The sequence below is a fragment of the Pan troglodytes genome, chromosome 7 (assembly GCF_028858775.2).
Source record: "Pan troglodytes isolate AG18354 chromosome 7, NHGRI_mPanTro3-v2.0_pri, whole genome shotgun sequence".
NCBI lineage: Eukaryota > Metazoa > Chordata > Mammalia > Primates > Hominidae > Pan > Pan troglodytes.
In genome coordinates, this window is record NC_072405.2 from 96,998,418 (window position 1) to 98,151,850 (window position 1,153,433).

At 35.8% G+C, this 1,153,433-nt stretch overlaps 2 protein-coding genes and 1 pseudogene across 5 annotated transcripts; 1 reads left to right on the forward strand and 2 right to left on the reverse strand.

Moving 5' to 3' along the window:
* The first annotated feature begins 133,235 nt into the window (after positions 1-133,235).
* Positions 133,236-756,092, forward strand: CNBD1 (cyclic nucleotide binding domain containing 1). 4 transcript variants are annotated; one of them, XM_054656870.1, is made up of 13 exons: positions 133,236-133,414; positions 154,004-154,073; positions 171,293-171,406; positions 205,819-205,977; positions 475,771-475,916; positions 508,703-508,896; positions 558,940-559,077; positions 560,801-560,933; positions 622,086-622,195; positions 624,045-624,195; positions 699,314-699,381; positions 741,868-741,927; positions 755,937-756,092. In XM_054656870.1, the coding sequence occupies exons 1-13, from the start codon at positions 133,327-133,329 to the stop codon at positions 756,051-756,053; spliced, it is 1,548 nt and encodes a 515-aa protein (XP_054512845.1). In that variant the 5' UTR covers positions 133,236-133,326; the 3' UTR covers positions 756,054-756,092. The 4 variants fall into 4 exon arrangements, with proteins under 4 accessions (XP_054512845.1, XP_016815136.2, XP_063673325.1 ...); XM_016959647.3 differs by lacking the exon at positions 755,937-756,092 and adding an exon at positions 749,759-750,104 and having other exon boundaries at positions 133,250-133,414; XM_054656871.2 differs by lacking the exon at positions 154,004-154,073 and having other exon boundaries at positions 133,255-133,414.
* A 302,382-nt stretch (positions 756,093-1,058,474) lies between these two features.
* On the reverse strand, positions 1,058,475-1,059,742 carry LOC472810 (transcription factor SOX-5-like; annotated as a pseudogene).
* Positions 1,059,743-1,141,272: 81,530 nt separating this feature from the next.
* Positions 1,141,273-1,144,836, reverse strand: DCAF4L2 (DDB1 and CUL4 associated factor 4 like 2). The gene has a single exon (XM_528183.9). It carries the CDS (start codon positions 1,144,517-1,144,519, stop codon positions 1,143,332-1,143,334), a length of 1,188 nt encoding a protein of 395 aa, XP_528183.4. The 5' UTR covers positions 1,144,520-1,144,836; the 3' UTR covers positions 1,141,273-1,143,331.
* Positions 1,144,837-1,153,433: the final 8,597 nt, after the last annotated feature.

The window sequence follows — 1,153,433 nt, forward strand, 5'->3', positions numbered from 1 at the left end:
GCAATTGTATCTGTGCCATACAGAGATCTCTACTTTGTCACTTCTCATTTTACAGCCATGTCCAGGTCTATTTTCTGTATTAGAGCATAAGCTCCTGTAGGCAGAGACTATGCTTTGGCCACCTTCAGATTCCTGTGCCCAGCTCAGTGCTTGACATATTCTAGGTACTCCATGAATGTTTGCTGAATAAATAACAGGAAGAAGATGGTATAGACCATCTCTTAGTTCTAGATTAACAGTGAAGAGATTCTCTGTGGTAGATGCAGTATGTAAGAGAAGTGGAAAAAATCTCCCTGGAAGAATGCAAATGTTGTAGCCTCATTGTTTTTTATTAGTAGCCATTGCAGGCTGAAGTTGGGATAGGCTGAGAGAAGCATGCATAAAATAATGGTATGTTTTAAAACAAATGGTGTCTTAGATACCGTAGATGGTATACAGATGGCACATAGGAATATAACACGTAAAATACAAATCGGATGGTAATAAAGCTATGCTAAAACAAAAAGATTATCATCATTAGCAAACAGTTCTATATTCTTGTTGTGACTAGTAATTTTATTTTCAGCAGAGCATTAGCCATCTTACAGACAGCATTGTTTTAATCTTATTGATTTTTAAGTTTTATGTTAAATTTTCAAACAAGTTTTAGCTTTATGGTTCTATAAAAATTATAAGCAAATGAAGATTATATCTAGTTTCAGGTTTGAACATATTTAAGTGTTATTCTTATGAATTATTCAAATAGGATCTGTAATAAAGTTTTCACTTAATAGGAGTCAGGTTTGGGAAATGCTATCTTTCTTTGAGGGAATCTTTAATGATGGAATTTCAGACATTCCCACTGGGGGTAATTTTGAACAAGGAGGACTTTCTTCTGGTAATTCTCAAATCACAGTCTCCTCTGCTTCTGGACGGGGTCATGGGTTGAAGACTTGTTTTTTTTTGGCAAATTATTGGAAACAAATTAAGGTTATAAAACCAACTAAGTTTATATTTTCCCCTATGTCTACTAGAAAGAAACATTTAGGCAATTTTCCAAGATCTTTCTGAATTAAGTTCAAGTAGTCTGAATATTATTTCAATAAGAGAAGAGCAACCACTGAGTATAAAGGGAATAGCTGGTTTACAGTAGATAACCTAAAACAGTAATTGAAGGGAAACTCCCAGAAGTTTTCCCCCATCTCAGGTTCAGGGCTGTGTATTTTTAGGAGAAGATAATAACCTGGTAACAAACCTGAACACTGACCAAGTTCTGAAAAATTAACTACGCTGAATATACTTAATAAGGCAGGAAAACAGGTGAGTAAATTATGAGCTTTTTTTAAAAAAATTATAAGACTTTAGAGAAAAAAGTTACTAGCAATGTCTGGTTACCTGCGAACAAGGTTTAGGCGCTCATCTGCAAAATGGAAGCTGGAATAACAGGCTAGATTACACAAGCCAATGAATAAGATGACAGACAAAAATTCCCTGCTGTAAGTTAAATTCTCAACAAATATTTGCCAATCAATTGAATAAAACAAATTGTGTTTTCTGAAGCACTCAAATTTAAAATACTCTGTATATTAAAGCATATAATTCTATTGAGCAGTGAAGATTTGGCTTCTTAGTGTGTGTCAGGTGCTCGGCTAGCTGCTGTGGGGTATACAGAGATGACCAAAATATGGCATCTGCCTGTGCACACTCACCTTTTGGGACGGAAAGATGGAAGGTTTATAGACAATCTCAAGACAGCTTCCATAATGGCAGTGTGCGAGCCATGCCACCTAAGCAGAGAAGAGCAGGTGACCAAGTCTGCCTTTGTGTGAATGGACTGTAAAATGGGGAGTAAAGCTCTGCGGAGGAGCTAATGCTCATGACAGGTTTTGAAAGATGAGAGATATTCCAGGCAGATGTTGAAAGGTCCAGACATCAGAAACAACATCCAGTGAATTAAGGTATTACAATAGTTAGCAGTTTATGTGGCCAGCACGGTGCCCTTAATATAGTAGATACACAACAAAGACTTGTTAAACTACTGTTGAATATTAACAATAAACATGAAACATATACAATTTTCTTTATATATACTATGTAGACCATATCAGTCTCAAAAGAAACTGATGGCATTGATTTTATGTTCTTTTAATTATTGTAGGATTAGCAAAACATTAACTTTGCATTCAAAAAATAAATATTCAAAGAACATTTCTGAGTATATTTATTTTTCTTGAGTTGATGATATTGACTAATGATCTTATGAAGTGGAATTATAGCAACTGATACTTACAGGAAGTTTTCCCTCATAAAATATGTATAGAATTATTTAGAAATATTTGCCAGTGTGATTTTATGTGATGACAAATTTAGAGTATTTAGATTTTTTTCAGTCATCTGCAGGTATAATATGACTAGATAATGCAACTTAAGAATTTCTGAAACCAAAGTGATTTTAAATATAGTATTTCAATAGGTAGAAATGCTGTTTCTTTGATTATAATATTTGCATTGCTTTAACTTATAATTAAGATTCATGAGCAGTGAATGTAACAGATATTAACAGTAAAAATGTCTTCAGGAAATTGTTAATAACTAGCGGCATCTGTGACTAATGAATACTATATTGGTTTAGTCTGTGACTAATAGAATAAATGTTTTGAAAAAAATCCTTATGTTAGTATTTTATAAACAGTAATCAGGTCGTGATGAATTTGTTCCGTGAATATGGATGGGGTAACTATGAAGTTTCCTCATTCTTTTACATTTTTTTTTAACAAAGTTGATTAGCCAGTTTCAGTACTTGGTTCCAATTATGGACTATCATTGCTTATTTATTTATTTTTTATCATTTAGTGAACTAACTGAAAGCACTTCAGCTAATTGAACATCATGATCTACTGTTATGTAAGGAGATTAATTGTGCCATTTGCAAAGAAGATTGTCTATATACAATTAGCTTTCTAGCTAAGCTGCTTTTAACTGCATTTTTTTCTGTATTCTAAATTTATCAATGATCTGAATCTAATGTTGTGGGAATTTCTGAGCTATACCAGAATATTCTTAGTTCTAACAAAAAAATACATCCATCTGTTATTGAAAGTGGTTGTTGGTTTATGAATAATAGCTGTTGGTTACCTTAGTAATAAAAGCCAATATATGTTAATATATGTTAATCCTTGACCCAACACAAAGATATTATTCCTTTTTGACAATTTGAAATTTCAAATTTAACAATGGTAAAACTTTATTGGTGCCTTAAATTTGAGAGATGAATATAATATTTAACAATTTAAAGATTTTGAGAGCGATTATTAGTTCTTTATTTAGAAGTCAGAATCTATTTTATCCTTGGGTTTCAGCCTTATGGTTCCTACTGGAAATTTAATTCAGAATGTCTTGTAATCACTTTACAATCAACTTATTTAAAAATAAATTCATCTTCCTTACTACCAATCTAGCAGCTTCTTCTGACTTTCCCTTTGTTCATGACATGATCATTCCTTTAATTCTCTCCCTTATCTTTATTATATGAATTTGGTATTTGTTTCTTTGATTCTTCCTTTGCAAAACTTCAGCTCCTTATCCCTTCTTCTTTATACCCATTTTCACCACCATATTTAAACACCTAGAGAATGCTGCACTATTGTAATAACTTCTGGGTTGGCCAGAGGAAGCCTGAGAAATGCATGTGGAATCCAGATGGCTAGCCCATATGTGTGGGCAGAGGTAGAAGCCCATCCCTGAGAGGCAATGAGGAATCCAGCAGAGCACTTGTTTGAGCAATGTTGTTCATATTTTTCTGTAACGGCGAGGAAGCCACTGGTTTCATTGAGTACAAGTTCTGAAACTGATGTATAAATGTCTCTCAGGTTGAATCTACTGATGCACTTGTTAGAAATAAAAAAAAAATTGCAAGCATGCCTCAGAGATACTTCAGGTTCAGTTCCAGACCACCACAATAAGGAAAACATGGCAAAAAAGTGAGTCACATGAATTTTTTAGTCCCAGTGCATATCAAAGTTATGTTTACACTATACTATGGTCTAGTTAGTGTGCAATGGCATTACGTCTAAAAAAACCAGTGTACATATTTTAGTTAAAAAAATACTTCGTTGACCCCGTCTCTACTAAAAATACAAAAAATTAGCCGGGCATGGTGGCATGCACCTGTAGTCCCAGCTACTCCGGAGGGTGAGGCAGGAGAATCGCTTGAACCTGGGAGGCGGAGGTTGCAGTGAGCAGAGATCGCCCCACCGCACTCCGAGGTCGCCCCACTGCACTCCAAGATCGCTCCACCGCACTCCAGCCTGGGCGACAGAACGAGACTCCGTCTCAAAACAAAACAAAACAACAACAACAATAACTGTTGATTTAAAAAAGTTAGCATTCTTTTGAGCCTTCTGCAAGTCATAATCTTTTTGCTGTTAAAGAGTCTTGCTGGTAGAGAGCAGCCTTAATGTTGATGGCTGCTGACTGACCAGGGCAGCTGTTGCTGAAGGTTGGGGGGATGTGGCAATTTCTTAAAACAAGATAGCAATGGAGTTTTCCTCATCGACTGACTCTTCCTTCCACAAAATATTTTTCTGTAGCATGCAATGCCGTTTGATAGCATTTTACTTCATATTAGAACTTCTTTCAAAATTGGAGTCAATCATTTCACACCTTGCTGCTGCTTTATCAAATAAATTTGTATCATATTCTTAACCCTTTGTTGTCATTTCAACAATATCCACAGCATCTTCACCAGGAGTGGTTTCCATCTCAAGTAACCATTATTATTATTATTATTATTTTCTCATCTATAAGAAGCAACTCCTTATCTGTTCAAATGTTATCATGAGATTGCAGCAATTCAGTCACATCTTCAGGCTCCACTTCTAATTCTAGTTCTCTTGCTAATTCCACCCCATCTGCTGTTATTTCCTCCACTGAGTCTTGAATTTCTTAGTCATCCGTGAGGGTTGCGATCAACTTCTTTCAAATTCCTATTATGTTGATATTTTGACCTCTCTTGTTCTTATTGGCATTCAGAATGGTGAATCCTTTCCAGAAGATTTCCAATTTGCTTTGCTTAGATCCATCAGAGGAGTCACTATCTATGGCAGCTATAGCCTTATAAATGTATTTCTTAAATAATAAGACTTGAATGTTGAAATTACTCCTTGATCTACGCATGGACTACAGAATGGCTGCTGTGTTAGGAGGCATGAAAACAACATTCATGTCCTTGTACAGCTCTATTAGAGCTCTTAAGTGACCAGGTGCATTGTCAATAAGCAGTAATATTTTGAAAGGGATCTCTTTTTTTTTTTTTTCTGGTCAGTAGGTCTCAAGGTAGGCTTCAAATATTTAGGAAACCATGCTGTAAACAGATGTGCTGTCATCCAGGCTTTGTTGTTCCATTTGTAGATCACAGGCAGAGTAGATTTAACATAATTCTTAAGGGCCCTAGGATTTTTGGAGTGGTGAATGGGCACTGGCCTCAACATAAAGTTACCAGCAGCATTAGCCCTTAACAAGAGAGTCAGCCAGTTCTTTGAAACTTTGAGGCCAGGCATTGGTTTCTCCTCTTTATCTATGAAAGTCCTAGATGGCATCTTCTTCCAATAGAAGGCTGTTTTGTCACCACTGAAAATCTATTGTTTAGTGTGGCCAATTTCATCAGTGATCTCGGCTAGATCTTCTGGATAACAAGATGCAGATTCTACATCAGCAGTTATGGCTACACCTTGCATTTTTATGGTATGGAGATGGCTTTTTTTCCTTAAACCACATGAGCCAAGTTCTGCTAGCTTCAAACTTTTCTTCTGCAGCTTCCTCACCTCTCTCAGCCTTCATTGCATTGAGGACAGTTAGGGCTTTAATCTGTATTAGACATTGGTTTAAGGGAATGCTGGGACTGGTCTGACGTATTCAGACCACTGAAACTTTTTTCATATCAGGAGTAAGGCTGTTTTGCTTTCTTATCATTTGTGTGTTCATTAGAGTGGCACTTTTAATTTCCTTCCATAATTTTTCTTTTGCATTCAGAACTTGGCAAACTGATGCAAGAGGCCTAGATTTCCTCCTTTCTTGGCTTTTTATATGCCTTCCTTACAGAGCTTAATCATGTCTAGCTTTTGATTTTAAGTGAGAGACATGTGACTTTGCATTCACTTGAATACTTAGAGGCCATCACAGGGTTATTAATTCACCAATATTGTTGCGTCTCAGGGAATAGGGAGGCATGAGGAAAGGGAGAGAGACGGGAAATGGCAGGTTGGTGGAGCAGTCAGAATACATACATTTATCAATTAAGTTCACCGTCTTATACAGGCATAGTTTGTGGCAGCCCAAAATAATTACATTAGTTACATCAAAGATCACTTATCATGATTACCATCACAAATATAATGGTAATGAAAGTTTGAAATATTGAATTACCAAAATGTGACACAGAGACACAAAGTTAGCACATGCTGTTGGAAAAACAGTGCCCACAGACTTGCTCAACACATCTTCAATTTATACACGATATCTGTGAAGCACAATAAAATGAAGTATGCCTATCCTTTGAAATTTACAAGAAAGTTGCAAGAACACTACAAAGAAATCAGTATCTGCTTCATCAGGATTTTCTAGTTTGATAACATTTTACATTTTACTGTGTTTGTGTACTCCCTCTCACTCTCTTTTTGTATAGCAATTATCATCAATCTTTTCCTGAACCATCTGAGAGCAGGTTGCAAACATGATGTCCCATCACTCTCAAGTATTCCAGTGTGATATAATCATCATTCAACCCCCAAGTCAGGAAATCAACATTGATATAACACTACCATGCAATCCACAGACTTTGTTTAGATTTTGCCAACTGTCTCAAAAATGTTCCCTTTTCCTTTCTGATCTAGGATCCAATATAAGATAGGTTCTTCTGTTCCTTGGTATCCACAGGGGACTGGTTCCAGGACCCCTGCAGATACTAAAATCATGAATGCTCAAGCTTCTTATATAAAATGCTGTATTATTTGCATATAACCTATGTACATTCTTCCATATACTTTAAATCATCTTTAGAATACTTACAATACCCAATACAATGTAAATGCTATGTAAGTAGTTGTTATACTGCATTTTTAAATGTATTATTTTTATTTTTGTATTGTTACTTTTTATCTTTTAGAATATTTTCGCTCCGTGGTTGGTTGAATCTGCAGATACGGAACTCATGGATATAGAAGTATTGTATCTCAAATGAAATACAGTACTGACTATTTTATTTGCCTGCCATGCCTCTTCAGTGTCTTTCAATCTGGAATGGATCCTCTGTCTTTTCCTGTCTTTCATGACAGTTTAAAAAAGCACCAGCCTTTCTTTCTATAGGACGACATCATCTATTTTATATATTGTGTCAAATTAATATTTCTAAAAAGGTGAATTATGTTTTTGAAACAGTCTCAGGTAGGTCCCATACTGGCTCTCTAATACCTGCAGTTTAGTTTGGAGGTCAGTAAGTTTCCAAACATTGCTTCTGTTACTCCTATGACATTTATTATGTATTGCCCCATATTAGTCTTGTGTTTTTTGATTTGTGGATGCATTAATTCAGTATTAAATGATTCAGGAAACATAATCATCAATTATATTGAAGGCCAGACACATTACATATGTTATTTCACTTAATACCTTCTCAGATTTTATTATTACCGTCAATATTCAGATATAAAAATTAAAACTTAAAGGAATTAAGTAATTTGCCCAGTTACACAGCGAATAAACAGCAAAGCTGGAACTCTAATGTCAAAGCTCTATTGCTTTTGAAAACCTATTTATTGAGCATCAGAGATATAAAGATTGAGACACCCTGTTTTTCTTTTTTTTAACTTTTAAAATATAATGGAATTTATAATAACTTTTCTCCTGGGCTTTCTGTAAATACAGGGAGAAATCGGAATTCTATACAGAAATTTACAAATTCACTTTTTCTTTACTTCTCCAAATTGATTATGTTGGGTAATACCTTTCTTTTTTAAAAAATTTTACTTTAAGTTCCAGGATGCATGTGCAGAACGTGCAGGGTTTTTTTTTTTTATTATTATACTTTAAGTTTTAGGGTACATGTGCACATTGTGCAGTTTAGTTACATAAGTATACATGTGCCACGCTGGTGCGCTGCACCCACTAACACGTCATCTAGCATTAGGTATATCTCCCAATGCTATCCCTCCCCCGTCCCCCCACCCCACAACAGTCCCCAGAGTGTGATGTTCCCCTTCCTGTGTCCATGTGATCTCATTGTTCAATTCCCACCTATGAGTGAGAACATGCGGTGTTTGGTTTTTTGTTCTTGCGATAGTTTGCTGAGAATGATGATTTCCAATTTCATCCATGTCCCTAAAAAGGACATGAACTCATCTTTTTATGGCTGCATAGTATTCCATGGTGTATATGTGCCACATTTTCTTAATCCAGTCTATCATTGTTGGACATTTGGGTTGGTTCCAAGTCTTTGCTATTGTGAATAGTGCCGCAATAAACATACGTGTGCATGTGTCTTTATAGCAGCATGATTTAAAGTCCTTTGGGTATATACCCAGTAATGGGATGGCTGGGTCAAATGGTATTTCTAGTTCTAGGTCCCTGAGGAATCGCCACACTGACTTCCACAATGGTTGAACTAGTTTACAGTCCCTCCAACAGTGTAAAATTGTTCCTATTTCTCCACATCCTCTCTAGCACCTGTTGTTTCCTGACTTTTTAATGATTGCCATTCTAACTGGTGTGAGATGGTATCTCATTGTGGTTTTGATTTGCATTTCTCTGATGGCCAGGGATGATGAGCATTTTTTCATGTGTTTTTTGGCTGCATAAATGTCTTCTTTTGAGAAGTGTGTGTTCATGTCCTTTGCCCACTTTTTGATGGGGTTGTTTGTTTTTTTCTTGTAAATTTGTTTGAGTTCATTGTAGATTCTGGATATTAGCCCTTTGTCAGATGAGTAGGTTGCAAAAATTTTCTCCTATTTTGTAGGTTGCCTGTTCACTCTGATGGTAGTTTCTTTTGCTGTACAGAAGCTCTTTAGTTTAATTAGATCCCATTTGTCAATTTTCTCTTTTGTTGCCATTGCTTTTGGTGTTTTAGACATGAAGTCCTTGCCCGTGGCTATGTCCTGAATGGTATTGCCTAGGTTTTCTTCTAGGGTTTTTATGGTTTTAGGTCTAACGTTGAAGTCTTTAATCCATCTTGAATTGATTTTTGTATAAGGTGAAAGGAAGGGATCCAGTTTCAGCTTTCTACCTATGGTTAGCCAGTTTTCCCAGCACCATTTATTAAATAGGGAATCCTTTCCCCGTTGCTTGTTTTTCTCAGGTTTGTCAAAGATCAGATAGTTGTAGATATGCGGCGTTATTTCTGAGGGCTCTGTTCTGTTCCATTGATCTATATCTCTGTTTTGGTACCAGTACCATACTGTTTTGGTTACTGTAGCCTTGTAGTATAGTTTGAATTCAGGTCGTGTGATGCCTCCAGCTTTGTTCTTTTGGCTTAGGATTGACTTGGTGATGCGGGCTCTTTTTTGGTTCCATATAAACTTTAGAGTAGATTTTTCCAATTCTGTGAAGAAAGGCATTGGTAGCTTGATGGGGATGGCATTGAATCTGTAAATTACCTTGGGCAGTATAGCCATTTTCACGATATTGATTCATCATACCCATGAGCATGGAATGTTCTTCCATTTGTTTGTATCCTCTTTTATTTCATTGAGCAGTGGTTTGTAGTTCTCCTTGAAGAGGTCCTTCACATCCCTTGTAAGTTGGATTCCTAGGTATTTTATTCTCTTTGAAGCAATTGTGAATGGGAGTTCACTCATGATTTGGCTCTCTGTTTGTCTGTTGTTGGTGTATAAGAATGCTAGTGATTTTTGTACATTGATTTTGTATCCTGAGACTTTGCTGAAGTTGCTTATCAGCTTAAGGAGATTTTGGGCTGAGATGATGGGGTTTTCTAGATATACAATCATGTCATCTGCAAACAGGGACAATTTGACTTCCTCTTTTCCTAATTGAATACCCTTTATTTCCTTCTCCTGCCTAATTGCCCTGGCCAGAACTTCCAACACTATGTTGAATAGGAGTGGTGAGAGAGGGCATCCCTGTCTTGTGCCAGTTTTCAAAGGGAATGCTTCCAGTTTTTGCCCATTCAGTATGATATTGGCTGTGGGTTTGTCATAGATAGCTCTTAATATTTTGAAATACGTCCTATCAATACTTAATTTATTGAGAGTTTTTAGCATGAAGGGTTGTTGAATTTTGTCAAAGGCCTTTTCTGCATCTATTGAGATAATCATGTGGTTTTTGTCTTTGGTTCTGTTTATACGCTGGATTACATTTATTGATTTGCGTATATTGAACCAGCCTTGCATCCCAGGGATGAAGCCCACTTGATCATGGTGGATAAGCTTTTTAATGTGCTGCTGGATTCGTTTTGCCAGTATTTTATTGAGGATTTTTGCATCAATGTTCATCAAGGATATTGGCCTAAAATTCTCTTTTTTGGTTGTGTCTCTGTCAGGCTTTGGTATCAGAATGATGCTGCCCTCATAAAATGAGTTAGGGAGGATTCCCTCTTTTTCTGTTGATTGGAATAGTTTCAGAAGGAATGGTACCAGTTCCTCCTTGTACCTCTGGTAGAATTCGGCTGTGAATCCATCTGGTCCTGGACTCTTTTTGGTGGGTAAGCTATTGATTATTGCCACAATTTCAGATCCTGTTATTGGTCTATTCAGAGATTCAACTTCTTCCTGGTTTAGTCTTGGGAGAGTGTATGTGTCGACGAATTTATCCATTTCTTCTAGATTTTCTAGTTTATTTGCGTAGAGGTGTTTGTAGTATTCTCTGATGGTAGTTTGTATTTCTGTGGGATCGGTGGTGATATCCCCTTTATCATTTTTATTGCATCTATTTGATTCTTCTCTCTTTTTTTCTTTCTTAGTCTTGCTAGTGGTCTATCTATTTTGTTGATCCTTTCAAAAAACCAGCTCCTGGATTCATTAATGTTTTGAAGGGTTTTTTGTGTCTCTATTTCCTTCAGTTCTGCTCTGATTTTAGTTATTTCTTACCTCCTGCTAGCTTTTAAATGTGTTTGCTCTTGCTTTTCTAGTTCTTTTAATTGTGATGATAGGTTGTCAATTTTGGATCTTTCTCCTGTCGGCATTTAGTGCATAAATTTCCCTCTACACACTGCTTTGAATGTGTCCCAGAGATTCTGGTATGTTGTGTCTTTGTTCTCGTTGGTTTCAAAGAACATCTTTATTTCTGCCTTCATTTCTTTATGTACCCAGTAGTCATTCAGGAGCAGGTTGTTCAGTTTCCATGTAGCTGAGCGGTTTTGAGTGAGATTCTTAATCCTGAGTTCTAGTTTGATTGCACTGTGGTCTGAGAGATAGTTTGTTATAATTTCTGTTCTTTTACCTTTGCTGAGGAGAGCTTTACTTCCAAGTATGTGGTCAATTTTGGAATAGGTTTGGTGTGGTGCTGAAAAAAATGTATATTCTGTTGATTTGGGGTGGAGAGTTCTGTAGATGTCTATTAGGTCTGCTTGGTGCAGAGCTGAGTTCAATTCCTGGGTATCCTTGTTGACTTTCTGTCTCGTTGATCTGTCTAATGTTGACAGTGGGGTGTTAAAGTCTCCCATTATTATTGTGTGGGAGTCTAAGTCTCTTTGTAGGTCACTCAGGACTTGCTTTATGAATCTGGGTGCTCCTGTATTGGGTGCATATATATTTAGGATAGTTAGCTCTTCTTGTTGAATTGATCCCTTTACCATTATGTAATGGCCTTCTTTGTCTCTTTTGATCTTTGTTGGTTTAAAGTCTGTTTTATCAGAAACTAGGATTGCAACCCCTGCCTTTTTTTGTTTTCCCTTGGCTTGGTAGATCTTCCTCCATCCTTTTATTTTGAGCCTATTTGTGTCTCTGCACGTGAGATGGGTTTCCTGAATACAGCACACTGATGGGTCTTGACTCTTTATCCAGTTTGCCAGTCTGTGTCTTTTAATTGGAGCATTTAGTCCATTTACATTTAAAGTTAATAGTGTTATGTGTGAATTTGATCCTGTCATTATGATGTTAGCTGGTTCTTTTGCTCGTTAGTTGATGCAGTTTCTTCCTAGTCTCGATGGTTGTTACATTTTGGCATGATTTTGCAGCGGCTGGTACTGGTTGTTCCTTTCCATGTTTAGCGCTTCCTTCAGGAGCTCTTGTAAAGCAGACCTGGTGGTGACAAAATCTCTCGGCCTTTGCTTGTCTGTAAAGTATTTTATTTCTCCTTCACTTATGAAGCTTAGTTTGGCTGGATATGAAATTCTGGGTTGAAAATTCTTTTCTTTAAGAATGTTGAATATTGGCCCCCACTCTCTTCTGGCTTGTAGGGTTTCTGCTGAGAGATCTGCTGTTAGTCTGGTGGGCTTCCCTGTGAAGGTAACCCGACCTTTCTTTCCGGCTGCCCTTAACATTTTTTCCTTCATTTCAACTTTGGTGAATCTGACAACTATATGTCTTGGAGTTGCTCTTCTCGAGGAGTATCTTTGTGGTGTTCTCTGTATTTCCTGCATCTGAACGTTGGCCTGCCTTGCTAGATTGGAGAAGTTCTCCTGGATAATATCCTGCAGAGTGTTTTCCAACTTGGTTCCTTTCTCCCCGTCACTTTCAGGTACACCAATCAGACGTAGATTTGGTCTTTTCACATAGTCCCATATTTCTTGGAGGCTTTGCTCATTTCTTTTTATTCTTTTTTCTCTAAACTTTCCTTCTCGCTTCATTTCATTCATTTCATCTTCCATTGCTGATACCCTTTCTTCCAGTTGATCGCATCGGCTCCTGAGGCTTCTGCTTTCTTCACGTAGTTCTCAAGCCTTGGTTTTCAGCTCCATCAGCTCCTTTAAGCACTTCTCTGTATTGATTATTCTAGTTATACATTCTTCTAAATTTTTTTCGAAGTTTTCAACTTCTTTGCCTTTGGTTTGAATGTCCTCCCGTAGCTCAGAGTAATTTGATCGTCTGAAGCCTTCTTCTCTCAGCTCGTCAAAGTCGTTCTCCATCCAGCTTTGTTCCATTGCTGGTGAGGAACTGTGTTCCTTTGTGGGAGGAGAGGCACTCTGATTTTTAGAGTTTCCAGTTTTTCTGTTCTGTTTTCTCCCCATCTTTGTGGTTTTATCTACTTTTGGTCTTTGATGATGGTGATGTACAGATGGGTTTTTGGTGTGGATGTCCTTTCTGTTTGTTAGTTTTCCTTCTAACAGACAGGACCCTTAGCTGCAGGTCTGTTGGAGTACCCTGCAGTGTGAGGTGTCAGTGTGCCCCTGCTGGGGGGTGCCTCCCAGTTAGGCTGCTGGGGGTCAGGGGTCAGTGACCCACTTGAGGAGGCAGTCTGCCCGTTCTCAGATCTCCAGCTGTGTACTGGGAGAACGACTGCTCTCTTCAAAGCTGTCAGACAGGGACATTTAAGTCTGCAGAGGTTACTGCTGTCTTTTTGTTTGTCTGTGCCCTGCCCCCAGAGGTGGAGCCTACAGAGGCAGGCAGGCCTCCTTGAGCTGTGGTGGGCTCCACCCAGTTCGAGCTTCCTGGCTGCTTTGTTTACCTAATCAAGCCTGGGCAATGGCGGGCGCCCCTCCCCCAGCCTCGCTGCTGCCTTGCAGTTTGATCTCAGACTGCTGTGCTAGCAATCAGCGAGACTCCGTGGGGTAGGACCCTCCGAGCCGGGTGCGGGATATAATCTCGTGGTGCGCCGTTTTTCAAGCCTGTCGGAAAAGCACAGTATTCGGGTGGGAGTGACCCGATTTTCCAGGTGCCATCCGTCACCCCTTTCTTTGACTAGGAAAGGGAACTCCCTGACCCCTTGCCCTTCCCGAGTGAGGCAATGCCTCACCCTGCTTCAGCTCGCACACGGTGCGTGCACCCACTGACCTCTGCCCACTGTCTGGTACTCCCTAGTGAGATGAACCCGGTACCTCAGATGGAAATGGAGAAATCACCCGTCTTCTGCGTCGCTCACGCTGGGAGCTGTAGACCGGAGCTGTTCCTATTTGGCCATCTTGGCTCATCCACGGCAGGTTTGTTACATAGGTATACATGTGCCATGGTGGTTTGCTGCACCTATCAACACTTCATCTAGATTTTAAGCCCCGAGTGCATTAGGTATTTGTCATAATGCTCTCCCTCCCCTTTCCTCCCATCCCGACAACAGACCCCAGTGTGTGATGTTCCCCTCCCTGTGTCCATGTGTTCTCATTGTTCAACTCCCACTTATGAGTGAGAACATGTGGTGTTTGGTTTTCTGTTCCTGTGTTAGTTTGCTGAGGATGATGATTTCCAGCTTCATCCATGTCCCTACAAAGGAAATGAATTCATTCTTTCTTATGGCTGCATAGTATTCCATGGAGACACCCTGTTTTTCAAGAGCTCACAGTTTAGTGGAGGGTATAGGCATGCTGATGAACAATATAAGCATCGAGGTGGAGGGAATATCATCCATCCATTTTCAGTCCTTGCAGTCAGTGCCTTTTAATATGTAGACAAATGATATGTCCTGTTAAATAAATAAGTATATTAATGAAAAGGAGTTTAAAAGCATCCAAATTAGTTACCTAATTATACCTAATATTTGCAAATGTGTTTTAACCTGAAGCATACTTTAATCTGAATATTCAGTGAAAATAGCCTGCATTTGAAACTATGTATAATTCTAAAACAATTGACACTTTTCCTATTGGTTGTAGATTAAACCTACATAAGGACATAAATGCAGAGAATTTTCATGGTTATGGTAAACCTTTATAACAAATTTTTAAGTGACTCTTCTTGTGGGGCCTATAATACCTGAGCTCAATTACTGCAATTAATTTATAAGATATTTTCTAATTTATTCACCTCATACTTTTTGTAGGGTATAACCAATTATGTAATTCAATTGATGCAAAGTTTCTGTTATGTCTATTTGTGATTTTATAGGATACTTGTAACTAAAGGGTTTATGACTATCAACTCATTCATCCCTTGGTCTCTAGGCAGTGTCCCAGAAGGAAACTTGTTTATATTATTATGGAAATCTCTAACAATGAGCTCACTTTCTCTTCTTAGCATTTTAATACTTACTATATTTTTTATTTGGATTAAAGTTGGAACATAATTTCAACTTTGTGGAACTTTATGAGTCACTAGAAGGAGAAACTTGACCTAGCAGGGAAAATAGAGGACTTGATATTGGAGAATGTTTCCTAAAGAGCCAGTTTAAGCATTGATTAACTGCAAATTTTGGCAACTCACAACTTATATAAACTGTAGTCTTTTCCCCTACATAAAGGAGAGAGGCATGTCTCCTTTATAGTATACCCCTTCTGTAATTAAATCTCTTGATACTTAATCAAATGCTATGTTTGTGATACTGAGCTACAACTTTGAAAATGCTTCATAATAGAATTTTAATCATAATTATGAATAATAGGTTAAAAAGAAAAATTAGCACATATTGAACACCTTATAGCAGGAACACTAAAAATAGGTTATTCTGGTCCATTTGCATATATATAACTAACTGATTAACAAGGTTTTCTTGTTAAACTTCGTTGTTATGATACATCAGGATATTATTTTAAAATCATTTTCATCAAGCATTTGCTTAGTATTTATTATAGAGGAGCTCAAGCTTATTCTACAAACACATATTGAAACCATGAGATATCACTAACTACCCACCAGAATTGCTATACAAATGGGAATGTAAGTCTTACGGCCACTTTCGGAGACTGGCAGTTTCTAATACAGTAAAACACGTGTCTGTTCCGTTGCTTAGCAATTCTACTCCTAGAAACACACCCAAGAGAAATGAATGCTTAGGTCCACATAAAGACTTGTATGGTAATGTTCAGAGCAGATTTTGTAAATAATTAGTTCCAAAATGGAAATAATACAAATGTTCATCATCATGAAAATAGTTAAAATTGTGGTCTGTTTATACAAAGAAATATCTTGAAACGATCAAAAGGAACAGACAACTGATACATGCAACAACAGGAAAACATCTTTAAGACATTTTGTTGTGAGAAAGAAGCCAGACACAAAATAATATATTCTTAATGATTTCATTTATATGAAGTAAAAGAATAGATAAAGCTCATCTTTGCTGATAAAAATGAGAATACAGGTTGCCTTTACATGATGGGGTGGAGTTGAGGCTATGGGGGGAACATTGAGATGAAAGAAGCAAGAATGAACTTTCTGTGGTGGTGGAAATATTCTATATCTTGATCTGAGTGATGATAAAATGGATGTATTATTTATGTCAAAATAGTGAAGTCTACATTTAAGATTTGTGCATTTTATTGCATATTAATTATGATTCAATAAAGTACTGTGAGCACTAAAGTATTTATTTTAATTGCTTTCTACTGCTAGACATTAATCTGTGTCTGGATTAATCAGATAGAGTCCTGGACTTGAGAAGTTCACATCCCATTGGAGGTGGGGAGTGAAAGGGTAGGTATAGATACATAATTATATTAAAACTATAAGGGAGGTATGTATACTGCACATGGCTAGCACAAAATATGGCACAAGTTATTTATTTGTTGCATGGTGTTTTCAGAAGGCTTCCAGAAGCTGACTCTTGAGCACTGAGTAGAAACTTGGGTGGAAGTTTCATATTGGCAAGGGAAGTAGAGAGAAACTCAGTTGCATGGGGCTACTGAGGGGAGCATTGCAGGCAAAAGAAAGATGACTATAAATTGTAAGAGACTGAGCTGAATTTGTATAAATCTTAGTTTATCCTCCAGAATTTGTTTTTTTGTGGAGTAAATTTCCTTTGTTTTCTGTTTGGTCAAATTAAGGGAAACAGCTTAAATCTCTGAGTTGGTTATTTATTGCTTTATTTTTAAAAATCACCTTAACAGTTAGTACCTCAAAAGCACAATCATTTAATTTATCTAACAATTCTGTGGACCAGCTTGGCTAATCTCTGGGTTCCTTGTGCATTCGTGGCCATCAGGCAGGTCAGCTGGGACTGGCAGCTGGTCAATTTAGGGCAGCACTACTCACAGACGAGTGGTTGTCAGGCTTTTGACCTGGCTTCCTGATTCTCTTTCATGTGGCCTGGCACTCTCCAGCTGGCTTGGGTTCTTTTACATGGTGGGCTCAGGGTATCATGTGCAGCAAGAAATCAGGCCTCTATATCCGAGTTCTTTTCATGTATTTTACAGCACTTTTGTTAATATTCCATTTTGTCAAAGCAAGTCATATGCTCAAACCATGTTCAAAATTAGAAAGGTAGACTCTGTCTTTTGGAGGGAAGGGAAACATTTAATAGAATTTTTTTGGTAACCTATATAAAAATTTCCATTCAAGGATTTACTTTATATATTTACTTTCCTAAAGGTGTTTTTTGTTTTTTTGTTTTTTGTTTTCTGAAAATACTTTTTAATAGGAACTTCTAGGCAAGGTAGTTTGTAAAGAGGTAGCTAAGTAATAGCATCAAGCTGTACTGTAGAATTTGTAACGGTTTCAGCTTAAAAAAGAGAAGACTAGCTGGATTGAGTAAGTGTTCAGAAAATTTTTGCAAACTGGAGATAAACCTATTTTGGGCATATTAGAAACTTTTTCCATTCTTATGTTAATTAAGGTTCTTTTTATTTCAGATAAGATAATCCCAGTTCAAATTAGATTAACCAAAAAGGGGAATTTATTAAAGGGATATTGGGGTGACTCATGGATCCCAGTGAGAGTGTTATCTTGCTGTTGGGTGACTTACAGGCTTCTGTCTTCTCTAATTCTCATCTGGTAAATTTTTTTTTATTTTGCTTCTCAATCTACATGACAGAAATGGCTGCCAACAATACCTAGCAGATAACATGTGTATAATTCAGATTCCTAGAGGGAGAAAATGTAACATGAAAACTATAAAACGATGTTACAAGACTATACCTGTATCCCAGTCAATTGGAGCTTTATTTTATTATGGTTGAATCAATATTTGACAAATTCTTTATACATAGTAAATAATACTGCACTTAATTTTAGCTATAAACCAACAGCCACAAATTTCAAACAATATGGAAATATATTGTAGATACTGAAAGGTCTCCAGGTTCTACTCTCTTTCCACCTTCATCCTCACCCCATCAATAGTTTGGCACATATTTTCTCAATTCATATATATATATGTATGTATCTATATATATGTAGGAGAAAGAGAGGGAATAATAATAATAAGCAATATTAAAAGAAACATAAGAGATATCATTGGCTAAGGTTTGACAAATGTCTAGGCAATTTTTCTATATTAGCACTGATTCTTACAAAACAGCCCGTGAAGGCAGTTATTATTGTCTTTATTTTGCCTATAATAAAACAGACTAGGAATGAGCGAATAACTTATTTAAAATCACAGCAAAGGAAGAGAGCCAGGACTTTAACTTAGGTCTGTCTGATTCAAAACTTGTGCTCTTTCCACAATAATAAGAGTAATAGTCATCATTAATGAACCCTTACTATGTACCCAAACTTTAAAAGATTTTTTTTTTTTTTTTTTTTTTTACAAAACTCAATGAGATAACAATAATCATTCCTCTTTTAAACGGGAGGTGAGGTTTGCTAATGACAGAGCCATGATTCATACCCAGGACTTTAAGTCTCCAAAGCTTCTGCTTTTTTCTCTACATTCTTACACTGTAGTATTTTAGTAAAGTAGCATTCTGTATCTCAACACATTATTATGCATTGCATATTCTTTAAGAAATTGTTTGAATAGTCATTCAGTGGGTGTCCACTCCTGTGCTCACTCTAATAGATGGATGGTGCTTAAGAAGGATCTTGGGACTCTGGCTCAGAGCATTGAGATGTGATAGACCAGTGACATCTGTCCTGTGTATGGAAGGAGAGGAATTGTGGCCTCAGTCTCCAGATTTGCCATCCCTGCATGATTACCTCAAGATGACATAAGATTACTAGTTATTAATTAATTATACTTCTACAATGATTGTTTTTTATTCAAATGACCTAATAAAAGAAAACTTAAAACTCTAGTTATAATAAAAGAAGGAACCATCTACAAAGACAAAGGAAGAGAGCTAGGATTTGAATTTAACCATATAATAATTCTCAGATAGAATTCCATATATAGCCATTTTTAATATTATATATACTAAAGACAAAAATAATTCAGTATAATCAGACCAACAGCTTTATTCATGCAGCCTGCTTCATTTCATTGTAGTGTTATGCTTTATAGAAAGATAGAAAATTATCACCTTCTTCTCTAATAATTTTCTGCTCCTCAGTCTGATTTGTGTGCTGCCAGATTATCTTAACTGTTTGTACGTCTTTAAGTTAGGAATTAATTTATAGTTAAAAGACTAACTTTAATCAGTATTTCAATTGGGTAGAATATTTGATCTTGTTTTAATTTGGTTTGATCTTGTTTTAATTTGGTACTTTGGCTTTGTGAGTGTAGATAGGTCTGGAAAATAGAAGGAAGTTGGCATGAATACATGAGAGGAATGACAGTCCAGTATTAAAGGCCAGGTAATTGCCTTCACACAGTCCTCTCCTTGGTGCCTAGAGTGAATTGCTTTAGTTGTAGTATGAATTTCAATAATTGTTTCAAGCAAAACAAGGGGAAGGTAAGCATGTTTTCCACTTGGCTACTTTGTGCAAAATAACTGGCAGAGATTGCTAGAAAAAGTTTGATTTTAGGGGGAAGAATTTAACGATTTCACTTTAGGAAAAAGCACAGGAGAGAGTTTGGGAATTAAAATGCGTAGGTTATGGTCCTAGTTCAATAAGTTAATGCCATTGATCTTCGTAAGTCATTTATAATTTCTTAGCCTCAATCTTTCTTTGTCTTCTTTAATGTAAGCTGTAATATGTATGTGTGTAATATATTTAAATGCAGAAAACAAATTTTCAATCTGACAAATAAGTATAAAGATCTATGAAACCACTAACAAGGTCAACAAATAAATGTCAAAACACCCCAGAAGAACTTGCTCTCATTTGTCCCTTCCAGACAATCATCTACTCCCCCACCATTCCACCAGGAGTGACCACTGTCCTGACTTTTATCATCATCCCTTTTTGACTTTTCTTTGTAGTTTTACCACTCATACTTGCATTTATAAATAAGAATTTTGCTGTGTTTGAACATTATATAAATGGATGTTTATTTGTTGAATATAATTACATATATGAGACAAATTTTGTTAATCATGTTGCTCAAGTCTCCCATATCCTTAGATTTGGTTATCCTGAAATCTGTTGGGCTTCGTAAATCTGTGACTTCGTGTCTGTGACAGACAACCTCCAAATGGTTCCCAGTGATCCCTGCCTCTTGGAGTTCACACCTTTAGGCACTTCCCTCTGACATTTGCAAGGGTTGGTTTGGGTAATCAATAGAATATGGCAGAGTGCCTTCTGAGATTAGGTCTTGGCTCCTCTGTTTATCTTACTCCTGCTCTCTCTTGGATCATTTTCTCTGGGCAAGTTGGTTGCCATGTTGTGAGCAGCCCCCTTGAAAGGCCCATGTGATGATGAATTGAAACCTCCTGTCAACAGCCATGTGAGTGACCTAGGAAGCAGATCCTGCAGCCCAGTCATGCTTCAGGTGACTGCAGCCCCAGCCACTATCTTGCCTGTAACCTCATGACAGGCTCTGAGCTAGAACAACACAGCTAAGTCACCTCTGGCTTCCTGATCTTATCTTTGTAAAATAGTGAATGTTCACTGTTTAAGTCACTATGTTTTGTTATGCAACAATAGATAACTCATACAGTGTTTTTCATAATTTCTGGAAAACTTCCAACCATATCTATACTAGTATTTCTCCTGCTGTGTTCTATTTTCTTTTTTGGTTCTTCTCATTAAAAAAAAAAAAAAATCTAGGCTGGGCGCAGTGGCTCATGCCTGTAATCACAGCACATTGGGAGGCTGAGGCGGGGGAATCGCGAGGTCAGGAGATCGAGACCATCCTGGCTAACAAGGTGAAACCCAGTCTCTACTAAAAATACAAAAAAATTAGCCCAGCATGGTGGCATGTGCCTGTAGTCCCAGCTACTTGAGAGGCTGAGGCAGGAGAATCGCTTGAACCCAGGAGGCAGAGGTTGCTGTGAGTCGTGATCATGCCACTGCACTCCAGCCTGGGTGACACAGCAAGACTCCGTCTCAAAAAAAAAAAAAAAAAAAGAAACTCTAGGTTAGTTACTTTCCTTCTTTATTTTTCATTTTGTTTTGTCTCTTTGTGCTCCATTCTATTAGTTTGGCGCAAAAGTAATCGCAATTTTTGCCATTACGTTTAATAGATAATTTCTTCTTACTTACTGAACTTCATCAAATCTAAGACACCATTGAGTTTAAGAGAAACAAACTAAGACAAAATGTTTTCTTATCACATTGATGTAAAATAAAACGTATACAATTTCAAGGATATTGAGATAAAAATAGTTTTAAAATCAATTAAATTGTGTATCATTCAGTTCATAAATTTCATCTCAGCTGTGTCTTCTCTATTTCTAAACCAAGTGCAATTTTAGTTTTTAATTTTGTTTATTAAATTTAAATTTTAAAATATTAAATTTTAAAATTTAATATTATTAAAAGTTAATATTATTCTTTTTTTCAAATATCGTTGGTCACTTTTTACATTTCCCTTTTTCCATTTCTTCAGATTTGTATTTTTTAAATGTTATAATTATAAGTGTAGTTTTTTTATAGTCTGTGTTGGAGTGTCCCCAAGACCACCTCCAGGTTCAGTGATTTGCTAGAAGGAGTCACGGCATTCATTATACAGTCATACTCATAACTAAGACTTATTACAGTAAAAGAATACACCACAAAATCAGCAAAGGGGAACAGGTACATGAGTAGTCTGGAGGAAAACAAGAACAAGGTTCCAAGGGTTTTCTCCCAGTGGAGAAACATGGGACACACTTCTCATAGCAATGAGTCATGACCACACATATGAATGTTGAATGTTACTAACAATGGAAGTTCTTTAGAAACTCAGTGCTCAGGGTTTTTAATTGGGGGTGATCATATGGGCAACCTCTGCCTGGCACATACACAGACTCTCAGAAGGAGGACCGGAGTTCAGCATAAACCATACTGTTTGCACAAACAGTTTAGGCACAATGAGCTACTCTTACCAATGAGAGATGGTGGGAATCCTCCCAAGGTACAAGTTCCCATACACCAGCCAAGAGCTAGCCTTGTAAGTAGGCCTTTCAGAGAATAGCTGTAACTGTAATAGGTTTATCACTCCATGCACACAGCAAGTCAATATGCTGAGATGCCAGGTTGGAGCAGAGAAACGGGTTTAATTGTAGGGTCACCAAATGAGGAGATTGGAGGAAACCATAAATTCATCTCCCCAAGGAACTTGGGGTTAGAATTTTTAAGGACTTTGGAGTGGGTGGAAGTACAGAAACCATTGATTGGTCAAAGAATGCAGGATGAAGACATGGGACAGGCAGATGAAGAAGCTGTAGTCTCATGCTGATCCTTCTGTGTAAGTTTTCTATCCATCTGTGTAAGTTTTCAAACTGGACGCTGACATTCAGGGTCTGAAAAACATCTTAAGCAATCCTTAAACAAAGACTTATGATTCTAATGTCAGAGATCCTGTCTATAGGAACAATGGGAATGCAAACCAATTTTTAAACAGTCTTATGACCCTAATGTCAGAAATTCTATCTATAGGCACACACTGGGGATGCAGTTGGTCAGAATCTAGTGTTAAGTGACTTTTAGCAGCAAAGAAGTCAGCCAAAGTGCAGCCTGATTAATGCTTAATCATATCTATATTTCTGTCCAGAACCTGGCATACAATTCTTGTCAGTCTTGTGGGGATGGCTTCATAGCAGTCAGCCCTGTTATGTTAATTCTTTTTTTGCATGTAGTCCATGTCTGAAGTCTGTGTAAGTCTGATTTTGTATGTTGTTTCTTAAATTTTCTGCTAATCTTTCCCATGCAATCTAGTTTTCTGGTTATTTTTGTGCTGCTTCTGGTTATCTGTATGCTGTTAATCGTATTTGAACAATACTTTGAAGGAATAATTTGAAGCACAGAATAAAGTTATTTTTCCTTAGAAGGAATTTGTTTTTTACATTACTTCTGTTTTGGGTCATCTTAAACTAAGTTGAGAGCTTGAAGGTCTTTGGATAACTCTGGTGATTAGAACCTAAGCTGAAATTCTGGACAAGAGCAGCTTCACTTTTGGTTCATGCTTACACCCAGGGCAAATTCTTATTGTATCCCAGTTTATTGTGGCTCCTGGTTAACTAATGATCCTCTGTCATCCCTGGGGTTCATACCTTGATTCCCTGCAGAAGTCATCCAAATGGAATTGCAAGTTTTTGTGGCTAGATAAATGCCTCCAAGGCAAAAGGATCTTCTGAGCTTGTTTACTTCTCTGGACTCCAATTTTCTCTTCAACTTTGGCCCGGTAATTTTAATTTCCCACAGTTTGTCAGTTATTTTTCAACACTTCTAAGAAAGTACTTTTAATACTTTAATCAGCAGGATTGGTAGGGTTTGCTTGCTTACCCTCATTTTTCTCTCCTATGAAATGGAAACGATAATATTAATGGCACTTTTGCAATGATGTAATGATCATGAGTTATCATGATAATGAAAATATTTTACAGGATTTTAAGCTAACTCTTACTACTGTAGACAGTCTGTCAACTTCTCCTCCCCTAACTGTACCACAGGGTATTTGTTAACTTGGCTTCTGTTCAGATGCATAGGAAGTTTTCTTTTTTCAAATGCCTAAGGAGAGAATAGATTTTTGTTTAAGAGAAAGCTCTTCTGACTCCTCTCCTCCATGATACTAGAAGGAAAAGAAAAAAGTGGGAAAATGGGGGAAGATGTAGGAAAGTCTCCTGGTCTAGCCCTGTGGAATGAAGGTGATCATCTGTGGGTGACCAGGAGAAACAGAATCTGCTCTGTGCAAGATGCTCTGTCTGACACTAGCACAAAAGCTATGCTGAAGCCCAGGGAACAGCGTGCCTAACTCTATATGTGAATTTTCTTTCTTGAGAACCCAGAGTCCATTTATACTGGAGGCATGGGCAGTGTAGTGGTTATCAACTGTAATGGTGGAAATGAGGCTTCTGTAAGCACTTTTTTAGGCAATATTTTTTTTATGGACAAGGGAGAGTCAGAGCAGGGAGGAACTTACAAGAAGGAAGAAGGCAAATTACTTCTGCAGATAGTCTTGTTTATGATGTACTGCTTTGGGGACAATCAGAGATCAATGGAAGACACTTCAAGAGGGGCCGAGATTCTACTATAATGCTAGAGGGGCCTCTTAAATATTCCACAGTTGAGATGATAATAATAATACCAAGGGTTTACTTGGCATTGGCCAGATGCTGCTGACTGTTTCACCCTATTGTATGAGACAGGTGCTATTACTATTTTCGTTTTACAGATGAGGCTTATCTGAGGCACAGAGAGGTTAAGTTGGGAACTGAAGTGTGGCTCCAGAATCTAAGTTTCTAACTGCCATGCTATGGTAAGTGAGATTGGTAAGTGCACATGAGGAACTCGTGAGCCTCAAAGTCATTCATCAATGCAGCATTCAATGATGGCTTACATGAAGGTGTTGAGGTAGGCTCATCACTTTTACCCAAACTCAAAAAACTGAATTTTTATTAAGAAAGAAGAAAGCATGGAAGATGGGCACCACCCTTCATAAATGGTCATTTAATTGGTTTTGGGTGCATCCCAGGAAATCAAATTTCAAAAGCTCCCTAGGTGATTCCAATGTGCAGTTAGTGTTAACAAATACTGTCGTAAGACTTTTTCTTTTTATATTAATTTAAATATCCATTAAAAGATAAGAACAGTTGAAACCACCTTTTCAAAATTATGACAGTAAGAGAAATCTGATATAGCTGGCTCCATCTTGCTTCTGACCTCCTTTGGTCATTCCTGGATGTAGGCCAAGGTAACTGTGGGAGGAATTTAGTTTATAGTTTAACTTTGAAGCAAGGATGATAATAGTCTCTCCCTAAAACTACTCCCCTCCTTATTCAGGGGCTGAAAATGCCTTTATCAAACTAATAAAAGGCCACAAGATTAGGATTATGGGAGGGGCCTGAGTTCTGCTAAAATGTGGGCATAGTTTTCATAATCCCTTTCTGCTCAGGAGTCATGTGGCCAGAGGTCACAATGTTTGTGACTTCCCCAATTGCTCCTATAGATAACATCACATTGTGGAACCTAAGATTGTTCTTTTGAGATGTTTTTCAGACTGACCCCACTGGACTCATGACTCATGACTCAGCTGGTCCTGTGGCCCTACCCAGAAGTGGACTCAGCACACAAGGACCATTTCCCACACTCCTGTGATTTCATCCCCAATTATTCAGCAGTACCCTTTCCATAGCCCCTTGCCCCCCAAGTTGTCCATAAAAACCCTAGCCTCTGAGCTTTTGGGGAGATGGAGTTGAGTAATAACTCCATCTACTGCATGGCTGGCCTTGTGTCAATTAAACTTTTTTCTTTACTGCAATAACATGGTCTCAGTGAACTGATTTTGTTCGTGCAGGAGGCAGGAAAAGCCCCTTGGGTGATTACACAGTGGTTCTCAAAGTATGGACCTCCGACCAGCAGCATCAGCAGCATCTGGATACTTGCTAGAAATGGAAATTCTCTGGCCCTATTCCAGGCCTTCCAAGTTGGAAACTTTGTGATGGGGCCCAGCACTCTGTGTTTTAACAAGCCCTCTAGGTAATTCTGATTCATGTTAAAGTTTGAGAATCACTGATTTTAGACAATTACCACAACTCACTTGCATGTAAGAAAGTTTTATTTTGAAGTCATTTTGTTTAATATTGGATTGCTAGCACAATTTACAATTGCAAAGACACGGACCTACCTAAGTGCCCATCAACTGGTGAGTGGATAAAGAAAATGTGGTATATATACACCATGGAATACTACTCAGCTGTAAAAAAGAATTAAGTAATGTCTTTTGCAGCAACTTGGATGGAGCTGGAGGCTATTATTCTAAGTGAGATAACTCAGGAATGAAAAACCAAATATCATATGTTCTCACTTATAAGTGGGAGCTAAGCTATGAGTGCACAAAGGCATACAGAATGATATAATGAACTTTGGAGACTCAGAAGCAGGGATGGTGGGAGACAGGTGAGGGATAAAAAACTACATATTGGGTACAACGTACACTACTTGGGTGATGGGTGCACTAAAATCTCAGAATTCACCACTGTATAATTCACTCATGTAATCAAAACCACTTGTACTCCAAAAACAATTGATGTAAAAAATATCAGGGAACAACACATTCTGGGGCCTATCGGAGGGTGGAGGGTGGAGGGTGGGAGGAGGGAGAGGATCAGGAAAAATAACTAATGGATACTAGGCTTAATATCTGGTTGATGAAATAATCTGTACAACAAACCCCCATGATACAAGTTTATCTACGTAACAAACCTTCACATGTACCTCTGAACTTAAATAAAAGTTAAAATATTAAAAGAAAAGGAAATTTTAAAATATATACATTAAAAAGTGAAAACCAAACCAAACCAAAACAATATTAGATTGTCTAAATGGTTATTTTCCATCTTTGACAGCCAGTATTGGTGTGTTTATCTTTTGTATTTATTTCTTTATTTTACCCATCTAATTTACCTCATTTTTAGTTAATTTCTCACTATATCCCTGGTAAGTCCATACTGATGGATTTAGTCTAGATGAGATTGTGTAGTAAACTTTATGCTGCATTTTTCCTCTATGAGACTCAAATAGAAATTATGAATAATTTATCATCTACCAATGGACTGATAATATTTTGGTTAATAAGCCAGAAATGCAGGAAAACAGAGTAGCTTTTAATTAAGAAACTACATATGCCTCTGAGGAATAAATCAAGAGTTGGAAAATGGTATATAAAACCTAGTCTGTAACTTTTCTGAATTTTTTTTGTTATGTGAATTGTAGTAATTATTGCAGTTAGGGAAGTACACACTTGGGAAGCCAGCTGGTGACTTAGACAAGGTCAGAATTATTATTTGATAAGGTCATCGCATTCCTGGATCTGGTTCTCAGCTCTGTAGGCCCAGAAATTAATTTTTCAAGCTTGCCCTGGGGTGACATCCTCTGGGCATTCTTACCAAACCAAATCCCTAAGAGGCTGATGTGTTGTCCAGAATTCTAATTTATTAACTCATCATTTTAAATATTTAACTTTCAGGGACAGTAGAATGTTTGTATTGTTATACGTGAATTCTCTTTCTTCTCAGTAAAATTACATAAAAGGACAAATTATAATCAGATGTTTGCTTGGTGAGCATACAGTCAATCCAGGGAGAATGAATTGGATGATCAAATGTCTATTACATCCATCTTCGCTTGGGGCACGTTTGTAAGAGGGATTGGATACTTATTTCTGGGGTCGGGACATGTCCTTTCCTGGGTTGTCCTGGCTTCTTTCTTCTTAGAGACCCTTTACTGTCTTTCCTCTGGATCATTCCCTTTTCGTTAATATATTCTTTCTTTATAATGAAGACAATGCAATTTATTTGATTATATGTTTTAATAGTCCTTGTCTGTTGAGGCTGTGTCGTAATGAATACAATCCAAACATTACCGAACTCCCCAGTCAACAATTTATAGGATTTTTTAAGAGTAGATGATTTCTTTATTTTTTATAGAAAAACATTCTAAGTTGCTTCCCGTTGATTTCCTATACTTTTATTTACTTTCAAAGTATAATTTGAATGCTGTGCGTGTGTGTTGCCTGTAGGAGTGGAGGTAAGATGTTTGGCTGTCATTCTGATGTATTTTTTCAAATCTAGGACACCATTATTCATGAGAAAAAGTGTATTTTAGAACTAAGAAAAAAAACCTCTTCTGGTTATGATACAATGTTTTAGCACTTGGACTCTTTATTTTACACTTATAGGAAGAGCACTTTTAGACTCTCTTGCACATAGATTTTTAAAAAATCATATATCACTCCTCTTCATACTTAAAAAGGAAATAATAAGAAACATAAATTTATTGAAGTATTACTTAAATGTCATTACATAAGGAATCCTATTCTTCTGAATCATTTCTCAACTTAACAGTTATCGACAGGCATGTTTTCAATACAATGTCACTATTAGTGCCATTAAAAGCATTTATGAAGCTGTATTTATTTAAAAGTGCTCTATCACTGATAACCATTTTACAAATTTTAATGACAGTCCATTTCTATTTGACTACTCATTTTTTTTTCCTCCATTGAAGCAAACGTAGCTGAGCAGTAAGAACTTATCTTTAAAGTCATCAGGAAGTTTCTGACTAATGGTAGTCCTATGTAAAATCTGAATTGATCACACCAGAATCTTAGAGCTTTGAAATTTTTTCCCCATTTATTTGGAAAAAATTGGCAATTTATCTCATCCTTAGCTGCATTGCTTGGTGTAGAGGGGTAATTCTTCAGTACCTTACAACATTGGCATGACCTGGGAGCTCATTAGAAATGCAGAATCTTTGGTTCTTCCTCAAATTTACTGAATCAGAATCTGCACATTTAGCATGATCCCCAGATGATTCAAGTTAGAAAAGCATTACTATGCATCATAGTTTTATCCACTTGTGGGATTTTTCCTTTATTAATTGCTATAATGTTCTTCGTTGCTCCTTTGCAGGTAAATTTGGATTTGTTGTTATTTCTCCAATAATGACTATTTAATCATTTCCAACACCCCTCTATTTCGGTGTCTTTATGCATACATAATTATTTGATTTTGATGAATCACCATCTATGTTTTAAGACATTGTAAAAGATCATTACATTCCTTATGCCAACAAGTGCACATAATTCAATTGAAGTGATATAAACAATATGAAAAATAGCAGTCATGATCCCTGTTAATAGTGACTGTAAAATGACGTGACTCAATTTTAAAGCTATTAAAATATGAGCAAAATATGTATGCTTTAGAATTGATGAAATATATATGCTTTAGAATTGATTAACATTTTGTTAAGTACTAGGCTCTTTCCTACTCTTTGCTTCAGGCCTTTTGTCCTGCAAGGAAGGAAATGCCAGTGGGGTTGGGATTGTATTTCCAGCCCTATATTTAAGGGATGAGAGCTTTCAGGCTGCAGAGATGGAAATAGTGAACAGAGCTGGGAGAGTCCTGCAGGAGGGCAGACCAAGGCTGTGTCTGCAGAGTCAGTCATCCCATTTTGTGAAAATATTTATGTCTTTGAGTGTTCATCCTCAACACAGCAATAACAGCTTTCCCGACTATGTACAACAAAATTCTCCAGAATCTACATGGCTCTCTGAGTGGCCTTCTTAAACTGGATATTTGCATTACCACAGATTTAATCAGGTATAGTCAGTTGCTAGTCCCACAGAGTGGCCCAGGTGTAAGGACAGGGGTAAAAATCTGGTCAAATTAACTTGGTTGGTGTAAAATAGGGATATATATTCACTTTACTCCAGAATTGCTGGATTGCTCACTCCATAATTTTTTCTTGGTGTATTCTCAAATGGTTCAGGACTGTTGTGTAGTCAAAGCATTAAAAAGTTGGAATATTGGAAGGGGAGGAGCCAACATGGCCGAATAGGAACAGCTCCGGACTACAGCTCCTAGTGTGAGCGACACAAAAGATGGGTGATTTCTGCATTTCCATCTGAGGTACCGGGTTCATCTCACTAGGGAGTGCCAGACTGTGGGCGCAGGTCAGTGGGTGCGCGCACCGTGCGCGAGCCAAAGCAGGGCGAGGCATTGCCTCACTCCGGAAGCGCAAGGGGTCAGGGAGTTCCCTTTCTGCGTCAAAGAAAGGGGTGATGGACGGCACCTGGAAAATCGGGTCACTCCCAACCGAATACTGCGCTTTTCTGACGGGCTTAAAAAACGGCGCACCACGAGATTATATCCCTCACCTGGCTCGGAGGGTCCTATGCCCACAGAGTCTCACTGATTGCTAGCACAGCAGTCTGAGATCAAACTGCAAGGCGGCAGAGAGGCTGGGGGAGGGGCGCCTGCCATTGCCCAGGCTTGATTAGGTAAACAAAGCAGCCGGGAAGCTCGAACTGGGTGGAGCCCACCACAGCTCAAGGAGGCCTGTCTGCCTCTGTAGGCTCCACCTCTGGGGCAGGGCACAGACAAACAAAAAGACAGCAGTAACCTCTGCAGACTTAAATGTCCCTGTCTGACAGCTTTGAAGAGAGCAGTGGTTCTCCCAGCACGCAGCTGGAGATCTGAGAATGGGCAGACTGCCTCCTCAAGTGGGTCACTGACCCCTGACCCCCAAGCAGCCTAACTGGGAAGCACCCCCCAGCAGGGGCACACTGACATCTCACACAGCAGAGTACTCCAACAGACCTGCAGCTGCCGGTCCTCTCTGTTAGAAGGAAAACTAACAAACAGAAAGGACATCCACACCAAAAACCCATCTGTACATCACCATCATCAAAGACCAAAAGTAGATAAAACCACAAAGATGGGGAAAAAACAGAACAGAAAAACTGGAAACTCTAAAAATCAGAGCGCCTCTCCTCCTCCAAAGGAACGCAGTTCGTCACCAGCAACGGAACAAAGCTGGATGGAGAATGACTTTGACGAACTGAGAGAAGAAGGCTTCAGACGATCAAATTACTCTGAGCTACGGGAGGACATTCAAACCAAAGGCAAAGAAGTTGAAAACTTTGAAAAAAATTTAGAAGAATGTATAAGTAGAATAACCAATACAGAGAAGTGCTTAAAGGAGCTGATGGAGCTGAAAACCAAGGCTCGAGAACTATGTGAAGAATGCAGAAGCCTCAGGAGCTGATGCGATCAACTGGAAGAAAGGGTATCAGCAATGGAAGATGAAATGAATGAAATGAAGCAAGAAGGGAAGTTTAGAGAAAAAAGAATAAAAAGAAATGAGCAAAGCCTCCAAGAAATATGGGACTATGTGAAAAGACCAAATCTACCTCTGATTTGTGTACCTGAAAGTGATGGGGAGAATGGAACCAAGTTGGAAAACACTCTGCAGGATATTATCCAGGAGAATTTCCCCAATCTAGCAAGGCAGGCCAACGTTCAGATTCAGGAAATACAGAGAACACCACAAAGATACTCCGCGAGACGAGCAACTCCAAGACACATAATTGTCAGATTCACCAAAGTTGAAATGAAGGAAAAAATGTTAAGGGCAGCCAGAGAGAAAGGTCGGGTTACCCTCAAAGGGAAGCCCATCAGACTAACAGCCGATCTCTCGGCAGAAACCCTACAAGCCAGGAGAGAGTGGGGGCCAATATTCAACATTCTTAAAGAAAAGAATTTTCAACCCAGAATTTCATATCCAGACAAACTAAGCTTCATAAGTGAAGGAGAAATAAAATCCTTTATAGACAAGCAAATGCTGAGAGATTTTGTCACCAACAGGCCTGCCTTACAAGAGCTCCTGAAGGAAGCACTAAACATGGAAAGGAACAACCAGTACCAGCCGCTGCAAAATCATGCCAAAATGTAAAGACCATCGAGACTAGGAAGAAACTGCATCAACTAACGAGCAAAATAACCAGCTAACATCATAATGACAGGATCAAATTCACACATAACACTATTAACTTTAAATGTAAATGGACTAAATGCTCCAATTAAAAGACACAGACTGGCAAATTGGATAAAGAGTCAAGACCCATCAGTGTGCTGTATTCAGGAAACCCATCTCACATGCAGAGACACACATAGGCTCAAAATAAAAGGATGGAGGAAGATCTACCAAGCAAATGGAAAACAAAAAAAGGCAGGGGTTGCAATCCTAGTCTCTGATAAAACAGACTTTAAACCAACAAAGATCAAAAGAGACAAAGAAGGCCATTACATAATGGTAAAGGGATGAATTCAACAAGAAGAGCTAACTATCCTAAATATATATGCACCCAATACAGGAGCACCCAGATTCATAAAGCAAGTCCTGAGTGACCTACAGAGAGACTTAGACTCCCATACATTAATAATGGGAGACTTTAACACCCCACTGTGAACATTAGACAGATCAACGAGACAGAAAGTCAACAAACATACCCAGGAATTGAACTCAGCTCTGCACCAAGCGGACCTAATAGACATCTACAGAACTCTCCACCCCAAATCAACAGAATATACATTTTTTTCAGCACCACACCACACCTATTCCAAAATTGACCACATACTTGGAAGTAAAGCTCTCCTCAGCAAATGTAAAAGAACAGAAATTATAAGAAACTATCTCTCAGACCACAGTGCAATCAAACTAGAACTCAGGATTAAGAATCTCACTCAAAACCACTCAACTACATGGAAACTGAGCAACCTGCTCCTGAATGACTACTGGGTACATAACGAAATGAAGGCAGAAATAAAGATGTTCTTTGAAACCACCGAGAACAAAGACACAATATACCAGAATCTCTGGGACGCATTCAAAGCAGTGTGTAGAGGGAAATTTATAGCACTAAATGCCCACAAGAGAAAGCAGGAAAGATCCAAAATTGACATCCTAACATCACAATTAAAAGAACTAGAAAAGCAAGAGCAAACACATTCAAAAGCTAGCAGAAGGCAAGAAATAACTAAAATCAGAGCAGAACTGAAGGAAATAGAGACACAAAAAACCCTTCAAAAAATTAATGAATCCAGGAGCTGGTTTTTTGAAAGGATCAACAAAATTGATAGACCACTAGCAAGACTAATAAAAAAAGAGAGAAGAATCAAATAGACGCAATAAAAAATGATAAAGAGGATATCACCACCGATCCCAGAGAAATACAAACTACCATCAGAGAATACTACAAACACTTCTACGCAAATAAACTAGAAAATCTAGAAGAAATGGATAAATTCCTGGACACATACACTCTCCCAAGACTAAACCAGGAAGAAGTTGAATCTCTGAATAGACCAATAACAGGATGTGAAATTGTGGCAATAATCAATAGCTTACCCACCAAAAAGAGTCCAGGACCAGATGGATTCACAGCCGAATTCTACCAGAGGTACAAGGAGGAATTGGTACCATTCCTTCTGAAACTATTCCTATCAATAGAAAAAGAGGGAATCCTCCCTAACTCATTTTATGAGGCCAGCATCATCCTGATACCAAAGCCAGGCAGAGACACAACCAAAAAAGAGAATTTTAGACCAATATCCTTGATGAACATTGATGCAAAAATCCTCAATAAAATACTGGCAAAACGAATCCAGCAGCACATCAAAAAGCTTATCCACCATGATCAAGTGGGCTTCATCCCTGGGATGCAAGGCTGGTTCAATATACGCAAATCAATAAATGTAATCCACCATATAAACAGAGCCAAAGACAAAAACCACATGATTATCTCAATAGATGCAGAAAAGGCCTTTGACAAAATTCAACAACCTTTCATGGTAAAAACTCTCAATAAATTAGGTATTGATGGGATGTATTTCAAAATAATAAGAGCTATCTATGACAAACCCACAGCCAATATCATACTAAATGGGCAAAAACTGGAAGCATTCCCTTTGAAAACTGGCACAAGACAGGGATGCCCTCTCTCACCACTCCTATTCAACACAGTGTTGGAAGTTCTGGCCAGGGCAATTAGACAGGAGAAGGAAATAAAGGGTATTCAATTAGGAAAAGAGGAAGTCAAATTGTCCCTGTTTGCAGATGACATGATTGTATATCTAGAAAACCCCATTGTCTCAGCCCAAAATCTCCTTAAGCTGATAAGCAACTTCAGCAAAGTCTCAGGATACAAAATCAATGTACGAAAATCACAAGCATTCTTATACACCAATAACAGACAAACAGAGAGCCAAATCATGAGTGAACTCCCATTCACAATTGCTTCACAGAGAATAAAATACCTAGGAATCCAACTTACAAGGGATGTGAAGGACCTCTTCAAGGAGAACTACAAACCACTGCTCAATGAAATAAAAGAGGATACAAACAAATGGAAGAACATTCCATGCTCATGGGTAGGAAGAATCAATATTGTGAAAATGGCCATACTGCCCAAGGTAATTTACAGATTCAATGCCATTCCCATCAAGCTACCAATGACTTTCTTCACAGAATTGGAAAAAACTACTTTCAAGTTCATATGGAACCAAAAAAGAGCCCGCATCACCAAGTCAATCCTAAGCCAAAAGAACAAAGCTGGAGGCATCACACTACCTGACTTCAAACTATAGTACAAGGCTACAGTAACCAAAACAGCATGGTACTGGTACCAAAACAGAGATATAGATCAATGGAACAGAACAGAGCCCTCAGAAATAGCTCCACATATCTACAACTATCTGATCTTTGACAAACCTGAGAAAAACAAACAATGGGGAAAGGATTCCCTATTTAATAAATGGTGCTCAGAAAACTGGCTAGCCATATGTAGAAAGCTGAAACTGGATCCCTTCCTTACACCTTATACAAAAATCAATTCAAGATGGATTAAAGACTTAAACGTTAGATCTAAAACCATCAAAACCCTAGAAGAAAACCTAGGCATTACCATTCAGGACATAGGCATGGGCAAGGACTTCATGTCTAAAACACCAAAAGCAATGGCAACAAAAGACAAAATTGACAAATGGGATCTAATTAAACTAAAGAGCTTCTGCACAGCAAAAGAAACTACCATCAGAGTGAACAGGCAACCTGCAAAATGGGAGAAAATTTTCGCAACCTACTCATCTGACAAAGGGCTAATATCCAGAATCTACAATGAACTCAAACAAATTTACAAGAAAAAAACAAACAACCCCATCAAAAAGTGGGTGAAGGATATGAACAGACACTTCTCAAAAGAAGACATTTATGCAGCCAAAAAACACATGAAAAAGTGCTCATCATCACTGGCCATCAGAGAAATGCAAATCAAAACCACTATGAGATACCATCTCACACCAGTTAGAATGCCAATCATTAAAAAGTCAGGAAACAACAGGTGCTGGAGAGGATGTGGAGAAATAGGAACAATTTTACACTGTTGGTGGGACTGTAAACTAGTTCAACCATTGTGGAAGTCAGTGTGGCGATTCCTCAGGGATCTAGAACTGGAAATACCATTTGACCCAGCCATCCCATTACTGGGTATATACCCAAAGGACTATAAATCATGCTGCTATAAAGACACATGCACACGTATGTTTATTGCAGCATTATTCACAATAGCAAAGACTTGGAACCAACCCAAATGTCCAACAATGATAGACTGGATTAAGAAAATGTGGCACATATACACCATGGAATACTATGCAGCCATAAAAAAGGATGAGTTCATGTCCTTTGTAAGGACATGGATGAAATTGGAAATCATCATTCTCAGTAAACTATCACAAGAACAAAAAACCAAGCACCGCATGTTCTCACTCATAGGTGGGAATTGAACAATGAGATCACATGGACACAGGAAGGGGAATATCACACTCTAGGACTGTTGTGGGGTGGGGGATGGGGGAGGGATAGCATCGGGAGATATACCTAATGCTAGATGACGAGTTAGTGGGTGCAGCGCACCAGCATGGCACATGTATACATATGTAACTAACCTGCACAATGTGCACACGTACCCTAAAACTTAAAGTATAATTAAAAAAAATAAAAAATAAAAAAAATTAAAAAAAAGTTGGAAAATTGAGCATAGAACAATCCAAGTTTATCCCCATGAAAGCTTTCAGATCTTAAATGACTCCATATTTGATTTTCATACAGTCATTTTTTTCTCTCTGTTTTACCAAACATCCTCTTCAGAGACTTATGTATCATGCATTGATGGGAAATGTATTCTTCTGAACTTTAGTATGTCTTTCAAGATCTTTAGCATAATATTCACACTGAAAGACAATGCAGGTAATATTTACTAAATTTACTTATTTTTATTTCTAATTAAAAAATAGAATCAGAGCTTATGCTATTTACTAGATTTAATTTTCCTAAATAGAATGTATGATCTTTATCTGTCTCTTTAGATATTTTTGTATTTGGAGTAAGTGGTTACCTGTGAATAGGTGGGAGGAGGCACATCTATTTTGTGGAAAAGGTCCTGTAAGACTCAGAGCTCTTATGCATCAAAGAAAGAGAAAGTTTTGTTTTATTTTCTTTTTTCCAATAGAGAACAAAAATAAGAGACTAATTACTTGGATCTGCCTTTAGTAACCTGTAGCTTCTTGGAAAGCTAAAATGTGCCATGATATCTGTATTAGTCAGGGTTCTCTAGAGGGACAGAACTAATAGGCTAGATGTATATATGAAGGGGAGTTTACTAAGGAGAATTGACTCACACCATCACAAGGTGAAGTCCCATAATAGACCATTTGCAAGCTGAGAAGCAAGGAAGCCAGTCCAAATCCCAAAACCTCAAAAGTAGGGAAGCTGACAGTGCATGCTTCAATCTGTGGCTGAAAGCCAGAGAGCCCCTGACAAACCACTGGTGTAGGTCTAAGAGTCCAAAAGCTGAAGTACTTGGGGTCTGATGTTTGAGGGCAGGAAGCATCCAGCATGGGAGAAAGATAAAGGCTGGAAGATTCAGCAAGTCTGTTCTTTCCAACTTCTTCTGCTTGCTTTATTCTAGCTGTCCTGGCAGCTGATTAGATGGTGCCCACCCAGATTGAGGGTGGGTCTGCCTCTCCCAGTCCACTGACTCAAATGTTAACCTCCTTTGGCAACACCCTCACAGACACATCCTGGAACAATACTTTGCATTCTTCAATCCAATCAAGTTGACACTCAGTATTAATCATCACAATATCAAAGAGATGTATTCCTTAAAGCCCTCCTACTTTCTGCACCCCTCCAATACTTCTTTATTCTGCATTGACACTGAGACTCCTGTTCTTTTTCCATAATATTTAAAGCTTGCTATCATAAAAATCACATTAACTAGTTCCAATTGGAACTTGAATATCAAATAGTTAGAGGGCAGACCTCTAGAATAGTTAAAAATTAAAAACAAAAGAAAACAAAACAACTTTAATCAAGTGGTCATTATATATAAAATTTAAAATTTGAGAAGGGTGAATTTATTGTTATTAAATTCATTAGGAGTTATGCAGCTTTATTTTCCAAATCATTATTCTTTCACTGGAATGAAATCGTATTTACTTATTATGAGGACTCTATTCTGATATTATTTGCTTACTTTAATGAGTGTCTTCTTCACTGTATTCACCTGGTTCTATTGAAAGATATCTGTAAACTCTTTCTATTGTACAATTACAAGGTTACAGGACACCAGACCTTTCTAAGATGCTGGCATAAAACCAAGAATATACTTGTACTTCTGTTTCATCACTGTACTTTGAAACTAACTTTTAAATTAACATGTAAAAAAATTGATAGCTGTTTACAAAATATAAAGTGGGTAGCTTTGCAATATGGCTTTTTAAATAAAGATTTAAAGTGCATTCAAAAGCATGTTTAGTGCAGAAATATGTGAGAAGTATTAGAAATACAGGCAAGTGGAAAGGACTATAACTAACCCAAACGTCTACTGTTCAGAGAGAAGCATTGTGAAAACCAGTTTTCTCATCTTTTCTCTCTTTTCAAATGGGTAGATATGAACATAGGTATCTACTGATAAACACATATAATATTTAGAATTAACTGCACGTGCCATACTGCTTTTTTATTTAATAATAACATATCATAAACCTAGTTTCATGTCAGTAAATATTATAATGTTACTTCCAAGGTGGTATTCGTGGTGTGGATTTAACATCGTTAATTAAGCCAACTCCTTAATGTTGGACAATGTAACATGAAGTGGACATTTACTAAAAGAGATCCTGGTCACCTTGAACTTTGAGTATGAGGCTGTGCTTACATACACAAGGGTTTGGAAAGTGCAAAGAAAAATAGGGTTCAGTGGCGAATTATATGTTGCATATCTGCAAGATATGCAAGAAAATAAATTGTACTCAACTTTAAAGTTAAGGAGTGGGGACAATATGCATGTAAAATATAATAGGATAGAATTTTCTTTGTCATTCATACAGACTTAAGGAAAACAACTCTGAGGACTTTTGTCACGGACTTGAAATTCTCATCTGTGCTTGGACAAGACTCTGAAACATACCAACTGTGTATTTTCCTGCCTTTGGTAAATCTGGAGCTATTAACTGATTCTAAAGAACATTTGACTTGAAAAGACTATGGAAAGCCCAAAGAATAAAGGTAAAATTTTCAAAGTTGTTCAGCTTTGAAACAGTATAATCATAGGTGACTGTCAACAAATACTTAGTTCATACCATAGCAATTATGATGTGGCATAAGTAGATACTAAAATGCTTTTTTCTTCCTGGCGTCATAATGAACTTTCATATCTATTGAAGGATAATATTTTCCTCTGAATAATTTCAATTTTTAATCAATATCCTACATCTGCTATTTTAATAACACATTTTAAAATGATTGGATTTAAATATACTCACCTAAATTTCCTCACCTAAAGATGTACAGATGCTTCTCGAAAGCTCTTCATGATGATTTCATACACACACATACACATACACATGTATACATGCATGCTGTCTTATTTAATGGCATATAAGATTACAGCTTTTAGAAAGCTGTACTACTCCATTCAATTATTTCTTCCCCCCTACTTATGTACACATTCCTCAACTTGTTGCACTAATATAATTATAAAAAAGGCATAATCATTTTCCTTCAGGGCCTTATAATTTATGTCCTAGGGTTATACTCATGTAGACATAGAAAATACTAATAAAAAGGCAGTTTATATAAGGAAACATTATTAAAAAGTACTCTGGGAATATTGGGGTGATAAGATAAATTTAGTTCTGATTAGCCAAAGTTTCTTGAAGAAATCAAGATTCAAACTATATCTTAAAGGAAGAGCAAAACTTCAATAGGAAGAGAAGTATCAGGAGGAGAGGTCTTATAAGTGCCCATGGCCCTGCTCCTGTGACACTATCTTCTGTCTCCCTGATGCACCTATGGCCTCACTGGCAGTTCCATATAATCAGTTGACAAGGAAGAGGAGACGACTTGTTTACAGATGATTCTCTGTATGATATGCAGGCACCACCTGAAAGTGGACAGCTGCAGTACTACAGCCCTTCTCGGGGACAGCCCTGAAGGACAATGGTGAAGGGAAATCCTGTTACCTAGAGATTTTAGTTCCAGAAGAAGGAATACTTTCACCCAGGAGTCACAATGATTCCATTGAACTGGAAGTTATGACTGGCACCCTGCACTTGGGGCTTCTCATGCCTCTGAATCAATAGACAAGGAAGGGAATTATGGTGTTTGCTGGGGTGTTAGATCCTGACCACCAAGTGGAAGTAAGGAAGAGTATGCCTGGCATACAGGATATCCTTTAGTGCATCTCTTAGTATTACCTTAGTAATTAAAATCAAAGGAAAATTACAGCAATCCAATCCAGGAAGGAGTGTGAATGGCCTTGAGGAATAAAGGTTTGTGTCATGCCACCAGGTAAAAAACCACGATCATCTGAGGTGCTTGCTAAAGGCCAAGGGAAATCAGAATAAGTAGTAGAACAAGGTAGTTATAAATGCAAAATATGACCAGTTACTGTAATTGTTATGTGTATTTCCACTTTATTAAGTTATGAATTCATTTTTGAGTATATATACCTAGATTAAGCGTATATCTTTGTATTCTTTCCTCTCTTATCCCCTTATCATGTATAAGATGTGTTGACCTTAATAACAGTATTTAAATATTACTAATTTTACATCATAGTGTCAAATTATGGGCTATCAGGAGGAGAGTAAATACCACTCAAAGCTTTTATCTCCTCTTCTGGGGAAGGGGTTAGTGTGTTTTTGGCTATATGCAGGATATTTGTATTATGGTAGGTAGATTGTTACTGTCTTCATTTGAAGATCAAGTGTGGCTTAAGGAGCTGTGTATGGGTGCTGAGTTGACAAGCATGGATTTGTAATGGTTAATTTTATGTGTCAATTTGACTGGATTTAGGTATGTGCAGATGGCTGGTAAAACATTATTCCTGGGTGTGTTTGTGAGTATGTTTCTGGAGGAGATTGGCATTTGAATTAATAGACTGAGTAAAGAAGTTACACTTTCACAATTTGATTGGGCATTATTTAATCGGTTGAGGGCCTGAATAGAACAAAAAGACAGAGGAACAGCAAATTTGCTCTCTCTGCATGAGCTGGGACATCCATCTACCCCTTTTCTCAGACCTTACCATTACTAGTTCTCAAGCCTTTGAGCTGAGACCAAGACACTACCTGCCCTCTTGAGTCTCAGGACTATGAGTTTGGACTAGAATGACATAACTGGCTTTCCTGGGCCTCCAGTTTGCAGACAGCAGATTGTGGGACTTCTCAGACTGTATGGTTGCATGAACCAATTCCTCATAATAAATCTCTTCTATGTCTGTATCTATGTATATACCTATATCCCATTGGTTCTGCTTCTCTGAAAAACTCTAATACAATAGGATTAAGTGTGAGGATTTTGGATTCAGACAGAAAAAGCTCAAATTTACCTTTTCTCTGTTCTGAATTCATAAGCTCTTTAAATCTGTTTCTTCACATAAAGAAGAGAAAAATACAATGGATACTATCTAACTCATAGCCCTTTTGGGAAGATTAATGGGACAACATTTGTGCCAAAATAAACATTCAATAAATTTCAATGGTGACTTGTCGAATCCAAGCTCTAGCACCTGAGACACAGGGCTGACACATAATAGTGGCTCAACAAGTATTTCTTAGTGAATGAGTTATGCTAGAAAGATCAGCTGGAGCAAAAAAATAGAGGTATACATCGGGTAAGCTAGGAGAATGGTGACAAAATTTGTATGATTGACCATAGGGAGAGCAGTGATGATGTGGATCAGGTGAGTTTTGCTTGTATGAATAGGTGGCATTGAGGGAGGTAATGAAGGAATGAGCCAGGTCAATGTCAGTGGAGTCAGAAGGAGACAGATATCAGACTATGAACTATTTAAAGAAATTTATGATTGTTTTGATGTAGTGTGAGGGAGGGAAAGGTATAAAATGACTCTGATATTCGTATGAGAAAATTTCCAAAGAGTAGAGTTAATCCATTCTGTTTAGATATCACACATTTGATGTCTTTTGGGGCAGCTTATTTACCGTAGAATAAAGGCACAAATGCTGAGATTGGAGGCAGAAACCTTAATGCTTCTTACTTGGGTCTTCACCTAATATGTGTGCTACTTTAGGGAAGTTAATACACCTCTTTAAGCCTCATTTTCTCAATTTCTAAAATAGGAATGATTATTGTTATGAACTGAATATTTTCCTGTATTAAAGTTTATATGTTGGAATCTAGTTCCCAATGTGATGGTATTTGAGGTGGGGCCTTTGGGAGGTAACTAGGTAATGACGATGGAGCCATATCATGAAAGGCATTAGTGCCCCTATAAGAAGGAGCCAAAGAGATGGTAGCTCACTCTTTTTCTGACATGTGAGGTCATAACAAAAAGTCATTAGTCTGCAACTCAGAAGATGACCTTCACCATAACTTGACCATGCTGGCACCCTGATGTCAGACTTCTGGCCTCCAGAATTGTGAGAAATATATTTCTGTTGTTTAAAAGCCACCCAGTCTATGGTACTTTGTTGTAGAAGCCCAAACTGATGGAGACAATAATATTCATAGTTTTTGTTTATAGAGAATGAAATGTTATACAGAATTAATTGCTCTTGCTTGATTTAGGTCCAGAGATTTTGAAACAAGGTAAAATAAGAGGTAGGCTTTAGAATATTAGAGATAATTGATTTGGCAATAGGAATTGTTAGGAAAAAAATTTAGGCAGTTACAACTATATTTAAGTGAAGTTGCAAACCAGACGATTAGGAGGATGTAAGCTCTGCGAGGGCAGGGACTTTATTTTCTTTGCTGCTGTATTTTTAGTACCCAGAAGAATGTTAAACACATACAGGTTGAGTATACCTATTTAAAATCCAAAACATTTTTACAACCAAATTTTTTGAATTTAGTATAATCTTGCTTCTCTACAACTAGTGATTCTCATGTTTGAAACCATGTCTGCCTTTATTTACCTACACAAACACAGAATAGCATTTCCAATAGGAGAGGCTCACACAGAAAACGAAGTATAGAGTGTGTGACCTCAATAAGGCATTCAGGAAAGGTTTAAGCCATCTTTCCCTCTGACCAGATTCCCTTAGGTGCTCTGATGTTGGTGTTTCATTCTTCTAAAAGTAGAATCAAATCTCCAATCAGGCTGTGTTCTCTGCCATGTGTCACTCTTATAATATCAGAAGTGAATCTTCAATTCTTTATTGCTTGGGGAAACATGTCTTTGAGGTAACTGCAGTTTGCCAACTTGCACATCCAGAAGTGTTTTGGATTTTTTCAGATTTTGGAATACATGCATTACATTTACCATTTCAGTATGCCTACTTCAAAAATCTCTAATGAGTGTTTTCTTTGAGTGTCATGTCAGTATTCAAAAGGCTTAAGATTTTGGAGCATTTCAGATTCTAGACATTCAGATTGGGATGCTCAACCTGTAGGAGGCTCTCAATAAAGATTCATTGTAAAAATAAACAAACAATAGCCATGGAGTTGTAGTTCTGAGGAAGCCAGGAAAGAATACTTAGTTTGGATACTAAAAAGAAACTGGAGAGTGTAGTCAATAGAATTGGAGATAAAGAACATTGGTGATGCTTAGATATATAAATTTTTTTCAGACTAAGGTGGAGGAGAGCACAGGAAAGAAAAGCAGAATAAATAAGAACTGACTACTTATGAATCAGGTTTGTAGGAAAATAAAGGTTAGCACTAGAACTATTAGCTTAGGGGGGGTGCAGTTAATGTTGGCCCTGTGCTCTTCTCATCTGTACACATTGGATAATATCATCTATTCCATGCCTTTAAAGCATGTCTATTGGAGTATGACTCTTGAATCTCATTCTAAAACTGAAATCTCTTTTAAGGTCTTAACCTATATAACCAATAACCTGTTACTAAATATCGCCATTTGGATTCCACAAAAAAGCCCAAGCTCAAGTGTAAAAACCTGTACTTGTTTTCCTTCCTCAAATTACTCCTTATATATTTTCTATCCTTGTGACTGGCACCTTCATCTATCTACTGCCCAAGTCAGAAAATTAGCATTTCCCACCACATTAAAAAATCCAACCATTCACTCAAGTTATAAAGGACAGAATCCCACTCAATGAATTAGCTCTAAAATATATAGGGCTTAGGGATATAAAGAGAGTTTTTCACCCAAGCACAGAAAAATTAATGATAATTCAAATGTTTTCTTACAAATAAGATGCTTAGGAAAGGCCAGCTGGTACTCTAGATGAGATATTACAGATTTAACACTTCGAGATAAAACTTTGCTTTGCTTATATTTTACACTATTATTTTCCCAATGCTTAGCACAGTGCCTGGAATATAGGAAGGGCACAATGAACTTAACTGGGACTCAGAAGATGCTTAGTGATCACAGAATGGGAGGAAAAGAAAATATATGAACTAATGAAACATGTACTAACAAGAAGAATTATCTTTAAAGAGCTAGGGGGTCCTATTGACCAAAATCTTAATTTTGGTCTCTGTCCTGAAGACAGAGTTGGTATCTGTGTTAGTCGGTTCTCACACTGCTATAAAGAAGTACCTGAGACTGGGTAATCTATAAAGAAAAGAGCTTTAATTGGCTCATAATTATACAGGTTGTACAGGAAGCATGGCTTGGGAAGCCTCAGGAAACTTACAATCATGGCAGAAGGTAAAGGGGAAGCAGGCACGTCTTATATGGCTGGAGCAGGAAGAAGAGAGGGAGGGGTCCAGTGCCACACACTTTTAAACAACCAGATCTCAGGGGAACTCTCTGTCACAAGAACAGCAAGGGGGAAATCTGCCACCATGATTCAATCACCTTCCATCAGGACCTTCCTCCAACAATGGGGATTATAATTTGACATGAGATTTGGGGGGAGACACAGATCCAAACTATATCAGTATCTTACTTCTAGTGTGCCTCTCTTCTTTACATGCCAACATGGATGTGTGAATCTAATTATTTCTTACTTTTCCATTGTTCACTTCATGTTCCTCTTTACCTTACATTAATATTTGATTGTTCATAATAAGGTATGGGACATATCTTGCATATTTTCAGACTCTGACTGGCGTATTCTCTGCCCAGAGGCAAGATCCACAGGAAGATACATTATACCATTTTCTTTTTGCCTTGCCTTGTAAGAGGTAGTCACAGCAGTAGTACAAAGGGAGGTAGGTGATGGTGATTTATAGCTTTAAAAAATCTTATTAGAAAATGAGAAAGATTAAAAACAAGCCGGCTACACATTCAATTCACAAAATTAGGAATAGAGAATTGAACAAACCCAAATAAGCAGGCAAGAAATAAATAATTAAGGGCATAGATCTGTGAAATATAATACAAAATAATAGGTACATGTAACTAAACTCCAGACATATTCTTGAGATGATTGATCATATAATGAGATCTCTGACAAGACTGACAAACAGAAAAAAAGAAAAACAACATGTAAATAGGCAAAACAGAATGAAAAAAGAAAAAATATCATTCACAACAGATTAATAAATAATAGACTATTAAGATAATTATACTTTAATTAATTTAAAATTTAATATGAAACATATGCCTACTTGAAAAAACATAAACGACCACAAAATTAAAAGAAATAAAAAATTAAATAAACTAATAAATGTGTAAATAATTTGAAATCATATTCAAAGGCTCCCTTTCTGAAACTTCTGGGCCAAAATTCTAGCAAAGCTTGAAGAAACTGTTATTCCAAACATAAAAATTCTTCTAGAAAATGAAAAATTAGCAAAATCTGCCAACGTATTTTATGTCGTTAGATTAAGCCTGATTTCAAACTCGATGGAGAGAGCACAAGAGAAAATGTCTGCTTACAAACACAGATGTGAAACTCCTTAATAAAATGTTAATCAACAGAATTCAAAAGTGTATCAAAAATAATACATCGTGAAAAATAGTTTATCGAGGAATACAGTAAAGTTTCAATATTAAAAACACTCTAAGAATTAAATTTGCCCATTAATTGACTAAATGTAAAAAAAAATCTTAACAGTTGCAAAAAAAAACCACATTTGATAAATTCTATTTATTATAATACCCTTATGAGACGAGAGATATTTAAAAGTCTTCATTTTGAGAGATTATGTAACACGTTTTATTAATTCCACCTGCTCTGTGTCTTCACCCAAATCTTATCTTGTAGCTCCCATAATTCTCACGTGTTGTGGAGGAGACCTGGTGGGAGATGATTGAATTACGGGGGTGGGTCTTTCCTGTGCTCTTCTCATGATAGTGAATTGCCTTGCACAAGCTCTCTCTGTGCTTGCTTCCATCCACATAAGATGTGATTTGCTTCTCCTTGCCTTCTGCCATGATTATGAGGCCTCCCCAGACATGTGGAACTGTAAGTCCAATAAACCTCCTCCTTTTGTAAATTGCCCAGTCTCGGGTAAGTCTTTCTCAGCAGCGTGAAAATGAACTAATACAGTAAATTGATACCAGTAGAGTGGGGCGCTGCTGAAAAGATACCCAAAACTGTGGAAGCGACTTTGGAACTGGGTAACAGGCAGAGGTTGGAACAGTTTGGAGGGCTCAGTAAAAGAGAGGAAAATGTGGAAAAGTTTGGAATTCGCTAGAGACTTGCTGAATGGCTTTGACCAAAATGCTGATAATGATATGGACAATGAAATCAAGGCTGAGGCGATCTCAGATGGAGATGAGGAACTTGTTGGGAACTGGAGCAAAGGTGACTCTCATTATGTTTTAGCAAAGGGACTGGTGGCATTTTGCCCCTGCCCTAGAAATCTGTGGAACTTTGAACTTGAAAGAGATGATTTAGGATATTGGGTGGATAAAATTTCTAAGCAGCAAAGCATTCAAGAGGTGACTTGTGTGCTATTAAAGGCATTCAGTTTCAAAAGGGAAAGAGCACAAAAGCTTGGAAAATTTGCAGCCTGACAATGTAATAGTAAAGAAAACCCCATTTTCTGAGGAGAAATTCAAGATGGCTGCAGAAATTTGCATAAGTAATGAGGAGCTGAATGTTAATCACAAAGACAATGAGGAAAATGTCACCAGGGCATGTCAGAGACCTTTGCTGCAGCCTCTCCCATCACAGTCCCAGAGGCCTAGGAGGAAAAAGTGGTTTTGTGGGCTGGGCCCAGGATCCCTGTGCTGTGTGCAGCGTAAGGACTTGGTGCCCTGAGTCCTAGCTGCTCCAGCCATGGCTGAAAAGGGCCAATGTAGAACTTAGGCCATGGCTTAAGAGGGTGCAACTCCCAAGCCTTGGCACCTTCCACATGGTATTGAGCCTGCGAGTGCACAGATGTCAAGAATTGAGGTTTGGAAATCTCTGCCTAGATCTCAAAGGATGGATGGAAATGCCTGGACGACCAGGCAGAAGTTTGCTGCAGGGGCAGGGCCCTCATGGAGAACCTCTGCTAGGACAGTGCTAAAGAGAAATGTGGGGTCAGAGCCCCCAAACTGGGGCACTGCCTAGTGGAGCTATGAGAAGAGGGCTACCATCCTCCAGACCCCAGAATGGTAGATCCACTGAAAGCTTGTACTGTGCACCTGGAAAAGCCACAGACACTCTATGTCAGCTGTGAAAGTAGCCAGGAGAGGGGCTATACCCTGCAAAGCCACAGGGGTGGAGCTTCCTGAGACTATGGGAACCTACCTCTTGAATCAGCATGACCTGGATGTGAGACATGGACTCAAAGGAGATCATTTTGGAGCTTTAAGATTTGACTGACCCACTGGATTTCAGACTTGCATGGGGCCTGTAGCCCCTTTGTTTTGGCCAATTTCTCCCACTTGGAAGGGCTGTATTTATCCAATGCCTGTACCCCCATTGTATCTAGGAAGTAACTAATTTGCTTTTGATTTTATAGGCTTATATGTGGAAGGGACTTGCCTTGTCTCAGATGAAACTTTGGACTGTGGACTTATGAGTTAATGCTGAAATGAGTTGAGACTTTGGGGGACTGTTGGGAAGGCATGATTCATTTTGAAATGTGAAGATATGAGATTTGGGAGGGGCCAGGGGTGGAATGATATGGTTTGGCTCTGTGTCCCCACCAAAATCTCATCTTGTAGCTCCCATAATTCCCACATGTTGTGGGAGAGACTTGGTGGGAGATGATTGAATTATGGGGGTGGGTCTTTCCCATGCTGATCTCCTGATAGTGAATGGGTCTCATGAGATCTGATGGTTTTAAAAATGGGAGTTGCCTTGCACAACCTCTCTCTTTGCCTGCTGCCATCCACCTAAAACATGACTTGCTCCTTCTTGCCTTCCACCATGATTGTGAGGCCTCCCCATCCATGAGGAACTGTAAATCCGATACACCTCTTTCTTTTGTAAATTGCCCAGTTTCAGGTGTGTCTATCAGCAGTGTGGAAATGGACTAATACAACAGGTATACTTAATGTAAAAATGACATATTTTCTTCAAGATCAGAAATAAGACAAGAATTTCCACTGTCAGTGTCAATGTTTTACATAATACTGGCTGTTATGGCAAATACCATAAGTAAAGCAAAGAATAAAAGAGGTATAAGGATTAGTAGGAGAGAGATGTATCTGTTATTTGCAGATATTGTGATTATCTTCTACGAGCTGAGTACCTCTCATCCAAAATGACTGAGACTACAAGTGTTTCAGATTTTAATTTTTTTGGAATATTTGCATATACCTAATAAGGTATCTTGGAGATGGGGCCCAAGTCCAGACAAGAAATTTATTTATGTTTCATACACACTTTATACACATCATCTGAAGTGTATTTTATATAATATTTTAAATAACTTTGTGCATAAAACAAAGTTTTAACTGTGACCTGTCACGTGAGGTCAGGTGTGGAATTTTCCACTTGTTATGTCATGTTTGTGCTCAAAAGGTTTTGGATTTGGGAGCATTTCAGATTTTGGATTTTTGGATTGGGGTGCTCAACTTGTATGTCAGTTTCCTAGGGATGACATAACAAATTACCACAAACTGGGTGACTTGAAACAGTAGAAATTTATTCTCTCACATTTCATGAGACCAGAAGTCCAATGTCAAGGTGTCAGCAGGGTTCCTTCAGGAGGCTCTGAGGGGCAATCTGTTCTGTGCCTCTTTCCTAGTGTTGGTGGTTGCTGGGAATCCTTGACATTCTTGGCTTGTTGACACAGCACTCCAATCACTGTCTTCATTATCGCATGGCCGAATTATTCATCTGTGTGTCTTTACATGGCCTTCTTATAAGGACATTAGTCATTGGATTTAAGGCCCACTTAATCCACTATGACCTCATTTTCACTAATTACATTGGCAAAGACCCTGTTTCAAAAAGAGTGACAGTCTTAGGGAGAGGGTGGATATAAATTTTGGGGGGCACTGTTCAACCCAGTACATCTACACAGGAAAAAAATCCAACAGAATCAAGAGACAAATTCAGAATGCATATGCAAAATTGCCAGACAGAACCTCAACATTTAACAATCAATAACATTTCTCTATACTATGACCATCTAGAAAATATAACCAGAAATAAAGTATTTACAATAGCCACAAAACTCATAGACCTTATAGGAATAAACATATTAAAAAATATATAAAACATTTATGAAGAAAATTCAAAAGCTCTATTAAAGTATATTTTAAAATTTGAATAAAAAGAGAATAATAAATTAATAAAAAATCATAAATAAATTTGAATAAAAAGAATAATCTTCAATGGGATGGCTTAATATGATAAAGATGTGTATGTGCATTCTCTTATTAATTATAAATTCAATGAAATTTCAATCAAAACCTATCTTTTATAAGGAGCATGATAAACTTATTCTAAAATTGATATGGAAGAATAGAGAGCAAGAAATAGGAAAGACAATTTTGAAAGAGAGTAGTAAGTGAGGAAAAGCTGAATATTTTAAAAGAACACATGCAAATAAAAAGATAAGCATCAAACATGTTAGAATAGATGCCTATAGGAGGTGAAGGAAATGGGAATAGAGACCAAAGGTCATAAATACACACAAAAAGGAAGGCCTTCGCTCTGGCCAATGGTAGAGAGTATGAATGAACTGAAGCTTAAAATAAGTTGCTCAGCGAGCACAGTATCAGAACAATGCCATTTCTTCAATGATTTCTGTCTCAATAGAAGGAATAGAACATTTAACGGCATTTCCATGTATTAGAGATCTGTGTGCCAGCTCTCTATATCTCTACAATGTTATCTTACTATTGTCTATCTAGGTCAGTTTTCTAGTGCTGCCATTAACAAATTACCACAAACTTGATGGTTTAAAACAACAGAATTTTTTTTTCTCCCAGTCTGGAGGCCAGAAGCCCGAAATGAAGGTGAGTTCAGGGTTGGTTCCTTCTTAAAGCTCTGAGGGCAAAACCATTTTATGCCTCTCCTAGCTTCTGGTGGGTGCCAGTAATCCTTTGTGTTTCTTGACTAGTAGACACATCACTCCAATCTCTGTCTCCATCTTCAAATTGCCTCCTTACCCATGTTTCCTCTATTCTAGGGACACTTGTCACTGGATTGAAGGCATATTCTAATTTAGGACAATGTCTTGAGATCTTTAACTTAACTACATTTGCAAAGACCCAATTTCCAAGTAACTGGAACATTCGTAAGTTCAAGTTAAACATGTCTTTTGTGGGGAGCAACCATTCAATTCATGGAACTATCTTTATACCTAATTAAGCACTGTATCATATAATCCTTACATGTGGAGTATTGTCTGCATTTAAGAGATAGTTAATTGATGCTCAAGGAAATCTGTATCAGCTTGTTTGCATTTCTTCCTCACTCCTCACTTAAACCTGATATGATTTCTGCTTCCTTTTTTTTTTTTTGCTGTAACTGTTAGCTGCCTTGTCCAAGTAGACAAGATTAAAAGATTTTTTTAAGAATCTTAAAAAAATTTAAATCTTAAAGAAAAATATTTAAATCTTAAGAAAAAATCTTAAAAGATTCTTAAAGTATCTTTAATGTTAAAATCAAACAAGCATTAATAAATGCGAAAAGGAAAACATACATCACTGTCACAGATTATAATTTAATGAAGTTAGAAATTAATTTTAAGAAATTTAAACAAAAAATGCCAAACCATTTTGAAATTTGTGAAAGGTATACTCCTAAGGAAATCTTACGTGGAAGAGATATATAACAGCTATTGAACACAGCTCCAAAAAATTTTTACTCTAATAATATATGATCAAAGCTATATTCTTAGTAACATTCCTAGTAGAAAATAATTATAATTTTGAATGGAACAACAAGGAATGGAAGCAAATGGAAAATTCAACATCAGAAGCTAGACAAATAAGACAAAGTTCAATAAAGAAGAAACAAAATGTAACAGATAAAATAATGAATTATGTTCCTAAGTATTTTATTATTATCATGCTACTGATTTGTGTACATTGATTTTGTATCCTGAAACTTTACTGAATTTATTTATCAGATTTGGAGGCTTTTTAGGGTCTTTATGGTTTTCTAGGTATATCATCAGCAAACAGCAACAGTTTGACTTCCTCTTTTCCAATATGGATGCCCTTTATTTTTTTATCTTGTCTGATTGCTCTGGAAGGAGGAAAAAGATCTCTATAAGAAAAACTACAAAACACTGCTGATCATAGATGACACAAACAAATAGAAACAGCTTCCATGCTCTGGATGGGTAGAATCAATATTGTGTAAATGACCATACTGCCAAAAGCAATCTACAGATTCAATGCAATTCCAATCAAAATACTATCATCATTCTTCACAGAACTTAAAAAAAAAAATCCTAAAATTCATATGGAACCAAAAAAGAGCCTGCATAGCCAAAGCAAGACCAAGCAAAAAGAACAAATCTGGAGGCATCACATTACCTGGCTTCGAACTATATACTACAAGGCTATAGTTACCAAAATAGCATGGTACTGGTATAAAAATAAGCACGTGTAATTTCCCTATTAGAGAAGTTTTCTCATTTCTTTTTCCGGGGCATGTGGTCTCTTGCTTCCTCTGTTGTCTGTCTGTGGTACTGCAACAAGCTGATGAGCTCTCTTTTGTTTTCTGAGGTTCTAGGCATCTAAAGTATGCCAGTTCTGTAAGCAATCCGAATCAGACAAGACAGAAACCAGTTGGTTGAACAGCCCTTCAGAAAGTTGGAACATTGAATACTTGTTCCACTCTTCTCTTTTGTTCCCAAGGGAGAAGCTACTAGCTGGGTAATTTCTCCTGATCTCAGTGAGCTGTGGCAGCTTCTGTCTGTGGCATTACAATTTTTCCGGTAGTGCCATAAGCTGCTGAGCTCTGTGTTGTTTTCAGCAGCTCCAGGCATCCCAAGTAATAGCAATTCCTTATCATTGCTGAGTCAGGCGAGACAGAAACCAGCACCTCAGGCACCCCCTTGAAAATTAATTTCTACTCTTCCTTTCTCTCTCAAGGAGACGTTTCAAATTGGGATTTTACTCCCATTGCCCTGTGCTAGCTTGGGGAAGGGGCTGGCATGGCTGAAATAAAATGACACTTCTTACCCATTTTAATGCAGCTGTTCTTGGTTTTGGGCTTGTATGGGGTACTGTGACTTCCTAACTCGTTTCTGCAGTTCTCATAGAGGTTTTTTGGAGCACATATTGTTGTTGATTTGGTGTCTGTATGAAGGAATGAGGGCTTGGGTTTCTTATTCTTCCATGTTACTCACTTTGTCCTTATTTTTTTTTTTCAGCTCAAATCTTAGTAGATATATTTGGCTCTCTTTATCTTTCTTTTCTGAGATTCTCAATTCCTTTCTTGCTGGACACTACAAACTCCTAGGTGTCATACTTCTCTAAGCACTACTTGTTTCCCTTGTAGAATTCCCTTGATCTTTTAAAATCTTACCTGTTGGCATTGTCTCTTTATACTCTTCTTCTTTTGGATTTGGACATTTATGCTTGAAATCTTAGTTCAGCTAGATACATAGATTGGGGGGTTGTGATTCTTCTCATAGGCTTTCTTCTTTCTCACCATCATGACACAGTGTATTCTATCTCAGCCTGAAATGCCATTTCCCTTTAAGTCCCTGCTTAGTGTTCCCTCTCTTCCCCACCATATGCACTTTCCTTTTTGCCACCAGCCAAATTCTAGGCTCAAAGTAGCATTTTATAAATATGAGTCAAACAAAGAAGGGAAAGAAAAATAAAGAAAAGAAAAGAAAAAAGAGAAGAAAGAGAAGGTGAGAGCACAGGTAGCAAATGGCAGAGTTCAAGTTTAAATCTAGATCTTCCAAATACAAATATTGCTCTTTCCAATATGCTATTCATTTCCTAGCCCAAATATGCCTCCTTGGGGAGTGGGTTTTACTTTTTATATTTCTAATATCATTCAATGTATATAATTCATTATTGACTTTAGTTTTTCAGGGAGACATTTTCTAACCTCATCCTGGAAGTCTGAGATTACATCTTACCTGAATTTTTTAAATCTTCTATCAACTAAATAAATTGACTGCCTCAACAAATTTTGTTGACTATGCCCCTTAATTATATCAAACATTTCTCAGTGATTCTAGCCAGATCAGCTACCATATTGTGCCTCAATATAGTCAGCTAGCTCTTCTTTCTTTCTTTCATTCATTAATTAATTCAACTGATATTGTATACTTTCTAAGTGATAAGGAGATAATGAACACTGAGTGTCACAGGAAATGAAACAGAGCCAATGTCACCATTTAAGGAGTTAAGATTGAGTTTGGTGGAAAGTCAGGCAAACCATTTTTAAAAGTACTACCAGATGGTGGTATCTGCTATGGAGAAAAAAGACTAGAACTTGGAAATAGAATGTGAGGTTGGAAACAGAAGGCTGCTCACTGAGATGGGAAGGGCCAAAGAAGACCTATCTGAAGGTAACATTTGAATTGGGGCTTGAGTGAAGTAAGGGAGGAAACTGTGGATTTCTTCATGCAGGAGGAATAGCAAATGCAGTTAATTAGTATGCTTGGTATGTCTGAAGATATGGAAGAGATCAGGGTGTCTTAAATGAAGTAAGTGAAGGACAGTGGAAGTTGAGGGGTAACCAAGGGCCAGAGCAAGCAGTAAATGGTAAGCCTCATAAGGGCTTTGGATATTTCCAACATATCAATTTTCCCTCCCTAATGGATGATTTTTATTGGCATACAGATATCTTCCTTATTAACAAAGAAGCAAAACAAACAAATGACTTTCCATTGACCTCACAGTTTTCTTTGTTTTTTTTTTTTTTCTCATTTTTAAGTTACCATTCAGTACAACATTTGTTTAATACACTTGCTCCTATCTCCATTAATACACCAGAGGTCAAGCCACCATATGTCTTACCTAGCTGGACTACTACAATAGTTTCCATTTGGTCTTCCTGACTCCATTCTTCCCAATACATTGGCCTGAACCATCACCTTCTTCTATTCTCTACAAAGCAGCCAGATTAATTGTATGCATTTTCTAGTCCTGCTGTAACAAATCAACACAAACTTAGTAGCTTGAGACAATACAACCTTATTATCTTATAGTTCAATGTTTTAGAAGTCTAAGATAGGTCTCACCAAGATGGTGAAAAGACTTTGTTCAGTTTCTCTGCATTTTCCATCTTCTAGAGCCCACCTGCATTCCTTGGCTCCTGGCCCCCTTTCTCTGTCTTCAAGGCTAGCAATGGTGAGTGAAATCCTTCTAGTGTCAAATTACTTTGACCTCCTTTTCTGCCTCCTTCTTCCAGTTTCAGGGATCCTGTAATAACACTGGATACCCCTGGATAATCCAAGTAATCTCCCTATTTTAAAGTCATCTGATTAGCAGCTTTAATTCCTTTATACCATTTAAGATAACATATTCACAGGTTGTAGGGATTAATGTGTGGTCATCTTTGGAGGCCATATTCAGCCTACCACATTAATCTTTTTTTTTTTTTTTTTTTTTGAGAAATCATCTTGCTCTGTTGCCCAGGCTGGCATGCAATGGCATGATCTCAGTTTACTGCAGCCTCTACCTCCTGGGCTTAGGTTATCCTCCCACCTTAGCCTCCCAAATGCCTGGGACTACAGGTGCTACACCAGCATGCCCAGATAACTTTTGGTATTTTTTGTTGAGACAGGGTTTCACTATGTTGCTCAGTCTGGTGTCCAACTCCTGGACTCAAGTGATCCACCCGCCTTGTCCTCCCAAAGTGTTAGGATTACAGGCGTGAGCCACTGCACCTGGCCTACATTAATTCTTTGAAATGTAAGATAGATCATATCACTTCCCTGCTCAAACCCCTCAGGACTTCGTAGAAACTCACAAGTCTTACAATGGTTTAGAAAGTTCAACATGACCTGGCCTCCCTGGCTGCAGGGTGGGGACCAGGGTGAGGTGAAGGAGGTATGTAGGGCACAAATTTGCAGCCAATGCAGCTGATGCTTCTCTCAAGTTATATTAGACTTGGATTTCTCACCTCATCTGCTGTCTTCCCTCGAGCTAACTCTACTCTATCCATAGTGGCCAGTATGTTGCTCCTTGAGCAACCAAGCACATTCTTGCTTCAGTGCCTTTATATTGCTATTTCTTCAGAGCTCTGGGACATTCTTCTAGGCATTGGGCATAGCTTAATTTCTCACTTCATTTAAATCTCTTGTCAAATGTCACCTTCCCTGAAAAGCCTTTTTTGACAATTTCATTTGAAGTACAGCCTCATCACTTTCTAACCCCTTTACTCTGTTTCATTTTTTTTCCCTCTTAGGGCTTATCACCCTGGGTATCATATTATTCTTTATTTGTTTTTCATTTTTTCTACTAGAACAGAAGTGCCATGAAGGCAGAGTCTTTGCCTTACTTACTGTTTTAAAATTACCAGGGTCTAGGACAGTGTCTGGCATATAGAAGATGCTCACTAAATATTTGTTAAATGAAAACAAAGATATGGAAAATGTATTTCTATGAATGACAATGGAAACATTCAAGTGCTTTCTGTGAGCCAGGCACTGTTCTAAAAACTCTAAGTGTATTAACTGATTTTATCTTCTCAATGTTTTCAGATGAGAAAATGGGCATGGAAAGACCAAGTAACTTGACAAACTCACACAACTAGTAGTTAGGACTGCATCTGAATCAAGATATTGTGGCTCTAGAAGCCAACGCTTTTACATGTGTATGTTCTGATTGTATTTTTACTCTTTATGATTACTATAAGATGTTAAAAATGAATATATACTGCAGTATACTATTAAATTTTACAATTTGATGACTGCTTTAAACATGTTAACAACTTATTTACTTGAATAATCTTTAATATTATCGAAAGTTTTATTAGGAGTTTCTGGGTAAAAGTATGGGAGAGGGAAAATTTACTAAGCATTTATTAATTTGTCTAGCTCAGGTTGTTAAAGCAGATTAAATATTGCTTTCATTCGGGTGCATTCATTGGAAATGTACTTTTAAACTGACTATTCTTTTTTCCAGTAAGTTTAGAATTAGGGAATAGTAGGAGCAACTCATGTAGATAAGCTGTGCAAGGTGGCACAGGATGGCAAACCAGACAAGGGCTAATTTTATAAATCCTTAAAAATATGAAATAAAATTATTCTCAATAAGTAAGGGTGTTGAATTTAAAGAGATGTGTGCCAGATGGCCTGATGGAAATTCAGCACCATTTTCCCTCTCCTGTGTTTTCCCCTGAATTCTTGGTAATAACATTTTCCCGAATCTGTGCCAGTAGGGTTCTGGATTAGATTCCACCTAGGAGAGGCTCTTGAGCAAGATTTGGAAGGCAGAAGAGGACCAGAAGCCATGAATGTTCCTGCAGGCAGGTTCATGGGTCTCAGCAGATGGGATATGTGACGTTCTGCCAGCAGCTTCCCAGCATCCTCTGGTGCATCACAGACTTTGAGGCTTCAGGCAGCTGAGCTCACTGGTGGTGGTGGCCTGTGAGCCTGCACGTCCTCATTTCTGGAAAATCAGTGGAGGCTTTTTCTGACTTTTGCTGTCCCAACCCTGTAACGGGTTTTATAAACCTCTAACTTACTTTATTAAATTTATTTCTGCAGGAACTACCTGCAGTGGCTTCCGTTTTCCTGACCTGAATGCTAATTGCTACACATACATTTTCTTAGGAAAAATATTTTTTTATAAAAAAATGTGTTTTATAATTTTTCTTCCATCATCAGATATTAATTTTTTTTTTTTTTTTTTTTTTTTTTTTTTTTTTTTTTTTTTTGAGACGGAGTCTCGCTCTGTCGCCCAGGCCGGAGTGCAGTGGCGCGATCTCCGCTCACTGCAAGCTCCGCCTCCCGGGTTCACGCCATTCTCCTGCCTCAGCCTCCCGAGTATCTGGGACTACAGGCGCCCGCCACTACGCCCGGCTAATTTTTTTGTATTTTTAGTAGAGACGGGGTTTCACCGTGTTATCCAGGATGGTCTCGATCTCCTGACCTCGTGATCCGCCCACCTCGGCCTCCCAAAGTGCTGGGATTACAGGCGTGAGCCACCGCGCCCGGCCCAGATATTAAATTTTTTTTCAGAAAATGGGTGGAACCATTAGTGTCAATTATTGCCTTAAAATATTCCACTGGGGTTGTTAAAATAGGTAAAGCAAATCAGTTATTCAATAATTAATATTTACTATTAATATTTAAACTTGTTTGGTACTCTTAGCTTGTGAAATAAAATTGAGGGAGATTTCCTTGGCAGGTAAGCATTGGCAGATTTGCAACCCAAAGAAGTGGAAGTACTCTTCAGAATTATTTGGATACAAATAATCTCTTCTCAAACACAGATATCTGCTCTGTCTCCCAATTCTTCTGGCCACTCCTACTTTCTACCATGTTCTATGCTAATAAACAAAGGATAGAATCATACAGACTCATCTTTGTATAGCGCTTTCAGTTTACGAGGCATGCCCCTACATTGCATCATTGGATCCCCACAAATTTAAGCTCAGTTCCTGTGGGTTTCCACAATTTCCTATACTTTCCCTTATTATAGCACTTGTGCATTACATTTAAAAATTTCATGTCTCTTCTACCACCCCTAGATTTCAAACCCTTTGAGAACATGAATTCTGTCCTTTAAATTAATATTTAGTTTTTTGTTGTTGGTATAAATCATGTCCTAATGATCATTGTTAGCCCTATCCTAGGGCCAAGCTCCTAGCAGATGGTCAGAAAGGATATATTTAATAGCTGAATGTAAGTGGCTGAGACTGAGTTGATGTGAAACATTTTGGATTCTGAAACCCATGACTTTTTAATGATGCCACTTTACTTCTCATTCAAAATATATTTATAATACCCCAAAGAATGGGTAAAATAATCGAAGAAAAAATAAGCTCCTAACATATTTTATGTAAACTACTTGGCATAACCAAAAAAAGCAGAGGGAGGAATCTGGTTTTATTATTGTTTTTAACAGGTATTAACCCCAGTATACCTTTTCAGCCACATGTTCCTTACTTCTCCAAGTATTCCATGCTATCCAATCACTGAATTATAGGGAAACGAGTAACAAAAATAATTCATGTTCTGTGTCTGGAAGACTTGACACAAGCTTTGTTTTAAATGGTTTGTCTGAAAAATTCAAGGAAGCATAGAAAAAGTGGTGGCAGATGGAGTGGTTTATTTTGAGCCGAATTTTAGACAATCTTTGTGTTGATGAATAAAAGTTATTTATTCTGGAACACTACTATGTGAAAAGAGTTATACTAGTTTCGAGGAGACGAATATGCATTAGATGTGGTTTTTATCCTCAAGGAGTGCACCCCCTTGTGGAATAGTCGGTTATTTGACAGGTACAGGAAGGTGTGAAGTGTTGAAGAGCGAACAAAGTAAATGATGGATTTTGATATTTAAAAATGCTCTTTATACTAAGATTGTGCTGGAAGAAATATCCCCTGGATGTCAGGCCAACAGAGACAGAATCAAGGAATAGAAGAGAATGATGGTCCTTCTACCAATCACCTGCTTCTAGGTATAAAGTACAGCTTACTGCAGAGGTCATTGCCTTCAGAGTTAGGCATCAGTTCTGAAAATTGAAGACTCAGAGGTGAAACGGTGAAGTGATAAGCGAAAACTCAGATATAAGTAGCAGAAATAAGATTAAAATCCCAGTTTCCAGAGTACCAGTTTAATGTCATTTCTAATACTTTGCACTCTTTGGAGTTTTTTAGACTTCAGGTGTAAGAATTTCAATTCCCACACCTATGTTTTCCCCAAGCAAGATTAGCAAGATTATTCCACGTACAGAGAAATTCATTACTAAGTCAGCTGCCCAAATTCTTTTTAAGGTAAAGATAAATTAATGTAAATCTTCCTGTCCTTCTTATTGCAGATAAGAATGAATGCATATGAAAAGTATGTTTATTCATTTAAATGTTTAGTTTGCAGGCATAGTGTCCAAGAATAGGCATTGGAGTGGGTGGGAAATGTGTTAAAGTAAAGGTGACTTGGATTCAGGAATAAGATTCCTTCATGAATGCAAGGCAATTTGACATTTTTCTCTTATACTGAACTGAATTCATGCAGGTGTGTATGCTAATATTACATATTTTGGTTTATATATCTAAAGTATAGAAATTTTAAAAATTAGACATCATCTTAATTATACCAGTCAAAAAAATTTGCCTAATTTAAACCAGTATATTTTTTTCCAAAGCAGAGTGACTTTTTATTTTGGTAGATGTTTCTTACCAGATAAATCACACATTCATCAAGAATTGCTGTGATTGCCTCACAGAGATGAAAAAAAAAAAACTTGCCCTAAATTAAAAATAAAATCTATCTACTTTAATTGTAAAATGGGAATGATTACTACTATTTACTGATTACTTAAATATTCATGAGAAAGAGTCTCCAAATTTAGATGGCTGTATATTTAAAGATAAGGGTGTGCTCATATTTCTTATAAGGAGATAGAGTTAATTCTTATCCCCATGGTGGAGCTCCCAGACAGCGTGGCAGATGCCTTTGTTGATTTCTGTACATTTAAAAGGTAATGAGTAGCAGTGAGGGAGTTTCTCTCTGAGTCAAATGGAGTGGATCGGGATGATTTGCCTTGGATGCACAGAAATAATTTATTTTGTTACTCCTTTTCATCGGACATGACACCTCAAATATTGAATGTATGAATTCTGAAAATTGATATATCTATTTAGGCTTTAAAAAATCTCCACATAGAGAAGAACTGAACACTGCCAGGTGCCTGGGGGAAATTCTGGTATTACTTCGAAAGTATTGGAAGGAAGGGCAGAAAGATCTCCTTCTACCCGACACACCATGGATGGCTTGTTGTTTCGATGCCTGAGTGTCAGAGCTGGAGTGAACTCTGGGCATAATCAAATCCAAGCTATAATTTTACTGATAACGAATTGAAGACTCAGAGAGGTGAAGTGGTGAAGTGATAAGCAAAAAGTCAGGCATAATTAGCAGAAATAAGATCAAAATCCAGGTGTCCAGAGTCCCAGTTTAATGTCATTTCTGATACTTTGCAGTCTTTGGACCTTTTTTGACTTTAGGCATAATAGTTTCAAATCCCACATCTAGCTTTCCCCCAAGCAAGATGAAAAGATGTGTCTCTGCTCACAGAATCCCTTCCTATGACCTTTATCCCAGTCTACTTTCTGACCCTGTTGGCTTACTCCTCTTTCCCTTGGAAAAAATTAAAAAACCTGCCACCTCACTATAAATTTGCCTTAGAGATTGCCACTTAGTTCATTTACAAATAAGATGGAATGGGATGAGACGGATGGAAAGGTGAAAAGAAGAGAAGGCCACTCATCCTCTTACTGACATGGATGTTTTGTCATTTTTTGGTCAGTATTTTTTTTTTCTGCATATTACTCTCACTTCTCCTACTAGGTTTTGTGCATTTGGAGGGCAATTGTGATGACATTTTGTCTGTTTTCTGTTTTTTTTGGCAGAACACCATGAATATAGTAAGTTTCGGTACATTTTGGGGTAGTTCCTTCAATCGAGGCAGCAGGCAGAAGACATAACACTGCTGAGACAAGCTCAGTATGATTCTGTGGTCTAACCAAGTCATAAAGCAAAGGACACATTTTCATTAATCTACCTTCCAGCTGATAAAATCTTCTAATGAGCCATGTGCCATCTCAGAAAATTATAGCATGTATTGTCCAAAATTTGATCAGGAACACAAACAGACCACTCAACATATATTAAACAGAAAAGGACTCAATACAGGTAACTAGATGCTTTCAAAACCATTGGCAGGGTTAGAGGCATGAAACAGAATGTGACCACTTACTCTCAAGTGTTCTAGTTTCCAGAAAGTCTCTGGAATCATAAGAAACTATTGGTTATGTTCCGAGCTGCCTCCACAACTGAGCTAGGTGATTCTTGAAAAACCACCCAGAAACCGATGCAAAATATCCCATTTGCTGAAGCCCACAAGTTTGTGGCTGTCTTTTCTAATGGAGAAACAACAATACAGTTTCTGTTTCTTTTGCCTCTCAAACATCATGCAAGCGCCTCTGGCTGGCACATTCTAACCTGGAACCCTGATGATAAGAATTATGAAAAAAATGCTGCTTCCAGGCTTCTAGTGTCTAGAAATAGAGAGAGCATTGGGAAAGGTGGGTAGAAATGGTGTCATTTCTAAAGACAGTCCAATACATACACATTTCTTCAGCTTTTAATTCTTTTGTTTTCACCATTTTTTTAATCTACTAATTTTTTTAAAAAAAATCCTTCGGTGTGTGTTATTTATTCATCTGATGAGTTCAGTATGTAACTGACATACACATGACATAGTTGTTTTTTTTCAGGAAGAGTAGTTTGAGGAACTGTTTATCAGTATATTGTATAAGGGTGAACATGGTATTTGGGTAATAGAACAAATTCTTCAAATAAAAAAATGTTATGACTATACTCTGACAAAAACTTACCTCAGGGATATATTTTGGCTTGACAGAATTTTATTTTTAAATGGAAAGTGTGAAGAATGCAAATCACTTTTTAAGCTATTCAATTTGCTTTTGGGAGAGACTGACTTTGGGGTCAGAGTTTTGGAATAACTTAGTAGTATGCTTATAAATGTATGATCTTTCTTTACTTATACCAATGACAATTATCTAAACATGATCCATACGTCAAACACTTACACAGTAATAAATAAAAAACTGCTGATACTTGATGAAAAGAAAAAGCTTTTTTTTGTAGAAATGATACTGTTTTCCACCCACTAATAATTACCTCCCTTTGCAAATATTTAGAAATCTACATATTTCAATATTATCAACATATGAAAGTTAAACATGTTTTATTTCCTAGAGATTTTATCATTTTGGCCAGGGATAGTGGCTCATGTTTGTAATCCCAGAACTTTGGGAGGCTAAGGATTGCTTGAGCCCAGGAGTTCAAGACTAGCCTGGGCAAGATAGTGAGATCTTGTCTCTACAAAAAATAAAAAATTATCCAGGTGTGGTGTCGTATGCTGTGGTTTCAGCTACTCAGGAGGCTGAGGTGGGTGGATTACTTGAGCCTACAAGGTCGAAGCTGCAGTGAGCCGTGATCGCACCACGGCACGCCAGCCTGGGTAATAGAGCGAGACTATGTCTCGAAAAAAAGACAGAATGTGTCATTTCATCATGGATTTAGGAAGAGAGCCACCAAGAAAGGTGAGACTACCTTTATGAATAACAATTATCTGTAAATAGGGAGGGAAATAAAAAAATGATATCCATCTTTCATTGTTATTCTTGGAAACATTTTACATTTATAGGCATGATAGGATAAAATGTATTGATATTTTACTGATCACAGCACGTCACATTGGCTGGCCTCTAATTGTCAGTAACAGGTTAGGGAGATTACGTCTGTAAATACTGCATAGGAGGTCTAGATACAAGTTCAGTAAATGGTGCTGGGATAACTGGCTAGCCATATGTAGAAGACTGGAGCTGGACCCCTTCGTAATACCATATACAAAAATAAACTCAAGATGGATTAAAGACTTAAATGTAAAGCCCAAAACTATGAAAACCCTGGAAGACAACCTAGGCAATACCATCCTGGACATAGGAACAGGCAAAGATTTCATGACAAGGCCACCAAAAGCAATCACAACAAATGCAAAAATTGACAAGTAGGATCTAATTAAACTTAAAAGCTTCTGCACAGCAAAGGAAACTATCAACAGAGTAAACAGACAACCTACAGAATAGGAAAGAAAATGTTTGCAAACTATGCTTCTGATAAGGAACTTAATCATATTTACAAGAGAAAAACAAGGAACCTCATTAAAAAGTGGGAAAAGGACATGAACAGACGCTTCTCAAAAGAAGACATACATGGCTGGGTGCGATGGCTCACGCCTGTAATCCCAATACTTTGGGAGGCCGAGGTGGGTGGATCATGAGGTCAAGAGATAGAGACAATCCTGCCCAACCAACATGGTGAAACCCCGACTCTACTAAAAATACAAACATTAGCTGGGTATGGTGGTGCATGCCTGTAGTCCCAGCTACTCAGGAGGCTGAGGCAGAAGAAACGCTTGGATCCGGGAGGTGATGGTTGCAGTGAGCTGAGATTGCGCCACTGCACTCCAGCCTGGCAACAGTGGGAGACTCCATCTTAATAATAAAAGACATACATGCAACCAACAAGCATATGATAAAAAGCTCAATATCACTGTTCATCATCAGAAAGAAGCAAATCAAATTGACAATGAGATGTCATCTCATATCAGCCAGGTTTGTAATTATTAAAAAGTAAAAAAATAAGAGATGCTAGCAAGGTTGCAGAGAAAAGGGAACACTTATACACTGTTGGTGGGAATGTAAATGAGTTCAAACTTTGTGGAAAGCAGTATGGCGATTCCTCAAAGAGCTAAAAGCAGAAGTACCATTGGATTCAGCAATCCTGTTAGTGGGTATATACCCAGAGGAATACAAATCATTCTACCATAAAGACACATGCACACGAATGTTCATTGCAGCACTGTTCACAATAGCAAAGACATGGATTAACCTAAATGCTCATCAATGACAGATTGGATAAAGAAATATACACCATTAATACTATGCAGCCACAGAAAAGAACAAGATTATATCTTTTGTGGGAGCATGGATGGAGCAAGAGGCTATCATCCTTAGCAAACTAACACAGGAACAGAAAACTAAGTACTATAAGTATTTAGTTTTCTATATAACTGGGAGATAAATGATATAAGTGGGAGATAAATGATAAGAACTTATGAACACAAAGAAGGAAACAACAGACAGTGGGGTCTACTTGAGGTGGGAGGGTGGGAGGAGGGAGAGGAGCAGAAAAGATAACTACTTGGTACTGGGATTAATACCTGAGTGATGAAATAATCTGTACAGGAAACCTCGTGATACAACTTTGCCTATATAACAAACCTGCACATGTACACCTAAACCTAAAATAAAAGTTAAAAATAAATAAGTAAAAACAAAGTAAAAAGATAGCCTGTGATTATTTTAAAGATAGCAATAGTAAGTGGTACTATGCAGAGGAAATATATTTAAAAGATAATTTTCCTGGAAAGAGGCAAGAATTACCAAATGGCTATTGGAATCAGTAGTTGCAATTAGCATCGATTTCTTCATCAGATCAAAGTTTCAGTCCATTTTCTTTTGCAAAAGGCAAAGTCCCCAGTTTCATGATCTATACATTTGTAATAATAATAGCTCCACCTAACCTGTGGAGCTATTGTGAGGATTAAATGCATGTGAAGTAATGGTACATAGCGAATAAAAACCATCATGACAGACACAGAGAGAAACTAGAAGAAAGGAAAAAGTCTTATGCTTTAGCACTTTTGCTGACACTTCTTTTCTGCTTTTTGAACAAGTAGCCCCACATTTCCATTTTGCACTGAGACCCACCAGTCCCGCTCATATCCACTCTTCTCTTTCATTGCCATTGCCACTCTCCCTGCACCCGCGTCTTTGTAGCAGGTTTCTACCTGGCCTCCCTGTCACCACATTCTTCCTTATCTCCATGGTGTACATCATTTGTCATTTGCCATTAATATAAGTGGATATTATTATTATAACTACTAGTAGGACTTTCAATAATATGATAAAATAAGTAGCATTAATAATGTGAGTTGCCAAGAATAACTATGACTTATGTGAATGACTACTGTAGCGAAAATAAGTTAAATGTTATGGTGCTAATGTGCTAATGAAGGGTTTAGAATGAATTTCTGTGCAAATTTGTAAGTATATGTAAAAATGTACAAGTGAAGAGTATTCTGAATAAAAGCACCAATATTAAATTCATGACATGTGCCCTCAAAGTGCTTTGGATGTTGCTTGGGTGTTAGGCCTCTTAAATCAAGATATAAACCAAGAAGATAACTTGAGATCCAAGGAGAGCCAGTGCAATATGGTAAGAAACAGACTTCAGGATAGGAAAGGTTAGTGCTTAAATCCCCTGCTCCACCAGTACCACATGATAACCTTGGAGGAATTGCTTAACCTCTGAATGTCAATTCTTTCTTAAATTTTTTTTTCCAAAAAAAAACTTCCTAAAAATTCCTACCATCTCCTTCATAGAGCTATTTTAAGTGATGTGTTAGATAACACATGCAAATTTACAAATATGTTGCCTGGGAAAGAGAAAATGCAATAAACTGTAGTTATTACCACAGCAACAATGATGTAAAAATAACTGGTAAAATTTTGACATTTTCCTGGATGTTGGGATATTAGACCATCCGTATAAAATCATATTTTTAAAACAGCTTAGCAAAGAAAAGGTTTTTGCAAGATGATAGATCATCTTTACATGCAAGAAGGAATGTATGTCACATCTCTGGATTATGAACAAAGATCCTGGAAATGGAATTTGATGAGAGCATGCTATTGAAACTATAAGTGGAATTTTCTTTCCTTTCCCTTTCTAAAATACCTAGTCATTTCAGTGAATCCACCAATCTGGACAACTTATGAATTGAATGTAGCAATGGGTATATATAAATGAGGAAGGGGTATATATAAGTTTACATGTGTTTTTGTGAGCAATAGTATTTCTCCATTTTGCCCTTCCCCCTTCCCCTGATGATTCTCCACTCTTCTCTGTCTCATCAGGGATGCCTGAATTCAGCTCCAAGTACCATATGCCTGAGCTTCTTTCCCTCTAGTTTTCATTTGGTTCAGCCAATGATCTCCCGTGGCAGGAGGTGGAAGAGTGGGAGAAGAGTGAGGTTGAAGTATTTATTTTCTCCCACCCTTCTCTTCCTACAGACATTCTCTTTGGTCTGTTTAGCTGTGGCTACTTTCCTTTACTTATGGACACAACTCCCATTAGTCTCATTCCTGCTGTAACAGATATCACCAAGTTCAAATAGCACAGATTTTCATTTTGCCCCTTCAGGACTAAGGTGGTTAATGACTTTCTTCTGTTGCTGGTCCCTGGGTTCCCTATACTCTGCACTGGTAATTTGTCCCTTTGAAGACTATTTATACCCTGTCATCTGTTTTCTACTAGGTCCCTAACTGTTAAAGTGTTTGTGTGTGTTTATTTGTGTGTATTTCACAAAGAAAGAGAGGGGAAAAGGATGATAATTAACTTATCTGTAACCAGTCGAAGTCTGTGGCCTTTTGAGACTTGCATTAATCACTTCTTACCAATATGTCACATTGCAAAGACTATCAGAAATAACAGGGAAGAAAGAAACAGAAATATAAAAAAAGAGGAAAAAAACAGAAAAAGGAAGAGAAAATGTCTTAAATTTTAATTAAATAAAAAAAACCGCTCACTATTTGACTTTTTTTTGAGTTGCAGAAATTCTTTATATATGTTTTAGATATATGGTGGATACAAACTCTTGGTAAGATATATATTTTGTAAATACTTTCTCCAAGTGTATAGTTTGTCTAATCATTTACTATTTTATTTTACTTTATTCAAGGGGTACTTGTGCAGGTTTGTGACATGGGTATATTGGGTGATGCTGAGGTTTGGGCTTCTAATGATACTGTTGTCCATGTGGTGAACATAGTACCTGATAGGTAGTTTTTCAACCCTTGCTTCCTCCCTTCTTCCCCACTTTTGGAATCCCCAGTGTTTATTATTCCCATCTTGGTGACCATGTGTACCCAAAGTTTAGCTCCTACTTATAAATGAGAACATCTGATATTTAGTTTTCTGTTCCTGTGTTCACTTAGGATAATGGCCTCCAGCTGTATCCATGCTGCTGCAAAGGACACGATTTCATATTTTTATGGCTGCATAGTATTCCATGGCATATATGTACTACATTTCTTTTATCCATTCCATTGTTGATAGTCACCTAGGTCCATGTCTTTGCTGTTGTGAATAGTGCTGCAATGACCATGGGAGTACCTGTGTCTTTTTGAGAGAACAAATTATTTTCCTTTGGGTATATACCCAGTAATCGCACTGCTAAATCAAATGGTAATTCTATTTTTAGTTTTATGAGAACTCTCTGACGAACTGCTTTTCACAGGAGCTGAACTAATTTTTATTCCCATCAGCAGTGTACAAGTGTTCCTTCTTCTTCATAACCTTGCTAACATCTCTTATTTTTTGACAGATGCTGAAAAATAGTAGCCATTCTGACTGATGTGAGATGATATCTCACTGTGGTTTTGATTTGCATCTCTCTGATGATTAGTGATGCTGAGCATTTTTTCATGTTTGTTGACTGCTTGTGTGCCTTCTTTTGAGAAGTGTAATTTCATATTCTTTCCACAATTTTGATGGGGTTATTTGAAAAAAACACTTACAATTCTAATAGTGGGATCATTAATAGTTAAAGCAACAATATAAAGATGTTAGATTGGAAAAATACTAGGTCTGTTCATTGTCAGAGAGGTCTCCAGAAGAAATGGTGAATTGCTATCTTTTTCAAGAGATTTTTCAGTAGCAAACAGCATCTTAAAAAAAAAAAACAAACCAAACAGTTAATCTTTTCCATGATTGAAGAATTGTGAATGAGAACAGTAGTAATCTTTAGTCATTTAACTTCTGGAAACAGTAGGAAAAATCTGGATATAACTCTTCAGGTCAAGGTGGTCTCTATTTGTTTTGAAATACGTTAACTCACACAACTGAGCTCAGATTAATAAGTGATTTCTAAATAGTAGAGGCTCCATTTGTTAAGAGGATCATGGAAACAAAAAGTATCTTTAATACATTTCACCTATACCCTGCTGCCAGAAGCTGATTAGAAAAACCTAAATGATAATATAAATACAAATGAAGAAGTAAGCATACCTTGCCTATCCACATCACATCTCATGGAAAATGTATATTCTGTGTAAGAATACTTTCTTGGAAGAACAGACTAAGAAAATTTATATAAACAGAATCAGATTTTCCTTTCAAGACACTATAAAAGAAGGTTGATTTACATAAAATATTTTTAGTCCAAGATAAAAAAGATATTTTAGAATACAGACTTAGAATATAGCAATAAATGCTATGCAGAGATTATTTTTCCTTAAGTCTAGATGTTTTGTATGGGTAAATGGGACTGTGGGTTTGTAAGATTTTTCATGACCAAATTTCAAGTCTTTCTCTGTGCCAAGTAAATGATCCCTAGCCTTGGAATATTTCTGCATGAAAAGTTCATTTTAAGCGATATTTTCTAAGATGTGAACCCTATTTAGTCCTGGATAAGGCTATACAGTGACTACTGATTTGTTTTTGTTTCATCTTTGATAAAGACTGATTTAGAAAAGTGGAAAAGATATCATTAAAAGGAGAGATAAATTTGTTACAAAAGATGCTTTGTTGCATAGAATCAATCTCTCTCTCTCTCTCTCTCAAAATGAGTAGGAAGGTAAAATTTGGTTTCAAACACCTCTTTCTCTCTTAATAGTCCACAAGGATTTAGCCTCTAAATTTCTGTTGATGAAATTTTAGCTGTACCAAATTTTAATGGAAATGGAGTCTTCAATATGACACTTGATTAACTATTTTTCCCAAAGCTTTGTCTTTCAGTCTTGGTAGAGTTTGGAGGAGAAGAGTTTACCAGTGTTGGAGTACATTAGAATTTGGAAAGTCAACAGTCACCATACCTATCTCCTTTATGATTTTATAGATTTCTATTACATTCCTTTTGGCTTTCACTTGTCTAATTAGAAATTATTCATTTTTTAAAAATATAAATTTTGCAGAATAATTTTTATCATTCACTTGAAGATCTTTTTTGATCTTCTCTTTATTCAATTTATTAACACCCTACTTATACAGCATTATAGGGTGTTTTATGTTTCTTTCTGATTATTACAATTTTTGAAGAGTTAGATTTCTGCTTGGTTGTCTTTTTCTGATTAGAAGAATATTTACTTATGAGATATTTTTTACCATGTATTAATTGAACATTATGTGCTATGTATATTTTTAATATATTGAAAATTTCCATAATATAATAATATATATTTTATATTATAATCCATTAAAAGTCAGAAAGTATTCTTATTTAGCTCTAAATATACAATTTTTGCAAGTATATATTTTTATCTACATGTTTAATAGATTTTTTTGCATGGTAATACTGTATTGTAATGTGGATATGAAAGTATATTTCTACAACTGAAAGGAACAAATTTGAAGACATTTCCTACAATGATTCAGTTAAAATTTACCTCTAGTTAGATTGTTTTAAAAAGTCTCTTGCGCACACCAACATGGCACATGTATGTATATGTAACAAACCTGCACGTTGTGCACATGTACCCTAAAACTTAAAGTATAATAAAAAAAGTCTCTTGCATATTTCTTCAGTTTTGTCTGTGTAAACATAGCCTCAGTTTAAGAATTTTGGTCCTACTTTTCCTTCACTTTTCATAATGTATATACAAGCAGCACTACAAAGAAGTTACAAAAATATTTTCTTCTTATGTGCCTAATAAAAAGTAGAAATAATCCCAAGAGTCTGATTTTCAGAGCCAGTGTTACAAGGTGCTTTTTCTTATTTGAACATAAATTAGATTGTGTGTGTAAAATTTTTCTAAACTTCTATTTCATTCCTTTTTGTTACCTTGAAAATGTTTGTTTGTTTTTACAATTTCAGGTACTTTAAGCCTAGTTACCAAATGATATGAGATTTTCCTAAAATTTATTATATTTACGAACTCCATATCTTGAAGATATAGAAAACTGACCTTATAGGCACTTTAAAAAGGAGTTGTTTTATCACAGCCTTTAAAGAAGAAACTTTTCATTTTTAGAAGATTGAGAACATAGCAACCACTTGAAATATTTCAGTTTACTCTCATTATATTATTTTTCATTTAATTCACATAAAATTATAATTCTAAAATTATTTTAATTTGATGCTCAGTTATATTTAACAATCTGTAGTATGTTTTAATTCATATTGGATAAATCATGTAATCTTAATTTTATTTATCTTATAACATTTTCATTAAAAATAATACTCATTAATTGTAGAAAATTTGGAAATAAAGGTTACTGGGAAAAATATATAAAAGGTGGATAACATTTTAATTCCTGGGTATACTTGTTAACTTTCTGTCTCGTTGATCTGTCTAACGTTGACAGTGGGGTGTTAAAGTCTCCCATTATTATTGTGTGGGAGTCTAAGTCTCTTTGTAGGTCACTCAGGACTTGCTTTATGAATCTGGGTGCTCCTGTATTGGGTGCATATATATTTAGGATAGTTAGCTCTTCTTGTTGAATTCATCCCTTTACCATTATGTAATGGCCTTCTTTGTCTCTTTTGATCTTTTCTGGTTTAAAGTCTGTTTTATCAGAGACTAGGATTGCAACCCCTGCCTTTTTTTGTTTTCCATTTGCTTGGTAGATCTTCCTCCATCCTTTTATTTTGAGCCTATGTGTGTCTCTGCACGTGAGATGGGTTTCCTGAATACAACACACTGATGGGTCTTGACTCTTTATCCAATTTGCCAGTCTGTGTCTTTTAATTGGAGCATTTAGTCCATTTACATTTAAAGTTAATATTGTTATGTGTGAATTTGATCCTGTCATTATGATGTTAGCTGGTTATTTTGCTCGTTAGTTGGTGCAGTTTGTTCCTAGTCTGGATGGTCTTTACATTTTGGCATGATTTTGCAGTGGCTGGTACCGGTTGTTCCTTTCCATGTTTAGTGCTTCCTTCAGGAGCTCTTGTAGGGCAGGCCTGGTGGTGACAAAATCTCTCAACATTTGCTTGTCTGTAAAGTATTTTATTTCTCCTTCACTTATGAACCTTAGTTTGTCTGGATATGAAATTCTGGGTTGAAAATTCTTTTCTTTAAGAATGTTGAATATTGGCCCCCACTCTCTTCTGGCTTGTAGGGTTTCTGCCGAGAGATCGGCTGTTAGTCTGATGGGCTTCCCTTTGAGGGTAACCCGACCTTTCTCTCTGGCTGCCCTTAACATTTTTTCCTTCATTTCAACTTTGGTGAATCTGACAATTATGTGTCTTGGAGTTGCTCTTCTCGAGGAGAATCTTTGTGGTGTTCTCTATGTTTTCTGAATCAGAATGTTGGCCTGCCTTGCTAGATTGGGGAAGTTCTCCTGGATAATATCCCGCAGAGTGTTTTCCAACTTGGTTCCATTCTCCCCATCACTTGCGGGTACACCAGTCAGATGTAGATTTGGTCTTTTCACATAGTCCCATATTTCTTGGAGGCTTTGTTCGTTTCTTTTTATTCTTTTTTCTCTAAACTTCCCTTCTTGCTTCATTTCATTCATTTCATCTTCCATCACTGATACCCTTTCTTCCAGTTGATCGCATCGGCTCCTGAGGCTTCTGCATTCTTCACGTAGTTCTCGAGCCTTGGCTTTCAGCTCCATTAGCTCCTTTAAGCACTTCTCTGTATTGGTTATTCCAGTTATACATTTGTCTAAATTTTTTTCAAAGTTTTTAACTTCTTTATCCTTGATGAACATTGATGCAAAAATCCTCAATAAAATACTGGCAAAACGAATCCAGCAGCACATCAAAAAGCTTATCCACCATGATCAAGTGGGCTTCATCCCTGGGATGCAAGGCTGGTTCAATATACGCAAATCAATAAATGTAATCCAGCATATAAACAGAATCAAAGACAAAAACCATATGATTATCTCAATAGATGCAGAAAAGGCCTTTGACAAAATTCAACAACCTTCATGCTAAAAACTCTCAATAAATTAGGTATTGATGGGACGTATTTCAAAATAATAAGAGCTATCTATGACAAACCCACAGCCAATATCATACTGAATGGGCAAAAACTGGAAGCATTCCCTTTGAAAACTGGCACAAGACAGGCATGCCCTCTCTCACCATTCCTATTCAACATAGTGTTGGAAGTTCTGGCCAGGGCAATTAGGCAGGAGAAGGGAATAAAGGGTATTCAATTAGGAAAAGAGGAAGTCAAATTGTCCCTATTTGCAGATGACATGATTGTATATCTAGAAAACCCCATTGTCTCAGCCCAAAATCTCCTTAAGCTGATAAGCAACTTCAGCAAAGTCTCAGGATACAAAATCAATGTACAAAAATCACAAGCATTCTTATACACCAATAACAGACAAACAGAGAGCCAAATCATGAGTGAACTCCCATTCACAATTGCTTCAAAGAGAATAAAATACCTAAGAATCCAACTTACAAGGGATGTGAAGGACCTCTTCAAGGAGAACTACAAACCACTGCTCAATGAAATAAAAGAGGATACAAACAAATGGAAGAACATTCCATGCTCATGGGTAGGAAGAATGAATATCGTGAAAATGGCCATACTGCCCAAGGTAATTTATAGATTCAACGCCATCCCCATCAAGCTACCGATGACTTTCTTCACAGAATTGGAAAAAACTAAAGTTCATATGGAACCAAAAAAGAGCCCGCATCACCAAGTCAATCCTAAGCCAAAAGAACAAAGCTGGAGGCATCACACTACCTGACTTCAAACTATTCTACAAGGCTACAGTAACCAAAACAGCATGGTACTGGTACCAAAACAGAGATATAGATCAATGGAACAGAACAGAGCCCTCAGAAATAACTCTGCATATCTACAACTATCTGATCTTTGACAAACCTGAGAAAAACAAGCAATGGGGAAAGGATTCCCTATTTAATAAATGGTGCTGGGAAAACTGGCTAGCCATACATAGAAAGCTGAAACTGGATCCCTTCCTTACACCTTATACAAAAATTAATTCAAGATGGATTAAAGACTTAAATGTTAGACCTAAAACCATAAAAACCCTAGAAGAAAACCTAGGCATTACCATTCAGGACATAGGCATGGGCAAGGACTTCATGTCTAAAACACCAAAAGCAATGGCAACAAAAGACAAAATTGACAAATGGGATCTAAGTAAACTAAAGAGCTTCTGCACAGCAAAAGAAACTACCATCAGAGTGAACAGGCAACCTACAAAATGGGAGAAAATGTTTGCAACCTACTCATCTGACAAAGGGCTAATATCCAGAATCTACAATGAACTCAAACAAATTTACAAGAGAAAAACAAACAACCCCATCAAAAAGTGGGCAAAGGACATGAAGAGACACTTCTCAAAAGAAGACATTTATGCAGCCAAAAAACACATGAAAAAATGCTCACCATCACTGGCCATCAGAGAAATGCAAATCAACACCACAATGAGATACCATCTCACACCAGTTAGAATGGCAATCATTAAAAAGTCAGGAAACAACAGGTGCTGGAGAGGATGTGGAGAAATAGGAACACTTTTACACTGTTGGTGGGACTGTAAACTAGTTCAACCATTGTGGAAGTCAGTGTGGCGATTCCTCAGGGATCTAGAACTAGAAATACCATTTGACCCAGCCATCCCATTACTGGGTATATACCCAAAGGACTATAAATCATGCTGCTATAAAGACACATGCACACGTATGTTTATTGCAGCACTATTCACAATAGCAAAGACTTGGAACCAACCCAAATGTCCAACAATGATACACTGGATTAAGAAAATGTGGCACATATACACCATGGAATACTATGCAGCCATAAAAATTGATGAGTTCATGTCCTTTGTAGGGACATGGATGAAATTGGAAATCATCCTTCTCAGTAAACTATCGCAAGGACAAAAAACCAAACACCGCATGTTCTCACTCATAGGTGGGAATTGAACAATGAGATCACATGGACACAGGAAGGGGAACATCACACTCTGGGGACTGTTGTGGGGTTGGGGGAGCGGGGAGGGATAGCATTAGGAGATACACCTAATGCTAAATGATGAGTTAATGGGTATAGCACACCAGCATGGTACATGTATACATATGCAACTAACCTGCACATTGTGCACCTGTACCCTAAAACTTAAAGCATAATAAAAATAAAAATTGAAAAAAAAGTTGATAACATTTCAAAGTGATTAATAAAGTGAACATTTATTTTAAAGAAAAATGTTTATGTAATGGATAATAGATGGATGCAGATCCAGGCTTTTTAAGATAAATGGACATGACCAGGTTAAGAACACAGGTGGCCTTTTTGATTTTCCATTTTTCTAATGTGTCTTATAATGGCAATGAAACAAACTAAAATGTTTTAGTGTTGGTTTGATGCAACCATAATTAAGTAAACTCCATTTAAGAAGGCTTATATAATTAAAGAAAAGATCTTTTAAAAACCTTTATTATGTTGGCAAAGAAATCATGGGCTTTACTGGTTCAACACCTTTGATATTCTAACTCATGGAAAATTCTACATTATATCATTTGTAGACCATTATGCAAATGAAAGTAAATCTTTTGTAGTAGGTTCTTAGAAAGCAGATGAGGACAAGTATTGAACAGGAAAATTAAAAAGACAAATCCATTCACTTATCTAATAAAAGAAATAATAGAGCATCTCTTATGTTGTAGATTTTGGTGGATTTGTGCTCAAGTTTAAAGCTTCATTCAAACAACAAAAAATTAAAAGTCAATTCTAATATGATACATAAAAAGAAGAAAGTAATTCACAGCTAAACTTAATATGAAACAATGGAAGACTGCTATGAAGACTCCCATCTATTAATATTATAAGGATAAATTCTAATTTCTGTATATAAAAATGTGTATATAGCTAACAAGATGACTAATAACTAATTATTTTTAATTTGCTTATGAGGATTTGCTAGAAAAAAATTAAAGTTAAACTCAAACATAAGTTCAACAAATTTTCTCCACAATAAAGGCAATGAGCCAAAGAATAAAGCTGTGGTCAGTAACGTATTAATTAATAGGATGATTGTTCAGTATTGAACAATTGTAAATGTTCATTGTAAATGTTCAATATGATACTAAAGACAAAATATGAAGATGCGATATTCTCTTAAAAACTCAATAAAAGCTATGTAGACAGAAAGTTGTTACGTAGTTACCAGTGTTAATTTCCTCTTTAATTCTCTTCACTAGAGAGGAAAGAAATACCTTCTTGAGGGACAAAAAATAACAAGTTAAAAGAATAGCTTTGGTCATCCATAATTATGGCTGTCTATAAGGGATGAATGTTAAATTCTTTAAAAAATGTAAAAATGAATTTTTAATAATTTCCAAATATATTTTGTTGGAACATTGGATGCAGTTCGATACATCATGAATTTTCTCTACCAGTCTCATGACTGTTCTACGAAATGTCAAGCCAAAGAATTACACTGTAAATGTGAACATGTTCAATAGTAGCCCATCTGAGGTTTGAAATCCTTATGATTTTCTTCTTTTACCCTCTTTGATTAGTTTGGAATTGGGGGAGAAAGTTGCTGTTTCTCATTGCCGATTTTAAAAAGTAAAATTCCCTATTTTGCCAATGGAGAACGTTAAGAATAATTGTGTATTTTCTTATTTTTTCTTTCACATCGTGGTTGTGATTTTTTTGTTTTGTTTTATTTTGTTTTGACCTGTTGCTGTCCATTCAGAAGATTGGTTTTGGTCATTTGTTCTCCAGAGATTCAGGAGAAGCAAAATAATTCTTTAAAAATCTTCATAGGAAGTCATATATGCATAAACTTTTAGAGTTGGATGCAGACATGCTACAAAGCTAGTCACCAAATATATAAGTCCTCTCCAAAAGTTTCCATTAATTCATATGGTTGCTCAAAAACACTGATTAAATATTTCAGATGACGTAGATGCTAGTGAATCAGTCAAGATATAACCCCTGTTCTAAATGAGGAGTTTCCAGTCCAATGGAAAGACAGATAATTACTGCAAATATAATAATGTGTAAAAAATGATTAGCATTAGTTCCAGGGTATTATGATGGCATTAAGAAAATTACCTAATCCTCTATGTGTCTGGTGATGGGAGGGCTTCTGCATTCAGTTTTCAATAGAAATATTTAAGACTATGAATCTTCCTCTCAGCACTACTTCAGCTTTATTACATAATTTCTAAAGCAAGTTATTTTCATTGTTATTTTCCAGATGGCTTGCAGTTTATTTTTTATGTATATTTTGACCCAACAGTTCTCAAGTGGTATGTTTTTCTTTTCTAGTTTTGTTATTAATTTCTAGTTTTATTTTTTGTGATAAAGTGTATATTGCTTTTACTATTTCTACTTTTCAGAATTTGAGTTTTTGCCTAATAAATGAACAAATTTTATTAATATTTCATAGCTATGTAATAAGTAGGTATGGTCTCTTTTCATGATATAAAGGTTGAACACACAGGGATTCTATGCTACATTATTAACAATGTTTTTTAGGATTCCTATATTTTTACTTATTTTTGTCCACTTGATATATCAAGGATGAGAGAGGTGAATTCATACTCCTTACTACTGAGACATTTGGCTATTTCTCTTTATATATCCTATACTTATTGTGTATATATTGTTGCTATGTTATTTAATCATAACTGTAATTCTGAGTTGTGGATTGCACACATTTTGTTATTGAGCATACTTCTTTGTATAGTTTATGCTTTTTATATTTGTGTTTCAAATAAAAATGATCATGATAACTTTTCTTTTTGTTTTCATTTGCCTTGTATGTATTTGTCCATCTTTTAAATTTTTACCTCTCTGATTCATTGTAGGAGTCTTTGTGAACCAAACTAATAAGTGGTCTTAGCCATTGATGTAAAAGATATATTTGGTGCTATGTATTTCATCATATTATTGTAATTAAAAATTTTTTTGTTTTTATTTATTTTTATAACAATTTTTATAACTCTTGCAATATGGCTTGAATTTGTTCTTTGCTGCTTTCTTTTTTTGTGTAATTTATAATTAATTTGTAATAATTTATTTGTAATTATTATAATTTTTCCCCTAATAGTTACAGTTCTAACTGTACATTTATACAATGCAATTAGTTTGCTATTTCTTAGTAATGTCTATTGACTCCTTACTTGTGATTAATAATAGCATTATAATAAAATAATCAAATTATATTTCTACATTTTCCCACCTTAGCTCTTTCCTTTCCACATTGATTTTCATTAAGAATATTACTTTTCTTTGTTTTTATATTGTATTTTTAATTATTTTCAAACTTCAGGTATAAGTACTGGGTTTATCTATTTTAAATGACTCTTTCTTGCCCCTCCCCAGCTACAAAAGATATGAAGATCATCTTGATATTAGCTTGATTAGCTTAAGAGATGCCTTGGTGTTGAATGTGTTATCTTTATTTTTTTTCCCCTGGGATATCTTGTGTGACTTCATAGATTTAAGCCTTTTTAAATTTTGGGGTAATTTTCTCAAATACATTTATTTTTCTTTGTTGTTATGTTGAATTTCTTCTTCAATATAAATTTCTTTTCCACATCGATTTTGTATATATTGGGATCGCATTTCTCTTTCATGTGTTATGATTTTCTGTCTAATCACTTAACTGTACTTACTTTCTCATTTCGCTTCCTTTTCCTAATCCTGTTTTCCGTGTCCTTTACTGTGTTTGTGGCAGCATTTACTGCTTTTGTCTGCTTCCCCTGTGGACCTCATTTCTATGATGGAATTGCCTTTTTCCCCTTCTAAGTTCTGCCATATTGTGTTTTACCTTTTACTGTTTTTTCACAATTTCTCCCCTGAGTTCATTTCTCGTTTTGAGTTTTTATATTTATTTATTTATTTATTTATTTATTTTTGGGACAAAATCTCACTGTGTCGCCAGGCAGGAGTGCAGTGGTGCGATCTCGGCTCACTGCAGCCTCCACCTCCTGGGTTCCAAAGATTCTCCTGCCTCAGCCTCCCAAGTAGCTGGGATTACAGGCATGTACCACCACACCCAACTAATTTTTATATTTTTAGTAAAGATGGAGTTTCACCATGTTTGCCAGGATAATCTCGATCTCTTGACCTCGTGATCCGCCCGCCTTGGCCTCCCAAAGTGCTGGGATTAAAAGGTATGGGCTACCGCACCCGGCCATGTTTTGATTTTTTGGAGCTATTTATTCATTACATTAAGAAATTCATAGTGATACTTATAATTTTCATTTTGTTCTCATCAATACTTTCTGGTACATTACTCATTTTTCTTGTTCTTTCAGTTTTTAAATTTTCTTTTGGTAGGTTAGTAAAGATCTTGTACAAAGTCCTTGCATATGACTACTCATTTTATTTATAGAGGTAGATTGTACTTGGACTACATATTTTCCAGGGGTTCATACGAGAGAGACCAAGGTAATTTTTTTAAATTTTATTATTATTATACTTTAAGTTTTAGGGTACATGTGCATAATGTGCAGGTTGGTTACATATGTATACATGTGCCATGTTGGTGTGCTGCACCCAGGAACTCGTCATTTAGCATTAGGTATATCTCCAAGGTAATTTTGTACGCTGGTAGAGCTTCTCATTACATCACATGTGTGTGAGCAAGGTATTTTATGGCCGACTTCTTCCCAGTCATCTAAGATTGGCAGCTTCAAGGTGACTCATGATTCAGTCTCTTTATTTCAACCTTTCTCAGCAACAGACTCTGCCTCCTGAAGATACAGTCTGCCTGTGCCATTCCTCACTCTTCTGTGCTTCCAGCCTCTCTTTAATGACAAGCCATTTTGGAGATGCTCCGACAGTGTTCTATGTGCTCTGTTTTTGTAGCCCCCAGATTTCTCTTACTTTCAGACAGAAGGAGTTGTCTTTCAAGATTATTTTTCCTCCTTGTTTTTGAGTAATTTCTGAGAAGAGAGGGGGTAAGCACCATTTTAAAGTCAGAAGTCTCGTGTTCACTGTGGACCTTCCTTATCTAAACCTCCTGCTTCACTTTTTGCAAATCTGATGCCATGATTACTTGTCTACACTTATTGATCCATCAATGTATGCACAGTGTTGTATTGTGAAGCAGTTATTAGGTTGATGCAAAAGTAATCGCTGTTTTTGCCATTACTTTTGATGGCAAAATGTAAACCTTTAGAGTGTTTACAGCTGTGCCTGGAACAGTAGATATTTGACAAATGTAGCTATCACCATCATCAACAACAACATCATCATTTCACTCTTGTTGTGTGTGTTTGCTTCATTAATAATGAGTATAAATACTAATAGGAACCTCTGTTCACTGGGAAAGCTTTTGAAGACAGCTAAAAAGGGGGTGATCAAATTATAAATTCATCAAATTCTAAAAGGTTAACGTTTATGAATCTTTTTAACACTATTTAAAGGCCTTCACAAGTCCTGAAATAACAAGATCTATGCAGAGGTCTTTGTGCTTCAGTCTTAGTCTAGTTCTACCTGGGGCTTATATCTAGCAGTCAATGCTTCCTTATTGTTTTCTGTTTTTCATTTTCATTTTGAGAAAGCATAGGTACATGTGGAAATCTGAGGCCAATTGTGAGAGGTTACTGATTACTTTGATTACTTAATCAAAAGAGGAAAACAAATATGAAAGCGTGTTGCTTGGGAGAACTATTTTATAATTGCTACGGAAGTGAAGTCTAAAGTTGTCATATTGCATTTTAAAATCTAATTCTTCCTCCTAACAACTTTAGTTCCTTTAAAATAGCTAACTCACAGGAATGGTGCAAGATATAATTGAGAGGTAATTAAAATCAAGTTTTAATGTAAGGTTTTGAAGAAATGATGTTGAATACTAATTTGCTATAGAATATTCTGAGCATTTAAAAGATGCTTAAGAAAGCCAAATGTTTCAAATTTACCCTTGATTTGATAATGTCGAAATGGAATACATCAACAAGGAAGATTTTTAAGTAAGGAGTGACAGGGAAACTTCAAAATTAAAATGATTAATAGAAAGACAATCATATTAGATGAATATCCAAGCATTTTAGAGTAGAAGTTACATTATTTATTCTTTTTGAAATGATTTTATTACACATCTCCTGGTACAGGGATCATCAATGTTTATTGTGAGTTCAGTAATCACATTACCTATTGAAGAAAGTCATGAATTAACTGACTCTTAAAGTTATAAAGGTCCCTAAAATCATCCAGTACAATAATTATCCTTACAATACTCCTAGCAGGCAGTAATTTAGCCTTTGTTTAATTTTCCATGTGCAAAGCAGACCAGTCTAATTTAAGGCATTTGTAATTGTTACAGAAATTCATTGGATTAAAATTTGTGTCCCTATTACTTAAACCCTTGCAATCAATCTTTTCCTCTTCTGCCACGTTAAGTACAGTCACTTTCCCACTGACACAAGAGACATTACTATGTAATAAACATGAGCTTTGGGTCACTCAGTCCTGAATTAATACGTTCTATGTTCTGTTTGCTAGTGGCATAACGGTTCATTAATTATTCTGTCTCATATGACTCTGTGGCTATCTTTGATTGAAGTATGTTGTTCTTATTATGCCACAGTGGAATCATGGCTGTTTTTGCTCAGAGTGGTGAGCACAGTACTTGGCAAAATGTAGGGTACTTATGTAATGTCTGTCCACAGTAGATGATCAATTGATTCATTATTAGTTCATGAGAATCATTTGAAGTTATTTGATGTACAACTTGACTTCAACCTGAAGTCTCTATCTAGAGATATTTGCCATGATATGCAATCCATATTCATTATGAGACAACCTTATTCTTGCCACTTTCCTAACATGTAATAACCATCTCCTTCTCTCTACCTTCTCAGATACTGTTTTTCTTCAAGGCCCAATTCAAATTCCATTATTTTCTCAGGCCTGTCTTTAGTGCTGACATTCTTAGAACTCTCCAAATTTGATAGCACTTTTCTGGATTGGTTCTCTGATTCTTAATAAGCTAGCTTTTAAAATTTAATATTCTAAGCGCATTTGTTTTCTTTCATCTTTCAAGTGAGAGATTTTGTGTGATATAGCATCTTAATCTTTAACACTGGAAGGTCCTGAAATATCATCTTATTTATTAAAGAACATTTCAAGAATATTCAATTTAGTTTTCATTTAATTATAAGTAAAGATAGCAACACTAACCACATCTCACGTTAGTGGGCTCAAGCTTGTGCAGCTGAGCCCCTTCTGATGCCTTTGTAGACTTGTCTAGGTTTATAGAACAGTTGCACCTTTGGGTTTAACAGTTTTTTAGGTCATTGTGGAGGCTGATCATATGGCATGATTAGACCAGAACCAAATGAAATCTTGTCATATACAGTGCCATATTGATGGGCAGCCAGTAATTGAGGTGCTGCCTGGAGATAGAGTGAAGTCCTCTCCAACACTGGTGGTTGGATCACCTGGTTTTGATCCTGAGGGTGCAGGTGGTAGGAGGTTTTGGGTGAGTGAATTCCAAGCAGGCAACATGTAAGAACTGAGCAACTGAAATAGGGACTGTTTCTTGGCCCACAAACTAGACTCTTTCCTAGTAGTAGGCACTTTTCCTTTTTAGGCATCTTCTCTGGAGTGAATTCTGTGGTTTACATGGCTCCTTGTGGTGAACCCCAATACTTGCTCTCTGCCTCCATTCCCATTCCCTGTCACTTCAATTTTTATATTCTTTTATTATTTTCCCCAGTAGATAATGAAGACCCCAGTGGATTATTATTAGCAAATGAAAACTGGATATCAAGAAGGGCAAAATCTTCTACCTTATCAGCAGGTGAGGGGAAATAATTACACTCTATTATTCTAATGCAGTAGACAGAAGAACAACTAAAGCAATTAAGTTTCCATCTTAGAGAAAACTGAATAAGATACCGCCACATTTTTTGATATGTTTATAAATTTAAAAAATTAAATTCATGAGTGTTATGTATCTGTTATCTAACTCTATGTATCTATGTATCTCTCTATCATCTACCTATGTATCTAAACTATTGTCTTTTAGTATCTACCCTCTGATCATACAACATAAGAGTGTACTATATGTATTTTTGGAATATAATTTTTAGATTATTTTCATTAGCATTAGTAGCTTCTGCCTGTCAAGGAAACTGGGAATTTTGGCATAGAAAAATATCTTAGAAAGCACTTTATAACTGTTTTACATACATAATCCATATTAGTAGCAACTGTTCCCAATGGCCATCCAGAATAATTTGGGTCGTTTATTTATAATTTCAATGAAACAGACATTATTTTTTAAGAATACAGTCTGTTTAGATCTCCTTGAATCATCCTGATTTCCTAAGATTGTATATATGGGATTCAAACAATTTTTTGTTTGAGTTACTTATCTTGAGCATGTCTTCAACGTCGAAATATCAGTTACTGAAGACAACACAGACCGTGGTGTTTTGACCTGGTTAATGGTGGTGGCCCCAGACTCACATCTTAAGAAACTGAGAAGACAAACTTTCTGTGATCAGGCCACAGCTTTCAAACTTTCTCTAGCTTCCATAAAATATTTCTCTATGAACTTCTGGACATAAAGGAAGATACTATATATATTATATATATTACTTATATATAATATTATATATTACTTATATAATAATACTATTTATATAGTACTATTGGCTATATAATAGTACTAATATAATATATAGTATACTAACTATATGCTAATGTTATTTATTATATAATTACATATTATATGTTATGTATAATATTTTATATATTATGTATTCACTTTGGAATTCAGTCATGGTTTATTAAAATTGTGTTATTTTATTTGGGATTTAGTTTTCTATTTCTTTTTATATTTTCTTAAGGCTTTCATCAGTGAACATTTTAAAATAAAATTTATATTCAAGCTTAAGCAAAGATTGATACATACTTAAAAAATTTAAATATTGGATTTGAATGATCTAACCTAATTTTTCTTTTTCCGGAAAGAGTTTATGTAAAAATATACCACATAGAATAACTAAAAAAATAAGCAAGTGTTACCTTATCTGAGCTCAAAATATCTGCTTCTTTGCAAATGGATAAAGGATTTATTATGTAAGTTTGATGGGTTTGGGGGCACAGAACTCAAAAAGGTTTTTTTTTTTTTTTTAATATCAGAAGGCAATACTGTTTCTGAAAACTGTAGGAAAAGGATTTATAATGCCTTGCCAGAAAGCCTTTTTCCCTGAATGTGCACTTATGTGCTTTGTTGTACAGCAAATCTCCAAGAGTGTCTCTTAATGCTCATTGACATACTAGTTCTCAACAGCACAGGCATACTTATCATGTTTTCTGAGTAAAACCTTGGTTTTATAATATATCTGAAACTAAATATATGTCCTCATGATGACTTGCAGTGGCTTATCTGTAATGATTGCAATTTTTTTCTTGTAAAAAATATCATTTTGGGTTGTGTGTGGTGGCTCACGCCTGTAATCCCAGCACTTTGGGAGGCCAAGGTGGGCTGATCGCCTGAGGTCAGGAGTTTGAGACCAGCCTGGCCAACATAGCAAGACCCTGTCTCTACTAAAAATACAACAATTAGCCGGGCATGGTGGTGGGTACCTGTAATTTCAGCTACTTAGGAGGCTGAGGTAGGAGAATCGCTTGAAACCCAGGCAGCAGAGGTTGCAGTGAGCTGAGATCACGCCAGTGCACTCCAGCCTGGGTGACAAAGTGAGACTCCATTTCAAAAACAAAACAAAATAAACCTTATGAATCTTTAATATATTTGTGCTACATGTTAGTTCTTGTTTTTGAAGTATAATGCACATTTGTGAGCAAATGTATTTTAAAATGCCCTTAGAGTGAGTGGTAAGCTCATTCCCAAAATGCCTATTTGTAAGGCTTGATATAGTCTTTAAAATTTGTATCTATAGAAATGTGAGGATAAAAATATATTTTAATACTTTTTTCTTTATTTTTGACCTTTAAAAATTCTCAATGAATAAGCTGATGAGACATAAATTAAAGGTTTTGTTGGCATATAGCAATGAATGAACAGATGTGTAACCTAAAATAGGGAGTGACATTGTTGGGTCCATTTAGTCACCATGGAAAAACAGATTTACATGTTTAACTTCCCCAAATGGAACAAATTCCTTCTTCTCTCACTGTAACTTTTAATTATCAGATTCCAGCTCCATTTTCACTAACGTTGGGCTCCGCTTAGGGCATTGTCCCTACAAATGCCTGAGGGGATTGGAAGCTTGGGTGTTATTATAGTCATTGATCAATGTAGTCAAGAGTTTTTCCATAAAAGAGCAGCTTTTGACTGGTTTCATTACTAAACTTTGTTTCTATGTAGGGAGCAATGCCTTAATCCTTTTCTTTGACTGTCACTTTGAAACACATCAATTGAAAAATATTTTTTGGAGTCCCTCCATGTTATAGAATTTATCTATGTGGATAAGGAGCAGGGAAGGGAATGATGGTATGAGGAAACCCCAAGTTGAAGAGGGTGATTTTCCTCCTTTTTATGGATCTCACAGGATAGAGGGGAGACAAGGCTAAATGAATAGTTGCCATCCACTGCAATTGATAAGTGCTATAATAGCAACATGCTACAAGTGACCTCTGCCTGGGGGAGAGAAGAGAGGATCCACAGGGGGAGTTTTTCCTGGAAAAGTTCTGTATTAATAGTAATTTAAAAGTGAGTCAGAAGCAAATTGAGTCCGCGAAAGAAGATACAGAATCTTCTACATAATTTAACAAGAAATGTATTGGCAATAGTTACTAATAATAGGTGTAAAATAATAGATTGGGATGTGATCTATTTCTCTTTTTGTAAACTTTACAATATTTCACATATTTAATATGGTGCTTGCCTATCCCTGTGTCTTATGATTTCTGTTTGTTTTCTTTCTTTTATAGATTATAGCACCTTCAGGACAGAGACTTTATGTTTCTAATTACCCATCCCAGCATCATCTACTTCATTCCTATGCTGAACAGCCCCTAACACATTGCCTAAATAAATACTAACATTATATGTGTGCAATGAAGTATTCTTTTGCTAAAAGCAAAACTTTAATATGGTCTTACAATAAGCCACTTGTAAGACCAGTTTTAAATAATTACTGATACAAATGCTGCCACTGCCCCCAAAGAAACCTGAATAAAATTATGTTAGGTTGCACTAATTTCAGTGTCAAGCCATTTAACTCTGCTGATAATAATTTTTTAAAGATCTTTTGATCTTTAAATTGAGAGAGTTGAACTAAATAATCTTTTAGATATCTTCTAGTTTAATATTCTAAGATTCTAGTAAATATATTGTATTTGGTCGGGTGCGATGGCTCATGCCTGTAATCCCAAAATTTTCGGAGGCTGAGGTGGGCGGATCACTTGAGGTCAGGAGTTCAAGACCAGCCTGGCCAACATGGTGAAACCCCATCTCTACTAAAAGTACAAAATTAGCTGGGCATGGTGGTGCACGCCTGTAATCACAGCCACTCAGGAGGCTAAGGCAGGAGAATCACTTGAACCTGGGAGGCAGAGGTTACAGTGAGCTGAGATTGCGCCATTGCACTCCAGCCTGGGCGACAGAGCGAAACTCCATCTCAAAAAAACAAAAACTAAGGAACATACATATATATATAATATATATATAAAATATACATGTTTATATATAATATATATAATATATTATATATTATATATAATATATTATATATAATATATTATATATTATATAACATATAATATGTTATATATTATGTAATATATATGTTATATATTATATAACATATATATTATATAATATATAACATATTATATATTATATAACATATTATATATTATATATTATATAACATATTGTATAATATATAATATGTTATATAACATGTTATATAACATATTATATATTGTATATTATACATTATATATAATTATATATTATATATGATATATATCATATATAATATATAATATATATTATATATAACATATAATTATATATCATATATTATATATAATATATATTATATATAACATATAATTATATATCATATATTATATATAATATATATTATATATAACATATAATTATATATCATATATTATATATACTTATATATTATATATTATATAAAATTAGACATTATATATTATATATAATTATACATTATATATTATATATTATATAATTATATCTATTATATATCATATATATTATGTTATATATTATATATTATATATAATCATATATTATATATTATATATTACATATAATTATATATTATATATTAAATATATATTGTATATAATTATATATTATATATTATATATTACATATGATATATAATTATATATTATATATTATATATTATATATATTATATAATTATATTATATAATATATAATAATCATATATAATAATTGTATATAATACATTATATATATTATATATAATTATATATAATATATGAATATATAATATATATAATTATATAGAATACATAAACATATACTATATATAATATATGATATATAAATATATATTATATATAATCAATATTTATATATTATATAATATATATTATAAATATATATTATACATAATTATATATAATATATAAATATATTATATATAATATATTATATAAATATATATGATACATATTTTGTAATATATATCATATATATTTATATAATATAGATTATATAGATTATATAAATATATATGATATATATTATATAAATATATATTATATATAGTATATAAATATATATTATATAAATATATATTATATATAGTATATAAATATATATTATATAATTATATAAATATATAATAATATATAATATATAAATATATAATATATAATAATATATAATATATAAATATATAATATATAATAATATATAATATATAATTATATATAATTATATAAATATATTATATATAATTATATAAATATATAAATATATAATTATATATAATTATATATAATATATAAATATAATTATATATAATATATAATATCTAATATATAAAATATATAGTTATATAATATATATTATATATAACTATATATTATATATTATATATAATTATATATTCTATATATTATACAGTTATATATAATGTATATATACATAATTTACATATGTATTATTTGCTTTGTGAAATTTAAATTATAGCTTAAAAAGTAATGTGAAAATAACATACAGATTTGTATTCTCTGGTGTTCATAAGAAAGAGAAGTGTGAATCATCTTAAAAACGAATGTCTATAGTGCTTTATGAATTACTTTCACAAAAGTGACTTCATTTCTCATTGATGTAGATATTGTTATTAAGTGTGGCTTTATATGTTAAGTAACTCATACAAACTTCCTCTGTAGAAAGCAGACAGGTTTTTTCCTGTCAAACCAATGCTGGTGCCTCAGATGACTAAACCCTAAAGATACTGTAAGTCTGCCCTTACTGTCATTGAAAGCTCTTGTTTTCCCTTTGACTTCTTTTTTCTCTTTTCCAAAGTGAATATTCTGTTGTGAAGAATGTTTAGCTCCCATGGTGATTTCTAAATGCAGTGTCTGCTGCACTGATGTGGCTGGATGCACACAGGATAGAGGATGCTATCAAGAGCTGATAAAACCCTTTCTAGAAATAGAGAAGAAATATTTATAAGCTTCTGGGGATATCATCAAGAAATTCTTCCAGGGCAGGGAATTAGGTCATTGGTGAAGAATAGATTTTGCCAAGACACAGTTTACTGCGGGGTGGGGCACTGATAACAATATTCTGAAACATTATAAACTCTTTTCCCTAGAAAAGAATTGTATATTTTAACAGATTGCTGGAGCAGATGGAGATATGACATTCACTACTATAATTTACATTAACATGCTACAGGACAGATTTGCCTTAATCAAAAAAAGCCTAAACCACTTCAAAGATTCAGAAACAGCTTTTCATCAGTTCATTTCATCTCATTGAAACTTGATTTAATTTAGTCAATTTTGAAAAAAAAAAAGACACACTATAAATTTACACCAGGTACAATGATATACTGTAGCAAAATCCTTTGAAATGTTTCATCTTCTAAAAATTTAATTCATAAAAATGATGATGTCTTGTTGCCAAATGTGTCTGTTTATTTCATGATGATGTTGCCTGCTTACTGAAATAGAACAGTAAATGATGTATTGCATCTGCTTCAGGAAACAGTAACATTTAAACATCTGTCTAGTATTGTCACATATGTTTACACCTGTACTAATTTTTTTCTTTAGTCCTGTGTCCTCATTTTAATGAAGTTAAAATGTTTGTTTTGTATATGCTCCATCAATTAAACACAGAACTTTCTATACTTGACTTTGATTATGTATGCCTCACCTCCGAAAACCCAATCTAATTCAAGCAAATTATTTGGCCAGCATTAGTAGCCTGTTTAGACCAAAATTAGTTGTTCTATATAATTGTGTTTCTTATAATACATTATCAATACATATTAGTTGATTTTGGTTTACTTCTTATTGATTGGGCATATCACCTAAAGTTTAGCTAAATGAAGTTTCTTGGACTTTAGAGTTAACGATGGGCTAGGAATACATTTCTCAGTTTAAACTTAGAATATAGTACACACAATGTTTGGGGGGTGTCTCAGAAATATGTAGCTGTTTCATAGTGTAGTTTTAATTGTTGTTTCACAATGACCTTAAATTAATTTGCACAAAAATGAACTCTGGAATTTATTATGTTGAAATATGAAAATCCATTTGTAGTAGTTGATTACTATCAAAAGAAAATGTATATCCAAAAGTCACATGCACTTTTATTCTCTATTGCATACAAACTCATTTTTATTCAATCGGTTGAATCTTGTATTTGCATTATCTTTTTTAAAACAAAGCAAGATTTGTGAACTTTGATGCAAACAATGACAGGTGGTGAGTCAGAATAAGACTAAGTAAATTAGTGTGTCCAAGTCAATTTCACATATGGTCTGAGCTTTTATGAAGCTGTGCATAGCTCCACGATAATATGTAAAAACTTCTAGCACTTTATGTAAGGAAGCTATTAATTATCACCAACCACAGGAAAATGTTTTCATGAAACAAAAAATTAACAAGATGACAAAACTCACAACTCTTTCAAGGACTTGGATAGAAAATGAGGTATGTTCTGAATAATCGTTAGGCGATAAAGAAACATGGTTTTCCTGCCTAGAGTCACAGAATATTTCTGTTTAAGAAGTCATATTTTAAATGAGTGAAAGAGAAAAATCCCTGAAGTATCAATTAGAGTAGCAACATTACTTTTTATGGCATATGCTAATAAACTATCTTTAAGTGCATTTTTTAAGTATAACCAGGACATCAAGGATTGGAGTCAAACAAAAATCTGTTTTTCTAAGCAGTGGAACCTAGAACATGATCAAAGAAAATATGGAAGGGAAATGATTTGGGGCTTTATAAGGAAATATGGACCAGTGTAAGGATGATTAAAGAAAGCTGCAAGGCAGAATCCCCAATTAAATCCTTTAATTTAAAGGAGAAATGTCTGAGTTAATGTTATAATGATTGTGGTGAGACCCCGCCCCACAGACAGTGAATTAAGAAAGGCTAGAGAAAGGAGCAAAAACAATTTAGTGGTACAACCTGGTGTTTCCATTGGCTAATCCTCTCCCATCACATTTATTAAGCACAACACAAATTGTAGCCATTATTATTGTTAAATAAAAAGAAGACTTCATATAGGGATTGTATGGATGATTACAGATAAATGGGTAAAATTTTTGCACCATATATAATGTGTGTCCGTGTGGGTGCATGGGGTGTATATTGGAAACAGGTGGGTTGGAAAGAAAAATGGGTGGAGGTTTGATATGGTTTGGCTGTGTCCCTACCCACATCTCATTAAAAATTGTAATCGGACCCGTAATCCCTACGTGTGGAGGGAGGCAGATGATTGGATTATGGGGCAGTTTCCTGCATGCCGTTCTCGTAATAGTAAGTTCTCACGAGATTTGATGGTTTTATAAGACGCCCTTTTTCCTTCGCTTCTTCCTCTCTCTCTTGCAACCTTGTGAAGAAGGCGCTTGTTTCCTTTTCACCTCCCACCATGATTGTAAGTTTCCTCAGGTCTCCCTAGCCATGTGAAACTGTGAGTCAATTAAACCTCTTAAACCTAATTTTATAAACTACCCAGTCTCTGGTATTTCTTTGTAGCAGCGTGAGAAAGGACTAATACAAGTTAAAGGGTGAGTACCCTGGGGCTCTATCTGCTATAATATTTGGGGTAAATGAGAGCTATGGTGGATGTTATATGATAATCATTCTCTTCCCAATGCACAATTCCTCTTTCTGTAAAGAGCCAGAGACTGAAGATGCATTTAAGCTGTTGCCTCCTTATTGGCATCTCTGCAATTTCTCCGTTTTTTCATTGACTCTGATGTTGGACATGATAAAAATTTCTTGTGAAATGCTTACCATTTCTTCTTCTATAGCTGCTTTAATGTTTGGCTAAAGGTAGTTATTTTGTTATCCCCGGAAGAGTAATACATAATTCTAAACTGGGCGTATGTCACTTAACCAAGAATTGTTTCCAACTCTCAACTAAATACAAACTGATTTAGGTATACTGCTTCTTTAAAGTGTTTGTCACAGCACATACAATATCTCAATTGTTATTTTATTGCATAAGTATTCTGAATTTTTAGTTTTTGGTCTGAAATATTTGGTTTAGTCCTTCATTGTCGATTTCTCCTCCAAAGTTGCTAATGCTAACATTACAATAGTAGGCTATCCAAATGGTGATGGTGATCTATCTATCTACCTATCACCTACCTATCTAATATTCAATGTGAAGACATCCACACAAATATCACTATAAATTAATGCATGAGCTGTCCATGATAAAGAATATTAATATTGATTAATAAGAAAGCAACAGTCAAACATCCTGCATTTAACTAGTTTGTAGGTTTGTGTTCTTGGGAAAATTGCTAACCCTTTGTGGGCTTTGGTTTTAAGAGTGTAAGAAGGTACAAGATAGTAGAATCATGATGGTGTGGAAATGGGAAAAAGATGACTTAAGGAAGGTTTGGTAAACTTGATTGGGTAGGATTTAAAGATGTTAGATAAGGAATAGTTCACGGGAGGTGTGTGTTTATGTGTGTGTCTGTGTATTTCCATGTGAACATGGATAGGGTTGGGATGGAGAGAAAGCTCATGGGAATGGACATAACTATCTTCAAATGTTTGAAAAACTGGTACCTTCATGAGGGATTAGATTGTTTTTGTAGTAGGAAAAAAAAACCCCAGCTTTTCCCAGTAGGTAGAATTAACAGAGATAACTCGTTGTTGTTGTTGTTGTTGTTCAGTATAAACACTGACAGACTTATTCTTATCCTAAGATAGAATGTTCAAATATAAGCTGGGCAAGCACTTGAATCATTGGTAGTGGGGCACTTGTGAGTATGGACTTTGGTTTAGACAGACATCAATTTGAAAACTAGCTCTAATACTCAATAGTTTTATGACTTTTGGCAAATTCCTTAGTAGCTCTCAGGTTTATTTTCCAATTTTATAACATGAGGGATAACATATATATTAACCACTCGACTTTTTGTGAGATTTAAAAGAGGTAATTACTCAGCAAAGCAAGTACTCAATAAGTTTTTATATTTAGGAATGAGTGACTTAAGGATTGCATGGGAGGGTGTTTGGATGTCATGTAGATAAATAAGAATAAAACCCAAATATGGCCGATCTCACCACCCTAAAGACTCACATCAATATGAAAAAAAGTAATTTAATGCACATTTTTAGATAACTCAAACAATACAAAAAGACATAATATAAAAAATAAGTTTCCCGTCTCTTCAATTCTTTACCCATGGTACCCACTAACATGAATCCTCCCAGAAAACTTTTAGGTTTTGCATAGAAAGTTTAGGATGCTTTTGGATGCCTTTGGTTGCAAGCAACAGAAAGCTCAGCTTAAACTGGCTTAAATAAAATTTACAAATGTATAAAACTAAAATGTTTAGAAGAAGGAGAAGTTTAAGGCAAGGGTTTAAAATGAGGGCCCTGGGTCTCAGCTTTTGGGGTTCTCAACTTTCTTCTTCATATGTTGGGCCTGTTTTGGGTTTGGCTTCCCTTATGGTTAAAAAAATCAAACAACTGTAGCAGCTCCGAATTGTTCAGACAGAGAAAACACCTTTTACAGAGAACGCTAAGCAAAAGTTGTAATATTCACCCTGATTGCTAGAGTCTGTTTTAGTTCAGATGCCCCTACATGAACTAGTCTCTGTGGCCAGGGGATTGGCATTGCTCATTGGATGATACTAAACTATCTATTGTACCCATGAAGTTGGGGGACAACTTAGCTTTTCCAGAACAACATGAGCCCCACATGAACTGGGGACATTTGGAAGGTGGAAAGTAGGATATGGAAGATGGTAAGGTGTTCTAGTTATATATTACTACATGCAAAACCACCCCAAAGTTATGTGGTTTAAAACAATTGCCACTTAATCAGGCTCACTGATTCTATGTGTCAGGAATCTGGAAAAGTCAAAGTGAGAATAACTTTTCTTTCTAATGTCTGCAGTGTCATCTGGGAGTATTTAAAAGGCTGGGGGATGAAATCTTTAGAAGTTTTCTTCATTTATGTTTCTGGAACCTGGGCTGGAGAGAAAGAATTCCAGGGAACGAAGTAGAAGTTTTATGACCTTTTCTGACAGAGTCACAGAAGTCACAGTCCACTTCTATTGCATCATTGCAGTGACTTCTGTTGGTCACTAGCAAATCACTAAGGAGCTCAGATTTAAGGGACAGGGGATTAGACTCCACTTCTTGATGAGAGATGGCAAGGTCACTTATCAGAAGAATAAATAGGATGGAAGATAATCATGAAAAGTTTAGGTAATAAATCTGCCACCAGAAACAACCAACTAATGAACATTACATGCATTTGCTATTCTTTAAAAAGCTTACCAATGCAACAATGCTGCACATTGTGCTTTTTCCCCCTTAATATTTAATCTTAGAAATTTCTCCTATATTTACTCTAGATCAACCTTATTCATTCTAATGGCTTCAGGGAATTATATATATATATACACACACATATATATACACACGCATATATATATACGTATATATACACATATATATGTATATATACATATATACACATATATATACATATATACACATATATATATACACATATATATACATATATATACACACATATATATACATATATATATACTTTTCTTTTTTTTTGAGATGAAGTTTTGTTCTGTCACCCAGGCTGGAGTGCAATAGTGCGATCTTGGCTTACTTCAACCTCCGCCTCCCTGGTTCAAGCAATTCTTTGGCCTCAACCTCCCTAGTAGCTGGGATTACAGGCACATGTCACCCCTCCTGGCTAATTTTTGTATTTTTAGTAGAGACAGGGTTTTGCCATGTTGGCCAGGCTTGTTTCGAACTCCTGACCTCAGGTCATCCACCTGTCTCGACCTCCCAAAATGCTGGGATTACAGGCGTGAGCCACCATGCCTGGCCAAATCTATCTTTTTTTAAAAAACTACTTTCACACTGATGAACATTTAGATTATTGTAATTTTTTGCTACTAGAAACAGTGCTGCAATGAAGATCCTTTCAGATATTTTTACATACTTCTGCAAAATTAACCTTAGGATAAATTCTTAGAAATGTAATTGTTGAGTCAAAGCATATGTGCTTTTAAATTTGTGATAGATATTGCCAAGTTGCCTTTCCAAAGGCTGTGTTAATTTACATTTTCATCAACAGTGAATGAAAGTACCTTGTCCACTTTGATCTATGTTTAGTATCATCCAACTTTAACATTTTTACCAGTCTTATAGATGGAAAATAGTATCTTATTGTTGTTTTGATTTAAATTTCTTTATAGTTGAGCGAGGCTGAGAATTGTTCCCTGAGTTTATTGGCCTTTAAAGTTTTCTTTTTGTTGGGCAGTGGGGAGGTGATTATCTGTTCATATTATCTTTTCTTATTCATGTGAACCTTTTTCAAAATAAAAAGAAATTAACCTTTGGTCTGTTGTATATTTCACACTTTCACCCATTCTGTAATCTGCTTAAGGTATTTATTTGCCATAAAATGCTTTTAATTTCCTATAATTTAAGTTATTAATCTTATACATTTTAATGTATGGGTTATGTCTAAGTTTTTCTTGTTAAAATTATAAATATATATACTCCCATTTCTTCTCTAGAACATTAATGACTTCATTTCTATGTTTAAATTTTGATACATCTACAATTTGTTTCTACTACTGCTTCATTGATGAGGAAAACATAGCCCAATGAAAATAATTGACTACCTTTAGTTACACAGCTAGTGAGTGGCAGAGCCAGAAAAAGAACCACACATATCTAGAGTCTACTATTTTCACTAACAGAAAAGACAGAATCCATTTTGGAAAGTTTAAGTGGCAAAGGAATTTATTAATGAAGCTTGCACAGCTCACAGAATCTCTAGGAGAGCCACAGAGGTGCCATGGAAATTTGGCGGTCATGATTGCCCAATCATACCTTGGGGCTTCTGTAATGATGACACCATTGCTATTGCTGCTCTTTGCAGGTGACAACTGGGGCTGGACACCAGAGGCTCTTTTACTAATGCTCCCAGGAACCAAATGCTTTTGCTATGTCACCATCCAGAAGATCAGTTCCCTAAAGTGCAGCCTCTGTCTTACCTTGCTTAATTGCAAATCTAACTGCATATGGTGCATTTGATTGGCAAAACCTAGGCCACACGGTAATACATTAGGTGCAAGGGAGCCTGAAAATGCAGAAAGTTGGACTTAAAATATGGGAAAATACCAAAATGCAACAAGGGTGTTAAAAGATTTTTGGCTGTTGCCTTTAGGATGCAGATGAGACAAATAGTCCTCATGATAGACTTTTTGAGCTGAATAACTTGTCTGAGGTTATGCTTTTAGAATTTAGCATGAGGAGAGTTAATTCACATATGATTTAGTTATTTTTACCCAAAGCTAAATATTTGAAACTTAGATCCAATTTAATACACCCTTGGTAAGCATCTATCATGAAGCAAGCCCTGTGATGCTGTCCACATTCACTGGAGTTGAAAGAATTCTTTTATATCCTGTAATAAAATTTTCAAGTTATATAGTTTAGTATTCAGGGAGAGGATGAGAAAACACAATTGTTCATATTAAAAGCGTCTAATTTTGGCAATTTCCTACTGGTCTTTTGAACCAAAGTATATTTACTTGCTGCCATAAAATGATTGAAAACAGCCATAAAGAGAGAAATTACACATATAAAATGAAATAAAAATGATGAATCTCTTAAAGCACGCTACCTGTATATTGAATTATTGAATGAAAAAAAGTACTGATAGTATACATAACACCTTTAAACAATACTTTGTAGAGCTTTGTAGAACTACTGAACATGAAATATTTTTGAGAATTTTTAGCCTCACAGGTCATGCTTCAGACATTCAGTTGGCATATGAGGTTTTTTAACCTTATATTTATTACTTTGATTACTTTCATTTGTTACTTCGAGTACTTTTCTGTAAACATGAACAGTTCTTAAAGGGCATCACATCCAGGTACATGGAAATAGAAATAGTCTGAATGCGATAAGAAGCTCTAATCACCTTTGGCTATCCTTAATCTTCATGAAAAGCTATTTCAGAATTGAATATATTTTGATTAAAAATGATTCTAATCAACTCTATTACCAACTCTAACATAGAAGTATTTCAAAGTAGGTGAAATAAAACAAAATAATTCCACATATCTCTTTAATTTCCAGTTGTATATATTTTTATTGGGAAAGTGTACAGATGTGGGTCTGTAATGATCAGGTATACAGCTGGATGTAGAGGAAGGGGAGGAGGAGAGGAAACAGAATTAAGTCACAACATGTGACTTATAAAAATCACATTCTACTTTTAATATAAAATCATTATCTTAATAAGGATTCTGGCAGGGTGCAGTGACTCATGCCTACAATCCCAGCTCTTTGGGAGGCCAAAATGGAAAGATTGCTTGAGGTCAGGAGCTTGAGATCCGCCTGGGCAACAAAGTAAGACCTTGTCTCTAAAAAATAATTTTAAAAATATTTTAAATCTGTCAGAGTGTCACAGGTAGGAAGTGGATGCCGCATAAGCTAAGCAGGGCTGTGTATTCATCCAGCCTTGTGACTTACATTCCAGAGAGATGTGTCAGGCAAAATGGTGACAAAGGGTCCAGAATTACTACTGTTTGAGTAAGACTGCTGAAATGGTTTTGGATCTTGTCCATAGTACAACCATTTTGGTGGTATTTCCACATAGTAGCCTGTGATGAAAGTATTCCAGACACTGAGAGCACCTATTTGAAATGACTAAGGTTGGAGAAAAGGGAGGAGTGAGTCTACATGCTCAAAATACATTAATCATTCAGAAGGATAGGCTAGAACTGGATAGTTCCAATTGCATTCCACTGCATAGCTCTCAGAAGAGTGATAATACATAGTCGTAGATAAAACGGACTGGTGCTTTTTGCGTTCTAGATTCTGTGGCCCATCTTTAGGTCCATCTACTCATTCAGTCCTCATAGTGACCTTATAAGAATGGTGCTTTTATTATTCTTGTTAAAGAGATGGAGAAACACATTATTCAAGAGTTTAAAAACACATGATCTTAGTTCATTCCTTCTGCTGTGACAAAACACCACAGACTGGGTAATTTAGAAATACTAAATTTATTTCTCACAGTTCTGGATGTTGGGAAGTCCAAAATCAAGGCGCTGGCAGGTCGGGTGTCTGTTAAGGGGCTAAGATGCTTATTATCTCTGCTTCCAAGATGGCACCTTGAATGCTGTGTCCTCATATGGCAGGAGGGCACAAATAGCTTAGGGTGGCCGGCTGTGGTGGCTCACGCCTGTAATCCCAGCACTTTGGGAGGCCGAGGTGGGCGGATCACGAGGTCAAGAGATGGAGACCATCCTGGCCAACATGGTGAAACCCTGTCTCTACTAAAAATACAAAAATTAGCTGGGTGTAGTGGCATGCACCTATAGTCCCAGCTACTTGGGAGGCTGAGGCAGGAGAATCGCTTGAACCTGGGAGTTGGAGGTTGCAGTGAGCTGAGATCGCGACACTGCACTCCAGCCTGGCAACAGAGGAGTGAGACACTGTCTCAAAAAAAAAAAAAAAAAAAAAAAAGGAAAAAAAAAAAGGTTGCTATCCAATTCATGAGGGCTCTACTGGGATTTAAATCCAGCTTTATAAAACTGCATTACTCTAGCTCCAAACTACTAACTTCACTGCTCTTTCAAAAGCATACTTTTATGTAATAAATGTATCATTACTCTAAATCCCAAAAAGTAGGACAGAAAAAAAAAAAAAGAAATAAACTGCTTCCACTTGGAAAGCTAAAACATTAGTCCCTGGAAAGAATAGATTACTCTAAATAAGCTGTCTTCTGTACTGAGTATTTATTCGTTCATTCATTTGATTAATATTTACTAAATATACACTATATGCCAGATCCTCTGCATAAATTTGATCATTTTTTTGAAGTCTTAAAAATCACTAGTGGCTCTTTTTATCATAAAGATTAAGATCTAAAGTGCTTGGTTTTCATTGCAGGTTTATCTTTCTCTAACTCTTTTCTGTTTTTTACCTTTTAAAACAACCAGTTCCCGGATATTACGGTTCCCATAACATTTAGTGCTCTTCCATTCCTCCACACATTTGCAGATGCAGCTTCCTCTGCCCAGTTCCTTTTCTCAAAGAGATTATAGTCTAATAGACATAAAAACAAATAAGTATGATTGAATGTCATAGATAACATAATGCAGGTCTAATCAGAGAAAAATGAGACCAAAAGTAAAAAGTAGTCGTAAGTATCAGAATACAAGTAATAAGGGCTGGGGATGAGGTTGGCATTTCCTGAAAAGAAAATCTTCATGAGATAGAAGCTTGAATTGAGTCTTCAAAGGCAAATAGATCCTTCTCAGGAAGACTGAAGGTAGTGAATGCGCGGAGATACTAAGCAGTGCTTGTGTGGGATATGGACAGGGCTAGGGACAAGGTCCTGGGCAGAGGCAGCTGGATCTGAAAATGTGCAGAGGCATAGGCATGGAAGATCACTCAATGTTATGGGAACTGTGAAATCAAGGAACTGGATGTTTTAAAAGGTAAAAAAAAAATAAAATAAAAGGAAAGACTGAAAGATAAACTTAAAAGGAAATCAAGAGTTTGGAGCTTAATCTGTATGATGAAAAGAGCCACTGCTGAGTTTTAAGCCATGAAAAAATATGATTAAATTTATCTTCCAGGAATATCGCTGATATATGAAGGATGAATTTGAATTGTGGGAGAAGTAGTATGGAAATTTAGCCTAGAAAGGAGAGGACAGATGGGAGAAATATTCACTAAGCATAAAAATAAATGGATAAATTCATTCTCGCCATGCTCTTCCCTGCCAAACCAAACCAAACCAAACGTTGTGATTGTTCCTCACCTAACTATAATTAATTAATGCAGCACAATGTCTGGCAAATAATAGATGCTCAGTTTGGCTCAGAATTATGACCTTGGGGGTAATTTGAAGGAAAAAATAATTGTTTAGTGGAATGAATTTTAAAATAATCTTGAGGCATAGTGAAAACCTTACACATTATTCTGTACAATCTTTATTACTTATTCCTGAGAAGTACACTATCAAGATGAAAGAGAACAAAATAACAAACAAATATATTACATTGGTTTTCCAAATGTCACTATAGGTGTCCAATAGTAAGAAATAGAAAGGAACTTAAAATAATCAATTTGTTACTTTGTTTGCAAAAGAATCCCTTTGAAAATAGCTTTTGAGTAAATAACCTTTTATAGCTAACCACTTTGGGAAATATTGTTTTCTATTACAAAATCACTTTTGGACCTGAGAGAAATAAAAGATTTAACCTATCTTAGAATCATAATTGTAAGTCTTCATATGGTACTAGTTGTGTTCTCGAAATGTATCCCCCAGCTATGTCAAAAATTGTATTTGTTTTAAAAGTGAAAAATGCCTCTGAATTACAATGGAAAATCTAATTCCAATTCTCACTTATAAATGCCTGCGTATCTGTTATTGTACTGTTATCAGTGAGAATGATATTGTATTGTGGGAAAATAGGTCAGGGTTTTTAGTGAGTACATAACAGCTAAAAAAGAATAAAGTTTACTAATTGTTATCTACATTCAAGTTATGCTAGCAAATAATCATTGCTTGGAGCAAATACATGACTCCCTCTGGACTCAAAGGGTATAGCCATTCAACAAGTGGGAAATTGAGCTTTTAGGTCTGCTTTCATATAATGCATAATGGAACCAAGAAGCAGCAGTATTCCTGCCTCAGTCCTTTCTGAAATCACCTCAAAATTCTAATAATTCATGATTTGAAAATAATGGTCTGTTCAGGGTGTGACCTTTTTCCTATGTTGCAAGCAGATAAAAAAAGTTCATTGTAAGAAACCAGACATATTTCCATAACAAAAGAATAAACATATTTATATAGTCACCTGACCAGGCTAAAGACATTTTCTCAGTGCTTATCAAGGTCGGGATTTTATCTTGCTTTTCCTTTAGGACTTTATGTTAACAGGTTGCATTTTGAATTTTCATCTTTAATCATTCTTTCTTACCTGACCTACAGATATACTCATGTTTTGCCTATCTCAAATTTCCTTCCCCAAAGATTTTTCTTCTATTACCTACAGTTAATATTGCCCCCTCTCTTGTTTTTCCTTTACTGCCACAATTTTTCCCTCTGACTCCTTATTTCTGGGAGAAACAAGAGTTATCTGTCTTTGAAACATCAAAACTGAGTCATTTCAACTTCTTCACCTTCAAGATTTACTTCCAATCAGTCACGTAGTTTATACATGTTTACGTATCAATTTTTTCATGCCTGTCCTCTTATTTTTAACCTTGCTGTCCAATAGACAACATTCCTAATGTCGGATCTGGATTGTTGTAATTGCCTCCTAACCGGTTTCTTTTCAGAAATCTTTCCCTTTAATCCTTTCTAAACAGAGCTGCAGTAATAATCCTCCTAAAGGTCAGCTTTGAGGATGTAATCTCTATGTTAATAATAATACTACTCAACAACAAAATCCAATCGATTCTTATTTACTAAGCATTCACAATCCTTCAAATTCTGACCCAAATTACATCCACTGCTGTTTCCCCGACTTTTCTCCTTTCTACTCCTATGTGTCAGTTTTCTCATGTTATTCTCTCTGTCCCACACCACAGGCTTTTCCATCTCTATGCTTTTCTGTATGTTCTTTTCTTTATCAGAAATCCCATCAACTCCAGTCTTTGCTAGTAGAAATCTTATCTATTATTTAAGGCTCAACCTAAATCCCATCTTCTCTATAATTCTTTATTTAATTCCCTGATAAGTCACCTCTCTCCTATGAACTGAGTTTTGAAAAGTGTTTTTTGTTTGTTAGTTTTTTGTAAAGGCAAGGTGTCTGGACAAAAAATTTCTTCTGGTTCAGTTATTTTCTTCTGTATAAGTTCATTAATTCTTAATGTTAATGCCCATTAAATTTCATTAATATTTATTTGTAGAGACAGGCTGATTGCATTTGGTTGGACTAAAAAAATTTAGTTGTAAATGGAATTTTTTGGATACATTATAGTCATTGATCTACATAAGCTCCTGACTTGTTTTCTTTATTACTCTTCATCCCCATTTCCTTTTGCCATTTTCCTCTTCTCCTGTAATGAGTGCAAAGTATGTCTTCACTAATGTCTTCTTAGAAGGTATGTACTGCTGCTCATGTGCAAATATATTTAATTTTAATAGATTCTGCTCTACTTCTTGTTTTCTTATGTTTTCATCTATATTGCTCTGTGAAAATATAGTTCATTTATTCTAACTAATGCCTAGTACTCCATGCAGGGTTGTTTTTCAGTGGTTATGCATGTGCATGGTCATACAAGTTGCTCAACTATAGAACTGACTTCATATGGATTAGCAAATATCTCTGCTTAGGGTCTCCTAAAGCCTCCTCCACTGGATCTCTGGATCTCTCCACAATCCAGCATCTACAGGGTTAACACTAAACCCTCCCCTACTTTTCTTTTTGGAAGGGGAAGTGAAAGGTGTCCAGGACCCTGCTTCAGTGCCAAGGCTGGTATTCATTTTGATTGCTTTGAGCATCATTCCTGACTGCTGTGAATCCACCGTATTCTGATGATTTTTTGTTCTAGTGACAGACAGCTAGATTGTCTCCAACTGTCTGCCACCTCAACTTTCTGCCACCACCAACTTTCTGCCTGATGAACATCTTTCTGCATATCCCTCTGGACATGTGTGAGAATTTGGGATATATCATTAGATACAGAATTTCTGGGTCATATGTTACACTTATCCTTAATTTGATCAAATAATGTCAAGTACTATGGAGGTGTAAGGATGTAGGAACCCTATGTGCTACTGGTGGGGATGGAGATTAAAAGTTTATTTCTCTCTCCTCTAGCAATCTTGTAGCTCTGCTCCCCAAGGCTATTCAGGAATACATTTTTATTTCATTTCAGTGCTCAGTCACCAACTAGGGACAGTGTAGTTGAAACTGGGTTGCTGAGCCATCTGCATTCTCATGAAAACAAGGAAATGAAGACAGCCCAGGAAAAGCTACTTTCTTTTGAGCAGTGCGGTGGAGTTTTTACATACAGTCATGCATTGCTTAATGACAGGAATACGTTCTGAGAAATGTGTTGTTAGGCAATTTTGTCATTGTGCAAACATCAGAGAGAGGACTTACCTAAACCTATATGGTATAGCCTACCACACACTAACCTGTATGGTATAGCCCATGGCTCCTAGGCTACAAACCTGCACTGCATGCTACTGTACTGAATAATTTGGGCAATTGTAACACAATGGTAAATATTTGTGTATCTAAGAACATCTAAACATAGAAAAGGTATGGTTACAATAAAAATATAGGATAAATAATAAGAAAAAGGTACACCTGTAGAGGGCACTTACCATGAATGGAGCTTGTAGGACTGAAAGTTGCTCTGGTGAGTCAGTGAGTGAGTGGTGAGTGAATGTGAAGCCCTACAACATTACAGTATGCTACTGTAGACGATATAAACTTAAGCTACACTCACTTATTAAATTTTTGTCAATAATAAATTAACCTCTTCCTGTAACTTTTTACTTTACAAACTTTTGAATGTTTTTAACTTTTTCACTCTTTTGTAATAACACCTAGCTTAAAACACAAACACATCGTGCAGGTGTACAAAAGCATTTTTTCTTTCTATCCTTATTCTGTAAGCTTTTTTTTCCTACTTAAACACTTTTAAATTTACCATTTGCTTTTTAAACTGTTCATTAGAAACTAAGATGCAAACACAGACATTAGCCTAGGCCTATGCAGGGCCAGGATCATCAGTGTCACTGTCTTCTAGCTCCACATCTTGTCCCACTGGAAGGGCTTCAGGTGCAATACCCATGGAGCTGTCATCTCCTATGATAACAACGCCTCCTTCTAGAATGCCTCCTGAAGGAACTGCTTGAGGCTGTTTTACAGTTAACTCTTCTTTTAATAAGTAGAAAGAGTACACTCTGAAATAATAATGTAGTATAGTAAATATATATTTACTTGAGTAAACCAGTAACATATTCACTTATTATCATTACTCCACTTATTATATACCATACATGATTGTATGTGGTATATTTTTATATGACTGGCAGCACGGTAGGTTTGTTAACACAAGCACTACCACAAACATGAGAGTAATGCATTGCACTACAGTATTATGATGGCTACAACACAACCAGGTGGTAAAAATTCTTCACCTCCATTATAATCTTATGGGACTACTGTCATATATGTGGTCCCTCATTGCTCCAATTGTTTTGCAGCTCATGACTGTATATTCTAATGGAAAGAACTTAGTCACATTGTCACAATTAACTGTAAGAGAGGATAAGAAATGTAATCTCTAATTGTCTTGCCATGTGCCCAGCTAAAACTATACTATATTTAAAAAGGAAGTAGATTTCATATATTAATTAGAAATCTGCATGCCAATTTAAAAATTGAGGTTTCTCTTTGCTGATTTTCAGAAGTTATTTATATATTAAATGGGTGGGTACTTTATAAGATAATGCTGAATGAGCTTTAGTTGTAGAAAGTTGGTAAGTCTCTTATGAAGAAATACAGACCCTGTGCAGGAAAGAGCTAACTCAGCAGGCCAGGATGGCTCACACTTTGCACATTCCCAAGAAAAGCTGGTTTCTAGGAAAAACCTTTGGTCAACTCTTAGGAGATGAGTTCAGAGCCCTTGGAATAAACTGCTGGATATGGTGTTTTTGTATGCCTGAGGCCATGGGCCATGAGATACTAGTTTGATCAGACAATTTATGCAAAAATATGATTTATGGTGAACATTTGTGGTCACTCTGTTGAGTGCTACAGTCTGAGTAGCTGAGGTCAGTTATACAAGTATTGTGTGCCTGTGTTACTGACTGCCTCTAAAAATCCTGTACACTGGCTGGGTGCGGTGGCTCACGCCTGTAATCCCAGCACTTTAGGAGGCTGAGGCGGGTGGATCACCTGAGGTCGGGCATTCAAGACCAGCCTGACCAACGTGGAGAAACCCCGTCTCTACTAAAAATACAAAATTAGCCGGGAGTGTTGGCGCATGCCTGTAATCCCAGCTACTCGGGAGGCTGAGGCAGTAGAATTGCTTGAACCCGGGAGGTAGAGGTTGTGGAGCCAAGATTGCACCATTGCACTCCAGCCTGGGTAACAAGAGCGAAACTCTGTCTCAAAAAAAAAAAAAAAAAATCCTATACACCAAGGCTTGAGTGAGTTTCCCTGATTGGAAACACTGAATACATGTTGTCACACATTGCTGCCAGGAGAATTAAATGCATCTGTCAACTTCACTGAGAGAAGACACTTATAAGCTTGTGTTTTGTTTCTCTTAGAGTTTGCTTCATAAGCCTTTTTCTTTTGTTGATTTCAACTGATGTCCTTTTGCTGTAATAAAGAGTAACTGAGTATAATATCCTTTCTGAATCTAGTGATCTTCCTACTGAATCATCAAGCCTGAGGGCCATCTTGGGAACACCTGACACAGACCCAAATTTCATCTCTGAAATAAAAGAAGTTCAGTACTTTAAAATACTTACAACCAAATGCATAAATGTATACGTTTTCAGAAAAATGTCCTCCCCCATCCTTTTAAAAAAGTTTCTGAGAATAAATTGGGTATCTGAGAAAGTTGCATTAAGTCTTTCAAGACACAAGAATACTCTGTAACTCAGTGAATCTGTCATTGAGTCACATTTAAAATGTTTACAGCGTTAAATATATCAATTGATCTTGTTTAGAATCAAATTGATCAAGATTCAGCAACTGAAGTTGTAGGGGTTGGGGGGGTACACTGTCAAGCACCACTTTGCCATACTTGATAAGACCCATTGTTCACTGCTTGAGAGAGCTACCTCAAGGAAAGAATTGGAAAAATAACACCCTTTTACTATGACAAGTAGAGTTGGCATGGAAACATTGTTATAATATGTTGGCATGGTAACCACCCTCTCCATGGTCCTGAAGGACCAGAGGAGTAGGGCTTGACATTTTGGCACATTATTTAGGAGGTTGCTGATCCCTGCTTCAACTCAATACTTTTATTTTGGGTTCTTATTTATTTTTCTATTTATATTATCCTGAAAAAATTCTGCTTATGGATATTACTCTTAACTTGATCATCTAGCACAATCATTTTTCCATGAAAATTGCCTTAGAAGTCATTGAATTTATTTATATAGTGGTCATAAAAAGTTTTTCTCTTGAAATAATTCCCATTGGCCAAATAGTCTACTTCCTATTATCCATGTTTATTTTCACTTCATTAAAATGTACTCATTTTAATGATATCAGATATAAAACACACTGCACAATTATTGTTTTTAACTTCCAGGTACCATTGAAATTTTATTATTTAGGTAGCAGAAATAAAACTGAATGCTTGGGTAAATAGAACCCAATACTGACAAACACTCATTGCACACTCAGTTTATCATAACAATTATAAATTTGGGAGGAATGGAGGGAAATAAAAACAGAATATAAGCTGCCTATTAACCTTCAAGATGATAATTTAGTGATTTATTAGCTGTTTAGTCTGTTTTAGATTGAACCACATAAAATTACCATTTTTATAAGTAAAAAATGAGTGATTATTAGCAATTACAAACAGTTCAACCCAATATTTTTCTGATCCTTTTTAGGGTGTAGTGATACAGTGTGATTCTTAAGCAATCAATTCATCTGATTGACAGAATTTATATCTGAGTCATCTTTAATACCTACACTATGTCTTGAAGATGGTGTTTCATATAATACATATTTGTAGAAATATTTGTGATTTATCTGGCTGTCAAACATCAGTTTCCCTTTCTAATGGCACTCTGTCTTTGTTTTGTGAAATTACCTCTCTCTCATTATGGGCAATCTTGGTGGGAGGTAATACTGGTGATGACTGCACACCATGAAGCTGAAGTATTGAGAATCTCCTTCTCCTTGCCAGTTAATGGGCCCATGACATAAGCCAGGTCAAATGAATGCCTGGAAAACTAAAAATCTAGATAATAATGTAGGAGTTGGAAGAGTGGTCAGGTTAGCAACAAAGTAATCACCAGACTTTTTATGCTCTGACTGAACCTTTGGTTTCTGCCTCTTGTTCCTCTGTAGCTCCTTGGCACCTGCCCACTTTTCAGCATGACCTTCTAGCAATTCTGTGAGCTTTCCAATATACTTCCTATGAGTTACTTTTATTTTAAATTTGAATTTGTTTCAGTTGCATATAATAAAGAACCATACTGATGGAATATTTATTGTTTTGCTCATTGACTCATATGCATAAGTCAGAAATAAAAAATGCATAAATAAATAAATCACTATGAAATGTAAAGAAAATGCTGATTATCCAATAGCCCTCCCCAAATGCCAACTTTCCCTCTAAAGCAATCCTTACAGAAAAATCTCAGAGGAATAAGCTACTACTCAGCTATTTTGAAGAATAATTCTTCTTGAGATTTTTTGCAGTGACCTCTTTTTGCTATTTACTTCTGTCAGCTAAAAATCGACAAGAGATAGATTACAAATAATTCAAAACAACTGAATGATTAATTTTATTCCTACTTCTTAACATTCAATTAATCATTTATTAGATATTTATTGAGTACTTAATATGTACCCAGCATTATACTTTGCCCTGTAGAAACAAGGTTAAATAAATAATAAATGATTATTACAATGTATCTGCACTAAGGAGAAATCAGTCTAGTTGTGGAGAGAGAAATACACAGAATGAAATAGAGTAAGTTCTGTGTTTGAGTTTTGGCCAATGCAATGAGAGCCTAATGGAGGAAAACCTACATGTCTGTGAAAGAGGAAACTACATATGTCAAAGCAGAGAAAATGATACTTGGGTTCACTATTGAAAGAGAGGAAATTTTTACAAATGGGAGGAACAAGAGGTAAGAGGATAAAGTTGATTAGTCATAGGAGTATGATAAAGTTGCTCAGTCATTGCTTGTAATAGGTATATCATCAATACAAAATTTAGTGACAATACAGAAATTTTTAAATGGATAAGAAGGTTGATAAGTTGTGCAGGTTACACTGACATTTTAAATTAACTATGATTTTTAAGGATTCTTACTCTCCCTTTTATTAATCCAATAACCAAATTGTGAATTTAAGTCAAGAAATTCTTTTGGCTATGTTTTACAAGAACAATGCAAACATTCCTGCAATGAAAAGAAACCCTGCAATGTAAATAAAACTCAGAAGCTTACTTAATCTGAAAATGGAATTATCTGTTATGAACAATACTGAATTTGAATGTGACACATGACGTTCCTTTTCTGTTTTTATCTCAGAAGACACACTTCTTCCCATACTTCTATCCTTTAGGCTAGCTAAATTATCAATTTTACATGGTTTGTATATCTATCCCCAGCAAACTTGAGCCAAAGAGGAGTCATTTAAAAATAAGTGTGGTTCATTTCCCTGAACTCAGCCTTGAGTATATGTAATTCTAGAGCAAGAAGGAGGGAACTAGGAAGCATTGATTCACAGATGTTGCTATGCTGTCATCATGATGCTTCTAATGTTCCAATGCAGTATTTACTGAGCAATCAGAAAATGCCTATCTTTCCCCTTATTTAATTCATCTGGATCAAACATATGTAAGGACTGTAATGTTCTTCATTATTAACAGATACAGTCTACACTCATTTTTTTTACCCTGTTCCTTTCTGCCTTCTGTGATGTAAGAGTTTTGTCTAGCGAAAATCACTTTTAACTTCAGCCTTATTTAAACCTTTGCATAAAACACAAATCATATGAAGAGACTGTAAGACTTTTGTCAGTAAGAATGGAAAGCTTTAGTTACAATAACTATATTAAGTACAGCTGTTCACCTTGGGAAAGAGGAAAATAGATGAGGCAGTGGTGAGAAGGACAGCTCATGCGAAAATGTCTCAGATAATTTTTATTTATACTCTAGTAATATGGGACAGCTCTCCTCTTAATTATGGGCTACATTGGAATAAATCCTCAGACTGGAGCATTATGGTTATTGTTGGGATGCCAATTGTCACCCTTACTTTTAAGAGTGTTGCGGATCCTGTGTAGAACATAGTTATTGAGCTACAAACATCCAGCCATGAGGGAAGAGTGGGATGATTTACTTCAAGGGTCACGAGTTAAGGGAGAGAAAACCACATCAATGAATGGCCACCCTGTAATTTGTTTATTGTCCAAGAAAGAACTAAGCTTTTTATTACACCAGTTTTATTCAGTTGAGTTTAACACTATTGTATTAGGTCGTCCCTCTGTTCAAATGATAGAAAAGGACTAGTGACCCTAGGAAAAGAGAATTATTAGTTTCCTACTGGGGACAGAGGAGGATAAAAAGAACTGTGAGAAAAAAGTAGTCACAGTAGGGTCTTTTTGGAACAAACCATCTAAAGGTATCTTTCTTAGCTTCCACATTTGCCTTCATGGGGGAGCTTCATGTGTGCAATATTTACCCAATGTTGGTGTTTGGTGAGCATGCCCTAGTGAAAGGCAGTTAGAGTTTCAGTTACCCAGAGAACCAACTCTTGGGCAGAGACAATATGGATCTAAGTTTAGATAGATGTTGATAACTCAGCCAATAACAAAGACAGAGGGGATTTCTAGAGAGAGTGATATAGTCTAGACTTGATCACATATTTGGGGAATAGGAGAGATATTGCAACCTTGCCATCTTCTAATAGAGATATCTCTTCCATTTCTTTTTCTTCTGGAGCAATGGAATATATTTTCACTGATCATCTTACAAGGTTAGTTAGAAAAAACTCTAAAATAGATTTTTCAAACACTTCTCTATGAAAACTTTCAATTTGTTCTGAAACTTAGACAACCTGTCTCAATTTGTTCTAAAATTGCTAGTATCTTCCTTTTGAATGCAAAATTAAGAAAAAACAAATCTAACATTTAGTTTCTTTAAAATTTCTGGTCAAAATTGTCTTTAAAATTTTACTTACAATTCATTTATTTTAGGTTTTATGATTCTACTTTTGTCATGTTGTAATAAAGAATATAATAGCAGGAAATTAAAGAGTTTTTGACAAATAGAATTTCTGTACTTTGAGTTAACAAATAAATGGTCTCTTGTTTTCTTCTCTGTCACTTATTTTTTGGAAAACATGCTGTATTAGTCTGCTTGAGCTACTATAACAAAATACCATAGACCTAGTAGTTAAACAACAAAATTTTACTTCTTTACAGTTTAGGAGGCTAGAAGTCCCAGATCAAGGTCCAGCAGAATTATTTTATAATGAGGACTTTCTTCCTGTCTTCTCTTTGTTTCATCAAATATCAGTGGGAGAGAGACAGAGAGATAAAGAGAGAAAAAGAGAGAAAGAGAGAGCAACAGAGAGCAAGGAAGAAAGCTCTCTCTAGTGTCGTCTTATAAAGGCACACTGGGAATTAGGGCTTCAACATATAAATTCATGTAGGACACATTGAGTCGATGACACGTAGTATACCTTCATATCTTTATCTTAGATGAAATTCAGGCCTATTCTGATCCTCTTTAAAACACCTTTTCTCTTTGATTCTTTTAGCAAATGCTTATATTCATTTAACTTTCTGCATTCTTTTGCTAGGCCGTTCTTGTTTGTGCTTTGCATTATACTCGATGTTGGTTGGAAGACATGGTCTCTGTTTGAGAAGAAGTTGCATCAGTTGAATGATTATAATTAACATTTACTTCAGAATGACTATGAAGATAGAATAAGTTAATGTTGGTGGAAGCACTTTGTAAATTGTCAGGTGTTATATGCAGATGGTTCCCAGTTTATGATGGCTTGACTTTACATGGGTTTGTTTGATTATAACCCCATATAAGTAAAGGAGCATCTGTGCATGTAAAGCAGTACTGCTATATTATTTAATAAAGGCCTGTTGATATGAACAATGATTTTTTGGATATAATTTCAAAAGTATAGGCAACAAAAGTAAAAATAGACAAGTGGTATTACATTAAACTAAAAAGCTTCTGAGTAACATAGGAAACAATCAACAGGGCAAAAAGACAACCTATGAAGTGGGAGAATATATTTACAAACCATACATCTGATAAGGAGTTTATAGTCAAAATAAATAAGGAGCTCAGACATTTCAATAGTAAGAAATAAACAAAAAACAATTAAAATATGGGCAGGACGGGCAGAGCAAGATAGCCAAATGGAAGACTCCACTGATCATCCCCCTTGAAAAAACACCAAATTTAACAACTATCTACACACAAAAAATTACCATCATAAGAACCAAAAATCAGGTGAGCTCTCACAGTATCTGGTTTTAACTTCATATTGTTGAAAGAGGCACTGAAGAAGGTAGGAAAGACAGTCTTGAATCATAGATGTCATCTCGCTCCCATTCTGTGGCAGTGGTTGTGTGGCATGGAGAGAGAATATGTGTTTCGGAGAAGGAGAGTGCAGCAATTGTGAGACGTTGCATTGAACTCAGTGCTGCCTGGTCACAACAGAAAGTGAAACTGAGCTGAACTCAGCTGATGCATGTCCACAGAGGGCATGTTTAAAACAGCCCTACCCAGAGAAGAATCATCCATCCCAGTGGTCAGAATGTGAGTTCCAGCAAGCCTTGCCACTTCAAGCTAAAGTACTCTGGGACCATAAATAAACTTGAAAGGTAGTCTAGGACACAAGGACTGCAACTTCTGGGTTAGTCCTAGTATCGAACTGGGCTTAGAGCCAGTGGACCTAGTGGGGGTTGGCGGGGGGTCACATGACCTACCGAGACATCACCAGGCTGGCTAAGGGAGTGCTTGCAACCCCCGCTTCCAACCTCAGGCTGCGCTTGTGGCTCCAAAGGAGACCCCTTCTTTTGCTGAGCAGAGGAGAGGGAGACAAAAGAGGACTTTGTCTTGCATCTTGGATCCTGGCTCCACTACAGTAGGATACAGTACCAGTCAGAGTTGTGAGGTCCCCTTCCCAGGCTCTAGCTCCAAGATGGCATTTCTAGACACGCCCTGAGCCAGAAAAGGAAAGGACCTACTCCTGGCAGGACCCAACATCTGCTGACTAAAGAGCCCTTGGGCCCTCAATAACCAGCAGTGATACTGAAGTAGTACTCAGTGGACATTGTATGAGTCTCTGAGACTCGCTGGCTTCAGGTGAGACTCAGCTGTTGTGGCTAAGAGGAGAGACTTCTTCTGCTTGAGTAAAGTAGAAGGAAAAGTAAAAGGGGATTTTGTCTTGTACCTTTTGTACCAGCTCGGCCACAGAGGTGTACAGCATCAAGCAGGCTCTTGGGGTCCCTAATTCTAGGCCTTGGCTTGTGGATGGCACTTCTGGACCTGCCCTGGGTGAGAGGGGAGCCTACTTCCCTGAAGGGTGAGTCCCAGTCAAGGCACCATTCACTATAATCTGACTGAAAAGCCATTTGGCCTTGAGTAAACCTTGATAGTAGCCTGGCAGTATGCCCCATGGACTTGTGGTGGTGGTAGCCATAGATGAGGCTCCTCTGCCTGTGGAAAGGGGAGGGAAAAGTGGGAAAGACTGAATGTATCTTGTGGTTTGAATGCCAGCTCAGCTGCATTTCAGTATGGAACACAAGGTAGACTTTTAAGATTTTTGGCTCCAGTCTCTGACTCCTTGAGGGCACATCTGGACCTACCCAGGGTGTGGGGCAACTTGGTTCCCTGAAAGGAAGGACACAAGCATGGGCTGGCTTCACCATCTACTGATTGTAGCAACATAGGTCCCTCAGCAAACATAGGCAGTAGCCCAAGTGGTGTTCACGGCAGGCCTTGGGTGAGATTTAGTGCTATGCTGGCTCAGGTCTGACACAGTAAAGTCCCAGTGTTGGTGGCCACAAAGATGCTTCTGTATCTCTCCCCAAGCTCCAGGCAGCTCAGCACAGAAAGAGAGACTCCATACGTTTTGGAGAAAGTAAAATAAGAGAACAAGAGTCTCTGACTGGTAATCTAGAGAATACTTTCAGATGTTATCCAAGGTACCACTACGAATCTGCAAGAACCACAGCATTACTGGGCTTGAGGTGCCCCATAAGGCATTCATGGCTTAGATCACAATACTGAAGTCCTTTTTGAATACCTGGAAATCCTTCTCAAGAAGGACAGGTATAAAGAAGCCTAGACTATGAAGACTACAATAAATACCTAATTTTTCAATGCCCAGAAACAGCTGAACATCCACAAGCATCAGGACCATCCAGGACTACATATCCTCACCCAATGAAGTAAATAAGCCACCAGAGGCCAATTCTAGAGAAAGAGATATGTGACACTTCCGATAAAGAATTCAAAATAGCTTTGTTGAGGAAACTCAAAGAAATTGAAGATAACCCAGAGAAGGAATTCAGAATTCTATCAAATAAATGTGTGAAAGAGATTGAAATAATTAAAAAGAATTAAGTAGAAATTCTGTAGTTGAAAAATGCAATTGACATAGTAAAGAATGCATCAGAGTCTTTTAATAGCAGAATGAATATGCAAAAGAAAGAATTAGTGACTCTGATGACAGACTATTTTAAAACACACAGAGGAGACAAAATAAAAAAAAAAGCATGCCTAGAATCTAGAAAATATTCTCAAAGGGTAAATCTGTTTTTTATTATTATACTTCTAGGGTACATGTGCACAACGTGCAGGTTTGAAACATAGGTATACATGTGCCATGTTGGTTTGCTGCACCCATCAACACATCATTTACATTAGGTATTTCTCCTAATGCTATCCCTCCCCCAGTCCCCACCCCCTAACAGGCCCTGGTATGTGATGTTCCCCGCCCTGTGTCCAAGTGTTCTCATTGTTCAATTCCTACCTATGAGTGAGAACATGCAGTGTTTGGTTATCTGTCCTTATGATAGTTTGCTGAGAATGATGGTTTCCAGCTTCATCCATGTCCCTGCAAAGGACGTGACCTCATCTTCTCAAAGGGTAAATCTAAGAACTATTGGCCTCAAAGAGGAAATAGAGAAAGAGATAGGGGTAGGAAGTTTATTCAAAGGTATAATAACAGATAACTTCCCAAACTTAGGGAGATATATCAATATCCAAGTACAAGAGGTTATAGAGCACCAGCAGATTTAACCCCCCAAAAAACTACCTCAAGGCGTTAAATAATCAAACTCCCAAAGGTCAAGGTTAAAGAAAGGATCTAAAAGCAGCAAGAGAAAAACAGATAATGCACAATGGCACTCCAATATGTCTGGCAGCAGAATTTTCAGTGGAAACCTTACAGGCTGGGAGAGTGTGGCATGACATATTTAAAGTGCTGAAGGAAAAAAAACCTTCACCCTAGAAAGGTATATCCAGTGAAAATGTCCTTCAAATGTGAGGGAGAAATACAGACTTTCCCAGACAAAGAAAAGTTGAGGGATTTCATCAATACCAGACCTATCCTACAAGAAATGCTAAAGGGAGCCATTCAGTCTGAAAGAAAAGGACGCTAATGAGTGATAAGAAATCATCTGAAGGCACAAAACTCACTGGTAATAGTGAGCACACAGAAAAACACAGGATATTATATAAGTGTGTAACTGTAGTGTGTCAACTACTCAAGTAGAAAGACAAAAAGATGAAGCAATCAAAAATAACTACAGCAACTCTTCAATATATGTACAGTACAATAAGATATAAATAGAAACAACAAAATGTTAAAAAGCTGGGGGACAAAGTTCAGATGTAGACTTTTAATTCGTTTTCTTTTTGCTTGTTTATGCAAACGGTATTAAGTTGTTATCAGCCTAAAATAATGGGTTACAAGATAATAGCAAGCCTCATGGAAACCTCAAATCAAAAAGCATATAATGGATACACAAAAAATAAAAAGCAAGAAATTAAATTATACCACCAGAAAAAAATCACCTTCACTAAAAGGAAGACAGGAAGAAACAAAGGAAGAAAGAGAAGACCAGAAAACAAATAAGAAAATGGCAGGAGTAAGCTCTTACTTATCAATAATAACAATGTAAATTGACAAACTTTCCAATAAAAAGACATTGAGTAGCTGAATGAATTAGAAAACAAAGCCTGACAATCTGTTGCTTACAAGAAACACACTTCACCTATAAAGTCACACATAGACTGAAAATAAAGGAATGGAAAAAGATATTCTACGCAAATGAAAACCAAAAGAGAACAGGAGTAGCTGTACTTAGACAGAATAGATTTCAAAACAAAGAATTTTAGAAGAGATAAAGGTCATTATATAATGATAAGCAGGTCAATTCAGCAAGAGAATATAATTGCAAATATATACGTACCCAACACTGGATCACTCAGATTTATAAAGTAAATATTATTAGAGCTGAAGAGAAAGATAGGCTGTAATACAATAACAACTGGAGACTTCAACATCCCACTTTCAGCATTGGAAAGATCTTCCAGACAGAAAATCAGCAAAGAAACATTGGATTTAATTTGCACTGTAGATCAAATGGACTTAATAGATATTTACAGGACATTTCATCCAATGGCTGCAGAATACACAATCTTATCCTCAACACATGGATTATTCTCAAGGACAGACTATATGTTAGGTTACAAACAAGCCCTAAAACATTCAAAACATTGAAATAATATCAAGTACCTTCTCTGTCCATGGTGGACTACAACTAGAAATCAACAAGAGGAATTTAAATGAGAGGAATTTGGAAAGTACAAACACATGGAAATTAAACAATATGCTCCAAGAATAACCAGTCAATGAAGAAATTAAGAAGGAAATTGATCAATTTCTTGAAACAAAAGATAATAGAAGCACAACATACCAAATCCTATGGGATACAGTGAAGGCAGTACTAAGAGGGAAGCTTATAGGTATAAGTGTCTACATCAAAAATAGGAAAAACTTGAAATAACCTAATGATGCATCTTAAAGAACTAGAAAAGCAAGAGCAAATCAAACTCAAAATTAGAATAAAGATCAGAACAAAAATAAATGAATTTGAAATGAAGAAAACTATACCAAAGATCAATGAAACAAAAAGCTGATTTTTAGAAAGATAAAATTGATAAACCTTTAGCCAGACTAAGAAAGATAGAAGACCCAAATAAATAAAATCAGGGATGAAAAAGGAGACATTACAACTGATACTGCAGACATTCAAAGATCATTAGTAGCTACTATGAGCAACTATATGCCAATAAATTGAAAAATCTAAACGAAATGGACAAATTCCTAGTCACATGCAACCTACCAAAATTGATTCATGAAGAAACCAAAAACCTGAATAGAACAATAACAAGTAAAGGGATTGAAGCTGTAATAAAAAGTCTCCTAGCAAAGAAAAGCCTGGGAACCAATGGCCTCACTGCTGAATTTTACCAAACATTTAAAGAAGAACTAATACAAATCCTACTCAAAGTATTCTGAAAAATAGAGGAGGAGGAAATACCTTCAAACTCATTCTATGAGGCCAGTATTCTCCTGATACCAAAATCAGGCAAAGATGCATAAGAAAGAAAGAAAGAAGAAAAAGAAAGGAAGGAAGGAAGGAAGAAAGAGAAAGAAGGAAAGGAAGGAAGGAAGGAAAGAAAGGAAAGAGAAAGAGAAAGAAGGAAAGGAAGGAAGGAAAGAAAGGAAAGAGAGAGAGAAAGAATGAAGGAAGGAAGGAGAAAAGAAAGAAAGCTAAGGCTAATATCTGAGAGAGAGAGAGAGAGAGAGAAGGAAGGAGGGAGGGAGGGAGGAAGGAAGGAAGGAAAAAGGAAGGAAAAAGAAAGGAAGAAAAAAGAAAGGAAGAAAAAGGAAGAGGAAAGGGAGTGAGGGAGGGCTAATATATCTGATGAATATTTATTCAAAGATCTGGCTGGGTGCTTTAGCTCATGCCTGTAATCCCAGCACGTTGGGAGGCTGAGGTGGGAGGATCGTCTGAGGTCAGGAGTTCGAGATTAGCCTGGCCGACATAGTGAAACCCCATCTCTACTAAAAATACAAAAATTAGCTGGGCGTGGTGGCAGGCGCCTGTAATTCTAGCTACTCAGGAGGCTGAGGCGGGAGAATTGCTTGACCCTGGGAGGTGGAGATTGCAGTGAGCTGAGATCGCTGCCACTGCACTCCAGCCTTGGTGACAAGAGTGAAACTCCATCTCAATTAAAAAAAAAAATTGATGCAAAGATCCCCAACAAAATACTATCAAATCACATCCAGCTACACAATAAAAGGATCATATTTCATGACCAAGTGGGATTTATCCCAAGGATACAAGAATGATTCCACATATGCAAATCAATCAATGTGATACATTGTATCAAGAGAATAAAGGATAAAAACCACATGATCATTTCAATTGATGCTGAAAAAGCATTTGATAAAATTCAACATCCCTTCATAATAAAAACCCTGAAAAAACTGGGTATACAAGGGATACACCTCAACATGATAAAAGCCATAAATGACAGATCTGCAGCTAATATACTGAATGGGGAAAAAACTGAAAGCCTTTCCTCTAAGATCTGGAACATGACAAGGATGCCCACTGTCAACAATGCTGTTATTCAACATAGTACTGGAGGTCCTAGCTACAGCAATCAGACTAGAGAAAAATATAAAGGGCATCCAAATTGGAAAGAAAGAAGTCAAATTATCCTTGTTTGCAGATTATATGATCTTGTATTTGGAAAAACCTAAAGACTCCACCAAAAAAACTTAGAACTGATAAACAAATTCAGTAAAGTTGTAGGATAGAAAATCAAGATACAAAAATCAGTTGCATTTCTATTTGCCGACAGGGAACGCTCTGGGTGGGAGGATTGGGGAGATGTTGATAAAAGGACACCAAATTTTAGTTAGAAGAAATACATTCAAGAGATCTATTGTATAACGTAACTAGAGTTAATAATTATCTATATATTTGAAAATTCCTAAGAGTAGATTTTGTCTTCTCACCGCAAATAAATGTAAGGTAGTACATAGCTTAACTAGTTTGATTCAGCCATTCTACAGTGTATGCATATTTCAGAACATCATTTTGTATACCATAAATATAGATAATTTTTATTTTTCAATTAAAAGTGAATACATAATAACAAAAAGCCAATTCTGAATAAAATTATACAATTTTGAACCCTTGGGAGCAAAGTTATCTTTGGTCTGTAGATGCGTTCTTGATGGGTTAAGAATTTTTTTTTTTTTTCATTTTAGAGACAGGGTCTCGCTCTGTTACCCAGACTGCAGCAAAGTGGTGCAATCATGTCTTACTGAAGCCTCAAAATCCTGGGTTCAAGTGATACTCCTGCCTCAGCCTCCCAAAGTGCTGGGATTAAAGGCATGAGCAACCATGCCTGGCCGAGGGAAAATATTTTTAAAGTGTCCATTATGTGCTATGCTTTGTTTTACGGACTAGAGACATAATAAGAAATAAGAAATGCCTTCAAAGAGTTTTAGGCAAGATGATGTGGGCCTAATTGCCTATGAGGTATTGGAAGTGATTCTTTTGTCCCATAGGGGTCCTCCACAGAAAGGGATCAGTTCAATTAGGCCTTTGAAGATAGTGGTCATAATCTGTTCTCTTCATTTCAGAACAGATAGTCTCCCAGAGACAAGCTAACATTCTACATTTTCCTGTGGGCTTGTTTTGTACCTAACTTGGCTCTTTGGGTGCAGTGAAGTTGTTCTCCTGACTGCAATACTAGCTCTTTCTCTATGCCTTATCTGCTTTTGATTCTCTCTCATGTCAGTTGTGTGCTTTTGTCTGCTAATTATTTGGCTGTAATTAACAACTAAGTCATTTTTTCTGATTTATGCCACAACTGACTTTTACCACATGACCCACCCCCATCATCCCAGGGACCTAATCTTGTTCCTGATCTTACAATAATGAGTGGATTGCAAATTTGCTATCACTTTTTCCTTGGTGGTGCTTATTTCAGCAGTTCAGTTCTTGACCCAAAGCATCAGATCACCCCAAAGAATAATTGTAACTGTGGAGATAACACATACTCATGTATTTAGGTAGTGATGGTTCCTTGAATACTTAAGCACAGTTTTATTTTCTTCACTTTACTGTGTCATAAGATTATAATTTAAATAGGTACAAATATTAACAGGAAGCCAGATTATGTACAGAAAAGAGTATATTACATCTTTTATTTAATTACATTATTCTGAAAGTTCAGATGCTTATTTGTGTTTTATTATGTTTATATTCACTTATGAAAATAATCATATAGTAATTGGCATAAGAAGTATATTTTTTAAAGAAATACATTCTTTATCAAATTCTTTGAGGACATGCCTAACCATCCCTGAATAATAGCTTTTTTATCTTAAATTTATTCCAGCCTTCTACTCCTACATGAAGAATGTTGCTTAGAATTGGAGGAAGGCTGATCTGTCTTCTAGGATCAGAATCATACATTGAAAACATAAGAGAGGGGCCACATATTAAAGTGATGGACATTGTTGATACATATAGTTAATTAGAGCTATCATTCTCTTGGATACTTTCAGTCACTCCAACAGTAGTCATAGATGGCATCATAAAATCAAATATTTTCAATAGTCCATTACACAAATGATAGGGAGTATGTCAGTGTGTGAGTCGGCCTCAGTTGGACTGGCGTGTAACTACTACACAGAGAGCAGTGTAAACTTGGTTATAGTAAGTTCCTTCAGAAGTCTTGGGTTCCATTGGTGGAACCTTGTGCTAGTAAATAAATCTATTTGACTTGTTTTGAGTCTTTGTGGTGCAAACTCTTGTCTGGATACCCATTCCCTTCTAGCCTGCTCATCCTGCAAGTTTCCATATCTTTCTACCTCAACCCATGGAAAGAACTTGTGATGACTATTCTCCTCATTTAACAACTTTCCTGCTATAATGCTCCCTGGATTGTACTGAGAAAAGAAGACTTACTTATCGTATTTAATGTTTTTTCCATCTATATAATTTCAATTCAGAAATTAAGTACTTCCTAGGTACATCTTTGTTATGAAGATACTCCAGTGCTGAAGAGTGCTGCAATGCCTGTTAAATCAGTTTGTCCATAAGTAGTAATTCTAAAACCATTAAGTCTTATAATCTCTTTTAATCTAAAATTATATATTGTTTGGATTCTCATTTGCCTTAGATATTTGTTCTGATGCTTTCAACCCATTCTGAAACTTGCTATTATTGTAGTGAGTGTAATACTGACAATTCACTAAAACTGTAAATGCTCTTGGGAAAGAAAAAATGTACAATGGCTTCTTTTTGATAAGAACTCAAATTCAATGGCCTAAGTTTATCGGTATTTTTTGTTTGTTTGTTTTTTAACTTTTCATGAATAGACAGATGTGGCTGGAACCTAACAGCAATTCCAGACAGTTTTGACAATTTACCAGGAGACTGTAGAATGACTTTGATGCTTTTGAAAATATAGCTAAGAACAGATATCTCAACTGGGGTCATCATCAGTCAACTGTTCAGCTTGACAGTCTTTTTCAATGTTTAGTCAAGACAGTATTGAACTAGCTTTTTTCTTTGAAAAATTTTTATGATATTTTCCCCAGAGCACCTGCTTTTAAAACTTAAAAATGTATGTGGTATTCTAAATTTGGGGCTCAAAACATGTCTTAGATTTGATTTCAGTTCAATAAGTATAATTTAATATGAAGTAAGTGAGTATAAAATTGAGAATCTGTTTAAGATTTTAAATGATTCATGTAGTAATACATTCTTAGCAATGACTGGTGCTAATACAGGCTCACTTATTTTTTCTTTGCTATGTAGCTCTCTCAAAACATTTATAGCCATCATCATCATGATCATCATCATCATCATACCCAAGAAACTTTAAGATCTAATTACATGCAGCTGTATGTAAAACTTTTAAAAATCAAGTGAGGTCAGGCATGGTGGCTCATGCATGTAGTCCCAGCACTTTGGGAGGCCGGGGCAGACAGATCACTTGAGGCAATTTCAAGACCAGCCTGGGCAACATGGTAAAACCCTATCTCTGCTAAAAACACAAAAATTAGCTGGGCATGGTGGTGTGTCCCTGTAGTCCCAGATAGGAGGCTGAGGTACGAGAATCATTTGAACTCAGGAGGTCGAGATTGCTGTGAGCCAAGATCACACCACTGCACTCCAGCCTGGGTGACAGAGTGAGACTCTGTATCCAAAAAAAAGAAAGAAAGTAAAAAAAAAAAAAAGCAAGTGATTTCTCATTTTTTGAGCAGTTAACAATCTAAGAAAAACATTGCTGTAGGTTATTTTAATGCATCTGCATTGCAATAGGACAATAGTGATGGGTGCCAAGTGTCTCCCTCCATTTCACTGTGAAGCCACACCATGGCTAAGTGGAAGACAGCAAGTGTCAGTACACAATTCATTTTCATTGTTCAAGAAAGAAGTGCATTCAAGTTTAAAGATAAATCTCATAATCTTAGTTACTCCTTAAAAAGGCATAATAGAATATTACTTACATCCTTTGAATTTGCTAAGAAGCACCTGACACAAAAGCAAATTGTGATGAAAATACATACAAAAATAGTAGTTACTATCTTTGAAAAGATAGATTTCATCAAGTATGATAAAATACAGCAAGGGTTCTGGTGAGATTTGGAGATCTTAGGGAAGCTTTCTTCTTAAACAACTAACCAACCATTTGGAATGATGATATGTCATATCTCACACATACATATATATGATATACATACATACATATATCCATATACAGTAGTCCCCCCTAATTCATGGAGCTGGAGGGAACTACTGTGTATGGATTCCAAGACCCCCAGTGGATCAAACCACTGGTAGTAACCTGTATATAGTAAGTTTTTTTCCTATACATACTTACCTATGATAAAGTTAAATTTATAAACTAGGTATAGTAAGAGACTAACAACAATAAGTAATACTTAAAACAATTATACTATAATCCAAAGTTATGTGAATGTGGTCTCTCTCTCAAAGTGTCTTATTATATCTTACTTACCCTTCTTCTTGTGACGGTCTATCTGATAACCAAGATGGCTACTAAATGACCATTGGGTAGGTAGTTTATACAGCAGAGATATGTTGGGCAAAGGGATGATTCATGTCCCAGATGGAATGGAGTGGGACGATGTGAGATTTCACTACTCTATGCAGAAAGACCTGCAATTTAAAATATATAAATCGTTTATTTTAGAATTCTGGAATTTTCCATTTAATATTTTCGTACCACAGTTGCCCATGGGTAAATGAAACCATGAAAAGCAAAAGTACAGCTAAGGATGGACCACTGTGTGTGTGTGTGTGCGTGTGTGTGTGTGTGTCATTGGACATAAGCTCCGGGAGAACAGTGTGCCCTTGGGAAAGGCAGCATTTTCTGTCACTAGACTAAACCTGTTGCTGGAGCAACAGGTCTTCCCTTGAAGGAGGATTGTGGTTGTGGATCTTCATGTTCACAAATGTAATGCTAGTGAGACAATTTAGCTGATTATCTTTGGACAGTGCTGATTAGGAGAAACAAATGAGAAGGGAAGAGTTGCCACATTAATGATGCCATATAATCAGTGACCAAAATTTTTTAAAAAATACTAAAATCAGAAAGAATTATGTCAAATTAAAGAATGAGTCCATTTGATAAATTCTGACAGCTGTATACACCTTAAGAGCTTCCTAAGGCACTATTGTAGCCCTGTAGTATAATGTTCTTGATGATAATCCTGAATCAAGAAGTCAAAAACATCTATTCAGCAGCAACTCCCTCAACAAATCAATTAGTTAATATTAATTAATTAACTAATATTTTAGAAAGACTTCCATTTAAAACTGTGAAACATTTAAAAATGTTTTGGTGCTTTAAAATGTAAGTTAAATTACCTAGATAAGTTTCATATTGGGGTCTTTCTATCTCCTTATGATGCTGTTATCTGAACTAGGTGTCCCAGCTTTGTGGTACACAGAATCAGTGGACAAACACAAAGTAGCCTGTCCTTAGGAGTGGAGCAAGAACCCAGGGCTGGGGTAAGATTCCAGAGCTGAGCTACTTGTGAAAGTGCCAAATTCAGATTGAGAATCTAGTAAGGGGGAAAAAATAGAGAAAAGAGAGAGAGAGCGATCACGCAGAACTGATGAAGAAAGGGATGGGCGCTCATAGGGGCCTGTGGTGCAGTTTGCATACCAGGCTTGCATAGGATGCAGAATACATTAACAAGAGCTGGATTAAGAACATATTATAAATTATGCTATGAAATGAAGCAAAAGTAGTATATTAATGTTTTAGGGCTGCTATAACCAAGTACCAAAACCCAGAGGGCTTAAAACAACAGATGTTGGCTGTTTTATAATTCTGGAGATTAGAAGTCTGAAATCAAGATGTAGGCAGTGCCATGCTCTCTCTGTTGGCTCTAAGAGAGAGTCTCTTTTTGCTTCTTCTGGCTTCTGATGTTTGCTAGCAATCCGTGATATATCTTGGTGTATAGTTACATCACTGTAGCCACATGGTTAATTTTCTCCCTGTGTATCTTTTTTTTTTTTTTTTTTTTTTTTTTTTTTTTTTTTTTTTTTTTTGAGACAGGGTCTCACTCTGTCCTTCAGGCTGGAGTGCAGTGGTGTGATCATAACTTACTGCAGCCTCACACTCCTGGGCTGAAGTGAGGACTGCCGGTGTGCATCACCTTGCCTGGCTAATTTTTTAAAAATTGTAGAGATGGGGTTTTGCCCCGACTGATCTCAAACTCCTTGTCTCAGGTGATCTTCCCACCTTGGCCTCCCAAAGTGCTGGGATTATAGGCATGAGCCACCACACCTGGCCATCCCTGTGTGTCTTCACGTCATCTTCCCTCTGTGACTGTCTCTATGTCTAAATTTCCCCTTTTTATAATGACACCAGTCATATTATATTAGAGACCACATGACAGACCTCATTTTAACTTGAGTATCTCCTTAAATACCTTATTTCCAAACAAGAAGGTCATATTCTGAAGTACCAGGAGTTAGGACTCAATAGGATTCTCATCAGTCCTATTCCACATGCTTTAAATTTTGCACAGAATTCTCTCAGATTTTGCCATTATGTTGTCTATCACTATTAATTTTTGATACTAAACATTTTGTCTTTTAAAGTATTTTTATGACTATTTTACTGAGAATTTGGAAGAAATATACAGGAGTTTGTATTCAGATACTATTTTGAATGGTGTTATTGTTCTGTTTTCCTGAATGTGTTTTGGATGGTGATTTGGTAGTTTCCCTTAATATGTTTAGGGAGTCTATTTAGAAAAAAAGTGGAAATTGGATAAGTTAAAGGATCAGCAATGAGATGATGAGATGGATTTGTACTGTGTTACTGTGTAAGTTCAAATCCCTATAATAAATCCCTTATTCCATGTATCTCCTACTGGTTTTGCTTCTCTGATCAAACCCTGACTAATGTGGAGGATAGAGGAAGCAGCAGTTCAAGCTCTGAAAAACAGATAGATATTTTTTTCTAGAATCATGCACAATTTTGAAGGCCAATTTGATATATCACAGAAAACAGATAAAGCATCAGAGTTGATGTGTTCCTAAGCTATGTTTCCGCCAGATTTCTCTGGGTAGCTCTTCCTTTATTTGACCTAATAAAGTCAGATATTTGCTTCAACTAAGCCATTTGCCATTGCCTATAAATCTGTCCTATGTTTGTTGCAGATACCATGTAACAAAATGATTAATAAAAATATTCAGGCCAGGCGTGGTGGCTCACGCCTGTAATCCCAGCACTTTGGGAGGCCAAGGCGGGCGGATCACGGGGTCAGGAGATTGAGACCATACTGGCTAACACGGTGAAACCTCATCTCTACTAAAAGATACCAAAAATTAGCCGGGCATGGTGGCAGGTGCCTGTAGTCCCAGCTACTTGGGAGGCTGAGGCAGGAGAATGGCATGAACCCAGGAGGCAGAGGTTGCAGTGAGCCGAGATCATGCCACTGCACTCCAGCCTGGGTGACAGAGTGAGACTCTGTCTCAAAAAAAAAAAAAAAAAAAAAATTAAATGATCATTAGTGACCTTTTACCACTGGTATGTGACCTATAGTTTACTAACACATAAACACATAGGCATGTTTTTTTGTTCAAAGATATTGTGTCTAACAAGTACTAAAATAGAGTTTCAAACAATAGCAGCAAACAACAAAAAACCTGGAAAAGTATAATGGTAACAGGCTTTTCTTCTGAACCATAAAAATGTAACTGATAGTTCTCTGGTGAAAAAATGCACTACAATGGATATTTACCTAAGTAACATTTTATGCCAAAACAGCACAATGATTTATAACATTATAGGCCATCTCTGAAGTTGTCACAGGACACCTCGTGAAGATAGTGTACTGTGTAGTACAAATTATAGTGATTTGTGGAAGTGTAGAGAAGAAGACTAGAGCAATAAAGAAAGAAGAATAATGTTCTTCCTTGAATCATGGGGGAAAAGCCCAGCTCAGCACTTGTCCCCAGGCAACTTTGAGTAATAGTACAGTGCATTGAAGTTCAAGTCTCTGAAATGTCGAGAGTCTAAATGACAATGGGATTACATTAGAAAAAAAATCAAGATGACAAATGCCTCATTTGACGTTGTGAATGGTGTCTTCATTAAAGTCACTTATGGTGTAAACTGGGAAGCACTGCAAGTGGTTGGGTGAAGAGGGAAATAATATTCACTCATGAAATAAGTGAGGAAAAGGATACTAATCAAGAGGCAGAAAAATGATTTGTGATCAGGGCTTCAATCATGACTCCTACACTAACTTATTATTTGACTTTCAGAAAATTGAACCTTGGTTGGATGAAGTAGTGAGTCCAATTCTGTTTGTTGCACAGGAGAAAATGAGAATTATATTCAGAAAATAGAAGGCACACATCAGTTTCACCCGAAGAAGGAGAAAATGCCTTAGGCCATTTCCAGGCTCTGCGAATGCTGCCATGTCTGTATCTTACTTCTCTGGCCACATGCTCCCACAAACTATAAAGTGAGGATATGTAAGGAATGGGTAGGATTGTACAAAACAATTACATGTCATGCACACCTCTGTGATACTTCTAAAATGCATCTTTAGGCAGTTGTGAATATAGTTAAGTGCATCTTTGAGAATGTCTGTGTCATACTAAAGAAAATGCAAGAAAGGGAGAAATGAAAGAGAAAGGGACGTTAATTTTTGTCCTTGTATGGTTCACATCCTCCCAGGTATAAAGCAGATATTGTGCTTTTAAGTTTAAATGAATTTTAAGCACTTGCAGAGCAAACTGTTGTGAATTCAAAGTAACGTATCTGCAGAAATGTTGAGGGAGAAAATAGATTGTGAATCTAAAGAACGCATGCCAGTCAGTATTCACAGCATACAAGGGCAATCAGCTAATGTACTTCTTTGTAAGAACACGTACTCTCTTAAATAGGGGCTTCCTTCTAACAAGAGACAGTGACATTTAAAATAGGTCTGAGAAAATAATTGTTGAACACGTTTTCCTTTGCTTGAACTATGCTGAACCAACAGGCTATGGAGTCAGCCCAAGTTTGAATGCTGAAACTGCATTTCAATGCAGCTGGAAGATCTGAGAAATTATTTTAACATCACCAAAACTTTATTTCCAAATTTATAAAATGGGAATAGTATCAATTTCTGCCTCATAGACTTTCACAAAAATTAAATTAGAAGATAATGCATGGAAATCACTTGGCTTGGCAATTAGGTTATAGTCTACAGATGTGATTGATCATTTGATTATTACTCTTATGAGAAGGAAAATTTGAAGAGAAATGCTATGAATTAGCTTTCTCTCGGCATGTTCTTAAGGTTAATTTTGATCAAATATACTCAAGAAGCTTGTTTATAAGTAGAGCACAAATGCTTTCGTGACTTTCTGAGTGAATTTTGAACACACATTAAAATACTAGGACATTTCAGAATCTAGTAAAATGCATGGCTTAATGTACTGTCGTGGTTAAAATTCTTGGTAATGTAAACATTTTGTACTCTTTATTTTGTTTAGGAAAAAGCCAACTTCAATAAGGAGACTCCATCTGTTTTTGAGTGTCTATAGAGGGAAAGAATTTTAAAAGTCAGGAAGAGAAGATATTTTAAAAGTTTTGTGATATATTGAATGTGTTTCAAGTAATTTTATCTAAAAATCAGCATGGGAACTGCTAATGCCATCAAATTTGACAAGAGTTTTTAATCTCAGTAGTTACCCCAACTACATAGTTGTTATAATGTTTAATTATTCCCTTGGACAGTAGATTTCATTTGGATGTTGTTTTCGTTTACAGACATCTACAGTTGATAACATCCTGAACATTTTAAACAACCATCCTCTGGTATTAATATACTCTTTCTTTCCTGCTGAATACATTTCTCATAAAAAGGGTTTATCAAAAGTATTATTTTGATTCAGTTGGTTAAGACTACTAAGAGTCACTGAGAAAGATAGTTTATTTGCATGCTGTAAGAAAGCACTTGGTATTATCACATCTTTTGGAAAATACCCTCAGTTTTAAAAAATCACATTGCGTCTGGTTACATCTTCATGGCACTTTTTATATTAAAATGACACTCTTACTTATAAATGAGATACCAAAATTCTGGGTACTTCCTAAAGGATATACACAGGGAAAACAATTGATTCATGGGTAAAACACAGCTTAATTATTTTGTGGAAGGAGAGATGAGCAGATATCCTATTTCTTGTCCTTTCCTAATCTACTTTCATGAACTCCCAAGAGTCCCTTTTCACATCCTCTTTTGGTCCATTTGTTATAGGTTAAAAGTAAGACCTTCTCTGCCCTTTATGATATTTTCAAGTTAATCACCTCATTGTACCTCAATTTTCTTATCTATAAAATAGGAGTAATAAATTGTACCTGCTTTATAGGGTTGTGAGGGCTAAATATGTGTGGAGTATCTAAATCACTGCCTTGCAAAAATCTACCCAATAAATATTGGCTGAATTCTTATCTTCATTATCATCATCATCATTAGGGTCTCTGTTTTGGTTGGTGTACCTGCAGCTATTCCAACACGGAAGGCAGCACCCAAGGAATCTTGTAACTCATTCTTCTCCCAGCCTCCACTGTTCATCAACCATTCCCTCTTGTTCTTCCCTATTACCCAGCCCTAGTTGAGACCATCATCATAACACCCTTGAACTATTCTAACAGCCTCTGGAAGGGTCCACTTTCTTTCTTCAATTTATGCTTCACTTTGTCCCAGAGTTCCAGCTCTGACACAGACTAGATGATCCCGTCATAAGATCCAGGCAGGCACCACCTCACTGGCCACCTTCCTTTACATATATAAATCTTTCCATACTTTAGATAATTATTTCCCAATGGCTTAACCTGGAGTCTTTAAAATACAGACAAATGAATTAATGCAGCTCTGATCCTCCACATGTATTCGTTACTGGGAAGACCAGATCTCACCATCTTCTGAATGTTATTTTCATTCAGAGAATTTCTGTACTACAATGCAGGGCACGCAGTGTCATTTTCAGCAACATCAGTGGAACATGAGGCCATTATCTCAGTGAAACAACTCAGAAAGACAAATACTGTATATTTTCACTTATAAACGGTAGCTAAATAAGGTGTACGTGGATATAGAGTTTAAACTAATAGACACTGGATACTTGGAAGGGTGGAAGGGAAGTGGATGATGAGAAATTACTTAATGAGTACAATGTTTATAATTTAGGTGATGGAATATACATAATTAAGGTGATGGACATGCTAAAAGACCCGACTTCATACTATGCAAAATATCCATGTAACAATATTACACTAGTACTCCTTAAATTTGTACAAATAAAAATGAAGATGATTGCACATCTTTAAGTCAAGGAATCAGTGTGACCAGGACAAACTTAGGTTCAAATTCTAGTTTTATTGCATTCCAACTCTATAGTTTTCATTTTCAGAGCCTCATTTTCCTCATCTGTAAAGTGGGATCATAATAGCTATCTTCAAAATTATTGTGAAAAATATCTGAAAATTTGAAATTGCGTAAGCCATTAGCAAACGCAAAAATGGATTGTTAAGCAGTGTCTCAGAAAATAAAGACGAAAATACTAAACAAATTAGGAGAATTTATAATGAGGATTTCTGTAATTTTGTAATAATAACAAGGGGATTTTTTCTAAGTATGTAATAGAAGTCAGAAGGTATGAAAGAAAAAAGTTGATAAATTTAACTACAAAATAATTTTTTAAATAACCACAAATAAAAAAGCATAAATCCAGAGGTCAAATGCAGAATATGGAAAAACTGTTAGCAACCTACAAAGCGTTCATTTCTTTACTGTGTAAAGGCTTGACAATCAGTAAGAAAAAACTAACAATTCAAGAAAAAAATGGGCAAAAGATATGCGTGATAGTAAACCGACAAAATAGAAATGGCTCTTAAACATTTAAGATGCTCATTCTTACTCCTAACAAGACAAAATACAAATTAAAGTCACAAGTTGGCTGGGCGTGGTGGCTCATGCCTATGATCCCAACACTTTGGGAGGCTGAGGCTAGAGGATCACTTGAGCCTAGTTTGAGACAAGCCTGACCAACATGGCAAAACCCTATTTTTATAAAAAACACAAAAATTAGCCAGGTGTGGTGGCATGCACCTGTAGTCCCAACTACTCGGGAGGCTGAGGTAGGAGGATTGCTTAAGTCCAGGAGGTCAAGGCAGCAGTTATTTGAGATCATGCCACTGCACTCCAGCCTGGGCAACAGTTGGATCCTGCCTCAAAAAAAAAAAAAAAAACAAAAAACAAACAAACAAAACAAACAAACAACAAAAAAAGTAAGTCACAAGTTGGATACCAAGGATTAATAAGGTGGCTATTGGTCTAGTGTTGAAGATGTAGACAAAGAGGCCCTCTCACACAGCGCCACCTTTGGGATAAATTGGTACACCTTATAGAGAGAAATGTGGTAATATTGATCAAAATTTACAATGCACATTTACTTTGACCCAGCAATCTCACTGCTAGAAATATGACCTATAGATATATCCATACACATACAAAGTAAAATAAATACACAGATAAATATTAACTGTCACACTACTAACAATTTGGAAACAACTTGAGTATCCATCATAATGGGATTGATACCTCATGATACAGATAAATATAAGTATTTTATAATAGCACTTAACTAAGAAGAGCACAAAGATGGGCATAATAGCACTTAACTAAGATGAGCACAAATAAGTATTTTATAATAGCACTTAACTAAGATGAGGCAGGCCTATATATACTGCTGTGAAAAAACTGTTCAAGATATATTAACTATGAATATATATATATATATGTATCAATGTATGGAATTTGTAAAAAGAGAAGTATGCAGGTTTATGGTTCTGTATGCATAGATTATATCTGAGGAATGAATTTATATAGCTGGATAATAAGAATAGAAAGATTTTTTACTATGTATAAATATCATTTTTAAACTCGGATTTCTATTATATGCATGTATTGCCTAGTCAAAACATAAATAAAAATAAAAGCAACTTAAATGTTACAAAAACTTTTATCAGCAGCCCATCTGAGGAAATGTGTATCCTGCTAGTACTTTTTGGTAACATTTGCTGATATAATATGTCTGCTTGTGTCTTCTGGATACTTCATAGGATAATAACATACATGTAAAAATACTGTGGAGTCTGCTATACTCAATTAATTGTATCACATCAGTTGTTGCTGGAACCCTTAGTCAAGAATGTCTAATGTATTTTCTATGTCCTGGTTATTATTTTTTTGTTGTTGTTCTTATTTTCTAGTTTCTGAGTCACATGCTGAGCTACTTCAGTGTTCCAAGTGAGTCCTCATCTCATTTTGGTATATGACAGTCCTTGTTGCACTGGCTGCTTTCTTGTACCTTAGCTTGATATGCCAATTGCAGAGAGAAAGGAAAGGAACTGGAATTCTTTTCGGAATGTATATTATATGTCAAGCACTGCAGTAAATGTTTTGCATGTTTAATATGATGTAACATTTATAATCATCATCATAATTAAGTAGTCACTTTACTTATTTACAGTCCTCTCAATAACCCTATGAAGTTATTCTCACTCCTATAATTTTAAAAATGAGAAAACAGGGCTTAGTTAAATTAAATGACTTAACCAAGGGGTCACACCAAAGAGGTCTGGCTCAATATGGCTTCAAAGCCTGTCAGCTCTATCCTGTACTGTGCTGTCTTCCGCCTCACACTCTAAGTACTGACATACTTGAAATTCTATTTTAAAAATGCAATGACTTTCTAGTATAATATTTCAGGCTTTTATCAAATATATTTTATATAGCTAATTCTATGTAAAATTTCATTGCTTTATAAAAAGCAAGGATATCAAAAAATGTAATTTTCCTTGGATGTGAATATACTCTGAAATTACTCTTTCAAAATGCCTTCTGTGTGTGAATATCTTCTCCATTAACCTCAAAGTGACCAAAACCCTCTTGCTTTTGCTAGGACTTTTTGAAGCCAGTCTTAAAATGTTCTTGTACTCCCCCCAAAACTTAAATTTAACTAACATATAATTTTTACTGAAAAAAATCTATATTTTTGGAGTGATGGAGTGATTTTTTATATTGCAAAAATCGCTAGAAATCCTCTCCAAATAATTTCTGTTTCTTCCCCTAAAAGCCTGTCTATGATTACTGCCCACTTTTTCTCTCACTCTCTTCTCCTACTCCTTATTCTCTAGGCTGACCTGTCTTTTATATTATTTCTAAAAAGTATCTCAACTTGTCTACCCGACTTCACAAACTAAAACTGCAGTGTGTACAACTTCAACAAACTAAAAGCCTCCATTTTATACCCTTTTTTTCTCCTGCAGACCCCAGAATGATCTAAATTTACCTTACTCCATATGTATTGATTATATTGTGAGATTGTTTCCTATTAATAGATTTCCACAGTTTTAGGATTCTGAAATATCTTCTGGGATATGTCTCCTGAGAGCCTATCTGCCAGTGCTCAGGAGAAGTTTTGGACTTTTGCTTGTTGCCTCTTTGGGCTTTGCCATTTAATCATTACATGCATCAGCTACGGGGTTATAAAAGCATTGGAACTATGCTTAGTTAACATTTATCCAATGAAATGACTTGGGTATAACATATGTTATACTTGTGTATCTTCAGACCAACAGGGACATTGTTTTGGAAAATCTTTTGAGATCTCTTAATAAAATTATGCCAGTTATCTTAATTTGACATATCTTTTCTAATAAATAGAGTTAAAAATATAATACCAGAATTAAACACTCAAAATCAAAATAGGGCATGTTTGATATATTAAATATGTTAATAGTGTCTAGAAATGTTAATAGACACTAGAATAGTATCTAGAAATAGTGTCATGGTAAATTTAGTTATTATTATTATTGGTTTTTGCAATACAGAATGAATACTTAAGGTACATCCTGAAAAATGAACCTGTAATATACTACTGGTGACTGTGTAGCAGGAATAAATGGAACTCATATTAAATGTACTTTTAAAAAAGTATTTAAAGTATTAAAAATATTTATGCTCTGGTTTCTCTTCAGAATGACTTTATCTTTTTGCCTTTTACTAAAGTATTAAAAATATTTAATCCATATGAGTTTTTCAAAGTTTACTTCGGCAATAGTAATATTATTACTAATAAAAATGGAGTTATTACTATATCTAGGTACTGTGCTAGTACCTTTCTTCATTATTTTATTTAATATTCATAATATTTGTATGAGGTATTATCATTACCCCTGCATAGATCAGGATATTGAGGCCAAGGCAGATTAAGTGACTTCTCCAAGATAATTTTGTAAGTAAGTGGTTGGGAAGCAATTACACTTTACTGTCCAGGCATTGGTAAACAATGTAATACAGCTATCTCTCAAAGACAAATTGTGTGATTATGTTATTATTCTTTGAATGAATTTCAAAAGAATTCAGAATACATTGAAAAGACTAGCAAAAAACATTTAGGAGAGCTGAATTTGTGATTTGATGGATTTTCTCTGGACATATATCAGCAGGTACTAGCAGATGCTCACACACAATTATGAATATTACAGAGACTTAGATAAAATTCAGTAAGCTATTTTAATTGTTTATTTTGCTATTTACTCCTTAATGTTCTTGTTTACTTGCATTGTCACTTCTCATTTTTTCTTTAAAATTGTTTTCAAGCAAGGTCCAGGTTGATATGAACTATGATATTATATGGCATTCAGTGTGTAAGGTTTATTACATATGAAATACAGAAAAGAGAAAGGTGAAAATATGGAAAAGCAGGAAAATAACTAGAAAATAAATAAAAATAAGAACTGCTAACTTGGAATCAGAGAGGAAATCGGTCATCACAATTTTAGGGCCTTAGAAAACTTCCTCTCTTACATTTGTTTGATTAGAACTGTTTGTCAGAGAAAAAAAGCATTTTATATAGTCCCTTCTGCTTAACATCCATGAAAAATTCACGTCTTCATTTCTTTGGGTTTTAAATGTGTGACTAGGAAGAGAATGGATCTAGAAAACCTGTGGAATGATAGCAGTAGGGATTGCCAACAAGGGGACAGTTGGAATGGCAAGGAACCATTCTGAAGTGGGAGCTAGGCAGGTGGCTAGTGTGGAAGGAATGCAAGATGAAGAATAGTGATGTGGCCAGGTGTGGTGGCTCATGCCTGTAATCCTAGCACTTTGGGAGACCAAGGCAGGCAGATCACCAGAGGTCGGGAGTTCAAGATCAGCCTGGCTAACATGGTGAAACCGTGTCTCTATTAAATATACAAAATCAGCTGGGCGTGGTGGCACCTGCCTGTAATCCCAGCTACCTGGGAGGCTGAGGCAGGAGAATCACTTGAACCCGGGAGGTGGAGGTTGGAATGAGTCAGAATTGAGCCACTGCACTCCAGCCTGGGTGACAGAGTGAGACTTGGTCTCCAGAAAAAAAAAAAAACAATAGTGATGAGACTTAACGACAAAATTGAGTCTATGGTGAGTTTGGAGTTTGTAAAACTGGAAATAGGAAAATACATTCAATTGAAAAGTTATACCGGAGTAAATTTATTGTGCAGATATAATTTAATAGAAACTGTTGCAAAATAAATTTGTTACTTTTGTAACATAATTAATGTTTTCTATTCTAGTTATTAATGTTATCTAGATGAAGTTGCTCCAGAAATGGTTGGTTTACACTCTACTAGTCCAGTTCAGGTATCAGACAGCCACAGTCCTTTTGTATATTACCTGATGAAATGGGAGAGTTCCCTGATTCCCCTCACAGAATGTGTGACAGGGCTGTGGTTTGCCTGCTTGGTTGGTCATCGCTGCTGCTCAAACCCTGTAGGGAGGGGGAGCACACAGACGGACAGGTGCAGGAGCCCAAGTGGGCGTGTGTTGCAGTGTGCCCTTGTAGCCCTACCCTCCGTGGATGGCTTGATGTTAACAAGCTCAATAAGAGGGCCAGTGTGATAGCTTTCTGTATCCTGAATTCTTGCCCAGCATCCCAGAAGTATTGGGTCACACATGGGCTTGAAGGAAGAACTCAGGGTTTTATCGAGTGGTGGAGGTGGCTCTCAGCAGGATGGATGGGGAGCTGGAAGGGGGACAGAGTGGGAAAATGATCTTCCCCTGGAGTTTGGCCGTACAGTGGCTGAACTCCTCTCAGTGTTCAGATGTTCCTCCTCTTCTCACTTTCTCTGCCATGTCATTCTGCCATTCATCTATTGTCTCATCTCTTCGTCTGCTTCTGGAGCCTGGGATTCAGGGTTTATATGGGTACAGGATAGGGTGTGTTGCAGGCCAAAAGGCAACTTTTTAGGTGCAAAAACAGGAATGCCTGTCCCAATCTAGGGCCGCAGGTCTCCAGGCTTGAAGGTGGGGCCTTTACCGGGGAACTGCCCTCTTCTACCCAGTGTTTCCCTGTCTCCTGTCCGTATCACTCTAACAGTTATGATACAAGGACCCTATTTCTAAAGGCCTTGGAAGATAATACACAGCATCAAAAGATACATTAGTTAGGATTGTAAACCCTAGCCATTGTAACTATCCTTAATTATTGTGAAGCAGCAGAAAATAACAAAAAAACATGTTCCACACTCTGGCAGAATATAGTTAAATGTAAGCTGGGGTGGGTTTATTGGTGTATGATAATTAGAAGGGATGGTTTACCCTATAAATGTGGCCATGAAGAACAGTATAAATATGCTATCTCTGTTACTGCTGGTACAGAAAGGGCCTGTGATACCCAGTGTAAACATTTGGTAGGCAGGAAAAGGGCTCTGGACTATGGAAGACCAAGGAAGTGAATACTTTCATTTCACCTAGACTCATAAGTGCTGTTGATTCTGCTGTATCAGCCTTGTGGGCTACAGTTTCCTTCTTCATTACTGCTACTCTCTATAGCTCATAAAGTCCTCCTCATGATTTCCACTGGACTGAAATATAGCATAGTTCTTCCTGGTCTGGATGACACTCTTGGAAATGCACAAACAATGGATAAGAACTATGAACAAGAAGATTCCGTAGGATTCAACCTATCAGAGAGGACCTTGAAGTTCTGCTTTATGAGCCTGCAGGCAAAGAGTGATCATTTACCTCTCAAGCAGCCTCTGGTCATCTGCCTTTGAGCCATCAAGATGCCGATGTCTTCTCTTCCAGCAGCTATTTTGTCTCACATGACAGCTATTAACAATGTGCCTCCTCCTCCACTTCACAGTATACCAAGTGAGTGGGAAATACTTTGATGCTCTCATTCACCTACCATTGTTTTCAGCGGTTCTTAACCCAGCTATGAAAATTGGGGGTATTTCAGGGTTGATAGGGACATTGGGAATCTTATTGACAGTGCCGAAGAATGGAAAGAACATAGATGTGTAAATCCTGCTTGGTCTACTTGAAGTCATTTCAGTACTCTAGGTCTTAAGTATTTTTTCTCTGTAAAATAAGGATCTTTATGAACTCTTAGAGCTTCAGATACATTGAAATATTTCTAAAGATGAAAGAAAACAAAGGTTTAGAGAGGCCACATGTTCCACCAGCTATCAGGTTCCTTTTTCTAGCAGATCTTCTACTCCCTACTAAGAGTTGGTCCTACTACGCTTAATGGGATAATTAATACTTAATATTCTCTAGGAGAATTCTCATTTCAATTTGACAAGGAAAAAAAGATAATTCCTACTATTCTGATGGTGAAATTTATTCCTATTTAATTTAACTTTTTTATTTTCTAGTCTTATAAGAATTAAGTATAGAACTAGATATTTCAAAGTTTATATAATTGACAGTATTTTCTCATTTTATGTAATTAGTCTAAACCTATAACATTTTCTTAAGATTGTAAACACTTCTCATGGCCATCGAATTTATAGATCTATTATTTGAATACCATCATTCTGACTAGCAATATGTATGAGTTCCAGTGTTAGTTAAGATTTTTTTAAAATATCTGGATAACAAAGGTAATACTTGTGATCCTTTTCAACTTCAATAAAGCATTAACTCTTATTTTATTATTCATTGGGCAGATTTATAGTATTGATTTGAAGAAGCTAAGCCATCCATCCTTTTCCCTTCCTGTGAAAGTTAATTTCTCCAAATACATTTTAAAAAATTAATGCTCATAGTCTCCAGGTTAAAAGGTATAACAGGTGGCAGTTGATACTCCTTGAAGGGGTACACTGATGTCTTGAATAGTGTTAGACAAAATCCTTATGTTAAACAAAATTAATTCCATTTGTATTTTAGTGAAAATAATCTTGCATCTGGTCAAAGTTTTCTATTTCTACTTGAGTGGAAATAAGAATTAAGTGCAATTTTGCTGAAGAAATACAGCTTCTACTATTCATGTTTTATTTGTGAAAAAGAAAATAAAAGTCACCATAAAATAATATTTTTAAAAAGCCCAGGAAACTTGGTAGCTGGGAGTTAAAAGATCAAATTAATTTAGAATCAATGAGATGAGATTTGTGCTACCCTCTGTAGTGCCTCCCAAGGACACTTAACTTCTGTGAAGTGATTAAAAGATGAAAAATCAGCAGCAATTTAGATCTCAGAACTGAATAGAGCATAATGGAAAGCGGTGGAGCTCCCAGTGTTCTCTTTAGAGGTTCGCACTTGATGTTTCTATGTCTGCAACTTCTCTTTGAGGACGTGCCCTGCTTGCCTTAATAACTGTGTCTTTTTGCTAACTGTAGCAAGACAACAATTTTCCTTAGCAAGCACTGATTGTCTCACTGCTGAGACAATGATCTCATGGAAGCCAATGTGTGGTGAATGCTTTCAATTTATGAAATGACTGAACCTGCATTACAAAGGATATATAAATGAGTTTTAAATGCAATGGGCATAAATAGGAATGCACATTTACATACCTAAAAAGAAAATCCAGCCATTATATACATCCTTGATACTTTGTATTTGTTGAGTTAGGTTGGATTTAGTGACTCATATTCACCTTCTAAGTATTTATTTATTTATTTATTTATTCATTCATTTTTATTTATTTTTGAGATGAAGTCTTGCTCTGTTGCCCAGGCTGGAGTGCAGTGGCACGATCTCAGCTCACCACAACCTCCGCCTCCCGGGTTCAAGCGATTATCCTGCCTCAGCCTCCTGAGTAGCTGGGACTACAAGTGTGCCTGGCTAATTTTTGTATTTTTAGTAGAGATGGGGTTTCACTGTGTTGGCCAGGCTGGTCTCTATCTCCTGACCTCGTGATCTGCCCGCCTCAGCCTCCCAAAGTGCTAGGATTTACAGCTGTGAGCTACCACGCCCTGGCTGTCTGTATTTATATGTGAATATTGTTAATTGAGTGCTTTCTATAGTTAGTATGTAAACATTTAGCATGTTATGTTATTTCATGTATTTCTTACAAGAACTCTATGTCTTCAGTGGACAGAATTAACGGTCCCAGTGATATCCATGCCTTAATTCACAAAACTTATGAATAGGTTATACTACATGTTAGGGGGAATTGAGGCTGCACATGCAATTAAAGCAGCTAATTGGCTCCTCTTGAGATGGAAGAATATTCCGGATTGTCTGGGTACCCGCCACAATTGTGAGAGCCCTTATAAGCAAAAGAGGAAGGCGAGAGAGTCAGTCAGAATGATGTGTGAGAAAGACTCGACTGGCCCTTGCTGGCTTTGAAGATAGAGGGGGGACAAAAGCCAAGGAATTCAGGCAGCCTCTAGAAGCAGGGAAAGGCAAAGAAATGGATTCTCCCCTAGCGTCTCCAGAAGAATTGTAGTCCTGCTGATGTGATTTTAGCCCGGTGAAATCAGTTTCAGAGTTCTCATTTCCAGAACTGTTAGATAATACGTTTTTATTGTTTTAAGCCACTAAGGCAGTGGCAATCTTTTACAGCAGCAATAGAAAATTAATACGTGTTCCAGTTTACACTTAAGGATAATAAGGCTTAGGTTTCATACTAAGGTTCACACAGATGTTAAGTAGCAGAGGCTCCTCGTAGCGTCATCTGTGTAAACAAACTCTACTCACAATAACAACAAAGCTAGCAGCATTCCGGGTTGCCCCTTACCTCCTGCCCTGAATTTCTTGCCCATTTGGCTACTTAAATGCTATTAATATATGGGAGGCAACATGTCACACATCTTCAAACCCTCCTCCACTGCTATCTTGTTGACTCTGAAATTCAGACTCAGACACTTCAAGTAGTTAAGCTTCTTGAGCTAGTTTGCTGCTTGTGGTTCTTTCTTCTTTGAAACTTTCAAGTCTTTTCCTTCTCTGGTCTCTTTGACTTCTGTCTCAGGATTCTTCACAGTTTGCTAACCTTAGGGGAGGAATGAATGTTCTCAAAAGCAGAAGAGCTGTTCCACTTTTCATTCTGGATGAGAATTATTTTAAAAACATCATAGCTAACAAACTGTACAGTTTTACCACCTAAGTGAAATGGCATCTGGTTTAAGTACACACGTGACCCATTATTTTTATAAGTTGATTTCCTGAAGAGGCAGAAAAAAAGAAAAAAAAAATTCTTATTTTAAAAAATTTTTAATGGAAGGCAAGAAGCTGTCCTTCACCGTTTGGTTTATGGTCCAGTTAACTTCCTTTGTTGGGATAAATTTGCTGCTACTCTATTTTCTTCACACTAATTAGGCTTATTCTTCTGAGGAAGAATGGGTTTAAAAATATGCTTTACATTTTGACTACTGGTTGACTTGAAAAAAAAAAATTCTGTGCTTTTCCAGTTCCAAAAATGTTTTAATTCACCAGACATTTCTAGGTATCTTTCATTTATTCCAACATATGAGTTGGAAAAAAAAAAGCATTCAAGATAAGACCAGAGACACATCAAGAAATTTAGAAACAAGATAGTACTCTTTTTTTTTTTTTTTTTTTTCTGAGACGGAATCTCGCTCTGTCGCCCAGGCTGGAGTGCAGTGGCATGATTTCATTTCACTGCAAACTCTGCCTCCTGGGTTCACGCCATTCTCCTGCCTCAGTCTCCTGAATATCTGGGACTACAGTATATGTTAGTCACAGCCACGCCTGGCTAATTTTTTTGTATTTTTTTAGTAGAGACGGGCTTTCACCGTGTTGGCCAGAATGGTCTCGATCTCCTGACCTCGTGATCCACCCGCCTCGGCCTCTCAAAGTGCTGGGATTACAGATGTGAGCCACCGCGCCTGGCCAACAAGATAGTACTCTTAAGCGAATGTTTTTCTTCGCTCTTTTTCATTTTATGGCTTTACATTTACTGCAAATCTGAAAACACTGTGTCATCATTCCTAAGCGTTCAAAGGCATTTTCTATAATTTGAGAGTTTTTCAGTTCTTTGGTAGCCAAGGATTAAAGGTATATATTTGAAAAAGTGAATATTGTACCATTTAAAAGTTTTAAACCATTCAAATCCTAGGAATGCAGGTAAGAAAAAAAGGAGGCTTGTCAGTGACGAAGAAAAACAGGGAAGTGGGTTGTATAATGTATAAAGAAACCAAGTTTAAGAAAAAGAAAGAACTAAAATAAATAAGAATGAAAATTCCAAGAAGGAATAAAAGGTTGGAAAAAGGTTGAATGTTTGTGTCCATTTCTGTGTCTATATAATCAATGGTAGTCCCAATGGAATGTGCCATCATAAAATTCAGAAGTATTGAAAAATTTTTTTCCTCACCTTAATTTTTTAGGATAAAAGTCAAATTTTTAATCCCAAGGAGAAAAGATGGATGTTTTATTGTAAAGCAAACATTTAGTATTTTTTTCCTACTACTGTTATAACTATTTTGATGTACTTTTTGTCAAACCATTTTGAGTGGCGTTTAGAAATTAAGCTATGGGAACTTAAATGTGAGCTTGATGGTACCTGGGACTTCAGGCAGGAAACAGGAAATGGTGAAGTAAATTGCAATGCCTTGCAAATCACATCTCCACTAGATGTCAGGCTAGGTCTCCTCTGAGTCTCAGGCTACTGCTCTATCTGCCTATATCAGAGATTAGTCCTGTTATTAGTTCCATGTTACCAATCCTTCAGACAACTGAAGATGCTGGTCCTCCAGCATCTTTCACAGAACTGATCTCTGGTCTTCCTTCCAACATATACTGTGAACTAGATTTACTTGTCTGATAGGACGATTAAACTTTTTGATAACTTTAACTCTACACTCAAAAGCTGTCAGGGTCCTACTCTCCTTTAAAACTTAAATTACAATCTATTTTCCACAATCTGGCATTTAAATCTTTCATGATTAAGTTAAAATCTGTCTCTTGTGTTCTAGATCTCATTCTTCCATCTATGTAACTCTCCACTACAGCTAAAACACTTTGTTATTCCTTAAGCCTATCTGCCAATACTGATTAGAGGTACAGGAAGATTTCAAAGGTTAAACATTCAGATAGACACACTTGGCAAATATGTAAAGTTACAGCTTTCCATAAGGACACTGTTAGGGGTTCCCCTTCTGTGGAAGAAGTCCCCAGATGCCTAGGCTGCAGCCCACACAGCCAGCCCTCTTTGGCCACCTATATAGTAGCTCAGGTTCAAGGTAGTGAGAGTCACATAGGGCAGATGCTGAATTGCCCTGGCTTAAAACCCTCATAAACCATCGTTTTTAATAAAAATTCCAAAGGCACTGCTTCCAAGTTTCCTGTAAGAAATCTCTCAATTACTAGAGTTAAAGTACTCAGCGTAGCTCATTTCAGTGACTGCTCGTCAGGTATTCGTACATCATCTGTAGTGCTTTCTAGTCCAAATGCAAGTCATCAATCCAAGATCATTGTTATCATAAGCAATGTTGCCTAGCAACGCTGTTAACTGTATCTTAATCTGGCCTATAAGGAGCAGAGCTGGAGAGTTATCATGCTGACAGGAAAAATATTCCCTTAATTACACCATCATAATCTTCACCATATTGTCATGCCTTAGCTCATGTTTCCTGTGTTTGGGGTTCCCTTTGCTCTTCCTTTATTTGTTCTTATCATTTCAGTTCTTCAGAGTTTTCCTAAATTACTTTAATCGCCACAAAGACTCTCCTGGCTTTTCCAGTATGAAGAAATTATATATACTATTTTAATGTATTTGTATTTATTAATTATAATCACATTTTATATAATCACATTTATAAAATTTTTATGTAGTCACTATAGGGGCAGAAGTAGGATTATTGGATCATATGGTAATTCTATTGTTAATATTTTGAGGAACTTTCATATTGCTTTCCAAAATGACTATATTAATTTACATTCTCACCAACAGTATATCAGGGTTCCCTTTCCTCCACTTTCTCTCTAACACTTATCTTTCGTTTTTTTGATAGTAGCCATGTTAACAGGTGCGGAGTGGTATCTCACTGTGGATTTAATTTGTATTTCCCTGATGATTAGAGATATTGACCATTTTTTTTGTTGGCCATTCATAGGTCTTATTCTGAAAAATGTCTGTTCAGGCCCTTTGCCCATTTTTCAAGTTGGACTATGTGTTTGCTTGTTACTGAATTGTTTGAGTTCCCTATATATTTTGGATATTACCCCCTTATCATAGGTATAATTTGCAAATATATTCTCCATTCTATGGGTTGTCTCTTCACTCTGTTGTTTCCTTTTCTGTACAGAAGCTTTGTAGAGTGATGTAATCTCATTTATCTACATTGACTTTTGTTCCCTGTGTATTTGAGAAAGCTGAGGCAGGAGGATCGCTTGAGCCCAGGAATTTGAGGTGAATTTCAGTGAGCTATGATCATGCTACTGCACTCCAGCCTGAGCAACAGCGCAAGGCCCTGTTTTTGTTGTTGTTGTTGTTGTTTTAGTTTTAGTTTTTTTTTTTTTTTGAGATGGAGTTTCGCTCTTGTTGCCCAGACTGGAGTGCAGTGGCGCGATCTTGGTTCACCGTAACCTCTGCCTCCCGGGTTCAAGAGATTCACCTGCCTCAGCCTCCCAGGTAGCTGGGATTACAGGCATGCGCCACCACACCCAGCTAATTTTGTATTTTTAGTAGAGATGGGGTTTCTCCATGTTGATCAGGCTGGTCTCAAACTCCCAACCTCAGGTGATCTGCCCGCCTCGGCCTCCCAAAGTGCTAGGATTACAGATGTGAGCCACCACACCTGGCCAAGACCCTGTTTTTTTAAAAAAAGGATTAATTTGTGGAGAATTGACATATTTATAATATTGAGTCTTCCTACTCAATAACTGGTATCTTTACAATGCTCAGTCTTCCTACTTCTCAGGCTGAATGGCTCACACCTGTAATCCCAGCACTTTGGGAGGCTGAGATGGGAGGATCCCTGGAGGCCAGGAGTTTGAGACTAGCCTTGGCAACATAGTGAGACCCTGTTTCTACCAAAAAACAAATCCATAAGTAAATAAATCTTCCCCTTGAATTTATGTAAGTGTTATTGTATGCCACTAAATAAAATTTATTCCTGGGTATTTTATCTTTTTTCTATTATGAGTGATATATTTTTCTAACTGTAAAGTCAGTATGTGAGAAATATTAAATTTAAATTTTTAAAAAACTTTTGAAATAATCATAATCTTACAGATGTTGTAAGTTCAGATTAAAGGAACTTATTTTTCTAGAGCAATTTGACATTCCATCATCCCCATATTTCAGTGTGTATTTTTAAAACAACATTGTTACATAATTACAATACAACTATCAAGATCAGGAAAGTTAACATTGATACATTACTGTAATCTAATCCTTGGACCCCATTCAAATTTGGTCAGTTGTTCTGATAATGTCCTTTCTAGTAAAACAATCCAATTCAAAATCTCATGTTTTTCTGGTCAATGTGTCTGTTTTATGCCAGCACCATACTGTTATGATAGCTTTGTATTTTGAAATCAGACAGTGTGATACTTTTAGCTTTGTTCTTTTTTCTTGAGATTGCTTTGACTCTTCAGGATCTTGCTGTCTTATCTCTTCAATTCTTTCAGTCTGGAATAGTTTCTCAGTTTTCCTTGACTTTCATGACCTTGATACTGGGAGACTACAAAGCAGTTATTTTGTAGAATATCTTTCAATTTGGTTTGTTTGATATTTCCTCATGATTAGATTTGAGGTAGACATCTTTGTCAGCAATATCACAGGAGTGATTTCATGTTCTCCTTCCATCTTATCAGGGGCCATATGATCTCAGTTTGTCCCACTCTTGATGATATTCACTTTAATAATGATTAAGGTGTTACATAGAGAGCTTTCCAGTTGTAAATGTGCTCTTTTCTCTTTTTAAATTAATATGTTTTGTGAAGATGTATTTTAAGGTGTATAAATATTCCATTTCTCATGAAATATTAAATTAAATAAATACATTCACAGTTCTTTATTTGGGTTAAAAAATAAAAATTAAATATAGGAACTCTGGAGTTTCTATTTTATTCAAAGAGTTTTAAGGAGTTATTTTTATTATATATTTTGATCACATTGTTCATAGTTTGGACAGTGGGAGCCACTTCAAGTTGGTTTGAGCATTTCTTTGCTTCTGACACAATGGGATTTTTCAAGCTTTTTCATACTTTCTTTGTCTGATCCCTGGAATCAGACATTTTCCCTAAGAGCCCTGTTTTGTTTTAATGAAAATTTAAGATCTGGGTGCTCTGTGCGTCATTGATCTTAGGATACCATTACTCTCAGGCCCTCTCAGTGGACAGATCTAGGGAATACAAATTCACATTTATATTTGTTTGTAAATCAATTTATATATATATATATATTAAAAATTGTGAGTTTACACTGATTTCTTTAATCCTAATGCAGCACCACAGGCTCATTCTTATCTTCTCCCTTTCTGTATTTCTAACTCCCATCTCTGAAGTGATAAAGCTTTCTCCTATTAGCTTTAACATAACACTTTTGAGTAGTTTCCTTGTTTGTAATCTATCTTCCATATTCACTGCCATCCATTCTGACATTTAGCTCTGGGACACTCCCTCTGTCTCACACCTCACAACTGTCCTCCTTACTTGGTTGTTCTGAGACTCTGCACAGTCCCACCTTAACGTGGATGCCCTCCACACCCTGGTCTTGGATGCTGTGATACCTTACCTTTCACCCTACCTACACCTGGCGTAGATGTCTACCATCTGCTGCTGTCACATTGGTTTTAGGACTCACTGTTCGAGGAAAAGGGCAAGCTATTGAATTAGTTACTTCTGGAATAAGCCACTTTGGCAAGTACTCTAATGGGTTTCTGGTCTATGTACTTTTTTTAAATCTATATAATTACAATAATAGCAAAAACTGATTCGTATCTTTCTTTCTAATTTCTAAATCTTGTGCATTTCTTTTATTAAATTGTGTCCTTTGGTACTTTCAGAAATTTGTAGCACTAGTATATATCTTTATCTCGTTCCTGAATTTATTGCTATTGCCTCTGGTGTTTCAACATTAAATATGATTCTGTCTTTTGGTTTGATCTACTTACCAGCTTAAAAAAAATAAACTTTTTTCAATTTAAGCTGCTAAGAACTATGTTGAATTTTACTGAATACTTTTTCTGTATTTAGGGAGATTATAATTTTAAAAATTTCAGCTTATTGTGGAAAATTATATTGCTATATTCTCTAATTGAATTTTCTTTGGTTACTTGGATAAATCTTATTTTGTTGTATGATCTTTGTTAATATGTTGCCGGGCACTATACCCTCATATATATTTTTGGAAAATATTCATGTGTATTTGTGAGATTAATCTCTGGTTTCCTTTTTCATGTTTTGTCATATTTGCATCTAATTGTTTTGCTCGCTTCATCAAATAAATTTGAAAGCTTTTCTATGTTTCAATATTTAACAAGCATATGTATTGTGTCTTCCATGAAGATTTGATGGAATCCACTGTGATAATGCCTTGTTTGATACCTGTGTGTGTGTGTTTGTGTGTGTGTGTGTGTGTGTTTGTGGTGGAGGAAAACTGCTTTGAGATTATTCCCCATTTTTTTCAAGGCAATTAATTTACTTAGGCTTTTCTCTTTTTTCTAATGTCAAATATAAGTAATATACATTTTCCTTAAAAAATCATTTTTGTTTAGTTTCAGTTTTTTTGACCTTACATCTTTGTGTAAAACCTTCTTTTCCGATTTCTTTTTAATGATATATACTGTTAGTTAGTTCCCAATTTTCTTATGTTGAGTACTTATGCTATTCTTTTTGTTTAGATATGCCTGTGGTTTACTTTTTCCTTTCCAAAGAACCAGCTCTTGATTTTTACTTTTCTATATTTTTTCTGTTTTATAAATTTATTCATTGCTTTTCTTTGTTTTCTCCTTTCCATTTTTCTTATGTATTTTAATTTTCTTATACTACTTGAGTTAAAAGCTAATTTTTTATTTTATTCTATCTTCTTGTAATATCAGTCATTTTTTTCTTCAGAGAAATACATATTTTAACTATATTCCATAGGTTCATGAAAGGCTTCACTATTTTTACTTTAATATTTTATAGTTTTAGTTTTAATATCCTCTTTTGATTTAAGAATAAAATTTGGTACATGATTAATATATGTAAAATCTACATCCTTAGTGATTCATTTCCTACTTGATTTTTGTTTGACAACAAAGGGAAGTTATTGGGGTTTATTTTGCCTCCATTTATACCTGCAATTTTTGCTTTATGAATTTTGATGGTGTATAATCTGGGAACAAAAATGTTTAATAGTTTGATTCTATACCTAAACCAAATGTATATTTCTTGATTTATCAACTTTAGACAATGCATATTTATAACCTAGTATGAAATGAGAAAAATTTCCCTCTTCACATGTTGATTTTGTTGCAACAAGTATTTAAATCTTTGGTCAGTTATATTCATATCTTTATTATTAAATATTATTTTTAATATTTCTTAAACTGTAACTATTAATTATCCACTTTGTAAGGGAATATGTACAGATATATATTACATTTTCCCCTCTGCTGAAACTTCACATTTGTTACTCATTATTTATACTATCTCCATTATAACCTATGAATAAGTTATTTATGTTAATGTTTACAAAATTTGCCTATACTTTATTAGTACCTTTTGCATCCTATTTAAGTCTTAGTTGTATGGGTATGTGATTTCTTCACCCAGTGCTTACTAGGCTAAATTTGATATCTAAATAATATCTCTGAGGTTTCATATTTATTAGTTGGGGAATAAAATTCACGAGTCACATTTTTTTCTTCCCTGAGGTTGCCCTACTCTTTGCCAGGACATTGCTGTGGAGAAGTCTGTGACCAAAGTTTTTCACACTTGTAGAAGGCTTCCTCTTTTGGCTTGCTGCTAAAATAATTCTTTCTTTATCTTTGAAATATGGTAACAATTAGCTGCTAATCGAGTAACACCTAGAACATCTAATCTTTTTGTAAATCATGTATCATGTTTTCTCTTTGCGTTTCTGGGTCATCGTATTATATTTAATTCTCCAGATTCAAGTGTTTATGTAAGAAAAGTATTACTGCATTATATCTTTGAGGATTTTTTGTCTACTCTTATTTCTGTTTGCTTACTCAGAAATCATTTTTACATATAGTATCTGCTCCCTATTTTCATTTGTTATTTTCTCCTTTCTTTATATATTTCCTATTTATTTGAATGTGTTAGCCTCTGTGTCTATGGCTATATTTTCTTAAATCTTTGTCATTTTTGCAGTTTCCCATGTGGATTTTATTTCTGTCATTATTTTATCTTCCTCTTATTTCCTGAATATTGCCTGCTTGTAATTTCTTTCTGTTTTCCTATTTATGGTTAATGCCGTGTAATTTTGTTTTTCTTTCATCAAAGCTGTGTGTGTGTGTGTGTGTGTGTGTGAGAGAGAGAGAGAGAGAGAGAGAGACGGAGAAGCACAGATTTTTGCTTATTTCCTGGCATAATTATTATTCTAGTGCATACTGCATACTATTTGATTTTTATTTGCTATTATAAATTAATCATTTTTACCTTTTCCCTTAGAGCATATTGTGCTTAGGTTCCAGGATTATTAAATAGTGGTTATTTTTTGAAGATAGATTACTTGTTAGAAAATAAATGGTGGTGGAGAGTGCACTAGTTCAGCAGACAGATTGAATTTTCTTGTATGTTAATGTTGAACACTTTTCATCAACTTTGTTCTGTTCTCTTCCCTAAACAATATGCTCCTAATTTGTGCTGTCATCATTTAAATTCCAAAGGTTCTGTGTAGTTATTTGGCCATGATCTATTTCTTTTCAGTGACTGAGATCAGCTGCTTCTATGTTGATTGCCACTTAACATTGTCCTCTGTATTATCACAACTTTATTCTGAAAAAAAAAATGAGTGTTATGTGGAACCGTTGTTTAACCCCGCCTTTCATGAATGTCACTGGTTCAAGGATATCCCCTTAGTCTGTCCATGTCTGAACATCTTCCCATTTCAAGTAAGGTTTAGTGGCTGCATCCTTCAGAGCTGTATCAGCTTCCCCTGGAGAACTCTTCCTATTTCCTCAAACAAGACCAGTATGCATTTTCTCTTGTACCTCTTTTACAGTTTATTGATGTTTCACTATTTGGTTGATATTATTCAGAATTCATAGTTAGAAAATATGGTTAATCCTCAGTTTTACTGAAGATCAGGCTCCTTCCTCCAAATTTTATTTTTTACTCTTTATGTTATTTAGTGGGCTGTTTGTCATGATGAATAGATTTTTAATGCCAAAAAAATGACATTGACTTGATGTTCAATCTCATGTAGATGGGAGATAAAATAATTAAAATATGATCTTCTGCAAGAAGCAGGGTGTTTTTAGATTTTTGAAAGTATTCCTTTAATAACATTTTTATTTCCACCTATCTGTCTTTGTTATTTTTTCTTGATTTGATTTTCATTGCATACAACTGATTCTCACCTGACAAATTAGTCACATTATTATTATTTATTGATTATAATTTACTAAATATTATTTAAATCCAATCATTATGATAAGTTCTAGTGTTTTGGTTCAAGATGAATAGAAAATGGACCCTGTTCTAAGGGGAGCATCATAAATCTGAAGAAACATAGATATAAATTAAAAAGTCATAAAGAAAGATATTATTTGCTTTAGTGCAACTATTCTTGTGGTGCTATAAGAGCACAATGGAAAAGACATTTACCTTTTTCTATGGAAGACGAGTTTCAAAAAGTGTCACTGGTTAATTTCTGAGGTGGATCTAAAAGTATGGATGAGTTTTTTAAGTTGAGTAATGATCCAAAGAGAATATAATATCAAAAAGACAAGATATGTTCATGGAGCACCCAGAACATGCGTTGTTGAAAGATGGCGAGAATGAGGGCAGGTGCTGTGGCTCATGCCTGTAATTCCAGCACTTTGGGAGGCCAAGGCGGGTGGATCATGAGGTCAGAAGATCGAGACTATCCTGGCTAACATGGTGAAACCCTCTCTTTATTAAAAATACAAAAAAATTAGCTGGACATGGTGGCGGGCGCCTGTAGTCCCAGCTGCTCGGGAGGCTGAGGCAGGAGAATGACGTTAACCCAGAGGCGGAGGTTGCAGTGAGCCGAGATTGTGCCACTGCACTCCAGCCTGGGCGACAGAGCGAGAGTCCGTCAAAGAAAAAAAGAAAGACGGAGAAAATGGGGGAGGAACTTAGAGGGTAGTGTTCAATGAGGTCACAGAAGTTAATTTAGGTACAATTATAAAAAGCATGTATTACATACAAAGGGATTTAAAGCAAGAAAGTTTAACAATCACATTAGAATTTTAGAAAGTACTGTGAGAGTAGACTGGAGGATGTGTTGGGGAGGAAGAAGCTGAAGTCAGGGACATTAGTTAGACGATTATTGTAGTATTACAGATAAGATTCAAAGAGAACCTGAAATAAGATATTGAGCTGTGGCAAGCATATGAATAATACTTCACAATGTACATGTCACACAGCCCTACTTAGTGACTTCTGATTAACGACAATCCTTATTGTCATTGGGATTACAGGAGACACACAGTCAGTCTTTTGTATCTGAGGTTTCCCTGTGCAGACTCAACCAACTTGGGATCGAACATATTAGAAAAAATAAAAAAAAAGTAATACTACAATAAAAATAACATAAAATACAAAACAATACAGTATAACACTATTTAAATAGGATTTATATTGTATTAGGTATTAAAAGTGATCTAGAGAAGATTAATACTATATGGGAAGATGTGCATAGGTTATCTGAAAATTTTATGCCATTTTATATGAAAGACTTGAGCATCTATGGATTTTTGTACTGGAGGGGTGAAAGAGGTGTCCTAGAACCAACACCCCATGGATATTGATGGACAACTGTATTTTGAAAATATTTAGGATATATTTCAAAAGAGATGGAATTGACAGTCTTTATAACACTTTGGTCCTGAAGAGGAAAGGGTAGAATAAGATCTCAAGATTGGTTATAGATACAACAACAAAAAGAGAAAACTTCAGGCCAATAACCTTTATGAACAGCAATGAAAAAATCCTCAACAAAATACCGGCAAACCCAATCCAGCAGCACATCAAAAGCTTATCCACCATGATCAAGGAGGCTTCATCTCTGGGATGCAAGGTTGGTTCAACATATGCAAATCAAGAAATATGATTCATCACATAAACAGAACTAAAGACAAAAACCACATGATTATCTCAATAGATGCAGAAAAAGGCTTTTGATAAAATTCAACATCCCTTCATGTTAAAAACTCTCAATAAACTAGATGTTGAAGGAACATACCTCAAGATGATAAGAACCCTATATGAAAAACCCACAGCCAACATCATACTGAATGGGCAAGAGCTGGCAGCATTCCTCTTGAATACCAGCACAAGACAAGGATGCCATCTCTCACCACTCCTATTCAACACAGTATTGGAAGTTCTGGTCAGGACAATCAGGCAAGAGAAGGAAATAAAGGGTATTCAAATAGTAAGAGAGGAAGTAAAACTATCCCTGTTTGCAGATGACATGATTCTATATCTAGAAAACCCTGTTGTCTCAATCCCAAAGCTTCTCAAGCTTATAAGCAAAGTCTCAGGATACAGAATCAATGTGCAAAAATTGCTAGCATTCCTATACACCAACAACAGGCAAGCAGAGAGCCAAATCATGAGCGAATTCCCATTCACAATTGCCACAGAAAGAATAAAATACCTAGGAATACAGCTAACAAGGGAGGTAAAAGATCTCTACAAGGAGAACTATAAACAACTGCTCAAATAAATCAGAAATGACACAAACAAATGGAAAACCATTCCATGCTCATAGATAGGACAGATAAATATCATTAAAATGGCCATCTGCCCAAAGCAATTTATAGATTCAATGCTATTGCCATTAAACTGCCATTCGCATTCTTCACAAAATTAGAAAAAACTATTTTAAAATTCATATAGAATCAAAAAAGAGCCTCAATAGCCAGGCAATCTTAAGCAAAAAGAAAAAAGCTGGAGCCATCACTCTACATGACTTCAAACTATAATGCAGGGCTACAGTAACCAAAACAGCATGGTACCAGTACAAGAACAGACACATAGACCAATGGAACAGAGTAGTGAACCCCAAAATAAGTCCACACATCTATAACTATCTGATCTTCAACAAGCCTGACAAAAATAGGTAATGGGAAAAAGATTCCCTATTCAATAAATGGTACTGGGAAAACTGGCTAGCTATAAGCAGAAAATTGAAAGTGGACCCCTTTTTTACACTATATTCAGTAATTAACTTAATATGGATTAAAGATTTAAATGTAAAACTCCAAACTATAAAAACCCTGTAAGACAACCTAGGCAATACCATTCAGAGGCATGGGCAAAGATTTCATGATGAAGATGCCAAAAGCAATTGCAACAAAAGCAAAATTGACAAATGAGATCTAATTAAACTAGAGTTTCTTCACAGCAAAAGAAACTGTCAGCAGAGTAAACACACAGCCTACAGAATGGGAGAAAAATTTTGCAAACTATGCATCTGACAAAGGTCTAATATCTAGCATCTATAAAGAACTTAAACAAATTTACAAGAAAAAAACAACCATATTAAAAAGTGGGCAAAGGACATGAATAGACATTTCTCAAAAGAAGACATAAATGTGGCCAACAATCATATGGAAAAAAGCTCAACATCACTGGTCATTAGAGAAATGCAAATCAAACCACTGAGACACCATCTCACACCAGTCAGAATAGCTGTTATTAAAAAGTAAAAAAATAACAGATGCTGGTGAGGTTGTAGAGAAAAAAGAACACTTACACCCTGTTGGTGGGACTGTAAATCAGTTCAACCATTGTGGAATACAGTGTGGCAATTCCTCAAAGACCTAAAGACAGAAATACCACTGAACCCAGCAATCCCATTATTTGGGTATATACCCAGATGAATATAAATCATTGTATTATAAAGACACATGCACATATATGTTCACTGCAGCACCATTCACAATAGCAAAGACGTGGACTCAACCTAAATGCCCATCAGTGATAGACTGGGTAAAGAAAATGTGGTACATAAATACCATGGAATACTATGCAGCCATAAAAAAGAATAAGATTATGTCCTTCACAGGGACATGGATAGAGTTCGAGGCCATCATCCTTAGCAAACAAACTCAGGAACCGAATACCAAATACCACGTGTTCTCACTTGTAAGTGGGAGCTAAGAGATGAGAACACATGGACACATAGAGGGGAACAACATACACTGAGACTTACTGGAGGGTGGAAGGTGGGAGGAAGGATAGGATCAGAAAAAATAACTAATGGATACTAGGCTTAATATCTGGGTGATGAAATAATGCATATAACAAACCACCATGATACCCGTTTACCTATATAACAAACCTGCACACCCTGCATGTTCCCTGGAACTTAAAAGTTAAAAAAAAATAGATTGGTGACAAAGTTATTATAAGTGGTAGGGATTTTCTTAATCCAGACAAAATTCAGGAGAGGATCATGTTTTATATGGCAAAATAAACATGGGAGAAATTTTGAGTGAAGTTTTGGTTATCTTGAGTTTGCTTTTCCTGGGCAACATTCACGTGAATATTAGTGGAGCACTGGTTAGAGATCTGGGCTGGAGAGTTTGATTTGAGAATCTTAAGATCAACGTGATCATTGAAGACATGAATGCAGATAAGATTATGCAAAAAGAGGATCTAAGCTGAGAAGAGAAGACAAGGGTAATGAGAATGGATTCTTGGCCAACATCAATGCTTAATGGAAGAAGATAGCATTCAATGGAGCAGTCTAATAATGGGAAAGTAAGAAAGGAGAGAATGGTGTCACAAAAACCTAGTAAGAAGAAACTTCAGTGTCAAACATCACACAGGGCATAGTAAGATGAAGACTGAAAGGAGGTTATTTGACTAGAATCTAAAAGGTCTCTGATGATCTTAATGAAAAAAATTTCAAAAAATATGAAGAAGATTAATTATAGTAGATGGAAGAGTAAATTTGGGTTGGGGAAATAGAAAAGATAAACGTAGATTATTTTTTCCAAAAATGCTGGGTATAAAGAGAAGTTATTTTGATAATTTGTTGTAAAACATTGCCCCTTTCCCTTTCGTGTGTCCCCACCACTCCCCCACTGCCCCCATTTTCTCTTCTCAGGTAATACAGTTCTATTTTAACATCTTAACCCACCCAGTCAATGAACAGGGACAATCTAGGCCCACTTGGGAATTGTCTCTGTCAGTGTGCCAGCATTTATTAATAGAAGACTTTGGGCATTATTCTTTTGCCTCTGAAGGTTTATTTAGTCACCCTTTTTGGGTGCCTTATGTCTATCTACTATTATATTATTTAAAGAAAAATTACCTTTGAGATTTTAGAAAACAAAAACTAGTTGAAAAATGGGTAGATACACTATGAACCATTAACATAGGTATGTTTAGTGACCTCACTAGATAGGTTTAGACTTATTTTAAAACATACTCCTCCCTGTAATTAAATCACTGATCCAAGTATATAGGAAGACTTAGTCATGCTTATTGTCTCTGAAGGATCCTTTTCTTTATTTTCTCCCATCCATCTTCTTGTTCAGTACTTCAGTCCTATGCTAGAATTCACCTTCTGCTTATTATTGTATACGGGTTGCTATTCTTACTACAAAAGTTTGTTGCCAGTATTTCTGTTGCTATGGCTGCTGAACTGCTTCTTTGTGCTCCAAAAATCATATTAAGCAAGGTTCCATTTATCATTGGATTAATTATTAGAGTATGTACTTCAACTACTTTGAAGCCATTTTATGCTGTGTTTTCCAGCTAACTCTGCTCTGACATTTCCGCAGGATCATTGTGATATTTTTTTCTAGGGCTATGCTGTCCATCTCTTTCTTGCCTCCTAGCCACTCAGATAAGCCTGGTCTCTGAGTAAATTGTGGCTATGTATTTACAGAATTTCTAAGCCTTCACTTATTCTATTGCTTCCTCTTAGCTTTTTGCAAAGGGTATTTATATACCTCTTAAAGGAAAGCTTGTTGGGGAAAAATAGTTTAGTTACATTTAACACAAAAAACATTTCTAACTTCCATCACATGCATACTTAATTTACTATATGCACACGTATGAAGATATATCTACCTTAAATAATCATTAACACATATAAATGATCATCAATATAACATTCAAACAAAACATTGGAATTTAGTTCTTCTATTCCAATAATATACAGTGGGCCTTATATCAATAAAGATAATCGGTTTTTTCATTTCTCAATGGGTTCCTAGTTAAAGATTAATTTTCTAACCCCTTTCCAGCCCACTTTCAAATATACTCTAGTCTAAACCCTTGATTTTAACCGTGTTATAGGGTTAAGTCTTTTCTGCTTCTGTCAAAAGCCAGGCTAAGGCAAATTCATCAGGAAAAACAAGACTGGAAAACAAATGTAAACTTTATACTCTTTGAACCTCTCTAAACTTTATCCCTGTATTAAATTTGATCACAAGAAAAGCTCAACATCTGGTCTTTACAAAGTTACAATTTCATGTTGAAACCTTTGGCTTTTTTTCTTTTTAATGAAACTGCTTTCAAAGGCAAGATCCATTATGTTGCTCAACACCCTCCACAGAAAGAGCCTTGCAACAAATACCTCTCAGAACTGAGGATCAGCAAAGAGATGTTTTGATGAATTAAAGTGTTCTTCTGCTAGGCTGTGAGTGCTATCCAGCCCATTCTATTTTTGAGTTTACTTGGCTGTTCCAAGCCTACTATGAAGCCTTGACCTCTACTGCTATAGCTTTTCTCAGGCAATGTTAATGTTAGATAAAAAGCAAAGTAGTAGTTTAATCCTTCTATTCTTTGCTAGCAATTCTTACTTATTTTCTCTGTTCTATAAGTCTTATTTTTTTGTCAGCTGCTTTAAATGAAGAATAAAGAATATTTACTTTTTTAAAGCCTCCCTTTTTTGGTCAGAATTCCTTAAACCTTGACCTTTTTCCAAATCTCTGTGGCACCATCTCCCTTTCCTGTCCATATCATTCATCAGAGCTATTACTGACACTCTTCTTGAACACCATTAGAAAAACAGGCTAAATGAATACTTCATAGAAGTTCCTTCCTAATCTATGTATATAAAAATCTATGATTAAGATTTTATGTCTCAGAAATATTAGTAGACTAAAAGGTAGTTTAGATATATGTAAGCTGACAGCTTGGTTCATTTAAAATAAATTATTCCATATGATGCTAACACACAATTTGGTAACTTTTTTGTTTCTTAAGGCTTACCTGAGCAATGTGGGTAAGAAAATGCCTAAATAATGTAATCAGTATTTCCAAGTTTATTATGATATGATTTATATGATATGATATGGATATATATGATATGATATGGATAACAATCAGTTGTCTGCTTAAATTTCCCTTATTTCAATTTCTTATTTAGAAAAGCAGTATTTGTTATTGGTGATTAATAACCAATTTGTTATTGGTGATTAATCTAAAGGATCACACAATTTTTATACCAAGTCAAATTTAATGATTCAGAAAACTAGAAGTAAAAACAGATAAATTTGGATGTCAAATTCCAATTCTTCATAATTAGAATGTGGTCAATGAATGCACTTTTTAACGTTTGAGAAATACATTAAACCACTGATTTTCTCAATAACTTTTCACTAAAGAAAGGAGTAATATGCCTAAGTGAGTATTTATTATTTTTTTTTACAACAGTTCTAATAGCACTCATTCTTCTGCAGTAAGCAGAAGCCCATCACTGTAAAGATGCTATAATATGCAATGCTCTATCTTCCTTTCCATCTAATTTGAAGGATGTCTGCCCATTCTGGCACTGAAGAAGAATGACAATTAGTTTGCTTTTTGGCTATGATTACTATCTTTCTGCTCTTAAAGACTCCTTTATGATTTGCTTACATTTGATCTTTAGAAGGAATTGCAAACTGAATCCAGACACTAGAAGGTGCTCTGAAGAGGGGGAACAAAAGATGGGGACCTGCATAGGATTGAATAGGCCGACATAAGTAGGATTGAATCGAAGGGCAAGAGTGAAAGTGAGAGACCAAATTAAGAAAACTCTTACTCGAATTGTCATGTCTGAAGTTCTGGAACCAGTTCATCTTGTAACAGTGTTGGATAGGGATTCTGCATGGCTTGCTTTAAGAGAAGTGACATTATATGAACATAGACAAACTTCAGCATTTACTGGAAATAAAAAAAAAATGCCAGACCAGATTTGACATCAATAAAAAACATTAAATTCTTTCCTCACTTTAATCACCCTATGCAGTTCTACTTGTATATTAAACAAAGACTGTTAATACCTCACTTCCATAGTCACTGAATTCTTTCACTATGATGAATGTTTGCAGTTAAATTCTATTTACACACTTGCTTAATAAGATTATGGAAAATTACTCAAATTTTTAATTGATTTTTTTTCAGACTTGAAAAAGTCTAAGCACATTAATTATGGCCAGTTGAATGCATTATGCCACATTAGAGGACAACACAGGTAAGCTATTCATGCATTTCTTTTTCTGTCATTCAAATGAATATGAGTATTTTTGTTTTAGGGATAAAGTATAGTAATAAACCATTGCTGGCTCTCAGAGGTACCTGATTTATCACACAGATAAAAACAGTTGAAAACCTGGGGGTTATTTCTTCAGATTGAAGGGGCAGAATATATATGTCACATCTTAAGGAAACAATTTAGTGTGAAACAAACGTAACTCATTCCTAGCTGGCCCTTTGTAGTACTTAAAAAGCAGTCATAAGGGGAAAAAGCCTTAAGTGGTTGAAAACACACATACTGAGTGAAATAAGTACCTGAGCAGTGAATAGGGAATGCCTCGTTGAAATATACTGGAACCAGAGAACTAGGAAATATCACTGTTCAAAGCTCAGGATTCCTAAGATGTGTAATACTTGAAGATTTAATTTTAAGAGATCTATTTCCTTGACAACTCCTTTCTCCAAGTTGGGTTTTTTGAATTATAAAACTGGTTATTTCCTTCCATATGCATCAGTGTCCATCCACCCTCTTCTTCCTTCACTCATCCTTCATGGGACTTTTGAGGAAGGCCTTAGGTTTACAGAGTTTTCTCTCTCTGCTTTAAAACATCTCCAAGTCACATCCTTGTACTTTGCAATCCATTTCAAATTATTTTTATATTGTTGTCTATTTTCTCATTTCTTCTGTCTCAGAGAGAGAGAAGAAGGCATGCAACTTTGATATTGCTTGGATTTCTGTCAAGAGGGATCATTTTCCCCTGTGCATTGCTGCCTCCTCCTTGCTCCCAGTGCCTTTCGACATGGAGTAAAGAATGAAGTCCACACACTCCCGAGACCTATTGCCTGATGTGAATCCTGTCTCAGCCACTTACCCTCTGTGTGACTTTAGACTGCTTACTACATTTCTCTGCCTTGGTTTTTTCATTGGTAAAATGGAGATAACAGTACTCACTTCAAAGGGTTACTAGGATGATTAAATGAGCCTAATATATGTGAATAGTGTCTTGGCACATAGTAAGGGTTCCAGAAGTGTTAGTTATTTTTATTATTGTTGTTATGCAGAAAAGCTCATCCAATATTTTAAGTGTCTTGAAAAATTTTAACATCCAAGCTTTGAATCTATCTTATATGTTGGTCCCTTTTCTAATGCATGAGATGCTAATCAGGGCTTTGAATGTCCTTTTTGCTTTCATTTTCCTTTTGCTTTCTGGCCCAGACTCATTTCATTTTTCAAAATACTTCTAGATTTTTTTCTCTTTGGGGGGTCATAATAAGAGAGCTTGAATCATCTAGAGCTAGTTCTCTCAAAGTATCCCCTCTAAATAAATGTGATCAGCCTTCCTCTTCCTGGATTGAATCATTCCTCTTGGGCAGTGTCTTCTTGTTAGACAATTATCTCATTCAGGTCCAATCTGGCTGTACTGCCTGACTCCCTCTAGTAAGTCTTATGTTTACTATGTCTTTTGTTAGAAACCCAAATCCTGAAATTGTTGGATGTGTTCTTTCGGAGCACTGGTACACACCAGGGGCCTGGGGGAACAGGTTTTAAGGTATGTGTATATAGGTTTTGCATCATTCTGTTAGAAATAGAATATATAGTTACAAATACAAAATCAGATATGAAGATAAATATTTATTTGGAATGAGGATAAAATTACAACAAATTAATAAAAGCTTGGAAGTTCAGGTCCTTTTTCTCCCTTGACATTTCTTTAGACAATTTACCAGAAATACATTCACAGGAATTATTTTAAAACTTCAGAATTCAAATGATGTCAACAAATTGAGAGGCAATTTAGGAAAAATGTATTTCTCCATATTATTAGTTCTTTACGTATTATAGATGAAAAGTGACCAATAAATTACACTTTTCCCCATAATAAAAATAGAAAGGCTGAGAATTGAATGATTCAAGGTTTTAAATTTTTGTACATAGAACTCACAAAGGGCATTAGTTTTGATTCTAAAAAAGTTTCTTCTGTTAGAATAAAGGCAGTAGGTTGGTATATTATCCTGGGATTTTTTATTGAAGATAAAATAAAAAATTAATAACAAAGGGGGGATGATATCACTTTGGATTTCTAAATTTTCGAGTGCAAATTTTTCATCCTAGTAGACTACAAGCTCCATGAAGGCAGATTTATTTTATTTATTTTACTGCTTCCTACTCCTTGACATTTGGCATAGAGTTCAATGTTTTGCACTGGATTTTATTTTGATGTTCAGTAGAAATAAATATCTTCTGATGATTCAAAAAAATGTACAAGAGTTTTCTGTGTTGATTATAAATAAGTTAGGATAGATATGGATTTATAGTGTTTTTTTTAGTATTGTCTGGAGAGCGGATTATTTTTAAATATTTTAATCGGGAAGTCTTGATTATATACATTTTTGTGATAAAATATGTTTTTGTATATGTATACAATGTGGAATAATTAAATCAATATGATTAACATATCCATCACTTCTCTTACTTTTTTGTGATGAGACATTTGAAATTTGCTCTTCTGGCTATTATATAAACAATACATTATTATTAACTTTAGTCACCCTGTTGTGCAATAGATCTTAAAATCTTTTTACTCCTGTTTAATTGAATCTTTATAAAGGAGATGTTCGTCAACATCTCCACATTCCTCCCCAGCAACCTGGCTCCTAGTAACCACCATTCTACTCTCTGCTTCCACGACTTTCATGTTTTCAGATTCCACCTCTATGTGAGATCATATGGTATATGTCTTTCGGTGCCTGCTCTATCTTACTTAGCATAATGTCCTTGATGTTATTCATGTTGTTGCAGAAGAATTTTCTTCTTTTTAAGACTGAACAGTATTCCACTGTGCGTAAGTACCACATTTTTTTTAGCCGTTTATTCACTGATGGACATTTAGGTTGATTTCACATTTTGGCTATTGTGAACAGTGCTGCCATAAACATGGGAATGCAGATATCTCTTCGACATATTGATTTCAGTTTCTTTGGATACATACCCAGAAGTGAGATTCCTGCATCATATGTTAATTCTATTTTTAGTCTTTCTGAGGAAATTCCATACTGTTTTCCATAATGGCTGTACTATTTTACATTCCCACTAACAGTGTACCTGTACGAGGGTTCCTTTCAGTTCAGGTCCTCATCAGCACTTACTTTTCTTTTTGATAACAGCCATTCTAACAGATATGAGGTAATATCTCACTGTGGCCTTAGTTTTCATTTCCCCATTGATTAGTGCTATCAAGCATTGCTATTTTTTTTTTCATGAACACATTGGCTATACATATGTCTTCTTTGGTAAAGTAGGTGTTCAAAAACTCTGTCCATTTTTAATTGTTTTTTTTCCCTTGCTACTGAGTTGTTTGAGTTCCTTGTATATTTGGATATTAATTCCTTATTTGATATATAGTTTGCAAATATTTTCTCCCATTCTGTAGGTTGTTTCTTCACTTCGTTGATTGTTTCCTTGGTTGTGCAGAAGCTTTTAGTTTGATGTAATCTCATTTGATTGTTTTTGCTTTTGTTGCCTGTGCTTTCAGGTCATACTCAAAAAAATCTTTGCTTAGACCAATGTCATGGAGCTTTTCCCCTATGTTTTATCCTAGCAGTTCTATGTTTAAGTTTTAGATCTTTTGTATTTAATCATTTTGAGTTTATTTTTGTATATGGTGAGAGATAAGGGTCTAATTTCATTCTTCTGCTGTGGATATCCAGTTTTTTAAAGCACCACTTATTAGAGAGAGTGTCCTTTTTCCATTGTGTGTTCTTGGCAATTTTGTCAAAAATCAATTTATTATAACTGTGTGGGTTTATTTCTGGGTTTTCTATCCTGTTCCATTGATCAATATGTCTGTTTTTATACCAGCATCATACTCTTTGATTATACTAGTTGTATAATATATTTTGAATTCAGGGAGTGAGATGCCTTTGGCTTTGCTCTTTTTGCTCGAGACTCTTTTGGCTGTTTGGGGTCTTCAGTAGTTCCATGCAAATTTCCAAATTGTTTTTTCTATTTTTGTGAAGATGACATTGGAATTGTGATACAGTTTGCCTTGAATCTGTAGATCACTTTTGGTAGTATGGACATTTTAACAATATTAATTCTTCTAATCAGTGAACATGGATATCCTTCTATTTGTGTTTTCAATTTCTTTCATTAGTGTTTCAGTATACAGATCTTTAAACTTTTTTGGTTAAGTTCACACCTAAGTAGTCTATTTTTGTTGTTGCTATAGTAAATAGAATTATTTTTCTAGGATTTTTTGGGGTGGTTTGTATATAGAAGCATGACTAATTTTTGTACGTTGATTTTGTATATCCTGCAACTTTACTGAATTTATTTATTCTAATAGCTTTTGGTGGAGTCTCTAGGCTTTTATACTTATAAGATCCATATTGTCTGCAAATAGAGAGTTTCCCTGCTTCCTTCCCTATTGGGCTGTATTTTTTTTTCTTTGTTTTGCCTAATTGCTCTGGCTAAAACTTTCAATACTGTGTTGAAAAGAAGTAGTGAAAGTGGGCATACTTGTCTTGTTCTTGATCTTAGATGAAAAATTTTCAACTTTTCACCTTTGAGTATAGTGTTAACTGTAGGCTTATCATATATGGCCTTTATTGTGTTTAGGTATATTCCTTCTGTTGAGGGTTTTTATTATTAACAAAGGTCAAATACTTATAAAAACTATAACCCATGAACAGTTGAATACTTATAAAAACTATCACCTGTGAACAGCTTTTAGCCCAAAGTCCATTTATAAATTAATTGTCAAGCATTCAGAATTTTCCAAAGACACAATATGATAGAATCATAGAATTGTAGAACAGGAAGTCAGCTCAATCATCTAGTGGAAACTCTTTAACCTAAATATGATTGTTAATCATCGTTATTTAAAACAAAAGAACTAACTGACAAAGTCATAGAGTACCCAATTTTCCCTCATTTGCTCAAAATATATCTGAAATGTTATGCTTTTATAATAAAGAAGAAAATAACATTTTAAGGTTTATAGTAATTAATGAAAAAATTAAAACTTGAGTAGTTTCTCATTGTTTCAGTACATTTAATTAGAAAAGTATTAAGAGTTCGATAGACAATTATGATGATTTTAAGGAGGTTCCTGGAAAACCCTTTACAGTATATTTGTCATTAATTTTTGTTTCAAAATATCTTACTTTCCTTTTTCTTCCCTTTTTTCACTCACAGGATGTCGGTGAGAACCTTTTTCTTAATGAGAATGTTTTGATAATTCTGTTGGCTTTCTGGACATAATTAGACATGTATTTTTGTCTTAAATAAAGAAATGAAGAGATAGGGGACTTTTATTTTTATGGATATAAAGTTTGGAAGAGAAAGGAAAGGGAGGAGAGCTTTAAAAAGATGGTTTATGTACACGTAAAAGAAATGATCTGAGCTTCGAGCCATTAAACATTGCTTTGTCTGGAATGAAGCCATGTTTTATTTTGAAGTTTCCTCTGATGACCACTAGCTGGCACTCTCAATCCAGAACAGCCGTCTTTTGGGATGGCAGAAAATGTGGGCAGAGATAGGTGGGATCTTACATTTATTCAATAGGTTGTTAACAAGTTGGAGGCTTATAATTCAAGGCATGCCTATTCATAATGTTTTACCTAACGTGTACACTCTTATAGCCAATTGTTTAGGCGGGGTTTTCTACCTAGGGCAGTACCTTCACTAGGGAGCATTTGAAATGTATACACATTTATAGTTATTACCATGACTAGAAGGAAGTGGGGATTTTAAACCTTTAGTAATGTGCAGTAAAATCTTGCACACTGTCCCAACCAAAATGTCAATAGTCCTCCTTCTCCCATCCTCCCTTCCCCTTAAGGAACACTGGTCTAGATGATATTATCTTAAACTTACTCAAATTAGAGGAGTTGCTATAGATAATCGCTAGGATTTCATTAACCTTCAGATTTCCCTAGATGTTGATTTCAGAAACAAACTCATTCTTTCCTGAAAACTTGCTTTCTTTCTCTATTTCTATCCGTATCACTACAGTTAGCCTGTAAACTCCTGGAAAAAAAAGCAACCCTATTAGTTTGGTGCTCTTGAGAGTTTTTATTGCTTATTTCAGTGCATGATACATAGCTGACATTCAAAAAATACTTGTGGAATGCCTGCATTTACCCAGTAATTAAAGTATGAAAATCTTGCAGGCATGTTTTGTTACCTTTTCTCTTTATTTCTCCATGTGTTATAATTAGATTCTACTGTTCCATTGTATCTCTATTGTTTATCACTCATTTTTTAATCTACTACTCCACTCTAGCTTTTATTACCTGAATCCAGGACTACCAAACTTATAAGTGGAATTACATTCTCAAATCTCTTCTCATCTTAATTCCACATTATGTACTACAAGTTAAATCTATTTTATTCATATATTTTAATAGATTAATTTTTGAATAATTTTGGCTTTACAAAAAAATTGAGTAGAAAGTATAATTTCCATATATACCTTGACCCCTCCTTCCTAGTTTCCCATATGATCAATATCTTGCAGAAGCATGGTATATATGTTGCAATTTTTAGCCGATGTTGTTATTTACTATTAACTAAAGCCCATTTACATTAGGAATTACTGTTTGTGTTGAACATTGCAGGGCTTTTGACAAGTATATAATGGCGTGGAACAACCATTCCATGTAATGACGTGTGTTCAATGTTACAGAATAATTTTACTACTCTAAAAATCTTCTGCTCCATCTCTTCTCCCTATCCTCAACCCCTGACAACCACTGATTTTTTTCCTCTGTTTCCATAATTTTGCCTTTTTTAGAATGTCATATAGTTGGAATAATACTGTATATATTATTATATATATTATTATATATACTGTATATATTATTATATAAGCCTTCTGTCTTAGTCTGTTTTCTATTGCTATAAAAGAATATCAGAGATTAGATAATTTATAAAGAAAATAAATTTATTTCTCACGCTTCTGGAGGCTGGGAAGTCAAAGGGCATGAGACTCGCATCTGGCAAGGGTTATCTTATGGTATAAGAGTGGAAGGCGAAAGCAAGCTTTTGAAAGATAGAGAAGATAGAGAAAGACACCAAGGACTAGACTTGCTTTATATCAATCTCATGATAATTAACCTGCTAATGTGATAATGGCATTAATTCATAAGTCATACCCTCATGACTCAATCACCTTTATTAAGCCCCACCTTACAACACTGTGGCACTGGGGATTAAGTTTCAAAAGCATGAATTTTGGGGGGCACATTTAAACCACAGCAGCTTCCTTCACTAAACGATATGTATTTAAATTTTTTTCTCTGTGTGTGTGTGCATGGTGTGTGTGTGTGTGTGTGTGTGTGTTTGGCTTGATAGCTCATTCCTTTTATTGCTGAATAATATTTATTGTATGGATATACCACAGTGTTTTTATCCATTCACTTATTGAAGCACATCTTGATTGCTTTCAAGTTTTAGTAATTACAAATAAAGCTGCTATGAACATTTATGTGCAGGTTTTTGTGTGAACGTGGGTTTTTGGGAAAATACCAAGGAGCATGCTTGCTGAATCATATGATAAGCTTATGCTTAGCTTTATAAGAAACTAGCAAACCATTCCAACGTGGCTGTACCATTTTGTATTCCCACCCAAAATGAGTGAGTTTCTTTTGCTCCATAACCTCGTAATCATTTGTGTTGTTGGTGTTTTGAATATTAGGCATTCTAGTAAATGTGTAGTGGTATCTTGTTGCTTTAGTTTGTAATTCCCTAATGACATATGATATTTATCATCTTTTCATAAGCTAATTTCCACCTGTATGTCTTCTTGGATGAGGATCTGTTCAGATTCTGTCTGTTTTAAAATTGGTTTCTTTGTTTTCTTATTGTTGAGTTTTAAGAGTTCTTTGTAGATTTTGGATGCCAGCTATTTATCAAATATGTGTTTTGCAAATAGTTTCTACTATTTCTATGTCATTTCTATGTCTTCTTTGGAGAAATGTTTATTCATGTGTTTTGCACATTTTTTAATTGTGTTGTATGGTTTTCTATTGAGTTGTATGAGTTCTTTACACATTTTAAATATTAATCCCTTATCAGATATATTTTGGTTTACAAATATTTTTCCCAAGTATAGGCTAGTATTGAGTTTATTTTTGTGTATGGCATAAGATAGGGGTACAATTTCATTCTTTTCCCATTTTAAAATTCATAAGGAAACATAAAGGACCCCAAATAGTAAAAACAATTCTGAGAAAGGAAAACAACGTTGGAGGCATTCTATTTCTAATTTTAATTATTTTTTAAAAATTATTTTTATGTATTGTTTTTAAATTGGTATATAATAACTGTATATGTTTGGGGGTACATGTGATACCCCCAATCTTTAACGAAGTACCAATGGCATTCTTCACAGAGTACCAATAGTACTTCGTTAAAGATTGCATTGAATCTGTATATTGGTTTGGATAATATGAACATTCTAACAATATTCGTTTTTCTGATCCAGGGATATCTTTGGGGCAGTGGATATTTTTCTATTTATTTGTGTCATCTGAAATTTCATCACTGTTTTATAATTTTCAGTGTACAGATCTTTCACCTTCTTGGTTTAATTTATTACTAAATTGGGTTTTTTTGATACTATCATAAAGGGGATTGCTTTCTTGATTCCTTTTTCATTTGTGTTGTTATTTGTGTATAAAAATACTACTAATTTTTTATTTACTTTGTATCCTGTAAATTTACTGAATTCCTTCATTAGTTAAAAAATCATAATTATTAAAATTAAAAACTCAAGACCACCCTTTGCAGCTTCCTGTCAGCTAGATTTGGCCATAAGACAGTGAATGTTCTTGCCAACAGAATGGGAGAAGTAGTTGTAGAAATTCTGCAACATATGTTAGTCACAAAAGAAGATTGATACCTAAAATATGTAAATAATTGCTACAAATAACCCAATAGAAAAATGGGAAATTGCTATGAATAGAAAATCATCAAAAAGAAAATTAAAATGGCCAATAAATTCATGGAATACAAATTAAACAAGACACAAATTTCATCCATAAAATATCAACTACTGTAAAAGTTTGATAACTTCAAGTCTTGGTGAGAATGTGGGAAAAGATCTGCTCTCATATGCTGCTGGAAAAGTGACAGATGTATAGGGAGAATCACCAGAACCAATTTCGTGGGCATGTGACTTATGCTCCAAAGGGCCTCACGCTCTACTGTCATCATCTTGAAATGCTTAGTAATTTTTGAACAAGGTGCTCACATTTTCATTTTGCACTGGGCCCCACAAATTATATAGCTGGTCTTGAAACTCACCAAATCAGCCATGATGCAATGAAAAAACAAAAAGTACCTCAATATTTGAAACATATGGGTGTTTAATACAGAAATCTAGTTACCAAAGAGTTAAAAGGTCCAAAAGAGGAGGGTGAGTTAACACAAATAAGTAACTGTGCAAAGTGGCTACTACCCTAAGACGGGGGTCTTGAAAGAGCAGACATGGTATGGAGTATGAAAAGAGGCTCTGGGATTGTCTAGGCGGAGCCACCCAGATAGGCTAGAACTGCTAAGAAGGGACCAGAAAGCAGATAGTGAGTCTACCCAAGAATGGCTAAAGATAGTGGGTCTACCCAAGAATGCAGATAGTGAGTCTACCCAAGAATGGCTGAAGGTAGAGGAACACAGCCAATTCCAGAAATGTCACCAGAAACAGGATAAAGAGAAAGCAAAAATATAATGTTTTTTTCCTCTTCTGATTTCTAATCTACTACCTGTGCCTTCTATTGGCAAAATCTAATAGGATAAGACAGTTGGCAAGGAAGCCTATGAAGTGCAGTTTGCTAATTCCCAGACTCAACATTCCAGAACGGACAGAGAGTGCATTATGTGTTTATAATTAACTATTACATGCCCAGTACCCTAAAAGTACCTCTTAGTATTCCAGAACGGATAGAGAGTGCATTATGTGTTTATAATTAACTATTACATGCCCAGTACCCTAAAAGTACCTCTTAGTATTTTACCCCAGAGAAGCACCCACACATAAATAGGAAGGCATTTACAAGGGTGTTCACTGCAGCATTTTTTTTGAGATAGAAAAAAATGAAACAACTTTAGTGTTCATCATTAGGGGAATAGTTAAATAAAGTATGGCATATTAATACCATGAAATATTATGAAGAAGTTAAAAAGAATGACATATCTATTTGTTCAAATATGGGCAGGTCTCTAAGTCATGTTGTGGATGGGAAAAAAGTAAGTTGCAGGTAGATTTTACAATATGGTATATCTTTTATATACAAAGACCACACACGTAAACATAAATCTGTAAATATCTACTGGTTCACTGAAATGTATATAAAGACACAAAAAAGATTAAAAGAATATTCACTGATTTAACATGGGTTTTCTCTGAGGGTGGTGAAAAAGTTCAATGCTAAGTGATGGTCAGAATAGTGGTCAAAATAAAATTCAAAGTAACTTACATTGTTTTCAATTTTACAAGAGATTTTTCTCTTGCATGTATACTCTTTGAATTACTAATTTAAAAAGAAATGAATATTCAGATTCAAGACTTACTATAAAGCTACAGCAATCAAGACAATGTGGTATTAGCAAAATAGACAAGTGGATCAATTAAACAGAATACAGAGCTCATGAATAGACCCACACAAATATGTCAACGGATCTTTAACAAAGGAGCAAGCCAATTCAATGGAGAAAGTTTGGATTTTCAATAAATGATACTGAAACAACTGGATATCCATATCCAAAAAATATATGTGTCTAGGCAGAGACCTTACATTATTCACAAAATTAACTCAAAATGGATCATAGACCTACATTTAAAATGCGAAAGTATAAAACCATATAAGATAACAAAGAAAAAAATCTAGGTAACTTTGGGTTTGGTGATGACTTCTTAGGTAATACACCAAAAGCATGACTGATGAAAGATAAAATGATTAAGCTGAACTTCCTTAAAATTTAAATCTTCTGCTCTGTCAAAGACACTGTTAGAAGAATAAAAAGGCAATGCAATTTACCTGTGTAACAAACCTGCACTCGTACCCCTGAACCTGAAATAAAAGTAAAAAAATAGAAATAAAAAATGTGGTTTGTATACCCAATGGAATACTATTCAGCCCTAAAGAAGAATGAGATCTTGCCATTTGCTACAACATAGATGAACCCAGAGGCCCTTATGTTAAGTTAAATAAGCCAGACACAGAAAGTAAAATACTACATCATCCCACTTATATGTGAAATTTAAAAAAACGCAAATACAGAGATAGAGAACAGTGGTTACTAGGGGCAAGGGTGAAGGGAGGAAATGGGGAGATGTAGGTCAGAGGATACAAAGTAGAATATATGTAGGATGAACAAGTGAAGAGATCTAATATACGATATGAGGATTATAGGTAATAACATTGCACTGTATTTGGAATTCATGCTAAATGAGTAGATTAATAGCTGTTCTTGCCACAAAAAAAAAAAATGGGTAACTATATGAAATGATAGATATGTTAATTTGCTTCCCTATAGAAATCTTTTTATCTGTGTGTATTCTAGAACATCATGTTGTACACTTAAATATATACAGTAAAAATAAAATTTAAAGATACTAAAAATATATGTAATTTTCAATTTGAGAATTTTCACTTAGTTCTTCAAGTTTGACTGGCTATTCCTGATATTCTCTTGTTATTAATCATCATTGTGATTCCCTCCTTTATTTTCATAAAGATTTTATATATAACTTTTATATTTTATATCTAACATAGAGTAATTTATAGGCTTAGGGATATAAATCTGATATTGTTGCTGCTGGCTTGCGCTTATGGCAGCTTGTCTTCCAGGTGATCTTTCTGTGAAAGATTTGCTTATTAACATGTAGTAGTAACATGTGGCCTAAATTATGAAAAATTCTTCAACAGAGAATTTATATGTATCTCTTCCTAGAGTCAGTGTGCACCATCAAGCTAAGCTACTCCATTCTCCTTCAAGAGTCCTTCCACAAAGATGGCTGGGCTCCCCTCCTTGTTCCTTGGTCATGGCTCAATTCCTCCCACCCATGCTCCTTCGTATCAGTGACTGCCTTCAGCACACCCTCCTCTCTGCCCATTGCTCACATCTCAAGTATCCACTCACTTTCCCCCCTCTTTTCTTGCAATGTGGTGGGCCTTTGAGACCTAGGTCACCTTTCATAAGACCAATAATGCACCAGAAATTTGTTATGCAGGATATGTGCAACAACAGGGCTCTTTAGAGAATCAAGACTGCCATGCTGCAAAAACCTTGAAGATTTTTTTTCTTTTTTTGCATTTTGGCATGTGTGCGTATAAGGTATGTTCTAAGGTATAAGGTATGTTCTTCTAAGGTATAAGATACGTTCTACACTACAGGAATATGAGTGCCAGATATTTCCTTTTTAATAGTTCTGTTCTCATGATAAAAGTTTTTCCTGAGTCTGTGTCTAGGTAGTTTTTAATAAAGAAATCTTTCTCATAACTAGATTTTTTTAGTCTTAATAGCATTTAACATGACAGGCACTGCATTTGTATGTATTGCTACAGGAAGATTTGATCGTGACTCACATTCTTGTCCTTTTTTCCATTAAAAGTGAGGCTTCTAGCCCTGTGATTTTAATAAAATTTTTAAACTGTCTGATATCTAAATGCTGTACATTCTGTACCTGGATTTACATTAACAATTAACATTTTTACTTGCCTAATATACTATAAACAGTGGGCCTGAAGTTTTACTTTTATTATTTCTAGCTACTATAACAATCCTAAAGATAGGAAGTCCTTTTCTAAAGATAAAAAAAAAAGAAAGGTTTAAATACTTCATATAAGGTTACAGGACTTCAGTTTTATATGCAAATCAGATATTGATTCTCAAAGTAGGGAGAACTTAAGTTAGTTATTTCAGGGGAAGTAAAACTTTTATGATTGATCAATATCTCTCTAAGAGGTTTACATTCAATCTTGCAGTTAACTTTGTCAAACAGATCTTTAAATTTTCCTTCAGAACTTTATGAAAATGAAAAGTTTGAGATTAATCTTAATATTTAATTGCAATGGCATGTGGAACTTCTTTGAAAAAATATAATTTTGAAGGCATAAAATCATTGGCTAATGAGCTTTGTCCATGAATAAGGCTAGAAACTCACATTTCCAAAAAATTTTTAAATAAGAACAGAAGAGACTGAATAGCATGAAACTTTGTAGTGGCCTAATGTTAAATACACTGACATTTTTATGGAATGTTTATTTTTCAACTCATTGTAATAAGAGGATGACATACATTATGAAAATGTGTTTATATATGCAATATGCATATTGTATATATAAAATATAGAGTCAGCTTAATTCATACCAAATTGTACCTGCCTCCTTTATCAGGATATCACTTATATTTCTTTTAATTTTCATCAAATACATATGTAGATGCTATGATATTTGTAAGACAAATTCAGGAGGAAACAATCTATAAGCGAATGAATATATTCAACTTTTATGACTTGCCTTAGTTAACTTAAAATAAAAAATGTGAATTGCCTCGGGCAAACACATAAATATAATTAATCAATAAGTATCTTATTAAAAGCTTATTATGTTTTCAGACCTGTGAGCAAAACTGAATGAGATGCAGAAGAAATATTGTATTAGGGTATTTCGGGCTGCTATAGATAAACACTAAATCTCAGCAGCTTTGCGCAATATAATTTTATTTCTTTCCCACATAATGCTATAAAGGGGTGCTTTTCATTGACAGTTTGTTCTTTTAGTTTAGGAACTCAGGCCTCTACCAAACATTTGCTCTTCAGTCTTTATTGTGTGGCTTCCAGGGCCACCTTGGTCCTCTGCATCAAGCTGGATGGGAAAAGGACATTGAGAATCTTATGTGGAAGGATCTTTTTTGGCGCATCCTTCTGCCTTCTCTTTCATATTCCACTGGGTAGAACTCAGCCGTGAGAACATCGAGTAGACTAGCCTAGACCAGGGGAAGGGTGATCACTTAAAGCCTTTGGTAGTATTCCCTGACTGTATGACATGTTACTTCCTGCCTTCTCTAATAGATTTTGCCTATGATGAGAAATGGAAGACCCTTAATCTTAGAGCAAGACAATTGGAATGTGTTCACTCATTTTTCTATTTTATATAAGCGTAGGCAGGTAATTTAAACTTTATATGCATCATTTCCTTATCCATAAAATGACAAATACATTTCTAAATAATAATACATCCAAATCTAATATAGTCAGTGATTTTATATCTACCTTAAAGTCTTCTGTATGCTCCTCCAAACTTTATCTACTTTTTGGGTACAGAGCTAGACTATATTTACCAACCTCCCTTGTAGTTAGAGAGACTGCATTTATCTTCAAATATAGTCACATTGGGTGTTAGAGCTTTAATATATACCTTTTTGGGAGTTGGGGGGGAGCCATACAATCCATAGCAGTTATTAACATTTAAAAATAAGTCATTTTTACATGAGAGTACAGATCTCTGACTTCTGTAGAAAACTACAGGATCTGAATACATTGAACTTCTTTTAATACATGAGAAAAATGGTCTTAAGGGTGAGGTCACAGGTCCCTCCATGAGGGCATGCTCTTTTCAGCTTACCACAGTTCCCACCTTATGACACTTGCTTGGATACAATAAGCATTTAATTTTATAATCCCTGTATATAGAGAATCCTGAAAGTGTTCTAGAGTTCTGCTGTGTAAACCTATATATTTTGAATGTATTTCCCTTTCATCTGCTTGAGGAAGTTGGAGTTATTTTCTTATAGATGAGTTTATTGCAGGTAAGCTTCAATGAAGTGGCAACTTCTTTGTCCATGGGTAGTATTTACTCATAGCCTGGTAAATCACGAAAAAACATCTTCAGGACAGAATTGAAGGGTCAGATAGGTATTTAGGTCCATGATCTACTCTCCAACTCTACCATAATGCTAAACATTTCTTTGTCCCTAGCATGCTAATTATTTTATGTTTCCCCTCAGCTACTTCTATATTCCATATTTAGATACATTTATTTACAGATTTCACATGGTTTTAGACAATAATACTTTTCTACTGAACACACAGACATATGTTGTTGTTTCAACGAGACACTCAGAAGTAGGAATATGTTCCACATTACATTTTTGGGACATAGAATATAAATTATAGCATTACAGGCCATTTAGGGGCTCAATCTGAAAAATCATGTCATCTCTAGCTCTAGCATTTGACTCTTCCGTTTCAACCTTCCACGTATTTCACTACTTGGACACACTACTTTTGGAGACCCAGATCATAGACACTGAATCCATGTACATTACCCACCACATCTTGGAAATTCTTGAGAATTAGGTGAAGGAGGCAGCTAACTAAGGTTATACACATAAAGTGTATAAGTGTAACTAAGGTTATACACAAAAAAAATGACTTGGGTAAAAGTCTTAGTATTTGGAAATAAATTTTTTATCCACTCCAAAGATGATCTGTCCAGAGCACAAATTGGAATAGGATTCCAAATTTTGTAGTATAGGCTGCATATGTCTACACTTTTGTACTTCTTTGGACCTCAGTATCTTTTCAGGAACAAAATGGATAGGAGTATCTAGTTAATACAGTTATGTAAGATGCATATACATTACTTAGAAGAGTGCCTGGCACATAGCAGGAACTAATGTGTTTTATTAAATGGGGGACAGAATATCCCAGGGGTTAAAATAATGGGTTTTGGAGTCAATTTAGTTTTCATTTGTACCGTATATCCTCCACTTCTTAGTTATATGAATTAGGCAAATTATTAAGGTTGCAGTTTCTTTTTGTGCAGAAGGGTCAATAAAGTATCTCAAATAAAGTATATTGTCAGGTTATATAAATGTGCAATAATACAAAACAATGTAAAAGATCTTAGTACAATGATTCGAATATAACAAGTATCCAGTGAAAAACAGGTAGATGTGTAAAACAGATGATTGTAGAATGTGAGTTCCAAACAGAATTTTTTTTTTCCTGGGAAGCCTCTAATAAATCAGTGGTCAGATTTTAAAAAGATTCGATGCTTGGTGAATGTATCTATACACTGTGAGAAAGTGAATAAAAATGCCTAATATAGAAAATTACATCATATTGTGTTGTTTGAATCAATTATGTTACATTAAATAAGATTTTTAAAGTCTATAGACTTTGTCTTGTGTAAAGCATCAATATGGTGTTTTAGGAACATTATCCAAGAGAAGAAAAAGCTGTTATAAATATTTTAGAATGTGTTGTTATTATTTACAATGAAAATGAAAAAGACTTTTTAAAAAAGCCTTCTCTTGAGGATTTTGATGTTCATTGTCATGCGGCAACTATTGGCTAAGATGTTTGTCAGTGTTCAATTTGAAGTATGATAATTTTTTATAATTATTGAAATAAGCTCTCAAGATGAATGTTTAGCATTTTTTAAAAAATTGACCAACTTTTCATGGTGTTGTCAATTGAAAATTGAATGAGGTGGATTTTCCAGAAACAAATATCATTACCTAACATTTAATGACAATGCTATTCTCTGAATCTTGCTTATTGGCATTTTTGGTATTTGCCGTGAATCAAGGTGTAGCTACACATAAGAGTCATCCTGAGGAATATATTTAAAAAAGAGAAGCCCACCCAGGGCTCTACTGTTGGAGTTTATGATTATCAAGAAATGGATCAGAAATTTTTACTTACAAAAAGCATCCTAGGTAATTTCAGTGATCTGAATTTGGAAAATGCTCATCTTTTGTTGTTGTAACACATCTTTATTCTAGACCTAAAAAATACTGCCTGCGATTTTAATACATGATGGCAAAGATTCAGATAAATACTCTCTCTAGTAATGTAGATGTAAACTATTTTAAATAATTTCAGGAGGATTTTAATTCTGTAGTATATTATATAAAACTTTAATCAATTATAGAAATATGAGTTTTAAAAAGACTGAACTTCAAAAATTAAATTTTTGACATTGACATTATCATACATTATCATACATTTTGTATTTCTTAAAATGTTTCTCACTGAGATTTGTATATTTTTAAAGCACAAAATATTTATATTTTATATTTTTGTTAGTTGCTTCTTAGACTAAATAGTATAGAATTGAAACGTATATATTGAGTTAAAAATCTTTCTCTTGGAAGCTGTTATCCTATGACACTTACAATTTAATTTCTCTCTTCTTTTTAAGCCGGAGTATGAGCAATATCTTATCAGCTCACGATACATTTATGAAGCAATATCCTAAAGTATTCCTGCACCAAAAACCCAGACTTCCTAAACTTTTCAAACAGGAGGAACAAAGGTAATGATACCTTCTTTTGAAAACAAGGTTGATGGGTGTGTATGAGTGTGCTTGTGCTCACACAAGTTGAACTCAAAACTGAAAATATTTGACCAGTTTCAGTCAAATATTTAGTGTGGAGGGCTAGGGAGCAGCCAAGGAAACAGAAATTAGTTGGTAAGGGTAAATTCAATTTTTGTTCAGCAAAAATACATGTCCACTGCTAAAGATCATATTTATTTACACTTTTTATCAAAGAATTGTTGCCTTTTACTAATGAAAGGCAGTGTTTATGAAAGGGATTAAAATATTCTACAGGGTTTCATGAGAAACTTCCCAATGGAAATGATTAGAGTGTTTGTGGGTGGAGGATATTTGGAGGTGTGTCGTGTATCAAGGTATAAATGACAAAGTCATGGGGCACTGAAAGGCATTTGTGAAACCTTTTTTACTGGGCTCCTGCTTCTAGGTGGACCTGCATTTAGATGTGCTTTATGTATTTTTAAAGTCAAAGAATGAGATTACTTAAGGTGTTGCGGAAGATGTAACTGCCCTCTCAGTAAAGGATGAAGGTGGATTGCCAGATCACATTGTGATGCAGCTCCTCTCAAATTGTCCCTGGCTCCAGTGGAACTGTAAGTGTCTTATATCAGTGCAGTACCAGATCTAGAAAGGCATTTTCACTTCCTGGATATAGTTGTCTTTGTTGTTCCTTAAGTATCTTACAGTGGATATGGAAACCTCCTACCCCATACTATTCAAGTAGAGTTGATCTGTTCACATCCTTGGCTACCCCACTGCCATACTCCCTAATAACTTCTATTGCCATATCTGTAAGACTGTATTTTGCTTGTGTGTTTGCTAGTCAGTATTTTTATTTCTGACATTTAGCAGAGGGACTGACCCGTAATTGTGAATAATAGATGTGTGTTGCCCCATGGGCAAACTGCTTACTGGCTGTGTAAGGGAGCTGATCAAGAATATGTTTTCATTTATTTATATCAATGATACAAATGTAAAAATTCAAACAAAATTATTGTAACAAATATGTCTCCAGGGGTTGGAAGATATCAGCATGAGAGACATAGATCTATTTCATTATCCCATACCTTTCTTTTCTTTATAGCCATAGGGCGGTGTTATGTAAAACATACCATATTAGTTGACTGGGAAAAATCTCTGGGAGATGGAGTTGCTCTGCCTTTTCAAGAACAATTCTGTTAAATTAATAAAATCTTTTGAAAATAGAGATTCAAATATAACTTTTTCCAAGACTGTATCTATCATGTAGATCAAACTACATCCCTAGATAGTAAGCCTGCCTGGAATGATCATACAATGCTTATACTGTGATTTATCAAGTTAACATCACTCTAAAAATATCTGATAAAAATATTTTATACTTTTTGATTCCAAGTATACTCAATTTCTACTCTAATCTTGTTGATTAGAAAGAGACCTGTAAATGTAGCTCTGTCTATAGAATAAGGGACCAAGAGCTTTTATGGATAGCTGATATGATCATCTTGCCCTCATATTTATTCATTAATCTACCAGCAGTGGTCTGCTTCTTTAGTTAAGACATTAAACTTTGAGAGGACTTCAGGGAGGCACCCAGTGGCTGTCAACATACTTGGTAATGAAATACCATCTTCATATTTTTAAGAAAAGAGACAGATCCCAAATGTGTTTTAACAGTAAAACTGTGGTTTAAATGTGAAAATAAAGAGTGGACTGCCAAATACACAAGAACTAAGACGATACACTATACTAATTAAGATTTGTTTAAGTGTCTGAAAAGCCAATAAAATTAGCTTAAGAATCAAGGGGAATTTTAAGAATCACAGTTTAGAAATGTTTTGCTGTAGAGCTAACTTCACCATTAAATGATGACATTGGGACTCAGTTTCCTCTATATCTCTGCCTCCTCTTTGCTGGGTTGGTTTCATCGTCACACATCATGTAATAGGTCTGGGAAGACCACATTCATTTATTTTACTGTTCAGGTGAGAATGGAGGTGTTCTGAAACAGGCCAAGCAGGAGATTCATTGAAATCTCTAAATTATATCATATCCCTGTATTGTCACTGTTCTGAATTTGCCAATGTTGAACCACATGCCCACCTGAAGAGTGGGGAATATTGTTGACACTATATGAAGCACATGGGATAAGATTAGAAGAGAGAAAGTGGAAGCTCAGAAGAAAATTAGGGGCTGGGCGTGGTGGCTCACACCTGTAATCCCAGCACTTTGGTAGGCCAAGGCGGGCAGATCACCTGAAGTTGGGAGTTTGAGACCATCCTGGCCAACATGGTGAAACCCCGCCTCTACTAAAATACAAAAAATTAGCCGGGCATGGTGGTGGGCGCCTGTAATCCCAGCTACTTGGGAGGCTGAGGCAGGGGAATCACTTGAACCCAGGAGGCGGAGGTTGCAGTGAGCCAAGATTGTGCCACTGCACTCCAGCCTGGAGACAGAGCATGACTCTATCTAAAAAAAAACAAAAACAAAAAACAAAAAAAACCCCTTAAACTGAATTAAATAGAATTTCCTAAAATATATTAAGAAAATTTGAATTTTCCTCTAAGCTTAGTATACATAGTTCCCACATTCAATGTGATATATCTATAGATACCCTGATGATTGAAACTCAGCTTATGTAAATCCAAGAAACTTTTAAAGGAATAAAACTGATGAGGAAACTTTCATGTTAGCAGACATGAAATACCTACACTGTTAACATTTACACTATTACAGTTATTGATCAACAATATTTACCTGTTATCATTGTCATATATTTAACACTGTAATTCATTTAACACAAATGTTATGTGACAGCTACAACAGCAAGTAAGGCACCTGCCTGGTTGTGGGCAGCTGGTGATGCCAGGTCATTTGATAAATATTGAAGGAAGACAGTCATGTTCAAGGAGAGTAGGAGAAATGCTACATAGAAATGTTAAGTCCATGTGGAGCAAGGCACACAGATGAAAATAAGCAGAAGACCTGGCTGAGACATTGAGAAACAATTCTATATGAGCAAAAATTGAAGAATAGGATAAGAAGATGAAGTATTGCTTGGGACTTTGATCATTATTTAAAATTTATTTTATTCATGGATTGATAAGAAGGTAAAATTTTGGTATATTCATATATGTAGGAAATCAAATAGAAAAGAATCTGTGTTGTTTTAAAAAGAACACTCGTGTTGACCCAGAAGACTTGGTTTTGTGTTTTTGTTTCACTCAATAGCAGAAACACGACTTTGAAGAAAGAAGTCTGTTAACTCACACTCAGGTTTTACTCAGAAAAGGGCAGACAATATTAATCCCCTACTTCAGAGTTATGCATTGAAAAAACTTCTAAATTGTACTAGTTTTCATTATTATCATGCACTATAAATGGCAATGATGTTTTATGTACATTATACCATCTGTCAAGAAATTGACCTTTTTTCAAATAGATTAAACAACCGCAACAAAAAGAGGCAAACTTCACCTTATATAAAGTACCAGTATGTTTAAAGGGGGCTGTGAAATGAAATGATTTCCATATTCCAATGGCCAGATGAAATTAACAATGTTGTGATTATCATCATAAGAAGTCTTTTTTTTTGTTTGTTTGGAGACGGAGTCTTGTGCTGTTGCTCAGGCAGGAGTGCAGTGGCCTGATCTCGGCTCACTGCAACCTCCGCCTCCCAGGTTCAAGTGATTCTCCAGCCTCAGCCTCCTGGGACTACAGGCGCCCGCCACTACGCCCAGCTAATTTTTTGTACTTTTAGTAGAGACGAGGTTTCACCATGTTGGCCAGGATGGTCTGGATCTCTTGACTTCGTGATCTGCCCGCCTTGGCCTCTCAAAGTGCTGGGATTACAGGCGTGAGCCACTGCGCGGGGCCAAGAATTCTTTTTGATGATACTGTACAATAATTGACTTACCTGTTCCCAATAAACATAATGGTCATTTTTTTTTAAACAACAACAACAACAAAATGTGATTGCCATTTTGAGCCATCTTAACTCATTACAGAAAGATGGGCCATAATCCAGATTTACATCTATATCTTATATTTAGAATACATAATTATAAAGGTACTAATTTAAACAAAATGCTAGTTTTTATGTAAATAGGGAGCCCTTTTGCTTTCCACGTATTCTATGCTTATTTTAGAACTTTCTTTTTCACAAAAATTATAACTTCACTAACTTTTGATATTTCATTTACTTTTTAATGACAGTCTTGGAAGTATCATAAAGCTAGATGGTTTCCTGAGAATAGTGCAGTTAAAGGGAATTTGGTAAATAGTTTACATTTTTTAAATGTAATTGTAACTTTCTACACTTGAAAAATTCCTAAATAAACATTGCAGTGTTTTTTTTTTTATTATACTTTCAGTTCTAGGGTACATGGGCACAACGTGCAGGTTTGTTACATATGTATACATGTGCCATGTTGGTGTGCAACATTGCAGTGATTTTTACTCAGAATATGTAAACTGCAGCTCAATCTGTTTGCCTTTGAACATTTACTCAAATTTATACTCTCCAAACTTTATTCTCAGTACTATGATGAGAAATATTTTTAGAATCTGAGAACCCTGGCTTAAGATAGAAAGTTATGATGCTTGTAGTTTAAATACATAGAAGAGAAACATTCTGCCGTCAAGAAATCTTCCGATTTTGTGTTAAATTGGACAGTATAACCACCCTTTTCTATATTGACATTCAACTATTTCTTTTATTAATTAATCCAATTACTTACCAAGTAGCTATTATATAGCAGGCACTGTGCTAGTGTAGAGTAAGATGAATGTGGTCCTTGCTCCTCTAGAGTTTATGAGTCAGATCTTCTCAAGGGAGACAGCCTTAAGCAATAATCCTGCTAATAATAATTTAAGCATGATTTGTCTTCATGAATTCATCTTTCAGTTTTTAGATCGGATCATGAATTAGTCCAGGCTTTTAGTTGTAATCGAAATTGGACTCAAAGGAACATAAGTTGCTTTGAGGAACATTAAAAAAAAGTTGCCTATTGATTCGCCTAACCTACTGGAGGATGGGAAAAGCCAGCCTTAGAGAAAAGGGATACAAGATCTGGAGTGCTTGTCGGACTCTCTACTTCTCATCCCTGCTCATATTTGTAGATTATCCCAATTCCCTCTTGGTGATTGTGACCTTTCTCCGTGTGGCAGGGAACATGGTTACCAGGAACTTTGAACTTGTAACACCTGTAACACTGGAGAGAAAAAGGAATTTTTTTCAACCAGAATAATCCTGAAAAAGGATTGAGGTTGGCTGCCCAGTGGCATAGAACCTGTTAGCAAAAGAAATGGGGGAGGGGGAGCATCCTGCACAAAGAAGATAGCCACTGCAAACAATGAGTGCTTTCCTAGGTGTAAGATAAATTAGTACATATAGTCACAGTAAAATTGCTACATTGTTTATTTCAATACATTTAATATCTACCCTTTAAGCAATAAGAAAAGACATAGATTTTTAATCAACGTGTGTTTAGGTCAGTTTTTGTCAGGAGTGAAAAAGAAATGAAGTGGAGTCATTGTCTGGGGTAATACCCAAGGTTTGTTCCATGACCACGGAAAACTAGGACGTGGACACAACAGAGTGAGGTTAAGAGCAGAGGTTTAATAGACAAAAGAAAGGGAAAAGTTCTCTCCTGCAGAGAGACGGGGTCCCAAGTGGGTCTTCTGGTCCCCAGTGAAGTGCAGGAGGTTTTATAGATGAGCTTGAGGAGGTAGTGTTTGATTTACACAGGGCACAAAAAATTGGTCGGATCAGGTATGCTATTTACATAACACGAAGAACTGGTTAGGATTAGTAGTGCTGTTTGCATATCCCACGAAGAAGCTGGCTACCTCACCCTAATCTTTTATTATGCAAAAGGGTTCTCTACCTCACCATGTTGCCTGCTTTTCTACTGTACATGTGGTGACAAAGAAAAGGGAAGATGGAGCCTCCATGTTGAACATACCTGGTTTCCAGGTAGCCCTTTTCTATTGGCACAGCTGTTGGCATTCATCCATGCAAGCTTTTAGCTTGCTTATCTATGTTTGCAGCTGGATTTTTCAGGCTGCTCTTTGTTAGAAAAGAAATTATTTGGGGGCTGCTTTTTGTTAAAAGGCAAGCCTTGCTTAGGACTCCTTCACCCTCACTATCTGCCTAAATAATTTCTTTTTAGCTCCCATATCAAAAGTTTAAGGAAATGTTAGTAATTGAGGAAACAAATAGTAAGCATCCAAAGAATTATGGAAACCTTTGTTAAAGATGTATTTATTCAAAATGTGACTTTTTATTGATACATAGTAGATGTATGTATTTTTGGACATGTGATATTTTGATAAATTTATATTGTGTATAACAATCAAATCATGGTAGTTGAAATATTTATTACCTTAAACATTTATCTATGCTGGAAACATTTGAATTATTCTCTACTAGCTATTTTGAAATATACAGTAGATTATTGCTTACTGTAGTCACAAAGAAAGAAGTGATATTATCCTTGTTCATAAATGACATGAGCTTATATTTAGAAAACCTTAAAGATTCCATCAAAAACTGTTAGAAATGATAAAATAATTCAATAAAATTGCAGGATACAAGAGCAACGTAAAAAATCAGTAGCATTTATATATGCCAACAGCAAACAATCTGAAAAAGAAATCAAGAAAGCAATCCCATTTACAATAGACACAAAAATTGTAAAATGCCTAGGAAAATATTTAACCAAAGAAGTTAAAGATCTCTACTAGGAAAACTATAAATTTTAACGCTGATGAAAAAAATTAAAGAGGACACAAAAAAGTAAGAAGATATTCCATGCCCCGGACTGCAAGAATAATATTATTAAAATGTCAATATTATGCAAAATGTGACATTTTTATGGGGGTGGAAATTGAAGTATTTACAAAGAAGGCTGCTTACTTGTTATAATTTTATTTGACTTTTATAAAAATGTTACCAGATTTTGACCATTTTAGTTCCAGAAGGGGTTAGTCAGCATTAAAATATCAAAAAATTTTTTAAAAATTCAGATTAACTTTAACAATGTATAGTGTTTGTACTAGATTGGTAGATATTAGGCAAAATGTTTATCAATGAGGGGTACATTTTTCTAGAGGGTGCAGACCAAAAATAATGTGGCAGAAGCTAAGGGGAAACCAATGATGTATTTGAATTATTAGCTATAATACTTCTTCCAATATGCAGTCATGCACTGCATAACAACATTTCAGCCAACAGTGGATCACATATACCATGGTGGTCCCATAAAATTAAAATGGGGCTGAAAAATTGCCTATCACTCAGGGACTTCATAGCTGCCTGTAATGTCATACTTTAACATATTACTTATGTTTTTATGATGATGTCAATGTAAACAAATCTATTGTGCTGCCAGTTATATAAAAATATAGCACACACAATTATGTATAGTACATAATACTTGATAATGATGACTAAAGACTATATTATTTATGTATTTACTATAACTTTTATTGTTATTTTAGAGTGTATTTATTCTATTTATATTTTTAAAAAAAGGTTAATTGTAAAACAACCTCAGATAGTCCCTTCAGGAGGGATTCCAGAAGAAGGCATTGTTATCATAGGAAATGACAGCTCTGTGTGTGTTATTGTCCCTGAAGACCTTCCAGGGGGACAAGACATGGGTGTGGAAGACAGTGATATCAATGATCCTGACCCTGTATAGGCCTAGGCTAATGTTTGTAATTGTGTATGTGTAACAACAACAAAAAGAGCTTAAAAAGTAAAAATAAAAATAAAAAATTTTAAAAATAGAAAAATGCTTATAGGATAAAGATAGAAAAAAAGAGCATATTTTTGTACAGCTGTACAATGTTTGTGTTTTAAGTTAAGTGTTTTTGCAAGAGTAAAGACATTAAAAACAATGAAAAATCTTATAAAGTCAAAATGTTACAATAAGCAAAGGGTAATTTGTTATTGAAGAAAGAAAAATATTTTACAAATATATCTAGTGTAGCCTAAGTGTACAGTGTTTTTTAATTCTATATTCACGTACAGTAAAGTCCTACTCACTCACTGACTCACCCAGAGCAACTTCCAGTACTGCAGGCTCCATTTAAGGGAAGTGCCCTTTACAGGTATACCATTTTACATTGTTAATCCTGTATTTTAATTTAGCTCTACCTTTTTTGTGTTTAGATATGCTTAGATATGTAAATACTTACCAATGTTATTGGGGGAACCTGCCCCCGATAATTCTTCGTTATTTCACATAGGTTATTTTCTATTTTCCCTAAGTGTTGGCTGGTCTGAGAAATAAAGGGAAAAAGCACAAAGGAGAGAAATTTTAAAGCTGGGTGTCTGGGGGAGACATCACATGTCGGCAGGTTCTGTGATGCCCCCTGAGCCATAAAACAAGCAAGTTTTTATTAGCAATTTTCAAAGGGGAGGAAGTGCACAAATAGGGTGTTGTTCACAGAGATCACATGCTTCAAGGGCAACAAAAGATCACAAGGCAGAAGGTCAGAGCGAAACTAGAATCACTAATGAAGTAGACTTGTCCCGCTGTGCACGCATTGTCAGGGTTCAAGAGCAGAGAACCTGTCTGACTAGAATTCGCCAGGCTGGAATTTCCTAATCCTAGCAAGCCTGGGGGTGCTGCAGGAGACTAGGGTGTGTTTCATCCCTATCTACATCTGCATAAGGCAGAACCTCCCAGGGCAGCCATTTTAGAGGTCCTGCCCTGGGAATGCATTCTTTTCCCAGGGTTGTTAATTATTAATATTCCTTACTAGGGAAAGAATTCAGTGATACTTCTCTTACTCATTTTCAGTCATAAGAGAAATATGGCTCTGTCCCACCCAGCCCACAGGCAGCCAGACTTTAAGATTATTTCCCTTGTTCCCTGAAAATCGCTGTTATCCTGTTCTTAAGGTGCCCAGATTTGATATTGTTCAAACACACATGCTTTACAATTTGTTCAGTTAACGTAATCATCACAGGGTCCTGAGGCGACATACATCCTCCTCAGTTTATGCAGATGACAGGATTAAGAGATTAAAGTAAAGACAGACATAGGAAATCACAAGAGTATTGACTGGGGAAGTGATAAATGTCCATGAAATCTTCACAATTTATGTTCTGCCATGGCTTCAGCCAGTCCCTCCGTTCAGGGTCCCTGACTTCCCGCAACACATTGTATTGCAATTGCTTATAATACTTGGTACAGTAACATGCTGTACAGGTTTGTCGCCTAGAAGCCATAGGCTATATCATATTAGCTTAGGTGTATAGCAGGCTATACCATTTATGTTTGTGTAAGCACACGCTATGATGTTTACCCAATGACAGAATTTCCAAATGATGCATTTCTCAGAAAATATCCCTATCATTAGTCAACATATGACTGTATTCAGATTACTCAATTAATCAAAATGAAAGTTGGTTAATTTTGAAGAAAATGTTAAATTAAAAGTCAGATATATAATATTAAGTGAAGAAGTTTCTTTTTCTAAAGAGTTAAAAGCAAAAATGAAAAAATCTTGAATGATATCTACCTAATCTACACTTTTCTTAAGCTATATACTTAACAAAATCAATATTATTTTATCTAAAGTGCACTCTTAGAAAGAAAAAAGAGCAGAATAGTTGATTAATATGAATTGAATGCTTGAGCAAATGTATCAAATGGAATAGTAAAGAAGAAACATGCTTAACTCAAAATGGCACATGTCTAGCATAGAAAAAAGATTGTAATTATAACCGCCCAATGGGTTCTTCTTGCCTGTTGCCCAGATAGAGCCAATTTATCAAGGAAGGGAAATTGCAGTAGAGAGTTTAATTCATGCAGAGCCACCTGAACAGGGAACCAGAGTTTTATTATTACTCAAATCAGTTTCTCAGAGAATTTGGGGGCTAGGGTTTCTCAAAGGTAGTTTGGGGGAAGGGTTGTGGGTGGTTAGGAAATGAGTGCTTGCTACTGATTGATTGTGGGTGCAACCATAGGAATGTGGGAAATGGTCCTTCTGTGTGCTGAGTAGCTTCTGGGTGGGGCCACAGGAGCAGTTGGTGGGTCCTGGTAGAGCCATAGGTCACTGGACATGCAAAAAGCCTGAAAAGACATATCAAAAGGCCAATTTTAGATTCTACAATAGTGATGTTACCTTCAGGTATAATTGGAGAAGTTGCACGTCTTGTGACCTCCAGCATAATGGCCGGGAATTGCTTATGTCTACACCTTAGCTGAATTCAGTCTCCTCTATCCTCCTAGGTTTGTGGTCTCCCATTAGCTTTACAAATGCAGTTGAGTTTTGGGGAAGGGCTATTATCATTTAAACTATAAACTAAATATCTCCCAAAGTTAGCTTGGCCCATGCCCAGGAACAATTAAGGGCAGCTTGAGGGCCAAAGGCAAGATGAGTGTTGGCCAGATCAAACTTCCTTCAGTGCCATAATTTTCTGTTATAATTTTTGCAGTGGTGGTTTCATAATGATATATTCATATACAATTAACTTTCCAGACAAGATGTGTAAGAACTCTTTGGAAATTCAGATAAGTACTGGAATCCAGCTAATAATTAAGGCTGCATTAGAGTGAATGGGCATTGCCTTGACATATAGTGTCTATTTTGCCACTCAGTAACTATATGACTTTGGAGAAGTCAATCTATCTGGGCATTAGTTACCTTATATCAAAAATAAAATGCTCGGGTAGATGACAGTCAATTCTCCTTTTAGCTCTATTAATCTAAGCTTCCATTTTCTAGTTGATGTTACAGATACTGTAGGGAGAGAAATATATGTAATGAAGATAATATTTTTGTATTAACTTTTGATGTATCTTCCCTTATGAGTATTTCCTTCCCTGTATCCCATGTGCCATCATGGTCTCAGAGAAAAGAGCAGGAAAAATATTACTTTAAGTGGGAGGAAGATATAAAATGGAGGTGTTACTGGTGGCAAATCTGTTCGGGTCTGCAGCAACCTCAATGCTTGTCTCCTCAGGAGAGAGAATTTGACTAAGGGGCATAAGGCAGAAGGAGAGACTGAGGCAAGTTTTAGAGCAGGAGTGAAAGTGTATTAAAAAGTTTCAGAGCAGGAATGAAAAGATGTAAAGTACACCTGGAAGAGGGCCAAGTGGGCAACAGGAGAGATCAAGTGCACTGTTTGACCTTTGACTTGGGGTTTTATACGCTGGCATACTTCTGGGGTCTTGCATTCCTTCTCCCCTGGTTCTTCCCTTGGGGTGGGCTGTCTGCATCCACACTGGCCTGCTAGCACTTGGGAGGTGAGCATGCACAGTGTGTTTACTAGAGTTGTATGCATGCTCTCTTGAGGTGTTCTTCCCTTACCACTTGAATGTCCCTAGAAAGTCATATACCTGTTAAACTCTGCCATTTTACCTCATTATGTGTACGTGTAAGTCTACTTCACCCAGTTCCTGGGATCTTATTGGAAAACTGCTGATTACTAGTTTCAGGTTTTTTTCTATCTTTTGGGAGCCTGCCTTTCTCTGGTGCTGGCTGCAACATTATTATTTTATTTTTTATTTTATTTTTGAAATAGAATCTCACTCTGTCACCCAAGCTGGAGTGCAGTGGTGCAAACTTGGCTCACTGCAACCTCTGTCTTCTGGGTTCAAGCCATTCTCCTGCCTCATCCTCCTGAGTAGCTGGGATTACAGATACCCACCACCATGCCCAGCTAACTTTTTTTTTTTTGAGACAAGATCTCACTCTGTCACCCAGACTGGAGTGCAGTGGCACAATCTTGGCTCACTGCACCCTCCACCTCCTGGGTTCTAGTGATTCTCATGCCCCAGCCTGTCAAGTAGCTGGGACTACAGGCAAGCACCACCGAGCCCAGCTAATTTGTGTATTTTTTAGTAGAGATGGGGTTTCACCATGTTGGCCAGGCTGGTCTTGGTCTCTTGACATTGTGATCCAGCCTGGTGACAGAGCGAGACTCTGTCTCAAAAAAGAAAAAAAAAGAATATCTAGATAGTTATTGAGGAAGCTGCACCTTCTAGGACAATGATAATCAACTTGAACTACATATTAGAATCACCTTAGGAGTTTTGAAAAATACTAATGCCAGATCTGTGTCCACTGACATTATGTAAATTGGAGTCCTTGGCTTCAGGCTAGGACCTTAGTAATTAAAAAATAACTTGTAGGTGATTATTGAAAATTACTGCTGTACAGGAAGACCTAAATTGGGCTCAACAGAACATTCAACATGAAGAGAGAATAGTACAGAACTGGTGGAGACAGATGTCTTGTGATCTACCTCGAGTTAGTGCCATTAGATCCACTTGGTCTGTGTCTAGCTTGCACTGAGGGGGTCTAGAATTTCCCACGAACACTGGTAAGGGTAGAGTGAGTTGCCAGTAGGACTGATGGGTGGTAGGACTCTGGGGAGGGGAAGACCAAGCTGCTGAGTCAGGAATCTGATGACGTGAGGAGAAGATAGTTAAGAGTGGATGCAGAAGCAGAAAAATCCATTCATTCCTAAGTAGATACCAATCCAGAGCCAACCTGCTGGCCACTCTGCAACAGGAACATGATGATGATCAGCTGATAGCTTCCTCTCTCCAACTACAATCATGTAAGCAATCCAACCCTCCCCCAACACACACTCAAACCAAGTCCAGAAAAAAATATGAAATTTACAGAAAATTGTTAAAACAGCCTTTATTTACCTGACAGAAACAAAGTTCTTCTAAATTATACTTTTTCAAATTAGTGAGACTGAGATACCATAAAATGGTATTGGAGGAAGAGGATCTGTGAGCTCATGAGAAAGTTTTAGTTTCTTTATAGAAAGTAAACTATTTTTTTGTACATCTTAGCATTTAAGTAAATTTTCAATACCACTAATCTATTTAGCTATTAAAATACTTATTTAAACTATATCCTTATAAAGGGGAATAGAGTAAAATGCCTTTTAACTATGAGAAGCTGCAGAGGATACTGTCTCTTTAAAACATGCAATCCTAATTGCCCACCTCTCAGGACGCATGATGGTTGTAGCATAGTTAGCATGGACTCTGTCATGACTTAAAAAAAAAATTTGTAAACATGCTTTCTTAAAGATGCATCATACACTCTTCTTTTAGTGAATAGAAGTGTTTGACAGAAAAACACCTGTGTAAGCAAACTTTGAGAATATGTTATTAGAACATGTTTCTTTCCTCACTGGTTCATATTACACAGGTTTACATCTGCTGCTACAAAAGGTAAGTGTAAGCATGCTGATATGATTTGGTTCTGTCCCCACCCAAGTCTCATCTTGAATTGTAGCTCCCACAATTCCCATGTGTTGTGGGAAGGACCTGGTGGGAGATTATTGAATCATGGGAGCCGTTTCCCCCATACTGTTCTCATGGTAATGAATAAGTCTCATGAGATCTGATGGTTTTATAAGGGGTTTCCCCTTTTGCTTGGCTCTAATTCTGTCTTCTGTGCTGCCACATAAGACATGCCTTTTGCCTTCTGCCATGATTGTGAGGCCTCCCCAGCCAGATGGAACTGTGAGTCCATCAAATCTCTTTTTATTTATAAATTACCTAGTCTTGGGTATGTCTTTATCTGCAGTGTGAAAACAAACTAATACACATGCTATCTTTCTTTAAAAAAAAAAAAAAAGATTTAGGGAGTAAAAGTGCAATTTTGTGTAGGCATCACCCAAATAGTGTACACTGTACCCATTACATAGTTTCTTTTTCCTAGCCCCGCCTTTCTGAGTCTCCAATGACTATTATTTCACTCTATGTTCATGTGAACACATTATTTAGCTTCCACTTGTAAGAACATGTGGTATTTGATTTTCTGTTTCTGAAAATATCATGCTTTTTTTTAAAAAAAAAAAAAGAGAAAGGCAATTGGAACTTTAATTTTGCCCCTATAAAAATGAAATGTCATGTATCAACAAGACTGAAAAATAAACAATCCTCTCATGCCCTCAGCAGTTAACCCTAACTATAGAAGACAAAATGATGTAAACAAAGAAATACACATAGGATTCATTCATATTGGGATCCAGAAATACATATTGTGGATGACAGTGGCATACACACTCCTTTTGGTGTTAAGAGGAAACCTTTAGACAAATTAAATATGTAACAGTTTATTTGAGCAAAGAATGATTCATCAATCAGGCAGTACTCAAAACTAGAAGAGGTTTGGAGAGCTCCAACCAGCCATGTGAGCAGTGAGTTCTTATAGGCCAAACAAGGGAGCAAAGTGTAGAAATTACCTGATTGACCAGTAAGGTATCTGCCTTATTTGCAAATGGTGTGATAAAACATCTGCCTTATTTGAGCACGATTCAATCAGTTGACTCCCTGTGATTGGCTGAAGCTTAGCTGTTTGTGATTGGCTAAAATCCAGCTGTTTGTTACAAAAAGTATACTCCTGAGTTAGGTTTCTGTTTGTTTACACACAAAGTTAAGTTGTGGTTTGTTGATTAGGAACTCAAAGTACTGAGACAGCCTCAGGCTAGTGGCCTCCTGCTTGTTTAATTTAACAATGGGAATTTATTATAAAAGGTAATTATTAACTATTTAGAGGTAGAATTACTAAGCAGTCAATGACAGAAAGCTGACTTTGCTGTCAAAGTGACTTTCAATAAACTTCAGATTAGTGTTTTTCAAACTTTAATATGTGCACAGATCTCCTGGGGAGCTTATTAAAATGCAGATTCCAATTCAGAGGGTCTTGAGTGTGGCCTGAGATTCTGTGTTTCTAACAAGCTACCAGCTGATGCTAATGATGCTGGTTCATGGACCACAATTTGAACAGCAAGTTTACTATTTGATATGTTTCTTTTTCTTTCAGAATGTGAAAAAAAAAGTCACCAAACTGTAACTTTTCTATTGGGAAAAGTTTCTACTGGGAGAATTTAGCCCACATTTTAAAGCATTAATTCATTCATCTAAGGGCTTATTTCAATGAGATAAACTACAAAGCTGTGTATGATCTTTGGTCATAATATACTTGATTTATTAAATTTAGCAACCAATCACATGTTGCACTTAATGTGCATAGCATGCCTGTTTGAAATTTTTTTGGTACATTTTAATTTAGGATCTTTTAATGAAGTCCAACCAGTAGTTATTATCTAAAAAAGTTCCATTTTAATTAGGTACTAAATCAGATAAGAAAAAGAGAGAAAGAGGTAGCTTGCTAAGTTTAGGAGTTTCCAGGCTTATAACTTAATCAGGTAATGGTAGTATTTTGTAAAATCATTTTCTCTTAGTTTGTGTTATATAACTTACAATAATTTGGAAGGCAGCTATGGCCACCACTATACCACCAACACAGAACTTAATAATTTGAACAGAGGAGAACAAAAGAATTTTGGCAATGTGCATATTGTATGCTCCCTCTCCCACTAGCCCCAGAACTCCACTGGCTACTCTCTAATGTGCCAAAGGCAGCCTGACCCAAGGAAGTCTGTTGGGAATGTTTCTCATGGGCTCAGAAGTCTGTATGCTCAGTCACCCAAATTGCCAGTCATACCAAAAGCTGTCAAAGTACGTTTTAGGCAAAAAATTGATACATAAGTTTGGATTTTAGATTCTAAAGAGGCTAGGACATCCCAATTGCTCGAATTAAAGAATTTTACTGAGAATTTTACTTCTAGATCTAAAAGCAGTAAACATGTAGCTTTGATCTGGGTTAAAATGATGAAGGGCTTCTCTGTAATACTCATTTTTTTTCCCCAAACACATTTTAAGACAATCATTGGTATAGTGTATGCATAGTCTAGATGGCCTCTAAATTCTCTCTAAATGTGTGAGAGCAGAAAATGTTCAAAAGTAAAGATGAATATTTGGAGATGAAGCAACTGAAAACCTAGAGCAAATGGATTCTGATAGACTTAAAAAAATCTCTGCAAAATTGCATTTTGAACTTGTGAGTCCCTTTTGAGTTTTTGCACTTAATTTCTTTCTCTAGCATAGCTGAAATTACCCATATGATACAGCTACATCTAAGTGTACTTATTTCATGCTAGTGTGGATCTGGCCTCAGGATAAATAATAAATGTTTGAACCATAGGCTCTTTGAAAATATGTATTTAACATTAGAATAAATGAAATTATTCTTGTTATGACTATAAAACCCATATTTTCTCTGAGCTCCAAGGTCTGTTGAATGAGATGCTCCTTGTGTTTTTTTTTTAAGTCAGCCCTATAGTTATTGTTTTACCAATTTATTCTAAAAAATAAAAATAAAACTTACACTATCTGAAAAGAAACCTCACAATAATACTGTATTAGTCTGTTCTCACACTGCTAATAAAGACACAACTGAGACTTGGTAATTTTTAAAGCAAAGAGTTTTCATTGACTCACAGTTCCACATGGCTGAGGAGGCCTCATGATCATGGTGGAAGATCAAGGGACATCTTACATTGTGGGAGGCAAGAGAGAATGAGAGCAAAGTAAAAGGGGAAATGCTTTATAAAACCATCAGATCTCCTGACACTTATTCACTACCACAAGAACAGTATGGGGGAAACTACCTCCATGATTCAATTATCTCCCACCAGGTATCTCCTACAACACATGGGAATTATGGGAACTACAATTCAAGATGAGAGTTGGGTGGGGATTCAGCCAAACTATGTCAAATAACCTGTCATTTGTTTATTCAGTAAGACAATATATACTGAGCACCAACTGTGTGCTAAGTGCAAGTCAGAGAGGGCCTCTGTGCTCAGAGCTTGGTGGTGCTGACAGGGTCTGAGTAAGAGGTGGTAAGTGCAGTGTAGGGGGTGTCAGAGGAAGACTTCAGGGCAGGGGTAGTTGCATTGAGAGTGCTTACATTGAGGGCAGATGGTGTACTGGAAGATCAGAGAAGCAGAGGAGGCTTTCTTGAGGAAGGAATGTTTAAGTTGAAGGATAAGAGTTGTCCAGAAGAAGAGAAAGATTATCTGAGGCAAAAAGAACCATATCTGATAATTCTTCATGTTGTTGATTATCTAAATGCTGTCAAAGCCACCTTAGCTGATACTCTAATTGCCCAAGTTGGTAGTTGTCACCAGAAACTTGTTGAAAAAATTTTTTTCAAAACCTTTAAATGATCTCCCCCATGGGTGTCAAGATGGGAGTGATGGCTTGAGGTGGGAGAGGAGACAAAAAGGAAGAAAGGAAGAGAAAGAGAAGAAAGAGAAATAAAAAAGGCAAGGCGAGGGAGAAGTGGACATGCCAGGTCATAGGAGCGATATTTGGACCTTTTGGAAGTTTTATGAAGGAAGGAAGAAGAAAGTTTGTATTAATAGAAATCTAACATTGTCTCTGCCATGCTTTGGTCTTGTCCTTTGTACCCCAAATTAACCCCTCTACCATGACATAAAAAGGAAAGCCTGGATGGCTTGGTGTATTATTGTAGCCAAGTGATGATAATTTGTACAAATTGGCTACAGGCATAAGATTTGCTTGCAGTAAAGTGGAAAGTTACAAGAAAGTTTCAAGTCTGAGTTTAAAAAAATCCACTTATGATGATAACTGCCACTGAGTAATGGTAGATTATGCTAAAAGGAAGGTACTTTCGTTTTATGCTTCCTTCCTGATTGCTTTGGTTTGAAGCATCTGGGTATAGGTGCTGAGAAGGGGTGAATTGCTCCGCCTGGTAGAGATGTTCTAATTTAGAGTCACGGAGCAACCAGGAGTGAAGAAATTCAGAGAAAAAGAGGACAGGAAAGAAGCAAGAGGAGCCAGGAAATGATTGAAGAAAGGTATGCACTAAGTAAGGAGAAACTACAATGTTGGGGATGGGGGTGAGAACATTTTTAAAAAGAACTGTTAATGGATTTCAAGGATGTTGTAATATGTGATACTGTTACCGGAAGGAGGGCCTTGAGAGTGAGTTCTCCAGGTCCTTGGCGTTTTTAACAAAGAATTGGACAAAACACACAAATAAGGTAACAAAGGAACAAAACAGCGAAGGCAGTGATTTAATAAAGCGAGAAAGCACTCCACAGGGTGGGAGTGGACCCGAGCAGGCGGCTCAAGGGCCCAGTTACAAAGTTTTCTAAGTTTGAGGTACTCCTTTTGAAGTCCCTATCAGTTATCCTTGTCTCGATGAAGGTCTTGTCTGTGGCTAATTAAAGGCTGAGGTGAATTGGAGTCCTATGCAGATGAAGGGATGGTCCCCGCTTGGCCCACAGCCATTCCAGGGCACCTTCCCTTTCTATCTGAGACGTGGTGGAAGGGAGGGTTGTAGGGAGAGTAGCCTTTGATCCTTGCTACTTGGGCATGGGGAGATACGGTTTTTCCTTTTAGTTTAACTTTTGGAAGCTGGTGTTAATTGGTCTTAGGGTCCCTGCCCCTAGACCCAGGTGTTTTCCTTTTGACCCAGCTTTGGGAAATCAGCACAGATTGGACTCAGATTCCCCGCCCCCAGCCTTTGGTGTTTTCTCTTTTAAGAAGTCAGCACAAATTGGCCTTAGATTCCTTGCCTCCAGACCCCATTCTCCTGCCTCAATGCAACATCTCTTCAGGATATCCTCAGTATTTGGTAAATTCTAATTTCAAGTGCTCTGCATGGTTGCTTTCATTTAGTTCAGTTTTGTTGAGAAAATATTAGGAAAAGTTGGATTCATTTCTGGGTAAACAAGCCATAGAATAAAGAGAGCATTTAAAGAAGACTCATAGAAGGACAGGTGACATCAGAACAGAATCTTCTGGGGAACTGCTGAAAGGGAGAGCTTTACACTTTCATGGATTTCCATGGGACTGTATCAAGACCCTAAGGGACCAATGAGTCCCAGCTGGCATGACCATATGCAATGAAGGGAGAAAAGCCCATCTTTGATTTAAAAGTAGTAAGTTCCATTCAATTCAATTCAAAATGATATAGTTCAAAGTTTGTAAGTTTCAGGTTTTGTTACTATTGGTGGCAGGAAATGTACCTCCCTATGTCCTTAAATTGGAGCTTCTATTGTCCCAATTAGATGCCCCATTCATTACTTAGCACTATGGGACTAAAATCTACTTGAGAAGTTTGCAATGAAAGGAAAAAGAAATTCTGAAAATTCACAGGCCATATTTTCTGTAAGTCTTGCTTGAGTGACCATATACCTGAATGGCTAGAACGATGTTTTTTCATTATTTCTCAACAATTAGTAATAATTGTAGGTAGAGAGCATTTGAACCAAGGCAAGTTGTCTACAGAATGTGGAAATGGGGTTGAAAAAGGAGCTAGATGAGAGTCATCAAGATGAGGGTGTAGGAACTCCACGAATAGCTAATTTAGGAATGCTAAACAAAATCAAAGATCCGTTAAAATTAGATAATGTAGATTTGTAATTATCCAGGTGTGTGACTAATTCAGCAATGTTCTGTGGGTGGAAAAAGTAGAGTGGTTAAAGTGGAAAATGGAAATTATTCATTCCTGGGAGCTGAGACAGTGAAGACAATGAATATTTTTTTGCCTGACAGGAGTTCAACAAATGTTTCTGAATTGAATTATAAATAGAAGGAATTTAGGCTATAAGTGAAAATGGAACATGATATTTGATGATTATTTTGTAAATACTTATTAATATATTGCTATATATTAAAGCTTGTCTTAAGATATCCCAACTCTTTAATTTGCTTCTTTAATTTGAATTTGTACTTAGGAAGTAAATCTGTATCATAATAATCATCTCTGAACAAGTTGACTTTCTTACATGTTTCTATAGCTTGTCATATATTCTGGAAAGTGTATTTCTACTTTAGCCTAAAGAATACATGTAAGTCCAACTGTTGGTTTTTAGCTGTATATTTTTCTATTGCATTTTTGGAAATGTAAAGAGAAGACCTTGAGTTTGGCACAGACATTAATTTAGTAGAAACCAGGGAAATATTGCTTACCTCTCTCTAACCTTAAAATATTCTTTCTTATATTATAAGAGATGACAGGATTCCAATATTGACTGTCAAGAGTTTATGATGGAACTTGCCTTGGACTCCTCAATTTTAACCTTGGATGTGTTTGGGAATGTGTGGGACAAAGTCAGCACTCTTAGTTAGCAAAAGACAAAGCCTGGAATTTGCCAACTTATATCCTGGAGCGAGAATTTACCCATAGTTATTTCCCTCGTTTGGTACTAGTGATAATTAAGCTAAGCTTAACAGATGGACTTAACTTAGTGTACTTAGTGTGACTGAATTTAATTAGTATTTTTATGAGTGAGGCTGACTTCAGTTTTTATTTTTAAAAATGATGGAAGAATCTTATAGCAAACATCTTTAGAAAGAGTCTGTATATTACTCTGGCTCTAATTACTACCTAGTAAAATATATATGGGCTTACCAAAAAGTGTGTGTGTGTGTGTGTGTGTGTGTGTGTGTGTGTGTGCGCCTGTGTGCCTGTCTGTATGTGATGGTGGGATTGGGGGTAAAGGCAGTAAAGAAAGATTTTGGGAACTGATAAAGGAAAAAAGTTTGTAAGAGCTATAATACAGGAATATATGCACTTTGGGAGGCCAAGGTGGGTGGATCACTCGAGGTCATGAGTTTGTGATCAGCCTTGCTAACATGGTGAAACACCCTCTCTACTGAAAAAAATACCAAAAAAAAAAAAAAAAAGAATTAGCCAGGTGTGGTAGAGGGCACCTGTAATCCTGTGTCTGGAGTTGGTTCCTGCTGGTGGGTTCGTAGTCTTGCTGACTTCAAGAGTGGAGCCACGGAACTTGGCAGTGAGTGTTACAGCTCTTAAAGATGGCAGGGACCCAAAGAGGGAGTGGTAGCAAGGTTTATTGCGAAGAGTGAAAGGACAAAGCTTCCACAGAGTGAAAGGAACCCAAGTTGTTTGCTGCTGCTGGCTGGGGTGACCAGCTTTTATTCCCTTATTGTCCCCTCCCATGTTCCATTTCTGTCCTATCAGAGTGCGCTTTTTTCAATCCTCCCCATGATTGGCTACTTTTAGAATCCTGCTGATTGGTGAGTTTTACAGAGCGCTGATTGGTGCATTTTACAATCCTCTCATAAGACAGGAAAGTTCTCCAAGTCCCCACTTGACCCAGGAAGTCCAGCTGGCCTCACCTCTCAATCTCCCCTCTCAACTGCTGTTGAGAACTGGGCAATGACTGCTCTAGCTACTTCCTGCTGGATAGGGGTGAAGAAGGGGCCCTGCAGTTGTAGTGTCCTCCAGAGGGGAACTCTTTAGACCAGTCAAAGGGCCAGTGGGTCGGTCCAGGTGTCCTCAGTAGAAGTTTTCAGTTGAGCTCATTTGGGGTTCCAGTTGTAAGACCATCTGTAGCTTGATGGCCTTGATCCTGGGGGAAACAAATTTGACAAGGAGGTTAAAAATACAGGGCCTAAAGGCAAGTTATACCAAGATGGCTGTCATGGGACCTAGAAAGGGGAGACGCCATGTCACCCAACTCCAGAGGTTGGTATCAGAGTCTGAAAGGCATTGTCTGATTTCAGAAGCCTTTTCCTGTAAACACCAGGTGGGTCTCATACTATCCCTGACTGGTTGGTGTAAAAACAACACTCTTTCCCCTAAGAAGGTGCAGAGTACTCCCCTCTCAGCAGTGAGGAGGTCCAGGCCCCAGCAGTCTTGGAGAGTCACCGCTGCCAAAGACTCCACCTGGGATTGCAGAGTAATGACAGACCCTGTCATTTCCCACAAACTGTCTGAGAAATCCTTTGAGAGTGTGTGGTAGTAGGATAATGAAGTAGATAAACTGGCTATTCTGGCTTCTGTAGCAGTGGCCATTCCTAACTGTGTAAGTAGGGGTATTAGTTTTATGGCCCTCTACTGATAGACTTGAGCTTTGAGGGGCACTGATAGAGTCTGATTTCCTGGGGCAATGTCAATGTTGGGACTTAGGAAGACTAAGGTTCAGGTGCCTGTCCAGTTGGTGGGGAGGAAGATATAGGCTGAAGTTCCACATAAGAATATGCCTTGGCTGGGTAGACAGAACTGGTTGTGTATGTTAAAGAGGTGTGTGAGTTTGTTGTTTTCATTTTCCCATACTCCTAGAGTACTTGCCAAGGTAGCTCTGGTGAGCAGCTGGAAAGGGGTGTTGGGAGAAAACTGAGTGGCTCTGTGTTCTATTTTCCCATTGGAGAAAAAACCATTTTGTATTTACTAGGAACCATTCAAGAGAGTAACTGAAAGAGGGGATAAGAAGGCATTCATTAGTGGGGGAGGCGCTGCTGCAGGGGGTCCAGGGGTGAATAGTCATGCAGGGAGTATGCTTGCTGTTACAAAACCCAGACTGTTTGTTAAACAGGGAGAAGGTGATGATTTTTGGGGGCCCTGAGAAGCAGACAAGCTGTTTGAGTGGACCTGTTTAGGTGACTCCGAAGTTACTATGATCAGTTGGGACTTGAAGTTGTAGGGTGTAATTACATTGATGGGATAGTAGGTGCCCCAGGGGCAGGCCTGGTAACAGGTTGTGTTGGATGCATAAAGGGGCTTGGAAAGGTAAGAGAGTAAACATGGTTGATGTGATTAGGATTTTCGTCCTGGCAGGAGCTACAGTATATAGACCTACTGCAAAGAGTATGGTTAGTATACTGCTTAATAATGTAATGAAACAATAAAAGGATTCCATCAAAGGGACAAGGAGAGGTGTTAAAGATTACATAGGTTTTCACTTATATTTTTTAAGTAGGAAGGGGTTTTTCCTCAGGATAAACTGTAGGAGCCTTTTGAGTCTGGGATATTTCCTTCTGAAATAGGAGATGTAAGTCCTCCAATAATTCACAGGTGTATCGAGGCTGGTCTGGCTGATTTTGGGATTCCTGAGCTGATGGTCTTGCAGGTTCCTCAGGGGGTGTCCAAAGTTTAACTCGGGTGTGGTTAATCCAAGATTCCACTCTTGCCACCTTAACTGCAGTGGAAGTAGAGAGGATTACTGAGTATGGTCCTTCCCACAAGTAATCCATAGATGGGGAGGTAGAGGGAAGGGACTTGACCAATACTAGATCTCCTGGTTGGAACAGCTCTGTTTCCTTGTCTCTGTGACATCCTTCATTTAGGGTTTTAAGGTTTTGTTGATATCTTGCCAAAGAAGTTATATCCTTGACCAAGTTGGCTGTTTCCTGATCAAGTAGGAAGTCATTTGTGAGAAAATGTCATCCATACAGCATTTCATATGGACTTACCCCCATTTTGTGAAGAGAATTTCGGATTCTCAACAAGGCCATGGGCAAGAGAATAGGACATGGGAGATGAGTTTCTTGTGTTAGTTTCCTTAAGTGCCTCTTGAGTATTTCATTTACCTTCTCGACCTTCCCTGAGGATTGTGGCCTCCAGGCACAGTGAAGGTTGTATTGTATCCCTAGCGCCCTGGAAATTCCCTGAGTTACCATGACTTTAAAAGCCAGACCATTGTCACTTTGTAAGCTTTGGGGGAGCCCAAATCTAGGAATTATTTCATGAATTAGGACTTCAACCACTTCCTGAGCCTTCTCTGTTTGCAGGCTTCTATCCAATTTGTGAAGGTATCAACACAGAACAACAAGTATTGAAATCCCCTTGACTTAGGCATATGGGTGAAGTCTCACTGCCAGTTGTCTCTGGGATAGTGCCCTATTTTTTGTTCCCCTAGAGGGGCCTTATGATGGACCAAGGGATTATTCTTTTGGCACATGTCACAGGCTTTGACTACTTGTCAGATGGTCTGTAGGAGATTTGGCCCTGTAAATAGGGATTTGGCCATTTGATGAGTGTTCTCAATACCCATATGAAAAGTTTGGTGGAGAGTCTTAAGTATTTTCCACTGGCTGGCTTTGGGTATGAGTACCTTACCCTCTTCTGTCATTAACCACCCTGAGGGGAGAAAACTATCCCCCTGTGAAAGTCCCCATTCTGTTTCAGTCGGGAAATACTGGGGCTTAATCTCTTGGAGAGGGTTGTTCCATACCAAGGGTCCTTCCATAGGTATTTCTAATGGGAAGTTCTGCCTGGCAGCAATTTTGGCGTCAGCGTCTGCCCAATGGTTTTCTTCTGCCTTTTCTCCTTCACCTTTTTGATGGCTTTGGCAGTGTAAGACTGCCACCTCTTTGGGTGTTTGCACTGCATGCAATAACTCCATGATTTCTTTGTAGTATTTAATGGGGGTTCCCTCAGAGGTAAGGAACTCCCTGTCTTTCCATATTGTACCATGGGCATGTAGGATTAGAGAAGCATACTTGCTATCTGTAGACACATTTATTCTTTTTTCCCTTCTCAGTTCTAAGGTTCAGGTAAGCACCAGTAGTTCTGCTAACTGGGCGCTGGTCCCTGGGGGAAGAGGCTTACTTTCAAGTACTGTTACATCACTAACTATGGCATAACCTGCCCTTCATATCCCACTCTCCACAAATGAACTTCCATTGGTATATAGGTTAAGGTCAGGATTAGCTAAAGGGACTTCTAAGAGATTCTCTCGGGCAGCACAAGTCTGGGCAACAGTTTGTTGGTAGTCATGCTCGATTGGTTCCCCATCCTCTGGGAGAAAAATAGCAGGGTTGAAGGCTGCACACATGTGAATTTGAAGCATCAGTCCCTCAAGGAGTAGTGCTTGGTATCTAAGCAGGCAGTTGTCTGATAGTCATAAATTTCCTTTGGCAACTAGTATGCCATTTACATCATGAGTAGTCTAGATGGTGAGATCCTTTCCTTGTATTATTTTGATAGCCTTTGTTACTAAGATGGCCATTCCTGCAACTATCCGTAAACAGTGAGGCCAGCCATTTGCTACTACATCAATTTCCTTACTTAGGTATGCAACTGGTTGTGAGGTTGTCACACAAGTCTGAGTAAGGACTCCAAGAGCTATTCCCACTCTCTCTGTGACATATAAAGAGAAGTTTTGTCCTGTGGGAAGGCTTAAGGCTGGAGCTTGTACTACGGCCTGCTTTAAGGTTTTGAAGGCTGTTTCTACCTCTGGTTCCCATTCTCCTAGATGAGTATTTGCCCTCTGGGTCTCCTTGATTAGAGTATAGAGTGGCCTGGCCATCTCGCTGTATCCAGGGATCCATAGTTGGCAAAAGCCAGTGATCCCAGAGAACCCCCGCAACTGTTTTAATGTCTTACAGCAAGGACAAGCCAGTATAGGCTGTATTTGTTCTTTGCTGAGGTCTCTGCTTCCTCTGGCTAAGATTAGGCCTAGATATTTGACTTGTTGTAGGCAGAGCTGGGCGTTTGATTTAGATGCCTTGTACCCTTGATTAGCTAGAAAGGTCAAGAGATCTAGTGTAGCCTGCTGGCAGGAGGCTTCCGAACTGGGAGCCAAAAGTAATTCATCCACATACTGAAGGACCAGAGTGCCTGGACTTGAGAAATGGCCTAGATCTTGGGCCAGTACATGACCAAACAGATGAGGGCTATCCCTAAATCCTTGGGACAAGACCGTCCATGTAAGTTGGGACATGTGGTCTGTGAGATCCTCAAAGGCAAAGAGAAACTGGGAGTCAGAGTGCAGAGGAATGCAGAAGAAGGCATCCTTGAGGTCCAGAACAGTGAACCATTCTGCTTCCTCTGGTATTTGAGAGAGCAGGGTATAGAGGTTGGTTACAGCTGGATATAGCGGAATTACTCCCTCATTGATGAGTCTAAGATTTTGCACTAGTCTCCATTGACTGTTCAGTTTTTGTTCTCCTAGAATTGGGGTGCTGCAGGGACTCTGCATTTTCTTACTAAGCCTTGAACTTTTAAATGTTTAACAGTATCCTGTAATCCTTTACGAACTTCAGGGCTTAAGGGATATTGCCTTTGATAAGGAAAAGCGGTGGGGTCTTTTAGTCTGATTTGGATTGTGTGGGCATTTTTTGCCCTTCTGAATTGTCCTTCCAAGTCCTAGACTTCAGGGTTGTTTCCCTCCTCAAGTAGGGGACAACAAATGGGTAACTTATTCCCCATATTCATGTAGATAATAGCTCCAGCTTTGGCTAATATGTCCCTCCCTAATAAGGGTGTGGGACTTTCAGGCATAACAAGAAAGGCATATGAAAAGAGCAAAGTCTCCTTACAGCTGAGGAGGTGGGAGAAATACCTGGTTACAGGCTGTCCCGGGATTCCTCAGATGGTAATGGACCTTGAGGACAACGTCCAGGGCAGGAGATTAACACTGATAAGGCCACGCCAGTGTCCAGGAAGAAGTCAATTTCCTGGCCCTCAGTGATTAAACTTACCTGGGGCTCAGTGAGGGTGATGACATGAGCTGGCGCTTGCCCTGAGGACCCTCAGTCCTGTTGTTGGATCATCTGGTTGGGGGCTTCTGGCACAGAGAACCTTTGTCCTCTTGGGCTGTGCACCTTCCAGTGATTGCCTCGGCATAGTGGACATGGGCAAGGGGGTGGCTTATTTCTCATTGCACATTTTTTTTTAAGTGTCCTTGCAAACCACACTGATAACAAGCCCTACTAGGTGATCGGCCTACTCCATTTTCTGTCTTTTCTGAACCACAAAAGTTTGTTTGTCTGAGGGCCATGACTAAGGCTGTGGCCTTTCTCTTATCTTGCTTTTCCTTTTCAGCCTGTTCCTTCCTCTTTGTCCCTATTATAGAAAACCAAGGTTGCCAGGTTTAATAATGCCTCCAAATTTTGTTCAGGGCCCAGGACTAGCTTTCGGAGGTTTCTCCTGGTACCTGTGGCTGATTCGGTAATAAGCTTATCTTTTAGGATCAATTGACCCTCAAGGGAGTCAGGTTACAGGGGAGTATATTTTCTTAAGGCCTCCCCTAGCTGCTTGAGGAAAGCGGTAAGATTTTCTTCCTTTCCCTGAGTTATGGTGGACATCATTGAATAATTCATGGGCTTTTTACTAATTCTACTTAGTCCTTCTAGAACACAGGTCAACAGATGTTTGAGACTCCAGTCTCAATGATCTGAGTCTAGGTCCCAATGGGGATCAATACTGGGGACAGCTTGCTGACCAGTAGGGAATTTGTCCGTTTCTTTGGCTGTCATTCTGTCATTTACTTAAGATACCAGGTATCTCCAAAGTCTCAGGCTGCAGCTAAAGCCGCATTCTTTTCATTAAAGGCCAGGGTTTGATCTAATAATAGCATGACACCTCTCCAAGTGAGGTCGAAGGTTTGCCCTAGACCCTGTAGGACATCTATATCCCTATCAGGATTATCTGAAAACTTCTCCAGGTCTACCTTGATCTGCTTTAAGTCAGAGAGGGAGAAAGGGACATGTACCCATGTTGGGCCAAATTCCCCTCCCCCTACAGCTTGAAGGAGACATAACCGATAGCCCAGGGGGTTTTTTGGTCCCTTGGAGATTTCTTTGCTTGTTTCCTTCTGGGTGGGGGAGATTAGAGGAGGCTTATCACTAACAGGAAGGGGAGCTGTAGGGAGGCTAGGATATGAAGGTAAACTGAGAGGTCCTCCTGTGGGATGTAGATTGCAAACTTTGTATAGTTGTGGATTATCCTTCAATGAAAGGAAAGCTTGGACATAAGGTATTTCACTCCATTTGCCTTCCCTCTTACAGAAAAGGTCAAGCTGCAGGAAAGCTGTAATTTATACTTCCCTTAGGTGGCCATTTTTTTTCCATCAGAGAGAGAATATTGGGGCCAGGCCATAGTGCAGAAAAAAAATAAGCAGCTTCTTTTTCAGGGTTTGAGGGTCAAATTGTTCCCAATGGATTCATTTCAAGGGTGAGCTTCTTGATGCCTGAGTGTTTCCCATCTGAAAGAAAAAACTGCCTGTGGTTTTGTTCTGTTTTTTTTTTTCTTCCCTGCCCAATAACCTGCAATGGTCCCTGGACCCTGCTGTTTGGAATAGTTGCGCTCACCGAAGCCGCAGCGGAAACACTTGTTTTCCTCCTAGACCACAAAGAGGACCGAGGAAGGTCGTATTTAGTGGCCCTTACCGACACATTCTCCAAAACCTGCACCCTTGCCTTTCCTCTTAGACCACAAAGAGGACGGAGAAAGGTCGGAGTGGAGGGCCATACCCTGAGGGAGGGAAGGGATCTCCAGTGCTGGAAGAGTGATGCCTTTTGTCCTCACTTCTTATCATATGGATAGGAAGGATATACCCCCCAATTTTGGAGTCTATAATTTCTGAGGCTCCCCATATCCTAGCTTTGGGAATAGCCTTTTACTCTTAAGCATCTCTTGGAGAAGTCTTACTTATATAAGACTGGTCATAGTAGCCAAGTTTGTATACAAAACAAAAAACCAAACAAACTTAACAAAAATCCAATTCCCTACAGACTAGAAAAATGAAAAAACAAAACACACAAACTCCCCCCAAAGTCTTTGTGGTACATACATATAATGAAATCTCATAAAGCAGTAAAATGAATGAATTAGTCATTAAATCTCATGTACACAATGTTGAATACAACAAGAAAAGCAAGTTACAGAATCCATAAGAATCACTTCATTTCTATAAAGTTTAAAATATAAAAAACTAAAATGATCTTTGTAAATGAATACATATATCTTTGATAAATCTGTAATGAAAACCAAGAGAATACTAGAAACAAAATTCAGGATAGTGGTTACTTATCTTGGAATGAGGGACATGTCACCTAGAGAAATAGTTGTACAGTAGCTGGTAAGGTTCCATTTTTAAAAACCTGGGTGGGTACATTAAGATTCATTTTTGTTACTCTTTAACTTGCAATATATTGTGAATATTCTTTTTTATTTGTTTAATAATTAATATAAACAATACCAAAAACCTTAAAATGTCAACATCAGAGAAAGGAAGAATTGCCTTTTTAATTACTAGTTCTATAGTGTAACAATCCAATTGTGTACATTATTTTATGTATCTCTATTATTTATCTGGAATAAAAATTAATCCATAAATAATTGGATGTTATGCCAAAATGCATGAACAGATTCATAGTCTATTCATATATTGTACAGTGGCTACTTGATAGGATAAAAACATTTTTAAACAAAAATTTAGTATCTATAGAAGTTTATTTTACAGGAGAATGCCTGATACCTTCTCCCTGGAATATTCTTTGTCTAGCTCCTTTTCATTTTTTTATGTCTCAGCTTAAATCCTTCTGTCCCTGACATATAACATCTTTTCGTGGCAAGCAAAGTAGGTCCCCCATTTTTATATTGTAATGGTACCTATGATTATTTTTCACAACACATATAAATTTTCATATTATTTTTAACAGCTTTAAATTACATATTTATGGAACTGATTATTCTATCAGTGCCTTCGTGCATTCATATGTAAGGAACATAACGACAGAAGTATGGCTGATTTTTGTATATTGAACTTTTATACCAATTTTATTGTCAGTTATAATATCTGTGGATTCTTTTGGATATTCCATGTATAAGATCATGTCATCTGCAAAAAATAACAGCTTTACTTGTCCTTTCCAATTCTTACATTTTGTAGTTATTTTAATTTTAATGCTTAGGACCTTCACTAGAATGTTGAATCAGTTAAAGCCATATCCATGACGTTTCTGATTCCAGGGGCAAAGTTTTCAAAATTTCACCTTCAGTATAATATTTGCTGTATTTTGTGTAAATAATTTTGTCATATTAAGTTTCATTTCTATTTCTAGTTTGCTAACAGTTTGTATTACAAATAGATATTGAACCATATGAGGTGTTTTATTAGACACCCATTATTTTTTCCTCCTGTATTTTGTTAATGGGTTAAATAACAATCCTGGAATAGTATTCCTGATGTATTCCCAAATAGCGTAGGCTTTGTTATCTTCTAAAATTATCCCTGGATTTAGTGTTAATATTTTGTTTAGAAATTTTGCATCTATAATCAGTGACACTGGCTTGTAATCTTCCTTTCTGGTAATTTCCTTACCTGCTATTGATATCAAGGCTAGGCTGACCTCATAAAACTTGCTGGAAACTACATATGACTTTTGTATTTTTCTGGAAGCATTTGGGTTTATTTATTTATTTATTTATTTATTTATTTATTTATTTATTTTGAGACGGAGTCTTGCTTTGTTGCCCAGGCTGGAGTGCAGTGGCGTGATCTCAGCTCACTGCAAGCTCCACCTCCTGGGTTCACACCACTCAGCTGCCTCAGTCTCCCGAGTAGCTGGGACTACAGGCACCCGCCACCATGCCTGGCTAATTTTTTTGTATTTTTAGTAGAGACAGGGTTTCACTGTGTTAGCTAGGATGGTCTCGATCTCCTGACCTCGTAATCCACCCGCCTCGGCCTCCCAAAGTGCTGGGATTACAGGCATGAGCCGACACGCCTGGCTGGGTTTATTTATTAAGAGTTTGTTAGAATTCACCAATAGGACCATTTTGACAAGGAGTTTTCTTGGTAGGAAGGTTCTTAGTTGTATTCTTTAAAATATTTGAACAATTAAAATTTTATATTTCTACTTGTGTCAGTTTGCTAATTTGTAGTTTTGTAAGTATTTGTTCATCTAAATTTTCAAATTTATTGGCATGAAGTTTTCATAATATAATCTTTCTATCTTTTTCTATCTGTGGGATCTGTGATGAAGTCTTCTTTTCCATTTCTGACGTAATTTATGTCTGCCTTTTCTGTTTTTGTTCTCAAAAATTTTTTGCCAAATTTATTATACATTATCTTTGCAAGATTATTAGATTTCTAAATAACTAAATTTTGGTTTTATTACTCTAACAATTTTTCTCCTTTATTATATATTTCCTTATACTTATTTTGAGTATAACTTACTCTTTCTGTTTCTCATTTTTTGAGATCTGATCTTAGCTCATGAATTATCAGTTTTTCTTTTTTAAAAAACATGCATTTGGGGCTGAGCATAGTGACTCATGCCTGTAATCCTAGCACTTTGGGAGGTCGAGGCAGGAGTGGATCACTTTGAGCTCAGGAGTTTGAGACCAGCCTGGCCAACATGGCAAAAACCATCTCTTAAAAAAAATTAGCTGGGCATTGGTGGTTTGCACCTGTAGTACCAGCTACTTGGGAGGGTGAGGTGGGAGGATTGCATGAGCTGGGAGGCAGAGGTTGCAGTGAGCTGAGATCATGCCATTGTACTCCATCCTGGGTGACAAAGATCCCTTCTCAAAAAAAAAAATGCATTTAAAGCAATATATTTCTTTCTAATTTGTTTTATCTGTGCCTCTTTATTACTACCTGAAAAATCCTTAAGATAGCCAACTGAAAAGGGAGAGCTACATAATATAGCTTATTACTAAAGAAAAAGGGAAAAAATTTTTCTATGCAACCACAGTGATCATTCAAATTATAAAATTAAAAACTCCTAATTACATTAGATACAGAAATATTATCACACATATACAAGTAACATGACAATACAAATGTTATGTATTTTGGAAAAATCTTATCATGGAACATGTAGAATTTGTTTGGAAAAAAATCTATATGGATTGAGGCCAGGCGTGGTGGCTCACACCTGTAATCCCAGCACTTTGAGAGGCAGAGGTGGGTGGATCACGAGGTCAGGAGAACAAGACCATCCTGGCTAACACTGTGAAACCCCATCTCTACTAAAAATGCAAAAAACAATTAGCCGGGTGTGGTGGTAGGCGCCTGTAGTCCCAGCTACTCAGGAGGCTGAGGCAGGAGAATGGTGTGAACCCAGGAGGCAGAGCTTGCAGTGAGCTGAGATCGTACCACTGCACTCCAGCCTAGGTGACAGAGCAAGACTCCATCTCAAAAAAAAAAAAAAAAATCTATAGGGATTAAGAATAATCTAAAGAATTAGGTTACCAAATTAGACTTACAGGAATCAGATTTTACCCAGTATCAAGTTTTATTAAAAATTCAAAGGTACAGGTAATTGTGAAAAGCAGAAGGATGCAAAAAGTCTTTCCAGCTCTACTAGCTGTGAGAGTTTAGAAAATTTATATAAACTCTTTTAGTTACAATTTCCTTATTTTATAAACTGAGGATAATATTGCCTACTCACATGGTGTATTGTGTATTCATCTGTTCTCACACTGCTAATAAAGATATACCTGAGACTGAGTAATTTATAAAGGAAAGAGGTTTAGTTGACTAACAGTTCCACATGGCTGGAGTAGGACTCACAATCATGGTAGAAGGTGGAGGAGGGGCAAAGTCACATCTTACATGGCAGCAGGTAAAGACAGAGCTTGTGTAGGAGAACTGTCCTTTATAAAACCATCAGATCTCATGAGACTTACTATCATGAGAACAGCATGGGAAAGACCTGCCCCCATGATTCAGATACCTCCCACTGGGTCCCTCCCACAACACGTGGGAATTAAGGAGCTACAATTCAAGATGGGATTTGGGTGGGGACACAGCTAAACCATATCATTCTGACTCTGGCCCCTCCAAAATCTCATGTCCTCCCATTTCAAAACCAATTGTACCTTCCCAACAGTCCCCCAAAGTCTTAACTCATTTCAGCATTAACTCAAAAGTCCAGAGTCCAAAGTCTCATCTGAGACAAGGCAGGTCCCTTCTGCCTATGAGACTCTGAAATCTAGGCAGAGGTTCCCAAACCTCAATTTTTGACTTCTATGCACCTGCAGGCTCAACACCATGTGTAAACTTGCACCCTCTGAAGCAATGGTTTGACCTCTACGTTGGCCCCTTTTGGCCACGCTGGGACACAGGGCACCAAGTCCTGAGACTGCACAAAGCAGCAAGGCTCTGGGCGAGACCCATGAAACCATTTTTTCCTCCTAGGCCCTGTGGCTTGTGATGGTGGGGGCTGCCATGAAGATCTCTGACATGGCCTGGAGATATTTTCCCCATTGTCTTGGAGAGTAACATTTGGCACCTTGTTACTTATGCAAATTTCTGCAGCCACCTTGAATTTCTCCTCAGAAAATAGGTTTTTCTTTTCTACTGCATTTTCAGGCTGCAAATTTTCTGAACTTTAATGCTCTGCTTCCCTTTTAAACATAAGTTCCAATTCCAAACCATATCTTTGTGAATACATAAAGCTGAATGCATTTAATAGCACCCAAATCACCTCTTGAACACTTTGCAGCATAGAAATTTCTTCTGCTAGATACTCTAAATCATCTCCCTCAAGTTCAAAGTGCTATAGATCTCTAGGGGAGATGCAAAATGCTGCCAGTCTCTGCTAAAACATAGCAAGAGTCACCTTTATTTAAGTTTCTGACAAGTTCCTCATCTCCATCTGAGACCAACTCAGCCTAGACTTTTTTGCCCATATCACTATCAGCATTTTGCTCAAAGCCATTTGACAAGTCTCTAGGAAGTTACAAAATTTCCCACATCCTCTTGTCTTCTTCTGAGCCTTCCAAACTGTTGCAAACTCTGCCTGTTACCCAGTTCCGAAGTCACTTCCACACTTTACTGGTATCAATTTACTGTATTCATCTGTTCTTACACTGCTAATAAAGACATACCCAAAACTGGGAAATTTATAAAGGAAAGAGGTTTCATAGACTCACAGTTCCACATGGCTGGGGAGGCCTCACAATCATGTTCAAAGGCAAATGAGCAAAGTCATGTCTTACATGGGAGCAGGCAAATAGAGACCTTGTGTAGGAGAACTCTCCTTTATAAAACCATCAGATCTTGTGAGACTTACTCACTATCATGAGAACGGTCCAGGAAAGATCTGCCCCCATGATTCCATTATCTCCCACTGGGTCCCTCTTGTGATACATGGGAATTATGGGAGCTACAATTCAAGATGAGATTTGGGTGGGGACACAGCCAAACCATATCACATGGTTAATGTTAACAGGATGATGTGCATATAAGGTTACCAGAGTAGCCAGCACATTTAAGAATGCAACAAGTTATATATTAATGTGATAATTCAGTATTGCTGTTATGATTCCACATAATATCTTATATTTAATTTTAATCTTCCTATGTATATAATTAAAGGTCTATTATCAAGATGTGATCCAGATTCATTTCTGCAACCTGCCTTACTATTTTTTTCTTAAACACAGACAACACTTGTTGGATTTCTCGCCTATAAGTTTTCAATGACCTTTTAATAGAAATGCTTAATTCTAGAAATATGAATGGAAAATGGTCATTTATTTGTACATCTCTTAGGGATTTAGGTGTATAACATACCATAGCACAAGAATAAGATATGGTGGCTGTCTTCCAAGATGTTTATAGATTACCAGTGGTAAATAGAAGTTAAATAATATAATTTTATCCTTGGTGCTAAAAAAAAAAAAAACACTGAAAAACAAATGTGTGAGTATAAAGGATGTTAGCCATTGACTTGAAATATTTTCCTAAATTACATAAGCCTAATATATTATGAAAGGTGTTTCAATTGCTCAGGACAGTTATAATACATATAATCAAATTCTATACATTGAAAATGTTTCATATATTCTAAGTTCTACATGTAACAGAATGACATATATAACTGTACTATGGAGATTGAAACATTCTAATGCATTGAAAAAGAATATGTTCTGAAAATGCCAAATTTTCTCAAAACAGTGCATTTATACTCCTGCAGTATAGTAAAAGTCCCTGTAAATAATTTTTATGCAGTATACAACAGCATAAAATACTATATTTTCTTGTTCAGGGAACTCAATGAAGGCAAAGAGGAAAGTCAACATCAACAACCTGATGATTCTAACAATATAGCTGTCCATGTTCAGAGAGCACATGGTGGCCATATTTTATATAGACCAAAAAGAGCCACAGAGAAATTTGAAGAATTCCTGGCTATCTTAAAGAAATTGTAAGTATTTAAAATATATTCCTTCTTCTAATTGAGTAATTCTTTTGAATGGCTTTATTTTTTAAAGTTTATTGTTTGTGGGTAAGTGTACTTAAGTTATGATACAGCACTCATGGTTGATTCAGGAGAGATGGACACACTGGAGACTTTGTTTCTATATAAATACAATCTTCATGAATTCAGTCTTCAATGGTGTATCACGGATATAATGCTAAACTTGTGACCCATTATTTTAAAATTAAACTGCAAGCAAAATATGTATTATTTACTGATATTTCAAAATTCTGTTAAAGATGTCCTTAGCTTGGGTTATCGGAAGGCTCTTCACAAACTGTCTTCCTCATCCAGGAGTCTTTAAATAAACTTACCACACGTTACTTTTTTTTTTTTTTTTTTTTTTTTGAGACTAAGTCTTGCTCTTGTGCCCCAGGCTGGAGTGCAATGGCACAATTTCAGCTCACTGCAACCTCTGCTTCAATGGCGCAATCTCGACTCACTGCAACCTCCACCCCCTGGGTTCAAGTGATTCTCCTGCCTCAGCCTCCCAAGTAGCTGGGATTACAGGCACCTGCCACCACGCCTGGCTAATTTTTGTATTTTTAGTAGGGACAGGGTTTCACCATGTTGGCCAGGGTGGTCTCAAACTCCTGACCTCAGGTGATCTGCCTGCCTCGGCCTCCCTCGGCCTGGGATTACAGGTGTGAGCCACTGCGCCCGGCCCCATTCCTTTTAATTTTCTAGAATACTTTGTGCTCTAATAGGGACACAACTGCCTGAAGAAGGAGGGGTGTGGAGGAGAAGATTAAATCTGAGTGCAGGCTGATTACCAAAGATGGTATTGGATTTGTGAATAAAATTAAACGAGTACCATGAAAATTATAGAAGAAAATCTTAACCACCTGTCATAGGGGAGTAAAATTAAACTTGTAAGCTGAAAAAATAGGAAATTCAACTAGAATATGTGATATTAGAATTGAGATTGATAACAGGAACAAAACCAAAAGTGTCAAGACTAGGAATGTTTTCAGAAAAAAATCAATAGCAGGGAATGAGTAATTAAAAATTTGACATTTATGTTCTGAAGAATGAACTTTTCCTTTGTTTAGATACAAAAATACCATTGTGGTATAACTGCCTACAGTATACAGTACAGTAACATGTTGTACAGGTTTGTAGCCTAGGAGCAACAGGCTATACCAGCTGGCCTAGGTGTGTAGTAGACTACACGATCTAGGTTTAAGTGTACTCTATGATGTTTACAGAATGACAAAATCGCATGATGACAGATTTCTCAGAATGTATCCCCGTTGTTAAGTGACACATGACTATGATTGCAAATTTGAGGAAATATGATCAGAGCTTCCAGAAAATTTGAGAATGGTCAGATTTTTATACTCTTAACTTATAATAACAAAAAGGAAACAACGAATACTAATCACTTTTTAGTAAAGCAGGTACGAGAGAATTATAGAAGGAAATCTTAACCACCTGTCATAGAAGAGTAAAATTAAACTTGTAAGCTGAAAAAATTAGGAAATTCAACTAGAATATGCTCACTAAATTCGTTAAAAATATTCTTTAACTGGTAGAAAATCGCTAAAACACTGAAAGTGATCTAAGGTATACTATGCTACAATCACTTTAATTCCATTAAACTCTAATGTTGATTAATATTGCATTAGATTCCAAAATTTTAGTTTCCAGAAACCCATGAATCACTCTGCTGATTTCAGATTGTGCTGGGCTGTAAGAGTTTTAATGGCAGTGGTAATTCCTGTCTTTTTTACTATAATGAGATAGCAGTTTCCAGATAACAAAGTTTCTGATCTGAGATGCGGGAGGTCAGTAACAGGGACTTCCAAGCAGCTATGATTCTGCACTGCAATGTCAAAATACCAGGAGGTAAATCTAGGTCAATGTCAGGATGGAAACTACAAATGGGTAAGAAGCCTAGTACCTTCTTAACAGTGGACTACCACGAAAAGCAGGAGCCATGGTAGAAGGCTGTCCAAGCACAGTGAATAATAGACAAGTTACTTTGCTACATTCTTCTGTGGATCTCCATGGATGCTATTTAATGGCCTGTTTCCAAACACCCAGGACAATAGATGTTGGGTCAGTATCAGTTTCCAGAACCCACTTCCTCACTCATGTGTGAGAAAATGGATGAGTAGAGAAGATCCTGATGTACTATACGTCCCCCCTTTCAGTGGCTCAGAATTGGGCAGCCAGGACTTTGACATGGCAAAACTCACTGCTGTCAATGGGTGGGCTGTGACAGCCACCAAATTACAGTAGGAGAGTAAATGAGAAGGAAATTCATTTTTATGAGATGTTTAATATTAACAGAAAGCCTTAAGCTCTCTATAAAAAATTTGTGATTTAATCCTCACATCAATGCTTTGAGGTAGCTATGACAAGCTATTAATAGTAAGTAAAAGATCAATGTATGCACTAAATCCACAATCTATGTTTGTTCTATAGCACATGACTTTTCTCTCCTCTTCTCCTTGGGACACTAACGTATTAGCTTCTTATTGTTCTGTAATTAATTAACATAAACTTAGTGGCTTACAACAACATAATTTAGTATCTCTCAGGGTGAGGTTTATCTGGTCCTCTGCTCAGTGTCTCACAGATCATCAGAGTGTCCACTGGGCTGTGACCATTTCTGGAGCATAGGATCCTCTTCCAAGCTCAAATGGTTGTTGGCAGGATTCAGTTCCTTGTGGTTGTAGGACTGACATCCCCACTTTCATGATGGCTTTCAGCAGGGGGCCCCTCTTTCTACTAGAGACTCCCTAGATCCTTGCCATGTGGTGCTTTCTTAAGCTCTGTTAGCAACACAAAAGCTTAAATTTTCAAAGCTAGCAAGGGAGAGTCTGTTTCTCTCTCTGTTATTCTGCCTAGGTGAAGTGTGATATAACCTAATCAGGGGCCTATATATCCCATCGCTTTTGCAGTATTCCCAAATCATAGATTCTGCCCCCACTCCCAACATTTAAGGAAAGGGGATTGGGTGTTCCCTTAGTCACATTTAGTAACATCATCAATCTATTTGTGACTCTGTTAACTGCATTAGCAATGGGGTTGTATGCTTTATAAACACAACACTAAAGTAATTCAATTAAAATCTATTTATTGATGGATAAGTTGTCAGGTGTGTGGCCTTTTGTTTATCTCTGACTAAACCATGATCAGATTGATGGGCTGTTTAAGTGATGTTATCTAATGAACTTTTGAAAATGTTACCTTCTATACTTTAAAACTTTTCACTTTGTCACCCTGACTAAAATTAAAAAAAAAAACAAAAACATTTTGAGTCACAGTAGCTTTTTAAATAAATGCAGGCTGGGCGCGGTGGCTCACACCTGTAATCCCAGCACTTTGGGAAGCCAAGGAGGGTGGATCATGAGGTCAAGAGATGGAAACCATCCTGGCCAACCTGGTGAAACTCCATCTCTATTAAAAATACAAAAATTAGCTGGGTGTGGTGGCATGTGCCTATAGTCCCAGCTACTCGGGAGGCTGAGGCAGGAATTGCTTGAACGTGGGAGGCGAGCCGAGATTGGGCCACTGCACTCCAGCCTGGTGACAGAGCAAGACTCCATCTCAAAAAAAAAAAAAAAAAAAAAAAAGAAATGCAAAGATATCTGATAAGATTAAGATACTATTACTTATTGATAACTTGGTGTGCTATAGCTTAATCATGTTAATTACATCTTAACTTCACTTCATGTCAGCAGCTCTGAGTAAATACTGATAGATGGGAAAAATAATAAATAATTTTGAAACATTAAAATCATTGGGAGAGGCATTAAAATCATGGAGGTGGTGCCACCATAAAGGAGAGATTTGAGCAACCAGAGGATTACTGAACAGACAGTGGGAGGGAGCGAGGAGACAGAGTGAGAAAAAGAGAGTTGGGAGGCCCCTTTTTAAAATTTTGTTTTTTAAGGCATATCAGATTGAATATAAGCTTATCATGTGTATTAGTTAGGATTTTGGATCATAAGCAACAGAAACTGACTCTGGTTCATTAAAACAATCACAATAAACAAAAAGGGAAGGGGGGACAGATGGAAGAATATCAGGTAGCTCTCAGAATGGAAGAACAACAGCTAGATGCTGGAGATACAAACTCTAAGGCAACTCTGGAAGTCTCTTCAAGGTACAACACTGGAATCAATTAGTTACAACTACTTGCATTTGGGAGTTACTAGGCTCACAGCTTAATTTCAGGGATAGGGAGTCAGATTGTTGTAGTTTATTTTTATACCCACCCTTGAATAAATGCTGAGGGAGAAGTGCCCTTTGACAGGCAGTTTTACTGAGTTTACATGCAATTGGCAAAGGGGCAGCATTTCGAAAGAGAAAATATTTCAGAAGAAGGGGGAAATGATGATAAGTAAAGAATATTAAAATCTAGGAGCTGAAACATGACTTAGAATTTTAGTTTCTAAATAATTTTGACTCATTTTATTTTTCATCCATTAATTAATGAATCCAACATACACTTTTGAACTCCTCTATGTTTCTGTCAGTATTCCTGGTATTGGGACTGTGGGAACACACAATATCTTTGCCCTCATGGAGCTTACATTCTAATGTAAGAGATACTAAACACATATGTATTCTGTCAGTTAGTGATAAGTGCTAGGAAGAAAAGCTAATGCAGAATAAGGGGATAGAGAATGATGGAAATGATCAGAGAAGTCAGATTTTATGAAACAGGAGAAAGAGAAGAGAGAGAGACATTAAATACCTTGAAGAAGTGCATTCTAGGGAAAGAAAACACAAGTGCAAGAGCCCAGGTATTGCAACATGGTCTGCAAATAGAAAAACAAATTACAAAAAATAAAAACCATAATAATTGGGAAGAAAGTCATTGTTGTGAAAGTGCATGAGTCAAATGGGAGACCTGGTGGAAATAGTGCTTCAGAGGTAGCCAGGGACCAGATTATCATTTAGGGTCTCATAGCCCATGAAGGGATTTTAACCTTGGTGTGACTGGCATGTTATGATTTACATGGCAAAAGGTCACGTGTGGATGCCAAAAGGAGTTTCAGAGTGACCTGTTAGAATGCTGTGAAATTTGTCTAGGTGCAAGATGACAGTGGCCCATATTCTATGTTAGGGATTTAGATTTGACATGAAGAATTTGATTTTCTCTCTCTTTTTAAGACATGAGCAGGGCTGAACAGACAGTCCTTGAAGCAAATCAGGTTCATTGCTCAATTTGACCACTAACATGATGGAGAATCCTGGGCAAATCATCTGATGCTCTCACATGTTGGTATTTGATTGCAGTGCTTATAACAACACTGGCTTTTAAAATGCAATTATAAAATACTATGGTAAAAATAATTGGTTTCTTTATAAATGACTAATTTCTGGGGAAAAATAGTTATGTTTGTATGTATTTGTGGGAGCTGTGGAAAGGGTAGGAGAAGAGAGGGACTTATAAATGAGCTGTGAAATGCAGATTAAGATCCTCTGAGAAAACTTGGCCCGATTGTTTTTTCTTCTACTTTCTCCAATTAACGATGTTTCCTTTGAGCGAATGAGGCATCTGAAGATCATTATGTTTCAGTAGAGCAGTGATGCAAAGCCACTTCTCAGGAATGACTCAGAGGAATTGCTCCCTGGAAGAACATCAGGGTTTTTGCCTTTTAGATTCAGGCTGTTTAAAATCCAAATGCAATATGGTTCTTATGCTGTCGTCCTCTGGTGAAATGGCACATAAGATGAGGAACTGCAGTCTCAAACTATATTTAAGGGCTGCATGCTGATCAAAGAAAAATACTTTGTGGGGCTATTAATTTGTGAAAAATACAGTATTTTGGAAGAAAACTGCACTGCAATGGAGTGGAAGGGGGGTTCATATCTAGAAAAGAAAGGTTCCGTTTGAACTTAAAAGGGAACATAGGTTAATAAAGAACGGTGTGGATACTGCAAGTAATTTATATTTCTGACACAAATGGTGATCATTTATGACAGAAGAATGGGAAATAAAGGAAGAGAATTATTTGTGTTAAAATGAGTTAGCAAAGGACAGAAATTAAAAACTCATTGACAGTAGATTGGTATTCTAAAAGCGTGTCACGCTGAATCTTCTTGTTCTGTCTGTGGCAGCTAGATTAAAAGTTACATTTGGGATGTACATGTTGCAAAATGCCTGGCCTGCAGAGTCAGAAAGAACTGTGTTCTCAGCTGGACTCCTCTAATCATTAGTTGTATGATCTTGGGCAAATTTCTACCTCCAAAAATTTTATTCACAAAGTTAGAATGTAAAGCCCCAAACATATTACTTGGTCCATTTTAGGCCCTATGTGAATGTCAATCTCCCCTCTCCCAAAGAATGTTACATACTGTGATTGCTTTTTAACAAAAGACTTTGCTATGTTCTTGCTATAGTTGAATTATAAAGGGGTTCCTTGTGTCTCTGAATAATAATGTGTTTCATTTTTAATATATTCAAGAAAGAATATTCAAATTTCTCCTACAAATTATGAATAAGTAACAGCTATTACTTATCATATGTTTGCATTAGTTTACAAAGTTGCCCGGAAAATTTTCATACAGCAATTTAAGAAACTACTATTTGATCATATATTAAGTAGTATTCAAAAACAATTGTATCTTGATACCTTTGTTCTATTGTTTAGACATAAGCAAACATCTATTATAATATTTCTTATAAAAATTATTTTTTCACTGTATAGATGTATTATTTCAGCATAGATGTGACTATTAAAGCTGAGGCTTCTTGTTTTCAGTGACATAGTTTTGCCTTTTATTTTATTTTTCCATAGAAATGTCTTAGTAAGTATTTAGTGTAAGTTCTTTCTTATTAATATTAGGTTTATAAGTGAAACAGAACGTACTTGTCATGCAGTGAGACTTGAGAATCTTATGACTATTGGGAATTTTTATCATGTGTTTACAGATTTAATAACAATGGAACACAAAGTCTTTTAAGAATATTTCTTGTAACAATTATCTGTTGAATTATCACAAAAATCCATGATTTCATTAAAAGATTTAATGTCTGACTGTACAAAAATATTACTTGCCTTCCTCATGCAGTTATTCTTATAGAGTATTAAAGTCATCTTGAATGGTAGTGCTACATTTATCAAAATGACTTAGTTTCACATACATGCAATTGTTTTTTATATGTATGAGCAGAATGCTTTTGTACTCGAGGATTTACCTCATGATATGAAGAACCATTTTAGAGAAACATAGATAATTAAGTCCAGGCTCAAGTCATACAATATCTAGAAAATTTTGGCAAGATTTGGTTGTTTCTAGTAGAGTGTGGGTCTGCATGGTCACTGTTCTCAGTCAAACCCTGGGTCTATCTGCAGAGAAGTAATAAACAACTTGGCAGTCTTTAAAAACCTGGAACATAATTCCTTATTTGTCTCTCCTCTTTCATCCACTGAACATTTAGTCTAAGAAAATGGTGGTTTAGTTGGTTTAATATTCAAAGGTGATATTATAATAGGCTTGGTTTGGCTAAAGAGATGAAAATGTGGTCAGATGTCCTTAGTACGTTTGCAGTATCCATTTGTGGTTCTGAGGAAATGTGTGTGTGACTCTACCTATTTGATGGCTTACATAAAATTTGGTTTCCAAATGAGCCACTAAATTGGGCTCATTGTACAGCAAGGTCCATCAGTGTATGGTTAAATGTTCTTTCTTCTTCATTAGATATTTGTCAACTAGACTGATGTGAAATCTATGTTGGACAAAAATTCTTCCCTGGAGCATTCATGCTCAATTTCATTTTTTTGTAAACTGATAATTATTACCATATTCTTGTTAAAAGTTTCCAAACACTACTTTTCACTTTTTATTTTTTTTATTTTTGTGGGTACATAGTAGATGTATATATTTATGGGGCACATGAGATGTTTTGATACAGGCATACAATGAATAATAATGACATCATGGAGAATGGGGTGTTCGTGCCCTCAGGCATTTATCCTTTGTGTTACAAACATTCCAATTATACTCTTTTAGTTATTTTAAAATTACAATTAAATTATTGACTATAGTCATCCTGTTATGCTATCAAATAGTGGGTCTTATTTATTCTATTTTTTTGGTATCTTTTAGCCATCCCTACCTCCTCCCAACCACCCTGCTACCCTTCCCAGACTCTGCTAACTATACTTCTACACTCTATGTTCATGAGTTCAATTGTTTTGATTTTTATATCCCACAAATAAGTGAGACCATGTGATGTTTGTCTTTCTGTGCCTGGCTTATTTCATTTAATATAATGACCTCCAGTTCCATCCATGTTGTTGCAAATAACAGGATCTCATTATTATGTATGGATGAATGGTACTCCATTGTGTATATGTACCACATTTTCTTTATCCATTCTTCTGTTGATGGACACTTAGGCTGCTTCCAAATCTTGGCTACTGTGAACAGTGCTACAATAAATGTGGGAATAGAGATATCTCTTCAATATACTGATTTCCTTTCTTTGGGGTATATACACAGCAGTGGGATTGCTGGATCATATACCTCTAATTTTAGTTTTTTGAGGAACCTCAATACTGTTATTCACAGTTCTTGTACTAATTTAGATTCCCACCAACAGTATACAAGGGTTCCCTTTTCTCCACATCCTCACCAGCATTTGTTATTGCCTGTCTTTTGGATATAAACCATTTAAACTAGAGTGAGATGACACCTCATTGTAGTTTTGATTTGCATTTATCTTATGATCAATGATTTTGAACATCTTTTCATATGCCTATTTGCCATTTGCATGTCATTTTTTTGAGAAACACCTATTCATATCTTTTGCCCAATTTTAAATCAGATTATTAAATTCTTTCTTATAGAGTTTTTTGAGCTTCTTATCTATTCTGGTTATTAATCCTTTGTCAGAGGGGTAGTTTGCAAATATTTTCCCCCATTCTGTTGATTGTCTCTTCACTTTGTTGATTGTTTCCCTCACTGTGCGTAAACTTTACAACTTGATGTGATCTCATTTGTCCATTTTTGCTTTGGTTGCCTGTGCTTGCGGGTTATTACTGAAGAAAATTTTTGCCCAAACCAACGTCCTGGAGAAGTTTTCCAATGTTTCATAGTAGTTTCATAGTTTGTGTTCTTAGATTTAAGACTCTAATCCATTTTGATTTGATTTTTGTATATGGGGAGAAATAGGGGTCTAGTTGTTCTGCAGGTGAATATCTAGTTTTCCCAGCACATTTTGTTAGAGATTGTCCTTTCCTCAGTGTATTTCTTGGTACCATTGTCAAAAATGAGCTCACTGTATATATACGGATTTATTTGTGGGTTCTCTGTTCTGTTTCTTTGGTCTATGTTTCTGTTTTTATGCCAGTAACATGCCATTTTGTTTACTATAGCTCTGTAGTATAATTTAAAGTCAAGTAATGTGATTCTTCTGGTTTTGTTCTTTTTGCTTAGGATAACTTCAGCTATGCAGGATCTTTTGTGGTTCCATATAAATTTTAGGATTATTTTTTCTCTTTCTGTGAAGAATGCCATTGGTATTTTGATAGAGATTGCATTGAATCTGTAGATTGCTTTGGGTAGTAAGGACATCTTAACAATATTGATTCTGCTAATACATGAACATGGAATATCTTTCCATTTTTGGTGTCCTCTTCAATTTCTTTCATCAGTGTTATATAGTTTTCTTTATAGATCTATTTCACATATTAGTTAATTCCTAGATATTTAATTGTATTCGTGGCTATTGTAAAAGGGATTACTTTTTTGATTTGTTTTTCAAATTGTTGATTTTTGTAGTTTGATTTTGTATCTTGAAGTTTTACTGAATTTGTTCATCAGTTCTAATCATTTTAGGGGGGAGTCTTTAGGTTTTTCCAAATATAAGATCATATTGTCTACAAATAAAAATAATTTGACTTTTTCTTTTGCAAGTTAGATGCCCTTTATTTTTTTTCTTTTGTGTGATTGCTCTTGCTAGGACTTCCAGTACTGTGTTAACAGTGGTGAAAGTGGAGATCTTTGTCATGTTCCAGATCTTAGAGAAAAAGCTTCACTTTTTATCCCATTCAGTATGATACCAGCATGGGTCTGTCATATATAGCTTATATTATGTTGAGATGTATTCCTTTTATACCCAGTTTTTTGAGGGTTTTTTATTATGAAGAGATGTTATACTTCATCAAATGCTTTTTTTTTTTTTTTTTTTTTTTGAGATGGAGTCTTGCTCTGTCCCCCAGGCTGGAGTGCAGTGGTGTGATCTCAGCTCACTGCAACCTCTGCCTCCCGGGTTTAAGCAAGTCTCTGCCTCAGCTTCCAGAGTAGCTGGGATTACAGGTGCGTGCCACCACGCCTGGCAAATTTTTGTATTTTTAGTAGAGACAGTTTCACCATTGGTTTCACCATTTGGCCAGGCTGGTCTTGAACTCCTCACCTCATGATCCACCTGTCTCAGCCTCCCAAAGTGCTGGAATTACAGGCATGAACCACTGTGCCCAGCCTATCAACTGCTTTTTAGGTATCAATTAAAACAATTATATGATTTTTGCCCTTCATTCTGTTGGTATGATGTATCACATTGATTGATTTGCATATGTTGAACTATCCTTGCATCCCTGGGATAAGTCTCACTTGGTCATGATGAATGATATTTTAATGCATTGTTGTGTTTAGTTTGCTAGTATTTTGTTGAGGATTTTCACAGCAGTGTTCATCAGAGATGTTGGCCTGTAGTTTTCTTTTTTTAATGTGTCTTTGTCTGGTTTTGGTATCAGAGTAATACTGGCTTTGAGAATGAGTTTGGAAGTATGCCATTGTCCCCTGTTTTTCAGAATAGTTTGAGTAGGATTGGTACTAGTGCTTCTTTAAATGTTTGATATAATTCAGCAGTGAAGTCGGGTCCTGGGCTTTTCTTTACTGGGAGACTTTTTATTACAGATTTGATCTTTTTACTTATTATTGATCTGTTCAGTTTTTGGATTTCTTCCTGTTTCAATCTTAGTAAGTTTTATGTGTCTAGGAGTGTGTTCATTTCTCCTAGATTTTCCAATGTATTTTATGTGTTCATTTATTCTGTGTTCATTTATTCTATATATTCCAAAGGATCATAGTGACTACTAATGATCCTTTGAATTTCTGCAGTATCAGATGCAATGTTCCCTTTTTCATCCCTGATTAAACATTACTTTTCTACTGTTTGCTTTTTGATATCACAAATTTAATAACTTTACAGTAAATTCTTGTTTTTAAGTTTTCAGCACTTAGGATTCTTATTTGAAAGCAACAGAAGCTGATTCTTAAGCTAAAAGAAAAATTATTAAATTCCTAGTTATTTACAACGATTTTCTTAAAACAGATTTAATATCAGGTAAAAGTACAGATAATGTAACTATTCTTGATCTTTTTAGCTACATTCAGTTTTGGCAAGAATATAATAGATAGGCTGGGCACGGTGGCTCATGCTTGTAATCCCAGCACTTTGGGAGGCCGAGGCAGGCAGATCACCTGAGGTTAGGAGCTTAAGACCAGCCTGGCCCACGTGGTGAAACTCCATCTCTACTAAAAGTAGCTGGGTGTGGTGGTGGGCACCTGTAATCCCAGCTATTCGGGAGACTGAGGCAGGAGAATCACTTGAACCTGGGAGGCAGAGGTTTCAATGAGCCGAGATCATGCCACTGCACTCCAGCCTGGGTGACAGAGCGAGGCTCCGTCTCAAAAAAAAAAAAAAAAAAAAAAAAAAAAAAAGATATTGCCCCTACCAGTAAATATTAGCTTTTAAATTATTTTATTTTTAATTTTATAGAACAACAAAAGATATCTTGTTTAATTTACAGTTATTTTAATTTGCCTTTCTTTGTTTCCTTGTTAAGCTAAATTTTCTTTAATCATTTATTAGCTATTTGTATTTATTCACGTTGCTGTTGTGAAAAGAAAAAAAAATCTTGGGATTCCCAAATCACTAAGCCAAAGGGAAAAATCAAGCTGGGAAGTGCTTAGGGCAAACCTGCTCCACTGTATTCCTAAAAAAGATAGCTACTAAGATTAAAAAGCTGCATACCTCCCTCACAATTGGTCCACAAGGAAATTCCTTGCAGACAAAGGACAAACAGAACTCAGGAGAAACCCTTTGCTCACTGAGATAAATGCATATCTAATTGCTTCCTTTGGAAAGGAATCAGAAATTCAAAATAATATAACCATTTGTCTTCCATCTACCTATGACCTGGAAGCCCCCTCCCCACTTTGAGTTTTCCTACTTTTCTGCACCAAACCAATGTCCATTTTAACACATATTGATTGATGTCTCATATCTCCCTATAACATATAAAACCAAGCTGTTCCCTGACCACTTTGGGCACATGTTGTCAAGACTTCCTGAGGCTGTGCCACAGGTGCATCCTTAACCTTGGCAAAATAAACTTTCTAAATTGACTGAGACCTGTCTCAGTTATTTTGGGTTCACAGTGTGAATTATCTGATAGTGGATTTTGCCTATATTTTCTACTGTGCTTTAATTATGTACTGCTGATATACGGAGCTATCTATATTTTATATAGATATATTACAGTATAGACATAGTACCATTTATGGAATGGAGAATAAAATTTTTCAGAAAAATATTTTACCTAATATATTTATCCAATATATATTTGCTGGTCATGTGAAAATTTAACAAATATCAAATGAAAAAGAAAGAATATATATGTGTGTGTACCTATATATCATATATAACATGTTATTAAATGTATAAGCATTTTTATTAAAGTATAATTTATATATAATAAAAATGTATATTTTAAACTGTGCAATTTGATAACTTTTGATACATGTATAAAGGTGTGATATAAACCAATTTGTGATATAAACTGTGCGATGTGATAACTTTTGACACTTGTATAAATCTGTGATATAAACCATCACCACAATTTAGATAATGAACATATTCAAATTGCTCCCAAGAGTTGCCTTGCAACTTTTGTCATTCTTTCCTCTTGTGTGTCCTTGTGTCCACCCTCTGTTCCAAGCAACCACTTATCTGCTTTCTGTCAGTAAACTTTATTTTACATTTTGGGAGGGAATTAAATAGCATCAATTAATACATGGAATTAAATAGTATTATTATTTTTTAGTCTAGCGTTTTTCACTCGGCATAATTATTTGGACCTTGATCCATGTTGTGTTGCATAACAATAGTTATTCCTTTTTCTTTCTGAATAGCAATCCACTGTATGAATATACCATAGTTTATCTAAGTATATGTTGATGAACATTTGTGGCTATTATGAATGAAGCTGCCATGAACATTTATTTATAAGTCTTAGTGTGAGCATGTGCCTTCATCTCTCTTGAGTAAATACTTAGAAAAGAAACAACTTAATAATTGGGTAGGAAAAACTTAATCATATGTTAAACTTCTTAAGCAACTGCCAAACTGTTTTTCAAAATGGTTGTATCATTTGGTATAGATAATAATTGTCTATGAATGTCAAAATGTCCTATGGTAGTCACAGTGAAAAACACAATAAACAAAGAATTTTGGTCACCTCTGTGATTTACAATAACCTAACACAATAACCCTAATTATGATTGATAACACAACCTCAGACATCAGAACTCTAGAAATCCCGTACAATTTTGGAAAACGTTTTAACATTTTTCACTAAAATATGGCCTGAAGATCAAACACCACCTTACTCCAACAATCCTATGCAGGCCAAGCACGGTGGCTCATGCCTGTAATCCCAGCACTTTGGGAGGCCGAGGTGGGTGGATCACCTGAGATCAGGAGTTCAAGACTAGCCTGGCCAAAATAGTGTGACCCCTGTCTCTACAACAATACAAAAATTAGCCAGGCATGATGGTGGGTGCCTGTAATCCCAGCTACTCAGGAGGCTGAGGTGGAAAAATCACTTGAACCCAGGAGGTGGAGGTTGCAGTGAGCCAAGATCGTGCTACTGCACTCCAGCCTAGGTGACAGAGCGAGACTCTGTCTCAAAAAAAAAAAAAAAAAAAAAAATCCTATGTAACTAAACATGTTAAATAATCCTGTTTATCACTCCTTTGGACACTCCAGGGGCTCTCTTTAGCATTGAAATGCTAGGGATTAGGAAAGACAATTTCAAAGCTTTATAGGCTTAACACACTTAATAGAATTTCAGGTTATTATAAGTCATCCATTTAAATCATGACTCAAAGTGAAAAACTTTATTCACTAAGAGGGAAGACTTAGTCTTCCAAACAATTTGTCTCTTGTCCTTCCCTTCTTTTGTCAGTATTTTATTCACAAAGCAAACAAAAATCTTTCATTGCATGAAAATCTTGACAAAGAGAAAGCAACATTTCACCCTTGCATTAGTCTATTAATGTCAACCCCAATTCGTTAAAAAATAAAACCTTACAGACAAATCCATTTAATCTTAATCAGTTTGACCATGAGCTGAGATTCTTATAAATCTTTTATAACACTTCATAAGTTTTTGTTAAAGAGCATATTAGTTCCTAAGGAAAACCTTGTTGTGTTTTTATTTTAATGTTCAATTTACAGAAAAACCAAATAATACTCTTTTGAATTTAGTCAATATGTTCACACACAGATTTTCTCTTTAAAAGATCAATTTTTACAAACCTTGCGTAACTTGTTTTAGCCATTAGCTTTATCTTATCTAATTTAAAATAATCCTTTAATCCTCTGAACGGGATGAAAATTTATATTCCCACATGTTCTTATATTCTTTTACTAAAGACACATTTTACTCTCCTTACACACTTTGTATGTAAATCTATTTTCAGTAGACTCCACTACATGTTATAATGGTAGCTCTTAGCAATTTTTAATTTTGAAATACCTGGTAAGTTATTTTAGTTACATACTTAGATGCGGATAAGGCCTGACTATTTTCAGCATAGCTAGGAGCATGGCATATGTCCCCAGGCCTTACCAAACTGTAAAGCAGGAAAGTTGAACAATTTTCTTTTTTTTCTTTAATTATACTTTAAGTTATAGGGTACATGTGCACAACGTGCAGGTTTGTTACATATGTATATATGTGCCATGTTGGTGTGCTACACCCATTAACTTGTCATTTACATTAGGTATATCTCCTAATGCAATCCCTCCCCCCTCCCCCCACTCCATGACAGGCCCCAGTGTGTGATGTTCCCCACCCTGTGTCCAAGTGTTCTCATTGTTCAATTCCCACCAATGAGTGAGAACATGCGGTGTTTGGCGTTCTGTCTTTGCAATAGTTTGCTGAGAATGATGGTTTCCAGCTTCATCCATGTCCCTACAAAGGACATGAACTCATCCTTTTTTATGGCTGCATAGTATTCATGGTGTATATGTGCTACATTTTCTTAATCCAGTATATCATTGATGGACATTTGGGATGGTTCCAGGTCTTTGCTATTGTGAATAGTGCCGCAAAAAACATACGTGTGCATGTGTCTTTATAGCAGCATGATTGATAATCCTTTGGGTATATACCCAGTAATGGGATGCCTGGGTCAAATGGTATTTCTAGTTCTAGATCCCTGAGGAATAGCCACACTGTCTTCCACAATGGTTGAACTAGTTTACAGTCCCACCAACAGTGTAAAAGTGTTCCTATTTCTCCACATCCTCGCCAGCACCTGTTGTTTCCTGACTTTTTAATGATTGCCATTCTAACTGGTATGAGGTGGTATCTCATTGTGGTTTTGATTTGCATTTCTCTGATGGCCAGTGATGATGAGCAGTTTTTCATATGTCTGTTGGCTGCATAAATGTCTTCTTTTGAGAAATGTCTCTTCATATCCTTTGCCCACTTTTTGATGGGGTTGTTTGATTTTTCCTTGTAAATTCAAAGTTCTATGTAGATTCTGCATGTTAACCCTTTGTCAGATGGGTGGTTTGTAAACATTTTCTCCTATTCTGTAGGTTGCCTGTTCGCCCTGATAGTAGTTTCTTTTGCTGTAGTTTCTTTTGCTCTTTAGTTTAATTGGATCCCATTTGTCAGTTTTGGCTTTTGTTGCCATTGCTTTTGGTGTTTTAGTCATGAAGTCCTTGCCCATGCCTATGTCCTGAATGGTATTGCCTAGGTTTTCTTCTAGGGCTTTTATGGTTTCAAGTCTAACATTTAAGTCTTTAATCCATCTTGAATTAATTTTTATATAAGGTATAATGAAGGGATCCAGTTTCAGCTTTCTACATATGGCTAGCCAGTTTTCCCAGCACCATTTATTAAATAGGGAATCCTTTCCTCATTGCTTGTTTTTGTCAGGTTTGTCAAAGATCAGATGGTTGTAGACGCGTGGTATTTCTGAGGGCTCTGTTCTGTTCCATTGTCTATATCTCTGTTTTGGTCCCAGTACCATGCTGTTTTGGTTACTGTAGCCTTGTAGTATAGTTTGAAGTCAGGTAGCATGATGCCTCCAGCTTTGTTCTTTTGGCTTAGGATTGTCTTGGCAATGTGTGCTCTTTTCGGGTTCCATATCAACTTTAAAGTAGTTTTTTCCAATTCTGTGAAGAAAGTCATTGGTAGCTTGATGGTGATGGCATTGAATCTATAAATTACCTTGGGCAGTATGGCCATTTTCATGACATTGATTCTTTCTATCCATGAGCATGGAATGTTCTTCTATTTGTTTGTATCCTCTTTTATTTCACTGAGCAGTGGTTTGTAGTTCTCCTTGAAGAGGTCCTTCACATCCCTTGTAAGTTGGATTCCTAGGTATTTTATTCCCTTTGAAGCAATTGTGAATGGGAGTTCATTCATGATATGGCTCTGTTTTTCTGTTATTGGTGTAAAGGAATGCTTGCAATTTTTGCACATTCATTTGGTATCCTGAGACTTTGCTGAAGTGGCTTATCGGCTTAAGGAGATTTTGGGCTGAGATGATGGGGTTTTATAAATATACAATCATGTCATCTGCAAACGGAGACAATTTGACTTCCTCTTTTCCTAATTGAATACCCTCTATTTCTTTCTCCTGCCTGATTGCCCTGGCCAGAACTTCCAACACTCTGTTGAACAGGAGTGGTGAAAGAGGGCATCCCTGTCTTGTGCCAGTTTTCAAAGGCAATGCTTCCAGTTTTTGCCCATTCAGTATGATATTGGCTGTGGGTCTGTCATAAATAGCTCTTATTATTTTGAGATATGTCCCATCAATACCTAGTTTATTGAGAGTTTTTAGCATGAAGGGCTGTTGAATTTTGCCAAAGGGTTTTTCTGCATCTGTTGAAATAATCGTGTATTTTGTCTTTGGTTCTGTTTATATGATGGATTACGTTTATTGATTGCCGTATGTTGAACTAGCCTTGCATCCCAGGGATGAAGCCAACTTGATTGTGGTGGATAAGCTTTTTGATGAGCTGCTGGATTCAGTTTGCCAGTATTTTACTGAAGATTTTTGCATCGATGTTCATCAGGGATATTGATCTAAAATTATCTTTTTTTTGTTGTGTCTCTGCCAGGCTTTGGTATCAGGATGATGCTGGCCTCATAAAATGAGTTAGGGAGAATTCCCTCTTTTTCTATTGATTGGAAGCATTTCAGAAGGAATGGTAGCAGCTCCTCTTTGTACCTCTGGTAGAATTCGGCTGTGAATCCAGCTGGTCCTGGACTTTTTTTGGTTGGTAGGCTATTAATTATTGACTCAATTTCAGAACCTGTTATTGGTCTATTCAGGGATTCAAATTCTTCCTAGTTTAGTCTTGGGAGGGTGTATGTGTCCAGAAATTTATCCATTTCTTCTAGATTTTCTAGTTTATTTGCATAGAGGTGTTTATAGTATTCTCTGATGGTAGTTTGTATTTCTGTGGGATTGGTGGTGATATCCCCTTTATCATTTTTTATTGCAGCTATTTGATTCTTCTCTCTTTTCTTCTTTATTAGTCTTTCTAGCAGTCTATCAATTTTGTTGATCTTTTCAAAAAACCAGCTCTGGGTTCATTGATTTTTTGAAGGATTTTTTGTGTCTCTATCTCCTTCAGTTTTGCTCTGATCTTAGTTATTTCTTACCTTCTGCTAGCTTTTGAATGTGTTTGCCCTTGCTTCTCTAGTTCTTTTAATTGTGATGTTAGGGTGTCAATTTTAGATCTTTCCTGCTTTCTCTTGTGAGCATTTAGTGCTATAAATTTCCCTCTACACACTGCTTTAAATGTGTCCTAGAGATTCTGGTATGTTGTGTCTTTGTTCACATTAGTTTCAAAGAATATCTTTATTTCTGCCTTCATTTCATTATGTACCCAGTAGTCATTCAGGAGCAGGTTGTTCAGTTTACAGGTAGTTACGTGGTTTTGAGTGAGTTTCTTAATCCTGAGTTCTAGTTTGATTGCATTGTGGTCTGAGAGACAGTTTGTTATAATTTCTGTTCTTTTACATTTGCTGAGGAGTGCTTTACTTCCTACTATGTGGTCAATTTTGGAATAAGTGAGATGTGCTGCTGAGAAAAGAGTGTATATTCTGTTGATTTGGCATGGAGAGTTCTGTAGATATCTATTAGGACCTCATTGCAGAGCTGAGTTCAATTCCTGGATATCCTCATTAACTTTCTGTCTTATTGTCTGTTTAATGTTGACAGTGGGGTGTTAAAGTCTCCCATTATTATTGTGTGGGAGTCTAAGTGTCTTTGTAGGTCTCTAGGGACTTGCTTTATGAATCTGGGTGCTCCTGTATTGGGTGCATATATATTTTAGGGTAGTTAGCTCTTCTTGTTGAATTGATCTCTTTACCATTAGGTAACGGCCTTCTTTGTCTCTTTTGGTCTTTATTGGTTTAAAGTCTGTTTTATCAGAAACTAGGATTGCAACTCCTGCTTTTTTTTTGTTTTTCATTTCCTTGGTAAATCTTCCTCCATCCCTTTATTTTCAGCCTATGTGTGTCTCTGCACATGAGATGGGTCTCCTGAATACAGCACACTGATAGGTCTTGACTCTTTATCCAATTTGCCAGTCTGTGTCTTTTATTTGGAGCATTTAGCCCATTTACATTTAAGATTAATATTGTTATGTATGAATTTGATCCTGTCATTATGATGTTAGCTGGTTATTTTACTCATTAGTTGATGCAGTTTGTTCCTAGTGTCAATGGTCTTTACAATTTGGCATGTTTTTGCAGTGGCTGGTACCAGTTGTTCTTTTCCATGTTTAGTTCTTCCTCCAGGAGTTCTTGTAAAGCAGGCCTGGTGGTGACAGAATCTCTCCGCATTTGTTTGTCTCTAAAGGATTTTATTTCTCCTTCACTTATGAAGCTTATTTTGACTGGATATGAAATTCTGGGTTGAAAATTCTTTTCTTTAAGAATGTTGAATATTGGCCTCCACTCTCTTCTGGCTTGTACAGTTTCTGCCAAGAGATCCACTGTTAGTCTGATGGGCTTCCCTTTGTGGGTAACCCGACCTTTCTCTCTGGCTGCCCTTAACATTTTTTTCCTTCATTTCAATTTTGGTGAATCTGACAATTATATGTCTTGGAGTTGTTCTTCTTAATGAATATCTTCATGGCATTCTCTGTATTTCCTGAATTTGATTGTTGGCCTGCCTTGCTAGGTTGGGGAAGTTCTCCTCAATAATATCCTGAAGAGTGTTTTCCAGCTTGGTTCCATTCTCCCCATCACTTTCAGGTACACCAATGAGATGTAGATTTGGTCTTTTCACATAGTCCCATATTTCTTGGAGGCTTTGTTCATTTCCTTTTATTCTTTTTTCTCTAAAGTTCCCTTCTCACTTCATTTCATTGATTTGATCTTCAATCACTGATATCCTTTCTTCCACTTGATTGAATCGGCTACTAAAGCTTGTGCATGCATCACATAGTTCTCGTGCCATGGTTTTCAGCTCCATCAGGTCATTTAAGGTCTTCTCTATGCTGTTTATTCTAGTTAGCCATTCATCTAATCTCTTTTCAAGGTTTTTAGCTTCCTTGTGATGGGCTCGAACATCCTCCTTTAGCTTAGAGAAGTTTGTTATTACTGATCATCTGAAGCCTTCTTCTCTCCACTCGTCAAAGTCATTCTCCATCTAGCTGTGTTCCGTTGTTGGCGAGGAGCTTTGTTCCTTTGGAGAGAAGAGGTGCTCTGATTTTCAGAATTATCAGCTTTTCTTCTCTGGTTTCTCCCCATCTTTGTCGTTTTATCTACCTTTGGTCTTTGTTGATGGTGACCTACAGATGTGGGCAAATGGGAACAGCTCCAGTCTACAGCTCCCAGTATAAGCAATGCACAAGATGGGTGATTTATGCATTTCCAACTGAGGTACCAGGTTCATCTCGCTGGACCTTGTCGGATAGTGGGTGCAGCCCACAGAGTGTGAGCCAAAGCAGGGTGGGGCATCACCTCACCCAGGAAGCACCAGGGGTCAGGGAATTCCCTTTCCTAGCCAAGGGAAGCCATGACAGATAGTACCTGGAAAATCGGGACACTCCCACCCTAATACTGCACTTTTCCAAGAGTCTTAGCAATCAGCACACCAGGAGATTATATCCTGCTCCTGGCTCAGAGGGTCCCACACCCACAGAGCGTCACTCACTGCTAGCACAGCAGTCTGAGATCGAACTGCAAGGTGGCAGTGAGGCTGGGGGAGGGGCGTCCACTGTTGCTGAGGCTTGAGTAGGTAAACAAAGTGGCTGGGAAGCTCGAACTGGGTGGAGCCCACCTCAGCTCAAGGAAGCCTGCCTGCCTCTGTAGACTCCACCTCTCGGGGCAGTGCATAGCTGAACAAAAGACAGCAGAAACTTCTGCAGACTTAAACGTCCCTGTCTGACAGCTTTGAACAGAGTAGTGGTTCTCCCAGCACGGAGTTGGAGATCTGAGAACGGACGGACTGCCTCCTCAAGTGGGTCCCTTATCCCTGAGTAGCCTAACTGGGAGACATCTCCCAGTGGGGACCAACTGACACCTCATACAGCTGGGTGCCCCTCTGAGACGAAGCTTCCAGAGGAAGGATCAGGCAGCAACATTTTCCATTCTGCAATATTTACTGTTCTGCAGCCTCTGCTGGTGATACCCAGGCAAACAGGTTGTGGAGTGGACCTCCAGCAAACTCCAACAGACCTGCAGCTCAGGGTCCTGACTGTTAGAAGGAAAACTAACAAACAGAACAATTTTCAAAAGCCAAAGCAGTTTATGACCTTAAAGCCTTTCACCAACCTAGTTTCTGACTTGCATAATTTAGACCATGTCTACATTTTGAAGACATTTCTACTTTTATTTTACCAATAATTTTAAAGCTAGCCTGTTTCTATATAGCAATATATATTGTTATAACATATGACAGTAAGTGTACAAATAAACACATCTAGACATGTATACATACACAAATGAAGATCCAATAGCTTGGAACCCTAGCCATAAGATAGCACTACAAGCTTACCAGTTTTACTTTGTTTGCCCCAATAGACAATCCAATGAAGGCTGTGAACCAAAATTTCAGGTAAAGTGGTTTCTATGACAGTTTGATTTTTAAAAGCCAGACTTCCCCAGACTCCAAAGAACACTGGGGCCAAACAGCACCAAAGGAGAACATCACAAGTTAAAACAGGCCCCCTGCTTAGAACAGCAGCACAAAACCCTGGATACATGCAATGCAATCTTACTTTCCTATTCAACAGTAAACTCCAGATTCCATACAATATTGGGGCCAAACAGTATTGTAACTGTGAGAGAAAATTCTAAGGAGGGTTTAGTACTAGACCTCAGAACCTCTGCCAAGGGCATCCCGTTTGGAGAGGTGGAGGTCCAGAGGATCCCCTGGGATGTTCCCCTGTGGGATCCAACCTTAGAATGTCAGATGTCTCTGACCTTAGGTAGGCACTAGTGCTGCTTTGTCTTTTCCCTCCAGAGGCAATGGCCTACCACGATCTTTGTAAGGCCATGCTTCTCAGGCTTCCTGTTCCACCAGAGTGACAGCCATGAAGTAAAAGGCATTGCAGCTTTATTTTTCTTTCAAAATAGTTGATCTAAGCACTTGATTTTCTTTAAGCCAATCAGAGCTCTTTTATATAAACATCACACACATAACACATGTATAACTACACAGACTGAAGGAGATTCAGTAGTTGTAAGATTTTTCATGTGCCAACCTCCTGTTTGCATTGCTCACCCTGGGGTGGAGCACTTCAAGAACCAGGGCTAGGAAAACATGCAGTTTCTATGGCTTAATAAGTAGGAATAGCTGGAAGACAAGAACAGATTTTGAGAGGGATACATCCACTTCTAATCCCTGGCACTCCATGAGGAAAACAGGTTTTTTCAAAAATGAATCAATGGTGCCTCCTTTGTTTTCCCAAGAAGTCCCAGGACTTCAGAGGTTGTCTTGGGGCCCTTCATGTGTGCCATAAGAGTGGTAAGACAAAAATGGAGACTAATTCAGTTGACTGATAAAACCTTTTTCCAGAAAAACAAGATCCATGAGAAAAGACATACAGGCCTTTTAAATATACCTATAGCTTCGATAACCATGGACATCTACTTTTAAATAAGCTAACTTTTAACTATAGCACCCCTTTTTAAAGTCATTTTAAATCTCTTATTTCCTGACTTTAGCCATGCCAAATGGCCAACTGAATTCTTGGAGGGGCAGAGAATACAGTGATTTTTATCCTTCCTGCTACCAGTTTGCACAGAGAAAGAGAAGCCAAAGGCCGGGCACAGTGGCTCACGCCTGTAATCCCAGCACTTTGGGAGGCTGAGGCGGGCGCATCACAAGGTCAGGAGATCGAGAGCATCCTGGCTAACACGGTGAATCCCTGTCTCTACTAAAAATACAAAAAAATTAGCTGGGTGTGATGGCAGGTGCCTGTAGTCCCAGCTACTCAGGAGGCTGAGGCAGGAGAATGGCATGAACCTGGGAGGCAGAGCTTGCAGTGAGCTGAGATGGTGCCACGACACTCCAGCCTGGGCGACAGAGCAATACTCCATCTCAAAAAAAAAAAAAAAAGTAGCTAGAAATCTGACTGGCAAGAACCTTTACTCTTTTGCTGGCATGTCAGGCTTCTGGGTTCCCTTCCCCTGAGACATGGAGTGCTTTGACCCTGGAGTCCTGTGAAGGGGAAAAAGCTATTTTCTTTCTCCAGCCTGAGGGTCAAAGGAGTCCAGTGATTTAGGATACACTTGAGGAGTGCAGGCTGAAAATGATTCATTGGTTACCCATCTGGAAAGAGGAGTAAAAGGCTTCCCTTTGTTCCTCTCTCTTCCTAGTGAATACCCAGGGTATGTGACAGGGAGAAAAGGCATCCTTCTTAATTATTTCGACCTTATATCCCCGAGTTCCGGCAACCTGTGCAGGTGCTGACCATGGGTGCAAGTGCAACCTTCACCCATGAAGTTGGAGGCATAGCTGACAGGCATGCACCTGAGCAGAGCCTAAGCCTCCCACTCTCAGTCACATTTGAGTTCCCTAGACCCTATCTATGCCATGGATGTAAGCATGATATTCCCATCCATGAAGCAGGAGGCCTAATTGTCAGGAATTAGTCATGCTCACCTGCATTGTGCCCTTCGACTCCCGCTGTCACCTGCCTCAGGTCTATTGTTCCATTCCAGGGCTTCAAACTGAAGCTTCGGAGAAAAAGGTGTCTCAGGGGGGTGTATGAACCCATTAAATTGGTCCCAGATAGCCCTTGCCAAATTGCAGCTAGCAACTGGCAGGGGCTGCTCCACCATTGCCTCCCTATCACAAGTAGGTGAAGCTGTGGGGCCAAGTCCTCCTCAAACAAGGGAGAGAGAAAGGGAGTCCTAGTAACTGAGGACCTGGCCTACGAAGGTGACAAATAAGAGATTGGGTTTTTCCTGAGATGCCCTTCACGGTCAGGCTAAGAGAGGAGGCGGACCTAGGTTGGAGAGGAGAACTGAAAGGCCCGCTCAAGTACAGGAGGAGGTCCAACCTCCTTTCCTTGATCCCTAGAATCACCCTAGCTCCTGGATGGCAATGACAGTCTGAACCACCAGAGTCAGCGAAAGGAACCCTGGGACCAGTCAGTCTTGCTGCACCATTTGGGAGATGGCAATCTGGACCTTGCAACCCATGTCTCAGGGACAGTCTGCCCTCCAATGATCCACATTTGCAGCAGTTGACAGGTGCATCATGAGGACTCTGAGGTTTGTGAGCCTGCAAGTTGGTTATTAGAGCCTCTGTCTTTTTCTTGTGTCTCCTTCCCTCTCTTGGGCCTCCCAATCCTATTTTAAAAGGCCAAGGTGGCCACTTCAGGAGGTCCTCTATAGTACTATCTGGTCGTGTGGCCTGTTTCTGTAGCTTCCTCCTGATATCAGGGGCTGCCTGAGTAATAAACTCATCCCTTAGAACCAGCTGTTCCTCCATTGAATCTGGAGATAGAGTGGTATGTTTCACCAAGTCCCCATTTAGATTTCTGAGGAAGGCAGTGGGACTCTCATCCAATCCCTGGTCTACCATGGATAGCCCAGTGCAATCAAGAGGTCTAGTCCCAATCCCTTGCAAGCCATCCAATATGCACACCTGTAAGGGCTTCCTTTTCCATTCTCCCGTTTCATCATTGGGGTCCCATTTAGTGTTCTCCAATGGTACTGCTATTCTTCCAACTAGATAAGGCCCCTCTGCTTCCCTGGTCCTATATAAGATGTAAAGCTTATCCTAAAAATTCTCTGCCACTTGCAGGGTGGCCTGCTTTTCAGCAGTGGTCAGGGTTTGATGCAAAAGTAACATGACATCCTTCCATGAGAGTTCAAATAGTTAGGTTAAGTTCTGGAAGGCCAATATATGCCTGTCAGGGCCATCTGAAAACCTGCTTGGATCCCCCTTAATTTGCTGTAAGCCCTGAAGAGAAAAGGGGACCTGAATCTAAACGGGACCGTGTTTACCACACATCTGTTGTAGGAGCAGGAGTGAGACTGGGACCTGCCTAAAATGACTTCTAAGATGAGGCAAGCTTGGAAGAGAACCTGGATAGGGAGGAGTGGAGGGAGCTGATTCCCCTGCTGAAGGTACCACTGGGGTTTGTTTCCCCAGTTCCCTGGGATTGACCCTTGCAGCCTCTCCTGAGATGGTCACTAGGAAGGCTGAATCAATCCCACAACGTTGGCAAAGATCTGGGTTACAGTACAAGGCAAAGAAAAATAGTCCAAGGTCCCTTCACATAAGGGACCTTGGACTATTTGCCCTCGTGTTTATGGAAAAGCTTTCTTCTTGAGGCAGTGCTTCTTTTCTGTGCCTCAAGGTGCTTAGACCTAAGTTGTCAACCAAGTAAATTACAAGAACATTTTTACCACAAGTTTACATACAGATACCAAGACATACTTTTCTTTGTCTGTGCTACTCTTAACCTTATATTATATACTTTCAATGACTAAGCCAAATGCTCATTCTACACAGTAGTATCTTTGTTTGGCAACATTCTTAACATTTTAATATTGTATATAAAAGAAGAACCATGACAGCATGAGAAAAAAGAAAGAAACAATGATAGGAAAGACTAAGGTCCTAGCGCGGACACCCTAATGGGCAGTCAGGGACTGGAATTAGTCCAGGGGCCTTTGGATAACACCAAGGTGTAGCCTCGGCCAGATACTCTCAGTTGCTCCAGGACCTCCATCCAGTCCCAAGTGACTGCTAGACCTCCATGAAGTGAAACTGGGTTGGAACAAAACCAACATTCCCAACACCAGAGAGTGATGGGGGATTGACAGTGTCCTCCCCAGCAAGCCTGTCCTCCTTAAGTCTGGCAACCATGCTAGTCATTTTTAACTGGCTAAGAGTCCAGTGTTTTTTCTTCATTTTGGCTATTATGGAGTTTAGAGACTCCAAAAAAAAAAGGATAGAAAGCAAATTCAGTTTTACTCACCCTTCCTGCAGATGAGCCCTCAAAATGTTACGGGATCTTTGGGGGGTGGATTTTCTGGCCGGAAACCTCTGTGGCTGCGGGTGGCTTTGCCTGACTTCTTGTCCTGTATGCAGGAAGAGGTATGCAGACAAGCGAAGGGTGAACAAGATGAAGATGAGCTTTATTGAGTGTTCCAGCAGCTCAGAGGAGACCTGCAGCAGGTAGCTCCTCTCGTAGGCAGATCATCCATGGAGCCTTCAGTTCTCAACAGAGAGGAGGCCCTGGAGAGGGTGGCTCCTCTCCGCTTGTGGTCATCCCATTGTCTCCAGCTATCAGCAGAGAGGGTACCTCCTCTCTGCAGCTGGTCCTCCTGTCCTGTCTCTGCCTTCTTCATCCTCTGGTTGTCCTCTGCCCTGCTCTGGCTGAGCCCAGGGCTTTTATGGACCTCAGAGGGGAGGAAGTGCCTGCTGATTGGTCCATGGTTGGCCATGGGTGGGCCCAGAAGAGCCATAATGAGTCCCCACTCTGGTCTGCAGGACCGGCAGTCTGGCCCCCAGCCTTCGGGACCTCCTTGGCCTGAAGGTGGGGGTTCACTGGGAACCTGCCCCCTTCTACCCAGGAATCAATCTGCCTCCAGGGGCCAGGCCAGGAATTAATCAGCCTCCTGGTGCCAATCATGGCCCAGGGGCTCTTCCCCAACTCCCACTCCAAGATGGGAGCATGTGCCGGTGTGTCCGGAATTGGTTGCTTCTGGTCGGTTCTTGGTCTCACTGACTTCAAGAATGAAGCCGTGGACCCTTGTGGTGAGTGTTACAGTTCTTAAAGATGGTGTGTCCGGAGTTTATTCCTTCAGATGTTCAGATGTGTCTGGACTTTCTTCCTTCTGGTGGGTTCTTGCTGACTTCAGAGGTGAAGCCGCAGACCTTTGCAGTGAGTGTTACGGCTCTTAAAGGTGGCGCGTCCAGAGTTGTTCATTCCTCCCGGTGGGTTCATGGTCTCGCTGGCTTCAGGACTGAAGCTGCAGACCTTTGCAGTGAGTGTTACAGCTCTTAAAGGTGGCGTGTCCGGAGTTGTTAGTTCCTCCGGATGGGTTTGTGGTCTCGCTAGCTTCAGGAGTGAAGCTGCAGACGTTTGCGGTGAGTGTTACAGCTCATAAAGTTAGTGCAGACCGAAAGAGTGAGCAGCAGCAAGAGTTTCTGAGAAGAGCAAAAGAACAAAGCTTCCACAGCAAGGAAGAGGACCCTAGGGGGTTGCTGTTGCTGGCTTGTGTGGTCTGCTTTTATTCCCTTATTTGGCCCCATGCACATCTTGCTGATTGGTCCATCTTACAGAGAGCTGATCAGTCCGTTTTACAGAGTGCTGATTGGTGTATTTACAAACCTTTAGCTAGACACAGAGCACTGATTGGTGCATTTACAGTCCTTAGCTAGACAGAAAAGTTCTCCAAGTCCCCACCTGACCCAGAAGCCCAGCCGGCTTCACCTCTCACCAGGAGTGGAGAGAGGCCAGGCAGCCAGAGCAGACACCCTTGAGCCTGCAGAAAAAGTGTGTGTGGGGGGTCCTTCCTGGGGCTTCCAAGGGTATAAGCTGCAGAGACACCCTGGTCCTGTGCCTAGGAGGGTGGCTGAAGCCACACCCAGGAAGGCAGATCTTGCTTGCTGCGGGCCCTACCCGAAGAGTACAAGAAGGCTCGGATACACAGCTGCAGTTTGGATGGCTATAGCCCTGCCCAGGAGGGCCAGGCTCCTGTCTGCTCCGTAAAGCAGGAGACTTGGGTTTGCAGCTGTGGTTTGGGTGCAACCGGGGAGCTCTGGTCCCAACTCAGAAGGGGCGGGGCTCCCACTGGCTCCATGGAGTGTGCAGCCCCAACTGAGCCTCCCTTCTGCAGCGAGTGTCATGTCTTCTGCCATCAATGTCTTCTACCTCAGAGATTCTTTCCTCAGCTGTCTGCTAATGAGCCCATCAAAAGCATTCTTTATTTCTGTTACAGTGTTTATTTCTAACATTTTTTAAATTCTTTCTCAGAATTTTTATCACTTCTTATATTTTCCATCTGTTCTTGCATGTTGCCTACTCTTTTTAATAAGGCCATTAGCATAGTAATCATAGTTTAAAAAGATTCCTGGTCTGGTAATTCCAACATTCCTGTCATATCTCACTCTGAATCCGTTGCTTGTTCAGTTTTTTTTTTTTTAACCTGCAGTTTTGTTGTTGTTGTTTTTGCCTGCTAGTAGCTCTGTAATTTTTTATTGAAAGGTAGATATTGATATACTGGGTAAAAGAAACTGCAGTAAATAGGCCTTTGGTAATAGCGGTAAGGTGTAGGGAGAAAGAAAGTGTTTTATAGCCCTGTGATTAAGTCTCAGTTTTTGGTGAGCTTGTGGGCCTGGACTGGGAATGTTACATGTGCTTCTGAGTAATTTTCCCCCTCCCCTTAGGTGGGACAGAATGGCTAGAGTGGGTTGAAGTTGAGCATTTGCCTTCCTCCTGGTGGATTTGGCTCATCTGACAAAACCCTATTCTGTTAGGCTTTTGTAAAATAGTTTATTTTGAGGACACACCTTGTTAAGAAAACCATATTGCTCTGGCTTATTTCAAATCATTTTTTTGTTTTGTTTTGTTTTTTACCACTCACCCTGTTGGAAGCTTGAAAGGATTTTTCTCCTATACTCATCATGAGGGCCTGATAAGGTTCTGGGGGTAAAATTCACAAAAATGTGAATTGCCCCCACCCTTGCTCAAGCATGAGTGGGTCCTCTGGAGTTTCTAATACCTAAAGAAAGAGTAAACACTGAATAAAAATGTATTTTCTCTTTTAGAGACAAGACAATCAAAATCTGAATTTTACTTTGTAAATCAAAGAGAACGACTAAGGCAAGTCTCAATCATTTTAGGAGGTTTATCTGCCAAAGTTAAGGACGTGCACCAGGGAGGCAGTTCTATGCCTTTCTCCAAAGATGATTTTGAAGGCCTCAGTATTTAAAGGAGAAGGGCAGATATTTGGGGAAGAGAAATATTTTTTAAAAGATTCAGTAGATAAAAGGACAGAATGGTTGCATCCTTTTGAGTCTTTGATCAGCCTTTCACTTAATATACAGTTTTCCTGTGAGAGGGTGGTAGAGGAAATGGTTACTCATAACTTAGTGTGGCTTAGTGAATCTGCATTTTTTGTAAGACAACATAGACAATAGGGCAGAGGAAGCAATCAGATACGCATTTATCTCAGGTGAGTGGAGGAATGACTTTGAGTTCTATCTTTTGTCCTGCACCTGTGAAGATAAGCTATCAATTTACATTGCCAAGGTGAAATTCAGCAGAACTGTTTGAGGGTAGAGATCTTGGAGCCCACAAGGAATTTTCTTGTGGGCAAATTGTAAGGGAAGTATGTAGCTTTTTATTTTTGTAGCCATCTTATTTAGGAACAAAATGGGAGACAGGTTTGTGTGATCCAGTTCCCAGCTCGAATTTTCCCTTTGGTTTAAGTGAGTTTGGGGTCCCAAGATTTATTTTCCTTTCACAACTTATTTACTGTTTTTTTTTCCTCTGCATTTTCTCATTTTCTTTTAAATGTTATGTTTGCTTTATGTTAACTGAATTTATTGAGTCTTATTGTGTTTTTTAAAATCTAATTATAAAGCTCATTTAAAAACAACTTTTCCACAGATAAATAATACGTTAAACAAATAAGAACACAGATATTTTGATTGAAGAGATGGAATTTGTAAACTTTTCTATTCTGTTATTTCCCCATTTTTTGCAGTGTCTTTATAAACACTCCTTCAGAACCTTCTTCGAAAACCACTGCCACTGGCAAATCCATCAATCCTTTTCTTTGTGATTTTGTCCCATGTTTTAATGTTTAGGAAATTTTACTTAACAGTGAACTAATTGGTACTACTGGTAAGCTTTTCCTTATACCTCTGAATGTTTGATACTTTGAATCTCTGAAATAGACTGAGAATGGACAGATTACCAGTAGAAAAGGCATACAAATTTATTATGTGCATACACATGGAGTCTCACAAACTATAAGGCTCAATATTATAATGTTACCTATTACAATATGTATTTTTGAGTTATTGTCTAATACAAATTAATAATGTGGAATACAGTCATCTAAATTTTTTTCTCCTATTCAACTAAGGACTAGTGTTATATATATATATATACACACACACACACACACACATATATAGTGTGTGTGTGTGCATGTGTATAAATCCTAAAATCAATATCACTAGTACTTTAAACAATCATTTTTAACTAGATTTACTCCTATTTTTAAACTTGCATTTCTTTTCATTTTTTTCTGCCTGAAATATATTAATATTTTCATTATTGTGGTCTGCTGATGGAAAATTCTTTCAGATTTTATTTGTTCAGAAAATGCCTTTATTTTCTTTTCATTCTTGAAGAATGTTTTTGCTGAATATAGAATTCTAGTTTGGCAGTCATTTTTGTTTACAACTATATGGCTTTGTTTCAACTACAAACTCAGTTATCAGTCTTTCTGTTATTCCATTGAAAATAATAAGACTCTTTAACCTAGCTCATTTTTAACCCAGTTGTTTTGAAAAATTCTTAAGCATTTACTTACTAAATATCCCTCTAATAAGCTATCTTTCCCTCCTCCTTCTGGAATTTCACTTAGTAATATGTTAGCACTTCTAATTATGTCCTATGTGTCTTATTTTTTTCTGTTCTTATGATTTTGTCTCATCATGCTTCAGTTTATGTTTTCTTTTGCTCTGATTTCTTGTTCACCAATTCCCCTTTTAGCTAGGACTTATCTGGTGTGTTAATCTCATTCACGGAGTTCTTTTTTTCAATTTTTATTTTAGATTTAGGGGTAAATATGCAGGTTTGTTACATGGGTATATTGTATAGTGCTGAAGTTTGAGGTATGAATGATCTGTCACCCAGTTTTACTAAGCATAGTAATCAATAGGTTTTCAACCCTTCCCCTCTTCTCTCCCTCCCACCTGTAGTAGTCCACAGTGTCCATTGTTGCCATCTTTAAGTTCCTACATATGCAGTGTTTAGCTTCCTCTTATAATTGAGAACATGCAGCATTTCATTTTCTATTCCTGCCTTAATTCACTTAGAATTTATGACCTCCAGCTGCATCCATGTTGTTGCAAAGGACATGGTGTCATTCTTTTTTATGGCTGTGTGGCATTTCATTGTTTACACATACCACCTTTTCTTTATCCAATCCACCACTGAAGGGCACCTAGGTTGATTCCATGTCTTGGCTATTGTTGTTCACAGAATTATTAATTTCAGTTATATGTTTATCATTTCTCAAGGCTTTCAATGGATTCTTTTTTACAGATTACAGTTCTTTGCCAAAAATCTTCATTATCTTTAATGTCCTTGGACATTTCAATTATAATTATTAATTTGTGATGCAATTTTATCACATTTTAAATATATACTTTATTCTGTGTATTAGTTTGTTTTCATACTGCTATAAAGAACTATCTGAGACTGGGCAATTTATAAAGAAAATAGGTTTAATTGTCTCATACTTCCACATGGCTGGGGAGGCCTCAGGAAACTTATACTCATGGCAGAAGGCAAAGGGTAAGGAAGGCACATATTACATGGCGGTGGGTAAGGGGCCAGGGAGTGGACTGCCAAACATTTTTATACCATCAGATCTTGTGAGAACTCACTCACTATTATGAGAAGAGCATGGGGAAACCATGCTCATGATTCAATTGCCTCCCACCAGGTACCTCAACACATGGGGATTGCAATTTGAGATGAGATTTGGGTGGAGATGCAAAGCCAAATCATATCATTCTGTTTCACTGAAATTTGTTTAGTCTTATGCTGATTTCATATTGATTTAAAAATAGCTTTAGTTTTATGGTATCTTTGGATAACTGATGAGACAATTTATTACTATTCTGAAAATTTATTATATATTTAAAATAGAAACTTCCTCACTCAAGAACGTGGTGTATATTTTGCATTTATTTTAGTCTTTTTTACTCAATACAGTTCCATAGAGTTTCTGTACTTTTTTTGAGGTAATTCCTAGTTTTTACATCGTTTTGTGAATATTTTGTGAATAGGATTATTTTCTTATTATATTTTCTAACTAAGCGTTGTTAGGATATGTAAAAGCTATTTCACTAGCTCTCTCTATATTTGTAACCAACTGCCTCAATGAACACATATTAATTCTAAACATTTCAATTGTTTTTCTTTTATTTATTTTTAAGTAAACATAATGCAATCTGGGAATAATTATCATTTTATCTCTCACATAGATATATTTTATTTTCATTTATTATCTTAATGCATTAAATAGAACTTTTTTTTTTTTTTTTTTTTTTTTTTTTTTTGAGACAGGGTCTCATTCTGTTGCCCAGGCTGAAGTGCAGTGGCATGATCTCGGCTCACTGCAACCTCTGCCTCCCAGGTTCAAGCAGTTCTCTGCCTCAGCCTCCCAAGTAGCTGGGATTACAGGTGCCCGCCACCATGCCTGGCTAATTTTTGAATTTTTAGTAGAGACGGGGTTTCACCATCTTGGCCAGGCTGATCTTGAACTCCTGACCTCGTGATCCACCCACCTCGGCCTCCCAAAGTGCTGGGATTACAGGCTTGAGCCGCCGTGCCTGGCCTAAATAGAACATTTTTAAACATAGTATTAAATAATTATGACAATAGTGAGCAGTTTTTTAATGTATTTTGTTTTAATAGTATGCTTCTAGTGATTTACCATATTGTGTGATGTAGGCTCTTGGTTTAAGGGAAGAAAAATGTAAGAGTAGAAGCATACTTGTCAAAAAGTCTTGAGTTGAAAATCTAAAATCTAACTTGCAACTTTGTAGATATAACATCATGAATAATTTATCTAACCTGAGTCTCTTCATTTTTAAGAAGGTGAAGCATTTAGCTAGTTCTTAGGATGCTTATGAAATTTAAGGAGATAGTGCATATGAAGTACTTAAATGTACAAATTATGCACATAATAGGTAAGATACACAGACACACACACACACATCTTCACCATTTTTCACTCTGCTTTATGCCTCAACCATGTGACTTTTACAAACTGCATCAGCTGTACTTTCTGACCATCTAGTTTCTGGTTGGATTTAATACAATGGAAGACATCAGAACATATTACGGGTGAAAAGAGGGTGAGGTCTGAGTTATTATTCCCTGGTTCCTTTCTTGCCTGTTAGACAAGGTTGGCTGTTATCCTATTGCCAAATGCCATAGTAGTCCCTCTTCTACAACTGTAGCCCTCTCAGGACATCAAGGACCCATCTTTTCCCTTGTACTTTCAGGCTTACAGACAACTTCTTGCTGTCCCCTCATCCCCTCGTTGACTTCCCTCACCACTTCCTATTTACTTTTGTAAATAATTTCTTCATTAAAAATCCACTTAAGTTTCCCTTCTGAGGGTGTAGTCATCTTGTTTGATGAATCTGTGTAAGCATATATAACATTTCCAAACAACCCTAGAGTGCTAAACCAGATCCATACTGTTTGGCTCCTACCTACTCTAGAATTGTATTCTGACCACTGGCCTTGACAAGTCATCTGTAGTTTTCTGATTGGGCTGCTGTTTCATGTGCCTGTGCTAATGCTCTTTCCTCTGCTTTGAATGTCTCTTCTATCCACTTTTCGATTTCTTCTCTGAAGTCTTTTCTGATACACTAGGTAAAAATCTACAGTTATCTTTCAAACATCTATCTATACAGGGAATTTTATATAGAATTTTCTCATAGTAATGCAGTAATAATTTATTTTATTTGCATGATCAAAAGTTGTACTTTTGTTATTAAACTGGAATATCTGTAAAGGATGTGGCCTTGTCTTTTCATCATTGTTTTTGCCATGGCTTACATATAATTCATGGCACAGTAGATACTGAAGAAATGTTTACATAATAAATGACTCTATTGTTATTAGGAGTTAGCTCATACAATTTATGTTAGAATTGAAATATTGTGAGAAAGGTTGTAAGCTTCATCATGCAGAAGTTGTGTTTAGTGTGCAAGTAGGGCTTATGTATTTTTAATGCCCTGACATGTTTTTGTAGCAAGTTGACACATTGCTTTTGTACTACCAGGTGGAATTCCACAGAGCTTAAACCAGACAGGGATTAACAACAGTTTGAGCTGTCTGAGAGCACTATTGACTCTTTTTCCAGTAGCATTGAAACAGGAAAAGGAGGGGATAAAAGAAAATTTAATTATTGCACTATTTTAAAAGCAGTAATCTGCTGATTTCTGAGAGTGACTTGATACTATGGAATTTTGATTTTCTCCAGTGCTCACATAGAAAATAGTAAGGCATTAATAAATATTTATTGACTATTGTACAAATAAAAATTTTATCTTCTAATAAAAATTTAATCTTCTAGGAGGATTTTTTTTACAATGGAAAATATACCCCAAACGGTTACTAAGAGGATGGGGAATGTTTTGTCCTGTAATTATAATGATAAATGTTCAAAAATATAATTAGTTTTATTTTATAATTATGACAAATGTACATATGAAGAAATATTCAGCTTCATAAGTAGTCAAGGAAATACAAATTAAAACTATCGGGAAATATGATTATATGCCCAACAAGTTGAAAAAAAATTGAGAAGTGGGAAAATAAAAATTTTTGTTAAGGATATGATGCTATAGGTGTTACATGCTAATTTTGGGAGTATAAATCCATACAATTACTTTGAGAAACAACATTACCTAATGTAGATAAACATTCCCGTAGTTATAATTCACCCTTATGCATGTAGTACTACAGAGCAACTATGTATGTAGTTGCATATGTGTGCTATACAATACTTGTGCATATATGTACCAAGAGACACAAGATTATTCACAATAGCATTGTTTATGATAAATTGCTATTCACAATAGAATGGTTGTAAATTGTAGCCTATCCACACAATAGAATGCTATATTATGGTGAATGGACTAAGACAATAATACATGCCTATCATCATATTTGAACCTCAGAATGTTACATGTTAAATTTAAAGGTGAGAAGCAAATTATGGTTAATAATGTGCAACATGATTCCATTTGTATCAAATTTGAAAATCAGTAATACCAAATATAATATTATTTAGGAATATAAATACACATGATGAATTATAAAGAAAATCAAATTTCTTGGAAATGTTCTATTCTTAAGCTGGATAATGTATGTTTATGTTCAGTTTCTTTTTAGTTTATTATTTAAAATTTACATGTGCATTATGTTTCATCAGTATCTTTTACATATCATATAGGATTTTTAAAAATTATGTAAATAACCTAAAAGAAGTCTATTCCCATTTACAAATGCAAACACTAAAAATCCATTAAAGGCAGGGCTAATGTGTTTGGAAAAAATCTATTGGGAAACTCCTTTAGGCACAGATAAAATGAAAATATTCTCTGTGTTCAACAAAATTACTTTAGTGTATACAGCAGATTTTCTTGTTTACATTTTAAAAAATATTTTATTTTTAATTGACAAATAATAGTTGTATTTTGTATGGCTTACAGTGTGATGTTTTGAAGCATGTATACATTGTGGAATGATTGAATTAGGTAAATTAATATATCTGTCATCTCACATAGTTATCATTTCTTTGTGGTAGAACATTTAAAACCACTCTTTTTAGCAATTTAAAATGTACAATACATTATTATTAACTGTGCAATAGACAACCAGAACCTTCCTGTCTAATGAAATTTTGTACCCTTTGATCAACATCTCTTCCTGTCTACCACTGTCCCCACCCCCACCTTCAGCTTCCAGTGACCACCATTCTACTGTCTACTTATATGTTTGACTTTTTTAGATTTTGCATATAGGTGAGATCATTGGGTATTTAACTTTTTGTGCCTGGTTTATTTCACTTAGCACAATGCACTCTACATTCACCTATGTTGTTATAAGTGACAGAATTTTCTTCTTTTTTTAAGGCATAATAGTGTTCCATTTCGTGTATATACCACTTAAAAAATTCATGTATCCATTGATGAGCACTTCAGTTGTTTCTATATCTTGACTATTGTGAATAATGCTGCAATGAACGTGGGAGTGCAGTTATCTCTTTGACGTGCTGATTTCCATTCCGTTGGAGATATACTCAAAAGTGGGATTGCTGGGTCAAATAATAATTCTATTTTTAGTTTTTTGGAGAACCCTCATCTGTTTTCCAAAATGTCTGTCATAATTTATATTACCACCAGCATCGTACAAGGAGTTCTCTTTTCTCCCCATTCTTACCAACACTTGGTTATCTTTTTTCTTTTTGATAATAACCATTTTAACAGGTGTGAGGTGATATTTCATTTTGGTTTTAATTTATATTTTTCTGATGGTTAGTAATGCTGAATATTTTTTTCATACCTGTTGACCACGCATATTTTTTTTGAAAAATGTCTATCCCAGTCCTTTGTCTATGTTTTTTAAATAGGGATACTTGTCTTCTCATTGAGTAGTTTGAGTTTCTTATATATTTGAATATTAGCTCCTTATCTGATTTATGATTTGCAAATATTTTCTCTCAGTTTGTGGGTTGTGCATTGACCTTTTTTTTTTTTTTTGCTGTGGAGAAGCTTTTTAGTTTGATGCAAGCTCATTTGTCTATTTTTGCTTTTGTCGTCTAGACTTTTTGGGTAACATTAAGGAAATCACTATCCAGACCAATGTCACGGAGCTTTCCCCTATATTTTCTTCTTGTGGTTTTATAGTCTTAGTTCTTACGTTTAAGTCTTTAATCCATTTTGAGTTGATTTTCGTATAAGGGATGAGATAAGGGTTCAACTTTATTATTCTGCATGTGGATATCCAGTTTTCTAAACACCATTTATTAAAGAGACCTTCCTTTCTCCAAGATTGCTTTGGCTGTTGGAGATCTTTTGTAATTCCACATAAATATTAGAATAGTTTTTTTCTATTTCTGTGAAGAATGGCTTTGTAATTTTGATAGGGATTGAGTTTAATCCCTAGATTGTTTTGGGTAGTATGGATACTCTCACAATATTAATTCTTCCCATTCATGAACATAGAATATCTTTCCATTTATTTGTGTTTTCTTCATTTTCTTTCACCAGTGTCCTGTAGTTTTCAGTATATAGATCTTTCATGTCCTTAGTTAAATTTACTTCTAAATATTTCATTTTATTTTCTGATGCTTTTATAAATGCTATTGCTTTCTTAAGTTCTTTTATAAATAGTTTTTAGAAAATAGAAATGATACTGATTGCTTTATGTTGGTTTTGTGACCTACTAATTTACTAAGTTTGCTTATGAGTTTTAACAACTTTTTTTTGGAATCCTTAGGATTATCGATAAGATCATTCTATCGGCAAACAGAAACAATTTTACTTTTTCCTTTCCTATTTCAATGTCTTTTATTTCTTTCTCTTGCAAAATTGCTCTGGCTAGAATTTCCATTACTATGCTGAACAGAAGTGGTGAGAGTGGATATTCTTGTTTTATTCCTGATCTCAGGGGAAAAGTCTTCAATTTTTCACCCTTGAGAATAATATTAGCTGTTGCCTTGTCACCTGTGGCCTTTATAGTGTTGGGGAACATTTCTTTAAAAATTCCAACAAATTCTTTGGGTTTCCTGGATCTGGATTTCTATTTCCTTTCTCAGGCTAGTGAAGTTTTCTGCCATTATTTCTTTCAATATAATTTTTGTGTCATCCAATCTTTCTTCTCATTCTGATACACTAATTACGCATATGTCATCCACTTGATGGTGTCCCATAAGTCTCTTTCCTGTTTTCACTCTTCTTTTTATTCTTTTTCTCTTCTTTGCTCCTCAGATTGGAAGATTTCCAGTGATCTTTGAGTTGACTGATTATTTCTTCTGCAACTGACAAACTTTTAACTAGGTTAGCTAAGAAGCAATGAGAGAAGACTCAAATAAGTAAAATCAGAAATCAAAGAGGAGACATTACAACTGATAACACAGAAGTAAAGAGAATTAATTTAATTATGAGACTAGTATAAAAATTATACAACAAAAAATTGGATAACCTAGAACAAAATTCATAAGATAAATTCCTGGAAAAATAAAACCTTTAAAGACTGAATCATGAATAAATCAGAAAACTGAACAGACCAATAATGAGTAAGTAGATTGAAACAGGAATAAAAGGTCTGCTATCAAAGAAAAACTTAGGACCAGGTGGCTTCATGGCTGAATTTTACCAAACATTTGAAGAACTAATACCAATCATTCTCACACTCTTTCAAAAACTAAAGAGAAGTGAATACTTCCAAACCATTTTAAGAGATGAGTATTATCATGATACCAAATCCAGACAAAAACACAACAATAAAAGGAAGCTACAGGCAAATATCCCTGATGAACATAGATGCAAAAATACTCAACAATATACTAGTAAACTAAACTCAACAGTACATTAAAGAGATAATTTACTATGTCCTCTTTATATTAAAGTAATCTGTACGGCTTATGAATTACATTTTAATGTCTACTTTCAAAAGATTGCAATGTACTGTATCATTCTCCTTATTTTCTTGCCATTTGACCTATGCTTATCACTTATGTGCTTTTTCTTATATTTTAGTAAATAATTTATAGGAAAAAAATCCACTTTTTACTAAAATCAAATTCAAACCATTAATCTCGTTTACAGAAAGCCAATTTCTATGTTGACTTTTATGTGTCAGTGTGGGTGAGCTTTCCATTGAGAAAACAACAACAATATTATTCAGAATAAGGAACACTCTTTAATCTTACCCTCTAAAAACAAAGATAAATGAGATAGCAGATAATTTAGTCTGAAAAAATTTTTGTCTCTAATTTAAAGTTAAGATTGACCACAGCTTTTATGTGAAATTTGATTTATAAAATATTGTGGATTTGATACTCCTAATAATGTTTTTTTACATTTGTAAAGGACATGCTTGTATCTTTTTTTTTTTTTTTTTTTTTTTTTTAAGGCGAAGTTTCGCTCTTGTTGCCCAGGCTGGAGTGCAGTGGCGCGATCTTGGCTCACTGCAACCTCCGCATCCCGGGTTCAAGCAATTCTCCTGCCTCAGCCTTCAGAGTAGCTGGGATAACAGGCATGCTCCAACACGCCTGGCTAATTTTTGTATTTTTAGTAGAGATGGGGTTTCTCCATGTTGGTCTCGAACTCCCGACCTCAGGCGATCCACCTGCCTCAGCCTCCCAAAGTGCTGGGATTATGGGCGTGACCCACCATCTCCAGCTGGACATGCTTTATATTTTAATAACTGATTATAACACTCAATGTAGAAAATTAATGATTTTTTTCTGGAAAAAAGTATAATCTATGCCACAGTCTAGGCATATTTTAAAGTTGACTGTATATAGCTGAACATTCCAAGTAATGAGTTATACAATGTAACTTTTCATTGTAGTAATGTTAAGATTATGTTGTAATGTTAAGATTATGACTTGTAATGTTAAGACTAGTAATGTTAAGATTATGACTTAAAAAATTTACATTTTGAGTCAATCAGGGAGTTATTCACAAAATCAAAATTTTCAAAAAGTTTATATTTTCCCTTGTAGTCTCCATTTTTCTTATTAGTCACTGAAGAACAAGGGTATTTGTCTTCTTGTGTAGTTTTATTATGGGCAATATATTTTCCTTTTTTAAAATTAAAAGAGTAAAGACTATAATAAATAACAATGAGGGCTGGATGTGGTGGCTCATGCTTGTAATCCTGGCTCTTTGGGAGGCCAAAATTGGCAGATCACTTGAGCCCAAGAGTTTGAGACCAGTCTGGGCAACATGGAGAAAAATCATCTCTACAAAAAAAAAAAAAAAAAAAAAAAAGCAAAAACAATTTAGCCTGCCATGGTGGCACTCACCAGTAATACCAGCTACTTCACAGGCTGAGGTGGGACTTTGCTTAGCCTAGCAAAGTCGAGACTGTAGTGAGCCGTGATCTACTTCAGCCTGGGTGGCAGAATAAGACCCCATTTCCAAAAAATAAAAAAAATTAAAATTCACACTGAGTATGTAATTCCAAATGATTACTGTCAAAGAAATATTTCTGGATAAATAAATATTACAGACAAATTAGCTGTTCAGTATAAAAAACAGATTTTTATTTAGAAATAATATGTCCCCATATAAGAAGTCCCATAAGGTATGTTCTTCTGCAAACATTATGTCAAAGGCTACCTGTGATCTCAAAGCATCAGCTTGACCACCTGTCATTTGTTTCTCAGGTTAAATGCTGTTTTATGAAGAAATGATGATATAAGAGCAATATGATAACATCGTAGATCCTTTCAATGTTGTTGAAAAATGTGACAGAAAAAATATTTTAGATTGAATTACTTTACTTATTATAAAGAATTGAGCTTCTACAAATGCATATTAATCAGTTTTTGCTAATTTAAGTGATTTTGTTACTTTTAAGTTTTAAAAGGCAGATTTATCAACAGCTCTCAAATACTTGCTTTTTTCTGTTATGACTACTTTCTTTTGGTCATCTTCATGCATACTTGAAGTTTTAGGATTCATAACATTTGGAAATGTATCACTTTAAAGAATGAGGGAAGTCACACAGTGTACCATAATTCTTTTTGGTGCTTCAGTGACTAATATGGTGAGTGTTTCCCAGACCTCCAAGGTGCTTATTTCCTTGACTGGGAGAAGTATTGCTTGCTGCTGGCTTTCAGCCACCAGCTCTGAGCAAGAGTACTATCCAGCCAAGCTTATGCCCTCTCTGACATCTAATGACTGGGTCACAGGGTGAGTGGTATTTTATGCCATATTTACTGTACACATTTATCCACTTCCTTAGTGCATATCTGGCTCACTGCTCTGTATTTACACCTCAATGTGGCTTTATTTCCAGATTTAAAACATATTTCGAGAAAGCATACAAAATTCACCAACTCAGATGAATACACAGTTTGATAGAGTTTATTTTAGAGATAAAGTTTATTCTAATAGCTTTGAAAATGACTTCACTCATGTATTGTAGAATCATTAAGAGTCAAAGGGATTGCTTACTTTTTTTGGTTACACTTTGCCGTGTTTTAGGAAGCAAATTATTTGCTGTACTGGTATTAAGGGATTTGCAAAAATCTCAGGATGTAGAATAATAATAAAAGCTGACATTTATTGAGCTTTACATTTATTGCATTTAATATTCATAATCATGTAATTAGGTAGACATTATTATTTTTACCATTTTAACAGATGAGTAAACCCGAGTTTGCTAATATTTACTTGGGACTTAGATCTGGAACACAAACTTAGGATATTCTGGTAGCAAAGACTCTTCTCTCAACCACTGCTTCTTAAATAATAGTGATCTGCAGAACTTAATACACATATGCCCATAACCTCCCACATACCCACACATGGAGACAGACTTTCAGAGTGTGTGTACAAAAGGGGTGTGGTTATAGCAATTTGGTTGGAAAATTGGGCAAGCTTTGGAAGCTTTTTACAGAAAGTTAAGAAACATCAACATTCTATTTAAAAGTAGAGAATATAATTTGGATATGACAGACTATGGAAAGACTCTGGCATTATTCTGTGTGTGTGTGTGTGTGTGTGCGCGCGTGCGCGCATTGTGTACTCACACACATTCAAGAATGCCCAAGTATTATGGCAGAGATTCCAAGTTACATGGGTTTTAGATACCACTGAACTGTGACATCACTATATTTTTCTTATGAAGTCCTCTATGGCCTTCATTTGCTATATTTTCCCCAAATTTCTGGTTTTTCCCTCTCTCTAATTTCTAGAGTTTTTAGTTTCCTTTTTACCATGTTCTCTTGGTAACATCACAATTCTCTTATTACCCAGATTCTGGTCTTTAACCTAAGAATTACTGAGCTGTAATTTATATAAAGTGAAATCCCCCTTTAAAGTGTCCAGTTTGATGGATTTTGGCAATGTATACAATTATATAACCATCACTGCAATCAAGAGACAGAGTTTTATGCCCCTTTGCAGTACATCTTCCTGAAACCTTGGCCCTTTTTGTCATCAGAGTTTGACCTTCACTAGAATTTCATTTAAACAGAATCATATAGTGTGAAGTTGTATGTGCTAGACTTCATTTTAATCATAATATTTAAATTTATTCCTGTTGTTGCATGCCTCAATATTTCATTCCTTTTTATTGCTTAGTAGCATTCCATAGTATGGATATACTGTAATTTGTTCATCCATTAGACAAGTTATGGTCATTTGAACTGTTTCTAGTATCTGACTATTGTGAATAATGATTTTATGAACATTCTCGGACAATTTTATGTGGACATCTGTTGTCTGTTCATAGTTGTACTCTGGGTTAACACACAGAAGTGGGATTCCTGGGTCATACTATGTTATGTTTTACCTAATAAGAAACTGACTTACCATTTTCTAACGGAGGTGTACCAAGTTTCACTACTGTTGGCAATGTGTGAGAATTCCAGTTGCTCCACATCCTCACCAAAACAGAATTGCCAGTCCATTAAATTTTACCCATTCCTGTGAATGGATATGTTATTTTACTATGGATTTAATTTTCATTTCTTTAATAATTAATGATGTTGAACATGTTTTATGGGCTTATTTGCCACTTATATGTCTTTTGTGCCCATTAAAACTTCTTTGTATATCTTCTTCTTATTGACTTTTATGAATTTTTTTATGTACTCTGGAAACAAGCAATTAGTCATGCATTTTCTGCACATATTTTCTATCAGTTTGTGGCTTGTCTTTTTACTTTCTTGTGTCTTTCAAAGAGCAAAAGGTTTTAATATGTCACAAAATTTTCTCTTATATTTTATTCTAGAGATTTTAGGGTTTTAGCTCTTCATGTAAGCCTGTGATCCATTTTAATTGGCTATTTAACTTTTGTGTATGGTGTGGATAAGTGTTGAGGTTCCTTTATTTCCATGCAAATAGGCAGTACGATTTGTTGCAAAGTCTATTTTTCCCCATTGAATTATCTTTGTAAGTTTGTCAAAAATCGATTCATAAAAGAACTATGAGTCTATTTCTGAATTATATTTTATGTTATGTAAATCCAAATGTTGATTCCTATGCCAGCATAACATTTTGTCATGATTACAATGGCTTTTATTAAGCTTTAAAATCAGGGAGTGTGAGTTATCCCATCTTACCTTCTTTTCAAAATTGTTTTGCCTTTTCTAAGGCCCCTTCTGTCTATGTAAGTATTAGAATCCTCTTGATGATTAGTACACAACAAGCCTGCTGAGGTTTTGATTGGGATTATGTAAAATTGGGATTAATCTTTGGAGAATTGACATTCTAACAAAGCTAATCCATTAGCATATTATCTTTCTCCACTTATTTAGATATTATTTAATTTTGTGTTTTATAACTTGAAAAGTATGAGTTTATTAAAAAAAGATTTTGACATTTATTTTAGATTCAGGGAGCACATGTTCAGGTTTGTTACATGGGCATATTGTATGATGCTGAGTGATACAGTTTGGGTGTGTCCTCACCCAAATCTCATCTTGAATTCTCACATGTTATGAGAGGGACCCCATGGGGAGGTAATTGTATCATGGGGGCAGGCTTTTCCTGTGCTGTTCTCATGATAGTGAATAAGTCTCACAAGATCTGATGGTTTTAAAAAGGGGAGTTTCCCTGCACAATCTCTCTTCTCTTGTCTGCTGCCATGTCAGACGTGCCTTTCACCTTCTGCCATGATTGAGGCCGTGTGGAACTTTAAGTCCATTAAACCTCTTTCTTTTGTAAATTGCCCATTCTCAGATATGTCTTTATCAGCAGCATGATGCAGTAAATTGGTACCAGTAGAGTGGGGCACTGCTGAAAATATACCCAAAAAAGTGAAAGCAACTTTGGAACTGGGTAACAGGCAGAGGTTGAAACAGTTTGGAGGGCTCAGAAGAAGACAGAAAAATGTGAGAAAGTTTGGAACTTCCTAAAGACTTGTAGAATGGCTTTTCCCAAAATGCTGATAGTGATATGGACAATGAAGTCCAGACTAAGGTGGTCTTAGACAGAAAGGAGGAACTTTTTGGGAACTAGAGCAAAGACAACTCTTGTTATGTTTTAGCAAAGAGACTGGTGACATTTTGTACCTGCTCTAGAGATCTGTGGAACTTTAAACTCAAGAGAGATGATTTTGGGTATCTGGCAGAAGAAATTTCTAAGCAGCAAAGCATTCAAGAGGTGAATTGGGTGCTGTTAAAAGCATTCAGTTTTATAAGGGCAGAAGAGTATAAAAGTTTGAAAAATATCCAGCCTGACAATTTGATAGAAAAGAAAATCCCATTTTCTGAGGAGAAATTCAAGCCAATTTCAGAAATGTGCCTAGTAATGAGAGGTTTAACATTTGTTCATCACCAAAACAAAGGAGAGAATGTCTCCAGGGCATGTCAGAGACTTTTGTGTCAGCCCCTCCCATCACAGGCCCAGAGGACTAGGAGAAAAAAACGGTTTCATGGGCTGGGCCCAGGGTCCCTCTGCTGTGTTCAGTTTAGGGACTTGGCACCCTGCATCCCAGCCTCTCCAGCCATGACTAAAAGTGGCAAACATAGAGCTTGGGCTGTGGCTTCAGAGGGTAAAAGCCCCAAGCCTTGGCAGCTTCCACATGATGTTGAGCCTGTGAGTGCACAGAAGTCAAGACCCAAGGTTTGGAAACCTCCACCTAGATTTCACAGGATGTGTAGAAACACCTAGATACCCAGGCAGAAGTTTGCCACAGGGGTGGGGCCCTTATGGAGAATCTCTCTTAGGGCAGTGGAAGGGAAATGTGGGGTCAGAGCCCCAACACAGAGTCCCTACTGGGGCACAATCTAGTGGAGCTGTGAGAAGAGGGCCACCATCCTGCAGACCCCAGAAAGGTAGATCCACCAACATCTTGCACTGTGTGTCTGGAAAAGCTGCAGACACTCAATGCCACCCTGTGAAAGCAGCCAAGAGGGTGCTTATACGCTGCAAAGCCACAGGGACAGAGCTGCTCAAGGCTGTGGGAACCCACCTCTTGCATCAGTGTGACCTGTATGTGAGACACGGAGTCAAAAGAGATCATTTTAAAGCTTTAGGATTTGACTGCCCCACTGGACTTTGGACTTGCATGGGGCCTGCAGCACCTTTGTTTTGGCCAATTTCTCCCACTTGGAATGGGTATATTTACCCAAGGCCCATACCCCCATTGTATCTAAGAAGTAACTAACTAGATTTTGATTTTACAGGCTCATAGGCAGAAGGGACTTTCCTTGTCTCAAGTGAGACTTTAGACTGTGAACTTTTGAGTTAATGGTGAAATGAGTTAAGACTTTGGGGGACTGTTGGGAAGGCATGATAGGCTTTGAAATTGGTGAGGACATGAGATTTGGGAGGGGTCGGGGTGGAATGACATGGTTTGGCTGTGTCCCCATCCAAATCTCATCTTGAATTCCCATATGTTGTGGGAGGGATCCAGTGGGAGGTAATTGAATCATGGGGGCAGGTCTTTCGTGTGCTTTTCTTGTGATAGTGAATAAGTCGCATAAGATCTGATAGTTTTAAAAAGGAGATTTTCCCTTCCCAAGCTGTCTTCTCTTGTCTGCTGCCAAGTGAGACATGCCTTTCACCTTCTGCCATGATTATGAGGCCTCCCCAGCCATGTGGAACTTTAAGTCCATTAAACCTTTCTTTTGTAAACTTGGGTAAGTCTTTGTCAGCGGTGTGAAAGCAGGCTAATACATTAAGGTTTGGGTTACTGATCTCATTACCCAGGTAGTGAGCATATTACCCAATAGCCAGTTTTTCAACCCATGGTGCCTTCCCTTCCTCCTGCCTAGTAGCTGATAGTTGTTTCCATCTTTACATCCATGTATACTCAATGTGTAGTTTCCATTTATAAGTGAGAAACATGCAGTATTTTATTTTATGTTCTTGCATCGATTCACTTAGGATTATGGGCTCAAGCTGCATCCATGTTGCTACAAATGACATGGTTTTATTATTTCTTTATGGATGCATAGTATTCCATGGTGTGGGTGTGTACTACATTTCCTTTATCCAGTACACCATTGAATAACACTGCAATGAACATGTAAGTGCATGTGTCTTTTTGGTAGAATAATTTGTTTTCTTTTGGGTATATACTCAGAAATGGGTTTGCTAGATTGAATGGTAGCTCTCCTTTAAGTTCTTTGAGATATCTCCAAACTACATTCAACAGTGAGTGAACTAACTTGCATTCCCACCAACAATGGTTAAGCCTTCCCCTTTTTCCACAGCCTCACCAGTACCTGTTATTTTGGTACTTTTATAATAGCCATTATGACTGGTGTAAGATATCATCTCATTGTTTTTTTTGTTATTGTTGCTTGTTTTTTCCTGAGATGGGAGTCTTGCTATGTTGCCCAGGCTGGAGTGCTGTGGTGCAATATCAGCTCACCGCAACCTCTACCTCCTGAGTTCAAGCAATTCTCCTGCCTCAGCCTCCCAAGTACCTGGGATTACAGTGCACACCATCACGCCCATCTAATTTTCCTATTTTTAGTAGAGATAGGGTTTCACCATGTTGGCTAGCCTGGTCTCGAACTCCTGACTTCGTGATCTGCCTGCCTCAGCCTCCCAAAGTGCTGGGATTACAGGCATGATCCACCATGCCCAGCCCTCACTGTGGTTTTGATTTGTATTTCTCTGACAATTAGTGATGATGAGCAGTTTTATATGTTTATTGGCCATTTGTATGTCTTCTTTTAAGAAGTATCTGTTCATGTTCTCTGCCCATTTTTCTAATGGGTATTTTTTTTTTTTTTTTTTTTTTTTGCTTGTTGAATTGTTTAAATTCCTTATAGATTCTGGATATTAGAACTTCGATGGATGCATAGTTTGCAAATATTTTTTTCCCATTCTGTAGGTTCTGTTTACTCTTTTAGTAGTTTCTTATGCTGTGCAGAAGCTCTTTAATTTAATTAGGTTCCAGTTGACAATTTTTGTTTTTGTTGTAATTGCTTTTGGGGACTTATTCAAAAACTCTTTGCCAAAGCTAGTATTGAAAAGGATATTTCCTAAATTTTCTGCTAGGATTTTTATAGTTTGAGGTATTATATTTAAATCTTTAATCCATCTTGAGTTTATTTTTGTATATGATGATTGGTAGGGGTCCAACTTTATTCTTCTGCTTATGGATAGCGAGTTATTCCAGCACCATATGTTGAACAGGATGTTCTTACCTATTGCTTATTTTTGTCCACTCTGTTGAAGATCGCATGGTTGTAGATGTACAGCTATTTCTGAGTTCTCTATTCTGTTCCATTGGTTGATGTGTCTGTTTTTGTGTAGTACCATGCTGTTTTGGTTACTTTAGCCTTATAGCATAGTTTGAAGTTGGGTAGTAGGATACCTCCAGCTTTGTTCTTCTTGCTTAGGATTGCTTTGGCTATTCCACTTCATTTTTGGTTGCATATAAATTCTAGAATAGTGTTTTTCTATTTCTATGAAAAAATGACATAGGTAGTTTGACAGGAATAGCATTGAATCTGTAAATTATTTTGGGTAGTGTGGCCATTTTAATAACATTTATTTTTCTAATCCATGAACATGGAATGTTTTTCCATTTATTTGTCTCATCTCTGATTTCTTTCATCAGTGTTTAATTCTCCTTGTAGAGATCTTTTACATGTTTGGTTAGCTGCATTCCTAGGTATTTCGTTTTCTTTGTGGTAACTGTAAATGAGGTTGTGTTTCTTATTTTGACTCTCAGCTTGAACCTTATTGGACATAGAAATGCTACTAATTTTTGTAGACTGATTTTGTATCCTGAGACTACTGAAGTTGTTTATCAGTTCTAGGGGCCTTTTGGCAGTCTTTAGCATTTTCTAGGTATAGAATAATAATGTCAATAAAGAGAGACAGTTGGGCTTCCTTTCCTGTTTAGGTGCATATTATTTCTTTCTCTCGTCCAATTGCTTTGGCTAGGACTTCCAGTACTATGTTGAATAGGAGTGGTGAGAGTGGGCTTCCTTGTCTTGTTCCAGTTCTCAAGAGAAATGGTTTCAGTTTTTGCCAATTCTGTATGATGTTGGCTGTGGGTTTGTCATAGATGGCTCTTATTATTTTGAAGTATGTGCCTTCAATTCCTCGTCTGTTGGGAGTTTGTATCATAATGGAGAATTGGATTTTATCCAAAGCTTTTCTGTGTCTATTGAGAATAATTTTTGCTTTTAATTCTGTTTATGTTGTGAATCACATTTATTGATTTGTGTATGTTAAACCAGCATTGTATCCCAGAAATAAAGCCTACTTACTTGATCATGGTGTATTAACTTTCTCATTTACTGCTGGATTTGGTTTGCTAGTATTTTGTTCAGAACTTTTGTGTCTATGTTCATCAGAGATACTGACCTGAAGTTCCCATTTGTGTTGTCAGTCTTCCTGATTTTGGTATCAGGCTGACGCTGGCTTCATATAATGAGCTAGGAAGGAAACTCTCCTTCATTTTTTGTAACAGTCTCAGGAGGATTGGTACCATTTCTTCTTTGTACATATGGTAGAATTTGGCTGTGAATCAATCTGGTCCAGGGCATTTTTGGTTGATAGGGTTTTTTTTTATTATTACTGATTCAATTTTGAAATTCACGATTTGTATATTTAGGTTTTCACTTTCTTCCTGATTCAATCTCCAGAGGTTGTATGTTTCCAGGAACTTATCTATTTCCACTAGGTTTTCTAATTTGTGTGTATTCAGTTGATCATAATAATCTCTGAGGATCTTTTGTGTTTTTTGGGATCAGTTATAATGTCACTTTTGTCATTTCTATTAAAAATTATTTTTATTTTTTGTGGGTACATGGTGTATATATTTATGGGGTACATGAGATATTTTAATATAGGAACAAAATACATAATAATCGTATCAGAGGTATCCATCATGTGGGGTATGCATCACCTCAAGTATTTATTCTTTCTCTGTGTTACAAACCATCCAATCCAATTACACTGTTTTAATTATTTTAAAATGTACAATAAATTATTGTTGACTGTGGCCACCCTGTTGTGCTATGAAATACTAGATTTTATTCATTCTATCTAACTATATTTTTGTATCCTTTAACCATCCCACATCCCCCCCTTTCCCAGCCTCTGATATTCATCATTCTGTTCTCTACCTCCATGGATGCAATTGTCTTAATTTTTAGCTTCCACAAATAAGTGAGAACATGTGAAGTTTGTTTTTCTGTGCCTGGCTTATTTCACTTAATATAATGACTTCCAGTTCCATCCAAGTTGAAAATGACAGGATCTCATCCTTTTTTATGGCTGAATAGTACTCCATTGTGTCCAGGTATCACATTTTCTTTATCCATTTTTTTGTTGATGGATAATTAGGTTGCTTCAAAATCTTGACTATTGTGAATAGTGCTGCAAAAAACATGAGATCACAGGGAATGATGGCTCATACCTGTAACCCCAGCACTTTGGGAGGCTGAGGTGGTTAGGATTGTTTGAACTTTGGAGTTTGAGACAAGCAAAGGCAACATAGTGAGATTGTGACTCTACTAAACATTAGAAAAATCAGCCAGGCATGGTGATGTGTGCCTGTAGTGCCAACTACTCAGGAAGCTGAGGTGAGAGGATCATTTGAGCCTGGGAGATCAAAGCTGCAGTGATCTCAGATCAAGGCTGCAGTGAGCTGCCATCATGCCACTGCACCCCAGCCTGGGAGACAAAGCAAGACAGCATCTCAAAATACATACATACATACATACATAGGTATGCAGATATCTCTTTGATATGCTGACTTCCTTTCTTTTGGGTATATATCTAGGTGTGGGACTGCTAGAAATAGAATGGTAGTTTCTAGTTTTAGTTTTTATTTTATTTTATTTTTTAATTTTTTTCAGATGGAGTCTCGCTCTCTTGCCCAGGCTAGAGTGCAGTGGCACGATCTTGGCTCACTGCAACCTCTGCCTCCCAGGTTCAAGTGATTCTTCTGTCTCAGCCTCCCAAGTAGCTGGGATTACAGGCACATGCCACCATGCCCAGCTAATTTTTTGTATTTTAGTAGAGATGGGGTTTCACCATGTTGCCCAGGCTGGTCTCTAACTCCTGAGTTCAGGCAATCTACCCACCTCGGCCTCCCAAAGTGTTAGGATTACAGGCATGAGCCACCATGCCTGGCTAGTTTTAGTTTTTATACTGTTCTTTATAGTACTTGTACTAATTTACAATTCCCATCAACAGTGTAGGAGGGTTCCCTTTTCTCCACATCCTTGCCAGCATTCAGCATTTATTATTGCCTCTCCTCTGGATAAAAGCCATTTTAACTGGGAAGATAGGATAGCTCATTATAGTTTTGATTTGCATTTTTCTGATGACCAATCATGTTGAGCATTTTTTCATACACCTATTTGCCATGTGTGTATCTTCTTATGATAAATGTCTAATCCGATCTTTTGCCAGTTTTAAAATCAGATTATTAGATTCTTTGCTATAGAATTGTTTGAGTTTCTTATATATTTTGGTTATTAATCCCATGTCAGATGGGTAGTTTGCAAATATTTTATTCCATTCTGTGGGTTGTCTTTTCACTTTGCTGATTGTTTCCTTTGCTCTGCAGAAGCTTTATAACTTGACATTATTTCATTTGTCCATTTTGCTTCAGTTGTCTGTGTTTGTGGAATATTACTTGAGATCTTTGCCTAGACCAGCGTCCTAGATAGTTTCTCCAGTGCTTTCCTGTAGTAGTTCCATGGTTTATGTTCTTAGATTTAAATCTTTAATTAATTTTGATTGGTTTTTGTTTATAGTGAGAAGAGTTCAGTTTCATTTTTCTGCATATGGACATACAGTTTTCCCAATACCTTTTATTGAAGAGGTTGTCCTTTCCCAATGTATGTTTTTGGCATCTTTATCAAAAATGAGTTCAGTGTAAGTGTGTGAATTTGTTTCTGGGTTGTCTATTCTGTTTCATTGGTCTATGTGTCTGCTTTTATGCCAGTACCAGGCTGTTTTGGTTACTATAGCTCTGTAGTATAATTTGAAGTCAGGTAATGTGATTCCTTCAATTTTGTTCTTTTCACTCAGGATATCTTTCACTATTCTGGGTCTTTTGTTGTTTCATATAAATTTTCTGATTGCTTTTTCTGTTTTTGTGAAGAATTTAATGTGTGTTTTGATAGAAATCACATTGAATCTATAGATTGCTTTAGGTAGTGTGACATTTTAACAATAATGATTCTTCCCATCCATGAACATGGAGTATCTTTTTCATTTTTGGTGTCCTCTTCAATTTCTTTCAACAATGTTTTATAGTTTTCATTTTAGAGATATTTCACTCTTTGGTAAATTTCTATGTATTTAGTTTTATGTGTGGCTATTGTACATGGGATTACTTTTTTGATTTCTGTTTCAGATTGTTTACTGTCATTATATAGAAATGCTACAAAATTTTTTTCATTTTGCATCCTGAAACTTTACTGAATTTATCAGTTCTAATAACTTGGGTGGTGGTAGTCTTTAGGTGTTTCCAAATATAAGATTATATCATCTGCAAACAATGATAATTTGACTTCTTCCTTTGGAAATTGGATGCCCTTTATTTCTTTATCTTATGTGATTGCTCTATCTAGGATTCCTAGTATTATGTTGAATGACATTGGTGAAAGTGGGCATCCTTTCATATTCCAGATCTTAAAGGAAAGGATTTCAGTTTTTCTTCATTTAATGTGATACCAGCTGTGTGTCTGTCATATATGGTTTTTATTTTTGTCATTTATGATTGTACTTATTCAGATATTCTCTCTCTGACACACTCTCTCTCTCTCTCTCTCTCTTTTGTTAATCTAGTTAGTGCTCTGCCAATCTTATTCATTCTGTTGAAGAACCACCCTTGGTTTCATTGATATTTGTGTGGAATTTTGTGTCTCAATATTGTTCAGTTCTTTTCCAATTTTATTTATTTCTTTTCTTCTGCTAGCTTTGGAATTGGTCTACTATTTTCCCCCTCCAGTTCTTCTAGGTGCATTAAATTAGATTGTTACTTTGAAATCTTTCTAACTTCTTGATGAAGGTGTTTAGTTCTGTAAACTTCTCTTAACATTACTTGAGCTGCGTCCCAAAGATTTGGTAAGTTGTGTCCCTACTTTCATTAATTTCAATGAATTTTTTGATTTCTGCCTTAATTTTGTTGTTCAGCCAGAAGTTATTCAGGAGCAATTGTTCAAGTTCCATGCATTTGTGTAGTTTTGAGAGATCTTCTTGATATTGATTCTATTTTTATTGCACTGTTGTCAAGAGTGTGCTTAGTATGAGTTCAATTTTCTTGAATTTATTGAGACTTGCTTTATGACTGAGCATGTAGTTGATCTTAGAATGTGTTCTGTGTGCAGATGAGAAGAATGTATATTATGTGATTGTTGCTGAATTATTCTGTAGATATCCATTTTGTCCAATTGACTGAGTGTAAATTTTGAGTCTAGATGTTCTTTGTTAGTTTTCTGCCTCAGTGTTCTGTGTAACAATCAGGGGAGTGTTGAAATCTCCCACTATTATTGTGTAGCTGTCTAAGTCTTTTCATAGGTCAAGGATAACTTGTTTTATTACTCTGGGTGTTCCAATGTTGGGTGCATATATGTTTAGTATAGTTAAGTCTTTTTTTTTTAATTATACGCCTTATCGTTAGGTAATGCACTTTTTTGTCCTTTTTAATTTTTGTTGGTTTTAAATCTCTTTTATCTGATATAATAATACCAACTCCTGCTATTTTTGTTTTAGCCTGTGGGTATCATTAAATATAACATGGGCCTTTTGAAGATAGCAGACAGTTGGGTCTTGTCTTTTTATCCAGGTTGCCACTCTATGTCTTAAATGAAGCATTTAGACCATTTTCATTCAGAGTTAGTATTGATATACGAAATTTTGATCCTATCATCATGTTGTTAGTTGGTTGTTTTGTAAATTTGATTGTGTAGTTTTTTTAAAGCGTCTGTGGCCTGCGCTTAAGTGTGTCCTTGTGGTAGCAAGTGTCATTCTTCTGAATCCATGCTTAACATTCCCTTAAGAGCCTCTCATAAGGCTGATCTAGTTGTTAGGAATTCTCTTAGACTTTACTTGTCTGAGAAGGATTATCTCTCCTTCACTTATGAAACTTACTTTGGCAGGATATGAAATTCCTATTTGGAATTTCTTTTCTTTAAGGATGCTGAAAATAGGGTCACAATTTCTGGCTTGTAAGGTCTGCTGCTAGTCTGATTGGGTCCCCTTTGTATGTGCCTTGACCCTTCTCTCTAGATGCCTTTAAGATTTTTATTTTCACATTTACTTTGGCGAAATCTGAAAGGCACTATATGCCTTGGTGATAGTCATCTTATATAGTACCTACCAGAGGTTCTCTGTATTTCTTGAATTTGCATGTCAACCTCTTTATTGAAATTATGGAAATTTTCATGGACCATGTCTTCAAATATATTTTCCAAGTTGCTTACTCTCTCTCCTTCTCTCTTAGGAATGCCAATGAGTTGTAGGTTTGGTCTCTTTATATAATCCAATATTTCTTGGAGATTTTATTCATTTTTTAAAATTCTTTTTTCTTTATTTTTGTCTGAGTGCACTGACTTGAAGAACCAGTCTTCAAGCTCTCAGATTTTTTTTTTTTCAGCTTGGTCTATTTTTCTGTTAATACTGCTGAATACATTATGAACATTTTTATTGAATTTTTTTCAGTTCCAGAAGAGCAATGTTGTTCTTCCTTAAAATGGCTTTCTTTCGTCTCTTTTATCTCATGGATTTTTTTACTAGAGTCCTTGGATTGGGTTTCAACTTTCTCTTGAATCTCAATGGGCTTCCTTTTCTTCCTGATTCTGAATTCTATTTTTGTCATTTCAGTCATTTCAGTCTGGTTAAAAACAATCGCTGGGCAGCTAGTGGGCTCATTTGGAGGTAAGGGGACATTGTAGCTTTTTAAATTGCTAGAGTTTTTGTGCTGCTTATAGCTCATCTGAGAAGGCTGGTGTTCTTTACTGTGGTGTAATTTGAGTAGACTCAATTGCTTCATTTCTGGATGCTTTCAGAGGGACAAGGCTCTGTATGGGATCTTTATTTGTGGCTGGATTCTAGCCTTTGGTATCACAGGGGTGTGTATTAAAAGAATATTTTTGGTGTAGCAGCTTGGGCTGTGATCCAGTAGATGCTGTTTTAGAGTAGTGACCAGCAGATAGGCTGTTATTCAGCCACATGTCTCTTTTATATTTCCTTGCATTAACAGCCATGCTCTTTGGTGGAGGAAGAGAGAGATGACCTCATCACTATGTCTGCTCCTGGGCCTTGAGGGATCCCTCTCTGATCACTGGTGCTGTACCTGTGCACTTCCTTTGTTAGATGTTCTGGACTACAGGGCTCTATTGGGTAGAGGTCGTGGCAGGGAGGTAGGCCACACCTTTTCCAGCCCAGCCCAGTAGAGGGAGGCCCATCCTGCTCCTGCACCAGTCAATGATCCTGCATGTTTCATCCCTCTCAGTACTCTGACAGTGGAGGCTCCTCCCCAACTCTGGTGCCATCCACAAATCTTTGCTCAGCATTCCCAAGATGCCTGTCACAGCCCTGGGGCAATGGGATCAGGCCATAGCTCCATCCTTCAGACCCTTGGAGTTGAGCTGCAACTGTGCTGAGGAATCTGAAGTGATACTAGGTCACTGGGAAACTACTCAGGGAGCAAATCACCCAGGCTGGACAGCAAAGTCTGTGATGTGCACAAAAGGCCCTGGTAGGGACTGGTGGGCAGGAGGGCCTATAGAACAGATGTGCCACAGTCCTTGGGTAAGCCAGCCCCACTGTCTCCTGGCCAGGTGGACAGCTGGGGCTAGAGCTAATTGGAGAGAGATGTGGAATCCTGGGGGATAGGGTGCCTATGGGCACAAAGGCCTCTGGCTCCATCTGTCTCTGCCTACTCTCTGGGAAGATTAGCCTGCTATTTCAAATGTCCGTGAGGGACATTGGTTCCCTTGTAGCTAGCATCCCTGTGGTCCACAGCAAGAGTGGGTTCTTTCTCTGTCCCTTGACCCACTCTTTTCCCAGAATCCATTCAGGGCTGGAAACTAGCTCTAACATTTGAGTACCCCAGCAGGGTCCCCAGCTTCCTTTCTCTTCAGCCTCAATGTGTGTGTCGCTTCTCCGTCAACTCTCGGTGTTTTCTGTCTGAAGATCTGCTCAAAGTAGGTTGGTTTTGTTGATATTTTGGTCACTCTCAGTGGGAGTGGCACTTCCTGCCTTTTGTTAAGTGCCATGAATAAAATAAGCCACATGCTTTGATAGAGAATAATAATAGGAGTGGAGGATATAGGTTGTGTGCTACGTATGGGTCAAGGAAGAGGCCTTTTTGGGGCTGTGATAATTAAGCTGGAATCTGAAGGGGGACAAAGAGCCCTCTTCATGAATAGCAAAATGAAGGAAAAACTTGTATGAGGATCTTTAGATGAGAATGCTTTTAGAGGCATCAAATAACTGAGAGGATGCTTATAAAGCTTGGTGGGGAGGCAGGTGGAACAAAATAAGTTTGAAGAACTAGGCAGGATTTAGGTCAAGTAGGGATTTGTGGACAATTGTAGGAAACACAATTTCTGGCTTAATGGATGAGGAGATAAGAATACATAAATATTTATGAAACAGAATGGGAAGTTCTACAGTGGAGGCAGAAACCATGAACCAGGGGCAGGCATGCTTTTAATTTAAACGTTCAGATAGTAAATGTCTGTTGCAACTACTCAATTCTGCATTATACTGCAGAAACAGACATAGTAAATCAACAAGTGAGAGTGGCTGTGTTCCCAACAAACTAGTTACAAAAACAGTGAGTGGCTGGATATGGCCCATAGGCCATAGATTCCTGACCCCTGACATAAACTAAGAGTTCTTGCCTCTAATTCTGACTCAGGATAAAAATCACAGAGTTGGAAATTCAGGTAGAGTTTTGAAGGGTAAGAAGTGTTTTAGTAAAAAGAAAAATAAGGGGATTATATACCAGATAGAGCAAAGCACAAGGACATTAAAGGGAATATACTATTACTGCTGGGGTAGCAAAACTGGAGCATATTTGGACAGCAGTGTGTGTATGGGTGGTGTGTGTGTGTGTGTGTGAGAGAGAGAGAGACAGAGAGTCAAAAACACAATGGAATGATAAAAATGAAACTGGTCAGGCTGGCGTTCTGAAAAACATACAAAGACATTGGACTTAACTGAAAGGCAGATTCCTAAAATATTTCATTACCATGCTTACATTTAAATGTTGAGTGACATTCATGTGAAAGATGAATTGGAATTGGACAACAGTAGAAGTATTTTTCTTGTCAAAAATCCCCAATGGCTTTCTATTTCTTGCCAAATAAGTCTAAATCCCTATCGATATTAAGACCTGCCATGATTTCCACTTATACCCCCAGTCTAATTTTATTTGCTCTCATTTTCCCAAGAGAGAAAGCCCCTCCCTAAGACTGATTTCCACCTGGTAATTTGGCTTCTGTTATCTAAAGGATCAGCTTCTCCTGTTTATTATTTTATTTTTTTAAATAAATTCAGAAAGCATTTCTAGATGTTTCCTAAGGCTATTTTCTCCCACTCTGGATCTCTTTCGTTGACTGTGATTCATGTTTTGGGCACCTAGCTATGCAAGGCCTTATTTGTGCTTCTGTTGTATGTTTCATATGTCTCACCAGGATTGTAAACTTCTTGAGCAGGGAAATCATTGCTTCCTATAAAAAGGGCTTGTTTTAATGCTGAGAATGCTGAGAATTCTCAATAAACATTAATTGATGTAAACATCAATAACATTGAAAATTCTATCTGAGCACAAACTAATGCAAAACTAGTTTATAAACCTGATCAATGTTTTCATTAGGATTTCTAAAACATTCCTCACATTGCTGTTTAATATTTATACATCAATTATTTGTACCTTACAATATTATAGTAGCAGGCTGAATATTAAGTTTTACACTTTCTGTTTTCAGTTTTTAAAATTGACATATTTTTTACCTTTGGGCAGAAAGAAGTGTTCTGTCTTAAATACTGATGAAGTTATAGTGGGAGAGGATATTAAGCAGAATAGCAAGTGTCACAAAGTTGGTACAATGAAAGCACAATGAGTTCAGAGTTTAAACAACTATGTATTTACTACTTTAGCCCATTTGGGCTGCTATAACAAAGTACTGTAGACTGGGTTGCAGATAAACAATGACAATGTATTTATTACTACAGTTCTGGAAGCTGGGAAGTCCAAGACTAAAGCACTGGCAGATTTGGTGTCTGGTGAGGACCAGCTTTATAATTCATAGATGGTACCTTTTTGGTTGTGTCCTTACATGACAGAAAAGGCAAGACATTTCTTCTGTAAGGACATTAATCCCATTTATAAAGATTTTGCCCTCTGACCTAATCATCTCTAGAAAGCCCTACCTTCTAATCCCATCACCTTGAAGATTAGGTTTTAGAATATTTATTTGGAGGGGATCACAAACATTCAGACCATAGCAAAATTTACAGCTGAAATATTTGTTCTAGGACCCTAAGTTACTTGCTACCTTTAGAATGGAGTACATACTGTGTAATTAACAGACATGAACAGTGTTGTTTCTTTTTACCTTTGTGGGGATTGCAGTGCCATATTTAGAGAAGACAGATTTAAGCAGAAAATTATGAAGACTCCTTTTGGAACACTTAAAAAATTTCCAAAAATACAAGTTGAACCTCTTGAGCATCATTGCTATTTTCATCTTGCTCTTCAGTCCTCTAGGGTGTACACTAGGAGGAAGTTGTCTTCTATCATTGCCTTGGAAAGGTAATTAGACATGATCAATTTGTCAGTATTCACAATCCTTTGATTTGGTATTTCAGACTTTTAGTCCTCCTTGAAAAAGATTAAGCCATTAATCGCCAATGGTTCCTCATTTATCTGAGAAATAGTGTTCAGAGAAATATCACCTCTGAGGCTGTTTACCTACTGGACATGAAATAGGGCCTGTAAAAGTGGGGGACATTCACTGACTTGATTACCTTTCCCATGGCCCAATGTAGCAGGGCTTGTAAAAACCACAGGAGACAGCAGATGTCTTCTGATATGACCTTTATTGCAGTAGCCTTCAGGTTCCTAAGGAGTTACCACTGGGAGGATTAACAGTATTTTCCCTGCTTATTTGACTTCCTGAGTCACAAATTTCCTTCAGACCCAGGGGGTGGCTGTTCTTTTAGTAGGGCCTAATTTTTCTTGGTGGAAAGGTTATGCTTTCCTTATAGTATGAATTCTCCACTATAAGAAGCTCCCACTATGTGCAGCTCAGAGTAAACTGGGACAATTTAGTTTAACGTTCCTTGTTAAACACAGTTCTGTCCTTTAAGTGCTGAGAGTGAGCCCATAATGTACTTGGGATTCCTTTCTTACATGCCCTTGTTATAGCACAAAGGCAAATACATTTCATAAAATACTGGTTTGTTGCAGTTGATTCTTGTTACTTGCAACCATTCTGGTCTACAAAGTCATTGGTGATACTAACCATTGCCCTTAAGGAAAATTCAGGGTTAGGTCCCTTGCAGTCACAATGTTCTCATAACTACATAACCTAGTTTTGTGTGTGTTTCTGTTTTATTTTTTTTAATATATATTGCTGATTTATTAACATTGAACTCACAGCTGGCAACACCATAATTCATGCCTGAATTAAGTTTATGTAATGCATGTACTTTCTCCATAAGGCACATCACGGTCTTCTTGTGCTGAGGAACACTAGGTAGGACTTCAGCACTATGCTAGGGCCATTTTTACACGGTGAAATCACCAGCAAAAAGCACAAAAATGCAAAAAAAATGGCAGCAAATAGATCTTGAAAAGGAAACTTGTTTATGAGAGCTGAAGAAGAAGGCACAATGTTGTTTTTTTCAGCCTCAGCTGGGGTCCTGTGCATTGGGCAATTCAAGATCTTTCCCTTCTACCTATATCCACAAATCACTGTGAAAACACCTCGTGTATTGATTATGGGGCTACAAATAAATTTTAGAAAGTAGATGAATTCATGAATACAGAATCTGAAAATAATGAGGACAACTGTATATCACTGGCCCCATGTTTGATTTTAAATTCATAGCACTCTACATCTTTTGAATGATTTGGAAATACATGTTTTTCGAATTGCTCAACCCTGAAACAGATCAACCAGATCAACCAGTGGGTCTGTCCCATCTAGTTTTTATGCCCTTCCATCCACATTTTACAGGTAGATTTATATCTACAAATGAGTCTTGCCTTATGCTGGACACTCAAAGCATCCCACAATCCACCTCTGTGTAACTGTGTTTTATTGGAATGTGATTCAATGAACTCATTATAAAATGGAAAACGAATTCCTCATCCCATTTTTGAACTTTTTGCCCACTATCTATGTGGACTTTGGTCAATTTTAATCACAAGAGCTATCTGCTATCAATATTTAAATGTCCATGCCATTGATATCATCAACTTTCTGAACATTCTGAGTTAAAGTCAGCTTTCGGAAGAGTGACCGAAGGGCAGGGAAGGTTGACATTCACGGCTTCTTTTTGCTTTGATTTTCTAGCTCTTTTGCCTCTTCTCTCTCACCCAATAGCTAAGGTTCTTCCCCTCTTGGGGTCCAGAAGGAGAGTGGATTAAGAGAAAAGGCAGCCTTGGGCTGGTAGGATCTAGTGACCTGGACTTGTCCTCTGGTTATGGTGACTTCCTATGTTACTTGTTTTCTTCTAGGGCTTCTGTGGGTTTCTCAGATATTTCCCTACTGGGAACCTCCATGCACAGTTACAATAATGTGAGCAATGCATCTACTAGCTGCAGTTGTTGCTTTTAAACTTCAGTCAGATTTTCCTACCTTGCCCATCCATTCCAGATAGTTCTCTTGGCTCCTGGCTGATTTTTTCCTGAAAGAACACCCACTCTGTGGTATTTAAAAAAAAAAAAAAAAAAGTCTTTTATTTCAAAGGGCAGTACTTCCCAAAGCAGTTTAATCTCTTTCCTTCTGCCCTTCCCCCGGTTGAGATCCCACCATTTTGCCTTTAGATTTCTTAAGCACATAGCAGACACTAATCCCTTATTTCCTCAAACTTCAGAGGATACATATAAAACTCTAAAGTTTATCTTTTGAATTCCTTTTCACTTGGCTTGAGATAAAATTGGATATTTCTTTCCTTTTTCTGCAGTGGGGAGAAAGCTGAAAATAGTTCAGTGATGCTCTTCAAAGCATCAGTGTTATTCCTTTATTAATTATAGATGGACATTGGCCCATGGGGCAGAACCAGGGGCACAGTTGCTTAGCGTGTTGCGCCCACATATTCTGCAACATTGCAAAGCATTATTTTGCTGGCCTTAGACTGAATTTTATCAATATTATTTTTTATTTTTTTTCCTAGGAAAAGGTCATGGGTTCTGTATTTATCAGATATTCTTTGAGTTCTTAATTTTTGATTTTCCATAAGTAAAGTAGTAAGGCATTGATATGGTTCGGCTCTGGGTCCCCATCCAAATCTTGTCTTGAATTGTAATCCTAATAATCACCATATGCTGAGAGAGGGACCCAGGTGGGAGGTGATTGGATCATGGGGGCATTTTTCCCCATGATGTTCTCATGATAGTGAGTTCTTAGGAGATCTGATGGTTTTTTAAGGCAATTTTCCCTGTTCTTGTACACTCTCTGTAGGCTGTCACCATGTAAGATGTGCCTCTTCCCCTTCTGCCATGATTATGTTACTTGAGGCCTCCCCAGCCATGTGGGACTGTGAATTAATTAAACCTATTTTCTTTATAAATTACCTAGTCTTGGATGTTACTTTATAGCAGTGTGAGAACAGACTCTAATACAAGTATGGTCTCTGGAACCAGATAGCCTACATGCAAATGAGACTTAGAGCAAATTATATAATCTCATTTTACCTTAGTTTTCTCATATGTAGTTAAGTGAATAACAGAACCTTGCTTATATTATTGTTGTGAAGATAACACTAAAAAAAGCACTTAGAACAGGTTTGGCCCATGATAACATTAAATGTTAGATATTATGCCTGGGAATATATTCTGGTTGTTTGCATAATTGAATAGCATCTTAGCTAGATCTAAGTTAATTATTGGATCTCACTTTCATTCTTTTAGAACTTTTTAATGTTGTTCCATCATCTTATGGCATTTATTGTTACATTACAGATTTGATGTCACCCTAGCTATTTCTGTCCTTTGTAGGTAATTTGCTTTTGCTACCTATATATTTGAAGAATTTTTTTCTTTGAAGTTTATCCATATAAGTAGACTAGGTCTCAATATTGAGCATTTTAAAATCAAATTTTCCTGCTACCTGCTGTTTTTTATCTATTGTTTTCAATCTTCATAATTAACCCTTCACTTTAGAAACATTTTTCTACATTTTATCTTTGAATATTTTTCCTCTTCCATTTATTGAATTCTCCCATTGTGAACAAACAATTATCATTATATTGGACAGTCCTTGCCTTCTATTATTCTCTATCTTATGTCTTCATTCTTTTTTTCTTAAGCCTTTCATGTGTCATTATTCATTTTTTACTTATGTCTGTTCTGTTATTGCTTTTATTTTATTTACATAGAGATGCTGATTAGGTGACTAATTTGTTTTCTTAGGTCTGCAGTGTCTCCATCTCATTCTCTTTTTTATGGAATCTGGTGTCTTAGGTTTTATTATAGTGTAAGTTAATAAGTAGGACTCTTCTCCAGTTTTTTGTGTTATATTTTCTTCCTGGTTGAATTATTCATATTTATTTAAGTTTTGCTTTATTTTTTGGAAGAGGATATGTGCCTCTACACTCTCTAGATAAGTTACTGTTTCTTTTCCTTTTGACCATGTATGTGCATATCAGATAAAGTAGTGTATTTGTGCTCTAATGGAGCCTATGTGACTTTTTGGTCTTTTTACGCTGTATTTGAGGCCAGCTGTTCTTTCTAATGAGCTAAAGTTGAATGAGCTAAACTTCAGCTAATGAGCTAAAGTTGAATATGTGTTTATTTAATTAATTCAGTCATTCATTTCTGTAATCACTCATTTTTTCACTTTTTCAATAGCCTGGGATCATGCATAATTAAGGATGAACTCAGCAGAGGGAATGCTCAGTTTTTTTCTTTGAATATTTCAAAGTGTTTTACCTTCTGAGATTCTTTTTTTTTTTTTTTTTTTTTTTTTTTGAGACGGAGTCTCGCTCTGTCGCGCAGGCTGGAGTGCAGTGGCGCGATCTCGGCTCACTGCAAGCTCCGCCTCCCGGGTTCACGCCATTCTCCTGCCTCAGCCTCCCGAGTAGCTGGGACTACAGGCGCCCGCTACCACGCCCGGCTAATTTTTTGTATTTTTAGTAGAGACGGGGTTTCACCATGTTAGCCAGGATGGTCTCGATCTCCTGACCTCGTGATCCGCCCGCCTCGGCCTCCCAAAGTGCTGGGATTACAGGCGTGAGCCACCGCGCCCGGCCTGAGATTCTTTATTAATGTCTTTAACTGGGGTTCATTTCAATTCAGTTGGGAAGATAATTCCCATTGTGACATATCACAGAGTTTTTCCCTCTCTGTGTGTTTCAATCTAATGAGTATCAATGAAGTGTTCACTACTTTAGGAAGTCAGCTTTGTCTTTCACTTCTCTGTTTAAACTTATTGTTCTCAGTAGTGATTTCAAAATGTTCTTTCTTTCATTTTTTCATTTGTTGATACCACTCTTGGAGGCTGAAGTCAGAGGTAGGAACCTCCTAAATGTGCCATTGTACTTTTCTATAGAAACGTTATTTACTTTAATGGAAATTCACATACAAATGGTTTAGGCTCCAAGTCCTTGCCTCTTTTCTCTCATACCTTATATCTAACCTAATAGGAATCCCAGCTGGGAAGACCTTCAAAACAGTGTGTCCAGAATCTAATCCAATCACTTCTATTTACCTCCACTGACAAAAATTTGGGCAGGGTCACCAGCATCTCTCTCATACTTCATTTTCATAGGCTTCTAACTGGTCCTGGCTTTTATCCTTTATCCCCTATAGATTGTTCTTAGCATAGTGGCCAGGGTGGTTTTTTACAACAATTAATCAGATTATATCTGTCTTCTGTTCCAAAGCCTAGGAGAGTAAAAGCCAGAGTCCTTTCGATATCCCACAATGTGGTACGTGTTTTTCCCTCCCACATGACTTCACACGTAATACTCTGGCAATAACCCAGCCCTTCATTCTATTCCAGGCATGTGGTCTTCTTGCTGTTTCTCAAAAATGCAAAATGTACCATCTCCTTTGCACTTACTCTTACTCATGCTGAAACCTTTTTTTTTTTTTGTTTTCAGATATCGTATGCTAAGTTCTCATTCAAGGTTTTAATCAAACATCATCTTTTCAGTAAGGCCTATTCTTGTCAGTTGATTTAAACTTTCAACCTGTTCTCCCAACTCTGCCTTCTTCATCCCTCTTACCCTTATTTTTTTCTTTTTCCTTATCACTTATTACTAACATACTTATGTAATTTATTTGATTATGTTTCTTGTTTATCTGTCTCCTCTTTCTAAAATGTAAATTCTGTGAGCTCAAGTCTCTATGTCTTTCTTGTTGACTGTGGTATTCCAGGTGACTAGAAAAGTTTCTGGCATGTATTATGTTTGTAAAAAAATATTTATTGACTATTTTAGGTAATTAGTCATTTCTTCCCTAGAAAAGATGATAAGAAAATTATACTCAAACACCTTTTCCCTTGAAGCAGTGACCACCAGTTCATGTCCATGAAACTTGGCAGAGGGCACAGTTCTCTTTCTCTTATTTTCGTTTTGGAAGAAGTCCAAATCTGTTGGAATGCTTGAAAATAAAAGGAATACTTTTACAGCAGAGATCTGAAAAACAATATTAAAAATCTCATTGGTTAATATTATCTTTTGTAGATATGAAGGGATATATTGAAAACATTTTGTGATTGTTCCATGTTTTATGGTTCTTGGTATTTTAAAATATTTGTCTCACAGGTTTTAAAAATGAATGACAATAAATTGATTAAAAGGACAGAATGATTCCTGATTTTGCAATATCCTAAAATACCTAGATTATTAGAATATGTGATTACTTATTATTTCATCATGATGATAATAAAAGGGAGGCAGGGGAGCATGGAAGGAACAGTTTAAGACTTGGGTAGGTCTTAGCAAAAAATGTCATCTGCTACTTAATCACTATATGTGTTACCCTTGGCATGTTACTTAAATATTGTGAATTTTGTCAGTCCTTCTTTGTCAAGTAGGAGATAACAAAACTTTATTAGTCAAACAGAAAAGCAGAAACCACTTTATCAAGAAAAGATAAATCCCTTTATTTTATTTTATTTTTTTTAAAGAGGGCGTTTAACCTAGGGCATTGAGAACACAGGTACTAGAGGATATGAGAAGCCAAATAACAAAAAGTTAGCCAACCCAAAAATTACAACAAGGAGGACAAAGGGAGAAGGAGGAAATAGCAGAGTCTGTGAACTAGGGTCACCTGCTGGCTGTGGTAACAGTGGGCTGGATCACATGGGACAAATGTCAACTGGGAGACTAACCACTGCAGGAGATTGTATCTAAGGAAAAGTGTGGGCAGAAATACTCTGGATTCTCCTTTCTCTTGTACTCTAGTCTCCTACCAGGACCTTTGAAAGTCCAATCCTCACCAGAAGTCTGCTGACAGCGAGAACCATAGGGAAAGAACAAGGAACGAATCTAGTAACACACAGGTCAAGAATCAGCAAAAAAAACTTCAGAATTAAACGTGACACACCGTATATATATATGAAGTGTATTACTGTGCTTTTCACATAGTGAATATCAATGAACTATTGGTGCAATGATTTATAAATTACTGGAGACCGCATAATTTATAAACAAAAGAGGTTTAATTGGCTCATAGTTCTGCACAGAAAACAGAGTGCCAGCATCTGCTCAGCTTCTGGGGAGGCCTCAGGAAGCTTTCATTCATGGGAAAAGGTGAAGTGGGAGCAGGCACTTCTCATGGTGAAGGCAGGAGTAAGATGCACTCAAAGTTATAGTTTGTTGATCCCCTACTATATGAAAACCACAGTAATGTGCATTGTCTTTTCCTTTGTGTTTGCATGGATCAATTTTAAACACAATTTTAACCTTTAAAAAAGTGTAACTTATTTGTAAAATTTCTCATATGTGTAAATATAAACATTTTATATTACTCATTATTGCACTCACACCCTTACTTTGTCCTAGTCAATTCTATTTTTGCAAATTAGTATTTATCTAAAAAAAAAAACCCCTGTAATTTTACTCTAAAATCACAGAGCACAAAAATCTAAGTGCTTATTTTACCAAATATAATTAAAGACAATACTGAGAATCAATCCATATACTCTACCAACACAAGCACAGGATAGATATGCTGTCTAGGAGTTGTTTCTGGCAGAAAAATATCATATGCTACAGGAAGGGGTAAGAAGGAACCTAAAACTAAGTTTTAGGTTTTAATTCGAACAATATAATGAATTGTCTTACATGTTATTTAAGCAAGGGTGCTCTTTGTAATTCATACCACTCTCAAGACTGAGCCTTTTGAAATTCAAACCATTCATTGTTGAACTTTGATACTTTAAAATACCACTGAAGTTAAAAAAATGGGTGGTGATAAAATAAAAATCTGTTTCATTTGGGCAGGCATCACAAAAATTGTCTTGGATAATTCAAACCCAAGACACATTCCAAAATGCAATAGTTTGCTGCATGATTTAATTCATGTAATATAAGATACTTGAAGATTTTTTTTTTTTTAAATCGTTAAGTCTTAAATATTGAAAAAGAAAGTCTCAGCAGGGCACGGTGGCTCACACCTGTAATCCCAGCACTTTGGGAGGCCGAGGCAGGTGGATCATGAGGTCAGGAGATCAAGACCATGGTGAAACCCGGTCTCTACTAAAAATATAAAAATTAGCCGGGCACGGTGGCGGGCGCCTGTAGTCCCAGCTACTCTGGAGGCCGAGGCAGGAGAATGGCGTGAACCCAGGAGGCAGAGCTTGCAGTGAGCTGAGATCACGCCACTGCACTCCAGCCTGGGCAACAGAGCAAGACTCCGTCTCAAAAAAAAAAAGTCTCAGGTCACCAAATCTATATTTTGTGATAAGGAGAAGCCAAATTTGAAATAATTTAACTTAATATTTCTCCTAGTTAAAACACAGTAGAAGTCATGGTTGATAGTGTATTGACTGCTGTCACTCACATCAGAAATGAAACATTAATTCCATAATTCGTATCCATGTTTTTGCACTTCTGCTTGCCTATTTATTAAGAAATATATATATTTCTTTTGACCTAGGAATTCAGTAGGATTATCATGTGAAAAATTGTGCCAGACATGTTAAACAGGCAAGGAAGACTTTATTAAAGATTATTGCAACAAAGGAAAGAAATTGAACTCAAGTCTATTGAAACAAAAAGTAGGAGAGTTTTTAAGTTCTGGGGTGAGCTACTGGAAAAGGACTAAAAGTCATTAGGGATGAGGGCCTGTGTGATTACGCTATCTGTGTTTGCTAATTGGTGCTTATGGAAGAGCCTGGGAGATGGGGTGCTCTATCTTTCCTGATGAATGTAATTCAAAGGGATCACTCCCAGGTGTTTGAAAAATACATTTCTGGGTTGTAAAACTGAAAGAGGCTGGGAGAAGATTTGTATCTCAGGGGGCAGAGAAAGGATTTATGGTTGCAAGTTTTCTAGAGTAAATGCTCTAAGAAAAGGGAGGAAACATGTCTAAAATTCAGTCATGCTGAGAACATTGAGGCCATCTTGGTCAACAGATTCTACAGGCACCATTTTGGAGTTGAGATGTACATTAAAGGAAAGATGGAGCAAGCATCTCTTTTCCCTAAATTCTGCTGGTTTCTGATTGACCATTTTTACTTTTTCACTCTAAATCGGGGGAAAAAAGTGTCCTCCTCTCCTAAGGTCTCTCTCTTCTCTGTCCCTTCAGCCCTTACTTCAGTTCTAGGTGACCTTTATGGATGGTGATAATATTTCCAAAACAGAAGGCATCACTTGCCCCAATTTCCTATAATTATAACAAGTATAAAATAAATTAACCAAGAAAAGGATGTATTAGGCCATTTTTGCATTACAATAAAGAAGTACCTGAGACTGGGTAATTTATAAAGAAAAGAGGTTTAATTGGCTTATAGTTCTGCAGGCTATACAGGAAACATAGTGCCAGCATCTGCTCAGCTTTTGGGGAGGCCTCATGAAGCTTTTATTTATGAAGGAAGGTGAAGTGGGAGTAGGCACTCCTCATGGTTAAAGCAGGAGTGAGAGAGTAGGGGGTAAGAGAGGTAGGTGCCACACATTTTAAAGACCAGATCTCACAAGAACTCACCAGTTATCATGAAGCAGCACCATACCAGGCCTCACTTCCGGCATTAGAGATTACAATTCAACATGAGATCTGGGCAGGGACAGATACTCAAACCATATCAGATGACAACTCCTCCTCTTTAATCTCCTCCTCTTCCTGCCTTGAATGTTTCTCTCCATAATGTAAGTTAATGTTTATCTAAGGTAAGATAAAGCTATTTAAACATTACAACTTTCTTATGTTAGTACGTAATTGAACATTGTACAATAAAACTTCTTATTGGCCGGGTGCCGCGGCTCACGCCTGTAATCCCAGGACTTTGGGAGGCCAAGATAGGTGGATCACCTGAGGTCAGGATTTCAACACCAGCCTGGCCAACATGGCAAAACTCTGTCTCTACTAAAAATACAAAAATTAGCCAGGCGTGGTGGTGGGCGCCTGTAATCCTAGCTACTTGGGAGGCTGAGGCAGGAGAATCTCTTGAACCCAGGAGGCGGAGGTTGCAGTGAACCAAGATCACGCCATTGCATTCCAGCCTGGGTGACGAGTGAAACTCCATCTCAGAAAAAAAAAAAAAATTTTAAACTTATTACTGATTTTCCTAAATGTATTTTCCCAATTTATTTTCACCTTTTCATACTGTAGAGAATGCCAAAATATTAATCTCATTGGAGATTTGATCCTCAACAAACTATAAGATATTTACAGTACTTAAAAAATCCATAAGCTCTTATTTTTATTTTTTTTAACTTGTGCATACCTTTGTATTATGTGATCCATTTTCCATTGGTTTATATTTTATCTTTCAGATGTAAAAAGTATATTTTGAGCCCTCAGTGCTATGTTTTAGCAGCTGAAGTATGAACTTTGCCCTTTTTGAACTGGTAATTCTATTTTTTTTCCCACTAAGATAAGTTTTCTTTGTTTCTTTCCTATGTTACTGATGGTATTTCATCACATGAATAAATGCTTCCCATCTTGATTTTAATTTTCTTTCAGCAGATGAAATTAAGTCACTTACTATACTTCAGTGGAATTAGAACATTTTTATTACAGACAAATGTATTTTAGATAACATTCTTAAAGTTTTCCTTAAAAATTTACTAAAGAATGTTTAGATTTCTGTTGAGATGTTTGTCATACATTAATATTTGTTTTTACTAAATTTACTATGTATTTATTAAATTTTCAAACATCTAGATAAGAAGTTGAGCAGATTGATTTACTGTTTTTGGTCCTTTATAGGACATTGCTCACAAGATCATTAAATGACTCCAAAAACGTAATTCATGTATGGGTAATTATAAGTGATACTTGAGGTGAGGGATAAAAAAAGAACTAGTCCTAACAAATTAATATTTTTGTCTGCATGCTCATATTGTTTTCATACGGATTTTAAAATTACTCTGGTTTGACATTTTACATTGAAGTTTTGGAATTTTATCTATACTGACTACTTCTATGAAATTGAGATATTTCTCTTACCAAATACTGGTTTGCAATGTATATCATTAATTTATTGTTTTTTCCAATGCCAATTCAGGGCTAATATAATGGGTGGCTATTAAGTCCTATATGTGTTCTGAGGTTCTCTCAGTTGTTTTTAACGTAATCTTTATCTGAATCTATTTACATTAGTTTCTAAGCATATGCTTTAGTGCTCTGTAAGTTTTATGGGTTCTTTGTTACATGCTTAATTTAGTTTTAGAAACACTAAATATGGGAATCTGGAAGTGAATATCCCAGTACTGATTTTCTCAGATGTTTTACACAGTAATTACTCTTCTTAACTATAACCTTTGCATTTTTTGGCCGGGGTGGGTCTTAGAAGTTCTTTCTGCAGAATTTATCCAGTAAAAGTTAGTTTTTGGATAGGCTGGGGTTTACTTTTAATGCATGTCTGAATGCTCAGTTTTGATAAGTCAAATATATCCTTGCATCTAAGTCCCTGCTGAGTGAAAGGTTTTGCTACAGCTAAAAGTCTGAGAAGAAAAGCAGAAATCATCAGGGAGTTAGCTTGATGCATGAAAGACCCACAGGAAACAAAACTGAGTTGATGTTACCAATAGGAGCAATTAAGAAAGAATGGTTTTGTGCCAGAATGTTCCTGTAAGCTTATTTGAGGAATCAGTATTTCTTTCTTTTACCAAACAACCTTTGTTCATCTTCCTTATAAATAAAACATTCTATTCATATTGCTAAAAAAAAGTAGTTTGCTTGGGTACAAAAAAGGAGTTTTTTGCTCACATTTTGAATAAACTTAGATACTTTCTTATTCAGTCTGATAATCTTTGTCTTTTCATTGTGACATTTATTCAGTTTATTATTTAATATAATTATAATTTGGGTTGAAATTTTTCATATAACTATTGGTTTTTTATTTGAACTACCATTATTGTTCTTTTTTACTTTACCATTTTCTTGGTTTCTTTCCTGATCATTTTCTGGCGAGCTACATATTTTTTTATTTCCCCAGAAATTACTAAATATCTCTTTAATTTACTAGAGTCTATGATAAATTAGTGCCTTTATACTTCTAGAAAATTATAATAAGCTTAAAATAGTTTAATGCCTTTCAATTCTCTTTGCCTTCTGCTCTTTTTCTGCCATTTAATTTAATTCTACATATATTTTCACACTCCCAAACCATTATTTTTTATTTTATTTTATTTTTATTTTTTTGAGACAGAATCTCACTCTGTCGCCCAGGCTGGAGTGCAGTGGAGTGATCTCAGCTCACTGCAACCTCTGCCTTCCGGGTTCAAGGGATTCTTCTGCCTCAGCCTCCCGAGTAACTGAGACTACAGGCACGTGCCACAACACCCGGCTAATTTTTTTTATTTTTAGTAGAGATGGGGTTTCACCATGTTAGCCAGGATGGTCTCAATTTCCTGACCTCATGATCTGCCCTCCTCAGCCTCTCAAAGTGTGCTGGGTTTACAGGCATGAGCCAACACACCTGGCCCCCCAAAACATTATTACTATTGTTTTATACAGTTACTATTCATTTAAATTCACCCATACATTTACCCTTTCTTGTACTCTTCATTTCCTCCTGCATTTCTATGACTTAATATGAGGTCAGTTTTCTTCTGCCGGAAGAACTTTTAGTATTTCTTTATAGCTCACATCTTCTGGTGACAAATTCTCTTGGCTTTTGTTTATCTTAAGCATCTTCATTTTATCTTTATTTCTAGAGGATTTAAGAGAATTCTAAGATGCAATAATTTTGTTAAGTTCTTTAAAGATGTCAGCCTACCATCTTCAGGTGGCCTTTGCTGCTGCTTCTCTTTCTTCTCTTCCTCCTGTTCCTCATCCTTCTTTTGTCTTCTTTTTTTAAAATGTCACCTAATAGTTTTATTTGGCTGTTTGAAGGGAATATCGTCTCCTACCTCTGTGGCTACTTTTAGGTTTTTCTCCTTATCTTTAATTTTTGGAATTATTTTTTACCCAAAATTTGTTGTTTCTTGATCCTTCAAGTTAATAAAATTCAATGAAGTTACAGCTTGTGGTCTTTCATTAGTTTTGGGGAAGAAAATCAGACATAGGCTTCTCAAATAGTCTACCTACCTTTTTCCCCCCACTTCCCTTGGTACTTCAAATGCATGTGTTAGATGTATAGACAATGGTTCATGTGTTCCTGACACGATTTTTTTTTTCTTATTCTTTCATCTCTCCAAGCTTCAGTCTGACATTGATCTGTCTTCCAATTTTCTAATGCTTTGTTTTATATCTAATGTGTGGTTAAATCCATCTACTAGGTTCTTTTTTTCTGTGCTTGTATTTTTATTTCTAGAATTTATATTTTACTCTTTAAAAAAATGAACTCCACGCCAGGCATGGTGGCTCATGCCTGTAATGCCAGCACTTTGGGATTCCAGGCGGGTGGATCACCTGAGGTCAGGAGTTCAAGACTAGACTTGCCAACATGGTGAAACCCTATCTCTACTAAAAATACAAAAATCCAGGCATGATGGTACATGCCTGTAATCCCAGCTAGTTGGGAGGCTGAGGCAGGAGAATTGCTTGAACCTGGGAGGCAGAGGTTACAGTGAGCCGTGATCACGCCACTACACTGCAGCCTGGGCAACAGAGCGAGACTCTGTCTCAAAAATGGAAAACAAAAAACTCCCATTCTGTGATAAAATTCTCCATGTTTTCACTTGTTTTCTTGAACACTGAAAACATTTTTTTTTAAATTGATATCTGAAACTTCCAATATCTGATTTCCTTGTAGGTGTGTTTCTAGTCCAGATTTTTTTCTTTATATTTGATGACTTGTTTTCTTCTCCTACTAGTATTTATTAGTAAATTGGACATTGAGTGTGAAATGTTATAGAGATTCTAGATGATGGTATCTTCCTTTGCAGAGGATTTAATTCTTTTCTGGCAGAGAGAATGGAAACATGTTATCTTGTTGCAATCATAGTTGGAGAATCTATGGCTCATTGAGCCTTTCTAGGGGCTTGCTCTGTTTATTTTGTCCCTAAAGTGTACTTCTGTAGGGTTTTCAGTTTAAAAAAATGGATGTTTATTAGAGTTTGGTTTTTTTTTTTTTCAGTCCCTAAATCCCAATATTTACTCTTACAGCACTGTGCGACTAAAGAATTCTCTGCTTAGATTGTATCCTCTTAGGTTTATTTTCTGCTTGACTCTTTGGCCTCCACCCTTGTGTAGCTTATTAATCATCAAATGCCTTGAAGGGAAAAGTGGCAAAGACCATTGGGGTTGCCTCTGTTAGTTTCCACTTGGCAGCATTTTGACCCATTGTCTATCTTGGTTGTGTTTGATACATTCAAAATATTGTGTTTTGTTTATTTGTTCTTGTTGAAAAATCATAAAAGTTGGATAATTTTATTTTTTCTTGTTTTGGAGGTAGGGGTGTGGGGCTGTTACCTGAGACAAGCCACTTTATCATAAGCAGGAACATAAGTACTTATTAAAATCTTCATCTAAAAATGTTGTAAAAAAAATCTTTATAAATGAATTAAATCTTTATTTTATTCTCATTTGAATAATAAAAAGCATTTTAATTTAAGAAAAACATTATATAGAAAGAACACATTTTCTTCTTTTCTACTTTAGGAGTTTTAAGATTAGATATTGTCAGTTTGTTACAGTACACTAATTTAAAAAACAAACATGAGGCTCATATTGTTTTTATGGAAGACTAATTGAAACTCTGGAGAAGATAAACAAAAATATTAGAAGAATAGCTCCAATAATTGATACTAAGAATAATTTTACATGGAATAATTTGTGCTTGAAGGGGGAAAACAGATTAATTGGAGTTTAAGAGCTAAAGAACATCTGGGAACTTTGTTTGGTATAAATACAAAACAATTTACATTTTTATACAAAACACAGAAAATCCTACTATAAATAAAATGATGAAGGTGAAATTCTCTAGGGGACATGTAGCTCTGTTGTAGGACAAGTTCATTGTGGTTTGAATTTATAAGTTAGAAAGAACTAGAATGTCACTAAGGGAACACTGAAAAATGGCTTCTTTAAGAGCAGATAAATGAGTAGGAAATTTTTGTCCATTTGATAGTAGAGGTCATTAGGTCATTGGTTGCAGAAATGTTGGCAATTTTGTTGGTTGTTCTTGTGGTTGTTGATTATTGTGGGAGCAGGGTTGAAGACTAAGCTCTGATTTTTTATCTTACCCAAATTCCTGCCTAAGAGGTCTAGGGAGTCATGCCCCACAAACCACAAATTCTCATCAGATGGGTTTTATTTAACCCTATATATTTTGACTTACTTTTGAACCTAACTCTAGCATAATATTATGAGACAAGGAAAAAAATATTTAACCCAAAATATATTTCCTTACCATACCTTAACATTGCCCTGCAAAGTCTCTGGTGGGAAGAATCCATATTCTATAGAGAAACCCCTACCCCTTTTGTTTTCCGGCCTTCCTTCCCAGATCCAGGAAATAATCAACTAAGAGCCAGTCACCCTTTTAAGTCCTATAGAAAACAATTTACAACCTGCTGTCTCTAAAGTCTGCTATCTAAGAGCTTCCTCTGAACAATAAAACTTGGTCTCCACAGTCCTTTACCTTTAACCTGAACATTCCTTTCTATCAATACCAGGTCTTCAGACAACTTCAACCAACTGTCAACCAGAAAATGTTCAAATTTACCTATAGCCTGGAAGCCCCCACTTTGAGTTGTCCTGCCTTTCCAAACCAAACCAGTGTATTTCTTAAATGTATTTGATTGATAACTCATGCATCCTAAAATACATAAAACCAAGCTGTACCCCAATCACCTTGGGCACATGTTCTCAGGACCTCCTGAAGGCTATGTCATAGGCCATGGTCACTCATATTTGGCTCAGAATAAATTCCTTCAAATATTTTACAGAGTTTGACTCTTTTTGTCAACAATATAAAGAGAGGCTGGCACCTAATGTGCAGACTCAGAGAAGACTCAAGACCCCAAAGGAGTTGACTGAAAGTGGAGCTAAGGTACAAGCAGGGGCCCATTGAAGCCCCACTGAATTCAAGCTCCTCCTCCAGTAGAACTGGTAAGTCCTTCTGAGCCCAGGACCTCCCTTAGGTTAAACGTCCTTGATTTATTCTAAGCTGGTTTTCCCTAGGAAGTTGTTGTTAAAGGATCCTAATGCAAGTTTGGAGGTGCATTTCTAAAGGGTCTTCTCAATTGCTTTTCTCTCAAAATTAACTAAGAATAAGGAGAAAACAAGTAGAATGACCCCCTTTTGAGCACTTCTCAAAAGGGGTTCTCAAAAGAGGTTTATGGCACCTCTACTTGAAGTAATATGGTCTTTGTGCACAGTTTACTTTCAGAAAAAAAGTCCTAGGGTTGACCTGCAAACTGTAGAGTTTCTATTCTAAGTTATCTTTCTCTATTTTCTTTTCTGCTTGCTTTAAATCTGCTGTTACTTTTCTACTGAGATTAAAAAAAAAATAACCGCTGTTTGGATCTAACAGTTTTTTTGTCTTTGTTTTGTTTTGTTTTGTTTTTTTGCAAGCCAGAAAATTTATATTCATCTCATGGCTAAAGTACTAAAGTAAAGCTATAGGATCTTTGTGTTTGTATGTGTATGTATGTATATATGCATGTGTATATTTAAAGGCCTTTATAAATTCTATAATGTTATGTTTAATAGGCAGTTAAATGTTTTAATTTCCCTCTGGCACACCGAACTTTTTCTCCTTATACCTTATAATGTAAATTTTGCTATCTAATCTTCACCTGAGTTATTTCCTTTAATATGCAAATTTGGGGCTATTTAGCTAACTACTGCCTAGGGTGATGCAACATATTATCAAAAATATAAAAGTCTAAAATAAAAAAAAAAAGGAAAACAAAAGTCTTTTCTAAATCTAAAAAATACTTGTATCAGAATGCCTAATTACATCTACATGTTTATGTGTGTGTATACAATATTTTCACTACTAAAAATATATAAAGAGCTCTAATCAACTGGCTTTAAAAAAGCACTCAAATCAAATACTAAAAAAAAAAAAACCAGAAGAGTAGTCAAATGTTTTTTCAAGTTCATGTGACTTAAGTAAAATCTTTACTAAATAAACCAGCATTAAAATTATCAGTAAATAGTATCAGCAATGTCTTTAGAATTGTTAGCAGTTTTTTTTTTGCATCTGTTGATCAAGTAGTTTAATGTTTATTCCTGTAGAATACTATAAGATTTGCCATAAGAGTTATAAACGATAAAACCCAGCCCAAGAAAGAATGATCTTTGCTTGTATATGCTTATAAAATATTGTTGGCTTAAATGAAAACAACTGCATACTGAGTTATTGGTATAAATACCCTTAAAACTAACCATAAGCTTTATTACTAAAGTAAATATCTGAAATTCACAGCTATAAAAATGGTTTATAGAAAAATATCTTAAATATTTGCTATCACAGTTTTTTGTAAATAATCTAGGTAAACTACAAGATTAATTGGGTAAGTGTAATGAAATAAAATCTTGTAAACAAACTTGTCATAATTTAGGATCTAAGGTTATTATTTGATATAAGTATCTGGGTAATTTGTAATTTAAAAATTATAGGAATACTTTTTTAACATTCTTATTAGAGGTAAAATATCTTTGTCTAATCCAAACCTTATTTAAGTGTTAGGTTTAAAACAAGGTAAAAAAAAATCAGGAAATAATAGATGTAAAGAAAGTTAAAGATGTAGAAAGATATTTTTGGTAAAGAATGTAAAAAGAAAAATTATTTTATACAAAAAAGAATCTTGTATGGTGAATTTTTGCCCTAAAATAAAATAACTGCATTGTTCAAGGAAGAAAGATATTTGGGGTAAAACAAAAAGTCTAACCATTGTGAATGATCTATGTAAGTCATAATAAGGTTAGTAAAATGAATTTATAAGGGGCTTGTGTAATTCAGTTGGCTATAATTAAAAAGAAATCATAATCTTTCTAGAAATTGATATTTAATACTAAAAAACATACATGAATACAAAACTAAATAATTGGTTAAAACAAGATTTTATTACAAATATTGACTTTTTGGGGGTGAGGGGGCAGACGGAGTCTTGCTGTGTTGCCCAGGCTGGAGGCTGGAGTGCAGTGGCAAGATCTTGGCTCACTGCAAGCTCCACCTCCCAGGTTCATGCCATTCTCTTGCATCAGCCTCCCGAGTAGCTGGTACTACAGGCATCTGCCACCATGCCCAGCTAACTTCTTTTTGTATTTTTAGTAGACACAGGGTTTCATCGTGTTAGTCAGGATGGTCTCCGTCTCCTGACCTCGTGATCTGCCTGCCTCAGTCTCCCAAAGTGCTGGAATTACAGGCGTGATCCATCGTGCCCAGCGAAATACTGACTTATTTTTAATGCAAAAAGTTTTTAAGTTTTTAAATTCTATAATCTGTTTAACATTTTTCAGATGGAGATCTGTAAAGTACCACTCTCTTTTAAAAAAGTCTTAAATGATGACTTTCTCCTTCAACTTTTGTTGGCTCCTGTAACTTTTACTAATCTAAGTAAGGGAAAAAAATTGTTTTTGAAAACAGGCAAATATAGCATCTTTTAGACATGCCTTTTGGCTCACGCCTGTAATCCCAGCACTTTGGGAGGCCGAGGCGAGTGGATCACTTGAGGTCAGGAGTTTGAGACACAGACTAACCAACATGGTGAAACCCCATCTCTACTAACAGTACAAAAATTAGACTGGTGTGGTGGTGGGTACCTGTAATCTCAGCTACTTGGAAGGCTGAGGTAGGAGAATCGCTTGAACCCAGGAGGCAGAGGTTGCAGCAAGCTGAGATTGTGCCACTGCACTTAGCCTGGGAAATAGAGTGAGAATCCGTCTCAAAAAAAAAAGACAAAAAAAAGCCTTTTATTCTGCATAGCTGTTATACCTCTATCTTTATATGTATCACGTGGAAGTAACATTTCACTTTCAAACTAAATAAAATAGCTCTAATCAAATAACTTAAAAATGTAAGTGCTTATCAGATTGGCAAAAGCTAGCTCAGATGCCTCTTAATTTACATAACCTTAGTAATCTTTATTAAAAATTAATTTGGTACATTTAATCTCAAAACTCTCCAGTAATTTAAAATTCTTAAAGTCATGTTTAAACCTTCAGGATTTTTCACACCACTGGAAATTTGGGTTACTAAAAAGTTAAAATAATAAAAGCATAAAATAAGTTTTCGTTAAAATTTTATAAAATTTTATAAAATACAAGGATGTCAATTTTCAATAAATGTAAGGTTTGTGGTTAAGAAACTACTTAAAACTTGCTTTAAAATAAAGGAAATTATACAGATAAAATTAAATGAAAAAAAAAAAACTATCTAGGGCAACAAAACCCTAAGCCCTATGGTTATCAAGAAAATAGTTGATATAGGGAAAGGGCAAAACCGTGTAACTATTTAAAAACCAAAGGGTGTAATGTTAAGGAATTGTTTCATTTTGTAGATTATATCATTCAGCTTCTTTAAAAAAAACTTTAGTGGATTGTAGAAATAACTACTTTAAAAACAAAATTCTTAATTTCAAATGCTTCAAAATGTAAGCCCTTGTTTGAATTAATGCAGGACCCACAGCTCATTAGTGAGCAATCACTGATGCACAGGAAGCTATTCCTAAAATAGCAATCAGCCTAGTAGGCCAGATAATGCCCATTATAAGGTCTGTTTGCCCGGAGAAGGGGATTGCCCAACCCTCCCTATAAAATACCAAGTAAAGTACCCCAGATGAAGCAGTTGACATGTTTCACATGCAAGACATGTTGGACTAGCTTTATGATAACTGGGATATCCTCCCACCTAATACGTCTATTACCCACGTCATGGTAAATGTGGGGGTTAAAGGGGCCCCTTTTACATGGGTACCCCTCCCACAGAATCATAGGTTTATTTAAGAAGCCTTATCAAATCTGCTATCCCTCATAGGTCATACAGATGCAACCCCCTGCTGGGAACCCCGACCCTTTTCACCAGAAAAGGTAAAATTGGTCTGGGGGTAAAACGGCTTTCTGGAACCAGAGCACAAAAACATACAGGTTAATAGAATTATAAAATGTAAGATGTTTAAACAAGATTTATGTAAGTTAGTCATAACCACTTTTACTTAAATGCCTTATAAAAATAGGTACTATATCTAACTGGGAATGTTTTCCCCTTTCTAATACTATAAAACCGAAGACATGTAAATCTGCTCATGTAAATTCTCCGCTGCATAGCCTTTTGTGTGGAGCATTTATTGGGGCTAATGGCAAAAACCGTGAGTATTTTTCGGTAACAATGACTGAGCTAGAGAATTTCTACTTGATGGGGCATTTACTGCTTTGCTATGGAATATTAACTAAAGCTATCCCTATATTAATGGAAGTAATGTTTCCCAAAAAGTTCCATAATAAAATAAAAATGGTTTACATGAAATCTTGCTACCTAATAAGCAAAAAGCCTCTTTTCTAAAGCTAATTGTAAGGAGTTGCTAAACTCCAGTGCCTAATAGCTCTCGTGAGCTGTTTGGTCTGTAAATGGCATTTCCAAGGTAAACAAACATCTCGTTTCAAAAGCTGCTGCTCTGGTTAAAGAAGGATTAAAATATATGTATATATATTTTCTTTTATTTGGGGAAAGTATGTTTTTATAGGCAAATTTCCCTTTCTAAGTCCTCCAGAATTCAGATTGTAGTTTTATGGCAATATAGTTGTCTGCATAAGTTCAGTAATAATTTTTAAAAAAACAAAGGCACTCGTTATTTTATAAAGACTGAAACTAAAATAACCTATTTTTAGGTAAAGTTTCAGTAAAACCAACTTTAAAAAAATTCTGGCCGGGCACAGTGGCTCACGCCTATAATCCCAGCACTTTGGGAGGCCGAGGCAGGCAGATCACCTGAGGTCAGGAGTTCAAGACCAGCCTGACTAACATGGAGAAACCCCATCTCTACTGAAAATACAAAATTAGCCAGGCATGGTGGCGCATGCCTGTAATCCCAGCTACTCGGGAAGCCGAGGCAGAAGAATCGCTTGAACCTGGGAAGCAGAGGTTGCGGTGAGCCAAGATTGTGCCATTGCACTCCAGCCTGGGCAACGAGAGCAAAACTCTGTCTCAAAAACAAAACAAAAAACAAAACAAAAAAATTGTTGCAAATCAATTTGTTACTGCATTTTATACAAATAATCAGGCAAACATAATAAGCCTAAAACTTACCTTGCACACAAGTTGACCTTGCTATAATATTCTCTTTAATAAAAAAGGTGGCTAAAAAAAATTGTTTCAAAGGCAAAGCATAACACTTAATACTGGATTTCAGCCTTAACTTTTTTTAAGTACAAATTAAATCATTATTTCTTGGCATAATAATCCTCTAAAAAGTAATACATTATAATTTTTCTTCATATTTTTAGTTGGTACCCTAAAGGAGTAGGTTCCTTTTTCTGGTCTAACATACAAATTACTATTATAGCTGTCAAACTATAAATGTTATTTATCTCTTTTTGTTTTACTTCCAAAAAAACCAAGATCATGGTATTCTAAAGACCAGAGATACAAATCTCCCTCATTTGGCATCCTACTGGGCCCAGATCTGTTCCACTGCTAATGCTCTGTTGCTAAAACTATACAAGCCGCCTCCCTCTAGGCCCAGGGACTATTGCGGAAGAGGTAGGCACGTAAGATTGTAAGGGCCAGTTTTAAGGGATAAAATTAAAACAAAATCAAACCCTCCAAATCAAAAAGGGGGTATAAAAATGCCTAAACCGCTGGTAAAACAATTTGGTTGCCTTTTAAACTGTTATGTGTCACTTTTGCATCCACCCCAACCATAAAAATTTTCTGCTTACTATAAAATTAAAGGAAAATATTTACTAACAGGATAAAATACCTTGTAACAAAGTCTCCTGGGTATAATACTCCCAATTATCAGTTGTAAAAATAAATCTATCTATATATATTTAATGTTTCAGAACAATGCTTATGTTTGTATGGCTAATTGCTGTAAGTCTGTAACAAAAACCAAGCTCACAACAGCTCAACACATAAAAGTTAAAACAAGTCAGTCTTACAGCTTTTCCTTTTGGTTTTTCTATCTGCCTTTTTACTTAAAACAATAGTTTAAAAAAGTCACAAATGCCTGTCCACATCCATTTTTATCTGGCCTAAAACAATTAATTGGCTATAAGTCTTTTAACTCTTAAGGCCCTCAGCTATAGGAAGTCCTGCCAAGAAAAAAATGACACTGTAGATTTATATAACTTTCCCTGTAACAAAACCTTTTCTCTCCCAAATACCAGTATATGGTGCAATACCAAAGTGGGGAGAAAAATAGATTTGTCTATTGTTAACAAGTCTGTAACAATTTAAACACCAAGAACCAGGCATTTCTTGCATTTAATTTATACCCTCCTCAGGATGCTATATCTATAAAGATAAATTAGCCAGAAGAAAAGATTAAATTTGGCTGGGTGCGGTGGCTCACACTTGTAATCCCAGCACTTTGGGAGGCCGAGGTGGGCGGATCACCTAACATCGGGAGTTCGAGACCAGCCTGGCCAGCATAGTGAAACCCTGTCTCTACTAAAAATACAAAAATTAGCCAGACGTGGTGGCAGGCACCTGTAATCCCAGCTGCTCGGGAAGCTGAGGCAGGAGAATCGCTTGAACCCAGGAGGCAGAGGTTGCAGTGAGCTGAGATTACGCCACTGTCACTTCAGTCTGGGCAACAGAGTGAGACTCCATCTCAAAAAAAGAGAAAAGATTACATTTATTAAATTTTAATTTAATGTTGGTCCTACAATTCTCAAGTAAGATTTATCAAAAGATCCAAATAACCCTTAATAAGGAAGGGAAACACATTGTAAGTCTAATCAAAAATATAATAATGCATATGGGTTTTTTCTGGCTCATTAGTTTGTTTATTGCCCTCTATTTCTACCTGTAACCTTGGATGCCTAAACCTTCACTATCTTTATCATATTTATTACTATATTAACATTAAACATTTTCTTGTAAATGTTATGCCAAATACAGCAGAAGAAAAGGCACAATTAAAGACTCGAATCATAATAGCTCAAAAAATCTGATCTAGGATTTTTTTTTTTAAACAAACCCTAGGCCTGACTCCATCTCACCCCTTAAACAATTGGCTATTACATCACATCAGACCATGTCCTCCTCCATTATTCAAATCACTAATATTTAAAACTATTACCACCAATCAGACTACATGGGAATAAGCATTCCTAGTGCCATGAAACCTCACCAAATGACCAAATCAAACACCCCTAGGAATAAGCCTCCTAGTGCTGTGGGAACCGATGCTGTTTTGTTGGCCTGCAGGTGCATTCTGTGGAAAGCTTTTTGGCCAAGAGTGGGGACTAAGAACTAAGCTCTTATTTTTTTTATCTTACCCAACTTCCTACCTAAGGGGTCTATGGAGTCATGTCCTACAAGCCATAAATTCTCATCAGATGGGTTTTATTTAACCCTATATATTGTGACTTACTTTTCAATCTAACTCTGGCATAACATTATGAGACAAGGAAAAAAATGTTTAACCCCAAAATATATTTCCTTGCCATACCTTAACATTGCCCTGCAAAGTCACTTGTGGAAAGAATCCACATTCTACAGAGAATCCCCTTGCCCCTTTGTTTTATTTCCTTCCTTCTCAGATCCAGGAGATAATCAACTAAGAGCTAGACATGCTTTTAAGTCCAATGAAAAACCATTTACAACCTGCTCTCTCTGAAGTCTGCTATCCAAAAAGCTTCCTCTGCACAATAAAACTTGGCCTCCACAATCCTTTATCTTTAACCTGAACATTCCTCTCTATCCATCCCAGGTCTTCAGACAACCTCAACCGATTGTCAACCAGAAAATGTTCAAATTTCCCTATAGCCTGGAAGCCCCTGCTTTTGAGTTGTCCCGCCTTTCTAAACCAAACCAGTGTATTTCTTAAATGTATTTGGTTAATGTCTCATGCATCCTAAAATACATAAACCAAGCTGTAACCCAATCACCTTGGGCACATGTTCTCAAGACCTCCTGAGGGCTATGTCATGGGCCATGGTCACTCATATTTGGTTCAGAATAAATCTCTTCAAATATTTTAGAGTTTCACTCTTTTCATCAATAATGTTAAATATTTTTTTTTATTCTGTCCAAGTACTTGTATAAATGTTTGTTCAGTAAATTTTCTCATTGTCTGGGAATACTTTTGTAGCAATTCTATTATTATCCTATTATATTTCAGTGCATTGTTCATACCATATAGATACAAGAAATGTGTATGAATAATAAGATGCTATTTGGGAGCAATCTTTCTTCCAAATTTGAACTAATTTGAACTACTGACATACATTTTAGTTTTTTTAGTATTCTGTTGGCTACATTTGCTTATCAAAGGTTAAAATTTAGATTCATTGATTTATACCAGTAGTTCTCAGCTATGGACTAAGTGCCTCCAAGGCACATTTCACAATACCTGGAGACACTTTTTCTTGTTTGCACAAAGGACAAGTTCCCATTGACACTTGTAGGGTAGAGGCCAGATGCTGTTTTGTACTTCAAAGTGCACAGGGGAGCCCATTACAACAAAGCTTTATCCTGCCCAAAATGTCAGTTATGTCAGGGTTGAGGAACTCTGATCTAAAGATAAAAATAATATGAATAAAAATGTAAAGAAAATACACATAAATGCAGTTACTCAAATTAGTAAGCATTATGAGTGTCTAGTATTTACCAGATTTGTGCTTATTCAAAGGTGAATGTAGATCTATGTGAGAGATAAAACACACAAATATACATTTTTAATAGATAAGTATTTTTATGAAAAATAATTTATTTATATCAGAAATGACAGTAACAGATAGGCGAGGAATTTGTGCATGTAAATAGCATACCCATGTTTGAACTTACAGATTAAGCATAAAATGCATCTCATGGAATGTCTTGGGTGGAGATGAATAGAGGCCTGCATCACGGGTAGTAAAAGAATTTACTGAAACAGCAGTGAGTTAAATAAAGCAAGTTTATTAGAGAGAAAGTACTTTGCAAGGAAGCAACCGGCAACACAGCGGAGAAGGGAATGTCTGCAAAGAGGCAGGGGCTGGAGGAAAGTTTTACAGGGTCATGGTGCTAGGACTACTTGCATGGAGTGAGGCATTTGGGAACAGGATATTGTGCCACTGGGTTTTTTGTGGTTAGCTGTCTCCAAACAATTGTTCTACCCTCCCTGGGGCCCCTCTTTGTTGTTAAGTTATCAGGACTCCACATGAAATATTTAGCAGTCATCTGTAATACAATTTACTGTGGAGAACTGTGAAATGGGAAGGTTATATTTTTCTGTTGGTGAAAAGAGAAATAGGAGATTGCTTCAAAATGGGGTAGCCTACCATAAAGAAATGAAAATACTGGAAGCTTTATGCTTTCAAGTGTGTGCTTGACACTTCAGATGACCTTGATTACATTTTGTTTACTCTGCCCTTAAATTTATTAAATCTACAAATTTCCAGTTGAGTACACATTTATACTTTAGCTTTTCTGTAACCACTATTACTGAAACCATGGTAATGAAATCATCTTTGTTAGAATTCTGTAGATTGTCAAATAAACTTCAGAAAAAGTGAGTCTAATTGCAAGTTGATTCTCAAATATCAACTGATAATGGTTGCTGGAAGCATTTTAATATTTTATTAGATGGAGACAGTTTGAAATTTAAAGACAACTTGAACTTGCTTGCTTGAAGTCACAAAATTTGCATTCCAAATTTGAAAGAATGGAGGTAAGAAAGGAGGCAGTTTAGGAAGAGAACACTATCATGAACCCAGGTGCTTTCAACTATCATAGTATTTAAACCTTACTGTAACTATTTTAAGTGGATATTATTATCATCATTATATAAAAGGAAATGAGACTAATTGTTCTCAGTGTCCTTCAGCTCCTAACTAGGGAGGTAGCTTGAATTCAGTTCCTTTGAAATAAAAGTTACTGGTCTTTCCTTATATGCTCCTTCTTTTTGACAGAATTTATACTAATGTTCATGACTTCATTGAATCTATTTTGCATGAGTGATTTTGCTGAAGGTAACAGATGAAAAATACACACACATTGCTGATGAGGGGCTCCTAAAGCAGACTTGATGAATCCATAAGATGGAACACAGTAACAAGTTAAGAATAAACATAGAATATTCCATTAAAATATACCTTTAAATTTGAAATATGTAAAATAATAATCTAGTGTAATTAGATAATTTAAAACCTCTATTTTTATTTTATTTACCTTGGTGAGGCTTTTGGAATCTGAAAAATGTATCACATCCAAATAGTATTTTACATTTTGACTTTTTGCATTATTTCCTTATCTGTAGAGACCACATCCAAATAGTATTTTACATTTTGACTTTTTGCATTATTTCCTTATCTGTAGAGACCCTTAATACTACTAATTTTTCCAAATGTATAATTATGTCATATATTTCTTTAAGTCAAATTTTAATTCAAGTATCAAATTATCATTTTAACCAACTCTTCCTTGTGTTCCTGGATACCCATCAGGCTTAATCACACTGAGTTAGAATCCCTAGCCACTATCTTAATGAGTGAACCTGCTTTGTTAGTGTGGCTGGATGTCTTGGCTTGCCAGAAAACCTTGGCTTTCTCATTTTAAAAGTTTGTTCTGACTTCTTAGAAAGTGTTATTTGAGTTATGTGGTTTGATTGTTTATTAAAACAGTATTATAAATGCAGTTTAGCTTCAAATTATACATTTTATTTGTGTTAAAGACTAGAATACCTCTGACTCATTTCGTATTGAAAGAGACCTAGCCGGCCAGGTGTGGTGGCTCATGCCTGTAATCCCAGAACTTTGGGAGGCCGAGGCGGGTGGATCACGAGGTCTGGAGATCAAGACCATCCTGGCTAACACAGTGAAACCCCGTCTCTACTAAAAATTAAAAAAAAATTAGCCTGGCCTGGTGGCAGGCACCTGTAATCTCAGATACTTGGGAGGCTGAGGCAGGAGAATGGTGTGAACCCAGGAGGCAGTGCTTGCAGTGAGCCGAGATCACACCACTGCACTCCAGCCTGGGTGACAGAGCGAGACTCCATCTCAAAAAAAAAAAGAAAAAAAAAAAAGCTATCCAGGAATCATTAGAGTTTACAAAATATAGGGATTTTTAAAATTTATTTTATTTTATTTATTTTTATAATTTATTTTATTTATCTTTTGAGAGGGAGTCTCACTGTGTCTCCCAGGCTGGAGTGCAGTGGCATGATCTTGGCTCACTGCAACCTTTGCCTCCCAGGTTGAAGCCAATTCTCATGCCTCAGCCTCCCAAGTAGCTGGGATTACAGATGTGTGCCACCATGCCTGGCTAATTTTTTATATTTTTGGTAGAGACTGGGTTTCACCATATTGGCCAGGCTGGTCTCAAACTCCTGACCTCAAATGATCCACCCACCTCGGCCTCCCAAACTGCTGGGATTATAGGCATGAGCCACCACACCCAGCCAGGAATAACTTTTTAGAGTAAAAAAAAGTAATTGATTATTTTTGGTTTTTGTAGAAGTAATAAGACATTTTGATACTTTCAACTTCATTTATTTTCTGTGTTGTTTTAAAGACTTCTTCTCCTAGATAATGAGATAATTTTGTAACTTTGCTGATTCTGCATCAATTGCCATGGTTTTTGAATGGTGCTTTACTACCTAAGACTGTACAAATAACAATAATCCCAAGAAACTGTTTTTTGAGAATAAAATTTTATTAATTAAATGCTCAAGTTAAAGCATTTAAAAATAACTTTCCTGAGTACATAGAAACTAAGAATCAAAGAGGCTAACATCTTTCTGTGTATATTAGGCCAAATTGTTGGGTGAGATGAATGAAATTCAGAATAAGGAGGATTGAGAGGTGAAGCCAGCTGGGCGTCTGGGTAGGGTGGGGACTTGGAGAACTTTTGTGTCTAGCTAAAGGATTGTAAATGCACCAATCAGCGCTCTGTGTCTAAAGGATTGTAAATGCACCAATCAGCACTCTGTAAAATGGACCAATCAGCACTCTGTAAAATGGACCAATCAGCGCTCTGTAAAATGGACCAATCCCCAGGATGTGGGTGGGGCCAAATAAGGGAATAAAAGCTGGCCACCCCAGCCAGCTGGGGCAACCTGGGTCCCCTTCCACTCTGTGGAAGGGTTGTTCTTTTGCTTTTCACAATAAATCTTGCTGCTGCTCACTCTTTGGATCCACACAACCTTTGTGAGCTATAACACTCACTGCGAAGGTCTGTGGCTTTACTCCTGAAGTCAGCAAGACAACAAACCCAGTGGGTGGAACAAACAACTCCGGACAGGTAACCTTTAAGAGCTGTAACACTCACTGTGAAGATCTGCAGCTTTACTCTTGAAATCAGCGAGACCGCGAACCCACCAGGAGGAACAAACAAGTCTGGATATGCCACCTGTAAGAGCTGTAACACTCACTGTGAAGGTCTGTGGCTTTACTCCTGAAGTCAGCAAGACAACGAACCCAGTGGGTGGAACAGACAACTCCAGACAGGCAACCTTTAAGAGCTGTAACACTCACTGTGAAGATCTGCAGCTTCACTCCTGAGGTCGGTGAGACCACGAACCCACCGGGAGGAACAAACTCTGGACATACCATCTTTAAGAACTGTAATACTCACCACGACTGTCTGCAGCTTCATTCTTGAAGTCAGCGAGACCAAGAACCCACCGGAAGGAACCAATTCAGGACACAGGATGAATTGATGAGGATGGAAGAAAGGGAAATAGTTCGACTCTGTGAGCTCATGTTATAACTGATATGTTTTCTTCTATAGGAAACATTTTCTAAATTCTCTAAGAGGAATGCCATTATGGTTTAAAATAGGTTTATGGGATGTTAACTTTTTTCTTCCAAATCACCTTCTATTTAAGGTCAAATGTTTTGCTTATTTTTTGAATTAGAAGAAATAAATGCCACAAAAGCATTCTTTTTAAAAGGTTCTTTTCAATAGCATACAAATCAAAGAGATCTACATATACTGTATTAATGGGAGGACCAAATTCTGTCTTTATACTGATAGCTACCTTATAATCAGTAGAGCTAAAATGGTTGTGACTGAAGAGTTTTTCTTTTCTTTTCTCTCCGTTTCTCCCCTTTTCCTCCCTGCTCCTTTCCTCCTTCCCTTCTTGCTTCCTTCCCTTCTCCCTCCCTCCCTCTCTCCCTCCCTCCCTTCTTCCCTTTCTTTCCTATTGCTAAGAATACAAAGAACCCCTGCTTGTTAAAAGTTACTTTAATTTGAGGGAAAAATGTGATATTTCTATTCTTAAAAAAAGTAGGTAAGCAAAATCTATTCTAAATTCTGCCTAATCTTCAGATTATTGGTTTATATTTCAAAATAAAATATGGGAATATTTTATGATTTTCTCTTCTCTTTTTAAAAAATAACTAGTCATTTTATTTTAGAACAAAAATTCACCAAACAAGATCCTTTCTCTAAAAAAATTTTCTTTTCTTTATAACCTTCCTTATCAAAAATACATCTTTGTTTTCATAACTTCCTTCAAATCTCTTTCCCGTACTTACTAGTTCCTTACTACCTTGTTTCATAAATAACCTTTTCAAGCTGATAATTTGAATTATACATAGGTATTTTTCCCAATAACTCAGGGAGTTCAGCAAACAACATTAAATTAGTCTCATTTGTCAGAGAAGACACACAAACCAAGATCATTTCATTTTGGCTGGGTTTCTATGCCAAACCTTGACACCTCAAAATATCCAGCAAAGACAAACATAAAACCTGGACAAAAATGTATGCTGACAGTTCTGAAGAAGTTTCTATGTTTATTGTATCAATAATTTTAAAGCCACCTTGTTTGTTAAAAATTTCCTTAAGTCATGTGAACTTGAAAAATACTTTGGCTTAACCTATGAGTGCTTTTTTTTAATAAGCCAATTTGGTAAACGCAATATATAACATAAATGTACATACATAAATACTTCTGATAGTAATACAAACTCACCAGTTTAGAGGCTACTTTTGTTTGCTCAAATAGGTAATGCAATGAAGACTGTGAACCAACATTTTGGGTAAAACAGCTCCCATGGCAGTTTGATTTTTATTTTTATTTATTTATTTATTTTGAGATGGAATCTTGCTCTGTTGCCAGGCTGGAGTGCAGTGGCGTGATCTAGGCTCACTGCAACCACCGTCTCCTGGGTTCAAGCGATTTTCCTGCCTCAGCCTACTGAGTAGCTGGAACTACAGGCATGCACCACCATGCCCAGCTAATTTTTATATTTTTAGTAGAGATGGGGTTTCACCATGTTGACCAGGATGGTCTTGATCTATTGACCTCGTGAGCTGTCCACCTCGGCCTCCCCAAGTGCTGGGATTATAGGCATGAGCCACCGTGCCTGGCCTGGCAGTTTGATTTTTAAAGGCCAAACCTCTTCAGACTCCGAAGACCACTGGATCCAAAAAGTACCACAGAAGAACATCACCTGGAATCTATTAAACAAGAGGCCCAACCCTTTTTAGTATAGCAACATAAAAGTCTAAATACACAGGACTCCATCCCACTTTCTCATTCAACAGCAATCTCCAGATTCCAAAGAATATTGGGGCCAAACAGTATTACAAAGAACATCAGTTTACCAAATTCTAATTTCCCATGACTGTATCAAACATAAAGTCATCAAAACACAATCCAACTGCTGCAGCAACAAACAAGCTCCAAGTGTGTCCAAACGGAAACCGTCAGTATGCTTCCTCTCTCTCTCAGTTGGGCCTGATCAGCTGCAAACAAAAATTCCTTACGAATTTCTCAATTGAGAGGAGCCCATCCCAGTGTCTGGTACCCACAAAAGACAATCACTTCCCTGGACACACACACACACACACAACACACAATTACAAGCATGTCCCCAAGTGTATCCATACTGAAACAGCCAAGGTGCATTCCTCTCTCAGTCAGTTAGGCTTGTTCAACTTGCAAATGGAAATTGCTTTAAAATTTTGAGAAATTGAGAGGAGCAGATCCTGCTACCTGGGCCCACAAAGGACACACACACCTATCCAGATGCAGGTGCCAATTTTCAAAGGCAGCTCTTCTGAGGCAATCAGGAATGTGGTTGGGGCCAGATGCAATGGGGCCGGAGAGAGACAGAAACTTGCTTCCAGCCAAAATTGGGCAAGCAGCTATTTAGGAGATCTTCTAAGATTCCCAGTCCTTGGCAGCTGAACCATGAGCAATGCTTTTCAAGTCAGGGAATGAAAATCTATTACCAGAACACCAGGAGTTCAATCTAGGTCCTGCTGCTCACTGCACAGAAGGCCAATCACTGAGACAATAAGTATTGCCAAGGAGGAAGGCTTTAATCAGGTGATGCAGCTGAGAAGAAAGGAGAACAGTCTCAAATCCATCTCCCTGACTGATTAAAACTAGAGGTTTATATAGCAGGTAAGAAATGTAACAATGTGTAAGAAAACAGGAACTAAGGAGGGGTAAGAAAGCAATTATGATAAATGCAGGGGGCCTGATGTCTCATTGTCTGGATGTGGTGATCTGATGATTTTCAATTATTTGATACCTTTTTTGAGAAGCCTAAGTGTTGTTTCCTAAGGAAGGAACTCAGATAAAACAAATGTAAGTTTCAAGCTTTAAGACCAGCAGGGTCAATTTCTGTGCATCTACAAAAACTGTTTATATACAAAAACCATTGACTTGGTTTCACCAATTTATTTTCTCTGCAACAAGATGTACAAGGCTTCCCTTTTCTCTACATCCTTTCTAACACTTGTTACATTTTGACTTTGATATTAGCCATCCTAACAAGTGTGAGGTGATATCTCTTTGCTTTGGATTGACACATTTAAAAAGAATGCTTTTAGCATTATTTAAACTTATATTTATTCTAACTTACTACATTAGCAAAACATTTAGTCTTCAATAGAAGGTGATTTGGGAGAAAAAAGGAATTATTTGTCCCAAAATCGTTTCCATGATAATGTGTTTCTACTCCAATTTCTCAATCTCCCTCATTTTTACTCTCCATTTGAAATCTGTGTGTGTTCCAATTGAAAGTATTCTTTCAGACCAATATACATGAAAAGTGGAGCATAGTGCAGTATTATGTAGGAGAAGCCAAACAAGCAAACAAGTAAACAACAAAGGAATCACAGTCATGGTAATTTTCAGCACTTAGTTGTAAGTAATATTTTCAAAGGCATACTAATTTAAATACTGAATATAGAGTCAACCAAACTTATTCCAAATTTTGGGTGGTTATCATTTTGTGTAGTTATGTCACATGGACACATTGGGAAATGGGGAGGTAAAGCAGTGTAGAGAAAACAAAATCCCTCATGTGCTCTCATAGAAAGGTAATAAAATCTAAAATTGATAAATTGCAAGATAATAAATTATGTATATAATTTAGAAATCTGGTAATGCCAGAAACCAAAGCAGATAAAACAGTAAAAAGTGATTGCCTTTTATGAGAGAGACGAGACGAGGAGTGAGAAAGGGCCTCACACTATTTTGTTAAAAGTCTTAAATAATATTTGAGGAAAAAAAATGGATCACTGGGAGAAAAGATATTTATGGAAAATAATTTTTATGTTATTATTTTACATCTTTATTTGTTAATTAGTTTTTTGGTGTGATTGTCAATATTTATAAGCTTCTGAGGTTTTGCTTTTAAGATGTATTTTTATCTTGAGGGATAAATTTCCTAAAATGCAAAGGCACATATATGTGCCTATGACAGGCACATATACGTGTGTTCAGCATTTTATATAGTAATGAAGTCACAAATATAGTCAATTGAAAATAAAAATGAAGTAAATTTAGATATGCTTTTTAAAAGTGAATTCTGTACTCTGTTCATTGAATTTAACACATCTGCTCAGTTTTCAAAATTATTGTAATCACACAACAGAAATGATTAGTAAAGATAAACATTTCAAAAATTTTATTTTAAAATGCTTGATGGCACTAATTTTTTTTTAAAGCAGCTTGGTAACTGTTTTATGGCTGCTAGATTTAATAGGAGTCACCATGGAAACTGTCTCACAATGCTTTGCAGTTGAATGAGATATAAAATACCCATTTAAAAACATAAACACTTTGACAGCTGTAAGAATATTTACATTTTCTCAAATTATGATGCAATGGTATTGCTAAGGGAATGGAAAAATAAGCATTAAAACAGAAGATACTCTTGGAATTCTTATGAACTACTCAGGAACTTTGGTTTATCTTTATAGATTTTTCCTACTTTTTGAAAGATAGTGAAAGATTAGAAAAAATCATAAAATTCAAGACATTCTGTCCAAGTATTTAGAAATCACTTGCTCCTTTTCACTCCTTTATCTCCATGCTACATATCCTTTTGCTCTTTTTTTAATCTTCTCTTCCTAATCTGCCTGACACTTTAAATCTTCTAAAATTTTTTTAAATTAAAAATAGTGTATTTTAATGATCTTCAGGATTTATTCAGGGATGCACTGTATCATTACTGTTCTTAGTAAAAATTGACATGTTTGCTTCATTATCTGAAGCAGGATGTGCAGTGATTCACCTAGAACTCAGGATAAGATGGAGGGACACACAGCTCCAGCCATAACATCTGTGTTCAAGGCAGAAAGGGAAAGGGCGATGACAGCCATGCCTCCTCCTCCCCTTCTCCCTCCCCTCCCCTCTCCTCCCTCCCCTCCCCTCTCCTCCTTCCCCTCCCCTCTCCTCCCCACCTCCTCCTCCCCCCTCCTCCTGCCCCCCTTCCCCCTCCTCCCCCTCTTCCTCTCCCCCCTTCTTTCTCCTTCTTTCTTTCTCCTTTTTTTGTAATCTGGAAAAAAAATTTTTCCAGAAGCCCTCTTCACCAAGCAGATTTCTGATTATGTTTCACAGTTGGGTTTTATAGATGCTCCCAGATTAAAAGTTAAAAAAATTAAACACGACTTTTCAGCATCAATATATAATTTAAAATGGCAAGGGAATAGGGGGGTTAGAAATGGCGTTTCTATAGTCAGTCTGAAGTGTCTTTCTCAGTGAATTAAGGGTGGAAAAATGGTGAAGGCAGTGTGTCTTAAGCACAAGTAACATTTTTGCAAAAAGCACTTAATTATTGCCTTGGAGTATACCACATCATGGAAATGTTGCACATAACTCGTGTGTGCAACATTGCTTTCATAGTAAGGCAAGTAAAGCATCAAACTGAGGTTCAGAGAGATCAGTGGAGTTGTTGCTACACTTCAGCCTGTTTATCATGCCTCCTTATCAGTAGGGCTCATTTTGATTAGTGGCTAGAATTGAGAGAAGCCTATGCAAGCATTTTCCACTATTTTTCAGAATTATAATTTAGGAGCTACTCATACTCCAGGATGATCTCATCCATTCCCATTGCTTTAAATTTAGCATCTGTATTCTGCAATTAAATCTGTTCCTTTTCTGGGGTTATCTGTCTCAGTGAATGACAATATTCCTGTTCGTTGGCCCCAGACAGAAAAGTTAATACACTCTTAAATCTCATTCCTCCGTTAGTATTGACATCCAATTAGTCACTAAACCCTTCCTTTACGTTCTTATTATTTATTTATTTTTGAGATGGAATCTCGCTCTATCACCCAGGCTGGAGTTCAGTGGTGCCATCTTGGTTCACCATAAACTCCACCCCCCGGGTTCAAGCCATTCTCTAGCCTCAGCCTCCTGAGTAGCTGGGATTACAGGCATGCACCGCCACAGCCAGCTAATTTTTGTATTTTTGGTAGAGACAGGGTTTCATCATGTTGGCCAGGCTGGTCTTGAACTTCTGAAGTCAGGTGATCCTCCCCCCTCAGCCTCCCAAACTGCTGGGAATTACAGGCATGAGCCACAGTGCCCAATCTAACCCTTCCTTTATATATCTCTAAACAAAATTTTGTTTCAACTTTGTTTGAAGACAACATCTTTCTCTTTGAAAGAAGGTTCTTAATGGCTGCATACATTTAATGGTATGGATCTTGCCTAATCTAATCAGTTTTTTAAAATTTTATTGAAATCCAAAATTATATGCAATTCACCCTTGAACAATGTGGGGGTAGGGGCGTTGACCACCTGTGCAGTTGAAAATCTGCATAGAACTTTTGACTCCCCTCAAACTTAATTACTAAGAGCCTATTGTTGATCGGAAGCCTTACTAATTATATAAACAGTCAACAAACACATATTTTTATGTTACATGTGTTATATTCTATATTCTTACACTAAAGTAAGCTAGAGAAAAGAAAACGCTATTAAGAAGATCATAGGAAAGAAAAAATATATTAAGTGGAAGTGAATCATCATAAAAGTCATCATTCTTACTGTTTTCCCACTGAATGGGCTGAGGAGCAGGAGAAAGAGGAGGAGTTACTTTTGCTGTCTCGGGTGGCACAGGCAGAAAAGGTGGAGGATGTGGAAGGGGAGGCAGAAGAGACAGGTATACTCTGTAACTTCACAGAAATACATTGTAATTTTTGTCTTCCTTTTTTCTCTAAAAATGTTTCTATATGTTACCAATCATTCTTCCACCATTTGCTTTAGTTTCATTGCCCATATTGTAGAAAGATCAATGTCATAAAAGAGTAAAAATCAGTCTTGAGTAAATCAGACTCCTTCTGCCAGATTGTCTGATGTTAATTTGTTTTCTAGCACTGCTTCTTTTACATCTTCCTCATTGTCACTGATTTGGAAGCACTTATCTCCCTCTAGTCATCTTCTGTTAATTCTTCTGGTGTGGTGTCTACTAGCTCTTGATTTTCGTCAAGATTCGTATCTTGAAACCCTTCATCCCACTCCCTCTTTGCTGTATCGACAATCTCTTTCACAATTTCCTTGATTGACTCTATCATAAACCCTGTGAAGTCATACGCAACATCTGAACACATTTTTTTCCAGCAGGAATTGATTGTTTCAGGCTTGATGACCTTTACAGCTTTTTAAATAACAATGATGGCATCTTCAGTAGTATAATTTTCCCAGACTTTCCAACATTCTTTATATCAGGGTTTTCTTCCACAGTATTGACAATTTCTTATGCAGAGTACCATGTGTAATAAGCCTTAAACGTCCTGATGAGCCCCTTGATCTAAAGGTTGAATTAGAGACATTGTGTTGGGGGGCAAGTAGACCACTTCAGTGCCTTTGGTGTAGAACTCATGAAGTTCTGGGTCACCAAGGTCATTGTTCAATAACAAAAGAGCTTTAAAAGGCAATTTCTTACTGACAAGGTAATTCTTGACTTCGGGGACAAGGTATTGATGAAATCAATCCAGAAAAAGTGTTCTTGTTGTCCAGGCCTTCTTTTTGTACAACCAGGACTGGTAGCTGATGTTTATCTTTTCCCCTCAGGGATCAGAGACTATAAACCCAAATGAATTGCACAAAACTGTAGAGTTAGCCTGCCCCTTCCTGTCTTAAATCGTGGTGCTCATTTATCTTCCTTACTAATAAATATCCTTTCTGACATTTTCTTCCAGCATAGGGCACTTTTGCCTTAAAACCTTTTTCAGGTACATATATCATTTCTCCTCAATGCTTTTCTTAATGGCTTCTGGGAATTTGTCTGTTGTCTCTTGGTCAACAGAAGCTGCTTCTCCTGTTAACTTGACGTTTTTTAAGCCAAACCTCTTTCTAAAATATCAAACCATCCTTTGCTGGCATTATATTTATTAGTTTTTTTCTTTCACCTTTCTTTTGCTTTATTTTGTCATATAATGACTTAGCTTTTTCTTGAATCATATTAGAGCTTATAGGTATGCTTTTCTTATGGCTGTCCTGCATCCACAAAAAAAAAGCTGTGTTTTTAATATGATATAAAAAGGTATTTCATAAAAAGGGCAAGGTTTTCATGTTGCTAGTGTGGCTGCAGTGAGAGCTTCAGTAATTTTCTTTTTTTCCATTTATTTACAGTGATCCTTATGCTGTATTCATTTATCTTGAAATGTCAGGCAACTGCAGCTACAGATCTCATTTTATGATTACACATTGAGCAACTCAACTTTTAATTGTAATAATTTGACTTTTCTCTGCTTCTTGGGAGTGCTCCCGAGGTATCATAATATCATTCAAGGTTTACGGTATTGCACTAAACATGAAAAATATGCAAGAACTATGAGAGACCACTTTTTACTGCGATAAAGCAGCCTACTGGAGAGAACTGCTCATGAGGCAATGGTTAGCATCACCTGGTGTTTTAAGCTAATACTGGCAACTCTTGAGCTCATCTCAACAGCAACAGGAGGCAGCTACACAATTATTACAGTAGCATGGTATGTACTACAGTTAATTTTATACAGTTAAAATTTAATACTGAATCTTTGTATTTATTTACATGTCTATTAACTGTGATGGTGCCATGTAGGTATGATCTGTTCATGTGTGTAAGTTTTGGTAAATTTTAACATTTTATAATTTGTGTATATTTTGTGGTAGTAAATGATAACATAGACTAGTATCTAATATCTACATATATTATTTGCATGTATGACATACTTAAACTTTCTTAAATTTTTTTATGTTCCTAGGCTACATAGTTCATCTGCTTTTTGATTTATCACAAACCTCCAGACAAATTTAGTATATTTGTTTTTTAAAACTTGTGTACAAGTGGACCTGTACAGTTCAAATTCATGTTGTTCAAGGATCAACTACATACATATATATAGATTTGGATGCGACCTTGTAATTCAGATATGTACAATTTAAGTTCTTAGATGGTCAGTGTACATCTCTGGATAATTTTTTTTCTGGAATTTATGCGGATTTTTTAGTTTTTTTGACATTTTTTTCTGTATGTTTACATTTGAACAACTTGACTGGAATAGGATTTGGGAGGGGAGTTGTCATAATTTTTAACCAAATGTTCATTTTTTACAAATATTATTTTATTGTCTTTTGGCAAGATATGTTTGAAAACAGACTAGTTTTTTCAAAGTTTATGCCATCTTTATTTCCTTAATTAAATGAATTATTTAATGTTTATGTTTTTATTTTAAATGCAGGGGGTGCACATGCATGTTTGTTACATGTGTATATTGTGTAATAATGGGGATTGGGCTTCTAGTATAACTGTAACCCAAATATTGAACATTGGATACAGTGTTCAGTTGGATAGTCTTACATTTCCTTTCTCATTGGATACAATGTTCAATATTAGATTGGATATTTTTGGAGTCCCCAGTGATGTTAGCCTCATGAAATAAATTAGGAAGATTTTAATCATTGCAATGCTTTAGAATAGTTTAAATAACAAACTTTCTTAAACTTTATTACATATACTTCAATTTTTATTAAAGTATACATGTGCATAGCTTAAAATGTAAAACGGTAGTACAAGGTTCAAAGCAGATACAATCTTTGGACCTTATTCCCAAGGGCAATTTCTCAGATGCCAACTCTATTAATGCTGTCTTCTTTTTATTCTGTGTTTCTAAATAAAATACTTGAATGTGTTTGTGGCAGTTATGATGAGGTTTGGCTTTAATACAGATCACAAATGACAGTGGCTTATATAAAACAGAACTTTGCTTCTCTCTCATATAAATGTCTGGAGGGTAGATAGTCCAGGCAATGTATGGCAGCCCGGCTCCATGGAGTTCTCCATGGATGTTTCTATCTTGTGGCTCAGTAGAACATGTCCTTTATTGCTAATGTTACCTTATAGACCAAGTGGCTGCTTCACCTCCAGATGTTACATTCCAGCTAGCAGAAAGAAGAATGAGATGAAGAATTCCCTGGCTGCCTTTTAAGGAAGATGCTGGGAAACTAATACCTGACATATCTACAGGCCAGAACTCAGTCATGTGACTGTAAACACCTAGGAGCAAGAGAAGTAGGGAAACGCAGCCTTGCACCTCCATAGCCCATTGCTGTGGAGAAGGGGAGATAGAGATTAGAGGATAGGGAGTGGTTTTCCATTTTTATTTCTTGATTTTGCAATTCTAGACATTTTCTGTTAACATATTATGAAAATGTAGGATTGGGATCTCTTACATCCATTAAATTCCAAGTCTTGATCCTTCTCCTCACCATTTATGTTTCTTCCTCGTATTTTAAAAAATTAAATCTCTATTTATTGTTCACTGTTATTTTTACAGAGTAAAGATTGGTCACGGCCGGGCACAGTGGCTCACGCCTGTAATCCCAGCACTTTGGGAGGCCGAGGCGGGCGGATCACGAGGTCAGGAGATTGAGACCATCCTGGCTGACATGGTGAAACCCCATCTCTACTAAAAATACAAAAAATTAGCCAGGCGTGGTGGTGGGCACCTGTAGTCCCAGCTGCTTGGGAAGCTGAGGCAGGAGAATGGCTTGAACCCGGGAGGCGGAGCTTGCAGTGAGCAGAGATTGTGCCACTGCACTCCAGCCTGGGCGACAGAGCGAGACTGCATCTCAAAAAAAAAAAAAAAAAAAAAAAAGATTGGTCACAGGTGTTCCGTATAGTTTTACATTTCCTTTCTCATACAATTTTTGTTTTTCCTGGAGATAATAAAGTACTTTTCATTTATTCACTTGTTTCTATATCTATCATTGATTTGTCTTTCAATTGTTCAAATAAAAGTAAAACTCTAATAATAAAGTCCAATATATCAGATAACATATCATTTTTTTCCCTAGAAGCCACCTGGAGGCCTCTGCCCTCTTGCTTTATTCTACACTAGATGTTCTCTAGGCCTGTTACACAGCTGTCATCCTAAGATTTTCTTTGCCTTCATCCTGTGAAGTCCCTTCCAATTTTACTTGTGAAGACAAACCTTTTTGGCAAATGATGTCTCTTCTTCTCGCTTCATTTACTTCTTAATACTGAAGGCAGGATTTCTCTGTAAACTTCTAGAAATTTGTTAATTTTTTGAGACCTTGAATATAAAAATATGTCTTTATTTTACCTCTCACATTTAATTATTAGCTTGGCTGGTCATAGAATTCTAGAGTTCAAAATAATTTTATCTTGGAATTTTGTTTCCTTACTTTTTAGGTTCCAGGTTGCTTTTCTGGAGTTTGATGCCATTGTAATTCACAATTCTTTAAAAGTGCCTATTTTTTAAAAAACAATATTTATTCTGGAAGCTTTTAGAATTTTTTTTTCTAGAGTTCTGAAGCTTTGCAGCGATATACTTCTATATAAACTTTTTCCATTCATTTTCCTGAACACTTGATTGTCTTCATCAGTGTCTAAGTCATATCCATGGGTATAAAAAAATTATTATATTATTTCAGTGATAATCATCTTGCTTTCCATTTTTCAGAAACTCATTAAGCATCAGCACTCTTCTTCTGGAATTCATAATAAACATTGGCTCTCCTAAATTGATTATATGATTTTTTCTTATATTTTCCAGTTTCTCCTTTGTGGTTCTCCTTTTTAAGATGAAAATTTTTTCAACTTTGTCTTCCAACTCTTCTACTGAATTTATACTTCTACCAAAATTTTAAGTTCCAATAATTTTTTGTTATCAAAGTATTTATTAGTGTCCTTTTATTATTTTAAGAATTTAATATTTTGGTTTTTTTGGGCTACTGATAACTAAAACTTTTGTATCCTAACCCTTTATGTAACATTTCTGATTCTTGAAAAACTTTGTTTTGGTGTTTGTGTTTTTGTTGCTGTCTGTCACAGTGGAAACTTTTCCAAACTATATGATGTCTTCATATTTAAGAGTGAGACAATAAAATGTTCATTCAAAATTGTGCTTTCAGGCCTCATATAGGATGAAATAGCTGGTTACTGAGGAATTTCAGTGTCTATGCCATTTTCTAAAGCTTAGTATAAACTTTCAGTCTCCCATCTGGTGGTGGAATGGGTCAAAGTCTCACACCAAGTTTTCATGGGGCCTGATGACAGAGAGGTGAATGAGGATCTCACAGTTTGACTTGCACTTAAATCTCTGTCTTCAGTAACATGCCTCACTTTGTCTTCTGCTGTCCAGAGCCTCCACAAATTGTAAATATCTTGGTGTCATCTACAATTGAAAAGGACGTAGCCATGTTGATATGTGGGTTTGGAGGGGGACTTTAGAGATCTAATATTTAGGCTCAAGTTAATCAATATCTTTTTTATTCAGCAGGCTATAACCTCCTGATGGCTTCTTCCTGCCCAGCACAGACAAAGCCAAGTCACTCAGTTTAATTGACGCGAGACTGGCTACACCATGTAGGAGACAGAGTTATTACACAAATCAATTTTTCCAAAAATTCAGAGGCTAGGGTTTTTCAAGGATACTTTGGTGAGCAAAGGGATGATGATGTGGAAAAATGGTCCTCTTCTGGATGGGGCCACAGGACAGCTGGTGGGTCTGGGTGAAGCCATCTCTCTAGACATGCAAAAACCTGCAAAAGACAGCTCAAGAGGCCAATCTTAGGTTCTATAATAGTGATGTTATCTGCAGGAGTAATTATGGGAGTTACAAATCTTGCGACCTCCAGAATAGTGGCTGGTAATTGTATTCAGGCTCCTCACATCTTCCTAATGTATTGGCCATTCATTACCTTTACAAAGGTAGTTTAGTTTTGAGGAAGGGCTATTATTATTTAAATTATAAACTAAATGTCTTCCAAAGTTAGCTTGGCCCAAGCCCTCTAGTAATTAAGAAGAATTTGGAGGTTAAAGGCAAGATGGGAGTTGGTTAGATCAGATCCCTTTCAGTATCATAATTTTCTCACTGTTGTAATTTTTGCAAAGGTGGTTTCTAGGTCACTCCACTTTCCATCATTGCCTTCAGTGATACCCATTGCTGCCTCTGATTCTTAAGCTTCTGTGGCCCTTTGAGTTGCAAATCTTTTACTCTTGCAGGCTTCCTCCCCACTATAGGCCCTTAGCAGAACTCAGAAAGCTGAAGCATTCAATTATTATTATCCATCATCTTTTCATTTTCCAAAACTGTATTGACCTCTTTTTTCTGCTATTAATGTCTCTTCTATTATCTCTGTGTGTTTGGCTTAATATATCTTTTAAAATTCTTTGCCTTTTATTTTAGTATATTTCAGGAGGAGTGAAGATAACACATTTCTTCAACCTATGTTTAATTGGAAGTTGATTATACATTAAATATGCTAACTTTAATATTCTATGGTTTTTATGGGTGTAAAACATTTTAGAATTTATAAGTATATTTTCTATTCAAGTTTACTACCCCTTCCTATATTTGCCTTCCTAATTTACTCAGTGGATCATATATTTATTCAGTATGTTTGTACTCAAAAGTTTTGATCTTTTCCTTAGCTATCATTATAGCCCTTTTGTCATTACTGTTTCTGATGATATATTATTTCCCCGTGGTTTTTTGGGGGGGTTGGATTTACTAGAGGTTTATCTATTTTATTGTCCCTTTCTAAGAAACTGCTTTTTGGTTTTATTTCTCACTTCCAGTTTCTTTTTTTAAAAAAAATGTATGTGTAGCCACCCAACAGGTTCACCTTTCCAGCTGCCTAGATAGAGCCAATTTATTGAGATAGGGGAATTGCAATAGAGAATGAGTTATTAATGCAGGGCTGGCTGTGCTGGAGACCAGAGTTTTGTAATTACTCAAATTAGTCTCCTCGAGAATTTGGGGATTGAGATTTTTAAGGACAATTTGGTGGATAGGGCCCAGTGAACTGGAGTGCTGACCGGTTGGGTTGGAAATGACTCCCTATGGAGATGGAGTCTCCATAGGGTTGGAGATGACTGGTTGGGTTGGAGATAACTCCCTATGGATATCAATCCCTATGATTTCATAGGGAGTCAATGCTGTCTTCTGCACTGAGTCAGTTCTTGGGTGGGGAGCCACAAGACCAGATGAGTCAGTTTACTGATCTGGGTGGTGACAGCTGATCCATCAAATACAGGGTCTGCAAAATATCTCAAACACTGATCTTTGGTCCCAAAATAGTGATGTTATCTCCAGGAGCAATTTGGGGAAGGTCAAAATCTTGTAGCCTCCAACTGTATGACTCCTAAACCATAATCTCTAATCTTGTGAGTAATTTGTTAGTTCTACAAAGGCAGTCTAGTCCCCAGGAAGAAGGGGGTTTTTTGAGACAGACTGTTACTGTCTTTGTTTCAAACTGTAAAGTAAGTTCTTCCCATAGTTAATTTGGGCTATGCCCAGGAATGGACAAGGACAGCTTGGAGATTAAAAGCAAGATGGAGTTGGTTAGGTCAGATTTCTTTCACTGTAATTTTTCAATTACAATTTTGCAATGGTGAATTCATGTGTATTTACAAATGCATTTACTTTGTGCTTTGTTGTAATGAATTCTTTTTCTTTTTTTTTTTTTTTTGAGACAGAGTCTTGCTTTGTTGCCCAGTCTGGAGTGCAGTGGTGCGATCTTGGCTCACTACAAGCTCCGCCTTCCGGGTTAATGCCATTCTCCTGCCTCAGCCTCCCGCATAGCTGGGACTACAGGTGCCTGCCACCACGCCTGGCTAATTTTTTTGTATTTTCAGTAGAGATGGGGTTTCATGGTGTTAGCCAGGATGGTCTCCATCTCCTGACCTCGTGATCCACCCTCCTTGGCCTCCCAAAGTGCTGGGATTACAGGAGTGAGCCACTGCGTCTGGCCTGTAATGAATTCTTAACATGCAATTTTCTTAGGTTTATTTTGTGTGTTTTTTAAAATTATTGAGTTGAATATTTAATTTATTTTTAATATTTATTATTCAATAATAAATATAATAAAGCTTTTAAATTTTCTACTAGGATATGATAAAATAAGTGTTTCGTTAGGAAGCATTCCTCCCATTATTAATTTATATGTTGTATGTCATTACACTTTCTAGTTAAAATAATTTATTGCCTCAGATTACAAAAGTAATTGCAAACTTATTTTTAAAATACTTAAATATAGAAAAATGATTATATTAGTCTGGTGCAGTAGTAATTGCAGTTTTTGCCATTTAAAAGTAATAGCAAAAACTACAATTACTTTTCACCAGCCTAATATATTTTTAGTGAGGTTCCAAGCAATAAAAGGTATGTAAATAGAAAATAGTATAGCCTGAAGCTGTAAGAACTACTATGAAGCCAGATAAAGAAAGATAAACGGTTAGGGAATGACAGGAGGGGTAGGGGAGACATGTTTAGCTATGGTGTTCAGAAAAGGCCTAGGAATGTGACATTTGAAAAGATAACTTATGGATATCCCTGAGCAATGTGAGCATTTGGGCTTAGGGGGTTGTGGTGCAGAACTAAGGGAATAGCCAGTGTAAAAGTCTCAGGCAGAAACTAGGTTATTTGCACAAAAGCAACCACGTTGGTGTGAAATAAGTATGGTGAGGGAGGAGAAAAATGTTCTTAGATGAGAGATAAAAGGTGATTGGGGGCAGATTATTTGACAATCCATAGAAAGCTGGACTTGAAAACCATCTATGGTCACACCTGTAATCCCAGCACTTTGGGAAGCCAAGGCAGGTGGATCATGAGGTCAGGAGATCGAGACCATCCTGGCTAACACGGTGAAACCCCGTCTCTACTAAAAAATACAAAAAATTAGCCGGGCATGGTGGCGGGTGCCTGTAGTCCCAGCTACTTGGGAGGCTGAGGCAGGAGAATGGCGTGAACCCGGGAGGCGGAGCTTGCAGTGAGCCAAGATCACGCCACTGCACTCCAGCCCGAGCGACAGAGCAAGACTCCGTCTCAAAAAAAATAAGAAAACCATCTATGGGTATTGAGCAGGAGAGGGAATACTCTGACCTAAGTATGGTTAGTGTTGTGTTTGTTACTGGGTGGACTAGATATCATGCTGCAGGAATAAAGAAAGCAGGGACACCAGGTAGAAGAATATTCTAGTAATCTAGGAGAGTGATGACGAAGGTGACTTTATTAAGTTTGAACCTACACTAGAGATGGTAAGAAGTAGTCAGGTTTACCATCTGATTTGTGGGTAGAGAGGAATTGCTAATAAATTGAATTTGGGGCCTATGCAAAAGAGAGTTAAAGTTACTGCTCAACTTTTCGGCCTGTGCTGTGGTGCTTTTGTTTACTAAGAGGAAGATGGGTTGGCCAAAGGCAGAGTTTTTGGTGTCAGATAAATCAATAAATCTGTCTTAGATACTAACTTTGAATTTGTCTATTAAATATATCCCAGTGGAGAAATTGCTTTGACCATGGAATATAAGCATCTGGAGCTCAGGTGAGGGCCTGAGGCAAAGATACAAATGAGCCATCAGCCCAGGGATAGTGTTTAAAACCACGGTCTTGAAAAGAACTGCTTGCAGGTATTCTGTAGTGGTGTCTGCCTTTCTGTAGGTAAAGAAAGGCAGAACGGGGCTAAGTAATAAACTATATACGATGATGCTGTGAGTATGAATTGATTGCCATTTGGGGGTTGATAATTATATTTGGAAAGATGAGGTAGTTGGTGATTTCAACAAAAGTTAAATGATGGGGAAGAAATATTGACCAGAATAGATTAAAGAGCGACTGGACAATCAGGAGCCAGCAAGACCCCTTTTGGAGAGTTTTCTGTGAAATAATACTTATAAATATTTTATGGTCAACAGAGTGTGTTATATTCATCTGTTTTCAGAGCAAAAAGTTGGAAGTAGATAATTGGTTATGTTTTCACTAACAATTATGTGTTATAAATAATTATACAATAAACATGTAAATAAATATAATATGTAAAATATAGTAGATTGTATTATAAATATGCTTGTTATATTTTTATAAATTCCTCTAAATTTTATAGATATAATTTTAATCTTAGAAATTATATCTATATACAGATATATAATACACAAAAATACACTTATGTACATATGTGCATATGTGTGCTGTGTGTGTTGTTGTGGGTGGAACTAGCTGGGGCTGATGTTATGGGCAATAAAGGAATTTGCCAAGACAGCTGTAGGTAAGGAAAGGCAGATTTATTAGAGAAAGTATGAAGATATGTTGCAATGCTGCAACAGGCAGCACAGCAGAGAAGGGGCTGTCTGCAGAGGCAGGGGCCAGTGGGAAATGTTACAGGGTCATGCTGGAGGGGGTTATGTGTGGAACAGGTTGTTGTGCCAATGGAATGAGGTGGTTGTACCTGTAGGTTGTTTGCAATTAGCCTTCTCTCAGAGCAATTGTTCATTTTTCTCCCCAATCTAGGACCCTCCCTGACCTGGGCTTCCCTCCTCATAGTTGCTTACTCCTCAGGACTCCATGTGTGTATAATACACATATCTATGTAGTCTGATATAATGAGAGAGATTAATGACAATTATTCACAATAATTTTGGCTGTATTAATTTCTTCTTATATTTTGCTATATATATAGAATTCTTGATTCAACACATTTTGTCTGTAAACCGTATGTATGTTCCACTAATGTTTCCGAATTTTTGATATTTAGTTCTGATATCAAATGTCAGTCTCACTCCCTTTACTCAGTGGCCTTTGGGCTCTGATATTAGGTCAGTCCCCTGGAACTCTGGTTCCCTTAGCAGGGTGGGAAACAGCTCTGCTATATGCTCATCACATAGGAGCTGTAGCTAACCAGCAGTATCCAGAATCAGAAGACTCATCACTGTCTCTGCCCAATCATTCCTTAATCACCCAGATAACCCAGTTGTTTGCATTCTTCCTTACTCTCTGCCAGTCCCTGGTTAATGTTCTCAGGCTCCCTCTTACCTCTCGATGTTTCTGAAAACTCATTATCTCTTTTGCGTAGCAACAGCAAGAAATCTGGTATTTCATTTCTTTGCTATTTCATCCCTGCCCTGGTCATATTTCCTCCCCATCCCACTGTCAGAAAGAAGTTGGTTTCAGGCTTTCCCCTTCCTCTCTGTGATATTTTACTTCTACCTTGGACTTTATTGCTTTAATGTCTTTGGTAGAAAGAGTCACACATGGTGAAATAATCTCTATGATCTGAGTCATTATTTGTGTCCTTTATATGTTTATGCAAGATAGATGGCTTTAGAAAGGACTTTAGTTTTATTTTCAAGACTTAATATTTCTTCAAAATTTTATTTTGGTTTTCTACAGAAGCATATTTACATTGAAGCTAATGAAAATTGAGCTTCACAGTCTGTTCACATGATCATATGTTTTTGTGGTGTTTTTTTTGTTTTTTTGCAAAAGTGCATTATTTTTGTATTATTTTTATTAAAGAGAGATAATGTTATATAAGTGTCAGATCCCACAAAATCTGGATATATCCTTGGATAAGTTAAATGGTTGTTTTTTCCTTCCCTCCCTTCCTTCCTTTTGAAACAGTTTAGGGTCATTGGTCATGTTTTCTAGGGTGTTATCTGAGCTTGTGGTCTCATGACTGAGAATATTAAGGAGCATAGACACAGACGCCAGAGTGAGGTTAGAGCAAAAGTTTAATAAGCAAAAGAAGACAGCTCTCCATAGCAGAGGGATCCTGGACAAGTTGACATTTTACAGTGGAATGCCAACTTTTATAAGAAACTCCTCTCATCTCTGTAGCTGTTTGAGTAACTTTTCTTATGTGAAAAGCTGTCTGTACAATTCTCCCCATCTTTACAGCTGTGGGATGTCTCTAGGTAAGCACAAGCATAGCTTTTCTTGTTTATATAATTGTGAGTTTGTTTTAGGTCAGTTCCCCTCCCCTTCCTGTGCAAGCTACTATGAAGCCTGCCATAGTCATGTCTGAAAAAGGGAGGAACATTTTTCCTGGGAGCCCACTAATCACTAAAAGAACAAAAGGCTTCTATGCGGGACCTTGGCTGCCTGGCCTACTTATCTGTACAGCTGCAGCCTGAGTTTTCTTCAGGCTGCTGTATTTTTGCCTGTAGCTGTGATTTTTCAGAGCTGCTTCTCCAACTAGCCATAGTTGTCTGCCTAACTGATTTTTCCTTTTCTTCTCCCTCATTACCCCCACTTCAGGATAAGAGACCCTAACTGCTGTTAGGAAGGTCAGGCAATGGTATTTCTAGATACTTCCTGATGGAGAGGGGTGTTGTGTCGAGAACACCAGCTAGGGTTTCTTCTGGGCCTGGTTCAAAGGTCCTTGGAAGAATGGCATGTCCATGTGGGGTTCCATTTGCAGCACTACTTGGAGTTTAATAGCCTCTAGGTGAGAGGAAACAATTTGGGTTATAGCATTGAGTATACAGGGTCCAAACTTAACACAAGACATACAAGAAAAAGAGGTCCCAGTAAAGGAGAGCTAACTAGGTCTAAAAAGAAGACTGGAATCTTTCAAGAAGGGATTGTAGCTACCTGGGACTGAAGCCTGCTCTTTCTCTTAATGTGTCAATGATTCCAATTTGATTCTTAGGCACCTGTAAGTTTTATTCCAATTGGCTAGAGGTGTTGATCCAAAAGGAACATGCTTCATTTAAGAATACACATGCACAGGTCTTTGGGAGGCCGAGGCGGGCGGATCACGAGGTCAGGAGATCAAGACCACCCTGGCTAACATGGTAAAACCCCGTCTCTACTAAAAATACAAAAGATTAGCTGGGCGTGGTGGCAGGTGCCCGTAGTCCCAGTTACTCGGGAGGCTGAGGCAGGAGAATGGCATGAACCCGGTAGGCGGAGCTTGCAGTGAGCTGAGATTGCGCCACCGCACTCCAGCCTGGGCGACAGAGCAAGACTGCGTCTCAAAAAAAAAAAAAAAAAAAAAAAAAAGAGCGCACATGTGCCGGCCAGGCATGGTGGCTCACGCCTATAATCCCAGCACTTTAGGAGTCCGAGGTGGGCAGAGATTGAGACCATCCTGGCCAACATGGTGAAACCCCGTCTCTACTGAAAATACAAAAAATTAGCCAGCCATGGTGGCGCACGCCTGTAGTCCCAGCTATTCAGGAAGCTGAGGCAGGGGAATTGCTTGAATCTGGGGGGCGGAGGTTGCAGTGAGCCAAGGTCGTGCCACTGCACTCCAGCCTGGGAGACAGAACAAGACTTCCTCTCATTAAAAAAAAAAAAAAAAAAAAAAAAGGAGTGCACAGGTGCCCCCCTACTTTGGCTGTAAAAACATCTAGGGCTCATCTATTTTGCATTACCACTGAGGCTAGAGAGTTTATGGATTGTTGTTGTGCCTCTTTGGCTCCTACTGATGTCTTCCACCCTTGTTGCATCATAATAGAGATATTAAGTACTGATCTCTCAAAAAGAGAAATACCAGCAAATCAAAATAGGCCTCTGGCTATAGCATGTCCCATTCCTGGTTTTTCCAGTATAGGAATGTTGTGTGCATGTCCTCCCTAGTCCTCTCTCTCAGTTAGATCTCCATACCGTGTTATGGAAGTAATAGACCTCTGTGTTTAGTGTACCTGAGATAGGGTACTTTCTAGAAAGGAGCACAGATTATGAATTCCATCAGATGATGTTGCCATGTCAGTGGAGTTTAAAAATAATAGGTCGGGGACCACTGCCACTATAGTGCATGTTCCCCTCCAATGCCTAGGGAGAATTAGGTGTAACCAGGAACCACAGAGAAAATAAAGCCCTGTCCCTTGAAGGGAGGATTCTAGGTTGTGATGTGTAAGAGATGCAGCTAGTCTTTGCCTCCGCCTCATAAAGAGGTTCCCCTTATATCTAATGGGAGCATCTTTGATATAGGGATAAAAATACAAAGTATAGTCATTTATGGTGCCATTTGGGACTCTACACACTAGGTGGGAAGGATCCTGCTGACAGATGGAGCTTTGGAAGATAATATGTCCTGACCAGTAGTATCTCAGTTGATTCTTAATGCAGGCGCTCTCAGTCCAGACATCTCCTTTTCGCCCACTAGTGTGTAGGTTATTACTAGTATCAAATATCTTACAGGGGTCTGGGATTCCCTGAGGTGGCATATTTGGAAAGGACCGTGTGTTATTTGTTATTCTGATGTAATACTGGTAAGAGGAGTTACCCAGGGGCTGCCACTCAAATTTAGAATCACAGTTAGGAGGCGTGGATGGGTTTTTTAAGTTTTTCAACATTTTATCTCACATGTTAGATTAGCTTTCTCCTTTTTTTACCCTCCAGACCTCCTCACTTTTAGAGATTGTAAGTGTAATGTTGCACTATTTGAGATTTCCCGGGTATAGCACTTTTCCTCTGCTTTCAAAGCAGAGGGAGGCATTTGCTATCATTCTATCAACTTCACCTAGTCTAAGGATGTGTCTTATCCCCAGGGGATGTGTCTTCCTGGGTAGAATTAAAAGTGCTCCCATATCAAGTTCCATTTATACCTGACAAGTTCTTGATGGTTAAGGGCAAAGCTATCAAAGGGAACCCCAGGACTATGAGTTAAGGATCATCAAGAAGCCTCCCAGTTTCAGTGTTATTAAACTGAGCAAATTGTTCAGGGAAAACCCAGCAATTAGTCTTGCTGTATAGATGAGCAATGGCTGGTACTGTTCGGGTCAAAGACTAAAAAGCATTCCTGCCTCTAACAGTGAATGCTACTAAGCTTGACAGAAACAAATTTGCCTCTTATCTGTTACTGCCATCCCTGCGATGAAGATAATAACTAAGAAAAATATTACAGAAGTGAGACTGTCTGCTTTTCCACTCAGGAGGTGCCACAGGGTGTAACCCTACTGCAAAAGCAAAGTAAGCAAAATAATTCCTGCAAGTATGGTGTAGTTAATGATTTCCATCTGAGTTTCTATTTGTCAAAATATTGGGCTTTCCTCTAGGGGGGTCTATGGAGTTACGAATTTGGTCCCATGGATAATCAAAGTCCCCCTATAAATTTGCATCAAAAAGAAGCTGCAATACCTGACAGCAGATCTCAAAAGGAAAAGTGGAAATAACTGAAAGAATCTGGTAGGGTAAAGGTGGGATTGGGTTAGTTGGGTAGTCCTCACTCATTTACTTATCTTTTCTAATTTTCAGTGTAAGGTGCCTGACTTCTTCACATTGGTACCTGGGATGCTCTTCTGGGATGTCAGGGGCTGCTTTCTCTGCTTTCCAGGCTTTGACTTGAGTGCGATAAATCCAAGAGTTGATACCTGCAACCTTAACCTTTGAGAGGGTAGAGAGGAGGACAGTGTAAGGTCTTTGCAAATTGGGGTCTAGAGAAGCGGAAAGAGAGGGAAGAGTCTTCACTAACACCAAGTCTTCTGGGTTAAATAAGGGCAGTCCTATTTCTTGGGGGTTCAGCTTCCAATGGTTGTTTTCATTCCTATTGGAAGTGGGCAAGGGAGGTTATATATTTAGCTAATTCAGAAGTTTCCTTGTCAAATAGAAAATCATTGGTAAGAAAAGGCCAACCACACATTATTTCAAAAGGGCTTAAACCCAATTTGGAGGCAGTGCTTCTCACCTGTAGTAAAGCCACGGGAAGAAGAGTAACCCAAGGGAGGTGAGTTTCTTGAGAGAGCTTCCTCAGGTACCTCTTAATGACATCATTTTTTTTTCTATTTTTCATAAAGACTGTGGTCTCGAGGCACAATGTAGATGGTATTATATGCCCAGTGCTTTTGGGTAACAGACACCTTAAATGAGGGGGCCATTGTCACTTTGGAGGTACTTCAGGAGTCCAAAACAAGAAGTTATCTCATTAATTAGTACTCTTACCACCTCAGAGGACTTTTCTATTTGACATGGAAATGCCTCCACCCAGTTAGTCAAGGTGTCTATCTATACTAAAAGATATGGAATGCCCCTTACTTTTGGCACATGGGTGAATTCTATTCTCCAGTCTTCTGCCAGATAACTTCCTATCCTTTGAATTTGGTGGGGAAGGAGCTGCCTGTTGAGGGGATTATTTTTAAGGCAAGTTTCACGAGCATTAACAAGCTGACCATTTTTAGTAGGTTTTCCCCCCAAAACAATCTTTGGGTGCATTGATAAGTCTTATCCCCACCTAGGTGAAAGGTTTGGTGAAGGAGTTTAAGAACTTTTCACTGACTAGAGGCTGGCAAGTGGACTTTACTGTGCTCTGAGTGTAACCATCCCGAGGGCTGAAAAGTGTATCCTCGAGATGTGGCTTATTCTATTTCTGCAGAAGAATACTGAGGTCTTACTTCTCTTATGGAGCCCTCCCAGATTAGAGGGGTCTCAAATGTGTCAGATCTCCTGGGTCTTTTTGCTGCTGATTTGGCTGCTTGATCTGCTAGTCTATTTCCCTCAGTTATGTCATCCGTACCCTTCTTGTGTACTCTGCAATGCATTACTGCCACTTCCTACAGAAGGAAAATTGAGGATGAAGTCTGCCTATTTCCTGATGAATTTAATGGAAGATCCATTAGCAGTGAGGAGGTGTCTTTCCTTCCAGATATCAGCATGGACATGGAGAACCAGGAAAGCATAGTTAGAATCAGTATAAATATTAACTGCCTTTCCTTTGCTTTATTTGAGCATCCTTCTGAGAGTAACTAGCTCAGCTAGTTGAGCACTGATGCCCAGTGAGAGATGTGCACTCTCAATAATGACATTCAGGATGACTACTGAATACCCTGCCTTATGGGTTTCTTGTTCTGTGAAGGAACTTCCATCTGTGAAGACAGTCCAATCTGGATTTTCTAGGGGAGTTTCTCTGAGATCCTCCCTGGCTTCATAGGTTTGTACTACTATCTGTTCACAATCATGTTCAGGTTCTCTGGTTTCCTCTGAGAGGAAAGTGCAGGGTTTAGGCAAGGGCACATTTTTAACTGAACTGCAGATCCTCTAGCAGCAAGGTTTGATATTTGAGGAGGTGATTGCTTGTTAGCCAGAGACTCCCTTTAGAGGATAGCAGTCCTGCTGTATTATGTGGAGTTTAAAAGTTAAATTATTCTCCATGGTTAACTTGGTGGCCTCTGGCACCAGAAGAGCCACTGTGGCACCTTTAGCCACCAAATCAAGCCCCTTACTTAGGTAACTGACAGACTGCTGGGATGGACCTTGGGCCTGAGTTAAAACTCCCAAGGCTATTTCTTTCCTTCTGAGACATAAGGATTGAATGCCTTTCCTATGGGAAAACTAAGGGCCAGTGCTTTAAGTAAGGCTTGCTTTAGCTAGTTAAAGGATTTTGGGGCCTCAGATTCCCAGGTAAGAGAGTGAGTTTTAGCACCTGAGTGTCTTTTATAGGGTGATATAAAGGGTGAGCAATTTCACCATACCTGGGTATCCACAATCTGCAAAGGCCTGTAGTACCCAAAAATATTCTTAGCTGTTTGAGGATTTGGGAAGGGGAAAGGAGGTAATGGGCTTAATCTTCTCTTTGCCCAATGTTCTGGTTCCCTCTGACAGGAGTAAACCTAGGTACTTCACTGAGGTTTGACAAAGCTGAGCCTTAAATTTTGAAACCTTATATCCTCTCTTAGCTAGGGAATTAAGAAGAGCTTCAGTGCCTTCCTGAGGAGCCTTCTCAGATGAGGTACAGTGGAGAATATCATCAGCATTGTAAAATTTTAATGTGAGGATGAGACAACTAAGAGAGATCTCTCAAAATTGCCTGCCCAAACATGTGAGGGCTGTCTCAGAATCCTTGAGGCAGCACTGTCCAGGTTAGTTGGGCAGTCTGGCCAGAGGGATCTTTGAAGGCAAACAGGTATTGAGAGTCAGGGTGCAACTAAATGTAGAAGAAGGTATTCTTTAGGTCTAAAACCATGAAACATTTAGATCCCTCAGATATTTGGGTTAGCAGAGTATAGAGATTAATAATCACCCAATTAATTCGAACCACAGCCTCATTAATGAGATGTAGGTCCTGAACTAGCTTACATTCCCCACTGGGTTTCTGCACTCCTAATATTGGATGTTGCAGGGGCTGTTGCAGGGCCTAAGGAGGCCTTGTGCTTTTAAGTTATCCATGATGATATCTAGTCCTTTTTCAGCTTCTGGCTGTAGGGGGTATTGTTTCTGCTTAGGAAAAGAAGTGGAATCCTTAAGGTGAATCTGGACTGGTATAGCGATTGTTCAGCCAATCTTTCCCTGAATTACCCATACCTGTAAGTTAATATTGGTTTCCACTAAGAGGAGATAAAGAGTTTGTTCTGAAGCCATTAGGATGGCAGCTCACATATGGGCTAGAATATCCCTGCCTAGCAAAGGAGTGAGACTTTCAGGCATAATTAAAAAGGCATGGATAAAAGCAGGTTCCTCCAACTACAGCTGAGGGTCTGAGAAAAATTTCAAGTTAAGGGCTTCCCTGAGATGTCCATCACAGTCATGCTAGGGGAGGAGGGAATGCCTGGATTGGAGAGGAGAACCAAAAGACTGGCTCCAGTGTCCAGAAGGAAGTCTACTTTCTTCCCTTCCACCTCCAGAATCACCCAGGGCTCCTGGATAGTGAGGGCAGTTTGAGCTTCTGGAGTCAAGGATCTTTGCCAAGACCAGCTCGGCTGGGGAGACCCTAACCCAGCAGCACTAGAGGAATTAAAGACACACACACAGAAATATAGAGGTGTGGAGTGGGAAATCAGGGGTCTCACAGCCTTTAGAGCTGAGAGCCTCGAACAGAGATTTACCCACGTATTTATTAACAGCAAGCCAGTGATAAGCATTGTTTCTATAGATTATAGATTAACTAAAAATATTCCTTATGGGAAACAAAGGGATGGGCTGAAATAAAGGGATGAGTTTGGCTAGTAATCTGCAGCAGGAGCATGTCCTTAAGGCACAGATCACTCATGCTATTGTTTGTGGTTTAAGAACGCCTTTAAGTGGTTTTCCACCCTGGGTGGACCAGGTGTTCTTTGCCTTCATTCTGGTAAACCCACAACCTTCCAGCATGGGCATCATGGCCATCACGAACATGTCACAGTGCTGCAGAGATTTTTGTTTATGGCCAGTTCTGTGGCCAGTTTATGGCCAGATTTTGGGGGACCTGTTCCCAACAGATCTGAGTCCCAGGATCCATCAGTCCTGCTGGACCATCTGTGAGACTGGCCTTGGACTTGGTGATTTATGCCTCCAGGGACAGTCCAACCTCCAGTGGTCCCCACCACAAGCTAGATAGGGTCAAGGTGGCTTCTTTTTGTTGCCTGGGCACTCCCTTTTGAAATCTCCTGGCTTACCACACTGGTAACAATTTGCAGGCGTACCCTGGGGATGCTGGAGTTTATAGGCCTGTAAAGCAAGCACTAGTGCCTGTGTCTCTCTCTTGTACTTCCTCTCTTTTTCCTGGGACTCTTCCTGGTCCCTGTTGTAAAAGACCAAGGTGGCCATGCTCAGGAGATTTTTCTGAGGTACTACTCAGTCCTATAGCCTGCTTCCATAGCTTCCTTCTGATATCAGGGGTTGTCTGATTAGTAAACTTGTTTTTTAATATTAACTGCCCCTCAATTGAATCAGGAGATAGAGAGGTCTGTTTCAGTAAAGCTTCCCACAGACTTTCTATAAAGGCCAAGGAATTTTCATCTGGTTTTTGATCTATCATAGATAGCCTAGAGTAATTAAGCGATTTGGCCCTGATCCTTTATAAGCATTCCAGTATGCACATTAGAAAGTGTTTTCTTTCCCACTCATGTATAGGATCACTGGGGTTCCAATTAGTATTCTTAAAGGGTACTGCCTCACTCCCTGTTGGAAATGGAGTTTCTTGTTCCTGTTATTGTTCTCTAATCCCCCTTCCAGTTTCTTCCAAGTTCTTTAGTTCCCCTTCTTGGATGAGGAGGTTTTCTTTGGCTATAGGAGACATGTTATTTATCCCAACTTTTCTGCTGCCTCTAAGGTTACCTGTTTCTCCACAGCAGTCAGGGTTTGGGTTAGAAGAACATAACATATCTCCATGTATGATCAAATACTTGGGTTACTTTTGGAAAGCCTCTATATATCAGGGTCATCAGAGAACCTTCCCAGGTCTCCCTTTATTTGCCTAAGTTCTTGTAGTAAAAAGGGAACTTGAACCCTAGTGGCATCATATCCACTGGGCATTTCTTGCAGGCGTAATAGTGAAGTCAAGGGAGTTGGAGGCTTTGGAGTGGATGGTGCTGGAATGGCTGATGGTATAGCTGGAGGGGGCCCAAGATAAGGGGTGGGGGGTTTGAGGGGCTGAGGCACTAAGAAGTTTTCTTTGATGGTTTTCCAGGAATTAGTTTCTCTGATTTTGGGGAATCATCCACTATGTGCCTGCCTGATATGACTGCTAAAAGAGCTGGATCAATTGTGCAATGCTTACAAAGATTTGGGTTGTGTCGCAGGACAAAGAAAGCCAGTACATAGGGAACTTTGAATCATTTGCCCTCCTGTCTGCAGACAAAATCTAATTGTTGGATAGTATTAAAATTAACACTTGCTTCAAGAGGCCAGGCCTGTCTGCCCTGCATTTGGTAATAAGGCCACACTCTTGTACAAAAGAATATGAGCCACTTTTTCTTCAGGGTATGATGATAAAAGGAATCCCAGTGTCTGGCTGTACTTGAGAGGAGTGCAGGCTGAGGATGCTTTTTTACCCATCTAGAAAGAGAAAAGAGAAGGCATTCCTTAGTCTCTTTCCTTTCTTTTGGAGTGACCCAGCATGGAGAAAAAGACAGAAGGGGTGTCCCCCGTCTCCCCTTCTCTCTTTTTTTTTTTTTTTAAATTATACTTTAAGTTTTAGGGTACATGTGCACATTGTGCAGGTTAGTTACATATGTATACATGTGCCATACTGTTGCGCTGCACCCACTAACTTGTCATCTAGCATTAGGTATATCTCGCAATGCTATGCCTCCCCCTCCCCCCACCCCACCACAGTCCCCAGAGTGTGATATTCCCCTTCCTGTGTCCATGTGATCTCATTGTTCAATTCCTACCTATGAGTGAGAATATGCAGTGTTTGGTTTTTTGTTCTTGCGATAGTTTACTGAGAATGATGATTTCCAATTTCATCCATGTCCCTACAAAGGACATGAGCTCATCATTTTTTATGGCTGCATAGTATTCCATGGTGTATATGTGCCACATTTTCTTAATCCAGTCTATCATTGTTGGACATTTGGGTTGGTTCCAAGTCTTTGCTATTGTGAATAGTGCTGCAATAAACATACGTGTGCATGTGTCTTTATAGCAGCATGATTTATAGTCCTTTGGGTATATACCCAGTAGTGGGATGGCTGGGTCAAATGGTAGTTCTAGTTCTAGATCCCTGAGGAATCGCCACACTGACTTCCACAAGGGTTGAACTAGTTTACAGTCCCACCAACAGTGTAAAAGTGTTCCTATTTCTCCATATCCTCTCCAGCACCTGTTGTTTCCTGACTTTTTAATGATTGCCATTCTAACTGGTGTGAGATGGTATCTGATTGTGGTTTTGATTTGCATTTCTCTGATGGCCAGAGATGATGAGCATTTTTTCATGTATTTTTTGGCTGCATAAATGTCTTCTTGTGAGAAATGTCTGTTCATGTCCTTTGCCCACTTTTTGATGGGGTTGTTTGTTTTTTTCTTGTAAATTTGTTTGAGTTCATTGTAGATTCTGGATATTAGCCCTTTGTCAGATGAGTAGGTTGCGAAAATTTTCTCCCATTTTGTAGGTTGCCTGTTCACTCTGATGGTAGTTTCTTTTGCTGTGCAGAAGCTCTTTAGTTTAATTAGATCCCATTTGTCAATTTTGTCTTTTGTTGCCATTGCTTTTGGTGTTTTGGACATGAAGTCCTTGCCCATGCCTATGACCTGAATGGTAATGCCTAGGTTTTCTTCTAGGGTTTTTATGGTTTTAGATCTAACGTTTAAATCTTTAATCCATCTTGAATTGATTTTTGTATAAGGTGTAAGGAAGGGATCCAGTATCAGCTTTCTACATATGGCTAGCCAGTTTTCCCGGCACCATTTATTAAATAGGGAATCCTTTCCCCATTGCTTGTTTTTCTCAGGTTTGTCAAAGATCAGATAGTTGTAGATATGCGGCGTTATTTCTGAGGGCTCTGTTCTGTTCCATTGATCTATATCTCTGTTTTGGTACCAGTACCATGCTGTTTTGGTTACTGTAGCCTTGTAGTATAGTTTGAAGTCAGGTAGTGTGATGCCTCCAGCTTTGTTCTTTTGGCTTAGGATTGACTTGGCTATGCGGGCTCTTTTTTGGTTCCATATGAACTTTAAAGTAGTTTTTTCCAATTCTGTGAAGAAAGTCATTGGTAGCTTTATGGGGATGGCATTGAATCTGTAAATTACCTTGGGCAGTATGGCCATTTTCACGATATTAATTCTTCCTACCCATGAGCATGGAATGTTCTTCCACTTGTTTGTATCCTCTTTTATTTCCTTGAGCAGCGATTTGTAGTTCTCCTTGAAGAGGTCCTTCACATCCCTTGTAAGTTGGATTCCTAGGTATTTTATTCTCTTTGAAGCAATTGTGAATGGGAGTTCACTCATGATTCGGCTCTCTGTTTGTCTGTTGTTGGTGTATAAGAATGCTTGTGATTTTTGTACCTTGATTTTATATCCTGAGACTTTGCTGAAGTTGCTTATCAGCTTAAGGAGATTTTGGGCTGAGACAATGGGGTTTTCTAGATATACAATCATGTCATCTGCAAACAGGGACAATTTGACTTCCTCTTTTCCTAATTGAATACCCTTTATTTCCTTCTCCTGCCTAATTGCCCTGGCCAGAACTTCCAACACTATGTTGAATAGGAGTGGTGAGAGAGGGCATCCCTGTCTTGTGCCAGTTTTCAAAGGGAATGCTTCCAGTTTTTGCCCATTCAGTACGATATTGGCTGTGGGTTTGTCATAGATAGCTCTTATTATTTTGAAATATGTCCCATCACTACCTAATTTATTGAGAGTTTTTAGCATGAAAGGTTGTTGAATTTTGTCAAAGGCTTTTTCTGCATCTATTGAGATAATCATGTGGTTTTTGTCTTTGGCTCTGTTTATATGCTGGATTACATTTATTGATTTGCATATATTGAACCAGCCTTGCATCCCAGGGATGAAGCCCACTTGATCATGGTGGATAAGCTTTTTGATGTGCTGCTGGATTCGTTTTGCCAGTATTTTATTGAGGATTTTTGCATCAATGTTCATCAAGGATATTGGTCTAAAATTCTCTTTTTTGGTTGTGTCTCTGCCCGGCTTTGGTATCAGGATGATGCTGGCCTCATAAAATGAGTTAGGGAAGATTCCCTCTTTTTCTATTGATTGGAATAGTTTCAGAAGGAATGGTACCAGTTCCTCCTTGTACCTCTGGTAGAATTCGGCTGTGAATCCATCTGGTCCTGGACTCTTTTTGGTTGGTAAACTATTGATTATTGCCACAATTTCAGATCCTGTTATTGGTCTATTCAGAGATTCAGCTTCTTCCTGGTTTAGTCTTGGGAGAATGTATGTGTCGAGGAATTTATCCATTTCTTCTAGATTTTCTAGTTTATTTGCGTAGAGGTGTTTGTAGTATTCTCTGATGGTAGTTTGTATTTCTGTGGGATCGGTGGTGATATCCCCTTTATCATTTTTTATTGTGTCTATTTGATTCTTCTCTCTTTTTTTCTTTATTAGTCTTGCTAACGGTCTATCAATTTTGTTGATCCTTTCAAAAAACCAGCTCCTGGATTCATTGATTTTTTGAAGGGTGTTTTATGTCTCTATTTCCTTCAGTTCTGCTCTGATTTTAGTTATTTCTTGCCTTCTGCTAGCTTTTGAATGTGTTTGCTCTTGCTTTTCTAGTTCTTTTAATTGTGATGTTAGGGTGTCAATTTTGGATCTTTCCTGCTTTCTCTTGTGGGCATTTAGTGCTATAAATTTCCCTCTACACACTGCTTTGAATGCGTCCCAGAGATTCTGGTATGTTGTGTCTTTGTTCTCGTTGGTTTCAAAGAACATCTTTATTTCTGCCTTCATTTCGTTATGTATCCAGTAGTCATTCAGGAGCAGGTTGTTCAGTTTCCCTGTAGTTGAGCGGCTTTGAGTGCGATTCTTAATCCTGAGTTCTAGTTTGATTGCACTGTGGTCTAAGAGATAGTTTGTTATAATTTCTGTTCTTTTACATTTGCTGAGGAGAGCTTTACTTCCAAGTATGTGGTCAATTTTGGAATAGGTGTGGTGTGGTGCTGAAAAAAATGTATATTCTGTTGATTTGGGGTGGAGAGTTCTGTAGATAATAGTTCTGTCTATTAGGTCTGCTTGGTGCAGAGCTGAGTTCAATTCCTGGGTATCCTTGTTGACTTTCTGTCTTGTTGATCTGTCTAATGTTGACAGTGGGGTGTTAAAGTCTCCCATTATTAATATGTGGGAGTCTAAGTCTCTTTGTAGGTCACTCAGGACTTGCTTTATGAATCTGGGTGCTCCTGTATTCGGTGCATATATATTTAGGATAATTAGCTCTTCTTGTTGAATTGATCCCTTTACCATTATGTAATGGCCTTCTTTGTCTCTTTTGATCTTTGTTGGTTTAAAGTCTGTTTTATCCGAGACTAGGATTGCAACCCCTGCCTTTTTTTGTTTTCCATTTGCTTGGTAGATCTTCCTCCATCCTTTTATTTTGAGCCTATGTGTGTCTCTGCACGTGAGATGGGTTTCCTGAATACAGCACACTGATGGGTCTTGAGTCTTTATCCAATTTGCCAGTCTGTGTCTTTTAATTGGAGCATTTAGTCCATTTACATTTAAAGTTAATATTGTTATGTGTGAATTTGATCCTGTCATTATGATGTTAGCTGGTGATTTTGCTCGTTAGTTGATGCAGTTTCTTCCTAGTCTCAATGGTCTTTACATTTTGGCATGATTTTGCAGCGGCTGGTACCGGTTGTTCCTTTCCATGTTTAGCACTTCCTTTAGGAGCTCTTTTAGGGCAGGCCTGGTGGTGACAAAATCTCTCAGCATTTGCTTGTCTGTAAAGTATTTTATTTCTCCTTCACTTATGAACCTTAGTTTGTCTGGATATGAAATTCTGAGTTGAAAATTCTTTTCTTTAAGAATGTTGAATATTGGCCCCCACTCTCTTCTGGCTTGTAGGGTTTCTGCCGAGAGATCCGCTGTTAGTCTGATGGGCTTCCCTTTGAGGATAACCCGACCTTTCTCTCTGGCTGCCCTTAACATTTTTTCCTTCATTTCAACTTTGGTGAATCTGACAATTATGTGTCTTGGAGTTGCTCTTCTTGAGGAGTATCTTTGTGGCGTTCTCTATATTTCCTGAATCTGAACGTTGGCCTGCCTTGCTAGATTGGGGAAGTTCTCCTGGGTAATATCCTGCAGAGTGTTTTCCAACTTGGTTCCATTCTCCCCATCACTTTCAGGTACACCAATCAGGTGTAGATTTGGTCTTTTCACATAGTCCCATATTTCTTGGAGGCTTCGCTCATTTCTTTTTATTCGTTTTTCTCTAAACCTCCCTTCTCACTTCATTTCATTCATTTCATTTTCCATTGCTGATACCCTTTCTTCCAGTTGATCGCATTGGCTCCTAAGGTTTCTGCATTCTTCACGTAGTTCTCCAGCCTTGGTTTTCAGCTCCATCAGCTCCTTTAAGCACTTCTCTGTATTGGTTAATCTAGTTATACATTCTTCTAAATTTTTTTCAAAGTTTTCAACTTCTTTGCCTTTGGTTTGAATGTCCTCCCATAGCTCAGAGTAATTTGATCGTCTGAAGCCTTCTTCTCTCAGCTCATCAAAGTCATTCTCCGTCCAGCTTTGTTCCATTCCTGGTGAGGAACTGCGTTCCTTTGGAGGAGAAGAGGCGCTCTGCTTTTTAGAGTTTCCAGTTTTTCTGTTCTGTTTTTCCCCCATCTTTGTGGTTTTATCGACTTTTGGTGTTTGATGATGGTGATGTACAGATGGGTTTTCAGTGTGGATGTCCTTTCTGTTTGTTAGTTTTCCTTCTAAGAGACAGGACCCTCAGCTGCAGGTCTGTTGGAATACCCTGCCGTGTGAGGTGTCTGTGTGCCCCTGCTGGGGGGTGCCTCCCAGTTAGGCTGCTTGGGGGTCAGGGGTCAGGGACCCACTTGAGGAGGCAGTCTGCCGGTTCTCAGATCTCCAGCTGCGTGCTGGGGGAACCACTGCTCTCTTCAAAGCTGTCAGACAGGGACATTTAAGTCTGCAGAGGTTACTGCTGTCTTTTTGTTTGTCTGTGCCCTGCCCCCAGAGGTGGAGCCTACAGAGGCAGGCAGGCCTCCTTGAGCTGTGGTGGGGTCCACCCAGTTCGAGCTTCCTGGCTACTTTGTTTACCTAATGAAGCCTGGGCAATGGTGGACGCCCCTCCCCCAGCCTCACTGCCGCCTTGCCGTTTGATCTCAGACTGCTGTGCTAGCAATCAGCGAGATTCCGTGGGCCTAGGACCCTCCGAGCCAGGTGTGGGATATAATCTCGTGGTGTGCCGTTTTTTAAGCCGGTCTGAAAAGCGCAGTATTTGGGTGGGAGTGACCCAATTTTCCAGGTGCATCCGTCACCCGTTTCTTTGACTCGGAAAGGGAACTCCCTGATCCCTTGCGCTTCCCGAGCGAGGCAATGCCTCGCCCTGCTTCGGCTCATGCACGGTGCGTGCACCCACTGGCCTGCGCCCACTGTCTGGCACTCCCTAGAGAGATGAACCCAGTACCTCAGATGGAAATGCAGAAATCACCCGTCTTCTGCGTCACTCACGCTGGGAGCTGTAGACCGGAGCTGTTCCTATTCGGCCATCTTGGCTCCTCCCCCTCTCCCCTTCTCTCTTTGGTTGTCTGGGTCCTGGTAACCTTTGTAGATGCTGCGCATGAATGCAAGTGTGACCTTTTTTCATGGATCCTGAGGAGCTAGTTAGCAGGAATAGTCATGCTTATCTGCTGAAGTCCCTAGCTCTCTGCTGGTGCTTCCCCCTTAACTCCCTTGCGTGACTGGCATGGATCCCAGGTCTCCCAGGTATATGGATCCTGGGAAAAAACTGTATAATAGTTGTACTTGGGCAAAGCCCCCTAATGGAGGGAATGTTCTAGCTCTAAATACCTATATTCCGGTATTTTGGCCCAGACTAAAGTACTCATTCCTAAACAATGGGTCCGATTGACTTCCAAACATAAAACCCCTCTTTCTTTTAGATGCCATTGCAATTGGATGCAGAATGGATGCCTTAAAAGAACGTAGGAATTGAATGGCTGTCTTCCTTCAGATGGAGACAGCGTGGAGGCTAAAATCTGCCTTTCAATGGCAATTTCCACCACACTGTCAAAGACATAGTTTCTCCATTCACAGATAAGACATGCAGCCAGATGTCTGATAGAAAGGTGCAGATGAGAGAAGAGTTGGGAAATTATAGATTTTGGACAAAGGACTAATAAGTCTCCCCAGGGAAAAATCCCATTCGACTAGTTGGTGTGACATAGATTGGAACACTAAAAAGTAGCTCTGACTCCAATTACTCTCCAGACAAAGGTTAGAAAGGGAAGTTTGGGGCTGTCCCCACAACATGCCTCCCCACAAGAAAAAAAAATCCATCTCATAGAGAGACTGTCTAGTTATGCTGCACACTGCTGGCTTCTCACATGGAAAAAGAGATAGCTTAATTAATATTTCCCCCATCCAACCCCATTGAGGTCTATCATTGAGAGATAAATAGGTCTTTAGATCCAAGTCTTGGAATCTCCCTGTTTCAAGAAAATCACAGAGACAGCAATTCCTTGAAATACATTCTCGATTACTAAGGCCCCAGCTGACTTTACCCAACAGGATTATATGCCCAGGTTGTAAAAACACTTGCAATATTGCATTCAAAGAAGGAATAGGAGACATGATCGCCGCAAAACGAAAGGAAGAAAATGCAACAGAAAACTCTGGAAGTCCTGGTGCCAATACCCAGCAGGCTGTCAGGGACTGGAGTTAGTCCAAGGGCCTCCAGGTTACACCGAAGTGTAGCGTTGGCCAAAAACCTTTGGTTGCCTGAGGATCTCCTTCCAGCCCCATGCGATGGCTAGGTCCTCCACAAAAGGGAACTTGATTGGAACACAGCCAACATTCCCAACAACCAAGGGTGAGCGGGGTTGATAAAGTCCTCTCAAGAAAGCCTGTCCCCTGAGTCTTGTAAGACTGGAAGTTACCCTATTGGCTTTTAACTGACTGATGGTCCAGTGTGTTTTTTTCACTCTTGAGAGAACAAAACTGAGAACGAGAAGCCTCAGAAATAAAAGTCAAGAGTTAAGAGTTTGCTCCTACTCACTCTTTCGATGGATCCCAAGCAAGCCCACACTAATAAAACAGTATGGGGTCACTGATCACGTTGTCTGGGATGTTATTCAAGCTTGTGGTCTCATGACTAAGAAAATTAAGAAGTGTAGACATGAACACAAGGGTGAGGTTAGAACAAAAGTTTAATAAGCAAAAGAAGAAAGCTCTCCACAGCAGAGAGGGGTCCTGGACGGGTTGCCATTTTACAGTTGAATGCTAAAGCTTTTATGAGAAACTTCTCTCATCTCTGTTGCTGTTTGAGTAACTTCTCTTATCTGAAAAGCTGTCTGTACAACTCCCCCTATCTATGCAACTGTGGGACATTCCTAGGTAGGCACAAAGCATAGCTTCTCTTGTTTATATAAATGTGGGTTTGCTTTAGGTAAGTCCCCCCCTTCCCTCCCTGTGCAAGCTCCCATGAAACCCACCATGTTAATGTCTGAAAAGGGGAGGGAATGTTTTCCTGGGAGCCCACTAATTACACAAAGAACAAAAGGCTTCTATGCTGGACCTTGCCTGCCTGGCCTGCTTATCTGTACAGCTGCAGTCTGAGTTTTCCTCAGGCTGCTCTATTTTTGCCTGTAGCTGTGATTCTTCAGGCAGGCTGCTTCTCTGAGGACTAGCCTTAGTTGTCTACCTAACTGGTTTTTTCTTTTCTTCTACCTCACTTCCTTCCTTCCTTCTTTTTTCTTTCTTTTCTTCCTTCCTTTTCTCCTTCCTTCTACCCCACCTTTCTCTTTCACTCTCTGCTTCCCTTTCTTTTCATCCATCCCTTCCTTCCTTCCCTCCCTCTCTCTTTCCTTCCTTCCTTCCTCCCTCCCTCCCTCCTTCCCTCCCTGCTTGACCTTTCCTTCCTTCCAAAAACTTCAGGATACTAAAGCAATAATGATAATGAGAACAACTATAGGTAATATTTGTGGAGCACTTACTATGAGCCAGGAACTGCTAGTTTGCAAAAATCAACAATCAATGTAGTAAGTCCTACTATTATCCCCACTTTACAGATAAAGAGTCCTAGGTACAGAGAGGTCTAACAGCTTGCCCAATATGTCGTAGAATAGGTAGATGTAACAGAAGCATTGTTAGCCTATACAGAACCTTTGGGCAGTTTATATAAAAGCATCTCTACCTCTAACTGCAGGAATGACAAAAGGCACTCCTTTCCATGGTCATGTGGCCCCATATCAGGGCACACTGCTGGACTGGGAGATGAGGAATGGCTGCCAGGCTCCTACTGCACTTTTGTACACAACTGTACAGGCTTACAGTCCCTAGACTTAAATACAAGGAATATTAAATGAAAATGTTAATAGCATTGACACTCATATTAAAAATATTATCTTAGAAATTCATTAGTTTACTAAAGCTGTTAGAATAAAACATTTCAAGAAGGTGTATATCATCAATATAAATACGGGTTATAAACCAACAGTATTTTAATATATGAGCAATAAATAATCACAAAATTTAATAAATACAAATCTATTTTTACTAGCCATTATCATCCAGAAATATTCTTGACCAAAAAAGTCCCTCAACTAGAATATATGTGAACTGTGTGAAGGTAATTATAATATTTTAAAGAGATAAAATTAGAATTTGACTATATTGACTGATTATATAATACTTTTAATTAGAAAGATTATATATTTTAGAGGTAGAATTTTTTTTTGCCAAATTAAAATGTATAAAATTCGAACAGATTCACATCACAACTAGAAGACTTAATTTATAAAATAGCAAAACAAGTTTGCACAAATATTTAAAAATATTAAGACAACTATTTGGTAGGTGGAATTCTAAGAAAGCCCTCATGATCTGTCCTTTGTGTTACATCTGTATAACATCCTCCCTTTGTGTGTGGATGGAACCTGTGATTTGCTTCCAACCAAAAGAGTGTGGCAAAGTTGATACAATGTTACTTCTATTATTATATTTCATAAGACTTAATCTTACCTGACTGGGGAGGAAGACCATCCCCCTTGAAGTAGCAACCTGCCATGTTGTGACTACTTATGGAAAGGGCCATGTATTCGTTTGTCCTCATGCTTCTGTGAAGAAATACCTGAGACTGGGTAATTTACAAAGGAAAGAGGTTTAATTGACTCACTTCCACAGGGTGGGGGAGGCCTCAGGAAACTTACAGTCATGGTGGAAAAGGAAGCAAAAACGTTCTTCTTCACATGGCAGCAGGAAAAAGAAATGCAGAATGAAGGTGGGAAAGGCCCTTTACATTAATAAAACCATCAGATCTTGTAAGAACTCCATCAGTATCATGAGAACAGCATGGGAGTCACCACCACCATGATTCAATTACTTCCCACTGGGCCCCTCCCATGATATATGGAATTATAGGAACTACCATTCAAGATATTTCAGTGGGGACACAGCCAAACCATACCATTCTGCCCCTGGCCCCTTCCAAATGTCATGTCCTCACATTTCAAAACACAATCATGGTTGGGTGCAGTGGCCCATCCCTGTAATCCCAACACTTTGGGAGGGCAAGGTGGGTGGATCACTTGAAGTCAGAAGTTTGAGTCCAGCATGGCCAACATGGTGAAACCCTGTCCCTACTAATAATACAAAAATTAGCTGGGCATGGTGGTACATTCCTGTAATCCCAGCTACTCAGGAGGCTGAGGCAGGAGAATCACTTGAACCTGGGAGACAGAGGTTGCAGTGAGCCAAGATCATGTCACTTCACTCCAGCCTGGGCAACAGCACAAGACTCCATCTAAAAAACAGATAAACAAAAAAACACACACACACACAATCGTGCCTTCCCAAAAGTACCCCTAATGTCTTAACTCATTCAAGCATTAACTCAAAAGTCCAAGTTCAAAGTGTCATTTAAGACAAGGCAAGTCCCTTTTGCTTATGAGCCTGTAAAACCAAAAGCAAATTAATTACTTACTAGATACAATGGGGATACAGGCATTGAGGAAATACACCCATTCCAAATGGGAGAAATTGACCAAAACAAAAAGACTAGAGGCCCCATGCAAGTCTAGAATCCAAATAGCAATCATTAAACAATAAAGTTCCAAAATGATCTCCTTTGACTCCACGTGTCACAGCCAGGTCATGCTGAGGCAAGAGGTGGGCTCCCAAAGCCTTGGGCAGCTCCACCCCTGTTGCTTTGCAGGGTACAATCCTCAGTCCCAGCTGCTTTCACAGCTGGTGTTGAGTGTCTTTAGCTTTTCCAGGCATGTGGTGCAAGCTGTCAGTGGATCTACCCTTCTGCGATCTGGAGGACAGTGGCCCTCTTCTCACAGCTCCACTAGGCAGTGTTCCAGTTGGGACTCCGTGTGGGGATTCCAACCCCACATTTCCTTTCTGCACTGCCCCAGCAGAGGTTTTCCATGAGGGCTCCACCTCTGCAGCATAATTCTGCCTGGACATCCAGGCATTTCCATACATCCTCTGAAATCTAGGTGGAGGTTCCCAAACCTCAATTCTTGTCTTCTGCACAACTGCAGGACCAACACCACATGAATTCTTCCAAGGCTGGGGGCTTGCCTTCTCTGAAGCAATATCCTCAGTTGTACCTTGGTCCCTTTAACCATGGCTGTAGTGGCTGATATGCAGTCCCAAGGCTGCACACAGTAGGAAGGCCCTGGACCCAGTCCATGTAACCATCTTTCCTTCCTGGGTCTGTGATGGGAAGGACTTCCCTGTGATGGGAAGGTCTCTGACATGCCCTGCAAACATTTTCCCTATTGTTTTGGAGATTAACATTTGGCTTATTGTTACTTATGCAAATTTATGCAGCAGGCTTGAATTTCTCCCCAGAAAATGGGGTTTTCTTTTCTATTGCATCATCAGTCTGCAAATTTTTGATAATTTTATGCTCTGTCACCTCTTAAACACTTTACTAGTTAGAAATTTCTTCCACCAGATACCCCAAATCGTCTCTCTCAAGCTCAATGTTTCACAGATCTCTAGGGCAGGGGCAAAAAGCTGCCAGTCTTTTTGCTAAGCACAGCAAGAGTCACCTTTGCTCTAGCTCCCAACAAGTTTCTCATCTCCATCTGAGACCACCAAAGCCTTGACTTTATTGTCCATATCACTGTTAGCAGTTTGGGCAAAGTCATTCAGTAAGTCTCTAGGACATTCCAAACTTCCCCACATCTTCCTGTCTTCTGAGCTTTCAAAGTCTCTAGGAACTTCCAAACATTCCAACATTTTCCTGTTTTCTTCTGAGCCCTCTAAACTATTTCAACCTCTGCCTATTACCTATTTCCAAAGTTTCTTCCACATTTTCAAGCTCCTTATAGCAGCACCCTACTTCTGGTACAAATTTACTGTATTAGTTTCTTCTCATGCTGTTATGAAGAAATACCTGAGACTGGGTAATTTATAAAGGAAAGAGGATAACTTGGCTCACAGTTCTGCAGAGCTGGGGAGGCCTCAGGAAACTTAAAATCATGATGGAAGGGGAAGCAAACACATCCTTCTTCACATGGTGGCAGCAAGGAGAATTGCAGAGTGAAGGAGGTTGGGGAAGCCCCTTATAAAACCATCAGATCTTGTGAGAACTCACTCACTATCACAAGAATAGCATGGAGATAGCCACTCCCATGATTCAATTACCTCCCACTGGGTTCCTCCCATAATATGTGGCAATCATGGGAACTATAATTCAAAATTAGATTTTGGCGTGGGCACAGCCAGACCATATCAGGCCACATGGCAGTGCACTGTTGGTGACCTCTAGGTTCTGAGGACAGCCTTTACTTGAGATCCAGTGGGAAACTGGCTCAGTCAAGGGAAGGTACCCCTTGTCCTGACCCCTATGGCCTCATTAGTTTGGCAGCCTGTGCTAACAAAGCTGAAAGCTGCTAAGAGGTCAGAACAACTCCCAGGCCTTAGAAGCCTGCCCTAGGGGGACACAGCATCTGGACCCTCTGCCCTGGGGTGACTCCTCCCAAGAATAGTTCCTGGGAAGTTGCCCAGCCCTTCACTGGCCACACAGATGCAAGAAAACAAGTTTTGCTGACAACTTGAATGAATCTGGAAGTGTAGTTCTCTCTAGTTAAGCCTCCAGATGAGAATCTAGCCCAACTGACACCTTGATGTTAGCCTTGTGAAACCATGAGCAGAGGACACAGTTAAACCATGCCTGGACTCTTGATCTATAGGAACTGGGGCATAATAAATACGTTATTTTAAGCTGCTAAGTTTGTGGCAATTCATTATGCAGCAATAGAAAAAGAATACAGAAATTATAGAAACATTAAAGTCCTATATTACAGCAACTCTTACTGAAAATACAAGTATTGGTGCATGGACAGATAGATCAATGGAAGAGATAATTTCAACTTTAATTTTATTATAGGAGAGAACCTAGTATATTACAAAACATCACAAATTACACTTAAGTATCTACTCATGCCTGGCGTACTATTTACTCCTTTTCTCCTTTTGGGAATCACGGATACATCACTGAAATAAATAACAGGCAGATTAGGCCCATTGTATTGTGAAAGTTCAAATCACAGGAAAGCTAAAATAAAGCATTTTTCAAATCTTAGTCCATTCTAAGCTTGAGAGTGATAAAAATAGGTCAGAGAGAAAAAGCCTACATGAATATTTAAAAACCGATCATCACAATTTTACAACTAAAATAAAATTTTTAAAATTGAGAATGTTTTCATTAAATATGAAAAAGTTTAATATATCTATTATATAGGGGGCAAATCCAATCTGTAAATTAAAGTGGGTGCAGAGCATAACTTACAAATGATAAAATGCAACTAGTAATTGTTATATTGTAGCATTTTTGCTTGTGGAGGAAGAAGCTGGTCACCAATAGATATTCCTTACTTTGGTCAAAGCCTGAGGAGCATGAGTAGTGGGCAACTCAGGACTGACCCTGAGAAAGTTAGTGACCTGGCTCATCATGACAGCCCAGATTTCAATGGTAGTGAAAGTCAAATTATTCTTTTAATATAAAATTCCTTTTCAAAATGCCAAGTGCATGATTGTCAAGCTGGTAATCAAACTTTCTGTGGCTGTTTGCAATGAGCAATGTCCTTGCTTCTCTTGTACCACTGGAAAAAATTCTTCTGCTCAGCACTCACCAATCGGTGCTGGCTTGCTTGAACTTTGTGTCATGCAAGTGACAAGCAGGATTCTGTGAGATAAGAAGTAACTAAATAAGATTAGTGTCCTTAATCAGGACTAATCAATCATTTCAAGTGGAAAATTTATTTGGATTTGAGTGACCTGAAGTGCATTAACAGCAGATTCCATAATAATACAGCAAATGGTCATATTTTTACAATGCTCTACGATCCCCATAAGGAGCTAATTTACTTTTTTCCTTCTGAATTTTTCTAATCATAGATTCAATCCTCTGTCCCCACTGACTTCCCAGAATGGCTTTCATATGCATTTACATTCATGTTAAATGTGTAAATTGTTTTAATGGCGCTTCTTTCACAACTTGAAATAATTATTTTGGTTGAGTTCACCATGCTTCAATATGTTGTGTTTGCCCCATTCTGAGATTTGTTTAAGAGTGTAGGGTAAGCTGATGACATTTCAAATAGCCTAATTTGTCTTTGTATACTGTATGTTCCAATCAAGGACATTTCAAAGAATATGAAAATTGTGTCAGAAAATATGTTATCAATATACAATCAATGTGTAAAGTGTAGAGGCACATTTTTCCCCAATATTAATAGTTATTTTAAAAAAGGAGCTCTGGCAGAGGGTCACATGATTCTCCTAATAGCTTTCTCTGCAGGCGTCTCCATAATTATTCTACCCTGTGATATGCCCTGTCAGTACAGCTAAGTATGACAGAGCCAATGAAGTGATCAATGCTTTTCAGGATCTCTTTTCAACTGAGCAATGAATGATTGCTGAGTGCAGATAGTTGTCCATTGGTGAGTACTCTCATTAGTGACATTAAGCCTGTGACACCAGTGAATGAAAAGTGAACTGAGGTTGTTGATGGTCAGCAAGTCAGCTCCCGGCAAGTGAAATATTCATTCAAAATTATTAGCTAACTACTGAGGTCTGCAATGACAACTAGGGTTACTTTCAATTTCTATGTAGGTTTATATTTTATTAGTTATTCAAGGTAAAGTTAATTTTAATGAATAATTCTTGACAGTGGCAGCTTTTTTCAGTACTGTCATTTTAGGCTTGAAAAAACAAAAGGACAAATCACTGCCTGAGTGTGTATGTGAGTTTGTTGTATGTTTGCATGTAAGTGAGCTTTGTCATCTTCCTAGGAGGTACCTACATTATTAAGAAAAAATGGACATTTTTAACAGCTAATATTTTGATTGCTTACTATAAACCATGTACTCTATTAAAATGCTTTGTACAGCCAGATGCAGTGGCTCACACCTGTAATCCCGGCACTTTGGGAGGCCAAGGTGGGTGAATCACCTGAGGTCAGGAGTTCGAGACCAGCCTGACCAACATGGAGAAACCCTGTCTCTACTGAAAATACAAAATCAGCTGGGCATGGTGGCGCATTTCTGTAATCCCAGCTACTTAGGAAGGCTGAGGCAGGAGAATCCCTAGAACTTGGGAGGCAGAGGTTGCGGTGAGCCAAGATCACCGTTGCACTCCAGCCTGAGCCACAAGAGCGAAACTCCATCTGAAAAAAAAAATGCTTTGTACATTATACTTTATTTCCTCCTTAAATTTAATAGGATTTAATGTGAGCCATGGGGCTTCGGTTAAAAGTATATTGAAATTCCGCAATTCAAAATGGAGAAGATAGATCTTAATAGTAATGCATATTAAAAAAAAAAGTTAGGATTTTAGCTAAATATAATCATAGTACAAGCCGTCTACTGGTGTGGTTGTCAAGAAAATTAACATATAGCTGCATTATTAGTATAACAACTGAAAAATAAGAACTATAGTGCAGATCAGACCCCTGCAAAGCAAGTATTCACTTTTGGTTGTGCATTTTTAATGGGAGACTGGTAAATTGGCCAACTACTGAGGTCTGCAATGACAACTACTATTGTAGCCCACTTGGATAAAAGTAACCATATGGTGGGTACTCAAGCAACCCTATCATATGATGAACAGTTCAAGTAACTTTGGAACTTAGCTACAGAAAATACATATAAATCCCATGAAAGGTATCTTCAAGCACATTCACACCTGTTCAACACAGGGACTGTGTTCCTGGAAAGAGGAGTGTGGATTTCATCAGCATTATAAGAATTGGAACAATATGGTCCATATAGATATCTATGGATATCCAATTGCCCCAGCACCATTTATTGAAAAGACCATGAATTTTTCAATGCTCTGAAGTACCAACTTTGCTCTAGATAAAACAGTGATGTATTCAAGTGTTTAGTTCTGGGCTCTATTTTCTTGCCTGGTCTAGTTGTGTAGTTTTATGCTGACATTGTATCACCTCAATTACTTAACTTTTTAATTAGGCTTGATATCTGATAATATTGTGAAACCTTGTTCTTTGACTCTTGAGAGTCATAGCTGTTCTGGACCCTCGAATCACTATATAAAGGTTAGAATAAGATGATTTTGAGGGGAATACTTGGGATTTTAATCAGGGTTCTATTATCTATATATTTATTTGAGGAAAATTGACATATTTTCAGTATTGAGTCTTCCAATCCAAGTTTATTCATCCATTTATTTAAAACTTCAAAAACTTCTCTCAATACAGTTTATAATTTTCTGAAAGGAGGATTTACATATATCTTTTGTTGAATTATTTCTAGCAGTTTTATATTTTGATGCTATTATAAATGATGTATTTAAAATTTTTTATTTTTTATTTACTTATTGCTACTTTATAGAAATGCAATTGATTTTTGTATACTGACCTTATTTCTAACACTTTGCTAAACTCACTTGTTAAATCAAAAATTTATCTGTCATTTTGTAGGTTTCTCTTATATACAATCATATTATCTGTGAAATGTTGAAAGCTGTATCCCTTCTTTCTAATCTTTATACCCTTTTTCCCCTAGCATTGTTACTACACTGGCTTCTACCTTCAGTAAAATGTTACTCTTGGCAATCAGCATAGAGTTGTGGTTCTCTCCATAACCTAAAAACAACCTTTATTACAGATGTTAGTCTACTGACATTTGCCAATATTCCTAACATATCTGATTTAAATAAATAATCTCGCTTTCTTTTTATCTTTTGTATATTAGATTTTTCTTCCATCTTGTTATCTTTTGCATATTTTTATTATATGGTTATCCAATTTTCAGCTGAAAAATATAGGGTATTTTACTATCATTTTGTTTCTGTAGAATTCTCAATTTATCAAAGTATAATGCGAATTGATACTATTATTTTCTTTCTGAGTAAGGAAGGGCCTTAGAACACATTGGATCCACTGTCTTCTTTGTTGAATTACATGTTATTTTTCTGTGTCTTTTAATTTTTTTATATTTTAAAATTTAAAGGATGTTATTGTTTTATAAAGTCAATATTACTTTTTTTTGACCTTTGTTTCTAGTCATCTCTCCAATTTTATTTGTCTGAAGGAGCACCTTTTTAATATTTCTCTTAGCTCAGATATTCTAGTAACAAACCTCCCTAGTTTTTCTTTGTCTGAAAATGTTATTATTTACTTTTAAAGGATACTTTCTCTGGCTGTAGAATTCTAGATTGTGTCCTAGTGTAGGTGTCATATTATTTATCTTATTTTGAATTTAATTGGCTTTTAAAATCTGTAATTTATCATCTTTCATCACTTTAGTACAACAGACATTAATTTAAAATTTGCTTCTGTTCCATTCACTCTCTTTTCTTCTTCTAGAACAAAATTACATGTATGTTAGACCTTCTCAACTTATCCCCTGTGTCTCTTATCCTCTAGATATTTCAACAATTGTCTCTCCATATTGCAATATGGCAATAATTTTAAAAATAAGTTTTGGCTCAGAAATTCTCCATCTATGTTTATTCTGTTGTTGCTTCAATCTGTTTGGTTCTTAATTTGGTGGTGTCTTTCAGTCTTGTAATTTCATCTCTTCCATATGTTTCTTATAGATTTTCTAGTTCTTTGAAGAAGCTCTAATTTTGTCTTTTATATCCTTGAAACATGGTAAGTATAGTTTATTTTACAGCATATGTCTGTTTAATATTTAGAATTCTTAAGAATTTGTTTCTATTGTCTGTTTTTCTGTTGTTTTGTTTATAATGTCTTTCTTCTCTTGGGCCTGATTATTTATTTATGTGACAAGTCACTGTATTTGAAAAATTCTGGAAATATTTTGATGGCAGTGATGTTATCTTTCTCCAGAGAGGATTTGCATTGCTTCTGATGGACTTCAAATAGCACCAGAAATTTGGATTTCTTAATACAGTTTAAGGAATTGATATTATCTAATGTTGGATGTAGTCCCTCTGTGGCATTATTTCTAGCTCACCCTTATTATGAGAATGCAGTTCTTTGAGGAACCAAACCAATTTGTGGGACTATTTACTAGGCACACTCTTAGCAGGCATGATTTCCAATCTTTGTTCTCCATTTTCCATTTAAAAACATCAGATACTGACAGATTTATAAGGGGAAGGCAACTCCGAATACTGGGTTTACTTTTCTTCATGGCATTATTAGCCCTCTAATGCCTTTATGTAAATATTTTTATGTTTTGTCCAAGTTTTGAAGTTGTCCTCCCAATTTTCTACCAGCCTTAGGAGAAAACTGGGACTTGCTCAAAGACACACACCTATAAATAGAAGAGTTGGCGCTCAAACCCAGTTCACTGTAGCTCTAAAGTCCATCATCTTAACCTATATGTGATTCTTTCCCACTACATGGTTGTTGATAAGTTTCAAAGAACAATGCACAATGATTCCTAGATGTCACCAGAGAAGTACGGATGATTAGAGACTATGAACACCAATATAGTCTTGTAGCAACCTTTGACAGTTAATGGTAGCCAGAGTTAGACTTAATTCTTTTAGGTTTAGTGACCCAGTGTTGTCAGCATGACAGTGATTTAAATTCTCAGACATAGTCACAATACTAGGTTCATGAAAGGTAATGTGCAAGTCAGAATGCCAGTGTATCAATGTATAATTTAAAAAATTAAGCTATCCTGAACATTGGAAGGTTTATGTCAGACAACTAGTGATTTCTATGACTTTTGATAAATGATTGAAACAAAGATGAACTGGAATCAGAAGGTTCTATGTAATCAGAATTATGAAATCAGAATAAGAATTATTCAGATGTTACATAGTTACACTACCCCAGTCTCCAGTCATGAGTTCTGAAATCCATGGACCAGGACATCCTCTCCTCTACATGAGTGAGTGCTGCCACCTTATTAATTTTGAAGTTTCCCTTTTCAGTGTGCTAAGATAGCCAACCCCTTTTTAAATCAGTCTTGCCTCTATGAAGAAATATCCAGAACACTTTGGAGATTTGGATGTTCTAAAACTTTTCAATTAAATAATGAATTACACTCTTATTTTAGTTTTGGAATAGTCAAATATATTGATTGTGTAGGAAGACTTTTTTTAAACAATAATTCAGTGGGCATCTTTATACAATTCCAGACAGATGTTATACACATTGTTTTTGTCTGATATATACTGAGAAAATCAAATATTTAGAATTTTATAAATTCTGTAAAAATTGCTTCAATTAGAATATAATTTAATATTTTGAAAACTAATAGTTTCAAAAATTGTGATTAAAGTCATATGGATGTATATCCTTGTATAAGTTAAAATTATCATTAAATATTTATTTCATTTTTACTTCCTATAATTATTACAATCACTGATGTAATTACTTCTTTATATATTCAAGTTAGACATTTGGCTTTTCAGGATTTTGTTTGTAAAGAAAAAGCTTTGGAGTAGATGATATTGAAGATATGTTCCTGATCTAAAATTTCACAGCTATTTCATTAATATAGATTAGGAAGAAAGTCATTCTACTGGCTGCATTTTAAATTTAGGTACAATGCACATGTGTGCTGCCATCATTAGTTAGGGCTGGGTGTAGAAGCATCACCTCTTCCATATGATGATGCACTTGAGAGCTGAGCTCAATTGTTTAGAGATAGAATGTTAAATATGTCTACGTCTGGTGCTTATAGATTAATAAAGTTTTTAAATATTGACAATTTGACCATATTTTTTTCCAGCAAATAAACTTGGAAAAAAGTTGGAGAAAGAATACAAAGATAAAGAACACACATTTTTCTCATGCCTTAAAAATGCAGTTCCACCCTTATAATTGTGCAGTTATTATTATGGAATTACTTATTCTCATGGCAGCCTTTTGACTTTGCTCTTGAAATTTTAAATCCCCTGTTGCTACCGGGAAGCATTTATTATACGCAAGTATAACATTTTTCCTTTGATTTTTGAAGATGTTGTTTATAAAAATTTCATGAGATACAGTGTTTCTATACACATTTTAATATTTGAAAACTTTTTAGTGAATAAAATAAGGAAGGTTTCAGGGCAAAAGCAAGTTATCTTGGTCATAAATATTTCAATCTTTTTTCACCATTTTCCAGTGTAAGTATAAGCATTTCTTTTAGAGATTTTAGAACATTCTTTGCATTTTTCAGTCTTCACAAATTAAAATGACTGAACAATGGCCATCTGCTTTTACTCAGTACTTAACTTATAATCTTGTATTTTTAAAACTTGTCTCTTTAAAGTGCGATTGATCTCCATTAACGTATTATTTCTCTGTGTATTTTTTTCATGTTTCACAATATACTTAGTGTTTCCACCTGAGAAGACCAAAGACTATCCTTTGATTTTCATGCTCCTCTACAACAGCTGAAACTAGTTTGACCTAAGAGTAGTTAGCACTTGAGTTTTTCTTGAAAATAATTATCTAAAAAATAATAGCCAAGTAACTTATATTCTAAAAACAGGCACACTTAATCTCCTTTACAACTCTAGCAAATCAGATTTTGAAAATACGTTAAGCATTCTGAGGTGTGGGCAAGTAATCATCTGTTCTTTCAGTATTTAATTGCTTTTTTAATTGCAACTGTGATTTTGACCTCCAATATAAAGCAAGCATGACTTATTGGGTTACTCAGACAGCAGCAGAAGTGCTTGTAGATGAATGTTATCTTACTCATCAAATTCTGAAAAAGTGTTTAGTTAATTTACAAACCACTTGCACACAGAGAGACACTTAAAAATGTGTTTTCAATGAATGGATCTAATAAAATTTTAGGTAATATATAATTACAATGGTAAAAATACTATTTTGTTTTTTCATTTCGGAAGTATTAAGGGGTAATGAAAGGAAATATCAATTGCTTTTCCACTTTAACCCAATTTAATCTTTGCAACAAATCTTTTAATTGGGTTTTATGTAACGAAACAATACCAAGGCTCCAGGTGATTAAATACGTCACCAGTATGTCAATGTTTCTCAGTGTGTATGTGTTTAGGCCAAGGTTTGAGCCTGGACCTGTCTTGTTAATCTTGCTTGTGTTTTGGTAAGCTAATTTTAAATATTTTCTAAAAGCAAGGGATATATAGTAAATAAGTACATCCATAAAATTAACAAATCAGAGGAAAGATAATTTGTCAGAATCTGTTTAGGATGTAACCTGTTTAGGTAGAGCATTATTAAAGTACATTTGAGGAATCTACAGATAGAATTGCTATTTTCTCTTTCCTTTCTCAACCAAGTCACCTGCCCTCCATCATTCCTTTCTCCTCCTAAAGCCTCTCTCAGCCAAGAGGGAAGTGCTCTGGAACTTTGTTGTGCCCTTGGAGGAGGTAAAGCCTCAGAGCTCTTAAGCTAATCCAAGACACTCTCATACAGAAAGAAAAATAGTAAGCACCTTTTGGTACTTCAGTGCCTATGAATAGAGCAAGTTCAGAAACTATCTTGAACAAAACTGCATGCTGCATGTGACATAGGAACTAATAGAGATATGGTTGAGGTGAGGAAAAGGGACAAGTCTTTGTTTCTATAAACTACACCTGCTAATTTGGTGCTAAGATGAAGCCATTTTTAGGATGAATAAACACATCTCTGCTTTGTAAACGTACCTGTTTATACATTTTTTTGTATTACTTGATAGCTTTGGTATTATTTCATCATTTATCTGTTATTGTTACCCTGGCTGCCTCTGCTGTTGTTACGGTTTTGAAAAGTAACTTTAATAATTATGACCAGGAAATTTTGGCAATGCCTATGTCAAGCAGTGGCAGATATAGTCATGGCTACATAATTACATTTTGATCAATGACAGCCTGCATATATGATAGTTGTCCCATAAGGTTTTAACATTGTATTTTTACTGAAACCTTTTCTATGTTTAGATATGTTTAGCTACACAAATACTTACCATTACATTACATTTGCCTACAGTGTTTAGTACAGTAACATGATATACAGGTTTATAGCCCAGGAGCAATAGGCTATACCATATAGCATAGGTGTATAGTAGGATATACCATCTAGGTTTGCGTAAGGATATTCTATGATGTTCACACAAAGACAAAATTGCCTAACAAGGAATTTCTCAGAAGCTATTTCCATCATTAAGCAATGCATGACTGTATAGTGAACCGTGAAAACTTGGAATATAAAAATGTTAGGAATCTACTGGAGTTGCCATTCTTGCTCCACCTTGTCTTTTTCTTGTAAATCTTTAGTGCTTCTGTAATTTAGCATTTTAGTTATGGATAAATTTCGTATGGGCATATCATACATTTACCTTTTAACAATTTAATTTTTGATTTGTTTGTACACTGTGCTCAAATGTTCCAAATACCTTTGTTCATGAATCCAGTTACTCATTCATAATAGTGTGATACATACACAGCTACCCAAATCCTACCCCAAATCCTAGGAGAATTCCCATGTGGTTCTGTTCTGTTTTATTTTGGTTGAAGGCTGAGGTTTTCATCTGGTGTCTAAACAAATGAATAATCCTCCACTCTCATGTCAGAGAGTGTCAGATAGCTGGATCCTCAAAGGTTTAATAAATTAGTGGATATCCACATTTCTGGACATTTGAGCACAGTATCTCCTTTACTTAGTCCTGGTGAGGAAAGATCCTTCTTCTGTTGTCACTTCATGGATCCTGCTCCATTCACTTGTTCCTGTCTGGCTGAATTGTCATTCTGTCACCTTCTCTTCCTTTTATAACTCTAGTCCTACCCCGCATATATCTATAATATTCTCTCTTGACTAGCATTAGTATTTTTTAGGTCTTATTTTTGTGTGGGATGGGGAAGAGGAGAAACCACCTTTGGAATTGTTGAAGGAAAAGGTGGAAGTAAGAGAAATAAACATAAAATACACTGATTGTTAATTACAGATAAGATCCTACACATACTTGTTCAACAAATATTTATCAAATGCCTGTTACTACTCAAAAATGTATTTAAATGCTGAGAATGGCACTTTTAAAAAAGACAAGTTCTCTGCTCTCTCAAAAATACTATGTATGGCTTTGAGGGAAATTGTGAGAAAAAGAGATTTTTTTTTTCCTAATTGTAATGGGACATTATTATAGATTTTTGAGCTGTGGAATTATATGGCTTATAGTATGTTTTTGGAGGATTAGTTTAGGCTATAAGGAGCAGAAGTGATAGCTGGATTAGATTGGGAGGGGTGATTAAGGGAAATACAATCAAAGGTAATTACCTTGCTTTTGGCATTTATTAACCCAAACAGTAAATATTTGTTAAGTAGCCACTATGTACCCTTAGGCACCAGCAGTAAATACTTATTTTAGTGCTGACCTCGTTACCCAGAGCCTTGATGTTTTCACCATATTAATAAGGAAGGGCACACCCCTAATTTTTATTATGATTCCAAGGTATTAAAGAATATTATATTAAATATGTGAAATGGGATAGGATAATGTTTACTGTTCTCATTTGAATATTTATTCTTTTCAATTGTTGATTAGTTAATTGTTCTTTGGAAGAGAAATTTAGACTGATGATTAAAAAAACAGTTTTTTAAAAAAGGCAAAGAACTTCTGGGGAATGACTCTTTTCTGTGGTGGTTTTTGAACCAAAATACAGTAGTCCGAATGTTTTAGTGAATGTTTAATCTATTTTATGTATTTTTGCATATTTTCATGGTTATTCAATATGTAAATTTCTCAAGGTTTATAAAATGAAAATGCAATTTTTCACCACTTTCGAAGATTTTCAAATATTTATAGTATTTTTAATTCACACACTACTGCATACTATAGTTCTAAATGTGGCAATGGAGCCTCAACTTTGCTCATTGCTGCAATTCAGACATTTCTGAGAATCCTTAACAAAACTCTTGAAAAGGCTCCATTCATTAGCAGGCTTTGTGTGAGACACTGAGAAGTTTTCTGGTAAAAGTCAAACATACCCACACAAAAACTAATTCTAAAAGTAGGGAGAATTAGGCAAGACAGTCTTAATATTGATTTCTGGTAATGGCAAAATGCATATCATTCATTTATGTTTTCTCATTCAGACCATTAAAAACTCATGTAACAGATTTCAATGGAGGTGATATGAGGTAGGGTGATGGTAGTGGAATGAATATATTAATCTTGACTTCTAATTTGATTGCACTGTGGTCTGAGAGACTGTTGTTATTTCAGTTCTTTTGCATTTGCTGAGGAGTATTTTACTTCTGATTATGTGATCAGTTTTAGAGTAAGTGTCATGTGGCGATAAGAAGAATGTATATTCTGTTGTTTTGGGGTGGAGAGTTATGTAGATATCTATCAAGTCCACTTGATCTAGAGCTGAGTTCAGGTCCTGAATATCTTTGTTAATTTTCTGTCTCAATGATCTGTCTAATATTGTCAGTGGGGTATTAAAATCTCCCACTATACTTGTGTGGGAGTCTATGTCTCTTTATAGGTCTCTAAGAACTTGCTTTATGAATCTGGGTGCTCCTGTGTTGGGGGCGTATATATTTAGGACACTTAGTTCTTATTGTTGAATTGAACCTTTTACCATTATGTAATGCCCTTCTTTGTCTTTTTTGACATTTATTGGTTTAAAACCTGTTTTGTCAGAAATTAGGATTGCAACCCCGGATTTTTTGTTTCCTATTTGCTTGTTAAATTTTCCTCCATTCCTTTATTTTGAACCTATGTGTGTCTTTGTGTGTAAGATGCGTCCCTTGAAGACAGCATACTGATGTGTCTTGGCTCTTCATCCAGCTTGCCATTATGTGTCTTTTAACCAGTTGTCCTATTTACATATAAAGTAAGTATTATTATGTGTGAATTTGATCCTGTCATCATGATGCTAGCTGTTTATTTTGCAGACTTGTTTATGTGGTTGCTTCATAGTGTCACTGGTTTGTCTATTTTGTTTATTGTTTTTTGTAGTGACTGATAACAGTTTTTCCTTTCCACTTTTAGTGCTTCCTTTAGGAGCTCTTGCAAGGCAGGCCTGGTGGTGAAGAATTTCCTTAGCATTTGCTTGACTGAAAAGTATCTTATTTCTCTTTCACTTATGAAGCTTAGTTTGGCCGGATATGAACTTCTGGATTGGAAATTCTTTCATTTAAGAATGTTGAATATTGGCTCCCAATCTCTTCTGGCTAGTAGGGTTTCTGCTGAGAGGTCTTCCGTTAGTCTGATGGGGTTCTATTTGTAGGTGACCTGGCCTTTTTTTTTTTTGATTGCCCTTGATATTTTTTTTTCCATTTGACCTTGGGGAACCTGATGATTATGTGTCTTGGGGTTGATTTTCTCGTGTAGGATCTTACTGGGATTATCTGCATTTCCTGAATTTAAATGTTGACCTGTCTTTCTAGGTTGAGGAAGTTCTCCTGGATGATATCTTGTAGTATGTTTTCCAACTTGGTTCCACTCTCCCTGTCTCTTTCAGGCACCCCAATCAGTCATAGGTTTGGTCTCTTTACATAATTCCATATTTCTCAGAGGTTTTGTTCTTTTCTTTCCATTCTGTATTTTTTTTTTCTATTCTTGTCTGTGTGTCCTATTGCAGAAAGATAGTCTTCAAGTTCTGCGATTCTTTCCTCTGCTTGTTGTATTCTGCTACTGATACTTGTGATTGAATTGTGAAGTTCTCAGGTCCATCAGGTCAGTTATCTTCTTCTCTAAACTGGGTATACTGGCAGTCAGCTCCTGTATTTTTTTAATCATGATTCTTAGCTCCTTTGCATTGGGTTACAACATGCCACTTTAGCTCAGTAAAGTTTGTTATTACTCACCTTGTGAAGCCTACTTCTGTCAATTCAGCCATTTTAGCCTCAGCCCACTTCTGTGCCCTTGCCGGAGAGGTATTGTAGTCATCTGGAGAAGAGGCATTCTGGCTTTTTGAGTTTTTACATTTTTACATTGATTCTTTCTTATCTTTGTGAGCTTATCCACTTTTGATCTTTGAGGTTGCTGACCTTTGAATAAGGTTTTCATGAGGTCTTTGTTATGGATGTTGTGTTGTTGTTGTTTTCTGTTTGTTTTTCTTTTAACAGTCAGGCCATTGTTCCATAGGGCTGCTGCTGTTTGCTGCTGTTTCCACTCCAGACCATAGTTGCCTTAGTTTTTCTCATACCTGGATGTATCACTAGTGAAGGCTGCAAAGTGGCAAAGATGGCAGCCTGCTCCTTCCTCTGGAAGCTCTGTCCCAGTGGAGTACTGATGTGTTGCCAGCCTGAACATCCCTGTAGGAGGTGTCTGGAGGCCCCCAATGATAGGGCTCACCTCTCATTGTCAAGAGGAACAGGATCAGGGACCTTCCTAAAGAAGCAGTCTGGGCTGGGTGCAGTGGCTCATACCTGTAATCCCAGCACTTTGGGAGGCTGAGGCGGGCAGATCACGAGGTCAGGAGATTGAGACCATCCTGGTTAACATGATGAAACCCCGTCTCTACTAAAAACACAAAAAAATTAGCCAGGCGTGGTGGTGGGCGCCGTAGTCCCAGCTACTCGGGAGGCTGAGGCAGGAGAATGGTGTGAACCTGGGAGGCAGAGCTTGCAGTGAGCTGAAATCGCGCCACTGCACTCCAGCCTGGGTGACAGAGCGAGACTCCATCTCAAAAAAAAAAAAAAAAGCAGCAGTCTGGCTGCTTTTTGGTAGAGCAGGTGTGCTGCACTGGGGGTTGTTGGGAGGGGAGCCATTTGTTGTTGTTACATTTGGACTCTCCAAAGCTGGCAGGCTGGAATGACTGAGTTGACCAAACCACAGAGATGGTGGCCACACCCTCCCCCTGGGAACTTGGTCCCATCTCAGGCAGACTCCAGCCTGTTGTCATTGGCTGGCTGGAATTCCAAGCCAGTGGGTCTTAACTTGTGAGGTGCTGTGAAATTTGGGCCTGCAGAATGATGCTGCTTGGCTCTCTGGATTCTTCCCCATTCCTAGGGATATGTACAGACAGATCTCCCACCTTTTTGGGGATCCTGGGGCTGGAGTATGTAAAACTCCAGGATCTCTGTGTGTGCCTAAGCAACTGCTCTGCTGAGACTCCACACAGCTCTATGTATCGAATCCAAGGCCCTGGTGCCATGGGCTCACAAGGGGATCTCCTGATATATGGGTTGCAAAGATTGGTGAGAGAAGTGTGGTTTCCTGGGTGAGGTCACACAATCACCTGCTGCTTCCCTTGGCTGGGAGTCAGGGCTCTTTTGGCTGTGTTCCACTCCTGGGTGGACTATCACCCCACCCTGCTTTTCTTCATTCTCCGTGGGTCAGCTTGTTTGCCTAATCAGTCCCAAGGTGAGAACCTGGATATTTCAGTTGAAGGCACTGAATTCACTTGCCTCTTTCATTCCTCTCCATGAGTGCCACAGACTGAAGCTGCTTCTAATCAGCCATCTTGCAGAAACCACTAGTTTCATTTCTTTAGCATTAGGAATTGAATTTCAGTATAATTTAGTGGTTAGAAGCAGAGATCTTGGCTCTTTCAATTATTTAATCTGTCTTTTTGGAAAAAGTACATAGCTTCTGTCTGTTTTAGTTTGCTCATCCATATATGGGGTTAGTAATACTACTTATCTCTTAGGCATATTATGAATATTAAATAAGTTATTTGTAAAACTCCTGGAGCACTATGGCACATAGTGAGCATATATGAAGTTAATCACTCATTTAAAAATATTTTTTCTATGAGAAGAAAAGTCTCTTTTATTTGTATATCCTCAATTACTAGTGAGGTAAATCATATAGGATGCCCATATGTTTACTAGTGAGGTAAAACATATAGGATGCCCATGCAGTTCTTTATTGAACTGCATGTATGAAACCAACCCAATAGTCCCATAGAGAGATAGTTTTTTTCTAAACAAAGAAATTGATCCCACTGGTCTTAAAGCTCAAAACTTGCATTTGTTTTATCTGAGTTCCTTCCTTAGGAAACAAACTTCAGGTCTCTCACCAAAAAAAGTATAAAAGAATTGAAACTCTCCTGATTACCACATCCAGACAGTGAGATGCTGGAGTCCTCATTCATCATGATTGCTTCTTTTTCCCTCCCTAGTTCCTGTTTTTGTTGTTGTTTTCAGACATTGTTAAATTTCTTCCCTACTATATAAACTCCTAGCTTTAGTGAGTCAGGGAAGTCAATTTAAAGTTGAGCTTCTATCTCTTTGGCCATAGCACCTGATTAAAGCCTTCTTCCTTGGCAATAATCATTGTGTCCCTGATTGGCTTTCCATGAGATGAGCAGCAGGACCTAGGCTGAACCCCTAGTGTCTTGGTAAAATGTACATGGGTGTTTGGCGAATGTTTTAATCTTTTTGTTTTTGTTTTTAATAGCTCTCTCAGCTTTCTGTGAGGTGAGCAATGGTGCCTAGACTGAACCCCTGGGGTTTTGGTAAAATGTACATGGGAGTTTGGGAAATATTATTATCTTTTTATTTTTGTCTTTAATAGCTCTCTGAGTGAGAGAGACTCTTTAGCCCTTGCATTTAACTTCTGTTTTTCAAATTTCCATTGGCATACTAAAGAAAAATATTATACATACACTAGTGGTGTAAATCAGGATACATTACATATGAAGCAATTTCAATTATGTTTCTGAAATAGTGCAGATGGGATAAGAGTGAGGAAGGCAGAGATTTACCACCTATGTAAGAAAAGCTCTAATATATCCAGCCTGAAGTGGGTGAGAACTACAGAGGAGGTTGAGTGACAAGGCAGGAAGTAGATTTTATTAAACTTCAGAGGAATGCCCTGATTTCTAGAGTCTGCACAGAGTGGTGATACCATAATGGTAATCACAACCTATATCTGGATGATATGGTAATAGGGCCTGATATAATGTAGTCCTAGCATATGGTCACTCTACAAATAGGACTTTTGACTGGTGCTATTGGTGGCCTATATTTTTTATTACTTAAATTATTTAGGTCTCCTAATTGCAATAAAATATTAAATAGTGTAATGGAACTTAACTTTTTTTTTTGAGACAGAGTCTCACACTGTTGCCCAGGCTTGAGTGCAGTGTCATGATCTTGGCTCACTGCAACCTCCACCTCCTGGGTTCAAGTGATTCTCCTGCCTCAGCCTCCTGGGTAGCTGGGACTACAGGCATGCCCCACCATGTCTGGCTAATTTTTTGTATTTTTAGTAGAGATGGGGTTTCATCGTGTTAGCCAGGATAGTCTCGATCTCCTGACCTTGTGATCTGCTTGCCTTGGCCTCCCAAAGTGCTGGGATTACAGGCGTGAGCCACCACACCCGGCCGAACTATTAATTACATTAGTTAACCACTCACGTATTTAAACACAATAAATCTCTGTGTCATATGTCAGGAAAATGTAACTGAGAGATTTATTTGAGAAATTCAAAGGACAAGCATTCATGATAAATAATACAGAAATTATATGAACTGACTTATTCGAGACTGTCTTGCATCATTGCACATGATATAAATGAGGAATTGAACATTCTGAAAATTTTGACTTTGTTGACATTAAAAAGCTATTTAATATTTGCTTGTTGAAAATATCACCAAAATAATTTGTTGACAAAGCAAATCAGAGTTTATTGCTTACCGTGGAAAGGGAAACATTTACTTTGATAGAGTTTTAGTAGTGTCTCAGAAGAGGGAGGGCAAAGGAAGGATATTTTTGAGGCCTTGAGGGACCTGGCTTAAAAAGGATCTTTTCAATGTTGGAACTTGCCTTAATCAGTTTGGGCTGCTATAACAAATTACCATAGATGGAGCGACTTAAACAACAAACTTGTATTTCTCACTGTTCTGGAGATTTAAAGTCCTAGGTCGGGCTGTCAGCAGGGTGGGATTCTTAGTGAGGGTTCTATTCCTGGTTTATGAATGGCTATCTTCTTGCTGTGGCCTAACATGGCAGAAAGACGGCTAACTAGCTCTTAGGCCTCTTCTTCTTCTTCTTCCTTTTTTTTTTTTTTTTTATTATACTTTAAGTTCAAGGGTACATGTGCACAATGTGCAGGTTTGTTACATATGTATACATGTGCCATGTTGGTTTGCTGCACCCATTAACTCGTCATTTACATTAGGTATTTCTCCTAATGCTATCCCTCCCCCGTCCCCCATCCCTCTACCCCATGACAGGCCCTGGTTTATGATGTTCCCCACCCTGTGTCCAAGTGTTCTCGTTGTTCAATTCCCACCTATGAGTGAGAACATGTGGTGTTTGGTTTTCTGTCGTAGCGAGAGTTTGCTGAGAATGATGGTTTCCAGCTTCATCCATGTCCCTACAAAGGACATGAACTCATCCTTTTTTATGGCTGCATAGTATTCCATGATGTATATATGCCAGATTTTCTTAATCCAGTCTATCATTGATGGACATTTGGGTTGGTTCCAAGTCTTTGCTATTGTGAATAGTGCTGCAATAAACACACATGTGCATGTGTCTTTATAGTATCATGATTTATAATCCTTTGGGTATATACCCAGTAATGGGATCACTGGGTCAAATGGTATTTCTAAAAGGACACTAATCTCATTCATAGGGGCTTCAACTTCATGACTTAATAACCTCCCAAAGGTCTCACTTCCAAATATCATCACATTAAAATTAGACCTTCAATGTGTACATTTTGGGAGAACACAAACCTTCAGTCTATTGTAGGGGTTTATTAGAATTGGGCAAGCTTCAGGATATAATATTTTAAAAGTGATAGACCCAGAGAAGCAAGGATTTTGAGGCAAGAGTTCCTAAATGAGCCTTGGCCAGTCAATAAGACTAGTTGGGCTGTCTACTATTTTTAGATGAGTACTTTCAAAAGGTTCCTGAAAGAACAATTGAATATTTCTGCAATTTTACTTTCCTGGGAACAGATTGCTGAAATAATAAAATAATGTTAATGTCAGTGGAAAGCTGTATGAATGTTGCTAGTTTTATTTCTCAAAGCAGTACATTTGTAGATAAAATATCTATTTCAAGCAATGTAACAAGGAACAAATGCCATGAGAATAATTTAACAGACCTAGGAGCCAATGCAGAGACCAGACTCTGGTTTTAATGTCTCCTCTACAAAAATAAACAATATTTGTTTGAGGGGAATCATTGCATTTGATCCATTACTTCCTTATCAAAGATACTCATATGCTTGATTTTCTCCATTTACAAGGAGTTTGCTGCAGTTGGAAACAGAGGACTAAAAGGGACTAACAGAGTCTTGATGGCTTTGGCTCTTTTGTTTGTGTTTAAGAGCATCACAGGAAAAGAAAATTAGGGAGATTTTAGTATTAAAAAGAGCTGTAACTTTTCAAAAGCTATTCAGGCATGATTTAGAGTTGATCCAGAATATAAATAAAGTGATATCCAATGACAGCAGTCAAATAATATGGTCTATAGGTATATATAGTGGTTGTTCTCAGTAGTTTATTAAGAATCATTTTTAATATCAACTTTATGCATAATTTATTTACAATTATTTCATCCAATTAAAGTAAATAAATTGATACACCACCAATATTAGACAAAACTCTGTTACTCCCAAAAAGTTTCATTATGCCTATAGGCAGTCTATCCCCCCCTTTTTTTCTAGACCCAGGAAACTACCAGTTTTTTTTTTTGGTCAGTATGATTAGTTTCCAGTTTTAAGACATTCTGTATAAATTGAGTCATACAAAATAATTTCACAGTGTCTAGTTTTTTTCACTCAGCATGCAGATTTTAATGTCATCCAAGTTTTGTGGTAATCTGTTACTTTTTAATAATGAATAGTTTTTTATTGTTATGATAATACAATTTTTTTTCATTCATTGTGCATTTGGGTTGATTTCAATTTTGGATAGTGAATAAAGGTGTTATGACGATTTATGTAAATGTTTTCATAGAGCCGTAGGGCTAGAATGGCTAGATTGTATAGAAGGAGTAATTTTTATAAATATTTTAAGAAATAATCAAATTGTTTTCTAATGTGGCTGTACCATTTTACATTTCCATTATCAGTATATGAGAGTCTCAGTTACCTTCATATTTTCACCAACACTTAGTATTGTCAGTCTTTTTAATATAGCTATTCTAATAAATGTGTAGTAGCATCACATTAAAATTTTAATTTGCAGTTCTCTGATAATCCTTGATATTGAGAATCTTTTCGTGGACATATTGACATTTATATATTTTTTCGCTTATTGATTTATCTTTTGTGTATCTGTACAAAACTTTGGCCCACTTTTTATATAGTTGTTTCTTTTTTTATTGAGTTAGAAGGACTTCTTATTGAACACACATATTTTGTCTGACAAATGTATTGCAAATATTTTTCCAATTCTGTGGCTTGCATTTTAATTTTTTAAAAAAGATCTTTTAAATAGCGGGATACTTTTATTGTAATAAAGTTTAATTTTTCAGGGTTTTCTGTTATGCTTTGTGATATTTGTGTTGTAATTAAGAAATACTTGGCTAACAATAGATGCAAAGATTTTTCTCATTTTTTTCTTCCAGTTTTAAGTTTTAAATTTAGATTTCTGTTCCATTTTGGGTTAATTTTTGGATACAATGTGAAGTAAATGTCAGTGTTCATTGTTTCCATATTGATATTCATTAGTTCCAAAAATATTTGTTGAAAACTATTTTCCTTTCCCTATTAACATTTCTCATCATCCTTGTCAAAAATCAATTGAGCCTACATTTCTGGGTCTACGTCATTTATGTGTGTATCTGTCCTTTCATGAATACCACATTGTCTCGATTGGTGTAGTTTTATAATAAGCCTGGCAATCAGATATGGTAAGTCTTCCACCTTTGTTCTTTTTCAAAATTACTTTGGATTTTCTAGGTCAGTGTAATACTTAAAAATTGATTTTTAGGTCTGGGTACAGTGGCTCACACCTGTAATCCCAGCACTTTGGGAGGCCGAGGCAGGTGGATGACAAGGTCAGGAGTTTGAGACCAGCTTGGCTAATGCGGTGAAACCCCGTCTCTACTAATAATACAAAAATTAGCTGGGCGTGGTGGCACACACCTGTAATCCCAGCTGAGGGATAGCGAATCACTTGAACCCGGGAGGTGGAGGTTGCAGTGAGCCAAGATTGTGCCTTTGCACTCCAGCCTGGGTGAAAGAGTGAAGCTCCATCTCAAAAAAAAAAAATTGATTTTTGATTTCCCTTTTACTTTCTGCAAATGATTATTTAGGATTTGAATCATTTTTTAGTTAAATATGTTGTAGACTTTGCCAGTGTTGTGAACTTGTTCTGTAGTCTTCTTTACAGAAAGATTTTGAATTATAATTTATTTATCTTAATAGATATTGGACTATATACTTCTCTGAGCTAAGGTAGTTTGAGTCTTTCATTAAGTTTGTCCATTTCACTAAATCTTCAAAATGTTTTTTGGTCAATGTTAATAATATTCACTTAATATTATTTTTAATATCTGTAGGATCTGTAGTGACTATTTTTTCTCTCATTCTTGATATCAGTAGTTTGCTTCTTTATTCCCCTTGTCATTGTGTCTAAAAGTTTGCCAATTTTTAAATCTTTCACCCATTTTTTTTTGCTTTCATATATTTTCTCTTTTCAATTACATTTATTTTCTTCTTTCCTCTTGTTTTGTGTTTAATTTGCTCTTCATTATCTTATTTCTTAAGGTGGAGGTTTACATTATTGATTTGGAACTTTTATTGTTTTTTAAAATAAGCATTTAGTCTTCTAAATGTTCTAAATACTTATTTAGCTTCATCCTATTGTTTCTGATATGTTGTGTTATCATTTTCATTTTTTCCATAATATTTTCTAATCTTTCCTTATTGATTCTTCTTGACCTATGGGTTATTTAGAAGTGTTTAATTTTTACTTATTTGAGAATTTTCTGGCTATCTTTCTGGTATGTATTTCTAGTTGAATTCCCTTGAGATAAGAGAACATACTTCACATGATGTGTTTTTTCAGAATTTTGTTTAGGCTTGTTTCATGCCTACAATATCAATTATCTTAGTGAATGTACCATGTGCATTTGAAAAAAAAGTGCATTCTGCTGTTATTGGGTGGACTATTTTTTGTTTTTTTTGTTTTTGTTTTTGTTTTTTTGAGATGGAGTCTTGCTCTGCCTCCAGGCTGGAGTGCAGTGGCGCGACCTCGGCTCACTGCAAGCTTCGCCTCCCTGGTTCAAGCGATTCTCCTGCCGCAGCCTCCTGAGTAGCTGGGATAACAGGTGCGCCACCACACCCAGCTAATTTTTTTTCATATTTTTAGTAGAGATGGGGTTTCACTACGTTAGCCAGGATGGTCTCGATCTCTTGACCTCGTGATCCGCCTGCCTCGGCCTCCCAAAGTGCTGGGATTACATGCATGAGCCACCACGCCTGGCCTGGATGGACTGTTTTATAAATGAAAATTAATTCAAATAGGCTGATAATGTTGTTCAGGTGTCAATTTAGTCTCTAATTTTTCTGTCTATGCATTACTTAGATTATTGATAGAGGATTAATTGTAGTTTGTTTATTCCTCCTTGCAGTTCTATCAGTTTTTGCTTCGTGCATTTTAAAATTCTGCTGTTAGATGAATACACACTTAACATAGCAACATCTTCTTGGTGAATTGATTGTCAGGCCTCTGAGCCCAAGCTAAGCCATCATCACCCCTGTGACTTGCACGTATACATCTAGATGACCTGGAGCAACTGAAGAACCACAAAAGATGACATTTCACCATTGTGATTTGTTCCTGCCCCACCCCAACTAATCAATCGACCTTGTGACATTCCCCCCTGGACAATGAGTCACATGATCTCCCCACCCTGCACCTTGTGACCCACACCCCTGCCCGCAAGAGATAACCACCTTTAACTGTAATTTTCCACTACCTACCCACATCCTGTAAAACTGCCCCACCCCTATCTCCCTTTGCTGACTATTTTTTTGGACTCAGCCCACTTGCACCCAAGTGAAATAAACAGCCTTGTTGCTCACACAAAGCCTGTTGGTGGACTCTCTTCACAGGGATGTGCATGACACTGATCACTTTATAGTCATGTAATGTCCTTCTTTATCTTGACAATATTCCTTGTTTTGTTGTCTGCTTCACCTGCATTAACATTTGCCCCAGCTTGCTTTTTATTAATGTTTGAATGGTATAGTTTTTTTCTTTTCATTTTATTTTTAAACTATTTATGTCTTTATATTTAAGTGGTTTTCTTATACACTGCATACAGCCGAACCCTGTGTGTGTGTGTGTGTGTGTGTGTGTTTTAATTCAATCAGATAATCTCTGTACTTTAATTTAGGTGTTTAGACCATATACATTTAATGTATCACTGTGGTTGAATTTAAATCTACCATCTCTTTGGTTGTTTTCAAAATGTTCCATCTGTTTATTCTTTGGTTTTCTTTTTCTCAATTTAGGTCTCCTTTTGGATTGATTTTAAAATGATTCCATTTTAAATGATTCTATTGCCTCATTGGTTTATTAACTCTTTACAAAAACTTTTTAGTGGCTACTTAGAATGGACAATATGCAACTTTAATTTATTACACTCTACCTTCAAATAATATCACCTCACATGTTGTGTTTGAAAACTAAGCTCTGATTTTTTCTTATCTTGCCCAAATTCTTATCTAAGGGGTCTGGGGAGTCATGCCCTACAAACCATAAATTCTCATCAGATGGGTTTTATTTAACACTATATATCATGACTTACTTTCCAGTCTCACCCTGGCATAACACTATGTGACAAAGAAGAAAATCAAAATATTTTATTCCCAAACATGTTTCTTTGCCATATTTTAAAATGGCACTACTAAGCCGTCCTTTGTGGGAACAAATTTGCATCTGTATATAATCTCTATTAACATAGCTAGATCTTTTTCTTCCAGGCCCTCCTAATCCTGAAGAGATTAACTAAGAGTCTAGCACCTTTTAAAGGTCTGAACAGGAAACATTTGTCATCTATTACCTCTATGGGCAGCCACTATAAGACTTCAAAAGAACCTTGGTCTCCACAATCTTTTATCTTAACCTGAATATTTCCTTTCTATTGATCCCAGGTCTTCAGACAAACTCAACCAATTGTCAACCGAAAATTCTTTCAATTTACCTATAGCCTGGACTCCCCACCCTCTTCCCCTGCTTTTGACTTCTGGACCAAACCAATGTATTTCTTTTTTTTTTTTTTTTTTTTGAGACGGAGTCTGACTCTGTGTCCCAGGCTGGAGTGCAGTGGCTGGATCTCGGCTCAGTGCAAGCTCCGCCTCCCGGGTTCACTCCATTCTCCTGCCTCAGCCTCCCAAGTAGCTGGGACTACAGTCGCCTACCACCACGCCCGGCTAATTTTTTGTGTTTTTAGTAGAGACAGGGTTTTACCATGTTAGCCAGGATGGTCTTGATCTCATGACCTCGTGATCCGCCTGCCTTGGCCTCCCAAAGTGCTGGGATTACAGGCTTGAGCCACCGCGCCTGGCCAAACCAATGTATTTCTTAAATGTATTTGATTGGTGTCTCATGCTGCCCTAAAATGTATAAAAACAACCTGCATCCTGACCACCTTGGGCACATGTTCTCAGGACCTCCTGAGGGCTATGTCATGGCCCATGGTCACTCATATTTGGCTCAGAATAAATCTCTTCAAATGTTTTACAGAATTTGATTCTTTTCATTGACATGTTAAAGGATTACAACAGTATATTTCCACTTATCTATAATTTATACCACTGTTTTCATGTTTCATTGTATATATGTTGTAAAACCCAAAATACTTTAATATTATTTTTGCTTTAAACAGTAGTGTCTTATAAAGACATTTTTAAAAAGTTTTAAAATCTGTATCTTTATTATTTTATCATTCCCAGAACTCTTCATTTCTTTATTTAGATTCAGTTTCTGTCTGGTATTATAATCCTTCTACTGGAAAAAATTGAGTTAATATTTCTTGTAGCACAGGCATGCTGACAATGGATTCTCTCAGCCTTTATCTGAAATTATGTTTAACCTTTGTTTCTTCTTTGCTTTGAGAGATGTTCCCACTAATAAAAAAGTCTGGATCAACAGGTTTTTTTTTCTTCTGCACTTGAAATATGTCATCCCATTGTGTTTTGATTTGCATAATTTTTGATGAAAAGTTACGGTATTGTATGTAAAATATTCCTGTATTGTATGAAATGGGTCATTTTTTTCTGTCTGCTTTCAAGATTTTCACTTTTAAAACATTTTCTTTAGTCTTCATATGATGTATTTAGTTTTCTTTCTTTTTTTCTTTTTTTTTTTTTTTTTGAGATGGAGTTTCACTCTTGTTGCCCAGGCTGGAGTGCAATGGCACAATCTCAGCTCACTGCAACCTCTGCCTCCCGGGTTCAAGGGATTCTCCTGCCTCAGTCTCCTGAATAGCTGGGATTCAGGCATGTGCCACCATGCCCAGCTAATTTTGTATTTTTAGTAGAGACGGGGTTTTTCCATGTTGGTCAGGCTGGTCTCGAACTCCCAACCTCAGGTGATCCACCTGCCTCAGTCTCCCAAAGTGCTGGATTACAGGCGTGAGCCACTACGCCCAGCCGTATTTAGTTTTCTTTTTAAACAATACTTACGTTGTGTTTTTTTCTAAGCCTTTTAAATGTGTACTTTGATTCCTTTAGTTATTTTTGAAGAATTCCCAGTCATTATCTTTTCAAGTATTTCTTCTGCCCCATTCTCTTTCCCTTCCCCTTTTGAGATTTCAATTACATGTGTATTTGATGGTTTGCAATTCATCCACAGATCCTGCATGCTGTTGATCCCATCAAAGGCATTCTTCTTATCTGTTACCATGCTTTTTATTTCTATAATCACTGCATTAATCATATGGATCATATGTGGGCCTGATTCTTCCTATTGCCTTGTCTTCTAGTAGTGTGCTGTTTTTCCTTGCTTTGTTGTGTTTCTCAAATTTTGTACTTGATAAGCTGATGGTATGTATAAGATACATACACATGTATATGTATATGTATACATATAAATAAAATTTATTGAGTCTTTTTTTAATTTGTGTCTAGAAGTGGGGCTAATTTCTCTCTTTGTTCAGTTTTTATCATGAGGGATTGAGCTAATATAGTCAGAAGTTGAGCTAGTTTTATTTATTTATTTTTATTCTTATGGTTATCCTCAGCGCACTGCTGATTTCAAATTCCTCTAGTGTTGTCTTTTACTTAAGAGTGGCAGCTGAGTAGCAAGTTTTCCTCAATATTCCTCTTACAACCTCAGCTTTAGGGTTCCCCTGTGAGTCTGTGCCTGTGAGAGGTTCTTTTCTTTTCCCATGTTCTTGTACTTTTCTCAGCAGGAGACTTCTGTTACTTACTTCCTGTTGCTTGCTAGCCTTGTGTTGGTGGGTGTAGGGCCATTCTCTGCTACCTGGGTTCAGCCTCAGTCTTAGGCAGGTCCCTGGGCTTCAGAGATGGTACTTTCTCAGTGATTCTGGCCCTAATCCAGCTAGGATTAGGGTTTATTTGTCTCCTTACCTTAGTTTGCAGTTGTAATGGGTCCCCACCTACATGCTTTTACCCTTGGGCTTAAGCTTTTGTTTCATAATAGGGATAGGGCAAAGGGATCATGCTTTCCCTCAGTGTCTGTTCCTTCCCTTTTTCAGGTCTTTTAGTGAGGGAGCTTTTGTAATTTCCGCAATGGGTCTCTCATCTAAGTTCCTGGTGAGATCCCTAGAGAAGAGTTTGTGAATGGGTTTGAATTCTTGAATCTGAGGCTCTGAAGGGTTTTATAATCTCATTCTAGCCCACACTCATCCCCTTTTAGAAATTCAATAATACTTTTTAGCTGGGTTTTTCTTACTGGGTTATAAAGCACCCAGTGCCTCTTCCTCACATGCTCTGTCTGCCTCAGCTTATGCTCCTCTCTCCTTGGAGACACCTGACTTTTCTTAGATATCAGACAAGATTTTTGCTGAGTAACCCCAGCCCTCTGATTTATGCAAGAAAAGTTATGCTTTTGAAGATTAGCTTTTTCTGATTGTTAGAAGGTGGGAGAGGCATTCTTTCCAGCTTTTTACTTGCTAAGCCAAATGCAAATACAATTTTGAGAAGTAGAAAAAGAAAGTATATTGGCAAAAGTCTACAGACTCAGAAAAGACATTATGTTGTAATAAGTATATGAAGATATTGCTGAAACAATGATTACTGTGTTAAGATTTTCAGATGTTTTCCCTAGAGCAATGTGAATATTATAAACCTGCTTTTAAAGGCCAAAATACTATTTATTTTCGAAATGATGATTTTGTGAAAAATGAAAAAAAATTTAAATTATGTGATTATTTACTGAAAATACAAATGATAAAATTGATTTTAATCTATAAAACAAAACAAAATATTATAATGCTATATTTCTTACAGTAGGTATTTAGTTTTTGAGTAATCCTTAAGGGATGGCTAGGTAGATCCTTTACGAGTTCATTAATTATTGCCTTCAGTTGCGTGTAACAGAAAATCCAACTTAAACTACCTTAAATAGAAAAGTGAATGTGCTTTCTCATAAAGACAAGAAACTAAAGACAGTAAGATTTTATGCAAAGATTGAACCAGAGGTTTATAATGTTTAACAGGACTCCAGTGATATTCCTCTGAACCAGTCATTGTCCCCAAGAGGATGCAGTGTACTTCTTGGATTGATTTAAATTACAGAACTCTTTCCTGGAAGTGGCAGTTAATTCAACTTCCTCAGAGTGAAACATATTGTAAATGAATATCAGGAATATGTGTGAGGCAAAAAAAAAAAAAAAAAAAAAAGTTAGTGAGGCACTCCCCAGTATCTATTCTACACACACACACACACATATATATATATATATATATATATTTTTTTTTTATTGCCCAATACATATAAAGCACCAAACTAGACATATTGGGTGTTTGGAGGGGATGAGGAGAAATCAGTTTACTTTTAAAAACTAGAGCAAAATATGAGAAAGCATTTTGTTGAAGAACGTTGTAAGAAAAAAGATTCAGAGATTCCTCTATTGAAGTACATTCTTTTTTTTTTTTTTTTGAGATGAAGTCTCACTCTGTCGCCCAGGCTGGAGTGCAGTGGCGCGATTTCAGCTCACTGCAAACTCCGCCTCCCGGGTTCACGCCATTCTCCTGCCTCAGCCTCCCGATTAGCTGGGACTACAGGTGCCCGCCACCACGCCCGGCTATTTTTTTTGTATTTTTAGTAGAGACGGGGTTTCACCGTGTTATCCAGGATGGTCTCGATCCCCTGACCTCGTGATCCGCCCTCCTCGGCCTCCCAAAGTGCTGGGATTACAGGCGTGAGCCACCGTGCCCAGCCATGAAGTACATTCTTGAGAATCTCAGGATTTTAGAGCTTGGGATTACCTGAGAGATCACTGAGTTTACCTTTCTCATTTTACAGATGAGGTAATGGAGACCACAGATGCTAAATGACTTGCAAAGGTCATGCGGTCAGCAGGTGGTGAATCCTAGGCAAGAACATATTTTTGGCTTTGAGACTGCAGCTCTTTCCATTACTCCATATTTATTTTGAAACAGAGAAAAAAATTCTGATTAGCTTATATGCACATAAAGTCATTTGTCACCATAGAATAGCCTTACTGCAGTAATACATTGATGGCAAAAGTTCCATCCTCCTTTTCAAAGGCCTAGTTTGTATGTGTGTCTGCTTATGAATGTAACTTTAGATTAAAGTGCTTATTAGTTTTTTTCCCCTTTGTTTCAAAGACATTTTTCAAATGTTTTACCTTTGACACTGCCACCTACCCACACTTATGAATATTAAATAATGTTAGAGGTTAATGCACTACTAATGATAGGTTGTTGTAACTCAATTGGCCCCTCTTGGCAAGAAATGCTCAATAAAATGCTCTTTCTACAGCAAAACTAAGTAGTCCTGGTTATATCCTGTGTGATTGAGGAAAATAGGATTTTATTTTGGTATATCTGTGTGACATATCTGTCTTTCAGGATAATATAAAAAGAGTATGTATGACTTTTATAAATCATTTATGAGTTTACCACTTTTCATAGTTATTATTCTTTTAGTAGTGCTTGTTTTTAAAATATCATGCCAAGTAATTTAACTTTTAATATTGTTAAATTGAAAAATTTTAAAATCACAATGAAATTGTTTTATATGTTAATTATAGTAATAGTAGCTATATTATGATAAAGATTATTAGGAAGAATCTAAATTTTGACATTGGTTTTACTAGTTTTCTATTACTAAAAGGTTTCATTAATTCTACTTCTCTTTATAATAAATGTAAAAGTGTATTTTAAAAAGAATGGCCTATAAACTAAGTCTTTTTGAAAATATATCAAAATACAGAATGTGATATAACAGCAGAAATTGAGCACTGTTATTGCTCTTGGAATTTTGGTGTGTAAAAGTAAAACCGAAAGAGAATCTCTATCTTTAAAAAACTGACAATCTGTTAGAAGAAATATGGCATGAACATATAAATAACTATACACAGACAAATGTGATATGAACTGTATGAGTAATACCCAGTAACTTCAGAATACAAAGGAGAAGAGATGACTTTGACTAAGAAGATTTGCGGGAAGCTTCATAAAGAATAAACTAGTTGGGCTAGGCTTTACAAATGCTTAGTTGATAAAAAAGAGAAACAAAAGATGTAAAGGCAAGAAAGATCACAGCATTTCAGGGAAAGGCAGAAAATATCATTTGGTGGGAGAGATGGATCTATGAAGTGAAGTCAATGGAATTAGAGATTGAAAAAAGGGTAATTTGACTAGGAATAGTGGACTACAGACATGATTCTGTAGCTAATGCTGGTTATTAAAAGTATGAGCTTGACAGCTCATAGTCATATAATCTAAATATACTTTAAGAATAATTTTTTGTAACTAGATATAGGATGGACTTGAATACGTGTTTTAGTTTAGAAAGGCATAGAAAAAAATCTAATGATGTTATCACATATTCCAAGCAAGAGATAATAAATTCAGTTCTGGCACTAGAAAATGGAAAAGAGGTTAAATATAATTAGCATTATAGAAATTGACTTGGCAAGACATTGTGACTAACTAATGGTTTGTCTGGATTTGTTGGGGATTAAGAGACATATTTGAGAAAAGGTGTCCGTTACTTTAAGGAAGGTTGGAAGAAGGAAGACTAAAAAAGATACTGAGTTAGTGATTTGAAGACGCTTCTTTCAATAAAGAAATTTTCTCAATTGTATAGAGTCATAGGGGTGAGACTATATTATAAAGAATTGAGGGGTAACTGAAAGGTGAGAAAATGGCTTTGGAATTATACTTTACTTTTTTTTCTCAAAGAATTTAACTTTTTATTTCCTTCTATTTAAGTTTTTATACTATTGGATTATTAGTGTTGAAATGCTACTTGTTCATACAAAATGTCTTTCATTAGTAACATGTAGGTATTTGATAATACAGCTAATAAATTCCTGAAAAATTAGATATTCAGATACCCAGCCTTAGCTTACATATATGAATAGGGAATTCAGGTTGGACAATATTTCTATTTCTCCTATTTTATTGTATTTCCATGAATACAAATGTAAAAAGAGTACACCTTTATACCATTTCTATTTTTAATTACTTAGTTCTTCTGGCACACCCTTTCAAAGAATGTAATGTTTCTATTTCACTTAATTGCTGTTTAATTAATATGCAGTTCATAAGTGAGGAGGATAAATATAATAATTCACAAAAGATAAGTAAGCCAAACACTGTTTGTTCATTCCTTCTGGGCTATGATTTGAGAATATGCAGGACAATACACGTTTTATAAAGATTCAAATGAGATTATTTCCTTTGGTGATTCTCTAATATATTGTCTCTGAAGAATGCTAACTTATTTTGAATGACTGTCTTGTGTGGCAAAAATAACCTTCTAAGTTAAGAGTATATAATGATAGATGACTTAATAGTACAGTGTTCACCAATGTCCTATGAAGATGAGGAAGTGATTGGAAAGATAGTAATCCATCTGGATATAGTCATTTTCAATATCCTACTGAATTAACGACTATGCATTTTTAATGGAACACATTTATATTTGGATGTAGTGGATGTAAATGTCTACAGCAGCATTCTTAACTTTCTGATCTTCAAAATTAATTTTAGTAGAAGACTTGGTTTTTCCAAAAGCTATCTTCACTTGTCTGTAAAATCTACACTGAATGAACTCATGTAATAAATTTACTGATTGAATTTGATTAATTTATTTAATTTTTCTCTTTAGAAATTTTCTTCTAAATCAGATAATTTAAACAGTTAGATTGAGTTTGTTACATATTTTTAAAAATAGTTAAATGGAAACATCGTAATATTATCACAATTAATTTGTTATTTAAATGATAGCTTATGACACATTAAACTTTTACTAGTGCTGGGATTCTTTTTAGAAAGTTAGGCTGTGCATGGTGGCTCACACCTGTAATCCCAGCACTTTGGGAGGCCAAGACAGGTGGATCACCTGAGGTCAAGAGTTCGAGACAAGCCTGGCCAACATGTGAAACCCTGTCTCTATGAAAAATATAAAAATTAGCCGGGCATGGTGCCGGGCACCTGTAATCCCAGCTACTCGGGAGGCTGAGGCAGGAGAATCGCTTGAACTCAGGAGGTAGAGGTTGCAGTGAGGTGAGGTAGTGCTACTGCACTCCAGCCTGGGTGACAGAGTGAGACTCTGTCTCAAAAAAAAAAAAAAAGTTAATCTAGCCTCATAGAGTCTTGTGGAACCTATCTGGCTTGTAGTTACTTGGCAGATATATTTTCTTTAAGCCAATATGCCCAGTCCTGTATTTAGACATACACTTTATGGCCTAATTCTTACATAGGTTACAACAAATTCCTTTCCTTAGGACAATTCTATAAAGTCTTCTACCAGTTTCATCTCCCTTTTAATATGACATAACTGCACACATGTAGCATTGCTATGGAGGAATATACGCAGTATGGTGAGAATCAGTCATCTGGTTACTTCCATCTCTAACATCAACTCCAGAATATATGCTAAACTCTTCTTGTTAATCCTTGTCATCTAATAGCCCTGTGCTCATTTTGTCTCAGGGAACTAGGCTTTTTAAGTCATCTTGACTCTTGAGTCTTTTTCTATAATCCATGTTCAATAGCTCAGCAAACAAATTCTCAGAATTCCATGGATCTTAAATGTCAACCAAGACAAAAAATAAAGGGAGTTCCATTTTCTTCAGGGACTGGGTGGCTAAATGTAAATGATCAGGAAATACAGTCTTGAGAGTTGTTTTACTGTTTACTAGCAGAATAGTTATGACTCCAGATCCTGTATCCTTCATGCGTAAAGGAGGTAGAGCAATTTTACATAAAATTTTTTTTTGCATTAAAGGTGGCATTTTATGTAAAAGCACACACACACACGTTCAGCAATTATGAAATATATAGGACATGTGTGTCTATAAGTATACCTATAAATATGTGTAGGAAAAAGTCCTCCAAAAATGATAATACTTGTAGAGGATTTATAGTTCATGAAGTGCTTTTCTAAATACTATATTGTTATTATGCATTATATTAATTTAATTTTTACATATAACAAATGCAGATGGTTATATTTATTTCATATTAATCTGAAGAAAAAACTATGACAAAGAAAATTTAAATATGGAGGAGCAAAGACATAGCAAGAGAAATAGTCAGGATAGAAATTTAGATCTACTTATTTCGCCTCTAACTCTAGTCTGCCTTCTATCTGGGAAGAACAACTTGGCTTTATCTATTTCCGGTAATAGAGAAGTTCTTGCTTATCCCATGTCTTTAGTTCAGTTTTAGTATTTATTTCTGTGGTCAATTTATGGCTGCAGATTCCATTTACAATAGGACTTTGATGAACCCAGGGATTCCATAATACTGGCTCAGTGTGTGTGTGTGTGTATGTATGTGTGTGTGTGTATATATATGTGTGTGTGTGCATATGTGTGTGTATGTATGTATGTGTGTGTATATATATATACACATATGTGTGTGTGTGTATATATATGTATTTCCCTTCTCCTATGTATTTTGCTGTTCATTTTTATCTTCTCTGTTGGCTCCTCTTCCTGTATCTGACTGCTAAATATTGGTACTTTTCAGAGCTAATTATTTTACTTTTTAAAAAAAATTCTCTTCAGTTTTTGCTAGGTCACCAATGATTTAGATAAGAATCTATATGTCATCACCTCACAGATTTGTAACGCCAGCTGGTACCTCTCTTCTGAGCTCCAGATCCATTTATCAATTCTGAAATTTGATGTCTCACAGCCTCCCACATTCAAAATCTCCAAAACTTAGCTCATGAACTCTCCAAAACCCCTTTGAATTCGAAATTGCTCCTCCCACAGTTGCAAAAGCCAGAAACCTGGGCGTTACCACTATTTCTTCTCCTTTCATATCTACTCCTTCCAATTCATCACTAAGTCTTTGGCTTTTTCCTCCTGATTGTCTGTATCAGGGACTAAGGATTTTTAATATATGAATAAACACAATCTTTTCTTCTCCCTCTGACTTCTAGAATAGATGTATGCTTATTTCTTTTGTGAACTCTTGGCAACTTATTTACTGTATAGAACTTAGGAAAATGGCTAATTCTTGCAGGAAATGCAATAAAGGATCCCTGAGTCTTTCCATTCGTGGGAAACTTGGGTTGTTGAGAGCTAATTTTTCGGCCACCTTTGTGCGGCAACGGACAGATGAGAATGGAAATGCTGATGAACATTACCTGCTAGGAGGAGATGAATAAGTAGCATGGCGTTGTGTGGTGGTTAGGGAGTGGGCCCTGTGACTGTGAGAGAGCTGTGTGTTGAGAGGAAAATCTGGCTGCCAATGTTGAAACTTGAGTTGTAAGGCAGTTTACTGGCAGAATTCGTTCCTACCCAGAGTACCTCAATCTTTCTTTTCACTTGAGGCCTTCAACTGATTGGATGAGGCCTACTCACATTATGAGTATGACCTGCTTTTCTCAAAGTCTACTGATATAAAAGTTAATAATATCTAAGAAATACCTTCACAGTAACGCCGAGATTGCTGTTTGACCAAATGACGGGTTACTATTGCCTAGTCAAGTTGACATATACAATCAACCATGACAGAGAGGATCTATTCTATTTTCACCTGACTCAGTTCCAGTAATTCTTTTTTTGTATCTTATACCCTAGAGATCTCTCAGGGTTTCTTCCCTCAGCCCCAGATCTTCTCCTATACTTATATATAAGAAACGTCTTCCATTTCCTATGTCTCAGTTTGAATGTAGCTTTATCAGAGGAGTCTCTACTTTTCTAAGGATTAGGTCAATTCCTCTGTTAGATGCGTCCATAGAACCCTCTGCTAATCATTTGTTTAAAATCTCTGTTCCTTTCCAGGAACAGAGAACACAATAGGCATGCAGTAACTATTAAAGTAATGGCTGGATCTACCTTAGAACACACTTAACCTGCACTGTTGGTTCCATAGCTTTCTGCTTTGCTGAGAGTGACATCTATGGCAATTTTCTCTATCCTCCTCACCCCTTAATTACAAGTTGAGAAGCTATGTTTGTGGATGGGGCAGGTCCACTGAATGACTATGTTGGATATTGAGATAAGCAAACAGACTAAAGGCTTAGGTTGCCCACAACGCTCACTTTATCACTTTTTAGCTTTTTCTTCTCTCTTTCCCATAGCAGCTGGTACAATTAGAGGGAACAGAGGCTATTGGCATAGCTTGGGCCCCAGGTAGGAGGGGCCCAAGTTTGGCATAAATATTAGATATAAGCTCTTCTGTGAAGCTCTTCTCAGGCTTTAGAGCACATGGTTTTTAAAATTTTTTTATTTTTGTATTATTATTTTTTTAACTCTTACTTTCCTTGATTTTTTTTCTTTAATGCTTTTTTTTTTTCCCTGTCCAGGTTCATGTTAGTATATGAACTAAAAAATATCAAAAAGGAAGAAGGACTGCTGTATTGTCATGTTGGCAGATTTATTCATTTCATATTGACAATGCTAATTTATTATACCTTCAAACCCATCTTGCCCTCAGGGATGTTAGATGATCTGGTTCCACTGCTATTAAATGCTTGCTCCTGTAAACTTTGTGGACATAGAGGCTGAGGGAACCCAATAATTTAATCCAGAAGTCAAATTATCAGGCGCCTTTGCCCAGTGGTGTCTCTGTTAAATTCACAAAAATAATTTATGGGCCAGGTGCAGTGGCTCACGCCTGTAATCCCAGCATTTGGGAGGCAGAGGCAGGTGGATCACCTGAGGTCAGGAGTTCAAGACCAGCCTGGCCAACATGGTGAAACCCTGTCTCTACTAAAAATACAAAAAATTAGCTGGGCATGGTGAAAGTCACCTGTAATCCCAGCTATTTTGGAGGCTGAGGCAGGAGAATCGCTTGAACCTGGGAGGCAGAGGTTGCAATGAGCCGAGATCACGCCGTGGCACACCAGCCTGAGCAACAAGAGCGAAACTCCGTCTCAAAAAAAAAAAGTAATAATTTATGCATTGTGAGGAGATGCCTATAACCTACTAAACATCATATTCACAATAGCATGGCCTCTTCACCTAAAGTGTGAAACCTTCAGATTAAAGCAAGGTTAATTACGTTTTCTACAGTGTCATATTTCTACAAAGTACAAAATGCAAAGCAAAATAACCCAGAAGCTAGGAATGAGAATTTTTATTCTTTTTTTAGGACTAAGACGTCGTTTAGTTTTGATTTGAATTCCTGGAAAACCTAGTGCTTTCTTAAGATAATACACTTGACAGCCTTTATTAAACATACTAAATAGATTAGAAGATAAGTTTGTGCATAAGTCTGTGCTTGTTTTGGATAGTTTCCTATTTGAGTGTTGTCTTTTTTCTAATATTCCTTCACTCTGACTAGATTAGATGTCTCTCTTCTCTCCTATTATAACAATCAATAAATAGCTGTTATTTTTTACTCATGATTTTGCATCATATTTACTAGAGTATGTGTCTACGTCCTCTTTTAACTGCCTGTTGGCAATTGCCTGTTGCATCTTATTCACTGAGCAACTAGGCCTATGGCAAACAATCAATTATTAGCATCTGAATGACCATATATATATCTGTTCTCGTCTTTTTTTTTGAGACGGAGTCTCGCTCTGTCGCCCAGGCTGGAGAGCTGTGGCGCGATCTCGGCTCACTGAAAGCTCTGCCTCCTGGGTTTGTGCCATTCTCCTGACTCAGCCTCCCGAGTAGCTGGGACTACAGGTGCCCGCCACCACACCCGGCTATTTTTTTGTATTTTTAGTAGAGACGGGGGTCTCACCATGTTAGCCAGGATGGTCTCGATCTCCTGACCTCGTGATCTGCCCGCCTTGGCCTCCCAAAGTGTTGGGATTACAGGCATGAGCCACAACGCCTGGCCCTGTTATTGTCTTTAAAATACCCTGTGCTTCCTTTCTTAACTGAATGTAACCTCAGAGGAAGTTAGGTAACAGATGTTAGGTAATTGGGCATTCTCTGCCCCTGGAATCATCCTTACACTCTGAGGCATTCAGGCCTTTCCATGTACAGAGACTATTTTGTAGGAAATGAAACACAGTGGCTGTATTAGCTTGGGCTGCCACAACAAATACCATAGACTGGGCAACTTAAACAATAGAAATTTATTTTTTCACAATTCTGGAGACTGGGAAGTTTAAGTTCAATGTGCCATCTGACTAGATGAAGTCCCTATTTGTGGCTTATAGCCGGCCTTCTCCCTATGTCATCACATAGCGGAGACAGAAAGAAGAGTAGCTCTCTGGTGTCTTTTTTTTTTTTTTTAATAAGAACACTAATTTTGTCAGATTAGCACCACCCCCAACCTTATGACCTAATTTAACCTTAATTACCACCTTACTCCAAATACAGTCACGTTGGTTGTTAAAAGTTTCAACCTGAATTTTAGGGTAAACAATTAGATCCATAGTGAGGAATTGAAGAATTTTTAATATAATTTCAATTTTTAATGCTGGAAAGCATGATTACATATGAAGCAAACTCAGCAAAATGGCCAATGCACACCAGGCCACTTTCCTTCCACACATTGCCTGCCTTTTAGCTGAGAAGAGGATAAGGAAAGCAAAATGCGTGTTCCATCCAGTTCTAGAAGTTAGATGTTGACTTTCAGAATACAAACCAGAAAACAGGTTCAGGGTGGGAGAAAAGCTCACAGAACAGAGATGAGAGGCTTTGCTGCTTCTGACTCTGCTCATTTTTCTTCCCTTTTTCTTTTACCTTTTCCTCTCCACACCTTTAGTCTGCAAAGCTCTACATGGTAATATTAGCAGATTAAAAGGAAATTTGAGAGAAGACAAGTTTAAATGCCAGAAAGCAGTGAAGCACTGGATAAAGTGTTAATCAAAGCAAGCAAGAAACAGCAGCTCAGGATATACTTGGAAGCAGACACAGCTTCCTTAACTACATAGCTTTCTCTTCGTTTGACATTTTTATTTCCAGAGTACTACTTGAGCCTCAAAAGCTTGCTTTTTAGTGAGGAAAAAAATTAAAAGGTTTATTCAACCTTTTAGGGTGAAGGAAAATGTTGAGTTCTCTGAGCATTTCCTTGTGCAATGAGTCTTGTATATCTAAACCACTTTGGTTTCCTGTTTTAATCTTGGCTTTGATATCACATGGTCCTTTTTAAAATATATATTTATATTGTTTAAAACTAATTTTTGAATTTTCATTTGGTTTCAAAAATGAATCTAAGGACTGGAAAATTTTCTACAATTTACAAAAAAAGAAACTGAGGTTCGTAGTTTATGTAGTGTGCATGAGATCACGTGTCTCCAAGTGGTTAAGGCCATGATTCATATCCAAGAGTGACTGACTCCAAAGACTGTGTTGTCTTTTCATATAAAATACTTCGATGTGTACCAAGAAAAACATTAATGTTTCTTCACTTGACAAGCACAAGTCCTGTCTTTGTAAACCATTAGAAATAATTATAGCCTTCACAGTGGGGCAGAAAGCAGTTTTCTACTTTGATGTATGTCTTGTAGGGAAGAATAACATTTTAAATATGATTTTGACTTTGTTCTTCATTGGTTTACCTCATGTTGAGCATTTTGTCATGCTGATTCCCTCTGAAGATTTTTAATGCAATGCGTGGTGCCACAAATTTGATTAGAGTAACTGGCATTTGATTGTGCCTTGGCTCAAACTTTCCTCCTTAGTGCCCCAGGTGCTAGTTTTTCAGATTCCTTCAGTAATCAGGAACTAAGGAGATTTGCACTCTTGACACCCTAACAGGTAAATTAACTTCGTGATCTGTCAGATTCCACTGGAGTCATCATAATTCTGACTGTTGTGACATACAATCCTTGTAATGTTTTTTAAGTGGTTTGAAGATGGATGGCACATAAATATGTATGTCTAAAGATGAGTATAACATTGTTATGCTTCCCTTTGCATGTTGCTATAGGAAAAAAACACTCAATTTGTCAAAAATTCTCAAGAATGATCAACAACGTATACTGCAAAATAGTGTAATATGCTATATAATTGTTACTTAAGAATTTCTAAAACAAAGTTACATAACTCATGAATATTTTACGTGGAAGGCATATGATGCTGGAAAGACTTAGGGGCAAATATTGGCTTTACAACATACTGGCTGTCTAGGCACAAGTAAGTTTGAGTTTACTCACTTTTAGAAAGTTTAGGATAAAGTTTTAGGCTTTATTTTTAACAAATATTACTAGGCTACTAACTACACAAGGCACTGTGCCAAATATTTTAAATAGTGAACAAAATAGAGAGGTAGCCCCACTCTGATATGGCTTACAGTTGTAAGTTTTACTTGAATAAACAAATAAATGTCACACACTGTGACAAGTTCTATGATGTGTAGTATGAGGTGTCCTGGGAGCAAGTGAAATTAATCCCAGCTGGGGTTAAGACTTAAAACATGAGCATAAATTAGCTATGTAGTGAGAGAGAGTGTATTACCAAAGACATGAAGCTCTTTAGAGGTAGGCAGAAGCAAGATTATGTGGAAATCAGAATACATATTAGGAGTTTGGACTATATCCAAAGATCAAACAGAAGCCACATAGAGTTTGATTTATTCATTTGTTAATTCAACAACTATTCATCAACAAATGTATTAGACACTACTTTTGGTTCTAGGAACATGGTAAAAAAAAAAAAAAAAAAAAAAACTCCTGGGCCAGGCGCAGTGGCTCATGCGTGTAATCTCAGCACTTTGGGAGGCCGAGGCGGGTGGATCATGAGGTCAGGAGTTTGAGACCAGCCTAGCCAACATGGTGAAATCCTGTCTCTACTAAAAATACAAAAAAATTAGCCAGGCGTGGTGGCACACGCCTGTAATCCCAGCTACTCGGGAGGCTGAGGCAGGAGAATAGTTTGAATCTGGGAGGCAGGGGTTGCAGTGAGCTAAGATCATGCCATTGCACTCCAGCCTGGGACAGAGCAAGACTGTGTCTCAAAACAAAACAAAACAAAACTCCAAATTTTGACCCTTATGCTTATATGCCGCTGTGAAAAGACAACCTCAATATAAAAAATACATGATTATATTTGAAGGAAGAATATCAGCGCTATTGTAGAAAATGTTGTTGTTGTTTTAAAAATGGAGAAAGGCTAGGGGTTTGTCAGTTTAGAAAAAAATAATCTAGAATGGCTGCAGCACAGTGAGCAGGTAGGAGAGTGATAGCAAAAGAGCCTGAGATGTCACCAGAGGCCTCTGTGGGACAGATCACTGTAAAGACTTAAACTTTTACTGTAAGTGAAATGGAAAGCCTTTGAACATTTTTTGGCGGGTAAATAATATTATCTGATTTATACTTCAAAGGAATCACTTGGCTATTGATTTAGGAACAATAGTAGGGTGGCAATGGTAGATGTCGAAAATCAATTAGAGGGCCGTTGTCAATGCTAAGATGAGTGATGATGACCAGGATGAATTTGACTGGCTTCAAAGGCAAGTAGTGGAAATATTCTTGGATATATTTTTAGGTTAGATCATTTAATTATTTCCTAACATGTTGAATGTGAGTGACAAAATAGAACATTCAAGGAAGACACTCCCAATTTTTGTTTATCTGAACAATTGGAAGTTTGAAATTCCCAATAATAAGATAAGAAAGAAAACAGTTTAAACATGTTTGTATGATATAAGGTTAAGAGTTCAGATTTTGACATAATCATCTTTGAGATGTCTAACAGACTCTTAAGTGGAGAATTTAAATAGGCAGTTGGGTAAAGTATTTGGAATTCAGAGAAAGTAGCTATAAATTTGGAAATTTTTAAAGCAACTAGATTAGATGGCATTGCCAAGGATCATTCTGTGTCCGTATGCTTGTGGGTAGAGAATAGAAGTGGCAAACCCTATTTGTGGCAAACTCTTAATGTTAAGAAGTCTGGAGGAAGAGGAAGAGTCAGAAAAACAGCCTAAAAAGAAGTGTCCAGTTAGGTAAGAGAATACCAGGAGAGGATATTTTCTTGGAAGGCAAGTGTGAACAGTGACCTTAAGAGGAATGAATGTCAAATTCTTCTGAAAGTCTGGGTAACTTGAAGACTGAAAATTAACCATAGCATCGAGCAATTTGGGGCCGTTGGTGATGCTAACAAAAGAAGTTTCAGTGGTGTTAGGGAGATGGCTTCTGGTTCTAGAGCCTTGTTGTCATGCTAGCTAATCTGTGGATAACAAGAATAATATCTAGATAAAATATTTTAAATATTTTAAAAGAAAATATTTGAAGAAACTGAATAATGACCAGAAACAGGCAAAAACTAAAGAGCAATTAACCCTTGAAAAATGAAACTATTTCAAATGAGGGGTGTGTGTTTGCTTGTGTGTGTATTGTCTCATAGTACTTCTCAATCTGAATGGGGATAACAGAAAGCCAAGGTTTTGTTTGTTTGTTTGTTTTTGGAGACAGAGTCACACTCCATTGCCGGGGCTGGAGTGCAGTGGTGCAGTCTTGGCTAACTGCAGCCTCCACCTCCCAAGTTCAAGCAATTCTGTCTCAGCCTTCTGAGTAGCTGGGGTTACAGGCACCTACTACCATGCCTGGCTAATTTCTGTATTTTCAATAGAGATGGGGTTTCACCATCTCTTCATGCTGGTCTTGAATTCTTGTCTTCAAGTGATCCTCCTGCCTTGGCCTCCCAACGTGCTGGGATTACAGGTGTGAGCCACCATGCCTGGCCAGAAAGCCAAATTTTAAAGCCTTATTTTGTTAGAGGACTAAGTTCAGAGCTGACAGAGTGGCTGGAAAATTTAAATGGGAAGTTTACAGAGGGAACAGTCTCTAAAATCTGTATAAAAACTACCAAAATCCTTGTCTTCCTATTGAACCACCCATGTAGGGAAGATTCCAATTTTAGTAAAACCAGCATCCAGAAAGAGAAATAAATGAAACAAAACAAAACAAAACAAAACAAAAAACTTCAGTTCCTGGCCACTGGGGGAGAAAGATTTTAGTTTGAATCTAACTGCCTGCTAGGCAAAATCTCAACACCTTTCAGATAAAAGTTACTAAATCCAGAGAATCTACAATATTTCTAACACAATTTCAAGGATAAAATAAAATTTATTAGGTGTAAAGTAGCTGGGAAAAGTTACTTAATAAAAATATCAGTCAGCAGAAACTCTAAGATGATCAAGATGTTATAAGTAGTAGACAAGGCCTTTTTATCAGGTATTGTTAACATCTTCAAAAACCAAAGGAAAAACATAATTATAGTGAATGAACAGGTGGGAAATCTTACTTGAGAAAGTGTGGGAAAGAACCAAATGGAAATTCTAGAATTAAAAACAAATATAGAGAAAAAGCAGGCATTTCACAAATATAAAAGAGCCAATATCTGAGGAGGATACAACTATAAATATATATATATGTCTAATAATTATATACCTAATAACACAACTTGAAAATACATGAAGAAAAACTGACAGAACTAAAAGGGAGAAATAGACAAAACCGTAATTGGAGACTTTACACATTTCTCAGTAAATTATGGAACAACTTGACAAAATGTCAATAATAATGTTGAAGACATGAATGGTTTTATCTACCACATTTATCATATTAACATTTATAGAACATGACAACTGCAGAATTGACAGTCTTTTAAAGTATATATGGAATTTTATAGAGATAGAATGTATGCTAGAATATTAAGAAATCTCAATAAAAATTCATGTTCCTTGTCCATAATGAAATTAAATAAGAAATCAAGGTAATCATAGAAGAAGTATAAGGCAGTGCTTTGAGGGGACAATTTGCTGTTATGATGCAGCTGGAGGTGAAGTGGGATCAGTAGATTTAATTTTTTTTTTTTTTTTTTTTTTGAGACAGAGTCTTGCTCTGTCACCCAGGCTGGAGTGCAGTGGTGCGATCTTGGCTCACTGCAACCTCCACCTCCCGGGTGCAAGTGATTCTCCTGCCTCAGCCTCTTGAGTAGCTGGGATTATAGGCGCCCACCACCATGTCTGGCTAATTTTTATATTTTTAGTAGAGATGGGGTTTCACTATGTTAACCAGGATGATCTCGATCTCCTGACTTCGTGATCTGCCCGCCTCGGCCTCCCAAAGTGCTGGGATTACAGGTGTGAACCACTTCGTCCGGCCCAGAATTTTTTATGTTGATGGACATAACTGATTGGTGAGAGTAAACTTGGTGTAAGAAAGAGGAGACTTGGAGGTCTCTGAGTGGGCATGGGTACAGGAGCAGACATAGTTTACTTACAGTAACATGAGAAGGAAGGCAGTTTACATGTGTAAAGATACTGGAAGATAGATAGCATGGCGAGAATTCGTACGAATTCACATTTTATGTCTGCCAGATAAGTGATCCAACCAGATTTGCGGTTTTAGAAGGCCATTGTAATTATAGTTTGGAGCAATTATTTTGTGGGCAAGATTGCAGGTAGCCATACCTATTAGGAGATGGCTATAAGCCAAGTAAGACATGATGATGGCAAGAAATAGTTAATAGTGTGTAAACAACTCTGACATTTGAAAGACATTTGGAATGTGGAGGCAGCAGGACTTTTTTTTGTTGTTGTTTGTTTGTTTTTGAGACAGAGTCTCGCTCTGTTGCCCAGGCTGGAGTGCAGTGGCGCGATTTCGGCTCACTGCAAGCTCTGCCTCCCGGGTTCACGCCATTCTCTTGCCTTGGTGTCCTGAGCAGCTGGGACTACAGGCACCTGCCAAAACGCCCGGCTAATTTTTTTGTATTTTTAGTAGAGACGGGGTTTCACTGTATTAGCCAGGATGGTCTCAATCTCCTGACTTCATGATCCGCCCGCCTCAGCCTCCCAAAGTGCTGGGGTTACAGGTGTGAGCCACAGCGCTCGGCCACAGGACTTGTTAAATGATAAAAGAGACAATATAGGGAGAGAGGGATTCAGAGGAACTGAAGAAAATTCCCAGGAGTTTGATTCAGGCAATTAGTTTTAAGGTGGTAGCGTTTACTAAGATAGAATGCTTAAGAAAGAGCAAAGTTGAAAAGAAGATGATGAGTTTAGTCTTGGAAATGATTGGTAAATAGATTTAAAGTTTCACCAAAGGATCTGTGCTGAAGGTAGCATTTGCCAAATATCAGCATACAGATAACTGCCACCAGCTATGTGGTTGTTGAGATCTCCAAGAAGAGGTATGGTGAGTAGGATGGGAAAGAAATGGAAAAAAGAAGGGAATGGAAGGTCTACAGAAAGCCTTGATTTATTAAATAATTATTCTGGGCCATGCACTCTTTGATAAGTAGTTTTTACATCTTAATATATTTCATCCTCACAAAAATGCTATGAGACATGTATGCTTATTCCATTTTACAAGTCACTAAATAGAGAAAGATGATTGTATTAGTCTTTTCTCATGGTGCTAATAAAGACATACCTAGGACTTGGTAATTTATAAGGAAAGAGGTTTAATTGACTCACAGTTCTGCAGGGCTAGAGAGGCCTCAGAAAACTTACGGTCACGGCAGAAGGGGAAGCAAATATGTCCTTCTTCACATGGCAGCAGCAAGGAAAAGTGCAGCGTGAAGTTGGGGAAAAGCCCCTTACAAAACCAGCAGATCTTGTGAGAACTCACTCACTATCATGAGAATAGCACGGAGGTAACCATCCCATGATTCAGTTACTTCCCACTGGGTCCCACCCACGACACATGGGGATTATGGGAATTACAGTTCAAAATGAGTTTTGGGTGGGGACACAGCCAAACCATAGCAATGATCTTTAAAAATGTAGACAAAATGGATCTGAAAGTAAAAGGAACATTACAAGAGTATGATGACCCTGAAGTCACAGACAGTTTGAAGAAGGAGACCAGGTCCTCTGCTGAGAGTAAGAGGAAATTGCTGTGATACAAGAGTCAAGGGAAATGAGAATTTAAATATGCAGTTTAATTGCTGTGGGTGCTAGAAGATGAGACAGATTGATGAGACATACTATAGGCCCTGTTTATTATAGAGACCATGATGGTCATGGTCAGCCATGATTGATGTTTTCCTAAGCATGTAACCAAATGAAAAAGACACAGTGGGAATATGGACTTTGGCAAAGAATCGGATGAGGTAATAAACTATGTTGAAAGGTAAAAACAGAAAAAGCTAATAAGAATATAAAAATGTTGTCATGGACTGCAGGTCCTAGCAAGTTTAAAAGGCAAGTTTAATGGCAGTTGCTGAACAAAAGAGTCAAGATATTTGGAAGTTGCTATCTGAAGCAGGGTCTTTGCATTTAATATTTTAAAACTGGAGCACTTCTGAATGATGGCAAATTCCAAGAATGGCTGTGAGAATAAATAGAAGTAAAAGCAACAGGAAATGAGGATGTCAAAGACATGCATAGATAGTCTACTGAATTACTTGCTTCCAGGGATCAGAAATGCCAGATTCTGGCAGGACTTGGTATGGAGACAAAACTGGGAGGAGGAGACAAATATTCAGTGATTGAGGTGGAGGCAGAATAAGTTGGTTGATGAGACCAATGAGGTGGAATAAAGATCTGTGCCCCATTTCCAAAGAAAAGAGGCTTTTATGGGAGAGTAAAGGACTGATGGTCTAAAAGAGCTAGTGTGGAGAGTACTAAGCCCACCTCCTCACCTTGGTATCTGGTCCATAGTAAGAACTGAAGAAAACAGAACTATTGTTTCAGTCTGGTCTTTTCTTTGTATATATTTATATGACTTTTCATTTATCTTTTTATAAATATAAACACTATCATGTGCCATAGAGTGAAGCAGAATTTTCTCCCAAGGGAACTAATATGTGCTTGATTTACAAAATAGAAATCATTATGAACTGTATGCCTTACTAAATAATTCTGTAATTATATGTTATGAAACAACTTAAAGGTGTGATGCAAAGGAAAGAATTGTCATCCAATAAATGTAGTTTAATAATTTTTATTTCATGGTATGAAATTTTATATAGTTTTTTATGTTAGAGGTACAACAGGTGAATGTAGGTTTTATTTGATTTTAAGGATCTAAACAGTTTTAATTATACAACAGAATGTCTCAGAAAACACGACCATTTTCAAATACTTTTGATGAGGAGATGGGTTTTTTTTTATTTAAAGGCAAATACACAGGGTTTTGGCTATATCAAAATTGTGAAATACCAGTTAGCTTAGGATAACTTTATCATCTTTGAAAATGATGAAAGTAATTAATACACTTCTTTTTAAAACCACATGTAATTTTTGAGAATAGATGACTATTTCAAATAGTCATGTGAAACTTCTCTTAAAATTAAAATAGATATTAGTGAAAGAGTCATAAATGCAGGCTTTCACTTTATTGGACACAAAATATAGAAGACATGGAAATGTGTTGGGATAATGGTATGATCTTAGGGTAGGTAGGAATGCTATAAATATGAAATTATCCCATATCTTTGTCCAAGCTTTGTGGCACTTTCTTCCATATCCTGGATGTCATACTTTTTCACCAAGGTCTTCACAGCTTTTTCAGCCCTTGATAAACCCTTCTGTTTGAAAGCACATGGTTGCCCCTCTGTCACCTGGAAAAGACATGGGCTTTCTCAGTCCGAAGATGGTATTCACTGGGAAAAAAGCATGGCCTCCCACCTGACAAAGAGTATAGCTGCTGTGCCTTCATTCTACCAATTATGTATTTAGGCGAAGCCTTTTTTTTTTGGATTGGATCTTGGACATTATAGATTAAGTTTCTTGGACTTATTTTAGTTGTCAGTTCTAACTCTAATGATGCTCAGGCCCAGTTTGCTTCCCTTTTTTCCTGATCCTGAGAGGAGGTCTCGGTATCTTCACAGCTGAGCAGTCATTGTCAGTGCACATTTTGTGATTTTTGTCATTTGGGGATTTTCTTTGCCACATAGTTACAGAATTTGATTTAGCAATTGGGACCACAGGCAAACCATATCTTTGATAACGCTGACCCTTGACAAGTCATCATCCTACAAAATAAATTACAGGGAAAACAGTTCTTATTCCAGTGTTCCCTTATCAAACTCTACATCAGAGTTAGCTGTGAGTGATTTCTACTTTTAGTATTGGAGATGAATATTAGATATTTTCTTTTTCTTTCTTTCCTTTCTTTTCTTCTTTTTTCTTCCTTTCCATTCCTTTCCATTCCATTCCATTCCTTTCCTTTCCTTTCCTTTTTTTTCTTTTCTTTTCTTTCTTTTCTTTCTTTGGCAGAGTCTTACTCTGTTGCCCAGGCAGGAGCACATTGGCATCATCTCATCTCACTGAAACCTCTCCCTCCTGGGTTCAAGTGATTCTCATGTCTCAGCCACCAGAATAGCTGGTTACAGGCACCTGCCACCATGCCCAGCTAATTTTTGTATTTTTGTAGAGCTGGGGTTTCACCAAGCAGGACAGGCTGGTCTGGAACTCCTGACTTCAAGTGATCCACCTGCCTCAGCCTCCTCAAGTGCGGGAATTACAGGCATGAGCCACTGCACTCAGACAATATTCGATGTTTCTATAGATAATTCAGTTACTTTATAATCAAATAATGATTATTAATTTTTCTGATATTCTAGAGCCATCTTGAACTTTTCACTATTTTAATTAAACTTCTGTATCCATGTGCTTCTCTACCCTTTTTTGGTTCTCTCCTTCCTATCTTTGAGCTTCCATGATAAGAATACAAACCACACTTAACTATGTTTTCCCCAACCTCACTGGATGTTCTCCTGGTTTTCATTGTTGGCTTTTATCCTAAACACATACTTTTAATGTAGGTGTTCTCCACTACTCCATCCTGGGCTGCTTCTGTTTATTTATTTATTTATTTTTTATTTTGAGACCAGGTTTCTCTCTGTCACCCAGGCTGGAGTGCAGTGGTGTGATTTCGGCTTACTGCAACCTCCACCTCCCAAGTTCAAGCAGTTCTCTGCCTCAGCCTCCCGAGTAGCTGGGATTACAGGCACCCACCACCGTGCCCGGCTAATTTTTTGTATTTTTAGTATAGATGGGGCTTCACCATCTTGGCCAGGTTGATCTTGAACTCCTGACCTTGTGATCCACCTGCCTCAGCCTCCCAAAGTGCCGGGATTACAGACGTGAGCCACCGCGCCCGGCCTGTTTTTATGTTTTTATATACTTTTCACTGATGTCTTAAAAGTAGCATGTCCAGAACTAAACTCTTGGTTTTATTCCCAAAATCTAGATTGTGCTTGTACTTAGAGAGTAAATCTCTTAACACCTGCCTACAAGAAGGCATATAATGTCTCTGCTGCCACCTCTCCTGTTTCCTTCCAACTTTCCACTTGCTCCGTAGGTTCTAGTAACGTTAACCTTTGTTCATTTCTTGAACATTAGGAAGCACATTAATACTTCAGGACACTGTCCATCCTGAACTCTTTGCTCACCATGCTCCTTCTTTAGGTCTCATCTTAAATAAGACATCCTCAGAGAGCCTATTCCAACTACTCATCCACATTTATCAACTCACACACCCATTAGTCTCTATTTCAACATCCTTTGTTTCTTAACAGTACTAATGACTCTAGTTTGCAATTATTTTGTTTTATCTATGAGAATATGTTTCAGAAAGGTAGAATCACATTGCTCTAGTATATCCTTGTATCCCTATTACCTAATTTAGTGCCTGGTGAATATACAATAAATATTTGAATGACTGCATCTTAAGAATTTCTTTTGTTAAAATCACTCCCTTTTAGTTGTCTATGTATACTGTGGCATTAGCCTCAGTGAAGTATCTGACAAATGGCACTAGTCTAGACTTAGAACTGATCTCCTGGGAAGGCCCAAAACTCTGCCTGGCAACAGCATATTTCAACCTATACCCAGCAGCATACCCATAGGGCCTGATCAGTTTGAATCCCCTTAAAGTCTACCTGTTATCAATTCATTTTAAACTGCATGTGTATCTATCTCTTCAAATAGTATGCTTACCTATCCCTCTATTTGTTTGTTTCATTTAGAAATGAAATACAATCATAATCTTTATAGTATTATATAGTACTCATAAATAATTAGTTTCCTAATTGGCAGAGGGATTCTCCTTCTCTCCATTAATGACATGATAGTTTTGAAAATAGATAGTTCCTGACAGCTGTATATCAAGAGTTTATTTGTGGGTAGAGTGACATTACACTCATATTTCCCATAAAAGTTATATAATATATGTGGTTATTAGGCTTCTCATCTAGTCCTCAAGCTAGTTCTTAAAGCCTATTGAATATTCTTAAAGTGAAATCGTAATACTACAATTTCAAACAATATATTATTTATAATGTTATAATGTTTGGTATTATATAAAAAATAGGGATCTGAAGTCAAATTTGGATGTACAATATATTACATTCATTCCAGCAGTCAGTAGTTCTCAGGCAGGTATATAACAGAATCATTCATGGAGCTTTTAAAGTATACAAGTTACTAGGTCCAATGTGGGAGATTATAAATTAGTGAATCTGCATTGTGACATGATATTTATGCATTGTTTAAAAGCTTCACAGGTGGCTCTAATACACATCTCTTAAGAACCAACATTCAGGGAATTTGCTCTTGAAATTTTCCAAATCCATGAATTAAAAGAAGGTGTGTTGGAGGAAGGGGTTTTAAGGCTTTTCACTATGTGAATGTCAAGGAAGTCCTAATTTGGGAAATGTGATAATTTTATTTTCCTATCTTACTTTACATATCTGGAATTTTCAGGTTACTTACCTTTTCTTTACCTGGAATCTAGACCTATAGTCATGATAATAATGGCTTTCTTGTTGGGGAATGCTTTATAACTTACCTTGGTTTATAATGAAATATTCTTGTATTTCAGTTCCTTTAATCTCTTGGTCTATATTATGGCCAAACAACTCTCATGGCCTCTACTGGAACAAAATGTAGTCCTTCGTGAATAACAAAAATAGCATTTGGTAAAAGTTATTTATACAGCTGATAAAATGTTATTCTAATTTGCCCTTGACTTTGTTCTGCTTATATACTATTATTTTTAACTGACTGAGAAAGTTAATATATTCAGTTTATCCAAATACATAATCAGAACTAGATTTAATTGCAGGAAAATTTGGAATATAGGAAAATATAAAAGAGGTTAAGATGAATTTTATGACATCTCACCACCTGGAAATAATTTTATATTGTTTCTTATTGAGGGAAAAAAATAAAGGCTGAGATTAAACCCTAAGTGTATCCAGCCGGTAGGGGGCAGTTCTTCTAATTCATAGGACTATTTTGTCTTTAAATTTAGCACTCAGAGGGTCCCTTTCCTTGACCTTTGACATCAGTATTTATGCACCAGATGGATAATATTTTTGTGTGAGGCAGCTTTGGCACCCTTTGGCTAAGATACAGAAATAATATATATTTATTAATACCTGATGGCATAAAAATAGTTACCATAATTCAACTCATATAACTATTATCATTATATAGAACTCTGTTAGTAACCTGAACTACTTGGAAAATTTAAAAGTCAGGGTTTGTTTGTTTCTTTCTTTCTTTTTTTGTTTTGTTTTTTTTTTTTTTTTGAGGCAGAGTCTCACTCTGTCGCCCAGGCTGGAGTAAAATGGCTTGATCTTGGCTCACTGCATGCTCCGCCTCCTGGGTTCACGCCATTCTCCTGCCTCAGCCTCCTGAGTAGCTGGGGCTACAGGCACCCGCCACCACACCCAGCTAATTTTTTGTATTTTTAGTAGAGACGGGGTCTCACCGTGTTAGCCAGGATGGTCTTGATCTCCTGACCTTGTGATCTGCCTGCCTCAGCCTCCCAAAGTGCTGGGATTACAGGTGTGAGCCACCGCGCCCAGCCAAGTCAGAGTTTTTTGTACACAGAATACTGAGCTACATAGGCTTGAAGATAATTCGTAATGGAAATGAACAAAAATATCACTGTCCTGCAATTTGTTTATAGTTTGCCTCTTCCCCAGGCCTTCTTTTTCCTGATATTCCAATTTTGCTTCTTTCAGGCATCTGAGAAAACAGCTAAACCATTTGCCACTGCCAGTGAGTCTGTGCATATTCTTATCTTGGCCACTTTTCTTCCCACACACAGTGAATGACCTGATGGACTGAAGCTCAGCCCATCGGGAGGATTATCCCTCACAGTTGTCCTCAGGGGCACCCTGAGTGAGGCTATGATGCAGAAACAGTGCTTTCAAAAGGTGTATCATTTCTGCTACAAATGGCATGCACTTGCTTTATAATGCTAGGGTTCCTCCCTTTAAGTGTCCTATTGGGGCCTGCAAAGATTCCACACTGAATTATACATAAGTGACCTCTACACATTGAATCTACTGCTGTGTGGCCTAAGCATATTGGCAGCCTGGGCCTGCTACCATACCCTTTCTTGCTCTGGACCCCACCCAAAAATGACCTTCTGCATCACCTAATGAATGGGTCAGAGCAATAATATACGCTGCCTCCAACATCCGAAGAGGCCTACAAGATGTTGAGATTCTTTCTTTGTGATGGGTGGCACGGGTGTAATAGCTTGTCATTTACATTGGAGGAGTTGTCTCAGCAAGCCCCAGGCCAGTGAACCTCTGAAAAGTTTATGCATATGGCAAATATCCCCTGCCCTCTGGAGCATGTTGCTGACCAAGGGCATCCCGAGTACATGCCACTTCTGTTCATCAAGTATAATTTACAAAATATCATCAACATAATGGACTTATTTGATGTTCTTTGGAGTATTCAGGTCCTTTTAGACTATCTTGTGATAGAAGGTTAAACTAAGCCCTGGGGCAAATCAACAAATGTATTTATTATCCACCACATGTGAATGTAAACTGTTTTTGATTCCCCTTCCTAATGGATATGGAAAAGGATGCATTTGTCAGATCAATAGCTTCATGTAACATACCAGAGATTATGGGAATCCATTCTAGTAAAGATACCACATCTGGTATGTCATCTGCATTAGAGCTACCATATTTTTAGTGGCCCATTTTCACTTGCCATGACCTATCTGTATTTTATATATATTTTTCGCAGGTGACAGACTGGTAAAATAAATTGAGATATAATGAGAACTATCACTTCTGCACCTAAGAGGCTAAAACTAATCTCTGCAATTAACCCTAGGATGTTATACTTTTTGATTTACTAACGTGGTCTGTTTCAGGGACTTCCACTTGGCTTTTCCTGTAACAATAACCTTTATACCACTGGACAAAGAATCAGTGTGAGGGTTCTGACAGCTGTTAAGTATGTCCATCCCATCTGTACATTCAGGGACTCGGGAAAGGACAACCAAGTAGGCCCATGTACCCAGCAGAAAATTTTAAAAAACTTAGAACTGAGAAAAACCTAATGGAAAACCGTGGCCAGCACTCTGGTTATTATCTGATCTCATAATGTCATTATCTGCTCAAATCCTGTATCCTATCCACAACCTTTAAAATATGTAGGTATTCCCCTTTTCTCAGTGTGTACTTACCTTGTTGCACAGCCTCTTTGGAGATGGACTTGGGGAGTCACTTCTGTATGTACCTGCCAGGGAATTGCAGTTATTCCTCAAATAGATCTGACCTCTCTCAGTTGATGCAGCCTTGGTTTGAGAACTGGCTCAGGGTTGAGAACTGGGAAAGGGATTGACTTTCCATTGAGGAAGCTGGTCAGCCTTTTGTTTATTTATTCGTGATCTCTTTGGGTTATATAGTAAGCAGTACTCTCGTTCAGTGCTCATGTATCCTTTCTCTAGGAACACCATAGTCTATGAGCATTTCCATGGATCCCTGTGGGTTAGGACACCCCCCCCCTCCCGCCCCCCGCATCCTGCCATTAAGACTTTGCACTTGTTACAGTAATTACTCCCACCTTGCTGCTGACAATTAAGTACTGTTACATGTCTCTGGTATTTGGGGAAGCCATTATCTCCATTACTACCAGGGAGCTCAGTTCTGCAACTTTATCTCCTACCTACAGAGCACCTACAACTACAGAGTTTTCAAAAATGTTGGTACCTCCATCACCAAGACCTCCCTTATTGTTTCCGTAAACAGATTTTAAACAGATTGTCTCCTGGACACTTCTGCAGAACTGAGTCAGGTGGAGGGTCTTTCAGTCTCATAATGGATTGACTCTAGCCTGTCCACTTCTCTGTGCTTTTGATTCTTTCTTCCATCATCTGCCTGCTCACTCTTGAATCTCTCCCATATTTAATGTGGGCCATTGTCTTCTCTGAGCTTCTTATGGAGCATTGTTTTTAGTGCATCTCTAAGCATCATTGCCAGGGCATTCAATTTTGAGTCATGGGATAGTGCCCTGTTTTTGCCAACCTTTCACCTATCCAGTTCCCCTATCTAATAAGGCCTTGATTTTGTCATGTGAGCATTGTCTAAGCTGTGAATCCTGCCTTCTCTAATGTTCTGTAACTTTCACAATTAAGTCCTAGTCTTGGTGTTCAGCTTGATTAGCCCTTCAAGTGTGGTAGATGAGGGTTTCTCTAAACCCTAACAGAGAAGCCCTCAGATTTCCACACTTTGCTTCATATGGTTGATTAGTGATTGGAGCCTGTCGTTTCTCTCTCTAAAGCATAAGTTGCTCTCAGGAATAGTCACTCAACTGCACACTAATTTTGCAGTTCCTATTTTTTCCCCTTATCTTTCAAACACCAATGATAACACATACACTGGTGCATCTGTAACCTATATCTTGTATCATCCATCACAGGTGAACATTTCAGCAACTGTCCTGCTTCATCATGCCAGGGACTATCAGATGACACCTTTATCCAGTGGTGGGGACTTTATTGCATCTGGCTACTGAGAAATTCAATTTTAGAATCCCATCCTTAAAGAGTCTACTTCCTAAGGTACTCCTGGCACTAGCTGTCTTATGTCAGGTTTCCTAGCAGGGGGGCTTGATGAAGGGATTCCTTTGTGAGGCAGGGTTCTCAGAAAACAACCTGTAAAGAAGTAAGGGAAGATCAGGATGGGGGAAGAAGCTAGGACATGATATGGTCTCAAGAGAAGTACAGTTCAACCTGATCCCATAGGGAGCTCTGAAGTATAAATTGCATCATAGAGACTGTCCTCTCCAGAAGCAAAAGATCTGGGCATCAGTCAGTCATCAGCCAAGGGCAGCCCACAGGCAGAGGGTGGATGCAGGATCACCTGGGCATCCCTGGGCAAGAGGCTAATGCCAGTCAAGGGCAATTCTTCAGAGAAGAGTTCCAGTGTGAGCCATGGGCAGTAGGTAGGGGATGCATAAGCAGCCGTTAAGAGGGATTGGATGGGGACACCTATAGCATCTGCTACACGTCACCTCATGTTAGAATACTGAAAAATAAATTACTATTAGTAGGTCAGCTTTTGGAGTTTTACAGACCTGCATTCATTTGGGCAAGATAATTAACCTTTCTGACTGTTTCCTCTACAGTAAAACAGGAATAATAACTCAGCTTAAATTTGAAAGGGTTTAAGCGAGGATGAATTTGTGAAGTCTCCAGTAGAGTACTTGCTTTATAATAGGTGCTAAATTAATGTTATTATGTTGACAAAGAAAGTAGAACTTGGTTATTTACCAAGAAAATAATATGTATGTTTATCTAATTCTATTTAACACAGAAAGCTAATTGATATCTTTTACTTACCTCAAAAAGAAATGATGGGCCGGGCATGGTGACTCACGCCTGTAATCCCAGCACTTTGGGAGGCCCAGGTGGGCGGATCATGAGGTCAGGAGATCTAGACCATCCTGGCTAACATGGTGAGACCCCGTCTCTACTAAAAATACAAAAAATTAGCCAGGTGTGGTGGCGGGCGCCTGTAGTCCCAGCTACTCGGGAGGCCGAGGCAGGAGAATGGTGAGAACCCAGGAGGCGGAGCTTGCAGTCAGCCGAGATTGCACCACTGCACTCCAGCCTGGGCGCCAGAGCAAGACTCCAACATCTTTAAAAAAAAAAAAAAAAAGCCAGGAGCGGTAGCTCACGCCTGTAATCCCAGCACTTTGGGAGGCCGAGGTGGGTGGATCACGAGGTCAGGAGATCGAGACCATCCTGGCTAACACAGTGAAACTCCGTCTTTACTAAAAATACAAAAAAGTTAGCCGGGCATGGTAGTCCCAGCTACTCGGGAGGCTGAGGCAGGAGAATGGCTTGAACCTGGGAGGTGGAGCTTGCAGTGAGCCGAGATCGCGCCACTGTACTTCAACATGGGAGACAGTGAGACTCTGTCTCAAAAAAAAAAAAAAAAAAAAAATAGAAATGATGGCACTATGCCTCTTAGTTCATTTGCAAAATAAATTAATAAGTCATAATAATGCTGTATTAATCTCACATGTAAGAATAAAAGTATAATATTTAAAATAAAGAGGTATTATATATGCATTAATCAATATGATTAATATTCAGAGAAAGTGAGCTACTATTAGAATTTCCTTTCAACACACTACTCAGTAATTTTTGAAAAGGTTATTGATTAAATGATACATGTGCATTAAATGAAATTGCTCACACACAAATAAATATCTCTATACATTCAGATATATATTGGCACAATTGGCCCAGCATTTGCTGAACATAAGTGATTCAGTAAATTACATTAGAGTATACAATGATTGCTTCTTGACTATTTTTCTCTTCTTTTGTTGTCATTTCATCTCCTGAAGATTGACTAATTTTTTTGTTTTTTTGAGACGGAGTCTCACTCTGTTGCCCAGGCTAGAGTGCAGTGGCTTGATCTTGTCTCACTACAACCTCCGCCTCCCAGGTTCCAGTGATTCTCCTGCCTCAGCTTTCCAGGTAGCTGGGTTTACAGGCACATGCCACCACACTCGGCTAATTTTTTTATTTTTAGTAGAGATGGGGTTTCACCATGTTGGCCCGGCTGGTCTTGAACTCCTGACCTCAGGTGATCCGCCCAATGTGGCCTCCCAAATTGCTGGGATTACAGGCATGACCCATTGCTCCCAGCTGCCAATGATTGACATTTGTCTGTTGATTCTTATTTATCTAATTCCTTTTGGTAGGTGAACCTTTGCAAGTACTGTATCTGCTGTTCTTGGGTTTCTTCATTTAATTCTGAGGGCGTTTGCATTTAGTGAATGACACTGATTTACTTAATTGCTTTGGTATACCCTTTATAACTACTACTTGTGTCTCTTTGACACAAGAACACACATGTTCACATTCATCAGGGGCATGATTCCTATTGTTAACTACTTCCCTTTAGGAGGTTGCCTTCTAGGTAAGCATATTTCTTTTATGCTTATCAAATATGAAATAAATATACAGCCAACTCAATAGAATGTCATAGGCTAATATGGTACCACAGAATGAAGCAATTATAAAGTTAAGCTGCATAATGAGATTACTTTTGGAGAATATTGGTCCTTAATGGCAATTTAATCAACTTAACCTGCTTTACCAGAGATGATATGCAACAGCTAATATATTGAGCCATCAATAGATGGAGATAGAAACTGAATCTGTAAACATTTGCTTTGCAAAACCACATTCATCTCAGGCAAATAACCTTTTTTCACTTAAACAATTACTTTAGACAATAGCAACAATTTAAAAACTGAGATACATGCAGTACTTTTCACAATTAAATCAGTATCTCTATTTTTAAAACCATTTGCAACAGTAATGTGAATTTTTTGGGAATATATGTCTAAGCTTGTCTCCATTTGTTGTGTAGATTAAGGTATTTACCATATTTTATGTTAATATTAATCATTTTGCAATCATTTTCATTATGTTTGTCCTATAATTACATAAATAAGAATGAAAATGTGCAGATTTTCAAATTGCTCACTATTTCTATTTTCATCCAAAAGAGTAGTGCAATGAGGAGTCCATACCTGATAGACATGTGGAAATATAGCTGGACACGTTTATGGAGTGGCAATCAATGACAAGGCACAAATACATAGTGTTATGACATGGGAAATAGTTCTTAAGGTTGAAGTTCACACTAGAGAGCTTGTGGTGTAGACACTTAGAATCAAGAGCCTAAAAAAGATGGTATGATAAGAGCAGGTTTCACCTACTGAGTACTATCTTTTCTCATGTTTTCCGTACCTCGTATCTCTCATATCTCTAAAAGGTCAAAGATACTGCATAAGCCCTCTGGAAGCTACCTCTTCCCAAGTCTCCATATTCACACTGCTTTTGATTAATCAATCCGTTTACCTTCTCACTGTGCATCGGGCCTTCTGTCATTGTTTCCCTTTATATCCAGCTCATCATTACAAATACCTTCAATGCCAGTACAATCCTTAGATCATCCTAACCTATGAAACTCAAACTCTGAGTGAATCCACTATCTCTTCCCTTGGAACACCCTCTTCACTTGCTTCTGTGCATTTTCCTAACTCACTGGCCATTTTTAAAATTTTAGCCTCTTTTGATGACTTTGTTTTTTCTCTATTAAACCTACAAATTTTATCCTGGTCTCCTTCTCTTCTCTGTCTGTCTGTCTATATTCCTTTGCTATTTTATTCTATTCTCATGTCTTTTTTTTTTTTTTTTTTTGAGACAGAGTCTTGCTTCGTCACCTAGGCTGGAGTACAGGGGCATAAACATGACTCACTACAGCCTCAAGATCCTGGGCTCAAGTGATCCTCTCAGCTCATGCTCTTGACTAGCTGGGACTACAGGCATGCACCACCACACCTGGCTAATTTTTGTGGTTTTTAAAGTCTTTTTGGTAAAGATGGAGTCTCACTGTGTTGCCCAGGCTGGTCTTGAACTCCTGGGCTCAAGTGATTCTCCCGCCTCAGCCTCCCATAGTGTTGGGATTATAGGCATAAGCCACTGCACCTGGTGCTCATGTCTTATATAATCTTTTTTTAAGTTACCAGAGTTATGTATTTAATTGCTTTTTATTGTCACGTTGATTTGGATATCTCACATATTTCAGAATTAACAGGTTCAATTTCATCCTCTGTCAGTCAAATCTGTGTTCCTCATCTCCTCCCCACCTAGTCCTCCAATTTCAGTAAATGACATTAATCTGAAGGCTTGAAATAGAAAACAGAGGATGATATTTGAGATTTACTTTTCTTCATGTCTAAGCTGGTTAGGCCTGAGGTCAACTGCAATGTGCCAGGAGAGTTCTATATTAACACTACTCAAAATAACACCCTTTCAACATCTCCCACCTCAGAACAATACACACACACTCCCCTTTACCTCTTCAGGGCCCCTATTTTCTTAACAGTTCTTATTAAGTCTATTATTATATTTCTTATTTACTTACTCTTTCTGTTTTTCTTACCAGAACTTTTGAGGGCAGACAATCTGTCTTTTGGCTATTTGTCTTCATCCCCTACCACAGTGTATGGCACATAAACATCACGAAATAAATAGCTTTGAATGAATGGCGAATTAACCATCTTATATCTACTTGAACATCATTTATAAGAACCACTGGGGCCAGGTGTGGTGGCTCACGCCTGTAATCTCAGCACTTTGGGAGGCCAAGGTGGGTGGATCACGAGGTCAGGAGTTCGAGACCAGCCTGGCCAACATGGTGAAACCTCATCTCTACTAAAAAAATGCAAAAATTAGCTGGATGTGGTGGCAGGCGCCTATAATCCCAGCTACTCGGGAGGCTGAGGGACGAGAATTGCTTGAACCCAGGAGGCAGAGGTTGCAGTGAGCCGAGACCGTGCCACTGCACTCCAGCCTGAGCAACAGAGCAAGATTCCGTCTCAAAAAAAAACAAAAAGAACTGAGAACACATCAGATATGGATAATGAACCTAGGATAGTTGGACATGTTGAGAGACACTTATTAGTTATTGACTACAAAAGAGTAGCCAAGAGAAACTGAGAGCAGCCTCAGTCTAGGGACATCTTATTTCCAAAAAGACAAGCATGACTGATCAGTTTCCTCTTTTTATTTACTGCTGGTCTTTCATTATATGCTTCACAAAGTACAGGGAAGAACAATGTTTTACTGGCAGAGTTAGAAAACAAGATAAGGAGTGAGAACTAAGATAAATTGCAAAGACTCAACTATTAGTATAGACCTTGGACAGCTAGCTAAAAGAATACAGCCTGGTGAATTGGAGACAAAAGGTACTCCAAATATTTGGCTAAAATTTTGCAAATATATTTGGGTTACTTAATTCATTTGAAGTGTTTAAGTCAAATTATAAATCACATTCTATTTATTTAAAAATATTTATTGAGGACCTACCATGTAATAAGAACTTAGGATATATCATCAATGAACAAAACAAAGTTTTCTGCCCTAGTGGTATTTATATTCTGGGGTAAAGACAATAATAAACCATAAAATATGTTAGAATATGTTAAGCATAATTTAAAAAATAGAGCAGTATGGCTGGGCACGGTGCCTCACACCTGTAATCTCAGCACTTTGGGAGGCCGAGGCAGGTGGATCATGAGGTCAGGAGACTGAGACCAGCCTGGCCAACATGGTGAAACCCCAACTCTACTAAAAATACAAAAAATTAGCCAGGCATGGTGGCATGCACCTGTAGACTCAGTTACTCAGGAGGCTGAGGCAGGAGAATTGCTTGAACTCAGGAGGCGGAGGTTGCAGTGAGCCAAGATTGCACAACTGCCCTCCAGCCTGGGCAACAGAGCGAGACTCTGTCTCAAAAAAAAAAAAAAAAAAATAGAGCGGTACAACGGTATATGAGAATACCGCTGGTATTGTAGGTGGAGGTGCATGGTTCATGTATGTAAATAGGAAGGTCAGGGTGAATTTCACTGAGAAAATATTATTTGAGAAAATTTGAAGGAGTGAACTGTGCTGATAACTGAGAAATTAATCCACCTGGCAGAAGGCACAATCAGTAGAGAAATTCAAAGGCAAGAGCAGGTTTAGTCAGTTTCTAGCAAGAGCAAAGAGGGTAGTAGGTAGCTGGAATACAGTGAACAGGACATGGGATCATAGAGATAAGGTATAAGTACCTTGTTTTTTTGTGCTAAGTGAAGGTACCTTGGCATGATTTGGGATCAAATGAACGTTCGTTATATATTCTCCTCTTAGTGGTTCCACTGGCTAATATTGGAAAGATCTCTTGTCACTTTTGCCTTCACATTTACACTTTATAATTTAACACACCTGGGAAAGGCACAATTATATGCTTCATTAATTTCCTGACCTAATATTTGGCAGAAGGCCCTACATATTTTTCTTTATACTTTATTTTCATCGAAATTCTTTGAAACTTTATTCAGAGAAGTAGGTAAAAGCCTCAGGCATAGACTTACACAGTTTCATTTTTATCTTTTACATCTAAACTCACACAATTATCCATAAGCTCTATCATTTATGCACTTTCATTTAACAAACATGTATTCAGCACCTACTGTATGCCAAGTACTGTCAAATGTATATGTGAGAACACAGGCCTTTTTTGGTTCCATATGAATTTTAAGATTGTTTTTTTCTAATTTTATGAAAAATGACAGCGGTATTTTCATAGAGACTGAATCAAATCTGTAGATTTCTTTGAGAAATATGGTCATATTAATTCTTCTGATCCATGAGCATCGGATGTCTTTCTGTTTCTTTGCATCATCTTCAATTTCTTTCATCACTTTTCTGTAGTTTTTCTTGTAGAGACCTTTTACTTCTTGGGTTAAATTAATTCTTAGGTTTTTTTTTTTTTTTGGTAGCTATTGTAAGTGGGATAGCTTGCTTGATTTTTTCTTGTCTAGATAATTATTGGTGTGTAGAAATGGTACTGATTTTTGTACATTGATTTTTTATACTGCAACTTTACTCACTTCACTTATCAAACCTAAGAGTCTTTTTGGTGGAGTCTTTGGATTTTTGTAGATATAAGGTCATATCATCAGCAAAGTGGGACAATTGGATGTCCTCTTCTCCAAATTGGATGCCTTTTATTTTTTTCTCTTGCCTGATTGCTCTTGCTAGGACTCCCAGAATTACATCAAATAGGAGTGGTGAAGGTGGACATTGTTGTCTTGTTCCAGTCCTTAGAGGAAATAATTTCAGTCCTTTTCCACTAAATATGATGTTAGCTAGAGATTTGTCATATATGACCTTTATTATTTCAAGGTATGTTCCTTCTATGTCTAGTTTGTTGAGAGTTTTTATAGTGAAGGGATGTTGAAATTTTTCAAATGCTTTTTCTGTATCTATTGAGATCATCATATGGTTTTTGTCCATTTTGTTGATGTGATATATCATATTTATTTATTTGCATATGTTGAACTATCCTTGCATCCCTGGCATAAATACCACCTGATCATGGTGTGTTATCTTTTTGATGTACTGTTAGTGGTTTGCTGGTATTTTGTTGAGAATCTTTGTGTTTAAGTTCATCAGGAATATTGGCCCATAGTTTTCTTTTTTGTTGTTGTGTTCTCATCTGAATTTGGTATCAGGATAATGCTGGCCTCATAAAATGAGTTAGGGAAAATTACCTCCTTTTTGATAATTTTAAAATAGTTTCAGGAGAATTAGTATTAGTTCTTTGTGTATTTGTTAGAATTTGTCTGTGATTCCATCTGGTTCTGGGCTTTTCTTTTTTGAGAGGCTGTTACTGATTCAATCTTGCTACTCGTTATTGGTCTGTTCAGATTTTCTATTACTTCCTGATTCAATCGTGGTAGGCTGTGTGTTTCAAGGAATCTATCCATTTCCTCAAGGTTTTCCATTTTGTCAGTGTATAGTTGTTCATGACAGTCTCTGATGATCTTTTGTATTTCTGTGGTATCAGTTGAAATGTCTCCTTTTTCCTTTCTGATATTGTTTATTTGCATCTTCTCTCTTCTCTCTTGGTTAGTCTAGCTAGTGTTAATGTACATCTTGTTGAAGAAATAACTTTTTATTTTCTTGAGTATTGATTTGTAGTCTATTTTGTTCAGTTTTGCTCTGATTTCTGTTATTTCTTTCCTTCTGCTAATTTTGGGTTTGGTTTGTTCTTGCTTTTCTAGTTCCTTGTGGTACAGTGTTAGATTGTTCGTTTGCCCCAATCTTTTTGCTTTTTTGATATAGGTATTTATTGCTATAAACTTCCCTCTTAGCACTGTTTTTGCTGTATCTCACAGGTTTTGTTATGCTGTTTTCATTTGTTTAAAGTAATTTCTTATGTTGAATAACATTTGATGGTTATTTTATTAGGAATGTATCTGTCTATGTAAATGAGAGCTATTAGTCTCTATTTTTGTTTTTGTTTTGTAGATATTTTGTCAGGTTTTAGCATCAGATTTGTGCTGGGCACATACATCAGTTGGCAAGTGTTTCCTCTAATTTTCTGAAAGCACTTGTTATAAGATTTGTGTTGTTTCCCTTAAATGTTAATAATATTTTACTATCTGGGCATGTACTTTCATTGTGGGGAGGTTTTTATATTAAATTCAATTTGATTAATACATACAGATTTATTCAGATTTTTTATTTAATCTAGTTTCAAGTTTTATTTTCTTTCAGATATTATAGTAATTTAACCAGTTGTAAAAGGCCCTACAGTTAAAAGACCAAACTTGAAAGGCTAAATATTAAAAACCCAAACTACAAGTTATTTCCATGAAATCAGTCAAATCATGAAATAAATTTTGTGCAAATACTAAGGAAATATATACATCTATATAAATATTAGAAAAAATAAAATTAGACTACAAAATTGTATTAGGAAATAAGAGTGTATTTAGCACTCTTAAATAAAAATGTATTTATTAAAATTATTTTTATTGACAGGTCATAATTTTATACATTTATGAGGTACAATGTGATGTTTTGATATATGTATGCAATGTAGGATAATTAATTCAAGCCAATTGACATATTAGTCAACTTGCAAACCTATCATTTTTTATGGGGAAATTAAACTTGTAATTTACTCTTCTAGTTATTTTGAAATATACATTATTATTGACTATTGTCACCCTGCTGTGCAGTATATCACAAACCCCCCATTCATCTAAAACTTTGTACCCTTTGATCAGCAATTACCCATTTGTTCCCTCCCTGTACTCCCAATCAGCTCTTGGTAACTACCATTCTATTCTCTACTTCTATGAGTTCAACTTTCTTAGATTTCACATATAAGTAAGATAATGTGGTATCTGTCTTTCTGTGCCTGTCATATTTCATTTATAATAATGTCTTCCAGATTAATTCAAATGTCACAAATAACAGGGGACCCCCACCCTTTTTAAGTCTGTATAGTATTGTGTGTGTGTGTATATATATATATATATATATATACACACACATATGACATGTAATTTATTGTCATATATATATATATGACAGATACTTTATCCTTTCATCTGCTGATGAACACTTAGGTTGTTCCTATATCTTGGCTGTTGTGAATCATTTTGCAGTGAACATGGGAATGCTGGTATCTCTTTAATGTATTGATTTTGGTTCCTTTGGGTGTATACTCAGAAGTGGAATTACTGGGTCATATGGTAGTTCTATTTTTAGCTTTTTGCGGAACCTCCATACCATTTTTCATAACATTTCTTTTAATTTACATTCCCACCAACGGTGTTCAAGAGTTCCCTTTTCTCTGTATTCTCACCAAACCTTATCTTTCATCTTTTTGATAAAAGCCATTCTAAAGGCGTGAGATAATATCTCGTTTTTAATTTGCATTTTTCTATAGTGATGCTGAACATTTTTTCATGCATCTGGTGGAAATTTGTATGTCTTCTTTGAGAAATTTCTGTTCAGGAACTTTGTCCATTTTAAAATTGGCTTTATTGGTATTGAGTTGAGTTTATTACATACTTTGGATATTAACTTACCAGGTGTATGGTTTATAAATATTTTCTCTAATTCTGTGGATTGCCTCTTCAGTCTGTTAATTATTTTTATTTTGTGCAGATCTTTTTAGTTTGATGCCATCACTTTCGTCAATTTGTGCTTTCATTGCCTGTGTTTTAGGAGTCATAGCCAAAAAAACTGTTGCCCAGACCAATGTCATTTAGCATTCCAGGCCAATGTCGTTTAGCATTCCCCCTATTTTATTCGAGTAGTTTTACAATTTCAGGACCTATATTTAAGTCATTAATCCATTTTGAGTTGACTTTTATATAAGGGGTGAGATAAAGGTCCAATTTCATTCCTTTGCATGTGGATATTCAGCTTTCCAAAGAGCATAAACTGAAGACAGTGTTTTTCCCCATTTTGTACTCTCGGCACCTTTGTTGAAAATCAATTAACCATAGATGTATGGGCTTGTTTCTAGGCTCACTGTCCTATTTGACTGATGATGTAGCTGTGTTATGCTGTTTTGATTACTATAGCTTTGTAATTTGTTTTCAAATCTAGTAATGTGATGCTTCCAGCTTTGTTCTTTTGGGTCAAGATTGCTTTGACTTCAGGACCTTTTGTGATTCCATACAAACTTTAGGATTGTATTTTCTATTTCTTTGAAGAAATGCATTGGAATTTTGACAGAGAATGCATTGAATTTATAAATCACTTTGGGCAGTATGAACTTGAATTACACTTTAGACCAAATATACCCAACACACATAAAGAATATTCCACTCAACAGTAGCATAATATACCATAATATACTTTCTTCTCAAGTGCACACAGAACATTCTCCAGGCATATATATGTTAGGTCAGAAGACAAATTTTAACAAATTTAAAAGTATTTAAATTATATCAAGTGTGGCAATGGTATGAAACTAGAAATCAGTAACAAGAAAAATCTTGGAAAAATACGCAAATATGTGGAAATTAAACACGATGCTCCTAAACAACCTGTAGGTCACAGAAGTAATCAAAAAGGAAATAAATATCTTGAGACAAATGGAAACGTGAACATAAACATAACACATCCCAAAATTATGGAATGCAGCAAAAGCAGTCCTAATAAGGACATTTATAGCATTAAATGCTTATATCAAAAAAGAAAGATCTCAAATAAATAATCTAATGTTAAGCCTCAGGAAACTAGAAAAAGATGAAAAAACCAAGTCCATAATTAGCAAAAACAAGGAAATAGTAAAAACCAGAGCAGATCCAAATGAAATAGAGACTAGGAAACAATACAAAAATCAACAAAATGAAGAGTTGGTTTTTTGAAAAGGTAAACAATATGGGCAAATTGTTAGATTAAGTAGGGAAGAAAGATGACTCAACTAAATAAAATTGGAAATATAAGAGCACACATTATAACTGATATTACAGGAACAATTATGAACAATTAAATAATAACTAATTGGATAATCTAGAAGAAATTGATAAATTTCTAGACACATGGACCCTACCAAGACTGAAACCTGAAGAAATAGAAAATCTGAGAACAATGTAAAATAAGAATGAGTCAGTAATAAGAATTCTTCAATTAAAAGAAAACATCCTTGATTGGATGGCTTCACTGCTAAATTCACTCACACATTCAAAGAAGATCTGATGCCAATTATTGAAAATTTCCAAAAAAATGAAATGGAGGGAATACTTCTAAATTCTTTTTATGAGGCTGGAATTACACTGACAAAAAAGTCAGACAAGGACACTACAAGAAAAATATTTATAGGCAATTATTTCTGATGAAGTAATGCAACTTATTCTCAACTTGAGTTCAGTTTGAGAATTGAACTCAAACACATTACTTCAAAGACTCATTTTCAAGTGCACACAGCACATTCTCCAGACATATGTTAGGTTGCAAGACAAATCTTAATAAATTTAAGAAGATTCAAATTATATCAAGTGTCTCTGTGTGTGGCAATGGTATGAAACTAGAAATCAATAACAAGAAAAATCTTGGAAAATACATAAATATGTGGAAATTAATAATTACCACAATCAAGTGGTATTTGTCATTGGAATACAAAGATGGCTCAACATATGCAGATCAGTAAATGTGATACACAACATTAATAAAATGAAAGATGAAAATTATATGACCATTAATGGACATAGAAAAATCATTTGACAAAATTCAACACCTTTTTATGGAAAAAGTTTTCAACAGCTTAGATATAGAGGGAGTGTACCTCAACCCAATAAAGGCCATATATGACAAATTTGTAGGTAGCATCATTCTCAATGGTGAGAAGTTAAAAGTTTTTCCTTCAATGTCAGAAATAACATAAGGATGCCCACTCTCACCACCTGTATTCGTTATAGTACTGGAGGTCCTAGCCAGAGCAATTAGGCAAGAGAAAGAAATACAAGCATCCGAGTAGGGAAGAAAGAAGTAAAATTGTCTGTATTTGTTGATGACATGATCTTATATATAGAAAACCCTAAAGATACCCCTAAAGAATCTGTTAGAATTAAAATTGAATTAAGTAAAGTTACAGGATACAATATTATTACACAAAATTAATAGTGTTTGTATATACTAATAACAAATTATCCAAAAAGGAAGTTAGGCAAACAGTTCCATTTACAATAGCAACAAAAATTAAATACTTAGTTCTAAATTCAGCAAAGGAAGTAAAAGTCCTGTACACCAAAAACACTGACGAAAAAGTTAAAGAAGACACAAATAAATTGAAAGATATCCTGTGTTCATGATATATAAAAATTAATATTGTGAAAATGTCTGTACTACCCAAAGTGATTTATAAATTTGATGCAATCTCTATCAAAATGCCAATATCATTTTTCACAGTAATAAAAAAATCAATCTTAAATTTGTATGGAAACACCACAAATACCCAAAACAATCTTGAGCAAAAAGAACAAAGTGGAGGCATCACACTTCCTGATTTCAAACCATATTATAAAGAACTTATAATCAAAATAGCATGGCGCCTGCATACAAACAGGCATATCGGCCAATAAAACAGTATCCAAAACCCATAAATATGCCCATGCATTTATAGTCAAAATATTTTTGTGTCAGTTTTGATGGCTACATTTTTCATTAATTTGACCATTCCATCTGAATAGTCAAATTCACTACAAAAATGTTATTCACAAATTTCTTATTTTTTAAATTACTGAAGTTCCTCTTTCCTGATTATTAAAAATTTGTGTTGTCTCTCATTCTTTCCTTTTAAAATAGCTTGTTCAGGTATAATAACCAAACAATAGACTGTTCATATTAAAAATATATAGTTTAATAAGTGTTGAGATATATGATAAATGAACACTACAATTCAGGTAATGAACATTCCCATCACTTCCTCATTTCCTCATATCTCTTTTTAATCCCTCCGTCCTAACTGTCCCAATACTACTCCTTTTTCTAGACAAAGCCTAATCTCATTTCTATTGCTATAGATCAGTTTCCATTTCCTAAAATTTATATAAAGGAATCATATATTATTCTTTTGTTTGATTTCTTTTACTCAGCAAAATTATTATGAGATTTATATATGTTGCTGCATGTATCATTTGTTCCTTCCTTTTTATTTCTGAGCAATATTCTATTGTATGAATACATCACCATTTGTCTATCCAACATATTGTGGGTGGGCATTTCAATTGTTTATAGTTTCTGGCTATTACACATAAAGTGTTCTGAACATTCATGAACAAGTCTATTTAAAGACATATGCTTTCATTTCTCTGGAGTAAATACCTAGGTGTGGAATAGTTTCTCCTATGGCAAGTGTATGTTTAACTATTTAAGAATTTGCCAAAGAGCTTTCCAAAGTGGTTGTACCACTTTACATTCCAGAAGGCAGTATATAAAAACTCTGGTCTCTCCACATCCTTAGTCTTTTTGAATATAGCCATTCTTGTGATATCCCTTTGTGGTTTGAATTTGCATTTTCCTAGTGATAACTGGTGTTGAGCATCTTTCAGTGTATTCATTTCCCATCTGAACCTTTCACTTGTACAAATCTTTGTTGGTTCAAATCTTATGTCCATTTGTTTTTTAAACTGTTTTTTAAATTACTGAGTTCTGATAAATTTTTATATATTATGGCTATATCTCCTTTATCAAATAAGTAATTTGCAAATATCTTCTCCCAGTATGACCTATATGTTCATTCTCTAAATACAATCATTTTTGAAGAATAGAAGTTTTAAATTTTGATGACATTTAACAGTTTTTTTATGGATTGTACATTTGCATTTTATCATAGCAATTTTTGCCTAACTCAAAGACACAAGGAATTTCTCCAATATATTATTCTAGAAGTTTTATAGTTTTAGGCATTCCAGTTAGGTTTATAATCTATTTTGAGTTAATTTTTATATGGTGTGAGCTGTGGGTTGAAGTTTATTATTTTGTATATAGATATCCAGTGGTTCCAGAACTATTTATTGAAAAACTATTATTTTCTCTACTGAATTGCCTTTGCATCTTTGTAGAAAATTTGTTGTTCATAAATGATTGAGTCAATTTTGGGGGTCTTGTTGTGAAGACAGGGTAATAGATGAGTGAAACAAATAGTGACGCAAACTCATCTATTCCCCTGTCTTTACAACAAGACTACACTGGCTTGCTTACCATAGCTTTATAATAAATAAGTAATGTTTGTCCTCCAAAATTGCTCTTATTTTTCAAAATCATTTTGGATATTTTAGGTCCTTTGAATTTCCATATGTATGTTAGAATTAGGTTGTCAACTGCTAGAAATCCTGCTGGTATTTTGATTGGAGGTGCATTCAATTTGTAGACCAATTTTGGGAGAATTGAAATATTAATACTGTGGAGATTTCCAACATACGAACACAATATAGCTCTCCATTTATTTTAGGTCCTCTCTAATTTCTGTCAGCAATGTTTTTAGTTTTTAATGTTTAAGTCTTGTACATCTTTTGTCAGATTTATCCCTAAGTATTTTATAAATTTTATGCTACTTTAAATTGTATTAAAAATTTTCACTATCTGGACGTTCATTGTCACAGTATAGAAATAAAATTGATTTATGTGTATTAATCTTGAATTCTACAACCATACCAAAATCACATATTAATTCCAGTGGATTTTTTTTATAGGTTTCTTTGGATTTTCTCCATGGACAATTGTGTTGTCTGCGAATAAAGACAAATTTATTTCTTCTTTACCGTCTCTACATCACTTTTTCTTGACTTTATGTCTTAGCTAGAACCTCCACTGCAATGTTTAATAAGAGTGATGAGAACAGACATTTTTTTCCTATATCCTGATATTAATGGAAAAGCATACAATCTTTTATCATTAAGTATTTCAGCTGTAGGTGATATGGACAGGAGGCAGATAAATACTGGGTAGAAGAGGGTGGTTCCCCAGCAAAGGCCCCACCCTAAATCCTGGAAACCCACAGCCCTAAATGGGAACAGACATTTATCTTTTCATGTCCCAAAGTTGCCTTTTGGTCTGCCATGCCCGCCTATCCTGTACCCATATAAACCCCAAACCCCCGGCTCCACGAGGAAACAAACAGAAGAGCAGAAGAATGGCAGAATGGCACGATAAAGAGAAGAGAAGGAGTGTCTGAATGTTGAGAGGAGTTTGGCTGGGGATAGCCAGGGGAAGATAATCTTCCCACTCCATTACATTTCCAGCTCCCTATCCATCCCGCTGAGAGCCACCTCCACCACTCAATAAAACCCCTGCATTCATCCTTCAAGTATGTGTGTGACCTGATTCTTCCTGGAAGCCGAACAAGTACCTGGGTACCAAGAAGGCACTGAGCTGGTTAACACTTAAGCCATCCCGGATGGCAAGGCTAAAAGAGGGTACTGTAACACAGGCCCACTTGGGCTTTGGGAGTTGCAGACACTCAACCCTGGATGCTGCCATAGGGCTGGAGCTCAGGGGCACACACCTTAGCTCCGGCACCTGCCCTCCTGCATGCTCCCTCTCGTGAAGGGGGTTTGAGCAGGGCATGGTGGCCAAACAGATGAGCCACACCCCTGTTGCAAGTTCTGTGAGGGACGTCAGGGAACTCTCCTATTTCACAGGTTTTTCACAGATCCCCTTTATCAAGTTAAGGTAGAATTCTTTTCTTTTGCTAGTTTGTTGAGAGTTTTGAACTGTGATGGATAATGGATTTGACAAATACCTTTTCTGTTTCTATGAAGATAATCGTATAGTCTCTATTCTTTAGTTTGTTAATTTGGTGAATTACGCTGATTGATTTTCAAATATTAAACCACTTTGTATCCTTGGGAAAAACCCCACCTGGTCACAGTATATTGTCTTTTTAAATATTGTTGGATTTGCTTTCCTAATATGGTGTTAAGAATTTTGCTATGTTCATCCGGGTGCAGTGGCTCATGCCTTTAATCCTAGCACTTTGGGAGGCTGAGGTGGGTGGATCACGAGGTCAGGAAATCCAGACCATCCTGGCCAACATGGTGAAATCCCGTCTCTACTAAAAAAAAAAATAAAAAAAAAAAAAATTAGCCGGGATTGGTGGCATGCACCTGTAGTCCCAGCTACTCAGGAGGCTTGAGCCTGGGAGGCTGAGGTTGCAGTGAGCCGAGATCGCCCCACTGTACTCCAGCCTGAGCCACAGAGCAAGACTCTGCCTAAAAAAAAAAAAAAAAAAAAAAAAGAATTTTGCTACCTTCAGAAGGATATGAATCTGTAATTTTCTTTTTTGGTAATATCTTTGTGGATGGTATCAGAATAATTCTAGTTTCACAGAGTGTGTTGAAAATATTCCCTCCTTTTCAATGTCCTGAAATAATTTTAGTAAAATTAATACTACTTCTTCCTAAAATGTTGGTAGGGTTTACCAGAAAGCCATCTGGGCCAAAAGTCGTCTTTGTGGGAAGATCTTTAGCTACAAGTTACATTTCATCTATATATCTATGTGTATCTATCTACCTATTTATCTCTCTGTTATCAATCATTATGCAGGTTATTGATTTTTTTCTGGATTGAATTTTGGTACTCTGTGTCTTTTAAGAAATCGTCTTTTTTACTCAGTTGTCTCATTTGTTCTTGATCAATCTGCTGAGAGGTTTATTAAATTTGTTGGTCTTTTCTAAGACTCAACTTTTGGTTTTCTTAATTTTCTCTTTAGGTTATCTGTTTTCTATTTTATTAGTTTTTCCTCTGATCATTTTTTTCCTTTTTGTTTTTCAAGATGTAGCTTTAGGTCATTGGATTTAGACTTTACTTTTTTAATGTAAGCGTTTAAAGATATCTATTTCTTTCTAAGCACTGTTTTAGCTCTATCCGTAATTTAGGTCATGTTGTTATTTTTATTCAGTCTCACATATTTAAACATTTCTCTCTCTCTTTTTTGTTTTTTTGACCCGTGGATATTTTGTGAAAGTGTTATTGTATTAGTCCATTCTCACACTGCTGATAAAGACATACCCAAGACTGGGGAAATTTAGAAAAGAAAGAGGTTTAATTGACCTACAGTTTCACGTGGCTGGGTAAGCCTCACAATCATGGTGGAAGGCAAGGAGGAGCAAGTCATGTCTTAAATGGATGGCAGCAGGCAGAGAGAGAACTTGTGCAGGGGAGCTCCCCCTTATATAATCATCAGATCTCATGAGACCTGTTCACTATCATGAGAGCAGCACAGGAAAGGCCTGCCCCCATGATTCAATTACCTCCCACCAGTTCCCTCCCACAACACATGGGAATTCAAGACGAGATTTGGTGGGGACACAGCCAAACCATATCAGTGATTTTCAAAAATTGTTAAATATTTGATTTTTATCTTAGCTACATTATTATTCTTGATTTCTCAATAATCCCATTATGGTTAGATCACATATTTTGTGCAATTCCAGTATTTCAAAATATACTGAGACTTATTTTATGGTTCAACATACAGTGCATCTTGATGAATTTTCCATCTGCTCTTGAAAAGAATGTGTACTCTGAAGGCTTTGAGTATAGTGTTGTATAATTTTCAGCCAAGTCATAGTGGATAATAATGTTATTCGGCCCTTCTTTGTCCTTTCTCATTTTTTTCTGGTTGTCTTTTAAAAATGCCTGACAGGCTGGGTGTGGTGGTTCACACCTCTAATTCTAGCACTTTGGGAGGCCAAGATAGGTGAATTAATTGAGCCCAGGAGGTCAAGACCAGCTTGGGCAACATGGTGAGACACCATCTTTACAAAAAATACAACAAAATGGCTGGGTATGGTGGTATGCACCTGTGTTCCCAGTTACTCGGGAGGCTGAGGTGGGAGGATTGCTTGAGCCTGGGAGGCAGAGGTTGCAATGAGCTGAGATCGCCTTACTGCACTGTAGCTCAGGCCACAGAGCAAGATCCTGTCTCAAAAAAAAAAAAAATTCCTGAGAAAGGATAATTCAACTATCCAAATATGATTGTAAATTTGTCTAGCTCTCTTTTTATTAATTTTGTCAATTTTCTGTTTATGTATTTTGGGGCTCTGTTAGATATGTGCATATCTATGATTTTATGTCTTGTGAAATCACTATTTTATCATTATGAAATGTTCTTCCTTGCCTTAAGTTGCTATATATTATTAATATAACAACTCCAGCCTTCTTACCCGGTTTACATAATATGTATCTGTCCGTTCTTTTCCTTTTAATCTATCTGTATTTTAAAATTTAAACTGTACCTCTTGCAGAATAGTTATGTCTTGCTTTTCCAAATATTAAAAAAAATCTGCATTCCTAATTGGAATCCTTAGTTCATTTGCATTCAATGAAATTTTCATATGCTTGGATTTTTGTCTACCACTTCACTACTTGTTTTATATTTTTACTACTTTTTATTTCTCTGGTGTTTGTTTTCTGACTTTTTTGAGTTAATTGCATTTTTACAAAAATATTTTACTCTAATTTATCTATTTGCTTTAAAATTATACTACTTTGGAACATTTAAAATGGTTGCTCCAAGGCATAAAATACACATTTTTAACTTTTCACACCCCACTGGGAAATGTAAAAACCTTGCAATCATATAGGTCATTTTTTCTCACTCCATTTTGGCTATCATTGTCATATATAGTACATCTATACATGATATACTTGTATATGTCAGATTTACATGTTTTTACTTTTCTCATTAAGCATTTAAAGCTATTTCCTTATAAACATTGCTGTAGTTGTATCTCATTATTTGTAATATGCTATTTTTTATAATTCAATATAAAACATTTTGCATCTCTCTTGAGAGTTTCTTTGATTCGTACATCTTTTTGATCCATAGTTTTTTTTTGTTTTTGTTTTAAAACATTGGAACACACATACACACAATAATTTTTGTTGTAAATAGTGATGTGTTATCAAATTATGAAAAAAAATAGTTGTGTTTAACCACCTCAACTCAACTTCTGATGCTCTTATTTTCTCTATAAGACCTGAGATTTCATTTGGTATCACCTCTCTTCATTGAAAAAAGACTTTCTTCATGATTCCTTATAGTGTTAGTCTGCTAAGGATGAATATTCTTTGTGCTAGTTTGTTTCAAGACTGACTTTGTTTCCCTTCATTCTTGTAGGATATTTTCACTGGATTTATAATTCTTAGTTCTCAGTTTTATGTTGTAGCACTTTAAACATTGCTACAGTTTCTTCTGGCCTCTATTTTTTGTTTGCCTTGTTTTTATATGTAGGTAATGTGTCTTGGAGCACTGCTTTTAAGATTTTTAATGCCATTTTTTCAACACCTAAAATTAATTACTACATAATTAATATTTGTTTCCATATTATACCTTGCTTCATATAAGTTTAAAAAACTAACAATATATAATACATATAATTAATGGCACTAATAACTTTTAAAATAACCATAACAACATTTTAGTAAGTTTGATATCTCTTGGGACATTACTAATTGTGTTAACATATTACTAATTGTGATAATACCTAATGTGTGTCTAGAAAGCCTTGTTAATTCATTTGACTTTGAGTTAATAAAATGAATATTTCTTTGTGAAAAAGATTAAATTTATAAGACAGAGAAAAGAAAAAGATTTTTATGCCATTTTGGAAGTTCAGTGGTTTGACTCCGATATGCTTGGACATAATTTTTTTTATTTACCCTGTTTGGGGCTTGCTGAGATTCTTAAAACTGTGAATTATGTCTTCCACAAAATTTTGGAAATTTCTCACCACTATTTCTTATATATCAAGATATATATTTATGTATAATATATAATGTAATATATGATATATGTAAGATATATATCTAATATATATAATATATCTTATATATATCATATATAGTTTCATTTATATATTTGCATATATATGGAATTATATACAGGTTCATTTGCATATATATGGAAATATATATATCGTTCAATTTGCATATATATATATATATAGTTCCATTTCCTCTCTTCTCTCATTTTGGGACTCAAATTACATGAAAGACATGGTTTTGATAAAGTCCTACAAGTCACTCAGGTTCTATGAAATCATTCTCAATCTTTTTTCTGCTTTCTCTAAATTGAACAATATTTATTGAGCTCTCTTCAAGCCCACTGTTTTTTTCTTCTGTAAATCTAATTGACTTCTAATCCCTAAAGGAAGTATATTTTAAAAAATGATCTTATACTTTTTAGTTCTATAATTGTTATTTGATTGATTTTTATATCTTCCATTTTTCTGCTAAGATTCCTTTTTTTTCATTAATTATAACCATTTTTTAAATAGTTTTTGACAATGGTCATACTTCCTACTTTAAAAATTCCTTTCTGCCATTTCCAGCATCTGTGACATCTTAGTATCAATGTATGTTGTCTTTTCTCTTGTGTATGAGTCATTTTTTCTGTTCCTCACATATCTAATAACTTTGACTTATATCCTCAACATTGTGAAGTCACTGGAGTCATTTGCCTTTGTTTCTAAAATATTAACCTTTGACTCACACTCTAAACTCCATCTTTCCTGTAGTAGCAGAAACTGAAAGCTCTGATTGGTGTTTTAGCCTTAGCTATGTGTATCAGTCAGTTTGAGCTGCTACAATAAATTACCATGAGGTAGGTATAATTATCCCCCATCATGGAAAAGACAAAGCATGGGCCACTCTCCTGGGTTGTTCCCTTCACTCAAGTTTTCTCTTCCCTTCGGGCCCTTCTGTGGGTTCATGTTCATTTTCTACTAGGTGGGGTGCTTGCACTGATTAATAGCCTGAAATATTTGCCTTCTTATTGATTATTATAGAACCTCTTTTAAAGTAAAAAAAAAATACATATTGCACAGAGGAGTGGATTTAAAAATTTTTTTATGAATGAGCTATATAATTATGTTGATTGAGGCAATCAAAACTCATTGGACTTCAATTCTGATAATTAGGAAATGTTTGATCTTGTATATTGAGAGAACGGGGAAGCTATTTGTTGCGTGTAATTTAACCTTTTGACTCATATTTTCCCTGGAGGCTCTAATGGTAGAGCACTCAGAAGTATTTGGTTTAGTTCCTATCTCAAAATTGCTGTCTAATAAAACACTTCAGTTTCTGCTTTATACTTCCATTGATTGGTGTTAAAATTGGCTTAGGAATACCAAACATTACAGTGTTTGAATTCGAAACATATAAACTTGTTATTGGAAAAAGCATATTTACTTTTAAATGTGTTCATAAAATATATTGGAAAAGGGCTACTAACTGTGCAATTTAGTGTGAACTGTGTGACTAATTTGTTTAAAATGTAAATGCAAAGTATTTGAATGTAATTATTGACTGTCAAATTGATGATTACTGATTAATATTATTCATCAATGCACAATAGTTAACATGGATACCAAATTAGTTATAAAATCAGAAAGCTGTGACTTTGGAAAGGGGAGGAGATCAGTACAGATTGATGTTTTAGGAAAAAAATTTCCAGTTTCATAAAATGTCATTAGCAACAAAAAAGAGTAAATAGTGTACACCAATATATGTTCTTTCAGTTGCTTTGTTTCTTAATATAACTTCTATTGTTAAGTTCTGCATTTCTAATTTGACAGTATTCTTCAGGGAAAGAATCAAAAGGAAATTCTAAAAGAATTTCAGAAAACTTTTTTAATTGTTCAGAACTTATTGTAATTGCCTTTTAAAATTCAGATTCACCTTTGTTAATTAGATTACCTTTTTTTTTTTTTTTTTTTTTTTTTTTTTGAGATGGAGTCTCGCTGTGTTGCCCAGGCTGGAGTGCAGTGGCTCTGTCTTGGCTAACTGCAAGCTCCGCCTCCTGGGTTCACACCATTCTCCTGCCTCAGCCTCCCGAGTAGGTGGGACTACAGGCGCCAGCCACCATGCCTGGCTAATATTTTTGAATTTTTTTTTTTAGTAGAGATGGGTTTCACTGTGTTAGCCAGGATGATCTCCACCTCCTGACTTCGTGATCCGCCCGCCTCAGCCTCCCAAAGTGCTGGGATTACAGGCGTGAGCCACCGCGCCTGGCCAGATTCCAATTTTAATCTTGAAAACAAACTTATAACACGTTATAAACACGTTATGTTAGTGTTTCCATGGGAACACCCGAGAGGAGCACCTGGCCAAAACCAAGGAGTCAGGGAAGATTTCCTGAAAGACGTGCCACCTTGTCTCGCTAAATGTTAAAGGAGGAGCAGTGGTTATTGATTTATTATTATTGATTTTTTTACTTATTTAACAAGAAATATCAAATTAAAGCATTATAGTGAATTGGAATGGGAAAGCATATGAACGGGAAAAGTTTGATTCAAAACAGTTATAAGGATGGGATGTAGAAGGATCTCTGCTCCAGAGAGAAGCTATGAAATAATAAGAGGGAAAACTACTTAGGACCTGTGTGTCTTCCATGAGGTAGTGGAATGAAGAACTTTTCAGAGTTTCTGCCATAATTATGGTTATGATTCTTCATTTTGTTCTTGAAGCCCTTGGGGGGAAAAAAGGAGAAGCATAATCTCTATTATGTTTCAAATTTAACCTCATTACAAAAAACCCTAAAATATCTAATTTGGATTATTTCTTAAAATGTCAATTCTTTTCCCTGATAGTTACCAGATAGGTTAGTTGACCCAGAGAATGAGGAAAGGCACAAAAGTCCTGTTTTTCTTGGTCTCTCATCAATCCAAGAACACAGAGGGAGAATTTTTGTCTTCCTATTTGTTCAATTTTTGAATCAACAACTTTCATTTAGAACTGGAGTTCCTACTATTACACTGAATATAGTGAAGGAGGTTACCAACTGAGTGCAGTACAATTTGAGAACTTTGATGCACAAGAATTCAGGAATGTGGGAGTCCAGTTGTAATCTAAGCTCTCTACCCAGATGCCTCATTCAGTGGGCAGTGGTGACCATTTGCTGTCCTCCTGCTGAATTCCTGTCAAAGATCCTTGTCAGCAACCGAAAAGAAACAAGGCAAATTCATTTATGGGTAACTTCTCTGTTTGCAAGCATCACTTCTTACCATCCCTGTGTCACAGATAAACTTACTGCACAAACGCAGTGGTCTTTATCTGCTCCTGCTGTTTAGTGGAAATAGTGTTTTCTCAATCTCTTCTGAGTTAACCACTGCTCCTCCTTTAACATTTAGTGAGACAAGGTGGCACGTCTTTCAGGAAATCTTCCCTGACTCCTTGGTTTTGGCCAGGTGCTCCTCTCGGGTGTTCCCATGGAAACACTAACATAACGTGTTTATAACTATCTGTCTTGGGGACTGTTGTCCACTGAACTATAAATTGTATAAGGTCAGGGAATATGTCTTCACTTTTGGATTTCCGTCATCCAGGATTGATCCTGGGCAATAAAGGATTCACGATAAAGCCCTGGTGAATGAATCAACAAATGAATTTCAATAAATGATGTACTTAAAAGGCAAATTAACTATGATATATTTTAGGAGGCTTTATTGAGTAAAAGTGATTGAGCTTTCCCATGAATGCATCATTTGAATAACAATTTTTAAATTAACAGGTTAGAGAAGAGGAGATAATTTAGCAGGTATTGGTTGGCATAGTGGCCTCTTTTATCATAATTTTTCATTCAAATTCTTGTTCTTGTTGTGAAAGGATGATATTGTGAAGGTGTACACCCTTTATTTTTATAATCCCTGCAATTCCTTTGTTTATTTCTTAGTTCTTTATTTTCAAACTAGGCCTTGGCTTTAAAGCCCTGCCATGGAAAGGAAGGTGATAGCAGAAATTCCAAGTAAAACAGAAAAAGTCTTAGGTTTTATTACTCTTATTACATCACAAAAATAGATAATAAACTCTCTCATAGGACTGGTTGAAGAAAGGATAACAACTGACTAGAGTAGGTATTGTGAAACAATTGTGTCTCAGGAAGGAATCTGTTTCTATTTCTATTACACTGAGTTCTAACCACACAAACAAATCTTCAGACTTATTTAGGGATCTGAGGTAAGAAAGAGAACCCAGGAAGCCAGTGCAGTCCTCGTTTCATATTTCCCTGTGCCATGTGATCAAGGTTTGATAGCAGAGGAATACACTGACTAATTGGCATGTATGGGCAGAGAGAACTTGGGAACAGCCACCTAGATTGCTGCTGCCTAGAGTGGTGTCAGGGAGCAGGTGAGGTTTTTAGTTGAGTTGGAGGGCTTGGCTTGAAGGTGTCTCATGGTAGATGGAAGAGGCAGCCACAAATGATAGCACAACCAAGCCGAAGGACCGGAAGAAATGGGAGGAAAAATTGATGCCAGCAAAGACTAGGGGTCAAAGGCCTCCTCCACAAGTTGTTGATGTTGTAAGACAGCCTCTCCTCTGTAGACAGTGAATGTCAAAGCTTCCCCTGAGAAAAGATCAAGGAAACTGTGCAGCTTTAACTTGTACCTCAACTGACTATGATGAACAGTATTGACTTGATGCTATCTACTTTTATTTGGAATGGAAGCTTGAATTACAGAATAATTTTCAGAGAGATCAAAAGTTACATTTGCAGTTCTGACTTCTTAGTGTGACATTATCTTACTCATTATATTAGTTTCACCAAGATCCAGTTCTCTAAAATGAAAAGGAAAAAAAAAATTGTAATAACTTCAAGTTGGGGATTCATCTTCTGTGTCCCACACAGAATAGTCCATTAATGCTGACAAACATATTTTCCCATTTATTGCCAACAACATGTTATTTCAGCACTTTATACTGTGTATATTAAATTTCTGTCTCTGTCTCTCTTCTCTCTCTCTCTCTCTGTCTCTCATACACACACACCTTGTACAATATAGCTCACCTTACTTAAATAACAAATAATGTGAAAATGTTATGTATTCGATCAAAGCCACAAAATAAATTGCAGAGATAGGTTATAGATTGAGGTCTATGTCCCTTCAGAGATTTTGTACTTCTCATTTATTATTGTGACCTGAAAGAATTGATACTTCCTCAAACATAACCTTGTTACTTTTTTCTTACTAATTGCTGGCAAATGATAAAACCGTCAGCTTGCAGATGACTTCTACAAAACAGTGAATGGAAAAGAGCCTTGATGGCTTAAGTAATCTGTTAATAGTAAAAAGATTGATTTATTATAATATTGTTATTTATTGAAGTCATGAGATGGCAGGAGAGAGTACAATGGGGTATTGAATTTTTATCTAGAGAAAGAAGGCATTGTGTTATAAATTTTTTAAGTTCAATTTTTTAAATTACAGTAATATATCAAGATTCAGTTCGAAGTATTAAAAATTCAAAGATTCAGCCATTTCAGTTGTCAAGCATGTAGAATCGCAAACTTTAATAAGAAAAATAGTTTATCAAAAGATGAAATGGCAAGAAGCCCTAGAGTAGGCATAACTGGTGACAGTATGTGTGGTGTCATTACCACATTCCTCTGCAGGATGCCACACATTCCAGTCCCTTGTCTTCCTGTCATTAAATAATACAAAGTGACTTTTTTGGGTCTCCTAAATCTTTTGTTTTCTTTAGCGAATATTAAGTTGTAAAAAAAGACCATAAAAGGAACATGTTTCCTAAAGTTTTTACTTCTGAACATTAATAAAATATTCTGTCAACATTGTTAATTATTTTTATTTTTAAACATCTAAAGGTTGTGCAGTTCACACATGGTATTTACTATTGGATTCTGTAGAATCAATTTACTTAGTAGAAATACCCTTAGTTTGTAAATAAGTCATCTAATTTTCATTTAGCTATATAAGTACCACATAAAAATTGATTATTCTCTTATAAAATCCTATGGTGACTTATTTCAACATTCTATATTTCCAGTGATATGATGTAGAAGTCAATGCTGTTGTTACTAACTTAATGGAAGTATAAGAGTTGCATTTGATGTTGATTTCTATGTTCCATGAAGAGGAAGAGACTGTGTAAACATATATGTTCTTACACTGTCAATATATATGTTGACAGAATATTATAAAAGGTTAGTTCAGTTACTGTGCAGACCTATATTCTAAATTATCAGCAAATCACAGCACACAGCCAATTCTCCTAACTATAGGCAATGTCCATTTAAGACAGCTGTTTTTCCAACCATTTTTAATATTTTCTGGGTTTAGGAATTTTCCAAGTCCTCTTAAGTACAGCTTATTTCAGTGGTTGATTTTTCATTGGTCTCTATGTGTAATATTTTCAAATAACAATAACTCCAAAGGGTGAAGATATAAAAGATTTGTAATAATATTAAGCAAATGAAGAGCAGCAGACGTATTATTAACATAACATATAAAATGGACAGGATAAATTAGAAAAGGTCCTATAGGAGCACTCATAAAAGTTTTCATCTAGCCTTTTGTCCAATTGTATTTTATATTCTGAAAGAATGAAAACAATCTGTTTTAAAATTTTATAGCACTCAGGGCCTATACTAAATCTTTCATATGTTTTCATATTATTCATGTGCAAAAATTAAATTTATACTGTAATTATTTCTTTAAAATTGAGTAGACTCAACCAGTGGCAGTGGTTTTAAAGAGACTCCTTAACTGTGAAACAGAATTCATTGCATAAAATACATTGGAACATTCACATTCAGTTATTACGGCACTAGTCTTTCACTTGAATGTGTCTGTTTATTAATTTATTTTTCAAGAAATTTTTGAAATCTATTTGGTGAAACTAGAGAAGAGAGAAAAAGGATAACAAACAAGGTTACCAGGGAACGTTATGAAAAGAAGGTTGTGTTTGGGAGAGGTGTGAAAATTTGGAAGAGTGATTATGGCAAATAAGAAAGACTGCTATTTGGAGATGAGTAAAATTCTGTGAAGAAAAGTGAGGTTGGGAATAATCAGTAATGAAGTCCTTTGCCACAATTTTATGTATTTTTCCAAAAGCTTCAAGTAAGAGCAGATAAAATGAACTGCAGGTTTTTCCACAGATAACCTGTGAAGGGTAGGATTGGGGACCGTTTGGTTGAAATATTTAGTTACGAGATTTAAGGTGGATATAGAATTACATGAAGACAGGCTTGTTTTAACATTACAATATATAACTAAACTATAGTGTAATTAGGCTAAATACATTTAACTCTTCATAAGGTTATGAGAATGTTTAGAAATAAAACATAAAACATAAAAATTACATTAAATTGGTACTAAATCTTACATAGTGCCATATTTATCTACATATGCAAAAGTGTACATTGTGTCTCTCTCCTACATTCATAATTATACAGAATTAATCAGTTTGTGATATCTTACTTTTTGCTTCAAATCAATCATTAATTTTGAAGAACTTTAGATTAAAAATGAATAGGCTTCTGTAGATACACTAAAATGTCGGCTTCTGGTGAACATTTTCACAGTCTTGGCTGTTTGGCCAGTTTTTAACAAACCTGGAGTTTTTTTGTTGTGCTCGTTGTTCGTGAGATTTTCGTGTGTCTGTGTATGCATTCATTCAACAAATGTTTATTGAGTTTCTGTTAGGTAGCAGGCATAGTTCTAGACATCCTGAATATAGTTGTGAACAAAACAAACCTAGTGTCTGTTCTCAATCTTAGGATCTGATTCTAAATTAGGGGCTCTGTAACTAATTAATCACTTACAAGTCAAACCATTTAATTACTTGGGTACCTTGTTTATTATAGTTAATAGCTTTTACTTGGCCTTTGCACCTGGGGTCATCCTAGCTCCACTAGAAACAGGCAACTCAATTGAATTACAGCATGTTAACCTGCTTTTGTAGCTATGGTATAGCTAACCTTTAATTCCTAACATCAAGTCTTCATATTCTTTTCTCTACAATATGCCAAGGGATGTCTGAAACCTTAATTCTTTGAAGTGGGCATGACATTGGTTCTAAGTTAGGGCTAACTAACCCACCATACCATTATGAATGTAGTGAGCTTTTCAAGCCGGCAGATTGTCTGCTAAGGGCACCTACATCAACACATTTAGTTCACTCAGGTCCCCTCAAACTCAATATGTACAAATATGCTGTAGTGTTTGTTATTAAACATGCACAGATTTCCATTTATATCAGTCTGATCAAAATAATTTACTTCCATATGTGGTTATTTTAGACATTATTTAAAGAATGTAAAGTAATCCTGAAAATGTCAAATGAGTATTACAATAACTTCACAAGGCTATTGATTCTTTTTGATGAATATACTTATTTGTCTTATAAAATTTATATTTATTATCAAGGAATCAGAGCATTTAAAAAATAGATTTTTAATTATTGTACAAAGCAATTAAATATCCAAACCTGTGTTGAATCAGGACTGTGAGTGATCTTAGTATGTGAAATAGTAATGTTTTCCGATGGCCAGAACTACATCATCTCTATTGGGAGTTCACTGTCTTGTTTGTTACATGGAGAATAAAATCTTTTATATGTAATTTTAAAAAAACATTATTTTAAGACAAAACCTTAGTTTTACTTTTTGCAGTGCTGCAGAATAAATTCTGATAAAACAACTGTTAAAAGGGTCCCTATGATAAAATAACACTGCGTCCTGGGTAAATTATGACAAATACAAAGTTTACTGCACTTCAAGAATTGCTAAAATAAGTTAAATCTTAAAGGTGCCTAAAATAAAATGAAATGATAAAATAAAGCAGTTTGTTCTGAAGGAAAGTGCATATTTCAGTGGTGTGATGGAAAGATAAATCCATGGGAGTCCAGCAATATAGAGAAGCTGAATTTGAAATTCCTACATTAAGCTGGGAACCTTGAAGGGACAAAAGTGTTCTCCGGTTGATAAAACCTTCTAAAACCAGAAAGGGCAAATGCAAATTCAAATTCAAGAGAAAACATCTTTCATTTAGTTCCAAACCAATCTCACAGATTATATTTTAAAATGAGTTTACTTTAGGAAACACAATTACTAAGCATGGCAGAGAATAAGTCACCATGGTTGAGATATAGGGAAACAACAATAGATTTATTTCCCCCAATGGCTTCAGATATTGGAATGATCAAATTTAAGATATAAATTACTTTGAAACATATAAAGGGATAAAAATAAAATGGAACTGATATAATTACAGGAAACAATCAATAATGTCTTGGTAGGTTTAAAAACTATCCCAATAGAAATTTTAGATACAAAAAAATGTAATTGTAGAATCCCAGCACTTCGGGAGGCCGAGGCAGGTGGATCACCTGAGGTCAGGAGTTCAAGACCAGTATGACCAACATGGAGAAACACCATCTCTACTAAAAATACAAAATTAGACAGGCATGATGGCACGCACCTGTAATCCCAGCTACTTGGGAGGCTGAGGAAGGAGAATGGCTTGAATCCAGGAGGCAGAGGTTGCAGTGAGCCAAATTGCGCCATTGCGCTCCAGCCTGGGCAAGGAGAGCGAAACTATGTCTCAAAAAAAAAAAAAAAAATACTTGAGTGAAAAAGATAGATAAAGTTTAGTAGAGAGATAGGAAAATGGATGATAGAGTTTTGGGAGCTAACCAGAATGTAATACAAAATATAAAAGGAAGTAGAATATAAAAGAGTGGTTAAGAAATATGTATGCTAAAAGGAACAGTAACAAATATCTAAGTGGAGTTCTAGAGGACAGAATAAAGAAAATGGCAGAATGGCAATATTTGCAAATATAATGGGTGATGATATTCCAGAAGTAACAAAAAAATTTATAGCATATGCTATTAAGGTGTCAAAAGAAATTTTTATTTAGGTGCTTTTTAGTAAGTTTGAAGAACAAAGACAGAATGAAAATTGTCAAAGCAGCCAGTGAGAAAATACACATCAATTACAAAAGAATGACAAATAGATTGGGAGTGGATAGCTCAAGAGTAAAATGAAAACTAAAGAACAATAGATTAATAATCTTTCAAATATGAAGAAAAATTAATGTCAACTTTAGAATTTGTACCTGTCAAAAATATCTTTCATGGATGAAGGCAAAATAAATATATTTTGAGATATGCAACATTTAACACATGTTAACCAAAGAAACTTTTAAAATACGTATTTTGGGAAGAAATGAAATAACCCCAGAACCCAGGTTTGAGATACAAAACAAAAATCATAGGCAAATAATCTAGATAAAATAATGTAAATAAAATACTGTTTGTATAAAGTAATAATGATAAGTATCAGAACAATTATTTTTAATTAAATACAAAAGGAAAGAGAATAATGAAAAACCATAGTATATAAGATGGGGTTGATTAGATTTCAAGTGTTGGAAAATCCTTTTACTATTTGTGAGAGGGTTTATGATCCTTCTTGACTTTAAATGTGTTAAACCAAAATATTAACATATCTGCAACAAGAAAGAACAGAACACTATAGAGAAGGGTTGAGGATTTCTGGGTTGTCGACCTTTGGGGATCCTTTTATCCCTATTTCAGTTCATGGTGTACCAGACTTTCCCATTTAACAGTCCCAATTTATACTTAACTGGTGTGTTCAACAGAAGTTAACAGTCTGCAGGATCATATTTTACTTTCTACTTTTGGCTACCTCAGCTATATTATCATTATTATAGAAAAATATTGGTTGTATTTTATATCTCGGGATAAAAATTTAGAGATTTGGACTTATTTTCATTCCTTCTTTGCCTCTGCATTGGAAGGTGAAGTCCTGTCTCCAAATATTTTCGAATTCTTTTTCAATATAAATGGTGTTTAGATTCTATGTTGCTAAAACTTAATAGTGCTCAGTGTCCTCTGTTCATTTTAGAATTACATAAGTTTTACAATTATAATTATAGACTTTTCTTTCTTCCAAGTGAGATAAAATGTCTTGCTAGTGCTTACTCTCCTAAAATTATAATATATTTGCATACAAATAAAATTGTTATGACTGTTGGAATTATTTTAAAAATGTTAATCAAATTATCTATACTAGAACTGGTAACCCAGTTACATATTTGTGTCTATACCTTTACTTTTTCAACTGCATAATATGTGTTATGACACTTGCCTTGAGAACACCAATGAAATGGATATTTCTAAGTCGTTTCTCCAAAGTCTTTAGTCCTAAGTGTCAAATTGTGCTCTCAACTTAATTTATTTTGTTTAGTAATTCATTGAGCCCTATGGCTTTAAATATCATCTTTATGCTGGTAAACATAAAAGGCATACACTTGAATTCCCCTCCCCTACCCATCCTGTAGTACTGACCTCTCCATTTGGTGAGCAGTGCTGAGCCATTATCCTACTTATTCCAGCCACAGCATAGGAGTTTTCCATGGTTCCTCTTTTTCTCTTATCTGTCCACATTAGCAAGTCCTATTAAGTATGCATTCAAACAATGTCTTGAATCTTTTAAGTTTTCCATCTTATTATGACTACCTTAGTGCAAAACACTATCATCTGTCACCTAGCTCACTGTAATAACCTCCTACTGATTTCTCTGCTTCTACTTAGGCTTTCCTCAATCATTTATTTTTTAACCAAGGTATGTGTATATATATATCTCTATGATTTAAAAATACATTAAAGACACAAATCAAATTATGTTCATTATCTGCTTTAAATCTGCCAGTGGCTTTCTATGATACTTAAAATAAAATTGGAATCAGTTGCTTGTCTGCAAAATCCTCCCTTCCATACCATTTCCTCCATCACCACCATGCCATCAGTGCTAGCTGTTCCTTCTTGCAATTCTCTCCCTCATCTTTTTAAGACTGACCCTCTTGTCATTAAGATCTCAGACTAATGTAATTTCTTAGAGGCTTTTCTGACTACTAGAGTTACCTAGTCACTCTGTACTAAATGCCTTATTTTTTCTCAATGTGATATGTTATTATTTATTTTTATCTCTGTATATCTCTCTATCATCTATGTAATACCCCCTAATTTCCAGAATATAACATCCATGAGAGCAGCAGCAACCTCATCACTATTTTTCACACAAGCCATTAGAATACTACCTGGGCTTTTGATGGTGCTCATTAAATATCTCTTGTATACATGAAGGACATACTTTTCCACTGTTTTGAATTAATACTTTTTTTTTTTTTTTTTACTTATGTAGCAAATTTTGTTAATGTGATTGCATATCGATAATGGCTAGTGGTCTTATCATCCAAGAATTTAAAATATATATATTTCTGACTACATTTGTAAATGTCTTATTCAATATTTAAATTAACTTAAACCTTCTTGAAATAATGCTCAGAGTAATTTCTACTAAATTGGTTGAACTTTGAGAGCTTCTAAAACCTGCACATGAATAGTAATTTATTTCTGTCTAGTCCAAAATTGTTTGAATATGACATGATTTAGCCTATTTCTTTAGTACATGGATGCTTCATAACTTCAAGAATAATAAATTTTAATTTTCAGCACCCTAGCCAAAAAAAAGGAAACTGTCAGCACTGATCTAGTTTTTAGTGAATTCCCCTGCAATGAAGGACTGATTGGGTTGTGGTTTTAAAGCTACATTAATTCTGTTTCTAACTCTTTGACTTTCTATTTTTTGGGAGTATTTGTTACAGGTTTTCATATCTTTAGTATAAATTATCTTTCTTTATCCAAGATACCTTTCTGAAAAGGGTCTCTTTAAAATTTCTAGGCAATGTATTTTTCTTTCAGCATGTTAAATTAGAGTTTTTTAAAAAGTTTATGTATTGAAGAAAATACACTGTCAAATATGAGATATTCATATATGCATTCCAATAGCAATCAGTTGAACTTCTGAATAAGTACTGTAGAAAAATATTTTTCTGAATGGTGCTTTTACAAATTAAATTCATATAAATGATTCAGATTTTTTACCTTCAACCTTGTCAGGATTTAAAGTATTCTCTTTTTCTGTTTCCTTTCGGTTTCATCTTAGGTAGTAGTCTTTATAAAGGCATTTACATTTTTCAAAAACTTTCTTGCCTTAGAGATGGAGTGATTTGTCATTAAATTAATTGGAACTACTATATGTTGAACTTGATCGTAAACATGTATACAAAATTATACTTTTAAATTTGGTGATTTACCATGGCAAATCCTATGAAGTAGATTTATTAATATTGTTGTCATTATTTATTTTACAGAACAGAGATTCAAATGGGTTAATGACTTTTCTGGCAAGATATAACTATGAAGAGGCAGAATTAGATTTGAATTCAGGCTGTTCTGTGGCAGAGAAGGGGAATACTAATCTAGAAACAGGCATAGACTAACATGCTGTGATGTTTAATTTAACTATGGAACACAGAGCTCCTGGGGAGAGCACTGACAGGCAACCCACCAAGCTTTTGTGAGTCATGTGCTGCCAAAATTCCCCTGCCCTGATGAAGAGGGATCTGGATCCGACTCAAAATAATATGGTAGGAGCCTTAGTCACATATTCAGACCTGAGTATAAAGGATAAAAACAAATAAATTTGAGCCTATATTTTCAGAAGTCTCTGTAAGCTAGGTGATAAGTTATGACTGTTATGATACTACAGCTGCTACTACTCATAGGGGATTTGTTGCCAAGAAAAGAACAAACAAACAAACAAAAAACTCAGGCAATCTCCCTATCTGATGAAGCAATTCATTTCACTGCAAAAGGAATGAGGTCCCAGTTTTCTCACCATTCCCACCACAGTCATGAGAATTCATATCACAAAGGTGGTGGTCTACAGATTCTCTTACATGCTTTGAATCAATGGGGCACACAACCTGAATACCTAGGCTCAGAAATCTAGAGGTTGAAATGTCTTTTCTTTCTTTCTGTACTTAGGTAGGATATGTTATTTCTTTGTTATTACTGCTAAATATATAGTGTGTATTGATGGTGATCACATTTAACATTGAGTCTACTGATTTCAGAAAGGAAAAAAAGAATACCTGGGTGGTTTGTCACTGTACTAGAGGAGAGATGGGCCTCCCCTGGATTGAGGATTATAGCCGGAGTATTGGCAAGAATTTTTTGAAATGGCGTTATGACATTTTTTTCGAGATGAAGGGTTGCATAATTTTGTGTTGTCACTTGATTGGAAGTGGTGAAGATGCATTTATAGTGAATCCAAATAGGAAGGTGATGTTAAATAAGAGGCATCCTTGGCACTCTGTGCACAGGAAGAAATGTATGTGTGTTTGAAATCCAAGGGTAGAATATCCATCATAGTGTCTGCCATTTTCACATGCTGCCCCCTATCCTGATTCAGTTGGTGGCTGCGGATAAACAGGTTTAAATTTCAGGTATCTTGACTCTCTTGAGCATATATAATTGGACTTGGGGATGAGACCTTGGTCTAAGGTAGGGAGTTCATAGACTGACCTACAGAGCATGACGTGGACTCTTGTAAAGGGATATGATGTGTCTTTCTCTTAGCAATTCGAACTAGAAAAAAAAATAGTTTAAATCAGGCTGTAATGGGAATAGAAGGTGAAATTGTGGAGCAGATTTATGGAATAAGGATCAATGGCCATTGGTCATCCCAAATCATGAGGAAAAAGAAGATAATTAATAAGGAAAAATAATCAGGTAGAGGCTGGGCGCGGTGGCTCATGCCTGTAATCCCAGCACTTTGGGAGGCAGAGGAGGGCGGATCATGAGGTCAGCAGAGCGAGACCATCCTGGCTAACATGGTGAAACCACGTCTTTACTAAAAAAATACATAAAATTAGCCTGGTGTGGTGGCGGGCACCTGTAGTGCCACCTACTGGGGAGGCTGAGGCAGGAGAATGGCGTGAACCCAGGAGGCGGAGCTTGCAGCCAGCCGAGATGGCGCCACTGCATTCCAGCCTGGGTGACAGAGCGAGACTCTGTCAAAAAAAAAAAAAAAAAAAAAAAAAAAAACAGCAACAACAAAAAAATCAGGTAGAAAACAGCTTTGTAGAATGGAAAAGAACAAGGCAGGTATTTGATTAACAAAGCCCATATCATTAGGAATAGAGAAACACTTAGTTACAGAAAATGACCGTGCAATAGAGTGTAGGTCTATTTGGCTTTTCACTGCTGTTGAAGTCTATAGAGTTCATTGAATCCTAAATAGTGTTTCAGTACCAGTTCCTGTGAAGCTAAACCATATTAGATTAATATTCTTTGTTTCTTTTTGAATGAGCTAATATTCCTTTCCTCTCAAGAAAGAGAACTAAATCTGAATTGCTTAATTTAAACCCACAATTTATTTAAAGATTTTGTCAAAGAAAAAGTGCATTGGATAGAATGACAGGCAAGGAAGGTTTTATTCAATTGTAATAGAGGTCAAAGTTATTGCAGTAATGGAGATTGAACTCAACTCCTTTGAAACAAAAGGCAGGTGGGTTTTTAAGCTCTGGGGTGAGCTAATGGAAAAGTACTAGAGAATGTTGTGGGGAGGTTGTCAATGTGATTAGCCCATTTGTGTTTGCTAATTGATACTTTTTGAAGTTAGGCCCCTACTCCCAAATAGAGACTAGCAGATAGGGGCTCTGTCTTTCTTGATGATTATATTTCAAAGAGATAGCTCTTGGGTGCTTGAGAAGGACATATCTGGGTTGTAAAATAACAAAGATCCTGGGGAAAAAAATTACATCTCAAGAAGCAGAGAAAGACTTCACAGTTGTAAGTGTTCTAAAATAAATGCTTTAGGAAAAAGAAGGTCGGGGCCTATCTTCAGGAAGAAGCCTATCTAAAGTTTGCCTAAGCTGAGGTAACTTTAAGGTTAATGCTGTCTTGTTCAATTACCAGAGTAATTCACAGATCTAAAAGGTGTTGCCAACCAAACTTCAGAATGGCAGGAAGCAGAAAGACTGTAGGTACCTTGGTGGCCAGAAGTCTGTATGTTTTCCCCAATACACCATCAAGATGTCGTTTTCTGTCCTTTGAAAATTACCAGGAGCATCCTTTGACCCAATTTAGATGGGGTGCGTACATATTCATTCATTCATTTGACAAATATCAAGCATCTACAATCTACCAGATACTGTTCTAAGCACTAGGGATATGTTCATCAGTGAACAAAATGTTCAAAATTCTCCATACTAATGAAACTCACATTCTAGTGGGAAAGCAACATATAGTAACCAAAGTAATAATACAAGTATATAGCATGTAGATGGTGTTAAGTTTTGCAAGTAATACAAGTATATAGTATGTAGATGATGTTAAGTTTTGCAAAGAAAATTAAAGCAAGGAAGGGGAATATACCACACCTACAATGTTTACAGTCCAATGTATGGACCCCTAGCCACTCTGGGGCTATTCTATGCACATTCTCTGGGCAATTGCTAGGTATGAGACAACACTTATGACATGGGGAAATAACCAAATTGGTGTATGTTACACCCTTTTAACTTCTATTTCTATACTATACAGCCTCATTATTTACCATTAATTTGCAAATTAACTGTCTTAATTTAGGATAATTAAATGCATATTAAAAATATTTTGAAAGGCTATATTATAACATACTAGTATTGGTTTACTAATTTAGTTGATTGGAAGGTTATGGGTCATATTTTGGTCTATACTTTTTCATATTTTGTACATTTTCATCAATGGGCATATTATTTTTACCTTGATAATTAGAAAATTTTTTATACTTTAAAAGTTTAGCTTCTTATATAACTTAATCATCATCATCATTATTATGATAATAATCATTTTTAGTACTAAGCACTTTCTTTTTTATCATCTTATTTAAAACCTCAAAAATGAGTCTAGGGAAGTTGAGGCTAGAATATAAAAGACCTAGTATGCACATTAAAGTTTTGACAATAAGAGAAAAATGAACGTGTTTAATGTGAAGACTGGCATTGTAATATTTATTTTGAAAAAAATAAAAAAACCTGTAAGTTACACCCAGGGTGGAATGATTTGGGGAGGACCTGGAGTTGACTATGGTATTGATGGAGGGAGACATGAGTATAGTTACAGAGGGAAGGAAATATTAGGGCTTTGCTAAAGAGAAAGGCTAAGGAGACATTTTGGAAAGAGTGATAACCAATATTTCATTTAACTCACACTTCTGTAACAGGGGTGTCCAATCTTTTGGCTTTTATGGGCCACATTGGAAGAAGAATTGTCTTTGGCCACACATAAAATACATTAACAATAATGATAGCTGATGAGCTAAAAAAAAAAAAATCTCAAAAAAATCTCATAACATTTTAAGAAAGTTTACAAATTTGTGTTGGGCCGTAGTTAAAGTCGTCCTGGGCTGCATGTGGCCCACAGGCTGTGGGCTGGACAAGGCTGGTATCGAACCAACCTTATATTCCTGAGTGAGAAGGCTCCAGATTGAAAACTCCGAAGCCCTCTTAATACTGAGCTGTCCATCATCCCCAAATTCCAAATGCCTATATGGATGAACTCCATCCTCACATGTGTTTCACATTTTTACAGTGGGATTTCTATTATTTTTATACATTTATTTTGCAAATTATAGTAAAAATTTATCAGTTTTAAAAACAAAAGGAAATAGTTGAAAAACAAAGGTCTGCAAGTTGATTGAAATACTATACTTTTGCTGTAGGGGAGCCATTGTAGTTTTAGGAAGTTGTGTTATATTAGTTTCACCTCCATTAAGGCTTTTAACCCAGAAATTCCTCTTTTTAAATAATATCAAAACAATTTCCAGTAAATAAACACTAGGTGCAAGGAAATAATTATATTAGTATGATTTCCTTCAAATTTGTTGAGAAAGGAGGCTCCATAGCCTTCCTTCTACAAATGATCAACTTTGAAAAACAGTGGTAATGTGGCTGTATGCTCGCATATGTCTTTTAATTGACCAGTTAGCTATTTACTTTTCTGCTTGTTGATGACTTTCCTAATTGAATAGAAAAGCTATAGTTACCCACCACAATATAAAATATTGAAAGGTGATGGAGAAAAAGCACTTTACTAGTCTCTTGGGAAAGAAAATTGCATATTGTATCTGTAATTATTTTGCTCTCTGAAGAAATATATCAGACTGCCATTTCTACATTAATTTTCTGGATATCGTGTGACCCATTATTTTAATGTCAACAGAAACAAGCTCTTGTAGTGTTTCTCTGCCTTTTCTGTGCTCTAGTTAACCTGAGGGACCTTTAAGCTATAATTTGTAGAGAAAGACAACAGCATGACACAAAAGAGTTAGAGATTGATTTGTAAGTCGTGTAACGCATGCAGAGTAACAAATCGTGGACCGAGGCAATGCAGATCAGAAAAGAAAAGAAAAATCCACACTCATCACACTACCTAAAAGTGGACATGTAACGGGATGTTGATTTAATAAATGTCACGAAATTTCAAATAGACCAATACTTAAAGCCTATATGAGAAACATAACTAATTGTTTATCCATTCAATGGCTACTTATAGCTCAACTATAATGGGGTCAGACACTGTGCTGTGCAATGGAGATACATGAGTGAGCAGAGTAGATGTGGCTTCTGCACTTACTTAGGATAGAAAATGAAATAATCAATGGTGATAACATTTGTAGACTATACTTTGAGAGCTGTACAAGAGCATCTCATTTCTTTTTGGGAGACCGTAGAACAAAAATGCATGAAAAATAAGTAAGGTGGTTAAGTAAGGAGAAGGTTTAGGGAGCATTAGAAAGAGGTAAAATTATATGGGAAGGCCAGAGAGACAAGTAGTAGCATGGAACTGAAGGAAGTTCAGGATGGCTAGAATATGGCAAGTGTTGAGACAACAGTGGAGAGCCAGGCAGGCGGCAGGCAGCAGGCCTTGTACAACCTGTTAAATTACAACTGACACCCAAATAAGTCCAAGTGCATTCTTCTTTCTATGATTATTTATCAAATGCCTACATTTTTTCAAGCTGTTTAAGATACAAAGATTAAAAAAGAACGATTTTTTAACCTATAGCATCTCCAATTTGGTGTAATAGAAAGTGAAATAAAAGGATGACAGTAATACAGAGTAAAAAGTGATATGAATGTAAAAGCCAGAAGCTGCTAAAGAAACAGAAGAAGGAAAGTCAGGAGGTAGGTCTAGAGCCTGAGAAAGACTTAAGAGGTGATTCTTGGGTTGAGTCTTAAAGGCCATCGGAAGCTGGTGAAGCAGAGGAGGGAAGGACAGTTAAGGCAGTAGTACCGACGTGTCCGGTGCCTTAGAAGCACAAGGAACAAGATTTGTTCAGAACTGCAAGGGGAATGCTTTTATTACAGTAGCATTTTTCAAAGTGTGCCTCAGTAAACAATCTGCAAGAGGATCTGGAGACACTCTGTGTACTTCTTGGAAAGTTACAATGCCTATTAGCACAGTAAGGGATCTGAAAATACCCACAGTGAGGAGTGCTGTTTAACTTTATTTCATATGGTGTTTTTCAGAACAATTTGACCACAGAATTTCCTCTACTGTCTTCTTTTAGTTTAAAACCTATTAACATCCATTAAATACACCTTGAAGTTGATATTAGAACCTAGACTGGGTGGTGGAGGAGGTCAGAGGATGGGGCTACAGAAGGTCAGATCATGAAGACCTTGGTCTGCCAGGCAGATCGTTAGAGTAGAACCCACCCATTTCCTTCCAGGTGAAAGGTACTCCGTTGATGTGGCACATCCAACTTTACTCACTCCACGCTAATGGGGTTGTGGGGAGTGATTCATATGAAGGGTAAATTTAGAAGGAGTTAAATGAGAGTATCATAGCTGTACCATTCCTCCTCTTGGAGTGTGCTGCCAGCTGGGAGCACCTGCTCCAGGTGGGAAGGTTTGCTCTAGTTCAGCACCACCTGGGTCTGGGAGGGCAATTTTCCTCTTTTGGGATTCAATATTAAGAGGTGCACTTGACTGCAAGAATAAACAATATTTCCAACATAGTTTCATTGGCAATAAGGGAGATGTCTTAGTTAGCCATTCCTCATTCATTGTTTTATTTCTCAATCTCTTCAAAATTTTTTATAGGCAAGGAGGTGATATGTGTTGACCTTCATGAGATCCAGATATTGAGGATTTTGTCTTTATCTTGTAGATAATTGGGAACCACTAAAGTATTTTAACGGAGGAGTGACATTGCCAGATTTGCATTTGACGGCTTAGGTAGCAGTGTAGAAGATATATTAAAGGAGGAATAAATAGAGTCTGAGAAACCAATCTAAAAGGACAGCAGTAATCCAGACAAGAATTAATCAGATCTTGAACTACATCAATGGTAGTAATTCATTGGAGAAGGGGATGAATATGGAATACACATAGGAGGTTGAATGAACAGAATTAGGAGACTGATTAGATGTATGATATTTCAGAGAGACAATCTAGGACAACTCTCAGATTTCTGAATAGAGCTGGTTTGCACTAATTTTGGTGGAAATGAAAAACTGTAGTTCTAGCAGACTGAGTGGGCATGCCTTAGGAATCCAACTGGAGATGTCTAGGTGTTTGTGGTATATATCTGTCTGCATTCCAGAGGCATTTATAGTCTAGAAATACAGACATGGCAGTTGTTCATTAATTCGTGGTACTCAATGTCATGACATCAATCAGGTTCTTTAGGAGGGTGTGTGGAACAAGAATACTACCCAGTATCAATACTGAATACTTATTACATGCCCACTATGTACCAGCATTACATTAAACACTTTACACACATGCTCTCATTTAATTCTCATGAAAACTTTTTAAGGTGAGCACTATTACACTATTATCATCACTTTCCAAATGAAACTTGGGAAAACAGACGGACTAGAAATGGCATCCTAGAAAAACTAACATTTACGGGGCAGTTGAAGGGAAGAAACTAACAATAAGAAAAGAAAAAGTGGTTGAAGAGAAAACTTTTAACATGAAGCATGGTGCTGAAATAAAAGAAGAACTGGTCAACAATTTCAAATACTTCATAGATGTGAAATAGAAGCTGAAGAGTTTCCACTTGATTTGGCAACTAGGAATCATATTTATTGTGTTCATAAACCTTCCCATGATACATATATATATACACACACACATATGTGTGTGTGTGTGTGTGTGTATATATATATTTTTTTATTTATTTATTTTTTTTTTTGAGACAGAGTTTCACTCTGTCACCCAGGCTGGAGTGCACTGCTTTGATCTCTACTTACTGCAACCTCTGCCTTCTGAGTTCAAATGATTCTCGTGCCTCAGCCTTCCACGTAGCTGGAATTACAGGCACGTACCATCATACCCGGCTAAATTTTTTTTATTTTTAGTAGAAACGGATTTTGCCACGTTGGCCAGGCTGGTCTCAACCCCTGACCTCAAGTGATTAGCCCACCTTGGCCTCCCAAAATGATGGATTTACAGCCGTGAGCCACCGCACCTGGCCTCCCATGATACTTTAAAAATACTTGATAAAATACACTTGTATTCAGTAGCATACACAGATGGTCTTTGTGGTTTGCTATTTTAATTACTTTTTACAGGGGACGTATATTCAGAGAGTTTTGCTATGCAATGCTCTTTGACGAATTTAACTTTATTCAGGGTTGGGGATTAAGCCTGCTATGGGATTAAAGAACAGAAAACCACAGGGCTCTCATTCTCTTATTGTTTCTTCTATTAAGGGTCAAATTCAGGAGCATAGTGTACAATAGCAATTATTCGTCAGAAACTCAGTTCCCTGTTAGAATTCTCCTCAGAAAGTAAATAGAAAAAAAGGAGAATTCTATATGCATTTGGGGGAAGAGACATGGTTGATGACCTAGAATTTGATGAAAATCACCTACCTTAGAGTCAGATTGATTATTAAATAAATTAGCACCAATCAAAACTTCTAAGGCACAGAGCTAAATGAGCTTATGACCCTGTACATTGAGGGAGTTATTAGGATGCTAAATCTTAGAACAAGTCTCTGCATGCATGAGTTTTAATGAAGCAGATGTACAAGCAGATGAACATTATTTTAAGAAGCAATCCTCTCCAAAAAACAAGATAATATTGTAGTTTTATCAGCAATTGTTTACATACCATTTGATTTCTAGATTTAACGTTGATTAACAATGCACTTTCTTTTATAATCCACTTTTTTATCATTGGTCTGGCTGACTAATTTATGCTATAAGATTTTGTGTCTGTGTGTTCCTTCTGAAAACAGTAGAAAAATGATATTGTAACAATAAATATGGAGCTTACACAATGGGAAACAAGGAAGAGAAATCTTAACATCAATGGCAGAGTTAATGTAGAACTGCAGAATGCAGGCCAAAAGTAATAGGGATAAGGTGACCATCTTGATCCGGTTAAGAGATATATAGTACCTTGCATTATGACTGTCCTGTTACTTGGAGTCGTTGACAACTGACTAAACATAGGGACACATCTGGTATTCTTTTGCATTCAGCAGAATGCAGCAGAATAAGCTTGGCAGATATAAAAAAACATTTATGTTCCTCCCTCTGCCCTTCTCCATCCCCTTTTGAAGTGCCTATACACAGGGGCTTTGCCTGGGGATTTCCCAGGGCTCCTCCTGCCAAACAAGCTCAGGCAGGGCAGAGGGGTCTCAAAATCCTGAGGACTTGGTTGTGAATTTGGAGTCTGAATAATTTATCTGTTTTCATTCCTAGCACATTTGTCTATTTTTTCTTTTATTGTTCAAAACAGTAAAACAGTCTGTTTAATTTCTGAAATGCAAAAGAATGTTTGGCATGGATAAATAGCTGTGATTTCTCTCTCTGATAAATCTTGCAATGTTAGAGTTTACCAAAGAGAACCCATATATTCTTGTCAGTAGCATGGGCTTTGGAGTCAGGCGACTAATTCTAGATTTACTGTTTATTGCTCATATGAGTATGAGCAAGTTACTATACTACTGATTCTTTTTTTAATGTCTAAAATTGAGTTAATAATGTTTAGTATATATTCATGAAAAATATAAGGAGTTATTGTGTACAAAGTGCATAAGACAGTGTCTAATCCTCAGAAGACACTCAATAAAGGGAGTCTCCCTTAGAGTTGAGCTGTCTTGAGTCCAACTACCTGGGATAAAGTCTGGACTCCATACCTAGCAGCTATGACTTTTGCTAAGTTATATAACATTTCTCTGCCTCCATTTCCTTGTTTGCTAAGAGGGATTCATAATAGGGTCTACTGTGTAAGTTCATGAGAAGATTAAGTGAGTTACTACATAAAGCTCTTAGAACAGTGCTAGACATAGTAAAATCTTAATAAATGTTTTTGATGAAATTGATTATATAAAAATTACTATCAGCATGCAGTGCTGTCAAAGATATAATGGAAAACTATAATGAAAACTTGATTTCTATCCAAGGAGCTTGTGCTAAACAGCAAATGTGTTCATTTTTAAGGGTTCACTTTCCTTTCCTCATTACTTTTGAACTCTGTTCATTACATTTGAACTTTGTCTAGTGCTTTGAAATGTGAAGATCAACATAATTTTAATGATCTCATCAACTTTATGCAGTAGATACCCCTCTGAGCCTGGGGGAGATGGGAGTTTAAATCCAGAGACAGACATGTCTGTGGTCTTACAGCAAAGTAATGGATGCTCTGGTACTGTGTTTATGGACTTTTTACACTGAGTCCACTGCTTAGTCTAATTAGTTCACAGTCCTACATAAAGAACGTGAGCATGCTATCCATCCAAGGGTTTATATAAACTACAAAGACAGCAAGCAAGAACTAAAACAGAACCATTTTTAATGCACACTTTTTATTGTTAATGCAAGCGACATCATGCAGAAAATAACATATCTCATTTTCCAAGCAATTTAATGGTCTTCCAGTTATCATTTGGCAGGATCAAGCTATAAATCTGTTTTTATACAATTTGAGGAAGGCTTATGGAATCCATTATTTATTTCATTTTTTTGTAAGATCTAAGTAATATTTTTTGTAGTTAATGAGCTGCCAAACATTTAGTTTTCTTAGTAAAATCTGAGTATATCATTTTACTTGTTGAATTTTGATGGATACTTATTTGCATTAGATTATAAAAGGTTAATACTGAATTTCAAATCAGTGCAGAATCAGTTTCTATTAGCACCTGCCATCATCCTTGCTAGTGCATAATCCTTCAGGCTATATAAACACCAGTGGCCTTTCTTGATTTAAATGAAGCAGAGAAACATTGTTTTAGTTCAGCCCTAAAACTGAACCCCTCATATAATTTCTAGGAGTTTTTATGGGATATAAAAAGAGAATGGGGCTGATTCAGATATTCTTCTAGCTCTTATGGAAAGTAAAATTAAAACAATAAAGTTATAATTAATGAAATACAACATTGTGCAATGGAGAGTAGAGCTCTTGCGATAGCTCCTTTGTCTTGGAGGGCTCTCTGTGCCTGGGGTGGGATAGGATGGGAGGGGAAGCTTTTGCACTTAGATGTCTTTCTTCACTTTTGGGGCATGATAAATCTGTGTCCCACCTTTTAAGGTAGTGATGCTGGATGACCAGTATCACATCTGCTATAGTTGGACTGCTGGTGTGGAAATTGCTCTTTTGGACTCAGTTTCTGATGTTATCTGAGTAGCACCTCTGCAGCCAACCTAAGGCAAGAGGTCTACCCCTGGAAAGCATCCTGGCTGTGTCAGGGCTGCCAGTTCTTGGGTCTGCATTTCTGCTTCCAAAATTGCTTGTGCACTTATTCCTGGCTGTTGGGAGCTGCTTCTCATCAGACCACTGCACAAGGTGTCATTTCAACTAATGATATAGTAGCATTTATATTTAAAGGGGGTGGATATATTTTTAATATTTTAACAGATATACATAGCTTTTTTTTTTCCAGAAACAACCATACACACCAACCAATACAGACAATGACAACAAGGCTCTCCATTAGGATGAAGCCTCATATCTGATGTTTAAGTCCAGAAAAATGTCATTCCTAGATATATATACACAGATGTGTTTTTGTATGAGTAAATTATCAAGTAAACTATAATTTTTAATAAATATTTGGAAGATGATTATCATATCATTTGAAGTGCTTTTCACTGTAAGTTACTTTTATGGAAATAGTATTTTGAAAAAACTTATTTCTTAATGCAACTTATATGAACAAATTCTTATGTATTTTAATTTTATTTTTAAAAACTATATTTTTCTGAAATATGTTATAAAATATGTTAAAATATGTCTGTCACAGGTATAGATTATTAAAAAATGGAAAAAGCACAAAGCTTTTATCTGCTTTTTATGATACATTTTTCTTTGGCTGTAGTCTATAATATCATTTTATCATAAAACAAAGCCCATCAACACTATCTAAAACTAGTACTGAAAAAGAAAAACTGGTATATAGAAATCCTCTATGACTTCGTTTGTTTCAGAGTAGCATTTGACATAAAGGTCAACATTGACTAAGCCCTTGCATTATCAATATATTCTTCCAGAAAAATTTTGGCAACAACATAAAACAATAGGATGTTTTAAAATTATTAATAATTTCATAATCTGCTTTAAAGATAGTCTTTGAGGAAGACTTTCTCTAAGGAAATACCTTTAAAAGTCAAAATAAAAATCTGTAATCCTATCTGCATGGTAGAATCAAAAGGCACTGAGTCTTGAACAAATAAGGGATAGGGGGAGGATTCTTGAAGTACATGAAACTTTATTTATACTATTTTTTTAAAAAAACAGAAAATACCGTAACCAGACACAGTGCCCCATGCCAATTACAAACTCTAGGACATATTATAGTGGAGAACACTCTTTGATGATTGGCTATGTAAACGTGAAAGTGGATTACACATTTTGGAACTACAACAGGGTGTATTTTCTATGACACAAACATCTCGTGTTAAGGAATTGGCTTAACTGTTCTAACAAAAAGGTCTTAAAATGAAGTGGCATCATCAATGTTGTCTTCATTGTTATCATCATCATCATCATCTAGACTTTATTTTTCTCTTGTGTGACAGATTAGAGAAAAGAGGTTTGAGCTGGAGGGAGCCAATTCTTCATGAGGATATTCAAGGACTAAATTTGCTTCCATTATGTTGCTCTGTCATTTCCTGGGATATGGTCCTGGAGTCAAGGGAGAATGACAGGTTACCTTCACATATGTTTTCTAGCCTGCAAGCAAAAAAGAAAGAGTGGAAGTGAAAGGAAAACAGTTTACCCTTTATGCATATAATATGGAAGTTACCCACATCACCTTCATTTAGTGGTTTGGCAAGAACTTACAATTGTAGATGCAACCAGCTGGAAGGGAAGCAGCTATGGCACAGCTAACACTTGCAGATAGTTCTACCGCAAAAATTATGAAAGGAAGACTGATACTTCACAATCTGTTCTACACTTCTTAATAACAAAGCAAGGTTGAAGAATATCAAAAAGGACTAACAAAATTATAAAATATGGATGACCTGTTTAATAAAACAAATAGAGAACATGGACAGCAAAATTATTAAACAGAACAATTAAGTACACATAAAATCAGTCTAAAGTTTAAAAAATAGGAAAGATAGAGATCTTGAATTGTTAGAAATAATAAATTTGATGAGTTTTAGGTTGACTGAAGAATTCCCTGAGAATTTTAAACCAATTTCTACAGTACTCAGTATAACTTATTCAGACAATGTATTTTGTCAGATATGCCTTACAAAAGTAATTCAACTTATGTAAGCACATATCCACATCTAAGTACTGAAGAAAATAATGTCATGTTGTTAAAACAGAGTACACATTTCACTAGTTTATTCAACATGGTAAAGCTCTTGAACAAAAAAGGTCTTTCTAAAACACAATCTTAGATTCTTATTTTTTGCCTACTTCTTTTGCATCAATTAGAAATGTAAAATTGAGAGTAAAACTAAAGACAAAAATATGATGATAATACGATTTCATTAGATTATGAAACAATTTCAAACTTAGGTCTTGGTGTGGGAGAATTACTCTGAACAGGGACTCTTCATGGAGTCCAGAGATACTGGGAGTCTTCAAACACATGCAAAGTATTTCTAAAACATAATCTTAGATTAATATTTTTTGCCTGCTTCTCTTTTTGCATGAATTAGAAATTTAAAATCAAGAAAAAACTAAATAAAGAGAGCATAGAAGAATTTTTCTAAATTTGGATAAAAATGCTTAGATATAATTAATACTCAGAATATGTTGAAACAGAAAATGATAAATGATTGTAAATTGCAGCTAATAGTGTTTCACCATTTAATTATTCAATTTATTAAAGCTTTGTGATGGTAAAATTGTATTTAATCACTAAGGTTTATTTTCTTGCTGCTCTCACCATTTTAAATATTTGAAAATGTCTGCTTTAAGTATCTGCATAAGTTGGAGAAATATTAACTAGCATAAAGTTTATTTTTTAATTTTAAAATGATGCTGATGATAATTTTGTGGCAGTTGTTTTCCCTGTTGATCATAAATTGATAAAAGCATAGAGGTTTTGGATTTAATAAGAGACAGATGCTGTCTGAATCCATTTGTGCTGCTATAACAAAATACCATAACTGGATAATTTGTAAAAAACATAAATTAATTTTTCCACAGCTATGTAAGCTGGAAAGCCCAGATTAAGGTGCTGCCTGGTGAAGGCCTGATCTCTCTGCTCCCAAAATTGTGTGTCTTGATGCTGCTTCCTTTGGACAAAAGGAATGCTGTCTTCATGTGACAGAAGGCAGAAGGGCAAAAGGGAGGGAAGTGCTATGGTTTGAATGTGTTGCCTCCAGAATTCAGGTGTTGCCAACGTGATGGTAGTAAGAAGAGAGACCTTTAAGAGGTAATTAGGTCACAAGGACTCCTTCCGTCCTGAATTGGATTAGGTCCCCTTATGAAAAGACTTGATAGAAAGAGTTTGTCTCATTTTTCCTTTCTGCTTTCTGCACCATGTGGGGCCCAGCATTCCTGTCCTCCAAAAGATGTAGCTTTCAAAGCACCATTTTGGGGGCAGAGAGAGCAGCCTTCACCACATACCAAAGTACACAGTCTTAGGTATTAATATTTTGTTATAGCAGCACAAATGAACTAAGACAGATGTTTTCTTGATTAGAAAGATGAAAAAGTAGATTGAACTAACAAATGTACAATATTTTGGTATTAATAACATCTCATTTCTGAGATAAGCTTTGTAACATAATTTGAAATCAGGAAGTGTGATGCCCCCAGCTTTGTTTTTCTTGCTCAAGATTGCTTTGCCTATTCAGGATATTTTCTGCTTCCATATGAATTTTAGAATTGTTTTTTTCCATTTCTGTAAAAAAAAAATTAGAATTTTGATAGAGATTACATTGAATCTGCAGATCACTTCAGGTCATATGAACAATTTAACATTAATTTCTTCAACCCATGAATACAAGGTATCTTTCCATTTATTTGTGTCTTCTTCAATTTCCTATTCAATGTCTACAGCTTTCTCACCTCCTTGGTTAAATTTATTCCTAAGTATTTAAAATATTAAATTTTTTTTGTTGCTGTTGTAATTGACATTTTTTAAAATTTCTTTTTTCAGATATTTTGTTAGTGTATGAAAATGCAACTGATATTTGTAGGTTGATTTTGTTTCCTGCAAATTTATTGAATTTGCTTATTAGTTCTAACAGTTTTTTTGTTGGCGTCTTTAGGGTTTTTTAAAATATAAGATTATGTCATCTGTAAAAAGATAATTTTACTTTCTTATTTGGATGTCTTTAATTTCTTTTTCTTGTATAATTGCTCTCATTAAAACTTTTACTATTACGTTGAAGACAAGTGAGCATCCTTGTATTGTTTTTGATCTTAGAGGAAAAGTTTTCCACATTTTACTGCTGAGTCTAAAGTTAGCGGTGGTCGTGTGATATATGGTCTTTATTGTGTTGAGATACTTTCCTTCTGTACCTAATTTGTTGAGAATTTCTATTTTTGAAAGAATGCCTAGTTTTGTAAAATGCTTTTTCAGCATTTATTGAATTGATCATATTATTTTTATCCTTTATTCTGTTACTGTGGTATATTACATTGTTGATTTGCATATATTGAATCATCTTTGCACCTCAGGAATAAATCCCACTTAATTATGTTTTGTGATCTTTTTAATATGCTATTGAATATGGTTTGCTGATATTTCATTGAGTTTTTTTGCATCCATGTTTATTAGTGGTAATGGCCTGTAATTTTATTTTTTTGTAAAGTCTTTGTCTGTCTTTGCTATCAGGGTAATGCTGGCCTCCTCAAATAAGTTTGGAAGTGTTGTCTCTTCAATTGTTTGAAAGCAGTTGAGAAAGATTGGTATTAATTTTTTTTAATGGTTGGTAAAATTCACCAGTGAAGTCATTTGATCCTAGATGTTTTTTCCTTTTTGTTGGGAGGTGTTTAATTACTGAGTCAATTTCTTTACTCATTGATTGATCTCCTTAGATTTTCTATTTCTCCATGCATCAGTTCTGGTAGGTTCTATTTTTCTAGAAATGTATCCATTCTTGTAGCTTATACAATTTGTTGGCATATAATTGTTTACAGTAGTTTTTTATGATCTTTTGTATTTCTGTGGTATCAGTTGTAATGTCTCCTCCTTAATTTATAATTTTATTTGAATCTTCTTTTTCTTTAGTCCATCTAAAGTTTCATAAATTTTGTTTATCTTGTTAAAAAATCTCCTACTTTCATTGCTTTTTTCTGTTGTTTTGCTAGTCTCTGTGTCATTTACATATGCTCTAATATTTATTACTTTCTTCCTTCTGCTAACTTTGGGCTCAGTTTTTTCCTTTCCACATTCCTTGAGGTATGAAGGTAGTTTATTTATTTGAGATCTTTTGTTTTACTTAATGTATGCATTGATAGCTACGATTTTTTTTCTTAGATCTACTTTTGCTGCATCTTATAAGTTTGATATTTTGTGTTTCCATTTTCATATGTCACAAGATTTTTTTTTTGACTTCTCTTTTAATATTTTCTTTTACCCATTCGTTGTTCAGGAGTGTGCTGTTTATTTCCACATATTGTGAATTTTCCATTTTTTCCTATTTTCGTCCCATCATGATCTGAAAAGATACTTGATTAAATTCAGTCTCCTTAAATTTGTTCATAATTGTTTGTGGCCTAACGTATGATTTATTCTGAACAATGCTCTGTGTGCACTTAAGAAAAACATGTATTCTGCTGCTATTAAATGGAATGTTCTGTGTATGTCTGTAACTCCATTTGGTCTGTAATGTTCAAATCTGCTGTTTCTTTATTGATTTTCTGCCTGAAAGACCTATCTAATAGTGAAAATGGGGTATTATAGTCCCCTGCTGTTATTATATTGCTGTCCAATTCTTCTTTCAGTTGTTAATATTTGCTTTATATACTTAGGTGTTCTGATGTTGGGTGAATATATATTTACAATTATGTCCTCTCAATGGATCGACACTTTTGTTATTATAAAATGATCTTGTTTGTCTCTTGTGACAGTTTCTGACTTAAAATCTATCTTGCTTGATACAAGCGCAGCCACCCTTGCTTTCTTTTGGTTAGGATTTGCATTGAGTAGGTTTTTCCATCCCTTCGCTTTCAGCCTATGTGTCCTTAAAGCTAAAGTGATTTTCTAGTAGGCGCATATAGTTGGATCTCGTGTTTTATGCATCAGCCACTCTGTGTACCAAGACTCATTCATAACTCCTTCTTTTCCCTAGCACTCACAATGAATAAGTCACTAAATTCTGTCTAACCTTTTTTATTTTTTTGCATTACCACTTTGTTTTTATTTATGGACATTCACCTATTGTTTATTTGCTGTCATATATAAAGCATTATTATAAACAAATTTTTTGTCTACATTTTTATGTCCTAAATATATCTCTTTAGAAGTAAAATTTCAAAGTCAGAGGATATGAACTTGTGGAGCAAAATACAGTTTCTAGGCATTGTGAAATTATAAAAATGAATAAACTGTGACTCTGAGATCTACATTCACGTATTGAATTGTCATTTTGAAGGCCTTATAAGGGCATCTTCTACCATATCTGAAATAAAACTAACTCTTGGTTTCCTCTGCTGATCTGTCCCACTAATAAAAACTCTTAAACTGTTCCTTTTCCCTTCCTCTCTCTCAATAAATGAGACTAGGAACTATCCAGATGAGTAAGTGACAAACCTAAGCATCATACTTGATGCTCATACATCCTGTCCCTTTTACACCACTGTATCAGTAAGTCTTTTCAGGTCTATCTCCAATATATATCTTGGATCTGTCTGCTTGGTTCCATTTTTACTGATGTCGCTTGTCTCCAGGTCACCATAGCTTCTCACTTTGATACTTCAATAGCCTCCTTGGCAGGTTTGTATCTTCCACTACTTCTGCATGCCAGCCTAGTATTTATATAGCTGCTGAAATGCTCTTTTCAAAACACAAACTGATTTCATTTGTTGCCCCGTTAATCTGTTTATTGACTTAGCATTGCTCTTCAAATAGAATCTAAACTCCTTAACGATGTTACACATGGCCTGAAGGATCTGGCCCAGCTCAGTTTCTCAATGTTCATTATTTCCAAAGTCCAGCCCTTCTCACAGTTCTCTGGCTCTTTCACTTTCTTGTCTGTTCCTCTTTGTTCCTCAGGTTTTCTGATATTTGCACATGTTTGTTTCTATTTGGACAGTTCTTTCCTAACTAGGCTTGTTACAAAATTTTATGATAGCCTCCGTTGCATACTTTTGTTTACCCTTGCATTTCTCTGAGAGAAGCCTGCTATGAACACCCTATGTCAGGCATTCTGCAACCCCACCACAAACTCATAATTGTTCTATTTTCCAGTATAGTATGTAACTATATATTTAATTCTTTTATTACAAAGGGAATTATATCCTATGCTCGTTCTGTCATTTTGAACAGTTTTCAAAGTTATTGCTGAAGCTTAACCAAAATGAATGTAGATAGCAATGTGACCATATAAAATATTTTACATTTTTGATTGTAGAAATAATATGTTTATTGAAAAAGAAAGTAAAAAATACATGGAAATATTAGGATAAAGTAATATTTACCTTAAATCCCACAACTTTGATATTGTAACCATTAACACCTCTGTGCCTACCCTTTCAAATTTTTATTTTTATATTCAATCAAGCACATTTATACTTACATAATTGAGGTTATAACAAACATTCTTTGTTTCTATGGACATTTCTTTGACACATGTCTATAATCTGCAGTGATCAAATCAGGGTACTTAGTATATCGAACACCTCAAACATTGATCATTTTTTTGTGTCAGAAACATTCAAAATCTGCTTTCTAGCTATTTGAAATTATACAGTAAATTGTTGTTATGATCATCCTTCAATTATACAGTAAATTGTTGTTATGATCATTCTATACATCCTTCAGTGTATAGAACACTAGAACATTTTTTGTTGTTGTTGTTTTGCTTTTAGATGGAGTCTCGCTCTGTCACCCAGGCTCGAGTGCACCAAATATCAAAATTTTAAATAGAATTTTTATGACACTGCATTTTTTTTCAGTGAGTTTAACTTCCTAGCATCCCATGCTTTCTGAACCACCTGGTGGTCTGGTTCTTGCAAGGTGGATTTATAAAAGTTGACAATGGTATGTGAACCAATTGGACAATGCAGGGCTTTATACATACTCATGTTTTTTTATTATATAATTTTTATTAAAAGGTTTTATTTTCCACTTGGATCAAAATATGGGAGGATATTTGGTAAGTAAATATAGTCATGTGTCACTTAACAGGAATAATTCTGAGAAATGAATTATTAGGTGCATTTTTATTGTGCCATTTTATTGGCATTATTACTGTGCCAGTGTCATAGGGTATACTTTACACAAACCTGATAATACAGCCTAATACATACCTAGGCTATATAACATAGCTATTGCTCCTAGATTGCAAATCTCTCCAGTATGTTACTATAGGTTATTGTAACACAATGGTAAGTATTTATGTATCTAAACATAGAAAAGATACAGTAAAATATGGTATTATAAACTCATGGGATCACTGCTATATGTGTATCCCATCATTGACCAAAATGTTGTTATGCAGTGCATGTGCATGACTGTATATGTATGCACAGTTTTATTTTTGCTTCAGTTTGCCTTCTGGATCCACACTGGCATTGCTATGGATCCACATGGCACTGCTAGAAGAATAAATATATGAACATATTTAAACATCCATAAAGTATGATTGCGTATCTATTTAAATTAGTTTTTTATTTTTATTTTATGGGTTCATAGTAAAAGAATGTATTTATGGGTTAAATGACATATTTTGACACAGGCATGCAACACATAATAATCACATCAGGGTAAATAATGTATCCATCACCTCAAGCATTTATCCTTTGTGTTACGAACAATCCAATATACTCTTTCAGTTATTTTTAAATGCACCATTAAATTATTTTTGACTATAATCACCCTGTTGTGCTATCAAATACTAGGCCTTATTTATCCTTTCCATTTTTGTAGACCCATTAACCATCCCTACTTCCCCACCCCCGACTCCCTCTGCTACCCTTCCCAGCCTTTGGTAACCATCCTTCTATTCTCTATCTCCATGAGTTCAATTGTTTTGATTTTTAGCTCCCACAAATAAGTGATAACATGCAGTTTGTCTTTCTGTGCCTCCCTTATTTCACTTAACATAATGACCTCCAGTTCCATCCATGTTGTTGAAAATGACAGGATCTCATTCTTTTTTTATGGATGAATAGTACTCCACTGTGTATATGTGCCACATTTTTTAAATTCATCTGTTGATGGACACTTCAGTTGCTCCCTAATCTTGGCTATTGTAAATAGTACTGCAATAAACATGGGCATACAGATATCTCTTCAATATACTGATTTTCTTTCTTTTAGGTATATACCCAGGAGTGGGGTCGCTGGATTGTGTAGTAGCACCCTTTTTAGCTTTTTGAAAAACCTCCAAACCACTCTCCATAGTGGTTGTACTACTTTACATTCCCATTAACAGCATAACAGGGTTCCCTTTTCTTCATGTCCTCACCAGCATTTCTTACTGCTTTTGGATAAAAGCCATTTTAACTGGGGTGAGGTGATATGTCATTGTAGTTTTGATTTGCATTTCTCTGATGATCACTGATGTTGAGGGCCTTTTCATACACATTTTCTGTTTGTATGTCTTCAGATATTGAGAAATATCTATTCAGATCTTTTGACCATTTTTAATCAGATTATTAGGTTTTTACTTACAGAATTGTTTGAGCTTATATATTCTGGTTATTAATCCCCTGCAGATATTTTCTCCCATTCTTTGGGTTGATACTTCTTTTTGTTCATTGTTTCCTTTGCTGTGCAAAAGCGTTTTAACTTGATGTGATTCCATTTGTCCACTTTTGCTTTGGTTGACTGTCCTCGTGGGGTATTACTCAAGAAATCTTCGCCCACCCTAAGCTCCTCGAGATTTTCACCAATGTTTTCTTGTAGTAGTTTTATAGCTTGAGGTCTTAGAGTTAAGTCTTCAACCTATTTTGATTTTACTTTTGTATACAGTGAGATTTAGGAGTCTAATTTCATTTTTCTGCATATGGATATCCAGTTTTCCCAACACCATTTATTGAAGAGACTGTCCTTTCCCTAATGTATGTTCTTGACACCTTTATTGATTATGAATTTACTGTAGATGTGTGGATTTCTTTTTGGGTTCTCTACTCTGTTACATTGGTCTATGTGTTTGATTTTATGCCAGTAACATGCCATTTTGGTTACTATAATTCTGTAGTATAACTTGAAATCAGGTAATGTGATTCTTCCAGTTTTGTTCTTTTTGCTTAGGATAGCTTTGGCTATTGTAGGTCTTTTTGTGGTTCCATATAAATTTAAGAATTGTTTTTCCTGTTTCTGTGAATAATGTCATTAGTATTTTGATAGGGAATGTATTGAGTTTGTAGATGTAGATTGCTTTGTGTATTTATGGACATTTTAACAATTTTGATTCTTCTAATCCAACATGGAATATATTTCAATTTTTTGGCCTCTTAAATTTCTTTTATCAATGTTTTACAGTTTTCATTGTACAGAACTTTCACTTCTTTAGTTAATTCCTAGGTATATTTTAACTTTATTTGTAGCTATTGTAAATATGATTATTTTCTGGATTTCTTTTTCAGACTGTTCTCTGTTAGCATATAGAAATGCTACTGATTTGTGTGTGTTGATTTTATAACCTGCAACTTTACTAAATTTGTTTATCAGTTCTAATAGTTTTTTGGCAGAGTCTTTATATAAGATTATATATATTCCAAATATAAGATTATATCATCTGCAAACAAAGATAATTTGAATTCTTCCTTTTCAATTTGGATACCCTTAATAAACTTTCTCTTATCTGATTGCTCTAGCTAGTACTTCCACTACTATGTTGAAAAACAGTGGTGAAAGTGGGGATTCTTGTTATGTTCCCAATCTTGGAGGAAAGGCTTGCAGTTTTTCCCAATCTTGGAGGAAAGGCTTGCAGTTTTTCCCCATTCAGTATGATACTAGCTATGGGTCTGTCATACGTGGCTTTCATTATGTTGAGGCATGTTCCTTCTACACCTAGTTTTTTGGTTTTTGTTATGTCGAGGCATGTTCTTTCTATACCCAGTTTCCTTGTATACCCAGTTTTTTGAGTATACCTATCTTGGAGGGATGTTGAATTTTATCAAATGCTTTTTCAGCATCGATTGAAATGATCACATGTTTTTTCCCATCATTCTGTTGATATGATATATTACATTGATTTATTTTTGCATATGTTTAACCATCCTTGCATCCCTGGATAAATCCCACTTGGTCACGATGAATGATCTTCTTACGGTGTTGTTGAATTTGGTTTGCTAGTATTTACTTGACGATTTTGCACCAATATTCATCGGAGATATTGGTCTGTAGGTTTTTTTGTGTATGTGACGTGTCTTTGTCTGGTTTTGGTATCTGGGTGATACTGGCTTCACAGAATGAGTTTAGAAGTATTCCATCCTCCTCTATTTTTTGTAATAGTTTGAGTAGGATTGGTATTAGTGCTTCTTTAATTGTTTAGCATTAATAGAATTCAGCAGTGAAGATATCAGGTCTCAGGCTTTTCTTTGCTGGGAGACATTTTAATATGGCTTTGATTTCATTACTTTTTGTTCTGTACAGCTTTTTGATTTATTCCTGGTTCAATCTTGGTAGGTTGTGTGTCTCTAGGAATTTTGTCATGTCTTCTAGATTTTGCAATATATTGGTGGCATATAGTTCCTCAGAGTAGCCACTACTGATGCTTTGAATTTCTGTGGTATTGGTTATAATATCTCCTTTTTATCTTTGATTTTATTTGGGTCTTCTCTCTTTTTTTCTTAGTCTGGCCAAAGGTTTGTCCATTTTCTCTTTAAAAAAAAACAACTTTTTGTTTTGTTGATCTTTTATATTGTTTCCTTGGTTCAATTTTATTTATCTCTGCTCCAATTTTTCTTATTTCTTTTTTTCTATTAATTTTGGGTTTTGTTTGTTCTTGCTTTTCTAGTTCTTTAAGATACATCACTAGGTTGTTTATTTGAAGTTTTTCTTTTTCTTTCTTTTTTTTTCTTTTTTGAGACAGAGTCTAGCTCTGTCTCCCGGGCTGGAGTGCAGTGACATGATCTCAGCTCACTGAAACCTTCATCTCCTGGGTTCAAGCAGTTCTCTGCCTCAGCCTCCCAAGTAGCTGGGATTATAGGTGCCCACCACCACGCCTGGCTAATTTTTCTTTTTTTGCTAGAAATGGGGTTTCACCATCTTGGCCAGGCTGATCTTGAACTCCTGACCTCGTGATCCACCTGCTTTGGCCTCCCAAAGTGCTGGGATTATAGGCATGAGCCACTGCGCCTGGGCTGAAGATTTTCTTCGCTTTTGACTTACAGCTATACACTTCCTTCTTGGTACTACTTTCATTGTATCCCAAAGGTTTTGTGTGTTGTGTTTCCATTATCATTTGTTTCATGAAATTCTTCAATTTTCTTCTTAATTTCTTCAATGATTCAATGGACATTCAGGAGCATATCGTTTAATTTCCATGTGTTTGTATAGTTTCCAAAATTCTTCTTGTTATTAATGTCTGGCTTTCTTTCATTGTGGTCGAAGAAGATGCTTGAAATTATTTCAAGTTTTCTGAATGTTTTAAGACTGGTTTTGTGACCTACATATGGTCACATGTCAAGAATAATCCATGTCTTGAGGTAAATAATGTTTATTCTACAGCTATTGGATGAAATGCTCTGTAAATATCTACTGGGTCTCTTTGGTCTATAGTGCAGATTAAACCCGATCTTTCTTTGTTGATTTTCTGTCTGGAAGATCTGTTCAATGCTGAAAGTGGGTGTTGAAGTCTCCAGGTATTGTTGTTTGAGGTCTCTCTCTCTCTCTCTTTAGCTCTAATAATATTTGCTTTATATATCTTGGTTCTACAATGTTAGGTGTATATATATTTACAATTATTGTATATTCTTGCTGAATTGACCTGTTTATCATTATATAATGATCTTCTTTTTCTCTTGTATTTTTTGTCTTAAAATTTATTTTGTCTGATATAAGTATAACTACTCCTGTTCTTTTTTTCATTTCCATTGGCATAGAATATCTTTTTCCATTCCTTTATTTTCAGTCTGTGTGTATCTTTATAATTGAAGTGTGTTTCTTGTAGGCAACAGATTGGGTTTTTCTTTTTACTATCCATTCAGACATTCTATGTATTTTTATTAGAGTATATAGTTCATTTACATTCAATGTTATTATTGATAAGTAAGGATCTAATTCCTGCCATTTTGTTATTTGTTTTCCGGTTATTTTGTGGCCTTTCTCTACCTTCTTTCTTTTCTCCCTTTTAGTGAAGGTGATTTTTCTCTGGTCATATGATTTAATTTTTTGCCTTATATTTTTGTGAATTTGTTGTATATTTTTTACTTGAGGTTACCATCAGGATTGTAAATACTACCTTATAACCATTATTTTAAACTGGTAACAACTTAACATTGCTTGGATAAACATACAAATTAACTATGAAGCAAAAAGAAAAGTAAAAAACACTACACTTATCTCGGTCTTCCCACTTTTTAACTTTTTGTTATTTCTATTTATATCTCATTGTAATGTCTATGTCTTGAGAAGTTGTTGTAGTTGTTTTTGATTGGTTCATCATTTGGTTTTACTACTTAAAATAAGAGGAGTTCACACACCACAATTACGGTGTTATAATATTCTGTGTTTTTCTGTGTACTTACTATTGCCAATGAGTTTTATACCTTCAGATGATTTCTTATTGCTCATTAACTTTCTTTTCTTTCTGATTGAAGTACTCCCTTTAGCATTTCTTGTAGCATAGGTCTGATGTTGATAAAATCCCTCAGCTTTTGTTTGCGTGAGAAAGTCTTTATTTCTCTGTCATGTTTGAAGGATATTTTCGCTGAATATACTATTCTAGGGTAAAAAGTTTTTTCCTTCGGCATTTTCAATATGTGATACCTATAAGGTTTCCACTGAAATGTCTGCTGCCAGACCTATTGGAGCTCCATTATATGTTATTTTTTTTTTCGTTGCTTTTAGTATCCTTTCTCTACCTTTGGGAGTTTGATTATTAAATGCCTTTAATTAATCTTCTTTCGGTAAAATCTGCGTGGTGTTCTATAACCTTCTTGTACATGGATATTGATAACTTTCTCTAGGTTTGGAAAGTTTCTGTTATTATTTCTTCGAGTAAGCTTTCTATCATTATCTCTTTCTCTGCCTTCTCTTCGGGGCCAATAACTCTTAGATTTGATCTTTTGATTCTATCTTATAAATCTTGTAGGCATGCTTGTTTCTTTTTATTTATTTATTTATTATTATTATTATTTTTGATGGAGTCCTCACTCTGTCGCCAGGCTGGAGTGCAGTGGCACGATCTCGGCTCACTGCAACCTCCACCTCCTAGGTTCAAGCAATTCTCCTGCCTCAGCCTCCCGAGTGGCTGGGACTATAGGCGCACACAACCAGGCCCAGCTAATTTTTGTATTTTTTAGTAGAGATGGGGTTTCACCATGTTGGCCTGGATGGTCTCGATCTCTTGACCTCGTTGTCTGCCCGCCTCGGCCTCCCAAAGTGTCAGGATTACAGACGTGAGCCACCACGCCTGGCCTCTTTTTTATTCTTTTTTCTTTTGTCTTCTCTGTGTATTTTCAAATAACCTGTGTTCAAGCTCACTAATTCTTTCTTTGGCTGATAAATTCTGTTATTAATAGATTTCTGATGCATTCTTCAGTATGCCAGTTGTATTGTTTAACTCTAAAATTTCTTCTTGATTCTCTTTAATTATTTCAATCTCTGTTAAATGTATCTGATAGAATTCTGAATTCCTTCTCTGTGTTATCTTTAATTTCTTTAAGTTTCCTCAAATCAGCTATTTTGAATTCTTTGTCTGAAAGGTCACATATCTCTGTATTTCTGAGATTGGTCCCTGGTGCCTTTTTTAGTTCTGTCAGGTCATCTTATCCTGGATGGTCTTGATGCCTGTTGATATTTGTTGGTGTCTGGGCATTAAAGAGTTGGGTATTTATTGTAGTCTTTGCAATCTGGGCTTCTTGTTTTAACTTGTCCTTATTTGGAAGCCTTTTCAGGTATTCAAAAGGACTTGGGTGTTGTGATCTAAGCCATGCCTTCATTAGGGGAACCCCAAGCCCAGTAATGCTGTGGTTCTTGCAGACTCATAGAGGTACTGCCTTGGTGGTCATGGATAAGTTCAGGAAGAATTCTCTGGATTCCCAGGCAGACTCTTGTTCTCTTCCATAATTTCTCCCAAATCAGTGAAGTCTTCCTCTCTGTGCTGAGCTGCCTGGTGTGGAGACTAGAGTGACCCAAGCAACCCTGTGGCCACTAACACTAGGATTGCACTGGGTCAGGCCTGAAGCCAGCACAGTACTAGGTCTCACTCAAGGCCCTCTGATAACACACCCTGGCTACTGCCTGTGTTTGCTCAAGGCCCTATGTCTCTACAGTCTCAGGTGGTAAAGCCAACTAGGCTTGTTTCCTTCGCTTCAGGGTGTTGAGTTTCCCCAGGCTTTGTTGAGCCAAGGCCTTGAACTGGGGACCACAAGTGCCTCCTTGGTGCTCTGTCTCACTGTGGCCAAGCTGGTATCTAAGGTGCAAGCAAAGTCTCCTTTACTTTATCTTCTGCTTTTCTTAAGCAGAAGGAGTCTCTCTCCAGAGTCACCACAGCTGGGCATATGCTGGGTCTTATCTGAAGTCAGCACATCTCAGAGTCTCACCTAAGACCCATAGTGTACTGCCTGGGTATTATTGCTGCAGTTATTCAGGACCCAAGCTCTCTTCAGTCAGCAAGTGATGAATCCTGCCAGGACTAGGTCACTCCCTTCGAGGCAAGAAGTTCCCTTCTGGCCCAGGGTTTGTCTAGAAATGTCATCCAAGAGCTAAGGCCTTGAATGGGAGCTTTGTAGCTCTGCCCCCTGAGTGGCCATCAAGAAGCAAGACAATAGTCTTCTTTATTCTTCCCTTTCCTCTTCTCAGGCTGAAGGAAGGGGTCTCTTTTGGAGCCATCAGTTGTATTGCCTGGGGTTGGCCACAGCAGTGGTGCATGCACTCTTTTAGCTGCCTTCTGGGTGTCTCAGTTATTGCCTGCCCCCCAAGCTCGCTGGCTCCAAGCCAAGGTCAGTAATTGGAATTTTAGTCCTTGTGGCCTAGACTGTGTTTCAAGTTTATTTAGAGTCCTAGAGCATTTCAGTCTATGGTGGCCAGGCTCACTGGAACTCAAGTTCTGACTGCTGGGATGGGTGATTCTCCTCTGGCTAGGGCTGGTCTGAATACCCCCTCCATTGGTGGGGGTCAGCTGAGTTCAGCCCAGTTTTGTCTTCTGCTGTGATAGGGCAGCACTGAGTTTAATGCAAGGTCTCACAATCACTGCACTGTACCTCTCCCAAGTGCAGTGATGCCACGTGACCACTGCAGGGGCAGGGTGGGTGATGGGAGGGGTTGGCATTGACAATTCAAGACTGTCTTTTCTACCCTCTTCTGTGGTTCTTTGAACAATATGATGTTAAAACCAGGTACTGTGAGTGCTCACCTGATTTTGGTTCTCATGAAGGTGCTTTTTTGTATAGATAGTTGTTGAGTTTGGTGCTCCTGCAGTGGGGATGATTGGTGGGGCCATCTTGCTCTCCCCACTCTGTATATCTTTATTATGTTCTTTAGTGTTGAATTCAAATAACAAACCCAGTAATAGGCTTAATTAAATCATATTTGCATTCAATATCATCTGCCAAGGAATATGTCAGTTGTTAACTCAGAATGAAACTGATTTTTCATAATTCTTACTAGGGATATTTCCTCACTTTTCAGTTTTAAGTTAGTATTTTTTTTTTTGAGATGGAGTTTCACTCTTCTTACCCAGGCTGGAGTGCAGTGGCACAATCTCGGCTCACTGCAACCCTCTGCATCCCGGGTTCAAGCAATTCTGCTGCCTCAGCCTCCCGACTAGCTGGGATTACAGGCGTGGCCCACCACGCCCGGCTAAATTTTTTTTTTTTTTTTTTTTTTTCATTAGAGAAGAGGTTTCTCCATGTTGGCCAGGCTGCTCAAACTCCCAACCTCAGGTGATCTGCCCGCCTCAGCCTTCCAAAGTGCTGGGATTACAGGCATGAGCCACCGTGCCTGGCTTTGCTAGTATTTTTAATACAAAGGATACTTTTTGTTTATTCTTATTATTTCTGGCTTCATATTTTATGAAAGTAAATCAAGATAACTATAAACAATAGTCATTTAAATAGACTACTTTAAAAATACATTATCTTTTATGATCTTCCTTAGAGAGAATGACAGGATTAGGAAGAAAATGATATCTAGAACCAGGTTTAAGCCATGTCTGATACTGCCAGTATGATCTTGAAATCTGAGGCTCATGTTCTTTAACTAAATAATAAGAAAATACCAACTATATAAATGTACAGAGTTGTTACTAAGGTTAAATGAGGCAATGTAAGTAAACCTGCACTGAAAAATTTAAAGGTTATTCAAATGTTAATTATTTTTATTGTTTTATGTATTCATTTTTTTCCCTTGGAGCAAATAGAGAAAATTAAAGGGATATAAAGTGGAAGAAAAATGTAAAAGGCAACCTTTTGGAAGAAATCATCATGATCCAATTGCAATTGTATAGATAGTTTTGCCACTTCCCAAGAATAGACTCTTGCTATATCAGTGGTTTTATTCCCAAGGAATCTCACAATGTTGAAAACTAATTTATAAAATAATTGTTCCAATATGGAAAAAAATTGGGAGATGGAGAATTTCATCCTCTAAGTGATGAAAGTATTTTTCTTCAAGAATTTTAATACTGAAGTTTTTTTATTAGCACAATTGCATAGTTCTAAATTCTACACATTACTGAACAAATCGAGCATTGATAATGCACATCAGCATCTGCTCAAAAATGTCTTTTATTTTCCTAAAACCACTGACACAGAGATTAACACAGTGCTGCTTATAAATTGTTTTTCACACATTTTTATGATAAATAAAACACAAAGCACTCAAGATAAATTTTATTTTTACCCAGAAGTTCTTTTTGTTTTAATTGCATTTTAACTAGTACTTATGAGATAGATGCAATTAAGTTCTTATTAATTGATAATGTTACATTAAATAAATTTTTTTTAATGTTTTAATGTAGAAGAATTGCATGAATTGTAAAATAATCATAGTTTTCTAACATATTAGAAAGAAGAAAGCTATGAGGAGAATTTTAACAAATAGTAGGTTTGGCTTTGCCTGGCATGAGTGTGGGTAGTTGTGGAAAGGTACATAGAGAAGATATATAATGTAATGTTGTATGAACAGACATTAAAGTACAATTTACTTGCTTTGAGCAAATTGTCATGAAGCTTAAAAGCAATGTGGAGGAACTTACTAGCAAGTGGAACTATCTTAAGAAAAAAGGTGAAATAATAATTCCTTCAATAAAAATCTATTGAGCACGTTCTAAATGCCAGACACTCTTCATAGTACAGAACTTAATACAGACCATCTTCATTCTGTGTTTATTCCAGTGGGAGGTAACTGACAATACAAAGAGGAAAATACGTAATGTATTGGAACGTGATTAGTGTTATGAATGAGTTCAGGGATGAGTCCTGATAAGAGTAGAGGTGGATAATTCAGTTGTATTTAGAAATACTCTGAGAAAGCCTCAATGAGAAGTTGACATTTGAGCAGAAACATGAAGGAGGAGAGGGGGCATGCAATGCAGATATCTGGAGAAAGAATATTTGAAGCAGACAAAATTGGAAATGCAAAAATCCCAAGTCGAGAGTTTGCTTGGTATATGAGAGGGATGGAAAGAAGGCCAACATGATGACTAAATGGAAATGGAAAAGTGGGAAAGCTTTAGATGCAGTCGGAGAGATAGTTTGGCCCATTGTAAAACCTCAGCCATTTTTACTTGGAGTTTGATGGAATCTAGCGACAAACCTGACTTCCACTGCCTGGCATAGTACAGTATTGAGCAAAGGTGTAAACAGAGGGAATATTTAAGAGAGTACTACACTAATCCAGGTAAACAATGAGGATTGAACTAGGCTTGTAATAGTAGCAGGATGAAAAGTGGTAATATTCCCTTGATGCTACCTTCAAAATATGTCCAGAATACACAGGGCTTTCACAGAACCCAAAGGTAGAGTTTCACCTTGATGGCAATAGATACCTAGAACCAAGATCTTGAACATTTCTTCTACAGAAAAGTAACTGAATCCCTGAATAGCTTTTGCTTGTTTGTTTGTTTGTTTGTTTGAGACGGAGTCTCGCCCTTGTTGCCCAGGCTGGAGTGCAATGACGTGATCTCGGCTCACCGCAACCTCTGCCTCCTGGGTTCAAGCGATTCTCCTGCCTCAGCCTCCCAAGTAGCAGCTGAGACTACAGGTGCGTGCCACCATGCCCAGCTAATTTTTGTATTTTTAGTAGAGATGGGGTTTCACCATGTTGGCCAGGATAGTCTCGATCTCTTGACCTCGTGATCCACCCGCCTTGGCCTCCCAAAATAGTTTTTATAAAACAGAAGGATTTAAAGACTTCAATTGAATAATGGAGTAAAAATATGCAGGAAACTTCAAAGAAACATTTTTATCATATTTGGAGTTAATTGGAGATACAAGATATTCATAAAATAATGTATAGAATTCGCTTTAAAAACTGCAGTTTTAAAACATTAGATATAAGTACCATTTAAATATGATTATGACTTTAAAGAATTATCTTGAAGGTATTATTTTAAATGGCTAATTTTTGCTCTCTTAAAGAAGAGTCTAAATGTAGATCTTCTACTCAGTATAAATAAAAGGAAAACATGGTTAAATGCCCTCTAAAATAAGGAATTCAGAGTATCAACTGAAATTAAGGCTGTTGAAGCAGAAATAACTTGATAAATGTTTAATGGAAGCCAAATGTAAGGATTGATCCAGGAAGGCATAGCAACAAGTCTTGGCATGACCCAGAGTTGGCTACAAGTTGGAAGGGTTTTTTTAAAGTTTAAGAGAAGAAACAGGACTCCTTATATTAGAGTTGTCCTTTTACACTGAAGGTGCAATATAGAGTTTATAATCATTCGCTACAGATTGCAACATATAGGCTAAAATGTCTACATACAAGATAATCAGTAAAATTTCATGATGCAAAAAATAAAATCAGCATCGTTTTTAATGTCAGGATTTCATACACTAATCAGTATGTCAAAAACTTGAGGAACTCCGATAAGATTATTTACTAACAAACAGGATGTCGCCATGAATCACAAGACATTTCCCAGGAGGGCTAATTTGGAAGCTTGCCAGATATGATCTGTAGGTTATCAGTAGTTAATGTAAAGGATTTATTTTTTGTATGAAGAGTGAGACATGTAAATAGAAAACGGTATAAAAGAGTTCAAAGAAGGAAGCACGAAGTGAAAACTTAAATTTCTGAATTGCTTGTCTGCAAATAGAAGCCAAGATACACAAGAGACTGCCCAGGAAATGCATGTAGAAAAAAAAATACCCAAGCCATGATTACTATATTTCCTGCAAATATTAGAAAAGTTAGTGTGGAGAAAAACTGAAACTATTCATTATATTTTAAGCATGAATTGGTTGTTTGCAGAAATCATGAATAAATATATTCTATAAACATATTTTCCATGTATTTTGGAAAATACATATTGTATATTTTTATCACCTTTTACTCAATTATGACTTTGTATCATTTCTGAAAGTAGTTTCACCAAAATAAGCCTAATACGTTACTGTGTGTTGTCTTGTATTATTTTCTCACCTATTATTGGCATACTCCAGTTTTAACTTTAGATAAAACAATATATCATAGCATTTCATGCTCTCACCTGTACAATGACTAAGATAAATATTTGGATGTGTCAAAAAGTAACTCCGGAGGTGGTGTGAGCCTGAAATTTACATATTTTGTTATATATTAAAGAATATACAATTTAAAACAATACCTATAATTTAATCACGTATTTGATAATGTAAAGATGAACCTGTACCAATTCAAACTTAGAATTTTTTAGCAAAGAAACCTACCCCTTATTCCACCTGGACTAAAAAAGAAGGAAGGAATGGGAATGAGGGAGGAGTGTGTGTTTGACTCTCAGGCAGTCCATATTTTATGTACTAGGGAATGGGGAAGGAAGTTAGGATGTAATTTTGCAGAATAGTGCACTTCAACTAACAATATTGTTTGCAGCTCCACTCCTATTTTTTATTGATTTTATTTGCTGTAAACAAGTATCGAGGGTCTTTGGGGTTCCACAAAGCAGATGGGCCATCATCTCTGCTGCAGCTGCCTCTCCTAATCCTGCTCTGGGCTTTGAATTTCTCCACTCTGCAATCTGTCTATGCTCTTCTATTCACTTTCTTCCCCCAGAAACGTGCTGCACACTCATCAACTGATAACGTCCTCCCTTACCTCCTTGATGTTTTTATCATTATTTTTATATTTCTATCATCATTTTAAAGAGTCATTTTGAGAGGAGAGTGATTAACAGATCTATGTCTGCAGGTTGAATCAAAAGCATCTATTCCTTTTTAAAAATATATTTTCTTAAGTTATGAATACACAATAACTGCACATATATACAGTATGCAACTTAATACATTTGACATGTGTACACATCTGTGAAACCATAGTTACAATTGAGATAGTATATAATATACAAATAACAGCTCCATCTCCTCACAAAGATTCCTTGTGCATCTCTACAATTTCAAATTTTATTTCTTTATTAGAAATATGGCCCTGCAAATTATCTGTCTTCTTGGGTGAGACTCAGAAGTTTGTCAATAATTCTGTCCATTTCATTGAATTTATTGGCATAAAGTTGTTCACAATATTCACTGGTTAATATTTTGATATCCAAATAGTCTGTAAAGCTGTCACCTCCCTCACTCCTAATGTTAGTAATTGTGTTTTTACTACTGTATGTCTTCTCAGTGTGGCTACAGGTTTTTCAAAATTATTGATCTTCAAAAAACCAACTTATGCTTTCATTAAAATCTGTTGATTTCTGAGGTTTTTTCCTTGATTTCTACTCTGATACTTAACACTCTGTTTATTTTGCTTAATTTAGATTTAATTTTTCTTCTTTATCTAGGGTTACAGGTGAAAGCTGAGGTCCTTGATTCTTAGAACTTTCTTCTTTCTGATATAGGCATTTTGTGGTATATTTTTCCTTTTCATGTGTAAATTGGTTTACATGGTATTTATTTTTTCTCAACTTTTATTTCAGATTCAGGGGATACATGTGCAGGTTTTTTCCATGAGTACATTGTGTGTTACTAGCGTTTGTTGTACACATGATTTTGTCACCCAGGTAGTGAGCATAGTATCTGATAGGTAGTTTTTTGACCCTCACCCTGCTCCTAACATCTCACTTGAAGTATGCCCCAGTGTCTATTTTTCCCATCTTTGTGTTCATGTGTACTCAATATTTAGTTCCCATTTATAAATGAGAACTGTGGTATTTGGATTTCTGATCCTATGTTAGTTCACTTAGGATAATGGCCTTCACCTATATCCATGTTACTGCAAAGGACATGATCTCATTCTTTTTTATGGCTGCATAGTATTCCATGGTGTATATATACCATATTTTCTTTATCCAGTTTACCATTGATGGGTATTTAGGTTGATTCCATGTCTTTGCTACTGTAAACAGCACTGTGATAGACATATGTGTGCATGTCTTTATGGTAGAATTATTTATATTCCTTTGGGTATATATCTAATAATGGAATTACTGGGTTGAATGATAATTCTGTTTTAGTTTCTTTCAGATATTACCAAACCATTTTACACAATAGCTGAAATAATTACATTCGCACCAACAGGGTGCAAGAATTCCCTTTTCTCCACAACCTTGCCAGCATTTGTTATTTTTTGACTTTTTAATGATAGCCATTCTGACTGATACGAGATGGTATCTCATCGTGGTTTTGATTTGCATTTCTCTAATAGCTGGTGATGTTGAGCATTTTTTCATATGTTTGCTGCCTGAATGTATGTCTTCTTTTGAGAAGTGTCTGTTCATGTCTTCTGCCCATTTTTAAATGGGGTTGTTTGCTTTTGCTTGTTGAATTGTTTAAGTACCTAATAGTTTCTGGATATTAGAACTTTGTCTGAAGCATAGTTTGCAAATATTTTCTCCCATTTAGTAGGTTTTCTGCCTATTCAGCTGATAATTTCTTTCTTTCTTTGTCCCGTGCAGAACCTCTTTGGTTTAATTAGGTCACACTTATGTATTTTTGTTTTGTTACAATTGCTTTTGGAGACTTTGACATGACATTTTTGCTAAGTCCTATGTTCAGAATGTCATTTCCTAGTTTTTTCTAGGGTTCTTATAATTTAGGGTCTTACATTTAAGTCTTTAATTCATTTTGAGTTGATTTTTGAATATGGTGAAAGGACAGGGTCCAGTTTTAGTCTAACTTACGTAGCTAGACAGTTATCCCAGCACCATTTATTGAATAGTGAGTCTTTTCCCTACTGCTTATTTTTGTTGACTTTGTCAAAGAACAGATGGTTGTAGGTGCACAGCTTTATGTCTGGGCTTTCTAGTCTCTTTTATAGGTATATGTGTCTGTTTTTGTATCAGTACCATGCTGTTTTGGTTGCTGTAGGCTTGTAGTGTAGTTTGAAATCAGGTAGTGTGATACCTTCATCTTTGTTTTTTTTTTTTGTTTTTGTTTTTGTTTTTTTTTGCTGTTGTTTGTTTTTTTTTGCTAATGATGGCTATATTATTTTCCCACATTTGTATTGTTTTACCACTTTCTTTGGATTGAGTTTCAGACTCCTCTTGTATCTCGATGAGTTTTCTTGCCATCCAGATTCTGAATTCTATGTCTGTTGTTCCAGCCATTTCAATCTGGTTTAGGATCATTGCTGGGGAGCTAATGTGGTCATCTAGAGGTAAGAAGACACTCTGGCTTTTAGAGTTGCCAGAATTCTTGTACTAGTTCTTTTTCATCTGTATGGGCTGATAGTCCTTTAATCTTTGAAGTTGCTGTCCTTTAGGTAGGGCTTTTTGCTTTTGTATTCCATGATACTCTTGAGGGTTTGATTGTGGTACATGTTGGGTTTAGTTGATTGGTTTCATTTCTGGATGATTTCAGGGGGACAAAGCTCAGTTCAGCATTGCTGGGCTGTATGCTCTAACCCTGGGGGCACTAGGACCAGGCCTATCACTTTGTTCTGTGGCCCTTTGGGGTCAAACACCTGCTACACTAGAGAGCCTGGGGCATTCCCAGTTCACTGGCAACAACACTCCAATAAGGGCTGCCAGCAAAGCACTGCAGTAGAATGGCAGAGAGTGCCATACACGTGTGCACTGCAGCAGAGGTAATGGGTCTGTGCTCACCACTGGGGTGGCGGGGGCCACAGATGATTGTGGCCAGTGGGGTGACAGAGGGGGCTGCATGCATGTGCTCACGGGCTGGCTGTTGGGGGTAGTGTGCACCAGTGGGAGAATGCTGCAGGCAGGTTTGTGCCAGCAGGGATTCGTCTGCAAAAATGCTCTGATAGGAATGTAATAGGCAGTGAGCAAAAGAGCTAGCACCATGGCTGATGGCAAACTTTTTAGTGGGGCAGCTGAGGCTGGGTGGCAAATGGGTTTGGCCAGGCAGGACCTTGGAAGACACCAGCAGACAGAGGACCATTCAGATCAGACTGACCACATGGGAAAGACAGCCCTGCTCTCTGCAGGCCCAGCTGCTAATAAAGGCTAAAGCCACCTAGAGGAGGAGTATGGCAAGCCTTAGTTGTGGACACCCATGACAGTGCTCCTCTCCAGCCTTTCCCATGCCAAACCCTCTGGGCTTCATGCAGACTGGAGTTCTATCTTGTCCATCTCTCCTGGCAGTTTTCCCTGCAACTCAAATGTCCATGGGGGTCATGGGGTCTCCTGCAGCTAGGATCCTGGAGGTCTATGGCTAGAGTGGGCTGCTCCATGCTTATTTCACTCACCCCTTCCCTAGAAGCCACTGGGGGCCAGGAATGAGTCTGGTGCTTGGCAACCTAACTTCCTCCCCTTTCAGCCTCCGGGTCTACATCCTCCCTATATCCCCTCCCAACACCTGCTTTCTGAAGATCTATTCAGAGTCTGCTGGTGTACTTGATGGCATGGTCTCTCTCAGTAGGAGAAGCTCTTCCTGGCTGTGTCTATCAGCCATCTTGGCTATTTCCTTGTATATTTTCTTATAGCTACTATTTTAGTTGCATCTCCAAGTTTTAATATGTTGCATTTTCATTTTAATTTATTTTAAAGTATTTTAAAATTATCTTTTGAGTTTTTTATTTGACTTCTGGATTTTCATAAATATGTTATTTTCCGAATATATTTGGGAAATTTTCAGAGAACTTTGTTACCGATTTCTAAATTAATTATATTGTGTTCTAAGGATATACTTTGTGTGATTTTTACAAATATACTGAGGTTTGTTTTTATGGTATATAATACAGTATTGATAAATGTTCCACATACAATCAAAAAGAATGTATATTCTGCTCTTTTTTGAGGTGATTGTTTTATAAATATCAATGAGATTAAATTCAAGCTTTCTATAACCTTACTGTTTTTCTATTTTTCTATCAAATCTTGAAAAATGATGTTGAAATTTGACTACATTTGCATATTTTTTCCATTTCTCTCTGCAGTTCTATTAGTATTTACTTCTTTGTATGCATAGTAATTTTTTATTGGGTGCCAGTTATTTTAATTTTACCTTGGTGGCTGCTGAACATGTTTATATCATCATACATAGTGTGAACTTTTTTCCAAAATTAGTTAAGTTTATTGGAAACACACTGATACTTTCAAATCTTGCTTTTAGATATTGTTAGGCAGGATCAGCACAGCATTTAGTCTATGGCACATTTTTTTCCTAATGCATAGGTAAAACTCATATGTGGTCTATCCTATTTCCTGTGAATTATAAGGTTTCTACTCTGCTTTTTAGAAACAAGAACTATTCCCAGGTCTGTGTGAGCTCCAGATATTGTTCCCTCTAATCTTTTTAGGTGCTTCAGTTTCCGGTCCATGATAGTTTCTTCACATGTGAGCAATGATAAATACTCATTAATAATTCAACAGATTCTTTTTGAAAATCTCTGGTGCTCTCTCTCCCTCTCTGCATTTTTCTCCTCTACAATAATTTTCTCTGGGAACTCTGACCCACGTAAGTTCCTTTGACTGTCTCCTCAGTTATGTCTCCTCAATTAAGGAAACTGTCTGGATTCCCTCGTCCCATTCTTTATCATAGAAATTTTCTCTCTTCTGTATACTAGATAAATCATAGTTTTTAACTTTATTTGTTCCTCGTTTCCAAGGTTTACTGTTTGTCTTTGCCTGATGTTCAATATCTGCAAAACAATTATTTTGCATATGTTGTCTCTTTTTTAGATGTTTCCAGCGGGTATTTAAATCTATACTTGTTAATCCATATTTAACAGAAACCTACGCCAAAATGTATTTATTCTAATTTTAATTTTTTTCTATAGTAATTTGGATTGACATATAATTAAATACCTATTTGATATTCTTACTTGGTATATCTCACTTTCCATATCTAAAGCTGAACTCTTGTTCATTCTACTAAAGTTTTTCTTCTGCAGCCTCCTCATCTCAATAAATTCTGCATATTTATAATTTCATAAACCAGTAAACTGGCAGTCTTCAAAGATTTCTTCTCTCTTTAGCCAATCTAATCAAGCACCAAAAATATTTCTTGACCATCTCCTGAATTTACAACCATCATTCCAGCTCCATTCTCTACCCTATTCCTAGTTATTATCCTTTTCCATATCTACTTCAAACTTCTCCAAAGTTAAAAGAAACAATAAACAAACAAACAACAAAAATAAATGAGAGAATTCTTCTAAAGACAGTTGTATACACTGCTGGGAGAAACTAAATATAAGCAGCTCTTTATATCGTATTTTAATCAATGAACCACAATATAATGTACCTACTTATAATTTATTAAAAATTTAATTCCTATTTTAAATTTTTGAATTCTTATTTTAACTTATTTATTTAAATAAAAATTCCCATTTTAAATTTATTATTGAAATATATAGTGTAAGTAATTTTTTAAAAATGGTTTGAGGGACTACTACAAATGCATGCATATGGCAAGGTTGTTAAAATGGAAACAAGGAAGCAAAAGTTATGGACAAAAGGAAGGGAGATATACTAACCACCTTAGCTGACCTAGCTGATCTGTCGTAGCAGTAAATTTAGCTTAGAGATTTTTGGGCATCCCAAAAGCAATAGAAGTGGATTAATTATCATTGAATTGATAAATCAATTCTTCAAGTATCAATTTTTCCTGCCAAGAAGAAAATATTGAAGTACATATTTGACAATATTATGCAACATATTTGTTTTTCTCTTTTACTCAGTATCTAAGGCATTTTCCCTATATTGCCATTTTAAAAATCAATCTCCAAAAAGGCAACATTTTTATATTGAAAAATTAAAAGATTTATATAGCTATATCTCAATATATATCTGCACATATCTATATACCAAATATTAAAACATAGCTATATAAATATTTAAATTATGTATATATTTATTCCTATATCTGTCTACCTATCTATCCATCTGATCCATGTGATTTTTTTGTCTTTGCTATGCAGATATTTTCCCATAAATGATGGAAGAGTAAGAGTTATTGAAGTTTATGTTTGCAAATTACCATGGTTCTAACTTTATATGAGGATAGAGCATATCTTAAAATATATGCTAAAGAGGGAATAAATTTCATATAACCTTCTCTTTTTTTTTTTTTGGCTAGCATTTTGACAGTAACTAAATATTGTCACCAGTTTAAGACACCAAACATAACAGATTATTTTGGACTGGAAAAATTTCAAACCAGCATTATCAGTCAGCAATCCTGACAAAGAAAGCCCCTCAAGTCATCATTGTTTGTAATAGCAATGACACCAGTGTTAACTCCTATGGAAGGACAAATTGCTTGCCTAACTTTGAATTGCACTGCCTTTTTCTTGACCCTTAAGTTCACTAAATATATTCCAAACTAATTTTAATAACCTGATCTGGAGTTGCTAATTACATAATTCATTATAATATCTCTCTAACTGATTTCAGCACATTGGTTTTACAATACCCTAATCCATCCTCCTCTCTGTAGCCAGACTGAACTTTCAAAATGTAAATCTGCCCAGTAATTCCTCTTAATAAAATCCTTGGATGACTTTATTTTTCCTAATGACAACGTCTAAAATTCTTAACAAGGTTTATAATGCCTTCTAGGATTTTGCCCTGCCTATCATCTTAGCTTCAATTTATGTCCAATTTCCTCATTGCTCTCTCTGCTCCAACCACACTGAACTTTCATTCCCAAGTGTTTCTTGAATACTTGACTCTGGATCTTTGTACAAGGAATTTTTTATTCCTGAAACACTGATATATCCTCTCTTTCCCCACTGCCAACTTATTCTTCAGATGTCAGTTTATACACCACGATCTCTGGGAAACATTTGCAAATGTCCCTGCTCCCCTAGACTAGACTACGTCTCTCCACTACTTTCCATGACACATAGTACTCTGCCTTTTATATCACTTCCACATGCATAAGTTGTGTTTAATGTCTGACTTCCCTTTTGAATTTTAAATTGTGTGAGGCAAGGACAAGATCTGTCTCTGTCTTTGTTATATGCCAGTGTTTGGATTATTACCTGAAAATTAACAATTGCACAAAACTATTTGCTGAATAAATAAATGAAGGAGGCTTGGTGCGTTGGCTCACACCAGCAATCCCAGCACTTTCAGAGGCCAAGGTGTGTGGATCACCTGAGGTCACAAGTTCGAGACCAGCCTGGCCAACATGGCGAAACCCCATCTCTACTAAAAATACAAAAATCAGACAGGCGTGGTAGCAGGTGCCTGTAATCCCAGCTACTTGGGAGACCAAGGTAAGAGAATCACCTGAACTAGGGAGGTGGAGGTTGCAGTGAGCCGAGATTATGCCACTACAAGATCACGATGATCATGCCACTGCACTCCAGCCTGGGCAACAGAGAGACTCCATCTCAAAAAAAAAATAAAAAAAAAATAAATAAATAAGTAAATAAATAAATGAAGGAATGAACAGACAGTAAAGCATCTTTTTTTTGGTTGATTTAAAACATCTAACATGTAGGTAGAAGCTATTGTTTGACTTCTGAACCTGACATGTAGTTATTGTAAACTTCTGAGCACAAGAAAAAGATAAATAGTGTGATTATATGAAGAATAATTAAGATTTCCAACAGAATGGTGTTCGTTTTTTTTCACAGAGAAATGCAGCTTATCAATTTTTTGTGTGTAGTAGAAGCAGCTTCTTCAAATGTCTAAGTACAAAAGATGTAGAAAACCTTCAATAAAATTAGTTCAAAGCATCTGTGTATTTCAGTAATCTGTGATTATTGTGTTTATGGCTGCTGAGTGTGTTCAGGAAGTGAGATTACAGGTGACTTTTGAAGTGTTTTGAGAACTTACTTATACCCTTTTTTGTGTGGCTATTGTTAACCACTCAGATCTTATGAACCGAGTTTGTGATGGTTGCTAAGGAAGTGCTCTTTGATGAAGTACCTTGCCTAAGGATTTTCATAATTTTCAAGTTTGGCATCGGAACTATAAACATGTAGATAAAATAAGCATGTTTTATGACCCAACCCCCCTTTAAAAACTGTGCAGTTGGCAGACAAGCTTATTATTTTCTTCAATTTTCTTCTGCTGAAGTGAAAGGAAATATGCTACTATAGTATTCTGGTGGGTATACCATGTCCTTTAATTCCTCTCTCTCTCTACAAGAAAAAGCCCAGCCATCCTCCCCAAACAACAAAAGGAAGCATGTAAAAAAATTAGTAATCTATTTTCTAATTATAAGAGGTTTTTTAAGCTTGAAAAGAAGAGTTAAATATGTTGGCATTAATCTTTCAATTTTCAATGGTGTATAGGAATAGCAGAGAGAACCAAAAGCATGCTGTGCCTCTGATGTGTGCACTCCGCGAATGACCAAACCCAATTTCTGGAAAAACTGATAATGATCAGCATTTGTCATATGAATTTGGATGATCAAATAAAATCAATTGTTATTCTGTTCATTCATCCTTGACTGATTAGGGAATTCAAATGGAAAGTCAGACAGAAGGTGATGTGCATATTAATGATTAATTATTCAAGAAATACTTCAAGTACACACTATATTCCAGGAAAAGAATTTTACAGTAGGTTGCTTGAAAACATGCAGGAAAAAGGGATACATAGAAAAAAATGACATTTGAGGAGAAAGTCACATTTTAACAGTTTTAAATAATTTCATAACAGCCACAATGCTGCTTCTAAAACTATTAAGAAGGTCCAAGAGCTTGCCTGTGTGCATCCTTTAATTAAAATGAACTTTTCAGGTGGATTTTTCTATCCCATTAATCTGTGGCTCATAGAACATTTGGTCAAATGTCACATACTTGCTAAGGCCCAGGGATTTTAGCTGTACAATTTCTGAATATGTTCATGTACCCCCAAACATATGCTATCAAATTTCAGCAAGTTTTTTGGATCCTTGAGGAACTCACATGGCTGGGTGTGCAGGATACATTTTCTAGGGACATATATATCCAAATGTAGGAGACTCCCAGTTGTTCTGTTCCCAGCTGATGACCTAAATTTTCATTTCTACCATTATTTTTCCAGGTTGTAAATCTGAGCTGATTCCTCCATGCCATCTGATTCAAGCTCATAATTTTACCATTCTCTGTGTGCCTTATTCCATATTCTTTTTTGTCCATTACTACCCTCTTTCGCTCCGAGTTCAAAGTCTTACATATTTTTAATCCAGCTTCATTAATGGGTCTATTTTCTTACTGTTTCTTTTGTGTAATAACTTGATCTTAACTCAGAGGTAGATTTACCCTGAAGGTAATGACGCTTAAGCTTTAGGCTTGCCATTTAATTTGCATGTGTCACTTTGAAGGCCCTTAAAGAGGCTCTAGAAATATATTCACATGCTTGTAAGTTTCTGTAATATTTGTAAGAGTAAGACATTTTCACTGTAATCATGTGTTTTTCCTTTGCCTGCTTTATTAGTCAGGATTCTCCAGAGGTACAGAACCAATAGGAGATACATAGGTAGATATGGATACATATATCTATATCTATTTAGATATAGATACATGTATCTATATGTAGATATAGATATAGATACATATATGTGTATCTGTATGAAAGATACATATATATATGTATCTAATGAAAGCTATTTCTCCTTAATAAACTCTGTTATAGTTTATTAAGGAGAATTAGCTTTCACTATTATACAGCAAAGCCCTACCATGTGCCATCTGTAAGCTGGGGAAAGAAAAAGCCAGTAGTGGCTCAGTCCAAATCTGAAAACCTCAAAACCAGGAAAGCCAACAGTGTAGACTTCAGTCTATAGCAGAAGGCCCAAGAGTCCCCAGGAAGATGCTGGTGCAAGTCCCAGAGTCCAAAGGCCAAAGACTGGGAATCTGAGGTTCAAGGGCAGGAGAAGTGGAAGGAAGCATCAGGCATGCAAAGACAGAGAGAACTAGGGGAATCAGCAAGCAAAATTATCCCCATTCTTCCACCAGCTTTGTTCTAGCTGCACTGGCAGCAGATAGGATGGTGCCCACCCAAATTGAGGGTGGGTCTTCCTCTCCCATTCCACCAACTCAAATGTCAGTCTTCTCTGGTAACACCTTCACAGACACCCCCAGAAACAATACATTGCCAGCCATCTAGGCATTGCTTGATGCAGTCAAGTTGACACCTAATATTAACCATCACACCTGTCAACTATTTTTCTTACACTCAGTTTTCATGGCACCTGGTGTTGGAGTTGGCTTGAGCATTTTAAGGATCCAGTTTAGGGAAAGTTAAGTTAGAGATACATTTCATTTGAGTCTAGTGGGATATAATTTTTAGTTCGTAGTCATTGCTGTATGTGCAATTATTGTTAGCTGTGCTAGTGTAGAAATGCCTATCAAGAAACACCCCGACTGCCCACTGTATGGACCCAGCAGCATCTTGACACGAAGCAACAGGGCTTATAGCTACCTGGCACCAGAAGCGTTTGGGCACAGAAGTGGCATATACTTTTAAAAGTGGAGAGAGAATCAAAATCTGTGGAAAACCTTTCTAAATCTCCTAGCGCATATATGAAAGAAATTCAGAGAGATTTTCCTAAATTTGACAAGAATTCTAAAAATTTATATAACATTACTGATAATTGGTTGTGAATCTAAAGGAAATATTTCTATGTTATTGAGAATAATTAAAAAAATATATCAACCAAGCTAGAGGGAAGAGTCTGTTCTATCAAAATGATAAAAAATTGTTGTCATACAAAGGGGTGAAAATATTTTTTAAGTGCAATTTAAAAAGTAAGAAAAATAAGTAGAATGGAGTGACATAGACAACTAATTCATAAAATTATAATTTTTTTCTAGATTTGATGATGTTTTAAAATTATCCAGCTTTTCAAACTTTGTGATTTGTTGTGCTTTCTTCTTTTTCTAAATAATTATTCACATTTGCACCAAATTTGTAATTTATAAATTTGTATTCTTTTTAATTTATTGTATGTCAGATCCAATAAACCTAGAACATCTCCTGCCCTAACTCAATTAGCCCCAATAACTCAAAATAAGTGGAAATCACTATAATAAAAATTTGATTTAATGTAGGGGCTAAAGTGGATGGAAATCTACGCTCTGGAATGAGACTCCCTGAGATAAAAATTCTTGCTCCATAATTTATTATTCTGTGACCTTGGGCAAGTTACTCAGCATATCTAAACCTTAGCTTTCTCATTTAAAAAGAAGGAGACTGGATTAGAAAGCGTAATTCCTTGATGCTCTTTATAACTGTGTGATAGTAACATGAAACATAGTGAGTAACCAACTAATTAAAATTAGTATGCATGTTGAAAACCTTGGATTCCCTGTAATTTCACATCAGCCCTATGGATTCCTAATTGTTCTTTCAGGTATGTGTAGGGTAAGAAGAAGTCTAGTGTGGCAACTGACCTACCTGTCCATTCTTTTAACTAGCATAGTCCCGCTTTTATTAACTTCATTTACACTCTAAGCTTTAGTTTGAACAAGGTGCTCTGTGTCTGTATATGTGTGTTCATGTGTGTATTTGAATACAACTGCCCTTGCCCAATCCTTCTATCACAAGAATTATGTGATAACATTAGTGAAAATATTACAAACAGAAAATAAGTGGTAATCTCTTCTCTATTTGACTTCAATCTTATATGTAGGAAGGATATGTTTTTATTTAAAATAAAACAAAATAACCACAGAAAATTCTTCCTTCTAGATCAGAGATTAAGCATTCAATGAAAATAGAAAATTAACAAGAAGTGATTGAGAGAAACATAAGCTTCCCCAAATTCTCAGGGATATTAAAGGATTATCAAGTTTCCCATAGCATATGGGACTGAACCTCATGTTAATATTTGGTTATTTATATTTGACCAATATTAAAAGAATGTGTAAACTCAAACAGCAGGAGGACTTGGATAAAGAGCTAACAGTGGCATTTTATGTATAGCTCCCCAAAGACTTGCTTTATTGATTTAGTATTTTTAATTGTACTTTTTAATTAGAAAAAAATCACATTTTAATAATTTCTACTCATAATTGCCAGACAGAATAATCTTAGTCCATCTTTAATTTGACAGCTTTTCAAATGAATGAATCAGTTCCATCCCCAAATAAATTCACTTCCAATTAAAAGTTGATTGTTTTATGACAGGACATAGAGATATTTTCTTTGATTCTTACATGTCATTGAGAAGTAACAATAATCAGCATCTCTGAAATTTCCTTTCACTTATAGAGACCCAAGCCTTCTGGCAATTTTCCATGAATGAAGTCTTTCTTGTAATCAGGATATTCCTGTTTTATTAATTTTTTTCTTTTATATTTGTCTGCGTAAGAACAGGGAACTGTCTTAACAGAATTTCTAATACCTAGGTGGTCAGATATTCCTTCAAATTAAACAAATTTGATGTCTTAAAACTAAGTGTAATAAATAAATAAATAAATAAATAAATAGAATGTTCAGCTCCTTTGCTAAGCTATACCCAGTAATTTAGAATAAGAGTTTAACGGGTAAAATAAAATAAGCAATAGTTACTATTTCATGTATATCCTAGTGCAGGGGTCCCTAACCCTGGGCCATAGGCTGATACAGTGTCTCCTAAGGAACAGGGCCACACAGCAGGAGGTGAATACCAGCAAGGGAGGGAAGCTGAGCTCCGCCTCCTGTCAAGTTGGCAAATTAGATTTTCATGGGAGCATGAACCTTATTGTGAACTGCTTACATAAGGGATCTAGGCTATGTGTGCCTTATGAGAATCTAATGATTAATGCGCTTGAATCATCCCAAAAAATGGTCTCCACTAAACCAGTCCCTAGTATCAAAAAGGTTGGAGAACAATGGCCTAGTGTACAGTTCTCTTGTTTTGAAAGAAGAAGAAACCAGGCAATAGAAATAACTGGTGCGATAAATTGACACTTGAAAAGCAGGTAGTTAAGGGGAACAATGTTTAAGAAGGCAGTGAGTTTTGAATCATTAAGACTTGTAAAGCTGAGTGTCTAAAGTGAACATTTTAATTATGGCATTTTTCAGTTGTAAAAATAGATCATTAAGAATCACTTATAATCTTGGCCCTAGGATAGGTATTTTGGATATATTCTTAATTATGTAACCAAATGCCTAATAATATGTCACCAATATTGTAGATTTCTGTTGCCACCTAAAATTCTGCATTATATGCCTGATTCTACAATAAACTAACCAATATCCCCTTTGGAAAATATAAGGCTTTAACCATTTCTTTATTACTGAATACTTATTTTTAATTTTTAATATTTTGACTAATGTTAATATGTGTATCTTTCTACATAGAATATTTTGATTCCATTTTAAATGAGTAAATTGTATGTTTCCCCTCCTTATTCCGTAGTTCACTAATTTATCCTGAGGGACTGGAGTTATTTGATTTACATTCAGGTTTTGTGTATGTGTGTTTTGTGTGCATATGTATGTATGTGCATTTGCAACATGATTTGTTCTTCATGTAGTGTCTTTTTTTGGTTTGTTTTTTGTTTTTTTGTTTGTTTGTTTGTTTTGTTGAGACAGAGTCGCACCCTGTCATCCAGGCTGGAGTGCAATGGCTCAATCTCGACTCACTGCAACCTCCGCCTCCTGGGTTCAAGCAATTCTCTTGCCTCAGCCTCCCGAGTAGCTGGGATTACAGGCACCTTCCACCACACCCAACTAATTTTTTATATTTTTAGTAGAGACAGGGTTTCACCACGTTGGCTGGGCTGGTTTCGAACTCCTGACCTCATGATCCACCCACCTCAGCATCCCAAAGTCCTGGGATTACAGGCATGAGCCACCACGCCCGGCCCGTTTAGTATTTTTTAGTGTTTTAATTTCTTTGAGAAAATTGATTTTTTTTTTTCTGAGATGGAGTCTCACTCTGTCACACAGGCTGGAGGGCAGTGGCACAATCTTGGCTGTCTGCAACCTCCACCTCCCAGGTTCGAGTGATTCTTCTGCCTCAGCCTCCCAAATAACTGTGATTACAGGTGCATGCCATCACACCTGGCTAATTTTGTAGTTTTAGTAGAGACAGGGTTTCACCATGTTGGCCAGGCTGGTCTTGAACTCCTGACCTCAAGTGATCCACCCACCTTGGCCTCCCAAAGTGCTGGGATTACAGGCGTAAGTCACCATGCCCAGCCGAATATTGACTTTTTGATCCTCAGTTTAAATATTGTTTTGTTTTTTTTTTTAATTTTTATTTTTGAGACAGAGTCTTGCTCTGTTGCCCAGGCTAGAGTGCAATGGTGCAATCTCGGCTCACTGTGACCTCTGCCTCTTGGGTTCCAGCAATTCTCCTGCCTTAGCCTCCTGAGTAGCTGGGACTACAGGTATGCACCACCACACCTGCTAATTTTTGTATTGTTAGTAGCGACAGGGTTTCACCATGTTGGCCACACTGGTCTCGAACTCCTGACCTCAAGTGATCTGCCTGCTTTGGCCTCCCAAAGTGCTGGGATTACAGGCATGAGCTACCACGCCCGACTTAAATATTGCTTTCTTATAGCATACTTCTTCGCTGATTTCTTCCCTTGCTTGTACCTGAGTGTTCTGATTTACTGCTTTTTTTTTGGCAAGCATCCTACCCAAGTTAATGGCTATTTTTATGTGTTCTGTAATATAAATTGATTATGTTACTTCAGAATTTTGAGCATATTAAAATCAGTTATTCTCTACCCACTGCCACAGGACATAATCAATCCTTTTGAACACTTACACTCCCTCACAGGTAGAAAAATTTGGGGTGGAGTAACTCTGGAAGACTAAGCATCTTTACTAAGAGCCTAAGCCCTTAAGAAAGGCCATATAAATCAGCTAGGAGGGGGAACTAAACTTTGTGTTAGTCTCAACATTTAAATTGAACAGAAATTGTTTGTATCAGAAGATATGATATTTTTAAGAGACAAGTGCAAATTTTTTTTGGTTTTGTTTTGGGTTACTCTTCAACTGAGCAGATTAGAGATTGTTAGAAAGATTAGATAAGTTGCAGAAAAATGCAAAAGCTCCCTTTCCTTTGTACATCTGAGTAAATGTGAGTAATTAGTATTAGGGGTATAGAAACCTTAAGAGAGTCCTAAGCAATTTTTCATGGCCTCACAGATGTTCACTAAAGTAGTCAAAGTCTCTTCTTATCAGCAAGAAGTGTGAAGAATTGCCTGAGAGTGAAAAGTCAACAGATTTGCAAGAGCTTTAGAACACCAAGGTCATGAGTACCTACAACTGGGAACACTGAGCAATTCAGTGGATGTCAGCACAGATGCCAAAGGCTATACATGATAATTACAGCTCAGCAGATGCCACCCCACATGGATACTAATGATCAGAAGCCAGATACCCACTTGGTATGACTATAAGCCCCTAGGTTTGAGGTGATCACTGGGAGAGGAAAGAGAAGAAACGACAACCTGAAATTATTTTGTTTCCCACTGAAATGCCTGAAATCTCTGGAATACACTAAAATTTTGCTTTTGGCCCTCAGCTGTAATTGGGTCTAGAAATAGATAGAAAGGTGAATTAATGAAAATATAAAGGCAATAGTATTTTTTATACACCACTGTATGTGGTCTGATAACTCATAATAAGGATAATTTTAATAATGACACAATTGAAGAAAGAGCTACTGTTAGTAATACCTTGGGGACTGCAGTTTATGAAACACCTCTCAATGTATGACTTTTTGCTAATCTAGTTTTATTCACTGAAGTATTTCCTACAGTAAGAGTGTGCCAGGAAGCACTGGTAAGAAAGGAATGGGTACAATGTGTGTAAAAGGTGTTCCTGACAATTTAGAAGACTAGAGGTTAAGAGAGATGTGAAGGCCAAATTTAGAGAAGTGAAAGCCAATTTTTCATACCTGAATGTTTTTATTTATCCTCCCAAGGATGATACACACAGGGGTGTATGTTAGACTCAAGAGGTTTAATTTCAGACTTGCAGAGTTGCTGCTGATCATTTACCAGAGTGTAGCCTGGGAAAGCCTTAAGACCAGTGCCAAATAGGTTAATACAAACAAGGGAGAAAGGTGGTAACAGGAGGTGAAATGGGTGTTTCTAGCACTTCTGTTTCTCCATGGCCCAAATCAGGCATTCTAAATACGTTCTTGGATACTCATGTAGAAAGTCAGAAGGAAGGTGAAAAATAGAAATTGATCAGGAATGATATTTCCAGAAAAAGATTATAGTAGTTATATAAAATAATATTTTTTATTTCTGAGTTAGAATATGTAAATTACAAGCCCATTCATCAAAATGATAAAGAGCTGTAACTTTTGAGTGACTTTAATCTTTTCTGTTAGTCAATAGTGTTTATCAAATATTTTTATTGTCCCTCCCTCAGGTTTCATGTGCACTTCCCTAATCCCTTGTCATTAGGTGCTTGAGATACAGGTTGACCTTTATCTGTGGGAGAAAATTGTAGGTATTGCTGTAGATCGGAGAGACTCAAGAGTCAATGTTGAGTGCAGGACTTTGAGAATGGTGGAGTGAAAACCTCTGTGAAACTGTTCCTTTATGAAAGCAATGAAATGCTAGAAAAAATTGTCAAAATAAACTTTTTCAAAACCTGGAAATTAGTCAAATGTTTGCAACAATATACATTTATTCAACAAAAGTAGCAGAGCCTAGGTAAGAAAAGCAGAACATTTTCATATTGACTTGTTTTAATCTTCCTTTTTCCAATTATGTGATAGCCTTGAATCATAGCAGCTATGAAAACCAGCAGGCTTGCAGCCACTGGAGGAGACAGCTGGTGAGGAACTCCTCACAAAGCTCCACTCTGAGAGCATACCACAATGTGACTTGTCTACCAGCTCCATGGAAAAACCCCATTCACAGGGCGTTGTTGTTATTTGGCCCTGGGAAGGAGGGAAAAGCTTATTTCCAGAGTTCCACTATTATATTATTCAAAATGTTTAGTTTTCAACAAAAATTATGATACATGCAAAGAAACAGCAAAGGTATCCCATATATAGAAACAAACAAAAAAAAAGCAGTTAACAGCAAACAATATCCCGAGGACATTCAAATGCTGAACTTAACAAAGATTTTAAATCAACTATTATGATTAGAAACAAGTAAATAAAGGAAACCATGTCCAAAGAGTTCAAGAAAAGCATGACAACACACAACTTTTGCCCATCAGCAAAAGTTTTTATAGAAATATTTGAAGCGTTTACAGAAATATTTGAACAATTATTAGATGACAAGTGAGATAAATTAGTGGATATTTCTGTGGCTATACACTGCAGGCAATACGGACTTTACAGAATTAGAGGAAAGTATGACTGTATTAGGCCAGTCTTGCATTGCCATAAATAAATACCTGAGACTGGATAATTTATAAAGAAAAGGGGTTTAATTGGCTTACAGTTCTGCAGGCTTTACAGGAAGCCTGGTGCGGGCATCTGCTCAGCTTCTAGGGAAGCCTCAGGAAGGTTACAATCATCGTGCAAGGTGAAAGTGCAATAGGCATGTCACAGGGTGAAAGCAGGAGCAAGCGAAAATGTAGGGGGGGAGGTGCCCCACACTCTTAAATGACCAGATCTCATGTGAACTCAGAAGGAAAGCTCACTTACCACTGAGAGCATGGCCCAAGCCATTTGTGAGGAATCCACTCCCAGGATCCAAACACCTCGCGGGGATGACATTTCAACATGAGATTTGGGCAGGGACAAATATCCAAACTACATCAATGGCAATGGTGTCTCAACACGTACAGAATGAGAGAAAGTGCCACAAAATTAAAAAGCGACAAACAGAGATTCTGGAATTGAAAAGTAAGTAACTAAAATTAAAACAAAAAACTACTAGTGGAGTTCAACAACAGATTTGAGTTGCCAAAAGGAAGGTTCAGTAAGCTCGAAGATACATCAGTTAAGATTATCTAGTCAGAAGAATAGAAAGAAAAACAATACAAATTTGGAGGTAAGTATACACTCTTGCAACCATTACCAAAATCTATGCTATGTACATATCCATCACCTGCAATAGTTTCTTCTTATGTTCTTTATTATTATTTTTTTGTGATAAGAACACTTAACATAAAATCTGCCCTCTTAGCCAATGTTTAAAGTACACAATACTGTATTGTTAACTGTAGGCACTATGCTGTACAGTAGATTGCTAGAATTTCTTCATCTTACGTAACTGAAAATTTGTACCTTTTGACAAATAACTTTCTGTTTCCTTCTCCTCACAAGATTCCCCTCATTTTAGAGCAGGGGTTTTACACACCAAATTGTCAACAATGAGTATTTCTTGGTGAAGATTTGGTGGGTGTTCCGTCAGTAGGTGTACCTTCCATTTTAACTTTACATATACCTGTATTGTTTTATTTTTTAAAATAATTAATGTAAATAACACTTATAATAAAAATGACCAAGATGAAAACTAGTGGCTCTCAGATGCTGTTAACTTTGGAGAGACACTCTGATCATAGATTTTGGTAATGGTTGCACGAGTGTATACTTACCTCCAAATTCATCAAGTTGTCTACCTTAAATATGTACAGCTTTTTGTATGTCAGTCATATCCCAATAAAATGGTTTTTAAAATAAAAAAAATAAAAACAATACAAAATGTGAATACAGCCTCAGAGACCTGTGGGCTACCATCCATTTTACCAGCACAAAGATAATGGGAATCCCAGATGAATAGGAGAGAAAAAAGAGCAGAGAATATTTAAAGCAAGAATGGCTCAAAACCTCCCAACCTGAGGGAAACTGTTAATCTACTCACAGAAGAAATCAGTGAACTCCGAGTAGTAGAAACACAAAAAGCTCCATACCTAAAAACATCACAGTCAGTGTTCAAATTAGAAGAAACATAGACTACTGAAAGCAGCAAGAGAAAATAACTCATGCTGTGAAATGAATGCTCACAAAATTGGAACGAATTTTCATAACATATTTGAAGTGCTAAAAGAAATAAATGAAATAGAGAATAAAAAATGAATAAGAAAAAACAATTAGTTCTTTAAAAAGATCAACAAAATAGAAAAATTTACCTAGGCTGACTAAGAAAAAAACAAAGAGAAGACTCAAATGACTAAAATGAGTAATGAAATAGAGGACATCTCTAATTATCCTGCAGAAATAAAAAAGATTATACAGGAATCCTGTAATAAACTGTATGCTAACAATGATGTAACCTAGAATTAAAGGAAACATTTCTAGAAATAAACAAATTACCAAAATTGACTCAAGAATAAAAATGAACTCCAAAGTAACCTATAACAAAGATTAAATTGCCAAGTAAAGAACAGTTCTCACAAAGCAAATGCCAGTCCTAGATGGTTTCACTGGTAATTTCTGCCAAACTCTTAAGGAACTAAAAACAATTCTTCACAAAATCTTTCAAAAAATAGAAAAGGGAGAAACACATCCCAACTCGTTCTATGAAGCTAGCCTGATACCAAAACCAAATAAAGGGATCAGAAGAAAACAAAACTACAAGCCAATGTCCCTTATGAATATTGATGCAAATATTCTCAACAAAATAGTAGCAAACTAAATCCAGAAACATATAAAAAACATTCCATCAGGACCAAATGGAATTTATTCCAGTAATGCAGCGTCGCTCTAACATCTAATAATCAACAAATGTAATATACCATATTATTAGAATTTAAAAAACTACATGATTTTCTTTATAAATATGAAAAAACTGACAAAATCCAACACCCATTCATGATGAAAAAAAGTACTCAACATAATAAGAACAGAAGAGAACTTCCTTAATCTAATAAACAGCATCAGTGGAAAACTCACAGCTAACCTGAAGAAAGACTGAATGATTTCTGTTGAATAGCAGGAAAATACAAAGATATCTACTCTGGCCACTTATATGTAACATTATAGTGAATGTTCTAGTTAAGACAGTCATTCATGAGAAAGAAGTAAAAGTCATCAGAATGGAAAAGGAAACTAAAACTATCTCTGTTTGCAAATGACATGATTTTGCATATAGAAAATCCAAAAGAATCTAGTGGATTCAATTTAAATAATAAATACCTTCAGCAGTGTTTCAGGATACAAGATCAATATACAAATATCAAATCTACACACCATCAATGAAAAATCCAAAAATGAAATGCAGAAAACAAAACCATTTAGAATACCCTCAAAGACATAAAATACTTAGAAATGAATTTAAGAAAAATGTACAAGACTTGTACACTAATAAAACATTGTTGAAGGTAAAGACGGTCCAAGTAAATGAAAAGATATGTTCAGAGGTTGAAAAACTTAATTTTTTAAAAAAATTATTTATTTTTTGAGATGGAGTCTCATTCTGTCGCCCAGGCTGGAGTGCAGTGACACAATCTTGGCTCACTGTCTCCCAGGTTCAAGCCATTCTCCTGCCTCAGCCTCCTGAGTAACTGGGTTTACAGGAGCCTGCCACCACACCTAGCTAGTTTTTGTATTTTTAATAGAGAAAAGGGAAAAAACTTAATATTGGTAACAGACATCCAACATAGTTTGTTTGATAGAAGTTCAGCATTTAAAATACAAAATAGACATCATTTTGAAAATGTAATAACAAATATATGTAGGCAAATATATAAGCCAAGAGAAGCTGGAATATGCAAACCCAGTAGCTGACAAGATAAAATTGAAGGAAAATTTTCAGAAGGAATGAAGACAGACTTTATGTACTGGTAAAAGCAACGATTATTTTCATCAAATAACATCAGTTTAAAATATGTTAACACAGTAACTGACTGAATTCTGGGGAGCAATAGATAAGTCCATAATAGCAATATTAATCCAAATACCTCAGAAATATATAGACCAAATTGATAGAAAACATACAATACAAGGAAAGATACAGAAGATTAGAATAATAACCAGTAATAAATTATAATATGGATCATGGTTTAAAACATTGTCAGGAACTTAGAAGAGCTGGAGAGAGAGAACGTGGAGCAGCAAGTATCAGAATAGCTGATAAAACAACAAGCCCAAATGCAAGTAATAGTCAAGTCTTTAATCACTTACTGTGAAGGAATAAGCAAGAATCTCAAACTGGAGGTAGCACTGACCTCATGTTACATCCACCTGCCCCATGAGCGTATGCACCAATTACGGGTCGGGTAGATTAGTACTAACATAATGGCTGTCTGACTGTTGAGGGAGCTCTGAGCAAAGACTTTTGCAGTTTTATAGACCGGGGGGTTGGGGTGAGGTCTGGGGCAAGGCTAGAAGTGGAAAATGCCTGAGTACTGAATGAGTCCGAATGCAGAAAGTGTTTTCAAGATCCTCCAACAAGGAGAATTCCAAATGGAAGGCCTCGACTAGGAATGCAGATGAGCATGAGAGCATGGCTGGCCAGGAAGCTGAGTTCTTGACTGCAATTCCCGTCAGAGACTGCAGTGCACTGGCTGTGTAGCCAGTCTGGTGTGGGGAGGGCAGCTTTCCCCCATAAGGCCTGCCAGCTAAAGCCATTATAATTGCTTGTGGTTGTACCTGAAAAATCACAAAAAATTTTTGACCATGGGCTGAAACTCTCAAACATACAATTCAAGGCCAAACTGAACCCTGCCACTTAGTTCTGTCACTGACTAGACATGAGATCTTGAGTAAGTTATTTAACAATTCTGTGCATGAGTTTTTCTATTCGTTGAATGGGAATACGCTTGGTAAAGGAAGTATACTGATATAATATACTTTATCTACAGAAAGAATATCAGACACATAGTGTTATAAATTTGTTAGCACTTGTTTATATGCATACATAGGCACAAACACACATGTATCCATGCATATCTATATTATGAATATGTCTGATGTACATACATACTATTATACATTTTTATTGTATATGTGTTTATATATGTACACACTTACACAAACAAATGATTTTTGTACCTAACAAATGCACATACACATTCTTTCAGATTTAAATGAAATATTTACAAAATTTGGCCATTTGATATGCTGCACTTTATCTCTGTGTCAATTCACTTCCCATTGGCTAGAATTCAGTCACATGGTGACAACAGAATGATTCTGAAATGCATTCTAGCTGTGTAACTAGAGATAGAAGGAACCCATTTTTGAACAGTTAGCATCTCTTCTGTAGTTTGCCTCTTTCTAGTTGCCAACTACTATGCATACCCTTTTTCAACACATATATTAACTCTTTCACCAAAAGAAAAAACAGAAAGTTTCACTAGTTACGCATTTCAAAGTCCAGAATTTTAGAGGACATACCCTCCTCCCCATCAAGAATGAATATGTATATTTCTGGTCTGCTAACATAAAAACCAGAAATATGATTATTTGTTGCTATCCCCTTACACGATACACAATAGCAGAGCCAGGAATAGGCTATTACAATAAAAACTCACACTAAGAAAAAAGGAAGAAATGGAAACACATTACAGTCATTGATTCAGAGCAACATTGCTGTTTTGCTGGGCTAGTATTGTAAAATCCTCCACCCTAACAGTACTGGAAGTTTTAAAAATTAGACCTTAGATCTGTTTTTTGGGAGGAACACCTGGCTCCACTACCTGGGAGGTTTTCTCTTATCTTTTGACCTGTTGGACAAATGTAAGAACACTGGAGATCATGTTCCCTTTGAAGGATGAGGAGTGTGGCACAATTTCTTTTGGTTTGCAAGTTCAATGAGTCAAAACTTTTTTTGGAGCATAATATTAGGTATTTCAGTGGTACAGATGCTTCAAAAACATAACAGAATTTGTATCTATTTGTTTTCAGTATCTTCTATGAGGCAGCAGCCAAAGCCAAGGTTATGTTGTAGACATTGTTTTTAAGTTGTTTCTAATTTCTGTGCTTATTCCTTGTGCCCATCTCTCTCTTAATGGAGGCTACTTTAAGGCCTTCTGCAAAGGTAGGCTTGGATGGGAAGGCCAAACTATTTCATCAGACCTTTGCCATAGGGTTAAGCGCCTTTATTTAACTGAGAAGACTTTCAAGTCTTTTCTTGCTACATGGGATGAGGAAGTACTGGGCTTTTTATAACCATGTCCCACTTTTCTAGAGCCTCTCTATTCCCTTTCATTTATACTTGAAAACTGATCAAACTTGAATCAGTTAATAATACATTACTACAAACAAGCAGAACTAAGCAAACAAAACAGAATAACTTTCTGGCTCTTTCCAGCTACTTTCTATGAAGTAGCAAGTTTTCTAGGCACTTAATCTGCCTTACAAATGATTGCAGGCAACTAATAAATGTATTACCACTAAAATAAACAAAAAAAGAAAAACCTCTGTCTTTACAGCCTGTGATATTATTTCCTTGCCACCTCCTGTTTGGCTGCTAAGTCAATGGCACATATTTTAGGTTTTGGTTATGATATCATGCCATTTCTAATACGAATTATTTCTTATTGCATCTGAAGAACAAATTTGTAAATGACATTAGGTAGGGAGCCAGTTTTCTCAAAACTATTTCTCAAGACTGTATACTAAGCTAGTATTTTTAAACTTTTTTTTTTTGCTACAACCCAAAACAAAAAACACAATTTATATCATTCAATAAACACACACAGACATAAACCTGTATGCATACACATGGATACCAGATGGGCCAACACTATGTCATATCTAAACTGGGACTATTACTGTCAAACCCATATGTGTGGTATGGGTATCTGAAATTCCCTTTATGATGCTAAATTGGTTTTTCACATGAAATTTTAAAAATTTGCTTGAAAACTGCTGAGCATTTTGTATTTTTAGTAGAGACAGGGTTTCACCATGTTGGCCAGGATAGTCTTGATCTCCTGACCTCGTGATCCACCCGCCTCGGCCTCCCAAAGTGCTAGGATTACAGGCGTGAGCCACCACGCCTGGCCAACTGCTGAGTATTTTGAAATGGTATTTATGACAGCTAGGTCCTTTGAGACATCAGATTGATAGGAATTTTATATCCTGATTTAGTGTTACATTTATTGAAGAGTTTTAATGATTAAAAATAAATAATAAATACCATGTATTATATGATAATCATATTTCATTTAAAAGTACATATGTATCTTTTCACTTAATGATTTATACCCTTAAGTGTTAAAGTATATTTCCATTTGATCTAACTTTAATAGTACTTAAAAGAATTAAGAATAAACAGTGGAAACAACATTAATCTTTTTAATATCTAAAAGAGGTCTTTATTACTATTATAATAACTACTGATAAGAGATGCAACTTTACAATAGGAGTACTGAGTTTTCTATTTAAAAAGAAGTTTTCTATTTAAAAAGAAATTTTCTATTTAAAAAGGCATTGTGTAATTTCCTAAAGTTTGAAGTATTGTGAAAGCGCATCTTAATGTTGGAAGGGTAACAAATCCTAAAGTTGATTAGTAAGAAAAAATAGAATAGCATCACAGTTCTTTTTTAAAAACCCTTAACTAAACAGAAAATACAAATTTGGAAACTTAAAAATTAAGGATCTGTTTGTTTCTTTGCATTTATGCCATGGTCTCTGAATTTGTATTTTTTTTTTTTTTTGAGGCCCATTCACAGGACGCCATATGAACACAAAACTGTGTGGAAGTTCCTGAAAACAATTCCAGATTTAACCTTTCAGCTAAATGATAAGCATCTGAAAACACTTAGTAAGACTGTCTTTTCAGAAACCTGGTTGAAAGGCAGCACAGGTAATAGACTAATGTGGGATAAATTTGGCGAGATAAAATGCAGGCCACTGTTTCGAGTTCTTTATCATTATAATGCTTATAATTTCACTTAACAATTTCAGTTGACATGGTAAAAATGTACTATTTGGGTGTGTTTCATTTGTAAATTTATAAGTAGTGAAATGAGTAACATCTCACATTTTAGTACTTAGAGTTTAAGATATATACTTGTGTTTCGCTGCCTGGAGCATGACTCAGAATTACCCAGTGATCACATTGAGACCCATATTGTTGGGTTTAAACATCAGAATTTCTGGTTCAGTAGGTATAGGATGAGGCCTCCATTTCATTTATAATACCTCAGGTGATGCCACCAGTGCAGGGACCACACTTGTGGAACCAATATATGAGATACACATTTAGTAACAATATAGTGTTGATTTTCATAGGTAAAACAGAAGATAGTCAACATGATTATTTGACTAAGTCAGATACTAACCCAGATATAGGGAAAAAAGCCTCTCTAGATAGATTTTCATTTCCCAATTTTAGCTTTTGGTCCCTTCATGAAGGATTTAGTGGATATATTAATAGACTTGTTATATTTTAATTATGGGGGCTAGGCATATAATTTAATACATTCTTTGTGTCAGAAGCATCCCTTTTTGTTCCTCAGAAAAACAAATGAAGGAAGATATTGCTATTATTATTCTCCACAGATGAGGACCCCTGAGGCACAAATATCACACAGAGCATTCTTGCTTAGAATCGAGTTTCAAACACACTTCAGCCTAATTCTAAACTTGTTCTCTGTGTATTATGTCACTGTTAGTACAAACTGGTTTATCAAGATCATGACATTTAAAACTTAGCTGGAATTTTAAAGAACATGTGTCTATTGAAAAAATTTACATATTTCCAGAGTTTTCCCTCCATGGTCTTCTCTCATAATTAGTTCCATTTAATCTGTGATCAAGCAATGAAAAATAAATCAAAGGAATTTTAAAGGGGATAAAATAATTTTGAAAGGGAATGAAGGACAAACATTCAACATGCTTTGCTATTAGATTGAGGATAGTAATTAAAACTTAATTTGTTTTATAAATCACCGAAAACATATTTGTAACAGTAAAAAATATGGGAACAACCTAAATGTCCTTGAATAGAAGATTGGCTACACATATTTTGATATATCTATTCTATAGAATTCTAGACAGTGATTAAAAAGAATGAACTAGATTTATATATATTGATATGGAAACATTAAAGAGTAAATAGAATAATTGCAAATTATATTAATAACACATTTATGAAAAAATCTAAATTTATGCACATAGACACACACACACACACATAAACATATATCTTTTTAAACTATACAAGTGGGTCCAGAAGGACTTCCAAAAATACATATTTTTAAAAATTGTTGCCTTAGAGGAGGGGAGTGAAATTGAGGGGTGATAAAGGGCTAAAATTAACTCTTTCTTCTACATATATTTGAGTTGGTTTTATTCTCTCACAATAAGTGTTTATTTATTTGTTAATATTTGTAATTATACATTTATTTTTTTCAAACATTTTCTAAAATTAAAATTAGAAACAAACATTTAATTCTGATGGCACCTTAACTCACGTGATTGACGATTAAAATATGAATTTTCAATCTTTCACAAGTGTCAGGCATTCCAACTTGCATTTCAATAGGGTGTACTTTCAACACTTACAATTAGGAGTCTCTGTGTTTACACCTACCTGTGTCAAAATCCCTCTCAAGTTTTTAAAGCATTTAGTTCCGACAGCTCAGATCTGTTTCACTACCAAAGAAGTCAACTCATTAAATATATGACCTTTGTAGATTTCTTTGTTCATCCAATTTAGTAAAAAGGCCCAACTAGGTGTCTGTCTCTCTCCTTTTTCTTTATTCATGTATGTGTTTCCCTCCCTCTGCTATTATTTAAACTATTCCCTCTAGTAGCCCCTCATCACCAGGCTGCTGACTTTCAATCTGCTGCTGGGGCTTCCATTTCTCTGGTGCAATTCCACACAGCTGTTTGTACCTTCTGGTCTCTTTTCTGGCCACTAGTTCTTAAAGCCTCATTATTTAATAAAGCTTCCTAAACTTACCATTATTCACTAAGCCTCTTGCTCATTCAGGTTTTATAAATAATCAAACAGTAATAGGAAAACAATATTATATTTCTAAGTAGTGAATAAAACACATTATGTGCGTCTAAGTTAAAATGCTACAAAAATGATTACTATATTATTATATTATTTACTGACTATATTAATATTACTATATATGAGTACTTATATTTAAATTACTGTATGTAATGTATTTTACATATAGTCATCTCTCTATATACATGTGTACGTAGATATAATTTACTGAAGTCAAATGGAAGAATTTTTCATTAGATCACATTTTTATGGCCTGAACAAGGGACATTTTTATGATTGATAACCTAAAGCTCATGAAAACTAAAAGAATTGCCAGTTTAGTTACTAACCTGTAACAATATCCCAGATCAAACTTTTATTATCTAGCTTTATGTTAATATTAAAACCCATTTCTATAAAATAATGTTTTTCTCTTTTATGTCTGTGTCACCTTGACTGTTTTCTTTGTGTAGTCCTTTGTCTTACAGTATTATTTCTCTTCTATTTCTTTCACTTTATTTCATTCTGTAACCCACTTTTATGAGATTGTATCTCAAAAACTCCATAATTCCTCATTTTCATTAAATTGTATATTTACTTTTAATGCTGAAAATATTTTTATATTACTAAAGTTCTAACATTTCTTTAACCTGCATAGATTTTATTTTCTGTTGTGGTTTATATTTTATTTAACAACTAAAAATATGGTAGCTAAATCTCATGAAATTTGTAGTGGGCATCTTTTCTAGACATAAATTAACCATAATTCAAATAATTTATTCTTATAATAGAAGAAATAAAATCTTTAGCTGAGATTTAGTATAAATCCAGTCTTTATGTAGACTCATCAAGAAAAAAAGGAGATCCAAGAGAAACCCAGGAAAGGAAGGCTTCACTGCTGAATTTTACCAAATATTTTAAAAAGAATTAATATCAATTATTCTGACACTCTTCCAAAAATTGAATAGCAGGGTATATTCCCAGACTAATTTTATGAGGTCAGCATTACCCTGACACTAAAGGCAGACAAGATAAATGAATTCAGTAAAATTGCAGGATACAAAATCAACATACAAAAATTAGTAGTGTTTCTCTACTAATAAAATATTCAAAAAGGAAAATAAGCAAACAATTCCATTTATGAATAACAATAAAAAATTACTTAGGTATAAATCTAATCAAGGAAGTGAAAGACCTGCAAACTGTAAACTGTAAACTAGAAAATATTGATAAAAGAAATTGAGAAAAATAGTAATAATTAGAAAGCTGTGCTTTCTATGCTCATGGGTTGAAAAAATTAATATTGTTAAAATGCTCATACTAGTCAAATTGATCTATAGATTCAGTGCATTCCCTATCAAAATTCCATGACATTTTTCACAGAAATAGAAAAACAATTCTTAAATTCATATGGAACCACAAAAGAACCCAAATGGCCAAAACAATTTCGAGCAAAAAGAACAAAGCTAGAGGCATCACACTCTCTGATTTCAAAATACACTGAAAAGTGATTATAATAAAAACACAAGGCAATGGCATAAAAACAGATATGTTGATATGATAAGGCTTTGTGTCCTCACCCAAATCTTATCTTGAATTGCATTGCCCATAATCTTCCCAAATCCCCACGTGTTCAGGGAGAAACCAGGTGGAGGTAACTAAATCATGAGGGCAGTCACCCCCATGCAGTTCTCATGATACTGAGTGAGTTCTCATGGGATCTGATGGTTTTATAAGGCGCTCTTCCCACTTTACTTGATTTTTGACAAAGGTGCTAAAAACACTCAACAGAGAAAGGACAGTCTCTTTAATAAATGGTGTTGGAGATAAATGGTGTTTGAATTTATGAGTGATGACTTACAGTATCTGTAGAAGAAATTTCTAAGCAACAAAGTGATCAAGATATGGTCTGGCTATTTCTAACATCCTATGTTCAGATAAGGGAGCAAAGAAATGACTTAAAGTTGGAAGTTCTCTTTAAAGGGAAAGCAGAGCATGAGAGTTTGGAAAATTTGTAGCCTACCCATATAACATCAACAACAAGAACAAAAAAGCTTTTCTGGGTGGAAGAATCTAAGAAGGCTGTGGAGCAACCACTTGTTAGAAATATTTGTGTGGCTAAAAAAGAGCTAGGTGCTGATAGCCAAGACAGTGGGAAAAAGGCTTCAAAGGCATTTCAGAGATTTCCTAGGTAGACACTCCTATGATAGGCCCAGAGGCTAAGGATGAAACAATGGTTTTGTGGGCCTGGCACAGAACCCTGCTGCCCTGCATAGCCTCAGGATGCTGCTCCTTACATGCCAGCCACTCCAGCTGCAACTCAAAGGGGCCCATATTTAGCTTGGGATGCCCCTCTGGAGGGTACAAGCCATAAGCTTTGGTGGTTTCCATGTAGTGTTAAGCCTGTGGGCATGTAGACTGCAACAGTGAAGAAGGCTTGGCAGCCTCTGCCAAGATTTCAATGGGTGTATGAGAAAACCTAGATGCCCAGGCAGAAGCCTGCTACAGGAGTAGAGCCCTCACAGAGAACCTCTACTAGGGTTATGCAAAAGGGAAATGTGGGATTGAAGGTCCTACACAGAGTCCTCACTAAGGCACTACCTAGTTGGACCTATGGGAAGGGCACTACTGTTCTCTAGACCCCAGCATGTTAGATCTACTGGCAGCTTGCACTCTGCACCTGGAAAAGCTGCAGCTACTCAACTCCTACCCCTGAGAGCAACCTCAGGGGCCATACCCTGCAGAGACATGGGGTCAGAGCTATTCAAGGCCTTGGGAGCCCACCACTTGTACCAGTGTGCTCCAGATTTGGGACACAGAGTCAAAGGAAGTTAATTTTGAGTTTTAAGACTTAAGCCTTGCTGGGCTTCAGATTTGCTTGAGGCCTATAGCCTCTTTCTTTTGGTCAATTTATCCCTTTTGGAATGGGAATGTTTTTCCATTGCCTGTTTCCCCATTGTGTCTTGGAAGTAAATAGTACGTTTTGATTTTATAGGCTCATAGGTGGGAGGAACATGGATTCAAACTCAGATAAGACCTTGGACTTGGGACTTTTGAGTTAATGATGGAGCAAGTTAAGACTTTTGGGGACTATTGAGATGGGATAATTTTATTTTGGAATGTGAGAAGAATATGAGATTTGGGGGCCAGGGGCAGAATGATATAATTTGGACATCCCCTCCAAATCTCATGTTGAGATATAATCCCTAGTGTTGGAGATGTGGCCTTGTGCAAGGTTTCTGGTTCTTGGGGGTGGGTCCCTTGTGACTTGGTACTGTCCTCATGATAGTGAGTGAGTTCTCACAAGATCTGGTTGTTTAAATGTGTATGGCACCTCCCCTTATTCTCTCTCCTGCTCCTTCTCTCTCCATGTGATGCGTCTGCTTCCATTTTACCTTCTACTATGAGTAAAATCTCCTTGAGGCTTCCCCAGAAGCTGAGCAGATACCAGCACCTGCCATGCTTATGCAGCCTGCAGAGCCATGAGCCAATTAAACCTCTTTTCTTTATAAATGACCCAGTCTCATGTGTTTCTTTATAGCAATGCATGAATGACCTAACACATGCTATATTATAGAAACTCATATAACTTAGATATAATGAACAAGTTCAGATACAAACTATCATAATTGACTCAAAAGAAGGATAACTTGAAGAAGGATAACTAAAATAAATTAATGTATTAAATTGGTAACTTAATATTCTCGCAAAGAAAATCCCTGACCCACATGGATTAATAATGAAGTCTATCTAGTACTTAAAGGAGAATTTAGAGCACAAGAAATGAACAGTTAAGAATAAAAATTAATTTATAAAAATGAAATTAAGAAATTCAGTTCAATTTGCCAATAACATCAAAAATATAACCTGCTTAGGAATAAATTGTACAAATGAAGTGCAAGACTTGTACATTGAAAACTATAAAACATTGTTGAAAGAAATTAAATAGAAAGTAATCCAATATTCATTGATCTACATAATTAATATTGATAAGATAGCAATACTATTTATATTGATCTACAGATTCAACACAATCCCTAACAGAAATACCAATTGTCTTTTTTTGCAGAAGTTAATAAATTGATCCTAAAATTCATATAGAAATTTAGGAGATGCAAAACAGCCACAATATATTGAAAACAAATGATAAAGTTGAAGGACTCATACTTCTCTATTTCAAAACTTACTACAAACCTATAGTAACATAAAAGTGTGATATTGGCATAAATATATAGAGAGATCAATGGAACAGATTGAGTCCAGAAATAATGTTTTAACTTGATGGTCTATTGGTTTTAGACAAGGTTACTAAGACAATTCAGTGGTGGAAAGAAAACTCTTTTCAACAAATTATGCTTGGAGACCTAAATATCAAGATGCTAAATAATGAAGGTAGACCCCTAATTTACAACATACACAAAAAAATACCAAACATGAATCAAGGATATAAAGGTAATAATTAAAACTATAAAACTTTTAGAAGAAAAACTTAAGAATCTTCATAATCACAGGTTAAGCCATGTGTTTTTACACATAACACTGACAGTACAAGAGACAAAGAAAAAATTGAATAATTTGGACCTTATAAAAATTAAAATATTTTGAGCTTCAAAGAATAGAATCAATAAGGCAAAAATGCAGCCCTTGAAATGGAACACAGTACTTGCAAATCATATATCTAATAAGGGTCTCATGTCCAGAATATGAATAACTTATAAACCTCAGTAACAAGAAGACAATTAACCCAATTTTGAAAATGAGTATATTAGCTGAATAGATACATTTTCAGAGAAGATATAAAAATAGCCAATAAGCACATAAAAATGTCCAACATTATTGTCATTAAGCAATTCCAAATAAAAACTACAATGGCATACTACTCCATCCCCACTAACATGATTAAAATATAAAAGAAAGTATTAAGCGTTGGTATGGATGTAGAGAAGTTGGAACTCATACATTTCTCTTGGGATTGTAAGATGAAGCCACTTTGTAAAACAGTTTGGCAATTCCTCAAATATTAACCATAATGTTACATTTGCCCCATGTGTTAGTCTGTTCTCACGCTCCTAATAAAGACATACCTGAGACTGGATAATTTATAAAGGAAAGAAGTTTAATGGACTCACAGTTCCACATGGTTGGGGAAGCCTCAAAATCATGGTGGAGAGCGAAGGGGAAGCAAGACACGTCTTACGTGGTGGCAGACAAGAGAGAATGAGAGCCAAGTGAAAGGAGAAACCCGTTATGAAACCATCAGATCTCATGAGACTTATTCACTACCATGACAACAGTATGGGAGAAACCACCCCATGATTCAATTATCTCACACTGAGTCCCTCCCACAACACATGGGAATTACGGGAGCTACAATTCAAGATACAATTTAGGCGGGGACACAGTCAAACCATACCATTTCACTCCTGGCCCCTCCCAAATCTCATGTCCTCACTTTTCAAAACCAATCATGTCTTCCCAACAATCTCCCAAAGTCTTAACTCATTTCAGCATTAATGCAAAAGTCCACAGTCCAAAGTCTCATCTGAGACAAAGCAAGTCCCGTCCACCTGTGAGAATGTAAAATCAAAAGCAAATTTCTTCCTTCCTAGATACAATCAGTGTACAGGCATTAGGTAAATACAGCTGTTCCAAATGGGAGAAATTGGCCAAAACCAAGGAGCTAAAGGCCCCATGCAAGTCCAAAATGCAGCTGGGCAGTCAAATCTTAAAGCTTCAAAATGATCTCCTTTAACTCCATGTCTCACATCCAGGTCACACTGATACAAGAGGTGGGTTCCCATATCTTGGGCAGCTCCACCCCTGCTACTTTTGCAGGATCCCAGCTACTTTCATGGGCTAGTGTTGAGTGTCTGCAGTTGTTCTTTTCTGTCACATCATCAGAATGCAAATTTTTTGAATTGTTATGCTCTGTTTTCCTTTTAAAACTGAATGCTTTTAACAGCACCCAAGTCACCTCTTGAATGCTTTGCTGTTACCCTAAATCATCTTCCTCAAGCTCAAAGTTCCACAGTCCTCTAGGGCGGGGGCAAAATGCTGCCAGTCTCTGCTAAAACATAGCAAGAGTCACCTTTTCTCCAGTTCCCAACAAGTTCTTTATCTCCATCTGAGACCACCTTAGCCTGGATTTTATTGTCCATATCACTCTCAGCATTTTGGTTCCAAACTTTTCCACATTTTCCTGTCTTCTTCTGAGCCCTCCAAACTGTTCCAATCTCTACCTGTTACCCAGTTTCAAAATCATTTCCACATTTTCGGGTATCTTTACAACAGCACCCCACTCTACCAGTATCAATTTACTTTATTAGTCTGTTCTTAAGCTGCTAATAAAGGCATGTCTGAGACTGGGTAATTTATAAAAGAAAGAGATTTAATAAACTTATGGTTCCATGTGACTAGGGAGGCCTCACAATCATGGCAGAGGGCAAAGTTGAAGCAAGACACATCACACATGGCAGCAGGCAACAGAGAATGAGAGCCAAGCGAAAATGGAAACCCCTTCTAAAACCATCAGCTCTTGTGAGACTTACTACCATGAGAACAGTATGGGGGAAACTGCCCCCATGATTCAGTTATCTCCTACCTGGTCCCTCCCACAGCACTTGGGAATTATGGGAGCTACAATTCAAGATGAGATTTGGGTGAGGACACAGTTAAACCATATCACCCCAGAATTCCACTCCTAAATACACATCTAAGAAATGAAAATATACATTAATGCCAAACTTATATACAAATGTTTATAGCAGTATTATTCACAGTAGCCATTATGTGGAAAAAGACCAAATTTACATCAATGAGTGAAGAAACTTTTAAAAAATATGTGCATATCATTATAATAGAAAATTTTGGGGTGAAAAAAGTGATGAACTACTAATACATGCCAAAACTTGTGTAGACCTTGAAACCATTATGATAAAGAAGCCAGTCACAAAAGGCCACATGTTTATGACTGCTTTTATATGAAATCTCCAGAATAGGCCAATTCATTTGGACATCAAGTAACATAGTGGTTGCCACCTTTGGGATATGAGGTAAGGGACATTATTGCTGATGCATAAGGTGGGTGGATCACGAGGTCAGGAGATCGAGATCATCCTGGCTAACACGGTGAAACCCTGTCTCTACTAAAAAAATTCAAAAAAATTAGCCGGGCGTGGTGGCGGATGCCTGTAGTCCCAGCTACTCCGGAGGCTGAGGCAGGAGAATGGTGTGAACCCGGGAGGCGGAGCTTGCGGTAAGCCGAGATGGCGCCACTGCACTCCAGCCTGGGCGACAGAGTGAGACTCCTTCTCAAAAAAAAAAAAAAAAAAAAAAAGAGTTTCTTTTGGGAGTGATAAAAGTATTCTAACATTAGATTGTGATGAGATTCAACATATCTTTACATATAGTAAAATTCAATGGAATTGTATATTTTAAAAGGGTGAATTTCATTGAATTGTATCTTTAAGCCTTTTAAAAAATTGGGATAATGTTAATCTTTTAGAGTGTACAATTCAGTGACATTTAGCACATTAAAAATATTTTGGAACCATCACAGCATCCAGTTCCCCCAAAATTTCTATCATCCTAAAATGGAACCCCATGCCCATTAAGCAATCACTTACCATTCCCCTAAACCCTGGTAGCCACTAGCCTGTTCTCTATTTCTATGGTTTTATTTATTCTGAACATTTTGCATGAATGGAATCATAGAATACGTGACCTTTTGTGTTGAGTTCTTTCGCTTAACATAGTGTTTTCATGGTTTATCTGCATTGCATTATGTACTTCATTGTACCTCATGAGCTGTTAATTGTTCCTTTAATAGCTGAATGATATCCTCTTATGTAAGCTATTTTTAAAATGCTTTTAAAAAATCAATTGGAGACCAATGGACACCAATAATGCAAGCCAGCTCCTAGAGATCCCTGTGATTGAAATCAATTTCTTTTAATAAATTTGTTTAATATGAAAAGAGAAATACAAAAGAAATTTTAAAAATCCACTAGAAATGGGTTAGCTGAGACAAACTCTTTCTGTGAAATGATTTAAACCAAGTTAAGTAAAATGAAAAATTAGCATATCAGAGACATCAGTATGCCACTATACATTGAATATATCATACACGTACACTACACAACTTCAGAAATATGATTTACCTGTGTTTTCCCACTCCCCTCAGAAAGCACCTTTGCATAACATACTGTGTGGAATTCTGTCATATGAGAAAGAAATTTATTTCTTATAGATTTTCTATAATCTCTTATATTAGAGTAACAGTATTTTATGATGTGTACATTCCTTTTACTACCATTAATCCTTTGATAGACAATCCTCTTAGCTGTGCAGGATAGAGCTCACTGTCCCTTTCTTATGTGTGAGGACTCTGAGTTTCAAAATCTTACTAGTTCTACACCAGTGAAGGGTAGAACCAAGCCTTTTGAGTCTGGGTCTTCTGAAGCCAGCCTTTAGCTTTATTTTACCCTTTTCCATGAATTACATTTTTCCATGAATAAAATTAAACTACAGTATCAAGGAAACATGTTTGTTAACATGCATCATCAAAGAGCCTTCACTAGAATAATATGTGACATTAATTGATACAGGTTTTGATGGGTAATCTAAAATATCTTTGCTGAAATACTGGCTTATAGAAATCAGTGCCATTGCTTTTATGATCTTTTCTAGTGTGAGAATAGTCTTGCATGGTGATGCTAATTCTCTCCCTGTTATCTGTTGTCAGGAGAATGGCTCTTGATGTAATATGTCCTTTTTATGTCACTGGCCTGAATTTAATGTTCAATGTAAATTTTAATCTTTTAAATGTCTGCAAAATAAACTCTTTTTTATGAAAGTGACACCAATAAGAGAGTTAAGATGATTTTTAATGGCAAAGGAAAATAATAAATATGTGTTTATTTTAAAACTTAAAATAGAGCATTGAAAAATGTGATTATATGGCACATTATAAATAGACCAAAAGTCAAAAGAAGATGTAAAATAAACTTCTAATAAGATGTATTGGCTAAAAATCTTGTATTTTATGGGAAAATGAATCAAATCATCACTCAGTTTTGTACCCATAAGGGGATACAGTTTTATCCCCATGAAATTGGAGATTTAGTAAAATTGATACATTTAGGATTAAAATGTGGTATGACTTAATATTAGAATCAGAATGAGGATTACAGAAAAATATTGTGAGTCATTATGTACTTCAATCAAAATCTAATCTAGACAACAAACATGGAAAAAATAAGATTGCATAACAATTATTGGTGAATTTTAAGGTAGATATTTTTTAATTAAGCTTTTTTTTTTAAATAGCCACAGGGACTGTTAAATGTTAATGTCTGAAGTAAGTTAAAATAACTTTTTCACTGGAGAGAAAAAAGTTTGACTTTAATAGTCAACTATTCATGATATTTATTATCAGAAAGAATGACTGAAGAAACCAATTCTAAAGCTCATATTATTGTTTTTGTAGATTATTCTCAAGATTGACTGGCTTATACTAGAAATCTTGAAAAGCCAATTCATCTGGTTATCCAGGGATATATTTTAAAATCCGTAAAAAGTGGAGAAACCATCTGAACTTTATATTTATTAAGAATTGGTATTTAAACAAATTTTAAAAGACCTTTCTGAGATTTTTGTTTGTTTTAGTAGAAGGGCGTTTCATAGCAAATTTTAAAAGCTTGATGGTATATAACTTGGAGTCAGAAAAAACACCTTCTTTTGGTGGTGTAGGTGCTTTGATTTATTTTTAGAGGTAAAAAAATTCTTAGCTCTTCCACCCGAATACCTATGGATGTAAGAACCATAATACTTTTTTCAGGCATGTGGGGGCTTCTTCAATATCCCAAAGCTATTTGTTCCTCCCCACTCCTGGCAGGGCTGACTCTAACACACACATGCTCTTGATCTGAAACATAACTTAATCTGCAGTGGTTAGACATAATAGTTACTCAAAAAATAGTTGATAGGTGAATCTATGCATTAACTAGCATTGGAGGTAATTTCCAACAATGTAAACTTTAATACACAATACTGATCTAAAGTTCATTCAGGAACAAAATATTTATTGCTAGATGATAATCTGAAATAGATGTAGTTCATGCATTCTTCCAGATAAACTAATGATTATCATTCAATTATAATGCTGAATTCTATGGCCACATATCACGGTGCCATTCTTTTGACCTTCCCATGTAAAAGTGATTTTTAAATTCTTAGAAATAGTCTATTATGCCTGGTAAAGAGTATTCTATTAATTACTTTTGTGAAAATCTTAGTTATGTTTATACTAAAGTGTAAACTTTTGGGAGAAATATATTCAATGTTATTGAGAATTTTTATAGTTACTAAATCCTGTAACTGATCATATTTCCTCTTATATGTTGGCTATTAGAAAGCCTTTAAAAACTATTTGATTTTAAATAGATATGATATTGTTTTGATATAAATTTTAAAAGATTGAAATGTTTTAAAAGTAAGGAAAATTGAGCTAAAATTGTCCCTGTATCCAGTATTACCTCCTTGAAAATATATAGAATTTCACAGAATATGTTTTGTAATTTAATATTATTCTTGCCTTCATCAGTTTTTCCTATGTTTATCTTCATTGTATTTCATTAACTTTTTAAACAATATTATCTGTATTTTTGTACACTCACAAGATAAATCCTTTTAGATAACAAATGAAATCCTTTACTGAAAAAAAGTCAAAGGCTTTGATTTTAATATGTATTGTTATGCATAATAAGAAACGGTTTTCCTTCTCTGGAAATTTTTAATGTAAACAAAATATTTGAAGAAATTATAAAAAATAACAATCTGTATATATTTTTAAATCTGACTTCAAATTGATACATGAGGCTTAGACATACGTGTGTCATTTGATAACTGTCTTAAATATCTAAATATAAATCAAAAAGCATTTTCATTACTTAGACTATAAAAACACAAATTCAGTAAGTACTTCAAATCTTGGAAGAATAACTTGAAAACTACAATAAGTATTATAAAAGGTAAGGATGAATGTGACTGAACTTGAAGAAAATGAGGGACATAAATGAAAACAGACTCTCATCAGCACATAGGTCCTCTACATGTGGACGTGATTACACAGAGATGTGTAAAGTCTTACTGATAACAGTGTGGTCTTGAAATACTTAAATACCCTTCAAGACAAATTATACCTTCAGCTTAACCACAAATCAATGAATACATCCTAATGACAGGATGTCTAAAGACCATATATATGTATATATAGCCAGAATATATATGCATATATATAGCCAGAATACTCCTATAGTAACTCTAAGTACACAGTGATGATCAGCAAGTGATAAAATACTAAATACAGACTTGGAGCTTAGCTGAACAGTTGGATGGACAAGTCATGAACAACTGAAATTCATAATTATATTAAATAAGAAACAGTTTCTAAACTGTTCAATATTTATTGTTCATGCTTACTGTTTGGAATCAGGCATATCTACATTAGTTTTGAACCAAACAATGTTAAAATAGTCACATGCTTATACAATCACTTATGGGAATAATAAGAGTTAACTATATTTTGGGTACCCTTCACATACTTCTTAATATTTTGACTCATTAGTATCTTAATAGATGTCCATTCACTAGTTCATATATTTTACAAGTCTAAAAAATTCATATTATTATACTAAAAAATAATAGGCAATAAAAAGGTTTGATTATCATAAATTCCTATAAACTTTGGGAATAAACTTTTAAAGTTAAGCAAAATAACATTTTTGAAAATGTTTTAGTAATTTTTTAAAGGATTAATAATTAATAGGTTATTACAATCATTTGTGTATTATAAAATTATAAATTATTCCTTTATGCAATTGCCAATAATATTTAACTATTTTTTTTTTTTTTTTTTTTTTTGTCCGCTTGGTGCAGAGCTGAGTTCAATTCCTGGGTATCCTTGTTGACTTTCTGTCTCGTTGATCTGTCTAATGTTGACAGTGGGGTGTTAAAGTCTCCCATTATTAATGTGTGGGAGTCTAAGTCTCTTTGTAGGTCACTCAGGACTTGCTTTATGAATCTTGGTCCTCCGGTATTGGGTGCATATATATTTAGGATAGTTAGTTCTTCTTGCTGAATTGATCCCTTTACCATTATGTAATGGCCTTCTTTGTCTCTTTTGATCTTTGTTGGTTTAAAGTCTGTTTTATCAGAGACTAGGATCGCAACCCCTGCCTTTTTTTGTTTTCCATTTGCTTGGTAGATCTTCCTCCATCCTTTTATTTTGAGCCTATGTGTGTCTCTGCACGTGAGACAGGTTTCCTGAATACAGCACACTGATGGGTCTTGAGTCTTTATCCAATTTGCCAGTCTGTGTCTTTTAATTGGAGCATTTAGTCCATTTACATTTAAGGTTAATATTGTTATGTGTGAATTTGACCCTGTCATTATGATGTTAGCTGGTTATTTTGCTCGTTAGTTGATGCAGTTTCTTCCTAGTCTCGATGGTCTTTACATTTTGGCATGATTTTGCAGCGGCTGGTACCAGTTGTTCCTTTCCATGTTTAGTGCTTCCTTCAGGAGCTCTTGTAAGGCAGGCCTGGTGGTGACAAAATCTCTCAGCATTTGCTTGTCTGTAAAGTATTTTATTTCTCCTTCACTTATGAAGCTTAGTTTGGCTGGATATGAAATTCTGGGTTGAAAATTCTTTTCTTTAAGAATGTTGAATATTGGCCCCCACTCTCTTCTGGCTTGTAGGGTTTCTGCCGAGAGATCCGCTGTTAGCCTGATGGCTTCCCTTTGAGGGTAACCCGACCTTTCTCTCTGATTGCCCTTAACATTTTTTCCTTCATTTCAACTTTGGTGAATCTGACAATTATGTGTCTTGGAGTTGCTCTTCTTGAGTATCTTTGTGGCATTCTCTGTACTTCCTGAATCTGAATGTTGGCCTGCCTTGCTAGATTGGGGAAGTTCTCCTGGATAATATCCTGCAGAGTGTTTTCCAACTTGGTTCCATTCTCCCCATCACTTTCAGGTACACCAATCAGATGTAGATTTGGTCTTTTCACATAGTCCCATATTTCTTGGAGGCTTTGCTCATTTCTTTTTATTCTTTTTCCTCTAAACTTCTCTTCTCGCTTCATTTCATTCATTTCATCTTCCATTGCTGATACCCTTTCTTCCAGTTGATCGCATCGGCTCCCGAGGCTTCTGCATTCTTCACATGGTTCTCGAGCCTTGGTTTTCAGCTCCATCAGCTCCTTTAAGCACTTCTCTGTATTGGTTATTCTAGTTATACATTCTTCTAAATTTTTTTCAAAGTTTTCAACTTCTTTGCCCTTGGTTTGAATGTCCTCCCGTAGCTCAGAGTAATTTGATCGTCTGAAGCCTTCTTCTCTTAGCTCGTCAAAGTCATTCTCCGTCCAGCTTTGTTCCGTTGCTGGTGAGGAGCTGCGTTCCTTTGGTGGAGAAGAGGCGCTCTGCTTTTTAGAGTTTCCAGTTTTTCTGTTCTGTTTTTTCCCTATCTTTGTGGTTTTATCTACTTTTGGTCTTTGATGATGGTGATGTACAGATGGGTTTTTGGTGTGGATGTCCTTTCTGTTTGTTAGTTTTCCTTCTAACATAGAGGACCCTCAGCTGCAGGTCTGTTGGAGTACCCTGCCGTGTGAGGTGTCAGTGTGCCCCTGCTGGAGGGTGCCTCCCAGTTAGGCTGCTCGGGGGTCAGGGGTCAGGGACCCACTTGAGGAGGCAGTCTGCCCGTTCTCAGATCTCCAGCTGCATGCTGGGAGAACCACTGCTCTCTTCAAAGCTGTCAGACAGGGACATTTTCATATTTAACTATTTTTAAAGTAACTTAATGCTATGAATATGATGAATTCACTTAATGCTATGAATATGATGAATTCTCATTTCCGTGTTTATTCCCTCTGCAATTGGCTTCATTGAGAGGGTCGATTTTAAAAGTTTGCAATGTTGGTAGTTTGCCTTACCAATAGTCCTCTGACCAGTCACCTCCAGCCAGGATGATTTAGTGATATCCTTTTAGGGAGAGCAAGTCCAGAAGAAGACCAGCATCTGACAAAGGTCCTTTATGAACAATTTGATTCATTCTTGTCTCTGCAACTTCACTTTCTTTCTGTCCCTTTCAAGAGTCCTCCTGGAACCTCCCCTAACTGTCCAAGGTTTTTTTTTTTCATTTTTTTGATGAGAGCTTTAATTCATTGCTGTGATTCAACTTTAATGTATATGCTTCTGATTTTCAAATTCATAGGTTTTTAGACCTTACCTCAGCTCAACATTCACATAATTGAACTGCTAATATTTCTGCAAACACCACTTTTGAATAACTGCATATTTTTGTCATACAGATATGTTATACTTGATCAATCTTTTTAAAAAGGTTGTACATATTTTCCTATCATGAATACTGTGGTCCTGAATACATACTTACAGTATCTTTTACTTGTATTTTGGATTATTTATTTATGACAGATTTCTAAAGTTAAAAGTAATGAATCAAAATGTGGGTATATTTTAATATCTCTTGATAGTTGTCTACAAGTGATCAGAAATGTATCATCCCAGTGTTACATGAGAATGCCACTATTGCTGCATTCTAAATTTTAAGGCTTTGGTAATTTAAATGTTGAAAAATCACCCTCTCCCCATATTTGAGAGTCACTCCTGACTGTGGCTGTCCTGGCCAAGCAGGCTGCCCCTTTTCTTTCTCCATCCTTATTTTTGGTGTTTCTTGTCACTTTTCTGTTAAACTCCGGTGTTCTCTCTTGGATAATGTATTTGAGGTATGGTTTTCTCATACATTATTTTGGTTCTTATAAGTGGATAAGTTGTCTATGAGATGCTTCTAGTCAGCCATCTTAAACCAGTCATACTTCATTTTAAAAATTAGCACTACTTTTATTCTAAGTGAACATTGTGTAATTGGTTATTTAAAACATAATTCCAATTTCCAGTGCTCTCCTAAGTGTGTCCTAACCTGCTTTTAAGTGAATTCTTTAAAATACTTTTTCCTGTACTGTGCTTCTGACAAACTGGGTAATTCACTGTTCTTTATCAACCTTCCTAGCTTGATTGAAGTCCATCAAGTACTCCATGTTACCTGCTTCTGGTCTTGTTCATTTGATTTCCTACTATACAAATATTTTTCCTTCCATATCTGTCAATCAAAATTGTATCTACATTTCAAGATCCATCATAAATGCTTCTTTTTCATAAAGTCATTCCATGTATTTCCCACCAGACACAATTTATTTCTTCTCCAGACCTTCATATCATTTTATGTACTCATTTAGGGATGTTTGCCTTGTATTGCCTCTTATAATTATATACTTTGTAATTTTCACAATACCAGAAGAGTATTTATTTTTATTTTGGAAAAGAGAGTATCAATATTTGAAGGCTATTTCAGTAGACGCTCTGAGCTCAAAATAAAATGAAATAAATTTCTTTACATCCCTTCCAGTTAGCTGTGTAATATTTACATATTTGCTTTTTTAATCTCAAAATAAATATCCAGTTTTATTTGCCTACTGTCTTCTACAAGTTATTGCATTATTCTAAGCGAGGTTATTAGACTTGTGTCTTAAAATAACTACTCCTGGTACCTTAGAAGAGGAAAAATTGAACCTATGCGAAATAATCCCATTTCCAAAGATTCTTTAATATAATAAAAGCTATGAACAGGCCATTTTATTGCTTTGTTATCTTATCTCTGCAATCATTTAGACCTTATATAAAGAGATTCCATAAATTAATCCATCTGGCTTGAAATTTATATAACTTTCTTATATTTTTCCTAGGCTTCCATCTAAGGGCCTGAGAAGAAAATTGACCATCATAGAGTTTTATCTTATTCCTCAATAGAATTCTAAGGAAAAAAAAGAGTTGATCTTCAAATATTTCATAAAATTCTTTGGAGAGAAATACTGTAGGGAATCATTAATTAAGCTTTCATTTGTTCGACGAGTGTTTTTGCTAAATGCCTAAAATTATCTAGGCTGTGTGATATGAGCTGGAGATACACAGAGCAGTCAGTTTCTTCTCTCAAGAGGTTACAGTCTACTGGCAGAGACTGAAAACAAAGAGTGCCATGGCAAAAATTCTGTGAAGAAAGATCCCAGAGGAGGCCTCTTAATTAGGCTGGATGGGGGCAGGGCTGAGATCAGAAAAGGCTTCCCTGGTAGGTAGATAACACTTAAACTAAATTTTATAGGGCAAGGAGGGATTCACCACTGACAATATGACCTTATTCATCCAATTACAGTTCCTTGAAACTTTTAAGTCCTTCTAGAATGGCTGATTTTAGCTGAAGGTCTTTGTACCAGAGAGTGGGAAATGTTTAGGAAGATTCACAATCATGTTTGCTTTAATCAGACTTTGTAATTGGCCTTTAAACTTTCAAAAAGTCACTATCAAAATGATTAATTAAACTTTCTCTAACTAGTATTTTTAATTCTTTTTAATGCCTTTTGTTCATTAATAGAAGTATAGTTAAGAGCTATTTTCAAATATGGGGTCCTGCATTAGGGGTTTCTTAAGTCCTCATGAGAATGGTTCTTTGATTTTTCATGTAATAGAAACTAGGTATATAAATACTTTTATGAAACTTATTCCTAACCAACTTGATTTTGATAAATTCCTTTACTTTTGCAAAGTCTGGGAATCATTATTTAATGGGCTGGAAATCACTATTGTTTCCTTATTGTCTGATTTTTCTTTTTTTTTTTTTAAACAAACAAATCACTTTTATTATAAAAATTTCCAGACTTACATAAAAACCCCTATGACCCCATCAACCAGTTTCAATAGCCATCAAGTTTGCCATACGTATTTAATCAATCCTCCCTTTACCTCCCCACCTTTTTGCTTTTTGGCTGAAGGTTTTTTTTGTTTTTGTTTTTGTTTTTTTTAATTTATTTTTCTTATTATTATACTTTAAGTTTTAGGGTACATGTGCACATTGTGCAGGTTAGTTACATACGTATACATGTGCCATGCTGCTGTGCTGCACCCACTAACTCGTCATCTAGCATTAGGTATATCTCCCAATGCTATCCCTCCCCCCTCCCCCCGCCCCACCACAGTCCCCAGAGTGTGATGTTCCCCTTCCTGTGTCCATGTGATCTCATTGTTCAATTCCCACCTATGAGTGAGAATATGCGGTGTTTGGTTTTTTGTTCTTGCGATAGTTTACTGAGAATGATGGCTTCCAGTTTCATCCATGTCCCTACAAAGGACATGACCTCATCATTTTTTATGGCTGCATAGTATTCCATGGTGTATATGTGCCACATTTTCTTAATCCAGTCTATCATTGTTGGACATTTGGGTTGGTTCCAAGTCTTTGCTATTGTGAATAATGCCACAATTAACATACGTGTGCATATGTCTTTATAGCAGCATGATTTATAGTCCTTTGGGTATATACCCAGTAATGGGATGGCTGGGTCAAATGGTATTTCTAGTTCTAGATCCCTGAGGAATCGCCACACTGACTTCCACAATGGTTGAACTAGTTTACAGTCCCACCAACAGTGTAAAAGTGTTCCTATTTCTCTACATCCTCTCCAGCACCTGTTGTTTCCTGACTTTTTAATGATTGCCATTCTAACTGGTGTGAGATGGTTTCTCATTGTGGTTTTCATTTGCATTTCTCTGATGGCCAGTGATGGTGAGCATTTTTTCATGTGTTTTTTGGCTGCATAAATGTCTTCTTTTGAGAAGTGTCTGTTCATGTCCTTTGCCTACTTTTTGATGGGGTTGTTTGTTTTTTCCTTGTAAATTTGTTTGAGTTCATTGTAGATTCTGGATATTAGCCCTTTGTCAGATAAGTAGGTTGCGAACATTTTCTCCCATTTTGTAGGTTGCCTGTTCACTCTGATGGTAGTTTCTTTTGCTGTGCAGAACCTCTTTAGTTTAATTAGATCCCATTTGTCAATTTTGTCTTTTGTTGCCATTGCTTTTGGTGTTTTAGACATGAAGTCCTTGCCCATGTCTATGTCTTGAATGGTACTGCCTAGGTTTTCTTCTAGGGTTTTTATGGTTTTAGGTCTAACATTTAAGTCTTTAATCCATCTTGAATTGATTTTTGTATAAGGTGTAAGGAAGGGATCCAGTTTCAGCTTTCTACATATGGCTAGCCAGTTTTCCCAGCACCATTTATTAAATAGGGAATCCTTTCCCCATTGCTTGTTTTTCTCAGGTTTGTCAAAGATCAGATAGTTGTAGATACGTGGCATTATTTCTGAGGGCTCTATTCTGTTCCATTGATCTATATCTCTGTTTTGGTACCAGTACCATGCTGTTTTGGTTACTGTAGCCTTGTAGTATAGTTTGAAGTCAGGTAGTGTGATGCCTCCAGCTTTGTTCTTTTGGCTTAGGATTGACTTGGCGATGCGGGCTCTTTTTTGGTTCCATATGAACTTTAAAGTAGTTTTTTCCAATTCTGTGAAGAAAGGCATTGGTAGCTTGATGGGGATAGCATTGAATCTGTAAATTACCTTGGGCAGTATGGCCGTTTTCACGATATTGATTCTTCCTACCCATGAGCATGGAATGTTCTTCCATTTGTTTGTATCCTCTTTTATTTCCTTGAGCAGTGGTTTGTAGTTCTCCTTGAAGAGGTCCTTCACATCCCTTGTAAGTTGGATTCCTAGGTATTTTATTCTCTTTGAAGCAATTGTGAATGGGAGTTCACTCATGATTTGGCTCTCTGTTTGTCTGTTGTTGGTGTATAGGAATGCTTGTGATTTTTGCACATTGATTTTGTTTCCTGAGACTTTGCTGAAGTTGCTTATCAGCTTAAGGAGATTTTGGGCTGAGACGATGGGGTTTTCTAGATATACAATCATGTCGTCTGCAAACAGGGACAATGTGATTTCCTCTTTTCCTAATTGAATGCCCTTTATTTCCTTCTCCTGCCTAATTGCCCTGGCCAGAACTTCCAACACTATGTTGAATAGGAGTGGTGAGAGAGGGCATCCCTGTCTTGTGCCAGTTTTCAAAGGGAATGCTTCCAGTTTTTGCCCATTCAGTATGATATTGGCTGTGGGTTTGTCATAGACAGCTCTTATTATTTTGAAATATGTCCCATCAATACCTAATTTATTGAGAGTTTTTAGCATGAAGTGTTGTTGAATTTTGTCAAAGGCCTTTTCTGCATCTATTGAGATAATCATGTGGTTTTTGTCTTTGGCTCTGTTTATATGCTGGATTACATTTATTCATTTGCGTACATTGAACCAGCTTTGCATCCCAGGGATGAAGCCCACTTGATCATGGTGAATAAGCTTTTTGATGTGCTGCTGGATTCGGTTTGCCAGTATTTTATTGAGGATTTTTGCATCAATGTTCATCAAGGATATTGGTCTAAAATTCTCTTTTTTGGTTGTGTCTCTGCCCGGCTTTGGTATCAGAATGATGCTGGCCTCATAAAATGAGTTAGGGAGGATTCCCTCTTTTTCTATTGATTGGAATAGTTTCAGAAGGAATGGTACCAGTTCCTCCTTGTATCTGTGGTAGAATTCGGCTGTGAATCCATCTGGTCCTGGACTCTTTTTGGTTGGTAAGCTATTGATTATTGCCACAATTTCAGATCCTGTTATTGGTCTATTCAGAGATTCAACTTCTTCCTGGTTTAGTCTTCGGAGAATGTATGTGTCAAGGAATTTATCCATTTCTTCTAGATTTTCTAGTTTATTTGCATAGAGGTGTTTGTAGTATTCTCTGATGGTAGTTTGTATTTCTGTGGGATTGGTGGTGATATCCCCTTTATCATTTTTTATTGTGTCTATTTGATTCTTCTCTCTTTTTTTCTTTATTAGTCTTGCTAGCGGTCTATCAATTTTGTTGATCCTTTCAAAAAACCAGCTTCTGGATTCATTAATTTTTTGAAGGGTTTTTTATGTCTCTATTTCCTTCAGTTCTGCTCTGATTTTAGTTATTTCTTGCCTTCTGCTAGCTTTTGAATGTGTTTGCTCTTGCTTTTCTAGTTCTTTTAATTGTGATGTTAGGGTGTCAATTTTGGATCTTTCCTGCTTTCTCTTGTGGGCATTTAGTGCTATAAATTTCCCTCTACACACTGCTTTGAATGCATCCCAGAGATTCTGGTATGTTGTGTCTTTGTTCTCGTTGGTTTCAAAGAACATTTTTATTTCTGCCTTCATTTCGTTATGTACCCAGTAGTCATTCAGGAGCAGGTTGTTCAGTTTCCATGTAGTTGAGCAGTTTTGAGTGAGATTCTTAATCCTGAGTTCTAGTTTGATTGCACTGTGGTCTGAGAGATAGTTTGTTATAATTTCTGTTCTTTTACATTTGCTGAGGAGAGCTTTACTTCCAAGTATGTGGTCAATTTTGGAATAGGTGTGGTGTGGTGCTGAGAAAAATATATATTCTGTTGATGTGGGGTGGAGAGTTCTGTAGATGTCTATTAGGTCCGCTTGGTGCAGAGCTGAGTTCAATTCCTGGGTATCCTTGTTGACTTTCTGTGTCGTTGATCTGTCTAATGTTGACAGTGGGGTGTTAAAATCTCCCATTATTAATGTGTGGGAGTCTAAGTCTCTTTGTAGGTCACTCAGGACTTGCTTTATGAATCTGGGTGCTCCTGTATTGGGTGCACATATATTTAGGATAGTTAGCTCTTCTTGTTGAATTGATCCCTTTACCATTATGTAATGGCCTTCTTTGTCTCTTTTGATCTTTGTTGGTTTAAAGTCTGTTTTATCCGAGACTAGGATTGCAACCCCTGCCTTTTTTTGTTTTCCATTGGCTTGGTAGATCTTCCTCCATCCTTTTATTTTGAGCCTATGTGTGTCTCTGCACGTGAGATGGGTTTCCTGAAAACAGGACACTGATGGGTCTTGACTCTTTATCCAATTTGCCAGTCTGTGTCTTTTAATTGGAGCATTTAGTCCATTTACATTTAAAGTTAATAGTGTTATGTGTGAATTTGATCCTGTCATTATGATGTTAGCTGGTGATTTTGCTCGTTAGTTGATGCATTTTCTTCCTAGTCTCAATGGTCTTTACATTTTGGCATGATTTTGCAGCGGCTGGTACCGGTTGTTCCTTTCCATGTTTAGTGCTTCCTTCAGGAGCTCTTTTAGGGCAGGCCTGGTGGTGACAAAATCTCTCAGCATTTGCTTGTCTGTAAAGTATTTTATTTCTCCTTCACTTATGAAGCTTAGTTTGGCTGGATATGAAATTCTGGGTTGAAAATTCTTTTCTTTAAGAATGTTGAATATTGGCCCCCACTCTCTTCTGGCTTGTAGGGTTTCTGCCGAGAGATCCGCTGTTAGTCTGATGGGCTTCCCTTTGAGGGTAACCCGACTTTTCTCTCTGGCTGCCCTTAACATTTTTTCCTTCATTTCAACTTTGGTGAATCTGACAATTATGTGTCTTGGAGTTGCTCTTCTTGAGTATCTTTGTGGCGTTCTCTGTACTTCCTGAATCTGAATGTTGGCCTGCCTTGCTAGATTGGGGAAGTTCTCCTGGATAATATCCTGCAAAGTGTTTTCCAACTTGGTTCCATTCTCCTCATCACTTTCAGGTACACCAATCAGACGTAGATTTGGTCTTTTCACATAGTCCCATATTTCTTGGAGGCTTTGCTCATTTCTTTTTGTTCTTTTTTCTCTAAGCTTCCCTTCTCACTTCATTTCATTCATTTCATCTTCCATCGCTGATACCCTTTCTTCCAGTTGATCGCATCGGCTCCTGAGGCTTCTGCATTCTTCACATAGTTCTCGAGCCTTGGTTTTCAGCTCCATCAGCTCCTTTAAGCACTTCTCTGTATTGGTTATTCTAGTTATACATTCTTCTAAATTTTTTTCAAAGTTTTCAACTTCTTTGCCCTCGGTTTGAATGTCCTCCCGTAGCTCAGAGTAATTTGATCGTCTGAAGCCTTCTTCTCTCAGCTCGTCAAAGTCATTCTCCATCCAGCTTTGTTCCGTTGCTGGTGAGGAGCTGCGTTCCTTTGGAGGAGGAGAGGCGCTCTGATTTTTAGAGTTTCCAGTTTTTCTGTTCTGTTTTTCCCCATCTTTGTGGTTTTATCTGCTTTTGGTCTTTGATGATGGTGATGTACAGATGGGTTTTTGTGTGGATGTCCTTTCTGTTTGTTAGTTTTCCTTCTAACATAGAGGACCCTCAGCTGCAGGTCTGTTGGAGTACCCTGCCGTGTGAGGTGTCAGTGTGCCCCTGCTGGAGGGTGCCTCCCAGTTAGGCTGCTCGGGGGTCAGGGGTCAGGGACCCACTTGAGGAGGCAGTCTGCCCGTTCTCAGATCTCCAGCTGCGTGCTGGGAGAACCACTGCTCTCTTCAAAGCTGTCAGACAGGGACATTTAAGTCTGCAGAGGTTACTGCTGTCTTTTTGTTTGTCTGTGCCCTGCCCCCAGAGGTGGAGCCTACAGAGGCAGGCAGCCCTCCTTGAGCTGTGGTGGGCTCCACCCAGTTGGAGCTTCCCAGCTGCTTTGTTTACCTAAGCAAGCCTGGGCAATGGTGGGCGCCCCTCCCCCACCCTCGCTGCCGCCTTGCAGTTTGATCTCAGACTGCTGTGCTAGCAATCAGCGAGACTCTGTGGGTGTAGGACCCTCCGAGCCAGGTGGGGGATATAATCTCGTGTTGCGCTGTTTTTTAAGCCCGTCGGAAAAGCGCAGTATTCGGGTGGGAGTTACCCGATTTTCCCGATTTTCCAGGTGCCCTCTGTCACCCCTTTCTTTGATTAGGAAAGGGAACTCCCTGACCCCTTGTGCTTCCCGAGTGAGGCAATGCCTCGCCCTGCTTCGGCTCCTGCACGGTGCGCGCACCCACTGACCTGTGTCCACTGTGTGGCATTCCCTAGTGAGATGAACCCGGTACCTCAGATGGAAATGCAGAAATCACCCGTCTTCTGCGTGGCTCAGGCTGGGAGCTGTAGACCCCAGCTGTTCCTATTCGGCCATCTTGGCTCCTCCCCGCTGATTTTTCTTAAATGCTTTTTTTTTTTTTTTTTAAATACGTGAAATCGTTTTGTGTATTTTGAATATTTGAATGAGGAATCCATGCTATTTGTTTCTTCTCACAGGTTAAAAATTTCAAATGCTTATATTTATCTTGCATTATTAACAAATGTCTCTTTTCTGACAATTCATACATTTAACACCACTTCGTGCTCTGTTAGTAATATTTTAATTGTTCTTTGAGACCTTAATTAGATAGTAATCTTTTTTAGACAATTTTATAGTATTTAAATAATTTGTCTATAAATTTTGGGATTATGTCAAATATTCTTTGAATTCTATTTTGAGAAGCTTTTGTAAATTCAGTTTCAGCCAAATTTTATACTTTTCTCTGAACTCTTCATTTTAACTCCATTTACAATGTTAAATTTTTTGTTTGAATAAGGATCATTTTCCTTTTTTATTCTCCCCTAGTACATCTATACAGAAGTGAACCAAAATTTCATCTCACTCTGCATATATGTCTGAAATTAAAAAAAAACTTTTATTTTCAAATTTCTTCTCAAATAATTTTGATAGATTTATGAATATGCCAACTATGTTAATTTAAGGAAATAATTGAGGGTCAATTTCTGAACTCTCTTACAAATAATGTATTAGTCCATTTTCACGCTGCTGTAAAGGAATACCTGAGACTGGGTAATTTATAAAGAAAAGAGTTTTAATTGCCTCATGGTACCACAGTCTGTATAGGAGCCATGATGCTGGCATCTGCTTAACTTCTGGGGAGGCCTCAGGAAACTAACAATCATGGCAGAAGGCAAAATGGGAGCCAAGACTTTATATAGCTGAGAGCAGGAGGAACAGAGAGAAGAGGGAGGTGCCACATAGTTTTAAACAATGGGATTTCATGAAAAATCTATCACTAGAACAGCATCGAGAGGATGGTGCTAAACCATTCATGAATGATTCACACCCATGATCCAGTCACCTCCCACGGAGGCCTCATCTCCAACACTGGGGATTACAATTCGACAGGAGATTTGGGCAGCGACACAGATCCAAACCATATCGAATGGTAAGAATTATTTTAATTCCCATTGAGGTTGTTTATAAAATCTATAAAACCAACATACATTTGTACGTATATATTTATCTATATATACATTTTATATATACACATCACTACTTAAATATGCACGTACAGCACACACACAGAGCACTCATATGTATGTATGTTTGTATGTGTGTGTGTGTCCTTCAGATGTTAGAACACATTTGAAAATTTCCAGAAATTAATGTACTTTGTAACTTTTGACAAGTTATTTTATCATTCTGAGCCTTGGTTTCTTCATCTGCAATATGCACTAACAATGTATGGTTTTCTGGGTTATTGGAATAATTAGTGTTAGAACACCTAGCACAGTGCATGACAAATATTTAATGCTTGGTACGTGATATTTACTCTTCATGGCATGTTTGGTATTTATGACTAACAGGAATAGCTGTTTCTAGGTTTAAGAAATCTAGATTAAGAGGTTGCTTCTTAAGGAGTCATTTATTTAGGAATAGCCAATCAACCCACTTGTCATTAAGATCTGAAAACATTAACTTCTATTTTATGGAGAATATCTAGTGAAAGGTATACTTAGATTTCTAATCAAGAACTATTATTTTGCTCAATAATTAACAATGTCTTTCTTTATAAGTATTTAAAAAGAGACTTGTTTTTAAAGTCTCAGGAAACTTACATTCATGGCAGAAGGTGAAATGGGAGCCAGCACTTCATATGGCTGAGAGCTGAAGGAAGAGAGAGTAGGGGAGGTGCCACATAAGTCATTCTCTTATGAACAAGTAACTAATACTACCAAATCTCTTTCTAGACTTGTTTTTGTATTATAATGTTTATATCATAAACATGTATTCATAGGCAGACATATATTTACTTTTATTTTAAACTTTTTAAGTGAACATATATTACTTTGTAATATATTTTTAACTGAAAATGTCACATGCTAAATAACACATTGTAGTCTTATTTTATCATAATTGAAACACTATCTCTAAGAAATATATTTCAAGAATGAGACAGAGAGGGGAGGGGAAGAAAGAATTCTATGTCAAATTACAAAGACTAGTATAGTCATGTGGAACTGCCACTGGGTGTCTTCAAATACTGGCTCTACCACTACTAGCTCATCAAGCTTGGGAAGGATGTTTAATTTTTCCCTGCTTTCAGTTTCCTCAGTTGTAAAGTTGAAGCAATCACAGTGCCTGACTCATAGGGTTATAATATGTTTAGAATAGTGTCTCTCATATAATAAAATGTTCAAAACAAAGAAAGTCAAACAATATTTGCTCTCATCTTGTGAACACTGATTTTTTTCTCTAGTTTTTTTCTCCACTATATTTGCATAAGCTTCCATTTAATTGACATATCATAGCATCAGGATATTTCACCTCTAAACACTTCAGAGTGTATCTAGGATTCAATATTTGTTTCTGACACTTTATTTTTTAAGGCAAAATTTATATACAGTGATGTGCATATGTATACCTTAAATGTATCACTTGATGTGTTTAGACAAATACTGTATCCCAGATCCTTAGCAAGATACAGAACTTTACTATCACCCTAAAAGTTCTCTTTATATTTCTTCCCAGTCAGTCTGTTGTCTGTCCCATAGGGGCAATGGCTCTCTATTTCTTTTTTTAAATTCTCACTATGAATTGAATTCACATGAATCATTTAAAACTTTGTAATGAAGTCAGACAGCATGTACCCTTTTGTGAAAACTTTATTCCAATCAACATAATGCTTCTGAGATTTATCCATGTTGTATGAATCAATAGTTCATTCCTTTTCATAGCTGAGTAGTATTCCATTGCATGGACATACAAGAGCTTCTTTACACATTTTCTTCCAGAGGGACACCTGAGATTTTTATAGAGTTCAGCTATTATGATAAAGCTGCTAGTAACATCCTTGTACAAGTCCTTTTTGGACATCTACTTTCATTCCTCCTGAGCAAATACCTAAGAATGAATTACTGGGACATAGGTTAGACATATGTTTCATTTTATAAAAAACTGCCAGACATTTTTACAGACTAATTGTATAATTTATACTCCCAGTAACAATGTGTGAGAATTCTAGATGTTTCACATCTATGCCAATATTTGATTCTTTCAGTTTTTAAACTTTTGGCTATTGCAGTCTCCCTCTTCTGTTTCCAAATAAATGCACTTATTCAAAAATTCTGATTTGTATAAGTATGGGTGATTCTTATTTTTTCTTGTGCCTTTTCAGTAAGTTTAATTTTGTAAAAGCATTGTTAGCAATAAATTCAGCATTTTACAAAATTAAAAAATAAATTTAGCTAAAAAACATTATATAAATACTTGTCAATGTTGTGTAAATGATTACAGTACTTGTAGCTTGCGATATAATTTCAGGGACTTCTTTACATTAAAATGCAAATATACTGTATCCCAAACCAACTTGAGTAAAGATAATGGTTTCAGGGAAATGTGTTGGATGATGAAAGAAATAATCTGAACTATGATGAAGAAACTAAAAGAGAAGAGTCATGTGAGATATTTGAATATTTGTGCTTTTTAAATTAAACACAGTTTTTCCGAAGTAATAGTATGTAATATGAGGTTTTTAACATTATTGTTAACTAATTTAATTATTATTATTAGATACAGTCTTTTTCATCTACATGTTTAAAATTTCACAAATTTAAATTGGCCAAAACTTTTAAGATAATCTTTGCATTGGTAAAATTTGGTTATGTATATTAGTTTTAAAATTCATTTAAGCCCTTTAATAGTAACTACAACAACATAAAATTATTATATTCAATGAATAATTGACAAAATAATACGTTTAAAATACATGTAGATAACTTAGCATGACAATCTTTGATCTGGACGTTGATCCTAGGAATATATGATTTTCCCATAATTACACAATGAATGTAACACTGGGACTAAAAATCAGTCCTTCTCTTGTCTCCTAGACTAGCATTTGATCCATCTATTATACAGGCATTCCTCAGAGAAATTTTAGGTTTAGTTTCAGAGCACTGCAACAAAATGAATATCACGATAACGTGAGTCACACACATTTTTTGGTTTCCCAGTGCATATAAAAGTTGTTTGCATTATCCTGTAGTCTATTAAGCATGTGATTGCATTATGTTTAAAAATATATATACCTTAATTTAAAATACTTAATTGCTAAAAAATACTAATGACTATCTGAACCTTCAGTGAATCCTAATCTTTTTCTAATGGAGGGTCTTGCCTCAATGTTGATGGCTGCTGGCTATTCAGGTGGAGGTTGCTGAAGATATGGGTGGTTGCAGCAAATTCTCTCTCTCTCTGTTTCTCTCTCTCTCTCTCCCTCTCCTTTTAAAGATAGAGTCTTGTTGTTTTTGCCAAGGCTGAACTTGAACTCCTGGGCTCAAGTGATTCTCCCACCTCAGTCTCCCAAGTAGCTGGGACTTCAGGCACACAACACCATGCCCAGTTTGGCTGTGGCAATTTCTTAAGAAGATGGCAATGAAGTTTTCTGCATCAATTGACTCTTCTTTTTACAAAAGACTTATCTGTAGCATGTAATGCTGTTTGATAACATTTTACCCACAAAACATTTCAAAATTTGAGTCACTTCTCTCAACCCTGCCAACTGCTTTATCAACTAAGTTTATGTTACATTCGAAATCTTTTTTAAAATTCAGTGTTCACAACCTACTCATCAGAAGTAGATTTCATCTAAAGAAACTGCTTTCTTTGTTCATCCATAAGAAGCAACTCCTTATTTGGTTTAAGTTTTACCATGAGATTGCAGCAATTCAGTCACATCTGTAAGTAAGCTCCACTTTTAATTCTAGTTATCTTGCTGTTTCCACCACATCTGCAGTTTCCTCCTCCACCAAAGCCTTGAACCCCTCAAAGTCATCCTTGAGGGTTGGAATCAACTTTTCCAAACTCCTGTTAGTGTTGATATTTTGACCTCCTCTCACGAATCACAAATGTTCTTAATGGCATGTAGAATAATGAATCTTTTCCAGAAGGTTTTCAGTTTACTTTGCCCATATCCATCAGAATAATTATGTCTATGGTAGCTATAGACTTATGAAATGTATTTCTTAAATAATAAAACTTAAAAGTTGAAATTGCCTCTTGATTGATAGGTTGCAGAATGAATGTTGTGTTAGCAGGCAGGAAAACAATATTCATCTACTTACATAATTCCATCAGAGTTCTTGGGTGACCAGATGCATTGTCAATGAGCAGTAGTATTTTGAAAGGAGTCTTTTTCTGAGTAGTTGATCTCAACAGTGGGCTTCAAATATTCATTATAGAATGCTATAAAATATATGCTGTCATCTAGGCTTGGTTGTTCCATTTATAGAGCACAGGCAGAGTAGATTTAGCATAATTGTTAAGGGCCCTAGAATTTTTGGAATGGTAAAGGAGTAGTGGCTTCAACTTAATGTCACCAGCTGCATGTCACAGTCAGCTGACCTGCATGTCACCATCACCAGCTGTATGTCATCATCAACCTCTCCTTTGAAACTTTGAAGCCAGGAATTGACTTCTTCTCTCTTTTAGCTATAAAAGTACTAGATGGCGTCTTCTTACAATGGAATGCTGTTTCATCTACATTGAAAATCTGTTTAGTGTAACCACCTTTATCAATGACCTCAGCTCGTCTTCCGGATAACTTGATGCAACTTCTACATCAGCACTTGCTGTTTCACCTTGCACTTCTATGTTATAGATATGGCTTTTATCTTTAAACCTCATGAACCAAACTCTGCTAGCTCTCAGCTTTTCGTCTGGAGCTTCCTCACCCTCTCTTAGCTTTCATGAAAATTGAATGGAAATAGAGCCTTGCTCTGGATTAGGTTTGGTTTAAGAGAATGTTGTGGTTGGTTTCATCTATCCAGACCACTAAAACTTTCTCAGTATAGCAATGAGGCTGTTTTTCTTCCTTAGTGTGTTCACTGGCATAGCACTTTTAAATTTCTGCAAGAACTGTTCCTTTGCATTCACAGCTTGGCTTATAATTTGGTGTAAAAGGCCTAGTATTCAGCATATCTCATCTTTCAACAAGCCTTCCTTACTGAGGTTAATCACTTCTAGCTGTTGATTCAAAGTAAGAGACACATGACTCTTCCTTTGACTTGAACATTTAGAGGACATTTTAGAGCTATTAATTGGCTTAATTTTAACATTGCTGTGTTTCAGGGAGTAGAAAGGCCTGACGACTGGGAGAGAGATGGGGAAACAGCCATTAAATAGGGCAGTCCAAACACACACATTTACCAATTAAGTTCATTATCTTATATGTGCATAGTTTGTGGTACCCAAAACAATTACATCAATGGTAGCATCAATGATCACTGATCACAGATCACCACAACAGATAAAATAATAATGAAAAAGTTTGAAATATTGTGAGAATTACCAAAATGTGACACAGAAACACAAAGTGAGCACATGCTATTGGAAAAATGGTGCTGATAGACTTGCTAGATGCAAAGTTGCACAAATCTTTGATGTGTAAAAAATGCCATATCTGTGAAGCACTGAAAAGCAAAGCACAGTAAAACAAGATATCCTTGTATTGTGTTGCCTGGAAGGAGGTCTAGTTTAAGCTCAGACATCCAAGCAAGAACAACCTTTGCTTTAAAGAAGCATGAAAATCACTCTCCCGTGGTCACTGTGTATGAATTGTGACTAAGAAAGTCACACTAATAAGCACTCACAAAAAAAGCAGACATGGCAAGCATTTGATGACTTTTCGGACATTTAAAAAAATGATATTCTCTGAAAATGCAATTTGTAAAGTTTCTATTTCTTTCAAGTTCATAAGCAAAGTGTAAGAAAATATCTCCTGACAGCACTTGAGTAATTTGCTTCAATCTTTTGAAGTAATGTAAATAAGAAATGGAGAAAGACACCGTCCCATTCTTACTCCCTTATTCTTCAAAAGCTTCAGAAGAACTGGAATTAATTTAAGTTGCATTAGAAATATTTAAAAAATGAGTATGTCTTTCGGACCTACAGGCACACAGTTTAACGTTAGGAATTGGGATTGGATGACAGTTTTTAGGGATTTATGTTATGGAGTAGGACAGATATGGGAAAAACTCTTCTTTCTAGTAATAATCAGCCACCCTCTCCAAACTGTCTCCATTATTAAGTTCTATAAGTAATTGTCATCATGTCCAGAGCAAAGATAAATGAAAATTAAGGGTAGATATATATTGTTATTTATATAAAATAGGAAAAATGGCATTTTGTGTATGGGAGGGTCATAAACATTAAAAAAACATTCAAGGGCTTTTCTGGTCCCATTTTTCTCACAATGTCTCAAATCTATTAATAATTATATGTAACCATGTTTTCTTCCACTAGAACCCATCAGTTCTGTGAGAGGATAGCTACTATATGTAATTGTCTGAAAAGAATACTCCAAATGTATAAACATGCCTTTGTTATTCTTGTTACTTGAGTAAACTATTTGAAAATGCCTATTACATTAAATTCACTGTTACAGAATACACTGAAAGAAATACGTTGAAAGTACCATAAGTGTAATATATATATTAGTCATATCTATATCAAGGAGCCTGAGCACACAGTATATATTTTTTGGCTTTGTCTTTTTCAGTGGTTGCAAATGATGGATTTTATGTAATACTGAAAGGCCTAGCTCGACCTCAAACAAACGTGTATAAAAATCTGATTGAAGGAAGTGATTCACCAGACTCGTTCATACCTCAGAGTTTCCACAGCTTCATTTGGAGTGAAGAATTAAAAAACTTTTCACTTGCTGAGATGTACCTACCTTCATATGACTCAATGGTAAGAGATGAGTATTTGCTTTTTCCACAAGCAACAAGGTAACGGGCTTTTGTAAAACTTTATCTCTTCCAGACATTAAGATCCAATATCTTTAGAGTCCTGAAATATTTAAGATAATATAGCCTTTAAAATATAAATGATATTATTAATACTGACATTTGATTAAACATTTTTGATAAAGGATGCCTTCAACAGCATCTGACCACTGGCAGGGTTTGTGTGGTGTATTTGATAACAGACAAGGTTGATGTGGCTGGATCCCTGAAAGAAGGATAATAGTAGTTTCAGATAAGTGAGAGGGAATAGGTGATTTGAGGAGGGAGAGACAGGAAGACTAATTGATTATGAAAGACCTTTAAATCAAGTCAAGAATGTATGTTTATTATGTTTGTCTCAAGAGCAATGCTAAGATAATCAAGTAGTTAATTACATTACAATCAGAAATTCTTAATTGAAGAAAATCTTTTGCATCTATATAATATTTCAAGACTATTAGCTGGTCAAAAATTAAAAGTTCCATATCTTTCTGAATCTCTGGATACTCCACATGGGATAGAGGTCTGAATTGACTAGAATTGTGGCTGATAGTCGGTTCTCAATTTAGGGTGATCAAGATGTCCAGAGTAGAAAAGAGTCAAATAACCAATTAAAACCAAATTATTTAGCATTATGGGGTACAATCAGAAAAATCCAGAACTAATATCACATTCAAGAGAAATAAGCATGGATCATATCCAGAAAGAATGACAAGGATAAAAATGAACAAGCCTATAAAAGTATATTATTCATCTCACATGAATGAATGATGTTTCTGATTGTCTTCTTGTTAGGGATGGAAAACAATGCATTTGCCATGTCAGTGACCACATATAATGGACCTAATGCTATTTTAGTCTGCTGTAGCAAATATGCCACGTTTAGCACAACAGCTGTAATTAGGGCTGTTTCTTGATTGAATTTCTAGTAGTTGAATCCAGGCTTCAAAGACTCATTTTTTTTTTAATGTTCAAATTCATGTATTAAATGGGGATATGATGGGAATCACCAGATTTGCATTCTGCTTTAGGTCTGTAGGAGCAGTACTAATTTCTGGCATTCCACCTGAGATGTGATATGGTTTTCAATTTCCTATCTTGGCCAGAGTGGGGAAAAAGGTAGAGAGAAGTTTCAGAGGCTTCCACTTAATCTTTACTGTGATAGCTCTTACTGCACAGGCCAAGAAACCAATGTGGAAACTCTACCCACTACCAAGTATCCATTTAAATTTTGCTTTTAGGGACCATGGATATTGCCCGTGGGGTAGGCTTATGGACCCAGCAAAGCCACTGGGAAACAGACCTGAACCAAAACTTTACTTTTTAGGAATTCTGCCTATTTATTCTCTGTAACAGGTGACCATGATGACATTTTATGTATCAAGGCTTTAATGTCACTATCTCAAATTTTACAGCTCCACTTCTCCATCAGGGCCCTAGCCTTAGCATAAAATAATAATAAAAAAATACTTGCAGAGGTTGAGACTGCTATAGCAGAGCTCCAGAGAACATAAATATGAATATATTTATATCTATGTGCATATCTATCTCTCTATCATCTATGTATCTGTCTACCTACCTACCTACCAATTATCTACCTACCTACCTGCCTATTTATATACCAAGTCAGATTCTCAGATTTTTCTGCCCTCTAGCTGTTGAAAATGAGATTTTCTTTATGTGCTGCCAAAGAACCCTGGGATTAGATCATTCATCTTAAATGGGTGATTAATTTTCTTCTTCCTTTTATTGTATTCCTTTAGTGCACTGAGAGCTCCCAGCAGCAATCATCCTATGTCATGGTCCTTATAAATACTCATTCTACAATATCTCAAACGTCTGAGATATTGTACCTTCCAGTACATTCCCTTCTACTAGTACCTAATGCCTGCTTAACATCATTAAAATTTTATCAGTGGTACTGATACAACTGGTCAGAGACTACCAGTACTCCAGTGATGGATTTGTATTGCTAGCTGGCTGGCAGGCAGTTAAGCTCTAAATCCAGTATTTTTTCTACTTTAATAAAATTTTTTGAAAAAATGAAAAGATAGAAATCAAGGCAGACAATTTTAACTTGCAGCAACTCTGTGGTTTTTGTTGTTGTTTAAGTTTGCAGAAGGACAAGTATATGATTATTGATAAATTTATTTCACATTGCTAAAAATTTAAAGTATCCTTGCTCACCCTGTCCCCTGTAGAAATTATGAGTTTAGCTGGTGTTATGAAACATGCTGCTCTTTCCCTATTTTAAAAATTTGCCTTTTTGTGTATTTACTTAGTGGGCCTTTTTCAAATAAAAATATTACTATTTCCAAAGATTTGTGTCTAGGAGAGTTTTGTAGTTTTGCACACATAAAGGGCTATATTTTTCTTTCTCCTTTTTTTGGCTTTATAAAAAAACATTATTTGCTTTTATATTGAGTTTTAACAGAGAACCGAACAACTAAGAAGAAGAAAAAAGTTATAACATTTTCACTCTTCAATTTCACCCTCCAACAGTTTGGTAAACTAATGGGCATCATTTGAGTATAACAAACATAAGGTGAAAAACATCTAATCCAAGGATCAAATTTATTTCTCATGAGATAATGTATAGTTCTGAATAAAAATTGTTAAAGCTCCAAGCATCTGCTGTTCTAACTCTTTACTACACACTGGACGAAAAATAAGTGCAGTATAAACGTACAGTGAAACAATTTTTTTTTTTGCTTTTCTCAACATAGATTTACACATTGAAGCTGAAAGCTTTTTCATTAGAGTTGATTATATAAGGAAAGAGATAAAAAATTACACATTTATTTACAAGATCACCAACTTAATGCTTCTAAGTAGCTTTAAAATCTTTCATTAATTTTATTTTTCCAATTAGTCCTACAACTTTTAAAATTATAATAATAAATTCAAATTTCTTAGAGACATGTCAGCATAAATATAGTATGGTCTGTGCCAAAACACACACACACACACACACACACACATATACATACACACACACACACAAACATGCACTTCTATATTTCATATTTATATACTTCTATATTCAACATATATTACTATCTGCAGTTAAACATATTTTACTAAAATCTATTTTTGCTATGATTAAATTTAGCAAAATTATAAAAGCAAATTATTAAGTTGATTCTCAATAATTATTAAAAGAACTTTCTAGTTTGTTAATAGTTTTCTTTGAAATACACTTGGAATTATGTGGAAAAAACTGATAAAAATATATTAATATATTCAACAAGCAGGGCCCAGTGAGGGTAAATTATAAAATAGTAATTTTTTTTTTACACCAAAGTTTTCAAACAAGTGGTGTAGTATTACTCTTCCATGATACCTGGATCTTAGCATCTCAATCAGATCCTAGGTATTAATGAATAACCTCACTCTTTTTGGTCTTACAAATTCCAGTCCTGTCTTTATATCAAATTTTCAAACTTTCATGCTTGATACTCAGTTTATGCCTTACTGTGCCATAGAATCCAGCAGTGGGAAGAATAGTTTAAATTGGTCTATTCCCCTTTCTTACTTTGCATACTCTTTTACTCACTAGCTTGGTTTTCTGGCTCTTTCCAGTCAGGAAAGGAAGGAGGCTGGGAATTAAAGGCAAAATGGTAACGGGACCTTATGTGATTGGATGTCCAAATGTAGGCTCGTTTTCTCAGGGTGTTGCCCCTCCTGCAGTTCCCTGGAGCCGGTGTTGCCTCCTAGAGGGCTTTTTAATACCGTACCCTTGATCCCTGGCTTCAGGCAGTGACCACTTGAATCGCTTTTTAGGGTCAAAATTCATCTCTCCAGGAGGTTCTCCAGGGTTGTCCCCTTTTCATACAGTTTAGCTGGATACTTTTTGTGGGTCCCCCCAGTTGATGGGCTAGGGAAAGTTTCAAGTTTACTCCACTAAATTGCTGTGTCCTCACTCTGAGCCCAGAGGTCACTGGGAGTGGAGGAAAAAGAAAATTTCAGGACTCTAAAAATTGTCATGAAGCAGGTATCTTTCAATCTTTGCTGCCAACTTCCTGATCTCATTTCTCAAGAGGATCTTGAATTTACAGTTGAAGGAGTTTGTACTCATTTGAGACAGTAGTTGAAATTATGGACTTTGAATCTTATACTTAAAATAGCATTGAGCACAAAAATCTGTATTTGGAAGTTTTTTTTTTTTTTTTTTTTTTTTTTTTGAGGAGTCTCGCTCTGTCGCCCAGGCTGGAGTGCAGTGGCGCGATCTCGGCTCACTGCAAGCTCTGCCTCCCGGGTTCACACCATTCTCCTGCTTCAGCCTCCCCAGTAGCTGGGACTACAGGGGCCCGCCACCACGCCTGGCTAATTTTTTTGTATTTTTAGTAGAGACGGGGTTTCACCGTGTTAGCCAGGATCGTCTTGATCTCCTGACCTCGTGATCCACCCGCCTTGGCCTCCCAAAGTGCTGGGATTACAGGCGTGAGCCACTGCACCCCGCCCATGGAAGATTTTTGAATGGATAACAATGAAAGTGTCTAGCAGGGTGTCACATACTAACGCAGGAAAAATAATTATAGGTTCACTACTTTGGTCTAGGAGTGAGATTACAAGGGCAGGGAATACACAGTGATTAAATTCTTAGTTTGTGCCTATGTAAAAAAATAGTTTAAGTAATATAGGATATCAATACCTATTAAAACAAAATGATACTTATTTGTGATCATTTTGGAAGCTATAATAATACCATTTATTTTCTTGGTAAGATAAGAAAAGGCAACGGTTCTACCTCTCTTTGTAAATGTATAAGTTGGGGAACCAGAGATAATAAGCATATGTAGAGAATGTAAATAAAAAATAAAATTCTAAGCCCCCAGCCAACTGAATAGACCCCTCCTCTTAGCCAAGAACATTACAAAGTTAACCTGAAAAACTAGTTGAGGACATAATTGCCAGGGGGGTCAGACATTCCTCATTATACCCTCTTGCTTTTGGTATTCAGGCACAACTGACCAGCATTAATGTTAAAACAGAGACCTTAAGACTGACAAAACACTCTTTGTAGCCATAAAATGCCAACATGACAGATGGCAGGCCCTGGAAGATATTGAAGTGTTTTACCCCAAAATATATTTCTTTGACATATTTTGAAATGGCCCTGAAAAGCTGTCTCTTGTGGGGAAAATCAATATTCTATAGAAAATCGTCTTCCCTTTCCGGGTCTTTTTCCTGATACAAGAGAAAATTAGCTAAGAATCTGGCACCTTTTTAAGTCTGATATGAAACATTTACAATCTATTATGTCTGAAGCCTGCTACCTAGAGGCTTCATCTGCATAATAAGAACCTTGGTAGCCACAACCCTTTATATTAATGCACATCCTTTATATTAATTAACCCTTTATATTAATTAACCCTCTTCTATTGATTCAGGGTCTTTAGATAATAGCTTAACTCTTTCAACTAATTGCCACTCAGAATGTCTTTGAATCCACCTAAGACTTAGAAGGCCCCTCTTCAAGTTGTCCCACCTTTCCAGATAGAACCAATGCACATCTTACATGTAATGATTGAGGTTTTATGCCTCCTTAAAATGTATAACACCAAGCTGTAGTTCAACCACCTTGGGCACATGTTCTTAAGACCTCTTGAGACTTTGCCTTGTGCCACAGTCATTTATATTTGGCTCAGAATAAATCACTTCAAATATCTCAGAGTTTAACTTTTTTCATAGACAATAATTTAATTGCTTATGGCATAAACTTAATTGTTGATATTTATATTCTTAATGGGAATAAATCCCAACTCAAAAATATTCTTTATTTTCTTGTATCAATTACTAGCTAGTCTGTCAATAACAAAACCTCTGAAAAAGGACAGGGTGGAGGGAGGAAATGTGGTAAAATCAACCTGCTGCCAGTATGTATATTTCCTTAATTTACAGTAAAGTTATTTTGAACAAATTAATCACTAAACCATCAAATCCTAACTTTTCCATTTCCCAAATACAAAATATTTCTAACCTGTGTTATCAGCACAACCTGTATTATTCAAGCTGAGGATAATGAAGCCATGAGTATTTTATGCATACTGCCCAGTATATCTGAGGTTTTATCAGATATCTAGGGAAAATTCAGAAGGCATTGATAAATGGTGGATCCAACTAAAGAAAGAATATCTCATTTCATAAAGCAGTTGAATAGCAATTTCATCTTCAGATCCTGGATAAAACTCAACCAATTTGTTTCAAACAAGAACATATTCCAATTAATTGTAAGTTCTGCATCAAGCGACTATTGGGATATCTTGGAAGAGTAAAGGCAAAGTCATGTTTGATAAGGACAAGGAATTTAAGCTATTTGATTTTGCTGCCTCCAGATTTCTGATAATGGGTGCTGCCTGACTTTCTGAGTACGCCATTCCCTGCGGTCAGTGCTCCATATTCTTTTACTTGTCTCTTCATTATCCAACATTCTTCACAGATTCATTCCTGGTATGGTCTTACCCTGGTTCCCTAAATCTTTTACCTCATTTATTCATGGGCATTTTTGAAAGTGGTGTTTTATAGAGCATATTTTTAATATGCAACACAACTACTATAAAAAACAAAATGAACGGCAACTAGAAAAATAAACTAAAGTTTTCAATTTAAGAAACACATCTAAATTATTCATGACACAAAACAGGAGTCACAATAAAAAATCAAAACTATTTCACTTAAACAAAAATACATAAATGTCACATATCAAAACAAAAATACCATGAATCAAAACTTGTAACATATATATGCAGTGAAAAAAGATACAGAATGTGATTTGCTGTTTAGTATTGATCTATGTGTGATTGGAGTATAAAGTTTATGTTTTGTTTTTTTAATTAAAAAAACTTTTGTATAAATTTATGGGGAATATGAACCCTGAAAATTTGAGACAGGTCTCAGTTAATTTAGAAAGTTTATTTTGCCAAAGTTAAACACGCGCACCCGTGAACAGCCTCAGGTGGTCCTGATGATATCTGCCCAGGGTGTTCAGGGCACACCTTGGTTTTACACATTTTAGGGAGAGATGAGACATCAATCAACATATGTAAGAAGTACATTGGTCCCATCCAGAAAGGCGGGGACAATCTGAAGTAGGGAGGGGGCTTCCAGGTCACTGGTAGGTGAGGGACAAATGGCTGCATTTCTTTCGAGTTTCTGATAAACCTTTCCAAAGGTGGCAATCAGCTATGCATCTATCTCAATGAGCAGAAGGATAACTTTGAATAGAATAGGAGGCAGGTTGGCCCTGAGAAGTTGCCAGCTTGACTTTTTCCTTTAGCTTAGTAATTCTGGAGCTCCAAGACTTTCTTTTCACAGACCCATGTGCAATTTTGTTATAAGTATATAATTGAGAGTGATCAAGTCAGGGCATTTAGGGTGTCTATCTCCTGAGTATAATACATTTTTGTTTAACAATATCGTCCTCTTTGCTTATCAGATGTTGAATTTATCCCTTTTAAGTAACTGTATTTTTATACCCTTTAACCCAGTTCTCTTCATCTGCCCCTCCTCCACTTACTCATAGACATTTAAATGGTTCTTTGCTACTTCTAGATGTCCCCTGACTCATATCCCAACCCCCAGTGTTAAGATGGCTTCCTTTAAGTCAGGGATCTTATTTTTCTCTAATGCGTAGTATAGTATGCTAGGAGCTTTTAAGGTGTTCAATAAGAATAAATTAAATTAAATCCAGTTAAATTTAATTAGACAGAGACTTCAAAATGTCAAAGATGAACTGTGAAATGAGTTTTGATTCAACTAAATTGCAACTGATAGAGGATTTAATCTATATTGATTAAAGTTCAGTTTTATTACATTTATTTTATCTAAATTGATGTTTAAAATATATGTGATTGCTTTATTCTTAAAATAAAATGTAAACATTAGAATATTCAAATGTTCAAAACTAAAATGTCAATCAGGAAATATTTTTACTATAATAATGGAATTGGAACTTAACATCTAATTGTCTCTCCGATCATCGAAACATTTAATACAGATAGCTTGTAATATATTTATAACATGAAGCTATTTCTTAATCATCACAGCATATAGTTGCCTTTTGTTTTCATCAAGAGTTAAAATGTGTGCTGTAACTAAAAACAAACATTGGGTCATAGTAAATTTACTACTGTTTAAACATAAATTAGAGAAAAAGTAAAAATTATACTTTGTGTAAAATTTTTACAACTCTTGTATTATAAGAGCAATAAAAGAGATATGTTTATTGGTACATGGTAAGTCTGTTTACCAACGCTTTTTTAATAACATCATAAGAGGACTTCACATATAAACATTAACTCTGATATTTCCTTTCAGAAACATACACTTAAATACAATTAAAGCTTTTGTTTCTTTACATCTTCCCCCCATTTTTTTAATATAACTGTTTCTTATTTTACTACATTTATGAAGACATCAAAATATAATCAAGGTTGCTGTTGTTTATCTCATGATATTAAGTATTGTATTTGGAGATTAAATAATTTCAACTTTATGTAAGATTAAAAATAAGTGTTATATTTGAAGGTAGGAAAATAAGTATAGTTTCTGGTTTATGGATGTTTGCATGCCTTCTGTGAAGTGCCTGATATTGTGTACTCGTTTTACTTTTGTTTTCTTTGTCTTTTTACCTATTAATTTATAAGACTTTTGATTATAGTAGTGATATAATTTTTTAATATACGTGTTGCAAATATGATTTTTAAATATATTGTTGATATTCTCACTTTATCATTCTTTTATTATTATGGATATATTGTTTTTTTCTTTATTGATGTTTGCTTTCCCATTATTAGCAGTATTTATGATAAGAAAACTAGTAATAATTGAGTACATACTATATGCCCATTTCATTTAAAGTACAGCAGGTTCTTGGACTAATATCTCATATCCATTGGTTTATTTTACTTTAGTGCCTATTTTATCTTCATAAAATTTTCCAGAACTACTGCCTTAAGCCCATTGTTTTCAGTTTTGGTGTTTTTTTGTAATTGCCTTGGGATTCTTTACTCCTTTAATTTTTAAATTTTTCTGACAAACACAAAATGATGAAAAATGAGGCAAGCCTGGTCTATAATTTTTACTCTGGCAAACCTGTTCTGTAATTTTTCCATTACTTCTGGAAAAAGCTTATTTATATTCATTTCCCATGTCATAATTTCCATTATCTCTTTCTGTCATTAATTAGACTGGGAATGAGAAGCTTTTGGGTTTGCAAAACTCCAAATGGATGATGCCAATAACTATGAGAATTGTTGACAACAACATAAGCTTTGAGTATAGTCTGCAACTTTTAAATATAGATTTTATTTCTTCTCGAGACTGAAAACCATTTCATGAAAGTTGGTTAGAGAATTTGGTCTTAATCTCTTTATCAGTTAAGAGAGTTTTGGTTTTATGTTATCTAAATTACTGCTAATGACTTAAACAATAAGAATATTTTTTATCTCACAGAAAGTCTTTGAGATAGATGACTTTAGGGATTAATTTAGAACCACAACAAAATTACCTGGACACAGAGGCTCCCCTGTCTTTCCATCCTGTCACTTTTAGAATGCTGAATTTCTTCCTCAGATTTGCACCTCAATTGTTAGCACTCTTCCAGGCATGGGAGAGCAGCGCTCCCCAACCTTTTTGTCACCAGAGATCAGTTTTGTAGAAGACAATTTTTCCACGGACTAGGGGTGGGGGATGGTTTTGGGATGATTTAAGAGCATTACACTTATTGTGAACCTTATTTCTATTATTATTATATTGTAATATATAATGAAATAATTATACAACTCATCATAATGTAGAACCTGTGGGAGCCCTGAGCTTGTTTTCCTGGAACTAGATGGTCCCATCTGGGGGTAACTGGAGACAGTGACACACGAATTATGTTGCCTATGTCCAGTCTACTCCATAATCTCGTTTTGGTTACTGTCACTACAGAAAACTCTGCTTCACAAAGGTAGGATATTGGAAACAGGAGCAGGCTTTTCAGTGCTTTTGTGGCAATCTCAGGATAATCTCCACCTTGACTTTAATCCAGAACATATGGGGATTTGAACTTGTCTCAAACATACTTTTAAGGCCACCATCATTTGTGATCTCAAGCAGTTAATTCTCTTCTAGCACGGACAAAGTCCATTCACCTGGCTTACTCTCAAATGAGTTGCAGATCCATTCCTTCCCAGTTAAGGGTTCTTTTCTGGTTTGGAAGTAATGCTCCAACTCTTTTGAAAGCTGAGAGAGGTTATCACGCACCAGCTCTGAGTAAGACGGCCCTGGCTGTGTCTCTTTCAAAATCTTTACTAATATTTGAAACATGTCAGAAATCCCAATGTTCACTCATTGCCCTATAATTCCAGTTTGGCTTTGAATGCAATTACTTTATCTGATGACTTGAACACAGTTGTCAGTCTCCCCTGGAGTGACAGATTAAGTTCCTTGACCATGTTGAATGTGTCACACAAGTAAGCAAGTTTTGCGATCCATTCTGCGTCACTGAAATATGCTGCCAGGGGTGATTTTTTTTCTATAAGAAATCTCTGGAGTGGCTCTCATAACTCAAAAACTCTGGCCAGTGATCTACCTTTAGAAAGCCCTCTCATTTCTGTATGTAAGAGAAGACGTGTTTGCTCTGCATCCATTTCCTCATAGAGTTACGTGAACAGATGTGAGTTAAGGGCATTTAATGCGGTTGATACTTTTAATCACATCCTGCAAAATGTTTTTAAGTTCAGGTGACATTTTTCAGTTGTTAAGTTCAGGTGAAATGGCATTTTTCAGCTAGCCACAATTTCTGTATGGGTGACATGGTGCATGGACTCACATTCAGAAGTGACCTCATTGACCTGAGTGGTGAAACCAGAAAGCTGTCTAGTCATGGAAGCCACTTCATCCATGCATACTTACACAAAATGACCAATTTTCCTGATGTGTAATCATTCAAAGACTTTAATCGTTCTGCAGCTGTGGTGTTGTTGGTTGGCCAAAAAATTGCCCATAACATATTCTCATGCACATCCTCCTGAAAAATATATCACACAAAACCAAGAATTGTTGCCTTGTTGTCAACATTGGTAGACTCATCAATCTGGGTTGTGTACCATGGTGACTCATTAATCCTCTCTAGCAATTGTGCCTCAATATCTTCTGCTATTTCATCAATTCATCTGGTTATAGTGCTAGCTGAAAAAGGAACTTATGCCACCTTTTAAACTGCAGCCTCTCCTAAAAGTTCACAATGGATGTTTTTAGTAGCAGATAGGATCAACCTTCACCAGTAGTAAAAGACTTCTTAGCTTTAGCAATGCAGTTAGCCACTAAGAATGATGCTGTCAGTGCAGACACATTTGATAAAGTGGTGGCCTTCAATAATTGCTTCTATTCTTTGTGTTCACATTTTTTTCTTTTGAAAAACTGCAGAGGCTTGTCTTTTAATACAGGGCGCTTGATCGCCATGTGGAGAAGCAGCTTTGAAGGTCTCATGGCTTAGTTGGATAGCCTGTTGCCACATATTATATAAAGCAGGATTGGAGAATGTGAATCACCTGTTGCAGTGAATCTGCAATTTAAGTAGGATTCTTGGTATTTTCTTTTAAATACAACTTTCTTTTGTTGGCAGTCACAGAGTCTTTTGATGTCCCCTCATTGGGTTTTTCCCCCTTTTCAAAGAAATCTTCCAGTGACATTTGGTTTTTACTCATTTTGGCTATGGTTAGCTTGTGGGCTTACCAAAACTGTGACTGAGACAAGTACACAGTGCAGGAAAGAGGCGTGAACAGAAGTGGTAAATAAAATAATGAGAGGGCCACGTATGGACTAAACTAAGTGTCAGATTCTGACTTAAAGCCTGCCACCAGATGCAACAATACAGTTGAAGTATATCAACTCACTACTATAACTCCTGCCACCAGATGCAGCTTAATTGTCACTTGCCACTCACTGATAGGGTTTTGTTATGAGTCTGCAAGCAATTGATTTATTATGGTCTCTGTGCAGTCAAACCTCTCTGCTAATGTGAATCTGTATTTGCAGCTGCTCCCCAGTACTAGCATCACTGCCTCAGCTCCACATCAGATCATCAGGCATTAGATTCTCATAAGGAGCACACAACCTAGATCCCTCCCATGCACAGTTCACTAAAGGGTTGATGCTCCTATAAGAATCTAGTGACACTACTGATCTGACAGGAGGCAGACCTCAGGAGGTAATACAAGTTATGGGGAATGGCTGTAAACATAGATGAAGCTTTTCCTGCTTGCCCATTGCTTGTGCTGTGTGGCCTGATTCTTAACAGGCCACAGAGCAGTATAAATCTGTGGCCCAGGAGTCAGGGACCCTTAGGGTAGAGGATGCTTCTTCATCATGTTTTTACCCCTTTATCTGTGGAGAAAACATTTCCACAAAATGCACAGAAGGCACAGACTCCCATTTCCATCCCATTGGCCAGACTAGGTTATAGGTCTACCTTTCAACTGCAAATTGATAAAAGTGAATATAATCAACATTATTAGTTTAAAACAATCAATTAAGATTCAGTCCCAAGAAATAGGTTCATGATCTATGTGCACTTTGCAGCCTAATTCCTAACCAAATCAGGCTTCTATTAGCAAGCAAAACAGGAGTGAAGTGCTATTGAGCAGATGAGTATGTTTCTGGTGCAAAATTCTCAGGAGTTAGTTTGACAGTATGCAAGATAACTTAATCATCCAGTAGATTAGAAAGGCTCATTGTAAAAACAGGACCCTCGAACTTAAATATAAAACTTCAAACTTTTAGAAGAAATCATTGGAGAAACTCTTTGAGACATTGGCCTGAACAAAGATTTCTTGAGTAATACCCCAAAAGCACAGGCAACCAAAGCATAAATAGAGAAATGGGATCACATCAAGCTAAAAAGTTTCTGCCCAGCAAATGAAACATCAACAAAGTGGAGAGACAACCCACCAAATGGGAGAAAATATTTGCAAACCACCCATTTTAAAAGGGATTAATAACCAGAATTTATAAGAAGCTCAAACAACTCAATAGCAAAAAATGAAATAATCCAATTACAAAATGGACAAAGGATCTGAATAGCCATTTCTCAAAACAAAGCATACTAATGGCCAACAGATATATGAAAGAATGCTCAACATAATTAATCATCAAAGAAATGCAAATCAAAACTCCAGTGATATATTATCTCACTCCAATTAAAATGGCTGTTATCCAAGACAGGTAATCACAAATGTTGGCCAGGATATGGAAAAAGGGGAACCCTTGTACACTGTTGGTTTGAATGCAAATTAGTATAGGCACTATGGAGAACAGTATGGGAATTCCTCAAAAATATAAAAACAGAACTACCATGTGATCCAGAAATCTCACTACAGAGTATATATCCAAAAGGAATGAAATCAGTATATCAAAGATATATCCGCACTCCCATGTTTATTGCAGCACTATTCACAATAGCCAAGATATGGAAGCAACATGAGTGTCCATCAACCAGTGAATGAATAAAGAAATGTGGTATATGTACATAATGGGATATTATTTAGCCATAAAAAGAATGAAATCCTATCATTTACAACAACGTAGATTGAACTGGAGGACATTATATCAAGTGAAATAAGCCAGGCACAGAAAGAGAAATATTGCGTGTTAGCACTCAAATGTGGGAGCTTAAGAAAAAAACTGAACTCATGGAGATAGTGAGTGGAATGATGTTTGTCAGAGGCAGAGAAAGATAGCAGGGATTGGGGGATAAAGTGAGATGGCTAATAAGTACAAAACTACAATGGGATAGAGGAAGTAAGATGTTGTATTTGGTGGCACAATAGGGTGACTATAATCAATAATAGTTTATTGCATATTTTCAAATAACCAAAAGAATGGAATTGCAATGTTCCTAACACAAAGAAACAATAAAAGCTTGAGGTGATAGATACCCCAATTACCCTTATTTGATCTCTGTACATTGTATTCCTATATCAAAACATCACATGTACCCCATAAATATATATTACTGTTATGTACCCTTAATAATTAAAAAATTAAAATTAAATAAAAATTATAAATTATAAATACAGGACCCTTGAGATCATTAGTAAAATTTCAGAGCCCTAGTTTTTGTGATGTTTTAGGGCCCTAGTTCTTCCTAACGTTCTGAATGTTGGACATGACTGATATGTTAGTAATACAACAGTCTTTCTTAGAAATTGGATTGAGGCCTGGGCACATTGGCTCATGCCTGTAATCCCAGCACTTTGGGAGGCCAAGGCAGGTGGATTGCCTCAGGTCAGGAGCTTGAGACCAGTCTGGCCAATATAGTGAAACCCCATCTCTACTAAAAATACAAAAAATTAGCTGGGCATGGTGGTGGGCACCTGTAATCCCAGCTACTTGACAGGTTGAGGCAGGAGAATCACTTGAACCCGGGAGGCAGAGGTTGCAGTGAGCCAAGATTGCGCCATTGCACTCCAGCCTGTGCAACAAGAGCGAAACTCTGTCTCAAAAAAGAAAAAAAAAAAGAAGAAAAATTGGATTGACTACTTTTGTCTAGGTACCATTTAGGATTTATTCCTTCCAAATGCTATGGTACCATTCAGAGTTACATGACCATAAATATATTTCATCACGCTATTTTTCTAATTGTATTCTTTAGTCATTTTAGGGCCACAATGGGCAATAGGAAGTTTAGGTAAAACATTTCATTCTTCTTACACTGGCTGGGTCTCAGACACTCATCTCTTATATGAATAATTCTTCTGTATTTATCTTTTTTAAAAAAATACATATATACTTCTAAGCAAACTTTCTTTGAAGAAAGTATTTTTTTTTTTCTGAGATGATGGATATAGGTAGATTTGAAACCCATCATTGTGGAATCCATCTTGATTACTATATCTGATGGGCAGACTCATCTATTCCCACATAAATTGATAAGAATTTGAGTGTTTTTGAAGAAACAACAAACATATAAAAACATTTAAATTAGACTTAGTCCCTGGTGACCCTTCTGACATTCATTTCTATTTTTCCATTCTGTTATAATCAGAATTATATTCATTATTATGATAAATATGGTTCAACAGTGGTCCAAGATATATTAAATCTTACATCAGAAAAAGGAAAAGTCTTTTCCATTTTTAGGTTTACTTAAATGAGAAGCAAAGTGCACTTTCCCTTCATATCTAAGTACATAAAATTTGTTGACAATTGAATATCAAACAATGATAATTGACTCTCAATATTTTCCTATTGCAGTGAGAGTTTTAATATTATTCAAAATCAATTACGTTTTTATTCCAATAATTATTTTTACATGAAGAAAGACAATTTCATATCTACACTCTGTAAACTTCTTTATAATCAGAGGAGCAATTAGTTATTTTACTTAGAGAATAAATTAATTAAAACACATAATTTATTTTTCCACTGGTATTTTAGTATGGTTAACTTAACCTTAAGGAAGCACTTGAGCCGTAAACTGACTGCTCTGCTGAGTACTGGGAAAGCAAAAATGAATGCAACCTTGATCCTGTTTTCAAATTTAAAATCTAGTATATATTGTTAGTAAAGTTCTGATAGATGTCATGGGGAATCCAAAACTCGAGGGATTTTTTCTTGCCTCTAAAGAGTTTACAGTCTAGTTGGGGGCTTAAAACATGAAAACATACACAGTAAGTGGCAAGAAGAGTTAGTCTCAATTGAAGTGCTAAATTACAGGGACAGATGCTGCAGGATGTCAGGGGTGGGATGAGCTGCGTGGCCAAATAATGCCTGCTGAGAACGGGGAGCTTGTAATGCACTGTAAAGGAAAACTAGGACTTGACTAAGTAGAAAGGAGAGAGGGCACATACGTTTACTGCAAAGAATCACGTTTTAAACAATGATTTAGAAATGAGTAAATGCCTGGTATGTGAAAAGTTTGGGAAATTCAGTGGACAATGAATAATAGGCAGGTCTAGAGAGAAAGGAGAGAAGAGAAAGAAAGCAGAGGTCAGACTACGTCAGATTCCTAAGGGTAGTTTAAAAAATAAGCTAAACAGCCAAGCCAATGGAAAGTTTGAATCTATTCTCTTTTTCCCTTTACTCACTTATCAGGGCCACTCCCCACCCTTCTCTGCCTTGCCCTTTACCCCAAGACTGGCCCGGAGGATTACATCTAAGGGCTCTTCTGCCTTCTGGCTTGCAGTTAGAGTCAGCCCGGGGAGAGAGGGAGCAGGAGACCAGAAAGAAGTAACAGAGTGGAGATCATAGTGTTTCTTCCCTGGCATCCTCTGCAGAATTGCTGGCTGAATCTAAGGCTGAAGGTTGCAGCTCCTGTCAGATGGCTCTGTCCACACAGCCCTCTGGGTCGTGAGGTCTAGAAAGCATGTCCACCTCTCATTATTTAGGCCTACAGGAGGTGCCTGTGCCCTGCCCTTAGCCCCAGGATATTCCATCTGATTTGCCTACAACCTTAATAAGTAGTTTCTTCATTCGTTCTCATAGTACCCAAGTGCCATGTGGTATCTCTTTTCTGGTAGGTTCCTGACTGGTAGAGAGGGAAATAATGAAGGAATTGTTTTAAGAAGGTTAATATTGTGGCCGAAATAGATAGATTGACAAACTAGAACTAGGGAGAAAATTAACCAACAGAAATGAGCATTTAAGTGCCAAATCAAGGTAAAGAAAGTACAGTTGCCATTGAGAGATTGATTAGTGACCAAAAGTGATGAACAACAAAAACAACAACAAAACATTAAACATAAACTAAATAGTCATGAGGATTTCAAGAATATAAGAATTGGATGGGAATTGGAATTTAGTTACATAAAAAATCAACACGTATAGGATGAAGTTTGAGTCACTAGTAAAATTCTAGTATCATACACAAAATAGAAGATAAAGATCTCTAAATTAGAGGAGAGAAAAAGAATTTTAGATTGCAAGTTTTAGATTACATTCCTATGTTCATGGAGTAATGTATAATAGAACTTTGAGATGTGACTGGCATTACAGAAACAGGTCAGAAATGGAGAACAGTTTAGGAATATTCCAAATAGTAGTGACACCATGTCATCAGAGTTGATGTGTTCTCAGGCAACGCAGCCACCTAAAGTGAAGAACAGAGACCTGAGGATGAAATCCTTAGAAAAGACTCCCACCAAGCAAGCCTGAGAATAAAAAGAAGGCAGTAAGAGGAACTGAGAAAAAAATTCCAGAGAGATAGTTGGAAAAGGACTCATAGGGTAACAATTAATAAAGAGGCTATTTCAGTGCTGTGTAGCTTATCATGTGGTTCAATCAAAGCATTTCTGTTTAATAGTCAATAATTTGTGATATAATTTTTGTCATGATAAGTATTATAACATGATTAAAATAGGAAAAGGAATATTATTTCTTTGGATGGCCCAACACATCCAAGTGGTATCAACTGCTCTTCCCTCTCTGGGTTTTGGTTTCAATGTAGAGGATTCACATCAACTGAATATTTTTCTCAGTATAGATATGCATGTAGAGGGATGATGCTAATGACTTCACTGTAACAAAGATATGGATAATTTGGAACCCTCATTCATTATTGTTTTGCAAGTTCTTCTGGAGGAAATAAGTCAGGTGGGTTTTCACGTATCACCTGTTCAAGCAATATGTGAAGTGCAATAGCACCCAGATCCCTCCCATCCGTAACAGACACTGGACCTTTTAAAACTATTTTTCAGCACTCCTTTTATTTAGCGTTAGGTCAGTTCCTTGCTTTTACTCTGTTTTGAGGCTACTGTAATAGAAAATGGGGCAAGAAGAATGTCATTGAAATATTTAGCTTGCTAAATTAAAAAGAAAGTAAAAGCAAAATACTTTTTTTTTCCTGGTTATATTTCAGTGACTAGTTTTAAATAAAAACTCTATTCACTGATTTTTTTTTTAAAAGATTTTTACTACCTGATCTTTATGGATTCAGTACGGCCTATGTGCCAAAGAAGGGGTTTGATTATAGAACATAATGATGTAATGATATTCTGTAGAGGACCAGTCTGTCTACATGCAAAATTACTTAATGCGAGGTTACTTAAGACCCTTTGCATTTCAGTTGGATTATGTCATCTACCTTATGGATTTGCAAAAAAAAGTCGACAGAGACAACTTGTGGAAACTTGTGGAATCAAGGGACAATTGGTGTTCAGGGAAGGGAGTGGCATGGAAGACTGAGAAAGAACCACAGGAAACAAGATGTAGAGGGTCCAGTAAATAAACTCTCTGCATGTAAAAAAATGTACTGAGTAGTTATAATTTATACTTACTGTTAATAGCCTGATAAAATGATACCTGTGCAAGAAAGTAGAGCTAAGGTGTAAAAAGAGAAGAAATGATTATAGTTTTTTGAGAAAAGAGATCAGAGAAATAACAATATAACAATTTAAATTAACATATACCTGCCATTTAATATATAGATTTGATAATCTTAAATATTTGAAAAATCTATATAAATATAATCAGTTTTTTTTAAAAAATACTAAAAATAAATATCTGTTGTTATAATTTTTTAGCATTTAATACAAATCTTTTCCTCAGTCATTCTGTATGTGACTCTAAGCTCACACAGTTAACAAAGGACAGGAATTGAGTCAGCTGACACATTAGAGCCAAACTGCCTAACTTCCAACATTGACCCTACCACTTACCATCTGTGTGGCCTTAAGAATGTGCCTTAGCCTTCTGGGTCTCATTTTTCTTATTTTTTAAAATGACTATTTTAACAAACTACTTCATAGGGTAATTATGAGAATTCAGTGAGTCTTGAGCATGGTGCTTAATAGGAAGCATATTATGCCTTAAATAAAATAAGACAAAAAAGACTGATGTTGCAAGATTCATATATATATATAAAATACTCATATGATTTGCAGCTACAAATATATATATATATGTATGTATATATATATATATATTTTTTTTTTTTTGAGACAGGGTCTCACTCTGTCACCCAGGCTGGAGTGCAGTGGTATGATCTCAGCTCACTGCAACCTCCACCTCCTGGGTTCAAGCGATTCTCCTGCTTCAGCCTCCCCAGTGGCTGGGATTACAGGCACACACCATCATGCCCAGCTAATTTTTGTATTTTTAGTAGAGATGGTGTTTCCTCATGTTGGCCAGGGTGGTCTTGAGCTCCTGGCCTCAGTGATCCACCCATCTCAGCCTCCCAGAGTGCTGGTATTACAGGTATGAGCCACTGTGCCTGGCCCAAAAATATACTTTTAAATTAAGAGAACTGTACTCATATCAAGGGGAAAAAATAATTATTTGAAGTTACATTATTTTTTAGAATGTATGTAAGTATTGAATCCAGGTGTCCTGGCTGGCTCTCCTATTGCCTAGCTATGGGAACCTGAGCAGTGAAGAGCTTCACTCAGTCCCAGGTTGCTGTGAAGACTGATACAGATGAAGTGCCTGGCAGCTGAAGGTGTTCCACAATTGCCAGTAGTTTATTTCTTCTTCAACAAATCCATCCCTCTCTACCCTCTTGGGCCATGAATTCTGAGTATCAAAATTCTCTCTCCCCATATCTAAAGATCAGTGATTTGGGGGAAATTTGTTTTTAATTTGATTCTATACAGCACTTTTTTTCTTTGCTAGTGCCATAAATATTTAAAGTTTTCTTCTGAAATTCTTTACAGCTTCTGAAAATACACGATAATAAATGCTTTGAAGGTAGCTTAATCTTTTACTAGTAGTTCCTCCATCAACTTGCCTTTCACATTGTGTTGTTTTCCTTTGGAGTTGTTTGGTTTGTTCTACTTGTTCAGGCAACAAACAACCTCAATGTTTTATTCGAATGCACTCTGACATTTCAATTTGCCCCCAAGTTCTGTGTAGTAATGCTTTCTGACCATACCATTTCTTACTTTAGAAGCATTTGGAATTAAACTACCAATTATTTGAGATGTCTACTAATATACTATGTGAATATCTGTGTATAAATTTACTATATTTAGACACAAAGTATCTCTCTGTGTATAGATATTCTATGAATAGGTCTATAATCTGTATAGATATTAAACAAAGATCAAATGCCTAGGTTTGACTACGAAAAAAATTCCCTGGGTGACTGAAGTGTTTCTTATGGATTAATTACTACTAGTGAAGTGTTCCTTATGGATTAGTTACTGTTTGGTTTGGAGTTAATCACAGGGGCCTATGCTTCTTCCTGACTTGTTGATGGCAGAAAATCTAAGTACATTTAGCAATAGTTCAAAAACTATTGTTTGTTCTGATAAAAGAAAAACTTCAGCTGAATTAAATTTAAAAGAGTTAAACTGAGCAATGAACCATTCGCGAATCAGGTAGCCCCCAGAATCACAGCATATTCACAGAGACTCCAGCGCAGCCACATGGTGAAAGAAGATTTATAGACCATAGAAGGGAAATGACACACAGAAATCAGCAGTGAGGTACAGAAAAAGCTGGATTGGTTACAGGTTGGTATTTGCCTTATTGGAACACAGTTTGAACACTTAACAGTCTATGAGTAGTTAAAGTATGGCTGCTGGGATTGGCCAAGATTCAGTTATTGTTACAGGTGCATACTACTATGTTAGGTTTTCAGTCTTGTCTGACTGTTAAGCTAGGTTAAAGTTCATACACAAGGACCCAAATATAGAAGTACAGAGTCCTTCTCAGGCCATATGTAGTCTGTTTGAACAATTTCCCCCTTTTGGTCATTTTCCCAATTTTGAGAGCTTGACCAAAACTTTAGTCATTGATGTCACTATCACCATCGTAAACGTACTTATATGGTCTTGAAACCCACTGGCAAACAGTAGAACAGTGGGTTTTGCAAGGAGGGAACAAGGACTGAGTAGAGGGTATCTCTTTATCCTGGAACATTCTGTTTACAGGAGAAAAAACCTGGCCTATTCTAGGATCTATGTGTTTCCTTAAAGTCTTAGTTTGATTATGTCACATTTAGTATGAGTGACTCCATTTTAATTTGGTTTGGTCTGTTGGGGCCTAGTGAATGAGCTCAGTCCAAAATAATAGTCTCCCATCATTTTGTTTAAAAAAAAAAAATTCCCCCTTTTGGCCAGGTTCTCACTTAGTTGAGAGTGTGACCAAAACATAGGGCCTTAGCACCACTCTCAGTTACCATCATTTTGAGTTTCCTTTCTTAGCATGTTATTCATGGGTTATGGTGCCCTCATGGTTGCATATTTCTTTCAGCTTTTGTGATTCCAGTTGAAGAGAGACCATTTGACTTTCTAGAGCTGGCTGCATGCAAACATTTAAAACCTATGAGAGAATACAGTGCACCAGGGAGACCATTATTATGACTGTTGGGAGGATAATACCAAGAGTTTGGAGTGTGCTTCTTATACAGGGTCCCCATAAACCAAACCACCTAAAATTAAATAGATTAAAGAATGAGCTACATAAAGAGTCTACTTGCTTGACTGAGTGGTCTTTTCATTAATCCCCTACAACTGAAATTTTATAATCTGCATTGATGTATTTCTCCATAGGCCACAAGTGGCAGCAACTGCACAGGCACATTTGTGTTTAGACAATTCTATTATTTAGCATAACTTTCACAAACAAATTTAAAGTCTGTTATGTAACGATAGCCTTTACTGTAGAATCTGCTATAGAGCCTATCATGAAGGATACATTTCTAATTATTGCCTCTTTTCTTCTAAACAATGGAAAAGGACCTAACAAATGATGTCCTTCTAGAAGAGTTAAGGCCTTCTGGCAATGTTCTCTTTAACCCATGATTTGGGGTAAGAGGAGTTTTAACTGATTATGAGGCAATGTATGTACCATTAAAATTTCTCATCTACATTGGGCCTTCATGTTTTATCTGTCAAAGTATAAGGTTATTAATGTATGAGGTTGGCTGCAAAATCCTTTGCAAATAAAAGTATTCCCTATAAGTGCACATTTTTCACTTCTGTTGTTCATAGAAGATAAACAAGAAAAAATATTCAAAGATAAGAGTCTCATGATAATAGAAGTCTTGATCCATGACTTGGGAAATGCTGTTCACATCAAGGATGTCATCTTTTCTTGGGAGAAACCGTACTGGTTAGTTTTACCTTAAGGTTTACAATGGATGTACAGTTCCAAGAGTATAAAGAGATCTTTGTCAGTTGTGAGATTATGAATCCAAGGTTCAAGGTTCTGAAGTTTTGCTGTAGTGTGAATGGCAAGGACAGTCTTTCTATGATGTTCTCATAAGATCCAATCTTCGGATTCTAGATTGTGAAGGGGTTGTCCTCAGTGAACCATAAAAAGCTTTCTTTACCTGGTGAAAATATACTGTAACATAATAGTCTACTGTTATAACATCAACACTCTTGCATGGGAAAGCTTTTATACAATCAGAAAACATTCATTGAAAATGACAATTGGGCTGGGCATGGTGGCTCATGCGTGTAATCCCAGTGCTTTGGGAGACTGAGGTGGGTGGATCACCTGAGGTCAGGAGTTTGAGACCAGCCTGGCCAACATGGTGAAACCTGTCTCTACTAAAAATACAAAAAATTAGCCAGTGTGGTAGCAGGCACCTGTAATACCAGCGACTGGGGAGGCTGAGACAGGAGAATCGCTTGAATCCAGGAGGTGGAGGTTGCAGTCAGCTGAGATTGTGCCATTGCACTCCAACCTGGGCAACAAGAGCAAAACTCTATCGCAAAAAAAAAAAAAAAAAGAAAAAAGGAAATGACAATTGAATGAAATTTCTTTATAAATGTTTAAGTGGCCAATCAGGTAGCCAAATGTACCTGAAGCTTTGATTGTCTTCCTGGGAATATGGAACCACACACTGGTTTTAAACTATTTCTGCAATTTATAAGTCACCTCATCAATATATTCAAATTGGATCATTTTATATTTTCCATGATAAGTCATGGAATGCAGAACCTTTAATAGCAGAAGCTTTAAGGACTCAGGAAGGACAAGGCAGCCATCCTGGTTCTCCATGAGTCCATGCTTAACATTGGATTTATGTCCTCTTGAATACCAGTTGATTCTCCAATTTAGGCATATAGCACTGATAACTAAGGGGTTATCACAGGTAATTTGACTTAGACTGTGGAGTTCGAATTGTACACCTAAACAATTTCAGTATCAGCTGGTTTAACATGAATATCTGTAAAAGTATTTTCTTGGTATTTAATTAATTTTTGTTCTACTTGGGTTAGCATTTTTATACAAGGAAATTTGGTTACTTCTATGGTGTACAATAACATAATAACGTTAATTATGATTGGCAGCATATACTCAGACATATTAGAATTTTAGAAATCTCATACAATTTTGAAACATATCTTAATATCATTCACTAAAATATAACCTGAAGATTAAACATTATTTTTATGTTGACAATGCTTCCCATGTAACTTAACTTGTTAAAGAATTCTGTTTACCTGTCTTTGGGATGCTTTAAGTGCCCTCTGTATCATCCCAAAGTTAGAGATCAGAAAAGACCATTTTGAAGCTTAAATTTGATTTTGGGAGACCTATTAAATATGTTAAATGTTTAAAACACTTGATATTGTAAACTGGAATTCCAGGTTACCATAAAGCATTCATTTAGCCAAAATGATGACTCAAAAATTTTTTAAAAGGCAAAAACCTTTACTCATTGATAAAGGGAAGACTTAGATTTGCAAGCAGTCTGTCTTTTGTCTTTCCCTTCTTTATTTGTGTGTGTAGTGTATTTAAAAGGCAAACAAAAATTTTTCTTTTTTTTATTTCTTTTTTTTTTTTAAGATGGAGTCTCACTGTCTGGCACAGGCTAGGGTGCAGTGGTATGATCTCGACTCACTGCAACCACTGCAACTCCTAATCTCAAGTGATCTGCCCTCCTCAGCCTCCCAAAGTGCTTTACAGGCATGAACCACCATGCCAGGCCAAAATTTTTCATTATCTTTTAATATTACATGAAAATCTTGTTGAAGAGAGAAAGCCAAATTTCACCCTTGCACTAGTGGACTATTAATGTCAACCCCAATTTTCAATAAACCTTGTATACAAATCTATCCAATCCTAATCAATTTGACCATAAGGTGAGATTTTTATAAACCTTTTATAACCCTTTACAAATTTTTGTTAAAGAGAAAACTTGTGCTTTAAGAAAACCCTGTTGTGCTTTTATTTACATGTCCAATTTACTGAAAAACAAATAATATCCCTTTAAATTTAGTGAATATTTTCACACAGAGTTTTTTTTACAAGGTTAATTTTTATATACCTTCTACAACTTGTTTAAACCTTTAGTTTATTTAATTTAAAACAATCCTTTAACCTAAACTAGGCAAAAATTTACATTCCCATACCTTCTAATAATCTCTTACCAAAACACATTTCATTCTCCTTACACACCTTGTATGTAAACCTATTTTTTCAGTAGTCTCAATTACATGTTATAGTGGTAATTTTTAACAATTTTCACTTTTGGTGCATAAATTTTCTTTTATAAATCCTTTCACAACTTATACAGGCTATCTACGACATCCTTGGACTTTCTGACTTGTCCTAAACATCCCTCTTTTTAAACAACCCGTCATTTTAGGACAAGAATTTACCATGAATTATATGAATTATCTTTTCTTTATAACTTTCTTTGCATAGCAAGGAAGCATGGCTAATTCCACATATCCCTAGGCCTTATTTAGAATTTAATGTCTCCAAAATAAATTGAACAATTTTCAAAAGTTAAAGCAGTTTATGACCTTAAAGCATTTAGCAAACCTAATATCTGACCTGCGTAAGTTAGACCAAATGTTTTTATTTTGCTAATAATCTTTAAAGCTGTTCTTATTTCCCAAAGGTTACTAAAGTTACAACTAAAAGGCATTACTGTTTTTATTTCACTTTCATAATATTTGATTTAAGTGCTTATTTTTGTTTAAGCCAATTAATTAGCACTTTTTTATATAAACATTACATACACAACACATATGTAACTACACAGACAGACAGAACGAGATTACTACAATAGTTGTAAGATTTTTCATTTGCCTGTTTTTAAGTTTCTTAATTGGTTATTGGCTTTGGGGTGGGGTCCTTGGAAGAACAGAGCCAGGAAAGGCTCTCTGGTGCCTCCTGTTTTTCCTGAGGAGTCCAGACTGTGAGAGTTTGAATAACTGCTTTTAATTAAGCTGAGTTTTAACCACAGGACTCTTTAATAAAGTCCTTTTAAAATTTAGTATTACCTGACTTTAGATAGGCCAAATGGCTGATATTTCTCACTTTTGAACTTTACAAAAGGTAACCTTCCAGGTGCTCGGAGAAAGGAAAATTTAAGACAGTCCGTGGACAAGAAGAGAATCGACAAGGATACACAGACATTAAACCAGAAAAGACTCATTTTTTAAGCTGAGAATCAAACCTGGACTGCCACTGTGAAAGGGAAAAAATCTTAGCTACTGAGCTACAGCACAGGCTGGTCTAAATTGCCATTGCCAGTTGGAGTCTGTAGTAGTTAATTTTGAGATTGCAAAGGCTTTTAACTACTCAAGATAATTTTTAGAGCTAATTATGACCTGAACCCTAAAATTCCTGTACCCTGGAAGGCAGAGACCAAGAGAAAGTACCCCCATGTGGTTACAAGGTTAAGCTCTCAAAGACATAAAACAAGATGGAGACCTCATCAGATTTTTTGTTTATTTCAGGGACCTGCAGCAAAGTTTGTTAGTGACCATCTTGCTGGGTCATCTTGAGCAGTGAGCTTATGGGGGCCTAAGCCCGTATTTTTTCCTAAGGTACTCCTGGACACAGAAAAACAAATTCATAGCACAAAATGCACCAGATTTATTACAGCTTAAGACTAGCCTCAGAATTCTTTTTTGCATTAATCAAAACTTTACAGGGGGGATAAAGTGATTTTTACCATTCGTTCCACTGTTTTTGCACAGAGAGAGAAAAGCCAGAAATCTGACTGGTAAGAAACTCTTACCCTTTTGCCAGGATGCCAGGTTTCTAGGTTTTCTTTCCTTGAGCAGCCCTAGTGACCCAGCTCACCATACCGTAGCCATGGAGGCCAACCCACAACACAGAAGAAAATCTTTTTCTTTTTTTTTTCACTGTGTTGTTGTTCATTTGGAATGTTCTACTATAAGTTATCTTTAGTAAGATTTTGTCATTTCTGTAAGACTTTACTGCCTCCTAGGCCTAATGTATAAGCCAGAAGGAACTCAGTTTTCCAAAAATTGAGGATCCCATTTTTTATCTAAAATATTGGCTTTACTCTCAGGTTTTCTTGATTAACTTAGTCAATGATTTTTTCCTACCTAAGCATGCAAGAAAAATGACACAAAGGGATAGAACACAAAAATCCCTGTGAATTTTTTAAAGCCAAATTTTATAACCCCTGCAATATTACTGCTTCCTACCAGTCCCTTTCTGACCCAGTCAGAGGTAAGAGACCTCTAACTAAATTCAAGACAGTTAATTCCCAGATACAATTTGTTCCCGGACCCAGTCCAGTTTCTATCATGACTTGCAAACCCAGTTTGGATGAGAAATATGCTCAAAGAAACTCAGAGAGCTCAAAACACAAATCTGTGGAGCTCCAAAATCTGAAAGGGAGCTTACCCACGATCCCCAGCTGCTCTGAGAGATCAATGGACACAAATGGGTCCTGCAGGTACCTTGCTGGTTCAGTGCTCCTGGGGGTTGCTAGAAGCTTTACTTTGGATCCCACTTCTGACACCATCTGTTAAAAGAAAAACTTCAGCTGAATTAAATTTAAAGGAGTTTAATTGAGCAATGAACCATTCATGAATCAAGCAGCCCCAGAATCACAGTGGATTCACAGAGACTCCAGCCCAGCCACATGGTGGAAGAAGTTTTATTTATAGACAAAAAAAAAAAAAAAAGAGAAATGACATACATAAATCAGCAGTGAGGTACAGAAACAACTGGATTGGTTACGGGTTGGCATTTGCCTTATTTGAACAGAATTTGAACACTTAGTAGTCTATGGGTGGTTAAATTATGGCCATTGGGATTGGCCAAGACTCCGTTATTGTTACAGGTGCCTACTTCTAAGTTAGATTTTCAGTCTTGTCTGACTATTAAGCTAGGTTACAATTCATCCACAGGGACTCAAATATAGTAGTACAGAGTCCTTCTCGGGTCATATTTGGTTTGCTTTAAGCGTTTCTAGTAAGTTCCTTATTAAAATGCAACATAGGCCAGGTGCAGTGGCTCACACCTATAATCCCGGCACTTCGGGAGGCTGAGGCAGGGAGATCGCTTGAGCTCAGGAGTTCAAGACTAGTCTGGCCAACATGGCAAAACTCTGTCTTTACAAAAAAAAAAATACAAAAATTAGCCTGACGTGGTGGTGCATGCCTGTAGTCCCAGATACTTTGAGGGCTGAGGCAGGAGGATCACTTGAACCCAGGAAGTTGGGGCTGCAGTGAGCCTGGATCATGCCACTGCACTCCAACCTGGGTGACAGACTGAGACCCTGTCTAAAACACACAAACAAAACAAAACAAAAAACACAATATAAATGATGGTTGAACATTATGTTTTTATTAGATGTCGAAATATAAAAACTAGAAGCAGAATGTTAAAAACATAAGATTAAGTTTCAGGATAAGCTTTCCTCCTTTGATAGAATTACTTTCTAATTACAGGTTTCTTTTTCTTTTCTGATGTGATGTTTAATTTTATGTGTCAACTTGACTGAACTAAGGGATGCAGAGTTAGCTGGTGAATTGTTTTTTCTAGGTGTGTCTGTAAGGGTTATTTCAGAAGAGATTAGCATTTAAATAAATAGACTGAGTAAAGAAGATCACCTTCACCAATGTGGGCAGCCAACATCCAATCTACTGATAATCTGAATAAAACAAAAAGGCAGAGAAAAGGTAAATTTGCTCTCTCTGTTTGAGCTAAGACATATATCTCCTGCCCTTCAGACATCGGTGCTCCTGGTTCTGTTTGTCTGGAGAACCTTGACTAATATGCCTGCTTTGAAGAATTCCTAGTCTAAGGCAGGAATTATAAACTTTTAGCTTGGTTCTGCTACTTGAGATAAATTATGAAAATTTACCACTTAGGCATCCAAAAAATGTAAACACTTTAAAAGATCCTTATCTGTTCTGTTAAGTGATTGTATTCTGGTATCTTCCTTATGATCAATTCACTTTTATAGACAGTTTGAACATCTACTATGTGTTCATTTGGCGATTAATACAAAATAGTTTCTGTATTGGAGATGATGATGGAGTGGGAATGGGTAGAAATGCATCTGATAGCTTCAGTTTAATGCTATGAATAGAGTGACTAAAGTAAGCAAAGTTCATTGTGGGCACAAGAAGTTGGAGCAGCAGACCCAGATTAGAGAGCTGAGGAGAGACTTCCTAGGGTTAGTGGAGCTCCTTTTATATGTGTTCCTTGTAAGATGTCACCTGGAAAGAATGATCAAAATTGTGATGATATATATAGTGGTTTCAACCTTGATGATCATTCTTCCAATTAAAAATAATGTTTATATTTACTTTAGTGCCCTTGTCAACTATGATGACTACAATTTATTTCTCCTTATAAGCTTGTCATTTGTGTGAAAACTATGCATATTTGTATATAATAATACTAGCAGTTGAAACATTTTTTCTATTTTTAAGCTTTTTTTCAGATAATTTTTAAATGAATTGTTTTTGCCCACCTTTAGAACTTGGTATGCATAATTTGAATTGGGCAACATGTATAGCTAGTTGAATACATTATTCAAAATCAGGACATGCTGGCTGGCTTTGGTTCCTTAAAGAGGTGACTAAGATGTTACTCAGCCAACATATAAATAAATACACACAATCACAAACAAAATTGTTTTCAGTAAAATTAGGTAAGTAATTGTTTTTTTCAAAGCTTTTACATTATATTCACATAGAATAGTATGTCATCCAACGAACACAGGTCTGTTATTCTTCTATTATTAGTAGAAAATAAACCAAAAATTATTTAGAGCAGGACCATGAAATTTTACCAAGGCGAACAAAATTCCTAACCTTTGGTACTTTACTCCTAAAAGAGCTTAATGGATAATATATTTTACTTATACTCAACATATAAATATAACAAGCCTGGAAATCGAATTTCCAAGGCCAAAGAAAATTAAATGTAAAACATTAGCAGGCAACAGAGAAGATACAACAAGAGGAAATTAATCAATTTTTAAAAATCTAATACTATAATTTTTAAGGTACTTTACAGTTCACAAATATCAAATCTTAGTATACTCTTTTATACCATATATTACATAAAATATCACTGTTACTTTATGTTGAGTATTAAAAGTATTTTATTTTATTTTTTTATTATACTTTAAGTTTTAGGGTACATGTGCACAACGTGCAGATTTGTTACATATGTATACATGTGCCATGTTGGTGCGCTGCACCCATTAACTCGTCATTTAACATTAGGTATATCTCCTAATGCTATCCCTCCCCTCTCCCCCCACCCCACAACAGGCCCCGGAGTGTGATGTTCCCCTTCCTGTGTCCATGTGTTCTCTTTGTTCAATTCCCACCTATGAGTGAGAACATGCGGTGTTTGGTTTTTTTGTCCTTGCGATAGTTTGCTGAGAATGATGGTTTCCAGCTTCATGATGTTCCCCTTCCTGTGTCCATGTGTTCTCTTTGTTCAATTCCCACCTATGAGTGAGAACATGCGGTGTTTGGTTTTTTTGTCCTTGTGATAGTTTGCTGAGAATGATGGTTTCCAGCTTCATCCATGTCCCTACAAAGGACATGAACTCATCCTTTTTTATGGCTGCATAGTATTCCATGGTGTATATGTGCCACATTTTCTTAATCCAGTCTATCATTGTTGGACATTTGGGTTGGTTCCAAGTCTTTGCTATTGTGAATAGTGCCGCAATAAACATACATGTGCATGTGTCTTTATAGTAGCATGATTTATAATCCTTTGGGTATATACCCAGTAATGGGATGGCTGGGTCAAATGGTATTTCTAGTTCTAGATGCCTGAGGAATCGCCACACTGTCTTCCACAATGGTTGAACTAGTTTACAGTCCCACTAACAGTGTAAAAGTGTTCCTATTTCTCCACATCCTCTCCAGCACCTGTTGTTTCCTGACTTTTTAGTGATCGCCATTCTAACTGGTGTGAGATGATATCTCATTGTGGTTTTGATTTTCATTTCTCTGATGACTAGTGATGATGAGCATTTTTTTCCTGTGTCTGTCAGCTGCATAAATGTCTTCTTTTGAGAAGTGTCTGTTCATATCCTTTGCCCACTTTTTGATGGGGTTGTTTGTTTTATTCTTGTAAATTTGTTTAAGTTCTTTGTAGATTTTGGATATTAGCCCTTTGTCAGATGAGTAGATTGCAAAAATTTTCTCCCATTCTGTAGGTTGCCTGTTCACTCTGATGGTAGTTTCTTTTGCTGTGCAGAAGCTCTTTAGCTTAATTAGATCCCATTTGTCAATTTTGGCTTTTGTTGCCATGGCTTTTGGTATCTTAGTCATGAAGTCCTTGCCCATGCCTATGTCCTGAATGGTATTGCCTAGGTTTTCTTCTAGGGTTTTTATGGTTTTAGGTCTAACATGTAGGTCTTTAATCTATCTTGAATTAATTTTTGTATAAGGTGTAAGGAAGGGATCCAGTTTCAGCTTTCTACATATGGCTAGCCAGTTTTCCCAGCACCATTTATTAAATAGGGAATCTTTTCCCCATTGCTTGTTTTTCTCAGGTTTGTCAAAGATCAGATAGTTGTAGATATGCGGCATTATTTCTGAGGGCTCTGTTCTGTTCCACTGGTCTATATCTCTGTTTTGGTACCAGTACCATGCTGTTTTGGTTACTGTAGCCTTGTAGTGTAGTTTGAAGTCAGATAGCGTGATGCCTCCAGCTTTGTTCTTTTGGCTTAGGATTGACTTGGCAATGTGGGCTGTTTTTTGCTTAAATGTTAAAAAGTATTTTTCACATAAGATAATGGCATAATAATTTTATACTTTTTAAAAAATTAAAGTAAATAATAGGAATAATCTGGGGACTTGATCAAATGAATGAAACTCTAGATTTGAGGATGGCAGTTTCAATCTTTGAGCTAAATCTAGGCTGCAGTCTCTTTTTCTTAATAAAGTTTTTATGGAACACAGCCACATCCATTTACTATATATCATTTATGACTGCTTTCTGCTAAAACAGCAGAGTAGAGTAATTGTGACAGAAACTATATGGTCTGCAAAACTGAAAATATGTACTATATTGTCTATTACAGAAGAAGTTTGCTGATCACCTCTCTAAATGGAAACTACTGAAGAAATGAGTAAAATATTAGAAAACATTCTTGTAAACACATTGTTGATTTGGCAATAAAACAAAAAATTCCCAGAAACTTAGGTAATAATCAGTTGGATAATATCATTAATTAAAAGATTCTATTTAAGTAGCTATACAAAAGATTGAGCACTTAAGAAAAATATAGTACACTGTAAGCCAGTACTTTTGGAAGAACATTATACATTTTCTTTGAAAGATATCACAGAAGGGTTCAATATAGCTAAATTACATTCGTGAACAGAAACATTCAATATCTTAAAGATAAGTGTCCCCTAATGATTTATACATTTCATGCAATTCCATTGGGAAAAAAAATCCAAACAGGTTCCTTGTGGAACTTGAAAAGGTAATTTTAAGAACTATACCAAAGAGCAAAAGGCTAAGAATACACTAGATATCCCTAAAGAAGATACTTGGGAAAGAGGAGCTTTTCCTATTAGGTATAAAAACACAAAATAAAGCTATAATAATTAATATTGGGCACTAGCGACTGGTAGGTAAGCACACTGATATCTAGGCAATTCCAAAAATGAGGTCCACGTAAAAAAAAAATCTTTTTTTTTTTTTTTTTTTTTTTTTGAGACAGAGTTTTGCTCTTGCTGCCCAGGCTGCAGTGCAATGGCACTATGTCGGCTCACTGCAACCTCCGCCTCCCAGGTTCAATGGATTCTCCTGCTTCAGCCTCCCAAGTAGCTGGGATTACAGGCGTGTGCCACCACCCCGGCTAATTTTGTATTTTTAGTAGAGAAGGGGTTTCTCCATGTTGGTCAGGCTAGTCTTGAACTCCCGACCTCAGGTGATCTGCCTACCTCAGTCTCCCAAAGTGCTGGGATTACAGGCGTGAGCTACTGCACCCAGCCACAAAAGAACTCTTGATGTAGAACAGTGACATGAAGAGCAGTGAGTAATGTGGGTTCATTCATTTGGGTAAGGGCAGTTGGTTATGCAGACAGAAAAGATAAAACTGCATGCCTACTTTACACCATTCATAAAACTTAATTTAGGCATCACATGCCTAATGATAAAAGGAAAGACTTCGAATATTTTAGGTGCTCTTTTCTTCATGGTATCATAACAGAAAAACACCTTAAATAACAGACTTACAGAAGGAAACTATATTGATACTTGTTTAAAATCAGCAGCCATTTGTTCATCCAGAGATATTCTAAGTAAATGAAAAGACAAGGCACACACTGGGTGAAGATATCTGCATCATACACAAATGGCAAAGGATTAATACCTGGAATGTATAGTGATCAACAAATCAAAAAGGACAATATAATGAAAATTACAAAATATATAAATTGGTCTATTACAGAACAGAAACTATGAAATAAATTGGCAAGTGCAAGTATGTTCAACCACTTTAGCAATCAAGGAAATGTACCATAAATAATTTGTACATTTAAAAATAAATCTCAGTAAATAACAAAAATGTACAGTGAATATTATTTCTTACACCAAATTGGCAAATGCAAAAAAATTAGACAATATATAATGATGGAGAAATTGTGAAGAAATAAACATTGGAGGTGTTCCTACTGCTGATATGAGTATAAGAATTTGTGTTTTGGAAAACGGGTTGGTATTAGATGCTCTAGTGCTAACATGGCTTATAACAAAGAAATCGTATCCATAGTCATATATTTTAGAGATACTATTATATATCAAATGAGGTAACATGTACAAGAATGCTTCTATCACAATTGCTTCATAGCTAAATGCTGATAAAAATATAAAGGTTCATCAACAAAAGAATGAATAAGTAATTTGAGTATAGCATACAACAATGGAAAATGAATGGACTACATTAAACATTAACATGGTTGCATATGCTACCTTTATCTAAATGGGAGAAATTTGGTTTCTTTATCCAGATAGTGGGCCCAAAGTAATTCATTTTATCATTATTTTTCAATGGATATATGATTATAAAAGTAGAGCATATAGTTAAGAAGCTTAATCTCTTTAATGAATATGGAGCAAAAATAAAATTCAAAGTGTTTATTTTAACTATACACAAAAATTGTTTAGTTTAGTCTGCTAGTATTTTTGTTTAGTTGTATTCTGTTTGCTTATATGTTTTAGGGTCTGGCGATACACATGTAGGTTTAACACAGGCAAATTGCATGTTGCTGAGTCTTGGTGTATGAATGGTCCCATCACCCAGGTAGTGAGCACAGTACACAATAGGTAGCCTTCCAACCCACACCCTCCTCCTACCCACTCAAGCAGTCCCCAGGGTCTATCAGTCCCATGTTTGTGTCCATGTGTATTCAATGTTTAGCTCCCACTTATGAGGAAGAACATAAAGTATTTGGTTTTCTGTTTCTTCATTAATTTACTTAGATAATGGCCTACAGATCCATTCATGTTGCTGCAAAGGACATGATTTTGTTCTTTTGTATGGTTTTGTGTTAGTTCATGGTGTATATGTACCACATTTTCTTTATCCAGTCCACCATGATGGGCATCTTGGTTGATTCCATGTCTTTGCTATTATGAATAGTACTGTGATTAACATATGAGTACATGTGTCTTTTTGGTAGAATAATTTATTTTCCTTTGGGTATATACCCAGTAGTGGGATGGTTGGGTTGAATAGTGGTTCTGTTTTAAGTTCGTTGAGGAATCCCTACACTGCTCGCCACAGTGGCTAATTTACATTCCCACCAGCATTGTGGGAATGTAACCTCACCAACATCTGTTGTTTTATGACTTTTTAATAATAGCCATTTTGACTGGTGTGAGATGGTATTTCATTGTGATTTTTATTTGCATTTCTCTAATAATTAGTAATGAGCATTTTAAAATATATTCACTGGTCACATGTATGTCTTCTTTTGAGAAGTGTCTGTTCATGTCCTTTGCCCATTTTTAATGGGGTTTTGCATGTTGAATTATTTAAGTTGCATATAGGTTCTGAATATTAGATCTTTGTCATATGCATAGCTTATGAATATTTTCTCACATTCTGTATGTTGTCAGTTTACTCCATTGATAGTTTCTTTTGTTGTGTAGAAGCTCTTTAGCTTAATTAGGTCCTACTTGTCAAGTTTTGTTTTTGTTGCAATTACCTTTGGGGACTTAGTTATAAATTATTTGCCATGGCTGATATCCAGAATGATATTTTCTAGGTTGTCCTCTAGGGTTTGTATTGTTTTAGGTTTTACATTTAAGCCTTTAATCCACCTTGAGTTAATTTTTGTATATTGTAAAAGAAATCGGTCCAGTTTCCATTTTCTTCATATGACTAGTCAGTTATCCCAGCACCATTTACTGAATAGGCAGTCCTTTCCCTATAGTTTGTTATTGTCAACTCTGTTAAGGATGGTGGCTGTAGGTATATGGCTTTATTTCTGCATTTTCTATCCTGTTCCATTGGTCTATGTATCTTCTTTTGTACTAGTACTATGCTGTTTTGGTTACTATAGCCTTATAGTATATTTTGAAGTTAGATAATGTGATGCCTCCAGCTTTGTTCTTTTTGCTTAAAATTTGTTTGGCAATTCAAGCTATTTTTTGGTTTCATATGAATTTTGTAATTGTTTTTTCTAATTCTGTGAAAAAATGATGTTGGTAGTTTCATAGGAATAGCATTGACTATAATTGCTTTGGGCAGTATGGCCATTTTAACAATATTTATTCTTGCTATCCACGAGCATGGAATATTTTTCCATTTGTTTGTGTCATCTATGATTTCTTTCAGCAGTATTTTGTAATTCTCATTGTGAAGATCTTTTACCCCCTTCGTAAGCTGCATTCCTATGTGTTTCATTCCTTTGTGGCTATTGTAAATGGAATTGCTTTCCCCAGACTGAACTGGAAGAAACTGAAATCCTGAACAGACCAATAACCAGTTCCAAAATTGAATCAGCAATAAAAAACCTACTAACCAAAAATAGTCCTGGACCAGATGGATTCATAATTGAATTCTACCAGACATATAAAGTAGAGCTAGTACCATTCCTAGTGAAATTATTCCACAAAATCAAGGAGGAGGAACTTCCTGATTGTATGAAGCCAGCATCATTTTGATGCCAAATCCTGGCAGAGCTATAATGAATAAAGAAAACTTCAGGCCAATATTTCTGATGAAATAGATACAAAGATCCTCAACAAAATACTAGCAAATTGAATCCAGCAGCACATATAAAAGTTAATTCACCACAATCAACTAGGCTTTTATTCCTGGGGTACAAGACTACCTCAACATACACAAATCAATAAATGTGATTCGCCACATAAATTGAATTAATAACAAAAACCACATGATCATCTCAATAGATGCAGAGAAAGCTTTTGATAAAATTCAACATTTCTTCATGTGAAAAACCTTCAAGAAGCATTTATGAGGAATTTAAACAAATTTACAAGGAAAAACAAACAACCTCATTAAAAAGTAGGCAAAGGACATAAACAGACACTTTTCAAAAGAAGACATATATGTGGCCAACAAGCATATGAAAAAAAACTCAACATTACTAATCATTAGAGAAATGCAGATCAAAACAACAATGAGATACCATTTCACGCCAGTCAGAATAGCTATTATGAAAAGTCAAAAAATAACAGATTCTGGCAAGATTGTGAGAAAAATGGAACACTTATACACTTTTGGTTGGGAGTGTAAATTAGTACAACCATTGTGGAAAGCAGTGTGGTGATTCCTCAAAGAGCTAAAAACTGAACTACCATTCAACCCAGCAATCCCATTACTGGGTATATAACCAAATAATTATAAATCATCCTATTTACATTAATGTTCATCAGGAATATTGGCCTGTAGTTTCTTTATTTTTTAAAAATTTTATTTATTTATTTTTTTGGCTGTGTCCTAGTCTTGTTTTGCTGTGTGGGTAATGCTGACCTTATAGAATGAGTTTGTAAGTATTCCCTTTTCTTTTTCTTCTTCTTATTCTTCATTCTTTTTGGAAGGATTTCGTAAGAGTTTATATTAGTTAGTTCCTTAAATTTTTGTTAGAATACAGCAGTGAAGCTGTAATGTCCTGGGCTTTTGTTTGATGGAAGACTTTTTATTATGGCTTTGATTTTGTTACTCATTATTTGTTTGTTGAGATTTTCTATTTCTTCATGGTTCTATCTTGGTAGGTTATATGTGTCCAGGAATTTATCCGTTTTTTTCTAGGTTTCTGAATTTGTCGTTGTATAGTTGTTTGTAATTCTCTCTAATGATTCTTTTTATCTCTGTGATCTCAGTTGTTATGTCTCCTTTTTCATTTCTTATTTAATTTTGGTCTTCTCTCTTGTTTTTAAATTAATCCAACTGAATGTTTGTCTACTTTGTTTATCTTTTCAAAAAACCACCATTTCACTTTGTTGATCTTGTATATATTTTTTTTCAGTCTCAATTTCATTTATTTCTACTCTGATCTTTGTTATTTCCTTTCTTGCTTGCTTTTCTAGTTCCTCCATGTGCATAATTAGGTTCTTTATTTGAAGTTTTTCAACTTTTTGAAACAGGTATTTACTTCTATGAACTTATCTCTTAATACTGCTTTTTCTGTATCCCACAGATGTTAATATGTTGCATGTCAATTTTCATTTGTTTCAAGGAATTTTTAAATTTTCTTCTTAAGTTATTCATTGACCTATTGGTCATTCAGGAGAATGTTGTTTAACTTCTGTGGGTTTGTGTAATTTTCGAGGTTCCTCTTGTTAGAATGGCTTTTATAAAAAAAATTCAGAGAATAACAGATGCTGTTGAGGATGTGGAGAAAGAAAAACCCTTGTACACTGTTGATGAGAATGTAAATTAGTGTAGCCACTATGGAAAACAGTACAGAGGTTCCTCAGATAACTAGAAATAAAACTAACATATGCTCCCGCAATTCTACTACTGGGTATTTACCTAAAAGAAAATAAATTAATATATCAAAGGGATATCCACACTCCTATGCTTATTGCAGCACTATTCACAGTAGCCCAGATACAGAAGCAACCTAAGTGTCCATCAATGGATGAATGAATAAAGAAAATGTGGTATATATACACAATGGAATGTTAATCAGCCATAAAAAAATAAAATCATGTCAACTGCAACAATGTGGTTGGAAATGGAGGTGATTGTGTAACGTAAAGTAATCCAAGCACAGAAAGACAGGTATCACATGTGGGAGCTGAAAGAGTGAATCTCATAAAGATAAAATGTAGGCTGGTGGTTATCAGAGGCCAAGAAGGGTGGGGGTGATGTGTGGTGAAGAGAGATTGATTAATGGGTACAAATACACACTTAGAAGAAATAAGACCTGGTGTTTGATCAGTAGGATGATTATAGTTAACATTAATAGATTGCACATTTCAGAATAGTTAGCGGGGAATAATTAGAATGATCCTAGATAAAAAAATAAATATTTAAAGTGATGGATATCCCAATTACTCTGATTTGATTATATAAATGTATGAAATCATCACATGTATCTAAAAAATATGTACATCTAATATGTATCAATAAATAAATGCCACATTGAAAAATTTTAAATTATTTTCACATTGAAGTTAGGCTGACACAGTTATTTCAATTTATATCTCAGCTTATTCAACTGAATCTTCTTTATAAGACTATATTAAATTCAGAGTAAATGAAAATGTGAGCAATTGAATTTAGTGTTATGTGGGAGAAATGTTTTCTTTTGAATAAGACAGGAGCAATGTTTCTAGTTTATTACAAGAAAAAGTCTGTGATATTAAGCTCCCAAAATGTATCATCTTTTATACAAAATTCAGATCATATCAGAGCAGTCAATTTATACATGGATAAAGCATATAACAAATGAATGATGGTAATCCATTAAGCCAAAGGGTTTTATAACTTCAATAGCTAGTGAACATGTGGTGAGCAGTTGTGTATGAATACATATAAAGTATGCATTTAAATGTACACTCCATTAAGTTTTTAATAAACCTTATGTGCTAACTTTAAAAAATTTATGATTATTTAAATTAGTCACTAACAACATCTTTAACACTAAATTTCACATTATAACACAGAAATATTTTTAGTTCTTCATGCTCGCTCTTCCGAAAATTGTTAATATGCTTATAGTTATATTTTTTACAGTGTAACATCCAAGTATGGAGGGGCAATTCTACCAAATGTTATGCTGAAATAATTATTTCCAGTGACTGAATGATGTTACCCTTATATATCAGACGGATCAATTTCCCCTAATAATAGGAAAATTTTAAAATTTCAAATAATAGTAGTACTGTAGTAGTGATTATATAACAGTAGTACAGTAACGGCAATACAGAGAACCAATAATGTTTAGAAAATTATGAAATATAGCTCAAATTATTTTATTAATTGGTTTAATTTTTAAAATATATATCTGGTTGAATTAAATATTCAATAATTCCTACTGAAATTCATGAAAATGCTGAATCATGATGGGCGACTATTGGAATTTAGTTAATAACTAACTGGGCACATAGGAAGAAGAAACGTTCTGCCTCTTTACGATTAAGTAAGAAGAAGCCCAAATCTACCTGAACAGAAAAGGGAGACTGTTGTTCCAGTCAATGCTGAAGGTTTTGTTTCTCTGAAACAAATTCAAAATAACAACAAACCAATGCAAATAGGAATACTTGAGATCCACTTGAGATTCAATTCATGGTTATCAGCCAAACTGTGCTCTTGAACTAATAGGATGCAGCCTGAGCTGTTCAGGAGACTTTATGTTGTGAGTAATGTGACACTTATCCCAGTAACTTGTTTTCTCTAAGTTCTCCAGTTACTTTATCATGAATATCGTTATTCTTTGCTGATCCACTCCTTTTCTTGCACTCTTATCTTTTTATAAAGTAGTAAGTGTATAGCTCTTTAAAAGATTTTTGAAATAATTTAATTGACAAGTAAGTTTCTTTTTAATTATTATACTTTAAGTTTTAGGGTACATGTGCACAATGTGCAGGTTAGTTACATATGTATTCATGTGCCATGCTGGTGCGCTGCACCCACTAACTCATCATCTAGCATTAGGTATATCTCCCAATGCTATCCCTCCCCCCTCCCCCCACCCCACAACAGTCCCCAGAGTGATGTTCCCCTTCCTGTGTCCATGTGTTCTCGTTGTTCAATTCCCACCTATGAGTGAGAATATGCGGTGTTTGGTTTTTTGTTCTTGCGATAGTTTACTGAGAATGATGATTTCCAATTTCATCCATGTCCCTACAAAAGACATGAGCTCATCATTTTTTATGGCTGCATAGTATTCCATAGTGTATATGTGCCACATTTTCTTAATCCAGTCTATCATTGTTGGACATTTGGGTTGGTTCCAAGTCTTTGCTATTGTGAATGGTGCTGCAATAAACATACGTGTGCATGTGTCTTTATAGCAGCATGATTTATAGTCCTTTGGGTATATACCCAGTAATGGGATGGCTGGGTCAAATGGTATTTCTAGTTCTAGATCCCTGAGGAATCGCCACACTGACTTCCACAGTGATTGAACTAGTTTACAGTCCCACCAACAGTGTAAAAGTGTTCCTATTTTTCCACATCCTCTCCAGCACCTGTTGTTTCCTGACTTTTTAATGATCGCCATTCTAACTGGTGTGAGATTATATCTCATTGTGGTTTTGATTTGCATTTCTCTGATGGCCAGTGATGGTGAGCATTTTTTCATGTGTTTTTTGGCTGCATAAATGTCTTCTTTTGAGAAGTGTCTGTTCATCTCCTTCGCCCACTTTTTGATGGGGTTGTTTTTTTCTTGTAAATTTGTTTGAGTTCATTGTAGATTCTGGATATTAGCCCTTTGTCAGATGAGTAGATTGCGAAAGTTTTCTCCCATTCTGTAGGTTGCCTGTTCACTCTGATGGTAGTTTCTTTTGCTGTACAGAAGCTCTTTAGTTTAATTAGATCCCATTTGTCAATTTTGGCTTTTGTTGCCATTGCTTTTGGTGTTTTAGACATGAAGTCCTTGCCCATGCCTATGTCCTGAATGGTAATGCCTAGGTTTTCTTCTAGGGTTTTTATGGTTTTAGGTCTAACGTTTAAGTCTTTAATCCATCTTGAATTGATTTTTGTATAAGGTGTAAGGAAGGGATCCAGTTTCAGCTTTCTACATATGGCTAGCCAGTTTTCCCAGCACCATTTATTAAATAGGGGATCCTTTCCCCATTGCTTGTTTTTTTCAGGTTTGTCAAAGATCAGATAGTTGTAGATATGCGGCATTATTTCTGAGGGCTCCGTTCTGTTCCATTGATCTATATCTCTGTTTTGGTACCAGTACCATGCTGTTTTGGTTACTGTAGCCTTGTAGTATAGTTTGAAGTCTGGTAGTGTGATGCCTCCAGCTTTGTTCTTTTGGCTTAGGATTGACTTGGCGATGTGGGCTCTTTCTTGGTTCCATGTGAACTTTAAAGTAGTTTTTTCCAATTCTATGAAGAAAGTCATTGGTAGCTTGATGGGGATAGCATTGAATCTGTAAATTACCTTGGGCAGTATGGCCATTTTCACGATATTGATTCTTCCTACCCATGAGCATGGAATGTTCTTCCATTTGTTTGTATGCTCTTTTATTTCATTGAGCAGTGGTTTGTAGTTCTCCTTGAGGAGGTCCAATGGATGCAGAAAAGGCCTTTGACAAAATTCAACAACACTTTATGCTAAAAACTCTCAATAAATTAGGTATTGATGGGACGTATCTCAAAATAATAAGAGCTATCTATGACAAACCCACAGCCAATATCATACTGAATGGGCAAAAACTGGAAGCATTCCCTTTGAAAACTGGCACAAGACAGGGATGCCCTCTCTCACCACTCCTATTCAACATAGTGTTGGAAATTCTGGCCAGGGCAATTAGACAGGAGAAGGAAATAAAGGGTATTCAATTAGGAAAAGAGGAAGTCAAATTGTCCCTGTTTGCAGATGACATGATTGTATATCTAGAAAACCCCATTGTCTCAGCCCAAAATCTCCTTAAGCTGATAATCAACTTCAGCAAAGTCTCAGGATACAAAATCAATGTACAAAAATCACAAGCATTCTTATACACCAGCAACAGACAAACAGAGAGCCAAATCATGAGTGAACTCCCATTCACAATTGCTTCAAAGAGAGTAAAAAACCTAGGAATCCACCTTACAAGGGACCTGAAGGACAAATAAACTTTAAAAATGACACACACACATATGACAAATATAACCCTCACAGTAGGAATCAATGGTAAATTCATTACTCTCATTACTATCTAATACGTATAAATAGTATAGGCATTGGAGAGTCTTTGTTACTAATACATTGATATTAGTTGGCTTGCTTATCACCTACAATTAATGTCTTCCTATCTATATGTAGAAATTATTTTTCCTTGGATGTTACCAATGCCTTCCTTTTATTAAGATGCTGTCATCTTGATCCTTCTTTCAGTTTTTATTTTATTTAAGGGAAAAAATATCAAAATGAGATTCAGGCTCTTCAGGACATTTTTTCCTATTACAAGCAATAATTTATGTAGAAATTTTTGGTTTACTTTACCAGAATCTCCACCTTTATGAGAAAAGGCTTGGATGCCATGGTCTGGTTGCTTGTTCTGAATAATTTTGTTACTCACTTCATAATGCGTTGATAAGGGTAAGCAAGAAAAAACAGTCCAAACAACAGAAATGGAGAAACGGAAGTAGGTCTTGTTTAAAAGAAGCTCAGTTGCTTCAGTCTATTGAATGTCAGTCTGCTTTATACCATGGTGAAGTAGCTTGCATCAGACCAGTCCCCTTGCTGAGAACAACTATAAAAGCTGAATAACACCAAATTAATAACAGTTTGAAGGTTTTGAAGAGCAATCAAGGGAACCAAGATTAGAGTGGCTATAATTCAAGAAAGAAGGGAAATACATTATTTCGAGCCAGACATGTCCTGCTGCTTTTCCTTAGAGACATCCAACAACTTGCAAGCATCATAAGGATAAACAAATGAGCAGAAAATAGTGAATAGAACTTACAGGAACCTTAGAATGCCAGAGCACCATGAATCTGAGTTTAGTCTACCAGGCAGTCAGGCCTTGAGGGGCCAAGATACTGAGAAAAGGGAACCAGAGAAAATGGAGCTTGAATAATTATTTTTTTTTGGAAATATACATCTGGTTGAATTAACTATTCAATAGTTCCTTCTTACATTTATGAAAGTGCTGAATCATGATGGGTCATTTATATATATATATATATATACATATGCATATATGTATATGTATAGATTTATTATAAGGAATTAGCTCAGGTAATTATGGAGGCTGGCAAGTCCAAAATCTGCAGAGGTGATGTCCAAGTTTGAGTATGATGGCTGAAAACTGCTATAGAGCCAGAAAGAGCTAATGTACCTGTACTCAAGCTGTCAAGGAGGATAATTCTGTCTTATTCAGGGGAAGGTCAGCCTTTTATGCTATACAGGCCTTTAACTTTTTGGATAAGACCCACCCACAGTATGGAGGGCAATCTGATTTACTCAGTCTATATATCTAAATGTTAATCTTTACCAATTTAAATCAGAACTCATCCAAAGACATCTCCAGAGAAACACACAGAAAAATGTTTGACCAAATATTTGGACACTCCATGATCCAGTCAAATTGACACAGAAAATGAACCATCATAGAATTTGAGTAATATGTAGCTACAAATTTAAGAAGTAGAACTTTCGCCAGTCTCTTGTATTTTATAGACAGAAATTAGGAGTCCTGGGTCTGTCAAGTATAAGAGGTCCTGAAAAATATGTCAGTCTATCAGTTGAAACCCAGAACCAAAACACTGTCCTAAAGACTGAAAACCAGTCTCAAAATACCTCAATTATTGATTGGGGCCATTTAGTCTGCTCCTATACTAATTGACTGTGAGAAAAATAAAGTACCTCAGAGAAAGATGACATATCTAGAACAATCAATGGTTTTCATACACAACATCCAGCATTGACTAAAAAGTTACCAGGAATGTCAAAACACAAGACAACATTTTTTACAAACAATAAAAAATCAGTAGAAACAAACACACAGGTAATTTAGATATTGGAGTTATTAGTTCACAATAATAATAATATTTCCAAGATCATATCTGACAATGAAAGAAACTAGAATCATGAACAATAAATAAGAAAATGGAAGCTTCATAACTTAAAAATGTAAAATGAAATTAATAACTCAATAGATGTAGTTATTAGCAGATTAGACACTGAAGAAGAGAGTTACTAAACTGGAAAGTTGATTAGTAGAACATGTCATAAGTAAATATGAAGAAGAAAAAAGATGAATGATAGAAAAGAACATAACTTAGATATGAGAAATGAAAAATTCTGATAAGTATGCAATTAAAAGCCCAACACAAGGATAAATAAGAAATATAGTGAAACAATATTTAGTCCTGCCTGAAGCAGTACTGATTGAAATTTTTTTCTGACTGTGGAAAGACATCTAATAACAGATTTAAGTTGCTGTATGAATTACAAGTGAAACAACCACAACTAGACACATTAAAATTAAACTAATGTAAATCAAAGGTAGTTAAAAGTCAAAGTAGACAAAAAAGAAACACACTCCAAGGTAAATTTTAATGAACTCGTAACAAATAATGAATGCCAGACAACAATAACATATATTTTTAAAGCATTCAGGAAAAAAAGTAACTTCTGACCTAGACTTTTATAACCAGTAAAACCATCTTTTTGAATGAAGGCAAAATAACGTTGTATTCAGACAAAGAGTAAAGAAAGATCTCATTGCAAGAAAAGTTACAGTAAAAGGGATGACAAGGAGACAAACTTTGGCAGAAACAAAGTTATCCAGAATTCAAGTACAGAAAAGTAGAAAGAACTGAAGAACAAAGAAACTTCTTGGTGAATATGTGGATAAATCTAAATATTAGCTGACTGTATAAATCAATATTATTCCTTGTGAAGTTCCTACATGTATATAGAAATAAAATACATCAGAAGTAGCAAAAACAGCAATAGAATAGTGTAAAAAAAATTTTCAATCCTTGCCTTTCTGAAAAGTGGAAAAGGTAATATAGCACTTCCTTCTTATCTGTGGTTTCACTTTCCAGTTTCAGTAACCTGAGGTCAACTTTGGTCTGAAAATTCCATTATTATGTTTAAATTTTTTTCTAAATTTATAATTTTTCTATTTAATTAATAGTTATTTTTGTTAATCTTTTATTGTGCCTAATTTATAAAGTAAACTTTATCATAGATACATATGTAAAGAAAAAAACACATATAGGATTCAGTATTATCTGCAATTTCTGCATGCAAAAACAGTCTGGAATGTATCTTCCATGCATAATGAGGGACACTGTAATTTAGGGTACACTTTAGTAAGACAAGGATGCATTGGTAATAACTAATCAACAAAATGATAATAAAAGAATATATAAGTTAAAAGAGAACATAAAATATAGAAAAAATATTTGATTAGCTCAAAATTTAGCAATAAGTAGGAAATGACACAAAGAAATAGAAAAATAGCAAATATTAAGATGGCAGATTTAAAAGCAAATATACATTAAACGTAAACAGACTAAATACTTTCATTAAAAAACAAAGATTGTCATATTGCATAAAGCAATACCCTGTATGATTACCCACCTTATTAGAAGGATACAGAAAGTTGCAAAGTAAAATAACAGATAAACCAGATTATACTAACCAGAAGGCCAAAGTAGCTGTACTATAGTAGGCAAAGTAGATTTTATTGCAAGAGCATCATTAAAAATAAAGATATTTCATAATGAGTATGAAATGTATATGCACTAAAAATTATTATCTCAAAATATACAAGTAAATATGCTTATGTTTTATATAGAGATTATATATTTTTATATGTATAAATATAACTAAATCTGTGTAGTGAAACCACAGATAAAAAGGAAATGCTTTATATTACCTTTTCCACTTCTCAGAAAGGCAAGGATTGAAAAATAATATATTTATATACGTATGAGGGACATAATAGGAAGCCATGCTTAGCCAACTTTTAAAGAGAAATTTATTGGCTACATTTACAAACTGATTTGATTTGTAGGTTTTACTTAGAAAGTGCATATTCATATTATCCTGAAAGATATTTTTTTCTATAATTGAAAAGGTGATCCTCTTTGATTCAGCATATAGGCTTGGAATAAATTTATCCAGAAAATTTCTATTTAAGCATACAGACCCATCCCTCAGACAATGGAATGCGTTAGGTCCCCATCAGATTCTCACATTCAGTTAGTTCCAACTTTACCTTCCAGATATCAGTGTATAGTTCCACATTCTCCCGAAGCATGTGAAATATTATAAAATGCAATATCTTTCTAATCTTTTCTTATCATGGTTTGGTTTTGAGAATGCACTTTTTATAAAGGCCATTAGAGTCTAAATCTTTGGAGAAAAATAATTTTTTTCAATCTGGAGCAGTGCTTATTACTCTTCTTTGGAGACTTAGACAACTTTGAGAATATAATTAAAGCTAATAGAAACTCATTCAAGAAAAATAGATGTACAAATAATCACAAACTATGGAATAATATATTAGAAGTTCAAGAAGTTCATCTATTGACGAGATTATGAGTGCCTGATCTTTGTGTTTTTTTTGGTCCATTTCATCAGCCCCTTAGAAAAGAAAAAACACGTTGTGCAAAGTTTAGAGCAAGCTACTATTTAAAAATAGTAGCTCTAATTTTACTTATGGATCTTATTTAATGTGTAAATGCCTGGAGGCTAAAAGCAATGGAAAAAATAAGGACAAAAATTATACCTATGAAATACTTCTGTTTTTCAGGAAATTGTATTTTTATAAAATGCAGTTTAGAACAAATCTCAACATTATGACTTTATTCAAAAGAAAGATTTATAGATTTACCAATTCTTATTCAGAGGGAGATTGTTCGGGTTATGTATTATTATAGAAGTTGAAAAAAGCATGAGAATACATCATTTCTCAATAAACTTAGTTATCAATTTATTTTTCAGTAAAATAACATGAGAATTTACAAGTATGAGAAACTATTCCATCTGTGCAACTCTACCAACTATCCCCACCAGAAGAGGATTATCTATGTAGCCTTAATAGATGATATTTTCAAAAAAATTGAGAGAGACTGAGCTATAAAGTAAATAGCTTTATAGTGTTGTCTCATTTAAGAACTGCTATATTTATTAAAAATTCAGAAAATGCAGAATATAAAGTAGACCATGATTATTACCTGCAGTTTTCAGATATAACAACTGTAATCATCTGCTGTATATCATTTAGATATTTTATGTATATTTTTAAAGGTATCAAAACAAACAACACATGTATGGAAGATAACTCAGCATTCTGTTTCAAAGTCACATTTTAAATTTCTTTAATAAGTGTCTAAAATTTACAAATGTAATACATACTTTTTATGGCCATTGAAACAAATACAAGGAGGTTGGAGGAAATTTTAATAAATATTCTGCCAGTTTAGCTCCATCACTATCCCCTGAACATATGAACCATATCAACCTGACATGTATGCTTGCACATCTTCCTCTGAATTGACGCTGGCATTTAAACAACTGCATACACATATGGATTACTGTTTTTCTAACTGTTCATTTTTTAAAAAATGATTTTTAATATACTATCTACTATTTGTTTTTTTCATCAGAATTCTTCTAGGCTAAGATATATATATATATATATGTGTGTGTGTGTAACTAATTTTTACCAGTATATTAAAACTTAGACTTGGTTGAATTCCTTAAAATGTATTTATTTCTACAAGGTAGATTCTTAGGAGATGCGTTTCTGGGTAAGACACTGCATACATTTTTTAGTTTATTTTAATAGATATTGCCAGATAATTTCTCATTTTTAAAGGTTTTTACAGTTTCCAGAGTTATAAATGAAAGTTATCTCCCTAATCCTATAGGTTAGAGGACTTTAATATTTTCAATCTGGTGGATAAAAACCATGTGGTATTATGACATTAATTACAATTTTCTGTCTCCTACTGAGATTGAGCAGGTTTCTTTTGTGTGTGAGTCATTTGGTTCATCTCTTCTGGAAATAATTTTTCTTCTAAAAATATTTTTGGTATTTTTCAATAACTATTTGTTTTGGTTATTTTCTTTTAGTCAAATTATAGATGTTTATTAGATATTTGAGGTATTATTCTTTATATTTGCCATTTTTGTAGGAAATATCCCTCACTTCATCACTTTATTTTTTTGTCATTGTACTTTTTTTCAACTTGTATATAATTAAATTTGTAATTTGAAGGAAACCTATACAATATTTTTCTTTCCTAGCCCAAGAATATAAAGATTCTCAAATATTTTAATTCTAACTTTCTGCTTGTCTCTTCTGAGTGTTTGAAAGCAATTTAAATCTCTCTTATTTTAAAAGAGTACCATATTAGTCATTCTAAAATTATTATATATCAATAATGCTATTTACATTTACCAATGTTTTTAGCTAATTATTTGCCCTCCATTTTGGATTCAGTATTGTTCTAGCTGAAATTCATCTTTTAGTCATTTGTTTCTTATAATGTCTAAAATTATTATCTTGTTTCTTTACTCTTACTCTAAATTGCTATTTCAAGTAAATAAAGAATTCTGGGTTGAATGTTATTTTTCCTGAGCACTTTTAAGATAACCATATTTACAGAACAAAATGGAAAATTATAAATATTAATACTTTTAAAAATATTTCAACTAAAATAATTGGTGTGTAAGGCGTATTGGAAGTTTTATAATTTCCTAATTATTAATATTAGGGAGTCTGATGATATTTTTTAATTAATTGAAAAAGAAAGCTTTAATATTATTCAAAGTCATGGATGATTTTTGCTTTCATAATGGCTTATTAGGTAATTCCAACTAACTCCCTAAAACAATAGATAAATTGAAAAAATGTAAGTGGACAATATCTGCTTGAAATTATTGCTAGCTAATGAGATCGTAAATAGGAGATCTAGCAGAGGAGAAAGATTAGGAGAATATACCAAATCCTGAGCAGGAATATAAAAGCAAATGCATCTTTCAGTTTTGTGTGTTGCTTGGTTTGGACAACTCACTTCCCTCAGCCCTGGAAAACTTGCAGCCATTATCACTTATGTATCACCGTTTTCCCATTCTTTTCAGTTTCTTCTAGAATTTCTGTTAGATATATGCTAAACGGTCTCCATCTATCTTCTGTAGCTATTACAACCCCCTTCTTATTTCCATTTCTTCTACATTTTATTCCAGAGTATTTTCTTGTATATTATCCATGTAATGAATTCTTTTTAAAATTATCTTTAATCTACAAATTATTGTGACCATTATTTACAGAAGTTTTATTTTGTTCTTTTCCAAAATACTTCTTTTTGCTTCCATCATGTCGTGTTCTGATTTTTATAGTCTACACATTTTAAATATTTGTAGTTTCTTTTAGGTTGTTCAATTTTTTTCTCCTTCTTCATGGACTTCCCTTTATAGGGGTTTATTCATTTGTGTGACTTGTAATTTTTTTTATTAAGATTTTGTCATCAGCAAGGATTGCTTTCTGTGGGAGTTCCTTTCTCTCTGAATTTTTACATAAGGTTAAGTTTGTATAATACCTTCCTGGATCCTAGGAGTTTTACTAGTTGTGTACCAGGCTTTTTATTGATTTTTCAGCTTTGGGTCTTCTACTATGCATAAGTGTATGCTCTGTACTCATTCAAGTTGCAGACCTAGGTTCTTGATTTTCTAACAATTCTGTCCAGTTTCATGGCTAGATAGCCAGCTTCTATGTGGCTTTCATAAAGTACTGGATGTAGTTCTTCCTGTCCCCACTTCACAACTGGGGCAATCCTCCAAGCTCACCTTGCATGGCTCTGAGTCCCATCTCCTGTTCCTACATGTACAACAAGCCTCAGAACTCAGCTCTTCAGGACCTTATTTGGGTTTGATAGGACTGTGGCCCACTTTGGCCTCAGCTGTGACTGTTTGACATTTTAAATTTCCTCTATATATTTGGACTTGCAGATTCGAGCTCAGTTATGCATTTAGCTAAAAAGAAAAATAGTCTATGGATTTGAAGTAGAAAAATGGAAGTTTTCCCATATCATCTTAGATAGGCATATCGACCTGATGTTTTCCCTAAGAAGCTCCTCAGCCTCTCATAAAAATACGCTCCTTATCCTTCACATGCCCTCCACTTTTTCCTGGGTAAATATAAATGTAGGTTCTCTGTGCAACTATATATAATATCATTATAACCTAATAACTCATGACATGTATTCTAGTAGTAACATTTTTCCATGCCTAATATTTATCATTTACATATTAAATTAAGCAATCATCCATAAATATTAATGGTTTATATACTGTTTAACATTTTATTCATTTTTGTTATTACTGAATACTACCAACATGTGATAATAAAACAAACAGAAGATCATATATATAAGTGTACAATATTTCTTCATTCTTTCAACTACTATTTATTGAATGGCTGCTATATTCCAAGCACTCTAATAGGCACTTTAAATCACTGAATAAAACAGAAGATTTTTTATGTTATTTTCTTCATGTCGGTGAAAAAGAATGGCCATTTCTCTTGCCTTGGGAAGTGACATCGAGCAGAAGTAGTAGGAGCCATCCATGCAGAGACAGTTTAGAACCCCCTCTTTCATAGAATGAAAGCTTGACCTACAATCCAATCCTTCACTGGCATTTTCATGTTGATGAGTGGTAATAAACATTAACTTGTCTCTGGTATTTTTACAGCTTAGCAAATGGAGTACCTTTGGGACTCTGGAAGTTATGCCTCAGAATGAATCGGAAACACAGATGTTCTCGGTGGTGACAGAAGACGATTGTGAAATTCTTAAAATCCCAGCAAAGGGATATGCAAAGATAAAGGAGGTAAGATGATATCTAATATTTTATATAAACAAAAATTGGGCATAAACTCAAGCTACATTTTGATTCTCTAGACAAAGACAGCTATATCTGTTTTATTTTTAAATTTTATTTTAACCTAGAGACCATAAAAATGTTATTTGACAAAAATCACTTAAGAGTGCTGGCGATAGGTAAGTGAGGTGTAAACAAAGGTCTCAATGAATATATTTCAGGTAATTTTTAAATACCCTTTGGCTTTTCATTAATTTTAAACTCATTAATTTATTCATTCATTCACTCACTCATTCATTCAACAAATATGTGTTTTGCATGTCCGCAGCATGTCATATGCTAAGAATACTAGAATAATAAGACAGATAATAGTACTGCTGCTTTCCCAGTCTCTATAGTCTACTTTAAAAGGAAAAATACTTGAATGTGATTGGCATGATATTTCATAATTACAACAGATATCAAACTCAGAGCTGCATGAATAAGTGATAACAACTTATTCTGATTCCCTAATTCTGCGTTTTTAAGATAACTTCATTTACTTAAAGTTTAATAATTTATTCTCTTCTAATCAAATCCAAATTTTTTCTTGACTCCTATTTTTCCTCCTTTGGATATCAGAGGAAGTTTGTATAAATAATGAGATTGAGGCTAGGGGTGGTGGCTCATGCCTGTAATCTCAGCACTTTGGGAGGCCAAGGAGGGTATATCACCTGAGGTGGGGAGTTCGAGCCAGCCTGACCAACATGGAGAAACCCCTTCTCTACTAAAAAGACAAAATTAGCCGGGCTTGGTGGCACATCCCTGTAATCCCAGCACTTTAGGAGACCAAGGCAGGCAGATCACCTGAGGTCGGGAGTTGGAGACCAGCCTGACCAACATGGAGAAACCCTGTCTCTACTGAAAATACAAAATTAGCCGGACATGGTGGTGCATGCCTGTAATCCCAGCTACTCGGGAGGCTGAGGCAGGAGAATTGCTTGAACCCAGGAAGTGGAGTTTGTGGTGAGGAAAGATCGCACCATTGCACTCCAGCCTGGGCAACAAGAGTGAAACTCCATCTCAAAAATAAATAAATAAATAAATAATAATGGGATTCAAAGGTTTCCATGATCCTGCTGTTTCATCTTTTTTTGAATGAGCTTAAGCCAGGTGCAGGTCCTGCAGAAAGCTGGCATAAGCCATGGTTCAGTGCTCATGTGGAGTGGAGTTGAGTAGACATCCATCTTCTTGGGTCTCCAGTGGTGGGGAATTCTTGTGATTTAGTGGTCCCAGTGTCAGCAGTGCAGGTAATTCTCTCAGAATTCAACGTTATTCCAAATCCCTGATGTTTATTTGTTTTGATTTTCAGAGTGGCTAGCTTTAACAAAAAATTCTTTATGTTTTGTTTTTATTTCCCAAATATCAGTACCAGTTACTTGATTTTATCAAACACAACTTTTTAGTTTAATCTTGACTATGACAGGGTTTTTAAAAACTTCTAAAACATTTATAGAAGTATAATAAATTATGAAAGGTGAGCAAATATAATTTTAGTAAGTAGATCTGAAGATTAACATTTTAATATGTCTATGTGGCCATAGAGTGATGCTCAGATAAAATTCAAATGTATTCTATACTAACTTATATTCATATGGCCTTTATTTTACTTCTCTCACCATTTATCTATTTGCTATTTCTTTGATTTTAAATTGCCTGTTATTAAAATTTTGATAATGACATTCTATTTTAGGAAAAAATAAAACTTGAAAATATGCAAAAGGTGAAATTAATCCGTATGTGTCCTTATTATGAGGAATGGCCTACTTTATCCATATATGAGCTAATTGCACTCCTTAAATGGAAAAAATTTCCTCCAGGTCATGGTAAGTTTAATGCAATTTAGATCATTTTGTTTGCATTCTGTTATATTATTGGAATTGAAATTCTTCATAGTTGTAATATTTTATACAATATTTCTTCATATAAATATTCTCTAATTTATTTGATAATAACATTTGAATTGGACATTTAGATTATTTCCTGCTTTTTATTAAAAATGATACTGTACTGGCTTGAAGTGTGGTCTCAGGACTAACCTTACTTTTAACATCTCTCTCTACTCCGTATAACTGTTCCCCACTTGCTCCACCCTGACAGTTACTATAAGGGCCAAACTGAAAAGGATAAATACTAGAGGGTATAGCCACTCACACAGGAGAAAAGGAAAAAAACAATTTTTTTCTTTTCCTTTTTCCTGGGTGGATAACTATTTAAGCAGCAAGTTTGCTAATCTGTACTTGTGCTACATATATTAGCCGTGGAAAAAAATAATTATGGAGAATGAGTGAGGCCTAGATAAGAGAAAGCAGCAGTGAAGCACCTACATTTTCAATATTCAGCATAGCAAGGATGCACGGATTTCCTGGATTATGTGTACACAAAAGTGTAGGTGGTATTGAGTCATTTTGCATGATTTGTCCATCTATGAAAGCCAATTTAACAAGGGTTGCTAAACCAAGAGGAACTGTGGTAGGATGGGCCAGAGCTTTAGGTCTCTTTTGGTAAGGAAACACAATTGCTACATGAGAGACAGCCACAGATAACAGAGAGAGGATGGCGACCTCGCCTCTCTTTCCTCACAGCCAGTGAAGGAGCCAGAGCTTAGATTATAATGGAAGAGGAAGTGTTTGAAAGAAATACTTCTACCCCAAGTCTGCAAAGCCACAATTATAGTGAGGGACATTTTTAATTTAAGTTTGAGATTAAAGTTCTAAAACGAATGAATCTGATTGGTAAATTCTAGACAGCAACTATTTTAATAATAAAAACATGGCAGACTAGTTATGAAGTCTGGCTAAGGTATCCTTTGAGGGAAACACTGTAACACAGGAAAACAAGGTTCAGCATACCAGGAGTTCTTTTACTGAAAAAAAGTAAATATCATTAGAGGCAAGTTTATGCTTTAAAAAGCAGGGATACTCTAATAAACCACTTAAATTTGGTGAGAATCTAAAACCTTTCTCGTATTTCTTCCAAATTTCCTTCTACTGCTTGCATTTATATTTTATCTATCATGTTTTTGAGATGTAGCATTTAATCCATGTTTAGTCAAATAACTATTTTTGCTCATAAATTTGAATATTTGTAATATTATGTTTTTGTTTATGACATTTTTTTCCTAATTAGTTATAAATGGCATTTTTTTAACCAAAAGTACAAATGGAAGGCAAGTAGTAAACTGACTTGTAAAAAATCGGGAATTGAATATTTCTAAATTCCCCATGTTTATTACATAGAAACAGATGAGCATCCCAGAACCAGTTTGATACCTCCAGGTGCCAGTGATTCAAGTACCTGTGATGATGATGCCTTTTTGTTCCTTCATTCATCCTTCACTGGTCTCTTTTGTTTTGGACAATATTTTCTAACGTAGCATATTAATTCTTATAATAATTTTTCACCATATTTGCTATTTTTCATGGTTGCTTTATTTTTTATGGTTGTTTTGGATTTGTCACGGTTTTGTCACAGGTTTCCCACTTTGTATCAGAAATATCAAATTTTGATCCTCGCCTCTCTTCCATGCTTTTAATAAAAATATAATATCCAATCCTTGCCCATCTGTCATTATATTAATATTTTTGAGGTGATTAGAAAAGAGGAAAGAGACCATCATAAAGATATTTTAAATTAGGGGATCCAAAAGAATTTGAAATTTGGAAAGGGGAGAATGATTATGTGTTTTAATATGTTTGATTACTAATGATAATAATCTGTCTCTTGATCTAAAATATCAATCAAAAGTACTAAAATTTTGCATCAAAGAGCTAAAAAGGTACTGAGACAGTTAACATACTGTTTCCTAGACTAATATTGAATTCAAGTTCTTTTTTGTAAATATCTTGAAAAATAAACGGTGGTGTTTGTTAAACTACCGATAGCATTGGACAATCTGTGAGTCTATTGAATAAGTCAAAATAATATTGTTTTCTCACCTATTCCCAAACATATAAATGTGTGGTACTTTCATAGTTTTAGAAAATATTTATCCTCCTTAGAGAAGAATGACAATTTCATCTGATAATCATCAAAGCCCTATGAGTTCTGAAAGACTGTAGTTTTTATAAATAAATATACCTACGTGAAGAATAAGTCCTGTCAAATTCATCTAGTTTTCTTTTATGGTAGTGACAAACTTGATATATCAAAGAGAGGAATTGGATTATAATACTTCCTGACTGTTTAGTCAAGATTTAGTTTGAATTTTTATCAGAGAATGTAGAGAATGTAGCTCAAATTACACTTTTATTATCTGGTTTGAAAATTAGCAGTAGTATGATTTCCAAGCATAATTATGTGTGTTTTGATCTTATTTTAAGAATGTACAGTGGATAGAGTTTCAGAGGGCTTTAGTTAATTATTCAAAAGCTTGATAGAGTTTAGGATTAATCCTTGGCAATCAATGAAATAAGTAAAGCTTGTATCTGAGTCTATTTGCTTTGTTAACTTCTTACATCTTCCTGCTTTTGCTTCATATGCCAAGGGAACCTTATTATAATGAATATGTACAGTGTTGCTTATAATTTGGGTGTGTCCAGTTTATATCACATCGGCTAAAGTCTTCCCAGTTGTTACTCTTTCAAGATGTGGCCAACTTGAAAGCGACAACCAGCTTAGGTCACTAATCAACCTGTTCCCATGTGTATCATGAATATAAGAAAAAATGGTAAACTGACTTGGCAAACATTTAACTATTTATGCATATTTTGTTGTTTTCTTGCTTATGTCAGTATGCCCCCATCTTTCTCCAGGTAGGATTTGATATAGCAAACATGTTAATTGGAAAAACTAAAAAAATTACAGCAACATATTTAGTGCAGAAAGATAAAGTATGTGAAAATCATAATAATAACAGTAATAGTCAAAATTATATCTAGTTATCTCAAACCAAATGTGGAGTGTTTCAGTCACAAAATACATAGGCTCTACATCCCTTCAATTTTTTGACATCAATCTCTTCCAGTTCAATTTACTCTTCAGGGAATCAAAAGTCTTAGTCCCATGAGACACTCTTGAGCATCCCAGAACCAGTTTGATACCTCGAGGTGCCAGTGATTCAAGTACCTGTGATGGTGATGCCTTTTTATTCCTTCATTCATCCTTCACTGGTCTCTTTTGTCTTGGACAATATTTTCTAGTGTAGCATATTAATTCTTTTAATAATTTTTCACCATATTTGTTACCTTTTATGGTTGCTTTAGGTCTTACCATATAAATTTCAATTTGGCAGAATCTACTTCAGATTTTTACTAACTTAATTCCAGTTTTAAATGTGACTCATATAGCTCTATTTCCATTTCCTCCTTTATATGTTATTATTATACATATTGCATCTACATATGTTACAAATTTAACAATACATTATTATTTTATATAAAGTTATGTCTCAAAAACAAAGAAAAAAGAGATCAAATATATATTTATAGGGTTCATTATATTAGACATCATATTTACCATTTCTAGTCATTTTTATTTGTTCCTGTGGACTTGAGTTGTCATCTGATATGCTTTCCTTAGTTCAGTATCAGTTTTCTCCCACCTGCTTTCTTATGCTGCTATTGGCAAATATATTATATTTCTATATGTTATAGATCCAACAACATTATACACATATTATTTCACACAATCACTCTTTATGAGTAAGAGAATGGATAAGTAATATGCATTTCTCCTACCTTTTACAATTACACATTTACCTTTAGTGGTACTTTTTGATTTTTCATGTGGATTCAAATTACTATCTTGGGATGCTTGTTTGCAGCCTGAAGAACTTTTTTTAGTATTTCTTTGAGGGAGTATATGCTAGTAACAAATACTGCCAGGTTTTCTTGTACTGAGAATTTCTTCATTTCTCCTTTACTTTTGAAAGACAGCTTTGCAGGGTGTAGGATTTGAAGCTGAAATTGGGTTATTTTGTGTAAGTTAAAAATGCAATCCCACTTTCTTCTGGCTTCTATTGTTTCTGATGTGAAGACAGCTGTTAATTTTATTGGGATTCACTTATAAGTGACAAGGCTTTTGCTTGCTGGTTTCAATATTTTCTCCTTGTCTTTGGCTTAAAGAAGTTTTACCATAATGTGTCTGTTTGCTTATTTTCTTACCTAGTACTAGAATTTTCTGTCACATACTTTATAGCCCTATTTATTACTAATCTCTCTGTTTCTGACTGTCTCATATATTGTTAGCTATGCTAATCAGTTTTAAAGTTTTTCTTGTTATTCACCCACTTAGAAATAGTCTATGTCCTCTCATTGTTATTCAGGTAAAATGCAAAATCTTTAATGTAGTTTGAAAGGCCATTTGTATCTGGGCCCTACCTATATCTCAAAGTTTTAATTTTAATAATTCTTCTCTTTTTGTTCATGTTTCTGCCAACCTGGATTTTATTAGTTCTTCTAGTGTCACTATTGCCATTGAGGGCTTTTACACATGTTGTTCCTTCTTCCTGGAGAAGTTACTTACCCCTCATTTCAGTATATTTACTATTGTTAAGATAATGTTTTCTGGACCAATTGAGATTCTATTGTCTTTCTTGCTTGCAGAGATGCCTCTTTGTCTCTCTGGGGGTCAAGAAACATTTTCTGCTAAAGAGTAGATACTAAATATTAGCTTTGTAGGTCATATAGTGCCTCTGTTACATATCCGCCTCCTTCTTCTTTTTAATGCCTTTAACAGTGTAAGAATCACCCTTAGTTGTAGTGTTATAAAAAAAATGGGCCTTGGGTCAGATTTGGTCCGTGGTCTAAAGTTTTCCAACTCCTGTCCTATCTTATTTTGTTAATTGCCTTATTTTTTGGGGTGAGGGGGCACAGGGGACAAGGTCTCATTATATTATCCAGGCTGGACTCAAACTCCTGGGTTCAAGTGATCATTCAACCTCAGCCATTCGAGTAGCTGAGACTAAAGGCACATGCCACCATGCCTGGCTTTCCTTGTATTATCTTAACACTCATTATGCTGTGTCATAATTAATAGCTTAGGGTCAGTTTGTCCACTAGACTTAAAATTTCTTTGGAATGGAACCATCTTATTTTATTTTTATTTTTTTATTATACTTTAAGTTTTAGGGAACATGTGCACATTGTGCAGGTTAGTTACATATGTATACATGTGCCATGCTGGTGTGCTGCACCCACTAACTCGTCATCTAGCATTAGGTATATCTCCCAATGCTACCCCTCCCCCCTCCCCCCACCCCACCACAGTCCCCAGAGTGTGATATTCCCCTTCCTGTGTCCATGTGATCTCATTGTTCAATTCCCACCTATGAGTGAGAATATGCGGTGTTTGGTTTTTTTGTTCTTGCGATAGTTTACTGAGAATGATGGTTTCCAATTTCATCCATGTCCCTACAAAGGACATGAACTCATCATTTTTTATGACTGCATAGTATTCCATGGTGTATATGTGCCACATTTTCTTAATCCAGTCTATCATTGTTGGACATTTGGGTTGGTTCCAAGTCTTTGCTATTGTGAATAATGCCGCAATAAACATACCTGTGCATGTGTCTTTATAGCAGCATGATTTATAGTCCTTTGGGTATATACCCAGTAATGGGATGGCTGGGTCAAATGGTATTTCTAGTTCTAGATCCCTGAGGAATCGCCACACTGACTTCCACAATGGTTGAACTAGTTTACAGTCCCACCAACAGTGTAAAAGTGTTCCTATTTCTCCACATCCTCTCCAGCACCTGTTGTTTCCTGACTTTTTAATGATTGCCATTCTAACTGGTGTGAGATGATATCTCATAGTGGTTTTGATTTGCATTTCTCTGATGGCCAGTGATGATGAGCATTTTTTCATGTATTTTTTGGCTGCATAAATGTCTTCTTTTGAGAAGTGTCTGTTCATGTCCTTCGCCCACTTTGTGAAGGGGTTGTTAGTTTTTTTCTTGTAAATTTGTTTGAGTTCATTGTAGATTCTGGATATTAGCCTTTTGTCAGATGAGTAGGTTGCGAAAATTTTCTCCCATTCTGTAGGTTGCCTGTTCACTCTGATGGTAGTTTCTTTTGCTGTGCAGAAGCTCTTTAGTTTAATTAGATCCCATTTGTCAATTTTGTCTTTTGTTGCCATTGCTTTTGGTGTTTTGGACATGAAGTCCTTGCCCATGCCTATGTCCTGAATGGTAATGCCTAGGTTTTCTTCTAGGGTTTTTATGGTTTTAGGTCTAACGTTTAAATCTTTAATCCATCTTGAATTGATTTTTGTATAAGGTGTATAAATTAGGTATTGATGGGACGTATTTCAAAATAATAAGAGCTATCTTTGACAAACCCACAGCCAATATCATACTGAATGGGCAAAAACTGGAAGCATTCCCTTTGAAAACTGGCACAAGACAGGGATGCCCTCTCTCACCGCTCCTATTCAACATAGTGTTGGAAGTTCTGGCCAGGGCAATCAGGCAGGAGAAGGAAATAAAGGGTATTCAATTAGGAAAAGAGGAAGTCAAATTGTCCCTGTTGGCAGACGACATGATTGTTTATCCAGAAAACCCCATCGTCTCAGCCCAAAATCTCCTTAAGCTGATAAGCAACTTCAGCAAAGTCTCAGGATACAAAATCAATGTACAAAAATCACAAGCATTCTTATACAACAATAACAGACAAACAGAGAGCCAAATCATGAGTGAACTCCCATTCACAATTGCTTCAAAGAGAATAAAATACCTAGGAATCCAACTTACAAGGGATGTGAAGGACCTCTTCAAGGAGAACTACAAACCACTGCTCAAGGAAATAAAAGTGGATACAAACAAATGGAAGAACATTCCATGCTCATGGGTAGGAAGAATCAATATCATGAAAATGGCCATACTGCCCAAGGTAATTTACAGATTCAATGCCATCCCCATCAAGCTACCAATGACTTTCTTCACAGAATTGGAAAAAACTACTTTAAAGTTCATATGGAACCGAAAAAGAGCCCGCATCGCCAAGTCAATCCTAAGCCAAAAGAACAAAGCTGGAGGCATCAGACTACCTGACTTCAAACTATACTACAAGGCTACAGTAACCAAAACAGCGATATAGATCAATGGAACAGAACAGAGCCCTCAGAAGTAACGCTGCATACCTACAACTATCTGATCTTTGACAAACCTGAGAAAAATAAGCAATGGGGAAAGGATTCCCTATTTAATAAATGGTGCTGGGAAAACTGGCTAGCCATATGTAGAAAGCTGGAACCATCTTATTTTTTAGTACCCAACAAATATCTAGAATTTGCAAGCCCTTGAAAATATTGTTGATGAGTGAATGAATATTTTGACGTCAGTGTTTACCCTTAGACCAAAGTTATGACTTTTTTCTTCCAAAAGAAAATAATTTAACTCTTTGCTGCTCAGTACATCTGGGTTGTATTAACATTTGGCATTAATTCTCTCTGTTTGAGGAAAATGCTGTCATTGATTCAATCTTAAAATATATTAATACATTTATTGATAAATCTCCTGATTAAAACACAATCTGTTGCTTTGCTATCTTTGAGTAGATGTTTTACAGAATTGCATCGTTGCAATAAATCAACCATTAATAATGCTGAAAGGCTATACTGTCTTAAACTCACAATCCTGAGAGAATAAAGGCAATTTGGATTTAAGGTGAGGTTAAATAAGGAAAACATTAGCACGGCATTAAGGACAACAATAGTTAAAGAAGTTTGAAAGTCTGTTCTCTTCAGTGAATCACCAAGAGTAAAAGATTTGTAGAATCTATCAACTAATTTTTATTTTTGGTCATCATGTTTAATTCTCAGTATGCATGCGGCAAGCTTTCTACTACATGGGGTGTGAGAAATGGAATGATCACTGATAAATGCAATTCAAGTATAATTTCCCTCCTTCTTATTAAGTTTGTCATCATATGTATTGTTCTTATTAATACAACTGTAAGAAAAAATGTTGGTGAATGATGAATACTGTAGATTATATGGCTCAATGCCTCTTCCAAACACTTCTAACCAACCTGTGAAAGCTAAAAACAGCTAAAGACTACATGTTCTAGAATCCTTTGTAAAAGTTTTAATTTTGATTGTGGCCTCCATTCTGCCCAGTATATATTTCTCTGCAGTATTTGGAAGAAGTTAGGAGCAGCTCTCCTTGCAACCATGGTGATGAGCATGGTGGTTCTAAAGTTCATCCCCTGTTTCACACGTGATGAGTGGCACAGAGCAGCAGGAGTGAGGTTTCCTTTAGAAGAGCTCTGTGTTGTGAGTGGGCATTTCCGCTGGCTACTCTATTTTCTTGCTCTATAGTATTGAATTCTAGTTTTATGGCCCTACTAGAGCTTCCTAACACCCTCTGATAAACGACTTTTTATTTAAGTTAGATCGCAGGAGTCTGCTGTCTGTACCTAGGAACAAAGGGCTGTGCACTGGGTGTTCATTCTACCAATGGTCTCCTTTGTGAATACCTAGTTTTTTCAACATTTTTTCATTTCAAAAATAAATTTTTTTCATAAGAAATATGAAATTTGTCTCTTCATATTTTTAACATCTGTGTACAGAACACCATGCTAGTTGCTTTTGTTGTGGCAATGAAAAGAAATACATTTTTAAATCACTTAAAATCAGGCCGGACACAGTGGCTCACACCCATATCCCAGCACTTTGGGAGGCTGAGGTGGGCTGACCACCTGAGGTCAGGAGCTCAAGACCAGCCTGGACAACATGATGAAGCCACGTCTCTGCTAAAAGAACAAAAATTAGCCAGGCACAGTGGCAGGCGCCTGTAATCCCAGCTACCTAGGAGGCTGAGGCAGGAGAATCTCTTGAACCAGGAGGCTGAGGTTGCAGTGAGCCGAGATCGTGCTGCTGCACTCCAGCCTGGGTGACAGAGCAAGACTCCGTCTCAAAAAATAAAATAAAATAAAATCACTTAAAGTCAAATGCTTTAGTAACTACACTGTACTCCTTACTATGTAGGACAGTTTGTTGATCTCAAAGATTTAATAATTAGAAAAATACAAAAAGTATGATTTTTAAACAATTGAGATAGATCAAAATATGATGTCTTAAAATGATTTTCACTATCTCATGGACATATATATTATCTAACATAATAAATATCAACACACACAGTGGAAACTGAATAGGAGAGAGGATTTTTTGGATATGGTTTAACCCAAAGTAGGACTGATAATGTTAGGCAGGAAAAATAGCATAAGCCAATATATGGTTTGCAGATCTTGCTTTAGAAAAGTTGATCAAACAGCCCAATTTAATCAGATGCATATTCATGAACATTGGGAGATCAGTCAGACTTTCTGTAGTCTCAGGCATTTTAAATACCATATTCATATGCTTGGGCTTTAACTTACAGATAATGTGACATCATTAAAGGTTTTGAATAACAGAAGAGACCTGAAAAAGTCAAAGTTTTAGGGGAATAGCAGAGCAATATGAGTGATAGTTGAAAGGAGAGAGGTACTAGAAAACCAGAACAATTAGGAGTCTATTTTGGTAGTACCAGAGGCAGAGAGATGAGAGGCAATGGAGATAAGAAGTAGTGGTGACAGTAATAATGGAAATAAATTAATATGAGGAATGTTTTCATTATTTGGGAGTATTGTATAGAATAGATCTTTTCAAATACATTTCCACTTCTTTGCAACGCTGACAGTCTATACATGTTGGGGATGTTCTGGTTTTTCAGATCTCTACCAGAGTGCTCTGTTGCTGCACAGATGCATATGTCTGTGGATGTCAGTTTAAACACACATCAGACACTGAGAACGGATTCTCAAGCATGGGTTGAAAGGGACCTGTGCTCTCACCCACCACCTGCAGCATTAGAACATACATTTCCTGGTATTTCTCACTGTCTCCACTTCAAAGTCTTTTGTGAGTGCAGGCCACTATTTATATATGTTCAGAGGAGAGTTGCTTTTATTTTCTTACCCAGAGCCCAAGCATGAAGATAGTTTCCAGAATGACTCATTTCATGTGTGGAAAGATATTTTTAATTCACATTTTCATTGATAGTCTTCATTGACATTATTTTCCCTTTACTCTTACTTTTGTCATTAAAACTCAAGCACTTTGACTATTGCCATCTGCAAATGTTCCCAAGGCTTCTTATGGGCCTGTTTACCACTTTTTTCAGCTTTATCTGTAATATATATTTTTTTACTATGAAAGGATTTATGGTGATATTGATCATCTAAAGGTACAAATTCAGAATATATGTATTTTATTGTTTTCTAAATAATATTTATTAAGATTACTTAAATATAATCCAGTATCTCAACATAGACTTTTCTGTGAGAATTTTTTTTTTACAATTCAAGAATCTTCAATTTATTTTCCATGAAGCTTCTTTTTTTATAACTGTTTACTTATGATTTCATAGTATACCTTTTTGCTAGAGTAATAATTAGTAATAGAAATGTGTGATGGCTATGTAAAATTTAATGATTTCATTTACATTCTCTGAAAAGAGCTTCTAATATTATTACCAGAGAAGCTTTAATAATTTACCTCATAACTATTATGGCTAGAAATATCATTAAAATATAATGTTATAGTATAACAATGCACTACAGAATCACTGATTTTGTTTTCAATCAGTTTTGACTTTGACAAAGATATTTATATCTATAGAATACTTCAAACATACTTTGTAGAAAGTATATAGTTTAATTTCTTACTCAGAATTTAGCCTTCTGATTTTATTAATAATATGATAAATGTGAACAGTATATTAGTTATGTAAAGTTAAAGTACTGCTTATTTAAATAATTATCCAGCTGCTAGATAATAATTAAATTAAAATAAATTAAGAATTTATTTAATTAATTCAAATCCCTCAGAAGTAGATAAGATAAAATTAAACACCTTTTAATAATGGAACACTCATCTATTCAAATTCCCCATGAGTAGATGGAGCTTTTCATCAGTAACCCAGGCAACTATTGAAGCTCTTTATAGAGCTCTTTTCTCTACCTCTTTCTACTTCTCACAAATGACCATTGCTTCTTTATTTTGTCACAACATAAACTATATTTCCTATTATTGCAATTAACTTTTAGTATTGTGTCTCCTGACATTTAGAAGGAAAGTTGCATTTCTCTTCACCTAAAAAATAAAATTGCATAATTTCATTTTCTCACATTTGAAGCAAACTTAATATATAAAAATAAATTTGAAACTTTTTTCTCTAAGCAAACCAAATATGTGAACATTTAAATCTAGAGAAATGCTAAATTATAAATACTATTCATTTTAATAAAAGTAATTTCTACTAAAATTTCCAAAGTAGAACTTTTAAAAATGCGAACTCTTATGTTTCGCTATGAATATTATTTATAACCAAAGTGTTAACAATGATTATTGCTGCTTGGTGCTATTGATTGTCTTTTTTCCTGTTTTTCTGTATATTCTAGACATTCTATAATAAGTACATATGTTTATAGCAAAATAAATAGGTACAATTATAATACAATTTGATTTCTAAAAACCTAAAACAATATTTTTAATAAAGAAGCAATTCGTATTGGATGTTGTGATCCACCATTCCTGTCTTCTACCCATAGGAGTGCATTAGCATAAGTCCTTGCCATCTTAGATTTGACAGTTTTCATGAACTTTGGTAATACATACTTTTGGGAATGCCTTCTGCATGGAAAGTTTCTTCACATTTGGAGGGATAAAATGAACAAAGATAGAGCCCAAAATAATAGAAGTAGTCAGTTAGGTATGTAGGGGAGGGAGAAAGGGGGAAGAAGTGAAAATAGAAAAGAGGTTCTTACTTGCTTCCAAATTCTAAGGCCAGGTCATTAGTGTGTAAAAGTAAATAAGGCCAAAGGGTTTCTTTGTGAATGGTGACATCTTGAGTATGTCTAACAAGAGGACATAAAGAAGCAGGATTGACTGTTGCAAAAGTAATTAGTATCTATATATATGTCTATATAATTTGGTATATATATACACGTATATATATACATATATATGTGTGTCTATATAATTTGGTAATGCTGTCGTGACCAATGATCACTGAATTCATTTCCTTTGTATATCTGATGTCTATAAAAAGAGAAATAAGACTTTAAATCATAAAACAGGCTATAATTCATAAAGTATCATGGTGTAATAATATATGGTTTGAGGAAGTATCTTAGGCTGATACTTACAGAAATATAATGCAAGCCACATATATCATTTTAAATTTTCTAGCACATACATTTAAAAAGTAAAAAATTAGGCCAGCGTGGTGGCTCACGCCTGTAATCCTAGCACTTTGGGAGGCCGAGGCGGGCAGATCGCGAGGTCGGGAAATCAAGGCCATCCTAGCTAACATGGTGAAACACCTTCTCTACTAAAAATACAAACAAAAATTGGCCGGGCTTGGTGGCGGGTGCCTGTAGTCCCAGCTACTCCGGAGGCTGAGGCAGGAGAAAGGCGTGAACCAGAGAGGTGGAGCTTGCAGTGAGCCAAGATTGTGCCACTGCAGTCCAGCCTGGGTCCGTCTCAAAGAAAAAAAAAAAAAAAAAAGGAAAAAATTAAATAATATATTTTATGTAACACATACACATATCTAATTTAATATGTGACCAACATAAAAATTACTAATTAGACACTTTATACCTTTTTCATATTTTGTTTTCATATTAAGTCTTCAAAATCCAGTGTTATTGTACACTTACAGCGTATCTCTATTTGACCTTGCCGCATTTTAAATGCTCAATAGCTACATGTGGCTAGCAGCTACCCTATGGGATAGCACAGTCGTAGAACAAGAAATACTCTTTCTGATACTGTAAAACAGAAAAAGAGGCAAAAATATTGGCGTAACAGATATACAGATATGAATTTTTAAATCTGTGTAAAGATGAACTATTATTTCTTTTTAAAATATCTTATAAATCATTTTAATAATAACTTCCTAAAAAGTGACTAGAGCTAAGAGAGTGAACCATGTCAATAAAAGTTTGTTTTTCTTATTCTGACATTTGAATGTCCTTAATTTGTCTGTAATCACACATTTACAGATGCATTTGTGAGAATGTGGGGTGTGTGTGTGTGATTATCTCAAGAAAATGAAAACATATTTACCTGCAATATTTTAATTTTCATTTTAAAATAAACTATGTTGCACTAATAAATCTGTTGATTTATTATGAATTAAATATCTTAGATCTTAATATTTATGGATGCTAATGGGCCTCATGAAGTGATATTTATATCTCTATATTCTATCTAGAATTCTATATTTTATCTAGAATTCTATATTCTATATATTCTCTCTACATATTCTATATCTCTATATCTATATTAATAAGATCCTTATTAATATAGACATTAACATATTAATAAGAGCTTTATTATTAATATAGATTTGTATAAGCTGAGCTGTATTTTAAATACATCAGGAAACAATATTTACAGACATAATAATTATTTGAAAAAGTAATTTTCAAATTTTTTGTAAATCTGATTTTTATTATTGTTATTGTAACTACATTGCTATTTTTTTATTATAAAGGTAATTTTATATTCCACAAAGTTTTACCCCACTTGCAAATAGACGATGCATGTTTATAGTTTAAAAATTATATAGATTCATGGTATCATAAATTTGAAATCTAAAGTATTCCCCTCCCCTCAAGAAAATAGTATTAACTGCTTAGGTTCCCAGGACAAAGCGCGATGGAAGACTTAACGTATCCTTCTCTGCTTCTGAAAATGAGGGGCTACTCCTCACCCCATGATCGCTACACCCTGACCCATTGAACAACATAAATGGATATTCCTTTAGCTTCAAATGTGCCTTGGTTTCTTTTTTCCCTCTTTTTTTTTTTTTTTTTTTTTTTTTTTTTTTTGAGATGGAGCCTCTCACTGTCGCCCAGGCTGGAGTGCAGTGGAGCAATCTTGGCTCACTGCAACCTTCACCTCCCGGGTTCAAGTGATTATCCTGCTTCAGCCTCCTGAGTAGCCAGGATTACAGGCTCCCACCATGAAGCCCGGCTAATTTTTTGTAGTTTTAGTAGACATGGGGTTTCACCGTGTTGGCCAGGCTGGTCTCGAACTCCTGACCTTGTGATTTGCCTTCCTTGGCCTCCCAAAGTGCTGGGATTACAGATGTGAACCACTGTGCCCGGCCCAAATGTGCCTTGGTTTCTTTGCTTTGTCCAGAAGATTGGGTAAGGGAAAAATCAGCATTTATTGAACATCTGCTCTGTGTCAGCTACTTTCTAGTTACTTTCACACACATTGTCTCATTTACTTCTCAAAACCTCTATCAGAAAAGTATATTTGCTTTATTAATACAGAAACTCAATCTCAAACGTTTACCATTCCAAGATTAGACTTTTGGTAAATGTCATGTTTGAAATCCAGAACTGATAAATGTGAAAATAAATCTTCTTTCCGTTACATTATGAAATTTCTTGAAGAGTTTTTCTAGTGTTTGGAAAAGTCTGAAGCAACTACCTGTGGGTTTGCAGAGGTAAGAGTATCACGACACCAGTCAGTACAAAAATCTGGGTTTTATTTATTCATTTGTAAACTCAAGCCAGTTCTCTATTCCACTTTTTCCAATTATTTGCTTTTGAGAGTCTCAGGATTACCCTTCCTTCCTCTCCTTCCACATTTTCTCCCCTGTCCCTTCTCCTGGCCATGCTTCTCCAGTCCCGATGGTCTTGTTTAGATCACAATGCGGTTTGTAGATTTTCCTTCACTCTCTCTTTCAGAAAAAAATGCCAAAATGGTGTTTTAAGAAGCTTTTATTGCTGTAATAAACAGAAAGAAATAGACATATGGTTAAAAAGCTCCTCACAGCATTCCATCTTCTCCTCCTGTTCACATAGACCTTCCTTAGTTTTCATGTAAATGAAATAAGTCTTTGGGAACATGCAGTCCTGAATTAGATCCAAATGCATTTCCCAGAAAATCATAGATTAAATGGATTTTGGATTGTTAATTTGATAAGTTAATTGGATTCCTTGTTTGTTGGAGAAGACCAGAATGAGGGCTGAAAACTCAGTCCAAATATTAGACAGAGTGAGTAATAGCTATGAAAATTGTCCGAGATCATTTGTCACCTGGGTGTATGTTAGAAAAAGGTACTACTTTCTCATGGCAGATGTGGCCCTATGCTAGGGAACACATAGTGGTAGGATCATGAGCTGGATTTCAGCCACACCACACCCTGCAGCCAGGTGTCCTTTTGCAGTGAACAACCTGCAAAATCATGTATATGCAGTGACCTTCCATCTCTCTGTTCCTTTCTCCTTCCACATATAACATTCTGAAATCATATACTTGAGCTTGGATTATAAATAGGGCCAATGGCCTAGAAATATGGAGAAAAAAATGAAAAATATAATATAGTGAAAGGGAAACATGAAGAGTTTTCTTAGCCCATTGGACACTTGGCTTAACCAGGCAAATGTTAATATGTGGAGAACATATGCAAATCAGTTATCCATAAGTCAGCATCACTTGCAGTTTAAAAAATATAAATATGATATCAAAACTCAATATTATAGTTTTATGAATTATAAAGTATTTTTAAATATTTTCAAATTGATTTTATTAATCTTATTCTCAGAAATGGAAACTATTTTAACAAAATATTTGTGTCCATGTATGTAGCCACAGAGATTAGACACAGACACAGCATGCTCTAATGACGATGAATTATATCTCAATCAATAAGTATTTACAATATATAAAACCCCAAAAGTCTGGAGAGTCACCAGAACGAGTACCTGTTACTATTGATTTTAAAATCCATATTGAAAAACTTAAAAAAATCTAAAGTTATGCATTGTTCAGGTAGAAACTAGACACACTAACTTCTAAGAAGCTAAAATTTTGTAGCTATACTGGTATGTTAGGGCCACTAGCTGGTCACTTAATTGAAGACATTAGAAAATCATATAAAATGACATATATAGCTTAAGCATTTTATTTTAATTGAAAGTATTTATCAGGGGGTCAGACACAATGGATAGTGCTTGTAGTCCCAGCTACTCAGGAGGCCAAGGTGGGAAGATTATTAGATGTATATGTGTGTGTATACACACACACATACACACACACATTCTATTTCCAATGTTTGGAGGGTGAAGGCCTCTTATTTTAGTATGGTTCCACTGATTGGAGATCTGAATTTTTTTGTGTACTTATGAATTTTAGCATAAATTCATTTAAAGAGGGACAACAAATAAAATCTTTTGTGAAGACTAAAAATTTCTTTTGTACAATACAAAAGATGAAACAAAATGTTGGTTCTTTGAAAAAATAAATAAAATTGATAGACCATTGGCATGATTAACCAAGAAAAGAAGAGAGAAAATCCAAATAACCCCACTAAGAAACAAAACAGGAGATATTACAACTGACACCACTGAAATACAGAAGATCACTCAAGGCTACTATGAACACCTTTACATACATAAACTAGAAGATCTAGAAGAGATGGATAAATTCCTGGAAAAAATACAACCCTCCTAGCTTAAATCAGGAAGAATTAGATACCCTGAACAGACTAATAACAAGCAGCAAGATTGAAATGGTAATTTAAAAATTGCCAACAAAAAAAGTCCAGGACCAGATGGATTCACAGCAGAATTCTACCAAACATTCAAAGAATTGGTACTAATCCTTTTGAAATAATACCACAAGATAGAGAAAGAAAGAACCCTCCTTAATTTATTTTATGAAGCCAGCATCACCCCAATACCAAAACCAGGAAAGGACATAACCAAAAAAAAAAACTACAGACCAATAGCCTTGATGAACACAGATGCTAAAATCCTTAATAAAATATTTGCTAACTAAATCCAACAACTTATCAAAAAGATAATCTGCCATGATAACATGGGTTTCATACCAAAGATGCAGGGATAGTTTAGCATATGCAAGTCAATAAATGTGATACACCATATAAACAGAACGCAAGTCAATAAATGTGATACACCACATAAACAGAATTAAAAACAAAAATCACAACTAAGAGCAGAACTGAAGGAAATAGAGACACAAAAAACCCTTCAAAAAATCAATGAATCCAGGACCTGATTTTTTGAAAAGATCAACAAAATTGATAGACCACTAGCAAGACTGATGAAGAAAAGAGAGAAGAATCAAATAGAGGAAATAAAAAATGATAAAGGGGATATCACCACCAATCCCACAGAAATACAAACTACCATCAGAGAATAATATAAACACCTCTATGCAAATAAACCAGAAAATCTAGAAGAAATGGATAAATTCCTCGACACATATACCCGCCCAAGATTAAACCAGGAAGAATTTGAATCTCTGAATAGACCAACAACAGGCTCTGAAATTGAGGCAGTAATTAATAGCTTACCAACCAAAAAAAGTCCAGGACCAGACGGATTCACAGCCGAATTCTACCAGAGGTACAAGGAGGAGCTGGTACCATTCCTTCTGAAACTATTCCAATCAATAGAAGAAGAGGGAATCCTCCCTAACTCATTTTATGAGGCAAGCATCATCCTGATACCAAAGCCTGGCAGAGACACAACAAAAAAAGAGAATTTTAGACCAATATCCCTGATGAACATCGAAGCAAAAATCCTCAATAAAATACTGGCAAACTGAATCCAGTGGCACATCAAAAAGCTTATCCAACATGATCAAGTGGGCTTCATCCCTGGGATGCAAGGCTGGTTCAACATACGCAAATCAATGAACGTAATCCAGCATAGAAACAGAACCAATGACAAAAACCACATGATTATCTCAATAGATGCAGAAAAGGCCTTTGACAAAATTCAAAAACCCTTCATGCTAAAAACTCTCAATAAATTAGGTATTGATGGGACGTATCTCAAAATAATAAGAGCTATTTATGACAAACCCACAGCCAATATCCTGAATGGGCAAAAACTGGAAGCATTCCCTTTGAAAACTGGCACAAGACAGGGATGCCCTCTCTCACCACTCCTATTCAACATAGTGTTGGAAGTTCTGGCCAGGGCAATCAGGCAGGAGAAGGAAATAAAGCGTACTCAATTAGGAAAAGAGGAAGTCAAATTGTCCCTGTTTGCAGATGACATGATTGTATATTTAGAAAACCCCATCATCTCAGCCCAAAATCTCCTTAAGCTGATAGGCAACTTCAGCAAAGTCTCAGGATACAAAATCAATGTGCAAAAATCACAAGCATTCTTATACACCAGCAACAGACAAACAGAGAGCGAAATCATGAGTAAACTCCCAATCACAATTGCTTCAAAGAGAATAAAATACCTAGGAATCCAACTTATAAGGGATGTGAAGGACCTCTTCAAGGAGAACTACAAACCACTGCTCAATGAAATAAAAGAGGATACAAACAAATGGAAGAACATTCCATGCTCATGGGTAGGAAGAATCAACATCGTGAAAATGGCCACACTGCCCAAGGTAATTTATAGATTCAATGCCATCCCCATCAAGCTACCAATGATTTTCTTCACAGAATTGGAAAAAACTACTTTAAAGTTCATATGGAACCAAAAAAGAGCCCGCATTGCCAAGTCAATCCTAAGCCAAAAGAACAAAGCTGGAGGCATCACGCTACCTGACTTCAAACTATACTACAAGGCTACAGTAACCAAAACAGCATGGTACTGGTACCAAAACAGAGATATAGACCAATGGAACAGAACAGAGCCCTCAGAAATAATGCCGCATATCTACAAACATCTGATCTTTGACAAACCTGAGAAAAACAAGCAATGGGGAAAGGATTCCCTATTTAATAAATGGTGCTGGGAAAACTGGCTAGCCATATGTAGAAAGCTGAAACTGGATCCCTTCCTTACACCTTATACAAAAATTAATTCAAGATGGATTAAAGACTTAAATGTTAGACCTAAAACCATAAAAACCCTGGAAGAAAACCTAGGCAATACCATTCAGGACATAGGCATGGGCAAGGACTTCATGTCTAAAACACAAAAAGCAATGGCAACAAAAGCCAAAATTGACAAATGGGATCTAATTAAAGTAAAGAGCTTCTGCACAGCAAAAGAAACTACCATCAGAGTGAACAGGCAACCTACAGAATGGGAGAAAATTTTTGCAATCTACTCATCTGACAAAGGGCTAATATCCAGAATCTACAATGAACTCAAACAAATTTACAAGAAAAAAACAAACAACCCCATCAACAAGTGGGTGAAGGATATGAACAGACACTTCTCAAAAGAAGATATTAAACAGCCAAAAGACACATGAAAAAATGCTCACCATCACTGGCCATCAGAGAAATGCAAATCAAAACCACAATGAGATATCATCTCACACCAGTTAGAATGTCGATCATTAAAAAGTCAGGAAACAACAGGTGCTGGAGAGGATGTGGAGAAATAGGAACACTTTTACACATTGGTGGGACTGTAAACTAGTTCAACCATTGTGGAAGTCAGTGTGGCGATTCCTCAGGGATCTAGAACTGGAAATACCATTTGACCCAGCCATCCCATTACTGGGTATATACCCAAAGGACTATAAATCATGCTGCTATCAAGACACATGCACATGTATGTTTATTGCGGCACTATTCACAATAGCAAAGACTTGGATCCAACCCAAATGTCCAACAATGATAGACTGGTTTAAGAAAATGTGGCACATATACACCATGGAATACTATGCAGCCATAAAAAAGGATGAGTTCATGTCCTTTGTAGGGACATGGATGAAGCTGGAAACCATCATTCTCAGCAAACTATCACAAGGACAAAAAACCAAACACTGCATGTTCTCACTCATAGGTGGGAATTGAACAATGAGAACACATGGACACAGGAAGGGGAACATCACACACCAGGGCCTGTTGTGGGGTGGGGTGAGGGGGGAGGGATAGCATTAGGAGATATACCTAATGTTAAGTGATGAGTTAATGGGTGCAGCACACCAACATGGCACATGTATACATATGTAACAAACCTGCACCTTGTGCACATGTACCCTAGAACTTAAAGTATAATAAAAATAAATAAATAAATAAAATCACATAATCATTTCAATAGATGCAGGAAAAGCATTCAACAAAATCCAGCATTACTTTATGATTAAAACTCTCAGCAATGTCGGCATACAAGGGACATATCTTAATGTAATAAAAGCCATGTATGACAAACCCACAGCCAACACAATACTGAATGGGAAAAAGTTGCAAACATTCCTTCTGAGAACTGGAACAAGAGAAGGATGCCCACTCCCACCACTCCTCTTCAACATAGTACTGGAAATCCTAATCAGAGCAATCAAGAGAAAGAAATAAAGGGCATGTAAATTGGTAAAGAGGAAGTCAAACTGCCACTGTTTGCTAACAAGATGATTGTTTACCTTGAAAACCCTAAGGATTCCTCCAGAAAGCTCCTAGAACTGATATAAGAATTCATAAGTTTCTGGGTACAAGATTAATGTGCACAAATCAGTAGCTCTTCTATACACCAACAATGACTAAGTGAAGAATAAAATCGAGAACTCAACACCTTTTACAATAGCTGCAAAAAAAGAAAAAATACTTAAGAATATACCTAACCAAGAAGTTGAAAGACCTCTACAAGGAAAGCTACCAAACACTGCTGAAAGAAATAATAGGTGACATGAACAAATGGAAACAAATCCCATGCTCATGGATGGGTAGAACTGATATTTGTGAAAATGACCATATTGCCAAAAACAATCTACAAATTCAATGCACTTCCCATCAAAATACCACCATCATTCTTCAGAGAATTAGAAAAAACAATTCTAAAATTGATGTGGAACCAAAAAAGTGCCCACATAGCCAAAGAAAGATTAAGCAAAAAGAACAAATCTGAGGCATCACACTACCTGATTTCAAACTATACTATAAGGCCATAGTCACCAAAACAGCATGGTATTGATATAAAAATAGGCATAGGCACATAGACCCATGGAACAGAATAGAGAACACAGAAATAAACCCAAGTACTTACAGCCAACTGAACTTCAACAAAGCAAATGAAAACATAAAGTAGGGAAAGGAACCCTCTTCCACAAATGGTGTTGGGATAATTGGCAAGCCACATGTAGGAGAATTAAACTGGATCCTCATCTCTCACCTTATACACAAATCAACTCAAAATGGATTAAAGACATAAACCTAAGACTTGAAACTATAAAAATTCTAGATGATAACATCAGGAAAACCCTTCTAGTCATTGGCTTAAACAAGGATTTCATGACCAAGAACCCAAAAGCAAATGCAGTAAAAACAAAGATAAATAGCTCGGACCTAATTAAACTAAAGAGCATTTGCACAGCAAAAGGAACAGTCAGCAGAGTAAACAGACAACCCACAGAGTGGGAGAAAATCTTCACAATCTATACATCTGACAAAGGACTAATATCCAGAATCTACAACAAACTCAAATACAACAGTAAGAAAAAAACCATCAAAAAGTGGTCTAAGGACATGAATAGATGATTCCCAAAAGAAGATATACAAATGTCCAACAAACATATGAAAAGATGCTCAACATCACTAATGATAAAGGAAATGCAAATCAAAACTTCAATGCGATACCACCTCACTCCTGCAAGAGTAGCCATAATCAAAAAATCAATAAAACAGTAGATGGTGGTGTGGCTGCAGGGAACACTTTTATACTGCTGGTGGGAGTGTAAACTAGTATAGCTGCTATGGAAAACAGTGTGGAGATTCCTTTAAGAACTAAATGTAGAACTACCATTTGATCCAGAAATACTGCTACTGGGTATCTACTCAGAAGAAAATAAGTTATTATTCGAAAAAGATATTTGCACACACATGTTTGTAGCAGCATGATTCACAATTGCAAAATCATGGAACCAATCCAAATGCCCATCAATCAATGAGTGGATAAAGTAACTGTGATGATGGAATACTGCACAGTAGTATATGATGGAATACTACACAGCCATTAAAAGGAATGAGTTAACAGCATTTGTAGTGACCTGGATGAGATTGAAGACTATTATTCTAAGTGAGGTAACTCAGGATGGAAAACCAAACATCATATGTTCTCACTGATATGTGGGAACTAAGCTATGAGGACACAAAGGCATAAGAATGACACAATGGACTTTGGGGATGTGGGGGAAGAGTGGGAGGGGGGTGAGGGATAGAAGACTATAAATATGGTGCAGTGTATACCGCCTGGGTCATGGGTGCCCCAAAATCTCACAAATCACCACTAAAGAACTTAATCATATAACCAAATACCACCTGTACCCAAATAATTTACGGAAAATAAAATAAAAGTCAATGTACCCCAGGATATGGGGGAACAGAAAAAAATGTACTCAATAACTATATCTGAAATAAATAAATGACCTAACCTCAAAAATAAATAAAATGATAGGAAAAAATAAAATAATCGTAAAAATTTGTTTTGTTTTTCCCAGACTCTTATCTACATCTAAATAGAAGATATTATTTTGCAACTCAATGTTTAGGTCTTTCTAACAGATTCGTCTTAGATTTCATAAAAACATAAGCCCTCTCGAACATAAAATAAATGTTGTTTTAACGTTTGATTAAATATGTACTTACAATGCAAACGAAAATTGTATAAACAGAATTTGGAACGAACACAACTATTGTGAAGAACACAATTTAACTGGCATTAATTGAAGTACATGAGGATATTAAAGTGTAGGGCACTAGCTACAGGTATTTAATGGGACATAGGCATGGGTCATGCTTTGTAGAGTCAGGTTATTTGGCAGATTTGTAAAATGGAATCTGGTTAGGAAATTTTTGCTGAAAACTTAAGTGATCAGAACTTAGGAAGGGCTGTGTGCAGTGGCTCATGCCTGCAATCCCAGCATGTTTGGAGGCTGAGGCAGGTGGATCAGCTGAGGCTGGGACTTCAAGACCAGCCTGGACAACATGGCGAAGTGTCATCTCTACTAAAAATACAAAAATTAGCTGGGCATGGAGGCACATGCCTGTAATCCCAGCTACTTGGGAGGCTGAGGCAGGAGAATCGCTTGAACCTGAGAGGTGGAGGTTGCAGTGAGCCAAGATTGTGCCATTGCATTCCAGCCTGGGCAAAAGAGTGAAACTCCATCTCAAAAAAAAAAAATTATATATATATATATATATATAACTTAGCAAGGATATTGCAAGAAGACTTCATGGATTCTAAACTAATATCTTTCCATTTTAAGTGATGGCAGTCAAACTCAATGAAGCAAGAGAAAAAATAACAATAAACAAAATAATTTATTGGTTTATACAACTAGGAAGTTCAGGCATTTATCTTTCACTAATGCCTGTATCCACAATTAAACTAATCTCACTAGGATTGTATTTTCCAATCCTTTGTTCTTTTTTCACTTTGCATTAGCTTCCTTCTCCAGGAAGTTTCCCCATGTTATGGCAAAAGTAGCTACATTGTCTTTACAGCCAACAAGCGACATTATCTTTATAGCCCTGTGAAAAAGTCCCTTTTCCTGATTGTTCTAGGAAAAATCTGTTATGACTTACTGGCTGGAGTTGGGTTACATGCACACAATGAACAATTTACTTGGGCCAGGGGATGGAATTTGTTGTTCAGTTATTGCTTGGTAACAGACCTGCCCCTAGGAATTGGTAAAGTCCTTCTTGGAACCCTGGACTACCAAGAGGATGGGTGTGTCTCTTGCAATTTTTACAAAAAAATCATGTTTCATCCAGCTGGGAGTCAGACATTTCATAATCTTTAAAATATTCCTGCAGCTGTCAGAATTAGTTAATAGGACTGTCTCCTTTTGAGCTTGGATATGCTTTGTCTTTTTTGTGTGATTCTATTTCTTCTTTCATGTTGATATATAATGTACATATTTATGGGATACATGTGATATTTTGACACATGCATACAATGTGTCATGATCAAATCAGTGTATTTAAAATATCCATAATCTCAAACATTTGTTATTTCTTTGTGTTAGAAACATTTCAAATCTTCTCTTCCAGCTATTTTGAAATATACAGTATATTGTTGTTAACTATAGTCACCTTACTGTGATTTGGAACACTAGAATTTGTTCCTTTTATGTAACTATAATTTTGTACCCATTAACCAGTCTCTCTTCACCCTCTCCCCTGACCCTTCCTAGCCTCTCATATTGATAATTCTACTCTGTACCTCCATGAGAGCCACCTTTTTAGCTCCCACAAATGGGTGAGAACATGTAATATTTGTCTTTATGTGCCTGTCTTATTTCATTTAATATAACGACCTCTAATTTTATCCATGTTGCTGCATATGACAGCATTTAGTTATTTTTTATACCTCAATAGTATTCTATTATGTATGCATACCACATTTTCTTTATCCATTCATTTCTTGATGGACATTTACATAGATTCCATAACTTGGCTATTGTGAATAGTGCTACCTTAAGCACTAGGGTGTAGGTATCCCTTTGAAATGCTGATTTTCGTTCTTTTGGGTAAGTAGTCAGTAATAGGATTGCTGGATCATGTGATAGTTCTAATTTCAATTTTGAGGAACCTCCATACATTTTTTAATAATGGCTTTATTTATATTCCTACCAACAATGTATAAGACTTCCCCTTTTTCTGCATTCTCATCAGCATTTGTTAATTGTCTTTTTGTAATAGCCATTAAAACTAGGATAATATAATCGGTTTCCTCTTATTACCAAATCATCTCTGCTTCTCCATGCCACTGTATCCCCAGTTATACCTGTCATTTCTTGCATTTCTTGGTACCTAATATTTTAGCTGTCTTTTATTCGGGTCAACATTTAAATTACAGATTTTCCTCCAAATTTCTCAGAGGCAGTAATGTTTCTAGTGCTATTGCTTTGTGTATTTCTATTTATAACTGTCTTCATATGATTTCGGGAAATATAATTCCCTGTGGGAATTTTCTAGAATTCCTAAATTGACTCCTGCTCAAGACTTACGATAAGAAAAGTTTTTGTAGACTTCCATAAACAAAACTCATATCTGTATATCTGTAGCTGTGTGTCTGTATCTATATCTTTATCACTTATACCTATGAATAACTATATCTACATATAAATCTGTATTTATGTCTATATATAATCAATCATCTCCTGGATAGAGTGATACCTGTAAGTGATTTCCATTTTTCAAAAGCAAGTCATACTTCTGTTATCCTCTTTCTTCTAAAAGTACCATATTGGAAGTCCTAGCCAGGGCAATCAGGCAAGAAAAAAAATAAAATAAAAGGTGTCCAAATAGGAAAAGAAGAAGTCAAACTGTTTCTCTTCATGGATGAAATGATTCTGTACCTAGAAACCCCTAAAAACTTTGCCACCAGTCCCTGATAAATGACTTCAGTAGAGTTTCAAGATAAAAAATCAATGTACAAAAATCAGTAGCATTTCTATATACCAATAATGTTCAAGCTGAGAACCAAATCAAGAATGCAATCCCAGACAGATATGGTGGCTCATACCTATAATTCCAGCATTTTGGGAGGCCAAAGTGGGAGGATCACTTGAGCCCAGGAGTGTATGACCAGTCCTGGCAACATAGTGAGACTCCATCTCTACAAAAAAGTTTAAAAAATTAGCTTGGTGTGGTGGCACATGCTATAGTCCCAGCACTCAGGAAGCTGAGGTGGGAAGATCATTTGATCCCAGGAGGTAGAGGGTGCATTGAGCTGTGATCACGCCACTGCACTCCAGCCTGGGTGATAGAGTACAACACTGTCTTAAAAAAATGCAATCCCATTTACAATATCCACACAAAAAAATAAATACGTAGGAAGACATCTAACCAAGGAGGTGAAAGAAAGACCTCTATAAGGAAAACTACAAAACACTACTTTAGAAAATCATAGATGACACAAACAAATGGAAAAACACTCCACCCTCATAGCTTGGAAGAATCAGTATTGTTAAAATGGCCATATTGCCCAAAACAATCTACAGTTTTAACACTATTTCTATCAAATGACCAATGTCATTTTTCACATAATTTGAAATAAGCGATTCTAAAATTTATATGGAGCTAAAAAAGGGCCCAAATAGCCAATGCAATTTTAAGCAAAAAGAACAAAGCCAGAGGCATCACATGACCAGACTTCAAACTGTACTATAAGGCTACAGTAACCGAAACAGCATGGAACTGTACAAAACAGACACATGGACCAATGGAACAGAATAGAGAACCTAGAAAATAAGCTACACATCTGCAACTGTCAGTCTTTGATAAAGTTGACAAAAATAAGCAATGGTACTGGGATAGCTGGCTAGCCATAAGCAGACAAAACTGGACCCCTTCTTTTCACCATATATAAAAATTAAGTCGAGATGGAGAGAAGACTGAAGCCTAAGACCTCAAAATATAAGAACCCTAGGAGAAAACCTAGGAAACAGTATTGTGGACATTGGCCTTGGGAAAGAATTTATGGATAAATCCTCAAAAGCAATTGCAACAAAAACAAAAATTGACAAGTGGGACCTAAATTAAACTAAAAAGCTTCTGCACAACAAAAGAAACTATCAACAGAATAAACAGAACCTACAGAATGGGAGAAAATATTCACAAACAATATATCCAACAAAGTTCTGATATCTAGAATCTATAAGAAACTTAAACAATTCAACAAGCAAAAAACAAAAAAACTCACCTAAAAAGTAGACAAAAGACATAAACAGATGCTTCTTAAAGAAGACATAAATGAAGCCAACAAACATGTAAAAATGCTCAACATCACTAATTATCAGAGAAATGCAAATCAAAACAACTAGGAGATACCATCTCCCACCAGTCAGAATGGCTATTATTAAAAAGTCAAAAAACAACAGATGCTGGTGAGGCTGCAGAGAAAAGGAAATGCCTGTCCACAGTTGGCGGGAATGTAAATTAGTTTAGCCACTGTGGAAAGCAGTGTGCAGAATTTTCAAAGAAAAAATGGAACTACTAATAAACCCAACAATCCAATTCTTGAGTATATATCTAAAATAAAATAAATCCTTTTAGCAAAAGGACACATGCACTTGTATGTTCATTGCAGTACTATTCACAATAGCAAATATACGAAATCAATGTAGTTCCCCATCAACAGTGTATTAGATAAAGAAAATGTGGCACATATATACCATGAAATAGTATGCAGCTATAAAAAAGAGCAAAATCATGTCATTTGCAGCAATATGAATGCAGCTGGCAGTCATTAACCTATGCAAATTAACACAGGAACTGAAACCAAATACTGCATGTTCTCACTTGTAAGTGGAAGCTAAACATTGGACACTCATGGACATAAAGGTGCCAACTGTAGACAATGGGGACTACCAGAGTGGGGAGGGAGAGAGGGGAACAAGGATTGAAAAACTAACTATTGGATAGTATGCTTAGTACCTAGCTGACAGGATCAATTGTACCCCAAACCACAGCATCACCCGATATACCTATGTAACAAACCTGCATATGTACCCCTGAATCTAAAATGAGAGTTGAAATTATGAAAAAGAAAATCTCTAATTTAGGCATTTTTCCTCTGAAAGGTGCAAATTGTAATTTTCCCAATAAAACATATATTCCCCTCCCCCCAAAAATAAAACTACTATATCGATATTTTGACATAATCTATTTTTAACAAAATGATTCCTTGTTGCAAGGTTGCAATGCTTTCATTTTAACCATTTGTAACTATTGTGTGTGAGTTACATATGCACACATTCTCTATTCTCTTGGGGCAATTGCTGCACGATTAGTTTGATCTCTGAATATTGCCACTCTTGAATTTGTGTCAGTGGCATTTCTATACATTTTGGGTCCCAAACACATGTTAATTCAAGGCTTCCCAAGCTATGAATTAATGACAAAAATGAGCTGATCTTCAGATCCTGTGAAATATAGTGGGGTTTGACATTGCTTTTATAAAGAGAGAAAACTAAGACTCTGCTAGAGACAATCTATCTTTTCTGAATACAGCATTCTTATTTCCTATTTTAACTTTTTTGCACTTCCATATGCAAGTAAGAGCCATATGAGTAATTAATTTTCCATAATATCATATATTGATTTTTTAGCTTTAATGAAAATAGTGTTTGGAGGTGTTTTTTTAAAAAACAAATCTAGCATTTTAGAAGACTCAGAAATTTCAGCTAGGAATATTCCATAAAAGTTTTTTTCTAAAAACAAGAGAAATATTGGGTCAGTAGAGGGCAGCCATGTCAAAGACCTGCATTTCTCTTTTGGTCTTAGATTGCCAAACTTCACAGGAGTTTTTAGGAAGATAGAGCTATGAGATTTGTATTTGCTTCCAGAAAAGTTGGGCATTTACATGCAGTTAGTATTCAGTGATATATTGTTCTGCCTAAATTTCGCAAACGACATACTTTAAGTGTTTTGAATTATTTTCATTATGTAATTTTGGCTGCTTTGTGAGGGTAGTACCATTTTCTGATGTTACTTAATATTAATCCACTCTTCACTCAGAAAGATGGGCAAGGATTTTTACTAAAATACCATATACCCAACTTCTGCTTTAGAAAGGATAAAGTGATATTGAACTTGAAAAGGTTTGATGCTTTTTGCACATACTACGTTAATATTTATCCATTTGTATTTGTTGGACAAACGTTGTTTTAGAAAGAATTGCAGAGACTTATTTGGAGAAAATACTTGTCATAGAATGTAAAATGTAAATCAAATTGGAGTTACTATCCAAGAAGAAATGACATGTGTCTGAATAATGCAATGAGAGTTAGTCAAGTATTTTACACAGAACAATTTTATGTGCTTAAGCAGTTACACTCAAGAAGTACTGTGGTCTCATATTTATTCATGCCATTTCTCAAATATTTAAGACAGTTTCAAAGAGAAGAACTATAATGTATGTAACTTGAACAAATTCTTCAATAATGAAGGAACTATCAATAGTTTTTAATGCATGGAACCATAGAATATCATTTAGCAAAGTCTCAACCACTCATTCTGTGTCCTGCATAACAAGGGAAGTCTTTGAGAAGAAAGTGATGTTTTTTCTTCTTCTCAGGAAGATCTGATACATTACACTATGTTCTTATGTTCCCTTTACTAGATAGAAAAGAAAAAGAAATATGCAGCCTTTTACAATTACTTGTTCTTAAATAGAAAGATATAGAAAATAAGATTAAATGCTTATATACATTTAATTTTTTAACATTTTACCTACTCTTTTTACATAAATGACAGTAAGGAAAACATGTCAGCAACAAAAATAATTTTTATAATAGTATACCAAGGCAAAAAATTGTGTTTACCCCCATTTTGTACCTTGCATTTTCTAGTCCAAACTGTTTTTACCTTGTGTGTTCATCTTAGAAGGCTGATTACAGCAGCCTCTTCTGGAATATTGGCGAGATCCCTCCAGAGTACCAAAGCACATGTAATAATAGCATGAATGCTTTCATGTGCATAAGTTAGTTGATCTGATTACATTTTCAAGAAGTAGATGACGCCAATGCTTTTTTTTTTTCTAATTCAGTATGATATGGGAGCTAAAACTGACAAAGATAATATAAAAAAAGATTATTTATGGATCTAAAATATGAATATCAATATAAAAATCCTAAAAATTCTATTTGGAAACATAATCTAGCAGCACTTTAAAGAATGGCACACCCAAAACAAAGTTCATTTATTCTAGGAATTCAATAAAGCATCTCATTTTTTTTAAAAAAAGATATTACCATTTTTCACTTAAATATAAGTCAAAGGAGGAAAATCATATCCTTATCTTTATGGCAGCTAAAAAGGATTTGAGGACAGTTTCATCTATTTTTTGACACACATTCCTAATAAAATAAGAATAGATGAAAACTTTCATGATATGATAAAGTGATCTAAAAAAAGAAGTCAGCTACATTCTTACAGTAAACACCAGAACCATTGCCATGAAAGTGATGAGCTTGCTAACATTTTTAACTAAAATAGTAAATATGAAATAGTTAAAGGGGGAGGCAGTATTATTATTTTTTCTCATGATATTATCAGATTTGATTATCTATGGAAAGTCAATGACAAAATTTTTAAGAAATATAAAATTAAGTGAGGTAAAATCTTGCAAGATGAATATGTACACATTTATTTTATAATAGCTCTTTGTCAATTTTAAAGGAAGAAGAGGTTACATATATGATAGCACCCCAAATACTAAATATCTAGAAAAAAGTTACCAAGTAATATAAAGGTGCTGTATGAAACAAACAAGCAAAAAACCCTCAAATGATGTAAAATAAGACAGTTCAGACAGAACTTGTTCTTGGATAGGAAAATGCTTTGCTGCAAAGATGTCTTTTATCACTAAATTCGTTAGCCCAATGTAAACTTTAAAAAATAGTAGTAGGATTTTTTGGTTGTTATATTGATTCTAATGTCTACACGGAAAATTTAACAAGCAAAAGTACTTAGAAAATACTTTCAAAATACTGAGAGATTGGAACATAAATTAAATATTTTAGTGGACAGATTAATTGAAGAACTAAGTAAGAAAGAAAAAAATGAGAATTTGGCATACAATAAAAATATTATTTAAAGAGAGTAGGGAAAATAGTGTAACAAATACTTTGTTTTAGACAAATAGTGAATAGAGGTGAATATATTCCAGCTGGATCACAAAGCTCTATACAAGCTGTGATAAGACTGCTATAAAAAATTGACAGATTTATTTTCTTACCTCTGGTATCTTTGTTTGTTTGTGTTGCTAAAAAGGAATACTTGAAGCTAGGTAATTTATTTTAAAAATAGAGATTTTTTTTTTTTGACTCATGGTTCTGCAGGCCATACAAGAAGCATGGTGCAGGCATCTACTTGGCTTCTGGTGAGGACCTCAGGTTGTTTCCACTCATGACTGAGGGCAAAAGGGAACCAGAGATCACATGGTGAGAGACAAAGCAAAAGAATAGGAAGGTGCCAGGCTCACGTGGAAACTAGCAGAGTGAGAACTCACGCATTACCCCGAAGGATGGCATTAATCTATTCATGAGGGATCAGCCCTCATGACCCAAAAACTTCCCATTAAGCTCAACCTTCAACATTGGAGGTCAAATTTCAACATGAGTTTTGGAGGGGTAAAATATCCATAGCAGCTGGGAATGTAGGTTGCTTAATGGTTTCAAAATATAGTTAGATTGAAGGAATATCTCAGCGTTTGATAGCACAGTAGGGTGATAATAGCTTATAATTTATTGTATGTTTTAAAGTAGGTAGAAGAGAAGATTTGGAATGTTCCAATCACAAAAAAGAATAAATGTTTGAGGTGATGGATTTCCTAATTACCTTGATTTGATCATTACACAATTTATGCATGTATCATAATATCACATGATGTGCCCCATGAATATATACAATTATTGTGTATTAATAAAAAATTAAAAAATCATAAAATAGGTAAAAAACATAAATTGAAATATTCATCTCAGAGTAATATACTTGATCTTAGCCAAAAGGCTGAGAAGTGATTCATCTAAGAATAATAAAAAATTAGTATTCTACATGGCAAAAGGTTTAATAAATAAAGTCATAACATACAAACAGCAAGCTGATAATATTGTTGCATACATAAAAAAGAAATTGTTTCTTTATATACAAATGACTCTTACCAATGAATAGTAAAATCTCAAGGAGGTGAAGAGAAATAGAGAGAATTAAGAGAATGAAAAGATAGTTTCTAAAAGGAACAAAAATTCCTAAGTCAATTTAACTTATAATTTTGAAAATATTTAGTTTCCATTTTTTGCTTATCACACTGGCAAATTTTTGAAATTTTATTAATGTATGAAATTTTCCTAGAAGTTAGAAAACAAGAATCTTATGTAATTTAGGTAGGTGTGTCAATTGATGCAACATGTTTCAGGACTGATTTAACCAAACCTATGAAAAGTAAAAATCTGAATACTAAAACAGTGTGTGTCTAAAAGTTTATACTACCAATATAAACACACTTGTTTGTTCAGAGGTTCAAAGATAGATGTACAATAATTTCTATTACACTTTTTTTTTTGCAATAGGAAACAAGTGGCCATCAAGGCACAGGTTAAATAACTTATGAAACATTCACACAGTGGGAGATTGTAGTCAATGAAAAAGAATGAGGAAGATCATAAGCAGACGTATAAGGATTTCCAATACATACTGAAAAATCAAAAAGTGCCAGAATGTGTGTAGAGATTGATTTTAGTTGTGTATCGTTATCTAGTGTATATCTATTTACAACTCCTATTTATATACAAGTATTAATCAATATGAATTTATTATTATATAAATATTCATTATATAATGGAATGCATTTTAGAATGTGACTTAAGAAGTCACAAGTACTCAAGTTTGAAGTCTAGTTGTATTATGTCCTATTTGTGAGGCCTTAGATGAATTACATAAACTTCTCTAGGTCTCATTTTTCTTCTTTGTAAAATGGGGATAATAATGATACTTAGAGGGTTGTTATAAGAAATTTTTTTGTGGGAGTGAACTGTCTGACTAGAAAATATCAGTTCTATTTATCTTCTCAAAGAAATAGCCTTGGTTTCATTAATTTTCTCCATTGATTTCTCTTTTCTCTTTCATTGATTTCTCCTTTTTTATTATTTAAATTCTTCTGTTTGTTTGGGGTTTAATTCACTCTTATAGTAGCTTAAGGAAGTAGCTCAAGTTGTTGATTTGAGACTTTTTAAAAATTTTCTAAGCTAGCCATTTAATGCTGTTCTAAGTACTGCTTTTGATGTATACACACATTTTGATATATTATCTTTTTGTTTTCATTCTCACTCAAAATGCCTTCCAGTGATTTCTCGTTGGCCCATGGTTTACTTGAAAATATTAATTTTCAAGTAAATTTTAAAATTTTATTGTTATTTGAAAATATTTAGTTACCATTTTTCTATATGTTATTATTAATTTTGTAATTATTTTGTATTTTTATACATTTTTTCATTTAATGGCTTTGAACTTAATTCCATTTTGGCCAAAGATCATGTTTTGTATTATTTGAATTGCCTTATGTTTATTTAGACTTGTTTTATGGCTCAGAATAGGGTCTGTGTCGATAAGTGTTCCATTACACTTTTAAAAATGTGTATTCTGGTATATTGGATGAGGTATTAGTTTTTATCAAATATTGGGTGGAAAAATTTTGGAAATTACATCTTCAAATGCCTACTTCCTCTTTTCTGAGTACACTCTAAATACATAAGATTAGGCTCACTGAATTTGTCCCATGTTTCACTGTTTCTCTGTTCTAATATGTATATATGCATGTGTATATACTTGATTTTTTTTCTTCTCTATGTCTTATTTTAGGTGAATTTCTATTGTTATGTCTTCAAGTTCACCAATATTTTCTTCTGCAGTGTTTAATCTACTATACATCAGAACCATTATATTTTTTATATCAGACATTTTAGTTTCCATCTCTAGAAATTTAATTTGACTCATTTTATATTATGTTTTTACTTAAAATGCTATTTTTTTCACTAACTTCATAAACATTATGGGATATGTGTTTGATAATGATTTTTATGTAATTGTCTTCTGATTCTAATATCTCTCTTATTTCTGGTTTTCTTTCAGTTAATTAACTTTTCTCTTTATTATAGGTTATATACCCATGTTTCTTTGCATGCTTTGTAATTTTGCATTGGATTCCGAGCATTTAAATTTTACTTTGTTGGGTGATGGATTAAATATGTATAAGTTTTCTTGAGCTTTGTTCTGAGACAGTGTTAAGTACTCAGCAACAATTTTATATGTTCTTGTCTTGCTTTTAATCTTTCTCAGGCAGGATCAGAACAGTGTTTAGTTTAGGTCTAATTTTCCCTACTACTGAGGAAAAACTGTTCTGCATACTCTGTCCAATACACCATACATTTTGAAGGAGCCCCTGCATGCACATCAGAGGTTGTTCCCTCTAATAATGCTGGATGATTATTCTCAGTTTTGGGTGCTTTCCTCACATGCAAGGATGCTCACCCAGTACAGCTTCCCAGAAACGCTGGAGGCAGTCAGTAAAGGAATTAGATAGAATTAAAGAGAATGATACTGAAATAAAACCTGGAAGACTCTCAGAGGAAGGAAGGAGATGGGGAGAGGGGGCATTGGATAATTGCAATAAATATAGAAATTGACACAATTTCAAAAATATATATTGTATCAGGCTGACAAGGCAGACCCTCAGTCAGCTTTCAGAGAGAGGAAGGATAGTCATGGTAAGTGATTTGAATCACACCTTAGCATACTCTTTCTTTGGAAGTAGCATCTTAACAGTACCTTTCATGGAAGACTGATAGCCAAACTTGTAAGAGTTTTAGGAGAGCTAAGGCTCATCAGAGAAAAGAATGAGCATAATGAAATAAACTTGGAGCAAGAAATTTTTAAGCAACGAAAAGAAGAGTAAATAAAATCATGGGTTCATTAAAATGAGATCAACATAATGGTGTGTGTTTAATGCAATACTAGTATAAATCAAGGAAGGAGAGGATATTAGGAGAGAAGTGGCCCCTCAATGCTGAGAGCACATGAAGGATATTGATTGATAATGTAGCACTTGATTTCACATTTAGAATAACACTAGTTACCTTCAACAGAGAAGTTTCAGGAGGATAGCGTTACAGGAGGAAGCAAGGCAGGGGGTAATAATTCAATGCTTGATGTGGAAGTAGAACTGGCCAAAATGGACAATAAAACTGGGGCCCAATAAAAGACAATGAGCCTGATGTTCCCATAGGTATTTTTACATTGTTCTAAATGCCTTGCCTATAGCAGTAATAAAACCAACAGGTAATGAATACAATTCTCTTCTCCTTTGACAATACTTGCAGAAATTTTACCTCACGTAAATGGAGTTTAGATGAGTACTCATAGAATAACCTGTATGAACTTTATTTGAAGAATAAAAAATGAGCAAGCAAAAAAGTAATTTTACCTCATTGGAAAATTTCTACTATACAAAAAAGTTACAGGATAAAAGAACAAAACTATTACTAGAATTGTGTAGCGACAGGGGAAATATACTTTCTTTCAGTAACTAAATGCATTGTTACAGAAAAGTAACATATTTTTACCTCAATTTAAGTTTTTCCTCTTTAACATATATTGATTGAAAAATAACAATGCTCTATAAGAATAAAATTAACAGTGAAAGTAGTAGGGTTTGAATTAACCATTCAAAAAAGCATTTCTATATAGCTCATAAATGTTCATTTTATGCTTAGATAAGTGATAAAGGTAATGTGTATGAGCCTACTTAATTTATTTGATACCCTTGCATTGGATTTTGTCTTAAGTTCTTGATCTTTTAACAACAAAATTTTATCTTTTCCCGTCTCTTTTTGAGAATGGCACTATTTTAAAATAATCTGAATTTCAAAAAGTATGTCCCCTAGCTTGGAAACTTCTCAGAATAATGAATTCCAAAATCAAGTACAGACTTCACACCATCTGAACAAAAATATATTGAGTGTCTGCTGTTTGCATTGCATGACATTGTGATAGATGTTCTTTTAACTCCAAAAGAGAAAAAATTAAAAACTGACTTGAAACAAATACCTTTTAACTCTCTTATACTAGCTTAACTTTTTATTGTTTGCCTTATCAAGTTCATTATATTTCAGGCTTTGTTAAGGACATAACTAATTGTGTTTTGTTCATGATAGGAGTTGCATCCTAATCACTTAATTACATTAAGTGATTTACTTTTGTTTCTACAGTTTAGTTAAAACGAGTAATAAGATACAGTTTTTAAGCTTGAAAAATAACTTATATTTTCAATACCTTTATAAAAATTGGCTGAAAACATTACTGAGACTATCTTCAATGGTTTCTGCAAACACATTATATGTGATCATAATTCTGGAGTTTCTGACAGAGGCAAATTATTTTGCCAAGAGTTAAAATTATGTGCCACCTCCCTTAGTTCAATCATTGATTAACAGGATTTCATGTAATTCAATGGTCTTATTTTTCAAAAGAAAGTGTGTGTATGTGCACGTGTGTGTGTTGGCGGGGGGGGGGGGCGCTCAGGGTATACTTAGATGAAGAAGTCACAAAAAATACAGTAACTCAAAGGTTACACCTTAAAACCTATGTGTTTATTTATTTTTTACTGTGATAAAAAACATGAGACCTATCCTAACAAATTTTATGTGCACATTACAGCATTATCAACTGCAATCACAGTGTTGCTCAGCATATCTCTCTAATATTTTCACCTTGCATAACTGAAATTTTATATTCATTGCACAGCAATCTCCCATTTCACCTTCCCTGCAGCCCCTGGCAAACAGCATTCTATTTTCTGCTATCAATATGGCTATTTTAGAGACCTCATATTAGTGGAATCATGCAGTATTTGTCCTCCTGTGACTGGTTTATTTCACTTAGAATAATATTCTCAAACTGCATCCATGTTGCAGAATATGAGAGTAATTCCTTCTTATTTATAGATGAATTACCACATTTTATTTACCCATTCTTTTGTCAATATCACTTAGTTTCCACCACCTGGCCATTGTGAATAATGCTGCAACAAGGCATAGTAGTTTTTTGAGATCCTGATTTCAATTCTTTTGAATAAATATCCAGAAGTAAGATTGCTGAATCACATGATAGTTCTATTTTTAATTTTTTGAAGAATCTTCGTACTGTTTTCCATAATAGCTGCAACATTTCTCATTATCACCAACAGTATGCACGAGTTTCAATTTCAACATGTCCTTACCAATTTGTAGTTTTCTGGTTTGTGTTTGTTTGCTTGTTTGTTTGATTGTGGCCATCCCAACACCTGTAAGGCAATATCTCTTTGTGATTTTGATTTGTGTTTCTGTAATAATTAGTGATACTGAACATCTTTTCTTATACCTGTTCTACATTTGGATGTCTTTGGAGAAATATCTATTCAAATCTCTTGCCCATTTTTTAAAAGGGTTTTTTGATTTTTGCTACTGAGTTATAGATGTTCCTTATATATTTTGGATATTAACCATTTATCAGGTATATAGTCTGCAAATATTTTCTCTCATTCCATAGGCTGCCTTTTTCTCTGTTGGTTATTTCCTTTGCTGCACAAAAACTTGTTAATTTGATATAATCTCATTTGTCTATTTTTGCTTTTTTGTGCCTGTGCTTTTGGTGTCATATCCAAGAAATCATTGCCAAGACCAATGTCATCAGGCTTTTTTCTTAGGTTTTCTTCTAGGAGTTTTACAGTTTAAAGTTTTATATTGCTATCTTTAATCCATTTTTGAGTTGATTTTTGTGTATTATGTAAGATAAGAGTCCGTGTGATTTTTTTGCATGTTGATATCCAGTTTTTCTTTTTTTAAAATTTTAGTTTAATTTCTGGGATACATGTGCAGAAAATGCAGGTTTGTTCCATAGGTATATATATACCATGGTGGTTTGCTGCACCTATCAACCCGTCATCTAGGTTTTAAGACCCACATGCATTAGGTGTTTGTGCTGATGCTCTCCTTCCCCTTTCCCCCAACCCCCCAACAGGCCCTGGTGTGTGATGTTCCCTCCCTGTGTCCATTGTTCAATATCCAGTTTTTCTAAAACCATTTACTGAAGAGGCTATATTTCCCTCATTGTTTATTTTTGGCACCCTTGTCAATATCAGTTGACAACATATGTGTGAATTTTTCTGGGCTTTTTATTATGTTTAGTCTTTTAAATATAATTATTTTGTTTAATCTTTTAACTACTTTATTTAATATTTAATACTTTAATTATTATGTTTAATTTTTTAAATTATGTTTAATTTTTTCATAATTTATTGTGTTTAATTTTTTTTCTGGGCTTTTCATTATATTTAATTGGCCTTTGTGCTAGTAACATACTGCTTTGATTACTGTAGTTCTGCAATATGTTTTGAATCAGAAACTATGAGGACTTCTTTTTTATCAAGATTGTTTTGACTACTTGGAGTCCTTTGTGATTCCATATCAATTTTAGGATTATTTTTTCTGTTTATCTATAAAATGCTATTGGGTTTTAAATACAAATTGCATCAAATCTTTAGATCACTTTGGGTATTTTGGACATTTTAACAAGACTAAGTCTTCTATTTCATAAACATAGTTTATCTTTTTATTTATTTATGCCCTCTTTAATTTTTTTAACAATGTTTTATATTTTTCAGTGTGCAAGCCTTTCACTTTCATGGTAACTTTATTCATAAATATTTTATTCTTTTTGATGCTACTGTAAATTAGAACATTATCTTAATACCATTTATGAATTAATAAAAATCTTATCAATTATTTCTTGCATGGATCATGCTTTTCTTTTTGTATAGTCATTACCAAACCCAAGGCCATCTAGATTTTCTATCTTCTAGGAGTTATTCCTTCCTAGGAGTTTTATAGTTTTCTCCTAGGAGTTTTTTTTTTTTTATTTTAAGTTTAGGTCTGTTATCTATTTTGAGTTAATTTTTGTGAAAAGTATATGGTCTTTGTCTAGATTCACTCTTTTGCATGTGGATGTGCAGTTGTTCAGCCCTGTTCTTTGGAAAGACTACCTACTGTACTGCCTTTGTTCTGTTTCCAAGGATCAGTTGACTATTTTTATGTGAGTTCATTTCTGGGCTTACATTGATCTATTTATCTATATCTTTTTGTTAATATCACATTGTCTTGATTACTGCAGCTCTATTGTAACTCTTAAAGTTGGCTGTGTCAGTCTTTCAACTTTGTTCTTCTTCAATATTGTATTGGCTATTCTAGGTCTTTTGCCTCTCCATACACAGTTTTGAATTAGTTTGTCAATGTCTGCAAGGTAGCTCATGGGAATTTTAATTGATATTGCATAGCATCTGTATATTATTTTGGGAAAGTCTAATATCTTAAAATATTGGAGCTTTGCATTCATGAAATGTAATATCTCTCCAGTTATATAGTACTTCTTTGATATATTTTATCAGAACTTTGTAGTTTTATTCATACAGAAATACATTTTGTTAGATTTGTAACTATTTCATTGATGGGAAGTGCTAATTTATAATTAAATAATATTATGTTTTTAATTTGAAATTCCATTTGTTTGTTGCTAGTATATAGGGAAGAATTGACTTGTGTATATTAACCTTGTATCCGCAACCCTTATATATTATCGCTTATTAGTTCCAGGAAATTTTTCTCTATTCTTTTAGATTTTCTATATAGATGATTATGTCATCAGCAAAGACAGTTTTATTTCTTACTTCCAAATCCATATATATTTTTCTCCTCTCTTGTTTTACTGCATTAGCTAGGACTTCCAGTATAATGTTAAAAGGACTAGTGAGAGGAGATATCTTTACCTTGTTCTTTATCTTAGTAGAAATACTCCTAGTTTCTTACCATTAAATATTATTTTAACTGTAGGGTTTTTGTAGATATTCTATATCAGTTGGAAGAAGGTCTACTGAGAGTTTTTAATCTAGGCTTTTAATCTAGTTTTTAATCTAGATGGTCAAATTTGTGGGCATAATTAGTCATAGTATCCCATTATTTATTTTTTTAATGTTCATAAGATCTGTAGTGATGTCCCCTATTTTATTTCCCATACTGGTAATTTGTGTTCCTTCTCTCTTTTTTTTTAGTTAGCCTGGTTAGAGGCTTATCAGTTGTATTAATCTTTTTGGAAACCAGATTTTGGTTTTGTTGATTTTCTCTATTGATTTTCTGGTTTCAATTTTATTAATTTTGGCTCTCATTTTTACTAGTTCTATTTTTTTTTCTGTTTACTTGGATTAATTTCTTGTTCCTTTCTTGATTTCTTAATGTGATTCCCCTCTAAGCATGGATTTTGCTGCATCTTATACATTTTGATAAGTTGTTTTCCTTTCAATTAGTTCAACATATTTGAAAATTTCTCTTGAGATTTTATCTTTGACCCATGTGTTGTTTAGCAGTGTGTTGTTTAAGTCTCAAAATATTTTCAGTTGTTCTGGATATCTCTTAGCTGAAGATGTCTAGATTAATTCCATTCTATTCTGAGAGAAGAAATTGTACGATTTCTTTTCTTTCACATTTTTAAGTTTGGTTTTGTGGGCTGAAATGTGGTGTATCTTTGTGAATGTTTTATGTTCACATAAGAATATGTATGCTGCTGTTAATGGATTAAGTAGATCATAGATGTCAATTGTACCAAATGATTGATGATGTTGTTGAGTTAAAATATGAATTAGAATTTAACTGTGAAATACATATATATAAAATGTACATAATAGATTTATATTAGATATAAATTAGGTTTCTCGTAGCCAACATATAGTTGGGTCTTGATTCTTTGATTCACTCTGACAATGTCTGTCTTTTAATTGGTGCATTTAGATCATTGATATTCAAAGTGATTATTGATATAGTTGGGCTAATATTTACCATATTTGTTAGTTTCCTTTTTTTATTCTTTATTTTTTTACTTTAAGTTCGAGGATACATGTGCAGAACATGAAGGTTTGTTACACGTGTATACATGTGCCATTGTGGTTTGCTGCACCTATCAACCCATTCCTTAGGTTTTAAGTCCCACATGCATTAGCTATCTGTCCTGAGGCTTTCCCACCCCTTGCACCCCGCTGACAGGTCCAGGTGTGTGTTGTTCCCCGATCTGTGTCCATATGTTCTAATTGTTCAGCTCCCACTTATGAGTGAGAACATGCAGTGTTTGGTTTTCTGTACTTGTGTGAGTTTGTTGAGGTTGATGGCTTCCAGTTTCATCAAAGTCCCTGCAAAGGACATGATCTCATTCCCTTCTGTAGCTGCATAGTATTCCATGGTGTATACATACCACATTTTCTTTATACAGTCCATCATTGGTGGGCATTTGGGTTGGTTCCATGTGTTTGCTATTGTGAATAGTGCTGCAATAAACATATGTGTGCATGTATCTTTATAATAGAATGATTTATGTCCCTCTGGTTATATACCCAGTAATGGGATTGCTGGATCAAATGATATTTCTAGTTCTAGATCCTTAAGGAATCACCACACTGTCTTCCACAATGGTTGAATTAATTTACATTCCCACCAGCAATGTAAAAGCATTTGTCTTTCTCCACAGCCTCACCAGCATCTATTGTTGCTTTACTTTTTAATAATTGCCATTCTGACTGGCATGAAGTGGTATCTCACTGTGGTTTTGATATGCATTTCTCTAATGATCAGTGATGTCAAGCTTTTTTTCATGTTTGTTGGTCGCATAAATGTCTTCTTTTGAGAAGTGTCTGTTCATATCATTTACCCACTTTTTGATGGGGTTTTGTTTTTTTCTTGTAAATTTGTTTAAATTCCCTGTAAATCCTGTATATTAGACATTTGTCAAATGGGTAGATTGCAAAAATTTTCTCCCATTCTGTAGGTTGCATGTTCACACTGATGATAGATTCTTTTGCTGTACAGAAGCTCTTTAGTTTAAGACTGGGCGTTGGGGCTCATACTTGTAATCCCAGCACTTTGGAAGTCTGAGGCAGGTGGATCGTTTGAGGTCAGGAGTTCGAGATCAGCCTGGCCAACATGGTGAAACCCTGTCTCTACTAAATATACAAAAATTAGCTGGGCGTGGTTGTGGGCACCTGTAATTCCAGTTATTCTGGAGGCTGAGGCAGGAGAATTGCTTGAACGCAGGAGGCGGAGGTTGCAGCGAGCTGAAATTGTGTCATTGCACTCCAGCCTGTGGGACAGAGGGAAACTCTGTCTAAAGAAAAAAAAAAAAAAAGAAACTCTTTAGTTTAATTAGGTCCCATTTGTCAGTTTTAGCTTTTGTTGTAATTGCTTTTAGCGATTTCATAATAAAATATTTACCCATGCCTATTTCCTGAATGGTATTGCCTAGGTTTTCTTCTAGGGTATTTATGGTTTGGAGTTTTACATTTAAGTCTTTAATCCATCTTGAGTTAATTTTTGTATAAGGTGTAAGGAAGGGATCCAGTTTCAGTTTTCTGCATATGCCTGGCCAGTTTTTGCAGCACTGTTTATTGTAGGGAATCCTTTCCCCATTGCTTGATTTTATTAGGTTTGTCGAATATCAGATGGTTGTAGATATGTGGTCTTATTTCTGAGGTCTCTATTCTGTTTCATTGGTCTGTATGTCTGTTTTTGTACAAGTACCATGCTGTTTTGGTTACTGTAGACTTGTGGTATAGTTTGAAGTCAGGTGATGCCTCCAGCTTTGTTCTTTTTGCTTAGGATTGCCTTTGCTATACGGGCCGTTTTTTGGTTCCATATGAATTTTAAAGTAGTTTTTTCTAATTCTGGAAGAATATCAATGGTAGTTTGATGGGAATAATATTGAATATATAAATTACTTTGGGCAGTATGGCCATTTTCACGATCTTGATTCTTCCCATCTATGAGGATGGAAGGTTTCTCCATTTGTTTGTGACCTCTCTTATTTCCTTGAGCAGTGGTTTGTATTTCTCCTTGAAGAGGTTCTTCATGTCCCTTGTTAGCTGTATTTCTAGGTATTTTATTCTCTTCATTGCAATTGTGAATGGGAGTTCATTCATGATTTTGCTCTCTGCTTGTTGATTGTTGATGTATAGGAATGCTTGTCATTTTTGCACATTGATTTTGTATCCTGAGACTTTGCTGAAGTTGCTTATCAGCTTAAGGAGTTTTTGGGATGAGACAATGGATGTTTTTCTAGATATACTATCATGTTGTCTGCAAACAGAGACAATTTTACTTCCTCTCTTTCTATTTGAATACACTTTATTTCTTTCTCTTGCCCGATTACCCTGGCCAGAACTTCCAATACTATGTTGAATAAGAGTGGTGAGAGAGGGCATCCCTGTCTTGTGCCAGTTTTCAAAGGGCATACTACCAGCTTTTGCCCATTCAGTATGATATTGGCTGTGGGTTTGTCATAAATAGCTCTTATTATTTTGAGATATGTTCCATCAATACCTAGTTTATTGAGAGTTTTCAACATGAAGTGATGTTGAATTTTTTTGAAGGCCTTTTCTGTACCTATTGAGATAATCATGTGGTTTTTGTCATTAGTTATGTTTATGTGATGGATTATGTTTATTGATGTTAAACCAGCCTTGCATCTCAGGGATGAAGCCGACTTGATCATGGTGGATCAGCTTTTTGATGTGCTTCTGGATTTGGTTTGCCAGCATTTTATTGAGGATTTTCGCACCAGTGTTTATCAGGGATATTGGCCTGAAGTTTTCTTTTTTTTGTTATGTTCCTGCCAGGTTTTGGTATCAGGATGATCTTGGCCTCATAAAATGAGTTAGGGAGGAGTCCCTCCTTATTGTTTGAAATAGTTCCTGAAAGAATGGTACCAGCTCCTCTTTCTACCTCTGGTTGAATTTGGCTGTTAATCCATCTGGTCCTGGGTTTTTTGTTTGTTTTTTGATCGGTAGGCTGTTTATTACTGCCTGAATTTCAGAACTTGTTATTGGTGTATTTAGGGATTTAATTTCTTCCTGGTTTAGTCTTGGGAGGGTGTATGTGTCCAAGAATGTATTCATTTCTTCTAGATTTTCTAGTTTGTTTGCATAGAGGTGTTTATACCATTCTCTGATGGTAGCTTGTATTTCTTTGGGTCAGTGTTGATATCCCCTTTATCAATTTTTATTGTGTCTATTTGATTCTTCTCTCTTTTCTTCTTTATTAGTCTAGCTAGCAATCTATTTTTTAATTTTTTCAAAAAAAACAGCCCCTGGATTCATTGATTTTTTTGAAGGATTTTCTGTGTCTCTATCTCCTTCAGTTCCACTCTGATCTCAGTCATTTCTTGTCTCCTGCTAGCTTTTGGATTTCTTTGCTCTTGCTTCTCTAGTTCTTTTCATTATGATATTAGGGTGTTGATTTGAGATATTTCTAGGTTTCCAATGTGGGCATTTAGTGCTATAAATTTCCCTCTTAACAGTGCTTTAGCTGCATCTCAGAGATTCTGGCATGTTTTTCTTTGTTTTTATTTGTTTCAAAGAACTTGATTTCTGCCTTAATTTTGTTATTTACCCAGTAGTCATTCAGGAGCAAGTTGTTCAATTTCTATGTAGTTGTGTGGTTTTGAGTGAGTTTTCTTTTTTTCTTTTCTTTTCTTTTCTTTTTTTTTTTTAGGATGGAGTCTCGCTCTGTTGCCAGGCCATAGTGCAGTGCAGTGGCGCAATCTCAGCTCACTGCAATCTCCATCTCCTGGGTTCAAGTGATTCTCCTGCCTCAGCCTCCAGAGTAGCTGGGACTACAGGTGCCCACCACCATGCCCAGCTAATTTTTTGTACTTTTAGTAGAGATGGGGTTTCCACCATTTTGGCCAGGATGGTCTCAATCTCTTGACCTCATGATCCACCCACCTCGGCCTCCCAAAGTGCTGGGATTACACACATGAGCCACTGCGCCCAGCCAAGTTTCTTGATCCTGAGTTCTAATTTGATTGCACTATGGTCTGAGAGACTGTTATGATTTCAGTTCTTTTGCATTTGCTGAGGAGCGTTTTACTTCCAATTATGTGGTCGATTTTAGAGTAAGTGTCATGTGGCACTGAAAATAATGTATATTCTGTTGTTTTGTGATGGAGAGTTCTGTAGGTATCTATTAGGTCCACTTGATACAGAGCTGAGTTTGAATCCTGAATATCCTCATTAATTTTCTGTCTTGTTAATCTGTCTAATATTGACAGTGGGGTGTTAAAGTCTCCCACTATTATTGTGTGGGAGACTAAGTCTCTTTGTAGGTCCCTAAGAACTTGTTTTATGAATCTGGGTCCTCCTGTATTGGGTGTATATATATTTAGAATACTTAGTTCTTCTTGTTGAATTGATCCCTTTATCATTATGTAGTGCCCTTTTTTGTCTTTTTTGATCTTTTTTGATTAAAAGTCTGTTTTATCAGAGACTAGGGTTTCCACCTTTGCTTTTTTCTGCTCTCCATTTTTTGGGTAAATTTTCCTCCATCCCTTTATTTTGAGCCTACGTGTGTCTTTGCACGTAAGAGGGGTCTCTTGAATATAGCACACCAATGGGTCTTGACTCTTTATCCAATTTGTCAGTCTGTGTCTTTTAATTGGGCCATTTAGCTTATTTACATTTAAGGTTAATATTGTTATGTGTGAATTTTATCCTGTCGTCATGATGCTGGCTGGTTATTTTGCACACTAGTAGATGCAGTTTCTTCATAGTGTCACTGTCTTTATATTTTTTGTTTGTTTTGCAGAGCCTGGTACTGGTTTTTCCTTTCCATATTTAGTGCTTCCTTCAGGAACTCTTGCAAGGCAGGCCTGGTGGTGATGAATTCCCTCAGCATTTGCTTGTCTGAAAAGGATTTTATTTCTCCTTTGCTTCTGAAGCTTAGTTTGGCTGGATATGGGTTGAAAATTCTTTTATTTAAGAATGTTGAATATTGGCCCCACTCTCTTCTGGCTTGCAGGGTTTCTGCTGAGAGATCCACTATTAGTCTGATAGCCTTCCCTTTGTAGGTGACCTGACCTTTCTGGCTGCCCTTAACATTTTTTCACTCATTTCAACCTTGGAGAATCTGATGATTATGTGTCTTGGGGTTGATCTTCTCATAGAGTGTCTTAGTGGAGTTCTCTTTATTTCCTTAATTTGAATGTTGGCTTGTCTTCCTAGGTTGGGGAAGTTCTTCTGGATAATATTCTGAAATGTGCTTTCCAACTTGGTTCCATTCTCCCTGTCCCTTTCAGGTACTCCAATCAGTTGTAGGTTCAGTCTTTTGACATAGTCTCATGTTTCTTGAAGGTTTTGTTCATTCCTTTTCCCCTTTTTTTCTCTAATCTTGTCTGCCTGCCTTATTTCAGCCAGATGGTCTTCCATCTGATATTCTTCCTTCTGATTGATCAATTTGGCTATTGATCCTTGTGTATGCTTCATGAAGTTCTTGTGCTGTGGTTTTCAGCTCCATCAGGTCATTTATGTTTCTCTCTAGACTGGTAATTCCAGTTAACAGCTCCTCTAACATTTTGTCAAGGTTCTCAGCTTTTTTGCATAGGTTTAGAACATGCTCCTTTACCTCAGTGAAGTTTGTTATTACCCACCTTCTGAAGCCTACTTCTATCAATTCTTCCATCTCATCCCCTGTCCAGTTCTGCACCCTTGCTTGAGAGGTATTATGATCATTTAGAGAAGAGCCACTCTGGCCTTTTGGATTTTCAGTGTTTTTTCATTGATTCTTTCTCATCTTTATGAGTTTGTCTAGTTTCAATCTTTGATGCTACTGACCCTTGGATGAGGTTTTTTTGGTGACTTTTTTTGTTGATGCTGCTGTCATTGCTTTCTGATTGTTTGTTTTTCTTTCAATAGTCAGGCCCCTCTTCTGTAGGGCTGCTGCGGTTTGCTGGGGGTTCACTTCAGGCCCTATTCATCTGGTTACTCCCACACGTTGAGATGTCACTCAAGGAGGCTGGAGAACAGCAAAGATGGGTGCCTGCTCCTTCCTCTGCGATCTCTGACCTTGAGGGGCACAGACCTGATACCAGTAGGAATGCTTCTGTATAGGATGTCTGATAATCCCTGTTGTGGGATCTTACCCAGCTTGGTGGGATGGGAAGAAGGACCCATTTAACAAGGCACTTTGGCTGTCCCTTGGTGGAGGGTGTTTGCTGTGCTGGGGGGAAACACACTCATCTGGGCTGCCCGGAGTTATCAGAGCTAGGAGGAGGAAAGATTAAGTCTGCTGGTTTGTGGGGACTTCTGCTACCCCTCCAACTAGGTCCTCAGACCCAGGGAGATCAGAGTTCTGTCCCTGAGCTTCTAGCTGGAGTTGGATTTCCTGCAGGGAGGCCCTGCAGCCACAGTGTTGGCTGCCACCCCTCCCCCAAGGAGCTCAGATGGCTTAGACTGCAGGCAGCTTCAGCAGTGGTGATGGCCATTCCCTCCCCCTGGCTTAGGCCAATTCTAGCCAAGTGGCTGTTGAGAATCTGTGTGGCTCCATGGTGGTGACCCAAGGCCCTGGTGACATGGGCTTTTGAGTGTGATCTTCCAATCTGTTGGTTGCACACTTTTGTGGAAAAACCACAGTTTTCCAGGCTGGGCAGCACACTCACTCACTGCCTCCCTTGGCTGGGGGTGGGGGCTCTCAGGTGTCCCATGTGGCTCTCAGGTGAGCTGTTGCACCACAGTGTTCTTTCTTCCTCTTCGTGGATCATGCCAGCCACCTAGTCAGTTCTAATGACAGAACCTGAATACCTCGGTCGCTGGGTGGAGGATTTGCATGCTGCTTTGTATCTTTCCAATGGGAGTCTTTGATTGCTGCTGCTTCTAGTCAGCCATCTTGACCCCACCCACCAATATTTGTTAGTTTTCTGTTTGTCACCCTTGTTTTTCTATTTTTGTCTTCTATATTGTCTTTGACTTTCCTAATTTTATTATTTTATATGATTTTATTTTTTATGTCCTCACTGAGCATATCAGGTGTACTTAAAAGAAATTAGAGGTTGCCTTAAAGTTTGCAATATACACTTAAACCTAATCTGATTCTAATTTCAAATAATACTATACCACTTCACAGAAAGTGTGAGTACCTTTAAGTAACGTTATAAGAACGAAATAATCTATTTATTCCCTCTCTTCCTTTATATCATTGCCATAATGAATTTTGCTTATACATAAGCATAAATATCTATTATCTGACGGTCTTCCTTTCATTATATAGATATGAGTTTCTGTTTTATATCATTTTCCTTTTCTCTAAATATTTCTTTTAATATTTCTTGCAAGGCAGGTCTGACAGCAACAAATTCTCTCATTTGTTGATAAATTAATTGTTTCTTTGTTACTTTTGAAGGATAATTTTTCAGGTTAGAGAATTCAAGGTTGGTGATTATGTTGTTGTTGTTGTTGTTTTGTTTTGTTTTGTTTTTCAACATGTTAAATATTTTACTCCAATCTCTTCTTGTATGCATGATTTCTGAGGAGATGTCAGATGTAATTCTTCTTTATAGGTAACGTATTTTTTATTCTCTGCTTTCTTTCATTTTTTTCTTTGTTTTTTTTTCTAGTTTGAAAAGTATATAGCTAGATATGTTTTGTTGTTATTTGGTGGGTTGGGTTTTCATTTTTGTTTTTGCAGCTATCTTGTTTGGTGTTTTTTGAGCTTCCTGGATCTGTGGTTTGATCTTTGACGTTCATTTGGAGAAATTTTCAGTCATGTTAATATGTCTTGTAATTTTTCTTTGTAGCCTGACATGATGTACTGGATAGAAGACACTACTATAAATAGACCTTTAGTAATGTGGTTGTAAGGTGTGTGGGTGAGGGGAAGTGCTCTTAATCCTATACTCAGACCTCAGTGTTTTAGTAAGCCCATGTCTCTGAACTGTAAACTTCACATATGCTTCACAGTTTTCTCTTCCTTTAGGTGGGACCAGAGGCCTAAAATGGGCTACAGTTTGGTATTTCCTTTCCTCCAAGTGGAAAGCTGGAGTTAGAGTTGAATATTTTTCTTCCTTCAGGTCAAGCAGATTAGAGTTCGATTAAACCATTTCTCTTGAGAGAAGATCTTGTTAAGGAGAATGAAATGCTCTGCAGTATTTCAAATTGTTCTTCCCCTCCCCTCACTGGAAGAACCAAGTGATTACTATCCGATACTTACTATAAGTACATGCTAAAACTCCAGGATGTAAAAACTCATAAAAATGCGAGCATCATAGTGATGGGGTCTCCCTGGAGTTTTTATGTCTCAGGCTTGCCCACACCAAGCTCCAACGATTTGTCAGTTACAATTCAGGTTTCCCTACGCTCGCGTCGTTTCCCATGGAAATTTCAGCTTATGGGTTTCTGCTCTGTTAAGTTTTGATTGTCTGTTTTGTGTATCAATCTCTCCAATTTCTGGGGCAGTGGTTTTCTCTGTGACCTCACTTTTTTTAAGGATGTATGAAGAGTTGCTGATATTTCAGTTTGTTCAGCATTTTGCTTGTTATTAAGATGAAGTGGTGACTTCCAAGCTTCTTATATACTGGATCAGGAACCATAAATCTCATTTTGTTAATTTTTTAAAGTGATGTGCTTTGATTTCCTTCTAGTTTTCTTTTCTGTATTTTTAATATATATTTCCTTTTTTCCTTTGGTTACTGTGGGGCTTACATAAAACACTTTATAGTTATAACTGTCTATTTAAAATTGATAACAATTTAAGTGCAATTACATACAATGAGTCTACACTTTTACTCTTCTCCCTTCTCACATTTTATGTTACTGATGCTGTTTATTTATTAACGTATTTCTATAATTATAATTTTTATTCATTTTGTTTTTAACTTCTATACCAAAATTAATAGTGATTTATGCATCAGTGTTATAGTATTACAGTATTCTATTTTTGTCTTTATAGTAATCTTTACCTGTGATTTTTATAATTTCGTATGCTTTCATGTTGTGGTTTAGCATCTTTTCAATTTAACTTGAAGGACTCCCTTTAGCATGTTTTGCCTAAGGCAGGTCTAGTTATAATAACCTCGCTTAGCTTTGTCTGGAAACATCCCTCTCTTTTTCATTTTCGAAGTATAGTTTTGCTGCATCTAATTATATTTGTTGACGGCACTTTTCTTTCAACACTGAATATGTTATATCTTCTTCTGACCTTCAATGTTTCTGCTGAGAAATCTGCTGATGGTGGTATGGAGGTTTCCTAGTAGGTGATAATTCATATTTTTCTTGCTGCTTTCAAAATTAACTCTGTCTTTGACTTTTGACAATTTGCCTATCAAAATCAAATTGTCTTTGATTCTATGTCTGTATGGGTGTGGAGTTCTTTTGATTTATTTTATTTGGGAGGCATTGGGCTTCCTGAATCTGGATGTCCACTTCTTTCCCCAGGTTTGGAAAGTTTTCAGCCTTTATGTCTTTACATAAACTTTCTGTTTCTTTCTCTCTCTTCTCCTTCGGGAACTCTCATAATGCACATGTTGGTCACCTTGATGATATCCATAAATCATTTAATTTTTCTTCACTCTTTTACTCTTTTTCTGTTTTTTTTTTTTTCTTCCTTTTGCTTGTTATTAAGCTTTTCTGTCAGGAAAATTTCAAATTACCTATCTTCAAGTTCACTGATTAATTTGCTTTATAAAGTCTGCTGTTAATCCCCTCTAGTGAATTTTTAATTCAGATATTCTATTCCTGAGTTGTAACATTTGATTCTTTTTTATATTTTCTCTTTATCAAAATTTTTATTTTGTTCACATATTGTTTTTCTTAGCTTGCTTATGATTATTTTGAATTTTTTGTTGGGTAACTCCTATACCGCCATTTCTTTAGTGTCAGTTTCTGAAGTTTTATTTATTTATTTATATCTTGATTCATCAGTTTTCCCATTTTTTTCATGTTTCTTATAAATATGTGTTAGTATCTGCGTATTTGAAAATACAACTATCTATCTCTTTAATTTTTCATACATACGTTCATACAGGGAAGGACTTTTATCACTTAGCCTGGCAAGAGATTCTTTGGGCTTCTCAAGCCTTTTCTTTAGATGTATCTTCTTGGACTTGTGCTTGTAAATTTCTAATTCAAGATATTTTCTATTTTTGGTTTTTACCCTTAGGCACTCATAACCTCTTGCTCTCCCTAGTGTCTGCTTCTTGTAGCACTGGTCCTCTGGAGAAGCAGAATGCTTCCCAGCTCTTTTTTTCTCAATGACACCCAGATATCTAGAGTATGCTGGGCCTCATCAGTGCTCTGAGAGAGATGAGACAATGTCTGTTCCTCTGGCAGCTCCTATCTTCTTTAAAAGTGTGAACATTGAATGTATGTTTCAGTCTTTTTTTCCATCCCTAGGGGGAAACTGGTTGCTGGGAGTTTTCTCTTAATCACGTAGTGCTGTGCTGGGGGTAGAAACACTATGACAAGAGGGTAGTGTAAACTCTTCTAATAGTCTTCTGCTATGGTTTGAATCTTTGCCATCTACAAAATTCATGTTAAAATGTTATTGCTGTTGTAATAGTATTAAGAGGTGGAACGTTTAAGAAGTAATTGAATCATGAGGGCTCCACCCTCTTTGATGGGATTGGTGCAATCATAAAAGGGCAAGCCCAATCACTCTTGCTCTCTCTTTTCCTTTTGCTCTGATCTCTTGTGAAGAAAAGTGTTTCGTGTCCTCTGGAGGATGTAGCAACAAGACATAATCTTGGAAGTAGAGAGCAAACCCTTACCAGACACCAAACTTTCTGGTGCTTTGATATTGGTCTTATCAGCTTCCAGAATTGTGAAAAAATGTGTTTCTGCTCTTTATAAATTACCCAGTCTTAGATATTCTATTATAGCAGTACGAAACAGACTAAGAATCTATGTGGTGGTTTCATGTTCACCCAGGTACAGAAGCCTCTTAATGGATTTCTGGGTTTCTTACAAACAAAACTCATCTGGGCTGGGCGCAGTGGCTCACGCCTGTAATCCTAGCACTTTGGGAGGCCGAGGCAGGCAGATCACAAGGTCAGAAGATCCAGACCATCCTGGCTAACACGGCAAAACCCTGTCTCTACTAAAAATACAAAAAATTAGCCGGACATGGTGGCAGGCATCTGTAGTCCCAGCTACTTGGGAGGCTGAGGCAGGAGAATGGCCAGAACCCAGGAGGCAGAGCGTGCAGTGAGCTGAGATTGTGCCACTGCACTCCAGCCTGGGCAACAGAGCAAGACTCCATCTCAAAAAAAAAAAAAAAGAAAAGAAAAGAAAACTCATCTGTGTACTCTTGTTGAATTAGTGTCTCCATGGGAGGAGTAAGAGTCTGGGGCTTCCTATTCCACTGTCTTGTTTGAAACCAATTTATTTGTATTCTTTAATTAGAGTATATTTCTCTCAGATACTACCTTATGAATCCGTTATTTTAAAATTATTTTAGAAAATGTAATTATGTTATCTAATTATGAAAATAATGTAAACATTATGTATACATTTGAGAAAAACTATCAGGGGAACCAGCCCCCAATATTTCAACATAGGTTCTTTCTATTTTCCCTAAGTGTCAGCCAGTCTGAGAAATAAAGAGAAAGGGTAGAAAGAGAGGTAATTTTACAGCTGGGCCTCTGGGGGTGCCATCACATATTGGTAGGGCCGTGATGGTGACCTCGAGCTACAAAATCAGCAGGTTTTTATTAGGGATTTCAGAAGGGGAGGGGGCACACGAACAGGGAGTAGGTCACAAGGATCACATGCTTCAAAGGGCCATAAAGATCACAAGGCAAGGGCAAAATTAGAATTACTGATGAGGGTCCATGTCCCACTGTGCACGCATTGTCTTAATAAACATCTTAACAGGAAACAGGGTTTGAGAGCAGAGAACCGGTCTGACTAGAATTCACCAGGCTGGAATTTCCCAATCCTAGCAAGCCTGAGGGTACTGCAGGAGACCAGGGCATATTTCAGTCCTTCTCTCAACTGCATAAGACAGACACTCCTAGAGCTGCCATCTATAAACCTACCCCCAGGAATGCATTCCTTCCCCAGGGTTATTCCTTGCTGCGAAAAGAATTCAGCGATATTTCTCCTACTTGCTTTCTGCAAGAAGAAAAATATGGCTGTATTCTGCCCGACCACGCAGGCAGTCAGACCTCATGGTTATCTTTCCTTGTTCCTGGAAAATCGCGGTTATTCCGTTCTTTTTTAGGGTGCACTGATTTCATATTGTTCAAACACACGTTTTACAGTCAGATTTCATGTTGTTCAAACACACGTTTTACAAACAATTGGTACAGTTAACACAATCATCACAGGGTCCTGAGGTGACATACATCCTCAGCTTACGAAAATGATGAGATTAAGTGATTAAAGACAGGCATAAGAAATTATAAAAGTATTAATTTTGGGAACTAATAAATGTCCATGAAATCTTCACAACTTAATTCTTCTGCCATGGCTTCAGCTGGTCCCTCCGTTTGGGGTCCCTGACTTCCCGCAACAAAAAACAGATTATAAAACGTGTAACTTATAATTATACTCTTGTCAACATCTCCTGTTAACCTTTCCTATGTGTTGTTTAGGCTTTCAATTAAGGAGCAGAGAGCTTTTGTACATTTTAACAAAGTTGAATACTATAAAGTTAGTGGAACATTTTTTCATTGCACATTGAAAAGTGAGCATATTTCTATCAGTAATCATTTTAAAAATTATTAATTTATTGGCAGTATAATATATTCTATGGGTTTTCATAATTTAATCATTTACCTTTTGATTACCATTTACATTGCCTAAAATGTCTGAAATACAGTTTTGTATACTTAATATATAAATATGTAGATATGTACCTGATTTTTTTCCTAAGAAAATTTTGTACAATTAATGGTATTTCCTCAATGTGTATAAATATATCATACTTGATACATATTATAAATTACTTCCTATAAAGGCTCTAACAACTTTTTCATGCTCTTTGCTTAGGTGTTAATTTGAGCACTAGATAGTCAATATTCTAATGTATAGAATGGTATGTAGTTTGTAAGAGAGGAAGTGTCACAAATCGTTGGGAAAAGGCCAGTAATTTTTAAAATAAAATGTGTTAGAAAATTATCTGTACAAACAGGAAAAATAATCAAGTTATTTAACCCAACATAATGTGTCAAAAATTATTTCAGATGAACTAGTTATTAATGAAATATCAATAGGAAGAAAATATGGGTAAGCAATTTTTATTCAGTTGTTCTATATACAAAATAATGAGATTAAGGGTAAAATAATAGTTTCAGAATAATCAAAAATACTATTACAAAAGAGATGTATTAAGAAGGAGTTTACAAAGTCTAATAAGAAAAACATGAACATTTCAGTTTAAAAATAGAAATGGATTTTATCATGTCATTTTAAGATTGTTTCGAAAAATAATTTTTAAAAATTTTCACTTTTTTTTACTGTCACTATTGTGTACAGAAATGAAGGTTGGGTCACCAATATCTGTATGAAATATGATTTTACATATAGTGATCGAATTCATTTGAGTTTAAGTAACCAAGATGTAATAAAATAAATCTCTTTACTACAAATGGTTTACCTGCCCCTGTGTAGACTACTTTAATATAAACCAAGCAGAATATGTCTTGAATCTAAATTAATTATTGTGAAATTAATCAGGTACATCATTATTTCACATAACGAAAAAATTAAGCATATTGTACACTTGGTACAAGTGAGTGAATGCGTTGTATGGTACCATCCATGTACTTCCTTTGACCAGTTCAATTAATAGTAGTTATTCATCTCTGAAACAATGCTGCTTATATAATTGAACTGAAATCCCTATAGGTAGTTAGGCAGTGTTAGGGTGAGGTAACTAATCAGTGTATAATATTTAAATGGACAGTTACCCTGATTAACTAGAATGTATGACTAAATATGATTACCGAAACTGAAAACGTGGAAACTTCTCCTTTCGACACAAATATGAAAATATTTTCCTTCTATTGATTTTGTGCTAGTTATAGTGCACTGTGCCGTACACATTAAGTTAGAGTATCTCTTTTGATGCTCTAACAAACTCTGTGACACAAAGTCATTTAACTACTTCAGCTAAAATAGAATTTTGATTCAGAATGTCAGGCTGAACATACTTTCCCTAGCACACAATATCTTATTGAAATGAAGCATATACACTTATCTATTTAAGTATATCCTTCCATGTGTATTTAGATTCAACATAGTGCTAGAAAAACTGAAGAGTTACATTAGTGAATCACACATATTTTTGGAACTTGGTAATCATACAATTCTTACGTTATTTGAAACATTTCCCTTTTAATGTTTCTACTTGCTTAGCATCTAATCAGTCATTTGGTATTGCTCTCTAAATCCTTTTTTGGTCCTCTACCCCTTCTGCATAGCCAGAAGTCCACCACGTATCAGTCACTTGACTTCGTTTATTTTGACTGTGGTGTCTAAATGCAATTGACTTTGGGTCAATTGTCAGTCTTTTCCTTAAAACCTTCCCTCTGACTACATCAACAAGAATCAATTTTCATTTCAGGCAATCAATAAGTCATAATTTATATAATCAACAATAATTGTTCAAAATAATGAGAAGTATCACTTAAATGGTGTCAGAATTGTAGATTCGAAACTGAACTAAGCAAGAAAATTAATGAAAGTGCAAGCTCTTTATGAAATAAACATAAAAAAGACTTAAAAATAAAAATTAAATTGGAGTATCAAAAACATAAAATTCCACCAAAACTAGTTGTGATTTCAACAGAGTATCAATAAAAATATTGATGAGTATACCCAGAGTAATTAAGTCTGTTGACCACTGAAAATAAAAAGCAGTTAAGGAGTATTTCTACTTTGCATAAAGACGTGACTATTTAATTTCTAAATTTTGATTAAAATAAACTGATATTCAAATGCATAGTTCTTTGAAATGGAAATATATTGGTTGTGTTACAGTTTCATGGCCCTGATTATAACATAAAAAGTCTTGTTATGTTTAATTTTCTTTTTTTTTTCTTTTTTTTTGTGGGGGGACAGAGTTTTACTCTTGTTGCCCAGGCTGGAATGCAATGGCGAGATCTTGGCTTACCACAGCCTCTGCCTCCCTGATTTAAGTGATTCTCCTGCCTCAGCCTCCCAAGTAGCTGAGATTACAGGCATGCACCACCACGCTCAGCTAATTTTGTATTTTTAGTACAGATGCAGTTTCTCCATGTTGGGTAGGCTTGTCTTGAACTCCCGACCTCCAGGTGATCCGCCCACCTCAGCCTCCCAAAGTGCTGGTATCACAGGTGCGAGCCACCGTGCCTGGCCATTATACTTAATTTTCTTCATAAAATTTGAGAATCCGGGTTTGAGATTTGTTTAATATTTAATTAATTTAATAATACTTTTATTAATTATATTTTTTCTAAAATTTCTATTTGGTTATTTTTTGTAATCCAATTGGCCAATTATGAGTCTCTTTTTCTTCCATAAGTGTAGTCTTATATTTGCTATTTCATCATTGTGATGTCTCTATGTATGTGTATATTTGCTACACATAGAAAGTATACATATATATACACAAACATGTATAATAGTGTGTCTGCATATATATATATATGTATGTAGACATGTTTTTAAGAGTATAGTGACTATGTGCTGATATACTAATATATTTGCTAATAGAGCATGTATTTCATTGAGAGTTTATATTCCCTAAAATAGCATCTTATTATATAGAGAGATTCTTTGAAGCTTGGGATAAGGTTAATTCATTCAGAAATAATTTATTTTCCTTTATTCCAAGCATTCAGAGTCACTAAAACCCGGTATGGTTTGAAAATGAATGTTTAGTTAAAGGATTTTATTGCCTCACAGGTGGTATGGACTCTAGCCCCAATATCATGAGTGAGAAATTTTCAGAGACTTGCTACCTTTTTGTTTTTTCATTTAATTCAGAGCCAGGACCAAGAGAGGAAAATATCTCCAGGAGCTCTTTCTCTGAGGTGGGCTTTTTCCACTTCACCCACTGAGAGTATTGCTCTTTGGGGGCTTATGTAGGAGGATTTCCACATTTGATCTTTCACACGTACTTTGCTACTGCCTCCAGGGCTTTCTTACCCACCCCCAGACAGATCTAAATGTACACTTTCTTTTTATTAATGTTTTTTGATAAATTCTGTTGCTGTTCTGCCACCTCATATAGTTTTAAATATTTTATCCAGAATTTTTAGGAGGACTACTTGGGGAAGGGTTTCAGAAAAATCTAAGCCACAATATTCTGAGCTTTTCCTTATGCTCAAGAAAACCTTTGTTTAATATTGAGATTCTTGAGAATATGCATTCATCCAACAAATATTTGTTGAGTGCCTATATGTAGATACATAAGTGAACAAAAGATAAATATCCTTGCCTTGATGGAGCTTGCATCCTAATGGCTAGAAAATATAATATACAATAAGTATAAGCAATAAACAAATCAATAACTTATACAATAAGTATAAGCAATAAACAAATCAATAACTTAGATGGAAACACACACCTTGGAGATAGCAACAGAGAAGGATGAAAAAGCTAGAAGGAGCAGTATAGGGTAGTCACGGCGATCTCATTGAGAATGTGAGATTTAGGCAAAGATTTAAAGTTGGTAAGAAAGATGAGGTAAATGTATGGTTTAACTGGTTATTGGGCTGGACATCAAATCTGGATAATCTCTTCTTCCTTGATCTGTAGGTGGCTCCATAGACCTAGCATTTGTCCTACGTTGCCTGCTGAGAAGGGGAGAATGGGGTAAATGTGGGAGCAATAGATAGTAAGAGGGGATCTCTAATACCAAATATTGCCCTTCTTCACTTTCCCTATTTTGCAGTGAGTAACCATATTCTGATAATTTCTGTGACTAATTCTATAAATATATTATTTTAGTAAGTTCTTTGGAAGTCTCTGAGGCATATTCAAAATTTAATTTTTTAATTTGTATTTCTCTAGATTTCCTCAGGTTTGTCTATAACTGTTTTCCAAATCACACATTTCTAACATTAGATAAGTGTACATTTATTTTTTTCTTATGCCAGGTGACAGGTACTTAATATACAGAGGATATTTTGTGTATAGTATTCATTCTTTAGGAGAACACCCTGTTTAAATGTGCCATAGAATTCAGAGGGCATTGTATAATTGGAAATTAATCAAAACTTCATTCTTCTCAGATGCACTTATCCTTAAGAATTTGCTCTACAGGGCTATAAATGCTATCTATATTTACCTGCAAATAAATATACATTTTTAATAATAAAGAAGTAGTGTTTAATATTGGGTAAAGTATTGATGTTTACATGGTATTCGCATTGGTATGGACTGTTACAGAGATGTAAAGCCCTTTCTAACCAAGTTATTTCTCAACATTTTTAAAGCAAACTATATATATTTGGAAGGAGAATATATTCAGAAAACATTCTCAAAAGGGAAAATAAAGTTCAAAGATAACATTAATTGGTACTATTACTTTATACTTTTCTTCCTTTAGTAGTCTATCTTTACAAGGAGAGGAATCCATTCAGCTAATGGATGTCATGCTCAAAGCTGCCTCAGCATTGTCCATCCTGAGATATATTCCTGTTCCAAACCTGTTTTGGTATGTTAGACTAGTAGGCTGAGGTTTATCTTAAAATAAGAGGATGTCCTTTAATAATCTCTCTAATCATTAGTTTCTATTTAAACTGAGACCTTCACTATCCCAGTGCTGATGCTAATAGCCAGTAGGGAATTATTCTTCTTATCGTAACTTCTTCTGGCTTAATTTAGAATTAGAATAAAATGATTTTATTAGACTTGGGACTATTTCTGGGCGTATGATAAACAACAGAAAGAAAAGGAACAAGGCCTGATGTTTAAGTTCTGTGAATCCTTCTGATGTTCTTCTTTTCCTTTGCCTTAAGATAAAATCAAGTTTGTTCTTTTCATAATGATCTAATGCTTTCAGGTCTTTCGAGTCTGAGTCTTGATAAGGGTCTTTAAATATTACTTTTAACTACAAGTTCCACTACATTTTGTAAACATAAATGAATATGACCTTGAGATAATAATAAATAAAATTTGGTCTATATAGTTCATGATTAAGTCTTTTCATTTAAAAATGTGTCATAATCCTGCAGATCATCGTATGTTATTTGTCATTTTCTATATAAGGGAGGAGGAAAGGGTATGCAAACAACATTTATCTTGATAGCATAAGTTCTTAAAAATGGAAAACATGATCAGAGGCTGAATGAGTAAAATTAGGAACAACAATCAGGGTAGGGAGTAATTGCATGATTCTGTTTCTAGTCCAAAATAGTAATATTAATATTTAAATGTTCTTATTTAAGTGTGAAGATACAATTTTTTTTTGAGGCGGAGTCTCACTCTGTCGCTCAGGTGGGAGTGCAGTGTCACGAGGTCAGCTCACTGCAACCTCTGCTTCCTGGGTTCAAGCTATTCCCCTGCCTCAGCCTTCCGATTAGCTGGAATTACAGGTGTGCGCCACCAGGCCCAACTAGTTTTTGTATTTTTAGTAGAGACGGGGTTTCGCCATGTTGGCCAGGTGGTCTCAAACTCCTGACCTCAGATGATCTGCCCGCCTCGGCCTCCCAAAGTGCTGGGATTACAGGCGTGAGCCACCGCGCCTGACCAGAATATATGATTTTTATATGTATTTGAATTCAAGTTTTTTGCCTAGGTCAGAAGGGTTTTGCTGTATTGTCTTCATTGAGATGAACATTTGCTATAGTTATCATAAAGACCATAGACAATGATTCAAGTAGCCAGTTCCCCATCTAGGGAATGAGACTGCGTCATAGATTTTGTAACAATGGTTTGGGTTTTCCAATTTTGTCTTGACTTCAACACAAAGAAAAATTCCTGTGGCCTTCTTCCTCTTTGTTGTTATATATACTTCTCTGTGACCTACATAGGGTTTGACTTTCAAGAATTATAGTAGTACAGGTCTCATAGTTAAAAATAATGGATTTCTTTAGTGCATGTTTAAGTGCATTATTTCTTTATCTATAACAATTGCTAGGAGCTTCTATGCCTTTCTTTATATCCTTGCTGATTGACTAAAAGAAGATACATAGTTTCTACTATCATATGTTTTGGTAGAAGAGTTCCTCTTACTTTTAAGAGAAAAATCTGTGAGAAAATGTTTCACATAATTCTACGCATACGTTATACTTTTACATTGTAATATAATTTTAATATCATTTTCTGCTGTAAAAAAAGACAACAGAAGAGTTACCGTAAGTTTTTATTTAAACAAAATAAATGATTGACAACAGTAGAATAACCTTTTAATTTTTTATTATAAACGTTGAAGTAACTATTACATGAGGAGAAAAAGATAGACTATCCTCATAATTATACCAACAAAATTATTGAATCCCACTTCATTTATCTTGAAGTACTTATTCCATTGTATGTTGATGTTTATTTTTTGCTGGTGGTAAATTATATTTAACAATTGTTACCGTGTTATTTTAGCCATAATTTTTAAAGAATTATGCTGTGCTCTAGTTTCTTTACTATTTTGGTAACATCAATAATTTTTATTATGTTGATATATGCTCTTTTATGCTAGAAAACAAATAGGAATGCCTTCAAGTGATCAAAAAACTTGTTTTTGATAGTTTATAAAATTATGATAAAGTTGTATATGTGTCTTTATATTTAGGTTACTACTGCTGTGTTTAACGTTTTCAGAATTAAATATTGGTATGTTTCAGATTTCATAAAGTAGAAAATATTTTGAAATACTAATTTTAATTTATATATTGCCAATTAAGTATTTAAATCATGATGATAATTTAAAATGTTATGTAGATCAAGGGATTTTTATTTTAATACGTTGATAGTTACAAAGTTATAATAGAATTCACCTTCAAATGTATCTTGGCCTTACAGTGACTTTACAAGTTTGAAAGAATAATGATAATAACATCGATTTATTGTAATAACATGATATTGTGTTATACTGTGTACCAGGCAACATGCTAAATACTTTATATGCCCCGTGTGGTTTATATAAGGCTTAAAGTAAGGACTCCTAATTAATTTTTCCATTTTAAAGATGAAAAATTTGAAGCTCAGAGGGGTTATGTCATTTATCTAAGGTGACATAGGAAGTAGCGGAATAGGTTCAAACTGAGCCAATGTGGCCTCAAAGCCCTTGTTTTAACTGCTACTATAATCAGTAGAGTGTTAGTACAGCCCAAGATATAGGCTCTGGAAAGCGAATTTTCAAATATTTATCAATATTGTGAGTTTGTTATTAAACTATCAGAAATTTCAAATGAGCCATGGTGGAAATATTTAGACCTTGGAACTCAGCAAATGCTACAGATCAAGGTTTCTTCTATATTCCCCTTTCCTTCCTGCATTGTACAGTATACTAGCATATCAGTGCATTTACTGCCAAAGTCTTGTCAGTGTTTGCAATATTACATGTATTATGTTAGAGATATAAATACTGGGCGTAATCTTTTACATCTTGTATTAAGTACTGTCTATAAACTGGAATCTATTAAGAAACTTACTATTAATAGTTATTGAATTAAATACATTAACTTTTGTTGCTAAAATATCTAAAATAATTTATTAAAGACAAGAATGTGTGAAATGAACTATCTCTCTTCTTTTCAGTGATAGTGGAAAGTGGAAATATAATTTCTTTTGTGGGTTATATTAACTCTGGATGCTGTAACATTTATAGAAGTATTATAGGATTTGTGAAACTACGATCAAATAAAGTGGTAAGATTTCAACATGTATTCTTTTTAATCAATTAATCTACTCTAAAGAATAGTGTCAGATACCTTTTCATGTACTTACTAGACATTTATTTGTATTACTTTGTGAAATTTCTATTCAATTTTTTGAAATTTTTGTGTTTGTTTTTGGTTTAGTTATAAGATATAAGAATATAAGTTGTAAGATATATTGATTTGTAGGATATACAAATGATCAATGAACACAGTAAAATATGCTTCACATTCTTATTCATTAGAGAAATGCAAATTAAAACCATAGCCAGGTACTACTACAAACATACCAGATTAGCTAAGATGCACTTAATCATTTGACCTAATTCCACTCCAGATAGTTTCTCCAGAGAAGTGAAAACATATGTCTACACGAAGACTTATATGAATCCTAGGGCTGGGCACAGTGGCTCATGTCTGTAATCCCAGCACTTTGAGAGGCCGAGGCGGGCGGATCACGAGATCAGGAGATCGAGACTATCCTGGCCAACATGGCAAAACCCTGTCTTTACTAAAAAATACAAAAATTAGCTGGGTGTGGTGGTGCACACCTGTAGTCCCAGGTACTCAGGAGGCTGAGGCAGAAGAATCACTTGAACCTGGGAGGCGGAGGTTGCAGTGAGCCAAGATTGTGCCACTGCACTCCAGCCTGGCTACAGAGCAAGATTCTGTCTCAAAAAAAAAAAAAAAAAAAAAAAAAACTTATATGAATTTTTACAAACTAAAAACTGGAAGTAGTCCACGTATCCACTGACAGTTGAATGAATAGAAATGTTACAGTATATTTATACTATGAAATGCCACATAGCAGTAAAAATAATTATGGATACTTGTAAGAATCTCAAACATACTCTGTAGGGCCAAAATGCCAAACCTGAATGAGCACGTTCTATATAATTCCATTTTTATGAAGTTCTAGAACAGGCAAAAATATATAATTATTGTGGTAGAAAAGTTAGAACTAATCATTAGTTGGTCAGGGAGACTTCAATGGAATTCAATTAAATATCTAAACTAACTTGAATTCTGCTGCACTAATCATATTCAGTGTAAAGATTTGCCATTTATATAGGTGCAAATATTCAAGTTATATTGGATTTGACTCCAGGATATTTAGTAAATGCTTTAGCCTCTTCCAAGTTCTTGCCACTTTCCTACCTGAGGGCTATATTCTCTTTTATATATCTTAGTGGTCATCAACTCCTAGCAAATCTCCCCGCAAAGGTAATTTGAGGTCTCAACATTTTCTCCAGAACCATTCATATTGAACATACTGTAGGCCCTTCTCCACAAGGTCTCTTATTTGAACCAAAATTATAGTTCCCTGAGTCAAACTCATTTTCCATGTTTCTTTTGTACTTAAACAGAAAAGACAGGGAATAATCCCTCCTTTTTGACTTAATACCATCGATTCTGGCCCTGGCATTTTCTGCTTATTTTCCTTCTTCCCTGTGGGTTCAACAAGAGTGCCTTGTGACTAGGGCTGATATAACAAACAGTGGTTGACAAAACATCTTAAATGAAACTATGCTCACAAAATGATATCCTAGATCCTTGAAATGTGGAATTAGTTCAATATTTCCTAAACATCTTTGTGGATTCTAAAGGACAATGCTTTCAATTACCTTAGATATGCCTAAGTTATCTATGAATTTACTATTGCTCTAATATAATTGAAATGCCTATGTAAGTAAATTTTTCTGTAATTTAAATACAATTGCTAATTTATTTTAAATATCATTTAGTAAAATGGTTTATGAGTGAGTTTCTGATAAAAACAATACTGATTCATTATATGGAAGCAGTTGCATTAAACATCAATAATATATTTTTTTAACAGAAAAGATCTCAAAAACTTGTTTATATGGGGAAACTTAAGGAGAAGGAGTCCTTTGGTGAGATTAGCGTCCTTCTTCAAGTTCCTTTCACGTGCACAATCATTACCAAAAAAGAAGTTGAGATGGCAATCATTGAAGATAAGGACCTATTTGGTAAATGCATAAATATCTTTTAACTGTTATACCATTTTATTGGATGAGTTCTTAAATTTTTTAAAATTTTTTCCTTATTAATCAGATGCATATTTATTAAAGTGGGGTTCACCTGCAAAGGATGGAGTATTTGCATAATCTCCTCCAGATCATTTCTCTCTTGGTGAATTTTGAAAAGGGCACATGTTTGTAGAGTGGGCTGGAAGGAAACTTCATTTTCATCATATAGAAAGAGGTGAGGACTTGATGCCGAGGTTTGATGCAGGGGCTGCCTGAGGCTTGGTATCCTGGTCCTCCAGGACCACCCTGAACTGAAGTTGGAGAATCCAGGGCAACCAGCCCTGCTCTGTGTCCTGCCCTTCCTGCAACTTGCTGGACCTCACAGCTGAAAATGGGAGCCTTGTCTCATTCTCTGTGTGAGTCCTCAGGATAATGGTATAGTAATAATAATAGCAATAATAATATTAGTCTAAGTCACACAATAGTAAGTGAAAGCATTCCATTGCAGCATAAACTATAAAGAAATATTTATGGTAAGCATTCAGGGGTACTTGGTGGATCCCAGGCAGAGACCTGGGCCTCATGAGGGTACTTTAATTCTCTAGGATTTCTTTTTTTTAAATTTTATTATTATTATGCTTTAAGTTTTAGGGTACATGTGCACAACGTGCAGGTTTGTTACATATGTATACATGTGCCATGTTGGTGCGCTGCACCCATTAACTCGTCATTTAGCATTAGGTATATCTCCTATTGCTATCCCTCCCCCTTCCCCCCACCCCACAACTGTCCCTGGTGTGTGATGTTCCCCTTCCTGTGTCCATGTGTTCTCATTGTTCAATTCCCACCTATGAGTGAGAACATGCGATGTTTGGTTTTTTGTCCTTGTGATAGTTTGCTGAGAATGATAGTTTCCAGCTTCATCCATGTCCCTACAAAGGACATGAACTCATCCTTTTTTATGGCTGCATAGTATTCCATGGTGTATATGTGCCACATTTTCTTAATCCAGTCTATCACTGTTGGACATTTGGATTGGTTCCAAGTCTTTGCTATTGTGAATAGTGCCGCAATAAACATACGTATGCATGTGTCTTTATAGCAGCATGATTTATAATCCTTTGGGTATATACCCAGTAATGGGATGGCTGGGTCCATCAGAGAAATGCAAATCAAAACCACAATGAGATACCATCTCACACCAGTTAGAATGGCGATCATTAAAAAGTCAGGAAACAACAGGTGCTGGAGAGGATGTGGAGAAATAGGAACACTTTTACACTGCTGGATGAGTTTTTTTTAAAGAGTAGAGATATTTCACAGACAAATTGGGATACTCAAGTGAGTGTTTGTATGTATATTATGTACAAAGACAACATAGCTATACATTGCCCCTTTTATAATATATTCTGAATTAATTGTACTGGTGTTAGAATATATTAGCAATATTTCAAAAGACTTTGTTTTGAAATTACTAAAATCTCTCTGCCACTTCCCAGGTTACTATTAATAGCAATGTTCCCTTCTTTTCTGGGACATCTTCTGGCTTTCATCTCTAAGGTCATTGCTTTTATGTTTTTGGTTCAGGTCAAGTATGTAATATCCTCAATGTTTAATTAAGATCAAGCATATATGAAAATCTAAGGCTGGTAGTATATAAGACTTTATCTAAAATTTTAGAGCTCTAGTAATAATAACAGAATAACAATGCAGCCACCTGTATTCAGCCCTCCAAATACTATAAATACTCAAATTGGAAATACAATTGAGTATGAAGGAGAAATGAATAGAAGCTAATAAGTTGTAACATAATAGGATATTAAAGAAAATTGTAGATATGTACAATAAAACTGGGAGTAAAGGATGAAAGCAAAGAAATTTGTAGACATTACCATGGATGAGAGGTATGCTTCAACAAACTAAATTGAAAGTTGTTCATGATAAACCATATAAGACTTGACTGAATACTCTTATCCTGAATTTCAATTATGTTTTATGTCTCTGACATGATTTGGATGTTTGTCCTTTCCAAATTTCATGTTGAAACGTCATCCTCAATGTTGGAGCTGCAGCCTAATGGGAGGTTTTTGGGTCAAGGGGATGGATCCTTTATGAATGGCTTAGTGTCCTTCCTGGGTAATGAGTGAGTTCTCACTCTATTAGTTCATGAAAGAGCTGGCTCTTTAAAAGTGTCTGGCATGTTTCTGTTGCTCCTTCTTTCACCGTGTGACACACCTGCTCCTCTTCCATTTTCCACCATGAATAAAACCTTCCTGAGTCCTCTCCAGAAGCCAAGCAGATGTTGTTGCCATGCTTGTAGACCCTGGCAAACTGTGAGCCAAATAAACTTCTTTTCTTTATAAATTACCCAGCTTCAGGTATTCATTAATGACAACACAAAACTAATACAGACGTGGGGTGTTGCTATAAAGATACATGAAAATGCGAAGCAGCTTTGGAACTGGGTAGCAAGCAGAGGTTGGAAGAGTTTGAAAGTCTCATAAGAAGATAGCAGATGAAGGAAAGTTTGAAACTACTTAGGATTTGCTAAATAGTTGTGAACAAAATACTGATAGAAATATGGATAGTGAAGGCCAGGCTTATGAGGCCTTAGATGGAAATGAGGAATCTATTGGAAAATGGAATAAAGTGTATCCTTGTTATGCCCTAGCAAAAATCTTGGGTGCATTGTGTCCATGCCCTAAAGATTTGTGGAAAGTTAAACTTAAGAGTGGTGACCTAGGGTATCTGGTGGAAGAAATTTCTAAGCAGCAAAACATTCAAGAAGTAGTGTGGGTGCATCCAACAACGTACAATCATATATGAGCATAAAAGATGACTTAACGTTGGAACTTATAATTAAAAAGGAAGCAGAGCATAAAATTTGAAAAATTCACACTCTAGCTATGTGGAAGAGAAGGAAAGTGCATTTTCTAGAGAGAAATTTAAATGCACTGTGGAACAACAACTTGCTAGAGAGATTAGCTTGACTAAAAGGGAGACAAGTGCCAGTAGTAAAGATAATGGGAGAAGGTCCTCAAAGGAATTTCAGAAATCTTGAAGACAGCTCCTCCCATCACAGGCCCAGATGCCTAGGAGGAAAGAATGGTTTGGGGAGCCAGGTTGAGGATACTGCTGCCCTATGCCACCTCAGGATACTGCTCTCAGAATCTGAGCAGAGCCATCCTGGGCTCAAACAGCCCCAGATAGAGCATGGACTACTGCTCCAGAGACTGTAAGCTATAAGCCTTTGTGGCTTCCACATGGAGTTGGGTCTGCAGGTATATGAAATGCAAGAGTGAAGGAAGCTTGCTATATTCTACCTAGATTTCAGAGAATGTATCAGAAAGCCTTCCAGAGAGAAGGCTCCTGCAGGGGCCCCACAGAGAGCCTCTATAAGAGAAGTGCCAAAAGGAAATTTGGGATTGGAGCTACCACACAAAGTCCCCATTGGGGCACTGCCTAGTGAGCTGTAAGAAGTGGGCTGCCACCCTCCAGACCTGAGAATGGTAGAGCCATGGGCAGCTTGCACTCTGAGCCTGGAAAAGCTACAGGCGTTTAACTCCAACCCATGAAAGAAGCCACGTGGGCTGCATCCAGCAAAGCTGCAGGGGTGGAGCTGCCCAAGGCCTTGGGAACCCATCCCTTGCACCAGTGTACCCAGAATTAGAGTCAACAGAGATGATTTTGGAGCTTTAAAATTTTAATACCTGCTCTTCTGGGTTTCAGACATGCATGGGGTATGTTTCCCCTGTCTTTTGTCTTATTTCTGTCTTTTGGAATGGGAATGTTTACCTGATTTCTTTAGCACCATTGTATCTTGGAAATTAATAACTTGTTTTTGGTCTTACAGGCTTATAGGTGGAAAGAATGTGTCTTGAGTCTCAGATGGAACTTTGGACTTTTGAGTTGATGCTAGAATGAATTAAGACCAGGGGACTGTTGGGAAGGGGTGATTATATATTGCAATGTGAGAAGGACATGAGATATGGTAGGCCAGAAACAGAATGATATAGTTTGGATGTCTGTCCCCCCCAAATCTCAGGTTGAAGGGTGATCCTCAATGTTAGAGGTGGGGACTGGTGAGGGGTGTTTGTGTTATTGAGGTAGACCCCTAATAAAGGGCTTGGCGTCATCTTCATGGTAATGAGTGAGTTGTTTCTCTGTGAGTTCACATGAGAGCTGGTTGTTTAAAGAAGCCTAGCAGCTCCTTTTCTCTCTCTTGCTCCCTCTCTCTCCATGTGACATACCTGCTCCTTCTCTGCCTTCCACCATGAACAAAAGATTTCTGAGGCCTCATCAGTAGCCAAGAAGATACTGGTGCCATGCTTGTACAACTTGCAGAACTATCAGTCAAATAAGCCTCTTTCCTTTATAGATTACCAAGCCTTGGGTATTCCTTTATAGCAATGCAAAACTGACTAATACAGTCTCTTATAGAATGTGTTACCAATACTTGCATAACACTAACTCAAAATGAAAAAAATTAATTCAAATTCTTATGTCTAATTTTAAAAGTTGTAAATCTGAAATGACATTTGTTAATTTTATTTTCTTCTGTGACATTCAAATACAACCTCCCTCAAGGTAAACATTGCTTAAAAATAATTACTAACCATCAATTAAAATGATAATATTCTCACTTAATATAAGCTATGTTTTTTCTTTTCCTATATAAATGATGTTAACTGGTGCAAGGCAAATACACTGGACTCCTTTATGTAAATCAACATTTCACACAACATTTGTATTATACAAAGTTCTTCAAAAAAAAAACCGAACCAATAGGATATATATAAATATACAAGAGGGGATCTATTATGGGGATTGGCTAATGTGATTGTAGAGTACACAAAGTCCCATGATATGCTTTCAGCAAGCTGGAGAATCAGTAAAGCCAGTGGTATAATTCAGGTTGTGTCTGAAGGTCTGAGAACCAGGGGAACTAAGGGTGTAACTCCCAGTGTGAGGCCAAAGGCTTGAAAACTGGAGAGGGCAGACAGGAGGCAGTTGTATTAAGTCCTGGAGTCTGAAGGCCAGAGCACCAGGAATGCTGGTATTCAAGAACTGGGAAAGATGGCCATCTTAGCTCAAGAAGAGATAGACAGAATTCCTCTGCCTTTTTAATCTATTCAGGCCCGCAATGGATTAGGTGTTATCTGTTTGCATTGGTGTTGGTGGATTTTCCTTACTTCATCTACTGATTCAAATGCTAATCTCTCTAAAAAACACCCTCAAAGACACATCTGGAAATGTTTTACCAGCTATCTGGGCATCCCTTAGCCCAGTCAAGGTGGCACATAAAGTTAAGTGTCACATACAAAAGTGTTTCTTTTAGTCACTTAATAGAATCTCCTTTGTCATCTGGCAGCCTAACATTCAAATACTTGGCATTGTATGGGATTTAGTAATGTTTGTGTGTATACTATTTATATTTTAAATTCATTCCATAGTCTGTTCATTTGAGAGTGTTGTTCTAAAGCTGCTGACATGGTGTGTGCCTAATTAAACATTCTCTAAATAGAAATGTGCTTGAGGACTAGATTTTGCTTGTTTTTTCAAAATTTGCAAGGAAATAAAATATTGTGTTTATTTCAGAAAGCATTTTATTTCTACATTCTAATATTTCATATTCTATTCCAAGATAGTTAAATGTACATTTTAAGGGCTAGATAATTCTAATGAAAAATTAATGGTTAATTTTGCTGAAATAATTTTCACATATGAAGAACAATGATATTAATTTGCATTTAATCTGCTATATCCTATCTCCATCTACTTCATTTAGTATTTGAAATATAGATCCACCTCTATGAAATAACATAGGACAGGACTCGAAAAAGTAAAATGAGTCTTAAAAATATCAAGTTGAAGACAAATGAAAATGCTGTGCTGGAAAACTCAGCATGAGCAAACTCCATGTTATGTCATCTTGCTATCAAGTGTTATTATTAGCTGTTATATTACATAGGTGTTAGGAATAATTTAAATTTGAGAAAGTCCACTAAAAATAAACAAAAATAAATAAAATAATTATGTTCCAAGAGAATCCTCAATTATAAGTTGGTTATGTTGCCTTCACTTTCTAATTTTTCAAGAATTGTTAAATACAGCAATTCTTTTAGAACTATAAAGGTATTACTGAAAAAATAAATTAATGCTTATCTTTCTCCAGGTATATGGGTCATACTTTCTATTTGGTCTTATGTAAATCATGTAAAGATCCAGTTCCTCTTGAATGAATCAACAATATTTGGTAAATACCCAAAGAGAGCAATTCACTCACTATACCTGTACTTCAAGATAGGTAGAATAGAATCTAGAGAATATTAAAGACTTCATAAATGTTAAATGCTCTACTGGGGAATTACATATGCAACCGTCTATATATAAAATATAGTAAGATGTATGCAGCAATTAGTTTTGTAATATTTAAAAGGACTTGAGGAGTGACTTATTTGTTCCTTTTGGTGGATAACTTTTGGAAGTTAGGAAATATCTTTTTTTAATCTATATGCATCCTTCTCAGATATTGCCTTGAACATCTAAATAAGAATGAGAATAGCATTATTAAGCTTAAGCAAATATAAATTTCCTCTGTTTTTCACATGCTACTGAGAATGTAGTTTATTATTATTTTCATAAAGCCAATATATCTTTGTCCAGATGCAGAGCTTATTACTCAAGTCATTTAAGGTAAAGATAATTGCAAGTCAATATAACTATTTTAATTTTACTGATGTCTGAAATTCTCATTCCACCATTAAAACAAGTGTACTACTTTTGTAATGAGAAAGAATTTCTTTTTATCTATAAAATGAATTACTGCTGTTTTTTTATTATATCTCATTCAACAACTTATGATTGAAAAATAAGGAATAGCTAATGTACTTAACTTGCCATACCGAAAAGGAAAATTTAAATTCCAAGGTGTTATTGGTATAAACTATCTGAAAGTTTCTGCTTGTTTTTAAAGAGGAAGAATGCCTAAAGACTATCTCTGATAATGCTTAATACAAAGCAGAGGAGGTCAGATTTTTTACTGCAGATATATCTGTTAAGCATTTCAGGGGCAATAAATATATTCATATTCAAAAATTTCTTCCCAACACATCAGCATTTCACCTTAATGATGAGATAAGTTATAGCCAAGATTCTCCTTGTTAAATTAACAAAACTAATAAAAAGGATTTAAGCTCTTGAACATTTTGCCACAGGGAATACACGACTCTTTCCCCTTTTGCGTTTTTGCATTGTGATTTAAAATTTTGATATATGCAATTCCAAGTTAAAAATAAGATAGGGCACTTATTTTTAAATCAGATAAAAATGCTTAAAAGCATCTTCTCCTCTTATAATTTGTTATTCCTTACTAATACATGTTAAATTTTAAAAATGTAAGTTACAAAGTTGAGTGAAATGTTTTTTGAGGAAAAAATAATATTTTATTTGCAAAGCTTGACAAAATGCTAATATCTTTAATGATAAATGAGCTCTTAGAAATCAGTAGAAGGAGACTAACATTACAAGGGAAGTGAAAATAAAAAGAACAGAGGAAAATGAAATAACACAAATGGCTTACAAGGCTATGTGAAGATGATATAGCTTACCATTAATAGATGAAAAAGCAATTTCACTATAAGTTACATTATCAATGCTTACAAATATTGATATCTAATGTTTATATAGTTTTAGGAAGGGAAAATCCTCAAATACTGGGAAAATTTACTCCAGTTATAGGAAATCTACTCAAAGTATAGATTTTGCATATACTCTGCCCCAGCAATTCCAGTTCATGGGGATCATTCCAACAAAATAGTTGGATGAATATGTGTGTGTATATATATATAATATATGCATATATATTATATATATATATATATGCTTGTTCACTACATAGAAAATCTTTAGCTAATATGTCATCCCCCAAGAAACTACTTATGTATCAATTGGTTTATAAAGTAATAGATGGGGGGGGTAGAATTTGAAATATAAAAAAGCATTGAAGTAAAAATACAAGATTTCACAAAATTCTATGTTCCTTGAATTCTTGAAAAAGAACTTTCTTTAAATGAATCAGTTTTATATTTACTCTGTGATAAGTGAAAATTATAAATGTATACACTTCATACTTATGGAAGCCCTGAGATGAAACCCTTTTAATTCCACTACCCTGGCTTCTTTGTTTAAGAATATCTGTCATTCCATGTCCTGCGATTGAGTCCAATGACAAACCATGAAAACAATTACCATGTTTACTTAAAATCTACTTCAATGACACTCTTTAGGTTACTTTTCAAAAATGAGCTTTCTCAGTCAAGTTTTTCTGATCTGCAAGGAATGTCCACTGCAATGCATGTGAGGCGTCTCCATACATCATGAAGACCATATTTTGGTTTTGGTGAAGATGATGTTAGAAACAGGGGCACAGGCTCCCTCTTTCAGTCATTAAAATCATATTGCCAAGAATGCTTGAATGAGAATACTGCAACAGGTCATTCAGTGATAACTGAGGTTTTGCAATACCAGATGTGTTTATCCAAGTTCAGGAGGAAGTGTTAGCTATTGTACACACTGCCCCTTGTTCATCCAACAGACAGTCCAAGGCAACTTGATTATCTACAAAAAAATTTAGCAAGGGAGTTTAGAAAAGTATGTTGGGCACCTATAGCCTTTGCAGTAAACTTAGCTATTACTATAGCTAATGCTTGAGACAGGTTTTTAATCATAACCTTATTTACATTTGTGCCAAGCCAATAAAGTTACATTCTACCAAAGATGGCCATTTAGAGGAATTTACACCATTTTGTCTACTCCATGGTAAGTCATGGACTGCAGTTTTTAGTAATGGAATTTTTAAGGACTCAGAAAAGACCAGGCAGCCATTCGAACCCTCTGTGAGTCCACGCTTAACATTAAATTTATATCCTTTTAGATACCAATTTTGTTTTTCCAAGTCAGGTACATATAACACTGCTTATTAAATAGGTTATTATAGGTGATTTGACTTGGATCAATCTTATGGAGTTCATTCAAATTGCATATTCTAACTTTTTTTTGTACTTTAAGAATGTGCAGGTTTGTTACATGTATAGACACATGCCATGGTGGTTTGCTGTACCCATCAACCCGTCATCTATATTAGGTATTTCTCCTAATGCTATCCCTCCTCTAGTACGCCCCACCCAACAGGCCCTGGTGTGTGATGTTCCCCTCCCTGTGTCCATGTGTTCTCATTGTTCAACTCCCACTTATGAGTGGGAACATGAAGTGTTTGGTTTTCTGTTGTTGTGTTAGTTTGCTGAAAATGATGGTTTCCAGAGTTATCCATGTCCCTGCAAAGGACATGAACTCATCCTTTTTTGTGGCCACATAGTATTCCATGGTGTATATGTGCCACATTTTCTTTATCCAGTCTATCAATTGGGTTGGTTCCAAGTATCTGCTATTGTGAACAGTGCCGCAATAAACATACAACATGTGCATGTGTCTTTATAGTAGAATGATTTATCATCCTTTGGGTATATACCCAGTAATGGGATTGCTGGGTCAAATGATATTTCTGGTTATAGATCCTTGAGGAATTGTCACACTGCCTTCCACAATGGTTGAACTAATTTAGACTCCCACCAACAGTGTAAAAGTGTTCCTATTTCTCCACATCCTCTCCAGCATCTGTTCATGTAAGTTTCCTAACGTTTTAATGATTGCCATTCTAACTGGCATGAGATGGTATCTCATTGTGGTTTTGATTTGCATTTCTCTAATGACCAGTGATGATGAGCTTTTTTTCATATGTTTGTTGGCTGCTAAATGTCTTCTTTTGAGGAGTGTCTGTTCATACTTTTCGCCCACTTTTTGATGGGGTTGTTTGTTTTTTTCTTGTGATTTTGTTTAAGTTCCTTGTGGATTCTGGATATTAGCCCTTTGTCAGATGGATAGATTGCAAAATTTTTCTCCCATTCTGTAGGTTGCCTGTTCACTCTGATGATAGTTTCTTTTGCTGTGCAGAAGCTCTTTAGTTTAATTAGATCACATTTGTCAATTTTGGCTTTTGTTGTCATTGCTTTTGGTGTTTTATTCATGAAGTCCTTGCCCATGCCTATGTCCTGAATGGTATTGCCTAGGAAATTTTGGTTTTTTTTTTTTAAACAAATGAAAAAGTTTTAGACAAATCTTTGACAACCATTTGCTGGCTCAAATGTTGTTGTTTTCTAAGGTGTTTCTCAACATATTGTTTTATTCCATTAGGTATTTTATAGAGGTATTATACTGTTTTGTTAATGAGAAAACTAGCTAAACATTTTGAACATCTTGCTGACATTTAAAATTAATTTTTACTTGGAGAGATTATCTCATAAAATATTGTATATCACATATATTTATAAGTATCTATATATATGTGTTATATATATGTATATATTCACACATCTAATGTGTGGAAAAGATAACATTACTCAGAAAACAATGATGACCTTGATATTTTAGCCTGACAATATGTGTTTGACCACTCATAAACTTTGTAAATTTTTGTTTATTTTGTAAGAAGAAGTTAATGTTTTTGCTCGAGTTTGGCTTTTAGATAATTTTTTCTCTATCAAGTGTATTAAACTGTTTTACTTTTTAATTCTTTTAAATCCAATTTGTCTTTTTATTTTATTTTATTTTTTAAATATTTTAAATTTTATTTTATGTTCAGAGGTACATGTGCAAGTTTGTTATATAGGTAAACTCATGACTCAGTGGTTTGGTGTATAGATTATTTTGTCACCTAGGTATCAAGCCTAGTTCCCATTAGTTATTTTTCTTGATCCTCTCTCTCTTCCCACCCTCCCCCTCTCTGATAGGCCCCAGTGTGTATTGTTCCCCTTTGTGCATTCATGTGTTCTCATCATTTAGCTCCCACTTATAAGGAAAATATGCTGTATTTGGTTTTCTGTTCCTGCATTAGTTTATAAGGATAATGGCCTCCAGTTCCATCCGCATTCCTGCAAAGGACAAGATATCATTCTTTTTTATGGCTGCATAGTATTCCATGGTGTATGTGTACCACAATTTCTTTATCCAGTCTATTGTAGATGGGCATTTAGGTTGATTCCATGTCTTTGCTATTATGAACAGTGCTGCAATGAACATCGCTGTGCATGTGTCTTTATAATAGAACTATTCATATTCTTTTCGGTATATACCCAGTGGTGAGATTGCTGGATCAAATGGTAGTTCTTGTTTTAGGTCTTTGAGGGATTGCCACACTGCTTTCTATAATGGTTGAACCTAATTTACACTCGCACCAACAGTGTATAAGTGTCCCCTTTTCTCCACAACCTCACCAGCATCTGTTATTTTTTACTTTTTAGTAATTCAGTCAAAATGGCTATTCTGACTGATGTGATGTGAGATGACATCTCATTTAGGTTTTGATTTTCTTTTCTCTAGTGATTAGTGATATTGTGCTTTTTTTCATATGCTTGTTGGCCGTGTGTATGCTAAAGTATCTGTTCATGTCTTTTGCTCAGTTTTTAATGGTGTTTGTTTTTTGCTTGTACATTTGTTTAAGTTACTTATAGATTCTGGATATTAGACCTTTGTCAGATGTGTAGTTAAACCATTTTAACTTGTAGATGGCAGAGTTGATTTTAGCCCATAAAAAAGCAGCAGTAAAATGTTGAATATCATGTTTTCATTTTCAGATTTGCTATACTTGAAACCACTTGTTCCACTGTAAAATGTAATCCTTTATGAATTTTATATTCATTGATTCAAAGGTTCTATGTTTACATTGCCATGCCATGTCTAACAATAAGGTCCACTTGTAAGTAGATTTATTTGTTATTGGTAACAATAATCTCACACAATTTTGATGTATTCAGGTTAAAATTTTAAATATGATAACTTTTCTTTCCTGCTGTAGAAAGATTTTAAAATTAACATTAATATGGGTTTATGCATGCCTCTATTAAAATATAATCAGGAGCAATTATTAGATTTCCAATAAATAACTGGTTTACTGAATAATTACAACTCACAGGAAGCATTTACAAAGGAATTTTATAATGTCTCCCACATTCTTTATTATTTGTTCAAGTTGGAGAAGTTCTTTTCCTGCTCTTGAAAACTCAATGTAATGATTTTATGATCACTCTTAAGTCATAAAATGTCCTATAAATCATTTTTAGTTGCCAAATATTCTCAGTTCAGATAATAATAAATCTAGCCTGGTAAGAAGCCAGTATCCAGACTTCATTGTAGGTTGATAGGCCAGCTATATGTGTGTATTAATTTCCTTTTGCTACATAACAAAATACCATAAATTTAGCAGCTTTAAACAATACTCATTTATCATCTCACAGTTTTGTAGGTCAGATGTCTGGGCTGGTTCAACTAGGTTCTATTCTTAGAGTTTCACATGGCTAAAATCAAAGTGTTGGCCAAGCTGTGATCTAATTTTAGGGCTGTGGAGAAGAGTTCACCTCCAAGTCCATTCAAATGGGTAGATTTCATTTCCTTGCAGCTGCAGAACTGAAATTCCTGTTTTCTTGCTGGTTTTTACCTGAGGGTCACTCTCAGCCATCAGAGCCTCCGTCCATCTGGCCCTCTCCATCTCAGCAATGAAGAATTCCTTCTGCTGACCCTCTCTCTCGTTTTGAATCTTTCTCTTCCCTGCCAACTGAAGAAAACTCTTTGTGTTTAAACAATTCATGTGATTGGGCTAGGCCCACCCAGATAACCTGCCTTTTTTAAGGTTAACTCGTTAGTATCCTTAATTACATCTGCAAAAATCCCTGTACTGTGTAATATAATCACAGGAGTAACGCCATGGGCTGAAGGTCGTGAGGGCCACTTTAGAACTCTGCTACCATAGTGCTGGAGGTCAGCAGTGGGTAAGGAGAGCATGACAGGTATCTCTGCTTTCCATTGCCGTCCCTAAGCTTTCTATTTATGGTTCTGATTTCTCTGCTATGAGGCCAGCATGGGGTACTGGGGAGAAGAGGATGGCAAACAAATAGGAAAGAAAGTGAAAATGTTCTTAATTGTTACTGTTATAAACTGTTTTTTCACTATGTGTTTGACAGTTGTTTCAAGCTAAGCCTTTCTAGTGAGCACCTTCAAAGAGTTTTAGATATCCCTTAATATTGGGGAATATTCGCCTGTAATTCCTTAATAAGGTAGTACATTTTCCTCCCTGGGAATCCAGAGATAACTTCAGATTTCCTCTGCTGAGGGTACTTTACTCCCAGCCTCCTCTCTCACTAATATACCATTGGGACTTTATCCTGGCTGTCTTTTACACATGAGATTATATGTGGCCTACATAGGAAAGTCTACATGGGAAGACACTCCTATATTCTTTGTCCTGACAAACTTTGAGAGGGCAGGCCAATTTCTGGGCAGCCACTTATGTAGCTTGTTTGTCAACTGTCAACTAGCTTGTCTCTTACCTTCACAGGTCTCAAGGTGTAGTCAGACAATAGTGTACTCTACTGTGGCTTTTAACTTCTCAGAACGTATATAAAGCTCTCCAGTTGGGCTTTTTGAAGATCCCCTCTTTCAGTTGAGGTGATGCAGAGGTATTTCTCATTACATCCCCTTGCAGATGGTGAAGCTTAGAACAGAACTCTTTGAGAAATCTGCTTCAAAAATCTTCTATCAGTCTCTATTCTCAACATTTCAATGTGCATGAAGGACTTGCTTTCTGCTTCTCCACATCTATTAAAAAAATTGGTACGTTGTTATGAGATGTACTGCCTTGGATTCTGAGCTGATTCTCCCACTTTTTAATTACCTTGAAGTATTCACTGTGTTCCACACATTATTCTACATACTTTATATGTTTTATCTAATCAAATGTTCACAACAACCCATTGAGAAATATGCATTTAATAGCCCTATTTTGTGGATCAGGAGAATAAAGTATAGAAAGATTAAGTGATATCAATGCTCTCTATCGAAAGGTCATGTGGGACACTTCTATGGTTGACTGAACTGGGTTTGTTACTCATTGGGATGAGAGAGAACTATGGGGAACCATAGATTGTCTCAGCAAAAGGACATTAAAAGAATATGTTGGCCGGGAGTGGTGGCTTACGCCTATAATTCCAGCACTTTGGGAGGCAGAGGCAGGTGGATCACGAGGTCAGGAGTTTGATTACCAACATGGTGAAACCCAATCTTTCCTAAAAAGACAAAAATTAGCTGGGCATGATGATGTGCACCTGTAGTCGCAGCTACTCAGGAGGCTGAGGCAGGAGAATTGCTTGAACCCAGGAGGTGGAGGTTGCAGTGAGCCTAGATCACACCATTTCACTCCATCCTGGGTGACAGAGCGAGACTCCATCTAAAAAGAAAAGAAAAGAATATGTTATAGAATTTGGGTTTTGGTTGGGTGATTTGGCAAGTAGCCTAAGAATGTAGAAATTTGTTCTTGATTGAATGCTGTCAAAAAACAATATATCCCAATAAATCTGAAGTTTTGAAAGGGCAGACTAGAGTGAAGATAAATATGTAATTAATAAAGAAGTAGATTGGGCATGGCAATACCTGTAATTCCAGCATTTTACGAGGCTGAAGTGAGAGGACTGTTTGAGGCCAGGAGATGGAGACCAGACTGGGCAACATAGTGAGACCCTGTCTGTACAAAAAATAGTAAAAAGTTAGCTGGGCATGGTGCCTCACACCTGTAGTCACAACTACCTGGTGGACTAAGGCAGGAGGATCCCTTGAGCCAGGAGTTCGAGGCAGCAGTGAGCTATGATCAAGCCACTTCACTCCACCCTGGGTGACAGAACAAAAACCTATCTCAAAAAGAGAGGGAGAGAGAGAGAGAGAGAGACAGAGAGAGAAAGAGAAAGATAGCACCTACTTATATTAGCCAAAAGAGGGGTATTTGGTATTTTGTAGACATCAAGCTGACCTTGCTTTTGTCTGTGCTTAGACAAAATTATGAAATGACCTTGCTTGTCTCATTTTATCATGCTCATGGACAACATATCTGAGGGTTACATTCTGTGCAAATCTGCCATAGGAGAATTATGTGGCCAACTGAAAATGCCAGGCCAGCTTCCAAATGTCAGATTTGGCTTCCCTCCCCTCCTTCTTTTCCTTCTCATGACTTGCTTAATATTACAGAGCTATTAAGGGGTGCAACCAGGAATCAAACCCTAACACTCTGCCTCCAGGATCCATATTACAACAACTATACTTTACTAAGAGTTTAACTGATAACTCAATAATTTTTTTAATCCATTATCCTTATGTAGTTATTTTATTCCATATATTTTAGCCACAATTGTATAAATTTTGGCTAGATTTTTGGCTAAATGATATTTAATAATGGCCTTCAATGTTCACATGTATTTAGGAAGGAAACATATTTTTCTTTTACTAGGATTCATTACATTGATATACCTAAGAAGCCCTGAACTCAACTGTAAGATTTGGTTTCCTAGGTCAATTCTACCATTCTGTACATGCTGTTTGAGTCATCTATGTTCTTTTTTGTGATTGAAAAGAGTTTCAGTGTATATTTATACTGTGTTTTATACTTACCTATGTAATTACCTCTGCTCATGCTCTTTATTTTTCATGTGGAACTGAATTACCACATTCAATAGAATCCTTTTCTGTCTGAAGATCTTATTTCTCATACAGCAAATCTGCAGGTGACAAGTTCTCTCAGTCTTTATTTATCTGGAAATGTCTTTATTTCTTTTTCATGTTTGAAGATTAGTTTTGTTAGATTTAGAATTCTTGGCTGATAGTCTTTTTCTTTCAGCACTTTGAGCATGTTATTCCTCCTTCTTCTGGCCTCTACAGTTTCCAATGAGAAGTTGCTGTTAGTACCATTGAGTATCATTTGTGGATGACTTGTCACTTTCCTAGTGCTGCTTTCTTTTTTTTTATTATTATACTTCAAGTTTTAGGGTACATGTGCACAATGTGCCGGTTAGTATACATGTATGTATATGTATATGTATATACATGGCATATGTATACATGTGCCATGCTGGTGTGCTGCACCCATTAACTAGTCGTTTAGCATTAGGTATATCTCCTATATGCTATCCCTCCCCGCTCCCCTGACCCCACAACAGTCCCCAGAGTGTGATGTTCCCCTTCCTGTGTCCATGTGTTCTCCTTGTTCAATTCCCATCTATGAGTGAGAACATGCAGTGTTTGGTTTTTTGTCCCTGCAATAGTTTACTGAGAATGATGATTTCCAATTTCATCCATGTCCCTACAAAGGACATGAACTCATCATTTTTTATGGCTGCATAGTATTCCATGTTGTATATGTGCCACATTTTCTTAATCCAGTCTATCATTGTTGGACATTTGGGTTGGTTCCAAGTCTTTGCTATTGTGAATAGGGCTGCAATAAACATACATGTGCATGTGTCTTTATAGCAGCATGATTTATAATCCTTTGGGTATATACCCAGTAATGGGATGGCTGGGTCAAATGGTATTTCTCGTTCTAGATCCCTGAGGAATCGCCACACTGACTTCCATAATGGTTGAATTAGTTTACAGTCCCATCAACAGTGTAAAAGTGTTCCTATTTCTCCACTACTCTCCAGCACCTGTTGTTTCCTGACTTTTTAATGATTGCCATTCTAACTGGTGTGAGATGGTATCTCATTGTGGTTTTGATTTGCATTTCTCTGATGGCCAGTGATGGTGAGCATTTTTTCATGTGTCTTTTGGCTGCATAAATGTCTTCTTTTGAGAAGTGTCTGTTCATATCCTTCACCCACTTGTTGATGGGGTTGTTTGTTTTTTTCTTGTAAATTTGTTTGAGTTCATTGTAGATTCTGGATATTAGCCCTTTGTCAGATGAGTAGATTGCAAAAATTTTCTCCCATTTTGTAGGTTGCCTGTTCACTCTGATGGTAGTTTCTTTTACAGTGCAGAAGCTCTTTAGTTTACTTGATCCCATTTGTCAATTTTGGCTTTTGTTGCCATTGTTTTTGGTGTTTTAGACATGAAGTCCTTGCCCATGCCTATGTCCTGAATGGTAATGCCTAGGTTTTCTTCTAGGGTTTTTATGGTTTTAGATCTAACATTTAAGTCTTTAATCCATCTTGAATTAATTTTTATATAAGTTGTAAGGAAGAGATCCCGTTTCAGCTTTCTACATATAGCTAGCCAGTTTTCCCAGCACCATTTATTAAATAGGGAATCCTTTCCCCATTGCTTGTTTTTCTCAGGTTTGTCAAAGATCAGATAGTTGTAGATATGTGGTATTATTTCTGAGGGCTCTGTTCTGTTCCATTGATCTATATCTCTGTTTTGGTACCAGTACCATGCTGTTTTGGTTACTGTCACCTTGTAGTATAGTTTGAAGTCAGGTAGCGTGATGCCTCCAGCTTTGTTCTTTTGGCTTAGGATTGAATGGGCAATGGGGGCTCTTTTTTGGTTCCATATGAACTTTAAAGTAGTTTTTTCCAATTCTGTGAAGAAAGTCATCGGTAGCTTGATGGAGATGGCATTGAATCTATAAATTACCTTGGGCAGTATGGCCATTTTCATGATATTGATTCTTCCTACCCACCAGCATGGAATGTTCTTCCATTTGTTTGTATCCTCTTTTATTTCATTGAGCAGTGGTTTGTAATTCTCCTTGAAGAGGTCCTTCACGTCCCTTGTAAGTTGGATTCCTAAGTACTTCTCACTCATTTTATGAGGCCAGCATCATCCTGATACCAAAGCCGGGCAGAGACACAACCAAAAAAGAGAATTTTAGACCGATATCCTTGATTAACATTGATGCAAAAATCCTCAATAAAATACTGGCAAACTGAATCCAGCAGCACATCAAAAAGCTTATCCACTATGATCAAGTGGGCTTCATCCCTGGGATGCAAGGCTGGTTCAATATATGCAAATCAATAAATGTAATCCAGCGTATAAACAGAACCAAAGACAAAAACCACATGATTATCTCAATAGATGCAGAAAAGGCCTTTGACAAAATTCTACAACCCTTCATGCTAAAAACTCTCAATAAATTAGGTATTGACGGGACATATCTCAAAATAATAAGAGCTATCTATGACAAACCCACAGCCAATATCATCCTGAATGGGCAAAAACTGGAAGCATTCCCTTTGAAAACTGGCAGAAGACAGGGATGCCCTCTCTCACCACTCCTATTCAACATAGTGTTGGAAGTTCTGGCCAGGGCAATTAGGCAGGAGAAGGAAATAAAGGGTATTCAATTAGGAAAAGAGGAAGTCAAATTGTCCCTGTTTGCAGACGACATGATTGTATATCTAGAAAACCCCACTGTCTCAGCCCAAAATCTTCTTAAGCTGATAAGCAACTTCAGCAAAGTCTCAGGATACAAAATCAATGTACAAAAATCACAAGCATTCTTATACACCAATAACAGACAAACAGAGAGCCAAATCATGAGTGAACTCCCATTCACAATTGCTTCAAAGAGAAAAAAATACCTAGTGCTGCTTTCAAGATTTTGTTTCTGGTTTTTGATAATTTATAATGGGCCCTGTTGTAGATATCTTTTAGTTTATCCTACTTGCAGTTTTCACTGAGGTTCTTAAATGTATACTTTGATGTTTCCCATCAAATGCTAGTTTTCTATCATTATTTCTGGTTCCTCACTGGATAAAAAGTAAATACTTTATAATGTTTCTTCCCACTCCACTGATTTCCAAATTTCTTCGGAAACTCTGGGTTGATTTTCTGTTTTAGAGTCACCATAAACATGGTCTCCAAGACTAAGTTCTTAGAAGATTATGATAGGTAGAAAAGAATCTATGCTGTTACAAACATTGATGACACTGAAAATCAATCTAGTAATAGCTTTTTTGTTACATAATACTTTATTTGTCCACAAATAGGTGGCCTCTTTTCTGATGCTCTTACCTATCAATGATTATTAAAATTCTCAAACTTTTATGTGGCAACATTCTTAATAATTTAAGTTCAATCACCTCATATATGGCAAATTTTCACTAGATGTCTAGAACAAATTTATTTCTGTATGTAAACTATGCTTCCTTTTTATAGATGGTATAAGCCATGGTATTTTCCACTTTTTGTGGGCTCCCAGGAAGAGCAATGTCAACTTTGCATATAACTGTGGTAGCTTCCTTTACCTAAGTAAACTCCTGTGATTTTTTTCTTCCTTTTTCTGTCTACCTTACACTTCTGTTACTTTAATTAGTTTTAATTACATACTTACATGATATTTTTTATTATAGTAGTTAGATTATAACTTTTAAAAATTATGACCATTTCAAGTATTTGGATGGATGAATTCTTCCAGTAATTAATAAAGGCAGAGTTTACATATTTTTAAATTGGAAGTTGTGGGTTTAATTATTGGCTCTTATTTTTCTCTCAAGAAAAAAAGCAAATGTTATTGAAAAGTAGACTTTTCTGCAAATGATGATTAATGACCAATGATACTTCTACTGACCCAGAATTATAGCAGTATTAGTTTAATGGTGAAGCCACCAATCACTTAGGTAATATTGAAATATATTGTTGACCCTAACTGCAAGTAACATAATTTGGAGTGCTGCTAGGCAGAATATTTTTAAGGCATTATCACAAACCCTTGCTGCATCTCTCGCTTACCTAAACATGAAACATTTTGAGACCAATAATTAGTTAAGTTTTAATTCTTAACATTCACAGGTTTTGATTTTATACTCTTGTAATTATGATGCCTTAAATGTAACTTGTTTTTCAGCAAGGACTTTAGATGACAGGTATGTAAAGTTATAGGTTGTATATCTTCATTTAGCAAATAGTTTGTATGCTCCAAAAGTCTAATTGTCTGTAGATGAAAGAAAATTACAATAAATGTTGGCTTATAGGAATTGCCAATTCAGGCCAAAAAGCCTAACTGGTTTAGCAAACAATATTAGTCAGATATCAAGTTCAAAACAACCAAATGTTATATGAAGCAAAAGTGTATTTTTAGGATAAGTTTATATAAAATTTCAGGCCAAGTTTCTGTGTAAACCTTAAACTTCAATATTTTTAGATAGAACCCAAGTCTATGCCTGTACAAATGTAATTTTATAAACTTGTTATCACATTCTATTTCATGATTAATTTAAATATTTGTATTGCAAAATATTGCTTAATTTTTAGAAGCTACAACAGTTTTCATCTGATGAATTCAGTGTTACAGCTACTGGTAATTACAACTAGGCTTTTATAGTATATACATTTCTCTCCTTTGGTTGATTATATTGTTTGGCAAAACTCATCCCCCAAAAAATTCCTTACAAAATAATTCATCATAAAAAAAGAAAATCAGAATGTAGGCAATAATGTGCCCCATCAACATGTACATGACAGCTCTTTCCAATATATAGCATAACCACTGAAATATAATCATCATTGTGAATATTTACTGTGCACTTCATCTGTCTTTTACTGTGCAATAGTGTTTTTCTTGGGTATTTCTGATATCAAATCCTGGTGGATTGCTAAATTTTGATTTTCACTCAATTTTTAGGAAGCCTGTAATAAAATAAAATGTGTTTCCTAAGAAATTTGATAAAATTTACAGAGTTATGCACAAATGATAAAAAATACCACATTTAAGATAGTTCCTTAAATCAAGATCCTAATAAGGGCAACTTTAGTATAACAGACTATTACTGAGGATTTTCATTTTCATTGCCCATCTTTACATACCCAGTTGGGTTCTAGACTGGTACACCTTGTATGGAAGAGATTAGTTAGAGACTGAAGAACTCTCTCTTTTGTCTTCATTAGTACTGGGGCACGTTAAATTTCCCAGCCTCTCTAGCAGTTAGGTTGGAGCCATGTAACTGGCTCTGGTTAATAGAATAGAGGGAACATATTATTGCCTGGCCATGAAATATATGATTTTTCCATGATCTCACTCACTGTCTGGAAGTCAAGCACTCCAAAATAGCAGAATCACATGATGATGAGAACCTAGACCTTGGAATTCTTTTCTTGGATGGAATTGCTCAGAAAAATAGCTTACTTAGAAACATCTGTATTGTTACACTTTGTGTAAGTGACAAATAAACATTTGTTGAATTAAGCAACCAAGATTTTAGTTTGTTATAGCAACTACCAAGTGCTACACTGAGTCATACAACTGGCAAAAATGCAAGGTTTTCTGAGGAGTTCTCAAAACAAGTAATAATTTCTGGATTAGAACATAAAATAAATATGCTTTTTGTGATTATTCTTTTGTCCTTAACATTTATAAATCTTCCACTCAAAAATAATTATACAGTACATTTAGAAATGAAAATATATGTGCATAAAGAAGATATACACTATTGCATCCAAGTTTTAGTATGGTTTTGAATAGTATTATTATAACAAATGTACGTGAATTCAGCTCTTAGTTTTTTAATTAATGCACTTTCACAATCTCTGACAACATTGTTTTTAAAAACAGCTGATAGTTTAGTTACAAATTTCCAGGAACTTAGCAAATGTCATAGGGTAAGCTGTGTGCTGTCTGTTAACACAGAGAGAGGTAAGTAGAATTTAGCACATTTCAAAGAGAAAGCAAAAGGTTAGACAAACCAATAGTCAAAATTAAATTTTGTAAACTACGTTAGATAAATGCCCACCAAGAGTTCATAGAACAAGGCTTAGAAATATCTGTAGATAAAGTTATCAGTGACTTTACTGAGAAAGTTTACAACAACCATCTTTTCCAAAGCCATAGCATTCCTTATAAGTTTTTATGTATAGTTTAGGTATCACACAGATTCTATTTTCTTAGGCTATCATAGGAACTGAATCAAGGTTATTAGATTGGAATATTGGTATAGAAACCATTCCAAAGCTTCAAAGAAATGAATGAAATTCACTATGTCTTGCAAGACAAAACTTTCATCTCTTATTTTTAAAATGTCTGCATAAATGAAATCCCCAAAAATTACTTATAGTTACCTTATATGAGAAGTTAAATTTGAGTTAAAGTTTTCAAGTTCTCTTGCAAAGGTACACTGAATTCTGTCACTAAATACTTTCCTAATATGCTTTTTGAAAATATATTCAAGATCCTATGTCTGTCTTTTCTTTTGTTCAGGCCTTGGATCTACTCAGACTATGTTGATAAAAGATAAATAGATCTCTTGCAGGAGGAATTGTACTTTCTGCGATAAAAATTTAATGGGCTAATATTTAATTATGTTGGTTGGCAAATTAAAAATTATGCAATATGAAGGATTATAACATCAAATAAAAGCAGAGATGGACTTTTTAGTTCAAAGATTCAGCAGCGTGTTCTATCACTTACTGTAGACTGTGACTGTAAAGGAAATATAGTTTAGATGAGCTCTCAGTTCATACTGCTTCAATGCATTACCATGGGCTGGGTGGCTTAAACAACAAACATTTATTTTCCCATAGTTTTGGAGGGCAAGAAGTCCAAGATCAAGTCCCTGGCTGATCTGGTGTCTGGTGAGGGTACATTCCTGGTTTGCAAAAATAGCTGTCTTCTCCTTGTATTCTCACATGGCTGAGAATAGAGAGCAAGCTCTTACAAGGGTACTAATTCCTAAGGGCTCGGCCCTCAGCACCTAATTACTTGCCAAAAGAAACCTACTAATACCGTCAGATTGGAGGTTAGGATTTCAACCTATGAATTTTTGAGGGATGTAACCATTTAGCCCATGACACATGCTAACTTTTTTAACAGTAAAAACTGGCCTAAAAATAATTATCTTCTGAAAGTATCCTGACAGATGTGAAACCACACAGCAACATGCTTCGCACACATTTGGACATATGTATTCATAGAGTTCTATATTTGGGTACTTCCACAGAAATCTTTAATTTAATAGCTAAAACAGTGATTATTTACTATATTAAAGTGTTTTTCTGCATTATTTCATTTCATCTTAATGAAAATCTTAGTTAAGTTTATTAAACCCATTTTATAGGTAAGGCAACAAAGGCTTATAAAGCATAAGTAACTTGCACAAATACATAGAAATTTGTAAGTATTGGAGCCAGAATTCGGACCCAGTTCTGTCCAAATCCCATCTCTTACTCAAGCTTCTTATTTTATAGATTAAAAATCAGAACCTTAGAAAGAAGAAATAATTTACTTGAGGACACATGTCTAACCACTGTTAGAGCACATCTTGGAACCCAAATATTCTGGCTCATATACAATACTAAGTGTTGATATTTGTTTGTTAAATTTATTTGTTTTTCTTTTTTTTTTTACATTTAGAAAACTCCAATTTTTATTTTTATTTCTTTATTTTATTTTATTTTTTTTATTTTTATTTTTTGCAGATAATTTTTGTAATTTTATTTTATTTATTTTTTTATGATTATCATTATTTTTATTATTATACTTTAAGTTTTAGGGTACATGTGCACATTGTGCAAGTTAGTTACATATGTATACATGTGCCATGCTGGTGCGCTGCACCCACTAACTCGTCATCTAGCATTAGATATATCTCCCAATGTTATCCCTCCCCCCTCCCCCCACCCCACAACAGTCCCCAGAGTGTGATATTCCCCTTCCTGTGTCCATGTGATCTCATTGTTCAATTCCCACCTATGAGTGAGAATATGCGGTGTTTGGTTTTTTGTTCTTGCAATAGTTTACTGAGAATGATGATTTCCAATTTCATCCATGTCCCTACAAAGGACATGAACTCATCATTTTTTATGGCTGCATAGTATTCCATGTTGTATATGTGCCACATTTCCTTAATCCAGTCTATCATTGTTGGACATTTGGGTTGGTTCCAAGTCTTTGCTATTGTGAATAATGCCGCAATAAACATACGTGTGCATGTGTCTTTATAGCAGCATGATTTATAGTCCTTTGGGTATATACCCAGTAATGGGATGGCGGGTCAAATGGTATTTCCAGTTCTAGATCCCTGAGGAATCGCCACACTGACTTCCACAATGGTTGAACTAGTTTACAGTCCCACCAACAGTGTAAAAGTGTTCCTATTTCTCCACATCCTCTCCAGCACCTGTTGTTTCCTGACTTTTTAATGATTGCCATTCTAACTGGTGTGAGATGGTATCTCATTGTGGTTTTGATTTGCATTTCTCTGATGGCCAGTGATGGTGAGCATTTTTTCATGTGTTTTTTGGCTGCATAAATGTCTTCTTTTGAGAAGTGTCTGTTCATGTCCTTCGCCCACTTTTTGATGGGGTTGTTTGTTTTTTTCTTGTAAATTTGTTTGAGTTCATTGTAGATTCTGGATATTAGCCCTTTGTCAGATGAGTAGGTTGCAAAAATTTTCTCCCATTTTGTAGGTTGCCTGTTCACTCTGATGGTAGTTTCCTTTGCTGTGCAGAAGCTCTTTAGTTTAATTAGATCCCATTTGTCAATTTTGTCTTTTGTTGCCATTGCTTTTGGTGTTTTAGACATGAAGTCCTTGCCCATGCCTATGTCCTGAATGGTAATGCCTAGGTTTTCTTCTAGGGTTTTTATGGTTTTAGGTCTAACGTTTAAGTCTTTAATCCATCTTGAATTGATTTTTGTATAAGGTGTAAGGAAGGGATCCCGTTTCAGCTTTCTACATATGGCTAGCCAGTTTTCCCAGCACCATTTATTAAATAGGGAATCCTTTCCCCATTGCTTGTTTTTCTCAGGTTTGTCAAAGATCAGATAGTTGTAGATATGTGGCGTTATTTCTGAGGGCTCGATTCTGTTCCATTGATCTATATCTCTGTTTTGGTACCAGTACCATGCTGTTTTGGTTACTGTAGCCTTGTAGTATAGTTTGAAGTCAGGTAGTGTGATGCCTCCAGCTTTGTTCTTTTGGTTTAGGATTGACTTGGCTATGCGGGCTCTTTTTTGGTTCCATATGAACTTTAAAGTAGTTTTTCCCAATTCTGTGAAGAAAGGCATTGGTAGCTTGATGGGGATGGCATTGAATCTGTAAATTACCTTGGGCAGTGTGGCCATTTTCACTATATTGATTCTTCCTACCCACCAGCATGGAATGTTCTTCCATTTGTTTGTATCCGCTTTTATTTCCTTGAGCGGTGGTTTGTAGTTCTCCTTGAAGAGCTCCTTCACCTCCCTTGTAAGTTGGATTCCTAGGTATTTTATTCTCTTTGAAGCAATTGTGAATGGGAGTTCACTCATGATTTGGCTCTCTGTTTGTCTGTTGCTGGTGTATAAGAATGCTTGTGATTTTTGTACATTGATCTTGTATCCTGAGACTTTCTGAAGCTGCTTATCAGCTTAAGGAGATTTTGGGCTGAGACAGTGGGGTTTTCTCGATATACAATCATGTCGTCTGCAAACAGGGACAATTTGACTTCCTCTTTTCCTAATTGAATACCCTTTATTTCCTTCTCCTGCCTAATTGCCCTAGCCAGAACTTCCAACACTATGTTGAATAGGAGTGATGAGAGAGGGCATCCCTGTCTTGTGCAAGTCCTGAGTGACCTACAAAGAGACTTAGACTCCCACACATTAATAATGGGAGACTTTAACACCCCACTGTCAACATTAGACAGATCAACGAGACAGAAAGTCAACAAGGATACCCAGGAATTGAACTCAGCTCTGCACCACGCGGACCTAGTAGACATCTACAGAACTCTCCACCCCAAATCAACAGAATATACATTTTTTTCAGCACCACACCACACCTATTCCAAAATTGACCACATACTTGGAAGTAAAGCTCTCCTCAGAAAATGTAAAAGAACAGAAATTATAACAAACTATCTCTTGTTTGTTAAATTTTTAAAAAATCCATGAGAAATAGATCTTGATGACTAGAGAACTGCATTCATTTTTGATGAAAAAATAAAAGGGAAAACATTAGTAAATAATGTAATGGTCATAAAAGTGCAAATTAAATTAATGATGAAACATTATTGCACTGTCAGAATACCAGCAAATTTTTTTAAGAAATACGTTTATAATATTTGTAAAACTACATTGAATGAATCTGATTGTTTTCTATATAAAAAATGAAATAATTTTCTAAAAAATGGAATAAGGAAGTTGAAGTAGAATTATAGAAACACAGGTATAATACATTATCTAGAGCTCAGTAGCAAATCCTAAGCGAAATTCTGAGTAAAAGGAAAATACATGAAAAATACTTAAATGTGACCAAATGATTTACCAGAAACCAGTTAGAAACATTTACCAAGTGGTAAAATCTAGATTAGGACAAAAATTTCAGACATCATCCACTGGTACCACTTGGGAGGTTTTAGATAATGCAAGACAATAATATAAACTAGTAAGGATAAACTTAGACAAAGGAACCAATTATCTGTGTTTGCTTATTATAATTACATACACAAACAAGAGTATTTATATAATCACCAGCTAAAAGATTAATATAATTTAATAATTTGTGCTAATATTTTAATATTAAAATGTCAAATGTCAAGATAGAAATGCAAAATGTAATAGCTTCTCTAGCTAAATAGTATACAGTTAGAAATGGACATGATAATAGTTAAAAATAAGAGCGTTCTTGGCACCCTTGTTGAATATCAGTTGATCATATATACATGGATTTATTTCTGTATTTTATATTGTGTTCTATTACTCTGTATGATTGTCTTTATGCAATACCATACTGTTTTGATTACTGTAGCTTTGTAAGGTATTTTGAAAGCAGGTGGTGTGATGTCTCCAACTTCATCCTTCTTTCTCCAGATTGATTTGATTATGTAATTTTTTATGGTTCCATATGAAATAAAAAATTGTTTTGTCTATTTCTGAAAAAAAGCACCATTAGGATTTTAATAGAAGTTTTATTGAATCTGTAGGTCTCATTGGGTAATAGGGACATTTTAACAATATTGTCTTCCAATCTGTGAACGTGAGATGTCTTTTCATTTGTTTGTGTTCTTTAATTTCTTTAATTGGTGTTTTGTAGTTTTCAGTAAACAAGTCTTTTACCTCCTTAGCTAAGTTTATTCTAAGTATTTTATTGTTTTTTTAGGACTGTTGTAAATGGGGTTGTTTTACTAATTTAATCTCTACAAAAATAGCATTGGAAAATTGGATATCCACATTCGAGAATAAAATTGGACCCTTACCTTGCACCGTACTTAATAATCAACTAAAAATGGATTAAAGACATAAATGCAAGAATTGTAACTGTAAAACTCTTAGAAGAATACATAGGTAAAAATATTTTCACATTTGTCTTGGCAATGACTTCATGGATGTGACACCAAAAGCACAGGCAACAAAAACAAACCAGTGAGACCACATCAATCTAGAAAACGTTTGCACAGCAAAGGAACCAATCACCAGTGCAAAGGCAACCTATAGAATGGGAGAAAATATTTGCAAACCGTGCAACTGATAAAGGATTAATCTCCAAAATATATAAGACAATATTCCATTTCAATAGCTAAAAATAATAACTCAATTTAAAAATAGGATAAAGACTTGAATATCCATTTCTCTAAAAAAGACATACAAATGGCCAACACGTGTATTTTTAAAATGTCCAATGCCACTAACAGGAAAATGCAAATCAAAACCACAATGAAATATTACCTCATACCTAGTAGCATTGCTTATATTTAAAAACACAAAATAGAAGTGTTGACAAGGATGTGGAGAAATTGGACTTTTTGCACTCTGTTGATGGGAGCACAAAATGATGTAGCCACTGTGGAAAACAGTATGGAAGTCCCTTAAACAATTAACAGTAGACCATATGATCTAGCAGGCCCAGTTCTAGATATTTTCTAAAGGAATTTAAATTGGGATCTCAAAGAGATATTAGCAGTACCGTGTTAATTGCAGCGTTATGCATAATAGCTAATATGTGGGAAATCTATTGACAGATAAATGAATTAAAAATATGTACATAAAATGGAACGCTATTCAGCCTTAAAAAGGAAATTCTGCAATATGTAATAGGAGAGATGAGCCTTGAGGACATTATGCTACATGAAATAAGCCTGTCACAGAATCCCCAAACCTGACCACTCATACGAGGTATCTAAAATCGTCAAATTTATAGAATTAAAAAGTGGAATGGTGGTTATGAGGGGTTGAGGCATGGGAAATGGGAACCTACTAATCCATGGGCATAAAGTTTCAGTTACACAAGATGAATAAGTTCTATGGATCTGCTGTACAACATTCTACCTATAGTCAACAATATTGTATTGTACACTTAAAAATTTGTGTTGAGGGTATATCTCATGTTAAGTGTTCTTACCATGATAATATAACATTTTAAAAAATAAATAGAAGAGTGACTCAACCACAGAGAGCCAGTCTATATTTAAAAACTATAAAAATGTTATTAAATAATATAAAACAAATATAGACATATAATTTATCATTTGATGAACAAAATGTCACCTTTTCCAAAATGTTCATGGAATTTAATATAGCTCTGTTCAGCATTTTGGCATTTCCTATGGAATTCCAGCTAACTGATTAGATAAAAAATAGGTAAGATGATTTTGCATTCATATGAAACAATGACTGCCAACAATTTAGAGAAAATAATTATCAATTTAAAATATCAGCAAGAAATATAATATTACTACAAAAAACATAATTTGATTAGAAGAGAGGATCAAATCACTCCATATAATTATAGGATTTTCCTTGTGGACAAATGATCACTCTCAAATGTCATTAGAGGGGGTGTAAAGTGTTACATTGTTTCTAGAATAAGCTCTGACAGTATTATTTTTTTCTTTTAAAGCATAACCCCTCTGACTCCGCAATGTAATTTTAGGGTTCTATTCTGTAGGAAAATAATTATCAAAAATGAGTATTTATTATGTAACTTCTTGTTTGTTTGTTTGCCTTTTGCAGTGGCCTAGATCTAGAAACAACCTCACTGAACATTAATTAAGAAAGTATTGACTAAATAATGGAATAATTGCATTCTGGAATACTATCAAACTACCAGCAATGAATTTGTTCTATTGTGACTACATATCCTGGATTCCCCAGGAAAGTCCCACTTTAGAATTGCCTTTCAAACACAGTTTTTATTAGCAGTCTTTCTTGGTTTGGATACTAAAATAAATATAGTTATCATTGCTTGATTTACCTCTGTTGATATGAAGGTTTTCTTTCAAGTGTTTCGGTATACATATAAAGTAGTTGTAAACAAAAAATTAAAAGTTATATGTAAATGTTTATATGACCATGCACAAAAGGGTGGAAACATACTCCTCAAGTTGTCATTTTTGATTGTCAGGGTTTGGATTGAGGACCACATGTGCCTTTTGGGATTAAAAAATAATCTATAAAGCATATGTAAAAGGCAAAAAGATATTGAATAGCTGTCTTGGTTCCAAATTTATTTGAGAACTTCAAAGACCTTGTGCTTTTTTCATCTTTTAAAAATATTCCATTTTGTAATAAAGTCATTTCCTTGATGTGATTATATTATGGAGAATATCAGTTAATTTAAAAAATAACAATAGAAATGCTACTAATTTCAGAAGTTATTACACATGCTTCATATTGTAATATAGTTTCAGTTTATCTTTTCATCAGACCCATGACCTTATACCTGGTGCCATGCCCATTTGATAGTCCTTAGTAAGGGGGAAAACCATACATTTATTCAATACCTACCATGTGTCTGATACAATATTAGGTGCTCTAAAAATGTCTGTTATTATTTTAGAGATAAAGAACTAAGGCTTTATGCAGTTTATTTTTTCTATCATTCCCACATGGAGGAAATATAGAGTCAATGTTAAAACTGAAGTCTGTCTGCCTTCCAGTCATTTCCACTGTAACATACTGCTGCCCATGCATTTACATTTCAGTTATTTTTAATTCTTACACTATTAACGTGTTTCTTTCTACTAGCATTGAAAGCTTTACACCACAGGAATTGTTTTCATTGGAGTGGCAATTCTCAAGTAAAAAATTAACCTGTGTTTAGAATTATGTCACCTTTCTCCACACTGCCAAATGCGCAAGAAACTATACATAGCACCAAGTTGTATTAACTTTGTTTTAAGGAAACACAACCTAAGGTTAGAAAAGATAAATGACTTGTCCAGCGGCATGTTCCACATCATGTAGAGTTAAAAATAGAATTGTGAACAAGTTAAATCCTTTTCGGCTTTTCAGTTTAGAATGCTATTTATAAGATGTCAGTGATCATCTGATTTTAGATCATGGCTATCTAAATTTTATTGTTTGCCAGGACTGGTAATGATTACAAGACATTAGTATTTTTGACTTGTTGAAAATAAGATTTTAAAAAGGCTCATTCAATTAAGAATGAGTTATGTTAGTCTGCCTTAAAAATCATTTGGCTTGTCCTTTATAGTGAACATACTGATTGAATAATATAAAATATTGAACATAAAAGGACAAGAAAAGTTTTAATTATGTGTTATTTGCATGCACCATTATCTAATGGACCCCTGCTAAATTTGGCTATTTTATCTGTAGCCATTAGATATTTTTAAGATATATGCTTCATCTTTCAGCAGACATTTATTGAATATTCCATATGTGACAGGCACTCTTCTAAGAACTGAGAATAAAATACTGAACATAACCAAATTCTTGTTTTCATGAAACTTACATTATATTGGGAGAAGATCATACTTAGAAAATATATATAATATTATATGGTACATATTATACCTCAGGCAGTGGTAAGTGCTCTGAAGAAAAAGCAGATCAGAAATTAAAGTTGATGGAGAAATGATATTTTAAATGAGGGGATCAAGGTGGATCTCAGTGTGAATGTTGATTCTGTATTTCCTCCATGTAGGAATGATAGAAAAATTAAACTGCATAAAGTCTTAGTTCTTTAACTCTGAAAGACTAACAAACACTTTTAGAGCACCTAACATTGTGTCAGACACATGGTAGGTATTAAATAAATGTACGTTTTTTTCCACTTACTAAGGACTATCAAATGGGCATGGCTCCAGGTATAAGATCATGGGTCCAATAATATGACATTATACCTGAGACCTGAAGGAAGTGAAAGGTCAGTAAGACAGAACAATATAGGTAGAGTGAACAAAGAGAGTATAATGTTATCTGAGGTGGATCATGCATGGGATGACTGATGATAAGTTAGGTGTAGTTGAAATGAGTGAGTGAAAGGGGACATTGTAAAAGATGGAATCAGAGTAATAGCAGGGGAAAAGTAAATGTGAGACCATAGAACCTTGGTAAGGACTTTAGATTTAATTCTGAATGAAACAGAAAGGCATGAGATGATGAGATGATCTGACTTAAGTTTTCAAATAATCACTTGGGTTCTATATGCAAAATAGATTTGGGGGACAAGGACTGAAGTGAGATCATTTGGGAGGGCATTAAAAAGTCCATGTAAAAGATAATGATGGGGGTGGAGCCAAGATGCCCAAATAGGATCAGCTCCAGTCTACAGCTCCCAGCATGAGTGACGCAGAAGATGGGTGATTTCTGCATTTCCAACTGAGCTACCGGGTTCATCTCACTGGGGAGTGTTGGACGGTGGGTGCAGGACAGTGGGTGCAGCACACCGAGTGTGCGCCAAAACAGGGCAAGGCATCGCCTCACCCGGGAAGGGCAAGGAGTCAGGGAATTCCCTTTCCTAGTCAAAGAAAGGGTGACAGATGGCACCTGGAAAATTGGGTCACTCCCACCCTAATACTGTGCTTTTCCAACAGTCTTAGCAAACGGCACACCAGGAGATTATATCCTGCACCTGTCTCGGAGGGTCCTACGCCCACGGAGCCTCGCTCATTGCTAGCACAGCAGTCTGAGATCAAACTGCAAGGCAGCAGTGAGGCTGGGGGAGGGGCGCCCACCGTTGCTGAGGCTTGAGTAGGTAAACAAAGCGGCTGGGAAGCTGGAACTGGGTAGGGCCCACTGCAGCACAAGGAGGCCTACCTGCCTCTGTAGACTCCACCTCTGGGGGCAGGGCATAGCCAATCAAAAGGCAGCAGAAAACTCTGCAGACTTAAATGTCCCTGTCTGACAGCTTTGAAGAGAGTAGTGGTTCTCCCAGCATGCAGCTGGAGATCTGAGAACGGACAGACTGCCTCCTCAAGTGGGTCCCTGACCCCCGAGTAGCCTAACTGGGAGGCACCACCCAGTAGGGACAGACTGACACCTCACATGGCCGGGTACTCCTCTGAGACAAAATTTCCAGAGGAACAATCAGGCAGCAACAGTTGCTGTTCACCAATATCCGCTGTTCTGCAGCCTCCACTGCTGATACCCAGGCAAACATGGTCTGGAGTGGACCTCCAGCAAACTCCAACAGACCTGCAGCTGAGGGTCCTGACTGTTAGAAGGAAAACTAACAGAAAAGACATCCACACCAAAACCCCATCTGTACATCACCATCATCAAAGACCAAAAGTAGATAAAACCACAAAGATGGGGAAAAAACAGGGCAGAAAAACAGGAAACTCTAAAAATCAGAGCACCTCTCCTCCTCCAAAGGAATGCAGCTCCTCACCAGCAACGGAACAAAGCTGGAATGAGAATGACTTTTGCGAGTTGAGAGAAGGTTTCAAACGATCAAACTACTCCGAGCTAAAGCAGGAAGTTCGAACCCATGGCAAAGAAGTTAAAAACCTTGAAAAAAAAATTAGATGAATGGCTAACTAGAATAACCAATGCAGAGAAGTCCTTAAAGGACCTGATGGAGCTGAAAACCATGGCACGAGAACTATGTGACGAATACACAAGCCTCAGTAGCCAATTCGATCAACTGGAAGAAAGGGTATCAGTGATTGAAGATCAAATGAATGAAATGAAGTGAGAAGAGAAATTTAGAGAAAAAAGAATAAAAAGAAATGAACAAAGCCTCCAAGAAATATGGGACTATGTGAAAAGAACAAATCTACATCTGATTGCTGTACCTGAAAGTGATGGGGAGAATAGAACCAAGTTGGAAAAAACTCTGCAGGATATTAACCAGGAGAATTTCCCCAATCTAGCAAGGCAGGCCAACATTCAAATTCAGGAAATACAGAGAACGCCACAAAGATACTCCTCAAGAAGAGCAACTCCAAGACACATAATTGTCAGATTCACCAAAGTTGAAATGAAGGAAAAAATATTCAGGGCAGCTACAGAGAAAGGTCGGGTTACCCACAAAGGGAAGCCCATCAGACTAACAGCTGATCTCTCAGCAGAAACTCTGCAAGCCAGAAGAGAGTGAGGGCCAATATTCAACATTCTTAAGAAAAGAATTTTCAACCCAGAATTTTATATCCAGCCAAACTAAGCTTCATAAGTGAAGGAGAAATAAAATACTTTACAGAGAAGCAAATGCTGAGAGATTTTGTCACCACCAGGCCTGCCCTAAAAGAGCTGCTGAAGGAAGCACTAACATGGAAAGGAACAACCGGTACCAGCCACTGCAAAAACATGCCAAATTGTAAAGACTATCGAGGTTAGGAAGAAACTGCATCAACTAATGAGCAAAATAACCAGCTAACAGCATAATGACAGGATCAAATTCACACATAAGAATATTAACCTTAAATCTAAATGGGCTAAACACTCCAATTAAAAGACACAGACTGGCAAATTGGATAAAAAGTCAAGACCTATCAGTGTGCTGTATTCGCAAAACCCATCTCATGTGCCGAGACACACATAGGCTCAAAATAAAGGGATGGAGGAAGATCTACCAAGCAAATGGAAAACAAAAAAAGGCAGGGGTTGCAATTCTAGTCTCTGATAAAACAGACTTTAAACCAACAAACATCAAAAGAGACAAAGAAGGCCATTACATAATGGTAAAGGGATCTATTCAACGAGAAGAGCTAACTATCCTAAACATATATGCACCCAATAGAGGAGCACCCAGATTCATAAAGCAAGTCCTTAGAGACCAACAAAGATACTTAGACTCCGACACAATAATAATGGGAGACTTTAACACCCCACTGTCAACATTAGACAGATCAATGAGACAGAAAGTTAACAAGGATATCCAGGAACTCAACTCAACTCTGCACCAAGAGGACCTAATAGACATCTACAGAACTCTCCACCCGAAATCAGCAGAATATACATTCTTTTCAGCACCACACCACACCTATTCCAAAATTGACCACATACATGGAAGTAAAGCACTCCTCAGCAAGTGTAAAAGAATAGAAATTATAACAAACTGTCTCTCAGACCACAGTGCAATCAAACTAGAACTCAAAGACGCTCAACTACATGGAAACTGAACAACCTGCTCCTGAATGACTACTGGATACATAACGAAATGAAGGCAGAAATAAAGATTGTTCTTTGAAACAAATGAGAACAAAGACACAACACACCAGAATCTCTGGGACATATTCAAAACTGTGTAGAGGGAAATTTATAGCACTAAATGCCCACAAGAGAAACAAGGAAAAATCTAAAATTGACACCCTAACATCACAATTAAAAGAACTAGAGAAGCAAGAGCAAACGCATTCAAAAGGTAGCAGAAGGCAAGAAATAACATAGATCAGAGCAGAACTGAAGGAAATAGAGACACAAAAAACCCTTCAAAAAATCAATGAATCCAGGAGATGGTTTTTTGAAAAGATCAACGAAATTGACCCCTAGAAAGAATAATAAAGAAGAAAAGAGAGAAGAATCAAATAGACGCAATAAAAAATGATAAAGGGGATATCACCACCGATCCCACAGGAATACAAACTACCATCAGAGAATACTATAAACACCTCTATGCAAATAAACTAGAAAATCTAGAAGAAATGGATAAATTCCTCGACACGTACACACTCCCAAGACTAAACCAGGAAGAAGTTGAATCTCTGAATAGACCAATAACAGGCTCTGAAATTGAGGCAACAATTAATAGCTTACCAACCAAAAAAAGTCCACGGCCAGATGAATTCACAGCCGAATTCTACCAGAGGTACAAGGAGGAGCTGGTACCATTCCTTCTGAAACTATTCCAATCAATAGAAAAAGAAGGAATCCTCCCTAACTCATTTTATGAGGCCTACGTTATCCTGATACCAAAGCCGGCAGAGACACAACAAAAAAGGAGAATTTTAGACCAATATCCCTGATTAACATCGATGCAAAAATCCTCAATAAAATACTGGCAAACCGAATCCAGCAGCACATCAAAAAGCTTATCCAACATGATCAAGTGGGCTTCATCCCTGTGATGCAAGGCTGGTTCAACATAGGCAAATCAATAAATGTAATCCAGCATATAAACAGAACCAACGACAAAAACCACATGATTATCTCAATAGATGCAGAAAAGGCCTTTGACAAAATTCAACAGCCCTTGATGCTAAAATCTCTCAATAAATTAGGTATTGATGGGACATATCTCAAAATAATAAGAGCTATCTATGACAAACCCACAGCCAATATCATCCTGAATGGGCAAAAACTGGAAGCATTCCCTTTGAAAACTGGCAGAAGACAGGGATGCCCTCTGTCACCATTCCTATTCAACATAGTGTTGGAAGTTCTGGCCAGGGCAATCAGGCAGGAGAAGGAAATAAAGGGTATTCAATTAGGCAAAGAGGAAGTCAAATTGTCCCTGTTTGCAGATGACATGATTGTATATCTAGAAAACCAGGAAGTCAAATTGTCCCTGTTTGCAGATGACATGATTGTATATCTAGAAAACCCCATTGTCTCAGCCCAAAATCTCCTTAAGCTGATAGGCAACTTCAGGAAAGTGTCAGGATATAAAATCAATGTGCAAAAATCACAAGCATTCTTATACACCAATCACAGACAAACAGAGAGCCAAATCATGAGTGAACTCCCATTCACAATTGCTTCAAAGAGAATAAAATACCCAGGAATCCAACTACAAGGGACATGAATTACCTCTTCAAGGAGAACTACAAACCACTGCTCAATGAAATAAAAGAGGATACAAACAAATGGAAGAACATTCCATGCTCATGGGTAGGAAGAATCAATATCATGAAAATGGCCATACTGCCCAAGGTAATTTATAGATTCAATGCCATCCCCATCAAGATACCAATGACTTTCTTCACAGAATTGGAAAAAAACTACTTTAAAGTTCATATGGAACCAAAAAGGAGCCCGCATTGCCCAGTCAATCCTAAGCCAAAAGAACAAAACTGGAGGCATCACACTACCTGACTTCAAACTATACTACAAGGCTACAGTAACCAAAACAGCATGGTACTGGTACCAAAACAGAGATATAGACCAATGTAACAGAACAGAGCCCTCAGAAATAATGCCACATATCTACAACAATCTGATCTTTGACAAACCTGAGAAAAACAAGCAATGGGGAAAGGATTTCCTATTTAATAAATGGTGCTGGGAAAACTGGCTAGCCATATGTAGAAAGCTGAAACTGGATCCCTTCCTTACACCTTATACAAAAATTAATTCAAGACGGATTAAAGACTTAAATGTTAGACCTAAAACCATAAAAACCCTGGAAGAAAACCTAGGCAATACCATTCAGGACATAGGCATGGGCAAGGACTTCATGTCTAAAATACCAAAAGCAATGGCAACAAAAGCCAAAATTGACAAATGAGATCTAAGTAAACTAAAGAGCTTCTGCACAGCAAAAGAAACTACCATCAGAGTAAACAAGCAACCTACGGTATGGGAAAAATTTTTGCAATCTACTCATCTGACAAAGGGCTAATATCCAGAATCTACAATGAACTCAAACAAATTTACAAGAAAAAAAAACCCATCAAAAAGTGGCCAAAGGATATGAACAGACACTTCTCAAAAGAAGATATTTATGCAGCCAAAAGACACATGAAAAAATGCTCATCATCACTGGCCATCAGAAAAATGCAAATCAAAACCATAGCGCGATATCATCTCATACCAGTTAGAATGGCTATCATTAAAAAGTCAGGAAACAACAGGTGCTGGAGAGGATGTGGAGAAATACGAACACTTTTGCACTGTTGGTGGGACTATAAACTAGTTCAACCATTGTGGAAGTGAGTGTGGCGATTCCTCAGGGATCTAGAACTAGAAATACCATTTGACTCAGCCATCCCATTACTGGGTTTATACCCGAAGGCTTATAAAACATGCTGCTATAAAGACACATGCACACATATGTTTATTGTGGCACTATTCACAATAGCAAAGACTTGGTACCAACCCAAATGTCCAACAATGATAGACTGGATTAAGAAAATGTGGCACATATACACTATGTAATACTATGCAGCCATAAAAAAAGGATGAGTTCATATCCTTTGTAGGGACATGGATGAAGCTGGAAACCATCATTCTCAGCAAACTATCACAAGGACAAAAAACCAAACACTGCATGTTCTCACTCATAGGTGGGAATTCAACAATGAGAACCCATGGACACAGGAAGGGGAACATCACACACCGGGGCCTGTTGTGGAGTGGGGGAAGGGGGGAGGGATAGCATTAGGATATATACCTAATGTTAAATGAAGAGTTCATTGGTGCAGCACAACAACATGGCACATGTATACATATGTGACAAACCTGCACGTTGTGCACATGTACCCTAAAACTTAAAGTATAATAAAAAAAAGAAATTTCAAATAAAAAAAAGATAACGATTGCAGATACCCCAAATTGACGCACAGATTAAATGCAGTCCGTATCAAAACCCCAGCTTGATTATTTTCAGAAAGCCACAGGCTAATCCTAAAATTCGTATGGAAACACAAGAGTTTCAAAGTTGCCAGAACAATCCTGAAAGAGAACAAAGCGGACAGACCTACACCTCCCAATTTCAAAACTGACTACAAAGTGTATGGGTATTGGCAAAAGAGTAGACATATGTAACAATGGAATATAATTGAATGTCCAGAAATAAAACCTTATTTTTATGGCTAGTTGATTTTTTTTGACAGGTTGCTGAGATAATTCAATAGGGGAAGAATAATCTTTTCAACAAATGATGCTGGGATAGTGGGATAATAGAAGACTGAAGTTGGATCCACACTTTGCACAAAAATTAATTCTAAGTGGGTCATAGAGATCATAGACTTAATTGTAAGAACTAAAACTGTACAACTCTTAGAAGAAAATTTAGAAGTAAATCTTTGTGACCTTGGGTAAAGCGAACCCTTTTCAGACACAAAAGCCCAACCAAAAAATGAAACAAAATAAAGTATTTTGGCCTTCATAAAAATCAAAAACTTTTGTGCTGCAAATGACACTATCAAGAAAGTGATGCGAATCCACAGAATATGAGAAAATTGCAGATAAGTTCTATGACAAGGACTTTATACCCAGCATATAAAAAGAACCACAACAGTGTAATTAAAAATTAATGAAGGGCAGGAATAGGCCTTTCTCCAAAGAAGAATGGCTGATAAGCACAGAAAAAGGTACTCACTATCACTAGTTATTAGGGAGATGAAAATCAGAACAGCAGTGAGATAAGATTTCATACCTACTATGGTGAAAAAATATAAAATATAGACAATAACAAGTGTTGTCAAAGATGTGAAAAAATTCGTGCTCTCATACATAGCTTGCGGAAATGTGAAGGGGTACAGTCACTTTGCAAACAACATGGCAGTTTCTCCACAAGTTCAACATATATTTACTATATTACTGAGCATTTCTACTTCTAGGTCTATATCCAAGAGAAATGAAAACATATGTACATGCAAAATCTTGTACATGAATTAAAGTTTGAACAGCATTATTCATAATAGCCAAAAGGCAGAAACAACTAAAAAGTTCATTAACCGATGAAGGGATAAATTAAAATGTCATATGCATATTCTGGAATATTCAGCAATAAGAAGGAATGAAGTCCTGATACATGAAATAATCTAGATGAACCTTGAAAACTTTTTGCTAAGTGAAAGAAGTTAGAAACAAAAAATTACATATTGTATGATTTCATTTATATGAAATGCACAGAATAGGCAAATCTGTAGCAGAAAGTCGATTAGTTGTTGCTAGGCATGAGGAAGAGGGTGGAGAGGAATGAAGAGTGGCCACTAAATCATATGTGTTTCTTTTGGGGGTGACAAAAACATTCCAAATTAGATTCCAGTGATGATTGCCCAACTCTGTGAATATAATGAAAAACAATAAATTGTTCACTTCCAAATGGGTAAACTGTGTTGTACGTGACTTATATCCCAATAAAGCAGTTAATATTTTTTCTAAGAGATGATGATGTCTGGGACTAGCTTGGGAATATTGAAGGTGATGGGGAGTCTTATTCTAGATGCGTCAGGGTAAACAATGACATGGCTAGCATTTAACTAGTTTTTATTTATAAAAAGAGAATTTCAAGTGGTTCTACGTAACATTTTGAAGATTTATTTAGAGGTTTTCGATGTTAGGACTGTGTGATGACTCCTAAGGCTTAGGACAGAGGAATTATAAATATGAGGATGTCATTTACTGGAATCTAAAAGATTGAAAGTAGAGTAATGTTGTGACTGGAATCAAGAGATTATTTTTAGGCATGTTAGCTCTGCAGAGACTAGAATATTACCAAGTGGATGTTCCAGTGAGCAGGGAGGCAACAGTCCCCTATTTAGGAGAAAGCGAGAGAAATAATTTACTCTGACTGGACTCAAGCATAGGTCATACTGTGACTAGGTAATGTTTCTTGCTCTTTTGATAATATTCTCCCTCCAGAAACAGTCCATCTGTGCTGCCAATTAGATAAGATGTGACCAAGTCATCTTAATTCCTTACTAAAGAAATAAAGATCAGGATTTGAAAGTAGACATATGCACTAAATTATTATTAGTCATTGCATTTTATTCAACATGAGTTCACTTTTTTTTACAAAGCATCTACTCTGTAATCAGGAGTAGGCTTTGGGAATTGCAAAATAACTATAAACCATGGTTTCTTCCCCCCAAAGACATTATGGTTTGGACAGAATAATAGTCTGTCTTGTGAAAAACAAAAGTCAGTGACAACCAAATGATAGAAATATAAAAGTACAAAGAGATGAATGTAGTATGTGCAATAGACTAGTGAAAGTTAAATGCCAAGATGAGTGGTTAAAATCTTAAGAACTATGCCTGAGAAGAGGGAGAGAAAACCACCCTGAACAGGCACAGTCAGAGAATGTTTATGAAATGAGACTTCTTCTAGGCTTCAAAACAGAGCAGATTTGGATACATTAATGGAAGAGAGACAGGTAATCAAAACTGGAGAAAACAAATGTGAATGTTAGTGAAAAGATCGAATTACACATTGGCTATTTAGAAAATAGTGAATAAAAAAAACACTATCCAAAGGCCAGTGTCCCAGGAGCACAATATGTAATGCACTTACTTGAGTAAATGACCAGTCTGAATGGAGAAGAGAGTCCAATCAACTTCTAGTTTAAAAATAAAATAATAGTAACAATAATTTAAAAGGTACATGCTTATTTCTGTGGACACGATCACAGGCTATATTTTGCCGTTTGTTGATAGGGCGTAACAATCACCCACATAGAATATTTTATGAGCATGTTACACTATGGACTATTTAAAATCAGAATTGCCTTAAAGCATTACAACCTGCTTAGTGAAATAAAATAAGAAGACTCCTAACAATACAAAGCATTGCTAAATATCAAGTAATTGGCTTCAGTTCTTATCATAATGCATGCACAGGTGAGGGGACTGGGGAATAAAAAGAGGCAGAATAGTTCAACTTGACATATATTCAGGTCTATCTGCAATTTAAATTCAGAAATTTGAATCCCAGACACGAACCAACTTATCCTGACACTTTTCTATTTTTATCTTGTTTGTCACCATTTGCATTCTCCCCTTATTCTTTCTGTCTGTCTTCCTCAAATACACCACACACAACCCTGCCCCCACATAAAAGAATAAGTGGTGAGAAAGGTTAGCACAATTATTCCTGTTCTTTTATCTGCTTTTAACTGTATAGTCAATGCCATGGTGATAAACATCTACCCTTCTTCATAGATGCGTGTTTTGTTTTCAGAATAGTTAAGATTGTAAAATACCTGTTTTATTTTTCTAGTTAGAGAGCACCTATCCATACATAAAAAGAAAATGTAAACTCTTAATTATTTTTTAACAAATTGTTTTAAGTTTAAGATAATTAAACTCATCTGTTTGGTTAAGTTTTATAAATGTTTAAATTTTATGGCTTTTTCTGCTGGTTTTTAAAAGAAAATGAGTATTTTACACTATTTTTTACTCTGGACAAAGAAAAGTCTCTGTTACTACCAAAATAAAGCAAAGCAAGGTGAGACATTATTACCATTAAGTAAAGTCACTAACCCACCAAATTAAGTAATTGAATTAAAGTAAAACGATAGTGTTTTAACGTTGTATCCCCACTTTGCCTGCTAAGCATAGATTGACAGCTCAAAAGCACTTTGCTTAATTTTTTTTTACTCAAAATACAATAACATAAAGTTAAATATATGCTTTGAACTAGGCAAATATGACTATAGAGTCCTTTTAACATGATAATAAGTAATATTAGGTGAGCATCATTCTACTCTCTACTTTCATTAGTACAACTTTTGCGTTATGTATTTTAAAGTTGCAAAAACAAGTAATCATAGATGAATTGAAATGTTATGAGGATACATAGCTTCCTGTATGCTTGTGATATTGTCATAGTATATATTTTTTGCCAGTAGTGAAAATAATGTTCTTGCTGCTACTCTGGATTTTAGAACACAAGTTATGGAGAAGAGGGAAGGGAACAATATTTGAGGAATATAGCATATGTTGTATAATATATTGAAGTGTTCATTTAAGAAACATGTATTCATTTTCTAATATGTGCCAAGTAATGTGAAAATGCTACAATAAAGGTTTTAAAAAGTAGTTCTGAGTATAATAGAAGTATAAAACTATTAAAAGTATTGTTATCTTTAAAACAGTGGTACTAAACCTTTGTGTTAACTCTTCTGAGAATATTATGAAGGCTAATAATCATTCTCTCTAAAAGCAGTAGAGGGGGTGGTATCACAGGCATAAGAACACAGTATTTCCCATGCATTTTAGAAGTTCATAGAGGTTAATGCAACACAGATGATATGGTATGGCTGTATCCCCGCCCAAATCTCATCTTGAATTGCAGTTCCCCTAATCCCCACGTATCATGGGAGGGACCTGGTGAGATATAATTGAATCATGGGGGTGGTTACCTGGATTCATACTGTCAGCGTTATAGTGAGTGAGTTCTCACAGGATCTGATGGTTTTATAAGGGGCTTTTCCCCTCCTTCGCTCAGCACCTCTCCTTACTGCCACCATGTGAAGAAGGACATGTTTACTTCCCCTTCCGCCATAATTGTAAGTCTCCTGAGGCCTCCCATCCCTGAAGAACTGTGAGTCAATTAAACCTCATTCTTTTATAAATTACTCAGGCTTGGGTATGTCTTTATGAGCACAGTGAGAAATGACTAATACAACAGATAAAGATACCACTGTCTAATGAATGACTATGTATAGAAGAGGAAATATTTGAGGAGCTTTGAATATAGCCCTTTAATGTGTTTTCCTCAATCTCATTCCTTCCTTAGGACCATTGTGACTTATGAGATACTACAATCTTCTTCAGTTCTTTGCAGGTGTTTGTCTATAGTTTCATATAACAATCTATGCAGTTATAGCAATTAACTTTTTCCCAAACACCTTATCATTTGTTATTTAGGAATACAGAATTTCCATTAAATTATTCTGACTTGAAATGTTACCTCCTGTCACTGAAATGTACATGCCTAACTTAGAATCAGCTGCTTTTGCTGGTGGTGCCTTAAATATGTGTTATTTATAGTACTATGTATGCCTGTGTTTCTTACTTCATTGTTAAGTCTTCCGTGGCATAGATATTTACCAGGAATGAGAAGAATTGACTTTTATATTTGTATTTAAATATCATTTTAATTTACATTTTCTTATGACTGTTGAATATTTCTTATATATTTATTTGATATTTTCATTTCCAGTTCTGCTGTAACCTATTATAGCTCTTATCTGTTTTCATTGATTTGTCCCTTTTTAATCAATTCATATTAATTTTATCATATCAGTAGTATTAAAAGTTTTCCTTTTACATATATTGGAAATAATTTCTTCAGTCCATCTATTGTCTCTTTTGTAATATTTTCAAATACCACCCTCTTGCTTAAAGTATTTAGATCTATCATTCCCCTTCCCTCTTTGTGACTTCTTGGTTTTCTTTCTAATGTGTTATAGTTTGTTTTCTTTTTCTTTTTTTTTCAAGTAGTTCTTTAAATCATCTGGAACTTCTTTTCATATAATTCATGGATTAATCCCTCCTTCAACGAATCACGTATAACTAATTTCCCAAATATTATGTATTTTAAAATCTATTATTTAACCTTTGGTTTTAGATGCAAGCTTTTAAAATATAATTTTTGGTCTATCTCTAGACTCTTGATTATTTGACTGTTGCTCATTTTACAGTACCAGCTTTGTATTTGTTAGAGCCACTCTTGCCTTATTTTTTTATTTTGCATATATTTTGGGTTATTCTTATGCACTATTTCTTTCAGAGCTGCCAATTTTATTTACACTGGAATTAGGCAAGTGATAATAATATTTATACTATTAGGAGAAAGGAACAGCCTCCCATGACTAGAAATGTTTGTATCACTTGTTCAGAATACCTACTTTCCTAGTTAGTGTGCTTCATCCATCATCTTGACCCAGTCCTGTAATAAGGCAATATTGATAAACCAAATTATCATTTGTTTTGTAAGAGTGAAATCAGTGCAAGACATGATATTCAAGCACATTTTGCCTAAGTGCTGGGAAATGTTGATGAAATATAACTTTGCCACAAAACTAAATTTACCTCTACTAATGGCAGATAGTTCATGACAAGAGACAGACATTATATCTTTCTTGAAGAGTGCTAGAAATGTAGTCAAATATATATATTTTTAATTCACAGTATTCAGAATTCAGGTAGATTATCTTCCTTTTAGTGCAACATAAAATAACCACATATATGCAATTGTGGTCATGGCTTTAATTTTGCTGTTATCACAAACTGATGATTAAGTTATTATCATCTGATATAGTCTGGCTCTTTGTTCCCACTCAAATCTCATTTTGTAGCACCCATAATTCCCTTGTGTTGTGGGAGGGACACGGTGGTTGATGACTGAATCATGGGGGCAGGTCTTTCCCATGTTGTTCTCATGATAGTGAATGGGTCTCACAAGATCTGATGTTTCAAAAACGAGAGTTTCTCTGCACAAGCTCTCTCTTTGCCTGCTGCCAATCACGTAAGATGTGACTTGCTCCTCCTTGCCTTCTGCCATGATTATGAGGCCTCCCCAGCCATGTGGAACTGTAAGTCCAATAAACCTCTTTCATTTGTAAATTGCTCAGTCTCGGGTATATCTTTATCAGTGAAAATGGACTAATACATCATCAATTTTCTCTAAGTTTTTAGATATCAGCATCTTTATAATATGGCCTGGATTATACCTGTGTTATCAGCAAACACCTTTTTGCAAGGGTTCTCATGTTATATTAATGGATTTGAAATATTTTCTTATTTTCTTATAAATCTATTTTCTGGAGATATCTAAGCATTCATGTATAGATTTTGGTAAGCTTTAAAAATTAGACAGTTTTCCATTTCTAGTACCGTCCAATTTTATTCCTATTTGTTGCCAAATACAGGGCCCTCTTTTTCAGAGAAAATGGACTTCCAGAGAAAATAGAAATTCTGTAGTTCTACATGAGCCTATTTGTGGACCAGTTTGTTGATATGTACCAAAAAATGTAATAAACATTTGCGGTGTGTGCCTGTTTGAGTGGCATATGTTTAACCTGCATAAAAATATACATTCTGGTGATCCCTCTCATTTTTTCCAAATGCTTTTCAGCATATTTTCACTCTCAGTTGCTTACATTTCCATAAAACCGTGGATTGCTTTACATAATCCTTCTTTTTAAAAAACCTGATTCATTCTCCTTTTATTATATTCCATGCATGCCTTTCATCACCGCAAGTCTCAGGGAGGCCTATATGGTTGGATATAATTCCTCTGTCTTAGAAGTTTAAATTCACCATGCCTCCCATGCTCAGTACATTAGGAAGTAAACATATTTTGCCTTAAGGCTTCTACGTGCCATTTTTAAAGTTTCTCCTATGACTTATTGGGCTTTAACTCTATTGTTAATATTCTTTTCAGAATATTTACTGACCAAGACAGGCAGTAAATCTAAAACCACTATCAGACCCACCTATTCTCCTGTGAAGAAAATTATCCCCTTAGTGGGATATTTTTTCTACTTGTCAGAGAGATTGTTCTTCACTGCTTAATTCTTTATTTGAATCAAGAAGATCCCCTCCCTACCCCACGCAACTCCTAGAGATTAAAGATGCAAAAAGAAAACTACTTATTTCATTTATTGATTTCATTATAATGGAACAGTATATTTCTGTTTTATTTTCATGTCTTAATTTCAGTTACTCTACCAGTTTAACCTGAGATGATTCAATAGCTGATGGTTATTTTTGTTACTATTGATTTGTTTCTTTTATGTTTAAATATGAAACATGGTACTCAATAAGTAAGAATTTTAAAACAGCTGCCAAATATGTGCTTGTCCTGAGGATACCCAGCCATGGCAGCATTAGCCTTGGGGCACTGTGCATGTGCACAATAGGAATGATTTAGGGTCACTAGGACCTTTCCTGAGTCTTTTCTCTGTTCTCCCCAACACCACCCACCTCTTCATTTGTGAACATTATGAAGGAAATCACTTAATTGGAGGTAAACTTGTCTGAAATAAATCAATACAATTTTAAGAGCTTTGCCTCTGGAATGAGACTGCTAGATTTCAAATCCTGGGCCAGCACTTACAGTCTGAGTTATCCTGGATAATTTATGAACCTAATATAAAGCCCCTAATGCCAAAAGTTCGATCAAATGAGAGCAGGAGTGTTGTTCAAAATATTTAACCCTTGGTAAAGCCTAAGCTCTGATCCATTCTAAGGAGTGCTTTTCAGAACAGGATCCTAAGGCATCCCTGACCAGTGAACCATCGTGTATTTAGCAGTGGGGCATTATGGGATCTGGAGCAGCTTAGGTGCTGGTAGGATAGTTATGGTGCTTGGACAGTGATTATTTAACTCAACTGGTGAAAAAGTATTTCAATGTTTTAACTGGTACAGCTGAACTAGAGTAACCCAGAACCATCACTGAAATTAATTATTTACATCAGATCTTTCCCAGGCACATTTTTTTTTTCCTAAGGAGAAGGAAGAGCAATGACATCAGAAAATGATAAAAGGCAGGACATAACCAAGACCACTGGAAAGGGAAACAAGAATTGGAACCCCCCAAATACATGTTGTCTAATTCACAGATAATCAGTGGTCACGGCACCAGCAATATCACATTCCATAGGTTCTTCCAGGGGCAAGATCCTTCTTGAGCCTCACCTTTTGTTCCTCTCTGAGCGACTCCCGAGGATTCTCATAGATTTTGTGAACTACCAATTATCCATCTGCTAAAATCCTTTTCTACCTAAGTTAACTAGATTTATGGTTGGTGCAAAGGTAATTGCATTTTTGCCATTACTTTTAATGGCAATTACTTTTGCACCAAACTAATAATTTCTCTGATTTACAACTGAGAAGATTATTTAAAAATCTGGTACCAGGACTGGATTGCTGGAATTGATACACCTTAATGTGTAGAATTGAATTCCTGAAAGACTACCATTCTTGTGTAGAAAACTGAAAAGAAAAAATCAATATTTGGTTAAATTATGACATTCTACATTTGAAATAAGAGCACTATCTTAAGGAACTTGTTAGAAAAATGTCAGCATGTGGCAGTGTGTTGATCAATTCTAATGGCCATCAATAAAATTTTTCAAGATAGACCCAAGTTCAGGACACAAGGAACTAACAAAAGGATGGTTTTAATAATAGATGCCATTTTTCCCTGTCATTGCTATCCAAATTGACTACAAGATTGATAATTTGACTTTTTGCATTGTGGAAAATAGTCTGTAATACAAATTTAAGATCTGATATTCTGGGGTGGAAAGACAGAAGAATTCTCAAAGGAAAAAAATTACTTATCCTCTGAGATAAGTAAAAGATAAATCTAAACTCTTAAACCTCTTGTGATACCTCTGATTAACATAGTGATTTCAACTTTGGCTGCTTATTGCTTTCTAAAGAATAATATGCTTTGTTGCCAGCCCCTGAAATTCTTATTTAATTAATTTATCTCAGAAAGTGGATTAGACATTGTTTCTTAAAAACATCTCTAGGTAATTTTTGAGAAATGATTCCTGTTGAAGTCTTTGGGATTGAGGCTAAAGGACAGAATCATATTCCAAGTTTTAATTTATCTCAGTTTAAAGCCATCATTTTGTGAACTAGAGAGTGATTAGTGTACAAAAGCTTGCAGTGAGGCAACAAAAATTCCTACACTCCAAAGCTACATATAAATATAATCTTTGGATATGTTTTCTAGCCAACCAAATAAACCCAAAGCAAATATATTGGAAACCTATTGAGGTTTTTAAGATAACCACATTGAAATCAATAAATCTAAATCTCACAGATGAGAACCTGAGATATTTAATTCCTAAGGCAATCCCCAATTCCCTAAATTTACATCAAAATCAAAGAGATTGCTAATGCCTTGATTCCTTCAGAAGGGGAAAGTGTCAATGCCCCTCCTAGATATGGCCACAAAGGAAAATGGACAAAAGTTAACCACAGATGCTAGAAGCTTGGGCTGCTCTATTGGGTGACCAAGGAATGCCCTTCAGTGCTGAGAGAGACTTTTCACTGTGCCTTGGGATCCAATAGGATATGTGTTCTGTGCTAATGAATATTATGCATTGTTTCTCTTTCTTGTTTTTTTATGTTATTTTTTGTTGTTGTTGACCTTTTTACCAATGATGCATATTTCAGTTAGAGGTTGCTGGGCCATGAGAATCTGCATCCATGCTTAACAGAAATGTCAAAACAATATCTACCTAACCTTTAAGCTACGTGCAAATCTCAATTAGTTTTATTTGGTAAGATGTTAATGATTTTCGTAGTAGCATGGATTTTTTTAAAAAATTTAAACAAGTAAAGCTTTACATAAATATTGAGTTCCTGATATCAATTATGCTTTTCCACATTAAGGAACACCAATATCATTTGATAATTAAACACAGAATAACAGGTAGGCCTGAATGATATAAGGGCCCTCTCTTCCTTGTGCACAATTGGCTTAGGAGAGGACATGTGACCTAATTCTGACTAAATAATTTCAAGGAAGGTGTATTAGTTCATTTTCATACTGTTATGAAGAAATATCCAAGACCTGGTAATCCATAAAGAAAAAGAAGTATAAAGTACTTACAGTTCTACATAGCCAGGAGACCTCACAATCATGGTGGAAGGTGAAGGAGGAATGAAGGCACATCTTACATGGTGGCAGGCAAGAGAGCAAGTGCAGGGGAACAGCCTTTTATAAAACCATCAAATCTCATGAGATGTTTTCACTATCACGAGAATATCACAGGAAAAACCCGCCTCCATGATTCAATTACCTCCCACCGGGTCCCTCCCAAAACATGTGGAGATTATGGGAGCTATAAGTCAAGATGAGATTTGGGTGGGGACACAGTCAAACAATACCAGAAGGTTTTCACGAGCATTTCAGGAAGCATTCCTTTTCACTCTCACAAAAGAGCAGTAGTGAGCAATCAACTTAAGAAACTGCCCTGCCTCTGGATTAATGTACATCAATTAATTTCCATTTGAGGCATAAATATTAATAATTTGGGTTAGGCAGTTTGGGCTTGGTGTTTTTGAATAGGTTTTCTTTTAACTATAGCTGAGATGGACATAAGGACCGAGCATGAGCAAAGGCACAGAGGCAAAATATCAATTGTGTGGGAGTCCAAACTTTATTCATTGTTTCCTCTTACAGTGTCTGATACACATTGTATCATGGTGCATGAAACTGGAAAAGCTGGCCAGGGCCAAATCTCAGGGGATTTTTTATGCCATGTTAAGGAGTTGTAATCATCCAATTGGAAATCCAGTGCCATTAAAGTGTTTTAGGGAAGTGAAATGGAAAGACTGGTACTCAGATATATGTGGAGTAGAACAAAATGTGAAAATGAGAGCAGAAAATAGAATGGAAGCAAAGTCATCTAATGGAGACTATTGCAATAGTTAAATGTAGTTTGGGGAATAAATATTGAAGAATGGAGCTACTGCTGTACAAGCAGACAAGCATACTTAGTAATGTAATGTTTATATCATACAATTGTGTTCTCTCTCCAAGGAAAGTATTTATGTATTTTATCAAATTCAGTTAAGGAGGAATTCAAATTGACTAGCTAAATTGAATTTATTGCTTTCTTAATAAATGGCTTTTCAGGTTTCCTCATAAAGATGCTTTAAAATGGTGGAATTAGAAGCACCAACATAGAAAATAAAAAAAAAAATTGATTTAATTTTTTAAAACATCACTACAGCTGATGTTTTGTCAATGTGCCTTTCAAAAACATAGTTTGAGACCCATTATTAAACACTTCTGCTGGTGAGCAAGAGGTTGGGCTGTACATCTTGTTTGCATCAGCAGTTAGTTTCATCTATTTTGAAACACAGCATCAAGCACTATAGGGAATGGCAAGAGCATTCTCCTGAAATATACAGCACTTGTCATAGATAGGCTGAAAATGGAATATGGCCAATAGAGAGAAGAGTTACCTCCACTTATTACTTAGTTAGCCTTGTTTCAATTACCCTAGTTTCAATTTCCACGTGCTACTCCATCCCTTAACTATTTGTTCATTATCATCATAGAAGAATTAAGACAGTTTACGAACCAGATACATTTAGGTTTTCTTTGAGATTTTCTGAATGTTGCTTTACTTCTCTCACACTGGATTTTCTCATATATAAAATGTGGCTTAATCTGTATTTTATTCTTGCACAAGGTAGGCACTCATTAAAGGGAAGTAGCTTTTTTAAAAAAATTATCATTATTATTGTAATTATATTTACGACAACAGTTACTACTACTACCGAGAACTAGAGATCAGATATTTTCTAAGTAAATCAGTAAACAACTTGACCAAAATTTCTAGATGTGTTTTTTATATGCTTCAACACAAATCACTTGAGTTTTAGCAATTCTTTTGGATCCCTGGATGCATTTCACGTAAGGAAAAATTATGATCAGGGTACCAGACACAATCTATGAAAGCCACTCTCCCCCATGATGTGATTTACTTACAAATAGTGCTATCTGAACAGTAAATAACCATGATTTATTGGTAAGATGTTTCTTTTAGTTTACACTTCAGATGTCCAGATCAACTGAGAGCACTATTAGAGAGAGGTTTGCTGCATGCATCCTGTTGAGGAATCCAGCAGAGAACTATCTGATGAAAGGCCAGATTCAGGGAAGGTATTAGATCAAGAGAGAAGAAGGAGACAGCAGGGGAGAAACTCAGATGGAAGTTTTTATGTCAGCAAGTATAAGAGATCCAATGTGGGCAGTGGCAGGGGTAGGGAAGTGGGGATTTGTTCAAAAGTTGGAACAGCTTGTTTATGGCTCATGCAATATTGAATTAGTAGTTTTGTGATATCTAACAAACTGTAACAATTCCAAAAGTGATTGGTCATCACTTTTCATCATTGCCATGTTACCACAGTTGGTGCTTTGATACTTAAAAAAGAAATGGTTATGTACACTTAGGTGGCAATATCCTGACCTTTTTGTTATTCTTGACAAAATTGGGTACTGAGTTTCATTTCCTGAACTTTCCCTCCACTTTTCACAGAACAAGATTTATAGTGTTGAAATCATTTGCAAGGACTAGTTATTTTTCTTGCTGCAAATTCCTTGAATTAATTAATACAACTCACGCTGGTCAAATTAGTGCTAAATTTCTTGCATGTAGAAGTGGTTCTTTTTGTTCGTTTATGTCCTGTTTGGAAAAATGGATCTGTAGTACCCACAATATATACATCTGTGTTTAAATTTGGGTTTAGCTGCTTGTATATTTGATTGAAAGTGGAAATCCTCATATTCTCTTTCCAGTATGTAAGGATATTAGCAAATAACTATCATTTAATTTACTATCCAGATCTTCTGTTACTAGTCAGTCATCCTTTTTATTTAATCTTTTTCTGTAGGCAACAATGTTTTTGCAAAACTTTCTGAAATGTGATGGAGCTACATTCTAAAATGGCATCTTTGCTTCTGTATATATATTTCTCTGTATGTACGTATCTAGGCCTCCACCAACTCACTTTTGGCAATTGCTTTGATTATAACTGGATTGAGTTATAACTGGGAAGCAGCAAGAAAGATTTTTGAGTCATAAAACTGCTATCTTATATATCAGTACTGAGTTGAAGAAAAAGTAAATCATTTTCATTCATTTGGAAAGAAAATAAGTGATTCTGTCGAAAGTTGTACTTGCAGGACTTAATATACTCAACCATTGTTACAAAAAGGTGAGGGAATAGATACAAAAAAATAAATTTAGGCTTTGGACTGAGAGATTTGAGTGTAATTCCAATCTCAAGCACTTAGAAGTTATATAATTTCTTAAGGCCAGTACTTAATTTATATACTTTTTATCAATAATATGGTAAACTTTAATATTTCACCTTGTGGATTAGAAATGATGCATGTAAAGTATTTGGCAAATAGTGGCATTATTATAATTAGTATTATTTACAAACAGATGATTAAGTAAGGAAATAATGCTCCTTAGAGAGTAATATTCCTAAGAGAAACACTACTACGAGATTATGTAATGCAAGCATATCCTTTGATTTTGTTACAAGATCACACATATTTACAGCATATACTTAGCAATAATTCGTAAGTGGTTTATTACTGCCTAAGACAAGGTTACCACTTTTCTTAATCTTTGATTTTTTGAAGTATTCAGATGAGTGAAAAACTACAAGGGTGATGGTCTGCAAGAGTAACACATGGAAGGAATAAAGTATGTCATAGGCATTATTCATACTGTGCACTCCTGAAAATTCCTTCCCTAGGATATGCGCATTTCTTTGGCATGAAATGTGACTAACAATGCCGATAGCACAAGGAAAGCCTATATTCAGTATTCTGTGGCTAATACACCCTGGTCACTGTTTTAGAGATTCTGAAACCAGCACAGATTCTATTGTGAGCCACATAAGAAATATTAGAATTATTGATATCTATTTCACCAGTTAAAAATTTAGCTCTGCCAAACACTAAGCATCTGTTATCTGATAACACTTAAATAGTATTCAGGGAGATTGATCATCCAGTGACAAGTTGAAATCCCTGCACTTTTGCATCTTATTCTCAATATATTTCTCTATGGATATTGAAGCAGAGCCTGTTCTTAAATATTTATCAACCTAAAACATTACTTTGATTGCTTATATCATTTGAAATATGTATTTTCTTAATTAGATAGTCATACAAACAAGAAGGAATTTAAAAGATCATTAATTTAATGATCTGTATCCAAATACATCATCTAAGCCATTGAGTCCAATCTTTGTTCATGTATAGGGAAACTTTTTTAAAGTGAAAATTGTTCATAAACATCTGTAGTATGATATTATTTTTGGTAAGTATTGGTTGACAAAATACCTAATAGAAAAAAGCTACTATAAATTCAAACATTTTAAGTAAGTTTGCATTAACCACAGTAAATTCTCAATGCATTAAAAAGTAACATGTAAATTAAATATATTCATTCACTAGAGGTAATACTCAGTTTACATATATATGTGTGTGTGTGTATATATATATATATACACACACACACACACACACACACACACTTTTTTTTTTTTTTTTTGAGACAGAATCTGGCTCTGTCACCTAGGCTGGAGTTCAGTGGCACGATCTCAGCTTACTGCAACTTCTGCCTCCCAGGTTCAAGTGATTCTCCTGCCTCAGCTTCCGGAGTAGCTGGGACTACAGGCGTGTGCCACCTCGCCCATCTAATTTTTGTATTTTTTATTTTTAGTAGAGATGGGGTTTCACCATGTTGGTCAGGCTGGTCTCAAACTGCTGACCTTGTGATCTGCCAGCCTTGGCCTCCCAAAATGCTGGGATTACAGGGGAAAGCCACCGGGCCCGGCCCTCAGTTTACATATTAATTCACATGCCACAGGTAAATAATATCTCCATGGCTGCCCATAGCCCACAGCCCCAGATTGAGAACTAGGGTATAAACCAGACTTTAAAAATGAATGTCAGTAGAGTTTGAATAATCTTTTTATTTCAAAGTATTTTGTAATTTACTCTGGAGGAAGTTATCCTTTATAGTTTTAATTATAGAATCAATGAATAACTTTTATTCTCATAATAAACTTTTTTTTTACCTGAAGGCTATCATATATACATACATACAGAAGTACACAGATCATAAGTAAATTTTTATAAAATGAACCCATTTGTTAATCACCATACTGATCACAAAACAATTACACCCTAGAAGCCTTTCCTTAACCTCTTTCAGTTACTTACTTACTACACCTATCTGTATCTTCAAAGTTAATCACCTTTCTCACTGGTAATATTATGAGTAGGTTTTACTTGTTTTAAAATTAATATAAGAAACACAGTATATCATTTAATATATGGCCTCCTTTGTCGACTTTTGTGCTTTCAAGATTCATCCATGTTACTTATGTAAGTACTCAGTACTTAGTTTATTATTGTATAATACCCTTTTGTACGAATATACTATATGATATTATTGATGGATATTGGTGGTGTTCTAGTTTGTGTCTATTATGAATAAATACTGTAAGGAACATTCTTGCATTCTAGTTAATGCTTTTATTGCATATATTTCAAGTGGGCCTGTATCTCAGAATGGAATTTCTAGATTATAATTAATATCTATGTTCAGCTTTAGTACATACTGAGAAACAATTTTTCAGATTGATTTGTATGGACTTTCACTTCAACCATCTGTCTATAAAAATTCCTGTTGCTTTCAATCCTTGTCAGCTATTGGTTTTTTCCTTTTTTCTTTTATTTTAGTAATTTGGATAAGTAGGTAACCCTATCTCACAGTTTCAATTTGTATTACCTTGCAGAATAATAAGGTTAAACAATTTTAAAATACATGTATTTGTATTATGGATATCCTCTTGAATAAGTACCTACTTATTTACTCATTTGAATAATGACTGCTTTGTATTTTTTATTGATTTGTAGATCTTTAATTATTTATATACACGAGCTAGATTGAGCAAACTCCTCTCCCTTTTGAGTTGGCTTTTCAATTGTCTTCATGTTTTCATTAGATGAGATATTCTTAATTTTAATACAGTCCAACTTAGAATTCTTTTTGTTTTATGAATAGTATCTTTTTTGTCCTTTTAGAAATTTCTGTTCACTCCATTGTTTTCAAGATAACTTTCTGTATTATCTTCTAGATATTCTTCTTCGTTGATTATCTTTCCCCTTTAGTTCCATAATCTGCCTTAACATTATTTTCTATGGTTTGAACTCTTGGTAATTACCTCCTCAAACATTGCTTCTGCTTATTATCTCCTTTCTTCATGGTACTATAATTCTATGTTTGTCAGACCTTTCCTTACATTGTTTTCTCAGTGTTTTTCAACCTATTTTCTTCTTATGCTTCAAACTGAGCATTTTCTCCTGTGCTGTCTCCATTTCACCTTCTTATTAATCCCGCCTATCAAGTTCTTCATTTCTGTTGCTTTATTTTTAGATACATGTGTGTGTGTGTGTGTGTGTGTGTATAGACAGACAGATAATATTTAATTTTTTAAACTAACAAGTGAAATAATAGAATTCCAACTCACATTACTTAAACTTGATATTCTATTTAATTGAGTCATCTTTATGAACTATTTTTAAGGACTTTGGGCTGCTTTTTTCTTTTCGTCTCTCAGTATTTATGATAGTGTAGTCATACTTGTACTCATTCCTCATTTTATCGTGCTTCATTATATCATGCTTCACAGATGTTGCATTTTTAAAACAAATTAGAGGTTGGTGACACCCCTGCATCAAGGAAGTTTATCAGCACAAGTTTTCCAAAGTATATGCTAATTTTGTGTCTCCGTGTCACATTTTAGTAATTCTCTCAGTAGCTCAAACTTCTCATTATTATTACATCTTTTATCGTGATCTGGGATTAGTGATCTTTGATGTTACTATTGTAATTGTTTTGGGATGCAATGACCTGCATCCATATAAGACTGCAAACCTCATCAATAAATGTATGTGTTTTGACTCCTTCACCAGTTTGTCATTCTCCCATCTCTCTCTCTCTCTCCTCAGACCTACGTGTTCCCTAAGGCCTGACAAAATTCAAATTAGGCCAATTAATAACCATACAGTGGCCTCTTAAGTTTTCAAGTGAAAGGAAGGGTTGCATTTCTTTTACTTTAAATCAAAATGTAGAAATGATTAAGCTTAATGAGGAAGGCATGTCGAAAGCTGAGAAAGGCTGAAAGCTTTTAGCTAAATAGTAGCCATGTTTTGAATGCAAAGGAGAAGTTCTTGAAGAAAATTAAAAAGTTTTACTCCGGTAAACATGCAAATGATAAGAAAGCAACAGTTCTTACTGCTGATACAGAGAAAGCTTTAGTGGTCTGAATAGAAGATCAAATAAGCCACAACACGCCCTCAAGCCTCAGCATCTAGAGCAAGGTCCTAACTGTTCAATTCTATAAAGGCTGAGAGATGAGGAAGCTGCAGAAATTTGAAAGCTAACAGAGGTTTGTTCATGAGCTTTAAGGAAAGAAGCCATCTCCATAACATAAAACTGTAAGGTGAAGCAGCAAGTGCTGATGTAGATGCTGCAGCAAATTATCCAGGAGATATAACTAAGATCTTTGATTAAAATGGCTACAGTAAACAATAGACAAAACAGCCCAATTTTGGAAGCATATGCCATCTTCAACTTTCATAGCAGGAGAAGAGAAGTCAATGCCTGGTTTCAAAGCTTCAAATAATAGGCAGACTCTCCTGTTAGGGCCTAACAAAGCTGATGACTTCAAGTTGAAGCTAATCCTCATTTACCACTCTGAAAACCCAGGGGCTTAAGAATTAAGCTAAGGAATTAATTTGGCCAGGTGTGGTGGCTCATGCCTGTAATCGTAGCACTTTGGGAGGCTGAAGCGGGAGGATTGCCAGATCTCAGGAATTCCAGACCAGCCTGTGCAACACAGTGAAACCCCATCTCTACTAAAATAGAAAAAATTAGCCTGGCGTGGTGGTGTGTACCTGTAGTCCCAGCTACTCAGGAGGCTGAGGCAGGAGAATCACTTGAACCCAGGAGAGGGAGGTTGTAGTGAGCCGAGATAGTGCCACTGCACTCCAGCCTGGGTGACAGAGCAAGACTCTGTTTCAAAAAAAAAAAAGAATTAAGTTAAATTTATTCTTCCTGTACTACATAAATGGAACATAAAAGCCTGGATGACAGCCCATCTGTTTACAGCATGGTTCACTGAATATTTTAAGCCCAGAATTGAGACCTACTGCTCAGAAGAAAAGATTCATTTACAATGCACATAGTCAACCAAGAGCTCTGATGGAGATCCACATGCCTGCTACCACAACATCTATTCTATAGCCCAAGGATTGAAAAGTAATTTCGATTTTCAAGTCATATTATTTAAAAAATTCATTTCATTAGGATATAGCTCCCATAGATAGTGATTCCTCTGATGGTTCTGAGCAAAGCAAATGAAAATCTTCTATAAAGAATTTACTATTCTGGATGCCATTAAGAATGTGGTGATTCATGGGAGGAGGCTGATATGTCAACATTAACAGGAGTAACTAAACTGCTGCAATCTCATAATAAAATTTGAATGCATGAGGTGATGCTTCTTATAAATAAGCAAAGAAAGTGGTTTCTTGAGATACATCACCTCCTGGTGAAGATGATGTGAACATTGTTGAAATCACAACAAAAAAATTAGAATATTACATAAACTTAGTGAAGCAATGACAGGATTTGAGAGGATTGACTGACAGGATTTGAGAGGATTGACTGCAGTTTTAAAAGAAGTTCTACTGTGGGTAAAATACCATCAAACAGCATTGCTGCTACAGAGGAATCTTTTGTGAAAGGAAGAGTCAGCTGATGAGCAAATTTCATTGTTGCATTGTTGTCGTATTTTGAGAAACTGCCACAGCCACCCCAACTATTAGCAACTACCACCCTGATCAATCTGCAGCTGTCCACATCAAGGAAAGACCCTCCATCTGCAAAAAGATTATGACTCACTGAAAGCTCGGATGATTGTTAGCATTTTTTTTAGCAAGAAAGTATTTTTTAATTGGTGTATGTACATTTTTTAGATATACTGCTATTGCACTTAATAGACTATACACTGCAGTATTGTTTAAACATAACTTTTATATGCTTTGGGAAACCAAAATTTGTGTGACTCGCTTTATTATGATACTTGGGGGTCTGGAACAAAACCAGCAATAACTCCAGAAATACAGGTATGCTTGCATTTTTCATATTTCGTTTCATTATTGCTTTACTTACCTGTCTCTACGAATAGAGTGTATAGCCATCCAAGATCAGAGGCTGTGTTTTATTTATCCTCATTTTTGGCATGTAGTTGAAGCTAAACATATTTACAGAGTGAATAAACAACAGAATTTCTTACAACCCTATGTTTAACTAGTGATTCACCACAAAATGCCACTTTTTTGCTTTCTATAGCTTTGCCCAAGCATTTCATAGGCAGGATTAACCTAGCTATATCATATATATATATATATATATATATATATATATATATATATATATATATTTCATTCACACATATTTTTAAAAACTCATTCTACATTATCCTCCAAACATTGTATTATTGCCAAAAGTTGTTGATTCATATCCAACCAATTAAGCCATTTCTTGGAAATATGTTAAGTACAGTTAATGATGTCACTTATTAAAATTAAATTTATTGAAGTTTTATGTATATCCATTTATTGACAGTTTTTTAGTCTTTTCTGGCATAAGACATGTGTTGGGCTTTTTTAGATTTTTTTTTACAACCATTACTATAATAATTGTATTACACCCATTGGTGTTTTCTAAATTTTCACCACCAAGTTAGGTACTGAAAGGGTTCACGTAAGTTCGTTGTATTTTTTCATGAAGACAACAATAATATTGATATGATAAATGCCATCTTAGTGACATTCTGATATCATTTTTCAATAATAATATAATGAGTGACCATGAAGGGAATAGAAACCTAAACAATATTATTGTTTAAACAGTAAGCAATTTGTTTAAAAAAGTTTTGCTTGTATGGGAGAAGTGTTTGACATAGCTTTTTTTGTTTTTCTTATTACTACAACTGAATGAAATTTTCTAGGGATTACCTCGACATTCATTAGTGCTTTTGGGGCACAAATACCCTTTTTTGATAATCAGGAATTACTTAGTATCTTAGATTTATAATGCTAAAGTGTTTAGAAAAAAATTAAGGAACCTGAGTTTTTTTCATTTTTCACTTCAAATTAAGATGCTGTTCTCCTTCATTTTGTCTGCTTAAGGCAAACTTGGAAAATGCTAATCATTTATGTATGTAATCTCCATCATAATCTAACATCCAAATCCTTGATATATCATGTGTTTTGGTATGTGTTTTCCTTCTAAATGTTAAAACTAAGATGAAATGACATCTGTACTCAAAGCAAAATATAAAATTAACAAAAACAGAACAGTAATACTATGTCAATATATCACTTCTGGTTCCTCGATACGGCCAGGATTTGCTTCTCAAATGTCAGAATAAAAGAAATGTGCCTATCATGTGCAAGTGATTTTATTAAAACATGCCTATGTGTTCATGCTTTTGAAAGACACTCACCCACATGGTCCCTGTTCAAATAATTATTTCCCGAATGCACATGAGGCTAAACTTCACCAAGAGAAATCACCAAGAGAAATAGGAACTTCACTATGCTAATAGACACTCTGTTTTCACATTTGTGTTTCTTGTGTTAAGCAAAAAGTGTCTGAGACAGGTGTCTCAATTGATAGATGTTTATTTAGCTAAAGTTTGAGGACTCATCCAGGAACAACATAGTCACAGGAGCCTCTGTGACATGTGCTTTTCCGAAGAAGATTTGAGAAACTTCAATATTTAAAGGGGAAACATCAAGAAGAGGAGAAAAGAGGGAGGTAGGTTAGGCAGTGATGCAAATGATTACATTCTTGTGAGGCTCTTATATAAGATAAGGTAAACATGCGAAAAGAAGGAATAGAGAAAAAGTCAATTATGAATTTGTCTCAGGGTAGGTGGAGGGATGATTTCTGGTCCTGTCCTTGTCCTGTACCTGTGAAGATAAGCTAGTAATTGATATCTTCAGGGCGAGATACAACAGAACTTGGCTTTAGGTCTAGAATATAGGGGGGTATGTATTCTAAAAGATTTAGGGGCTCACAAGGGGCTCTCAATTGTTCCTAGTGAACCATTTGTGAGAGAGACCATGTGAGGAGATATGCGGCCTTATATCCTTGTGGGAACCTGGCTTGTGGATGAGGCTATGACACAGGGTTGTGAAATTACAGCTATCTGGGAACAAAAGGAAGGCTGTATTGTGTGACTCATTTTCCAAGCTTAACTTTCCCTTTTGCATAGTGAGTTTTGGGGTCCCAAGATTCTATTTTTTTCACACTTACTACTTCAAATTTTCTATAGTTGTGTTTTAAAATGATTCAAGTCTTCATCCACGTAAAATATTGTTTAACTTTTAACACCTAGTGTCATTTTGCTTCAGGTATTTACCTTGGTAGATTTAATACTATGACTCAATTAAATCCCTTGAATTTTAATTGGTGAGCCTAAAGAGCTTAGCCACTGAAGGCAAAAATGCTTAAGATATTATTATATTTGCCAAGTGTTCCGAATTCTTCTTTTTTGTTTGTTTGGTTTTATTTATTGCTATTCCATCTTAAGGCATCTACAGTGTACACACTTAGAACCTACTCATCTGACAAAGGGCTAATATCCAGAATCTACAATGAACTCAAACAAATTTACAAGAAAAAAACAAGCAACCCCATCAAAAAGTGGGTGAAGGATATGAACAGACACTTCTCAAAAGAAGACATTTATGCAGCCAAAAAACACATGAAAAAATGCTCATCATCACTGGCCATCAGAGAAATGCAAATCAAAACCACAATGAGATACCATCTCACACCAGTTAGAATGGTGATCATTAAAAAGTCAGGAAACAACAGGTGCTGGAGAGGATGTGGAGAAATAGGAACACTTTTACACTGTTGGTGGGACTGTAAACTAGTTCAACCATTGTGGAAGTCAGTGTGGCGATTCCTCAGGGATCTAGAGCTAGAAATACCATTTGACCCAGCCATCCCATTACTGGGTATATACCCAAAGGATTATAAATCATGATACTATAAAGACACATGCACACATATGTTTATTGTGGCACTATTCACAATGGCAAAGACTTGGAACCAACCCAAATGTCCAACAATGATAGACTGGACTAAGAAAATGTGGCACATATACACCATGGAATACTATGCAGCCATAAAAAATGAAGAGTTCATGTCCTTTGTAGGGACATGGATGAAACTAGAAACCATCATTCTCAGCAAACTATTGCAAGGACAAAAAACCAAACACCACATGTTCTCACTCATAGGTGGGAATTGAACAATGAGAACCCATGGACACAGGAAGGGGAACATCACACTCTGGGGACTGTTGTGAGGTGGGGAGAGGGGGGAGGGATAGCATTAGGAGATATACCTAATGCTAAATGACAAGTTAATGGGTGCAGCACACCAACATGACACATGTATACATATGTAACAAACCTGCACATTGCGCACATGTACCCTAAAACTTAAAGTATAATAATAAATAAAAAAGAAATTAATATGTACTGGATGTATGTGGGTGGAAGGTTAAGAAAGTAGGGGTTGGTTGGCATATGCTAATACTACAACTTATATCATGTAACATATAATAATAATATATCTTCTTGTACTATTACCACAACTGTTAATTAATTAAACATTACTGGTTATCCTTGTTATGTATTTTTCTTTATAACTTTTAGTTTGTTTCAAAATTACTGGTGTGACTTGAAAACTAAAGTAAAAAACTTGTTATTTAAAAAGGATTTTTTTACAATTTAGTATACATTATTTTTTATGCTATTTTGCAAGCTGCTTTAGGTATGTTGCTTGAATGGAGAATCCATCTTATGATAAACACAGAGCTTCACAGGCAGGATTTCCTTAAATGACTTATAGGTCTGACCTGGAACTGTTATTCCCCTCAGCCCTGAGAGAAATGGGTGGCTGGATGCTGCAGATATGTTTCTTCTGGCAGCAAGATAGCCAAAATGAAGGGGGACCTGCTCAGTGCCATTTCTGCAGATGGCAAGAAATGTGAGCAGTAGCTGGAACTCATTGCTGTATCACAAGGATCTGAGTGTATCCCCAAAGGTGCTTTACCACATGTACATTGATTTCCGCATTCTGCACCTGCTTTAGTGTATGTGGCATTAGTTTTCCCTGTAGTCGTTGTTCTCTCCAGGAGTACTAAAGGAACTCTGAGAGCATATCAATTACTGGTACTCATACTCAGACTGTCTAATTCAGTAAGTCTAGGTTGAGTTCCAAGAATTTGTATTATTAACAGAGTCCTAAGGTACTGCTGCTGCTGGTCTGAGCACTTTAGAACCACTGCCTCACAGAATGTTTTGGGGTCATAGGTTATTTCTGAAGATTGTCATATATTGCTCTGTGTTACGCTCCTGAAATTTTATCTACTGGTGAAATTTCAAGTGTCCCTATCAAAGGAGCACTCTCAGAACATAGATAGGCATCCTTGCAATTCTTTGAGCCTCATCATGACACTACAGTATTGTTTACTCTTCTCGGTGTTGAACAAGGCATGTTGAATGACTAGTTGTTGCAATTCCTGAAACTTGTCCTGGAAATCTAACTATACACTGGTTAAGCTTTCTTCTTCTCTTTCTATTTACTTATTTTCAAGACAGCATTAATGAGCATTCTAGATTCCTGTCCAAACTTCAAGAAATGAGAATTGTTTCCTTTCATAAAGGACTATGTTATTTAGATAAACCTCCTGCTTAAAAAGCTGTAAAAAGCTATATAAATTATCAAACGGGAATAATAAAAAGATGCAAGATAAGACAAATAGGGAAAATAGAAGTATATTACCTAAAGTGGAAAAATTAAAACCAAATAAGAGTCAAAACAAATTTCAACTATATACTGCTTATAAGAAACAAATGACATAAAAATATTGGAAATAAAAAAGTTTTTTAAAAAATCATATGGACATTAACAAAAAAAATTACATCCACACACACAAAAGTAGATTTCAAGGGGGAAAAAAGCTTTACTATAAATATTGGAACACTTTCTCAATATAACAGTGTTCTCAGAATTATATAACAATTATATAACAATTTCATATTTGTATATTTTTAACAATATATCTTCAAACCAGATAAAGCAAAATTTGACAAAAACACACAAAAAATCCACAATTCTAATCAGGAATGTAATAAACCTCTTGCAATATATAATAGAATAAGAAGATAAAAATAAGTAGAAAGCTACCATCAGCAAAAATGACAAAATAAGAACCTTCAAACATTCTATTTTCTATAAAAGTGTGATAAGAATCAATGTTTTCAGTTATTTGCAAATTAACCAAGGCTTGCAGGAATCTGGAGAGCATTTATTCAAGAAAGGTGGATGAATGTGAGTGAGACCAATGAACTTTGTGGTGTTTTAGCTTGTCCTATAGCCACATTCCCTATCCAGCTCTGGGGAAGCCTTGAAAAACAACGGCTCCAATCATGGAGGAAACTGGAAGTGTGACAGTCACTGGAAAGACCAGAACAGGGTTGGAGACCCTTCAATGCCTCATTCCCAGACAAGCATCCTTCTCTTACATGTCTGATCATTCTCTGGAAGATTCAACTTGGAAGTTTGTTGTTGTTATATGACTCAGTCCACCCCAGTACAAAGCCTTTTTCCCAGGGGTGTTTGTTGAAAACAGTAAGAGGCAATTGTTTACACTGGGCGCTCCTGAAGGCTGTGGATAAAAATTGAGGCAGATAATAGGGAACATTTTCCAATGCATTCTATGAGTATTACCAAAAACAGATGAAGATGTTACAAGATAAGAAAACTACAGATCAACATTTTATAAATATGGACGTAAAAATTCTCAACAAACTTAATTCTGCACCACGTAAAAAGGATTATAAACCATGTCCAAATAGAATTTATCCCAGAAATGCAGTCTGTATCTGAGGTTCAATATAATCCATGAATGTAATATCAAGTATTATTTCATTGTAATATGAATCATTGTAATACACTATACTGATGGGATAAAGAACAAAACCCACTGTATTAGTCTGTTCTCATGCCTTTAAGAAAGACATACCCAAGACATAATTTATAAAGAAAAAGAGGTTTAATGGACTCACAGTTCCACATGGCTGGGGAGGCCTCATAATCAAGGTGGAAGGTGAAGAAAAAGCAAAGGCACATCTTACATAGATGCAGGCAAGAGTGAATGTGGAGGGGAACTGCCCTCCATAAAACCATAAGATCTCATGAGGCCTATTCACTATCACAAGAACAGCATGGGAAAAGCCAGCCTCTACTGGGTCCCTCTCATGACATGTAGGGATTATGGGAGCTACAATTCAAGATGAGATTTGGGTGGGAACACAGCAAAACCATATTACCCACATGATCTCTTTGACGATAAAAAGTACTGACAGAACTGGAAATAAAAGGGAATTTCCTCAACCTGGTAAAAATCACCTCCTGGGAAATTCGGCAAGTGAATGGAAGAAAAGATATCCAGATTGGAATAGAATTAACATTACCTCTCACCTCTCTTTGCTGATGACATAATTGGGTATATTGAAAAATCCTAAAAAATTTACATACACACAAAGCCAATTAATTAGTTTGGCAATATTGCAATATGCATGATCAATATACAAAAATCAATTGTATTTCTATACACTAGCAAAGAACAGTCTAAAAATGAAATTAATAAAATTAATTTCATTTATGATAGTATCAATATACTTAGTAATTTGTATTTAAATCATACTGTATACTTAGTATCAATATTAGTATCAATATATGATAGTAACAATATACTTAGAAATATATTAAAAAATAAATGTTTAACTTGGATATGGAAAGCTACAGAATATTATTGAAATAAATTAGAGAAAACATAAATAGAAAGACATTGTATGTTTATGAATTGGAAGATTTACTATTGTTAAGATGGCAAAATTCTCTTAATTTATCTACAGATTTGCCATAATTCCTATTAAAATTCCTGCTCTCCGTTTTTGCAGAAATTGATAAACTGATCTTAAAATCAATATGAAAATACTAAGGACCCAGAACAGTCAACCATCTTGAAAAAGAATATGACACAAAAAGCACGCACACTTTCAGGGTATGAGTCTGCATTAGTCATACTTGTGTGGTGCTGGTATGAGGATAGACATATGGACTAACAGAATAATATAAGAGTCCAGAAATAAACCCACACATTTATGGTCAATTGATTTTCAACAAGAACACCAAGACAATTTCAACAAATGGTGCTGAGACAACTGAATATTCACATGCAAAATATGAATTTGGACCCCAATCTTATACCATGTAAAAAATTAAATAAAATGCATCAAAACCCTAAATTCCACAAGTCGAAAAATTCTTAGAAGGAAGCATAGATGTAAATGTTTATAACCTTGCACTAGGCAATGGTTTCCAGGATATAACACTTAAAGCACAAACAACCAAAGAAAGACTAGATAAACTGGACTTTATACAAATTAAAAACTTTTACGTTTCAAAGGACACTATCAAGAAAGTGAAAAGATGACCTACAAAATAGGAAAAAGTATTCACAAATCACATATATGATTAGGATCTAGTTTCTAGAATATATTCAGAGCTATTATACTTCAACAATAAAACAAAAATACCTTATTTAAAAATAGACAAATGATTTAAATACAAATTTCTTCAAAGTGGGAGAAAAGTCATAAAACATTGTGATACCACTTTACATCCAATAGGATATCAAAATATAAAATATTGACAGTAATAAAAGTTGTGCATATGTGAAGAAATTGAAACCCTTATACATAGCTGATGAAAATGTAAAATGATGCAGCTGTTTTGGAAAATACTTTGGCAGTCCTCAAAAAGCAAACCATTGACTTTTTATATGACCCAGCAATTCCACTTCTATGTATACACTAAAGAGAATTGAAAACATATGTCTGCACAAAAGTTTTTACATGAATGTTCATGGCAGCATTATTCATAACAGTGCCAAAGTGTAAACAACCTAAATGTTCACCAACTGATGAAGAAAATATGGCATGTCCATATTATATGTATATATATAATTATTCATTCATAAAAATTAAGTACTGATTTATGCTACAAACAATAGATGAATCTTAAAATAACAAAGTCATTCACAAAAAAAGCTACATATTGTATGACTGCATTTGTGTAAGATGTCTAGAATAGGCAAATCATAGACACAGAAAGATTAGTGTTTGCTAGGATCTAAAAAGAAGTAGGGATGGAAAGTGAGTGATAATAGGTACAATATTTATCTTCAGTATGAAAATGGTCTGGAATTAGATATGGTTCCACAGTTGTATGAATACACTGAAAACCACTAAACTGTACTGTTTAAAGGGGTGAATTTTATTGTGTGTATATCTTAATAAAAAACAATAAGAATGCATAAGATTTGGACAAAATGTTGTTACATATTTATAGAAATTGATCCTATGCCATAAAACTCATTTCAAAAAATTTCAAAGGATATAGTCATTCAGAATGTGTTGTATAGCCCAACAGTGGAGATCATCAGCAAAATCATAAGATAGGTCTGAAAAGAGTAATGAAATTGATACTGTAATCCCAGGAAGTCTTCACAATGTGAAATAGAGTATGTGACAAAGTTTGTCTATTGAATACATGGAATATGTAGTTTAAAATATTCCCACAAATGCCAATTCACTTTAAAGTATGAATTCCTGTGAATTCTATGAAAAATTTAAGGAAAACATGTCAATCCCACACAAACCCTTCTAAAGGACAAGAGAGAAAATGGTCCTAGAATTATTTAATTCACCCATGGTAAACTTTATATTGAAACCTGATAAGGACTTTACAAAATAAGAAATTACTGGCCAACCTCATTAATAAAAATATATATTATATATATTTATTATATGTAATATAGCAATATGTAAGTATATTGAATCCAGAAATATATAGAAAGCACTATACATAATGACCAAGTTTGATTTATTACAAAATGTAAGATTCATTTAACAATAACAAAGTGTTAATATATCTTACCACATTTACAGAATAAAAGATAGACATCATTTGATCATCACTTTTCAGACTCTTAGTTTTAATTTTTTTTGCTCAATGAACCCAGATACAGTGTTATTTCTATCACTATCATTGAAGTTTCACAGCTTTGTGTAAGCACTATAATGAAAATATGTCAACTCTTGAGGGCATTCTTCTTTAGGAAAACCTGATAACAGCAGGACCTTTTAAATTACATCCTGTAGATCGATTTGACATTACTTTTTCAGCTGTCCTCCTGAGGTCTCTTGGAAGGTACAAAGAAAAGGAAACAATCATTCTTTTATGGCTATCATAATTACTGAAATGGATTCACATGGTATTTCTGCACCCTGTTTGCAAAAGCATGCCTCTTTGTTTGTTGAAATGTTGTGAGAAAAAAAGAGAAAAGTTTTATTACATGTCAAAGTTTGCTGATATTCGGAGATGACATCTTCCCACTTTGGATTCCTGTCACTTACAGTTACTTGAGGTAGAGAGAGACAACCCCATTTCAAATAAAATCTACCTACTTAATGACCACTCTCTTTCATGCTGCTATTATGCTTTTGCTATTTAAATATAATGTAATAATAATGCTTTAGGCACAACTGATTCCTAATTTTGTTTTACCTGCATGTTACTTTCCCTGCTATAAATTGTTTGCTTGATTTTCTTCTTTTTTTTTTTTTTGACAGTCGTTGGTATATTTATTTGAAAATTAACCTCATCAATTCATGGTCATATATCTTAACAATACAATAGAATTATAAGGCCATGTCTTATGATCCTTTTGTATCTCCCTCATAACATGTTACTGATCACGGAGTAAGCTTTCAATAAATATTGAATTAAACTGATGACTGTTATAGAGACCTAGGCCAAACACAGGTTGGGAAAGATAAAATCAAGAATCAAAATTCTGGATAACAAAATCGGTGCAGATAGCAACTGAAAATGCTTCATAATTTTAAACATTTGGTTCTCAATAGTAGATATATATTTTTTCAATATAGTTTGGGTTGTATTGATTCCAACAGTGTACTGGGAGCTGAGAACCAAATTTTACCTTATCTCTGCCTCTAAAATTAGGCAAGTTACATAATTCACTTTGTATCTCATTTTCCTTTTCTTTTTTTTAATTTTTCTATTTATGTTTATTTTTTATTTATTTATTTTTTTATAATTATACTTTAAGTTTTAGGGTACATGTGCACATTGTCCAGGTTAGTCACATAGGTATACATGTGCCATGCTGGTGTGCTGCACCCACTAACTCGCCATCTAGCATTAGGTATATCTCCCAATGCTATCCCTCCCCCCCTCCCCCCACCTCACAACAGTCCCCAGAGTGTGATGTTCCCCTTCCTGTCTCCATGTGATCTCATTGTTCAATTCCCACCTATAAGTGAGAATATGCGGTGTTTGGTTTTTTGTTCTTGCGATAGTTTACTGAGAATGATGATTTCCAATTTCATCCATGTCCCTACAAAGGACATGAACTCATCATTTTTTATGACTGCATAGTATTCCATGGTGTATATGTGCCACATTTTCTTAATCCAGTCTATCATTGTTGGACATTTGGGTTGGTTCCAAGTCTTTGCTATTGTGAATAATGCCGCAATAAACATACGTGTGCATGTGTCTTTATAGCAGCATGATTTATAGTCCTTTGGGTATATACCCAGTAATGGGATGGCTGCGTCAAATGGTACTTCTAGTTCTAGATCCCTGAGGAATCGCCACACTGACTTCCACAATGGTTGAACTAGTTTACAGTCCCACCAACAGTGTAAAAGTGTTCCTATTTCTCCACATCCTCTCCAGCACCTGTTGTTTCCTGACTTTTTAATGATTGCCATTCTAACTGGTGTGAGATGGTATCTCATTGTGGTTTTGATTTGCATTTCTCTGATGGCCAGTGATGGTGAGCATGTTTTCATGTGTTTTTTGGCTGCATAAATATCTTCTTTTGAGAAGTGTCTGTTCATATCCTTTGCCCACTTTTTGATGGGGCTGTTTATTTTTTTCTTGTAAATTTGTTTGAGTTCATTGTAGATTCTGGATATTAGCCCTTTGTCAGATGAGTAGGTTGCGAAAATTTTTCCCATTCTGTAGGTTGCCTGTTCACTCTGATGGTAGTTTCTTTTGCTGTGCAGAAGCTCTTTAGTTTAATTAGATCCCATTTGTCAATTTTGTCTTTTGTTGCCATTGCTTTTGGTGTTTTAGACATGAAGTCCTTGCCCATGCCTATGTCCTGAATGGTAATGCCTAGGTTTTCTTCTAGGGTTTTTATGGTTTTAGGTCTAACGTTTAAGTCTTTAATCCATCTTGAATTGATTTTTGTATAAGGTGTAAGGAAGGGATCCAGTTTCAGCTTTCTACTTATGGCTAGCCAGTTTTCCCAGCACCATTTCTTAAATAGGGAATCCTTTCCCCATTGCTTGTTTTTCTCAGGTTTGTCAAAGATCAGATAGTTGCAGATATGTGGCGTTATTTCTGAGGGCTCTGTTCTGTTTCATAGATCTATATCTCTGTTTTGGTACCAGTACCATGCTGTTTTGGTTACTGTAGCCTTGTAGTATAGTTTGAAGTCAGGTAGTGTGATGCCTCCAGCTTTGTTCTTTTGGCTTAGAATTGAGCTTAGGCGATGTGGGCTCTTTTTTGGTTCCATATGAACTTTAAAGTAGTTTTTTCCAATTCTGTGAAGAAAGGCATTGGTAGCTTGATGGGGATGGCATTGAATCTGTAAATTACCTTGGGCAGTATGGCCATTTTCATGCTATTGATTCTTCCTACCCATGAGCATGGAATGTTCTTCCATTTGTTTGTATCCTCTTTTATTTCCTTGAGCAGCGGTTTGTAGTTCTCCTTGAAGAGGTCCTTCACATCCCTTGTAAGTTGGATTCCTAGGTATTTTATTGTCTTTGAAGCAATTGTGAATGGGAGTTCACTCATGATTTGGCTCTCTGTTTGTCTGTTGTTGGTGTATAGGAATGCTTGTGCTTTTTGCACATTGATTTTGTATCCTGAGACTTTGCTGAAGTTGCTTATCAGCTTAAGGAGATTTTGGGCTGAGATGATGGGGTTTTCTAGATATACAATCATGTCATCTGCAAACAGGGACAATTTGACTTCCTCTTTTCCTAATTGAATACCCTTTATTTCCTTCTCCTGCGTGATTGCCCTGGCCAGAACTTCCAACACTATGTTGAATAGGAGTGGTGAGAGAGGGCATCCCTGTCTTGTGCCAGTTTTCAAAGGGAATGCTTCCAGCTTTTGCCCATTCAGGATGATATTGGCTGTGGGTTTGTCATAGATAGCTCTTATTATTTTGAAATATGTCCCATCAATACCTAATTTATTGAGAGTTTTTTGCATGAAGGGTTGTTGAATTTTGTCAAAGGCCTTTTCTGCATCTATTGAGATAATCATGTGGTTTTTGTCTTTGGCTCTGTTTATATGCTGGATTACATTTATTGATTTGCATATATTGAACCAGCCTTGCATCCCAGGGATGAAGCCCACTTGATCATGGTGGATAAGCTTTTTGATGTGCTGCTGGATTCGGTTTGCCAGTATTTTATTGAGGATTTTTGCATCAATGTTCATCAAGGATATTGGTCTAAAATTCTCTTTTTTGGTTGTGTCTCTGCCCGGCTTTGGTATCAGAATGATGCTGGCCTCATAAAATGAGTTAGGGAGGATTCCCTCTTTTTCTGTTGATTGGAATAATTTCAGAAGGAATGGTACCAGTTGCTCCTTGTACCTCTGGTAGAATTCGGCTGTGAAGCCACCTGGTCCTGGACTCTTTTTGGTTGGTAAGCTATTGATTATTGCCACAATTTCAGATCCTGTTATTGGTCTATTCAGAGATTCAACTTCTTCCTGGTTTAGTCTTGGGAGAGTGTATGTGTCAAGGAATTTATCCATTTCTTCTAGATTTTCTAGTTTATTTGTGTAGAGGTGTTTGTAGTATTCTCTGATGGTAGTTTGTATTTCTGTGGGATCGGTGGTGATATCCCCTTTATCATTTTTTATTGCTTCTATTTGATTCTTCTCTCTTTTTTTCTTTATTAGTCTTGCTAGCGGTCTATCAATTTTGTTGATCCTTTCAAAAAACCAGCTCCTGGATTCATTAATTTTTTGAAGGGTTTTTTGTGTCTCTATTTCCTTCAGTTCTGCTCTGATTTTAGTTATTTCTTGCCTTCTGCTAGCTTTTGAATGTGTTTGCTCGTGCTTTTCTAGTTCTTTTAATTGTGATGTTAGGGTGTCGATTTTGGGTCTTTCCTGCTTTCTCTTGTGGGCATTTAATGCTATAGGTTTCCCTCTACACACTGCTTTGAATGCGTCCCAGAGATTCTGGTATGTTGTGTCTTTGTTCTCATTGGTTTCAAAGAACATCTTTATTTCTGCCTTCATTTCGTTATGTACCCAGTAGTCATTCAGGAGCAGGTGGTTCAGTTTCCATGTAGTTGAGCGGTTTTGAGTGAGATTCTTAATCCTGAGTTCTAGTTTGATTGCACTGTGGTCTGAGAGAGACCCTACAGAAGCTCTCTTCTGGCTTGTAGGGTTTCTGCCAAGAGATCCGCTGTTAGTCTGATGGGCTTCCCTTTGAGGGGAACCCGACCTTGGCTGCCCTTAACATTTTTTCCTTCATTTCAACTTTGGTGAATCTGACAATTATGTGTCTTGGAGTTGCTCTTCTCAAGGAGTATCTTTGTGGCGTTCTCTGTATTTCCTGAATCTGAATGTTGGCCTGCCTTGCTAGATTGGGGAAATTCTCCTGGATAATACCCTGCAGAGTGTTTTCCAACTTGGTTCCATTCTCCCCATCACTTTCAGGTACACCAATCAGACGTAGATTTGGTCTTTTCACATAGTCCCATATTTCTTGGTAGGCTTTGCTCGTTTCTTTTTATTCTTTTTTCTCTAGACTTTCCTTCTCGCTTCATTTCATTCATTTCATCTTCCATGGCTGATACCCTTTCTTCCAGTTGATCGCATCAGCTCCTGAGGCTTCTGCATTCTTCACGTAGTTCTCGAGCCTTGGTTTTCAGCTCCATCAGCTCCTTTAAGCACTTCTCTGTATTGGTTATTCTAGTTATACAATCTTCTAAATTTTTTTCAAAGTTTTCAACTTCTTTGCCTTTGGTTTGAATGTCCTCCCGTAGCTCAGAGTAATTTGATCGTCTGAAGCCTTCTTCTCTCAGCTTGTCAGTCATTCTCCATCCAGCTTTGTTCCGTTGCTGGTGATGAGCTGCATTCCTTTGGAGGAGGAGAGGCGCTCTGATTTTTAGAGTTTCCAGTTTTTCTGTTCTGTTTTTTCCCCATCTTTGTGGTTTTATCTACTTTTGGTCTTTGATGATGGTGATGTACAGATGGGTTTTTGGTGTGGATGTCATTTCTGTTTGTTAGTTTTCCTTCTAACAGACAGGACCCTCAGCTGCAGGTCTGTTGGAGTACCCTGCCGTGTGAGGTGTCAGTGTGCCCCTGCTGGAGGGTGCCTCCCAGTTAGGCTGCTCAGGGGTCAGGGGTCAGGGACCCACTTGAGGAGGCAGTCTGCCCGTTCTCAGATCTCCAGCTGCGTACTGGGAGAACGACTGCTCTCTTCAAAGCTGTCAGACAGGGACATTTAAGTCTGCAGAGGTTACTGCTGTCTTTTTGTTTGTCTGTGCCCTGCCCCCAGAGGTGGAGCCTACAGAGGCAGGCAGGCCTCCTTGAGCTGTGGTGGGCTCCACCCAGTTCGAGCTTCCAGGCTGCTTTGTTTACCTAATCAAGCCTGGGCAATGGCGGGCGCCCCTCCCCCACCCTCGCTGCCGCCTTGCAGTTTGATCTCAGACTGCTGTGCTAGCAATCAGCGAGACTCCGTGGGGTAGGACTCTCCGAGCCAGGTGCAGAATATAATCTCGTGGTGCGCCGTTTTTTAAGCCCGTAGGAAAAGCGCAGTATTCGGGTGGGAGTGACCGGATTCGCCAGATGCCATCCATCACCCCTTTCTTTGATTAGGAAAGGGAACTCCCTGAGCCCTTGCGCTTCCCGAGTGAGGCAATGCCTCGCCCTGCTTCAGCTCGCGCACGGTGCGCGCCCCCACTGACCTGCGCCCACTGTCTGGCACTCCCTAGTGAGATGAACCCGGTACCTCAGATGGAAATGCAGAAATCACCGTCTTCTGCGTCGCTCATGCTGGGAGCTGTAGACTGGAGCTGTTCCTATTCGGCCATCTTGGCTCTTCCCTGTTTGCTTGATTTTCTAAATGATTAAATGCAACATCATGATCGGAGTAATGTAAGGTTGGTATAAAAACTTGAATAATAATGCTAACATTTATTATGACAAAATGATGTTCCTACTGTTTTACAACCATAAAATTGAGAGAAATTCTGCACAATTCTGGGTTGTGCTTTATGTCAATTAAAAACAATACCAGAAACTTATAATGAGGTAATTATCCACTTTTACTTTTTTATCAAGCTACACAGAACTTAGCTAAAATCCTAGCAATGCCAATTGCTTAATTTTCCTGAGACATCAATTTCTCATTTGTAAAATTGTGGCGAGGCTACCTATCTGGTAGCAATTTCTGTGAGGACTGCATGAAATAACGGCAATTGCAGATTCTGTGAGGTGGCACCTAGCACTTAGTATGCATAAGCAAATTTGAGTTTCCTTGGCTCACTTCTTTTACCATAAAATTTCATTTGTGTATCCCATTGACAGACCCAAAAGGTACAGTTCTTTAATTGATTTAATTTGACCAGGGATATACCCTTAATCTAATATAAAAAAATTTATAGGTGTGGATAAACCAATCATCCTTTCTCAATAAATAATATAAACTTTGTCAAATAATGGAGCCAACTGTTAGCTTCTTGAATAAAATCATGTAAACTTGGGCTTGGGGCTCCCATGTTTATTAGGTGTTATACAAGATGAGATTATGGAAGCATTGAACAGATAATGGAAGGGAAAACAAAGTCAGCAGCATGAGAAGGACCTCGCAGTTTCCCCTGTAAAGAGCTAGCATCCTTCATTCCTGATATATGTGGTTTCAGACTCAATTCCCATTAGGCCATACCCTAAGAGTCTGCTACATTATCTTGTATGTCCTTTGGAACATACATCTTTTGTATGTTATTTGGCTTGAATGTGTTCTACTCATTACAATCAAATGAGTTTGGGGTATAAAATTGTTCCACTGCTTTTAAAATTCTGTCGTTTAGAGCAGCATGTATTAGTTTTCAAAATATTAAGTTACACCATGGCTTTTTATGAATATTGATTATTCAGTAGGCTGTATAAGATTGGCTAATAGGTTTACCGATATGTAGTCTGGCTTAAAACTGACATATTTACCTTAAAAATATTAGCGCTTTCATCTATGTCTTGAATATTGAAGAAAAAATGTAATATGGAGATTACATAAGCCTAGGGAATAAAAATGATCATAACAGTTTGCCCAACTATCTGAATGAGTTGTGCACAAAGTACTATGGTCCTAAATTGAATTACTTGTTAATATTTATGTTTATTTATTTATTTATTTATTTTTGAGACGGAGTCTCGCTCTGTCGCCCGGGCTGGAGTGCAGTGGCGCGATCTCGGCTCACTGCAAGCTCCGCCTCCCGGGTTCACGCCATTCTCCTGCCTCAGCCTCCCGAGTAGCTGGGACTACAGGCGCCCGCTACCACGCCCGGCTAATTTTTTGTATTTTTAGTAGAGACGGGGTTTCACCGTGTTAGCCAGGATGGTCTCGATCTCCTGACCTCGTGATCCGCCCGCCTCGGCCTCCCAAAGTGCTGGGATTACAGGCGTGAGCCACCGCGCCCGGCCTGTGTTTATATAAATAATTTAAAATGCTTTCATCACAAGTAAAAAGTGAAGTAGTTAAAGAATGAGTTTATTTTTGATTTCAAGTAAGAATAAACAAACTCTTCATTATGTCAGCAAAAATTTTGGCTCCTTCTGTGTTTTCACTCGTCTGTCTTCAGTGTATTGGCTGTAGTCCTTGGTCTTGTTTTTTCATGCATTCAAGATGCTGCTGCATGCTTTATAATTCAACAAAACCTCGTCCAAAACGTAAAGGGCAGTTGGCCATCCTAGGTTGTTTTTGTCTCCTGGATCACAGACCTTCACCAAAGCCCCCCCAGCATACTTCCTCCTAAATCCTATTGGTTTGGTTTGGGTAGGGTAGCCTGATATACTCTCTTGTCTAAGCAGAATTATGAATGCTTCCTTTTTATTCTCAAACATGCCCATACTTAAATAAGAAATTATCTACCTGCTCTTGGTTTGGGTAACATGCCTATATCTTAGGAGCATAAGATCCTCCCCCAACAAAAAAAAAGAAAAAAAAGAAAAAAAAAGTCAAAAAAACAAAAACAAAAAACCCAAATATCTAGTGTTTCAGCCTCTGTCATGGAAAGTGAATCTGCCAGCGGATAAATGAATGGCTTTGAGGTAAACAACCACTAATGTCTGCCACATGTTAAGTACTAAACAATTTCCAAATTCTGAATATAAAGTTGGACATTGTGTAAATTAGGCTAAATTACCGATGCTAAAATTTTATGGGATGATCTGGTTATCTGAACTTAGAAGTACTAATGAATCAATTTAATTATTAGGGAAAATTTAATTTTGTCTACTATTTTGAAATATTGATAAAAATAGGATTAGCAACTGCTCTTTTTATTTATGAAAATTATTTTTTTATGATATTCTAAGTGTTTTCTTTTGTTTTCATCTAGAATTAGACCCAGTGACCAAGCAACTTATGCTCCAAACAGCTAAACCAACTTTTGGCCATCTGACAGATGTAAGTAAAATGTTCAAGTTATAATAAATATCACTCTTCGTAGTAATTAAACGCAAACATTTATTGTTTTTTAATGGCTAGTAGGCTTCCTATTAAGATAACTGTAATGTTATCTGCTCTAGAAAATAATGACATAAGACATTTGTAAATGTTTATGTAAATAAGACATTTGTAAATGGTTCGTTAACCATCCACCTACCTATGTGCTTTAATTTTACTCTAAGGTACTATTTTTGGTAAAAGAGATATTTATAACATCCTTCAAAAACTTTCAGTCTGTGTCAACAAAATTACTCTTGTAATAAGCCTTACCTCAAAGAATTTTACATTTTTAAAGAGGAACATAAACATTTAAACAGATATTTCAAAGGCCAGGGGCCACTTTTATTTTTTTAGTTTTAGTAGGTCCATTTTATATGAATAAAATATTGTAGTTTGAACAAATACACCTCATGCCAATCTCTATAAAATTCACATTAGAATATGCCCATAGAATGCATAAAGAACCACTATGCATTAGTTCATGCTAGAATATTTAATAATCTATACAAAAAAGTGACTAAAACTTTGAACAAGTTTTTAATATGATGAATATGAACAGCATTCAAGTCAGTAGCTTCCATAGGAGTCTGGAGAAGCCCAGATGGCCTGATGGTATTGCTCCTCATGAAAAGAATGCAAAACCCAAATGGCCTCAGCTCTCACAGGCCACGTATATGGGCGGGTGTCTCTAAAAGGTGGCAGACTGTGATGTGTGATATAAGGATGTTAAAGAAGCCAAAAGGAGAAGGAAATGGATTGGCAGTGTACCCAAATAGGATCTGGGAGGAACAGAAATACCTAAAGGAGTTTTTAAAAGATTAAATTGTTTATAGTGTGGTGCTAAATGTCTCTGTCTCCTAACAAAATCCTTAGTGAAATCCATCTGACTCATTCTGATGTTTTCAGTGTTTCCTTATGGTTGAGTTTGAACACATGCTGAGTCTTCCTTTTTGACTAAAGTGTAGTGAGAACAGTAGTTCCCCGAAAGGAGGCAACTTCAGGGTTAAAATTAGAGAGCTCATCTGATATTTGTGAATTAGGGTGCAGCTTTCAGTTGTCTTTTGGATTAAATCATCTTGATGAAAGTGCAATGAGTGTTTCCTTGCCATGGTTACCAAATGACACAAATCATGATGGTAGTTGGTGTGTGACCTCAAGAAGAGGGACGTTATGAGATGAGCATTTGCTAGTTTGTATCAACAAAAATTGCATGTTCTCTGAATTTAAGTTCTAACTACTGACTCTGCTGATACAAGTGGAACTTTGCCTGAGTCAACTGAGAGGGACAAGTTTGGAGTTGAGGGAAGATACTTTCTTTGTAGCTAAGCCATCAGACTGGGATAGGAAGCAATACTCCAAAAACGGATGTAGAAAATAGTCTCCTCAATTCCTTAGCTGGGAAAGGAGCTTAAGCCAGGAGTCAATGGAGCCCTGGCTATCTCAGGTAAATCTTGGATGTTGTCTTCCCTTTAAGATTTTTTTTTCTGGTGGGGAGGAAAGGAGAGGAAAACATGTTTTTTCTATAGGAAATATAGCAGTGATAGATGTTACTCACCAGGATTAGTGGGGATAGGAAATGCTGAATAGGACTAACTGGCTAGAACTGCCACCCTCCTAAGAAACCTGGATTATTCCTTCCAGGGGTCCAGGCATAATGAGGAGTGTGATGTATCAGGAGAGCAGACATTTGAAAGGCAGTGGAAAAAGAAAAATTAAGCAAGGAGAAAATCCTAGGTTGGAAGTTTGTCTAGAGATATGTAGAAGAAAATAGACATTTCTAATTAAATTCTTTTAAGCAGTTTGCAGTGTCAGTTTTGCAGTAAACCTTCTGTCTTCCTTCAAAGTCTTCAATTGCTCACTAATGATTTTGATTTAAATAGATTTATTTTTAAATTCTGAGTAGAAAAATGTGCCAACTCAAATTTTCAGTTTGGTGGAGGCAAGAACAGATGCCACATATTGAGCCAGCCACATCTGTGTTAAACCATGTAGCACAGGAAAAATAAAAGGAAACATACTTTATTCTGGCAATATGTTAGTGATCATTCAAGTATTCAATTTTAATTGTGTATTTGTCACTGTGTTGTTTTGTGACAGTTCTCAGGCTACTTTGCACTTTGCTTTTTTTTCCAGCAGGAGCGTCTGTTTCAGTACTTTGCACAAACTTGCATTATTTTAACTAATTCCAGCAGGGTCAAAATTAAATTAGTAGGTTATATATCTCTATAAAACACCCACCTGCATATGTTATGCACTTGCTTCATACTGATCAGCAATTTTTCCACAGACATAGTGATATGGTTTGGCTGTGTCCCCACCCAAATCTCATCCTCAATTCCCACATGTTGTGGGAGGGATCCAGTGGGAGGTAATTGTTCAATTACCATGGAGGCAGGTCTTTCTCTTGCTGTTCTTGTGATAGTTAATAAGTCTCACAAAATCTGATGGTTTTAAAAAAGGGAGTTTTCCTGCAAAACTCTCTTCTCTTGTCTGCTGCCATGTGAGATGTGCCTTTCACCTTCCGCCATGATTGTGAGGCCTCCCCAGCCACATGGAACTGTGAGTCTAATAAACCTCTTTCTTTTGTATATTGCCCAGTCTTGGGTATGTCTTTATCAGCAGTGCAAAAACAGACTAATATACACGGAATTATTTTGACTAGTTTATTAAATGGGGAGTTTCAGACATAGCTCAGTTTTGCCTGGATAATGATTGGATGATTAAACAAAGTCAAATTTTTATGTATGGTGCCACAAAGAGAACCTTTACCAATAGGACCTCACTCCTGCTCACCTGTTCAAATAATATTTAATTCTGTGTGTTTACTTCTAAAACTGTCATTATTTACATTTTACAATTAACCTATAATCAATCTGGAATTGATGATTGTCTATAGAGTGAATTTAAGGTGGAGGTTTTATTATCCATAACTATATTTAGTTTTCCCAGTCCCATGTGTAAAAAAAGACCATTATCTACTCACTAAACTACATTGTCACCATTGTTATAAATTAACTGACCATGTATGTATAAGTTAATGTACAAAATATTTTACAAAATAGTTGCATTTGTCTATCCCCACCTCGATGCCACAATTATTTAATTTGGGGGTTTTATATCATTTTTGATATATTTAGTGGAGTAAATCTTCCTACTTTGTTTTTTCTCATAGCTGTCTTATCAATTCCCCTCTCCTTTGGATTTACATTTAAATTTTGGAAACAAATTGATTTGTCAATATCCACAAAAATAACCTACTGTAATTTTAAGGTTTTATTTTTATCTTTGCTTTTCATTGGTTTTACTTTGGTGAGTTTACATATTATTCTGGTTTTATTCCTACTTATTCTGTTTAGGTTTTACAGCTTTTTTGAATATATGAATTTGTCTTTCATTAGCTTTAGAAAATTTTTGGCCAGAATTTTATCAAATAATTCTCTGCCTCATTCTTTTTGCTCTCCTTTTGGGGCTCCATTTAAACATACATGAGAAATTTTCCCTGTATGTGTTTTCCTCCTACATATTTTTGGGTATTTCTTAATCTTTTAATCTCTATTTCAGTTCTCATATTTTAATTGCTCTTCCTTCCAGTTTACTAATTCTATTTTCTGCTGTTTTCAATTTGGGATTGATCTATCTATTGAGTTCTTCATTTCCAATTATATAGATGCCAATTATCAGGTGATATTCTATATTTTTTATCCTTTTAGTCCAACTTTTCTACTATTTCTTGAACATATTAATCAAAGTTATTTTAAATTTCTTTTCTACTAACTTTAACATCTGAATCTTTGGTGCATCAAGATATCTAATTGTATTGTTTTTCCTGGTTCTCTGTCACATAGTCTTGCTCTTCTTATACTTGGTAATTTTCAATTGAATGCTGGATATTTTGTACAAAAATTTATGGACTTCAAATAATAACTTTGTCGTGATAGGATTATTAATGTTTTTTAGGCAATTAGAATGGGGGATTGATCACTTTAAGCAATCAGAGAAAATTGATCCCATATCACAAGAGTGGCAAGCCTCAGTCTACTTATTCATCCCTGTTGCTCTTCAGGGTTTTCAATGAGATTTGAAAATATCACCTGGGCCTCACCACTGTCAAGTCCTAAACTCTAATTTTGTTTCTTTAGGGAAGACTGATGAAATCTCAGCATTTTTCCAACAGCTTTTGGCTTAGCTTTTGAGCCTGTTGCCCTGCACAGACATCTCGGTGGAACAATTGATCATGTGTTTGAGTCCCCTTAGAGTCTCTAATTTTGTCATTGTAGACAGAAAAGACTACCAAAAGCTCAGCTGGTTTCTCTGTTCTCTAGCAATGTACCTCTGCTTAGGCAAATTCCTTGAGCAGTATCAGCAACAGCCCCCAAAGCAGCAGTCAGTTCCACATTGATAGTTCAACTTCTCTAGATTACCATATCTTTATAACTTCATTAAAGGCATAATTTTTTCCCCCAGCTCTTCTAATTGTGCTCAGCAAAAGCAATGGTCTATCACTAACTAACCTACTCTATACAGAAGCAGAAATTCTGAATATATTTTGCTGAAAAAGATCAAATGAAACCTGTTACCTACATTAGTTTCAATATTCTCTTTGGTCCTACCACTCATTATGGATTTCTATCTGAAAGATGTGCCTAATTCAAAGTACATTTTGAAGAAAATGGTTGACATTGTTTTTCCCACAAAATGATCCAAGACTGCCTATTAACCCACCAGTATCTGAAACATTGAAATAGAGTCTGCTCGGCACCCACATGTCTTTCACCACAGGAATAATTTTATGTAAGACAATTAGTTTAACTACCCTGTCTTTTAAACTTGTATATTCTGATATTTTGCCAGGGGCAAGAAGTGGCAAAACCATTTTCTCTCAACTGATACTTTGTAGAATAAATTGAGTTATTTCAAGGAAAGTATTTGGTGCCCTTGATTTGGTAAATAAATGAGGCTCAAGGAAAGCAACAGAAATAACATAGATATAAGAGTAATTGTTGACAGAATGTGAAAAAAAAAGTTTTAGCTATAGAGAGATTAAAGACCATACTTTAAATTAGGGATGACTCACTAAGTTGAAAAAGGAGCAGAGTGAATACGAAAAAAAGCATTTAAAACATTGTAAGTCAAGTTTAATATAATGGTCTACTAAAATAAAATGAATTTTACTCTAGGCATAGAATAACACTTATTGGAAGAATCGTCATTTTAAAAGTGTGAAAAGATAGTTGGGACACTTTGTAGCTGGTGAAAAGCCATTCTGTGATTACTCTTGAACTAAATCAGATTTGTAATAGAGCAGAACAATTTGATTTCGTTTTTAAAGATAAATATCAAAAATTTTACCATAGTTATTTAAGAGATATGCAGTAAATGGGAAGGCAGATGGAAAATTAAGAAGTTTCTTCTTATTTGGGCCTTCCCTAGTCCTGAGGTTCATCTGCCAGTGAATATGTTGCTTGCTGAAATTTTCTGAAAAATCTCCATTAAAACATATGTGTTGCATACAAAAAAAGGGATGATTAAATCCTCTCTGAAAAAGTCTGTTTATGATGACTGTTCCAATGTCTCCCATTTCACATGACAGAAGTCAGGAGCACAGTAATATTGAAGAGGGCAACACACAGCTAGGATAACACATGCGGCCTGGAGACTGTGCTCTTGGCATTCCCTGCTTACTGGAGTTGTTGACATTTAAAGACAGAAAAGAACATGGGATAGCAAAACGGAAGAAGCTTGTAGGCGTAATGTTTCTTCACCCCACAATGCCTGTGGTATGTGTATCTTTTCCAGCTTCTTTTTTGGCACTCGATGGGTGACAAGTTACAGAGCAGACTGAACTTTCAAAATAAAGAAAGGAATTATTTTTGTTTTCTCATATTTTTTCCTATTTAGCTTATTCAAAACAAATACATGAGTCTCAATATGGAATACATGACAGGCTCCCCTCTGGGGCTTTCTGAGGTTATATTTGTTCTCCCACGACCCTCTGAAGTTTCTAACCCAGGATATTTCAAATGAATGTCAGGCACTTACATTTTTTAAAGTTTCATAAGAGATTATGCTAAAACTCCTTTCAAACTTGGGAACATTTTCCTGGCATCAATTCTAAACTTAAAAAAAAATAAACTCTTGTTGTTTGGTCCTGAAATAAAAGCCAAACTAATTTTTAAGACCCTTAGCCAAATCCAGGTTGCCTGTTTAAGTCTGTATACTTTTCTTATCTTAGCCCTTATCTTTCAAAAGATGAGGATAATCCTATTTTAGTTCCACTAGCTCTTAAATTCGTTGGTTTTGTACTGGATAAGAAAAAATAAAATAGTAATATTAGAAAAAGTCAGGAAGGATAACCCAGAAATAACCGTCACTTATTTTCACTCAGTTAAGAATCAGTGGTTGAGAAGTTTTGAAAACATACTGTTTAGCCCTTTGCTTAGATGTAAAACTTTTAAAACTCTCTTTTAAAAAACCCTTTTAAAATGTACATATTATGGAAAATATACAAAGATAAAGCTGAATATAATAAATGACTAAATTTTTGTTGAAAGTGATATTGTATCTCCTTTTATCGAGGTGTCCATATCAACACGTGAGCACACATGCATGCAGACAGGACAACGTCTAAGACACAGTGAAAATATGCACACCACAGTGTTTTGCTGGGTGAAGCCATGTTATCTGATAGCTGTATCCATCCATATTAGATTGCTTTGGCTTTTGCTGAATTGTGTTCTGTGTGATAGCACAGCCTAATATGAGGACATTATTACCAGAAATGTCAGAGCTCTTCTGACAGTACTATAAGGATATAGGTGCAGATGAAATTTCCAATATTCTTTTTATTAAGACATATGGGACATGTTTTTCCAGTTATAGTGCCAGGAATAGGTCTTCTCCTGAATGACTACTTTGTTTTTATTTCAAGGATACTATGACCCATTAAATGAATCACTGATCCTTCTAGATCAATCCTACTGGAAAGCTTTGGCCTAAATTTGTGACCCATCTCCATCAGATGCACAGGAACACTTGTCATGTTCTCAGTGTACTTATCTCACTTCTGACATCAGCTCATTTTCCTATCCTCATTTTCCCTCTGTTCCAATTTTTTTCAGTCAGCATATATTTTATTTCGAAGTTTTATATATATATATAAAATGTGTAGCTATATATATATACACACATATGTATATATATAATAAGAAGCTCTTTTAAGATACATCTTTGAACACAATAAATAAACTGAATCCAGATTTATTACCTAGTGCCAACTATCTAATTTAAATCATTTTAACTTTAATCAATATAACCAAAATGGTATAATTTTGTGATAATATTCTTTTGATTAATAGTATGTTCTTTAATTTATGGTTTCTATAAGAAATAAGAAATATAAAAATAAGATTATTACCAGATAATTTTAGAAACAGTATTTGTTTTGTTCATTTGCTTAATAATAATGTATAATAAAGGAGAATGGACTGAAGAAATAATTACACTATTAATATAATTCAGAAAATATTTCAATTAAGTAAATAAAATACACTGTTATTTTTAGATATCTTTTAAATAATCTCAATAGACCAGCACTTAATTTTTTAATACAGTCAATTTATTCTATTACATTTCCAGTCATAAACATTATAATTGCAGTAGATTGTTCAAACTGTATGATACATGATTTTTAAATTGCAAACTGAAATTTTCTCCAAGAGAAATGTAGATAAAAGCTATAAACACAGAGGAAATTTCCAAAAGTCTAGTGTGACTGTGTTACTTTATATTTCTACCAAATCAATTATGAATATAAACTTTAAGAAGTGAAAAACAAATATTAGGTTACCACTTGAAAAGTACTCTGATTCTAATTTGAACAAATCTCTTTTAAAAGTATTCTTGATTTAATATTCTTTTCATGCGTAATTATTGTGAGAAATTATTTTTTAATTACAGTTTTCCAGAAGAGAAAATAATCTAAAGCAAATTTACAGAATGTGGCAATGATTTATGCTTTTAAAAACAGGTTTTCAAGACATTTCTCTTATTGGAACAATTGTTTTTGCATAAATAATTTAAAAACAATAAAGAGATTCTCTATTGTTTTAATAGAAGTTTTAGTTTTGAAAAAAATAAGGCAGCCATGCTTTTGAATTTACAATGAAACTATCATTTTTGTCATTTATTTGTGTATGTAGGATACAATATATTATTACTCATGAAATGCACAAAGTACAGGCAATGAATGCAAATTGGTGAATTTATGCCTGTTATTTGATGTATAATTAATGTTGTTAGGCTTTTCTTATTGTAAATTTATTTACAATAAGAAATTTGTAAACTTATTTACAATAAGAAATACAGGTAAATTTATCCATAAATAAATCATGTACAAATGATAAAATCTGTATTTAATAGATAAAATCTGTATTTAATAAAATGACAGAAGAGTTTACCAAATCTATACTACTTATCTGTGTTGACAACCCCCAGAGAGCTAATGACCCAAAAGTTGCCACTGTAATTGTCTAAACTCTATTTAGTAGGAAATTCAAGTCACCATATGAACTATTTATTTTTTATTCCATAAACAAAAATTGACAGTCTACTATAGGACAGGTTGTATTGTTAGCCACACTGACTAAATTCAGTGCTTATCACTTCTGCATATGTGATGACTTTCTAATGGCCATGAATTTATTCTCAGGACCAAAGGCTGCAATTCTAAGGAAAAATATATTTTCCTACTTTAGAATTGGATTTTTTTTTCATATCTTAGAAGATTAGTGTTCTTCATATTTAGAGGGTTTACTAAAAATCCAAAGTCATTTGTTCATGTTTTTTTCCACATACTTTCACATAGTGATAAATATTTAGCTATTTTTAGATCTGTCTTTAAACTAAAATGATTCAGGATTTAATTGCATAAGAACTCTACGTATATGTATATAAGAGAGAGAAAGGGAGAGAATGGAAAAGATAGGAAGTAAAGAGAGTTTAAGCGATGGGCTGGTAGACATAGAAATTTGCAAAATTGAACTTATAACAATGATACAGATTAACTGAATAGCAATTACAGTAATCCTGGAAGTTTGTACACATAAAAATCAAAATACCAATATGATATGACCAATGTTTGTGGCATTCCATTCTTAAAATATACTTGTAGACTTTTAGATTAAATTATCATATGCATATAATAAAATTATACAGTTCTTAAGTGTACTGGACAATGAATTTGTATGAAGTGGCAGCACTCACGTAACCACTTCAAAGTTCCTAATATAGAATACTACTAGCACTCAAAAAGACCTCCTTCAGTTCTACTCCCAATCATTGATCTTCCCCAAAGGTAACAATTAGTCTAATTTTCTGATAAGGTTAGTTTTGCCTGTTCTTGAACTTTATATAAGTGGAACTACGTACTATGCATTATTTTGCAACAGGCTTTGCCTCGCTAATGCTATGTCTATGTAATCTATCAATCAACACTGATGTGTATAGCAGCTGTTGGTTCTTTTACATTGACAAATGATAATTCATGATGTAAACATGCTACTTTTTCATGGTACGAATATATACAATTGATTCCACCGTTTATAAGCAGTTTGTTTTCTTTTTAAGTTTTTAGTTATTAAGAATACTGCTCTGAATCCTAGTTCCAGGAAAGAACTACCTGGACTCTTCCCTGACTCTCTTTCTAAATGCAGCTATAGAGTCTGAACAGAAAGCATATCGCAACTATTGACCATTCTGAAAAGTAAACAATGGGAGATAGATTGGGCAAGAAGATCAGAATTCAAAATTATACTAAACTGGCATGAGTTTACCATTTTTCTCCTTTGTTTTTCATGTTGCTTGGCCCAGTAGGTGGGCACAGCCTCAGAAGTACAAAGCAGAGTGAGGTAACTAATGCCCAAGCTTTCTGGCTAAAGACATGGGAAGAAGAACCACAGGGAACTGGAAAATACCAGAGAGATAAATGAAAGCACTCACGAAAGTGACCCCATGAATTTAAGAATTCCTAAGCTCACACTAGAGCCACACATGCATAGATTTGTTCTTCATAGGCATTAAAAAAGGCTGAAGCTGAGTCAGCAGATAAACCACCACCCTTGCTGGCCAAAGACTTTGAAAACTGAACAGACTATGAACCATAGCCCACATAGGGCATGTTGGAATTTGCAACCTAAATCTAACCAGGCTATTGCCTGTTTAAACAAAAATGTCATCATTCTCAATGGGATTGAAATAAGACCTATATATTATAATTATATAAAATACAGAATAAATTTTACTATAAAATATAAAATTAACTACACATATCCAAAATAAAATATATGTATACAGGTATATGTGTGTATGTTTTTATATAAATGTGTGTGTATTTATGTTGGTGAATACAATCATGCCATATTTGGATATGGATAATGACATATTTATTCATTCTTTTTATTCCTTATGTTTTAAGATGTATTTTTCTGACCCACTACACTGGTTTGTTCATCCAGACAAACCAGTGATAAATGAATGAAATGATGATAAAACAATTTCAATATTTCACTACATTTGCTGTGTGTTTGTATATATGTACCCTGTCAGATCAAGAGAATTCTCTAAATTTTTGGTTTGCTGAGGGCTTTTATTAAATGAATGTTAAATTATACAAATGGTTCTGCATTTATTATTCTGAAAGAATAATAAAATTTGTCTTTGTTATTTTAAAATAAGATTCTGATGTCTTTTCACATGTTAAAGTAACATTAGCTTATGTAATAAAATCAATTTGTTATTGTTTTGTTATAAATCTGAGTTGGATATAATAATTCCTTATTTAAAATTTTGGGATCTAAATAAGAGTGATGGCCCTGTAATTTTTGTTTCTTTAAATTTTTTCAATTTTTATTTTTAGAGATAGGATCTCAAAGTCACCCAGGCTAAAGTACAGTGGCATGGTCACAGCTCACTACAGCCTCAAACTTCTGTGCTCAAGCAATCCTTCTGCCTCAGCATCCTGAGCAGCTAGGACTACTAGTATGTACCACCATGACTGGCTAATTTTATTTTTGTAGAGACGAGGGTCTTGCTATATTGTCCAGGCTAGCCTCTAACTCCTGGGCTCAAGCAATTCTCTTGCCTTGGCTTCCTAAAGTGCTGGTATTTCAGGTATAAGCCAGCATGGCTGGCCTCTTTCTTTTAACATATTTGTCCATCTTGTACAAATGTTATACTGCATTTTAAAAATATTTTCAGAAGCTTTTAAACAATTATATGAAAGAGTATATTCTAAAATGGCATTATTTCTTTTTTAGATTTTTATAAAATTTAATTCAGGAGCCAAGTGGGCCTTGGGTCATAGGTTAAATCCTTTAATATAAAGTTATTTATATTTTAAAATGTCTTTTAATGTTGGTTCTAGTAAACTGTATTTTTCAAGAAATTTGTCCATTTACTTTCATTATTTTGTGCCTTCTGTACTGTAGTAGAGAAGACTGTTTTAAGTCTTATTGTTCCTTTTTGAAGGTAACGTTTACTCTTTGACTAGTTTTAAATATTTTATTATTTTTATTGATTTATAATACTTGTATGTACTTTGGGAGTATGTATGATATTTTGATACCTGTTTACAATGAGTAATGATAAAATCATGTAATTTGGAATATCCATTACCCTAAACGTTTATCTTTTCTTTGTGTTGGCAACATTGCAATTTTTCTCTTCTAGTTATTTTGAAATGCACAATCTATTATTCACTATAATTTCTCTACTATACTATCAAATACTAGAACTAATTCCTTCTATTTATCTGTATTTTTGTACCCCTTAATCAACTTCTGTTTATCCCTTTCTTTCCACTTCCCTTCCCAGCCTTGGGTAATCACCTTTCTACTCTCTACTGCCATGAGATCCACTGTTTTAGTTCCCACACATGAGGGAAAACATGTCATATTTCTCTTTCTGTTTCTGGCTTATTTTATTTAACATAATGGAACCTCCCCTTCCATCCATGTTGCTGCAAATGACAGGATTTAATTTTTTATGGTGAAATAATATTCCATTAGGTGGATATATCGCATTTTCTTTATCCATTCATCTGCTGATGGACACAAGTTGCTTCCATATGTTGTATTATAAATAGTGCCACAGTAAACATGAGAGTTCAGATGGCTCTTCAAAATATTATTTTTTTTCTTTCGGATGTATACTCTGCAGTGGAATTGCTGGATTATATGGTAGTTACACTTTTAGATATTTTAGGAACTTCCATAATATTTTCCATAGTGTCTGTACTAATTTACATTTCTACCAACAGTGTACTAGCATTCTTCTCTCTCTCCATCCTCTTCAACACTTGTTATCTTCACTTTTTGATAAACGTCATTCTACCAAATGTGAGGTGATATCACATTGTTGTTTTGATTTGCATTTCCCTGATGATTACTGATGTTAGGCATTTTTTTTTTCATGTACTTGTTGGCTGTTTGTATGTCTTTGCTTGATAAATATCTATTCATTTCCTTTTCCCATTTTAAAATGTGATTGTTTGTTTATTTATTTATTTATTTATTTACTGTTGGGTTGTTTGAGTTCCTTGTATATTCTGGATGTTAGTCCCTTGTTGGATGAATGGTTTAAAAATATTTTCTCCCATTCTGTAAGCTGTCTCTTCACTGTATTGACCATTTCCTTTATTAGGCAGAAGCTTTTTAGCTCAATATAATCAAATTTCTCTATTTCTGCGTCTGTTGCCTATGCTTTTTTAAGTCTTACTCAAAATTTTTTTGCCCAGATCAGTCTCCTGTAGTGTTTCCCCAGTGTTTTCTTTTCATAATTTTAGGTCATACATTTAAGTCTTCAATCCATTTTGAGTTGATTTTTATACATGATGAAAGATTGGGCACTAGTTTTATTCTTCTGCATATGGATATTCAGTTTTCCCAGCACTATTATTAGAGTCTGTCCTTTCCCCAGTGTATGTTCTTGGTGTCTTTGTCAACAACGAATTGGCTGTAAGTGCATGGGTTTGTTTCTGAGTTCTTTATTCTGTTCCATTGATCTATGTGTCTGTTTTTAATGCCAGTATCATGCTGTTTTGGTTATAAAAGCTTTGTAGTATAATTGGAAATCAGGTAATGTGATACCTCTAGCTTTGCTCTTTTTGTTCAAGGTTGCTTTAGCTATTTGGGATCGTCTGTGGTTCCATATGGATTTAAGGATTGTTTTCTCTATCTCTGTGAAGAATGTTATTGGTATTTTGATAGGAATTGCATTGAATCTCACATTAGGTAGTATAGACATTTTTATAATATTCTTACAATCCATGAGCATGGGATATCTTTCCATTTCTTTGTGTCCTCTTTAATTTCTTTCATCAGTGTTTTATTGTTTTCCTTGTAGAGATCTTTTGCTTCTTTGGTTAAATCTATTTCTACGTAGGGCTTTTTGTAGCTATGGTAAATGGCATTGTTTTTCAACATTTTTTTCAGATTGATTGCTGTTAGTGTGTATAAACACTACTGATTTTTGTATGTTTATTTTGTATTCTGTAAATTTACTTAATTTGCTTATTCCTTCTAACAGTTTTCTGTGGAGTAATTAGGTTTTTCTAAATATAAAGTCATGTCACCTGCAAACAAGGATAATTCGACTTCTTCCTTTCCAATATGGATGCCCCTTTATTTCTCATGCCTAATTGTTCTGGCTAGGGTTCCAGTACTGTGTTGAATAGAACTGGTGAAAGTGGATGTTCTTGTCTTGTTCCAGACTTTAGTGGAAAGGCTTTCACTTTTTCCCCATGCAGTATGATATTAGCTGTGGGTTTGTCATATATGGCCTTTATTGTGTTGAGGTATGTTCCTTCTATACCCAATTTGTTAAGAGTTTTTGTCATAAAGGAATGTTGAATTTTTTCAATTCTTTTTCAGCATCTATTAAAATGATCACATGTTTATTGTTCTTGATTCCTTTGATGTGATATATCTTGTTTATTAATTTACATATGTTAAATCATCTTTGCATCTCTGGATGAATCCACTTGATCATGGTGAATGATGTTTTTAATGTGTTGTTCAATTCAATCTTCTAGTATTTTGTTGAGGATTTTTGCATCTATGTTCATCAAGGATATTGGCCAGCAGTCTTCTGTCTTTAAATGTCCTTATCTGGTTTTGGTATCAGAGTAACACCATGTTAGTAGTATAAATTAGGAAGAATTGCCTCCTTTTAAATTTTTTGATATAGTTTGTATAGAATTGGTGTTATTTCTTCTCTAAATGTTTAGTAGAATTCATCAGTGAAGCCATCAAGTCCTGGGCTTTTCTTTGATGGGAGACTTATTACTACTCCAATCTTGGTTCTCATCATTTTTCTGTTCAGATTTTCTATTTCTTTATGGTTCAAATTTTGGTAGATTTTTGTCTTAGGTTTTCAAACTATTATGTGTCCAGATGTGACTTTCTTTAGATATCTATCTATCTATCTATCTATCTATAATTGGTCTTTATTTATCCATAGATGTATCTATCTAGAGATAGATCTTTATTAAGGTTAAGAGAGATTTTTGAACGCATAACTTAATATTGTTGTTAGTTTTGGGAAACCTCTACCAATAATTCTTCAAATACTTCTTCTGCTTTAATATTTTTCTTTTCTATTCCTGGGACTTTGATGTCAAGTATATTAGGCCTATTTAATATGTTTCTATAATGTAGATCCTCTTTTCTGTATTTTTTATCTTAGTTTTTCTATCTGTGGTAACTTAGATGTTTTCTGTTGATACATCTTCCAGTTTACTAATCTATACTTTTCCTAATTTTCTTTTAAATTTATAGATTCATTTCTATGATATTTATTTTTATAATTCCAGTTTTCTGGTGTATTCATTATATTTTTATCTATTAATACCATAGTTATTTAAAAATTCATTTTAATACCAATATCTGGACCTTCCAGCGGGCCCTACATGAGCAATATATACTTATAAGGGGACAAAGGGAGATTTGAAGACAGAAGAGGAAATAAAAGATGATGATATGGTGATGTAAGCAGAGGCAGAAAAGGCAATGTGATGTGGGGCCACAAACTAAGGAAATAGTAGAGCTTCCAGAATCTGGAAAAGGTAAGTACATGGATGCTCTCCTAGTGCCTCTGGAGAGCGTGCATCCCTACTGACAACTTGATTTCAGTCCAGTGAAACTTATTTTAAGAGAATAATTTACCAATAAGTTAGTGGTTATTTGTTACAGGAATAATAGGAAATTAATACAGATACTTTTAGATGAATGTTGGACTTTGTATATAAAATACTTACAAAGCCTCTGAATAATATTATTTTGTTTCAGAGAGAGTATAATCTTTTTTTTTTCTAGTTGGCAGAAAAGTGATGGGAAGATTACCTTGATTTAATCAAGACTGGTCTATTTTCAGATTGCCCTCTTCTAGTATATAGCCCTCTAGTGTCTCATTCAAAGCCAGGGGTTTTAACAAGGACATCTTCTCCTTCTTGGCACTATCAATTTATTAAACAGAGTTTGAAAATGTTCTCGACATCAGGGATAAAATTATTAAAGTAACAGTCCTTTTCTTCAAGGGACTCGAAATTAGACACAGACTCTAACACACCTGTGATCCAATAGCAAAACTGTTCAGTTTTATGGCAGTTCGGGAGATAGTTTGAAGTCCCTCACATCCCCATGTTTTAAATCTTTTCTCCAGATTCTGAAATTTAAAAATATTTATCTTCTCAGACTCTTTTGCTGGTAGTGATGATCATGTGGCCTTGTTCCAACCAATGAAGTATTTAGAGATATTCTCTGTAGAGGGCTTGACTTTTACAGAAACAGACAATATCTCAGTAGCAAAAGGTTTTTGGCTCTTCCCATTCTTTCTGCTAGAACACAGGCTGTAACCATATTGTTAACATGTAGCACAAAAAGAGATGTTGTACCATAAAGACAGCAAGAGCCCACTTTCTTAACTACATCGGTGAATTGGACCAGTTACCTTCAGACTTTATACACATAAATTGAATCAACCTTGGATTACTTTAAGCCATGAAAGTATAAGACTTGAATGTATTCTTACTCAGAACAGGGGACTAGGAGGAAGGAACAACTAGTTTTGCTGGTAGAAATTATAAAGAAGTGTAGAGGGAGTGAAGCTACATGAAAAATGTAGTATACTATCTAAGTATAGAAGAATAAGCAGGACTTTTTATATGGTGATGGTAGGAAGTGGGGTGGTAATCTATATTTGGAGCACCACATTGAAGCATTGACTTAGTAACAAAAACACAAGGTTGAAATGAAGAGAATGTGATAGATTTATATGAGACAGGAGGCTGGGAAGTAATCTGGTGTCACATTTTGCAAGAGGCTTGATTTTTATTCATCAGAATCTCCTTCTAACTTCACTAGGATGCCATTGGGATTTTTAAGTAGGAATTTATATAATCTGTGTTTCACCCAAATAACTCGTGAAAATAGATTGGTGGTATGAGTATAGGAAGGGTTTGATGCTGGTGACTTACGCCAGGTATGCTTAGTTCAGTGGCTTCAGAACTTGTATATTGAAATGATGTAACATAAATGCAACTCTTCAGTAATATAATTTTAATATATTCTATAAACCTCCATATGGCATGAGCCTTTGATATTTTTAGAGGGATATCTATATCTATGTACAACCACAGAGGGTAAAATCAACAAGAGTCCTCCTGTTTAGAGTCTCAAGGCCTTTAGTCAGTTGCACTATTTTATTTTTCTCTTGACCTGACAGAACTCCAGTTCATTGAACTTCTGGGCACAAAACTAGAGACATCTGCTCCGTTGAACTTTTCACAATTGATATGTTAATTAAAAATGACTTTTGGCTTTTAACATTTTGTTTATTTTTCATAATATATATGCCCTCTGGCATTTCACAATGGGTGTTGTCTTATAAATATCAAATATAAATAAACAAAGCAAGCAATTCATTATTACTTCTGGAATAAAAGCTGTACATGATGTAACTCTAAGATTTTTCTTTCACCTCTTTCTGGCCAGAATATTCTTGGATTTCCTCCAGAATAAAGATCAGCTCAGTGGGATTCATGCATCTGTCACATCTGGACTATCTCAATGCAGCCTAGTCAGTGTGCACAGAGGCAATGCGAAGGTTGTAGATTGCATAAAGTGTGACAGCCTGCCTATATTTTGCAGCCAAAAGCACAAGCATATTATCCAATTTCCTACTTTCAAATGCAGGATTCTGATACATTATTTTGATTACACAAACACCAACCACCAAACAATCAGGACAAATTTAGGCCAAGCTAGAAACCATTCAACAACCCTGTGGAAGGCAGGAGAAAGTAGACCCCTACCCCTTCCTTTGGAATCATGGCTTTTAAACAAAGATGATACATAGCTTGTGAGAAAAAATAGTAGCGCTATACATAATAATAGAATAACATTGCAGAACAACAAAAACTACAATGAACTTGCCTGAGTATGTGTATGACCTGCTTGGAGGTTTTCCTCTATTTTTTTTCCTATCTAGACTCTGAAAGGGGCTATCCGGTTCTAAAAATGCTGAAGTTGGAGGAAGGGAGATCTGAGAAATAGTTGCTGTATATTTGACAATAGAATATTGGAAAAATGAGGGTTGGTGATATTTTATAGACATAGATAGATATAGATGTAGATACAGATATATGCCATGTTCCCAAAGGGCTACTTTTCATACCTCAAGATTAAGCATGATGCTTTATATTTCAAGATAGACACATAAGTACTACAGCCTGTCTGATAATACATATTTATAGATAACATTGTATATCAAGCTGAAAAATAATAACATTTAACATTATTAGAGGAACCAAAATGATGTTTTATGCATAATTCTGTTATAATTCTAACAATAAAAGAAAGCAAATCTGAATTTACTGATTCATTTAATTCTCACTGTAATAGCAAAAAAACTGAATTACAAAAATAACTTGTTACAAAAATAAATGATGATACATACGAGATTTAATTATTCTAAATTTAATAAAACATATTAATAGGATATTTTTAAATGGTTATAGTTTAGAAAGGATGAATATCAAGCAACCAACAAGTTACTTGTTCATAAATGTTAGATTAAAATGTCAAAAGTAACCACTTATGTGTCTAAGATTTTATCTGTAGTCTTTAACAGACTTATATAGAACACTTACATTTAGAAAAGCTTTTCTTAAATTCTCAGGAATAAGAGAATTAAAAATAAATAAGAAAATTCCATCTCTTTAGTGGATTTCATAATCTATTTGAGGATAAAGTTATGTAATACCTTAATGGAGTTAAAATTTGGGCCACACTGATGTATACTTTAGTTGTTTTCTTGCCTGTGGGAGTAATTTTCTTGATCATCCACAAAACTGCTAGAAAGTGTACTAAACGGTTTACATCTATTATTTTTTTAAACTCCATGACAATCCTATGAAACATAGAGAATCATGATTCCCGTTTTGAAGATGATGAAACTGAGACTCAGAAAGATGAGGATTTATCCAAAGCTGCACAGCTGGCAGGGCTGGAAATGACACTTAAAGCCATGCTTGTCTGTCTGATTTTAGACACAATGCTTTTAACCTCTACAAATTCATTCTCTGTACTGTTTCCAAAGAAAACTGTCTAAATAAACACCTCTGATTATGACACCTTCTATGTTTTACATTTTTTTCCTGTGACTGTTCTTTGCTTATAGAATCAAAACTAAATTTCTTAACACGGTATAAAAACAGATAAGCTCCTGCCCGTTTCTCTTGCCCCTTATCTCACTTCACTGAACACTTTAAAACTCTCTTATCCTACCACACTGAATTCCTTTTAGTTGTCAATGTGCTGACTTGTGTATCTGTGTCTTTACTTAAACTGCTTGCTCTGGCTTTAATATCCTATTTTCTTTCTCTTTTTCTTTTTCTTTTTGTAACAAAATCTTGCTCTGTCACCCAGACTGAGTGCAGTGGCATGATCTTGGCTCACTCCAGCCTCCACTCCCCAGGCTCAAGCGATTTTCCCACTTCAGCCTCCCAACTAGTTAGGATGAAAGTTGTGCACCGCCCCACATGCCCTGATAAATAGTTTTTTGTATTTTTTATAAAGATGGGGTTTTATCACCTTGCCCAGGCTGGTTTCAAATTCTTGGCCTCAAGCAATCCACCCACCTCATCCTCCCAAAGTGCTGGGATTACAGGCATGAGCCACTGCCCTTGGCCATGAATATTCTTTTTTCATTTCATAACTTGTGACATAGACTTATCCTTTAGAATAAGCTCCAGTGTCACTGGCATTAGTGAGACTTTGCTGAGCCTTGAAGTTACTGACCACTGATCACCTTCCCCATTTGCTTCTACATCATCTACATCATATGATGCAAATATTTATTGGGATGTTTTAATTTGCATATTTTCCCCTACTGTCACCAGACTATAAACTCTCTGAGAGTATGGTTTTACATGTTTAGTTCTGTTATTCCTGTATATGGCATATAATAAAATACATAGTAAATGTTTTTAAGTCAATAAATTAATGATTTACTTTATAGATGAAAAAATTATTACCCATGGGTCTGGGTTACATATAGTGAGATATATAAGAGCAGCTCATATTGCTTACAGAGTACATGCAATACATGATTATAGATGATTTAGAAAGTCTTATAGAGACTTGCATATTGTTAAATGCCTATCACTTCTAAAACCCATTTATTCATATCCATAGCTTATATGTGAAAGTCCAAGTGACTTAGTTGTTACTAAAAGCCCCTGCCAATTTCTCCAGCATTTGCTCCTGCTATTTATTCTTCTTTATGTTTGTATTAGTCTGTTTACACACGGCTATAAAGAAATGCCCGAGACTGGGTAATTTTTAAAGGAAAGAGATTTAATTGACTCACAGTTCCACATGGCTAGGGAGGCCTCAGGAAACTTACAAACATGGCAGAAGGGGAAGCAAACATGTTCTTATTCACAAAGCAGTAGGAGAGAGAAATGCTGAGCAAAGATGAAAGAGCACTTTATAAAACCATCAGAGCTCATAAGAACTCACTCACTATCATGAGAGCAGCATGGGGGAACTGCCCCCATGATCCAATTACCTTCTACAAGGTCCCTCCCTCAACACGTGGGGTTTACCATTCAGATTACAATTCAAGATGAGATTTGGGTGGGGACACAGAGCCAGACCATATCAATGCTCTACTCATGCTGAATTGCTTGAAATTTCCTAAATACACCATCTTATTTCACACTTCTATGCCTTGCCTATGTTGCATTCTCTCATCAGCCTAAGTTCGTCTTTGAAATCCTGCCTATGTGAAACTTTCTCTCAGAAGTCTTTCTTTTCCAATGCCCTCAGCACCCTTTGCTCCATGACACCCACTTACTGTGAAGGTTTTGCTGTTTCTTATCTGTTATATTCTGCATTTGTCCCTGACATATAATTTAAATTTATGTATCAGTTGTATGTAACCATTTCTTTCTACTAAAATATAAGCTGCTTGGAGAAATGTTTTAAGACATTGGTCTGGGCAATGAATTTTTGGGCAAGACCTCAAAAGCACAGGCAACAAAAGCAAAAATAGACTCATAGGATGACTTCAAACTAAAAAGCTTCTGGACAGCAAAGAAAATACTCAACAGAGTGAAGAGGCAACCTACAGTATGGGAGAAATAATTAGCAAACTATTCAACAGGGAATTAATAATCAGAATATATAAGGAACTCAACTCAATGGCAAAAAACCCAAATAATTAAAAAAACGGGCAGATGATCTGAGTGGATATTTCACTAAAGAAGACATATGAATGGCTAACAAGTACATGAAAAAATTCTCACCATCACTAATAATCAGGGAAATGGACATAAAAATCACAATGAGGCATCATCTTCTATTTGGTAGGCTATCCTTTATCAAAAAGTCAAAGGAGACTGAGCACGGTGGCACACAGCTGTAGCCTCATGACTTGGGAGGCTGAGACAGGAGGATGATGTGAGCCCAGGAGTTCGAGTCCACCCGGGCTAACATGAGGCACCATTTCTTAATTTAAAAAAAAAGTCAGAAGATAACAAGTAATGTTGGAGAGGATGCAGAGAAAGGGGAATGCTAATATACTGTTGATGGAAATATAAATGGGTATGAAAACTATAGAAAACTGGTTTCACCACTGTTTAGTAGTGGTTGTACTACCTTTTCTAAAAAAAATTAAAAATAGATCCACTATATGATCCAGCAATCTCACTACTGGGTGTATAATCAAAGGAAAGGGACTCAGTATTTCAGAGATACCTGGGCTGCCATGTTTATTGCAGCACTATTCGTAATAGCTATGATATGGAAGCAAACTAAGTGTCTATTAGTGGATGAATGGATAAAGAAAATGTTTATATATATATATGTGTGTATATATGTATATATGTATATATACATATATATGTGTATATACATATATATGTATATATGTATATATATATGTATATATATACACACATATATAATTTTATTTTATTCCTTTTTATGTCTGAATAATACTATAGTATATTATATAATATTCTATTGTGTATCATTCAGACTTAAAAAGGAATGAAATCCTGTCATTTGCAGCAACATAGATGGAACTGGAGATCATTATGTTAAGTGAAATAAGCCTGGCATAAAAAGACAAATATTGGGTATTTTCATTCATGTGTGGGAGCTAAAATAGTTGCGCTCACGGAGGTAGAAAGTAGAATAGTGGTTACCAAAAGCTGGGAAGGGTGGAGGGGGAATGAAGAGAGGTTGGTTAATGGGTATAAAAATACACTTAGATAGAAGGAGTAAGTTCTAGTGTTTGATAGAACAGTAGGGTGACAATAGTTAAGAATAATTTATTGTATATTTCAAAGTATCTAGGAGAGAAGATTTAGAATGTTGCCAACACAAAGAAATTATAATTATAATCATTGGAATTGTGGCTTTGAAATATTTAAATTAAGAAATTATTGATAAAAGGGAGTCAAGATTGAAGAAATTACTAGTAGGTGATAGATGTCCCAATTGCCCTGATTGGATCATTACACATTGTATGCATGTATTAAAATACTACGTGTACCCCAAAAATATGAACAATTATTAAGCACCAATAAAAATTTTAAAAATTTAAAAACATAAGCCACTCAAGTACAGGAAAAACATCTTCCTCTTTATATCTCTAACTTCTACTAATGTGTTAGCATGAGGTAAATGTAAAAGTCAACCTGGTACACCTGTTGTATTTTGTAAGCAGAGGTAATTACTATAAATTTAAGACTGTTATTTTAACATAAAAACTAAGTTGATTTTATTTAGAATTATCAAAGTACAAACCAGGACATTTCTTCTAGTAGTGCATTTATATATCAGTTATGCATTTAAAAAAAAAACCTCATCTCTACTAAAAATACAAAAATTAGCTGTGCATGATGGCACACGCGTGTAGTCCCAGCTACTTGGGAGGGTGAGGCAGGAGAGGTTGCAGCGAGAGGAGAGGTTGCAGTGAGCAAAGATTGTGCCACTGCACTCCAGCCTAGCAACAGAGCGAGACTCTGTCTCAAAAAAAAAATAAAAATAATAAATAAATAAATAATAAAATAAAATAAAATAAAAAGTACACAATCTGAGGATACATGTTCTCAGAACAATTAACATTGAGTTGGTTTGGTTTCCTGTCTTGAACAAGAAAATCACATAATTCACCCACGAAATCTTTTTGTTGTCCTTATGAGCAATTTATTTGACAGTGTGTCTTTAGAAACCTATATTTTCATTATCAAACTTTCAAGTTGCATGTTCCTAGAACTTGTCAATGTCTGTCAACTGGTCCTTTTAAGGTGGGAAATGGGACTGGAAGGTGTTAGAAGATAGCAATTTTTATTTTTATTTCATATATTTTTATATTTTTGAAACCCTTATAATAATATATACTTATTATTGTGGTAAATATAGAAAATAAATAGTATATCTGACTGAACATGGTTCGACAGCTGTTTACAAATTGAATCCCTTAGAAAATATTTTATTATAAAAATATGTTTTGACATAATTTGGGGTTGAAAAAAGTTTTCTTTATAGACCATCTTTAATACTCTTGTCTAGAGAGATACGGTAACTTTTTCCAAAATTATGACTTACATGTTTCAATGATAAAATACACAGACACAACTGAGTTAAAATCTAAGGTCCTCCTGGCTCCCTAATATTTTCCCCTCCAACACAAAATAAAGTAAAATATTTCTACTAGAAACATCCTTGTACAGAAATAACGATAAGCATATTGTTCAATGGTTCAGACATATATTTCTTTTTCCACATTCACAATGAATTTGGAAATATTAACAGATATTATCTGAATAAAATACATTACTATACTGTTTTGTCTACCATTTCGTGTATGGTTCCTTTTTAAGTTATCTGGAAAATTAGTACAGGAGTACTAGTAATTTCTTTAATCCTGACTCTCTTTTATCAACAATTTCTTAATTTAAATGTTTCAAAGCCACATTTCCAATGATTGATAATTATTTATTTATTATTAATAAATAATTTTTTTTAGCCTTGAATTTCTTTCTTACACCTCTGTTGCTTAGGTCTTTCAATGCTCTATTTTCTCACTTTGATTTTTTTAATGGTTTTATTTTTTACAGTTTTTATATGCCTAAATTTTTTATTTTCAATTTATAATGCCATGTAAGTTGGGTAAATAGCCTTCAATATTATATTAATGCATCATTGCTCATTGTTGCAGATAAATGGTCTGAAGCCAGACTGATTTTATTTCTTGTATTTTATTTGTCTATTTTCTGTTTTTTCTGTCCTTTATTCCTGAGGTAATTAGTTTCACACACACACACACACACACACACACACACACACACACAAAATATATATATATATATATAGAGAGAGAGAGAGAGAGAGAGAGATGGAGTTTCGCTCTTGTTGCCTAGGCTGGAGCAGAATGGCGCCATCTCTGCTCACTGCAACCTCCACCTCCCGGGTTCAAGCAGTTCTCCTGCCTCAGCCTCCTGAGTAGCTAGGATTACAGGCATGCACCACCACACCCCGCTAATTGTTTGTATTTTTAGTGGAGACGGGGTTTCTCCATGTTGGTCAGGCATTGTGGGTTCTTTGATGATAAAAGTTGAACTGTTTTTCCTCGTCTCTAAGAAATGTTCCAAATCCATAGTTCCACAGTTCCATCCTAAGTTTCAAAGCTTAGGAACATTTCTTTGGTGCCTATCATTCATTCATTTATTTAACAAGTAAGTACCTACTGTGTTCCAGTCAATGCTCTGAGCACAGAGAACATAGTAGGTAGCAAAACAGGGGAAGTGCCTGCAGTCTGGTGAAGGAAACTGACAATAAACACTTAACTAAATGGTTTTGATGATTTATGCATTTACCATTGTGGGGATAAACATAGTGGAGACCCAGAATGGAGTGCCCAGCACTGGAGGATTTTAGTTTATAAAATGTAGATGGGGAAGGCCTTATGGATATGCTGACATTGAGTAGAATCCTGAAGGAATTTAGTGAATGAGCCAAACATTTTAGGGAAAAATGTTTCAAAAAGAGGGAAGAGCCACATGCAAAGATTCACCTTTTATGTGACTTGAGAACATGGTAAACAAGTTTAAAGAATAGAATAAGCCAGTGTGGCTGGCACAGAATGAGCATAGATTAAAATGGAAGGAGATTAATTCAGAAAGGTAGTGGTGGCATGCGAACACTTAGTCGTCATACTCTAACGGCTCTAATCTCTCTGTTATCTCTGGCACATGTGAAATGAATCTTGAAAATCCTTGATGTACTTTTCACACTTCTAACTTTACTCTCATTCTTTTCATTTTGTTTTCTTTGCACTTTCTAATGTGTTGAGGTAAAACTTCAGTTTAGTCTTAACAGTTTACCAGGGTGAATCATCAATAATATCAATTTTACTAATCATTCAATGTATAACATTGAAAATTTATCTAGTTGTGTTTTTAATATCTAAGAATAATATGTCATGGAATATGTCTATCATGCTCATGATTTTTTTTTTGGTTCCTGAATTTATATCCATAATTGTAGATAACACTCTAGCTTGGTAGCTGAAGTGCTTATTTTTAACTCAGATGTTAACTTTGTAGAAAATCAAGAAATGCCAGTTCTGTGTATGGGAGCTTTAGCCCTGCTGCCATGTATAAAAAGTGGGTGGCAGGGGGAGGTTGCAGAGTTTACCCTTGTCATATAGCCTGGTTCTTGAGATTTCCTTGAGACATTTATGCAGAGTGGTGGTGACATGGTGGTTTAAATTCTGACATGCTACTCTGTGTCTCTGACACAAAACCTATTCTGGGCTTATTCTGAATTCAAACTCATTTATCATTCCAATTGTGGAATTATTTAACTTTATTCTGAAGATTCATACTGAAGTCAGCACTCTGAGCATGAATAAATATTTGCAGATGCCACCTAATATATTCATTAACTGGCTGATCTCCCAAGCAAATATTTCTTCTCTAGGAAAAGTATTATTTTTCCTATCTAACATTGCAAAATGAAATTATCATTATCTTTATCAGATTCCATGTGTGTTCTGTCTTATACAACATCTTACTGGTCTGTTCTCCCCTCCTTTGCAACATGCTATCATTTTGATTTTATATTAGTACATTTTCTTCCATTTCAATGAAATCTGGGTGTGGACCAATAGTCAAAACTTGTATTCTGCTAGCCATGTCAAATTGGAGGTATCTCAATGCATATTTTCCCTACCTAAGAATTATGCACCCTCTCCAGCTTGGGGTTCATGAACAATAGATATCAAGGACTAATTAAGCAGGAACACTTATATACTTGAGGAAGCTTTTTTGGATATGGTTATGAGTGGAAATGTACACTTGTCATTTCTTTAAGTGTAAGCATGTGTCAATTAAAATGGCAAAGATTGACATCTAATTTTTTCTGTGTTGTTCACTGGTACTCACTTTTCCCATTTTCATTCAGAGTTCCAAATATAAATAAGCAAATCAATTTATTTTTATTCACAGCAGCAAAACATTGGTTAAATATGTTAATCTGAATACAGATGGGATTTAATACTAGGTTTTGCAAACACATACAATTATTTACTTAAATGGTATATTTTTTGGAAACTACAAGAATATTTTCCAAAGTTTCTTCCACATTATCAAATGATATGTAGGTACAGTTCTCAGAGAAGCAAAGTTCTTGGATCATAGAATTTTGAGAATTTTATCTATTACTTTCACTGTCTTTACTGTACAAAAAAAATAAGTTTAAAATAATTTACTGCACATAAAATGCCTGGTAATCCAAATCCTAATAACTCTATGTCATATATATATGTATATATGTGTATATTCCTGAGAAATTGAGGTTACCAAATTCCATGAGATAACCATGTCATCATTCTTTCAAAAGAATATATGTAATGAATATTAACAAAATATATGTTTATTCAGAATTCTATGAGAGATAGGAGGTTCACAGGTTTCAGTATTGTGGTATGTTCTTTTTACTGCATCATTTCTATGTTAAAAATGATATCATAAATGCCAAGTACATAGTTTCTCATTCCACGTGTATTTTTCTGGTTAGAAATAGCACAGGCGTTTTAGAGGGAGGAACCAGTAATTTAATTGGAAATATCAGAGTATTGATTGAAACAAAGAAAGATGCTCAGAATAGAGAAAATAAGATGGATTACATTATATCCATCATCTGTATTTTAGAATCTCTCATGCAGAAGGTATCAATGTATTCGTTTTCCTAGATCACAGAATAAGGACTAATGGTTAAAAGTCCTGTGATGTTTGATTTCAAGTAACCATAGACAGCATTTTATAGAACCTATATATCCAGCACTGGCCCATGCTCACCTGTGAAGTAGTAACATCCTATCGTTTGGAAGTGTTCAAGCTGGTACTGCAATGCCATATGTCAGGACTATTATAGAGGGAATTCAAATACTATAGTGCTAGAGTAAGTTATATCTAAGATTTGGTTTCAAATATTATATTTTCCCACATTTTTCTTCTGTACAAATACCAGGGTTAAAAGTCATGTATCTTGTTTCAGGTTAGAGTAATTATTTTAAAAGCTACTTGGTGTTTTGCTTTTGCTGAACAAAAGATTCTACTGTATTTTGTTAAGTAACTTCTGTCTCTTTTTTGTCTCTGTGTCTCTCTATGCCTTTTTGTCTGTCTTATTCATTAATTATACTCTGAATGAGCTTCTTTATAAAATCAAAGAAATAGTACAATACAATTTTATTATTATTTACAACTTTTTAATCTGTCAGACAATGCAACAGCTTTGTTGGAACATGAATGCTATGTTTAGATGATCAGAATCTATCCTTCTGTTATTATATTTCACTCACCAATTACTGTAAATTTTAAAAAGTGCATATGCAATTACTGTTTCATTTATTTTCCTCCAGGTGCCTCATGTTTTTCAGAGACCATATTTTGTGATAGACTTGGAATCATAGGTGATGACTGGACCACTTTAAATAGGAATAAAATTATTTAACTAACATTTGCTACCTAAGAGTAGAATCAATATCTTCAGCTCTAGATTATTTCATAGTTCCTCTAGGGTTATTTAAATAAGAATTGGAGAAATAGCATGTTAAATAAGAATTTGAGAAAAAGCATGATGTATGAAAATGCCTTATGTAAAGAACTTCTTATAACAAAATTTGAACAAAGCTATTACAACATGTCATCTGCCAAAAAAAGACATTTGTTACTTTAAAATATCAATGTTGATTAGAATTTCTCCATTTTTTAATGGCTTATGTTTTATTTTGTAAAAACAACCCATTGTTTAACATGAACTTTGCAAAAATTTATTTATCTCTACTTTTATATGATCAACCGTAAACTATTATTGCAGTTGACAGAGACATAGAAACAACAGTGTGACACAAACTAGCTACTTGCTCATCTAAATCTTTTTCCTTTTCTTCTGAACAAACTGCTAATTTCATTTTCTGGATTTCCTTGCGGTTTCCAGATTCCTTACTTATGATCATTCATTCTGCTTCTTCCTTTGTTTAAGCCTGGAGGCAGAGGATCTGGAGGAGGCCTCTGAAATAAAGGAGATATTAGACAAAAAGAACGTGGATCCATGAATGGCTATTTAAAAAAGGGGCCCTTAAATACCTATTCAAAGCAGGAATATCCCTGCCAACCTACAATGGTCTGACATTAGCAGGAAATAAACATTACTGGAGTTTGTTTTGTTATAGATCTTAGCCCATTATTTCTAATAGAAGTCATAAAATGCATAACTTTTATTGAACTGTATGGGAAAACATCATCAGTATTCAACATTAAAACATGAAATACCTACTTTTAGTGTAATTGATCTGGTTTTAAACAAGATATTTGTCTTTAGCTCACCTGAGAATTTCTCATAGATAAAAAAACACATTTATCTCTTTGTGGTATCTGACATATATTGGGAAATAAATAATTCCTTTAATTAAATTATTAAGTATGATAACTAAAGCCCAAGAACCAATCAAATGACAATTCAAAGTAGCAGATAGATGCAAAAAAGCAGTGGATTATCAACCTCAGAAACTCCTCAGGCTCAACTACATTTGAAATAGGCAACAAGGAAGTGATGGTAAAATAATAATCACAAAAATTTATCTCATTGTATCAGTTATAAAAGATAACATGCTCTGTAGTCTGGAGAGATGGCAACAGGAATCACACCTGATGATTCTGCTAGTGGGTAATGTGCACAAAACTAGTCAGGTAATACTTAATAATTTCCATATTATACTAAATTTTAAGAAAGATTTGCTTCTTAAATTTGAATTCCCATTATAGTTGTTGCAAATAATTTGACACTAGGCTTTATATATTCTCTTGATATATAAATTAAGAAAAGAATAGAAGAGAAAGGAATTGTGAGAAGAGTGAAAGAGAGAGTAATGAACACAGGAGTAAGAAGAAACACTGTAATCCCAGCACTTTGGGAGGCCGAGGTGGGTGGATCAGGTCAGGAGATTGAGACCATCCGTGCCAACATGGTGAAACCCCGTCTCTACTAAAAATACAAAAATTAGCCTGGTGTGGTGGCATGTGCCTGTAGTCCCAGCTACTCAGGAGGCTGAGGCAGGAGAATTGCCTGAACCCCAGAGGCAGAGGTTGCAGTGAGCCAAGATCGCGCCACTACACTCCAGCCTGGGCGAAAGAGCAAGACTCTGTCCCCCTCCAAAAAAATAAAATAAAAACATGATAAGAAGAAACAAAGAGAAGTAGAGAAATTTAGGAATTCTAGTTTAAAAAACTTTCTAAATTAATGACTGTTATATTTATTATAATAATTATTATGAAATATATATAATGTTTAATTTCAAATGTGGAGAAAAATGAAAAACAATTATGTTTTATCCCAAATAGGTTCCCAGTCAAACAGATTGTCATGTTGAGCAGATATGACATAATTCCTTCTAAATTGTGTAAGATTGCAGTAGATGGAAAATAGACCTTTTCTTCAAGTTTTCAGGGGTAAAATGTGCTTTATCATTGAGTTGGCAAGCAACTAATTTATTTGTGTCCAAGCTTTTCTAATGATTCACTGTATATCTTTACATCTATCAAAATTTGTCTTATTTTATCTTTATAAAACAAAAATATTTTCTCCACTGGAAATAAAATGTAAGAAATGACAAAATAAGTAAGTCATCAAAATAATATAGAGCCATCACAAATATACATAAGATTTATTTCTCTGAGTCAATCCCATTTAAATTGTTTACATGTATTAACAAAGGAATTGGAATTGTTAGATAAGTGCCGTAAGACCTAAAATGTAAATAGCTCTGTTATAAAGTCTCAGTTGATTTTTTTTCGTGATTAGCTTTCTTTCAGCCATATATATGTGTATATACACATATATGCATACATGTGTATATGTATATATGTGTATATACACATATATACTTATACGTGTATATACACATATGTATATGTGTGTATATACGTATATATACGTATATACACATATGTGTGTATATACATATATATACGTATATACACATGTGTGTGTATACAAATATATACTTATATGTGTGTATACAAATATGCATATGTGTATACAAATGTATGCATATATGTATATACAAATGTATGCATATATGTATATACATATATGCATACATATATGTATATACAAATATATACATATATACAAATATATACATATATACATATATGTATATATATATGTATGTATACATATGCAACAACAACAAAAAAAGTGTAGGAGTGCTTAGTCTTTGGTTTCCTACCTTTTCTTCCTTCGCTGTGTGATTCAGTCTTAAGGTCATGAGGGGAGAGGGTTTGCAAGCAAGGAAGGGTGCCTTGATGGACTTCAGGGCAGGATGTGGAGGCCCATGCACGACGAGGTGGCATCACCTGGGAAGGCTTCTTGGCACAGGTGTTGGCAGAGTGGCAGCCAGACAGAGACCTGGAGTGTCCGAGCATGCACAGAGTAAGGGAGAGGGGGTCTGCTGGGCAGGGAGCGGGATTGGGCGGGGAGGTGGAGGGGCTGGTACTGGGTGTTCAAGCTGAGCAGTTTGAGGTGGTTGCAGCGCGAAAAAGGCAGAAGACCTGTCCACGCACGAGTGTGCAGAAGTTCTGCGCAGTTATGGAGTCTGTGTAGTGTAAGCAGGGAGTCTGCATAGCTACAGGGTGGGAAAGTGCAACTACTGGGAAGGGGGCTTATGCAGGATATCAAACCTGATGGAGTGAGAAGGTTGTCTGAAGGGGGATCGCCAGGAGTGCGTTGTAAATATTCAAGCCTGGTGAGGACGGTGAGTCCATAGTGTGGTTTAAGCATAATGTGGGTGCCCAAGCTTGAGTTTGTTTAGGAGGTACTCTGCATAGGGAAGGAGCAGTAACAGTGATAGCAAATTGGTTACATACAGGAAGATTAATCAAATAACTGAGTATATTAGAAATAACTTGAGCCAGGTTACTCATTATTAGAGAAATGAGTTATATAGAAAAGAATAAAAGTAAGGAAGTAAGAGAAAGCCAGAATGAACCCTGTAGTAATGCATTGGAATTATCAGTATTGCTGGATATGTGTGGACATGCTGTGTACTCTTTCTACCCATTGAGAGGGCTTGGGGTTAGTGGCCCTCCACAGCAGCGACAGCACACCTAGTAAACCACCTCTTGGATTCTGAATAACATTCTCTACTATGAAGAACTGGGGCTTCCCGAAGTAATGGCTGATTCAAGTTCCGGGGCAGGGAAAATAAAACATGAAGTATTTTCATGTTCCAAAAAGTAAGGAAATACTCAACAAATGATGGGAATATGTCAACAGGACACATAAACCAGCTGGAAGGTTTTATTCTAGACACCTCTAGTTGAGCACCAAAATAAATAATTTTGAATTATAATCCTTTGGATAAAATTAAAACACATTATTCCAAACTCATAAATAAATGAATGAATAAATGGAACATTTGAAGATAAATGGGATATTTACATAATTTCAAAGTAACTCCCCATGAACTATGTACTCATTCCAAGGAGATGAAAGCAGCATTACAGTGGAGAAGCCTGGCAGAAACCTTCTTCACCAATTTATCAAAGCTAGCATCACTAAGAATGGGATAAATTGAAATTCCACTAACTCTTGACACTATGCAATGAGAACTCAGAATCAAATCACTTCAGTTATATTTCTGTCAAAGATGTGTAACCCAAGTCTGATGACCAGGAAATATCGAACTATCCTAAAATAAAGAATATTCTACAAAATAACTGTGCTGTAATTCTCAAAAACATCAAACTCATGAAAGTCAAGGAAGGACTGTATAGAACAATTCCAGATTAAAGGAATTTAAGAGACATGAGAACAAGATGCAGCACTTGATTCTGAATTGGATCCTTTACTTATAAATCACAGTATTGGGGCAATTGGCAAAATTCAATTGGGATCTAAGAATTAAATGATATCAGTTAATTTTCTGATTTTGACAGTTGTGCTGAGTGTATGTAGGAGAATGTCACTGGTCGGAAATACTAAAGCATTTGGGAATGATGAGGTATCATGTGAGAAACTTACTCTCAAATGTTTCAAGAAAAAAATGTTCTGTTAGCCTATCTTTTCAGTGAATTTGAGATAATTGGAAAGAAAAAATACCTAGAAGTTTCAGTAGATATATAATACAAAGTTAATAAATTAACCAATAGAAGAATTAATGTTAATAATATCACAAAAAATTGTGAGGTGGGTAGCAAAGGAGAAGTGGGGAGTATGTAAATGTCTTAAATTCTAATCCATTGTAGGGTGAGTCAATAGAAAAATGTATACATTTGATATTTCAAGACACAGGTTCTTAATCCCTATGGAAGGCATTATGGTAATATTATGAACACTAAACAGGAGCATATTTGTCGGCACATTTCCCAATTCTGGAATTTTCATTTTTGAGAATTCACCCACACACTGGAACACCTATGAAATGATGTGTGTGATATGCTTTTCATTGCAGCAGGATTTGTATGAGTAGAGGATTTAACTGTCCAAATGTCCATCAACAAAGTCTGATTAAATAAACTATGATATCTCCATTCAAGGATTGATATGAAGAGATTACCTAGATATTATATAATTATTATATTATTATAGAGTGTAAGTGGGAGTTAAGTGAAAAGTCAAGAAGCAAAGCAGTACACGTAATATGCAATTGTTAGTGGAATGACACTGATGAGAATAAGAATGTATATTTGTATTTGTCTATGCAGGCATAAAGAAATTTGGAAAATAAATTCTATAAGTTCAACAAGAAATAAGAATAACAGTTAACTTGGAGATATAGAAACGAACTAAAATAGGGTTAAAAGACCAAAGAGAAGAGATTTTTATTAATTACCTCATAATAAATTTCAGTTTTTAAACCATGTTGACAAGTAATCCATGAAAAAATAAATTGAAAAATTGTATATGAAAATATAGCCTAACAGAATAAGTAAAGTCTAAAAGATATATGTGGTCAGGAGAATAATGATCCCCAAAGATGTTTATGCCTTGATCCCCAGAACCTGTAAATTTGTTATCTAATATGGTAAAAGAGACTTTGCCAATGTGATTCCAGTTATGGACTTGATATGGAGAGGTATCCAGGTGGGCCCATATGGATCCCTAGAAGTAGAGGACATTTTCTGTCTGTGGTCAGAAAGAGATGGATCTATGGAATAAAGACCAGGCTTTGAAGATGGAGAAAGGGAGCCACAGCTAATGAACATGAGTGACCCCTAGAATATGAAAAAATCAGGGAAAAAAATTTTTCCTTCTAGCCTCCAAGACGGAATGCAACCTTGCCCACACCTTGATTTTAGCTCAGTGAGACTTCTGTTGAACTTCTAACCTGTAGAACAACAGGGTAATATATTTGTAAGGAAGGGGTCCAGTTTCACTTTTCTGCATATGGCTAGCCAGTTTTCCCAACACCGTTTATTACATAGGGAATCCTTTCCCCATTGCTTGTTTTTGTCAGGTTTGTCAAAGATGAGGTGGCATTATTTCTGAGGCCTCTGTTCTGTTCCATTGGTCTCTAGATCTGTTTTGGTACAGTATCATGCTGTTTTGGTTACTGTAGCCTTGTATTATAGTGTGAAGTCAGGTAGTGTGATGCATCCAGCTTTGTTCTTTTTGCTTAGGATTGTCTTGGCTATATGGGTTCTTTTTTGGTTCCATATGAAATTTAAAGTAGTTTTTTTCTCATTCTGTGAAGAAAGTCAATGGTAGCTTGATAGGGATAGCATTTAACCTATAAATTACTGGCCATTTTTACGATATTGATTATTCTATCCATGAGCGTGGAACGATTTTCCATTTGTTTGTGTCCTCTCTTATTTCCTTGAGCAGTGGTTTATAGTTCTCCTTGAAGAGGTCCTTCACATCCCTTATAAGTTGTATTCCTAGGTATTTTATTCTCTTTGTAGCAATTGTGAATGGGAGTTCACTCATGATTTGGCTCTCTGTTTGGCTATTATTTGTGTATAGGAAGGTTTGTGATTTTTGCACATTGATTTTGTATCCTAAGAGTTTGCTGAAGTTGCTTATCAGCTTAAGGAGATTTTGGGCTGAGATGATGGGGTTTTCTAAATATACAATCATGTCATCTGAAAACAGAGACAATTTGACTTCCTCTCTTCCTATTTGAATACTCTTTATTTCTTTCTCTTGCCTGATTGCCCTGGCCAGAACTTCCAATACTATGTTGAATAGGAGTGGTGACAGAGGACATCCTTGTCTTGTGCCAGTTGTTAAAGAGAATGCTTCCAGCTTTTGCCCATTCAGTATGATATTGGTTGTGGGTTTGTCATAAATAGTTCTTATTATTTTCAGATACGTTCCATCAATACCTAGTTTATTCAGAGTTTTTAGCATGAAGCGGTGTTGAATTTTATCGAAGGCCTTTTCTGCATCTATTGAGACAATCATGTCGTTTTTGTCATTGGTTCTGTTTAATGTAAATGATTATATTTATTGATTTGCGTATGTTGAACCAGCGTTGCATCCCAGGGATGAAGCCAACTTGATGGTGGTGGATAAGTTTTTTGACGTGCTGCTGGATTTGCTTTGCCAGTATTTTATTGAGGATTTTCGCACTGATGTTCATCAGGAATATTGGCTTGAAATTTTCTTTTTTTGTTGTGTCTCTGCCAGGTTTTGGTATCAGGATGATGCTGGCCTCATAAAATGAGTTAGGGAGGAGTCCCTCTTTTTCTGTTGTTTGGAATAGTTTTAGAAGGAATGGTACCAGCTCCTCTGTGTACCTCTGGTAGAATTCGGCTGTGAATCTATCTGGTTCTGGGCTTTATTTTTTTGGTTGTTAGGCTATTAATTACTGCCTCAATATCAGAACTTGTTATTGGTCTATTCAGGGATTCAACTTCTTCCTGGTTTAGTCTTGGGAGGGTATATGTTTCCAGGAATTTATCCATTTCTTCTAGATTTTCTAGTTTATTTGCATGGAGGTGTTTAAAGTATTCTCTGATGCTAGTTTGTATTTCTGTGGGATCAGTGGTGATATCCCCTTTATCATTTTTTATTGTGGCTATTTGATTCTACTCTCCTTTCTTATTTATTAGTCTGGCTAGCAGTCTATCTATTTTGTTAATCTTTTCAAAAAACCAACTCCTAGATTCATTGATTTTTTGAAGGGTTTTTCATGTCTCTATTTCTTTCAGTTCTGCCCTGATCTTAGTTATTTCTTGTCTTCTGCTAGCTTTTGAATTTGTTTTTCCTTGCTTCTCTCATTCTTTTAATTGTGATGTTAGGGTATCAATTTTAGATCTTTCCTGCTTTCTCCTGTGGGCATTTTAGTGCTGTAAGTTTCCCTCTAAACACTGCTTTAGCTGTGTCCCAGAGATTCTGGTACATTGTGTCTTTGTTCTCATTGGTTTCAATTTTAGTATATGTGCTGCTGAAGCAAGCACGTTCTCATTGGTTTCACAGAACTTATTTATTTCTGCCTTAAGTTCGTTATTTACCCAGTAGTCACTCAGAAGCAGGTTGTTCAGTTTCTATGTAGTTTTTGAGTGAGTTTCTTTTTTTTTTTTTTTGAGGTGGAGTCTCGCTCTGTCACCCAGGCTGGAGTGCAGTGCTGCGATCTGGGCTCACTGCAAGCTCCGCCTCCTGGGTTCAGGCCATTCTCCTGCCTTAGCCTCCCGAGTAGCTGGGACTACAGGCACCCGCCACCACACCTGGCTAATTTTTTGTATTTTTTAGTAGAGATGGGGTTTCACCATGTTAGCCAGGATGGTCTTGATCTCCTGACCTCGTGATCCACCTGCCTCAGCCTCCCAAAGTGCTGGGATTACAGGTGTGAACCACCGTGCCCAGCCTTGAGTGAGTTTCTTAATCCTGAGTTCTAATTTGATTGCACTGTGGTCTGCGAGACTGTTTGTTACGATTTCTGTTCTTTTGCATTTGCTGAGGAGTGTTTTACTTCCAATTATGCGATCAATTTTAGAATAAGTGCAATGTGGTGCTGAGAAGAATGTATATTCTATTGATTTGTTGTGGAGAGTTCTGTAGAGGTCTATTAGGTCTGCTTGGTCTGGAATTGAGTTCAAGTCCTGAATATCCTTGTTAATTTTCTGTCTTGTTGATCTTTCTAATGTTGACAATGAGATGTTAAAGTCTCCCACTATTATTGTGTGGGAGTCTAAATCTCTTTGTAAGTCTCTAAGAACTTGCTTTATGAATCTGGGTTCTCCTGTATGGGTGGATAGTTAGCTCTTCTGTTGCATTGATCCCTTTACCATTATGTAATGTCCTTTGTCTTTTTTGGTCTTTGTTTGTTTAAAGTCTGTTTTATCAGAGACTAGGATTGCAACCCCTGCTTTCTTTTTTTTCTCTCTCTCTCTTTTTTTTTTTTTTTTGCTTTCCATTTGCTTGGTAAATATTCCTCCATCCCTTTATTTTGAGCCGATGTGTGTCTTTGCCCGTGAGATGGGTCTCCTGAATACAGCACACCACAGCCAACAACCATATGAAAAAAGTTCATCATCATTGGTCAACAGAGAAATTCAAATCAAAACCACAATGAGATACCATCTCACACCAGTTAGAATGATGATCATTAAAAAGTCAGGAAACAACAGATGATGGAGAGGATGTGGAGAAATAGGAACACCTTTACACTGTTGGTGGGAGTGTAAATTAGTTCAACCATTGTGGAAGACAGTGTGGCAATTCTTCAAGGATCTAAAACCAGAAATACCATTTGACCCAGCAATCCCATTACTGGGTATATACCTAAAGGATTATAAATTATTCTACTGTAAAGACACATACACATGTATGTTTATTGCAGCACTATTCACAATAGCAAAGACTTGGAACCAACCCAAATGCTCATCAATGATAAACTGGATAAAGAAAATGTGGCACATATGCACCATGGAATACTATGCAGCCATAAAAAGGATGAGCTCATGTCCTTTGCAGGGACATGGATGAAGCTGGAAACCATCATTCTCAGCAAACTAACACGGGAACAGAAAACCAAACACCGCATGTTCTCCGTCATAGTGGGACTTGAACAATAAGAACACATGGACACAGGGAGGGGCACATCACACACCGGGGCCTGTCTGGGGGTGGGGGGCTAGGGGAGGGATAGCATTAGTAGAAATACCTAATGTAGATGACAGGTTGATGGGTGCAGCAAACCACCATGGCACGTGTATACCTATGTAACAAACCTGCACATTCTGCACATGTATTCCAGAACTTAAAGTATAATAAAAAAAAGTTATTTTAAAAAAAGAGCTAATTACACTCAAAGCCAGAAGAACAAAAAACCTAAGTGATACTACATCTATTATAGAAATTAAACTTGTAATAATAAAAAAAATACTTTCCCACAATGTAAACTACAGGCCCAGATGGCTTCACTAATGAATTTCATCACATATTTAAAGAAGACATAATACCAGTAATGTACACTCTTTCAGAAAATATAGTGTATGGGGATATATCGCATACCTTATGAAGTTAGCATTACCCTTATTCATACCTAACAATAGCAGTACAAGAAAAGAAAATTAGAAATGTCCCTCTTGAACATACATAAAAACATTTAACAAGATATTAGCAAGTCAAATCTAGCCAGGTATAAAAAGGATGATATATAATAAACATGTATCATTTTTTTCAGAAGTACAAGGTTGGTGTAACATTCAAAACAATCAGTATAATTCACTACACTAACAGAATACAAGAGAAAAGCCATATGAACATCTCAGTAGATGCAAGAAAAAATAACAAGTCTTTAGACAAAAACTCTCAGGAAACTCAGAATGAAAGGAACTTTTCAATCCAATAAATTGATTAGTAGAAGGTTTAACCTAACATTACACTTAATGTTGAAATTCATTTCACCTAAGAGAAGGCAAGACTGTTACCATTTCTATTCAACATTGCACTGGAAGCCAATACAGCACAAAAGACAAGAAAAAATAAATTTAAAACATAAATTTTGGAAAGGAAGAAGTAAAACTGCCTGTTTCCAGACAACACAATTGTATATGTAGAATACCCTACTCAAATGATACTATGAGATCCATGTACAAAAAGCAGTTGTATTTTGATGTAATAGCAGAGAACAATTGGGAAAAAAATAAGATAACATTTAGAGTAGTATCAGAAAACATAAAACATTTAGGATTAAATCTAAAACAATATGTGCAAAACTTCACAATAAATATAAAGGAAAGGTATATAATTGCTATGCTGACAACTAGAAAATATTACTACACGAACTTAAAGGCACTGAAATAAATGAAAGATACACTATGTTCATGGATTAACAGACTTAGTATGTTTAAGATGTTCATTCTTCCAAGTTTATTTATAAACACAAAGGAATCCCTCTCAATGTTTATTTTGAAGAGACCATCAAGCTGTTTTAAAATTCAAGCAAAAAGACTAAAGATGTATAATAATCAAATAGATATTGAAAAAGAACAAAACTGGAGGACTCGCCCTTTATTTCAAGACTTACAATAAAGTTGCGATGATCAACAAAATTTCATATTGACATACACAGAGACAAGTAGAAATATGGAACAAATATAGTTCAGCAATAGACTTGCATGTGTTGTTGATAAATTTTTACAAGACTCCAGTCAATTCAAAGAGGAAAGGATAATCTTTATAACAAAATATTTCTATGGGAAATAAATGAGCTTAAACCTCTATCTTTATACAAAAAAGAAGAAAAATTCAAGACAGATCGAACATTTAAGCATAAATCCCAGAAACATAAAGATTCTAGAATAAAACATAGGAGAATATATTTATGAATTTGGTGTGGGGAATTATGTCTTAGGCAGTACAAAAAAAGTCACTGATATAAAATTTTCTAAAATTATAATGTGGGCTTCATCAATATTATCAATATCTACTATTAAGAAGACAGGATTAATATAATCAACAGAAAGATCTTAGACTGAGAAAATGTTCACAGTACATAAATATGAATAAGGATGTGTATGCAGAATGTGTAAAGTACTACTGCCTATCAACAGTAGTAAGAAAAATACCCAGTTATAAAATGGGCAAAAGACTTGACTGACACTTTGCAGAAGAAGATATGGTAATGTCCAGGAAACACATAAGGTAGTGTTCAACATTAATTATTAGCAAAATTTGATTTAAAACCACAGTTAGATATTATTTCATATTTTCAGGTATGGCTGAAATTTAAATATGATAAAAGTAAAATACAAATAAATATTTTTGTATGGGAAAAAATGAACCATAATCATTAGCTTCACTTTATGAAAAAAATAGTAATTCAAGACAGATCAGACACATTGCACATAAAGTGCAGACCCATAAAGATTCTAGAACTAAACATAGGCAACTATAACTTTGGTGTCATGAGTTGGCATGTGACACGGTGAGGTGAGGAGCAATTGGAACTGCTATACCTTGCTGATGTTAGCATCAAATTACACAAGTTTGGAGAAATCTTTGACTATTTCCTTTAAAGTTAGACCTACATCTACCCTGTGACTCAGCATCTCCATTCCTAAATATTTAACAGAAGAGTCAAAAAGAAACACAAAAGATTTTTACAAGAATGTTCATAGCAGTCTAAGTCTTAATAATAAAATAATTGAAAGGCACAAATATTCATCAACAGGAAAATGAATCGACAAAGTGAAGTTCATTAGGATACTGGAATACTAGTAAAAAGTAACAAACTGGTACATTTAAGAACATGGAAAAATCTTGGAGACATTATTCAAAGAGAACAAAACTGGAAACACCTAAAGGATATATTGTATGATTTCTTTTAGTAAGATAGTCAATAGTAAACTGTGATGATAGAAGTCCAAAAGTAGTTGACACTGTGAAGAGAGGTTTGACTGAAAAAGGTTATAGGTTAACCTTTCAGGGGGATGGAGAGGTTCTTTATCTTGTTTTTGGTGAAGGTAACACATGTGTATACAATAGTCAAAACTGATCTAACAGAAAATGTAAGAAAAATACATTTTATTGTATGTACTTATGCTTTAACTAAAAATAATATTGGCTGAAACATCATTTATAAAGGGGCTAGTTAGGGTAGCACCTTGATTTAGATAATTATTTTTATTCCTTGTCTATCACATGCAGGGTACTGTGGCACTGCTTGGTGAGGAATTACCTCCCACAAACCCCTAAAATAAAGAAATAGAGAAAGGGAGGAGGAAAAAATGACTATATCTTTTTCTAATTAATCAACAAATAATTTGTTGAGTATCTACCACCTCCTCTATTCTAGGCACTGGAAATAGAATGATAAATCAGATGACTCATTGCCTTCACAAAGCTTCTAGTGGGGAGAAAAACAGATAGTTCAATTCAGAGATTCTGCCTGAATTGAACAAGGGAAGTCTACACTGAGAAGATGGCATTTGAGTAGGCTTAAAGTGAATAATGGTGGAAGCCACTTGGAATTTAAGGAAAATAGATACATTTAAGAATTTATTTTGATAGTGCAGATAAATTATTTTTGCATATTATAGTTCTTTGCTTATTTTGTTCTTTTATGTAGAAATAATATAAAAATAAGAAAACTAATTATGGTTTAAAATTTCTAGTAGATCATTACACTTTGTTAAAAAAATAGATTTGGCACAGTATAGACTTTGGAATGTGGGAGGATCTCATTATCTAATACATGAATGAAATTCTATTCTTACAAAACCAAGTGATGGTGCTTGGAAATCCTCCATGCACTGGTCAGCATTTCTCACACATGTGAGTGGAGCTAGGATTTCCACTCCCTGCATATGTTTAGTGTGTCACCCTGGACATCTGCTAATGTTGAACATCTGTTTTCTGTTTTCATTGAAAGATGTTTAATTTGGAGTGCCAAAAAGAGATGGGGTCATTAGTTATTCTACAGTGTGAAGCTATCCAGTAAATTGTCCTTGTTTGAGGAATAATAATGTCAGAAAAGCTATATCCACTATAATTAATCCTAAAGTTTCCTTCACATTGAGAGTTATTGCAGACATGAGTTTAAAAGAAAATGCCAAACTATGACGAGTCTCTGAGAAAAAACAAAAGTGATTTCATATAGTATTTATCATACAGGAATTATTGTAAACTGGTATTTTTTGAACACTTAGAAAACATGTAAGTTGTGAACACAGGAAGATACTTATGTGTCTGTAGAATTAGCTAATATTTAAATTATGCTTAGTATTGTTTGAATTCATTCATATTTTCTTGAAATGAATAGTCCATGTTGCTTACCCTCTATTAATTGGTTTATTTGATTTTTAAAAAATTAACTGTGACAAGTTATTGTCATGTTGAGCTGAAAGCTTACTATGTTAAGTAACAGACCATATTCCAGAAGAGAAATAAGCTGTTGTACATTATATGCCTTTTATATTTGTATTATATGTGACAATGTATGAAACCAGATTCACTATCATTTGAATTATTTTGATCATCAATAGGCCATAAGGTACTATTACAGGTTTTTATATGAATAGTTGGAATGTTAAGTAGTATACTCCTTTTTCTGCTTAAGAAATATGTTTTTATATTCATATATTTAATAAAGTCCTTCTAAAATATGTAAAATGCAGTAGAAACATAATCACATCCTTCTAAAATATAAAAATGCCCTTTTACATTTGATAACTAAAGCTCTGTGTTAGATTATTGGTAAGAAAGTTGTGGGTTTTTAATTTTTATATGCATAGTATAGACACATTTATTCAACTTGTGTGTAGATTTATATTCATTCATGTTTGCAATTTGAATTTTAAAACAGTAAAACAAAAAGGATGATATACACAGAAGAAATGGAATAATGATCTTAGTGTCACATAGCAGTATAGAGATAATGTTGGTCAAATCTTTAATTTTAAAATGGGGAACAAATCTTAAAAATATCTCACCCCTCTGTTTTTTACTTGTTTACATTTTATAAAATGGTAGTGTTATTAAGATGCAAGAATGCCTGGGAAGACTTGTATGTACTTGGAGTGGGGAGGGTATGGGTGTGCCTTGCTTTATATAAACAAAGCTAAATTCTTTATATATGATGATTTGTTACTATAAGTACCAATACAACTATTTTTTATCCTGTTTTTCTGAAAGTCTCACTTTATTCTTTACATTTTTGGATTGTTCCAATAACTTACCCTATTTCTTTTTACCATGTGCCTATCCAATGCCTCTGCTATTATTTTCCAGCTGCCCAAAATTAAACATGTCAAGGCTTGCTTTTATTATAAATTTAGTGGCAAAAATCATGGTATAGAATACTAAATAATTGGAAAAAGTGCTCATTTATTCAATCTAATCTTGTATTCCTTTGTAGGAGGATGTCAAAAATGAATATTTGAAAAAGGAACAACAAAAAGAATGGAAAGATTTCAAGGTATAATAATATACACCAACAAAATAAATAGGATAATTATTCTTTCCTTATAGTAGAATATATTAAATTAGTGATAACTTCAGAAAATATAAACATTAAGGGAAATTAAACTTTTATAATGAATGAATGTTAAAGAAAATATTTCTACTGAAAACATATTCTTTAGTCCTTTATATCTTAAAAGAGCCTGAAAATAAATTTGTAGTAAGTCCATATTTTTTCTTCCAAATTTAGAGGGAAGAAAATGCATTAATTACTACAGTATGCTAAGCAGTTTATGTATGTTGTCTCATTTAACACCTTTAACTATAATTGTTGCTTTTCTTATTTTATGGAAGAGGCCACTAAGGCCTGGAGAAATTAAGGAACTTGTCTGAGTAACACAAGTAGTTAATAAAACTGCCAGTAATCTGACTCAGGTTTGCCCAATTCAAACTATAATGAGTTCTTCACAATTTGTTGTGCTTTCTGCTATAGAATGCAGTTGGCAAGCGAGAATAATAAACTATTTTATAATATGTATGTCAAAGGAAAAAAATATTGACTATGGTGATTTTAATACTGCTATGGGATTAATCCAAATTTTTGGCACTTTGAAAATCTGACTACCAGAATCATCATCACCATTGACATTATGTCTCATGTCTTCACCATTGCTTATCCAACACCTTCAGTAAGGTATGCACAGTGGGTGAAACTCTTTAAAGATCTCAGTTAACTACATCTTTAAATGTATTGAGAAACAAAATAAAGATAACTTGGAGACTTTGAAGCAGCTGAGAAATACAGTCTCTCCTGTAGTAGAATATACAAAAGGAATACAACATAAAGAGCTAAGATAATGTATTGTCTTTTAAAGAAGCACCTTCTCTTTTATTTGTTTCGCTAACACAGTAGCTTAATATGCTATGAGATACCAGACCATAAATAGAAATTAAAAATGGCAGGCAGAGATTTTAAATAGGGCATTCTTTTAAACAAATATACTCTCCTTAGATAAATAGAAGGGTAATGATTTTTCAAACAGCTCCACTTTGGGCTCTGAGCCTGGAACACCATAGGTAAGTGCTGCACATCTTCAATGTGGCTTTAAGCCTCTTCCTCTCTCTGTGTCATGGGTGTGCAGAAAAGGGTAGGGACACTCACCCACTTAGTAAGAAAAAGTAGGGCAGGAAAACTTTCCAAATATTTGTTTCTGTTAAGAGGCAAACAATGAAACAAAAAGTGGGATGAATTCCCATGTTAAAACACCACCTCACATAATCATCTGCAATGATGCAATCTTTGGCAGACGGGCAGTTTGCTCTTGCCTTGATAAATTTCTAATTTTCTGTTCCTGGTAAGCTAATTCTTATGAGTTTGCACATATTATTGTAAGTCTAGGGGACATATTTAGTTCCCATCAGGGATCTGCATTTTTCCAAATATATTAATTTACTAAAATATGAAGCCTAAGCCTATTGTTGAAATATACACATACTGTTCCTTTCACATTCTAGTTCCTCCTACAATAAAGTGTCATTTCTTTACTCCTGTATGTCATATTAAATAAATAAAGAAAACATTTTAAGACTTTCCTATTTTCCTAAGAAAACGTACTAATTTCCTTTTTTAAATTACATGCAGTTTGGTAATTAATTTTGCCCCTAACAACATCTCTTGCCCTACTGAATTTCTTATGTTGAGTGAATGAACGAATGACATGCCTATCATCTTAGATGCTATTACTTCTGAAGTGGCACAGAAAAAAATGGGCAATAACTTTGTAGCTGTCACCTCCAATCTATATGGAAGTAAGTTCCCTGGCAAGTCTGGGAGCTCAAGTTTCTTCCTTTATTCAAGCTGTTGTTTCTTTAATGATACCCTGCTGTCAGTCACAGTGTCACCATATGTTTAGAAAACGATTCAGTGATCTCCTAGCTGGATATATCAGAATCTCAGATTTATTAAAGTTATTGTGAAAGCAATTTATGAAGAGCAATTTGCAGAGATTTGTCTGAAGATTGTTGCTCTTATCCCAAGTCCTAAAATCTGGATGATTTGCCCACTGTGTAAATTCACCTGAAACAGGAATTCTTGTTAAAGATGTCTTGTTACCTGGTATTTGATGATTGCTTCTTGCAGGATATCCGTTCTAGCACCAGGGATTTATCATAGAAGTCAGCCTTGATTTCTTTTCTTCCTGTAGTGTATCCATCAGGGAATATTGGAAAAACTAGACATTTAGAAAACATTTTTATGAGAGTAACTCCATCAGATTTCATAGTTTGTGGACATTACATTGCACTAACTAGAATAGATTATGAGCTTTCATGTTCATGTTTTCTAGCCTACTAGCCTTAAGCAGTATAAGTATTCTATAGCCGTTTTTCTGATTGGTTCATAAAAACTAAGAAGCTGAGAAGCAAAACTGACTGTAACTAAGAAAAAATTGAAAAGAATACGGTAAAATACATAGTTGTGCACAGTGATGTGTTAATCGATGTTTACAAAACTGTTTCCCTCTACTCCCCCAAAACTCTTGATTTGTAGCATTTTCCAGTTTTCAAGTTGTAAATAATCCTGTTATAGCCACTTACATGCAGCTGGGAAGAGATGCACAGAGTCAACCCTAATGGTACTGCGAGCCCACTCCAGCACGCCACTGCTTCCAGTGAGATTGTGCACCTGTGGTGGGGGTGGAGTTAGGAGAGGTGGGGCAACCACTTAGACCTACTGTGGAAGATTAAGTAAAAGGTAGAAATTTGGAGAAAAATATCATTATTGCTAACAACAATATCTGTATTGCTAACAACAACAAAAACATTTCCTGGATTTGCCATATAATCTTTCTATATTTTCTTGCTGGTTCTCCTAAATTAACTTTTCCAGTGAACAGTATTTGATGTCTATGCTTCTTGTTTATTTTTTCATTTAGACAGTATATACCATGCAGTCTTGGCCCCCGACGTCCCTGCATTCTTGTCTCTAATCAACTCTTTTGCTCTTCTAAGTGAGTTTGAACTCTTCAATGAACCATTCAGCTTTTTGTGCATAATTTTCCCAAGGTTTCGCCTTTATGACCATCCTATTGAGTTTAGATTTCTTTCTTTCTTTTTTTTTTTTTAAGACGGAGTCTCGCTCTGTCGCCAGGCTGGAGTGCAGTGGCACAATCTCGGCTCACTGCAAGCTCCGCCTCCCAGCTTCAAGCGACTCTTGTGCCTCACCCTCCCCAGTAGCTGGGACTACAGGCACGCGCCACCACACCCAGCTAATTTTTGTACTTTTAGTAGAGACGGGGTTTCACCATGTTGGCCAGGCTAGTCTCAAACTCCTGACCTCATAATCCGCCTGCCTCGGCCCTCCCAAAGTACTGGGATTACAGGCATGAGCCACCCACACCCGGCCTTGAGTTTAGTTTTCTTACTCTTCCAGCACAAATTCTATTTTGAATCTGTTACTTGTATTTTCCTTGACTCCTCTTAACCAATTTCAGTCTTTCTTCAACCAATTCTAGTCTTCCTTCAAGCTACAACATCCACCATATTTTATAGAACATTTCCTGATTGCCCCTCACTTGCACTAATAGTCCTCTCTTAGTGAACACGGATAGTCTATAATTTACAATTAGGCACTTGGTTATGTATTGAACTAATATTGCCTAATGTTTTATATAGGTGCCTCCCATTATCTTTTAAAATATATTTTAAGGTACTTGTGAACAGAGACCATAGAAAACCAAATAGCCCTGAACCTACAGGGAAACCTAATAACAACTGAACGTTAACTTGACTATAGAACCGGAAAAAATCAGTTTGAAAAATAAATGTTTTTATAATGCTTTTATCAGGTTTTGGTTGCATAACCTTAAAATATTTGAGTCATTTTAGCAATTTGAACTAAAAATTGATAGGATGAGAACAGTAACATCTATCTATTTTGCTTATTTGTATTCAGAATAGGGATTTTTGGTATTTTTTGTTAATCAAATCATCTTTGAATGAAATATTAAAGTAGTATGATTCAGAGTAGAATTATGAGTCAGAGAAGAAACCCGTTTTAGGATTAAAAAACTAAAGCATATAAAACCACTAGAAAAAAATGACCATGAAATTACTTTTCAAAATATCTGAAGTAATCACTCCGCGTTAGCTTACAAACTGTATTCAGAAATTTTTAATGTAAATATTCAATAGGTTGCAGAAATAAAAGTACAAATAATGGACTCAGCTCTGGTACTTAGCTATGAATTTCTCATGCATTAAATGGTTTTATGCATTTAGGAAAAGGAGTCCAGTGGAAAAATCGTAGTCTAATTTTTAGTGGGCATACTAAATGATTAATAGTATCTGTTGCAGTTTATTAGGCTTATTTTAACCAATGTTGATACTTCTTTTCAAGAAGAGACAGCATGGTCACAATTTATTGCACATCTCCAATCTGTGCTACAAAAGCACAACTCAAATAACCCCACAGAAATACCCTCAGAACCAGGTGGGGGAGCACTCCAGAGTCCTAGCTCCTTGGGAGGCTGAGACAGGAGGACTGCATGACCAGGATTCAAGGCTGTGGTGAGCTATGATCATGCCACTGCGCTCCAGCCTAGGTGACAGAGTAGACTCCATCTCTGTAAAATAAATAAATAAATAAATAAATAAATAATAACCACAGAGAAAACAAAACACTCTCCACTCACTTATGTTATAGCCTATGGTAAGTTATTTCTTGTCCATAACTCCAGAGCAAAAATCACATAATATTATGGAAAAAATGTTAATCAATGTAAAATACCCAAATTCCCTAGTTGCACTTTTTTTTCTTATTGGCACATTTGTATTAATATTCATACCAGTTCTTTTGCCCTAATATCATACCTCTTCTATATCCTTTCAAGTGTTAGAAAAAAATGAAATTAAACATCTTTTAGCCTTCCTTTTCTGGGCTATATTGCACTAGTTCCTTCAGTTAACCTTATAATTCTATTTTTCTTTTCTTTAATTATGTTGTTGCTGTCTTCTGGACCCTCGATGATTAGCATGAGACCACTAAATTAAATTTCACTTGTTATGCCTAAGTCTCTATGTAGCAAGTTATTACATTAATTGACCTGATGCCTCAGGCTGGTCTTCATGATTGAAATGGAATATATTACTATAAAGTGAAAATTTTGTTTTGCTTATTATACCAACTATTGGTTGATCTTTTTATCATAAAATTTACATTTACTTATTCTTCCCATTGAGATTATTATGAAAAGAAATATTCATCATTAATTCCTTAAGCTATATCTATAGCTTTTAAATGGACAATTGATGCTTTTCTTTCTTTTTTTTTTTTTTTCATTCCTCTCTTCTTTTTGTGAACATTGTCTCAGGGTCGAACTTGTCCTTCTGTTTGTCTCTTCCTCTGAACGTTAGGAATTTAGGCTCCTTGAAGAGAAGGTATCTTGTTTATAGAGGCATGTACAGTATAAAAAACAGAAATGATACATAGGCAGGCCTTCAGTAAGCATGAGTTAAATGATGAAAATGAATAAATCCTTGGATAATTCGAAATACATAGAAAATAGAAGAGTCCATGAGTGGGGCTAGGGGTGTAGCAAACAGAGATTTGGCCAAGGACGCAAAGTAGCAGATATGTAGAATGAACAAGTCTAGAGAGCTAATGTATAACAGGAGGACTATAGGCAATAAAATTGGGAGACACTTGAGATTTTTGTTAAATAAGTAGATTTTAGCTGCTCTTGTCACAAAAATAAAAGTAACTGTGAGATGATAGATATTTTAATTTGCTTCTGTATAGTAACCATTTTATTATCTATATGTATTTTATAACATCATGTTGTTAAACCTCAAATATACACAATAAAATTTATTTAAAAACAGATGAGTCATTTTTTCCTGAAATGCAAAAAAGAAGAAAAACTTTCATACAATTTACTGGTATTTCTTGAGCACTACTCTGTGTCTGGCTAAGTAATCAGCAGTAAATAAAAATGAAACAGTTCCTGTTTATATAGATTTTCAGGGTCTGTCTGATGGGGAATATGAAAATTACAAAAATTATGTATCCCCAAATAAGTGTATATATAGCATTGTGAGATGTGCTCTAAAGGGTGCTGTAAAGGAAAAGAACTAGGAATATGAGGCAAAAAAAATGGGTTCATCTGACAGTTTTTCCTTTGAATTATCTGAATTTCCTTAACTATCTTAAGAATAAACCTATAGTCAATGGCTATTTTAAGATAACTTATTTTTTTATTTCATTTGCTTAACACTTTTGATAATCCTTTTTTCCCCTCTTTTCTTTCATGTGTGCGAGTGGACATATATATCAGGCCTACTAAATTATTTGTGGTCATAATTGGGCATATAAGCTTTACCCATAGAAAGATAATTCTAAATTCTCACATTCACCACTTTTCTATCAGATTAAAGTGTCTTTCAATTCAATGCTAAACTTAAGATATGCCTACTAAGAGCAAACTATATATGAGGTGTTTTATTTTTCTAGCTTTATTGTTTCTTGTTTTATACTGCAACACTTCTTAAATGTTTCTATTGTGCAGCCTTTTCTTTCAGAGCTTAGATTTTTTTAGATTTTAATATATGATGTGGAACTTGTAGAGTAGTAACATTATGTAATCAAGGAACTGCATTCTACAGGGAGCATTTGTAATTCCCTTATTTTTCTGTTTGTGAAAGAAACTTTAATGTTGATGTTGTGCATTATAAATAGTAGTGTCTTATCTTGAATATATATAGTTCTGTGATTCTTCCTTCAATGTAAAACCCCAAACAAATTCCATGATTCCTAATATAAGGATGTAAGTATTTCCTCAGTTCAACTGTAATTCAAGAGTTATTTAACACAGTGTTTAATGATACAGTACATCTGTCTACATTGTACATAGGCCAAGTGTATTCATTATATGCAAAGGGCTAGTTTCCGTTTGTCACTGGTAGGAGGCTGAAAAATTCAGGGATATAAATCAGGGCACTGAGGAAGAACAGCTTAATCAGTGACAGCTAGAAAGTCACTTCATATGAAATGGAGAGTGCATTATTACCACAAATATTGAGGTGAGAAGCCAGGATATTAAGCCCCAGTGGAAGAAAAGGCTTAAAGTCCCTGTAAGGATACAATGCTCTAGGGTTTGTTGTTTGTCTGGTTGAATATTTTGAATTTAGAAAACCAAGTCTGACATATATATGAAGGAAAAAATGACAAATGGTTTTATATAGCATGATTCAGCATGGAAAAGGCTAAGCCAGGCCACAAATGAATTATTTTGATAGGCACGAATTGCAATTTGGAAGTCAACACTTACACCCCAAGCAAAGGGTGGCAACGGTATTTGGCCCCTGAGACTCAATGCAATTTCTTAAGTATCAGAACAGGCAGGTGGGTTTATAAAACAGCAACCACAGGGTAGGCTCATCAACAAGAAAAAGGCTTTCTGATCTCATCCTTATGGTGGGACAAGATACCTATGTAGCTAATAAAAGTCACAAAGTTGACAAGTGCTGCTTTCCAGAGTTAGGGTTGCATGGACTGGTTATTGCAGCAGGAGGCTAAGTCTGCGGGTAATCTTTAAATTTCCAATAAGTTTTAAAATAGGTTTATCTGTATATGCAAGAAAGCTATAAGAAGGATTCACAAATACCTATTAAAATATATATTGTTATGGGCATATATGTAGAGGCACCTCTATAGCTATAACAATGTTATGCACACATTTAGAGTACTTTATTTTTGTCCTGAGTTCTATGCATTTATTGACACATTTGCCTTATATATTTTAAAGACAAAAAACATAAACTAAGATTGCAAATATACTGTTTATTTCCAGAACAAGAAAATCATTTGCCATCTGATGAGCACTGGCTTTTCCCATCTTTGAGCACCCAAACCCAACAACTGCCTTGCTCTCTAGCCCTTACCATTACTGGCCTGCAGGTGAAACTCATCCTCAGGGCTGGACTACTTTTCTGATGCTGAGCTTTCCTGTTCTTCAACTTCTGCTTTTGATAAAAGCCATTATCATCTGGGAAATATGAATGCAGTTTCTGGAGAGAGCTGAGCCCTTCTGAGGATGAATTGCCTGGTGGGCCAAGTTTTGTCATAAGAAACCTACAGGCAATTCACACTGGAATAAGTGCCTAAGGGTGTGGGAACATGTGGACAGATTTTTTTTACCCTTTTGTGTTTAACTTGGCATTCTTTGTCCTCACCGCTCACTGTATTGTTTTATAACAATGACATCTTCTTACAGGATTCACATGACTAGGTTTTTAATAGAAAAACCTGCTGGTTTTTGTAAGATTTGGAAAGGACGGGATGGATAGGGAGGCTGTTATAAAGTTTTTGTCCATTTTCAAACCAAGCAATAAATCTAAAAAGCTCTGTGTCCAATGTAAACCACAAATGAAGAAGTGCTGAAAAGTGTTCAAATTAATTTTCCAGTGCAATGGAAAAATATACAAGTGCTATAATATCAGCTTCTGCAGTTTCCCTGTCTGCTCCCCAGGCCATTTCTCTTTCTCTCCCTCTCTCTCTCAAAAGATATGCTTTAATTTGCTGTTCACTAAGCTCATTAATTCCAATTCCTTTCTCAACTTTGTTGCCAAACAAACCTAGTCATATTGTCTAGCTAAAGAAAAATACTGAATACAACTGAGAGCAAATGACGTCCTGATACATACTCTAACATGAATCAACCATCAAGACATTATGCTAAGTGAGATAAGTCAGAAACAAAAGGACAAATACATACGATTCCACTTATATGAAGCATTTGGAAGAGTCAAATCTTTCTCAAATTCACAGAGACAGGAGGAAAAATGGTGGTTACCTATGATTGGGAGGAGAGCAGAATAAGGAGGTATTATTTAGTGGATACAGAGCTTCAAATTGGAACTATGACAAGTTTGGAGGTAGACTGTGGTGACAGTTACCCGACAATGTTGATGCCACTGAACTGCACACTTAAAAAGAATGAAAATAGTAAGTTTTATGTTATGTATATTTTACCACATTGAGAGAAAGAAAAAGAATAGATGGTGGTATAAGACGAGTTAATATGTTTCAGACCATTTTCTAGCACCCTATTTTTGGGAGAAGAATAATTTTCTTTTAATTTTTCTGTTTTCTCTGTCTGCAATAATTAAAACTTACTGGTGTAAGCAGAATAAGTAATAAAATGCTATAATTCCAAGTCTGACATAACACCAGCAACAAATCAATAAAACTTAACTCTGACTATCCTTAAGACTTAACCTTTTTTAAAAAAAGTGTATCTGACAAAATAAATTAGTAAGCATAAAAAGAATAAACTGAATGCCACATCCAATTTTCCAACTCCCAACAGCATTGTCTTTATAATGGGACTTTAGTGGGAGAATATTTACAATCAATCCAGGGAAGGAGAGGATATAGGGAAGTGTGTATGTGGTTGGTGGAAGATGAAGAAAAAGAAGGTTATCTCAAGAGCTTCTCACAAAATTTCAAGAGGAATTGAGATCTTATATATTCCACAAGAGAGAGGCCCTGTGCCAGCTCCCTCATAGTACCCACTGAGGCAGCACAAATGAGACAGTGGGCAATCAACACAAATTCATTTCTTTTGCTTGTTTATAAATGTGTTTACTCCCTATGGCTTTTATTTTATTATCTGTTTATATAAGTAAAGTAAATATGAACAAAATCAAGTATAGAACAAGATATGTTTAAAAATATTAGTGTAATTCTTCAGATTAAGCTAAATTTTCCAATAGTACAAATGATTGCCAAAACCTCAGTAACTTTGAACAACAAAGATTCACTTCTCATTCACTTGTCCAATATTGGTTGACTGCATTGTGCTTGGATGCAGAGTATTACATTAATGGGGAGAAAAGACAGACAGTGCAGGAATGACTTGATGGCTGCTTCATACAAATGGCACACCACATGTCTCCTCTCATTGCATTGACCAAAGCAAGTTACACAGCTACCCTTGGCATCAATGTTGCAGAGAAGTCTAAGCCTCTTCTATGTAGGGCGCCACAGAGATGTACCCATATGGCAGTCCCAAAGAGAAGGCATCAAACATTAAATTGTTTATACAAGCTAGTCCAGTAATTGAAAGAATTTATTATCTTAGCAAAATATAAAAATAAGGCAAATAATTTCTGGTTATCTGTTCAATATCAGTAACAGGAAGATAAACCAACTACCACATGTAAAAAGTTTAAGGATCTCGGAAAAAGCATGCTTTATTAATACAAAATTATATTCATTTTCCCCATATATTTGTTTTTATTGTATCTTATTTTTTTTATAGTTGATTTTTTAAATTTATTTATTATTATTATACTTTAAGTTTTAGGGTACATGTGCACAATGTGCAGTTTTGTTACATATGTATACATGTGCCATGCTGGTACGCTGCACCCACTAACTCGTCATCTAGCATTAGGTATATCTCACAATGCTGTCCCTCCCCCCTTCCCCCACCCCAAAACAGTCACCAGAGTGTGATGTTCCCCTTCCTGTGTCCATGTGTTCTCATTGTTCAGTTGCCACCTATGAGAGAGAATATGCAGTGTTTGGTTTTTTGTTCTTGCGATAGTTTACTGAGAATGATGATTTCCAATTTCATCCATGTCCCTACAAAGAAAATGAACTCATCCTTTTTTATGTCTGCATAGTATTCCATGGTGTATATGTGCCACATTTTCTTAATCCAGTCTATCATTGTTGGACATTTGGGTTGGTTCCAAGTCTTTGCTATTGTGAATAGTGCCGCAATAAACATATGTGTGCATGTGTCTTTATAGCAGCATGATTTATAGTCCTTTGGGTATATACCCAGTAATGGGATGGCTGGGTCAAATGGTATTTCTAGTTCTAGATCCCTGAGGAATCGCCACACTGACTTCCAAAATGGTTGAACTAGTTTACAGTCCCACCAACAGTATAAAAGTGTTCCTATTTCTCCACATCCTCTCCAGCACCTGTTGTTTCCTGACTTTTTAATGATTGCCATTCTAACTGGTGTGAAATGGTATCTCATTGTGGTTTTGATTTGCATTTCTCTGATGGCCAGTGATGGTGAGCATTTTTTCATGTGTTTTTTGGCTGCATAAATGTCTTCTTTTGAGAAGTGTCTGTTCATGTCCTTTGCCCACTCTTTGATGGGGTTGTTTTTTTCTTGTAAATTTGTTTGAGTTCATTGTAGATTCTGGATATTAGCCCTTTGTCAGATGAGTAGGTTGCGAAAATTTTCTCCCATTTGGTAGGTTGCCTGTTCACTCTGATGGTAGTTTCTTTTGCTGTGCAGAAGCTCTTTAGTTTAATGAGATCCCATTTGTCAATTTTGGCTTGTATTGCCATTGCTTTTGGTGTTTTAGACATGAAGTCCTTGCCCATGCCTATGTCCTGAATGGTAATGCCTAGGTTTTCTTCTAGAGTTTTTATGGTTTTAGGTCTAACGTTTAAGTCTTTAATCCATCTTGAATTGATTTTTGTATAAGGTGTAAGGAAGGGATCCAATTTCAGCTTTCTACATATGGCTAGCCAGTTTTCCCAGCACCATTAAATAGGGAATCCTTTCCCCATTGCATGTTTTTCTCAGGTTTGTCAAAGATCAGATAGTTGTAGATATGTGGTGTTATTTCTGAGGACTTTGTTCTATTCCATTGATCTATATCTCTGTTTTGGTACCAGTACCATGCTGTTTTGGTTACTGTAGCCTTGTAGTATAGTTTGAAGTCAGGTAGTGTGATGCCTCCAGCTTTGTTCTTTTGTCTCAGGATTGACTTGGCGATGCGGGCTCTTTTTTGGTTCCATATGAACTTTAAAGTAGTTTTTTCCAATTCTGTGAAGAAAGTCATTGGTAGCTTGATGGGGATGGCATTGAATCTGTAAATTACCTCAGGCAGTATGGCCATTTTCATGATATTGATTCTTCCTACCCATGAGCATGGAATGTTCTTCCATTTGTTTGTATCCTCTTTTATTTCCTTGAGCAGTGGTTTGTAGTTCTCCTTGAAGAGGTCCTTCACATCCCTTGTAAGTTGGATTCCTAGGTATTTTATTCTCTTTGAAGCAATTGTGAATGGGAGTTCACTCATGATTTGGCTCTCTGTTTGTCTGTTGTTGGTGTATAAGAATGCTTGTGATTTTTGTACATTGATTTTGTATCCTGCCACACTCATTCCAAAATTGACCACATACTTGGAAGTAAAGCTCTCCTCAGCAAATGTAAAAGAACAGAAATTATAACAAACTATCTCTCAGACCACAGTGCAATCAGACTAGAACTCAGGATTAAGAATCTCACTCAAAAACACCCAACTACATGGAAACTGAACAACCTGCTCCTGAATGACTACTGGGTACATAACGAAATGCAGGCAGAAATAAAGATGTTCTTTGAAACCAACGAGAACAAGGACACAACATACCAGAATCTCTGGGACACATTCAAAGCAGTGTGTAGAGGGAAATTTATAGCACTAAATGCCCACAAGAGAAAGCAGGAAAGATCGAAAATTGACACCCTAACATCACAATTAAAAGAACTAGAAAAGCAAGAGCAAACACATTCAAAAGCTAGCAGAAGGCAAGAAATAACTAAAATCAGAGCAGAACTGAAGGAAATAGAGACACAAAAAACCCTTCAAAAAATTAACGAATCCAGGAGCTGGTTTTTTGAAAGGATCAACAAAACTGATAGACCGCTAGCAAGACTAATAAAGAAAAAAAGAGAGAAGAATCAAATAGATGCAATAAAAAATGATAAAGGGGATATCACCACTGATCCCACAGAAATACAAGCTACCATCAGAGAATACTACAAACACCTCTACGCAAATAAGCTAGAAAATCTAGAAGAAATGGATAAAGTCCTCGACACATACACTCTCCCAAGACTAAACCAGGAAGAAGTTGAATCTCTGAATAGACCAATAACAGGAGCTGAAATTGTGGCAATAATCAATAGCTTACCAACCAAAAAGAGTCCAGGACCAGATGGATTCACAGCTGAATTCCACCAGAGGTACAAGGAGAAACTGGTACCATTCCTTCTGAAACTATTCCAATCAATAGAAAAAGAGGGAATCTTCCCTAACTCATTTTATGAGGCCAACATCATCCTGATACCAAAGCCGGGCAGAGACACAACCAAAAAAGAGAATTTTAGACCAATATCCTTGATGAACATTGATGCAAAAATCCTCAATAAAATACTGGCAAAACGAATCCAGCAGCACATCAAAAAGCTTATCCACCATGATCAAGTGGGCTTCATCCCTGGGATGCAAGGCTGGTTCAATATACACAAATGAATAAATGTAATCCAGCATATAAACAGAGCCAAAGACAAAAACCACATGATTATCTCAATAGATGCAGAAAAGGCCTTTGACAAAATTCAACAACCCTTCATGCTAAAAACTCTCAATAAATTAGGTATTGATGGGTCGTATCTCAAAATAATAAGAGCTATCTATGACAAACCCACAGCCAATATCATACTGAATGGGCACAAACTGGAAGCATTCCCTTTGAAAACTGGCACAAGACAGGGATGCCCTCTCTCACCACTCCTATTCAACATAGTGTTGGAATTTCTGGCCAGGGCAATTAGGCAGGAGAAGGAAATAAAGGGTATTCAATTAGGAAAAGAGGAAGTGAAATTGTCCCTGTTTGCAGATGACATGATTGTATATCTAGAAAACCCCATTGTCTGAGCCCAAAATCTCCTTAAGCTGATATTTGTTTTTAAAACTTAAAAATTAGCCTCATACAGAAATAATTTATAGATATAAGCATTGAAATAGTTTCTTAAATAAAAAAATTATATAGAAGTTATATTTTCTATATATTTTGCTAAGGTGAGAATTCTATCCTTAGAAGTTCTATGATTTTTTTCTGTTTTTTTTCTATTTCTTTTTATATAGAATTCAAGCTAATAATACTATTATAAGCCTTAAAGTTTTAGGATGATAGGATTAATTATTTTTAACAATCTTTTTTTCTAGGATAAGACTGTGAAAAACTCCTTGTATTATAAAGGAATTATTCCAGGCTTTGGAAAATGGGACCATTACTGCACCAGCATTCCTAGGAACCTCAAGGACACTCTAGTAAATTATTAAAAATACCAGCTCGTAAGAAGCTGGGGATTTCAGCATGGATTATTGAACTTTTTTAGTTTTTTATTTGAAATTACTGTAATGGTCTACCAAATTGCCTTCACCTTTGTTTTTTCCTGCATATCAACTTCCTACTAATTTATTTATATAAATTAATTTTTACATTATTTTAGACAACTAAATTTTTCTTCTATTCATTTTTCAAATTCCTTTATTAAGGCCTTGTATCATAAAAGGAGATAAAAATATCTTCCATAACAACAAGTTTTAAAGGGCCAAAGATTTTTAAGTAAAATGATTTCTGACATGTAAATCCTAACTAGAGATATTAAAATAAAATAACGTTCTTTGGCTTATTAGAGAAAGTATAAAATTGAAACATATTTGTTTCAAACTATTTTTAGTTTGCTTTTGCTTTTCAAAACTATGAAACAAAACAGTTTTTCTTATGTTTGGACTTGTTCACAAAGCAAAACGTATTTGTCATGCAGTTCATACTATATGTGAGCAAGGAGAATGTCTACCTAATATACTACCCCAAAAAAGTATTATTTCATGAATTCAAAATTACTCATGATTCTAAATTAGCCTGTTTTAAAATTAATGCTACTATAACTCTTCAATCATTATCATCACCATTTTGATACATTTTCTGTGATGTCATGAGTCCTTCCAATTCGTATAACATATCCTTCTATTAAAGGGCCTACAATATCTCTTATTATTTAACCATCTGATATTCAAAATTATTATTTCTGGTTAGACTTGATTTAATGCTTCACAGTAATAGCTTATCCATACACTCTCTGGAAAACTTCTAATATAAGCATAAATAATGATAGAGATGGTAGAGATGAAAATATCAATAGAAACATAAAAATCTAATTTGGTTCATCATCCCTTGCTAGAGGCAGGAAATTTTTCTAATTTCTCAGTTGAAATAGGGTGGGTTTCAAACTGAGTTTCACACTACATGTTATCTGTATAATAAAACATTTTAATAACACCATTTGACCATTCCAAATATCTTCAAATACAAAATGGTTTCAAATTCTTTCAACATTTGTAACCCAAACAAACGTAATTTGATCTAAAATCATACGAAGTTATGACACATAGAACTTTCATAAGCAGTATAAACACTTATGAAAGTGACATATGATTATTAGCAATTCCTACACCAGAGGCTACTTGTCAGGAAATTTTAAAAGATTATGTGGTAAGTGGTGAGATCAAGACCAGCTTCACGGTTATGATACCTGTGCAATAGCACAGGGCTTTGTGCTTGGAAAACCTCGTGCTAGGTTGAATGTTTTTCTGTCACCACATTGAAATTCTGAATTTATTAGTAATGCCCACCACATTTTCATATATAATTTTCATTGCTCTGGGAAAATTATATAGCTTGTCCTGAATGAGACCTACATGATGGTTAGCCATATATGCCATATTGGGGTCTTGGGTTTTGTCCTGTCAAGCCTACATGTCACAGAGTCACAGAATGGTTTTATGTAGGCAAATGATGCCATCATATTTATGTTTTCAGAAGATCACACAAGTGGGGACACTAGAAGCAAGAACACAGTAAGAAAACCATACCAATCACTCAAGTGAGATACAATGAGAACTTGAACTAAGTCATGCTAGTGCAGTTAGATAAGTAAATGCAGATTTGGAGATATTTAGAAGAAAAAATTGAAAGGGCTTGGGCCAATCATAGGTAGAGAGGAAGCAAGAGGATTCTATTGTTTCCACTGAGTTGCTTTTACATATATTTACCATTTAACCACTTATGATGAGAAACTCTGATTAGTTCAAATATCCTTAGATCTTCTGATAATATAAGTGTCAAACTTATCTCTACCTCTGTTCATCCATATGTAATTCTGACAAAGGGCACTCAAAAATGTGGAGAACTATGAAAACCAGATCTATTTGGAATCTTGTAGGAATTCAAATTTAATCCAGTTGCAGATTTTAATTGTTTTCAAAGAGGATAGAGCCAGAGATCGAGCTGGAGATAGAAACCAAAAATTGTGTTATTTATAAATAACACATGTGTGTGTGTAGATAGATAGGTTTCTGGGAATTTTGTTTTTACATTTCTTCTTAAAGCAAAGAGTAACCTTCTATCAAAGTCAAATACACAATCCACTTTTGTTCTGCAACCCAATCACACTAACTTAGCCAAATATTTTCTTTCCTTAGTGATTCTCTCTTCTTTGCTATTAATGTCTTCCTCCATACTAGATAATCTACATCAGCATACAACCTTTCAGCACTCTGAGTCTTCTGATCTACAGCCATAAAAACCCCCAAATCCCTCTTTGCCAATCATGAACCCTCAGCTAACTTCACCGTTCATAGAATCCTCTTCTTTAGCACTGTCTCCATTCCCCTGTCACCCGTTCACACATACATATTATGAAATATTCAAATACATGAATACAGGAGAAAATAATGATATAAAGAATATTCATATGCTTTGTACTCCAATTTAAGAAAGAAAACTTTGTAAGCCCTCTTTCAAACAGAATTGAAATCAGTAGTTAGCTAATGCAAAAAGTTAGTTAAATTAAAAATTATGGAAAATTATATGTACATATATCTGAAACATTATAATCTTAAAACATATTATGCATATTAATTTGCCAGATGTTAATGTATCAGATGAGTCCCACAATTGGGAAATTGACATTCTGCGTCTTCTTTCTAGCATGAACTACAATCAGAAGTACTGTGTACAACTTCCAAGGCTTTTTTAAAAACTCAAGTAGAATAAGAACTTAAAGAAATTTTCAATGTGATCTAAAAGCAGAGAGCATCTTTATTTTTAAAGTTTTTTTCATCTAAATCATCTCAATGTATTATCTGGTTTAACCAACAATTGACACAGTGGCAATAGTTTAGAATTCATCATTCTTTTTCGTAAAGATTTCAAAGGTATTCAGCAAAATTTCCAAGTAAATAACATTATCTTTATTGATAATATTAATTTATGTATTAAGTATTCAAATTATGTTTTTGCGGGTGTATTACAAGCATTAAAAAGTTTGCACTTTTGCTCTGCAACCTAATCATGCTAACTTAGCCAAATATTTTCTTTCCTTGGTTATTCTCTGCTTTCTTTGTTATTAATATCTTCCTCTATACTAGATAATCTACATCAGCATACAATCAGTTAGCTAATGCGAAAAATTAGTTAAATTAAAAAATTATGGAAAATTATATATACATATATCTGAAACATTATAATCTTAAAACATATAATGCGTATTAATTTGTCAGATGTTAATGTATCAGATGAGTCCCATGATTGGGAAATTGACATTCTGTATCATCTTTCTGGCATGAACTACAATCAAAAGCACTGTGTACAACGTCCAAGCTTTTTTCAAAATCAAACATAAAAAGAAGTCTACTTGATTTTTCCAATGAGTTTACCCTGGGAGCCTTCTATCTACATACACTTTAGTTTGCTTTGGTTTATTAAATTGGTTTAATCTAGTCATAGTATTAATCACTATGTTTTACACAGGATGTGGAGAGCATTGGTTAATTTGATGAATATATTAACAGTGATCAGTTAAGAAAGTCTTTGCTATAGTAATAATTAACATAAATGAGCACTTATGAGCCTTCAAATGGATCAACTCATTTAATTCTCCCAACAACCTCATACAGTAAGTTCCATTATTATTCCCTACTTTACAGATAAGGAAATGGAGACACACATAGGTTAGTGTTTTAGTAAATGTTAAAGTTCTTTTTTGCTGCTCAACTTGTTTCTCAATTTGTTGTTAACAGGAAGCATAAGGAAAAGGCTAGGCCATAATAAACAAACTAATTGATGTTTACTTTGCCAAGGCCTCAGTATGTCCCTACGTGAAAATAAAGCAAAGTTTTTGGCTATATCCTGTGATCTTATTCATTATGGTAACAAAGGAATTTTGTGGTTGCTGGAAGTTCGTATGATCCTTCAGCACCATCTCCAAGTTTAGATTTGTGTTTTATCTGAAAATACAGTAAAAATGGAGACTTTTACTAGCATTCTACTGCTTTTCTGTTTTAATTTCTTTTACGACATGCTGTTTCATACCTTCCCTTTATAAATAATGCAGTCCTTGGTACAGTTCTTTTAAATCTTTCATGCTTACAAAAACCATAAAAATATATCAGATCATGTACAAATTGCTGTCTGAAGGTGCTTTTCAAGCTCTTGTATTATAAATGAAATAAGATACAGGAGTTGATGCCTGTTCACATAAATAGAGAATATTGACAGTATAAAGTGGTTTGAATTGCCATGAAATTATAGAATTATAAGATAATGGATATATAAGGGCCTTGAGAATTGTTCTGTTCAAGCTGCCTGCCTTTAGGCAGGTAAACATCTGAAATACTTTGTAAAAATATTTTCTTAGTCTCTTTATGAATATCTTCAAGCAGAAAAACTCCAGAACCTACCAGAGTGCCCCATTTGAATGATTTTTGGCTTAAAAATGGGGGGAAAATGCTTTACTTATGTACAACCTCAATTCCTCTTCATTTCTTATTTTTTATTATTATACCTTAAGTTCTGGGCTACATGTGCAGAATATGCAGGTTTGTTACATAGGTATACATGTGCCATGGTGGTTTGCTGCACCCATCAATCCGTCATCTACATTAGGTATTTCTCCTAATGCTATCCCTCCCCTAGCCTCCCACCCCTCAACAGGCCCCACTGTGTGATGTTCCCCTCCCTGTGTCCACGTGTTCTCATTTTCAACTCCCACTTATGAGTGAGATTGCTTTTCATTTCTATTAAACTATTATTCTTTCTTTTTTCCCCGTCCTCTTTTCATCTTTCTTTTTAGGAACTCATTGTTTTTTCTCTTCATATTTCTTTTTATTATTATTATTATTATAGTTTAAGTTTTAGGGTACATGTGCTTGTTAGGATATCATTTTTTAAAAAGTATTTCTTAATTGTCTTTGTAAGTTTTTAGATAGTTTTAAAAATTGAATAACCAAAATGGAAAATTTTACCAATCAGTTATTGTAGAATAATGTCACACAGTAATATTGAGCTCAATCATTGTGGATTCTGGTGATTTTTAACAAAATCTAATTGAATTTCACTTTCTTTCATATATTCCCTCCCATTTTCTTCTGAACTTAGTTTTTCCATTATATTACCTATAATTTTAGGGTCTCTTATTCAGAGATGAAGGAGGCATTTTTTTTCTTTGACCTGGCCTTAATTAATATTTTCCTTTCATAAAAGGTCAACAACAATATAAATAATTTTGTTTTTTTTCAACAGTTCAGTTTTAGTTTGTACTCATGGTAACACTGATTATAATAACAGGGCTTCACATATAGTCTTCTCCTAAGTATAAACCTTTGTTTCAAAATCTTAGCATTTGAGAGCCTCAGTCCTTAGAGGAGTGTATACAAGAGGTTTGCCATGGCAAATCCTTGCTCTTATTTTTTCTTTCTCTCTTGTATTATTCACTCTGGAAAGCTAGACGTTATGTTGTAAGCAGCCCCACAGAGAGTCCTGGGGCCTCTGGGCAACAGCCACCAAGGAACTAAAAGCCTACCAACAACCAAGTGAGTGATCTGTCAAGTGCACCTTCCAGCCCCCATTGAGCCTTGAGACAGCAGCAGCCCTGGTAGACAACTTGACAACAGCCTCATGAGAGACCTTGAACTAGAACCACCCAAGCCACTCCCAGTTTCTTACCCTAGGAAGAGTAGAAACAGTATATGTTTGTTGTTTTGAGCCACTAATTGTGGGGGGTAATTTGTTACAAGGCAATGATACCTAATACAGAGGTGGTTAATTTTATTTGTTTTTATATAAGCCTTTTGTTTTTTGTTTCTTTTTAAAAATATTATATAAAGAACATGTGAAAGTACCCATAGTTAATAGTATAAGCATTTTATAATATACTTCTGTTACCTGAAAATGAACCCCCATTTTTCTCTAGAGCATTTATGACTTTTTAAAAAAACAAAACAGAATAGTACTTTTATACGTTCAATTTCCATTCTTGTTTCGAGGAACACACCATATGTATAAACACAAATACTACATGCAGCCCAGATGAATTAGGGCAATGTCAAAGAGTTGCATAGAAGCAAGGAAAATAATTTACAGAAAAATAATTAAGGAAAATATTTAATCAGTAGGTTAACTGGGATACAGGTAGTCAGTTCTAGAAATGCTAACAAAATAAGATTCCAATAGAACAGCTATAAAACATAATTCTTTTTTTAAACATTCTTTATTCAACAAATATTTGCTTAATACCTATCAAGATGCCAGCTAGTTATCTAGGATGTAGAAATAGAAGACCAAAAAACAAATTTCCTCTCTGGAATTTATATTATAGCACCTCTGAAAGGAAATATATATGATGGTAAAAATGATGGACTGTAGGCTTGGAGTACGTGAATTTGGGATTTACTGTTAGTATGGTAGGAAATCACTAGAGGGCTTTGAACAAGAGGTTTTCATCAACATGATTTATATGTATGTATTTATATTTATTGATACATTGTTTTATATAATTTCTAAAAGTTCAATATTTTTACTTATTTTTAAAATAATTTGCTTTTTTAGAGAAGTTTTAGGTTCACAGCAAAGTTGACAGGAAGGTGCAGAGATGTTTCCATCTATCCCTTGCTCCTACACGTGAATAGCCTCCCACTTTATCAATATCCTCCATTGGAGTGGTGCATTTGATACAATTGAACAACTGCATTGACAAATCATTTTCACTCAAGGTCTGTAGTTTAACATTAAGGTTATTCTGGTGGTGTAGCTTCTATGGGTCTGGAGAAATGTATAATGGCATGAATCCACCATTATAATGTCATATAGACTATTTCCACTACCCTGAAAACCTACTGTGATTTGCCTTTTCATATCCCCTTTTCCCATAACCCCTGGCAATCACTGATCTTTTACTGTCTCTATAGCTTTGCCTTTGCCAGAATGTCACATAGTTAAAATCATACCATATTTAGTCTTCCTTCATTTAGTAAAAGGCATTTAAGTTTCCTTTATTCCTTTTCCTGACTTGATAAATTCTTTTTTTTTTTTAGTATTCCATTGTTTTGACGTAATAGTTTACATATCCATTTACCTTGAGAAGGACATTTTGATGGCTTCCAAGATTTAGTAATTAGAAATAAAGCTGTTATAAATATCTGTGTGCAAGTTTTTATATGGATATAAGTTTACAAGTCTTTTGGGTAAATACCAAATCACAACTACTGGATCATATGGCAAGAATGTTTAGTTGTATAAGAAACTGCCAAACAATCTTCCAAAGAAGTGATTATACCATTTTATATTTCTACCAGCAATGAATGAGGGTTTCTGTTGCTCCACATCCTTGCCAGCATTTGGTCTTTTCAGTATTCTGAATTTTCAGCATTGTAAGTGTTATGTAATAGTATATCAGTGTTGTTTTAGTTTGCATGTATCTGATGAACTATAATGTGGAACAGTTTTTATATGCTTGCTTTCTGTCTACATATCTTTTGTGGCAAGGCATTAGTGAAGGGCTTTAGCCCATTTTAAAAATTGGGGTGCTTATTTTCTTACTGTTGAGCTTTGAGCTTTAAGGCTTATTTGTAGATTTTGGATAGTAGTCCTTTATCAGATATATCTTTTTCAAATTTTCTCCAGTCTGTTATGTTTTCATTTCCTTGACAATTTCTTTCACAGAGCAGAACTTTTTCCTTTTAAAGAAGTACGACTTATTCTTTCTTTCATGGATCATGCCTTTTAAGTTATAATTAGAAAGTCATCACCAAACTCAAGGTCATCTAGATTTCTTCCTATGTTATATTCTATGAGTATTATAGTTTTTATTTTATATTTTTGTTTGTAGTGCATTTTGAATTAATATTTGTTAATAAATTTGAAAAATATGTCAAATTTTTTTGGTATGTGGGTGTCCAGTTGTCCCAGCACAATTTGTTGAAAAGATTACCTTTTCTCCATTGTATTTTCTTTGCTCTTTTGTCAAAGATCAGTTGACTGTGTTTATGTGGGTCTATTTCTGGGCTCTTTCTTCTGTCCCACTGATATATTGTCTTTTTTTTTTTTTTTTTTTTTTTTTTGAGATGCATTTTCACTCTTGTTGCCCAGGCAGGAGTGCAATGGCAAGATCTTGGCTCACTGCAACCTCCACCTCCCAGGTTCAAACAATTCTCCTGCCTCAGTGTCCCAAGTAGCTGGGATTACAGGTGCACACCACCACACCCAGCTACTTTTTGTATTTTTAGTAGAGACGGGATTTTGCCATGTTGACCAGGCTGGTCTCAAACTCCTGACCTCAGGTGAACCGCCTGCCTCGGCCTCCCAAAATGCTGGGATTACAGACGTGAGCCACCACACCCTGCCATATTGTCTATTCTTTTGCCAGCACCACACTGTCTTGATTACCATAGCTTTATAGTAAGTCTTGAAGTCAGTAGATTCAGTCCTCCAACTTTTTTCTTCTCCAACTTTGTGTTGGCTGTTGTACCTTTTGACTCTATATAAACTTCAGAATCAGTTTGTCAATATCCATAAAACAACTTGCTGCGATGTTCATTGTGATTGCATTGAATCCATAATTCAACTTGCAAAGAATGAACAGATTGATACCATTGAGTCTTTCTATCCATGAACATAGAATATCTCTTCGTTTGTTTAGTTCAACTTTGATTTTTTTAATCAGAGTTTTGTAGTTTTCCCCAAATAGATTATATATGTGCATGTATATACATATATATATATATATATAGAGAGAGAGAGAGAGAGAGAGAGAGAGAGAGTTAGATTTATACCTAGGAATTTCTTTTGGGGGAGATGCTAATATAGATGGTATTGTGTTTTTAATTTCAAATTCCTCATGTTCATTGCTGGCATATACAAAATTGATTGTGTATTATTAACCTTGTATCCTGCAACCTTGTTATAATAGCTTATTAGTTTTAGGATGTTCTTGTTGATTCCTTCAGATTTTCTTCATAGACAATCATATCACTGTGAACAAAGGCAGTTTTATTTCTTCTTTCAAATAAGTATACTTTTTTCTTGCTCAGTAAAATGTGGAAAAAAAGTGGTGAGAGGGAGCACTCTTACCTTGTTCACAATCTTACTGCAAAAGGTTCTAGCTTCTCCCTATTATGTTAGCTGTAAGTTTTCTGTATATATTCTTTATCAAGTTGAGAAAGTTTCTCTCTGTTCCTAGTTTCCTGAGCATTTTTATGATAAATTGATATTGCATTTTGTCAGTCACTTTTTCTGCATCTATTGGTATGATCGTATGATTTTTCTTCTTTTATCCATTGATGAGATGGGTTGCATCAATTGATTTCTGAATGCTGAATCTTCATTGTATGCCTGTAATAAATACCACTTGGTCATGGTGTATAATTCTTTTTATACATTCTTGGATTTGATGTATTAGCACTTTGTTCAGAATTATTGCATGTAATCAATTTATATTTTAAAAGTATTTTTGGAGAAAAACTATAGAAATAATTAAAGCAAGGCAATCAGAAAGGAAGCAGCTTCAATGATTAAGGTGAGATGATATTGACCTAACTAGGGTTTTTGAGTGGAGCTGGTGAGAATTCATTAGATTAAGGATGCATTTTGATGATAGAGCTGATAGAATTTGAGGGTGGATAGATTGTGAAGTTTGAGGGAATTAAAGAAGACAAGAAGGACTCCCTAGCAAAGATTGCTCAGGATATGGTGAGATTCAAAGCTTAAATAGTTTAAATGGCCCTCTTAACTAAATAACACAACATTACAAATATAAAACTAGACCCTTATTATTGGAATGAGGTTTTGCCAACATGAGACCTTGAAACTTAGATTTCGTTGGTTTCAGAGTAAAACTGTTTCTTTTAGGGTTTTGCAAGAATAAGAGTGAATGGGGATATACTTTTCTGATGTGTGAAAAACTGAAGGAATAAAGAGATGTGGGTGGGAAATCAACAGTTCTGATTAGGATATATTAAATTCAAGATGCCTATAATCATCCAAAAAGAGGTATCAGTTTTGTGTTGAAAATAGATATAAGCTGGGGAGAGAAATTTGAAGGTCATTAGTTTGCAAATGGTTTTTAAATACATGCAACTTGTGATCACTTAAGAATAAGGGAGATAGAGAGAAGACTAGGACTGTGGATGGAGCCCTGGGGAAATAAATAGAAATAGGTAATCAGAGGAGGAGCCATCAGAGTGGACTGGAAAGGAAGATTCATTGAAGAAGGAGGAAAAGAGGACAGTGAACTGTCAACTCTGGTAGCCAAATGAAAATAAGTTGGGCAAGGAGGGATTTTCTTTCACTTATGTCAAACACTACTATTAACAAACTAACAAAAAAATAAAATTCTCTTAAATGTTTTTAATGTTTTTTCCATGTTTTTTTTTCTGCTTGAAAAAAATGCAGCTTTGTACTGGAAGACTCAACACATTGTACATAAACTTATTTTTTTAAGGAGTTTTACATTCAATACTGACACTTCTCTCCTGTCTTCTTGTCCCACTTCTTTCATCTCTAAATCTAGTTTGTTTTCTTATCACAGTGACTCTATTCTGTCACTTGAGTATACAAAAATATTCTATTTGTGAAGATTTTTAGGAAAAGTTATTTTCATTTCATTCACCTTCGTATTTCTATTTTTATAACATCAAACACCAGAGTTTGAAAAGCCTATGTAATTCTTCTCCCTCTTTGACATCCTTTTAACATTCTTATTTTTCAGAGTTTCTCATGATTCAAAACTTGTTCTCTCTGTTTCTTAATCCCATAAAATTCTTTCTTGATACTTTTCCTATATCCATTAAATTTATTTATTTAAGAATCTCACTCTTCCTGAAAATTTCACAAATAGAATAATTTTGCATACTCAAGTGACAGAATACAGTCCATTCACTGAGAAAAGAAAACAAACTAAATTTAGAGGTGAAATGGGTAAAATTCTTTTATTTCCTCAAATGTATGATTGTAGAAACAAATAAAGAGCTTAATTTATGCTTATTTTGGATTTTTAACTATTCTGTAGTTTTGTGCCTATTTTTTAACTATTTGTGGTGAGTGGGTTTTCTAATTATGAAATATTTACACAGGTGAAGTATAGTAGTATTCTTTTGAACTTAAAAGAGAAAAGTAACTTCATAGGAAACCTTTGAAGTACATTATCAAATCTTTAACCTAGAAAGGAAGTAAATTGATAGTCAATTTTCAGCAACATATTGAAGTAGGCAATCAAAATTTGAGGAACTTAAAGTTGTTCTTTGAAGTCTAAGTAGATTACAGGAAGCAAATAAAGATCAGAAGATCTCTGTCCATCTTAAAGCAACCTACAAATAGGCTTAACTTCAGAAGTGCTACTCTGAATACCTGCCTCTTAAGTTCTAGTTCAGTTTCTTAAATATCCCCTCTATTTTTCAGCTATATGTTCCTTTACATTTTGCCATTTTTCCATATCTATATTTACCCTAATATGGTCTTTTAGCTTCAACATTCCTGGATTGACAGAGTGAAAGCATGAACTTCTATTTCCTTGCCCTCTCTTCAGACAGCTGCAAGAGGTCATTGTTCTCAGGAATTAAGTGACATTCAGGAGCTTCTAAAAGTTCCTGCCAATAAAAGGCTGTAGATAAATGTACTGCATAAGATGTGTTACATGGGAAACAGCATATGCACTCTATGTTTCCAAATAGTGAGAAGCAGCATCATGTTCAACAAATATGAGCCACCCATTAGGTTGAGCTGAAATGCTCTCTCAGGAAAAGTAGACCTAAGTTACAATAAAAGTTATTTTCATCAAAACACAAAGTTATTTGTCTATTTATCTTTATGTACTTTGAATTTTAACTGTTCTTAAGATGCCCATCTATGAATTTACTGGAGCATCACATTGAAAATATTAGAGTCTGCACTTGGAAAACTAATTAAAAAGAAGCTGTGTTACTGAAAGTGATATTGCTCAATTAGACATCACTCTAACTCCTGCCAATGAATTAAATACCACTCTTCTGTTTTACATTTTTTCTCGTTTGCCCCTCCTCCCTGATAAATATTTTCTTGTTGTTTGCCCCCCTCCCTGATAAATATTTCCTCATAGTTATTACACAAATGCCTAAACACAATGAATTCAAAGCTAATTTCAAAATTTTCTTCTGAAAATTTTTTCTTCATCAGCCATTCAAATGGACTATCTTAAAAGAACTGCCTCATTTTGTTATGGTGGTTCCCATGTTAAAAATTCCAGGAAAAAAAAACGCTATGTCAAATTTAAATCAGATTTACCTGGGCCCAACCAAATGTGTCCAAAACATGGACTATGAAAACATGACACCTCCTACAAATTTGGAATAGGAAGAATAGTAACAAATGATCTTCCTGGAAATTGAGAGTAGTATCAGGATGATAAGTCAATTAGTGCTGTCTACCACTAGAGTCCTGATAAAGGTAATTCCACAAAGATGAGGAAGAAAGGAAGAGAAGTGAGTTTAAGACCCAAGGAGAGAATGGCAGTAATACAACTATGCTTCACGAGCAGCCAGCATCCAAAACACAAATGCAATAGGATTCTCCATATCCCTATATCATCTCTTTTTCTCTTTGTATTGAAATCATTCTGTGAAAGCTTTCTGTGGCAGATTGTATTTTTCAAAGTTAACCATATCGATACAACTTTCAACCCACATGGTCTTATAATGTGAAATTGAGATTCTTCCATCAAAAGGTCAAGTCTATGTTCCCGTTTGAGCATAGGTGGTCCTTTGCAGCTGCTTTGACCAATAGAATGCAGCAAACATGACACTCCATTATTACAGAGGGTAGGTCATAAGTGATCATAAGACTTTCATTTGCTATTCTCTCTTTCTTTTGCTGTTTCTCTTTCTCTTTCTTTCTCAACATGTACCTTAGGAACTCTGAACCAACATGTAAAAAGTCTTGCTACCCTGAAACTGCAATGCTTGAAACATTTGGCATGCTAGAGAGAGATCCAAGGATATCCAGCTGTTCAAATCTTCACAGAACAGGCCCCAGATATGTACATGATAAACCTTAAAAACAAACCTAGCCGTGGTGAAAATTGTACTCCACCTCATGAAGGATCTTGAGGCATCACTTTGTTTTTTCACTTCCTTGGAAGTGAAGCAGGTTCCAGTCATTGCCAGTTGCTGCTTCTTGTGAAGCACCTCATTGCCTCCCTGTTATATATCACCTATTGAGGTGCCAAATGGTATTCATTCTTCTCCTAATAAGGCAGGTATACAGGGTAGTGAGAATGCCTTAGAAGCTGAACAATACAAAATTCTTCTTTAACAAGCATGGCGATTATCTGGAAATGCAACTCTATTAAAAGCTTGCTAGGTTGTTGAATTAATTTTATTTGGATAATTCTATTGGCTAATTAAAATCAGAAATTACATTGATACATAAATTTGGATTCTGTTCCTCTTCTGGCATTGAGCAACAAGGATGGAAGTCCTATTTATTTTTAATACTCTAGTTTAAAAGTAGTTTATTTTATCTTGGAGTATTGGAAAATTAGATACTTCAATATAAAATAGAGCTGATTTTTCATGGAAGTCTGCCCATGACTGTAACCAGGAAGGGGTGCTAAGTTGGGGTGCTTAGCTGGATTATGAAAAACAGAAGACATCCTCAATTCCTCTGACTTTTCCAAGACAGCCACGTTGCATTTTCTAATGTGACATAGTTCAACAAACTTACCTTTCATAACTCAGCAAACATTATTTCTTTCAACCTTCAACAGTCATGGATTCCCAGCCATAGACAGGTCTCTCAATAAAGGTATATGCCCATTGAAGCTGCTCTTTTCTGTCTTCTTTCAGATGGGTTAGCTTGTGTCATTTATTATTATTTTTTAGAACTCCATTAAAAGTCATACACAGTAGCCATTTGGCATATAGCTTCAATCTCAGTGTGTATGATATATATCAAAAATGCCCAGTTTACCAACTGTTTTACATGCACAACATGAAATACTATGTTCTACCCAAGAAAGTAAGAATAAATATTTATAATGATAACTTAGCTAACATTTAGACTGCCAAACTTGATACTGAAGTATATATTTATATACATATGTACATATATTTAAAGCACTCAACTGTATATATTAAGTATACATAATATTGTTTCAAGTAATTTAGTTTCTCTTATATCTATGGGACATAGGAACTATTACTATGCCAATTTACAGGGAAGGGAACTTAGGCTTATCCAAGACTAGCATGACCAGCCATCTTGGTTTGTGCGGGACTGAGGAGTTTCCCAGTACAGGAGACTTTCAGTGCTAAAACTGAGACCTTCCTGGGCAACCTGGGATGATTTGTTACTATATTTTCAGTTAAAACAGAGTTAAGCCCAGATTTTCTGAATCCAAAGGCCAAGAATAAGACTACTACCCTATTTCTTATGGGATAGAGGGTGTTCACTCCTTTCCACTCATTCTGACTTAATCATTTCCATAATCTTGAACCTCTCACTTGAAATGTTCTAATTCTAGAAATCAATTTCTTTTTCAGTCAGGATTTGCTTTTGCCGGTAATCAAAACTCAACATTAGCTAGTGTAATTCAAATAGAAAGTTTTAAGAAAGCAATAAACAGCACTAAAGGCTACAAAAATAAGATACTATCTAAGATTAATTTTTAAATTAGTTTTAAAAAGCAGCTTTATAACCATCTTGATTCAATACTTTTTCTAAAGTAAAAAGTTCAAATCTCCACATTAGTAATGACTAAATCTGCAACCCCCTTGCTTAATATTTTTAAATTTCTCTAATAAGTACTTTAAATCTCCCAGTTATTTTTCATCCAAGCTCAGAATCCTGCTCTGAGATTTTCTACTTTGCCTTGAAACGCCGTAGTTGCCTCTATGTGTAGAGAACAGATGGGGGTGGGGCCAGACACTCCTAGATACCCCAATTCAAGCCTTAACAGTTTGATAACTGAAGCTTGGAGAGAAGTTGGAAAGGGGAATTATAACACAAGACAATTAGATCTCAGACATCACTTCTCTTAAAATCTATAGGGCAAGTCTAGTTCAACAGGGTTCCCAGCTATCTATCAATCTTTGCCTTCAGTGGTGACAAGATACTGAGCCCTGCTCCCTCTCAGTTCAGAACCTCTCCCTCACCTTTCCCCTTCCCTGAGACCAGGTTGCCAAATACCAGGTAAAGCTAGGAATCAGTTATCACCTTAACAGTGACACACCCAGGAGAAATACCCCTTTATTGTTATGGTTACTTGATGCCTCACCGTGTCAGACTAGAATTATCGGCTTGACCTTCACATATACAAAAAGGTTCAATGATGTATTTTTCAAATTAAGATCAGTCATCACCCAAAGTTATACTCTGCTTCTCACCATTAGAAAAAACTGCTACGAGGAGCATATATATATATATATATATATATATATATATATATATATATACACACACATACACACACATATATATATAATTTACATGTTCTATGTACATATATACATAAGAAGCATTTATATTTCATATATTAAATATAAATTAATTAAATATACTTTAATATTTACATCTATAGTATACATATATGATATATTTCTATATATTATATATATATATTTAATTCCTGTAACAGGAAGAAGATAAATTGCTATGATTTCAGTGAAAGCATCTGGAGAAAGTAAAAAAAACAAATTGCATTATGCTTTCAGGAAGCTTGACTTAGAAAATACGTACATTTAGCATCAGCTTTTGGGGAAAGGTTTTTATTCAAGGCTATGTGGTTGTTGTTGTTGTTGCTGTTGCTGCTGCTGCTGTTGCTGCTGCTGCTTTGCTTTGAGGATATGAGAAACTTGAAAATATTACTTAGGTTAAAGGAAGACAGTAGTATTAGAGAGTGAAAGAAAGAAAGAAGGACTTTTTGAGAGACAGGACTCACTATTTCTATTTAGAAGTCATTAGTTAGTTTTCTCTTAAATGTAACAGTTCCAGGATCGGAGCAGAGAAAATAAAATTTGATTATTTAGGCTACAGAATTTATAGAGCACATTCAGCACAATTATATAGGAATTAAGGGGATTTGGAAAGGAAGAAATAATTATGGGCTCACCTAAAAGGTACAAGTAGAATAAAAAAGAAAGCAAGGCCAACTAAGGAACTCCTAAGCTGAGAGAAAATGAAGAACAGTGAGAACTGAAATTTCCATGCAGTCGAAGAGTATATCTAATCAGAATAAGAAAAATCAAAAGAGCTTGAAGAAGAATAGACAATGAACAGATAATAGAATATCCAAGTTTAATATTCAGAAGTTAGGACTCCTAAGAATCAAAGATTAAATTTTATTTATGTAGTATGTTTTATTCACATGTCTATATCTACTAGAAGAGTGATGTGATCAATACATGTTTATTGAATGAAAATAATTCAATTTATTAGATTCTACAAGTATAACAAGAATTCATTTTTGATCATAGAATAAAATTTTGGAATACTGCTTTGGGGACCTTTTAATATCAAGAAACTCCAAAATTGTATTAATCCTACATGAATCAAATGTTTTCCACAGATGGTACAGTTTTACAAATTAAAAAAAAAATCAAATAACAATTGCACAAGGTAAAATTCACTGTCACAGAAAATAATGACCCTGGGTTTGATATCACTCTGGAGTAAAAACCCCATCTAAATTCACATCTACCCTCTCTCAATACAGAGTATGTAGGCCATACATTTCAGCAGTTTATAAAGTTTATTTTCAGGAATGAATGCCAGTTTTAAATCAATTTTTTTACTTTTAATAATCACTGAACTGACTAAAAGTATTCTCCCTTAAGATTGTGGATTTTAATATAATAATTTGAATAGGCAAATGCAATTAAGTATTTTATTAGGATGTTTTGACCTGCAAGTGAGAAAAAACTCCTACTAAAGTGTTTACTAATAATGATATTTATTTTCTTACATAGCAGTAAATCCTCGGGTAGAAAAACTCCCAGAATTCATAAATTCAGTGGCCAAAAACATACTATCTGTCCTTTCTGCCATTCTCAGCAGATCAACTCTGTCTTCAAAAGCTAAATTCCTTTAACAGATTTTTCCTCCTGTTAGGCCTACCAGGTTTTGTCCCCTGGATAAGGAGATGTGACCAGCCCCTGATAAAATGTAAGTCCATATGGAAAAAGGTGTTCACTTTGTGTTCCTATCCTTCCCTCATCTTAGAGTTTGGATTGAATAAATAAATAAAAAATATATATGTAATTATAAAATTTGCAATTAAATTATAATTATAGTAAAATCAATTATTTATATAATTATATTTATAGAATCTCCTTTTTCTCAGGTTCTTATGATATAATGGAATCACACTAATTTAGTTGATCCATTTTTTCCTAAATATTCTCAGCCAAAAACATACATTTTATTCTCAAATAAATTTGGAAATATTGCACAGGGCACCTCATTTTTAGATGTTTTTAATTTCTTAGAGAAATTGAGGACTCTGTGGAGCTGTGGTTAAAATCATCTGTTGCAAAACTTCCCTATTAACTAATATTAACAAAAGCATATTCCTTGGAACACACCGTAGCTAGTTTAGCTCATTCCTAATATTCATTCACTGAACTTTTATATATTTGTTTAATTTCTTTCATTATGTCTTTCTAATTGAAACAGCATTTGGTTAGAAAAATTGGTCAAGTGATCTCAATTTTGCACCAAAAGTATTAATTAATTACTTCTAACTTCAGAAATAAAGGGCATTTTTAGGCAAACTAAAATAATTTATTGGAAAATTATAGGTTTTTAAACTTACGTAACTAGTTTGTAATGGTTACCAGACAAAGAAATAACAATGTGGAGCAATCTTTTTTTTTTTATTAAACTTAAAACATATGCTGAAAACAGCCGGGATTTCCTTTCTAGTGCTCTCTCAAAACAAATCTGCTTTCTCTTGGATATATAAGCCAACAGAATGAAATGCTTTTCTTGGTCAAAAGCCTTATGTAATATTTCAAATTTATCCTTGTTATACACTGAGCCATGTTACAACACAACTGCCCTCTTTTATTCAAAGTCAAGATCCTAGAGTTCTTACTCAGGGAACAAGCCTTAAAACAACCTCCAACAGCTCCAAGGGCTTTGATTGCAGATGAATTTAGACTTCTTTGACTTTTGAAGACTGAACTTGATGTTGCATTGTATAAAAGTTGTGAATTCCAGCTTATTTCTCTGCTTCCTGTCTGTAATAATTATGCACAAAATGAAACAGCTAAACAAACTTGCTTGTGAGTGTTACTCGTGGAATGACCCAGGACAGAGAGAGAGAGAGAGAGAGTGAGTGTGTGTGTGTGTGTGTGTGTGTGTTTGTGTGTGTGTGTCTTTACACATAGCCTCCAATCTAGGTCCTATTCCTTGGTCTTTCTCCATAATTAAAATAGAAAAGGGTAGGAAAAACTGATAGAAAATCAGTCTGATGCAATGACTGGTTAGTCAATCCATTGGCATCTATCTTCCATTCTCATCCAGGTCATCTCTATTCTTCAGAGAACCAGCAATATACTGTAAAGTTGTGCCTACTAACTTCCCAATTTTACAAAGCAATATGCATTTTTAATTTCTCTGATTTAGACCTTTCATATTTCAGCATACTATCAGGTAGGGTTCCTTCGCAATTGAACATAATTATTTCTTGTTAATTTTAGAGGAGCTAAAACGCTCCTAAATAATTAGATATAGTGTTTGTGCAAAGTATATGTTAGTTTTAGAAAGCAACTAATTAGTGTACTCTTGTGCAAAATGTAGCTTTTTAAATTAATTTTTATGGAATTATGATGTCAATAATTTTCTTTTTTTGAGGAAAAATCCACTAAGAATTAACATAGTTGTAGAGCCATTGGGGAAGGCATACACCATACATACTTTAAGAAATGGAGGAAATTTGAGCAGTTTCCATATACAACCCTAATAACTCAGAGACCTCAAACTGTATCACGCTTTTAGATACTAGAGAGCGGATGGCTGATTTTACTATATACTTGCCAACTCTCTAATTTATACAGGCTTAGTATAATTTAAATATGGGTTTTTTCCTACAGTTTATTTACTATTTCTAGAGCTACGTAAAACTAAGTTTTGTTCCCGAGGAATTTACTGGTTTTGTTACCTTACAAAATGGATAACTGAATAATCTGCCAAGTTATTTCATTTCAAAACAGCTTGTTCTGCTGCAAAACACTTCAGTTCCTCCCCCCCTCCATGACATCATTTTTAAAATTTATGTTATATACTATGTGTATTTCCCACAGTCATCTTAATAATTATGTCAGTGAAAATATATATATTGTTTTACATAATTTTGCCTGCTAAAAGATAAAGGCTTTAATTTGTTCCTAGATATTTAATAGTCCTTTTATAGGCTGCATCTATTCTTATGACTAGAAGGAAAGCAAATACCAAAGGCATGTATTTCTGCTGACCAGATGTTAGGATGTGGTGAAGAGAAGCTTATTGGTGGTAAGGATTTTCATTAGTTTTTCATTTAGACTTTGGCTCATCCAGGTGCTGGAAGTGCTAACACACACACACACATACCGCCTGATTCCTGATTTTTTTTTTCATATGTGAATGCTATTTCTGTTAGACAGTGGTTCTCAAAGTGTAGCACTATAAACATCATTATGATACGGAACTTGCTAAAATACAAATTCTGAGGTAGCGCCTCAGACTTACTAAATCAGTGAACTGGGAGTGGGGCCCCAAAAAATATATATTTTAGAGAGCACTTTAGGTGATCCTGATGCACAATCAAGATTGAAAAACACAATTGTAATAGAATTTTTTAAATTCTGGTTTTGAAAATATTTACTGTAAAGCTTACTACAAAAGATGCACCAAGGGGATATAGTGTCACAAAACTAAATTGATAGGTGGCTTTGTTATAGAAAGTATTCTATTACCACCACTGAAATTCCCCAGAAGACAGGAGGAATGTCTATTATTTCAGATATTTTATTTACAGTTCTGAACTGCTTCACTGAAAGAGACATTTTGAGGCTTTGGGGCCATTATAAGTGAAAGAATTATGGCAATAAATGATTAACTTGTAATTTTTAGATATTTCAAAATGCAGATTGTACTTTTCATGCATTCTGTTCATCAATTTTCCCCAAAGCCATAGAGAGGTTAAAAAAGCATTACCAGTTTCAGGCATCCTTATACATTTTCACACTGGAATTTATTAGCTACAAAATGTTTTGGTTCTAAAATACATTTCTTATCAAAAAGAACCTGGGAGCTAAAGTCTCCACTCACATTTTTCAAAAGCTTGTTTCTTTCCTTCTATATATATATATGTTATGTATACACCACAATCTACATAAGCAAAGAAGAGTCTTTTTCTCTTAAATCATTTGTGTCCTTTTTGGGGAAATCAGCTGTTGAAAAAATGGATTTTCAATATATTAAGATTATTCCATGTGGATTTTTAATCTTATTAGGAAATGAACTGCCATATTGAGCTGTACCTTTCTCTAGCTATCTCATTTATTTCTCCAGGAACAGATATAGGAAATCATTTATGTAAATCTATATGCTAAAAATTGACATCACAGAGTAGTACTGTTTTTGCTAATATACCACTACAAGTTTTTAGTGATCAGTGATTAATGTAAATTAGTTTAATGCATATTCTTGCACCAAACATTAAACAAATGTTCAAATAATTATTTCATGTTTGATAAAAAGAGCTAAAAATCTTGAATCCAAAGTTGACATAACATATACTGCCAGGATTGTTGTGAAGGTTGATTGAGAACACAGCATTCATTCAATATGGCTTATATAAGTATATTAAAAATAGCTTGATCAGATCACATAATTTTGATATAACAAAATATTGATAAGTGGATTGTATACAAATTAAAAAAAATAGGATTATCTGGTAAATGTGTCAAAAACATATCCATTAATAAATTATATATTTGAGAAGGGCAAAACATACAAGGCTGAATGTGTAGAATTAGAGAAGGAAGCCAATGAAGTTTGGAGGGGAAAACCCAAAAATAAATATGAAAAATATAAATTTAAAGGATAAAATATAGATTTGAATAACTATAGATTAATCAATATTAATTTATATTAGCAAGTGCTTTAAAAGCATTTGATGAATGACGCATGGTTAACAAGATATGAGATTCTACTAATATTATGTCTCAATGGAAAAAGGAAACCACCAAAGGCAACTCAAAGTATTTACTGTTTGAGGATGAAAGGCTTTCCCAGCCCTCTGGTATTTGTAGGTCTCTATTTTTAAGCCTCTCCCTTATGTTCTTAAAATCTTCAGGTTGATGTATTTCCTTCTTTTGGATTTTTTAAAATAAATGAAACAATCCCACAGAGCCAACTTTAAAAACAAGAGACTTATTAGGGTGATCAAAATAGAATATCACTATATCAGATATACAGTGTACTAGCTAAAATCATAGTATACTAGTTATTCCTGGCTATTTTTCTGAATATCTATTTTTTTGTTACTTTTGAATACTAAGGTCTGTATTTGTCTCATTATCCCTGTTGTGGTCAATCGATTGAAAATGAGACATCATGTGTCTTTTGGTTGAAGAACAACTGGATTTCATTTCTCTTCATAGTTGATTCAGAAAGTATTTTTATGAATTCTACATTTCAGCAGCATTACTTTGAGCAGAATTCGGCCTACCATTCATGCACTAGGTGATTTGAGCATGTAATTCAGATGCTCTTCTGATGACTAAAAAATAAGGTATGATGGTTAATTTTATGTGTCAACTTGACTGGATCATAGGGTACCCAGTTATCTACTTAAACATTATTTCTAGATCTGTCTGTGAGAGTGTTTCCAGAAGGGATTCATGCTTGAACTGAAGGACTGAGTTAAGAGGATTGCCCTTCTCAGTGTGGGTAGGCATTATTCAAATTCATTGAGAACCTGAATAGAACAGAAAGGTGGAAGAAGGAAGGATTTGCTGTTACTCCACCTGACTGCCTGACCCAAGACATCAATCTTCTTCTGCCCTTGGAGTTCTTGGTTCTCAAGCATTCAGACTCAAACTGGAATCTACGTCATCAGTTTTCCAGCTCTTAGGCCTCCAAACCACACCATAAGCTTTCCCAAGTCTCCAGTTTGCAGATGGCACACTGTGGGACTTCTCAACCAATAAAACTGCTTGAGCAAATGCCTTAAAAAACTCTACACACACACATACATACACACACATCCTGTTGGTTCTGTTTCTCTCAAGAATCCTGACTAATACACAAGGAGTAGAAAGTAAAGCCATCTTTCCTGACTACATAACAGACATCACCTAATATTATTAGCTGCCTGGTCTTAATCTATAACACGGAGTCCTGGTAATATCCAGTGAGCAGAGAAACTACAGGAAAATGCTGCTTGTATTGAATCTTAGGTCTTCTCCTTTGCCTTTTACAGATAGCATAAGAGCAATGTTTGTTCTGAGGCATCTAAGTATTTTCTTATTAGAATGGCCTACATATTAAGTAAGGGAAAGGCCATTGCTGACAAGATCTCAAAGACAAAGTCCAAAGGAGAGGCAGGGGTGGTGTGAAGAAGCTGAAGTGAGGAAGAGGGAAAATAAGCAGAAGTAAGCTTGGAAGTAATACTTTTTTTATCATTAAAGAAGACCTTGGGTTAATTAATTTTTGTTTAATTTTCTCCATTTTAATTTTATGAAGGAGAAGAATAGAAACAATTGAAAAAAAGGCTTTAAATCCCTCATAGCCATTAAAATAGGTGGGAAAACAATGCATAACTGAGGAAAAATGCCTTCTGTAACTTATGTACAGTACTGAGCAAGTTATTTAATTTCTCTAATCCTTCATTTCTTCTATTATAAAATAGAGAAAACCATATAATTGGCTTGATAGGATTGTTGTGGTATCAAATAATAAAGAACTTAAATACATTCTAATGTTAGCTAATTAATTTACTCACATATTCACTTTTTATTCAACACATACAATGGCATGCTCTACCGATACACCAAGTCCTGTTAGGCCTCAGACAGATTTTCCAGAAAACAGACTTAGATAAAATTTTCATACAGGAAGTTTAATGGGAAGTATACTTAGGTATTAAACTACATGGGAGTAAAGAAGTAGAATTGGACAGTGGGAGCCAAATATATTGCCTGCCTAAATATTACATGTATATAACAGGATCATGTAATTGATTTGATAATCATAGTTAATTTCCTCATCTAGATGGTGTCTCCATTTCTTTCCTTCTGGTCTCTTAACACAAGGACACTGAAGTGAGCAGTAGCAGCCATAGCTTAAAGTTTAGAAGGATTCTTGCTGTACTCCCTAATGGAAGTGTTCTGCTTCTGAGGATCAGGAACTCTACACCAAAACAGCTCTGAGGTGCAGGAAAGGAAGATGTAGGAAAGGAAGCCCAAGTTCCCCAATTGGGTCACTGTGAGTCATTAAGTGGTGCCATTCCTATTTCTAACCCTTAGTTGCCAGCACTATGTATTCAACCCACAGGAACACCACAGAAAATAATATATATCAATTTACAATTCACATTGTTTTCTAGAGAATGGTGTCCCATCCATATAGGATGTCATCTCCAAGCTGAAGTACAAGCTGAGCCTGCAAATGGCTGTTCCATTTATCTATCAGGCAGGCAGTTTCTGAACTGAAGGGTTGTAATGGAACTAGACGTTCTTTTGGCCATATGTCCACAGTAGCATCTCTGTTGTTTTAAAGTGGGGCTCTTGGTCTCTTCTGATATTGGATGACACACTTTGTCAGCAAATCAAGCAAGCTGAGATACTGCAGTCAGAAAAGGCAAAAAGTTATTTGAAAAATATGTGTCATTCCAGTCAAGATGAATTTCTGCCTCTTTCAGGGAGAAAGGAACCCAGTGTAATGAATGAAATACTGTCTTACAGGGATAGGGCCAAATTAGGGACTCAGTATGTATATATATCTATACATATATATATACATATATATACACACACACACACATATATATAGACAGTAGCTAAAGTGGCAAGGGTGGAAGTTATTTTGTATAAGTTCCTGCATCCCAAGGCTCCCAAGGCTTAAAGTCCATCTACCAGTAAAAAATATATATAATATATATATTTTTATATGTAAAAATATATATTATATATATATTTATATGTAAAAATATATATAATATATATTTTTATATTTAAATATATATATAATATATATTTTTATATTTAAATATATATAATATATATTTTTATATTTAAATATATAATATATATTTTTTATATGTAAAATATATATAATATATATATTTTTATATGTAAAAAATATATAAAATATATATTTTATATATTATTTATATATATATATAAATATATTATATAATATTATATATTATATAATATATAAATATATTTATATATTATATATTATATATTTTTATATATATATAAATATATATATATAATATATATATATATTTATATATATAAATATATTATATTATATATAAATATATATATTATATATATTTATATATATTATATAATATATTATATATTATAAATATATAATATATTATATTATATATATAAATAATATATATAATAAATATATATATTATATATTTTTTTACTGGTAGTAAATATATATTTAGTAGTAAATATACATATTTTTATATATAATATATGTTATATATATTTTATATATATATTTTATATATTTTTTATATATATATATTTTTTTTACTGGCAGTTAGACTTTAAGCCTTGGGATCCTTGGGACACAGGAACTTTTAAAGATGTCCCCCAAAATAACTTCCATCCTTGCTACTTTAGCTGCTCTCTTAATCAGACTGTTTGCCACACTGAAGCTAGCTCATGTCAACTAGCAAAGTCATTCTATCTACTCGGTTGTTCAGTGCCTCTCCATGGAGTAATCTCACACTTCATAACCAAACCCATATATTTATCCAGACATTCCTACCCTGGTCTTTGACTCTAATCTCACATTTCTTTCCAGGCCAGTGAACAACCAGTCAAGTCATTTGTCCTTGCTCATGAAATTATATATTCTTATTTCAAGCCAATTCTCTTTCATACCAAATAACTGATGACATGTGCTTTCTGAAGCTCTGCCCATTGAGAAGATTTCCCTTACCCACTATCTTTAAGCTCCTCTATTGGAACAGCAGCTGGTATTTGGCCTGAACACATATACCATATTGAACCTTTGTGAACCAAGATTTGTATTTGTATTTTCTGTTGGCCAATCATAAAAAATCCCCCATGCAACCATAGGTATAAGCTGAGTGAAAGATGCTGGTACGATAGTAGTAGATGACATGGAAATCCAGGCCACCTCTTCATGTAATTTACTTGTGCTGTGACCCTGCTAATGTCAAGTAATATATGTACCAATTCCATTTTAAATATGTTGCTGCAGGGCTTGCCTAACCTCATGACTTAATGGTTGTGACGGAACCTAGCTCGTGATTGACACGTGATGGCCTGAGGTTACAAGATCCCTTTCTATGAGAGCCAGTAGCATTCTAGAACCAGTTTCACATTGCCTTCTTGATTTAAACTCAGGTTGGTTGTCCTTATTCTGTATCACTGAATTTTGCATTTGGATTTGTGAAAATTGGCCTGCAATTTTCTTTTCTATTTTAATCGTTTAAATGGTGATACCTAACTTTAATTCTAAAAGAATTAAAGTTAGATATCACCATGTAAGTGGTTAAAATGCTCAACTTATATTTCCCATTTTTTGCAGTCCTTGAAACTAGTTTTCAATATCATGGCCAATGTTTGTTTCTGAAGTGATTCAAAATCAACCATTGAACTCTTTGCTTGTAAAGCACTATAATATATAAATACAAGCTATTTTTAATTTGCCTAATTAAAATTATGGTGCCCATCTCTCCCATTTAATTACCAATTTATTTATTATTCATGTAAATTAATTTCAAATAGTTAACTATTGTTAACAGGCAACATGCTTCTCTTTGCTAGTCACATTAATTGTAATTTGTCTTGAGTTGTAAGTAATTCATTTACCACTCATATTACAAGTTTTATATCTATCATCTTTCTGAGTATGTTTTCAGTGCCTTAAAAGACTTCTCTTATTCATTCTATCATACTTTAGTAACTGAATACATAGATGTTTAAGGGATACTTTTAGCTCCAGGTTTGTTTTTATAACTCCCCATATACTATTATTGTTGTTTGTCACTGAGCTTTCAAAGATATGAATAGGACATAACATAACTTTATCTCTTTAATAGGCTTTATTAAGCCTTTGCAAGGCATTCCGGCCAATAGGTACATGTAAAAGGAACTCAATAAATTGAGAAATTCTACCAGTAACTTTGCTTTACAATACACAGAAATCCAATGGAAGTTTTCTTACTTACTTTTCCTGAATAAACCACCCACTAGTTGTATGTTGTACATGGGGAAAATATTTTTAAATAAATGACTTCTTAACTTCAGTAAGTCAAAATTCATTTAACAACTGTTATTTTGGAAAAAAATAAGTTCTTATTTTATACTTTTTTGTATATGTGTTATACTTTGATAAAAATTTTGTTTAACTCAAATAGAGTAAGGGTAATTCTAGAAAAAAATATTTAATTCTGACTTGAAAATATAACTCTGCTTTGGAAAATTTGAGTTCTAGCCACAAAATAGTTGATGGAAGAGAGGGTTTGTGATATGGTTTGGCTCTGTGCCCCAAAGCAAATCTCATCTGGAATTGTCATCCCCACATGTCAAGGGAGGGAAATGATTGGATTATGGAAGTTGTTTCCCCCATGCTGTTCTCATGATAGTGAGTGAATTCTCACAAGATCTGATGGTTTTATAATTAGTTTTTCTGGCACTCTCACACACACTCTCTCTGGCCTGCCACCACGTAATACATGCCTGCTTCCCCTTCCATCATGATTATACATTTGCTAAGGCCTCCCAGCCATATGGAACTGTGAGTCAATTAAACCACCTTTATTTATAAATTACCCAGTTGATGATAGTGTCTTTATAACAGTGTAAGAACACACTAATACAGTAAATTGATACTGCAGAGAGTGTGGTACTGCTATAAAGATATACAAAAATGTGGAAGCAACTTTGGAACTGGGTAACAAGCAGAGGTTGGAAGAGTTTGTCAGGCTTAGAAGAAGACAGGAAGATGTGGGAAACTTTGGAACTTACTAGAGACTTGTTGAATGGTTTTGACCAAAATGCTGATAATGATGTGGACAATGAAATCCAGGCTTATTGAATGAAATCCAGGCTCAGGTGGTCTCAGATGGAGATGAGGAACTTCTTGGGAACTGGAGCAATGGTGACTCTTGGTATGCTTTAACAAAGCGACTAGCAGCATTTTGCTCCTACCATAGAGATCGGTGGAACTTTGAACTTGAGAGAGATGGTCTGAAATTGGAACTTATGTTTAAAGGGGGAGCAGAACATAAAAGTTTGGAAAATTTGCAGCCTGATGATGCAATAGAAAAGAAACACCAATTTTCTGGGGAGAAATTCAAGCCAGCTGCAGAAGTTTGCATAAGTAATGAGGAGCCAAATGTTAATCACCATAACAATGGGAAAAATGTCTCCAGGGCATTTCAGAGGTTTTCATGGCAGCCCCTCTCATCACAGGCCCCAGGGTCTAGGAGGGAAAAATGATTTAATGTGCCAGGCCCAGGGCACCCCTGCTCTGTGCAGCCTTGAGACTTGGTTCTCTGTATTCCAGCTGCTTCAGCTCCAGCCTTGACTAAAAGGGGCCAAGGTACAGCTCTGGTTGTTGTTTCAGAGGGTGCAAGCCGCAAGCCTTGGTGGCTTCCACGTGGTGTTGGGCCTGCAGGTGCACAGAAGTCAAGAATTGAAGTTTGGGAACCTCTGCCTAGATTTCAGAGGATGTATGGAAATGCCTGGATGTCCAGGCAGAAGTCTGCTGCAGGGATGGAGCCCTCATGGAGAATCTATGCCAGGGCATTGTGGAAGGGAAATGTGGGGTTGGAGCCCCCACACAGAGTCCCCAGTGGGGCACAGCCTAGTGGAGCTGTGAGAGGAGAGTCACAGTCCTGTAGACCCCAGAATGGTAGGTCCACCAACAGCTTGCACCAAGCACCTGGAAAAGCCACAGGCACTCGATGACAGCCAGAAAAGGAGCTGTCCAAGGCCATGGAGCCCACTCCTGTGTCAGCATGCCCTGGATGTGAGACATGGAGTAAAAAGAGATCGTTTCTTACCTTTAAGATTTAATGACTACCCTGCTGTATTTCGGACTTATATGGGGCCTGTAGCCTCTTTGTTTTAGCCAATTTCTCCCATATGAAATGGGAACATTGACCCAATGCCTGTATCCCATTGTATCTTGGAAGTAACTAACTTGCTTTTGGTTTTATAGGCTCATAGGCAGAAGGAGCTTGACTTATCTCAGGTGAGACTTTAGACTTGGACGTTTAAGTTAATTCTGGAATGAGTTAAGACTTTGGGGGATTGTTGGGAAGCCATAATTGGTTATAAAATGGTTATAAATTGGTTATAAAATGTATGAAGGACATGAGATTTGGGAGGGGTTGGGGCAGATGATATGGTTTGGCTCTGTGTCCCCACCCAAATCTCATCTCAATCTCCACATGTAATCCACATGTCGAGAGAGGGACCTGTAATCCCCACATGTCTAGGGAGGGAAGTGATTGGATTATGGGGACAGTCCCAACATGCTGTTCTCATGATAGTGAATACATTCTCAGGAGATCTGATGGTTTTATAAATGGTAGTTTTTACTGCACTCTCACACGTTCTCTGTCTGGCCTGCTGCTGTTATTGGTGGAAGAGATTCAAGTTACAGGTGGAAAATTCATACATGTCTGCAGCAACTTTAGTTCTTGCCTTCTTAGAAGAAAGAATTCAACCAAGGGGCATGAAGCAGAAAAAGAGACCGAGGGAAGTTTCAGAACAGGAGTGGAAGTTTATTTAAAAGCCTTTATAACAGGAAAGAAATGAATGAACTTTTGGAAGAGATCCAAGTGGACACCTGAAGGTCAAAGAGAGAAAAAGCAGGGCCTTTAACGTTGAACCTGGGACTTTATAGGCTTGCCTCATTCCCATGATTCTTCCTTTAGGGTGTGCTTTCTGCATGCCCAGTCCCCTCCTTACCCTTGGGAATTGAGCACAGGCAGTGTGTTTAGGGAGTTATATGCATGCCTATCTGAGGCTTTCTTCCTTTTCTTGTGGAGTGCACCCAGAAGATCATACTTCGCCATTTTCATCTCTTAATGTTCATGCACAGGAAGTTGCTTCTCCCTGGGGCCTGCCTTCAATTAACACCTTAATGTTAACATGTGTGGATCATCAGGAAATGGCCTCTCCCTGGCACTGGCTGCCAATTTTTCACTTTTAGAGAGGCAGTGCGATAATTGCCAAACCATCACCTGACATTTCTAGTGAGTGGTTAGGAGAGCCCTCTCCTGTCCCTTTCATACCTAACTACCTGTAACACAGCCATGTAAGGTGTGCCTGCTTCCCCCTTCTGCCATGATTGTAAGTTTCCTGAGGCCTCCCCAGCGTGTGGAACTGCGAGTTGATTAAACCTTCTTTGTTTATAAATTACTGAGTCTTGAGCATTATCTTTATTGCAGAGTGAGAATGGACTAATACAGCTTGTTTTCCAAATACAGATGTGTTGGATTAGCACCAGTATTTTATTGTCTAAAATATTACCATTAAAAAATATTGTTTCACAAAACCAAATTTCACCAAAGCATTCTAATCAGGTAAAACCTGTATTATTTAAAACTTAGATATTGCCTGTTACTTGATATTTTCCAGTGAATTTTAGCCCTTTTTAAAAAAAAAAAATTCATTAAAGAAGTCAAGTTATATCGATTTAGAAATTTGAATGCTTCTATTTGTGCCTCTGAATTCTGTAGGATTCACTAGTTTCTGTAGGATTCTTCTTTCTCCTTTATCCCCATTGCTATAGCATTAGCTCATTTCCCTCCAGTGTCTCTAGTAATTGTTCATAAGATTCTTACCTTCACTTTCTGTCTCTTGCAATCCAGCCTTGAGTTTTGTGTTAGGTCTTTCAGTTGTCTGTTTTTTGGACACAAGTCTGATTTTATGATGTAAATAGTCTTCCAGTTATTTACCACATAAGATAAAGTCATAATTCACTTTTGGGTTTACATGTTCTTTGCAATGTAATCCCAATTTTTATCTTTCCCATAACTCCCTTTCTCTCCTTGCACTAACTACACCTTAGACTACAATCAAGAAAAACTTATGGTTTTTGAATACCTTATGCTCATTTACACCTACATACATACATAAAAGAACTCTATATTTCACCTTGAATTCAGTTTTTTTTTTCTGATGTAAGGTACTGTAAAACCTATCTCAATTGTTATCTCTTTGTTTAATTCCTCTCTGGCTAAACCAAGCAAAAATGAATACTTTCTCTTGCTTTATTCCTATTGTATCTTGATCATGTCTATTATATTCCATCAACATGTTTTCACTGTTTCTGCGTCTATTTTTTATCTTCTACCATATGACCTTTCAAGGACTATAACCAGAAATGTTTTTTCTCTACATGTGCAATGACCAGCTCACGATAAACCCTAAATCAAGGGATTTTGTAACTGTTGTACCATTCATGCCAGTTTCCAGTAATCAGTTCAGCAATGTAAAATTCAGGATTTCAAGTATATTTTTTGTTGTTGTTGTTTTCTTTGTATTCAGCTGAGCTGAAAGAACATTTCGCTACCCAGAACTTACACAATACAGACTTCTGATACTAGCCCTACTGTGTTGCTACTAGGTGACAAACAACACATATCCTAAAATTGCTCCTAAATCCAGATCTGACTCTGATATCTGAGTAAACTTATTCATCCTGTTAAATACTATGAGGTCGATTACTCTAAAAATGAGCTTTGCTTTACTTTTCTTACTGATGAAATTGTCTTTCATTCAGCTTAAATATTTTGAATAGGAATAGCAGTTTTTTGTATATTTTTCACAGCACTGCGATACATATTCCTACAACAATAAACACTCAATTCTTACCTCTGTCTTCTCACTCATTATCACTGCAAATCATAACACTTTAAATGATTACCTACCTTATATTTTTGCTAAGAAAGTTTTCATAAATATTATGATTTTAAACTCCTTTCATTAAGAGTGAAAGTTTAAAATTCCAAACTTTAGATATCTAATTCTTCATAGAATGTTTACATCAAACATTATGTCATAACACCTCTTGACTATATAAAAATTAGTACAAAGCGTCAGTGATTTTAGACTCACCAAATGGCTTTGAGTGGAAGATATTTCTAATTTAGGCTTTCTTTCAATAAATATATTTATTTCTTGCCATCCTTCTTTGTTATTAAAATTGCACTTTAATCCAAGCACATGATGTTTGATTACATTTTGTTGGTATCTGAACAAACCATGTAAATTCAGGTTATGAATCAAATCAATTTAATCATAACTTCCAGTTATTGTGACACCTATTTTTAGTTTGAAAAAGATTCATGGCTTTTGTAACAGAAGCGTTAAAAAATTCCCGGTGCTTTTAGACTTTTAAGACTTGCTGAAAGACTTTCAAGGCCGAACATGTATTTAGTTACCTAATGGACCTTTTCCTTTTATTTATTCTCTCAATACAGATTTAGTAGCAACTATGTGTTAGGTACTTAGTATGCAGAGGCCAACAAAGCATATGCGGTACCTGACCCAGTCTAAAAGGTAGTTGTAGACATTACATGAGAAAATAAATAATTATAAATTTAAATTTGGCATCAACAACCAACGTGGAATACCTTGGGAAACACTAGAGATGTTTTCCACATTCAAAATTAATTTTACAACAGTAGCAAATTTTGAAGACATCCTACCATGTGAGGATTTTGTTTTGAAATTACATCAGATTATGAACATAGTTAAGATTTCCATGTGTCCTGCATAATATCAAATGGATTCTTATATAAGATAAAACCAAGTTATTTTTATAATTCAAGAAACTTTCTAGATGTCATTATCTGATTGTATTTAATTTTAAGGACTTTATTATTTTACAGAGTTTTAGGTTCACAGCAAAATTAGAAGATACAGAGATTTCCAATATGCCCCTGTGACCACACATGCATAGCCTCCCCCCATTATCAGTATTCCCCACCAGAGTGGCGTATTTGTTACAATGGATGAACATACATTGGCACATCATTATCACCCAAAGTCCACAGTTTATATTATACTTCACTCTTAGTGTTCACATTCCATGGATTTGGACAAATACATAATAACATGTATTCACCACTGTAGTATCATACAGAGTATTTGACTGCACTAAAAGTCACTCTCTCTCCTTAACCCCTGGCAACACTGATTCCTATAGTTTGGTCTTTTCCAGAATTTCATATAACTGGAATCATACAGTATGGCCAATGTAACAGTAGCATCATAATGTATGATTCAAATTATATAAAATTCTGGAAAAGACAAAATTATATAGTATGGTGTATAATTATACAGTATGATATATGATGTATGATGTAGTCTTTTCAGATTGTCCTCTTTAACTTAGTAAAATGCATTGAAAATGCATTGAAATTTCCTCCGTATCTTTCACATGGCTTGATAGCTGCTTTTTTTAAAGCACTGGATAATATTCTATTTTATACCAGTTTATTCATCAGTTTACCTACTGAAGGACATCTTGGTTTCTTGCAAGTTTTGTCAGTTGTGAATAAAGCTGTTATAAACATCCATGTGCAGATTTTTGTGTGGACATAACTTTTCAACTCCTTTGGGTAGATACCAAGGAACTCAATTGGTGGATTGTATGGTAAGAGTATGTTTAGTTCTGTAAAAATCAAATGATCTTCCAAAGTAGCTATACCATTTGCATTCTCACCAGCAATAAATTAGTTTTGATTGCTCCAAACTGTTGAAAGCATTTGGTATTGTCAGTATTCTGAATTTAGCCATTTGAATTGAAGTGTAGTGGTATGTCACTGTTGTAACTTAGGCATAGGCCTAAAAACATTTTGCATTTCCCTTATGACATATAACGTAGAGCATCTGTTCATATGTTTATTTGCCATCAGTATCTCTTCTGTATATCTGAAGTGCCTGTTAAGGTGTTCAACCCATTTTTTATCAGGTTTTTTTTTTCTCATTATTGTTGAGCTTTGAGAGTTCTTTGCAGACTTTGGGTACAAGTACTTTATTAGATTATGTCTTTTGCAAATATGTTCTCCCGGTCTGTAGCTCATTTTCCTATTCTCTTGACAATGTCTTTCACAGAGTAGAATTTATAACTTTAACAAAGTCTAGCTTATCAATTCTTTCTTTTATGGGTCATCATTGTGTTGTCATATCTAAAATGTCATCACCAACCCAAGTCATCTAAATTTTCTCCTATGTTGTCTTCTAAGAGTTTTATAGTTTTATATTTTACATCTAGGTGTGTGATCCATTTTGAGTTAATCTTTGTGAAGGGTGTATGGTCTGTGTCTACATTCATTTTTTTTTTTTTTTTTTTTGCATGTGAAGTCCAGTGGTTCCAGTACCATTTGTTGAAAAGACTATCTTTTCACCATTGTATTTCCTTTGCTTTTTTGTTGAAGATCAGTTGACTACACTTACATGGGTCCATTTATGTGCTCTCTGTAGTTTTCCATTGATCTATTTGTCTACTCTTTCATTAATGCCACACTGTCTTGATTACTATATTCATAGTAAAAACTAAATAAATGACAGATATTTCTTGTTCATGTATAAGAAAGCTAAATATTGTCAAGATATTAGTTCTTTCCATTGATGCTTGCAATCATAATCAAAATCCCAGTAATTTACTTTGTACATATCAACAAACTGAGTCCAAAGTTTGGAGAAGCAAAAATCCAGAATAATAAACTCAACATTGAGTGGAAAGAACAAAGTTGGAGGACTGATACTACTTGACTTCAAGACTTACTATGTTTTTCTTAATAATTTCTTTCAACTTTTTTACCTACTTAGGCGCCATGGACCTGAGCTATAGGGAATGGCTTTAATACTGTTCCTTCAAAAGAGCCACTAATAATGGTCTACTCTAGAGATCAGGTTCATTCAATCAATGTGCACTTACTGAGTCGTTACTATGTGCTAAACAGTGAAAAGCATCTCTGGAAAACTTTTAACGGTTCCTGGAATTTTATAACTGCATAGGCATAAGAACATTTTAGTGGTATTTATGAGGACATTAGGGAATCCCCTAATGATTCTCAGAATTAAATAGAATTAAATAGAGTATAGCACAGGAGGGGTTGTGTGATCTAAAACTCTAGGTGAATGCCAGAATAAATATTCATTGTAATTATACTGGTGAGATGTTGATCTAGAATCAGTATTTATGAAAACAAAAAGGAAAGGATAGAATGAAAATAACATTTTGATGTAAGAAGTTATTAGAAATCATTAAGACTAATTATAGAGAGAAGATAAATAAATAATAATGTGAATTCAAGGAAAAACACAATGAAAACCACAATGAGAAAACAAAATGGAAACCATGAGAAATATAATGGCCCCACATTTTGATTGCATTTTATTTTATTTAACATATAATCCTCTTGAAAACAGAGTTCAGATTTTCTTTGTTCTGTGTCAAATTGTGAGTTGAAATTCTAATACATTTCTAAAAACAAGAGAACACTTCCGTTATATACATTCATGTATATAGAAACGTTTTCTCAGAAACAATGCATTTCCAGACAATGCTCAGTGCCAAGAAGAGAAAAGACATAGTGATTTGAAAACAGCTGGTTATATTTATCAAGCCTAGAGTTCCTCTTGTGTGGTGACTTTGCCTGAATTTTCAGTTATGTAGTTAGCTAATGATATTAAAACACAATATAATGGAAAAGCCAAAAAATGTTCAATTATATAGCCAACAAATGCTATATTTGTGCCAAAAGATACAGATTTTTTCCACATCATACATTATAAAACTATGATATCATTTAAAATAGTGTGAAATAAAATGAAATAACTATTAGCATATCTTGCTGACACAAGAAATTATTGCTATTAAAGGCAGCTTGTACTTAAAAAAAGAATAAACCATCCATTATTTTTAATCACTAATATTAAGTCACAGAGAAAAACAAATTGGTTTTCTCTCTACATATGCATTTCCCATTATAATCATGGAGCATACATTTTTTTCACTGGCAGTTTGATTGCATTCAATGCTGACAAGGTGGCTTAGAATAATTTTTGAGTTATTTCCAATAAAACGAATGTGTTTCAAGGTGGATGCATGTGGTGAATAGTCATCTTGGAGTACATAAGCAGGAGAGAGAAGAAGAGGTCGATTATGCAATGCTAGTCTTTATTTTAATCAATAAATTTGATTTCATTAAAGTTACACTCTAAGAAGTCAAATCTTAATGCAGAATTGATGACTCACACCCACTTTTTATCTTCCAACATTTAAATGTTGTGCAAGGGTTTCCTGGACATTCTCTGTTGGCACTTATAACCTTTACAACCCATCAATGATTTCCTCAGTATTAGGGACTGAATGTCTGTAACACCAGGGTTGTACATGCAATTTAGGCCACACTGATGAGATACATTCACAGGAGTTGTTGAAGGCTGAAAAAAATAGCCTTTCTAAGGCAATAGGCTGACTGTGGAAAATCTGTGAAGCATCAAATCTCTGACTCTTTTGCAGTCAACCCGAAGCCAGTGGCAGACCTAACTTTTATAATGTGGATTTCTCCAGCCTTTACATGCATTTTGTAAACATCTAATTCCATGCATTGTATTCTCTTTCGGTGGAAAAATCAGAGATAATTTCTATAATACATATCAAAACCTGAGTCATAATATGATACTGTGTGGAGCTGAAATTTTACATAAATTTATAAGAAGTCATTGTAGTTCGAAAGTAACAAGTCCTTTGATCTGGAGTATGAGATAAATTTATGAAGTAAGGTTCAGTTGAAAATTGAAAACCCCCAAATAATTTCTAACATATTAAAAATGTTTAAATAATTTTGACAAATTGTGAGTTGAAATTGTAATATATTTTTGAATGTATCTATTTTCATATGGAAAGAGCACTGTTACTGTAGATAATATGTGCTCAGTTGGGGGACACAAGTTGCTTATTATAAATTATTTTTATTTTTTAATAAGTTAAAACTAAAATATATGTTATTATTAAAGCATCTTATGCTTTCTTAATTTTATCTGTTTTGTTCTTAATTTGGTGACTGAAAGCAAACAATTGTTGTATATTCAGTAATAGTGAATTCACTAATATATTGAGCACATTGATATTTTTACTATTTTGTGTTATCCACCTTTATTCCCATGAAGCATTTGCCATAAGGGCTATTTTCTCTAATATTAAGATAGCTATGCAGCTTTTTCTTTTTATTAACAGATTATTGATAAATATCATTGAAATATGATTTTATACTCCAGGTTAAAACAAGAAATGTTGGACAGTTTAGCTCCATTTATTCCCATCCTAACTTGCGTTATTGTTCTATATTATTTTAATTCTATTTTTCCTCCACATTATTACTTTTACATGGTAAGTGTTGTTTAAAATGTGCCTACATATTTACACTTTATTCCTAGTAATTCCTACTTGCAGCCCAGGCATTCTGTTCTGAATCTCTTTCCTTGTTCCTAAAGACATTTCTTAGAATTACTTTTAATGAGGTTCTCCTGGTAACAAAATGTATGGTTTTGTTTGTCTGAAAACATTTTTATTTTGCCTCACCTTTTGAGGGACAATTTTGTTGAATATAAAACTCTAAATTGGTAGAGTTTTTTTTTTTTTTTTAGCAAATTGAACTCTAAACTGTAAACTATTGAACTCCAATTTCCTCTATTCCTCCTCAGTCCTCCCTCACCATGAGAAAGTCAGCTACCACTTTTATTACCATTTATTTGAAAGGAAGGTATCTTTTTCCTCAGAGTGCTTTAGACATTTTCTTTTTGCATTTTTCTTTCTGGGCTTCTTACATAAAATGCTTGGTTTTGATTTCTTCTTCTATATCTGGTCTTGAATGTATGGAATGGTGTCTTTCATCAATTCAGGAAAATTCTCAGCCATTGTCTTGTCAAATATTTCCTCTGCACCATTAATCTCTTTTCTTCGTCCAGAACATCAATTAAGCATATATTAAATCATTTTATTCTATTTTGTCTAAAATGCTGACTGTTTTTCACTTTTTCTTATTCTAAATCCTGGATTATTTCATTTTCTTTTTCTATAATTTATTAATTTAATTTTGTATATTAAAGTTACATCTCATTCTTTTTAAAGTTTACTGTGCCCCTTTTTAAGTTCCTATTTCCTGTTGATATTTTAGAATGTATCCACTATTTCTTCAAACATATTAAATAAAATTATTTTACTGAGACTGATAATTCTCATACATAAAGCCTTTGCTGCTTTGTTTATGCTGTCTGTGCTTTCCACTAGTTATAACCTACTCTGTTTCTTTGTTGTTCTGATTACCTTCACCAGCCATTGTCATGCAAGATTAGCTTTAAAATTAATTTGACACCTGGGATGAAATTCTTTCTCAGGAGGAGATTTGTATTACCCTCGTCCAGAACAACTTTAAAACATGGAAGACCTAGGGGTTTCAGACCATGTGAGAACTGGTCCATTTCTCATTCATCCTTATCCTCAGGGTGTAGGATTTTGGATACAGCTTTTGTGGAAGGACTTCCTGCTATACTCCTTTGCTTTTGTGGACATTTGGTTTTGATTTCTTGGTCCCTCTCATTTCATGAAGTTATAAAAATAAAAATTCGAGTTTTCCAGATTAGTAAATAGGTTATAGGAAGAGTGGATTTTTACCTCATTTATATCTTTAGATTCCCATTTCTACCTCAGGATTGGTTTGGTACTTTCTATTAACAGTCTTGTCAGCATTTAGAGGCTTTTAAGGACTCAGAAAGAGAAATCATCCATACTTTTGTTTTTCTCGTGATTGTTGACTAATCTCCAATTATAAGATACAGAAATCCCCCAGTTAATTATTTTTAATTGGCAGTTTAATTCTGAGGTAGGATCTATGGAAATTTTTACAATCAAAATAACACTCTTTGTGTAGGAATTATGAATGTACGCATGTGCTTTGTAATAGCTATAATTAGACTTTCCATCTGATGACGGATTTTACAGTGGAGAAAATTCTTTGTCTTATGTATTTTATACTTATCTTTTTAATGATACTTTTCATTCAGTAATTCAAGTATTTACTTGCATGACATACAAAGCACTATAGCCCTGTTGGCAGGACCTAAGTCTTACTCTTATACATAATATAGCATAATGGCTAAGTGCACAACCCTGGAGCTAGAACCCTTGAATTCCGACTCTTCCACTAGCTGCACTGTGACCACTACAACTCTCTGGGACACTGTTTTCTCAATTGTAAAATAAGGATACTATTTATATTATAGTTTGAAGACTAATAGAGCTAATGTAAATGAAGCAATGAAAAGTTGCCTGTCACATGATAAATATTAATCATTATTTTAAATACCTGCCGCAGTAACAAGTACTGTACTTTTGGCAGAGTAGTCAATAAGTACTTGACTGGTGATATAACAGCCACAGTTATCCTAAGACTGACAAATAATTGCACAATGGTATCCCATACGTACTTTCTGAGTAATACAAATTCATCCCTTCAAATTATAACCGTCCCCAAAGGCTAGTATTAAAAGCCATGAATTTCATTTTTAAAGTGAACAAACTAGTAAACAAGTTAGAATTCGAGTCATGGTTTAAGAACATAGTAAAGCCAGTGACACAGCTATAAGTTTTATTTAAATAACTTATGCATATAATAGATGTCATGCTTTTGGACTGTATTTAAAAAGCTCATTAAAATGTCTCTCACCCGCCTTTTGTGTATTATGAAAAAAAATTCACACAGTGCCAGAAAATCTGTTATATTTAAGATTGTGCAGAAAGTATGACTTCATGCAGCTAAAGTCCACATCTGATAAGTAAAATTAATTTCAGGCAACATCATCCAAAAACATTTAAGTGGTCATTTTGTAATTCCCTTAACCTAGTACAGATATGTCACAGAGAACACAAAGAGAAGGCCTTTATCAGCAGTTTGTCAGTACTCACCCATAGTCATCTGTCCCTTTCCAAGCCCAAGCTGTTGTTTTCTCAAGTAACATATATTTTTTCAAATATGAAAGTTTAAATAAAAGTACATAAAAGAAAATAACCATCATTCATGAACAAGGTCCCAGATAGAAAACTCATCGTTGTTTACATTTTGGCAGAGAGAGACACCATAAGGAGGCAAAGAAAGATATTTTGGCCCATTTTCTTTCTGTTATATAACAGTGTTCTAAACTGATAACACATTTTAACTATACTGAAATATAATTTTGGTTGCAGTTTTTAATTCCACTTAATATTACATTCCTAAGAAAGGAATGTATAAATTACATTTCTCAAAAATATTTTAATGTGGAACTTCTTTGTCCCAATACTTGCTTAAATACTTATTAGGAAACCCCCATATAGAGGTTCACTATTATTTGTTTAAAACAGACATTCACTTTTATGGTAAAGTTATATTCTCATTCCCATTTTTTCTGAGGTTTTCTAAAGGTTTGGTCACATGGTATGATTATTATATGGGTTGCCTTATTTGACCTGCTGCTGTTATACATTTGGCCAATAGATTACTTCTTTCAAATCTTCATTAGGTTGGTTTTGGGTCAAATTGTCTTTTGTCATGGTATATTATCTTAATATTCTGATAAATTTAATTTAATATATGTTCATAAGGAATAATGTTCAATATATTTTAATTGGGGGCTGATTTTAATATTTTGGTATCAAGAGACTTATTAGAAAATGTATATGGACATTTAAAAATTGTATCTGCATTCTGAATTGTATCCAAGGTTTTTAGTAGTTTCTTAGAAAAGTGATTTTCAAGCTATCAGATCTGCTGTATATGAATGGAGGCAGAATAATTTTTATTTCTTCTGTAACAAGTGAGAAAATCTGAAAACAACTATTGAGTATTCACTGTGGAAATTATGACTAATCAGTTTCTATGTGTTCTTATTTTATATTAGTATTTTAAGTAAAATAGATATTGTTAAGAACTATGAAAGGTCTGAGGTTTTGCCCTATTCATAAGCTAAAAAGTTAATGTCTGAAAGAGTTAGTAAGCTTGAAAGGTAAGTTTCATGGAAGCTGGAAGAAGACATAAGACACTTGGGTCAGAGACACAGGATTATGCTACTCATGACATAGCAGGCAGCATGAGCTCAGGTTTTCATTCTTTTCCCCTTGCTCTTAAAATCCCGTAGGAACAACATGGAGTAGCCCAGATAGGTGTACACACTCAGTGGGTTAACATCACAGCTGATAAAACCCAGAGCTTAGAAAACCAGGCTATTAAACAGCTTCTTGCAAACCTGCCCCATCTTTGCCTCAGAGGGTGACATTATCTTTACTTTTCTGGACAGCAAACAAATCTACCTTCTGCCTCAGAGGGAGACATTGTCTTTATCTTCCACGTTGTTCGCTATTTAAAACATCCTTGAAAAGCTGTCAGTTCTGTGACTCAGAACTGACAAAAGATGCTCAGAGGATGGGCAGAAACACCTGGGGCAAATTATCTCTCAACAATTGAAGGATCAGTTTTTTACCCTAATATATTTGAAAATTGTTTCTGCAGTATGTAGTCTACCCTTTATTTGTGTTTTATCCCATTTTTACATTTAGAATGTTTTCCTTATTCCTTTCTATTTTTGTGATTACATTCAATTTAATTTTGCTTGTTTGCACAAAGAGCATAATCCTGGATGTAAATGCTCTTCATGCTACTGTCGTATGCATGTGTATTCTCTGTGCATGAAATAGTTCTTCCTGTTTTTTAAAAAACATAGTTTTACCTCCAAAATATTTTGTTTTTATCTCAAGACATTTACAATTAATGACAATTAACGATGATTGAGTTTTCCTACATTATTAACTGATAGAAAAATTTGTGACCCACTGAGAATGAAATGGAGGCCTTTGAATAGTGCTTTTCTAGATATATATACAACTTGACTTCAGCCTTAACTTTGATGTCCTTTTCCTTTCTCCCCAACATGGTTCAATATAAATAAATTAATAGACACTGATATCTTGTGCACTATGTCCAGATAGTGTAGTACAACAGAAACGCTCCAAGCACTGAGCTAAGCAGTGGGGATAGAATGATAAACCGGAAAAACAGGCTAATTGCTCTTGAAAAGCTTGTACAATGGTACATAGCCTGCATTACATTTTCTACAATTGTAATTTTGCAATATTCTTTGAGAACATTATTTATTACTCTTTTTTAGTATCTTTCTTCCTCACTGGACTGTAAGCTCCATGATAGCTTTAACTATACTGTCCATTAATATTTGTCTACCCACACGTTGCCACACTGTTATTCTCCTACCCTATACAAGCATACTTTGGAGATATTGCAGGTTTGGTTCTAAACTACTGCAATAAAGTAAGTCACACAATGTTTTTGGTTACCCCGTGCATATAAAAATTATGTTTACACTGTACTGTAGTCTATGAAGTGTGTAATAGCATTATGTCTAAAAAATGCTCATGGCTTAATTAAAAGTACTTTATTGCTAAAAAAAAATGCTGACACGGAGACATCAAGTGAACACGTTACTGAAAAAATTATAAAGATAGATGCTAGGTACAGTGTTACTCACAAACCTTCAACTTGTTAAAAAATGCAATACCTACAAAGTGCGACAAAGTGAAGCTCAATAAACTGAGATATCCTTGTAACTCATCACAAAGTAGATATCATTCTCACCGTTTGAAAATATTTAATTATCTTACATATTTTAAATATTTATAATGAGATGGCCTTGTTGCCTTAGTTTTGTACCATTTATTTAATGTTACATCTCATTTATTTGGAAAGATTATTCCATTTTTCCAAAAAGGAAGTCTTGAAGGACTTCTATCAGATTTCTCTGAGGCTGAATCAGATGTCAAAACAAATTATTACGAATATAAATATACAGCTGATCAACATTCTGTAGTTTTCCAAGACTAGGTTAAGTGCCTTTTCTTTTTCTTAATCTCAACACACTTGGATTATTTCCAAGAAATCTCTGTTTAGCATTTATTACATGTTAACCAGAATTATGTTTTCCTAAAAAGTTATATCACTTGCCTATTTTAAAAACTTTGACTCCCTTTTCACTATAATCTGTTAAATTACAAGCATGGAGTTCAAGGTTTTTCGTATTAAACCTCATAAAATTTCCTGGACTTGAGACAAACTACCACAACCATTAAACATGTGCCCTATACCCTAGTCAATAAAGGTCACCTTTACTTTTTTAACCTTATTTAATGCTTCCATATCTTTAGCTAGCCCTATATATTGCCTTAATCAAAGTTTTAATACTTAAATGACTGATGGGGACTGGAAATGAATGAAAATAATAGTATAATTACAAATTGAAGAGAACAGATAGATTGAGTATAAAGAAGAATTAAGGGAATATACATCTATAGTCTTTGTAAATAAGTTGGGATAAAATAAATAAAATGGAGAATTGAATTCACAGGAACAGGAGATTCCCCAAAATACTGAGTTTCCAGAACTATTATAAAACAAAAGAACTAAAGCAATAACAAGAAAGAAAGGCTAAAACCATCTAAGTAACAATTATTAGAGTTTTAAAAGATGTTATTCCCAAGAACAATTATGAAAACAGTAATTTGAAATTGGGCACAAAGCCATGAGTCTACAAGCAAGAGTCCCTTAGGACATTAGAAGAAATCACTATCAAATTTACAGGATTGCTACTGTGTAAGTTAAAATTTATGAAAAATGCTAAAGTAATATTTTTGCCTTAAAAGGAGAAAAAAGTGGGTGCTCATTTGTGGTTGTCTACATATAGATATTAACTCCAAGCAATTTAACTCAGCAAATGCTAATTCCAATCAAAAGAATATGATTATAATGTGATCAAAGTACACTCATTTGAAATTCTTTCAGCCACGGTATATTTATTGAATAATTATAACATTAAAGAATTAATGTAGGGACAATGAACCTTAAATTGTTTTCAGTTCATTTACCTTGGATAATATCCCAAATGTGTTGTGTTTAATTTAATTAATTGTAGTAATTAAAATTATAGCTTTTTTAAAAGATAAATAAGGTGTGATGGCAAGGATATAAAAGGTATTCAGTGCATGAAGCAATGGGTTCACTAAGGATTGGCTAAAATGTTAATTTTAATGATGATCTTCATTAAGTATTTGGAAAGGAAAATAATTGATTGAAAGATGGATGTGTTACAAATTTAGAGAATGTTTCAAAAAGCAGTCAGATTAAAATAGGATCACATCTCATTAATTGTGTAGCTAGACTCTAGAGCCTAAACACAGATTCTGTCAATTAATAAGTAATCAGTAACATCCAGATGAATGACGGCTGAGTATATAGAACTCAGATTCATACTCAAGATGTATAAGCTATTTGTTGGAGTTTGTTCATTGAGTGTTATCTTTGTGGAATAAATTAGTTAATGGCTGGTAATAACTATTGTTGTTTATATGCATTGTGCTTTTTTTTTTTTGCAATTAACTAGAAAGAGGATTTACAATGATTTGCAAAGGAGAAAACAGGGAGTTTTGCAGAAGTAGATAGTCACAGAGATTTCCACTGTAAACCTTCATTACTACATACCTTAATATAACATCCACCCTACCCTATGATGTTACATTGTATATAATTACCTAAGGCTTTATGCCATTCACAAACCAGGACTAAAATTAACATTCAGAATTTTAGTAGCCTGTGCCTGCACACATTAATATATATTATATTTATTTAAATATTATGTATGTTTAAATAATCTTTTGTTATTAAGTTTGTAAAATATTGCCTGATTTTGATTAAAAAGACAGAGCATTGTTGTCTTCAATTTCATCTTTGTAGAAACACTGAATTAGAGATTTTCAATAAATTGGGATATTAAATCCCTTTGATGAGAGAGCAAACATTACTCAAAAGATTTTACATTTTACTTTCTTTCTTTGCAGACCCTCCAATAGTTCTGTTTAAACAGATGTACCACAGATGTGGAAACATCTGGCAGGTCAACACTATTCTGCCATGACCATACTCAGGTTAGGATTGTTCATTTTTTGACATCTAATTGTTAAGCAAGGATCCATGCATGGAAGAAGGCATTGCTTCAAATGATATATTTCTACTTGCTTCTCCTTTCTAAAAAATATTTCACATGTGCTCACTGGAAATATATTTTTTGTCCACAGTTATTTTGTGTGTGTTTTAGAAATGGCTATATGATTTTCAGTGTTTTTTTTTAAAGTAATCACCTAGTCAAGTGTAAGGAACAGGTTGAGTTAAAATCAATAATATATTGGTTTCAGTCACTTTCATTTCTTTTCTTGTCCTAAGAGTTTTGCAGGTCCATTCAAATTACAAGAAAATTATTTCAGTTGTACACATTAAATATACCAAGCCATCAAATTCTTGGATCTTATTTCTTCACTTAAGTTTCATATGTCTCAGAGAAGAATGAAACTTTTTTCAACATTACATATAACCAGAGAAGAGCCTTCAACTGGCTTCTTTCTGTCATTAGCATAAATGTATAGGACAAGATATACATATAATATATGCTGTGAGTGAGTATATTTGTGGTGTTTGTAATTTTAGTTAAAGTTTTTGGTAAAGGAGGGGATAGAATACTGGAAAATTAAAAAATTATAGATTTTGAAATTATATTTTTACATTACACTTTCATAAACCTAACATTAGAAATATGCAATTTTACTTTAAAGTAGCTCTACCAATTTTTATGAAGCAAGAAACACTGAGACAAAGAAAATATTTTACAAAGCTCAGAGTCTGAATATCTATAACATTTACCCAAATCAGAGCAAATTAGTAAGATTTACAGCACTTTACAGAGAGTGTTAGAAAGCCCTGAGGGAAAAAGCAGATTGTACCATTTCACTCAGTACTGGAAATTTGGGTGATATGTAGTGACAATAAGAGACTTCTCACTCCTAAAGAGACTGAGGCTGTGTGACCCCAGGGATCACTGTGCACTGTGGGAAGCTGTAAAACCCATCTAATATTTATCAAGATGTGCATTGTAATGAAAACATTCTGAAATCATACACCACACAAACAACCTCAGCCTGGATAGAATAGCAAGCCAAGGAAATGTAATGATAAGCTAGGTTCTTATGCTACATTTCTCAGCCCCATTTCTTCAGTTTCATCAGCTATTTGTTTATATTTTCTAGCCACTTTAGCATTAATCACTGAATTAGATTTATTTTCAAATGTATCATGAAATACCCACGTTTTTGAGTTTCTGTTTGTTTGCTTGCTCTCCTTTAAAACATGCAGTTTTCCTGAAAAGTCTACTTTTGTTTGTGTTTAAAATAATCCACACATTAAATTTTAATCAGGTTTCAGTAATATTAAATATTAACTCTGGTTCAGAAATGTATGGCTACTCCCCTGACTTCTGCTTGGAATCAACAAATGTAAACTGTGGGTTTCCACTGTATTACCACAGGACAAAAACACCCCAAATTTTCCATTACAAGGATTCATTGAAATGAGATTTTTTTCACAAAAATTTTTACAATGTTGCACTAAAGAGGTCTAGAAATTCACAAAATGGTCTGCATGGCAATCAGCCCACAATGGGCTTCTAATTCCTTCACCATAGAGGCCAAGGCTACTTCCAAGTTTCCAACAAGGGTCTTTGCAATGTGCTTTTTCCTTTGACAGCTGTTAATTGCCATAATGCCTACAACAGCAGATGTTGGGAGTACTCCAGATGTCTTAACACAGTGGTAGGTCCATTCCTAATAATATCCATGGAGAGAGAAAGGCTGACTGAATATCTATAGGAATTTCTTAATCTCTAGTGTGTTGTTGACGTTTATGGTTCTAGTTGGGGAATCTGGCTGCTACCAAATGTGTATTTTTCACCTCTGGGTTTAAGTATCAGACTCTATTTAAATTTTTCTATTCCCATTAATTCTGTCTTTATATCTCTGTCTCAAGTCTTACTCAGATTCTCTCTCCTCTCTCCTCTCTCTCTCTCTGTCTCTCCACAAAATTTACTGAGCATTTTTTTTCCCTCCAGGTGCACTTAACTCATTCCTTCTTATCTCAGAAAATAAGAGTTTCCATCCTGTGTCCCTGTCTATATGCCAAAAATGCTCTGGACTGATGCAATCCAACATGGGATATGTTTTAAAAAAATATTGGGCCATATGGAAAGATGTCTTATCGAAATACTGAAGCAATTTACTGTTTAAAGAGTAGTTTTCCACTGGACCTATTTGGTTTTGACTGTAAGCTTGTGTGCAGAAATGTTCCTTTGGTCATTCTTTCCTCAAAAGTTATGAGAGAGGAATGAAGAAAAGACCACTTTAACCGAACTGTTGAATTCAAAAAGAGCCAAGGAAAGATAATTAGTAAAACATGCTGCAGAAAACATCATAAATTGTGATACTGGGCTGGTTACAAACTTTTTTGAGGGTGTAGAAAGTGGAGGTCTCCCTCTTTTATGAAAGAAAGGAGATTCTTAAATGTTCTACTTGTGCTTTCTTCCAGTCCTAATATTTACTAATATATGGTCCAATTTTTTTGAGCTCTCTGGATTTCTACAGCTCTCATGAGCATGCCTACCTTGACATTTGATGTCACATTTCATTGATTTTTAGAAGTCATTCTTTTTTTTATTTTTTATTTTTTTTAGGGTTTTTTTATTATACTTTAAGTTTTAGGGTACACGTGCACATTGTGCAGGTTAGTTACATATGTATACATGTGCCATGCTGGTTCACTGCACCCACTAACTCGTCATCTAGCATTAGGTATATCTCCCAATGCTATCCCTCCCCCCTCCCCCCACCCCACAACAGTCCCCAGAGTGTGATGTTCCCCTTCCTGTGTCCATGTGATCTCATTGTTCAATTCCCACCTATGAGTGAGAATATGCGGTGTTTGGTTTTTTGTTCTTGCGATAGTTTACTGAGAATGATGATTTCCAATTTCATCCATGTCCCTACAAAGGACATGAACTCATCATTTTTTATGGCTGCATAGTATTCCATGGTGTATATGTGCCACATTTTCTTAATCCAGTCTATCATTGTTGGACATTTGGGTTGGTTCCAAGTCTTTGCTATTGTGAATAATGCTGCAATAAACATACGTGTGCATGTGTCTTTAAATTTATTAAACTCCCTTGCCTTCAATCATATCAGAAGATGAAAGAGAAAAAACACGGTAAAAAGAGAAATTTTGACTCATTATTCTCCCTTCCAAAGTGAAAATAATGAAGAACAAGGAGTATAACTTTTGATTTTTTTTTGATGTGGGGAACTGCAATATTGTCTTAATTTCTTAAGGGCAGGAAAGCAACTATATGGAAATAAGCAAATTGATTTTGGCAACCAAATCTAATTAAAACAGCTGTAGAAAAAAAACCTTTAATAGACTAAAAGTAAGATCAATAACAATAGATTCTACTAATTTATGTTTATTTCGTTTAATATTAATATGCAAATTAGTGAATGGGTAGCATCATTTACTTAATGAAAACTATTTTATTTTGAATTTGGAAATACAGTTCACATTCTTCCCTGGTGTGCTCATTTGTACACTACTAATCCAGATTTTTCAATTCAGAATAGCTCTAGAATGACCTCTCAGCCACTATTTAATCACTAAGATTTTTTAAAATTTGTATTCTAAGCAAATCATCAATAGGAGGTTTTACTTTCTAAATGTTCTTTTTCTACCACTTATTTTGATACTAGCGTTGGTCTTATGAATAGTATATCTGCCCATAGGTAACCTAGGAATAGAATTGAACTGTCAGGTTATGAGGTTTAAGATAAACGTGTCATTCAAATAAAAACTACAATTATTATTTAAAGACATTTAAGATGGGAGTTGAACTAGTTGACTAGACATTAGAGAAATGTTTTATATCAGAATTATCAGGACCACTGTTTTTGTTGTTGTTGTTTGTTTTTTTAAAAAGGTACCTGCACCAACCCTAGGACTCCTATTCAGAATAAAATAAGGAACTTCAAATTTAAACAAGCCTTCCAAATGGTTCTTAGGCACTGCTCATGCAGTGAGCAGCCAGTGATCTAACTGGCCTACCCTTTTTTGGGTCCAGGATAGGAATGCTGAAATTGCCAAAAGGTATCCAGTGGGTCCCATGATGAAAGCTTCTGGCTTCCCTACCATTGTCAGCTACCTTTGCCTTCCCTCCTCTTTAAATAAGAAAATAGTCCAAAGAAGGCGGTGAACTCACCCCAGCCTTCCCTTCCCTAATTGTAGTAATAATCTGAGACATTACTTGAATATTCAGCAAGAGCTGTATCACATGGTGAATGCACTACTTACAACTTCCATGCTGCTAGCTAACATGGAATTTCATAAAGGAAAATCAGACTCTCTGTCAATGAAAATAAACTTCCAGCCTCCCACAACAGGCATAAAATTGTAGACCTTATTTTCTACCACTATATTAAATTGTAGACCTTATTTTCTACCACTATAATTTATTAAAGTTTTACATAGTTTAGCTAATATAAGGGGTACACTCTAGTAATGTGGATCCTTAATACTTAAGATTTATTAACTGAGTAACATAAATTAAGGTTTAGACCTATTTAAGTGCAAGGTCTGAGATCCTAATTTTTAAATAAATACGACTTACAACTTACATTCCTGATATATTTCCTAGTGAAGGTTCTATTACTTTAATCTACTCTAATTAGGTGTTGAGAGAACAAACACTAGAGTCATAAAGATAAATAATTGGTATTAATTTTAAGTTGAAGTTACTTTGCAGTAACTGAGTGAATATTTCTTAACCATTATAATACTCCATTGAAATTCTAGGCCCTCGAGTTCTGTTGATTGTCAATTTTTGAGTAAAGTTTATGTTTTCTGATTATTCTTGCTCCTGACATATGACAAGATTGGATTTAATGTTTAACTTTTTTAGTTTGGAAGGCCAATAGAATTATATGAAAGTGCTCTCTCTGTCTTTAATATATAATTTGTATTTCTGCTTATCTTGTGACTTTTTTATTGTGTGAATTTTTTATGATTTTTCAAAATTTTTATTATACAAAATTTCAAACATAAAAAGTAGAGAGAATTCATTATCTATATCTGTATCTATATCTATATCTATATCTATATCTATATCCATATCTATTTTGAGACAGGATCCTGCTATCACCAAGGCTGGAGTGCAGTGACACTATCACAGCTCACTGCAAACTTGACCTCCAGGGCTTGAGTAATTCTCTCACTTCAGCCTCTGGAATAGCTGGAACTACAGGTGTGCACCACTACACCCAGCTAATTTTTGTATTTCTATAGAGATGGGGTCTCACTGTGTTGCTCAGGCTGGTATATTTTCTAATTTAATAAGGAGCTCAACCTTTTACCTGCTTTCTACCGCATTCCTTTCTCCACATTCTAAGAGCAGAAATTCTAACACGGGTTAAGGACAAGATGAAATACTGGAAACTGGAATGAGATCATGGCTCAAACAAAGGTGCAGAACTAGTGGGAAGAAAGAGAGGTTAAAAGTCATTTTCCATATGGATCCTTTGTTGGATCTCTTTGCATCCTCTTCCAGACTGATTTTTTTTCTTTCCTTTGGGTCATATGCTACTGTGGACACAACATGGCATGACGTATATATATACAACAATATCTCTTCAAAGAAAAATGGGCTTTGATATTTTTCTATATTATCTGAATTAGTTTTTTACAAAACCCTTTTTGGAATGGGGTTTATTCCATATTTCAAGTAATTTATCATAATTTGTATTCAATAATCCAAAATAAGTTGTATTATAGCTGTTGTTTTGCAGATCTTGTTGATGCCCACCCCTGCAACACAACAGGAAAAAAGTTAATTGAAAGATGGGGATTTAGTGTAGCAGGCACCAGTAGGAACAACAGTTGGAGATTTCTCTTCAATGTTAAAATAGCTGGTCAATGGAAGGACCAGACATTTAACATGGAATATAGGAGCTGAAAAAGACTTTAGACATTATCTAGTTCAGCATCTTTATAAAGTGTTATCTGCAAATAGTAGGTAATTTTCCCTAAACCTGGATCAGATAATTGCCTTCTGCAAACAATTTCATGTCTAATGCTGGAGTTCATTGAATGGAATGGATGGCCTGGTTTAGGATTAACATTTCATCTGCTAAGTTAACAAGTTCTTTATCTGAGGAAACTCAGTTTCTTCATTTCTAAAATAGGGACAAAAACAATTCTTACTTTGTAGATTTGACCTTAAAATTATTTAAGAAAAGATGTGTAAAGAATTAGAAAGTGTAGTACATGGTAAAACTCAATATGGGTTGATCGTAATTATTAATTGTATTAGAATGTTTATCCTAATTATTGTACTTTGAAACAATTGTTTTTAATTTAATTTAGGTTTAGTTTACATATTAATATTACATAAATAATAATGTAATGTTTATAAATGCCACTGTTATTGCAGTTTAACAATTCTCTAGAGCTTACACTGGCAGAAGATCTAAGGTAGATATGCACAATGGTAAAGAGATGGAGAATTATTTTCATTCTGTTTATTTCAAAGAAAAAACTTCTTTGATTTTAATAAAAATCAAATCATTGTCAAACTGCATTGGTCATTACAAGCTATCATCTTTGCAGTGAATTTTTCTTTTTTTATATTTTTTTAAAATTATATTTTAAGTTTTAGTGTACATGTGCACAACGTGCAGGTTTGTTACATATGTATACATGTGCCATGTTGGTGTGCTGCACCCATTAACTCGTCATTTAACATTAGGTATATCTCCTAATGCTATCTCTCCCCCCTCCCCCCACCCCCCAGCAGGCCCCAGTGTGTGATGTTCCCCTTCCTGTGTCCTTGTGTTCTCATTGTTCAATTCCCACCTATGAGTGAGAACATGCGGTGTTTGGTTTTTTGTCCTTGCAATAGTTTGCTGAGAATGATGGTTTCCAGCTTCATCCATGTCCCTACAAAGGACATGAACTCATCCTTTTTTATGGCTGCATAGTGTTCCATGGTGTATATGTGCCACATTTTCTTAATCCAGTCTATCATTGTTGGACATTTGGGTTGGTTCCAAGTCTTTGCTATTGTGTATAGTGCCGCAATAAACATACATGTGCATGTGTCTTTATAGTAGCATGATTTATAATCCTTTGGGTATATACCCAGTAATGGGATGGCTGGGTCAAATGGTATTTCTAGTTCTAGATCCCCGAGGAATCGCCACACTGTCTTCCACAATGGTTGAACTAGTTTACAGTCCCACCAACAGTGTAAAAGTGTCCTATTTCTCCACATCCTCTCCAGCACCTGTTGTTTCCTGACTTTTTAATGATTGCCATTCTAACTGGTGTGAGATGGTATCTCACTGTGGTTTTGATTTGCATTTCTCTGATGGCCAGTGATGATGAGCATTTTTTCTTGTGTCTTTTGGCTGCATAAACGTCTTATATTGAGAAGTGTCTGTTCATTTCCTTCACCCACTTGTTGATGGGGTTGTTTGTTTTTTTCTTGTAAATTTGTTTGAGTTCTTTGTAAATTCTGGATATTAGCCCTTTGTCAGATGAGTAGATTGCAAAAATTTTCTCCCATTCTGTACGTTGCCTGTTCACTCTGATGGTAGTTTCTTTTGCTGTGCAGAAGCTCTTTAGTTTAATTAGATCCCATTTGTCAGTTTTGGCTTTTGTTGCCATTGCTTTTGGTGTTTTAGACATGAAGTCCTTGCCCATGCCTATGTCCTGAATGGTATTGCCTTGGTTTTCTTCTAGGGTTTTTATGGTTTTAGGTCTAACATGTAAGTCTTTAATCCATCTTGAATTAATTTTTGTATAAGGTGTAAGGAAGGGATCCAGTTTCAGCTTTCTACATATGGCTAGCCAGTTTTCCCAGCACCATTTATTAAATAGGGAGTCATTTCCCCATTTCTCACTTTTGTCAGGTTTGTCAAAGATCAGATAGTTGTAGATATGTAGCATTGTTTCTGAGTGCTCTGTTCTGTTTCATTGATCTATATCTCTGTTTTGGTACAGTACCATGCTGTTTTGGTTACTGTAGCCTTGTAGTGTAGTTTGAAGTCAGATAGCGTGATGCCTCCAGCTTTGTTCTTTTGTCTTAGGATTGACTTGGCAATGCGGGCTCTTTTTTGGTTCCATATGAACTTTAAAGTCATTTTTTCCAATTCTGTGAAGAAAGGCATTGGTAGCTTGATGGGGATGGCATTGAATCTATAAATTACCTTGGGCAGTATGGCCATTTTCATGATATTGATTCTTCCTACCCATGAGCATGGAATGTTCTTCCATTTGTTTGTATCCACTTTTATTTCATTGAGAAGTGGTTTGTAGTTCTCCTTGAAGAGGTCCTTCACATCCCTTGTAAGGTGGATTCCTAGGTATTTTATTCTCTTTGAAGCAATTATGAATGGGAGTTCACTCATGATTTGGCTCTCTGTTTGTCTGTTATTGGTGTATAAGAATGCTTGTGATTTTTGCACATTGATTTTGTATCCTGAGACTTTGCTGAAGTTGCTTATCAGCTTAAGGAGATTTTGGGCTGAGACAATGGGGTTTTCTAGATATACAATCATGTCATCTGCAAACAGGGACAATTTGACTTCCTCTTTTCCTAATTGAATACCCTTTATTTCCTTCTGCTGCCTGATTGCCCTGGCCAGAACTTCCAACACTATGTTGAATAGGAATGGTGAGAGAGGGCATCCCTGTCTTGTGCCAGTTTTCAAAGGGAATGCTTCCGGTTTTTGCTGATTCAGTATGATATTGGCTGTGGGTTTGTCATAGATAGCTCTTATTATTTTGAGATAATTCCCATCAATACCTAATTTATTGAGAGTTTTTAGCATGAAGGTTGTTGAATTTTGTCAAAGGCCTTTTCTGCATCTATTGAGATAATCATGTGGTTTTTGTCGTTGGTTCTGTTTATATGCTGTATTACGTTTATTGATTTGTGTATGTTGAACCAGACTTGCATCCCAGGGATGAAGCCCACTTGATCATGGTGGATAAGCTTTTTGATGTGCTGCTGGATTCGGTTTGCCAGTATTTTATTGAGGATTTTTGCATCGATGTTCATCAGAGATATTGGTCTAAAATTCTCCTTTTTTGTTGTGTCTTTGCCAGGCTTTGGTATCAGCATGATGTTGGCCTCATAAAATGAATTAAGGAGGATTCCCTCTTTTTCTATTGATTGGAATAGTTTCAGAAGGAATGCAGTGAATTTTTCTTAAATTGCTTTATTTTAATGAAGATTTTTCAGCTCTTCAATGTACTTTCAGGTTTTGGAGTGTTGTTTTAAACAATTTGATAATATGCTATTTATATTTAAGCCATTTTTCAAATTCAAAACAAAACAAGAAAATCATTGTTTTCCAAATCTGTACTTTTTCCATTTCTGTATTAAACACCGGATAATACTAGTACTCTAAATGTAATTTAATATCTGTTATTCAGTAGCTTGTTTATGAGGATCTACATTTTTACATTTAAAGTACATTTACTTAGTTTTTAAATCATTTTTATGTAGAAATAGTTATTTTGCTCCTAACACTGTCTTAAAATTGACCCTGTAAAAAATACACTTTCTGAAATATCTAATCTGTTTCTATATTTTAGATAATTTCAATTTTAAAAATTTGGACAAAGTTTTCATAGTATGTTAATGAGCCTAAACATCATTTTCAATTCAATTTCTCTCATTCATTCTGCCGCACACAGATTATAAACCTCTCTTTCTTTCTACCATGCTGTTTTCTGCTATTTCCACCTCTTTAGAGATTATGATACTGAGTACAATGAAACAAATTATGTTACTAGTATGTTAAATACTTCATTACACCTTAACTTTTATATCAATTGACATTTTGGTGAATTTCACAAGATATATTTCCTTAGAAATTATATTTTACTGATGTCCAAAGTAATTCAAATTTAATTGTTTCTGTTAATTCAATAAAGATTCATTTTCTTGGCACATAGTTTTCTCTATATAGTGTTTATAAGAATTAAAAAATTCCTACTAAAAGGAGGCTTCAAATGAATACTTTTGGTAAATGAAGAAACATTTTTTAGTCACTAAATTTTACAATAAAAAACAGGTTAAAACTAAAATATGGTCTACATTAAAGCTAAACCTTAGTTTAGTTTTCTAAATTCAGGCAGGTTTTACAAGGATAGGCTTAAGGGATTCATTAATACTTAAGGGTTGAACAGCATTCTCAATGCTTCACTTTGGTTCAAGTCACTATTTCAAAACTAACCTTCTGTGGCCTAAGAGGCCAAGGACCATGTGAATATGAGTGGAGTTGCAGTTCACTGAATAGGGGTGGTGATGTTTCCAAAGAAGGGGTCAGTGTTAAACAAAACTAAATTGGGATCTGTTGCAGTTCATTGCTTTACTTCCCAGCCAGCACATGCATTCACACCATCCCCACCACACACATACATACAAACTATCCATAACATATACAAAAAATCATTGCCTGACATGATACAATGTGCATCATTTCCCCGAAAAGAGACAATTCAAATTCAGTTCAGACTTGAATATCCACAGGCCAATGATCTGATAGCTCACACATTCTGACATTTATTTTGCTTTATTTTGTTTTGTTGTTGGCTGTTAAATCTTGAGCGCTGTTTGTGTCATAGCTCTTTCAGTCCCACCATTTGGTCCTGAGTTCTTGTCCCATGTCCAGGAAGAATGAAGTATGCAGACAATTGGAGGGTGAGCAAGATGCACAGGAGCTTCATTGAGCAACAGAACAGCTCTCTAGAGACCCAAAGTGGGTAGCTCCTTTCCACAGGCAGTTCATCCCAATGAGTGTCCAGCTCTCAGCAGAGAAGAGACCTTCAGTGGGTAGCTCCTTCTGCAGGCAGGTCATCCTGACAAGTTGAAGAGAATGGAAGTGGATTACTGCTTCCTACAGTTGGTAGTCCTACTATCCAAGTCTGGCTGATTTGGGGGATTTTATGGGCTTAGAAGGGAGGAAATGCATGCTGATTGGTTCATGGGCGGCCACGGGCAGGCACAGAAAAAGCACCATAACTTCCCAGTGGGTCACACCCAGAACTGGCAACCCAGTCCCCAGGCTTCAGGCCCTCCCTGGCTTGAAGGTAAGGCTTCACCAGGGACCGGCCCCTTTCTACCTAGGAGCCTGTTTACCTCCTGCCACCAACAACATATGATCCATGGCACCCAGGCTGTTCCTGCCAAAGGGCACCTGCAGGCCCGCACAAAGCCACCCTCAGCCCCACCTTGGTCTCCCTCCTTGTCAGTGCCAAAGTCTGAAGGGGACCGAGGCAGCAGAGAGCTGGTGTGTTACTGCAGCCCCAAATGCAAATGCACTCATACCTGGCTGGATCATGACAGAGCCTGGAACTAACTACAACTTTGCTCTAAAATTGGAGCAGGCACCAGGAGTGGAGAGAGGCCAAGGAGCAACAGCAGGCACTTCTGAGCCTTCAGGGGGCAGAGGGGGCTTCCCAGATACCTGAGAGTGCCGGGATGCTTGGGTCATGAGCCAGGGCTAGGCGGCTGCAGCTGCACTTGGGAGCACGGGGCTCCCACCCTGTTAACTCGGTAGGGGGCAGGGCTCCTGACTGTTCCTGGCACCTACCGGCTCTGTGGAAGGCACAGCCCCAGCCGTGCCTCCCCATCTGCAGCTGGCATCCCTGCAGTGGCTGTTCCAGACAGGCCACCTCCGCTATCAATAACACCATAACAATGCCTATTTTCATACCACAAGTAATTATTTAACTTCATTTTTTTAACCACTTCTTGAGTTCTATTTTGGCATGTGAGGCTATCTAGAGTGCATGAGAAAAGTTAACTCCCTTTAACTAAAATGAATATAGCACTTGATCCATGTATGAATTCCATCTGTAATCATAACTGCAAAGAAAATTAGAGTACAGATAATCATTTGAATAATCTAGAATTACATTTTTATATTCAATGTCTAGATAATGGGTAAAAAAATTTTGAACTTCAACTACATCAAAAACTAATTCCTTATTTGGAGATTTTTAATATGACCTTTGCATTTGAGACACATTATATTTTTATTCTTCTTTTGAATGTCATCTTTTATAATCTTTTTGTCTTTTGTGCTTTGAAATTTTAAAATGAGTATATAAAAATAAGTCTATTTGTTATAAGGAACTTCAGATTTTTAAATGAATTTACTTTTTCTTTTCTTAGAATTTCTGCAATCATTTTTAGTCCCTACTCTGACATTTTTTTGAAGTTTTCTCTTTTTCAAGTATCTCATACTTCCCCTGATGAGGCAGAAGAGTACTCAAAGAAAATTACCCATAAAGGAGCTTTAACAAAAAGAGAAAGAAACCAAAACACAAGGAGAAAATAAGGCTTACATCAAGACTCAATCTCTATGAATCGGTCAGCAAAGATGAGAAATCCAGAAGAATATGAATATTTGTTTTTTTGGCATATTTTAAAATCTCATTTCAAGTACTCATTAGTACCAAATGATGAAAGGGAAATGACTTTGAAATATATTCCTTTCAACAAAAAGAAAGGTGGGGAAGATAGGTTTCTTTGAGGACAAGATGATTCCATTTTGCAGGGATGTAATTAACTTTCATTTCAGCTTCTGGGTCTGACACCAGCTTCCCTCCACTGACACTAAATAGTGATAGTGATAGCAGCAGGCAATACTGAAAATATATCTGCTTCAAAATGCTCTTTTCTTTAAATAAATGGCACAAAGTGGCAATGGAATCTGGTGAGTGTTCGAATCACCTCTGCACCTCTCAGAGGACCATTTTGTTACAGTGGCAGGACTACTGCTAATGCACCAAAGCTCTCAGGAAATATGTCTTCATATTGACTAAGCATGCAAAATTGCAAGGGTAGTTAATGAGACAAACTCACATGATTAGGTGTAAGGCATCATTTTTTCCTCTAGCTCTTTACTTAGTAAAAACAGTCAAGACCGTTGTTTGAGTAATGAACAAAATCTCTCCTTAGCAGCAGTATAGTTTTCATTTATTTTTTCTGAATAGAAATTAGATGGTGTCCTACTTTTAATAATATGGGGTTTTTTCTTCTTCTGCTTTCTTTTTAGTCCGGCCAGACTGGAAAATGTTGGTTCACTATTGAGATTTATAAGAAACTAATTGTCTTTTCTCCTGAATTAACATACCAAGAATGACAATATAACTGTAATAGGATTCCAAATATTGTTACCCCAGTAAATTGGGTTATGCCTTATATAAATACTTCAATTTGCCATGATAAAAATTCCTGAACCTAAACTAAATAAGAAAACATTACTAGTACTATTAATGACCCCTACATTTACAGTTTTATATTTTTATTTATCCCTTTTGTTTTTTGTTTTGACTGTGTTTCAGTGTTCTTTTAGGGAGCAGATTTCTATCAATAAAGCACTGATGATATTTGCTTTAGTTGTATGGTTCTCTAATGGGCTGTTATCCATTTATTGCTTTTAGTGAGAAACCATAAAAGGTGGATAAATTGCAATAACATAAACTTGAAATATCTAAGTGTCCCATAAAATTACAAACATAAACACACTGATTATGAAAAATGTAAGCTATCACATGAAGCATAATCTATTATTTCTGAGGTCATTCAATCATTTTGCATTATATCAGACATCAAGATTTTTATTAATGGAAAAGTTCTTAAAATTGATAACTTTCTACTTGTTTCATAAAAATTTTAGAAAACAAACTTGCATTTAATTTTAATAATGAAACACCTTTATTCAGCTAATAAATATCAATCTTCTACAAGATTATAGGGTGAAGCCACTATTGATGTTTTAGGTAGCATTAAAAGGAGTAATAAAAGTAATTGAGAAGAGATGGAATTTCAAGATTTAGATTGGGCCAAAGTGAATCAAGACAAATGCTAATGTTTAACCATATTTTGAACAGCCTGCAAGATGACAAAATATCACAGAATCTGTAACTGCAATAGAAGATCTATAACTTTCAGATAGAAGTTACTATTATTTACAATTAAGTTTTCCAAAGCCTATTTCTTGTAGGATGTAGATGAAGGAATAAATAAAATAAATCTAAGTAAATAGATGAATTAGAAAACCTTTTTAAATACATTTAAGAAGTATTATTTTTATCAACATCACAATTTGCCTATCAATGATTTCCAGTTTCAACTCCCTCTCGTCACACAGGCCAGGTTTCATGGGAATTGGCAGATTCCAAATCCAGAGGGACAGATCGAATCCATCTAGGCCATTCATGGAAATTCCGTTTCATCACATGTGTCTGGTTTAGGGTTGCACATGAACTCCAACTTTGGTCAGTGAGATGAGATGAGAATTCTCCTTGAAGTCTTTGAAGACATGTTTCTTTTTTCTTTTCTTTTTCAAGAGACTAAAAGAAGTCAAACTCTCTTTCTCCTTTGGAGGTTGCTGTCCTGGGAAATGATACCTTGAACTACTGCAGCTATTTTGTAACTCTTAGAAGAATAAATATCCAGGGCAGATATTTGACTCTAAGGATGGAAGGGTAGACAGAGGGGAAAAAATTGGGGTTCTTGATGGGATCAGTAAACTTCAGATAACACCAGGACTAGAGCCTCCTTTACTTCTGACCTTTTTCTTCAGTGACGAAAATAATGATGATGATAGTGATGATGTTCTCATTTTTCCAAGACAGTTTTAATTAGGTTTTCTGTTTTTCAATGCCAAAATATTCCTAAAAGACAATCTTCTATATGCACCAACAAACTTTTCATTAACATGAAACCAAATTAAACGTGCTAAGAGCTCACAAAGTAAAAGGAAAATAAAAGATACTCAAACATTCACTCATGATTGTTTGGTGACACTACAAATAACCCAACATTCAAACACACTCCCATTTCATACACACAACCCTGAAAGGAAATAGGTCTAAGTTTAGAATCTTCCCCAAAGCATTTAGTAATGCCAAATAATCAGTTACTTGGATGGCTTTGACATAGCAGCATTTGTATTAATGTTTTGGTATTATGTAGACAAAACAATCAGCTGATTGATTTCACTTTTTCGCCAAGTGTTTTGGCATAATGAGGAATGATCTATGATAATTATGAAGTTGGTTTTGGGACCAGAATTTCAGTCTCATTACCCAGTAGAAGACATTGATTGGGCTTATGTACTATATCTCATGTACTCTGTTAAGTGATAAAATCAGAGAAGTGATTAAAACACAGCCCCAACCCTAACATCCCAAAGCACAATTAAAAGTGTCAACACCAGGAAATTCTCAAGTCTTTCTCCAAGGTATGAAAAAAAGGAAATGAAGTAAATATCATGCATCTACTTCAAATATAACCTGTGTTTATAGAACAACAATCAAAGTGGAAGAAGATTGTTTAATACAAGCAAATTATTGAATTAGATTTTCATGGCTATTATATTAAAAAGACCTATGAAGCAAAATTATATAATTGGCTATGAAGTACATTTAGGATGCAAATTATTTGAGGATGTAGTAGAAACCGGCCAACAGTGTTCTACTGTGAATGATCTGGTTCATAGCAAATTATATAATTTTGCTTCATAGATCTTTTAAATCTAATATAATAGCCATGAAAATCTAATTCAATAATTTGCTTGTATTAAAAAGCCCACTGTCAAAAAAGCTTATATTTTAACATTATCCTATAACATATGAGGATCCATTCTGGCTCCCATGCTTTTAGTTAAAAAAAAAAAAAAAAGCATGAAATGCATTTTCAAATGATGTGTCCATAGTGTGTTGGAGTTAAAAGTGTTAGGCTATTTATTGTTGTGCTGTGCTGGAATTTGAAAGGGACAGCTGATAGAGATGTAATTAAATCTTGCCTGTTAAGTAATCTTATGAATTATTAAAATCCAGATCCTATTATTCCTTCTTATATTGTTCTTTTAAACTTCTTGTTGCCACATGTGCCACCCCCCTCAAATGTTAAGCAATTACCTTTATAGGGTCAAAGAAGCACCTAAAGGGTCCATCTGGAAAGCTGAGATAAGGCCCTATGGTTCAGCTTAAACAGTTGTTGAACTGAGACATTAAGATCGGGTTGGGGAAGAAGCTATTACCTTGGGGCTTTCTGAATAGCTAAAAGGGATTTATTCTAGTACACTCTACATCAATTCTTGGACGCCTTTCTGTATTTTTATAAAGCTTCATTTTCATCTAACTTCAAAGTGTTTATTTGTCTTGATATGAAATGCTGGATTGAAAATTGAATACAATTTTGCAGAAGGAAATTTATATATATATAAATAAATACACACACACAGCTATCTATCATCTATCTATCATTTATCTATACTTCTTGAAAAATGGCTTAACAGCCTGTGAATTTCATTAAAATAGGATGAGTAGAAATGATTTTTTTAATGCAAGCAGTCACATACTTGAGGATTATTCTGAAGTAAAGTTTATTTTATATATTTATTTGTTCTGAGTTTTCTGGGAAAATCTCTGTATCTCCGGAGGAGAGAAAGATTTGTTTAATCAATGCTGATTTTAAAAATAATCATACAAATATTCCATGTTTTTACTCATACGTAGTAGCTAAAATATTTGAACAGGCCTAGTGCAGTGGTGCATACCTGTAGTTCCAGATACTCAGGAGGCTGAGGTGGGAGGATTGCTTGTGCCCAGGAGTTTGAGGATACAGTGAGCTATGATTGTGTCACTGCACTTAAACTGGGGTGAAGGCACGACACCATGTCTCAAAACAATTATTTTCCTTTGAACACATGGAGGTAGAGAGTGGAAAAATAGAAAACAGAGATTGGGAAGAGTAAGTGGAGGAGAGATGGGGGAATGAACAGAAGTGGGTTAAAGGGTACACACATACAGTAAAATAGAAGAAATAAATTCAATTTGATAGCAGAGTGGGATGACCATACCTTAACAAATGTATTATACTTGAGTGATGGACAACCTGAATATCCTGACTTGATCATTACACATTATGTACATGTAAAAAAATTCTTATGTAATTCAGACATTTGCACAAACGGGCACTTAGTGTTATTCCATATCTTTGCAATTATGAAGCGTGCTGCAATAAACATAGGCATAAATGTGTGTTTTTGATATGATAATTTTTTTCCTTTGGGTTGATACCAGTAGGATTGCTGGACCAAATAGTAGATCTACTTTTAGTTCTTTGGGAAATCTCTATACTGTTTTCCACAGAGGTTGTACTAATTTACATTCCCACCAGCAGTGTATAAACAAACATTCCCTTTTCACCACATCCGTGCCAACATCTATTGGTTTTTGACTTTTTAAAAATGGCCATTCTGGGCTGGGCATAGTGGCTCACAGCTGTAATCCCAGCACTTTGTGTGGCCGAGGCAGGCAGATCACCTGAGGTCAGGAGTTTGAGACCAGCCTGGCCAACATGGTGAAACCCCCATCTCTACTAAAAATACAGAAATTAGCTTGGCATGGTGACACTCACCTATAATCCCAGCTACTAGGGAGGCTGAGGCTGGAGGATTGCTTGAACCCAGGAGGCAGAGGTTGCACTGAGCAAAGATTGTGCCACTTCACTCCAGTCTGGGCAACAGTGTGAGAATCTATCTCAAAAAAAAAAAAAAAAAAAAAGCCATTCTGACTTGGGTTAGGTGGTATCTCATTATGGTTTTTATTTGCATTTCTCTAATGATGAGTGATATCGAGCATTTTTTTCATGTATTTGCTGACCTATATGTCTATTCATGTCATTTGCTCACCTTTTAGTGAAACTGTTTTTTTTCTTGCTGATTTGTTTGAGATCCTTGTAGATTTTGGATATTAGTCCTTTGTCAGATGCATAGTTTGTAATCATTCTCTTATTCTGTAGCTTGTCTGTGTGCTCTCATGATTATTTCTTTTGCTGTCCAGAAGCATTTGGTTTAATTAGGTCTTATTTATTTATTTTTGTTTTTGTTGCATTTGCTTTGGGGATCTTTATCATAAATACTTTACTTAGGCCAATGCCCAGAAGAATTTTTCCCAATTATCTCCTAGAATTCTTATGGTTTAAGGTTTTAGACTTAAGTCTTTATTGCATTTTGAGTTAATTTCTGTGTATGGTGAGAGATACATATCCAGTTTCATTTTTCTGCATGTGGCTATCCAATTTTCCCAACACCATTTATTGAATAGGGTGTCCCTTTCCCAATTTATGTTTCTGTTTGCTTTGTCAAAGATCAGTTGGTTATAAGTATATGGCTTTATTTCTGGGTGCTCTATTCTGTTTCACTGGTCTATGTGTCTACTTTTATGCCAGTAACATGCTGTTTTGTTTACTGTAGTCTCATAGTATAAGCAAAATTGGGTAAGGTAATGCCTCCAAGTTTGTTCTTTTTGCTTAGGATTGCTTTGGTTATTCAGGCTCTTTTTTGGTTCCATATTAATTTGGGAATGTTTTTGCTAATTCCATGGAGAATAACATTGGTATTTTCATAGGAATTGCATTTAATCTGTAGATTGCTTTGGGCTATATGGTCATTTTCACAATATTGATTCTCCCAATCCTTGAACATAGGATGTATTTCCATTTGTTTGTGTCATCTACGATTTCTTTCAGGAGTGTTTTGTAGTTTTCCTTGTAAAGATCTTCCACCTCCTTGGTTAAGTATATTTCTAAGTACTTTATTTTTTTTTTTTTGTAGCTATTTAAAAAAGATAGTGAGTTCTTGATTGGATTCTTAGATGGGTCATTGTTGGTGCATAGCAGTGCTACTGATTTCGGTACCTTAATTTCGTAACCTAAGACTACTAAATTCATGAATCAAATCTAGGAGCCTATTGGAAGAGGCTTTGGGGTTTTCTAGGTATAAAATTAATCAAAGACAAACAGAAATAGTTTCACTTCCTCTTTTCCAATTTAGATGCTCTGGATTTCTTTGTCTTGCCTGATTGCTCTGGCTAGGATTTCCTGATATTATTATTTTTTCAGATGAGAAATCTGGAGTCTAGATAGTTTTAAGTAGTTTTTTGTTTTGTTTTGTTTTTTGAGACAGAGTCTCGCTGTGTCGCCTAGGCTGGAGTGCAATGGTGCAATCTCAGCTCACTGCAACCTCCACCTCCTGGGTTCAAACAATTTTCCTGCTTCAGCTTCCCGAGTAGCTGGGATTACAGGCACACGCTACCATGCCAGGCTAATTTTTGTATTTTTAGTAGAGACAGGGTTTCACCATATTGGCCAGACTTGTCTCGAACTCCTGACCTCATGAACCACCCACCTCAGCCTCCCAAAGTGTTGGGATTACAGTCATGAGCCATCGTGCCCGGCCTTAAGTAGTTTTTACATTACACAGCTAGTAAGTTTTGGAATTATAACTCCAGGCCTACCATTAAAGAATGTTGTGTGTTTGCTGGAATACTTGAGAATTTTGTTTTCTGAGTATATGTGAGGTCGATGATAAAAGGCAAACATGTGATCATGTGATAATTACTAATAAAGCCATAGACATTTGATAACGAAGTATTTGTGATTATAATTATTGTTTACTTACTTTTTTCAGCATTTTAATTTTTTAAATTTTGCTGCCACAATTTCAAAACTAAGGTGGTGTGTCTTAGTTCTACTGCCTTATATCAGGACCTGGAAGATCCATGCTTACTTATTTTAAATTCCTGTATGTAACCAGTCCTCATTAACATAGTATTCTCCTCACTTGTCATTCAAGTAAAAAGTCAAGCAACCTTGGTCAGGGAAAGCAAACACTTGCTAAGTTCAACTGTCTTTATGTAGTTGAAATCATGCTGGAATAGGTCAAGTTTGAAATTGACATTCTCGATGTCGTATTCACTATCCAAACTGCCTCTTTTTCACCCTCATATCCCATCTTTTTTGAGAGGAAACAGAAGATTTGTGTCTCAAAGACTGATGAAAGTTAGTATAATGGCCACAAAATTAGGTCTTTAAGACACGTACAGAAAGAAAGGAAGGAACAAAGTGAGGAAGAACAAAAGAAGAAAGGAAAGAAAAGAGGAAAGAAGAAGGAAGGGAGAGGAGACTTCACGCAGTATTATTTTGAATGAGTTTTCTAATAGTAAATAAGATTTGCCTTTTGAATGAACAGACTCAGATTTTGTGGGGTCTGAAAGTCATAAAATGTGGGCCATTTAAAAGAGAGCATGTACAGATTAAAGAATAACATTCCCACTGCGCTTTAGCACAACTTGGCATGAGAAATTACTAATACAAAATGGCCTGTCACTAGGAGTTGGGCACTTCTGAGTAAAGCACCCTGACACTTAAGTTCCTAAAGCTTCAGCTGAGTTTGTCTCTGACTGAGCGTTAAATCCCGCCTTGAGTTTATTTAATCTCTTCTTCAAGCAAAGGAGAGAGGAAATTGAGGCCTGGAAAAGTCATATAATTCGCCCAAATTTATACAGTTATGAAGGGATGGAGCTAAGTTGCCAACTTGTGTCCTTTAGACTCTAGCACCAAGGTGTTCAGCTCCTCTAGGTTCTGTCTGAAGATTTCATTACTGTTTACAAAGGAATGTTAAACACTCAGCAAGGAAAGAAAAATTACACCTGGTTAACACTGGAACTTTTAACAAATATTAAAAAAAAATGATGGACCAGAAATGGTCCAGATGATAATAGGGTAATATGATGAATGAAGAAACTTTCTTGTTGAGGAGAAACTAAAATCTCAGTATTTACAACTACATTCATCATTCAATGTGAAAAGATAAGAAGAACTCATAAATAGCTTGAGCTTTTAAATGAAAATATTTGGTAAATAGGTAACTATTCACACAACTGTAGATAAGTAGAACAAAGGGGAAAGTCTTGATGCCTTGAAGAGATGAGTCCAGAACAAGGAAAATAAGTACCCCTTTACTCTTTGAAGTAGTGGGAGGTAAAATAATGCAATATGTTATCCTTAGAAAGGGGTTTTTTAAATGTTTTCATTGGAGGTTTAGGAATTTCGAGACATTCCTGGACACTGCCTCTCCACCTTAGACACATCTCCACCTATATCATATATTCTAGACAAAAAATTTTAAAAGGAAATATAGAAGTAAAAGCAGATTATGTTTATAGAGCAGCCCCAGGAATTGTGTCCTACAGGTACAAGTAAGGAAAAATAATAACATTCTGGTGCTAGGGATTTATTGATACATGTGGAACTAACTAAAATCAAATCAACAAAGGTTTTTCTTACACAAATAAATCCCCTGCCTGGGTACATATGTAATGGACTCATGGTGCTCTTAGAAAATCTATCTTCAAATCAATCAGAATAAATGATAGTTCATGAGTCAGAAATTCTATGATGAGACACATGTTTTGAGTTTAGAATTTAGACGATTGAAAAAAATTTAGAAATTGTTATTATTTTTCTAATATCTTATCAAGTTTGAAAGACATGTTCCAACACTCAGTGTTTTGGATTAACTGCAATAATTCAAATGAATGTCATTATTTCACTCTTTCAAACAAATCTGGAAGTTATATTCTGTGAGTAAAGAATAAGACAATTTTTCTTTGTTCTTCAGTTTGCTCTGAGCTAACATTAGAGAAAGAGACATTCAGTTGTCACTGGTCATAATAAAAACAGAAATGCTAGTACAGAGGATGGAGTATAATGCAAGCTCAAAAACTGTTTTTTTATTAACTTTTTATTTTTATTTTTATTTTATTATCATTATACTTTAGGTTTTAGGGTACATGTGCACAATGTGCAGGTTGGTTACATATGTATACATGTGCTATGCTGGTGTGCTGCACCCATTAACTCATTATTTAGCATTACGTATATCTCCTAATGCTATCCCTCCCCCCTCCCCCCACCCCACAACAGTCCCCAGAGTGTGATGTTCCCCTTCCTGTGTCCATGTATTCTCATTGTTCAATTCCCACCTATAAGTGAGAATATGCAGTGTTTGGTTTTTTGTTCTTGCGATAGTTTACTGAGAATGATGATTTCCAATTTCATCCATGTCCCTACAAAGGACATGAACTCATCATTTTTTATGGCTGCATAGTATTCCATGGTGTATATGTGCCACATTTTCTTAATCTAGTCTATCATTGTTGGACATTTGGGTTGTTTCCAAGTCTTTGCTATTGTCAAAAGTGCCGCAATAAACATACGTGTGCATGTGTCTTTATAGCAGCATGATTTATAGTCCTTTGGGTATATACCCAGTAATGGGATGGCTGGGTCAAATGGTATTTCTAGTTCTAGATCCCTGAGGAATCGCCACACTGGCTTCCACAATGGTTGAACTAGTTTACAGTCCCACCAATGTGTAAAAGTATTCCTATTTCTCCACATCCTCTCCAGCACCTGTTGTTTGCTGACTTTTTAATGATTGCCATTCTAACTGGCGTGAGGTGGTATCTCATTGTGGTTTTGATTTGCATTTCTCTGATGGCCAGTGATGGTGAGCATTTTTTCATGTGTTTTCTGGCTGCATAAATGTCTTCTTTCGAGAAGTGTCTGTTAATGTCCTTCGCCCACTTTTTGATGGGGTTGTTTTTTTTTCTTGTAAATTTGTTTGAGTTCATTGTAGATTCTGGATATTAGCCCTTTGTCAGATGAGTAGGTTGCGAAAATTTTCTCCCATTTTGTAGGTTGCCTGTTCACTCTGATGGTAGTTTCTTTTGCTGTGCAGAAGCTCTTTAGTTTAATGAGATCCCATTTGTCAATTTTGGCTTTTGTTGCCATTGCTTTTGGTGTTTTAGACATGAAGTCCTTGCCCATGCCTATGTCCTGAATGGTAATGCCTAGGTTTTCTTCTAGGGTTTTTATGGTTTTAGGTCTAATGTTTAAGTCTTTATTCCATCTTGAATTAATTTTTGTATAAGGTGTAAGGAAGGGATCCAGTTTCAGCTTTCTACATATGGCTAGCCAGTTTTCCCAGCACCATTTATTAAATAGGGAATCCTTTCCCCATTTCTTGTTTTTCTCAGGTTTGTCAAAGATCGGATAGTTGTAGATATGCAGCGTTATTTCTGAGGGCTCTGTTCTGTTCCATTGATCTATATCTCTGTTTTGGTACCAGTACCATGCTGTTTTGGTTACTGTAGGCTTCTAGTGTAGTTTGAATTCAGGTAGCATGATGCCTCCAGCTTTGTTCATTTGGCTTAGGATTGACTTGGTGATGAGGGCTCTTTTTTGGTTCCATATGAACTTTAAAGTAGTGTTTTCCAATTCTGTGAAGAAAGTCATTGGTAGCTTGATGGGGATGGCATTGAATCTATAAATTACCTAGGGCACTATGGCCATTTTCATGATATTGATTCTTCCTACCCATGAGCATGGAATGTTCTTCCATTTGTTTGTATCCTCTTTTATTTCATTGAGCAGTGGTTTGTAGTTCTCCTTGAAGAGGTCCTTCACATCCTTTGTAAGTTGGATTCCTAGGTATTTTATTCTCTTTGAAGCAATTGTGAATGGGAGTTTACTCATGAGTTGGTTCTCTGTCTGTTATTGGTGTATAAGAATGCTTGTGATTTTTGCACATTGATTTTGTATCCTGAGACTTTGCTGAAGTTGCTTATCAGCTTAAGGAGATTTTGGGCTGAGGCAATGGGGTTTTCTAGATATACAATCATGTCGTCTGCAAACAGGGACAGTTTGACTTCCTCTTTTCCTAATTGAATACACTTTATTTCCTTCTCCTGCCTGATTGCCCTGGCCAGAACTTCCAACACTATGTTGAATAGGAGTGGTGAGAGAGGGCATCCCTGTCTTGTGCCAGTTTTCAAAGGCAATGCTTCCACTTTTTGCCCATTGAGTATGATATTGGCTGTGGGTTTGTCATAGATAGCTCTTATTATTTTGAGATACGTCTCATCAATACCTAATTTACTGAGAGTGTTTAGCATGAAGTGTTGTTGAATTTTGTCAAAGGCCTTTTCTGCATCTGAGATAATCATGTGGTTTTTGTTTTTGGTTCTGTTTATATGCTGGATTACATTTATTGATTTGCCTATATTGAACCAGCCTTGCATCCCACGGATGAAGCCCACTTGATCATGGTGGGTAAGCTTTTTGATGTGCTGCTGGATTCGGTTTGCCAGTATTTTATTGAGGATTTTTGCATCAATATTCATCAAGGATATTGGTCTAAAATTCTCTTTTTTGGTTGTGTCTCTGCCAGGCTTTGGTATCAGGATGATGCTGGCCTCATAAAATGAGTTAGGGAGGATTCCCTCTTTTTCTATTGATTGGAATAGTTCCAGAAGGAATCGTACCAGTTACTCCTTGTACCTCTGGTAGAATTCGGCTGTGAATTCATCTGGTCCTGGACTCTTTTTGGTTGGTAAGCGATTGATTATTGCCACAATTTCAGATCCTGTTATTGGTCTATTCAGAGAGTCAACTTCTTCCTGGTTTAGTCTTGGGAGGGTGTTTGTGTTGAGAAATTTATCCATTTCTTCTAGATTTTCTAGTTTATTTGCGTAGAGGTGTTTGTAGTGTTTTCTAATGGTAGTTTGTATTTCTGTGGGATCAGTGGTGATATCACCTTTATCATTTTTTATTGCATCTATTTGATTCTTCTCTCTTTTATTCTTTATTAGTCTTGCTAGTGGTCTATCTATTTTGTTGATCCTTTCAAAAAACCAGCTCCTGGATTCATTAATTTTTGGCGGGTTTTTTGTGTCTCTATTTCCTTCAGTTCTGCTCTGATTTTAGTTATTTCTTGCCTTCTGCTAGCTTTTGAATGTGTTTGCTCGTGCTTTTCTAGTTCTTTTAATTGTGATGTTAGGGTGTCAATTTTCGATCTTTCCTGCTTTCGCTTGTGGGCATTTAGTGCTATAAATTTCCCTCTACACACTGCTTTGAATGCATCCCAGAGATTCTGGTATGTTGTGTCTTTGTTCTCATTGGTTTCCAAGAACATCTTTATTTCTGCCTTCATTTCATTATGTACCCAGTAGTCATTCAGGAGCAGGTTGTTCATTTTCCATGTAGTTGAGTGGTTTTGAGTGAGTTTCTTAATCCTGAGTTCTAGTTTGATTGCACTGTGGTCTGAGAGACAGTTTGTTATAATTTCTGATATTTTACATTTGCTGAGGAGAGCTTTACTTCCAAGTATGTGGTCAATTTTGGAATAGGTGTGGTGTGGTGCTGAAAAAAATGTATATTCTGTTGATTTTGGGTGGAGAGTTCTGTAGATGTCTATTAGTTCTGCTTGGTGCAGAGCTGAGTTCAATTCCTGGGTATCCTTGTTAACTTTCTGTCTCGTTGATCTGTCTAATGTTGACAGTGGGGTGTTAAAGTCTCCCATTATTATTGTGTGGGAGTCTAAGTCTCTTTGTAGGTCACTCAGGACTTGCTTTATGAATCTGGGTGCTCCTGTATTGGGTGCATATATATTTAGGATAGTTTGCTCTTCTTGTTGAATTGATCCCTTTACCATTATGTAATGGCCTTCCTTGTCTCTTTTGATCTTTGTTGGTTTAAAGTCTGTTTTATCAGAGACTAGGATTGCAACCCCTGCCTTTTTTTGTTAACCAAACAAGTAAGTGAATGGGTGAATTGGATAAATCCTACAAATAGAGAAAGAGTATAAGTCCTGCCTTGAAATTCTCTGTGAACTTTTAGGAACTGTGCCATGCATAGCTTCATCAACACTAATTCTTGTACTACGAACTTTCTATTATGGTTTTTAGGTTGCTTTGAAGAAGCCTAGGGCTCCTGGGAAAATTTTTAAGGGGTTTCATATACAATTATTCTGAATGAAGATTTAAACTTTCCAAGGAATTCATAATTTTTAAAAATGTTTTATATATTTGTTATTCTAAATAAAATTTCAACATAAAGTATTTCTAATGTTTTAAAAAATGACAATCACTACAAGATCTTTGAACACATGAAACTGCTTGAGTATCTTTTTAAGGGGTCACAGAAGGAGTTTGCAAGGAGAATAAAGGAAAAATGTTAACAAGGAGGAGCTTAACTAGTTTAACCAACACAAATGCTAAAGAGATCCCATTTATCTTAATGTTTATTGAACTTTTATTTTAAATTCAAGGGTACACAGGACTGAAGCATGGTGGAACTGCAAGGATTTACAATGATAATATAGATTACCTCCGATTAAGTGTATTCAACAATTTGATCATGATGCATCTCAGTTTTCTATGAACACCTGTAAGCATGGCAACACAGAATGCTGACAATACCTTCTTAACAATTGTAAATTGAAGAAGATTATGAAGGAAAATAGTACTTCAAGAATCCCAAATGCTCCATTTATCTCCCAAAATATCCAGGTCATTGAGTTAAACTGCATGTTTTTATATCTTGCAATCATTTGTTTGATAATTGCCATGGTCCTTAATATTCTATAAAATTATTCATCCATAACCCAATTTCCTGAGCCTTTGACTATAAAAGGTCCTGACACAGAATTAGGCACAGGACAACTGGTATACCAGAACCAAAACATTGTATTTACTTAATGGCAAATACTGATTCCAAAATCAGGAAGTTTTCCTGAGAAACTGAAAGCTAAAATCAGGAGATTGCATAATTTTGATGACTCTGTAAGCTTGTTAATACTCTGATTTTTTTATGTTATGAAAAAAATTAAAAATATGAATTTTCGTTACATGGGGAGGAAGGGGAAAGAAATCTCCCCTTTCTTTGTTTTTTAACTTTTAATTTCAGGGATACATGTGCAGTTTTGTTACATAGGTAAACTTGTGTCATGGGGGTTTGTTGTACAGATTATTTCGTCACCCAGGTATTAAGTCTAATACCCATTAGTTATTTTTCCTGATCCTCCTCCTCCTCCGACACTCTACCCTCAAGTAGGCCTCAGTGTGTGTATCCATGTGTTCTCATCATTTAGCTCCCACTTTTAAGTGAGAACATGAGGTATTTGATTTTCTGTGCCTGTGTTAATTTGCTAAGGATAATGGCCTCCAGCTTCATCCATGTCCCTGCAAAGGACATGATCTTGTTCTTTTTTTATGGCTGCATACTATTCTATGGTGTAAATATAGCACATTTTCTTTACACAGTCTATCATTGATGAGCATTTAGGTTGATTCCATGTCTTTGCTATTTTGAATAGTGCCGTAATGAATGTACACAAGCATGTGTCTTTACAATAGAATGATTTATATTCCTTTGGGTATATACCCAGTAGTGGGATTGCTGGGTCAAATGGTATTTCTATCTTTAGGTCTTTGAGGAATCACCATATGGTCTTTCACAATGGCTGAACTAATTTACACTCCCAGGAACAGTGTATAAGTGTTGCTTTTTCTTCTCAATCTGGCCAGCATCTGTTATTTTGTAACTTTTTATAATAGGCAGTCTGACTGGTGTGAGATGGTATCTCATTGTGGTTTTGATTTGCATTTCTCTAATGATCAGTAATGTTGAGCTTTTTTTCATATGATTGTTGGTTGCCTGCATGTCTTCTTTTGAGAAGTGTCTGTTCATGTCCTTTGCCCACTTTTTAATGGTGATTTTTTTCTTGTAAATTCGTTTAAATTCCTTATAGATGCTGAATATTAGACCTTTGTCACATGCATAATTTGAAAAAATTTTCTCCCATTCTGTAGGCTATCTGTTCACTCATTTGATATTTCCTATACTGTGCAGAAGTTCTTTAGCTTGATTAGATCCCATTTGTCAATTTTTACTTTTGTTGCAATTGCTTTTGGTGTCTTTGTCATAAAATCTTTGACAATTCCTATGTCCAGAATGGTATTGCCTGGGTAGAAGACCCTATTTTTATGCAAGACTGGAAGGCCTGAAGACTTTAGATTGGCAAGAAAAAAAAAAAAAACAAAAAAAAACAAAACTCATTTCATTTTATCTTCCAAATTCATGGATTTTGAGTGCTATATACTGATATTCTGAAGCCTGAAGTAGTAACTAAAGATTACTGGGCTAGGTTTGAGTATGATGTGTCCAATCAAACTAGAATAACTATTTCTGAAGAGAGAGAAAGAGGGAGACAGAGACAGTCACAGAGACACAGAGAGAAAGAAAGAAAGATAAAGATACTAAAGATTTCATATTATGACTCTATTATCATAACCACGTGTGAACATAAATTGCCTTTTGAATAGTGAGAGGCCTGCTGAGAATTCGGTTGAGGAGTGAGAGGCATTTTGCCCCCACATATGCCATGGTTCTGATAACATTCAGCTTTTAGTAAAGCAAGACAAATTAACTCACATTATGAGTAAATCCTCTGTAGAATTTTTGTTTCAAAAAATGTAATCATATTTTCATTTTTATAGAAAACAATGCTAGTTAATGCCTTATGGATTCCATGAGATTATAGACAGAATGCTGTGAAGAAAATTACAATAACTTGTAATTTAAGATTTATTGAGCACAGAAAATATGTTTCACACTGCCAACTGGCAGAATTAGATGAACCTTTTGCTTAGAGAAGTTACAAAGTAAGAGCAGTGCACATTGTTAGAGAAAGGAGCTAAATGTTCATAGCTTAGCACATTAATTGTCCAAGTAGAAAATGGCTCACATTATTTCTATGAGTTCTGTGTTTTAAATTTAAAAAAATCTATTATGAATGTTATGTTAATCTTAACAACAGCACATATTAGATAATTATGAAATAAGACTTAACATTAGTTAAGAATTGACAAACTGCCTCAGGTGAGTAGTAGTAAGTATTCAGTAAACACTGATTGAATACATGTTTTAATTAAATAATACAATTTTGATTACTTATTTTTGCTTAGCATTCTACTTAGATAGTTAATGTACCGCACAAAATTTTAAAATTAAAAATGACCCAATTTATGTCTTTATAAATGTCTTATTGACTGCCCCCTAGTGGTTGTAAAACAAAAGTTAATTATCTTATTAAGAGAAAGATGACGGCCACCTTTTAACCAAAGTTTCGTTTTTATATCAAGATTATTTTGTAACCCTTCTAAGCACATTTTGCTGAAATGTACAAGTTTTCTGACCAATACTTCTATGTGGAGGATATGCTGCATACTCTATGAGTGTGTACAGAAAGTGAAGGTAGATAATATGTGAGCAATTAATGAAAGTGAATGACTGTTTAAATTCCATTTTAAATACAAAATTTATTAATAAAATACTATAAACTGACAATCATATTAGACACTGAGGATCCAAGCTGTTATGAAGTACAAATCAATGGCAGTAAAATAATGAGCAAACTCAGTTGCTCTGGAAAGAGGATACTTAAGCTCTCCAAGACTTATGGTCTTGAGGTTAGAGGATGTGAGAATAAGGTAAGGTTACTCGCCTCCCCCGATACTGATATAAAAATTAATAATTTTAAAAAAAGATTTACTTTATAATTATGTATACTTTCACTAATCTATATGAAGGCTTCTAGCTCCATTGTTTGTTTATTGTGTTAGAATTTTTTCCAACATTGTAAAATATTTAAAACAAAAAGAAAAATTGAAAGAACTTTATAAAGGCCTTATACCCACCACCTGGATTCTATTTGACTTACTTTATCTTATACCTATCAAAGTATTCATTTTTCTATACATTTATTCATCAGCTTTTAAAAATGCATTTCAAAGTAAATTGAAAGCAACATAAGTATTTATGTTAATAAATACTTAACATTTATGTCATTAAATAGACACTTCATTTGTTCACAGTATTTTTATGCAAAGCAAAATAGATTGAAATGCATGGGTACATATTTTCTGAGTTTAGCCACAACTTCACCTCCAAAAATTTTCTCTTCCCTTCCCAATAAATTCCTGCACTCATACCTAGAAAAAATGGACGGTTCTGATTTTTTTCTAGCATAGATTAATATTGCCTGTTTTAGCTTATCATTAAAACTGAATCACAGATATAAATTTTTTGGATGTATGGCATGATTCACTAAAGGTAATATTGTCAAGATTCATTAATGCCATTGCTCATATCAGTAGGTACTACTTTTTTTTTTAATTGCTAAGTAACTTTTCTGGCCAGCGCGGTGGCTCAGGCCTGTAATCCCAGCACTTTGGGAGGCCAAGGTGGGCAGATCATGAGGTCAGGAGATTGAGACCATCCTGGCCAACAAGGTGAAACCCCATCTTTACTAAAATACAAAAAAATTAGCTGGGCGTGGTGGTGCGCGTCTGTAGTCCCAGCTACTGGGGAGGCTGAGGCAGGGGAATCACTTGAACCAGGAGGCGGAGATTGCAGTGAGCCGAGATCACACCACTGCACTCCAACCTGGCAACAGAGGGAGACTCTGTCTCAAAACAAAACAAAGCAAAACAAAAGTTTCCATTTTATGAATATACCAAAGCTAATTGTGATGTTGACAGATAAATGTCTGTGGGACTCTTGTATTTCTACACAAATAGAGCAACTGAGGCATTAACTGATCTTTGATCCAGGCTATTTTTACAAGATGTTTGTATAGCGCACAACCTTGGAAGATAGAGACAATGTATTTCTCCAGAGCAAAGAGCGAGCTTACTGTCAATTATAAAAGATCCAAGTTCCCTAAGCTCAGGGTTCCTATCCCATATGCAACCCACTGTCTGTGCAGATATCATCTAGTCCTATTCACATCACCTTCTGAGAAGCCATGGGAAAATGTTGCCACTCAAGCTACTGCTATTGCTGTGAGTAAAAACACATTATTGTCCTATGACCCAGAGTCTACTGTCTCCTACCAGCATCCATGAAACCTTGGCAGACTAATTTGTTATTTGTAAGTAAGCTAAGATCTCCGACCTTTCAAAGATTTTGACAAGCGGTAGACTTTGACATTCCCACCAACAACACATGAGAGTTCCAGGTGTGCCACAAGCTGGCCAACATTCAATGTTTTCAGTTTTTAGATTTTATCTATTCTAATAAGTATCTAGTGGTATTTGACTTTGATTTCCATTTGTATTAATTCAATAAATGATGAGGATAAAGACTTGTATGTCTTTTTTGGGGCATTCATAAATGTTCATAAAGTTTCGGTCCAGTTATTCTGCCCACCTTTTATTGTTTTATTTTTATTTATGAAAAATAAAAAATGTAGTATAGGTGTAGACATAGATTGTGGATATAGGTTTTGTTTGATTTGTTTTCTACAAATTCTGCCTTGCCTATTCATTTTCTTAAGGGTATATTTTGATCAACAAAAGGCATTAATTTTGATATTTAATGTATCTTTTTTCTTTATAAACTATATTAAGAAAAAAGAAACTTTTGCCTGCCACCAGTACACAAAATAACCTCCTATTCTTGCATTTAAAAGATGCTATCTATTTAATTGAAACTTTTACTTTGAGATAATTGAAAATTCACATGCCCTTGTAAGAAATAATACAGTGTGACCCCCTGTACCCTTTACCCCGTTTTCCTCAATGATAACATCTTGCATTACTATAGTAAAATATCACAATTGGGACATTGATAATGGCACAGTCAAGATACAGAACGTTTCCATCATCACAAGGCTTCCTTATGTTGCTCTTTTATAATTGCCCTCACCTCTCTCCCACTTCCACTCCCTCCTAAACCCCAAACAACCAGTAATCTATTTTCCATTTTTATAACTTTGCATTTTAAAGACTGTCATATAAATGAAATCATATAATAAGCCACCTTTTAGGATTGGCTTTTACAGTTAACATAATTCTCTGGAGATTCCTGGTTGTATTGTTTGTTCTTTCTTATTTATTGCTGAGTAGTATTCCGTGATATGGTAGGACCATATGTGTTTAACCATTCACTCTGAAAAACATCTGGGTTGTTTCTAGTTTTAGACATGACTAGCAAATCTACTAAATCTACTGCAAACATTTATATGCAAGTTTTGTGAGAACATAAGTTTTTGTTTCCCTGGGTTACATACCCTAGAGTATAATTGTTGAATCATATAGTAGTTGCATGTTGAGTTTTCTTTAAGAAACAAGGAAACTACTTTTCCAGAATGGCTGGGAAATTTCGCATTCCCACCAGCAATGCATGAGTGATCCAGTTTCTCTACATCCTCACCCGCATTTGTGTTGTTGCTATTTTTTTTTAATTTTAGTCATTCTGAATGCTGTACAAGTGTTCTTTCTAAAAGGTAATCTGATTTTTCACACTGCTCAATTCTGTTGACATGTGCTGTTTTAAATTTTATTGTCTATACTTGGGGTATATAACATGATGTTTTGATATACATAGTGAAATAATCGCTACAGTCAAGCAAATTAACATATATATTACCATAGTTACCTATTTTATAGTAAAAGCCCCTAAAATCTACTCTCTTAGCAAATTTTCAGTAAACAGTATTATTAACTACAGTCCTCGTAGTCCACAAATTGCATGTTTGTACCCTTTGGCCTTTATCTCCCCATTTCCTCCCCCTCCCTGTGCCTAGTAACGAAAATTCTACTTTCTGTTTCTATGTATTTGACTTTTCAAATATACTTTCAGCCATGAGCTTGAGTATGTGTCAATTTTGTCATATTAACATGATATGTGGGAGAATTCAAAAAAAGAGAAAGTTATATGAAAAATTAAAATCCATCTTAAAACTTTTAAACTTCCCAAGTGTACTCCATTTTTCCTCTGTAGCATTTTCAGTTTGTAATAATTATATATTTATTATGTGACTGTGTGAAATTAGGTCATTTATTTTCTTCCCTTTTATATTGAACTTCCCCACTAGAGAGCAAGAATCCTGCCTCCTGCCTTGTGCCCTGCTGCATGGCTTGTGTCTAGTATATAAGAACACCTGATAGAAATTAATAAACAATTACTGAATGTTAATATGTTTCCTAAATATGTTCATTTCTTGAATACAAAATTATTCCATAGATTATCTTAAGTAGTTGTTATGTTAATAATTGCTTAAAAACGGTGTCAGTGAGCATTATATAATGTTTAAACTTTGAATAGTGCATTAGCTTCTTCTTTATCACATATACAACAATTAGAAAGACCTGAGTTAACTCCTACTGGTTTTTAAGTATCAGAGAAAATTCTATTCTTATTCAAAATGGGGCTTTTTTTCCTGTAAAACATTTCTAAATTTTAAAACTTGAGAAGTCTGACCTCTAGTACAAATAAAAAATGTCTCCTTTTTATAACTATATGTAATAGCTCTGATAGAAACGCACAGGACTTGTTCGATATTCTTTGCTTCAGACACATTACACATAAAGCTTCCCAAGAGAGAACTTAAATCTATTCTTAAAATTCCCCAATAGAAAAGATGGAGCTATGTTTTACTCTCCCATCTTAATATATGATCCATGGTACATACTTCATTTTGTCAGTTCCCTGTTTACATTTTCTTGCCCTATTGCAGTGCAGCTCTTGCCAGCATGCATATATATTGCCTGAGAGCTATTCTTGCTGGCAGTGTCTTCTTGCCATCTATATTGCAGTCTAGAAGTGCCAGAGAATGAATGCCTCTCCAAGTGTCGATCTCTAACAAAGACTAACAGCAGTTGATTTAGGAACATCACAGTTCTCTTTTGTCTTCATTGGGATAACTCTGAAGCATGTGCCCTATCCTGACTTACACAGTTCTTCCAGTGGTGTTGAGCTCTACTAACCAACCATATCACTTGCTTTAAAATGAATTCTTTGTTAGCTGCCTTCATTCCACATTCCTCTGCTGCTGTTTTTGAGAGTCACACCCAAAATAAATTGCATCTTAATCTTTATCTCAGCTTGTTTTGGAGGAACCCAAACTAACATATAAATTCACATTTGAAGAAATAAAATTGGAGTTATTACTTTCATTCCAAATATCCCTAATTCTGATGAATGTAATGCAGTGACTTTAATGAGGGAGTCCGTACAAATAGAAAGCAGTTGTTTCCATCCCCCCTCCCTGCTATCCTATTAAAACCACTTTGTCAATTCATCCCTCTCTGCATGAAAGCTTATGAGGTTCCCATATCTTTTATCTTCACCTTGAAGTTTAATAAATAGTTTCATATTCAACTATTAAAGCCTAAAATTTTTGTAGCCCCACATAGAGGCTGATCAGTCTCAGAAATCTGCACTGGAGAAAGAGGTAGGGTTTCTTTCTTTCCTGTTTATCTACTTTACTGATCTCCCGTTCCTCCCACTCTTCCACTCTCTCTGCTGTCTCCAGCTCTTCAAGCTTGAAGCTGGGAAAGAGAACAAAGAATCAAATGGAATGTTAGACTGGAATGTTATAATCTGAAATGGTGCAGCTGATGCCACAGGGCCAGTTCTTCTGCTCCTTGGAGTACGGTGGGCTCCTCAGAAATCCAACCGCACCTCTTGCTGCAGACCTTACTCAGCACTCTTGCCTGTGGTGATAATACAGTCTCTCAATGGCAGCTTAAAAGCTTTGCTCCTTCCATCCTTTGCCTTTCGTTCTGCATCCGACAGTACAGACCAGCCTCTTTCAACCAGGTTCATCTTGCCTCAGCAGGAAGCCCTTTGGGGTGGGATCATTTTCCAAACAATCGAAGGCCAGATAGCTTCTAGAGTGAGTTCCAAGAGACCGCTGGAAATAGTACCCTTGGTTTGGGATGAGCAAAACTAGAATTCACTTCCATCAAAAGCCTCTTGGCTCTTCCTTCTATAAGGCCCACTACAGGCAGCCCAGCCTATTGGCATCGGACTTTTTTTTTCTTTCTTCTTTTTTTCTTTTTTCTTTCTTTTTTTTTTTTTGACAGAGTCTCGCTCTGTCGCCCCGGCTGGAGTGCAGTGGCGCAATCTCGGCTCACTACAAGCTCCGCCTCCCGGGTTCACGCCATTCTCCTGCCTCAGCCTCCCGAGTAACTGGGACTACAGGCGCCGCCACCACACCTGGCTAATTGTTTGCATTTTTTTTTTAGTAGAGACGGGGTTTCACGGTGTTAGCCAGGATGGTCTCGATCTCCTAACCTCGTGATCCACCCGCCTCAGCCTCCCAAAGTGCTAGGATTACAGGCGTGAGCCACCGCACCCGGCTGGCATCGGACTTCTACAAGTGCAAGTCAACACAAAACCCTGTGCCCCCGACTGTAGGGAGTCCAAATTCTCTGAAGGTCTCTCCCCACCCGCTTGCTCCAGGTTAGTCTTCCTCCTGGCAGAAAGCACACCCAAGCTCTGTCAGAGGATTTTTACAACCTCCCAACTTGGCTCAAGGTATGGAGAAGAAAGGAGAAATCTACAGCTCTTCTCACAGAAACCCATCCTCATGGTCTTTCCTTTATTGCTCTTCTTTTTTCTCCTTGTATTGGCTTGAGGCACGTCATAGACAAATGCTTATCTGTCTTTTGGGGTTACCCCTTAGCATGTTCTGCACAGCTGGCCTGGCAACTCGCTTTCAAATTAGTGGGTATATAACATCCTCTCTTTGATCTCTGTAGCTCCAGCTGAAATTCTGAGACAGCAGGAAGAGTTCTCCTTTGACATTCTGCAACAATTCGAATTCACATTCTGAATTAAAAAAAAAAAAAACTTTTATTTATTAGGTTTTACTGTATTCCAAACTTTGGGCTATATTTTGACTGACCATACATTAACAAGTTAGAATTGTCTTTTTAAATACATCATCTGATAGCTTTTTATCAGTGACACAAGTTAGGAACTCAGTTTACATGTATTTCCCATGAAATTATTTTTTAAGCATTGCAACCAACCTATAAGAATATACTGGTGAAGTATGTCTAAGGAAATGCCTGGCCATTTGCTGATATTTTAAAGAAAAGTTAGAAATGTCTTATTATAAAATATATTGTGAGCCCTAAAATGACAAAAAGAGATATTCATGTCATATTCTGAAACTCACATTACTCACATTAGATTTATAAATTCATCACTGAATATTATTTTAAGTCTTCCACTACTTTTATATATTTTCCATTTTTTAATTATGAATAAATATTAAAGGCATACACAATTTATTTTTAGATATAAAATTAGCTAGATCAGAATATGGCAGCTGTGTTTTAAGAAATCTTCAAAGGGCTAATATTCTCAGAGCTAATTTTGCATTAGGCAGATTAGTAACACCTGTTAATTGATTTGGCAGCTCTTTAATAATTACTCTAATAACTGGGTAAAAACTGTGGGCTAGCTCACTGCTAGTTCACTTTGTGGTTTGTCATATCAATAATACATCTTCAAAAATGTTCACATTTTGTTTAAAGCCGAAAGATTGATCCAAGTTGTGGTTGTAAAGACACTGAGTCCAGAGGTATGGTGTTTATGTGCTGATATTAAGAATAATGATTTTTATAGAAACTCATAAATAAGGACACATGCATTGTCTCTTTTTCTCTCATCTCAAGTTGTGAAGCAGAGCCCTTCTTAAATCAGAAGGCTATTTAGGACATTCATCTTACTGAAAGTCAAAATGATTATTTGCCCGTGTGGGATATTGCTTTCTGATAAATAAACATGGGCTTCAGAGATTTGTAGAATTAGATATGTCACTTGGTAGTATAATTTTTCCCCATTTCTCTTTAAATTTATAATTCCTTGAGATGTTAAAAAATCATCAATCAATTAATTTTAAAGAGTCATTTGCAGTAATATGGGAATTTATGGCATTTTTCTATAGCAAAGGCTAAAATTAGCCTTTCAATTGTAGATATTAAATAGTCCTTTAAAAATTCATATTTATATATTATTATTTTAGTCAATAAAAATGGTTAAATGAATTTGCTTGAAAATAAAATTATATGTGTTCTCTGTCAATGGCTTTTCTGTCTTTACAAATAGAAAGTTGCCTTTTCTCAAAGTCAGGTGGTATAATGAACCTGAATTCTAAGAGTCACACTGTGTTCTTTCTCACTTCTATCATCAGCAGTAAGGATCTGCAATTAGAACTTATCTGACCATCTGGGTAGCACATGAGGCACACAAACACTTCTGATTGCTCTTAACTACATTATCAACTTTGCGTGATATCAGCAACATTATTTTGTTTCTAGCAAAATCCTTACAAAAATAAGTGAAACAGCTTACATCATTATTGTCTCACATTTAAGGTGTTCTAGCATTCTCAGGCCAATACATAATGAGCAAGAAGAGAAAATGAAAAATCAGTGGTATGGTTTGGCTGTGTACCCATCCAAATTTCATCTTGAATTGTAGTTCCCATAGTCCCCACATGTTGTGGGAGGGACCCAGTGGGAGGTAATTGAATCATGGGGGCAGTTACCCCCATGATGTTCTCATGATAGTTAGTGAGTTCTCACAACATCTGATGGCTTTATAAGGGGTTTTTGACACTTTGCTCGGCACTTCTCCTTCTTGTCACATGTGAAAAAGGTGTCTTGCTTCCCCTTTGCCTTCTGCCATGATTGTAAGTAAGTTTCCTGAGGCCTCCCCAGGCCTAGGGAACTGTGAGTCAATTAAATCTCTTTCCTTTATAATTTACTCATTCTCAGGTATGTCTTTATTAGGAGGGTGAGAACAGACTAATACAGTAAATTGACACTGGGTAGTACAGTGCTGCTTTAAACATCCCCAAAAATGTGGAAGCAACTTTAGAACTGGGTAACAGGCAGAGGCATTGGAACAGTTTGGAGGGCTTAAAGGAAGACAGGAAGATGTGGGGACATTTGGAACTTCCTGGACTTGTTGAATGGCTTTGACCAAAATGCTGATAGCGATGTGGACAATGAAGTCCAGGTTGAGGTGGTCTAAGATGGACATGAGGAATTTCTTGGAAACTGGAGCAAAGATGACTTTTGTTATGCTTTAGCAAAGAGACTGGTGGCATTTTGCCCTGCCCTAGAGATCTGTGGAATTTTGAACTTGAGAGAGATAATTTAGGGTATCTGGCAGAAGAAATTTCTAAGTGGCAAATCATTCAAGAGGAAGCAGAACATAAAAGTTTGGAAAACTTGCAGCCTGATGATGCAATAGAAAAGAAAAACCCATTTTCTAGGGAGAAATTCAAGCCCACTGCAGAAACTTGCATAAGTAATGAGCAGCCAAATGTTAATCACCAAGACAATAGAGAAAATGTCTCTGGACATGTCTGAGACCTTCGTGGAAGCCCCTCCCCTTATAGGCCTAGAGACCTAGGAGGAAAAAATTGTTTTGTGACCCAAGCACAAGGCCTTGCTGTTTTGTGCCCTGCATCTCAGCTGTGGCTAAAAGAGGCCAACATACAGCTCAGGCTGTTGCTTCAGAGGATGCAAGTCCCTAACCTTGGTGGCTTACATGTGGTGTTGGGCCCAAGGGGGCACAGAGGTCAAGAACTGAGATTTGGGAACCTCTGCCTAGATTTCAGAGGATGTATGGAAATGCCTGGATGTCCAGGCAGAAGTATGTGCTGAGGTGGAGCCCTCATGGAGCATCTCTGCTAGATCAATACAGATAGGAAAAGTGGGGTCAGAGCCCCCATACTGGGTCCCCACTGAGGCCATGTAATGAAGCCATGAGAAGAGGGCCACCATGCTCCAGGCCTCAGAATGGTAGATCCACCAACAGTTTGCACTGTGCACCTGTAAAAGCCACAGACTCAATGCCAGCCTGTGATGCCAGCCAGGAGAGGGTGTGTACCCTGTAAAAGCACAGGGGTGGAGCTACCCAAAACCACAGGAACCTACCTCTTGCATCAGCCTCACCTAGATGTGAGACATGGAGTCAAAGGGGATCATTTTGGAACTTTAAGGTTTAATGACTACGCTATTGGATTTTAGACTTGCATGGGGCCTGTAGCCACTTTGTTTTGGCCAATTACGCCCATTTGGAATGGGTATCTTTACCCAATGCCTGTACCCCCATTGCATGTAGGAAGTAACTAACTTGCTTTTGATTTTACAGGCTCATAGGTGGGAGGAAGTTGCCTTGTCTCAGATGTATCTTTGGACTTGGACTTTTGGGTTAATGCTGGAGTGAGTTAAGGCTTTGGAGGACTGTTAGAAGGGCATGATTGTGTTTTGAAATGTGAGGACATGAGATCTGGGAGGGGCTAAGGGAAGAATGATATGGTTTGCCTGTGTCCCCACCCAAATCTCATCTTGAATTGTAGTTCACATAATCCTTGGGGTGGTGAGAGGTAATTGAATCATGGAGCAGTTATCGTCATGCTGTTCTTGTGATAGTGAGTTCTCACAAGATCTGATGGTTTTATAAGGGGCTTTCCCCCCCTTCGCTCAGCACTTCTCCTTCTTGCCTCCTTGTGAAGAAGGTGCCTTGTGTCCCCTTTGCTTTCTGCCATGATTGTAAGCTTCCTGAGGCCTCCCTACCCATGCTGAACTGTGAGTCAATTAAACCTCTTTTCTTTATATGTTACTCAGTCTGGGATATATCTTTATTAGCAGCATGAGAACAGACTAATACAATCAGTAAGTTAAAATGGAAAATCAACACGATTTCTCTTCAGGGACTGTAAAAAGAGGATCAATTTAGCCTTTGGTAGCCTGGGCCTGAGCAGCATGGCAAGAGAAGGAGGAGGAGAATGAAGAGTAGCATATGATGTTAGGCATCTACTTCACTGTCCTTTTAAAAAATTAAGTAAAAATTTTAAAAAAAACTTCAGTAAGGCTTATATTAATTTTTTAAGATTTTTGTAATTTTTTAAAAAAAATGTTATGAGGCAGGGTCTCACTATGTTGCCTAGACTGGTCTCAAACTCCTGGACTCAAGCAATCCTTCTGTCTCAGCCTCCCAAGATGCTGTGATTACAGGCATTATCTACCATGCCCGGTGAAGATTTTTGTAATATAATTGATATTTTATTTGGATGTGTCAGGCATTAGTGACAGTCAAACCATGTCAGATACATATTGAATTCTAACAGAATTAAAGTTTCCGCTCTTATTTTCTAGTATACAGTTTAGAGAACTATCAGAAAGAGCCAAGCCCATTTTTGTCTTACATATAATTAACGTTTTGTTGACATTTGTAAAGGTGCCATTCAAAGAAAGTTGCATGCCTACTTGGCTTCTTCATATCTGGGGTTCATGTTTACAGTTATTTCTCACCACACACTCACATTGGATTTTGTGCTATTTTGCTTAAGAATATATATGTATTTCCTATTTGGCAATACAGAGTACCATAAATTTACTGGCTTAACCTCACCATCCCCAAAAACCCACAAATGAATTTATTGTCTTATAGTATTGGCGGTCAGAAGTTCAACAGAGATCTTGCCAGGCTAAGATCAAGTTATATGCAGGGCAGGGTTCCTTTCAGAAGGCTCTATGGGAGAGTTTTTTTCTTGCCTTTTCCAGCTTCTATAGGCTGCCCTTATTTCTTGGCTCATGGCCTTTCCTTCCTTCATCTGGAAAGCCAGCAAAATTTGGCTAAGTCCTTATGTCATATCTCTCTGAACTACTCTTCTGCCCTCCTCTTTTTCCACTTTTAAATTAATGTGATCAGATTGGACCCACTTGGTAATTCAGCATGATCTGCCAATCTCAAGTTTAGCCCATTAGAAACATTTATTGCATGTGCAGTCTTAATTTTCTTTTGCCATGTAAGGTAACATAATTTACAGGTTCTGGGAATTAGAGTGTGGATACCTTTGGAGGGTCATTATTCTGCCTACCAACTCCTATATCTGCCTACCGATTAGGTTTAGCTGTGAATAATAGAGACTAAAAATAATAATGATTTAAATAAAACAAGTTTATTTTTCTATCACATAAATGTCCTAATACAATGATTAGCATTTTTATATTATAAATGTTGAAACTAATACTAATAACTTCAATGAATCTTATGAACTATGGATATTATTAAAAGATGATGACTTTGTTTTCATTTTAACACCAGTGCAAATTTCTAAAGTAGGTTTATTCTATGTGTATATAAAGTTATTACAACCAGTCATTTTTATTAAGTTTGTAAAAAAAAAAATCCAGTAACAACAAAAAACTGAGTTCTAAAGGGAGACAGGAAGAGCAAAAGCAAAGATCACTTTTCAATCATTTGCATTAACATCACATAGCAACTTGTAATGATACCAATGACAAAAACTAATGATGATACCAATGACAAAAACATGTTTATTAGGAAGTTTTAAAAAGGTAATGAGATTTCTTGGCTATTTAAAATGCTTATGAGAAACTGAAGCCCTGAAAATACCTTAGTGGACAGGAATAATAAACTAATTATTGGAAGGTGACATTTAATAGGGATAATGTGATTTTAAAAATATGAAGAGACAGTATAAGGACATAGTATTTTAATGGAAACATCTATTTAATTTTCTTAAGCTGGTAGGAGGATTTGGTGGTAGTGTAATAGCCAGATGCTAATTACAACCTAATTTGAATGAATAGCATCATATAGAGAATATTCCTTTAAAAATGTGCGGAGTGTGGCACTCTGGGCTGTTCCTTCCATACCTGAATATAAAGTACAATTCTGGACACAGTAACAAGAAGGGCACATTTAAGCTGAAACATTTCCAGAAGAGAATAAACCTGAGAATGAAAAGTCTGACACTGTGCCAGTTCTGAAATCAGAACTGTGTGTCTTGTGGAGATAAACATATAGGGAATGTGATAGCCGTCTTAAAATATCTACAGAATATCAGATAAAGAACATTTAGACCTGATCCATGTAGTCTCAAGGGACAGTTCTCAGACCAAAGAGAAAATTTTTTTTCAATTTAAAGTCAATATTTTTCTAATAACTAGAGATTTTGGGAAGTAGAATAGACTACATCAATGGGAAGTGGATGATCCATCACAAGATTGTACCTGCAAAAACTAAGAATTTATGTCCGGAAACACTTTCAGAGAAGACTTAGGGCTAATCCTCAGATGTCCTCTAAGCTTTCTCGACCAATCCCTCCTATGTTAGTACTGAGTAAAGCATGTATGCCACACTTACATATGGCATCCTTATTCTTTCTTTTTTTTGGATATTCTATTCCTTCTTAGAATTTGTTACATTCTTTTAACTAGTATGCTAGAAATAGAATTCTGCACATTGTATTGTAGCCAATAAAAACTGAAGTATATTTTGTTTATTACTGGTGGTAGGGCATATGGTAAAGAACATATAGCATCGAACTCAGGACTTCAAATACAATTCTGTAAGCATGATAACAAGTACTATCTTCACAGCTCTCTGAAGGATTTCCTTCTTTATCTGAAATGAGAGTAACTAAGACTGACGATTTGGATAACCCATAAGACCCACAAAAATTATGGAAAAAAGAAGCCCTAAAAATTAGGAATACATTTTGTGACAGGTAGGATGGGGGTTTATATCTATTTTGTTTACGTAGGTACAGCTATAAAAAAACTAGCTTATATTAGGTCAATGTTTCCACCAAGAAAAAAAATTGAAAGCTAGAAAACATGCATACAACACTCACAAGACCACAACCAACAACAACAAACAATAAATAAGCTGTTTTAAGGCAGTGAAAAGAAACAATGATATTTAAGTGGCCAGGACCCCAGGAAAAAGGGAAATACATCATGGCAAGTCCCAAATTGTCTGACACTTTCCCATCCAAGCATTTTCAACCAAGCAGAAAACTGCAGCTCAGTGATTTGTGCAGTCTCATAAGGCTGAGTAGGCAAAAATTGGAGTTTAGGGTTACCAAGGCAGCCATCACATTAAAAGTCAAGGTCCAAAACAAAGTAATGTGTAGAAGTATAAGTCTGATATTTTGTGCATTTTGTTTTCCCTCAAGGCATTCTATTCTACTGATCCCTAAAGTGTGCATAAGATGCTGAGAACTTAAGCAGAAATTGACTTGTAAATGTCTAAAAAATAAATCAGGGACTTCAGTAGTCCCAAATGGATGAAGAGACAAAATTGGAGCTTATTGTTTTTCAAAGAAAATAGGCACTGGTAATCAAACCCAGACTTTCAATTGATTGGTATGCTAAGGACCACACTCTATAAGTAAGAAAAAACAAAAATAGAGAAACCTTAAAAAATAAACAACAACCAAACTGAAGCACAGTCTTTAATCAACTCAATCTCTGACTGAATTAAGGTGATTTTTTTAATCACTGTAACTGTTTTCCAAAGAAACCTAAATCTCCTCAAAATAAGATTGGCATCATTCAAAGGCTAAATTCCTTTTTTTATGCACAATGTCCAAAATTTTATTTTAAAACACACAAGCTGTGCTAAGAGATAAAACCAAATAGCTGAAAATCAAGATGTTAAAAAAAAAAACACGATAAAATTAAAATTGATCCACAGGCTATTCAGATACTAGGATATTAGACACTGTGCAAATCTGATATCAATGCATTAATGGCTAAAATTATAAAGGTACAGTGAAAACTATGATTCAAGTATTTTAAAAATAGAAGACAAGGTGGAAAGTTATACCTGAAAAGTATAATCCACAAAGAAGAATTAAATAGGAATACTAGAACTGAAAAACATCATAAATGAAGTTAAGAAATCAATAAAATGTTTAACAGCATTCTAATTAGATAGAGCAGTTGGAAAAATCCAAACTAAATCAGAGGGAGTAAAAAGGGTACAAATACAGAACTGTGCATCAGAACCAAGTAAAACATAATTATTTTTAACATATGTGTAATTCATATTCAGAAAAATGAAAACAATATTTGAAAATATAGTGACCACAACTTTTCCAAGCTAAAAAACATTAAGCCACAGATAAAAGAAGCTCTATGTCCTGTGTAAAAAGATAAATAAAATTAAAATCACAGGTAAGAATGAAAAGCTTCTAAAAGATAAACAATTGGAAGGAAGAAAGAAAATAAAGATAAGAAAGGAAAGGGCCACACTCTGTAAGTAAGAACAAACAAAAATATAGAAGCCTTAAAAAATAAACAACAACAGAACTGAAGCACAGTCTTTAATCAACTCAATCTCTGACTGGATTAAGATGATTTTACCTTCAAAGGAGAAACAACACTGACAGTTGACTTTCAAACAAAAATGATCATGGCCAGAAGAAAATGGAATGACATTTCTAAAGAGGTAAAGACAAATAAAATAACCCAGAAAAAATACTGGTCATAAGAAAAGCTAAATAAAGACACTTTCAAGCCAATAAAAACTGAGCTAATTCATTATCTGCAATATGCCACGTGAAACTTGTGAGATTGGAGGAAAATAATGTCTGGAGGAAATTTTATACCTTAAATGCATATGTTAGAAAGTAAGAACAATATTTAAAATCTCTATTTTTACATTTAATTATCTATCTCCAGAAGTTTTAATTCACAGGATAAATGATATCTTCATATGACAAGGCACTGCCAGCCTATTATTTGCTGTATTTCTGATCACTAACAAAGTCCTCTAGTGTTAGATGGATATCGCTTTGAGAAACTACTAAAAATGTGGGCTCAATTGCTGAATTGTCTTTGGAGTAGATATTAGATTTGTTACATCTGCATTGTGATGCACTTCTACTGATGTATTAGCTGGAGTGTGTGCACTGGGAGGAATCTGTATTCTGTTATAGCTCCTTTATGGCATGTGGCTTGGGTCGTAAGTTGAAGATGGTGGCTGACATGGCTCAGTGGACAGATAGGTTGCTTCAGCATTTTCATTTTCTGCAATATTGTTATATTGTTATCTTCTTCAATTCCAGCAGATACTAGTTGAGGCAGCTCCCCATTCTTTAAACAAATATGAATATATTTTGCTTTTCATCTTACATACTTTCTGTGTTTCACATTTTCATCAATGAGTTGTCATAATATTATTATGACATCTATTTAAAACTGTGGAGTATAAAAAGGGCTTGATCATCTTGTGAAATCACCCAGCATGATCATTGTCTGAGTATAAAAACATTTTCTAAGCATAGTTCTCCAAATGGGCAGGACTAAGTATTTTCTTGCCTAATAGCTTCATGATCACCCAACTGTTTCATAAGTATTTCTAACTGATCCATTAGCTTTGATAAAAATGTACAACTCTCAGGAGTTTTACTAGCAGTCTTCATTCTGGTTTGCATTGCATAGAAACAACAGTAATAGAGCACCGCGGGGTCCGGCTTGTCATGCTCCTGAGCTGTTTTCATATGATGCTGTATGCTCTTAAACTGGGGAGGAAGTGGGGACAGTAGAGCAATCATGAACATCTCTATTCCAGAAATCACCATTTCCTCTGCAGATCATATTTTTATGAATAAAAATAAAAAATAGAAATAAGTTATTGGAATGAATAAGTGATATAGCAAAGAAAGATTTTGAATTCAGCCAATATAAAGATCCATTTTACTTGTATGTACTGGCAGTTAGAAAATCTAATTTAAGAAAAGATACCTTTACTATGGCACAATACATGAAATTTAAGATATGTAGTCAAAAAAATTACAAAACGTTTTAGAAACATTTAAAAATAAATGTAAAACCTTAAACTATATTATCAACATGGATGGGAAATAATATATTAAAGACATTACTTTTCCTGAAATTGTTCTATTGATTGATGGAAATCATAGGGGCAATTTGATAGGTTGATCCTACAATGTATATGGAATTGAATGCTCTAAGAGTAGCCAAGATGATTTGAAGACAAAGAATCAGATTAGAAACATTGTACATCTAAACATCAAGAAATGCCAGTGACTGATACAAGCTGATATTATGCAACAATAGACAAATACAGTAATGGAGATGACTAGAGCAATAGTTGGCAAACCATGACCTGTGAGATGGATTCTGCTTTTATAAATAAAGTTTTATTGGAATGGAACTATAACCATTCATTGACATATTGTCTATGGTTGCTTTTGCATTACAATGGATAAGTTGAGTAGTTGTGCAGAGACCATATGATGCACAATGCTTGAAATATTTAATATCCGTTCTTTCAGAAAGTTTGCCTGCCATGGGCTAGAGAGTTTAAAAACATACTTGAGTGCATGTTACCACTTGGCCTGTGACAAACATAACACTGCCAGTGAGGGAAGTAAGATCTTTTCAATAAATTGTACCAGGTCCTACAGAAATGCTTAGAGAAAAGGTAACTCTTGACTCACTCTTCACAACACATTCAAAACCTAATTCCAAGATTAGTTCGGATACAAATGTAAAAGGTCAAATTTTTATAATAAATATCTGAATTAATGAGATCAGAATGTATTTATAACCTTGGGATAAACAAAGAGTTGTTAAAAAAGGAAACACTAAGAAGGAGCTATGAGTTTCTGTAAAGCAATAGTAGGCATCATTTTCAGACAAAAAAGACGCTAGATTATTTTTCAAACAACTTTTGAGTCTGATCTGCCTGAAAACTGATAGCGTTTAGAACAACTTTTAAATGTGAATGAAGAAGAATGGACCCCTCATATCCCCTTCCCTTCCATTATCCTCAAAGGGTATAAGTTCAGGAAGAATGAAAAGGGCTCCTAATCACTATTATCAGTGATAAAAAATTTGTTCAATAATATGCCTGAGTTACACTATCTTGGGTGTTCTTTATTATAGGCTATATATTCCTAGCGAAGAAAAGACTGGAAATAATTTTGGCAAATCACTTGAAAGAATACATATTTCATTTCACTCCACACAACAGAGCCCATTTGGGGTATTTAATGGAACTGTTTACAGCCTACCTGAAAATCTTAAATTTGATTTTCAGCATCCCCATTTAGTTTTATCACACCATTTGCACTGCCTACTAATTCTGTGGCTGTGTGGAAGATTGTGCAAAATCCCAGTTTGTCCCTGCCTGTTGATAACACCTTTATTCAACTATTGTAAAGCTGAGTAGCAAGTGCTAGTATTTTTTACATCACTTAGAGCCAGTCTTTTCTGAAGGCAGGTGGAAAAACCATTTAAATGATATGAATATAGGAATTACTAGAAGGCTACATAAAACAAGTCTTTAAACTTCTATCAGGTGTCAGCAAACTGTTTTCTGTAAACAGCCAGAAAGTAAATATTTTAGGCTTTGCAGGCCGTATAATCTTTGTAGCAGCCATTCAACAATGCTGTATTCATGTAAAAGCAGCCATAGTAGTCATGAGTAAACAAATGGGCATTACCATGTTCCTTTATTCACAAAGACAGGTGTCTGGCTAATTTTGGGTAGTGGTCCATAGTTGCCCAATGCCTTTGCTAGGTCAATCCTGAAATTCTATCCTTCCCTTATTTTAAGATAGTGATCCTTCTTATAATATAAGGGCAACCCTATATACTACCAACTACCAAGTATAATTTTGTAGAAATTATCTTTCAAATGCAAAATGGATTTCAAAAAGAACAAAAGTAAAAAGCACTGAGAGACCTAGGCTAAATGAAGTCAATGCCAATATTTAGCATCAATTATTAGGAAAATGTATTTTTTAAAAATATTGACCAGGAACAGAAGGCAAACCTCACTGAAGTAAGACTTTTTCTGGCGTCCATGTCAACTCATTCATTAAGTCACTTACTATTCAACAAAACATTATTGTCCACTTCCTATGTCAAAGGACACTTTATACTAGGTGCTAAGGATAGGGTATTAAATACATGTCAGCCAAGATCCAGGCCTTAATGGAGTTTTCAATCTAGTAGGAAATACAGACACCAGGTAACTAATTAAAAGGGTAATTAATGCTGCTGAAGAGAAGTAGAAATACTGTGAAAGCAGATGATAGAAAATCTTATGTAGAAGGCAGGAATAGGGTGGGGTGGAGGTGCTGATAAAATATCTCTGAGTGAGTAATGCTTAAGCCTTAATATTAAGTCAGAGCTGGCCAGGAGTGGAGGACAGAGGTTGAGAGGGGTAAGGGTTTTCAGGGCTTCCTTCTTGGACTTGCTGTCCATACTCTAAGGTCATACGTTTCACATTTGTATTTAATTATGATACTGAGGATAACCTTATTTCACTTAGTAAAACAGAATAAGTATTTATTTTCCTACTGTGGCTACTGGGTGAGCATCTCAGATGCCTTAGAACAGAAATAAGGATTTATCCTTATTTCATCTTGGATGAGTTATCCTGCGCTCTTGGCCAAAATTTAACCTAGTTTCATGTTTGACCTTCATCTATTTATCAAATATAATTATTTCACTGATATTAATTCAAAGACCATGAAAAAACTTTAGCCAGGATAAATTTTATGTTTAGGGATGAACACCCATTTGACAAGAGACAAAGAGAGAGACAGAAAGGAGGGAGGGTGGGAGGAAGAAAGGAAGGAAGAAATAAGAAAAGAACTGGTCTTGGTGTAGAGAGATCCTGACAAGTGACTAATAGCAGAAAAATATCTTCAAGTTTATTTCTAAGGAGGTTTAAACTGAAAATGCCACCCAAAAGGCATTTGGAGAATTGTTTTGTGAGTAAATGTCATATCTGTAAGAAAAAAAAGACTAGTAGACTCTCTGAACTGTAACAGCTTGACCGCAGTAAAATATACAGTCAATTTTTATAAGACTTATTCATAGTGCAATGGGTAAAGCTTTTGTCACAAAACCAGAGCGTCCCTGATAAAAACTGTACTTGTTTCTTGATGTTACAGTATTTAATACTGTGTACACTGTGGGTGATACACCACAGGTTTACAAGACTTGGGTCAAGAGAATTGGTACAACCCTGGGACTTGCTTTATGTTCCTATCTGACATTTTCATTCAAGAGCTACACCTGCAACTTCAGCAAATGGTGTAACATAAAAGAGCAGATATATTCATACAATTGTCATCGCTTTAATCCCACATCTTTATGGCTGTGAGGGTCACAGAGGACCAGTGGTCCTGAGATACCAGATTTGATATCTATCCTCTTGGAAGACAGTCTCCTGGAGGAATTTCCACCTTTCAGATCCAGTAGACTGGACCCTAATACATCAGGGCAATTATTTTCTAAATAGAATATTAGTGCATCACTCGTAGGGGAAAATCATTGATGAGTTGATGCATATAATTAATGTAGTTTTGATATCATAAATAAGAAATGTACATTGAAGAACTGTTCATTTGTAGAAGCCAAGACACTGAGGTGACTATTTCAAATTAAGTTATTTCTATGCACGGACCACACAACAGCAATAAGCACTCAGAGAGATGGTTGACTCCTATTTCTCAGGTGTCAGCTCAGTGGTCACTTATGTAGAGGAACCTTTTCTTATCTTTCAAACAAATGTGAATCTCCCACTTAAAACTTATCATAGTTTAAGGTCCTTCTCCATTCTGTAGTATTTATTATGTCAGGATCTCACTAGTATTTGAATGGTTATTTTGTGAATATCAGTGTTCCACTAAATAACATCAGTGATATAAGCATGGGCATAATGTCTAGTTTTGTCCACCTTTGTGTTCAAAAGTATTGTCTACAGTAGTACATGATGGATATAGAAAACTATTTTTATTGAATGAATGAGTCAATGAATGGGAAATAATAATATAATAGCTGATAGATTTATAGAGGGCAAAACATATATAGGTTTAATTTGTTTTAATTTGGGGAGCAGAGTCAAAATAATCGTGTTAATAAAAATATATCCACAATCAGCTTGCCTAAATTCAGCTAATTCAAAATATTAGAAACTAAATCTTTGCTTAAGAATTTTCTGGTAAAATGTGATACTCCACAAGCAAGATACTACATTAAGTAAGTAATCGTACAACTGAGTTTGCTAGATTCGGTCCATTTCTGGATCTGTCAATGAGTGGAAAAAGTTTCATAAATCCTCTTTATCAGATTAGTCCTTAGGGCTTAGTAAATAAAAACAGTGAGTAAATGACGCACGGAGGTAGGGACAGAGGAAGGAAGAGGATTTAGAGCTATAACAGTGTGGGGGATAGAGCTTGAGTTCTAGCATCAGATTGTCTGGATTCATAAACCTCTCTGCAATGAACATCAGCTGTATGTCTTATGCCACTTATTTAAACTCATTGGGGTTTCACTTTCCCCATCTCTAAAGTGCGCATGTTAATGTGCTTGCACCATTAGGCAATTTAGAGTATTAATTACAGCAACGTTTGCAACGTGCTTAGAAGGCTTAGAAGTGTGTCAGTCACATTGTGTATGCACTATGCAAGGGTTAACTCTTAATCTTCCACCCTCTTTGTAAACTTGGTATACTTCAGGCCTATAGTCATACTATTGTTGCTCTTTTCAGAAGAAAAACCCTTTAGAACTTGACAATCTTAGAAAGAATTGAAAGTTGTAGTTCAACATTTAGGAAATACTTCAAAAAGCAGGCTTTTTTCACATAGATCCTGTTGAGTTTTAAGCATCTGAATTTTTTGTGGTAAACATTACAAGTTTTTAGGATGAATAGCAAAACTAAGAAAGTTCTTATAATTAAAATATTCCTTGGCACACCGTCTGTTTCTACATTCCAACTTCTCTATGTCTATATTTGTAATTTACAGATGATGAGAAAACAATGAGCAAGTATACGGATGCCATTACTTTTTTAAACATACATACTTATATATATTATAGATTATATAAATCTATATTATATACAATCTATAATATATTATATTTTATATAATTATATAAAATATATATTTTATATAATTTATATAATTTATATATTTTATATAATATATAATTATATTTTATATATTTATATATGTTTATATAATTATATATTATATAAATATATAAATACAAATTATATATTTGTATATATAATTATATATTTATATAAATTATAAATATATAAATTATATATATTATAAATATATAAATTATAATTATATAATTTATATATAATATATAATTATTTATAATTATATAATTTATATATAATATATAATTATTTATAATTATATAATTATATATATATAAATTTATATAAATATATTATATATTTATATATTAATTATATACATAATTAATATATTTTATATATATACACATATATATGAAGATTGGGTCCTCTTAGGAGGCCATATCTGCCTCATCACCCCTCAGGGGGTCAGGATGGCCACTAGGTGGCACTCAGATTTCAAATTGCAATGCAAATTAGATAAGGTGTCTAATTTCCAAAAAAGTTTATTGTCCCCAGAACTTTGCTATACTGCAGAATAGCTTTTTCTTCCCCTTTAGCTATCTAAATGTGTGGAGGTTCCACAAGATAAAGTTGAATCTTCACTGTACAATCGAATTGGTGCTCTCCATTTTAATTACAGGTTCAAGAATATGTACATATGGATTCTATTGCAACACAAATACTACATAATTATTTCATTTTTATTCTGTAACCAAAATGCTTTAAGAAAGCCCCTTCAAGATATTTCAAAGTTATAAGCCTTAATATCAGTACTTCAGTACTGAAACTGTAGGAAAATGTCAATTAGAAAGATTATGCATTGAAAAGTCATTTTTAAAACTTTCTGCATTCGTGTCCTGTTTTCTGCATGGATTTGTAACATTAATGGAAGTGTTTTAAACATCTAACAATGCTTACTATAATTTTTTAAAGTATATGTTACCTCTCTAAAACTGTCTTATTCAAAAACCAAGCCTGATATAAAAGAAATATGGATCTGTGAATAAGAAAGAGATTGTAGAATCATAAAGCAAATACATTGGACTTTCTATTTAAGGATTGAATGAATTTGAACAAATTGAAAAGGAATTTTCAAATGTCAGAAAATGCCAGTATATTAAAAATTTTAAGCAAGGCATAAACATTAAAATGGATGCTTCGATCTCAATAAATTCTCCATACCAAACCAGAATGCATACAAGATTCGAGGTTTAAACTTACTGAAATCGAGGTGCATTTGACATGAGATACCTGTATTTGTAGTTTATTTATTGTCTTCAAACTTTATTAAGAACTTACTCTGTGGTAATCCCGGTTCTGTATACTGGAGATACAAAGGTTAAAATAAGGTCACAGAACACAGGTAATTTAGCTTATATTGGGTTCTATGGACATTTGTCAAGTAAAGGCTTCAAATAATTTTTGAAAATAATAAGTGATAAAAGAAAAACAAACAAAAAAAACGGTCACAGGAGAGACTTTGAAGGGCTTATTTTAGGTTAAGGTATGCATCTCCAAGAGGAAAAGATCATATGAAGTTTTGCAGGGAATAGTCACCCAGCAGAAAAAAATCATCCAGTGCAAAGGCCTTGCTGAAGTGTACCAGGGTAAAATTTATTAAGGAAACTCTGGAAGAAAAGTACACTTGAGGGAAAATCAAGACTCCAATTTTGATCATGTTACATTTCAAATCCCTATTAGACCTCCAAATGGAGTTATCAATTAAATAGTTGGGTGTGAAGCTGTAGGAAAAAATTGAGAGTAGAGATTTGGAAAAGTTTAGAATGGAGATTTGTGAAGGGAAATTACCTGTTGAAAGAAAAAAAGATAAAACTTTAGGAGCAATCTTGTGATCATGCCAACATTTGCTGCTTAGACAGATGATAAGAACTCCGTAAAAGGAATTTGTGAATATATATTGAATTGAAATGTACATGGGATTTGTTTTAATCAGATAAGACACATAGACACAGAAATGACTGTCACGAAGAAGGAAGTTTTTGTACTCACAGATCCCTAGAAACAGGAGGCATAGCCTGCCATGCTGGGCCACGCACTAGGGTTGGTCAGAAGGCAAAAGGAGTAGAGGGAAACATAGGCAAACATCTTTGTATGGTTTTAACAGGAAGAAATGGTCAAGGCAGCGTAAATAGTCATAAGATTGGTGAGTCTGAAAATTTTTTGTGAGCTCAGGGGTTGTCCCCAGTTGTCTGGTATTTGACCCTGAGTGATTAGGGCAGGGGAATATAAATCTGAAATGTTAGAGCCCTGTGGGAACCTAATAAAGGAAGTGGTTGTGGTTTACAGGCTTTGGATTCTAAGAATTTGCTAATCCTGGTAGGGGCAGTCTCTCCCAGATCACAAAAGGTCAACAATGTCAAAGTATCAGAAAAAAAAACGGAAAATAGAAAACATGATTAATACATATTGGCTGTAAAGTTAGAAGAAAATAAGTAAAGTGTGATTTTACAGCAAACAAGAAAGTTATAAAAAAGAAGAAATTGTTCCCCATGTCAAAAATGGCTTTGAGTAGGGAAAGTTGAGAGGAGAGGGGCCATTGACATTGACAACACGAATGTCCCAATGACCTTCGAGACAAATTTTAAAGGAGTTGTGAGACTGAAGCATATCAAAATGAGTTGAGGACACAATGGGCTGAGGAGCGGTGGTGAATAATTTGAGACAGAATCTTGGTAAGAGGAGAACACAAAGAAATGGTGTATAAGATCACCTAGTTTTCCTTTACTGTCTAGGCCTCAAATTTTGCCTGGTGACTTCCATTTCAGAGACTCTTGGTTTTGTCAAAAGAATGTTGAATGCTAAACCCACACCCAGCCCTCTTTGCTCTCTCAGCTCCCAGAACCAGAGCCAGAGCAGCACAGTTGAGGTAGGATATAAGAGTCTTCTAGCCCAATAAAGATATTGGCATTTGGGGTTTCCAACAACTGGCCCTGTCAGATGATCTTCCAGTGAAGGGTACATTGACAAGTCACACTACACATCCACAGCCTCCAAACTGGATTTAGTTCTCCACCTTTATGAGTACACAGCCAAGTACTACCTGTCATCTAAGAAACAATACTATAATGGTTAAGACGTTAGATTTTAGATCTATACTGCTTGGATTAAAATCACAGCTTTAAGCTGGGCGCTGTGGCTCACGCCTGTAATCCCAGCACTTTGGGAGGCCGGGGTGGGTGGATCACGAGGTCAGGAGATCGAGACCATCCTGGTTAACATGGTGAAACCCCATCTCTACTAAAATAAAATAAAATAAAATAATAAAAATAAAAAATTAACCAGTCATGGTGGTGGGTGCCTGTAGTCCTAGCTACTTGGGAGGCTGAGGCGGGAGAATGGTGTGAACCTGGGAGGCAGAGCTTGCAGTGAGCCGAGATCGCACCACTGCACACGAGCCTGGGCGACAGAGTGAGACTCGTCTCAAAAAAAAAAGAAATCACAGCTTTACAACTTACTATATGGGTACCTTAGGCAAGTTGGTTAATCTATTTACACCTAATTGTTCTCATCTCTAAAATAAAGACAATAAAACTTCCTACCTCATAAAGTTGTGTGAAGTTATTGAGCAAATAGAAAAGAAGTTCTTGGTAAGCCTTAGGTCAACATCAACAATTAATATTGCTACTGTTTTATTAGTAAGATAGGAAGGAAACAGAAAGAAATAGAAAAAATTTAGAGAAAAAAATGAGAAAAAATAAAAGACATGCTGAAGGAGAAAATTTTGAAAGCAAGGAGGGAAGGAAGTCATCAGTGAAAACTATGAGAGTCATCAGAATCAAAATGGAGTCACTAGTGTTAAAACAACACCACCAAAATCTTGACAAACAGAGCCAGGGAAAGCTATGAAGAGAAGATTGTTATGCTTGCTTGCCTGATAACAAAAACTATCACAAAATGCACGGCAAATAGTACAACCTTGCACAAAGGCCATCACAATCTTACACAAATATACTTCTGCAAGGACATTTATCTACCCAGCAACTGCCTGTCCAACCTCAGACTGCCATCGCCTTTATTATTGATTTTTGAAAATTGAATTACTGAGACCTGGAGCAAGATGGAGGAATAGAAGACTCCACCAATTATCACCCCACAAGGACACCACCGATTTAACAACTATCTACACACTAAAAAGGATCTTCCAATGAAGCTCCGGGTGGCTCAGGGCAAAGAGAGAGAGAGACTTTGGGAGAAAGTAAGGAAAGAGAACAACAGTCTCTGCCTGGTAATCCAGATAATTTTTCCAGGGCTTGTTCATGACCATCAAGGCAGTACCTCTATGAGTCTGCAAGAACCACAGTGATACTAGGCTTGCAGTTCCCCCTAAAGCAGATACAGCTTATCCCACAACACCCAAGTCCTTTAGAATACTGGAAAGCCTCCCCACCAAGGATGGGTACAAACAAGCACCTTTGTTATTGATTTTTGTAACCAAGGATAATTATTTCAAAACAATTATGTAATCATCCTGATTTTTTTCTTTAACATTTTTTGTCTTCCTTTCTCTGGCTGAGTGTTTGCATAGTTTATGATGGCATACGTACTCCAATTGCAATGCTCTGTCCCAAATAAGTATCTTTTTCTTTCAGACAACCTCTTTCTGTTATTTAGGTTGACAACACATACCAAATAATTTCCTAGATAGAGAGGGCTTGAATTTCCAGAAGAAAAAAAATCTGAGTTCCCAGCACAAAGGACAAAATAGACACACATATTATAGTATTTTAGTAGAAGAATTGTCATATGCACATGAAAAACTAAATTTTAAAGTGTACATTTTATAATTGAAACTTCACAAATGAGAGAGGACTTTAACCAAAAAAAGCAGTAGCTTCATAGCAAGGCTGTAGTGAGTACAAATAGTTAGTAGGGAGCAAATGAAGGTGGACCCCAGATTTCTACACTTATTGTTTATTCCAGAAGGAGGGGGCTCACCTTGAATGGTTGCTTTTAGAAGCGAGATAGTGATGACCAGGGTGCAAGTTTATAGGTGAGAAAGTATGTGCAAAAAGTACCAAAGGGAGGGCACTGATAAAATTTGACCATGGGAAAAATCTGCAGATGGACAAGCAACTTTTTATGCACACTTAAAGTAAAGAGATAGTTTTGTTGAGCAGAGTGCTACTCAGGGTTCCCCAGAGACAAAACCAATAGGAGGTGTGTGTGTATGTGTGTGTATTTACATTTATATTTATACACACACACACACACACGTGGGGGGAGAGAGAGAGAGAGAGAGAGAGAGAGAGAGAGAGATTTTAAGGAATTGGCCCATGAGATTATGACTGGCAAGTCCAAAATCCGCAGGATAGGACAACAGGCTGAAGACTCAGGGAAGAGCCAAAGTTGTGATTCAAGTCTGAAGGCCATCTGCTGGCAGTTTTTTCTTGCCTGGGGGTGAAGAGAAGTCAGACCTCATTCTATTAAGGATTTCGACTGATTTGGTGTGGCCCACCCATATTCTGGAGGGCAATCTCCCATACTCAAAGTCCACCTATTTAAGTGTTAATCTCTTCCAAAAAACACCTTCATCCTGAATAAGTTTTGATCCAATATCTGGTACCATGTTTTAGCCAAGTTGACACATGAATCATCACACGTATTAAATCAGTGCTGAAAAAGGCAAGAGGCCCTAACTTGTTCTCATAGCTTCTTACCTGAAGATCGTAATTTTTATAGACTTTTGTATCTCCTTTGCCTGAATCTCATTGCTCTGTACATCATTATGGCTTGTATACTAGGCATCTAACATGGTAGTCAATGAACAGTAGTTGCTCAATAATAAAGTATCTAGAATTAATCTGAAAATTAATCAATTATTTTCATTAACTGACCATGCATACCCTAACTACACTTCCTATAGGATGTGTAGTAAATTCTCAATATGAAAGATTATTTGTGTGAACCCAAAATATCTGAGACAGGTCTCAACCAATTTAGAAAGTTTATTTTTGCCAAGGTTAAGGATGCACTCGTGACATGCCTCAGGAGGTCCTGATGACATGTGTCCAAGGTAGTCGGGGTACAACTTGCTTCTATACATTTTAGGGAGACATGAGACACCAATCAATATGTGTAAAATGTATATTGGTTCAGTCCAGTAAGGTGGGACAACTCGAAGCAGGGCTTCCAAGTCATAGGTAGATAAGAGACAAAAGATTGCATTATTTTGAGTCCTTGATCAGCTTTTCCCTGAATACACAATTGAGTCTGGCTCAATGAACCAGTATTTTTACATAAACAACAGGGCAGAGGAAGCTATCAGATATGCATTTGTCTCAAGCGAGCAGAGGGATGACTTTCTATCCCACACCTGTGATGACAAGCTATTAGTTTACATTGCCATGGTGAAATTCAACAGAAGTGTTTTTTGTTTTTTTTTTTTAATCAGTTTTCTTTTTTTTTCTTTTTTTTATTATACTTTAAGTTTTAGGGTACATGTGCACATTGTGCAGGTTAGTTACGTATCTATACATGTGCCATGCTGGTGCTCTGCACCCACTAACTCGTCATCTAGCATTAGGTATATCTCCCAATGCTATCCCTCCCCACTCCCCCCACCCCACAACAGTCCCCAGAGTGTGATATTCCCCTTCCTGTGTCCATGTGATCTCATTGTTCAATTCCCACCTATGAGTGAGAATATGCGGTGTTTGGTTTTTTGTTCTTGCAATAGTTTACTGAGAATGATGATTTCCAATTTCATCCATGTCCCTACAAAGGACATGAACTCATCATTTTTTATGGCTGCATAGTATTCCATGGTGTATATGTGCCACATTTTCTTAATCCAGTCTATCATTGTTGGACATTTGGGTTGTTTCCAAGTCTTTGCTATTGTGAATAATGCCGCAATAAACATATGTGTGCATGTGTCTTTATAGCAGCATGATTTATAGTCCTTTGGGTATATACCCAGTAATGGGATGGCTGGGTCAAATGGTATTTCTAGTTCTAGATCCCTGAGGAATCGCCACACTGACTTCCACAATGGTTGAACTAGTTTACAGTCCCACCAACAGTGTAAAAGTGTTCCTATTTCTCCACATCCTCTCCAGCACCTGTTGTTTCCTGACTTTTTAATGATCGCCATTCTAACTGGTGTGAGATGATATCTCATAGTGGTTTTGATTTGCATTTCTCTGATGGCAAAGATCTTGAGGTCCAGATGGAAATTCCTTGTGGGCAAATTGTGAGGGAGGTTATGTAACTCTTTTACCTTTTTAGCTGTCTTATTTAGGAATTAAAATGGAAGGCAGGCTCCCAGCTCGACTTTTCCCATGGCTTAGTGATTTTGGGGTACACACACTACTACTACTACTACTACTACCACCACTACTACCACCACCACCAAGAGATATACAATTATATGCATCAGGAATTACTAACAACACACAGCTTCTCTCATTTACCCTACGCAGCTTAAAAACTAATGATAACGTTTGAATTAACTGTCAAGTTTTTTAAAATGAAAGCTTTCATAAGAGGATCTGTACCTCAGCCTTCTTTTGAAAAACTGGAAGATCTATTAAGATCAACACCAGGGTGCACATGACTACTGTATTAAATTTATGTTACTGTCATAACATTACCACAAATTCAGTGCCATAGCAGAATACAATGTATTATCCTACATTTCTGCAGGTTGGAAGTCTGAATGGTTCTCAGTGGAGACCCATAAGGTATTGCAGGCTTCATTCTGTTCTGTAGGCACCAGGGAAGAAGACCATTTCTTGTTTTCTTCCAGCTTCTAGAGACTGCTTGCATTCCTTTCTCTTTCCACCTTCAAAGCCAACCATAGGCTCTGGAGTCTGGCTTACATTGCATCATTGTGACACTGACACTTCTGCCTTCCTTTTCCACATTTAAGAGCCCTTATATTTATGTTGGGCTCACCTAGATAATACAGGATAACATCTTTATTTTAAAATTAGTTGATTGCTAACCTTATTTCCATCTACTACTATAATTCTCCTTTGCCGTGTTATACAATATATTCACAGGTTCTGGGAATTAGGATATGTCATCTTTAGGGGCCATTATTCAATCTATCAAAGCCACAATGTCATGGAGACAAGGAGTAGTAGCCACTTTCCAGGCACATCACATGTGATCCACAACCCTTCCCACTCCTTTCCACTCATTTACAGGTTACTCACTTGGTCTTCATGGGCATCTGAGGTTGTGATTCCTGCTATACGCATACATGTGCTGTGAAACACAAAGGCTTGTCTTTTAGAACCTAGTCTCATACTCAAGTTCCATGACCCCAGGGAATATGAGAAACTTTGGAGTGACTCCTAGATTTCATTCTGAGACTCCTGGTATTTCTTTTCCCTCTTCTTATAGACCAAAATCATTAGATAAGAAAACTAACATTTTTTATTACCCTCCTAGAAACCAGAAACGAAATTACTTATACGTACAGTCACAAAATTTCGGTTAACTTGAATTAGACTAAAATTGCACTTGCAACTAAAGTACCAAAGATTTAGTTGAAAGGTGAGCAGGGTCTTAGTTGCAAAGACTGAGAAGGTACCAGTATCAAAGAAATGGGAAATCTTTTGAAATATAAGCCTACCCAGTCATCCAACTGAGAACTCACATAAACAAATTATTTGTGGGCAATTACTAGACATGATTTTTGCAGCTAGTGTGGAGCTGGACGCAGTTTATGTTCAAGGGATGTTTGTTTAATGAGTAACATTTTGAAACATCTCTTGAAATATTTTGTAGGGTTTTTTTTTTGTTTTATTCCATCTTGTTTGCTTAAATTGTTTACCTGTTTGTATTACAAAGACAAAAAAAGAGAGCCTTTTTGTGATCCATTGAAACCCTGAGAGGAAAAATTATCCATATTCAGACACTTAAGAAGAAAGGGGAGAATAAATACTAGCTTGTTATATATGACCCTATCCAGGAAGAATACTAACACTCGTAAGTTTTGCACTTAATTTTGCGGCAGATCAGGCAGCCACATAATTCTCCTAATCTAAGATATTTCCAAATCAGACAGTACAATGTACATGTTCTTTTCCAATACCATTATGCACAGCAGGGACAGAAGAATACATTGTGGGGCCATTAAACTTAAATTAAAATTACACCTCAGAGTGAAATTTTGCGCTAATGTACATTACGGTACTATAGGCTGGCTTCCTTTCTTCATTGAGTTAAACATGCCCTTGGTTTCATGCTGAAATCTTCTGAGGGGAAAAAAAGCAAATCACAACATTCCCGTTTTCATCTACTTTGTACAGGATAATAGCCTTGAGATAGAAACATTTTGTGAAGGTACCCCCTGGGTCTCCTGACCCAACTGTTTAGGCTCTAAGAGGCAAGAGAAGGATTTACAATCTGCTGTTCAGTCCTTCCTATAAAGGAAAAATTATAATGTGATATATTTGAAAAATGTTTTCTCCCATGATGCCTAATTACAAAGATGGCTACATTGCTGTAAACTTTAAAAAGTTTTATGGAAGTATGTGGATTATTTAAAGTTTCTAAACATATGTTCCAGATTTTCCTTCTGTGTGATTCAAACTGGAAGCCTGTATGCTTAGTTTCTTTTGAGCCATATTTTATAATGAGATTTAAAATGGTGACTGCAATGTACATAGACCTGCCATATATATATTACCTGCATAAATAGTATGAATAATTAATATTCCACATGTTTTGGAAGAGTCAGTCCTTACCTATAGTTATCTAGTATTTCTTCCTCATTTGTCTTTTGTCTACATATGTACATGGAATAAATAATTTTGGCTGCACAATTTAATGTGATTTCATTTCACAGGAAGTAGACTGTCTATTTGCATGTAGCTTATTTGCAAATAAATGTTCTATTGTCCTAGACGAAAATGATCTGAAATAATTTTAGAATTTAACTAATTAAACTTTTCTATAAAAATGATTAAAATCTGACTTTGTCAGTTCCTCAGCTTGTAAAATCATCACTGAAAAATTTACTTGTATTAAGAGAACTGAAATGATGACTGCTTTCTTGCAAAATTTTTTTCGTGTTTTTCTCTCCTCAGTTAGCTTCTATAAAATTAATTCTATGTGATGAGTCAAAAATGAGAAATAATTAGAATCAATGTTCTTTTGTCTAATAAAAGTATCCAAAATCACAATGCTATATGCAAAAAAAGTTTTCAACACATGTAAAACTTTTTGTGAGATAGTAATTTTAAAAAGCGAGCATCCAACCATGACTTTCTCCTTACTGCAATTGATTTTCCGCGCTGCCTGCAGAACTAATTTTTAAAAGATGAATATAATATGTCATCCCTCTGCTTTATGACATCAGTGTATCCTCAGATTTTACTTTGTGGTAAGACAACTTTATGGCAAACCTCAGGGTTTATCAGAAAAGCTTTTTGTGCCTCACTTCCTGTAACTGGATAGGCTTGAAATCATGGACAATATATTACCCAATGAGGACACTTTTGAGAGAGAAAGAGGAAATAGTTAACCCCATACTGGGACAACAGGCATAAACTGGAAATGTTTGTTGAAAGTTTACTAGTCCATTAAATAAAAAAATATGTATATATGAAAAGCAGAAGCTTATTACTTACTTACTTTTCAACTAATTGTATATACATATGCTCAGCATGAATTTGTGACTACTTACTCCCTTTGAACCATTCCACTAGGAGGTGAGACTATAAAGATGAATCGTTTTCAATCCCTGCCTTTGAGACGCAAGGACAAGTACTTGTAAACTTGCTGCATTAATGCAATGGCCCACTCACTTTCTTGATACAACTCTCTCAGGAGGCACCATCACATTTCCACTCTGTCTAGCTGCTTTCCTCCTTCTCTGGCCTTACTAAATTATTAGCCTATGTCTACAGTTTATTTTACAAATACTCTCACACAGTAGGTGTTAAAAATAAATTTCATTTTAGATGCAGACTAAAATTAAGAAAACATTCAATTATATTTTGTGAGGCATTAGGTAAAATGAAATCACATATGAATATTCCTTGAGGCACAGGGAATTAGAAAATATTATAAGATTTATTTTCTCTTATTTAAACTTGATGCAAGAAATGGGCATCTTATTAAAACTCATCCTATGTGGAATGCTTATAATTCATTTTCAATAATTTTTAAGGAATTTATATAAAAGTAATGTGGTGTTACAGTTGCAGGAAAAAAGTTATATTATGTACACAAAGAGTATTAGAATTTTTTGCCTTACTTCCACTCAACGTGTTTTTACAGATATATTTTACCTAATTACAGTTATAATTTTATAAAGCATTTATTCTGTAATTTTTTAAAAAATCTTTCCTTATGTCATAACAGACATTTATATTTCTACATAGTACTCTATTACCACAGTGCTTTCATTATATTCCAGACAGTGGATATGCTTTATTTTATATTTTATATAGTTATTTCTCTCTTTTAGGTCACCTAAATCACTTCTATCTTGCTTTCATGTTATAAACATCAATATGGGGAACTTCTCAGTCACTATTTTATATTAACATTTTGGATGAGTTCCTTATGAAAGAATACGTTGTTATTAACCTTTTGAATTCTAAACTTTTTTCCCAAGATGATGACACTAAGTTTCATAGTGGTAAGCAATGCATAGAACACCAGTTTCAGTAACTCAAGTCATAGACATATTATTTTATAATTTTTCTAATACCATGGGGAAAATGGCACTATATTACTTTATCTTCCTTTAGTGTTTTCTGAAATGAAATATTTCTCCATACTTTTGGTCCTTTGAATTTTCTCTTTTGAGATTCCTTAATAAATGTTCTTGATTTAAAATAAGTCAAGTATAATTTCCCTACTATCTTTTTCATTTACTGGACAGGGAGATATCACTAAGGTTGATCAGGGACTATAAAACATTTTTAAAAATGATTATTAATTTATTACAATGTGAAAGTATATCTATATTCTTCACTAATAATGTGAAAACATTCAATATTTCCATGAAGATTTTTTTATAAGAGTAAGTTGATTTTTTTCCACTTTCCAGTAGTAAGATAATACCATTTGTGAGAAAGTTGATTTTTAAATAATTAATTTTGCATTTAACCATTTATTGGGCCTTTTAAAGAAGTTAACTAAAAAGATGTTATTTCATATAGGTGGGTCTTACTGAAAAGGTCAATGACCAGGAGGCCTCTTCCAATAGAGAACTTGGAAAAATTATCATTTGGTTAAAGTGGTAATAAAGGTCTATGGGACACACTGCTAAAACCTCTCCTATGGTAGGAAGATGAGTACCATTAGTGGGAGATAAATAAAAAAGGCCTACCAAATTTCTGCATAACAGGCTGCACTACTGTTTTGATTTTAAATATTACAAAACCATGACTCTGTATTATAAAGCTAACGTGTGCCATTTTGACCTGTCTTTGCCTATCTGGCCTACAATCATCTAAATTCAGATGATTAACAGCAGCTACCTTAAGTAACATGCTGCTATCAGTTTTCTCACCCATTAAACAAGCAGTCTAGTAGTGGAGTAAGCATTGTTACCAACGTGATAAATGACTTTGTTAAGTTCTACAGTGGTGCTGGTGAGTTTGTCTTGCCATATAATGCTCAGGGTGACTGACAGGAAGTGAAGTGACATAGCTCTCAGATGGTGAGTTTAAGAGTTTCCTCATGGCCATACAGAAGGTTAAATTACTTACTTTGTTTCTATTTCAGAACAGATATAAAATAATGCTTATAAAATCTATTTAATTTGCAAAAAACAGCATCACTTATCACCTGTGTGCCAACCATCCCATTTGAAACACTGAATAATGTCATTATTATTTTTTAAAGACTATTTTTTATAGCAGTTTTAGGTTCACATCAGAATTGAAAGGAAGGTACACAAATTTCTCATTTATACTCTGCCCCCACATATGAGTACCTCTCCCATTATAAACATCCCCCACCAGTGTGACACATTTGTTACAACTGATGTGCCTACATTTACACAAAAATATCACACAAAGCCCATATTTTACATTACGGTTCATTCTCGGTGTTGTGTATTCTGTAGGCTTGAATGAACGTATAACGACATGTCTCTACCATTTAAGTATCATATGGACTATTTTCACTGCTCTAAAAATCTTCTGTGCTTTGCCTATTTATCCCTCCCTTCCCCTCTGACCCCCAGCAACCAAGGATCTTTTTTCTACCACTATAGTTTTATCTTTTCCCGAATGTCATATAGTTGTAATCACACAGCCTTTTCAGACTGACTTCTTTCATTTTATAATATGCATTTAAGTTTCCTCCTCTTTTCATGGCTTCATAGCTCATTTCTTTTTAGCACTGAATAATATAAGGGAACTTCTACAAGTTTGTGGAAAAATTAAATTATAAGTTTTTTTGAAAGTATAAACTTTAATTCTCACCGTAAGCTCCATCATGTTCATCTCCAAAGAACTGAGAGTCCTAGCAGTTAACCATGTTAATGGAGTCCTTTTTACATTATTAAATGAAGAAATATGAGGGCCCTTTAAAGATTTTTTCTAAGATTAGGAAACAAAAAGAAGTCGGAAGGAGCCAAATAAGGACTGTAAGGTAAATGCCTCATGATTTCCCATAGAAACTCTTGTAAAAGTGTCCTTGCTTAATGGTAAGAATGAGCGGGAAATTTGTAGTGAAGAAGTTTCTGGTGAAGCTTTTCAGGTTTTTCTCTGCTAAAGCTTTGGCTTTCTCAAAACACTCATAATAACAAGATGTTACCACTCTTTGGCATCCTAGAAAGTCATCAAGCAAAATGCCTTGAACATCCCCAAATACTGTTGCCATGACCTTTGCTCTTTCCTGGTCAGCTTTTGCTTTGACTGGACCACTTCCACCTCTTGGTAGCCATTGCTTTGATTACATTGTGTCTTCAAGATTGCACAAGTCAAGCCGTGTTTCATCTCCTGTTACAACTCTTTGAAGAAATACTTCAGGATCTTGATCCCACTGGTTTAATATTTCCATTGAAAGCTCTGCTCTTGTTTGCAGCCAATCTGCAGACAATGGTTTTGGCACCTATCAAGTGAAAATTTGCTCAACTTTTTCAGTCACAATTGGGTAAGCTGGACCAATTGAGATGTCTATGCTGCTGGCTATTGTTTCTGCTATTAGTCATTGGTCCTCTTTAATTATGGCATAAACAGGATGAATTTTTTTCCATGCAAATGGATGTGGATGGTCTGCTGCTGCAGGCTCCATTCTCAACATTGTCTTGTCCCTTCTGAAAGCAAGTTATCCATTTGTAAACCATTGATTTCTCTGGGTTATTTTCTCAACTTTTTGTAAACCATCAATGATTTCAACATTCTTCCACCCGAGCTTCACCATAAACTTGATGTTCGTTCTTGCTTCCATTTTAGCAGAATTCATGTTGCTATATGATCTCTTTTCAAACTAATGTATTAACATTCTTAGTGCCTCAAACTAAATCCTATTCAGACATATTATAACAAATCACTAATATGTAAAAAATTAAAAATCCATTCAAAGTTTTTCATAACATGCATTTTCCATAAACTTTTTGAATTCTCCAGATGTGCCAGAATTTATTTATTCATTCACTTACTGCAGGGCATCTTGGTTGCTTCTAAGTTTTGGAAATTAAGAATAAAGCTGCTATAAGCACTTATGTGCAGGTGTATGTGTACACGTTAAGTTTTCAACTCCTTTGGGCTGAAGGAGTATGGTTGCTGGATCGTGATGAGAATATATTTAGTTTTGTAAGAATCGGCCAAAGTGTCTTCCAAAGTGTCTGTACCATTCTGCATTCTCACCACCGATAAATGAGAGTTCCTGCTGCTCCACAGCCTCACCAGCATTTGGTGTTGTCAGTGTTCTGGATTTTGGCCCCTCTAATAGGTGTATAGTGGTATCTCATTTGTTGTTTATACCATTATTTTTGAAGTTCTCATTTGACCTTTTCCTATTCTAACTCTTCCTCTCCCTGCCTTTTTCAAGGTAAGCAAAATTCTGCAGTCAAATGCTCTACCACTGAGCTATATCCCACACCAAAATTCTGCATTTTACATTTGTCATACTTGTGTTTTTCTTAAAAGTTTTAGCATATATGTTTCTATTATGAAGCAATATATTGTTAGTTTTGCTTGCTGTTTTTAAACTTTCAACATGAAATATTTGATACAGGAAAAACTGTATTTATTTCTTTACATGTTATACATGCATTTTCCATTACAGTGGAAAAACTCCAGTGAACCCACCACTTAACAACAGAACTAGAATATCGTCAAAACCCTTGCCTTTCTACCTGTATGCTCTTTATGCCACCCTCCTAATTTTCCTTTATCAAGGTAACAACTAGCCTAAATTTTGCACTCATTAGGTTTGTTCTTTAGTTTTGTTTGTTTGTTTGTTTATTTTTGAGACAGTCTCACTCTGTTGCCCAGGTTGGAATGCAGTGGTGCAATCTTGGCTCACTGGAAACTCCACCTCCCGGGTTCAACTGCTTCTGGTGCCTCAGCCTCCCGAGTAGCTGGGATTACAGGCGTGTGCCACCACGCCAAGCTAATTTTTGTATTTTTAGTAGAGACGGGGTTTCGCATGTTGGCCAGGCTGCTCTCAAACTCCTGACCTCAGGTGATCCATCTGCCTTGGCCTCCCAAAGTGCTGGGATTACAGGCATCAGCCACCGTGCCCAGCTAGGTTTGTCCTTTAGTTTTATGACATATAAATGTGTATGGGTATCAGTATGTGCCTTATTGTGTCCAGGACATTGTGTAGTTTTGCTTATTAGTTGTATGAAATAATGTTAGGCTGTTTCTAATCTTATGCAACTTGCTTTTTCCATTCCTTATTATTGTTCTAAGATACATCCATGTTATTTACAAGGGAAGTTAATCATTTTCACTAGTTTAATATCCTATTGGGTAATTATAATATAAACAAGTATATATGTGTAATACACAAATATGTGATATATAATATATAAAATATTATAAATTATTTTATAATATATAAAATATTATAAATTATTTTATAATATATAGTAACTGTCCCAGGAATATGACACAAAGGATATCACAAATAGCAGACATACTTTATTTCTGGGTAAAACTTGCTCTGTACCACTAACTGAACACTTCCCTAGCTGAGAGGGACTGGGCAGTATGGAAACATATACTCTACTTTTCTTAGACTAGCATTCGAATAAATTATCTTTCCTGGCACACTATTTGTGGGCTCTACTATCTTCCCATTTAACTTCATTTTTAACCTTTTATTTTTCAATTGTGTAGAAAAAATATATATCTATATACAGCTTATTATTTACAGTGAAAATCCATGTAATCATCATCCAGATCAATCAATAGAATAATGTCTCCATCTTATAAACCCTCTCTGTTTCTTAGTAATTATACTTCCAATTACACTAACATACAAAATTAATCACTATTCTAGCTTTTATAATAGTCACTTCCTTCTTTTCTTTAACATATAACCACTTAAACATGCATAGCAAACATTTTGGGTAGGTTTGTTGTAAATGTGCTCATAGTTTATGTCTGGATTTTTCACTCAAAATTACTTTTGTGAGTTTCACCCCCATTGCTGCATGTAGCTATAATTTATATATGTGCATTGCTTAATAGTATTCCCAAAGGTCAGGAAGATATTATTTAATATTTTCTTCTAATCACTTTATAATTTTACTTTTCACACTTGGATTCTGAAATGTACTTGTAATGATTTTTTGTGCATGTTGTGAGATAAGAGTCAAAATCATTTTCTTTTTTTTCATGTTTTATACCATATAGGTATTCACATTGTATATTCAGTATGGTAACACCATTTATTGAAAGGATTTTTGTTTTATTTTGAGACAGGGTCTTACTCTGTCACCCAGGCTGGAGTGCAGTGGCAAAATTTCGGCTCACTACAGCCCTGACCTCTTAGATTCAAGCAATCTCCCCACCTCAGCCTCCAGAATAGCTGGGACTACAGGCCCACACCACCACACCTGGCTAATTTTTGTATTGTTTTGTAGAGACAGGGTTTCACCATGTTGTCCAGGCTGGTCTAAAACTCCTGAGCTCAAGTGATCCAACTACCTTGGCCTCCCAAAGTCCTGGATTACAGGCGTGGGTCACTGCACCATCCCTGAAAAGATTTTTCTTTCCTCATTGTTCTGGAGAGCTACTTTTGTCATAAATCAAGTGCTCCTATATGCTTGGTTATATAGGAATCTCTATTGTGTTCCATTTACTTATTTATTCATCCTTGCACACATGCTACACAACTGCTTACAGGTTTTTGTTGTATATACATCTAAATGCATGTGTATATATGTAGGTGTATATTGTTTTTCCAGGTCAGGGAATACTTTTGTTCTTTTCTTACTTCTTTTGTAAATAGGATTTGACCTTTATCTTCCAGCATTTACTTTTCCACCTAAATCTTGGATTTCTTTCCAATATTATAAATAATCTATTTAAAAGGCCAGTCAGTACTGTCAAGGGAATTCTTTCTCAGAGAGGCATTAACACCAAAGTGAAGTACTACTTTTGACCAGCAACTTCTGGATAAGGTGTTTTGGAAGACTATGCTGTACATTTATAACAACAAGGGCATTTTTCTTTGGTAGCTGGAATGACAATTACTTTATATTAACATTATTCAAAAATACTACCACCTCCTAAATTAATTAAGAATATCCCTTTAAGCTCAGTTACATCCGCAGGTACCTCTTATGGTTCTTGGAGGAGTAAAGTTGTCCAGGAAGCCATCATTAATTCATTCAACAGAGAGGTACTGGATGTCTCTTCACTTTGTAGCATTTCTTTGGTTCTTTAGCCATTCTTTTGTTTTTAAAAGTAAAGTATGTGCTGGAATACATATTTAGCCATGTGAGGAAGAACAAAAGCAAAAGAATGAAGTATTGCCTCCAAAATTTTGGCTAATGAAGTCTGACGAGTCATTTGAGATCATGTTCATTTTCACAATGAAATCTATCTTTGATTATACTGAAATAAAAGTTAGAGTATTCTGTGCTATAAAATGTTCGTAATAGCTAACAGCTCTTCTAAGATCACATTGTTTACCTGACTCAGTATTTGCAAAATCCTACAGTTGTGTTTAGTGTATACTGATCTATGATATACCTAGCCTCTATCCTTAGCAGCGAGGAAATCTCTTTCTGGATTAGAACCCTGCCCCAACAACAACAACAAAAATAAGCAGGGTGTATTCCTAAATTTGGTCTTGCCAATCTCATCTGTGGCAGCATATAATTGAACCAATTTTCACTTCAGTGAAGACAATGGACTCAGCTACCTGCAAAGGACATCAACACTATGGAGATGCTCTTTGCTTTGATCTTGTCCTCCGCTGAAGACATCAGGCTTAGCAACATTCCTGCGTGTCTAGAATATCTGTTCTCCCTTTGCTCCAAGGGTAAGTCCATGAACAACCTCTGTCTTATAAAGTGAAGTTTTTCTTGTTGCTATATTTGCTAGCCAAAGAAGACTAAAACCACCCCTTAAGCAGGTCTTTTTCTTCCAAGTACAAATCTACTGTTTGGGCAGTATTCAGAAGAAAATGAAGACATAAAAGTCTACCATCAATCCAGATGCCCAAAAATATTATTTCTTCTGTTTTCTTTATTTGTTTGTTTTTTTAAGATGGGGTCTCGCCTCTGTCACCCAGGTTGGAGTGCAGTGGTGCGATCTCGGCTCACTGCAACCTCTGCCTCTGGGGCTCAAGCAATCTTCCCACCTCAGCCTCCCAAGTGGCTGGGACCACAGGTGTGTGCCACCATGCCCGACTGATTTTTTGCATTTCTTGTAAAGATGGGATTTCACCATGTTTCCCAGGCTGGTCTCAAACTCCTAGGCTCAAGTGATCTGCCCGCCTCAGCCTCCCAAACTGCTGGGATTACAGGTGTGAGCCACTGCACCCAGTCCAAAATATCTCATATTTCAAGGCGTCAGGGCCCATTAATCTGAGATAAGACTTATTTTGGAAGATATTGCTCCTGGGGAAGAATATACCAGGTATCATTGCCTTGTTCCACTAATTTAACAATATGCTCAATGGTTTGGCTCTTGGTCAAGGATTCATCTTTTGTATTACAGTGAAATAAAAGAATTGAAGCACTCCAAACTCTTTGCATTTTTGTGCACCAATATATTTATCTGTCCATAATTTTGACCTTGACATTCAGTGCTGATATAGAAGTAAATTTTACCTTTTTAGACAATTTTTTGGCTGTGGTTTTAGTATCCATTGTGTTTATAAGCCACTACTGGCTGGCACAAATAATCTGTTTTCTTAGCCCTCCCATCATAGGGATAGTTATGTACCGATTTTTTCTGCTTCAGCAAATTCTCTGCAGTCTGCTTCAACAAATTCTCTGCAGCTGAAAGCATCTTTATAACCACAACAGTTCCCACTTCAAGTTTGGTCTTAAAGTTCATAACCTGAAACATTCGTGAAAATTCTGTCTTCATCCACTAAACAATCAATTGACAGGTTGTTTGAGAAGTCACACTGTTATCTTCCACAACATGAACTGGGACTGTGTAAATCAATTCTTTCCCTTTTGTCATGGTTATACAATTTGCAGGTAAAAGAGGGGAGATTTTTATCAGGAATTATAGGATGAGTACAAGTACCATTTTTCAAAAATACACCTGAAAATGTTGAAATAACTTCAAATGTTTCCAAATTAGAGGTGACAGATTTTACTTTATCTGCAGCAAGTACTGTATGTAGATGTCTCCAAAATTGAAATACTTCACAACAGCATACTTTGATCCTGGAATACAGTAAACAGCATGATAAATGGAATTGTCCGGGGCTGTGTGGTCCAGACTAAAAAACTAATAGAAGAAGAATCATCTTAAAGAGGTATCAACTCAGAAGAAAGCTTCGAAAGAGATAAATTTACATATATAGAATGACTGATGTTTTATTCAAATCCTGCTTTAGCCAATGCAGTCCTTGATGAGGAGATCAAAACACAGGTTTGTATGATCAATAAGCCAAGTCATTATAATATTTGATGGAAAATTATCAATATTTGGCTTCACATTTTCCATTATAGTATAGCAGCAATTATTCTATTCCTCTATTGTTCTTCAATGAATAAAGGTTGATTTCTGCTTCTCAATGGCTGCTTTAGCAAATGAACTGACTTTTCTCCCTAACTTCCACAGCTGAAAGATTCTGAGCTTTTTCATAAAGTTCTGATAATACTTTTTTTTTCAATGAGTAACCCCATAACAACCCCAGCCTGGCACAAAATGTATTTGAGAACTTTTCATCATCTGGTATTGGTTGGTTATGTCTTTCAAAATATTACATTAGGCATATCTAACAGGAGGCCTATCGCTTGCAGAAGGATATCAATCGTGAAGATTAAACTCTGTCTTTCCTTTCTCTTTGTCATTACTAAGGTCCTGAAAAGCCACATTTTTAGAGGTTGCTTCAATTATATTTTCAGCCAATAAACGCCAATGGATCTTTATCTCCATGTGGGGCTGCTGGTGGCCCAGCAACTTCTTGAGGAAGCTAGTCTGAGGCTCCATGTCCCTATATTTATCATTATTCAGGTTCAGCACTTGGTTCCTAGCCCTGGTGACTGAATTCAGCAGAAGCCTCACCGTCATCCCTTGCCATCCTGGCTGACAGGGAAGGTGAGGCGGCTTTCACAGATTGCAGGCAGCAGCTGGTCATCGATGGGACAGCTCCAAGGCATGGCTGGGTGCCCTCAATCTCAACTCAAACACTTGGTCCTCAGGTCCTGTCCTGTCCCTGGGGAGCTGGGACCCCAGAGGATCTCTACAAGCCCTGCCTAGAGTGCACGCACTCACACGAGGGACAGAAGGAACTTCCAGTGAATTTTCCATTTCAGATATTTTATTTTTCCTCACTAAAAAATCCTATAGATTATGTTTATAGCTTTCTTTTTAATAACTATTTTGTTAATTTTTTTCTAGAGTTTTATGTATACTTCTAGTAGGTATTTTAAATCTTTGCTCATTACATCATCTCTTTTATTGTGGGGTTTCCATCAATTACTGGTTGCTTCAATATAGATGGAAATGAAAGTGCATGTCCTATGCATTGAAATTTTAGTTTCAACAATTACACTTTTCATACCATTAAATTCTATTTCTTTCTTTTAAAAATGTGTCTTTCCTATTATTGTTTCCTGTCACGTTTTATGTCTGTTAAAAATGATTATTTTATACAATGTAAATAACTCTACTTATTAGTTTTACTCTTTTTGTTTCTGCTATTGTGCTCACATTGGCTTGTTTCTCCTATGCTTTTTTTTTAATGAATGAACTCAGTACCAAAAATGGTAAGTTAAGCTTAGCTAAAGTCATTCAGTACATTACTCTAAGTCAACCTGATATTTCCAAAATGGGTTTAGTAACTTATTAATTAAAACTCATGTTTAAATATTACATAACTAATTTGCTTGTTTCATATTAGGATAAGGAATATTATTTCTCAGAGGTAGAAGAAAGTTTTAGAAATCTTCTTTTGAGAGTTAATTTGGTCAAATGCAGACATGGTACCCTTTAAAAATCGATTATCTTTGATATCTTCTCTTTCTCTCTCCCCTCATCCACCTTTTCCTCACCACTTACATAATATGACCATATCTACAATATAGCTCTTAGTAGACTATTATCCCAAACAATGTTATAGTATGATTTTCATCCATAACTAACGTACAGTGCTTTGCAGTTTTAAATATGCATTCACATACATTATCTTTAAAAAATCTCATTACAACTTAGTAAAACAGAAATTATTAATTCAGTATTGAAAATGATAAAACTCAGTTTAAGAGAAGTAAAATGACTTATTCATGGTCACACTCTGAGAAACACTTAGGGCTTAGGACTTAAATTAATGTTTTCTAACCTCTAGTTCCATGTATGATAATTTGATATTTCATGTTTTAGAAAACTTACCTATCACTTATACATCAGGTAACATCTAGTTTCAATTCTAAGACTAGTCATGAATATTTTAATCTTTGATAGTGTTAATGAGAAATTGAAATAAAATAGATCATACAAAAAATAATTTTTTTTTTTTTTAAACGGAGTCTCACTCTGTTGCCCAGGCTGGAGTGCAGTGGTGCGATCTCAGCTCACTGCAAGCTCTGCCTCCCAGGTTCACACCATTCTCCTGCCTCAGCCTCCTGCGTAGCTGGGACTACAGGCGCCCACCACCACGCCCAGCTAATTTTTTGTATTTGTAGTAGAGACGGGGTTTCACCGTGTTAGCCAGGATGGTCTCAATCTCCTGACCTCGTGATCCGCCCGCCTCAGCCTCCCAAAGTGCTGGGATTACAGGCGTGAGCCACCGTGCCTGGCCACAAATAATAATCTTAAATGAACCTTTACTTAATAAATATTATGTCCCTACTATGTGTAAGACACTGTACTGGATGATACAAAATATATGTAATAAAGACATACATGTCAAATCAGCAAGAATTAATTTCTTAACTCTAGTCCAGATAGCTAGTGAATAATTCCTTCTCTTTTGAGCAATATCTGATGGAATCCTATACTGTAATCAAACTCAGAGAAAACAAACTGTGGATTACAATGGCAGTCAGTTAACTGTGAAGTACTCTTCTAGTTAGTAAACTCACAGTAAGCCTTACTTACCATAAGGTTTACTGTGGTCCAGAAACCATACTTACCATAATTAGTATCAATATTAAAAACCAAGTCAATATTGTAAAGTATAGTTCTTGAGCACAGAGTAACAAAAGATTGGATAGCCTTATGTAACTATATAAGGACACGCAAGTTAATAATTTACTAGCTTAGCTAAATAATTTTATGCCAAATTGTATTTTAGTTACATTTACAAAGCAGTTTTCTGAGATTAGACTGGAGTATAAATAATGAAACATCGCTTCTAATTATTAAATATTTTCATGTCCCAAATACTGTGGAACAATTAGTATTGTTTTCCCTCATTTCCTGTATACTAAATTTTCAAACTTATATATTATTGATACAACTACAACTTTGTGTATATCTCTCTCACTGGATTCATCACATTATATTATGCTTGTTTATATGCTTTCTTTCCCCACTACAAAGACTGTCATATTAATCTTTGTATTTATAGTGGCTATAACAGGCCCAGGAACACAGCTGACATTCATTATTCTTGAATAAATGATAACTGAGTAAAGAAAGGAAGCCATAGATGTTTCCCAAATATTACAGAATACAAAAATGAAGCAAACTAAATTTGTAATTATGGTGATATATATTTTTTGGGGTTCTCTATCTCTTTTTTTCCTAAATTATTCAACTGTTCCCTAAATCCCTCTCAACACACACACACACACACACACGTACACGCATACACAGGCACGTACATACATATACTCAGTAAAATCAACATTAGAAACAGCAGAAACATTGATTTTAAAACTATCTCTAAACTATCTTAAAAATAAAAAACATTTTTAAAATAAAATTTATTGATCTCTTGTAATTAGAAATGCAGTATATATAGGTTGTAGGAATCTCTTATCTGTCTCAGAGACATAATAATGGTAGACATTTTGGTTTTCTCCTTTTTTTCTATCTGTAGGACATTTTAAGAGAGATTATTAAGAGAGGCTAGCAATGAGTTCATCATATGGATTGAACATGTTCTTGAATGAGCTTGAGTTCATCATATGATTGAACATGTTCTTGAATGAGCTTGAAGTGGATATCATTAAGCTAATACTCTTGCAACAGAAAGTTTTCTTTCATTATACATGAAAATCAGTACAGTGATACTGTTTATAAAGTTATAATGAATTAATATTAACCTCACCTGTGTCCTGCACATCAATTATTAATAATGATACCAGCAATAATCTTATGTGTAGCTCATAACATACTAGTGAAACTGGCAAAAGCAGGCTTTTATATTGAGTGCCTCCACACCAACCTTTCTATACAGTGGTACCCTGACAATGACGTAGCCATGTCTGTAGTTAAACTCCCGTTATATACTGATGAGAGCACATCTTTATTATTTATTTATTTATTTATTTTTTGAGATGGAGTCCCGTTCTGTCACCAGGCTGGAGTGCAGTGGTGCGATCTCAGCTCACTGTAACCTCTGCCTCCCCGGTTCAAACGACTCTCCTGCCTCAGCCTCCCAAGTAGCTGGGACTACAGGCACACGCCACCATGCCCAGCTAATTTTTGCATTTTTAGTAGAGACGGGGTTTCACCATGTTGGCCAGGATGGTCTCAATCTCCTGACCTTGTGCTGGGATTACAGGCGTGAGCCACTGCACCGGTCTGAGAGCACATCCTTATAAACAGAAAAAGTTTCAAGCCTTTTCAATGGCTCTTTTGGCACACAGCAGTCAATAAATTAAGTTGAACTCAGTCCTTATAAATAGAATTTACAGTAGCTAATAATGACACAGTGAAAGTTGGCATGATCCTATGTGCCTAGAGTTCAGCAGTGATTTGTGGGGCTTCAGGAAAGATGACAGCATGAGTTAACTTTTATGAATTTCCTTTTCACTCTACATGAAAATGAATGGTGGTATGATACTTCAACTTTAAAGAATATCAGCAAAATATGTACAGTTTTGGTAAGGTGAGAGGAGGTTTTATCAGCTAACAAAGAATTGCCCACATCATCAGTCTTATGAGTTGTAAGTATACAATATTGTATTTCCACTGACATCCCCTGGGCTGCTGGGATGACACCTGGTGAGCATAAACAGCCTAAAGCAGGAGTGGGGAGTAAATCCCTGGAGGGTGGTGGCAGGGGGAAGGTGCGGGGAGGGCGGGGGGTAGGGTGGCAGGGGGTGGGAGGCATACATTCTTAAAACAACAACAAAACCCAATAATGCTATTTAGTAAAACAAATAAAAAATAAGAGCAATACTACAAAACTTGCCTAATTGAATGATTAATTTCCCATTTTTAATTGTTGTGGATTTGATTTGTGAGTTTCTCAGTATAGCTGTTATAAGAATCGTAGGCCGTAGTATTTGACTTTAGTCTTATTTTTCTTTTACTATAACATTTTCCATCCCAAACCAGTAAAAAACGGTATGCCCTTATTTACCTGTGTCGCAGACAGGGAGAAGAGAATGGAAACACAAAGAATAGTCTTAGTTCCTCTTTGTAGCTATGGAATAATGTGGTTATTTAAAAAGCCACATCATAGATTTTTAACCCCATTTTATCCACATTTAAAATTTTTATTGATTTCAAAGTATAATCTGAAAAAATTTAAACTAATTAACTGGGGCAGGGCTCTGCGATAACAATACAGTGTCTTTATCACTCCTTTGTCTTTCATGGCCAATTGGAGATAATTTTGAAGGAAAATCCAACTATAAACCACCTTCGCTATTCCTCTCTTTTATAGTTGGCAACCAACCCCCATGACTTCCACTGATATTGTATGGCATTTTCCAAATTTGTTTCCTGAGAAAAATAGTTCTCTGAAATGTCAATAAAGACTTGTTTCCTGTTTTTTTTTCTTTCATTTCTATGGTTAAGTTTAGAAAACATTAAGCTATACAAAATGAATGATGCTTCTTCACTGAAAGACTTTTTATAGGCTTTAGATGCTTTGCAAGCCCCCAGGAGGTTGATAGAGCATGCACTATTTCCTAAAAGAATATGATCAAGAACTCATTTTTTTGTTTGGACAGGAGTCTGGGTGATTAGGTAAGGGTCAGTATCTCAGGGGACAATAGTATCATGGAATTTTACTTTGGAAAAAAAGCAACTCATCTGGGAATCAAATAATATAACTGGAAGAATCATATTATGAATAATTATGTTTTTACTTGGATTTAGCTGCCAAAATATTTAAGAATATCTCATAAACAAAGAACATTTTTATGATAAATATGATTGTGGAATGTTCCCTTGATTATTTTGTGATATTTTGGAAATGTTTAAAAGGTTCCTATATTTCTTAATGTTGGAAAATGGCTTCCAGTATTTCTAATATTCACAAAGTCATGTAGTCTATTTATCCTTTCCTTTGAAATTGTGAAAGTCTTCGATTGCAAGTAAAGTCAGTAAACACGTTAATCTATATCAGTGCATTTAAATGTTTTATTTTCATTTTTTGGCAACTTAAAGTGCGTATTCCATGCAGGGTTTAATGGTGTATACCTAGTAAATAAGAATACATATCTAGGACAGTTATTCTGCATGACAGCAGAGAAATGTCAAAGTAGTAAGAGTGCTAGAATTCAATCAACTATAATAAAAGCTCAAGAACAGAAAATACTCATATTTAATAATTGCACTAATTTTACTTAATTTACCTTTCATACTAGTTAAATCTGTCATTGCAAATGTCCATGAATGACAGTTTATTTTTATTTTCTTCTTTTATTTTATTCTGATAGGATAAAAGTGGTGGTATAAGTTTAAAAATATATATGACGAGATAATATATGTAACAAACTGTTTTACTGAACAGTTAACTTCGGTAAAATGACAGAGACATATGACTGTGACACAAAGTTATTGTTTTACATACTCAAAACATGTAATTGTACAATTTCTAAAAAATTAAGGCCTAATTACTATGCTACTTTATCTTCTTTCTACCACATCTAATTCATGTTCCTTTGCAGAGCCATGGTATTGTAGGAAATGTCTTTGTTTAGATTGGTCTAAAGATAATGACAATTATACTACCCACACCTCAAAACTATAATTTCTAAACTATCATTTCCTGGCAAGAAATCCCTTTTTAGAAACGAGTGTTGTTGGTTTTTTTTTTCATTTTTCTTTTTTAAAATCAGCCACGTACTGTATTTATTGTGAAAGCAAGTCTCTTCATTTTGATTAGTTAACAGTTTGGAATTCTATTAAGTGCTCAAGATGAATAAAGGAACAAGGTCTTCCAGAAAATAATAATAAAAAAACAAAAATCATAAGAAAATGTCTGTATCACCTCAAAGAGAGAGGGGGAGAAATGTAGGGTTGAATCCACTTCAAAAATCCTTCTGAAAAAATGACCTTTAAATAATCTACCAGTTTACAATTGATCTCTTCTGTTCAGGAGGCCCCAGGGGCTTTCCTTGATAAGATTCCACTTCAAAGCATGCAGCTTAAATTGCAAACAAAGGGAACTTACACTTCTTTAGCTTACTATGCAAGCTGGTTTTAAAATGTCCTGATCTGTATTGAACTTTACTAAATTTCTGCTCTGGTTACATCCGGCACAGCAGTCAACACATCAAGATTCATAAAAGAATGAACTACTAAAAACTTGATATCAAAAAACATTGCAGGCAGTCAAAGTAGAACAGTAATTAATTACATGTCTTGCCCATCAAATAGTTATAAATAGTACATCAAAGCTTACATCGTTTGAATACAACTGAAATTTGGGTTGCACTGGGGAAAGATCCTAGGTGTCTGTCAGAGAACACGTAATTACAAAAAAAAAAGAAAAAAAAAAAACCCAAAATCAAAGGTTTCCCAAACTTAGATGTAGACTCATTTAAGAGTCACCCAAAATAATTTTAACCTACTCTAATCTTGAATGAAGTTGGTTTATGTTTCACTGCTCTTAATTTTTGTTAAATGATATTGATTGCTCTGAACAATGCACCTAGGATGTTGTACTTTGGGGAAGAAAAATGACATTTTCTTGATTTATTCTCAGAAGCAAGGGCATTTGGATTTTAACAAAATGTCCTCATTTCAACAGTATTTGCCAACCCCAAAGTCAACCATGCTAAAACGGCAAGCTGTTACAAATAATCACAATGGCACAGAGTAGATTTATTTCTCTTTCAGTACAATTCTCTTTCAGTAAACAACTTGAACTAACAAACAAATATCTTTGAGAGTACCATAAAACTTCCATAACTTAGCTGAGGCAAATTGTTTCTATAAAAGGTGTAAGATTTACAGTCGTTCTTATTGAGTTGCTAAGTTGCCAAGACCTGACATGTATTTACATAAAAGTTTCTTTTTTGTTGTCAAGACGTTAAACTATTAGCTTCCAAAATTCTGAAAAGAAATAAAAGCTATCATATGTACAAATGTTAAAACATATTTTCAACATGTGAGCAACAAAGTGAGTATGAAAACACCAGCTGGTCCTGTGATCAGTGGCACTTCAATGTATCATTTCACCCTGAATTTGTCAGGTAATAAGGAAATTATAAATTTTTTTTCAGAATAGAGTTAAGTTATTGCTATTAGATTTTAAATTTAGACCCTGAATTTCTGAAATAAAATAGAATATTTGAACTAATAGATGACAACAAGAGAGAAAAAGTGAGTCTACTTTAGACAGAGTTTTCAACAGTTTCTTCTCAAGAGTATGATCTTATAATGAAGACCAGAACACAAAAACTAGCCAGGAAATTTCTGAGCAAATAAAAAAGTAAGTAAAATATTTTAAAATCAATTACAATGGAAAGACGTACTATTTGGCATGAATAAGAAAATAACTTTGAGGAATTATGTTGTATGTGTCAATCAGCAAATCATCTCTAAATTTCTATCAATATTAAATTCTGATTTTGTTTGTAATAAATGCAAAACAAATTTGAGATTTCATAGTTTACTTTGTCTATTCCAATCTTGGAATATTAGGATATTCCAAGATTAGGTTGAAGGGAGAAGAATTTATTACCTTTGCCGTCAAATCAATGCAGTTACCTTTGGCAAGTTGTGTATCATTGATGCCAGCAAGAAAACAATTTAAAATTTTCCTGACCAATAACCCTTAACGAACTTTAAGGTATTTGTCAGTGTTCTCCCTGTAGGAAAATTAACCAGACTTTGTAATTCTCACCATTTTCATGAAGAGATATTGTTTTCAACACTGAAAATTCTAATATGTCTCATCTTCATTCTTTCAGATTGCAGCATGGACAAAAGAAATAACAGATTTCATTTGTCTCTATGGTGAGTATAGACATTTGTTTGTAGCTATATCTCACTTTTTCAGCTGAAAATGATGAGTAAATCAAATAATGAGTGACGACTTCCCTATTACTACTTTTTTTTTTCTTAATAAAAACAACAAGAAACAAGATACGGTTATGGGAAAGTAGGGGATTTTCATTGTTCACTGAAAATACTTAAAAGAATTATCCTTGGGGAAATCAGTGAATTTCTGTGTAAAGAGAGGACATCAAGTTCTGTTTTCTTTCTGTAACTGTACATCTAAGGTAAAAATGGTAATTCAAGGCCCTCATAATCATGAAGTCTCTTTCAGTAATAAGTAAAGTCTTTGTATAAATGCATATAGAAAAACGAATGAGTCACTATGGCATACTGGAATGAACGTTTTTACCAAATGCAATATTAAGCATCTCAAATTCTACCTTTATGTACAGAGTAGAAATTAGTAGATTTTTGTTCTAGCTAAAATTTTGTTTGGCAAGAAAATATTTCCAACATTTCATGAATTTCGAAAGCCTTTGAAATTTTACAGCTTAGGAATTATACCTTGATGACATTGGCATGCATATAGTGACTAAAATTGAAGAACTTTCTGCATTGAAAGACGTTACTAATTTCATCCAACTGCATGATGAAAGTAAATGAATTAACTGCCAATCCTCATTGCCTTTTTTCAAAATTCTAGAAAAACATCAAGATAATTTTACCTTACCAAAAATTGCACAGTAAGTATCACATTTTCCTCAATATTTTCTTGAAATACAATAATAGTTAATACAGTTTTCATAAAAATGATATTTTTTACAAATTAAATTTCAGAGTAATGGAAACGGAAATTAAATAGTTCCCCTAAGACATTTGTATATAGTTGTAAGATTATACCACATTGTATTGCATTTCTTTCCAAAATTATATTCTGTAGAGTATATATATTGCCTTTGTATTAACTATAGGAATAACACTATATAACAAATTCTCACTGAGTGCCTTTCAAGTGACTGGCACCAAGGTAAGTACTAGACTCAGAGCACAAAATAGATAAAAATTTTAGTTAGGGAGGTAGAGGAAAGTGAAATTGTAGATGACCAGCATTGCATACCTGGGATAAAATAACACTAAAACAGAAGAACTTGTAATATCTAACACTCATAGGTTCATTTTGTAAGGTAGGAAATCATGGCTCAAATTCCCCAAGTGATAGCACATTTTGATTCTATTTCCTAATTTCTTTTTAACCTCATCACTTAAAAGGGAAAAATAATAGAAACTGTTCAAAGAAATTTCCTTGAGTCTTTTCTTTCTATTTGGAGACTTTTCATCTGCACTGAAAATGCTAATGTGTTTCATTTAGCGATCATCTCTCACTCCATTGAAAACTAATATGTTTCCAGCAATGCCAAGAAGAAAACTCAGCGTTAACTCTCATAGTCCTTCCCTATATCACTATTCACAGGAGGGGTGAAATGAGCAGTTGTATTGTACTGAGGAGAGAATTATCACATTTTGTTGCATATTCAAAGACTTGCTATATTTGGTCCAAAGGCTCAAATATTACCCTGAAATGAAATTCAGGGTCCCTGCTGATTTTTCAAGATGTGTTTTTCAAAAATTCACTTTATAGTACACAAAAAATTAATATCACTTTCAAACATAGCTTTCTCTAGGGAAGAGCTGTAACTATGACTCCTACGGAATAAATACCCTCAACTTAACTGGTCATTAGATGTCACTCCTCTTTCAAATGGATAGAGCTGAAAGAAGGTTTCTGTTTTCCTTGGCAGCAAAACCAAAATGCATCCAACAAGGAATAAAAAGACATTCAAATGGGAACTACAGATGTGTGAACCATTTGGAAAAATAACTTGCACTGAGTTAAGTGAAATTTATGAAAGTCTTTTGAACTAGACTTAGAACCACTTTTAAAGTTTATATCATTGGAAGTATTTATATTTATCTTTTAGCAGATAGTTGTATATTGCCCTTAGTGGTCGCCTGTTGTTTTTCATGAATAAATTTAGCTCCTGTGAAACTGCCAGAAAGTCACTCCTGGAGATGCAAGTCTACTTGAACTACTTGAAACACAAACAATAACATGAAAAAAACTTCCTCATTCTTCCCTGGTCTTTTTTTTTTTTTTAATTCAATTCTCAGTTTAGAGAGAATCACCAAAAGAATTAAGAATAACAGCATCCTTATTCACTTGGAATGAGCAAGAAAATTCACTGGTCTAGTAACAAAAGGTACCGATACCTTTGTTAGGCATGTCAGTATTCCAAATTCTTTCTAATGACTCTATTTCTCTCTCTCTCTCTTTTTTTTTTTTTTTAACTCCCAGTGTGAGTCCTAATTTGGCCTTTGGACAAGATTGAATAGTTACCATTCAAAACAGTCAATCAAATAAGCAAGTTAGGAAAACCTATGAGGTCAACATGCTTTCTCCATATGTGTTTTGTGGTAATTATATGTTGTAAAAATTAGTAGAACAGGTACAGGTCAGCACTATAATGCAGTAATGACTGCTTTGTTAAGACAAATCAATGACATCAGGGAGGAAAATAGGTTAATTTTTTGTTTGTTTTAGATGTGGTGTAACACACTAGTTAAAAGGAAATAAAACTGCCACTGTTTCTTTTGTTCTTGATGCTTATAATCTTTTTAGGTTTCTCGCGTTATGGGTTACGCTTCACTCTGAGTATTCTCTTCATTGACTAGATCCGATATATTTCAGTTCACATAACTTAAAAAAATAAAACAAATCATGTTATTAACTTGAAAAATCTAGGCTTCCCTCAAATTAAAAATATATTTGTCATAGGATAGTATAAATATTGTCTTATACTCCCAAAAATGAGTAAATGGCAATGAAAAGTTGCTAGCTCAAATATATTACAACTATTTTTAAAAGATTGCTTTATATGCAGATTGAAAGGTCATCAGAAACTGAAAAGTGGCATTCTAATAGACAAGCCTAACATTTTCAAACAGGTCTTAAATTATATGTTTGTTTTTTATGTGCTTTCATCTTTAATCCAGGAAAATTGTTCTGTGTTTCTAATTTATATTACTTAGCAGTAGGAAACTTAAAAAAAATCATAGGTTCAGTAGGCAAAGAGCAATAAGTACCCTAGCTTAAAATGAGGATTATTCAGTCACTATAGTTTTCAATATGATTTTGAAGCTCATACGCTTTTTTACAACCCAGTGTGTATGGCATTAAATTTGGGGCTTCACACATTTTAAAATACTTATGTTAAGATTAATGTCACAATAGTAATTTTAAGAAAAAGATTACCAATAAAATCTCCCAGTGGGGAAAATATAATCTATCATATCATTCTTTCTTATAATGAGGATTAAATATAAAACAGAGTGGAAGGGATTTTAGTCTACCAGAGTTTTCCGTCACTTATTTACCTAGTATTTATCATAGCTGCATAGATGCTTACTTCTCTTTTAAATCGGGTAAAGAAGCATTTTTCACTTTCCTTGGGGAAGTAGAAAAAGGGTTTGGAGATTCGTAGTGACCATTTCTTAAAGGCCACCAAGTGTTAGGTGCAGTTTGCTGCACTCTGCATGATTTGTTAGGTTTTGTTTCACCTACTGCTTTGCTGTTTCATTTGTCACGAATTCCTTTTGGAATTTCTGCCTTAATTCTTGGTGCTCAATTTTCGTCTATTTGAGAATGTATCAAGTTTTTTTTAAAACATTTTAACTCAAGCACAACCAGAAGACCATTGATTAATTATTCATATGAAAAACAGAAGGTAAAAACTCTAAAGGTAGGGCTTTTGGTAAAAATCTACCAATAGAAGCAATGATAACAATAGATATACTGACAGTAGCTAACATTTAATTAAAATGTATTATATACTAGACAATTTATGAATGCTCTATTTAATTTTCCCAACCAAATTATGAGAACAATTTCCTTCAGAAAACTGGGGCATTGAAAGGCTAAATGAGTCCAGGTGCAGTGGCTCATGCCTGTAATCCCAACACTTTGGGAGGCTGAGGCAGGGGGATCACTTGAGCTCAGCAGTTTGAGACCAGCTTGGCCAACATAGTGGGACCCCCATCTCTACAAAAAATTTAAAAAATTGGCCAGGCATGGTGGCACATGACTGTAATCCCAGCTACTCAAGAGGCTGAGGCAGGAGGATTGCTTGAGACAGAGAGGTCAAAGCTTCAGTGAGCCGTGATCATGCCACTTTACTCTAACCTGGTCTCATTCTGTAAGATCTTTCCTGTCTCAAAAAACAACACACACAAAAAAAAATTTTTTAAAAGGCTGAACAATTTATCCACAGTCACCATTAAATACGTTTTATATACAAAAATAGTCTTAGATGCAAAGAATATTAAGGTGGAATTTTTATAGTTGTAGTTCAATATTAGACATATATGAAATGTAAAGCACGGTTTTAGGCACAGGAGCTTATAGAAATTCCTTATATTACAAAAAATGCACAATCAGGTAGTGAAAATACATATATAAAGAGTTAATGAGATAGAGTCCAATGGGAAAAAATGCAGGGATGTAAACAGCAAGTAAACATGGTCAGGTAGAACTTATATATGAACAACATTAAGAATATTGGCTTTAATAATTAAAGAGAACATTCTAGGTATTGTTATTCTATGTGGGAGAGAGTAAAAAGGAGCAATCAATGTTATCAATGTTTGTTAGAAAGACAGTGAGGTCCATGTTTCTTTGCTGGTTGTTGGTCAGAGTTAATCTCAGTTCTAAGTGGCTACTATCAAGTCCTTGCCATGAGGCTTCTTTCATCTTCAATGCTAGCAATGGAGAGTATCTCTCACATCGAATTGCTCTCAGGATTCAAATATATCTGACTTCAGGAAGAGCCCAGTTCTTTTCTAAAGCTCACCTGATTAGGTCAAGTCCTTTAAGAAGGAGGATCATCAACTGTGCCTTATAAGATAAGCCAATCATGGAGTAAAATCCATTATATTCACAGTCCTCAGGGTTACATAGAGTGTGTATATCCCCAGGGGCTGGTGATCTTGGACATTGTTGTGGAGTGTATGTTTGTAGCCCCCAAAATTCATATGTTGAAACCCTAACCCCCAGTGGGATGGTATTAGGAGGTGGACCCTTTGGGAAGTAATTATGTCATGAAGGTGGAGCCCTCATGATGGGATTTGTGCTCTTATAAGAAGAGACAAAAAAAGTTTCCTCTCTCTTTACCCTTCACCACCAGAGGATACAGCAAGAAGACAAAAATCTACAAGCTAGGAAGACCGCCCTCACCAGAATCTGACCATGCTGGCAACTTGATTTCAGACTTCCCAGCCTCCAGAACGAGAAAAAAAAAAAAAAAATCTGTTGTTTAGGCCATCTGCTTTATGGTCATTTGTTATAGCAGCTGAAAACAGAGATCATTTTAAAACTCTGCCTACCACAAAGACCACTCTATAAATAATGGGTGTTGATCTTTACATACCTGTATATCTATATGAACTTCCAGGAAATAGACTTGTCTCATTAGCTACTTTATTTATTTATTTATTTATTTTGAGACAGTTTCGCCCTTGTTGCCCAGGCTGGAGTGCAATGGCACGGTCTTGGCTCACTGCAACCTCCGCCTCCCAGGCTCAAGCAATTCTCCTGCCCCAGCTTCCCGAGTAGCTGGGATTACAGGCATGTGCCACCACGCTCGGCTACTTTTTGTATTTTTAGTAGAGACAGGGTTTCACCATGTTGGTCAGGCTGGTCTCAAACTCCTGACCTCAGGTGATCCGCCCATCTCAGCCTCCCAAAGTGCTGGGATTACAGGCGTGAGCCGCCACACCTTGCCGCTACATTTTAAAAAATATAACACTTTACTTTTTAAAAATTGTAGACCTAGTTCCTAGTTCAATATTAATGCCAATGTAGTATGTTCACTTTTTAAGTTAGTGTTTCTCATAAGGAATTCTTAGTTCTATAGCACCGCCATTCCCTGAGGATAATTCTTTTAAAAAATAGACAAAATAAAATGGATGCAACTATAGATATTTATTCAACCTAGGAGGAAGCCTAATGGACACGTGGTCCTTCTGTCAGTAACCAGCTATAAAAAGGATTCTAGGAAGCTCTCATCCTCCAAATACTCCTTACTATTTATAACAGATATGCCCTGCATTACTGTCCACCATCAATATCAGTTACATTATTATTGAAATAGGAATTTGCAATGGAAAATTTAAATCAAATAATAACCATATTATAATAATAACAGAATGTTACTTGACAGGTAAATATGCCTAAAGTCTGGTCTTGTCCTGGGTAAATAACATTAAAGTAAAAAGTCCTTCCTAAAGACAGTGTATGAGAGGAAATAAGTAACATCCCAAAATTCCAGTGAACACATATTTTTAAAAAGGCAGTATGTGTTGGATAACCATTAAATACAAATAGGTCAAATAATAAGGAATCATGGAGTAACCAGTCAGTTTAATGTGGATTCCTCATCTCTCTCAACCCAAATGAGCAACTGATCGTCTCCTGACTGTTCTTCATCTGTGTTGTCAAAAGTGTAATATCCTGAGATGATTTTGTTCCAAATCACACACGGAGAACAGCAGCAGAGGGTATCACTGATCAAGCCAGAGGCCTCTGACTGAGTGTCAATACTGCCATGACAGCTAGGTTATGACCATCCACCCAAGGACTCTTGTCAATGGAACTTTGCTTCTGTTGATTAAGAAAATCACTCTCCCCATTCACCTACCCTAATTAGTTTACTTTGGAAACTAATACAAATAGTATTGCACAAACATAGGCATTCTACTGATGCTTTGTTTTTTTATTGATTTTTATTTTGACCTATGTGAGTTGATTCACATTTTATTTCCAGTAAAATTCTCCATATGATATATAAAGCAGAACTTTGGAGGCTTAAGAGCTTTAAAAAAAAAAAAAAAAATATATATATATATATATATATATATATATATATATATATATAAACAGCGTCTCTCTCTGTCACCTAGGCTGAACTCACTGTAGCCCCCAACTTCTGGGCTCAAGCAATCCCCCTGCCTCAGACCAGCCTTTTGTATAAATAAGTCGATTTCTAAATGTTCCTATAATGAGAATTTTGAGCCTGCACGTAAGTGCAAAAAGTCAGCTTACCTCCTTCCGACTACATATATTTGATATGTTTTCATAACAAATTAAACTCTACACACTGTTAAGTGACACAAAATATATTTCCCACTACACTTTGTAAATGTAGCTGATGCAGAGCTATAAGACTGATTTTTGTACATTAATTTGATGTCTAGCTATATTGCTATATATTTATATTGATTCTATTAATTAGAAGATTCTTCAGGTTTTCTATGTACAATCTGTAAATAATTACATTTTTCTTCTTTACAAGTTAATATTTCAATTTTAATTTTACTATTTATTATTATTTGGTGTTACATAGTGACTTGGGGTTTCATTTCAATGTACAATAGAAGTGACGATAATGAGAACTTTGTGTTATTTCCTAATATTAAGGGAATGCATATAAAACTGTTTGCCAAAAATTATGTTTTACAGGAATTTAATAGACACTCTTTATTAAGATAAGAATATCTCCCTCCTTTTCTAACTTGCTAAGAATTATAAATGGTTGCTGCATTTTATATAAAAAATTCTGGATCTACAAAGAAGAGTGCATGTTTTTCCCCTTTTAATATGTTCCTGTGATGTAGTACACTTACTTTTTCTCTACTATTAACCTTCTGAGATATATCCAAGTTGGACATTATGTCTTTTTTCTTTCTTTTGGTAACCTTAATAATTCTGGTTTGACTCTTATTTGTTTGTTTTATTTTCTTTCCTCTATTGACTTTGATATTGGCTTTGGTAAAATTCTGCTGCTCTCACGGATGTGTTGAGGAACGGTCACCATTTTTGTATTCTCTGAAAAGGGGTTTGTAGAAGATTGGAATAAGTTTTCCTTTAAAACATTAGTAGAATTTATTTATAAAACCAGCTGGACCTGTCACTTTCTTTGTGGGGAGATTTTTACCTACACAACTACTTTCATGGTCATAGAATGTTTAAACAATTTCTTGATTTCTTTTTTAACCTGTTTGGTTAAGATACATTTTAATAGGAGTTTAACAGTTCTATTAATTTTTAAAATCTATTGCAAATATTTTAATGCATTATTGTCTTTGATATTTCAGTATCATTTATACATAAAAAGAATCCCAGTTTCCATTTCTAATATTTACTTTTGACTTCTTTCTTTTTTGTTGATCACTGTTTGCCTACTTTAAAGATCTTTTCCAAATATAAACATTTGCTTTTTAAAATTCTTTCTAGTGTGTCTTTGTTTTCTGCAATGTTCATTTTTGTACTTATTTTATCTTTATACTTCTTAATTCATTTTTATTTTAAGATTTCTGGATATAGATTTGTGGCTCATTAATTTTCTTCCTGCCATTTTTTCTCATATATATATTTAAGGCTATGATTTCTTTCTGATGTATTCTTCCTGGTCACTCCTTTATACAGTTCTCACTCAGTCCTCAGTGCTATCATCATATGTAATCTGTGCTCTTAGAAAATTTATATGAACTTGTATTTTCTTGATATGTCTGCCCTTTTATTGAACTATGAATTTTTTAAGAAGAGTCATACCTAGTTCAACTATGTATTCCTTATGCCTATGCAATTCTTGGAATATGCAAAGTTTCACTGAATATTTGTTTAATAAATTAATTAACAAAATAATGAGTATTTTTAAGTCAAGGAATTTAAGCTGTTTGGACATTACAGTATTAACACTGAAATTAAAAGTGGTTAATAAAATATAGAAAAAAGACCTTAAAATTAAGCCTTTGATACAGCAACTTGATACATGGCCAATCAGGTAGTACAGAGCAATGAGGAAAGAAGAACTTGTACATACAATAGTGTTGGAAAATCTGGATAATAAATGTAAGAAGACACTTACATTACACTCTAACAAACATGAATCTTCTAGTAGATTTCAGACCTAACTATAAAGGTAAGAGAAAACAATATGAGAGAATGCCTTAATGAAAGAAAACATAGGAAAATACCTTCATGGTAGAGAAATCATCAAAATTTCGGAAACAAAAACCATGAGGTGAAAATGTGGTGGATTAAGTTATGTCAAATTTAAGATTTTTTTGACAGAGATAAGGATTGTTATCCTACATAACTATAAAAAAAGTGTTTTGGCCTCTCATGTAGCTAGATTGGGAAACTATGTCATTCTGGCCAGTGGAGTACAAGCAAAGATGATAGAGTTACTTCTCATCAAAGATACTTAGGTAAGATTGTAAGGTCAAACCATGCTCTTTATTTTCCCTTCCTCTGAAACAGTAAAAGCCATATTTAGATGGTAGAGCCACAGATGAAAGACTTTTAGATCCTTAAGTCTCCATTCTGAAGAGATTGTTCTGGAGACTGACCAGAATTGCAAAAACCATGGGTCACCTGTTACTGCAGCGTAGCCTGTTCCATCCTAACTATTACACATATCAATAAAGGATACTCACTGTAACCAAAGGCTAGAAAAAGATGACCTCATGTCTAAAACCAAAATAACTAAATAAACAATAACAGAAACAAAATGAACTCCTACAAGTCAACAAGAAAAATACAGGAAAACTAATAAAAACTATGGGCAATGACAGGAATGTGTAATTCAAAACAGAGAATCACCAAATAATTAATATTTGATACTCTACTTCTACCGGAAGTTTGTCAATGTAAATTTTGGAACTAAGAATGCTAAAAATAGAAAAATGCCATATGTTGGTGAGAATTTGAAAATATTGAAGGTCAAATAGTCTATTGAGAGTTAAAGTTATTATTGCCATTCTAAAAAGTGCTCTTGCAGAACTCTGTAAAACTATGTATATAACAACTAACTTTGGACTCAGAAATTCCACTGTTAGGGATATATGCACATTCAATTCTATACAATAATTGCTTCTCATTTGTTTGTATTAATATCCACTCTAAGTGAAACATAATTAAAATGTAGTGGACTAAATTATAGAATATTATGCAGCAATTAGAGGCTATACATATATATGTAGACGTATATATAATTAATATATATACACACACTAACATAGATTATAAAAACAGTATTGTGTGAAAAAAGAGAAAAAATCGTTTATATGTACAAAGATCGATAACATTTATGGAATTAAAAAATATATACCCACAATACAAAGCAATGTTTTATACCAAAGCCCATGAGAATTTAAAGACATAGCAAACACAACAGAGTAGTACCCATGAGGCAACAAGCAAAGGAAGTATGACATCACATGGGAATGAAGGAGAAGAAAATAAAAAGAGAAACTTCTTGATATAGATAACTATGATAATGTAGTATTAATTGGAATGTATGGTTAACTCAACAGGCTATGTGTGAGGGCAAAGAAGAAACTAAATAAAAGCATAAAATATTGAGAAATCAAGAGTACTAAGAGTTGGCTGGGCACAGTGGCTCACGCCTGTAATCCCAGCACTTTAAGAGGCCGAGGTGGGCGGACTATGAGGTCAGGAGTTCGAGACAGGCCTGGCCAACATGGTGAAACCTGTTACTACTAAAAATACAAAAATTAGCTGGGCATGGTGGCAGGTGCCTGTAATCCCAGCTACTCGGGAGGCTGAGGCAGGAGAATGGCTTGAACCTGGGAGGTGGAAGTTGCAGTGAGCCAAGATCGCACCACTGCACTCTAGCCTGGGTGACAGAGTGAGACTCCATCTCAAAAAAAAAAAAAAAAAATGAAGAGCCAAGAAATTCCCAACTGTGGTCTTCATTTGCTTCTGATTTTTAGGCTTATGGAAATAATATGAAAAAGGAGCTCATTAAAACAAAAGGGAAGATGATAAACAAACTAACAAAAAACTTTATTTGACCCAAATTTTTATTTTAATATTGGAAGCAACAAAGAAAGTCACTTTTTATGCTCTGTAATTCTATGTTCAATATCTTTATTGAATTACACTCCCACATTATTAAAAGTCATAAACAAATATTTCTGTATCTTAAAATTTTTCTCTTTATTCTTGTATAATCAAAAAGTAATGGGAGATAAAAATGATTTTTTAATGCACTAGAAGGTAGGTATATTAAATATAGCTTTCTTTGTTGGGGCTCATTTGCAGTAGATTTTCCCTTCCTAAATATGTTTACTAAAATGAAAGTAAAATAATAAGCAAATTCTAGTGAGTCATTTATGCAAAATAAAGACATAAAGAAATACTAGACAGTATGTGGTTATAATTTTGCACCGATATTCAGATAAATAATCACTGCAGGAAGCACAGGTGGGGCTGGTATTCAAATACATAAATCTTCAGGTTTTCTAATGGTATCTAATAATTCAAATTCTTAAATAGATTGTGTACTAAGTGAAAATAATGGGACAAGGCCATATTTTGTAACTTCTTGTGGATATAAGTTTGCTTGTCTGTTGCAGTAAATTTATGCCAATTTTTTGGACAATATACAGTGTGATTTGTGACAATGGCCACTAACAAAAGCTTTTATTCTAAAGAGTTCGCTAATTTTCAAAAGGGCTTTTTGAGCATGAAACTACATACCACTATTTCTTTTCAGCTTTGTGTCAAGAAAAGGTCAATTTATGGGAGTTATTGTTTATGATATGTTAACATTCACAGGAAAGAGACTATGGTTATTTTAGGATCAAGATGACAGCTATATGAAATGATAATGTAGCTATATTTGGAAATGTAATTAAACTGCCTCTGTGTGTTGAATGATAATTGCAATGAGACTGCTCAGTGAAAATTTGATGATGAGACATGAAGAAATTCAAAGTCCTACTGACTCCAATCTTATTTAGAAATACAAAATTCAACCCAGATTGGTGAAAAACATTTGGTTCTATGTAAGTGTAAAGGGAACAACCAGTTAAGTCAGTTAAGTCAGCAAACTCTACTTTTGACAATTGCCTTTCCCCAAACTACAGAAGTCTTTCTCCTTGTACAGTTTTGAGCAAACAACACTTCAGCCTTTTGCCCATATATCTCTCCACTGTTAGGCCCAATACAGGAAAGAAGAACCCTGCGAGTAAGTGCTGCTCCAAGAGGGGCTGAGCCTGATTCCAGCAGACTCTCCCTTTATAAAGTCCAGGTGGCCCTGGAATCAGAAGAGCCTCAAAAAGTACTGCTCTTGCCATGAGATTTGTTTTCATTGACTTAGAGATACTACAATTTACTTCAGTGGGTTTTCTAGAGTTGAGCTACCCTTGCATTCCTGGAAGAAACCAACTTGTAAACTGCATATTATCCAATTGGTAACATACATTTTAAAATAATGTGTTAATTTTAATTGAATGCATCACACATATAATAGCACTATGGTTTATTTTCAAGCTTATTTTCTTGAAGAACTTTTTTTATTCTCATAAACCAAAAATTTTAGCAAGCAGCTTTAAAAATTTGTCATTGCATCAAAGTGGATGGTTTTGCTGTAAAGATTTGGGTGTTATCAGTTTATTCTATGTTTGTTTATTACTTGGCAGTTTTGTTCTGGTTCTTTCTCAGTTCTGATCATCTATAAATTGGATCATCTCTCTTCTCTCCACAGTTACCATCTTTCTGATCATTTTCTCCTGTATGTTTTTTCTCTTTTACTCTTAAAGAGATTCTCTATTCCCCAATATCACTGATATAATTGTATATGATATAGTGATATACTTTCTCTTCTTGGTACCTCTAAAGCACATTTTAATTTGCTGTTGTTGGCTGGTGGCTCATGCCTGTAATCCCAGCACTTTGGGAGGGCAAGGCGGGCAGATCACCTGAGGTCAGGAGTTTGAAACCAGCCTGGCCAACATGACGAAACCCTGTCTGTACTAAAAAATACAAAAATTAGCTGGGCATAGTGGCACACACCAGTAATAACAAGTACTCGGGAGGCTGAGGCAGGAGAATTGCTTGAACCCGGGAGGCAGAGGTGCAGTGAGTGGGGATCATGCCACTGCACTCCAGCCTGGGCAACAGAGTGAGATTCCATCTCAAAAAAAAAAAAAATTAAAAACAAAATTTGCTATTATGCTTTTTGTTGCTCTTATTTTCAATATCTGTTAACTTTTTAAAATTTTATTCCGTATCTCAAGAAGATAGCTCTATTTTCATCTCGTTTTTCTTTGTTATGTAATATTTATTGAAGAAACATGCATATGTATTTAAAACATTTTTTTGTTTTTGTAGAAAGCCTTTACATACTTACAATTTATTCTGCACCTATATTAAAGTCAATCACTTACTCTTTGTTGTGGTTGCCACCTAAATAATTTTTCTCTGTTTTATTCATCCTTGAAAGAATGACAACCTATACATGTCCAATTTTTGTCACTTAATGAGTGTGAATCATCTCTTTGATCAACATCACAATCAAACTGGATGCTGCCATGAGATACCCTCACACATATTTTTGTTCTATAATACATCTGTTAATGTGGCTCTCCTGGTCTGCACAGATATTTCCTTCTGCTGCCATTTCTAAGTCCTCACAGTTTAAATATGTTTCTCCATAGTTAATGTGGAGTTAAGTTATAGCTCCTCTCTAGAAATAGTGCATTACATAATGTAATTCCCAGATTATACAACTACTGCAACTCTTTCTGTAAATCTCTGCTTGGTCTCACATCCTGGATATTCCAACTACATTTATTTTTACCCATGGGCATATTCCTGAATTTTTAGGAAGGGATTTCAGAGTTTTATCTTTTAATTTAATATTTTATCAGTGGAGATTTTTAATAGAATGAAATATTTAATTTTTAAAATGATGCCGGTTCCTTCATAGTCTCTGAAGCTAAAGACAGAGGCCACTTTATCAGCTAAGGCCTGGTATCATAAAATGTGACAGACAAATTTCTAAAAGCTAAAATTGGAATTCATTCATCCTTGAAGTTCTCGAAGTCATTCTTTGATTTTTAAACAATGAATAGTTCTTTGTCTAAGCAAAACAGCATTATTAAATTACCTTCAGTAATTGAAAAGGAAGAATATTTGAGTTGCAGGAAGTCCAAAGTAAAATCATATGAAGTAAACCAAACTTATCTTATAAATACCATATGTGTGGACTCTTTAGACAATGGCTTTTGTTGGTTTTATATGAAAGTAATAGAACAGCAGTTTGTATCATTGTCTTAAGCAGAAAAAGTCTGTAACAGTTTGCAGAATTAGACAATCCTGTTTTTTTCAATAAGATACTCCCCTTTTTTATATTTTAGTAATAACATGGTTTGAATAATAAGGGAACTGGCTAAGGTTTTTGTTGTTGTTATGTTGTTTGAAAGCCATTGAAGATCCCGTCAGCCAAACTTGGAATTTGGTCCTTGGTATACCACAGAGCCAACCAACAGCAGCAAGCAGCAGTGAATGTGAATAACAAGTTCTCTTTTTCTCTTCCCCGTGTAAGTTAACAAATCACTGTTGTCTCCAGTATACAGAACCTCAGCATTGACATTCTAGAGGTAAAATGTATTTCACATTTTGAAAAGGAGCAACCCTAAGACAGTTGGTAAAGTTAAAAAAAAAAAACTGTCTCTGAAGTCCTTCATTGACTTTCTGAGTTTATTTTACTTCAGCCATAGTCCAGGGACTCAGTCCTTTAAGATGGACACTTCTCCAATTCTTTCTGCCAGATGAGAATATATGACAATTAAGTGAAAATTGATGCTAGAGTGAATTGATTCAATGATAATTTTCCACATTCCCCACAGTCATTCTCTAGGAATCTTGGTAAAACTTACATGTGTCATACAAGAGGGAGCATGGAATACGAGAGATGTGAGTTAAGATTTTACCTTTCATTTTTATTGGGCTATATTTACAAATTACTTAAATTTATGCATATTCTCAATATCTTAATTGAAGACTTTCTGTCTTTATTATGAAAATTAAGCAATAAGGGGAGGAGCCAAGATGGCTGAATAGGAACAGCTCCGGTCTACAGCTCCCAGCATGAGCAACGCAGAAGACGGGTGATTTCTGCATTTCCATCTGAGGTACCGGGTTCATCTCACTAGGGAGTGCCAGACAGTGGGCGTAGGTCAGTGGGTGCACGCACCATGCGCGAGCCAAAGCAGGGCGAGGCATTGCCTCACCTGGGAAGCACAAGGGGTCAGGGAGTTCCCTTTCTGAGTCAAAGAAAGGGGTGACGGATGGCACCTGGAAAATCGGGTCACTCCCACCCAAATACTGCGCTTTTCCGACGGGCTTAAAAAACGGCGCACCATGAGATTATATCCCGCACCTGGCTCGGAGGGTCCTATGCCCACGGAGTCTCGCTGATGGCTAGCACAGCAGTCTGAGATCAAACTGCAAGGCGGCAGTGAGGCTGGGGGAGGGGCGCCCGCCATTGCCCAGGCTTGCTTAGGTAAACAAAGCAGCCAGGAAGCTCGAACTGAGTGGAGCCCACCACAGCTCAAGGAGGCCTGCCTGCCTCTGTAGGCTCCACCTCTGGGGGCAGGGCACAGACAAACAAAAAGACAGCAGTAACCTCTGCCGACATAAATGTCCCTGTCTGACAGCTTTGAAGAGAGCAGTGGTTCTCCCAGCATGCAGCTGGAGATCTGAGGACGGGCAGACTGCCTCCTTAAGTGGGTCCCTGACCCCTGACCCCTGAGCAGCCTAAATGGGAGGCACCCCCCAGCAGGGGCACACTGATACCTCACACAGCAGGGTACTCCAACAAACCTGCAGCTGAGGGTCCTCTCTGTTAGAAGGAAATCTAACAAACAGAAAGGACATCCACACCAAAAACCCATCTGTACATCACCATCATCAAAGACCAAAAGTAGATAAAACCACAAAGATGGGGAAAAAACAGAACAGAAAAACTGGAAACTCTAAAAAGCAGAGTGCCTCTCCTCCTCCAAAGGAACGCAGTTCCTCACCAGCAACGGAACAAAGCTGGATGGAGAATGACTTTGACGAGCTGAGAGAAGAAGGCTTCAGACAATCAGATTACTCTGAGCTACGGGAGGACATTCAAACCAAAGGCAAAGAAGTTGAAAACTTTGAAAAAAATTTAGAAGAACGTATAACTAGAATAACCAATACAGAGAAGCGCTTAAAGGAGCTGATGGGGCTGAAAACCAAGGCTCGAGAACTACGTGAAGAATGCAGAAGCCTCAGGAGCTGATGCGATCAACTGAAAGAAAGGGTATCAGCCATGGGAGATGAAATGAATGAAATGAAGCGAGAAGGGAAGTCTAGAGAAAAAAGAATAAAAAGAAATGAGCAAAGCCTCCAAGAAATATGGGACTATGTGAAAAGACCAAATCTACGTCTGATTGGTGTACCTGAAAGTGATGGGGAGAATGGAACCAAGTTGGAAAACACTCTGCAGGATATTATCCAGGAGAACTTCCCCAATCTAGGAAGGCAGGCCAACGTTCAGATTCAGGAAATACAGAGAACACCACAAAGATACTCCTCGAGAAGAGCAACTCCAAGACACATAATTGTCAGATTCACCAAAGTTGAAATGAAGGAAAAAATGTTAGGGACAGCCAGAGAGAAAGGTCGGGTTACCCTCAAAGGGAAGCCCATCAGACTAACAGTAGATCTCTCGGCAGAAACCCTACAAGCCAGAAGAGAGTGGGGGCCAATATTCAACATTCTTAAAGAAAAGAATTTTCAACCCAGAATTTCATATCCAGCCAAACTAAGCTTCATAAGTGAAGGAGAAATAAAATACTTTACAGACAAGCAAATGCTGAGATTTTGTCACCACCAGGCCTGCCTTACAAGAGCTCCTGAAGGAAGCACTAAACATGAAAGGAACAACCAGTACCAGCCGCTGCAAAATCATGCCATAATGTAAAGACCATAGAGACTAGGAAGAAACTGCATCAACTAACGAGTAAAATCACCAGCTAACATCATAATGACAGGATCAAATTCACACATAATAATATTAACTTTAAATGTAAATGGACTAAATGCTCCAATTAAAAGACACAGACTGGCAAATTGGATAAAGAGTCAAGACCCATCAGTGTGCTGTATTCAGGAAACCCATCTCACGTGCAGAGACACACATAGGCTCAAAATAAAAGGATGGAGGAAGATCTACCAAGCAAATGGAAAACAAAAAAAGACAGGGGTTGCAATCCTAGTCTCTGATAAAACAGACTTTAAACCAACAAAGATCAAAAGGGACAAAGAAGGCCATTACATAATGGTAAAGGGATCAATTCAACAAGAAGAGCTAACTATCCTAAATATATATGCACCCAATACAGGAGCACCAAGATTCATGAAGCAAGTCCTGAGTGACCTACAAAGAGACTTAGACTCCCACACATTAATAATGGGAGACTTTAACACCCCACTGTCAACATTAGACAGATCAACGAGACAGAAAGTCAACAAGGATACCAAGAAATTGAACTCAGCTCTGCACCAAGCGGACCTAATAGACATCTACAGAACTCTCCAACCCAAATCAACAGAATGTACATTTTTTTCAGCACCACACCACACCTATTCCAAAATTGACCACATACTGGGAAGTAAAGCTCTCCTCAGCAAATGTAAAAGAACAGAAATTATAACAAACTATTTCTCAGACCACAGTGCAATCAAACTAGAACTCAGGATTAAGAATCTCACTCAAAAACGCTCAACTACATGGAAACTGAACAACCTGCTCCTGAATGACTACTGGATACATAATGAAATGAAGGCAGAAATAAAGATGTTCTTGGAAACCAACGAGAACAAAGACACAACATACCAGAATCTCTGGGATGCATTCAAAGCAGTGTGTAGAGGGAAATTTATAGCACTAAATGCCCACAAGAGAAAGCAGGAAAGATCCAAAATTGACACCCTAACATCACAATTAAAAGAACTAGAAAAGCAAGAGCAAACACATTCAAAAGCTAGCAGAAGGCAAGAAATAATTAAAATCAGAGCAGAACTGAAGGAAATAGAGACACAAAAAACCCTTCAAAAAATTAATGAATCCAGGAGCTGGTTTTCTGAAAGGATCAGCAAAATTGATAGACTGCTAGCAAGACTAAGAAAGAAAAAAAGAGAGAAGAATCAAATAGATGCAATAAAAAATGATAAACTAGATATCACCATCGATCCCACAGAAATACAAACTACCATCAGGGAATACTACAAACACCTCTACGCAAATAAACTAGAAAATCTAGAAGAAATGGATAAATTCCTGGACACATACAATCTCCCAAGACTAAACCAGGAAGAAGTAGAATCTCTGAATAGACCAATAACAGGAGCTGAAACTGTGGCAATAATCAATAGCTTACCAATCAAAAAGAGTCCAGGACCAGATGGATTCACAGCCGAATTCTACCAGAGGTACAAGGAGGAACTGGTACCATTCCTTCTGAAACTATTCCAATCAATAGAAAAAGAGGGAATCCTCCCTAACTCATTTCATGAGGCCAGCATCATTCTGATACCAAAGCCGGGCAGAGACACAACCAAAAAAGAGAATTTTAGACCAATATCCTTGATGAACATTGATGCAAAAATCCTCAATAAAATACTGGCAAACCGAATCCAGCAGCACATCAAAAAGCTTATCCACCATGATCAAGTGGGCTTCATCCCTGGGATGCAAGGCTGGTTCAATATATGCAAATCAATAAATGTAATCCAGCATATAAACAGAGCCAAAGACAAAAACCACTTGATTATCTCAATAGATGCAGAAAAAGCCTTTGACAAAATTCAACAACCCTTCATGCTAAAAACTCTCAATAAATTAGGTATTGATGGGACGTATTTCAAAATAATAAGAGCTATCTATGACAAACCCACAGCCAATATCATACTGAATGGGCAAAAACTGGAAGCATTCCCTTTGAAAACTGGCACAAGACAGGGATGCCCTCTCTCACCACTCCTATTCAACGTAGTGTTGGAAGTTCTGGCCAGGGCAATTAGGCAGGAGAAGGAAATAAAGGGTATTCAATTAGGAAAAGAGGAAGTGAAATTGTCCCTGTTTGCAGACGACATGATTGTATATCCAGAAAACCCTATTGTCTCAGCCCAAAATCTCCTTAAGCTGATAAGCAACCTCAGCAAAGTCTCAGGATACAAAATCAATGTACAAAAATCACAAGCATTCTTATACACCAACAACAGACAAACAGAGAGCCAAATCATGAGTGAACTCCCATTCACAATTGCTTCAAAGAGAATAAAATACCTAGGAATCCAACTTACAAGGGATGTGAAGGACCTCTTCAAGGAGAACTATAAACCACTGCTCAAGGAAATAAAAGTGGATACAAACAAATGGAAGAACATTCCATGCTCATGGGTAGGAAGAATCAATATCGTGAAAATGGCCATACTGCCCAAGGTAATTTACAGATTCAATGCCATCCCCATCAAGCTACCAATGCCTTTCTTCACAGAATTGGAAAAAACTATTTTAAAGTTCGTATGGAACCAAAAAAGAGCCAGCATTGCCAAGTCAATCCTAACACAAAAGAACAAAGCTGGAGGCATCACACTACCTGACTTCAAACTATAGTACAAGGCTACAGTAACAAAAACAGCATGGTACTGGTACCAAAACAGAGATATAGATCAATGGAACAGAACAGAGCCCTCAGAAATAATGCTGCATATCTACAACTATCTGATCTTTGACAAACCTGAGAAAAACAAGCAATGGGGAAAGGATTCCCTATTTAATAAATGGTGCTGGGAAAAATGGCTAGCCATATGTAGAAAGCTGAAACTGGATCCCTTCCTTACACCTTATACAAAAATCAATTCAAGATGGATTAAAGACTTAAACGTTAGACCTAAAACCATAAAAACCCTAGAAGAAAACTTAGGCATTACCATTCAGGACATAGGCACGGGCAAGGACTTCATGTCTAAAACACCAAAAGCAATGGCAACAAAAGACAAAATTGACAAATGGGATCTAATTAAACTAAAGAGCTTCTGCACAGCAAAAGAAACTACCATCAGAGTGAACAGGCAACCTACAAAATGGGAGAAAATTTTTGCAACCTACTCATCTGACAAAGGGCTAATATCCAGAATCTACAATGAACTCAAACAAATTTACAAGAAAAAAACAAACAACCCCATCAAAAAGTGGGCGAAGGACATGAACAGACACTTCTCAAAAGAAGACATTTATGCAGCCAAAAAACACATGAAAACATGCTCATCATCACTGGCCATCAGAGAAATGCAAATCAAAACCACAATGAGATACCATCTCACACCAGTTAGAATGGCAATCATTAAAAAGTCAGGAAACAACAGGTGCTGGAGAGGATGTGGAGAAATAGGAACACTTTTACACTGTTGGTGGGACTGTAAACTAGTTCAACCATTGTGGAAGTCAGTGTGGCTATTCCTCAGGGATCTAGAACTGGAAATACCATTTGACCCAGCCATCCCATTACTGGGTATATACCCAAAGGACTATAAATCATGCTGCTATAAAGACACATGCACACGTATGTTTATTGTGGCATTATTCACAATAGCAAAGACTTGGAACCAACCCAAATGTCCAACAATGATAGACTGGATTAAGAAAATGTGGCACATATACACCATGGAATACTATGCAGCCATAAAAAATGATGAGTTCATGTCCTTTGTAGGGACATGGATGAAATTGGAAATCATCATTCTCAGTATACTATCGCAAGAACAAAAAACCAAACACCACATATTCTCACTCATAGGTGGGAACTGAACAATGAGATCACATGGACACAGGAAGGGGAATATCACACTCTGGGGACTGTCGTGGGGTGGGGGGAGGGGGGAGGGATAGCATTGGGAGATATACCTAATGCTAGATGACGAGTTAGTGGGTGCAGTGCACCAGCATGGTACATGTATACATATGTAACTAACCTGCACAATGTGCACATGTACCCTAAAACTTAAAGTATAATAAAAATATATATATATATTAAAAAAAGAAAATTAAGCAATAAAACAACATAGGGGAAAGTATTTGCCACTTAATAGGCACTGAAATCATTTATTTATTTTAAAATGATTTGTGATTTTAGAACTAGAAACCCTGGATAAGAGAATATTTGAGGCAAGTAGGTAATTATATAATCTGCTTATATACAGTGGCATCCTCACTTTTAAAGACTGGGAATCTTAAGCAATTATTTTAGGGAAAAGCTTTTCTCTACTCTCTTGTAAGTACCAAAAAAAAAAAAAAAACTATCATCTTAGGAAGCATTTGGGAAGTAGGTTCTTCTCTCTTTACTTCATTCACTCCTCCTCATGGAAATAAGTGACACGTATTTGCAGAAATTGAAAGAATGCAATTCTTTCAATATGTACACATAGCTCAGCCTCTTCTGCATTTCTTTTTGGCCTAGCCTGCATGTAATCCAGGTTTAACTGCTGTTTCCATGTGGAAATACTCCTGGGTCAGGGTTCAGAGCCTGATTACTAAAAAGCCGTCCAAACAGCCATCTCTCTTTGTTTCTTCTCTTGAAGCTTAATAAATGTGCGGGGGTCATTCCTCTTGGAGGTGACTAGGGATGCATCTGTCCAGCAAATGCAGTCTCTTCATGGAAACGTCTCATTGCCTAGTCTCAAGAAGTATTTCGTCATAGGACTACATTTTAACTTACTCCTTTTTTTTTTTTTTAAGACAGGGTCCCCGCTCTGTTGCCCAGGCTAGAGTTCAGTGACAAGATCTCAGCTCACTGCAACCTCTGCCTTCCAAGCTCAAGCAATTCTCCTACCTCAGCCTCCTGAGTAGCTGGGACTGCAGGAGCAACACCATGCTGCTGGGCTATTTGTGTGTGTGTGTATACATATATATATTTCTTTTTCCTTTTCTTTTCTTTCTTTTTTCGGGGGGAGGACGGAGTCTAGCTCTGTCATCCAGACTGAAGTGTGGTGGCCCGATCTCAGCTCACTGCAAGCTCCACCTCCAAGGTTCTCTAAGTAATTCTCCTGGCTTAGCCCCCTGAGTAGCTAGGACTACAGGCACACACCACCATGCCCAGCTAATTTTTGTGTTTTTAGTAGAGACAGGGTTTCACCATGTTGGCCAGGCTGGTCTCGAACTCCTGACCTCTAGTGATCAGCCTGCCTCGGCCTTCCAAAGTGCTGGGATTACAGGCGTGAGCCACCACACCTGGCCTATTTTTCTATATTTCGTAGAGATGGGGTTTCACCACGTTGCACAGGCTGGTCTCCAACTCCTGGGCTCAAAGGATTCCTCCTCCTCCTTGGCATCCCAAAGTGCTGAGATTACAGGCGTGAGCCACCTGCCAGGCCCATTTTAACTTTACTGTTGAATTGCCATCTGATTAATGTCTATAATCCAAACAGGTTTTGAATACATAGAGAGAAAGGGGGGCTATGATTGGTAAATGAAAACATGTTGTTTATGTTGGGAAAAAACAATTTTTTCTAAGTGTAACTCATCCAATTGGTACTATTTTATGGGCTTTGTACATCCAAGATGGATATTAAAAGGTCAGGCAATTCTTTTGGAGCCATATTTCATCAATCCGTGATTATAGAGAAGATAAATCCAAGCCCAGATATCACATAGCTTTGTGGTTTTCTCACTTTCTGTATCCTCTGAACTCATTCCAAAGAGCCAAGTGATTGTGATGGAGATTTCTAGAGCTCACAAGCAGATGGGCAAATGAGTGCATTCCAATGTTCTGAGTTTGAGAATGTATTTTGATCAAATGAGTTACAAATGGCAACATTATATTTGAAAGATAAGAATTTCTTGGCAGGGCACTGTGGCTCATGCCTGTAATGCCAGCACTTTTGGAGGCTGAGGCTGGTGGATCACAAGGTTAGGAGTTCAAGACCAGCCTGACCAACACGGTGAAACCCCGTCTCTACTAAAAATACAAAAAAATTAGCCAGGCATAGTGGTGCATGCCTGTAATCCCAGGTACTCAAGAGGCTGAGGCAGGAGAATCGCTTGAACCTAAGAGGCAGAGATTGCAGGGAGCAGAGATCACGCCACTGCACTCCAGCCTGGGCGACAGAGTGAGACTCCATCTCAAAAAAAAAAAAAAAAAAAAAAAAAGAATTTCTTGGGAATAGATTTAATTTAAAAAATGAAGAAACAAAGATTTAATAGTAACAAAAGTTTATCAGTTTAGAAGGTATAATGTCATTTTTTCTTAATCAATTAGATATTTATAGTAAAACAATGACATTGCAAGTTCTTCAGTAGAAGCTGAATTCGACTAGATGAGTAGTTTTAAAATATTTTAGCAACAAAGTGTTTTTAAAAAAATATATTAAATATCATGGATAATCTATACAAACCGATGAGAAAGTGGCTAACTAAGGCTAGGTAGTTTGTGGTGTTATGCCATTAGATCACCTTAGGGCCCATGAGTTCCTTCTGTGAAACGTACTTCCAACATTCCATATAGCATAGTAGAAAATCAGAGTCGTGGATAGTACAGCAGGAAAAAAACACACATAATTATATACATTCTACCTATCTTGGATCTTATTTTCTCAGATCACCATTTTCCTCTTCAATCATTATGACAATTATAAACAATTAAAAACAGCAAGACTCATAATGTGCCAAACACTAGGCCTTATATACTTTATACTTCTGATACAAAATCTGTAAAGTAATAACATAACCTTTATTAACTATTATTATTAATGGGAAAATGAGTTCACTGCAAATTTTATACAAGCCACAATTCACAAATCATTACCATAAGTGTACATTTTTTATCTATATTACATTTTATGTAGTGGGATAATTTTAAAATTATAAACATCTTTAAGGGTCAAATCATTCTTCAGCATATCCTCCCTAAACATAACTTCAATAACGCTTAAATTGCTACATTACTACATTTTGATTCTTCAATTCTGAGCATTGTATACTCCAAATGTCCTCAAACATTTTCATCTCAGGACCCCTTTGCACTTTAAAAATTAAGAAGGACCTCCAAAGAACTTTTCTTTTAATGGGTTATATCTATCGATTTTTTTCTGGATACCAAATGCTATTGTTTATTAAGTATCTGCAATGTGCTGGACATATTATGTCATATGTTTACATGTATCATATTTACATTAGATATTATCTCTAAACCTCACAACAACCCTTCAAGACCCATAATACCAAGTCTATATTTCAAATGGGAAATGAGCTCAGAGGAGACAAATAACTTGCTCAGGTTTCTCAGTTTCCATGGAAGTGGCACAGATAGAATCTGAACCCTGCTTGTTAACTACTTGGTGAATGGAAAAGAGAAGTATATGTATATGTATATATTTACCATACTAAAAATTAAAACTTAGAAATTTTACAAGTTGTTTATTACATTTTGGTGTAATAATAATGTATGCAAATTACACCAATAACATCTTTCTATGAAAAATAACAGCATTTTCTGAAACAAAAATACGTAGTAAGAAGAGTGGCTTGCTTTACATTTTTGCAAATATCTTTAATGTCTACTTAATAGAGAATAACTGGATTCTTACACCTACTTCTGTACTGTCTGTCACAAAACATTGTTTTGAAGTATATGAAGAAAATCCAGCCTCACAACGCATATACTTGAGAAAGAGAAATTCTATCAAACAATTGTGGATATTTTTCTTTGATGCTAAATAAAAACTAGACAATAGCACTTTCTTAACATTTAGCTGCAATTTAAAATCTGAAACTATATTAATAAACTCTTACATTAAAATCTACTGGTCTCTCTTGTACCTTGAGGATCTTTTACCCAAGTATAGGTGATTTGATAACATGCATACATTGGACATTTGGAAAACATTGGCTATGATGCAGGTCATCCAGTGTTGACACACTTCCCTTTTTAATATCAAAAATTCATGTTCATTAGTACCACCAGTGACCACATGTGAAAAGTCTTTAAGTATTTGGAGACTGTCAAGTCATTAAAAAATGTTGTAAAAATTCTCATCTTTGTTTGAAAATTCAAATTTTATCACTGACAATAAATACTGTCTATTGAAGTGACAGGCTCACTTTGTTTATTTTTGAGAAAATGTCTATCAAATGTCCAAATATGAATACTCATATTTGTATAGCAGTTTTTTGCTTTAATAAAAACAGCATTCCATGTAAAAGGTTTAGGTCACAACTCAATTGCATAAGTACACTTTTTCAAAACAACCATTGCAGTCAGTGTCTGGGGGAAGTGTTGTATGTGGACTTACCATTTCATCCCACAGAATATTTTTAAAATGTGTACCCAATGGTTACAACGTAATAAAATTAATATTTTTACCTCATCAGGTAAATTCTTCAGTAATACTCTAAAAATTTTTTTGAAGTATACAATGACAAGGACATCTTGGAGTCTACTCCTTTCTTTGTGTTGATGCACTGTTGATCAGCAGTTTTAACACCGTGTGCAATGGAACAGGCAAATAACACTAAGCATTATTCTAAAAATAGTTTTGAGTCCATAGACCACCTAAGAATGTCTTTGGGATTCCCCAGGGGTCTGTGTACTAAACTCAGAGAATTATCAATCACTCTCTTCTTCTATTAAAGAGAAATACCTAGATCTGTTTTATATACCAATATATGCACACTTCTGCCTGTAACTTTCATTTTTCATTTCCCCTATCCTCCAGAAACAAATGTATGAATATTAAAATTGTTGCTTTCACAGGGATTAAAACTTATTTAGTTTTCTCTCACTTTTTGTACAGTTTTCATGAACTATTATCTTAGCTGCACACTTCGTGTCAAATATGTAGATCTCTTCTTGCTATGTTCGAACATAATAGGAATTGTGTCAGGTTCATCCTTCAGGAAGTCTCTATAGAATTTCCTGGCCTGCTCTGAACTTAATTTGTTAAATCCTAGACTTCTCATAGAATTTGTTACCCCCGAATTGCCATTCACCATAATCTTGAGACTAACCTTCCCCATTCTCTTCTTGGTCTTTCAATTTTCTATATCCTACAGCTCTTTCTTAGATTGCTCCTTTATTTTAATGGAGTTTGTTCCAGTCACTTCCAAAGAATAGAATCATGTGATATAAATGTCTTAGACCTTGCAAGTCTACAAATTCTGAGGTACATTCACAGTCAAATGTTAGTTTTCCTGGGTATGGAATACTAGATTGAAAATATCTGCCGTCGGGATCTAGAAAGCATTTTTCTGGCACCACCTACTTCTCAGACTTGGGTTGACAAACTCCGGTGCCATTTTCATTCTTGATTCTTTTCTCTCTGAACTGTGTTTAAATTTTTATTTTATTTGCTCCAAAAATGGGAAGTATTATGATAACGTGTCTTGGTGAAGGTCTTCTATTTTCTATTTTGTTGAGAATTCAGTAGGTGTTTGGTCCTGTTAGATATGAATTCTAAATTTCTCTTCAAAGAATCAATATGTCAGTATGTTCAATTCTTTGCCTTCTACTTTTAAACTTAACATCCTCGTAAAGCAACCTTTTTCAATCATCTGCTCCACCCTGAGTCATTCCAATTACCTGCTCCACCCTGACTCATTCCAATTTCGTGCTCTGCTATAACCATTTTTCCTGCCAAACCACTCACCCCATCACTCTCTTTAAATTAGCCAATCGGAATTAGTTTAGCCTGTGCAGTCTAACCCTAGCCAATAGGGAAACGACACAGCAGCAGGGGCCACGGGCATCAAGAATAAGAACCCCTTCCCCTCCCTTGTCCAGGTGTGTACTCACCATTGCTCCATCTGTGAGGGCGCACCCTTCTATAGAAGTAAATTGCCTTGCGGAGAAGAAAAAAAGAAAATGTGATATTTTAGTGCTATTTCTTTTGTGGCACTGAAACTTTATTTATAACCAGTCCCAGGAAATATTCTTGAATCACTTTGTCACTAATGTGTTCGACTCCATTTTCTCCATTTGATTGTTTTGAAACTACTAGTATTTTGATATTGAACCACATAGACTAGTCCTGTAATACTGCTATATATTTCTTTCTGAACTGTTCATATTTTTCTTTTTCATTTGTTCTCCTTTTGCTTAATTTTGCTCAAATTTGACTTCAATACTTCTATTAGTACTTTTGTGTCTGGTAACGGTTTTCACATCCAAGTGCTCTTCTAAATTCTTTATAAATTATCATTTTAAATAGAACAATCTATTTAAAAGTATCCTCTTCTTATCATATGAAAACAAATTCTGCCTTACTGGTCAGGATAGTCTTTAATTTTTTAAATTATCCTTTCATATTAATTCCTCCAAGTAGCTGGGTTTTTGTTTTTGTTTTAGCTTTCTGTCTCTGTATTTTATTAGATATTATCTATAGTAACCTTCTTCTTATATCAGGGACTACAAAATTATTAGTAGCTCTTCGTGTGTGAGAGGGCCTCTTTGGCTATCACCTTTAGAGTAAGATAACTTAGATTAATTTGGAACTGATATTGTTATTATCTTCAGTTCCTGTGTTTTGGGATTGTCAGACATCCCAGAAATGTCTTCCCCAATTTCCTGCCTGGAGGGTGTAATTTTGGCTGATAGTAATCTTTGAACCAGAGGCACTAAGAAAAATAAAGATTTCAAGGTTTAGTGTGTAAATAGTCACTTAATGTCCCTATTTTGAACATAATACATCTAGCCTCAATTGTACTTGTTATCCTTCAATGCATAGATTGCATAGATTGTCTCTTTGACAATGTCCTGAGAATTACCTACATGCCGCATTCATGGAGAGGTTGAAATAGGCCGCCCATCCAGATGAACAGAATGTAAGGGAACACAGGAAATACAACTGCTGCCAGATTGGTGAGCCTTTGGTATCAGCTCGCTTTTTAGTTTACTACAACTGTTTCTGGTTTATAGCTTTTAAAATCTGATGAGTTACTTATCCTTCATTAATCTGTTTTCCATGTTCTAAAACTGGATTGCTACTATCAGACTTTCCTCTTCATCATTATGGTTTTATATATTTTGTAAAAAATTATCTTATAAGGGCTTCTGGTGGGATTGGAGGTCAATGTTTGCATTAAAACTGCCATTTTATGCAGTAGCCAGCTAATACAGCCTTAGGTACAAATGATGTTTGAATACATAAACTTGTATTATAACACACATATAGATAAGTGTATAAACCATAAGTATACATGAGTATAACCAGAAAAAGAGCCTGACCATTATTCACATACCAGTAGCCTCCTTCATATCCTGAGCCCAAAGGTAAGTATTATTTTGATGTCTGTCACCACAAATTATTTATTTAGTTATATTGACTATTTTTAAACTTTATGTAAATGGATTAATACAGTGTGTACTCTATTTTATGCTGCTCCTTTTACTCAAATTTTTTTTGTGAAAATCTTTCATACTGTAGGATATAACAATATTTGCACCCTTTCATTGTTGTATAGTTTTCCATTTATAACCCTAATAATGGGGTTTTTACTTGTTTCCCATTATGGAGTAATACACATAATGCTGCTTTTAAAGTTCTTGCCCATGACTTTTGTTGTACATGAAATTAAATTTCTTTGGCTGTATATCCAGAAGTGAAATGTCTTCCTCACAGGTGATGTGTATTTTAAACAAAACCCTACAATTTCAAACATTTGGAACTTTTAAAGTTATTGAAATATTAAGTAAAGAATTCCAAAAGTCCTCATATAGTAATTCATCATTTCTTACACATGGAAAATAGAGTACTTTTGTTTGATTTTTATAGAGAGAAATTTTTAATACAAAAGGTTTCCAAATAAAGTTACAGTGAGATGGGTAGGAGTTAAGAAATAAAAATTAATAATATTCATATGTCACTAATATGAAATGCAAATGAATTAGCATAAGAAACCTCCTCTGAAAGATGGACAAATACTAATCATATTCCAGGATATTGATTGGAATATATTTAGCATTAGGAAACACAAGCAGTTCAAATGTTTCGTAGGCTCAGGGCCTATTTCTGATAAACCAAATTCAAACTTGTAAGGAGCATAAATTCTCTTTCCAATCTTGCACATATGCAGCCTTTTGATGAATGGTAAGTTCTGGAATTTAGGGTCACAGCCTACCACCCTAATTTTACTTCCTTTTGCCATTGTTTCTTCTGCTTATATTCTGCACCTCCCAAAAATTTATTATCACAGTATCATAAAAACTTTCACTCTCATGTTTTACAAATTTTATTACTCAATATCTAGGAGGAGGAAATTATATTCCAGAATACTATATCTATATTGATAATTAAAGAAAAGAATGTAAATTTCCACATCGTCTATACATTTTTGTCATTTTGATTTGTGTTAAAAATATACCTCCTCTAATTTGACCCATTCTCTTATTAGCTAAAACTTACATTTCTCATGCATCTTGCTTTTCTCTTACAAGAAGGCCACTCACTTCCTCATTTTTTCCTTCACCATAAAGTTCAGAAGGTTCTAACATTCCTCAGGTTCCACACTGTCTTCCAACTATCACTCCTCCCATGAAACTCCAAGCACACCACCTTCTTATCCTTGTTACAATTATCTATTAGAGTCATAAGATGATGCTATTTTTAAAAGACTATAGCACCTGACTCACTTTCTTTTCACCTTCATATTCTACCATCACGAGTATATATCAATATGCATGATTATCACCAATATACATCATCTAAAGTTAAGTTCCTGTAATTTAATGTTTGTTGTAGTTTAACCACCTTTCTACTTTGGTATAATTTTTATATGACCACAAACTAAACTTGATGCATTTTCCCCCATAATATGTCCCACATATTGATATGTGAAATTTCTCTTTTCACATCCTTCTTTTACCACTATTTCAATCATTCCACTGAATTCACACTTCAAATACAGGAAATCTATCAATTTGTTAAATCTTCATAAGTATCATGCTCTTCCAGTTCCTTCAGGGCTTTCAGTTCCTTTATTTTTTTTCAGATAGTTCAGCTCTACGTTCACTACAACCTCATATCCCCACAACCTTCCACTGTACTTGATCTTGATAATTCCCAACCATGGTTAAAACCAATGGTCTATTTGTATTATCTGAATAAAATCATGTAATCTGGAAAAACCAATAGTTCTCAACTTCAAATAGACCCTCAACTGTTGCTTGATGGTCTTTGCACAAGTTTCTAGTTGTTTAACTTTTCTATTTTCTTCTGTGGCTAGTCTTAGCCACTTCCTTTCACTCAGCCAAACCAAACTAAACTAAACAAACAACATAAACTATCCCATTAAAAAAATGAATACTTGAAATATGCTCAAATATAACCACAGGGCCACATTTCCTGGCATCTTTTCTATAGTCTCCATCTCAAGCCAAGGTAATCTTGCCCACTTGTGTCATTGCCAAGAAACCCTTCCATTCTCCTCTGAATTTGCAACCTTATTATCTTCTTCCTTATTCACCTTCATCATTTGTTCCTGTCAATCATCCTAGAAATATGTTAAGTATCCCCCATTCAAAAGAAAATATTAATATTTAAAATTCACCCTTGAAGAGGGAGTAACTTTACAATTGAGAAACGTGATAAACCTTACTTAAATTAGGTGACCAAGGTCAGCTCCAACAGTCATAAATCATGTTGATGGTATGTAACTTTGATGTGATATACTGAAGTAGCACTTTACTTCTTTAGTCTTCCTTCCCCAAGCCCATGCCGTTTTAAACTATGAGGAACTGTACTGTCCTAAACTGGCAAGGTCATCCAAAACAAGGAAAGTCTGAAAAATTATCACGGTCAAGAGTAGCTAAAGACACATGATGACTAAATATAAGGTGATGTCCTGGATGGAATCTTGGACCAGAATGGGGGCATTAGGCAAAAATTAAGATAATCTGAATAAAGTATGGTCTTTCGTTAATGTCTCAGTATAGGTAACATATATACCATAAAAATGTAAGATCTTAATAATAGGTTAAACTGTGTGTATGGGGGGAGCGAGACATGGGAACTCTCTTTACTCTCTGCTCAATTTTTTGTAAATCCAAAATTATTCTAAAAATTAAAGCCTTTTAAGAAAATTAAAACGAAAAAAGTAGGTCAAGAGTTAGGCAGTTGGACATGAAACAATTACCTGTATTAATAAAGCTGATATTTATATTAGCAATTGAAGCTTAAGTCTGTGACTATAATCTATCTTCTGATTCTAAACTCCAGAATTTGTCAGAATAACGAACAAAGTACAGCTTACAATGGAAAAACCCAGGTTTCTCCATGTTAAGATACTTCCTTAAAACTTACAAGAGCAAGGGACAAAACTGAGCAGACCAGAACTGCATACTCTGGGCAGCGAGTTCTCAAGAGGTAGGAAAGAGGAAACAGATCTTATCTGCAAATGCTAATTTGTAGCCCCAAAAATGCCACTGGAATTTTTTGGGAGACGCTAGTGTGAGAGGACAGGCCAGGATTACAGCTAATCAAGGCCTCTTGACACAGAAAAAATGGCAGAATGGGATTTCCCTCCGAGAGAGAAGACTGATTCCAAGAAAAAGTCTCATATGTCACAGTTACAAAAAGAAAAAAAAAGAAAAATCCCCCCTGAAGTTTCCTGATGTGAGTTCAGCTGGTAGAATCTGAACAAGGCAAGGAGAGCATCCTCCTGGAGGGAGAAACAGCATGAGGTATCAGAACCCAAGTGTGATGAGGATAGTCACACAGACAAAGGGGTAGCAGTAGCAATGGAAAACTGGTAACATGTTAGGGGTATCTGATTTAAAAGAAAGTAACTATATAAAAGGTAATAAGAGCCATATATCTTACTATCTTACTGCAAGAGAAGAGTAACACAAAGTAGGACCATTAAACTGTAGTGATTAGCTGGCAATGGAAATACCTATGTGAAGTGAACTCATAGTTTTCATCATGTATACAGACAACATGTAAATACATATATTTAGCATAACTAGGCACCAAATTTAAGCTTATAAATACTATTTTGCATTAAAAGAAACTGAGACTCTTTGAAGAGATGACTACTTTGAGGTCAGCAGGAGGGAAAGTACAATAAGTCTGCAATATCTTGCACCACGAAGTGGAGACATTATCAAGAATGATGAGGAGAGGGCAAAAGGGCACAGGAGCCAGAATGAAAAGGATCTCACTCCCCATTTCTGGAACAAGTTGAGAATCAAAATAAATAGTGGAAGTAGTAAATTATAACTCATCAAACAATAGGAATTTGTATAGATATAAATCAGTTAATTATTTACAAGTTTAATGATGAATACAGTTTTATATAGCTTCAAAATATCTTCCTACAAAAATATTAAGTATAAAAAGAAAAAAATACCTCCACGTCATAGACATAGACAACACCACTTCAATCTAGTGATCAAAGTGGACACCATAAATAATGGGAAAAATTACAAGTGTGCCCACCTACTAGAATGAGAATATGGCATAACATCTATTCTACCAAAGAAGTGGCACTTGACCCTAACAATGGGAAAACTGAGAGACATACTACAGAATATTTTAACTGTAATCCTCAATAAAGAAAAGATAATAAAATCAAGGAAAGACTGAGAAACTGTTTCAGAATGAATGAAAGTAAAGATTTCTGAAAACTAAAAGGAATGCATGATTTCAAACTGAATATTTTTGCTGTATTGAAGGTTATTGTGACATTTTGTAAAAGTTAAATGGGATTAGAGTTAAATGGCAATCGTGTCAATATTAATTATGTGGTTTGATGGTTAAATTGTTACTATATAGGAGAATGTTTTTGTTTGTAAGAAAAACCTACTAAGGAATTCAGAGGTGATGTGGCATCAGGTTGACAATCTACTTTCAAACAGTTCAGAAAAATAAGTGTTTTGCATTGCACTCACAAGTTTCCTTTAAGTCTGAGATTGTCTTGAAAATTTACCCCAAAGAATCTGCCTCATTCTCAGGTAAATAGTCCATTTTAATCTTATGGTTGTTAAACTTCTTAGAAGATGTGTCTCTTCCACATCCCCATTTTTATCAACCGCAGCTTGAAATTCTTCCAACAGCAATCTAACAAATCACTGTTATCTTAGAATTAACTGTTGGCATTCTTTTTTATTTTTTAAACAATTTATTTTCCTAAATCTAAAATAATACATATTCATTAAAGATAATTTGCCATTTACAGAAAAAATTAAAAGTGAAAAAACAAAACACTGTAATCTGATCATCAAAGGATGATTATAACTAAAATTTGGGCCTTTTGCCTTCTGATCATTTTATTTTGCAGAAATATACTTGCCCTCCTATCATCCTTTCTAATCATAGATATATTTGTGAAGTGGGTTTATGAGCAAGGTCTCCAATTGCATTCTTTTCATTAACTCATGGGCTTAATTTATCTTGTTTTTTTATCTACCATCTTGTCAAAACTGCCTTTGTCAAGGTCCTCAACAACATTTACATAACCAAATTCATTGAGTAGTTGTCATGTCTTCTAATATTTTAATTTGACCAGTATTTACACTGCTGAAAATTAACAATTCCTTGAAATAACTTGAAATTACACCTTGCTTGGAGTGAAGTCATTCCTGTTTTTGTTTTTTTTTTCTTGTTTTTTTTTTTTTTTTTTCTTAACTGGCTGATCCTTGGATGCCCTTTCCCAGGAGCTTTTGTTGGTTCCTTCTCATAGCTCCAAATTCTAAAGGTCTGAGCATCCCAGACTTTCACGCTTAGACATTTTCTATATTTATGTATGGATTCCTAGATGAATTATACATGAAGTTATTATGTTCTCATCCTATATAATGTATTTATGTATAATCAGTTATTTTCCATTGATTTATATGTTTATTCTTACAATATTACACTTGATTACTGTAGCTTTGTAATAAGTCTTGAAATCAAGTAATATAAGTTACACAGCATGCTTCTTTATTTTTCAAATTACTTATCTTGTTGGAGGTCCTTGTATTACCACATAAATGTTAGAATCAGCTTATTAATATTTACAAAAGAGCCTACTATCATTTGAAATTTAATTTTATTGAAATTGTAAACCAATTTGGAGAAAATTAGTGTTTTAACAATATTAGATTTTCTGATCAAAGACAATATGTAGTGTCATTTATTAAGGTCTTTAACTGCAAAGTTTTGCAGATTTCAGTGTTGTATTTATTTCTAGTATTACACAGTTTGGGATGTTATTATAAATGTTATTGGTTTATTAATTTCAATATTCAGTCATTTGGTTTTAGTGTTTTGGAAATGCCAAAAATCCTTATTGTCCCTGTATTCAATGAACTTAGTAACATCCTTCCCCTATTTAGTAGCTATTTGTAGATTTGTTTATTTTTTATGTATACAATCATGTCATCTGTGAATAGTGTGTTTCTTTTTTCTTTCTAATCCACATGCTTTTATTTATTTCTCTTGTTATATATTAGTGTCTAGGTTCTGCTGTACAATGAAAATGTTTAGAGTAAGTATTCTTGTCTTGTTTGCAATCTTAGGGGAAAAGAGCTCAGTCTTTTAGCATTAAGTATGACTTCAGCTATAAGCTTTACTTACATGATGGTTAAAAGAATGAGTAACTTTCCTTCCATTCCTACTTGGCTGAGTGATTTTATCATAAGTGTCGAATTTTTGACATTTTTTTAGTTGACCATAAGATTTTGTTCTCTTTTATTTTGACTAAATGGTAAAGTATAATGATTTACTCCTAAATATTAATCCAATATTTCATTTCATGGGGCCAAGGTGGCAGTGTGGGGGCAGGGGAGTGAACACATTTGTTCATGATATCTTATATATTGCTGTATTTGATTTATGATTATTTTAATGGTTTTTACAGCTATGTTCATGAGGGATTTTGTTTTCTTATACTGTTTCTGTCTGCTTTAAAGATCAACATTATTCTTGCTTCATACAATGAGTAAGGAGGTATTTTAATCTCTTCTATTTTTTGCAAGATTTTATGTTAATTTTGCTATTATTTTTCATCAACTATTTTATAGCATTCACCAGGGGAGACCAGTTGGCCTGGAGTTTTCTTTAATAATAGGCTTTTAATTAAGATTACATTTTTAAAACAGATATAAGGATTTTTAAATTTTACTTCTTCTTGATTCAATTTTGGTAAATTGTATCTTTGAAAAAAACTTCTTTATTTTATCTCGGTATTAGATTTATTGATGTAAAGTCATTCATATGATTCCTTATTGTCGTTAACATCTATAGAATTTATAGCATCATCTCCCTCTCATCCTGATATTGGTCATTTGTCTCCTCTGTTTTACTTAAATCAGTCAGATTGAGATATTTACAAATAACTAGGTTTTGCCTTCAAAGATTTTTTAAAATTATTTGTTTTTCTTGCATTGCTTTCTGTCTTTGTTATTATAATTTCCTTTTTTCTACTTATTTTGGGCTGAATTTAGTCTTCATTAACTAACTTCTTGTGGTGTCAATTTAAGTCATTTGCTTTAGACATTTCCTGATTCTTAAAATAAGCATTAAATTATACATTTCTTTCTAACTACTGTTTAAGTTGCACTACACATTTTTCATGTGTGGTTGTTTCATTTTTCACTAGTTTCAAAATACTTTGAAATGCTTATGTTGTTTTTTTCTCTCCATGGATTATTTTGAATTGTATGGTTTTGATTTCCAAAACTTTGTGATTTTTTTCAGTTAGCCCTGTTATTGACTTGTAGTTGTGATAAAAGAACATACTCTATATGATTTTAACTCTATTAAGTTATTAACAGCATATCCCAGTTTGCATTGGCCAGAATTCTAGATCACTTTAAAAAATGACATATTCTGCTGTTGTTGAGTGGGTCTATTATATTCTGATTACTTATTTATCAATAACTGAGAGATGAGTATCTAAATCTCCAATTATAATTGCAAACTGATCGATTTCTCCTGTTAGTTCTGTCCATTTTACTTAATGTATTTTAAGCTCTATTGTTAGTTGCATCCTTATTTATATATTTTTAATAAATGCAACTTAGCTCTTTAAAGTATCCCTATATATGCTGGTAATATTTCTTTTAATCTCATATTTATGTAGTCATTACAGCTTTATTATTCTTAGTGTTTGCATGGTACACTTTTTATTCATCTTTTATTTTGAATCCATCTGTGCATTTATACATAAGTGAGTTTCTTGTGACACCATATAGCTGGATCTCACTTTTAAAGGTTTAGTCTGCCAAGATTAGCCTTCTGATTGGTGTTTTTAGACCACTTACATTTAATGAAAATTTTACAAGATTTAGTTAAAATATACCTGTAATTTATTTTTTCCATATATTATTTCTGTATTTTTTTCTATTTTCCTTTCCTTCTTTTAGAAGGAAATTTGAATTGTTTTTTGTTTTTATTATAAGTGCTTCATTTAATCCCCCTAGTGGTTTATTAACTATACTTCTTTAATTATCTTAGTGGTCATTCTATGGTTTACAATATGCGTTTTTAGAACAAAAATGAAAATGTTACAGAACACTGATAGATTCTGGATATATTTTGAAGGTAAAGAGATGATGATCTCCTAGTGAACTGGTTATTATATGTTAGAGCAATAGAGAAGGCAAAGCTGATTCCAAAGTTCTTTGTGTGAGGGACTGGAAGGATAGAGTTTCCAAATGAATGAAAAGGATAAGTGTATAGTAGGTTTGGGTTTGGATGAAGGAACCAGGAATTCTCTCAGTTTTGGACATGTTGTTTAAAATAGACATCCAAGTGAAGAAATTAAGTACTCAAATATTAAATCAAAAGTTTGGGAAACATATCTAATCTGAATTTGGGAGTTATAGCATAAGAATGTTATTTAAAGCCAGAAGACTAAACAAAGTTATCAAGATCGTGAGCGTAGGTAGACAAGAAAAGAGGAAGAAGGACTAAGCTGAAGGACTCAAGTACACATTAAACTTAAGAGAGGTGAGAAGAAACTAGTAAAGAAGACTGAGAAGAAAGTAACAGTGAGAACAAGGAAAACAGAATATGTTGTCCTAGAAAGTATTATCTCCTTTCATTGCAGGTTTCAGTCACCTGCAATGAAACTCTGCATTTATGTCCTACATTAATCAGATAGAAAGTTATATCTGATCTACCAGTGAATATTTCTGAATGATACCTCATTTCCACTGCCTTGCTTAAAATTTCCTTTGTGTGTCAGTTGCAGCTCCCGAGGAGTTCCCCCTTGGCCTCCATGTTCCCAGTCTCTGGTTCTGTTATACATCATTCATACTGTAGCCACAGTAGCAAGCAGTTTAAAGAAAAAAAATGTAATCAACTGTTTACAAGTCTTTGAGAGTGTCTTATTATCCAAAAGATAAATTTGTAAGTCCTTAGTATGATTTTCAAGTTCCTTCACAATCTACCTCCTAGTTATCTCAAAACTCTCAACCCCATCACTTCATCTATATCCCAACAGTATAGCCATACCATGTATTTATCATATTTATCAATACTTCTGCGTGGAACAATTGTTTTCACACAGTCAATCAGCATTTATTCTCTCTAGTCCAATCCAACTGTCAAGTCTACTAGAAAGTTTTTATTAATATCCCTAGGCAAATATTCCCAAGAAGTTTATTCATAACTCCATTACAAGATTGTTATGGGTTAAATTGTGTCCCCCTTCAAAAAAAAAAGTAAATTGAAATCCTAACTTTTGTTACCTCATATTTTGAACTTATTTGGAGACAAAGTCAGCAAAGAAGTCAACAAGTTAAAATGAGGTCATTAGGATGGGCCCTAATACAATATAATTTGGAGATAGACATACACAGGTAGAATGTCATGTGAAATGAAGATAGAGATTGGAATGATACCTCTGCATGGAAAATTAAAGATTGCCAGAAAACTACCAGAAACCAGGCAAGAGGCTTAGAATATATTTTATCTCATAACTCTCAAAAGGGACTAACTAACTCTGCCAACACCTTGATCTTAAACTTCTAGCCTCTAGAATGTGAGACAATATATTGTGTTGTTTAAGCCATACAGTTTGTGCTGTTTTGTTACAGTAACCCTAGCAAATTAATACAAGAATATAATCCCACTTTTAGTTGTTTTTGTACCTATGTCAATGTGTACTAACATAATAATTTATTTGTCACTGATCCACCAGCATTTAGTGAATATAGTAGTTTTTAAAATGGGTATCTATCTACATTAATAATACAAAAGTATTTTTGTGTATAAACACAGGGTCCTAAAGATATTTCTATTGGTCTTTGATGAAATGAAATACGTTCTTGGAAAAATAAAATTAATTATACTTGTGTGTATTATATGATTCTGTTATTTTTTAAACATTAAAACTTCATTTTGTAGCTACTTTACCCATTTCATGCAGAGACTTAGTCTTTAATAGCAATGGTTACCTCTATTCAGGTACCATGTACATATAAATTAACCTTTCAGCCACTTAACAAAGGAAAAGACTATAAGCTCTTCTGTAAACATAAAGTAAGAAAACTATAAAGTAACCTAATAAAGGGACTAAAAAGCAGAGTTAAAAAAAAAAGCAAATAGCAAAACAATGTACTGTAAATATCGCGAAGACAACAACAAATAAAAATGATTAACATAAAATCCCAAGGCCTCAATGCTTCAGCTTTATTAATCAGCAAGTAGAGAGGTGAGATATAGACAAGGGAAGGAAAAGTCCGATCTGAATCCTACTCAGTTCTGTTCTTCCGACATACAGACCTCCTGGACAGAAATAAAGTTAAAAGTCCCCGTGTTTGACTGGAAGAAGTTGAAAGAAATCCCCAGTATGTGACACTTTCCCTATTTCACTGTCAAGCAAATACTTTTAGAAAAAAATCCAGTGTCTTAAATGTCCCTGTCTGACAGCTTTGAAGAGAGTAGTGGTTCTCCCAGCACACAGCTGGAGATCTGAGAATGGACAGAATGCCTCCTCAAGTGGGTCCCTGACCCCCAAGTAGCCTAACTGGGAGGCACCCCCGCAGTAGGGCCAGACTGACACCTCACACGGCCGAGTATTCCTCTGAGACAAAACTTCCAGAGGAACGATCATGCAGCCATATTGGTGAACAGCTGTTCACCAATATCCGCTGTTCCGCAGCCTCCGCTGCTGATACCCAGGCAAACAGGGTCTGGAGTGGACCTCCAGCAAACTCCAACAGACCTGCAGCTGAGGGTCCTGACTGTTTGTTAGAAGGAAAACTAACAAACAGAAAGGACATCCACACCAAAACCCCATCTGTATGTCACCATCATCAAAGACCAAAGGTAGATAAAACCACAAAGATGGGGAAAAAACAGAACAGAAAAACTCTAAAAATCAGAGCACTTCTCCTCCTCCAAAGGAATGCACCTCCTCACCAGCAATGGAACAAAGCTGGACGGAGAATGACTTTGATGAGTTGAGAGGAGAAGCCTTCAGATGATCAAACTACTCCGACCTAAAGCAGGAAGTTCGAACCCATGGCAAAGAAGTTAAAAACCATGAAAAAAAATTAGACGAATGGCTAACTAGAATAACCAATGCAGAGAAGTCCTTAAAGGATCTGATGGAGCTGAAAACCAAGGCATGAGAACTACGTGACGAATGCACAAGCCTCAGTAGCCAATTCAATCAACTGGAAGAAAGGGTATCAGTGATGGAATATCAAATGAATGAAATGAAGTAAGAAGAGAAGTTTAGAGAAAAAAGAATTAAAAGAAACGAACAAAGCCTCCAAGAAATATGGGACTATGTGAAAAGACCAAATCTATGTCTGATTGGTGTACCTGAAAGTGACAGGGAGAATGAAACCAAGTAGGAAAACACTCTGCAGGATATTATCCAGGAGAACTTCCTCAATCTAGCAAGGCAGGCCAACTTTCAAATTCAGGAAGTACAGAGAACACCACAAAGATACTCCTCGAGAAGAGCAACTCCAAGACACATAATTATCAGATTCACCAAAGTACACATAATTGTCAGATTCAGCAAAGTTGAAATGAAGGAAAAAATGTTAAGGGCAGTCAGAGAGAAAAGTCGGGTTACCCACAAAGGGAAGCCCATCAGACTAACAGCTGATCTCTCGGCAGAAACTCTATAAGCCAGAAGAAAGTGGGGGCCAATATTCAACATTCTCAAAGAAAAGAATTTTCAAACCAGAATTTCATATCCAGCCAAAAGAAGCTACATAAGTGAAGGAGAAATAAAATACTTTATAGACAAGCAAATGCTGAGAGATTTTGTCACCACCAGACCTGCCCTAAAAGAGCTCCTGAAGGAAGCACTAAACATGGAAAGGAACAACCAGTATCAGCCACTGCAAAAACATGCCAAATTGTAAAGACCATCGAGGCTAGGAAGAAAATGCATCAACTAACGAGCAAAATAACCAGCTAACGTCATAATGACAGGATCAAATTCACAGATAACAATATTAACCTTAAATGTAAATGGGCTAAACCTTCCAATTAAAAGACACAGACTGGCAAATTGGATAAAGAGTCAAGACCCATCAGTGTACTGTATTCAGGAAACCCATCTCACATGCAGAGACACACATAGGCTCAAAACAAAGAGATGGGGGAAGATCTACCAAGAAAATGGAAAACAAAAAAAGGCAGGGGTTGCAATCCTAGTCTCTGATAAAACAGACTTTAAACCAACAAAGATCAAAAGAGACAAAGAAGGCCATTACATAATGGTAAAGGGATCAATTTAACAAGAAGAGCTAACTATCCTAAATATATATGCACCCAATACAGGAGCACCCAGATTCATAAGGCAAGTCCTTAGAGACCTACAAAGAGATTTAGACTCCCACACAATAATAACAGGAGACTTTAACACCCCACTGTCAACATTAGACAGATCAATGAGACAGAAAGTTAACAAGGATATCCAGGAATTGAACTCAGCTCTGCACCAAGTGGACCTAATAGACATCTACAGAACTCTCCACCCCAAATCAACAGAATAAACATTCTTTTCAGCACCACACCACACCTATTCCAAAATTGACCACATAGTTGGAAGTAAAGCACTCATCAGCAAATGTAAAAGAACAGAAATTATAACAAACTATCTCTCAGACCACAGTGCAATGAAACTAGAACTCAGGGTTAAGAAACTCACTCAAAACCGCTCAACTACATGGAAACTGAACAACCTGCTCCTGAATGACTACTGGTACATAACGAAATGAAGGCAGAAATAAAGATGTTCTTTGAAACCAACGAGAACAAAGACACAACATACCAGAATCTCTGGGACACATTCAAAGCAGTGTGTAGAGGGAAATTTATAGCACTAAATGCCCACAAGAGAAAGCAGCGAAGATCGAAAATTGACACCGTCACATCACAATTGAAAGAGCTAGAGAAGCAAGAGAAAACACATTCAAAAGCTAGCAGAAGGCAAGAAATAACTAAGATCAGAGCAGAACTGAAGGAAATAGAGACACAAAAAAACCCTTCAAAAAATCAATGAATCCAGGAGCTGGTTTTTTGAAAAGATCAACAAAATCGATAGACCGCTAGCAAGACCAATAAAGAAGAAAAGAGAGAAGAATCAAATAGATGCAATAAAAAATAATAAAGGGGATATCACCACCAATCACACAGAAATACAAATTACCATCAGAGAATACTATAAACAACTCTATGCAAATAAACTGGAAAATCTAGAAGAAATGGATAAATTCCTCGACACATACACACTCCCAAGACTAAACCAGGAAGAAGTTGAATCTCCGAATAGGCCAATAACAGGCTCTGAAATTGAGGCAATAATTAATAGCTTACCAACCAAAAAAAGTCCAGGACCAGATGGATTCATAGGTGAATTCTACCAGAGGTACAAGGAGGAGCTGGTACCATTCCTTCTGAAACTATTCCAATCAACAGAAAAAGAGGGAATCCTCCCTAACACATTTTATGAGGCCAGCATCATCCTGATACCAAAGCCTGGCAAAGACACAACAAAAAAAGGGAATTTTAGACCAATATCCCTGATGAGCATTGATGCAAAAATCCTCAATAAAGTACTGGCAAATTGAATCCAGCAGCACATCAAAAAGCTTATCCACCATGATCAAGTGGGCTTCATCCCTGGGATGCAAGGCTGGTTCAACATATGCAAATCAATAAATGTAATCCAGTGTATAAACAGAGCCAACAACAAAAACACTTGATTATCTCAATAGATGCAGGAAAGGCCTTTGACAAAATTCAACAACCTTCATGCTAAAAACTCTCAATAAATTAGGTATTGATGGGACGTATCTCAAAATAATAAGAGCTATCTATGACAAACCCACAGCCAATATCATACTGAATGGGCAAAAACTGGAAGCATTCCCTTTGAAAACTGGCACAAGACAGGGATGCCCTCTCTCACCACTCCTATTCAACATAGTGTTGGAAGTTCTGGCCAGGGCAATTAGGCAGGAGAAGGAAATAAAGGGTATTCAATTAGGAAAAGAGGAAGTCAAATTGTCCCTGTTTGCAGACGACATGATTGTATATCTAGAAAACCCCATTGTCTCAGCCCAAAATCTCCTTAAGCTGATAAGCAACTTCAGCAAAGTCTCAGGATACAAAATCAATGTACAAAAATCACAAGCATTCTTATACACCAATAACAGACAAACAGAGTGCCAAATCATGAGTGAATTCCCATTCACAATTGCTTCAAAGGGAATAATATACCTAGGAATCCAACTTACAAGGGATGTGAAGGATCTCTTCAAGGAGAACTACAAACCACTGCTCAATGAAATAAAAGAGGGTACAAACAAATGGAAGAACATTCCATGCTCATGGGTAGGAAGAATCAATATCATGAAAATGGCCGTACTGCCCAAGGTAATTGATAGATTCAATGCCATCCCCACAAAGCTACCAATGACTTTCTTCACAGAATTGGAAAAAACTACTTTACAGTTCATATGGAACCAAAAAAGAGCCAGCATTGCCAAGTCAATCCTAAGCCAAATGAACAAAGCTGGAGGCATCATTCTACCTGACTTCAAACTATACTACAAGGCTACAGTAACCAAAACAGCATGGTACGGGTACCAAAACAGAGATATAGACCAATAGAACAGAACAGAGCCCTCAGAAATAATGCTGCTTATCTACAACTATCTGATCTTTGACAAACCTGAGAAAAACAAGCAATGGGGAAAGGATTCCCTATTTAATAAATGGTGCTGGGAAAAATGGCTAGCCATATGTAGAAAGCTGAAACTGGATCCCTTCCTTACACCTTATACAAAAATTACTTCAAGATTGATTAAAGACTTAAATGTTAGACCTAAAACCATAAAAACCCTAGAAGAAAACAGAAGCAATACCATTCAGGACATAGGCATGGGCAAGGACTTCATGTCTAAAACACCAAAAGCAATGGCAACAAAAGCCAAAAGTGACAAATGGGATCTAATTAAACTAAAGAGCTTCTGCACAGCAAAAGAAACTACCATCAGAGTGAACAGGCAACCTACAGAATGGGAGAAAATTTTTGCAATCTACTCATCTGACAAAGGGCTAATATCCAGAATCTACAAAGAACTCAAACAAACAAATTTACAAGAAAAAAACAAACAACCTCATCAAAAACTGGGCGAAGGATATAAACAGACACTTCTCAAAAGAAGACATTTATGCAGCTAAAAGACACATGAAAAAATGCTCATCATCACTGGCCATCAGAGAAATGCAAATCAAAACCACAATGAGATACCATCTCATACCAGTTAGAATGGCGATCATTAAAAAGTCAGGAAACAACAGGTGCTGGAGAGGATGTGGAGAAATAGGACACTTTTACACTGTTGGTGGGACTGTAAACTAGTTCAACCATTGTGGATATCAGTATGGTGATTCCTCAGGGATCTAGAACTAGAAAAACCATTTGACCCAGCCATCCCATTAATGGGTATATACCCAAAGGATTATAAAACATGCTGCTATAAAGACACATGCACACGTATGTTTATTGTGGCACTATTCACAATAGCAAAGACTTGGAACCAACCCAAATGTCCAACAATGATAGACTGGATTAAGACAATGTAGCACATATACACCATGGAATACTATACAGCCATAAAAAATGATGAGTTCATGTCCTTTGTAGGGACATGGATGAAGCTGGAAACCATCATTCTCAGCAAACTATCGCAAGGACAAAAAGCCAGACACCGCATGTTCTCACTCATAGGTGGGAATTGAACAATGAGAACACCTGGACACAGGAAGGGGAACATCACACACTGGGCCCTGTTGTGGGGTGGGGGAAGAGGGGAGGGATAGCATTAGGAGATATACCTAATGTTAAATGATGAGTTACTGGGTGCAGCACACCAACATGGCATATGTATACATATGTAACAAACCTGCACATTGTGCACATGTACCCTAAAACTTTAAGTATAATAAAAAAAAAAAGAAAAAAAATCCAGTGTCTAATATGTACCAAACACTCTCTAGATGCTAGGAAAGTACCCAAGTCTCACATAGCCTTTATTCTCATGCGGGAAATGTACAAACAAGCTCAACAAGTAAAGACATAGTAAATTTTCTCCTTTGCTACATGCAATGGAGAAAAATAAAGCTGGGTTGTCAGATACAGAATATACTGGGAAGGAATGATTGAATTTGTAGGTAAGGTAGCCAGGGAGAAGACTTCAGTAAGATTATATTTGAGTAGAGACATAAAAGAGTTGAAAAACAGAGCCATGTTTAATCCCTCTAGGAGAAGAACATTCCAGCTAGAAGGGAAAATAAGTGCAACCATGAGAGAAGGCTTTACCTTGCATGACTAAGGAAGGATAGGAGACCATGAGAGAATGGGTAAGGTCAGAGAGGCAATGGGAGAAAAATAAATTGCGTAGACCTTGAAGCCATTGTAATGACTTCTTGCTGTTGGTATTGAAAATAAATTGAAATAGGTCAAGGATGGATATAGGCAGATAAGTTTAGAGTGCCACAGTAATGCAGGTAAAAGACAATGATGATAAACGTTTTCCAGTTCTTTTCCTGCAAGAACAATGAAGTGTGACGCATGTATTGAATCTAAACTCTATCTGGGAGCAGGCAAGAACTCACTTGAGGCCAATGCTAGTAAGTTTTATCCCATTTTCAAGGTCAAGAACAAAAGTATAAGTTGATCACAATAATTTTTAGCTGCTGTTTTCAGGGATAATTCACTTGAGATTTGAGAGCCACTTAGAGCTGAATGTGGTGCTCCACAGACTTACAAACTGATAAGACCACACAGGTCCTTAGAATACACTTTGGCCTAGGCTCCTATCCATAGGTAATTCTCTACTCAAGGAGTTTAGACAGTTTACTTTCCTCTTTGTGTTTTGTGGTTCCATTTTGTATTTGCCTTAGCAAAAAGGCTATTTATAAAATATAGAACTGAATAGATTATATTAAAGAATTATCATTGGTAGAAGAAACTTCTGAGTGACTTCTTAAATTGTTTTATTTGGCCAGTAGCAATTTTTCATAAAACCTGTAACATCGTTCTTAATAATTTTTTTCTGAACATTACTATGAAAAATAAATAAGAAAGTACTATGCACTTATAACCTTTTCTAAATTCCAATTAGTCATGTAAATATAGTGGTTTTTTTTTTCTATCTGACCTACACTTTTCTCTTATTTGAACTTAGAAATTTAAGCTTGTTCTATGATCTTTTGAATTTATTTTCTGAAATGTCATGCCTTCCTATACTATCACATTCTATAATGTCTACCTTTATATAGGTTCAAACACTTTTCCTGCCACATTTCTGTATTCAAAAAGAGAAAGTTAATACACTTTTATGACTGTACCTTTAAATTCTGATTACTGCTTTTCTATAGGAAATATTTCACTAATTTATACTAACCCTAAATTTATGTGAAAACATAAACCTGTTGTATTTTTACCCTTCCCATTCCCATTCATCAGTCACCTCGAAAGCCTTTTTTATATATAATTCTTATTAAGCACTTGAGTAGATTCTTATTTTCCACAAAAGAAAATAAACTCAAGGTACAAGCAAAGAAGAGCCTAGAAAAGTGGTTCATGACAGAACAAAGCTGCTAATGACACCCTCAGTGTTAATGCTGAAACAGCATTCTTTGAATGTTGGAGATGTCTGGGAATGCAGGATTACATACCGTGAAGGTTCTTTGGTCAGCATAGTGAATGCAATGGTTCTGACTGATTAATGCATTCTTTGCCATGTCATACTCCATTACTTATCACAAAACGTGCATTTCTTGGTGCTGGTAAACATGTCGCATGTCTTATAGAAATTTTTGCTACATGGAAATGGATAAAAATACTAGCTAACATTTATTGAGAAATAAATATATGCTACCACAAACCTGATTTTGCCATTCCTGTGCTTCGGGTACTGCATCATTTTGAGATTGTCAAAAATGCTACAAACTTCTGCCTAATTTGACCATTACTATATTCTCCAACATTAATTCTCATTCCAATTCCCTTGTTCTCTGTGCACCAAGGCCACCTCTCAGTTGTTTAGCCAGATCATTCCATCTGGTCTGACAAGACTTGCCTATGCTATTCCCAGCACTGCAGTTTATAGAAGTGCCTTATTTTCCCCCAAATCATACAGTTAGTAATGACATATTTGACCCCAGGTCTATTTGATTCCACATATCCACCTTTTCAAACACACACAAAAGTAGATAAGTAGTGAAAGCCATAGAAATGAGTACGTGATAAGATACACATGAACTCGGTCTTCTAGAATCCTTAGAAAAAGATGCCTGACCTCTTCTTTACATATTGGTGCTATTGCTTAGAGTACTGATACAACTAACCCGCAAGTCAACAAAGTGAAAATTATCATCAAGACATTATCAACTTTTGACTAAAAAGAACTTGGATGAATAAAATAATAAATTTCCTTAAATGGACTTTTAAACAATTTCTCATTATACCTAATTAACTTTTAGAAGCTATTAATTGACTGATCAATGAAAACCAATTGTTCTCACTTACCAGTGAAAATTCTTTGACAGATTACTTAATTTAATTCTTTAATGAAATAGTTTTGTTTTATGCCTGACAGTATTGGCAAGTCATCTTTTCTTCCAGGAATTCCTTTGGCTCTCCATTGTCATTAAAATCTAACTTAAACTACTTTTAATGCAGTGTACTTCAGTGCTTTCTACATTTTTAACTAGTTCTGATTGGCTGATTTTTACCTTTTTTGTTGCCAGAGTCTATGTCTGTAGGATATGAAAAATCAATCCTGATAAATGTGTTATTTATCACCATTCAGGTAGAAAATAATAGTACCGCTGAATACATTTTTTTCTACTGATCTTAGTGTATTTGTGATAAAACAACCTAAAGCTCATCCTGTTCATTTACAGGTGTCCCACTTTATGTCAAGCTCTTTATCCAACCAGACTTCTTCTTCTCATTGTCTATTCTTCAGAATCTAAATATGGTGTCCCACATGTTGAACGAGTTCTTTTTCTCATTAACACTGTAACCTATGTTATCCATAGTCCTGTTACTAAAGTACCACTTCTTTTACCAGATTGCTTGTCAGTTATTGGGCTGAAATATTTTTCACATAAAATACATCACTTAAAGTAAGATAAAGTAAAAAAAACAATTGCAGAACTTCTTAAAAATATATCAGTGTACCTAATATTCCATAACTGTTGATTTCTAGGGAATTACTTTCTCAGTAAAACTAAATGAATTAAATCCAGACTTGTACTCTGTGTCTATACCCTGAGGCTACAAATATCTTCGAAATATCTAAGCAGAATATAATTAGAAAGGCAGAATTCTTCTCTGCCCAAAATGTTCCAGCTTCAATACAAGCATCTCTGACTAATCTCTTAATGTCTACCTCTGCTACCCTTCACCTTCCAAATTAGAGTAATCATTTTGAAACACAAATGTGAACAACTTCTGATCTCTTCACTGTTTTCACCTTCAAAATATTAGAAGAGTTTGTCATTGTTTTTAGCTGAAACCCAGTATATTTCACATCTCACACCATACTCTCTCATGCACTCTCTGGCGTCTATCACACAGCCCTTTACTTTCTGAACATCAGAAACTCCCTGCCACGGGGACATTGTACATGATGTGTCCTCTTCCTGGGAAGTTTTTCTCTCACCACTAACTCTTTTGAAAGAGCACCTTCTTCTTTTAGATCTAGTTCAAACCTCAGGCTTATATTTTCAAATATATTTATTTAAACTAGGTATTCAAATACCTATATTTAGGTATTTAGGTATAGGTATTCAAATACCTATATTTGAAAATATAATATTTTTATTACCCCATTACATGTTCTTACATGATCTCAAAGCACTATGTCTATTTTCTCAAATACTTAATGTCTATTTTCTCCCACAGAGATAATCATCCATAATTAATTATCATTAATTAATTCTCTAAAATCAAGAATTGTATGTGGCCAATGAATAAATGAATTAATTAATTAACAGATAAATTTGGTTGTAATGCCATTTCTATCAAGAGAAAGTGAACCATTGATCAGGGGTAGTCACAATAGATAACAGACATAAGAAAAAGAAAAAGCAAGGACCCTGGAAACTCCATACAATACTCTATTTTTTCCACTTTGGATACTTAACCTATCTCTTTTTGGTAACTAAGATATGCTCTCAATAGCCAGAGCATAACAGAGAGAATCCATTTCACTCCAATGCTTATGATTATGACTAAGATTATAAGTTATATGCTTTTAAGACTGCCTTCATTCATGCAGTGTATAGTGAGAATTTAATTTGTAGCAAATATCTAACAGTGGATGGGAAGAAAAACGGCTTTACACACAAGAGGTTGCATGCTATAATAAAAAGAATCATAGAGTATGAAGCAAGGCCAAACTAAATTTGAATCTTTGACTTCCAGGTTGGAAATATATAAAGTCTTAGCTGAGAAACCTTTAATGAGTCATGTCACCTGGTTTATTTCTATTAAATAAGGATAACATCTATCTGCCAAAGTTATTGTAATAAAATAACACAAAAAATATTAACTCTTGAGGTGATCATAGACCGTCCAGTCATGCAAGGTATTTGCAGCTGTTTCTGTTGTGGGCTATAGATGTTAATTTTGGTATGATTTTGATAATGATGATCATATTAGAGCAGAGCTGGGTGAAACAGAATCATCTTATATATAGAATAAGAATATTTCAAGTTTTTATGTTACCAAAAATAAACAAGACGTCATAAATTTTTAAACAAATTATTGTTTTAAAATATATTTTCTCCTTGGATTTATTTCTTTATAACCATCATGGTTGATTAGTATTACAGATAAAGATTTCCATTTCTTTTATCCCACAAAGACATTTTCTCTAGATTATGCAATTATTGCAATTTCATCATTTTCTGATTATCCAGGAAAAACAAGTGATCAATACTGAGTAGCCTGAAGAAAACCAATTGAGGTAATTTAAATCAATATGTTTAACTTGCAATTATTTATACTACACATTTACAAAAACACAAAGGTTTGTTCACTGAAGCTTCATTTAGAGTGAGCAGAAATTTTGTCTAAGGATTCTATACTCGTGTTTCATTTCAAATTGGTAAAATAGAAGCTTAAATGATTTTTTATGTCTACAATGAATAATTTGTTCCACTTTCAGTTGCAAATGCATTAAAATACTTCTTTGAACATGATGGCAAATATTCATATATTAAAAGAATTCTAAACTTGTGAACATTAGGATAGATGACATTGTCCTTGAAGATAATAGAGCAATTGGGTATTTTTTATTTTTATTTTGTAATTTGAAATTGGGTAAATATTATTTTTCACTTCAGTAATTCTTTTCTGAAAATCTGATAACCCCTTATTGATGGAAAAGACTAGTGCTTAACACTGTCAACACCAATATAATAATATAGAAAAATTTAGGTGAAAATAATCTTTATAAAATCTAATTCATGAAGAATTCCCAACTAAAGAGAAGGCGAGGGGATTTTTTGAAAATGTCCCCCCAGTCAGCTCTGAGGTGAAAAAGAAATTCTCTTATTTCTTGTATGTCATAATACTCTCACATATTTATACAGCACATTAAATAGAGAACGCTTTTACATATGTTATATAATTTGATCTCTACAATGACCCTGTGAGGCAATTAAAAGAGGCTAATATTACCTCAAAGCAGTCAAGTACAATTTTAAAATTGGTTACCTGGTAAGAGAAAGGCAGAAATGCCTTTCTCTCACTCTCTTTTTTTTTTTTTTTTTTTTTACAGTTAATTCAGTGATATTTCCACAATACTACAACTCATTTTTTTCCTCCATTGGCATTTTTATATATATGCAAATGGAAGAAGAAAGATAAGCACAGCATTTTTATGTGAGAAAAAATACTGTGAAAAGTGACTTCAAAATCATCATTAAGCTGATACAGGGAAATATGCTAAAAAATGCAAATGTAATTCAAGCATATGGCCCCAAAACAAATGTAAACCTATAATATATTTAGTCTGATGATACTACCAAAATATTACAAAAATGCTTCAGGAAAGCAGCATGCCAATCATAAATCTCATAATTAATAATAAATCCCTTAATTCAAGTTTCTCATCATCACTGTTAAGCAAGAAAAAAAGTGCAGTGGATATAGATAGCCAATCTTAAAACACAGTAGACCCAAAATTGGTGACAGTGTGGCATTCAATTATTTTTCACAACCTGCATATTTCAGTTGGCTGACATCAAGTAATCATTTGAGTTGATTAAGAAGCCAGCAATGAGTTAGTGTGAGACACCATTTTGCTTATCTGATTGTGCCCATTCTGGTCATAAGATGCCTATGCATGGCAAGAAATGGAGGAGCTCTTTAATTCTTATCTTTATGAAGATAGCAAGCCAATTTGCTGAAAATGACTAAATCTAACTTCTTTGGTAAAAAATACAAATAACTTAAGCAAAACTATATACGACTCAAATATATTTTTCAATGTTTATAATTTTCAGTTCCTTTTCTCTCTGTATTGAAGATAACCATCAATTAGTATGATTAATGGAATTATTCCTGTAGAAATTCGAGTTGGGACTTCTCATGCCCTAGATTGTTCTAGACTAGTTGTTAATCTTCATTGTGTCCCACAATTTTTTATGGCAGTCTTCAATGGAAAGTTATTTCTTTGTTTTAGGGTTCTTATTTTTACTTACAGATAATAACGTCTGAATGCTCAGTTTGTCTTAACAGTGACCTGATTAAAAGTTTACTTCCCTGAAATTCATTCATCAAAATGGTGGCAACCAGCTTTATTACTTAATCTGGCGACAACTTTTGTTAGTTGATTTAGGCATGCACACCCATTTTTCTGTTCCACAGCATATTGCCCTGCTGATAGTATCTCTACTAACCATTAATAATAGGAAGCTGGTGGAGTATATCTCTAGTTTCCAGAGGAGGCTGGCGTATGAGTCCCTGAACTGAGAGAGGAAGGTACACACTCAATGTAGGTGGGCTCCATCCAATCAGATGGGGACCCAAATAGAACAAAAAGGCAAAGGAAAAGTGAATTAGTGTGCTCTCTCTCTCTCTGTCTCTCTGTCTCTGTCTCTCTGTCTCTGTCTCTGTCCCTCTCTCTCTCTCTCTCTCTCTGTCTCTCTCTCTTTCTGTCTCCTGCTGGAGCAGAGACATCCTGTTTTTCCAACCCTTGGAAATCAGAACTTCAGCTTCTCTAGCCTTGGGGTTCTGGAACTTACCCCAGTGCCCCCAACCCCCAGTTGGGTTCTCAGGCTTTCAGCCTTGAACTAAGAGTTATACCATTGGCTTTTGGCCTTTTAGACTTGGACTGAGGCAGTCACCAGCCTCCCAAATTCTCTAGTTTATAGATGGCCTGTCATGGAGCTCCTCAGCCTCCATAATTGTATGAGCCAATTCCCCTACTAAATTCTCTCTCTCAGCCGGGCGCAGTGGTTCATGCCTGTAATCCCAGTACTTTGAGAGGCTGAGGTGGGCGGATCACTTCAGGTCGGGAGTTCAAGACCAGCCTGACAATATGGAGAAACCCCGTCTCCACTAAAAATATAAAACTAGCTGGGCATGGTGGCGCATGCTGTAATCCCAGCTACTCGGGAGGCTGAGGCAAGAGAATCTCTTAAACCCAGGAGGCAGAGGTTGTGGTGAGCCAAGATTGCGCCATTTCACTCCAGCCTGGGCAACAAGAGCAAAACTCTGTCTCAAAAAAAAAAAAAAAAAAGAAAAGAAAAGAAAAAAAAATTCTCTCTCTCTCTAGATATATGTGATATATTCTGATGTATGGGTGCTAACAAAAGACACAAGGTTCTTGGGCCATTGACAAAAAGGTTAGCTAAAGGAGCAATGGAAGTAGCAAGAGTATCAGTATCTTCTCTTGCCAGTTTCTCAAGCCACAATTTCTACGTGGTCACCTAGCGAGGGCAAAGTGACACATGTTAAAGGAGAAGAACCTTGGTCTTAGGGTATCTCAACATTTTATAGCAGTCAGTAAGCAAGTTATTCTTGGTTCCAGAGGGGGATTCTCTGTACCTTCTAAGGCTGTCAGCAAATCACCTCTTTGCTCCAGAAGGAAGCACTATCTTATCTTCCAATGCTGTTCAGTATAAAAACATCCTTAGAAAGATAGTCAGGAATAACAGGTGTCAGTGCCTCTGCTCACAACATAAGCAAAAATGTGAAAGATTTGTGTAAAATATCCATTTCCCAAAAATATCCACCTCTCATTTTTACATCATCTTCTATATACCATCCTAGCTTCCTACTCCATCAGGCACTCTGATTAATATGACTGATAGGGTTTAAGATCAAATTTATGTAACTTTTTCATATAACATTTAATTAAAGATATGATCAATAGGACTCCAAGCAACAGGATGAGGTCAACCTGCAGCAGTGACATTAAGTATGCCCCTAGCATTCCGTACTCAACCAGGTGAGCAAATTTCATAAGCCATCAGGGCCTGTTTTAGGAAGCCAGATTGCTTTCTCCTGAAGTTGCTGTATTTACCTTTTCACTTTTCCTGAGGCATTAATCCAAGTACAGCAGTTTGTATTAGTAATTACACTGACTCTGCCTTGGCATGCAAGAATGCCTAGGGAAATATTATCATCCATAAAACATTCTAGGACAGTAAGTTGACACTGACTTGAATGTCTTTCATGGCCAAGGTGGTATCACCTCAACTAAAGTCAAAGACAAATTTTATACCATCATTTCTAATTGGATGACGGCCATTATAGGCATGACTTCTCTAATATATATCAAGTTAGTTATCCCCCTGAAAGCTCCTGTGAGTAATCAAGTGTAGCTTCATTTTGGAGAGACCTCTGTAGTCATCTGAAGGTTCCATATCTACTGACATTTCTTTAACACATTAAAGTCTTTTGTAACCTCACTAATGTATACATCACCATGATTTGGGAAGGAAGTCAAGTCAATGTCTGACTACTGCATAAGAAGTGCAGTATTAGGGCTGTACATGATGTCCTTAGAAATAAAGGTACTTTTACAATTATTAGAACCCCGAGTATGACCTATGTCAGTAGGGGGCTCGGGTTAACAGTACCTTTATTATGACCTCCCAGTCAGCTGGTAGATGTTACAGTTTCATTTATGTTCAAATAATTACGACTAAATCTTGTTTTGGATGGGATTTCCTAGGCAGAACCAGTCTACCTTTTTTGTTGTTGTCCATGCCACCATCCAGGAAGCATTTGTTCACCCAAGGAATGAATAAGCAACTGTTATGGGATTGGGGTTTGGAAAGATATCTGAAGATACTGACAGCTGTTATTACATGGAAGATAGAAGAGGCCATACTCTTCAGTTTCTGATAGCCCTTTAGGTGAGATTAGGGAGAGTGATAATCAAATTACTATCAGAGCTGTCTGACAGATGAGAGCAGTCATCTAAATTATTGTACTTGATGCTGCAGTTTAGAGGAGCCACATCAGAATGTTTTCCTTAATGAGAAAGTCTTCAGGGGTGTTTCTGAGAGACAAGGATCATTAATGTCCCTCCCATCATCATACCTTCTGGGGTCTAAGGTTCTTCCTCCTTAGGTACCATCATGATGTTTTTCTCCTTCTATCTCCCCCAAAAATTGTTATGTCTCATTCCAGCATCTATAACTTAACGTTTTCTTCAAAATTCTCTTACTTGAACCCAGAATTTTGTTCAGAAGGGTCATGTACAAAAAGGACAAAGTTTATATAAAACTTACAGAGACACATTATGCCCACCACTTTGGCCTGCACAAATCACTATTGGGAGACTTGGTGCGCAGTGTACTCAGCCAACTGATCATTATCATGATCTAGAAGCATGTCAGTTTAAAAAGAGAATCCAGGTGGCTGAACCAGAATTACTATGAATACCCTAGGTTTGTTTTGGCTGTACTCAGTTTAGTAATCAGACTGGCCTAGAGCTGCCATTAGGGGAAAAAAATATTACCCCCAGAAATTTGACCTACAATCTCCAAAATTTTAAATAGGCCTATAAAACCCTTCACCTGCTTCTGAGGACAGTTGTATTCAATGAAAAATTAAAAGTGCCTTACTAAAGTATGTGGACCAGAAAGAGGTCAGGAAAATAGATTTAAATTTTATCTTTTATCCTCTTTTATTTTTGAATAAACTTTTTCAACACTAGATGAAGCCCACTGCCTATGGATGGTAGGAGGCATGAAAGGTCAATTAAATACTTTGACTATCAACTTATCGTTGAGTATCTTTTGCAATAAATAGCACACGACTGTCAGAATACAAATAATTGAGAAAGCCAAAAACATGACATAGATTAGTTTCAAAGGCCACAGTGTGGTTTAGGAGTTGGTTTATATGACTGGAGTGGTAAATTATAACCGGAAAGTTGACAGTGGAATGGTATCATCAATAGCATTGAGAGGGTGTCAAAGATCTCAGGTGGTCAATATGCCAGGAGTGGGCAGAGACCATGAGCCATGCAATGTGGTTTCCCTCACAGTGAGAACAAATGCTCAGCTTCTATCAGGAGATATAAGTCTGGCATGCAGTGGTCTCTATCTCAAACACATTGAGTCTTTCATTGAAGGTCTTCCCAGACTGATGGAGCATGTGTTGCCAAGTGCAAGATGATGACAAATTCAGGAAGCAATGGTGGCAATCTTAGTGATGCAGGCTCAAGCAACTTAACTTTAGTTGGGCTCATCAGAGAATGAGCCATTACTGTGGGCGTCTAAATGCATGATTCAAATGGTTTGATTAGTTTCCACTATTTGTTCCCATAGTTTGCAGACCAAAGAAAAGTATCTTTAATCTGCTAGTCTTTCATTTTCCAAGTGGCAGACCAAACAGTGAGGCCATTGGCAAGAGTTCAAAGGTCATTACAAATGTAATAAGGTTCTCCAACAAGGGCACTGGCCAGAGCTGTAAGAACAGTTGAGGTCCACCCACTGACTGGAACAACCATGTTCAATTTTGGTTCGGCCTAGCTGGCACTAAGGATGAAAGGGTATACCAAGCCAGTTTATATTCCAGTTTCAACATAGCCAAACTAATAGTGAAATAAGCCTAAGTATTCATGAAATCTCTGAATCAAAAAATGAACTTACAAGTATGCTCGTTCAAACCCTTATGTTGTTCATGGACTACCAATGAATAACAAAACACTGTTTTGAGAGTACTAATATAAAATATGCCTTCTCTTCAGAGTCTTATTTCAACAACTCTAAAATTCTACCATGTTTTTTCTCTGTGTTTAATCTGAAAATAATTCTACATGAATGTAAATATAAAAACTGGTTCTAAAATGTAAAATGCTACACAAACTAAATATTGATGGAAGGCACATTACTGAGGGAGGCATTTTAATGAAGTAAAAAAAATAGACTTCACAACTTAAAGTTCAAGTTAAATCTCTACAAGTTAGAAAATAGAGGTCTTGGGAATATTATGCAACTTAAATTTCTTACCTAAAAAAAAATTAGTTTAACAACTATCTGATTACAATGGACAAGTATACTGAATCAACATATGTAACACACCCAGAAGAGAATCTTGAAGACTGTAGTAACATATTAATTTCTTCTTCATTGTATGTTAGTGTCATACTAACAGAATACCTCATCCATCATCGTAAACAGAATAACATTTTTCTTCTTCGAAGTAATTCTCTGAGAAGCCCATGTAGATTCCTGGGGTTTTACCATCTCCCCAAGAAGTATTGGTCTCTAACTGTTTCCTAGAACAACAATCAAAGCATTCAAACTCCACTATCAAAAGAAAGAAAGGGTCTTTCCTGGAGATGAACCTAGGTTCAACTATAACAGCAAATAATTACAATGCATTATGATATCTTACATTTTCACAAATCTTCATAAATCATTTCTCATACTCAAAAAACACAGAAATCCTTGGAGAATAGAATATGGCAGAGAACGTAGATTTGAAGTGGAAGAAGTATTTTAAAGTAAGTCATATTTATTTATTTTCTGAATTTACAAATTACATTGTCTATGTGTCCACACCAGAAAGGAAATAAAACATGCCCTCCTCTCAAAATAAGAGCTTGATTGAAAATGTAGTCTTCTCAAATATCTCAGAATAACACATGCCTCTTTGAGAGAGCTTTCTGTGAAGGGGTCAAGGAGAGATTCTATTGGCCAATAGGATGCAATTATAAAAAACAAGGGCATCATGTACTGAGAACTAAATTAAGTGATTAATTCAACATGTACTAACCAAAGTAGCATTTTATATCTGTTTTAGATATAATTTTGTATATGTCTATTTTGAAAATAATTTCACAGAATACTTGCTCAATTTGGCTAGATTTTGGAGTTGCATTCTTGCTTAAGTGGCCCAATGAATCAATTCAATTTGTCCCAAAAACTGGTTTAAGCCTATTTTATATTCTCTTGAGTTGACTAGTTCATTTGTCTGGATATAAATCTTAGTTCAAAAATATTTTTGCTGAATAAGCATCACCACTTCCTGCATCTAGCCATGACGCCAATTTCAGCAGAGGTTTGAAATTAGGCAAGATAATGAAATGGACTGACAATCTGGCCCAGACTCTAATTTATAGTCTTGTTTAAAATTAAAGCTAGCTTTGTCCTTGGCCCTGAGACCAGAGAAACATGGCATGTTTAGACCTATCATTAGGCCAACCAAAATAATGTAGCAACTATATTTGTCCTTGGTATCATTTATTTTCTTTCCTTCTCTGCCTTTCTTACTGTCTCTGCCTTGACAAATCCTAGTTATGGTCTCCCTGTCCATGTGTCAAATCCACGTGGGGTGTACCTCCCCATGCTGCCACTCGAACACTGCCTCTGCCCTGAGCTTGTCTTCTCCTCCCACCTCTCACAAAGATATATTTTTTTCAAAGAAAATTTCTTTAATGCATTTTTTTAAATTCCTGCTTTCCATCTATCACAGTTCTCAAGAAACAGATGCTGGGATGTAGTTTGATGTGCAAGATGTGGGATTAGCCCTTAAGAAAAGAAGGGAGAGGAAGTAGGATTAGGCAGAAAAAGAAGTTGAATTGCAAAGAAAGGCCTGAAGAACCCTTGGCCAAACTAGCAGGAAACTCTGAAGCAAATCCTGTTCATCAGAGCTGTACTACATTGGACCTAAATGACTAGATCCTCATACCCCCTGTTGTTCAGTTGCCACATGATGGCTCCCCTAGGTGTTGTGAACTCTGGGACAGCTGCTCTCAGAACTGTCAGCTGGAAGCAATGTGCTGACTGCATTTCCCACAGCTGGGCAGAAATTATTCTTTGAGGGTGGGTCTAGACGGAGCATCTCTGTGTCATTCTGACTCATATGATCAAGTAGATCATACCACAGTCCTGAGGGTTAATAATTTAATTCAATGCTTTCTCAAATGTATTCCTTTGAATAGATGTTAGGAGGTATTCTGAGGAAAAAATATTTTGTGCCCAAGGAATTTTATGAAACACTGTCTCACACAAAGTTAACGGATTTCCTTTGCTGCAGGAGTTATCCTTGTTAATTTTAACATATTAGCTACTATACAGTGAGACACCAAGAGAAAAGCTACAGTGGACATTCCCCAAATATATTTATATGCAGAAGCCTTAATTTTCTCCTAAAATAAATTTAATATCTTTTAAAACACTAATAACCTACACTGCACAACTTTAGGAAATTTTCTTACGGGACACAAGTTACAAAAAATATATAATTTGCATTTCTCAGAAGACTTCTGAAAATAGAAGTCTTTGTTTTTTCGAGACATGGTCTCACTCTGTTGCCCAGGCTAGAGTGCAATAGCACCTCAAGTGATCCTCCTGCCTGGGCTGGGATTGCAGGCCTAAACCACTGTACCCAGCCTGAAAACAGAAAGTCTTAACACAGGAAGATTATTTATGTAAATGCTGTGAATGTAAGTGCTACAAAGGCGAGTGTTAAAAGGGATCCTTAAGGATATAGTTTCTTTGAAGCCATTGAAAGAAGGCTACTGTCTGCTCTATTTACAGAAAAATAAACTAGGATGAAATGAGATTCTTGCTCCAGGAAAACAGAGTAAAGTTAATACATCAGGAAAATGTAATCAATGTCTGTTGTGCTTTAGCCTTTTCCTTCGAAGAGAGTGGTCATTATACCAAAAAGTTTAGGAGAAACACCACAAATAGAAAATTGGAATACCAGGACAGGTGAGAATATATTTACTAAATCTATTAATTATTGTTACCACAGTTGAAATTGCTGATAAATCAAAACTTTTGTCAGTAAATGTTGAAGAAGAGACAAAAGTTTCATTTTAGAAACCATAAATTTGTAAGCAATCTGTTGAGAGAAAAATCTGTAATATCATATCAAATAGATGGTTTGTAAACATTAAAAACATTAAAATTCTGCCACTTATTAATGATTACAAAATAACTTGATTTTATTTTTAAATTATTATTTTATTGGCAGATTAATATAATATAGGCATTGCTAAAGTTTTGTTGAACACAAGCTATTCTAGGCAGTTTATGATCTTCTGGTGAATTATATGATAAAATATTGATGGTATTAATGTTATTTTAGGGATTCCTCTCTGGTAAAATAGTTTCCTAAAGAATATTGATAATTTGTTGATATTTACTTAAAGGAAATACTATATTTACATGCCACTGAACTCTGCCATGATTTTGTTTTTACGAACTTTATCTTTCCTGTTTGGCATTTCTATCAGCAACATAAATGAAAATATAGATAGCAGGCTTATCATATTCTCAAGCAACACAAAATTACAGGAAAGATCTTATGCAGTGGTATTCAAAATCCAAATTAGAAAAGATTACTGTAGCTAAAAGTATAGCCTCAAACTGAGATCAATTTCACAGGAACATATATTAATCTATTTATTGGTCCAATAAATCCCTGGCACAAGCATATGCTGGATATGGTCAGACACTGATAAAGTTTACAGAACAAAGATTTAGAAATTTTAGTAGGTTATAATTGTAATATGTTTTAATGCTGTAAACATGCTGTTTAAAAGCCTCACGTAATGTTAGATAGAAATAATATACTTTTTCTGTTCAATGATTAAATTCAGACATATTTTACTTTGCCTTGGAAGTCCCACATCTGTAGTATATTCAGTCTTGGACGTGATATTTTAATAAGGGGTTGGCAAACTACAAATCTTTGAGGTATAGAAACCAGAGTGTAATGGTGCTACATCAAAAAACGTTTGAAGGAACTGTTTATTTTAGCTTGGGAAGGCCAGACTAAAACATTAATATTGGTATTGGATAGGCTGTCATAAGTAAAAGGGAATAAACTTGTACTGTGATGCTTCAGAGTAAAAGATAAAGAAGGTGTTTGTATGCTTGTATATTAGTCTCCTAGGGCTGCCATAACAAATTATCACAAGCTGGATGGCTTAAAGCAACAGAAATTTATTCTCTTACTGTTCTGGAAGTTGGAAGTCCAAAAGTGAGGTGTGAGCAAGCCATGCTCCCTCTGAAGGCTCTGGGGAAGAATGCTTCCTTGACTCTTCCTTGTTTTTTGTAGTTGCCAGAAATCTTTGGCATTCATTGACTTGCAGTTGCATCTCTCTGATCTCTGCCTCTGTTGCCATATGGCATTCTCCTCTGTGTCTTCACATGGCCTTCTTATAAGGGCATGAATCACTGTATTTAGGACCCATTCTAATCCAGTATGACCTCATTTTAACTAGTTACATTTGTAACTCTTGTACACACAACTCTTGTTGTCTACAATGATAATGAAGCACCTCATGAAACAGTGAGCTTCCAGTTATGGAGTCAATTCAAACATAAGATGAAATTCCTAAAAGAGTCTCTAGCATGTAGGGCTGAATAACTGAACTTGACATTATGGGAGAAGTAGAACTACATTAGGCCTTTTATGAACCTAGTGAAGTAGATTTCACCTTTCAAATATTCAGCTGAGATTCTATGATTTGTAAAGATGATAAGATGGGCAAGTGAAATATACAAAGCAAGATGAAAGGATAGTAGTAAGTAAGGTTTACAACCATTTTCTCTCCTCTTTTTTTTTTTCTATTTAATATTGACAGTTTCCAGATTTGCTGGTGGTGGCTGTTATCTTAATTTCAAAATTATTTCACTGAGATGTTCATGAATTTTTGACAATGAAATTGCAAGCTGCTAGAATATGGCTTAGTGTCACTTAACTGCATTTTTCTGAACTCTGTATTACTATTAAGATTAGGGAAAAAAGGTTGACAGTACTTTTAATGAAGTCCACCTCAGTGCAGTCAGTATTCACTGAGGGCCCAGCAAGAGCAGTGAACTGTCATTAACATAATTTAGTCTTTGTGGAGAATTGATAATTCCAAAAACAAAGAAATGAAAAAATTAAATCTTCACAATGCCTTTTTATACTTTTACAAAAATGCTTTGATCTCAGACTTTCATTAAACCCTTAATCAAACGTGTTTCCGTATTTCTGACCAGAAATGCAACTTATTTCATTAGTTGTCATTTCAAGATGCCTTCAGTCTGTGTAGTTGCTGCATACCTACACCTCTCACATTTCAATCCAGCCCTCTGAAGGGCTCAGGTTAAGTTTAGATAAGCAGTGACTTCAGAAGAAAATGAAGTCATTGGCAGAAAAGTTGTTCCCAACACAATTGAGTGTAGGTATTCCTCAAAGATATTGACTCCCTTTCATAAAGTATCAAGACTACCCACAAATATATTTGAAGAAATCAACGAGGGCTTCATAGGACTTTTACCTAATATAGTTGAATAATTCTTGGGGAAATAACTTATAGGCAGAAGGATAAGGAGAATGTAAAGTAATTATGAATAAACTCCACCCAGCCAGGAGTATATTAATAAAATAAATTAATTAATAAAAGAAACATGTCCTAGCTAGGGAATTATTTGGGATCCAAAAAACCACCAAAGTCATCAATGCTTAAAAGCTGACTTATTTGTCTAAGAGGTCATTTGAAACCCAAATAGTTTACTTTGTTTATGGATTTTTCTGGATTAAGCATATCAATATTCTATTTTACTTTGCCATTCTGATATATCCCTTTTGTGCTACTCTGAGGAATATTTAGCTTCCAGAGGGTGTTAAATACTGTAGCAAGGTTTTAAAATACGTTTTCACAAATATTCCTTTAACTAACAGAGAACACTTGACTTAGGGGAAAAAAAGACCAAAGATGTACATAAAACATATCTTTTAACATCTGAAAGATGAACATGTGACAAAACGAATGTAAATATATTAATTACAGTCTAATTGAGTAAAAAGTAAAGGATCTCACAAATTCTGGGATCTTTGTTTTGATCACTGACTTATCCTCAGTACCTAAAGCAGTGATGGGCATATCATAAACAATAAATATTTGTTTAATAAATGAATAAAGCCATAAGATGACATTTCATTTTAACCTGAAGGTTTTTTAATAGGCATGTTCAAAGTTAGAGCTAAGCTGACTGCTGTAGTAAGATTTAAATATTAGAATAGCTGACCATTTGACTAACAAATATTTAAGTATTAAATGAGTAGCTCACCAAAATATTCTTTAAGGTAATTTGAAGCAATTGTGGAAATCTTCAATTTTTAAATGCTATTCCTCCAGCATTGACTTAGACACTGACAGGTGTTATTATACAGCAGAGGTAAAGAATCATGACTTCCCTGTGTGGAGAACATGTTAAGGGAAAGAAACAGATAGTTTAAGCCCTCTGAATAAGACAGCATTGAATCTAAAACTTAGGTACAAAGAGAAAAAGACAGGGTGACAGGGGGTGGAGGGCAGGGGAGAGTTGCTGAGGCAAAATGGTATAAGAGAAAGTGTTCAGTTTCTAATCCATACAGGTTTAAGTTGATTCTGATATATTCTATTTTTTTCTATAGCCTAGAGCAAGCTATATGTTTCCTAGTTTACTTATCTGTATGATGGGAATCATAATTAGTAATATCTTAGGCGGTGGTAACATGCATTAAATGAGATAATCTACATAAAGCACTTCACAGAATCCCAGCTACAGAATGTAATCTGTAAATATTAGCATTCGATATCAGCATTGTAATATGCTTGATTTGAGTAATGGTATATGCATACTGCTTTCAGCTCTCATGCCAAAATAGCAGAAGGTTGAGTGGTTTCCATGACCATCTTTGAAAATTCTTCTCCCTCTTGGTTTTGGGAAAGCCTTGTCTTGATGAACTGACGGAATAAATCTCTCTTAAATATTACATATTTTGATTTTAATATATTGGCCATAATTATGCGTCAATGTTTCAATAACTTGTTTTGTTGAGTTGAAATAATAATGGAATTTATAGAAAATACAGACTACACAGGATGGAACTTTTGGTCAGAGTCAAAACTTTAAATGGATAACTTCATTCTCTTCTTCCCCACTATGCCCATTTAATGTTTTTATTTTCCTTTGTGCTACTGTGAATATTGAGAGATAAGCCTTTTCATGTGTTGCATCACCCAAGCATATAAAATTGGTTTTCCCCCAAATATTTGAGGTTCTACAAAATTCACATTAGCATTTTATAAAGTACTTTTCTTTTAATTAAACACCCAAGTATATGCTGTAGAAAATTTATTTCACATGTAAATAACTCATTTGTACTCAACTAAATTGTCATTTGGTACAGTTTTGATATTCAAAAACTTTCTTCAATTTTATGGTGACTTTTATTTTAAATAAATTGTTTCTTTTGTTAGCCAGAAATTAATCTGAATCCTCAAGGTTCAATTTCAGATGTAAATGTCAAATCCCAATGTTTGACATCAACCTTTCAAATTTCCTCCCTCACTCTCTACCTACTTAAAACATTTATACTATATAATATCAGATTCCATACCAATCGAGATTATTGGACCCAAGTTATTAAAGAATATACTCAACAAAGGTTGCTTATGATGCTAGCATATTATATTCTAATAACAGCCACGGTACTCCATTTTTTTTACCTTGACCAGTCTTAAACACATCTTGTGTATCTTATGTCTCCATCAAACACACACACACACACACGGACACACATACAACACACTGACAAATAACCAAATTTATAAGGAAATGATACCTAAAGTTATCGTAGGCAAATGTTCCCTGATGTTTTTTCTTTTCTATCTATTTTATTCTACTTCTATCCCTTCTGTTTTATGTAAAATATAATGCTTGTTGAGAATTACCAAATTGGATTCAAGATCTACTCATTGGTCACAACAGGCATTTTAAAGTGAATGAAAAGCGAGACCAATACCAGACCCTTGCTTAACACACATTGCTAAGCAGCAACCAATCCAGTTCTTTCCATGCAGATAGACAGCTGTTATTCCAGAAACAGGAAAGCCTCCTTCTGAATAATGGCACTCAATAGCATGTCAGAATGTCTGTGGCTACCAGTGGCACATTTCTGTCCTAAAGACCAGACTGTCTTAGAACTCTGCACTCTTCCAGCTATAAGTAAGGGATAGTTCCAGTTTATGCCTGCTCTCCCAAATTTCTATCCAGTTTAGCCCTTGGTTCCATGTTTTTCATTTTAAATATTTATAATTAGTAGGCATTTTATGTTATTATTAATAGTTGCAATAGAGTGGTCTGGGACGACATGATAATACAAAGAATAGGATTCTCCAATAAGACTCACATCAATCTGAGATTTTTATATAGCATACAGATACTCAACAATTTTAAGGATATAAGCAATTGCAAATCACTGGCACAGCGGGAATGGTCCAGGTCTTCCAAGGCAGCTTCCCAGGTCCTTTCTTGCTATATAGCAGAATGCACTCTGGGGTCAAATATGCAGTTTCTAAGTGATGTGTGAGGTCATATCACGCAGAAGAAACCATTTTGGTCAGGAAACACCTTCCATTCATCCTTATATAATTACATATCTTCTGTAACATTTCTCAGGAAGCCATATCCCATAAATCAATAGTTTCCAGGTTTGCTTACCATAAGCAATTCTAGATAGATAAGACACATCCTGCTAAAAGCATTCCAAAGATAAGGACTTTCCAGCAAAAAACATTATTTTGTTTGCCAGTAGGGCTACATTACCATGTTTACAAGGAAATGTTTCAGGGTCAACCTCTTTCTCTCTTGGGCATGCCTGCCCCTGCGTAAGAGAAAATATAGATTGCAGACCAAAATATTAACCATTTACTTCCCAGATGTCCTTGATGGGCTTCCATTTTTTATATCCAGGTTCTTCCAGAGTCTTGTCTAATGACCTGTGAGATGTGTGCGTGGTAACAGAGCTCTCAGTTTAACACTATGTTAAATAGGAAAGCCTGCAAAAGAAATAACTGGGCTCTCTTTTCTTGATGTTTTCTAGGTTTAGCATTACTAATACTTCTCTTTCAAGAATGGCTGATGAAGTGCTCTGCAACCGAAAAGGCTAGGAAAAGCTAAAACCTTCTGGTCTTCAGTGGGGGTGGAAAACTGTTCAATGCTACTACACCTTCTAGCTATTTGGTGTACTTGTGCTGTGACCCATGCCAACTCTCTGATATGCACAAAACTGCCGTATGTCTTGTTTTTGGTGTCAGTGGGAAACGTGTCACGTTTATAAGGAATAAATGCTGAGCAGACCTACTTGAGATTGTATACAACACAAACTGTACATCTTGCTATAGCTGTTTGGTCATGTATTCCATGGTTACAATATAAAATTTATTTTATTCTTCACTAAAATTTATTTTGCAATTAGTTTTTGGTACCAATAGGAACCTAAAAAGTATATATTTAATTTTTAACAAATATAAACCTTTTACTTCTGAAGAAAATTGATATGTAATTTGCCTAATTTTTTTGTCATCATTTAATACATTTAACATGCACTAAAAGATGGGGGTTGGAGTGGCAGGACACAGTGACATCACAGAACACATGAAGACAAGATTAACTGAAGAAGCATTAATGTCTAATTGAAAAGTTAGTGAATGTTTTGAGATTATCTTTTAAGGTGAGAATTTAAGTACTGCTGAAGAATTCATATTTAATAATGCTCTGTGAAGCAGAATTTTCATTTAGATCAAATGATAGCTTTTTAAATTAATTTTGCTCATTTACTTATGCATGTACAAATGATAAAGCAATTGCTATTAATTTGATGGCTTCATTAGCAAAAAAATGAGCATAAACATTTAGATGATACAAATTTTATATTACTTTCATTAGATGTTTCAAATAGAAAATCTATTTAATTCCAAAAATTGGCATTTTCTCATTCAATTAATTAGATCAAATAAACCTTTTAGAATTTCATTTCATTTAAAGTAAATGTCTAATATTATTGTAAATATGTTTCTGTAATAGTTACAAAGTTTATCATTGAAGATAAAACTTTTTCAATGATAATATAAACACAAAACTTGGTAAATTCAGCTTCATGCATAAAGATATTATTAATAAATGAAATGTACATGAAGGTCCTAATTACATTGTTAAAAATCTGAAATATTCCACCAATATAAATAGAAACCATGGTGTCAAAATTGTACATATTTTTTATCTATATACTCACAGTAACTAAACTACAGAACTAAACTACAAAATGAAGCTGATACTGAATCCAAAAAAATTTCAGAAAGAGTATTTTGTTAGAATTTTCTCTCTGCTGTTTTGTCAACAATTAGAAAATACACATAGCTTAGCCTTTGAGATGTTATCTTGTAGGTCAAAAGTGCCCTATGAATTATTAAATTTTTTATGAGTCTTCTAAATTTTAGTTGCATTTGTTCAAATTAAGTTGGAAATTTGTAATCAAACTATCTGCAAAGAGGGTAGCAAAAATTTTAAAACACTCCATTTTTGAAGGTTTGAGCAAACTTTCTTGAAAACACATTTGAAAATAGACTTTTAGAAAACTTTTTCAAAAATATTAAAATTTTAGATTTATCAAGAAGCAAGAAATTGAATAAATTAAATAAGTTCTGAAATAGTATAAATTAATCATGAAATTCTATAATTGCTTTGGAATAGTTTGATTCTTAGGAAGAAAATTTGAGGGAACATCTATTTTTAAATGTATAAATTGGTCATTATCAGGGAACCACCCCCAATATTTCAGGTAGGTTCTTTTCTATTTTCCCTAAGTGTCAGCCGGTCTGAGAAATAAAGGGAAAGAGTACAAAAGAGAAATTTTAAAGCTGGGTGTCCAGGGGAGACATCATATGTCAGCAGGTTCCATGATGTGCCCCAAGCTGCAAAACCAGCAAGTTTTTATTAGTGATTTTCAAAGGGGAGGGAGTGTACGAATAGGGTGTGGGTCACAGAGATCACCTGCTTCACAAGGCAAATGGGCACAGAGCAAGATCACAGGACCGGGGCAAAATTAAAATTGCTAATGAAGTTTTGGGCACGCATTGTCATTGATAACATCTTATCAGAAGACAGGGTTTGAGAGCAGACAACCGATCTGACTAAAATTTACTAGGCGGGAATTTCCTCGTCCTAATAGGCCTGGGAGCATCACAGGAGACCGGGGCTTATTTCATCCCTTATCAGCAACTGTATAAGACAGACATTCCCAGAGTGGCCATTTTAGAGACTGCCCCCTAGGAACGCATTCTCTTTCTCAGGGCTGTTCCTTGCTGAGAGAAAAAATTGTGTGATATTTCTCCTATTCGCTTTGTAAGAAGAGAAATATGGCTGTGTTCTGCCTGGCCCTCAGGCAGTCAGACCTAATGGTTATCTCCCTTGTTCCCTGAACATCACTGTTATCCTGTTCTTTTTTCAAGATGCCCAGATTTCATATTGTTTAAACACACATGCTTTGGGAACAATTTGTGCAATTAACGCAATCATCACAGGGTCCTGAGTCGACATACATCCTCAGCTTAGGAAGATGACAGGATTAAGAGATTAAAGTAAAGACAAGCATAGGAAATCACAAGAGTATTGACTGGGGAAGTGATAAATGTCCATGAAATCTTCACAATTTATGTTCAGAGATTGCAGTAGAGACAGGTGTAAGAAATTATAAAAGTATCAATTTGGGGAACTAATAAATGTCCATGAAATCTTCACAATTTATGTTCTTCTGCCATGGCTTCAGCCAGTCCCTCCATTCTGGGTCCCTGACTTCCTGCAACAGATCATCTATACTAAAAATGTGTAAAATTGATGAAATCTGTAATTTTTCAGCATATACTTTTGACAAAACATTCAAGAGAGTCACATATAGAGAAAGCATATATAATGAAATCTTTTTTAAACAGGTCAAGAGCAAGTACTGAAAATGGTGACAAAAAGAGTATTTAGAAAAACATTTGATCTAATATTCAACATATTCAATATAAAACAAAATTAAAATTGTGATATGTTATATTAGGCAGAATTTGTTGAGTTGACAAGGTACCTATGAAGAATTATTTTATCAATTAGAAATATTATAGTTTACAAGGTAGGATCAATTGAAAATTCAACAGTTTCAAATATGTTTATCATTTTTCCAATTTTATGAAAATATTAAAAAATCATGAGGCCAAATTGAAAAAACTACATTTATTATAAAAACCAAGGAAATTAGAGAAAAATACAACCAAGCAGTTGATCAAATAATATGAATATGTACGAAAGATAAGTATTCTACTTGTGTTAATTTTTAAAATTCAAAAATCAGTAAAGATAAAGGATTTGGGCTATAGTGTTCATGAATACACAATCTTTTAAATTTTTATTAATAACTCTATTTTTAAAAATCAATTTAAATAGAGTGATTTAATAGGCCTACCAATAAAGAACAATTTGTTGGTTAGCTAATATTTCAAAACAGTAGTATTTAATATTTTTAAAGCCCTTGTTCACTCTCAAAATTTACCAGTTGGAATATATATAGAATGTGCTTAAATGTGTTCATTCAGACTATTCTGTGAAAAATATGTTTCACTGTCATAAAACACAATTATAGAGCTACCTTCTATATACTTTTTCTTGACAATACATAATGCAGAGGAGTATAGCCATTGTTCTGGAAAGTCCTGCAGCAATTTGTTAAATTTGATATAATCAAGACACTCCCAAATATATTTGACCACAGATATAATTACATCTATCTAACACCTTTTAAACATTTCTAAAATCTGTGTTCTACAGAACAAATTTTGGAAAACGTAAGAAAAGCATGATCTTTATCCACTCTGGCTGGTTATCTCACTGTCATATTTCATTTGCATCTTTGTACATTCCTGAGAAACTTATCCAGCTATTACATTCACGTACTGAAAACTGCTCTCAGTAAGAAAAAAAGGTCCCAGAGAATAAAGATCTGTTAGTGATGAGTTATGTGGGAGATGTAGAAGGATATATCCATGTTATAAATAACAGCATAGAATCAAAGAGGTAGGATAAAATGACCAAATATCTTTAAACCAAATCATCTTTTAAATCAGATAAACAAAAATGAACTCCTCGAGCTCTCAGCAAGGCATGTCATGTTATTCTGTTGTAGTTTTTTGTTTGTTTGTTTCGAGACAGGATCTCGCTTTGTCACTCAGGCTGGAGTGCAGTGGTGCGATCACAGCTCAGTGCAGGCTCAAGTGATCTCCCCACCTCAGCCTCCTGAGGAGCTGGGACTAAAGGTGCACATCCACCATGCCCAGCTAATTTTTAAATGTTTTTGTAGAGACAGTGTCTCCCTATGTTGCCCACTTTTCTTCTAGTTTAAGCATTAATTTTTCAAAAAAAATTGAACAAAACACTTACATTTTCATACTATGATTTCCAGAGCAAAGAGGACCTGTTGCACTATTATTCAAAAATTTGTTTACACATATTCTCCACTCTTACTTCTTTGGTTTATTTTAGCTAAGTTCTCTGCTGGTAATAAGAGTCATCCTGAAGAAAGATACAAAGTCTAAAAGAGAACTAAATTTTCTACAAAGTTTATAAAATGTAGCCACATGTGCAGCAGGTTAATATTATAGTGTAAATTCCTTTGAAGACATTGATAGGAAAAATGTGAGCTCTTACACATTATTCGGATAGAGTATTTAATACTAACACACTATAAGCTTTCTCCTAATAACAGAAAAAAGTATAAGAAAGTAAAATTCAATTTCTGTATTTGGCCAACTTGTAAAAATTATGTAATATTTCCTGTATGTTCATATCTAATGCCCTAAAACTACTTCAACTTTATAAAATATAATTTCCCTATTAATAATTCCATTTCTTCCTATGTGTATTGGATTATCATCATCTTGGTTTCTCTTTTCAAATGTAAATGCTCCAAAAGTCATAAAATATTAATTCATATTTATTATTCATTTATTCATTCATTCACTTTGCAGATAAAGCAATGCAGATACAAAGGAAACAATGAAGTTTTAGATTACTATATGATGAGGAAGATAGACACTTTCACACTTAAATTCAATATTATCTGTTGTATTTGAGATAGGTAACAAGTACCTTGGGATGACAGCAGAAGGAGCATATCCTTCCTTTATAAGTGAGTGCTAATTAAATATGTGGGTTTTAGTGAAAGATCACAGTCCAAGAAAGAAAACAAAATTATGAAAATGGTTGGCTGGTGTATCTGAGAAAACCATTCCTTTCAGTACTTCTACCAGTGAATCAATAGAGAGAAATGATAGATCATTCCAAACTTCTGCATCTCAGAACCCTTCACACTTTTAAACTTATTGACCCCAAAAGGCTTTTGTTTGCTTGTATTATTTCCAATGATGCACTGGCTCCAGCTCACACTGGCACTCAAGAGTTGATTTTGTGAAACTTTTTCAAACTCTGTGTTTGCGGCATCATATAGGTTGCTTGAAATTGACCATCGTGGGAGTGTTTACTCTAGGGAAAATCAGTGCACACTATAGATCAGGTTTTTAAAAATTATTTTTGGTCTGGACATTCTGTTTTTAGGCAGTTAAAACACAACAGTAGTTATATTTATTGATATTTAATGTATTAGAAATTAATACAAAACATTTTAAACACAGGAATACAAAGACACCTATTCCATTAGCCATCAAGAAAAAGATATCATTACGTGTAATGTAACCTCTAAAAACTTCACTATACACTCCCACATATGATAGTATAAAAGGCCAATAACAAGTTAGTATTATAGACTATAGACCCTCTTTTGTCAACAGCTACTTCTGTCTTTGCCTGATGAAGTTCCTAGAATTTGTTCTAATTTTATAAGCCTGATTTGGGCATTATTTATTCCTCACACCCCTCTCATTGCTCTGAGGTCTCTACACTTTAATCTTCTTCTTAAAGGCTTCTTCTTCCATGCATGTCAACTAATAAAAATAAAATTTGTGGTGTACTGTCCTTCCATGTCATCAGATGGGTTCAGACATTTCCAAATTTATTTCATGATAATCTAGTATTTGTATAACATTATTTACTGTTTCTTCAAAGTAAAATTAATTATGAAAATTAAATGAGACAACAGATGTGGGGAGGGGAAAATCTCTAATAATGCCTGAAAAAGAATAGGCATCTAGCAAGTTAATTCTTTCAGTTTTCAAATAACCAAATGCAATTTGCCAAGCTCAAAGCTAGGATTTGGGGCTACACAAATAAAGTATACAGAGTCCCATGGGCACGGTGGCTCACGACTGTAATCCCAGTACTTTGGGGGGCCAGAGCAGGTGGAACACAAGGTCAGGAGTTTGAGACTAGCCTGGCCAACATGGTGAAATGCTGTCTCTACCAAAAATATAAAAAATTAGTTGGATGTGGTGGCACACACCTGTAATCCCAGCAATTCGGGAGGCTGAGGCAGGAGAATTGCTTGAACCTGGAAGGCAGAGGGTGTAGTGAGCCGAGATTGTGCCACTGCACTCCAGCCTAGGCAACAGAGCCAGACTCCATAAAAAAATTTAAAAAAAATTAAAAAATAAAGTATACAGAGTTCCTGCCCTCAAAAAAATAGAAAGGGAAGGCAGGCGTTTGATTAAGTAATACAGAAAATTGTTGCAGATCATTTCAGTTGGGTTTTCCTGGTTTCCTCCATTCTCAATTATCCAAATTCAAACTGCCTTAACAATAATATATTATGTCAGTTCACATAATTAAAAGTCTAGAGGCATAATAGCATCCAGAATTTCTGTCGCAAATTGAACTTCTGTCCAAATTCTTTGTTATTCTCTTACTTCTGCCTTCTCTTGTGTGGCTACTTTGTCTTCAGATCATTGCCAGCAGCATATATCCTTTTTCAAATTCAGTGAGATAGGGAACCTAGTTCTTCATGTCTCTCCCTTGAAAATAAGAAAATTTATTTCTAAGTGGTCCCCAGGGAAATCTTTTCTCAGTTTCAAAGTCCCAAAATTATTAGTCCAGTCTTTTCCTGGAAAAAAGACAAAGACTTTTATTTGGTGGCTTACACCTGTCAGGAGCCTCTCATTAATCTGGATCAATTCCCTTAATCACATTACTGCTGCACAAAGAGGAGAGATTGAAGGTCCACTCATAGGTGCTATAATGGAACATTCCACTGGGTATAAGAGGAGTACAAAGAAGGGAATGCTAGTAGTAGTGTCTCTTGTCAATGAAAATAACTAATCCTTAAGGAGAAGTCTGAAGTGGATTAAGAAGGAGTGGGGATGTAACTATTTGCCAGGCAGACAAGGTAGGAAAAGGGACTTCAAGGATTATGGCAAGTAATGCAGGCAAACTCTGTGTTTGTAGATTTGCAAGTGGTCTGGAATACAGTACATGGTGGCATTTTTGCAGGCATTATAGCAATTGAGGAGCCAGCAGTTTGACTGGATTAAATCATGAAAAGCCAGAGTTTGACTCTGGTCTGCAGAGCCATCAAGGATTTTCAGAGGAATAGTAAGCACATTCATATTTTATATTCATCTCTGGTGTCCCTGTGGAGAATGCACTAGAGGTTGCTATGGATATGGCTGTTTGTGTGTCCCTTCACATTTACATGTTGAAATCTAATCACTAATGTGATGGCATTAGGAGGTGGGGCCTTTAGGAGATGATTAGGTCATAAGAGTAGCGCCTTCATGAATCAATACCCTTATATAAGAGACCCCAGGAAGCCTTATTTGCCCCTCCCACTATGTAAGGACACAGCAAAAGGTGCCACCTATGAATCAGAGAGTAGGTCCTCACCAGACACCATATCTGCTAGCACCTTGATTTTGAACTTCCTAGTCTCTGAAACTGTGAAAAGTAAATTTTGTATCAAGTGCAATAAAATAAGTAAGTGTTAGTAAAGTCCTGAACTAAGGCAACAGGTACAGGGATAAAGTTGCTCATAGTATAGAACTTCAGGAAGTGGCAGCCTATATGATGTAGAAGGTAAGAGAAGAAAAAATTAAAGGAACCTGGAGATAAGGAGTGACATTATTCAATAGGATTTTGGGATCTGGAGACAAAAAAAGATTTAAGAGAACCTTAATATTAGAGCAGGTGGAGTTTGGAGTGGCTGCCGCACATGTGGTGGAGCTAACCAGAAAGCCACTGAATTTAAGCCTCTGAAAGTGAGAAGAAGGGGTCTGGGATGTACCTGAGCCATTTGTCTATAGGTATTAGTTAATGGTATTAAAGACAGATTGTTTAAAAATGCTGACATGTAAAGAGTGGAGAAAGGGAGAGGGGTCCACAAAGAAAACTGGGAAGAATTTTCAGAGATATAAGTACAAGTAATAAAATTAAAAGTGACCAACACTAATTTGGTTGTTAATGAAATTTCCATCGATATTTTCTTAATTGTATAAATCAGAGAATTCAAGCTCAGAGGAAGATTATGCAAGCTCTCCCACTGTTAAACAATTCATTAGGGTAGTTTAGAGTAAACTATTTCTTTAAATAAGTTTAATGTGTTATATCTGGTTTAGAAGGTTATACGAATCAAAATAACTAATTTTTTATTGTATCCTACACAATGAAGAGCACAAAACTAATTACTGTTTCATTTACTTTGCAGTCCTTTAAGTATGCAAGGCAAGAGATGGATAAAACCATCAGAATGGCCAGGTGTGGTGGCTCATGCCTGTAATCCCAGTATTTTGGGAGGCCTAGACAGGCGGATCATGAGGTCAAGAGATCGAGACCATCCTGGCCAACATGTTGAAACCCCGGCTCTACTAGAATACAAAAAATTAGCCAGGTGTGGTGGTGCATGCCTGTAGTCCCAGCTACTCGGGAGGCTGAGGGAGAAGAATTGCTTGAACCGGGAGGTGGAGGTTGCAGTGAGCTGAGATTGTGCCACTGCACTCCAGCCTGGTGACAGAATGAGACTCTGTCTCGAAAAAAATAAAAATAAAAATCAGAATTCAGTAAACCTAGATATTTTAGTTCTTATAAAATTGTCAGAAGGTACTCTTTGAACTTACTTGTTGGACAATACACTCTAAGCTCTAGGGGAAAATTGAATCTTTCTTTCTAGTTCCACTATTCCTCTACCTTTAAGGCGAAGATTTTTTTGCTACAGGACTATGCTAACTGGAAAAGGAATTTTAATGGAAATAAAAAAGGGGACTACAAATGGAATGGATCTTAACAATTGTCTCCTCTGTGGTGGTGTGTTCTCTTTGTCCTTCATGAATCTTTCTTTAAGTGTGTTCTTTTTCTGCCATTGTGTCTGGTGAAGTTAGAGCAAGTTATACCACAGGTAGAACTAGTTGTGTTGTGCAGAGGAAGGGAGGCTCAGTGTGAAATATTTTAACTATTTTTCTTTAAGCTTTCTTATCCTGTGCTATCTTTGTTTTGTTCATTTTATTTTATCTTATTATGTTTTGTAGTATTAACTAAAGTTTCTCACATATTACCTTTGATCTTCTGCAACATGATGAAGACATTCAGTGCTCACTGTTTCAAGTAACATACAATGCAAAGCAGAAATGAATCAATAACTATCATGTTGAATTTCAAAAAGCTATACTTCAAAATAGTGGGCAGAATTTGGGGATGAAGAGCAGAAAACCTCCTGCTTCCTACTGAAAGATCTTTGACAAGAAGCCCTGTGCTCTGTTTCTTCAAAGTATGAAATCCTAGGGGTAAGGAGCAGACAAATATAAAACCCTAAAAAGCTTAGGAAGAGTGAGGCAAACTTGTGCACACATCTCTTACCTGTTCAGGGCCTGAAAGAAAGAATCTAAAGGAGAAATGACCTCATCACGACATCTACTTAGATAAGAACAGAGACACAGCTCTGTCCCATGGGCTCCTCTGCCCCATGTGGCCCCTCTTCCCCATGTGTCCTGTGTTGCAGAAACAATAGAAGGACACACATGAGGGGCATGGAAGAGGCGAGAGGTTTTGGGCATTAGCACCCAGTTTCCTTCATGCAAGTGCTGCAGTAGAACAGGAGAGGGATATCCCCCATGTACACTAAAGTGGCATGAAGTGGCAGCTGAAAATAAATCCATGAATCTAAAAGTCCTATGCAGTTAGCCATGACCAGAGAGAATCAGCCAGAGATTAGGCTCAATCTATAAAGGTATATTATGATCTTAAGGATAAATTACCTCACTCCAGGACTGGCATTACCTAAGTTCCTTGGAACTTTATTTTTTTCCTTTGAACAAATTTCATTGTTTATTTTATTTTATTTTATTTTCCATAGGTTATTGGGGAACAGGTGATGTTTGGTAACTTACATTAGTAAATTCTTCAGTGGTAATTTGTGAGATTTTGGTGCACCCATTACCCGAGCAGTATTTACTATACCCTATTTGTAGTCTTTTACCCCTTGCCCCTTTTGCACCCTTTCTCTGCATCCACAAAGTCCATTGTGTCATTCTTATGCCTTTGCATCTTCATAGCTTAGCTCCCACTTATGAGTGAGAACATACAATGTTTGGTTTCCCATTCCTGAGTTACTTCACTTAGAATAATAGTCTCCAGTCTCATCCAGGTGCCATTAATTCATTCCTTTTTATGACTGTGTAGTGTATATATATATATATATACATATACATATATATATATATATAGAAAGAGAGAGAGAGAGCACAGTTTCTTTACTCATTCATTGATTGATGGGTATTTGGGTTGGTTCCACATTTTTGCAATTGCGAATTGTGCTGCTATAAACATGCACATGCAAGTATCTTTTTCGTATAATGACTTCTTTTTTTCTTGGTAGATACCCAGTAGTGGGACTCCTGGATCAAATGGTAGTTCTACTTTTAGTTAGCAGAGGGGGAAAGGGGAGGATGTGTGTATTTATCAGATTCTTTGGAACTTTAGATGCCACCTAGTGTTGCGGGAAGTTAGAGACCCCGAACGGAGGGACTGGCTGGAGCCACAGCAGAGGAACATAAATTGTGAAGACTTCATTTTAATATGGACATTTATCAGTTCCCAAATAATACTTTTATAATTCTTATGCCTGTCTTTACTTTAATCTCTTAATCCTGTTATCTTCATAAGCTGAGGATGTAAGTCACCTCAGGACCACTGTGATGATTGTGTTAACTGTAGAAATTGATTGTAAAACATGAGTGTTTGAACAATATGAAATCAGTGCACCTTGAAAAAGAACAGAATAACAACAATTTTTAGGGAACAAGGGAAGACAACCATAATGTCTGACTGCCTGCGGGGTCTGGCAAAAAGAGCCATATTTTTCTTCTTGCAGAGAGCCTATAAACAGACATGCGAGTAGGGAAGATATCACTAAATTCTTTTCCTAGCAAGGAAAATTAATATTAATACCCAGGGAGAGGAATGCCTTCCTGGGGGGAGGTCTGTCTTATGCGGTTGAGATAAGGACTAACATACGCCCTGGTCTCCTGCATTACCCTCAGGCTTATTAGAGTGCAGAAAAACTCTACCCTGGTAAATTTGTGGTCAGACCGATTCTCTGCTCTCAAACCCTGTTTTCTGTTGTTTAAGGTGTTTATCAAGACAATACATGTACTGCTGAACATAGACCCTTATTAGTAGTGCTGCTTTTGCCCTTTGCCTTGTGATCTTTGTTGGACCCTTATCAGTAGTTCTCCTATTGGCCCTTTGAAGCTTGTGATCTACTCCCTGTTCTTACACCCCCTCCCCTTTTGAAACCCTTAATAAAAAACTTGCTGGTTTGAGGCTCAGGTGGGCATCAGGGCCCTACTGACATGTGATGTCACCGCCAGCAGCCCAGCTGTAAAATTCCTCTCTTTGTACTCTTTCTCTTTATTTCTCAGCTGGCTGACACTTACGGAAAATAGAAAGAACCTACATTGAAATACTGGGGGTGGGTTCCCCCGATAACCTAGGTGATACAACATTGTCAGTAAGATTGGGTTTTCAACATCCAGGAAAATAGGAGCACAAGATCAAATGTAAGTTTAGGTATAGTAAAATAAATTTATGATTTCTTCATGATTGAGTTTATAAACTGAATTTCACACCAGCTACCGCTTTTGCCTTTCACAATTAGAGGATTAAAGTCCTGAAGGCAACACTAAATTAGGATACAAGAAGCATTAGATTGAGCCCTCCCTCTAATTTCAGTCAGACATGGAAGAGACAAAAGTTATCTTCACTGCACACACACAGACCAGCTTATCTCATCAGGCAGAAGTCCTCACAGAGACATGCTACCAGAACTCGATTTTTAACAAACAGTGTACAATTTTCCTGGAGGGTTGTTCATGTGTTGTCCTCAGAACCCAGTTGGGAATAGATTGCTGGTGGGACATTAGGAATTCCTGACTCTGAGTATGGCTCATCACCAGTGAGGGAGCTGACATTACACATTGAAATGGAATACAATCTACTTGGTCCAACAGCCACTTTGTATCTTATACGGGGTACATAAAAAATTCTTTTTAAAAGCAAAAGGAAAATACCATCCTAGATGCCAGTGTCAGCAATGTTTATACTCCTGTTAACATCAAAACACTTGCCAAAAACTGAAAGATAGATAAGGTTGTTAAAAATTTATTTACATGTCTACATTGGCACCAGCTTCTTAAGAGGTATGTGTCTATGAACAAGTGTAATGCAAATATGTGTGTGAACATGTCAATATGTATGATCTTAATGTAGAAAAACATCATAATGCAAATGTTGAGTGTGAAATTGTCATTCAGTATATAAAATTATTGATAATTTAGAATCATGTTTCAAAAAGATGAAATATTTCAAGTTGAAATCCACTAATTATAATTTAATTCACTAAGAATATAGTGTATCAAAGATAACTTCTGAATTATAGTAATTTTAGTGAAAACTGCTGGCAAAAAATCTATTTTTTATATATACTTTTGCTATAGACAAAGAATAATTATCATATGATATTCCTCTTGATCTATCAAAAGGTTTCTAACTATATTCACCTGAGGATTTGAAATTGTATTCTTGATTTGAGGTTTTCCATATCTACCTGTCCCTTACAAATATAGTTCAAGATGAAGAGCAGTAAAAAGGGAAACAGAATGTAATATAAAACTAAGAAAGCATTCCAAATACAGGGCCAACAGTAATCTAGTACAGCTTGGTGGAGTCCTGACCATATACGGCCCTTTCAATTTAGTTCAACTAATATTTGACTAATATATTCAGGGGACAGGGTTTAGGGGAGGCAAAAATATAAATAGATATTATCTCTGCCTAAAGGCATTTTATAGGTAGTAGTGGTAACAAATGCACAAACTCCCACATACTAGAGCAAGGGCCAATATTGAGATGTGCTTAAAGCTCTATCTATAGGAGCCCTGCAGAACATATTATATCTTCTCCTAAGTCAGCAGTCCCTAACCTTTTCCACAGATGGGGGTTGGGGGATGGTCTGGGGATGAAACTGTTCCACCTCAGAATATTAAGCATTAGTTAGATTCTCATAAGGAGCATGCAACCTAGATCCCTTGCATGCATAGTTCACAAGAGGGTACATGCTCCTTTGAGAATCTAATGCCTCAGCTGAACTGACAGGAGGCAGAGCTCAAGCCATAATGTTCACTCACCCACTGCTCACCTCCTGTTGTGCAGCCCAGTTCCTAACAGGCCACAGACCAGTACCAGTCCACAGCCCAGGGGTTGGGGACCTCGGTCTTAAATCATGCACTGAAACTCTCCAGGCAAGTGTGCATCAGCATGTGTGTCCTCCCGAATTGGCTCCATCACCCTATGCCCCACTGCCCTTCCCCGTTCCTACTGTCATGATCCAACTAGTCATCTGTTATGGATAAATGTTTATGTCTTCCCAAAATTCATATGTTGAAGCCGTAACCCCCAAGGTGATGGTATTTGGAGGTGGAACTTTGTGAGGTAATTGGAGTTTGATGACATCATGAGGATGGGGCACTCATGATGGGATTAGTACCCTTATAAGAATAGAATACTTGAATACTCTCTCTCTCCCTTTCTCTCCCTCTTTCTCTCTCTGTCTGCCTGTCTGTCTCTGTCTTGCTGTCTCCATGCTTGCAGAAAGAAGAGGTCATGTGAGTACAGCAAGAAGGTGGCCATCTGAAACTCAAGGAGAGAACTTTCTTTAGAAACCAGCTTCCAGACTTAGAGCAGACTTCCAGCTGAGACTAGAGTGTCAGCACCCTGGTTGTTTAAGCCACTCAATTTGTGGTATTTTCTAATGGCAGCTCAAACTAAGACATGATCCAGGCGCATTTGGGTACCTCACCTTGTCCTCTCTCAGATTTCCAAGCATCCTTGAAATTTACAAATGCTTCAAACAGTTGACATTTCAAACTTTCTCTCAACATTCAACTTTTCTCAGACTGATATTTGCATCACATTAGCTGTATAACCTAGCTGTGGTTCAAAAGTCTTTTACCTGATGCCAGGGAAGTACTTAATGTTAATTCTGGTATAGGATACATACTTGCCCTGTGGGTATGCCCTAGTGATGCAGAGCTAATTTTTCCAAGAGAAAATACTAGTACTGGGGGCCACTCTCTGGAAGACATTGAACAGTCACCCTTCCCTTCCACAAAAAAATGTAAGGTAAGCCAAGCCCAGGATTTATCTGTCAAGTTATAAGGGCATTTTTGGAAAAATTTAAATCTATGGAAAGGATTTCCCTCCTCTTTGTTTGAAAAGTCCTATTTGGGTCAATTCCTTGGCTGACTTACATAGATTGTGTGTGAGTCAGTCTGCTGTTGGCAGGTATTTCTCCCACCCATACCATATGGGACGGTTCAATCTCTATTGGCTTGACAGTATTTTGTTCCTTTGTTTGTTTTCTAGAAATTTATTGGCATTCTTGAATAGTACTAAGTTGTAAAGAAATATTCCTAACTCTAGTATGGAGGGGTTACTATGTCAACTAATGGTGCCTAGTTTGTACTCACATTTACAAGTTAACAGCATTCTGGACAAGCATCCATGTATTACAGAGGTGAGCATATATCATATCCTAAGGGAGATTTAGTGTTTGATTTATGTGGCTCCCCACCAAGTGCAAGTGCCACAGATGGTCTTCACCACCTGCCTCTACCACCACCACCAGCACGCTTATTATTCAGGGCCCACTCTCTTGTCTTTGCAGAAGACATTGTGTATATGAAGTAAGAAAGGCAGGGACTGATGAAAGTCTCAGGTTAGTCAAGGGACAAAGCACTCGTTTATGACCAAATGAAATAGTGACTGCCATCCAGGTCTTCCCATATAAGTCCCACTAATCTCCATGCTTATATGATCACCCATTTTCTCATCTACCCTCCCCATTCTTCTCAGAGGAATATTTTCTAGGCTGGTGGGTGTAGGGGTTTCTCTCATTTCTGTTTATTCCTACTATTCCCCTTCACCACCGAATACAGAATATCCTGGTTTCTTGAATGGGGTGTGTATATGGAGTGGAAGAAGCAAAGCAGACAAGAGAGGTAAAAGTGTACCACCTGGACAAAAATGTAGACATGATTTGATATCTTTATATTATTATGCTAGAGTTAAGAAAAGGAAGAAAGGATGTTGCAGAGAAACAAGACAACAGGATAAAAGGCGCCTTGGAACAGAATGTCTGTTCTATTCAGAGTTCTACAAATATATATCACTTTGAGTATTTTAGGTTAGGGCAAAATATTTGGATTTTATTCAAAGAATATCAGGATACTAGTAAGGTGCTTCAAGTAGACAGTGATTTATATTCTAGAAATATCACTCTGGCTGCTGAATTGAAGAGATATTTTAGAAATTAAGGGTGGACGCAGGGTCCCACGTAGGTGGCTATTGCAATAGCCTACGTCACAGATAATGGTGCTTGTCTTTGCACTGTAACAATGGATATTAAGATATGTGGTCACATTTGAGCTGCATATTGATAACAGAATCTAAAAGGGCTTGCCTGATGAACTGGATATGAGCTATAAGGAAGAGTCAGGAATGTAGATGAATTCCTAAATATATACCTTTTTATCTGAGGAACAGGATGGAATATGGAAAAGAGGTTACATGGGAGAAAGCAGATTTGGGTGTTGGAAATCATGTGTTCCATTTTGGAAATATGTTTGAGATTCAGTTCAACATCCAAACCAAGAAGTTGAGATAAAAAAGGCCAATACTCAAGCATGAGATACAAATATGAGGTACACTGGCAGATAGATACTATTTGATGTCATAAAACTCAGTGCATCACCTAAGGAGGTAACATAAATACAGAAAATAAGAGGACCAAGAATAAAGCCTGGGAAATGCCAAAATTTAAAGTTCAGATAGAAAAGTAGCCAGTGAATGCACTAGCAAAGTAGAAAGCAGACTAGGTGAGCCTAGAAATGAAATTAAACATTTCAAGAAGTAAAGGATGGTCAAACTGTCAAAACTACAGAAAGGCCAAGTAAGAAGAGGACAAGTGATTGGTAATTCCTTTTGGCAAGATGCGGGTCATTTGTGAGAACTTTCAATGGAAGAAGAGGGAAGGACAGCCTGATTTAAATAGGTCAAGAAAAAATGAGATGTGAAGAAATGCATAAAGGCAATTCCTTGAAGGAGTTTCTCTGAAGGGGAACAGAGAAATGGAGCAGTGATTATAATAAAATGTAAGGTCAAGGGAAGGTTTAGTGTTTTGAAATTTTAAAGATGAACAATGTTAAAGAAGAATTTTATGGTGATGAGAATGATCTGGATATATGGAGAAACTGCTGCAGCAAGACAGCAAAGTGACTTACTCTTTTTGGTTTCTAAATAGTAGACTTCTGAAACAAATTAATTCAGACATTTGAAAAAAAGATTTTGGAGAATAAAATTTTTAGATGTCCCTTAGTGAATGTTCTTGGTGTTTAACAAGAGTCTTCATTACATCCTGGCAAAGTATTAATTCATGTGATATTTTGTAACATTTTATAACTGAAGAGATGTGATGGAATGAGAAGACTTATGGGTACACTTGGTACTCTAAACATTGCTTGATTAATTCTTTAAAAATCAAATCTTATAAAGAGCCTCTAAGCTAATAAAAGATTACAACCATTTCAGAAAGGTGAGGTTAATTTAATGTCTATTGCCTTAAAAGAAATGTAGATGATGAGAGTATTTGAAAATTCACACAAATGAATGTCACAAAATTGGATAGTGAAATATGAAAATGTTACTATTGACTAAGGTAAGAGTAAGAGCTTGGGAAGTAAGAAAAACTTTCCTCAGATGGCAGACTATTAGTGTGTGGAACAGGCCACCGAAGAAACCAATAAAATCTTTAACTATGAACACAGTGAAAATGATTTAAGCTTTTTGACTATAGAGTTTACAGCTTTTAAACATTAGCTGTGTAAGTGGAAAGACCATTAAGTGCCATATGGGCTCTTTCTTTGACAAAGCATCATTTTAGCAGAGTGGAGGGTGAAAGGGAATCAGGATTTTTATTTTAAATCCAAATTGCTTTATATTTTCAAAGATATAATTAAAATATTAAACAAGTAAAATCTATCATTGTAATAATCAAGATAATAGTAGAAACAAGTTAGCCTGGAGAACTTTTATAGTATCTTGGATTAGTAAAACAATACTTGTCTGTGGTTATCAAGGCCAAGGAAGAAAAAAAAAATCAATCAGAGTTATCCCCGAGACTGAAGCATTGTGGAGCTGCAAGGATTTACAATGATAAAATAGATTACCTCCGATTAAGTGTATTCAACAATTTGATCATTATGCAGCTCTGTTTTCTATGAACACCTGTAAGCATAGCAACACAGAATGCTGACAATACCTTCTTAACATTTGCAAATTGAAGAAGATCATGAAGGAGAATATTTCAGTACTTCAAAAACCCCAAACACTTCGTTATCTCCAAAAATACCTAGGTCATTGAGTTAAACTGCATTTCTTTATCTCTTGCAATCATTTGGTTGATAATTGCCATGGTCCTTAATATTCTCCAAAATTATTCCTCCACAACTCAATTTCCTGACCCTTTGACTATAAAAGTTCCTGACACAAAATTAGGCACAGGATCATGGGTATACCAGAACCAAAACATATTGTGTTTACTTAATGGCAAATATTGATTCCAAAATCAGAAAGTTTTCCTGACAAATCGCAACCTAAAATCAGGAGACTGTAATTTCGATGACTCTGTAGGCTTACTAATACTCTGATTTTTTTATGCTATGAAAAATGTTAAACATACTAATCTTCATTCCTTGGGGAGGAAGGGGAAAGAAATCTCCCCTTGCTTTTCTTTATTTTTTACTTTTATTAAGTTCAGAAGTACAAGTGCAGATTTGTTACATAAGTAAACTTGTGTCATGGAAGTTTTTTGTACAGATCATTTCGTCACCCACTTATTAAGCCTAGTACCCGTTAGTTATCTTTCCTGATTCTCTCCCTCCTCCCACACTCCACCCTCAGGTAAGTGTGTGTTGTTCCCTTCTATGTGTTCATGTGTTCTCATCATTTAGCTCTCACTTATAAGTGAGAACATACCATATTTGGTTTTCTGTTTCTATGTTAGTTTGCTATGGATAATGGCCTCCAGCTCCACCCATGTTCCTGCAAAGGACATGATCCTGTTCTTTTTTATGACTGCATAGTATTCCATGGTCTATAAGTACCATATTTGCTCTATCCAGTCTATTATTGATGGGCATTTAGGCTGATTCCATGTCTTTGCTATTGTGAATGCTATAATGAAAATATACATACATGTGTCTTTATGATAGAATGATGTATATTCCTTTGGGTATATACCCAGTAATGGGATTGCTGGGTGAAATGGTATCTCTGCCTTTAGGTCTTTGAGGAATTATCACACTGTCTTTCACAATGGCTGAACTAATCTACATTCCCACCAAGAGTGAATAATTGTTCATTTTTCTCCACAACCACCAGCATCTTTCATTTTTTGACTTAAGTGAAATAGAATTACCAGCCTTAAGAAAGGGCTTACAACCCAGTTTCTAAAGAGTTCGTCTGATTTAAACACAGACCACAATCTCACTTACAAAGGTCAATATCTCCAAAAAGGAAGTGGACAAGAAGTGGCAGGATCAAATTGCTAGGAAATATTGAAGATCTATCCAGACCTGTAAAAAGCAAAGTGAAAAGCGTCTGTGTAACCTAAATGTCCACGCAAGAGAAATAGTGCAATAGTAGACTTCCTGATACAACAGTTTTTGATTGCAAATCAGCTCACATGCCCTGATCAACCTGAGATGAATAGTCAAATTAATCTTAATTAAAGCTGAAGTTGCATTGGTTCAAATGTATTATTTTTTCCAGTTAGGATTTTGTCCCATAAATAACAGCAATTGAACAGAAAATATTCAAATCGAGTTGAACATAACAAGTCATGAATGTACAATATGTCCCCAGATGCCCATTCACCTCCAGTCTTCTTGGTTCAATTCAGTCAGGTGCTCTGTCCAGGGAATTTTTATTGTATGCTGGTCAATTTGGAAGGTTTTTTTTCTCTGTTTCTATAACTCAGCAGCTTCAACTCTTCCTTACCCTTCGTTCCAATGAGCTACTGTCGCTTTTTTTTCAAGACACAGTCCTGCCTTATTGTTATAATTATTTATTTTTAAGAAATTAAAAATGTCTTCTTAACTGTGCTAGTATTTTTATTGGGGTTAGTATTATGTTCATTGGGGCCCTGGTTACAACACTCCATAGATTCTGAGTTGTCTGTTTTTAACTTTTTTTCCCTCAAGTTTTATCATTTTTAGTATGTAATTTTGTAGCATACAAGGTTTTAAAGAACGTGTATATTGCAACACAGTGAAAATGCCTATATAATTGAGGCTCATAAGCTGCAACAGGGTAGAGCCCAAAAAGTGAAAACACCAGAGACAGAAAAAAAAAGTTACTGTTTTCCTCTAACACTGCCTCCTCTCTGAGTTTATTTGTCCTGTCCAGAACACAGGACAACGTTCTGGAATTCCTAGATTTCCATGACCCTCTGATAGGTCTTTGATTTTCTTTTTTTTTTTCTGATGTGTGTGTGTCTCTCTGTGTGTGTGTGTGTGAGAGAGAGAGAGAGAGAGAGAGAGAGAATGGTGTTTGAAAGAACCGGAGGATAAAATAGAAGATGGCATTAGTTAGCCCTTGCTATTTTACCTAACCACACTCTGTTTAGTCAACATTTAAAGGCTGCAAATATTCACAAAGGAACTAAAGTTGTGAAGATTGGGAAATAAGACCACATTTAGACATTAAAATGTAGTCTCATATTCAACACACTTTTTCACCAAATGTAAGTGAATCATGATGATTTATTTTTATGAAGATGTTTGTATATACTTTTTAAGAATGTGAACATGCTGTTCAATTACACAAGAACCAAGAAGGGTACTTTGTCTCATATGGTTACAACAATTAACTGTTCTTTTCCCCACCTTTCACGTCTAATTCTGTGACTGTCAATAATGTTAACATCACATAATAGGCGTCTTCATACTGTCTGCATCACACAGAAAACTCTGAGCTATTTCAGAATAGAACATCTTATATATCTCTATAACACAATCTTGATATCTCTAACACAATGCTGACACAAATGTTTGTTAAATGAATCAATAATATGAATAAATAAATAAACATGCAAATATTTTGGATGCAATTACTGACCATTTCCCAATCTGTCCAGAGCTAGTATCTTACATATTGGGATCTAATACACTGCCCTCAAAGGACATCCACATCCCATAGTATTTCATGACGACCTCTATTCCAGTGCTTACTATGGTTTGTATTATATTGCATGTTGCTCTGCATATGTCCATTATCACCACTAGATGGGGAGCTTCCAAAGGTACTCTCACGTGCCTTCTAGAAATTATAATGTTTTATACTTAGTAGATGTTCAATAAATATTCTCTGAACTTAGTGTCTTAATGGTATTAGAGGCAATAATTTATTTTAAAATATATCAGAAATGAAAATGTCATTAACTTTAGAATCTAGAAATCATTTTTGAATATTTGGAATTATTTCTAGATAAATGATGATTCTAGTAAGGAATTTTAATGGGCAAAATAAACTTTAAAGCATTTTTTAAATGCTTTAAATCATAGAGTACTCATTAACTTATATAATTGGTTATCATTTATAAAACTAATACCTAATTTTAATTTTTCATAATTAAGAAACACAGGCAATACTTTTCTTAAGACAGCCTTTTAAGGTCTTCTTAAAATGTGAAGAAATAAGATGTCAGACATGTCATTTTTATAGTATCTAAATTCTCAGAGGTTATAATTAGTTAATCCTTCTTGGGAAAAAAGTATCTAATGGAAATATAGAGATGAGGAGCAATTTCTGCACAGAATAAAAATGTTTACTCCATGCATTCTGAGATGCTGTGATTCAACATGATGCAATGTTTGTGTTGGTTTTCCCTTTGTGCTCCTGTCTTTTCTTCTCTCTTCATTCCTGTAATTATGTGCTTCAGTGATTTATGTTGGCAGTATCAAATCATAGATTCTGAAGCAATAAAAGTACTGCATTAGAAAGTTCTACAAATCTCCAACATCCTCTGGCAATGGATAAGTGACATTGTTGAAAAAAAGAGAAAGCTTTTCAACAGCTCTCACAAAGCAAATGACTAAGCTACTGACACATTCTATATCCTGGAAAAAAATAGACCCCAACATTAAAATGACGTTTTGCAGCATAGTGACAAATTTGAAGCCACTCTTTCCGTTTCCTGTGAGATTCATTTGCTAAAATGCTTTCACTCTGTTGAAGCAAACCAAATAGAAGATTCCACAAAGAAATATGTTGAGCTTCTGGCCATCTGTGGGATGCAAACAAATGTGATCATCCATTTCGTTACCACGTAAGCTTCAATTTCATTTAAGACTGTTATTGATGGCATTAGTCAACTTAGAGATTGGAGTTTAGAGAGTCAAATATATAAAATAGAAACACCATTCAGGTGAGATATTGGTCTTACATTGAAGAGACAATCTGGTGTGAAATGTGAATAACACATAGGTCTCAATCACCACAATGCATTAGAATCAACTGGGGAAATTTTTAAGAAAATATATATTCCCAAACTACACTCCTATGATTCCATTTCAATTGGTTGAACCTGCGACACAGGTATGCATACCTTCTAAAATGTGTCCCAGGGTTTTGAAAGGATAGCCAACTGTACAGAGACCTGAGTCACAAAAACTGAGTTCAGTAGCCATTTCAGATTTTCACTAGTTAGGAGTTTGAGAAAAGTTGTATAATTAATATATTTTAGTAAAATTTTTAATAAAAGACTTTTAAGATTTCTAACAAAAGTAATGACCCTATTGCTCTACTGTAACATTAAACAAACTACCTTAACACTGCAAAGATGCTTATGAGTCAATAAAACTTGCTATTGTTAATGGCCCATCTGTGTATTTGCAACTTCAAATGTAAATGCTATCTATATCTTTAACAGAGTGAACTGCTACTAAGATTATTTAAGAAAGTACCACAAAGACCTATGCCACAATATCTAAATGTCAACTCAGGGGGGGTAAATGTTGAGGAAATCCTTGTCAGATGGCTGTCATTAGTTTTTTAGTGATTAAACAGTCCTACCTAGTGTGTATTCTGAAAAATACTATGTCACTTTTCTGCAAAAGCTAACTAGGAATACATTAACTCTTAATACTAAATATAACTGAATGCTTATGGGGAAAAATAAATTTCTGAACTTGATCACCACATTAATCTTATACAATGAAATTTTAACTATTGTTTAAAATAAAAACTATAGGAGAATGCAATGAACCACTGCTTCTCAAATGTGTTACAGATACTTTATTAGCTGTAATAATTATACTCCACCAGGAATCTGGAACTCTGGTAAATAAGGGATTGTAGAAAATATAAGAGAAGTATCTCCAGCAGCAGCCATTATCCAGAACCAAAGTCAGCCAGGGTTATCAGAGAGGAAAAGTGTGTTAAAACTTAATTTTGGCCAATAATAACAATATATGGCTATCATTGATGCTCTTAGTCAATCAATTACTATCAGGGGATCCAGAAATCAACACCATTGGTTGAACTGTTGGTTCATAATATCTTTACAACTGGAATTTTCTATAGCATTAATATCCTATTTTAAAATGCTAATATCACCTACTGTGTACCCACAAACATTAATTTTTTTAAGATGCTATTATCAAATGAAAATGCATACTCAAAAAGCCTTCAGAAAAACTCTCCATAGATTCTGTATATCAAGAGTGAGCTTTTTAGAAAGGAAATGAACTTTTTAAGTTTTAGGGGTTATTGCATCAATTTCATAGGGGTCCAATTCTATAGGTATGTTGAGGCACATACTAACTCTAAAATATGAATGAGCTTTAGGCCACCTAGGGTTGCACAATTTGTATCCATTGCTTTTTCAACAACAAAAAAAGCAATCATTTGCAAAGCAATTTTGTCACCTACTAGATACAAATGTTCCATAAATTTAGATTTACCAGGGTGACTATGTAATGGGAAAAGCCAAGCCGTTACTGGAAGTTTATGTTACTTCCAATTCTGTACTGATGCACTTCAAAGAACATAAGCCACTTTTTATTATTCAAATAGTTTACTTAAGTTATTGGATCTATTTAAAAACAGAATTCTGAAAGACATTGAAAATCCAATTGTTTTTTACTACAGAAAGAAATAAAGAACTATCCACCAAGAGGCTATAAACAGAATAGAATGGAAAATAATGCTATTAAAGAAAAAAACAGAAATTTCTAGACCTACCAATATTGGTTTGTGCTTTCATGGATTATACTTATTTCTGGCCTTTTTTCCTTAAGGCGGTACCTTCTAATTTTAATTACATGTTAGAATCACCTGGGAATTTTATTAAGTAACAATTTCCAAGCCTTACCCTCAGAGATTCAGACTTAATTGGTCTAGGGTGGGCATTGGCATACTTAAAAAGTGCCTCAGGAGATTGTACTGTGAGGTTAAGATTAGAGACCATTGACTCATAGTACTGTGTGTCATTTACAGAATTTTCTACAAATCTGAAAGAGCAATATTAACCCAATAACCCAAGTGACCTGCAATAAAAATATTAAACAGGCCACCAAATGCTGTAAGGTGTTTTGGTATAAGAGCTCTTTGATCTATTTTTTAAAGACTCTTTAAATCCTACAATTATCCACATGACAAGGTAGGTTCCTGATTTAATGCCACGGCATCTGTGGTCTCCATGAGGTCTCATCTAATCAAGAGACTTTCAGGCGATACATATGTCAACAGGGAGGAAGGAAATTTAATTGTAAGAAGATACCACCTGACTTACACATGACACATCAGGCCTTTTCCTCTAGAAAAAAAAAAAAAAAGAATCTGAGGAACTCAAATCATATCCATCTTATGTAACAGGAAATGACTAAAGAGTATTCAAATTTTTAAACCAAAGTGTTGTGAAAATGTCACAGATTTGTACTATTCTCTATTACTGGCCTAAGATTAAGTCTCATTAGATAACAAGAAAACTATATATAATGTCTTGAAAGTGCTATTGTTCAAGATCAGTGGGATATTTTGAGTTATATTTCTTCCTTTTGCTTCTTCACTTTATCTTACTTGTAGGCACATGCTGCCTACAAAATGATGGAGGAGGAAGGGTGGAGGAAAAGAAGGATGGGAAAGATAACGGAAAGGACCACACTGTTGTTCCAGAATAGTTTCATAGCAACCACAAAGCTGAAGGGTTTCTTTTCTGTTTTTGTTTTTGTTTGTTTAGGGCTAAAAACAAAATAACAACATCACAGGGAAGGTAGTTTCCTACATGGTAGGTTTGGTCAACATGAAATTCTAAAGTACTTTGCAAACGTAAATAAGGAGGTTTCTTTAGTGGTATTTGAGATGTATAAAGCACCCCTATCAATCATTGCCCAAATTATTTTTTCAGTCATGTTAAGAATTATACCAACTTATCACTTCCCCTCCCCTTTTCAAACCCCCTTCTCCCCAGCTAGAATCCTGTTCTTGTGCCAGGAAAGAAAGCATCTAGAGCTAGTTTTAATTAACACTACCCATCCACTCCCCTTTTCCACCCACCGACATGTTTATAAATGGAGGATCAATCACAATGTCAACATAGCATTTACCCTTGGTTATTTCTCGAGAGTTACTGCTTAACATAGACTAACTATATTGTCTCCAAGGGTCCAAAAGTTGCTTAAAATTCCGAAATGCAAGACTTCTTCCCATTACTAATCTGTGAAGCCATAAATACTATTTTCAGGCCTATTGTTGTTGTATGAAAGAATGGTTAAAATATAATTTGATCCAAATGTAGTGTTAATTTTTTAACTTATTTAATCTAAGATTTGTTGTAGGGCTTCAGTCAGGATGGTGGGGAAAATTATAAAATAAAACACAAACCTTCTTGGAAGGCCAAAAGTTTTTTGCAAAAGCCTCAGGATAGAGTTATGGATGAAGGCAGCCTAATCCTCTTTGAGCTATAGCAAGGGTAATTAACATAGGAATGTAGAGGAGTCTACCTAAATAGCTTGTTTACTAAGTGGTTCTAAGACTAACCTTTGCCCATGTGGGTGCATGATTGCTTTCTTTGGGGGGAAGGGGAGGAGCAGGGGAAGGCGACCAGGTTGATTACCCTCTAACGGTGCTGACTCAAAGCATTTGTCATTTAATGTGTGCTGAATAAATGCCAGGAGAGCCAGCCAGTCCAGGCTTGTTACAGCACTCTCCTGGGAGTCTGTAAGTGGCCCGGACTCTCAGCTGGACTGACAAGCATAATATCTGTGTCAGTGTACATTATTCATCCATCACTGGGTCAGCGTCTGCACAACGGACCCCCACAGTTTGTGTTAGTAGGACTTACACAGTAACTTTAAATAATCTAGGCTAGTCAAATTTTCATGCTAAATATCTCTGTATTATTCTTAAATATTGGCTAAAAATTAAACAGATATGGTTTCAGAACACTAAAAATATTCCAGTTTCTCAAACCCACCGAAACAAACAATGTCGAGGATGATTCTTTCTGGATTTAGTTTTCCAGAATTATATATTTATAATTTTACAATGAGCAGATCTTCTAAAGATGGTGGTTGCGACACCATAGAAACTCGATGGATTGATTACAGAGGAGTAAGAAGAAATTTACATTCACATGATGTTCAGACAGGGGAACTGTGGATGTCAATAAACTAACATTTGATTTTAACACTGGTAAATGAAGGGGAAGAAAACAAGCAGTTAATATGCCTTTTTATCTTAACTGCATTATTGAGCAAAAAAAAAATGGAAAGTTTCACAGAAGTATAATAGTTAATAAATGAAGGGCTGATCAAGTATAATCATTTTGCCATAATGGATTTAAGCAAATGATTATAAGCAGTGAATGGATTTAAACATTGAATATCACTAAAAGAGAAGCAGCCAGACACTTACAGTCCTCTGGTTGGAAGAATATATCATCTGTAATGCAGTCTTACCAAAACATCAAACCTAAAGTAAGAATCTCAATATTCAATATAGGAAATACAGAACAATAAGGGTATGTTAAATGGGGATAAAATCAGCAATCCCAAACTGGGGGTAAATTTACAGAATAAATAATACATTTTATTTAACCAATGTATTAGGAGAAAAGAGAAAGTCAGTAAATACATAGGATAAAAAATACAGGCCAAGCATGGTGGCTCATGGCTGTAATTCCAGCATTTTGGAAGGCCAAGGCAGGAGAATCACTTGAAGCCAGGAGTTCAAGACCAGCCTGGCCAACATGGCAAAACCCCATCTCTACTAAAAATATGAAAAATTAGCTGGGCATGATGGTGAATGCTGGTAGTCCCAGCTACTTGGGAGGATGAGGTAGGAGAATCACTTGAATCTGTGAGGCAGAGGTTGCGGTGAGCCGAGATCATCATGCAACTGCACCCCAGCCTGGGCAACAGAGCAAGACCCTGTCTCAAAAAACAAAACAAAACAAAACAAAACAATACAAAAAGACACAGTTACAAGTTGTAACGTGTAGATCTCATTTGGATTCTGATTCAAACAAACTGCAATAAATTAATTAATTTAATTAAGTACAAAGTATAAGGCATTTAGAAATTTCAACACTGACTTGATAGTTAAGAATATTAAGGAAATATTGCTAATTTTTAAAGAGGTGATAATTTCATTGTGGTTATTTGTAAAAGAAAAAGAGGCCTTATTTTTTAGAGATATATACTGACAAAAGAGATGCAATGATCTCATGTCTAAAATTCACTTCAAATTAACATGGGTTAGGGAATTAGGTAGAATATAAATTAAAAATGATTAGTCTTCTTTGTCCATTCATCTATTGTTAGACACTTAGGGTGATTCCATGTCTTGGCTATTATGAATAGTACTGGAATGAACATGGGGGTGCCAACATCTTTTCAATATACTGATTTGCTTTCTTTTGGATAAATATCCAGCAGTGAAATTGCTAGTTCCTATGGTAGTTCTATTTTTAGTTTTTTGAAGAACCTGCATAGTTTTTTGTTTTCCATAGTGGATGTACTGATTCACATTCCCACCAACAGTGTACAAACATTCCTTTTTCTCTACATCCTCATCAGCATGCATTCTTTTTTGTCTTTTTGATAAAAGCCATTTTAACTGGGGTGAGATGATATCTCATTGTGGTTTTGATTTGCAATTTCTTATCATTAATGATCTTGAGCATATACACAATGGAATATTATTCAGCCATAAACAATGAGATTCTGTCATTTGCAACAACATGAGCAACAAGCAGAAGTGATTATGTTAAGTGAAATAAGCCATGCATAGCAAGACAAATATCACCTGTTCTCACACATATGTGGGAACTAAAAATATTGATCTCATGAAGATACAGTAAAATTATGGTTACCAGAAGCAGGGAAAGGTAGTAAGGAAGGTTTGGTTAGTGGGTACAATTATACAGTTAGATAGAAAGAATACAATCTGGTATTCGATAGCACAATAGGGTGACTATAGTTAACAATAATTTGGGAGACAGAGCAAGATGACTGGGAAGAAGCCTCCACTGATTGTCCTCTCTGCAGGAACACAATAATGAACAACTATCCACACAAAAAAAGCACCTTCATAAAACAAAAACATCAGATGAATGATTACAATACCTGGTTTAACTTCATATCTTGGAAAGAGGCCCTGAAGAGCATAGGAAAGATAGTCTTGAATCACTGATGCCACCCAAAGCCCATCCTCTGGGCAGTGCCTTTGTGGCAGGAAGAGAGAATGTTTGCCCTTAGGGATGGGAGAGTGCAGAAATTGTGGAGCTTTGTGTTGGAACTCAGTGCTATCCTGTCACAGCAGAAAGCAACACAAGGCAGAACTCAGTCGGCACCCACAGAAGGAGCATTTAGACAAGCCCTAGCCAGAGGGGAATCACCCATCCCAGTGGTTGGAACCTGAGTTCTGGCAAGCATTGCCACTGTGGGCAAAAGTGCTCTGGTGTTCTGAATAAATCTGAAAGGCAGTCTAGGCCACAAGTACTGCAATTTCTTGGCAAGTCCTGGTGCAGTGCTGAGCTCAGAACCATGGACTTGGTGGTCACATGACCCAGTGAGATGCCAGCCAGGAAAACCAAGAAAGTGTGTGCATCACCTGTCCCCAAACCAAGGCAGAAAAATTTGCAGCTTCGAAAGAGACTCCTTCCTTCCACTTGAGAAGAGGGCAAAAAGAATAAAGAGGACTTTGTCTTACAACTTGAATACAGCTCAGCCACAGTAGTATAGTGTACTGGGTAGAGTACTGAGGTCCCATTCCTGGTCCTAGCTCCCAAATGGCACGTCCTGGGTCAGAAGGGAACTTGCTGCCTTGAAGGAAAAGACCAAGTCTGCAGGATTCATCATCTACTGACTAAAGAGCCCTTGGGCCCTGAATAGTCAGCCGTGATAGCCAGGCAGTACTTTCTGTGGGCCTTGGGGGAGACTCAGAGATGTGCAGGCTTCAGGTTCAACATAGCACGTTCCCAGCTGTGCTGGCTATTGAGAGAGAACACTTCTATTTGAGAAAAGGAGAGGGAAGAATAAGGGAACTTTGTCTTGCAGCTTAGGTACCAGCTCGGCCACAGTTGAGTAGAGCACCAGGCAGGTTCTTAGGGTCTCCAGTGTTAGGCTTTGGTTCTTGCATGGCATTTCTGGACCTGTTTTTGGCCAGAGAGAAGCCCATTGCCCTGCAGGGAGAGTACCAGGCCAGGCAACATTTACCACAAGCTGACTAAAGAGCCCTTGGGCCTTGAGTGAACATCAGTGGTAGCCTGATAGTACTCACCATGGTCCTGGTGCAGTAGTGGCCATGGAAAAAGACTACTTGGCTTGTGGAAAGATGAGGGAAGAGCAGGAAGGGCTTTGTCTTGTGGCTTGGGTGCCAGCTCAGCTGCAGTAGAATAGAGCAGCAAGTAGGTTCCTAAAATTTCCAAGGTAACTTTCATTTGCTCCCAGATGGCATTTCTGGACCCAGGGCAGGGGGTACTCACTGTCCTCAAAGGAAGGACATGAGCCTGGCTGGCTTTGACACCTGATGATTGTAGAGACCTAGGCCCTTGAGTGAACATAGGTGGTAGCCAGAAAGTGGTTACCATGGGACTTGGGCAAAATACAATGCTGTGCTGGTTTCAGGTCTGATCCAGCACAATACCAGTGGTGGTGGCCATGGAGGTGCTTGTGTCATCCCCCACAGCTCCAGGCAGCTCAGCACAGAGAGAAACTCTGTTTGTTTGGGAGAGAGTAAGGGAAAAGAACAAGAGTCTTTGCCTGGTAGTCAAGGGAATTCTTCCAGGTCTTTTTCAAGACCATCAAGGTGGTACCTTTTTGAGTCTGCAAGAGGCACAGCATTATTGGGCTGGAGGTGCCCTCTAATTCAGATATGGCTACAGTGACCTAAAATTAGATTATAGCACTCAAGTTCCCTTGAATAGCTGAAAAACCTTCCTAAGGAGCATGGGTACAAACAAACTCAGACTGTGAAGACTACAATGAATACTGAAGTCTTCAACATGCAGACACTGGTGGATATTCACAAGCATGAAGACTAATCAAGAAAACATGACAACATGAAATAAACTAAATAAGGCACTAGAGACCAATCTTGGAGAAACAGAGATGTGTGACCTTTTAGACAGAGAACCCAAAATAATTGCTCTGAGAAAACTCAACCGAATTTAAGATAACACAAATAAGGAATTCAAAATCTTATCAGATAAATTAATGGAAATATTGAAATAATTTTCAAGCATCAGGCTAAAATTCTAGAACTGAAAAATATAATTGACATACAGAAGAATGCATTCAGAGTCTCTTAATAGCAGACTGTTCAAGCAGAAAAAAATTAATGAGCTCAAAAACAGGCTACTTGAAAATGCACAGTCAAAGGAGACAAATGAAAAAAGAATTAAAAGAGTGAAGCATGAATATAATATCTAGAACATAGCCTCAAAATGGTATACCTGAGAGTGTTTAGCCTTAAGGAGGAGGTAGAGAGGGAGATAGGGGTAGAAGGTTTATTCAAAGGAATAATAACAGAAAAATTCCCAAACCTAGATAGGGAAAGATACAATACTCAAGCACAAGAAGATTATAAAACACAAGGCAGATTTAACCCAAAGAAGATCAGCTGGAGACATTTAATACTTGTATTAGCCCATTTTCATATTGCTATAAAAAACTACCCAAGACTGGGTAATTTATTAAGGGAAGACGTTTAATTGACTCACAGTTCAGCATGGCTGGGGAAGGCTCAGGAAACTTACAATCACAGTGAATGGCAAAGGGGAAGCAAGGCACCTTCTTCACAAGATGGCAAGGAGAAGTGCTGAACGAAGAGGGAAGAGCCCCTTATAAAACCATCATATTTCATGAGAACTCACTCACTTTCATGAGAACAGCATGGAGGAAACCTCTCCCCTGATTCAATTACTTCCACCTGGTCTCTCCCTTGACATGTGGGGATGATAGGGATTATAGGAATTACAATGCAAGATGAGATTTGAGTGGGGATACAAAACCTAACCATATCTTTCCAACCCTGGTCCCTCCCAACTCTCATGTCCCTTTCACCTTTCAAAACCAGTCTTAATTCATTCCACCTTCAACCCAAAATTCCAAGTCCAATGTCTTACCTGAGGCAAGGTAAGTCCCTTCTGCCTATGAACCTGTAAAATCAAAAGCAAGTTAGTTACTGTCTAGATATAGTGGGGGTACAGGCGTTGGGTATATACACCCGTTCCAAATAGAAGAAATTGGCCAAAATGAAGGGGTTACAGGTCCCATGCAAGTCTGAAATCCAGTAGGGCCATCAAATCTTAAAGATCTGAAATGATTTCTTTTGACTTCATGTCTTACACCCAAGTCATGCTGATGGAAGAGGTGGGTTCCCATGGTCTTAGGCAGCTCCATTCCTGTGGTTTTGCAGGGTACAGCTTCACTTCCAGCTGCTTTCACAGACTGGCGTTGAGTGTCTGCCGCTTTTCCACATGCACAATACAATCTGTCGATGGATCTACCATTCTGGTGTCTGGAGGACGATGGTCCTCTTCTCACAGCTCTACTAGGCAGTGCCTCCAAGTGTGTGGCCTCCGACTCCACATCTCCTTTCTGTGCTGCCCTAGCAGAGGTCCACATCTCCTTTCTGTGCTGCCCTAGCAGAGGTTCTCCATGAGGGCTCCACCCCTGCGTCAAACTTCTGCCTGGACATCCAGGCTTTCCATATGGTCTCTAAAATCTAGGCAGAGGTTCCCAAACACCAATTCTTGACTTTTGAGTACCCACAGGCCCTACTCCATGTGGAAGCTGCCAAGGCTTGGGGTTTGCACCCTCTGAAGCAACAGCCTCAGCTCTATGTTGGCCACTTTTAGCCACAGCTGGGATGCAGGACACCAAGTCCCAAGAATGCACAATGCAGCAAGGCCCTGGCCCCAGCCCACGAAAACATTTTTTCTGCCTAGGCCTCCAGGCCTGTGATGGGAGGGACTGCTGTGAAGACTTCTGACATGCCCTGGAGACATTTTCCCCATTGTTTTGGTGATTAATGCTTGGCTTCTTATTACTTATGCAAATTTCTGCAGCCAGCTTGAATGTCTCCTCAGAAAATGGGTTTTTCTTTTCAGTCACATCATCAGACTGCAAATTATTCAAACTTTTATGCTCTCCTTCCCTTTTAAATGGAAGTTCCACTTCCAAACCATCTATTTGTGAATGTATGAAACTGAGTGATTTTAAGAGCACCCAGGTCACCTCTTGGAAGCTTTGCTGCTTAAACATCTCTTCCCCCAGATACCCTAAATCTCTCTCTCAAGTTCAAAGTTTCACAGATCTAAAGAGAAGGGGCAAAATGCAACTGGTCTCTTTGCTAAAGCGTAGCAAGAATCACCTTTATTCCAGATCCCAACAAGTTTCCCATCTCTATCTGAGACCACCTCAGCCTGGACTTCATTGTCCATATCACTATCAGCATTTTGGTCAAAGTCATTCAACAAGTCTCTAGGAAGATGCAAACTTTCCCACATCTTCCTTTCTTCTTCTGAGCCCTCCAAACTGTTCCAACCTCTGCCTGTTCCCCAGTTCCAAAGTAGCTTTCACATTTTGGGGTATCTTTAGAGCAGCATCTCACTCTCTGTGGTACCAATTTACTGTATTGCTCAATTTTCACAGTGCTATAAAGAACTGACCAAGGCTGGGTAATTTATAAAGGAAAGAGGTTTAATTGACTCACAGTTCAGCATGGCTGGGGATGCCTCAGGAATCTTACAATCATGATGGAAGGTGAAGGGGAAGCAAGGCACCTTCATCACAAGGTGAACCAAAGGAAAAGTGTTGAGTGAAGGGGGAAAAGCCCCTTACAAAACCATCAGATTAGCCGGGCGCAGTGACTCATGCCTGTAATCCCAGCACTTTGGGAGGCCGAGGCAGGCGGATCACAATGTCAGGAGTTCGAGACCAGCCTGGCCAATATGGTGAAACCCCATATCTACTAAATATACAAAAATTAGCATGGTGGTGGGCACCTGTAGTCCCAGCTACTTGGGAGGCCGAGGCATGAGAATCACTTGAACTCAGGAGGTGGAGGTTGCAGTGAGCCAAGATCGTGCCAGTGCACTCCAACCCAGGTGACAGAGAGAGACTCTGTCTAAAAAACAACAACAACAACAACAACAACAACACAACAAAAACCATCAGACATCAGATCTCATGAGAACCCATTCACTATCACAAGGACAGCATAGGGAAAACTGCCCCCATGATTCATTTACCTCCCCCTGGTCTCTTCCTTGACATGTGGGGATTATGGGGGTTATGGGGATTATAATTAAAGATGAGATTTGGGTGGGGACTCAAAGCCTGACTATATCAATAGTCAAACACCCAAAGATTCAGGATAAAGAAAGGATCCTAAAAGAGCTAGAGAAAAAACAAAACAAACAACTAGTATACAATGAAGCTCCAATATGTCTGGCAGCAGACTTTTCAGTGGAAACCTTATGGCCAGAGGAGAGTGACCTGAGATATTTAAAGTGCGGAAGGAAAAAAACTTTTATTCTACAATAGTATATCCAGCAAAGATATCCTTCAAACATGAAGAAGAAATAAAGACTTTCCCCACTAACATAAGCTGGGGGATTTCATCAACACCAGACCTGTCTAACATGAAATGCTAAAAGTAGTTCTCCAATCTGAAAGAAAAGGACTTTAATTGGAACAAGAAATCATCTGAAGGTGGAAAATTCACTGGTAATAGTAAGTACACTTACTTGTCTAGTCAATTGTTCTGTGAACATTGCTGTTATCCTGTTCTTTTTTCAAGGTGCCCAGATTTCACATTGTTCAAACACACATGCTCTACAATTTGTGCAGTTAATGCAATCATCACAGGGTCCTGAGGCGACATACATCCTCCTCAGCTTACAAGATGACAGGATTAAGAGATTAAAGTAAAGACAGGCATAGGAAATCACAAGGGTATTGATTGGGGAAGTGATAAGTGTCCATGAAATCTTCACAATTTATGTTCAGAGATTGCAGTAAAGACAGGCGTAAGAAATTATAAAAGTATTAATTTGGTAACTAATAAATGTCCATGAAATCTTCACAATTTATGTTCTTCTGCCATGGCTTCAGCAGGTCCCTCTGTTCGGGGTTCCTGACTTCCCGCAACATTCTGTGAACTAATTGTTGAGAAAATTGCAAAGATGATACATTGGGTAAAGCACAATCTCTTCAATAAACAGTACTGGGAAAACTGGACATCCATATGCAGAAGAATGAAACTAGACCCCTCTCTCTCATTATGTGCAAAAATCGAACCAAAGTGGATCAAAGACTTAAATCCAATACTTCAGACTATGAGGCTAATCAAAGAAAACATTGGGGAAACTCTCTAGGACACTGGACTGGGCAAATAGTTCTTAAGTAATACCCCATAAGCACAGGAAACCAAAGCAGAAATGGACAAATGGGATCACATCAAGTAAAAAGGCTTCTGCACAGCAAAGGAAATAATCAACAAAATGAAAAGACAACCCACAGAATGGGAGAAAATTTTTGCAAACTAATTAACCAGAATATAGAAGGTGCTCAAACAACTCTATAGGAAAATATCTAATAATCTGATTTTAAAACAGGCAAAAGATATGATGACATTTCTCAAAAGCAAATATACAAAAGGCAAACAGGTATATGAAAAGATTCCCAACTCATTGGCCATCAGAGAAATGCAAATTGAGACCACAATGAGAGACCATACAACCCCAAAAAAGTTAAAATGGCTTTTATCCAAAAGACAGGCAATAACAAAGGCTGGTGAGGATATAGAGAAGAGAACCCTCATATGTTGGTGGGAATATAAATTAGTATGACCACTATGGCAAACGGTTTGGAGATTCCTCAAAAAAACTAAAATTTGAGCTAGCATATGATCTAGCAATCCCACTCTTAGCTATATATCCAAAAGAAAGGAAATCAGGATATCGAGAAGATATCTGTACTTCCATGTTTATTGCAGCACTATTCACAATAATCAAGGTTTGGAAGTATATAAAATGTCCATCAACAGAACGAATGGATAAAGAAAATGTGGTACATATACACAATAGATTTCTTTTCAGACATTAAAAAACAATGAGATCCTGTCATTTGCAACAACATGGATGGAACTAGAGTTCATTATGTTAGGTGAAATAAGCCAGGTACAGAAAAACAAACTTCACATGTTCTCACTTATTTGTGGAAGCTAAAAATTAAAGCAATTAAACTCACAGAGATAGAGAATATAATGATGGTACTGGAGGTTGGGAAGGGAATTGCGAGTGGGGGAGGTGGGGTTGGCTAACGGGTGCGATACTATAGTTAGATAGAATGAATAAGATCTAGTATTTGATAGCACAAGTTGACTACAGTCAACAATAATTTATTGTACATTTCAAAATAAGAGTATAACTGGATTGTTTGAAACACAAAGAAAGGACAAATGCTTGGGGTGATGGATATCCCATTTACCTGATATGATTATGTACCGAATGCCTGTATCAAAATATATCATGTACCCCATAAATATATACACCTACCATGTATCCACGAAAATAAATAATAATAATTTATTGTATATTTTAAAATAACTACAGGAGTAGAATTGGAATTTTCTTACCACAAGGAAACAATAAATGTTTAAGGGGATGGATATCCCATGTACACAGATTTGATCATTGCACATTGTATGCTTATATCAAAATATCACGTGCACCATAAATATGCAAAAATATTATACATCAATAAAAATTTAAAAAGAAAAAAATGATTGGTCTTGGATTGATTTTTATTGAACTGCCTGACTGCTACATCGATTTTATTACCTTATTTTTCCTACTTGTTTAAACGTTTCATTTAAAAATTTTTATTAAAAATATTGAGCAAATTGTTCTGGGTGTAATAATATAGTCATTCATATACTAAGCATAATTGTATTATTTGATATTGCTTTAGTATTCTATAATTTAAAATAATTTCCCCAGTATTAAAAATTATCATTAATGCCATCATTGTATGTGTGGCCACTGAAGCTTCTCCTAAATAGTTTACCCAAAGTTACAAATTTGGAGTCAGTTTTCCTTTCTATTTTACTCAACATTGTAAGTTTTATAGGTGCTTTCCTGATATCATATTTGCAATTTTTTTACTAATTTGCTTACATATAAAATAATTGTTGTGTACATTTCATATACTAGATACTATACTAGTTGTTAGGGATTCAATGATAAGAATCAGATCTCCAGTTCAGGGAGAGACAGTCAATGGAGAAACCAAAAATCCCAAAGTAATGTAGTAAGTGTTGTGACAATGGTTAGCACACAGGGTAATAATGACAGCACTTAGAAAGCCGCAGAGTGTGAAGCTAGTGATACCTCATCTGAATCACAAATGATTGAGTGTGTTGAGGGTAAGTACCAATAAGACATTCCAAAGACAATAGCTTGCATGAGCTTTTGGCCATGGGAGAAAAGTACCTTGTCTTTCTAGATACACCCAACAGAGCAGTTTGACTGGAGCACAGTGAGTAAGAAGGAAGCAGTGACAAACAGGTGACAGAAAAGTTACAGAGCAGGTCATGAAAGATAAGCATTTTCCCCAATATAAGGAAACAGAAAACAGAAAAAGGAACAGGTTGGACTGAAGGATAATCAGGTTGTCACACCATATGTCAAGTCTAAGTTTCTTAAGGACATCCGTGGGAGAAGTTAGATGGGTCAGAAAACCAGAAGAAAGATCTAATCTAAAGACATGTTAAAATAGTTGATGGTATATAAACGGAAGTTGAGGTTTTGGATTTAATAACACAGAGTGATTTAAGATTAAATTTGGACACCTGGGAGCAGAGGAATGTGATTAATAAGGGGAAACGGAGCAGGAAGAGGAATGAGCTAAAGGCATATTTGGCTAGCTTTGAGATTGGAATTTAGCTGATCGTGCTATGAGCATTATATTCTGTGTCTACAATGGAACTCTGCAATCATGCACGTTCTTACAAACCTCTGCCGGATAGAGATCAAAGGAGATTGTAATGTTGGTCCAAAGCGACTGGAGATACATCATTGCTTCCTCAGACTAACTCTTATCTTCTCATGCATAAGACATTACTGCTTGGTTCTGGCTGATATGGCTTTGATTTGTCTAAGTCTGGAGAAATTGGCATTTGATTAACACATAATATTAATACAATGAAAACATTGTATCATATTATGCTGACTTTAGATGTACTTTGAATAACTTTTTAAATTTTATTATTTCTCTGTGAATTTTAAGAATTATTGTGAAAGATGTTTGGATATATTCAGGTCTCCATGCTTGTCAAATTCCATTTTATATTTGATTATTAATGACTCATTTCACAACGGTTCCTAAATTTAGAATCAATCACATTGAAAAATCAGATGTTTTTACTATGTACAAGGCAATATTTACAAAATGGAGAAGTATTATATGCTCAGCTGTTTTCTCTCCTCCCGTCCTGAATCCTTATGGAAGGGGATTCTTTTAGCATAACATACACTAAGAAAAATATTCAGTAATTATCAGGAGAAAATTTGCTTCACTCTGAAAGATCCAAACTATGCAAGCCAACTTCTAAGGAAAATTGCTAATATAAATGGACTGGAAGAATTGATCGTTGCCTCAACAGAACAGTATAAACCGGCTAAGCTCTTCGAGAATTTGTAAGAATAAAATTCTTACAAATTGTAAAATTGCAGATATAAATTCATAGTCATTCCAGTACATTATAGAGATTCCAAAATTGAGGAAAAGGATTGTGGAAATACTGGGTTGCCCCTCCCTGACCTCGTATTTCCTAAAAAGCACTTTCCTCAGTATGGCTAATGAAAGCCTCTATTACAAGACAAAAATGAAAGCTCTGCCTCTTATGACAATAAAAAGATAGTTACTAAGTAATAAGCAATTACCAGAAGTGTATATTTTGATGTAAATTTCCAGAATCTATCAGTTGTTACAGACTTTAATCTTAAATTTTACCTTTGAAATTATGACATCATTGATCAATCAAAACTACCTGAGCTGAAATGTGTAGAGTATGACATGTAATATAACCATCTGATGTTTGCTCTAGATATCTATAAAGACATTGCTCAATTTCCTCATCAGAAAAATTGAGCATCCAAGAGCACTTTTTGACCTCAGATCAGAAGTAAAAGAAAGTTCTCCTTTGTTGAACAAAAGCCTTCCTCCACATCAGGGGTCCCCAACTCCCAGGCCACAGACCAGTACCCATCCTTGGCCTGTTAGGAACCAGGCCACAGAGCAGGAGCTAAGTGGTAAGCAAGTGCAGCTTCATCTGTATTTACAGACAGTTCCCATCACTGGCATTACCACCTGAGCTCAGCTTCCTGTCAGATAAGCAGCAACATTAGATTCTTTTTCTTTTTCTTTTTTTTTTTTTTTGAGACGGAGTCTCGCTCTGTCGCCCAGGCTGGAGTGCAGTGGCGCGATCTCGGCTCACTGCAAGCTCCACCTCCCGGGTTCATGCCATTCTCCTGCCTCAGCCTCCCGAGTAGCTGGGACTACAGGTGCCCGCCACCACGCCCGGCTAATTTTTTGTATTTTTAGTAGAGACAGGGTTTCACCGTGTTAGCCAGGATGGTCTCGATCTCCTGACCTCGTGATCCGCCCGCCTCGGCCTCCCAAAGTGCTGGGATTACAGGCGTGAGCCACCGCGCCCGGCCAACATTAGATTCTTATAGGAGCTCGAACACTATTATGAACTGTACATGTGAGGGGCCTAGGTTGCATGTACCTTATGAGAATCTAATGGCAGTGATGGGGTCATTGTCTCTCATCACCCCCAGATGGAACCATCTAGTTGCAGGAAAATAAGCTTAGGGCTCCCACTGATTCTACATTATGGTGAGTTGTATAATTATTTCACTATATATTACAGTGTAATATATAATGAAATGTAATGTAATAATAACAGAAATAAAGTGCACAATAAATGTAATGCACTTGAATCATCCAAAAACCACCCCCTGCCAACACCCAGCCACGGAAAAACTGTCTTTGATGAAACCAGTCCCTGGTGCCAAAAGTTTGGGGACTGCTGCTCTACACACTCTTACTTAATAGTATTTGTTTGTGATAGATTTGAAACTTGATACATAAAGCAATATAATGTGGAAATCATTTATACATGGCAGCCATTTAAATGATTGACGACATCTACCATATCCCCTGCTCAAGACAACTATTTTCTAACCCATACAACTTTGTTACTTCATATATTAACTAATTGTGTGACAGTTATTGTATCAGCATAAAGAATTTTGGCCCAGAAGTTTTTTGTTTGGTTTTAACATTTCTTCTGTAGCATCAGTTTCTATAGTAAATAATTTATCTCAAAATAGATTCATGTAGGAAAAAAAACCCACAAATTTTAGCTCCCTAATAAGGGTAGAGAGGCCATGGCATAGAAAGCCTAGAGGAAATCGGCTGGGCGCAGTGGCTCACGCCTGTAATCACAGCACTTTGGGAGGCCGAGGTGGGAGGATCACCTGAGGTCAGGAATTCAAGACCAGCCTGACCAACATGGAGAAATCCCTTCTCCACTAAAACTACAAAAAAATTAGCTGGGCGTGGTGGTGCATGCCTGTAATCCCCATCTACTCAGGAGGCTGAGGCAGGAGAAGCACTTGAACACGGGAGGCAGAGGTTGCAGTGAGCCAAGATCGCCATTGCACTCCAGCCTAGGTGACAAGAGCAAAACTCTATCTCAAAAAAAAAAAAAAAAAGCCTAGAGGAAATCAATAGATCTCAAATTTAAGTCATTCTTGGATATTGAGATTCAAAACTATACATAAATATTTAAAGTTATTCTCAAAGGGGAAGATACATAATTAAAAAGTTAAAATTAAAAGCAAACCTATGTTAACATCTCAAATCATTTTTAAAACACTAAGAAATAGTGACAGAGAAGAAATATAAATATTTGCCAAATTGAAATCAAGAGGGACAATTTAATTTTTAACTTTAACAATAGCTAATGTAGACAGTGTTTGAAAGAATAAATGTATTCATATTTAAACAAGGTTGTGTTTTTTGTTCAAAGCATGGGAGAAGATTAAAGTAAACATAACTTGGAAAAGGAGAGGTTTAAAAAGAGGCATTTAGTGAAAGTTTGTTAAAAAAAGATAAATACAAAAATAAGCTAAAGCATAAAGAGATGGCTTCTTTGAAAATAGTTGAGAAACAAACAAATGTAAATGGTTTAAATTCTTTAAAGAATGGTTTAAATTCTTTAAATTCTTTAAAGAATGGTTTAAATTCTTTAAATTCTTTAAAGAATGGTTTAAATTCTTTAAATTCTTTAAAGAATGGTTTAAATTCTTTAAATTCTTTAAAGAATGGTTTAAATTCTTTAAATTCTTTAAAGAATGGTTTAAATTCTTTAAATTCTTTAAAGAATGGTTTAAATTCTTTAAATTCTTTAAAGAATGGTTTAAATTCTTTAAATTCTTTAAAGAATTTAAAGAATGGTTTAAATTCTTTAAAGAAATATTTTTGCAGGCTAAAAGCAATTATCTAAATATTTATTGCTTTGAAGGAACACAATTAAAATAACTAATACATAACATTTTCATTTATTTGTTTTGTTTGTTTTCATATTTTGTGTTAAAATAAACATTAGAAAAAAGACAGCACTGAATATATTAATGTCAGTAAAAAGAGTGCAATAGAAAATACTAAACTGGGTCAAGATATCATTTTATAATTTTATTAGCTGGATGACATACTCAAATGGGCCTATCTGAAGAAAAATAATAAGAAAAAACTATTTAAAAGGCAGTGAGCAGGAATAAGGAAACCAAACAACAAAGCTGGTGAAGTCTCCAGGGACTAGCCAATGAAGGAAATTGCCACCACTCTTAGTCCTAAAGAACAATTGGTATTACAGAACCTTCTCAAACCAGAAAGAATTTCAGCCATTGCCTTCACCTTAGCCAGGCAGGAAGGTAGCAGGAGGAATAAATAATTGCCTTCACTCTCCTCCTACGTTGGACCCTTTATAAGTGCCTTTCATTGGCTGAAACCAAAGGTGAGAGGCAAGATTGTAGAGAAGAATTTCGGAAGGGCTCAGAACACAGTGAGGGCAGAAAAATATGAAGGGACAGATGCAGGGGGTAGGGAATAGAGAGATGGAACTTTCATTTCCTTATGTCATTCAACATCTCATCTAGCACTGTGTGTGTGTGTATGTGTGTGTGTGTGTATGCACTTGTGCATGTATGTATATAGAACCTCCTTTCCTAACTTTTGGAAAACATGAGGAGCCATCAGATAATGTATTTGGGCAGTGTGATTTCTGTCCCCAACTCAGGGAAAATGTGAAGTGCTGTCAGACAATGTATCATGGCAGTGTAATCTCAATTCAGCCATGTTCTTTCCTGGAACAGAAACTGTAATGTTAGCTGTTACCAGTAGATTTCTACTATGTAACACAATGAAATAACATAAAACACAGTTGCTACAGTTTCAAAATCTGTAGATGATCATGAGGGATAATTGAGATCACAGTATCTTTTTTCTACCGTAGATTCCATATTTTCCTTATCTTCTTCCAGCATCTCAGCTAGGTGGTTTTTCATTATTGTTTAAACTGATGGGTGAATCAAATCTTTATTCCCGTAGAATCATCCAAGACTTGTTGTCCACTCTTTATCATATTGCTGTAGATTCCAATTGACTATTACTACTGAAAGTGGAAGTATTAAGAAACAATCCAATAAAATCTTTGTTTTCCCCATTGAGTAACAGCAACCTGATTTCTTCAAACAAGTTTGAATCAATCATTTTCCAGTATAGTTCCTTATATTTTCCTGTTAGCTCTTTGGTAGGAAGAATCCAATGGGGTCAAAAGTAAGCTCAATTTCTAATTAAATGAAAATCTTATTCTGTTCACTAGCAGAAGTGTACTTTCCTCGACACCATGGCATCCAAATGTATATGGCTTTTGGCCAAGGAGATGGGAAGTAAAAATTGTACTAATGAGTTGTTTTATATAATAATGGAGGTTGACTCACGCCTCCTCCCCTTGATTTTCAGAACCTCAGATTTTGGTCTTCAGAAAAATAACACTGTATATTGGTTTAAATATAATATTTTCAAGCATGGGTCATATTTGTCAGGAAAACAAATAACCAAATAGGATGTATTTCCTCTACAGTGAAAATAGACAAGGCAAGCCCATAAATGGTCATGCTGGTAGAAGCAATGCAGGCAGAGATGGAAGCTTTACTTTGAAATATGCATATATTCTTATAAGGACAATTTTCTGCCTCTCATCAATTTGCCATTAGGGGACTCATTGGTCCCTGCCTGGAGAGTGATGACTGGACACCCCATTGACATTTTCAATTGGCAGGTTTAACACTCAGCGGTAACAGCCATGTTTATATAGAAAGGGCATAACAAGGAAGTCAGGAGTGTTCAGGGGCAGAGGATAAACATCTTGCCCTCTGATCTCCTGTTATTGGCCAAAGTCAACTAGAATCTAGAGAATACAGGAGCTTAAATTATATAGTCAGCAATGGTCAACCTTCCAGGGCAAAGGAAGGGCCTGGAGATAGGAAGACAAATAGAAAACAATTTACAATATTCAAATAACATTATAATTGTTTCCACATCAACTGCATGATTGCCATAAGCTTTTATATTATGAATCAGAACAAATAAGCATAAGCATTAAAATCTGAATACATAGGATAGATTCAGGCCTCTTCTCTATTCTCCATACATGCATAATAAATCTGATAGAAAATAATGCAAATATTCATTCTTGCTACCTTTGGATGTTGTGATTATGAGTGACTTTTTTTCTAGGACATTGACTTATTTCTATTAGTTATGCTGATTTTATGTGATTACTCATGCTTAGGAAGCCTTGAGTTTGTTGTTTTGTTTTAAATAATTTTGGATCATGTCATGACATTGCTTCCATTCCAAGTTCAGATTTCTCACTTGAGAAAAAATATGTTTTTAGGTTGAGCATATATAATCCGTACTGCATATGTTTCATAATCTCTCTCACCATTTCAATGTCAGTTTGAAAGTTTTAGCAAAGGTATGGGGCTCTTTTCACTGATGCTATCACTGACTCAGCCACAAAGTTCAACTTCCTCTATTTGATCTACACTGTGGAGGTAATATGGTTTGGCTCAGTGTCCCCATCCAAATCTCACCTTGAATTGTAATCCCCATAATCCCCACAGGGGACGGCAGGACCTAGTAGGAGGTGACTGGATCATGAGCATGGTTCCCCCGTGCTGCTCTCGTGATAGTGAGTGAGTTCTCCAGAGATCTGATGGCTTTATAAGGGGCTCTTCCCCCTTCACCTGGTGCCATGTAAGACATGCCTTTGCTTCTCTCTTGCCTTCTGCCATGATTGTAAGAGATAAATCTCTTTTGAAGTCTTCCAAACAATCCCAACATTTCTCATTTTACAGATGAGGAAACAAGTTCAGCCTTGATAATGTGTCAAAAATTTCCCATCTAGTAAGTGGCAAATATACATGACTCCCAAGCTTACAATGTTTCTTATGACCCATGTGGCCTTTGGACATACAAAATGTATCTGTTCCTTTTTTTTTTAACAAAGAAGAGAAGACACAAGTAATATATAAACTACCACATAATATAAATACCATATAAATGCATAAAGTTTGAAAATATAAACTGAATATTTTCTTTCTCTGTATCCTCATGGAGTTTTTGAGCATCTTCTCAGAAATAAAGCTATTTACTCATCGATGTATTGGTTCACAAATATTCTATCTTAAAATCAAATCCTGACAAGGATTTCTTCTCATCATTGATATTTGTTTATACTTAGCAGTCAACAAAGTAACTCATGGGTGAAAATTGGTTTACAAATCTTCACTTTAAAATGACTGTCTTATGAATTATCGTTGGATTTGTAAAAGTTACTGACTTTAAGATAAGATGATAATGCTGTGAGAATGATGGAAAAACTATTTGTGACTCATGTTGTATTTTAGCAGTTTAGATAAAAATAAAATAAATCATTCTTAGATGCAGTCCTCCTATACTTGGAAAAGCATATATTTGAATAAGTATATAAAACTGAAGGCTTGAGCGTTTCAGTTTGGGTTTCCCAGAAAGCAAATTCTAAGCTAAAAAATAATATATAAGAAGTATTCTAGTCTTCTTTGGATCAAAACCTGTTGTAGCAATAAAAGGAAAAGGATTGGCTAGAGGGAGAAAATGAACATCTGCTGACCCCACTGGGAGTGCTGAAGCTAGGATGGTTGTTTAGAGTCACATCCTTTTGCTGTGATGGGGCTGGGCTTTTATACTCCCAGGGCAACCAATCATCAGGTGAGACTCATCCAGAAGACAGTCTTGTCTTTGGAAAAGGCAGCTCTTTTTAGCTGAAACAATTCCCAAAGAGGAGTGAATACTAAAGAGCTGGAAGCATAAATCCTCCAGTCTCGAAGGATGAATCTGAGCAGCAAGGCACAGCAGTCACTGCATTCTACCTGGTGTGCTACCTAGATCCACCTGCTTACAACGAATTCTGGGGAAAGCACCATATAATGTCATAGACTTAGAATGTAAACTGCATCCTGGGAGATGGTGCCTCATACTTTAAAATATCATCCTTAAGATACAGACAGGTGGGCTGGGCACAGTGGCTCATGCCTGTAATCCCAGCACTTTGGGAGGCTGAGGCAGGTGGATCACGAGGTCAAGAGATCGAGACCATCCTGGCCAACATGGTGAAACCCCATCTCTACTAAAAATACAAAAATTAGCTGGGCATGGTAGTACACACCTGTAGTCCCAGCTACTCAGGAGGCTAAGGTAGCAGAATTGCTTGAACCCGGGAGGCCGAGCTTGCAGTGAGCCGCAATTACACCACTGCACTCCAGCCTGGTGACAGAGTGAGACTCCATCTCAAAAAAAAAAAAAAAAAAAAAAAAAAAAGAAGATATAGACAGGTGGCCCTTCAGCAGAAATCCTACAATTCTATCAGACTCTCGGATTCTATTAAGTGTTATACAAGATAATGGATCCCATGGTCTTGTGTCCACCACTGTATTTTTTTGTTTGTTTGTTTTTTGCTGTAAAGTGGGTCTTTCAGGTCAAGGTCATTTTATGTAGGACGCCATGTCAGTGAATCAAAAATTCTACAGGATCTTGGACAGTGGTACTATTTGAGACCCCGTGACCAAGGAGGGGAAACCTGTAGTGAGAAGTATCAATTTCCAACAAAATGAATCACTGCATCCCCAGGATGAAAAAAGTCCAAGGTAGTCAACTTGCCACCAAGTAGTTTATTGTTCTCCTTCAGGGATGATCCTACATCAGGGACGCTGGCATTTGTTTCTGATGTTAACAAGTATAATATGAAGCACCAGCAGTAGCTAGATCAGTCTTAATGAGTAAGAGTCTGTGTTACTGGTCCCATTTGGAGTGTCCATCCCAACCACTGTGACTACAGTTCTGAAGAGCTGTATCAATAACACAAAGAAGGGAACAATAGACATCGGGGCCTCCTAGAGGGTGGAGGGTGGAAGGAGGGTGAGGATCAAAAAACCATCTATCAGGTACTTTGCTTATTACCTGAATGACTAAATTGTCTGTACACCAAACTCCCATGACCCACAATGTACCCAAGTAACAAACCTGCACATGTATCCCCTGAACCTAAAATAAGAATTGGAAATGAAAAAAAAAATGTTGCACCAATACTTAAGTGACTTTTAAGGAAGAGTGCTGATATCAATTGGTTGATTCATTCTAATATTGATACTCACTAAAAACAATTATGGCTACCTGGCTTATAATATTTGAGGACCATCACATGACCTCCTGTTTTGGGATCCTATAATCCTCATTGCTGTTAGTTAAGTCCAGATCTATAGCAGGATCACCTAGAACAAATCCTAGGCAAAAGAAATCCAACAAAAGAAAGTAGTATCGCTTTCATCATATTGTTTTGGCAAATGTAATATCCTCTGCAATGTCTCATGAAGCATAGTCATGTGGTAGGTTTTCTCACCTTGTCTATAATAGAAATCCTGTAACACTCACTACTTTAAGCCTGTTGTTTTCTTCTTTGCCTTCCTCAGCAGTTCATGCATTTCAGCTCCATATAGCCTAGGCCATCCCTTTCTCAAGTGAAATATAGTGGGATTGGGAGAACACAAAAATCAAAGTGTATAAAGGAATCATATTTTTTATTATACTTTAAGTTCTGGGATACATGTGCAGAGTGTGCAGGTTTGTTACACAGGTGTACATTTGCTATGTTGGTTTGCTGCACCCATCAACCCGTCATCTACATTAGGTATTTCTCCTAATGCTATCCCTCCCCTAGCCCCCCACCCCCACAACAGGACCTGGTGTGTGATGTTCACCTCCCTGTGTCCATGTGTTCTCACTGTTCAGTTCCCACTTATGAATGAGAACCTGCAGTGTTTGGTTTTCTGTTCCTGTGTTAGTTTGTTGAGAATGATGGTTTCCAGCTTCATCCATGACCCTGCAAAGGACATGAACTCATCCTTTATTATGGCTGTTTAGTATTCCATGGTGTGTATGTGCCACGTTTTCTTTATCCAGTCTATCATTGATGGCATTTGGGTTGGTTCCAATTTGCTATTGTGAACAGTGCTGCAATAAACATATGTGTGCATGTGTCTTTATAGTAGAATGATTTATAATCCTTTGAGTATATACCCAGTAATGGGATTGCTTGGTCAAATGGAAGATCTGGTTCTAGATCCTTGAGGAAAGACCACATTGTCTTCCACAATGGTTGAACTAATTTAAACTCCCACCACAAGTGTAAAAGCATTCCTATTTCTCCACATCCTCTCCAGCATCCGTTGTTTCCTGACTTTTTAATGATCGCCATTCTAACTGGCATGAGATGGTATATCATTGTGGTTTTGATTTGCATTTCTCTAATGACCAATGATGATGAGCTTTTTTTCGTATGTTTTTTGGCCGCATAAATGTCTTCTTTTGAGAAGAACAGCAAAGATTGCTGCCTGTTCCTTCCTCTGGAAGCTTTGTCCCAAGGGGCACCTGCCAGATGCCTGATGGAGCTCTCCTGTATGAGGTGTCAGTCAACCCCTGCTGGGCGGTATTTCCCCATCAGGAGGCACAGGGATCAGGGACCTACTTAAGGAGGCAGTCTGTCCCTTAGCAGAGCTTGAGCACTGTGCTGGGAGATCTGCTGCTCTCATCAGAGCTGGCAGGCAGGAATGTCTAAGTCTGCTGAAGCTGCCCCTGAAGCTGCACCCACAGTCCCCCAGGTGCTCTGTCCCAGGAAGATGGGAGTTTTATCTATAAAACTCCCCTGACTGGGGCTGCTGCCTTTCTTTCAGAAATGCCCTGCCCAGAGAGGAGGAATCTAGAGAGACAGTCTGGCTACAGCAGCTTTGCTGCACTGCAGTGGGTTTTGCATCCAGTCTGAACTTCCCAGCAGCTTGTTTATGAATACAAAAAGTATTCAATTAACATTGACTATAATTAATAATAATTTTACAATTTTTGCTCTTCAAATATACACATTCTTTTAAAAATCCATTTATTATAAGGATATACAGAAAAGTGCATTTATATATTGCTTGTCAGTATATAAATTCAAATAAATTTCCTAGGGTAAATTAGAAATTACACACTAGAATGTTTCAGATAATATTGTTTACAACACTGTAATTGTGGAAGTAACTGAGTCCAAGAAGCGTGTTGGCTAAAAAAATGTTTATTCATATAATGAGATTTTTTTCAGTCATCAAAATGATATTGTAAAACATTATATGACAACATTTTAAGATACTTGTGTTATGTTCCTATTTGATAATGTAGGCTATAAGAGAGTGTGTACAGATATAGATATATATTAGCATACATTATATAGTGAAAAAATGAAGGGCCCCACCCATGTCCTGCTGATTGTTCCATTTTACAGAGCACTGATTGGTCCATTTTACAGAGTGCTGATTGGTGCACTTACAATCCTTTAGCTAGACAAGAGTGCTGATTGGTGTGTTTTTACAGAGTGCTGATTGGTGCATTTACAATCCTTTAGCTAGACACAGAGCACTGATTGGTGCATTTTTACAGAGTACTGATTGGTGCATTTACAATCCTTTAGCTAGACACAGAGCGCTGATTGGTGCGTTTTTAGAGTGCTGATTGGTGCATTTACAATCCTATAGCTAGACACAGAGTGCTGATTGGTGTGTTTTTACAGACTGCTGATTGGTGCATTTACAATACTTTAGCTAGACACAGAGCACTGATTGGTGGGTTTACAATCCTCTAGCTAGACAGAAAAGTTCTCCAAGTCCCCATTTGACCCAGGAAGTCCAGCTGGCTTCACCTCTCAATATCAATAATGTCAAATGTTACAAATAGTAAAAAGAAATAAGGATATTTTAGTCCCTTAAAATTCATTGGCCATTTTTGCAGAGCAGTTTTCATGCTGCAGAAGATTTCAGGTTGCAGTGAGGAAACAGCTGGATTCATGATGAAGAGGAGAGAAAGTGTACCTAACATTCAAGTGTAACAATTCAAGAAACTGAATTGTGAAGAAAAGGAGAGAAACAGGATAACTCATGAGAGCCACTGGATCAAAGGAGTGTTGCTTATTTTCATTTTTGTTTAAATTTTGGACTCAGTGGGTACACAGGCAGGTTTGTTACATGGGCATATTTTGTGATGCTGAGGCTTGGAGTTATGAATGATCCCATCACAAGGTGGTGCGTATAATACCCAATTATTTTTTTTCAGATTTTACAGATTTATTTTTAAAAAACAAAAACAAAGGTTAAAAAAGTCCTTCACGGAGCCACGCACGGTGGCTCACGCCTGTAATCCCAGCACTTTGGGAGGCTGAGGCCGGCAGATCACAAGGGCAGGAGATCGAGACCATCCTGGCTAACATGGTGAAACCCCATCTCTACTAAAAATACAAAAAATTAGCCAGGCATGGTGGCGGGTGCCTGTAGTCCCAGCTACTGGGCAGGCTGAGGCAGGAGAATGGCATGAACCCGGGAGGCGGAGCTTGCAGTGAGCCGAGATCACGCCACTGCATTCCAGCCTGGGCGACAGAGCGAGACTCCGTCTCAAAAAAAAAAAAAAAAAAAAAAAAAAAGTCCTTCATTTCCAACCCTGCCTGGGGTTGTGGGTGGAGAATAGAAAGGTGCCTACCCCCTTCCTGCAAAGGACACCCCCAGGACCCTGAGAAGGACACAGAAGGTCAGAGGCAGGCCCTCACCCTTCCTGCCCTGCCTCCTCAGGTAGCTCAAATTGGTGCTAGGAAGTTTTATAGGCAAAGAATCGTGAGAGTGGGAGGCCAAGAGCTTTCTTCTTCACATCAACAGAAACTCTAGCTGTTCTCTCCCCTTAGCAGGCTCCACGACTGGGACTCCCAGGTGGGTGGGCAGGCAGGCCAGGAAGCTCAGCCCTCTGGGCTATGTGGCCCAGCCCAACACAGCTTTCTATAATGCTCTTTGTGAAACAGGAGGGCAGTCAGGGGAACTTCACAGTGCGGGGAGGGGTATCTGGAAAGGAAACTCTGAAGCACCGCCTCTTTCTGACCTTGCCTCTAGACTGAGGTTGCCATTCTTGGCTATTTCCCACCCCGAGGCTGAGTGGAGTCCAGAACAATGGGCTTTTTAGCCAATGCTCCACTCCCTCCTCGCTTTAGTAGTCCCCAGAGTCTATTGGTCCCATCTTTATATCCATGCGTATTCTGTAAGGTTAGCCGAGAGAAAGGAGGAGAGAGAGGGAGATTCAAGGTCAGGCGAGTAAGTTTATTAACCTGCCAGGCTGCTCCACCATAGTCAAAGGAGGCAGCCCTGAGCTTATAAAATGAGGGGTTTATATGGGGGAGAGAGACCCTGGGGTTGCCGGTTAACTTTACCACATATCATCTCGTGACTGTAGAAATTTACAAGAGGGTATAACATAGGTTTATCCACGTTTCTCGTGACCTCCCCCATGTTCCCCAGGGGGCTGTATTCAGGATTTTGCTCAGCAAGTCTGGTGACCTTGCCGTGGCACCTAGATAAGGGTCCAGGAATGCAGCTGCAGAGTAGTCAGGGTAAGGTTCAGCTGCACTGAGGGAGGGGGATCCTGGAGCAGCTTGTCCCTAACATATTCAATATTTAGCTCTCACTTATAAGCGAGACGTGTTTGGTTTTCTGTTCCTGCGTTAATTTATTTAGTATAATGGCCTCCAGCTGCATCCATATTGCTGCAAAGGACATGATTTCACTCTTCCGATGGCTGTATAGTATTCCATGATGTATATGTAGCCATGTTTTCTTTATCCAGCCCACTGTTGAGGGACATCTAGATTGATTCCAGGTCTTTGCTAGTGTTTTTTGTTTTTAACATCAAAAGAATTTAATGTGTTTGGGGAAGGGATCAGAGGAGAAAGGGAAGTTGAAGAATTGATAGCTTCAGTGGGGGAGGTGATGAATGAGAGACCCAGAAGAGAAGGAAATGAGGGAGATCTAGAGCAAACTCTTTACATTGTAACTCAGATGAAAATAGCTGTAGACTTGTTAAAATGTATCCCATAGGTCTGGAATGCAACCTGAGATGCCCTATTTCTCACGAACTCCCAAGTGGTGCTGATGCTGCTGTTCCACAGATCACACATTAGCAAGACACTAGACCACTGGTTCTCAAACATAGCTGTAAAAATCCCTGAGTTCTTCCCACAGAAATTTTTTCTTTTCTTTTTTCTTTTTTTCTTTTTTTTTTTGAGACAAGGTCTCACTCTGTTGCCCAGGCTGGAGTGCAATGGCACAATCTTGGCTCACTGAAACCTCTTCCCCCAAGGCTCAAGTGATTCTCCTTTGTCAGCTTCCCATGTAGCAGAACTACAGGCACACACCTGCGCCTGGCTAATTTTTGTTTTTTTAGTAGAGTTGGGCTTTCACCATATTTCACAGCCTGGTCTCAAACTCCTGACCTCAGATGGTCCGCTCCTCTCAGCCTCCCAAAGTGCTGGGATTACAGACATAAGCCACCGCACCCAGCCTTCCCACAGAAATTCTGATCTCATTACTGTTTGAGATTTTTACAATCCACTCTGATGAGTGTAATGTGCAGCAGTGTTTGAGAACCACTAATTACTTTCTCTGTGTGAAAAAAAAATAAAAAGACTGGTCTAGATGTGAACGCCAGTGAGCAGGTGAAGGAAGAGGAGAAGGAAGTACAAATTTTTATCAAATTAATAGTATATGTATGTCTTTTGAGACAAGGTCTCACTCTGTTGCCCAGGCTGGAGTGCAGTGGCACAATCACAGCTCACTGCAGCCTTGATCTCCCAGGCTCAAGCGATCCTCCCACCTCAGTCTCTCAAATAGCTGGAACTGTAGGTATGTACCACCATGCCTGGCTAACTTTTTTATTTTTATTTTTGTAGAGATGAGGTCTCACTATGTACCTCAGGCTGGTATTGAACTCCTGGCCCCAAGCAATCCTCCTGCCTAGGCCTCCCAAAGTGTTGGGATTACAGGTATAAGCCACTGCACCTGGCCATATATACAATTTTTAGTAGTCCATTTTCACACTGTTATAAAGAACTACCTGAGACTGAGTGATTTAAGAAGAAAAAAGGTTTACTTGACTCATAGTTCCACAGGTTTAACAGGAAGCATGACTGGGAGGCTTCAGGAAACTTACAATCATAGTGGAAGGTGAAGGGGAAGCAAGGACCTTCTTCACATGGTGGCAGGAGAGAGAGAGAGAGAGTGAAAGGGGAGGTGCTACACACTTTTAAACCATCAGGTCTCATGAGAACTCACTCACTATCAGGAGAACAGCAAGGGGAAAACCTGCCCCCATGATCCAATCACCTCCCACCAGGCCCCTCCTCCAATTTGACATGAGATTTAGGCAGGGACACAAAAACCAAACCATATCCTATTCTATGTCCTGTATAATAAAAAACAGCAGTGCAGGGTCCTGACACACCATTCCCCAACCCTAAATCTTTCTCCTCAGAAGCATCAATTTTCAAATCTTTTAGATGTTACTTCTGATTATTATCTTTATATATCTAAAGAAGTCTTTGTCATACTATTTATTGATTTTTTTTAGCTTATCTATATTTTCCATATTATCTGGTGATTTTTCTCAAATGTCTGGTGATCACTGGATGTTCTTGCATATTAATGCAGAAGCATTGCAAAATACATTAGAAGCTTGTTGTGTGGAGGTATGGATGATAAATTGGTGGGCCTTACTAGCAGGATTCCTGATCAAATGTTTGGCCCTTTTATTGGGAGATACCAAATATCAGCATCTGTAAATGCTGTCTTTCAGATGGTCAGTTTCCCCAGAAAGCCATTTCTGCAATTTCTATCCCTACTCCCCAGTCAGCATAGATAGGGCTGGTTGTCAGCATTCTGGGACCCAACTGGGTAGAGAAGTCTCAGGGTAGGGGAAAGGATCATTGGTATTGTGTGAGAGGGAGACAATTATTCTGATTTCATTATGGTCATAACATTCCATGAGTCTGGTGACCACAGGTTCAGTCTCCTTCTCATTCTACCTTTCCAGAATGTAAATGTCCACTTCCTGCCAGAGTAAGGGAAGTGAGGGTGGTTACCTAGTTATGTGGAGGAATGGTGTGTATGAGCTCAACTGCTCCTTGCACAGACTATCATCTACCCTTCCTATTTCAGCCATGCTCAAATCCCTCCTTGGTGATTCTGCTTCTGAATACTGGCTTTCTGCTACATGAATTTGCTTGTAAACACTTGCTTTTGTGTTTACTCTTGGTTCCCCTTATTTCTTCTTCAATTTGTCACATAGCTGTTGCCAGTCGGCTCAGTCAATGATTACTCTCACTTCTACATTCTACCTTACAACTTTTTGATGTCATATTTCATTCATCGTCACCTCCTCTGTTCTTTTTATCTGTGTGGTTATGCTGTGTTTATACTTTCACTCAAATTTTAGAGAGGCTACTGAGGTAGCAGAGATGAATGCTTTGTTTAATCAAAAGTCTTCTAGACATTTAAATTAAATAAATTAATTAATAAACATCTATTGGGTTAGGAACATGAACAAGGAAGAGGCGTGGCAAAACTGCTGCAAGGAATTTGATATAAATTATGCCAGTAAGCTTATAAATGATCATTTTTTAAAACAAAAACACTAAATTACAAATTAAAGTTCCAATATAGAATTAAACAATTTTTCCTTTGTCAGCACTCAAGAACAGTGAGGTTCTAGAAAGCAGCATTTTCATGGAGTGGAAGGAGCAGTTGTGGAAACAATCCTGGGTTTGGATTTCAGACTCATTTGCAGCTATGTTGCAAAAAGCAAATTATTTGAATTCTTGAAGGCCTAATTTCCTCCTCTGTAAAATTATATAAATAAAATCTATTTTATAAAACAATGGTATAGATTAGAAAAATCCTTACTATAGTGTCTAGCGCATAACTTTTCAATAAATATGTTGACATGGTTTGGCTGTGTGTCCCCACCCAAATCTCATCTGGAATTGTAATCCCCATGTGTTGAGGGAGGAAGGTGATTGGATCATGGGGGTGGTTTCCCCATGTTGTTCTCATGATAGTAAATGAGTTCTCATGAGATCTGATGGTGTTATAAGTGTTTGGAAGTTCCTCCTTCATTCTTCTTCTCTCTCCTGCCACCTTGTGAAGAAGGTGTCTGCTTCCCCTTCTGCCATTATTATAAGTTTCTTGAGGCCTCCCTTGCTATGTGGAACTGTGAATCAATTAAACTTCTTTCATTTGTAAATTACCCAGTGTCAGGGAAGTTCTTTCTAGCAGTGTGAAAATAAACTGAGTTGGTGCAAAATAACTGCTGTTTTGTCATTGAAAGTAATGGCAGAAACAGGCCGGGTGTGGTGGCTCACACCTGTAACGCCAGCACTTTGGGAGGCCAAGGCAGGCAGATCACCTGAGGTCGGGAGTTCAAAACCAGCCTGACCAACAAGGAGAAACCCTGTCTCTACTAAAAATACAAAATTAGCCAGGTGTGGTGGCGCATGCCTGTAATCCCAATTACTTGGGAGCCTGAGGTAGGAAAATCATTTTAACCCAGGAGGCAGAGGTTGCGGTGAGACGAGATCGCACCAGTGCACTCCAGCCTGAGCAACAAGAGCGAAACTCCTTCTCAAAGACAAAAAACAAAAAACAAAAACAAAACAAAAAACAAAACAACAACAACAAAAGAAAGCAATGGCAAAAACAGTAATTACTTTTGCACCAATCTAAAATAATACATACGTTAAGAGGAAATTAATAGCATTTTGGACTGTCCAAGATTAGGAGTGTTCTAATCAAATGAGGTGCAAATCTAAGGGAAAAAAGGGAATTGTAGAGGTGGAAAAGCAGAACAATTTAAGTTATGTACTGTGGGCTTTTGTGGCTAGAGAAAGGGATTAAGCCACACAGGGCTTAAGGAATAGAAGAAAACAAGCAATGGGCTAAGCTGTAAATGAGCTTGAGAAGCAGATATGGTATGAAGATGAGAATGAGACTGTTAGGTACAAGGAGCTGTAGTGAGGAATTAGTGTCTTGAAGTCTAAGATTTTTCAGGTGTTTCAGTTCTGAGAGATATCAAGACTCAGGGTATGATGTTTAGAGAAGTTTCCAAAAAATGTAATGACAGTTACTCTTAAGTACAACGGAAAAGTAATTATGGGGCTGGTATGCTAAACAGCTGGCATCTGTATAGACACTAAACTCTCCCATCATGGCAACTGGAGTTAGGGATCCAGTAGACCTAAAGCATATGTTTACAATATATAAATACGTATGACTCCAGTAAACCTTATCTTTTAACATTATTGACTGCATTAACCTATATTGTGCTTAGGGTATTTTTCTACTTTTCTTAAGGGTATCTAATTTTAGTGTCCACTAAACCCAGGGAACCTCTTAATCAATTCAAATTATCTGCACCAGTCCCAGAGATTCTATTTCAGTAGGTCTGGAATAGGGCAGCGGAGTCTGTATTTTTAATATGAATCACAATAACCCAGTGACTTTGAGAAGGGGTTACATGTGCCAGACATTGAGAAACATTTTGATCAGGTGTGACCAGGTGAAGATTTAGCTATTCATTGTCATCTCTGTAATAAAGGAAAATACAATCTGTGCACCTCGGGGTGGTTCTGGAGATGACTAATCTCTGAGCCTCAACTAATAAATGACTGAAATGAATGTGTTTCTGCATACAATAAATCAAGCAATAGTTATGAATTTGGACTTTATCATCTGTTGAGTAACTAGATCTGCAGCTATAAGAACTACATTTAAGTAACATGTTTGTTCAAAATGTTGCATTTTTAATTCCACAGTGAATTTTATATAAATTTGGAGGAAAGTGTGGTGGTTTGAAGAATATCAAAAACAAATATCTCTTAATTAGGAAAAAGTGATTGTATCACTTTTTTTTACAACAATCCATTTATGCTTTATAATTATCCTCTAATTTCTTTTCTTTCATTTATTTGTATTTTTTATTTTTATTTTTGAGACAGGGTCTTACTCTGTTGCCCAGGCTGGAGTGCAGTGGCATGATCTCGAGCTCATTGCAACCTCTGCCTTACGGGTTCAAGCGATTCTCCTTTCTCAGCCTCCTTAGTAGCTGAGACTACAGGTACCCACCACTGCACCCAGCTAATTTTTGTATTTTTAGTAGAGACGGGGTTTCACCATGGTGGCCAGACTGGTCTCAAAATCCTGACCTCAGGTGATACGCCCACCTTGGCCTCCCAAAGTGCTGGGATTACAGGCTTGAGCCATCACATCCAGCCTTCTTTTCTTTTAGATGAAGAGTACAGACTAAATGATTTGCCTTCAGGTAGTCTGTAATAGTACCCCAGATCCAAATTCTGGCCTGTCTGATTCTGAATTAAAGATCATGCCTTTATAACACCCTGTTCCACATAAAGACACACTTTCCTGAACTATTTAGCTCTGGGAAACAAATTTCTTTTATATTGTTTTGGGTTATGGCCCAGAATTATTGTAACTACTATAGCTTTAATTCTGTATTTTAACATTTGTGTACATTTTGCAGAACTTAGATATAAAAGCTGTCTAGATTATGGAAGGACACTGAACCGGGTTTCTCTATGTGTTTGTGTTTTTTTAAAAAGACTTAATACAAGCCCCATGGCTTGATTTAAAAACTGCCTCCAATAGCTTGAATTGCTTTAATGTGAATATGATCTGTTATTTGAACATTTTTCACACTCACATTCTATCCATTTAGTCAGCATTAATGAGTACTTTAATCCTCAGCATATACAATACGCTAATAAATTGGCTTTGCCACACAGACAAAAACCTATATGGGTTTTCAAAAGTTCAGCAGTGAATTATTGGGTCCAGCTTAAGTCTATACTTATAATCAAAGATTTATGTTCAGGTAAATTGCTGGCTATTTATTATGAAAAGAAAAATAGCTGGGGTCATTTCAGAAGATTAAGTAACAGTAATTATCTAACTACTTGGGAATTCAGTAAAAAGTTTCTGATAGGTTTCCAGATAAAGTGCAACAGCTTAAAGTTCAGAAACAAAATAATCAATTCTTTAGAATGTTCTGTAAGGAAAGAAAAGTGATCAGTATTATTTTTCATTTGGAAAGGATAAAGTGAGCTTCAGGGAACTGAACTGCATGTTTTGTGAGTTTCATTTTGTGGAGAAGAGATATTTATGTGATAAAAGAAGGAAAGAGAAAGGCAATTAATTTAGATCCAGTTCTAATCAAAAGTTTTTAAATCCTATTGGTAGTTTTTCTTCCTAAATATCTACCCACATTTTGAATATTTTCTGATTCTGCAAATATGACATCAAATATGAAATAAACATCCAGTCAAAAAATGAAAAGTTCTGACAAATTTATGTATATTTAGCTTTAATGTAGACAATATATCTAAATATTTACCTAAGTTTTTTTTTTAAATCAAACTCACCTCAGGAATATATAACTTCCAAATACTATCACATATAATTACATTTGGAAAGGGATGTGAGACAAAGAGCTGCTTTTTAAGATGGGAGATACACTATGGGATGATGAAATAATTCTGTAGGCAAAGGAACTGATGATACAGGAGAGTCTGAAATACTTGCATTGATGAGAGAAGATAAGACAGTATAAAAATGGGAGATTTGTTTTTCATAGGAACAGGGTGCAGATAATTCATTCGTTTTAGTAGAAGGTGAAGAAGTGTGTATTGTGGACGTGCAATTGGGTGAATTTAACAATAGGACAACATTTCTTCATTTCTTCCATTTTTTTCTAGTGCAATGAGATAAAAATCATTTACTAAGATATGGGAAAGGGAAGTGTAGGCTGAAGTTTTATTTGAGATGAAAAGACACAAAATAAAAATTTTAGGGAGTAGAAAAATGAATGAAATAAGGAAATGTAATAGAATAACCAGGAGTTTGAGAGCCTCATTGGGACATGTAAGCATGTTTGCTTTTGTGTATACAGCCACTTTCCTCTGTGGCTGCACAGGCCTATATCAAATGGAAAAGCAATTTTATCAAGGTTGTAGTGTTTTAGGGTAAGTCAATGGCGAGAAAGAAGAAAAGAGTATTAAAGTTGTATTAATTAGCATAATTTTAATGATGAACAATGGAATTTAAGCCCAGAAAGGAGAGCAGTAAAACCACAGGGGTGTGCTGGAAAAGTCTGGACAGTCAATGGGATTCAATGGGATGGAGATTACAGGGTTTATCATCGTTAGAGGGGAAAGGAAGTGGAAATATAGATGGTGATGATAAGAGAGTGAGAATTTGAAACTGAGATACTGAGAATATGTTCAAAAGTAACAGCCAGTTTTAGGTTATGGGCATGTGAATGGGTAATGAGTCAAGAAACTGAAGGGATAAAGTATTAAATGGATCAATTATATGGATACTGAAATAATCAAGGATGGGGATAAGAGTAAAATATAGTGGACCACGTTCTATAAAGTTACTAACGAATAAGAGAATAGATGAGGCCTCTTTGTCCGAAGTTTGTAGGTCTCTACAACCAAAAGAGATACTTCAATATTACGTCATTCGTCAGTTCATTCAACAAATATTTATTGTAAACCCTCTATGTACTAAGGTCTCGATGTAGGTATAAAAATAAGTAAGAAAACTTTAGGTCTTATCTTAAAACAGCCAGGAAACCTTCTCTAACACACACTCTCGGTTAGGAGCTCTCGCTATTTATAGGATGTTGTCCATACTTCTAGAGTAGTGCTTATTATGTTATCATAATAATCTAGTCACATATTTCTTCCTCTAACCTGTAAGCTGCTTGAGTATAAGTGCCAGCCATATTGCCTGAAGCATAGAAATACTTAATAAATGCTTACTGAAAGAAATGTTTGATACTGAAGGCCAATAATTTACCACATAATTTATCCTAGGGCCTCTCCAGCCACTTAGAAGTATAGCAAATAAACAACTTGCTACAATAGAAGATAACATTTCACTGAGATATAGGGCAAGATGAAAATCTGATCAAAAATAAAAGACAGCTACAAATTGCACGTTTCTATCAAGACTTACAATTTGCGTCATAAAAATGAGACTGTGCTGGAAATGAGATTAGAATATGAAAAATTCTTTTAGTTGGTTTCTATAAATTCTGTGATATATTAAACCTGTGGAGTCATGTGGCACTTTAAATCTAGCCTATATTGAAGTATATTAAATATTTTAATGAAGATATACAGTTCACGATCAGCTTAATCTTTCCCTTCTTGAATAATTTTCATTATCTCTCCCCAATAATCACTGGATATCATAGAAGCCACTTCCTAAAAGAAATTTTCCCTTAGACAATCCTGGAAAGAGTAATCGCATCTGAAGCTATGGTCTGTGTATCTCCCTATCCCTTATTTCAGTCCTATCTTTTTCTAGAGCTACACCTAACTCAAGACCCAAATCATGCTGTCTTTGGAAGCTACATAGTTCACAAAATGCAAAAGTATCTTACATGAAGGAAGAACAACTCTTATGTGAGAAGAAAAGATTTTCTCTCCACAACATAAAATATTTATTCACACCACCAGTGTCTCTTTGTTCCTTTCCCATTGAGAACAAAACCCAAAATGATACTGACATTTTAGTCACACAGATGCAACTTTAAAAACACTTACCATGCAGATTAACAACTTATTTAAAAAATGATACACGTATACTGAAATTGAATAATTAAGTGGAATGTAGACGACGGATGTCAGGTTTCTCACTGCTAGAGTGGAATTTTACAGATAAGCAAAGGGAATAGGCTTGAATTATCTGTGTGATAATGGATTTGAGTTGGAAATGTGAATAGGTACAAATGGTTATAGACAGAAGTATTTATTGATATATATATATATTCATATGCATTAGCATACATATATGTTTTTCCTTGCTCCTTCTGCTGAGAGTTCTTACAAGCAAAGGCACTCCAGTAGCAACAAGCTCATTTCAGACTCAAATTTTGGTTTATATTACTCCAATGAAAAGAACTACGGATTTTGGAGAAATGCTGATTCTATGGTTATGGCAGAAATTATAACAAGATGATACTGGTGTATTCTCCTTACTTCTTAAAAGTAAGGTGGTGGTTAGATCACACAAATACCTGCATACATGCACACACACAAACACACACACACATGATAAAGAGGCTTATGAAAAGGACACAGAAGCCAACTGGAAAAGTTTCCGCTGGCCAACACTGGTATTATTTGAGGGAAAGTAAAAGCAGCATTGGATTATAACCTAAAATATATAATTAAAAGATTCTTAAGCTCATATTGATACAAATAAATGATTTGATAAATAAATAAGTGGGGTAGAATAGACAACTCACCTCTGTGCAGAAAAATCAGATACTCCAACCTCAAGGAACTGGGCCATAACTGCACATAGTGACTTTCTTTCAAAGAGTATAATACAGAAAGGAAGGAAAAAGTACTTTATAGTGGAGAAACCTGATCAACACCACCTTAGCTGGGTGATTCAGGCTGACATCAGCAAAGATAAGTCATGCTGATAGTATTCACCCTTGATAGGATATGACGAGAATGGCACTACTAAAACCCCATAACCCCAGTCTAATCAGAGAAACACCAGGCAAGTACAAATGGAAAGACGTTCTACAAAATAAGTGACAAGAAATTCTCAAAATGCTTGAGGTCATTAAGAACAAGGAAAGTATAAAATACTGTCATAGTCAAGAAGAGCTTAAGAAGACATGAAAACTTGACTTAATGTGGTATCCAGGGTGGGGTCCTAGAACAGAAAAAGGACACCAACTAAAAACTAGGCAAATGTGAATAAACTGTGAATAAAACAAAAAAAAACAACAACTTTTTTTGTTAATGGTAACAAATGTACCATATGAATATAAATTTTTAACAATAGGGGAAACAAGTGTAAAGTATATGAGAACTCTGTACCATCTTTGATTTTTTCTGTAAATCTAAAACAATTCTATAATTAAAGTTCATTAAAAAATAAAGATACCTTTGAAATCATAACTCAGTAGATGTTTACAGGGGGCAGCAAGATGCAATAAAGGGCAGGAAGCTTGAATTCAACATATGATTGTAACCAATCTTATGTTGTTGAACTTTTCTGTTTGCTGAAAGTGTTTAGAGCTATAATTGGTTCCTGCATATTGATTTGATATCCAGGAATCTTGCTTAACTGTCTTGTTAACTCCAGAATTTTTTTTTTTTAATTTCCTACCCACATAATCAAACCATCTTCAGAGTATTTCTTCTTTTATTCTTTATACCGCTAAAAAAAAAAGTCCCGTCTCATTGGCTGGGCCCTTTCATAAATTGCCCAGATGAATATAAGCGGTAAAAATAAGCATTCTTGTCTTGTTCCTGGCCTCAAATAAATGTTCTCAATATGGTGCTCTATTAAATATAATGATATATTAATATATTACATTCCCTTAATCAGGGAAATATGTTTTTATTTCATTCCTCTTTGGGTAACAAGGTGTTTTATTTAATAGTTAATATAATAAATGGATAGTGAATTTTTATTAACTATCTTAACTGCCCCTATTGAGGTTATTGTCCTTTATTTTTCTAACAAAATACTTCTCCTATTTCTCAAGATGACTTCCCAAGACCAGCAGTATCAACATCATCTGATAACTTATTAGAAATGTGAATTATTATTCCTCACCCCACTTATTGAATCAGAAAATCTGGGTTGGAGGCAAGTAATCTGTATTTTAACAAGCCCACCAGGTGACTGTGATACAAGTTCAATGTATCCTTTTCGTGATACTGTGCTATATTTTATTAATGAATTTCTATAATGTAAATAATTCTGGGAATACATTGAAATTGGTCATTATACTTTATCCATTTTACATCACGTGGACTTGAAATTCAAATTCTTATCTGGAACTTTTGTAGCTATGTACAGGAAAGAAATTTCTTTGTAGCTTCCCTGTTCTTGCCAGGTTTGGTAATCAAGTTATGTAAGCCACCTACAATAAGGTGGAGAATATTGATTCTTTTGCTTCTTTCAGGAAGATTTAGTGTAAGACTATATTATTTTTCCTTGAATATCTGAAATATTTTACTGGTGAAGCCACCAGAACCTGGAGTTTCCTTCATGGAAAAATTTTAAATCATAGTCTTTATTTGTGTGTTCTGTTTTTGTGTCAGTTTTCATAAAGTCATTTGTTATCTAGGAATTGGTTCACCTCATATACATCTTCAAACTTTGACAATTCATTATGCCATCTAATTACTTTTTACAGTATGTAGATTCCATAATTTGAGTTTTTTTCTGACATTTAAGTTCTATTTCATTAATTTCAACTCTTTACTATTTTCTTTCCTTTCCTTTGAGATTATTCTTTTTGTTGCTAAATAAGGGCTTAGCTCATTTATTTTCAACATTTCCCCCCAATAATATACATTTTGAACAATTAATTTGTCTCTGAATCACATCACCTGTGTCCCACAAGTTTTATTATGTTGTATTTTCTTTTCTTATTTATTCAGTGCTCATTAATTTATAAATCTATGACTTCTAATAGTTTTCTTCTATCATTTCTTTAGAGGTTAATGATATTGTTGTCAGAGATGTAGGCATTTGTATTTATGGACCAATATAAGCTCAATTTTAAAAAACATGAGTGTGCTTAGAAAAAAATATGTATTTTGGAGAATTTGTGTAATGTGTTTCACATGTGTTCATTAGGACAAATTTATTAATCATGCTATTCAAGTTCAGGGAGGTGTGCCAAATTTTTCCAATGTGATTATTGCTTGATATATTGTTTCTTGTAGTTCTCTCTTTCCCACCCCCCATTCTTTTGGGCATTTGAGGCCATTGAGGCTATGTTAGAAAATGCATTCAAACTGTTATGTCATTTTGATTAATTGTATATTTTATCATTATAAAGATACTGGTCAGGTCTAGTAGTGCTTTATACCTTAAAGGCAATCTTAACCAAGATTAGTATAGTTCCTCTAGCTTGCTTTGCTTAGCATTTACATGGTATATGTATTCATTTGTTTCCTTTCAATCTTTACTTTTTTCTTAAGTTTATAAGTTTTCTCTTATAAAAAGCATGTGGCAGACTTATCTTTAATACACTATGACAGTCTTTTATACACATCATTTAGTCCATTTATCTCTATTGTAAATGCTTATGTTTGCATTTACATATATCACTATAGTTTGTGCTTTCAATTTGTCCTACATTTTTGTGATTCCTTGAGTCTTCTTTCTTGCATCTTTTTGATTTTTTAAATCATTTCACTTTTCTCTCTGTTGTGTTTGTTATACTACCAGAAACAAATGTCAGCAGATGTCTATTCATTTATATATATATATGTAGTTCTCGATGTAGACTGTATGCAGAAAATACATTTATTTAATGAATAAATTAATGAGTATAACAACTTATCTTAGACTACACAATTAGTGAAAGGATAAATATTTTTTAAGAGTAATAAAGACTCACTAAAATTTCAACTCAAGTTTTAAATGTATCACTAAAAAGTAAATTCTTTAATCCCCAAGGAGCAGTGTTTGGTTGTAATTTATCAAAATACCTTATTGAATCTAGTAAAAACTGAAAGAAATTTCAACAGAATTATTCTATTTTATACAAAATGGTGATCATTATCATTATTTTCAATCTTTTCCAATACATTGTTAAGATAAATGCTTTTAGTATATACACAATGTTTTCAAGTGAAGTTAATTTTTTCATATTTCATGTCACATCATACAGATGCTAAATATATAGGCTTAGAATATAAGATGCAAAAAGGCATAAATGCTGTATATTCATTCAAGCGTGAACAGAGTCAATATACTGAGACTATCACCAACCATGCCTTTAGATATACGGCAAAAATGTATTAAACCCATTGCCCCAGGAAGTCCATAAAGCCAATTTCTATTGAGAATGACTAAGATTTCTGATGAAGTAGATGCTAGAGAAATAATTTTATAGAATCCTTTTAGCATATTCATATTCTAAAACACCTGCAGGACACATTATTAATGACAACGAGAGACTTTCAGATATTACTCAAATAAATCATAACATCTCTAATTGGCCTTTGGCTGTTCTCATCAATTTGAGAAAAAACATGTTTAAACCATCCCTAAATTATAAGATGTTTTACAGTCAGAGAATTTATCTGCTGATTATTTAAATGAGGAGTCATACTTACTATGCTCATGTATATTACACTGCACATTTATCCCTTGCAAAATAATATATTTTACAAGCTCATGTCAAAGTATTAATTTAAGTGATTGACTTACCAAAAGAATACTTTGTGGAGGGAGAGGGAGAGATTTTGAGTGTCTTTTCAAAATATAAATAAAGTGTATCTTATAATTCTTTTACATTGCGTCTAAGTAAGTATAATTCAGAACAACAAGCTCTGAAACACTCGTGAAGCTAGGCAGTATGTGTAAGCTGCATATTAGCAAATTTAATAATCTAGGAAAAGTCAACCCACTGAAATTTCACTCTCCTATTCTGGGTTCAATAATTACTTAAGTTTTATACTATCCCATGGAATACATTATACATTTTCTTCTCTAGTGAAACACTATTTTTCTTTACAAAAGAAAACACCAAAAACATTGATTTAAATATAATAAATGCATGTTGTATGTGCATTGAAAGAAGGTCTAAATTTGTATTACAGTAACAAGTAAATGGAAAAATGAGCATATTTCTATAGGACTGTAGGAATGCAATGACCATATGTATATAAATCCCATTTTTTCATGGCAGGTATGTATTATATAACACATTGACACATAAAATGTGAACCATCCAAAAAACAAAGTATTAGGTGACATTTGATTATTTCTTTGATTATTTCTTATTAAATTTTGAATTTCATTCTTTTTCCCTTTATAATCTGATTTTCTTTCTGCCTCTGATCACTTTTACTACCACTGTATTTTCTGCAGGCTCATATTCTTCTAAGAAGAAACCAATTGTTGCAATTTCACTGGCTTCAGTGAAAGGCTTTCTTCTCACCAGGTACATTTTTGCTTGTCTATGCATGCTGAGGCTTACCTCCATGCGAATGATACAGAATTTGACATTCTAGTGCAGATGCTTCTCTGAGCTCCAAACACATATGCACAATTGCTACTTTGACATCTCTTTTCTATTTCAAACGCAACCTATTCACATCTAGAAGCATCAAAAGATAATTTTATATGTACTGCCACCCAGAGTAGTCTTTTTTTGAATCCAAGTGAATAGATCAACCATCCATCTCATATCTCAAGACCAGTACTTTGAGTCCTCCCCAACATCTGCTTCCCTCTCAGCTCCTTTTCCAATTCATCTCAAGATCATGGTGACTTTACTTTTACTCCCTAAGTATTTCTCAAATTTACCTCCATATCCAGACTGCATTCAGAAATGACATTTTCAAAATACAGCTCTCTCTTTTTTTCTTTTATGCACATGCACGCATACACACATGCCTTGCCATTTTATGGCAAAAGGAGTGTGTTAATGGGATCATAAACATGAAATCCACTTGTATTACCACGTTCTATAACCCAGAAGTAGCTGGCCTATTCTACCAATTGAATAGTGGAATGGCATATTGAAGGGTCAACTAAGATGTCAACTCAGGGACAAAACTTTAAGGAGCTGGAGCACCCTGTCAGAATGTGGTCACTGTTGTGAACCAAAGGCTGGTATATGGTCATGTGTCTCCAATAGTTGAAATACCAGAACTTTGTCACCAAGGCTAAAAGCAGGATTGGCACCTCTCACCATCACTCTTAGAGACTCACTTGCAGAATTTATTCTTCCAATCCATTCATCCTTAGCATCTTCTAGATTAGAGACTCTGATACTTAGGATAAAAATCATTGAGGTGACACAATAAGAGCTTCGCTGAACTGAACATTTGACTACCACCTGGCCATGTTGGATTCACATTCCAGTGTTCCCACAAGAAAACAATAGAATGACTAGACTATGTAACTAGAGTGATGAGAATAAATGACCTTGTTAGCATGGAACTGCTATAGGGAGAAGTGTGTCTAGAATAATGAGGGCTCAATTGGCATCACTTCCTGTTTCCACGCCTAGTAATAACTGTGATTGGATAACCAAAGTAACCATAACCTGATAAGGACAAGGCACTTATGGGCCCAAAGACTTAAATATAGGTTCAGTCCATCTTACCAGACAGCCTGAAGTGCAGGCCAACTGTGAATAAAAAGAAGTTCCAAGACCAGATGCAGCAGTGGGGATTGCATCTCTGTTCATTTGCTAACTAACTTCTTTAAAGTCTTTTTTAGGTCATTTAAATGGCTGCCATTCTGAAGAATTGGAATTGCATTGCCCTTCTTAGAGATGGAAGATTCAGTTTTCACTTGTGATACAGTTATCATAAGAGGGTATAAGCTTATCTGAAAGGTTCAGGGTGTACACTGTACCAGATCCAGTTTCCAAGTATCACCAGATCCACTCAGGGCAACTTGCTCCCTGGATCTTGGCTTCCCCTTCTGATCTATCCAACAGGAGAGATGTAATGTCAAGTTATAATCCCTGGCAACCACTGCTTTCACCTCATCTTTTTTTTAAATTATACTTTAAGTCCTGGGATACATTTCACCTTATCTTTTAACATGAGTTATCTTAGCCTTTCCCAAGGACATGGACTAACCTTCAGCAATACCTCCATTAAACCCACCTCAGTTCCAGTATATACAGGTCTTACAAACAGAGTTATGATAGCTCTACCATCCCCAGAGACTTCCTAAAACAACCAAAGTAACAGAATCTGGAAGTGGTGGAAGTTAACAGTATATAGGGAAAATTTTGACTAGGGAGCAATGAGACAAGAAGGAATCTACATACCAACTACTCATTCTTCCCCAACCTGACAACAGGGATTCCATTTATTCACCCTTAACTTGAATCGTGACTGATTAACTACCTGGGTGCTTTTGTGAGAATGTGCCCTGTTCAGAACTACATAACTCCAAATTGGCTTTCTCTTTTGTCTCATTTGTTCTTTCCCACCTCTCTTATATCCCAGAATTATAACCCACAATAAAGTATTAATAAGTAAGTATTGTCTCAATCTGTTATTTAGGGAACCTGGGCTCAAAAACCTTATGAAACATGCCAAAGTCCTCTAACTTATCCCACAACCCCTGTTGCCAGCAGAGGTAGCTGCTGAAACTCAAAGTATTTATAAACATAATTTATCTTTTGTTTGTTTCTTAAACAAAATGGATATCCACCTAAGGATAGGAATCATGGGGAGCCTCCAAATCCCTTTTAAAAGTCTAAAGGAACTTGTTTACTCAGCAAAGGAAGAAATATTTCCAAATATTATAAAATAATGTGCAGACACACAAGTGTTTGGCACATGTTTATCAAGGATTAAAGCATTAGTAAGTGAAAAGAGAAAGAAAAGTAGGTTGGTTTAACATTATACCATGGTAAATATTATTTTATTAAGACTCAAGGATATGAGAAAACAGAAGGATTTTCACTATGAAATATTTAAACGTGTGAGGAAAATGAAATTGAAAGGGAACACATTATGTACTTCTGAAAAGTTTTGACAGAACCTCGTCAGATGCAGAAAGTGAGAAAGATAGAGAAGGAAAAATACAGCCTAATGATGTACATCAAAAAATTTAGAACAGATTTTTATAAATCATATATAAAACCTGTTTAACAATTCATTAGCTAGTTCTTTTTCTCACACCTAGTTTTCTAAGTCCTTCCATTTTTCCCAGAGCTGATATGCTTGGGTATTTTGAGTATGGAACCTGTCCTGCCAAGCAAAGGATTCGCCTTATAGTCACTATTGTTAATATTAATATTTCTTGTATTTATTCTTTTTAAAACTTCAGAAGAATCTGCCAATCATTTGTAATTAACATTTATTAAGGCCTTAGCACTTTGACAAGTATGTTATTTTACCAGCTTTCATGGTGGCAAAGCAGAAACATGAAACTAAAGAGCTTATCTTACTGGCTCAAAAACACACAACCACATATTAGATCATGGATCCAATGTTCCTATTTGACAGATTAAGCCTCTGTTCTACATTCCACGTGCCGTATTTTCCAAGGATGGTCACTCAACTCAAAGGCTGTTAGTTATTTTCAATTCCAAATATAAAGATACTGAATTCTTCTTCCCAAGATCAACATACTGTATCAAAGGAGGAAGGATGTTCAAACCAATCTTGGTATCAGTCCCCCTGCCCTGCATGCCTGTTAAGAGCAGGGAATTGGGTTAAAAAGAACAAGTGCTCTTAGCCCAAGGATAAAAGCATTAAGAAGTAATATCTTCAATATAATAGTTTTTGTAGGAATAATAAAAACATAATATTTTTAAATGAAAATGCTATTATACTTTTTAAATATTTTTAAAATATATATCATTACTAGAAAAAGTATTATATATAATATTTATTGACTTTCAATCAGCATTAACTATATATGTTAAGATTTTTAAATGTGGTCTTTTTCTAATTACTTATTCATTAGTTCCTCAGATAAATTTAAGTATCTACTATGTGCTATGAACTATGCTTAGTGCTAAGAATGCAGTGGCAAGCCAAGCAGCCTTGTTGCTTCCATTCATAGAAGTTACAGTCTAAGGATTACATCAGGCATAATCCCTTACAGAAGACCCAGAAGTAGCAGCAGGATTTCATAACTATTGTAAACTTGGGACTGTGATTTAACACCTTTTTTGAGAAAAAGATAAACATGTTTAGATATACCTAAAGGAATATAAATCATGCTGCTATAAAGACACATGCACACGTATGTTTACTGCGGCACTACTCACAACAGCAAAGACTTGGAACCAACCCAAATGTCCAACAATGATAGACTGGATTAAGAAAATGTGGCACATATACACCATGGAATACTATGCAGCCATAAAAAATGGTGAGTTCATGTCCTTTGTAGGGACACGGATGAAGCTGGAAACCATCATTCTCAGCAAACTATCGCAAGAACAAAAAGCCAAACACCACATGTTCTCATTCATAGGTGGGAACTGAACAATGAGAACACTTGGACACAGGAAGGGGAACATCACACACCAGGGCCTGTTGTGGGGTGGGGGGAGGGGGGAGGGATAGCATTAGGAGATATACCTAATGTAAATGACCAGTTAATGGGTGCAGCACACCAACATGGCACATGTATACATACGTAACAAACCTGCACATTGTGCACATGTACCCTAGAACTTAAAGTATAATATATATATGTTAGTATATATATATATATATATAATAGTATATATATATAAAATAGTATATATATAATAGTGTATATATATATATGTATAAAAACATGTTTAGAATGTTTCTAAGAAGAATTTGGATAACTTTACTTAGTAGTCGCAACAAGCCAGTCAACTAGCTGAAATTTTAAGAGGTAGGCAGTTTCCAATGCACGAGAAAAACGCAATGCAATGAAAAACTATATAATATAACTAGGGCTCAGGGTCTCAATGGACAAAACAGGGGGCTCACTAATGGACTGCTGAGCATTTGTCCTATGGCCTGCTGACTACTCCCAGCTGATTTTAAGACTATTACGTGCTGCAGATGTAATATTAACTGAGAAACGTTGGGGGAAGTTAATTCGTGGCCTCCTAAAGAATTGGAGATCATGAAGGAAAAATATCATGATCTATTAATCTAAATAAACATTTTTGCTCTAGAAATCCTAAAGATTTTTTGTAGTGATTTAGCAGAAAGAGAAATAATAGATTTGACTCTTATAGAGTTTACACCTACTAAAATATACCTATTCTATTTGCCTTTGATTGTCTACGGTTCAGATTGAAAAACTTGACAGTTTACACCGACATAATTTGTTTGGCCTCATCTATAAACATTGGAAGTATTCTTGCCACACACTCAGATGCAAAATTCAGCCCTCTTACCAGCCCAGCTTCTTGACAACCCTGCTAACTGCAAATTCAACTCTGAGCATTAACTCTTAGCATTGTTAAGCAGTTTTAGCTCATGCATATACAAGCTTCCCCTATTCTTAATTTTGGAGACCATTTGACTGTTTCATTAAATTTAGTTTCATTCTTAATTTTATATTGCTCTTATAGGTTTATGAATATCTTTCAGTAGTTATGAGTTTATTGCTTTGCTAGCTTTAGTATTCATCTTTGGACTTTATAATTTACCAATTTAAAGAATTGTATTGGCTTTTGCTATTTCTCTTTGTGGTAATAAAATTATATTAAGTCATAAACACTAGGCTCCTCAGTTGTTTTATCTTATTTTTAGCTTTTGTTTTTAGAATCTTTATTATTCTATTTACTATTGATGCTTTATGATTTCTGACTTTGGTTGTAACATGTTTTCTTAAATTATTTTTCTATATTAACTAGTAACTTCTTCTGATATTAAATAAGAATGAAACAGTAGGCAAAGGGTAGGAGAAAAAAGTGAACAGGCAAAAGATAACCATAAGCAATTTAAAATTACAATAACCTTTAATTTTTTAATACTCTGTAAAAAGGAAACACTGTTAAGAATACGTGCATGTGTGTGTGAGTATATATATGTGCATGTGTACATATGTTATCTATTTATATATGTGTGCATCTACATATATACATATGTGTGTATATACAAATAAATAACACACATATATACACACACACACACACAAATATATGACTACCCAGATATAGACGATCACAATTCTGAAGGCAGGAAAGTAACTTATTGCCAACCCACTTTCCATTTGCACTGCTGCCTCCCTGACTGAGTCTTGTATCACATTTATTTGCCAGAATCTTGAAATTGCTTTCCAACTCTTCTCCCTTATTCTAGGGTGCATTCTGGCTGTTCATTGTTTAGGAAAAACTTGAACTCTGCTTAATTAGGGTTCATGTTCATGAAAGCATAATCAAAACCTAAAGAAAATTGAAGCTTCTCATCTGTAAAAACTATGCTAGGTCTAGTCGTAGACATATGATTGGTTTAAAAAATTGTATTGGCAATTTTGTTTTAATACTATTCCATTCCTTCAGAATCAGACATAATTGTTAAGTTAATAGCACTTTTGTTACTTTGGTTATATTTTCAAATCCATATTATGTCTGGCACGTTGAGTATTTTGATGTACTTTTTTGGTGGTTTAAGATAATCAAAAGTGAAACAACAGGTTATCTACCTAGCAAATCCTACAAATTCTAAATTCAGTCAAGAATTTTTTCCCAAGAAATTTATGTCCAAATAATACTCATACAAAACTGAGTGCAGTGGCTCACACCTGTAGTTCTAGCTATTTGGAGGTCATTGAGCCTGTGAGTTCAAGACTGCAGTGAGCTATGATTGCTCCATTACACTCCAGCCTGGGTGACAGAGCAAGACCCTGTCTACATACATATTTAAATCAAAGAGGTGTAATTTAACTGCTTTGGCTCATTTAAATGTCACCAGTTGACTCACAAGTGAAAAGAATTTCTACATCATTGTGCATAAAACTGTTACTGAAATTTCTTAAACTGATTTTGCTAGCAACTGGACTCAAGAACAAGGGAAGAAAAAGGATTACTATCTATTAAAATCAGAGAACACATATATATTCATCCAACATTAATTGAGTTTTGAAAATGAATGAAAAACATTTTTATCAATGATACTGAAGTTCTTCAATGAGGAGCAAAAGAAGTGCTACGGTAGAGTAATACAAAACCCAGTCTTCGAGTAAAAAACTTTCGTTGCATATATGTTCTCAAATATGTGTCTTTATTTTTTCAAAATCAAAATGTGGCTAAAATACACTAATCCTTTATAGATAAACTCGTTAAGAAAGCTAATTTTCCTGGATTGCTTTCAGTGTTTTAACTTTTGATATAAGTTAATGATTAACATTGAGCTTTCTCCAACTACATATTAAGTAACCAGAGATTGCACTGAAACACAATCTGCCACAGACAACGTTTGCATTTGAGCCCAAGTAACTTGTTAAGAGACAATAACTACTGCAGCCACAACAGCAACAACATTCTTTACAATAAAACAGAGTAAGCAGTCTCCAGATTGCGATAATGCAAAATTACCTGATAGATGGAGAAACAAAAACACATGTTCAATTCTCAAGAGAAGAGACAATAAATGAGGATCAACCTCATGATAACCCAGACATTGAAATGAGCACATAAGGATTTAAAGCAGCTATTATAAATATATTCAAAGACAAATAAATAAATAAAAATATAAAAATCAGAGCAGAGAGGTAGAAATTTTTAAAACCCAATGAAAATCTTAGAACTAACATATGTAACATTTAAGACAAAAAAATTCACTGGACAAGCTCAATAGCAGAATGGAGATGACTGAGAAAAGAGACAGTGAAAATGAAGACAGATCCATATAAATGATCGAATCTGAAAACCAGGAAGAACAAACAATTTTTTTAAATCAGCCTATCAAAATATCTACAATATATATAATTGATCTTCCAGAAGGAGAAGAGAGAATATAGTAGAACAATACTTTTTTAAATATATAAGAACTTATCAAATTTGATGAATGACATAAATTCACAGAATTTACAGAAAGATGTAATGAAGAACCCCATGTTCAGGTACACTGCAGTCAAACTGTGTAAAATGCAAGCTAAAGAGAAATTACTGAAAGCGGCCTGAGAAAAATGTTACTTCTGAGGAATAACTATTATAGTCACTATTGTTAACACTAACATTTCTTGCATTATTCTTCTAAAAACTTAAAAACAATCTGTGAATCATTTTAAATTTACATTTATTAAGACCTTAGCACTTTGACAAGTATGCTATTTTACCAGCCTTCATGTTGGCAAAGGAGAAACATGAAACCAACGAGCTTATTTTACTGGCTCAAAAACACACAACTGCATACTAACTTTGTATCAAAAACTATGGAGGCTAAAGACAGTGGAATACCATCTTTAAACTGCTTAAAGGGAAAAAACAACTATCAATTCAGGATTCTGATTTGTCTTTTGGTCTATGAACTCAATTTGTGAATTAATCTGAGGCTTCCCTGATATATTTGCATTTATATATACGTGTATGTGTCTCTGTGTTTGTATATCTATATGCACACACGTGTGTATATGACTATATGCACACACATGTGTATATGACTATATGCACACACATGTGTATATGCATACACATATGTACACAATGCATATATATACATATATGTACACACATATACATACTTACATGCATAATTCTGTATCAGACCACTAGGTGATTTATGAAAAACAATTCATGTCCTCAAAAACCTTATGGTTTAGATGAGGAGACTTGGTTCATGTTGTAAAATAAACAATTGATGATCCAAATCAGAGCTATCTCTACCAGAACCAATCCATTCTGAAAAAGTGGGATTATAAATCTGGTGAATTTCTTTTTAGCTATTATTTTCTTCATAAAAATTGTAATACTTTCCACATGCTATTTTATTTGTCCAAGTACCTTATTTCCCCACTCTATATTCCTTCTTGGGGTTCATACAATATCTGTTCTCCCAATGCTTCTTCCTGTTGCTTCATTTAATTTATTTTTCTTTTCCTTACATTTGCCAAACAATAGTTTGACAGGATGATTTTATTATACTCACATCCTCAAGCTCTCAAAATTGTGTTTCCTGAGAAACATCTGGTGCCAGCTCAGTTCACCCCAGTTTTCATCTTTATGTTAGAAAACAAAGTATACATTTTGTACCTCCCAGAGAGTCCTTCGTTTCCCACATGCTTTCTTTGTGCTAGTACTGCTTCTGGGATGCACTGTTTCCGGTCCCTCTCAATGCTGTGATTTCTCTCCATAGCTTCTCAGCTCCATTTCCTACTGCACAGCTTCTGCCTAATTTCAGCTCTGTTGGCAGCCTTTACCTCTAATACAAAACCTGAGGATTATAGTGTCTCCTCATTTTGCTGACTATAGAGTTGTGATCATTTTTGGTTTTGAATAACTTCCAGGAGGAGGAAGAGAGACTGTTGTTGATTTACTCAGTCACATTCCTACTAGAAGTCTACTTTTATATTTTAAAATAACTGGTTTTGACTGCTGTTTATTTATATTTCATTCTTTATCACTAAGCCTAAATAAAGTCAAACATACTCCTTTCCTTCTATGCTCCCAATAGAACTATATTACAATTTTGAGTTGAATCTGTAATCAGCATCCACATGGATATTAACCAGTTATAATTTTTAAAATAAACCAAATGACTATATATTTTTTCTTTTACTTCTTTTTACTGGATGGAGTTTATTGTCTAACTATTTTTGTTTGCTTACTAAATTCACTATGTAGCTATCACTAATTTACTCCCAAATTCTGATCTTCACTCTCAATTCAGATCTTCAGAGTTTCTTCTGAACTTCAATTTCTGAAGTTTAGAGTGAATCTACAGAGCTCAACTTACATGCCCCTTACTGTTTTGCATTTAGCTTTCCTCTCACTTCATATGCTAATTCAGATGCCATTTGGCAATAAGCATTTTTACAAAAACAAATAACTCATTAATTTTAATTGACAAATACAAATTGTATATATTTACCCTGTATAGCACGATGTAATGTATAAACATGGGAGTGAAGATATTTCTTCAACATAGTGATTTCATTGTCTTTGGGTATACCCAATAATGGAATTGCTTTATAAACATTTTGGCTTACAAAATTTGTAGACACCTGTCAACAACTGCCACCTCCAGGCCTATTCTCATTATCTTTGTTGGAATTATGATATGCTTTAATAACTATATTATCACTTTTATAGGTTCAAAAATTCTTTATACATCCATTTTATTTTATACAGAGTATTACATTTCCATTATACAGTCTTTTACTTAATGTAAAATAAAAAATAAATTCTTAATTTTCTAACAAATATTTCATCTAAAATATAGTCAAAGAAGAAACATTTCAGTCAAAATAATTTTAAGGGCTTGTGACACTACCTTCTTGGTGAAATTAAATAAGTTGAAATAGAGAACTCATGAATTGTCCTAGAAAAATAAGGATTTAGGCCAATATTAACATGAAAATTTAATTAAATTAGAATAAGCCAGTCTTTCTATAATTTTGTTTTGTCTTACAATAAAGAGACATACGGTTTCTTTGTTATGACAAGTCTAATTATTTGGAGAGATCAAGTGTTTTAAAATGTTAAAATTTCACTGATAAAAGCACATTCCTTTTTTGACATAGACAAGACTGAAATTCTACTTTGACTCCTGTATTTTCATTAAAAAAATAAAGATTATATGTGTCTGATTCTTGGACACCTCCACAGCCAGCTATGTTTGCATTATCCGAATTTGAGACAAAGATGCCTTTGGCAAGTATTCCCCATCCTTCAAACAATTTCACCTTTAGTATTGTATACCTGCTTGAGATCATAGAAGATGTAGGTTTTCTGTTTGTTGAATGAATGAGTAACTGAGCAAACAAATGTGGATTAAAGGTTTAGACTTCTGTCATTGACTTCTCCATAAAGATTCTGATATTGCAAAGGTATTTTCAATCCTTTGGGGATCATTTTTATACTCATGAGTTAATTTTTCTCCAATTTGTGTATTAAACATATGTTCTATTTAATTAACATACTCTGAATACATAAACAAATGTTTACATAAACAAAAGTTGCCGGGGGGTGGGAATAAGGAGAGAGGGATTCCTAACAGATGGGACTATTGATAACTAAAACTATTATTTATTGAAAGACTAATATACTTTAAGTGGAATCTTACATATTTTAAATATATTATTAAAACTGAAGTTGACAAGGTGAGCAATCAGCACTTGCTGCTATCAGAAATAAACTTAATGATGAAAAGTTATACGCATGTTTAAGAAATAAAAGTGGAAATGATGGTTAAGAGATAAATGTTGAAAACTTCAAATGCAGCAAGATATGAACATGGATTTTGTTATTTTTTTTAATTCACGTTTGATTTCTGTGATAGTATTAGGAAAAAAAACCCTTTTATAAAGCTACTAAGATAATTCTTCTTTCTCTATTTTTAGCTGAAACACGAACAGAAAATGTCATTTTGTGAGAAAGTCTCCTGCCAAAGGAGTGTGGATTTTTTTTTTACCAATTTTGTATATATAGGGACTTTGGAGGGTCTGGTCATTCCATTTTTGTTCTTATACAAATGGCCAATGTTGCAATGACAAAATTCAACCATACTCACGATGATTACATTTACCAGCCATTAGAAACTGTATTCTTGAAGATTAAACTTTGATTCTGAAAATTTTATATAAGATGGATCATTAGTTTCCTTCTCAAAATAACTCTATCCAAGTAAAGATTTTAAATTTTTTGTATAGAAAATTGAGGCATAGCAAAGTGAATTACTTCTAGAATTAAAAAAACAAGAATTAAAGAATATGTCTAATTTTGCCAGATAGAAATTGATAAAATTTACTTAAGGTTAGGAATCCAATGTTAATACTGCATATATATATAATATGTATATAAAATATATATACTATATATGTATCTTTTGAATAATATTAATTTTTATAATATTTTAATGATAAGAATACAATTTTGAATGTCATTTGCAACATTAATTTTGCTATGAGCTCTATTAAAAAGAATTGGAGTTTTGAACTTCTGAGTCTTAAGAATGTATTTGCTATCGCAGCAACTTCCAACCACTTCTGCAAAAAAACACAGCACACTTTAATTTTGCTGGTTGTGTCTTTACTCCTGACCAGTTTAAAATTGAATCTGAACCAAAAATGATGTGGTTTAATATAACTTAGAGTTATGAAACTAACAATCTATTTTGTTATTTAGTCACACAGCAATTATACCTTTTTTGGTAAATAATGTGGGGTTAATAGACATAATGGCACTTTCATTGAGAATAGGTAATGGAGAACGTAATAATCTAAGTGATTTAGATGAAAGTGATCTTTTGGTTTTTATTGAGAAACAAAAAATAAAATTCTAAGCCCGCCCAGCTGACTGAGCAGACAGTCCATTGGCCAAGGGAATCCCAGAGAAACCTTGGAAGCTGAGCTGTTGGACTTGACAGGATGGGAGGTCAAACACACCTGCTTATACTCTCTCAATAGTCACCATTAGGTCTTCTTCCCTAAGGGCTAAACAGAAACCACCCTTTCAAAAGACTCCACCACTGATTTCAACCAACCTCCTGACTGCCTCTTCCTTTTGTGGTTTCAGTACAACAACCATCTGGCATTCCTTCCTGATAAGAGACTACCTGCCACAGAGTGGTTCTGGCCAGTCTATAGAGGATATACAGTGAGGATTTTCACGTCCTCTGTTTCACCTTTTGACATCAGAGAACCAAACACTCCACCCTGGGATCATCCTAATGACATCATTTTATGCACATGCAACACACAAAGAAACACAAAGCTCACCTGTGCATGTGCGATTTCTCCTTTCATAAATATTCATGACTCCTCTTGTATAGAGGAAACCAGCCCCCAATATTTCAACATAGGTTCTATTTTCCGTAAGTGTTGGCTGGTCTGAGAAATAAAGAGAAAGAGTACAAAGAGAGAAATTTTAGAGCTGGGCCTCTGGGGGTGTCATCACATTGGTAGGACTGTGATAACGACCCCGAGCCGCAAAACCAGCAAGTTTTTATTATGGATTTTAAAAGGGAAGGGAGTGTACGAACAGGGAGTAGGTCACAAGGATCACATGCTTCAAAGGGCAATAAAGATCACAAGGTGAAGGCAAAATTAGAATTACCGATGAGGGTCTATGTCCTGCTGTGCACGCGTTGTCTTGATAAACATCTTAACAGGAAACAGGGTTCAAGAGCAGACAACCGGTCTGACTAGAATTTACCAGGCTGGAATTTCCCAATCCTAGTAAGCCTGAGGGTACTGCAGGAGACCAGGGTGTATTTCAGTCCTTATCTCAACCGCATAAGACAGACACTCCCAGAGTGGCATCTATAGACCTACCCCCAGGAATGCATTCCTTCCCCAGGGTCATTCCTTGCTGGGAAAAGAATTCAGTGATATTTCTCCTACTTGCACATCCGTCTATAGGCTTCCTGAGAGAAGAAAAATATGGCTGTATTCTGCCCGACCTGGCAGGCAGTCAGACCTTATGGTTATCTTCCCTTGTTCCCTGAAAATCACTGTTATTCTGTACTTTTTCAGGGTGCACTGATTTCATATTGTTCAAACACATGTTTTACAATCCATTTGTACAACAGTGGTCCTAAGGTGACATACATTTTCAGCTTACAAAGATAACATGATTAAGAGATTAAAGTAAAGACAGGCAAAAGAAATTATAAGAGTACTGATTGGGGAAGTGATAAATGTCCATGAAATCTTCATAATTTATGTTCAGAGACTGCAGTAAAGACAGGTATAAGCAATTATAAAAGTATTAATTTTGGGAACTGATAAATGTCCATGAAATCTTCACAATTTATATTCTTCTGCCTCAGCTCCACCCGGTCCCTCCGTTCTGGGTCCCTGGCTTCCCAAAACACCCTTGTGGCTTATTAAATAGGCATATTTGGCTACCCCACTCAGCATAAATTCCTGTTCCCTTTGCTGTTCCCTCAAAGTATCTATTTTCATCTTCTGGCCGGAGGCTATGCTATTCCCAGCCTGGTCTGAATGGCCACACAGCAGGCTGCAACACTTTGTAAGAACTAAAGCTCTCCTTTCCAAATGTATAAACCTTGACATTCTCCAGTTAACAATACTTTGATAGCATGAGTTGCCTAACTGGCTGCAAGTTAACACTGTCATCTTGTTTCCACTTAAATGGGAATAAGTGCTTCTCTTCTTGGGATGCACTAGATTGCTATAACGTGGTTATATATCCTTTATGTCATCAGGTCTAATTGTTTATGTTACTAGATTTTTTTATTGAAATAAGGAAAAAATAAGGTTGTTTTTATCTTCCTCCACTTATCTTGACACATTCATCAGAAATCTTCTTTTTACAAGTATAGATTTCTATTATATTAAATTGCTCTTCTGAATGATATAGAATTACACTACATTTTAGGTTTTCTTTTTATTATTATTATTATTATACTTTAAGTTTTAGGGTACATGTGCACAATGTGCAGGTTTGTTACATATGTATACATCAGGGATCTAGAACTAGAAATACCATTCGACCCAGCCATCCCATTACTGGGTATATACCCAAAGGATTATAAATCATGCTGCTATAAGGACTCATGCACACGTATGTTTATTGCGGTACTATTCACAACAGCAAAGACTTGGAACCAACCCAAATGTCCAACAATGATAGACTGGATTAAGAAAATATGGTACATATGCACCATGGAATACTATGCAGCCATAAAAAATGATGAGTTCATGTCCTTTGTAGGGACGTGGATGAAGCTGGAAACCATCATTCTCAGCAAACTATCGCAAGGACAAAAAACCAGACACCGCATATTCTCACTCATAGGTGGGAATTGAACAATGAGAACACATGGACACAGGAAGGGGAACATCACACACCGGGGACTGTTGTGGGGTGGGGGGAGGGGGAGGGGGGAGGGATAGCATTAGGAGATATACCTAATGCTAAATGATGAGTTAATGGGTGCAGAAATCTTTTTGATTAATAATTTATTCTTTCTTGCCTGACTCTTACAACAGACTTCCCCAGGCCTAAAGCTATTTAAAATTTTGTACCCTAGTACCAAAAGGGTTAACTTATAGATATAAGATTTAAATAACAGATGCATTCTAATTGTTGTCTTCTTCCAGCTCTCATCCTTATCAATGTTTCTGTAGATTTTGCTGATATCTCTCTATTAAGTCTCCCATTATTCTTTTGTCTTTTCTTACTTCTCTGGCCCTCTAAAATTTTGGTGTTCCCTTATGTTTCTTCATACCCTTCTGTCCTTCTATTCTTATTCTATAAGTTCTCAGTGATTTTATTTTTACATAACCCCTCAGTTGCTGCCTATACATTGGTGGCTCCTAAATATGTGTTCTTAATCTAGATCTCTAAGGGCTAATTCCTTCTAGAAACTTCTAGCCCGATATTCCACAAATATTTAAAATTTAATACAGTATTTACATCCAGACCAGAAAAGCCTTTTTCCTGGGTCTTGCACTTTAAAACATCCCACATCTCTCCTACTCCCTCTTCTTTCTCTCTTTTTCTCTCTCTCTCTCTCTCACACACACACACACACAGAGTACCAAAAAACACAAGAGTGCCTCTGTCATTTGGGATTGGCTGCTTAGTGCTGTATAGCACAACCTATAACCTTAAACATCTGTACTCCTAACACTGTAAAGTTCCCAGGTAATTTCATCTCCTCTTATCCTGTCCTGTACCTTCAAAACAAAAGGCAACTGTGTAGGAACATTCTTCTGTTAGAGTGAGAGACAGACACCACTTCAGACAAAAAGGATTTGAGCTGTAAAAGCAGTTAGATAAGAAAAAAAAAGATGTAATTTTCTTGTAAAATCCCACCTCAGAATATCTAAAAGAGTAGCATATCCCAGTATTACCAAGTATCTTTTTTCTTTTTTTAAATATCTTTCTGAAGGTTCTGAGGAATTAGCATAGTATTTACAACACTTAAGGAATTATCAATATGTAGATAAAAACAATTTGCATGAAACATGACACCAATTTTTACTGACAATTAGATGAATATAGTGTCATATAAAGGCAAAAGTTTGGTTTTTGTAAAAATGTCTAATAATATCTAATTACATTTCTTAAAACTTTATTTTGTAATTTTATTTCAAAATTGTATATTTAATGTACTTTATATGTAATTTTAATTATTTTGATTTTTTTGGAAAATGAACTTTAAAAATGTATATTTTTAATATTTTTTCCATTAATTCATGTTAATTTACATTTTTTATGAAGATACATTCAAACTGCACACACTTTGAAGAGAATTATATTTTATTTTCAATCATTTACATAATTCAGTGAGTACCATTCAACATTGTGACAGTAACCAACAAATACAAAAGCATAGCCCAGGAAAGGGAAAAGATTAAAAAGACAAGAAATAGAAATTTTCTCTGAATAAGACATATTTTTTAAGATAGCATTATAGGACTTTTCAAACAGGTTTTTTTTTTTTTTTTTTTTTTAGCTTAACATCTGACTTTTAGATATTTAGAAATGTAGCATGTGAGTTTCCATTTATACTCTTGCCACACGCTCGGCAAATGTTAGGTATAGGACTTTTCAAATTCTGTGTCCATAACCCAACTTAGTATCTTTTTCTTTTAAATCTACTTTGCTTCATATATTTTGTAATATATAACTCAACCCTCTACCCAATTATTTAAGCCAGAAACCTACATGTCACTCTAATTCTTCTTCACCCCTAAAATCTAGTCAACAAATATTTCTTTTTTAATTCTGAAGTCTTTTTGTTGGGGGCAAGGCCCTTGGCCATCTGAAGTTTTGCTGAAATATCAGCTCACAATGAGGCAGATTAATAAGAAAAGACATACAAATTTATTTAACTGTGTGCACAAGGAGAATCACAGTGATTGCTCCACATCCCAATAGCGTCCAAAAGCTTATATACCATATTGAGGTCACAGAAAGACTGAGGGCTTGGATCCTGGCAAAACAGGTTATAGGACCAGGAGAAGAGGAATTCTACTGGGGGGCAATAAATGATTACTAGGGAGAATGATTGGATTGGGGAACAGAAATTTACTTATAAATAGTTCTCTTTGGAATTTAAATGATACTTGGAGACAGTCCACATTTTGTAAAAATAGGGCCCTGCAGTAGTCTGTTTTCATACTGCTAATAAAGACATACTGGAGATTGGGTAATTTATAAGGAAAAAGAGGTTTAATGGACTCACAGTTCCATGTGGCTGGGGAGGCCTCACAATCGTGGTGGAAGGCAAGGAGGAGCAAGTCTCATCTTACATGGCAGCAGGGAAGAGCAAGCTTGTGTAGAGGAACTCCTCTTTATAAAACCATCAGATCTTGTGAGACTTATTCACTATCATGAGAACAGCATGGGAAAGACCCATGCCCATGATTCAATTACCTCCCACTGGGTCCCTCCCATGACATGCGGGAATTGTAGGAGCTACAATTCAAGATGAGATTTGGGTGGGAACACAGCCAAACCGTATCAGGCCCATTCTGGTGTGGTTACATTCTTGGCCTTCTTTCCAGTAAAGGGTAATAAGATAACAGGGAGGGGAACAAGGACAATTGTTCTCCTTGATGGGTCAGTCCTACCTTTATGTAGACAGATGAAGAGTCTCTTCCAGCTCATGTTGATCTCTAAGGATTTTTAATTCAAAGTTCTCATTATATCAGAGAGCCACATTTTGTGGTGAAATTTCCTGTGCCCATTCAATTTTTAAAATATCTTTAGAATTCATCATCTCCTCAGAAATCTTTCTGGGCCAACCTATACAAAGCAGCCTCTTCCACCCTTCCATTCAGCAACACCTTATCTCTATTGTAAACTAAAAACAGTATCTGAAAGAGGTCTCAATCAACTTAGAGGTTTTTGTTTTTGCTTTTGTTTTGTTGTTTTGTTTTGCTTTTTGTCAAGGTTGAGAATATACCTGGAAAAGGAGACGCAAGTCGTAGTAGGGTTGTAATCAAGTATTTCAGTTTGAAAATGCATTTTAACCCTTTTTTTCTAGTCTTAGAATATAATCTGGAAATGTACTTTGAAATACTCTGTTTCCTTCACTTTCTTACCAGACACTCCCTTACACCATGCATGCTTATCTAACTGGATGCTTACTTAAAATTTTCAGAGGCTAAGGGGCAGACCCGGTGACTCATGCCTGTAATCCCGGCACTTTGGGAGGCCAAGGTGGGTGGATCACGAGGTCAGGAGATTGAGACCATCCTGGCCAACACGGTGAAACCCTGTCTCTATTAAAAATACAAAAAATTAGCTGGGCATGGTGGCATGTGCCTGTAGTCCCAGCTACTTGGAAGGCTGAGGCAGGAGAATCGCCTGAACCCGGGAGGTGGAGGTTGCAGTGAGCCGAGATTGTGCCATTGCACTCCAGCCTGGGTGACAGAGCAAGACTCCATCTCAAAAAAAAAAAAAAAAATGTCAGAGGCTAATCTTGAGATAAATCAGCCATGGATACCAAGCTGCAGAACTCTCCCCAACCTGGAGATTACCTCAAGATCATTAATCTACAATCTGGCCACAACCAAGATGGCACCAGCCTGCACTCTAGGTGGACGATAACTCAAGATAGCCCTCAAAACAAAACATGCAGACCTGCACCCTGCACCACTCCCTCATGTTTCCCATACCAAGTTTCCCTTTTTAAACCCCCTCAGTCATTTGAGATGGTTTTTGGATGCATGAGCCTAACCATCTCTTCAACTGCTGGCATTTGAATAAAACTTCTTTCCTTCTACCATACCTCATCTCTTGTGTATTCAGCTTTTTGATCAGTGAGCAGCTAGACCTGAGTTCAGGTACAGGATCTGTGTCCCATACTTTTTCCAGAAAGGATTTTGAGGGCTTCAGTATTTAAATGGGGAAAAAAGCAGGCCAGGAGGGGAAAGGGTAAAAAAAGGAGGGAAGGTAGTGAGATAAGTGATCACATTCCTGTCATGCTTTCACTAGCAATCATTGAATCCATATGTTACACGTGAAAGGCGGTGGTAGGAGAACAGTCAATTACGCATTCATCTCTTACTCAGTCAATCTGCATTTGTCTCAGTGGGGGCAAAAGGATAATTTCCAGTCTTGTTTTTGTCCTGTACTTGTGAAGATAAACTGTTAATTTTCATTGTTATGGTAAGGGAGGCCCCTGAAAGATATGTGCCCATCTATCTTGCTGTTTAGTAAGAAAAGGAAAGGCAGTTTCTTGCATGACTCAGTTTCCAGGCTTAACTTTTCCCTTCTGTGTAGTGAGTTTGGGGTCCTGAGATTTTATTTTATTTTCCTTCCACACTATCTAATTTCTTCCTCACACTTATTAATTTGGAACTTATTACATTTATATACTTATTTTTCAGAGATTAATCTCTACCCCTACATGATAGTACAGGCTCCAAGTAGGTTTATCTAGCTCATCACTATATTTGTGAGGCCTAGAACACTGCCTGGCACATAAGAACAACTGAGTAAATAACTTGTTAAATTAATGAATGAATTTTCTGTGTCCACACAGATGTTTAGTGAAAAGAGAATGTCTCATTTTAGGCAACTTTTTTTTGAAGAGCAAAACATTTAGTGTGTCTGTGCAGCCCTTTTGATACACAAAGAATTTTGTTATTGGTCTTACAGCTGCATTTAGAATCTTCTTTCACTGAATGAAGAAGCATTCTCTTAAATAACTGGACTTTCTTGGCTGCAGTACTGATTAATGGCTCATTGTGCAAGCAAACTCAGGGTGATGAAATATGTTTGAATCTTCTAAGAAGTCTCTGTTTCCCTGACAATCTTTTGGACTTTATTCTTGAAAGCCACTCATTCTTTTAATAACATATGATCATTATTTTTCTTAAAGGTTTTCATTGTTTCAGGTCTATTTTATTATTTTAAAAGGTAATTTCTTATTAACAATAGGAAAATAATTAAATTAGAAAGTTTTCAAATAAAGGTGTCCTTTAATCTTATATATGGTTTTCAAAATTATTTGACGCATGTGATAAAAGTTTTTGTTAACCAGTGTATTTTAAACTCAATGTTTCTTGACATTGGTGAAATAAACATATTAGGTCAAAGAGAGTGCAAGTTACTTCTTATATTAAACACAACCTGGAAATGATACATTGATTAATGTCTGTGGTTGTAGACATGTGCGTTGTAAGTGTCTCTCCAATTGGATTCTTTGTCATAAGCAAGGGTTCTCAACATTTCCGGTGGGATTCCACTTTTTCATTTTTCTCTTCTCTATGGGGAGAATACCAGTTTTTTTCTCAATTCCTTGCTTTGACTGTATTATTTTAGTCTATAGAACAGATGGCTTTCAAATTATTGAGCTTGCTCTTGAGAAATGTCTTGAGAAATGCAAACTTAGTCAAGAAAACCTTTAAGCAATTTTTCATGTGTTTCTTTTTTTATAAAATTAGTCCATGAAACCTAGTTTTGAAAATGAATAACATGATTCATAATTAAGATAGTATAAATTCAACTTCATCTATACTTTCCTTAATGAGTAAAATACTTTATAGACAGCTGGAAAGATTTAACTGTACTAATGGTATATCAGTGATTATAAGCAAAACTTTAAAATGAATGTAAATTAGTTCAGAGAAGCAGAAGAAAGAGACATTTTAATTCTCATCAGCAAGTCATTCATTTTCTCTTAGTTTCTTTACACACTACTTTATGTTTTTGGAAATGAGTTCATCGTGCCCACATCTGAACACAGAAGCAGTGTTACTGTGCCTGCCCTTAACTCTCTCCCGTCTGTTCTCCACAATGCACACCAGTTATCTTTCTAAAACATACTTGTTTGTATCACTTTCATGATTAAAAATCTCAGAGACCCCAGATTCCAATGATAGCCTTCAGGGTGTGAGCTCAACTGAAGGAGTTCAACTCCTGGAAGATGTTTTATTTTTCAGTCCTAACCATATATTATTAAAAAGTCAAAACCTGGCAGTCCTCATGAGGAAAAGGTACCCTCCCCACATCAGATATGGTATAGAGCCAAGGCACTACAGTTTCCAAGGAAAGTTGCAATCAAAGACTCAGGCCCCTCTGGCCCATCCTGCTCTGCATATTTGCATTCCTGGCCCATGTGTTTCATTTCTAGATGTCTTTATCTGAGGCCTGAGCAGACGTCATCTTTAGGTACCTCTGCCAAGGCCTCCTTATGAGATAGGTGGGAAAGAGACACCTTGAAGACATTTTGCCCCATTGGGGCCCATAATACCTCTGGCCCTTTTTCCCTGGGCTCTCTCAACAATGAGACAACTGCCATGATACCTGACCTCTCGCCCATGTGCAACACCTTGGGGGAAAGTGGAACACGAGGAGTCAGGACTTCCTCCAATATCTACTCTTGCTTGTACCATGGCAGTAAGTCATCAAAAGCTTCACCATTTCTTTCCTTTTTGGCTTCAATCAGCTAATCTGAGATCTGGCAACCCAGCTGTTTCTCCCAGCTCAGCTGAGCCCTTGATACCACTCAACACTGCCTCAGGTACCACAGCCGACTCTGCCCTGGGCACCTGCACTTCCAGTCTTGGCATTTCCCCTCTTATTTCTGTCTTTTCTTCTCATGTTCTTTCCATGATTGAATAACTCGCTCAGAGGCTCATTTTCAATCTGATTTATTCTGGCAGAATTAATTGCCTCCTCCTCTGTATTCTCCTCATGTGGGTAGGTGACTGAGAAGTAATTCTTTTTAAAATAATTTACATTATAAAATTATAAAAGCAACATGGCCATGTTACAGTACATTTGAAAAAAAAGAAGAGAGTAAATGAATAGTTTTTAATTATCCTACCACCTTGAGGCAATTTTCATTATCATCTGGGGATTTATCTTTAACTCAATTGTCTTATATCCCCTATGTTTAAATAGCTAAATGGTAGTTACAGTGTAACTCCAACCACTTGTTCCTAGCCCCACCTCACTAACAACATGCATGCAATGAACATGTCTTACTATTGCTAAAACAGTCTTCAAAACCAGTGTTTCAATGACATTATAATAATTTATAGAGAACTGACATTATTTGCTAAGCTATATTGCTAATCACTTGTTTGAATTGTTGCTATCTTAGTTACATGAATGTACAAGCATGGGTGAGGTAGCAGTGATGAGGACACACTGTATGAGGTAAGACCAGAGCTCAGGGTACTAATTTGAAAAACCAAGCACCTCATATACTGCCATAAAATATGAATGTGAAAAAAATGAAAATGTCAAGGCATCCCAAATTATATAGCGGTATAGGGCTACTATGATGTATCTGTCATATTCTTGGGTCTGCATTTAGACTGTGAGAATTTCCAGGTATTTCCTTCTCCTTCTGGAGATTTACTGTCAGTCTTCAAGTTTGCTCCTCTATAAGAATGTATCTGATTTTGTTAAGAAAGTTCTTGAGAATTGCTTCTGAACGTTACAAAATTGACTACCTATCAGTCTTCTTATTCATCTTTACCTGCTAATGCTGGTTTCCCATATAAATACTCAGGGATGGCTCAGAAATAAACAACAAACAGTTGTTGGTAAAAGTCCCCTTAAAAGCTTCTCCTTGTGCTAGGACCAGAGTTACTATGGGAAAGTAAGCTTGTCTCATGTACCGTGAAAAGTCAAAGAACAAGAAAAAATTGCTTCATTGTAAAGAATATGATATAGTACCTGCGAAATGAAACTGGTTTAGCAGATGCAGAAAGAAATAGAAAATAGTTTAACAATAGTTCAAAAAATATCTATTTCTCCCGTATCGTTGAAGCCTACGCACACTGATATTTTTCCTGGCCTGTGAGCTTTTAACTATATTAAAATATAACCCATAATATATTATAGTAAAGGTCACCTGTCTAAGTAGGTGAAAGTTATTACATCAAAATAATGACCAGGAGAACATGAAAGAAGTGAACCCAAGTTATAGGGAGAGATTTAGAAAGGCTGTAATAATTTCTTCTCACTGCCCCCTTGAGAAGTCCTGTTAATACAGGAAGGCTATAAAATGCAATTCCTTATAGTCAATACATCTAGGATACATTTCCACGTATCTAGGAGGGTGTAGGTGTGGTCCTACCTAAAAGCATAACAAACAGCTAAACAAATGACTTCTTATCACTCCAGTCAGTCAAAATGTCATTTTTTAAACATAGTAGCTGTTAGTTTAGGCTCCCCTTTAAAACAAAACAAACAAACAAACAAACAAAAAACACAGTTTTGTTAAGAAAGCCAACTGGTGAAGCATTATGCGGAAGTGAGGGCAATGCTTCATTCTATTTATTCCATGACTTGATAAAATATCCAGGTTCACTATTTAGGTGACTTTTTTTATAGCAGTCAAACGAATTATACAAATGTCAAGCAAAAAGTGAGATTGTGTTGTGTCTATGACAAATATTCTATGGAGAAGCAGGCTTTACTGTTGCTGCCTTAAATGTTAGATATTTTTCAATTTAATATGTAACCTTTTCTTTCCCATCTTCTCATTATGGTCTACTAGTTCTCCATTTGTTATTTATAAACACGGACTTTCCTCAAATGCTCTGTATTCCACATCTCTAACTGCTTCACTAAACCTTTCTTAAAGAGCAGGGTGAGTTTGCAGGTAATTCAGAGAGGTAATCCAGATGATGGATGATTGACCTGTGTATTACAGACAAAAATAGGATTGGTTCAGTTTTTGTTTAGACTCAACTGCTTGTCAAAGTTTTGAGGTGTTCACACTTTAACCCAAGTATTATTTAAGATCTATGGAATAAAAAAAAAAAGCAAATATTATGCACAAAGCATTGTGCAAAATAAAAAGACAATGATATTGAGGCAAACTAGTGCATGAGTCCAACTCCTCAATATAAATAAACAAGCATCTTAGAATCTAGAAGTGAATAAAAATCGAAGGAATCTTGATTAATTTTCAACTCTGCAGAATATGCTACGTATGCCCCTTAACCATACTCTTCAAATAGTGATGATGAACTGAGACCATAGGCCAGGGTGTGCACAAGGTGGTGGTGAGGAGCCCAGTGGGGGAAAGCAAGGGACGGAGCCTGACACCAGCTGAGCTGTATGTTTTCTGCTAGTATTACAGTGGGTTGGTGAGGGAGAATGTCAGCTGTTGCCTTTTCCATCCCCAATACCTTTTTCCTGCTTTATTTCTATTACTGACTTTATTACCGTCACTTCCCAACATTGGGAAGTCGCTATTGCTTCCGAAAACAAGTTAATATAACAATGGGTGGCTCATATATTCTAGCAACAGAAGGCCAGGGTTTAAATCTTACTCAAGCGCTTTCTACCTGTACAGCCCTGGGCAAGCCAATTAAGCTTTCTAACGCTTTCTTGTCTAAAAAATGAGGAAACAGTGTATACCTCACTTTTGGAATATTTAAGTGTCTTAAAGTGTTCATAATGTCAAATTTATAGTGAGCAACTGTTAGGGGTACGATAATGCTAGTTCTCCTCTCCCTGAAGGATACCAGTGCCCATTCTTCTGAAAAAGAAGTGCCATTCATCTCCCTTGCAGAATCCTTTTCATTTTATCAATCTAGTCACCTGGGATGCCTTCTATCCTCTATGTGCAGGTCCTTTTAATTTCATGCCTGAACTATTTCAATAGTCTCTTAACTTGTCTCTGATCTCCAGGTTCTTCCCCCTCCCATCTCTCTTGTTCACTGTTGCCAGACTAATCTTTCTAAAGTGTCCTTCTGACCCTGTCATTCTGCTGCTTAGAAATAGTTAAAAGATTTCTAACAAATACAAGAAAAATTCAAAACTGCTTGCTGACACAGCAGACCAGGCCTCACCCTAATATGAACCAGATAGCATTTATTTCTTGAATCTGTTAAATTCCTGGTGCTTTGCATGTATTTGCTCTAATCCTTAGAACAATATGGCAGGACAAGCACCAATTTTACAAGTAGGAAATGGAGAATCAAACAGGTTTGAGGACTGGACAAAATTCAAAAGCTAGAAGGTAGGGAAGTTTGAACTCCCATTTGGTTTTGTTCCCTATCAAGTCTGTATTCTTCATTAACACACACTAACTCCCAAACAATTGTGCCCTCACATTATACTGCCTATATATCTATATTTCATGTGTTTCCAATTATTTGGTTACATGGTGGTATCCACTATCAGACTATGGGTTCCTAGCATGGAGGGATTACAATATCTTTTTCTTCTCTGTATCTCTTGGCACTTGCCCATAACAAATAGGACACTCAGTAAAGTATATAATAAATTAATGGATCAATTAATAATTAAAGACTCCCCAAAAAAAGACATTAGGAGCAATGTAAGATGGGCTTTGAGGGCCCACTGCAACCTGAGTGCAGTGTGGGTAACTGTATTTTGATGATGGAAAAGACATTAAAAGGTGTGAGAATTGTTTGTGAAAATCTAAATGAGAGACTGAGCACTCAAATCTGTCCCCACATTTTAACTATATTTGTTTCCCTTCTTTCATACTAACAACCTCTTATACTATAGTAGTTTAGCCTTTTTTTCTGTATAAAACTAGAAGTCATACATTTTAAAATTACATTATGAGTTTTGCTTCTCCTCATGTTATATTCTGTCCTTAATAATAGTTGTGAAATGTAGTAGAGTTCAATTCCCTGTGGACTTTATATGACCTTGTGACTTCATAGCTTAAGGATGGGTCCTAACTGTAGCTTTGCTTTAGAAAGAAATAGTGTCATCTGCCTGTGGAAACACAAATAACTTTTTATTACCCGACTCTGTCACTCAAAGTCTAATCGTGACCATACAGAATACAGTCCAATCCAAGGTCTAATATTTAACTTTCAATGTGTTAGGGTGGGTAGATGGATGTGGGTGTGTGGGTAGGATATCAATTTTATTTGGGTAACTGAGAAATGATGAGGGCATTAATTTCTGCAATTAGGATTTACAGGCATGTTTACAAATAATAATTTCATATCTTAAGTCAATAAAAAACAAAGTTCAACCAAATAAATTTAATTAGTCTAGTGACTCTCAAATTTAAAAAGAATAGCTAGCCCCAAGGGATTTTTCAAACTACCCTCTAATAAAAAGTAAGCTTGGTTGGTGCTTCAAAAATGTATAACTAAATTCCCTCCACCACACACACACACACACACACACAAACACACACACGCGCGCGCAATGGGATTGCTGTAGTTGAGCAATTTCTTTGCAGAGGTCTATATTTTTACATTGTTAAGTATATTAATTTCTCTTGCAGCAGAGAATTGGCAATACATCTTCTCGCTATTCTTTGCCTTTCAGCAGTACAATGATTAGTGGAAAAAGTAAGGCAAAACTGCCCTTGGAAAACCAATTAATACCAGTTAAGCAGAGAAATGTTGACATTCACCTTAACTCAAAAGCATTTCCCAGGCTTTGTTAACATATTTGAGGATAAATAAAGGACAAACAGAGACAAATGTAAAAAATAATCATGTAGTGACAGAAATAACAATACTAGAAGTAAAATATAGATTCAGTATTTATTGGGACTTAGTAATTCAATTTCAGTCTCTGGAGTTTAGATTATGGATTATTTTCAGTCATAAAGAGTGAATAACTAAAATAAAAAAACACCATGAAGCAGTAACGGTTATTTATCATGACTGTAAAAATTATTTTACTTATTTTATTAGGCACTTTTCCATTCTCTTTATGAGAGGTAGTATATGTCTGCATTGCTACATAATTGGTTTCGGCTGCTAGCCATCTGACAGTTAATTATATATTGCCTGTGTTGTGGTCCTAGGAGAGGTTCCAATACCCACCAGAATCTAGTTTGAAGCAGCTCTATCATGTAGTAAGAGAGAGAGTGCCTCCTTTATGAAAGAAATATGATTGATTTGCCCTATAGACATAGTAAAATTTATCTTTACGTTTAAGATATTTCCATTTTAACCCTCTGCAAAGATAATAATTAAAAATTATTTATAAACCACAAATCTTTTAAATGTATCAATTAAAAATATTTTCTTGTTACTGGTCTTAAAACTCATATTTTATGGGAGAATAATTTGTCTCATTCTTATTACCTACTCTCAATACAATTCTGTATGTGTATGTTTCAGCAAGGAAAACATTTCTAAATATACCTAATTAAAGTCACCAATTAAAAAGAAATAAGGAAAATTATTACCAGACATCCTGGGAAAAACAATAATACCACAGCTATTTTATTAAGGTAACTATATATACATATAACTTTTTATCAAACTCAGACACTCAAGAGCCAAAGGAGATACTATTAATATTAGATTAAACTACATAAAAATTGCTGTATTTATAGGCTAAAATGATCAAATACTGTTGATGTCATATGGTTAACCTATACTTACAAGGGGACAAAGGGAGAAAATAAAGAATGCCCCAAGCAAATTGGGATATGTACGTACCTTACTTCTCCTTCTGGAACTGTTTTAATTAATGAAGTATGGTACCAATCATATGAGGCTTGGTGTTGCGAATCAACTGCCTACTCTGTGCCCACATGAGAGATGTCTATTCCACATACAGCACTTCTCCATGCTTACTTTTGATTTATAAATGGTGAACTTACCTACACTTCCTGTCATACTTTTATGTGCTGTCAGCTCCAGCTTAAAGCAAATACACTTTCTTTGCTTGTGGCCTGTATCTCCCTTTGCCTACCTATTTCTTCTTTTAATATTCCTCTTCCTTCTGCCTGTACCCTCCCACAGTATGCTGTGCCTATCTCAGCCTTCAACTATTCTCTATTAAAATATACATGTTCAGAAGTGGAATTGGTGGATCACACAGTCATTCTGTTTTAGCTATCCAGGAAACCTCCTTCCTGGTTTTTTTTTTTTAATAATGGCTGTATTATTTGTACACCAAGAGTGTACAACACACACTCTCACCAACAGTTGTGAACTTTCACCTTTTTTTATGGTAGCCATTCTAATAGTTGAGAAGTGGTATCTTGTGGTTTTAACTTGTAATTCCCTGATGATTAGAGATATTGACTATTTTTTCATATACCTGTTGGCCTTCTGTATTTCTTCTTTGAAATTAGTATGCGGAAGAGATATCTGCAGTCCCGTGTTAATTGCAACTTATCTACAATAGCCAAGATTTGGAAACAAACTTAAGTGCCCATCAAAAGATGAGTGAATTTTTTAAAATGTGTTTTAAATACACATAATTGAATACTACTTAGCCTTTTGAAAGAATAAAATTCTGTCATTTCTGACAATATGGATGAATCTAGAGGATGTTATGATAAGTGAAATAAACCAGAAAGAGAAAGACAAATATCACATAATCTCACATATATGTGGAATCTAAAAATTTGAACTCATAAAAGTAGAGATAGTAGAATGGTGGTTGTGAGGGGTGGGCAGGGTAAGGGAAATGCTGGTCAAAGGGTATAAAGTTTCAGTTAGAGAGTAGGAATGCATTCTGGTGATCAGTTGCACAGCACAGTGACTATAGTTAATTATAATAAATTGTATATTTCAAAATTGCTGAAAGAGGGGATTTTAAATGTTCTCACTACAAAGAAATGGTAAATATGTGAGGTGATTAATATACTAATTAAAATAATTTATATAGTCCATGATGTATCCATGTATTACAGTATTACATTGTACCTCCTAAATATATAGAATTATTAATTATCAATAAAAATAAAATTAAAAAAATACATGTCCACTGGCTGCAAGGACAGGCTAAGTAATTGGTTATATCATCTATTAAACTAATTTGTATAACAATATTAATGAATAATTCAAACCTAATTTGTTGCTTTACTTAGATGAAAAATTTGCATATTAACAAAACTCTTTAGTAGTCTGTAGCAAAGAAGTGATAAGCCCAGTGATGTTAAACATGTTGGTGGGCCAGGTGGTGAGGTATCTTAGAGTGAACGCATCTTTTTCACTATCTTCAAATAAAATCTTATAGATATTTGACAAAGAATAGTCAAATAATGTCAGGCTTATCATTAATTATTACTTTATGCTGTTAACAATATAGTACACAGGGCCAAGTGCAGTGGCTCACGCCTGTAATCCGAGCACTTTGGGAGGCCAAGGAAGGCAGATCACGAGGTCAGGAGTTCCAGACCAGCCTGGCCAATGTGGTGAAACCCTGTCTCTACTAAAAATAGAAAAATTAGCTGGGCGTGGTGGCACACACCTGTAGTCCCAGCTACTCAGGAAGCTGAGGCAGAAGAATTGCTTAAACCCAGGAGGCAGAGGTTGCAGTGGGCCCAGACCCTGCCACTGCACTCCAGCCTGGGCAACAGAGTGAGACTCCATCTCAAAAAAACAACAACAACAACATAATACACAGACTGGTTATCATCCATGCAACCTAATGATAGAGACACCCTAAATATTTGTATCACATTCAGGGTGTTTATTTAATACCCCATTACAAATACAACTAATTAAATTAATTTAATATGTTGGGTGACTAATTATATTTCTCTTTCCACATCTTAATATAGATGATTTCTAAATATTATAAAGGATTCCCAAGCAGGACTACTTGAAAATGTGAGCCAGGAAATCTCAGTTCCTACAGTATCAAATAAAATGGTATATTAATTTGGTAGGGCTCCCCTAATAAAGATAACAAAGTACCACAGACAGTGTGGCTTAAACAACAGGAATTTATTTTCTTAAAATTCTGGAGGCTAGATGTCAGAAATCAAGGAATTGGCAGGGTAGGTTTCTTCTGAGCCTCTCTCCTTGACTTCCAAATGGCGACCTTCCCACTGTGTCTTCACATGGTCTTCCCTCTAAATGTGTCTCCGTCCTAATATTTTCTTCTTATAAGGACACCAGTCATATTGGATTTGGGCTCACCTTAATGATCTTATTTTAACTTAATTACCTCTTTAAAGACTCTACATCCAAATACAGTCATTCTGAAGTATGGGATATAACAGACGGTATGAGTTCATTGGTAAGGTACTATACCTATTACCAAAGGGTAGGTAGCGTAGTACCTTTGGTAGTAGGTAGGGTAGTACCTTTCCAATGAAAAACATGATTTGGTTTGAAAATCGATCAGACTTTATTCCTAAACCTAGTTTACAGAAAGAGAAAAACCCACTCTGCAATATTAATGGACATGATTATTTAAAGGCAGAAAGCACCACCAGCCCATTCTCTGTGATTGCAACTAGACAATGTAATTAAGTCATTTTAAAATCGCTGTGATATGTAGTCTCAGAAGTTGTTTTTCTGTGAAAAAAAAATTCCAATAAGCAAGGAGAAATTCTAGATACCCAATGCATTTTCCAATTGATATTTAACTCAGGGCAAAAGATATAACATGATAGGGTACTGGATTTGAATGCTATCTCCATGGCAATGTTAGTTATAGTCTGACCTATAGATGACATAATTTTTAATTTCCTTATCAATAAAATGAGGATAATTGTTTATACTTCAAAAAATTGTTTATAGGCATTCAAGACCAGCTTGAACAGCATAGCAAGACCTCACCTCAAAAATATTAAATAACTAAACACATAAAATTTTTAAAATGTTGTCTTGAGAATTGAACTAATGAACTAATAGTAGCAGATAGTCAAATAATGCTTGTCCCCTTCTCTTCTTTTTTACATTTAATTTGGGCAATATTCAATTGATCCTTCATACTGAAAATCAAAACAGCTTTAAGGTACCTCTTTAAAACAAGGCTTTCAGAGAATAAAGATACCCACCTATTGATAACATAGGCCTTGAGATAATCTGGCTCAGCATATACCAAAATAATATCCTGCAATATGGAGAATATAAATGTACTTTATTGTGTCTCCTCTGAAAAACAGAATTCATTGCCCGTTTGTATGTTTAAAATCTGAGAGGGAAAATCCCAAGGTCAAGATAGGACACACTTTCATACAGATCACCAATAGGGAAATTAAGTAGAATGGGATAATTTGATAAGGTTCCCCCAGAAACCACAAATAAAGGCAATGCTCACACAATCATATAAATTATCCTGGAAGTGGTCTGACCAATAAGAAAAGGGTGTTTATTACATATTGGTAATAAATAAATTATTAATGAATGAACAAGTGAGCCTGCATGGAGCTGTTCCGGTTGTGCTATATGCTTAACACATTCAGTTTCTGAGGAGCTGAGGAAAAGTCCCTAAGATGAAGTGATTAGTGCCCACATCTACCTCTGAGGGTTGATATAAAATTTCATGCCAAGTAAATGTAGCAGGAAGCCCTTTAACTTCATCTCTCCTTTTTGCTTTTACTCTGGATGATCTACTCTGTAATTGCTACAGGGCTGTAAGGGATGTTAGCCAGAAATAAAACTGCAATTTGAGTTAGAATCTAAAATCTGAGACCATGACATTGTCAAGAAAAAAACATTTCCAAAGCAAAGATCATGGTTTGATTACATTTCTATTTATTCATCATCATCCCACATAGTAATTTTTACTTATAAACATTTGAGGTATGCCTATTACAGTTATGTAATGTTTCAAATTACACATAATATGGCCTGAGCTGTGTCTAAATAATCTACTGTTATAAGTTCTCTATTTGCACAATGCTGTACAATAGTTTCATGTAAGGCTTCTTTTTTATTCTTTGGTTTTCTTTTGTTTAGTTTCAGTAAAGGATGGCTTATAAAAGAACATGAGGATTTTGAAACAAAGAAATTCTCTGAGACAAAAAAAGTGCTACTTATTTCAACATAGCAAACAGAACTTCTGTAAATTGATAAAAAAAAATCATTCATCCGTTTTAAGTGTGTTTTCAAAACAAGCTTTTGGCCTTTGGTCCCCACAAAACCAAACAAATATAATTCAAGTTTAACATAATTTTTTTTAAATCTAGAAAAATATTTAACTTGCTTATATGAATATTCCTGAAGCACAGAGGACAGTCCTTTTCTTTCTGAATTCCTAGATTCTAGCAGGGGTGTCTGTAATATAGAGAATGTTCAATGTTTGTTAATTTTTCTTCAATGCTGTGTTAAAAAAATAAATTTTAAGATCATTCATTTAGATTTCCCTTATAATTTACATAGTTGGATATACACAGTAAAAAAAAATATTAATAATTGCTGGTTTGGGTGTTTAAAAACATTTTTTTAGAGACGGGTGTCTCACTATGTTACCCAGGCTGGATTCAAACTCCTGGGCTCAAGCAATCCTCCCACTTCAGCCTTTCAAGTAACTGGGACTACAAGTGCATGCCACCATACCCCACCTACTAATTGTTGATCTTTAAACCATCTCCCAAAGTAGAAAATCATGAAGTAATTAATGCATTGAAATTAACATTGTTTTAGAGTGCTTCAGTTACAAATGAACAAATAAAAGACATAACCTTGCAAGCTAAAAAATTTTTACAGGAAAAGATCCTTAATGTTTCACTATTTAAATTTAAGACATACTAGTATATTCATTACAAAAATTATCGAAAGGCCATTTAGCTATTTATGGATAACAACACTTTATTGAAAACATCTCTTGTCATTCACGCTTCGACTAATCCTAAATCTGGAGAGAAGCAATTACAAATGCCTTCATAATTAAGAGGTAATCCAAATAGGGGAAATATTTTAACATTTAAGTACTAAAAAAATCTTTGATCTCTATTGTGCTTCAGCCACTAGCATGGTAAGATAATTGATTAGAAAACAGTGATACACACACAAGATTGATAAAACAGATACTCAAAACCTAGAAAACAAGAAAAGTGTTTAGAGATGAATTAATACGTTGTCTCCTTTTGCATTATCCTCATGGTCATTGATTCTGGGGACAGTAACAGCAAATATTTTTGATCCATTACTTTACACTTTGGGATTCTTCTTTGTTTTTAATTATATTTTGGTATTTTAAGAGAATACCTTACAACACATTGATTATGAATTCATGCTTTTACCACACAAATATTTGTTAAAAACTTACCATGTGGCAAGTGCTACTGTATATACCCCATACTTAGTACACACACACACACGTACACACATTTAATTTATTGTCTCACATTTGTTCATAAGTGTCTCAGCATCTGTCTTTTTTTTCTTTCTATTTTTTTTTAAGACACGGTCTCACTCTGTCTCTTGTGGAGTGCAGTGCCATGATCTTAAGCTCACTGCAGCCTTGACCTCCTGGCTCAAGCAATCCTCCCACCTCAGCCTCCCAAGGAGCTTAGGACCACAGGAGAAAGCCATCACACATGGCTTTCGTCTTATTATTTGTAGAGGCTAGTCTTGCTATGTTGCCCAGGCTGGTCTCAAACTCCTGGCCTCAACCATTCCTCCCACCTCGGTCTCCCAAAGCACTGGGATTACAGGTGTGAGCTACTGTACCCAGCCTGTTTATTCATTTAGTAACACAACAAAACTACACATTTCTGTAGAGGAGGAAATAATTTTTTATTTCTAGTAATTACTCTTGAGCATATGGGGCTACAATTAAAGAGTGATAATTGTTTAAAATAAAATTACTCCAAGGAAACAGAAACATCTGAATCCCTTGCTCAAGTGATTCCCCACCTCAGTGTGTCAGGGATTATATACTAACAATTAATAAGGCAAAATACTCTTTATTAAGTACTAAGGGTATTGGTTGCAAAAAGTCAAATCCCATGTAGAACCTCTTTCCTTCTAGGTAGGCCTGAAAGGCCAAGACTCAAAGCAGAGCAAATGACTCTGTCTTTGTTTTTACACCAAATCCTAAATGTGAAACCAAAGTCTTAGATCTCTGTGGACATCTAAGCAGCCACCTGAGGGAAAGAACTAAAGCAAAGGGAAGCACTAAATACAGGACTAACATTTCCCCAGTGCCTAGAGAGGAGTTCCTCCAGGATGCCTGACCTCGACTTCCCAAAGGCCAGTAAGATAAAGAGAAATGAATGGACAGTTCTCCTTCAGCAGAATTTACTTAGGAAAAATGAGGAACCCCATAAGGACCATTTATAATGTTGAAACTCCCTCAGCAACCTGCAATCATTAGCAGAGTAGCCAATAATGACTTTAAGTCTTACCAAATCACAGTTATTCTTTGGGAGTGGAGAACAATAGGGAAATAGCAAGGGATAAAGAGGAAGTTTGAGGTTCTCCTCTGCTAAGTTTCAGTAGCTACAAAATTCATAGTAATATGAAGAAGACAGCATAAAGTCAGCAAGTAATTTAATCTTTCTTACAGATTCCTTATATATCCATGATTCTTGGAAATGTATATCACAAGGCTATATCCAAAATGTATCAATGTGTATGTGTCTCTAAAATATTTTAGCCAATCCATACATTTTTACTATCCAATTTCATTCATAAGAGCCCATCAGTAAGAATCCATCATTGTCATTACCAAATGTGAAGTGTTTATGCAGGTATCATTAACAAACCCCTGTTAGTAATTGCCTCTACAGTTGGTCTTTCTGCCTTTCTGACAATTCCTGGAGTGTAATTTTTCAGCTTCAGCAACTAACTGCCCCTAGAGTTGAGGCTGGGATAAGCACATACATAGATAATATCACCCTGTCCATTCCCACTTTTAAGATTACAGACATTATAACAACTACATAAAATTATATTTTACATTTATTCTCTCTTGTTTAGTTATTTTTAAAGTAGAAAAAGAGGTTCTTCAGTACCGAGAGCAGTGTCTAGCATATAGTGAGTATACAATTTTTTGAAAGAATAAATGAATCAATAAATGAAATAGACAAGTAAATATGTATAATTCAGCTTAGATTTAACTACATTTAATAAACTCATTTTACAAATACTTCTTGAGTAAATTTGGAAAGTTATCAATCACTACTTAGGCAAACCTCAACGTTGTGTTTGTAACTTTTTCTTTCTTTAATTGGCTACAGAGTCAGGAATTAAAGTAGTCTCTTGAATAGCCTCTTGTATTTATATTTTATTTGTTTAAAGCCAATTATAATGCTTCTTGTCACTTTCCTAATTGAAACACTCTCTAATCTCTACTTAATTTTACAAGTATTTATCTCCAATATTTAAAGTTCAGAAAAGAATCTCCTTTTTTAATATAATTATTTTTGTTTATAAGGTTCTGTATAGTTTAAACTGTGTCATTGAGGAAGGATGCCTAGAAATCATACTGCATTAACAAATCTCATCTCTTGATGGGATATTTATAGGATCAGTAAAATGCTATCATAGTAAACATTCACCCACCACAACTCCCTTCCACCACTCCAACTTCATGCCTCCAATCTTTAAAAATTTATTTAAGACTGACGTGGATTTTAATAATTAGATTCTATTGCAAAATGTGACTATGCTCAAAATCTGTGTAAGCGACCTAAAGAAAATAAGTTTTCCTCTCCATCTCTAATTTGAAACACTGTCAATACAATTTGCAGCTAGCAAAAGCAGTACAAATATGGATATACACTAGTTTCTCCACACCATTATTTAGGATTTACTAAGTTTATTGTAACTTTAGGATTTTCCTCTTTTAACATTATCACAAAAGAAAAAGAATGCTCTGTATTTAATAATTAGGCAATCTGAATTTCTATAATGAAATTGATATTCATATTTTTCTTAGTGTTTTATGACTTCTGCCTTGCGAAAACAAATTTATCACATTTTGATAATGTCATAAAAATCATATGCAACTTACCATTTTAAATACTGATACTACTTCCAATACCATCAATAATTACTTCCAAACACTATTTATTAGATTTGGGATTTGGTCTCTGAGAAGTATCCTCACATTCTTTTAAGCAAATTTCCATCATTTTCTATTCTATGGCCCAGTAGAGCCTACAATGACAAAGAATATTGTTCATCAGTTTTATTTATATGAGCTACCAAATTCCAGTGGATTTGGAGATAGTGAGAACTACTATTTCTGAGCATTTAAGTGCTTTGATGACCTTTAAGCCATTAGCATTGAGAAATTTTATTGCCCTCTTGAGGACTTGGTAAGTTTTTCATCAATTTGGTACAGAGCTTACCATTTTGCTCAGTTGCAGTAAGAGTGATTGTTTTCCTGGGCTAGGGACACCAAAACTCGTGCAAGTTTATAATAGGTCTCAAACCTGTCGAGGATATTAAACTCAAAACTGATCCAGATTAAATTACAGATTTAATTCTCAAAACTGTCTGAGAGATTAAAACTACCTAATGATTTACTCTTTCAGAGCATAACAGCTATTGTTAGTTAAAGGTGAAATAAAATAATTGGTGAAAGATTCGCTTAAGTGATGACTGTCTCACACATAAGAATTCCTTAAAAAATGGAGAAAATTGATATGTATAAAAAAGCTTAATGTATTAAAAGTACAAAAACAGGTAAACACAGTCCTTTTTAAATATTAATGAACCCATTATAATTAATAGTAGTATTATTTTATCTTCAAGACAATCTGACATCTCAAGTCTTTACTCATCTCTTTTTATTTTTAAACTGATGACTTCACAAAATGTGAGGAAAGAGAGGCTCCTATTTTTTACTGCAAATCAGTTCTAAAAGGGATAAGGCACAATTTCTAGGAAGTTAATGAAGCTAAAAAGACAATGCAAACTTATACATATCAAAACATGGATGAATCTCACAAATAAACATAGCATTAAGCAAAAGAAGTCAGATGCAAAAGCATACATACTATATGATTTGATTTATCTCAAATTCATATACATGCAAAACTAATCTATGATGTTAGAATCATTATAACAGTTAACCTTGGGAAAGCGGGTAGTGATTTGAAAGGCATATAAGAGAGGTTTCCAAGGTACTATTAATGCTCTATTTCTTGACCTGGATGCAAATTACAAAGTTATGTTCATTTTGTGAAAATTCATTGAACTCTGCATTTGTGATTTGTGCACATTTTTCAGTACCTGTTTTGATTAAATACTAATTTTGGATATTTTGGTGAAAATTTAACCGAGAATTTGAAGAAAAATAGGAATACATTTATGGTGTTACTAATCACTTAAAAATGCACAGAAGATACTTAAGAAGTAATTATAGACTTACAGACCATAATATCTTTCCAATATAAGAATTTAGGAAAATCAAGGGAATGTTTTTAACTATAGCTTCCTACCCTTCTCCTTCAGTCTTCCTAGTTTTGCCACTGTTTTTGTTTATACTGATAAGTCTTTAAGAATTGACTTATACCTACAGTCAGCTTTGGTTTTCTCCATTACAGTGTACAGAGAAGTGGCTCTGGTTGACAAAATTCTGTCTCCCTGTATCTCTGATCTGATCTTGCTGAGCTCCAGTTTTCCTAGGAGATCCTGATCTTCTCTATGATCAGAAAAAAAGAAAATTAAATTTTGAAGCCTAATATTAGAAAGCTTTTCTTCCCTAGAATATAAACTGAATTTTTCCCTCTTCCCCTGCAGATGGTGGTGACACCATCATATTTTCAGGAGAACACTAACATTTTCTCTATTACCCTCATGTTCCAATATTGTCCATCAGATTAATGGCAGGTGGCTCAAATAATTGGTTGAACACTTGATGCCTGAACTACTTGCTCAATAAATCTCACTTTTAGTACATTCAGAGTTTCTTTTAAAATAAATTATTTCTACATTTACTAAGTACATATCTCAAATAGAAATAGGAGAAGGCGCATGACAGAAACAGAGTAACACCACTAACTTGTCTATTGTTATATTTAAAACAGAATTGAGATGATGAAAAAATTCTTCATCTGTGTTCTAACACAGGGAAACCTGAAACTGTAGTTAAAACACTGAAAAGAATCTGATCAACTGGAAGTCTTCATTACACATATCCATAGACCCTCTTCCTTTACCTTCTGTAAGAGATTTTATTCAAGTTCACTGCTCAGGGAGTCAATTGTGCTGTCTGTACCAGTAAAATGACAAGAGAAAATCCAAAGGACACCTTCAGTTTGAAAATAAATCTAAAGGACTAGAACTCACCTCACTAAATGCACTTCTGGAAAATGTGTATTATTTCAGTCTCAGCTTCAGTTTCTACTCCTCTGTGAAGCTCTTTTCAATTATCCAGGGGCAGATGCAGTAACTGCTTCCTGGGTTCAATTAGTACCTTCCATGCTACGCATATGTTCTCTGGAATTGTTCATACTATTTCATAATTATTTGTTTCTATGTTTGTCTGAACTTGTGGGGTCTAGATTCAAATAAAATCGTGACAATGGATAATTGATCTGTGTATAATCAGTCCACATCAAGTGATTTTTTAAAAAGTTGTTGAATGAATTAATAAATGATAAACAATGTTAGTTTTCAAAAAAAATCTATCACAGAGATCATGATTTAATGGTATCCAACAGATTATTTAACAAAAAGAATTCAAAGCAAACAAAAAAGATTAAAAATCATCTTTTTCTCTGATTCATTTAGACAATGAATATATTTCCATTTCAGTTAATAAAGAAGTTTATATTTTCAACATTCTAAAAAAAGTGAATGTTTATGTTTAAGTTATTTCCATTTGAAAATCATGTAGACTTGCAGGAAGAGGTCGTCAGCAACGATTGTTCGAGATTTACATGCTCATGACTGCAGGACTGATCAATCCCAGGGATAGTAACGCACTGGAGAGATTACCAGTGCAATGGGACATATATTTTCTAAATATGGTTTCACATCAGGGAAGTAAAACAATTAGATAAATAAAAATGTAGATAATTCAATTTTTAAAAAATGAGTACGTCATTGTCTAAAGTCTTTGTTAATTTTTATCAAAATGTATTTCCTCTTGAAAATAACTCGATCTTTTGGACTCTAGAATAAAATGAAGGGCAACCAAAGGTCATATTATTCTGTTGAATATGACACAATTGTCCACTTCCTGGCAGCATCTTTTCCTGTTCTTGTCATTTCATTTCCTCCATGCAGCTAGCCAACTGTTCTATACTTTCTTAGCTATATTACTTAAAACACACTCCTTTTTAATTCGTTTGTAAAGTAACTATTATATTCTCCATAATTCCTTTTGTATATAATATTTGTTACGTGGTCCTCAAAAAGGATATGTATTAGATATTAACTACTGAATATTAGACATTATTTAGATATTGTCCTAAAACTCAAAAAATAATAGAAAAGCCTTACATAAAATAAATTTTGTAAAATTAAATAAGCAAAGGTCATCCTAAATACAATATTTAGAAGTACTGCACCTCAACTGAATCTAAAATCAGAAAATTGGAGAGGCTTCAAGATGGCTGACTAGAAGAATCCTCCACAAAGACAAACAAAAATAGAGAGTAAATAATCACACTTTGAAAAGATCATCTAAGAGAAAACACTGGCATTCAACAGAGAAGTGACAGGAAACACCTAAAGCAAGGAAGTGGGGGGAAGCAAGGCAGCCTGCTGGCCTGGATCCACTAGGAACACGGAGAGGCTCCCCAATGCAGAAAAAAGAATATGTAAGAGACCCTCAGCAGTCCACATTCCCACAATGAACTCCTTCACTCCTAGCCAACCCTCATGGACCCTGAGATAACATAAGAAGCTGCCTGGAGACCACACAATAGAATTGCTTTAGAAAGAAAGCTCGGGCTGGGTTCCATACACCCTGCAAGTCCTAAGCAGTTACAGCATGGTGCCATTATGAGAACCAAACCTCCACCAAACTCCATTCTACTCTGGAGCCAAACAGCCCTTGCATCTCCACATTTCTGGAGGTCCACTGACATCCCTATCCACAGCCACTGCCACAGCTAGCTGCTGCTGCCAGGGCCAAAGTATGAGCACTGGCAGCAACCCCACTGGCCCCAGCAGAACAGCCACACATTTTCACATGCCCTAAGAAAAGACTTACCAGTTCACAGTCACTAGCATTGATGGCTGCCACCACCAGGGCCCAAGTGCAAACCACTGACAGTGACCATGCTGCCCCCAGTATCAGAACCACTTAACAGCTATAAGCCCTCTGAGCATAGGTTATATTGCCAACAGCTGCCACCTGAGGCCAAAGTACATGCTCTCCAGCCACCTACTTATGGCTGCTGCCACTAAATGTAACCCTGCCCTCCCCAGTGATAAGTCTGCAGTGCAGCTGCTGCTTTCCCCACTCAAATATTCCACCTGCATCCTGGGACCACCCTGCCCCTGACTACCATGGCCAGTGCCTGCACACACCACCAGTGACCCTGAAGACAGGTCTGCCCAGTCCAGCTCTGTCCCTCCCAGTGCCCAAGCATGCCATCAGAGACATGGGTATCACTCAGCCCCATCCACTACCAGTGGCACCTAAGAATTCCTCCTGGGTACCTGAGGTCAGGCCCACCCAACCTGCCACTACCACCACAACTGGCACTAAGCAGCACACACCATCTGCTGGCCTAGTGACTGGCCTGACCAGCCCACTGCAACCACTAACAACACCAGTGCATACCACTTGGGAGCCAGAAGGTTGCCCTGCCACTGCCATTGCCATTGCCCAAGCCACACCTGCTTGCCAGGGACTCAAGAACACACTCTCTTAACTGGCTCACTGCTACCACTAATGGCACCTGAGCAAGAATCCTAGAAGCCCAAGAATAGGCTTGCCTGGACTCACTAACACTGATGCCAGTATACCACACTCTGGGGCCCAAGGACAGTCATGCTCAGCTTACACTAACACCACTGGGGCTTGAGGACTGGGCCACCTGGCATCTTCATCGCCAGCAAAATCTCACCACAACCTCCACTAACCAACATAGCCTAAGCCCCTGAGGAAATCACAGATATGACTGACACTGTTTATAGCCAAAGAAATTGTACACAGACTACACTACTGTACATAATCAGACTGAAAGCCAAAGTGCCCTACCCAGCCAACACCATAGATACATCTTCAAGAAAAAGTCCTCTCATATTAAAACATTTTTTAAAAAAAAATGGAAGAAGCGACTATTATACCAGATGCACAGATATCAATGTAAGGACACAAGAAACGAAAAAACAAGAAAATATAACATTTCCAAAAGAACACAATAATTCTCCAGCAACAGATTCCAGTGAAATAGAACTTTATAAAATGTCAAAAAAAAAATTCAAAATAATGATTTTTTTAAAAGCTCAGTGGGATGCAAAAGCACAAAAACAAATAATACAAAGAAGTCAGAACAGCAATTCAGGATATGAATGAGAAATTCATCAGGTAGATAGAATTCATGAAAAAGATCCAAACAGAAATTCTGTAACTGAAGGATTTATGGAATGAAATAAAAAATGCACTCAAAAGATTCCATAATATATTAAATCAAGCAGAAGAATTTCATAAATGCAAATAGGTGACATAATTTAGTCAAACAAAAGTTTTACAAAATAAAATAAATAAGAATGAACAAAGTCTACATAGCATATGGGACACAATAAAGTGACCAAATATTTTAATTTTCCATGTCCCAGAAGGCAAAGTGAAAACCAAAGGGATAGAAAACATATTTAGTGAAATAATAGCCAAAAACTTTACCAGTCTAGCATCTGGATACAGGAAGATCAGAGAACCCCAAAAATATTCAATTCAAAAGGTCTTCTTCAAGGAATAGTATAGTCAAGCTGTTAAAAGTCAAAGACAAAGAGAGAATTCTAAAAACAGCAAGAGAAAACATCTAGACATTTATAAGGGAATTTTCATCAGACTAACAGTAGATTTTTCAGCAGAAACCTTACAAGTCAGGGAGGAATTGGAAGATATATTCGAAGTGCTAAAAGGGGAAAAACAGAAACAAAAACAACAAAAACCACCCTTCAAGGGTACCACACCCAGCGAAGTTATCCTTCATAAATTAAGGAGAAATAAAGTCTTTCTCAGACAAGCAAAAGCCGAGGGAATTCATTATCTCTACACTGGCCATACTAGAAATGTTTAAGAGAGTCCTAAACCTGGAAGCGGAACAACAAAATCTACCACCAAGAAAATGCATGGAAGTATGATACTCATTGGTAGAACACACACACAGATAAGGAAAAGAAAGAACTCAAATGCTACCACCACAGAGAATCACGAAACTACAATTATAAACAAAAACAGAAAAAGAAAGGAACAAAGGATATCTAAAACATACAAAAATGAATGAACAAAATAACAGGAATAAGCTCTCATATATCAATAATAAACTTAAATGTAAATGGATTAAAATTTCCACTTAAAAGATATGGACTGGCTGAACGGATTGAACCAAAATGAACAACTATATGCTACCCACAAGAAATTCATCTCATCAGTAAAGACGTATAAACTGGAAGTCAAGGTGTGAAAAAAGATATTCCAGGCAAAAAGAAAATAAAAGCAAGCAGAAGTAGCTATACTTGTAACAGATAAAGCAGACTTTAAGTCAGAAACAGTAAAAAGAGAAAAGAAAGTTATTATATAATGATAAAGAGATCAGTACAGGAGAAGGATATAATAATTCTAAACATATATTCACCCAACAATGAAACATCCACATACAGAAAGCAAATGTCATTAGATCTAAAGGAAGAGATGGACTCCAATACAAAAATACTTGGGAAGCTCAACAAGCCAAATTTCAGCATTAGACAGATCATTTAGGCATAAAATTAACACAGAAACATGGGCTTTTAACTGCATTTTATATCAAATGGACCTAACAGACAATTAGAAAGCATTTCCTCTAACAGCTACAGAATATACATTTTTCTAATCAACACATGGAACATTCTCCAGAATAGACTACATTAGGACACCAAACAACTCCTGACATTTTAAAATATTGAAATCTATTAAGTATCTTCTCAGACCACAATGGAATAAAACTGGAAAACAATAACAAAAGAAACTTGGGAAACTGTACAAATAAATGGGAATTAAACAACATGCTCCTGAGTGACCACTGGGTCAAGGAAGAAATGAAAGAGGAATTTTAAAAATCTGGAAATACTTGAAAATCAAAACATGACACAGCAAAACCTATGGGATACATCAAAAGCATTACTAAGAGAGAAAGTTTATAGCAGTAAACAACTATATCCAAAAAGTAGAAAGATTTCAAATAAACAATCTAATCATACACCTCAAGAAACTAGAAAAGCAAGAAAAAAACAAGCTCAAAATTAGTAGAAGGAAAGAAATAACAAAAATCAAAGCAGAATTAAATGCAATAGAGACTTTAAAAAATACAAAGATTAGTGAAATGAAACATTGATTTTTTTGAAAAAATAAAAGCAATACATCACTAGCAGGACTCACCAAGAAGAGAGAAAACCCTATTTAATAAAATCAGAAATGAAAGAGACATAACACTGATACCACAGAAATATAAAATATCATCAGAGACAATTATGAACAACTATACACTGAAAAACTGGAAAACCTAGAGGAAATAATAAATTCCTGGACACATACAGCCTACCAAGATTAAATAAGAAATAAACAGAAAACCTAAGCAGACCTATAACAAGTCATACCATTGAATCCATAATAAGTCTCCAAAAAAGCAAAGCCCAGAACCAGATGGCCTCACTTGCCAAATTCTACCAAACTTACAGTGTAGAACTAATACCAATTCTTTTCAAACTATTCCAAAAAAAAATTAAAAGGAATTCTCCCTAACTCATTTTATCTGGCTAGAATTACCCTGACACTAAAACCAGACAAAGATGCAACAAAAACAGAAAACTACAGGCCGATATCCCTGATAAATATAGACACAAAAATTCTCAACAAAATACTAGCAAAACAAATCCAACAACAAATCAAAAAGATAATATACCATGATCTCCTGGGATTTATCCCAGGGATGCAAGGACAGTTCAACATATGATAATAAATTTGATACATCATATCAACAGAATGAAAGACAAAAACTATATGATCATCTCAATAAATTGCAGAAAAAGCATTTAATAAAATTCAATGTCCCTTTATGATAAAAACTTTCAACAATGTAGATACAGAAAGAACATATTTCAACATAATTAAGGCCATGTATAACAACCCCACACATTGAATGGGGAAAAGCTGAGAGCCTTCCCTCTAAGAAGTGGAATAAAACAAGGATGCCCATTTTTACCCCTCCTATTCGACATAATATTACATGTCATAGCTAGAGCAATCAGGCAAGAGAAAGAAATAAAAGGCACCCAAATCAGAAAAAAAGGAAATCAGATTGTTCCTTCTGCAGATGACAGGATCTTATAACTAGAAAAACCTAAAGACTCCACCAAAATCTCTCAGACCTGATGAATAAATTTGGTAGGGTTGCAGGATACAAAATCAACCTAGAAATATCCATAGTGTTTTTTGTTTTTTTGTTTTTGTTTTTGAGATGGAGTCTTGCTCTGTTGCCCAGGCTGGAGTGCAGTGGTGCGATCTTGGCTCACTGCAAGCTCCGCCTCCCAGGTTCACGCCATTCTCCTGCCTCAGCCTCCTGAGCAGCTGGGACTACAGGTGCCGGCCACCATGCCAGGCTAATTTTTTGTATTTTTTTCTTTTAGTAGAGAAGTGTTTTCACCATTTTAGCCAGGATGTTCTTGATCTCCTGACCCCATGTTCCGTGTGCCTTGGCCTCCCAAATTTCTGGGATTACAGGCGTGAGCCACCCTGCTCAGCCAGAAAATATCCATAGTGTTTATATGCACCAATAATGAACTAGATGAGAAAGAAATCAAGAAGGCAATCTCATTTGCAATAGCTACAAAAAAGGAGACATAGGAGTAAATTCAACCGCAAAGGTGAAAGTCCTCAACAAGGAAAATTACAAAACACTGATGAAATAAATGAAAAAGAACACAAAAAAATGGAAAGACATCCTAAGCTCATAAATCAGAAGAATTAATATCATTAAAATTACCATACTGCCCAAAGCAATCTACATATTCAATACAATCCGTATCAAAATACCAATGACATTCATCACAGAATTAGAAAAAAAAATCCTAATATTCATATGGAACCAAAACAGAGCTTGAATAGCCAAAGAATTCCTTAGCAAAAGGAAAAAAACTGGAGACATCACACTTTCTGACTTCAAAATATGTTTCAAGGATATTGTAACCAAAACAGCATGATACTGGTATAAAAACACATAAACCAACAAAACAGAATGGAGAACTCGGAAATAAGTCAATGTCTTTACAACCAACTGATTTCTCTTTATTATAGACATTTCTGATAGATTTTCTAGCTTTTTAAATTAGAATAAAACATACACAATACATTAAATAATTCACTGAAAAGCAATTTTTATAAAATAAAGCTATTACCAATGAGGAAATAAATCTTTCTAATGTTATGTAAAAATAAATAAAGTATAATATATTTTTCTTTTCACTGCTGTCATGGTTTAGGTGCAGAATTGCTGTATGGATTGCTTCCAAGATCTTACAGCAAAAGATATGAGAAAATTTTAACCAGAGAAATAATTTATCCATAGCATTTAATCTATATATTCTTTAATATTACAATTAAATTATTATCTAAAGTAATAGGAATCTCTGAAGATTGAGTGTCAATTTTAAACTTAAAAATAGAAAAGGATGGTAATTAGCAGTGTAATGAAAGATCATACATGTGATTTGCAACTTCAGAAATACAGCTTTGAAGTTAATTCAACAGTTATACAAGAGGAAGAGTTTTAGATTACAAGTATAGCAGATAAACTTTTCCGTATTATATACCATGCTTCACTGAACTGAATATCCAATTAAAGCAGAAAATATTGTAAACAAATTTTGGTGAACATCTTAAGTCAGAATATTAAATCTTGGTCTCTTAGTCATATAAGTGTGCATTACTCCATTTTCATGCTGCTGATAAGAACATACAAAAGACTAGGCAATTTACAAAAGAAAGAAGTTTAATGGACTTACATTCTACATGGCTGGGGAGGCCTCACGATTATGGTGGAAGGTAAGGAGTAAGTCACATCTTACATGGAAAGCAGCAGGCAGAAAGAGAGCTTGTGCAGAGAAACTCCATTTTTAATACCATCAGATCTCATGAGACTTATTCACTATCATGAAAACAGCACAGGAAAGACCTGCCCCCATGATTCAATTACCTCACACTGGATCCCTCCCACAACACGTGGGAATTCAAGATGAGATTTGGGTTTGGACACAGCCAAACCATACCATTCCACCCCGGCCCCTTGCAAATCTCATGTCCTCACATTTCAAACTGAATGTCTTCCCAACAGTCTCCCAAAGTCTTAACTCATTACAGCATTAACTCAAAATTCCACAGTCCAAAGTCTCATCCAAGACAAAGCAAGATCCTTCAGCCTATGAGCCTGTAAAATCAAAAGTGAGTTAGTTACTTCCTAGATACAATGGGGGTACAGACATTGGGGTAAATACAGCCATTCTAAATCAGAGAAATTGGCCAAAACAAAGGGGCTACAGGCCTCTTGCAAGTCCAAAATTCAGCAATGCAGTCAAATCTTAAAGCTCCAAAATGATCCCCTCTGACTCCATGTGCCATACCCAGGTCACGCTGATTCAAGAGGTGGGTTCCCATGGTCTTGGACAGATCTGCCTCTGTGGCTTTGCAGGGTACAGCCTCCCTCCTAGCTGCTTTCATGGGATGGTGTTGAGTGTTTGCGGCTTTTCTAGGAGCATGGTACAAGCTGTCAGTGGATCTACCATTCTGGGGTCTGAAGGATGGTATCCCTCTTCTCACAGATTCACTAGGCAGTGCCCCATTAGGGACTCTATGTGGGGACTCCAACCACACATTTCCCTTTCACACTGCCCTAGCAGAGGTTCTCCATGGGAGCCCCTGCAGCAAAATTCTGCCTGGACATCCAGGCATTTCCACACATCCTCTGAAATTTAGGTGGAGATTCCCAAACCTCAATTCTTGACTTCTGTGCACCTGCAGGCTCAACACCATGTAGACGCTGCCAATGCTTGGGGCTTACCCCCTTTGAAGCCATGGACCCCTGTACCTGGGCCACTTTTAGTCACAGATGGAGTGGCTGGGACGCAAGGCACCAAGTCCTTAGACTGCACATAGCATGGGGACCCTGTGCCCAGCCAACAAAACCATTATTTCCTCCTAGGCCTCCAGGCCTGTGATTAGAGGGGCTGCCATGAAGACCTCTGATGTGCCCTGGAGACATTTTTTTCATTGTCTTAGGGATGAACATTTGGCTCCTGATTACTTATGCAAGTTTCTGCAGTGAGCTTGAATTTATCCTCAGAAAATGGGATTTTCTTTCCTATTGCATTGTCAGGCTGCGAGTTTTTTGAACTTTTCTGCTCTGTTTCCCTTTTAAAACTGAATGCCTTTAACAGTACCCAAGTCACCTCTTGAATGCTTTGCTGCTTAGAAATTTCTTCTGCCAGATATCCTAAATCATCTCTCTCTATTTCAAAGTTCCACAAATCTCTACTGCAGTGGCAAAATGCCACCAATCTCTTTGCTAAAACATAACAAGAGTCACCTTTGCTCCAGTTCCAAACAAGTTTCTCATCTCCATCTGAGACCACCTCAGCTTGAACCTTATTGTTCATATCATTATCAGCATTTTTGTCAAAGCCATTCAACAAGTCTCTGGAAGTTCTAAACTTTCCCACATTTTCCTGTCTTCTGAGCCCTCCAAACTGTTCCAACCTCTGCCTACTACCCAGTTCCAAAGTTGCTTACACATTTTTGGGTACCTTTTCAGTAACACCCCACTCCTGGTACTGATTTACTGTATTATTCCTTTTTCATGCAGCTGATAAAGACAAACCTGAGACTGGGAAATTTACAAAAGAAAGAAGTTTAATGGACTTACAGTTCCACATGATGGGGGAAGCCTCAAAATCATGGCGGAAGGCAAGGAGGAGCAAGTCACATCTTACATGGATGGCAGCAGGCAAAAAGAGAGCTTGTGCAGGGAAACTCCAGTTTTTAAAACCATCAGATATCATGAGACTTATTCAGTATCACAAGACAGCACGGGAAAGACCTGCCCCCGTGTTTCAATTACCTCCCACCAGGTTCCTCCCACAACACATGGGAATTCAAGATGAGATTTGAGTGGGGACACAGTCAAACCATATCAAAGTGCATATGTGTTTGAAGAGATTTTCTTTAAAAATAAAAATAATCATTTTTTAAAATCTTAGAATTATAGAACTCTACTAAGGTATAGACTTAATGTGTTTCTCATAGAATGCATGTACCTGGAGTTCTTGCGATGCATGAGTTTAAGCAAGTTAAAGTAACCATCTATGTTTTTAATACACCATATTAAACTTTGGATGAGAATGCATGGGATGAAATAAACAATGAGAAAGGGACAAAAATGACAGAGAAACAGACACTTTTTGCCTATCTTTTAAAATTTAAATAATTTTTAATTTGAAGGACAAATATATTAAACACAGGGCAAATACACCTTTGTAAGAGAGCATGGCTCCAAAAGAGTGTTGCCAACTTATTTTTGGTTGGTATGTTTTTCCTCTAGAAAAATGACATTTAATTCTTTGTTTATTTTCCTTTTTTTTTTTTTTTTTGAATGGATGGGATTGTGGGGTAGGAGAAAAGATGTTATCCATTTTAATGTTAGAAAAAGCAGCCTCAGCTTCTACTTATAGTCTCTTTCTCTCATGTCCTCACAACCCTAGGTCTAATCTTTAAAATTCTTTTTCTCCACCTCTGTCTCAACCTCACTGTGGTTTATATATGGACAAACACACACAAACCCTTACACTTATTTCTTCCTCAGCAGTATTCCATTTTTAAAAGATATAAACATAGTTCTTTTATAAAAAGAATTTGAACTTTTTAAAGAATAAGTAAAACTTCAATCCTGAAAATGATTGAACATTTTTGAAATACTGATATACTTTGGAGAATATTTTTAATAATCAAAAGTAATCTTGATTGACTTATTTTTCATCTAGGAAATGGAAATATACATCCAATCTTAGACTGAAGCAACCAAATGTAGTCACTTCGGTGCCTGCCCTTGTAACTTTATATTCATGTATTGTTATGTGATAATATAATCCATAGGCATGTGAACCAGGATATATAACCATTTTTCTTATAAATGTTAGAGGATATTAAGAGCAACTACACAATGAAGACAAAAGGAAAGAACAAGGGATTTTTCCCCCTCTACTAGATCCAGTGGAAAAAAAAATGTAGTATAGGACTTTGCTTCTATTTCCTTAAACAAATAAAATTGAGGCTATCAATGAGACATAGAGACAGACTGGTTGATACTAAATTGACCATTTTTGGGGAAGCTCTTTCGTATCATAAACTACCTATCTAGTCTGAAAGCAGCATATCTCTGAGATATAAAATCAAACTTAATTCATGCCCTGTCATCAAACTGTTTTGTAGAACCTCAATTTAGGATATCCCTTCCCAGTGTGAATAATACTAGAGAGTGTTGGAAAGTACAGCCATAATACAACACAAAATTTCTATTGCCTCATACAAACAGGTACTAGGCATGAGATGGGAGGTACTAGCCATAAGATGGGGACATGGAAAACACTTTTCAAGAAACAAATACATTATGCTCCCTAGTTCGTTAATAAATTTTAAAACATGGAAATCTCACAAAACTGTTTTAGCCTGGGATTGCCTACCATTTATCCATTTGTTTACTAAAATCTGGCTGAATGTAAGGCATTATCACGACTCATTCTTTAACCTGTTTCTCAAATCTATTATGCTCTTAACTCATCTCAAAATTGCTTTGCAAATCTTTTACTCCTATGCTGTGCCATTTTGCTTTCATTGTTAATATAGTTTGCCCAGTCATGCTGGATAAAATCTAAACTATAAAGTCACCTTTGATTTGACCTTCAAATTTAGCCCCACATAAATTTTTTGATGAGTTTCCCTCTTTTTTTTTTTTTTTTTTTTTTTTAGAAGAAACAGCTGTAAAGTTCATTAAAAAAAAAAAAGTTGAGGGTAAGACTTCAGTGCTTGGATGTAGCAGCTGAATTACCAGCATTATTTTACCCATAGCTTATTTCAATCTCTTGTTGTTGATATTGTTGTTTGCTTGTCATATTTTTTTTTGTCTTTCCAAGCCTTTTGAGGCTGAGGTCTATTAGTCAGCTGATGTCCCAACTATTTAAGACTAACAGTTAAAGTAACAGTCAGTGTATGAGAAAGTTACCACTGGTAAGGATGAACGAGTTAGGGCTTCTTTAAGTCCTAAGGTCACAACAATCTTTTGAACCTTATCAGTTGGCTTTTCCTGCAATATGGTTTTCTTTGTCACTCCCATATCTACATCTGGATCATCATCTTCCTTGTCATACTCATCATAAATTTCTCCATTGATGTCCTCGGCCTCTATCTCTTCTTTGATATGTGGTTCCTCTCCTTTCATAAAAGTGCTCTGGATAACAGGCATCCCAGGCTCTGGGCTGCTGGACAAACTTGAGTGCTCTGAGGGCAGGTGAGGGGAGGGCATTCCAGCCATGGTGATGGCTCCATGGTACACAACACCAGCAGTAGCAATTGGGATCTGTGCTTGTTGCCCAACATTGAAGTACTGCCGCATCTCCTGCCGCCTGTTGTGCATGATTGCCTCGTATTCACCAATGTGCAGCTTTTTGTCATCCGTGAGGCAGGTGCACTTTGGTCTAGGCTTGTACTCATAGTCAGGGTACTTCTCCAGGTGCTGCTTGCCAAGATGGGCTTGCTCCTCATATATGGCTGTTTTCTAGGTTTGTCATAGCTTTCCAGTGAGATCCCAATATCTTGCTGATGTTGGAGTCATGCATGTCAGGAAAGACTTGAAGGATCTTTCTCTGCTCATCTTTAGCCCATATCATGAAGGCATTCATTGGACGCTTTATGAGGGGTTCATTGCTACCACGCCCCTTGGATTCCCTATAAATTCTTGACTCTGAGACTCCAGCACTTCCATCAGAATCTCCACTCAGATCGAAATCCATCATCACATGGCTAAATTATCCTTCTTCATTCTGTTTAACAGCCAGTTTCTGAGTCAGACCCTCCACTGTTGTTTTATCCTTTTCTGTCCAGCAGTTATAGAGACCCAGGCTATTCACAACAGCCACCTTCCCATAAAGCACCTGTTTTTCCCGTCGAAGTTGCTCCTTCATTTGCCGAGCTTCTTGGATTGCCTTGGTGACAGCATCATGGTCATTTAAGTAAACTATTGTGCTAACTCTGGCTGAAGGACTACCAAACGCTGCTGCAACACAAGCTTTGAAGGGGCCTGCCCCACTGTTTATTCTCAGAGCTGGCATATGGGGAGAGGTGGGTGATGTGGGTGATTTGCCATCAGAGGTCTTGGGTTTGGCTGATAGGTTCAGCAGCTGTGCCAGTTCATCCTGTATGCACAGCTCCTATGGCACAAATTCGAGTTTCTCTTTATTCAAATGGGTAGGAGACTGAAGAAAAGGAAAACAAAGTTCTAGGAAGATTTGGTGATAAATCTTACTGGTGAGTAAAATAAAGCTTACTGGTAGCATTATTTCATGGGATAGCTGGATACAATGCAAGGTAGAGTTTAGACCTGCATCACCAAATCCTAACAGAATAAATATGTAATAGATGGGAAGCCCATGATAAGAAGCCAAATACTGAGGAAATTAAGATAAAGAATTGAATTTGGAGGAGTTTTGAACCAGGAAGAAAGGGAAGAGCTAGAGACATTTCCTACTAGAATACCAGGTGTATGTTATAGCATTTCATAGAGTCTCTGGATATTTGAGTTCAATAATATGCTTGGAGAAAGTAATAGAACCAACCAATGGAATATTCTATTTGTAAAATATTTCTCAAACAATCTGTGATTTGGTCAAATTGATTTATTTACTGTTTTGATGCTGGAGATGATGTGGAGAAATAGGAACGCTTTTACACTGTTGGTGGGAGTGTAAATTAGTTCAACCATTGTGGAAGACAGTCTGGTGATTCCTCAAGGATCTAGAACCAGAAATACCATTTTACCCAGCAATCCCATCACTGGGGATATACCCAAAGGATTATAAATCATTCTACTATAAAGACACATGCACACGTATGTTTATTGCGGCACTGTTGACAATAGCAAAGACTTGGAACCAACCCAAATGCCCATCAGTGATAGACTGGAAAAGGAAAATGTGGCATATATACACCATGGAATACTATGCAGCCATAAAAAAGGATGAGTTCATGTCCTTTGCAGGGACATGAATGAAACTAGAAACCATCATTCTCAGGAAACTAACACAAGAACAGAAAACCAAACACCGCACATTCTCACTCATAGGTGGGAGTTGAACAATGGGAACATATGGACACTGGGAGGGGAACATCACATACCAGGGCCTGTCAGGGGGTGGGGGGCTAGGGGAGGGATAACATTAGGAAAAATACCTAATGTAGATGACAGGTTGATGGGTGCAGGAAACCACCATGGCACGTGTATACCTATGTAACAAACCTGCACGTTCTGCACATGTATCCCAGAACTTAAAAGTATAATAAATAAATAAACAAAAAGAAGTATTTACTGTTTCTTATATAGCTCTTGAACTTTTCTACTTGTGACTTGGCATTCCATATTTACTGCAATCTGTTAATATTTAAACCCTACCATCTAAAAAAAAAGCCTCAATGCAAATATTTAAAATCTACCTTTTTTCTGAAGATAATCAGTTTGCCCTGATTTGGAAATAACTTATTTTGGCTTTGAACACACATAAAACTTATTTTCCAATTATTGTAATACTTATGAGATAAATATATTTCATATAGTTAAAACATATGAACACTGTATTATATACATATGTGGGGTAGGTGTTATGTGTGCACAGACCTGCAATAATTCCCCTTCTACTTTGGTAAGTATTTTGAAGGCTCTTTTATCTTTATGAGTTCTCATTATCATTGTATTTCACGTTATAGATGCCTAGTAGAAATGGGTTGAATAAATGAATAAAGGAAGAAGTTAGGAATGGAATAAAGAAGAAAAGAATTCAATGGCTAGGTAAACAGTGCATCTTTAAGAACAACTAACCCACCTCTGCCATGTGAAATTTCCTTTACATTATCCTTTCCCTTCTTCTGTTGACAATAAATATTAGGTTAAAAAGATAAGATAACAGAGAAGATGGTGGAGTAGGAAACACCAGAGACGTGTCTCTTCACCTGTACAACAATACACTGGCATGATCTGCCTGATGTAACATTTTTGGAACTCTAGATTCATTGCACATGCTCAGGGGAAGGTTCAGGCTCAGAAAAAAACCTGAGATCTCCATTTCATACCACAGGCTGATTCTCACCACAGAGACAAATTTTTACAACAACTAATAAATCAAAACATTTTACAAAATCAAATCAAAATAAAAGATCAAATCCTGGGAAAGGAGAGAATTTGATCTCCAGAGTTACATTATTAGATACAAATTTCCAGTTTGCAATGATAAAAATCACAAGGCATACAAAGAAAAAGGAAAATATAACCCATTCAAGGAGAAAATAAAATAAACAAACAGAAACTTTTCCTTAAAAAAAGACCTAATGGCAGATCTACTAGACAAAGGTTTTAAAACAACTGCCTTAACTGTAGTAATGATGCTCAAAGAACTTAATGAAGATGAGAAGAAAGTTAAGAAAAAAATACATAAACAAATTAGATTATCAATAAAGAGACAGAAAACATAAGGAGAAACTAAAAAGAAATCCCCAAACTGAAAAGTACAACCGAAATGAAAAATTCACTACAGAAATTCAAAAGCAGATTTGAGTAGGAAGGTAAAAGAATCATCAAACTTGAGGGTAGGATAATGGAAATTATCAAGTTTGAGGAACACACACAAAAAAAAATTGAAGAAAAGTAAACAGAGCCTAAGAAACTTGTGGGACAAGATAAAACAGACCAATCTATACATTGAGGGAATTCCAGAAGAAGAAGAGAAAGAGATAAGGATAGAGAGGCTGTTTGAAGAAATAATGACCAGAAACTTCCTAAATTCAACAAAAGACATAAATATATAAGAAGCTCAAAAAAACTCCAAGTAGGATGACTTCAAAGAGACCTACACTGAGATATATTATTATCAAATTATTGAATGATGCAGAATTTTGAAAGCAACAAAACAGAAGTGACTCATCACATACAACTTTTCCTCAATCAGATTATTGGCATATTTCTCATTATAAATTTTGAAAGCCATGCTATAGACTGAATGTTTGTGTCCTTCCAAAACACATGTGTTGAGGTCCTAATCCCCAAGATGGAATTTGGAGGTGGGTTCTTTGGGAGGTAATTAAATCATGAAGGTGGAGCTCTATTGAATGGGATTAATGGCCTTACAAGAAGAGACATAAATGAGACCATCTCTCTCTGACACGTGAAGACCAAGAAGGCAACTATCTTCAGGCAAGGAAGAGGTCCATCACCAGAACACAACCATGCTAAAACTCTGATGTCAGACTAGTCAGAAATAAATGACTTTTTTTAAGCTATCCAACTCATGGTATTTTGATATGGCAGGCCAAGCTAACTAAGACAGGGCAGAAGACAATGGGCTGACATATTCAAAGTGCCAAAAGAAAAAAAGTTTCAACCAAGAATCCTATATCTGGTAAAACTGCCCTTTAAAACATAAAAAGAAATGAAGGCATTCCTAGAAAACAAAAGCTGAGAAAGTTCATTACCACTAGACCTGCCCTGCAAAATGCTAAAAGGAGTCCTGCAGGTTGAAATAAAAAGACACTAGAGAGTAACTTTAAGCCATGTAAAGAAATAAAGATCTCAGGAAATGTGTAAGTAATTAAAAATAGCTATAATTGGGGCATTCCAAGATGGCCGAATAGGAAGAGCTCCGGTCTGCAACTCCCAGTGTGATCGACGCAGAAGATGGGTGATTTCTGCATTTCCAACTGAGATACCTGGTTCTTCTCATTGGGACTGGTTGAACAGTGGGTGCAGCCCACGGAGGGTGAGCTGAAGCAGGGTAGGGCATCGCCTCACCAGGGAAGTGTGAGGAGTTGGGGGATTTCCCTTTCCTAGCCAAGGGAAGCTATGACAGACCGTAACTGGAAAATCGCGACAATCCCGCCCAATTACTGCGCTTTTCCAATGGTCTTAGCAACCAGCAGACAAGGTGATTCTCTCCTGTGCCTGGCTCAGCAGCTGCCACGCCCATGGAGCCTTGCTCACTGCTAGCGCAGCAGTCTGAGATTGATCTGTGAGATGGCTGCCCGGCTGGGGGAAGGGCGTCCGCCATTGCTGAGGCTTCAGTAGGTAAACAAAGTGGCCAGGAAGCACAGATTGGGTGGAGCCCACCGCAGCTCAACAAGGCCTACTGCCTCTAGACTCCACCTCTGTGGGCAAGGCATAGATGAACAAAAGGCAGCAGACAACTTCTGCAGACTTAAACATCCCTGTCTGACAGCTCTGAAGAGAGCAGTGGTTCTCCCAGCATGGTGTTTGAGCACTGAGAATGGGCAGACTGCCTCCTCAAGTGGGTCCCTGACCCCCATGTAGCCTAACTGGGAGACACCTCCCAGTAGGGACCGACAGACACCTCATATAGGCGGCTGCCCCTCTGGGACAAAGTTTCCAGAGGAAGGATCAGGCAGCAATATTTGCTGTTCTGCAATATTCAGTGTTCTGCACCCTCCACTGGTGATACCCAGGTAAACAGGGTCTGGAGTGGAACTCCAGCAAACTCCAACAGACCTGCAGCTGAGCGACCTGTTAGAAGGAAATCTAACAAACAGAAAGGAATAGCATCAACATCAACAAAAAAATCATTTACACCAAAACCCCATCTGTAGGTCACCAACATCAAAGACCAAAGGTAGATAAAACCACAAAGATGGGAAGAAACCAGAGCAGAAAAGTTGAAAATTCTAAAAATCAGAGCATCTCTTCTCCTCCAAAGGACTGCAGTTCCTTGCCAGCAATGGAACAAAGCTGGATGGAGAAGGACTGTGATGAGTTGACAGAAGTGGGCTTCAGAAGGTCGGTAATAACAAACTTCTCTGAGCTAAAGGAGGATATTTGAACCCATTGCAAGGAAGCTAAAAATGTTGACAAAAGATTAGATGAATGGCTAACTAGAATGAACAGTGTAAAGAAGACCTTAAATGACCTGATGGAGCTGAAAACTATGGCAGGAGAACTTTGTGACGCATGCACAAGCTTGAATAGCCGATTTGATCAAGTGGAAGAAAGGGTATCAGTGACTGAAGATCAAATTAATGAAATAAAGCAAGAAGACAAGGTGAGAGAAAACAGAGTAAAAAGAAACGAACAAAGCCTCCAAGAAATATGGGACTATGTGAAAAGACCAAATCTGTGTTTGATTGATTACCTGAAAGTGATGGGGAGAATGGAACCAAGTTGGAAAACACTCTTCAGGATATTATCCAGGAGAACTTCCCCAACTAGTAAGGTAGGCCAACATTCAAATTCAGGAAATACAGAGAACACCACGAAGACACTCCCTGAGAAGAGCAACCCCGAGACACATAATTGTCAGATTCACCAAGGTTGAAATGAAGGAAAAAGTGTTAAGGGCAGCCACAGAGAAAGGTCGAGTTACCCGCAAAGGGAAGCCCATCAGATTAATAGCAGATCTCTCGGCAGAAACCATAAAAGCCAGAAGAGAGTGGGGGCCAATATTCAACACTCTTAAAGAAAAGTGCTTTCAACCCAGAATTTCATATCCAGCCAAACTAAGCTTCATAAGTGAAGGAGAAATAAAATCCTTTACAGACAAGCAAATGCTGAGAGACTTTGTCACCACCAGGCCTGCCTTACAAGAGCTCCCGAAAGAAGCACAAAACATAGAAAGAAACAACCAGTACCAGCCACTGGAAAAACAGGCCAAATTGTAAAGCCCATCAATGCAATGAAGAAACTGCATCAATTAATGGGCAAAATAACCAATGAACATCATAATGACAGGATCAAATTCACACATAACAATATTAACCTTAAATATAAATGGGATAAATGCCCCCAATTAAGAGGCACAGACTGGCAAATAGGACAAAGAGTCAAGACCCATCAGTGTGCTATATTCAGGAGACCCACCTCACATGCAAAGATGCACGTAGACTCAAAATAAAGGGATAGAGGAAGATCTACCAAGCAAACGGAAAGCAAAAAAAAGCAGGGGTTGCAATCTTAGTCTCTGATAAAATAGACTTGAAACCAACAAAGATCAAGAGAGACAAGGCCATTACATAAAGGTAAAGGGATCAATTCAACAAGAAGAGGTAACTATCCTAAATATATATGCACCCAAAACAGGAGCAGCCAGATTTATAAAGCAAGTCGTCAGAGACCTAAAAAGAGACCTAGACACCCACACAATAATAATAGGAGACTTTAACTCCCCACTGTCAATATTAGACAGATCAATGAGACAGAAGGTTAACAAGGAGATCCAGGATCTGAACTAAGCTCTGCAACAAGCAGACCTAATAGAAATTTACAGAACTCTCCACCCCAAATCAACAGAATATATATTCCTCTCAGCATCACATCGCACTTATTCTAAAATTGACCACATAATTGGAAGGAAGCACTCTTAAAAGAACAGAAATCACATCAAACTGTCTCTCAGGCCACAGTGCAATCAAATTAGAACTCAGGATTAAGAAACTCACTCAAAACCGCATAACTACATGGAAACTGAACAACCTGCTCCTGAATGACCACTGGGTAAATAATGAAATGCAGGCAGAAATAAAGATTTTCTTTGAAATTAATGATAACACAGACACAACGTACCAGAATCTCTGGGACACATTTAAAGCAGTGTGTAGAGGGAAATTTATGGCACTAAATGCCCACAAAAGAAAGCAGGAAAGATCTAAAATCGACACCCTAACATCACAATTAAAAGAATTATGGAGGTAAGAGCAAACAAATTCAAAAGCTAGCAGAAGGCAAGAAATAACTAAGATCAGAGCAGAACTGAAAGAGATACAGACACAAAAACCCCTTCAAAAAAATCAATGACTCCAGGAGCTGGTTTTTTGAAAAGATAAACAAAAGTGATAGACTGCTAGCAAGATTAATGGAGAAGAAAAGAGAGAAAACTCAAACAGATGCAAAAAAAAAAAATGATAAAGGGGATATCACCACCGATTCTGCAGAAACACAAACTACCATCAGAGAATACTATAAACACCTCTATGCAAATAAACTAGAAAATCTAGAAGAAATGGATTAATTCCTGGACACAGACACCCTCCCAAGACTAAACCTGGAAGATGTTGAATCTCTGAATAGACCAATAACAGGCTCTGAAATTGAGGCAATAATTAATAGCTTACCAACCAAAAAACCTCCAGGACCAGATGGATTGACAGCCAAATTCTAACAGAGGTACAAAGAGAAGCTGGGACCATTCCTTCTGAAACTATTCCAATCAATAGAAAAAGAAGGAATTCTCGCTAACTCATTTTATGAGGCCAGCATCATCCTGATACCAAAGCCTGGCAGAGACACAACAAAAAAGAGAATTTTAGACCAATATCCCTGATGAACATTGATGCGAAAATCCTCAATAAAATACTGGCAAACCAAATCCAGCAGCACATCAAAAAGTTTATCCACCACGATCAAGTCAGCTTGATCCCTGGGAGGCAAGGCTGGCTCAACATACACAAATCAATAAAAGTAATCCATCACATAAACAGAACCAACGACAAAAACCACATGATTATCTCAATAGATGCAGAAAAGGCCTTCAACAAAATTCAACAGTGCTTCATGCTAAAAATTCTCAATAAACTAGGTATTGATGGAATGTATCTCAAAATAATAAGAGCTATTTATGACAAACCCACAGCCAATATCATACTGAATGGGCAAAAACTGGAAGCATTCCCTTTGAAAACTGGCACAAGACAAGGATGCCCTCTCTCACCACTCCTATTCAACATAGTGTTGGAAGTTCTGGCCAGGGCAATCAGGCAACAGAAACAAAGAAAGGGTATTCAATTAGGAAATGAAGAAGTCAAATTGTCCCTGTTTGCAGACAAGATGGTTGTATATTTAGAAAACCCCATTGTCTCAGCCCAAAATCTCCTTAAGCTGATAAGTAACTTGAGCAAAGTTTCAGGATACAAAATCAACGTGCAAAAATCACAAGCATTCCTATACATGATTAACAGACAAACAGAGAGCCAAATCATGTGTGAACTCCCATTCACAATTGCTACAAAGAGAATAAAATACCTAGGAATCCAACTTACAAGAGATGAGAAGGACCTCTTCAAGGAGAACTACAAACCACTGCTCAAGGAAATAAAAGAGGACACAAACAAATGGAAGAATATTCCATGCTCATGGATGGGAAGAATCAGTATCGTGAAAATGGCCATACTGCCCAAAGTAATTTATAGATTCAATGCCATCCCCATCAAGCTACCAATGACTTTCTTCACAGAATTGGAAAAAACTACTTTAAAGATCATATGAAATCCAAAAAGAGCCCACGTTGCCAAGACAATCCTAAGCAAAAAGAACAAAGCTGGAGGCATCACACTACCTGACTTCAAGCTATACTACAAGGCTATGATAATCAAAACAGCATGGTACTGGTACCAAAATAGATATATAGACCAATGGAACAGAACAGAGACCTCAGAAATAACACGACACATCTACAACCATCTGATCTTGACAAACCTGACAAAAACAAGAAATGGGGAAAGGATTCCCTATTTAATAAATGGTGCTGGGAAAACTGGCTAGCCATATGTAGAAAGCTGAAACTGGATCCCTCCCTTGCACCTTATACAAAAATTAATTCAAGATGGATTAAAGACTTAAATGTTAGACCTAAAACCATAAAAACCCTAGAAGAAAACCTAGGCATTACCATTCAGGACATAGGCATGGGCAAGGACTTCATGACTAAAACACCAAAAGCAATGGCAACAAAAGCCAAAATAAACAAATGGGATCCAATTAAACTAAAGAGCTTCTGCACAGCAAAAGAAACCACCATCAGAGTGAACAGGCAACCTACAGAATGGGAGAAAATTTTTGCAATCTACCCAGCTGACAAAGGGCTAATATCCAGAATCTACAAAGAACTCAAACAAATTTACAAGAAAAAAACAAACAACCCCATCAAAAAGTGGGCAAAGGATATGAACAGATGACTCTCAAAAGAACACACCTATGCAGCCAACAGACCCATGAAAAAATGCTCATCATCACTGGTCATCAGAGAAATGCAAATCAAAACAACAATGAGATACCATCTCACCCCAGTTAGAATGGCAATCATTAAACAGTCAGGAAACAAAAGATGCTGGAGTGGATGTGGAGAAATAGGAACGCTTTTACCCTGTTGGTGGGAGTGTAAATTAGTTCAACCATTATGGAAGTCAGTGTGGCGATTCCTCAAGGATCTAGAACTAGAAATACCATTTGACCCAGCGATCCCATTACTGGGTATATACCCAAAGGATTATAAATCATGCTCCTATAAAGACACATGCACATGTATGTTTATTGCAGCACTGTTCACAATAGCAAAGACTTGGAAACAACCCAAATGTCCATCAATGATAGACTGGATTAAGAAAATGTAGCACATATACACCATGGAATACTATGCAGCCATAAAAAAGGATGAGTTCAGGTCCTTTGCAGGGACATGGTTGAAGCTAGAAACCGTCATTCTCAGCAAACTATCACAAGGACAGAAAACGAAACACCGCATGTTCTCACTCATAGGTGGGAACTGAACAATGAGATCACTTGGACACAGGGCAGGGAACATCACACACAGGGCCCTGTCGGGGGGTTGGGAGGTTGGGGGAGGGATAGCATTAGGAGAAAAACCTAATGTAAATGATAAGTTGATGGGTGCAGCAAACCAACATGACATGTATACCTATGTAGCAAACCTGCACGTTGTGCACATGTACCATAGAACTTAAAGTATAATTTAAAAAAATTAAAAATAGCTATAATTACTGCAAAATAATATGTAACTCACTTTTTGTTTTCTACATGATTTAACAAACTAAGATACTTTGAAAATTATTAGTCTAAATGCTAGTATTATTGTACCTTTGGTTTATAACTCTGCATTTTATTTTCTAGGTAACATAAGAGACTAATATGTTTTTTAAATGAGTTTATGTTTGTAGACACACAATGTATAAAGATGTAATTTTGTGACATCACCAACTGAAGGTAGTAAGGGTGGGACTGTTAATGGAGCAAAATTTTTGTATGTTCTTGATGTTAAGATGGTTTACATTTAACTTAGACTTAAGACTTTAGAATGTTAAATGCAATCCCCAAGAAAACTATAAAGAAAATAGCTAAATAATAGGAAATGAGAAAGGAATTTAAAACTTTCACTATGAAAATCAACTGAACATAAAAGAAGAGAGTAATGCAGGAAATGAGGTGGGAGAGCAGATACTAGGCATGTGGAAAACAAATAGCAAAATGACAGAAGTCACTCCATAACAGTAATACTTTAAATGTGAATGGATTAAACTGTCCTGCCCCATCAAAAAATAAAGATTGTAAGAATAAATTTTTTAAAATACCCAACTACATAGTGTCTACAAGACACTTACTTTAGATCCAAAGACGCAAAAAGGTTAAAAGTGAAAAAATGCAAAAGGATATTTCATGCAAATAGTAACCAGAAGAGTGCAAGGGTAGCTATACTAATATCATACAAAACAGACTTTAAATAAAAAAAGTTTGCAAGAGACACAGAAAGACATTATATATTTTAAAAAGTTTCAATACAGCAAGAAGGTATAATAATTATAAACATTTACATGCTTAATAAGACCATCAAAATATATGAAGCAAAAAGTGAACAGTTCTATAATAATATTTAGAGACATCAATACTTCACTCTCAGAAATGGGTGGAACTAAACAGAAAATAATTAAGGATATAGAGGGCTGGAACAACACAATAAAACAACTAGATCTAACAGCCACAGAATACACATCTTCTGAAGTGCACATGAGAGATTTTCCAGGATAGACCGTATGTTAGGTCACAAATTAGTTCTCAATCAATAAAATAGTAGATATCATACAATGTATCTTCTTCACCACAGTGGCATGAAGTTATAAATCAACAACAGAAGGAAAAATGAAAAATTTACAAATTTGTGAAAATTAAACAACATACCCTTAAACAACCTAGGATAAAAGGAGAAATCACAAGTGAAATTAGAAAATACTTAGAGAAATTAAAATGAAAACACAATATATTAAAACTTATGAGATACAGCAAAAACAGTGCTAATGAAATTATTTATAAATATGAAAGATCATATTAAAACACAAGGAAAAATATCAAGTCAATAACCTAACTTTTAACTTAAGTAACTAGAAAAAAAAAGCTAAACCCAAAACTAGCAGAAGAAAGTAAATAGTACAGATTAGAGCAAAGATAAATAATTAAATGTAAGAAATATAAATCTAGGAAAACAAAAGTTTGTTCTTTGAAAAGATTAATAAAACGGACAAACCTTTAGCTAGACTAAGAAAAAACGAGAGAAGACTAAAATTACTAATATCAGAAACTGGAAGCATTACTACTGATTCTACAGAAATAGAATTGTATTCTTTTTATTTCTGGAATACACTGGAAGCATTACTACTGATTCTACAGAATAAATAAATAAACTGGAAGCATTACTACTGATTCTACAGAAATAAAAAGAGTACTATGAACAATTATATGCCAACAGATCGGATAATCTAGATGAAATGAACAAATTCCTAGAAAAACATACCAATACTTAACCATGAAGAAACAGAGAATCTGAAGAACAGATAACTGATAAGGAGATTGAATCCATATTCAGAAATCTCCTAACAAAGGAAAGCCTTAGACCTGACTCTTTACCAGTGAATTTTAGCAAACATTTAAAGAACTAGTAACAGTTCATCTAAAACATTTCCAAAAACATTGACGGAAAAAAACACTCCCTAACTCATTCTAGAAGACCAGCATTACCCTGGTACCAATGACAGATATCCTTTATGAACATTGACACAAAAATTGTCAAAAAAATACTTGCAAACTAAATTTGAGAGCACATAAAATGATTATACATCTCATGAGCAAGAGATATATTTTTGGAATGTAAGGATGGTTCATGGATTAATATAAAAATTAATCAGTGTTATATACTACATCAATATAATGAAGGGAAAAAACACAAACAAGTCATCTCAATTGATGCAGAAAAAGCATTTGACAAATTCAATACTTTTACATAATAAAAGCACTCAACAAACCAGGAAAGTAATAAAAGACATATATGTAAAACTTACAGTAAACACCATACTCCATGGTGAAAGACTTAAAACTTTTCTTCCAAAATCAGGAACAAGGCAAGGGTGCCTGCTTTCACCACTTCTATTCAACATAAGACTAGAAATCCTAGCCAGAGAAATTAGTCAAGAAAAATAAATAACAGAATTATCTCTTTTCAAAAATAAAATGATGTTATCTATAGAAAACCCTAAAGACAACACACATACACTTACACACACACACACACACACCCCTGCAGAAGTAGTGTGCTCCTTTATTTATGAGAGGTACATTCCAGTGCCCCCAGTGGATGCCTGAAAATGTAGATAGTACCTAATTCTACATATATTATATTGTTTCCAATACATACATACCTATGATAACATTTAATTTATAAATTAGGCACAGTAAGAGATTACCAGCAATAAGAAATAATAACTAGAACAATTATAACGATATGCCAACATCACTACTTTTTCACTAGGGGACCATTTTTTTTTTTTTTGAGGCGGAGTCTCACTCTGTCACCCAGGCTGGAGTGCAGTGGCGTAATCTTGGCTCACTGCAACCTCTGCCTCTCGGGTTCAAGTAATTCTCCTGCCTCAGCCTCCCGAGTAACTGGAACTACAGGTGCCTGCCACCACACCTGGCTAATTTTTGTATTTTTAGTAGAGACAGGGATTTGCCATGTTGGCCAGGCTGGTCTCGAACTCCTGGCCTCAAGTGATCCACCTGCCTCAGCGACCATTATTAAATATAATAAGGACTACTGGAACACAAGCACTGCAATACTGTGACTGTTGGTCTGATAACCGTGATGCTACTAAGTGACTAATGAGTGGGTAACACACACAGTGTAAATATGCTGGACAAAAGGATTCTTGTCCCGGGTAGGATGCAGTAGGATGGCACAAGATATCATCAGGCTATTCAGATAGGTGTGCAATTTAAAATTTGTGAATTTTTCATTTCTAGAATTTTCCATTTAATATTTTTGGACTACAGTTGACCCTAAGTAACTAAAACTATGGAAAGAAAACCATAAATATAAGTGGAGGTTACTGTAATAAACAAATTCAGCAAAGTACAATAGCTGAATATAAAGTCTACACACAAAAATCAGTTGCATTTCTACACACTAACAATGAACCACCCAAAAAGGAAATTGAAAGAACAATTCAATTTACAATAGCATCACAAAGAACTAAATGCAGTCACACACCACATAATCTTTTGGTCAGTGACAGACCTCATAAATAATAGTGGTCTCATAAGATTTTAATATCACATTTTACTCTACTTTTTACATGTTTCCATATGTTTAGATTCACAAATACTTACCATTGTGGTACAGTTGTCTACAGTATTCAGTACAGTAAAACATGCTCTACAGATTTGTAGCCTAGGAGCAATAAGCTATAGTGTCGGTATGTAGTAAGCTATACCATCTTGGTTTTTGTGAGTACACTCTGATGTTCACACAAGAAAATCACCAACAGAACATGTCCCTGTCATTAAGCAACACATGCTTGTATTTAGGAATAAACTTAACCAAAGAAGTGATTGACTTATACAATGAAAACTGTAAAACATTGATGAAGAAATTAAAGAAGATGCAAATAAATGATAAAACATACACATTTGGGAATGGGAAGACTTAACACTGTTAAGCTGTAAATTGAAAGCAGTCTACAACTCAATGCCATCCTTGTCAAAACCCCAATGTAAAACCTATCCTAAATTTTATATAAAATCTCAAAAGACCCCACATAACCAAAACAATCCTGAAGAAGAATCAAGTTGGAGGACTCACACTGCTTCATTTCAAAACTCACTACAAAGCTAAAGTTATCAAAACAATGTACTACTGACATAAAGACTGACATATAGACCAACGAAATAGAATAGACAGTCCAGAAATAGACTTTCCCATATATAGTTAAGGATTTCTTCAATATGGCACTAAAGGCGCAGCCAAAAAAAAGGAAAAAACAGACAATTCAGACTCCTTGAAAATTTTAAAAATGTGTGCACCAAAAGACTATCAACAGAGTAAAAGGCAACCCACAGATTAGAGAAAGATAATTGTGAATGATATAAATGATAAGGGATTAATTCCTGGAATACATAGAGAACTCTTAAAACTCAACAACAAAGAAAACTCATTTCAAATATGGGTAGAGGATCCAAACGCACATTTCTTCAAAGAAGATGTACAAATGGCCAGTAAGTACATGAAAAGATGCTCAACTTCACTAATCTTTAGGAAAATGCAAACTCAAATTACAAAGAGGTACCATCTCACACCTATTAGGATGGTTACTATAACAAAATATAGAAAATAACAAATATTGGTGAGGCTATGGAGAAGTTAGAACCCTTGTACACCAGTGTTGGGAATGTACAAACAGCTTCTGTAGAAACTAGTATAGTAATTTTCAAAAATAAATTAAAAATAGAACTACCATATAACCCATCAATTTTACTTCTGGCTATACACTCCAGTGAATTGAAATAAGAGTCTCAAAGAGATGATATTTTTATACCCATGTTCATAAGTAGCATTACACACAATTGCTAAAACATGAGAGCAATTCAAGTATTCATCAAGAGATAAATGAATAAGCAAAATATGATAGATACATACAATGGAATATTATATATCTTTAAAAAGGAAGCAAATTCTCGTGACCAGCCTGACCAACATGCTGAAACCCTGTCTCTACTAAAAATATAAAAAAATTAGCCAGGTATGGTGGTGGGCACTGGTAATCCCAGCTACTCAGGAGGCTGAGGCAGAAGAATCGCTTGAACCTGGGAGGCGGAGGTTGCAGTGAGCTGAGATCGTGCCATTGCACTACAGCCTGGGCAACAGGAGCGAAACTCCGTCTTGGAAAAAAACAAAAAAAAAAGGAAGCAAATTCTGATATATGCTACATATGGATGAACCTTGAGGAAATTATACTAAATGAAATAAGCCTGTCACTAAAAGACAAATACTATGAGATTCCTCTTATATGAGGTACTTGGAGTAGTCAGAATCATAGAGACAGAGCATAGAGTTGTGTTGTGTTGTCAGAGGGTGGAGGCAGGAGTGAATGGGGATTTATTGTTTAATGGATATGGTGTTTCAGTTTTACATGAGAAAAAGAGTTCTGTAGATGGATAGTGGTGATTGGCTGCTCAACAATATGAATGTGCTTAATGCTACTGAGTACTAACTAGTACTGAGTACTAAGTATATCCTACTATGTAATACCACTTAAGAACTACTTAAATACTGTATTCTTAAAAATAATGAAGATAGTAAATTTTGTGTTCTGTATATTTTACCACAATAAAAAATTTGGAAAAAGAAAAGGATAACTTAATTACATAAGCAAGTTTCAAAGATTTTCCTATGGTTGCCCTTTATTATGATTAAAGTTTTTAGAATTACTTCCAGGAAAAGAACCCGACGAAGCAGTTGTGAAGTTACAAAGGCTTAGAACAAAAGTTGATTGCAATTAAAAGTGATAACCGAGGACAAAAAGGAAAGTCCATAAGTCAGTGGAGGCCTATGCATAGATTTTACCCTCTTACCATGAAGGCAAAGTAAGAAACAGAGTCCTAAAACTCATTGCAGGACAGGTCGATGAGTCTCTTTTCCATTCCACAAATTAGAAACCTAGATTTTCCACTTAGAAACAAAGATACTGACACAATACTTCAGCTGCATTATAGGAATCTTTTTGTCATCTGATCTAGGCGCTTTATGACCAGGCATAATGATATTCCTAATGAAAACATCTTATAAGCATTAAATAATCAATTTATACATTAAATTTCAGAAGATTACATGTCTAACTGGCAGACTATCCTAGGCTGCTTCTCTACGTATAGGTAGCACTCTGAAGATATGATATTACTGCCCTGTAATGGGTGGAATGTAATAGAATTAGCTCAAATTACAATGTATAAGAAATGATCCAGGATAATGGGAATAACAGCTCTACTTCGTTACATTTATAGAAAGATTTTCAATTTATAAAATATGTGTTTTGTGCCTCTGTAAGGCAAGTAGAAGAGGTATTATTAAATTCAATTTTTAATAAAATATTCTGAAGTTTAAGGAAAGGAATGTCCACATTCACAAAGTTAATGAAATCAGGAGCTCAAGATATCTGTAGATGGGTTTCTGGTAAATATGATTTTGATGTCATAGCACAGATACAATTCGAATCAAAATCCAAGCAAGTTATTTAGTAGAATTTGACAAACTGATTGTAAAGTTTATATGGAGAGGAAAAAGAATCACAATGTCTGACTTTAAGACCTACTATAAAGCTACAATAATCAAGGCAGTGCAGTATTGATGAAAGAAGAGACAAATTTATCAATGGAACAAAATAGCCCAGATAGACCCATAAAATTTAGTCAACTGATCTTTGACAAGATCCTCTGACAAAGGAACAAAGTCAATACAATGGGGCAAAGATGGTCTTTTCAACATATGGTGCTGGAACAACTGGACACCCATCTACAAAAGAAAACCTAATCCAGACACAGATCTTACACCCTTCATAAGAATTAACTCAAAGTGGAACATAGACATAAATGGAAAACACAAGACTATAAAAACTCCTAGAAGATAACATATGAGAAAACCTATACAACCTTGGGTATTGCAATGACTCATTAGATACAATATTAAAGACACATCCATGAAATATATAATTGGTAATCTGAACTTCAAAAAAATTAAAAACTTTTGCTCTGCAAAAGATAATGTTAAGAGACTGAGAAGATAAGCCACAGGGTGGAAGAAAATATTTGCAAAAGACACATCTGATAGCAGACTATTACTCTCTCTCTCTCTCTCTCTCTATATATATATATATATATATATTTATATATATATGTACCCACTATAACTATATATATTTATATATATAGTTTAAACTCAACAACTATATATTTGCTATATTACTACAACAATTACTATACTACGCTTACTATAGTTTAAACTATATATCTATATATAGTTGTTGAGTTTAAACTATAGTAAGCATAGTATAGTAATAGTTGTTTTAGTAATATAGTAAACAAATAACAAGATTTAAAAATAGGCCATTTTGAGTTGATTTTTGTATAAGGTAAGAGATGAGGATCCAGTTTCATTCTTCTACATGTGGCTTGCCAATTATCCCAGTGACATTTGTTGAATAGGGTATCCTTTCCCCACTTTATGTTTTTGTATGCTTTGTTGAAGATCAGTTGGCTGTGAGTATTTGGCTTTATTTCTGGGTTCTCTATTCTGTTCCATTGGTCTATGTGTCCATTGTTATACCAGTACCGTGCTGTTTTGGCAATGATAGCCTTGTAAGCATAGTTTGAAGCTGGGTAATGCGATGCCTCCTGATTTGTTATTTTTGTTTAGTATTGCTTTGGCTATGTGGGCTCTGTTTTTGGTTCCATATAAATTTTAGGATTGTTTTTTCTAGTTCTGTGAAGAATGTTGACAGTATTTTGATGGGAATTTCATTGAATCTGTAGATTGCTTTTGGCAGTATGGTCATTTTCACAATATTGATTCTACCCATCCATGAGCTGAAGATGGATCAAAGACTTAAATCTAAGACCTGAAACCACAAAAATTCTGGAAGATAACATCAGAAAAACTCTTCTAGACATTGGTTTGGCAAAGAATTCATGTCCAGGAACCCAAAAGCAAATGAAACACAAACAGCAATAAATAGGACCTAATTAAATTAAAAACTTCTGCATAGCAAAAGAAATAACTATCAGTGTAAACAGACAACCTGTAGAGTAGGAGAAAATATTCACAAACTATGCATCCAACAAAGGGCTAATATCCAGAATCTACAAGGGACTCAAACAAATCAGCAAGAAAGAACCAAATAATCCCATGATAAGGTGGGCAAAGGACATGAATAAACAATTCTCAAAAGAAGATATACAAATAGCCAACAGACATATGAAAAGAATGCTCAAAATCACTAATTATCAGGGAGATGCAAGTTAAAGCCACAATGAGATATCACCCCACTCCTACAAGAATGACCATAATTTAAAAACAAAACAAAACAAAACAAAATGTTGGCATGGATGTGGTGAAAAGGGAATATTTCTACACTGCTGGTGGGAATGTAAACTAGTACAACCGCTATGGAAAACAGCATGGAGATTCCTTACAGAATTAAAAGTAGAACTACCATTCAATCCAGCAATCCCACTACTGGATATCTACACATAGGATAATAAGTCATTTTATGAAAAAGACACATGCACACGCACGTTTATAACAGCACAATTCTCAATTGCAAAAATATGGAAGTAACCTAAATGCCTATCAACCAATGAGTGAATAAAGAAAATGATATACATACACCACAGAATACTACTCACCTGTAAAACAGAATGAAATAATGGCATTTGCAGCAACTTGGATGGAGTTGGAGACCATTATTCTAAGTGAAGTAACTCTACAATTGAAAACCAAGTATCATACATTCTCACTTTAAAGTAGGAGCTAAGCTATGAGGATGAAAAGGCATAAGAATAATACAATGGACTTTGAGGACTTGGGGTAAAGGGTGGGAGGCGGGTGAAGGATAAAAGACTACATATTGGGTACAGTGTACACTGCTGGGGTGACAAGTGTACCAACATCGCATTAAAAAAACTTATCCATGTAACCAAAACCACCTGTTGCCCAAAAACTATTGAAATAAAATAAAAATAAAAATAAATGGGCCAAAGACCTTAATAGATATCACACCAAAGAGGTATGGATAGCAAATACACAAATAAAAAAAAAACCCTACACACCCACTACAATGGCCAAAATCCAAAACAACACCAAATTTGTTGACAATAACAAATTCTGGTGAGGATGTAAAGCAATCAGAACTCTCATTCATTGCTGATAGGAATGCAGAATGGTACAGTCTCTTTGGAAGACTCTTTTGTGGTTCCTAACAAAACTCAACACTCTTACCATAAAATCTAGCAATTGCACTGCTTAATATTTACCCAAAGGAGTAAAAATCTATGTCCACACAAAAATCTGTACAGGAGTTTTTATAGCAGCTTTATTTATAATTGTCAAATCTTGGAAGCAACCAAGATATCCTTCAGAGGGTGAATGGATAAATAAACTCTGGCACATTCAAACAATTAAATTTTACTCTGCTCTATAAAGAAATAACCTATCAAGCTATGAAAAGACATGGAATAACTTAAATGCAGGTTACTAAGTGAAAGATGTCAATCAGAAAAGGCTACTTATTGTATGATTCAAACACTATGACATTCTGGAAAAAGCAAAACTATGAGAACAGTTTAAAAAATCAGAGTTTGACATGTGTTAGACGGAGCACAGAGGATTTTAGGGCATTGAAATTATTCTGTATAATACTATAATGGTGAATGAACGACATTTTACATTTGTCCAAACCCATAGAATGTATAACCCTAAAGTGAACTCTAGTATAAGCTATGAACTCTGGGTGATAATGACGTATCAATACAGATTTCTCAATTGTGACAAAAATACCACTCTGGTGAAGGACGCTGATAATGAGGGGAGCTATGCATGAGTGGTGGCAGGTGATATATGGGAAATCTCTATACCTTCTACTCAAATTTGCTGCGAACCTCAATGCTCTAAAAAATAAAATCGTCTATTAAAAAATACACACATATTGGAAAAGCAAGTGGAGAGTGGAACAGAGGCAGAAAAAGCAACGAGGGAAGAATTGCTTTGCAAAAGGATTTAAAATTACACTGTAAAAATATGCTGTTGCCTATCACAATAGACTGAGAAAATGAAAGACTGTAAACATATTAGGAAAAACTGAAACCACAAATACTTTACTTGATTATGTCTTTCATTTTGGATTTCTCATTGGATTAACAGCATTCTCATTAATATTATCAATATGTGATAACAATGCATTGCAGCATGAAATGAAATAAAATTAACTTAGATGAATGTAGTATCTACTCTCTAGAATCCTCGCATGTAGACAAAATACAGATGGAAGAGCATGCAAACACATGAACATTTTAATTCCAGATCAAATATGTGTTAACAGTAAGAAAAACTCAACAGGACCTGAGAGTTAAGGCTTTCTTATAATTTACATGGGATTCACACGGAATATGCAATTGCATAATATGGAAGAATTATTCTCTCCCTTATTTCACTCATTTGGTTAAAGGACCATACTGGGGTAATTTTTCCATTTTAAATGTCATTTTTGCTGTTCTTTACCATTTTCTGCCTCAATGTTGCTAGCCTCTTAACCCTCTCACACATACACTTAGTTGTCTAGGCTGTCCTACACCCACTAGTGTTATGGACACAAATAGCCTTAGCTCACAAAGATTTCCAACCAACAAAAAACTTTCTTTTAAGTTCTTTCCCCTGCTTGTTTTCTGATAAAAAATGAAATAAAATGAAATGGAGATTTACTTTGTCAAGATGTGGAAACCTATTCACTCATTCACTGAAAGATATGCCTTTAAAAACTTGCTCAAGTCAGGGTATAGATTTAGAAAACTAATTTTATAGTGTCAAATCTCAGCAAGACTATCTTGAGCCAATTTTCACTTTCTTAACATCTAGGGAAAAAATTATATGTTTTTACGTTTATACATACATATGTATATATATGTTTTATGTTTATACATATACATAATTTGAAGATTGCTCTTTTGTTTTACATTTAGTGTTCTACCTATATTTTAAAACAAAATAGTTCAATTTTGGAGCTTTTCTAAATCTTTAACAATCATAAGCTGATTCCTAAATAAATTTTGCTAATGATTATTTTCTGAATACATATTTTTAAAACACACAAGGAGAAAAAAAAAAGCCCAAATTTAAACTTCAGCTGTAAGCTATTGGTTGGTAATCTAACATCAAGAATGCAAATACATTTGCTTTAGTCAGGGACCAATGCTTATTCATACCTGACTCAGAAGCATTTGAATATGGAACACCAACTCTAGGCAAATTAACAAACTACATAGAGGTAATTTTATAAGTTACCTCTTTGTTTTCTTACATCATATTCTGAACTTACTTTGCCCTTAGTAATGCACAACTATTTCTCAGAGTATGAGACAGTCAATTTAAGATACAGTAGTTTCCCCCTGAGGATACATTCCAAGACTCCCAATGGATGCCTGAAACCACAGATAATACCCAACATTTTATATAGAGTTTTCCTTATACCGACATACCTTTGATAAAGTTAAATTTACAAAAATTACGCACAGTAAGAGAGTAGCAAGTATTACTAGTAAAAAACAGAACAATTATAATAAACACTATAATAAAAGTTATATGAATGTGGTCTCTCTCTCTTAATAGCTTATTTTTCAGACCTCAGTTGACTGAGAGTAACTAAAACTAGAGAAAGTGAAATTATAGATAGGGGGAAGTATTTTCAAACAATTTTTTTTGAGATGGAGACTCACTCTGTCGCCCAGGCTGGAGTGCAGTGGTGCAATCTCGGCTCACTGCAACCTCTGCCTCCCAGGTTCAAGCAATTCTCCTGCCTCAGCCTCCTGAATAGCTGGGATCACAGGTGCGTGCCACTGAGCCCAGCTAATTTTTGTACTTTTAGTAGAGGCGGGGTTTCACCATGTTGGCCATGGTTGGCCAGGCTGGTCTGAACTCCTGACCTCAAGCGATCCGCCCGCCTCAGCCTCCCAAAGTGCTGGGATTACAGAAATGAGCAACTGCGCCGGCCTATTTTCAACATTTTTTATGTGCCACTTAAAAACAAAACAAAAACATCTATTGCCAATTAAACAATGATACTCCGTCAACTGGAAGATGTAGCCTTGTATTAGTCTGTTTTCACACTACTATAAAGAACTGCCCAAGACTGGGTAATTTATAAAGCAAAGAGGTTTAATTGACTCACCATTCCACATGCCTGGGGAGGCCTCAGGAAATGTACAATCACGGCAGAAGGGGAAGCAGGCACATCTTAGGTGACGTCAAGTGAGAGAGAGAAGTGCAAGCAGAGGAAATGCCAGACGCTTATAAAACCATCAGATCTCACGAGAACTCACTCACTATTATGAGAAAAGCATGGGGAAAACCGCCCTCATGATTCAATCACCTCCCACCAGGACTCTCCTTCGACACCTGCGGATTACAATTCAAGATGAGATTTCGGTGGGGATACAAAGCCTAACTGTATCAAGCCTCATTTCACAGATGTTAAAATGTGGGAAATGATGGATATCTTAGAAAATAAGAAATACTCTATTTGATAAGCCTTTTACTAGCCCTGAAATAAAGCCACAGCAATAGCAGAATTTCTGGTATTAATTTTTATATTTGTTGTAATGGCTCAGTAGTGATCAAAGTACTTTTGTGCCAGAATTGCCTATGTTCATGTAAAAATTCCCATATATAATAGGGTTATTTATTTTTATTTGAAATCTAAGCACCCATTGTAAAGGCTACTACAGATATTGTAGTAAATTTGGAAAGTCGATATTGATAAAGCTAAAAAATCCATTTAGGTGAGACTAATAGTCTTTGCTAGAGACTTCAAGTTTGCTTTTTGTAGCCAAATTTCCAGTCAGTTAGACATGACTTTGTTATTAAGGAGATATTTGCAAGCATACTTTAAAAGTTAATAAAAATTTAATGGAATATATGAAAAATATGTTAGAATTATATAAACAATTACGTATACATACACACACATAAACACACAGTATATATAGTATACTGTGTGTATATATATGTGTGTGTGTATGAATATATATATATATACACACACATACACACACACACATTCGTGGTTAAAATTTAAATCTTTGGAGGCTAAGGCAAGAGATCCCTTGAGCACAGGAGTTCAAGACCACCCTGAGAAAATGGAGGGAACCTGTCTCTACAAAAAATTTTTAAAATTAGCCAGGCATGATGTCCTATGCCTATAGTTCCAGCTACTCAGGAGGCTGAGGAGGGAGGACTGCTTCAGCCTGGCAAGTTGAGGCTGTAGTGAGCAATGATCCCACCACTGTACTCCAGTCTGGGTGACAGAATGAGACTGTGTCTCAAAAAATAAAAAATAAATAAAACATTAGTGAATACAGTGAGTATTCGCATCTGTAAATATTAATTTCCATGGCTAATATTTACGAAATTGTCATATAACTCAAAATGGTTACAGAGAAACTATGTGTATCAGAGGTAAACTGCTTTCATCTTATTTAATATTCAAGTTCTAAATTTTTTGGAAAGATCATAGGTTATAATTTAAACAGATGGTGGTACGATCTTTGGAAAAGCATTCAGCCATGTTGCTGTTTAATGAGTTTGACAGGCTTGAAATTAGAGAAGCTATCAATGACTGCCAGGTTTGGCAGCAAGAAAAAATCATGGTCGATAGAATTTAAGGATTTCTTCAATACTCTTTGTCTAGAGGCCGTGCAGATTATAGTTTTAAAAATCAGTCAATAGCTTCAAAGGAAAATTTTCTCAGTCTATACAAAGATTTATGGAACTGATTATTATTTTGGTGGTGAATTGATTTCTCACTAACAAACTTGCTATAATAACCAATATTATAGCTTTTCAGTATTTCATATTTTTAGGTATTGTCTTTGGTTTGTTTTACATTTTCGTCTCCTCGGTTAAACAGTAATGTACATATCTGTTCAAAATGATGGGTCAGCCACTTCTCAGTGTTTTGGAGGGAATCCAGCAAGGAGATGTGAACTGAGGTATTTTATAACTTGGGTCATTCACATCTAGTTCAAAAATCAGTTTTTATACTAATTGCTTGTCATTTAACATTAAGCATATATTTCACTAGAGTAAGATTGTTAAGTACGCCACTAAAAGTACATTCCATTTTTTTTACTTTCCCTGCACTTCAGCTAACATATTTTAAATGGATTAGATGAATGTGTTTCACTATACCACATCAGAACCAAATGAGGCCATGGGGAGGCTATTACGTGCATCTGAGTTCACCTAACTTTAATGTCTTTATGATCAACCAGTAACTGAATACCCCTCAGCACCTTATGAAATTAACAGGCTGCCATTTACATGCAGTTCTAGGATAACATCAGTGGTGTATTTGTCTAATTACTTACGTTTCCAGTTCCCTCATGAACAAAGCAGGAATAATGAACCATTTTAAATAATGTAGCAGTAATGTTATAATATCCCAGTGCTTCACAGAGAACCACTTTCTCCAAATAGGAAATATAGTCTTAGCACGTATGAGACATGAGGAATCACAGATGTTTGTCACACTTTGTAGATGTGTTGGATGACATTTCATAATGCTGAGAAACGTTCCAAACTATTTTAAGAAGAAAGTAAAAAACACGCATACTGGCTTGGCATTAAAATAGTGCAGCTATGACTGAACATCTTGCTAGAACCTCCAATATATCCAAAGGGGAAGGAATGAAAAAATATTACTGCACTTTTGCTGTCGTGTGGTCTTCTGCTACATTGATCAATTCAATAAATAGCTGAGTACAGCCACATAATCACTGCTATATTGACATTTATTTTCACACATATTAAACACTGAATTCTACATGCATGTTATTTTGGTCTTTAAACAAGATGTTTAATAAATATGCCATTGTGACTTGAAATCTTGACTAATGGTTTAGCTGCATTATTAAAGTATTGCACTACATATTTTAGATTTTATTAGTTACCTTCATCGAGTTGTTTAATGATGTGTTTGTTTTAAGATTCAGTCTTCATAGAAATCCAGATGATGAAAAGTAGGGGAAAGCAAGCTAAGATCATAAGAGGAAGCTATGAAAAACTAACAGAAAATAAATTTTACAATCATTGTTATTTATATACTAGTTAAAAGCATTATTAGAAGGAAACAAGCATAGTCTAAGAAATGACCATGGCATGAACTAAAACAAGATTGAAACATATCCAGTGAAAGATAATATATGGATAACTATTAATCTGAATGAATCTTGCCTAATGATGCACACTCTTGGAAACTTTAGTTAAATTAATTTTAAAATTTAAGTCAATTTCTCTTGTTATGCATCCTTATTGCCTAAAACTATAAAAATAGCTATAAAATCTCATTTTTTTCTTAAGAAAAACACGAAAAGTTCAGTTTTTTTGTGTACTCCTAAACTTTATTCTCCTGAAGGTCATTACCTTACACTGTTTCTTATCCTCTCCAAAATGTAAGATGCTTTACTTTCTTCTGAAACTTCTCTGGGTTTATTATATATTATTTAAGGGGCTAAAGCCACTGCAGGCTTTCTATAACAATATTACCTGTTCTGAGTTTAGCTACCTTTTTTTGGGTATTGTAATAAGAAATATTTCAATTCCTTTGCTCATTTTGCTAAACAATAGAGTTATGTTTCTGATTCCTATTCAGCTAATTGGAAAGTAGCTTCCATTTTGTCTGTTCAAAAATTTATATTGGCCGGTACAGTGGCTCACACCTGTAATCCCAGCATTTTGGGAGGCCAGGGCAAGCAAATTGCTTAAGCCTGGAGTTCAAGACCAGCCCAGGCAACATGGCAAAACCCTGTCTCTACAAAAAGTACCAGTCAGGCATAGTGACACGAGCCTGTGGTCCCAGCTACTTGGGAGGCTGAGATGGGAGGATCACTTGAGCCCAGGAGGTTGAGGCTGCAGTGAGCTGTGATCATGGCACTGCACTCCGGCCTGGGCAATGAAGTGAACAAAAATGAACAAATATGTATATTAAAGTTTCAATGGAATTAGTTGAGGAGGAAAGATGGCAATGGCAAAAGCAGTTTTTTTTTTAATAGCCTCAAAAGAAATTAACGCAGAAAAAAAAAAAGTCATTACTGCCCTAAGAGTCTCAGGGTTTATTTATATGTAAATGCTGAATCAGGAAATTGCCACATGGGTGAACTGCTATTAGTAGAAATCATTGCCAAAGGGAACAGAGATTTATTTTATTATTCCAATTTTAAGTGATCATCATTTTATGATGTGTTCCCAGTGGATCCATAAATAGGTTTATCTGTATTGCATTTACCACACACAATGAGTGTTGCCATGGAATTTGTTTTGGTCCTATGTCACCAATTCTGAAATGCAGGATACTCAGGGGCTTCTGCTATTCTTTTTTTCCCCTCAAATTCAATTAACTATTTAATTTCAGGAACCTCTGCCTTATCTAATAATTATGTGATTTTTTAAATTCAAATTAGAATGAATACATCTAGAAAACACATGGTAAAACTTTGAATCTCAAGAGAACAACAACAATAATATCAAAAATAATTCATCTAATTTTCAAAATTTTTCGTAATATCTGAAAAAAACAATTTCTTAAATTTATATAACGTGATAGTTTTACTGATTCATGATAATTAAAAGTTACAGGAAAATCCCACTTACTATTTCTAGGAGGCAATTTCTCCACTGATAGAGGCTGGAGAGTAGTTCCCAATACAGGATTTAATTACAGATGTATCCTAATAAACAGCAGTAATCTATATCTCATCATTTGAAATGATGTATGTCAACCCCAAACCCTCAACTAAAACTATTTATAAATGACAAGCTCATGTTAAGATGTAAAGAAAAAGTTCAAAACACAAAGTTCAGTTCTTAAAAACCAAGAGCCATTCTACTGGTCAGACTTTGATCAGTAGACTTTCTATAACATGTGTCTGTTATGCCTATTGAGCTATAAAATATTAAAATAATAACTTCATCTACTAATTTAATCATAGTATAATATGTAAAAACATTATTTGAAATAATGATTATTTGAAACTTAATGTTTACTTTTGCCTTTAAACTAGCCACTTGGCCTTTCAAGTGCCATGGCATAAGTCATGTCAGTGGGATTCTAAATTTTTATGTCTTCTAATTACAGTGATTTTAAAAAGGAGGGCAAAGAGTAAGAATCAAATTATTATTTCTATGGTCATTCTTAAGAAAAATAAAAATTTAACCATTTTATCCTATTGAGACTCTGGAATAGATGAAGCATTATTTAGTTTATCACATCACAATATACCTTTCATGTGAAAAGCAAGCCAAGATATCAATAGAAAATGATAACCTAAAATAATCTGCATATACGAGTTTAGTAGGATTATAAAACAATGATCTTCCTAACTACTCACATAAAAACTAGCCCAATCCCAAGGTGTCTTTGTTTACTTTTAAGCTCTAATTTATAATTTTATTGACCTAGAGTGAAGTTAAGGCATATCTGCTTATTGCTGCAAGCGGGTAAAAATGGCCTTATCTTTTACTTCTGTATTAGAATATGGCAAAATATATTCATTATTCTGCTTGTTTCTCTAATCCACTAATAGATAGACATTTTACAACTATTTTAAGTACATAACACTCTATTGGGAAGAAAATGCCCTTACTTTGTTGACAGTATTATAGTCCATATAGTAGTTAATGTAACCATTATGCTCACTTAAATCCTATAGTTTACAACCCTTTGTCAAATTCGCTGGGAAAAAAATGTTAAAATGTAATTTTTAGAAAGAATGGTAAAATCATGACTCAAAAATGCATATGAAAATAAACAGTTGTTAAAGAATTTATTTTACTAATGTCATATGAGGGACCAAGGCAGATATTATGACTGGTTTAAAGAAACAATCAAAACAGCACAAATTTGTAAGAAGTAAGGGAATATTGAGATGAATTATAAATGGGGACAAAATTGTTCCACATTGGAAAGAAATTAATTGAAATCATTAACTTACAGGAGAGAATTTACATATCATTAGTCATTTACAACTTACAAAGAGTTGCAAAATAGCTCAAAGACAACAGGACTAGAATATGATAAATCTGGAAGGACATGCTATAGAAGATGCATAGTTTTCTATTGAAAGAAATTTTCCACAATATTCCCCCTATTGATTAAAAATAATCTCAAAGAAAGATTACTCTTGATCACAAAATACAAATTGTTCTCATTAGATTTAGTCTGATTATTTACATAGGTGCAGCAACAGTGTTAATTTGCTACATGGGCCTTCCTAAGTTTGCTTTGCTAGAAGTTTTTCTAAAGAATCTCAAATTGGACCTTTAAAAGCCCCTTGAGGCTTGGCAGTCAAGCTAACAACGCACCACAGGATTTTATCTATAGTACCTATTTATTTGGGTGAATTTCTTTCTTCTCAAGGTCCCTAAAATATCCTAATGTTCCTGGGACGGACAGGAAGTGACCTTCATTACTCACTTGTGAGGCTGGGAACCCTGTAAGCTACCTGCCATAACAGTTTTCCTAAGAGGGCTTTGTAAACGTTGCTTTCATGAAGTCAATCTTTGTTCCTTAAAAGTGTCTGGTCATACCTGATTAAATGAGCATCAGTCTCAAATAGGACAATCCTGGCAAGTCTTTAGTTGCATAACCAAAGTTTCCAATTATGTCTTAGCATAAGGAATAACAGATTATTACTGGATTCATGCAAATAACTACATTGCTACAAAATAAGAATATTCAATAAGAGTTTCCAAATTCTTGGCCAGGTGTGGTGGCTTACGCCTATAATCCCAGCACTTTGGGAGGCCGAGGCGGGCAGATCACAAGGTCAGGAGTTCGAAACCAGCCTGGCCATCATGGTGAAACCCCATCTCTACTAAAAATACAAAAATTAGCCGGGCATGGTGGTACACGTCTGTAGTCCCAGCTGCTTGGGAGGCTAAGGCAGGAGAATCGCTTGAACCTGGGAGGCGGAGGTTGCAGTGAGCCAAGATCGTGCCACTACACTCCAGCCTGGGCGACAGAGTGAGACTTCGTCTCAAAAAAAATAAAATAAATAAAATAAAATAAAAGAGTTTCCAAATCCTGGAGAGCTTGAGTAGAAAGAGTAAGATAATTCACAAATGTTTTATTTTAGTTTACAAAAATGGAGTCTATTAAATTGCTGTGAGTTATAGATAGCTTAAGAAGATAGAAAAAGGCCTCTCTTCACTATTCACAAGAGCAAAGACTTGGAACCAACCCGAATGTCCAACAATGATAGACTAGATTAAGAAAATATGGCACATATACACCATGGAATACTATGCAGCTATAAAAAATGATGAGTTCATGTCCTTTGTAGGGACATGGATGAAGCTGGAAACCATCATTCTCAGTAAACGATTGCAAGGACAAAAAACCGAACACCACATGTTCTCTCACTCATGGGTGGGAACTGAACAATGAGAACACATGGACACAGGAAGGGGAACATCACACACTGGGGCCTGTTGTGGGGTGGGGGGAGGGGGAAGGGATAGCATTAGGAGATATACCTAATGTTAAATGACGAGTTGATGGGTGCAGCACACCAACATGGCACATGTATACATATGTAACTAACCTGCACGTTGTGCACATGTACCCTAAAACTTACAGTATAATTAAAAAAAAAAGAAAGAAAAAAAAGAAAAAGGCCTTTCTTATATATTGGTAAATAGAACATTAAAACCATACCAATAGTCCAAATAAAACTTAATCATCACTCATTAATTCATTCAATTCTATGTAATTTTTGTTCCACTGGATCTTTTGTTAGGAGTTTCATAAACTCATCTCTAAAATGACTAAAATTCTGGAATTCCTGACTCAGTTCCAGTATTATAGTCTAAAAAGCTTATTTCAGTGATGTCATCAGAAGCTCATACCCAAAAGTACCAGGCAATGCCCTTTTCCATAGGGCTCTCAAGTAGTTCATTGTTGAAGAAAAAGCATCTGACCTATAATTTATTTCAGAGCTTTCAGGAAAGCATCAAGAGTAAAATAACAACAAAAAATTGCCCATAGAGAACAAAAGACTTAATATGACTGTTGCTAACTTATTAGTGATAATTTTTAACAGTAAAAGATCTATTAAAAATTCATAACAAGAATAATACAATTGACAAGAAAATTTGGTTATGTCTATGGCATGCAATACAAGATAATATAATCAATTGCAAAAAATAGATGATCATAATATTTACAGAGAAAAAATTTTGATATAAAAATAAGCCTTATCATAGAACACATTATAGGAATCTTAAAAAAAAAGCCTGACATATCATGAATAAACTAAGCATATAATAAGATATTCTAAAAATATAGCAAGGATATCAGTAAGAGGTTTACTAAATCAGTAGTAGTTCTTCAACATCTGTGTATTAGTAAAACTCCATATTAAATTATTGTGAATCTCCAGTTGAAAACTACTGACATACAGGATCCAAATTAAAGAACTGATGATTCAACCACATTAACATTTTAAAATATAACTCAAATTATGACGGCTAAAATGCACCCTTTTCAACTAACATCAGGCACAGCAGACTACTAAGTAGAAACATCCCTTGGACAGCAAGGACACTGAAAAATCTCTACGAACTTCCCATATTTCATTCAATTTCTGAAATACTTATAATAATAACATTTACCTAAGCGAACTTGGGCATCTTTTCTCATTTTATAACTCTTCCCTCACAATTCCTCCATAATAATGTATCAAATAAGCCTCATTATTTCTACTTTTTTTATAAGATAAATGAACAGAAAGAACTTTTTTTCAATTCCTTATTTTTAATTTTTGTGGGTACTAGTAGTAAGTGCATATGTTTGTGGGGTACACAAGATATTCTAATAAAAAAATGCAGTGACTAATAATCACATCAGGGTAAATGGGATATCCATCACCTCAAGCATTTTTCCTTCGAAAAGCAGAATACTTTGATCTTCCAGATGCCCTCTCATAAATCTCAAAGATAATTTTTTTGTAAGATAACCTAAAAATTATTTTATTTTATTTTGTTTATAATTTGCTTTCAGAAAAAAAAACAAAAATCAAAAGCTGTGAAGAGATTTTAATACTTAAGATAAAAATCAGAAATGCCTGAGAAACAGTATTATTGAGAGGTGACAGCGTGCTGGCAGTCCTCACAGCCCTCGCTCGCTCTCGGCGCCTCCTCTGCGTAGGCTCCCACTTTGGCGGCACTTGAGGAGCCCTTCAGCCCACCGCTGCGCTGTGGGAGCCCCTTTCTGGGCTGGCCAAGGCCGGAGCCCACTCCCTCAGCTTGCAGGGAGGTGTGGAGGGAGAGGCGAGAGCGGGAACCAGGGCTGTGTGTGGCACTTGCGGGCCAGCTGCAGTTCCGGGTGGGCGTGGGCTTGGCGGGCCCCGCACTCGGAGCAGCCGGCTGGCCCTGCTGGCTCCGGGCAATGAGGGACTTAGCACCCAGGCCAGCGGCTGTGGAGGGTGTACTGGGTCCCCCAGCAGTGCCAGCCCACCAGCGCTGCGCTCGATTTCTCACTGGGCCTTAGCTGCCTTCCTGTGGGGCAGGGCTCGGGACCTGCAGCCCACCGTGCCTGAGCCTCCCACCCCCTCCTTGGGCTCCTGTGCCTCCGGAGCCTCCTCCACGAGTGCCACCCCCTGCTCCACGGCTCCCAGTCCCATCAACCACCCAAGGGCTGAGGAGTGCAGGCGCACAGCGCGGGACTGCCAGGCAGCTCCACCTGCAGCCCCGGTGCGGGATCCACTGGGTGAAGCCAGCTGGGCTCCTGAGTCTGGTGGGGCCTTGGAGAACCTTTATGTCTAGCTCAGGGATTGTAAATACACCAATCAGCACTCTGTATCTAGCTCAAAGTTTGTAAACACACCAGTCAGCACCCTGTGTTTAGCTCAAGGTTTGTGAGTGCACCAATCGACACTCTGTATCTAGCTGCTCTGGTGGAGCCTTGGAGAACCTTTATGTCTAGCTCAGGGATTGTAAACACACCAATCAGCACCCTGTGTCTAGCTCAAGGTTTATGAGTGCACCAATCAACACTCTGTATCTAGCTGCTCTGGTGGGGCCTTGGAGAACCTTTATGTCTAGCTCAGGGATTGTAAATACACCAATCGGCACGCTGTATCTAGCTCAAGGTTTGTAAACGCACCAATCAGCACCCTGTGTTTAGCTCAAGGTTTGTGAGTGCACCAATCGACACTCTGTATCTAGCTGCTCTGGTGGGGCCTTGGCGAACCTTTGTGTCCATACTCTGTATCTAACTAATCTGATGCCGACATGGAGAACCTTTGTATCTAGCTCAGGGATTATAAATGCACCAATCAGCACCCTGTCAAAACAGGCCACTTGGCTCTACCAATCAGCAGGATGTGGGTGGGGCCAGATAAGAGAATAAAAGCATGCTGCTCAAGCCAGCAGTGGCAACCTGCTCGGGTCCCCTTCCACACTGTGGAAGCTTTGTTCTTTCGCTCTTTGCAATAAATCTTGCTACTGCTCACTCTTTGGGTCCACACTGCTTTTATGAGCTGTAACACTCACTGCGAGGTCCGCGGCTTCATTCTTGAAGTCAGTGAGACCAAGAACCCACCAATTCCGGACACATTACCATTCCTTTCTTTTTTTATATTTTTATCTTTTCGAGACAGGGTCTTGCTCTGTCACTCAGGCCAGAGTTCAGTGGTATGATCACAGCTCATTGCAGCCTCCCCCTGCTGGGCTTAAGCAATCCTCCCACTTTAGCCTCCTGAGTAGCTGAGACTACAGGCACACTCCACCACTCCTGGCTAATTATTTTTAAATTTTTTTTTGTAGAGATGTGGTCTCACTATGTTGCCCAGGCTGGTCTTGAACTCCTGAGCTCAAGCAAGCCTCCTGCCTTGTCCTCCCAAAGTACTGGGATTACAGGCATAAATCACCACACCCAGAGTGTCACTCATTTTAAAGTAACAATAAAACATTTAAAAATTAAACATAAGAAGTTAACATGAACATAAAAAACCTCAATGAGAAACTTATTTTCTTTAAAAAGGACATCAGAAAATTGATAAAAATATCGAAGGTTATTCCAGTAAAACACAATATCTTTATTATCTAGGCATATTCCACAGGAAAATATAAGAATAATTATTTTTATTATGGCAATAAAAAGTAAGCCAAGGAAACAAGGCCATGAAAAATGAGCACATTTTACCAAGAGTTTAAAATATTTCATAGTTTTTCAAACTCAGATATTATAAATGTAGACAAATAAAATTAATTTGCAAATATTGTCTTCTATTATGCAGTTTCATATTCTGGAACAAACTGACAGTTTAGGACCAATCTCAGGGGATCCACAAGGTCAGAATTAGTTTTATGATATTACTAGAGTGTTATTAACATCATTGTAGTCATTGTTGCTATCTTCAAATGAATACAAGTAAGCATTTAAATTTTTCATTTCAAATTTTTACACAGTAAATAAAAATAATTATCACCCACAAACTCTTTTTAGAATCCTCAATAAGCCTAAAGAGTGCAAAGGGATTCAGAGACCCAAAAAGCCACTCCTTAAGAGAAAACTACTCCAGTAATCCCAGCACTTTGGGAGGCCGAGGCGGGTGGATCACCAGGTCAAGAGATTGAGACCATCCTGGCTAACACAGTGAAACCCTGTCTCAACTAAAAATACAAAAAATTAGCCAGGCGTGGTGGCGGACACCTGTAGTCCCAGCTACTCGGGAGGCTGAGGTAGGAGAATGGTGTGAATCCGGGAGAAGGAGCTTGCAGTGAGCCAAGATAGCGCCACTGCACTCCAGCCTGGTGACAGAGTGAGACTCCATCTCAAAAAAAAAAAAAAAAAAAACTACTCTTTTCCTTGAAAAATAGAAGTATGTACATAGTTGTATTTCTCTGAAACTACTGTTTATAAGCATTCTCATTCCAATATATCAATTATATCTTTTAACCAAAGTAAGGTCTATTTCAGAGAAAATTGGGGGGTGGACCTCCATGAATGTTACAAACCTGCATCCTTGCAGTCCAGCATAGCTGATGAACACAGCTACTCTTTATACTAACCTCCTCAAAGGGGCAAAATTAACACATTCATTAACAGATCCGAAGATATAGTCTCTCTGTAGCATATAAATATAAAATAAGAAACAAAGCATATAAACCTAAAATTATGCTTAATCAGTATTTATCTAGTGGTGTAATGAATGAATGTACATACATTAGTTGATTTCTTTTAATGTCTGTCCAGAGTTTTAAACCATCTGAAAAGCTTAGAAATTATCTTCAAATTGACATCCTACAAAACATAATTACTGCTGAAATAACATTGTCAGGATAATGAATTAATTTGGCTAAACACAAATTTATATTTTTCACAACCTTAAACACGAACTAGAAGTAATGTTAGGTTGGTTGATCAGTAAACCTGTGTAAGTTTAATAACATACTCAAGTAGAATTAAGATTTACCTTTGTATTTAACATTAATAAATCAGGATTGATGTAGCTATTTTTATTAAAACAAAATTATTAAACTAGTCTCATTTGCCATGATTTACCTAAATTATATAAACTAGAATTCTTAAAAACATTTCCCAGTTAGTTTCAATAAGAGTCCCTTTTTTTTCCCCCTTGAGACGGAGTCTCGCTCTGTCACCCAGGCTGGAGGGCAGTGGCACAATCTGGGATCACTGCAACCTCTGCCTCCCGGGTTCAAGCAATTCTCTGCCTCAGCCTCCTGAGTAGCTGGGATTACAGGCACCCGCTACCACGCCTGGCTAATTTTTGTATTTTTAGTAGAGATGGAGTTTCATCATCTTGGCCAGGCTGGTCTTAAACTCCTGACCTCGTGATCCACCCGCCTCGGCCCCACAAAATGCTGGGATTCCAAGCGTGAGCCACTGCACCCAGCCAAGAGTACCTTTTAAGTACAGCATATAGTAAATATTAGAAGTTCAGTTTTCTTATTTGCTGGAAATTTTAAAATATTATCTTTATATAAGCACTTATTTGTTACTTTAAGCCAATCAGAATAGAGTTTTTTTGTTTAAGAGGTTTTATATCAAATTTATTAACACCATTGGATTTAGGAAAATATTATGACCTTATACAATAAGACATAAAGGCCTTTCTGAATTCCAGACTTGTAGCCAGAGACAAGGACACATCGAATTTATTCAATTTTCAACTTCTAGCCATGGGTAAAGATTAAATACAGAATTACAAAATTCAATGGTTAGTATCAAATAATTATTCCCTTTTCTTATCAATGGCTCATGTTATTTTTATTTTATTTTACTTTTAATTTTTATAGACAGGGTCTCTCTTTTTCATTCAGGCTGGAGTGAAGTAGCATGATCATAGCTCACTGCAGCCTGAAACTCCTGGACTCAAATGATCCTCCTGCCTCAGCCTCCTGAGTAGCTAGGACTATAAGTGTGCACTGCCATGCCCAGCTAATTTTTATGTATTTATGTATTTTTTTGTGGAGGCAGGTTTTGCTATGTTGTTCAGGCTTGTCTCTAACTCCTGTCCTCAAGGATTCCTGTGGTCTCAGTTCCCCAAAGGGCTGGGATTACAAGCATGAGCCACTGGAACTGGCCAGTTCAACAACTGCTTTGGATCCACCTCCAGCAAATTAAACTATCCATGAAGTGCACTTGTCTAGCAATGAAGTTTGCCAGACTCTGGTGGGTGAACTCATTGGGCATCTTAGTGAAAATCCTCTAAAACTGTTCAAAGGTACTTTTCATAAAAGTTAAGTTTTTGAGATCTATTGCACAGCAGGTTGACAATAGTTAATAATAATATATTGTATATTTCAAAATAGCTAAGAGAGTAAATTTCAAATGTCTCACCACCAAAAAAAATGGTGATATGCTAGTTAGCTTGATGTAATCATTCCACATTGTATACATTTATCCAAACATCACATTGTACCCCATAAATGTATACAATTTGTCAGTGGAAAGTAATAATAAAATGTTAAATCATTTCTTGCACACAAATATGAACATGGACATGTGTTAAAGAATTTACTCATGTCATACAAGGGAACAGGCAGATATGATAGCCACTTCAAAGAATAAATCAAATAGCACAAATTTATATGGAATAAAAAGATGTTGAGGTGAATTGCAAATGTGAAAGAGAATTTTCATCATGGCGGGGAAGGAAGTCAATTAAAATCACTGCTAGGCAGGAAAGAATTTACCTAACACTTTAAAAATACCTCAAAGGCAATGGCCAGAGATAGAATCTGACAAATCTAGAAGGGTACATTATGAATAATATGTAGTTTTCCATTGGAACAAAAATTCTTTCTACAAAAGTAATTCTATATTTTATACTTATCACCAAACTGGCCTAATAAATATTGACTTGCAGAAGTATATAGGGTATCTATGTAAAACATAAGACTGTTTTGCTATTTCCACATTGGTTTATACTCACTGAGTGTAGAGAAGGTGCCCCAGGAAAGAGAGATTCACAGTTATGTAAGCCACTTTCAATCCTCTATGATATACAGCTAGGCATTAGATTAGACAAGGTACAATATCTGCATTTTTTTCAGATTTACAAACATCTAGTGGAGAGACCAGAAAAGATTATTGTATACAAAATACTTACCAAACTGTTTCATCCTCCACAATAATGCAAACCTAGACACAATATTAAGCTAGGAAGCTCTACCTTAGTGACTGCAGGGTGTAGATTTTCCTTTCATTGTCTCTCTCTCTTTGGTTGAATGTGCCAACAACCAGAAATTGTCTTCTGACCTCCACGATTCAAATTGACAAACCTTGTCCCTGTCAATTCTGATGACCAATTCTCATCAGAATTGGTCTTTTCTAGCCCATAACTTAAAGACCCCTCTCTTCTCACGGGCCTAAGTCTCCCTTGCTAAGGTGACTATCGTATAATGAGTTCTTGCAATGTACCTCCAGTTAATGTGTCTGCACTTCTCTAGGTTTTTTGGAGAACAAATGGGTGGAATAGGTGGGTATTCCAGACAGCATGGTTGGCAGAACCAGTAACCATCTGGGGACAATCATGCTAAAATCCCTCCTTGTAGCTGCTGACCATACCTAAGAAAACACCATCATGATGAGTAAGTTACTTTGTGGAAGTAGATCTGAATCCATTAGCTGAGTTTGGATCCTTCGTGACTGAGAAGGTTGTGCTATTTTGTCCTGAGGCTAGCAGCACTGTTAGTGACTCTTGTATGTGCCCGTCTATCAATTTGAGCTCCTATTTTCCAATAGGAGCTCTTATCTTCCAATTTTTGACAGGAATAATGAAGGAGAGCATATATTTATTATTGATGCAGATTTATATTTTAAAGATGAAAAAGCACCATTTGGTTTATCTCTTCCTGTCTCAGGCTGCTTCATGACAACTTAGCAGGAAGCAGCCTGTTACTGAGGTCACATGCAGCTCTTCCCCATCCCGAACACAGGTTTTAAAATATGGACAGAATCACCAGATGTACATGCCCTGCAAATTAGGAATAAAGCACCATCTGCCCATGCACAGGCTTATTCTGTTTTTCATAAAGAGAGCAGTGACTTTGCTATAATTTTCCCCTTTTTTTCCATTCATATGCATGATTGGTGAGAAGCTTACATAGACTAATTCCAGGAACACAGTGAAGCTGGTAAACAGAGGAAAGCATTTGAAAAAAAAAAAGGGTCTAGACATTACATTTTCACCCCAGGGAGATTTTTTTTTTTTGTCTATTCTCTGTTATATTTGTTAAATGGCTCACAAAATCAGTGGCATTTTAAAAATTAACCTGTTTCTTAATTTCTCATAAAATTAACATGTCTGTTGTAATAGACAAAAGTAAACAAAAAGAAAATAAAATGACTAATGTATTTCTATGATCAAAAATAAAATATTGATATATTTTCCTTTCAGGATAGATTAAGATACATAAGTAAATAATCAAATAATTATAAAATTATAAAATTAGGACTTGCTATTTTTGTATACGTTTAAAGGTTAATAATATATTGTATCAGCCACTCTTCTAAGTGTCTTACACAATGCAGTTATCCAGTAGATATTATTATGCTCATTTTATAAAAGATAATGGAGGCACATGTTCACGCTGCTGCTTAGTGGTGGAGCTGTGATCTGACCACATTCTTAAGTAATTTGCTAGGCCACACCTACATTATCAAATTCACTGGCAGATTATTTAAATGAGTGAATGCAGCATTACCTGGTATACATATTTGAATTGTTCCTTATTATAAGGCATGTTAAGCAATAGTTTTCAAAATAAGGTAAAATCATGACTCAAACAGTTTAAAAATAAACTTGTAATAAAGATTTTCTTTAATCCATTATGGAAGAAACTGGTGAGGTGTTCAAATCTCTTCAAAAATGAATCAAAACCACAGAGAGAACAAGAAAGAGAGATTTAGAAACCAATAATAATAAAATAAATGTGCAAATAGGAACAAAACTAGTCTTTTTCATGGTATAGGAGGGGAGTCAATTGAACCTCCAGAGGAAAAAATTGACACATCTATAAACAATAATTATTTTGCATCACGATGAATTATCTACAATTTACAGAGTTGAAAATAATTTTGGAATAAGATAATGCCGGAGGCTAAACAAAAATACATAGTTTTCCATTGACCACAGATTTTCCCCTACAGATCTTTAAATTGTTTCCAGTTTTTGCTATTATCAATAATCTCCAGCAAATCATTTATATATACATTTCATGCACATATTTATTAATTAGAAAATACAAATATATATATATACATTCCTTTTCTCAAATTACCAATACATACTACCAAATGGCCCCCAACAAAGTTATAAAATCAACTCCCAAAAATGAGGCTGTAAGTGCCTATTTTTACACACACATAAAGACAGTAGATCTTAGATTCTCTGACTTTTTAATCTCCAAATTCTCATTTCACTGCAACAATGATGAAAGATGCATTTTACGCATCACAGCAAAATTAAAGTTGCAACATTTTGCAAGCTGAAAGCTTGAAAAACATTGTCTTGGGGAAAAGGACCTCTAAATATTTGAAGTCATTAAATGAATTTATCATAGAACCATGTTCTTAGAGGAGATATTAAAAGGGTACTTGGTCCATTTTATTATCTCTTTGACAAGAAAGATTACACGTAGGTTTCCCATAAACATCCACACATGCTCTCCTTCATTATTCCTGCCAATGCACACACATAGAAATATACATGGAAGATTCAGGAAGTAACCAAGAGGAAAGAAAAAGATTATTATATGAATGAATTTAGATAATACTGACTGTATAAATAAGAATGTCTTACGGGGCTTAAAATATACATTGAGTATTATAATACACAGTAAAAATCATAATTTGAGGGGTTAAAAATGTTAAAATGCTCTAAGGTCTTTGCATAACCAAAAATCTCCAAAAGAATATTCCAAACATTCTTGAAATACTATGTGCATTCGGTGGAATTGCATCCTCCAAAAAGATACATTCAAGCCCTAACAGCTGGTATCTATGATTGTGACCTCATTTGGAAACAGAGTCTTTACAAATGTAACCAAGTTAAGAAGAAGTCATGTTAGTTTAGGTTAGGACCCAATCCAGTGACCAGCGTCCTTAAAAGAATAGAGAAATTTGGACACAGAGACACATAAGAATGCCATATGATGATCAAGGCACAGATTGGAGTGATACATCTATGAGCAAAGGAATACGAAGGATTGCTGGCAACCACCCATATCTTGGAGAAGGGCATGGAACATTCTCCTTCAGAGCACCGAGAAGGAACCAAACATGCTGACACTTTAATCTTGGATTTCTAACCTCCAGAATTGTGGGTAAATAATTTTTTATTGTTTTAAGACCCCCAGTTTGCGGTATTTTGTTATGGCAGCCTAGGAAACCAACTAATAAGCTATCTTGCCAAAAAAGTCTCTTGATATCTAATCTCAATATCTCATATTTAATTTTCAGCAAAATTGTACTAACCAATTTTATACACTTTAAAACTGAGCAAATTTATTCTTTTTTACAAAAAAAAGCCTATTGTGAGTTTTCATAGACACTCTTAAAGAATTTATCTTAGCTCCTTTAAGTTTTTCTCATTCCTATATATCAGAGAATCCAAATTTTAGAGTATGTTTTTGTCTATTTTGTTATGTATGTTAAGTCTAGTTTAATCAGTAAAGTCAATCAAAAGCTACATTCTTCTAATTTTCCCTTTAACTTTGTTACCCCATTACTTGCCTTCAAATCCCATTAATATGTCTTCTTAAGATATAGACTCCATAGTCCACAAAGGAAAATAATTGTCATAAATCAGGAAGAATTCATAGAGTTGAGGTTTCACTTATGTCAACATAACCTCTATTCTTGATCCCAATTCATTTCTCATCAGCCAAACTTCTCAGATTTTAGATATCAGCATTAAGTTCAGAGTACAGGTGCAAAGGGTCTTCCACAATCAATCATACATTTTGAAATAATTTCCTAGTTTGGTCTGGCCGAATATACTGCTGACCTTCAGATCCATAACAAAAGAACCATTTGTTTAACCAAGATTTTGTCAGACAAGATGAAGGAATTAGCTGGAAGTCAAGAACATGACTTCTTTACTTATTAAGATTAGCAATACAAATATACAGAAGCCCAGCCAATCCACATATCACTTACAAGACTTTGTTAAGAAAATCTATAGAAAACCAAGAAAGAATATAGGATACATATAACAATATATTTTATTTGTTCCGTTATATGACATTTGTGCTGCATCATGTTTAAGGTTTTCTATAAAAACACATTTTAATCTCTTTGCAGGAGAAATAAAGAAACATCATGACACCATTTGAAAAAATAAATTGACACTTAGATTTGGCATATTTAGTCAGTTTTTAACTTCAATGCTTAGAAAGAATGGTGTTAATCTCTCTTTTCTTGTCACTGCATGCTATATAAGGAACAGCAAATTGCTTGTATAAAGTTCAAACTAAATATAAAATCGTTTTGTTCAGAACATGCCTTTACTCAGTGGTTAGGTGGCATTTTCTAAATGAGCCCTCTAAACAGTATTGAAGAAATTTTCTCTAAAAGAACATTTTCTACCACTTGAAAGGTCATTTTATCTTGAGAATTTTTCTGTCATGCTTGTGAGTGCACTATCTACCTGCTGTAGGGCTTTTTGACCTCTACCAAAAAGAAATGGGCAAATTTAATTTCTTGATCGTAACTCACACGTGCTACTCTTCCTAAGAGTCACTGTTAATGTAAGGTCATTTTATGTGGAAAATGAGTTAAAAATTTGGATATTAAATTGCTAGAAGAGCACTTTTGATCTCTACTTTCCATCCAATAGTCTTCTATTATAAGCAAGAATAATAAAGCAATGATGAAGAGGGCATGAAAAGCACAAGAAACCAAAATGGCAGCAAGCCCCTTGAGCAGTGGTTCTCAACTCCAACTGCACATCAGAATCAGCTGGGGCATGCTGAAAAATACCAATGCCTGTGTCTCACTCCTAGAAATTTTGATTTAATTAGTCTGGGGTGGGGCCCAGGCAGTGGTATATTTAAAAGCTCCATAGTAATTCTAAAATGCAACCAGGTTTGGTACTCACTTTCTTTCTTTTTTTTTTTTTTTTTTTTTTTTTTTTTTTTTTTTTTTGAGACGGAGTCTTGCTCTTTCGCCCAGGCTGGAGTGCAGTGGCCCGATCTCAGCTCACTGCAAGCTCCGCCTCCTGGGTTCACGCCATTCTCCTGCCTCAGCCTCCCGAGTAGCTGGGACTACAGGCGCCCGCCACCACGCCCGGCTAATTTTTTCTATTTTTAGTAGAGACGGGGTTTCACCGTGTTAGCTAGGATGGTCTCGATCTCCTGACCTCGTGATCCGCCCGCCTCGGCCTCCCAAAGTGCTGGGATTACAGGCGTGAGCCACCGCGCCCGGCCGGTACTCACTTTCTAAACTAGAAAAATTATCCTCCATTTTTTTCCTTGATCACTGAGATCTTTGACAATTTGTTGAAAGCTCTGGCCATCTCCTCCCAAGTTATACCTTAAAGCCAGGGAGATTACAGACATCCACCTCTTAATCCTTATCCAATGATGCTTTTAAAAGAATTGGGCATATGCCCAAGTCTCCCAGTGAGAATCTATAGTTTAGGGGGAAAATTAAATGGTAAAAAAATATAATAGTAGTCTGGATCCAATCAGCTCTAGAACCATTCAGTGATTTAATTAGGGGAAGGTTAATATGAATCATAACTAAAGTGATAAAAGAGTAACTGGAGCCAGGCGTGGTGGCTCACGCCTGTAATCCCAGCACTTTGGGAAGCCAAGGCGGGTGGATCACCTGAGGTCAGGAGTTCGAGACCAGCCTGGCCCACATGGCGAAACCCCATCTCTACTAAAAATACAAACATTAGTCAGGCATGGTGTCGGGTTCCTGTAATCCCAGCTACTTGGGAGGCTGAGGCAGGAGAATTGCTTGAACCCAGGAGGCAGAGGTTGTAGTGAGCCGAGACCGCACCATCGCACTCCAGCCTGGGGGACAAGAGCAAGATTCCGTCTTAAAAAAAAGAGTAACTGGAGATATAATGAAACTCTGTATGGTATCCTAGGGCTGAGGGAGAGTACATAAGGAAGGATGAACATGGAAAGAGGATCCCTCCATAAGACTAGGGTACAGAATAAGGTTGAACCCACTGGATAGCAGCAGTTTGCTAGTTTGCCAGATGATATGGTTTGGATTTGTGTCCCCACCTAAATCTCTTGTTGAATTTTAATTCACAATGTTGAAGGAGAGGTCTGGTAGGAGGTGACTGGATCATGGGGGTGAAGGTGAACTTCCCTCTTGCTGTTCTCATGATAGTGAGTTCTCACAAGATCTGGTTGTTTAAAAGTGTGTAACACTTCCCCCTTCTCCAGCCACATAAGATGTGCCTGCTTCCCCTTTGCCTTCCACCATAATTGTAAGTTTCCTGAGGCCTCCTCAGCCATGTTTCCTGTACAGCCTGCAGAACTGTGAATCAATTAAACCTCTTTTCTGTATAAATTACCCAGTTTCAGGTAGTTCTTTATAGCAATGTGAGAACACAAGGCTATAGCTGATCTGTTGTTATGGAACAGAAAGCAAGCAACACTCCAGGAAGCAGGAAAGATGGAGGAGTCACAGCTGGTGATTGAAGTGTCAGTGGAGTGGAGGCTCCAACATGGCTGGAAACCTAGAGCACAGGATGTCCATATGGGAAGGGCTGAAAAGGGAGATCCCTAGGATACTCTGGGGCTGCAAGGTCAATGTGTATTCTGGCCATGTGGCTATGACGGAACTCCACTAGATGTCCCCGCACCCACACCACCAGCCAACCATATTGCATCAAGACACCATAAGCAAAGGCTTTTTTCATGCAATGTCCCTCTAGCATCTTCTTCTAAGAATGCTTAACACTCTGTTTAGTTTTAAGAAGAAATGCATAAAGGAATTACGCAATCTATTATGACCAAGAAGGCCTTAACATTCCCCGCAGCTTGACTAAACTTTCAATAGATTTCTTCTGGACTCCAGATATCTGACTTCCCTCTTTTTAGAGCATTTCCTTTAGAAAACTTGCAGTTGTAAATTCTTTCTCTGCTCCTTTGAGATGTAAATCTTCTCTGGGCTTTTGCCAGTTTCACAACACAGGACTGTCTTTCTCAGGGACCTGGGCACCATTCCTTTGATATGTACTCATCACAAGAAATAGCACAGCACCCATAATTCTCAGTCCTTATGGGAAGGAAAGATCCTAACTTCTCTAAGTGTAAATTAGCATATATGTGTGACGTAATCACATTGACAAGCTTCCCCCTAACTTTTCCTCCAGTACTTTTCCACTAGCTCATTCCAGCACTTAAACTCTCTCAGTTTTTGTATCTATGGAGTTCAGCTCAAGGTCCGTATCCTATTGCAGTATTCTTGAATAAAGTCTTCCTTGCCTGCTTAACATGTCCTGTTTAAAATTTTTTGAGAACTACTGCAGAGCATATATTAAAACAAAAATTTGAACCTCAGAGGCAGTAAATTGAAAACTGACACAAATGCTTTCCTTGTGTTTATTTAAAACACATGACACAAAACTGACCATTTTTATCATTGATTAAAATGTACTGAGTTGTAGTGTTTGAAGAAACATTTCCAAAGAGGCCTTGATCATTTGAAAGCATAGAAGAAAAAGAGAATTTGACATCAATACAATAAACACTAAGGAAAATTATGAATGATAGAAGGTTTGGCAGTTTTTTTCCTTCTCCATTTTGACATTTCTTCTGTTATGGTCTGAATGTTCGTGCCCTCCGAATTCACATGTTAAAATCCTAATCCTCAAGATGATATTAGGAAGTAGAGCCTTTTGAGGAGGTGGTTACGTCTTACGGTGAAGCCCTCATGAATGGGATCATTGGCCTGTAAAAGAGGTCTCAGACAGAGCTGCCTTGCCCTTTCCACCATGTGAGTACCCAGTGAGAAGGTGTCATTTATGAGGAAGTGGGCGTTCACCAGACACTAAATCTCTTGTCACCTTGATCTTTGACTTTCCAGCCTCCAGAACTGTGATAAATAAATTTCTGTTGTTTATAAGCCACCCAGTCTGTGGTATTTGTTATAGCAGCCTGAATGGACTAAGATGTTTCCTCACCAAAAGTTTTTTCTTTCTTTTTTTCTTACTGCAAAAAAAAAGTCTTTATTCCGCCAGTTTTTGTAGTTTCCCTCTTGATTTTTCTTTCACTTTTTTTCCCTTCTTTGCTCTCAGTCAAATCCTATCTGCTCCATGTGCCATTCCATCAGGACCTCACTAATTGGCTATGCTATTTTTACCCAGGTGTTAATAGCTAAAATAATTATTTTCCTATTGGCATAAAAATTTTAATTTGGTGCATTGCCTTAACGCAAAAAACTGACTATGAGGGACATTTCAGACACTAATGAATGAAGCATTTGGGGGCAAGGAAACATATTCAGCAGTTTTAGAATAAAATCATTAACTATATGCTTTCTTAAGGGGATGCCAAGCATTAAGTTCTAAACCAAGCTTAAAGATGAAAAGAGAAATAATCAAGTCTCACTTCCTAAATGCCTATAAAATTCTTACCAAATGTTTCTTCTGGATTCCCTGTAGTTGTCAAAACAATTAGGTGGGACCTTACATTATATAAAAAACAAAATATTTTATTTGTAAAATATTATAAAATATATTTTATTTATAATATTTATACATATAATATTTTTATATAATAATTATGTGGGACCTTCACATTATATAAAAAATCATCAACCTACAACCTTATGGAGCCACCTACACTGAAGCAATGAATGTTTGTTTTAAAGCTAAGTGTGAGTAAATAATGGGACATTCAAGTTGTGCCTGTGTGCAGGTGAGCTGAATGGAGCCAATTTGAAATTTGACCAACAGTGGAAATGTTCTCAGAACGTGCTGTAGCAGGCCTTTCAAATGTGACATAGAGGTTATTAAGCCTCTATAACATCAAGAGCAAAATCCATACCAGACTAAAGAGTAATCCATAAGAACTTCCCCTATTTCACCCCAGCAAACTGCTACCTAAAGCTGCTCCAGGTGAAGAGGTATGTGCTCCTCCGTTAATTCTAAGAAAAATGACTATACAGATTCCAATACATCAGCACACATAATTTTTATTATTTCTTTTTTGGATTGCATTCAGACCTGATACAAGTAAGGAGTAATCCTTGAAGATAATCCTTGCAATAAGGCCTCTAAATAAATGAATGAATGGATGAGACATTTTATTTTAGCAAAAGCCTTATTGAAGAGTCATTTAAGAAGATCCTTCTGCATATCTTCAATATACCTTTACTTCAGGTTTAAGCAATTCCATATAATATAGGGAGATAGGTTTCTGGAAGTAACTTCTTTGTTTTGTGGAACTTGATCTCATGTTTTGATTACCCCAACTCTTTCATTTTCTTCAACGTTCACAACCTCCATAATAAGCAAAGAACATCTTTATTAGAGATGTCTATTGTGAAAAATTACAAAATGCTTTGGAACAGGGAAAAATACTACTGGATGTCCTGTATAGCTCACTCTTTCAGGTTTTCTCAAAATGTCATTGTTTTTTAGCTAATTTTCAACTCTGTCAGTCATAGAAAACATAATGTAAATAATTATCATCTTTAGAAATGCAAAATAATAATGTTTGAGGGAGTGCAATTTATGACTGCCTGTAGATAGGCTAGATTTGCATCTGAATGTAAATTCATATCAATATTCATTATTGTCTAAATATATGTGGTCTTTAAATTCTACCTTTGAACAGCTGTATCTTCTTATTACTTCTTTCATTAATAAATTAAATAAGACTTTTGGTATATGTTAATTCTATATTTATGTTAGATTATGATTTTACCTTTGAATAAATTTATTTTTAATATCTTTTGCATTTTTCTACAGTCCACTCTCAAGCACTTTGGTGCTATTAATCCTTTAAATGATTCACTCCGCTACACCACCACCTTCCCAAAGTACCAAAAGGGAGTGCCGCTAGATTTCACCTTGGGAAGGGGGGTGTGTGGTCACAAGAGTTAAGATGTCAGGTAAAATCCCTATGTGTCAAGGGGAAAAAAAAATAGTTTGATCCCTCAGGGTAGATTATCAAAAAGGAAATCAAGACTTCTCTGCCTTTAATTACTTTACCAATGAGTCTTTTTTATTACCTTTATTTCATTTTTACCCTCTAACAAGTAGAGAAAGAGGGGATATTCAGATATATAAATATGGCAAATAAGCTGACAGGGTTGTCCATGTCAATTAAGAGTCATAAGACATTTGTGAGGGAGACAATCAGTTCTAAATCCAAGTCTGCGAGCTATCATTTAAAACTTTTGCTTTAACTATCTAGGTGAAATTCAAGCTAATTTTCTAGAATAGCTCTTTGTTTCTAAGTTTGGGGTTCTATTATGCCGTCTTAAGTTTATTTTTATGAAAGGAAAATAATGTGGTATTTGTACCCTACAATTTTTAAATTAAATGTTTTTAAAATGTTTTGAAAATCAAATAAAAAATCTTTAAGATTTAAAAATAAAATTTATTATTTGCATTCAATATTTTACAACTTTATTGAAATAGAATTTATATTTCATAAAATTCACTCATGTAAACTACACATTTCAGTGATTTTTTTTTTTTTTTTTGAGACAGAGTCTCACTCTGTCACCTAGGCTGGAGTGCAGTGGCACGACCTCAGCTCACTGCAACCTCCCCCTACCGGGTTCAAGCAATTCTTCTGCCTCAGCCTCCTGAGTAGCTGGGATTACAAGCACCTGAGTCTCACTCTGTCACCTAGGCTGGAGTGCAGTGGCACGACCTCAGCTCACTGCAACCTCCCCCTACCGGGTTCAAGCAATTCTTCTGCCTCAGCCTCCTGAGTAGCTGGGATTACAAGCACCTGACACCATGCCGGCTAATTTTTTTTTTTTTTTTACTATTTTTTAGTAGAGACGGGGTTTTGCCATGTTGGCCAGGCTGGTCTCGAACTTCGGGCCTCAAGAAATCCACCCACCTCAGCCTCCCAAAGTGCTGGGGTTACAGGCATGAGCCATGGAGCCCAGCCTCAGTGATTTTTGAAATATGTCTACAGAATATGTTCCAAACATCACTATAACCTAATTTTACAATATCTTCATCACTCTAAAAATATAGGCAGTCATCTCCCATTTCCACCCACATGTCAACCCCAGGCAACCACTATCTACTATCTCTAAAGGAAGGGTTATCTATTCTGGACATTTGTATAAATTAAGTGATAAAATATGTAGTCTTTTATGATTGGCTTCTTTCATTTAGCATGATGTTTACCAAGTCCATCCATGTTATAGCATGTATCCGAATTTCATTCATTTTTATGGCTAAATAATATTCCCTTGTATGGATGTATTATATTTTATCTGTTTACCAGTTAATAGAAATGTAAGCTCTTTCTACTTTTTAGTTATTATATATAATGCTGCTTTGAGTGTTCTTGTAAAAGTTTTTGCACGAACATGTATTTTCCTCTCTTAGCTCTATATAACTAGAAGTGGGATTTCTTGGTCATATGGTAATTCTGTTTAACATTTTGAGGAACTACAACAGTTTGCCAAAGTGACTAACAATTTTACACTCCCACCAGCAATGTATGAGGATTCTGCGTTCTCATCAAAACATATTATTGTGTTCTGCATTCTCATCAAAACATATTATTGTGTTTTTTAATTATTATGGTAATTCTACTGAATATGTAGTGCTATCTTATTGAGGTTTTAATTTTCATTTTTCTCATAACTAAGGATGGTGAGTATCTTTACTAGTGGTGAGCATCAGTAAGCATCTCTGCTTACTGGCCTTTAATGCTCTTATAAGAAGATGGCCATATAAACACACAGACAGGTAGACTGCATGATGACAAAGGGGGTGATCAGAAGTATGCAGCTGCAAGCCAAGGAATTCCAAATATTGACAGAAAACCACAAAAAGCTAAGAAGAATCAAAGAAGGATTGCTCTATCATTTTCAGAAAAAGCATGGCCCTGCTGATACCTTGATTTAGGTCTTCTAACTTCCAGAATTGTGAGAGAATAAATTTCTGTTGTTTTAAGCTGCTTTCAAGTTTGTGTTACTTTACTACAGCAGTGCTAGGAGACTTACACAGATTTTGGTACCTGAAGGTGAGGTGGTATGAAAAAGATACCTATAAATTTAAGTTTGTTTCCACAATGTTGCAGTGGAATTAGATAATAGGAAGAGCCTAGAAGAGTTTTAAGTCACATGGTAGATAAAGCTTATATTGCTTTATAAGAGACTATTGGCAAAAATATGGATATTAAATGTGATTTTAGTGAGTGCTCAGGAAAAAAAGGGAACTGTAGAGGTAGCTATTATCATTTTAAAGAAGACATATGTCAAGAAGAGAATATTGCTACAAATATGAAAGTTGCAGATGCTTTTGATGAGGCCTCAAATGAAAATAAGGGACATGCTATTGGAAAATGGAGGAAATAAAATGCTTGTTATAAAATGACAGAGAACTTGGCTGAATTATCTTCTATTGCTGGAAGTGATAAATTAGAATATTTAGTTGAGATTTTTAAGCAAAGTGGAAGATGCAGATAGGTTGTTCTTTGCTGCTAGCAGGAAAATGATAGAAAAACAAGATTAATTAAATAATGAATTATTAAGCAAAAGGAACCAGAATATGAATACTTGAAAAATTCTCAGGTCATTCATATTGCAAAAAATAAGAAAGTATGCTATGGAGAGCTGGACAACCATTTGCTAAAGAGATTAGGCATTTGACCTATGGATCCAATCAACCAGATTAGCAGAAATGTTACTTGCTTAAACTACAACAACTGAGATAGGACCAAATAAGACTATCTGACAAGACCCAACTGTGTAATATCTATAGGAAACTTACTTATTTCACCTGTGAAGGCACACAGAGACTGAAAGTGAAGGAATAAAAAAAGATATTCCACACAAATGGAAACCAAAAGTGAGCAGGAGTTGCTGTACTTATATCAGACAAAATAGACTTTAAGTCAAAAAACATAAAAAGAGACAAAGAAGGTCATTATATAATGATAAGTTGTTGATCAGTTCAGTAAGAGGATATAACAATTGTAAATATAAATGCACCCAACCCTGTAGCACCCAAATACATAGAGCAAATATTATTAGGGCTAATGAGAAAGATAGACCCCAATGCAATAATAGTTGGTGACTTCAATGCCTCATGTTCAGCACTGGACAGATTATCTAGACAGACAACAGACAAAGAAACATCAGATTTCAACTACACTACAAACCAAATGTATCTAACAGACATTTGCAGAACATTTCATCCAACAGTCACAGCATACACATTATTCTTATCAGCACATGGAACATTCTCCAGGATAGACAATATATGAAACCATAAAACAAGTCTCAAAAGCTATTTTAAAAAATCAAAATCATGTAAAGACCATACCACAAAAATAATAAACTAGAAATCAATAACAAGAGGAACTTTGGAAACTGTACAAATACATCAAAATTAGGTAACATTTTTCTGAACGACCATTGAGTCAATGAAAAAATTAAAAAAACAAAACAATTGAGAAACAAATAAAAATGGAAAGACAATATACCTGTGTGCCCAGCAAAACCTATGGGCCCAGCAAAAACAGTACTAAGAGAGAAATATATAGCAATAGTTGCCTGGGCTAGAGAGAATATGGGAAAAAATGGGATGAAGAGAGGTTAGTTAATGGGCACAGAAATATGATAGGACAGAAGGAATATGCTCTAGTGTTTGATAGTACAATAGGATAAATGTAACTATTAATAGTTTATGGTATATTTCAAAATAGCTAGAAATGAAGATTTTGGATATTCTTAACACAAAGAAATGATAAATGTTTGAGGTGATTAATATCCCAATATCCCCGATTTTATCATTACATATTATATGCATGTATCGAAGATCACATGTACCCCATAAATATGCACAATTATCACATATCAATTAAAAGGAAAAAATATACATAGAATTACCATTTGATCTAGCAATTCCACTTCTGCGTATATACCCAGGAGAATTGAAAGCAGGATCTCAAAGAGATACTTGTCTATCTCTATTCAGAGCAGCATTATTCACAATAGCTAAAATGTGGAAGCAATTGAAGTGTCCATCAGATGAATGGGTAAGCAAAATGTGGTATATACATAAAATGCAATATATTCAACCTTAAAAAGTAAAGAAATTTTGGCACATGCTGCAACATGAATAAATCTTGAGGACATTATGTTAAGTGAAGTAAGCCTGTCAGAAAAACACAAATACTATACTATTCCACTTAAATGAGGTACCTAGAATGGTCAAAACCATAGAGACAGTAGTATGGTGGTTGTCAGGGGTTGAGAGAAGGGAGGATTGGAGATTTAGTGCTTAAGTATAGAGTTTCAGTTTGCAAGATGAAAAGCATTATAGAGATGGATGGTGTCAATGGTTGTACAATATGCAGATACTTCACACCACTGAACTGTACATTTAAAAATGGTTAAGATGCTAAATTTTATGTTATGTGTGTTTTACCACAATAAAAAAACAGAAAACAATTTTTAAAAGAAAGGAGGAAGAGGAAGAAGAAGAAGGAGGAGGAGAAGGAAACCGACTTCTGTGTCATTTGGGATTCTACAGGCAGGAAATGGACCAACAAAACTACTTAGCCCCAAACAAGTGTTATCCTTCAAGAAAAAGGACGAATGTGCCAGGAGGATTACTGCTTTCACCACAGGCCCAGAAAGCACAAGCTCAGGGATCAGGGCTGCCATGCCCGTGGTCCCAGAGGCTGGGCCCACCTCCTCCATCCAGGCTAAGGGTGGGGGCTGCCTCCCAGTGTACTCAGAGGATACAGTATCAGTCACAGATTATTCCCAAACCTTGACATCTACTGGGATTTGCCCTGTTACATTTGAGACTTGCTTGGGACTCATCACTCCTCTTTTCCTTGCGATTTCAAATGGGAATGTCTATCCTACACCTGTTCCACCATTATATTTTGGAGGGAGATAATTTGTCAGGCTTCACAGGTTCACAGAGTAGAGAGAAATTTTGCCCCAGAACAAATCATACCCCAAGTCTAACTTATACTTGATTTAGGTAACAGATGAGATTTTGAACTTAGAGTTAATGATAGCATGAAGCTCATAATACAAAACTAAAACACAAAATGAGAAAGGCAACAATTAGTGAGAGTCGCAGAAATTCCATTATTTCATGAAGTAATAAAGAATATAAAATCAATTTGTTTAAAATGAGAAAAAATAAACAGTGACATCAAAAGATAATAAGGCAATCCTAATAAAAATATCTTATGTGACTAAAATAAAATAAAATTCATGACTAAATTTTTAAAACAAAGAAAACACACCTTTCAAACTTTAGAAAATACATTCCTATATATGCATGAGTGATAGAATAATTTATAATAAAATTTGATTAAAAATTTATATCAACAATAATTAAAATACCACATAGCAAAATTCATGGGATAAAACAAAAGCAGCATTTGGAGGGAAATACTTATTTTGGAGAAGAAATAACCAAATAATAAAGTGTTAAGCCTTCTAACTTACAACTTAGAGAAATAATAACAATAATTATCTATATATGTGAGACAAGTCTCTCAATAAGTATGGCAAAAAATATAAATGCAAACGTAAAATGATTGGAAAGGTAAAAGAGACACTACTCACAACATTATTATTGTGCATTTGTGCCCCCCAGAATCTAAAACATCTTATTATGTTTTAGAAAGACCAATATTTAATGAATAATTGTGCTTACATGTATCTAGGTATTAGCAATAGATATTTTTATAACATGTCCATTAAAAATATACTGTCTATGATACATCAAAATTGAAAAGCACATCATGCTCAGTTTCCTAAAAATAAGGTGTCTAAGGCTTTAAATCAAAATGTAAAATTTATTTCAAAAACATTAAAGGTCTACATAAGCCATATTCAGAATAAAATGACAAAATAGGTCAATTTTTCCAAATGAATTTATAAATTTAATGAAATTCTAATCATCTCAAAAATGTGGTGGTTCTTAGTGAATTAATATTTGATAAGTGATGCTGATGTAACTTTATCTAAATGGAAAATATATAAATAAGGAATCACAGATCGTGAGGTACTAAAAAATAAGTCACATATTAAAGACAAATATGAAAAAGAGTAGTTATACAAACTTAAAAAGAAAATATGATAAAATGGCGGCTGAGGTGGCTCACGCCTGTAATCCCAGCACTTTGGGAGGCCGAGGCGGGCGGATCACGAGGTCAGGAGATCGAGACCATACCGGCTAATACGGTGAAACCCCGTCTCTACTAAAAATATAAAAAAAAGTTAGCCGGCCATGGTGGCAGGTGCCTGTAGTCCCAGCTACTCGGGAGGCTGAGGCAGGAGAATGGCGTGAACCCGGGAGGCGGAGGTTGCAGTGAGCCGAGATCACTCCACTGCACTCCAGCCTGGGCGACAAAGCAAGACTCCGTCTCAAAAAAAAAAAAAAAAAAAAAAAAGAGAAGAAAAGAAAATATGAGAAAATAACTGTTTTTTGCATTGGAAAAGATTACTTAAACAAAACATTTAAAAACACAATTCCATAGGAAGGAGCTGATAAAAAGCACACAGTACTAAAATTAAAATTCTCTGTACAGCATCAGACATCCATAAAAAGAAGAGACAAGCTACATAATGGGAGATAATATCTGTCATGAATATACTAACATGGGATTAACAACCACAACATATTTTAAGAAGAAACTTTCACAGAGGACAAAAATAAATAAATAAGAAAGATCAACAATGGAAAAACAAAACAGGTAATGGAAATGGGAAAGTGTCATAGGAAGAGAAACGTTATCTCCTATGAAAAAGATGCTTGGCCTCCTAATATTTTGGGAAATGCAGTCACAAGACACAGTGAAATGTCATTTCTCACACATAGATTGGCCAATGATGTAAAAATTCTGATGATACCAAAAAAAGTATTCCTAACATTAATGGTAATAGAAAAATGCTGAAACAAATAGATAAATAAATATTGTTATATTTGAGACAATTGCATCCTATAGGGTAATAAAAATATATGAACTAGAGCTATATGTGACCACATAAATAATCTTTTTTTTTTTTTTTTTTGAGACGGAGTCTTGCTGTGTCGCCCAGGCTGGAGTGCCGTGGCGTGATCTCGGCTCACTGCAAGCTCCGCCTCCAGGGTTCACGCCATTCTCCTGCCTCAGCCTCCCGAGTAGCTGGGACTACAGGCGCCCACCACGATGCCCGGCTAATTTTTTGTATTTTTTTTTTTTTTTTTTTAGTAGAGACGGGATTTCACCGTGTTAGCCAGGATGGTCTCGATCTCCTGACCTCGTGATCCGCCGGTCTCGGCCTCCCAAAGTGCTGGGATTACAGGTGTGAGCCACCGCACCCGGCTGACCACATAATCTTACAAATTTATCTTTGAGAAATATTGGCAACTTATAAAATGGATACAGACAGTATGTCACTTTATATAAGATGAATGCACATGAAAAGTCTGTCTCTATAGCATATATTAATACAATTATATGTAGCAAAAGTGTAAAGAATGCAAGAGGATAATAATCATAAATTCACTGTAATAATTACCTGTATAGGGGAGAAGGAAGAAAACAAAAGTTAAGACATAAAATGAGGGATAGAGGGGTTTCAGTTCTTTCTTTGGTTTCCAAGTGCCTATAATATTACATGTTTTGAGGACTGCTGCTTTCCACAAGATTCCAATATCCTCTTCTTCCATAGAGTAGAATTTAAGCTAGTCATATGGCTAGACTACATTAGACAATTCCTTGCAGTAAGGTGTAGACCTGTAACTTAGGCATAGCCAATAGAATGATGTATATCAGTTTCTGGCCTAAGCATTAAGAATGCAGATATGTTCCCACATTCCTCATCTCCTTTCTTTTTCCAGTGGGATTTAATTAACATGTGGTATTAACCCAACTTCAATACCAATCTTTAGATGGAGATAGTGGAGACACAAAATTAGGGAATTTGAGGACCTTCTGAATGATTGTAGGGAGAAGTCTATTATTTTACAACAGCTGCTTTGTAACAGTAATATTAGTAGTAACACAAGATGATGAAACAAACTTCTACCTTGTTTATATCATTAATTTTTGTGTCTATTTATTACAACTGTTTACCTTTAGCTAATATTAATTATGAATTTTATGTCTAAAATATTCTATAATATAAAATGAGAAAGAGCTTAGCACATCTGCTATTCTGTTCTCAATGTCTTAAGTAATTTAATGCATTAAGCTTTAAAAATCCAAAATGTATAAAAAGAACATATAAGAAAATAATTTTGTTTGTGATATGTACAGAATTTCCATAAAGTATATAAATGATTAACATTTTTTATTTATTAGCCATGAAGGTGAAAACAAATTTTAAAACCTACCAGAGATATGAAACATAACTTATTTCTAACTTATCTGACATTCCTCTCCATTAATCCCTCAGTGAAATAATAGATATAATTTTATAAATTAAACTGAACATAATTGTTCTTTGTTAAAAATAAATGCTAACAGACTTTAGAAATTACTGCTTCCAATTAGCAGCATGTATTTTCATTGAACAATGCAATTTATTCTACCTTTTATAAAACTGTAAAAAGAAGAATACTTAGCAACATTGTTTTCCAGTGTTAGTCCAAAAAAAGTGATGTAGACGTCTTTTTCCTCTAATATTACCTCTATACCTTTCTTTTGGAAATGTCCATGTTTCCATTATTTGTGACTCTGTTTTCTGACTATCAAGAGGTCCCACCACCAGTGCTGCAAATGTGGGGAACTGTCTAAGGCTAAGCCTAAACATAGTGACTTTTTTCAGATGTGGGCAAATAATCTATGAAAAATTGATGTTTATTTCAGGAACTTTATATGAACACTGAAAGAAGGTGCTTTACTAATTCTTTGAGAACAGCTATAAGGAATGTATTGTATATATTGTATCCATCAGTATCCTTTCAGAAGAACAGAAGCTATCTTCATCTTTTTAAGCAGAACTGGCTCTAGGACAGGTTATTAGAGGTGTACACAGCCTTTGGAATAGCCTGAAGTAAAGGTTAAGAGGCCATTGCCAGGTCTCAGTAAAATTAGAAGTGCAGGATTTACAAGCAAGCATTCCAGTGATTTCAAATGCTGGCAGCAATAATATGGATGATTCTAACAGAATTTCAGGAAGTTAAAACTCATGTCTTAGACTGTTTCTCCTCACACAGCTGGCCACAGGTATGTGTTTTCTTTCTCTTAGTCTTTCGAACCTTTCCGAAAATATGCTACTAACTGCAACCTAACAGGAAAATTTGCTGAGAAGGAGCTAAGGAAAGTGTAGTTCCCGGATATTATCCTTATGATGTGGTAGAGAGTATGGAAGGCAACAGGAATGATGCTGCTGTAGCAACAGGAAATCTGTTGCTACAGAATTGGCCTATACCCATCTAGCTTCCATGGAGAGGAAGCCTGCCTGCAAGTGTATGTCATTAGAGTCATACAGAGCTGAGACATAGAATTCTAATAATATTTTTCAGCCGTGTGACTCAGCCATCTCTTAGATTACCAACTTATGTATACCAATTTGTCCTTTTATTTCATTAGCTGTTGTGTATGTGTTGAATTTCTGTCTGTAAAAACCAAGAGAGTCCCACATAATGCAAACAGAAATAGAACAGTGTAGTGCACTATGAATTTAATATCTTCTTCCTTTGAGTATGGGCAGATAATGCCTAACAAATGAATGGTGTTTTTGTTAGCTAGAGCCACCAAAAAAAAAAAAACCATAGACTTGGTGGCTAAAACAACAGAAATTTATTTTTGCACAGTTCTGAAGTTCTAGAAGTTTGAGATCAGGATGTCAGCATGGTTGAATTTTGATGAGGGCCATCTTCCTGACTTATAGACAGCTGACATCTCACTGTGTGTACACATGGCCTTTCTTCTGTGCATGTGTGTGGGAAGAAAGAGAGACAGCAAGCTCTGTTATGTATCTTCTTATAAGGGCACCAATTCTATTATAATGGCACCACCTTCATGAAGTAATCTAAAACTAATTATCTCTCGAAGGTCCAGAGATAGTTAATTTTGTGTTTCAACTTGTCTTGGCCATATGGTGCCCAGATAGTTGGTTAAACATTATTTCTGGTTGTATTTCTTACAGTGTTTCCAGAAGAGATTAGCATTTGAATTGGTAGACTTAGTAAAGCAGATTGTCTTCCCCCATGTGGGTTGGCATCATCAAATCTGTTGAGGGCCTGAAAAAAAAAAAGGTTGGGCAAGGTGGAATTTGCTCTCTCTGCCTGACTCCTGGAAGCTGAACATCAATCTTCTCTTGCACTTAGGTTGAACTTACATGATTGGCTTTCCTGGATCTCAGACCTTCAGACTCGGAATGGAGTTGACCTGGAACTACACTACCAGCTCTCCTGGGTCTCCAGCTTGCAGACAGTAGCTTGTAGGGCTTCTCAGCCTTCATAATCACATAAGCAAATTTCTTATTCTCTATACATATATACTCCTATTGGTTCTGTTTTTCTGGAGAACTTTGGCTAATGCAAGCCCTATCTCCAAATGCCATCATTTTGGGTATTAGGGCTTCCACATATGAATTTTAGGGGATACAATTTCATTCATACCATTCCACCAATAGCCCTGCAAAAATTATGTTCTTCTCACATGCACAATACATTCATTCCATCCCCAGAGCCCTAAAAGTCTTAACTCATTTCAGGATCAACTCTCAAATCTAAAGTCCAAGGTCTTATCTAAATAGATCCACACCAGTTGGGTGAGACATGAGGTACAATTCATCCTGAGGAAAAACTGCCTCCTCAGCTGTGAAACTGTGAAACCAGAACCTGTGAATTCCAAAATACCATGCTGGACAAGCAAAGAATAGACATTTCCATTCCAAAAGGGATAAATGGAAATAGGAAGAGGTGATGGCAGCCCAAGTAAGTCAAAACATAGTGAGAAAAATTCTTTTAGATTTTTTTCTTTTTCTTCTTTTGAGACTGAGTCTCACTCTGTCGCCCAGGCTGGAGTGCAGTGGCATGATCTCAGGTCACTGCCACTTCCACCTCCTGGGTTCAAGCAATTCTCCTGCCTCAGCCTCCCGAGTACCTGGGATTACAGGTGCCTGCCACTACGCCCAGCTAATTTTTGTGTTTTTAGTGGAGATGGGGTTTCACCATATTGGCCCGGCTGGTCTCAAACTCCTGACCTCGAGTAATCCGCCCACCTCAGCCTCCCAAAGTGCTGGGATTACAGGCATGAGCCACTGCACCCAGCCAAAATTCTTTTAGATGTTTAAGGCTCAGGAATAATGCTTTTGGTCTGATGGTCTGCCTCCAGGCCAGCTGGAGTGGTAGCATCACCCCCAGAGCTCTGTGGGGCTGCCCTGACCCTTCAGGATGGTGGGGCGTAGGTCTTATTGCTACCTCTGAGGGCCGCACCCTCTAAAACTGAGGAGGAAACAGCCTTTTCCCCTAGGCCTATGTTTAGCATGGCAGACCTGGTGATGTGTAAATCACCTTTGGGGTCATTCTTCTCTTGAAGAATAACACATGTTAATGGCAGAATAGCTCTATGGTCCTGTCCTGTATAATCCAAGAAGGTCAACAGCCCCACTTCATTTCATCCCATCTCCATTTCCTTCAGTTCAAACAAGCATTGTTTCTGCTGGTATAATGCCATCTCTATTCCTGGCTTTTGCAGAGATTGATAATTAAATACAAAGTTCATACCCATGACCTCTTTTTCAAATGGTTGTTCAGCCACATGCAGTATTCTCTCAAGGACAAACTTTCTCAGTTTTTGCAATATAGATAGGCTAAAACTTTTTCAAATATCCAAGTTCTGGTTCCTTTTTGTTTAATAATTATTTCTTCAATTCATCTCTTTCCTACTGCATTGTACTATAAGCAGTCAGGAAAAGCTAAAGCAGTCCTTTAACACTTTGCTTAGAAATATCCTCAACTAATATCAAAGTTTAATCACTTACAATTTTTACATCCCGTAATATACTAGAACAAGCCAAGTTCTTTGCCACTTTATTACAAGATCACCTTCCTCCGGTTTCCAATAGCATATTTCTCACTTCCACCTGAAATATAACTAGAATGGCCTTTAACACCCACATTTCTACCAATATTCTGTCACAACTATGGATGTATTCCGTAAGAGACGGAAGCTTTCTCTCCAGCTCTCCTCTTTGTTCTGAGTCCTCACTAGAATTGCATTTAATGTCCATATTTCTAGTGTGCACCAGAAAACTCTTTCAGCCTTTAGCCATCACTCAGTTCCAAAACTGTTTCCACATTTTTGGGTATTTGTTGCTGCAGCAACCCACTCCCAATACCAAAATCTGACTTCGTTTGCTTGGGCTGCCATAACAAAATTGCGTACATTGGTACTGAAACGACGGAAATTTATTTTTACACAGTTCTGAAGACTAAAACTCTGAGATCAGGGTGCCAACATGATTGGTTTCTGGTGAAAGCTCTCTTCCTCGCTTGTAGATGGCCAGTGTCTCACCGTGACCTCACGTGGCCTTCCCTCAATGTGTGCACACAAAAAGAGAGAGAAAGGGAGAGAGAGAGCATGCTCTGTGGTGTCTCTACTTATAAGGGCACTAATTCTATTATGAAGGTCCCATTCTCATGACCTTATCCAAACCTAATTATCTCAGAAAGGCCCTATCTCCAAATACCAACACATTAAAGGTTAGGACTTAAACATATGTATTTTAAGGGATACAATTCAGTCCATAGCAGGTGGCCTTTTCAGAGATGACTATTCATGTCAAAAATAGCCAGAAATGTTTATTTGCACATAACAAGATTGTCTATGTAGAAACTCTGATGAAACACACAAAAAGAAGGCTTAGAATAAATAAGTAATTTTATCAAGATTGCAGGCTGTAAGATCAATACATAAAGCAATTATGTTTCCATATAAAAGCAAATAAAATACATAAGTGAAATATTAAAACAATACAGTTTCTAATAGCATTATGGTAAAGATAACTTTGGAATAAATCTGACAAATGATACTCAAGATCTATAAGCTGAAAATTGTAAAAGATTGATGTGAATAATTAAAGAAGACAAAAATAAAGAGATATTATTTGTCTATGCATTAGGAGATACAATATTCTTAGCATGTCAGTTTTCCCCAAATAAATCTATAGATTCAGGCAAACCCTTTAAAAATCTCAGCAGGCAAAATATCAATGAGATTTCACTTCCCACCAACTAAAATGGCTATTAAGAAAAAAGGATAATAATAAATATTGCTAGTAAGATGGATTATATATTGTTGATGAGAATGTAAATGGTACAGTCAGTTTGGACAACAATTTAGCATTTTTTGAAAAAGTTAAACAAAAAGACCACATTCTGGGAAAAACTACACCTCAACAAATTAAAAAGAATAGAAATCATGCCATATATGCTGTCAGACTGGAGTGGAATTAAACTAGAAATCATCAACACAAAGATAGCTGAAAAATTCCAAAATACATGGAGATTAAACAACATATTTCTAAATAACGCATGTGTCAAAAAAAATCTCAAGAGAAATTTTAAAATATTTTAAACTAAATTAAAATACAACTTAAATAAATTTGTGGGCTAGAGCAAAAGCAGTGCTTAGAAGAAATTTTATAGCATTGTATGAATATATAATAATAGACAAAAGATCTAAAATAGAAAAAGATCCCACCTTAGGAAAGTAGAAAGAGAAAAGCAAATTAATTCCAAATAAGCCAGAAAATAAAATAAAATTAAAGCAGAAATCAATGAAATTGAAAATAAGAAATAAATAGAAAAAATCAAGAAAACCAAAGCTGGTTATTTGAAAAGCTCAATACAATCAATAAGACTCTATCTAGTCTAAGAAAAACATAGAGAAGACACAAATTGCTAATAGAAGAAAATAAAATAGGGGACATTACTACAGATCCCATGGACATTAAAAAAGTAATAAAGGAATATTATAAACAAAACCATGGTCACAAATTGGATAACTTATGTAAAATAGACCAATTCCTTAAAAGACACATCTGTCAAAACTCACACTAGAATAGACATCTTGTATAGGCCTATGTCTATTAAAGACATTGAATCAATAATTAAACATTTTCCAAGGCAGAAAACAGTAGGTTCAGATTAATTCAGCAGTAAATTCTAAGAAGTCCTTAAGGAAGAAATTATATCGATTCTCCCCACTTTCTTCCAGAAGACAGATGCAGACGAGATATTTCCGAACTCATTCTATGAAACCAGCATTATCCTAACATCAAAACCACACAAAGAAATCACAAGAAAACTAAAGGCCAATATCTTTTATAAACATATCTGCAAAAATCCTCTATAAATTAGTAGCAAATCAATTTCAACAATGTATAAAAACAATTAAACACCATGATCAAGTAGCTTTACCCCAGGTATAAAATGAATGTTGATTTTCAACATTCAAAAATCAACTAATACAATCTATCATATTGACAGGATAGAAAAGAAAAATCACATAATTATATCAATACAATCAGAAAAGTAATAAATGAACACACAACCCCATTAATGATTTAAAAAAACTCAACAAACTAGAAATGGAGTGCAACTTCCTCCACTCATTTAAGTATATCTGCAAAAAAACTTACAGCTAATATAATGGTTAGTAGTATTAAATAAATTGAATCAATAATTAGTCATCAAAAGCAAAGCTTTCTCACTAAGTAGAAACAAGGCAAAGACGTCTTCTCTCACCACTACTACATTTCAACAGCATACTGGAAGTCCTAGCTAAAGCAATAACACAAGAAAAGGAAATAAAAGGTGTACAAATTGAGAAGGAAGAAATAAAACTTTTTTCACAGATGACATTGTTGCCTATGAAGAAAATTCTAAAGTTCAACAAAAAGACTCCTAGAATGAAAGAACAATTATAGTAATGTTGAAAAATACAAAGCTACTGTACAAAAGTCAATGTTTTTCTTATTTTTCAGCAATGAACAGGTGGAATTTGAAGGTAAGAATTACCATTTATATTAGCATGTATAAACATGAAATATTTAGGTTTAAATCTAATAAGATATGTACAAGATTTGTATGAGAAAAATTATAAACTCTGATGAAAGAAATTTTTAAAAACTAAATAAATGGAGAGATATTCCATGTTCATGAATAGGAAGATTTAATATTATCAGGATGTCAGTTCTTCTCAACTTGATCTATAAATTTAATGCAATACCAATAAAAATTCCAGCAATTTGTTTTGTGGATATCAACAAACTGATTCTAACATTTACATGTTAGAGACAAAACCCACAATAGCTTAATCAATATTAAAGGAGAAGAACAAAGGTGGAGGACCACCAGTATCTGAATTCAAGACTTACTGTAAAGCTACAATAATTAAGACAATCTGGCATTGGCAAATAATGGTCAAAGAGATCAGTGGAACAGACCAGAGAGCTCAGAAATAGACACTCATGAATGTAGTCAACTGATGTTTGACAAAGGGGCAATGGCAATATAATAGAGAAAAGATAATCTTTTCAACAAATGTTGCCAAAATAAATAGGCATCTACCTGCAAAATAATATAGACACAGACCTTACACTCTTCACAAAATTAACTGAAAATAGACCATAAGACCTAAATATAGAATACGAAACTTTAAAAATCCTTAGAAGATAACATAGGATAAAACCTAGATGACTGAGGATATGACAATGACTTTTTAGATACAATTCTGAAGGCACTCTCCTTGAAACAAAGAATTGATCATCTGAATTTTATTAAAATTAAAAAATTTATGTTTTCTGAAAGACAATGTCATAAGAATGCGAGGATAAGATACAAACTGGGAGAAAATATTTGCAAAAGGTTTGTCTGATAAGGGACTATTATTCAAAATACATGAAGAATCCTTAATACTTCACAATAAATAAATAAATAAATAAATAAATAAATAAAAGCCAACTTAAAAATGGGCAGAAACCTCAACAGGAACTTCACCAAAGAAGATATTTAGATAGCATAAGAATATGAAAAAATGCTCACATCATTTGTCGTTAGGAAACTACTGACTAAAACAACGAGATACCTTCATCTACCTATTGGAATGGCTAAAATTTAAAACACTGATAACACCAAATGTTAGCTAGGATGTGGAGCAGAAAGAACTCTTGCTAATTTTTGGTGGGAATACGAAATGTACAAACACTTTGTAACAAAAGATAGTTTGGCAGTTTCTTACTGAACTAAACATACTCTTACCATGTAATCCAGCAATCACACTCTTTGGCATTTACCCAAAGAGGCTGAAAACTTATGTCCACATAAGAACCTTCACACAGATATTTATATAAGGTATATTCATAATACCCAAAACATGGAAACAAGCAAGATACCCTTCAGTAGGTAAATGGATAAACTCTGGTACATCTAGAAAATGGAATATAAATTAGTATTAAAATGAAATGAACTATCAAGCCATGAAAAGACATGGAGGAACTTTAAATATATGTTATTGAGTGAACGAAGCCAATCTGCAAAGGCTATATATACTGCATAATTATATATATGACATTTTGGGAAAGGCAAAACTATGGATACAGTAAAAGATCAGTTGTTGCCATGGGTTATGGGGAAAAGAGGGATGAACATATGGAAAACAGGATTTTTAAAGCAGTGGAACTAATCAGTATATCAGTATAATAGTGGAAACATGTCATTACACATTTGCCAAATTCATAAACAACACCAAGAGTGAACCTGATAATGATGTGTCAATGTAGGTTCATAGGTGGTAACCAATATACCACTGCAGTGAGAGATTCTGATAGTGAGAGAGGTTATATATGCATGGGGAGCGGCATATATGGGAATGTTCTATACTTCCTGCTCAATTTTACTGTGGACCTAAAACTGTTATAAAAAATAAAATCTATTTTGTTAAAAACGTTAAACACATACTTAGCAATTCTACCCAACAATTCTACTCATAGGACTGTACTTAAGAGAGATGGAAATACATGTCCACACAAAGATTTACATACACATGTTCATAGCAGCATCAATAATTGATGTCAAAAATTGGAAACAAACCAAATATTTATCAACAAGCTAATGGAAAAACTAAACATGTGTATCATAGAATCGAACACTATTCAATAACAAAAGGAAGTGAAATGTTGCTTCATGCTACAACAAGAGAGAACCTCAAAAACATCATGCTAAGTAAAAGAATTCAGGTGCAATACCACACATCGTATCATTCAATTTATATGAAATGTTCACAAAAGGAAAATCTAGAGAAAAAGAAAAATGATTAGTGGTTGCCTGGGGCTGGGGTTGAAAAAGAAAATTGCCAACAAACACAAGGAATATTTTGGAGGGATAACACGTTCTAAAATTGAAATTTAATGGTTGCACAACTCTATAAATTTAAGTCATTTACCTGTACAAATAAAAAGTGTGAATTTTGTGTTATGTAAATTATACCTCAATTATCATGTTAAAAAATGCCAGCAATTTTTTTTAGCAGATTACAAGCTGATTCTAAAATCCATAATGAAGTGCAAAGGACCTAGAATACCCAAACAACTTTGAAGAAGAATATATTCGGAAGGCTAACACTATCTAATTTCAAAACTATGAAACTATAGCAATTGATACAACACGATATTTGCATCGAGATAGATAAATAGAACAACAAAATTAAACAAAGAGTCCAGACTATGCCCACATATATAGAAAAATGATCCTTGACAAAATAAAAAGGCAAACCAGTGGAGAAAGGGTAGTCTTTTCAACAAATGATATTGAAACAATTGAATATTCTTATGCAAAAAGTGAACTTTGATTAATACCTTGCACAAGCATACAAAGTCAAAATTGATCATAGACCTAAATATAAAACCTAAACCTAAAAAACTTGCAGAAGAAAGCATAGGAGAAAATCTTTGCGACCTTATGTTAGGCAAGAAATTTTTAAATATGTGATATATATAAAACAAAATCCTTCAGGAAGAATACATTCCAGTGTTCTATTATACTGTAGGATGACTATAGTTATGAATAATATATATTTTCTAATAGCCAGAAAGAGAATATTGAATGTTCCCAACACAAATGAAATGATAAATATTTGAGATAATGCATATAATAATCCTAATCTGATTACTATACATTATATGTATTACACTATCACTATGTACCCCATAAATAAGTATGATTATTCTGTGTCCATTTAAAAAATGTTTTAAGAAGAAAATATACAAAACAACTAGGCCATGAACAAATTGCTGATTGATATTAAGCAATTTAAACACATATAATCCATAAAAGAAAATAAACTGGGCTTTGTTAAATTTAAAAAACATCTGCTTTCTGAAAGACACTGGTAGGAGAATTAAAAGTTTAGCCACAAACTGGGACAAAAGTATTTGCAAAGCATAGATAGGATTAAGAGTTCATACCCAGAATATATATAGAACACTCAAAAACAAACAATGAACACACACACCCCTAAAAATAAGTCCAACAATTTGAAAAGACACTTCATCAGAAAAGATATGTTGAATTTCAGATAAACACATGAAAAGGTACTCCACATCATTAGTGATTAGAGTAAAGCAAATTTAAACTACAGTGACATACTGTTACCCACCTAACTTTAAAACACTGACTACACCAAGTGTTGGTTAGGATATAAAGGAAATACAGCTTCTTTACCAACTGGTAGAAATATGAAGTACTATAACCGCTATGAAAACAGTTTGGCAGATTCTTAAAATGCTAAGCATACAACTACCAGATTATCTTGCCATGTTACTCCTAAGTATTCTCCCAAGAAGAAAGCGATGTCTACATAAAAACTTGTGCACAAATATTCATGGAAATTTTATTTGAAATAGTCAAACGCTGAACACAACAAAAATGTCATCAGCAGGTGAATGGATAAACAAATTGTGGCATATTCATACAATGGACTGCTACTCAATAATGAGAAATCAACTATTTACACACTTAACATAGATGGATCACAAAAATTATTATGCTACCAAAGGTAGATGAAAAAGAAGAGTACAAACTGATTTATTCCGTTTTTATAAAATTCCACAAGGTACAAACTAAACCACAGTGACAGAAGACTGATCACTGCTTGCCCAGGGAAGGGCAAGAAGAAGGCTGGGTGGGAGGAATTATAACAGAAAAGAAGCTCTAGAGAGTGAGGTAGAAGTGTATTATCTTGATGGCGATGATAGTTTTACAGCTGTATACCTGTGTGAAAACTTATCACATTGTAAGATTTAAATACATGTATTTTTTATAGGTCAATTATACTGCAATAAAATGATGAGGAAATGAGGACTACAAGATAAATTTAAACAAGAGGTCAAGAGCCAGTTCAAGCAGGCCTAGAAGAGTTTTTAAGGATTTTTAAAATTTTAAGTCAAAAGGGAAATCATTAAAATACATATATATATATATATATATATATAAAATCTTTTTTTTTTTTTTTTTTTGAGACAGCGTCTCGCTCTCCCACCCAGGCTGGAGTGCAGTGGTGCGATCTCGGCTCACTGCAAGCTCCGCCTCCCGGGTTCAAGCCATTCTCCTGGCTCAGCCTCCCAAGTAGCTGCGACTTCAGGCACCCGACACCACGCCCGGCCTAATTTTTTTTGTATTTTTAGTAGAAATGGGGTTTCACCGTGTTAGCCAGGATGGTCTCCATCTCCTGACCTCGTGATCCGCCCACCTTGGCCTCCCAAAGTGCTGGAATTACAGGCGTGAGCCACCGCGTCCGGCCTTTTCTTTTCTTTCTTTTTTTTTATTTTTATTTTTGAGACGGAGTCTCGCTCTGTTGCCCAGGCTGGAGTGCAGTGGCGTAATCTCGCCTTACTGCAACATCCACCTCCCGGGTTCAAGCGATTCTCCTGTCTCAGGCCCCCGAGTAGCTGGGACTACAGGCCCACGCCACCACACCAGGCTAATTTTTGTACTTTTTAGTAGAGACGGGGTTTCACTATGTTGGCCAGGATGGTCTCCATCTCCTGACCTCGTGATCCACCCACCTCGGCCTCCCAAAGTGCTGGGATTACAGGCGTGAGCCACTGCACCAGGCCTCAACAGCCATATTTCTTAATAACAATCCTTTACTCCTCTGTAGTGTATGAGATGTTGCCTTGGGAATATGTGAATAAGTGATTTTTTTTTCCTCTATTAAGAATGTATGAAAAGTTTAAATTAGCAATAAGCCAGAAGGAAAAATACACTGGAATGCAGTAATTATGAACTATCATAAACAGCTGTGCTAAAGTAGAATTTGTGTAATTAATGATAACCTAAACAGAGTATTAAAGGTTCTTGTACTGTTTTGAAGTATTAATATAAATCAAATATATAAAGCCAAGGTCTTGACTCACTCACCAATACTACAGTTTTCCATATTCTCTTTCTTGCCAATTTACTCAGAATAGCCTGTTTTCCCCAAGAACAGAGGTAAAAAGGACACATCTCCTAATGAAAGCCATTTGTAACAAGAAACAATCTTTACTTAAGAAGGAAGTAAAAAGTTCAATAAAGTAATTAGGAAGCTAAAATGCTCTTTAAATTACACCTTTTGAAGCCTTCACTTGATGTTTTGCATCCAAAGTTGGTCGTTTATATCCTAGGCATGTGGAATTGATTTTTATCCTCAGGATACACATGCAAGGTTCTACTTACTCAAAAGATCCAGGAATTTGCAGGATTTGACGGACAAAATAAAAGCTAAAATGTTAATCCCATTGCTGACCTTTGTACTACTGCAAAAATTTGCCTTTCCTGGCATTTTAAGCTAGATAATGTTATTTGGTAATAATGTGTGCATAAAAATAGGTTCGTGTGATAATTAGCAAACAGGACTCTACCAAGTATAGATAAAACCTTAATTCTCAAGTTAAAATGGAAAAGTGTCCACTACATTTTTTAATGATATCTCAGAGCTGCCCTTTTGGGGTGGGGAGTGTCATTACACTATGTTTAAAATAAATAAACTTTTAAAAATTTTGTGTTAAAATGTCTTTAATTGATTTATTTTTATCACTGTTTTAACTTTATTAAAATCCTCATAAAACTAATTTTGAGGAATGCTAACTCTCCAAAATGTTACCCAAAAAATGCTGATAATACAAGGTTGTTTATTTATACCACAATTAGGAAGAACACTACCTTAGCACAGTGGATAACATCTCAGTGGGGAAAAGTCAAAATTGGGGTATTAAAGATGTGAATTCTTGTTTAGGGTACATTATTATAGTGGGAATAGGACTGATCACAATTCTCTTTTCATGTATTTTTTAAATACTGTGGTAGCATCAACTTTTCAATTCAATTTATATTTCAGTGTTTTAAATTTCCCTTTTTGGGGGTGGGATAAGGATTTATTCTCCAATAATTTTTGAATACCTTACCACACTTAGCACAATAGCCTTGTTCACAGTATATAATCAATAAAGACATGTTTTAAATTACATATGAATTAAAAATAAGATTTTTATTTTCCTTTTTTATTAACTTAAAATATCACCATCAAAAAATGTTATCCTTAGTAACGTCTAAAATAACTTTGATGCGTGTTGAATTTCTCTTCAGACTTCATCAACTGGATTGAAACATTAATCTTGACTTAATCACTGTGTTTATAATCTATTAAATTCTAGTCAGAATAATTCAACTATGGCCTACATAACAAATCATAAAGCTCCTCTATCCAAAACCTTTGAAACCAGCATAATGAGATGTTCTTTAGTCAATATAGTGCTATGTTACTTGATGGAACTAACCAAATGCTTAATATTAAAGTATTGATACGTTATTAAGCAGTTATAAGTGATATCTGAAATCAAAGGAAACTCTTATAAAAGCAAATGAGAATTTCTTTTTATGAAAATTTCCATGAGACTAATTTAGTTACACTTAAAGTCTAACCTCACGTTTTAATCTTTGCTCCCTGGGTACCAGACTTCAGGAACAAGAGTTCTTATTTATTGAACCCATAGAAGGAATAGGAGCCATTTTTGAATACCTGATATTATTATACATTCTGGGTAACTCTTACACATCTAGTTCTTTCTATATTTAAGATTACAAATACATAACCATTGCTTTTCTTTTTTCTTTCTTTCTTTTTTTTTTTGAGATGGAGTATCGCTCTGTCACCCAGGCTGGAGTGCAGTGGCACAATCTTGGCTCACTGCAACCTCCGTCTCCCGGGTTGAAGTGATTCTCCTGCCTCAGCCTACCGAGTAGCTGGGACTACAGGCATGCACCACCACACCTGGCTAATTTTTTTGTATTTTTAGTAGACACGGGGTTTCACCGTGTTGGTCAGGATGGTCTCAAATTCCTGACCTCAAATGATCTGCCCACCTCGCCCTCCCAAAGTGCTGGGATTACAGGCATGAGCCATTGCGCCTGGCCTAACAATTGCTTTTCAAAAACTGCTTTCCACATAGGACTCTTTTTCATCCTTTCTTTTTAAGACTATGAGGAGTTTCACAGAGGAAGTGGATCATCAAATATGATGCATGTTTATCTCCATTCTTCTGTTTTCAGAAGAATTTGTCTAGGCTTTCATGATGGTAATGGGGAATCAGTAGGCATAGGTTCTAATTTTTCTTAGCTGTCACTTCTTGATTTTTTTTTTTAACTATTTTAAGCCTCTGTTTATTCTCCCATAAGGGAGGAGATAAGACAAGATCTGAGTTTTCCAGACTGTATCCAGCATGGAATATGTAACAAATAATTTTTCCTTCTTTAGCATAATTGCTTGAATATAATTTATACAAGATTTTTTTAATTCCTGAAATGCTGTCATTGCATTTTTTTCTACTCAAAGACAGCATAATGAGTGATAATATCACTATTTCAAAGATAACTTTGAATTTACTCTAGTACATAAGTAAATTGTTCCAGAAGTACTAATTTATTGTGACACACATTATTACTGTCTATGACACATGAGGATGTCATATCATGGTTAAGAATCAAAGGCTTGGCCGGGCGCGGTGGCTCATGCCTGTAATCCCAGCACTTTGGGAGGCCGAGGTGGGCAGATCACCTGAGGTCGGGAGTTCGAGACCAGCCTGACCAACATGGAGAAACTCTGTCTCTATTAAAAATACAAAATTAGCCAGGCGAGGTGGCACATGCCTGTAATCCCAGCTACTAGGGAGGCTGAGGCAGGAGAATAGCTTGAATTTGGGAGGCAGAGGTTGCAGTGAGCGCAGATCGCACCATTGCACTCCACCCTGGGCAACAAGAGCGAAACTCCATCTCAAAAAAAAAAAAAAAAAAAAGAATCAAAGGCTTAAATTATTTCTAATGCCTATGAAATCCATAGGGCCTGTGAATTTACATATTAAAACGTATCTAACATCACATGTCAAATGCAATATATGACCCACAGAAGCACACTCCAAGTAGCATGCAAAGATGTGGGTCCTGTAGTTAGCAGGGCACATGACAAGTTGTTGAGAGGTAAGGCAAAACGGAATTACAACAGCAAGCCGATTCTGCTATACCTTTCTGCAGCATCACAAAGCTACATTGGTTTCAAATGATAACAGTCTTCTATCGCAGGAGGTTTTACTATTGCTGCAGCTAATTTGCACTTGAGTCCATTATTAGCATCTTAGTCTTCTTGCATTACTAAGAATTGTGCAGGGCCATTATGACCTGGGGTGAAATTTCCTACAATCAAGGTTTCTGTATTCTAAGAGTTTATACTTTGAACTAGTCCACTCCAGCTCAAATAAGGAAAGAACACATATTAGCATATGACTAAAAAAACCTAATAATTAATTTTTGCATCAAAAATAAATTTTCCAACAAGTGTGATTGCAGTGAAGTGTAAATAACTAACATTTTAAATATAATAGGTAGGCAGAACAAATAAATGTTATCTGAATAAATAGATATAATATAAATCACTAGGGGAACTGTGACTATAACATCAACAATGTCAACAGAACTTTTCGTGTTCAGCTAAATTATCTAAAAAGAATTTCAAAGAAAGTCTACTCATTTCTGGCCGGGCATAGTGGCTCATGCCTGTAATCCTAGAAATTTTGGGAGGCCGAGGTGGGTGGATCACTTGAGGTCAGGAGTTCAAGACCAGCCTGGCCAACATGGTAAAATCCCATCTCCACTAAAAATACCAAAATTAGCCAGGTGTGGTGGTGGGCACCTGTAATCTCAGCTACTCAGGAGGCTGAAGCAGGACAATCACTTGAACCAGGGAGGCGGAGGTTGCAGTGAGCTGAGATTGCGCCACTGCACTCCAGCCTGGCAACAGGGCAAGACTCTGTCTTAAAAATAAAAAAGAAAAGAAGAAAGAAAGTCTACTCATTTCTATTTTCAATGGCTTCCCTCTCCATTATAGGATTAAGAGCCAGTGTTGGCAATTTTCTTTGCAATTTGACCTATCCCAGAGACTCTATTGCCTAAGGATGGTGGAGAAAAGAAAAAAGAGGTAATATGAAAGGATTAAAGGACTTATGGAAAATTGTTTATTTTCCTTTTTATTTATTATTATTATTTCTATTTATTTTTTTATTTTGAGACCCAGTTTCGCTGTGTCGCCCACACTGGAGCGCAGTGGTGTTATCTCAGCTCACTACAACGTCCACCTCACAGGTTCAGGTGATCCTGCCACCTTAACATCCCAAGTAGCTAGGACTATAGGGGCACACCACCATGCCCAGCTAATGCTTTTGATGTTTCCCAGGCTGGTGTGGAGAAGCTGGGCTCAATCAATCTGCCGGCCTGGACCTTCCAAAGAGCTGGGATTACAGGAATGAGCCACTGTTCCTAGCAGAAAATTCTTATTCAGAATGATTGCTGTTCCATGTGAGGAATTTGCCAGTCAATGTGAAGAGCATGAAGTTGTTAGGACTGAGTGTTGTTCAAAAGCATGAAGACTGTACCCCAAGAGCAATCAGAGAAGATTTTACCTGAAGGTAATATAATTGAGTGGAAGGATAGCATAAAAATTTATTAGTTGGTCAAATAGCTAAAAGCACATGCTAGTACAATTAACTAAAAGTTTATATAGGCCTTAAAGATGATAGTAAAGCTTGTGATGAGGCTCGTCATTATAAAGTGCCCAGGGTTGTCATTCTTCCTGAGGGGAGAACTATATAGTTTCCTCTTATTATAAGTCATATTTTTGTAACCCTGAGAATGGCCATAAAATGACCTTACTAGATTTCAGAGTTCTTCCATGAAACAGTGTACACACCCTACCAGGCCTAATTTTCTCCATAATATAACCGATGGGAAGTGAGTTGGTGGGAATAAGAGCTTCCCAGGCTTTAATCTGTTCCTGATTTTTAACAACTCTTTTGAGGGAAAAGCAGCACATCATTTTGGAATGGATAAAAAATGGAACAGATTATGGAAACAGTCTAATAATAACCTGCACCATTTGGAATCATTAGCTAACTTACACTGCTTTAAGAGAAGGCAATATATTTTTTATCCCCATTTTAACAAAGAGAGAAATATTCTTCAGATGGCCAGCAGCAACTCAAAGAACATCACATCATACTTGATTTATTACTGAAAATCGTGGGAACAAGCCTAGTTTCTGGTCTACATGAAAATATTACTTCAACTTAAAAATCAGTTGATACTTGGTATGCTTGTTTTTCTGCAGGTACTGATATTTCACTCATTTCTACAACATTGTTTTCTTCTACTTTGAAACATTTTGGCAAATACATTCATATTTTAATAATATAATGTTTATTGACCTTTCAAAATTAGAAATTATTGTATGCACATTTTTTAAAACTCTAGAAAACAAAAAAATTAAAGTATGAAAACTTAAAAAAAAAAAAATAGAATCCTATCTCTTACCACCAAGAGACAAATACTGTAATGAGTTAATTTTGCATATCAATTTGGCTAGTCTACGGGTGCCCAGTTGTTTGGTTACCAACATTTCTTAGATGTTGCTGTAAGGTATTTTATATATATAATCACTAGACTTTAATAAGGCAGATTACCCTGCATAATATGGCTGGGCCTTATCCAATCAGTTGAAGACCTTAATAGGAAAAACTGTTTTTTCAGAGAGGGAGGAACTTGGCCTCAAGACTATAACATAGAAATTCTGCCTGTTCTCAGCCTGCTGGCCTGATCTATAAAGTTCAAACTCAAGACTGCAAGTTTAAATTTTGCCTGAGTTTTCAGCTTGCTGTTTTATCCTATGGAGCTCAGACTTGCCAGCCACCAAAATCACATAAGTCAATTCTTTAGAATAAATATCATATATTACTCTCTCTCTCTCTCTCTCTCTATATATATATATGAATAAATAAATAGCATATATATGATATATATGTATAGATAATTTAGATGATACATATGATATGTCTGTATATATGTATAGTAATATGTATGTATATCTGTGTATATATACATATACAGATATATATGTGTGTATGTGTATACTGCTGTTTGCTGCTGATAAATCACAACTAAGTGCCTCTCTAGTAATTGTAGTAAGCCAAAAGGTATTAACATGCAGTGCCCAAGTTTACTCCAGGCATCTTGTTCCCAATGATGAGTTAAAGTGAGGGTAATGCCACAAGCCAAAGAATGCAAGAAACCACCAGAAGCTGAAAGAGTCAAGGAAGAATCCTCTTCTAGAGCCTTCAGATGGAGTGTGACCCAGCTGACATGGGATTTCAGAGGTTCAGCCTCCAGAATTGTGACAGAATAAATTTCTGTTGCTTTAAGCCAATAACTTGTTATAACAGCCTTAAGAAACTAATATCACTCCCCAAGAAAAATCTTGCATGTAACTCTATCTGAGTCTCATGCTGAGACACATGACCCAAAACAGTGGATTCCAGGAGTGGTCCTAGAAAATAAAAACAATAACATCCCCAAACATGCCATAACTGTAAAATTGTTACATTTTCACCCATGGTGAATGAGAATGGGATACTGGTGGAAGTTAATGCGTTGGCTGATGCATACGTCAGGTGCTTGGGAAATGAGCAAGGAACTGTAACTCTAATAAATCTTACAGAAATATAAATAAGATAGTTCTTGGTGAGGGTTATTGACATTGTGTTGGTAAATGAAGGTTGAGGGTAATTAATCACCAATTAAAGACCTCTTTGGCAGCAGGTAAAAGCCAGAGGACCTCTTCGGTAGCATATAAAGTGGCTTCTACATCTTGCAACCAGAAGGCAGGAAAAGCTGAAGACACAGTAAGATCTATAGCAAGATGCCCAGATATCCATGTTATCTACCACCACTACACCAGAGCCTCTCTTTCAGCTCACATTTAGAGAGATATGAGGAATACTTATACCTAGCTGAAAGAGGAGAGAAAAAGCCAAGTTTGGTTTATGGGTAGGTTGGTTCAATGTGTGGGTCCAAACCAAAAATGCATTACAGTTTCCTGTTAATGTAGCTTCCAGTTGATAAAGTTTCCCAAGTCTCATATTGAAATGTAATCCCTTGTTGGTGGTGGGGCCTGGTGGGAGATGATTGGATAATGGTGTAACACCATCCCTCCTAGTACCATCCTAACAACAGTGAGTGAAATCTCGTGAGATATGGTTGTTTAAAAGTGTGTATCACTTCTCCCCTCACTCTCTTGCGCCTGCTTTCACCACGTGATATGCTTCTACCCTCTTCACCATGATTTTAAGCTTCCAGAAGCCTCTCCAGATGTCAGCATAATGCTTCCTGTACAGCCTGCAGAAATGTGAGTCAATTAAACCTCTTTTCTTTATAAATTACCCAGTCTCAGGTATTTATTTATAGCCAAGCAAAAAGAGTCTAATACACCTGTCAAGCCACTTAAGGGAGGTACTGAAAGGGAGTGGTGAGGCAAAATCTACTCAAATGGACAGAGTTTTGGGCAATCCCTTTGGTTATATACTTCGTCAGAAAGAGAAGTGTCCCAAGGTAAGAATATGCACGGATTCATTAGCACTGACAAAGGGCTTCATTTGTGGTTAGATATTAGGGTTGTGTAATGGAGATCTGTGAACATATCTATCTGAGTGAGGCCCAAGTGTGAGTATCAATGTGTTAATGTCCAACAGAGTGCATCCATCATTAAGGAGCACTGAAAAACCAAGTAGACAAAATGACTCAAGTAGCTTAACACAGCTTGTCTTTTCTGTGAACCATTCCAGTGTTGACTCTATGTGCTCATGTAACTATGATAGCAGGGAAGGCTATGCCTGGGCTCAGTAATATGGTGTCACAATCATAAGGCCAATCCAGATTCTGCAACTGCTGAACATGTAATGTGCTAGTCACAGAGAAAAAAGTTAAAATTCACCAATACAGCACCATCACTTTTGAAGCAAGTACCAGACTGGTGGTGGTGGCAAGTTGACTTACACTGGATTCACTCTACTGTGGAAGGAGCAAGGATCTATCTTGACTGGAAAAACACATCTATCCCTGTATAGTCTGCCTTTCCTGCCTCTAGGGCCTCAGCTAACACTAGTAGACAAAAGTTTACAGTGTCAGATTCACCTGTACAACATTTCACAAAATATCACCTTGAAAAAACAGATCCATTGCCAAGGCAAAAATTACACTGGACAAAGTTAATCAGTCAAGGAAAACTTTTGTCAAAGCTATTACAATTGGGGAGAGAAGACAGAACTGTCTGAATTTTACAAAAGGCAGGGTGTTTTCTGATCACTGGGGTGAGTACACTGAAAAATAAAGGAAGATGTTAGAGGGGAGGTTGATCATTGAAATTTTGAAATTTATTGAACACATTGAGTTATTCCTGAGTTTCCAAGTGTTTTTCTCTGTGATTAGGCCTCCTCTGTTTGCTAAATGGTGCTTATTAAAGGTAGGCTCTTAATCTCCCACCTAGACTAGGAGACAGTGATAATCTGTTCCTTGATGATTTTATTTCAAAGGGATGGCTCCCAGTTCCTTAAGACATTCCGGGATGTAGAACTTGCAAGAGGTTTTTTTGAAACATTTACATCTCAAAGGGGCAGGGATAAAACATACTCTTATAAGTTTTCTAAAGCAAGTGTTTTAAGAAAAGGGAGATCAGGGCCTAGAGCAGGGGTGTCCAATCTTTTGGGTTCCCTGGGCCACACTGTTAAGAACTGTCTTGGGCCACATATAAAATAACACTAAAGATAGATGACAAGCTAAACAAAAAAACTTATAATATTTTTTTAAAAGTTCACAAATTTTTGTTGGGCTGCATTCAAAGCCATCCTGGGTCACATGCAGCCCACAGGCCACAGGTTGGACAAGCTTGGCCTACAGCCTGTCTAATGTTTAATAGCTTAGGGGAACATTCTAACAAATAAACTGACCGCAAGATAGATCAATGGAATGACCTTTTTACAAGACTCTTAAAGACTGGCTTAGAGATACAACACTGCAAGAATAGAGAACCATCTTCCAGAATGCAGTACACATCCTAAATCAATAAATATCATATGGTATCTATGTATCAATAAATTTCATATGGTTTTGTACCCAATAGGTAGAATATCTAGGCCCAGGATCCAAAGGGTGGCAGTAGGAGACGCTCAGCTTACCATCACTCCCTGTGACTCATTTGGAGAATCTGTGATTCTTATCCTTGCAAACTTAATTCTGTGGGAAATCATGATTTACTGATTATGATTATCCAAAAGAAAATAACCTGCAATGAGGCACAGCAATTTTCCCATTCAATGTTAAGGTCCAGCACTGCTCTGTCACTTCAGGCTTCTCATGCCAAGAGACAGTTTACTACTGGCTGCAGAGCCAACAATGTACATCTCATCTCAACATGTAGCATCACATTAATAGCTTGAAATTGTCCGAAGTGGGAATACTTACACCACGAAAACTGCAAATGCTACCAATCAGGGCTCCCTGCCCATACGCCCAGAGTTGGCTATTAAACATTTACCAGCACACCATTGACAGCAGGCAAGGAAATGAGTCTCCATCACACAGGAGTAATTGACCTTAAAATCAGGAAGACAAGATATTTCACTGGCAATAGCAGTGTTATCTCTTTGAACTCAAAGAACCTTGACCTAGTCTGAGGGTCTTGAAAATCTCCTGATTATTTCCAAGTGTCAGAGAACTAGTTATTACTCCCACACATAGCTAAGGAAAATCTCTAGATACATTTACCACAAAGTCTCTCAATCTTTTGGCCCCCAATAGTGGAAACTTTTTTTTTTCTCTCTCTCTTTATTTTCCTGAAACCACCATTCTCTCCACAACAGGAAGGACAGTGGGAAGGACCATTTCCTCTAGGGAAAACTCCCTCCCTCACTCACAGGATGCGGTCATTTAGAGAGGGATTGTTTTGGGTTTGTTTTTTGGTTTTTGTTTTTTTTCTTGGTTTGTTTTTTGGTATGGACAAGGCAACTCCAATAGTTTTCAAGATAATTTCTGAAATCAGTGTTGTTCTGTATAAATAAAACCATGTGGGGAAAAGCAGCTCTACAGTCTAAATCTTTAGGAGAATATTTTCTCTAATTCCTCAAAAAAAAATGTTTGGCTGAAGACAAACCCAATTTATATTACATTTTGCATCTTACTCCATAGTATCTACATTCAAAATTATCATTCTTAAATTAGGTAGGTAGTTATCTTACTTTCTTGTAACTATCTTGATAATTTTTTCTAAAACAAAGGATGGCTATTTCAGTTGATCTTCAGACAATTTGGCCACAATTACCTGTTCGCTTGCTTAAAAAACGTCCCTCTTTCACTACAAACACATACTTCAGTTTTTTCTCTCTAAAATGCATTTTTTCATGTGAAGACATCTTAGGGCATATCACAATATTATATTTAACATACTAGTTCTTTCTTTCCCCTCAAGTTCTTATAACATTGATAAATTGCAAATCATTGTATGTCAGAATGGCATATATGAAATGTATATTTTCCTATCTAAATGTATTCTTCTATATAGTTTATGTATCAAATTGCATGTTGTATATAGGAAAATAGTAGAAAATAAATATCTCTGTATGTCTATTAATTTGGGGCAAATTCCTAGAAATGAAATTACTTTAATTTTAAAATTATGCAAAGTTCTAAAATTTTGCTACGTCTTGCTAAGTCAACCTCTAGGAGTATCTAAATTTTACATTCCTCACAACTACGTATGGGGGCACTTTTTCCCTTTCCCATTTACAACCAAATTCTACCTTAAAAAGAAAGTGTGGTGGCAGTCATTCTGGCTCTTATAATTTAGGTTCCTATAACTGCAGGAGCACTTAGGAACCATACATATTAGCACCTTCCTGGTCGCATGAAATTATCCAACTGTAGTGGTTAGGAGAGTTCTAGGTGTGTATTATGGACAGAATTGTGTCCCTAACAAATTCATATATTGAAGCCCTAACCCCCAATGTGACTGTATTTGGAAACAGAGCCTTTAAAGAGTTAATTAAGGTTAAATGAGGCCTTAAGGTTGGGGTCCTAATTCAATAGGACTGGTATCCTTATATAAAGGGGAAGAGACACCAGGATTGGACACACACAGAAAAGCCACGTGAGCACACAGCAAGAAGGGAGTTGTCTGTAAGCCAATGAGATAGATCTCAGGAGAAACCAAACTTGCTGACAACTCGATCTTGGATTTCCAGCCTCCAAAACTGTGAAAAAATAAATGTCTATTGCTTAAGCCACCAAGTCTGTGGTATTTTGTTATGGAAGCTCTATAAGACTAATATGGTGCCTGATTATGTGGACAGGATTTCAGCCATGGCAAAAACTGCTTGGAGAGAGCCTGACCTGTTTGTTTGCAGAGTAAAGCCTAAGGAAGCACCTTTGGAACACAGTGTTTTTGTACATGGAGTGTCACATGTCAAGGCTTCCACGACAGGAATGCCTAGCCAGAAGGCCCATTCCAGTGCAACGTGTGGTCCAGTTTGAAAGATATTGTGTACATGACAGAGGCTTCTGGTTCAGAGCAAACCTTTACCAGCACCGGAAGCTGAATAGTGGGGAGAAGCCCTTAATAAGAAAAGATGGCAGGGACTGAGTTTTGAAGAATGGCAGAGTTCACCTGTCATAAAAGCCCTTCAGATATAGGAAGGGTAAGAAGGATTTTCTGACCAGCTCAGGTCTTCTCAAGCATCAGGTCACTCACAGTGGGGAAGGGGTGCAACACAGGAGCACCAGGTGGGAGGAGGCCTTTTCACATTGGACAAAGGCACTACAGAAGTCTTGAGCATCAGAAAGCCTTTTATCACAATAACTACTTGTTAAGCACCAGAGAATATATACTGAATAAAATCCTTATGAAAACAGCAAATGCAGAAAATTACTTAATCATAAATACAACTTTATCATACAGGCGAGAGTTCACACTGAAACCCCTTATACGCCAAACAACTGTGGGAATTTCCTTAGCCAGTGCTTCAACTCCACTCAACACAGAACAGTTCATATAGAGAAAGGCCTTTTGAGTGTAGCAAATGGGAGACATCAGTTATCCACAACCACACACCTACTAAGCACTGGAGAGTTCACACTGAAGAATTCAAAAGGGCATTTAGAATGCAGCAAATTTGGAAATTTTTTCACATCTCCAGCTTCATTAAACATCAAGGTATCCATAATGAAGAAAGGCTTAATTAATGAAGTGAATGTGGGGAATTCTCTAACCATATCTCTAAGTCTCTTTCAACACCAGAGAATGCAGCAAGGTCTTATGAGTAAAGCAGATGTTGGAAATGATTTAGTAAAAAGTCCAACCTCATCTGACACCAAAAAGTTTGCTACAGAGAAAAGCCTTATGTGGGAAAAGCTTAAACCAAACGTCTGCTCTGATTCAGCAGCAGAAAATTCACAATCCAGATAGGCATTATAAATAAAATGAATTTGGGGAAAGCCTTCAGCCAAAGACTTAACTTTATTTGGAACCAGAAAGTTCACACTGGAGAAAGACTTCAGGAATGCAAGGAATGAAACAAAACCTGACACACACCAGAGAGACACTCTTTAAGTAGCCTTTACAACTAAATCTCATTCATCCAAATATGCATACTGGGGAGATTCCTATGAGTGCTGGATATATTGAACACTTTTTGGAGCTAAGTTGCATGTCCTCACCTGTCCGAGGACTTTACCACAGTTATGTCCCTGTGACATAACTACTACCTGTGACAAAGTCAATTTCAACTCTACCAGCTGGCAGTTGTCCGTGGTGTGCATCAGCAAATTTCTGTGACCTCTCTCCAATTCCTGTAAGAAATTTTAAGTAGCCTAAGCCTATTAGGGGTTCCAGTTTGTGGAACCATTGTTTTACTCATAGATAAGACCCTTCTGTTTTAATTTCTTCTTAGTCATCCCATTGGTAAGGGAGGAATTCTAACTCTAGGGTTATGGAGATGGCTGGCCCCTGGACAGATGAGATTGGTAGCAGTTTATTAGCCACATAGACTCACAGCCTGAGGGAGGACATTGCACATTGCACAGGGTCATACAGGTTTGCATTTGAGAACAAAGCGAACAATCAGGGAGATAGACTTTGTAGCTGTAAGATGTTAAGGTTACTCGTTTGCTGTGGGAGAACGGGATTGGCTTGTTTGAATAATTCCATGGGCCCGCAGGAACGTAAACCTGCTTGTCAGAAATAAGCAGGCACTGCGCCTAGTCCCCTTAATAAAAAGGGTTAATAGGCTAGGACACTTATCTGTTGGAGCAGAGTGGGAAGGAAAAATATTCATTAGGCCACCAGAGTTCCTCTTGACTTCACCAGATTTCAAGGCATTGCATAATAATAGGCCTTAATGGCTCACGCCTGTAACCCCAGCATTTTGGGAGGCCTATGCAGGTAGATCATTTGAGGTCAGGAGTTCAAGACTAGCGTGGCCAACATGGTGAAACTCCTTCTCTACTAAAAAATACAAATATTAGGCAGGGTGCGGTGGCTCACACCTGTAATGCCAGCACTTCGGAAGTTCGAGGTGGGTGGATCACCTGAGGTCAGGAGTTTGAGACCAGCCTGGCCAACATGGTGAAACCCCATCTCTAATAAAAATTAAAAATTAGCAAGGCGTGGTGGTGCCTGCCTGTAATCCCAGCTACTCAGGAGGCTGAGGCAGGAGAATCACTTGAACCAGGAGGCAGAGGTTACAGTGAGCCGAAATCATGCCACTGCACTCTAGCCTGGGTGACAGAGCAAGATACTGTCTCAAAAAAAGTAATAATAATAGGCCTTAATGCCTTAATTTTAAGTCTTATATCACCATCATCATTAGCTAACAGGACCTGAACTTGATTCTGCTTACAGCTTGAAGGGAAGGTTTATCTTCTTCATGGACATTGTCGGTCTTAGTGATGCTTATTGATGGATTTTTCAAGTGTACATGTCATCCAACCCAAGAACAACTTGTTCCACATTGTTCTGGTTTCTGGGATCGTAACTTATTTTTAAAAATAATTAATTAATAGACTATTTTAGGGAAGTGTTAACATGAAATTGAACAGATAGTATAGACAGTATAAAAACTGAGCATATACCACTTCTCTACTCTGCAACTTACCCTATTATTAACATCTTACATTAGTGTAGCACATTTGTTACAACTGATGAACCAATATTGATCATTAAGTGAAGCCTATAACTTACATTAGGGTTCATTCTTTGTGTTGTACAGTTCTATGAGCTTTGACACTGCATGTCATCCATCATTACAGTATCATGCAGAATAATTTCACTACCCTAAAAATGCCTGCACTGCACCTATTGACCTCTTTCCCTTCCTGCTGAAATCTGGGAAACCACTGATATTTTTAACCATCTCTATGGTTTTGTCTTTTCCAGACTGCCATATAGTTGGAATTATACATATATATATAGCATTTTGAGATTGGCTTCTTCATAAGTACTCATGATTCCTCCATGTCTTTTTGCAGCTTAATAGCTATTTTATTTTTATTACTAAGTAATATTCCATCATATAAGTATGTATACTAGTTTGTTTATCCATCACTTTTTGAGGAACATCTTGTTTGTTTCTGGTTTTTGGCAATTATAAAGCTGCTATAAACAAAAATTGTACTAGGATAATGAATGAAAACAATACATAATCATTGCTTTATTTGCCCTTATTTTATTTGCAAGTGAGGGTAAACAGATTCGTAAGTTACGTAGTCATTACATTTTCTTTTGTCAACTGCCCATAGCTGCTTTTGGACTTTTTAAAAAAAAATTACATCCGCAGCTAGTTCTTATTGAATGCTTACAATGTAAAAGGGACAATGTATACATCCTTTAAACCAATATCTACTCTATGATTTAGTTGTATTATCTAAGACATTTTACAAAAAAATAACAAGTACAGCTTACACAGTTTCCCCCGTCACACAAGTACAGCTTACACAATTTCTCCTGTCACACATCAAGTATCAAAAACTAATTTAACTGATTTCAAAAATCTATGCACCTAACCACTCTTTTGTATCTTCTCTATTGACCTATTCCTCTATCAATATGTAATATTACATTAACTTCATTTATGTCCTGACATCACCTCTAATCTACAGAATGGATGTTTTAATAGTTGCCTAAAACTCAGCATTATTCTCTTCACCTAAAATTTTTTCACCTCAAATCCTCCCCATTTTAGTAAATGACACCAACCATCCACCAGTCCTAAAGTTAACAAAAAAGCTGCAATCTTTATGCTGTCTTTCACTTTCTAGATTACTCTCATCAGCAAATCTTACTAATACTACCTTCGAATGATCTTCCAATGCAATCATTTCTGATTTTTCTGATTATTTCTACTTCTCATAGTCAGGTCCAAGCCACAATCATTCCCTTTCCTGACCAACCTACAACAGTGTACTGTTTTCATATTTTTATTTTTGAGGTATTATATAAAGTGTGAAGTGTATAGACATACAAAATATGTATGTATCAAGGATCAAGAAAAAGAAAACAGCATTTCTAAAGTTTTCCCGTGTTACTTTCCAAACAGTATCCTAAAAATAAAAGGGAAAAAAAAAACAATATCCTTTCTTCCTTCCACAGAGATACCTACTATTCAAACTGTAATCACCATAGATAAGTTTTTAGTGCTTTGGAACTTTAGAACTGAATCAGTTTGTACTCATTTCTACCTACATTTACAATCAACATGTTGAGATTAATCCACAGTTTCATATAGCAATTGTGCCTTATTTTATATTATGCTTTATCCAATTGTATGATTACAGCACAAATTATTTATCAATTTTAGCATATTGTAAAGTCAGATCATTTCCAGGCTTTGGCTATTAAGAAGTAGCCACTAACTTTATTACACGTTTTTTTGTTTTTTGGTTTTTTTGTCTTTTCTAGCTTATTGTTGGTAGAAAAACAGGCTAACACTTTGAATAAACATCTCACAAACTGCTGCTCCTAGATTACAAAAAGTCAAAGCCAATTATCTTTGACACTGAGCCCTTGAATCTGACATTCAAGTCACAATAATAGAAACCGGAGCTGCTGTACCTTACATTCTGGAAGATGCCTCAACAAAAGCACGTTAAGGACTGTTTAAAACTTCTATTATTTAAAAAGATCCACCTTTCCTCCCATTGCCTATGGAAAATAATAAAAAGAGAATCTCAGAGATCTGCTATTGAGTTTGAGAAGGCCAAGTTTAATGATTCCAAAATGTAGCCTTAAAAACTTCTGTAGAGACTCAGATAAATGACCTCCCCCTCCTCTCCTCTCCCACTAGCCTCTTCAAGTACAGATGATGCATGTATTTCTGGAACCCAGGTAGGACTAGTCAAACAGTCTCATGCTTCTCTAAAAGGCTTCTGGTGTAAGCAGTTTTAATTTATTTTAGTTTTTGCCAATCTTCAGTCCTTAGAAAAGTATTTGTTAAAAAAAAGGGGGGGGGATAACTATTCTAAGGTATTCAACAAGAAAAGGAAATAGTTATCTTTTATGAAAAGGACTTTCAAGCTCTCTCAGCCCAGTTTAACTGAAACAACTTTACAGAACTATCTTCACATAAAACAGCACCTTACCCCTAGCAGCCGGATGGATGGGATCTACAAACACCGAACATCTCTTAAAATGCGCTCATAGAAACGGTAATACGATACTCTTTACTTCTTTAAGTCAAATCCACGTTCCTCCGGGCTGCAATCCTGAAGAATTAACCGTAGGAGAAACAATAAAGGTCCTCCCGGACAGCCATGAGCAGCCCTGGTGCTCCTCGGAAGCCCCCGAGGCGAGAAGAGAAGGCCACACTGGGAATGTCGTTCTCCGAGGCGGGGTATGGGGAGGGTATGGTTGTGAGCAGGTGGCCATGACGGAGGCTCCAGATTCTCGTGTAGCAGTCCTGGCCCACGGCCGCCACGACTCCTTCTTCTTTGTTCACATGCAGGGGTAGGTAGGCGGAGTTATTCACATTACCTTCGTACTGTGTTACACATTTAGTGGCCCTCAAGTCCCACAGCTTGATAGTTCCAGTCACGTCTGATGACACCAGGAATTGGCCATCTTGGAGGATTTGCAGAGAGGTCACTGCTGAATCATGGGACAGGCAAATGGCCTTCCACCCGCTGCCTTGATTTCCACAGCGCAGATCAATGCCAAAGATCTCCCCAGAGCGACAGCCATTAAACAGCAAAGGAGTCATGATTGCAAACTGCTGGGCCAAGACATCACTGCTAGTCCCAAATGACTGCTGGTGTCCCGTCACCACGTTGGTCAACAGGACCTGCTGAGACAAGCCTGTACTGAAGCAGTGATACGCGTGGATGCTCAGGGACCAGGCACAGGACCAGGCATCAGGGATCTGGAAACTGCAAAGCATGCCAGGCCGACGCATTCCTGGGAAGCTACCTATGAACAGCGACGCTGGGAGCGGCACGACACAGCTTGGAGTATCTGCAAGTCCCACGAAGCACAGCAGAAGGTGGGAATCCAAGTGATTCAGTGAGGCCCAGCACATAGAATTCACCTTCCGATGAGGGACGTAGAGGCTTTTGTGCGGGTATACCCGGAGCTCAGGGGTCGTCAGGCCTCGCATGGTGATGATGCCGTACTTGGAGCCTCCAGCTTCGACTTGGTTCACTGTGAAGAGCTGGTCAGTGTTGGTATTAGCCAGTATGCGGTTAAATCGGTCGCTTGCCAAAGAGGAGGGATCCCAGCTATGAATCTGGACCTTTTTCCTCTGCATGCAGCTTACACGCAGCTCGCGAGCTATACGGCAATAGTTGGTAAATCTGAGGAAACCTAGCTGGTTCTTTCGTAGCATGGAAGGTGCATTGAGTCCCACTCTGACTGTCTTTTTCTGCTTGTCTGCTTCCTCGAGCAGTCGCGGTCTTTTGCTCTCCATTTCGTTCGGTGGATGTTCTCCCTCCTGAGGGGAAGTTCTGTCCCGGGAGTAAGAGGAAGTACCGCTTCTTTACAAGCACGACTTGGCACGGAAGAACTTCCCGCTGCGCCTGCGCCTGCGCCTGTGCGTATGAGGTCGACCCGGACGAGATTCTTCGTCACCTTGGCCCAAATCCCGAATGCTCTGAGGTGCCCTGACATAATTCTCGTTAGAATCGCGTGATCTGAAACAAGAGTTCCGCTGCTTCTCTCGAGTTTTCCCCTACTCAGACGGCTGCTTTTATTCATTTCTATTCCTGTTTAGAGATTCTTTTCCGGCCCCTCTTACACACGTCATAATAGCTGTATGCATACATTTCTCTTATTTACTAAGAAGTGAAATTGGCCCAGCACTTTGGGAGGCCGAGGTGGGCGTATTACGAGGTCAGGAGTTCGAGACCAGCCTGGCCAATATGGTGAAACCTTGTCTCTACTAAAAATACAAAAATGAGCAGGGCATGGTGGCGCGCGCCTGTAGTCCCAGCTACTCGGGAGGCTAAAGCAGAAGAATCGCTTGAACGCAGGAGGCGAAGGTTGCAGTGAGCCGAGATAGCCCCACTGCACTTCAGCCTGGGCGACAAAGGGAGACTCCGTCTCAAAAAAAAAAAAAATTTGAAATGGGAGGGTTATTAGGTAGACATATACAGCTTAAGTAGATATTGACAGACCAATTACACTCTTGTCAAAATATGGCTTAAGTAGATATTGACAAACCAATTACACTCTTGTCAAAAGTGTATATATATCCTTGCCAATTCTTGTTGGTCAGTTTACATTTTAGAAATAAATAATTTATAATTGTTTTTGTCTTCCTGTTGAAAGATTGCCATTATTATTATAAAATATTCCTTTTTAACTTTTATTTATTGATTGACTTTATTTTATTTTTGTGAGATGGAGTCGCGCTCCGTCGCCCAGGCTGGACTGCAGTGGCGTGATCTCGATTCACTGCAAGCTCCGCCTCCCGGGTTCACGCCATTCTCCTGCCTCAGCCTCCCGAGTAGCTGAGACTACAGGCGCCTGCCACCACGCCTGGCTAATTTTTTGTATTTTTAGTAGGGATGGAGTTTCACCATGTTAGCCAGGATGGTCTCGATATCCTGACCTTGTGATCCGCCTGCCTTGGCCTCCCAAAGTGCTGGGATTACAGGCATGAGCCACTGCGCCCGACCAACTTTTATTTATTTTATTTTATTTTATTTTACTTTATTTTATTTTTTGAGACGGAGTCTCGCTCGTCACCCAGGCTGGAGTGCAATGGCTCTATCTCAGCTCTCTGCAAGCTCCACCTCACGGGTTCAGGCCATTCTCCTGCCTCAGCCTCCCAAGTAGCTGGGACTACAGGCGCCGCCACCATGCCTGGGTAATTTTTTTGTATTTTTGGTAGAGATGGGGTTTCACCATCTTAGCCAGAATGGTCTCGATCTCCTGATCTGGTGATACACCCGCCTCGGCCTCCCAAAGTGCTGGAATTACAGGCTTGAGCCACCGCGCCTGGCCCAACTTTAATTTTTTTTAAATCTGTGTTCTCTGATATTAAAGTATCCTTATCCTTAAACCCTTCTTGTCTAATATTTATATATGCAACCAAGATTTCTGGTTGATAGTGTTTGCTGTACCTTTTCTCACCTTTTACTTTCAACTTAAATTTGTTCTATTATGTAAATGGGTTCATATAAACAATACATTGCTGGTAAGTTTTTATCCAGTATAATAATTTTTACCTTTGAATGTGAGTGTCTAGGCAATTTAATGTTTTAACTAACCCCTTTAAAAATTCTTGAACAGTCTTAGATTTACAGGGAAATTACAAAGATAGTATAGAGCCTTCCCACATACTCTGCACCCAGTTTCCATATTATTAACATTTTATGCTAGAATGATAAATTCATTGCACTAATAAACCAATATTGATACTTTATTAACTGAAGTCCATATTTTATTCATATTTCCTTAGTTTTTATCCAGTGGCCTGTTCCTGTTCAAGGATCCCATCCATGATATAATATTAATTTTGTTCCCTTGTGCTTCTCTTGGCCATGACCTTTTCTTAGATTTTCCTTACTTTTTATATACATGACAGCATTGAGGCATATTGGTCACATATCTTACAGATGTCTCTCAATAGAGAGTTGTCTGATGTTTTTCCCACATTAACACTGGGATTTTATGTTTTTGGAAGAAGACAACAGAGGAAAATGCCATCCCATTAAGGGTGCAGACTATGGACATGACTTATTGTCATTGATGTTAACTTTGGTCACCTGAATAAGGTAGTGTTTCTTGGGTTTCTCCACTGTATGCTGTAAACATCTCCCTCTCTTTTCATACTGTACCCTTTGAAAGGAAGTAGCTTTGCATATCTATCACTTCAGGAGTAGGGATTTATGCTTTAGTTTCTTGAGGGCAGAACATGCACATCAATTATTAGGAATTATTCTATAAGGGAGATTTTTCTAGGTGTGTCTTTATTAATTTATTCATTTATTTATATAGTATGGCCTCTTGAATATTTATTTTATACTTCATTTATTTATTTGCTAAAATTGTTCCAGCCTTGGCTATTGAGAGCTCTTATGGCTCCTGTGATTGATTGCCTATAGTTAACTGCATGGTTAGCTGTACTCTAAAAGCTTGAGACCACTTGACAGCAGAGCCCTTATCTTAGACTTAAATATGTGATAAAAATTATAATCATTTTCTTACAGCTTTGATTTTGATGTACTGTATATTGCATCATTCCAAAAAAATAGACTTTGGATGTGGAAATATTTGAAGAAGAAGTGGAGATTTTTTTTTAATGATAACAATTTGTATTAATAATATCTGAGAGCTACCATGTATTCTTAGGATTTGTAGAATCCCCAGGTAGGGTATCAAGAAGTAGAAGTAAAAGCTTTAACCATTAAATATATTTTTTTCTTGTAAATTTTTTATTTTTTTATTTCAATAGTTTTGGGGGAACAGGTGGTGTTTGGTTACATGAATAAGTTCTTTAGCAGTGATTTCTGGAATTTTGGTGCACCCATCATCTGAGCAGTGTACACTGTCCCCAGTGTATAGTCTTTTGTCCCTCGCCACCTTTGATTTTGATTTACTATATATTTTGTCATTCCAAAAAATAGATTTTGGATGTGGAAATATTTGAAGAAGAAATGGAGATTTCTAAAAACCAAACAGACACACCCACATAACTTTTGGAATGGCCAAAAAAAAAAAAAAAATGGTGATAATATGGAGTAACGCAAACTCTCATTGCTGGTAAGGATATAAAATGGTACAGCCACCTTGGAAAACAGTTTGGCAGTTTCTTAGAAAACTAAACATATTCTCACCATATGATCCAGCAATCATGCTCCTTCATATTTACCCAAAGGAATTGAAAATTTGTATTCACACAAAAACATCCACACGGATGTTTACAGCAACTTTATTCATAATTGCCAAAACTTAGAAGCAAACAAGATGTCCTTCAGTAGATGGAAGGATAAATAACAGTAGTACATCCAGGCAATGGAATATTATTCAGCACTAAAAATAAATGAGTTATGAAACCATGAAAAGACATGGAGAAAAGTTAAATGAATATTACCAAGTGAAAGAAGCCAATCTGAAAAGGCTAAATACTGTAAGATTCCAACTATATGACATTCTGTAAATGGAGAAACTATGGAGGTAGTAAAAAGGTCAGTGATTGCTAGCAATTAGAGGGCATATAAGAAAAGAGTATTTTTCTTATCTTGGTATAAAGCACAAATATAAAATGTTTATAGGGTATGAGGAGACTAACAATATTTTCTGAAGAATTATGGACAGCAGAGTCATTAATATTTGAAAATATCATTGAGGAACATCAGAATCCCTTTATAAATTTTTTCTACTTAATACTGAAACCAGAAAAGCATAGATCTTTTAAAATCTAGATATTTACTTAATTATGATGTTTATTTTTAATAAGGTGTTCTGAGTATTAAAGGTGGTTTTAATCGTATTATCAGTCAGGCTGCAGGGAAAAAAAAAACCTGGAACCTCACTTAATTTCTGCCAAAACACTGTCTTCAATTTTATAAGCTAATAATTTAGGAGAAGGGATGATAATCCTTATATGAAACAACACAGTTGCTTGAGTAGCAGGCCATTCATTTATCCTTGGCAAGACAAGGCAGGCTTCATAATCTTAAAAACTCATTTGAATGTACTGAATGAGCATCAAATTGCTTTAAGCGGGCTGTCCTGTTACAGCATAGATATATGAGCTTTCAGCTGTGTCCTTTATCCTGAGATACAGTTTGAACTGTGTTTGAAGAAATGTCCTTTTCTAATAAAACTTGAGTCCAAACTTACATTTCATTGTTCTCTTTCTCACATAATGTACTTTCTTTTAATATAATTCTAGCAGATGGATAGCATTTTTGTTATATTAATATCAATGAGTATGTTCATATAAACACATAAATAACACCTAAAGCCCAAAAGAAGAAAGGTAATTCATAAGATAAATATAAAATCCTGTGTGAGTGACTGCCTTCATTTAGCCAAAAAACATAACATGAAGAGTTGAACATATCGAAAGGTTAGATTGAGATTATATTTTGGCAGCATTAAATATATGCACCAGAATGTACACATTTTGTATATTGACTAAATAACCCTTGAATATTTTACTCAATCTAGAATTCTTTTTCTCATCTTGAGTATACTAAAATTGCTCTTATTGTCTATACTTGATTTTTGGTCAAAATATGAATCACTGTGACCTAGAAGAAAGAGAATTTTTTTTTTTTCAGATGGAGTCTCACTCTGTTGCCCAGGCTGGAGTTCGGTGGCACCATCTCAGCTCACTGCAACGTCTGCCTCCCGGGTTCAAGCGATTCTCCTGCTGCAGCCTCCAGAGTAGCTGGGATTACAGGCGCCTGCCACCATGCCCAGCTAATTTTTGTATTTTTAGTAGAGATGGCGTTTCACCATGTTGGCCAGGCTGGTCTTGAACTCCTGACTTCAGGTGATCCTCCTGCCTCAGCCTCCCAAAGTGCTGAGATTACAGGCATGAGCCACTGCGCCTGTCCAGAAGGAAAGAGATTTAATTTTGAATCAAGAGACTCAATTTTGAATTCTACGTCTGTCATTTAGTATTGGTAAAACATAACACAAGTAAATTTCTATGTGCCTTGCTTGGTTTTCTCATCTTGAAAGTTGGGATTATAATATCTCACTACATTGTTAGCTAAAAAGATGAGTATAAATGTATGCAAAGTACTTAGCACTAGTCTCAGCACATTGCAAATATCATGCAAACATAACATTGCAAATATTATACCTAAAAGCAGTCATATTTATAAAAACATTATTATGCTTTTATATGAACTGTTACAATTTCTGCTCTAAAGCATACCCTTTTTGGAGCAAATAAAAATAGTTTTTTTTTTTTTTTTACAATAATGAACCTAAGGTACAAACTAATTCACTGGCATTTCATAATGGATTAGTAGATTGTTACCTATGAAGCCTCATGTGTTTTTGATGTAATTCTTCACCCACTGACTTCTCATATTAACCAAATAGCTTACTCCAAATGAAAAGGTCACCTCTCTTGGGGATTTATTAAATTCCATGTGGGAACTTGGAAATGCCCCAACTCTGGTTTTGCCAGATAATCTCTTTAGTAAATCTTACATCCTATTTGCTAAAATAACATGCTTGCTTTGGTGAAACAGGGAAATGAAAAGGCTGTATTTTTTTTTAATTTTATTTATTTTATTATTATTATTATACTTTAAGTTTTAGGGTACATGTGCACAACGTGCAGGTTAGTTACATATGTGTACATGTGCCATGCTGGTGTGCTGCACCCAGTAACTCATCATTTAGCATTAGGTATATCTCCTAATGCTATCCCTCCCCCCTCCCCCCACCCCACAACAGTCCCCAGAGTGTGATGTTCTGCTTCCTATGTCCATGTGTTCTCATTGTTCAATTCCCATCTATGAGTGAGAACATGTGGTGTTTGGTTTTTTGTCCTTGCGATAGTTTACTGAGAAGGATGATTTCCAATTTCATCCATGTCCCTACAAAGGACATGAACTCATCATTTTTTGTGGCTGCATAGTATTCCATGGTGTATATGTGCCACATTTTCTTAATCCAGTCTATCATTGTTGGACATTTGGGTTGGTTCCAAGACTTTGCTATTGTGAATAGTGCTGCAATAAACATACGTGTGCATGTGTCTTTATAGCAGCATGATTTATAGTCCTTTGGGTATATACCCAGTAATGGGATGGCTGGGTCAAATGGTATTTCTAGTTCTAGATCCCTGAGGAATCGCCACACTGACTTCCACAATGGTTGAACTAGTTTACAGTCACACCAACAGTGTAAAAGTGTTCCTATTTCTCCACATCCTCTCCAGCACCTGTTGTTTCCTGACTTTTTAATGATTGCCATTCTAACTGGTGTGAGATGGTAGCTCATTGTGGTTTTGATTTGCATTTCTCTGATGGCCAGTGATGATGAGCATTTTTTCATGTGTCTTTTGGCTGTGTAAATGTCTTCTTTTGAGAAGTGTCTGTTCATATCCTTTGCCCACTTTTTGATGGGGTTGTTTTTTTCTTGTATATTTTTAATAGAAATATTAAACTCAATTAAAGTAGGTATTTTTAAGTCCTAGTTCTAACAGTCTCTTGCATGTGCACACACTCACACATACATGAAAACTTATACTCCATACATAAGCCTGTCAAATTAAATTTAAAAATCTCACCTATAATTGATAATGATTTCATAATATTGAGACATTTTTATTTTAGAGTAATTCTTCCTCCTATATCTCTGACAAAGCACCAGACTTTTAAAAGTCTTCATAATTTAGTCTGGAAAGATATAAGATATTGTATTTTTATTCAAATATTAACTCAGTGGCTTTGCCTTCAACCTTATTTCTGTTTTCTGTATAATCAAAGTTGACAAATACTGTTTTTTAAAAAATACCCCTTTCCCCCGAAAATATTTTTCTGGTTTCTTTTTATTCATGGTTTTAATATTAAATTTCATATTATATAGGTTGTATTTAAAATAAGGCTTAGATAAAATTCAGATATCTAGAGGAAAAGTGTCACTCTTTCTACCAGTCAAAACTCAGAAGTTTTTAGTTGGATATTCTTCAGTACTCACTTGTTGTCTTAATCATAAGACACAGAGTTGGCTCCTTATATCTGTGACTGTAATGTGTTATTCTCTTCTGATAGGCCAGTTGTTCTCAACCTTTCTTTTTTGTCTCAGTATACATATACACAGTCTCAGCAAAAAGTATGACTCATCACAGCAATGATTCTCAACAGAAAACTCATGTGATTCTTGCTCCAACAATATGTTGCCTTATATCCCCAAATATACACTCTGTGATAAAATTTATATATGTATGGGGTTTTCTTTGAGGGCAGATGCTGTGACGATCAATATTTTAACTTTTGTATCTTGCTTATAAAATTAGTTGAGAAATATCTGTCCAAGGAAATTAAAGCTTTGTAGAAGCAAAAATACTCGTGGAAATCAACAAAAATCAGGGAGGATATCTTTTAGTGTAATGTCTTAAGGCTTTCATGATGTTGTCTGACAAGCCTGGGTTTAAATCCCTCATCTATCTTTTACTGACTTTACTGATTTTACTACTGAACATGTTATTTAAATAATTTAATACTCATTTCTCCAATCTGTAAAAGGTAAACAATAAAAATAATATCTACCTTTTAGAGTTGTTTTAAGGAGTAAATAACAATGTAGACATGGTTCTTGGCAAGTGGTAAGTGCTACAGTGATGAAGACGAGCACAAAAGGGAGGAGAAAGATGGAATGTAAAGAGAGATTTTTAAAAAACAGAATATATTTCAGGCAAAACTATTTTTTAAAAAAGAACATATTTCAGGCAAAACTAACCTACATTGTCATAACTCAGGATACAGGCTACCCTGAGAGTGAATGTAGTGACAGAGTAGTGCATAAGGTGGAACTTTAGAGGTTTAGAAATATTTTATTTCTTGATCCAAGTGCTAGTTATGTAGGTTTCTTCAATTTTCAAAAATTCACCAAGCTGTATAATTATTATTTGAGCACTTTTTATATGCAAGCTGTACTTCAATAAAAATATTATTTAAAAAAATGTTCCTGACACTCCCACCATCAACTGCTCTGTGCCTTACACATAATATTTACTGTACTCAATTAACACTTTTGCAAAGCACTGCTCACCATTCTTTAGGCTTTTTAAATTATCTTGTATTTTTAAAAAAACAGATTGTTTTCATGATTCATTTTCTCAGACTCTGCCTCTTGAATTTTTTTCCTCTAATTTTTTCATTACTAACTTAACAGCATCCTTTATCATCAAAAATGCACTGAAGAGTTATGAAACAGATTGATGTCCATCAAGGGGTTTACTTTTTAAAAAATCAGGCATTTTGCTGAATAGAATCATAATTATTTAAGATAGATCTGTCAGCAGGTGAATAAATAATATAAGTGGGGTCATAATAGCCTCATGTTTTTAAATTAAATGACATTGCTCAATGATTTGAGTTCAAAAATAATTTAAATAAAAAATATTTTGTTATGTTCAATTGCTGATTCTTCCTGAAATAAATTTCAAATCCCCCCTCGCTACATGTTTAGTTCAGAAAATTCAATTGTATGCCAAATTATGCAAAAATGTACATCTCCCACACTTAACCCATCTAAAACTCTGCTGGTGTTGTGTTGTACAAGCATGTGCACAACTGACCATTATTTGCTTTTCATTAGCCTCATACTTCAGTAAGGGAAAGATCAACACACAAAAATATCTCATTCTACATTATTGGAGTCAACAAATAGATGAGTAGGAT

Coding starts and splice junctions, on each gene's coding strand:
- CNBD1 (XM_054656870.1), top strand. CDS start 133,327: ATGCCGATGTCTTCTCTTCCAGCAGCTATTTTGTCTCACATGACAGCT. Junction 133,415..154,003: donor TCCACTTCACAGTATACCAA/GTGAGTGGGAAA, acceptor ATTTTTTTTCAG/ACTTGAAAAAGTCTAAGCAC. Junction 205,978..475,770: donor CTGGCTATCTTAAAGAAATT/GTAAGTATTTAA, acceptor TTTTTTTTTGAG/GCCCATTCACAGGACGCCAT.
- DCAF4L2 (XM_528183.9), bottom strand. CDS start 1,144,519: ATGGAGAGCAAAAGACCGCGACTGCTCGAGGAAGCAGACAAGCAGAAA.